The 995,288-nt window shown below is 33.7% G+C and overlaps 4 protein-coding genes and 1 long non-coding RNA gene across 10 annotated transcripts; 2 read left to right on the top strand and 3 right to left on the bottom strand.

Moving 5' to 3' along the window:
• Positions 1 to 48,656: 48,656 nt before the first annotated feature.
• On the bottom strand, positions 48,657 to 92,305 carry LOC129231322 (uncharacterized). 4 transcript variants are annotated; one of them, XR_008581238.1, is made up of 7 exons: positions 92,088 to 92,305; positions 90,454 to 90,593; positions 76,615 to 76,757; positions 67,077 to 67,160; positions 62,207 to 62,252; positions 56,758 to 56,869; positions 48,657 to 48,923 (listed from the first exon to the last, which is right to left on the bottom strand). It is a non-coding gene; the product is annotated as an uncharacterized LOC129231322 (long non-coding RNA). The 4 variants fall into 4 exon arrangements; XR_008581240.1 differs by lacking the exon at positions 92,088 to 92,305 and adding an exon at positions 91,745 to 91,876; XR_008581239.1 differs by lacking the exon at positions 90,454 to 90,593.
• A 120,932-nt stretch (positions 92,306 to 213,237) lies between these two features.
• On the top strand, positions 213,238 to 278,496 carry LOC129231406 (uncharacterized). Its single transcript, XM_054865713.1, has 4 exons — positions 213,238 to 213,360; positions 250,947 to 251,151; positions 268,366 to 268,716; positions 277,125 to 278,496. The coding sequence occupies exons 2-4, from the start codon at positions 251,073 to 251,075 to the stop codon at positions 277,748 to 277,750; spliced, it is 1,056 nt and encodes a 351-aa protein (XP_054721688.1). The 5' UTR covers positions 213,238 to 213,360; positions 250,947 to 251,072; the 3' UTR covers positions 277,751 to 278,496.
• A 21,533-nt stretch (positions 278,497 to 300,029) lies between these two features.
• Positions 300,030 to 764,092, top strand: LOC129231861 (uncharacterized). 2 transcript variants are annotated; one of them, XM_054866245.1, is made up of 13 exons: positions 300,030 to 300,319; positions 424,884 to 425,010; positions 438,082 to 438,461; positions 560,908 to 561,223; positions 569,006 to 571,408; positions 665,787 to 665,842; positions 738,829 to 739,125; positions 741,467 to 741,679; positions 746,796 to 747,652; positions 756,499 to 756,619; positions 757,562 to 757,670; positions 760,409 to 760,681; positions 762,638 to 764,092. In XM_054866245.1, exons 1-13 carry the CDS (start codon positions 300,282 to 300,284, stop codon positions 762,914 to 762,916), a joined length of 5,469 nt encoding a protein of 1,822 aa, XP_054722220.1. In that variant the 5' UTR covers positions 300,030 to 300,281; the 3' UTR covers positions 762,917 to 764,092. The 2 variants fall into 2 exon arrangements, with proteins under 2 accessions (XP_054722220.1, XP_054722221.1); XM_054866246.1 differs by lacking the exon at positions 741,467 to 741,679 and having other exon boundaries at positions 762,638 to 764,085.
• Positions 764,093 to 788,223: 24,131 nt separating this feature from the next.
• Positions 788,224 to 827,630, bottom strand: LOC129231313 (2-acylglycerol O-acyltransferase 1-like). 2 transcript variants are annotated; one of them, XM_054865601.1, is made up of 5 exons: positions 827,502 to 827,630; positions 823,927 to 824,421; positions 812,529 to 812,703; positions 800,566 to 800,765; positions 788,224 to 790,163 (listed from the first exon to the last, which is right to left on the bottom strand). In XM_054865601.1, the coding sequence occupies exons 2-5, from the start codon at positions 824,411 to 824,413 to the stop codon at positions 790,015 to 790,017; spliced, it is 1,011 nt and encodes a 336-aa protein (XP_054721576.1). In that variant the 5' UTR covers positions 824,414 to 824,421; positions 827,502 to 827,630; the 3' UTR covers positions 788,224 to 790,014. The 2 variants fall into 2 exon arrangements, with proteins under 2 accessions (XP_054721576.1, XP_054721578.1); XM_054865603.1 differs by lacking the exon at positions 827,502 to 827,630 and adding an exon at positions 827,185 to 827,204.
• Positions 827,631 to 860,239: 32,609 nt separating this feature from the next.
• LOC129231046 (leucine-rich repeat-containing protein 15-like) lies at positions 860,240 to 870,756 on the bottom strand. The gene is made up of 2 exons (XM_054865293.1): positions 869,661 to 870,756; positions 860,240 to 861,732 (listed from the first exon to the last, which is right to left on the bottom strand). Exons 1-2 carry the CDS (start codon positions 870,754 to 870,756, stop codon positions 861,626 to 861,628), a joined length of 1,203 nt encoding a protein of 400 aa, XP_054721268.1. The 3' UTR covers positions 860,240 to 861,625.
• Between the last annotated feature and the right edge of the window lie 124,532 nt (positions 870,757 to 995,288).

The following is a 995,288-nucleotide window of genomic DNA, read 5'->3' on the forward strand; positions in this document are numbered from 1 at the left end:
TCTCAGTTCGAAATCTCAATCGAAACTCACTCTTTATCCAGCGTAACGGCTTATATACACACCGAAAGAAATCTCTCAAATATTCCAAACGCTTCTGGAAAATAGTAGACCGTTATCAAATTTTATCAATGAACAAAAAAAAGAAATAGGGGGATCGTATACTTTAGCCATATGTTAAGGGGGTTGTATATTCATTACGGGAAACTATTTACAGGTTACGTTACTACAATAATTACTATTTACAGGATTTGTAACATTGCCCCCTTCCTAAGGACTGCACGTCCCGGGCAGTACAATCCCCAGAAAGGGTGCCAAACTTCTATCACAAGTTTACAAATATACACATTAATTAATAACTAACAGATACAGAATACACAATAATAACAAGAAATATTACTAAACATTAAAAGCAAAAATTATCTACAACTTTTATGTTATCAACCATGGTTGTTTACGTAATACTCATGAACTATGGCCATAGTATGGGGCTAACCGATCATAATGTACAACCCTAGGTTTTGCATTAGGTGGTTTTTGGATCGTCACTACGACGTCATTTACTCGGTTAAGGACTTTGTAGGGTCTATCCCAATGCGACTGCAATTTGGGTGACATACCTCTCCGTCGGATGGGATTCCATAACCAAACCTTGTCGCCTTCGTTGAATTCATGTCCAGTAGACCTTGTGTCGTATCGGGTCTTCATCTTCTCCGCCGCGATGTTGATTCGCTCTCGTGCGAAGTTATGAACGTCTTCCAACCGGGCCTGGAGATCCTGGATGTACTCCTCAGGCGATGAAGGCGCATCCGGAGGACGACCGAAGACGAGATCACAAGGTAGCCGAAGCTCTCGTCCGAAGAGCATCTGAGATGGGGCATATCCGGTAGTCTCGTGGACAGCACAGCGGTAGGCCAGCAGGAACAAAGGTAGCTTCTTGTCCCAATCCTGATGATTTCTGGATACCGTAAGCGATAGATTATTCAGGATTGTGCGGTTTAAATCTCTCCACCATGCCGCCCGATTGTGGGTGTAGTGGTGTTGTCCTAGTTTTCTCAATTCCGAAAATTTGACATAGGCCCTTAAACACAGCAGAGACGAAATTCCCCACTTGATCGGAATGAATCTGCAAAGGTGTTCCATATCTCGAGAACCAATGTTGGACTAGAGTCTCTGCTACGGTGGTAGCTTCTTGATCTGGAATGGGATACGCTTCGGGCCATTTGGTGAAATAGTCGATGGAAAGAAGAATGTATTTGTTCCCATCAGCAGTTCTTGGTAGAGGACCCAGGATGTCGATCCCAATTCGTTCGAAAGGAGCTCCAACGTTGTACAGATGTAGCTTCCCTCTGCTTCTTTTCTTCGGTCCTTTACGAGCAGCACAGGAGTCACAAGAATGGCACCACTTCTCCACGTCATCCTTCGCCTTGCTCCAGAAGAAGCGCTCCCGAACTTTATTGAGGGTTTTCAAGACACCAAAATGTCCTCCAGTCGCACTACTATGTATTTCTTTCAGAACATCTGAAATCCTTGATCGGGGAAGTAGTAACTGCCACCTAGATGTTTTGCCGTCATCAGATTCCCATTTTCGGTACAGTACGCCGTTCCGTAAATGGAGTGAGTTCCATAAAGCCCAGTATCTTTTTGTTGGTGGACTGAAGATGGAAACGTCCTGCCAGCTAGGGCGTCGACTGTCACTTTCCATGAACTCCAAAATTGGTTTTATGTCGGGGTCTTCGAGTTGATCTTTTCGAACTTGGTCATCACTCCATGGATCAGGTTCTGATGATGTTGGAGTCACTGTCACCTGATAGACGGTAGGGCTAGTCGTTCCATACTGTTTCTCGATTCGGGAACAATAGTGGCAGTTCTCAGGACAGGGTCTCCTTGATAAAGCGTCAGCATTACCGTGAGATAACCCTTTTCGGTGTTTGATCTCCATGTCATATTCCTGGAGTCGCTGTATCCACCTGGCTATCTGGCCTTCTGGATTCTTGAAGTTCAAAAGCCAAGTTAACGAGGCATGATCTGTCCGAAGCAGAAATTTTCGGCCGTAGAGGTAATGATGGAAGTGTTCTACAGCTTTCACTATGGCCAGTAACTCCTTTCTGGTGGCCTAGTAATTTCGCTCCGACTTTGATAAGCATTTGCTCCAGTAAGCGATGACATGTTCATTTCCGTCAATTTCTTGGGATAAAACAGCTCCGATGTCCTCGTTGCTCGCATCAGTGTCCAGGATGAAGGATTTTTCAGGCTGAGGATAGGCGAGGATAGGCGTTGATGTTAAAGCCTCCTTCAGTCGTAGAAATGCATCTTCGCATTCTTTAGACCATTCAAACTTTTGCTTGCTCTCCGTCAGCTTATGCAAAGGTCGTGCAATGTTGGGAAAACCCCTTACAAACTTCCTGTAGTACGTGCAGAGCCCCAGGAAACTTCGCAGCTGATGGATGTTTTCGGGTTGACTCCAACTCTTGACCGCAGATACCTTTTCTGGATCGGTTTGTACACCTTCAGAAGAGATGATGAGACCAAGGTAGTTCACTTCCCGGCGGAACAAATTACATTTGGACGGGCTTAACTTCAGATTGGCTTCCTTAAGCTTTTGCAGCACCTTCCTAAGATTTGCCAGATGTTCTTCGAATCTGCGTCCCGCGATGATGATATCGTCTAAGTAGACCAGACAGGATTCGTAAGAAAGTCCTCTTAACACTGTCTCCATAAGACGCTCGAACGTAGCTGGTGCATTGCAGAGGTCGAAGGGCATCACTTTAAACTGCCATAAGCCCTGTCCAGTTGTAAACGCTGTCTTTTCTCGGTCATCAGGGTGTATCTCAACCTGCCAGTAGCCGCTCTTCAAGTCCAGGGTCGAAAACCACTTGTGTCCGGAAAGAGTGTCCAAGGTGTCGTCTATCCGTGGAAGAGGGTAACTGTCTTTCTTGGTGATTTCATTCAGTCGTCGGTAATCGACACAAAATCTGGTGGAGCCATCTTTCTTTCGGACCAAGACGATGGGAGATGCCCAAGGACTGGATGAGGGTTCGATTACATCATTCTCCTTCATCTCTTTCAGGAGGGTTTCAACCTCTTCCTTCTTGGCGAATGGTACACTGTCAAAACTACGGGTGCCTTTGACTAACTATTTGGCTCCCTGGGGTGAAAACACCGGGCCTCAGGGTGCAGTAGAGGCTAGGAAGTGTGATCAAGGTGAATGACGCTAATAAATGTGAAAACGGACCTCCTAAATGCATGGGTGAAACACTGGCGCATGCGCTCTCCGCTCTGACATCATTCAACCACAATCAATGGCGGACGCAAGAATAACTACGCACATGCACTTTCCCATTGAATGAAGTACGAAATTGGATTAAAACTTATAAGTTTCTGCGATTTACTCTTCAAAGTTTCGCGTAAGTACATGCATTTGATCATAGTGTAGCTTTTAAGGCTTTCGAACATATTTAAAATTGTTTCAAAGGTACGTTGATTCTTCAGTTAGCCGTTATATACATTTGCTATTCCTATCATGCATAAATTTTACCTAAAAATAGCTATCAGCACCGGATAAGTAACATTTAATAATCAAAACGCTTAAATTAGATGATATTTGAAAAGTTATTTGAACTATTAATTTTGACTATGTGGTTTTACTTACTTGTATTATCAATAATCTTGTGGATTTTTAACTAAGAGATTCATTGTTAGCAATGTGATGCACTCAGCAAGTGAACGGAAACTCTAATTACGATGATGCAAATAGCAAAAACATAAAAGCACGAAAAAAAAAGGAAAGCGGATTGAGAAAAAGAAATTTCTTCTCCGTCTCGATTTTTTTTTTTTTAATTTATTATCTCGTGTCTAAGTTAACTAGCTTTCCTCGGCGTTATTGCTTAAAGCGAATGACTGAACTTTTTTCGTCACTCTAGTAATAGTAAGAATGAATAACTCGTTAGAATTTGTTTTGGCTTTTAATTTATCGAAAGACTTTTGTTCTTTTATATTCTTTACGGATATTCAAATGTCGAATCATATATACGTACGTACTAATATGGTGCTCTTTGATTAAAATTTCGAACGTGATGAAAGGTTTTATTTTTCCATGATTGCAACATAATTGAATATTTATTGTTCGTGTAAATGATTTACAAATAGTACCTACGTTCTTCATTTTCGGTACGATCGTGCTGCAGTAAATGTCAATACCATATTAAAATTACTGAGCAATCCAAGTGGATGTACGAAAATTAGTGCACGGCAGACAAATTTAAGTCATGAACACTTCTAAACTATGTTCGAAAGTTGAAATGTGATCAAATGCCTTAAAGTACAAGTTTTAATCATTTTCAGAACTATTCAATGTGGAAAATGTACCAAGACTTAGCTTTTTATAACTCAAAACAATAAATAATAATGTATACAATTGTTTACGGAAATGCACACAAAACCGAGGGGAAGGGGGGGGGGGGTAGCTCAGCAACAGAAAACAGAGGGTGCCAATGTTCTGCCATAGGGTTCCGTTTTTCACCGCGGTGCACGCTGGGTGAAGGGTGCCGGTTTTTCGCCCGTGTTAAGGGTGCAATTTCGGCACCGTAAAGAGTGCCGCTGGTGAACAAGCTTTTCACCCTCGAAAAGTGCCAAATGCAACCTGTAGTTTTAACAGTGTAGTCGTCTTGGATGCTGTTTAATAGGGAGGTGTTCTCCAGTGTAGATCCTATGCTGCGTTAAATTCGTCCGGCCCACATCCTCCGATATAGATGAAAACAGATGCTTGAAGTCGTCCACCAATTGTTCCGCAGCAGTTCTTTGATCTTTCGTTAATGGTGCACTCCCAATTAACTTCGATGTCAACTACTCAGAAGACACAGTCTCGGGGGAATTGATTCTTCTAATGATGCAGTTTACTGGAGTACAAGTTGCTAACACTTCACCTTTCCGGATATTCCTTGGCCTTTCACTCACGTTGGCGACTCTCACAGGAATTACATCCTTAGAAAGGTCCACAAGCGTAGATGCTACCAGCACTCCTTTTAGGTTATTGCTTAGGTTAGGGTATTCAATGAGTCCAAATCGAAAACTATTGCTTTCTTCAAGGGAGCCAGGTATTAATGATTCTGACCTTGAGGGAATCGATAAATCTGTTTGGGCTATTATTTGATGAGCGAATTTTACATCACTTTCTGCAGGGAAAACGGCTATGTCTTCTCTCATCGAGTGCCGCTCATTAGTCTTTAAGTCGAGAGTGAAGTCATATTTCTTCAAAAAGTCCAATCCGAGAATGAAGGGGTCCGTGATATTAGCGACGAATGCCGTATGATGGTAGGTGGCATTCCCAAACACTATTTCCAAGTCCACTTTACCGTCAATCTGATTTTGTCACCTGTCACAGTCTGGAGACTTACGCGTGGCGATGTCCACAGCAGTTTCAATCCAAATTCACGAGCCACATCTGTCCTAATGATTGTCACATTGGCTCCAGTGTCGACAATCAGTCTGCAGGGGTTCCCATTTACATGTGCGTAAATGAAAAGTCCATCACTGCCACTACTAGAAGAGGAAATCTGCAGAGCTCTGGTGGTGGTGATTTCCTTTCCTCGCGTAGCTTGGCGAGCCGGACAACTCCTTCGCAGGTGTCCTTCACTACCGCATTTCCAGCACTTCTGCTCTTGTTTTTTTTGGGATGTTATGCTGCTCAGATGTCTTGTCAAGTCACCGAGTTGTCTCTCAAATTCAGCGAGGTGGGACGACCTGGAATCAGACTCATCAGCTTCCTGAGTCCGGATTAGAGGGCGATCCACACGGGTTGCTTCTTGGGCGGCCTCGTATCTCATCGCATACACAACAGCAGAATTCAGGTCTTTGACACCCGCCATCCGTAGAGCTTTCTGGATTTCCGAATCTCGAACCCCGTCGATGTAATAGTTGAGTGCCAGGTTGTCTCGAACATCCGCAGGACAATCGCAAAAAGCAAGATGAGACAGTCTCTCGATGTCCGCCGCTAGCTCTTGCAGGGTTTCCCCGGTTTTCTGGAAACGGGACTTCAACTGGAGTCGGCTGAAATCTTTCTGGCACTACTCACCGAAGCGAAGCTCCAACGCAGCTGTGAGGGCGGCGAAATCCAGGCGCTGGCTGTCCGGAAGGGTCTGAAGAATGTCCGCTGCGTCACCTCTCAGGGATGTCGCAAGATGGCAGGCCTTGGTAGCAGAGTCCCATCCGTTCGCTTCTGCCACTATCATGAACTGAGTTTTGTAAACCTGCCACGAAGTTTTCCCATCAATTGTGCCAAGTTTAATGGACGGTCGAGCAACCGATGTGGGAGCGCCAAACTGTACAGAGCTGCTTTCCGCGGTCGCCAATCTCCTTTCCATGTTTTTAATTTTCTCATCCACATGATTCTCAACTGTTGCGATACGGTTTTCTTCTTTTTCAAATTTTTCATCAAAAGCATCAACTCGATGCTCTATCTCATTAAATTTATTTTCCATCACAGTCTTTACCGAAGTAAGGTCGTTTTTAATTTCCTTTTGGTTAGAAGCTAAATCATTTTTCAGCACCATTAAATCATTTTTTAATTGTTCTTGATTAGCCACCATATCACCCTACAGAGTTGATTGCGTCAAGAAGTTGTTTTCATTGTTCATCCATTGCGCGAGTAATCACCATAAAAATAAAGTCCAAATTCAAAAAGTTTTTATGAAAAAAATGTCCGAAGTCACACTTACTCCAAGAAAGTCCAGAAGAAGCCCCACGTTGGGCGCCAATTGTCACGGATTCGGTGCGACTTCCACTTTCTTGAAATGAAGACACAGTTCTTGATAAAAACACAGGAGCTTTATTTACACTATGTACAGGAGAAATCGTTAACAACTGCTAAATTATTCATCAGCAATTAAGCAATTATCACACAACACCGTAAACTCAACGTTTACACACGTATTTACTAGGACTCGACCGATACATCGGCCTGGCCGATGCATCGGCGCCGATGGTTCAACAATTTAACCATCGGCATCGGCATCGGCGGCCGATGCTAACTTGCAGGAAACATCGGCCCATCGGCCCTAAAAACATCGAAAAGCCGATGGAATTGGCCGATGTTTTCGAAAAAAAAAAATACCTTTGCTGTTTTACTTTTAATACAAAGTAAAGGGAGTTATTGTTTTTATATAAAATTGTTTGCTTAAATTTTAGTATGAATTTCTATTTTAGTTACCCCTGAAAGACTTTTTAATACTGCATTCAAGTACCAAACAAGTTAATTATTGCGGTTTTTTTTTTCCTTTTTTTTGCAGCTGGATGTACGTATGTATCTGTCATAAGTCATAACTCAAAAATTGTAAGCTGTAGAAGGTTAAATTTCGTATGGATGGAGGGTCTGCGTACGTTCCAGTTGTGCGCTTCCCTTTTTGTTTTTGTTTTCTAAAAAGCCTATTTACTCATTTTTTTGTGGCTATTAATTACTTATTTCAATGCAAAACTAATATAGCGTGTCAGACTAGGCGATCATTTGGTGATATATTTTTGCTAGATTGGAGACCAACTTGGAAACAAATGTGAGATGGCGAAACCGTTTTCGTGTCATTTTGTTAGATTCCCGTTCAAACCGACGGTAATTTTTAATTTTGCGATATTTGTAATATGAATCACAGTAATGCAGTCTTTTCTGTATCGCTTCGGCGGAGTTACAAGTTTGGGGCCAGTCGAAATACGTTTCGGGGCCCTATTTCTCTATCACGGAAGTTGTAAAACATTTATCATAAGCATTTTTGTAACTCCTACGGTGCCCCTATGGTTATGGGTCCTCTCGCGCAATTGCAACATTTGCTATATTTTAAATCCGCCACTGCAAGTCAAAACAAACTCGGGTGCAAGTTTTAAAAGGGTTTTTCCGCTCAATACTTATGATTACTTTGAACTCAATTTTTTATACGAGTATTTTTTGTATTTCCAAGAACACTTGCGTGCCTCCTTCCCTTTCCTTCTATTTCTGAAATTGAACTCTATTTGTACTTCCGAGTTGTTTTAAGGGGATGCAGTACCGAAAAAATGTGAAATTTTCTTTAAATTGTCGATTTTTAAATTTTAGTCTTAACATGATCTTTCAACTGTTTTCTTTGTATATTCTAAATCTTATTCTGAAATATTAAAAGGGAAAAAACTTATAACCGATTTCGTAACATCATGTCCGCTGTGATCCCTTTAAATTTCCTCCGGTAGTTCACATCCATTGAAAACTTTAAATGCGTTTTTCTCAGTTTCTAATTTTTACATGTTTTGGTGTATTTAAAGTGCAAAGGCTTTTTTTGCATTTAAGATAGCACTTTGAAATTTTTTGCCCATGTTTATAAGTATTTGCCTCACATAATTGGGTATTTTTGAAACTCTAAGTGAAACAGTTTTTTTTTTTAAATCAAACTTTAAAATAAGAGATTTTTACCAATGTTTTAGACATACTGTATAAAAAAAACCATAAATATTTTTCTATAGCACTGATATTTTAAAAAATACCTAGTTTTATGCAAAAGTGTTTAATAGTGTTTTAAAAAAAGAAAGATTCGATACGACAAAAATTGTAGAAGGAGATAGTTTTTTTAAAAAAAATTCAAAAATTAAAAAAATTTAAATTTTATATTAAATAATGCATTAACACGGCTTTTTTGCTAAAATGTTTTATTGTATTAAATTATAAACATAGAATAATAAAAAGTTTTGAGTTAAAATGAATATAAAAATTTTTTTGATGTTTGGTACTGCGTCCCCTTAAAACTAACACCATTCATAAAATTAGAATTTTTTTTTTCAAACTTTATCTATTGTTTAGAAAAAAATTTTGAACTTTAACGTAAGAAATTAATTAAAGACGTTTTGAATAGTGACATAATTCGGAAATCAAAGAATCTTCTGAATTTTTTCTTTGGAAGTGTTATAGTAGGTTCAGAAACCCTTTCCGACGCGTTGGTGGTAGCGGTTCTGTACTAAAAAAATGTGGCCGAAGTTGTGTGTGGGGGGCCGACGCTTAATGTTGCGATAGTTTCTCCAAAATCAGAGGGTGATTCCCTCCCCCCCTGCTCGTTTCAAGAATTTCATAAATATTTAGCGATTATTTATTTTTGCTCAAGAAATGTCATTTTGCGTTGTATTTCTCATACTTGGTTCACCTATATTTCGTAATGCGTTATCTTTTTTGCATCATTTATAGCGATCGAGTTTTTTCTATTGTAAGTTACTATTTTTATGTATTTTTATTAAATCAACAAATAAATTATTTTTATTTTCATCATATTTTTAATAATATGTTATCGAAAAGTTTCAAGGATTTTCTATTATGCATTTTTTTAAACTTCAGAAAATTATTGTTAAATTGAAAAAAATAATTAGAACCTTTTTATAGAGCTTCACAAAAGATTAAACAATCAAATTGTTCAATATTATGTGTGCAAACATCAGATCAAGTAGTATATGTATTCAGTTATTATTAACTTGGTATAAATATCGAGTTTGTTTATTGTAGCTGTATTAAGAACCTCGTTTTTTCCATGGCTATTTCTTTTTTCAGCAAAAAAATTATGTCACTGTTATAGCTTTTATGAAAAATACAAAATTTTCTATTCATAAGTTTTAAATAAGTATAAAAATATTCCTATTATGATTTAATATTGTAATTTATCTGTTACCGGTTTTGTTTAATTTGATGACTAAAAAATGTCTACGTGCAATCTTTCCACTTTAACTGCGTAATTGTTGACGATTTCATATTTTTATTTATTTATTTATTTATTTATTGAATTATTAAACAACCTAATTTATTTTTTTAACTATGTATAGTGTACCTAAATCCATACATTATTACATTGTTACTGAAATCGTAGTTATGTGTTCAATTTAAAAAAATAAATCAATTGGTTATCTTTCTTTCTTTCTTTTTTTTTTTTTTTGGCTGTTGCTTTCTTTCTCTTTTATCATACAGCAGTCAAAAAAGGAGAAGCAAAACTACACCCTATACAGATTGTACGTAGTACGATCCAAAAGTTTGGGGACAAGATGTATAAAACCTTACCCAGGATTAGTTCACATTACCTAAACATCCACCTTCAAAGGGTCACCTTGAGGGACTATGTACTTCTGCAAATGTTCATATAACATTTGGAAACACTTCTGGAAGCCATTTAAATGTTTTTTTTTTTTTTTTTGCTGGGAACAGGTAAAAGTCACACGGAGCTAAGTCCGACGAAACGTTATGTTATTTGTTTGTCATATCAGAATATTGACTAATCGAATCGTGCATCCTTAACATGAAAGTCGCCTTCATCCCCATGATGAAGTTAAAGCAGCAGCGCAAGAGGCCTTACAGGAGGTTGCGAAAAATGGCTGCCAGGAGTGCTTCTAAAAGCTATACGAAAATTGGCAGAAGTGCATAGTCGTTCAAGGTGACTATTTTGTAGATAAATGTGCTTCGGTAATGTGAACTATTCAGGGGAAGGTTTTATACAGCTTGTCCTCGAACTTTTAAATCATACTACGTGCGTATGAGTTTTCAACTTACTATTTCATAACGTTTTTGAGATACGCAAGTTTATGCGCATGAAGATATCACTAGAGGATATTTCGGTCGTCTATATGTTCTTAGGTACATATACATGTACAGATGTGCCGAAAAACTTGTGAAGTTTAAATTGGTTGATCGTAAAATAGAAATTTCGGTCGAAATCTGATTTTTTTATTTTCTTTTGTGATTGCAATCCCCTATTCGTAGAAAGGAAGTAAAGTGAAATAAATAAATGATTCTTTAAATCCCTGACAATCTTAGAAATTTATTTCTGTTAGATTTTTTTTTTGCCATCGGCCCTCGGCCATCGGCAATCGGCCATTTGGAGAAAAACAATCGGCCATCGGCCATCGGCCACCTTTGAACAATCGGCCAACAATCGGCATCGGCCCATCGGCCAAAAAATGCCATCGGTCGAGCCCTAGTATTTACTTCCAAATACGAAAACAACACAGCGAAATGCCTCGCAATAAACAGAGCAAATACGCTCTCAGTTCGAAATCTCAATCGAAACTCACTCTTTATCCAGCGTAACGGTTTATATACACACCGAAAGAAATCTCTCAAACATTCCAAACGCTTCTGGAAAATAGTAGACCGTTATCAAATTTCATCAATGAACAAAAAAAGAAATAGGGAGGTCGTATACTTTAGCCATATGTTAAGGGGGTTGTATATTCATTACGGGAAACTATTTACAGGATTTGTAACAATATATATACATATATATATATATATATATATATATATATATATATATATATATATATATATATATATATATATATATATATATATATATATATATATATATATATATATATATATATATTAGGGTGGTCCTTATTTTTGAAGTTGTAGATATTTTACACGACGACCCATCAATTTGTTTCATTATACAAATAAATGATCCATGCGAAATTTTAAGTCAATCCATGAATATTAACAAGTGCCCCTAGGGTCCCCTTTTTTGAGTTTTGAAGAAAAAATTGCGGATTTTCTCATTTTTATGTAAAAATATTCCTAGGTTTCATATTTAAAGTAATTTTGAACCTCAATAGATGTTGCTACTTCCAGACCAAGCATTCTCTCACTTTCATTCTGTAAAATTTTACGTATTACATAGTGTACATGTACACCATTGGCCTTGGGACAGGCATACCGCTATTCGCGCTCGTTTCAAACCAAGCGGCAGGGGAACATTTCTTTCCACCAAGATGGACACAAGGGATTCTAAAGGCCATTAATGAATGGTCTAGGCCATTAATGAATGATTTTTGACAACAACAAATTGCTTCCCGCAGGCTTTGGGGGTGTTGATTTAGAAATTTTTCTGTGTATTTAATAGGTGTAGCAAATAGGGTCACTAGGTTTCCATGCTATAAATATAAGTAATGACAATTATATTTTAATTCCCTGTTCTTTAGTTATATACTTAAATGTTTATGCATTCTTATAATTTAAATTTTGAAAATCCTCGATTACCCTACCATAAAAATGAACTCTATTTTCCATATCTAAAATATAAATTTAAAAAAATTCCAGATCGGAATAATGTAAAAACTATACTTTAAACTGTCTTCTATTTCAGTACATAGTCCTTTATTATCATCAAATTCCAAATTCCTCTTGCAATTCACAAGATTTAGAAACCGAAGTGGGTATCTATCCTAACCTGTTGAACCTTTTTTCTATATCTGGTCTACCACAACGCAAAAAAGCTTGACAACTATTGAGATCTGCTCGCATTTCATCAATGTTAGACAAATGCCATATTAGGGACAAAGATGCTGCTCATTTAATCACAGCCTATGTAGATGCAGTAAATTTAAATCCAAATAACCTTATGATCAATCGTACATCCCTTAAGAGTGCAAGAGAAAATCTTCGAGAGGTAAAATCAGATTTTATGAATTTAAATTTAGATTTTTTTGTTATTCCCTGGGATACAAAGCTACATCCAGATGTAATTGGAAAAAAACGCCGATAGGCTTACCATGATAGCTTCAGGTTCCAATGTTGAACAGCTACTCAGAATTTCTGAGATATTTCTTCAGTTGTATATGATACCTTAGATGATTGCTCTTGATTGCTAACTACTCTAGCTGTAGTGTTTGATACAGCAGCTTATAATACCGGCCGTATAAAGTGTGCATGTAATTTTTTAGAGCAAAAGCTGAACGGTGATATATTGCATTTGTATTGCTATCATCATGCACTTGAAATCGTACTGCAGAGTGTCTTTAAAGAAGTTCTTGCCTTTCTTAGTTCTAGACACGATATTCCATTATTTAAGCACTTCAAAATTCAAAAATTACACATACCACTTAAATTCTAAAAGTAGAATTTGATGACATATTATTGTTCCTAGAAAGTGGAATTAAGAAATATTACAGAGAATTCTCATAACGTGTAATAATATTTCTTGGTGAAGTCCTCCCTCCTACAGGAATATGTTTTCGGCAACCTGGAGCTTATCTGTGAACCAGATGGGTGGCAAACGGAATTTATTGTTTGAATATTTATATATTTAGGAAACAATTTAAATTGACCTTACATGAAGAGATTGCCCGTAATGCTGTTTTACAGTTAAATGTTGTATGAAGATATAGTTTTTCGCAGTAACCCATTCTAGGCCATTTAAAATAATATAAAGTCTAGTGTCTAAAAAACATGCAGCATACAAAATGATGACAAACATGCAGTAGAAGCAGTGATTGAAAAATTCATAAATCACTTATGGTAATTAAGGGATGAACTAGTTGCTTTGTCCGTATTGGATGAAGGAATTACTTTAAAGATAGGAAAAGACTACTTCAAAAAAATGCTTGCTGAATAGGAAGACGTGTCTGATGACTGTATAAAATTTTTTTAAAATAACAGTAGATGATTTGGAATACTTTCTTAGTAAAGATATTCCTCTTTATAGAATCAATTACAAGTCAATAAAACTGTTTGATGAGTTACAAACACCAAAAGATGTTTTCCTGATCCTGTTTCATGGCAAAATGAAGGAAGCTATTTAAAGGGAAGAGATATCGTTAAAATGCTGAAAGTTGTGAATGATACAACTGAAAGAGGAGCACAATTAATCGAAGAATTTCACAATCAATTTACCAAATATGAGTCACAAAAGCAATTCAGTATTTTACAGACAGTCCAAGACTATGGGGAAAAAAATGCACACGATTGAGATATATTGAGAAAAGCGTACGATTAAGGTAAAGTTTCTAAAGCAATATTTCATTCTTATTCAATGTAAAATCTTTAGACGATATGAAGTAATTAAAAAGATTAATTTTAGTGCTACCTCGCCGTATAAATATTTTGCAAACATAGGAGAAACGATGTACGGGGTCTGAAGTAAAAACTCGAAGATTTGTGAGAAAATTATCAAAAGTGTTAAAGTTCAACGTCCTAGGGGCACGTGTTATTATTGACCGATTGAGTTCAAATTTTGCACCGATTACTTTTTATTATAGTGTCACAAAACTAAGGGGCGTCACTTGTTGAATTCCAAAAAAAAAAAAAAAAATCCCATATAAATAAGGACCACCCTAATATATATATATATATATATATATATATATATATATATATATATATATATATATATATATATATATATATATATATATATATACATATAGAAAAGAAGCCCCCCCCCCCGAAAGTCGGGTCTAGCTACGCCTCTGGTTTGTGTCCTGTAATTCCAAATCGTCAGCAGTTAAAAAATTTGAGTTTCAATATATTATTCTTTCATATTTTTGTTCATATGGTTGAGACACGCTCTTGTACCTTTTTCAACTTCAATAAAAATTTATATTTAATTTGAACAGTTTTTGTAAAGAATTCAAAGTTCCCCGATACGGTTCTTTTTTTTTTTCATTTTTAATTTGAAATGTTGGTTAAAAGTTAATTTTCGAGATCTTGTTCATACGAGGGTAAACCAAAAAGTCTTTGCGCCTATTTTTTATTCGCCAAAAACAGGTACATACAGGTGCAGTGAAGTCCCGTTATAACGAACTTCAAGGGACGGAAAATTTTGTTTGTTGTAACGAGAATTTCTTTGTAATGGAATTTCAGCAATGTAATGAAAATTAAAATGGGACTGAAAATTTACTTCGGTAAAACGAATATTTCGTTATATTGGTATTCGTTGCAACGAGATTTCACTGTATTTACAAATATACGTAGTGTACTACGTACCTTACATTATTTCTCCACAAAGTCACCACGCCGGTTCAGAAAAATTGGCCCATCACAGCACTAAATTAGAGATCCCCCTGTGGTAAATTCTTCCGGCTGCCTGTGGAACCACCGTCATACCGCGTTCTTGACTTCTTCGTCACATGTGAATATCTGTCCTGTCAGAAACTTCTTCAGTGGAGCGAAAACGTGAAAATCACTAGGGCAAGGCCTGAACTGTAGGTGCCCCTGTGAATTGCTATAAGCTTTTGTCCGTTGCTCCGTACAAAATGAATAACACTTCGCTGCTCATAAGTTGAGGACGTCTGAAGAACAACCGTCATCTTAAATGACTGATAGATGCTCCGCTCTTCCGAGCAAAAAGCAGATACGGCTGGTACGGTTCAAGAAACTCACTGCTGGGAATGAATATGTTTGCTTTGTATTCACAGCCATATTTTTGCTAAAAAAAAGGCGCAAAGACTTTTTTGATTTGCCCGTTGGTCGGAAGAGCGGAGCTGCTATTAGTCATTTAAGATAACGGTTGTTTTTCAGACGTCCACAACGTATGAGTAGCGAAGTGTTATTCGTTTTGTATGGATCAACGGACAAAAGCCCATAGCCATTCACAGGGGCAACTACAGTACTACAGTCCAGACCTTGCCCTAGTGATTTTCACGTTTTTGCTCCACTGAAGAAGTTTCTGACAGGACAGAGATTCACATGTGACGAAGAAGCCAAGAACTCGGTCTGACGGTGGTTCCATAGGCAGCCGGAAGAATTTACGACAGGGGGATCTCTAATTTAGTGCTGCGACGGGACAAATGTCTGAACCGGTGTGGTGACTATGTGGAGAAATAATGTAAAGTACGTAATATACTACGTATATATTTGTAAATACCTGTATGTACCTGTTTCTGGCAAATAAAAAATAGGCACAAAGACTTGTTGATTTGTCCTCGTAGAAGGAAGGGAAGAAGTTCGGAACTTCCCATCGGAAATTGTTCCAAATCGGAGCCTTAAAAATGCGATGTTTGGCCATCTTTGGTAGCGTTAAGGGAGGGGATGAGATCAGGAGCTATTCCTCAACTTTTCTATATTGAAGCTTCAAAAACGCAATGTTAGTGCAAATTCATTGAATTTAGGGGAAGGGGTCGGGATCAGGGGCTCTCCTTCGAATTTTTTTCGGAATTAAAGTCCTAAAAACGTAATTGAAGGCCCTAAAGACATTAAGGCATGAAGTTCAAAACTCTCTTGGAAACAGTGGCACACCCCCCTTCCCAAACTACAACACATTTATTTCTGCAACCGCCCCCCCCCTCTGAAAAAAAACATGGAGGGAAAACAGTATTTAAACTTTTCCTGGCGAGGAAAGTTTGAATAAAATATTTTACGGCTTATTGATCGGGAAGCAATCACAAATCACTTTCCAATTCTTGAGCATACGAGTAATGTTTTGTGATAAGCAACCCTACTTTTTTAAGAGGGCTAAAATGGCCTTAATAAAGCATAAAAGGGATCATGCTCATCCGCACTTCAGGCACTGCAGGAATATCTTTTAGAGAAAAATTTTTAGTTGCGAGAGGAAGCCTACTACACTATTTTCTGTGGCTCCTTCCTAATTCTCATTGAAAGATCGGAACAGCTCTTAGCTAGTATTTGACATTCATAAAGACATTGATGTATAAGAAGAAGAGTTTTTGAATGATCTCACGAAAAATGAATATAAGATTAAAATAAAGGTAATCAAAACTGTATTGTGTTTGTTCACGCTTTTCTTCATCCTTTTTTTCTTTCCTCCTTTTATTCGTTTCATAGAAATTGGGATATCAATATACGAGTTAGTAACTATTTTTAAGCAAATAAAATAAATGAATAAATATAAGATACAGATACTGCTTGATTGAATATATTGAAAAATATTTTCGCATTATAAATGGAGGAGAAAAAAAGCAAAAAATATTTTTCGATTTCGAAAACCCCTCCTAGAAAATTTTTCTGGATGCGCCACTGCCCGAAAATATACTTTTATATTAAATTTCCAAAAACACAGTTTAAGATTTTTTTATGATGTTAGGAAGAGGTGAGGTTTTGTAGTCTTTCTGTGGAAGTTTTTAGCACTGGAGTCTTAAGAATGTTTTTGTAGCATAACTTTGGTAGCATTAGGTAAAGGGATGGGTTTCAAAAAATCTTACCCGGCGATTTTTTCGAAATTGAAGCGCAAAAAATTCAAAATTTTTGACGATCTTCGATGACATTGGTGAGAGGGGGTTCAGGGACTTTCCCCTAAATAATTTTCGGCATTAAAGTTCAAACAACTGTAAAAATAGTTGTTTGCGATTTTTTGTGATGTGCTGGGCGGGGAGGGGGGAGAGTTTGATGACCTTGTCCCAGAAATTTTTTGAATTTACAAATCCTTTTTTTGGGGGGGGATCGTCTCAGTCTCCCCCCCCCATGGATCCGCCACACTAGACATCGTTAAATCAATACAAAAAGTTCTTATATTGCGCTCTATACACTCAGCCGTGTGAAAAAAAACGGCGACAATTACAATTCGCTGCCCATTTTTAGAGTGGAAACGACAAACACATATATATATCACCAATATCCGAAACATCAGTGCTGAACATACTGATGTACCTCGCATGCACATCCTGAGGCTCGAACTCGCAATTTCCGAGTCCGCAGTCCTACACCTCAGCCATTCGGTAAACCGGGCACTCGCTTAAAGATGCCCAATGCTCCTGAAGAAGTTTTCCCTTCAAAACGCGCGCATGAGCTGCATTCCTGGTGTATGTAACAGTGTCGAGAGAGTTCAATTGTTTTTTCCCATCTCAAAAAATATTCAACGCTCCTAAAGAAATTTTCACTTCAAGGAAAAAAAAAAGAAGAGAAAAAGCAGTTTTTTATAAAGAGAACTGAAAAATGCACCTGCCTCTGGTTCAAGAGCGAGCATTATTTTTCGTTTATAATGAATGACTAATGAATGACGAATGCTATTAGGTTTAGTGAATGTCTATAAAATGGTGTGTGTGTGTGTGTGTGGAGAGGGGGGGGGGTTCTATCCTAAAGTTCGCCAGGGGCGCTAGATCTCATTTTCATAGGCACGCCACTACTTCGTCGAACAATTTTGTCAACTGATCTTTGTATGGTGATCCAGTGATGTGTTGTACTTACGATTTTAAATAAAGTAAAAGTTACGTGAACTCTTTAAAGCATTTTCTGTCGTAGATACGCAAGACAGATACTTATTTAATGGTTAAGGCAAAGGTTTAAAGAGTTCTAGGAAACATTTTGGCAAAACTAATCAAGTTCAAGAGGGAAAAGAGAAAAAAGAAAGAAAAAATAAGTGTCCCAAACTTGAGCTACTCTCCTCTTGATTGTCTCTGCCGTGAGAAATTGCAAATAATTGCCTGCTGTTTCGACATTTTTGCTGCATTGAAGCTTCTATTTTAACGAGCTCCAAAAAGGGTTATTGTGCTTCTTGGAGTTTAAACGTTTAGGAAATATTGTTTTTCTTTTCCCAGTTATTTAAAACCCACGACTTCTAAGAATAGTGAATCAGAACTATAATTGAAAAAATCTCTATCAAGCTCTCTAGTGCATTTTTTTAAAGATAAACTATTAGCTAAGAATGCACAAAGACTATTTTGCTAGAGGTTGTTTATTTTCAAAAGGTAATTTGAAAATAGGGAATGCAAAACTATTTGTCATTTCTGCCTTGATAAGTCGAGTAGAAAGTATTTCTGAGAAAGTCAATGTTCGATTGCAATTACAAAATGCCATTGTTCTAGCATTCTTGGTCTTTACTTTTAGACAATTCAAACAAATACGGGAGGGTATCATATAAAATATTAACGAAATTCTCAGAAAAAAGGACTAAAACCTTTCAAAACATCTCCCGTTAAAAATGCCATTTATTTATTGATTAGTTTTTCCGTACAATGAACTGTAAAAACATCATTAAAAGGAGCTATTGCTGCTCAATTACTGTCGAGTCTCGACTTACGCGAGGGATGAGTTCCACGACTCCTCGCGTAAGTCAAAAGTTCGCGTTGTGGAAAAGAGTGTATGCGATTTAATTGTAAACATACCTAGTTATTTTAGGTATTTGTAAATACCTCTCAAGTTGTTTTAAACAATTTCTTAACTATGTATTTAAATTTCTTACATTAAGAAGTAATTTTTTACTGCATTTTACAAAATCTGTGTTATTTAACATAAAATATTGTTACAATACACAAATTCAATGATCAATGGGAGTAAGAGACATAAAGTAAAACAGTACGGTACGTACAGTATGCAGTAATAATAAAATGCAGCACTAAAATAGTACTGTAGAGTATGCACTGTAGGGTGGTTGAAAAGAACTTTTTTTCAGCTAGAGTCCAGGACACCCCCTATTTTTTTTAGACTTACTAATAGTATTATGCTGTAAAAGTTTTAGCTTCTTACTCAAATTTTAAGAGGGTGCTCAATGACCCCTCAATTTAACATAAGCCGTAGTATTATAGAAAATGACACAAGTTTTCGAAATATTTCATTTCCCCAGCTGTTTTTTCGTAAATAATTATTTTATTGCAATGTATATGCACATTACTAGTGTATATTATAATACGTAGCATTGTTTTTTCAGTTCAATGTATTTTTTAACCCCCCTCCCGATAGGTATGAAGTTTGGGGGAGGGAGTTGAGCACTCACTTTCAGTTGAAATAGAAAGCTAAAATTCTTTCAGTCAGTATATTACTATCCACAAGTCTAAAAATATTGAGGGGTGTCCGTTATCTAGGATAAACTTTTTTTTTACATGTATTTTTAAACCACCCTAAGATACAGTAATTATATTTATAATTTAAAATATGAAGATGATAATGATTTATGCTGCGCGATCAGATTGTTATCAGTCTTCCCCTGACGCCGCATGCGTGTGAGGAAACTCGTCAGAAGAACAGAAAGAACAATTAAGAGGGATGAATTAACCTTCTGCTTTCTGCCAAACATTTTCGCGTTGTGGGCAAAGAACTCGCGTTAACTCTAAAATTCGTAAATCGTAAAAAACTCGCGTTATAGCCATTTTGCGTAGGTGGAATCGCGTTGTAGCGTGAGTCGACTGTACATAATTACCATGATTCGGTTTTTATCATTTAATTTCGATATTTTGTTGCTTTTATATCTTATGTGTTTTTTTTTTTCTTTGCTGCTGTTGACGAAGAACGGGAAAGACAAGAAAAGGCACTTGTCTCCCTTCAAAAATTGAGAATCATGTCCATCGCCCCCCCCCCCCCAACCAGAAAAAAAAACCGGTGCGTAGAATGAAAGTTAGGACAAATGTTCTGTGGTAAACAAAAATACATTTCTTAATCCAACTTTCAGCTACGTAATATTTACGAATATAAGAATTTTTTTTTTTTGCAATCATTGATTTTTTTTAACTTTGTTTTTGTTCAACATTGTAAATGCTTGAAAGAAGAATGAAAACAAACACAATCAAATTTCAACCTAAATTTCTGATTTAGTTATCCTTAAATGAATGTTTAGTATAATTTTCGTCACGTCCGGATACAGATATGCACGTACAAACGTGTAGGCAATCAAGATATCCTTTTTGGTCATCCCTGAGTTGAGTTATTTTCATAGTAATTTTGCAGAAGTATTCCAACTCGAATCCACTCCAATAATACTACGTTTGTTTTTCACGAACTCTTCCGAAAGGGGTAAACATTGTCAAGGTCATAGCTCAACTTACCAGAGTCGCACTATAATGACTTTTTTTTCTTTCTACCTTTCGTTTCCTTGGGACTTGCGAATGCATGGTTTGCTACATAAAGTAGTCATGGTTAACTTCTGTGCTAACTTAGAACGGTTTGAACGCAGTTAATATTTCTTCTCCCCCCCCCCCCCCCCGATCCAGATGGAATTTTTTTTTCTTTCAATTTTGAATTATTGAATCGCAAGTAGGAAATGTTGAACAACAAAATAATTAAAAAATTTAACTATTTTTAACATGAGCTTATTTTTTACGGCTAGAAGAAAAGGAGCAAATATGCGCACCATCTTTTGTTTTTGATTTAAAGCTACTTTCACTTTGAAAAATTATAGATTTTTGTGTTATATAAGCAACTATAACACGTATCCTAACTGCGAGAAGGCAAAACAATGATTAACATCAATGATTTCATTTCAAAAACGTCGATTTACATTATTTAAAAAGCTTTTAAAAAAAAGCCCTCAAAGAATGGGGTGTAAATGCGGGCCCTCACCAAAAATAGTTTGAAAACAGGGTAAAATTATACAAAATGGAAGAAATTTATTTATAGGAAGAGAAAAAATATATATTTACAGAAATCACAAACATGACTGGCTCATTCAGCCACGGCACAACGCAAGTGTGCCCACAAATGACGCATAACACATTTCACTGACACCACTCTCCGAGTGTCTTCAAAGAACTTTCTGTCACGAGAGATGCAAGTTGTATCGCTTGAGAACAACTTGTAACAAAAGAACAACAACTTGCAACTTGCAACTTGAGAACAACATGAACAATATTTTTTGTTGTTTTAAAAACAGATGTGCTACTATTATGCGCACCCTTTAAATGTGGGCCCATATTTACACCAACTACTTCTAATAAAGATGGTAACTATCACATGTAACGCATGACTAATGGTCAGCTTCAAAACGTAGCTGATGATCTCCGCTTTCCGGATATCACTGTAAAATTGTCTTTAACTATAAGAACATGAAAAGAAAATGATTTCCCATACCTCTTAAAAGTTTGCAGACCAGAAAAACGCCAATTTGCACAATCACTCAGGCTGTATCCCACACTACTTGAAAGAATAGGGAAGTTGCAACCTATTAAATGTTCATATTTTGGCTATTGGCTACTGTTAATTGACCCTCAAAACTAAAAAATTCACCGTCGCCGAATTTTAAAACACCGTGGTTGATTTTTAATGATTTTTTAAAAATCCACGCGCAAAAGTGCGCTCTTCTGAAACGTCACGAGCCTACGTCACAGGGCGCGAATGGGCAGCCTTCCGCCGAAGATCCCTTGTTTTCGCTAGGGACATTTTGAGCGCGCTGATATTTATATTTTTTAGAAATTCAATAATCCTTTTGAACACACTATCGAGACCGGATTCGTTAAAGCACAATCTAAATAATCTTCCTCATGTAACATCAATCATGATATTCGAATATTTCCGAGAGGATGAGAGGTTTAATGTTCCAGAAACGCGAGGAGTTAAATGCGAGGAGATAAGATTTTTACGTTTCGTCTTCGAAGTCGAATGCGTGACCTTCGGCTTCTCACCTATCGGAAGAGCGCCTGACGTCACTTCCTATGCCATTTGACGTCACAAGCGCTTGAACTTTAAAAATTAATTTAAAAAAAAAATATTTATCGTATCGCAAAATTTTTTTCACCTATGATGTTCATACATGTTACTCTATCATATAAAAATAAAATTGGAAAATCGAAAACTTCCCTAATTCGCCAACTGCTTTCTGCTATCTTGTATCTTGTATCAGTAAATAGTAATACAATCTACAGTCCTCGCCACCAGTCTTCAGTTCCTCCCATAGCCGCTAGGGAGAGATGCCCATATTTACCCATGTGCTCATTTTTACACATTTTCTTTAACGTATTACTATTATTGTAACTTCTAACTTTCTGGAGCAATGAAAATTGTTAGAATTTAATGTTAAACGCTCAACCCATAACTGACGTTCTTCCAATTAGGGATTACCAACATACTTAAAATTTCAAGTTAATATCTTCAGTGTAAAGCAAAGCCACCTGCTCAACTTATTTTAAATCATTTCACTTCCTCAGGTTCTAGGTATGCATATTTTAATGATTTTTATCATATTTTGTGCTTATTTTAAAATAACTCAGCTGACTAGGAGCTATCCATTTCCTCATACTTTCAGTTGAATTTCTAAACCACTTTATAGCTTTTGAAATGGAACACGCATTAGTTAATATATCTTGCGTAAATTAAGTTCTTGAAAATTCATTTATTAAAATAATTTTTTTACCCTGCAGTATAGGCGGCTCGTACAGAGAGGCAAGGGGTTAAACTGCCCCCTTCCTTTTTTATAAAAATTAATGATTGATTGAAAAGTATTTTTTGTACCGGGTGGATTGACTTATTTTACGAAAATAAAAACTAAAAACTATAGAAATAGTAAATTGACTTTTCTCATGTTATTTCAGAAGAACACGCATTAGTTAATATATCTTTCGTCGATTAAGTTCTTGAAAATTCATTTATTATTTTTTTTTTACCCTGTAGTATTGGCGGCTCGTACAGACGGGCAAGGGGGGGGGGCAACTAACCCCTTACTTTTTAGATTTAAAAATTAATGATCGATTAAAAAGTGATTTTTTTTACCGGGTGGATTGACTTATTTTTCGAAAATAAAAACAAAAAATTATAAATGGACTTTTCTCATGTTATTTCAGAAGAATGGAACCTGTAAATTGGAAGGGAGAAGTTTACGGTGGTCTTCCATCCTGATTTTTGAGGCCATATTCCACATTTTTTAGAGGTCATTTAATTAGCAATGTTAAAACCCAATGGCATAGGCCAATTAAACCAAAAGAAAAAAAAAAATCAGTTTCAGGGGCATTACCTCTACCCCCACTTCTTTTGACCACCCACTTTTTTGATGCACCAGCCGCTTATACCCTGTAGTCATTCATAAAATATTTCAACACAGAGCCTGTTTTCTCTAAAACGAATATATGAGGTAAATGCGTCAAATAAGGCCACACTAAGTTTCCTGAAACTCTATTTCACTCATTTCTGATTCAATTGGCTTCAAATATTGCACATTTATCAGATGCCTCATAAAAAACAGCAAAAAAAAAAAAATCCATTCGAAATTTTAAGTTTCGATTATGCTTGTCAGCAGTTTTAACAAAGAAAGGCGATATGGCCTTATTAGAAACATGTGTCTTCAATAAAGACAACTCTAAAGAAACGCTAACAAGTACAGTAAACTCCTGGATTATCGGCGGTCGGTTTATCTGTGGTTTGGATTATTCGCGGGTCTTTTCACTATTGTTTTTAACGGCCATTATTTTTTTTTCAACCTATGATTGTGTTAGTGTTCGTTTTCAACTTTTATCTATATATATAAAAATCTCGTGTCACGATGTTTGTTCGGGGTAAACTCCGAAACTACTGAACCGATTTTTATCAAATTTCACACGTATCTGTAATTTGGTCCAACTTAAAAGATAGGATGGTTTTCATAATTTTTTTATTGCAATTAAAATGTTTATTATACATTAATTACGGCGTTGATTGTTTGGTTTTGTAAATTCTTACTAGATGGCGCTGTAAGTTAATTCATCTTCAAATATTTTATTCCTATGTTGATTAAAATTTACAAATGATACTATGTTACGGATATTGATGGTTATTAACAATATCGCCGTAGAAAGGAGGAGTATAGAGGCCACACTTTTCAATCTAAATGTCAAATTCTACAAATCAAGTTGAAATTGATAAGCAGCGGGTAGTTCCATACTCACCACTGCTTTTAAAAACGTATGAAGCTCATATAAATGTCGAGTTTTGCAGTATCGTGAAATATATTAAATACTTTGCCAAATGCGTTAGATCCTTATCAGGTCGCATGTGAGGTACGAGATGTGGACAAAATTAGCGAAATAACGCGGTAAGTTGATATATAAGCAGCAACGAAGCTATCAGGCATAATTTAGTTTCTCCACATACGAATGAGATACAGCATCTTGCAGTACATATTAAAAACGGTCATCGAGTATATTTTACCGAAGATATTTTCTACGAAGAGCAGTTGAACCACTAAAAACGATCCTGATTTTTTTTTTTTACATTGTCAAAATCCTAATGTGTATGGTCGGATTCTCAGAAATAAAATTAGTTATCAATGTTCCACGCTATTTTACATGCACTGTAAAAAAATTCGAAATGTCATTGATTATTTCCGAGGAACATGTCGGAATTTCACAGGTGCTCAACAATTTTATTTGGAAATCAAGTATCTGGGTCAAAAAGTTTGCTGAATTGCTACAATCGTCATGAATGCAGACTTCTCACTGTTGCGAAAAATATTTTTAGCTCCCAGTTTAAAGATTAACTGAGCATATTTATTAAGTTTATCCGCTTCAAGTCAATTACGTTCCGGTTGCATTGCCTAAGCTCCGAGAGAGAGTGAAGGAGCCTCTGGATTCCGTAGCTTTGCAAGTTTTCCGGACGAGTTAGACGTGTGGTATTTGCTTACAAGTCTGTCATACCTGTCGCCATGCTTGCAGCATTATTGTTGGAGCTTTCTTTGGAAAAATAGAGAGGTGTCAAGCTTTTGTTCAACTTACCAACGTTTTATCTGAAGGTCCACCGACACGAATGGCTTTTAGCCTGGGATAGTACTGAATTCTTCAAACAGATTCCAGGATAATTTCAGGAAGGTTAAAGAATTTTAGTGATGGATTGTTTTCAATACCTTCGTCATGGACCGTCCAGATTGACGTGACTCCCAATAGGAGCAGGTGAGTCTCTGGATTCCGTAACTTTCCAAGAGTAACAAGCAAGTAGAATTCTTTAAGTCCACTTGCAAGTCTTTCTTAGCAGTGGCTATGGTTGCGATAATGCTTTTGGTACTTTCTTTGGTAAGTCGAAATATGTGCCAAGCTATTACTTTTAATCTTACTTCGGTTCTCTCTAAAGGTTTCAGAGAAATGATTGTCTCGAATCGGAGAGGTTTCGGAATTCTTCAGAAAGACTTCAGGATAATTTTAGGAAGGTTTCTGACTTTTAGTGGGATACGTTCCTGTTTTTTTGCAAGATATGTTACTGGCAGAAATAAGGCGTATTCGCTGCCCATTATTTTTCAGGACGTTTCTTAATTGTTTTTTCAGTGTTGAATAAAATCAAAAAAATCACGGAAGCCTCGCAAACAAAGAACATTCATCAATCTCGGGCATAATTAAAAAATAAAGCCAAGACATTAGGACCAAAACTCCATCCAAAACAAAACTGTGCATCCAAAACAAAGTGAATGTTGTTTTTGCATTTGTTTTCGTTAAACATTCCCGAACAGACGGGAATATTTGCGGACCATTAAATGTCAAGTGTTTAATACATATCACGATGCAGTTCGCGAATTGTAATTATTGGTAGCACACAATCATTGGGAGTTGCATTTTCTAATGCAGGTTTTGCATAACGAGAAACAGTATTCGTCAACTGTTTAAGATAATTTTCACGACATAATATCCAACACAATCATCATTTCTGTGGGGAACCTATATAAATTTTATGCTTGAAGATGTACTCTATAGAAATAAACAAACACACCGATGTCCAAATCTAGATTTTACACCAAAGATGTATAATAAAGCTTTAGTGTTGATTATAGATTTATGCATTTCAATTTCAAATTTGGTTTTTAGTCATTATGGTGTGATATCATCGGATCGATTGGTCACCTACTTAGTTGACGCTGATTTGCATTGAAAAAAAAAGTGAAGTGGCACTGTCTTAGCTACAATTGTTGTGAATAATGAGCCATTACTGACAGCTGAAAAAAAACCATAATCCGATTGTGCTGACCGTTGATGCTGAACAAGGCTATACAGTTGTCGTTGAAAACAAAGTCGTGAATATCCAACTGAATTTTTAAATTCTGTGGTAATACCAGGAATGCCACTGGACGATTTCCGGTTGAAAATTGGTTCATCAATTTTTCTTTTCACAGTTAAAACTCAACTAGATTGTGCAACGGTACACGTTTCTTCATCAAAATTTTAACAATTTTGACGGAAAAGTTTAAAAGAGAAATTTTTGTGTTGCCACGTAAGCCATTAATAGCGTCATAATTTTCAAACACATTTGGCGGGCTTCAATTTCCGATTTGTTTAGCTTTTGAAAAGACCATAAATAGATCTCAAGACCAAACAATGTCTACTTTCGGTTAGCACTTGAAACATACATGTTTTTCTCATGGCCAACTATCTATCGCCTACTCACAAGTGGGAAAGTTATACCTATTCATGTTGGCAAAAGACAGGTTAAGCAAGAATATTGTGCACAACTCAGTGCTTGGATAATTTTCAGTTTTCAAATAATAGAAACAATAGATCGAAGCAGGGCCCGATCAAGCCAAACTGGTGCCCAGGTCCTGAGTAGAATTTGTTGCCCCCCCCCCATGAGAAAATCCTTTCAATTTTAAAGTCAATGTTTTATACTAGAAGCCGATTGTACTAGAAACTACATTTTAAAGGAACATTACTACATTTAAAAGGAAATCTCGGATTTGAATACCAAACACTTGATAGTCACCAAACTAATCACAGTTAAAATTGCCTCTTAAGGCGAAAAAGAGTTAAAAAACAATTTAAAACTGAAAAAAAAACACTTACTAATTCTGACATCAAGCTTTAAAAAGGCTTCTTTCTGGCTTTAACAGAGGCAAATGTGTCCATCAAATAATCGAAATCTATGTTTGATGTCACAGCATTTTCAGTGGTCAATAAGGAAAACACCCGTGAACAGGGCCGTATCCAGAGGGGGGGCCTGACGGGCCCGCCCCCCCCCCCCCCGGGGCCCGAAATGTTTTGTACCGTAAAACAGAAGAAGGTTTTTTTTTTTCTTTTTTTAAAATTCCTATTGTCAGAAAAGGAAAATAGCAATTTTTTTTTTAATTCTTAATTTTGCTACTATTCAAAATTCATAATATTTTGAAGAAATACAGAAAAAGCAGTTCTAGTTCTCATTAGCTGCAAGGCACGCTTGAAATTTAGACCTTTAATTAGGACTTCCTGCTCTCTTTCCCAATTCAATTCAGGGCAGTCCAGGGTCAAGGCAGGCCCTTTGTCAGTTCGGTAGACTTTTCAAGTCTACCAAACTGACTTCTGTGCACTTCCTCTTCCAGAGGCGTGCACAGAAATTTTGGGGCTGTCACAAATGCTTTTTTTTGGCCCCCTCCATATTGTTTACCCATATTTTCAACCCTAGGTTTAAAAATATTGGACCCCATTTAAGCTCGGGCCCGGGCCAACAGGTGTCCCTTCTCCCCTTTATGCAGGACCCTGCCCTCCTCCCCCTAAAACTCTTATAAAACTTACACTGTACTGATTTCGAGCTGGGGACTCCAGAAAGGCTGGGCCCCTAGTTTCCGATTAGGCGAGTATCTTGTTACCAAGATGTGCCAAATTCAGCTCCTTGATACATCCTGAGTAAAAAATGCAAAAATCACGATTCTCGCGTTTCTGTAGCATAATTTTCGAGATCATTTTTGTGACTGATATGTTTCTTGTCTTGCATTTATTTAATGCCGAATTCAGTACCATGGAAGTTCTTTTGTTATTGCTTGTTTTTTTTTTTTCTTACTTCTACTGCGTACTGTTAATACCTTAAAGTATGAGAAAAAAAATAACACTTACTCTACTCTCTTTAATTTTCTGCACTACTTGTGATTGAAAAAAAAAAGTTTGTTTCGAGAAATATTTCGTTGCATTTATTATTTTTAACTTAAAACGGGTGTGTCTTACAAAGTTATAATCGTTTTGTAAGACTGTGCAATCAACTTCTGAAAAGTGTAAATAAAAAGTTTCAAATTATTTCAACTGTTTGAGAGTCTTTGAAAATTATTTAAGTTTTTGAAATTCCTTGAAAAGTTCTTCAATTTTGTATCTTATCAAGAAAATAAAGTATAAATTGTCCAAATGGCCAGAATATTGCTCTTACGTTCTTATTTTCTGAATGTCTACACCATTTCTTTTAAACTGTTTTGTACAATTTTCATACTGTAGGGCATTTAATGGGAAAAAATGGGGGTAGGGGGAGTGATCAAAAACAAACTTCACTAAAAGCCGATATGAGCAGATGGCGGGGTGCTTCTCTTTTCTCCTCTCTCGTTTTTCCTCTCTATCCACTAAGTTCCATGATTTGTCGAGCAAGCAATTTTTATTTTGTTTGATCTTGATTTGCAAAAGAATGTATAACTTTTAAAAGACTTTGTTTGCCTATTTTTTTTTCATATTTTTGTAGTCTCAATTACCTAATATAAGACCTCAAAATACAGATTTTTTTTTTTTTTCAAAAATTTCTCGGGGGAAAAACCCCCGGACCCCCTGAAATTATGGATGTTCTACATCCAACTTAAAGGGACACTCTCCTGTTATCCTTACCACTACAAGGTGAATAAGAAAAATAATAAGAAAATAACAACAGTCCAAACAGTGGCATCATTAAAAATCGAGACAAAAAGTCTTCTATGTTAACATTTTTATGCGTTTGGTGTGTCTATATATACTATGTGTGTGTGTGTTAGGGCAATGTGCTAATCCGGGCCCCTCCCGAAAAAAATTTCTGGATACGGCCTTGCCCGTAAATTATTCTGAGAAACGCAGCTTCTCAAATGATTTTTGATTCTTTTCAAAAATGAAAAGTAACGTTCACTGGAACAGCTGCTGATAGGCAAGGTAAGAAGAAGCTGGAGGGGTGAATCCACATTATGAAATGTATGTGTAATGTTTAGTGATCTTATCCTTTTAAAACATTCTCCAGCAGAAGGGTTACCTTTTGCAAAAATTTGAAAGTATGTTAATTCTTCTGGAAAATGTTCATCTATGTCATCCGAGGAATTTTTTTTTGGAATTACAGAGCTAAGGGACAACGACTTCTTTACGCGAAATTTTTTTTACTTTATGAGTTTTTGAGCTGATTTTTAAAAAATTTTGAGCGCCCTTTCCCTTAAAGTTGAGAAAAAGTAAAATGAGCTTAAAAAAAAAAAAAGTAAGTAAGTAAGTGAATTTAGGCTAGGCTATTTTGGTGCCCCTAAATTTGTGGTGCCCAGGTCCATGGACCCGCCGGACCGTGCGTTAATCAGGCCCTGGATCGAAGTCAATATTATCTACCTCATTTATAAAATCTAATTTTTATATGTTTTTAATTTAGTTAATGTATTTCGTAAAGAAGTTATTGCTTACAAACTATAGAGAAATCTGAGATAAATAAAATGTAGTGTACATTCTAAAATTGTAAGTTGATTTATGCTCAATTTCTACGTTCCGATATTTTACAATCTGTTTCGATATCTACTATTACTTTCCAGTTATTTTGCTTTTATTTTTGGCCGAAGTCATACTTGCAAAATTTACTAAAGGTAAGTATAGTGCTTTTACCATTGAAAATTTAGTTACTACTTACTCAATTCAATAAGTACTTAATTCAACCCATTAACAATCTCATATGTTTTAAAATTGGCTAGACTATTTTAAGCTTTACTAAAACTATTAATTAGATTCTATCAAAATATTAAGTAAAAGAATATTTTAATCCAACTATTTCGCCACAGCAACGCGTGACTGGGTCAGCTAGTATATGTATATTTTTTACATTCAATGTTAGTGGATGGAAAGTAGCATTGTTTTTAGCTATAATTTAAATGCATGTGTGAGTGTTAGTCATATTTTTCAGCTATTGTATACAGTAGTATCATTTTTTTACCTGTTATTTGGGTTATCCGTGGTTTTCGCTTATCCGCCCGTATTCCGCGGATAATCGGGATTTCACCAATCAAACTAAAAATTATTTATTGTCAATACATTTACATAACATCAACATATTTTTTGAAGTTATTATTTTAGGTTAAATTTCTACTACACTGTAAAAAAAAAAAAAAAAAAAAAATCGGAAGCGTTACTGGTAATTTCCATAGAACTTTTCGGGATTTAACAGGTTTTCATCAATCTCCTGTGAAAATAATGTTTCTTTGTCAAAAAGTTTCAGAAATTGCTACAGGTTACAAGAATGCAAATTTCTCACTGTTGTGAAAAATATTTTTAGCTACCAGTTTAAAGATTAACTGAATGTATTTATTAAGTGTATCGGCATAAGAGAGATGCTCATCCAGATTGACTAAGCTCCCACAGAGAATAAATCTCTGGCAATCGTCAAAAATAGATACTCATACTGCAATATTTTGTTCTAAGTAAAAAACTATTTTGGTTATTATAAAATGATAAAATTCATTTTAAATATCAAATGAAACCTACTTTAATTTGGTGCAGTATTTATCTATTTATTTAATATTAAGCTTACTTTGCTTTTAAATGTTTTGTACAATTTGTCAAATGTATGCAGGGCAAAGGGAAACAGTTCACTTTGTTTAATTTTTCAATAATTTATTGAACCACTTATACATTAATAAATTAATTCACATTCCTTCATTTAATAATTCACTAAAATGTATTTATTCACATTTACTTATTTTCTTATTCATTAACTATTGTATTCACTCATTTATCAGTTCTCATACATTGATAAATTAATTAATTTATTTATTCCTTCATTGTTTCCATATCTATTCATTTATTGACTAATTCCTTTATTAACTCATTTATTCAAACAAAAATATTTTTAATAACCACACAGAAAATATTTCATTAGATTATTAAATTATATTATTTTCAAAAAAAAGTAATAATTGATGGAAATCCCTTGAGGACATTTTTGATCACAAGACCATTTCTGCATGCATAACCTTGACATGGATGTAACAATAATTTTGTTACGATCATTTTATTGAATCTCAAAAATATAACAGGTGACGGCGAGTGGTTTTTATTTAGACTATTTTGCTAAAAATTCTTTTTTTCCCCCTTCGAGTAGAATACAGATTTAAAAAAAAAGGAAAAGAAAAGAAAAAAAAATCCATGTCATTTTATCCTCCTGAAAAGAAAAAAAATATAAAAAAGGAAAATTAATGTCTTGGCAATATTTTAATAAAGAAATTTAGCACCAAAAAAGGATTGCGTTCAATTCGATCATTGTTTCTGCATTTATTAAACATCGACGTATAACAATATAATGCTATTATAATCATTTTATTAGGTCTCAAAATCAAAACAGGCGAGTGATTTTAATTTAGATTGTTTTTCCCTCCTTCGATTAGAATACAGAAAAAAAAAAAAAAAAAATCCATGTCATTTTATCATCCTGAAAAGAAGCGTTATAAAAAAGGAAAATGAATGTCATGGCAATATTTCAATAAAGAAATTTAGCACCAACAAAGTAATGAGTTCATTTCGATCTTCGTTTGTGCATTTATTTACCAGCGACGTAACAATAATACTGTTATAACAATTTTATTAGATCTCAAAAGCATAACAGGCGAGTGATTTTTATTTAGATTATTTTGTAGTTCCCCCCCCCCTCCAAGTAGAATACAGATTAAAATTTTGTTTTTAAAAAATCACATCATCTTATCCTCCTGGAAAGAAGATAGTTATAAAAAAGGAAAATGAATGTCTTTGCGCAATATTTCAGCTGAAGAAATTTAGCACCAACAAAGTAATGAGTTTGTTTCGATCTTCAGAAATGTTGTTTCGAACCTTCCGAAGAGCTGAAATCCGAATGTATTCGCAATTACTTCTCACTCTTTGTAAATTTATAGCTTTAATAGTTCCACAGATAAAACGATCCTCTCCTTTGGAGCCGAGGGCCTGCCTCCACCCATCTATATCGGACTGGTGAGTAACCTAATCTATATTCCGCTTCGAGAAAACAAAGCCTGTTCGAGAAAATTTATGAAACGGAATGAGGCACACCTTGACTTTGGACCACTCTCATGTGCAAATGAACGGGGCCCCGCAGACAGTCGACCCCGAGGGTGTTATCGTTGGAAAGAACATGGCATCAGTAATTGCTTTCAAAATTTATTCCCAGTGAGGAGTTTCATAAGTTCTCAGCGCTTTCATGTCCGAATGAAGCAACATTTCTCAAGACAGCAGGACAATGCTGGGAGCCTAGACGCTTCCGTTATTTTTCTTGATGTAAATGCGTGCATCTGACGAAGATAAAGAATGACTTGACTATAAAAATATTTTAATGCAGTGATCCTTAAAAATTGATCATATGAGGCAGTAAGAAGCAAAGGGATGCAAGTGGCAAAATTAAATATTTGGAGGTAACCAGTACAAATGTTAGGTGAACCCCTCCTCTGTCTTAGGGAAAGAGATAGTACTAGTCGACCTGGTAGGTGCTGTTATACAGCATGATTTAGAAAAACTTTTCAATGAAAGCCTATCTAGGATCTTATCTTTAAACGCGTTTTACTCAGACTATCCACTTACATCCCTTTGCTTCTCCTTGCCTCTTATGGTTGAAGTTTTTTTTTTAATAAAAGATCTGCGACAATGGAGTGAATTTTTAAGTGACAGCAATGCATATGAAAAGATGCAGACACATCAATTTTGAGGACCATGCAACATCTCACTGATGATAACACAACAGGTACTAAAAGAAAAGAAAGCGGTTGAAAAACTATTGCAGTTATGGACATGAGAACATGCAGTTAAATTTGATTTTTAAAATACATGTATGGATTTTTCCCCCCGAACATGTGACAGCACAGATTAAGCATTTGCAGAACTTGAGACTTCGTAAAGCCGTCCCCTGTCTCTCTCCTTTCCCCTGTATGAAAAATACTTTAATTATCGAAAAGCTATCGTTTGGGGAAAAAAAAAAAAAATCCTTGAATTAACGAAAATCCCCCTCCCCCCTCTGATGTAAAATAATAATTTTCTTTTAACTATAATGCGCCCCCCCCACACCCTTTAAAAAAAAGCTAAAATCAAACCTTTGTAATTTAAAATATTTTTTCAAATATATCATGTGAAAAAAGACACTTAAAGAAAAAGACATTAAATGACCGTAGCTGTAGCTTTCAAATATAAAATAATCCAGCAATTCTATTGTTTATCGCCAAACTCGCCAAGAGACCACGTTACCGTAACCCAAACGATTCACAAGCAAAGATTAGCAAGTAGCTCTAGAAGAAAAAAGTTATAAATTGAAATCTACATTGCAAATGCAGAAAAACGAAGAAAATCAAAAGCTATCGTTTGAGAAAAGGCGGGGGGGGGGGGGGGATATCCCGAGGGACGTTCAAGAACCGTTTTAAAATTTGTGGTCAGGAGAAGGGGGGGGGAGAACTGTATCTTGTATTGAATTAAAATGTGCAATAAGAATAACGAAAAGAGATCCCGAGTACGCTTTTCGGAACCCAACCTCGCTGAATCATAGATGTATGTAATTTCTGCACATTTTGCATAATATAAAGTAATTTTGAATTGATTTCGATCTTGAAAGTTGGCTAAATTAGAAGTGCTTATGTGCCTGTTCTTATTAATTGAAAAAAAAAGGAGGACAAAATTCATGTGCAGAAAGAAGACATTTTTAGAGACACATAATGAGGGGCGAATTTTTTCGCCCCTCATTTTGATGAAATAAATGAAATCTCCACTTAATAATTAATTAAAAACAAACTAATTCGAAATTTTAAAAAAACAGCTCCCATATGCAGACCCCCGGAGTGATACGTTCGATTTTTGTACCAAGTTTCAAGATGGTAGGTGCTATGTAGTCTCCTGGGCATCGGGCACAAACGAACAACTATACAAAGAAACGAAAGCATCGTCTCCTTTATATACATAGATACAGCGTGTCCCCGTTTAACCTGCAAGATCTCTATTTTTGCAACCGTTAGTTCTAGATGTCTACTTCCATCCATTGGTAAAAATAGTCAAAATAAGATGCTGAGTTAAGGAACGAAAAGTTTGAAGTGAAAAAATTAGTGAACATTTTACATAACCCCCAAATCCTCTACATTGCATTAAAGGAAATCTGAAGCATGAAAAACTGTTCGAACACAAAAAATTTGTCATTAGTACAACCAATGCTCACCACCGAGATATCAAACGCGCAGCGTTTTGGGACTTAACACTCGCATTATATTATACCTTTTTGGGGGAAATACAGCGGGGGAGGGGGAGGGAAGGGTTAAAAATTTGTATGCGCAATGCGCATAGTGTTTTTTCAAAATGCACGAGCTTTTCTAGTGCGTTTTTATGTATCATGGCATAACTTTTACATTTATTTTTCAGTAGCAATGAAAAATAATATTCACGCCGAAGTAGGGGGTCCGGGGGGAACTTTTTCGAATTTGTAACCCTAAAAATGCATTTTTGACGATCTTTGGTAATGTTATGGAGAGAAAAGGTTCAAAGGTCCTCCCCTGTCAATTTTTAAAACTGAAACTTGGGAAGGCAATGATTATCTCCGATTTTGTTAAGGAGAGAGGGGTTCGAGGGCTCTCCCTCGCTAATTTTCGAAATTGTTGCTCTAAAAACGCAGTTTGAAACGATTTGTGGTAACGTTAAGGGGGGGGGGGGGAATTCAGGGTTCGACTCACGGAAATATTTCAAATTTGTATGACCTGAAAAAGGAATTTTAGGCCTTATTTATTAATTCTAGGGGGGTTGGAATCGCTCCCCCGACCATTTTTGGAAATCAAACTTCAAAAACGTAATTGTAATTCTGTATTTTCAATCATGTTCGGGGAAGGGTCAATCTCCCCCTTACTAATTTTTTTGTGACATGTTTTTTGACGATTTTTTGTGATGTTAGGGGAGAAGAGATTCCGGGGCCCCTTCCTTAAATTTTTCGAAAAGGAAATCTCAAAAACGCGATTTTAGACAATCTTTGGTATTGTTAAGAGGACGGGAAACTTCCAAATTCAAAGTTTCAAAATCGCGCTTCTATGCTAGATTTAGTGGCGTAAAATGAAGGGATAAGGTTCGTATCTTCTTTTATTTGATTAAATTATTGATAAAAAATTTTGTGGAAAAACCCCACCTAATTTTTCATTTCCAAAACCGTTTTTGTCTGAGTGCTTTCGATTTTTGAAAGTGAAATTTTCAATCTTCAGCCCGATATTTTTATTTGTTTGAGCTACAAATGTTTTTGGAGACAATCAAGAAACATTTTACATTTGAACTGATGTGGTATTTTTCACGATACATCTTTTTTTTTTTTTGGTAATGTATTTAACACATGTAAGGTGGATTTTCAGTTTGAAATTTCTTTACATTTTTAAAAAAATGTCTGAAATATTAACTTGATTCGTACCAAGAACCTAAGTGTAAAACAGCGCCATATTGTACCAATGAAGTCACATTGATCAACAAAGGAATTAACGCTCCTCTAGGGAAACATGATGATGAAATTTGATGTGACCCCAGAGCTATGATGGACAATAGAGGGTAAAAACATATTTCGTCAGCAAATGTATTTTTTCCACTGAGGTGTGCTTCTCATGATATTTTTACACACACACACACACACACACACAAAAAAAAAAGAAAGAAAGAAAGAAAGACCCTATTTTTATTTTAGCTATTCATTTTTCAAAAAATTGAAGCTTGTCGTAGGTTTGTAGTATGTTCTGAAAATTCTTATCACTAACACAATGTTTAAAACGTACATTTCGGCGGTCATCAGTTTACCTCCTCCTCCCGCCATTGACGGCGGCCCTGCCCTCGAAGATATGTTTCTATAGGGACGCATGAAAGACACAACTTTGGCAATAGAACGACCTCCTCATACTAATATCCAGAAAATACTAACCATTATTATTCAAGGTAGAAAGGAATGAGTTATTCTCTCCCACAACTAGTTAGGATATGAAGATATTGTATTTCGTAATTTCAAAGCAGAAGCGAATATATATACCTACATACCTATATAACCCAGCCGTAGGTGGGGTTTGGTCTTTGGGGGACCAGGCCCGCCCCTAGCCCGGGTAAATGGGGAGGGTTTTATGATGGTGTAGCATCCAAGCATGTAAAACTACAACTCTTTACTTACGCTTGAGCAGATCTGTATCTGCCCAGCGGCTATCGAGTGGAACAGTGAGTAGGCAATGGGTGCCACCGGAGCCAGGCCTGTACCTATGTCCACGGTGCTTAGAGTCGTAAGTGGTTGGATTTCGTTCCTGTCAGGGTCTAGGGGGCCCCGGCCGAAAGGTCAGTACTCTGAAAGCCTAAGATGACAGTAGCAGAGCGGGGTTTCCTTTTGTGTACCTATACCTATATAGTTATTTTTCAAAAAGAAAAGAAAAAAAGCAGTGATTTAAAAGCAAACCAAAAGTTTTAGTCTTGATTTCTTTTACCCTGTATGTTTTTTTTTTGTACGTGCTATTGCTAAAAAAAATTTAGTTATGGTTTGTGAGCGGCTGCAGCCTCATAGCCGGAGCCGCCTCCTGAATTCACCACTGCATTTCCCTAAATATAAATTAGGAGCCCTAGAGTTCGTATACAAATATAAATTAGGAGCCCTAGAGTTCGTATACAAATATAAATTAGGAGCCCTAGAGTTCGTATACAAAGTCAAAAATTTCTTATTCATTACATTTTCTCCCCATTTTATGTCTTTTCAAAATTTGGCTGCCGCTTCAAAGCATGCATTTTATGGATTTTATAGTGCATTTGCCTAACTATCCATTTGATGTTGCTTTGTAGTTCTGGTACTTAATACTAAAAGATTTCCAATGCTGATGGGTTCTATCTCAAAACAGCCTTTCTTTTTCTTTGGTTTTGTTTATATATATATATATATATATATATATATATATATATATATATATTTTTTAATTCACCCCCCCTTTTTTAAATGTTTAATTCCATTTTTTGTTACTTGCCATTACATATAATATATATATATATATATATATATATATATATATAATTATAAAATAAGTGAAGAATATTGAAAAGACCACACCAAAAGCCCATAGATGCTCAACACAGCAAAACTAAAAAGCCGTCGGTTCCACAGTGTAACTGTCCTGTTTTTATATAAATTATCTTACCACTCTACCTTTCTTTATTACAGGTTTAAGTATAAATGTACGTTGCAAAATTTGATCTTTGGCTGACATTGAAGCTAGCGTTCATTTTGAGGGCAACTTTTGAAAACATCATCTTGTTAATATTATTAAACGTCATTCCTGAAATCTCAGTTATATTAGACAAACTAGAAATTCACTAAATATTTGTATCAACAATCATAGACCTGATATACTTACGTTAAAAACAAAGAAGATAAAGAACTACAACATTTTCAAATTCAGTTTTGACAACATTTCTATTTCAATTCTAGGTTTTGAATACTCTCTGGAAAAGAGACTCGATTCACTCACTTTATTCTGCAATTCAAATCTATTTTCTCCTATGGGTTAGATTCTTTCCTGGATAATAAATTATATACCACATACCATAATTCATCTAAAAATCTTAGTGTTTATTCACTTTTTAGATTTGGAAATAATACCAGCACTTCCCGTTTTAAAAGAGGGCCAGGAAAATCCCCTCCTCGCTTCTGCATTTTTTGCCCATTGAAATTCTGGATAATCTCGAGAATTCTTTTTGTCACTCTTATAACACAGAAAAAGTAGGGAAATTTTTTTTAGTCTAAAGCTTAAAAAACTTAAAAACTTCCTTTCAAATTACCATTTTAAAAATCCACACTTTTAATTTCTCTGTTTTGATCTTTTGAACTACAAAGTTGGTTCTACTAAACAAAATCAGATCTGTTATTGTACTTTTAGTTTTTTGCAAAAATCATTTGATAATTAAAATTTAAACTTTTCAAAATTACACAGCAAACTTCTGAAATTTTTTCCTATCAATGATCTATAAATTGTGTTCAGTTATAAATTCAACCCTCCTTTCTCGAAAAAAATTCCAAACTATCAAGAAGTAGCTAAAAACTTTGAAAATTATTTGAACTTTAATTGCAACTGTGCTAATTTCTCTAATTCCGCCTTCTACAATTCTGATCGTGGTCATATTCTGACCGGTGATTTAAATTTTTTACCAAAACAAAAAACTTATTGAACTTTTCAGTTTGAGTATTAAATATCGGACAAGGGCGTATATAAGGAAGGGACTGATTGGGCCCGGGCCCCCTCCAAAATCTGGGGAAAATTTTTATTAAAAGGTAGTTATTTTTGGTTTTAGTTGCTCACAAATGATTTCCAAACTTTTAGAAACAAAAAAATAAATAAATAAATAGATATGATAGTAATAATAATAATAATTATAACATATTAGATAAGAGAATTTCGAACTGGGTGCTGCAGGAAGAGGTGAGGGGTGCCTTGAAGTGATTATGGTAACAATAATACACTCTATAACAAAAAAAAAAAAAAAAAGAAAAAGAAATCGACGCACCAAGATCGGACAACTCCTTCTTGGTGTGTCGATTTTTTTTTTTTTTTTTGTTATATAGAGTTTATATATATAAAACCAGACAAGGATGCTGTGAGTAATTTCTAATTCATCAAAGAGTGCCGTGAATCATTAAAGTTTGGGAACCCTGCGTTAGATGGTACTAGGCAATGGTTTTCAGAAGGAGGCAGGGGATCCGTACCTCTTACTCAAGAAACGAACGTCGTCCAACGAAGAAGTCTCGTGAAAGCGAAGTTATTTCAACAAAAAGAAAAGCAAATAATGTTGAGGGAAAAAATCTCAACCATTTCAAAAAGAAATCTTTAAATTAAAATTTTTTCTTTTTGTAACAGATGAAGCTCATTGCTCAGCAAATTAAGTTCTCCTCTCTTTCTTTCACCGCCCCCCCCCCCCTTTCCCTTCCTAGTCTGTCTGAAAAGAAGGGTCTTCAAAATGTTTCTCTCCTTAACTCTCGTCCCCTGCAAGAAATTTAAAATAAGTTTTTGTTGTTCAGTTGGAGTAATGATGGAAATTGATGTACAAAAGACGCATTTATTTAGGCGTTTTTCAGACATTAATTTCAAAACATTTCTGTAGGAGGGTCCTTGAACCAACACCCCTTCACTAAAGTTACTACCAAATATAGTCTGAAATTGTGCCTTTAAGATTTCAATTTTGAAAGTTTTGGAGGAAGATCCCTAAAACCTCTCCTTACCTCCTCTAAACGTCTAAAAAGATGACCTGAAATTGGGTTTTACCTCTCAGAGGAGGATTCTCGAACCCTTCCTTTCCATAGATTGCCTAATGTTAGGAAAAAATCTGAATTGCTTTTGAAAACAACCTTAAAATAAAAAATTTCAAAAGTTACTGACTATTGATCAGGTTATTTTGTCCAACACCTCTTGTTTCTTTTATCTCCCCCCCCCCCTCCTCCCGGGTCCCATTTTTTTTTTCTTTTTCCTAGTTGATCTAAAAATAAGCAAGTCTTCAAAATGCAACACTTTGCAAACCCCCTCCATCCATTAAAACTTGAAAACCATTCAAGAGCTTCTCAATCCTCGTTTTCAGGGCTTCAATGTCGAAAATATTTCAGGGGACAATACCAAACGTCTTGCCTTCTGAAAGCATCGCAAATCGTTTAAGATTGCTTTTATGGAGTTTCAATTTTGAAAAATGGCTGAACCCCTAATGTTACCAAATATGGTCCACAATCGCGCTTTTAAGACTTCAATTTCAAAAAAAAATTCGGACGAGGGTCCGACTGCTGCCGTATGAAACTTGAAAATGAAAGAAAAAAAAAAAAACTACAGCTTCGAAAAATTCGTGGTGGAGAGTTTTTAAATCCCTCCACCTAGTGTCACTGAATATCTCTTGAAAACTTCGTTTCTTATGACTTAAATTTCAAAATAGTTTTTGGGGAGAGCCCCAGAACCGCCCTGCCCGTAACATCAATGAAGTTAGTCTGAAACTGCGTTTTTAGAATTTCAGTTTCGAGAAGTTGGGCGGAGGAATGATAGATTACACTCTATTTTTAAAAATAATCAATCAGAGCAACTTCAAAAAGTCCCATTCATTTCATTATACCAACGTCAACAAATATAGCCTATAATAGATTTTAAGATTTCAATTTCTAAAAATTTCCGCAGAAGGCCCACACGAATTTTCCTCCCCTTAGCATTCATTACCAAAGACCGTCTAAAACTGCATTCTTCGGACCACAATTCCAAAAAATTTCCGGGGGTGAACTCCCCGGACCCCCTACCCAACAGAAGCGAGAATTTTTGAAGAGTGCCCTCCTAACACTAACTTTTGGTTGCGCCACTGGGTGACAGCATAAAATCCTTGCTCTACCTCAAAAAAAAAAAAAAAAAAAAAAAAAAAAAAAAAGGAAAAGATCAGGGCATTGTTGCTCCCCCCATCAAAAAAAAAAAAAAAGTTACAAAAAAGGTGGGGGAGGAGAGTTAAACTTGATTGTATGGGCTCCCTCCAAAATAGAAACATATACACGCCACTGAAATATCGGCCAAATTTTTGCATTAATTTTTTGAAAGCTTATAATAAGCTTGCCATTGAACTTGAGTACTTTTTAAGAAAAATCTCCTATATGTTTAATGTTCCACTTAATGCATTTCTTGAAAACAGACACCACTTTTTAATTGAATTGAAATCACATTTGCTTTAACGATGCTTTGCCTATGCGTGCACTGTACATACAGTATTGCACTAATATGTTTCTCTCTCCCATAGATCATTATGTGCATCATAACAATATTTTAAATTGAATAACGCAGAACTTTGTAATCAGGGAGAAAAAAATTCAAGCACTTTTCAAGTATATTTCAATGGAAATTTTTTTCAAGGCAAAATCCTAACTTTGTACTAACAATATTGTACACAAATTTCATTTAATGCAAACCTATAAATAAAAGGCAATAGCATAAAAAGGTATAGAAAAACAAAATTGCCTTTTCTGCAACGCTTTAATAAAAGATCTACTGTGTCGAAATTTTTTCTGAAAATGTTTGAAAAAACTTGGTCTTAAAGAGGAGCAGATCCAATAAGGCTTAATTTTGCATTTCCACACTCAAAGAAGTATATTTTCTAGAATCAGCAAGCTAATTAAAAAAAAAAAAAAATTTCAGAAGTGCTTTTAACTTTTATGGGAAAAAACCTAAATACCCAAGTTCAGTGGAAAAGCCAGAGAGGAGGTTTTGAAGTCAACTCCCCCCTTCCCCCCGGTTTCAACATTTACTTCCAATATTAACATAGTTGTTTATACACATGCACTGGTGAAAAAAAATAAGATAATTTTCTGATTTGATCAATTATTTTCTACTACTGGACCGATTTTAGTGAAATTTTGTACGTACATGCATTGAGACAATACAAAACAAATAACCATATAAAATTTAAAATACATGCGTATGATCATAAATAACTCGTTAGAGTCGGATGGTATGACACAGAAATTGCAAAATTTAACAAAAAAGAAGGGTTATTAGGCCCTCTAACAGACATATAAGCCTCGCAGTGTGACTCTATACTGAAAATGAAGCAGTTTATGGGATCCTGGAACAATTGTTTCCCTAACGTTCAACAATGCTGTACTCAGGCTATGGAGGGTCCTCAGAGGGGTGTTGCGAGTTGCTATTGAACTCCAAAGTGTGTCCCAGACATGCTCTATAGAATTGGAGTCCAGATTTCTGCTTGGGACAATCCCTCGAGTAAATATCCTCCCGTTCAGGAAATTCGACCAAAAGAACATGTATGTGGTCTTGTGCTAACATCCATTAAAATTAACTTGGGCTAACAGCGCCCCTCAAGAGGTTGTCATAGGGCTCCACGACCACATCTCTATACCTCACAATAATCACAGAGCCTCTCTCAAAGACATGGAGGAGTGTGCAGCCATCCAACATGTCAGCCCAGACCATCAAACCTCCTCCTCCATAATGGTCGATTTCGCGGATATTGGAAGGCAAACAGAGAGTCCCGGTTCAGCTTAAACGATTATTCTTGCCCTACGTTTACATGGATATAGAAGCGGGAACCTGCTACCTGCCCTCCAATATCAGTAAAATCGACTATTATGGTGGTGGTGGTGGTTTGACGGTCTGGGCAGGCATCATGTTGAATGGCCGCACACCCCTCCATGTCTTTGAGAGAGGCTCTGTGACAATTGCGAGGTATAGGGAAGTGGTCTTGGAGCCTTATGCTCATTTTTTGAGGGGCCCTGTTAGCCCCAAGTTAATTTTAATGGATGTTAACACAAGGCCACAGACAGCTCTTCTGGTCGACGAATTTCTGGAAGGAGAGGATATTCTTTTGATGGATTGGCCAAGCAGATCTCTAGACTCTAATTCTGTAGAATATGTCTGGGATGCTCTCGGGAGGGCAATAGCAACTCCCAACACCCCTCCGGGGACCACCCATAGCCTGAGAACGGCGTTGTTGAACAAGTGGAAATAATTGCTTAAGGATCTCATGAAATGTTTTATTTCAAGTATAGAGTCACACTGCAAGGCCTATGTCTGTTAGAGGGGACCATACCCCCTATTAACCCATTTTTTTCTTCAATTTTGCAACCGCTGTTTCATGCCATTCGACTCTAACAACTGTTATTTATGATCATGCAAATGTATTTTAAATTTTGGTTGGTTACTTGTTTTGTATTGAAACAATACAAAACAAATACCACATACCAAATTTCATTAAAATTGGTCCAGTAGTATGGAGATAATTGACCAAATCTGAAAATTCTCTTAATTTCTTACACCAGTGTAGTATAAGGGCCGATAGGACAAAAAACACCACTCAGAAGGTAATTTTCGGTTGCAATATTAAGTTCTAAAATATTAGAGGTTTACAAATAAATTATTTGTATGTATGTATTAGTTGTTCAGCCAATAAGGCATTTCAACTGTCTTCAAGTAAGCTCAAAAATTTGTAAGAAAGGAAACATTTTATGAAAGTCCCCAGTCTAGTCTCCACACCTCAAAGTTCACAAAAGCTGCTTAAGTGATAAATACTCTGAACGTAAACTTGAGCCTACTTTTACTGAATAACTTTTAATAGTCAATAAATATGCAAGTCAGATTCAAAGAGCCATATTTCCAAATTGATTCACAAGAAGTTGACATACATTATGACAAGAGTAGTTTTATTTTGGAAACAAATGGGTTATTACATGAAATACACCGCCAGCTCAGTCATTTCCAGCCGAGGACTACAGTTTCGTGCTTATTAACACTCATCAGCCCGGCATAGGAAAGTGACTGAGCTGGAGATGGAAAACCTCTTAAGGAAGCCAAGAGGGCCAAACAAACTGGTAGCTAAAATAGAATTAGCACAACCAGACGAGTGACCGAAGCAATGGTTCGGTTCAACTCGAAAATTGTTGGCAAGGCATGGTATATTCAATAAATTACCGCCCATTAGCCAGGGCTAAAGCAGAAATACATGAAATACACCGCCAACTCAGTCATTTCCAGCCGAGGACTATTCTTCTATTTTAGCTACCAGTTTGTTTGGCCCTCTTGGCTTCCTTAAGAGGTTTTCCATCTCCTGCTCAGTCACTTTCCTATGCCGGGCTGAGGAGTGCTAATAAGCACGAAAGTGCAGTCCTCGGCTGGAAATGACTGAGCTGGCGGTGTATTTCATGTATTTCTGCTTTAGTCCTGGCTAATGGGCGGTAATTTATTGAATATACAATGCCTTGCCAACAATTTTCGAGGCACGAAACTGCAGTCCTCGGCTGGAAATGACTGAGCTGGTGGTGTATTTCATGTATTTCCGCTTTAGCCCTGGCTAATGGGCGGTAATTTATTGAATATACTATGCCCTGCCAACAATTTTCGAGTTGAATCGAACCATTGCTTCGGTCACTCGTCTGGTTGTGCTAATTCTATTTTAGCTACCAGTTTGTTTGGCCCTCATGGCTTCCTTAAGAGGTTTTCCTTCTCCAGTTCAGTCACTTTCCTATGCCGGGCTGATGAGTGCTAATAAGCACAAAACTGCAGTCCTCGGCTGGAAATGACTGAGCTGGCGGTGTATTTCATGTATTTCTGCTTTAGCCCTGGCTAATGGGCAGTAATTTATTGAATAAATGGGTTATTGTTGAAATTAGAATTTAAATTTAGAAAGGCAATAATATTCAGGTGTGATTGTGCGGTTCATAAAAAATCACCTGAAAGTTTCAAAGAGCAAATCGGGAGGGGGGGGGGGGGAGGAGGAGTAATTTTTAAAACTAAGACCCCCTATTTCTTTAATATACATGTGTACAACAATTACTTTTGATATACATACTATTAATTTTTTATGTTAAAATAGTTTAGTAAGTCAAAATATTTCCATTTCAGTACCAGGTCCAGTGCGTATTGATAATCAGCAACAGGTACTGATCAAGTTTCTTGTCACAGGGGGATCAGCTGATCCCATGACCCTCCCTTGAATCTGCCCTTGTAAAGCCCGTATCATAAGCAATGAGATCAATTTCAAAAGTGAAATAATGGTACAGGGTTAGCATAAAAGAATATTCCGGTTTTATAATTTTTATTTCGTAAACTATTGCCCTTACTACTATAAATGATGCATAAAAATAAACTGTGAAAGTTTCTTTAACGTGAGTAACTACTTAAATGAGCATGTTCTGCACTAGCACAGCCAGAAAATCCTTCTGGAAGAGGATTTTTGGTATTAACAGTTCTTAGACATGTATGAACTACTTAACATATTAGGATTGGATACAATGTTAAAACCAAGACCTATGGGTGGGGCTTTACTCCAAACCCTTCACTTCACTGTGCCACTGACATTCCGCAATGCTGGATTGGCCGTGTAGGTGATAATGATTTACTCTTTATGCCTTGGCCAGCCAGATCCACAAACCTAACTCCATGTAATTGTTTTACAAGGTTTAATCAAAGACAGTGTTAATACACCACCATTGTCTCCAACATTGCAAGAATTGAAAGATTGCATATGTGTAGCACTACGAAAAATTGACAGTGAAACACTCGAAAATGTATGTTATAGATGTGTGTTGCATTACAAAAGGCGCACACATCGAACATTTGTGACTGAAAAAAAGACTTTCACAGTTTATCTACATTTTTGTACATTCTTTATAAATAGTGCGAAGTGCATTAGATTATATAAAATATAGATTTTGAAAACCTGGATATTCTTTTATGCTAACCCTGTAGATTAACGATTATTGCAGTTGCCATGGTTTTGATTGCAATCATGAAAATGTGCATGAGTGCTGTAGAAGCACCAAATATATCATGTACTGTGACAATATAGCAATAAGAATTACTGAAAAATATTTTGAGATTATGAAAAACTTATATCTTAAAAGAAAAAAAAAGCTTGCATGGGAAATATCTCTAGGGAAATATCAAAGGTGCGATTTTTTACCATGCCCAAAATGTTGAGTAGGGTTTCTGTTAGTATAGCCTGTAAAATGATCTTTGATGAGTGAGGAACAAATTGCAGAAATCATGCATTCCCACGGTGAAGTGCAAACCCAGTTATGGATAAAAATACCTCTGACAAAAATCGGATGTCTTTCCATCCGCGAGATTTTTCGCTCATCAGATTCAGATGTTCAAAATATCGGTAATTTTTAAAACTTATTAATGCATGAAATGCCTCTAATTTGAATGCAAATATTTTCAACTAGCTTAAAACAATGAGAGTATTTTGAGTTTTGAATTATTTTACAAATCCATAGTTGAAATATACTACATTTGTATGCATATTTCAATTTAAAAATACTGAACTTAGTTATATTACTCCATGTTTGTCACCAACATACAGTGGTGGTCAGAATTATAAGGAAACACAGAAAATTGCATAGCAAAAAAAAATATTTGTGAAATAATTCAGTGAACTGTGTCATTGTTAAAGCTGGACAAAATTATAAGGACAACTAGAGTTTTACCCTGAAAACCTGAAGTAATCAATAATATCCCCCTTTTTTTTCAGTCATGGAAGTTAAAGAACGTTCTTGGAATTTTTATCTTGGCTATTTCGATGGTGAAAATGAGTTTATGCTTGTTTTGACATTGAATACTATTTTTTCGTACTTCAGGTGCCAGAACACCCCAAAAAGTTTCTGTTAAGCTTAGATCGAGCCTTTTGTCCGACCAGTACAGTAATTTCAAAATAAGTACAAAGAAATTATTTCGAGGTTTGAGAAACATCTAATTAGGCATTAGCATGCTGGAAAAAATTGTTTTATCTCGTAATTAATAGTGTTTTTTGTTTAAAAAAATATTGCTCAGTAACATTGACATTACTCTCAGAATTCATTCTGCCCTGCACAAAAAATATTGGTATAGTTTCCGTGGGTTGTGAATCTTCCTCAGGCTGTTACTGAATCGCCTCCAAAGGTACACTTTGAGATTGTTTTTTTCCTTCACAAAGATCGTGCCATAAGTAGCAAAAATTATCTAGACCATCCAAATTACACTTCTTCTCGTCAGAAAGGATTACACTATCCCACTTTTTATCCATAGCAATGCATTTTTTGCATGCTCAACACTTGGTCTCTTGTGAACTTTTTCAAGAGCCGGTCTTGACATTAGTTTCACATCATGCAACTTTTTCTCTTTTTTCATAACTTGAATTCCCAGCAAATATCTCATGATGTTTGTTTTTTGGAGCGAACTTGTTTTATTATCATGTGTTTCACATGTACAGAAACAGAAGACTTCCTATGTTCGTCTTTGTGGTCCTTATTTGCCGAGATTTTTGAGAAAACTCTAAATGACCAATCTCTGTCTGTTCAGATTTGTTGCTATTTGACATACAGTATACTATGGAGTTTTTCAATCAACTACTTTAATTTTCTTAAATTCTTAAGTTTGGTACCTAGCGGCACAGCTGTAAAAATAGAGTGTGACGTTCTCAATCGCTTACTAAGCATTTATATCGTTATGTAGTGCAGTGTGCAGAACAAAAGCCAAGCAAATTTTGCTTTTTAGAACAAACAAATCAATTTGTCCTTATAATGTTGTCCATATCACAGGGATATCTAAATTCAAACTTCATTCCACAAATATGAAATTCCTATGTATTTTTAAAAAAATGAATTAAAAATGTTTCCTTTAACATTAGTTTAAAGTCATAAACTTTGCATAACTTTCTGACCAAATGAAATCAAAATTTTGGGGATTTTTGTTTTGTCCTTATAATTTTGGCCACCACTGTATTATTTGCATTAACATGGCACCTAATAGTTCTTTTGACAGTACTTCCTAATCCATCAACAACTCTTTCTCATGAGAAGTCGTAAAGAAGTTCCATGGTAATGCCACAACAGTTCAAATCATGGACTCTTATACAACTACTTCTTTACCATGAGAAGTAGCAAAAAAGTTCCAGGCTAGTTTCACAAGAGTTTAGTTTGAAAATTAATTTATCAGCTTAAACTGGGAACATGAGATATCACAGAAAACATATTAATAGACTTAGATTATATATTTCTCAAGAAAAAATATGTAGTACATAGTTTCTATCCTGTGATCCCAAGACATGAACTTGAAAATGAAAGTGATGGATTGATAGATGCAGTAAAACCTCGTTAAGTCGTCACTTAAGGGACGAAAATTTTTTGACCACTTATGTGGAGTGAAAATTAAGGAAGAAAAAAAAAGCCTTACAAATATTCATGAATAGCAGTAGAATTCTGCGAGAAAAACAATAGCTTATGTAATAAATGTCTATCGATTAGTGGAAATTTTAAAAAGGGGGAAGAAAACTAGTGATAGTTACTTTGTTCTATTTTCTTACTTATACATTACTTAATAACAACAACTTATTTTAATGTAGTTACGGTACATTAATACAATCCTTCAATGTTGACTGATGAAGTTGTTGCTTACGGAAAAGAACTATCTCTTCTAACATACTTCAAGCTTTAAATTTTGTGTTTGTTGTTCCTTGTGAACGGATGTTAAATACTGACTAACCTTCTCCAAGTATTAGATTTTGTCTGTCTTGCTGGAAGGAGTTAGATAACAAGAAGTATGCTTTGAATGACCAGAACCGAGGATCGATATTTCAAGGAAAAATGAATATCAAACAGCCTAAGTCCGACACTGTTTTCTAGGATCCGAAAAGGAATTTTAGAAAACAACTTTTGAGTGACTAGTTAAGCGGGTAAAATTAAATTTGGTGACCAGTAAAGGAGGGTCATTTTACATTACTGTGAATGAGACCTTGTCGGGACCAAAGAAAAACGACCACTTAAACAGAGTGACCACTTAACTGGTCAACTACTTATTGAGGTTTCACTGTAATACTTTTATTCATCTATGTTAAACTACTAATAGAAAAAGTACATATAATATTATAAAACAGAATTTAATTACACATAATAGAATTTAATTATACATTTTCACAAAACTTTGATGTTTTATTTTCCTTATAGAGCAGAGTTTTCTCTTGGAAGGTATCTTGAAGCAATTGGCTAACACATAGCTTGATCATATAACCACCAAAGGTCTATTAAAAGCTAATGGGAGTCAACCAATGGAGAGCTGTGAATGAAGTTGCTTAGGGTTAACTGAAGGAGGTTCAGCAAGTTAGACTTGGCCTGCAGAAGTCTTGTGTTTCTGAAGAAGAAGAAAAATCTATTAAGGCAAAATTGCATCACAAAATTTATTCCTAAAAAATAATAATGTAAAAGAGAAATGTAATAGATATTAGGAAAAATACATTTCAAAGATAAAGCCATAGCTAAATTAAAAAAAGAAAAAAAAAGGAATATTTTACCACTAACACAGTCGGGATTCATACTCAATTTTAAAAGTGAAAATTAAGGACTTTTTTAGGATTCATTGGAAATAATTAGATAACTTTAGGTACACTATTTCAAAGTTTTCCAGGGGGGTAAAGTACTTGATACATATTATATTTACACGCACACAAATGCATAATATTGTTTCCAAAATGCAAGGAGAGGAGCAATTGACTGTGATGCCCCATTATCAGTGAGTTATATTTTAAAATTTCATGCATCACACCACAGGGATGAGTGATCAGAGAGAAAAAAAAAGAGGAAATTTAAAAAAAAAAAGAAAAAATCTTAAAAATATGCAGAAAAGGGATGAGATCAAAATGGCCTTCGGGGTTCCCGATATTCTAAAATTCAACAAAAAATGCCTAATTTGCCAGTTTCAAAGTTAATATATTCCCCCCCCCCATTAATTATGTTTGAAACAGTTGAGAAGTAACTAATACATGGCACATATTGTTCTTAAAGCATAGTATTTATTTCTCATATTTCAGTTATAAAAAAGTTCAAGAAAATAACAGAAGAAAATTAGTTGTTTTTTAAAGCATTATTTTTTTTTAGTTTGTTAGCATACATTCTTGGAGTCAGAGGCAAATTGAAAGAAAATAACTAAAATCTCTTTTTTCAAAATATTTAAAATATGGTTTTGTTATTATTGCTTTGCATTTGTTGCTAACATCCCATTTTATACAAATTTTCTACATTGCACCATATCTTGCAATTTTGTTTATTTTTATACAAGTTTAAATTTTGAAATTGGGGCAGCGATCCCCCCCCCCCCAGTCCTTGAATAAAGAGCTGAGGGCAGGGGTGATCTGTAAAATTTTTTAAAGACGGTGTGACATTTTTGGGAACTACGGGGGAAGCTCAACCCTCCCCCCCCCCCCAAAAAAAATCTCTTCAAATATGCATACAAAATAATTGAAATAATTGGAAAAAAACATTTAAAAAGTTTTTTTTTTATAATTAGTGATTCAGTTTTTGTTATCAGCAAAATTTTTTGGAAACGACAACCCAAAATTTTGGATCACAAACACCCTTGGTTGAGGGAGCCAGGGTTCAATCTTGGCTACAACACTCAATAATAACAATTTTTTCATACTTTCTAGAGAAAAATATCTTCTTTTAATTAAAAACATTTGCATTTAAGGTATTGAAAATGAGTACATAAATTTTATAAAATTAGGTTTGTCTCAGAAGTAAAAATTTACAACAGAGTGAAAAATCTAAGTTTTCCTTACGTGGTACATAGCGAGATTTGGAAATAAAAATATGTATAAAAATATATAATATATTGGTAATATTTGTTCTTTGCTTGTTTTAAAACTTGGTTTCAAAAACTTCATAATACTATTTGAGGATCTAAAGGACAACTTGAAGTTGCTTCATTTAATCATGAAATTCCAAAATAAATAAATAAATAAATAAATACAGGCTGTAAAGCATAAACCATTAGAGTTCATCATAAATATTTTGAACGCTTTCTTAAATACATAAAAAAGTAACCATGCTTAGTTTCAATACAATCTGAGACTGGGAAGTTAGACTATTTTATTATTTTTTTTTTGATTGACTTCTGCACTTTTTCTAAATTAAATTTAAGAAATAAACATACTAATGAAATAATTAATAAAATAAGCAGATATAAAGTAGCGTATGGTAAAAAAACCTTTCAACAATAAAAATGATAGAAATATCTGCAGGATGCAAAAAGATTGAAATCTCAAACAAGTCATGTAATTTTCGGTGAAACACATGTTTGATGTTGTTGGCAAGTTTTCCAAACATACGTTTTCAGCAGATATCATGGAGGATGAAGATTTTAGGGGGAAAAATAGAAAAATATGAAAACAGGGACCAAACTTAATATAGTTTTTATAAAATTAATGACATTTTCAGAAAATTAAGGATTTTTTAAGGGTTTTTAGGGACCTCAATTTTGCTTGATGACATTATAGGTTTCTTAAGGATTTTTTAAGGAAGTATAAACCCTGATAACTGCAGAAGTTCAGTCAAAACCCACACAAACTAATGGCATTGAACACATAGAACATACGGCGTCAAAATGATATGTCTGAGGTCAGCTCCTATGTATATGAGATTTATTTCTCACTGCATCTGCTGATGTACTAATAGTGTAAGATTTGGCACCAGTCAGATTTGTTTGAACCATGTTTCATTTTCTCTTTTTTAACATTATTTAAAAGTAATTTCCCAAAATCGCTACAAATTAAAATTTTATTTGTATCAAACTACTCACTACTCTACTTTTCTGAAAAAGTAGTATGCTACACTAAAAACTACTAAAACAGTAACTACTACAGTTGTGTCATTACTTACAGGCAATACTTCCAATCACTGTATTTATCCAAATATGAACTTTAATCAAGAACAACAATTTGTCCATCTTTGTCAGACTTAGTAACAGCTAAATCAGTATCAGAAAAGCATTTGAAGTCAATTTGGAATCAAAACCACAGTATTGGCAATGAAATGTCTAATAGATTCCTTCTGAGAAGCAGTGAGAGCACTAAATCTAAAGGCTTTCTTAATTTTAGGAACTGAGAAAATGAAAGCTTTGAAAAGGAAGCAAAATTTTTATTCTGTTTGAGAGTATTAAGCTGATTTGAAATTAAGGGTTTAGAAGAAAGATTAAGAACTGCAATTCTGATCCACCTAACGGAAAGCATCAGAAGAATTAACCTCATTATCAGCAAAAAAGATTCCAACTTTTTCTGGATGAAAATAGACTGAAGAACCATATTCAGTCATTTCACATCAACTGACCTAACTTTTCAAATCATTCCCACTCAACCATCTCTGATTTGGATGAAATTTCATAGAGGCGTAGAGATGTCTTTGACTCTAACCTATGCAAATTTTCAGCTTCCTAGATCCAAATCCTGAGGATCTAGGATCTCCGAAAAATGTGATCCAAGATGGCGGATTAGCTTTTTATGCCAAATTTACAGAAAATTTTATCACACTGGAAGCCTGAAATTTTAGGTGTTTAAAGCATGCTTGACTGTTAGTTTATGCAAGTATTTTTGTGAATTTGAGCTTGTTAGATATTGTGCAGCATGCGCGTGATTTTGTGAAAAAGGGCGATGGGAAATTTTTTTCCTGGATTTTATGTTGTCATAAAATTTGAACAAAAATAACCCAAAAGCTTGTGCTGCGTGATTCCATTGTAAAAATGCTTGTTTTTAATGGGTTACAGTTGTAGAGCTAAAATATCTATTTTCTAAAAGATATTGTGATTCAAAGTGGCTATCAAAGCCATTCAAGTGAAAAATAGCCTATTTTCAAAGCGCTATAGCTCAAGTTTGTCAGGTTGTCACGGCATTCACCATTCTTTATTTACTGTAGAATGAGATTTTCTCGATAACAACAAATAGTATTTCAGACTCATTTTTTCATGCTTATTTGAAAGAACACCATCGAAAAGAAAAACTATTTTTATAGGAAAAATATGTTCTTTTTCATGGTACCAACGAAACGAAGCTGCAAGGTGATAAACTTAAGCTACAGGGCATTAAAAACAGGCTATCTTTCATGTGAACTATTTTGATAGCCACTTTGAACGCCAATATGTTTTAGAAAATCAATATTTAAGGCTCTGCAACTATAGCCCATTAAAAACATGCATATTTACAATAGAATTACAAAGTTTGAGCATTTGAAACATTTTTGTTCAGAATATATGACATTCTGAAGTTCAGGAAAAAAATTCTCTGCTGCCTTTTGTCAAGACTTTTCATACGTGCTACACAAAAGTTAATGAACTCAAATTCACAAAAAACTAGAACGTGTTGACAACCAAAAGTACTTTAAGCTCCTAAAATTTCAGGCTTCCAGTGTTATAAAATGTCCCGTAATCTGAGATTAAACATGGCAGACATAATTTTAAGCTCGTTTCTTTTATCCCTATTTGAATGAACACTATTGAAGAAAAACTTATTTTGAAAGGAAAAAGTGTGTTCTTTCTAATGGTATAAACAAAAAGAAGATGTGGGGTGACAAACTTGAGCTATTGCGCTTTGAAATAGGCTATTTTTCACTTGAAAGGTTTTGATAGAAACTTTGAATCACAATATCTTTTAGAAAATAGATATTTAAGTTCTGCAACTGTAACCCATTAAAAAGAAGCATTTTTACAATGAAATCATGCAGCACGAGCTTTTGAACTATTTTTGTTCAGATTTTATTCCAACCTAAAATCCAGGAAAAAAATTTTCCATCATGCTTTTCCACAAGTTCACGCGCATGCTACACAAAATCTAATGAGCTCAAATTCACAAAAATACTTGAAAATACTAACAGTCAAACATACTTTAAGCGCCTAAAATTTCAGGCTTCCAGTGTGATAAAATTTTCTGTAAATTTGGCGTAAACTTGGCAATTTAGCACAATAAGGTAATTTGCCATCTTGGATCACATTTTTCGGAGATCCTAGATCCTCAGGATTTGGATCTAGGATGCTGAAAATTTGCATAGGTTAGTTTCAAAGACATCTCTACGCCTCTATGAAATTTCATCCAAATCAGAGATGGTCGAGCGGGGACCCCTAGGTCACTTGACATGGAATGATTCTATTACAACTTTTTATATCAATCAAATCAAAGATGAAATTCAAAAGTTTAAGGTACTAAGAAAACAACTTATTTTCCTGATAGAAATTTTTCTTGGAGTTTCCTAAATAAGGGCTCTTAACAGAGGAAGCTTAGAGCGGAAAAGAACTTCGTTAACTTTAGGAGATGAAGAAAGATGACAATTCAAAGAAATAAACTGAGAAATAATTCTCTCACGTTTACAGCAAATAAGAGACAAATGAACCACAAAACCTATACTTCTTCAGTCTAAGAGTACAAAATCAGTTCATTTCAGACTTAATAAAATCAAAAATAAGATCAAAGGCTTTAAGCAGAAATATGATCAAAGGATTTAAGATTAAGTTAAAAGAAAAATGATCATAAAAGCTTTGTGCTATAATATGATTCAAGTGAAAATCCAATGTAAATAAAGCACAAAATCTCAAGAAAGTACAGCGCATAGCTACTACTATGGAATTTCTTTATCAGTACAAGAAACTCAAGACAGAACAAGAAAGTTGTGCAAGAACTGAAGGTCAGTAGGTGGACACCGGTATTTATACCAAATGGAGCAACCAATAGGATTCCTATTGGAAAATGCATAAAATCCCTATTGGTTGAACTGTGAATGCTTTAACTCAGGGTAATTCAGTAATAAATGAACACACCTATCACACTAGTCTACAAAAAAGAACTTTTTTTTGTCACCTGATCTTTGTGTAAAATCATGGGTTGAATTCAAACATGTAAACAGTTTTCCTCCATCACACACAACTTTTTTGCGACATACAACATACATAAAAAATATCAAAAACTCTGTGTTGGTTCATTTTGTTCTGTATTTGGCATTAGGAATATTCCTCTTAAATGTCCAGCAATAATCAGAAAAGCATTTGTTCACTAGGGCAGGGGTGACTCTGCAATTATGTCTTTCTTTTCATTCAAAAGTTTGCATTGAGCTTAAACTTTTGCGCCACACTGTAATTGTGAATTCTGTGTTTTTTTCATTTTGTGACATAGAAACATATGGGCAAATGAGAAAGTCCCAAAAAAATCTACAATTGTACAAAAATTGTGGGTGATGGAAAAATTCATATTGAATATTCAAAATCAGCATTAAAAAATACCTTAGGAACAGACTTGATTCATGTGGCAAAACCTTTGCTTACCAGTGTTATCTTTCCATGTGAAGTAGGCAATTCATTGATCAGTTATCTTATAACCAATATCTCCACACTGTAAATATTTTCCTACAGCAAGTTTTGGCAAGTCATGCCAATCTGATCTGACTGTCCCAAATACATAAATAAGCTGTGATTTCAAATACAGTGAAACTTCTATGAGCGACCACCTCTATATAGCGACCACTTTTCTGAGGCACCAAATTTCCCCCGTACATGACTAATGTTAAAATACCTCTGGGAAAGACCATTGAAACCTCTCACAACGACCGACAAATCTTAAACCTCAGAATTCAAAAATACCGGAAATTTTGTTACAGAAAACTCAAAGAGGGAGAACAGAAGAAAGGCAACAGAAAATAAAGTTCATATGGACAAAGAACTGTTTTCTCATATTAACAAAGGTGGAAAGAAACCAGAATAACGGATTAAAATCTATTCTCCAGTGGGTCCAAATGTGTTCCTTTCTTGCTCTCTATGCTTGGAACCTCGTAAAAGTCACAAAAAGGAGGGGTTTATTTTTTCGGATCCTAGGGAAGCCAAGGTGGCACATGCAAATCTCAAGGCAAGTCAAGTGTGCACCTTTCATTGAGGGAGGTTGATAAGAATAGAACTTTGTTAAAAGGTTGTTTCTTGGAATTTCTTGGTTGCTTACGGGAGAGGGAGGTTAGAAGGGAGCATTCCTACTTCATCAGAGAGGACAAAATCCATTTTTAATGCCTTTGAAAGCTCAAGAGTTGGTTTCAGTGAATTTGCATTCTGCTTTTCATCATCATACCATACATCACAGTCAGAACTTCGAAAAACCGAGCAATCTCACGCTCGAGAAACGTGCAGAAGTCTTTAACTTACACAAGAAAAGAAAATCAGGAAAGAAATTAAAGGAAATTAGCAGTAAAAAAAAAATTGTCAGCACAACAAACTCCAATAGAAATAGATAATCTTATCTTGCACTAATAATAAGGACACGATATTAATTTATTTTTGCAGCGGAAAACTAAACTAGAAACTAAAGTTGTTTTAGGAAAAATAAAGAATCTGAAGCAGGCGAATTTTAAAGCTATTAGTTTTTAAATAGAAAAATCATGTAAAAAGTATATTTTACATTTAAAATTAAAAAAAGAAAAGTTTCTTTATTTAAATACATTCTTATGATATTGTTCTTGGTTAATACACTGCAGGAAGATGGTAAATAACAACTATGGTGCTATATTTGCATGTTTGAAAATGACCTCCAAGAGCGACAAGCTTCATTAACGACCACTTTTTTCAGGAAAGGAGAGTGGTTGCTCCAGAGAAGTTTCACTGTACTCATACAACACAAGTGATGAACAATAATTGTCTAATGTGATGATGTAATTATTTTCAACTAAAGTTAGCGGGAATTTTTGAGAACACCCAACGAGTCCAAAGTCATTTCCCAATTTATTTTGTAGAATGCTTTCTGTGTTTTGATATGAGTCAAATAGTTAAATATAGCAAGACATATCTGCTGTACACCATAACTTGAAGCCTCCTTTTATTGGTTTTGTTGAATTGTATTGCTGCAAAGATGATCATCCCCCCTTGAAGAGAACCATACTCACATCTACTGACTGATACTGTGTTGGTAAACAAAGGATTTGAAAATTTGCATTTAAACGTGTTATGAGAGGTCTGAGTTTATAAAATTTATCTTGATTATTTTAAAGAATAGCGAAACCCTCATTTACATGAAGATGAGTAAGCATTTCAAAAAATCATTTGCAAGGCATGGTATGAGGAACAATTCCCACCGAAAAGTCCATATCACTTGCCCAATAATTGCAAACTTTAGGCATTCTATAGTAACTGAAAAATGTATACAGTTCCTCTCCTGTAATAGTAGGAATATTCTCACCTGAACAGTTGAATACAGGTTTGACTGGAAAACGTCTTTGCAACACATCAGCAGACTGCCGCCATATTTAGTGGAGTAAGATAGAGATGCACAATCAGCTGAACAACTGATGCTAAAAAAAAGGAGTCAAAAATGAAGAAAATGTTTTCCCACAGAAGAAACAAAAACAAATGCATAATAATTTCATAAAATCATAAATATGAAGGATTTTTTGTGCTTATTTTATCATAAGTACTTTTTCCTTATTATTTTTATTCTTTTGTCTATTGCATGTACCAAAACAGTCAAGTTTCTAACAATTATCTTTATCTTATTTGCCTCTCACATTTTGCCTTTTTGCAAGATATTGACGACTTCCCTTATCCAGGGAAGTAACTAGAGGGGGGCAGACAGGGCTTGTGCCCCGGGCGCCAGATTTTGGGGGCGCTAAAGTGACTAAATAAATGCTTAAATTTAATTTTTAAAAAAAGAACCAGTTATTAGAAGTCAACCACCTTACCCCCCCCCCCTCAAAAAAACGCTGTGCTGGCGCTGGCAGAAAGTTTGCATGGTTTAATGTGGATAAAGAGTGGGAAGGATAGACAGAGAGAGAGAGTAGGAGGGCGCAGTAAATAGCATGAATATGTTTTATCAGAGTGACCAGTACTTGTTACATCTTATATAAGAATTTTCCTCTCGGAGGAGGAATATGGGAGCTAAGCTGAGGGAAGTACACACCAATCCCAAACAGCAGAAATGCTCAAATGTCCTTTTTCTACAATTAAACGTCATAAAGCTGTCAACATGATGTCTTCCTCTCAGCTTTTATTACAATGACGAGAACTTGTTTACCCCACCCCAAGGGCCTAAGAGAAAATCGTTACACTGTTCCCTTGGCTGAAGAGCATGGCTTATTGGAATTGGAGCCACTTCAACAGAACCATTCTCTGAGTATCTTCTCTAGCTCGTACCACAAACATTTTTTCTGCTTTTTACTCCGTTCTCAGGATATTTTTGCTCATCTTGTATAGTTTTAAATCAATTTTAAGATATGTCGAAAAAACTAATTGAAGCTGAATTCAGAAAGAGAGCGAAAAACCATAAAAAAAAGACCCCCAACAATCTTCATCTTATTTATCATCGTGGTTAAATGCTAAAGACATTAGGAGAGCAGGTAAGGCATTGTTTATATAATTTGAATGATGTTCTACAAATTTGTTGAATTTTACAATTTTTCTCATTCTCGGAAAAAAATCTCGCACTATAATAATGGAGAGTCAATTTAAAGTTCGGGAGGCTGCCAATTTTTCTTTAGAAAATACTAGGGTTATTTTGAGGATAAATTGAACTAAAACCATAAATTTTCGACTTAGTTTCAATATATTTTTTCCACCCACACAATATTTTAAATATGCTTAAATCATCAACGTCAATCAGTGTCAGATATCAGCTATTTTTTTAAGGCTCTAAATTTGAATTTTTCTTTGGTACTTTTGATGCATACTTATAATTACAGTAGAACCTCGTTTATCTTGCCCCCCCCATTTATCCAGATCTCAGTCTTATCCAGATCAATTTTTTAAAGTTAAAAAATATATTCACTGAAATGGATATAATTCTAAATTATGATAGCCGGAACGAAACTGTCAATGTACCAGATATTTGCTCTTTACTTTGATTAAATACACAACTCCTGCATAGGACGTGCAATAAATTATAGTCATCTAATAAACAACATGGCATATTTGGAGTGTCACTCCTACACCACAGCAGCTGAACTATAAATGATTAAGTGTTTGCAAGTAACAATCCTATGTAATTTTGTTACAGCGTTTTTTTTTTTTTTTGCTGTTATAAAAGAAAAGTCTGCTTATTTACGAATGTGTCTTACAAATTATTCAGATTTTCGTTATTCGGATTGCCTTTGGTCTCCGCTAGTTCGGAAAAATGAAGTTGTACTGTAAATGAAAATAACCTGAACGGAAGCGCACTGAAAACTTATAACATTTAACATATTTAAGATATGTATTTTTTTTAAAAAGGTTAACAGAAAGAGTTTTGATCTCAAGCACACTAGGTTTCTGTTTTTCTATTAACTGTTTCTCAGATGTATACTATATACCAGAGTTGGGGGGCGTGTATTCTTTATAAAAATTAGCTCTTGTAATAATCAATATTTAACTTTACAGATTGCGAAAATTTAAAATGTGTTGCACATAAAATTATTAAGATAGAGTTTAAATAAGATAATCTGTCCTTTATAACTACAGTAAGATGTCAGCTTAAAGTCAGTATAAGCCAAGTATAGTAATATTCAATCGATTTCAAGTAAGAAACAACAACAAACAACCCATTTAAATTTTTTATTGGATTTAAAATTATTTCACGTGTTATTGTTATATGTTGGTCTTTTGCAGTTGAATATTGTTATTTTTCTTGAGAATTTCTTCATAGTAGTATATTCAAATACTGAAAAATAAATAATTGAAAATCTATGTTTTATTAAAGTTATAATTTTTAATTTTTTTTAAAGCAATATTGCAACAAGTTGTGAATTACTCTCTTGTGGAAATACAAAAATATATTTCCTTGAATGACTTCGTATGTAAAATAATAAATAATATACTTAATGATTTTTACCACCTATCGCTAATTTTTAAAAACAAATACAGTGATAAAGCAATATAAAACGAAAGTTACATTACAAGACATGTATAAATTATAAATGTATTTTGTGTAAAATTCGTCCTTGGCTCATATGAGGCAGTGAGATATCTTCAATTTTTTAATTTTGCCACTTGCATCCCTTTGCTTCTCACTGCCTCAAATGTAACCGTCTCCTACGTGATTCTGCTCTATTTGCGTTGAAATTTGATAGTTAGAATTAAATTTAAGATTTATTTAAGGTCTTAATTTTAGGTTTAAGTTCTTGTTTATTGTACATAGTTTAACATGTAGTGCGTTTAGCCCAATGTGATATTCTGTCGGCATATACTGGAGCTTGAACACCCTCTTTTTAGTTTGTAGTTTAGTTTCTTTGGTCTTCTGACCATACTTATTGAATCCTCCACGGCTGATGAGCTCTTGATTCAACCTTTTAACTTTTTCTATTAATTGCTGCTTGTATTTTTCCTTTGCTCATCATTATTCTTAAAAATTGTTTAAAACTTGTTATTTGGCTTGTATATTTTATATATTTACTTGCCTTTTTAGTTTTGCTACGTTGAGCATCTATGGGCTTTTGGTTTGGTCTTCTCAATATTCTTCTCTTGTATATATATATATATATATATATATATATATATATATATATATATATATATATATATATATTTTTATATTTATATATATGTATATATTTATTGAGCGTGTATTTTCTCTGTAATGTACGTGAGGGGCCCTGGTGTTGACGTTATGAAGTTTCTCGGGGTTTTTTTTCTCCTTTTTGCTTTGTTTGTTTTGTATGGGGGGGGGGGGCGCCGAAACGAGGTCTTGCCCCTGTTCGAAAATGATCTAGTTACATCCCTGCCCTTATCAACAGTATTTGTGGCAGACAATTCAGCGGATAATCAGGAGTTTCTTGCAACTCTAAAAATTTTCTAATTTTGTCAAAAGTGGATGGTCTAACAGAAAAATGAAGCCTACTAGTGAATGATAAATTACAAATTGCGTTATTTGTTTTGGAATAAATGACAAGAGTATTCTCATATTGAAATGAACTGCATTTTTCTCAGGCAAGGTTTTTTTTTTTCAGTAACATCTATTGTTAAAGTCGTTCAGTAAAATCTCCTGTAAATTAAAAAACGGGATATTGAAAGAAAAATGCTTTCTAAAAATATAAAAATTACAACAGCAAAGATTTTAGTCATCATCCACTGCAGTATTCAACATTTAGTCCTTCATAATTTAAAGACAAAATTATAAAATAATTCAATGAATTAGAGCATAGAGCACTAAGTATTAATCCACGTAATAGTATATATGTTGCTTTTCATACTGTCATGAAATGCAAGGTTATGTATAAAGACGAGAGCAATAAAAATTATTTGAAAACCATAAAAACTAAAGATGTTCAAGTTCTATATTATACTTATAGCTGCACTTAAAATGAAATCTCTTAATCAAAATGAATCAAATTCACAAAATTTAATTTTCTTTCAATGTAAAATCGTCAATAATTTACAAGCAAAGAGGAAGAATAAATATTTGCACCTAAATTAAGTGTATACATAAGTAAAATTGATGCATATTTCTTTTTTTATTTACTTGCAACAGTTATAGTGTCACCTAAAGTAAAAATATTTTATTAACAACATTTCATTTGAAACTAAATAAACACAACAGAAATTGGCTACTATCTCAATTTGTTTAACTTTTGCATCCTGGTGGTGTATATTTCCTTAAAACATTTATTTTCATTATTGAATGATATGGCTTACTTAAAATACTCACAAGGAGTAATATAAATATGTATCAATCTCATTTTGTTTAAAAACTTAATTTAAAAAAAAGAATAAAACTGAAACATTACTTCTGTCTTCTGTCCGCAACACATTAGTCAGCAAATTTACCATAATATGAAAGTGTAGAAAAATAAATACATTGTGATATAATATAGTTGTCTATTGAAATGTGTCTCATCAATATTATTCAAATAATTTTTGCATTTTGTAATACATATCATTTTGTATGCGTCTTTGATTTTTGTGAAAATACTGCGCCAAGTACAAAAACAGACAATGGAACTCTATAGATGTTGTTAGTCGACCACAAAATGATTTTTATTGTACAACAAAAACTCTTTTCTGCAGTATAACGATGTTTAATTGAATTAACATTTTCATATTAGAACTGAAATTACTGTTAGTTTTGCTTGGCTTTTTCTTTTTCAATTACACAATACAATATAATCAATCAAAAAACAAATTCAAGAGCAATACAGGGAGGACCTCTCCCTGATATACACCACTGATCCTGATGAAATAAAGTATTTAAGCCAGATAACACTTTTTATTACATCACAGCAGTGGCAAATCCAGGATTTTGTTCTGGGAGGGCTGAAGTCAAAAACAAACATTTTATATTGTCTCACTGTCTCCAACTTTCACTGAAGTAAATGAAGGTATTTTTTTAACAAGGCCATCACAAGGTCAAAAACCTGAGGAGGGGGTGATATGGGGGCAGGAAATTTGGCAGTGACTCAGTTACTTTCAACCATATACAGTGAGAGAGAGAGAGAGACTCCTGCTCCTCTGTTTGGGATGCTCATACAAGCATATAAGCATGCATATAAGGAGAATTGCTTTATATAGGTGGATGAAGAGAATTAAGAAATGACTTTATAGAAGTGAAACAATTACAAATTACATAGAAAAGGGGAGATCTAGAGCTCTCCCTTGGAAATTTTTAGAAATTGTAATTCTAAAAATGCAATTTAACAAAAATACGAATATGAAAATATATACACTACCTTAGAGTCCTTCTTTTTTCAAATCCTTTCACTTTCTTTGTTGATCCTTTTTCAAAACAAAAAAGCAAAATATTTATATTAATAATTCAATCTTTAGTATTTTTAAGACACTGTTTCGAAACCAAATTTTAGAAATATATCCAATGAAATTTAAGCATTTTTATGCATTACTTTTCTGTGAAAAAACTAGAGTGGAGGAAATGTGACCAGGTGTATAATACATAACAAAACATAATTTTAATATAAGTATATAGCTCCCACCTCCATACTCTGAATTCCTTGCAAAAGTGTTTGCTGAAGTTAATTTTTATTTGAACCTCAATTGGGAGTTTAAAGTTTGGTTGGACGTCATGTCTTTCTGCTGTCTGACGATGTGAAATAAACTTGCTTAGTTCAAAACATACTTATGCAGGATATTGTGCTTCCCCTGTCATGTAAGCAAAATGATAATTATTATTTATTTACTTATTTTTTGTAGATAATGTGCTAGCTCAAGTAAAAAAATTAGTTTATGAGCTTAGTTTTCAATTATAAAACTTCCAACATGGTACTACTGCAAAATTTGAAATTTATAATTTCATGGACACGGTTAAGTTTTTCTAATCTCTGGGGTTAATAGTTTGTTGATTTGCTTTACCTATAATCAAGGTATAAAAAAAGTCAGATTTTGAAGAGGAAAAAAGGATTTTTCTTATTTAAATCAGGCATTTTTTGACATCTTAGAAAAGACTAGAAATTTCCGATATTATTATTTTGAATTTATAAACATAATCTTTACTAATAATAAAGCTGAAAGTCTGTGTCTCTGTATGTCTGTTACGCACGTAGCTCCTAGACCGTTTGGCCGATTTTCATGAAATTTGGCACAGAATTAGTTCGTAGCATAGGGGTGAGCACCTCAAAGAGAGTTTTTGAAAATTCGATTTTGTTCTTTTTCTATTCCAATTTTAAGAACATTTCAGGAGCAAATTATCATAATGCAGATGAGTACATTTAATACAAAATGCATATGATGCAATTTAATATAAATGGCATAGTAGTACACTTCAGATGTTGAAAAAGGGGAAACAAACAAATTGGTGAGTGTTATAGGAGATAAAAATCAAATGAGAGTTAAATGAGTCAAAAATTAAATAAAATTAAAAATAATGTTTTGATTAAAATCATTAAAGAAAAAATAACTTATTGTAGCAGATTTTAAAAAAAAAATAAGTTTTACTACTTCTTGCATATAGATAGTATCATAAAAAGTGTTTGTAAACTTTCTTGCAAAAAGATACAAAAAAATCTACATATTTGCTGTTTATGTCAGTAAATGAAATTATAAATGTCAACTTTTTCACTTGATGCATATCCCCCCCCCCCTCCCCATCATCTTTGGTTTTCTAATGTTGGAGAGAGGAGGTTTAACTTTTTCTAAGAGTAAAATCTGTTTCAATTTTCAAATTTTTAGATTTTTTCTGGTTGAGTAAGGCGAGAAAATTTGGCTACATTAAATAAATGGTCAAGTGACACTGAGGCCAAATTTAAAATAAGGGAAAAAGGCTGTACTGACTAAGGAAAAGGCAGAACAAATTTAGAATTTTCAAGAGAATTTGTTGGATTTAGGTCATTTTTTTAATCATTTGATGTAAATCATGATTTCAATCACCAATTTCAATCCTTGACATCTTGCCAATAATTACAAAAAGTAAAGGCAAAGCAGCATAGAAGAAAATTTTTGTACTGATAAAGCAATATTATAACTACTTTACAGGCTGTAGGCCTTAGTCCATTTAGGTTGTTTCAGGCTGATATTTTGCCCATTATTTCTCAGGCTTCTCAGAGACATAGACAAGAAAAAAAAGCTCAATAACTGAAAATTTCTGCCTGCTGTCAGTTCATATTTGTTAATAACGTGTGTTCTGACCCGCAAAATTCATCTTAATCTGAGGTTGGCTCTATGGGACATTTTACTTAAATTTTTAATTTAATATTAGTTATATAGTTATTGATTTGGGGTTACTGTTATTCTTCATTTTAGTTTTTTCTCGGCATTCTTCAAAAAAACTGAGGCTTAACTCTCTATTTACCATTTGTAAGTGTTTTTGGCTCTTATTTCGTCAGTAAGGGCAAGTTGGATGGAATGGGTCAGCGCTGCATTTATGCTGAAATAAAATGCGAAAAAGCCTCTCCAGTATCAGCTTTAGTCTCTTTTTTCTGTATTCCCTACATCTACCAAGCAAGTACACATTTTATTTAAGCATTAATGAACCGCTGTCCTCTTCCTCTCAACTGTCCCTCAATTTTAATGGATATTTCTTAAAGGAATAAATCATAGTCTTGATTTTATTTTTGCCGTAGATGACTTTATTTGAAGAAACAGTGCTGTTACCATGATGGGAATACCTTAAATTACGAATTTTACACTTGGATAGTTGAATTGGGTAAACAAATTTTGAGCTCCGTATCCGTGGATATAGACACTAATGATACGGATCCAGATCCGTATCCAGGGATCTCCCTTTTTAATGATCTGGCACATCACTAGTTACTACAGTAGCGTCGCTACTGACAGCACACTACTTCCAACCACTAATCTCTATGATGCACGGTAAACCCACAATGATATGGTCATCACTGCATTTCTTATAAAGCTATTCCATTTTCTTTTTAGAAATGATATTTTCTTAAATTTTTGTAAGGTTAAGCACAGAAACAAATTCTCAGATTCCTACAATGACAGGTTTGCCAAAAGGAAGATGGTTGTTGTTATGTTTAAACAGGGGTCAATCCAGGAATTTTTGTCAGGGTCAGTTTTTTTGTAATTTTATGGAGGAAAAAAATTGGAATTTTGTGAAAACAAAAATCAAAATTTGTAAAATAAAATCAAATTAAGTACCGTTTTTTGCAAATCAATGTCGAGAAATGTCTACAATGTCAAATGTTGTTTCAAAAACTTGATTTCAAAATACAAAAAGAGAATGAAGATCTTTTCCTTTAAAAATATAATAATAAAGGACACTTTAAGCATGCTAGGACAGAAGAAAAGATTTATTCAAGCAACAGTATCTGATGTCACTCTGACGTCATGCATTTTCTGTTTGAAATTCATAAAATGGCCCAGAAACATGGTTATTCTGACTGGTACAGTAAAAACAAAAAATGGTTTAAAACAACAAAAGTAATATTTATCATTCTTTAATAAATTTGAGAGTACAAATACAAGCTTTTAACAAAGTAAAGATTGCATTCCAATGTTTCAAGCTGTGGAATGTAATGAAACTAACACGCCATCTATGCAACAAGGCAACCGCCAACTATTTCTACTCAGTAGCCATGCTGCTCGTGATATAAAATGAAAACCACTATTAGGCAACCTGTGCACTTGGAATTCTTTCAATCACCGAAAGGCGCAAGGCAAACGTCATCCTTCCTTCAATACTAGCGTGCGTGCGGGTGACTCTTTCCACTTGGAGTGGCTAGATTATTCGAGGTAAAAACAACTTTCAGTGACTGCTTTGTGAAATTAAGCATCCTGGAGTTTTGTGACAGATCCTTTTTTTCTTTAAGGATTTTTATGAAAGGTCTGTTTTTAGGGATCTGAAATTTGTGAAGGGTCTGTAAACAGACCTAATTTCTGTCTAGATTGACCCTTGGTTTAACATGTATATATATGACTTGGCCGCCAGTTTGGAGGCTATAGTGGCATTAGATATGTTTTTTGGGGATGATATGATCATATGGACACGAGCGCTAAAGAAGAATGCTAATGTCCTGATAGAGATGAAATTAAATAAAATACTGGGAAACTTATCAGATTGGAGCACTGAAAATGATACAATCACAAGCTTAGACAAATTTGCAGTGGCTTTCTTTTTGCTAATCTGCCAGATATTCTTGCGGTAGCTTAACTTTCTGAGAACCTACAGCCAGGACTATGTTGAAAAATGTTTCCAACTTTATTACCAAATAGTTTCTCTAGTCACTTTCTGAATGTACAGTCAACCCTTGTATGTCACAGATAATTCGTTCCAGAGTTGACCACAATATTTGAACTTCCACAAAGTAGGAATCTTTATTTATAAATGTAATATTTTTCCTAATAAATGCTCTTAAAACCTATTTTACAACCTTTTAAATATGTTTCTTCACATAGTTAGAGCCCTATAAATATCAAATAATACTCTTAAGTGACCATTACACTCCTGTTACTAAATATAGTGGACACACTTGGAATATACACAACTCAGGAGAAGTGGTGGTGTAGATTTTAGGATTTTGCGGATTTCAGGTTATAAAAAAACTAACTTTATAAGCAGTAATTTAAAACTGAAAAAATAATACAACCATAAAAAGCATTCATAAAGTAAAGTTAAAAAAAAAAAATATTAAAAAAGTATTATTTTACACTGACAGGATAAACTTCTTTCTTTAAACTTGTTAGCATATGTTTGTGTCTACACTAATGAAAATTCAACTATTTAATCACTTGACAGCCCATGATCTGCCCTGGGAGAAAGAAAACTTTAATATACAGTACCATATCATTTTTTAAAAAAGAAATATGGATTGGTAACACCATCTGACAGTGAACATTTCCTTTCAAAAGCGTGATGCATCTGTGCATAGCTTCACCCATAGAAAAATATTTGAACAGAAAGTAGTACAAGGACGCAAAATTCAGCCTTGAGAGGAATCTAATGCAAATGCACTTATGCCTCGTCTTCAAAGAGTTATTATGAATGCTATTGAACATAAATGGCCTGAAGCACAGTTTGGCTGAAATGCCAAATATCAAAGCTTGGGTCAACTAATGGCTGAAGTTTCTTTTTTTAAATATGTTCCAAATTAGTGAATATCCAGTTTTGAGGGGGAAAAAAATAGTCACCTTATTAATGTAGCATGTTTTTAAAAATCTCTTCTCTTCGAAACTAAGTCAATTTCCTGCCATGCTGTGATTAATTAATTACACCTGCAATACAAAAAAGACAGCATGTTAGCAACAGTTCAAGTAAAAAGCACCTTTTTTTGAGATGCCTTGTATATCTTGTTTTTGTCTTAAGGCATCAGAAGTGCAGAGAGAAATTTTTCAAGGGGGCTAAGGGAGTGTCTCTTTTAAACATATACAGGGGTCTGCACAGGAATTTTAGGGCTTGTCACAAATGACTTTCACAGGTCCCCACTCCATATTGTTTACCCCTACGTCCCTACATATAATTCACCCCTCATTTCAGAAATTCAGGCCCCTTTCAGGCTTGTGCCCGGGCCAACAGGTGTCCCTTTTCTTCCCCTGAACGCATATGCATGCATACATACATATAGACCACACACAGTGATATTTTTAGGTAACTAGAGCACCAAAAAATGTGGTGGTGGTGGGCAAAAAGATTTCGGGGACATAGGCAAGGTGCTTCTAAATCCTACATTTTGTTTTGGAAAATTGGGCTACACTATTAAATTTTAATGTCATTCTTGGTTAAATGATCTTTCTTACAAAACTCAGGCAATAGCATCAAGAATCAGAACAGGTGATCAAAAAGTCACTCCTTCAATCGCCTCTTTATCGCACAAAATTTACAGAACTGCAAATTTTGGGCAATAAAACATTATATCTTATTTTACTAAATAGGGTGATGCCTATGAGATAATTAATCTACAAAGTTTTACAATACTCATCTAGTTCCTAAGCAAAATAGGAGGCAGTGAAAACTTGCAAACCCCATACTATTGCGAACACCTTAATTTTGCCAGTAGCACACAAAGCTACAAAAGTCATTACAACTTCATTGAAGAAAGAGCCAAAGAAATGTTAAAAAAAAAAAGAAAGGACCAGAGACTAAAACAGGAAAAATTTTCAATGTGAATCAATCAAGTCATGTGAGTGAAATTAACCGTTTACACGCCGAACTATTGATGGAAGATGGAAGATCAGATTTGAGTAATGTTTTGAAATTATGTCTGTGTATGTCTAGTAAACACAAACCTAGCATTAAATTTCAGGAAAAAAATTCTTACTGTGTTTTTTAGTGTGTTTCACTTTGGGAACATAGGCCCTTTGCACGAAGTTTTCTTAATAAATATTCTACATTTGGAAATTCATGTCGGACACTTTCAATATTTTCAGATTGAATTAATTTGAAAATTAGCTTCTTTCCGACAACTGAGGCCAGTTTTGATTCTTTTCTTATTTTTTTAATTTCCTGAAGTTCCTTTTTTTTTAGTTTTCATTTGCTTCTTAGTTGCATTACCTAATGATCCTAGCTTTTGCTTTTACTCCAATTTTCTAGATGAATTTTAGAGTTTGTTGATAAAATATCTACTCATTCACATTGTTGTAACTGGCTCTAAATTGTTTTCTAAAATATCATCAAAGTAATATTACCTGGTGGTAGGAGATAATTGGCATAATCTGTGTTGCGTCTGATAAATCCGAATCTGATAATGTTTCTAAATATGACACAGTATATGCTACTGCAAGAAATCTCTTCGATATCATTTAACATTTATGAATAGAGGTTGTCCACAGGCTCGGACTGGCCAGGTCGGCAAGTCGGCGTTAGCCAAGTTTTTTTTTTTAAGCGAAAAAATGATAAAACCCTTTTTTGATTTCTTTATAACTCTTTCGATCTGCTTCCTTATACTTTTTGCCAGGATCAGGGTTTGATTACTGAATAGGCCAACTATGCTGTGGCTTGGGGCCCCTGCTTTTTCGAGGCCCCCAAATGGCTGAAATTGTTTTAGCCAAAGACTAAATGTGTAATGTTTAACTTCAAGGGAGCCTCAAAAAATGTCTTGGCCAAGGTTCAAAATCAGGACCGAATCGCAAAACAGGCAGCTTAGGTGACTGTCTACGGGCCCAGGATCGGATCTATAAATTTTGGGCCCCTGCAACAAAATCTGTAGGGCACCTCCACAGAGGCCACAGGCCAGCGGTGTTTTGAAACGTCAATAAGTCTTAGTGCTAGTTTTTTTCACCAATTTCTTGGGTCGTTGGGCCCATTAAGTGTCATGTATCTGCATTTAATCGTAATCGCTTTGCACCACTGTAACCGCTCCCTGACTGATTTGTTCACTGTTTGCATCATCCATCATGTCGTGCTTACAACGTAGCACCAATAAACATAATCTGGTTTAATCACATCTATTTCTTTATCCCATAACCATATAAATTCAACAACATATATAACATGGTGTCAGAAGTATTTCGAACGTATATTTTTCTGGAAGTGCAGTAATTTTTTCATATTATTAGTTGTTTTGACCATCTAACATCTATACAACATGGCCCATCAATTTCTCCAGATGGAAACGTTTGTTCCTGGTGACAACCCAGCAGAAGCATGGAACGACTGGAGACAAAAGTATGAACTTTTCAAAACTGCCGTCAAGTACAACAAAGAAGATGACAAAACGCACATCGCTTTGTTGCTGAGCGTGATAGGTAAATCATCCTACAAGGACAACCTAACATTTGACTTTCCCACTCTTGCAACAGGGCAGACCAGAACCGTTAAACACGTTTTGGACAAATTCGACGAACATTACAAACCTTATCGTAATGTTACTCTTGTAACATTTGTGTTCAACAACATGCAACAGAAGCCTGGACAAAACTTTGATTCCTTCGTGATCGAAATCAAGTTAAAAGCCGATCAGTGTGAATTCAATGCTGCTTATGATCGCAACATTAAAGACTGTATCATACAAGGGCTACGGGATGATGTCTTGCGCGAACGCCTCCTCAGAGAACCTGAACTGTCATTAAAGAAAACTGTTGAGATATGTAAGTCAGCTGAACTGTCCAAATTACATTCTCTTGCTATGTCTCAGCCATCATCATCATCATCTATGCAAGTCGAAGCAATTAGCCACCAAAAATTCAAAAAATTTCAAGGTCAAAGAAACTCACGCAAACACCAAATCAGCAGTAAACAAACTTCTACAAACAAGAATTCATCATCATCATCTCTGCAATGTAAGCGACCATGCTCCAGATATGGATGTCAACACTCACCCAGGAATTGCCCAGCCTTTGGGAAAACCTGCCATAATTGCCAAATGCAAAACCACTTCTCTAGTGTTTGTAGACAACCAAGAAAACCAAAACAACATCAGGTTTCTGCTATTGATTGCAACCCCAACACAGTTTACATTGGGTCAATTTCAACATCAACAGAGTGTGATTGGCTGCAAGAGATTTGTGTCAATAGCTGCCCAGTTATCTTCAAGCTGGATAATGGTGCCCAAGTAAATGTGCTTCCTTTTAATTCATTTAAATATCTGAAAAATTCACCAGCACTTCTGCCAACATCCCTTCAAGTGTGCACCTATACTGGTGATGCCTTACCAGTTGTGGGTGAGAGCATTTTACAGTGTGTAGTGAACAATCGCAGTTATGATTTAAAGTTTCACATTGTAAATCTTAATGTTCAATCTGTGTTAGGTACAGCTGCCTGCACAAATCTAAATCTTATAAAAAGATTGGATACCAGCATACAAGTTAGCGAAAGGTGCGTCAATACTGTAAATACCAATTTTTGTGCAAGTGTCAATTCATCTATTAATGTTCATCCTGTAAATAAAAATTCATCTATAAGTGCTTGCCCTAACAAATCTGATAATGTTAATGATCCTAAGTTGTCTAAAATTATTGAAGAATACAACGACATATTTGAGGGTGTAGGATGTCTACCTGGCAAACCACAAAATAATCTTACACGATAATGCAACACCTGTCATAGCTGCTTCACGCAAAATACCTTTAGCGCTAGAAAAAAAGCTTAAAGATGAACTGTTAAGAATGGAAGAAAATGGAATTATCGAGAAAGGTACAAAACCTACTGATTGGGTAAATCCAATCGTTGTAGTTCCCAAGAAAGACGGCTCATTGAGAGTGTCTTGATCCTTGTCCCCTTAACAAGTTCATCAAAAGACAGCACTATCAGATCCTAACCCAAGACCAACTTTTGTCCAAAATCAAGGGTTCTGAAATCATTTCCCTTGTGAATGCCAAAAATGCTTTTTATCATATTCAGCTAGATGAAGAAAGCTCCAATCTTTGTACCCTCATAACACCATTTGGTCGATTCCGTTTTCTTGTAATGCCTTTTGGTCTATATTGTGTGCCGGAAGTGTACCAAATGGCCATGGACAACATTTTTGAAGGTTGTCCAGACATCGCTCCATATTTTGATGATATTATGGTGTTTAGTGCAAACCTAGAAGACCATTGTGAAAAGCTAAGAAAGGTATTTCAAATTGCTAGGCAAAGTGGTTTGAAACTAAACAAAGATAAGACCCAGATTGCCGTTTCTAAGTTACAATATTTAGGCCACATAATTTCACCAGATGGTATTTCTCCTGATCATAAAAAAGTTTCAGCAATATCCGACTTTCCTGTTCCTACTAACAAACAAGAACTAATGAGATTCTTAGGTATGGTCACATATCTTATGAAAAATTTGTGCCTAAGTTCTCACAGAAAACTTCTATCTTAAGAGATCTGCTAAAAAAAAGACACAAAGTGGATCTCTTATCATGATCAAGCATTCTCAAAAGTTAAAGACTTGCTACAGTCGTCTACAATTCTTCAATTTTTTGACAGAGATAAACCCATAGTTCTCTCTGTAGATGCAAGTTCTTTTGGGATTGGTGGAGTTCTTCTCCAGAATCGCCAAGCAGTTGCATCTACTTCTGCAACTCTTTCCGAGGCTCAGTCAAGGTATTCTCAAATCGAAAAAGAACTCCTTGCTATTGTTCATGCTTGTGAACATTTTCATTATTTTGTTTTTGGACAGCATGTAGAAATTGAAACCGACCACAAGCCCCTCCTAGGATTAATCCACAAACCATTTGAGAACATATCACCTAGACAGCAAAGACTGTTATTGAGGCTTCAGAGATATTCTTTCGAACTAACACACGTTCCTGGGAAATATTTGGCTGTCGCTGATGCCTTGTCCAGAGCACCCTTGCCAGCACATCCTGTCTCAACATCGGATATTGACTCTGCTCAGCTAATAGTTTTCTTACAGGTACAAGCATCAAAATCCAAGCTCGATAAAATCAGTCTAGAGTCGCAGAATGATGCAGAACTTCAAAGAGTAAGAAATTACATCACAAATGGATGGCCTCAGAATAAACACAGTGTGACTCTACAAGCACAACCATATTGGCATTGCCAATCTGAACTGCATATAGAGAACGGCGTCATCTGTCATGGACAGCAATTGCTGATTCCTAAGTCTTGTCGTGAAGATATTTTGCAATATCTCCATCTTGGGCACAGAGGCATAGTCTCATGCAAAAATCTTGCTCGTGAATCTCTCTATTGGCCAGGTATGAACACCGACATCGAAAATATGGTTTCACACTGTACCATCTGCCAACAAAACCAAAGGTCCAACATCAAAGAACCACTATTAGACAGAAAACTTGCTGAGCGACCATGGCAAAAGGTCGCAATTGATTTTTTTCATCTCTCATCAGTAACATATCTTTTAATTGTTGATTATTTTTCCAAATATATTGAATTGCAACATTTGCACCACACAACAGCTAGCACAGTTATTAATGCTTTGAAAACTTGCTTTCCTTGTTTTGGAGTTCCTGAAGAAACAGTCGGAGACAATGGACCACCATATGATTCCTAAGAGTTCAGTGAATTCTGTACAAGCTGGGATATATTCCACAACCCATCTAGCCTAGGATAACCCCAATCAAATGGACAGGTTGAAAGATGTGTACAAACCATCAAATCAAGCCTCAATAAAGCTGCTCAAGATAAGAAGGATCCTTATCTAGTTCTGATGGAATACAGAAACACTCCTTTGGATGGCTTGAATTCTCCAGCTGAGATTTTAACGGGTCGCCGAATTCACACTCTGATTCCTGTCCTACCGTCACTGCTCACACCTCATTACAACTGCAGTGCTGTCCAAAATCGTCTACATCTGAGACAGCAACGTCAACATAAATATGACCTGCACACGCATTCATTAGAGCCATTGCAAAATAATCAAGAAGTAGTGTTTCGGCGTAATAAAGAGTGGTGTAATGGAAAAATTTGCCAGGTTGGACCTCAGCCTAGGTCTTACTGCATAAGAGCTGAAAACGGTAGAGTATATCGTAGGAATCGTTTTCATATTGAAATTTTCAATTCTACACAGCCTGTCAGCAATATATCAACAGCAGAGGATCTTTTCATGGTTCCAACTAGCAACAACATCACAAACCAACAACCCATTACTCCAACAACTAGCTCTGTTCCAGTGGCTCCAAGTTGTACTCCTCCGGCTGCTACAGCCTTAACGACCCGCACGGGCCGAATGATTAAACCCCCATTAAGATTTAAGGACTAAGTCAATATGGACATTTCATTTTTTTTTCTCTTTTCATATATTAACCTTGTCATATTTAGATAATTTTTTTTATATTTTATTTTCTTTTCTATAAAATGTGTTTTGTATCTGTTCATTATATATGCTTTAAAAAAAAAGGGGGAGATGTCATGTATCTGCATGTAATCCATAGGCGATTTACGGGGGTGCCAGAGGGTGTTTGGGGGCCACCCCCAAAATTATTGGTTGGGTTTTGAAAAAAAAATTAGTATATTTGACTCAGAAACACAGTTGGGGGGGAAGGGGGGAATTCATAGCTGCTATACTAGTAAATTTACTGGAATCCAGTGTATCACCATACGTCGCTAGCGTAAGAAAAACATATATGTGCTCATATTAAGAATTAAAGTAATTTTATCCCTTTGGAAAAAACCCTAATAATTTCATGCAAATAAAGAAACTTCTCAAGCAATTTATTGTTCAGAGCTGTGTTATTGTATAGAATAATTGCATGTTCTGTACTTGAGTATTTATTCGTATATCAATACCAATTCTTCTATTTTGAAACAACAATGGCTAATCAAGTATAAAAAAAAAACATGGCTATTGCAAGAAACTTTATCAATAAAATCTACACCAAAATCAACCGAAAACCAACATTTTTAGGGTAAATTTTCAAAAATTTTTGAAGGAGGACTCCCTGACATTTTGCTGCAGCGGTGCATCCAGGGGGGAGGGGGCACAAGACTGGTGACCCGCCCCACAAAATGCTGAGTCGATGTTTAAAAAAAAATATTGTTTATTATTGAAGAGAAAAAAAAAAGATCTCATTTTGAGAAAACGCAGTTATTTTACGAAAACAAAAGAATGTTGGAAAAAAATCTTAATTTCTTTCAAAAAGAAATATTGATATGAAAATTTTTCAACAGCTTCAGATTATTGGTGGCAAATTGTGTGTCTCCTCTCACAATCCTCTTCCTTTCCTGTATCTCCTCCATCCCCTTTTTTTTTTTTCATTTTTTCTATTTCGTTTTCAATTTTTCTATTAGTCCTCAAAATTTTTCTTCTCCAAAGCCCTTTCTCCAGCCAAAGTTATTACAGAGTACCTCAAATTTCATTTCTTGGGCTTCACTTTCGCAAAATTTCCAAGGACAATCTTCTAATCACCTAAATACATCAAAAATCGTTTAAGATTGCGTTTTTGGAGCTTCAGTTTTGAAAAACTGCAGTGTCCCTAACTTTACCAAATATGGTCTCATACTCATGTGTTTAAGACTTTAATTTTGGAAAATATTCGAACAAGGGCCTCTGCTTCCTTTTCTCTAATATCATCAAAGAGTTAATATTTTGGGTTTTGAAAACTACTATTTTGAAATATTTCAGTGGGAGAATCCTTTTTTTTAATACCATGGAGTATTGCAGGAGAACTTCATTTTTAGGACTTCAGTTTCGAAAATTTTCCAGGGGAGAGCTCCAGAACACCCCGTCCGGTAACAGCATCAAAAATTGTCCTCAGTAGTATTTTTGAAACTTCAATTATGAAAAGTTAAAGAGGTAGCGTGGGCGAGGGGAGGGGGGTACATATTTCTATCTGCTTTTCGAAAAATCGATTGGAGACAGTCTATGAGTCTCATTCCTAACCCAAACTGTAAATATGGACTATAATCACATTTATAAGACTAAAATTTCTAAAAATAGCCTTGGAGCAGCACGTACCTTTTTGCTCCTAAAATACCACCAAGAACTGTAAAACTGCGTTCTCAAAACTGCTATTTCGAATTTTTCTGGGGCGTGAATCCCATTCCAAACCAGTAGCTGGATCACCCATTGCTTCTAATATTGACTTTCGTGTAAGACTTTTTCTGCAGTTTGAAATGCTTAGAATTGCCCATCCCCTAATCTTACTATGTATGGTTTACGTCTCGTTTTTTAGACTTAAAAGTGTGTCCCGCCCAAAAATTATTTTCTGATTTCGCCACTGCCTTGTTATTCCGGGAATACCCCCTTCCCCATATCCCTGTTATTGTTGCCCCCCCAAATATTTCCGCCTAAATCCGCCTATGATTTAATCGTAATCGCTTTGTATCACTGTAACCGCTCCCTGACTGATTTGTTCGTTGTTTGCATCATCCATCATGTCGTGCTTACAACGTAGCAACAATAAACATAATCTGGTTCAATCACATTATTTCTTTATTCCATAACCATATAAATTCAACAACATATATAACATTAAGGACGTGCCCCTCGCACTGCGGGGTCTGCAGGCCCACAGATCCAGGCCTGAAGGCAGAGCCCGATTAAGATATTGGAAGATCTTAGACCAAATAGTTTTTCGGGGACCCTATGTAGTCAAACTTTACAATTCTAGCCTTATTAGATTATTCGCTAAAGCAATTTTCGTAATTTGGGGGAACCTAAAAAGCGGGGGGCACTAGGCCATGGCCTAGTTGATTTATTCAATAATCAAGCCCTGCCTGAAGGGCCCTGCTCAAGTAATCCTGAAGCTGAAAAAAGTTCTCTTTTCCAAATTCCAACTAACTTTCTTTAAATCCGATTCTCCAATTAATTAGAAATTGAGTTTCATTCATGAAAGATAGCTTTAACTTTAATGTTTTAGGAGCAATTAATGATAAGCTGAAATCTCTTCTGTGTATCAAAATTTCCATACATCGATTTTTACCCCCGGCAGTTTGCTACTTTGCTATATGGAGGTTCAACTGTTGCATAATTGTACACTACGGCGTATCGAAAAAAAATCGAAATTTCCCAGATCTTTTAGCGGTAGTGCGGAAAACTTACCCCCTGTAGAAGCTGCATATGGAGTTATTACACACAGTAGGCACACATATGTGCATGTATCTTTAGATGATAGAAGTCATAAGGTATCACTTCTATCATCTTCCAGCTTTCCATCACAGGCAGATATTTAACAAAGATGAGACATTTAAACAGTTTACAGTTGATCTACTTTTTTAAGTATTGACAGCTCATTTCAGAGTATTGTATTAACAGTCATTATATCATAAAACTGAATGTTGTACTGTATAACTACAATAAATAGTACAAAAATACCAAAAGAATTACCTTGTAGGGCATTATCAAACTTTTTGCTCTTTGCCTTTATTTTAAATCTTTCAATTTACTTTTTCCCATTTAGTAGTGAAGCCTCACTGAAGTTGAAATGGAAGGAATACAGCCCGATTGCTCCATTTCAAAAGATGACTTTCCTGGAAAAATGTTACTACTTCACAAATATGAAAATTTTATACTTTAATTTTATTCAATAACTAAAAAAATACTGAAGAAAACAAAAATCTATCAATCCATTATAATCAGCTAATTTTGAGAATATTTTTAATTTCCTGTCTTTTCTCCTAAGATTACAATTGCCTACACAATATTATAAACAAAATTTTATCAAAGATATAGCCATTATTATAGTAGAGTCTCGAAAATCTGAGGTAATAGGGGCTCATGCTACCTTGGATTATTGAAATTCGGATTATCTGAAAAATTGACCTGTGATTCAAATTTTACATTATTTGGACAACATAAGAATGTGCACCTTTTACTTCTTTGTACAAAGAAGAGGAATTGTTGTCTTAATGAAAAGTTTACTACTCAAATTCTGATATTTTAACTATCTGTATCCCCCAAAAAATTTTGGCAAGGTTTTTTTTTTACCCTTTTACTCTTAGGTGTCTGAACATTGTAGGCAATCAAAAAACACATTCTAACTGGCCCTGAATATGTTTCAACCAGTTTTTTTGTAATGTCTGTACCTATGTACATAATACAAAAAGGGTTAGTAGTAGAAGGATAATTTCATACGAATAACTTGTATGGTGTCAGGGTAATACACCTCCTTTCCTTATTGCAATTGGATGTTCCAAAAGGGATATTCACAAGTTCTTTGAGGCAAATCAATGTTATTTTCAAGTAATTTTATGTACCATGATATTGTCTGCTATCTTGTAATCGATGAATATGTCATGCCACTTGGCAAGTGTTGTTGATACTTATCTCTCAAGAGCTTTCATACTGTTTCATTCAGTGAAGAAATTTGTGCTGCAGGGAAAGATTTTGAATTTCAGATTCCATCAAATTACTTTTTAGCAAGATAAAATCCAACTTAAAATGTTTATTAAGCACTTCAAATTAAACAGAACCTTGCACTTTCAAAACTTCTTTACATATATAAATAATTTTTAAGAGTTCCAGTTTTTCTACTAAACAACCATATATGCCCTTCACATATTACATTAGAAATACAAAGATGACAATATCAAGGGGAATATTTCAAGCTCATTAATACCTCCCATTAAATGTTTACAGCATATGGTGTCTTACGTAGGGATCCAATCTTTTAGCTTTAAAACACGAGTTTCTTAAATTGTGCTCTGTGTATCCACAGAGCTCCACGGAGCTCTCTCAGGGACTCCACAAGATTTACATGTTTTATTTTACACCTTTCAAATTTGTCACTCAAAAATTGATAATAATAATGCTTTTCCAAAATTTAAAATTAATTTACTTTTACTTTCGTATACAGTAGACCCTCGTTTTACGTGGGGGTTATATTCCATGGAAATGCTGCGTAAATTAAGAATTAATAGTACAGTAAAACCTGCAAAGTTGACCACCTGTCTAAGTTTACCGCATTTTTCAGACACAGAATTAGCCCTTATCATACAAATCAACCTCTGTAAGTTGACCAGATGTTTAAGTTGACCACTAAAGTAGTGCACCCCGAGTGGTCAACTTACACAGGTTTCACTGTAGTGTTAAAATAGAGGTTAGGTTCCACTCATGTAAAAAATACTGCATTCTAGTGATAAATATACAGTAAGACTTCGTTAAGTCATTTCTCAATGGCCCAAAAATTTTTGACCACGTATGAGAAGTGACTACTTATGTGAAGTGGGAAATTAAAGATGAAAAAAAAATGCCTTCAAAATTACTGAAATATTTTCATGAATAACTGTAGAATTCAGTGAGAAAAAAAAAGCTTATGAAATCAATGTCTATAATATAGTGGAAACTTAAAAAGAATAAAAAAAGGGGGGGGTATAATTTCCATGCTTTTTTTTTCTCACCTTATATATTTTACATAATATTAATAACAGCGTATTTTACTGTACTTACGGTACATTCAAAAAATTAACGAAGTTGACTGATGAAGTTTTAGATTACTGAAATTGATTCTCTCTTCTATCATACTTCAAGCTTTAAATTCTGCGTTTGCAGGACCTTGAATGGATGTTAGATATTGACAAACTTTCCTCACGTATTAGATTTTGTCTGTCTTGGTGGGTAGAGTTTCATTCATATTCTCGACACTATACAGCGTCACAGCAAGAAGTATGCTTTGAATGACCAGAAGCAAGGAGCGAGATTTCAAGGAAAAATGACACACTATCAGACAGCATTTCAACTAAGTCCAATACTATTTTCTAAGATCTGATAAGAAAAAAAGAGTTTTACAAAACAATTTTTGAGTGAGCAGTTAACCGGAGTAAAATTAAATTTGGTGACCAGTAAAGGAGAATAATTTTACATTAGTGTGAATGAGACCTTGTCGGGACCAAAGGAAAATTATGACTTAAACGAAGAGACCACTTATCCGGTTGACTATTTTTATGGAGGTTTTACTGAATATAAGTTTAAATGTGTACTTATTCTGGAAAATATACATAACAGGGGTCTCTCCAGGATTTTTCACAAGTTCCGTTCTTTGTGAAAAATCAAATAATTTTGTGAAAACTAAATTAACTTTGTGAAAAGTCAAATAATATTGCAAAAAAAAAATTGTTAAAACAAAATTTTAGACATTAGAGATGGCACAAACTGCATCATTTAAACTTAAAGTTGAGTGTTTTCCTCTTCTATGTTGAGAATATCATTGTGGGGTGTTTTCAGGATCGGACTGGGTCCTCAAAAAGGCGCATACCCCAATTTTTCTGAAGGCGCATGCCAAGGGGGGGGGGGGGATCATAGAAAGTATATAGACGATCATTTTAGGGGAGCGATTAGTGGCGGATCCAGACGATCCTGGTCGAGAGGGGCGATTTAGTAATTCATTACGGGGGGAGGGGGGACAAATGAAAATAAATTTTTTAAAAAACTTGTAAGAACTGAATCATGTTTTTTTTTTTCGAATAATGTGCTTTGTTTAAAGAGTTTGAATGAAAGTAACAAGTATTTCGAGTATCACACACACACAAGAATAAAAAATTGAAACAAAAAAAAAGAGTTTCTACCAATATTCTGGATCTATTATCAAAATTAAACCTTTTAACTTTTGATTCGTTTGAAAACTCGTGAAGTTTTTTCAGTTGTTATTCAGGTCCTCAATTGTACGTTTTTCCTTATAAAAGAAAGGTTGCAGCACCAAAATGGCATCTCTTTTTACCAGTTTACGTACCGAACATAATGAAATACTAAAATTGTATTTCTAAATAAAATCCCAACAAAACACAAATGTGAAAAAGAAGCCAAGTTCAGTTGAAATGAGGTGCGGGAAAGACGGTGTCACCGACAAAAAAAGTTCAGATCTAAATAGTTACCAAGTTCCATACCAGTTCCTGATAGAAGTTGGATTTTCCCACGTTCTTTAATTCATTCAGAAAACAATATTTTACTTGTTTTGATAATGGATTTTAAACTTGCGGCAAGTTTTAGTCATCACTATTTTTTTTTTTTTCAAACTTGCCAAGTTTTAAATTCAATATCAAAGAAGGTAAAATATTGTTTTCTAAATGAATTAAAGAACGTGGGAAAATCCAACTTCTATGAGGAACTGCTATGGAACTTGGTAACTGTTTAGATCTGAACTTTTGTTGTCGGTGACATCGTCTTTCCCCCACCTCATTTCAACTGAACTTGGCTTCTTTTTCACATCTGTGTTCTGTTGGGATATCATTACTTTTTGAAAAGCTAAATCAAAGGTCATGTTCTAATTTAGACAGTTATAAATGCAAAAGCGTATATTACAAATATATGATTTCCTTTTTTTCCCCCGCTGTTATGGTGCACTGCTTTGCGGTTTCTTTTTATTAGAAGTTATGAAGATATTTCGGTAACTGGGGACTAGGCGCGATCGCCAATTTTGGGCAATAATCATCTGTTTTCCCATTTATTAGCAAGGCCAACGTACATTAACTCTTGGTCTTTGGCTTCCTCAAATTTGTCGGCAATTAGGAAAACTGCTAAGACTCATCTCAAAATCTGTCTGGGGTTTATTTATTGTTCGGGGGGATTATCATAACGTAGATCGTAAAATATGCAGAATTTGCGAAAATATTTCTTAATTGTTGAAATTATTGCTGCTATTTTTGCTCCTCCTGTAAAATTTTGCATTTAATTGAGATCTAAAGTTTTGATAAAATTTTAAAGCTGGTTATTTTTGATTTTAAAGGCTTAGCTCTAGATTTGCAATTTTAATTATTTGATGGATCATTTTTCATTTTAGCGGAACTTAAAGTATTGTTTTAAGCGCCATTTTGGTTAGAAATTAAATTGTTAATTTTAAACTTCAACAAACTTGTTTCGGCAACGTTTGACGAGCCCATTTGTTTTGATTTATTTGGCGAAATATTTTGCAATCGCGCGGTGAAGTGATTACGCCGTGATGCTGATAAAAAAAATAGCGTAGTTTTTTGCTATTTTAATGTAGTTCTTTGACTTTTTAGATTTTTCCCTTTACATATCCGTGAAAATCTATCTTTATGACAAATTTCAAGTATGTGAGACACTTGGAAGTTCGTAAACATTTTGATGAGTGAGTGAGAGAATCAGTGTAACAAAAGACACTTTTCAGATAGTAATAATTCCATAACTATAACAGGTACATTCATGAATTTTAGGATTATAGGTCTGCTAGACAGCTCTATTAGACATACAAAATTTCAAGCACGTAGACTTAATAGTTTTTGAGAAATGATGGAGTCAAAAGTAGCTTGAAATGACTCGTGTAAGATACACACTGACAGATGTGTCGCCTGATTTCCGAACTTGGCTGACACACTGCCGTGTGTCTAAATTTGAAGATAGTTTTTGATTTGTTTGTTGATTGAGTTTTGTTTAATATTCGCGCAAAGGAAGGAGTGTTTGCAGGCTTTCTCCCGAAAATTTTTCTTCGAAATGCATTTTTAGACTATTTGGAGGTTAACAAGTGGAGGGGAGGTTTGGGGGGTCCCGTTCTGGATTTTTTTTTTAATTTAAGGGTATATTTCCGAAAACACAATTATTTGCTATCTTTGTGTTCTTGAAGGGAAAGATGAGATACATGAGTTCTCCCCAGTCGTTTTACGATAGCTTCAAAAACGCAATTTTAGATATCTTAAGTATTGCAAAACAACAGGGGGTTCGGAGGCTTTTCCCCGGAAAAAGTTTTGGAATTGAAGTCCTAAAAACGAAATTGTAAGCCATCTTTGATGACGTAGCAGAAGACATGGGGTTCAGAACTTTTCAACAGAAACTTTTCGATGTAGGAGTTCCACTAGCGCTGTTTTAGTCGACGTTTGAATGATGTTGAAAGATGAGGAAAGAAAGACATTGGGACTCCTCTCCGGAAATTTTTTGAAATTGAAGTCTCAAAAACGCACTTGTAAGCCATCTTTTATGACATAAGGGGAAGGAACGGGATTTGGAACTTTCCATTGGAAATTGTTGGAAATTGGAGCTTTGAAATACGATGGTTAGCCAGCTTTGGTAACGTAAAGGGAAGGGATGGAGTCAGGAGTTAAACCCTCAACTTTTCAATATTGAAAATTCAAAACTATAATGTTAGTGGGTCTTTATTGACGTTAGGAGAAGGACTCGAGATCGACGGCTCTCCCCCGAAATTTTTTCGGAATTGAAGTTCAAAAAATGTAATTGAAAGCCCTCATTAACGACATTTCCGAAAAAGTTTTCGATTCCGGTGATGTTTTCGAAATTGAAGCTTCAAAAATTCAAAAGTTTTGACACTCTTCGAGGACATTGGAGAGAGGGGGTTGAGGAACTCTCCCCTAGAAATTGTTTGGAATTAAAGTCATAAAATACAGTTGTAGACTATTTTTTTGGGATGTGTTGTGGGGGGGAGAGAGATTTTAGTGACCTTTTCCCGGAATTTTTTTTACACAATTTTAGACGATTTATGTTTATTTGGGAGAGGAGAGATTTTGTGGACTTCCCCTTGAAATTGTAAAAACTTGGCTGTAGTCCATCTTTGTTAACTTTTAGGGGAAGGCACGTTTCACTAGTTTTTTGAATAGAGTGCCAAAAACGGCAATGTACAAAAAATAATGAATAAGTACATTCGGAATTTCTGAAGTGTCGCCCAATGGTTTGATTTCGCATCTTCTGAGTGATATTTTTTTCACTAGGCGACATTGATGTGACGTGGTCATTATGTTATAAAATGCAGTGCTACATATCTATATGAAATTCAACTTTTCCACTATGAAATTCATTAAAAATAAGTGTAGAAAAACTCATAACTTCGATGATGTTAGAAGATAAAGAGAGAAAGTCTGGCCTCCATCTCCAGAATTTTTTTTTAAATTTTAATCCTAAAACGCTATTGTCGTTAATCTTTAATGACATTAGGAAAATAATGAGATTTGAAACTTTCTTCCAGAACGTTTTCGAAATCGAAGTTCCAGAATAGGCAGTCTATTTGAATGAAAATTCGAAGGTCTCTCCCTTTTCTTTTCTTTTTTTTTCTTTCTTTCTTTTTTTATTTTTATTTTTAATAAGAGCCTTAAAAACGCTCTTGTCATCTTTGGAAACATTACGGGAAGGGAGGGGATGGGATAGAAGGAACTTTTCCCGGCAATTTTTCGAAACTGAAACTCAAAAGGCAGAAAATTTTAGACTATAACATCAGGGAAAGCGGGCTCGGAGGAAAATTTTCGAAACTTCAAAATGAGGGGAGGGTATGAGAGCTTTCGAATCAATTAGAAAACTTTCGTTCTGAATTTGCAAGACAAGTTTTTTTTTTTTTTTTCAGCGAAGGCGTTTGCATTGCATTTCATCTTAAAAAGTAGGAAGGGCGCACCTGCCCTCGGGCAGGTTGGCAGGCGGGCCAGTCCGAGCCTGGGTGTTTTTTCTAGTATTTGGATGGGGGGGGGGGGGCATTATTTTCTCAAGTATCAATATTTATCTACCATTCTACATTATGTTAAATTATAATAGAAATTTTTCTGTACAGTATTTAAAATAATTGTAACAAAAATAAAAATTCGGACAAGGGTTCAGCATTTAACTGTTTGACCCAAGACACTCTTTAAAAGCAGAGTTTCTTTTAAACCTTGCAAATTCCGTGATTTTAACAAAAATATAAAAAGATTTTATTTGTTTACCTCTTAACAAAGCGTACAAAACATTAAAAATTCGAAAAATTGGATTTCCATAGTGGATGCAAAGAGATCAAGTGAATCTCAAAGTGAATTCATTAAAAGTATGAAAACGGCTTGTAAAAGAAATATTTTTTAAAAGTTAATTTTAAAATTGCATTTTAAAGTCCTATGATAAACATATCATTAGTATTTGTGGACACAGTTGAAGCAAAAAAATAAATAAATAAATAAATAAATCATTGATTCAGTACTTTAATTTTTTCTCATAAAAGAAAATGGAATTTTGCTTTAAAAACTTGAAATGAGCGTTTCCATTTATTTGCATTGTAATAAAGTGAAGTAAGCTTGAAAAAAGAACAAAATATGATTCTCATATTGGATGTTAAAAGATTACATTTTTCAAAATGTAGACATCTAAAAAAAAACGGTAAGTAAAAGCGTTTATTTAAAGTTAATCATCCTTGTCAGCATCGAAAAATCAAACCCATATAATTTTCTCCCAAAATAACAGTTAAACATTGCACCGCACCATAAAAATGCAAAAATTGACAAAATGGTAAAATGATGAGAATATTTTCTAATCATATGATCATAAAGGTTTAATGCCAGATGCTATACTCAATTCAGCGAGAGGTGATAGAGGAAGTAAACAAAGAGGGTTACTACTTTCATGACTTACTTGCCCGACTGGCAATGCTGTTTGCATTGAACGGAATTTGTTAGCATGAGCTTTTTTTCCCGCTTTTAATCCGCTTTATTCACAACTGCCCCAAATGCGCAAATTTTCCAGAAAAAAAAACTTTTCTTTTTTCATAGAATAACATTATTTTTTGAATCTGAAAAGAGGTATTTTCCATTGAAAATTCTGATTCTCTACAGAATTTTGTTCGAAAAATATGATTTGTTAAAAGTATCGGGGTACGGGATCAATGATTTATTTTTTTTAATAAATAAGTAAATAACAAAAAATGTAACCAAAAATGTCCAGTTAGATATTTAAAAAAACATGTTAGTTTGTAAACCGCATTTTCTAAAACAAATTCATTTCTAACAATTAAATATTGCTTTGATTTGAAAAAAATGAGCATTTTTTAAATTTTACGGAGTGTTTGAAATTCTGTATTTAACTAACAATCTGCTCTAGAGAGGTTACGTCTACTTACTTTTAATTCTGTGCTTCGTATTGTGTATTAAATTATTTGCTTCACATTATAAATCGAGAATAGTTGTCTCTGAGCTTGCAGTAAATTACAAAACTGCAGAATTTTAATACTTTCTCATTTGTGTTTGAGTAATCGTATCGTTTTTAATGTGACAAAAGTAGTTTTGGAAGGTACGTTTTTGGAAGTCTGCGAACCTTGAAGTCTCACTTGTATGGTATGTCCATTCATAATGCTCATATGGTTTTTTTTTCCTTAACGGCGCTTTAAAAAAAAGAAAAAAAAAAGAAGTTAGAGTACAAACAGTTTTTTAAATTAATTATCAATAACTTTTCACACGTGAGACTTTAAATTCGTGAGAATTACCTTCAGTAACGTTGAAAAAATAATGGATAATAAGACATATATATTATTTAGGAAAAATAAACTTTAACTACTTACATCAAGATTCGCTCTCAGAGCTCGTAGATTCATCGTCGGTGGAATTCACGTTAATGACCAGAGAATCAACTGTTGCTTCAATGGCCTCGTCCAAATCCCACATTTGCTTTTCTATTTTTTCAATATGCTCAATGCATCTTTTCCATTGCTCAGTTCCAATTTCACCTATACTTCTGCTGCACAATTCTTCAACATCGGCTATTTTAAAAGTTTTATTTTCTTTGGCCACAAATCCTTTCACTTGGGACCATATCAGTTCAATGGGATTTAATTCAGCGTGATAGGATGGGAGTTTTAAAATTGTAACATTATTATGTGAGGCGATTTCATTAATGGCAAATTTTTCAAATCTGGGCTTATTAGCCTTCACTAAATTCAACAGTTCGGCTTTTAACAAATCTCCCTCATCACTCATAATGTTTTTAGACTTCAGCCAGTCTATAATTTCTTGTTTCCTAGATTTTGTGTTTGGAACCTTTTCTTCTCTTCGACAATGATATGGGGCATTATCCATCACAACAACTGAGTTTTTTTTCAAGATGAGGCAAAATATTTTTAAACCAGTCTTCAAAACAAGCCGCATCCATATCCTTATGATCATCTTTGTTTTTGTTTGATTTGAACAGTAAGAGTCCTTGCTGTTGTGCTTGCTGGCCCAATGTGGGTTATTATCAATACCCACATCATACCTTTTCCAGAAGGAGCTTTTAATCCAGTAGACAGGCCAGATAAAAAAGCCTGCTTTGATGATTCAACGCAGGTATCTGTCCACACTTTGTCAAGAGTATGTCCAGCATTCAACCAAGTCTCGTCCATATAATAAATTTTACGTCCTTCCTGTCTCATTTTCTTGATTGTTCTCAGATACTTTCGTCTCCATAAAATTATTTCATTTTTTTCGATGAGTGAACTGTTTCTTCCTCTTTTCAGATGCTTGAAACCTATCTTTTTTAACAGGTGATAAAACGTCACTCTCTTAAAGTTGGATAAGTCACAGTCATCGTTCACTGCTTTCAATAATTTGTCCACCGTAGGCATTTCGTTTCGTCGAAAAAAATCATGAACTTTTCTCCTTATGGCATTTTTTTTCGAAATCATCGACTTCATCCAAAATACTTTTACGACGTTTAGTCCTCTTGGGAGAATGTAATACACCATCTTGTTTGTACTCACGGATAATTCTATAAACAGAAGCTATGCCAACTCCTGATGCCGTAGCAGCATATTCAGCCACGTCGTTTATTGAAACATCGGGTTTTGAATGAATTTCTGTTTTAAAAATGTTCAAAATCATTTCTTTCTCAGCTTTACTAATGTAAGATTTTTTCTGCCTCTTTTTTGGTGGACTCAATTCCATACTAATGAACTTAACACAAAGTGCTATTGCGTAGCAGGAAGAAAATTATTAAGAAAGAAAAACCAAAAACAACGACGCTGAGCACTTTGCACACTTCGAAAATTTCAGCGCTTCCTTTCTCAGCGTAGTGTCAAAATAGATTCCAAAAACGAAATGACCACCAGTTGACCGACGGAAAATGAACAGATCGCCCTTCCACCTTTTATGGGACACATTTCAAGGGAACCTTTTAAATAATAGATCAGACAAGAAGGCACCAGCATTGACATTACAGAAATTGTTTGTGAAGAGCGTGGTGACAATCTCGTAACGCCACCTCTTATCATCGAAGTACACTTCACCGCACACTCGTTTTATCCACGTGCGAACTATGCGACCACACTGGGACCCGTGCCCCTAGGGGCTTAACCAACACCTTTGAAAAATTCAGGGCTGTCGGCGGCACTATATACAAAGTCCCCGGAAACTCTTATTGCAAACAGCTAGAGCCGCCACTGAGACTAAGGGGTGTACGGCTTATGGAATACGTTTTGAAAGTTTTATGGCTAAACTTTTATTTATTTCACCCACAATTTCAAGCGGGGAGGGGGGGGGGGTACCCAGCATCCATAATTTTAACACAAGATGAAATCTAAAAAGTATGCATTTACAAACGATATTTATTGACAAATAAAATCTTATATTCAAATTTTTATTCTCAAGACAATTGAATGTTTAGAACAATAATTTTCAATTGAAGAAAATTAGTTGAACTAAACGCATGTGTTAGAAATTCTTGAAAAAAAAATTAATTAATTAATAGATGAAATGATAATAAAGATAAGTTAATATGCTTTCAAGTAAATAATTCTTGAAAAAGATGTTTCGAATTTATTCTATTATAAATTTAATCTTTTTTTTTTTCAAATCATACGGTATCTAATTAAACATTACAGTCATTTTAGAACAACAATTTTTGATTGAAATAAGAGTAATGACGTTTGAGCTAGAAAATCTTTCAAAGAAAAGAAAATAATAAATTTGTAATGATTTTTATTCTACGATAGAGAGAGAAGAAGAGAAAAAAAAAAACTCTTTCAACGATCTGTAATCCCCCCCCCCCATCCTCTTCTTTATTAATTTTTCTTTTTATAATGATATTTTGTTTGTGGTGGCTGAGTTTTTCCCAATGATTGTTATTAATACTTTTGTTTTTGTAAATTTTTGCCACCCAAATGCATTTTTAAAATACATGTTAATTTAGCTTAAATGTTTTATCTTATTGATCGAAATACTTTATATTGAAAAAATAACATTGATTTTAGCTGTTGAAAACTTTCAGCGTTTGATAAACGTTGCTTTTGATTTTAATTTTTCCAACAAAACTTGGAGGAAGAGGGGGGAAAACGCGCGTGGACATTTCGCTTATCTGATTGGCGCTGTTTTCAATCATCCCAATGCCAAACAGACAGCGGAAACACCAATTGTCACGTTGCTTTGTTTACTTCCACTATCTGCTCTCGCTAAACGGACTATAAGTGGGGATAATTTTGAAGTTGGTAACCCTATCTGAATCGATCATATTTTTTCCCCAACCTTACTATCCCTTTGCAGTTCTAAGTTCATTTCTATCATATACACTATTATTATTATTTATTAAATCATGTGTGGGGAGAAAAGTGCTTACCAACACCTTTTCAGAAACGTTTACAACAACACCACTGCTAATTAGCTGTGATAAACCAAACTTATTTTCAGCTGTAAATTTCTTTCCAAGAAACAAACAACAAGCATTATATTTATTTGGCTTTGGCAGTGGCAGTAGCAATTATTTATCACTTGCAAGAGCATCACAAGAGTGCCAATTTTTTTTTTCTTGGCAAAATTAGCAGATTTTGTTTAAGCTGATCCCTCTAATTTGACTTTAAAAAAGGCTCCAAAAAGTATCCGTTTTATACAGGGAAATATTGTGTTTTATACACGGAAATATTGTGTTCTTTTGCTTTCAGATTTGCTCTTTCAATAAACAATTTGTGAAAGATCCGTTCTTGTTGATTAGATTTTGTGAAGGGTCTGTTTTGGTTAATCGGGAGTTTGTGAAAGGTCCGTTTTGGTTGATCAGATTTTTGTGAAGGGTCCGTTAATGGACCCGAATATCCTCTGGCCAGACCCCTGCATAATGTGCATAAAAAAACATGAATTAAATACAAATACAAAAGTGACTACCAGCAACAGGCTCTGGGCCCAGCTAGGCTGGTCCTAGTCAATTTACAATCCCCAGTGAAGATCAATGGCCCTCTTAAAACTATCTACTCCCTTGCTCATTACCACCTCTTTCGGTAAGCTGTTCCAAGGTTCCACTACCCTGCTAAAATAATATTTTTTTCTAATATCCATGTTAGCCTGAGATTTAAATAGCTTAAAACAATGACCCTTAGTCCTGTTTTCAGTGCTAAACTTTAGCCCCGTAACATCTTTCATTTTAATAAATTTAAACAACTGAATCATGTCCCCTCGGTTTCTTCTTTGCTCAAGACTACATTTTTAGCATTCTAAGGCTGGAATCGTAGTCTAAATGAGAAAGTACATTTATTAGCCTTGTAGTCTGCCTCTGAACCTTTTCCAATAATCTTTCTTAAGATAAGGAGACCAAAACCGAACAGCATACTCCAAATGATGTCTTACCAAACTTCTACATAAGGGCAGAAGAACTTCTTTAGAACTTAGTGTTTATAAAAAAAGAGCTGGTTATGATATTCTTTTGACAGTCATTAACTTTTTTTGCCCTTAGTTCTTTGTGAGGCATTAACCCGTTTCTAGAATCACTCACATTACTTTCATAACAAGATATTCCTTGACTAACAAATAAGAAAGATCCTTTGCCACTGTATAGAAATGGCTCAAAATTTTCAATGTGAATGTGTTGGGTTGTCTGTCATCAATGTCAGTATCCTCATTGGTTTTGTCCTCGTTTGTCACTCCTAAAAGCTCTTCTTCCAGTTACTTCTGAATTGTCTAAGTACAATAAAGTTTCAGAGAAAGAGCTCTTTAATTAATTGCATAAAATGTCTCCAGTGGCCCAAGCTTGGTTATTAACAAGCCAAAATGCAGTTTATTACGTGTAATCTGTAATCTCGGGAGTTTGTGCTTTGAAAGAGGGGCAAATTTCATTTGCTTGCATTGCCGCTTTCGCATAAAATCAAAACTGATCTACATAAAATAAAATACAGTTGTCAAATCTTAAACCGTGTATAATCAAAATCAAATAATATAAACCAGCCTAAAATGAGGGTCTACTGTACTAATCTGAGCATTATTATCCATCAGGGTTAGCAACAAATAGGAATAATTTTATTTGATGCCTAGATGATGCAAATTTCAGGCTACAAGATAGCCTGAAATGGGCTTTTAAGACTTCAATTTCGAAATTTTCCGAGAAAAATACCAAAACACTTCCTTTCCATTTAATGTATCTTAAGATAGCCTAAAGTTGTGTTTTAAAAACTTCAATTTAAAAAAATTCTAGAAGAAACTATCAAAGTAACTTTAAAATAATTTTGGGAGACACCTCAAACTGCCCAACCTACAACACTGTCAAACGTTGTCTATAATTATGATTTTTGACTTTTTTTTAAATACTCACATTCTGCTCTTGATGCTAGCCACTCTTCTAGTATCTATGGCAGCAGTTGAAAGGTCAATTTCCACATTTAACGAGTGCAGACCAATTTAAGGAACAGTATTGATCAAAATCCTCTTGTTCTGTCAGATGTCAATACACAACTGAAGAATAAGTTTCAATTTTTAAGGTTTAAAAACTTTTTCTGCAAAATTTTGTGAATTATTAACAACATTGTGGGTAAAAACACTACAGTTTTTCGTCTCTTAATTAAGAAAATATTTTAATCATATTACTCACGCATGAATTTTGAGGTTACTTATTCTTTTTGAAAATACTCAGAGTCATAAATAGGAATGTATTGGTATTTTACAATAACTAATTTTTAAAAAAAAGTTATCACCAATTAGTAAGATCTATTATGAAGTCTTTTTAATTCACGATTTCATGAAAAACAATTCATATATAAATCTCTTTGAGGTAAGAATCTGGGCCCCCTCTTCAAACGGGTTCCACAAATCAAAAAAATTAAGGCTGCTCTTCAGTGAAAAAAAAAATGATCTTGGTGGAAAACGGTCTTTTTCTTTAAACGAGGGCAGTGTTCATAAATGAAGTGATTGACACTTCAACAACCAATAGAATGAATGTGGATCATGTGACCTGTCACATTTTGCAGGGGGACAGACTGGACGCTCCCTCTGCTGTGCACAGCCATCAAAAAAGTTGTAGCTGACGGCTAAATGAAACCGCAGCTTTTTAGATCCCCTTTTACTAGGAAATTCTTTCCGTCTTGACTGCAGAGCTAAAAGAAAAATGGCTCAATGTAAAATGAGCAGCATTTTACATTGAGGCAATCCTGCTGGTGACATTAATATATTTGCATTCACACTAAACGCTTGTAAATTTCACATTAAATAAATTAACTTTTGAAACAAAGATTTTTTTTTCATTCATATGGTTCCAGATCTCATCTATGAAAAGTCAACGAATGAATGAAAATTTGCAATAAATAAATTTATAAATTTGTCTTATTTTTAGAAAAATGGTCATCATTGAAAATTATATCTAGTTTTATGTAGTACATAAACATTTCTAGCGTGATGTTTTATTGAAGAATAAAATTATTTGCTTTAAGATGATTTTAAAAAAGGAAGAAAAAAAAAGGAAGATAGCCTGCATGACCACACTGAATTTTAACGAAATGAACTCTAAATTTTAACAAAAAAAAAAAAATCTTAAAAATATAGATGATCCTACTTAATATATTTGAAAAATAGAATTTTAAACTTTCACAGGCACGGAATTAAAACCTTACTGACTAAAACTGCCGTTCTTTCTTAAGATCAAGATTAGCGGCCGGTCGTTACTCGCTATGTGTGGAATAAAAGTGGTGACTAAAAATTTTAGTTATCAGACGAGGCAAAAAAATTGTTTCACTACCTACCACTCTCCCCAACCCCATCCCCCATCCGTTCTATCAACAGTTTCAAGTTGCCAGAAAACATTCTTCGAAAAAAGAAACTAGATCCTCATTGCATAGCTAACACTTGATTGTACAATAAACGTTAATTCCACTAATTAGTTACATTAACCTTTATTTGAAATGATAATTTTAATATTGTAGTGGTAATTTAAATGCTACTTTGTTGTTTAGTTACCTGTTTTACAAAATTGCAACGACTGCAAGGCAGGGTGAATGCAAAAAGTAAACGTTTTTTGAAAACGTTTACTTTGTCCCCGCAGGTTAACATTGGATACATTGAGCTCGACGAACAGGATCTCTCGGAAATTTGAACACTTTTATTTCCGACAGCAAATTAGTTCCTTTCCTCATGCTGCAACCGAAAGCAGAATCCACCTTTTCTAGCACACAGATTTTGCGCAATGACAACCTCTTGATTGATTGATTGATTGATTGATTGAAAGAGTTGAGTGGTTTTTGCCTGTCCTACGAGAGGAGGCTTGTACCACGGCAGGAAAAAAAGGGAGGAAGAGCTCGGGAGATGCACGGGCGGGGGAGAGAAATTAAAAAAAAAACAAAAAAATAAAATAAAAAAAAATTTAAAAAACTCAAAAGCGATTGGAACAAGCGAGGAAAGTGCAGAAAGCACGGATGGAAGAACAATTGGCACAAATACGAGAGATCACGTGGGCGAGAGGAACATTGGGATCCGAGATATTGAGGCGAGTAAAAAGGGAACGACGCAGGCTAGAGAGACAGGGACATTGAAGCAGGAAATGGTCAATTGTCTCGATTTGATTGCACAGGGGACAAAGTGGGGAGACGCTGCACTTGAAACGATGGAGAGTCTTGTTGACAGGGAGAGTCCCAGTTCGGAGTCTAGTTAGGAGAACTCCAAGTTTTCTGTTAGGGGTCCAGTTGATGTAGTCTTTGATGGATCCAAGGTAGGGTTTATGGTTGAAATACTTGCGGTTAATCCAGTCGCTGTTGATTTTTGACTTTAGTTCTTTTTTGTTCATGGTAATGATGTCTTCAGAGGCGATATCGTACGTGGAGCGGCTTAAAAAAGGCCCATTTCTGGCGAGGAGATCTGCTTTTTCGTTTACCGGAATTCCAAGGTGGCTTGGGACCCAAATAATGGTAATAGATTTGACTTTGTGCAGGGCTTCAACAATTGCTTCGATGGCATAAAAAATAGCTGAATGGGATTTCTGATTGAACGAAGAGAGGGCACTTAGATTGGATTTGCTGTCAGAAAAAAGAACGTAATCTTCATAGCTATTGGCGAATTCAATGATAGCTAGGGCTTCAGCTGTAAATATGGAGGCATTATTATTAATGATGGCCGCAGCATTGATATTATGAGAAACGTTGATGGCAGCGATACTGGTGAAATTATTATTCTTTGATCCATCTGTGCTGAGGATGATTTTACCTTGAAGAAAATTGGTTTGATATTCAGAAAAGTATGAGCGTGCTATAGTCGAGTTGATATTCTTGTCTTGGAAAGGGAGGCCATCTGAGATAATGTAAAAATTATTAATGTTGATCAGGTCTTCTTTAAATCTTTTCTTTATTATTTTGTTATAGTGAATATTGTTGTCTCTGAGATAGTCGAAGAGGCGGGGAAAGATGTGGTGATTGTCTCTTTTGAAGCGGTTATCGATACTATGTTCTTTAGTTTTGTTTGAAATAGGAGACATCCAATCAAGGGAGAAATGATGGAGGGTATACTTAATAATCATTGAAGAACGTCTGTCGCTGATACGGTTTTCATTAGCTTCCTGGTAGAGGATAGGGAGAGGAGTCCAACGAGGGAGGCCGAGAGCCCATCGAAGAGCGCTATTGTAGATCACTTCAATCTTATTGAGGCTGGAAAGGCTAGCCGCGTCGTAGACGATAGAACTGTAGTCAATTAATACCCTAATGAGGCTATTTGCGATGATAACAAGGTTCTTAGCATTGGTGCCGCTGTTATTATTAGCTATGATTTTGAGGTAGTTAAGGCGTTGGAAAGCTTTTTTCTGAAGATTAATTATGTGGCTGTTGAATAAAAAATTGTTAGTGAAAATAACTCCAAGGAATTTCATGTTGGTGTCCCAGGGAATGGCTTTCCCATTGTAATGAAATTGGAAGTTGGGAGAATATCTTTTTCTAGAAAAATTCATGGCTACGCTTTTCTCCGGAGCAATTGTAAGCTTCCAATTTCGGGTCCACTGGGTAATATGGGAGAGGGTTTTTTCAATTTTAAGTTTAGCATTCTCTGAAGTATCTGCTTGGGAAAAAATGATGATGTCGTCAGCGTAAATGAGAATTTTTGCTCCAAAAGGGATATCTTCGAAAATATCATGCATGTAGATCATGAAAAGCAGGGGTGCCAGAACGGATCCTTGGGCAACCCCAGAAGAGAGGGTGTGGGAGGAAGAGGTGGCTTCTCTCCACCGAACTTTGATTACCCTGGCTGAAAGGAATTTATTGATCCAACACGCTGTTTTACCGCTGATGCCGCATTTCAAAAGTTTCCATGATAGGCCGTCAATCCAGACGCTATCGTAAGCAGACTTAATGTCGAGTTTGATGCAAAAGATAAACTTTTTGTTTCTGCGGGCTGTTTGGATGTCTTCTGAGAATTTAGTTAAAGCAGTGTTACAGTCACGAAAAGGGAGAAAACCAAGGTGATTACTGTGAAAAAGATTTTTGGAGATGGACCACGAAACGATGCGGCGGAGAATGAGACGTTCAAATAACTTGGCGGACACAGAACCTAAGGCGATAGGTCTGTAAGAGGAGATGTCAGCAGCGGGTTTATTAGGCTTCTTTATAGGAATAATGATAGAAGTTTTCCAATTTTCGGGGATGGTGACGTTGCCCCACATGGAGTTGACGTTCTTTAGGAGGTTGTTTTTGATTTTGTCAGGCATAAGTTTGAAGATTTTTGCGGGGATCCCGTCTTCGTCAGGGGAGGTGTTCTTCATATGGTTGATAGCAATGTTCAGTTCTTGAATGGTGAAGTTTTTATCTAAATGGTGGCTATGATTAAAGTTAAAGTCGAGTGGGATGCCAGGAAGAGACGAGCGGGAACAATAATGGAAGCAGAAAGCATTGGCTTGAGCCAGGGCGGAGGAGACAGAGGTGGTTCCAATATTGATGATGTTGTTTGACTCGGTGATCCCCTTGGATTTATTAGAGACGATGGCTTTAATCATGCGATAGGCATTTTTGCTGGAACCAAGACTATTGCATATATTGTCCCAGTAGTTGCGAGAAGCTTTTTTAATTTCTTTACGAAGATTAGCGGAGAAATTTTTATATTTGAGCCAGTCGTCACGTGAGACGTTTTTTTTTTTGCTTTTCGGAGGAACTTTCGTTTTTGTCCAAGAAGGAAGCTACATTTTTGGGTCCACCATGGAGAGAATTTAGATTTCTGATCTGTGTGAGTCTTCTTGTTGGTGTTGAGTGCAGTAATAAAAAGATTATGGAGCTCTTGAAAGTCAGAATTGTCCTGGAAGTTGCTATTGATGTGGTTTACTACGCGATTCCAAATATGGCTATTCTTCTGGTGAATTGTAGAGATATTGGAGGTAAAAATCTGGGAGAGGTCAATGATGATGGGGTAATGGTCAGAGTCAAAGAGGTCCGGGTGGACGTAAAAATTTAAGAGGGGGAAGAGGTCTATTGAACAAAGTGAAATATCAATAAGGGAGTGAGCGCCGGAGGGGGCCCTATGAGTAGGGGAGCTGTTGTTGATAATGCATATATTGTTGTTGATAATGAAGTTGGCGAGAGAGTCAGCGTTGGGGGAGTTGAACGAGCTGCCCCAGTAATTATGATGAAGGTTGAAGTCTCCGAGAATAAAGAAGGACGTGGAGAGGGAATTTTTTAAGTTCTCAAGCCAATCTGTTTGAATTTTGCCTTTGGGAGAATAAATATTGATGATGTCAATTTGTTTGTTATTGTTCCAGATGCTGACGCCAAGAATTTCGGTATGAGGGGAATGAAACCGGTTGAGGTTAATTTCAGCAGACGGAAAGGTTCTGGGAATGATGGTCATAAGGCCGCTACCCGCGCCCACTCCTCGATCTTTGCGATAAATGGTGGAATTGGAAAAAGAAAAATGGTCATTTTTGAGAAAAGTCTCTTGAAAAGCGTAAATGTTGTGATCAAGAAAAGGGGACTGATTAAAGTACGGGCGCTTATTCGAGATACTACGGCAGTTCCATTGGACTAAAGACACACCCTCAGCGACAACAAAGAACAAACAGAAAAAAAAGGCCCACCGGACCGAGGGAAGAAAAAGCGCCAAAAAGAGGGAGGGACCAAAAAGGGAGGCCCACTGTCACCGAGGACCAAGAGAGGAGGGAGGAAGGGCGGGGGTCTGGTTGGGCAGGGAAGAGCTGGGAGGACTGACATGTGGAGAGTTGCCAGAGGTATCCATAGCATTAGAGGACGTGGGGTTAGAAGCGTTAGGAACTTTCCTGGGACGCTCAGGGCTAAGAGGCAATTTGGAAAAAATATTGGTGACCATATTTTGAATGCTAGAGAGGGTACTGTTCATTGCTTGTTCGAAGATTTTTGACTGAATTTCGACAATTTGTTTGAACTTATCCTCCATCCTCTTTAGAGCCTCGGTGAGGATACTTACGACTTTAAGGTTAAGTTGTTCCTGGGAGTTAGGGACAACTTCTATCCTGACAACTTGGGCGAATGAATGATTTTTTTCTTTGCGGTATCTGCGCCTGGCCTCCGGAAAAGATAAACAATTGATACATTTAAATTTTAAAAAATTTGCTTCTTCGATGTACTTAGGGCAAAGTTTATCTGAGGCCAAGTGATCCCCCTGACAGAGTGCGCACCTAATGGTGTTGCTCCCGCAAGAGGCTGTAGTGTGCTGTTCAGCACAGCGGCCGCATACTGCTTCTGAATTACAATTTTTGGAGCTGTGATTATACTGAAGACATTTAGTGCAAGCCCTTGGTCTATCTATGAACAGTTCCACGTTATAGTTCGTGTACCACAATTTGATTGAGGAGGGAAGGTTGGTGCCGTAAATGGTTACTAAAACCGACTCGCTTTGGTGTTTGACTCCTTCTTTGATGTAAGAAAATCTGCGAAGTTCCTTGCTGAATACTCCTTGCTCGTATAATTCAGTGGCTAATTCATTGAGGCTAACTTCGATAGGGATGTTACGAAGAAGGAACCGAGTCGTGGTTCCGTCGTTCAACAGTGAACTTTCTGTATTAATATTTAGTATTGATTTTTTTGCCAAAAGTTCTTTGGCACATGCTGCGTTGTATGTTTTCACTATCATGTGATTGGTACGAGTAAAATCGATAGATTCAATTAGATTATGGTTAATGAGTGACTCTTCAAAATCTTTTTTAATAAGCAAAGGTTTATTACGGGGGAGACGGCTGAGGGCTGGTCTTTAACTTTGAAAAGAATACAAAAATTAGAGCCACCGTTGCCAGCAATGGCATCAATGGTGGTCGGGTAATCCGAAATACTTTGAAAGACGTTGGGGTCGTCAATACCTGCCATGAGAATGAAAGCAGGAAAATGGTGCTGACGCAAAAGGAAAAAAAGAAAAATTTGCCTTACCTGAGCATGGAAGCGCCCGCCAAACCCAAAGACGGCAACAACCTGGGCTCCGCCGCTTGCGGGAGCAACAACCGAAAAAAAAAGGAAACGCACGCACAAAAAAGTAAACTAGACGAGGAGGGAGTCCCAGAAACAAGAGGGAGACGCCATAAGCAGCCTAAAAAAGAAAAAAAAAACTACAAAAAGAAGGGTTTTTCCACAGCACTGTCATACGCTCCATGTTAATCCTACGGGAGAAGAAGAAACACTGCCTCAGGCGGTATTCGACCAATAGGAAAATGATGCCGCGTTGTCGCAACTCTGAAAACTACGTTTTCATATAGGGACTCTAGAAAAACCCAGAATCTGGAAAATTAAAGGTGAGTCCAAGATTTTAATGCTCATATTACTGTTCTACAATGTTCAAATTATGCGTATGTAGCTTTACTTGAGTGAGTCCATTCCTATTTGTTTACCTAATGCGTAATTATATCAAGAACATGTGTTCCGGTGTGCTAAAATTCCCTTCTGACACTTTATTTCGGTCTTTTATAGTTAGTTTTCCTGTTAAATCGATTATTCCAATCACAACGTTATTGAGAAACAACACTTTAAGACAAGGCAAAAGTTTAAATTGTGTAAATTAAATTTTTTTAACGATAAATCTCTGTATTCGGTTTGGCGCGATCAATTTCGTGCTTGGCGACGAGTGGAAGTAAACAAAACACACATTTGTGATGTACGTGAGGATGTCTTAACATGTGATTTGTATTATAAATGCTGTATGTTGCAGAATTTTTTTTTAAATAAATGTAACTTGATATTAAAACCCCATTTTAACTTATGTTTTAATGTTAAGGCTTTTATTTTTGCCGATCATTGACAAAAATTGACTTATGTATCGTTTTTAATATTCTTTCAAGCTATAAAACTCCAAGTTAAATCTTCTCTTTATGCAACGTAAGTATTTACAGTGTCAAATTTTTGTTTTTTGGAAGGAGATGCAGAGGAAATAAATGCTTATAAATTATAGAACTTTCAATGCTTGCTGGCAGTATCTTGTAATAACATTTAGATTTAAGGAAAAACGATTTGTTATCATTTTCTGCCAAATATTTATTAGTTAAAAATTGTAAAAAAAAATGTCAATTCAATTATGAAATTAATGTCACCACATGAATTTGCCAAAGCGTTTGAGGTGGATATGAAGTAGAACACTTGCTTGACACACGGCAGTTTTTATCGATTCTTTAGTTTGAGCGAGCCAATTTAAAATGTACTATTTTATTAAAAATTTAATGAATTGTAGGCAGTTTTGGTTATTTTGGTAATTTACTGTTTTTTATTCAACAAGCATGTCACTCTCTGTGTGTTCCATCATAAACAGAAAACTGAGATGTTCTAAGTTCGTTTCAAGTAGTGTGTTGGTACTTTTTATTATGCTCTAATTAGGGTTACTAATTTTTAGGTTGCCTTGTTATTTCCTTTACATGCTACTCTTTCTTTATCACCTGAAGAATAAAGTGCATGCTATCACCCCGCTTCAGGTTAGTAAAAATTTCTATTTTTATTGAGAAAATGATTTTTAAATAATTATGGCCATGATTGATACATAATTAAGTTTTAACAAGGGTTGAATTACCTTTAAGATCAGGACCGTCATCATGGGCTTTTGAGATTGTAAAAGTCCTCCCAGCCACAGCTCTTGTTTGTCAGAAATTAGGTACATTTAAAGTTTTGCATGTTGAAATATCAATACTTTTATGATAAAATGCTGAATCAAAGATTTTTTAAGTGAAACTTTTTATGCAAGGGCTTTGAAGTTATGATCCAATCTTTTTGTGTGACGAAAAGTGGTGGGGATAAGCAATGTCGGTTAGAAGGAAAGCAGTGGCTTGCTTGCCTTCAGGTATTGGAGAAAAGTGAGACATTACACTCTTCTCGCTTCCTTTCTCATTTTGTATGGTTGCATGTACTGCGTTCAGGCAGCATGGAGATCAATATGTGCATTTGTCGTAAACAGATCATTTCTCTTCTTAAGAAGGAAGAAGATGATCATTATCAGCGGACACATGTATTTAATTTTATGTAAAAATATGAATAAGAAACACAATCTGTTCAAAAGTGTTTGATGAATAGTTAAATGTTTCACGTCTATCGTGTGTCATTATGACACAACCTGTTTCTTGGAATCAAGATTTAGAAGAATTCTACTCTTCTAGATCAGCAGAAAAATAAAGTACATGAAGCTCTCACCCCACATCAAGTTCGTAAAAATTTCGATATTTGGTGGGAAAATGATTTTTAAATAATCCTATCTCGATTAATGTGGAGTTAAATTTTAATTAGTGTATAATTGCATTTTAAAATAAAGACTCATCGTGGGGTTTTGAGATTATCTGTAAAGATCAGGGTTCGAAAATATCCGATATTTTGATATACAGTCGAATCCCGACTTACGCGAGGGATGCGTTCCAAGACCCCTCGCCAGGGTTGGGTTTTGGACTGTCCAAAACTGGTTTAGGACAGGACAGGTGGTTTTTACCGTCCAAAACTGTCTAAAACTGTCCAAAAGTGTCCAAAACTGTCTTAAACTGTCCAAATCTAAAGGGGTGTAATATAATCAATTTGTTTTGATGCAATATTCGTAATACATAGATATTAATGAAGTTTAATTAATGAGTATTCAATAATATTTTTCTAGAAATGTTCATTTAAAAAATATTTTACTTAAAGAAATGCCAGTAACTAGTACATAAAAACTTCCTTATGTAACAGTTAGTAGAGTTATGAAAAGAAATACGCAAACACTACCAAGACAACTAATTTCAGTTCCATTTATTTATAACTCAAATTAATGCTATTAAATGTGCAATAAATATTGAGGTGAAAAGAAAAAGTTTAATTTTTTTTAATCGTTTTTGCAAATAATTTTTATGTAATGTTTAAAAAAAAAATCACTTTTTAAATCATAGATTAAAGAACAAGAAATTGATGATTAAACACTTAATTATAAAATTCTTGTGCTATTCTTTTTTTAGTTCATATTTTTAATATAATACATTCTGTAACTATAAAATTTTTTAATTTATTGCATTTAAGTCAATTATTGAACTATATTTTGAACACTTTCTTTTGCACATATGCATAAATGTGGAAAAATTTGGTTAATGAAGAAAAAAACTCCTGCATACAAATTGAAATTTTTATTGAAGAATTTAATTTCTACATAACTAGATTAAAATCAGCTGCATAAATAAGTTAAATATTTATACTTGAATATCCACATTGAATAAATGTATTAAATATTCCAAAAAATAGTTTTGACACATTTTGTTCTGTTTTTGATATTTTCTCACAAAATATAGTTTCTCAAAAAATAGTTTTGGACACACTTTCGGACACAAGGGTTTTGAACAGGATGGTTAAAACCTTGCCAATCCTGCTTTCATTTGCACACATGCATAAACATAGGGAAATTTGGTTACTGTTATCAAAAAAATAATAAATGAAAAATAACATAGACTCATGCATACAAATTGAAATTGTAATCAAGAATTCAACTTCTATGTAACTAGATTAAAATCAGCTGCACAAATAAGTTGAATGTTCTTATTGAATAAATGTTCAATCTAAAGCATTACTTTAATACATTTTATTCTGTTTTTAATGTTTTTTCACAAAATACAATTTTTCTAAAAACATAGTTTTGGACACTTTTAGACAGTTTTGGACACGAGGGTTTTAGACAGGACGGTTAAAAACCAGGGTTTTTACCGTAGTGTCCAAAACCTTGCCAACCCTGCCCCTCGCGTAAGTCGAAATTTCGCGTTGTGGAAAATATGTATGTGTAACAATTTTTATAAACATAACCAATCATTTTAGACACGTGTAAACACAACCTTAAACAGTTAAAAACCTTTTCTTAACCATACCTTACTGTTTCTTACATAAAGAACTAAATTTTTATTTGTATTTAAAAAAAGCCGTTTTATTCAACATAAAATACTGCTATGATGCACAAAAACAATGATCAATGGGAAAGAAAGACATAAAATAAACCAGTACTGTACGTACGGCATGTAGTAAGGAGAACAAATGCCCTATAGTTGTACTGTACAGTTGATTCAGTAATGATATTTGTAACTTAAAAAAAGTGAAAATGATGATTTATGCTGCAGTTTTTCTGATATATTTTTAAATACAGTCGCTTCATTGGTTTTTTTATCAAGTTTCCATCTATGGCATTATCCCTCTTCCTGGTTTCTTTAATTTACAATAAAAAACAGCTTCCATTTTCATAATTTTTGCATTTTGCTTGGATACTACTACTCGGTGAACTTTTATGGATTTCCTTTTCTTGACCTTTAATTGTGCGTATGGAAGATTCACTCATACCGTCATACTTAATTGTTGTGCTACCGTTCGAAGCATTTTTTGGGTCAGCTTCAGCTTTTCAAGAAGCTTTACCTTTTCTTTAATTGTCAGAAACGTTCTCTTTTCTTTCTATTTTCACCAACTTTAGATAAAGCAGCGCTCCTAGGTGTCGTTATATTTCGTTAAATTTCGCATTTAGAATGAAAAAAAAAATAATGGAAAATGAGAAGTAGTTATTTATATAAGCGATAAAAGACTAGTACGGTGTGGGTACTTCTGCTCTCAGTGATTCTAAAGGGATGAAGGTCCGTTCACGAAAAGAACTTACTCACCGCGGTTCCTTTCTGAAAATTTTCATGTTGCGGGCGAGGAATTCGCGCTAGCTCAAAAATTCTTTACTGTTGAAAAAATCGTGTTATAGCCATTTCGCGTAAGTCGGATCGCTTTGTAGCGGGAGTCGACTGTATATTGGATATTTTGATATTCATCCGATGTTTTCAACCAATGCAAAATAAAGTGTTTAGTAACTGCTTCCTTAAATCAAAGTTATTTATTTTCTTATATTATTATTATAATGCATCAACTTTAAAAGTAATTTTTCTTACATTATTTATATTCATTTATTACATGTTCACCATTTTGCCTCACCCACTCAAAAAGTAATTCAATTGCATCCGAGTTCATTTCAACCACTCATAAAAATAAATATATAAATAAACTAGCAAAAATACCCGGCGTTGCCTGGATCAGTAATAATTATGAGAAAAAATCGTTACTTGCTTTTGTTTTCTGGTTTAAATGAAAGAATTTAAAACACATCTTTTTGACGTGATTAAAAATCGAGTTTCTTCCTTACCCATAAAAGTAAAATAGCAATAAATATAAAGACCAAAATAGTATTGATTTAGAAACGAAAGCACTATATTTAAGCATATACAAATTTCCAAAACATGAAATTATTCTTCTCATGTTTAAAAAGATTAATCTGTTGATACTTTTTTTTTTTTACATGGAGTCTAAAACCTTCTCTGTATTGCTATTGAAGTTGCTCGTAATCCCCTTATACTTGCTTTAGTTATTTTGGGAAATTTCAATCATTGTGGGCTCTTGGTGCGATTTTACCGAATTTGTGGGAATCGTTTTGGGATACCTTCGATGATGCTCCCTCTTTCTTTCCTTACTTTGTAAAACGATATGATGTTAATTTTCGTTACAAAGATATTATCGCCAGGTGCTGAGATACTTTTGGTCACCATAAAATGGCGCTAAAGAGTTTCATTCGAAATGTTTCCAAAATAAGTAGTAAAATTTTTCGATTGTTTGAAATTGAGCAAAAAGGAAAATTAATGGAAGTTTTTGTGCTGTTTATGGATTTGCCTAATTTAGTTGCTGGATTATTTAACACAGTAAAAAAAGTTTCTTAAAGATTCTTTGATTGGCGATATTTTGTTTACATGGTGAAAGCTGAGAAACATTATGACGTAGTCTTCGGCTTCAAAAACAGCAACGTTGAAAAAACTGCCAAATGCATCAGCTACGGAAATCTTTCTGCAAAAATTTTGGCGATCTGCTGGTTGATTGGATAATGAGTAAGTGTTCAATCAGCATAAATAATAATAAAAACCATTAATTACATTAAAGTTCCGTTTAAATGGAAAATGATCAGCCAAATCATATATTATTTGCCAATCTTGTGCAAAAATCTCACTTCAAGATTTGACTTGAGATAAGCCTTGAACAGTCACGAAAAGCAAAGATAGTCAACAATACAACAATTGTCGCTATCGACAGGGAGTTGAGATGATACACTAAATACTGTATTGAGTTTAGGAAAGCCTTCGAAGTTCTCACGTTTCCTAAAAAATTTAGAATCACGAACATTCATTACTTATTTTAGTCATCATAAACTGATGATTTCTCTTCTTAAAGGCAAAGTTGATGCACAGTAACAAATATGTACATAATTTTATATACATAATTAAATGAAAAACAATCTATGCTAGTCAAAAGAGACTGATAAATTATGTAAAATATTCCCCTGTAATATGTTTTACTTTTTCAAGTGTTTTTAAAACACACCCTGTTATTTGAAATTAAAAATTTACAACACACTTAATGCAAAGTAGTTGAAATACAGCTCTATTTCAATTAAAGTGTGTTTATTTATTTTCCAGTTATAATTTTATGAACTAGTTTAAAAAAACATTCCTGCCAATTTGTGTTCAGCTGTATTGATGATTTAGCACATTTGAAGAGTTTTACTTCTGATTTTAAATTTATTTGCCCTTAATGTTTTTTTTAGTTTCTTCCAGATATTCTGCAACTTGAAGAAGGCTCAACTACTAGCTGAACTATAGCCCTGATGCAGATGTTCTAGAAAACTCATGATAGTATTGTACTGTTCGCTTAAAGAATTGTATAATAGAATGATCTCCAATATTTAGTTTACAAGGATGTCCAGAAATCATTTTCCAAGTTTTCTTAGCATGACAGCTTTATCAAAGCTAATGAAGTTGTTTAAAAATAATAATAAACTTCCATACATAATATGCCATTCATGTTTGTTATGCTTCTTATTATGCTGATGACTTCAGGAAATTTGTTGCTAAAATGGTCTTTGGACTTTCAGCAATGACATGCAAACCAACAAAAATTCTGTGTTTAAATGCTAAATAGTGTAATTAAATGAAATTTTGATCTTCTTCATACAAACAGTGCTGTATTTCTGATTTGTCACGCTTATTATCATATTTATTATCATTCATTTGTATAATAATATTGAAATGTAAAGAGGTAAAACAAACAATAATTTTGCAACAGAAATTGAGAAATAGCTGGAATTCTGTTTTGAGTCTCTAAATTTAGAGTTTTGAATTTGTTTTGTAAAACAAATGCGTTAAGGTTTATGCTTGTTTGTCATGTAAAAATATTGTTTTCAATTTAGATTTTTAATAAATTTTTCGGTATTCAATACAAGGCTAAAAAATTCAGGTATACATAAAATTATGAAAGATATATTTAGGTTTGTTTATTTCAGCATTAAATGAACAGTTCATTGATGCTTATTCTCTTTGTGTAGTTATCCAGAAATCCCCCCCCCCCTCTCAAGAAGAGATTTTTCTCCCCACTTAAACTACAGGACAGGATTTGAATAACTGCAAATAACTCCAATTTTGGAAAGGATAGGTAGCAACTGTTATCTTAGTCCGACTGTCAATGCACCTTCTCTGTTTCTGACTAAATCCTGGAAGCATTTTTCAGCATGTTGGAATATAGGTCATATTCATCCATCCATGATACAGGGTAATGAATGGAATTGCAATCTATATGAAAAAATCTGAACAAAAATTCATTTTATTTCAATCAAGGTTTTTTTTTTTTTTTTTTCACAAACATTCACTTCACAAATAGTATAAAAGAAAATAAATTACAAGCATCAGTATATTTTGCCCTGTCTAATCGAAACTCCCTAATTGGGTAGATGGGAGTAAAGCCTATAACAAAATTTATTTTCTTTATTTTTCTATGCTTATAAACGACTGAAATTTTTGATTAAACTTGTGTTTTGTCCATAGTTATTAGTTTTAGGAAATGATACTTTGGAGTAAAGAATTTTTAAAAATTTGATAATAATAACCACATTTTGAACATGTGAATATTTTAAAGTTACGTTGCATTTCAGAAAACACAAAGATTAATCTTTGCTTATTTTGTTACTTAAGCAGTTATTGACAATAATAGTTTGCCCCAAAATCTATAAAAACTACAAATTCTGTTTTGGTACCCTGAATTTGATTTTAATTGCCTCATTGAGAAAAATGTCTTTGTTTTCTCTTTTTTTTTGTGTGTGTGTGTGTGTGTGTGTGTGTGTGTGTGTAAAAATGTTAGAAATTCTATATTTGTAATAAAGTTTACAGATGTAACCACATCAAAAAATAAATTGAGCATTAGAGACTTTTGTTGTAATCTTTATGTGGTAATGACCTGAACTGTTAGTATGGAATGAATGAGTTTTCTTCATGCTAAGTTGTATTTAAAATCTCTGTCAAAATTAAATGTAAACATTGCTTTTCCACAAACATTGAAAATAAGTACAAGTCCTCTACTGGTGCTAGGAATGATTTTTTTCTTTGTTTCACTAAGAAACTGTCTACTTTCTTTTCTTTATAATATTGTTTTGATTTGAAAATATTGTTCAAAATGTAAGTAATAGATGCATGATGTGATGCAGAGAAATAAATAAATAACAATAGATACATTTGTTTCTTATTCATATGAGTTGAAAATAAGTCATGTTTCAAATTACACCCCCTCAACTCCTCAATTTATTTCTGAATATTTCTATCTACATCAAATTAAAGTAATAATTTTCAACTTTATTCAAATTAATATTTTAACCAAGAGTGCCTACTGAACCACTAAAATATTTAGAGGTTCTTGGTATTCTTTCTTTCTTTTTTTTTGGGGGGGGGGGGAAGCTGTTACCTCGTTTTGACCATCTACCTATTTCTAGTATTGAACTTTCAAATTTTCCTTTGCATATTTTTCTTTCAAATTTTTAATTTAATGTTTAACTTAATCACATTTAAATCAGAAAATTGTACAGCGTAAACTTAAACATGCAATTTTAATTAGCATTTTTTTTAATAGCAAACCATTTTAATTAGTGATATTGCTTTTTAGATGGTTACAGGAAATATTTTTAGATTTAAAACTCTTTACAACGTTTGCCTTTCTGAAACAAAAACAAGCAATTTCTAATGTGCATTATCTGTCGTTCATTTATTTATTTTCATTTTCTTACCTTTTTTTATCTCTTTATTTATTTTGAATCAATTAAATTCTAACACATGGAGGTGAGAATTCACATGCTGCGAACCAAAAAAAAAGAAAGAAAAATTATTACAAAAAAAAAACTGTCGGCAGATTTAAATGTATATATTTTTGCTGAAATTAAAAAATAATAAATTATTCCTTTGTTTTAACTGTAAAAGGCATGTGACAGCAAAGTTGCACTTTTTGAAGATTAGCCCATTAGTGACTGAAGTTTTTAATTAAACTAATGTTTTCTTTTTCGAATGAAAATGCTGAAAATTTTGTGTTTTAAATAAAGTTTATAGATACAATAACACCAAAAAGTAAATTGAACAACAGAGATCTATGTTGTTTACAACAACAACAAGATTACAACAATAAGATCATGCTATTGATCTGAAAACTTGCATGAAATAAATGAGTTTTCCTCATGCTAAACTGTTTTCAATTTTTAGTTTTTGCTTTGTCATAAAAATTCAAAATAAGTACAAGTCCTTTTTTGGTGCTCTGAATTGTTTTAATTTTGTTTCATTAAAAAAATGTCTACTATCTAACTACTTTTCATTCTAGTATTGTTTTGGTATAAAAATGTTGTTGAAAATTTTAAATAATAGATAGTGTACTTTCAAGAAATAAATGTAAAATAATGGAGACATCTGTTTCTTATGCATATAAGAATGTTGAAAAAATATATCAAAATACACCCCCCCCCCCCTCCTTAACTTCCCAATTTATTTCTGAATATTTCTATCTGCATCTAGTTTCAAATAAAAATGACCTCTGATTAATATAATTTCAGTTTTCAACTTTATACAAATTAATCTATTAACTAGGTGTGCCCACTAAACCATTAAAATATTCAGAGGTTCTTAATCTCTTTTTTTTTTTTTTGGAGTGGGTTGGGGCGAGATAGGATCCCCGCAGTGTGGGATGCTCCACGTCTTAAGGGGTCCAACGGCCTATGAAATTAAAGAAAAAAATTGAAAAAACCTAGCACTAAGACTTATTTAACGTTACAAATATACACTGATGGCCTCTGGGGAGGGGCTATACAGATTTTGTTGCAGGGAGGCCTAAAATGTATAGATCCTGGCCTGGATAGGATACCTTGTTTTAAGCTTCTACATATTTCTTTTATTACTCTTTCAAACTTTCCTTTGCATATACATGGGTGCCACACCCCTAACAGCACCCACCCACCCCCCCGTAGGTGGGCATCCTAGGCATATATTTCCTTTCGGAATTTTTAAGCTAATGCTAAACTTTGTTCCATTTAAATCAGAAAAGTGTATATTTTTCCTTTTATAGAAAAAAAATAAGTAATGCTTTTGATATCAATACAAGAAATATTTCTATGTTCAAAAATCTTTATAAAGCTTAATTTAATGTAGCAAAAACAAGCAATTTTTTATGTTCGTTATTTGTTGCTTATTTATTTATTTTAATTTTCTTGATCAGTTTTTATTCTTTCATTCATTTTGAATCATTTAAAATTATAATATAATTTTCGTTCTCTCGGAATCTTTTAATTAATTTAAAATTGATCGTATTAAGAGAATAAGGTTTAAGAAAAAAAATCTGCTCTTAATTTTGCTAACACAGGGCCATTTTGTCTTTTTTTAATGTTTGAATCAAAATCGAGCGTTTCATTTATTGACTGCATGCATTTTCGAATCCGCGTGCTTTTACATCCTTCAGAACCCGTTTCAGCCACTCTTCCCGCTCCCGCGTGTGACTATTTTTTGTAACGAAACTCGAAAGCGAACAAGGAGCCAATCTTGCAGCTCGGCGGCAACCCTATCTTCTCCCTGTAACCGGTTGCGTTTTCCGAGCGTAGCTGTTGTCGCAACTCTGAAAACTACGTTTTCATATAGGGACTCTAGGTTTAACTACGAGCGTTCGGAAACACAGCTGTTCTACCGGAATTCCTAGAGAAATTCCAAATACATCATAACCACACCGGACCGGGCTAACCACGCGGTGTAACATGTGGATCATTTCCCAACGCTATAAAACAAATTATCAGCTGTCTGAACTCTCAATAAACAGTGTTTTGCAACAAATAAAAAAAAGAAACATAAGAAATTAGCGCGTAGTAAAATCGAGTGGAGCCACTAATTTATTGACGAATCTTTGAATAAATATGGCAACTGATTTCTGATTTTCTTCGGTTTTGTGTTTGTTATGTAGAAAGATGAAATCGAAGTTTTGTTTTCTCGTTTCGCTCGGAACGACTTGTTTCTAGTGCATTTACGGCTGCATTCTTATTTTAAGTGCTTTCTGCTCGAATTATCATTTACGTGGGGTATAAATAGTATGGATTTTTGAAATATGCAAGTTTCATGTGCAATGGCGTATGGTGGTAGTGACGAACAAGAGTTAACAAACATTTTTGATAAAGATGATAATGACATGAATTATAAAGCTGTAGATGCAGAAGATCCTTCTTATTCCGACAAAGCTGATTTTGACAGTGACAAAAATATAGACGAGCTAATCAATAACACAGACTCCTTGTCTTCCAGTACTTCTATATCAGATTCTGACTTAACATCTACTGATAGCGAAGATTCGCTTGCTTTGTCCGAATCAGAATCTATAACTGATGTCACCCCTCTCAATTCTCCTTACTGTGATAGTCCATTGCCACAGTGTAAATTACTTGAACATAAATCCATTGACGATGGTGGGAAATTACCCCAAAAAGGAGAATTGGATAAATCGACTGACTACAGTCGTCGTCCAGAAACGAATATTCTGATAAGAGCTATTGAAAAGTTAGAAATGGAAACTCAGCAACGAACTGATGCGAATGCCATATCTTTTAACGTTCCACGCAAAAAAGTCTCAGCTCTATCTTCTGATGAGAGCAAAAGACTCGATCAAGAAAATCAGCGCCTCTTCAAACGTGCCATATCACAGCAAAGTCGTATAAGGTCACTTTATCCCATGGCAAATCAGGCCGGAGAAAAGAATCTTGAAAGTAAACCTCACTCAGATTTGGGGAAGAGTGACAGTGATATTTCCGTATGTGCAATTTTAACAAAATTCATTTCAATTTTTAGCTTGTGTGCATGATTTGAAATGGAAATCAGTAGCATATGCTAGGTCAATTAATTTGTATATAGTTAAATTTCCATTGTCATCAAAACTTTTCAATTTAATTTTGTAACATCATCGAAATTATTAGTGAATTAACTCTGTTTATCGTTAAGGGAGTTTGTTGTTTGTAAGAGTTAATTAAATAACATTAGTTTCTAAAATCATCAATAAGTTATTCAGACTTTTAACACTACAGTAAAACTTTGATTTAACGATACCCGATTTAACAATTTTCTCAATTTAATGATACATTTCACTGGTCTGGATTTAACTGCAATTAAATATCTATGCTCCTTTGTTTAACGATCTCCACAATTTAAGGATAACTTTTTCTACTCCCTTGACAATCATTAAATCAGGGTTATACTGTATATTAAAGTTATTGGTTCTGGATAAACATTAGTGATTGGTATTTGATAAAATACTTGAATTTGACTCCCTGAGTTTCAAATGGAAAGGGGCACAAGTGAACATGGTATGTTTTACAAAGATAATTTCGCAGAGCCTTACAAAAAGAGGAGGGGTTAACCCCCATTAAGTATAGAGTTCACCAAGACAACTCTCACATCATCAAAGTTTGTTATCATTTTCTGGATTTTTTTTTTAGTTTCTATTATATAATAATAGAAAAAATATTGCATAAGTGAACATTTTCAACTTCCAGTTCTTCTTTTAGAAAGAGGTGGAAGGAAGAGGGTTGGTAATAAAGTTAAAAAGCAAATGGCCATACTTATTGCAAAATCGAAATTTAAATATTTTTCGATCATTAAGTAAAGCAGAGACAATGGTTTAAACCATTGATGTGGGGAGGGGGGCGGAGTCAGAGTTTGTAGTACAGTCTTAATAATTTAAATACTCTTATATTTTTTATTTTAATTTATGAACAACAAATAGCACCTATAGTCCTGCACAGTGGTGCCCTCCCCCCTCCCGACTTTTTTTGCCCGAGTTATTTATTTTATTTCCCAATTTAGTACTAAAAATAAAAAAAAAAACAAAAATGTCAAAATTTTCAGAACATGATTATTTGTTTGACTTTGTTTATCTGTTTACAAAATATATTATTTAGCACAAGCAATAACTTTTAGTTCATGTATTCATTGTTTAGATATTAGTATATTAATTGTTTTACTTAACTAAGCCATACTTGTTTAATACAATCAATTTCCAAGTGTTTGTGACACTTCAAAATACTTCAGGGTAAATAATGTAAGTCAAATTATGTAGTGTGTATAAGTGTGTCATAAAATTCATCAAAATCTTAAGAAAAACGCGAGTTAAATTGCAAGATTTGCATCATTTTCCATCTGCTTCAATATTTTCTAAACCAGCCCTAACGAAATGTGTCCTTTTAAATTTTTTTAAAAATTTTTTTGCTGTCGCTAAAAGTCCCATGACTTTTAGTTGTCCCCCCCTCCCCACTTATGAGCCCCAATCGCCGCCACTGGTCCTGCAAATCTTAATGAAATCACGTGGTTATGTTAGCGAATTTTATTTTAGCAGTGCTGAGTAATTTTCAGAAATCTGGAACTTTTAATTTCTTTAATCACATTTCATGAAAACTTTAGCTATAAATTGAACTTCTCTCTTAAAAAAAGTAAGTTCTTTTAGTTCACAATTATTTGTAGTATTTTTGTTTTTGTCGTAAAGAAATAAATATGATAGCTTTTTTTTTTCAGAACAAGAACCTGGGATACAGTGGTCCACTTATAAGAAGACCACAAAACAAAAAGTTTTAAAAGAATTAGTTTTAAAGGAAAGAAAAGTTTAAAAAGGAATACTCTATTAATAACAACAGTGAAATTGATAAAGACTGAATTTGTGCTGATTTTTGAGAAAATCTACATGATTCTGACATTAATTGAGCTGAAGTAGAAGTTCGTTAATTTAATATTTGGTTTCATTTCATATACAAATGCAAAAGTGACGACCAGCAACAGACTCTGGGCCCAGCTAGGCTGGTCCTAGTCAATTTACAATCCCCAGTGGAAATCAATGGCCCTCTTAAAACTATCTACTCCCTTGCTCATTACCACCTCTTCCGCTAAGCTGTTCCAAGGTTCCACTACCCTGTTAAAATAATAATTTTTCCTAATATCCATGTTAGCCTGAGACTTAAATAACTTAAAACAATGACCCCTTGTCCTGTTTTTAGTGCTAAACTTTAGCCCCGTAACATCTTTCATTTTAATAAATTTAAACAATTGAATCATGTCCCTTCAGTTTCTTCTTTGCTCAAGACTACATTTTGAGCATTCTAAGCCTGGAATCGTGGTCTAAATGAGAAAGTCCATTTATTAGCCTTGTAGCCCGCCTTTGAACCCTTTTGAATACATTAATCTTTCTTAAGGTAAGGAGACCAAAGCTGAACAGCATACTCCAAATGATGTCTTACCAAGCTTCTATATGAGGGCAAAAGAACTTCTTTAGATTTGTTTGAAATAGATCTATTGCTAAACCCATTGAGAAGGAATACTAATGGAGGGAGCGACACCAAATGTCTCAGTGAGATAAGCTTGGAACCCAATGTTTCCCAGGTCAGGTGACTAGTTTGGCTGGGAAGTTGTCGCGTTTTGGCACCCAATCGCTCTTTTGGCATTAAATATTTTTTAGATGACGGCACTAGTTATGAAGTCGGGACTACAACTCAGAGCTGCACAGTTGTAGCGAAAATGACAGACTTTGACTCCAACTCCTATACCTAAAACATAGTCCGACTCCGATTTCAACTCGGAGTTTAAAAACCTTCGGTCTCTGACTCTTAGCATTGAAATCAGTCCGACTCCGCAGCCCTGCTACAAATTAAAGTTGCGAAGTCGGAAGTAAAATGACCGATTCCGAGAATTTTTGAGCATTTGATTCCGACTCTGCAGCCCTGCTACAAATTAGGGTTGCAGAGTCAGATGAAAAATAACCGACTCTACTTTCGAGAATTTTAGATCCTTTGACTCCGACTCCTTTACCCAAAAACGCAGTCCGACCCCGACTCTTGCAGTTTATAAGGACTTAGACTCCTGATGCCGACTCTTTTACGCCAAAATCAGTCCAAGTTCAACTCTGCAGGCCTGCAACAAACTAGGTTTGTGAAGTCGGAAGAAAAATAACCGACTCTAAAACGTGGAATTTTAGAGCCTACGATTCCGACTCATTTACCCCAAAATTAGTCAAACTCCGATTTCGATTCGGAGTGTCAAAACCTTCGAACTCCGACTATTTTACTTAAAAATCAGTCCGACTCCGACTCTGCAGCCCTGCCACAAATTAGGGCTGTGGAGTCGGAAAAAACTGGCCAACTCTGACTCAGGGAATTTTAGAGCTTCCGACTCCTTTACCCCAAAAGCAGTCCGAGTCAGATTTTGGAGTTTCAAAAACTTTGAACTTTGACTCTGACTCCGCAGCACTGCAACAAATTTGGGTTGCGGAGTCGGAAGAAAAAGAACCAACTCCAACTCACAGGGAATTTTAGAGCCTTTGACTCCTACTCCGACTTTTTTACCCCAAAAGCAGTCAGGCTCCGATTTTGACTCTGAGTTTCAAAACCTTTGAACCCTGACTCCAACCCTTTTACTTCAACTCCAACTCTGCAACGCTGCAACAATTTAGGGTTGCAAAGTCGGGAGAAAAAAGGCAGATCCGACTCCGGGAATTTTAGAGCCTAAGACTCTGATTCCGAACTGGTAAGACTAGCAATCAGTAATTATACACCAAGCTTACAAAAGTAGCAGATAACATACAGTGCAAATCTTTTAAAAAGGATTGATTTCGGATGAATTAGATTTTGAATTGTTTCAGCACATAATGTGAATATTTATTTGATTTGTTGATATTATTATTTTGAATTTCAACTCTTAAACATCAACTCTTAAACAGAAAGTTTTTAGAATGAATGTCTTTCTTCCTGTTTTAACTATCTACATAAATAACTATTCGACAGTTATTAACATTACTAATTTATGTATAATTTTTGCACACATTTCTGGTAGATCGAGACAATTCGTGAAAATTAAAAGTATATCTTTTTTTGGTAAAGTCTGCCCACCTCTGTTCAATTCAAATGAACATGTATTCTGAAAAAATATCGTCTGCTTTCGAAAAACAATATTATTAAAACTGAAGATTAAAACCAAGCCAAGTAAGAAGAAAACGAAGTAGAATAATTCAACCGCCCTATTTTTTAATTTATCGTCTGCATAAATTTATTTTTATTATATTTCGGAAACAATTAAGAGTTGTTATTTTTTCTGAGAATATTAGATCGACAAAGTGTGTTGTGAGTAAGCGAAAGTTTTCAGCCTGAATTATTGTGATAAGTTTTTATGTTGTGCATCGGTGTAGTTAAATTGAGCGCATGTATGTGCTTTTTGAAAAATAGTATTGAAACTTTCTCTATGATTGTTATTAGAAGATTAACAGAGTTTTGAGCAATGTTGAAAGATCAATTCTAAAAGGTATGGTTACTGATTATTGTTACTAGCAAAGGCAACGCTGCGAACCTTTTGCCAGTTTTAAATAAATAACGGATACAAATACAGGCCTGTCATTCAAACTCCCCTTCCCCACTTCTTTCCGGATTTTAAAATATGATGTAACTGCATTTTTCATGTATTTTAATGTTTTTTCCTTGTAATAACGGTCATGTACAAATATATGTTTAAAGAGTTCTCTCATTGACTGAAAATTTATGGATTCTTGTGTCTTGTAATGAATGTTTTAAAATTATTTCATACGCAGACACACTAGTATTTAAATTAAAGCATAAAAGTAACAAATATTTATTTTCAAATCTAAAACTTGTTCTAAATGCATCTGCTGTTCACAGGAGCTTGGTGACAAGCTACTCGCCAACAATGCAAACGTACACAAATTACTCGAGAGCCATTAAAATAATTACTAGTTAAGTAAAAAGTGTTTTTATGGAACTAAAATGTTATTTGCACTTATGATATACAATGTTTTATTACATTTATAGGTAAAATCAGTATAAAAATTTAAAAATTATAGGCAACTGTGGGAAATGTACTCGTTGAATGCATATATATGTTATTATTTTCTTTATTTAGAAGTAAAAAACATTTGTACATACCTAAGAAAAGTTACTGGATTTCCTGGTATGGTTTTTTCTTCACAGTTTATAATGCTACAATACTGCACTATTGCTATAAATCTAATTTTTCCCTTGTACAGTTAAATGTTTTTATCATTCATGGCTTCAGCTAATGAAAACTTCTTCAGCGGTTACGGTCAACTAGAAATTGCTCCCCAAGTCTGGTTGCCGTATCAGGATAGTAGGGTTGCACTCTCTCCATCTATTCCTTCTCAATGGCTAAACCCAAGCATCTTATTGGCATTGTTACTAGCTATGCTGCACTGTGTTAACTAAATTTTAAATCCTGACTTATTAAGACGCCCAGATCAGTAACTTTTTCTGCCTGACTAATGACTGAACCTTACAAATAACAACCTGTACACTTATTTCCATGCCCTAAATGTGGCACTTGACATTTCCCAACATTAACAGCCATACCTCATTTATCAGCCTACTCCGTAATATGATCTAGATCCTCTCTCAGCTGATTTGCTTGTTCTTCATTTTCTACAGTCCCCATAACTTTGACATCTTCAGCAAAACAATTCATGTTCCCAGAATTAAACTTTGTTTTTTCATTTTAAACACATAAAATCTAAGTAAGGTACATAATTGAATAATATTTATCATTAAAATTATAAGAAAATTTGTTTTCATATTGTGGACCAATGCATCCCGGGCAGCACATTTCACAGGCTAAGTTCTGCAAAGAATTAATCTAACAAGTTAATCAGTTGAGCATTTTCAAAACAATCTGGGATAATAACAGGGCCTGATTAACGCACAGTCCGGCGGGTCCGCGGACCTGGGCACCACAAATTTAGGGGCACTAAAATAGCCTAAATTAACTTCCTTTTTGTTTCTGTTAAAGTGAACGTTCCTTTTCAGCTTTGAAAAGAATCAAAAATCGTTTGAGAAGCTGCGTTTCTCAGGATAATTTACAGACGTTTTTCATATTGACCATTGAAAATTCTGTGACATCAAAATTAGATTTCGATGATGTGATCGACACATTTGCCTCTGTTAAAGCCAGAAAGAAGCCTTTTTAAAACTTAATGTAAGAATTAGGTTTTTTTATTTGCTATTTTTGCAGTTTTAAATAGTTTTTTAATTTATTTTCACCTTAAGGTAAGGCAATTTTAAACTATGATTAGTATGGTGACTATCAAGTGTTTGGTATTCAAATCCCAGGTTTCTGTTGTAATGTGTAGGTTTCTAGTGTATTAGGTTTCTAGTATAAAACATTGACTTTGAAGTTGTGCTGATTTTCTCATGGTGGGGGGGGGGGGGGGGGGGGGGGCACCAATTTTTACTCAGGACCTGGGCACCAATTTGTCTTGATCGGGACCTGGATAATGATACATATTTCATGAAACTTATGGTAGAAAAGCTCATATTTTGATGCGATAAAAAATGAAAAGTATAAAAGTAGACCAACATGACCCGACTCCCTTTATCTATAGATAGACCATGCATAGATGAGAGTTCTCTAGTATCCTGCTATGTAAACAGTTCAAGTTTTATGCAAATCTACATCATTAAGAAATGCACTCTTCCTTTTTTGTTTTGCTGAAATCAACCCTGCTTGATTTTTAAACTCTGTAATTTCAAGTAATTCAGGGTCTTTACCTTGGTATGTTATTGAAGCAAAATAATTCACTTTTAGCTACACTCTCAATTTTAACCTAACCTAGTTTCTTCATGGTAAATAGTCATTAGCTGTTAGCTTTTTTTTCTTTTTTCTTTTATTAAGAATTATTATTTTCCTATTAATGAAGTTTAAAAAAAATTGTTTTTCTATCTGTTATTTGTGCATTAAATGCTAGTATTACACAATATTATTACTGTCAAGTGGGGCGAGTTTTTACCACTCTTTGTGATTTTCAATGCATTTTGAAGGGTTTAAAAAATATTGATTTGGCAGTTTTGCCCAAAACAACAGCGGGTTTTTAGCTTTCATCGTTACTATTTTTTAAAAAAAGTTATATTGATACACTTGGAAAAACCCTGCTGATCCAGGCTAGTTTGTAACAGCTTTTTTTTTTTTAAATATCTTATATTGAAATCAATGTGCCACAATCTGACATTAACATGTTTTTTGATGTTGTTTGTGCTTAAACAAAGACCATTTAATTGAAAAATACTATTAAAGGTACAATTTGGCAATATGATTGACAAGCAGCTTTTCTTCAAAAGAACATTGTTTCCTGTTAGTTTTGGATGCAAATACCGCATCTGAAGGTACAAGTAATTTCTATAAATGCTATACCTGTAACAAAACGTTATCTACGCTAAATAGCTGCCTTCTATTTAGGTGAAAACATTTTTTTTTTGGAAAGAGGCCCATCATTTCAATTTTCCAGGTTTTTCAAAGGGTACTCAATGCATTTAAAAGGGGAAAAAAAAAGATTCCAAATGCCTAATTACATTATGTTTTTGAAATCCCCCTCCCCCCTTCCTGCTTGTCCAAATTACGGACTTGTTCGGAAAGTAGTGCTTCTCTGCAGCTTTATGAAATTAAGTTTTTTTTGCCAGATCTCATTTAAAGTCTTCTCCAAAGTTTGATTATTGTAATAATACCTATATGGTATTATTACACTACTTCCAAGCTCAAATATATTGCCTCACTATTATTAAATGAGGTGATATTTCTATTTTAACCTATTTCTAACATTAGCAAACAGCTTGGTAGGTTTTAAGAATGTAAAGTTTTGTAGCTGTATAGTATAACCTATTTTGCATCACTTAAATATTTCTTAGTAAAGGGACTATTGGGAAAATATACTGAATTTTTTATGATGCAAAGTTACAAGCAAATCATGGCGTGACATCAGAGGCGTAACTTGGTCATGTAAAGTAGGGGGGCAAACTTTTTTTTCAAGGAAAATTTATGTGATTCATATTTTGCCTTCAAACTAAAATTCTAAAAAAAATTTACTTTTTCAAAAAATAAATGAATTTAAGAAATCATAATAACTTTTAACGCAATGTACGTTATTCAGTTTAAACAGAATAGAGCTACAGAGAGTAATGCGCACATACATCCGGAGACGTATCACTCTTTCCCAAAAAAATATGCTGACGCTCTTTTGTTGTTGTATTTATAGTTTACAGGATCACTGGCAGTGCAGTTTACTATACAGTTTTGCAATCCTAAAGTACGGATATCGTTTTCTAAGTTGCGTTGGTTTTAATTCTCAAATAATTCCATGGACTAATTAGAAAGTTCAAGGAATTCTGTACTTTGGAAATGATTTTTCTTACTTTCCGAAGTTGTTTTCCAGGATCCCAGGAATGAAGAATCTGTACAGTGTATACACCTTGCTAATAGTGACCTATGCCCTGAACCAAAGTAATATTCTACTTCAGTGACGCAACCAAAAAAAAAAAATAGGGAGGGGAGGAGGGGGCACATCGAAAAAGAAAAGAAACATTTAGCACTGATAGGAAAGGGGGGTCGGGGGGTTCTCCCTCGGAAAATTTTTGAAACTTTTAGCTTCAAAAACGCAATTTTAGACTTTCTTCGTTGATGTTAGGGTGACAAAAAGTACAGAGGGGTCTCAGCAGAATTTCTAGAACTTAAAGCTTTAAAAACGCTATTATAGGCCATATTTTATCGACGTTAGGGTGACGGATGGAGCTCAAGGACTGTCCTCGATCAATTTTTTTTATAGGTTGAAATCAATTCCTCCTCCCCCTGCTTTCGACATTGAAGTTTAAAAACGCAATTTTAGTTTCCACTTAAAAATTTTTTTAAGCATAGTTTAAAAAACCAAACTGCTTATGGTATTGGAGGATGGCGGCATAAGGACCCTTGCCCGAATATTTTCTGAAATTCAAGTCTTAAAACGCGGTTGTAAGATCATATTTTGTAATATTAGGGCGAGTAATTTTTCGAAATTAAAACTACAAAAGCGTAATTTTAAGCGATTTTCAATGTTGTTCGGTAATTGGGGGCTTTCCCCTGGAAAATTCGCGAAATTGAAACCTGAAAATGAAATGTCAAATGCTCCATAATGCTTCTGGTGTGTGGGAGGGGGGAGGGGGCTCTTCGGAGGAGCAGTATTTTGACAACTTTCTTATTTTTAGACGAGCTAGGAAAAAAAAGAGAAAAAATAGGACGGAAAGAGTGGTGGCGGGGGTGATTGCTGATCAATAAGCTGTTACTTTTGAATATTTTTTATTCAAAGATTTATTTTTAAAAGAAATTAAGATTTTCCCATAACATTACTATTAATTTTTAAAAAATACTTTGTTTTCGAAAGACGTCTTCTCATCAATAATAAAGAATAGTTTTAAAAAAAAATTCAACTCAAACATTCTATGGGGCTCGGGCTTTAAGCTTCCTTTCTGGTTGTACCACTGTTCTATTTTGATCTGTCCATTACATGGTTGGTTGTTCATTCATGTGAGCTCCAATTAAAGGATTAAAAGTAAATTTCGCTTTAAGAAAAACTGCGGAATTTTTCAGCAACATTTCCCCTTTTCCCCGAAAACACTCATTTTTTTTTGGTCATGTAATCCTAGTTTACTACCTGAATTTAGTAAACTAGGATTACATGCCTATATGTATTGTGAGGGGGGGGGGAGATGCACATCATCTCTTCGGGATTGGGCGATCAGGTACACGAGCCTCTTCTGGGCTTCAGTTGCGCCGCCTTGGTGCAATTTAAAAACAGATTAATTATAGGTTGAAATTACTAATTGGTAGTTGAAGACAAGGATACATCTTTGCATATAATTCATGACAATTGTATTGATAATATGCGAATTACATTTTATTATAATTTGAACATTACATATAGGCCATTTGACAAACAATTTTAAAAAATCCTTTGCTTAAGAACTAGGGGGGCAAAATAATACTTTGCCCATAGCTCAAGAAAAGTAGGGGCACTTGCCCCCCTATGCCCCTCCTAGTTTACGCCAATGCGTGACATTGTACCAGAAGAAATTGGTCTCCTAAATCGCCCTATGGATATTTGGCTCAAAGATGAAATAGTAATAACCAGCTTGATATTCCATTACCCAGGACTACAAGAACTAATTACGGTTTGGTACATTGAAAAGTAATTACATTAAGCATACAAGTTATTATTTAAACCAATGCTTTAATTAGCAGGCTCGACTGTAACACATCATAGACTTCTTGAAGAGAACTAATTTTTATATGAAAATAATCACAACTGAATGCTATTAATAATTCTTACTTAATTTATTTTATACAGTGAAACATGTGAAAGTTGACCATTTGTGGTGCACTACTTTAATGGTGAACTTAAGCAGATGGTCAACTTTTAGAGGTTGGTTTTTATGATACGGGACTACCTCTGTACCTGAAAAAAGCAGTTAACTTAGACAGGGGGTCAACTTACAAAGGTGTCCACTTTACAGGTTTTACTGTATTTCATCATTATCTGAATGCAAATAAAAGTTAAATTGAATTTTACAACAGTGTCGCAGTGAATGAAAAACTACACCAATACAAATAACTTAAATTTAGCTACGCAAAAGATAAAGCAGAGTGTAATATGTTTCAAACTTTCCATCTATTATAAAAACATCATCCTACCTCTTAGTTTTGCCAAGACATGCATATATCTGATTTTGTACAATGTAATACCTGCCGTTACAAAGTCGCCCCATTTGACTGTATATGAAAAATTACCTGATAAATTAATCTCCTTGTAAACATTTTACATGAAATTCAAAACAAACAATTTTCCTTATGATAGCTTAAATGTTATGAAGTTGGTAAACACATGTATGGACCCTTCTACTATTATGTTAAATTAAAATTTGATGTCATAGCAAAAAAGCTATGTGCATTGAATTCAAATTTTAACTGATGTATGAAGAGCATATATTTGATCACTTATAAATAATAAGGAAATTAACATATCTTTACTTCTTGTTATTGATGAAGAAAAAGTTAATTTATTACTGATAGAGGTTAATGTTATTTATTGTTTTGTTATATGCATTTCTTTTTTCCCCTTAAATCTTTCTGAAGAAATTTTTGTCTTATTTGTGTTTGTAGGGGTTGAAAGTCAGAGCTTTTAAAAATAAGTCTAACTGTGGAAGCAGGACCTGAAATACAGCACATAGTGGAAGATAAAATTAACTTTGGGAATAAATAATATTGGCATGCATTTTCTACATCAAAGTTTAAAGAATGTATTCTTTTATTGTAGCACTCAAGTAAGAATTACACATTAATTAGTTTCCTTTTATTATTTTGTTTTTGATTATAAGATATTTTTATTTTTGCTTTTAAATATATTTTGTTCTCTGATTATTTTATGATCCTGCTTCTTGGCTGTCATTTTGCTTAAATTTTGAAAATTTTGTTTTATATGTTTATTTTACACAAGCCTTAAAGATAATTGCTTTGATTTCAAAGGGGCATTATTTTTGTTTTGTTGTAGCTTGTTTTTGCACTCAACTTTATGCAAGAAATGAAAAACAAAACCTTTTTAGTAAAGTTTTACAGAGTACATTAACATTATCCTATTGAAAAAGAGCATGAATTTCATTTCTTCCACAGGTGAGTTTTTCCCAATTTCAGTGCTTCTAACCTTAACAAAATGTACTTTTCAGCAGAAATTTTTTTTAAAAGTATTTCTAGTAAGAAAGCTTTAGCCAAACTCATAAAGGTTTTTTATGCTGTTCCTTTCATCATGCTTTTGTGGCTGCTTTGAAATCTTATGTTGTTTTTAATTTTATCAAATTATAATTTAAACTGAGCTGCGTATAGTCATTAGGACAAATGGAAGCCAAGTTCAACATTTCTTAATATAGTAAATAAAAGAATATCTGTTTGATCTTTTTTTTTTTTTCATGCAACCTTAAAAGAAGTGGTGCATTATTAATCCCTCTCCTGAAGTTGTAATTGAACTTTTATCAGTCGTATTGTTTGAAAATAAAGTGAGTGGGGGGGGGGGGGGCAGCAATAGCCCCATTGGATTTTAAAAACATAAGTAAAAACACTCCTTCTTTTGATCTTTTACAAATTTTTTCAAGCCTAGCTTGATGTGAGTTGAGAATCCCGAAGTTTCTCTTTGAAGCAGTGGCGGCTCGTGCTTTAATTTAATGGGTGAGCCCGCTGCGAAAGTTTTCACAATAATATTTATGCAGATAAAATGAAGAGAAGTATAGTTAGTAATGCTGAGCAACAAAATGCGAGTATAGTCCTTTTGCAGTTTCTTTATTTTGTGCTACTCTTCAAGCTTCAAAATTGAAATTTGTGATTTTAGAAAAGAATCCACTTAATTATTTTTTTTAATTTTCAAGGTGAACAATCTAAATTTAAAGAGATCCAACTTTTGCAACTAGTAATAAACAACACACAGCATTAATCAAACTACTATTACACTATGGATACCAACACGATCAGTTGATCATGCAGCAGCATTAATTTCGATTTAGAAATGCTTACTTAGATCAAATTACAAACGTAACAATATTTTTTCTAGAAACATATAGTTTTCATAATTGCCTATATTTTCTCCTTTTTCAAAATTAGAATATCTTAATGTTTTATTGTGTGAAACCACATCACAATACCTAGGGGTCACATTACATTCATAGTTCAATTCATTTTTTTTTTTTTTTTTGCATTTTAATAAAATATGTAATTTTTTGAAATCTTTTTTTGCACTTACTGATTAATCAGTAATTTTTTTAATGCCATTTAAAAAATCAAAACACTTAAGAATATTTCAATTTTATAAAAAAAATATAAGGATTTTTTTGTTTTTGCATATATTTCAGAAATCTTTGCTAAATTATCATAATAATAATTTCCAAAAAGTTGTGCATTCGTTTGCTTCTCCTATTAATTAAAAACATTTAATTATGTAATTAATGTCTGTAATATGTCTTTAATTATGTAAAAAATCATAAAACTTCCATAGTAAGTTTTGTTTATAAGGGTTAAGTTATACAAAACTCTTAAATTTTGGTAATTTATAAAGTGCTTATCCAATGCACAATTTTGTTAAGTATATATTGTACTGACTGCAAAACGTATTACTTTGAAGCTGTATCTTTAATATAACTAAATCCTTAGTTAATCCAATAACATGGAAGCACACACACAACAACAATAACAACATAAAGTTTGAATTTTGAGATCTTGAATTCAAATTGTGCTTTTCTCAATCGCGAATTGTGATATGACCCTACTTGTTGGGTTTCTTGTTTCTACTAATTACTTTTATCGCAACCATAATTTGAATTCAAGACGTCAAAATTCAAATGAATGTCAGGGGTTCAATGTTATGTGCTGGATGTTGTGTACTGGATACTGTTTTCAAGTAAAAAGGATTGTGTGAAGTCAAGAATGGTGTTTTATAAATAATTCAATTCTTAAGCACATGGACACCTGCATTATATGCATAGAAAATGGACATATGTTCATTCAATGGTCAAGTGAAAACAACAAGCAATTCGTGATTACTCAAAAAGAAGTTCATCGAGAAAATGCACACCTAGCTTGAGTGTCCTAAAGCCCATACTTTTTTTTAATAATTCAGCTAGAGCACTGAAATCAATACATACATACATACATATATATATATATATATATAATATATATATATATATATTATATATATATATATATATATATATATATATATATATATATATATATATATAATAAGAATAAACCACAAGCCCATAGATGTGCAAAGCAGTCAAACTAATAACCAGAAGAATATTATATAAACACAAATAAAATAGCAAGTATAGGAGGGTACATAACAAAATCGATTAAATAAATTAAGCAGATTGAAACCAGATCTCCTCAGCAGTGGAAGTTTCATCCTAGGGTCAAAAGACCAAAATATTACACTAAAAACTAAAAGGAGTATGCCCAATTCCGAAAAAAACTAGCATTCAGGAATACATTGGACTAAGCACACCACATGTGAAAAATGAATGCTGATTTTTGGAAACTAAAAACCTAAAACTATATATACACTGGGGGTTTTGTCTCTGTTATTAGAAGCCAAAGGCAATCAATAATAATCCTCCACCGTACCACCAGCAAAAATTCAAGTCTTACCTATGTGTCCGGGTGCAAAACAATTCAATGATCAGCGTGTCAGTGATTGTGCCAGTCAAAAAAAAATAAAATAAATCAATTCAAAACAAATAAAAAAAATCATCCAACAAAGAGCTGGTCAGTATATCATGCAGGGTTGACCAAAAAACAGGATTCATACAGCATCAATAACTGTGGTCTTTAGTTTCACTAGCAGAAACAGACCCAAAGACTGAAATAGGAAACATGCATGATTTTCAAACTCACTTGTAATCGAAAGATCACGAAAAACTAAGTTGAAATATACCAATAACACCTCAATTAAACTAATTTAAATGTAATTAAAGCAAGTTTTAAAAGCGATTAGGCCACACCCCTGCAAAAACAGAACTACAGTAAAACCCCTCTAAAGCGGACACTAACGGGACAATATTTTTTGTCCGCTATAGAGAGGAGGTGTCCACAGGACAGGGGTTTAATAATGTTATTTGCCTTGGAATCTGGGAATTAAAAATTGTCCGCATAAGAATGGTGTCCGCATTAGAGGGGTTTTACTGTATCTTGCAGAAAGAGCTTGTGACGTCAATAAACACTTTTCTCCCTCATGCATTCTGCTAGCTAACGCTTTACATTGCAATAGCGGAGCCCGAGAACATAGAATCAACATATTCCAAACACAAGTTTTAAGACATAAGTTGAATGCATTCAGAGGTTATAAGGGCTTCACAAGTCATAATGCTTTGTGCATAATTCCCTCCCCCCTTTAATAGGGATTCTTATAGTTATGAATGAGTGCTCATTTTAAATGCATTTAGCTACCGAGCTTTCATACTTTGAGGCAGGAGTATTTTTGGATAGTTTTGGTTTTTTAAGATTCAATGATATCATGTTGTAGTTTCAAAATGCAATGCAATTCTGATTTTCTTCAGGAATATGACTAAAATTTAATAAGTTTATTTTATCAAAAATCTATTCATATTCTGTTTTATTCAAATTACATTTTAATTTCTATTATTACTTTGCAATATGTTAGATATGTATTTAACCTTCGATTTATAAAAAAATATTTTTTAGTTTGTTATCCCATATTAAACAATCTGAAAAAAAAAAAAGCTACATAAACCTTATTTATCAAAAATTTGTAGTTTTTTTCATTTTTTTTATTTTGCGTATTTTAAGAATTTATTGGTAATTCACATCCTACCCCTGCTTAGCACCTTATTTTAAGTTGTACATGAAAACATTTAAAGTGAACTAACTAATTTAAGTACTTAAATATTGTTTAGAAATTTTAACCTAGTTTTAAAGAATATATAATATAATGCAGATTTGCTTTAAGGTATGGTGTACATGTAGATGGATGAAACACAGATTTAAGTTTATACCCGTTGCAGCAACAAAATATTTTTTATTGATTTTTAAGAAAAATATTGTGTAAACTTTGAAGTGAAAGTATTGGATTTTCAATATATAGGGTAAATGACTAGTAATGGGCAGGTTTGTCTTGTATTGTCATTACTGATATTTCAGGAACACCTTTAGCGGATTCTCAAAAAAGAATCTCTCAAGAAAAAACACCCCACCACACTTTTTTCAAACATAAGATTTTATCTTTAGTGTAATTTATTATTTTAATGTTTCTCAGTCATACACCAATAGTGAATTTTCTGTACATTAACGATTTTGAAGGGTTTCTTAAGGATCTGACTTTGATGTTTTTTTAGCAGATTGCATAAATATTGGTATGTACTCATTCCTTAGCTGTTTTCTATCATAGACATATATTTTTGCTTTTACTTAAAATACTTTTAAACTAATGTGCCCAGAACTTGTCTAGTAAAAGTGTGTATTTCAGTTATGGGCTCATGTGACCATAATGGATTTTTTTTTTTGTCTATTCTAACTCAAAGTTATTATTTAGATGATAATAAAACCTAAACTGAAAATAAAACCTAAGTTAAATTTGGCAAACGATAAATGGAAAATATCGCAATAAAACAGTTCGATTTTTTAAAAAATTTATTAGTTTTTCTTGTTCAGACGAACCCTTCAAAAGCGATTTTTCAGCTATCTTTTTTTTAAATTTTGATGTTGCTTGAATATGTAAGTTGATATTTGATTTTATTGTATAAAAAAATAAGCCTTTTAATATAGTTGTTGAATATAATCCTCATATAAATAATAGCCAATGATCAAGAAACCTGCGTGTTTCAACAATGAAATTCGCACCACGGCATGATAATTTGATAATGTGTTTTGGTAATGTGTAACGTTCAGGGATAGGCATTATTGTGACAAGGCTGAACTCGATTGGTAACTCAACTGTTTTACTGGTAAGACTGTTATTTCAGGGGAATGAAGAAACAAAAATGCAGTCAAATATGAACGCTATCTAGTAATTTAATAATGATTACTTTCACACATGTTATATGAAAATCAAATGATTTTCAATCATGGTAATAGATCAGCGTAAAACAGTAACTAAAGATGATAGGTGGGTGTCGATTTCAGAAAGTGTTTGGCCAGGAGTTGGCAAACAAGATTGAAGTTTAACTAAAATTTTTAGCTATAAACCAGGACCCAATACAGGCTGATTTTGCTACCGTTTTTCGGTACCTTCACAAAAATCTTATTTTGAAATCGGTACTTTCACAAAAATCAAGTAATAAAATCAGTAGCTTCACAAAAACATCGAAAATTTCACAAAAATTCACATTTTAAAATATGAAATTTGTTTCTCTGTTTAAAACAAAATATACTCATAAAATAGAATTATAAGCAGGTTTATATGAACAATAGCTTAAATAGAAACCTTTTTGTAGTATTTTAACTAATTTTTAGCTGTTTCACACCAAAGTGTATTTATGCAATATTATCGCAATCTTTAAACATCTGTTTTGAGGAACCGTTTTTCTCATAATTTCCTATATTGTACACAGTACCTAGACCATTAAGCTGAAATTACGATGGTATTTTTCCTACTTCTTAGGTTTTCAGCTCCCCCCCCCCCCAAAAAAAACGAAACCTGTTAAAAATACTAGATGACATTTACACTTTTCAAACTAAAATTTCACTTGTTCCACTACTTCTTTTACAAAAATTAGGATGTGTCTAAAATTTCACAAAAACAATGCTGATAAAAAAAACTTTCACAAAAATAGGTAGCAAGAAAAAAATCCTGGATTGGCCCCTGAAACTAAAGTTCATTCAGTACTGGTTTCTTAAGTGTTTTATTTATTTTTTTTTACATTTTTAATATTAAAAAATAGGAAGTTACAAAATTCCTGCACTGAAGTTCAAAGTTCTGCAGAATTTAAAATATTTTTTAAATTTTCTCTTTGTTTGATCATTTTCTAAAAATCTCAAAAATTTAAACCTTTTGCCAGAACAAAATGCATTAACTCAGAGTCACGAATTTTTGCACAGTAATTAGTGTTGGGGAGTCACTAATTTTCCGCACTAGGTGCTCTGCAGAATTTCGATTTTTCGGCCCACCCTATTGCGTATTGAGCCCTGGAACCGGAAGAATTATCATCCTCATATAAATAGTAGCCGATGATCGAGTAACCCGCGTGTTTCAACAATGAAACTCGAGCCATGGCATGATAATTTTATAATATGTTTTGGTAATGATTAACATGCAGGGAAAGGCTTTATTGTGACAAGGCTGAACTGGATCCAGTCATTAACAGTTTTACTTGTAATACTCATTTCAGGGGAATTAAGAAACGAAAAAATGGTTAGTAATGAGTGCTATTTACTGGAGTTTGGGGTTCATCCACTGGAGTTAAGGTTAACATTTCAACTGGCAAAATATCACCAAACATTTTCAAAAGAATATTAATCACTGTGTGCAAAAATATTCTCATGTCAAAAACTTCGATTTTATCAGGATAATGGTCTAAAACATAAATATTATAATGCATTCCTGGCTTCTAGATGATTTTTCTCATAACATGGACATTCTACCCTAAAGCACTGACACAACTCCCATCAACAATTTAGGGGAATGCCTTCAGAAGAAAGTCTAGGAGCAAGTGATTTCCACTATAGATGAATTGAAAAAAAAAATATATAGTTGCCCAAATTGGAAAAATATTGAGCTTAATGTTTGAGGAAAATTAGTGCAATCTATGCCTTAAATATATTAAAATGGTTATCAAAATCAATGCTTGACTTGACTTGTTTCTCTTAACACCTAGTAGTGCATGAGGCCCCTAGCGTGGCATTCCATCCCTTCTGGTTTAATGCCACCTCCCTGGCACTCCCTCAGCTTGGCCAACTAAAGGCATTTCTTTCTTGTATGGCCATGTGATGCCGGGTTAGTTTTGGACACCCGCGCTTCCTCAATGCTTACTTACACAATATTATTTAATTTGAAACATAAACTAGTTTTTAAAATCTTCTAATTAATCCAAGTTTGGAAAGTGCCTTATTTTTTATTTTGTTTTTTGTCATAATTTCTGGTTGAAATGATTTTATTTATAAATAGTTTTTTTATTGTTTGCTTTTATGAATACAATATAAATATGCAATTGAAAATTCACTTAACTATGTTTATTGTTTATTTTAGTTAATTTTTTTTGATTAAATTGGTATCTTTTCATTGATGTCGGAGTTTGTCTTAGTGTGAATGTACATATGTGTATTTGTATAGCTTGTAATTAAAGGGTTTCTCCAAAGTCTCCCTGGAAGTTAGGGAGTGTTGCCTCAGAAGTTATCTTTTTAGAGCAGGGCTTCCCAAACTGTGGTCTGCGGACCCCTTGGGGATCCGCCAAACCTTAGTAGGGGCACGCAGCAAACTTCGCAAAAAATTATGTAAAAAACATTAACTAATACTAACATTTTGCATTTGAAAACTTTAATTTTCATCTTCTAGCCCAGGGGTTCTCAAACTTTTCGGACACGCAGTACCCTATAATTGGTTTTGGAATTGAAGTCAAAAAAATAAATAAAATAAATTTTAGTCCATCTTTGAGGACTTTGAGGAAAAAATTTGTATTCAGAACTCTTTCCCAGTAAATTTTAGGAAATTAAATTCCAAAATATGCAAAACCCTATGCAGCACCAAAACTGTTTAGATGTTGATTGAGAAACTGTTAGCGGCTGTTTAGATGCTGATCCTAATACACTCCAGCTATCAACACTCAAATCCAATATATTAAAATTACATCAGTTAAAACAACCTCATTTTCTCCTTATTTTGATGCTCAATTTTAAATTTTAATTGTTTTGTTACCTATTGTTTTTTGTCTGTTCAACTTGATTTTTGTACTCCAGAATTTGTAAATAAAGTTAAGCATTCTAAATTCCATATATATTTTTAAAAATAGTGATGTTGCCATTGAACAGGGGTTTGCACTGAACATTGGTCCATGAAAGGTGTCCGCTAGCTATAAAATTTGGAAAGCCGTTTTGAAGAATATTTTTCAAGCTTTGCATATTTTCATTAATAGTAGAAAATAAATTTTTCTAGTTTTATGAATTTTTGCTTGCTAAATTTAATATGGGAGGCTGGTTCATTTCCTGTATTATTTTCATGTTTATTAATATTGTCTTCTTGTAATGTAAAATTTTAGGCAATAGTTAACTCACAATCAAAGATAAAATGATGGTATTATTGTGTAAGATATCTATGTAGGCAAAGTTAAATATTTAGTGTTGATCATTTTTATTGAGCATGTTTTTATCATTAGATAGTAGATCTTTTATCAAAATAGTGTATTGAATTTACAATTAAATGCAATTTCAACCAATACAGTGCAATTTGATTTACAGGTACTCCCCAAGAAAAGCAAAACTGCTAAATGGTCTTCAAAGGAAGGAAAGTGCCATACTTTACGCCAGCAGAAGTGCTTATCTCACCCTTCTTCATATTGTCACACATTTGGCTACATGGAAAAGAAAGAACTCACTAAAGATGAAACCAGGCCTAAAAGTGATGATAAAAGCAAAGCAAAAACCTTATCAGGAAAAAAAGCTTCAGCAGCTAAAGAAGTTCTGCCTAATCCATGAGTTAATTCTGGATTAAATTCTGAAATTCAATTTTTTTTCAGCTCTCAGCCTTCAAGAATATAGCATTCAATTTGTTCTACTTTAAATATATAATTTTACTGGCTGGCTTGTGTAAAGCATTCATGTTTAAAAGTAGTAAAATTCAAGAGTCCGATTTGTTTAGGGTAATTTTTCAAAAACAATCAAAATATGAATTGTTTATTTTTTGCCGATGGCAGTGTAATTTAAGAAAAAAAAAGCCTTTTGCAGTTTTATGAAGTATTAAGAAAGCACCCCCCCCCCAAAAAAAAAGAGAAAACACCTTTAGAAATATTATTTATGATACTGCAATTTAAGGTGTTAAAATAAGCATTTTTATGCCTGATTTTAATTCAACAACACAATGGTGGTTCAGATTCTTTTTAGTTTATATATTCCTTGAAATTTGGATCAGAATTTCGCAGGAGAAAAATAAGCGAAATTTTCTGGTCCATGGGGGAATCAAAACACATAATCTTTTGTTATTTGTGTGATATTGTAACCAGCTGAGCAAATAAGGCCTCCCTTGCAGGATGCTATGAAGTGCTAGTTCAATGAATAATTGAGGCAATTATTCAATTCCCATAAAGAAAAAAAAAACTTTGAGAAATAATTTCTATGACTACTAACTATTAAAGTTTTTTTTTTATTTCTTCAATTCTAAATTTTATGTTTTTTCATTTCACATAATTTTCAGATTAATAGAATTATGTATATATTTTTAAATTTCATATTTTTTTTTTTTTTTTTTTTTGTAAATGCTTAATTTAAAAGTCCTGCAACTAATCATCACAAATGCTAGTTACATCATCTATAATATTTTGTCCCTTTAATTTGCAGTAAAATTTCAAAAATTGGTCTCAAAATTCTAAGGTTATGTTAGATTCATGGTGTCAACAATTTCAACCTTTTTATTTAATAATGCAACTTGAATTGCTTAAAAATTAAGTTATTGAAATATTAATATTGCATTCTTTTAGCATTTCTAGATTTGAAACCTAAAAAAAAGGATCCGTTTTGACATCTACCGGGACTGATGTGCCGGGCTACCCTAAGGAATTTCTTTTAAAATTATGTTTTGTTTAATACGTATTGGCATGGTTTGAGCTTATGTGTGGGATTGTAATATTCCCATTAGTTTTTCTAAAATCCCACGCAATGAAAGTTTATGTGCTGTTCACTAATTAGCGGACATACGTTAAAAAGATCACGAAATCTCTCTCCTCATTTTTTAAAAAATTTTTATATTTATATTAAGAAAACAGCCAGTATAAATGTAGTTCCTTACGAATATTTTTGTATGTTTATTATTATTATTATCAGTTAACAGAAGAATCTAGAAATTAAGCCCCCAAAGAAACGGGAAGATAAGGTTGAGAATTGCTTTATACTTTTAGTGCACTGAATGTTCAAACACCTTTGGAACTTTGAACTCTTCTTTCCAATTGCACCACCACCAAAAAGTAAACTCATTTTGAGCCCATTTTGTGTCGAAGCTGCACCAAAACGCTTTTGTCTGTAAGATTTCCAGTTTCAGACTTTTTTTGTATTGGCATCAATGCATTTCTTTTTGAACAACAGAGAGTACTTCATTTGCCCAGCATTTAGTAAATAATTGATTTTAAGAAATCTTGCCCTTGTAACAGACATAGTCATTGAAAGATATTTTAATAATATTTTTTCTTCAAACCATTTGTCAATATTGCTAAAAAAAGATGCACTTTTGTTGTAGCAAGCAAATGGAGCATTGTTTTGATGCTAGTCGATATATTATGTGCTATATGATATACAAATATTCTGTTCAAGTAAATATTTGTCTGAAAGGTTCAAGCAATAAACTGAACTGAAAAAAGGAAACCTACTGCCACTTCAATTTTAAACCCCCCGCTTAAGATTTTTGTTAGGGTGTAAAATCTCATCTTACTTTCTCCCTAGTGTGAACACTGGGTATAGATATAAAATTGCAGTTCTTTTTCAACATTTTAATTTGCCAACAAAATTAAACATGTTTCATAATCATGGATAAAGATTACTAATAACAATCCAGGATTATAAAAGATCGAGAGAATTATCAAAAAGGAAATTTCACTATTTATTTTTGTGTGTGTCTGTCCTTATAAAAAATCTAATTTACGTCACATCTTTGCCAAATTCAACAGAAAGGTTCTTTGATGCTCAGGAATTCCCATAAGGAAGGCTTTTGCCTAAAAATCCATTAAATGGGATGTTTACGCCTACTAAGACAAGAATAACTACGAATAAATTTCTGGAATTTTTAAAAAATCCAGAGAAGCCTAAATTTATGTTTGGGTTGAAAAATTGCTCTTTTCTAAATGTTGACAGGAAATTTAACTTTTTTTTTCTTTTATATGCCGAATTTTTGAACATGTGTCTCTTGACAGAACTTTTATTTTTGAGGTAGACTGCAATGCCAGGCAATGGAGCTAGTAACACTTTAAAAGAAATCTAAAAGCTATAAATTTCTGATTTAATTTTTTTTTTTTTAATTCAAATCTTGCATATAAAAAAGTTTCAAAATTAAGTGTTTTATTGAATGCAAATACTGAATGATATGCAAAATAAGGAAAAATGTACATTACGCTTATGAATTCAACTTAACTTCAGAAATTTTAAATTAAAAATGTTTAAATATCTATTAAATACTAAGATATAATATAGCTAAGTTCTAGTTACATTATTCTGTGATTTAATATTTGATTATATCAGTTGGTTCATATAAACATCAACTGAACTTTGGAGCATGCTTTTAATATTCATTAGTGAAATTAATGAAAAAAGAATTGTGAGAAAAGAAAACCTAAAATTTTAAAAGAAAAAAGCTTAAATTTCAGCTGTTGAACATTTTCTGGGATATAATCCACAGGTAGCATGTACTTGCATAAGTGTTTAATTCTTAAGCATTTCTCAGAGCAGATTTTAATTTTAGAATTAATCTAATGTCAGTTTATCTCACAGACTAAATTTTAATTTTTAATTTGCTTCGCTAACTGCCGGAAAAAAATCTGCTTACGGACAGTTAGCCGAACATGTTGTATGACACTAAGAATGTTGAAACATATGGATTATTGTATCATTATTTTCAGTACTAAAAAGCTCAGCAGCCAGAGCTTCTGGCATTAGTTGGCCAAAGCTTTGATATTCATCAGAGCTGCACTACTTCCTTTTCAAATCGTTTTCTATAGGTGGATCAATGCACAGATGCATTAGGCTTTTGAAAGGAAATGTTCATTATCAGATAGTGTTACGAATCCACGATTCTTTAAAAACTTTGGTACATCAAAGCTTTTTTTCTTCCAGGGCAGATTGTGGGCTGTCAAGTGACTGTAAATGGTTGAATTTTCACCAATGTAGACAGAAACATATGCTAGCAAGTGTAAAAAAAGTACAAACCTTAAATTACTCATTTTAAAGTGAGTGTTTATAATTTTTCCTTGCAGTAAGGATGGGAATTTTTTCAGAAGTAATCAACTATGGTTTTTCTTTTTCTTGTAAAATTTGCCGTTTAATGTCAAAAAGCATTAATGAATAAAATCCATTAAGTCACAGATAAAAATTTAGAAATAAAAACTACTAAAATATTTTTATCATCTGTAGATCCATTAAGGTTTGATGCTTATCATTTTCAAAAATTGCTCCTACCTCAAAAACTGATAGAAAATTAAAAGATGAAGTGTAATTTGTTTGAAACATGAGAATAGGTACTGCATTTGAATGTAAATGATGTAGGGTGTCTGATTCTAGATTTTACTTGATGCTTTGATCTGTAAAGCATTACAGCATTCTTGAAGTATTTTATTCTGTGAAATATAAATATTGGCTTTCCATCTGTATTTTTACATTGTTCATCTGCACTTTATTCAACTACTTTCAATTATTGTATAAGGTACACAATATTGACTTACATCATTAAATATTATATTTTAATCAAAATTTTAATTGTGATTAAAAATTTGTCTCACTCCAGGTTTTAAAAGGGTTTCATAGTTGAAAGTATTTTTTTAAATTTTATTATGAAACAAATACTTTTGAAGCAAAATTTAATGCATGCTATGCTAAGCAAGACTCCAGTTTACAGGAAGAGTCATTGCTTCCAAAGATACATTTTTACAAGCACTTTTTTCCATAGGCTTGTGTCATGAAAAGGTTAAAGAACTTGAATTACTTTGACAAAAAAAAAAAAAAAAAAAAAATTAAAACTTTGTGCAAAGTCATTTTTTTAATAAGTTTGGAGAAAAAAACAATATAATTAACTGTGGAACAACTGCAAATAATTGATCTTAGATGGAAAAAATTGTGTATCCCAGATGATTGAAATAAAGAGCTATAGTGCAGAAGTAGTGTTCAGTTTAAAGTTTACAATGCCATTTTTCTGTTGTGTTACATTCACTGAAACAATGTATGTGGGGTTTTTTTCTGTAGTAAGTGCAAACAATGAGTTGCCTTTAAAAATTGTTGTTGTTTTGCAAACAGCAGTTATGTAATAAAAGCAATTTATCCTCTTGCTGTTGAGCAGGATCAAAATGGTGCCATTAGCAAAATTGTACTGCTTTGCTCATTGCATATTCAATGAACTACTGCTCAAAGGGAACAGCACTTGTAGCACTTGAATACGATGTTATTTTTTAAAGCTAATGCATTGTTTTTTTACTGATCTATATGTTATGATTATGATATACATAACAAGTTCAAGAGCACTTGACAGTAAAATCAGAATGTCAAAGTGGCATGTTGTTTAGTGCCCATGAACTCATGTGTTTAGAAATATATGCTTAAAAAGTAGTTTTAAATGTTATACTCTTCTATATATTATAGATTATTCTTTGTTTCGTTGACTATATTTTTCAATGTATAGCAGCATAAAATGTATCAATGAAGGGTGGAATTCAGTTCCAGTTAGAAGAATTATGGTCATCTTTCAGAGCAACAAAAATCTCATTTAAAGATGTTTTATCAGAGCTGTGCCACTGTTTTTATTTACTTATCTTATCTAATCTCAATTTTGGAGAATCTTGCTTCAATATTATTTTTCAACTCTCCTAAAAGTCATTAAAGTGAGAGATTATTTTTTAGGCATTTCTCAATATCCACATACCTTATATTATTTAAAAAAAAGTTACATTGTGCTGCAGTTAGCCTAGCAATACAAATTATTCATTTTGTTTATTAGTATAGTTTTAAATGCATAAAATGATTCGGAAAAAGAAGGGAAATCTTTTTTCCATCAGTGGACACAGTAGGAAAGGAGTTTCATCTTGAATAAGAAAAATTTTCTCAGCATATTCAAATTAAACTTTATAAGGGTTAAATAGTTCAAAATTTGGTATATATTAATATTTTTTTTAAATTGAGACACTATCAATGTATATTTTTGGAATAATGCTATTAAGTGTGTTTCTCTAAAGTAATTTAGTATAACATATTAGTATAATATTGTGTGTAGAATTAGCAATAAGTTTGTTAGTTTGTGAATTCTATGAGCTTTTGCTCTTCTTAATATGATTTCGATTATTGGCTTACAAATTTTGATTTACTAGGGCCATAACAATTACATGAAAAATGTTATATATTAATAATTTATTAAATAATGGGTAAACAGGCAATGTAAAGCATTCTTATTTTACATAAAGAAACCATTAAGCTTGCATTTTACAGAAATTTTGTATCCTTACTTCTATATCAATTGCTTTTCAATACATGACTTTATTTTATTGTTAGTTTTTACTATAAATCAACTTATTTTGAGTAGAATAGATATAAAATAAATAGACAATTTATTTATTTTTTCAATATGGTAATTGACTAGTTATGGTCAGCCAACTAGTAACAGGCAGGTTTATTGTGTATTAGCAATATCAAGTTTAATCAATACTCTAGGAAAAGCATCTGTGAATTCTAAGATTCTTATTAGAATATTGCCACCACATTTTTTTTACAAACATAATTTTTTATCCATAGTGATTAATTGTATTAAAGCTTCTCAGTCACCAACAGTGAATTTTCTTAAGTTTTTAGAAGTTTTTTTTTCTTTCAAAGCTGACAATGCTGCCTTTTAACAGGCCACAATTTTTTTTTGCACATATGCTTTCCAAAGCTGTTTTCTATCATACAGTATATTTTTGCCATTAGTTTAACTATTTAAGATTCTTTTAAGCTAATGTGTCCAGAACTAATCAATTAAAAGTAAATAATTACTTATGGGCCCATATGACTATAATTATTTTTTAAATAATGTAACAACCGTTCTTATTGTTATCGTCAAACTCACTTATAATGAGCTCTTATTTAACAAGAGCACAGATTTAGAAAATGAAATCAGGAAGATTTGATTGGTACAATGTTAAGCCTATGAGAACATAATTCACTACATGGTAGTCACAAAAAAAGAACAATTTTTTTTTCTCTTTTAAACCACAAAAATTGCTTTAGTGGTAGCATTTCTTTCTCTTTACCAATCACAAATGGCAGCAGTATAAACATGGTTTCTTCTGCTGTTTCAATTTCATGTTAAAAAGTCCCTAATTTTTTGAGCCAAAAATTGGAATGCTCATAAAATTTGAAAAAACTTTATTTGTTCTAAAACAATCGACCAATTTTCTTTATTTTCCCTGAGGTGTTCAATTATATTTTTGTGAAAGATTTAAATTTGTTTCTGAATGGTTGAAGCACGTTTTTTTCCTGCCTTTGGTAGACGGTATCAACAAATATCTAGATGTTGAATTACACCCACACATATTGTTTTTTCTCTACTTTTCGAAATTTTTACTGACTTGCGCCGTAAAGGGTTGAGAACCCTTAAACCCCACTTAAAGCGAGCAATATTATTGTGGTTCATGAAATTTCTATTGGCTTTCGGAGCTGATCCTCTTTTGGAAAAACTCCTTTAACATTGTGAAATCAAATTAGTCTTGATGGGGAAAAAAATCAACGTGACGATGATAACAACATTTACGAAGAATTTGAAGCTGTACTACCCTTCGCATACTCAGTGGATTTTGATGTACAGAAAAAATTCAAAACTTTTTTGAAGCCTATGATGCAAATCACAAAGGAACTGAATACAAATGTTCAGCTATAACATTTTATATTCAAATTAAAAAAAAAAAAAAAACCTATGTCATAACTAGTCATTTACCGAACTTTGATTTATAAAATAACTTTTGTTGAAGTCATAGTTATTTTTTTGGTATTAATGTTACAGCTTTGTTATTTCAATCAGTATATTTCTTTACTATATGTTTAGTGATTAAGTTTGATGGATTTAAATATAGATTCATTTTGTGTACAATAATTTTTAATCATACTAAAATAAGAATGCTTTTTGTAAAATAGACTGAATATATATCTTTTTTTTTTTTTTGGTTGCTCGGTGTCTAGTATATTAACTGGCCAAGCAATTGAGTGGGAAAAAACTGGTTAGTCTTCCAATCATCGATTCTAATTGAGCAGTTTCTTACTGATTGTTATATTAGCTCCTTATTCCATAAACTCTATAGAAAACTTTTGTGTAATTTAAAGAGCTCTTTGCTACCTTTTATCCTTTGTGAAGCTAAGATTATTTTACATCTGTGCTTTTGTCGAAGATGTAAGTTCAAAAGAATAAAACACGCAATTTTATGTTTTTGCTGCACAAATTGTATGAGAATTAGGATATTTATTTCCTTTCCAACTGTGCATATTGTTATTTATATTTATGTTATGGTATATCCCATGTCAATTCATGCAAGGGGTTTACTTTCGTCATGAACGTTTTTTAATTTAATGTATCCGGAAAAAGATAAGTTACTGGCATTTTTATTTTGCCCAAAAAAATTTCTGGTAGTGAGAAATGGTACCCAGGTTGCCATCTTTGACTGGTTATATCTTGGGTCAAATGCTTTTTTGAGCCAGTCAAAAATATGCCTGTAGCTTCCTTTTTTTTAGAAATTTAACATATTTTGAATTCAAAAACTTCCGAGAGTATGAAGATCAAATTTTTTCCCTGCCTGCCTGAATTTACATGGATTGTCTTACTTATTATTTTCCTTTTATAAGGAGTTCTTTAATTCTGAAAGCTGATTACATTGTTACATTTTGTATCGTTTAGAAATTTGTTATCTTGATACAGTACATGTTGGTTTGGAAAGGACAATATTTCAAATTTAACTGCCAGCTATAAAATGTTATATTTAGAAGCATTTTCGATTAGTTTGCATATTTAAAATATGTCTTCGTTCTAGATAATTTTCATAGTACAAGTTATTTATGCGAGGAATTACAAATGTATCTAATGTATTTATTCTCAAGCAGAACTTGGAACTTTTTATGTAGTGTATGAGTTATTCTTCCATGTTACACATTTCCCTAACCCTTTGTGCTAATGTTCTTAATGAATAGCTGTAGCATTTTTAAAAAATGAATAACATTTTTACATATTAGTTTCGACAGAATACTTAAACAAACTTGAATGATCTTTTTACATCCAATTCCAGTTCTAAATCAGTGAACACTGAAGATTTTATTATTCTAAAAATCATTTGTACTGATAAACGGAGTTTTTTACTTTCTTCTTTTTTTTCCCCTTTTTTTGTCACATTGTTTTAGGATTTCTTAACAAACCTTTAAAGTTTTTCTGGAGATTTGATGAAACTTATTTATGGAAGTGAAATTGTTCAAAAAAGTTAGTCATGTATTTGCTAAAATCAATTGCCATATTAAGTATTTAGTATCAGGGTTCTACGTTATGACATAAAAGTTAGGCATCATGGACACCTAGCTGTTTTTTTTTAAATAGTTGCCAGAATTTCGTAATTAGACATATTTTTTTAAATTATTCAAGTACCTTAGTAAAACTTTAAACTTTCTAATGTTAGAAAAATTATGTTGTTGTGAAAAAGCCTCTTTTTGGTAAAAGAAAATATATAAAACAATATTACTTGTAGCTTTATCGGTGGTTCCAAAACACAACACTAATTTAAAAACTAACTTGTATTTAAAACTTAAAAAAGAATGAAGATAACGAGGCAGTTGCTCATTCTTGCCAGTATTATGAGGGCTGGCGGCTCCCTTCAACTGATGTAACATAACATCACACAACAAAATAACATAAGCCAAAAGATACAAGACAGTCTGCAAAGCAGCATTAGTCCCATCGTACCCTTCTAAAGGTAATTTTATTTTAATTCAAAAGAAAAACTGCATAGCATTACATGAATAAAATGTTTAAAAACGAAATGACGAAATGAATCTAGATTATTTCTGTTAGCTTGGTTCGCATTAAAAAATAGAAAATAAAAAACACTTCTGTTTATAACACTCGAAAATTGCTGTTGCTCTCTCAAATAGATATTTATGTAAATTCTAAAGCAGCTAATAAAATTAAAAATAAAAACTTGAAAGGAGAACAGATGGTACGCAGCTTTGAGCGAATCACGTTCTACCGTCTATATTTCCTCCCGAATTTTTTTTAATTCAAATTTTATTAACTCTTTTAGAATTAGCACAAATGTAAATACATAAAAAGCAACATATAAATATAACGATATGAAAAGCAATTTCATTTTTTTTGGGGTTATAATTCAAAAATCTTTTTTTATTTTATTTCATTATGAAAGTATGAATCATACTTTTAGTGCAAACCAAGTTAGTAAAAATAGTCTTTATAGTCAGACCACCGATGAGATTGAAAGCCAAACATCCAGTTTACAGGCGGATATGGAAGTATCTATTAGTTTTCAGGGATGCCAACTTTTGTAGCTGTGTGTTAGCCTCTAAGTTAAGCAGTCACACTGAAATGAACGGAACACGCTCATCAGATATTCGATTTCTCCCTGATTTGTATAGACTGGTTTTGACAAGACGTTGCTAGAAAATTTCACTTTAAATTAAATGGAGGGAAAAGAAAAAAAGTTGAATTTTCCATAACATTAAAAAAATTAAAAAAAAAGTTCTTTGCTTTTGTTTTGTTTGACACAAGTATCGGACTTTGGGCACTCCATTCCATAGTATGTAAGATTCACCTCCCTCTTATTTTTTTAATACCAAAAAAAAGTTTACACACACACACTATATTATATATACACTATTATATATATATATATATATACTAGCTGACCCAGCCACGCGTTGCTGTGGCTGAGAATGGAAATTATTTTTGTACGATCAAATTAATATTTTTAACAAAGCTGGAAAAAGTTCCGTTGATTTTAAATCACTGGGAAATGAGAATGGTCGTGTTTGCCCGAAGTAGGAACTAACTAAATTTTCTATAGTAAAACCATTACTATCTACGTTCCTAGAAAATAACGGGCAGCTGATATGCCCAATTTCTACCATTAAGATACTTTATAAAAATCAGGAATTTTTTCCGCTAAAATTAAGTAATATTCCTGAAATTATTCCGGAAGCCGCGTAAAAAATTCAGACATCTTTCCGTTTAAAGCCAGTCATGTTTCTGGAAAATCAGCGAAAACTTAGGTAGTTATAATCGTTCGGCGCCTTCCTGATTTAATTTGAAAGTTCCATCAGCATTATTGCAAACATGGCCGAAGTCAAGCAAGAATTGCAGGAAATTATCGTGCATTACACTCGCCTGCAATTCTTGCGAAACAACATCATCCATGCCTTTTTACTCCCTATCGGCACTTAATCAGCTTGGACAGCCCATAATCATACTGAAGCCCATACACTTTATAAATACGATCAGTTAATCTTTGAACTGGTAGCTAGAAATATTTTTCACAACAGTGAGAAAACTGCATTCTTGCAACGTGTAGCAATTCAGAGAACTTTTTGACAATAATGCTTGATATTTCTGGAAAGTGTATAAAAACTACTGAAATCCTGAAACGTTACACGGAAATACTCAGAAACGTTTCGGAAATCTTTTGCAGTGTACTTACATCGTCCAAAGGTGCAAAATAACTTGAAAGTGGTAAGTAAAGTACCAGAATGTTGAAATTAAGCATTAACCAATATACAGATTTTGTATGCACAGTTTATACATAAATTGATAAGCTATAAAAGTGGAATTTTATGAATAAGGTAGATAACATTTATTTCGAACTATTGTTTCGATTATTTTAAATTATTAAAATTGAAAATTATCTTTGTACTAATTTGTTTACAGTATTTTTGGTTAATCTTTATTTTGCTAAGACGAACAGATTTGATGGTTTTTCCACACATGAGCATGTTACATGTAGTTGTACCCATGGGAGAAACACCTATTTTCCTAGTTCAAACCGCCATTGTTTGGCCTTGAGATCTATTTATGGTTATCGCGAAGGCTAAGCAAAGCGAAATATGAAGCCTTCTAAGCTGTATTGGAGATTCTGACGATATCAATGGAGTGCATGGCAGCAGGATAATTCCTCCTTTAAACTTTTACAATAAAATTGCTGCTTCAAGAACATTTCCGGTGACCCTTTTGACAAATATACGTGTATATTTGTAAAAACCTAGGTGGGTTTAAATTATGGAGAATATTAATTCGTGAAATAATTTTCAACTGGAAATTGTGTAGTGTTATTCCTGGTATGTCCAGATAATTTAAAATTCAGTTGGAAACTTTACTGATTTGTTCTAATCAGCAATTGTATCGATTGATTTAATTTTTTTCAAATTACCGGGCAACAGCTGCTGCATTTAAAAGTTAATTGTGTCTACATTAACTTTTTTGCTGCCAAAATAGCGTGACTACAGAAGCGGTCATAATAAAAAAAAATATTTTATTCGGGAATACACTCTTAATTAGTTCATTTTTCGTCTCAATTGCAGTGCAGAACTTTTCGGGCTAATTGATAAACTGTGTATTTTGATATATTTCAGTTTCAATGTTTGCAATACCCAGAAATCGCTTAGAAAATACTTGTGCGAATACCTAATTTTGCGTTTGAACTCGCATGTTCGTGGTCAATCGCATCATCTCGACATTACGCTATAAAAACGATTGTTTTAAACATCGGTTGATTTCATCTGAATAACTGGTATTGTCTGCCGGAAGTCCCCAGACAGTATTCAGGCAATAGTACTAAAAGTTTATCATTGCCTTTCAAATCTTACATAATCCTTTGATGTGCTTCGAATGAATGCTTTTTGCTCATGAGCCATAGTACACTTATCCCAAACTATAATTGCACTCTTTTGCAACACTACAGCCATTCCGCGTTTTTTCTTTAATGCTACACATTGCGTTTGGTTTGTTATAAATATCTAATAGGCAACTTTAAAGCTGTATGTGCTGTTCGTCTACCATCTAAAAAAAAGTAGCAGCAATGCCTGACGATGCAATTGTCACTGCAATTTTCTGTTGCGAAAGTATATTTGCAAGAGTTAATGTTATTAAAAATCTCCTGGCGAAAAAAAGAAAGAAAATTAATGTTTTCCGCTTAAATTCAGTAACCTTCCAGAAATTATCCTGGAATATTTTTGAAGAATTCAGTAGTCTTCCTGGTTAAAGCCAGTTATGATTCTGGCACCTTCAGAGAAGCCTAACGTAGATTTAATATAATAATCTGGAACCCTTCCTGCTTTCCCCACTAAGATCTCGAAGCATTAATGCAAAGGTAGGTTCTAATGTAAGTGCTGGCTCGAATGTCACTCATGTGCAACTTCCTGCATAGCTTCTTGATCCGGGCATCTTTTCGCTCTCATTGGGAGCTGAGTCAATCTCGACTGACCGTCATCGTGCTGAAACCGATACACCAAATTAATACGCTCAGTTAATCTTGATACCGGTAGACAAAAATATTTTTCACAACGGTGTGAAATCTGCAATTTGTAGCATTTCAGGAAACTTTTTGACAAAGATAATTGACTTCCTCAGAAAGTGAATAAAAACCTGTAAAATCCCGAAACGTTATATGGAAACAATAAGCAACGTTTCGGAGGGTTTTTTTTCATTATAGTGTTTTTAGCAGTAGGTCAAACGATGTTAGAGTTATATCGATTAATTTACTTACACCGCCATCTATTAAGAATTTACAGAACTAAACAATTAATAAACACTATTAATGTGTAATTAACATTTTATTTGCAATTAAAAATTATAAAAACTATCCTATCTTTTAAGTTGGACCAAATTACAGATAGGTATGAAATTTGATAAAAATCGGTTCAGTAGTTTCGGAGTTTACCCCGAACAAACATCGTGACACGAGATTTTTATATATATAAGATAAAAGTACCCCTCCCCCCCCCCCCCCGAAAGTCGGGTCTAGCTACGCCTCTGGAACATTATCTTTTACTGAAATTCATAGCAGCTCCATTCGTGGCCGTTATACACCATAAAAGCAATACTACTTGTAGCTTTATCGGTGGTTCCAAAACACAACTTTAATTTAAAAACTAACTTTTATTTAAAACTTAAAAAGAGAATGAAGATAATGAGGCAGTTGCTCGTTCTTGCCAGTATTATGAGGGTTGGCGGCTCCCTTCAACTGATGTAACATAACATCACACAACAAAATAACATAAACCAAAAGATACAAAACGACTTGCTTAAATAGGTGAGGAATACGCCCTCTTACGGCAATTCGTAACAATATGTAATCACTAACTATCACGGCTTTAATATATAAAACTTATCAAAAATTACAACTTTACATAAAATTAAAATTGTTCAATTAATTTCTGTATGAAAAGTTGGACATCAAAAATGTTAAATCATGGTTGTTAAACTAAAATTTTAAGTAGCCAAAAATGACTAGCGTCTCCTTAATTCAAACTCTGCTTGGTATATACTTGGTACTCAATCAAATTTTGACTATGTACTTTGCCAGTTATATGTATGAAGACTAGGAACTTTTATTCAATAAACAATATTTAAATGTACATTTTTTAATATGTACGTTCTTTGTTAGTGCTTGACTCATAAAACATGACCATATGAGGCAGTGAGAAGCAAAGGGATGTAAGTGACAAAATTTAAAATTTTGAGATAACCAGTACAAATGATAGGAGAACCTCTCCTCTGCTTTGGGGCAAGAAATATTACTAGTAGCCCTAGTAGGTGCTGCTAGACAGCATGATTTAGAAAAACCTTTTAATGAGAGCCTACCTAGGATCTGAACAACTATTTTTCTCCTCTTTTTCTTTAAAATTTCAAAAGAAAATGAAGCTTTTTACATTATTCAATGAATTTTTACTGCAAACATAATCATTAATGGCTGGCAGATTTTTAATGAAAGAATAGTTATAATATATATAAATGATTAGCTTTGATTTTATCTCAATCAATTGCACTTTGTTGTTAATATTGTTTTCATTTGTCACATATTCTCAAAAAAAAAAAAAAACATTTTGCTGCTATGAAATTATTGGCTTAAAATCTTAGAAGAATCTGTGGTAAAATCCCAAGTTCAATGAAATTCATATTTTCAATTGTTAACAAATAACTTTATACCATCTTTCCAATGGCCTATGAATGTATTGTGAGTTTTTGAGTGCCTTGATGTACTTATGTGTAGTTAAATATAATTTTTCATTACATTTATATTTATTGCCTTGATGAAGTTTAAAAGACTTAGGAGTTATAATATGTTGCAAGAATATTTGAACAAAGTAATATCATAGGTTTGTAATACAAATCTATATGAAAATTTGCCTTAAATACTCTTTCATTTCAAATACTATATGCTTTAAACTTTTTTAGGTTGTTATTTAAATTAATAAAGAGTTTTACTAAATATCTATTCTTTCTTTATTTATTTTCTTGTACACAATTGAAATATTTTTATTCCGGGTGGGAGATACATTTACAAGTTTTTATGCATTAATAAATATCTTATGGTTTGAGGATTTCATCTTCCTTGACTCCTTCTTCATATTTAATACATGTCCATCATTTCTCAGGAATAATTTGTTTCATTGCACAAAAACTTAGAAAAAAGTGATATTTCTTTAAATATATTAAAAAATTAATTAATAAAAGAAAACTCTATACCTGTGAAAAAAAATCAGTAAATAAATAATTTATGTGTGTAAATAAAAAATGCACAAATGTTAAAAGGTTTGCATTCAAATTACTGGTCAGCATCCGATATTACCTATTCAGCATCTTATAGGCCCTAGGCCCCTGAACACATAAGAAGGGTTTTGAATTAAAGTGCTGTCTTGCTGATGCTCTTCTTATTTCTATTTTTAATGAATGTTAGAATAATTTTATTTTCACTTGTTTTAGTGTGCTGACTATTCTTTAAGTTGTTTTTTTAACTCTTAATGGCAGGGTTGCCACGCATCTGGAAAACCTAGAATTGTCAGGGAAAATGAAAATCACCTAAAATGGTCAGGGAAAATCCCAAATTATTGAAATTTCTGGAAATGTCAGGGAATTCCTTCCCTTTTTTTTTTTGATCTGATAGGTGAAACTGCTGAAGCGTAAATGTCGCGTTTCAGATATGCAAATTTTCCTGATAGGCGAGAGAAAGAAAAGTGGAGCTCATTTTTGAAGACTGAATGTAATAAAGTTACAAAAAAAAGAAAGAAAAGAATATATCCATACAAAAATCATAAAGTTCCGACATATCTTTGCATTTTATTTTGCTTTTGAAAAAAAGAAAAATCCAAGCCATGCTTAGCTAGAAATTGCAAGTATTTTCTGCAATGATCTGTGGCCTTACTAGTATTTTAAGGGCCTTTATTCTGCATTTTTTTTCCATGAAATGAATAATGTTCATAAAAATTTAAAGTCTCAAAATTTTTACTTTTTTGGGAAACATGCCATCATTGAAACTGTGGCTTGGCCGAAAATTTGCTTAGTGTGTTTGGGATTTCAGTCTTTTTGTAATCAATGAAATTAAATTTTTATTTTATCTTAACTTAACCCAAGTACTATATAGATTAGGGTCTGGTGGGGGAAAGTGGTCAATGGGGTAAAGTGGCCATTCGTCAAATAAATGGCTATAGCTTGGAAATGAATGTTGGAATAAATGTGAAAATTTTATTATAGAGTAGGGCAGTTAGAAACTACATTTTGAGTACAAAGTTCTACAACTGGTGAAATTTTATTTGATAAAAAAAAATATTTTGTGTGAATATGAAAAGTTTTTAAATCCAAACACCTCTTTTAACTTCCTTGGGAAATTTTGTTTGTTAGAATTATGAACAGATTGACTGCATAGGAAGCTTCCTACATGTCTCAAGAACTCTTACTCATTAGCAATTAGCTGAATCTATTTTAGATAATTTTTTAGAACAATTTAAGTAAGATGGGGTAAAGTGGTCATAGTATTAGCTTAATGAATACCGTTCTTCTAATGGCACTTAATCGTTAAGTATAAGGCAGATATAAATTAAATATTAATTTCACTTAATACGTATTGTTTTTACAGTAAATGGGGTTAAATATACGAGTATATGCGTATGCATACGCAAATACTCGTGTAGGCACGTATATAAACATATTCACATAAATGCACCAATAAATATGTATATGGGTATCTGCAAATATTTTTAATCTATACAGATAAACATTCGACTATACACGTATATACTCGCTTATACTCGTATATATTTGTATAAACACTTATATGCTCAGGTGGACACGTATATACGCGTACGTACTCGAGTAGACACTTACATACAAGTATGCAGTGATGATATGATATGCAAGAATACAGGGTGAGTTTAAACTTTTGGGCAAATTATTATAAGGTGTAAGAGGGGAGGATAAGAAGGAAGAATCACAAAAGGAACATATGGTCACAAACACAATACTGACGCGCTACATGCACGCAAAGCCAGAAACTGATGGATGAAAAACAGGTCAAAAATTTATTACACAAAGACAATTTTACACAACATTTTAGGTCTCAAGAAAATTTTAAAGCGATTGATGAAATTTGCGACCTGCAGCTGTGATACATGTGCGTCGCAATCACAAAGCACGCTCTATTGCAATAACGACACTTTTGGAAAACTTTCATCAGCCGCTGCGCCTTTGTTGCGATGCTTGTATTATAGCTACTACAGGCGTAACTTTCAACAACTGCTCCAAATATTTCTTAAAAACTAAAACGTTGGGTAAAAATCATATTTGTGTAACAAATTTGTGATTTGTTTTGCATCCATCAGTTTCTGGCTTTGTGTGCATGTAGCGCGTCAGCAAACGTAAGTTCCTTATAATTCTTTGCTTCTTATCCTCCCCTCTCACATCCCTTAGATTTTTGCCCAAGTGCTTGGATCCACTTTGTAGGCACACATGTATATAAGCTTATATACTCGTGTATACATACATGTACTGGTGTATACACGTAAATGTACGTATATACGTCTATACAGGTATATAATCGTGTTTGCACTTATACATACGTATACTCGTGCTTCACAATGTGAGTAGACACGTACAAACACGCACTGGATGTATCCACGAATTTACTGGTGTATATCCGTATATGTGTGTATGTACACGCGTATATACCCGTACATACACGTGACACGTATATACTCGTATAGACACGTATACACTCCTGTAGGTAATCACGTATACATGCTTATATACTCGTGTATACACGTATATACTTGAGTAGGCACGTGCATGCATGTATCTGATGCATACATGCATCTACTCATATATGAACGTGTTTACTAATGTTTACACGACACGTATATACTCGTGTATACACACATAAGCTTGTGCATATACTTGTAACTATAAAAATATCCGAAATATACAAATATTAGGGTTGTTTATAATGATTTTGCATCTATTTTTAACTATGACCACTTTACCCCATGCTATGACCACTTTCCCCCACCCCATGGGGTAAAGTGGTCATAAATACAAAGGGAAAAGAAAGTGTTATAACACTACTTAAATCAATATTTATTTTCCTAAAACTCAATGTACCGTGTTCTTCAATAATGCAATGTAAAATAAAAACAAAAAAAGTTTAAGTTTTTAAAGGATTTATTGTATTTATTATTCACATAAGTTGAAAACCTACGATTTTATGACCACTTTACCCCACCAGACCCTACAAGATTACAATTATTGATAATTTTTTAAGCATTGTTTGGTTCATAAAGTAGATTTACGTACATTAAAAATACGTCATATTGATATTTACTAACTCAAGTCGGTATTCATTAACCTGGATTTTTTTCTAAAAGTGACTGAAAAACCTGGAAATAAATGTCAGGGAATTTCATTCTTCAACTTTTGTGGCAACCTTGGTAAGGCTACCTGTACTTTTAATGTTGCCTGATTGCAGACATGTTGCCTGTACTGCGTATTCGCGAAATGTCGACTAGATATAAACATGGAAACATGCCATTTGGCGGCGTCAATCTCGTATGTGGCGTTGACAAATTGGTGAAAAGCCCATAGCATTGGACTGCTTTTTTTATGTTCTTGAGAAAATCTTGTAAATTAGGAATTCTGGCAACCTTTTTTTTTATTATTGTTTTCTTCGGTCCGTTTTTGCCGTAAACATAGTAGTACAGGTGTTCTATCAGAGGATTAAATGTTTGTTTGTTTGCAAGGCTTTTGATCAGAGTATGAGAAAAAACTGAGGCAAAACAGAGTCGAAATTTGCGTTTTCGAATTTATTTTAAGGTAAAAATAATTGAAAATAATATTATTAATAATGATTGTGCACCATATATATATTTAATTTAAAGTCTACTTTCACCAAGACCAAAAAAGAGCATGAGCAGCAGAGTATATTGGAAAATAAACAATAGTAAGAAGTGTTAGATTTGGAAAGCTTGTTTGTACATCTGAAACATGGGAAAATTCAAAGATTGTGCTAAACAAATTTGATAAGCCTTACTAGCACGTAGCACTATTGTGAATATTGAAACAATGCTTGTTTGAAATATGCATTGCAAACAATTGAGCATTATATACATCTTCCGGATTGAGCATTGTAAGCTAGATGCTAGGCAGTATTTTTTATTCTTTTGTACTGATGGTACCAGGATTCAAAATTAGAATTAAAAAGCTTTTCATCATTTGGGGGTGGGGGCACCTAGCTTCTTTTCCTAAGTTGCCAAAATGGTTTGCTTAAGTATAATTTTCAACATCTGACCAGGGTTTACACCGGGGAAAAAGTAAGGTGAGATTCCCCTGGCCAAAAATGTTAAGTTGAGTTTTTTTTCTCTTTGCAGTTTAGTGCTTGAACATTTCCGATGATAAATATTCATTTGTAGAAACTATTTGCGTATAACATGTAGTCATCCTAACCCCCAACCCTCAATCCATGTGTCTTTTAGTTTTGGAGGTATTTGGGGCTTCTCTTAAATCTTAATGATCTTAGAAATTTACCTTCTCTTTAAATGCAGCATTTAACGATACGATATGTTCGTATCATTTCTCAAAACACGCTACAGTCAACTGTGGAACATGCTATCTTAAGATTCCATAAGAAAACCGAGAATGATTGCCATCATGACAATGTTTTGATGCAATATATATATTTTTTTTATTCCTGTCGTAAATTTATGGTAAACGTGAAATTTATTGGAAAACGCACTCTGGCTGCGAAAATTTTGAACTTTTTTTTTTATTTGCTCATATTAATTCCCATCCCCGCATTATGTTCTGCCCAAATTTTCGAAAAATTTCTGAGAAATAGTTTCGTCGCTAGACAACTTTAAGGTAGGGTTGTTTAATTGGCCCCTTTGTGTATATATATATATATATATATATATATATATATATATATATATATATATATATATATATATATATATATATATATATATATATATATATATATATATATATATATATATATAATTAATAAAGTGTGGGCGCAAGAACAAAATTTTTCGAAAACTTATGCATAGCATTAAAAATTAATGTATTTTTGTAAAAATAATAAAAAATCTTTAAATAAATGTTAAGCATTATTTTAACATTTTACGTTAATGTGATAGAATAGAGAGGGGATCCTTCAAAACATTGTAGGTCTTGGGGCCTCACTTTCAGTTCGTCGAGCCTTGTATATCCTTGTTGCGCACTTGCAATGACCTTTACTGTTTGGGGGGTACCGATCGGTTTATAATGATGTTTTGTTCATGAATGTAGAGATCTCCTACCTCAATGGTTCTGCTTAGAGGTGTTTGAGTGAGCGAGATTGCCAGCTGAGCGTCATACTTTCTCCTTGATTTTCGAACGAGAAAATTCTTGGATAAAATCTATATATTTTCAGCAAAAAACTTTTTTCAGTACATTATCTGCCAATAACGTACCTAAACAGATCGTGCATTTCCCCCCCTCCCTCTTTTACAATGAGATGTGTTTTAAGGAAATATTTTTCAAATGAAAAATTTTTTCTCGCATTATATAAAAATTTAAAATATATGCCTTAAAGAACTTTTTTTTAACCCAAAACTGCCGACTTTTGCGCTATATACAGTCGAATCTCGATAACTCGAAGCGTTATATCTCGAATATTCTTTTATCTCGAAGTTTTTTCTGGGTCCCAAACTCTTGAGACTGTTGTAGAAACTCCCCATAACTCGAACGTTTTTAGCTGATCCCTTTGGACTTCGAGTTATCGAGAGCTGACACAAAAAAAAAATGTTGCAGGAAATAATTCTTTGCTTATCCTGTTATGGATTTTTTGTTTATCATCTTTGTAATCGCCTCTAAATTTCTATGGCACAATTTGCGCCATGATCTCCCCCCTCCCCCTGCTAAATTGAAATAAATGGAAATTGTCGTAATCACGATTATTTTCGTTAAGAATAATTCAGGTGTTGTAAAAATTCAGCATCCCGAAAGTTGCCCCCTCCCCCGAACCACCGTTAAAAAATTTTAAATTGTGATCAGTTTTATGTTTTAGTATTTAAAAATAAATTATTTCTCAGCCTTTCGAATACCCGGTACTCCGTTGTACGCTAATAAAAGTGCTATAACCTGACTGTAAAAACACCTCCCCCCCCCTAAAAAAAATTGAATGACGCAGTCTGCGCCATGACCCCCCCCCCTCTAGTTGGCAGGGCCTGATTAATGCATGGTCCAGCAGGTCCATGGACCTGGGCACCACAATTTTAGGGGCACAAAAATAGGGTAAATTTTGTTCTTTCTGCACTTTTTTTAGAACAATAACTTTGGAAATGTACCGATTATCTCGCAAGAGGGGCACCAAATTTTACCTGGACCTGGGCACCACTTTGGCTTGATCGGGCCCTGCTAGTTGGGCACCCCTGATTAATTAAAAAATAATAATAATTCAGTTTCAGATGCTTTACATTTCGAAATACTCATTCGCTGCTTGTTTAAATAGTGCGACAAGCACCAAGCCCGTCATTTTAAGACATTGATGATGGGAATGGGGGGGGGGGGGGTTAAGGGTGAAGCGTCCACTCACAATAAATTTTAAAGTATAGGATTAAAATTAATTCAAGTCATACACAAAAAAAAAACAAAAGCAAACTTGATTCAGTTACTCAATAGATGGCGCTGTCTCATGTTTGGTAGAGAACGAAACAATTTTCGGAGATGTAAATTACTGAGAAAGAATTCTTGCTGGTTTTTTGAATTTCTTTTTTCATTTTATTCTCATGTTTTTATTTATTTATTTTCAACCGAATTTTCAGATGCATTTTTATCTTTGGTAAAATTATTCAAATGTTTTATTGCTTTGACCACAATGTTTTTGTATATTGTTCTAAGTTTAAAATGAATTTTATTTTATTTGCTTAGTATTAATAATAGTTTTTAAAAAATAATGTGAAAAATAGTAATTAGTAATTCATTTTTTACTTGATTCAGTTTAAAAGCCTACTGCCGGTCGTGAAGATGAACATGAGATCAATAACTTTCGTGATGTAGTTTAAAGTATTTTGTAGCTTGTCTTTGTCACTTTTTAATTAATACTATATTTTTAAAAGCCAGGGGTGAAAGTGCACCTCTCTGCTAGTACTCTTGGGTATAAACCTGAGTTTAATAATTTTCACAATGCATTTTGTACTTCAGCCCTTTGTTCAAAATGAATTTAATTTATTAAATATAAACTATTATTTAAAATCGTTTTAATATTAAAATGAGTATTTTTGCATGTGGGGTTCATTCCCCAAACTTAATACTTCTTCACACCAGTGGCGTGTTTGGGAGGAGGTGGCAGTGTTTCCGCCCCGAATGATCTCATTTTTTTGGGGGGGGGGGGGGGAGAGGCCTTTTAACTTAACTCTCAGTGCGAAAAGAAATATATTTTAAAACATGTTTCACATGAAAAAAAAAATATTATCTGCTTCAATTCAAAAGAGGAGAAAACTCCTACCACTGACATTACTAAAGATCGTCTCAAATTGCCTTTTCAAAGCTACAACTTCAAAAAATGTCCAGGGGACCCAGGGCCCGATTAAAAAAGTTGAGGACAGCAGGCCAGATACATCTACAGGGGCTTTATGAACGATACAGTCGGAGTCGGTGGAAGTGATACACAGTTGCAACCGCACACCTTCTCTGTTATTGCATATGCTACAGACTGGGGTGCACTGAGGGTGCAAACTACCTAAGCGAAACGCTAGATAGAAACAAAGGGCTATTTTGGTGTTAAGTCACATTGCCTAGGCACTTTATGTATCCCTCTTGATTTTAAACACCATGAGAAACATATTAAAGCCACACATTTGTAAAAAGCTTTAGACTGTTAGTTTTGGAGGCCCATAAGCCGGACTTCATGGATCTAATGGTAAACCAGGCCTTGGGAGCGCTCTCCATCTCCCCCCCCCCCCCCGTCAACATCATTAAAGTTAGTAAATTGCTACTTCAATTTCGAAAAAATTACTATATCAAGAAATAATAAACAATGCGGACGGTGCATCCGCAGAAATATAAATGAGCAATTCTCTAGAAAGGTGCAATTTCTTGTTCCAGACTCATAACAACTTTCGAAAAAAGCGTTTTCCATTTCTTTTTGTTATTATTATTTATTTTTTCCCTTCTGAAGAACAAAATAACAGACATTTAACTGTGTTAAATACCAAGTATTTATGTGTAAGTTAGCTTGGGGGGGGGACAAAAATTACATACTTTTTTACATATATAATTGTTTTGAACGATGAAATTTTTCTAAATATTTTTTATTCCAATGTAAGTTTTGAAATTTAATTGTTATTGCTGTCTTTTTTTTTTTTTTTTTTTTTGTCTATGGGTTCAGTGGAAAACTAACTCTCCCCCATAGAGTAAGGCAATTATTAGGAGTGAGATCTAGCGTAGAAGTTGACCGCTCACATGTCACTCCATGTTAGTACAGAGTTCACTATTACTGCTAATAATGGCATTTATTTTATTTCTGTTAATTTACAATGTTTCAAGATGTTTAATCTTTCGTAATTGTTTATTAATGTAAACTTCAAATTACAAATGCATTGATAAAGAAAATAAGTAACTTGAAAATTTCCTTTTACGATTGGATAACTATGCATGGCAGTCTATAATCATGCAAATGTCAAGGGTGTCACAGGAGGGGGCATCAATGAAGTTAAGCCTAAAGAAATAAATGGTGCAGTCTGCTCCACTAATTTTTTTTTCGAAGTTGTCTTTTTTTTTTTCTTTTCTTTTTTTCTTTTTTTTTTTTTTTTTTTGTTGTTGTTGTTGTTGGAGGTTACGCCATTGCACTTGGGGGATCGGAGCCTCTGCAATGAAAAAGAATGTGCGATCGAGCACGTTCTTCGATTGCGCATTTCAAGGTGGCCCCACAGGTTTGTCAGAACCCTCCCTAGTCAGAATTTCTGTCTTTAATGGTTTGCCATGAAAGCAAAAGAACCTAAAATGTATCTTTAAAATAGATTTTTACAATTCTTCAAGTTGGAAACAAGTTTATTTTTTGCTTGATTGCATACATTAATACGCTTCTTGCGTAGTTAACACTTGTTATCATCATTTTACGTCAATACCATCCAGCGCAATGTTACGAATATGCGGTTAGTATAATGATAGATGGAAAATAAAATGATAATAAGTGCAATTGCAAGTATTTTAGATGCTTGATTTTGTTAAAGTAAATTTTTTAACTGGATAAGTTGAGTTGATGCTCATTAGCAAAATTAGTTTATGATAATGTTTTAAAAAGTTCAATAGTTTATGAATACAAATTAAAGAAAACTATTTGGGGAATGCATAATGACGATTTTTGTCAAATTTACGAATTTCACTCACAATTTAACCTCTCTAAAATAAATGAAGATGTTTTGTCAACTTTTGCAGTTTAAAAAAATACATATATATTGTCTTTCTAAAAAAATTCCAAACTGCCCTCCTCGTAAAAAGTTGAAAAATTGAAAATTTCGGATCCAAAATAGCATTTTTCTAGGGAATTCCCCAAATATAATGCCGTGGGCAGGTAAACGAGAGTATCTGCAAAAATGAGTTTTCGAGATGTTTGAAGAAACACCTTTTGACTAACAGTGAGGAATACTAACAGTAGGGAAATGTTGGAATTAGACGTTTTACCTGCGCTTTTTTTCAGCGGAAACCAAATAGGCAATCTTGTACAGTAAAGCTAGCATACAATAGATGACAAAAATGGAAAAAAAGAGAGAAAAAAAATGAAAATTTGGCAGTTACTGCTCTTTACATGCCCATGGCAGTATACGTTACTGCTGTACTATAAGCACACTTAATTTCATTTTTTATCTTAAATATATATCTGTGAAATGTAACTTGTGTGAATAAATAAAAAAAAAATAATGCGGGAACTTTCTTTACTTTAGATCTGTGGTGCTACTCGTATGCAGCATGCGGTGTTTCCAAGATTTTTTTAATTTTCTTTTTTCAACGTAAACGTTTATTCGGACATGGGCCTCATAGAAATGTGTCCGATACTCTGGTTTTACACCGAAAAATAAGCGAAAAAATTGAATTTCCCAAATGTAAAACAACTCCCTAGGGAAAAAATCTGATTTTATGATGATTTAAAGAATATTTTAGTAAGGAACGCTCTCATGAGTCTCCCAACTTGCTACAAATGCTCGTACTTTTGATTTTTTCCACCTCTCTAGCCCCTTAGAAGAATGTTAATGATTAATATAATGCTCTCTTCCCCTCTAACTACAAATAATGTCATTGACACTATCGAAAACTGAAAGAATAAATAAAAGAAAATAAAATAAGATAAAGGGGAGGGGCGCCATTTCGAAAAAGTGGGAGGGGGAGTAAATGGTAGTTATATTTGAATTCAGGTGGTCATTTTACATAAGAATAAGCAAGAATGGTGTCCCGATGCATTTTGAAGTTTTTTTTTCTTTGTCGAGCAGTGTTATTGATGCTGATGATTTAATGATTTTGTTTGAACGTTTTTTAGAGAGTTCATAACGCTATACATTTAATTAACACCATTTACTAACCAAGCATTTCATTTTCCCCTTCTTAAATCAGTACCAAATGAGTTTAAGCAATCCAGATTTCGACATTATTAAGACTCTTAAGGCATATACCCCATTTTTTAAGAACTTATCACCAGTATACCAGAAAGATAAGTTTACTTTCTAATGAATTCATGATTCATTAGCTAGAAAATAGTTTTATTCGATTACTGGTGGAGGAGACTTTACAAAATGGGGCTTGGCCTAAAAGTAAAGAGACCCTGGATTTTTTAATCGACGTAGTTTAGGTACTGATGTAGATGTAAGGAGGGAAGGAAGGAATGCTTGGTAATTTGTAAATGTTGTTTATTGTAGCATATCACACTGAAATATCTGAAAAATCTCTACTAATAATAAAGCAGAAAGTTTGTCTGGATGTCTGTTACGCACGTAGTGCCAAGAGTGTTCTGTCGATTTTTATGAAATTTAGCACGAAATTAATTTGCAGCATTGCCGGTGGGCACATCGAAGCGTTTTTTTTTTTTTTTGAAAATTGGATTTTGTACTTTTTCTAATCTAATTTTAGCCGCATTTTCCTCGTAAATTTGATAAAGTAGGGGAGAAATATTTCGTGGAAAATTTTAAGTCATTCGAAAACTTGGAATTTTTTGCATTAGGAGAAATTTGTTCGAAATTTCTACAAGCCTTAAGAGAGATATGGGAATTGTTTTTAGAAAACCCGAATCCTAGGCTTACCTTAAGCAAGCCAAGTGATTTTAAATGATTGAGCTTGAGAATAAAATCAAAAGTTAAAAAGTGAATGAAATTCATTTTCGCAACGAAATTAACATTCCGTTTTGTTGTCCTGGTTACACATCATAGCTCCTATTTTGAATGTAAATATTTTTAAAAAATACTTCATTTTACAGTGATCAAAGCCCTTCTGTCTTCTTAAAATTGAACTAAATTGGAATATTTTCACTATGGCTGCGTTCGCATACTCGACCGGTAGCTACCGGTGGAGGTATGCGAACGCAGTCTATAAAATAAAAGTCGTCTGCTTTTATTTTCTTAGTTTTAACGGAATTATGCTCAGTTAATTATTTGTTAAAGTCAAGTTTTACCTTCTTTGAGTTGTTGCAAGGTTCTTTCCAAAATGTTAAATTTAGAAAGAAGCATCGTTTTTTAAGCTAGAAAAGAAAACTTGATAACCTCTTTTAAAACTTTTCAAGACTTCTGTTAGTTTCTGTGAGCAACAAAATTTTGTTTTCTTCTTTTGTATTTTTTTATACTTTTAATGAAATGTAGTTGAATTGTACCTAATATTGCTGTTAATATTTATTTTCAAATACAGGCAAGTGCCCATACTTGTGACAGTTTTGAACTTTTACCTTTAGTAGCACATTAATCATATGTTTTCCATTCGAACGATGTATTCTATATTTAGGATATGCCTTAGTACTTCACCTCAAGACAAAGTATAGATGTGCGGGCGGATATGCCTCTTTAAAAATAAAACAAAAAAAAAAAAAAATGTTCATTGTCCCAAGTTAAGAAACCCCCTCCCTAACTTGGGACACTTATTATTTTGAACTTTCTTTCATGTATTCAGCAATAAAAAATAGTTTGGGACCCCAACTATCATTTTAAAGAAGTTTATTATACAACACAATAAAGAAAAAAATATCATTTGATAGAAATAATATAATCTTGTAAACTTTCAATGATTCCAGAATGTACACAAGCCAATGAAAACATTGAATGTCTCTCCAGCCTTCGTAATTCGTTTGAATGTAATATTTCTGCTTTACCTTCCATATTTAGAAGTATAAAATCAATTGGTGAACCCAAATAATTGTTAACACAGCTTACTTTTAGCTCACCATGTTCCTTATTTCACATCTTTTCACATTCATTTTAATTCCTTCATGATACAAGAAATTCACTACAAATAAATTAGCCTCATCTATACTTTGAGACTCTTTTTCATTTGTAGACCTAATATATGTAATATTTTGGCAAAACGTCTTTTGCTGATCAATAGAGTCAATTTTTTTTAACAATGACAACTGATCTGTGTAGTGTTCTGGTATGACACATTTATTGTCATCAGAATAGCACTCAATTTATAAAATTTTGTATTTATGCCTTTTTGTTACTACAATTATACACTTTATTTCCTCAACATTCCTTATAGACCCTTTGTATGCCTTATTATCCTAACCTGAAACAGTGTCCCAAGTTTGGAGCGTATTTGCAATTTCTCAAATTTATGAATAAATAAGTTCAACTGATTTAGTTGGGTGGAAATGAATTTGTTCAAATAAGGCACAGGTACATAGCCGAGATAAATTGTAAAACAAATTCTAACTAATACTTTTCAGTTAGCGTAGGTAACCTATGTTATTTCCATGCTTAAAAATCACATATTTTTCGAAATTTTCAAATTCATTAAACTAACCCATAAAGCTTATATATCATTAACTCACATAGCCTTAAAAGTTATCTATTCATTTATTCTGTAACAGCATTTATTTTTTCCTGATGAAATCCCAACAGGTGTACCAGCCCTCAAAACTAAATTCGGCAAAATGTTTTAAATTAGGGTACTGTCCCAAGTATGAATGTAGTAAATAATTTTTAATTTTAGCTAATTTCTGGAGGAAATAATTTCTTTGTCTTTCGTTGTTTACGGTTACGAGTTAATGCTGTTTACGGTTTGGTATTCGAGTCATTATTAAATGAATGTATTGATATCAAATATTTCATTTTCTTATAAATAAACGGTTTTAACAAATTTTAATACAATAAACAAAGCAAACTTTTTTTTAAATCCACAAATCTTAAAGTCATACAACCTTTGGCCCGATGAAGGTTAAATTTCAACCTATATTAGGTAGTAAAATCGCGGAAGTAATGCAATGGAAATGACGTCATAAATGAACCAACATTTGACGGTAACTTAGAGATCTCGAACATTTTAAAGCCGGGATTAGACCGGGATCCCTCGCCCTTTTTCGTTATTCATTACTAACAAGCTAATTTTCCGTTAGTAGCTTCATTTTGTCGAGACGCCCAACATTAGCAAGTACAAAAATTTTGTAAGTGGTAGCAAACAGGGGTACTAAGGACATAGTTTGTTGATTTGGCGGTTATCAAATATTTATAACTAACTGGTTTTTTTATTATAATTCTCATAATAATTATTTAAATTAGCCGAAAAAAATTGTCCTACAAAATGCACGATTTGATCAAAGGTGTCCCACTTTTGCAACATGTACTATTTACGAAGACATGAAATATAATTACTAACCAGCTGAATTTTTTTTGGTCAGTCAATCAATATTTATATAATTTGAGACACACATTGTCCTACAAATTGCGTGGTATGCTTTTCTAGTCCGACACTCCAAAGTTGTCAATACCACAGAACCATTTTATTGTTTAGTAACCGTAGGACACTAATATCACGTGATAGATTAGTGTGTTTTGTGCCCAAATAAAACAATGTCCTACGAGAAAACAGGTATATATCCCTAGTCCTACAATAATTGTTAGTTTCGTTTTCTTATGTGAAACGTAACGTAAAGTGAAAATATATTTACTGAAATAAATCAACTTTATTTTCTTAGATAAACAAAAAAAAAAAAAAATTACTTTTACACAAAAAATAAATTAATTTTCATCTGACTCATCAGACAAATATTCGTCATCGTCGCTGCTAGTATCACTCTCATCTTCATCAGTATTTTCTTCATTTTGTTCGTCTGTGATATCTAAATCTGTAATAACATGAAAAAATTAAACCCCCAAGCGATGGCACACTCCTTAAGTGTGACGGAGTACCCATCCAGAATGAAGACCCTCAAAAAAGAAAGAAATACCCCTTGAAAAAATTGCCTTAAAAATTCCAATGACGCAGTTTGCGCCATGGACCCCCCCCCCCCCCCCCGTCTGTGCACTCCAGTTAATTAGATTTTTTTTTTCTGTGAGAGTTTATTATACTATTATACAGTGTGGTTTCTGCGAGTTTTGAGAATTTTTTTTTAAGTAATAGAAATTATTTTTATTTAAAAAGAGGATTATTTCACCCCCCCCCACCCTTTTCCCTCAAAACCCGACGCGCAAAGTGCTGGGACTTTTTACCCCTTTGGACTAATTTTACTGTACTATATGCATTATACTCCAAATTTTTCAGAAAAATATGTAAAGTATAATGTACTTACTAAAATGATTGTTTAAAAAAAGCAATAATTTTATCGTGGAAATACTCCAATTTTTTTTTTTACATAATTGCGTGAAAATTTCTACTTAATAAATTATTTTTCATATATTTTAAAAATAAAATGAAAAAATAGTCAATTGACTTACCTTTCGTAACATAAATATTTTGATTTCACTCTAAATTCTTTATGCAGGGGTGCCCACAGAGGGGGATTATGGCGCAAGTTGCGCCATTAATTTTTTTTTTTTTTGGGGGGGGGATTTTTTTTTCCAAAAGTTTTTTTGAGCAATCACGATTGCTTATTGTTCTCATTTGACAGTTCTTGACGTTACGGTTCCTTTTTCAGCTTGGACCAGGGCTGCAGCACCACCGTCCACCGGCGGCGGCGCGGCTGGTCCTGAGCACTGTCCACCGGAATCCACTTTTACTGGGCGGTGGCGTCCATGTCCTACACACGCATGCTCATACACACTCCCCTACGCGCGCACGCCTTTACACACATACACACGCCTACGTGCACACACGTAAGCCTACACACACAACTATACACACATAACCACCCAGGAGGAGGGAATGCTTGGGGGGGGGGAGCCGTTTCTAGAAACAATAACTCTAATCAGTAGGGTCTTGTCGCAACTCGTGATTGCGAAAACATAATTTGAATTCAAAGTTTCGGAATTCAAATTAGAGTTAATTGGGGGAAGTGGGTCACATTTTAATTTTTTTTTTAGAACATGAAATTTTTGATTTTTGAAAGGAAAAAAAATATTTATACTTATTCAACACGAAATACATGTATAAATAATACCTTTTGGACGTACTCATTCCAAAATTTACTAGCCGTGTCTCTTCTTTATTTTTTACTAATAATAAAGCTGAGTCTCTGGGTATCTGGATCTTTGTCCCTCTGGATGTCTGTTACGCGCATAGCGCCTAGACCGTTCGACCGATTTTCATGAAATTTGGCACAAAATTTGTTCGTAGCATAGGGGGGAGCACCTCGAAACGATTTTTCAAAATTCAAATTTTGTTCTTTTTCTTTTCCAATTTTGAGAACATTTTACCGAGCAAATTATTATAACGTGGACGAGTAAATTACCAAATTATCATAACGTCGAACCGTAACATGGGCGAGCAAACTAACATAGCACATTGGCAAGAAATTCATCACCCATTTTAAAAATATACAAGCGATTCAAATGATCTTTTAATTTTCTACTACGGGCCAAGGCCAAGCCGTGCGGGTACCGCTAGTTTTGAATAAAGGGATCGTGAAAGACGGGATGGAGTCAGTGCCCGTTGCAAATCAGGATCAGACGATATGATTTCTTTTTAATTTATTATAAACTAGCTGCGTCGCCTGATTTTGCAAGATTTACCTCGAAAATAAATGTTATTTCAAGTGATGTGTGTTGAACAATCAGGCTTGAACAAAAACAAAAATAAAATTTGTAAAATTTCCCGACAGATCGCGGAAAAATAACCAGAAAGGAAAAATTTTGTATACCCCGATTACAGGAAAAGCCTCAAAACAAAAGCAATAATTTTATTTGCTCACAGTCTGGAAAAAAAAGGCAACAGATCTTTCTTTTCAATGATTTTATTGACGACTAGTGGTACCTGCACGGCTTTGCTCGCAGTAGAAAATTAAAAAGGTCTTTTGGTTCGCCTGTATATTTACAAATAATGTAAGGTGAATTTCTCGGCAATTGGCTTGCCAATGTTACGGTTCAACGTTATGATAACTTGGTAATGAACTCGTCCATCGTATGATAATTTTGCAAGGGAAAATGTTCTTAAAATTGGAATAGAAAAAGAACAAAATCGAATTTTCGAAAAATCGTTTCGAGTGCACACCCCCATGCTACAAACTAACTTTGTGCCAAACTTCATGAAAATCCGCCGAACGGTCAAGGCGCTAAGCGCGTCACAGAGATCCAGATATCCAGAGAGATTTTCAACTTTATTATTATTAGTAAAGATAACTGAGCTCGCAGTAGACGATAAATTTCCGATTTGATATTGATGTTCCTTTACTTAAAAATGCGTACAAGTTTTCTCCTGTTGATTTTACAGCCTTGTTAATGGTTTTGAAATCCAAGGGAAGTAAATCTACTTCAGGGGTATATACAGTGGCTCCCAAAAGTGTTCGTACACCTACGACTTTCAATGAAGCAGACCCCTATCTATTTGTTAGAATTAATATTTCGGAATAATTATTTAATTATTAGATCTATGATCAATTTTTAACAAAACTACATGAAAAAGTTTTGAAAAATATTAAAACTTATTTTTTTTAAATCAAAAACGAAAAAGTGCCGGAAGTTCTTTAAAAAATGTCAATATATTATTGAATAATCTAATTTTTTATTAAGTTATTATTTAGTAGGATATCATGAAGTATCAACAACACCTTTTAAACGTCTGTGGGAATAGATTTCATTCTTTTTTCTTTCTTTTTTTGGCGTAATTTCCGAGTAAGTGTTCAATCACACTTCGAGAGTCTTACTGTTTCTAGCTCTATTTTCGTTTCAAAGCCATATTTTCTAGCCTTCAGATATCTCTAAATATGTTACATTAAGTTAAAGTCTGGAAATTGAGGGGTTATTTTCTAAACTTTAGGACAATTTTCAAGGCACTAGACGCAAACGTTGAAAACCGTGTACTTCTTTTCGTTATCTTGATAAAAAACAAAGTTGTTTCCGATAACCAAATTTTGGCTAAGAGTTTAAAATTGGTTTTTAAAACATTTAAATAAACATCATGATTCATTATTTCATCAAAAAATTCCAAACTACCAAGTCCTGATGCTGATATGCACCCTCGCACAAAAACACCTTCACCGTCCTGACTAACTGATCCAACTAACGGAAAATTAGCTTGTTAGTAATGAATAAAGAAAAAGGGCGAGGGATCCAGGTCTAGATGTGCCAAATTCAGTGAAAAGCGAACATAAGTACATGTACATGAAATACACCGCCAGCTCAGTCAATTCCAGCCGAGGACTGCAGTTTCGTGCTTAGTAGCACTCATCAGTGCGGCATAGGAGTGACTGAACTGGAAGTGGAAAACCTCTTAAGGAAGCATAGAGCGCCAAACAAGCAGGTAGCTAATACAGAATCAGCACTGACCTGTTTGGCACTCTATGCTTCCATAAGAGGTTTTCCACCTCCAGTTCAGTCACTCCTATGCCGGGCTGACGAGTGCTAATAAGCACGAAACTGCAGTCCTCGGCTGGAATTGACTGAACTCGAGGTGTATTTCATGTATTTCTGCCTTATCCCTGGCTATAGGGCGTTAACTTACTGAATATGAGTACATGTAGCCATGTTTTTATTTTCTTTTGCATTTTTCTCGCAGAAAACAGTTGTTGCAGAAACAGAGGGTAATCAACTGGTAGTCGGAGAGACAAATTTTTAAAGCTGCTAAAAATATGTAGAGATCTTGAAAAACAATATTACTGTATGCATAACAGAAGTTACCTATAAATATAGAGGCGAAGTAAATGTTCCTTCAATTTTCTACCGTGCGAGCTTGTGTTTAAATAGAATGAGAAAATCACCCGTTTGAATATTCAGTACAAAAATATTCTGACGTAGCAACTAATTTGGGCCAAAGTTCTCGACCTAAATGACTGATTTTGGACAGATAGAGTATTTTAAATTTTGTACTTTTCCGTTCATTTTATTGTTTTTAATGCTTTACACATCTTCTAAAATATTTATTTTTCAATATTTTCTCTTTATGAATTACGGCGAAGAGGATCAAATTAAACTTATCTAATAACGAAGATTTTCTTGAATTCAAAAATTTCTATGGGCACAGGAGCAAAATTTCTTTTAAATATCTCTCCCCCCCCCATCAATTATAGGCTGAAGCCAGTTTTATTATTTCTCAGTACATTCGTAATTTGTGGGAAAGAGACGGGAAGCTGCTGATGCTATTTTGTCTTGGGAATTTTATGAGCTTTTCCGCCGTTGATGACGCTTATTTTAAACTTTGCGTTGCTCCCTATGAACATAAATCTTTTTTATTGCTCGCAATAGCGTGATTCGCCTATGATATGATGTTGGGCAGGAATCTCGAGCTTCTCATTACCGAACTGTCCTCACAGGACGCAATCAAAACAATCTGTCGCTGAAAGGTACTTCAAAAAACAGAAATGTATGTTTTGCTTTCTTTTTGTGTCTTCGTCCTATTTTTGTCTCATTAAAATTTTATTGCAGAAGATCTATGAAAGGAATGCGAAAACAGAAAAAAGTAAGAACGAAACGTTATTTGTGAAGATGTATTTCAAACTGTTGAACGTTTGAATTTAGTTGCAAAAGTAATTAAGTTTACTAAGATAGGTGTCAAGTCAAAATGTTAGTAAAATACTGCACCAATAAGGCATTTTTAATTTCATACGCTGTCAATTTGTAGTTTGTTAATGTTTCAAGAAGATTTATGAGCTTTAGTTAAAGGTGATAATTATCTAGTCTAAACGTTTTTGCATTTATCGAAGAAACTAAAAATTTCATTCAAACGCTTATAGTTGGCTTGTTCTGAAAAGAAATGATTAACCAAGTAATAGCTTAGTCGACAAACATGCTACGAGATATTTTTGGAAGAGCTCTAGACATTTTCGGCAGAACGAACATTGGAATGAAGCAGAAAAAACTTCAAACTTGATCATTAAATGGTTTTAAATTGGTCGTAAAAAAAACTGCAAAATTTTAGCTTAAAATATTACCATCTTCAGGATCTACATTTCAAGTGCTTGCTGAGCATTTGAAGTTTGCCTATTGTTTAATAGGAAGATGTAAACCAGGGCTGCGAAGTCGGACTGATTTGGTCGGCTTTAAGATTGAGTGGGAGTCGGTCCACTGATGGAAACGACTAGTAGACAAAATCTTGCCTCGTGTATTTGTCTTAATGATATCTGCCATCGTCAATATCAGGGTCTTCCAACCTTTCTCTCCTAAGGTCACATTTAAGAATACCGGCTGGACGGAGGGCATCACTTATTTCTTATTATTATTCTTTGGACAATTAATAGTTGTTCCAAAACATTATTGTTAATATTCTTGTTTACAATAAAAACAATTAATAAACATGGCATACAAAAACATAATACAAAATAATAATAATAATATACGTCTTAAAGTCAATATGATTTTTGTCATTTCATTTCTTCGACCACTGCTGCGGAATTGTGAGGTATGATGACTTCCTACAAGTATAATAGAATCCTTTTGCGGAGTTCACTAAAAAGAAGAGGCATTATTGGCATGAATTAGGGTTGCGATCATTTCGCAATACCGCTACAGGGGTATAGTGCCTAGAAAGAGTAGTGTGCCGACAGGCGCTTTTTTCCCTGCGATTCTTGAAGACGAATTGTATGAAAAACGCTAGATGGCAGTGCAGTCGAGGTGCACGTTCAATTTCGCGGTGTTTACATTAGTAGACGCGGGATTTTGTTACAATTGCTGTCCGCGTCACAGAGATTCAGACAGAAATCCAGACAAAGAGACTTTCAGCTATATTATTAGTAGAGAAATAAGAGACGCGCAGTTATTGAATACTTAGGGGCCATTCATTAATTACGTAAGGATGATTTTGGCAATTTTTGATCCCCCCCCCCCCCCATGTAAGGGTACGTAAGATTCCATTTTGTTTTTCAAAATGATAAAATAACAAATCTTGGAGTCGTTACATCACTGTAATCGTTATTAAATTCACATTATTAAATTAAACCTTTTGCGTAAAGAAATAGTTACTGAAAAGTTTGAATCTAAACTAAATGTTTTTTCGACATTTTTTTGAGCAATCACGATTGCTTATTGTTCTCACTTGACAATTTTGAGGTCCTATCATTTTATTTTCCCGCCAACACCCTCTGCAGCACCACCGTCGGCCGGCCGCCTCACGATGCTGCTCATCTAGCGAAAACCCTCTCCAGGATGCGTCACTTACTTGCCTACACTTACACACACACCTATGCACACCCACACACAAATACACTTACACATACACCTACACATACACACACGCATACATACATACACCTACACACATACACCTACACACAAACACATACACACAACTACCCACAAATACACATACCCCCCCCCCCCACTTAAACACACATACCAAACACACACACCTACATACACACACACACTCGTGATTGCGAAGAACATAATTTGAATTCAAGATGTCAAAGTTCAAATTATTTTTTATTTTTATTTTTGTTTTTGTTTTGATGCAATATTAATAAAAAATAAAACATGCCATACACAATGCGACTCTTTTATTATATTTTACACTATTCATTCTTTGTAAAACAAATAAAAAAGCATCTTATCCTAACACGTTTCTTACCTTCCAGACGCAAATGGAACATAATCTCTGCCAAATCACTTGTTGACCGCGCAATTTCTAATGTGAAATACCGACTTGGAAAATATTACGTAAGAATAAGTTTGACCCCAAGGTACGTAGAGACTTTTCCAACCCTCCTCCCCCTCGGGACTCTTACGTATTTAATGAATGGCCCCTTATATTCTACTATTTTCATTGAAGATAAATTAGCATAAGGTAATTTTATATTCTTCAAAAAATAAATGAACACCCATGTAACAAATAGCACTTATTACAGAATTTGTCCTTTGCGCAGAAATAAGTTCAATCCGAAAAACGGGGCTTTAAAACTGCGAAATCAGCATGCAATCGCTGATTTAAAACGAGTCTGATTGAGGAGCATAACGTACTCCTCGAGCGCAGCGCCATCTGGATTTTCCTCAGATCTGACCTCACTTTTTCCCCGTCGATCGGCACACTACTCTTTCTAGGCACTATAGCAGGGGTAATACAACTCTTCTCAGGACCAATAATATTTCCCCCTTTGAGTGAATTCCCCAAAAAGTAAACAGTCTCAAGCTCAGGCTTCATTTTATCACAACCGTTCTGCATGGGAAATCAGGTTAGCTAAGACTTGAGACGAAAGAGAAAATACATCAGCTGTACGTTTGTGTAACCAATAATTAAAAAAGAAATCTTTCACATAGCATTTTTCGAACTGAAGTGTTTTTTCGTTTATACAGTGACGGGCACGCGTAAGACGATCGGAGTGCACAATGGTGCCAGCGGGCATAGGGTTGGGACCCCTGGTCAATTTTTACTTTAATAAGAGGTTATTTAGAGCTTATAAGAGCATGTTATGTTGCTTGTATATTATATACATATATATATATATATATATATATATATATATATATATATATACAGTAAAACCTGTGAAGTTGACCTCCCTTGTAAGTTGACCACTATAAAGTGGTCAACTTACACAGATTTCACTATATATATATATATATATATATATATATATATATATATATATATATATATATATATATATATATATATATATATATATATAATGTATGAATCAAAGAATATGCTTTGAAAGTGAGGGAGCCGAAAGCAAAGACCGTTAACGTATTAAAGTATTGAAACGTTAGCTTGAGCACATTTTTCAGTAAGAAAATGCTTTCCATTTTCAATTTTATGTTTTCTCATTTCCGTCTCGCTTGAGATGAGTAAAAATAGAAATGCTGAATAGATATAAGTATTCCCCCCGTCTAGTATAAATAGAGGGGGATGTTTCAGCTGTGCCTATCAAACACTTGAAGAGAACTTTTTTGAAAAAGCGATATTGAATTTCAAATTTTCAGCGAACTTCTGCGCTTGTAGCATAAACAATCTCGATATTGAATGGGAAATGAAGTTTTTAAGATTTCAAAAGAAGAAATTCTTTACCAGGAGGAGGGGGAGGGGGTGGAGTAGGAACATAGGTATTTTATCATCAGCTTCACCTGACTTTCAATAAAAAATTCTTACAACAACTACTAAAATAGAATCATTAAAATTGCCACATTAATCTATTGTTTTGCAGCAATAAATAACCCCCTTGGGATTTCTCCAAAGTGTTTATTACAGTGCTTTGATTATTTTGTTCAATTTTTTGATAGTTTATTGCATTAAAAGCGGATAATATTGGGAATATTTCTTTTACAATTGTTTTGAGTCTTGAATGTTTTTATGAGAAGGAGTGCTGAATTTAGAAATCTATTCAGCACTCTGTTGTCGTGTTTTGACTGTCATAAAACTTTGCATAATTATTTATCAATTAAAGATTAAAGAGATATTTTGAGCCGCGTTTACCTTGATATTCAAAATATTTTCTTTTTCTAAAAATGCTTTAGCATATCAAAGGCAGGGTTCGTCAAATGAACCGGGGCCAGTCCTAGAAAAACTCGCCCGGAATTTTTCGGGCAGGCCAGACTTGGAAAAAACTTACTATCTTATTAAAATGAGTTTTTCACAATTTTCTTCATTTTGAAACATTTACTTCAGAAACAAACTAAATATTGATCAGTACGAAGTTCAGAAATAGACATCTTGCTTTCAGGACAGTGTATCAAATATTAGAAATTTAAGCTGCATAATAGCCGTTTCAAATCTATCAAAAAGTACTGTATTAGAATAAAATAAGCAATAATTATTTCAATCAAATTCCAAGATTTTTTTTTTTTAATTGCTGGGAGAAAATCTTTTGCTTAAATGAAACTGGCCATCTCTTTTTTAACAGCAGCTCTCAATGCAAGGTTTCCAAGAGAAGAAATCACATTTCAAAAGTCAATTTCGATCACCCCACCCTTACACCCGACCTTACTTGAAATAACTTCGAGATATGAAGTAAAAAGCATTGAGAAGAGATAAAATGGAGTGAGTGAAGACTTTCATTCGTGGAGCAAAGGCTCCAAGTCACGTGATAGATTTTAAAGAAAATCATTGGAAAAACAGGTTTCTTTGGCTAGTTTCAACCAAAACGTCGTTTTTGAGTCACCTGACTTGGTGTCTTTGCCCCAGCTTTTGCTACTTTGCAATTTGCTCCCTCCATTTACTAATTCCTGCTCTTACGTAAAACCGACACTGTGCTCCAAAATTAAAAATTAATACTGTTTTTCTTTTGATAAATTAAATGCGAAACGTATGTTTTTCCATGTCACTTTTGTCTATAAAACCTCACCCCAGGAGCTAACTATATTTTGCTCGAATGTTACTGCATAAACGCGCCTATAACACATTTGCAAGACGGTGTCGGTCAGGTTTGGCGCGGGTTTGGCTGACATAACATTGATTCTTTGGATACCTGGAATATCTTTTATGTTTTTTCAAAAGTTATTTTCTGTGACTTCAATTCAATATCAACTTGATTCGCAACTCCATACATAGGCGGATTTACGGGGGTGCCAGGGGGTGCGCCGCACCCCCAAAATTTTTGGTTTGGTTTTGAAAAAAATTAGTTTAGTATATTTCACTCAGAAACGCAGTTGAGGGGAAAAAATCATAGCTGCTATACTAGTATATTTACTTGAATCCAGTATATCACCACACCGTCGCTAGTACAAGAAAAACATAACATATATTAAGAATTAAAGTAATTTTATCCATTTGGAAAAAAAAAATTAAATAATTTTATGCAAATAAAGACACTTCTCAAACAATTTCTTGTTCAATGCTGTGTTATTGTATAGAATAATTGCATGTTCTGTAATTGGGTATTTATTCGTATATCAATACCAATTCTTCTATTTTGAAACAACAAAGGCTAATAAATTCCAAAAAAAAAAAAAAAACATGCAAGAAACTTCAAAAATTTTTGAAGGAGGACTCCCGGACATTTTGCATCAGTGGTGCATCCAGGGGGGAGGAGGCACAAGACTGGTGATCCTCCCCACAAAATGCTGAGTGGATGTTTTTAAAAATATATTCTTTATTATTGAAGAGAAGAAAAGATCTCATTTTGAGAAAACGCAGTTATTTTACGAAAGAAAAAGAATGTTGAGAACAAATCTTAATTTCTTTCAAAAAGAAATATTGACATTTAAATTTTTCAACAGCTTCAGATTATAGGCAGCGAATTGTGTGCTTCCTCCCCCCTCCTTGCACAATCCTCTTTCTTTCATATCTCCCCCTCCCATTTTTTTTTTAATTTTTTCTATTTCGTTTTCATTTTTTCTATTAGTCCTCAAAATTTTTCTTCTCCAAAACCCTTTCTCCAGCCAAAGTTATTACAGAGTACCTCAAATTTCGTTTCTTGGGCTTCACTTTCGCAAAAATTCCAAGGAAGATCTTCTAATCACCTAAATACATAAAAAATTGTTTAAAATTGCGTTTTTGGAGCTTCAGTTTTGAAAAACTGCAGTGTCCCTAACATTACCAAATATGGTCTTACACTCATGTGTTTAAGACTTTAATTTTGAAAAATATTCGAACAAGGGCCTCCGTCCCCTTTACTCTAATATCATCAAAAAGTGTTAATATTTTGGTTTTGAAAACTATTTCGAAATATTTAAGTGGGAGAATCCTTTTTTTTTTAAATACCATGGAGTATTGCAGGAGAACTTCATTTTTAGGACTTCAATTTCGAAAATTTTCCAGGGGAGAGCTCCAGAACACCTGGTCCAGCATCAAAAATTGTCCTCCATAACATTTTTGGAACTTCAATTATGAAAAGTAAAAGAGGTGGCGTGGGGGAGGGGAGGGGGATATGTATTTCTATCTGCTTTTCAAAAAATCGATTGGAGACAGTCTATGAGTCTCATTCCTTTCCCAAACTATAAATATGGACTAAAATCACATTTATAAGACTAAAATTTCTAAAAATAGCCTTGGAGCCACACATACCTTTCTTGCCCCTAAAATATCATCAAGAACTGTAAAACTTTGTTTTCAAAACTACTATTTCAAATTTTTTCTGGGGCGTGAATCCCATTCGAAAACAGTAGCTGGATTCACCCATTGCTTCTAATATCGACCTTCGTTTAAGACTTTTTCTGCAGTTTGAAATGTTAAGGATTGCCCATCCCCTAATCTTACTAAATACCGTTTACATCGCGTTTTTTAGACTTAAAAGTGTGTCCCGCCCTAAAATTATTTTCTGATTTCGCCACTGCCTTGTTATTCCGGGAATCCCCCCCCCCCCAGTTTCCTGTTATTCTTGCACCCCCAAATATTTTGTCCTAAATCCGCCTATGAACTCCAATAAACTATAGGGACGCTGCAGCCACTGTCTAATGGCGGATGAAAAAGGTTAAACAAAAATGCCGTAACTTATAACTTGCTTTGACGCTTAGTGAATGACAATAATTTTTCATCATGTTTGTGGAAAGCTTTCTTTTCTAATTTTCTGAAATTACATTACGCCACAAACTGTCTGAAGCCTGTAATTTAACCCAAAGAAAACACGTGGAATGGAATGTTTTACCTTTTTCTTTAGTATTGTTAATCACCGCAAGGTAGCGTATTCGAACTCTGGAGTTGCGAATTGAAAAAAATACTTAAGTTGAAGGAGTACGATCTTTTATTATGTTAAACTAACAGTACTCGCACGGCGACGCCAGTGCTAAGGACTTAAAGGAAGTCCGTTGAATGACCGCTGAAAAAAATGTAGTTTATAACTGCAAATGAATTTATTTTCTGAGTACTTAAAAAAAAAAGAACACTGAAGTTGCTTAAAAATTAGGAGCAAACCAAAGTTATTTGTTTGGCTAATGTAGTGTTGGTGTGAAACGAATGCGAATATTAGAATATTATTTAATTGCGTTCATTGATAGTCGATACTATTTACATTTGTATTTCTAATTGGTATATGGTTTTAGATAGGATTTTATGTTAAATTGTTGCACTGGCTTCAAAAGTTGTGGGAAAAAGCACGCTTTGAAACTATTTATCTGTATTTGAAAAATTTGATTGAAATAAAAGAAAATTTATAAGGTCAATTTTTGTTTAAAATTTTTGAAGACGTCTATTTCTACTCAGTATTTAAAGCACTTGAAAAAAAAGTTTAAATAGCTTGTGCGCCTGCTTCAAAAGTTATGATTTGAAAATATCTAATGGACTATTCCACGAAAAAACTGTCATTTTGTCCCGCATTTCATTAAAAAGTATTAACTTAAAAAGGTAACAAAGAACATTTTTTGTAAAAGTACAACAAATACATTTGCGATTTCTTAATGAAAAAAAAAAGTTACCTTTTTAATTATTACTTTTTGGGGAAAATATGAGGTGTTACGTGAGGGACAGAGTGTTCCCTTTTTCTTTAATATTGGGTTAAATGCTTTAATTTAACCCATGCTTAAAGGGGGGTTTAACCCATGAGGTTTAACCCATGCTTAAAGCATTTAACCCATGGGTTAAATGCTGTAATTTCCCTTAATTGTGCAAATGATCGCGGCGCAAAGTGATTCTCTTCGATAAGGGAAAGTTTCTTGTGAGGGGTGTCCCTTGATCACGTGATGTCCAACGGGGATGCTGACGCGCGCTCTGAGGAGAAAAGTGGGGAGAAGGTACATCTATTCTATTTTAAGATCTATGATGCAAGCAGCCCCAAATTAGGAGGGGGAAGGGGTACTCTCATTGTCGGAAATAACATTTGAATTTCCACTTTTATGTGAATGCTTTGTTTTTTCAAAGCCAGTTAGATGGGGGGGGGGGGGCATTGATGATCCGTTGAAATTCCTTAATTATGGGCCTATCTATCTCCTACTGACCATCTGCCTATATCGACTTCTATATTTATTTATCGATCTATCTATACGTGAATATTTACCTATGATGGTAATGAACAATCTTTTTCTATGTATGTAAAACAAAGATCATGCAAAAAATTGCGCATTTTATTTATTTAATTAAAATAGCACCAAAAAAAAAAAAAAAAGCTCTGTTCCCCGTAGTGTGCAAAAGATTTAAAAAAAAAAACTCAAAGTTTTTATTGAATCAAATGCTCACAAATATGTAACGTTAAATAACAACAGCAAAATAGGAGGGGGAGGCGAAATGAATATCACTCCTAAAAGGAAAAAAAAAGAAGTAAAAGCAAGCACTGCAGTTGGATCATGTGACCATGGCGTAATGACCATCGTAAATTGAAGATAGCTAAAACTTAGAAGTCGTGCCATGCTCCGAATTAAAAAAAAAAAAAATAGTAAAAAAAAAAAAAAAACTATTGCGTATTTTTGAAAACTTTTTTTTACTGAAGAAGGTGGCACGTTTTTACTATCACATAGTTAAACTTTAGAAAAGAGACCTTTATACTTTTTGCAGGATGAGTTTAGAAAAAATTAAACCCAGGGGAAAATGCAAAATAAAGGTTTTTTCAAAAATTCATAAGAAGTACAAAAACTGCTCTATCTGCAAAAACGTTTTTTCATCATACAAAAAAATTAAATTTCCTACCTTTTAGGACAAAAAAATTTTTCTGGCGCAATTGATTCGGGGTTTGTGGGGTAAAAAGTACTAAAAACTGCTAAAAATCCCATAAAACATTGAATAGGTTTTTTTCTAATTAAAATATCAATGTAAATTATAGTCTATAGCCTACTTCAATAAATGGACTACTTAACACAAAAAGAATTGGAACAGTAAGACAAAATTGCATTTCGTTTTATTTTTTTTTTTCTTGATTGTGTAAATTCGTAATTTTTTCTAGATCCACTTTTATGATATCTTTTACAGTGACAAATATTGTACCATTTAAAAAAAATTGATTTCTGTGTTTTTTTCATTGTAAAAAATGCAGATGACTTTTCGTGTCTCACAATACTCACTCTTACCCTACATATTGCGAACTGCTATTTCGCGTTTCATTATCTATCCCAAAATCAGTAGATTTCCAGATACATATCCTATTCAATTGGAAGCAAATCATCTGGATCATCACACCATAATCACACTCTGAAACTTATCAATGTAAGCTGATTTCCATCTCTGAGTTGGTGCCATTACCCGACATCGCCATGGTTGATTTGAATGCATCATAATTGGCGTAACAAAGCATTACAAAAATAGAAAAACGTGAAAGTGCAGCTAAATGCATATATTTAATAGCCGTAATAAATAAATTATCATTTGAAAATAAGAGCATACACTTACCCGCTAGTTAGATGTTGTAGAATGTCATAACAAAACAACTGCAAACTAATTACATTAATGCACAAAAACACCTTCCTTCCGACAACGACTATATCCTTACTACAAATTTAATGGCTGTACCAATCGCAAGCTTCAAATTCTATTCTATTGAAAGATATTTGGGTGAGCGGGATTGCCCGCTGATCATCATTACCCTACTTTCCTCTAATAGAATGTTTTTATCGTTTAATTTTTGCCTCAACAAATTTAAAACTGCTTCATGAATAATATCATTTAAAAAATTAACTGTGCATACCTTGAAATTCAGAACTGAAGCAGAATTATTTTCACCGAAACTTGAAGTAGTCAAGGACAATGATTCTATTGCTTGCTTTCTTCCCACAGTCACAACTTCATACATAAAAACAAGAAAACGCACTACAATGATTAGATGTGAAGAGGAATATTTGAGTACTACGCAATTATTTTTGCCTAATATACCTACACAATTTTAACAACGTAACTATAGTTAACTTATATCTACACCTGAGTATTAAGGATTAAAACTGTCGATGATTGGGAGACGTACGATTAATTTTTAGTTTAGCTTTTCGAATAAAATAAAAGTTGTTTTCCTGTGTCTGGAAACAGCAAATGTACGTCATACAACTGGTCAAAGATCAGTGACAATCGAAATGATGACTGAGGACTGGTGGCCAAGCCAAGTCAAACACTGAATATAACCTTTCAACAGCACTTACGTTCAGATACCAACATCTTAGTTACGAGTAAAACGATCTAAAATTTACTATATTACAGGGTGTGACATATCAACCTCTCGTGACTGGAGAAGGCGCTGTGCGAGCTGTGGTGGGGATATGGTGGTGGAAGTGGTATTAATGGATAGCAATATACGTGCCACTTACAGTAGTAGCAATGGCATGGTACTGTGAGCATCGTGATGTGTTGTGGAGGAGTATATTCACAATGGTGGTTTTTTGATTACCACTCAGTTAGAATTTTACATTCCAATTTGAGCGACAAGATCCTGTTCCAGATAGAAACAATTCATGTATGGGTATCAAACGTACTGCACTTGAAAACAAAAGCGCCTGGCAGACCCCAGACTATTACAAAGCCGAAAAATGTGGCGCATGTGAGAGTGTCCATTCAGGAATCTCCTAAGTGTTTAGTACATAAACATGCAACTGACCAGTGATTTTCTAATAGAAATAAATATAAGAAAAATCCTGTACAGGGATCTTTACAACGTGAATAGTGTGTTTCTAGCCAGGCCGGCAGGATCATGTTGGCTAACTTGGAAACGAATGCGAAATTCTTGCTGAGTAGTAGTAATCAAAAAACCATCGTTGCGAATATAATCACCCACAATACATGACGATGCTTAACCGCACCACGCTATTGCTACTACTGTACACGGTATACTACTGTCCATCAATAGCACTTTCACCCATTGAGAAGTGATAGAATGGAGGGAGTGAAGACTTTCATTCGTAAAGCAAAGATTTTAAGCCACGTGATAGATTTTAGAGCAAAGCATTGGAAGAAATCAGATTTCTTTCGCCAGTTTCACGCAAAACGTGTCAACCATTCGTAGTTGTTGAGTCACGTGACTTGGGGTTTGTGCCTCAGCTTTTGCTAAACAATTGATTGGATTTGCTCCCTCCATTAACTAATTCCTGCTTTAAGCTTCCACCATCGTATCCACACCACTACTCACACAGTGCACTCTCTAAATACGGCAGGTTAACAGGCGATATACCACACCCTGTACTTATACGATCAGTATGCTCGTATAACTCCAGCATGGATGGGGAAAGTAGCTGAAAGTGAATCAGAGCCTGGAGTGGATTGATTAAAACTTCTCAAAATTCAGAATAGTGATCCCATCTACGTCATGTATATTTTTTCAGCACTAAATGTTGCATTATTTAGTATGAGACTTTTTTTTTTTTTTTTGTGATAGGTAAGGAATCTATAGATATTATAAATGGCTGTAAAATGCGTCCCAAAAGTTTATAGATAATCATTTTATTGAAACCACGGGCTAACTGTACGAGTAAGTGAGACGAAATAAGCTATGCAAATAACAAATAATGACGTAAAAATGATAAAACGCTGAACTTTTATCGATCATAGATCTAATTTTAAAAATATAAACGAAAAAATGTTGTCCCAAAAATATAGAAACAATCCATGCCACGATGCTAAAAACTGATTTTAGTATTGACATTCAAAATTTTCATTGCAAGGTCATTTACTCGTGACGCACAAGTTTTCTGACATAAAACGAACCTGTGTTTCAGTTTCTTAACGATTGCTAAGATGCCCCGCAATGTGCAGTTTTGTAAAAAGAAAATTTTGCAAATCTATCGTTTGAAAGCTTGTGGATGGAAAGTGATGGACATTGCAGGCAAAATTGGATGCAGTGGGACTGGTATTTACCAATTTTTTTCAAAAGATAAGTTTTGAAGTAAACTTTCGTTCTGGAAGATCAAAGAAAACAACTGAACGACAAGAAAGAGAGTTGGTGAGATTAGTTTCAACCCGGAACCTGTGTGTGTGGCTACACTGTCCGTTTGTAAAGAAGTAAGCTTTCCAGTGTCAAAATCAATAGTACATCGACGGCTGCAGGCAAGTGCATTTCTTGTTTATCGCAAAATACGTCGTTCGCCGAAGTGTACAAGATGCTTGTGTTCAGTAGGACCGAAGTCACATGAATTAGATTAATGAAATCCTAAGAGCTCTAAATGTAAACTTTGATCCATAAAATTGCTTTTTTCTACACGTTGACGAGACGTTTTGCATTATTTTTCTTAAATGGTCATTTAAACATGATTGTTAATGTGAACATGCGTCCTTTAACACTATTTTTATTTCGAGGTAGACCGTGTAAGTGTAACGCCAGGCAATGCACCTAGCAAATATAATATATAAAAATAGCTTAAAATTTGTATGTCGTTTTCTATTAGGGCTAAATTTTGTGCAATAAATCTGAATTACATTCCAGCTGACGTGCTCGGATACAGTGAAAGTGGATTGGGGAAAGAGAAATATTGCTCCACTTAATAAAATCGTCGCTAAAAAATCGAATAGGCGTATTTCACTTTGAAGCATTTTGCAAAAAACCGATTTAAAGATTTCCAGTTTACTGTATCGTTTGAGAACCGCCACCAGTGTGAGGGATTGTAATGTTTTTACTATTTATTGTACAGATACGCCCATTGATCATACTTTAAAATCGACTTTGGACATTTCTGTGGTGGTCATAACTCATTTTTCGATTTTTTGAGATACGCCCATTCGTCTTTTTAACGATGAAATGCAACATTTATTTCATATTATTTCCTTGTATAGGGTCTGGTGGGGTAAAGTGGTCATAAAATCGTAGGTTTTCAACTTATTTAAATAATAGATACAATAAATTCTTTAAACATTTAAACTTTTTTTGTTTTTATTTTACATTGCATTATTAAAGAACACAGTACACTGAGTTTTAGGAAAATAAATAGTGATTTAAGTAGTTTTATAACACTTTCTTTTCCCCTTGTATTTATGACCACTTTACCCCATGGGGTGGGGGAAAGTGGTCATAGCATGGGGGAAAGTGGTCTTAGTTAAAAATAGATGCAAAACCATTATAAACAACCCTAATATTTGTATATATCTGTTATTTTTATAATTACAAGTATATGCACAAGCATATGTGTGCATACACGAGTATATACGTGTCGTGTAAACATTAGTAAACACGTTCATATATCAGTAGATACATATATGCATCAGATACATGCATGCATGTGCCTACTCAAGTATATACATGTACACACTAGTATATAAGCATGTATACGTGATTATCTACAGGAGTGTACACGAGTATATACGTGTCACGTGTACGTGCGGGTATATACGCGTGTAAACGAACATCATATACGTGTATGCACTTGTATTTCGAGTACATACGTGCATACCTGAGTGTACAGTAGACGCATACACGCATATATAAGTGTACATACACACACATACAAGTATACACGAGTTAATTCGTGGATACATCCAGTGCGTGTTTGTACGTGTCTACTCACATATATATATTGTGAAGCACGAGTATATACGTATGTATATGTGCAAACACGATTATATACCTGTATAGACGTATATACGTACACTTACATGCATACATCTGTACATGTATGTATACACGAGTTTTTAAGCTTATATACAAATATGCCTACAGAATGAATCCAAGCTCTTGGGTAAAAATCTAAGGAGTGTGAGAGGGGAGAATAAGAAACAAAGAATTATAAGGAACTTACATTAGCTGACGCACTACATGCACACAAAACCAGAAACTGATGAATGCAAACAAATCGCAATTTTGTTACACAAAGATGATTTTACCCAACATTTTAGTTTTCAAGAAATATTTAGAGCAGTTGTTAAAAGTTACGGCCTGTAGTCGCAACAAAGGCTCAGCGACAGATGGAACTTTTTCAAAAGTCTCGTTATTGCAACAGAGAGTGCTTTGTGATTGCGACGCACATGTATTATAGCTGCAGGCCGCAAATTTCATCAATCGCATTAAAACTTTCTTGAGACCTAAAATGTTGCGTAAAATTTTCTGTGTGTAATATAAATTTGTGACCTGTTTTGCATCCATCAGTTTCTGGCTTTGCGTGCTGTAGCGCGTCAGCATTGTGTTTGTGACCATATGTTCCTTATGGTTCTTGCTTCTTATCCTCTAACATATTTTAATAATTTGCTCAAGAATGTAAACTCACCCTGTATACTTTTATATCCTATGCTTGTATGTAAGTGTCTACTCGAGTACGTACGCGTATATTCGTGTCTACCTGAGTATATAAGTGTTTATATATATATATATATATACGAGTATAAGTGAGTATCTACGTGTATAGTCGAATGTATATCTGTATAGATTAAAAATACTTGCAGATACCCATATACGTATTTATTGGTGCATTTATGTGAATATGTCTATATACAGGACTACACGAGTATATGCGTATGCATATGCTCGTATATTTAACCCCGTTTACTGTAAAAACAATACATATTAAGTGAAATTAATATAAAATTTATATCTGCCTTATACTTAACGATTAAGTGACATTAGAATAACAATATTTGTTAAGCCTAATATTATGACCACTTTACCCCATCTTACTTAAATTGTTCTAAAAAATTATCCAAAAGAGATTCAGCTAACTGCGAATGAGAACGAGTTCTTGAGACATGTAGGAAGCTTCCTATGCAGTCAATCCTGTTCATAATTCTAATAAACAAAATTTCCCAAGGAAGTTAAAAGAGGTGTTTAGATTTAAAAACTTTTCATTTTCACACAAAATATTTTTTTTTTACCAAATAAAATTTTGCCAGTTGTAAAATTTTGTATTCAAAATGTAATTTCTAACTGCCCTACTCTATAATAAAATTTTCACATTCATTCGAACATTTATTTCCAAGCTATAGCCATTCATTTGACGAATGACCACTTTACCCCATTGACCACTTTCCCCCACCAGACCCTGTTAAATAAGCTATTCATGATTGAAAAAATAGCGAGATCAGTACCACAGGTAATGTCAATATACACGGTCATGAATAATATGCCCCAGTGCCGGATCTTCGATTTTTCCGAGTCGACGCAAACCTTGAAACTGCCGCCCTAACACATCTTCCTTCAAGTTTTTATATCGAGTTTCAACGAAAAAAAAAAAACCCACAGAAATAGGTTGAAGTTGCAGCCCGGAATGAGGGCTCCGGTTGCTCCTGGCTATTATTCACTATCCCGGCTATCAACTATCCACTTTGTCCTCTATAGTGGGCAAATTTCTGGGGTACATATAGTAGCATACATTTCTGCAGTAGTACTAAACTATATTCCTTCATATTTATGTAGGCTCTATATCATATAATTTTTGCAGCTTACAGAGTGTTAATGTATGAAAATATACCTTCAATGTTTGTAGGAATCAAGGTAAAAAACTAATTTCATATAAATCGTCAAACATTAAGTGAGCCACTTTGGGCTATACTTGCCACTGTTAGTTAGGTAGTGAGAGTGGCTGGTGAAATAATCTTCGGCCAAACGTTTTGAGAAGCAGCGCCTGATTACAGGAGTAACTCGTTACAAAAATGACATGAACAACATTAATTATGGGACGGGCCAGCAAAGTTACGTAGTGGGTAGGCGTTGGCCTCTTATACCCAAAGCCGCGGGCTCAAACCTGGTTCCAGTCGGTAGGTTTTCAAGATGCAGAAAATCGTTAGTGTCTGTGTAGCTTGACTATGCGACAGGTTAACTATTCGTTTGGCCTTGAATACTCTTAGAAAAATTATATTCCCAGTGCAGTTTTTATTGAAGAGAGACCAAATGCCTCCATTTGGTGGGGAAATTGAGGGTAAAAATTCTGTAATAATGGCTATCCGCACGGTAAAGGTGATACTATATGAATGAATCCCAGCTTTTGGGGAATGCACTTGGTTGCAAACGGTGAACAACCAAAACGTAGATCCATTATAAGACAAAGAAAACCAAACATTGGGGACGGGAATGGTATGAGAACAAAAACAGATGATGGAACAAGATGCCTAAAATTATTAACTTTGGCTAAACTATCCATAGTCAAAATAGTATCCCACCTTAAAAAATTTCTAAGGAGTCAACCGAAAATTAAAAGATGCAGACTGCGCTTGAAGTGCACCTACATCTATATTTATTAATTTTAGTTAAATTATGGCATTACAAGGAAACAAAGGTTTAGGCCGCTTAAAATTACTTGCAGCAATAAGACAGTTTCCGAAACCTTGGAAACTTCGAAGTGTCCTAATGAGAATGAACTGAAGGTAACAAGAAAATTGTTATTACGAACAAGTAAGAACACTGAAGTTTTTTTTGCTTTGCTTCACTTCCGCAATTTATAGAGAAACTTGTCGCATTAAATTAACATTGATGATCCAGACTCCGTTTGGTAGCTTTGTGGTATTTCTTTTAAACTCCGTTTCGACTAATTGGGTAATTGTTTACCTCGTTTAAATTCCATCATTTTGACGAAATTTTAAAGTCTGCTATGAAAGTTTACTCATGGAAAGCGAGGAGTGCGCAGTTCTTTGCAATTTAGTCTCGCCTTTGTTGTGTCATCTATACATTGACATAATATGGCCGTGGGTTGCTTCAACTATTATCTCAATAATATTAATTTTGATTCATGAACGAAATTTTCAAAATGAGAAAATGAATGATGTAATCTGCATTACATTAATTTTAAAATCGTAGAATAGTGTACTATACTGGCTAATATACAGGGTGAGCACAAATGAAGCGTATAGCTGCAAAAGTAGATGTCTCCAATTCCATTTTTTTTTCCCTTTTTTTTTGCGTAAATGCGTTTCTATGATTTTTTTAGTGCATTACCTAGGTAGGTCCACAACCTGAGACTGTCAGAGAGTTTCAAAATGGTTTCCTAAATGGTTTAAGCAAAGCAGGAAATATTATTTTACTAGTATATTTTTGTGTAGACAGATATACGAATTAGTTCTTGAAAATTTGCTTTTGAAGTTACCTACTTTTGCACATATACACTTCAAATGATGGACCCGATGGGAGCATCACTGTATTCGACAACATGTGTAAATTCCACACACAATTTAGAGTATCACACTGTCAGTGATTCGTAATGCTGCACAAATGCGTAATTGAAGTTTTCGTAGTGTTTTCGGTATCGAGAGTTGATAAACAGTGCCTTTGACGTACCCCCCCCCCAAAAAAAAAAGTTTAAAAGTTACATGGAGTGTAGAACGAGCTGTATAACAGATGTATATTGTACAGTACGTTTGTCGTGCAACAAAAGACATACACATCAATTATTTGTAACTGAAAATAAAAAAAAACCTTCATGTTTTTCTCTTTACGTTAATGTTTTTTTATTGTAATATTTGCAGTAGTTTCAAAAATATACATACTTTTTAATTGGGTCAATCATTTATGCTCACCCTGTACACTGTTAAAACAAGCACCTTTTTATTAGGGGATATCGCAACCGCAATAGAAACCGTCAACGCTATCTGGAACTGGTTTTTCGGGCGGGAAGTTGCCTACAGGGTTACTGCCGGTTGCTCGGACGGTTGCTCGATTTGCTCACAACGGGGGCTACCATTTTTTAGTGTACATCCATGTGCTTGCGCTTGTTCATCGCTTTTCGTCAATTCCGCATTTGGTTATCACGCTGCGTCGCGTTAATTCGACACTTATGGATGAAATTAGTAATCGAATACTTAATGCAGCTCTTGCAGCTTTAATTGTATGTGGATTTGTGAAAAGATGGCAAAAAAAAAAGGGAAATGATCAAGGCAATGATTGATTTCGGAGCTAGAGCATCAATTATTATTTCATGCAGTCACCAAAGCTCCTCCTGTTAAATTCATATTTGAGTTTTAACATTAATTTGTAGAACTTATGGTGAAAATTTCAGAAAAACAGAAAACTTTTATTACTATTAATTGAATGTTTGATTTAAAGTGATACTCTTGTTACATTTAAAGAAGACATACAGAATATATGACTTCTCTAGGCTTATTTTTTCCCATAACTACTAAATTAAATCTTAATTTTAGATAGGACTTATTAGTCACGTATTGACAGGTAAGAAGAAATTTTAATTCTAACAAATTATACCTAAATTCATAGCTAAAAACAAACATGACAAATAAATAAAAAAATAAAAAAAGCCAGCAAACTCTGATCAATAGGCCTTTTATAATTATTTTTTTAAACTTCGAGTTCATAAATATATTGAAGATGTGCTAACACTTTAACTTACACAAATATAACGCCACTAGATACATATTGCACAGAGGAAAATCTGTGGCCGAGTTTATTAAAATAGTTCCAGACATTTAAAAATAAAGTAACGCTTTAAAAAAATGTAATGAAACGATGATGCGCATTTATACAAGCTATAAAAGCATTTATAATACAAATAAGCTTAATACTGAGCAAATTAACACCGCATTGAATATTAGTACGTCTCAATCAATATTTCAAATGTTAATAAAAATAACTTTATCATTTAATAATGCCAAACATAATTTTTGACATCTCAACAAAATATTACAATGTGCGTATCATTTTTAAAAAATTCTTTGTATTATCATATTCTTTGATTTTCAGAGGGATTATTTTTCTTGACTGGAATAGAGTACATGTGTTACTACACAGTCAAAATATTACTAAATGGGTGGAGCTAAAAGTAGAGTAAATATTTCACCATTTCACTTTGCCTCACATTCTCCTACATTTTAAGTATTTTCAAATGTTACATACTGTATGTACCCATCAGTTTGAATTAAAAAAGAAAAGTACAGCTTTAATGCTATGATTTTTAAAAAGGAATTTTCACGTAACTTTTTCAAGGAAAAAATTTACTGTAATTGTTCAAGTATCAGAATGGGGTGGCTTCCTCCAGTCAAAAGTAGTACTTTTATCACTGAAATTGATAGAATAAGCAAAAAAAAAAAAAAAAAAAACTTAGACCCAAAAATACTTTCATTTTCCCAACCGTTATTTTTTAATTAATTTTTTTAAATGTCCGATTTTTCAAACAAAGCGCGGTCTTGATGACGTTACAAATACACGTGAGTAAAGATGCGAATTAAATATTTTGCTCTGTGAATGTCAACACGAATGGCATTTATCATTCGTGACGTCACACGACAGAAATGTAAACAATGAAAGCGCCACGATTTAAGTAATTTTTTAAAAATATTAAACAAAAACAAATTATTTAAAAAATGGTCAGATCCTATGTTTTTAAACATGCTCTTTCAGAAAAAAATACGTTTAAAATTTTAGAAACGACCCCATTGTAACATTTGTGCAAAACAATTTTCAAAAACCTAATGAAACGAAAAACACCAATATAAATTAAGAAATGCATAAAATTCGCACTGATGTTAACTAACATATAAGTAGCAATTTAAATTCAAAATCAGATGCAAAACCAAAGATTAGATGTCGCTCATCCGTTTTTTAAAGTGTAACTGAAAATTTTTGAAACATAAAATAAATAGAACAATAAAAAGGAATCCCCACATTTCTGTCGCCACGATTGCAAATATATTTTACAGTGACGCTGCCTGACGTCACGAAATCCCAGCGCCCTGATTGGTTCCTTCGTAACTTGCCCAGAATTAAAGGCAATTTTTTTCTAGCGGAGGAAAAAGTTTGCCCCTATACGAGCAACTGCAAATTTCCATAGCACACGAGAATTTTGGAGCAATCGTTTGTGGAAGTGAGTAGAAAAACCAGTTCCGGATAGCGTTACGGTTGCTATTGCGGTTGCGATAAGAACGAAAGGCTTGTAGTACTAGCAGCACCCGATATGGAGCCCGAATGGCACCCTTGACTAGGGTGAAAAGACGGCACCCTTCATCCAAGCATCGATTCTACAAGGCATCGATAGATTATTGCCACCTTGTAATGAAGAGACATTCCCCCGCTGCCCTCCCCCCTTTTTCCCCTATCTAAAAATGTTACTTTGTTTTGACTCGTAAAATATAAGGTCTTGGTACGTTTTCACATTGAATTCAGATCTGAAAAAAATTAAATCGTCACCAGTAAGACCTTTGACATATCTTTGAATCTCTTGCAGTTTAAGGGGACAATGGATCTTTAAAACTATATTTCGTTTTCTTTTATTCAAAAAACACGAAACGGCATCAAAATTGGCGAGTTTGTCAGCATGTGGAACATCATGTAAAAAATAAGCAACACAATGAAAATTCATTATAGTTGAAATATATTTGAAATTTCAAAATGCTCCTTGCGCTTTAATATTTTTCTGTAATGTTTTATTCTTCTTTTTAGTAACAGAACATATAAAAGAACTATGTGCATTTGAGAATTGGTTCGTTACTCACTGCACAATATTCCTCTCTCCCTCATAAATCATTTATTTTTGTTACGAATATTACATTAAAAAAATAAACATTTTAAAATACTCTGAAACCTTAATGCATGCAGTTTTATGAAACTCCTACCAAAGTAGCGTGATATTGAAACTCAGCCTAGGGTAACGGCACCAATAACAGACAAGGGTCCAATAACAGACAGTCATAAGTTTGGATTTTAACAATAAGAATTTTAGGTGGGTAAAACTGATGTTGCTGTGGCCCATGAATACGGTGAAACCATCTGGTGTTATCAGAGTGAATTTCATGAGCCAGTTGGTATTTACAAGACAGTGGTGGAAGGTTATGAACAGCTACCACGAGGTCAGCTGCTGTTTCATGTTCATTTAAATTTAATATGGCTTTAGTTCTAAAAATAAAAATTTTTTTTGCACATTTTGAAGATAAAAAGGGAATTTTGTCCATTACTCATCCTTTCCTCATCCTATCTGTTACTGGATATCATCAGATTTATCGGTGTCTGTTACTATGAGTCGGAATTTTTTTCGAAATGGAGCAAATAAAAATAGAATTAACTAATTCAGAGGATCCAGAAGCAGCCAAACGTTAGATGAGATGGAGTTGCATGAGAGAAAAATAGTTTAAAAGTCTAAATACATTAAAAAACTCAGAAAATTGAGTTCACCTGAGATCGATGTCTTAAGCATGACTGTTACTGGTGCCGTTACCCTAATGAGTCCCATACAAAGAAAGCAAAAAACTATAAAAATCGCAAAGCATCCAAATACCCAATCATGAGCTTTCAAGCATTCAATCCAAATGTTCAAATATTTATTAAAGTCATAAGTCAAGAGTCATTAAATATCCGTTTTGTTCTGTACCCTATTTGAACCAAAATCAAGATACACTTAACGTTTTTCATGAGTGCGGGCATCAAATATTCTGAAAAAAAAAATTAAAGTACAATTTCATTTACCTTTCAGCATTGAATATTTTAATACTTAATGAAAGACATACATTTCAATTTTTTTTCAGATTTTAACATTCATATCGATGTAAAATTAATTAATTAGTGCATGCGTTGCGTAAACTACTAACTATAATGCCCCCCAAAAATCAATAATTATTTTAAAATAATTAAAAAATAACATATGATAAAATTCTTTGATTTTTCTACATGTTTCAGAATTATGCACTTTTTGAATGCAAATTACACTGCTTGACAATTGCTAAGGAACAAGTGATTTATGCAAATTTGTACCTCAACCACCTGGCCAATGGAAATAAATTTAAGTTCAGATGGCGTGATAGACCAAGACTCGTTATCTGTATAAAAGACAGTGCATTCACGCTCAAGATTCGTACGAAAATTCACGCTGTTTGGTTTTTAACAAAAATAGTGCTGGATGTTAAAAAAGGTTTTTCTCTGAAATTATGTTTGGTTCTTGAAATACTTCAGAATAAAATGTCAGCAAGTCATCATTTGAGTATCTACGATCGTGGACGAGCGGTTGGACGACTGGAAGCAGGTCAAAGTGTCACCACTGTGGTTGCTGCAATGGGTGTGTAAAAAAGTGCCATATCCCGATTAAAGACGGCCGCTGAAAATGGAAATGTTTTGCAAAAGCATGCCGAGAGTCGTGGTAGGAGCACCACACCTTCAGAGGATCGCTATGTAGCCCTCGTGGCAAAAAGGAACAGAAATTTCACTCTTGGACAGATAGCTGCAAATCTAACAACCGCTACCGTTACGCATGTTTCTGCAAGAACCATCTCACGGCGAGTAAATAATGTAGGTTTGTATGCACGGAAGCCCGTACGTTGCATCCAAGTTCTACCTCACCATCGTCGAGAGAGATTACGCTGGTGTAAGGAACATGTTAGTGGGATCATCAAAAATGGTCTAGAGTGATGTTCTCTGACGAATCTCGTTTCAGTGTGACAAGTGATTCTGGTCACCAACTGCTGTGGAGAGAGCGTAGAACACGTTATGCACAAAAATTTGTTTGTGAACGTGATCGGTACGGCCCAGGCGTCATGGTGTGGGCAGGATCACGCACAATGGCAGAACATCGTTTCACATTTTTGAATAAGAAAGCGATACGTCGCAAATGTATTGCAGAGATGTTATGCTGGACCATATTCCTCTTTTTAGGGGGGCTGTAGTTCCAAACTTTTTCTTTACGGACGACGATACACGGCCACACTGGAGCATTGAAGTGTCAGACACATTGCAAAGTGAAAACATTCTCCGTGTGCAGTGGCCTGCTTACTTTCCCGACTTAAATCCAATTGAACTTGCCTGGGAGGTTCTTGGCAGACGTGTTGCGCGAAGAACCGTCTCTCCCAGAACAGTACAAGAACTCAAATCCGCATTGAGAGAGGAGTGCGAAAATATTCCCCAAGCCCTCCTCAATAATTAGTGGGGAGTATGGAAAACAGATGTAAATTGTGCATTAGTGTCCCTGGTAATCATACATTATATTAAGGTACTCATGTCTCCCTCATTCTGACCTAGATCATTTTTTTGTGGTTGTATGAAAATCATCTAAGTATGATTATTTTTTTACTTTTAAGTTTTTACTTCATTGATGCAGTAATATCTGTGTTATTTTGTACTTATAATAAAGGCACATCCTCCCTACTAACTATATATCTTGTTCTGTTTCTTTAATCATTATCTATTCTTAACTATTCCAAAAAAAGTAACTGTTCCTTAGCAATTGTCAAGCAGTGTATAAAAGTGTGCCGTGTAAAATGTTTCATAAATTTGCTGCAGCCTATATTACTTTAATCTTTTTATACGTGTTGTAAAAAAACATTAGCAAGTTTTCTCAGCCTTTAATTTTTAGTTGTAGATTCATTTTAGCAACGAAAAACCTTTTTTATGTCATTTTTAAAGCAAGAATAAAACACAAACGTAAAAGAAAAAAAATATGTACATAACACATCAAAAACTCTAAAGAAAGAGACATTTTCATTTGGTCTGCGGATACAGTAGAAAAGGGTTTATATTCTAATTTTCACGCACTCGAAATTTTTTGTTCTGATTTAGAAAATCCCCAAGTTGTTTGTTGTTCGTGGGAATCAGCGAGTTTGTCTGCGACATTTTCTAGAATATTATGCAGACTTGTTTATTTAGACGTCACGTGTGTGATAGTCGGCGATTGTTTTGGTGGGCGAAATCCCAAAGCATTCTCTCCCATGTGTTTGTCATTAGTCCGGTCTTGCGCATTTTTCAGGGTCACTCAGTTCGCACTCACATTTTGCCATCGGCACATGAAGGTCAAACGGACGCTAGTGCGTGATTTCCACGCGAATAAACCTCTTCCTGCTTAATTAGCGCAATGAATTAGTTTATGTCGAGTTTGGGATGTTAATTATTATCTTCAGTGTGATCCGCCGGTAGATAAAACAAGCAAGAATTAATTAATTAGAATGCTCTTTTGCTGTTGTTAACATAAATAACCAGAAACTGCGTAATTTAAAATTTAACCCAGAATTTTTATGGCCTATTATTTTCTCATTTAACATTTGAATGGTGGCAGGGATATAGGCGTTTTAAAATTTACCTTTTCGTTAAAACTAACTTTTGTAGTGGCATTTTTTATTTTTTACAGGGGCACCCAAAAGAGGGGGCTGAGGTTATGGCGCAGATTATAGCATTAAAAATATTTTTTTGGTTTTGATTTTATTTGGGGAGGGGGGGGGGGGTGCGTTCTTATGGAGCAATCTGTTGAATTTGATTTGGCGTGCTATCTCCTTTGGAAGAGATGGGCACCCCTGCTCCCCTGCATATTATTGCCGCTTCAAAATTAATTTTTGGATTAAGGTTACGAGTAGTTAAAGAAAAGAAATCTTTTAATGCCTTTAGGCTATTGAATTTGTTTAACTTTTAGCTCTACCCATTTTAAGAGGGTGGATTGAAATATCTTCTCGTATTTAAATATGTATGTCTTGTATTTTCCTCAACCTTAGGAAAGTATTGACTAATCAGAGATAATTTATTATGGACACTGCATTTGAACTTGAAATTACTTCTCAATTATAATAAATTTTATAATTATATTTCATCGGGGACAAAAGACTAGTCAATATATCGCCACGTGATCGCCAATTTCTGACTTCCGTTTTCATGGTAACTAGTATTGATTTGCCACAAAAAACGTATGAAAAGCCTTATGGAACCCACAACTGCAACCATAAAAGGGAGTGCACACCTGGATCTTTTACAGATCCCACACACAAATTTTTAACTTTCTATATAGCCTGCCGTTTTTGAGCTGTGTGAGATAAGTACATACTTATGTACCTCACGACGGGTACATTCGTAAATTTTCTAGTACCAAAATGCTGATGAGAAATAGTCGAGTCTTAACAGGGGTGCAACTAGGTTTTCGATTTGAACCCTCTAGAATCCTCATTTTTGAGCCATAAGCTATTCTTAGTATTTTAGTGCATATAAATGTAAGGAATGTTACGCGCACTCTCCTCCCTCCCCCTGCCTCGCAAGGAGAAAACACTTTTGTGTGTTAAATATGTATTTATTGTCTTTTTTATAATTATTGTTTTCTATCTACTTAATTTTGTACTCATAGGCTATGTTCGCACAGAACAACCGGTCGACCGCGGTTAACCGGCAACTAACCAGGCGCGTTTCAATAGAGCTACCGGTTAGTGGAAAGTAATGAAAACATCCTATGGACACTCGCCGAGACATCATCAAATCAACCAACCGGTGCAACCAGTTGCCCTATGTGTACATAGCCAAAAAGTATCTGTATTTACTCATAGGACAGCACACAGAGAAAGGGAAGAATTCTCAGCACTGGGTGGTGGGTGAAGTAGATTAAATGATGATATAAAGCTGAAGCTATGCTTCTTATCGCACGTTGGCGGCGAGAAACAGGAAAAAAAACACTAAATAAATAAATAAATATAAATTTAAAAAATAAAAAAATTAATTTGAATTTTGTCATCTTGAATTCAAATTATGTTTTTCGCAATCACGAGTGTGTGTATGTGTGTGTGTGGGGGGGGGGGGGGGGTATGTGTATGTGTGTAGGCATGTGTGTTTGTGTCTGTGTGCAGTCATGAGTGTGTGGGTAGTTGTGTGTATGAGTGTTTGTGTGCGTGGGGGAGGGGTATGTGTATGTGTGTGTAAGCATATGTGTTTGTGTCTGTGTGCAGGTATGAATGTGTGGGCAGTTGTGTGTATTTGTGTGTATGTGTAGGTGTCTGTATGCATGCGCGTGTGTATGTGTTTGTGTGTGTATGAGTTGTGTATGTGGCCGACGCGACGGGTGGTGCTGGCAGAGGGTGGTGCCGCGTCGGTGGGAAAAATGATAGCACGCCAAAAACAGTCAAATGAAAGCAATAAGCAATCGTGATTGCTCAAAAAAAAAAAAAAAAAAAAAAAAAAACGTTCCAACTAACGTTCCAGCTACTATCTTAAACTCGCACGCGCAGAGCTTTGTTTATATTAAATCGTTTAACAATTCATCTGGAGCGAAGCCCCCATGGTGCAACCGGCTAGCTCATTCAGCTGTTGCCTGAAAGGTTGGTGGGTCAAATCCATTCGTGCAAGTGATATGTTTTTATATTAGCTGGATTTCAGAATATCGTGCACTGAATGAGAAATATGATTAGATGCCAAAAATCTCAATGTTTAAGGTTTTAATTTCATTCGAAAGAAGGGCAGCCTATTAAAAACCGGAGAAGTTAACAACTGCATATTGCAAACTATAAAAAAATGATAGTCATGGAAGGGGACGACAGAAGCTATGCTTTTACTGAATAATATAAGCTTATGATGTTAAAAGAATATATATTGAAACAAGAAATTGAATTAAGTTTCAGTTAATAAAATTAAATTTATCAGTTCAACATTACCAACTTCAACGTTATACGCTTATGTCATTCAATAAAAGCATAACTTCTGTCGGCCAGTTCCGCAACTGTTTTTCATATTTATTTAAAGTTTTAAAATATTTTGCTTACTTAAAAAAATGTTTTTTTTATTTTTATTTTTAATTCCTTTATTTATATCGTTATCCATAAGTACCATTGTCATCATTATTGTAGTCATTTGTAACAGGGAAGTTGCAACCTATTAAATGTTCATATTTTGGCTATTGGATATTGTTAATTGACCCTCAAAACTGAAAAATTCACCATCGCCGAATTTTAAAACACCGTGGTTCATTTTCAATAAATTTTTAAAAATCCACGCGCAAAAGTGCGCTCTTCTGAAACGTCACGAGCCTACGTCACAGGGCGCGAATGGGCAGCCTTCCGCCGAAGATCCCTTGTTTTCGCTAGGGACATTTTGAGCGCGCTGATATTTTTATTTTTTAGAAATTCAATAATCCTTTTGAACACACTATGGAGGCCGGATTCGTTAAAGCACAATCTAAATAATCTTCCTCAAATAATATCAATGATGATATTCGATTATTTCCGAGAGGATGAGAGGTTTAATGTTCCAGAAACGCGAGGAGTTTAATGCGAGGAGATAAGACTTTTACGTTTCGTCTTCGAAGTCGAATGCACGTTCTTCGGTTTCTCCCATGACATGGGAACCGGTTCGCTAGCGTTTCTCTCCTATCGGAAGAGCGCATGACGTCACTTCCTATGCCATTTGACGTCACAAGCGCTTGAACTTTAAAAATTAATTTAAAAAAAACTACTTATCGTATCGCAAAAATTTTTTCACCTATGATGCTCATACATGTTACTCTATCATACAAAAATAAAATTGAAAAATCGAAAACTTCCCTATTGAACATTATCACTATTATTATTTTTAAAAAAAGTTTTTGCATCCATAAGCTCAATTCTTTTGCAATGAAAAGTAACTTCAAACTTGCAACCCCCGAAACAAGTAATTTGTGTCTATTTACGCTGTTTTATTTTCTTTTACTTTTCAAGAACAAAGGTTTTTGTCCAACTTTTACTGTCATTATTGTCGCTGTTGTTATTTTGACTTTGAATAAGCGTGTTAAAATAATCAATGAAGCATATAATTTGCATAATATATATATTTTTGAAACTGGTGATTTTAAATTCATTCATTTATTACCGTCCTTATCATCATAATTAACATCGTTATCATCATTGTTATCATGCACATTAATTGAACATTTTATCATCATTATTATTATTATTTTGATCTCGAATAAGTGTGTTAAAATGATCAGTGACACATGCAATTTTTCGAGTCCTATCTGACCAGCTGAAAAATTGATTTTCAAGAAAAAGTATTTTACGGAAATGCAATTCCAGATTTATGCTGTGCTGCTGGTTAAGGAAAAAACATCACGAATCAAGAAATTTATGTGACTGGTTTCAGAAAATAATTGGAACTGAATGCATAAACTATCATTGTAAGATTTGTCAATAGAATGAAAAAAATTGAGGCATTTAACTTTGAAAGAAAATCAGGTCAGTCTCTAATCTAATTTTTTGATTGAAGAAGGCGTATTCGCTAAGAGGGAAATTGTTATTGAAGTCAGAAACTGAAGTTGAAAAAAAGAGAGAGGAAAAAAAAAGGGAATAATATCGCGGTTAAAATAACACCCTTTTACCGAGGATGCTTTTTCTTTTGTCCCTCATACTTCAATGCATTTAATATGCGGTCGTCTGCTTTTAAATAAGGGAATAAGATCGGTGTCTGAGATTGCCAGTTTTATGCATAAACAGTTGCTCTACTCTTAAATTTGGAAGAAACTGGATTTGATGAAAAATATTTAAATTGCTCTTAAAATTATAGCTTTTAGATTCAAATATCTAGCGGAAAACCTTGGCAATCAATTCGTAGGAAAAAAGTCTTTGACAATCTTTCATGCTTAGATATCCTAATTATATAGTTTGCAATTGAAGGAAATTTTATTTGTAATTAATAGTGGAGGGCAACTGTAAACATATTTATGAAAAATTGTTTACAGTTAAAAATTACATGAAATAAAGTTTTACTGTTGCTTTGGTTGTCTACTTAAAAATTACTGTCAAGTAATAAAATTATGGATAACTGTATGGATAATAATTTTAGACCTTAACTCAATACTGGCATTAGTACAAATAGAAATTTCTGAGAAAGAAATCACAAAAATTAAATTTTAGAATGACTTTGGAGTTTTCTAAACGCAATATTTGCTTCATTCACAGAACTGTTATGGAAAATCTGCAAATAATAGTTTTTTTAAGCTAATATCGTATGAAATAAATTGAACTTTTAATGGCACAGTAGTGTACTTGAATAATAGTTTTCCTTCTTTAATTTCCTTGGAAAAAATAAATCGGTTAAAAAATCACTTTCAGATGGTAAAATAAATTTACAAGTAACATACATATTATTGAAAAAAAAAAAAAAAAACTCACGAACACACAGTTATAGAAATTATAATGCAATTGTAAGCACGCATATAACGTTTACTTTTAAAAGAGATAGTTTAATTAAAGAATTGTTTGAACTTCTCTCATAGTTTTGTTTCTTGTTTCAACTTTCGCAGAGAAGTGAAATTTTACATTTATGAGTTACATGAAAAAAGATTTTTATAAAATTTACAAATGTGTGACAATATTTATTTTTTTTCTCTTTGTTTATAACTTCTTTAATCCAAAGTTAAAATTTCCGATTCCATTCGGTCTGTTTTAGAAAAATGGAACAACTTATTAAGACACAAGTCGCATATTGAGAGTGACATTCATGCTTTTTTGGTGTACCAAGAAATGACCAGACACCGCTTTTGGAATAACACGAAATGACAAGACACCGTTTTCGATGTATTAAGAAACAATAAGACACCCCTTTCGGAGTAACTACAAATGACACGACACCGTTTTCAAAGTAACAAGAAACGATAAGACACCACTTTCAAAGTTATAAGAAGCGACAAGAAACAGTTTCCAAGGTAACAAGAAACGATAATACACCATTTTCGAAGCAACATGAAATGACATGACGCCGTTTTCAAAATAAAAAGAAACGTTAACACGCTGCTTTCGGAGTAACAAGAAATGACAAGACACCGTTTTCAAAGTAACAAGAAACGATAAGACACCAACTTTCGCAGTAACAAGAAAGGAAAAGACACTGCTTTGTTGTTTTTTGATTAACACGAAAGAATAAGACAGCTTTCGGAGCAGCAAGGATTGGATTATTAATATCTGCTAGATCCGTAAAGTTATGCTGTTTTCACTTCAATCAATGACCATAGCAAAATATCTGTCTAAGACATTCCGAGCACATAAGTTGTTGTGTATAATTTAATAAACGCGTCCTCACATTGTCAATCACTTATTCATTGGCATTTTGTTTTTCATCGTTTAAAAATTTCATTCACGAGAAAACTGATTTGCTTATTCCTCTGTGACGTAATATGAAAGAGATAAATCCTCGCTATTGGTGCGATATCCATAGTGCAGTCTATTCTGCCGTGGACAGGTAAATGGCAGGATGCGCAGAAATAAGTTTTTATTTTCCAGATATTTGACGAAACGCGTTTTGGATTCAATACTAACAATAGGAAAATGTTGGAGTTGGACCCTTTTTTTTTTCAAATTTTTATTTATTTATTTTTTTTTTTTTTTTTGCATTTTTGTCATCTGTTGTACGTTATCTTTATTGTACAAGCTCGCTTATTTGGTTTCCGCTGAAAAAAAGGCGCAAAAAAAACGTCTAATTCCAACACTTTGTTAGTATTGAATCCACCACACATTTCTTCAAATATCTCGAAAACTCATTTCTGCAGATATTGCCGTTTACCTGCACACGGCAGAATAAAACTAATAGGGTATTCGTGTTTTCTCAATTCAGTCAATTGAATTCACAATAAACGTTTCTCATTTCTATTTTCAAGGCTATACTTTTTTTGTTACGATGAAAGTGAGACTTCTGCACTAAACGGAAGTTAAAAAAAAAAAAAAAAAAACACGATGTATACGAAAGTGACGTCATAAATTTGTGATAATTTGGAAATATCTCACCAAATTTATCGTCAGAATGAGACGTCAAATCCAGAGGCAGCTAGGTGATAATTGGCGAGGCTCCCGTGAGACCTCATATAAGCCATTGGAAAAATTTCGGCAATCTCTGTAAAACACTCTTTCCTGTCTAGATTTGAAGCAAACTATGAAGTGGAGGAATTGAAGAGGTTTCTTTTATCGAAGTTGAAAAATTATTTTCATCAACATTCTGAAGTACAAACTTAACTCTTTTAATATGGCATTTATTAAAATTACTGTAAGGTAATATTTTTGCTTCTAGAGCATAATTTGAGGTTTAATTCATTTACATATCTGATTTTGCTCCTAAAAGGAATTGCGACGATTGCGAGTAATCTAAACATTCTTTTTCATCTAATGATCTTTTCAATGAACTTTCCTTCTCTAGCGGAAGCTCTGGTTAAGAACTGATTGTGCCACACACTGCTGGCACAATTTTTTATTGCATGTGGAAATTTCGCTCCTTAACGAAAAATTTATCAAAAATTACTTTTTTTTAAAAGATGTATAACTTCCAAATACATGTACATGAGTTATAAGCACTTTTTTATTTATATATTGTTTTGTTTACTAACCCTGAGACACATGTGACACCACGTTCTCCACAAACGGCTCAACGTTTAAAACGTGTCACGAATGAAACGGTTAAAATATAGTCACGAATGAGCGGTGTCACGTTATTATCATTATTTTTTTAATTAACTTTTTGAACCGTGTTTATGATTTTACGTGGAGATCTCACTCTTGGCGGTTTGTAACAGGTAATTTTTCTCCTCCGATATAATGTGATTTTATCAGTTAAAATCACATCAATATTTTTTTCCTGGCTGTTTGCAATAGGTTTTAAAGAACGTAATGTGACATTTATGACCGACAGTGTGATAAAATAGCGTTTGCATGTTTGCCAAATCCCTCCGCTTTTAGTTATGATATAAAACTCTTAGGTGAATTGAATAATTCATGAAATTTTCATATGAAGAGCTTTCGCTATGTGATAAGAAAATGAACGTTTTCTTTTCTCATTTGTAAAGCAATAAATTTCCTTTCCTTTTCCACTCTCATATTAACAACTTTCTGGAGCAATTCCACGTAGTGATGAAGAGGATGAAAAAAAAATGTTGTCATAGAGATGGTCTGCCAACGTAATTATTTTTGGAAGCAATTCAAAAATGATGAGAAAAGAATAACGTTGAACGATAAAGGAAAAACCAGTAAAATCGACTTATCTTCATTTAAAATAATAATTTGGAAAAAAATTGCCTTTTAATAATTTTAATTAAAACTTTTTTGGGTCCTTCCCTGAAAAAAGTTTTACATTATCTCTACGCACTAGCAATTTTTCCACTTCAAACTTTTTCAGTGAACGAGATTATTTCCTGATTAATTTTTTGTGACTAAAAATACTACTAGTAAAAGTCTAAAAATACAACAGAAATACTTAATAATTCCAGATAATTTATCACGTTTGATATCTTAAAGACCTCTAATTTCTTAGGAGAAATGCCGGTTTATAAATTAATTTTCTGATAGCTGTACTAATGATTAAAATATGTTTCCCTACATTCCTTCAAAATGAGTGGCAAAAATAATTTTACAGTAACAAGGTCTAGTTAGTCTAGAAAACGATAAAAGGTATTTTTAGAAAAGCAAAATTACTTAGTTGCTTTTGAGACAAGTTTTTAGGTTCCCAGATGAAAAAATTGAGAGAGCATCAAGTAGAGAAAAATATAAAAAAAGTACAAATAACTTTTTGCACATATAATACGCTTTTTGTTTTCAACAGCACATAAACCAGGAGAGAGATAGACTAAAAACAAATGTCATGTACAAGGTTTTCATATTTTTTTTAATGAAATTTAAGTAGGAAGCGTAAAAACAAACCAGAAAAAGCATATGAATGAATGAGCTGAAATCTACAAACTAAACGAACTTACGGGGATGAGAAGGTGATAATACTTGTAATTACTTTATAAAAAATAGTTTTTTTTATCGCACTAAAAAAAAAACCTTTGATAAATCACTTTTGTAATTAAGTTTTCTTCAGCTAAAAAGTGAAGAACTTTTAAACAGTACCATATAAAAATTATCGGTTTAATTCCTTAAGTAACAATTGAGCATCCTCTTAGCGGTTTTCTTTCATTTCCTTTCTCGTCTCCTTTCCCATTTCGTTATCGTTTTCGTAAAATCTGTGGTTATTGTAAAATTTTATTTTCGCATGTGGGTTTTCTCGCTTTATTTTAGATGTCAGAATTAAAATTATCTTTTTTTTTTGTACATGTTAAGTACAAACTTTTGCAAATTATTCTTTTGAGATGAAAATACGCGTCTTGCTTTGAGATACTTATTAACGTTTCACAATTTCAGTGTTTCTTTCTCTATGGATTTTGCAGAATGTTAATTTTTTACACGTGTGTGCTTGTGTGTATGCCTGTTTCATTCCAAAAACAAAAGATTTTCTGCACTGTTCAACTATAAAATTTATATTACGCATTATAAAATATAGGATATTTGTAGCACGCTCTCCGGAAAAACGATAAGGTCTAAAAACACGAAATTCGGCATATTGGAGCAGTTTTTGCCGACGTTATGAACGCTTGAAACCCGAATTATTAAACAAAATTCCACTTAATATATGTGGTCTTAACCCCACAGGTCCCGATCAAAGCAATTTTGAACATGATTAAAATAAATTGCAAATAGTGAGGTTTTATATTTTTTATGAAATTTTTAAAAGACGAAGAAGCGATTTTTCTGAACTTACATTTTTCTAAGATCATCCAGCAAAAAGTTTGAAAGAATATTCTTTCTTCTCTTGGTATTTTATTCTCGCAAGATCCCTTCATCTTCATAGGGAAGAAAAGTTTTCAAAAATATGCTATAGTTTTCTTTCTTTCTTCCTTTCTTTTTTTTTTTTTTTTTTTGGACGAGCTTTAAGTCCAAATCAAGACGAACGGTGCGGCCAGCGGCATTTCTGCATTTCTGCCATACTCTGAGCGTAGCTTGATCGTGGTGATATTACTTGCAGTCACGTAACACGATTTCGCATCGAAAATGTAGGAATTTTTTTAACGCTATTCGCTTTGCTAAAAAAAAAAGGTTATTTTTGCTTTTTCTTTAAATTATTCATAGATAGAAGATTAACAAATATCAGAAGTGTCGTTACGGGGAGGGGGGACTGGGGGGGGGGCGGTCCGCTCCGGGTGTCGCCCGCTTGGGGATTGACACTCAAAGGGGAATTGCAAGTTTTTTTTTTTTTAAGTTAAAATGCATTTCTAAGACTACAAATTTGAAAATTTTCCGGGGGCACAACCCCCGAACCCTCCTCTTCCCCACCCCATATCATGGAGTGAATATTATACTCTGGGAAAGGTTCATATTGTCAATACTTAGACCTAGCAACGATTTACTCTGAAACCAAAAAACTAAATTCTATTATCTTTCATTGTGTTTGAGATACATTTGAAATAACTAAGGGGCCATCAATTTCATACACTCCCTTACTTTTTTGACATCGCAACACCCCTGCACATATACGTCTAGGGCAAGTTATGTAAAAAGCGTTTATGTTCTTTATTTTTATTCTTATTTTTTGCACATTAAGCCACTCAATTGTAGTTGTTTCTGAAAGTTGGCTTTTGTACATTAGCCCTCTTGAAATTTCTTCTAACACAAATGCATTAGTTTCTGAAATATGTATGAATTTCATGTTTGCGTAGAACATTAAAACCTTCTTTTTTCTGTGGAATGGGGACCTCTCCCCCCCCCCCCCGTGTGACACCACAAATTACCGCCCGGGTGTCACCCATACTAGGTACGCCATTGCAAAAAAAAGATGTTTTGACAAACACGATGGGGGGGGGGGAATTATAGTCATCTGTTCACAAAATCTTTTCTTGAAATTATTATTTTTATAGATAGATATAGATGGATAATATTGAGAGATAGACGAAAAATATAGAGATATATATGTATAGGTAGATAACCATGGATAACTAGCTACACTGTGATACATAAATATAGATAGATTGGTGCAGTGGTGTACAGAGATGTGGGTGCATAGTCAGCTGTATTTGTAACATTAATTGTGCTACATTGACATTGTATTATTGTAGGTAGATAGTTTCTCGTTCAAAATAAAAAGTTAAAAATCACACCATGATTTTAAAATTTCTCTTTAAAAAACGTACTTTTTCAAAAATTATACGAAAATTTGCCAACATTTAATTCAGATCTTTTTTTCAAACTGACATGGAAATATCCTATCCCTGAATTAAGGTGTTGTAGGAAAGCACTTTCTGGGAGGCCAGGAACATTTGAGACTTATTTTTAGAATGCTCTTTTACACCCAAAGCTTCCTCCCCAGAGATTTGCGTCAATTCCCACCAGGAAACATAAATTTTCTTTCCTATGTTCAAGTGCTTCAGGATTTTCAGAGTACTTTATTACTGTTTGTGTTCTAGTACATTTTTTAAGTCGCGAAGGACTTGAGAAAATGATGACAATTTTCAATTAACACCGACACCGGCTGAAACTTCCAGAAATTGCGACACTTCATTGTTTGTTTACATGCTAGTTGTAGAAACGCTGCTTATGACATATTTGGAGCAGAAATAATATTGGGATAATTAACGTTGCCCCTGTTTTAAGACCTTGACCTTGGTATACTTCTCGCCTTTTTTTTTTTTTTTTTTTTTTGTTTACGTCATCACTCATGCTATTCTTGAAACTTTTCCGAAGAAGCCCTTTTTAGATATAAATGCATTTCATCAGTTCTAGTATTATTTATTTACTATTTACTTTTTAAATACGTACACTCAAAACTGTTTTGTGCCGTAGTTAAGGACTTCATAAAAAAATCGCATAAAAAAATCGCGCAAAATTGCGCTATTTAAGCACTCGTTTTGAAGATAGTTAGTCAATTGAGTCTCAATTTGTGTGAAATTTTCATAGACCGCACAAAAAAAAAAAAAAAAAAAATAACACGAATGAAATAGCACAAAAACAGGTTTGGATGAACAATACAGCCTCGTTTATCCGGACTAACTGGGATAATACGGGTATTATGGTTAATAATCAAAGCAAATTCTTAAAAAAAGCAGACTTATACCATTCGTAAAAACCATGTTTTGTAAGAAAATGATTACAAGGCATAAAAAAATGTATAAATAATTTTTTGCATCATTTCTTGACAAAGAATTGTTCCACTGTCTTCTGTTTCAAACAATTGTAGTGTTTGAATGAAACATAGTCAAGCAAACGTTAATTGACCATAATAAAGCAAAGTTTTAGCGTACTTATACACCCAAATCTGTTTTTATACGGTCTTTTTTTATGTGATTTTTTTGTGCGATTTTTTTTTTTTTTTTTTTTTTTTTTTTTTTGAGCATTCGCGATTGCTTATTGTTCTCACTTGACCGTGCTTGACGTTGTGGTTCCTTTTTCAGCTCGGACCAGGGGCCTGCTGCAGCACCAACACCCGCCGTCCTCTGCAGGCGCGGCGGCTGTCCCCCGGTCCTTAGCTATCCGCTTCTTCTGGTCGGATGCGTCCATGTCCTACACACACGCACGCTCACACACATACACTCACACACGTATACGTGCATACACACAGGTCTACGCACACAAACAAACCCTAAACACACACAAACATGCACACAACTATGCACACGTAACCGCCCAGGAGGAGGGGCAGGCTTGGGGGGACAGGAGCCGTTTCTAGAAACAATAACTCCAATGAGTAGGGCCCTGCTTCAACTCGTGATTGCGAAATGCATAATTTAAATTCAATATGTCAGAATTCAAATTATTATTATTATTTTTTTTTTGCGGTATATTAAAATTTCAATCAGATTGGGATTCAATTGAGGAAATTATTTTTAAAACGATTGCGAGGTAGTATGTCGAAGTGACGACATAGGACCCGATGGAAAGTCACTGTGACCTCCCAAAAATTTCCTTATTCTGGAAATTTCGTCCGACTACTCGGCAAATATTATCATCACTTGGTTTGTTTTGATTTCCTTTAAAGATTACAATTTTGTAAGCTTTTGAGTTGTTTTTTAAATGAAACTTTTTTATGCGATCCCTATCCACCGCATAAAAAATATTTTTTAACTATGTTGCGGAAAACAGCTTTTTAAAGCTACTCGTGAAGTTTTGAACAATTTATGCGTTTTTTTTATGCGGTTCTTATCCACCGCATAAAAACAGGTTTGGGTGTAGTTACTTTCTTGCTAGCATAATTTAAACTTATATAACTATATTCGAACATAGGATTTTGAAACAGGCGGCAAATTTAATCCGGATAAACGAGGGTCAGATAACTGAGTATTTACAAAAAGAAATAAGGTCCGTTATGGTAAGTTTATGTCATGTTATGTTAGTGGAAAACATGCACTACTATGGAAAACTAGCTGATGTGTGCATCACATGACTTCCTTTTACACCAATTTAATGTTATTGCCCTATTATTGCAATTTTAATGTAAGTATATTTCTTCTAACTCTCAAAATCTCATCAACAATGGCTACATTGAAACCAGATTTTAAAAAAAACAAAAAATCGCCAAATTTGTCGCTAAGTTGGCGACAAAACTTGGCGATATATCGCCAAGTGTCCGCCAAATTATAACCACTTGAGTTTGCATCGAAATTAACAATGAATTCAACCCCCCCCCCCCCCAAAAAAAAAAAGGTGCAAAAGACCCCCTTTAGAAACACCCGAATGCAACCTAAAAACGAGGTGCACAACTAGACACCATTAGGAGTCTACGTACCTAATTTCAACTTTCTAGGACATAACGTTCTTGAGTTATGCGACATATATACACACATACACACATACGTACATACATACGCCACGAGAAAACTCGTTGTAATTAACTCGGGAAACTTCAAAATGGATATTTTGGGCGTCTATACTTACTTAGATACATATGTACGTGTGGTCGGGTCGAAAAAAAAAACTCAACATTCATTTGGGGGTGAGCAAAATGGAAATTAAGGCCGATTTTTGGGTGAAATTTTTTTCGCGAATACAATACTTCCTTTTTTGTGAAAGAAAGTAAAAAGTGGGATGATAATGAATTTCGTCACTTCGGGGACGAAATTTTAAGAATGATTTAAGTGTGATTGAGTATTGCGAAGAAGGGGGAGATTATTAATTTTATTAGTGTGTTTTAGGCCAAATTTTTCTTGTCTTTATAATTTTGTCCAGTTCTAACAGTGACATTATTATTATTTTTATTACTATTTTTAGTCATTATTATCATAAAAAATGTTGTTATTGTTTGGCAGGTCAAAAAAAAAACTTTTTTGCTTGGTGCCTGCAATTCATAAACTGATTTTTACTATATTTTTAACGCTCGTTTTAAGTATCAGTTTTTCTCTGTCAGGTCTACTGTTATGAGATTCAGCGTATTGAAATAATGATTTTTGACATAATGCGTCATTTTCAAACTCATTGTATAAAGACATATTTGTTAATGTAACCTAGTGTTTATAGATCTTACGTATACAGTCAAATTCATTGTTTCTTGTTGAAGGAAAAAAAAATGATGGTCATACAGTCGAAGAAGGTGTGCTAAACATCCTGACTTATTTTACCACCTATGTGGTAAGCTGGTAAGTGATCCTAAATGAGATATACAGAACAGGGTTGATATCATTTGTTTTGTTCTAATGAAGAATTTTCTAGATGATTACAAGGCTGAAAACAAAACTGAGTTAGCTTAAAACATATTCAATAACTAGACAGTTTTGACATAACATGACCATGAAATGTGATTTCTTGCACAGCGATTTTAACCGTTTTTCTGATCATTTTGGGGATATTAATGAAGACTAAGAAATAAAGTCATACGATTGCTGATATCAGGGCCGGCATGATGCTTATATATAAAGACATTTCAGCTGGAACTTTCAGGGACTCATAAGAAGAAAGTTCATTCAAAAATACCAAACAGTGAAAGTTTTTCCAGTGAAACAAAATAAATTTTTATCTTGTTTTTTAAACGTAACTTTTGCATATTGGACTTGCACGTAACGCTACCCGAATGTGAATAACCACACAATTGGAATATTCTTTTGCACATCGATAGAACACTTAAAAATATTGAACCCGTGTTTATTTTATCGGCAATAAACACCTTTAGCGGTGCGAAATTTACCCCAAATATTGGATAATTAGGAGTTTAAGGGCGTTTCGAATTGTAATTACAAAAATTCAAACAATGATTGACAATTTGAAAAAACTAAACAAACTAAAGTTCACGTGTTTCAGGATTTTTCAGAAAATGCTATTTATTTGTTTAAACTATCCCTCGCAATCTTACCCTGTCGTGCGACTATGTCAAAAAAATCACCTTCTTTACCTCACTACTTTCGATTTCAATAAAATTTGGCATGAAGGACACATATGACAAGATAAGTAATCTTGCCAATTTTTAGATTTCTGTTTTGAAAATTGATCGAAATATAAGCCAGTAAAAAAACTCAATGTGCGGAAAAAATGAAAAGTGTTCTTACAAATGACTGTAACTTCTCTCCTAACTATAGTAGAAGGAAAATTCAGAAAATTGTATAAAGCTAAAAAATCCTTCTTACAATAGATTTAAGTTTTAGGGTCATTCACCGTGACTGGGTTACATTGCGAAGGATGTTTTACCCCTATCATTAGTATTTTAGTCAGAAAAATCCTGAAAAACTTTAGCTTGTTTAGTTTCTTCAACTTTTTAATCATTATTTGAATTTTTGTAATTAAAATTTAAAATCAAAGAATATATTATAACCTCTCATTTCTAATTATCCATTATTTAGGAGTAATTTTCATCCCGTTAAAAGTGTTTGTTGCCGATAATAAAAAAACATGGGTTCAATATTTTTAAGTGTTCTATCGATAAGTTTTATTTCATTTGGTGATTCACACTTGGGTAGAGTTACATGTTATTCAATTAATTAAGGTGTCTCATACATGTTATTCTTAACAAGTTTTTAATTTAACCTGTATAGTTTAAGCCTAATTTAATATGTAAGCGGAAAACGTAACAGTCATTTTCTAAACAAGATCTGATGGGCGAAAATTCAAGTAATATTTGTTCTTAGCACATAAACTAAATGTAAAATAATTTCAGCAAATTCCTGCGCCAAAATGTGTTCCCCTGTGTATTATTATTTTGAAGTAATTGCAAAACATTCATATTTTGCGTTTCTCATTGTTTGTATTCTACGATGCTTTCAGCGTAAAAAAACTTTTTGTTTTTTCATTTCATTTTGTTTACTTCAGAAATAAATTTGATCTGCGCAATATCCAATTATTATCATAATTCTATCCACCTCCATATTACTTTTCTAAATTTGTCAAAACAGAGGGCATGAATAATATGCCTGCACATATGTAGGTATTGCCCACCGGCGACAATTGTGTTATAACACAAAATCTTTAAAAAAAAATTTAAAAAAACGTAATCATTGTTCTAAAATCTAAAACTAATGTTCTTACCGCCACAATACTGACACAAAATGAGTTCATATTACTGGTTCGTGTTGGCGTAGAAAAGATGTAATCCAGGTTGTAGGCAAGTAATTTTAGTTGGCTACGAACACTTTTGAAAATTTTTAACGGGGTTCTGAAAAAATTCTCGTATACTACAACAACCGTTAAATACTTAGATCAGTCTAGCATGTTATGTACTTCCAAAATAGGGGAATGTGGTGCAAGGTGAAATAGTTAAGATGACTGATCTTTTTCAAAATGAATAAATTGGAAAATTGTTTTAAACCTTACAGTACGTAAAGAGAGAACATTATATTTTATAAGAAAACTTGCTTTGAATCATTATTTTTCTTTTTTTGGCAGTAAATTTGTGCCTTAAAAGTGGAAAATTTTTACTTTTTTTTTCATGGGGCAACGTGAAAAATAAAATATTTTTCTAATGAAATATTATCTATTCGACTATATAAAATGTTTTTGATCAAATGAATCAGTAGCTAAAAGGCTGAATTAATGAAGAAAAATGTTCTAAAACAATAAACTAGTCATTAAATTAATTAATTAATTAATGTATGAAGAAAAATAAATTAGTGAGTAAAAGAATGAATGAATAGGAACATAAGTGAATAAATGAATAAATAAGTGAATAACTAAATCGAGGAATGTAAATGAATGAATTAATAAATGAATATGAATACATAAGTGCTTAAGTAAATGATTGAGAGAGTAAAAAAAAAAACTATTTCACTTTCCATCGCATGTACGTGACTAGTTGTACAACATTTTTAAAATACAAATAAGCTTAATATTAAATAAATACTGCACCGAACATTAGAAGGTCTCAATTTATATTTCAAATGTTAAAAACAAAACCTTAATCATTTTATTATTAAAACAAAAAAATAATTTTTGACTTACAACAAAATATTACAATATGAGTATCAATTTTTGAAAATTGAATGTACCATCATACACTTTAGTATTCGGAGGTTTTTTTTTTTTTCCTGACTGGAATAGAATACATGTGATATTACATAGTTAACATATTGCCGGATAGGTGGCAATAAAAGCAGAGTAAATAGTTCACCATTTCCCTTTGCCCAGCTATTTCTCTTTGCCTCACATTCCCCTACTATAAAAAGTATTAAAAGTTTCACCTAGATGTATTCTTGCTCGTATAAAATTATTTTTAACTATTTTTTTGAGTAATTTAGACTTTTAAAACATTTATTGTGGTCCAGATTTTGACCATCTGCGGTTTGGACCTGGATCACGGTCCCGCCAGTTGCCGACTGCTGATGTAATCAATAGTAGCTCATCTTGAAAATTTCTGAATTTAAAAAGAAAAACTTTAATTCCTTACTATTAATTTAGACTAGAAAAATCAACCGGTTCTCATAACACGTCATAAATATTTTGAGTTTATTGTTGTATTTTAGCTTAAATTAGCTGAAATGCTAAAATTTAAAACAATGATTTTCTCTAATGATATATTTTTTTCAGATGTGTCACAATGATCGCCGATGAGCGATATGATGTAGGGGAATGCGGAACTAAAAGTGAAATAGTGGGACAAAGTAAATCGGTAAAATGTTTTCTCAGTTTGCTGTGCCACCTATCTAGTATTATTTCAACTATGTTCTTAAACATATAGTTGATTCAGGTCAAAAAAGAAATAGCTGTAAAGAAGAAGGGAAAAAACACTGCAAGTCATTTTCAAAAATTCATTTGTGTATTGTAATATTTTGCGGCTTATCAAAATTATTTTTTTGCTCTTATAAAACGATAAAGTTTTTATAATCAACATTTTATGTATTAATTCAGATTTATTGATATCCAATGCATTACTTATTTAGTTATTATTACGCATGTTTTAATTTTAAATGTTTAATGTAATTCGTCAAGTGCGCGCAGGAAAAACTGAAGGGGGCAAAGCGAATTAGTTCATTTTGCTTACTTATTCATTCATTAATTAATTGTACCACTTATGCATTCATTTATTCACTAATTCATTTTCATCATTTCTTAGTTCACTCGTTTATTCATTCATTCATTTTTTTTATTCGAATTCACTATTGTAGTTACTCGTTTATTTTTTCATGTATTATTTAGTTTACTTATTTATTCGTTTATTGTTTCATTATTTATTCATTTATTCATTCATTCGTTTAGTTATTTATTTGCCAAAAATATTTTTAATATTCAAATGGAAAATATTTCATTAGAAAAGTATTTTACATTTTTTATTGTCTATCGTTAGCTGTCTGATGCTGAACGAAGGTGTTTTGTATTTCTTCCACATCTGAGTCCACCTTCATTGAGGACGAACAAGATAGTTGGACTATCTTATAGATCCTTAAAATTTTCACCGTATCATCTACTATAAATATTATTATTCCCTCTCAGATGGTATTTCTGCGTATAATAGTTGCTATTAGTTGCCTTGTACTTGTTAATTTTCTAAATCAGTTTCTTCTTTTTCTCAAAGTGCCATTTCTTTAGTTTACTGAACAATATTGGCTAATTTTCTGTCATCTAGTGTTTGAGTTAAAATCCAGGGCCGCCGAGAGCTAGGGTGGACCCCTTGTCAGTGTGGTCGCCGAGCCCCCTTCTGAAATAAAACTTATAAAAGCAATTCCACTCCGATTAAGATTCGCCCCCTCCTCAAGTGCCGCCTTAGTTTCCTACTAGACTTACATGGCCTCTCCTCGACATTGTTTGAATCTAGAGTCAGCTAGTGTTTGAAAGAAAGGATAACCAATGCGTCTCTTATTTTCATTCGTTTAATGTAGATTTGTCAACAAACGAGCTGATGTGTGCATCACATGACTTCTTTTACACCAACTTAATGTTATTACCCCATTATTGGCAATTCAATGTGATTCAATAGTTAACCCTCTAAATATCACCAACAGTGGCTAAATCAAAATCAGATTAAAAAAAAAGAAAAAAATCGCAAATTTGTCGCCAAGTTTGCGACAAAAACTTGGCGTCCAAAATACTGGTGATGTATCGCCAAGTGTCCGCCGAATTTTAACACCACTTGAGTTTACATCGAAATTAGCAATGATTCCTCCCCCCCCCCAAAAGTGGCAAAAGACCCCTTTAGAAACATCCGAATGCAACCAAAAGGGGAGGTGCAAAACTAGACCCCACTAAAAGTCTACGTACCAAATTTCAACTTTCTAGGACATACCGTTCTTGAGTTATGCGACATACATACGCACATGCGTACATACAGACGTCACGAGAAAACTCGTTGTAATTAACTCGGGGAATCATCAAAATGGATATTTCGGGGGTCTATATGTTTCTTAGGCACTTATCCGCGTGTGGTCGGGTTGAAAAAAAAACAAAAACTCAACATTCATAATACAGGGGTGAGCAAAATAGAAATTGAGGCCGATTTTTGAGTGATTTTTTTTTTTTTTTTGGCGAATACAATACTTCCTTTTTTGTAAAAGGAAGTAAAAATTGCTTTTGAATAAGAAAATATCTTGACTTTAATACGAAATGAAATGTGCATGTAAAAGTGAAAGACCGAAATCGGAGAATGTCAACTTTCACTGGTGATTCACCGGAAATATTCGTTTTTCCCCCGTTGAGTTTGGTATCGTGTTCGTTTATATTTACAGAATGATATCGATATTTAACCGACTGATATCGATATTTACCAGATTTCTGACATTCACGGTAACACATGAAGCAGTGAGAAGCAAAGGAATGTAAATGGACGATTTAAAGCTTAGAATAAAATGCGCTTGAAGTTCAGATCCTAGGTAGGCTTTCATTGGAATTTTTTTTATAAATTAAGCTGCATAGCAAGAACCTACTTATTTCTTGTTCAAAGCAGAGGAGAGGCTCTCCTATCATTTGTACTCGTTATTTGCAAATTTTTAATTTTGTCACTTGCATCCCTTTGCCTCTTACTGCCTCAATACACAGTTGTAATAATGTGTCTTTCTAATTCCTTCAAAGCAAAAGGTTGTCTTCTACATATTATCATATAAACTATTAAAATATTTTCCCTAATTGAGTAATTTAAAAAAAAACACACACAAACCTGTTGAATAAGTATTTCAAAAATTGTGCAAGAATTTAAAAACTTTTTTGTATCATGACAGCATTAATATTTCAGGGAAACCCTCAAAAATGACTAAAGTGACTAATTTAAGAATTACAGCTCTTAAATGAGGTCACAGTGTCAAGTGGATGGTGTTAACTCTCTAAAAAAAGCTGTACTATCTAAAGCTGAACACTAAAACTTCAGAGGAGAGAAATAATTACTAGTCTCATTCTTCTATTTTCATCGTATCCACGTAAGTACCCTTGTTTTAAGTACCGTTTATGACAATGTTCTTATGTAATGATACATGCAGTAAGAATGTATTCAACTTTTTGTTTACTGTTAAGCTTTAAAAAAAAAAAACTTACCTTTCAATATCGTTTTTTCCCCTGAATACAAAATTTCTTTAAATTGAGAATTTACTTCAATCAAATATATTTCTTTGTAACTACTCGTATCAGTTATGAAAAGGAGAAAAGGTTGAAATAACAGTAACAACAACAACTATAATAATAACAATAAAAATAACAATAAGTAAAATTAAACAATTATAACAATAATATTAATAATAAATGAATAAAATAGGAGGTGAAACCCAAAACTTAAAAACAAATAAATCCAGAATAAACTGTTAAGCCTCAGAAACAGACAGTGTCAGAAATAAACGAACTAAACAAACTCACTCAGTGGAATCCAAATTATTTCCAGTACTTATGTCCAATGAAGCATTATTATCAGTTTACTTTTTTGGGGTATAATACAAAAGTTGCAACAACAAAAAGGAATTCTAGGTTTAAAATAAATCTGAAAACTATCTTTATTTTTTCTTAAAAAATCCCTTACCAATTTTATTTAGTTTCATTGAAACAGCTTCAAATTAAATACTTAAAACTTTCACAGTAACTTTTGCTAGTAACCACGTGACCTAGCTATACTGTAAAAACGATTCAGAAACGTTCCTGGAAAATAATAGGGAGCTGATGTGCCCAATTTCTGCCAGTGACATATCTCGCAAAAACCAGGAACGTTTTCCGATAAAATTCAGTAACCTTTCTGAAAAATCCAGAAATCTTCCCATTTAAACCCAGTCGCGTCTCCGGAACTTCAGAGTAATCTTAGGTAGTGATAATATAACCGCTTGGCACTTTCCTGATGAATCAAGGACAGTTGCAAAAATGGCCAAAGCTAAGCCAGAATTGCAGTTATTAAGCATCTCGCTTCACTGCAATTCTTGCTTAGCTACGTAGTCCATACTTATTTGCTCCCTTTGGGAGTTTAATCAGCATGGACGAACCGTAACCAAATGGAAGCCGATACACCTTATAAATACTCTTAGTTAATCTTTAAACTGGGATATGAAAATATTTTTTTACAACAGAGAGAAGTCTGCATCTGGACAACTTGTAGCAATTCAGGAAACTTTTTGACAATGATACTTGATATATCCAGGAAGTGGATAAAAACCATTAAAATCCCGAAACGTTACATGGAAACACTCAGGAACGTTTCGGAATTTTTTTACAGTGTACTGTATGCAAGTTACAAATCGTGATGTAAGATGTATTTTGCTATTACTTTCCATTTGTAAATATTTTGTTAATTATTATTGTACACGACTAACCTTTTTGAAGATTTTAATATAGTACGTATCCATTAGTCTTATAAATGTAAAAAAAAAAAAAAAACCGTAAACAAATTTGATTTTAACAACACTTCGCATTTTTGCATCATTACTGTATGTAGGGGAATGCGGACAAAGTGAAATGGTGAATTGTTTACTCTGTTTTCTGCGCCACAAGTGTACACTAAAAACGATTCAGAAATGTTCCTGGAAAATAATGGGCAACTGATGTGCCCAAATTCTGACAGTCACATATCTTGCAAAACCCAGGAACGTTTTCCGCTAAAAATCAGTAATCTTCCTGATATTATCCTGGAACTGAAAAATTCAGAAATCTTCCCATGTAAAATCAATCGTGTCTCTGGTGAGTACATTTAGGTAGGTATAAATATAATAGCTTGGCGTCTTCCTGATTCACCAAGGAAGTTCCAAGAGCATTATTGCAAACATGGCCAAAGCTGAGCCAGAATTGCTGGCATACAATTCTTGCAAAGCAACGTAGTCCATATTTATTTCGCTCCCTTTGGGATCTTAATTAGCATGGACGGGCCGTAATTGAACTGAAGCCGATACACTTTATAAATACGCTCAGTTAATCTTTAAACTGGGAGCTAAAAATATTTTTCACAAAAGTGAAAAGTCTGCATTCTTGCAACTTGTAGGAATTCAGGAAACTTTTTGACAATGATACTGATTTTTCCAGAAAGTGGATAAAAATCATTAAAATCCCGAAACGTAATACGGAAATACCCAGTAACGTTCCAGAAGTTGTTTACAGTGTAGTAATATTTTAACTATGTAGTAACACATGTAGTAAATTCCGGTCAGGAAACCGGAATGATAACACAAGCAGTTTACAGAAACCAATACTCATAGTGTAATTTTTACTTTTAAGACATTTTTTTTTTATTATTATAAAGAGATAAAGCTATTATTATTTCCATTATAAATATTAATTAAGAGCTATTTATATTCAGGGCAATACTTATTTAGCCAATATTAAGCTTATTTGTATTTTAAATGGTTTGCACTATTAGTCAAGTACAAGCGGAGCAAAGTGGATGTGGCAAAGTGAAAAATTTCAATTCGTTTATTTATTCAATGATATTTTAAATCACTTACGTATCCATTTATTGATTAATTCATTTACATTCTTTAATTTAATAGCTCACTTATATATTTGTTCATTCAGTCACTTATTTTCTTATTTATTTACTATTTTATTCATTCATTTATTTTTTCTCACATGTTGAATAATTAATTAATTAATTTGTTTGATGTTTCATTATTTACTCATTTATTCACTTATTCATTTAATTGCTCATTTATCTGATCAAAAATGTTTTTAATAATCAAATAGAAAATACATCATTAGAAAAATATTTTATTTTTCACTTTGCCTCATGTAATAATAAAAAGAAGCTGAAGTTTAGCTAAAGTTCAATTATCTCCGGAACGGCAAGTCCTGGGAGTTGAAACTTATTCGTTACAGCGCACCAAAACCATATCTAATGCGTATGAAAATGACAAATTTTTAGAACTGAACTCACTCGACCAATTTGTTATGCAGTTTTTATTTAGTTCACTCCGTCCGCTACAACGTCCCATAAGAAGCACGTCTTCAAAAATTCAGCAGGTAGGAAACGCTCTGCACACAGCAGCAAGGATTGTGAGAGAACGTGTATTACTGTAGCCTTGAAATAACTAGTTGATTTCGATGACTTCACTTTTTTCATTATTAACTTTTTATTTTTTTGTGTTTTAGAACAAAAAAAAAAAAATGTAATTATTTTTCAATAAATAATTTTTTTAATTAATAATCATTTTTTAAAATAATGTTAATGAACTTATATTTGGGCAATTCTAAGTTAATGTCCCCCCCCCCTTTTTTTTTTGACTGGATTGAAAAACTTGGCGGGTCGCATGCAGTCCATATGTCGCAAGTTGAGTATTGCTGCTTTCTAGTACATAAGCTATGACCATTTAACTCCACCGTAGTGAGTTGAAAATTTAAAAATGTATATACTATTTCGACTGGGGAAGTTAATTCGTTGTTTGTCTGTTATGGATCAAATGTGTGTCTGTTACAGATCAAATGTGTGTCTGTTACAGATCAAATGTTATTCTGTTACAGATAAAATGTTACGCGTGCAAATTGTTTTTACGTTATGTTTACTACATGGCACTAAATGAAATTTGCGAGAGAATTTCTTTTACACCCCCTTTATATTAAATACAGGGTGCATCAGTACATCGTTAACAGACCTTCAGGGAAGGTAGAGTACACTTAGATGACGGGACATGGTCGGAAATGCTTTCCTGGCGCGGTAGCGATGACACAAATCACCAAAAGATGAGACATGAATAAGAGAAAAAAACATGTTTATTATCCTTAGTACAGCAAAAAACTAAGGAAAAAGAACATGAAGGAGCCAACGATCGTCATCAAAGTAGGTGTTCGAAATTACAACCTTGGGCTTTGATTCATGCCTCACATCTCCGGCGCATTGAAGATCGAACGTCAAAGTGAGCGCGGCAACAAAAATCGCGTGTGCGCATGCACCGTCATCTGATGATTCGGTTTACGTAAAAACATCTATCGTGTACACCAGATAAAAACTTAGCAGCATTTTTGCTATATTAAAAATAATAAACATGTTTTCTCCTCTTATTTTTCCTGTCTTTCTTGTGCTTTGTGCCATCACTAGCACGTCAGGAAAGCGTTTACGACCATGCATTGCTATGTGATTTCCCTTCGTGTAGGTGTACTCTATCTGCCATGAAAGTCTGTAAACGCTGTACTGATACACCCCGTATATTGTTTTCATGAAAATTTATGTTATTTTGTGCGTAATAGGCATAAATGTAAAGGCATGTTGAAAGAATAGTAATTTGTGTTAGTCTGTTACAGTGACCTTTTGTTTGTTGAAAGAATAGTAATTTGTGTTAGTCTGTTACGGTCACCTTTTGTTATTTTTAATTAATGCTACTAATTATTTTGCATAAAATAACTACTTTTATCTCATTTCTCCCATCTCATATGCAATGTGTAACTGCAATTGAAATTAATTTTTAAAGCATTTTTCAAGCAGCAAAGGCATTTTTCCTTTTGTGTTGTTAGTCTGCGACGATGGAATTACATTTCGTTTAAATAACAAGATTTGCTTTCAAACTAACACTGGTCGAAAGTGAGAAAAATGTTTCTGTACTTGATTCTTGAAATTTAGAAAAACGTATTAAAAATCCCAGAATCGTGTAAGATTGATGTAAACATTTTGGATAAAGTTAGGCTTAAAAGCTCAAGCAACCTTTAAACTTTGTGGGAGAAAAAAATTCAAACTTCTTTCTCAAATTATAAATTTTTTCCGAAACTTTTTTTTTTCTATTTAGGAAGCGTACAACTACATAAATTATATTTACTGCGCTTTGTTTATTTTGACAGGGTTGTTTTCTAAAAAAGGGTTTGTTTTCACGGACCTCACCGTTTTAACTGTTTTCGTGGGCTTTGTCTGGCGCCATTGTCCGCTCCAGGCATCAGGACAACGCGGAATCATTCACAAACCACTGGCTCCAAGAGAGCAAGAAAAAAGTCCCGCCAGCATACCGAGACGTTGCTATGGTCACCATCCCTCCTGGCGGCGACGCTGCGAAGCTCAGGAGCAGAATTTAAAAAAGAAAAAGAGCGCACGTCAAGAAAGAAGAAAAAAGAGCGTTGGCATTCTTTTTAAGAACAGAACTGCTATGTTCGAGCAGTAGTAAGGCAAAAACGTTCTGAGGAAAGAGAAGTATCTTAAACCCCACGTGCTTCAGTGATGGGAACCAAACTGTTGTGGTGTCTCATCTTCTCATTAGCAAGTAAGTGGGAAATTCCTATTATGAGGAATACATAAATTTGCTCATTAGTCGATCGGATGAAAGGTATTGGGAGTATTGTTTTTGGTCAGGGAAATTATTGAATCCTTTGCCATGAAATGACAACAGTCCCACTTTGATGATATCGAAGAATAATAAAATGCATTTCATATTTTGTGGAATTTGATTTTGTGCTATAACATCAAAATGAGAGGCTAAGTTTATTATTTTTTACGGGAAATCCCTCTTATGAGAAATACATAAATTTACTCATTAGTCGATTGGATGAAAAGTATTGGGTATATTGTTTTTGTTCAGGGAAATTAAAGAAGCCTTTGCCATGAAATGACAACAGTCCCTGTTAGGATGATGTAGAAGAGTAATAAAATGCATTTGGATGAAAGGTATTGGGTATAATGTTTTTGTTCAGGGAAATTAAAGAAACCTTTGCCATGAAATGACAACAGTCCCTGTTAGGATGATGTAGAAGAGTAATAAAATGCATTCCATATTTTGTGGAATTTGATTTTGTGCTATAGTATCAAAATGAGAGGCTAAGTTTATTAATTTTTTTTTACGGGAAATCCCTTTTATGAGAAACACGTAAATTTACTCATTATTCGATTGGATGAAAGGTATTGGCCGTATTGTTTATGTTCAGGGAAATTAATGAAGCCTTTGACATTAAATGACAACAGTTTCACTTGAATGATATCGAAAAGTAATAGTGCATTTCATATTTTGTAGAATTAGCTTTTCATCTTGGTGTTATGTTTTATGTATAACACAAAATCTAAGTTCACTGCTTTATATTTTATGGGAAAATCCTCCTATGAAAAATACATAAATTTACTCATTAGTTGATTAGAAAAAAGATATAGGAAATACCGTTTTTGTTTAGGAAACGTAATGACGCCATGAAATGACAACGGTCCCATCATGATGATTGATGATATCGAAAAGTAATAGAATGCATTTCATATTTTGTGGAATTGATTTTGTGTAGTAACTTTAGAATGAGAACTTAAGTTTATTATATCATGGGAAAATCTTCTTATGAGAAATGCGTAAATTCACTGATCATTTCATCTAGTGAAAAGTATAGAGAGTATTGTTTTTTTGGTGGGCACTTAGTGATTCCTTTGCCATGAAACGGAACTGTCCGACACTTGGTTGTTATCGAAAAGTAATCGAGCGCATTTCATATTTTGTGGAATTTGATTTTGTGTTGTCAGAAGGTGAACCTAAGTTTATTCCTTTATGTTTTATGCATAAAGTATTTTCATATAAAACATTTCATTATATATATAAATATAAATTATCAGTTGACGTTATAAAACGCTGCTTATTATCATCAAGAAAACCGAAGTCTAGGAGTTATTTGCTAGGAAAATTTTGTTGTTTATTAGAATCACATCATCAGATACTAAAATAAAAAAAAAGCGATATAATCCTTCAACCATTATATTATTTAATTTTCTAAAAAATACAAATTGAAGGTAAAAGTAGATTAGTACACAGTTTTTTTTTGAGAAGTTTTTTTTCAAGCTCTCTCCTTCTAATAAACCAAACCAAGTTAACAATAAGAGACCGACAATAGAAAAGTTTTTTACTGCTTCATATCTTTTTAATAAAAATGTCATGTTCCTCCCGATGTCTGATGTAATAAATTTTAGAAGTTTGTAAGAAAATAATTTGTGAAAAAATTGGAACAGTGTTGAGTCAAAAATATTAGGAAACTTTCAAACAATCGATAAAATTAATAGTCGAAAAGTTCCTTTCTGATATTATGGACACTATTACACCACGAATGAACAGCACAAAAGAGGTCATAAATCAGGTTCATGATCAAAGAGGGAATTAAGCCCGCTCTTTTGCACTCAGGCCACAGGTCAATGATGCCATTTGCTCACAGATACTTTATAATGAGTTCTCTATATTGCCTTGTTGGTACAAAAAGTAAACAAATCTAATTTTTTTTAAAGTTTATTAGGACACCGTTATAGCGTGTTAGAACTGGCGGAATTCCCCAAGGAGTCCAGGGACTACTTGGGGACTACTTTCCTTAGATTGAAAGGGTGTTATGGGTGCTAATTTATTTGTTCTGTGTAGAAAGTTAATATTTTTATGTATTGCAACAACTACATAAGAATCTGGTGTGTTGTAAATTGACTGTCTATTTCAAAAAAAAAAAAAAAAAAGAACTTTGTGGTAAGATGGAAATTAGAAATATCAGTTGAAGTCGTTCAGTTCATTCTTATTTCACCAGAAAATTGTTTATAAGATTATTTTTTTGCGTGGTTTACACAATTAGGTGGAAAATCTGGTGAACGTATTCAAGAGCAAGATGGTACATTACCCCATTGTTACTTGTTTGCCTTGACAGATAGTCACACTGGTGAATTGGTAACCGAGCATCTCAGGTGAACTTTTTCTTCGGGAATGTCTATTTGCAGGTTAATCAAGACACAAGAGTTTATATAGTGCAGCTCTGGTTAGTTGAACAGTGAACTTGATAAGTTTTACTTATTTTTCGGAAGTTCAGAGAAAAAGAGACGTGTTATATTGGCACGGATTTGAGTAAGAATACTTTTGCAAAACTGCTACGAAAGTAACCCAGCTCCACTCAGCACCAATTACTCTTCCCTATTATCCAAAAAACAGGTAAACATTTTCAAAATCATAGTTCAACTAACCACAGCCACACTATACAGGATTAATCCAAGATCCGAGAAATGTTGACCTATCCTCATCCAGTTTCCACATAAAATATAGGTTTATAAAAATGTAGAAAAAAATACTGCAACTAGGTTTTATAACTCGGTCGTCTGAGCAAAAGTGGCCAATTCGTAAGATTGTCGTTATTTAAAGTTTCAGTAATTGAATATTTCTGCAGATTTTCTGCAGATATCTTCAAATTTTGCAAGGATCTGCAAGTTTTCTGCAGATTATTTTCAATTATAAGTTGATTTAAATTTCCCTCCAATGACGCTCATTCGATTCATAACTCGACATTTTCGCAGGAAAGAGATTATGCGATTCCTTTACAAAATTATACAAGAAATCTGCAGAGATTTTGCAAAATTTCATCTTTAATTTAAAAATACCTGCAGAAAATTTGCTGAATTACTTAATGTTGATGAAACTTCAAATCACGAAAACTCTATGATTTGACCCTTTTTTTACTTAGACAACCCGATACCATCGTGCTCGTAATATTTTTATCAACTTTTTATACGTAACTTATTAGAAATCTCGATGAGGGTAGGTCAACCTAGACATAGACTAGGTGTTTCAGAAATTACAGCAAAACAGTGAGAGATAGAAAAGTGAAGTAAATGTTATGCTGGACAGACAGGGAGACAGGTCTGGCATTTTTACATGCCGGTTTTCAGAAATAGTTCAAGACGATATTAAATAGCGTCGATAGTCACAAATGTCTTTTAAACCGTGGATTAAAGAGTGCTTACTGAACATAGGTCAAATCTCATCGTGATCTTTGGAGATGTTTGTGAATCCTGGGAACTAATGCTTGTTTGATATGATTCTAGACTTTTTTTTTAGACACTCTAATTGTGAATTGCGATCACAGGTTTGATTTTAAATGTTGTTCATCTTGGTGAAGACTAAATGCGTGCTAATAATCTAAATACGTCGGTTTGATACGTTCGTTAAAAACATGATGAGATCTTATTTCTTTTCAATGTCACGGGTGATAATCTCCTAAAAGTCGAGCCATAAAAAATATTGCAGATATTTTTCTTTTTTTTTCATTACAAAACTGACAAATAACTAAAATGATGCGAGTTATCTTTCACGGATGAATTTCAGAAATATAGTAATAATATAAACTCTACCAAAGTTCAGGTTGCAATCTTCTGAGCCTTCTTCATTATTTAGTGAACAATATTTTTTTTAATGCAGTAAAGGCTCCTCACAAAGAATTATTCCACATCACGCAGCTATGATATGGTTCTTCCAGAAATAGTAAGCACTAAAAGAGTTCTCTTACAGTTGTACATTTCTTAAATTGAGTTCCACTTAAAATAAGTGGAATTTTCGTACCCAGTGTGAAATAAAATTTCAGCATGCAAGAATTGTCTGTTGTTTTAAGATTGCTTCTAGATACAGTTGGGGAAAGAAAAGATTGCAGTTAATGGGCGCGATAAATCTACAAGATTCGAGAAACGTGACATAAAAATACGCATATGAATTCGTCCTGCATCAATTAAAATTTCTTGAGTTAAAACTGATGAGGCATTTTAAAATTAATTTAAAAAGAGTTGACTTCAGTTGTTTTAGTTTGCGCTCTATTTTCACTCTTATTTAAGACTATTGAACTTTTCCAAACATTTTAACTTCACGTGCTAGAATTTAAACCAATAACCATTGAATTTATTTTTATATGCTGATTTCTCTATCCCCTCCCCCTCCCCGTCGAAAAATGGCAAAATAAAGTCCGCAAGTACATTTTTGCAAGTTAAAACTCCATTCAGCAGTCAGTCATCAAAGCAGACTTTTTTCACATACTAATAATGTAATTCATTTGCTCACTCTTTCATTCACTCACTCATTTAAGTTTTCTTGCCACTTTGTAGTCGTTCGCTGAAATTTTGACACTGTTGAAGGATTATAAGTAAGCCTTTTGGAGAATGATTTCCAAGTTGATTTATGACTAATTCAAGTTCAGCAACATTTAGATAAACTAACAGGAGTAACAATTTTGCTTATTTTCTTCCATTGGGACATGATGAGTAAAGCAGTCTTTAAACATGAAAGCGTTGTAAATAGTCACAATTATAGTCTAAAGCTTTGAAGATGCTTTTATTAGAAAATACCTTACAAATTTTCCTCTTTTTGGGAAGATTTTGAATTGTTCGCGAATGTGTAAAGTTTGTTTTTGAAGATGAGCTGAGATTTTTTTTTAAATATCGAGCAGTAATTACATGTTCCTTTTACCTGCACAGATCTTTTTTCCCTCGATAAGATTTAGGGGCTACAGCCTACTTTCTAATACTTGGTATCGATACCGTTTTGAATCGATGTTATCGTTATCGAGATAATATCGAAAGAAAAGTATCGATGCCGTAAATACTGATTGAGAAAAGTATCGAATCAAAATTGCATTTGTTTATTATGTCGATACTTGTTTCAGAATTTAAAAGCGAAAAAAATTGCTACATTTTATTGAACAGACCAAATAACCAACAAGCTTGTTTGTATTTTGTGAAATACATACAAGCTGAGTTTATTATTTAACTTGAAATTCAGAGCAAATGTTGGAAAATTAGCGTATGAGATGTTTTACCTGATTGTTTGATCATTTCTCCATTTCTTTAAGTATGCAGAACCAGAGGCTGCGCGGATTTTGTTTAAGAATTTCCACCGAGATATAATCGGCAAATGAAATTTGGTGGAAACATGTCTTTGTTAATTTTGCAGGGAGAAAAAAAAAATATTTGTAAAACTCCATGAAAGTGCTATTTATTTGCTAGAAAATTTGCACTTACAAGTAATTGGGTAGGTTGTCTTTCTCTTAAAAATCTGTACGCTCAACTACCTAAATAATATCTTTACATAAATCAAATTTCAAAATTTTGCTTTCATTGTTTATCTGCAGTTACCTATTCATAAATACAGATGTAAATTAAGTTAAAAACACTAAAATATATCTTCTTGCAAGTCACACACGGTCTGAGGTTTTCTTCACTATACAACGGTTTCTCAATCATTCTTGTAAATTCTATGACAAAAATATTTTAATTTTGTCCTCTTTAAGGGATTGAATGTGCTTGGAACTGCAGGAAAACAGCAATGGTCAAAACTCTACGTTCACCTGGTTTTACAACTTCATTCACGTTCTCGCAGAAGTATTTAACCCTTAATAATGCATAAATGCTAATGCAAAAAGTTTCAGGACTAAAAAAGGCACTTCAAAACATACACACGGTTATCTGAAAAGTAGGAAGAACCTGTTTTTATCAGTGGGAAAAAGAAAGTTATTAGCTGGTAAGTTACACACAGATAGCATTGCTCAATATAGGCGCGTCCACGATTTCAAATGATAATTGATTTCGCAGTTGTGGTTGAGAAGAGTACTCAAATACGTTTCAACAATGTTTTGTTTTGCATCTTTTTGTCTATAAAGTAAGAGTCATAATCGATAAATAATTACTATGCGTTACCTAATTATACTAACTTTTGGGCTTGGTATCGTTTTTCACCTTGGTCGGTAATTATTGCCAGGTGATAGCATTGAAAGCAGCTGTAGATCAAATGCGATCTAAACTTCTAAACCAAGAATTATTTTAAGAAATCAAGTAATGAACAATATCTGGCGTGTATGTGTCTGACTTACGTCTGAGTGCGTATTGAAGCAAAAATATCATGTTTATATTGTAGTTGAAACTATGAATTGAAGATAATTTGAGTTATAGTAAAATAACAAAGAAAAATGATTAATTATTTTAAACGTGATACATTTATTGACTCGTAGAAAATTTTTATATTTTTTGCTATGATTTTTCCTGTGAAACTAAATAGCACTTGTAAAAACTTATAACGGTCAATTACTGGTAGTTCACCCTATCTTAGTTTTCAAAAAATTGTAAGCAATAGAAGGGTAAAACTATTTACCCTTACTTTTTATTGGAGCTATCTCTATAATTTAAAGCTAGTGTTCATGCAAAATTTTAACATAGAGACATCTGAAAACTGAGTTTCTAAGAAAGAGTGATTTCAAACATCTTTTGAAACTGTTACAAATATTGTTCAATCCATTTGCACAAATCAGACATTTTGGTGAATATATTATTTGAACTTTGTTCCCGCAGTTATTATTTTTGGCTTCGATTGGTGATGTATTTGAGCATAAGGAACCATTATGGGGGGGGGGGCATCATAATATGAAGTATCAACTTTCTAAAAAAAATTCTTTTATTAAGAAAATAATGATTTGTACAAGTTAACTATACCACTGTTGACCGTACCATTTAAACAGTAATTATTTGTACGTGTTGATAACATTTGTGCGTGTTGGGGCCGTAGGGTCACACCTGCAACACAAGCCAATTATTATTATTATTTATTTATTTTTTTTTCGAGAACAAAACCTTTTTCAGAAAGTTGATACTTCATATTATGATGCACAATTATTATTTTTTGAGAGCAAAAACAATTATTTTAGAAAGTTGATGCTTTATATTATGATACGTAGAGGGGGGGGGGGGAGGACTAGATATACAGTGTGTCTCCGCTTAACCTGCAAGACTAGCCTTTTCGCAACCGTTAGTCCTAGTTGCATATTTTCAATTGCGAAAATGGTCAAAATAAGATGCTAAGTTAAGATATGAAAAGTTGGAAGCGAAAAAAGTATTTAGTGAAAAATTACGAAATTTAACATATAATATGATTCTCAAATCCCTCACATTGCATTTAGTTAAAATCACAAGCATAAAACATTATTTGAACACAAAAAAAAAAAGACGCAAGTACGATCAATTATTCACCGTGATATGAAACGCAGCGTTTTGTGACATAACTTTCCACTCGCAATCAATTGCACCTTTTTGGGGGAAATAAAGCGAATAACAAGTGTTTTAAACTGTGTGCATAGCGTGTTTTTTCAAATTGTGAGAGCTTTTTTTGTGTGTTTTTACGTATCATAGCCAGGGGCGTGCGCAGAAATTTTGGGGCCTGTCACAAATGACTTTTATGCCCCCCTCCATATTGTTTACCCCTATATTTCACCCCTCATTTTAAAAATATTGGGCCCACTTCAGGCTCGGATCCGGACCAACAGGTGTATCCCCCCCCCCCTTGCACGTCCCTGATCATAGCATAACATTTGCATTTATTTTTCAGTAGAAATGAAAAAGATGAAAATTTTGGTTTTTTTTTTTACTTCGACAAACAGTCTCTCTTCTGAAAGGGCGATATGTTCCAATCTCATCTTCTGCACAGTCCCTAATAATTTTGAACTCGAATATTTCCTTGAATTGTTGCTGAAAATGCTCTAATTTTTTTATGTTGGTATTATTTCTCTATGGAGAATATTTTCCTAAATGCTTGAGGACCATATTAAAAGTTAGATGTCGGAACTAGTTAACTAAATTTTCTTTTCGCTTCAAACTTTTGTATCTTAACTTTACATCATATTTTGACCATTTTTGCAATTGGAAGTGTGTATCCAGAACTAACGTTTGCGAAAATTGAGGTCTTACAGATTAACGGGAGATGAACGGAGATACGCTGTATATAGAGCAGTAAAGAATATTTAGTATACAGTAAAACCCCTCCTAACGGACACCCCTCTTATGCGGACAATTTTTAATTCCCCAGTTCCCCCAGTGACTAGTCTTTTTGCTTGTCCAATTTTAAACAGTCCCTCGTCATTGTTTTTGTTTACTTTGTACGCTAGGAATTCCTTTCACTTAATAGAAGCTTTTAGTTAACGTATATGTTGATGGGGTTTGGGGTATCATGCCTCGCCTTAAGAAAAACTTTGAAATTCTTAAAAGTGTTATGTTGAAGAAAAATAAATTATGTGTCCAACTTTTCGTTAAAAAAGGTTAAATCTTTCGAAGTAAACGCTATTTAACACAGGGGCTTTGACAAAAACGTGTAGATTGCTCAACTTCTTTCGTCAAATTAGGCACATGATTAAACCAGAGCTACGGAGTGGAGGGATATATAATGGCCTACCCTAGCTCCGACTCCTGGAATTTTCAAGCCATAACTCCGATTCTGACTCCTAAACCCTGACAGAGTTACGAACTCGGAGAGAAAATGGCCGACTCCGATCACGACTCTTGGAGTTTTAAAGCTTTCGACTCCCAACTCAGAGTCCTTTTCTCCAAAATCAGTCAGACTCTGTGTGTATGTGGGCTCTGGATTAAACAAATTGTTTACAAACTTTAAAGCAAATATTCATATAATTTTAAGTAAAATAAAAATCCCTTATCTATGAACAATTTCCAAGTGTTGGTAATTTGGTGACACTGACTTCATAAAAATACGCTCTCACAAAACTAATAAAATGACCTTTATCTGTAGTATTTGCTTCAAGAAAGTAAAATAATAAGTACTTCGATATTCATCAAAAGTAATGCACTTGAAAAGCTAGTAGAGCACTTTTCTACTAGCCTGGAATTCATTAAAATTTAGCGTGGGTTGACGTTTATCTGCTGCAAATCTTACAACAGAAAAACGTGATTTCTTCATTTTGTTAAAGAAGTCGATGCTTTGGAAGTCAAAGAAGGTTTGCATTTCCCCTCCTTCAAGCTGTGTTGTTTATTTGTTCAAGGAGTCATAAACAAACTAAAATTCACAGGAAAGAAAACTTATGCAAGACTGGTTCATAAGTAAAGTCATAAACTTCTCAATTGCGTCATTTGATCGTATGGTTGACATTGCAGCAGGAAGAAATATAGCAACAGAATAGTTGTATTTTTAAAGATGTGGAAAGAGATGTACTTCCGAAAGATTAGCCGCGTTTTGTAATCATTGCGTTCTCATCCAAAAAAAGAAAAATAATCCATTTGCCGTTGAGCAATTTTTCTCCTTCAACTTCAATTTTCAATTAAATAAAAATATTCTTGCGTCTTTTCATTTCCTGTAAGTACTATTATAACACTAAATTGCCGGTCAACTATTTGGTAACAAAAACTGTAATAAAAAAATTATAAAAATAAAAAACAATAAAAATGTGTAAATAAGTTTTTAATAATTATTAGTAAAGATAAACAATAAATTTACAAACTGATTATAGAAAAATAATAGTTATAAAGATTTACTCATATTTTTAACTCATATAATATCCTACACTAATATTAATATAACGGAGGGGGATATGGGAACTGTTCACATGTGCCCCTAGATGTTGTATTGACAAGTGCCCTATCGTCTATCCATCTTAAGTCTAACTTGAAAATATCAAAAAATTTGAATTCAATGAAAAAATATAAACTGTGTCATAAATTTACCTGAATAATCATACAACGGTTTGCAGTCATAAAGTTTATCTTATTAGTTAATTTAAAATATGTTTTCACAAGAGAAAGACAGTGATCAAATTATATACAACACCTGCTAAAACAAAGAAGTTTTTACCAGAGAAACATTAAATGACTCATTGCTCCAAAAACTTGGCCAAGAGGTAGGACTGGTACTGCCATTACTTGAGAATTTTTCAAGTATTTTTGCTTGAAGTTATCTTAGTAAAACGTAATATGTTCACAAGTGTCCTACTTTTCAGTACGTATGAATATTTTACTAGTAGGGGAATGGGGGGGAGGGCACATGTGAACAGTTTTTTTTAAATTTATTTCTCAAAAAATATTATTAATTTTTCAGAGCAAAAATGTCCTCATGATTGAATAAACTTTCCTTTGTATCATGGAATTTTTTTGGATTTTTTGTTTAATTATCTTAATATATGGTATTTTAAAAAATGTCTTCAATTGTTCACATGTGCCTCTATAACGGGGTACATGCGAACAAGCTTGGGGCACATATGAACGCGGTTAAAAAATGCAGTGCAAACACCATATTTCAACGAAAATTTCTTTGATGAAGCATTCGTATGAACCAATTTTATCCTATACTGTCTCAGTTTGAATTATACAGTAGTTGTCATTAAGAAAATATTTTCCGAACTATATAACTTTGCTCAGTGTCAAATTGTAAAGTTTCGTTACAGAATACTAGATAGACAAGAAAACTTATAAGACTACATAATACATACAAAGAATGTTTTAATATATAAAGACAGGGCTGCCAACTGCTCCACATTTTACGGAGTTGCTCTGGAAAAGTGATGACACTCCGCGGCTCCGCAAAAAAGTTATTTTGCTCCGTATTTCCCAGCCGAACGTTTTCAAGCTTATATTTTGCTAGTATTATCAGGTCAAACATGTAAATACTAGTCGACCCGTGCGGAACTCCGCACTGAGCTTCGAATCGTTTCATAAGGCATTTCGCTCTTTAAAAATTTCAAAGAAAGAACATTATGAAGAAGAACCGAAAAAAAGTAAGCGCTGAAGAGAAGGCATGTAATTTAAAGACATCAGTAACAAAACCTCGTTAAATACAACGTTGTGATAATTTGATCATCGCTCACCTTTTGGTCGTACATATTTTCAATGCAAACATAAATATCATTTAAAGTGGCTGAGTAATGACTCATAAAAAAGCAATAATTGTGCATGTGAAAAAAACAGGTTGTGGCAAATACAGTCCTTCCCATGTGAGCATCTGACAGGAAAAAACGAAACATTAAAGAGATATTTATTGGCACGGATTCGAATTGGCGCCATTCTGATTAACAGCCCGACACCCCAACAAACCTAGCAATTGCGCCTTCCTTTTCGAAAGCTATTCATTGAAGGAATGCGTAGTAAGAAACAGCAAAAAAGCTTTTTACCAAAAGAAAAAAAATAATGATAATAATAATAATAATAAGATCATGCTTCTATATTTTGTCATTAACCAGCATGATACGATTTTAAATTATTCGTAAAGCATGGAATTTGATTAAAGAATGACGAATATCTCACGTAGCGATAGAAATAAACATTCTAGAGAAGTAATAAATTAGATTGAAAATAAGTGTTTTTATCTTTGAATATTGAACTATTTCACATAGAAGGTTGCTTTAACCGTTACGGCTTAAATGTACGCACATGTTTCTCTTTTAATCGAACACTTAAAATTCAAAACCAAAACCAGTTAACTGAGTCCGTTTTTTAGGTGTCATTTTTCGAACGTAGACAAAATGTATTTTTTGGGTGAAACTCGGAGTTTTAATTTGACGTAGAATTTTTTTCATTTGTATAAAAGCTCGAACACTGCTATTAGAAAAATCTACATTTCAGCGTACAAAGAAAATGTTTTTCTGCACAAAAAGGATTCCCTTGAGGTAAATCTAATACTTTTTTATGCTTACATTATGTTTAGTGGTCTGGAGGGAGTCAAAGCTTAAAAAAAGGAAGAACACCCTTCGATTAACAGTCAACTTATCCGAATGATAACTGTAGCCTGCATAACGGAATCGAAACACCAAGTAGCATTCCCACTGCATTTATTTTATTACGTGTGTATGTTATGAGTACATGTAATGCGTAATACTAATATAAATTTGATATTATGTCGGACAGCCCAAGCTTGCCCGAAGTTCAGATAGTTTATAGCCGAACGCTCTACCGAAAAAAACTTATCAATTTAACCGAACAACTAAGTCCAGTGCTTTTAAGCGTTATTAAAATATAAAGACACACACACGGGCTTTTTTTTTTTGCCGAAAGCGACGTAAAAAATTGGAAAACTGCATTAGAACTTTGCTTTAAAAAAAATGCATAAGAACTACAGGCTGCATCAAGGTTTTGAAACAGCAAGGGGCGTTTTCAAAAACTTGATTTTTCGACCGTAAGTCTATTTTTCGTCGTTAGTCAGCCTGATAAATTTTAAAATGAGAGGGGAATAATATATAAGGTAAGATATTGAAGAGAAATGTTTTTATTTTTGAAAATTTTTACAATTTGTTACCGCAGGGTGCTTGAACCGTTATGACTTAGATGGCAGCACGTGTTCATCATTTAACAGCACGGTTAAAACACAAAATAAATTGAACTATGCTCTTTTTTAAGAGTAGCTTTTCGAATGTAGTAAAAATGTGACAAGCAATTTTTTTTTTTTTTGCAAAAAAAAAAAAAAAAAGAAAGAAAGAAAAAGAAAAAATATGTATTTTACCCATCTATTGAGGTAGTAATTTTTTTATTTGTACAAAGAGTCAAAAACTCATTAGAAGAATATATATTTCAATATACGATTTATTATTTTTTTCTGAACAAAAAACAATTCTATTGTAGTCTGAAATCTTAAACCTGTTACTTATATTTTCACTTACATTGTGCTTTAATTTTCTTACCAGAGCCAAAGCTTAAAAAAAAAAAAAAAAAAAAAAACGTACAATTCAGAAGTATTTTAGCACAAAATCGCATCAAGTTTTCATAACAGCAAAGTGCGTTTCCTACTCATTTATTCTCTTCCCTCATATTTGTTATTCACTTAATTAAGTATTCATGTAATGCATGATATTTCTCTAGTTTTTTGATACAGATTGTCCGGACGTGGGCCCGAACACGCATTCTCCTGGTTACGAGGAGAACGCTCTGCCGATCAAGCTATTCAGCTCTGTCGGTCGTAGTGCAAGTTAAAGTTATAAGTTTAACCGAAAGTCTCATTCTGGTTCTTTAAAACAGGTTTTTCGACTCAAAAAACAATTTTTAGACCGTGGGTCTATTTTTCGACAGTAGCCAGCACCATAAGCTTTAAAATAAGGTGTAAATCAAATAAATCGATCAAGAATTGAGGAAAATCTGGCGTAGAAACCAAAAACAGGCTACAGAAATAATATATAAGGATGCGACATTAAAGATGCTTATGCTCAAAGATTGAGTAGTGTGTAAAGCTGCTTTATTTATTTAAAAATAATTATTTTTATACTAGTACTTAAACTGGTTATTAAAGCTCTAAAACAATTTTAGATACGTGATTTTAGTTATTTATATTGATTTTTACACAAAATACCGAACTGCTCCGCAGATTTTCAAATTGCACCTCAACTCATCACAGATGCTCCTCAAATTGTTCCTCCAAGGTTGGCAACCCTGGTAAAGATTATTTTTGTTATAACATTGCGTTTAAGCTTCATACAGAATATGATTATGAATTTTTAAATTATTTAAACTTTAATTTTCATTTAAAAGAAAATTATTTTGACTTTTCATTAATGCATCATTAAAACACTAAATGCTTGACCAACTATTTAGTAACAGAAAAAATAGAAACAATAAATAATAATCATAATAATAATAATCAAAAATAAATTTACAAACTGATTGAAAAAAAATAATAATTATAAACATTTACCCATTTTTAACACCAATAATACCCTACCCTAATAATTAAAATTACGGGAGATATCATTTATCTGTTGTATTCACAAGTGCCCCACCATCTATGTACCTTAGAACTAACTTGCAAAAAAAAAAAAAAAAGAGAACTCTTAATTCAATTTAAAAAATTTAAACGTTATCATAAATGTTCTTGAATGTTCACATGATGGTTGTTTGTTACGGATCAAATGTTAGCCTGCTACGCATGCAAATTGCTTTTTCGTTGCATTTATAATGTGGCATAAGACAGATTTTGTGAGAGAATTCCTTTTAAACTTTTGCATTAAATACACTGTTTTATAAAGAATTATCAGTCATTTTATACGTAATAGGTATGACTATAAAAGTATGTCGAATGAATGATAATTTGTGTTAGTGTTACGATAGCCTTTTGTTGTTTGTACTTTATGATATTAAATATTTCTCAGAAAGTAACTTCCTTCTCTTCATTCCCTTTATCATATGGAATGTATAACCGCAATTTGAGAGAATTTTTAAAGCAACAAGGCCGTTTTCACTTTTGTCATTGTTAATTTGCTTACAAAATGAAGAGGTCCGTTTTCGCTTGCAATTCACCTGCCATCACTCCATGATCAAGATTTAATGACTGAAATATTTAGATGTGCTGTGACCTGTTTTTCGATCAGATTAGATGGGAACTTGTTAAATTATTTTGTTAAAGTATTTTATCAATAATTGTACAGCGGTTAATTAATAAATGTATTTTTAACTCAAAATAATATTACATTAATTACATTAACAATTGAAAAACTACTAAGTTAAGTTCAAAAGAAACTCAGTGACAATAAAGGTAGCATAATTAAAAAATAAAATAAATATTTAAAAAGTGAGTGTAATGGGCAACTCTGCTGTTAGTAATTCCTTCTATAAAGAATCAAATTTTTAATTAAAAAGAAAAAAATGGACGACGCGCGCTTAGGAGCAGCGCATGAATTATTCAGTTCTCAAACATAAAACCTACGTAAAAGTTAAATTCGCAAAAATATATCATGCCATTCTCATAATGAAAAGTGCGCTTGTCGTTCAAAAACTGCAACGGCTAATTAATTATACTTTTATTTTCCCAGAACAAGCTTACAGAGTTGAGGGGACTGACATATTTGTTTAAATCATCCTTCTTATGTGAATAATTGAATAAGATGATGTTTAAGTTTTCCCTTTAATAAAATTAATGCTCCTTAATTAGCTGACTAAAGAAGAAGACCAGCCATTAGCCATACTCCACTCATTCCTTGAGTCTTCACCAACGTTCTAATCTTAAAGACATCTAAGGAAACTAACCGCATACCAAGTAGCTGTCATCAGGAAGAGTAATTGCTTTGAATGCAATGAACAAACTTAAAGTGACTTGTTGTCACTAAGTGATAGCTTACAATTTGAATAGATAAACTTATGTGAGATGTGTTGCTTAAAGTTGATCAGTTCAGGAAAGCTAACGTATGCAAAATTTGTGGAAATTGAATAGAAATATATATTGTTTGCTGTCAATTTTCCTGACGTCGCGCTTGTTTATAGCAAAACTGAGTAAAGCAAATTTATGGTACAGCTTCAATTCCTTGCTCGTTTTACTGTGTATTTTTTAAGTTTTTTAAAAAAAGTTACAGCCACAAAGAAATTCTATCGTGGGCAGGTAAACAGCAGTACGTATCTGCAGAAATTAGTTTTCGAGATATTTGAAGAAATGTGTGTTGGGTTCAATACTAACGATTGGGAAATGGTGGAATTGGACGTTTTGTTCCTTTTTTTCTGCGGAAACCAAATAAACAAGCTTGTACAACAAAGCTAATGTACAACAGATGACAAGAATGCAAAAAAATGAAAAATTTAGTTACTGCCCTTTACGTGCTCACGGCAGAATTCTTATTTGGTCCCTTCGACTTCGTTACAAACGGGCGTGACATAATGGAAGCTTACGTATTTTAGGTATTTTACAACTAAGATGGGATCATAATTATTTATGCTAATGCATTCTTTATCCGGATAAACACTCTTGCTTATCCTACTATGGTAATTTATAAACATGTCAGGCTTGCTGTGACTAAAGCCCTAGATCTTAGCCTAAAAGTAGCGACACGTCGCCATCTTGGGGCTAAACGCTGTTTTTTTTCCTATGGTGAAGTAACGTGTTTTGCTTCTTCATTGTGATTTCTTATGGACTCTATGTCAATCTGCAGTCAAGAAGCCCCACAATCAAGAAACAAAACACGCTACTTCATGATAGCAAACAGAAAGAAAGCGGCATTTAGCCCCAAAATGGCGGACGTGTCGCTACTGAAGTTACGACCTAGGGCAGAGGTTCCAAACTTTTCCCCTTTCCAGAATCCGAAAGTAGTTGCCGAATCGTTTGCGTAGTAAGAAATAAGTAACAAGCAAAAATAAACCGCACACACACACACCATAAAATTTGGGAGAATTGTTTTAGTTTAATATTGCTCTATAATTCACTACAAAAACAAAAATATAATTGCAAAATATAAGAAGTAAAAATATTGCTGAAGCTAAAATGATAGCTAGAAAATTTATACAAAATAAATTCAAAGGGAAAAAAACAATTATTATTTTTGTTGAGCTTTAGTCAACTTTGAAAAAACGTTTAAAATGGGATTTTTGGGAAGGAGAGGCTCAAAGTTTGGTTAAATATCTGACAGTTTCAGTCTAACATTAGGTTAAACATTTAATTTTCTTCAGCATTTATCCTTGTTTATGATAAAAATCCTTCTTGACATAGAAACGTTGTCCAAAAGGTGATAAAATTCAAAGTGCCTTTTTCTGACGCAGGAGTACATTTCGTCGTCTCAGAGCAACAGTAGGATATCTTAGTATTATTTCTGGGATTAGCTGTCTTAGTGTTGCTCTGAGGCGACGCTTTAGCTGTTACACTAAATTAGAAGTCAATTGAAAAATGATCTTTAAAAATATCTTTCAGATAACTGTCTCAGATTAACTACATTATCTTTTTCCTTTCAGTAAAATTAGAAATACAAAATTTATGTCTTCTGGAAAAGGACTACGAGTCTAACTGTTTGATAAGGTTATACTGCGTACATTATTAGGATTAAGGATTTTTTCCAACAAAGGGGGGGGGATAAACTGAGCTGAAAATCAATATAAATTGTATGAATCACAAAACTATTGATCGCTTTAAGTGGAGTTTGCTGATTTAAAAGTGAGTTGTGTTCCCTTTAATTTAACATGGCAGCAGCTAAAACTTACTGATTTCTTTGTTGAACCCGGGTTTTGTTAGATCTCTGGTTGTACTACACCAATAATGTTCAGTGTTCACAAAACACTAATTTCTCCACCAAATGATGCATCTGGAAAAGAAGTAATTAAATTTTGTGGTACTACGTGAGGATTTTCATGATTCGTATAAAACTTTGGGCAGGAAGTTATCAATTCAATTCCATTTCGAAACAAGGTTATAAACTTGATTGTCCTCCATCGAATTGCTATTTATTCAATGCCATTGAGGGAGACTGTTACTTTTGTTCCTTTTTCACGTTCATTAGCTGTGGTGGAAGTTAATCCATTCTGAAGGTGAAGCTGTTATCAAAGTTATCTTGCCATCAGAATAATTATTTTGTTCATTAGAAATTATTTACAGCTCCTTTGGCGGAATACAACACAATTTTATGACTTCAACTACTGATTAGACCTATGAACATTTAATTGCACTTCATAATTATGATTTACATTGTGTTAGCATGATCAATTTCTCAACACATATTTTTGTCTGTGTCATTCCATGTTTTATTTTTTTAAATCAAATTTTGGATCTGATGACCCAAAAATTCAGACATTAAGTTTCTGTGAATTAGAAAAAAAGCTTTTATTTATAACGGGTTTCATCAAATTGATAGGTGATTTACAATTTAATACCATGTTCAGAGACATAACTTTGTACTTCTCGAAGTTTTTTCCCGTTGCGCATGTGCTGTATTTATTAATAGTGATTATTTTATAGAGTATGTTGTGAATAGAGATATAGCTAATAAATAAATAAATACCCATATGCTGCAAAGCAAGAATAAGGATAACAATGATATATAGATGAAAAAATTTTCTAACAATTGCAGACACGTGTTTAATAGTTTCAAGATACCCTTTCAAAAAAAATGTAAGCTTATGGATGAAAAGTAATTCGGCAAAAGCTTTGGTCAGAATTAGATGACTTCGCCAAAAATATATATACAGGCGTATCCCTCGTATAACAGGGTACTTCTACAACACAGTTTGGATATTACATGGTGCAAAATAAACGACTATTATAACACGGATTGAATATTGCACGGTACAAAACTTGAATTTAATACTACACGGTTTCGATCTAAAAACTTTAAGAGGTTGAACTTTATTTTTGTCTTATACACGGTTTAAAAAAATGCATGATTTAAACTCTAAAAAGAATTTTTCTTTGTTTTTAAGAAACTGATGCAAAAAATTGTGTCTATCTCCGGCTCGCAAGTTTGGTTTTCCCGTATAACATTAACATTTAAAATTTTTGTTTTTCTCATGAGTGTTCTAACAGCAAAAAAAGATGAAAATCATTTTGTTTCCAATACATTGTAAAAAAATAACATTAGGATGAAAACAGAAGCTAAATTTGACAACTGATAAACAAAAAAAATGTAGCCGAAACAAAATGTATGTAAGTAAAACAAAGAATATATATACAATAAAACTTCTAACGGATACCCCTCAAATGCGGACACCCCTCTAATGCGGACAATTTTTAATTCTCCGATTCGAAGGCAATTAACATGATGAAACCCCTGTCCTGCGAACGCCCTTCTATTGCAGACAAAAAAAAATTGATCAGTTTACTTTCAAAACGGATTATATTCAGTTTTATACTTTTTTGGCAAAACGAGAAAAATGTTCAACGCACAAACACTAACTGTTAGAATTTTGAATTTCTCACAATGTTTTGGAAGAATAACAAGTGACTATCGGTATAAGTCTAGTAATTTTTCTTCAATTTTACCTGACCTAAATTGCCAATTTTATTTTTGGGTATACTCCTTTTTGATGTAAAACGGTGGATATCAGCCCTTTTGCAGAAAAACACACATTTTCTTCAGAAATAAACTTCATCAGATTGAAACAAAATAGTCAACATTTTTTAATATATTTTTGTTTTTTTTACTCTCTTTATTCCTTCCTACTTGCTTCATTCTTTTCATTGAACATTTCATAAAAAAAGGGACCTTCGATCCAATTAAGTATGTAGAATAAAACCATCCAAGCCGAATCAAAAGACGACGTTGTAGGTATTAAAAGATCACAATTTTTATCACAACTAATCACAATTTAAACATTAATTAATCAGAATTCAATAGCAATATTAATTATTTAATATTAATTTAGTAATCACAATTTGAGGTCGCGCTTGCCTAATTGATGATAACAGACTTGCGCAAAGTGCTGCGATCTCTTAATACGAACGGGCATCACACTTGATTGCAAATGCTCAGCCAGTTCTTCGCTCTGCTATTTTATTTGTAAACTACTTTTGAATTAGAAGTGGTAAATTCAAATTTGGATATGTGCCCTTTTGATATGAAAGTGAATGAATGGGTACCGGCAAATAGGGGATAAGTTCCACTTCGATGCAAAAGACGTGGCGAGAAATAAGGGGATGGATATATACCATTTCGGTAGTAAAACCAAAGTTTACGCAATTTTTAACAGTAGATATAAACCACTTTAGAGAAGATAGAAATTCATGGGCCTGTAGGACTTATATTAGAGATTCTGAAAACGAAAAAAAAAACGAGCTGATGTGTGCATCACATGACTTCCTTTTACTCCAATTTAATGTCATTTCCCCATTATTGGCAATTTCAATGTGATTCAATTGTTTACACTCTAAATATCTCCAACAATGGCCAAACTGAAACCAAATTTAAAAAAAAAAAAATTAAATATGCCCAAATTTGTCGCCAAGTTGGTGACAAAACTTGGCGACCAAAAGATTGGTGATATATCGCCAAGTGTCCAACAAATTATAACACAACTTGAGTTTACATCGAAATTAACAATGATTTCCCCCAAAAAAGGGGCAAAAGACCCCCTTAGGAACATCCGAATGTAACCAAAATTGAAGGTGCACAACCAGACCCCACTAGGAGTCCACGTACCAAATTTCAACTTTCTTGGACTTCCCGTTTTTGAGTTATGCGAGATACATACACACATACACACATACGCACATACATGCGTACATACGGACGTCACGAGAATATTAGTTGTAATTAAATCGGGGGTCATCAAAATGGATATTTCTGGTGTCTGTAAATTCCTTGGCATATATCCACATGTGGTCGGGTCGAAAAAGAAACTCAACATTCATTCGGCAGTGAGAAAAATGGAAATTAAGGCCGATTTTTGAGTGAAAATTTTTTCGCGAATACAATACTTCCTTTTTTGTAAAAGGAAGTAAAAAAAAAGAACATTTTTTTCCAAAAGTAGATATAACCTGTTTTGAAAGTAAACGCCTCATTTGCCTTGTTAGTGTCCGCATCAGAGGGGTTTTACTGTATGTGTGTTGTGTGTGTGTATGTTTCTTATATAATTCCACAGTTTACGTCGCATCTCGACAAAATTTGGCAGGGAGGTACTCGGGCACCCGAAAAGGAACGTAGGGCGGTTTTTAAAAGTCAAAAAAGAACCGAACCGTTCGAATTTCAATTTTAGAACCCGAAAATGGCGTTTTTCTATAATTTGAGGGCGAAAAAAATGTTCGCAAAAAAATAGAATAAAATATCCATAGAAACACCTGAGTTTTTTGCATCAGATAAAATTTGTTGCAATGTTTCAAGATAATTAGAACGTGAATTGTAACAGTTTTTAACTAATTTCATGTTAAAATGTAAGTAAGATTTCAATTAGAAATTCATTGCTGATCACGGTCATTGTTGAACAATGCTTTTATTAAAATTTATAGCGTGAAGAAAGTCATTGAGAGGAAAGATCTGTTGCAATTTTTTTCACGAATATGAACAAATGAAATTCTGGCTTTTGTTTTGAGGCTTTTCCTGTAATCGGGAGAGTTAAATATTTTCCTTTTTCGGTTATTTTCCGCAATCTGTCGAGAAATTTTGGATTTTTTTTTTTTTTTTTTCCAAGTCTGATTATTGAACATGCGTCACTTGACGGAACTTTTACTTTCGAAGTAGACTGTGCAAATAAAGGGCGACGCTGCTAGTATAAAAAAATAAATAGACTAATTCTATTTATTTTATTTTACATTTTGTTTCGCTGTTGTTGCTCAGACTAACTTTATTGCAACAAAAAGGCTCAGATTTTCTTACTGATAATATGTGTTTCGTTCTTAGAAAAGAAAGTTTTCTTGCTATGCTTAATACTTTCAATTGAAGGCATGTAAAAGAATTAAATTGTATCGTTCATAGCAAATCTAATTTCGGACCAGTGGGACCGTTGTATGCTTTGGTCCCCAGTCTTCGTTTGTATGTTCTAATGAACTGAAATTTCATAACCGTGTTATACGAGGGACACGACACCTGTATATGAAACAAAGCTTCACCAAATTTGGCTAGATATCACCTGCTCTGAGAAGTCGCGCAGTGCGGCGTTCTTACGGGCGAAGTCGACAAAAGTCGTTCTTGGCGGTATTTTGTAATATATATAATTATTATTATAGTATAGTTAAAGTGAGTTACCTCTATTTTTCTCTCAATAAGTTCTTAACGAAAAGTAAGTATACATTTTTTCAGATTTTTTTTCAGCATTTTTATTTAAAAAAAATTGTCATTGGATAATGTTAGGTTTTTGGAGAATCACCCGGAAGTATTCAAAGCAGTTTAAAGCAGGAAATATTTGTATATTTATGATGTATGATTGTTATTAAATCAAAATATGTCAGAAACTCAGAATGTTTTGGGTCAAAATTAAAAAATATTTATTTGAAGGTTTTTTTTTTTTTTTTTTTTTTTTTTTTTTTTTAACGTTATTTAAGATACTATCGAAAAAGTTTTATTCAAAGATAATAATGAAAAAACGGATCTTACTCACCTTCTTTGATGCCTTCCATACTAAATGGAATATAAGTCATTTATTATTTATAAAAACTAGTCGACCCGTGCGGAACTCCGCACTGTACTTCGAATCGTTTCATAAGGAATTTCGTTCTTTAAAAATTTCAAAGAAAGAATATTATGAAGAAAAACCGAAAAAAGTAAACGGAAAAAAGTAAGCGCACAAGAGAAGGCATGTAATTTGAAGACATCAGTAACAAAACCTCGTTAAATATAACGTTGTGATAATTTGATCATCGCTCCCCTTTTGGTTGTACGTATTTTGAATGCAAATATAAATATCACTAGTCGACCCGTGCGGAACTCCGCACTGTGCTTCGAATCGTTTCATAAGGTATTTCGCCATTTAAGAATTTCAAAGGAAGAACATTATGAAAAAGAACCGAAAAAAAGTAAGCGCAGAACAGAAGGCATGTAATTTAAAGACATCAGTAACAAAACCTCGTTAAATACAACGTTGTGATAATTTGATCATCGCTCACCTTTTGGTCCTACATATTTTCAATTCAAACATAAATATCATTAAAAGTGTGGCTGAGCAGTGACTCGTGAAAAATCAATAATTGTGCATGTAAAAAAACAGGTTGTGGCAAATACAGTCCTGCCCATATGAGCATCTGACGGGAAAAAAGAAACATTAAAGAGATATTTATTCGCACGGATTCGAATTGGCGCCATTCTAATTAACAGCCCGACACCCCAACAAACCTAGCAATTGCGCCTTCCTTTTCGAAAGCTATTCATTGAAGGAATGCATAGTAAAAAACCGCAAAAAAGCTTTTTGCCAAAATAATAATAATAATAATAATAATAATAATAAGATCATGCTTCTATGTTTTGTCATTAACCAGCATGATACGATTTAAAATTATTCGAAAAGCATGGAATTTGATTAAAGAATGACGAAGATCTCACGTAGCGATTGAAACGAACATTCTAGAGAAGTAATAAATTAGATTGAAAATAAGTGTTTTTATTATTGAATATTGAACTACTTCACATAGAAGGTTGCTTTAACAGTAACGGCTTAAATGCCTGCACATTTTCTCTTTTAACCGAACACTTAAAATTCAAAACCAAAACCAGTTGAACTGAGTAGGTTTTTTAAGTGTAATTTTTCGAACGTAGACAAAATGTTTTTTTTTTTTTTCAGCAGAAAGCAGAGGAGTAGAAAATGATTTCTTGCTAATGAAGTTGATAATAATTTTAATGCTTTATATCGTATTCGCGCGAATAAAAAATTAAAGGTTTACTGGGTGAAACTCGTAGTTTTAATTTGACGTAGTATTTTTTCATTTGTACAAAAGGTCGAACACTGCTATTAGAAACATCTACCTTTCAGCATACAATGAAAATGTTTTTCTGCACAAAAAAGATTTCCTTTAGGTAAATCTAATACTTTTTTATGCTTACAGTATGCTGAGTGGTCTGGATGTAGTCAAAGCTTTAAAAAAAAGGAAGAACAATCTTCGATTAACAGTCAACTTATCCGAATGATAACTGTAGCCTGCATAAAGGAGTCGAAACACCAAGTAGCATTCCCGCTGCATTTATTTTATTACGTTTGTATGTTATGAGTACATGTAATGCGTAATACTAATATAAATTTGATATTATATCGGACAGCCCAAACTTGCCCGAAGTTCAGATAGTTTATAGCCGAACGCTCTACCGAAAAAATCTTATCATTTTAACCGAACGACTAAGTCCAGTGCTTTTAAGCTTTATTAAAATATGAACACACACACACAGGCTTTTTTTTTTTTTTTTTTTTTTGCCGAAATCGACGTAAAAAATGCAAAACTGCATAAGGACTTTGCTTTTAAAAAATGCTTAAGAACTACAGGCAGCATCAAGGTTTTGAAACAGCAAGGGGCGTTTTCGAAAACTTGATTTTTCGACCGTAAGTCTATTTTTCTTCATTAGCCAGCCTGATAAGTTTTAAAATGAGAAGAGAATAATATATAAGATAAGATATTGAAGAAACATTTTTTTATTCTTGAAAATTTTTATAATTTGTTACCGCAGGCTGCTTGAACCGTTATAACTTAGATGGCAGCACGTATTCATCATTTAACAGCACGGTTAAAATACAAAATAAATTGAACTATGCTCTTTTTTTAGCGTAGCTTTTCGAATGTAGTAAAAATGTAATAAGGTATTTGTATTTTTTGCAAAAAGACGAAAAAATATATATTTTACCCTTCAAATTGAGGTAGTAATTTTTTTATTTGTACAAAGAGTCAAAAACTCATTATATAGAAGAATATATATTTCAATATACCATTTATTATTTTTTTCTGAACAAAAAACAATTTGTAGTCTGAAATCTTAAACCTGTTACTTATATTTTCGCTTACATTATGCTTTAATTTTCTTACCAGAGCCAAAGCTTTAAAAAAAAAAAAAAAAAAAAGCGTACAATTCAGAAGTAATTTAGCACAAAGTCACTTCGAATTTTCATATCAGCAAGGAGCGTTTCCTTCTCCTTTATTCTATTCCTTCATAGTTGTTATGCACTTAATTAAGTGTTCATGTAATGCGTGATATTTCTCTAATTTTTTGTTGCAGATTGTCAGGACGTGGGTCCGAACACGCATTCTCCTGGTTACGAAGAGAATGCTCTGCCGATCAAGCTATTCAGCTCTGTCGGTCATAGCGCAAATTAAAGTTATAAGTTTAACCGAAAAACTCATTCTGGTTCTTTAAAACAGGTTTTTCGGTTGAAAAAAACAATTTTCAGACCGTGGGTCTATTTTTCGTCAGTAGCCAGCACCATAAGCTTTAAAATAAGGCGTAAATCAAAAAAATCAATCAAGAATTGAGGAAAATCTGGCGTAGAAACCAAAAACAGGCTACAGAAATAATATATAAGGATTGCCGATGTGTAATCAACACGAAAAATCCTACTAAATGAAACTTGTTTCACTGATAGAGAAATGCGATCTGCCACTTGTTCAAACAGGATTTCTCTCCTTTGTTTTTATGATATCGGATTAAAAGCTCAAATTTCATTTCACTAAGGTCACTAATAAAGGAATTATATAAAAAAAAGTTGAAAAAAAAATAATTTGAATTCTGAAATTTTGAATTTAAACTATGTTTTTCTCAATCACTAGTTGCGGCACGATCCTACTCATTAGAGTTATTGTTTCTAAAAACGGCTCCTGTCCCCCAAACTTGCCCCTCCTCCTGGGCGGTTACGTGAGTATAGTGGTGTGTGAAGTCGCGTGTGCGTGTACGCTTGTGTGTGTGCGTAGACTGAGTGTATGCACGAAGGCGTGTGTGTGAATTTGTACGTGTGAGAGTGTGCATGTGTATGAGCGTGCGTGTGTATAGGACATGGATACCACCGACCAGGAGCAGCGGATTCCAGGGGACAGTGCTCAGGACCAGAGGCCAGTGGGCGGTGGTGCAGCAGAGGCCTCTGGTCCAAGCTGAAAAAGGAATCAAACGCCGAGGACGGTGAAATGAGAACAACAAGCAATCGTGGTTGCTCAAAAAAAAGTCGCATTTTCCACTTTTGTCCATAGGCTGCCGCACTGTGAGTCGGCGAGAAAATGACCGACTTCGACTCCATTACACACATGAATAGTACCAGTTCCAACTGCGGATACAAGGGGAGAGTCATGGGGGTCATGACCCCCCCCCCCCTAAACAATCCACAATAGTATCCGTCCACATTGTGTTCAAACACTTTGAATAAAATGTAAACGATTTCAGTTTTTTGAGAGTAAATGTTTGAAATACTACAGCTTTTTTCATTGCTATTTTTAACTTACTCCGGGTCAATTTGTTGCTTTTTATTGACACCCAAGCAGTTTCAGAATTTTTTATGCCCAAAATCATAGGTTCGTTCGGGGGGGGGGCAATCGCCAGCATGACCCCCCCCCCTAAGATGGCAGCCTGAATCCGCCCCCTGACCAGTTCATGAAGAAATCAGGCAGGCGACTAGCTCTGAAGAGTCGCAAGACCATCACAGATATTTTCTTTTTAACTTACAGTAGATACAACTGTTCGACCTATAAAATATTCCAAAAGAAATCTGCAAAAAAGCATTTTTCTCCTATTTTAGCCTTTAAAATTCAACACAAAACAAGACATTTTCAGAAAAGCGGTAAAACACTGATTTTTAAATGGCTACAGTTTTAAAAATGATCCGGGTCTTTTTTTTCTTTGGAACTTAAGAGCCATTATTTTGAAATTCAGACAAAAAACGGAAATTTTGGCAGTGACCATTTTTGATTTTCCTAATTTTTTTATACCTCAAAGTAGGCCATAAGAAGTAAACATTCTGAAATTTTTAGCTTTCCAAAAAATTTTTTTCGCTCGTTAAAAATTCCCAAAGTTTGACGTTTTGCAGCGCTTTTTAGAAAAATTCTAAAAGTCGCATTTCAGTGCGCTTTAACTCTTTACAGAAACACCACCCTACGGTTATATTTATATTTATTGGTTGTACTGTATCTAGTGATGACGACTTCATAGTTATTTTGGTTGGGGGTTGTTGCTTTCTTCAGATAAGGGGTCGCAAAGTATGGATTTTATCCGTTTTCGCGCAAGTTGAACCTGCGTTATTTCCCCCAAAAAGCCACCCCCCGAAAAAAATGTAACATATACTGAAAGTTTATATTATGAAGAGAGTAAATGACACAAAATTTGTTTGAGGTTTAATTTTTTTTTAAGAGAAAAATGCCCTGATGTTTTTCAAATTATCAAAAATTGTGCTTTTTTGATCACAATTAACTCAAAACTGCATCACTAGGAAAAAAAACCTTTTATATATTATGGTACCTGGCTATGTGTAAAACATCATGAAAAAGAAGGCAGCATGGGATCTCTTCTTGTTTTCCAGAAAATAATTTTTTTTGTAACTCATTTTATGCGTTTTCTCGTACGTAAAACGTGTGTCCAGTATGCAGATTAGATCTTCTAAAACTTTAAGGATGTAGTAAGAATGTATATATGTGTGTATAAAGAAAGAAAAAGACTAGTAATACTTTATTTTTCTGATTTTTACAAATTGATGTTATTTTAATTGCAGGTAATTCAGAAAACGATAAATCGATATCATATATATATAGATTTATCGTATCAATCCCAAAATAATTCTTTCTTATTTATGTCCGTAGCAATGGAAGAAATATCATGAACAATATCTGTTTCACTTTCCTCTAAATGCCTTTTTTCTATGTCATCTTCAAATACCTCTAAAAGGCTGTCGGTTCTTGATAAATCAGTATTATCCGTTTTTTTTTTCCTTTGTACATCGGTTAAAAGCAGCTTCAATTTGACTTTTTGTCAGATATTCGTTCGGTTGGAATATTTTTATGTCTTCAATCATCTCTATTCTCATTGCATGTTCTGCAACAAAAGAGAAAACAAAGAAGAAAACATTTTGGAAATTTCTTGTGAGGGGTGGGCTCTCCCAACTCGTAAAAGTACACAATTTTCATTGAAACAAATAGAATTTCTTTATGAAAAGTTCCTTTATGGTAAAAAACCGGCAGAAAACAGACGTCCGACCAAGTAGAACATGCAATGAGAACAGAGATGATTGAAGACATAAAAATATCCCAACCGAACGAATATCTGACAAAAAGTCAAATTCAAACTGTTTTTAGCTGATATCCCAAGCAAGAAAAAGCGAATAATACTGATTTATCAAGAACTGACAGCCTTTTAGAGGTATTTGAAGATGACATAGAAAATAGACATTTAGAGGAAAGTGAAGCAGATATTGTTCATGATATTTATATATATATATATATATATATATATATATATATATATATACAGTTGACTCTCTGTTTAAGGACTTTCAAGGTACCACAAAAAACCGTCCTTAAGTAGAAAGCGTCCTTAAATAGAATGCTTTTACACTGCAGTAGACCACCTGGGACCGTGAAAAGTCGTCGTTAAATAGAGAAAGTCGTTAAATAGAGCGTCGTTAAATAGAGAGCTAACTGTATATATATATATATATATATATATATATATATATATATATATGATATGGATTTATCGTTTTCTGAAATACTTGCAATTAAAATACCATCAATTTGTAAAAATCTAAAAAATAAAGTATTACTAGTCTTTTTCTTTCTCTATACACACATATATACATTCTTACTACATCCTTAAAGTTTTAGAAGATCTAATCTGCATACTGGACACATGTTTTACGTACGAGAAAACGCATAAAATGAGCTACAAAAAAAATTATTTTCTGGAAAACAAGAAGAGATCCCATGCTGCTTTCTTTTTCATGATGTTTTACACATAGCCAGGTACCATAATATATAAAAAAAAAAATTTCCTAGTGATGCTGTTTTGAGTTAATTGCGATCAAAAAAGCACAATTTTTGATAATTTGAAAAATATCAGGGTATTTTTCTCCTAAAAAAAATTAAACCTCAAACAAATTTTGTGCCATTTACTCTCTTCATAGTATAAACTTTCAGTATATGTTCATTTTTTTCGGGAGGTGGCTTTTTGGGGGAAATAACGCAGGTTCAACTTGCGCGAAAACGGATAAAATCCATACTTTGCGACCCCTTATCTGAAGAAAGCAACAACCCCCAACCAAAATAACTATGAAGTCATCATCACTAGATACAGTACAACCAATAAATATAAATATAATCGTGGGGTGGTGTTTCTGTAAAGAGCTAAAGCGCACTGAAACGCGACTTTTAGAATTTTTCTAAAAAGCCCTGCAAAACGTTAAACTTTGGGAATTTTTAACGAGCGAAAAAATTTTTTTGGAAGGCTAACAATTTCAGAATGTTCACTTCTCATGACCTACTTTGACATATAAAAAAATTATAAAAATCAAAAATGGTCACTGCCACACCTTGTCTGAACTTCAAAATAATGGCTCTTAAGGACCGCATTTTGTTTGGACATGAGTTTTGAAAATCTAGTTGGTCTAGTTAATGATAAAGTTTTCTCTTTTTTTTTTGGTGGGGGAGGGGGGGGGTGAGGGAATTGTAATTTTTAATATTTCATCCTTTTCTCCCCATGGGAAAATAAGGAAAAAACAGAGATTGAAAATTAAATTCCTTTTATGGAAGGCTATCGTCATACATTGTAAGCTTAAGATGCATCCTACCTTAGAATGGTCAATCCATTTGTACGACGGGTGTGACGTTTGCACTTAATCCATGATCTAAGTGGGGCGTAATGATACGGGGGAGGGGCGACGACGAGGGCACGAAAATTAGAGTTAGAAAAAATTAGGAAACTTTTCAACCACTTTGAGCTTATTTTTGATATTGGCTGCTGTTGCACTAAACTATTATACATATAAGTCTAAAATGTATGGTTTTCATAAATATTCCCTTACTTTTTTTTCCCTTTTTGTCATATTAATAGCGCTGATTATTTTTGCACATTTGGCACGCTGAAACTGGAGAGTTCCAATTACTTAAAGTAAAAAACATCCGGGACCAAAAAAAAAAAGAGCATGCTATGAAAATTATGACGTAAATCGTTTTAAAAAGCGTAACATTTTATCCGTACCAGCCGCAATTACCCACTAAATTAGAGCAAAATTTGGAATGGACACCCAAAATATTCTTTTCCTTTTTTTTTTTCGTGAAATCTGAAGAGAAGAATGAACTCGTAAGTGACATGGCAAGTGCTTTGGGCTGTACTTTCAAACCTGCCAAATAATTACACCTGAAGTGAATTTAGCATCCTGCGAAACACGATGTTTTCCTCTTTTACTGCACAACCCTCATTGAGAAGTGTTTCGCCCAACTGAGAGGAAAATTTATGCGTTATAAACATTTGCTGCCAAGAAATTCCAGCAAATCCTGTGGGCGGTTGGGAGATATTTATGGGGTATGAGAAATTTAACTTGTGTTTTTTCATTGCCCAAGTTTAATGTTCTGCAAATACTGGCGTTACGACAAAACGTGTTTCTATATCAATGCAGCATTGTTCTTTTAGACGTAAATTCAAATTTATCGCCCAATAGGTAATGTAAAACTTGGCGACTTCAATAATTCCTTTGGCAAATTGCAACTCCTATGATTTTAGAAACTGTAGTAGCGAAGTATGTAACTTTGTGGAGTGTGTGCGACGAGTTTTACCTAATTACGTATTTTTAAAAGCAAGAAACGTTTTGTTTTCCATGAAGAAAAAGTCCCTGAATCTAGAGACGCAAAGTGTGTCCGTTCGTAATGTGTTTTTATTTTTACAAGACTGTTGTCCATTCATCACGGCAAACTGTAAGCTAAGAGCTTGGATGTAAAATTGCATGTTGGACTTTTTCGTATTAGCATTAGTCTACCAAGATGACTGGCTGAATCCAGTGGTGCCTATCCCCCCAAGTGCAAGGACGCCCCCCCCCCAATATCATAATGAGCCCCCCCGCGAATGCGAGAGCCTCCCCAGAAAAAGGAAAATATCCTCATAAAAATCTATCTGCGTCAGTCCCCCCCCCCCCCCCCCCCAAGGTGGGCACCCCTGCTGAATCTCATGCATAAATCAAAAAAGATGAGTGCTTTACCAAATGTTCTACAATAACCTGGCTTTGGCAGGTTTCAGCATATTTGGGGCTAGAAGGTTCGAGTAATATAATTTTTGAAATTGCGTCAAGAACAAGTACTATTTGCATACATTTCATGAAACAATGAAATTTCACTCCGTGATACATATTTTTTGAAAATGATCCATTTCCTGAACCTAGGAATGTAAAAAATGTTTCCCTAATCCATTTTCAACAGTTCTTTACTGTTACCTTGAATTATTTTTTATTGTTACCTTGAATTATTTATTTATTTTTTTGCGGGGGGGGGGGGGGGGGGGGGGTCATGTCAAGATCTGCTGACTGCTGAGTTTTTGCGAGTGCTCCAGTAAAGACAATCTATAACAACATAAGTGGTTCCTTTTAATTGTGTAGGTACGTCGCAAGAAAACTCGTTTTTTCCATCTTCTTGCAAACGTTTGCAATTTGGTTTTACTCTGAGAAAGGAGTCTTTGTTAGTTGAATTTAGTGACATTATCAAAGAAACACGCAGTAATTTTCATTAACTTTTATGTTGTGACCTTTGTATTATAGTTGTCATATGTTTGCGGCCCAAGCGAAATAATAAAAAAAAGATTGAGTACCGTTACAGAAAAAAGAAAACATGGATTACAGAAGGAATTCTCAACCGTTCCTCCGGCCACGGGACAATTTAACCGGTCCTCGCCCCTCGGAGACTCCATGTTAAAGAATATTCTTATTAAAAGGAAATTCGCATAACCTTTATCCAATTTTCTTCAAACGTTAATTTTCGATTATTTTTCGTGATTTTTTTTTCCTTAAAGACTTATTTACTTATGTATAATACCAAAAATGATTACAGTCGGATCCCGACTTACGCGAGGGATGCGTGCCAAGACTCCTCGCGTAAGTCGAAATTTCGCGTTGTGGAAAAGTGTTGTGTATGTGACATTTTAGAAATTTTTAAACACCTTTAAAAGTGTTTTAGACCATTTTTTAACTATGACTTATCGATACTCACATAAAGAGCTAAATTTTTACCGTATTTTTAAAAAAGCTGCATTATTTAAACACTGCACTGTAAGAGTACTATACAGTAAATACAATAAGTTTCATTTATAACTTAAAAATTGAAGATGATGATTTATGCTACGTAATCTGATCGTCATTCTAATATATTTTTAAGTACACTACAGTAGCTTTGCATTTGCTTTTATAACATTTAAATCTATGCTGACACCCCTCTTTCAGGGTCTTTATTCTCTACAATACAAGAGCAGCTTCCAATTTTATATTGTTTGCATTTTGCTTAAACATTACTCTGCGAGCTTCATATTAAAACTAAGGTCTGGACTTATACGGATTGCCTTCTCTTGACTTTTAATTATATGTATGAAAGATTCACTCCATACCTTATTGTCGTGTTACCTTCTATCCACTTTCTAGTTGTTAAAGCGTATCAAGAATCTTTAACTTTTCTTATACTGTCGCAAACTTTCGCTTTTTGTTTTCATCTTCAAACTTTAGGTGAAACAACGTGCCTAGGTGCTACAATATTTCATCACCTTTCATATTTAGAATAAATACATGATAAATGAGGAGTGGTGATTATACACACGAAATAAAGCTTTGTTTATAATGCGGTGTGTGGGAACTTGCGCAGTCAGTGATGCTGAAAGGATGAAAGTACATTCACGAAGTCAATGTTTAGTAGTGAATAACTAAGCCGAAACTTAGCATCATGATTCCTTTCCTAATACAGTGAAACCTGTGTAAGTTGACCACTTGCGGTGCAGTGCTTTGGTGGTCAACTTAGACAGGTGGTCAACTTATAGAGGGTAGTAACGAAAGCATTTTTTTTTTTTTTTTTTTTTTGTCATTTCTTGCCCCATGCATTCATTTTTCCAACTAATTGGAATACTTTAGACTCACTTTCATAGTTTAACATTACTTTAAAACAATAAGTAAAAATGCTTTTAAATATTTTTAGAGATTATTTACCAGAATAATAAATTAAATGAATAAATATAATGCGTAAATTATCATACAAATTTAAAATCTCTGTAAATCGATCGAAGAAAAAAAAAATCTCATTGCTCATGAAAAAACTACTTAATTGACATTAACAATTCCTAAAAATTCATAACGAGTCAAAAGTGACTTAAATTCTTCATTTGATTTTTTCTTGTACATCTGTAACAATGGTAATATACTTTTCAACGAAATAACTCCTTAATGAAGTTTGGCTATTTATTTATTTATTTTTTTTAATGTCTGGTTGCTTATTTGATGCATAACTGATTAAACTTTTAGTACAATCTAATGCTTTTGACAAGGGGTCAACTTACAAAGGGTTTTTTGCAATACTCCAAACCAAAGCTGGTGTATATTAGTGGTCAAGATAGACAGGTGGTCAAGATAGAGAGGTTGTCAAGTTACAGAGGTTTTCCTTCATTATATAAGATAGGACTAATTCCGTTCCTGACAAAAGCGGTCAACTTAGACAGGTGGTCAACTTACAAAGGTAGTCAACTTTACAGATTTTACTATATTTTCGTGTTGAGAGCGAGAAATTCGATTTAGCTCTAAAATTTGTTGCTCCTGAAAAACTCGTGTTATAGCCATTTCGCGTAAGTCGGATCGCGTTGTAGCGGGAGTCGACTACTTATCTTTGCATTTAATTACCGTTGTAAGCAAAACATATTAAAATTCCTATACTTAAGTTGCGTTACTGCATCTTCATAACTGGTCCTGGTAAAGTTTGATAAGAGTTTCTCTTTACTCTCTCTAAAAACTCTTTGTTAAATTCATGTAGTAAAAAGAAAAGAAAAACCGGTCCGCGAATTTTTTTCATAAATTTTTACTGGTGTCAGGATCTTAAAAGGTAGAGAAAGGTTGATTTAGAGGGAAGTGATAGCCATGATTATATGTTTTCGTGCAGAAGCTTTGAATTTTTTTTTTTTTTTTTTTTTTACAATTCTTTTTCAGAATATTTCCTCATGATAAGCAAGAGGATCGTGAAGTATTTAAGAAATTTCCTAACATAAAAACCAACCGACATTTTAGCGAAGAAAATAGTCCAATATCTTTTTTCTTCTAATATTTAAAGTTTCAGGGTTTTATTATTTTCATCTTCAATATTTTTTATCCAAGTATTTGCTTGAAAATTATAGCGCCACCATGAATGTAGTTTTTGAACAGGGGTGCCCACCCCCCCCCCCCCCCCAAAGTTCAATGGCGCAAATTCTTACCCCTCCCCACCCAAATTTTTCTCAACCCTCTTTCCCTTTTTATATTTCATTTTTTAGCCCTCTTTTCATTTATTCATGTCCGAATATTATCATATTCAAAATCATGTTCGAGTCTTTTGAATTGATTACGAATTTCAATAGTTGTCACTAAAGAAACGCATATTTTTTTAATCAAGTATCAATTGTTTGCACATATGTAATTTGTTAAAGGGTTCCCTTTTTTTACTTGGAAGAGGAAGGGAAATATTATATGTCCCAGCTTCAAGTCTTTAGGAGTTTACCTGCGGGTTTAAGATTGTGCTGAAATGCAACAATATAAATTATCAGATTATGCTACATCTTTTACATAAAGATACTCGTACACTACTACACAACTTGAGAGGGAGAGAAAATTTTTCTTTGAAAAAAAAATGTCTTCAATTAATATTTCAACCTTTTCTTTGTTTCGCACTGTCCATCTTGTTTTTCACTATTTTTAAAATAAAATTCGCAATTACATTAAATCTAGAAAACAACTTCCACGCTTATTGGCAATCTTAAATGCAATCAAAAGGTGTTTTGTAAATTTTCATACGAGATAACAGATTTTGCTATGATAAACTTTCTGAGTGGGTAATTATCATGAATTGCTTTACACTTTATGTGCATGAAACTTATGTTTCTTCTAAAACATAAAAATATGCTTTGCAACTAATAAGAGTTAAACTCTCTTCACTTTTTTTTTTTTTTTTTTTTGGCATTTCTGACTCATGTCAAATTTAACTGTTTATAAATTACAAAATCACCATATAAAAACTATGTTTATTATTTTTCTTCACATTGCTTATACATCACGTTAAGAACTTTGGGAGGGGCGCGGGGGCGGCTTCATTGCCCTATCTGGCTACGGCCCTGGCGTACCTTTTGAAGATTTTAACCCTCAAAATGTATTGGGTACTTAAAAATAAATCAAAACAGAGCGAAAACATGAAAAAAAATAGGACATTTCTATGTCGAAAATTTAGACTCGACGAATATCATCCATCTTCTTCTCTTCCTTCTAAGTGGAGACAATTTTTTCACTATTTTCTTACCTACAGCAGCTATTTCGGGATATTTAGAGAAAAATGTATTTGCCTGCAATCTTTTTAACAAATTGAACAAACAGCTTCCTTGACGTCTTACACATGATCTTCTTCTTCCATTATTTGTGCATGAAATGTCAACATTTTTGGCCCATTATTTGGGTGGGACAAATGTAATAGATGCTGTCATATTGGCAATATTTTCTTCTGGTATGGGGTTCTTTTTCATTTTCAAGAAACCACACGAACCAAACCCCATAGATTTCATCCCGAAATATCATTCATAATTTGGAGAACTTTTTTAAAAAATCAGGATTTATCATATAGCACACTAGAAACTGAAAAATGAATTACATAAACTTGCAAAAAAATTATTCCTGAAACAAGCTACAAAATTATCAGCAATACATTATAACCTCTAACAACAGAAGTTGTGCCGATGTATATATATATATATATATATTTTTAATAACTTTTCTCAACATTTTTTTCCCTTTGGGTTGAAATCATTCAACAAAACCGACCCTCATTATATGTTTGATTGATATTCACCTTAAACGGACATAAAACATAGAAAGAAAAAAACGATGAAAATTTAACCAGGCAGGGATGCTCACCAAGAGGATCATGACGCAAACTGCGCCTTTAAGTTTTTAAGGTAATGGTCTGAGGTATTTTTCCATTGTGGGGGCACTCCAGTTTGGGGGGTCTTTGTGGTATCGGGGGGGGGGGTGTCATTGCTCTCGAGAGGATGGACATCCCTAGATCAGGTGCCGAATGTTTTTCTTCCTAGAATTTGATAATATTCTCTTGATATGACTATTGTCTATTATCGGTATGTGCCCTGAAAAAGCTCAATTCCAACTCCAACTGTCCGACACTAAATCGTACTATTAAAAAAAAATATTTTTGGAAATAGTGTAGGTTGACATTAAAAGAACGAACTCTCCTCACTTAATTCCTATAGTCCAAACACTTTGCATTTGGGGTGGACTGCTCCAAGTCTAACTTTTTTTCGAAGCAGCATATTTTTAAACACATTTTCTCGAAAAAATTATTGATTTCATATTTTATACGAAAGCACCAAAACAATAATATCATTGCAAGATTACTGAAGATTTCTGGCGCAACTACGGCATTTTTTTTTTTTTTTTTTTTTTTTTTGACACCTCCCACAGATGGGTTGGACGTCATGTAGACAAACAAATGGCAAAAGGTTGGGCTTCATGAAAGCAAAAACCTTTTCTTCAGCCATCTCCAGAGCAATACCCTAGGTATTAAATTTTCAATTTGTCAGCTAACACACTTTGAACGTGCAACGCCTCCAAGAGTTCCAGTGGGTGTCCACTTTTCTTTATCACGTCCCGTAGATCATCATTTTTTGGTGGCGTGTGCTTTGTCCGTTTGCCTGAACTCCAGTGACTTGGCCTCCAACTCAAGCATTCTATTTTATTTACAAGCGTAACGTCTCTAAGTAATTTGGAGTTCTTAGGTCAAATCCCATGAGAAAGAAAAGTAAGGAAATAAAGAAAAAATGGAAAATGAAGAATCGAGACAAACCAAACCCAAAAATTTCACTTGTTATCATTTTATCAGAATGGGCTTTTCTCTACGTTTAGTTTTTGAATTACATAAATTCTTTAAGTATTTGTCTTACACTTACATGGTCTATTCTAATGTAAAAATGATCAGAAAGCATATGAAGTTCAAGGTAGTATTGCATCTTACCGTACCGAGAGATATAGCCGATATGAATTTTTCTCATTCAGGCCGAACCAAAATAAAAATCTCGAGATTTTTAAAGCGTAATTGAAATTTCCTCTGCTTAAAATGATATTAGTTTTCATTTTCTTTTCCTGCTACAAATTCAATCACGTTTCAGCAGGCCCGTCGAGAGGCCATGTCAGCCTCGTCGGAAACCAGGGGCCCGGGCCTTGGGGGGGGGGGGGGGCGACACTGACGCAAAAAAAAGAAAGAAAGAAAAGAAGGAAAGAAAAAAGAAAGAGAAAAAGGGGGGGGGGGGGACTCCGAATAAGAGAAAACGTAAAGATAAGTAAAATTTACTCTTTTGATATTTACTGTTGTGGCATTTAAAATAGAGTTAATTGTTTTCTAGTAAGCAGGTTTTTTTTCCCCTCCACTTTTTTTCTATTCCCCCCCCTCCTTTTTTTCTTTTCCCCCCCTTTTCTTTTTTCTTCTTTTTTCTTCTTTTTTTTTGGGGGGGGGGGGGAGTGTCCCGGTGACAAAACTGGCAAAGGGCCCGCCTTGGCACTCTGCGGCCTTGCGTTTCAGTATCTGCATTTTTTTATCATCATGTTTTTTTCAATCTCGCTCTCTATCTCACGCATAAACATAATACAGTTGGGTGAATGAGTTAATCATTTAATGCAGCGGTAGGCAACTCGTCAATCGCGATCGACCGCCCATATTTAGTCGATCGCGACTACATTCTGGAATAAGTTTTTTTGTCAGTGTAATTAATAAACATTATTTTTCTGGAAATAAATTAGGCTCAACCTGTTAATCAAGTCATTTGAAAATTTTTCAAAACCCTTTTACATAATCATTGGAAGCGCCACAATTTTTAATTTTTAAGAAAAATTTTCTTTTTAACCTTTTGTCCTTGAAAAATGTCCGCGCATAGTTACTATGGAAAATGAATCATTCAATGTATATTATAATCGCAGATTAAACTTTGAAGTAGCATCAATAAAATCTTATATTTGTCATACTTTTATGATTTCTAGGTTCTTTACAAGCATCATCTTGGAACAACTTAAATTGTCCAGCACCTAGAGCCCCCAGACAATGGGTTGAGCTTCATTTTCCGGAATGGAGAACTAGTACATTTCCGGTGCCATCCCGGCTACGTCATGAGGGGCAAATCTGTAGCTTATTGCGTCAACAATGTGTGGACGGAGGCGGCACCAGAGTGCGTGCCTATTCACAATGGTAAGCAAATAGTACTTTCAACGATGCAGACTAGGAAGAGACTTTTGATTTGAATATAAATTTTCCTTTGTATCTGACATTCTTATGTACCGCAAAATATTAAGTTGTTTGGAGCAAAATATAATTGGATCATCAACTAATAATTATATTTATACAATTACGATTTCAATAACTGATGTTTTTTTTTTTTTTTTTTTGAAAATAGTTGATCCGAGATAAGTGCAGTATGACTGAGGTAACTTGATGCTTGACCTTTTACCACGATGTTTCGTTTGAAATAGGAGAATTTCTTGTTGCTGCTTATTCCAGAAGGTTTATTCAAAAGTCCAAGAGTTCGTGAATCTTTAAAAAATCGTACGCTAAGTTGAGAATTAGATATCAGGTCCTCATACAGAAGCCCCCATATAGTTTCAATGGTGGGAAGGGGAGGCCTAAACTTAAGTTCATTTAGTGCAACTTACAGAAGTTTTTCCCCATTGACATATGTGAGAGTCCCCGATATGACCATTCCTGAGTCTGCTAACTCTGACTTGAGCAGATTTCTCACAGTTAAATGCGAGGCGACTGCCAGAGAAGAGTCTGAGAATACCAGGAGAATAGCTGAGTAATTTCGACATTGCCTGATTAGAGGTCTTTATTTGTGATTATATCTCAGCAGAGGTTAGAATTCCACAAGAGATTAAAAAAACTATGGATGTCTTCGTGTGCAAAAATGTCAGCAGTTTCGTTTCCAGGAAGACCAATGTGTGAAGGAAACCATTGAAGAAATATCCTACACTGTTCTGAGAGTAGTACCTTTAGGTCTGACATGGATGTTCCATCACTGACTGTAGACTGTAGTTCAGTTGCTCAGATGCTGAATAGCACTGCTGCTATCACCGAAAAGAGATAAAATGGAGGGAGTGAAGACTTTCATCCGTGAAGCAGAGGCCCCAAGTCATGTGATAGATTTTAAAGAAAAACATTGGAAGAAATCGGGTATCTTCCGCTAATTTCACGCAAAACGTTAAACCATTCGTCGTTGTTGAGTCACGTGACTTGAGGTCTTTGCCTCAGTTTTTGCTAAGCCAATGATTTTACTTGCTCCCTCCATTTACTAATTCCTGCTCTAAGGCGGCTATCTTCTATCTGGAGGTTCAAATGTCTGCAGATGCAATTTCGGGTATCAACGCCCTAAGTGTCTCTTTTACGGCAACGACTTCAGTCCTAAAAACTGAGCAGTGGATTGAATTTCTTAGTGGTGTAATTAAAGGCGTGTCTTGAGATGGAGTGGCGTGATGCGCGTGCGCCATTGTTCTTGAGAGAATGGGCACTCTTAAATTTTCATAAAGCATATATAATTCCTTAATGCCATAACATGCTTTTTGTCATTTTGTTATATTTCAGCCTAAGCTCTTGCAAAGGATCATCTTAGAGTTTTGTAAAAACGTCCTTCAACAAATTTAAACGTGCCGATGAAAAACTTGCCGTAAGGAGAAGTGTTAGGATTAATTCCTTTCTACGAGTATTTATAGTCCTTAAACGCGCAATCCTTTTTTAAGTAAATAGTTTTCTGCGTTGTTTTCTACAATATTTGATGTGAATGTTAGGCTGTTTTTTTATTTTGCGCAGAGAGAGAGAGAGAATTTTCTCTGGAGTGTAGACCCATCGGGGCTCAAATGCCACCCCCTGGCTTTGAAAAATCAATATTTTAAGTAGGAGTGATTTTTGCTGTTTTTCGATTAAATTTGCATTGAGTATACACACTTTGTCCCTCCCCCACCCCCTGAAAAATTTCGAAATGACTGGCTTTCTCTAGGGGAGGGGGGTCCTGCGTTCATAACAATCCTATCTAACATGTCTGTAGGCAGTAGACTCCGCTTAATGTGATCGCGGTTTATGTTATCATTCGCTTATCGGTACTAAAATCACTGGGTCCCGTTTCTCTATATTCATTTCCCTGTCAAAATGTCGCTTTATGTGATCATTACATAGCTTAATGTAATCAAATTTCGAACCAAGGATCGGGTTTCCGCTAAAGTGATCAAAAAGTTCTTCTCCGAAAGTCAAGATTTTACAGAAAAGTTGACAGGGGAAAAAATGATGGTAAATCCTTCAGACGTGACATCTAAAGAGTTTGAGTCATGGATGAAAACTAATAAAAATATCTCAATAGCTTCTGCATTAACGCAATAATAAATTTGCCAGATTGTTACAGTTAAACTGGCGGATAATGGAAATGATGAGTCAAATTAAGAATTCCTTGATGTTGAGTCATTTCCAACTAAGTGCTGAAATGAGGAATGCATTGAAAGTGTTAAAACGTGGAGTACAACACCACTCCAATGACTTAAAAAGTAAATAAATAAATAAAAGCGAGCAACTTATAAATAAGCGGAAAAGTTGTAGACATTCGACAATTAATGATTTTTCATGTTTTGTATGATTTTTCCCATTTTAAGGGTAGGCTGACACGTCCCAGAGTGGGCGGGGGGGGGGGGGGTAGCTAGTGGTGCGATCGCCGCGGGGTCCAAGATATGAGAAGAGGGTGCCGCATGGTGAGCATCGACAACATAACTATTTTGTTTTTATGTAATAATCATTTTTTTCTAAGTCTGAAATTTTACTACATGTAAAAGAATAGTAGCTATAGATTCTTCTCTTGTCTTTTATGTCAACAGTGCCGAATTTAGCTCCACGATGCTCACAGATTGACTAAAAATCTCCCCCCCCCCCCCCCCCCACATCCCCTTCCCCCATATCTTTAAAGAAAGACACAATTTTCGAATGGAAACCCAAGTAAAAAGAAGACTTTTTGCAGAAACGCTGACTTTTTTTAAAAAAATCTTTCAGCTATTTAGTTGATCGTAGGGTCAAACACTGTGTTTAGGCCGAATTAAATTATTACTGTACTTGGAAACTATTTGAATTTAATGAGACTGACGGAAACAAATTTCGTATAAAAAGTAATAAAATAAATGTCGTCGTGGAGTATAAATTGCCAGTTCCGTTTTCATGAATAAAAGCATAATCTATGTAAAAGAAGCAAAATTGTCGCTCTTTTGTCAACTATCTACATTGACTGATAGAAAAGTTGGTTCTGTATGTGATGTATTGCGGGTAAAATAATGTAATAATTAAAATAACAAACGTTCAACTGCTGCGAACTGAAAATATAAGGAACATTTTTTTGGGGGGGGGAGGGGAGGGGGAGAAGGCACCTAGATAGGTCTTGCTCCGGTTCCCGTTCTGTCTTTGACAGTCCTGTTCAAGGGCATACCACAGGTAAATTTATCTATTTTTTTTTTGGCAATAAGGCTTTAAACCAATGATTCTGAGATGTTGAACCCCTTGATTGCGCAATTGGAAAAAAATCTAACTATGACTGATGCTGAAAATAGTGCACCCCAACTTCAATCATCTGCAGAATCTTACAGAACAGCCTTTTTTGCTAAAAAGTTGTTTCCTTATTGTTAATTCGAAAAAAAAAAAGTTGAACGTGAAAATATATTGAAAAACCATTTTATATCGAAGGAGTTAAATATATTAGCATTCACACAACTGCATTATTTTTAGTGCTGCCCTCTATTGATCAAAAGAGAATGTAGAAATATATCTCAGCAATATAAAAATATGTTATCAAAGGCAGGAGTGACCCCTAGGAACAAAGGCGCACCAACCTCCCCCCCCCCAAAGATTGCATAGACCCCCCAAAACCAACAGCCCCCCAAATGAGAGAACAATACTCCTTAAAACAACCCCCTCTAAAAATTTCAATGACAGTATTATTTTGAGGAAGTTCTCGCTCTGAGGGGTTGCTCGTAATGTTTGGGGTGTTGTGCCGTAAGGCCCCTATATTGGAGGGAGAACCCCTGTTATAGGGGTTCTATTGTGCCGTATTCCTTGGGGGGCTGGACATCCCTGCAAATCCTAGTTTAAAACACTGAAATGTGACAAAGGCAGTGGTTGGAAAAACTACATTTTTTTTTTTTTTTTTTGTAGCGAACTACAAATACTTTATTATAAAAGTTGTTAACTACAACTACAACTACTTTTTTCAAAATGTAGCAACTACAAACTACTTTTGAAAAGTAGTCGCTACTTTAAAAAAAATAGATTAATAAAAAGCATACACATACACACCGTTTGAGGATTGAGCAAAAAAAAAATTCAAAAAGTGATTTAGATTAATAAATTGGCTCATTTGATCATGGAATGAAGAATTATTTTTTTTTCCTTTAATTAGCCAATTCGTTATTCCAAACATTTTTTACGATTTTTAACGAATATTCGCCGCAAGAAAAGATTTAAAAGTTGAAAGAATTCCACCTTCAAATGTTTTATTCTTTCCTGACAGTGAATATTTAATTCAAGAAGTGCAACTCGGCTACTGGAAAATGCAAACAGACGCAGTCATAATTTGATTTAAATTTTACATAGACATAAACATATACATAAAATTGAACGTTTCTTAAACAAGTTTTGAGCTTCAAGTTAGGGGTCCGGACCTGGACACCATCTCCTTTCTTATACCACTGATAAAATGAAATAAAAGCATTTTTCAATTTTACCGAATAACCTCAAAAACTTACAATATTTAGTAATTGACTTTTATGTTAATATATCAACACTCAATCAGTAAAAAAGAAAAAAAATAAGAAATAGGAAAAATATCCCAAATGGTACAAGTATGTATAATCGAATACATATTAATAAATATCCGAAATGTGAAACATAACTATGAATGCTTACTTTTCTTCAATGTACAATTTTAAACTACAGTGGACTCGCGCTACAACGCGATTCGATTTACGCGAAATGGGTATATAGCTAGTTTTTCTCGAGTAACGCATTTTGGAGCAAACGCGAATTCACTGAACTAGCATCACTGAAAGTGACTACTAGTATCGTATACTAGATCGTACTAGTCGAAACATCTCTTTGTCAATGTACAAATCGCCACTCTGCATCTTTTTCATTCTAAATATGAAGTTGATGATACATAATTTCACATAAGCGGGCTATTTATTTGACGTTTGTGTGAAAATGGAAGGAAAAATAGAAAGTTTCTGACAGCTAAAGAAATGTAAAGATATTCGATATGCTTGAACAACTAAAAAGTGCGTCGGATATAATTACTGTATCTACTGTACAGTACTCTTCTAATGCTGCATTTTATTATTGCTACATACTATAAGTACTGTACGGTTTCATTTCATACCATTTTCCTCCATTGATTTTGTGCATCCTAATAAGTGTTTTTATTCAGCAACAAAGCTTTTTTTTTTTAATACAGTAAAATTTGAGTTCTCTATGTTTAAAATTCGAAAATTTGAAATCAAGAAATGGGTTAAAACAATTTGAGGCGTATTTTTAAGTGTCTAAAATAACTGGTATGTTCATAAAAATTGTATAGAAACGGGAAAATTTCCGTTAGCATACATTTCTACAACGCTATAATATTTATAGTTAGCCGGCCAGAGGGCAGTTCAATATCATCCTCTTCAATAGCATTTACAGTAGCTTCCATATCAGGTGGATATTGGCACAATAATTTCATTGATATCTAAAATGTTCATCCACGGGACATTTTTTGTTACCAGAAAACACAAACGCGGTACTAAATTAGCAGTTATCGCTTACTCTTTTCCTTCTAAGCCATGCTCTATTCAAGGTGAATATTGGGGAAATGTGAAAATTTCGATACCAAACAAACTGCGTCAACAGATAGAACGCAAGCCGTCAAAATAATCTGTCTGAGGTCAGCTCAAAATTTTCAGTTTTACGAATTTGGTGGGTGCACGTTTTACTTTTGTAAGACTTGCACCAGTCAGATTCGTTTTTTTTTTTTTTTTTATAACTTTGTTTAAAAGTAGTTCGCTACAAACTCCTTTTTTTTTGGTTATCGAACTACTTGCTAGTGCGCTACACTACAAACTACTAAAAAATGTAGCTATACAGTAGCGTTGCTACCTATAGCGCGCTATTTCCTACGACTGGACCACTGGACAAAGGGGGTTCCTCTACTAAACTGCGGTCCAGTACTTTCAATCCAGTATTTGGCGCCATCTATTGGCGAATGTTTTAGTTTTTTACATTTGCAATGCGTAACTATTTAAAAAAAGCTGCAAGTCCAGTGGTTCCCGACCTGTGGGCGATCAAGGCCGTATCCAGAAATTTTTTTCGGGAGGGGCCCGGATTAGCACATTGTCCTAACACACACACACATATAGTATATATAGACACAACAAACGCATAAAAATGTTAACACAGAAGACTTTTTGTCTCGATTTTTAATGATTCCACTCTTTGGATGTTGTTATTTTAATTTCTTATTATTTTTCTTATTCACCTTGTAGTGGTAAGGATAACAGGAGAGTGTCCCTTTAAGTCGGATGTAGAACATCCATGATTTCAGGGGGTCCGGGGGGGGGGGGTTTCCCCCCGAGAAATTTTCGGAAAAAAAAATCTGTATTTTGAGACCTTATATTAGGTAATTGAGACCACAAAAATATGAAAAAAAAAAACTTGGCAAACAAAGTCTTTTAAAAGTTATACATTCTTTTGCAAATCAAGATCAAACAAAATAAAAATTGCTTGCTCGACAAATCATGGAACTTAATGGACAGAGAGGAAAAACGAGAGAGGAGAAAAGAGAAGCACTTCGTCATCTGCTCATATCGACTTTTAGTGAAGTTTGTTTTTGATCACTCCCCCTACCCCCATTTTTTTTTTCATTAAATGCCCTACAGTATGAAAATTGTACAAAACAGTTTAAAAGAAATGGTGTAGACATTCAGAAAATAAGAACGGAAGAGTAATATTCTGGCCATTTGGACAATTCATACTTTATTTTCTTGATAAGATACAAAATGGAAGAACTTTTCAAGGAATTTCAAAAACTTAAATAATTTTCAAAGACTCTCGAACAGGTGAAATTATTTGAAGCTCTTTATTCACACTTTTCAAAAGTTGGTTGCACAGTCTTACAAAATGATTATAACTTTGTAAGACACACCCGTTTTAAGTTAAAAATAAATGCAACGAAATATTTCTCGAAACAAACTTTTTTTTTTCAATCACAAGTAGTGCAGAAAATGAAAGAGAGTAGAGTAAGTGTTTTTTTTTTTTTTTCTCATACTAAAGGTACAGTGAAACCTGTGTAAGTTGACCGCTTGCGGTGCAGTACTTTGGTGGTCAACTTATAGAGGGTACAGGGTAGTACTGAAAACTTTTTTTTTGTCATTTCTTGCCCCATGCATTCATTTTTTAACTAATTGGAATATTTTAAACTCACTTTAATTGTTTAACATTACTTCAAAACAATAAGAAAAAATGTTATTTAAATATTTTTAGAGATTATTTACCAGAATGACGTGTAAGGTATCATAAATTTAAAATTTCTGTAAAGCGATCAAAAAAAAAAAAAAAAAATTGTCTCATTGCTTATGAAAAACTACTTACTTGAAATTAACAATTCCTAAAAATTCATAACAAGTTAAAAGTGACTCAAATTCTTCATTTGATTTTTTCTTGTACATTTGTAACCGCGGTAATCTACTTATCAACAAAATAACTCCTTATTCAAGTTAGGCGCATTACTTAAGATTAGCCCAATGTATTTCGATGGAAACATAAATATTCATAGGTTTTTTCTTAAATGTCTATTTGTGCTTATTTGACGCATAACTGAATAAACTTTTAGTACAATCTAATGCTTTTGCCAAGTGGTCAACTTACAAAGGGTTTTTTACAATACTCCAAACCAAAGCTGGTGTATATTAGTGGTCAAGATAGACAGGTGGTCAATATAGAGAGGTGGTCAAGTTACAGAGGTTTTCCTCCATTATGTAGGATAGGACTAATTCCGTTCCTGACAAAAGTGGTCAACTTAGACAGGTGGTCAACTTTAAAGGTTTTACTGTATTAACAGTATGCAGTAGAAGTAAGAAAAAAAACAAGCAATAACAAAAGAACTTCCATGATACTGAATTCGGCATTAAATAAATGCAAGACAAGAAACATATCAGTCACAAAAATGATCTTGAAAATTATGCTACAAAAACGCGAAAATCGTGATTTTTGCATTTTTTACTCAGGATGTATCAAGGAGCTGAATTTGGCACATCTTGGTAACAAGATACTCTCCTAATCGGAAACTAGGGGCCCAGCCTTTGGGGAGTCCCCGGCTCGAAATCAGTACAGTGTAAGTTTTATAAGAGTTTTAGGGGGAGGAGGGCAGGGTCGTGCACAGAGGGGAGAAGGAACACCTGTTCGCCCGGGCCCGAGCTTAAATAGGGCCCAATATTTTTAAACCTAGGGTTGAAAATATGGGTAAACAATACGGAGGGCCCCCTCCCCCCAAAAAAAGACTTTGGTAGACTTGAAAAGTCTACCAAACTGAAAAGTCTACCGAACTGACAAAGGGCCTGCTTTAACCCTGGACTGCCCTGAATTGAATTGGGAAAGAGAGCAGAAAGTCCTAATTAAAGGTTTAAATTTGAAGTATGTCTTGAAGCTAATGAGAACTAGAACTGCTTTTTCTGTATTTCTGCAAAATATTATAAATTTTGAACAGTAGCAAAATTAAGAAGAAAAAAAACTTTGTTATTTTCCTTTTCTGACATTAGGAATTAAAAAAAAAACCTTCTGTTTTACGGTACAAAACATTTCGGGTTTCGGGGGGGGACCCGGGCCCGTCAGGCCCCCCCCTCTGGATACGGCCCTGTGGGCGATCGCTCCCAAATGGGCAATTTAGCTCTTCAGGGGGGTGATAAATTCGAGAGGGGGAACGGGGCAATGAATATTTAAAAGACAAAACAATGATAATAAAAGACTAATGGATATCGAAATTTAAAACGTATACAAGACTGATTGATAAAGAGTTTAGACCAGGAAAAAAGAACAAATTGAAGTTCAAGGGCTTCTTCCTCACACTTCGATTGAACCTTAAAGAAGTATTTCATCAACCATAAAAAAAAAATATGAATTTTCAGTTTCATTTTTTTTTTTTTTAATTTTAAGTGCCAGTGTTTTTAATTCCCCCAGATTAAAACTTAAAAAACGAAAATAATTTCATAAGAATGTACTTCGTTTCTGAAAACTACGTCAATGATCCGATTTGGCATTTCCCTTCAAATACCTATCAGTTCGATTTGGAAAATAAAGGTACATTTTTTTATTTGATTATATATTTTAAATTTAAGAGTGTTTGGATGAAATTGATTTGTCATATACATTTCACTTCAAACTTAAATTAGGCATTTATGTTTTCCATAATATTAAGATTTACTAAGCTATGGTTTTTTTTTCAAGGAAGAAGGGAGGGGTGGTGACTGGTGAGTGTCGATGGGTGCCAATCAATCTCTGGATGGGAGTGATATGCTCAAAACAGTTGGGAACCACTGCTCTAGTCTGATTTCAGTTATGCTGATGAGGTAAAGGGGGATTCCTAAATAACGAACAGAATATCTTAAAGCAATAACGATACACACAAGTAACATACATTGCTCGCCAAATTATTAGACTAAGACTGTTTTAAAAGCAAATTATTTATTGATATCATAACTACAGACACATTAACGAACAGTGAAATCTAATCTAATTATCTAATATTTAGTATGCATTCCCTTGTTCTTGATGAGCATTTTTAAGTCTTTTTGGCATACTTTTCACAAGGTTTACACCATTTCTACAGTGCTCGCATCTCCCAACATTCTCTCCAAGGCACACAGATGCTTACCTGGCCACCATACTCTCCTGACCTGTCACCAATCGAACATGTGTGGGATGTGATTGGACGCCGTTTGCAGACTCCAACCCTGCCTCGTTCAGAAGACGAACTGTGGCAAATGGCTGAAAGGGAATGGAGAGTCATCCCTCTGGACACCATCCGCACCCTTATTCAGGGTCTTTAAAAGAGGTGACTAGGGTTGGACCATCTCCCGAAACAGGCTGTGGGGGAATGAAATTGGTGACGTAGCTCCGGAAGCACTCGCGGAGCACTTTAAGACGATTTCAATAGGAAATGGCATTGCTTCGCTCCTATTTTTGGACATAAAAGCATAATTTGGAAAAAAAAAAATTAAGTCTTCGTGTCTTAATTTACCTTCTTTGATACTAGTGTCTCACCCATATTTTACGAGAAATATTTTGAATTCGAATAAAATGGAAGAACAAAACTTGATCATGAGTGATTTCAAACGATAATTATTATGAAACTAAACCAAGTTTGACTACAACTTAAAATAATTTTATTAGAAGAAAATGGTAATCTATTTGAGTCATTAAATTCGTAAACTGCTACAAAAAACCTTTTCCTGATTTGGAAGAGAAAGTACTGTTATTCATTTACTTTAAAGTTTATCTTCAAAAAATTGTAGAAGAGAGAAAGAATCATTATTAATATTAATAATATAATAAATTAATATTAATTCTAAGAAGTAAAAAACGAATTTTTCAATGAACAATGATTGAATTTAATAATATATAGCAACTATATTAGTTCAAAATAGTTATATATTTACATTTATAAAATATATACAACAACATAGAGGGAAAAATACAAATACTCAGAAACTGATTACCACATGGTAATACTTCATTTATACGTCTTTTATGAAAGTAATTAAATATCTCATGAAGCATTTTTAAAGCAATTACTGTTATTACAAGCAGATATTTCCCAAGTACTGTTACTCGTGTATAATGGAAAGATTTTGTAACTACTCTGTTGATTTAAAATGCAAATAGCTGTGTACATATATTACTACAATAAATACATATATTAAAATATTTTTGCAGAATATTAAAATAACTATAGAGGAATAAGTACGGAATATCAGAAGCTGGTTGGTACCCTCAAAAAAATTATCCTATGAAATATTTTTAAGATCAAACCTTTACTTTAAACTGATATTTCCAAGAACTATTGGCTGTGACTTTTCAAATGGATACCACTGATGAACATTCAAAGTATGATCAACTATGTAATTACTGATGTTTATGATTCAAATAAATGAAATAAGCTATAATAAATACATATACTGAAATAATTGCATTTGTAGAATATATGCGCAACTCTAGATGGAAAAATATGCGTTATACGAAACTGAACATCAAAGAGATGCACCGCCAGCCCTTTCATGTTTTCGACTTGATGCTCAATTGAAGAAATTTCGAACTTATGTTAAGCAATTTTTGTTAAATATTTTGCTTCTTGTGTACAGGTAAGTATGTTTCATAAGAAGATTTTAAACTCGAAAAAAAAATAAAGAATAACCACTCAGGTACACAACTATAAAACGGAAATAATTATGAAGCGATACGAATTAATACGAATTGAAATGAAAAGATGCACAAGTCATCAAATATATGCATATTTTTTTTAATCTCCAATTAATTTACATTCTTAAATAATTTCATTCAATAAACATCATTGATTATGAAATAACAAAAAAGTGCATAACATTTCAAATTCATAGGTAATTTTTAAAGTAACCACTCTGAAATCCATAACTATTCAGGGGCGGACAGGATTCCCCCAAGATAGAACCAACCTTGACTCCCAAAGGTTTCAAAAAAAAAAAAAAAAACTCGAAAGCCCACAGGTGTAAGGGGGGGGGGACACCCCTAAAGCGCACAGGTTTTAGTCCGTAAAAAATTAAGTAAAGTAAAATAAATAAACCGAAGGTACACAGGTTCAAGGGATGACAGAAAAACTGAGCTTAGGTTTGAGGAAGCAAGAAAAAAAAGAAAAAGAAGAGGCTCAGGATTGAAGGGGTGCAAAAAAAAAAAAAAAAAAAAAAAGAATGAAAAAAAAAATGAAGTCACACAAATTTGAGGATGCAAAAAAGTAATAATAACGAAGGTGCACTGAGGGCGAATCGGTCGGCGGGCCCGTCCGCCCTATCACACTGTCTGATCCCTTTTTCTCCAATTATACCAAAATCTATGTTGCAGCTGCTCTTAATTTTCGTCATTAGTTATTTCATTTTTGCTTCTGTGTTTTAAATTCATTATAAACTACACCCCCCCCCTCACCGAACGAAAAAGGGAAAACAATATAGGAAGGAATACTAAGAATTAAAGAATTTATTTCAAAGCACTGGGATAGTTTTTGAAAAATAATTTAAATAAAGTATGAAAAATTCTCCTGTTTCTTGGAAATGTCATGCCCAGGGCACGGGCAAGGGGAGCCCGTGCGATAAACAGTGCGAGCAGAAAAATTAAAATTGAAGATGCAAACCAGTATTGAGCTATGGAAATACGCAAGTCAGTGCTTCCAGGATGACGTCAGAGACGGCCGTTTCCCCCCTCCTTTAGCCACGAAGCGGCGAAACTGGAAGATCAAAGACACGGTCCCACTCTCCTTTTCCAACACCCTGACCCTTATTGACTCTATGCCTAGACGTGTTTCTTCGTGTATCGCTGTCCGCGGTGGTCCTACATCCTACTGAGCCGACGCCGTTCTCGCTCTGTATTCTGCCTATCATTTTGAAATTAAGATCACTAATTATTCCTTGCTGTCTATGTCTTGTTTCCAAATTTCATCACTTTATGACCACTCCTTCTTGGTGTTGCATTTTCAATGTCGAGCAGTGTATATATATAGACTGCTCAAAACAATTAGGGGAGCACATGGTTTTAACAAAATTACGCAATGATGTATACCAATAAGTAACATAAAACGAATCATCCGTAATTTAAAGCTTACCAGGAAACGGATCAAGAAAACTTTATATGAAAATCAAAGTTCATGACGTCAAAAACCAGAAAAAGGAGATAAGGACAGAAATCGGGATAATCCAAAAACGTCTGTTGTATTGCTGTAACTGTGAAATTCGATTGTGCAGTATTTGTTTTTGAGACAAGGTTACTTGAGAATGACTCAACAATGTGATATACCTGAATCCATGGCATGGCATGGCATGGCGTGTTATTGGCAGACTGGAATCCGAGCAAACATAACGTAGTGTCGCGAACGCTGTTGGAGTCGCCAGAAGTGTTATTACGAGGCTGTGGAATCGATTCCAAGGAAATGCTAAACGTCGACCAGGGCAAGGCTGGCATGCTCCACTACAACAACTGATGACCGGTATATACGGTTTACAGCCCTTCGAAACAAAACAGAGAATGCTACGCAGCTGCAAAGACAGTTGCGCTTGGCTACAGGACGAAGGGTGGCCAGCCAAACAGTAAGTAATCGGCTTCATGAAGGGGGGGGGGGGTTCTATGCACGTAGTCCAGTGGTCTGCATTCCCTTTACCTCATGCCACCGTGTGGTCCGAAGAAGATGGGCTGCTGAACATTGAGATTGGGAGCAACATGGTTGGAGCTAAGTGCTGTATACAGACGAGTCTCGATTCAGTCTCGAGTGTGACACCCGACGTGTTCCTGTATGAAGGGACAGGGGCACTCGAAATAATCCTGCATTCGTTCGTGAAAGGTCACAAAACTGACGACCTGGTTGGATGGTATGTGGTGGAATCATCATAGGCGGACGTACGGGCCTGCATGTCATTCGGAATGGCACTTTGGCGGACCGAAAGTATGCCGACAAGATACTGCGACCTCATGTCATCCCTTAAGGTGGAGACCTTGGAGATTCCTTTGTTTCCTAGGATGATTATGCCCGATCATATAGAGCTCCTCTGGTGGAGAACATGTTTGAAGCTGAAGCATTACAGCATATGGAATGGCCAGCGTGCTCTCCTGACCTGAATCCAATCGAGCATGTTTAGGACATGCTCGGACGACGCATTGCTGCGCGACCAAGGCCGCCTGTTACTGTTTCAGACTTGGAGATTGCACTTTTTGAGGAGGGAGACAGTATTCCCCAAAGTCAGATCGATAACCTCATTGCATCCATGGCAAACAGGTGTGCAGCAGTCTTAGTTGTTCGAGGAGACCACACGCCCTATTAAAGCTCTTGCCTCATGTCTAATTATCGTTTACAAGTAACCAAATTGTTGCCCCAAATAATCTTTTCATGTTTTTCCCATATTTTTAAAGAATTAAACCTTAATTCCAAATTTTTTACGTCTTTTTTTCTGTATTGCGTACTTTGATACGCGCGTACTATCCATTGTATGCCAATACGTGGCTGTCTCGTGCGGTTTTCTTCACTTTTCTGCTTACTCCCCTAATTGTTTTGAGCAGTGTATATATATATATATATATATATATATATATATATATATATATATGTCTGTGTGTACTGGAAAATGTCGAAAAAGTAGAAATATTCGACAATATCTAAATAAGACGGGAAACAATAATGTTTTCAAAAAATAAAGAAATGAATAGACCAGCGTTTCCCAAAGTCCCCGCGGAACCCTTGGGTTCGGCCGAAATATAAGAAGGGTTCCGCCATGAGTTAGTCATTTCATAAATTTATTTTTCACTAATTTCAAGAAAAATGAAATAATCAACATCAAGAATCTAAAATATCGCTCCAAACTGAGATAGTAATCGTCCCAGTGTCTTGCATCGCTATGCTAGCATAATCAAGTAACTAGCATCTGACTTCAGGAAAGTTTTTGATGAAACTTTTGAAATAGTGCATTATACAAAATCTCGTTTTCTCCCAGTCAAGACTATTTAGCAAGATTTATGAAGACATGGGTAGGCAACACAATTCACTTCTTTTAGGATGAAATGAGAGTTTTTCAACTGGAGCAAAAGGCATTAATATTTTCACCTGTTTTCAATGTTCCACACGAGGAACAAAGGCTGATAAACATTTTGTCGCCTTTTTCGGTGAACTGAACGAAGTGGCTATTTTCACTCAAAGGGAAACAGTAACCACATTTGTTGTGAAAGACAAAATAACGACTTTAAAAATAAAGCTGGATTTTTGTGTTCCCTGTCTAAATACAGTTTTAAACAGAACAGAATGTTTTGCTGTCTGAAAGGGAATTTCTGCCAGAAAAAATCTCTATGAAGAAAACACAGTGCAACTATTTCGTGATATTAAAACCATTACTATTCATTTGAGAAACCTAAGATACTGTCCATGTCCGAAAATGAATTATAATTGCACTTCAGACTTCATCTGCTTGAAATCAATTTTCTGATACAGTTTCACTCAATAAAATTTGGTTTGTGTTGAAACGGAACATTCGTTATTGGACGTTTATTCGGTTATCAATGCAAAACAAGCTTTCCAGCTTATGCGTACCAAGAAAACAAATTTAGTTATTGGAATCTGATACTGCTGTACGTACTAAACCTTCCGACATAAAGCAAAAATTTATAGCTATTGTCAGTTTTACAATGAATTAATTTCATTCTTCATGTGTAATTTGTTACAGGGACAGTTATAATTGTAACTATTGCAACAATTGCATGAGAAAATTAAGTTTTCAAAAATAGTTCTTATTTCAAATTAGTGCTAGTAATTTTTGATTCATGCTGCCTCATAATTTTTTAAAAGGTTTCTTTCGGTATATAGTTACATAATATGCGACAACGGTTGAAGATCCTCCATGTGCGCTTATTTGACTAGTGCACGTTCAATCAGTTGCGGTCAAAGTCTTCCAAAGTTCCGTCCTAAATCAATACCCGTGGGGGTAGTGGGCTGGTGTTGCTTAGCTCCTAGTCAGGATTAAGGAAAAAAAAAACATAATAGCTGTCTTGAAGATCCCTTAAAAACTAACTCCCTTTAAAACTATCCGTGTGGTACGTACGTAGGACCAGTGGCAGATTTTTAGGTTTGGGGGCCGGTAAATGCATATTTGGGATCCCTTTGTCTATCACAGAACTGTATAAAACATTTATCATGTGCATTTTTGTATTCGGATCAGGGCCCTTATGGTCATAGGGAGCCATTCTGTTTGTGCCATGCTAAATCCCTCTTCGCAGAGGACCCTGGAATGTGCAGTGAAGTATGATGAGTATATAACGAAACTTTTTACTTTCTGTATTTCATATGAGCAATCGATACTGATGTATTATCGCATTTACTACAATTCAGTTTCATAGTGACTTTTGAACTTAACTATTTATATATGTCAGGTTGGTGCAATTTGCTGTATTTGAGGAATTTCAATTTTATGTATCATCTCAACCAAGTTGGATAGATTAAGTGTCTTGGCCACAGTTATAATAATGCACAGGCACTGAATCATGAAAGAGAATACCAGTAATACTGGACGACAAAAGCATTCAACCTCCTTCTCTAGAGCAATAAGCGCCAATTCCAAAGGCGAATCTACAAATGATTCAGTTGATGTCCGCTTGTATTTCAGATTTCATTTGAAATTCTTGAGTTATTTTCCGAGATATAAGTAGTATTGCTTGACGAGAAAATCATTCTGCTGTGTCATCCCTTAGAAACGATTAGTAGCAAACATTTATCTGTACTTCTCCCATTGAGGTACTACAATGGGGCACATATGTGCACACATTTTTATACGAATCCTTGTGTTATTGTTGGACAGGCAGCAGTCACGCTAAAAGGGAAATACGTTCGATTGGATCAACCTCTGAAGAGATTAGTGCCAAAACTAACCAACACCAGCTCACTTGGAGATGCACATGCATATCAAGTTTCTTTCAATTCCATTCATTACATTTTGAGTTAGATCGCCCTCAAGAAAGTCAAATACATGTTAAACACAAACAGACGGACAGATAGTTTCCAGTTATATTAAGGTAGGTTCAGCGCACCATAAAACGTGTTAATCTGTCAAAATACGAAAATCAATCGTCTCTTCTACGCAAAAGCAAGTAATCGAATAATGGTCATTTTTCATCTTTATCGCTTGACTCCTAGATCGTTAACATTTTGTCTTTTAGTCATAAACAAAAATGAGGTTCCTTAAAATAAAAGTAAATTACTAAGGGTTCTGTTGCCTAAAAAGTTTGGGAACCGCTGAAATAGACAATGCCATACTTTAAGAATTAAATAAATACCTTTGTGCTTGAAAAATAAAAGAATATAAAACGACGTCTTAAGGCACAAATTAGCAGGAAAATTGCCTACACATGTTTCGGGGTTACAAAGTCCCTTTTTCCATGCAAAAGAAGTGAGCTTTGGATGAAAAAACATCCGACAAAAGGTAAAAGTTTGTATTAGAAATTGAAAACATGTATATATCTGTGAAAGTCCTGTTTTAAAAAGCTTTGATATTTTATGCATTCATTTCTTGCTCATTTTTCACGTGTAATTAAAATTAAGATATCACTGGTAAAATTAAATAGGTCAATTACACGATTGTTTTCTATGTTTAGGTTCACTTCATTCCAGAAGGCGTACAGAGCCTCATTTTTACAAAGAGAGGTACTTTCTGAATCGAACCAAAGATTCTGAATCGCAGAACCAACGGGGCCTCTTCAATTGGGGAAGCAATCCCGATGCCTACGGTACAAGGCAAAGCGTATACGGAGATGGACCTCGGAGATTACCTCTCATCAATGGCATTTGGCCTTCAGTGGATCAAGTAGAGCAAGTGATGGCTTTAGGTCCCCAAAGCACTCCTGGGCCTAAGATAATGGTTAAAGAAGAAATTGACATTGCTGAATTGCGAAATAAGCAGTTGGAGGAGTTAAGGAAGCAACGCTACAAAGATGGCATTTTTAGCAGTAAGTACTATGCTGTCCTGAGAAAGTAAAAGGCAGTATGTAGATATTTTTCTCTTTGCATTTTATCTATTGTACTTTAGCTTTATTGTACAAGCTTGCTTATTTGGTTTCCGCTGAAAATAAAGCAAAAAAAAAAAAAGAAGAAGAAGAAGAAGAAGAAGAAACGTCAAATTCCAGCGTTTTCCTATTGTTAGCATGGAGTCCCAACACGCGTTTCATCCCAAAAATTCATTTCTGCAGATACTGCTCCTTACCTTCAAATGCCAGTATAAAACTGTTCATTCCTTTCATGATACAAAAGCCATCACAAAAATAAATGACTTTTAATTGACTTATTTTACTTATACTTCTGAAATTAATAAGCAAATATTTAAGTGGTTTAATGGCACATGATTTCAATCTCAGTTCCAACTATCTGACATTTTAGAGTGCTTAGTTTTTCAGATACATAGAGCTGAAGATCAATATCAGCGGTTGCCACTCGCCACGTCACCACTGAATAAAAAAGTGGCAACTATTACTGTCTTTCGCCACCTGATCGCCGCTCTCCCCAACCCTACCTTGTGCTGTCAACAATTTTAAGTTATCTATAAACTTACCTCTAAAAATGAAATACATAATATCCTATTTGCATAAGTTTAGCACTTGATTAAGTAATTTACTTTAATGTCATCAATTAGTAATATTAACATTTGTTTAAACTGACAAGGTTTATGCTTCAGTAGCAATTTAAAAGCTAATTTAAGGTTTAGTCCTTTTTTGAGTTACAAAATATATATCGAGTAAAAAAAATGTGGCGACTAAAAAATGTGTCTTTATACGCCGCTGGCAAACAAAACCATTTCCCAATCTTGATCTTGAGATTCAGCATATTGTGCAAGCTATCTCTTATTGAAACAACGAGTTGTGTTTTTTTTTTTTTTTTTTTTTTTGTCAGACTATTGATTAACTTAACATTGGTACTATTGATTAACTTTAGTCTCCTGACATACACTGACTTGTGGGAGACTTTCATTTCATGTGGCAGTGTAGAATTTGATGTCGCCGAGACATCATTCATTTTAACTGCCATTGTAGACAAATTTCTCTCAGACGTCAATCATTTCCTGTGAAATTACAAACTCCGTGGATATCACCGAGACGTAATTTGCATGTAAAGAGGTTAATTCAGTTATCCCTGAGCCATCAGTGCTCAATGTTAAATTTATCCGTAAATTTTGCACAGCATCTTTGACTTACCGTTGCTTTAATTGTAGTTAAACTGGATTTCTAAAGCTTTCAGATTTGGTTAAACGAAATTGGTATGAAATACGTAAGTAATATTGAATTCATATACCGATTTACTACCGAACGAAAGACCCTTTAATTTCAGGTTTTGGCAGAGGGATTGAATTATGGGTCATTTTGAATGCATCAGAGCATTGAGTTGGTGATCTTAAAAAATTTCTAGAGCCACAAAGCCAAAAATGTTTTGGCAGAGCAAATATCAAGTTGGTACTTAAATTTTTTAGCCGTCCTGGGGCATCCAAACCTTATCTTAGCTACCTATATCACATTGCAGTCATGAAATTTTTGAGCTCAGATTTGTTCTGGTCTAAAGTTTAGGGGTCTGAAACTTTATAAAACTTTGTTTCATATTTACTAAAAGCCATGTAGTATGCAAAATTTCGTCAAGTTCAGAGTTGGTCGAATGAGGATGATTTCAAAAATAGTACCAGTTGTACAAAACTGCAATACCAAGTCCAGTACAAAAACTACGATTTCTGACTAGAATTTTTCAAAACAACGAGCACAAATATGCATATCACAATCAACATCATGCGGTGAATTTTATCATAAATGCAGGTTTTCTTGACTTTGGTACTCTCAACAATATTATTTGTTCGCACATACTTAATAATGCATTTAAAGTTGTGTTTCTTTATTTGTTTTTGAAATTTAACTAAAATGCATCCAATGGAGCAGACAGACATACACTACATGACCAAAAGTATTGAGACACTTTAAAAAGTTCACGTTTTTAAGGATTTCTCGAGAAATAAAAGACCAAATGCTTTGTTACTTTAGTCGCATAAAAAGTATAATTCAGTTGTCATTTTCCGTTAAAAGTTAAATTACCCATGCATTTAGGGGACCAGCAACAAATTGAGGAAAACAAAAATGTTTTTTGATCATCGTTCTTCGTAAACATTGAGAATAAGCTGTAAATTTCAAAAATTAGTTACCTTACTATATACAATTATTTTACGTACTTTCGAGAAAATATCGCTGATATTCATGAAGATATAAGCATTTCTTTCAGAATTATGAATTTTATTTGAAGGTTTTTGGCTCATAACGTGTAAAGTATTTCATCAAAGCTTACCAAATTTTCAGAAAACTTGACACAGCACACAAGAGAGGTATAAAATTAAAATTTCTAATTAAAATGTTGAAAATTTGATAAAATATGGATATTTAAAGCAATTAATTTTTCTCTGAGCATGCGCGAAATAGAGCAATTTATAACTTTGATAATCTAAACCCCAACTATATTTTCCAATCCCCCCCCCCCCCATAATAAAATTTCAGTTCAATATCTTTAAAATTCAAACAGTTATCAGCGTTCTAATAAGCTGAATTTGAATAGCTCTTAGGCTGACTACGAATCGTGCGGGATCGTTCGAAAATGACCTGTTTTATCATGAATCACACTGAGCGATTGCAAGCAAATGTTGCAAACTTGCGAACAACCCCTAACGAGTCGTCGCCTATTCAAGATCTATTCAAATTCGGCTCATTATATCGCTGATAACTTTCGGAATTTTTATGATATTGAACTGGAATTTTTCAATGAATTGGAGAATCTAGTTGGGGTTCGGATTATGAAGGTTATAAATTGATATCTTTCGCGCATGCGCAGAGAAAAATTAATTGCTTTAAATATCCATATTTTATCTAATTTTCAACATTTTAATTAGAAACTTTAATATTATACTTCTCTTGTGCGCTGTCCAGTTTTCTAAAAGTTTGGTAAGCTTTGATGGAAAACTTTACGCGTTATGAGCCAAAAACCTTCAAATAAAATTCGTAGTTCTGAAAGAAATGTTTATATCTTCATGAAAATCATTGATATTTTCTCGAAAGTACGTAAAATTATTGTACATAGTAAGGCAACTAATAATCTGATATTTGCAGCTTATTCTCAGCTATTTACGATGAACGATGAGCAAAAAATCTTTTTGTTTTCCCTGAATTGTTGCTGGTCCCCTAAATATATGGGTGATATAACTTTTAACGGAAAATGACAGCTAAAACATATTTTTTATGCGACAAAAGTAACAAAGCAATTGGTCTTTTATTTCTCGAGAAATCCTTAAAAATGTGAATTTTGGAAAGTGTCCCAATACTTTTGGTCATATAGTGTAGCTCTTTTCAATGAACGAAATGGAAAACTTTTTTTTTTTTTTGTCTATGAAAGTCGTTTTAGATACGACCGTGAGACTTAATAGGAAGATAAGACTTAAGAGATAGGAAGATTATATAAGACTTAAATGATGACTTTAATGAATTATATAAGACTTAAGTGAGAAAATCGCTGTTGTGTGTGTGTGTGTGTGTGTGTGTGTGTGTGTGTGTGACAATCAACAATGCTAATGAATCTTTTAAGCATTTAGAGAAATTTGTGATCATTAAGGAAGGAGATCTGATGTTAATGAGAAAAGTTTGTTCGTATGCAAAAAGTCAAACAGAAAAAGACTCCGTGTATTTCAGAACTTTTTAACTAGATCATAACAGCGAACAAATGATCACTTCTTTACTCTCTCTCGTAATAAAAAATAAAGTCAAACAGTAACGAAACAAGCTTTTGTTATTTACTTATATGTTGTGTCATACTCTTAATTAAAACAGATAGTTTAACTTTTCTTGAATACTTCTATACTTACGCAGTAGCGGATCCAAGGGGAAGGGGACTTAAAGGGGGCTATAGCCCCCTCCCCCCATGAGGCCTGAACTTACACAAGGTAAAACCGAAATTTCAGAGATTTTTAATACTGAGGTACATAATTTAAATATGCATAATATTTTTAAAAAACTACTATATAGAGTGGCATATTAATGAAAGAGCTGTAGCTAAGGGACTGTAGTCCCTTCTCCCATTTGGTCAAAACTTAAAACAGATTAAATTGTGATCCGCAGTGAAATGGAAGGGCTTAAAGGAAATAGTTTCGCTTTGCAATCGAGGTTTTTTAATCTGAAATTTAATACTTTGAAATTAAACCTGTCATATATATTTTACTCCGTTCCTGGCTACGGGGGGGGGGGCTATAGCCCCCTCCCCATTGGGTCAGAACTTACTCTAGATAAGTCCGCAATTTCTAAAGTTTTAAATACTTCAATACATTTGAGAATTTTGATATGCATTTTATTTGAATAAATAATTATATGCACTATATATGGTGGAAAAATAATGGTGAAAAGGGGGCTAAAAGAACTGTAGCCACTTCTCCCATTTGGTCAAATCTTACAACAGATTTACAATGTGATTTGCAATGGCATGGAAAGGCTTGGAGGAAGTAGCTTCGTCCTGCTGTCGAGGGTTTTTAATCTGAAGTTATTGCTTTCAAATTAACAAAGTCACACATTTTACTTTGTTCCCAGGCTAATGCGGCTATAACCCCCCCCCCCTCCCCCATGAGGTCAGAACTTACACTAGATAAAACCGAATTTTTGGAGATCTTAAATACTGCACAATACCGTTACAAAGAGAGCCTAAAACTGTTTTGGGGCCTCTAATTTCGGAGAAGTTTCACAGGAGAGCTCCCGCTTCCCCCTAATGTCATCACAGAATACTTCAAATTGCATTTTTCGCGCTCTAATTTTGATTATTTCTGAACAAATTTTCTAGCTTTATTTCAAACATTTTATTTTGTCAAACTACTTCTGGTAAGGAACTTTTCTCCCCAATCTATTTTTATTGTCGACTAAGTAGGATTTAAAATATGTTTTTCGGAGGGAGAAGAGCTCCCGAATCTCTAACTCCTTCCCCTAACTTCACCATAAAAATGCATAATATTGCTTTTCTAGCTTTAATGTCGAAAATTTATTGGGAAAGTCCTCTTCGTTCCTTCAACGTGACTAAAAAGAAGGTTCGTTTTTAGGCCTTCAAACTTGAAACATTTCCTGAGAAGACAACCCATTCCATCAAAATATAACCTAAAATAGTATTTTCAGAACTTCAATCTCAAGAAATTTCGGAAGACAGCCCCCAAACCTTGACGCGTCTTCTAGCATCGTCCAAGAGTGCCTGAAATGAGTTTTAAAGACTTCGATTTCGAAACAGTTCTGGAAAAGATCTCCGAGCTCTCACTCTTTTTCTAATATTTCTATAAAAGATAAAATAAACTGTGTCTGTAAGATTTCAATTTCCAAATTTAGCTGAAAAGTGTACCTAAATTCTTATTCCGGGGGAAAATCCTCGAACCTTTCTTCTTCACTTACAACCTAAAAACGTTTTCTCGACTCAAAAGAAGTTTCGAGAGGGAAAGGGGTAAAGATAGAGTGAAGAAGAGGGGGTCTTCTTTCCTCTGTCTTTCCCAAACCTAAACCTTTAGTCGCATCTTTAGGACCTCGATTTGTAAAAAATTCCGGAATTGAGACCTGACTTCATTTTTGTGAAGTTAGGACATCTCTCTAACATCGACAAAGTAGGCGTACCGTACAGTTGAGTTTTTTTCGAACTTCAGGGTCAAAAACTTCCAGAGACTTCTCTTGAACTTCAATGTGAAAATTTCCCTTTAACTTTTACCATTTCCCAAACGCCACCAAGCAAGGGTGCCCATATGCAAAATTTTAAGGGGGGGGGGGGGGCTCAGATATTTTCCCTATGGTTTGGCAGGATATTTTCCCATAGAAACAGATTTCAGTACAGATTAGAGTTAATAAAATTTGACAATTTAAATAACTTATTATTAATTGCTGAAGAAGAAATGTTTTACGTTTTTGCAAAGAAAAAAGTACTAAAAGAAAGTTCTAATTTTAAAGGGTGTGCTTGAGTCCCCCTTGCCCCCCTATATGGGCGCCCTTGCCACCAAGGACAGCCTTTTTAATACTTAGTTAAAGAAATATTTTCATAGAGAGCCTCCAAACTTTCCCATTTCCTAAACGTCACCAAACATAGACTAAAACTGCGTCTTTCAGACTTCACTGACGAAACCTTTCCAGAGAGGACCTCCAAACCCTCTTCATTTCCTAAACGTCACCCATTATAGCCTAAATTTGCGTGTTCAACGTCGAAAAATTTTCGGAGGAGAGTCACCCTGTAACGTAACTTAACCAGAAATTGCGTAAAATTCCTTTTTAAAGACTTCAATTTTGAAAATTTTCGTAAGTAAATCACCAAAACCTTCCTCTTTTAACGTTACCAAAGATAGCATGTAATTTTGTTTTCCGGAGTTCCACAACGAAAACCTTCCAGAAAGATCCCTTGGACCTTCCCCATCACCTTAAAGTCATTACAGATAGCATAAAATTGCATTTTTTAAGCTTTTATTTGTGCAAATTTCAGGAAGGAGCATTCAATCTCCTAATATCGGTAAAAAAAAGCTTGAAATTGACTATAGTTAAGAAAAAGATTTAGGAAGGAACCTCAACCCAATATCATCCAACTTTACTACTAAAACGCTGCGAAAATTGCGTTTTTGACATCAATTTTGAAAAATTCTACGGGAGAATCCTGACCCCTTCACGCATCCTCTTCTTTTTACAACCTGTCTCTAGCCATAGCTGGAGTATGATGTTTATAGCCCAGCTTTTATCTTCAATATTTCGATGGGGAATCATACCATTTTTGCAGACCTCTTGCGGTTATGCGAATGTATGTAGGGGAATGTGGGGCAAAGTGAAATGTTTAAGATGACTGAGCTTTTTCAAACTGAACAAATTGGAAATTTGTTTTGAAAATCACAGTACAAAAAGAAAGAACATTGTACGTTATAATAAAACTTGCATTGAAGCATTATTTTTATTATTTGGCAGGAGTTTTGAGTCTTCAAAAAAAAGTGAAAAATTTTCACTTTTTTTTCCATGGGGCAAAGTGAAAAATGAAATAATATTCTAACGAAATATTTTCTATTTGATTATAAAAGTATTTTGATAAAATGAATCTGTAAATAAAATTTTGAATGAAGAAATGAGAAGAAAATGAAACAATAAACGAATGATTTAATTCATTAATTAATTATGAAGAAAAACAAATGAGTGTGTAAAAGAGTGAATTAATAAGAAGATAAGTGAATGGATGAATATATAAGTGAATTACTAAATGAAGGAATGTAAATGAATTAATTAATAAATGAATAGGTAAGTGTTTTTGTAAATGATTGAGTGAGTAAAAGAAATAAGCTATTTCACTTTGCCCCATCCACTTTGCCCCGCATGTACTCGACTACTTGAGCACAATATTTCAAATAAAAATTAGTTAAATATTAACTAAATGAATATTGGACTGCATATTGTAAGGCCCTAATTCATATTTAAAATGTTCATAGCAGGAACTTTATTATTTTATAATATCAAAAATATTTTTTGACTTAGAACAAATATTACAATAAGAGTAACATTTTTTTGAAAATTGCCTGTATTATCATGAGCTTTAATCTTTGGCGGTACTTTTTTACTGACTGGAATAGGCTACATGTGCAACTACGTTGTTAAAATATTACCAGCTAGGTTTCACTAAATGCAGAGTAACTATTTCACCTTTTCACTTTGCCCCACTATTTCACTTTGCCCCACAGTCTCCTACCTACCAATGTTGTATCTGTTCAGCTTTATATGAGGTTTTTTGCTTGAGCATTGTTTTGGCTACTTCAGACTGATGAGCACAAAGTTAGAGCGCAGCTGTAATCTCCGGATGCTGTAACTGTGTAACTGACCTACTCAGCTTTCCGGTATTTGCTTGCAATCCAGCCTTAGCTCCGGCTATGGGGCGGTAATTAGTAGTTTCATATCCAAGTGAGGTGTATATAGTGTTTTCAGACCTTTAAAATGCTCGCGAAAGTATTTATATTCTACAGTATACTATATAATTTTATTTCATAGGCGAAAAACCTAATACACATTTAAACTCCTAAATTTTTAGGGGGAGGGACGATGGACACCTTGTAGCGAAAATTTCATATTGTTTGTATGTCTGTCTTTCTAAGAGCGATGAATCTCCCCCCCCCCTACTTGAGTTTGAGACTATCCGCGAAAACGATGAAAAATACCCTCTAAAACAGTGACCTCCCACTTAGACCTAGGTTAGAAATATATTTGAAAAATATTATGTTACTGTTTTGGTTTTAATATAGATCAGTAAATCATTTTCGTTTCTCATGTTGATTTACCCCAATTATTTCTAATTAATCATGCATATCCTTTTTTAGGTCAGAAGAAAACGGAATCCAGCACAATTGGGAATTCAGTCTTGATAGATCCATCCATTCCTCGAGAGACGGTAGTTTCATTAGTAAACACAGAAGACGGTGACGCTTTGTCCATTGCCTTGTCTAAACCGAATAAAGACGAATTCAAGACACATCGGAAGCACCGACACCGCATGGGACGTAAAAGGAAGTTACGTAAACATCCTACATATCCAAGCTACATTGTGTCAAGGGAATCTCGAGTAGATACCAGTGGCATTGCCCCACCGTATGCAATGTATCATTTCCGGCATACACGCAAAAATGGGGTTGAAGAGTTACGAAGAAGACCTATTGAAAGTGTCCTGGCACCATCTGAAGTTGCAATCCTTGGAGAGTTTGATACCTCTTGTGTTGAATCTCTTCATGGACGCGAAGTACCAATTCTAGCTCCGCAAGTAAACCATGCATTTGTATATAGATATGAAACGAAGAAAAATAAGCAATACCCTTTTAACCGCTATATGCAAGTGAAATACAGGTGCCTGAATGACTTTGTTTTTGTAAATTCAAAAGCGGAAAAGCTACGATGCAAAGAAGGACGTTGGGTAGGTGAAATGCCGCGTTGCATTCAGCAGAGAAACTAGACGATATGTCTAAGAATGACTAACTCATTAACACCAAATCATTTTCGTCTAACCGCCGTGTCGGTTTTAATTGAAAAAATGAGAAAAGTTTTACATATTTTTAAAATGAGTATTCTGTGTTCATAAATAAAGTTATGCCATATTTCTAAAGTTTAATGACATAATGAAAGGCCGTTTTTTATACAAAAATTGAAAATGCAAAAAGGTTACTTGGAAATGTTGAAATTAAAAAATATAGGATAGGTCATTTTGATTTGAGTAAAAATAAATTTAAATTGTTACAAACTAAGAAGTAAGTTGTTATGTGCTATTAGGAAGTAAGTTGTTAAGTTTTATCATATAATGTATGCTTTTTATGCGAATCATTGTATGTGGAAGGATGTTAAAAAGTACTTTGCAAAATAAATGTCATCTGGGCACTATACCTCGTATTGCAAAGATATATTGAAATATAATCCACATTGGAATACAGTAACCATAATTTGTTCTCTATAACCATGTTGAAATTTGAACGTGTTTATAGAAAATGTGAAAACCAGAATGAAGACATGAGAGAAACCAACAAACATGACACACATTGTGAGTGCACGTTATCAAGCAGAATCAATGCGAGTAGGGAAAGATAAATAATTTGTGTACATGGTTCATTCTTTATTCTTTTGTTTTTACGACTATTAATATGAATCGGTATGAAATAAATGATACTTCTTGAACGAAAATGAACAATAATAATAATAAAAAAAACATATTCCTATTTTTGCCATTTATTCTTCATCACTGGTGTTCGACATCGTTAAGGAAAGAACTCTTTTTGTAGTTGCTGCTGCGGATGATATAAAGAAAGAGAAATTTAAAAGGATTGTTAAAACTGATGCAACTTTAAACTTATGCGGTTAAACTAGGGCTTAATTTTGAACTCAGATTACGACAAAAAATGATGCAGAAACTTATTTTTTACTTGTGATTAATATCAGTAAAATAACATTTAATATTTTCGTTCAGCCAAGCAAATAGATTATGAAAGTGCTAAATAAATTTAGATGCACAGAAAATAATCTTAAGTACAAACACTAATAGAACCTGGGACGTGATTTTTGACAGATAATGACGCAATGGGATAAAATGTTAAAACTTCGCGAAGAAAAGCAAAATACCAAACAATCTCAGATAAATTCAAACTTATACCCTTCAATAACACGACATGATGATAAAATATACGTTTTATTGTATTTCAAGAAAAACATGAATTAAAGTTATAATCAGACCACAAAATACTAATAGTAATATCATTTTAATGGTTGTCTGCGTGATGTTTTAAGAGACATAATAGCGAAAAAAAGTCACTAATTTAAAGGTAAGTGACTTAAAAACTCGTTTATAGAGGATCTCAAGTAAAAGCATTCATACTAACTCCATTTTATTTATTTGGTGTGACAAAGGTTAAAAATAATGATTTCAGTTATTAAACTTAAGTGAACATGAATGGAATCATCGATATCGATCAAGAAAGTATTTTTTTTTTAAATGACCTAGACACATGACATGTAATCCTCTTTCTCTCAACATTATGCACTTTTTAGTCAAAAATTTTTTCTTAGGTTTTAAATATTTTTTCCTGATGAGTTAGTTCAAAGACTTGGTTTGTATCTGAAAGATAATTTCTACTTATTCTTTGCTCTCTGAATCGTATACGAGTGCAGGGTCGGATTTATCGCGCCAGTGATACCTCAACATAAAAAAGTATCAGCTAAGTAGGGGTACTTATGACCCCATGGGGAATGGCGCACCACCTCATATGCGACGGAGCACCCCCCTAAATGAAATCAAAACCCTTTCAAATCACTCCCTCTCCCCTCCCCTCCTAAAATTTTCAATCAAGCTACCTGCGAAATTATATAAGATTATTGTTTATTACATATTTTCGTTTGGCTTTTAAAAGATTAGAATGCGTTTACTTGAGAGTGTTCGGGGTCTTGTTTTGTTTTGAGTTTTTATGATTAGTCACATATTTTATGTTAAAAATGACCCAGGCACTTGACACGTAACCCTCTTTCCTTCAACATTGTTCATCTTTTAGTCAGAAAAATGTTTTCTTAGATTTTAAGTAATTTTTGCTTGAGGAGATCAAAGATTTTGTTTGTGTATCCGATAGATAATTTCTACTTCTTGTCCTAACAAGAATTTTGCCCAAGTGAGCAACGCGCAAAATCATAATAATAATAAAAATACGTATGCCCGTTTATTATTTGATAATCTAATTAAGACAATTGTTTCGATATGTTTCAAATTTTTGACTCTCAAATTTTAAGGAAATTATTTGTCGAAATTTTGGTTTTTAGTTTATGTTGCCCCCTTTGCTCGACTACTCGAGATCAAATTTGTATCTGTGTGTTCTTTTCCACAACTAAACAGAACGGAAAAACCCATTTTGTTATGGTTTTCCCCCTCATTCTCATGTTTAATGAATTTGGTTTAAGTAAATTTAAAAACTGGACTGAAATTACGATCTGTCTTAAAGAAAGATACAAAAAATTATCTTTACATGGAAGTTTTTTTTTTTTTAACCTTCCTTTGAAGGGGACGAGGAGACATCTTAGAAAATCCTGGCTAAATTCCACATAAAATATGACACACAAACTGCTACGACATCATTAGGTCTGCAATATTTTAAAAAGATTTTTCTTTTTTTTTTTTTTTTTTTGGCAACAAATCATAATTGGCTAATAATCTGGTATTCTTGAACTCGGACGTAGTTTTTTGCGTATTTATTGCACTAAAAACTACGTAATCCCCTCACTTTTATTTCAATGCAAATGGCGTCCCTTTTTTAAAAATCGGTAAGTGCAACTACCATGGGCCACTTTTTTTTAGCTTGTAAAAAGTTCTCAGTTGGCCCTCTTAGTTTTTAAGAAGATAAATCCTTTAAGCTGCTTGCAAAATAATGTATGCTTCTTAAAAAATTATTGTTAAAATGTTTTATTTATTCTATCAATGTAATTATATTATGAATATAAAGGCGCATATTCATATCACCACATGCTTTCTTATATTCATTAGCCAGTATAATATTTCATCCAAGTTAATCGTTTTCTTAAACTACATTAGTTTAATGATAACTTTGTAAACTCAGAAGTTTTTTTTTTTTTACTTTTCGAGATTATTTTGTAGGGGATGCACAGTTTTTTTGTTTTTCAGCACCGAGATGTTTGATTTTGAACCCTTCTGTAGCCGGGGAAATTATGCAAAACATAAGTCGCGGGTTTGTTTCTCGGCTGCAACAAGATTAAAGGTCTAACAACATTTAATAACGCTTGGCAAATATAACCTCGTTCTTGCTAGAATCACAGGGCTGGCGAATCTTTTCAAAACTGAAGAAAGTGAACAAGTGACAAATATAATCTAACAAAGTAGCAGAAGGGTGGAACGACGCCCTTTAATGGCAATTCGCAACAAAGTTTGCCTGCGATGATTTTCATGTTGTTCTACAGGGTGTCCGAGAAGTCTTTGACACATTTCAAAAATTCGGTAAAAAAAAAAAAATAAATAAACGAGATATAAAGTAAAATTAAATTACATTTATTATCTCATATGGTAAAGTTTTTTTTTAATGCAAAAATGGCATCAAAATTTCAATGCAAAATTGGGTGCGGGAATTTTTAAATCGAGAATTCCTAAACAGGTGGATCGGACGAGTGGTCCCATCCAGTGGCCACCGCTTTCTTTCTTTGGGGATTCGTCAAAGACTGTATTCCACCTAAGTGCACAACCTTTCAGATCTTAAACATCGCATTACAGCTGCAATCTCACAAGTTACAGAATCAATGCCACAACGAACTTGGTCAGAAATCGATTATCGGATGGATATTCTTCGTGCGACGAAAGGGCCCCACATCGAGGTGTATTGATACGTTTAAAAAAAACTTTACTATATGAGGTAATAAATGCAATTTAATTTTACTTTCTATCTCGTTTTTTTTTTCCGAATTTTTGAAATGTATCAAAGATTTCTCGGACACCCTGTATATCATGTTTAAAAACATTATACAACCCGTGGAAAACTTAGTTTTCTAAAAGGCAGAGGCAAGGAGTACTACAAACACAGTCCTCTCATACTTGATAGTAGTAGTCTAAACTCGATATTTCATCAAACCAAATCAATCAATCAATCAAGTCGCTGGGGCCGTGGTAGCCCGATCGGTAGAGTGTCGGATTCGGGGCCGGAGGGTCCTGAGTTCGAACCTCGATGGTCAAAGACCCATCGTCGTCATTAAAGGGGACTGGGCGACGTTAAATATGCTCGTGGTCTCAATGTCCTCCAAGTGAAACGATACCTCTGGGGGTGCTAGCACCAGGTAGCTATTAGCTCCTGGTCTAGTTCTAAATTCTCATTAACTGTTCGATCCGGTGATCGTGCTGCCATCTATCGGTATAAAAAAATAATGGAGGCAAGGCACTTAGTATGCAGTCCTCGACATAAATACAGTTGTAGTCAGTTGTGACTCGGAATCGAAATCAAGTCGCACGCTTGAACTTCCCATTAAGTGAGGAACCACCATGTAAATAGTGTGTTGGACTTTGTTCTGGACTATTGAATGTCAGAAAATAACTTCACGTAAGTAATTTATTCTCTTTTCAAATGTCAAATTTAAGAAGTAGGAAAGAGCACTCAGCGTTAAAACATAACCGAAACGCAACGCAGAACGTTACTTTTTTTTAGTTACATAATAATTCATTAAAGCCTAATGAAATGTGTCATTCCAGAACAACTCATGTGTAACTGTTAATTTATGTACTTCCTTACTTATTTAATCGAATAAGAAATAAAACCTAACGTTTTGGTATTGATAATTAGAACAAAGGAAGCAAACCAATTTTAGCGTGATTATTTTTCAATATCCTTATACTTTTCCATGAATTGACAACTTTCAATTGAATGTGTTTTCATGACGGTCTTCTTTTGAATCAGAGTAATAATAATAAAAAAAAAAAAAAAAAAAAAAAAAAAAAAAAAACATGTAATCCTAAAAGAAGTGTTTTTTAATTAAATCTCCAAATAAATAGAGGTTGAAAGAAAGCTCAAAATTTCAAAGTCATTTTTCATCATTATTTTGCCATAATGTCAGACTCAATTTCATACTTATATGATACATTTTATCCGATTAGCAATTAATTTAACTGCCTATACTTTCACTCCGTCTTACCGTACAGTCGATTATGTATGTGGCAAGCTGTCGGTATATGTTTGTAGTTATGTTTTAGCCCTGGTTTGTGGCAGTAACTTGCAGGTTTTTACCCAAGCTTTTACCTTCAATTTACATGATGGACCTTGCTCTACTTGCAGGCTCTCATTGGTGGCTCAATTAATTTTTATTGGTTGCCTCAGCTTCAATGAGAGGACATTTATCCCTAGGGGCGTCCCGAACTTATATTTTTGGAGGGGCAGAAATTTTTAATTTGCCAAATGGAACTCCAAATTTTGCCGAATGGAACTCTAAATTTCGCCGAATGAAACTCCAAGTTTTGCCGAATGATGATAATTTTGCCGAATAAGAAAATGTTGGGGAGGTCACAATGATCACCCATCGGGGCACCCCTGTCTTGTTTGGGGCTATTTCAGAGTAACGATCGCCAATAAGCGTGAAACAGCAGTATCTGGGTGTCGTAATCGATCTATTGATCTATACTTTTATCACTACAGTATATTTGACCTAGCTAGGTTTTCTTGTGACCAGGGGCGGCAAATAGGGGGGTCAAGAAGGGGCGATCGTACCCCCAATTTTTTTGAGCAAAATTATAGAAAATGGGTGACTTCAATTTATGTAAGTCGGAAATCAATGTTCATTTTAAAAAATCTCCCTTTTTCTAAGTAACTATTTGATGAAACTCGACACACGACACATTCCCAGACTATAAAAAGTTTTTCGTTATTTGGATGATGACTTAGAAATTCATGAAGTATTTTCCGGCTTTTTCAGAACATAGAAAACTGATAGAGAACCATGGTTAATTTTAACTTAAGAAGACATTTCCTCATATAGGCCAAAAATTTCATACTTGTGTGCCCAGTGTAACGATGGTATGTAAAATATGATAGGCCCGTGCAAAGTAGTGTGCCTGCATGGTTTTCATAAGAAAAGTCCTTGATATTTCACATTCACTTTTACGTTCATTCCTTAAGTGTATAATTATTTAATGAGTGTTCAATCGCTTTCTTCTGCTGGAAACACATTTCAGCTGCTCGATGCATTATATGCTTTCATAGAAACGTCTTAAAAATTCATGTGATTATTGAATTAAAAAAAAACATATCAACAGATACCTTTTATAGGGTTCTATAATTGTGCAATCTCGGAGTGACCCAAGATGATCTTCAAGAGTTAAAAACCATAAAAACATATCTCTATAACTTCAAAGCAACTGGAAGAATTATTGCAAAACGATTCTATGAATGGGGAAAAAGCTCATGCCCTTTAGCATATATGACTTCGTTTGAATTTTATTCAATTCGTTTGTATTTTGTTTTTGAAAAATGCTTTACTCTATCAAAACATCTTCAATCCGCTACCCTTAATTTCCGGACTATTCAAGCCACAGTTCAATCTACAATTGATCTATGCACCATACTACCATAGTTCAATCTACAATTGAAACTGAAAATAGATTTTATATAGATGTCTATTTCAATCAAGCGTGAAACTTTTCAAAAAAATGCTTCCTCCGATCTAATTTTAAAAAGGCGAAGAAAAAAAAAAGACAGAAAGCCACATGATGATGTGAAGTCAAACATTGATTTTTTAATACTTTGCATGAAATAATAGATTCAGTTTCGAATGAAATTAACATAAGATTTGATGATAATTATTTTTCTGTATTATCTGGATTGGATTTTGAAAACGAAAAATAAAATATTTCAATTATGAGTAAATTTTTTAGCATGAGGCAAGAAAAAAAAAACAAGCAATACACCGACAGACCGGTTATCACATTCAGAGACTGAAATTTCGTCCTTGTTATGGACTCATCAGTCTGGAATAGTGAATAACAGAGCTCGAGGCAGATGACATCTCATCGAAGCTGAGAGCACCGACTGGACTAGATTATTCAATGATGAAAAATAAGCCCCTCAAAATTTTCTAAGTTGCCTAGGTGATTTTGGAAAAAAAGATATCAAAAGTGTTTTTTTTTCATACATAACTTTATTACTTCAATTATTTTTTAACTGTTCCAATCAGTTCAGCTAGTAGATAAAGTTTTTTTTAATGTCTTATGAGGTTAGAGAGTTATTTTCGAAGCACAATGGAGGACATGAACTCAAACGAAGTCATACATGTTAAAGGGCATGAGCTTTTTCGCCATCTTTTTCATTTAGCAGTCCTGGCAAAACAGCGTGACACTGGGCACTGATAGATTAATAACACGATTCCCTGCTCTTCCGAATTCCAAAAATCATGCATTAAAACTTTTCCAAAAGGTATAAAAACTTATCGAGATGTTTTGTATAACTTATTAGAAAATGAATCAAAATTTTAATTGTTTCTAAACACTAATTTTTATTCATATTAAACCGATTTTATGACCACTTCCTGCTACCTAATGGATGTTTGGTACCGCACTGTTATAATACATATTTAAGAAACTCGCCTCCCCAAAATGAAATGCTGAAATGCCGCCCTTGCTTGTGACCTGTGTGCTTTGTGATCTTTTAGCACGTATATTAAATCTTTTCCATGCATGAACCATTGACATTTTTAAGTTATTTAAGTTAGAAAACAAAATACAGACAAAAAAAAAAAAAAAAACACACGTCAAGGGCTCTTGCTTCTGTTCGGTTTTTGCTACCTGTCATTTCAATAATTTATCTTTTTACCATAAAAAAAAACTTAAAAAGTGGAGACGGTATTAATAATGACATATATCTTATAAATGCTACCTTTTATAAACAATTTATAACGCTATAACGCTGTTTTCATTCAGCTATTATATTAACAGTGAAATCTATGTAAGTTGACCGCTTGCAGTGCAGTATTTTAGTGGTAAACTTATAGAGTTGATAAATATGATATTAGACAAATTCTGTTCCTGGCAAAAGCGGTCAACTTTACAGGTTTTACTGAATCATGTTTTTTTTTTTTTTTCTTAATGCATCCAAGTTATCTTCATATATATTACTTCAAGTTAGCTACAATATTTGTCTACTTTGTGTCCGGTATCCATAACTTGGCTGGAAGTTTGATTCGCACTTTAACAACTTTGGTTCCGAATAATTGTCTTCGTTTAAAAAATGAGGAATTTACGAAAGTATCTACACTATATGACCAAAAGTATTGGGAAACTTTCAAAAATTCACATTTTAAAGGATTTCTGGAGAAATAATAGACCAATTGCTTTGTTTTGTCATAAAAAAAACGTTTGTTCTAACTGTCATTTTCCATTGAAATTTATGTCAACCAATACCCATGCATTTAGGGCTCCAGCAACAAATTGAGGAAAACACAAAATTTTTTGACTATCGTTCATCGTAAATAGCTGAGAATAAGCTGTAAATTTCAGAAAATAGGAACTTTACTACGTACAATTATTTTACGTACTTTCGAGAAAATATCACTGATATTCATGAAGATATAAGCATTTCTTTCAGAACTACGAATTTTATTTGAAGATTTTTGGCTCATAACGCATAAAGTTACCATCAAAGCTTACCAAACTTTCAGAAAATTTGACAGACCTCAAGAGAAGTATAATATTAAAATTTGAAATTAAAATGTTGAAAATTTGAAGAAATAGGAACGTTTAAAGCATTTTTCTCTGCGCATGCGTGAAAGACAGCAATTTATAACTTTCATAATCCGAACCCCAACTAGATTCTCCAACTCATTAACAAATTCCAGTTCAATATCTTAAAAATTAAAAAAGTAATCAGCCTTCTAATAAGCTGAATTTGAATAGCTCTTAGGCAGACTATGAATCGTGAGAGATCGTTCGCAAATAATCAGTTTTTATCATGAATCACAGTGAGCGATTGCAAGCAAATGTTGCAAACTTGCGAACGACCCCAAGTCGTCGCCTATCCAAGATCTATTCGAATTCGGCTCACTATATCGCTGATAACTTTCTGAATTTTCAAGATATTGAACTAGAATTTTATTATGAGTTGGAGAATCTAGTTAGATTGGATTATGAAAGTTATGAATTGCTGAATTTCGCGCATGCGCAGAAAAAACTTAATTGCTTTAAATGTCCATATTTTATCAAATTTTCAACGTTTTACTTTCAAATTTAAATATTGTACTTCTCTTGTGTGCTGTCAAGTTTGCTGAAAGTCTGGTAAGCTTTGATGGAAAACTTTACATGTTATGAGCCGAAAACCTTCAAATAAAATTCGTAGTTCTGAGAGAAATGCTTATATCTTCATGAATATCAGTGATATGTTCTCGAAAGTATTTAAAATAATGGTAGATATTAAGGTAACTAATTTCTAAAATTTACAGCTTATTCGCAGCTATTTACGTTGAACGATGATGAAAAAACATTTTAATTTTCCTCAATTTGTTGCTGGTCCCCTAAATGCATGGGTGACATAACTTTTAATAGAAAATGACAGCTAAAACATATCTTTTATGCGACAAAAGTTACAAAGTAATTGGTCTTTTATTTCTCGAGAAATCCTTAAAAATGAATTTTTGAAAGTGTCCCAACACTTTTGGTCATATAGTGTAGATAGTTCATTAATCTCAATTTATTTCTTACATCAAAGAGAGTAGACACCGGCTATTCCGGGCCGATAATCTGGAATATTTAAAAAAAATAAAACATTGACAACCCCCCCCCCCCCCCGATTATTAGCCATTGCATAGATGACATGTATTTTGTACCTTTGGCACTCCATGTTTCAACAAAATTGACATCGGTTATGAATCGGCCATTCACTATAGAAGTCCGGATTTTCGACAGTCTATTGTATTACAAAAGTTAAAGCTACCATTTCAACCACTTGATATGGCGCTAAGAAAATCTAGGAACCTGTGTCTTTGTGTATTTTGTTCATTAACATTGAGATATTAATTTTAATCCAGACTTTTATTGTCGTACTCAATGACGCCCCGAACTTAAATTTTTGGGAGGGCGAAAATTCTCAACTTGCCGAATCGAACTCCAAATTTTACCGAACGATAATTTTTGCCAAATGGAACTCCAAATTTTACCGAATGATAATTTTTACCGAGTTTAACTTCAAATTTTGTTGAACGATGAGAATTGTGCATAAAAAAAACTCCAACTTTTCCGAATGATGATATTTTTGCGAATCGTCAAACAAAATTTGCCGAATAAGGAATTTTTTGGGAGGTCACAGTGATCTCCCGTGACCTCCCATCAGTGCCCCTTGCCATGCGATTAACGAATTAACGTAGCAGAAGATTTTAATCCATATAGTTATTTGAATGATGCTCTTCTATAGTTGAAAGCAAGACATGAGAAGCTCTAGACATTTCTTCCCGAAAATGAATTTATTCGCCGAAAACAAAATCCTTGTCCCTGTAAAAAATACCTAAACAAAAATCTTATCATCAAAACTTTTATTTTTATTAGAAATGACAAGTGCTGTTTAAAAACATGATGAATAATGGTACATAATTCAATTTGCAGTGCGTTAATAGCATTTCCATTTCTTTTTTCCCCTCACTCTGTTTTCGTAAACAATTCTTTTCCGCGGTTCACTGCCCACCGAAAAGATGAGCAAGAAATTGAAACCTTACTCTCGGACTTTAACAATTGAAGTTTATCATTTGCATCCTCCACTTTTTATTTCTTTGTAACGTTTTGGTAAGAAATAAATTACTTTTTAGTTTCTTAGTTGATGCTTTTCCTATTTTTCTTTTTCGTTTTGTTTTTAATGCGAAAAGAAACGGTTGTCTTTAATTTCTGTTTTGATGTAATATTTCCGCAAATAGCTGACTTTCAGTTTTCTTCTCATTCGGCGGGGTGGGATGAGAAAACTGGCCCTTCCGGATTTGATCTCGTATGCGTTTTCTGTGGCCCACCCGTAGGGAAGGAGAACTTTTCATTGTTTCTGTGTTATTGCACCATTCTTGATGCCATTTAAAATTTTTAACAATATAGTTGAATGTACTGAGCATTATTCATGCCTTTTAAAGGCAGTGAAATAAACGTATGACAATTTAAAATAAGCTGAATTATTTAAAGTTATTTTGGTGGTCAGCAGAAGAAATCAAGATAGGAAAATTCAAACCATTTTCTTTTTAGAATATATCTTATACAATCAGAACAGGAAATGTTCAGTTCAAAAAAGATAATAGAGTAAGAAAAAAAAACTTTTCTGGAAATGAGTAGTTCCTGTTTTGGACCACCGATTCGGTAAAATGGGTTATATATATATATATATGTTATATATATATATATGTTATATATATTCATATATTCATGAATAAACAATGAAAATATATTTGAAATTGCAAAAAGTAAGAACACGGAAACAACACCAAAATACAAAAGGTTTATGCAGTAGGTTTAGCAGCTTTGCACTGGCATTACAGTACACTTTAGTGTTTATTCTTTCATTTTTCTTTCAATGTCTTTGAATTTATATTTAAAATGTTCTTATAATGTATCTCATGTTTTATATGTATATACATACATATATATATATATATATATATATATATATATATATATATATATATATATATATATATATATATATATATATATATACAGTTGAACCTCCATATATCGAAATCCCAGCAAATTTCAATGTCCATTACTTAGAAAAATTGTTTTTTTTTTTTCCCCGAAAGAATCTCTATATATCGAAACAAATTTCGAGACATCCGTAGATTTTTTCCACTTTAGACTTTGTCTCATGAAAAATAAGGGTTAAGGGGGAAAATTATGTTCACTAAAGGTTGCTAGGAAATTCATAAGGAATCTGAGGTTGAGGGGTGTGTAGATAGGTTGTTGTTCCGTTCTGGAGTTCTTAAATTCCCTCAAGTTTATTTCAAATCTTTGTTGTATCCATTTCAAGTTATCCCTTTTGTCTGTTGATTATAATTCCTAGTATTTTTAGCATCAGTGAAAATCATTCAAGTTAAGTAGATTGATTTTTCACATTTTTCTCGATTACATTGTCAAAACGAAAATCCCCTAATGTTGCGGATCAAGTTGAACTGCCGAAGGATGAAGATGTATGAAGGCGCAAAAAATGTCATTTTTGGTAAATTTAGTGCTTTCGCATGCAGAGTGCCTGCTATTATGAGAAATCGGAAACCCGTAATACAAGTACTGAAACTTACAGAAAAGTTTCACTCAAAAACATGAAACATTACAGATGGTGTTTTTATAAACAATGAAGTGCTCAGTAAATGTTTCCCATTTAAGATTTTAATTACTAACTTTCATTTAATACAATGCTCGTATAAATTAGAATTGGGTCTCATACCCGAAAATCAGCTTTAATTTTAATGTTTTAGGATATTTTTTATGGTAAACTAAGATTTTTTCTATACATCGAAATTTCTATACATCGAATTTTTTCCGGCGATTTGCTACTTCGATATATGAAGGTTCACTGTTTTTTTTATAGTTACAACTACGGGTGACTCACTGGGGCCATTTGGCTCCTTGGGGTGAAAACACGGTGCCTCAGGGTGCAATGGAGGCTAGGAAAGGTGATCAAAGTGCTTTTTGGTTCCTTTATGGATGAATGACGCTAATAAAGGTGCCAACGGACTCGTAACAGCTAGGGTGACATGTTGGCGCATGCGCTCTGACATCGTTCAAACAGAATCAATGGCGGACGAAGAAAGTTGCTATGCAGAGACAATTTCACATTAAGTGCAGTACAAAATAGGATTGAAACTGAACTTTTCTGGGATTTATCTTCAAAATCTCGTGTAAGAACAGGCATTTGATCATAGTGTAACTTTTATGACTTTCGAACATATTCAATTACGCTGACTGCTGCTTCTTGCTCAGTTTACCGTTATAAACGTTTAATGTATTGCTATATACATCATGCATAAACTTTACCTAGAAATATCTACCTATATTTTTTTCAACACTAGATAAATAACATCTAATCAAAACAACTGATGTTTGAAAAACTAGTTCAACTAGCAATAAAGAAGTCTTAGAAATTATTTTTTAAGCTCTAAAGTCTCATTTCTAAAAATAGTGTGGTGTTACTTGCTTGTATTATAAGGGGGGGGGAGTATAGTGGATTTTTCGTTAACAATGTGAAGCGATCCTCGAATTTCGCTAATTCTTTTATTCAGCTAAAAATAAATAATTCGGTGATTATACAGAGCAAAATATAATAATAAATAAAATGTATTAAATAAATAAATAAACAAATAAATAAATAAATCTGCATTTTGCTTTCCTCAAGAGTTCAGTCACGGAACATTCGAGTAGGCTGGGAAAAAAATATTTTAATTTGATTCTACAATCAAAGATAACAAACGATTAACCATAAATATGTACGTCTATCAAATACTAAAACAGAAACATTTTTTTTTTATAAAGATTTTGTCTTTTCTAATGCAAATGAGCCATCGTAGTCTTATCAGAGATAAATGCATTCAATTGCGTTAGAACCGAGTACATCCATTATATTTAATGACCTTAATGATACTAAATAAGTAAAAACAAAATAGAAAAAAGGCGAAAAGCGTAAAAGTATAAACATGCCTAGCTAGTTCGAAGTGCACCTGAAATTAGTTCTTAATATTCTATACTCGGTTTCTTCTGTTGCTTTAACTTCGGTAGCCGTCCTCTGTGTATGCAAGAAATAGTTAAGTCTAATCATCCGTTTCCAACGGGGTTGAAATCAAGGGCGGATCCAGAATTTTTCAAGGAGGGGTCGATTGTTTTTTTACCTTACCTCTTCCTACGTATTCTTTTAAAATAAAACTTTACGCAAAAAAAAAAAAAAAAAATCGATTCGAGATTTTCCGGCGATTTATTCACGCATTCATTATTTCTTGATTCATCGCATTCAATTGAAACATTAGTAGCAAGTTTAAAGGGAATATAGAAAGAAAAACATATCCATATATAACAATGGTGAAAAAGCAACGCTGAAGGGACAAGTGTTGGCCCGAATCCAAAGGGGGCCCGAGATTTTTGAAATGAGGGTAAAATACATGTTGAGACGTAAGGTTAAACAATATTTAGGGGGGGGGACCGTAAAAGTCATTTGTGTTGGGCCCCAAAATTTCTGTGCGTACCCCTAAGTCAGAGTTCGTGCGATTTTGAGGTAAAAGAGTCCGAGTCGATGGCTATGAAATTCCCGGAGTTGGAGTCTGTCATTTTTCCTCCGACTCCGCAGCCCTGGTAATGCACCAAAAGTATAAAAACAAAAACCATAATTTTCTGCAGAAGGGATAGTTTGGCTTTTAGCAAAAGAGATATTCTTGCTCTGAACAATTTAAATTATTCATGAATCAAACATCATGTAAACAAAGAATTCAGAACTATTTTAAGATTTAAAGAAACCTATGGCATTGTACTTTAATTTATGAATACATTAACTCAAGAAACTGAAAACTTTTTAAATTTTTAAGTTAAAAAAAAGTTACATTCAATGAAGATTATAATCCTCTCCATTCAATTAGCTCGATTTCCGTCTTCTTCTACACTTCATTATTTTTTTTTAAAGAAAAGAAAAACAAAAATAACCTTCTCCTCCGACGGAACTCCAGTTTCCATGAAGCTTCCAGTGCATTTTTCTTTCGTCTGTGCGTAAACCGTCCACTCTGATCCTTACCAAAAATATCTTAAGAAAATACCCTCAAGATGGACCTGCAGCGCATTGTGTGGTGTTCAACATCTTTTCCCCTTTTCTGGCACGAGAACTATTCCGACCTTTACTGATTCTAATTTTGGTGATATCGAATAAAGACGAAGAAGCAAATATTGACCCACCATCCTTGACCCCGCATAGCTAGCCCTGCTCGCCATATGCGTGATGTCACTCTTTTTATACCCCTCTCTCCCCCTTCTCAAAAACTCACAATTTTACGAGCCCTCCCCCTCAAAGCGTGACATCATTTGTGGACGGTCCCTTTCCTATTTCTACCACGTTGTTTAACTCAGCTATGTATTTGTATGCATTCCTTCACCAGGATTGTGAGTAGTTTTTGTAACTAGTTAGTTTTGTTTTTAAATTGAGATGAAATCAAAGTGCAAATGACCACTTGGCTACCCTTGACTAATCAAGCATATATGCGGCAGTAGATAAATAAAAGGTAAGCTAAACCTTGTATCGTTTAAACAATCAATAAAAAGCATCGAATAGTTTTCAGTAATAATAATAAATATATATAATATTTTTAAAACTTAAGACACAGAAGAAGCTGCTATTCAAAGAAGAAAAACATAACATACTGCATCATGCATGTGATTTAAAAATATTTCCACATGAGTCATTTTTGAAATGCATAAAGCAGGGCTGCGGAGTCGGAATGAAAATCTCCGACTCCGGGAGTTTTTGAGTCTCCGACTCCATTTATCCCAAAATCAGTCCGTCTCCGACTTTTGGAATTTTGAACCTGTGACCCCCGACCTTGACCCCGGGAGTTTTAGAGCCTTCGATTCCTACTCATTTACCCCAGAATCAGTTCGACTCCAACACTCGGCATTTTAAACTTTTGACTCCCGACTCTGACTCCTCTACCTCAAAATCAGTCCGACTACGAGGCTCTGGTATTCGCCAGAAGATAGTAAAAATCATGACTGGCAATTTTGATTTTTTAAAAATCTCTTTTAATAATTTCCACCAATTAAGCATATTTTACTATTGATTCTCCTCTTAATTATGTATAAACAATAATCAATGGCTTAAGCATAAGCAATTTATGAAAGGTTTTAAAACATTTTGTTTCGTAACACGAAGAAGAATATTACGTACCTCAGCTTGAAACAAATTAGAGTTAAAATGTAATGAAGATCACACTAAAGTCAAACAACAATATAAAATACCAGTTAAATTATATCTTTCACATAAAAATAATTTCAACATTACAGCTTTAAAAAAAAAAAAAAAAAAAAAAAAAAAAAAAAAAAAAAAACTTCACCTAAGAAATTGTTTCTCCCAATAGTATCTCCTAATGCTTTCTATCGTTTATGTTTCCCATTCTGTTACAAACACTTCGAAAATAAACCCAAGAATTGAATCTGTAATATTTTTAAGAATAACTATTGCCAACAACTTTTGTACTTAATTAGCCACTTTAAGTTCTTAAGTCAATAAACTAGGTGAGTCTTATTCTTTTTTTTTTCGGAAGTTAATTTGAGTTATTGAGTGTCCATTAATATTGCATTTGCATTAGAGATGAAAAAATAAAAGTTTTTTTTCCTTGAAATTACAAACAGAAAAAGTTTTATACGATAATTGTTTTATTTTACACTAGTGGTAAACGCACGGCTTTGCCCGTAGTTGAAAATTAAAAGGTCATTCGGTTCGCCTGTATATTTACAAATAATGGATGACGAATTTCTCGCCAATTGGCTATGTTCATTCGCTCTCCCCATTCCACGTCATGATAATTTCGTAATTTACTCGTCCATCTTATGATAATTTTGTTCCGGAAAATGTTCTTAAAATTGAAATAGAAAAAGAATGAAATCGAATTTTCGAAAAATCGCTTCGAGGTGCACACTCCCCTGCTACAAACTAACTTTGTGCCAAATTTCATGAAAATCGGCCTAACGGTCTAGTCGCTATGCACGTCACAGACATCCTACAGACATCCAGACAGACTTTCCGCTTTATTATTAGTAAATATTTGTTCTGTAATCAGGGATGGATTGGTCACCGGTATGCCGGGACATGTTCCAGTGCGTCCTCTTTAGTGTCTCTATATTGGCATCTTCCTAAAAAAAAAGCATTTCCATTATTTATTTTAAATTAAAGCAAAAATAATAAAATCAAAATAATTATAATTTATTCCATGATTTCTCACAATCGCCTTAAAAATACTGTTAAGTATATCCACTTTAAAAAAAAATTAAAAAGAAGAAATCGCGTGGTGAACGATTTTTTTCAAGCAAACACAATTTTGAACATAATATGATTGCTTTAGGACTACTTACTTGTAAGACTCAACATCGGGGGAAGAAAAAAGAGTTCAAGTCATTAGAATTTATACAACGCATGTTATTTAAACAGTTTAACATATTTATCTCGGACCTTCTTGTTAAAAAAACTTCTATATGCCGAAAATTTTCAATTTGCCGAATTTGTTGCATAAAATTCAACGATTTTCGCATATTTATCCCAAATAAACTTCCCGAAATCCGTTATTTCTAGAACTCTGGGTTTCTTGAAGCCCCAATATTTTTTTCAAGTATCAAAAATTGCAAAAAAAAAAAAAAAAAAAAAGAAAGAAAGAAAAAGAAAAACCGTATCGCTACATTATATAGTTTTTATACTTTTGCTATTTCTCCGTCGTCAGTCATTTCTGAAATTTAAAAAGCTCTTTTGAGTCTGAAATGAAGTTATTTCCGCTTATCCCTTATTTTATTAACTAAAACATGATAATATCTCAGTCCTTCTCGAGTGAAATTTCGTTAGTTCACCCTATAAAAAATAATTTTCAAGAATGTAAATTTGAGAGACAAAAGTAGGGTTTTATTTATTTATTTTTATTTGTTTATTTTTTTTTTGGTTTTATTTTATTTATTTAATTTTGTTCATAAACATCTTAAAGTCATTTTTAGAAAACAATTTATTTCTTCAAAAATCAATAATATTAAAAAAAAAAAAAAAAAAAAAAAACTCATAGGCAACAAAAGTTGCGTGTCATTACTGTAGCTATTAACATTACTAAAGCTTCGCTCTTGATGAACGTAAATATTGACATCATAATTTTGTATGATATCGTATTTTTTTTTAAATCTATCATTCATAATTGATGAGTAATTTAATTTTTTAAAACTCGTTAAAAGGCACTTTTTTTTAATTTCCCGGCAGTGCTTTAAAATATTATAACTCACAAGTTCTGCTGTAGCTGTAGTTGTATAATAAAATCAACTCTCGCTAACTCGAAGTTTGAAAGGACCGATTAAAACCTTCAAATGATTGGTAGTTATGAGAAGTTCCCACAGCCTTCTCAAAAGTTTGGGACTCAATGAAAACTTCGAGGTAATGTAATATTGGAGTTATCGCGAGTAGACTGTCATATTAATGGTAATTACATGCACTTTAATTTGATATGCAATTTCAATAATTTTCAAAAAAAAATTTAAATGTACAAAAGTTTTTAATGTATTTACTTTAAAAATTTTGAAAAATACATGATTTTTAATTCATTTTAAATAATATGAAAAAAAAAAAAAAATCAGAGCGGGACCATTAAGGGATCAGCATAGTAGTTGCAGCAAATAATGTAGGAAAATGTTTGCTAAAATTTTGCTTTTACTATTATGTTTGCTACAGAGTTGTATAATAGCTCATTTTAAATATTATTGCATGTACTTAAATTTGCTACGCATTTTGGAAATTGTTATAAAAATGTTTTTTTCGCAAAATTTTGTAAATTTTAAAACTTCAATTTTTTTTCAGATAGAATCCATTGAACACTTTGAAAATAATGTACAATTATTGATATTTTTATTAATTCATCCAAAAATTTTCAAAGTAGGACAACGAAGGATCAACAGTTAACAACAGTTACTAAAATATTTTGGCAGAAATTGCAAAAAAAAGTGTTCCACATTATTTACTGTAATTGCTGATTCCCTTCATGGTCCCGCTCTGACCATGAAAATATTTGGATGTATTTATTAAAATACGGTAAAAATTATATATATATATAGTATTTTCAAAGCTTTCACTGAATACTATCTGAGAAAATTTTAAATTTTAAAATTTTGTGTACTTTTTTTCGAAAATTATTTAACTTATGTATTAAATAGAATTGTATGCAATTATTTTTAAAATGAGTTTTACACAACTCTGTAGTTCCTATAAAACTTTAGTAAAAGCATTTTAAAGCAAATTTTAGCAAAATAGTGCAAACTTTTCCACATTATCTGCTGTAACTGTTGATTGTTCAGCCTCACACACTGAAACCTTTTGGACACTATCTTAAAATTTGTTAAATTTTTAAATTTTGTGTTTTTTTTCTGAAAATTATTCAAGTTTCATATCAAAATAAAATGCTTGTAATTGTCTTTAAAACGAGCTTTTTTACAACTGTATAGCTTCTGTAGAACTTGAGTTTTTACATTTTAAAACACTACCGGCGTGTAATAAAAGTACTTTTTACCGAAATTTAAAAATTAGTCACTCATCTCCTCAGACTAAGTGTACCTCATTAGTGCATTATATGTAAAAGCCTATTTCCACATTGAGCCATGTGAGCGTAATTCTTAAAAAAATATCCTTTTCAATTTTTTACCACGGTTAAAAAAAGCGCGCGTCCCATCCTTTCATTGGCTAGAAAAAAGTTTTCCCCTCTCCTGTAAAATGGGGTCGTTTCCAAAATTTTAAAAGTATTCTTTTCTGAAAGAGCATGCTTTAAAACATAGGATCTGATCATTTTTTAAAATAATTTATTTAAGTTTAATATTTAAAAAAAAATTTAAATCGGTGCGCTTTCATTGTTTACGCTTCTGCCGATGACATCACAAATGATGAAATGCCATTCATTGTTGCCATTCACAGAGCAAAATATTTAATTCGCATCTTTACTCACGTGTATTGGCAACAATTTGGTTGATAGCAAGTGTAGACTGCAATTTTAATCCACTTCTTGATTACCATAACGTGGAAACACGATAGAAAGATGCACCAAAGAGCGTCATTTGTGACGTCATTCAGACCACGCCTTGTTTGAAAAATCGGACATTTTAAAAAAATAATTAAAAAATATCTGTTGGGGAAAATGAATGTATTTTCTGGGTCCATGTTATTTATTATTTATTTGCTTATTCTATCAATTTCAATGATTAAAAGTAATACTTTTGACTGAAGGAAAGAACCCCATTATCATAATGTCTTACGTTCCTCTGGCTCTGAGGAACAGAATTATGATCGTCTTTTTTAAAAAAATTGCTATTTAAATTAAGATTTCAAAATGTACGATTTCTAAAACTTTCATGAAAATCTTAGATGGTCAGGTGAAGTGTCGTGTTGATTTGACATTGAATGATTCAATGGTAAATCTGGTGTAATAAATACCTTACTAGATGCACAAAACAGGTGGAATCAAAAAGAGAGTACAAATGTTAAGGCAGTAAAAATATGGTTAAATTATCTATTTTTAAAATTTTTAAGTTTATGTTGTTCTTACTACTTGACAGAAATAATTATAATCGTTAACAATTTACGTACATTTAAGTCGTTTCACAATTAAGTAAAATACATCGTAACAAAATGCCTTGTCTTAAAAAATTCCAATTTCTTGAAGAAGTAAAAATGATCTCTTTTTAAGCATACAGTTGAGATTAAGAAACAAAACTGTCAGTAAAGTGTGTCAAAAGTGAAAATTTTATGCAAAAAAGTTAACTTAATAATTTTTTTGACAATTAAAATGTTTTTCGTCTCTAAACAGCTTAGATTTTAGACCAGCTCGTACATTACAAGAACAATTATTGCATTAAAAAATGATTTTTTCCGGCTAGTTTCTTGTTACTTTTTATTATTTTTGGATTTATCTTCCCCGCCCCTACTTAAAAAAAAAAAAAAAAAAAAATCCATCCTTGAAAATGAGCACAAACGGCAAGTTAGACTTTATCAGAGGCAGAGAATTTCAAAAAAATATAGCCTACAACCGGGATCTTCGTTTGATACGTATATGCTTCCATTTTTCATCTGGTCCACAGAAAAGAGTTCTAAATTTTCTTTTTTGTTTTTTCAGTAATTGCAACGATCTTAGAAGGAAGAAATAGATCTAATTGCACTTTCGGCGACTTTTTTTTTTTTACAATTATTTATATTAACCGTAATGTCAAATTAAAGAGTGAAGGAACTACGATTTTTCCGAGGTAGAGCAAATCTTGAAATTGCCGCCTCTCCCCATTTTTCTACAAGTTGTTATTGACTTTCAATGAGAAATAAAAAAAAAAAAAAAAAAAAAAACAGAGCGAATTTATCGCCCCCCGCCCCCAGGAAGTTGCCACCTAGGAGGGCAAGGCCCTGAATTGCTCCTCCCTATAGCAGGGACAACCTGATGGGACGGGAGATCACAAGAGGTCACCGTGACCTTCCAAAAATTTCCTTCTTCGGCAAATTTTGGCTGAGGATTCGGCAAAATTATCATCATTCGGAAAAATTTGGAGCTCGTTCAGCGAAATTATCATCAATCGGAGAAATTTGGGGTTTCATTCTGCGAAATTTTAATTTTCGATCGGCAAACTTAGCATTCGACGAATTTGGGGAATCGGTTCCATTCGGAAAAATTATCATCATTCGGAAAAGTTTCGAGTTCCATTGGCAAAGTGAGAATTTCCACCCTACTAAAAATGTAAGTTCGGGGCACCCCTACTCCCTAGATCTGGCACCGATTAGAAACACGAAAAACTATTAAGGTAGAAAAAAAATGCAGCATTTTTTCTTTTTATTTGAAATTGAAAATGTTTTTTCATACTTGAAATTGATAAACGAAAGAAAAAAAACATCGATTTACGAAACTATCGACGTCGACTTCGCTTCCCTGCTCCAGGGATGCCCATCCCCCCTCAAGTTCTATGGTGCAAATTCTCCCCCCCCCCCCCCCGCCACATACACAAATGTTCTCAACCCGCTGTCCCTTTTTTATTATTTTTTTTAAATATATTATTTATTTATTTATTTATCTTTAAATATTATTACTATTATTATTTTATTAGAAAAGTTCTGAGCTACGCCAATGACATCGCACACGCACACTAAATAAATAAATTAAAAATAATTTGCAAAAAAAATTAATCATTAAAAAAAATTAAATAAATAAATTTAAAAGAAAATTAAAAATCCTCCCCAAAAATTTTGATGGTGCAACTTGCGCCATAATCCCCCCCCCCCCCTAAGGTCACCCCTGCCCTGCTCCACCCTGGGCGCAAACGATGAGGCTGTTCTATAGTCGAACTAATTTGTGGCTGCGATTACGAAATTTCAGTTTCGGATCCAACAGCGAAGCGAAAGTATTTCAATTAATGCCGCTAACTTTTTAGACGCCAACAGATGGCGCTGGTTCATTCACCCTCCCTCGCTCTCCTTTTTTCGGCGTCCCTCAGAAGTTTTCTCCGTTCCATTGTTGTTTTGGTGTCCAGTGGAAGGGGCAGCGCGCGGTCCAATTCGAACGCATCAGATCTTGTCCAGTTGAACTTGTCCCTGACCAGCGTTAGGGCTGGCTATCAAGCGACACTGAAAATGACCGTCCGGCAGTGAACTTGGGATCCAAACCATGAAATATGATGTAGTCTTCAAACAACGCGCTTTCTGTAGCAGCACGTGTGTCGGTTGTTTGTTTGATTGGTGCATCTTGTTATTTGTTCAGTGCCCTCGAAGGCCGATCTTGAAGTCGAAGAAATGATTCAAGTTTTGTCCAAGATCCTTGGTCGGAAGAAGTAAGTCTTCTTTTCAAAATTATGCTTGCTGCTTTTTTACCTCTCGCTTATCGTTGAAAATTTCGTGCTTTTTCTTCCCTCTTTTTAAATATATCCCTGAAAACTTTTCTTGGTTATTAAGAAAATGATTAAGTTGTTTGGCTCGTTCAAGTGTTATTTTCATACTGCTGATTATGAAGATTATTATTAAAAAAAAAAAAAAGTTCACATCATCCGGTCAGTAAAGATAGAAGTAAATTATGAACTTGACACCTTTAATTGAACTATTTACTTAGTTCATTTTGTGCTCTTAATTTAAAAAAAAGTTCTGCATATTCATTACAATGTAATGCTCTTGTAATAATATCTAAAATTTTCCCTCTTAAAAATTTATCTGTAAAAAATAAGAGCCTTAAATAAGAATATTGTGAGGAACTGTAGTCAATCTTGATTAATAAAAAAGTGAATACGTATTTCACTCATGCTGTAAATTATTTTCATATTTTTATTTAAATTCATTGTCAATAATTATGAGATCTATAAATATAGAAGTAAATTATGAACTTGATTGCTTTAAACGAAAGATTTACTTAACTGATTATGTGTCCTCAATGGGAAAAAACATGTTCTGCATGTTGATTAAAAGTGTTAGTTATAACACATACACTTTTTGTCTTAAAAATTTTTGCATAGAAATAAATTACAACCGTTGACCGAAGAAAAAAAAATCAATGATTAAGACAAAATACAAATGATACATTATATTGACAATATCTGTCATCATTAACTGCCGGGAAACACAAGATTTATTTATCTCGGCCATGTTATTACAAAAAAAAAAAAAGCTGGGGGGAGAGGGGACATCTGTTGATTTTTTTATTATTAAAAAGTATCCAATAACGAAGGCTATTGAGCTGTTGTAGTTGACAGTTTAAAAGTAAACATATCATTATACCAAAGTTGTAGTTGACAGTTTAAGTGTAAATATACAAGTTTCTCACGATTTGATTTTGCTCTGCCCTGTAAACAAAGCTAAGACCGTAAACACCTGTCACTCAACACAGGATTGGCTGATAACCTCTCCTTCTCACCCTCCGCTCGCCAACCCCACAAGTGGTTGCCAATGTTCCGGCGCGGCGTCAAAACTTGATTCGCATGAGAAAACTTTTACAAACAAAGGAAAAAGCGTTTATCGATGATCGATGTATTTGATTATATGTTCTTAAGGATTCCGAAATATGTTGTGTAAAAAAATAAGTGCATTGATAATTTTCATTTGATTTATTTTTCTGTAGAGGTTCGTGTTTATCTCTAATGTTGTAAAAAAACACGATCAAAATTTAGGTTTTTAGTTTCAAATCAAATGAGTTTGAAGGATCCTTTAGAGCAGGGTCCGGCGCCGGTCAGCAAAAAAATGTGACCGGTCATCGGAGATCTTTGCTCGTCCACGATAAAAAGTAATTCTCACTCAAAAAAAAAAAAAAAAAAAAACTAACAAAAAATAAATTAAAAAAAAAAATTCTGCGCGACATTTTTTTGCGTGAAATTTGTGATTAATTTTCAAATTGTCTATGATTTTTTTTTTAAATGCTTACTTGCATATGTATAGTTATTACAATAAATATAATCTACTCTCTGTACATTTACATATTTTGTGAAAAATCCTTTAATATCAAGTAAAGTTATTTTTTATGTATTTATTTTCATTACTTTATTTATTTTGTATGAGGAGGGGGACCCTCATCGGCCCTCTAACCTATTCCATAACGGTCCGCGAGTCAAAAATTTATTATTTTTTTTATTTATTTAATTTTTAGTGACAGAAATAAGTAAATAAAAAAGGAAGAAAAATAGGGAAAGGAGGTGGGGCTTCACCGGTCCGATTTTTTAAAATTAACTATTGACACTCTGCGATGTCATTTTTAAAAAAAAGTTTTTGTAAAAAAAAAGCACTAGTCTAGAAACTTTTTTCAATATGCTTTGCCTGTTCGTGAGTCAGAAAGAAAAATACTGCTCTAGAAAAGTAACCACTTTTTGATGTACACTTTTTGTTGAAATATTTTCTTTTATTAATTTATTTCATTACATAAAGGTTAATTATAATTTGTTTAATGCTCTTAATTAAACACTGTCAAAAAAAAAAATATTAAAAAAAAATTATTTTGCTTTGAAGTTGTAATTTAAGTGAAGTTCGATTTACATTTCATTCGAAGACTACTTAGGTCGTTTTTCTAGTGACACCTTTTTTTTTTTTTTTTTTTTGCGACGCTCATTGTCAGGGTCGTCATTTTTAGAAACAGATAGAGAGTCGAGAAAATGAGGTTGCTTCAGAGCATTTGTTTTTTTTTTTTAAATCCACGGTCAAGGGGCAATATGCTAATTGCTTTCTAGCTTTGAGAAATTAATGTATTCACGAATATGTGGGTGTGTTTTTGTTATTTTTTTTAATATATACACTCCCACAGAAAAAATTCAAAAGACAATCCTGCTCTTTGTAGCAAAAGTCTTATGAAAAAAAATATGGAAAAAATGTTGTGAAGTGCTGAAATGAGTGCTATTGCATTAAGTAACACGAATAACGGCAAATTCAGTTTACCTTTGCTGATCACACCTCATTAATTCCAGAAATTCACTTTTCCCAATTGCACTTCATTAACTCTGGCGATTTACCTATATCGATTACACTTCATTAGTTCTATCATAAGTAAAACGGAATAAATGAATTAGGTTAACAGCAAAATAGTTTTATCACATTTTTCTAAACACAGAATTTAGCGCAAAAGCATGACAAATTGTGTTCAGGAGTAGATAATTTTTTTACAAAAAATCAAGGAGATATCACCATTTTACTTATCGGTACGTGCTCATTTGAATAAAAACCTGAATGTTGATAGCTAAAATTTTACCAAAACCCTTATAAACCACCCAACTTATACTGAAGTACTTGAACCTTAGGCATAGTGGACAGGTGCTCTTTTGATAAAGAAAAAAAAAGTTTTTATTCCCTTTTGTTCCGAATGAAAAATGTAGAACACGGATTTGTTGCTTTTTGATCGAAATTTCAAACTTTACCCATAAATGAACTAGGATTTGTTCCGTTTGAACTTCAAGAGGACTAGGGGGTTCGATTAAGGCCATCTGCAAGATATAGAAAGTGCCAAACAAAGAGTTTTCCTAAAAAGTGGACAAGCTCCCTGTTGTTAGATTACTCCTGAATTGTCAAGGAAAGTTGTGCATTAATTAAGTTGAAGCTGATTAAACCTACGAAATTGCAAACTTGCGACTCATCCATTCAATTTAAGCATTATTTTTCTGCAAGGGTTGATAAAAATCACAATAAAAAAAATATATTAAAAAAAAACGATTTTATTTTTTAATTTTTTAATAAGATTTTTTTTTTCATTTAAATCGGATTTTTGTGATTTAAATAGAATGTTTGAACTTAAAATGTGTTTAAGTAATATTTGATACTAACAAATTAAACTGTTCAACTTAGATGTCTAAATCAGATTTTTTTTTAAAAATATATATAATGAAAAATATAACTAAAGTTGACCAGATGGGAAAATTTTGTAATTTTAGCCCCATCTGTTAACCATGATCTGCAGGCAGGTTCATTTCATAGGTTGAAAAAGACTTTCTGCAATATAAAGTCCCTTATTCGGATAAGTCTATTTCCCAAATTCCCAGACATGTTTGACAATCAAAATAAACAACATCTTCATCTTTTCTAAAAAAAGAAAATAAATAAATAAATTTCAAAATAATATAAAATTATATTAACTATGGAAATAAAGAATAAAAATAACAGATCATTGAATTATTAAATAAAATGCATAATTTAAAAATAAGAAAAACACCTGCTTCTTGACTTTTAAATCTTTAATGAAATTTATCAAGGACTGAAAAGCAGACAATTTTTTGTTGTTTGTTTAGAATTCTTGTCTTACTGATATACACATATTTCGGTCCACTGTTTTGATTCAATGGAAGTTGAAAAGGATTGTATAAGTTTATTTTAAAATGAATACTGAAATAGCTTAACTCCTAACAGGTAAATATCCAATCTAATTTATGATGCTTAACTTCATTGAAAAGAAACATCTTGTTTCATATATCCTTTGCAAGTTCTTTTCTTTTAAATTTTATTGCTATAATGATTTTTTCAAAAAGGTTTTCTTCAGTTTCAATTTACTTTCTTTAATAACAGTATGAATTTTTCTTTTGGTAAGATCGTTTATAATTAATATTTGTTCGTTTATGGTTTTTTCTAATAAAAATACTCAAACTTCATGCCGATAAAATTAATTCTTCTGAACCTTTAAAATTTTAATATTTAAAAATAATGATTCAAATCAAAATTTTTTTAATCAACTGATTTAAACCATGATTAAAATCGCGATTTAAATCAGGTTGATTTAAATCATCAGCCCTGCTTTTTTGTATAGTAAAAAACGACCATTTTAAAACTAAAAACAACTGAGAGCTGTATTTTATATGCATATAATTTAGTGAATGATCGATCAATCATAGAAAATATTTAATTTTTCTTGTCATTGAAAACCTCGACTGTAATTAACATGAATCCTTCTGTGAAAATGTAGATGGGTTACTACTGCGCAATTTTTTATTTATTTATTTATTTATTTATTTTTTTTTTGTAGTTTATTCCGATAGTTTCGCAAATTTTTGACAAAATAAATTTAAGAATTCAGACTAAGAATATTGTTGCAATCAAGGATTGCAGCCAGTCTTTATAACATTGTTAAGATAGTTTAAACTTTTTTCCCCTTTTTGAACTTCTGTGCTCTATAATTTACCACTCCATGTTTCTAAAATTAAAAAATTTCCATTAATTTGAGTTTATTTTTTCCCATTTCTTATTCATACTGAATCCCATACAAAAAAGAGCGACAAAAAATCGTAATATTTAAATAGTTACAAAATAATACCTGATGGAATCATCAAAAAAATCAAGTATTTATTATGCTGGAAGAAATGTGCACAATAGTTATGTATAAAAGTGAAAGTTACTGATGGAAAATATATTATAATGTATATATATAGAAATATAATGTAATATAATCTATTTATTTTGAAGCAGACTACATGAAAATGAAAGGCATATTTAAAATTCATTCGGTGTATCTTACGTTGAAGGATACAAACGAGATCAAATACCACCGCCCCGACAAAATAGCGTCCATGGTTCACTCGCCACATAAAGCAATGGATCGATCACATGTCTAGCTATCTACCAAATCACAAAGCGAATAAAGCTAACAGCAAACCTAGGCAAAGTAAAATCAAAAAGCGATCTTTCTTGTTAGAATAACATAATTAATTAATTTATTAAGAACTTTTAAAAATTGTTTCATTATACGAAACTGCCTGGTCCCGATAACAGTGTTTAAAATTATTTTTTTCTCCTTTTATTATGACAACATATATGTTTTTAGATTGTTCCGAATTTATTGTAAAAATTATGCTTGAATGAAAAATGATATGATTTATTTTCTTCAAATAGGAAATGTAAGCGTTATTTATCAAAAGGAAAAATGTTCTAATTTATCTCTCAGACAAATAAGAGCTTCGCATCTGTAAATGTACAGTATTCCATACCCAATCCAATGAACATTTGCAATTACTGTAATCCTGCTGCAGTATCACCAGTGGGGGGAGTGAAAATATTAGTGAATACCTAAAATACCACACCTACTTAAATGCACAGCTAAGAAAAAAAAAAAAAAAAAAACGCAGAACGAAGTAAAAATATTCTAATGACTGAAGGGTTGCTATTTGCTAAATAAATTCCCTGATGATTACGAAGAAAAAGCTAATAATTATGGGAAAAATTCTTGTAATAACGAGCAAAACAAAAACTATTGAATTAGTAAGATTTGGGAGAAAATATTAAAGGATAAGGGAAAATTTCTTTAAATTAATTATGAAAAATACAAATAATAATGTAAAAAATGAAAGAAATCTTAGTCACTAAGGAGGAGAAGGGAGAGAGTCCTGACCTTTAAAACGAAAGTGTTAACAATTAAGGGGAAATTCTGAACAGGTGAAAATTCAAAGAATTAGTTGAAGGAAGTCTGACTACTGAAAGAATAATTTTAATGACTAGGAAAAAATCTTTATAAGTAAATATAAAAGAAAAGTGGAAGAGTTATGTAAATTCTATATATAATGGCTGGGAGTTGGTAATTCCAGTGCATGAGCAAACTGTCTTTAAAATCTCACGCTAAAACAAAAACGATTTGCAGCTTTATAAGTTAGAAAATGACAACTAAAATTCTTTGTTATGAAATATAAACAGTGAACATGGTTGTAAAATGAACCATGAGTTTGATTCCTTGAAAATATTAACCGAGATCAAGCTTCAAGATACTGATTTTTGAATATCTTATGTGTATCTAGTATAGTTACGTATAAACATTTAGTTCTTTATGGTCTTTTCAATGGTCGTGAAGATAAAAATAAATAAGAAGAAAGTTAAATAATTAAATAGTAATAATATTAATATAGTTAAGTTACAACATTTATATATATATATATATATATATATATATATATATATATATATATATATATATATATATATATATATATATATATATATATATATATATATATATACAGTCGACGCTCGATATAACGACCATCTCCGTCCCAGAGAAAAAGGTCTTTATAACGAGTGGTCGTTATAAGAGGTATAAATTTAAAAAATGTACACCGTCATCATGCATGCCCAAGTAAATGCCCAAATGTTTTTTATCATAGGAATTTTTAGAAAAGTAGTGTGCAAAATATTATGACAGAATATTAAACAAGTTTTAAAGTAGAAAATATAGGGAGGAAAATGTTACACACTTTCAGATCTACTACTACTTCTTCTACCACAACAATTTCTGAAGATAAAACCAGAAACAGAGGTCTGCCTTTTTAACAGACGTGATTTTTGCAAATCATTATTTTCTGTTTCAGATATAGGTGATAAATTGTGTTTCTCTTGCTTTCCAGAGAAACATTTAAAAGTCCCCCGAGAACCCCAAATCTTTAAAAATAGTAGATTCAAATATCAAACTACCAATACATCTGTCAACTCCCTTTTCTTAGGAATCTGGAATTTTCTCGATTTTTCCTTCCATTATTTTTTCTGTGCTAGCTGTGGTAAATGGTAATCTCCCCCCCCACCCCCTCTTAAAGTTGGATTTGACATTGAAAACTTCAGGCAGATGTCCGTAAACAATAATCAATGTCATTTTAAGCTACAAATTCGTTTTATTGGAAAGAACACAAGAAGTAGCGTCCGCTGATTCGGTCGCTGTATTGGATTAGACGATACAGAACGGTCGTTATAACGAAAGCAAATTAACATAAAGTTCATAAGAACAAAGTTGGGACTTCTACCACTGGTCGTTATAATGGGACGGTCTTTATAATGTGTGGTCGTTATAATGAGCGTCGACTATATATATATATATATATATATTTTTTTTTTTTTTTCAACACAAAAAAAGTGAACGATGTTGAAACTTAGATGGTGAAACAACTGTTTGATGTTTAAGACAAAGTCATGGAAAGATTTCAAAGCGCTAAAGGCTAAACAGAATCATTTATCCGCAGATTCAATGAAAAGAAAAAAATTGTGGTCTTGTACCATACATGTGGAAAATATATTAATGACGTCCTGCTTTATTTCATTTTTTTTCCATGCTATATTTTATACCTTCGCGCAATCAATTATAGTTACTGACTTTTTTTACACGTTCATTTAATCCATTATGGTTACTAACTTTCACGCGATAAATAAAAAGGGATATTCACGAAAACTTTTCCTTTTTTTTTCCCCTTCCGAAAAAAATCACAATGGAGCCGTGGAAATATGCGGGGAATTCTTTAAGTGTTGGCGAGTATTTTTATCGTTGTAATTCTTTTTGCCGAATCTTTTTTATTCTTTTACTGTACGTTGATGTCATGTTTCTTTCACAGCTTTTCGATGTTAATTTTTTTTCCGTGTTGCCGTCACTGTGATCTGAAAGGAAAAATGCATCCCTACGAATTGTTTCTGGGAACTTCTCATATGCGGAGGATAACAAAGAAACTTATACAACGCTTTCCGATTATAATTTTAATAATTTGTAAAATATATTCGTAACCAATAGAATGTCGACGACTACGTGTGTTAATCCACAGATAGGTGATTTTATTACAATATTTTCACTACAGGGCCATTCCACGGAAAAGTCAATCCTTTGTCCCGCACGTGACGTTTCATATATTTCATTAAAAAGTAATAATTTTAAAGGGTAATACCGAAATGTTTTGGCTCAAGAAATCACACATAAATTGAGGCAGTGAGATGCAAAGGGATGTAAGTGGCAAAATTAAAAATTTGGAGATAACCAGTACAAATAGTAGGGAAGCCTGTCCTCTTTCTTGGAGCAAGAGATAGAATTAATAGCCCTGGTAGGTGCTGCTGTATAGCATGATTTATAAAAAAAAAAGTTCAATGAAAGCCAACTTAGGACGTTATCTTTAAACACATTTTACTCAAAACTTGAAAATGTCCACTTACATCCCTTTGCTTCTCACAGCCTCAATTTGTAACTTGTTAAGCAGAAGAAAATTATTCAGTAAGAAAATTGTTCATTAATATTTAAGACATTAATTTTAATGAAATATATGAGGCGTTACGTGGGTTACAAAATGACCGTTTTCCGTGAAATGGTCCTACTGCCATTTGCGTAATTTTGAACCCCTATTTCTCTTTTTTAATTCCTTTTCGTTTGCCTCCGTAAAGTTCACGGGTTGAGGTTCTGTCTCCTTATTTCTCGTGCCCGTGATATTTCCGGGCTACAGCGTACCAACAAAAGGGAGGGGGCACTTTTATGACCGTTTTCTTGAAAATAATAAGATCGTTAAGGGGTGAAACTGTCCCACACATTTTTTAACACTTTCAATGCATTTGTTGTAATAGAACAAAAGAAACGCTCTCAAACTATTGTACAGTTCTAAAAATTAATAGATAGCAATTATTAAATTCATTAAAGAGGTATAATTAGCCTGTTTAACGCTATTCAATCATTTAGGGTAACTTTGGGTCACGTCAGAAATGATATGCTAAATAAATTATTTTAATAAAAGTGGTGCAACTTTAATGCAGCAAAATAAAATTTCTATACGTTTAAAATCTTACCTTTGTACTTCAAAATATCACAAGTTTTCTGTCATTTATATTTCTTGAACAGAGTTTCTTGATTTTTTTTTTTTTTTTTTTTTTTTTGATGTATGGAATCCTATTTAGTATCCCCTTGTTGTCAAGAATTGCTTACTTGCAATGAAAATGAAAAATATTCTAAATAATACTTATTGTCATTAAAAAGCAACACTTTTTTTTTAAACATTAAATATCATTCCAATAAAAATTTCATATTCTAGTACGAACATAGTCGCATGCTATACATTTACAAGAATTGAATTTATAGCTCACAATTCGTTTTGATGTTTTCTATGAAATCATTATTATGAAGAATGTAGTACATGATTTATAAAAGCCAATAAAGACCGGATTTTTATTCAGAAAAGACCGGCTTTTTTAATAAAAGCCAGCCATCATGAACTGTTTTAGAAAAGGCCGGCTTTTTTTGCAGCCCTGGTTTAAAACTTATATTTCATAACCTGCCAGCCGAGTGCAGTATTAGACTTTCTAGTCTCTCTTTAAAGTCCAGTATACTAAAAACTTTGAAATGACGCAAAGTTCATCTCATCAGTATGGCTCAAAGCCATCATCAATGACTCATTTAAAAGACGCTTTGCTACTAAAAATAAATAAAAAGAATCGCTAATAAAATAATCGCGTAAAATAATAAAAAGAATCGCTCTTATAGTTTTAAGGAAAGTGAGGCCATCTCTAGGACTCATTGTCCGTCTTCATTTCTTGACGTCAGTTCAAGGCTTCTGGTGAAAGTAAATTAGGTCATTTCAACTCCATCTGGTACATTTTGGATCCTAGTATCCTGTTTCTCAACAGGTAGTAACCTAAGCTTTCTTTGTGCGCTGGCCTTCTCATATTTCGGAAGTCCCATTACTTATTATTTTTTATTTTTATATGGACGATGTGATTTCTTGGCTAAAACATTTTTTACTTGTCTCAATTTGTACACCATAAGTCTTAACCCAAGTAACACTCGTTACGATTAAACGTGCCGTTTCTGTAAGTTATTTGTTTTGTGGTAAAAGTCTGTAATATTCTGATATTCTAGTATGTTTCACCCACCAAATTATTGTCATTACGGAAAAAAAAGAATTCCTTTATATTTCACCGAAATGAAAAATTAGTAAGAAATAATTCTTAAAATAGTTTTCTCAAGGTTCATTACCCTTTTTTTTTTTTGGCATCTCGAAAGGTGTTCTTCGTACAATTTATTATAGGTCAAGAAAAATTAATTTTATAGGAAAACTAAATTCATTTTGTAAGGATCGGTTATCTCAAGTCCAATTTAAGAAAATGGGTTGAATTTCTAACGTAATTGATTTAACACGTTAATTATTTTCTATTTTCAAAAAGCAGTTGTCAGAAAACTACGTCCTTCTTCTAAACTAAAGGGCAGAATTTAATTTTCGCAGATTCAATTCATGCAAAAATTGATTACACTGCGCGGCAAAATAATAATGATAATAATACTAATGCTGCCGACACCATTCTTGCTGATTCTTATGTAAAATGACCTCCAAATGAATCCAAATATGACTGTTGTTTTCCTCCGTCATCCACTAGCTTCTCAAGATTGTTCCCCCCGTTTTTTTTTTCTTAGTTTTCAATATTATCATACCCGTAATTTTGATTTGAAGCGAAAAGGTACATTATATTAACTGTTAGCAGTGGCGTCGCTTTGGGGGGGGGGTCCATTCCGGGTGTCACCCGTCTGGGGGTGACACTCAAAGTGGAATTACAATTTTTTGAAAAATACATTTTTAAGACCTCATATTTGAAAACTTTCCGAGGGAAAACCTCCGGCCCCCCCCCCCCCTTTTATTTGTTTTTCATACATTAACCTACTTAAAATTTGGTTTTACTCAAGTGTAGTTGTTTCTGAAAATTGGATGAACTTCATGTTTTCAGGTGTTTACATAAAACTTTATTTTACTTTTTCTTTTGCGTTTGTAGGAAGGGGGGGGGGGGTGACACCCCAAATTACCGCACCCATGCTAGGTACGCCACTGCTGTTAGTATTCCTCTGAAGAGCTAGAGAGGTGAAAAGTTCAAAAGCATGGATATTTGTAACAAGGAGGGAGACTTGGGGGTAATTCAAAAATGTCAGCAAAAATGTCTTTTTTTTATCGTGCTATTTTTCCACAATTTTTTTAATTGCTTTTCAGTGTAAACCAGAGTATCGGACTCACTCGTGTAAGCTCCATGTCTAAAAATATGTTTACGCTGAAAAAAGGAAAAAAAAAAAAAACTCTTGAACGTGCCCCACTCTGCTTCCGAGTCATATTGTAGACCTTCAGTGAACAAACTTACTGAATATTGTACAGGGTGAGCATAAAGTCTTGCCTTGATTATTAAAATTTATCATAGAATAATCTTTTAACGTAATAATTTAAATCTGGCGGTGCTACATTGGTTAGTGTTACTAGTTTGATGAAAACTAGTACCACTAACATAATGTAACAGCATCAAATTTAAATTATTATTTTAAAACGGTTATTCTGTAATACATTTTTTTTTATAATCAGGCAAGACTTTATGCTCAGGTATTCGTTCAAGTGATCTTGAATACATTGAAGTCTTCAAAATTATGATGTGAGTAAGAATACGTAATCTCTTTCATAACGCAAGTTTCTTTTTATATAAGTCAGAACTTTTTGTAAAACATAGCACTTTTTTTGACCTATTCAAAAACAAACATTTAAAATAACAATAAAAAATCTTATTTTACAAATTTACCGCTTTGTGCTTGATTAGTTTCAGTAAAACGATGATAATAGTAATGTCGTAAAGGTTAAAGAGTATCTTATCCCGTTACAGTGTTAGAATTATGTGATCATTTTAAATGCTGAGTTGGCGTTGCATTTTTGAACATTAACTGTTTGTTTGTGAAGCTTCAAGTAAGTTCAGTGCATTTACAAGACTTCGTTGACCTTGAGTGGCTTGAATCTTACACAGTAAAAATGAACCATTTCTAAGTGCACTAAGGAATCAAGCGTAGAACAGGCATCACTCCCCACTGTGTATAATTGACTTTGCTTACGTTTGCCGCTGCCGATGGTTAAAAAAAAAACCTTCTTCAACCCCTGCAGGTTTGATTCCCCCCCCCTACCCCCCAAGAGAACAAAGTAACTCCCGGATTTTAGCTTCTTTCTTAGATTTGTTTCTTCAAGACGTTTATGAAGCATGCGATCATGTTTAGAACATGAATTGCAAATTATACGAATTAGCGCGGGGGAAAAAAAAAGAGAAAAAGTTATCTTACGCGTATTTCAAGCGTAGTCTTGTTTCGGTTGCGAATTAATGACGTCTCAAACACTAGAAACATTTTTCTCAGTTTAAGAAATAGTGTAATTTAAGGAAAAAATTATTTAAAAAAAAAATATTTTTTAAGACTCAGAACTATCAAAATATTTTGTAGAAGTGTATCCAAGACCGTTTTATTTTGATAGTTTTATAGAGCTCTATTTTCGTTTTGTAATCACAATCAGTGGTGCAGCGAAAGGGACAGAGACATTGGTTTTAACATAAATGAGTACTCTACTACAGTAGTTTAAACACATGAAAGGACTTTTTTTTGATCAAGAAACCCCCCGGACAGTATTTTTAATCCCCCCCCTCCCGACGTCCAGACGGTGTTTTTGATCAAGAAACCCCCTCCAGACGGTTTTTCTGGCTGCGCTAGTGATCTCATTTATATATTTTTAAACACCGTATAACCAGAAATCTTTAGAACCACAACTGAGCCGCCTCACACCTTTGCAATAAACGCCTTAAAAAATGGAATAGTTTATAAGCATCAATAAGTCATTCTTAGGCCTGTGTAGATAATGGCTTAAGGTTTTTACGTTGTGATTAAAAGCGAGTGCGCAGGACATCACTTTATAATTATTATAAACACATCTCAAATATGCCATCCATGACTTTTAAATTATTGAAGCTAGCTCGAATTTCTATTAATTTGAGGATTAGTTTCGATTTCTGTACACTACTCTTGTTAGATTATTATTGGTAGTAAACTCTGCCCGATAGTAATGATAAAATATACGGCATTTGATTATTTGGAGTCTTGGTGACCATTTGGTGTTGATAGCTTGGTGATTATTTGGTGACTGAGCGACCATTTGCGACATCTTGGTGATGTCTTGTCAAATTTGATGCCACCCCTTTTCCGAATTTTGTGCGAACATAACTTTAATCCATCTTTTATACATTTATATTATATTAAAAACAACATGTTCACTACCCCATTCTTAAAAGTGTTTTCTAATACAATTAAAATTTAATTTTCTATTAAAAAGTAAGAAAATATATATTTCTCTGGCGCAATAAGTTTGTGATAAGTGGGGTAGAAAGTACTCAAAATCATATATAACACAAATTAACTCCTTTAAAATTAATTAATCGAAACTGCTGACCGAGACGCTGCAATTCCAAAACACTTCTGATTAAACATAACTTCCTAATCCCAAATCATAACTGCCAACGCTCCCAATTTGTTCGGGAAACTCCCAAAGTTCGATACCCTTTCCCGAATTCCTTAATGAAGTAAATATCTCCAAAATTTTCATAAAAGCAAAGGAATTCTCAAAGAAGGAGGAGTTTTTAGTGATTAGAAATTCAGGAAAATTTTCTACTATAATACGATCACTATTGGGAAATCGAAATCTTTGAAAGCAAAAACCTCTTTTTAAAACTTTTATCCCAAAAAGTGGGGCGAAACGTTCCCGATTTTTGTCTTAACTACCTAAATATTTTACCTGCTGCAACGAAATTTTAAGCATAATTCCTCCCAATTTTTTTCATTTAATGTTTGCTTCTATGCCAAATTATTTTCCATGCTATAATGATTAAGTGATGATAGATGCTAAAAGTTACGTTATGTGTTGATTTTTTCTTACATAAATTAGGTGTATTTAAAAACTTACCGAAATCTTAGAAACTAAAAATTTAGTAAATAAATGGTTAAACGAAAACAAAATCACACAAACACCCAAAAAGCAGAAGTTTCTGAATTAAGGAATTTCGAAGCCAAATATAAGGAACCCAGGTGTGAGACTTAGCTCCTCATTTCTTAATGCGAACGCATTAAGGAAAAGGGGATGTTCTCAGGATCTAGTCCTAGCAAACATAAGAGAGGAGAAATCATGCGTGATTTCTTTGATTCGCACTCCCAAGCAAATGCAATTACTAGAGTTCCCACTATAATAACGAAGCGAAGAGCGAACTCAATGAAACTAAGGTATCTAAATGATAGCATTTCAATGATGTTCAACAACTACTTCTGCAGATTCTCTGCATTATTTACCACATCAAGGATATATCGTTGGAAGAGAATTTTAGTTTGAAATCTTTCGGTTACTGTTGCATGGATGCACATTTTGTGCAACATGAAAAGCCATTCTGCTTGCTTCGAAGTGTAATTTAGAAATCTGCTAAAGGCAATTTAGAAGATAAAAATGCTCTAATTATGAAAACTGGCATAGAAGGTTTGTCCCAGAAAGTTTTGCACATACAGTCGAGTTCCGACTTACGCGAGGGATGCGTTCCAAGACCCCTCGCTTAAGTCGAAATTTCGCGTTGTGCAAAAGGGTTTGTGTAAAAACCTTTAAAACCATATCCAATTATTTTAGACACTTGTAAACACCACCTCAAACTGTTAAAAACCATTTCTTAACTATACAGAACTGTTTCTTACAAAAAAAAAAAAAGAATTTTTATTTGTATTTTAAACTAAAAAAAAAAGTTTTATTCAACATAAAATACTGCTACGATGCACAAAATCAAATATCAATGGGAAAGAAAAACATACAATAAACCAGTACGGTATATAGTAAGAAAAACAAATGCACTAAGTTGTACTGTACATTAAATCCAGTTACGATATTTGTAACTTAAAAAAGTGAGGATGATGATGATTTATGCTGCGTGATCTCAAATTTTGAAATACTTCCTGGTTTCTTTCATTCATAATACAATAGCAACTTCCATTTTCATAATTTTTTGCATTTTGCTTAGGTACAACTCGGTGAACTTGGACGGATTTCCTTTTCTAGACTGTTAATTGTACGTATAGAAGATTCACTCATACCTAGTTGTCGTGCTACCTTTGCCGCACTTTTTAGTTGAGTTTCAGATTTTCGAGAAGCTTTAGCTTTTCTTCCATTGTCAGAAACTCTCTTTTTCTTTCTATATTCACAAACTTTAGATGAGACAGCGCTCTTAGGTGTCATTATATTTCATCAACTTTCGCATTTAGATTGAAAAAAAAAAAAAAAATAAATGGAAAATGTGGACTAGAGAGAGTTATTTGTGTAAGCGGTGTGGGAACTTTCACTCTCAGCGATGCTAAAGGGATGAAAGTCCATTAACGAAAAAAACGTGTTGAGTAAAAAATAACAAAGCCGAAACTTACGCACCACTATTCCCTTCCGAAAAGTTTCGTGTTGAGGGCGAGGAATTCGCGTTCGGTCTAAAATTCTTTACTGGTAAAAAAATCGCGTTATAGTCATTTCGCGTAAGTCGGATCGCGTTGTAGCGGGAGTCGACTGTATTTTGATGGTGAAGAATGCACAAAGTTTTACATTCTAAGTTGATTGGTTTTGTGCATAGTTAAGGTCATACACTTATTTTATAAGAGAAAACATTATGGTTTTATTGAATATTTTCTAGAAAATAGTCGCACTTTTTTCTTTATGGTACACATCAAATTTTGCACAGTTAGTTTAAAGTTTTATCGCTCCTTTGCAACCACGATTTCTTGAAAATCTTGAAATTTACAGCAAATGTCTCATCTTTACAAATTGCAATAAAACCTGTAAAGTTGACCACCCCTTGTAAGTGGACCAGTTTTGTCTGGTACAGGATTTGTCCTATATCATGTACATCAACCTCTATACGTTAACCACCTGTATAAGTTAAGCACTAAAGTACTGCACCGCAAGTGATCAACTTACGCAGATTTTACTGTATCTGTTCAGCAAGAACTAGTAATTGCAATGCCGGTACATCGAATACCGGTATTTTTTCAAAATACAACAAATTTATAAACAAATTGGAAATTTGTTTTGAAAATTACAGTATACATAAAAAAAGAACTATGTATTTTGTAATGAAACTTGCATTGAAATAGTATTTTATTTTTGGCCGTAAATTTTCGCTTGAAAAAAAAAAGTGGAAATTTTTCACTTTTTTTTAATGGGGGCAAAGTGAAAAATGAAATATTTTCTACTAGATTAGTCTACTAAAAATATTTTTGATCAAATGAATCAGTAAATAAATGGTTAAATGAATAAATGGAAAGATACTGAAAAAAATAAAAGAGTAATTAAATAAATAAGTTAATGTATGAGGACAAATAAATGAGCGAGTAAAAGAGTGAATGAATAAGAAAATAAGTGTATGAATGAATAAATGAATTACTAAATTAAGGTATGTTAATAAAGTAATTAATAAAGAATACGTAAGAGATATAATAAATGATTGAATAATTAAACGAAATTAACTTTTTCACTTTGCCCCGCATGTACTTGTCTAATTGTACAAAATATTTTAAATAGAAAGAATGTCAATATTAACTAAATAAATACTGCACTGAATATTAGAAGGTCTTAATTAATATTTTAAATGTTAATTACTAGAACTTTATACCAGATAATACCAAAAATAATTTTCGACTTACGACAAAATATTACAATATGAATTTTTGAAAATTGCTTGTATTACCATATTCTTTGATTTTCATTGGTAATTTTTTCTTGACGGGAATAGATTACATGTGTTGCTACATGTTAAAATATTACTAGATAGGTAGCTTTAAAATCAGAGTAAATATTTCATCATTTCACTTTGGCCCGCTTCTTCGCTTTGCCCCACATTCCCATACTATAAAAGGGATCCTTGGTTGCTCGGTTCATCGTGAATAATATTTTCATAAAAATTCATATCTTACACCATGGAACGCTTAGTTAAACGGACAAATTTTATCTCGTGGTAGTACGGTGACAGATACGTAAGGTGACGTCCTGTTTTCAAATACCTTTTCCCGTTGTCCTCGCACAAACTGAAATGTCCGTTTTCTGAAGTGACGGAACTGAACACTGAATGATTCAACCAAAATTCACTAGGTGGAGCTGTTTGTGCAGTTTATACTAATAAATTAAGTCATGCATAATTATAGAATATATTTTATGTTTGCCTGGGCCTAATACACTCTTAGAAATAATATTTTCGCTTTTGACTAATTTGTGGGCTCGCGAAAATTCACAGTGGCAAATCGCAGTTTTAAAGCACTGTTGATTTTTAAAAAGTAAAATTGTATGAAATTCTGAAAAGACTTTCATTCATATTTAAATTCAGCACCAAATGTATTCAAGCAAATATCATTCAAATGACAATAAAAAAAAAAAATTACGTACATTCTTCTCGTTTAAGTGGTCCTTTCTGTTTTTTCCGTCATAAACTATAATTTAAAAAATCCATTTTTAAAATATACTCGTGCAAATGCCTAAATTGGGTAGGTAAATGTCCCTTTTTGAGGAAAAAAAGAGGTCACATGACTTATACAACATGTGAAACTCTGACAGGATCAAATATTTTCAGGCCTCTTCCCAAAAAGGTTAAAGAAAATTCTCCATGAAATGCGTAATAATTTCGACTTTATATTTCTTCTGGTGCGATGAGGACGTAATTTCAACATACAACGGGAATAGTGCCGGGTGACGTGACGTCATAAACTGCAGCTGTCGGAATAGCGTCCAGCAAAAGTTACATGAGCCTGCTTTTCTATCATTTGCTAAATACGATCCAAATACGTATCTCTCTAGAAAGGTTTTTTCTTTCTCTCTCAAAACTCAGACTTTTCTTTCAGACCTCAATTTGGACAAGGTGTACAATTCCCGTTCCATATAGAATTTACCCTCTCTTTGAACTAAATTTTAACTAAAAATTCACGAGAAAATTATGAATTTAAAAAGTATAAGTTCTAACGTAAATACATGAGTACACGCACCATTTTTTTTTTTTTTTCATGTTGAATTTTTCTTCTGATCTTAACTAAATATTCATGAGAATTTTGTTTCGAAGTATAACTTCTAATGTTAGTACATGAGTACGAGGTACACGCACCTTTTTTTTTTCTTTGGTATGTTGAATTTGCACTCTCATCTTAACTAAATATTCATTAAAAAAGTAAATAAGTGAATAAAGAAGAAACTTCTAACGTGAGTACATGCACTCTTTTTTTCCTTCTTATATTTGAAGATATCCAACTCGACTATTACTTAAAATCCAGCTGCGTGCTTGTGAGTTAAATACCTCATAGATAGCCCTACTGCTCTTATGTTCCAGCTAAGATTAACGTAATTGCATACCTCGCAATGAAGCAGCGCGTCCTTGCTTTGTAATAGACTAAAAGCAATTTTAACCTTGAAGTTCATTTTGTAAAACAAAGGTTTTTAACACACATATCCTAAGAAACACTTTCCATTCAACTTGTTTTTTTTCGTAAAAGCTTCTATTTTCTAGCCTCAAGTCACGCCTTCAAAATATTAATCACAAGATTATTTAAATTATTTTTTTTTCTTCTCATCAATTACCGTCTTGCAGTCTAATGAGATTAAGCGACACGGCTAATTAGAATTGCTGTGGCGAAGCACTCATTCACAACAAGTTCTAAGAAGACTTTGAGTAGTAAATCCTTTTTCTTGAGGCTCTTATGTAGCCTCAGTATTGCTTTTGTCAGTTTATCTGCGCGAAATAGAATTTTCTTCGTTTGTGGCATTTTTGGAAATGCTTAATCATTCCTGATTAATTTACGCCTCACTGTAGCGGAGACGCAAAGGGAAAAACAGTTAACAAATGTCATACATGCTGATGCTGATCTTTCATCACATTATCTCGTGGAAGCACCACCAGCATTAAAATTCAACACGATTGGGCATTAACTAAGCTTCAATCTTTGTCAGACTTTAAAGGAGCAGATAAGTTTATTTTTTATACTAACATCGATCTGTAGTGAAAAACAACTTAATTTCATACGTAACGATTTTTGATAAATATTGCTTTCATTCTTCATTAATTTATACTGTGTAGTCATGAATCATGAAGCAAAAAACAATAAAATGGTTGACAACTGTCATACGTGCAGCTATTACATAATATTCTTTTAAGACATTGTCTTTAAAATCTCAGCACGTATGCGTACTAATCATTCATGTATTAGTTTAGAGAAATCATCTTTGTCTAATGTAAAATATATCTTAATTTATTAGTGCGAATGTAGATCAATTTTTCTTTATTCAAAACATGCTCACATTTCTCATATAACTTCACTTCATCCATCAAACTTTTTGAATACTTTTATATTATTTTCTCCTCATTATGAAATACAGGAGGAAAATTGGCACGTATAGTAGCAATTTCAAATCATTTCAGTTTAATGTAAGACATCGTCATATTATATATAGCCAATGATCGAGCAACTTTCCTGACGTCATCAACAATGAAACTCGCGCCACGGCATAATAATTTGATAATATGTTTTGGTAATGTTTAAAATGCAGGGAAGGGATTTATTGTGACTGGGCTGAACTGGATCCGGTAACTTAACTGTTTTACTGGTAAGACTGTGTCCTTTTAGGAGAACGAAGAAACGAAAAAAATGGTCAACGCTATCTACTGGAGCTTAGGATTAATCCACTGGAGTTAGAGTTAAAATTTCAACTATCAAAATATCATCAAACAGGCAATTGATTCGTTCAAATGTAGAAGCAATTTTCATCCCTTATATCTTGACGGTCGATTTTCCAATTTCAGTATAATGTAAGACATAAAATAATGCTTATTTAACTCAAATTTTTTCTCAAGAGTTTTTTTTCTTTCCAACGCAATTTTTTTATAAATCTCAGTATGTGCACGAAAGAAACTTCCATTTTAGATTGCTTTTCCAAAAAATTAATATTCTAGTAAAAATATTATGTTTTATCGGTAAAATATTTAATGAATGTATCTTTTTCATGTGTAAAACCCCTGATCCAAGTCAAACAAAATACAAAGATCCTAAAATCTCTGTTAAAAATCCAAAATCTTCCTTAGAGAAAAACTCAAGCTTGACAGCCTCATACATCTAACTCTGGAATTTACGTCTCAACAGCAAATAATAGATGCAAGAAGCTATTATACTGCGGGGAAAGCATGATCATACTGCAAATAGAAAAGCAAAAATCATGCTTGAAGGACAATGATTGCTTGAAAGGACAAAGAAAAAACAATTATAATAAGAAATATTCAATTTCAAAATACGGTGAAATGATGGTAGGTCGAGTGGGTAGAAAGGAATTATTTCGTTTTAAAATAAAGTGAAATGATGATGAGTAGGTAGAAAGAAAGCTAAAATATCTTTTAAAAAAATTATAATTATTTTTGCACACAATCGTACTTTATTTCTATGCGCTACTGTGGTATTTACGTTTTGGATTTCTTCTTGTATGGTAGTTTTGTCCAACGTCACTAAGTATGCACTTACGGACAATTTCATTTCATAAATTGTTTTTATTCTCTCGAAATTGTTTGTTCTGCTGAGAGTAAAATGTCGAAGAGCGTTTCGCCAAGCGAATAAAGCAGGAGTCATTTCAAAAATATTTTTCATGAAAGCATTTCAGACATTCATTTTGAATTTAAATAGTTTAGTTTCAGTAGCGAAGTATTTTTTTTTTTTTAAACTTATAATAACCATTCTCCATTAATAACCATTTTCAGTTTAAAACTCTCGATTCTATTGTTAAGACCTTTTAAGGTATTCAACGAAACAAAAATGTAATTACAAATACCCCCCCCCCCCTAAAAAGCACACACACAAAGGGTAAGACTTTAGGGATGGTTTTTGTAATTTTTTCCCGGGTTAAAAAATCGTAACATTCAATTAATGCCTTTTGTATTCACCTTCATCTTAGCCATATCGTTAAAAGTTTATTGTGAAGAAAAGACTTTCTAAAAGTGTTGAAGAATGTTCAGTGGCGTCACTACGGGGGGGGGGGGGGCGGGGGGGCGGTCCGCCTTGGATGTCAGCAGTCTGAAGGGTGACACCCGAAGTATAATTGCAAGTTTTTGAGAAATATGAAGCTAAAATGCATTTTTAAAACTAGAAATTTGAAAAGCTTCCGGGTGGAAACCACCCAGACCCCTTCTCTCTCGCCCCACATCATGGAGTGGATACTGTACTTAGGATTAGGTTCATATTGTCAATATTTCGAACTAGTAGTGACTTCCTCTTGTACCAAAAAGCTGAAACCCATTATATTTCCCTGTGTTTGAGATATGTTTGAAATAATTAAGGGCCATCAATTTCATACACCCCCTTACTTTTTTGGACTGTCGACGCACACATGCGTGTAGGGTAAGTTGTATAGATCGCGCTCATTGTTTTTATTTGTCTTTTGTACATTATCCCACTTAAAATTTCGTTATAATATAAATGTAGTTATTTCTGAAAACTGTATGAATTTCATGTTTACATAGAATGATAAAACCTTTTTTTTTTCCTTCTGCAAGGGAGGGGAGGGAGGGGGGCAAATTACCGCCCCGGGTGTCACACATGCTTGGTACGCCACTGAGAATGTTAACATCTCTCAAAATTAACATCAGATTCTTTTTATTTTCAGCAAGCATGATACCCATCTTATGCGAATGGAATCGTGAGTTCTTCAGTTCATCTTAATCGGTGCCATTTTGAATACCTGAGACGCTATCTTGTGTAAGACGATATAGTCTATATTTTGAGATGATATTTTAGATTTTCTAAAATTTATTCACTAAGTGAACAGATTCTTGAATCTTCTATGCGAGTGCTGTTTGCACAGGTGTTAATTCCTCTTCTGATACATTAGTGGCTTGCTGAAAGGATTAGGTACACGAAAAAAATGTCGTGTCCTTGACGTTGATGATCTTTATTCCGTTCACTGCGTGATTTTGAGTAGTACACCAGATCATCATACCCGTGCACCAAAAGACGATATTGCTATTTCATTGATAAAGTTTGTTATTTGGTGTGTTTAAATAAAAATTTAGTACAGTAGACCCTCGTTTTACTCGGAAATTACGTTCAGCGAAACTGCAGCTCATATCAAGACCGCGTAAATTGAGGCTTAATAGTAGTTTTGAAATAGGGGTTAGGTTCCATAGATTTGAAAATATATATATATATATATTTCTAGTGATAGAAAAATATATAATAAGTTAAATGTAATTATTTCAGTAGGGGAATATGGGGCAAAGAGTGAAATGGTTAAGATCACTGAGTATTTTCAAAATGAACATATCGGAAATTTGTTTTGAAAATTTCAGTACAAAAAGAAAGAACATTGTATTTGATAATAAAACTTGCGTTGAAACAGTATTTTTTATTTTGGCAGTAAATTTGAGTCTTCAAGGAAAAGTTGAAAAATGTCACCCTTTTTTTTCATGGGGCAAAGTGAAAAATAAAATATTTTTCTAATGAAATATTTTATATTCGATTGTAAAACATATTTTTGATCAAAAGAATCAGTAAATAAAAAACTTAAACGAATAAATGAAAACATAATGAAACAAACCTTGTTCCAAAATAAAACATTTTTAATCACTTCATAAACTACTAATGTAGAAACCACTGATACTTGATTATACACTATTAAATGGAAAATATATTTAAAATAAGTTTTAAATGGCGCACACCTAATGTTCTCCCTCTTGTGCCAAAACAAAGTATTTTTAAGCCTTTCGTAAATTACTAATGTAAAAACCAATGATATTTGATTATTAAATGGAAAATTAATTTTATCTATTAAATGGAAAATCTATTAATAAAATTTTATTAAATGGTGGACCCTTATTATTCTCCTTCTTGTTTCAAAAAAAAAAAAAATAAACAAATAAATAAACACTTCACAAATTAGTAATGTAAAAATCACTGATACTTTATTATCCACTATTAAATGGAAAATGCATTAAATCTCAGTGGAATAAGCGATATCAAAAAGAAGAAAAGAAACGAACTTAAACATATCTTCAAAAGCTGGAGGAAGCCATTTATTCCAGTCATATTAATCGGAATGTTTCTATATATGGAAGTTACTTCTACATTCCTACTATACTAGAGCTCACAAAGCAGAAATTGGTTTACAAATTGCAAATATATGCAAATACGTTAGCCCATGCTAACCATCCAGCTAACTCTTCCCTTTAAAACTGCTATTACATTTCCTTTTCCATGAGTAGAATATGAATAATTTCACATACTTGAGTATTTTTGGAAGCAAATGCAAGTTTCTTCAATCCCTTTTTCTGTTCGAATAATTCATTCATTATATTTGAACGGAATGTTAACTTGGTAGTCAGTGGTATATAACAGTGCGTAGTTGATTGGTGGCTCATATAAAAAGATCAATCATGAAATAGTATAATGATTTACAAGTACTAACACGTACAAGGATTGGTATTGTGATTTGGCTACTATTGAAAATGTAATAGCGCCGCTGTTATTTTTGAAAACATTTTATCCTTATCTTTGAGTAAAACATCTCGCTTTGAATACTGATGCAGAAGTAAAGTAAAACAATGCACCTTATGCTTGCAGCAAAGAAAAAACCTGTATTTCCTTTAAGATGCAGTGGCTTTAATTCGCTAAGAAACTTTCCTTTTTAAGCAATTTTGTTTTAACATTGCGTAGATTTATTATGAAATTCAAAACTGGTCATTGATCGATTTGAGTTAATCAGATTTTAATGATAATTTCCACGAACAGTTTTGGCAAGTGCATACGATTGGCTGAATGTGTTTCAGTGAATTTTAGTAATTGAATGTCTCGTTCAATAAATGGACGAAATCGAATTATTTTTTATATCCTGTTTATTAATAAATAGCACAAACGTTTAATTCAGTCATAGACTTTTTTTAGAATTATTGTAACATTATCTAGAATTATTTTACCATTGCGTGGATTTATTATGAAATTTAAAACTAGTCATTGATTAATTTGAAGTAATTACACCAGTAGTGGCCAGTGCTTCAGTAATTTCCACTTCAAGGTTACTTTAAGTACTAAGAAGAAAGAAATGAACAATAATAATGTGATTTATATATTGGTTCTTACTTAATATAACACTATCATATTGAATCATTTTATTCATCAACTATTTGAATTTAAAATAAATAATGTAAATTCTTCGGATGGGAAAATATCAGATGGCCACTACTGGATCAAATTTGAGGTTTGGGGAGAAATAGATGAAAAATTGAACAAATTGAAATTCTGGCATTTTTAGAAAATGGAACGAGCAAGGAAGAGTTGGGCTATAATACACTCATTGAGTTCCAAGAGAGGTAATTAATATTGTAGACCCACAGTTTAAAAATATACTTTACTGAGGCTACTACTGAAGCACTGGCCAGTACTGGTGTGGTTACCTTAGGTTGTAATGGAAATGGAATATCTCGCTCAATAAATGGACAAAATTGAACTATTTTTTATATCCTGCTTTTTAATAGCACAAAAGTTTAATTCAGTTACAGACTTTTTTTTTTAAAGAATTATTCTGTTTATTTTGAAAATACGTTCAGGAGAATGCGGATGTTTTTGATCATCACAAAGGAAAAATTTGACTATGCGCAACGTTTCACGAGTTGAATTCTCTTCGTGCTATTTAAAAGCACTCAATATCAGTGCTTCATCCTGGTGGAAATTAAATTTCGCGAGACTTTCAAGCATTGAACATTGTGCGAAGGAACTCAATTTGAAAATCTTTCTTGTGAGAAATGAATTTCATTAAATCCTTCGTTCAAGTTCATTCTAGGTTCCTATTGAGGACCGAGCCTTCATTTGGGTCGTTGCCTTCATCTGGTGTTTCAGTTCATTTTTAAATCCTTCTTTATATTTCGTTTATCTCTCTTTTTTCAAACCTATGCTTTATTAGGCTGTTTTAAATGCTCCTTTTCATAAGTGTTTTCTTCTAAAAACTGAATTGTGTTGTACCTTATTCCTAGGAATTGGAATTTGTTATCAGGGTCATTTGAAAAACTAAATCCTACCATCTTCTCCTCGAAATCAATTATCTTCATCAGCTTATTTAAAAAGTAATAAATAATTCTCGTTCACACTTCTCGTTGAGGATTTTTTTTCTTCCTGACCTCTTTTTAGAAACTGAACTTCAGTTTACTTTTGCGAATGAATTTCGTTATCAACTTCACTTTACGAACTAAATATTACAATAACCATCTTTTTCAAACAAATAATCATCATCATCACTTCCTTCCAAAGTAAATAATTAACTAATAAATAAAAGGAATTAATTAATGCATAATAATAAATAAATAAATAAATAATTGATAAATAAAATTTTGATATATCTTCTCCATTTGAATAATCTCAACTGAGCCTGAGGAGAAAATGTCACTTCAACTAAAAAAAAAAAGTTTCAATCTTGCCATTATTTATGAATTCAAAAAGCATCTCTCCTACTTTAAACTAAATTAAACTCTGCTTACTTTCATGATTGCTATAAAATTGTCTGTCTCATTACCTTTCATTTGCCCCTTTGGATTCTGTCACACAAATGGGAAATATTTCATCTTTTTGAAACACAAATGCGGCATTGAGAAGCAAAGGGATGTAAGTGGACTTTTTAAAATTTTGAGAAAACGCATTTGAAGTTCAGATCATATTTAGGCTTCCATTGATTTTTTTTCTAATAAAATTAATTATTAGAAATTCGGAATAATTATTAACAGCACTTGCCAAGGCTACTAGTTCTATTTTCAAATGACATTTTATGAATTGTTAATAATTAAAAATGGAGTCCTGATTTTTTTTCCCCCAAGAAAGTTAACACATATAATGATAGCAGTTACTTTTGGTTAAAATCAGAGAAGTTTAAAATAATTCGTGAAAGATTCATATTTATAATTTTACGTTTGATTATACGATTCGTGTATTCGTGTTAACTTTGTGTACTCAATTTAACTTGGTCTAAGATCGTCAATGACATTTTGGCATTATTGTTACTTTAAATAGTAGTACTTTCACCAAATGGTACAAACTACAGAAAAGCCTTTTTGCACGCTTTGACACAGCACATGTGCTTTGGATGCTGGTCCTATCTAAGCTTTGCTTTGTTTTTGTATTTTGCACCTGGGATTTTAGCATGCTTACCATAATGCAAAGGATTACGCATGAGTAGCAAGCAGGTATTTTTTAATTCGCAGTCTCATTAAAGCGTGCCATCACTTTAACCTAGTGCACCGGAAAGAAGGGTGATAATGAATTCCGGATGTCAGTCAGTCTCAGTCACTTGGGCTATTCGCGGGAAGAATTGATGCGTGAAGCCTCAAGGATCAAGCAAAACGAAAGCACTCCCTTCAGCCAACTTCTCTCTCGAGATTTTCCGATTAGGAGAGTGTCCGAACATATATGTTTGAATATTTTTATTGCCATCCATTCCAATTCCAAATCGGAGTGTCCCATTCTTGATGGTTCTTTATTACTCCAGATTGGTTTGGGAAGATCAAGGACAGTGACGGTGTCTACCGATTTTCGCCTACGCTGATAACGAGAGCATTTTTGACGAGTGGATCACGCCCTCCGGAGAGGATTAACGTCAATCACATGGAGGGGACGATTTCCGGTTTTAGAGAAGGGGTTGGGTAGGGATTTCTAATTTTTCCCTACGATCTCCTCTTAAACGTAAAACGTGTTAGCAGCTGAGATTCAGCCATTTTTTTCTTCAGTCTTTTCGTCTAGTAATTATTCATTATTAAAATGAGTCCTAGGAAACTACGTTTTCATATAGGGACTCTACACGAAACAAGTAGTGGAATATTTTTTTAAATAAAAGGGACGTTTCGGGGAAAAAACTTACCAAATTTTAAAGAAAGAAAAAACGGGATGTTTGGGGAAGAAATTGACGAGATTCGGAAAAATAAGGGACTCTTAGGGATGGGAGGTGGGGGGGGGGCGGACAGCTATGGGAATAATGTACTTTTAGGGATTGGTAACTAAGTTATATGCTGTCAACAATGTTTTTCAATCCATAATTCACGAACAACGAATTCTGTATCATTACAACGCAATATAGGACATGTCAATCAATGAAATTAAATAAAAACGTAGTAATTCTAAAAAATACGTCAGACATGTCCTGCTACCGTTAGAGTACATTTATTGACTTCGGCAAAACGGATAAAAAATGAGCATCATGAACTCGATGGAAAATGTGACTGTCTTCGATGAAGACAAAATTGAAATTCGTGTTTAGTTTGACCAGCAAGCGGTTTTTAGGATTTAAACCATTTTTTTCTTAACAAATCGTGTCTGTCTTGATTACTTTGCAGTGTTTTCAAAAATTGAATTTTAATTTAGCTTTGATTTTTATTACCTTTAAGCTTCATTCCATTCTAACAGCTTACAGTTTATGAAAAAGTACAATCATTATTCTTCACAGTCAAATCTAGGAAATATTCTCACTTTGTTTTATCAAAATATGGATCTTATGAATTTATGATTGTTAAAACTTCAAATGTTCCAAGAGGCTCATTAACATTTGATCCAACACATTTTAAGTTCAAGTACAGAGATATATGAGGTAGTGATGTAGTAGAACTTTGGTGCATTTCTCTCTCATCATTCAGGTTTTCGATCAAAAGGGCAAATCGACTCGTTTTTTAAACAAAACAGCACATATCCAAAATCAAAACAGCCATATCTCTTTCATATTTTACTTTAAAAATTTGTTGCTCTGTTACATAATATGTTATGCCTTTGTCCTTAACAACTATGTACCTATAAAATATGAAAAAAATATTTTGCTGTTAGCTTAGTTAGTTTTATTCACCTCCTAGGCAGATTTGTAATCATTCTCTCCCCCCCCCCAATCAAAAGATAAAATGCAACTTTTCTTGAATGTCTCGACTGAAACCTTTTTAAATAGTAATTTCAAAATTCACTTTTCAATAATTTCATAGTTAGTATATATTCCTTTTTTTAGGGGATAAGAACATTATATCAATCATTAAATTAACATTCTTCTGACGGGTTTAGAGAGGTAATTTTTTTTAAAATTAAGTTTCTTTGGAGCGAGCTGCAAGACTCATGAGGTAAATATTTTTTTTTTCAAAAATATTTAAAAAATAATCAAAACCAATATTTTTTTCCCTAGGGATTTGTTTTACAATTTTTCACTTACTTTTCGGCTTGAAACTAATGTATCGGTCTCACTTCTATGAGCCAAATGTCCGAGAAAAATTTCGCGGTAGGAAAAAAAAAAAAAAAAAAACTGGACAAAATCTTGGATTTTTTGCATGCGAATAGCATCGCAGATCTTCAGAAACGAAATTTCCCAAATAATTTTTATTTATTGAAATTACATTCACAGATATAAGTAAAAACAAATGAAATTAAGTATGTCTATAATTAAGCATTAACTAATATTTCTGGGGATGTATAGTCAGTCCCCATTGTTTATCACTTCTTGGAAAAGGTGATAAAATTTAATAATAAGAAAATGACTCAGTATGGAAAATAAAAAATAATGAAATTTTATTTTCAACAATATAGTAAAAAAATGATCGTAGTAAAATTTTGTGTCCCCTAAAAATGTATCAACCTCGTTTGGAAATTCGGCACTGCTTTTTAGAAGTTCTTAGATTCTGCACACACGAACGCGGTAAAGGCATATAAAAATAAATCAAGCCCACAATATATAATTTATGAGCGGTATGAACAATCATTTTCTACAATGCCCCCGAATACTTGCAGTTCTTTTCAACATTAATCCAATTGTTAATTCCGATGCAATATTTTGTACTTCAAGCAGTAAAAAGCACAAAATATCAATACATCTAAAAAAAAACTAAAAGCACGAAAGCTGTATGGACGCAAGGTAGTTTTTTTTTTAAATCAGAATTACTACAAATTTTACTCTCTGTTTTATGTTTATTATTTGTTATTTTTATTAAAGCGCATTCTTATTTATTTCATTAATTGGATAATTACAGCAATTTTCAAATTGAATATCAGGTCTCAAATCTATCAAATGCTTTAGCAGAAATTGAACTATAAGCATTCATGTTTTCAAAATTTTTTTGGTTGATATAAAGGATAAGTTTCCTTTATAAAGTTAAAATTGTACATAAAATAAATTTTGTTTTTAAAATAAATGTTTCAAATTCTCAGGTTTAAAAAATAAATTTAAGAAAGAAGGGGGAAAAAAACGATGTAGCACACGAGGCGCTGAAAACAGCTGTGCCAAACGATAACATTCCACTTATTTCGATTCGTCCCAATCTAGTGGAAAGAAAAAACCCCTCCAAATATCCCTATCACAGAAATTACCCCATCCATGCAAAACTTTTTCCCTATGTCCAGAGAGAACCCATCAGTTGTCAATCCACTTTCCCGGTCTCTATTGTTAGCTATTACCCCTCGATCCCCTGCCGTTCACGGTGACAGGTTCTAGATAAGGAGCGTAGGCAAGAATCGGTATGAACCACAGTGACTAGTGGCGCAGCGAAGGGGGGGGGGACACCCTCCAAAGTCATTGGTTTTAACATAAATGCGAATTCTAGTACAGTAGTGTATACATATGAAAAGATTGTTTTGATCCAAAAAAAAAAAAAAAAAAAAACCAGAAGGTATTTTTGATTTTAAAATAAAACCCTCCAGAAGGTATCTGATCAAAAAAACTCCTTCCAGAAGGTATTTCTGATCAAAAAAACCCCTCCAGAAGGTATTTCTGGCTGCGCTAGTGACGGTGACCAATCGCGTATTATATGTATGTATATAATAGTTTTATTAAACTTTGAGCCAACTTCTTTCTCAAGATTTTCCGTCTAGGATAGTGTCCGAACTAGAGATGGGAATAGTCGGGGGGGGGGGGGTCCCAGAAAAATGAGGAGAGGAGGCGGGGGGGGGGGGGGAGTACCAAAAGGGTTTTCTTCCACTCAGGAAAAATTGAAAACTTAGAATTTTCTAGTAAAAAAATTGCATTCAGAAAGTGATAAATGTAGCAGCTTTCATTTGTTGCTGCTACATAGACAGGGCAAGCTAGAAATAATATTTCACATTTTATGCAGCTTTACATAAATGCAGCTTTGTCCCATTCGTCCCGATTCTCTCCTACTTAAACTTGCCTTAATTAATTTTAGCCCTGTGCCCCACTCCCACTTCTCTAATTTTAAATCATATTCCTAATTTCTTAGAAGGAGAAAGTGTACTAACTCCAAAAGACAAATTATGTTGAAAATGAAAGAAAAAACCGAGAGTAGGAAATTTAAATTTCACCGAAAGAGAGAGAGAGAGAGAGAACTTACTAAATGAGCTCGTTAATTTCTTGTCAGTTGCATAAAAATATTGATCGATGTCGGATTTCTTTTTGAAAAGTTTCTTTCGAATTTCTTGTTAGATTCTTGAGTTCGGACTCGATAAAGCCGGAAAAACTCAAGGTTTTTAAAAGCGTATGTGTGTGTTTTTCTTTAACTTATTTTCATCATTTACGAAGTTTCTGAATGCGAGGTGTCTAAGCCACGTACGCAATTTTCGATTGAATACAGGAATTCGAGTTTTGCCGTCGTGAGCTATTTTTCGAATCAATTTTTTTTTTTTTCATTCGAACTGTCTGAAAATTGGAGAAAATCGTCCACCGCTAGATTCTTCTGCAATTCGAAAGAGTCGGGATTGCCTATTGCTTTTCTTCAGCGTGGATTTTCCCCGCTGCGAAAATTGCGCGAAGGTGGGGCACCCACTTTCATTCGAAATGGGGGGGGGGGGCAGTTATGTCTGTTCCGTGCCCCAGTGCTTCGTGAGTGTAGTCAGCTCACGCGTTCCCCGTGTATTGGTGGTGGTAGCTTGCCGTGCGAGTTTTTCTAACAGTCAAAGTGTTTTGGCGGTTCCCTCATGATGGCGGACGGATCGGGGAATGTGAATGAGGATTTTGACCGCTCTGGCTCGCCAATGGCTAGAGTACTCAACAGCTGGTTCACGGACATGTGATTTTAATAGCCGAAATGTAAAGCAATTTTGCCAGATTTTAGTGTTTTGACGGGCGTTGCGTATCCCTAATTAATGATTCGCACGTTGCAAGTAAAACACCAATCTTAGCAGAAATCCTCATATATATAATAGTGATGTTCCGGATATCCGTATCCGCGGATATCCGAGGGAAAATAAAGATCTGTATCCGTATCCGTATCCGCTACTTTTTTGACGGATCTTAAACGGATCTTTTCTATTCTAAAAATTCTTAAATATTTGAATAAAAGACTCTTTAATTCCGTTTAAATTAGGTTTTATTCCCTATTTAAATTATAAGGTATCATTTCAGAAGCCAATTTGTACACGCCGTTTCAAAAAGAAACGGGTAATAAGCTTTAAAAGTGTATCTGTGTGTCTATTTGTCGCATCGTAGCTCCTAAACAGATGAACCGATTTTGATAGTTCTTTTTTCGTTCAAAAGGTGACTTGATCGAAAGTGTTCTTAGCTTGGTCTCGTTTTTGCAGAACTTGAATTACCGGAACTATTAATAAAAACCGACTTAACGTATTTCAGAATTATGGTAGTAAAAACTTACCCGTACGTTAAAAATATTGGCCCCAAATTCAAAGAACTAACTTTTCTGCGTTTGATATTTGTTTGGAACTGCCAAGTTATATACAGTAAAACCTATATCGTATTAAGGAAATTGTAAATGCAATTCAAAGCCTTTATACTCGTGATCAATAGCTATTTCATAGTCCGATAAGGAGAAAAGCTCAATGATTTAAAATTTCTATCCGCTGTCAGTTCATATTTGTTAACAATGTGTGTTCTGACCCGCGAAATCCACTCAATATCAGGTCGGCATGTTTTTTTTTGTTGTAATTTTTAGTTTAATATTAGTTTCTGTTATTGATTTGGGGTTTCTGTTATTCTTCAGTTTGGTTTTTCTCGGCATTCTTCGAAAAAAGTGAGACTAAATTCTCTATTTACTGTTTGTAAAGTTGTTCCCGGCTCTGTTATTCTGTCGGTCGGAGAAAGTTGAGTGTAATGGGTCAGCGCTGCATTTATGCTGAAATAAAATGCGAAAAATATTTCTAGCCTGTCCAGTTGCAGCTTTGCACTGTTGCTCCTGTATCCTACATCTACCGAGCAATCTAGAAATAATTTATCACATTCTATTTAAGCATTAATGCAGCGTTGACCCGTTCCTTCCAACTCCCCCTCAATTTTAACGGAGATTTCTTTAAAGAGTAAATCATAATCTTGATTACATTTTCGCCACAGATGACATTTTTTGAAGAAGCAGTGTTATTATTCGGACGGAAATACCTTCCGTAACAAATTAAATACTTGGATAGTTGAATTGGGTTTTAAAAAAAAATTGAGATCCGTATCCGCGGATCTTGACATTAATGATCCGGATCCGTATCCGTGTCCGCGGATCTACTTTTTTGATGATCCAGCACATCACTAATATATAATAGCCAATTTCATTGATCAACAATGACACTCGCACCATAGCATGATAATATGATAATATTTTTTGGTAATGTTTGACACACAGGAAAATACCTTTTTTGACAAGGCTGAACTGGATCCGGTCACTTAACTGTTTTACTGGTACTTTTAGGAGAATGAAGAAACAAAAAAGTGGTCAATATTTCACTGTATCTGCTGGTGTTTAGGGTTAATCCACTGGACTTACGGTCAAAATTTCAACTATATAAATATCACCCAACAGGCAAGTGTTTCGTTCAAATGTAGAAGCAATTTTCGCCCTTCATATGTTGACGGGCAATTTTCTAGTCTGTATATAAATATCCATATCTCTCTATCTATCACATCAGAGTTTAATTTCCGAGATTTTGGTCGAATCCTTGTTAGCTAATTAACTGATTGGTTTCTCTCTTTTTCTGAGCATATATATATATATATATATATATATATATATATATATATATATATATATATATATATATATATATATATATATATATATTATACGATATACCAGCTATTCCCGCATGACAATGCCCATACTCAGAATTCGAAGGAATTCAGTTTAATGAAAAATACTGTCCTCCTGAATAACGTAAAATGATTGCTTTCTTTCACTAAAATGTGTACACACCCTTTAATCTAGAGTATTCCGGGTAGCAATAAAAATCCCCATTATATTAACGGCAACTGTCCCTCAAGACCCCACTCACCCGAAGAGAAAAAGCTTTTAATTTTAAAATGTACTTAAATTAGACAAAAAGAGCCTCCTTACCCTCCGTCAAAAAAATAATTATTTTAAAAGCGCACGAATTAGTACAAAACGAAAATTCCGGTCCTCCCCCTCTCCATTGTACAAAAAATAATTTTAATTACAAAAACGCGTTAAATCCACATCAAAAGGAACTCCGCAATCTCCTGTAGTCTTAATTCCTGAAAAGACAGAAAAATAAAATTCACTGTAGGTCTGAAACTGAAAAACTAATAACCCGCTATTTTAAAAGGGAAACAGAATAGTGTATCTAAAACACAAAAAGCCGGGTCAAAAATAAAACAAAGAAAGTTGTCCGTGTTTACTGTTGATTTATTTCTTTTTAATCGTACTTTTCTTTTTCCCGTTTGAACTGTAGTCAACATTTTTATCACAATGTTTCCTTTTTTTAAATTGATATACACTAAAAGTTACACCATCAGTGCGATAGAAAATAAATCCATTAAAAAGCAGACACTCCCCGATAAACAATTTTAGTTTTCAGAAGTTTACTCATGCGTGAAGACCAAAAACAATAACTGGTAGTTAAGTTTGTGAAAAGAAAAAAAATAGACGTTAAAATGGAAAACAGTCAAATTCATCAAATATAGTAAATTTTTTCTAAAGATGTGTTTCGATTGCTACAAAGAGTTAGCTCAGTTGAAGGAAAACAAAATGAAAAATTAATTTTCTTCTTCAGTCGTAAACCACAATTCATCCGACCGTGAAATGAAAGATTTTTCGCCGATTGTTTTGAATGAATCTGTCGTATTTTATTCCTATTAGAAATTTGCCCAATTTACTTCTTTTCGATTTTACGTTTGTAGGATTTTGTGTTTTCTCTCTAATTTCCACATTCCTTCAATTTAGATGTTTCAACGTTTTAATTTCATTGTATCTTTATTTCATGAATCAGATACAATTTATATCTATGCATGTAATGAAATAAGATATTTGCGTGGTTGTTTGGCGCGTATCCCGGGAAAACGGTAAGGCCTAGAAACATGAAATTTGGTACACAGATGCAGTTTTTGTAAACGATGTGCACCTCGTAACCCGAATTTCGATAAAGTAATTAGAAAAAAGTTATTCAGTGTTTTTTTTTTATTTTTAGCAATTTTTATCTAATAGAGCCTGAACTAATTGTTGTGTTAATGTATTGTTTTAAGTAGCGAAACGCAATTTTGTATCTTTGTCACAACCACAACATCATACGTATCTTTATGTCATGGATCGAATACAATTTATATTCTATGCATGTAATAAAATATTTGCGTGGTTGTTTGTGGCGCGTATCCCGGGAAAACGGTATGGCCTATAGAAACATGAAATTTGGTACACAGATGTAGTTTTTGTAAACGATGGGCACCTCGTCACCCGAATTTCGATAAAGTAATTAGAAAAAAAGTTATTTAGCGTTTTTGGGGGATTTTTAGCAATTTTTATCTAATCGAGCCTGAACTAATTGTTGCGTTAATGGATCGTTTTAAGTAACGAAACGCAATATTGTATCTTTATGTCACAACCATAACATTATATCTATATGTCATGAATCAGATACAATTTATATTCTATGCCATGTAATAAAGTAAGATGTTTGCGTGGTTGTTTGTGGCGCGTATTCAGGAAAAACGGTAAGGCTTAGACACATGAAATTTGGTATATAGATGTAGTTTTTGTAAACGATGAGCGCCTCGTCATCCGAATTTTGATAAAGTAATTAGAAAAAAGTTATTTAGCGTTTTTGGGGGGATTTTTTAGCAATTTTTATCTAATAGAGCCTGAACTAATTGTTGCGTTAATGTATCGTTTTAAGTAGCGAAGCTCAATTTTGTATCTTTATGTCACAAGTCACAACCACAACATTATATCTTTATGTCATGAATCAGATACAATTTAGATTCTGTGCATGTAATAAATAAGATGTTTGCGTGGTTTGCTTGTAGCGCGTATCCTGGTAAAACGTTTAGCCCTAGAAACATGAAATTTGGTACACAGATGTAGTTTTTGTGAGCGATGTGCACATCGTCACCCAAATTTTGATAAAGTAATTAGAAAAAAAGTTATTTAATGTTTTTGAGGGGATTTTTTAGCAATTTTTTGCTAATAGAGCATGGTCTAATTGTTGTGTTAATGTATTGTTTTAAGTAGCGAAACGCAATTTTGTATCTTTATGTCACAACCACAACATGATATCTTTGTCATGAATCAGATACAATTTATAATCTGTGCATGTAATAAAATAAGATATTTTGCGTGGCTGTTTGTGGCGCGTATCCCGATAAGGCCTAGAAACATGAAAATTTGGTACTCAGATGTAGTTTTTGTCCACGGTGCGCACCTCGTCACCTGATTTTGATAATTTAATTTAAAAAAAAAGTTATTTAGTTTTTGTGATTTTTAGCTATTTTATCTAATAGAGCCTGGGCTAATTGTTTTGTTAAAGTGTTGTTTTAAATAGCGAAACGTAATTTTAATAGCCTTCTTATTGTTAAGAATCTCTAACAATCAAAATTTCCCAAGAATTCCGTTCATCAGGGTTAGAAATTGAAATACTTTGTTTAGAGTTATTCTATGAATCTTTTGACTCTAACGGATAGATACAAAGATGGATATATATTTAGATGGATAAATGTAGAAAATGTTCCTTTGAAATTAATAGAAGATAAGATATACATTGGTAAATATAGAGGTAGATGGATACAGAAATAGATATCGTTAGGTACATACAGAGATAATGAAAAATCTTTATTGTGTTTAAAAACTCAAGGAAAAGGTCTGAGGAGAAAAAAAAATCATGCGAGATTCAACATTTTTTCAATAGTTTTATACAGAAATTTACTGGTGCTTTACTAATAAAGATCATTACTCAAATATGTCAAAAAATTTATAAATCGTTCAATCCTTTCGCTCGATTGTGACATTTTTACACATATGGGTCATTCCGACGAAAATGGTACATTTCATGTCTGGCACTTTTGGATTTTTTACAGAAAATTTGATTGTTAATATGAATTAATCATATTTTTTTCTTTATTCTTCATGCAATTTTGTATCATGAGGAATTTTTTGTTTTTAATATTTGATTTAGGAATTAAAAAAAAAAATACGTTAGTCAAAAAGGCTAAATCTTGATGTACCAGCTTCAAAACAGTGACAGTTAAATAGTGATTTAAGTCATTGCTTGGATGCAATAACAAAATAAATTTCCAATTATATTGCAACACCTTTATTGTAACAATTTAAACAATAAATTTTTTAAAGAAAAATATATATATATATATTTTTTTAATGAAAATGCAGGGAATTTACAATTGTCCCTACAGTTTTCAAATTTTGAAATGTCCGCTCATTCAAATGTCTCAGTCATTAAAGAATAAAAAAATATTTTTACGAAAAAGCTAGCAATACTTTTGAGATCACCAGATGGTAAAAACTCCATGTTTAGCTAATTTTAGTGGATTCAACAGTTAACAAGCAAGGTAAGATTCATTCTTTGTCTCTGATAGTAAATTTGAGTAACAAAAATGTCCACTATGTTACATTAATTTTACTAATTAAAATTAAAAAAATATATATAAATTACATATAAAGTAGTAATTTTAGAGTTACTCTTTGCTTTTGTATTACTATTTTAACTTACTTTATGTTTAGGTTTAGAATTTTTTTTTTACTAATTTGTCCACTCTGTTACATGTCCACTCTGTTAGACTTCTTGTGCAACAGAGTGGACAATATTTATGGAAATAGTAAACAAGTCCCATATGCTATTGATGTTTTTCAAAAAGCTTAGCTTAACAAATTTATAGAAAAATTGAATTAAATACAAAATTTAAAAAAATGAAACATTGTCTATCTATTTTCTTTACTTAAACATAGAGATTACTTCTATCTTCAATAATAGTGTCCACTCTATTACAGCTATGTCCACTCTGTAACAGGAATATTTTAACTGATTTGACTGTAATTTTTTTAAATATTTAATTTAAAGGTTAATTTGCATAAAACTACACAATTACTAACTAGAATAATCCAACTTCAATCTTTTTTCCAAGTTTGTTTCACATAATAATCTAACTTTTGCAAATGATTTTTTAAAATTTTGTATTTTTGAGTAAGATAATTAGCAATAAAACTTAAATGTGCCTTTTACAATGACATTTTAAGCAGTTGTATGAAAGATATGTTCCATTTGTTTATATTAAACAAAAAAAATTCTAAAAATAATTGAAAATTTTGAATTTGTTATTGTTTTTAAATGTGTAACAGAGTGGACAAAATCTTTCATTTCTGATGAAAGAACTGATAAAATTGGACATTAATACCAAGTTGAGATAATTAATTTTTATAGTTCAGATAAATTAAACCCTTTTGCCATTATTTGACATTAATTTTTGTTGGATTCAGATGACTTTGAAAAAATAAGTTTTGAAAACTGAAATGTACCATATTCACCGGAATGACCCATATATTTACTCTTAATTCCCGGAATTTTAAACTCAAACTTTTAATTGTGACACATTCGAATATAAGAAACCATTATGTATCATGCTATGAAGTATCAATTTTCTAAAATGATTTTTTGTACTTGTTACGGGTGTGAACGTACGGTCACGCCCGCAACAGGTGCGAATCATTATTCTTTAATTCAAGAAAGCTTTTTAGTAAGTTGATTCCTCATATTATGATTGATGGTTCTTTTATTGGAATACTACATCACAATTAAAAGCCAAAGTTTTACAGTCTGGGAATAAACTGCAAATATATGAGTTAAAATAACGGATTTAAGCCAAAATACCTAAACTAACACGTAAATAGTGCAATTATTTATCAGCATTATGTTTCTTATAAATTCTTCCTTTCGTTTTACTTTTCGTCGTTCATTTCGTGCAGTATATCAAACTTGATAAGGGAAGAAAAAATGCCTTAAAGTATGTAAACTGTTGAAAACAATTCTTTTCACGTGGAGAAAGCCTGTTGAAACACACCCGGCTATCTTTGGAAATTTTACACGTGTAACGACAGCTTGTCACGCTCTTTGCAAAGAATGTGCGTATGATTATTTAGAGGATGAAAACAAAGAATAAAAGCAAGCAAGAAGCCGGGCGTCGTGGTTAGATTTTTATCTATTATCGTCTAATTCTTCGAGGCTTATCCGCCTCACATCGGTACTGTATGAGGTGCCGAAGGGTCACATTTTCAAGTTTATGAAACGAACCTTGCTTATGTGAAATATTTTCTTAAAATTTTACGGAAACTATTTGAAGCGCATTGAAGTTTTATGCACATTTTGTTTTTAAATCTGTTTTAATGAATTTTAATTTATTTTATAGAATATAGATTGATTACGTTTTTACACTGTTTATTTGGATAATTAAAATTATGAATCTTTTGTAGAAAAGACATTAATACTTGACTGAAATGGATAAATGTTAAACATAAGAGAAAATTACGATCATTAAAATCAGTATGTGTCTTATCCGCGATCGTCTAATATTTTGAGATTTATCCGCCTCGCATCGGTACTCCATGAGGTGCCGAAGGGTCAGCATTTTCAAGTTTATGAAACTAATCTTTACGTGAGATATGTTCTTAAAATTTTACATCTGAGGCAGTGAAAAGCAAAGGGATGTAAGTGGACATTTTCAAGTTTTGCGTAACGCGTTTAAAGATAAGGTCCTAGGTAGGCTTTCATTGAGAAGTTTTTTTAATCATGCTGTATAACAGAACCTACTAGGGCTACTTGCACCATCTCTTGTCCTAAGACATAGAAGAGGTTCACCTACCATTTGTACTGGTTATCCCCAAATTTTAAATTTTGCCTCTTACATCCCTTTGCTTCTCACTGCCTCATATACTATATGAAGCGCATTGAAGTTTTATGCACATTTTGTTTTAAGCTTTGTTTTAATTAACTTTAATGTATTTTATAGAATATAAAACAATTACCTCAATTTCATGATGCAATGTTGCATTGTTGATTTGGATAAGTTGATAAGTAAAATATTTAATCTTTTGGAGAAAAAGCATTAATACTCAGGACTGAAATGGATAAATGTTAACATCAGATATCACTACTTTTCTTATTATGCATTTTATAAAATCACCTAAGTTCCTTTGGTGTTCTGAATTTTATCATGGTACTTAAACAGACCAGTTTCAAAAAAAAAAAAAAAAGCTTTCCCTTCGTGACCTAATCAATTACAACATAACCGTTAATCCATTTTCAGTTTCAAAAGGGCTCGAAATAACATTAAAATTCTACATAGTTCTACATTCTTCGAAAAAGAAAGATCTAAAGTAAATCTGAACCAAAATGACAGATTTTGAAGCGCATTTTGAACTCAAAGCTACGAAACATGTTTACCAAAAAAAAAAAAAAAAAAAGAACATGATTGATGGGACACTGTAGAATAAAATTTCTTTAAAAAATATTAACACATTAGATTTACTTCTTGATGTCACTCACTTTCTACGTAATTTCTCTTTTCATAAAATGTCTGATTTTATGAATGATTTCGTGAAAGCAAGAAAATGTGGCTAACGCACTCATTTAAGAAAAATTTCCTTTATTTTTTCTATACAATACTTGAATAATGCGATACATTGTGGGAAAGAAGATTGATTCGGCAAATCACTTAAGGATGCCGACCTTATTGTTATCATTTTTACAAAAAGATGGAGCAGTACGGGAACAAAGCAAAGAAACATTTCGTGTTTTACATTTTATAACATAATATTGGTTTTCGGATGACGTTTCAACCTCTTTTTGTTATCCTTGTTTCGTAAATGGTGCTTTTGTCTTGTTGCAGGTTTAAATGTTTGGATCTAAGCGATAAGTTTATTATTATTATTATTAAGCAACAGTTAAGAAAACGTAGCTGACTCATTCATTCTGAGAAAACTTTATTTTTGTCACCTAAATACGATCCATTGTTGTGAAAAAAAAGAGCAAGTTCAGCTACACAAAAATCTATTTTTTAATTTTTTATGTGTTTTAATATTATTATTATTGCTATTGTATTATTATTAATATTATTTTTGTCTGGGTGAATCTCTTAGTTTGCCCTTCAGAGAATTAGCGTTTTCTCTAGCCGTAAAAAAATGTAGTGTAGTGTAGTAATGAACAAATTTTGAATTAGTAGTAAATAAAATCCCGATTATCCGCGGAATAGGGTGGCACGGTAACCGCGGATAATCCGAATAATAGGTATAAAATAGCTAAAAAATATGAATAAACACTCACACATACATTTAAATTATAAGCTAAAAACATTGCTACATTACATCTACTAACATTGAATGTAAAAAATATGCATATGTAAAAGCAAAAAAAAAAAATAATAATAATAATAACACAATCATAAGTTTAAAAAAAAAAAAATTAACCGTTAAAAAAAGTAAAAAAAAAAAAGTTGAAAAGACCGGTGGATAAACCGAACCACGGATAATCCGACCGCCGATAATCGAAAGTTGACTGTCATTAAAAGAGCATAGTGAAAAATGTTTTCTGACGCATAAATTTTTACCCTCGTTCTAGTAAATATGACTAGTAAAATAATTAAGCACTTTCCAATCTTTCTTTCGTCACAAATAAGCATATTCTCTCATGAAAATTATCTATTCATAAATATTGCTCACTTGAAGATAAATTCGAGCCAAAGAAAGTTTCAGAGCATTCATTTTACTCCAGTTTAGTTTTTGAATGGAGAAAGAGCATTAAAAGGTATAAATTTGTAATAAAAATGCATTGCACGTATTTCGAGTTACAAGGACTGAGTGTAAAGGAATGCAGATTTTTTTTGTATAACACTCCTTCATTTCCATACACTGATGAAGGAGTTCGTTTTAAATCCGTAATATGTGAATGCAATTATTATTTCAAATTTATTTCTTGCTAGATTGAATTTCTCCTATTCACATTACGCACAAAATATTGTTTTAAATTTTATTACATCTTCGTTTCGTACTTTTTAAAACTCTAACATAAACTTATTAACGATTTATGTAGTGTTTATTTATTTACTTATTCATCATTTTTTTTTTTTTTAAATCTGTTTATTTATTATTAGTGTTACCTTTTTTAAAAAAATTATAGGTATTTTTATTGTCTTATCATTTATGTTTCGTAAAATTATCCTTGAAATACTGCATAAACAAACCAATAAATTCGATATTCGAACTTTCACCTCTGCTTTCAAAATGACGAGAAAAGGAAAACATCCTCGCAGTTATATTCATGATTAAAATCAACTACATGCAATTTTGCATTACAGGAATTTCAGTTTTAGAAATATGTAAAAGATATTCAGGCACCAAAATGACGAGGTGGGGGGGGGGGGGGGCAGAGAGTAAGTTTACACGCTGAAGCTGCGTGAAACTGCGAAAAACCGATTTGGTTTGTTGGAAGGTTAGAATTATTATAGGTGTCCGGTTTCCGCAAATACATATGTTTTTTTTTTCATTCAGTTTTTTTTAAAACCTTTTAAAGATTATTCTTTTTATTTTCAATACATTGATGACAACGTTGGCATTCTGAAAAAAGTCAGTTTTATGCGAAGTTGAAGATAATGCTGAATTTAGATGCTGCTTCAGTGTCGTAGTTGTAGTAAGTGCCTTCCAGGCCAGTATGGTCTATCAATTTATTTTGCTCAGTCTGTCAGAACTTTCTTCAAAATAAGCAAACTACAGCAAGATATCCTCGATCAGGATAGTTTTATCCTCGTAGTAAAATAAAATCCTGTATTTCAAAAGGACTCCTCCAGGTCCCCTTTTTTTAAACCTCATAATAGCTTAGTATTGTATTTTTCGTAGAAAAATACTAGTTCAAGAAACAGTATAGTCTCATGAATCCATCACTTAATAAACAAGCAGATTCCAGGAAACTCAGACACATTCCGGCAGAACGGAAACTCCCCGTGCAAAAATAACTATAGCTTCCGCATTCCATAAACCAGCATTTTCAAAACTCTGCACTTGTTATGTCGACAGTGGGGCCGAGTTTTCTGGATTGCCTACTGCATTTGCTTTTCATAACAGAAGGTGCAGTGTTAATAAGATTTACACTTAACATAAACATTTTTATAAAAATCATCAAAAATATATTTTTGAAAATTCAATTGCGGCTGTCCATAAATGATGTCGGCACTTTTTTTTTCGAACTTTTTAACCTCCCCCTGTCACAAATTGTCACACTTCACCCCCCCCTCCTTGTCAGGCATCCCGCTATTTACCATAAACATATTCTTATTTTAAAAAATGTGTGATGTCACACTCTTTGTTACACCCCTCCCTCCCCTTGTCACAATTTCACGAACCCCCCTCCCCCTCCCGCTACATCATTTGTGGACAACCCCTCAGTTACGTTTGCTTGTACATGTAACTTTTATAACTTACTAATGATGTAACTTACAACCATTAAATTCTATATCTTCTAAATTCTATAACTTTAATCACTTTAATCATCCAATTCAGTTTTTAAAGTGTAATAATTCAAGGGTGAAATATCTAGATGTATATTTGAGTTGGATGTTACATGATGCTATTTTGCTTTAAAAATGCTAGTCAGTTACCCCATGGAATTGCCCTTGATTAATCAGGTGTTCATACTGTTGTCACTACATGTGAATCAATTTGTTGTATGGGCCGTAAAACTACTACGACACAGAAAGCTGATACAACAAAAGAATCTTGTACAATTCAAATATTATTATAATAATAATCCTTTTGTAAGAAGTGTAGAAGTGCATTGTTTCTTTGTTCTGGAATACAAGTTACATCTAGAATAAGAAGAAATCGCGTGCATATGGGTTGAGATATAATAGAAACTAGCATTAAAAAGCCATTTATCAATGAAACAAATTGTTGGGTAAGATTCATTTTCTTTTTATTTTCCATCTCGCTGGAAATTGCTCAAACAAATGTTTAGGGGTCTAACAGCTGAGTGATTCATGAATCATCTAAATAAATTTGGCACATAACTGGTACTGTCGTGGGAAACAAATACACTTCTTCCTATTTGAATAATATTTACAGTAGAAACACGTGAAATATGTCAATTTATCAGGAATAAGAAACTCTATAAAACGACATTGATAACGTTTTGTTAAGGGGGAGTTTACATATTAAAATGAGCATCAACTTCAAAATTTCATGTGGCATTTTCTATCTCGGATATATTATGAGGGAAAAAAAACCGTCTGTCTGTATCCCTATCTCTTCTGGACTTTCAATGTTTATCAGGTCTTTACTTGTGCAGTTAGATACAAGACATCTAGGAGAAGCCATTCTGCCCTGTCTCACTCCTCTAAACCTTAAAGGGGAATTTTAAAAATAAAGTCTGCAGAACATCAGGAGAAAAGCATCAAAATTGTCATCCGCCGCAGGCAGCATCGAGCCACTTCAGATGGCAACTGGGGTTGTCGAGTGAAGCGAGTAGGGACGAAGCTCCCCAGTGTTTATACTAATTTTTGTGTAATTTGTTTCAGCCGTTGCTTCACAAAAAAAAAAAAAAAAAAAAACTCTTAAGAAAACTCGTTTTTTACTGTCGAAATATGTTTTGACGTTTTGTTTATAATGTGTTAACTGTTATGAATGCGACATTTTTTTTTTAATCATCTAAAGCTGAACGTGATTTACGTGATTAAAGATGTTAATTTCATTTTCGTTGTGATTTATAAAATTAAGCATACGGTACTTATTTATAACTAAACAACAATGAAAGCATTTACGTGGTTCAAAATACTAATTTTTATGAATTATGAAAGTAATATCTGAAGAGAAACAAGATTTGATGCCGTATATTTTGGTGAAAAATTTATCTTATGTAACTTTTTATCTGTATATCCAAAATTTAAGCTCAAACTATTCATAAACGTTTATGCTTGCTTAAAAATTCATTTTTCTGTCATTTTAGTTACCAAATAGAATTTAGTAAAATGAAATGCGAATGTGTTAAAATCCTTAGGGGCTGTCCATAAACGATGTCCCACGTATTTTCTACATTCCCCTTCCCCCCTCCCTTTGTCACAGTGTTTCACTTCACCTTACCACTCCTCTTGTCAGATGTCACGCTATTTTTTCATAATGTGAATGTCACTTTAAAAAATCTGTCACTCTTCTTGTTCCCCCCTTGTCATAAACTGTCACACATTCACGAATCCCCGTCCGCCCTCAAAGCGTGACGTCATTTGTGGAAGACCCCTTACACGATGCATAAACTGAATAAAAGAAAACGTTATTAAACCGTTACATTTATAAATTCTTAGTAACGCATTTTAAAATGCTGCATAGCTCACATAAAAGCGAACAAAATGTTGTTTTCGTGAGTGAAAGCGTAGAAATATGCGGATTCTTCTATTTGTTAAATATTAGATTTCTGGTATTGTCGTATTGTATTTTATATATATATATATATATATATATATATATATATATATATATATATATATTATATATATATATATATATATATATATATACAGGTAGTTATCAAAATAACGGAAACATTCTGTGACAAGTGGGTTGGGAGTCGCTACTCAGCCATAAATGTTCTGTTGATAAAGTGCCTTCTGACTCTAATCACTCACACTGGTGAATCCAGATGGTGATTGAGTTCTCTGATCATTTCTGCTGATATTGTTCGCTTTTTAGACATTACAATCCTCTTCAATACCGTCGGTTTCTTTTACTAAGCTTCTCTTTCCGTCCACTATTTTGCTTTGCCGAGCTTGACTTACCGCGCTGCATGTATGATGTCATGACTTTAGATACTGTACCTCCAGACCTAATTTTTAGATTCAGGGGGTCATTTTACATAAGAATTAGCAAGATAGGTGTCAGAAGCATTTTTCTTTTTTTTTTTTTTTGTGCCGCGCAGTACTGTTAAATATTTAAAGACCACTATGGGATATAGTGGGAGTGTTCCATTTACCCCCTAGTCTCTGAGGAAAGAGGAAACATGATTTCATGCGCTAAGAAACAGTCATAAAATCAAATATTTCATACGCAGTTACTCTCAAAGAGTGTAAATCAATAATATTATAGATATGAAACTTGAAGACTGGGAAAAAAGAGGAGGGGGTGATGGGGAGAAACAGTGGTCAGTTTTGCATTCGGTGGATTTTTATATAACTTAGAGTGTTTTGGACGCATGAAGTATGAGCTCATACAGCAGAATGTGCCTTAGGCGCATAGAGTATGAGCTTATACCTCAGAGTGTGACTTGGACGCACAGTATGAGCTGATACCTTAGAGAGTGTGTCTTAAACGCATAGAGTATGAGCTCATAACCTCAAAGAGTGAACTGGACGCAATGCACAAAAGTCCCTCGCTTTTATCTAGAAGAATGCGAAGTATCTGAAGTTGAAACATTGAAATTTTGTTTCCTTTTACCCCAACTGACTCTTCATGACTTTGTTTTCTGCATTTTTTTTAAAACTTCTGACTCTTAAAATTATTCTGTGTTGAGCATCATCAAGAAAAGATTAAAATAATTGCAATATTTTCCCCTAATTTTAAAATTAGACAGTCCAAAGCTGTAGCATAAGAAAATATTGGGAGAGGGTCACAGTGACCTCCCCTGACTTCCCATTGAGGCGCCCTTGGTTGCTCTTCTTATCTAGTTTTTTAAGTACTGAAAAAGAAGCTGCTTCAACGGATAGTCGGGAATGGACAAGAAATCATTAGGCTTGGCGACAGCGATAGGGGAGAGTAGGCGAGATTTCATCTCAGGATTTATGTCTCCTTCAGATTTTTCCGTAGGCGCTAATGTTAAGTTGCATGAACTGCTCAATAAATATCATTGAAATAACCAAATAAATTTTTTTGCCCATAATTGACGTCAAAAGCTTTGGCCTGTAAAGTTTGTTCAACGCAAATGCACCTTTTGAATTTAAGCTTCCCATCGTTCAAAATTGAACAAAAAAAAGGTCAAATGAAAAAAAAAAGAAAGAGAATAAGATACCCTGGCCGATTTTTTCTTAGCAGAAAAAAGGTTGGATTATGGTGGGGGGGGGGGGGGAGGGGGCGTCAGACACCACTCATTTTTCCATCCCAAAACCCTACTTTCAAACATTTTATTTCTCATTGTTTCAGAAATTAACTTGTTTTTCTTTTCTTATTTTAGTGATATTTGATACTTTTGTGATGCATTTAACCTTTCTTTCCCTTTTTTTTTGTAAATGAGAAGTAGGCTAATTCAAAATTTGAGAATAATCAGTTGAGAACTACGCAGAATTCCTACTTTCGATGCAGCAATGTTTCAGAAAGTTTTTCAGAAGTGTAACGAACTGCACGAAACATTGAACATTGATTCAGGATTTTAGAAAATTTTTATTTAATACCTTTAAATATTTTTGGTGCTCAAAATAGAGTGTTCCTTATACAGCATCACAGCTGTAGAACACAGCTGTGTAACTGATATTTTGCTAAGCTTTAAATTCGCGTTCAAACAGGGAGAAAAACAATAATAAAATTTCAACTAAAGTCAAAAAGGTTATGAATTTGGTCACTGCTTTTCTGTATGGTTTCTTTGCACACAGTTCCCATGCGCAGTACATGAGGGACAGAATTTTCAGTGCTGTTGCATGCAGTGTGAGTGTAGCAGGACAGGCTCAAAGCATCCTTTACAGATGCACTGCATATTACAGAACTATAAAACGGTATATTCAATTTAAAATTGGCCAAAAAGTTGCTTAAAAAATTATTCTGAATGGACTTTATGGTATATAAGTTTTAAAGCAATTATTTCCTTGTTTGCATGACTAAGTTCAAACTCATATCTTTTTGTTACAAGATTAATATTTTAAATTAAATTCTTGACCGTATCCCCTTCCTCTAACCTCCCCAAGTGGCATTGTGAACATCCCAAAGAAAACCACCACGAAGGCATTTCTTGTGACCAAATAGAAAAACCTGTCTTTGAATGCAGGTGACTTTGAATGTGAGAAAATTGTCATTTTAGATAGATAAGGGGCCACTAGTGAACCCTTGGAATAAAATGAGAATGCTGAACAATAATATTTCAGTACATTGCCCTTACCCTGTGTTAGGCTTCTAGAAACGGGTTTTTAAATGTTTTCAAAGACTGACTTGTAGAAAACAGATTAACCGACCAACATATTTTGTAATAAATTTTAAAGGATTATTATTACTCAATGAGTAGCAAGAAAAATGCTATGAAAAAAATGGGTTTTCAAACAAATTTAAATCAACTGAATTTGCCTTATTCAAAATAAGATAATCAAAGTTAAAAATAAATCAGGCATTGAGTTATATAGAAAAAAGTCATCACTTTGGCTTATCAGAATGATGAAAAGCAATATCATCTACAAAGCAATTAAATATTTTAAGCACCCTGCAGACTCATTATAGGGTTCTAAATACGTTCTTGGAAATATATTTTATTTAAAACATCGTAAATGTTTCAAATTAACCCGTTAATGAAAGCGAGCTTATGCTGTGTTATTCCGATTATGACAGAGGTAATCGCCCCTAAATAATGCAATTATTTTAGTGTATACAGTAGAACATCGTTTATCTGGCTTCCGTTTATCCGGATCTCCGCCTTATCCGGACCAAAGTTTTAGGATTAAAAAAAATTATATATACTTAAATATTAATGTTAAATATTGACTGCAAGAACGGAACTTTAAGTACGCCAAATGTTCGGTTTTTACTTAGATTAAACGTACAACTGCTGCATAGTACGTACAATAAAGTATACCACTAACGTAGCAAAGTACCGTACTTTGGAGCATCAGTCCGACACCGCTGCAGCTGAAATATAAATGATACAGTGGACGCCGGTTAATTGAGTCAGTGGTTAATTGAATCAGCCGCTTTAATGAGTCAAATCGTCGAAAACAGAACAAAATCCAGCTTTATTGAATTCGCCGCTTTGTCGAATCAGCCGCTTTATGGAATCAAAACTATTTAAAACAAACGTGATTCATATAAGCGGCGGCCACTGTATAGTATTTGCGAGAATCGATTTTATTTTTTTTTCTTGCTGTAAAGATAAGCTTGGTTATTAAAGAATGTGTTTTTCTTATTAGTCATTTTACCCGGCCGGATTACCCAGATTTTCAATTATTCGGATTGCCTTTGGTCCCAGTTAGTGCGGATAAACGAAGTGCTACTGTAAGTAGAACAAACGACAGCTTCTTTACTAATAATAAAGCTGAAAGTCTTTCTATCTGGATCTCTCTCTCTGTCTGTCAGGATCTCTGTGACGCGCATAGCGCCTAGACCGTTCGGCCGATTTTCATGAAATTTGGCACAGAATTAGTTTGTAGCTTGAAGGTGTGCACCTCGAAGCGATTTTTCGAAAATTCGATTTTGTTCTTTTTCTATTCTAATTTTAAGAATATTTCCCGAACAAAATTATCATAAGATGGACGAGTAAGTTGCCAAGTTAACATAACGTGGAATCGTAACATCTGCAAGCCAATTGGCGAGAAATTCATCATACATTATTTGTAAATATACAGGCGAACCAAAAGACCTTTTAATTTTCCATTACGGGCAAAGCCGTGCGGGTGCCACTAGTATTTTCATAAAGTGCTATTTGAGCGTTTCTTTACATGTTGACTGTAAAATTGTTGCTAATATTAGCTCAAAAATCAGTTTATCATATCAGACGAGAAAAGATTTTTTTTTCTTTTTTTTTTGAAAAATACAGACTTTTCTCTTTTTATTCACAACACTTGGAGACAGGGGTGCCTATCTCACCCCTCCCAAGTTTAATGATGCAAATCCCCCCCTTCAAAAAAAAAAACCTCAACTCTCTTTCCATTTTTCATTTCTTAGCTCTCTTTATTTTATTTATTTATTTTTTGAAAGATTATTATTTTATTAGAAAAGTTCTGTGCTACATCAATGACACACACACACACACAAACTAATTAAAAAATGAAATAAAATATGAACAGTAAAAATAAAATAAATAATTTAAATTAAAAATAAAGCAATTAATAAATTTAAATAAATTTATTGAAAAGAATTAAAAATTCCCCCCAAAAAATTATGATGGCGCAAACGCGAATGTGTTGTTCGCTTTGGGTAAGATGAATTGAAATGTACAAGGGTTTAAACCCATCCATTAGGCAAAATATGGGTGATTAAAATCGTCTTGAGAAAGAACATGTACTACGTTTATATTGTCGACACCGTTATTGCACATTTAGCTGTTTCTGGACCTGTTTGATTGGATCTCATTCGTCAGAAGTCACACTCTTCCAAAAACGTTTCGGACTCTCTAAATTATTCTACGTTCTTAAGAATGAATCACCTTTCCGTTAATGACATGATGAACCGTAGAAAATACTCTACTTAAAATATAAAGCGCACTCGGAAAAAAACGTCTGTCGTATGCAAGATTCAAACAATAAATGGTGGGCGATGTATGAATTCCTCTCCAATAACGTAATGCAATGGCAACCTAACTCTGTTGAAATGTGTATCAATTTCTCCGCTTACTACTTGTTCTCCTCACGAAGAAAAAAATTCTATCGAGGTCGGGCTTCTTCTTATCAGAGGCAAACAATAGCATATTTCCTGAAGTCCCATTCAAGTTTGATTCTGATTATTATTGATTTCTGATTATCTATTTATTAACTTTTGAATGCCTCCAAGTTATTCTAATATGAGGCAGTGAGAAGCAAATGCATGTAAGTGGCAAAATTAAAAATTTGGAGATAACCTGTAAAAAGGGAAGAAGAATCTCTCCTTTGTTGTGGAGCAAGTAATCTCTGCAGCTGCTTTTATACAGCGTAATTTAGAAAAATAATTCAATGAAAGTCTACTTGGGATCTGAACTCAAAACGTGTTTTTCCAAAACTTTAAAAAGTCTCATATAACGTCTTCTACAAAGCTCACTGGGTGACTTAGTGCATAATCGTTTAGACTTTATTGTATTTTATTATATTTTTTTAAGATACCCTGTCCGTTTCAAGAAGAGCTTACAGAAACGATGTGCTAATCTTTCTACCAGTAGACAAATCAATGTACTAAAAGGAAGGATTAAGTATTGGTTTGGTCACTGGTAGAGAGTACCAGCACACCTAGGACGGACACTATCAGCAACAGCAAATGAAGTATTGCTTTAGCAATACGACACCGGTAAAGTGTCTCTCGCCATTCAAACGAAGAATTGTCCTGATGCTCCATAAGTACCACTTCCTCACAGCCCTATTTTGTATTGAATGCTAAATTTGTCCCTTTTCCACGCTCCAATACAATTCGGAGTCATGTCCCGTCCAGTCAGAAGGAAGGGTTGGCATCCGACCTACAACAGGCGTCCGAAGAATTTGTAATTGCCCCTTTCGCCCCAGCCCTCACCTTAACCTTAAAGAGGAGAACAAGTTCGTGTCGGGCTTTCTCCCCCCACCCCCTTGACATTGACTAATGCGGACGGTGCAAGTGCTTCTCTCCTATCTCGCGCAACTGACGCTTGGGGCAGAACAAGTTTGCCAGGTACTTCGGTTTTTTTCTGGCGTTTTTTATTTCTCTTGCTAAATTTCGACCAGAAAACCCTTCACTTTTATTTGCCAGATACAGTTAGGGTTTCCACGCCCTATGCCGTTCCCCCAAGCTGTGAGAATAATATTGGCTAAATCATTCCATCCCCCCCTTCTGTAGTTAGTTTCGAATATATCTTCAAGGAACATATTTCTTCTAACCTTTTATACCGAAAATTTTACGCTGGAAGCGAGTGAATTTAATGCAGGATGAGAGTTTTATTATGTAAAATGCACCGGAGAGCTTTGACAGAGGGCAAAGTAATGACTTGCATTTCCAAGAATTAGATGACACGTCCGGATCTCAAACGTTTCCCAAGGCACATGTTTGATGTGATCGCGACATTCTAGGCCATAATGCAGTCGTAATAACATACTTCAACTGCCCATGCATTTTAAGTAAATTCCAGTCGGCTTTGCTACCTGTGATTTAATTTGAGAACTTGAAAAATTATGGGGTTCAGTGTTCAGTTTGGAAGTGGTAATTTGAGGAGGAAAAGGTCAAGAAAAAGCTTCTGGGTTTAATCTGCTCCCTGAAACTTCGTTGCAGGTGTGTCATCTAATTTTACTGCGTTTTTTTTCTTACTATTCCATGTAATATCGAATGTTAGTGAGTTCACTTCAGAGTCATTGACCCAGGAAAATCTAATAGGTCCGAAGTGAAATTGTGGGAAAATTAAAAAAGTGAGTTATGCCAAATCAGTATTATTTAGTTGTTATATTTTGAAAACGCCACTGATTAGTTTCTTTTTTGCCCATGTACAAGCCGTCCCAAGAGAGGACGGCGCCCAGGGCGAATATTTTCTGACGCCCCGTTCTCATACACAGAATGGTGGGCATTTTTCGGAAACGTATCGAACATTTTTATATAATTAAACATTTAGTCTGAAATCTAGTGTGTTAGATTTAAAAAAAAATGAATAACGCTAAATAGAATTTGAAATGTACTAAAAGCTTACTTTATGGCACCGCTTCATATATTGGCGCCCGGGGTGATTGCCCCGCTCGCCCCCCCCCCCCCTCTTCGGACGGCCCTGGATCGATCATCGGTGTATTCAGAAAACTATTTTGGGTAAGAAAGTTTCTCGAGAAGCTACATAGCTGAAGCGTAGTCATTAAGCATTTAACTCTCATTAATGTTTCGTACATTTCAAAAGTGTCATAAGACCATCATATCGCACCCCGGCAAGGAAAAAAAACTTTGGAAAATGAAGGTCTTACGCAATAGTAGTTTTGAATAATTTAGTCTCAAATGTTACAGTAAGTGCAAAAATAATGTAGTAATAATAATAATAATAATTTGAATTTTGACGTCTTGAATTCAAATTATGTTTTTCGCAATCACGAGTGTGTGTGTATGTAGGCGTGTGTATTTGTGTCCAGGCATGGGTGTGTTGGTATGTGTGTGTTTGTGTGTGTGTATGCGTGTGTGTCTGTGTGCAGGTATGAGTGTGTGGGCATGCGTGTGTGTGTGTAGGTGTGTGTACGTGTATGCGTTTGTGTTTGTATCTGTGTGCAGGCATGAGTGTGTGTGTAGGATATGGACGCAACCTGGAGACGGTTTTCGCTAGAGGAGCAGCATCGTGAGTCCGGTCGACGGCGGTGCTGCAGAGAGAGGCGGGGGTAAAATGAAATCATAGGACATCAAAACAGTCAAGTGAAAACAACAAGCAATGTGATTGAAAAAAAAAATGTAGTGTTCACTGGTTAGTTTTTATTGTCTAAATTAATAATGAAAACTTAAAGTTCCAAATTTTTTTGTCCAAATTATGAAATTTTAATGATCTATCACTGTAGATTATATCGTTTTCTACGCCGCCATAAATTTGGGGAATTGCAATTTTTAAATACCTGAAAATGTTCCTTTTCGTCTGATGTACTAATATGTACTTCGCCATATTTTATCATTCAGCAAAATTTGGAACTCCATTCGGCAAATTGAAAATTTCCGCCCACCCCAAAATTTAAGTTCAGGGCATCCCTGAATGCCAAAAATTTTTTATTGAGCTCTTACACATCAAAGGTGCATGGCCATGCCTGCACAGCTAAAAATCGCATGATTGTACTGTTTGATCATGAAATCGGGACACTTGAACACTTCTGCGCACGGCAGAAAAGTACAAATCCACATGTACATCTTGACAACTTTCGAATTTGAATTGAACAAGTATTTTCAAATATGAAGCAATGTGATCATTACAAAAAAAAAATCAAGAGGCACTCTTAGGGAAGACGGCCCAGTAAGTTGCATAAAGTTAAAAACTTCTGATCATTCACCAAAGCTGGAAAATAGCTCTGTGTCTCTACTTAATCCGAAAAATCTCCCTAATATACACCACTTCCTTTCTATAATTTTTTATTTGTTCTGTATTTTTAGTAAAACTATTTAACTCACTGAAATGAGGTTTCTATTATTAGGTTTGCTTTAATTTCTTATAAAAAATGTTTTCATTTTCCTTAAGACGGTGAATAATATGTTCTGTAATTACGTAAGATAAATGTTTTTGTTTCTCAATAAATAGATATATGCTTCACAACAGATACTGCTATGTTATTTTTTTCGAATTGAAATACTTATATTTGGTTCTATAAAAAATAACTTACCACATCTAGAAAAAATTGACTCTCAAAATTTTGTTGACTCCTGGGTTAGCTAAAAAGTGATTTTGATAATGTTTAAAAAAAAATTTTTTTCACTATACTGGTATGAAATTTCTCTACTGTTGCATTAATTTTAAACTTTGCAACCGAAATATTAGTTTACCAATAAAAATTCTTTAAGATAGTGCAGTTACTTTATTTTAAATGGATCTCAACGCGCAACCTATTGGTTATAATGTGTTTCCAACTTGGTAGCTATTATGCAATACCTACGAAATTTAGTGTTTATTTTCAGAAAAATCTATATTTTAACATTACAGCATGATACATTCCTTGGGATGTCATATTCTGAGCATCTACATCGTAAATAAAATGAAGCAATAAAATGAATCACTGCAAAAATGCATTTGCAGGTACTTTAAGCTGAATAATGAGCTGATGAATAAGCAATCAGTATGGAATATTTCCATCAGTAATCATTGCAAAAGTGGAGTACTGCTGGGAACCAATCTGCAGGGGGCGCACCCCAATCTGAAACGTCGTATTTTTCACCATTTTTAAGACATTAAGCCTAACTTGTGTACCTTTGTGCATAAAACTTTGTGTGTTGTTGTAACTAGAAAAACTCTAGATGTTCTCATGTGAAAATTGTTGCTTCATGATAAGTTATAAAATATAATAAAAGTTATCATGGAAAGATTTTACTGAAATGTAAACAACTGCAACTATCGAATAAAGTGACACTACTCAAAATTTGGGGAAAATGTAATAGTTATTGATTTGAAATCTACATTTAATACTCTTTTTTCTAGCCACAAAACTCGCACAAAAGGTACATTACATAACTGATGCGTGGCGGCGTAAAAACGATATAATCAACATTTTTTCATCACACATTTTTTTTTTTTTTTTTTAGAATTTAGATGGAATCATTTCAAACTTATGTAAAGTATGCATTATTATTTAAGACAACACAAAAACTAATCAGTAAACATCACATCATATTATGTTTTTTTTTTTTTTTTTTTTTTTTTTTTTTGCGCGTATTGTAATATTTTAGACTAAATCACTTTAAACTACTATTGCGTAAAGCCTATATTTTCTCCAATGCTGTTTTTTTTTTTTTTTTTTTTTTTTTTTTTTTTTTTGAGTTGTGTCACTTTTCTTGCCGGAATGTGATATATCGTGGGGTAAGACTACAAGTCGGTAAGTGTAGGTACCTGCAATTCAGTTTTTTTTTTTACTGCTTCGAGAGAAACTCACATTTATTTATTTATTTTCACTTTTTGGGTGGAAGGCGAAGACTTAATTTGAATGTTTTTAAACTACTATTTCTAAACTTATTTAATTAGAAGTATTTATGTCTTCTTTCGAACAAAAATTTTCAAGAACAGTGAAACCTCAGAGCTGGAATTAGTAAATGGAGGGAGCTAGTTCATTGGCTAAGCAAAAGCTTGGGAAAAGAGCTTAAGTCACGTGACTCAACAAAGACGAATGGTTGACACGTTTTGTGTGAAACTAGAGAAGGAAACCTTATTTCTTCCAATGCTTTTCTTCAAAACCTATCACGTGTCTTGGGGTCTTCACGAATCTTCCTTCACGAATTAGTCTTCACTCCCTCCATTTTATCTCTTCTCAATGAGTGAAACGTGCTATTTTCTCCAAATTTGCAGTTACCTACTTGTAATACTCAGTCGACGATTTATTAACCGCACTTTCTTGCTATCCCAACTTAGGTTAGTTAATTTCGCGCGGTTTTTACTTCTTTTTACAAAAAACGACGTATTGTATTCGCGAAAAAATTTTCACTCAAAAATCGACCTTAATTTTCATTTTGCTGAACCCTGAATGAATGTTGAGTTTTTCTTTCGACTCGACCACACGCGGGATAAGTGACTAAGAACGTATAGACACACAAAATATCCATTTTGGCGATTCCCGAGTTAGTTACAACGAGTTTTCTCGTGACGTCTGTATGTACATATGTATGCGCGTATGTACGTATATGCGTATGTATGTCGCATAACTCAAGAACGGTATGTCCTAGAAAGTTGAAATTTGGTACGTAGACTCTTAGTGGCGTCTAGTTGTGCACCTCCTCTTTTGGTTGCATTCGGGTGTTTCTAAAGTAGTTTTTTGCATCTTTTTTGGGGGAATCATTGTTAATTTCGATGCAAACTCAGGTGATGTTATAATTTGGCGGACACTTAGCGATATATCGCCAGTCTTTTTGTTGCCAAGTTTTGTTGCCAACTTGGCGACAAACTCTGCATTTTTTTTATTAAATCTGGTTTCAATTTGGCCACTGTTGGTGATATTTAGAGAGTTAACTATTGAATCACACTAAAATTGCAATAATGGGGAAATAACATTGAATTGGAGTAAAAAGAAGTCATGTAATGCACACATCAGCTAGTTTTATGTATTTTTTAACCATTTTAAGATCGACCTGGTAAAGAAATGTGCTAGTCATCCCAATTTGGTTCTGATAGTACACGAGAATTTCAAATTTTGAAAATTAATGATTACAAACCAAATTTGCTGGTTATGTTTTTTCTGCTCTGGTGGTTGCAGTATTAAACGATACGATAATATACAATAAATAAATTAATTAAATGAAAACTGTCTTCTTATATAGTACTTAGAAAAGCATTGCAAACTGAATCATTTTCATTAACAGATATTCGGCATAATCTCATTCATATTGTCATTTTTACTTCCTTTTACAAAAAAAGGAAGCATTGTATTCGCGAAAAAATGTTCACTCAAAAATCAGCTTTAATTTCTATTTTGCTCACCCCCGAATGAATGTTGAGTTTTTTTTTTTTTTTTTTGGACTCGACCACACGTGGATAAGTGCCTAAGAACGTATAGACACGAGAAATATCCATTTGACGATTCCCGAGTTAATTACAACGAGTTTTCTCGTGACGTCTGTATTTACGTATGTATGTGCGGATATGCTTATGTATGCCGCGTACCTCAAGAACGGTATTTCCTAAAAAGTTGAAATTTGGTACGTAGACTCCTTGTGGGATCTAGTTGTGCACCTCCCTTTTTGCTTGCATTTGGATGTTCCATAGGGAGTCTTTTACACCTTTTTGGGAGGAAATCATTGTTAATTTCAATGCAAACTCAAGTAGTGTTATAATTTGGCAACACTTGGCAATATATCGCCAAGCTTTTGGTCGCCAAGTTTTGTCACCAACTTGGCGACAAATTTGGCGTTTTTTTTTTTTTAAAATCTGTTTCAATTTTTCTACTATTGGCGTTATTTGGAGGGTTGACCATGAAATCACAGTAAAACTGACAATATTAGAAAAATTTATCTGAATGAAACGTTTTTTTTTTTTTTTTTTGCTTCGGTTCGAAACAAACTTGGGGTGAAAATATGTAAAGTGTTTCTTTGCTTACTACAAATCCAAGGCACTATTAACAATAAATTAGCGTAAAAAGAAGACATCAGCTCGTTTTCTGACGAAATAATATTTGAACACAATATTCATCTATGTAAATAAAGCTTAGAACGAGGCATTGTTTAGGAGGATTTTTAAAAATGAAAAATAAATAAATATGCAATTTAAAGTGAACTTGCTGCAATTTTGTTGATATCATTTTTGTCCTTTCCTTTTGTTTCAGTTCTTCTATTAACAAAATTGTCTTTTTGTCTACCAGAGATTTTGATTAATTGTCGCTCTTTCGATTCTCTTTCTTAATCCATTGTTAACAGCGATACCCTTTTAAGTTCAGGTGAGATGGGGTAAATGGAACCGAGCAGCGTGGTCAGGTCGCGTTTGTTCTCTTTCGCTCTACCACTTGAAATTCGTGAAAATTTTGAATCAAAATGGTTTTTCTATTTATGGCAACGTAAATAAATGAATAACCAAGTAAAATTGTCTTTTGTTCGTATAAGTTTTTCGTGGAAAATTGTTCATTACATCCAGAAATGAGATCGTATAAATAAGATTTGGAACGTTGGGTATTTTTACAAAGCCTATTATATTTATCTCAAAATGATTGAAATTATAGCTCAACCAAGACTTCAGAAGCTTAATATTTTGAAGAATGTAAGTATTTTAATTTACCCCTTCGAGCAAAGATACTACTCTAGTTTTTCTTTCTTTTTTACTTCCTTTTACAAAAAAGGAAGTATTGTATTCGCGAAAAAAATTTCACTGAAAAATCGGCCTTAAATTCTATTTTGCTCACCCCCGAATGAATGTTGGGTTTTTTTTTGGACTCGACCACACGTGGATATATGCCTAGGAACGTACAGACACCCGAAATATCCATTTTGACGATCCCCGAGTTAATTACAACGAGTTTTCTCGTGACGTCTGTATATACGTATGTATGTGTGTATGTATCTCGCATAACTCAAAAACGGCAGGGCCGTGTCCAAGGGGAGGGTTTTAGGGGTTAAACCCCTCCCATTGGGGGAAAATTACGATAAAAGCAATATGAAGAAAATGATATTTAACTTAGTTATAGTGTTAATGTTTATGTCAGTGCTCTTTTTTTAAGTCATTTTCTTTGATTTTTTTCTGCAATTCACGAGTGCCCATCTTCACCAACTGAAATTATATTTTAGAAAACCAGTTGCAAAAGAACCACTGAATAGACTGACATTACAAAACATCCAATGGGAATATTTTTTGGTATACAGCATGTAAAAAAAAAAAATATTTGTGCGAATTTTTAATACCTTTTGCAATATGCAATGTAGTTAACAGATAAAAAGGCTTGTTTCTGAAGAAGCTGTAAAACAACATTCTATCCACTAGCGCAGTCGGAATTTGGGGAAATAGGGGAGGGGTCACAAACGTCCCTACATGTATATAATACTATACTTGTTATCTCTTCCTAGGAATAGTAATGCGCTTTAAAATCAATGGCTCTGGCCCCTAAAGTACTCCATTGCTTGATTATAACCATAAAACAGGAATGAATTATTTGGTACAAGAGGTGTTTTCATGCCACTGCGAGAAATGATTTTTAAAAGATCTTTGAAACCCCTCCCTTTGTGAAATCCTGGACACGAGCCTGAAAAACGGTATGTCCTAGAAAGTTTAAATTTAGTACGTGGACTCCTAGTGGGGTCTAGTTGTGCACCTTCCCTTTTGGTTGCATTCGGATGTTCCTAAGGGGGTCTTTTCCCCCTTTTTTTTGGGGGGGGGGAATCATTGTTAATTTCGATGTAAACTCAAGTGGTGTTATGATTTGGCGGACACTTGGCGATATATCGCCAGTCTTTTGGTCGCCAAGTTTTGTCACCAACTTGGCGACAAATTTGGCGACTTTTTTTTAAAAAACTTGTTTTCGATTTGGCCACTGTTGATGACATTTAGAGAGTAAACTATTGAATCACATTAAAACTGCCAATAATGGGAAAATGACATTAAATTGGAGTAAAAGGAAGTCATGTGATGCACACATCAGCTCGTTTTATAAGTCGTAAAAATACTCCTTGACTTTTTTTTTGAGCAGTTTGCATTTTAGAGGAGTGGAATATACGAAAAAAGTAAGGATCGTAGCATTAAAATAATATTCAATTTCATAAAAAAGAAACATTTTAACATTCTAAGGGTGTGATGGAAGTTGTAAGATAGTAAGGAAAGAAAAGGTATGTGCTATTTTGATTTTTTAACTTTTAGAATGTTCGGCAATTTTGATGTTAAACACTTAAAAAACATTCAAAAGTAATAAGAACTGTTGGAATTGTCGGATTTTTTTTCACCCACGAGCACACTTCTTTTACGTTGAAAAAGGAGTTCCTTCCAACTCCGAAACGCGCATGCACGCAGTTTTCCTGTAAATTTGTGCCTAATTGCGCTGTTTTATATTCTTTTGCTTTCCAATGCAATATTTTTTAATTTCCAATTGCTTTGTACCAACCATTTATCAAGATGCTGTTTTTCTTTAAAATACTAAGCATGAAAATACCTCTTAAGGGACTGTCCATAAACGATGTCACATTTTTTTTCAACATTTTTGCCCCCCCCCCAGCCCCCCGTCACGTCATACCATTTTTCATTAACATATTCTTATAAGAAATGCGTGCTGTTACACCTCTTGTTGCCCCTCCCTTCCCTGGTCAGAAACTCAGAATTTCACCCCCCCCCCTTTCCATCCTCCCTCAAAGCGTGACATCATTTGAGGACAGCCCCTAACTTAAATTTTGAGGCGTATTTTCAATTTTCGATGCGTGAAATACGCTTGTAGGGGCGTTGAAATTACCGCTGCCCTCACACAATTACTCTACTTCCAAGTATTTTTCTTACTTTTAGTAACAACAACGAATGATCATTACAGAGAAAAGAGGAAAACGATGAGACTATAAAACTAACATACAACAAATTTAACAGACGCAATAAAAGTTTATAAACCCATTCTTACATATGAATAAAGCGAAAATAAAGATCAGTTAAAATGCGCAAAGAATGAATTTGCTCAAGCCATTATTATCTACCCGTATTATTCGTATAAAGAACGCTGTAGCAGCAGCAAAGGAAAGGAAAAAAAAATGAAAGAGACATAAAATGAAATAACAGCCAACGGAGAGTAGTTATGAATTCATTCAACCTGTTTATATTCACGCAAAAAAAAAGGAAACCATTTTTATACAATTTTAAAACGAGAAGAAACTTTTCATAAGACTTTGAACACAGAATAAACATCTCGTTAACAATACCATACAATCAAGAAATTTACCGTCGTCGGAAATTATACCTTTAAAAAAATATTTGATAAAATAAAAGCCTTTTTTTTTTAAAGCATAAAATGGAAATGAGGTTTAAGTACACCCTAAGTGTTCAAGCTGCAAAAACAGGCAGAAAATTTTCTTACTCTTCTCTCTCATTATACGCTTCCCCAAAAATTCACTTAACCGCTTCTAACAGAACCATATAATTTTTAAAAGAAAATAGCTCATTTTTCATTTGCAACAGTCATTTCTCATTTTCATCTTTGTTGATAATGTTGCTGTTTAGTAAAACTTCTTAATAGCGTTGAGGAGAAAGTAAAATAATGATGATGATATGAAATGTATGAAGTGGATTTTTTTTTTTCAAATGTGGAAAAAGCGAGATTTGTGTGAAATAGCATTGTAAAATAGAAATTAGACCCAAATGCATGAAGCGTAATTAAGTTATAACGGATGTTGGGGAAAGTAGTTTGATTCTTCTCACGTGCATTATAATGCCATAAGCAAGTCAATGGCAGTATCTGTAAACTTGAGTTTTAGAGATATTTGAAGAAACGTATTTTTGATTTCGCACAAACATTAATAAAATATTGAAAATTCAAGGTAAAAAATGCTTTATTTTCCGCGTAAATTAAATAAGCATGTTAGTGCAATGAAACTGAAGTAAGGTAAATGAAAAAAAAAGGGGGGGTGGGGTAACGGAGAATTTGTATTTACTGCTATTTACTTATCTAGGGAAGTATAACTCTTTGCTGGGAATGCTGTCGAGGGTGCGGGAGGGAACACTGTCCACATGTTTAGTTTAACGTAATACTCATGCGTCACTATAAAGTAGTAAAATTAAACTTAAGAAAAATAATAATAATGCTTTATCTTTTGTAAAATTAATATTTTAAGCGTGTTTTAAATGCTCAAAGCATATTAAACAATTATAAAATTTTTGTTGAAGAAAAATTAATAATTTTAAAAACAAATTGTAAATGTACGTTGTAGTAATATGTATAAACAGTGAATTCAACAACAGAAAAAACCTAATAGGGGTATCACTCAAAAGATTGATGATAGGCGAGACGAAGCGACATAGACATGCATATAACCATCTCATAGCCACCTACTTTTCCTTTAAAACAATTTTTAAAAAAATACATGAATTTATTGTTAATAAAGAATGATAAAAATGAGTATATATTTAGAAATGAATGAGAAATGTCACTAATTCTCTAAAAATGTATTTTAAGCCATGAGTTTTTGAAAAAAAAAAAAATATATATATATATATTACTTCCAAAGATAATTTTATGGGTGCTTACGGTCGCATACATCGGAGTTTTAGTTTTTTAATTAAAATTTTTGTTGTTAACATATTAAATCCAATACAACGGAGCGTTGAGCAATAAAAATCGCTGATAACTTTTCTCGCTTGTTCTGAGCTTTATATTTCTGTATATTTTATACTAGCTAACATATATTTTTCCCTCCTATGAAACGAATCTTTATGTTTACAGGCAGGAAAAAGCTTGCATTGAAGTTCAGCTGCTACACTTCTTTGCAAGTTTGGGTAAATTTTTACACCTTAGACGGCATTCAGACTATTTACGCATGAAAATAAACTTTGAAGGTTATAATGCGCATGCACTTCTTTTGTTAGAAATTAAGCCCTGATTACAGAAATTGTAAACAGGTAAACAAACATTCTTAGCAAACATGTTATGCTATGCTTTGCCATCATTAAATAGAAAAGAAATATGCATAACTTTCTCCACTTATTTATTCTTACCACACAAAGCAAAAATAATTTATTTGTTTACTCAGAAGTTATTTTCATTTATAACGGAGAGGCATCGGTAAAGAAAAAGAAAGTCTCACTAAACCTTGAAACTTCCAAGAGGAAGATTATAACCATAAAATTTGTTAATCTACCACCTGAATTTTCATTCAAAGAGGTTGTATTTCTTTCATCTAGTGCCATCCCTTTTAAAATGTGGTGTGAATTTGAAGGTCAGCTATTTAAAGTTCGTAAGAGAGGGCAGAGTAACTGAAACGTTAGCCTCGGTTGGGAATGTTGAAATTCATAAATCAAACCACGTAACTCACACTAACTTTATTTTGTTTCTCCAGCGATGCCAAACTTAATAGTACAACTCGAATGATATAGACTCTTGTGAATTATTAGCTGTTACTTAAATCCTTTCTCCGATTTTGAAAAACCGGTTTCAGTTGCAGAATTATGAGCATAATTCTGCCTTCAAAGCTATTGCCAGGGTTTCTATCAGAGAAAAGTACGCAGCGTGAAATACATAATCTTGGAATTTAAAAGGAAAAAAACTATTTGCTAAACAAGTAACATTTCTTATTTGAGTGAAATATCAATGATCTCAAGGAGATCTGTTCTTCTGAAAAATTTATTGCTTCTCTTCTACTTGCGGTGTTATTCATTTAGAAGATATCTTATGAAATACCACTTGTATTTATATTTATTTGGCTGTCGGAGTTTAAGTAGCTTTTTTTTTTTTTTTTGACTTCGTTTGAATTTAGAAAGGAAAGCATTGTTGGAGCATTCTAAGGAAAAGAGGACATTTTGCCCCTACACGTGACCAGGGGTGCTCCCCCCCCAAGTTCAATGGCACGAATCCCCCACCCCTTTTTTTCTCAGCCCTGTTTACCTTTTTTATTTTTTCTCTCTTTTTTATTTTATTTATTTTTTAAAAATATTTTTTATTTATTTCTTTTTAATTATTATTATTATTATTTTATTAGAAAAGTTCTAACTTTCAATGACATACGCACACACACAAAATAAATAAATAAATGAAATAAAATATTAACAGAAGAAAATAAAATAAAATAAATAATTTAAATTTAAAATAAATCAGTAAATAAATTTAAAATACATAGATAAAAAAGTTAAACCCCCCCCCCAACATTTCGATGGCGCAACTTGCGCAATACCCCCTTTCCCTCTGCGGCCACCCCTGCTCATGACAGCTAATATATTCTATTTAAAATAACAACATAGCTGCCAACCTCAAGATACAAAAAATAGGAGCACTTAAGGGAAAAAATAGGAGCACTGAGGGCTAAAATAGGAGCATGAAATCGTGGCCTGCGCTAAACCTTCCTTCTGTACCATAAGTTTCCATAAATTCTAAGCACTTATAAAATGCTTTTCTAAATTTTCATGTTAGATTTTCAACAAAACTACAACCAAGTTTAAAACAAAATTATTTTACATTAAAAAAGCAACATTACATAGATACATATTGAAAAGTTTTAAAAAACATGATTACTGTTTGATTTAATAAAACTGCAATCCTTTTTAAAAATATGCTTTTATACATATCCTACATGCATAAGAACATATTGAAGATTTAAAAAAAAACAATTATTTCTTATACTTGGAAGTAAAGCAACTTCGTAGTAAAGGTCAAGACTCTGAAATTTTGAAAGTGGCCAGTGGCACTCGACTCCAAAAACTTAGTGGCCACCAATGTCATTAAGTTTTGAAATACAAACTGGAGAGGGGGAGGCAGTTTTTACAACTTTCCTAAAAAAAAAATAAAAAAAAATTCCCCTTCAAGAAAATTATTTTAAAAAAAAACATAACTTTTTGCCTTCTGTTATTTTTAATAGTTTGTATTGAGACAAACAACTAATTCTGTTTTCGGGAACTTAGGCTATTAATAGTCTTGTCTACTTCATGTTGCAAATGACAAAACAGGGCAACAACGCGAAAAAGTCAAGACAATAGATTTTTGAGTTTGTTGCATTAAAAGTAATTATAAATAATTAATGAGCCTTAAAAAAACTAAAATTTAGACGAAATAGCGAGTTTTTAGCACATTAGAGTCTAAACCAATGAGGATAGAATAATATTGAGAAAAAAAATTCTGCATTTTTCAAGAAAAAAGTTTAGAATTTTCCGAAAAAAAAAAGCCTATTTTGCATTATTTTCAATAGTTTGCATTCCAATAAACAACTAATTCCAATTATGAAAACTTGGCCACTTAAGAGTATTGTGTACTAAAATCTCGCAAATGACCAAATATGGCGACTAAGTCAAAAATTCAGATATAAAATTTTGAATTTACAGCATGAAAAACAATTATATAAATAATTAATGACCCTTAAAAAACTAAAATTTAGACGAAATAGCGAGTTTTTAGCACATTAGTCTAAACCAATGAGGATAAAATAATATTCTGAAGAAAAAATTTTGCATTTTTCAAGAAAAAAATATAGAATTTTCCGGGGAAAAAAAAAACAAAAAACAGCCCATTTTGCATTATTTTCAATAGTTTGCATTGCAATAAACATCTAATTCCGATTTTGAAAACTTGGCCACTTAAGAGTCTTGTGTACTAAAATCTCGCAAATGACCAAATATGGCGACTAAGTCAAAAATTCAGATATAAAATTTTGAATTTATAGCATGAAAATAATTCAAAAATAAAAAATCCCCATGAAACTACAATTTAATTGCGAATTTTTAGCACATTCGTGTCCAAAGCAATAAGGATAAAATGAAATTTTAAATGGTATAACTGTTTTCATATTTCTCAATAAAATTATTTAAAATAACCAAAAAAAAAACCATTTTGCAGCACATTTTGCTTATTTTCATTAGTTTGCAGTTAAAAGAAACACCCAATTCTGCTTTGTCTTTGAAAACGAAGGCGCTTAAGTATCGTCTGCTAACTTCCATCTTGTGAATGACCAAACATGGCGGCTACGTTTTACACGTAGCTGAAATGCTCGATGAAAAAACGACGATCTCCAATCGGCGCTCCCCCTCAGTGTTTATCCTGACACTAAGCTTCCAAAGCATCAAATTGTCTTCTCTTTTGTTGAGTTTGCGCACAATTCCTGCCTTCGAGGATAGGGAAATTTCTTCTTTTTCCTCAAAAATCGAAAAGTGTACAAGCAAAGTCAAAAAAACGGAGTTTTTTGGAAAAAATCGGATTTTCGGAGTACGCAATAAAAATCGGAGAAACTCCGGGAAAAACGGAGCACTTGGCAGCTATGTAACAACTTAATTTTGTTGTTTAGGAAATCGCAAACGTGTGGAAGATTTCTTAAGCAAAATATTTAGTTCATTGTTTTCTAAAATAATTATAAAACATGAAATATATTAGCTGTCACGTACGTTACCAAAATTACTGCTTTTCCGTTGGATGGCCCTGTTGCGCTTGAATTACATCCCCCCCCCCCTTATCTACTTTTCTCTTCTTCAAATTGAATTAAATAGTTTTTAACTAGCTTCTTAGTTTACTCCTCATGGTGATTTCTCATAGTCGAAGTCCAGATGAATACAGTGGAAATGTGCTCAACGTGATTCAGTTTACGCGAAATGGATATAACCGACTCACAGAAATTAAATCATGAAATAATAATAATTATCAAACATCTTTTGAATCAAAAAAAAAAAAATATTTTTTCAACGAGACTTATCTATTTTAAATTTTTGTCTCCGTAATACAATTAAAAATATAAGTAGGGGAAGCTGCTGTACCCACGGACGGTTGTACATACGGACGTTGGTCGGGAAATTCCGGATATCGTCGAGAGGGATCCTAATTAGGGTTCAACGTGTGTGTCACAGCTCTCTCCAATACCCCAGAAAATTTCAACGCCATCAAACGAACATTTAAGATTCTATCACACGAACATTTAAGATTCTATCACATTTTTTCGGTTTTAGTAGGATCTAAATAATAAAAAAAAAAAAAAAAAAAAACATGAACAATTTCTTTTTTTTCTCCGTCCTGGATTGTATTATTCATTTTTGTTGTAGGTATCATGATTTCCTATATTTTGAAGGTTTTGTTTATAATTTTTAATGTTGTAAAACTGTGGTCCTGTCGATGTGACTACCTTGCAAAACCGAAATGGCATACCTTTGTACCCAAAGTCACACAACCATGTGTACCCACGGACAGCAATTTTTAGTCTCTTTGGGTCACACCTGAGTCTTCTTACAATGTGAAGTACATCAAAATGGTGCATTGTCATCAACGTCCAAAATTTGCTTTTAACAATGATGATGAATTTGTAGTACGACTTGAAAATATAGTGTTGAAGTAACCCCCACCTGTTGTAGGATCTACAGACCGTCAGTCCCACCTGTTTTCATTCGAAGTCGACTTTTCTAGAATTTTATTGGTTTAATCTAAACTGAGTTTTTTTTTTAATGGGTTAATTTTAGTTAAAGGTTTCAATTTGCATATAAATTGAAGTTATTACACAAGTACATAGAGAGCCATACTATCATGAATTTAGTTATTTTTTTGTTTAAAAATATATTAATTATTCATAACATCATTAACTCTCTTAAGATTTATAACTTTTTTAAAGAGTTCACTGACGTTAAAAATTAACAAAAATTTTAAAAAAATTGAAAAAAAAAAAAAAAAACCTTCGATTAATTTTCAAAGTTTAATTTCTGTTGGATATGTTATTTAATGTTATTTTCAATGGATGTTTGAAGTATTTTAATACAAAATGGCGTATGAAAATGCATTGAGTATAATTGAGTTCCTCAGACCTATTTATATGTTATTGTTTTATATGTCTATGGGTACAAAGGCACCTACCTGTCCGCGGGGTGAACGAGTTGTTATACCCACGGACAAAAAAGATGGTTTTTAAGAAAAAATTTTTGAGGTTGAAAGCTTTGAGATTTTCACCTGACAAAAATTGCCAAATTAGATGATAAGTTGTAGATTCTGCCAGAAATTTTTTTCCATTGATTATCTATTCCCAGATACCAGCAAAAATTGAAAAGTAAATTTTGTCCGTGGGTACAGCAGCTTCCCCTATGCTGTGAAAGGTTCAAAACGGATTTCAAGTCAACGTAGGGTAACGGCACCAGTAACAAACAGTCGTAAGTTTGGATTTAAATTATAAGAATTTTAGGCGAGTAAAACTGATATTGCTGTGGCTGAATACGGTGCAACCATCTAGTGTTATCATAGTGAATTTTATGAGACAGTTGGTATTTACAAGACAGTGGTGGAAGGTTATGAACAACTACCATGAGGTCAGCTGGTGTTTCATGTTCATTTGATTTAATAAGGATTTAGTTCTAAAAAAGAAGAACTTTTGCACATTTTTAAGAAAAAAATGGAAATTCTGTCCTTTATACTCATCCTTTCCTTCATTCTATCTGTTACTGGAGGTCGGACCTTTTTTCGAAATTGAGCAAATAAAAATAGAATTAACTAATTCAGAGGATCCAGAAGCAGCCAAACGTTAGTTGAGATGTAGTTACATGAGAGAAAAATAGTTTAGAAAGCCTAAATACATTAAAAGGCTCAGAAAATTGAGTTAACCGGAGAGCGATTTCTTAAGCATGTCTGTTACTGGTTCCGTTACCCTATTCTCCAGTTTTTAATGAGGAAAAATAATTTCCTTTGGAAAGGAAAGAAGACTTGCGTAGACGCTGGCTCCGAAACAACCAAGTTAAATAAATGTCGGTAAAATCAAAACCGAAACGACATTCAAATTTAGTATCGCGAAAAAAAAAGTAATTAAATGAGCATAAATAAAAGTGCTAACAGATAGTGACTTCAAAATATATAAAACTAAATAAAATAAAAGTGCTAAAGACTACAAAAATGATCTCGGAAAAAGTCCTTCTAAACCTTCTAAGGGGATGTCTGTTACATTTTTTTCCAGCAAATTTAACTCTCTCCTCTTTGTGTCACAAAGTATTACACTTCAATTTACCCCCCCCCCCCCCGTCTCATGTTACGCCACTTTAAATAAGCAAATTGTTATTGAAAAGTGCGGTGTCACCACAAATTACTGCTCCGGATGTCACCATAAAAAACGCCGCTTATAAACCTAACTACTTTTTCCAACTTATTGAATGCATAAGATACGGTTCAGTCCTGCAACACAAAACCGTTCAAAATAAGAATCTTCTATGTAGCTGTATTTTACCACTCCAAAAATAATCAAGTTTTAATTTTTAAAAAGTTATTTTAAACAACCATTTCTCTGAAGTCACAAATCCTCGGAGGTGTTTCTCTTCCTTTCAAACTATGAGCCGTTACTGATTTAATCTTAACTATTTTCAGCCGTGTGGCGGTGTACATTCTTTTGACTTATTCCAAGTAGAAGAGCTTTTCAACACCTGTTATGTGCATAGCATTTATGTCCAACAAAGCTTTGGCACCGATTTGCTTTTAGTGAAAAGAATCGGGTGGTTTTATTTGGGAGTTGCCAATTATGCACTCGGTTGTGAAATAGTTGACTACAGTTAAGATTCAAGGAGTCCTAAGAAGAGAAATGAAGAGAGAGAACCACGCAGTAAGAAACAAGACTGAAATACTCTTTTTTTTGGAGGGGGGGGGGAGGGAATAAATAGCCATGTATTTCTCAAAAAAACTTATTACTGGGATTAACTTTTGAACAACAGGTAACTAAATTTAGCTTTTTATATATTTTGAACCATACAGTTCCTTGAAATTTTGATTAAAATTAACAAATACTGTTAGTTTTTTTTTCTAGAATCAAGGGCGGATCCAGATTCTGGTTTCGGAGGGGGTCATTTCCGAAAGGGGGATCACAAGTGTCTTTTTTTTCTTTTGGCATAAATGGAGGTTCTGGGGTGTATTTTTTGAAATATAAGGCCAGTTTTGGTCAGATTAGAAGGGGGGGCGGGCGGGAATTAGGACCCTCATCAGCCCCCTCCCTCTGAATCCGCGCCTGTTTAGAATGTCCTTGCATAAAAAGGATCCCGCTGCTTGCATCTCGTTTCTTTTTACTCAGTGCAACACAAGCCACAGCATTCTCGATTTTTCTACGCTAAAATTTGAGTTCAGTAGGATTTTACGGTAAAATGTACTGGTAACCATGGCCAGGGGCACCCCGATCCGGGAGGTAACCGGAGGTCACTGTGACCCCTTCAAAAATTTCCTTATTTGGCAAATTTTGTCTGGCGATTCGGCAAAATTATTCGCAAAAATTTGGAGTTCTGTTCGGCAAAATTATCATCATTCGCGAAATTTGGAGCTCCATTCCACAGAATTATCATCATTCGGCAAAATTATCATCGTTCGGCAAAATTTGGAGTTCCATTCGACAAAGTGAGAGTTTCAGTCCTCCCAAAAATTAAAGTTCTTACCGTAAAGTTTCAGGAAAATTTACTGTGTACCTTTATCTGAGAATGACCCATGTACTGTTTTTTCCGATTGTTGCAGTTTCACTTTTTCTCTTTCATTGAAATCAAGAGTAACATTTTCATGGTTGATTGTCATCGGCAATAGACAAATCTTAATGAATCACAAAAAACAAAACTGACTTTGAAGTAGGAACTTTGTTCAAGACTGCTCTTAATGACATCTAAAGAAAATCAATTGAAAACACCATTGACATCATCAACAAGTCATAATCCGGTTCAGTAGAAAAGTGAAGGTGAAACGTATTTAAAACTTGTTCATTCAGTAACTATTTAAAATATGCAACACCATGAATCCAGTTCGTTAACCCTTTTTTCTCCTTGTTTCAAATTCCTGTGAAAGTCATCTTGCAATTAAAGAGTAGAGAACTGTGAAAACTTGAGGAAGATTGATATGACCAGGGGCGGACTGGTCAGCGGGCCGGTGCGCCCTTGCTCCCTCGAACCTGTGCGCCTTCAACTGTTAAGAAAAAACTGTTAAAAAAGTTTTATTTTTCTCTCCCCCCCCCCCCTTTTTTTTTGTTTTTGCGCCCTTGAACCTGTGCGCCTTTTGGGAGTCAAAGTTGGCGCCCCTCTTAGAGGACCCAATACGCCCCCTGAATATGACATTACGAGCACGCAAAGAGCTTTTAAAACTTTCGTCTTACAGTGAAAATGTATTTTTTGATTGTAACATTCCTTCTTTTTGGTGGTCGTAAGATTGTATTTTCAATCAGAAATTGTAAAAAATTTTCAGAAAAAGTACAATTGAGAGAAAAAAAAAATGACAGTAAAATCTCATTTTTATCTTTTTCTTTGATTTCGGAAACGGATCGAGGATTGGTACTATTAGATTGCGGTGCTGAAAAACTCGCTTTGTGCTCATTGATTCCGTGACGAAAAAAATTTAAAATTTGCCAAATGTCTATAAAAACACCGCACCTCTAAACCCCCCTATGTGAAGATATTTATGTGACATGTGAAACACTGTAAAAATTAATGTGAAAGCTAATCCATTGCATTAAACACTGAAATTAAAAATGAAAACCAGTTTCAAATTAAGAAAAACAACAGCGTTTTTTCTTCTTCATGAACCATTTGTACAAATGCACACGGATTTTGTGCGTATATGGAGCACAGCAACGAAATGCAAAAATTTACTTGATCTGGATTTCTTTCGTTTGAGAATACATTAATTGCTAATGTCCAATGGTTTTCAACCAAAGCTTTAGAATGATTGCTGAAATAAATAAGTGTTTTTATGTTTTAGAAAAGCCTTACTTAATGCCAGTGTAAATTTCACTCACTGACGATAACAGTCGCTCATCCAAAAAAAAAAAAAAAAAAAAGCAGTACTTGAAAAACCAGGGTTTTAAGTAAAATTAATTTTAATTTATTTATGCCCTGATATATAAGGTTCTTTAGATGTAATTATTTGTAAAACCAAAATTTCCAACTTTAGTTTTACAAATAGAGAGAGAAATAAAGCAAGACCGTATGCAAGGTTTTTAGGGTTCAAACCCCCCACCGAAATGGTTCGAAACTATTTTTTTCTTTTTTGCTGAAATTATTATTATTATTTTAATATTTATTTGTTTATATTTCAATTTCAGTTGAAAAGTAAAATATTTATTATTAATGAAGAATTGTAAAAACTCTGCTTTATCTGCAGCATTTATTTTTATTACAGTTCTTACGACCATCATTTTTTACAAAACACTACAAGCGTTTTCTTCAGATTTTGAATACCTGACACAAACAAAAACGCCAAAACTCTTGAAATTTGAAAGTGCCAAACATGTTTTTGAAATATTATTTTATATCCCTATGCCCCCCCCCCCTCCGACTTACCATTATTTGTGACCTTTACAGTTAATTTATTTCAACTTACTATGATTCATAACACCAAAAAAACGGTTTTTTTTTTTTTTTTTTTTTTCAAATTCCAACCAATACAGCTTTTGGAAGATAGGTGTGGAGCCGTCGGGCCTTATCCCCCTCCCCTTAGAATTTTGTTTTGAAATTTGCAGGGGCGTCCCGAACAAATTTTGGGAGGGCGAAAATTTCTCAACTTGCCGAATTGAACTCCAAATTTTGCCGAATGGAATTTCAAATTTCGCCGAATGATGACAATTTTGCCGAATAAGGAAATTTTTGGGAGGTCGCAGTGACCTCCCATTGGGGCGCACCTGCAGGCCCAACGAGAGGCCATGTCAGCCAAGTCGGAAACCAGAAGCCGGGTCTTGGGAAGGGAAGGGGGGGGGGGCTACACAGACGTAAAAAAAAAGAAAATGCAGAAAGGAAAAAAAAAAGAAAGAAAAGGGGGAGGGGTAACTCCGAATAAGCGTAAACGTAAAGTAAAATTTATTCTTTCGGCATGTGTACTGTCGTGGTATTCAAAATAGAGTGAATTGTTTTCTAGTACTTAACAGCTTTTGATTTTTTTTCTTTCTTTTTTCCTTTTTTTTTCTTATTTCTTCTTTTCTTTTTTTTGGGGGGGTGGGGGGTGGATGGGCCCGGAGACATAACTGACTAGGGGCTCCATTTGACTCTATGCGGCACTGCGCTCCTGGCAATTTAGTAAAATTTCAATATTTACAGGACCAAAAAACGTTTTTCTCCCATTCTTTTTAACAAAAATAATCTCTTCTTAAAATATTATTTGATCACTCCTTCCATTTTTTTCCTCCAATTCCAACTCTTGCAGTACCGCTTTCGGGGGAAAGGTGTGTAAACCGCCATTCTTTGGAATGGCATCTGGACTCTCAGCTACCTGAAAAGCCGGGCTGAGTCCAGTATTCTGAAAGACTACTAAGGGGGGGGGGGGGGGGTCTCAAGGCTGGCGGCGACGCGCCGGCCTGACCTCGTAACTACACGTGCCAGCGCAGAGACTTTCTCTTACACACGCAGCCAATGGGAGATCAGCCGCCTCTTTACACTGATACTCAAAAACGATCCATTTAACAACACTGATCAAACGACGAGCTTATAACTTTTTAGCTTATCCACGTCTTATTCCGAATTGTTAATCGACGAAGATGGACGCTCAGAGATGTTATATTATTACTTCGCTACTTAAGTTGCTTTTTTAGTTTTTTTTTTTTTTTTTTTTCATATGGCGCTCGTGAGCTTTCCAGTCGGTGCGGTATAACTTACACATTTGCTCGCTGGCAGGTAACGTTCATATGTTCGGATCGAACTCTTGGTAGTTGAGCAACGGGAATTAGTTTCTTGCCCAATGCCGACTGGTATATCCGATGGGAAGATGGAGTTTTTCAAATTCGTAACGGTAACAGTTTTGTTTTTCAATTCATCAATCGGATGTGTTTTCTACGCAAACGAATGAGTTTTGAGTTATCTTGTTTGTTGCCTCGTAAAAAAGATTTACGGAAGTGGAAACTGATGAAGATATTTTTGTGTTAGTAAACTGAACCGAGACGTCTGTTTACGGATTCTTCAATATGATTCTGTGTGAATCAAGCTTGCAGAATGTAGATGATATTTTTCTTCTTCGAAGATTTATTAGTTTTGAAAGTAGAAGATCGTACGATAAATTCAACCTGTCCATGCTCCAACTGTATTAATTTGACAGTTAACATGACAATTCATCAGTTCGCTCATGTAAAAAACAAACAATAATGAAGTGTTGAACATATTTATTAGTCCAGTGTCAGCAATGTAGAATTAATCCTGTTTTGGGGGAAAAGATGTAATTGAGAAGATTGTCTCCAAATATCTATCACCATGCCAGTTGGTGGGCACTGTAAAGGCAATGTCTGGAACGATCAGCAGTTAATTTTTCCGCGAAGGAGTATTAAAAGGGAAGTAAAGGAGATCAACAGAGCCAGGTAAGTTTATTTATCAGTTTTAAATAATACAAATTAGAATTTTCCGAGATTCCTTCTGAATTATCTGAATTTTCCTCCCCCCCCAAAGGTCATTATTAAAAACTAGAAAATCGCCTATCAAGATAAGACAGGTGAAAATTGCTTCTGCATTTGAACGAAGCAATTGCCTGTTTGGTGATATTTTGATGGTTGAAATTTTAACCCAAACTCCAGTGGATTAACCCCAGGGCCCGATCAAGCCAAACTGGTGCCCAGATCCTGAGTAGAATTTGGTGCCCCTCCCGCATGAGAAAATCCGCACAATTTTAAAGTCAATGTTTCATACTAGAAACTACATTTTAAAGGAACATTACTATATTTAAAAAAGGAAACCTGGGATATGAATACCAAACACTTGATAGTCACTAAACTAATCACAGTTAAAAATGTCTCTTAAGGCGAAAAAGAGTTAAAAACAATTTAAAACTGCAAAAAAAAAAAAAAATCTTACTAATTCTGACAGCAAGCTTTAAAAAGGCTTCTTTCTGGCTTTAACAGAGGCAAATGTGTCGATCAAATAATCGAAATCTATGTTTGATGTCATATAATTTTCAATGGTCAATAAGAAAAACACCTGTAAATTATCCTGAGAAATGCAGCTTCTCAAATGATTTTTGATTCTTTTCAAAATTGAAAAGGAACCTTCACTGGAACAGCTGCTGATAGGCAAGGTAAGAAGAAGCTGCAGGGGTGAATCCACATTCGGAAATGTATGTGTAATGTTTAGTGATCTTATCCTTTTAAAACATTCTCCAGGAAAAGGGTTACGTTTGCAAAAATTTGAAAATGTTTTTATTCTTCTGGAAAATGTTCATCTATATCATCCGAGTAATTTTTTTGAAATTCCGGAGCTAAGGAACAACGACTTCTTTACGCGAAATTTTTTTAACTTTATCAGTTTTTGAGTTGATTTAAAAAAAATTTTGAGCCCCTTCTTCCTTAAAGTTTGAAAAAAAGTAAACTAAGCTTTTTTTTTTTAAAAAAAAAGGAAGTAAGTAAGTGAATTTAGACTAGGCCATTTTGGTGCCCCTAAATTTGTGGTGCCCAGGTCCGCGGACCCGCCGGACCGTGCGTTAATCAGGCCCTGATTAACCCTAAACTCCAGCAGATAGCGTTCATTGTTGACCCCTTTTTCGTTTCTTCATTCTCCTAAAATGAGTCTTACCAGTAAAACAGTTGAGTTACCGGATCCAGTTCAGCCTTGTCACAATAAAGTTTTTCCCTGCATGTTAAACATTACGAAAACATGCTATCAAATGATCATGCCGTGGCGCGAGTTTCATTGTTGATGACGTCAGGGGCGTCACTCGATCATTGGCAATTTTATAAATCAGGATTCAATCACTAATTTTCATATAAATAATTTAATTTCGAAGATTTAGTTCTGTTTTAGTTGCCATAATGATCTGCTTACGCGTAATTTTAAAATAAGTTCAGTAGCTTAAGCAAAGCTTTCTGCATAATGTATAAGGCTTGTAAAAAATGACGACTAGGTTTGTAATTACGATCGTCAGATTAAATTTTTTTTAACAAAAAGCTTGGCGCTAAAAATATCGACTGAATGATAAATCGTGGTCGTCAAACCGAATTTTATAACTGAAACATACGACTAATGACAGTTTATTTCGAACCCTGAAGACAATTAGCATAACTGATTGTAACGTATATTGATTTCTAACATGAACTGAATTCTTCGGAGAAATGTCACTGCTACAGGTTCTTAATAATTATAGTTCTAGTAATATAGCGTTTCGCTATTTACAATACACTAAAGAAGAACGGAATAATTAGGGGAAGTCTGTGGATTAGAAAGTGCGAAAAATCACATTAAAAATTTAAATAACTTTTTATCGAATTAAATTATTTATATCGGATGAAGCGGTGCCAAACGTCATGCTAAATTTCATGTTTCTAGGCATTGCCATTTTCCCGAAAAGTTAGCGTGCGCCACACACAGACACACGGACTCCGTATTTTATTATAACTCAACTAAATGTTCATTACATACAGAATCACAAATAACGTAGTCAAAAGAGCAAACCGACAGATATAAAGTCGTTCAAAATGAAAATATCTCATTTACAGAAAATCAAACGCTAACCATCAATACACATAAAAAATGTTCACTTTAAACTTTCTCGTATCCCACAATATCCTACAAGTTGTTTTAAAGATACAAATGATAAAAGAGAGAGCTATTATATATTTTTTCTTTTCTGCAACGAAATTATTTCCGCTTATTCATTTCTGTGATGTTTTCTAAAACTTTACTTCCCGTTTTCTTACTGAAAATGAGTTGTTGATTGTTAAAAGTATAACGGTGAATGTTCAAGAAAAAAGAAAGTAGCAGAAGTACGATAAATACAGGTAATGAATATGAAGAACAGAAAATAGTGAAAAGCTAGCGAAAAGAGAGGAGAAGTTAATGGGAGGGGATGGAAAGAGGGGAGGAAAGGTAAAAAGGAGGGAGTATTGCGAAAAAGAGGAAAGTAAGAAGTTTTGAAAGTGAAGAAAGAAAAACTTGTTTTTTAGATTTGATGACGACTTTTATTTTCTTACTTGCTTTGGAAAACTAAAGGGTAAATCGCCCGAATAAAAATAAACATAATTAGCTCAACTACAAGAAAGAAACTAAGTATTAGCTATTTTGAAACTTTGTTTCAATCTCTAATTTTTTTTTTCTTACCCCAAACAATGGCCAATTTTAATTCAATTTCTCGGAGGAATTTTTCAGGAAGGTGTGTCTGAACCTGACTGCGTACTAAACGACGGACAAAGAGAGAATGGTGATTATTGAAATACAATGTTATAAAGCTTGAATGTCCAAAAAGAATTTTATTTTAACTGCTTATGTAAATTTGTGCATTAAAAGCGTTGGAATTTAAACAGCAAATGTTTTCAACTTTAAATAATATTATGTAATGATTTAAAAGAAAAAAAAAATAATAATGCATGTAACATTATTATTTTTTATGCATAAGTTTACTGAAGTGAATTTGGTGATAATCTATATACAGTGGCCGCTGGTTATATGAATCACATTTGTTCTATACAGTTTTGATTCAATAAAGCTGGATTTTGTTCTGTTTTTGACGATTTGATTCATTAAAGCAGTTAATTCAATTAACCACTGTTTCAATTAACAGGCGCTCACTGGACTTTAAAAATGGAAGTTTGTGCGGGTACGTGTGTCTGTATGTATGTATGTGCGTACGTTCCTTATATCAATCCACAGTTTAAGCCGGATTTTTGCCAAATTTGGCGCATATGTCCGTTGATGCCCAGAAATTCACATACGGCTTTTCCGCTTCCTATGAGAGGATCATTCTCCCTCTCCTCCCGTAAGGGTGTTTTCTCGCTAGGAGATCCGTGAAACGGAATATTTACCCCTACCAATAACAGTGACTGAATTTTTGGAATTTAGAAATGTCCAAAGAGGTCTGGATTTTAATTTTGTCTCACGGCATTGCTCTTTTCTACACGTTGACAGGAAATTTTACACACTTTTTCAAAATTCTGATTGTTGGACGTGCGTCACTTGACACGACTTTTATTTTCGAGGTAAACCATGATAAAATGCAGGTAGTTTTAAATAAAAAGGAAATTTTTGTCAGATTTCATACAATTTACTTTCACAATCAACACTGCTTAGAACTGTGGTTGGCGAATGTGCTTTTTTTGGCAACCTCCGAATTATTCATAAGCGAAAATACTTTTTTACTCGGCGCATTAAGACAGAGAAACTAAGTCCGCACGATGATTCAAGTTTATTTGTATGAAAATGCTTGAACTATTCACCCAAATAATTTCATTAATGCTCCATTTTATTAGTTCAGAAAACGGGACGTTTCAGCGTCCTGTATCTAACTGGAATAGCTTTTATCATTTTTCGGGTAACTGGTTCAACAAATGAAAGTCAATCAGTGCTACCAGTAATGATTCAGTCAAGTCAATGCTACCTCAACTACGCTCTTGAAACGAATAAGTGATAATCACTCTCCTATGTCAAATACAGTACAATCTCTGACCATTTGTTGAGCCAAAGTTACCCCATTAATATGGCTTAAATCAACTTTACTCAGATGCTATTTACTGATTTTGACCAGTTTATGTTTATATCCATATCAAACATGATCTTAAAAACTCACCGTTTTAAAATCAGGTTCAAATTATAGGATACTATTTTATTCGTTTACCTCAAAATTAAAACCTATTACGAGAAAAAAAAAAAAAAAAAAAACCCTCAGAGAACAGTTTTTGGTTTAATTTTACGTCAGAATGAAACTTATACATTTAAAAGGTAGAATTTAAATCGCATTGTTACTTTTCATTGTTTTCCGGGATGAACAAACTTTTAATTTTGATAGTGCACTGGCAAGGAATAACTTCGTCGGTGGTCCCCTCTTATTCTGTCCACATCCTCTTAGTCGCATATAAAAGTACCCTATTTAAATGTAATAATTACATTTTATAATGCTTTGATGGAAATTTTCATTAAAACGTTTTATTATTACCGCCGAGATGATTTTCTCTCTTTTCGGCTCGAAAAAAACGCACGCCCTTTTCATCCAACATTTTCTTAAAACCTCTCTTTGCGCAAAAGTTTTTTCTTCTCCTCAAACAAAGGGAGTATATTAAATTCAAAATTTTTGTGAGTAATTTCTAGTTATTAATATAATTAACAAAGAATTATAATTCAAAAAATTTACTTGTTTTGGAGTTTCTAGTAATGTGTTCAAAGGCTCGGTTGCGGTGTTACGGAGAATAGTTGTCCATGAGCCATTGAAATAATTTTTTCTTATCGACTAAATGTAGATTTTAATAAGATAAATGTCTTCTCTGCTGATTCTGCTTTACAAGTTCTTGAACATCATGGAGATGATAAAACTTGCTTTTTAGTTGAGTTGTAGTATTTCTTACGTTACTAAATGTATCAATACCACTGTTTCAAAGATTGTAATTGACTGAATTTATAGATCAATGAATATAGATGCATATAGAATATAGATGCAAATGTCTATGCAATTAGTTACTGAGAAAATTTTTCTGAACTGAAATAAAAACCTACAGATAGAGTTTCCTGATTTATGAGGATTTCAATTACTTGTTAAAATGTGTCTGATTAAATTCAAACAAGTTAATAGTAAATGACAAAATCAGCGGTCGCCACCGGTCATAGGATGACTAAATGAAAAAAATAGCGATTAAAACTTTTCAAATGTACTTTAACTTTTCCTATATATATATATATATATATATATATATATATATATATATATATATATATATATATATATATATAGTAACAAAAATTTATTCAGAAATAAAATAATCCAGAAAATGTATTTATTCAACTATTATTATTACAATGACGACTTAACGTGCTCCCAGTTATGTAAGGAAAAAAAAAATTAAGCATTCACTGATCATTTCTTACTGCTAAAAATCATTTTTGAGCCACCATTTGGTTGTGCCACACGTAAGCACGCCGTACATATATGAATTAGTTTAATAAACCGAGCAACAGGTTTTTACTAAAAGGAAAATTTTCAGAATCAGAAAGATTTAAAGTTCAATAACCCCAGAGCCTCACACAATACAATTCCACATCAACCCGACGTGCTTCTTCACAATCGTGAATGATGACATTTTGTATAAAATTATGTTCTTAACCAACTGTACAGTGGCGTACCCAGGGGGTGGGCTGATAGGGCTACAGCCCCCCCCCCCCCCGAAATTTTCAAAATTAATTATAAAAATTATAGTAAAGAACAAGGTTTTTTTTTATGATGTATTTTTGAAATCTTACATTCGTATTGATATCAGAAAAGCGATACATGAACTTTTCTTAGCTACAGTTCATAAGTATCCCCCCCCCCAGCTCAAAGACTTTCGAGCTCAGCCCTCCCCCCCCCCCCCCGAACTGATTTGTCTGCGTACGCCGCTGCAACTGTAAATTATGATTTGGTAGGTCTTCATGAAGATATATTAGTACTAATTGTCAAGTTTTCAGTATTCTTTGATTTACTGCATCCATCTCAAACTGAGGAGAGAAGAGTAGATTGTTTGAACACTTTGTTGATGTGTGTATGTAGTTTTTCATGAACTGCGTTAAATTGCACAGTCGAAAAATTTTTACTGCTTAAAATAGTACAGTCGAACTCGTTTATAACGACTGTGAAGGGACGGCGATATTTGCTCATAACAAGTATTCGAGTTATGGAAAAAAACATAAATATTCCTGCATACTTGTTTTTTTTTTAATTTATTTTTATTTATTTATTTTTTTTTATGAATGAATGTACGGCACCAGAGAAGTTGATTAGTTTGATTCGAATCGCCTCTTTGTCTCTTTCTTGTATTGTTTAGGTTTTCGAAGAATAATCATGACCCGACAAACATCGTCATTTGTACCCTTCGCCGCGAAAAAAAAATTTCTGCGCTTCAAAATCCATTATTTTGAGGGCAATTCAGCTTCAAATTCTTCACATTTATCGTTGTCGTCATCGCTTCCATCATTTTGTTCATCTATCTGCATTAGTTTTAATTTGAACTACAATATCCTCGGAAATAACACAGGCGTCATCAAAAATATAATTTTCAAAGGCTTCTATAATCCTCAAATTAATAACTAGTGTCGTCAACATTTGTCCTGGGGATTTATTATTCATCAATAACTTTCGGTTTACTACAGAATGTTTTTCGAATTTTTTCAAGAAAGAATCAACTAAGCTGGAAAACAATGGAAATTTTAGGAACCACAAAACTATTACTCTCTTCAAACGGAGTTTACTCGAAGGAAGTTACGGTACTATGGACTTAACATTGTCCAGTCAAATCTTTGATTTGCTAGCTAAATCTGAGTTTTCGTTAAATCCGAGTTAGTTATAAGCAATCTTGACTGTCATTGTAATGTATAGTTTATTAAATTTAATTAGATTATGAAAACTGTACCTAATGTGGAAAAATTAGCCACAATGTTTTTTTTTTTTTTTTGTAATTCTTGACACTAAAAGAGACAAATGAAGAACAAACTACTGCTACAAGATTTTACATTCAACAAATGAGAAGACTTTTTATCGCACAGATCTCATACTGCTGTCGCTATGGCAACTACCAGAAGACAAAACGTTCACTTTTTCTAAAACAAATGTTTTGCCATTCTTACCAGAGCACGGGCTGAAACTCTTTCCTATCATTCAACCTGTGACACAGAGTTTTAGGTCAAAGCAATTGAGAAAAACTAGTGAAAGTCAAAACTCTGGTATGTTTGCCTTAGTTTTTAATGAAATGGAAGTTAGAACTCGTTTAACTTGGAGAAACAAAGAAATGAAAGTGTATATTTGTTTCAGTGTAGATGCTGTTTGGTTTCATCGTTAAATTGAATAATGTTAACGAGGGTGAGTCATAAGTTTAGCAGTATTTGACGTATGTGAACTTTTGCAACGTACCATTAACGTGTGCCAATGTGCGTTAAGTGCAGAAGATTACCAATAAAAATGCCCGCATTTAGGATTCTTTGACACACAATATCTCTGTTCTGATACGAGGTATGTAAAGTGGATGCATTACAAATGATCTGCCAAACTAAGATAAATGGAAAACTTTTGCTCATTGAGATCGAGTTATAGGTCGTGACGCACACTAAAAAAATTTCGTTAAATTTTGCGGTAAAGTACAGTACTTTTTGCCGTAAATTCGTTACAACTGTAAAATGTTACGGTTAAAAAAGCAAATACGCTGTGGCTAGTTGCGCTGTATAAAAAGAACGAGATACTATTAGCGAGATTTGAACTATATGTTAGAAGAAGGATGCGCTAACCCCTGCACTGAACGGGACTCGAGGAGGTGAACGGGGGAGGCAAAATAAATGCTTCGCACCGTAAGTCACGTGGTGTACCAATTGACGCTGCGATCGGTTGCTTTTCCCAGGGGTGCCCTCCTGGGGGGGGGGGGTTCATGGCGCAGACTGTGCCAGTGAAATATTTAGGGGAATGGGAGTTTTAAAAGGTGTTTTCCTCTTTTTGGGGGGGAGGGGGCTGTTGCTCTTGGGTTCTTTAGAGGGGTGCGCCCTTGCTCATACGGGGGGGGGGGTGCACCCCTTCTTGTCCGGTACAATTATTTTCTATCTGCTGTAAACACTCCATTTTACAGTAATATTTACCTTAAAATATTCCTGAAGTTTTTAACAGTGCAGCTGAGGCTAAGCGAAACATATGCTGTGCCAAAGGTGAAAACTCTGTAGACTACATCACTACAGCAAGGTGGTTATTATAAAATTAGTATCTATTATTATGATGTTTATGTTTGTCATCAAAATAATCATAATAAAATGCTATTATCACCGTGGTATCGGTGAAGTGGTTGTAAAGTGGCTTAATAGGGTAGGACATAATAGCCTGTAGGTTGGTTCGTCAGCGGTTGACCGCCAGTCAGTAATTGAACACTCGAGCGCTTAAAAACTACAAAACAAGAATAAATTAGTAGATATTTTAAATCTGACTGTTAGAACTAATTTCAAGCATCCCATGAAGCGCTTGGTAATAACTTATAGTTGTAATTCAAATTTTGATTGGTGGTTAGGACGGTACACTTATAAAGACATCTAGAAAATTTTAAGACAGTCACTTTTCTAACTCGTAAAAATTGTCATGAGTGTTATTTTTGTATTAAAAATGACATAAGGAATCTAAACTGAACCTTTTTTGGTTTGACAAAAGCTTCGTAAACAATGATCTCTGCCTCATAAAAAGAGGTGTTCCCCCTAAATATTTTCCCCAACTGAATGGCAACATATGGGTCATATTGCTACGACCAGTAGCGCACACAGGAATTTTGCAAGGGGAGGGTCCAAGATCGAAAGTCTCATTCTCATATCATACCCGCAATACGCCGTCAAACATATTGACTTGATTTTTTCGATTCTCGAGAACGAAAAACAGTAAAAAATAAACTATTGAATAAATAATTAGTGTTAATTAATAAAATATGCTTAAATTAATTATCAGAAAGCAACATAATATACGCATTAACTTTTCTCATAATTAAAAAATGGATTCAACAAATCAAATTCATCGCTGCAGAAGCACCATATGATTATAGAAGTTCATAGAATTTCATTTGATATAATCTGTAATTACAAAACTAAAACATGGTTTTTTAGTGTATTCATTTATAATCACCATTCTGCTTGTTATGGGCAATTCGTTATGGGAAAAGTGAACAATATTAAAAAAAAACTTTTATCATGAGGATTTTTTTTTCACTTATTAGAACTGAAATTAATGTTACCTTTGTTTGAAATTAGTTTACGTACAAAATACATAGAGTTGTAATCAATCGGGGAAAAAAGCAAAACCTTTTGGGGGGGGGAGGGGTCCGGACCCCCTGGACCCCTCCCTTGTGTGCGCCACTGGCTACAACAACAACAAGTCTTTCATTATCGTATGTGAATCTTTCATTTCTTTTTCCCAAAAACAGTCCGCAAAAAAGAAGCAAAAACGAAATAATTAAAAAAAAGCAATAATCATAATAACAATAATATGGAAAGACCCCTCTCGTTCAAATGATTTCTCGGAACTTCATGCAATCGAGCCCATCAAAAACGAGTTTGTATCAAATCGAACTATCAATGGCCTTCGATTTGATCCAGTTCTGCAAAACACAGCAAACAATTACCCAGCCATCTCATAGCGTGTACCTTCCTGAAAGGGGGTGCCCTTTCTAACCCTTGCTAGCACGGCAATCACCTGACGATCATAATAATAATAAATTCCAGCGAAAGAGCTCTCGATGCTAAGTTGATTCGCATAGACAGAAACTAGTTTCTGAAACCAGTTCCCTTCATTTTCCCTAACACCTGGCCTGGACTGGTAATATCAACTTTCAGTGTCAAGATCCTCTGGCCCAAGCATTTTAGATTTCTTTTTATATTTCCCATTATATATATATATATACGCCTCACGTTAACGATGTGCCGGTCACTCAAATATGAAGAAGAAACAGTTTAGAAAACATTGGGCACATCGTGCAACTTTTGCTGGATAGATGAAAGTTTGATCAAAAGAGTGCTGCCTTGAAGGAAGAATTCCATCACTACTGTTGACTAATCTGAATAAAATTACCACCTACTTTTTAATTGGATTTTTGCATTTTGAGATAAATTTTGGTGGAACTCTAAAAGGAGGAACATTTTCTCGGGTTTTTCGTGGTAAATCATGCTGATGGTACCTGGAAGTATCAACAAGAATATGAGTAATTTTTGACACAAAATAAAAGTGAATTTCAAGCTAAGTACAGGAAATGCTTACTTGTAGAGTACAGAAGACCGTAGAAAATACTAGTACCAAATAACCGGGGATAAACCACTGAAGTTGCTGAAAGCAGCAGCACACACATGCCAACTCTTCTGAAAAATGGTTTAAAAAACAATACAATATTTTTTTAAATAAAGATTTTTCGAGCTGTCTTGAGCAGCGCCTGATTACACATAGTCCTACAGGGCCGTGGACCTGGGAACCACAACTATAGGGGCATAAAAAGTAGGGTGCATTTCTTTGTTTCTTCCTTTTTTTTTTTTTCTGAACTATTACTTTGAAAACGTGCAAATTTTCTTATGTGAAGGGCACTAAATTTGACCTAAACTTGAACATCATCTTGGCTAAATATGATGCTGGTCAAGAGCTTTAAATGTCGTGTCCTTGTAAGTACTGTCTGGATATAAAGGGTTCAACTCGACAGTTTGCAATTGACCAGTTCATAAAGAAATTACACAGAAACTTTCCTTTAGAAGGATTTTCGTGGGAGAGGGCTATATATGTTATTAGATACACATTTAATAACTACCGCAGCCAAAACTATTCCTGGAGAAGAGGCTGGTTCAAAGAAATATTTACATGTAGGGTAGACCGGGGCATGTTTACGCTGTGCCTTTTTTTTTAAAACGAATTATAAATGGAGAGCCAATAGTCATAACAGATTGATGCTGCTCTCTAGCACATGTTCGCATAAGTTTTCAGCATCAGTCGAGCTTCTGTCCAGCATTCAGAAATAATAATCAGTTTCGTGTTGAACGTTTTGAAGCTTATTGTGAATAAATAATACTTAGTTAAGAAAGAACAAATACATAAAAAATAGCAGAATTTTATCCTTTTTTGAAAATTGTACTTGTATGAACTGAAATGTTATTGAAAATTTTTTTCCACGTTAAAAATAAATCCAAACTTGGCGACGGGTGAAGTTTACGCGTTGACGTCGGAACTCCTTTACGCACGTTCTTCCGGAGTCCTTACTTCCAAACGTGCCATGACGCTTTTTTCGCTCCGAACTGTCTCAAACCTTTTTAATATTTTCAAGCTCTTTCGTTTTGAAAATCAAATTTTATTTTTTAATTGAGTTACAGATTCGTATCTTATAAGTTACAATCATGTAGTGCTGTCGTCATGCCCATTCAGCTTCTACTTTATACACTATTCAGTCAGGGCTGTATCCAGAGGGTAGGGGGCGACGTGCCCCCCCCCCCCGAAATCCGAAATGTTTTGTGCCGTAAAACAGAAGAAAGATTTGTTTTAAAAATTTCTTTTGTCAGAAAAGGAAAATAACAAAGTTTTTTTAAATTCTTAATTTTGTAACTATTAAACGAGTGAAAATTTGAAGAAATACAGAAAAAGCAATTCTAGTTCTCATTAGCTGCAAAGCATACTTGAAATTTAGACCCTTAATTAGGACTTCCTGCTTTCTTTCCCAATTCAATTCAAGGCCGTCCAGGCCAAGGCAGGTAGGTCCCTTGTCATTTTGGTAGACTTTCCCTCCTCGGAAGCGTGCTCAGAAATTTAGGGGCCCGTCACAAATGACTTCTTCGGGCCCCCTCCACATTGTTTACCCGTATTTTCACTCCTAATTTAAAAAAATATTGGGCCCCCTTCAGGCTCGCGCCAACAGGTGTCCCTTCTCCCCCCCCCCTGTGCACGCCCCTGCTGCTTGATACATCCTGAGTAAAAAATGTAAAAATCATGATTCTCGCATTTTTGTAGCATATTTTTAAAGACAAATTTTTGTGACTGATATGTCCCATGTCTTGCCGTTTATTTAATACCGAATTCAGTATTTTGGAAGTTCTTTTGTTACTGCTAGTTTTTGTCTTACTTCTAATGCATACTATTAAATATCTTAACCATGATAAAAAATATCACACTTACTCGGCTCTATTTCATTTTCTGCATTACTTGTGATTCAAAAAAAAAAAAAAAATAAATAAATAAATAAATAAAACGTTTGCTTTGAGAAATATTTCGTTACATTTATTTTTAACTTAAAATGGGTTTGTCTTACAAAGTTACAATCATTTTGTAAGACTGTGCAATCAACTTCTGAAAAGTGTAAGTAAAGTGCCTTAAATAAATTCAACTGTTCTAGAGTCTTTGAAAATCCTTGAAAAGTTCTTCAATTTTGTCTTCTATCAAGAAAATAAAGTGTGAATAGTCCAAATGGCTAGAATATTACTCCTTCGTTCTTATTTTCTAAATCTCTACACCATTTCTTTAAAACCATTTTATACAATTTTTACACTGTAGGGCATTTAATGAAAGGGGGGGGGGGGGAGGCATGTTCCAAAAAAAAAAAAAAAAAAAAACACTAAAAGCCAATATGAGCAAATGACGATGTGCTTCTCTTTTCTTCTCTCTGTCGATTAATGTCAACGATTTGTCGAGCAAGCAAATTTTATTTTGATTGATCTTGATTTGCAAAAGAATGCATAACTTTTAAAAGACTTTGTTTGCCTATTTTTCTTCATATTTTTGTAGTCTCAATTACCCCCATATAAAGCCTCAAAATACAGATTTTTAATTCTATTTTTCAAAAAACTTTCCCCCGGACACCGTGAAATTATGGATGTTCTATACCCAACTTAAAGGGACACTCTCCTGTTATCCTTGCCACTACAAGGTGAATAAAAAAAAAGATAATAAGAAATTAAAATAAAAAATAACAACAGACCAAACAGTGGAATCATTAAAAATCGAGACAAAAAACATCTCTGTGTTAAATATTTTTATGTGTGTGTGTTAGGGCAATGTACGAATCCGCCCCCCCCCCCCCCCGAAAAAAATTCAGGATACAGCCTTGCATTCAGTCTTTAATAAATTTGCTTATTTTAACGATGGTAACACGTTAGTTTCGAAACACTAACAGAACCACGTTAGGTGTCAAAATAAATATACGTAACATGCCCCCGGGGAAGAGGGGTGTCCGGGGCAAGTTTACACAACCGACTTGGACTCAAAAATAATTTTTCAACAGTTAAAAACACAAACTGCAACAACTAAATATACCAATTTTGACTCTATTAACTGCTTCATAAAATTCCCATGTCTAAAATTTCCTAAGTTGAAACATAAAAATTTGAAAATTCATTGAAAAAATACGCGTAAACGTGCCCCGGCCTACTCTATATATTAGTTTACAATAATAGGCAATTTTGCAAATCAAGGGCTCTTGAGTCGCTGACCTCATCCCTATACCCTTGAGTAATAGTTAGAATGAGCTGCCTGTAAAATATAGCGATTAATATTTTAGATGTGACTTTGAGTTTAGAAACCAATACAGTGCTGTATTCTAGTTCAAAGAGAAAATGATTTAACACTTACGGGGTTTAGTTTAAAATAAGTGAACTATAATATTATGAATATTGTTTCCAAGCACATAAACGACGATGTTCGTGCACGAACTCTTAGTAAGACTTCTTATTATGAATATCTCTTATTTTTGGTATGAAGGGCAAATTAATTTTAAGGGTATTTTAGCTCCATTTAAGGGTCCTGGGAGAGGGGCAAATTACGTACCGATTGCGGGAGATACTGAAAAGATTGCTGGCCTAAATGCTTTCGATTATTTCAAATTTGTAGAGCAGTTTACGCGCTCTAGTATTTGACACATGTATTATATGTATTATATTCTTGAATATAGTTAAATAACTAGTTTTGTATGGATTCCATGTCAGCACTGTGCACTTGAAAATTGTGTTCTCGCCGGTTTTCAACACTGCCGTTTGGAGCTAGTGGAGGTTCAATGTTGGTACATTGAAAAAAATGTAAGACAGAAACACTGCTTTCAAATTAACAAAGAAGTATATTCTCCAGTCAGATATGATTCCCCTTAACTTTCATGATCAAATGAAAATTCTTGGGAAAGAAATAGTCAACTACTATACTGCCATCTTGGAGATTCGCATCAGTCAACTCCGCCTCGAGATGACTACTTAGAGCTGTTTAAGTTATGTAATTGGAGATACAAGCCCAAAATTGAAAGTAAAGTTTCGAGCCCAGGTAATTTGCGCAATCCATGTTGGATGTCACAGGATATTTATTATGTTAAAAATATATTCATTCATTGGCTTAGTTCATACACAGTAGTGGAAAAAAAAAAGGAAAAAACTGCAGTGAACTTGTTTGTAGCCATCATCTATAATCGGCATAGGAATGGTGGCTGAGTAAGCTGTAATAAATGGTGTGATTCTTTTGATATAAATCGAAACATGTCGCAATTGCAATACTAAAATGCTGCTTTTGTAACAATCCAACGCCCCACCTGTGCTTCTTTTCTAACATTAGTTTTCTGTGTCTTTTTGAATCTCGAGTCTGTGACGCCATAAAAGTTAAGTTGGCTAAACATTTACAGCGTTCACCGAAGGCTGAGGCCCTAAAAAGAGTAGAAGTATTACGCAGTCCTCTTTGGAGACATACTTTACGCAGCGAACAACGAACTCTTTGAAAGCCCTCTAAAAAATAGGAAAAGAAAAAGCTGCTTTCCTTTGCAAGGATCCAATGTGGCCTTCTGATCTGAACTTCATCGATCTTAAACCATAGCGGGCAAACTGAAAGTAACTAAATGTCTGTGTTGGAAGAGGTGCTCTGATCCAAACATATAAAACCATTATCGCAAAAAATGAAAAACGGTTTCAGACGCTTCTTCGATTAGTTTTCAACGTCCCAGAAGGTGACGCTGATGGAAAATGATTTTATAAAGCGTTAAATCATCACAACCTTTAAACATCGTTCAATACACCTGGATTTCTTTCTCCTCAATTCTATAATAGTAACATTAGGAATAAGGGCAGGCTTGTGGAGAATACGATTTCAAAATTTAATTTTTGAACCACCCTTATTATTATATGGATGCTTCAATTGCGCGCTTAAAAAAAAAACTCATTTCTGCTTTGATAGTGCTTTATCAATGATTAGTATGTGAATTTATATTAAGGTTTTCGTTCAGTACATTTCTGACCATGTGATGGCAGAAAATGTAACAGGAGGGCCTATTGACCCCTATGGATAACACCATCTTCTTCATAACTATAATCTCCTTTTTGTTTTATGGAGTTAGTCAATTTGGCAAGCGAGGTATCTATATATTAACGTAAAATGAAATATATCTTTGGTCTACATTTGATAGCCACGTCTGATTTTCAAAAAAAAAAAAAAAAAAAAAAATGACAGGAAAAAGTTTTGATTTAAGTGCAGTCTTATAATATTTGAGTTTCTTAGGGCAATATCTGGTGAACCAAAAAAAAAAAAAAGGCAGGATTAATGTTTTTATTAAAAAAATGTCCTAACATTGTTGAAGAAAATATGTTTTCTGATTCATCAATGAAGTATACTGATGTGATTTTCGATCCACTTGCTTCTTTATTTTTGCTCTGAGGGGTGGACCATACAATATGAAACAAAACTTTAAATGGTGAGAAGATATTAAAATTTTGCTTATCAATTGAATGAAGAGCAGAAGTTAAATAAACTGTGGTAAAATTGATAAATAGACAGGTTTTCTATCTTTATTTTTTCTGACCCTATATTGTTCGTTATTTAGATTACTCATGTTGGATATTTATGCGTTAAAACGCAGTATAATGGATTCTGATTATCATTTTTTGCATAAGATCATTAATTTAGTCATCTCTCCATTGTGCTCTGCTTCAGAAAAATGAACTTGTTGCATGTTTTAAAATGCACCTTTGGAAGTCATCACCCACCTTTGACATGCACAATGAAGATACTGCTTTGTGTTTGTAGGTTCTTAATAACCCTATGCAGTTATCAAGCAGAGAAGGTTGGATTCATGAGCTAAAGAGGTCATTTACAATCACAATAGCTTGATAACTTCTTTCGATTAACCGCTCACGGGAGTGGGAGTACAATTTAAGTAACATCACGTGTATGGTCGGAATCGTGACAATTCCGACTTCATTTGGCCAAATGTGGATTCGATGCCTGTCTCGTTCGACCTCTGAGGACATTGTTGATGATCAGATTGTTGTTGAACGATTGAGTACTAATTTAAACAACCCACAGGGCTAAAATTTGTCATTAATAAAGGAAGCATGTTTGAAAAACGTTGACCTTATCAAATCGTTGGATACGTTAAGAGATTACGAAATTTATGTAGTCACATCCACAAGCATTTTTTGAATTTTGAACATTTGAGAAACATGATTAAAAAATATATAACGATTCTCCCTTAACTTTAAACTCCCTTAACTTAATGAATGAATTTTGCTTTTGACCTCGCTGAAATATGTAGTGTAGTTTGAGGACCATTATATTAGCTGTCACTTATTAATGGACTTAGTAATAAATAAATACAATGTCCCCAGAGCTAAAAAATTCAGCACTTTAAATGTGGGGTAAAATGTTTTGACATATATGAAGCAGCTTGAAGCGAAAAGGTATAGTGCCTATCTGCTTTAGACCTGTAGTGTGTAGTGTGATTTGGGGACCATTATGTTAGCTGTCACTAGTTAAGGGACTTCGTAATAAATGAATACGATATCCCCAGAGCTAAAAGAAACAGCGCGTGGGGCGCGCTGTGGGGTAAACTTAATGTGTGCTTAAACGTGGGGTAAACTATTTTGACATATGAAGCAACTTGAAGGAAAAAGGTGTAAGTACCACAATTAAAAATTTGGAGACAACTAGTGCAAGTGGTAAAAGAAACTCTCATCTGTTTTGGGACAAGAGATAGTACAATTAGCCCTAGTAGATGCTGTTAAACAGTACGATTTTTCTGTGTATAACAATACTGCCTATAACTATAAACCTGCCTATAACGATATTTTCTTTGGTCCCAGCAAAATTCTCATTTATCCAATGTATTATCAACTTGCCTAAGGCGACAATGACATTTCAGATGCACCTGTCTATAACGGTTATTTATGCCGATTTTTTCAAAAAAAAAAAATTACAAATATAATATTTAATTATCAATGCTTTCTCTACCTTAAATGCCGCGTCCCAACTATGCGATAAAAAAGATAGAAGCACAAATCCAAGAAATGATTTCAGGAGAAATAGGAGACAAACTAAACTATACTTCCATCCAATTGATATAGGATTAAAACGAGTTGATTCGAAAGAAAAACACGAAATTTCTTTGTCAACCATAGCTACTTTTTCTTTTTCTAAAAAATTAAAAACGTTGAAAATGTAGTATAAATAAAAGTAAAGGGGACACCGAAAGAAAAGAACTGAAAAGGGCTTTTAATGGCGAAATTGATCAAATGTTTACTGCGTAAAGATAATCCTAATACTGAAAGTAACGTAAACGTCATGGGCGCCCACCTGGGGGGGGGGGGGGGAATCTTGGAGCAGACTGCGCCATTGAAATTTTTAGGGGGGTTGTTTTGACGGGTATTTTTTTACTTTCTTGGGGGGGGGCTCTTGCTTTTGGGGGGGGGAGTGCGCCCTTGCTCTTAGGGAGATTCGTCACCCCTGTAAAGTCAACTTGTTGTATGAATGCATGTTTTCAATACTTATTTTAACTCATTAAAAATTTTAAAATTATTAAATGATGAAATTATATATTAAGTTAAAATTGGTTTTATGTCTTATAACGATTTTTAATAAGATCAAGTAACTTTAGCTTTAAAAAAAACTAAATTTGTTACATGCATATGAAACGTAGGAAAGAAACGCCTGCATAAATGTACAAACTGTCTATATCGATAACATGTCTATAACAATAAGTTTTTTAGAGCTAAATAGTTCGTTATAGACAGGTTTCACTGTATTTCTAATACCTGTAGTTTAATTTGGTGCCCTCTGTATTCATTGTCACTCACACATCGATTTCTTAGAAAATTCATACTTCTTATGAATATATCGCTCGTTTGGAAGAAGAGTGCCACAATACGAAAGTTTTAATTTTCTTTTTTCTTCGCGTAAAGGTCTTCAAAGGACGTTATTTTCTTTGGGAAAAAAGGACAGATTTTTTATTCTAATGTTAACCACTGGAGAGCACAACAACTTTGCTTTTCCTACCGCGAATTGCCTGAAGAGCTAAACTTCAAACTCTTCTCTTGTAAAATTTCATTTCTTCGTACTCTTCTTTCAAATGAGCGATATGTCGAAAAAGTTTTTCCCCCCCCATTCGCACCAGAAATTCTGAACTTCAAGCTCTTCCTTGGAATTACTCCAGCGATGAATCAAGCGCAATAAAAATCCATATAAATAACGTCTAATGAAGTATATGTCGCCTCACACTTCAATAAGAAATCATCAAAGAGTAACATTTTCGGAGCTTGGGTTGTCTTCTTTATATAATCGTGCATCTCTGGCGGAGATTTTATTCGCCACGCTTGAAAAGAAACACCGATTTGCTTGAGTGTTTTCCTCCGAACCGGAGGTTGATTCGTTACACACGCGACTTGGATGAATTCTTTTATTCAATTGAAGGTGATTTCGGTTTAATTTTTTTCCGATTTTTAATTTTTTTACGGCAATGCTTCCGATTTTTTTAAAGATTTATCTCGGCTATATATGCTTTAATAGTCGCAGAATACCTTTTGAATGAAAAATTGCTTGTTCTCATTAGATTATTTATTCAAAAGCTATTGGGACCTGTACCTGGGGCTGTCAGACCTGCAGCACACCGTTCTTACCACACTCCAGGGTCCCCCGTACCTACCACTATACGTAGTTTAACCGGTTGTATGGGGCCCTGAAGACAGTTGTTCGTTCTATTTTTTGATCCAGACCAGGAGCCGAACAACTCCTGATACACTTTTCACTCCAGGGTCCCCCTGTACCAACCACTGTTTGTGGTTTAACGAGTTGGGTGGGACCCTGAAAACAGCTCTGATTTTTTGATCTAGACCAGAAACCAAGCAATCCCTGGTCGAGCACCCCGAGAGGTATCGTTTCGCTTGGAGGGCTTTGAAACCACGAGCATATTTAATGTTCCCCAGTCACCAATAATGAAGGGTGGATCTTCGATCCGGCTAGGATGGAACCTGGGACCCTCCGGTCACAAGTCCGATGCCTTACCGATCAGGCCACCACGGCCCTCAACTCCTGATACAGCACCCCTAGAGGTGTTGATTCACTTGGATGACTTTGTGACCACGAACATATTTAATGTGCCCTAGTTCACTATTAACGAACACGGAGGATCTTCGATCCGGCTGGCATCGAACCCGGGACCCTCTAGTTGCGACTCCGACGCCTTTCCGATCACAGACGTTTACTCATCGTGCCCTGCTTTCAATTTTTTATTTTTTCAATATTCATTTAGATATTGAATTCATTTTTCACACTTGATACAACTTTTTCTTGACGTATACCTCAGAGCCAGACTGACGTGTTCAAAAATTGCGGATTTCTATTTATTAGTGCTTTGTTTGTAGAATCCTGTTCTGCGTCGAGGCATGTGCACGAAATTCTAAAAAAAAAAGCCTTTGTAATTATTTACCAGCGTTAAAAGAGCTCGCTTCCCATCTTTAGCATGCGCCAGACAACCTTTTCTCTCTCTCTCTCTCTCTCTCCTGTAAAGTCACGATCATTTGACTTTACAGATATCAAGCTTCCTTTTTTTAATTTTAAATCTTTCCTGGAAATGTAAGCTAATAAACTGGAATATAGTTCAAATCTATAATGAAAAGAGGTTCTTAATATTTCTCATATTTTTCTCTACTTCACCCTTTGAAAAACTAAACCCTTTATCGGTCACTGAAAGAATATAAATTTAACCATCACTCCTTGGTATCAGCTTAAACTTGAACGACAATATACTCCTGAGTCCACCGTTCTTATAAAACCAACTTTAATTTTATTGACTTTTAAAATAAAGTTTTTTCACCCCATTCTCAATAAATATCCTTATACAGTAAAACCTGTGAAATTGACCACCCTTGTAAGTTGACCACCTGTCTAAGTTGAACGCTTTTTTCAAGCACGGAATTAGCCCTTATCATATAAATCAACCTCTGTAAGTTGACCACCTGTTTAAGTTGACCACTAAAGTAGTGCTCCGCAAGTGGTCAACTGACACAGGTTTCACTGTAATTGTATTTTAAAGACTGGGTTTAGTTGTTACCCCCGAAATATAAGTGTACAATGTTTAAAATGGGACAAATGTTTAAAAATCAGGTACTCAACTGAAGAACTCTAAGTAATTCTCCCTGTGGATTTTATCCAAAAAATACGGAACAAATCTTCGTTCACCGAATTTTACGATTCTTTTTTCTTTAAAAATTTTAGGGTTTATTTTTCTTCCTCAACTAAATAATAGTCTGCAAACTTTGTTTAGAATCTGCGACGTACGTCGGAGCATCACGCTGTTCCTGTTACCAAGTCGCCCACTGTGGGCCAGTATCATTCAAGTTGAGAAATATTGAATTATATTGATTTTCCAACAAACAGCTGCAAGCTTATGTTTGAAAGCATACAAAGCCGCGTTTGTGAAATGCAATTTAGCTATTATGTTTATGAAATTGCATATTTTTACATATATATTTTTTTTATGATATCAATCCATCATCAGTCTCAATTTTGTTTGGTTGAATTTTATATTAAATCTCTAGAGCTAAGTTATTGCGAAAACTGTTAAAACTTTTAAAAATCAACCAGAATTTATTCAATAAACCACTTTTCGTTACCTTGAGATATACTTAGAATCGGATGCTTGAATTTTGACGGCTTGAATTTAAATTATGGTTGCGATAAAAGCCATTAGTAGAAACAAGAAATCCAACGATTGGGGTCCTATCGGAATTCGTGATTGCGAGAAACATAATTTGAATTCAAGATCTCAAAATTAAAACTAATTTTTATTATTTATTTATTTATTAATTTATTTATTTTCAGTTCACTCCGGTCGACACAACGTCCCACAACAAGCATAAATTCAAAAATTTGTATACTCTATCTACTGCAGAACTCATGGTTCACAAAGGGTTAACTTTCAGCAATGATAAATATTTAGTTTCCATTTTTGTTTGTGAATGGTCCCTCGAATTGAAAAAGTTTCCATCACGAAACTCCCTCTTCTTTTCCGACATCTGTGCGGAAAATGAACGGCAGAATCGTTCCACTGTGAGAATCGTGGCCTTGTTGGTGTGAAAGTTTCTCGATTGCTATGGTAACGGTGGGGATTCAAGGTATGTCAATACGCGGCGTAGTACAAAGACGACCTTCAACCCAAAGCATCTGAGCGAGCTTCAGAATCGGCATTGTGCAATTTAAAAGAGTTGAAACTTGTGTAAAAACAAAACGGATATTTAATGACTCTTGACTTATGACTTTAATAAATATTTGAACATTTGGATTGAATGCTTGAAAGCTCATGATTGGGTATTTGGATGCTTTGCGATTTTTATAGTTTTTTGCTTTCTTTGTATGGGACTCATTAGGGTAACGGCACCAGTCACAGGCATGCTTAAGACATAGCTCTCAATAACTCAATTTTTTTGAGCCTTTTAACGTATATTTAGACTTTTTAAACTATATTTCTCTCACGCAACTACATCTCGTCTAACGTTTGGCTGCTTCTGGATCCTCTGAATTAGTTAATTCTATTTTGATGTGCTCAATTTCGAAAAAAGTTCCGATCCCTAGTAACAGACACCGAAAAATCAGATGGAGATCAGACACCGATGTGATGATACACAGTAACAGACAGGATGAAGAGAGGATGAGTAATGCACAGAACTCCCTTTTTCTCTTCAAATGTGCAAAAAGTCTTTATTTGTAGAAATAAAGCGTTAATATATTAAAATGAACATGGAGCACCAGCTGACTTCTTGGTGGCTGTTCATACCCTTCCATCCTTGTCTTGTAGATACCAACTAGATCATAAAACTCACACTAGATGGTTGCAATGTATTCATGGGCCACAGCATTTATCAGTTTTACCCGCCTAAGAGGCTTATTAAGTACTTAAATCCAAACTCATGACTATCTGTTACTAGACTCTTGTTTGCTACTGGTGACTTTACCCTAATTGTCGTTGCGGTAGAAAAATAATATACTTTGGTAGAAATTAATTAATTCATAAAACCGGAAAATAATTTTTAATTACTTCACTAATTATTTATCATGAAAATATTTGGGGAAAATTTTCTGTCTTCCGGGGAAACTCATTTAATGATTGACATTATTTTCTGTATATATTTATATTTATTTTTATAATTTTTTGTTTTAACTCTTTTGTTACTAAATAGTTAGTCGACAATTAAGTGTTATATAATATTGGCAGGAAATAAAAGTCCGCAAAACGTTTTCATTTAGTTAAAAACTGAATTTAAAAAACATTTTGAATTACATCATAAAAGCGATAGTTAATTAGAATAATAATCTTTTTTTAAAATTAAATACGCCATCCCTTTGTACATATTCAACATTGTTAAATTTAACAAATTTTACAGACTAATAATCATTGCATAATTAAAAAAAAAACTTTTTGTACTGTGCAGTTTTTATTATTTTTTTTCGTGTTGCAATTTGCAAAAATAGATTTAAAAAAAAATCAATGACTTATCGTAAATGAGCAGAAGTGGTTATGGTGCAGTCATGTACGAATGCCGTTGTAACATATAAAATAAAAAGTACATTTTTCACACTGGCAAATCAGTAGAACTGTGTAAGGATGACATAAGGTACAAAAAACTTTTTTTTATATATATATATTCCCCAAATTCTATAGTAAATCAATGAAACACTCTTTTCAGTGTTACAATTTTCAATTTTATCTATTGCCTGCAAAATTAAAAACTGTTTTTCGAAATCTATGGCAAATCAGCAAAAGTGATTGGCGATACAGCTTACGTACGTTATAATTATAATGTGGAAAAATAGAGCGTACTTTTCAATGTTTCGTTATACGCCAGAAAACAACAAACGCACATCTGCTACAGTAATTTAATGAAATACACTTTTTTTTTTAAATACAACTGGAGGGATTTTTCCCCACAATATTTTGAGGCAGGTAGAAATTTAATAGTTCTTTTAACAAAAAGTAATTCAATGCCTCCTCTTTCTAAATGGAAGGAAGAAAATTTTGAATATCTCTCTTTTTTGTTATATCATGGGAAGATATGTTTTAAAAAGAACCTTATAATAGGCGGGCAGATGGCTGTTAGCTTTGAGCAGATGGTCTAATCGAAAGCAATGCTATTATAATATGTTTTTGCGTAAAATGTGTTTGAAAGTTTTGAAATTATAAAATCTCTAAATAAAACGTTTTTTTTTTCGTCTGAGAAACATTTACTGATTATTTATCTCAGATACAGTTTTGTTTGATTTTTTCCTCCCTTTTTTCTTATTTTGCTGTAAAATTGGATTATAATACTTTATTACTTTGTTGAGAAACTATTTCAAAATTTCTCATATGAAAAACCATTTTGACTTTTGAACTTGCAGAAAGAAGAACAGGGTACAGAGAATATTTTTTTAGTTTTATCTTATTCCATATTTTAAAAAAAAGGGAGAGGAAAATGAAATAATTAACTATTCGTGAAAAAAAGGTCAGATAGAAATGTCGGAATAATAAAATATATCTAAAATGTTTAATTGTGAAAACATGTTAAAATAAAGGATTTGGCAAGAAAACCAACACATAAAGCAATGGTTTCTCAGCCTGGTAGTCGTGCCCTGCAAAATCTAACTATCGAAGATCTAACCAAACTAAGCCAATGAATCTCCATTTCACGTTAAAACTATACGCAATAAAAAACAGACAAAATGGTTTTTTTTTATCGATAAAACAACCAAAATGTGAAATTCTCTATATTTTTCACCGAAAGCGGTGAAAAAAATATCCTTAAAATGATGTCTTACTTATGAAATATGATAAAGTAGTGAGAAAGTTGTGGCGTTATCATAAAACAACACCTTTGAGAAATGTCGGTGAATTGCATGTCGTTCTGCTTTAGCCCTGGCTTAGGGGCGGTAACTTAATGCTTAATTTATATAATGTTACTAAACAGCAAAATCAGTGCGAATACAAAAAATTCAATCACCGTTTATCTTCCTTCTATTATTCCGATTGTTATGATTTCTTCTTAACTTTTTCTCTGCTTACGTGACTGTAACGAACAGAACAGTTCTTGTAAAATGATGTTTTAAAAGTGACTGCCTGATTATTAGCTTTCTATTTTTTTTTTTTTTTTAATATGAATGTAACACTTATGAATCTTTCAATTGTAAACTGTTACTGATTTAAAGTTATCATCTGAATTCGCGTTTTGATGGTATTATGACTTGCATGATAGGTATTATTTAATGTTTACGTCACATATCTAACACCATCATTATTTTCGTCATCAAGCCGCTGTTATTATTTTCGTTTTTACTTGCTTCAACTGGTAGTATTGAAGATGATATTTTTTCAAAGTTGTAAGTTCAAAAGCTTGTTTGCTGAAATGCTCAGGGGTCGGCAAGTATATTTAGATGGGATCCGGATACTTTTGAAACTTTTCATCGAGGTCAAGGAAAAAAAAAATACTCCTCACGAATTTCGTATTTTCATTTCACTTAAAAATAATATCAAACGTACAATCGAAGGGCATATTTGTGTTCAATCAGAATTTATATTTCCGATTTTCAGTCAGTTTTTTTAAATGTTTAGGTTCAAGCTCTGAGCAACTTACGCGAAGAGTCTTGAGCGCTTTTTGCTCTTCAAGGAATTTTTTTTTTTTTTTTAACTTTCTTTGACGTTTGTGGAGCCAAACGATTATTTGTTTGCAATTTCTATTATTTTTTGTTGACATGTTTTTCCAAAATTCTTCTACGGATGCAAAGAAATGTCTTCTACCATTTGGAGTTAAAACCTTTGAAATGCGGAATATGCAATCATATCTGCACATTCTGCAGCTGATGAAACTTTAAACCTTGTTCAATAATGACGACTGGGGCGCGTTAAATACGTCGTGGTCACAAAGTTCCCCATGTTCTCATTCTAAATCAATACCTCTGGAGGTACTTTACCAGGAATTGCACTGTTTCTGGTTTGGATAAAAAAAAATAGAGCTATCTTCAAGGCCTCAACTAGTTAAATTTTTACTAGTGGTAGGTACGGGGGACCCTGGAGTGTAGAACGAAGAGAATCTGTACAAAGTTCAACTGTAAAAGTTACAGGTGCAATTTTTGTTTTTTAAATATAATAAACTTGATTTATGCATGTTCATTGAAGACATTAATTTCATCTTTCATTTTTAGGGGGTATAGTAAATAGGGGGGGGGAATATTATTCATCTTTCATATTTACACAAAAATCGTCAAATTTGCTTTTTTATCATTTAAAAACCTTCTCCGTTTTTTCCTGCTTAAAAGGACGTTTGAAACTTGTTTCGATCTTAATTAGAACGAAATATTTAATTTTAATTGCAAGCATTTAACTAATACTACTATATGTAGCTTAAAAAGTTTAAACGCGTTTTTCTCCGTGATGCAATTTTTCCCATTTGTTTTGCATTCAAACTCTTATAAGTCAAGAACTGTTAAAAGTAAAGAAATGAAATTTGGATACCATCTTTTTTATACAGTTTACTTTAGTTTTTATTCTGCAAATTTGGAAAAAAAAAATGTTTAAAAAATGTTTCAAAAAATATGATTAAAAAAAATTATGTTTGAATTTTTCGAAATTTTTCTTCAAATATTTTCGATTTTTTATTGAATTAATATTTCTTAAATCTCCGAATAAAAACTAATACTTAGATATTTGGGCATAATTTTTTGAAAAAAATTTGAAAATTGACCAAGAATATATTGAGTTTTAGTGATTTTAAAGCAACCCCATTTAAAAAAAAATTAAATTTAAATTAAAAAATTTCTTTTAAAAATATTTATATTATGATTTTTTTATATTAAATAGATGGTGAATCAGTGCAAAAAATTTCAACTCTAAACGGTTATTTAAATATTTTTTCAAAATGTGTCCCGGACCCCCTTAAATTACTAAAAGCAGCTCCGGAGTTTACTCATGTACTATGAATTATTCCAGGGATTTTCGTCTTTTCCCCCACAATTTCATCGGGTACGGCAAACACATTAATTTTTGTAGATGTTAACTTTAAAAAAAATAAATAAAAATAAAAAATTAAATAAAGGCAGGTCTGGTTTACACAAACGCGAGACAAGGCGCTTTTCTGGTGCAGCAAATTTTGGTGAGTGGAAAATTTTCAGTTAATTAGTTATATTTTTAGATTTAAACAAATTTAATTGTGCAAAATCTAGTTCAATTAGACACACACAAATATGAAAAATACTTTTTAAATATCCCCACTTTTTAAATAGTTGAAAATATTTATATTATTAAAGTTTATTATTTTTTACGAAAATATTTCCCGTGACAGTGCCAAGGCAGAATCGGGTTGAAAAGAGGATATAAATTTAAAAATATACTGCAGAAATGTTAAATACAGCCAAAGACAGAAAAATGTGCAGTCATGATCCAACTTTTAACTCCTAAAGCTTTAACTAACTAAATAGTTACAACGCAATGGAAAAGAAGTTAAGCTTTCGTATTTTCAAAAAGAAGCCTTGAAATATCTCGCTACGACTGTATCTTTACTCTGTCTTTTCGTAACTACTCAAATAATATTCATTCGTTACCAAGCAAGGCCTCTAAAAACCACTTGATGGGTCTCGTTTTTCTAATCCCTCATAAAAGGCTACACTCAATTTCGTAATATCAATAAATCTTGTGGAGGGCCCCAGATTGGCTTTATCTCTAACGTAAGTGAGCATAGGAATGCGTATTGCATTGGTATTGCCCAATCAAAAAGACTCTCTTAACTAAGGAGCATACATATTATTGAAATGAGATGGATCATTTTGAATGATAAATTTATTAGAAGAGGTCAATGGGGGAGGTCAAAGGAGAATCAAAATTTGGAGGGAGGAATTTTCTATACAAAAAGAGAAGACTCGCATATTGAGAAAAAGCAAACATTTCAGGAACAATTTAATTTTTTATTTTTCAAACATGCGTGTGTGCTTGCTATACCTAGGGACAGAACAGTTGAACTTGCTTATAACGAGCCCTGATTTAACAAGAACCCGGATTTAAAAAGGAAATCGAAAATATTTGGTTGGTACACTGTTAAGCCTATGGGAGCATAACTAGCTTTATACGAGCAAACCCCTCTTAAGGGGGTCCGGGACACATTTTGAAATTTTTTTTATTATATACTTTAGAGTTTTGAATTTTTTTACACTGATTCACCATTTAATTAATAAACAAAATCACAACATAAATATGAAAAAAAAAATTTTTTAATTCAAATTTAATTTGTTTTTTTAAAAAAAATGGGGTTGCTTTAAATTGCTATAACTCAAAATATTGTTGGTCAATTTTCAATTTTTTTTCAAAAAAGTATGCACAAATATCTAAGCTTTAATTTTTATTCGGCGATTTTAAAAATATTAATTCAATAAAAAATTAAAAATATTTGAAGAAAAATTTCGAAAAATTCAAAGATACTTTTTTTTTAAAAAACCATATTTTTTGCAGTAAACGTTTTTTTCAAAATCGCCGAATAAAAAATTAAGTAAACTGTCTGAAAAAGACATGCTCCAAATTTCATTACTTTATCTTCATTGGTTCTTGACTTATAAGAGTTTGAATGCAAGAAATCGGGAAAAACTGCATCATGGAGAAAAACGCGTTTAAAGTTTTAAAGTCCAATACACATTAGTTAAGTGCAGGCAACAAAAATAATTATATCTTTTGTTCTAATAAAGATAGAAACACGATTCAAACGTCCTTTTAAGCAGAAGAAACGGAATATTTTTTTAAATGATAAAAAAAAAATTGCAAAATTTGTCGATTTTTGTGTCCCGGACCCCCTTAAAACGAGGAAACTTTTTGTGATTAATAAAATTTCTACTTATTTCTAGTTCAACTTATCCTTTCTTGGAAAATTTCCTTTAGCACCCCAAGGTCAGCCGAAAGTTAGTGATGAATTCAAAAACTCTGTAAACAAGTGATGACAGCAGTTTCTCAATTTGTGAGTGGAAAAGCATTTGAAAATTATATATTTGTTGACGCCAATGTAATCATTTCCGAAGTACTTCTGAAAATTATGCAGTTCAAATAAAAATTAATGCAGATGAAAAAAATAACGAAAGCAACGACCATAACAAACGTAAAGAGTTTGAAGTTGAACTACCCTCAACATATTGAATGGCTTTTGACTTGCAGACATTCTTCAAATCTTTTTCGAAGCCAAGAGTGCAAATGACGATGTTTTTCGGGCCTTGAGCATATTTCTCGAAAAACAATGGCACTAGAAAGATACAATAGGGGTGCCCGCCTAGATTGATTTTTTATGGGGGGGAGGTGTTTTAAGGGCTATTTCTCTCTTTTTTGGGGAGGGTGCTCTTGCTCTTGGGGGGAGGTCTGCGCAATATTTAAGGGGAGTCCGCCCATCCTCATAGGGGGTGGGCACCCCGGATACAATTAGACACTTCAAAACAAATTTACCGACTTCTTTTGGGAATATACAGAAATAATCAACAGACAAAGCAATTATGTATGAAAGTTTATTATTTTTTTCACGAACCCGTTTTTACGAGCAAATATCGCGGTCCCTTCACTTTCATTATAAGCCAGTTCGACTGTATTACAGCAAATCTGCTCAACTACTGAATAAAGGGCTACCTAAATATTAATGTATTGAAAAGCGCCTTCTACCTGACTCTAAAAGAAACTTCCTTTCCTCTTTGCGACACTCCCCAAATTTAACGACTTTCTGATGAAAATTTTTTTCTTGGAAACGTGTAGTTTTGTGTGGGACACCACGCATCCTTAGCAGCGTCATGTGAACAGGCTGGAATGATCCCTTTCATTACAAATGCCCGTTTTTTTTTTTTTTTTTTTTTTTTTTTTGCCAAATTCTCTACGAAAATGCTCCGTTTTTCTTACCTGGTAATAACAACCTTACGTGAAACCGTTATTTTTAAGTTCTTCTTTCCTTTGTGTCTTCACTGTAATTGAACGCTTCGTGCGATTTCGAGAGCGGCTACCCGGTCTTTTGTAAGTGTTTATTGAAGCACGGCCATTCAACTGGGTGACCTAGACCTTTGCGCCCGGGCAGCTTAGCCCAACTCTCTGCAGCAGCACGAAAGGGCTTGGAGATTGCTTTCTTCGCCTTCCACAGGCTGATTACCGTGAATTGGAATCTGCTTGGAGAAGTGCTTCGAGACAACGCTATGATTATGCTTTTGTTTATTAGCTGTTCGCTGAAAATAGATTAAGCTTATCTGTGGGATTATCATTGTATAATCCATTGCGATTTTTTTTTCTTTTTTCTTTTTTTTTAATTCAAGACATCTGTGCAAGCACGGCTATGGAGTCGGAGTCGAGCTGATTATGGAGTTAAGGAGTCGGATTCGGGAATCGAAAGTACGAAATTCCAAGAGTCGGTGATTTTCCCTTCGCAACTCTGCCAGTGCTTGTGGAGTTGGAGTCGGACTGACTTTTGTGTAAAGGAGTCGAAGGCTTTAAATTTTCCTTTCCCTCCGACTCTACAGCCCTATGTGCAAAGGGCAGCTCCACTTTCTGCCATTTTTGAAATAGTATGTGAAAAAACATAATTTTTTATTCTGTACTAGAATGGGACTTCTCCAACCAATATTCCACAAGATTTTGAAGGAAAAGATCTGCTGGATCATTCACCAGCATTTGGCTGTGAAATGTCCCCCATTTAATGCTAAATCTCGAAATCATTTTTTTTTTCACTCTTTCAGTACAAATGAGAGTTAAGAATAGAGAAAAGGATAACTTCATTGTCTGTATTTTTAGTGAAAAAAAAATATTTCGAGATTTAGCGTTACTTACGAAACCTTTCGCAGCAAAATCCTGTTCAGTGTCCCTGTAACTGGTTAAGTTTCACAGAAAGTAAAGAAAAACACAACCTTTTTTTTTCTTTTGTATAATTTTGAAACTAAATTGACTTACTTATCACAACTTATTATCTTAACTTATTTATCACAAGACTCGTCAGGTTCTCTTGTTAGAATCAAATAGTATTTTAATTATTATTAAAAATCCCATTAAAAAATATATGTATTTTGAGCAAGAACGGGGCAACCCCGGTACGTAACAAATAATTACACATTAGTAACATTGTTTTTTAAAAAATATCACTAAAATTAGTTTCACAGAAACAAATTCTAACAATTTTAAATTTCTAAAGCAAAATTTTTGAAACTGAATTTTTAAAACGTTTTTGTGATCAGAGCCCGATTTTGAAATTTCAGAACAGTAAGCTTGACCCAGTCGCAGGGGCCCCTTGAACTGTAGAATCGAAAAAAGTGCCGTAAGAGGCTCGATCGTGCATCTTTTTTACATTTCATGGTTGCCCCCCCCCCCCCCAATTTCATTATCGCAGTCTGAACTGTCACCCCTCCTCCCCTGGTGGGCACCCCTGGCATTGGCATGGCTCTTGGCTGCAACAACATACTGAGAGTGTAAAATGGAAAGTGAAAACAACTAAGTGAACTAAAAATAAAAGTGAATATATTTTGGTTTTAAATACAAAATGCCAATTATTCTAAATGTTGAAAATCAAAATTGTTCGCCTCTTTTCTTTTCTTCTCACCTTCTATTGCATCCTTAGAAAATTACTTTACTTTTTATAAATTGTTATTTATTTTTTATGGAAATAATAACTGTTGCTGCTCCTACTGTTTTCGTGTATTTCACTTCTGTAAAATAGATCTAGATGTATATTCACGCCTTTAAAATACCCCCTTGCTATGTATCACACTCCGGCAACAAAATTGATAAATTTAAAAAAAAAATTAGAACGTACTAGTTATTGATAATTGATTTGAAGTCTGAATTTAATGATCTTTCTTAGGGGCTGCCCTCAAATGATGCCACTTCTTTTTCAACGTTTTTGGCCCCTCAAGGTCGCATTTCACCCTGTTCTTTGTCATATGTTACACTTTACCGAACCCTCTCCCTCCCTCAAAGTTCGACATCATTTGAGGCTGTGAGAAGCAAAGGGATGCTAGTGGACATTTTGAAGTTTTGAGTAAAACGCGCTTAAAGATCAGATCTAGGTAGGCTTTCATTGAAATTTTTTTCTAAATTAAGCTGTATCCGGGTACCTACCAGGGCTACTAGTACAATATCTTGCCCTAAGATAGAGGAGGGGTTCACCTACCATTTGTACTGGTTATCTCCAAATTTTTAATTTTGCCACTTGCATCCCTTTGCTTTTCACTGCCTCACTTGTGAACGTTCTCTTATCCCTTTGAATGTTTATATCGTTGGAATTATCCATGGTGAGTAAATAATGTAAAATGAAATTTTGACTTGTCCAACTCCGACTCCTTTACCCCAAAATCAGTCCGACTGCTCGACTCCGACTCCACAGCCTGCTCCAACCAAGAGTGTAAAGACCAGGGAAACTCCGTGGTTAAAACCAGAGTTCTAAGTTAAAACAAACCGTCCGTTCATTTTCGTTCCACTTTAGATGATTCCTCCAACTCTAAAAATGAGTATTCAAAGCGATAAGTTTATATGATCTTCAAGGAACAGTAACTGTTCGCGAAATGAAACCACAGAACTGGATGAAAATGTGTAAAAGGGATGATTTCATCCTGCATGATTCAACTGACATGCCTTTCGAGGTTTGAAGAAAGTCGGTTCTTTGATATTCAATACTTTTTCTCAAAAGGTTTCACTCCAAATATTATGAGACTTCCTTTATAGAGTATAATTTTTCCAGATTTAAAAACAGAAAATGAAAAATAGTGTATTAATTTGATGTGTGTGTGTTTTCATATCATTATGTTCGTTTTCAAAATATTAATAATTTTTACAGTAATAAAAATCAACAAAAATTATCCGAAATAATTAAGTTCGTGAAATTTGACCCAGACATATGAAATTTTAATAAGTATGGGTATCAGTATCATTTTCATGATGATAATTATGCGACTACCTTTTATACATGGTCGACATCCGTTAATACCAAGTTCAAAATGTTAATACGAAAATAAAGAGCGATAATTTTTTTCTAACTTACCAGTATTTACTAATAAATTAGAAAAGAGTATTCAGAACTTTGTTTGCTTCATGAAGGATGATGTTCTTGAATTACTATTATTTTCCTATATCGTCGCCTCAGAGCAAAAGTATGATATCTTACTGTTATTCCTGGGATTAGATGTCTTACTGGCTGTTGCTTTGAGGCTACGATATATAAAAATATACTCTTATTATTATTTATTATTTAAAATATATATTATTTTCCTTGATTTAATTAATTAATTTGATTTTTTTAAAGAATGATCCTCAATAATCCTCTTGTAAAGAATGAGGACTGACAAATTTTCAATAGTAAAAATAAATGTTAACAATTGAAGTGATGTTTTGTTGTGTAAATACTATCGCCTTTTTTCTAATTTTTACTATACATCACGTAAACAATTTTCTCGAGTGCGTGTATAATACCTTTTAAACTCCCAACAAGGTTTCAGATTATTTTTTTTTTCTCCAACAATTGTTTTGAAGGTCAAACAACTGTTATAACTTATAACAATCCTAACTGAGTAGTCGAATCACTTCATTTGATTAACTTAAAAAGTTAGTAACTCATCTTACGAAATTTCTTTAATTAAGAATAGATTTAATAAAATTATGCTTCGGGCTCAAGCAGTAGAAAATATTAATTATGTGATAAAATATAAAAAATTTAAAAGATAATTCTTTTAAAATAATCTTGCTTCGATGCCGATCAACTAATTATTGTAAAATATGAAATATTAAGGCGAGGGTCATTTTATTGGTTTGTCACTTCTTTTGTGATTAAGTGAGGCAAGGCATTTTATTTGCTTATTTATTTCAGGAATAACTTTCAAATTTCATTATACGGGTTAATTATTTATTAGCATATATTGAGAAATTAAAATGACTTTAAAAGTTTCAATTTTTTTCTCCGTAAGAACTGCAGTTTTTGAGTGGCGCCATCTACCGATCATTATTTCAAACGTAAACTATCAAATGGAAATAGCTACGAAAAAAATCTTTTACCACAGTGAATCGTCAATCATGTTTTCCAACGTATTATCAGGGGTGCCCACCTGGGGGGGGGGGGGGGTATGACGCAGACTGTGCCATTGAAATTTTAGGGGTGTTTGGAAGAGTATGTTTCCCTTTTTTTGGGGGGAGGGGTCTTCGTGATATTTAGGGGGGTGCCCTTGCTCTTAGAGGGGGGGGGGCAACCCTGGTAAAACAGTTTTCAAATTTTTTTAATTCTGACTCTGAATCAAACGCAATTTAAAAAGCTATTACTGGATTCTCGATTTTTCCGAGTCGGGTAAGATCTTGAAAATGCGGCTTTCACCCATGTTCCTTGAAGTATTTATATCGTTTTTTAACGAAAAGGCACAGAAATAGGGTTGATTTTTCAGATTTGAAATACTATATTTGAGAAACTTTTTGTAGTTATTTAGTTCGAAAATTTGTGTCTTCTTCGTCTGTTTGCTTAAAATTTGGTAAAAAGTGCTTGAATTTAATAGTTCCTTTAAAAATTATTATTACATATTTATTAATTGTAATTAAAATGTAGGTATTTATTATTTAACTGCTTGGCAACCCATTAATTATCTGTTAAAAGGCGCCAAAAAAGAAAAAAAAGGAATGAAAGAACACAAAGAGAAAGAAATTCTGAAAAGTGAAGTGTTTCTGCAGAGCGATTTTTGCGATACCTGGAAAGCTGCAAAGTAGAGAGGACAGACCGCTTCGCAGAGATTGTTTAATATGGGGATTGTGTGTGTGAAAAAAATTGCCAAACTGATGTTAGACTTGGAATCTCATTTTTAGTCTTTCTTGGTTATTCGAGCAGTTTCGTTTTAGAGGCGAAAAAATTAAAATAAATAAGGAGATAATTGCCCTCTTGACTCATATTTCTTAACATTTAAAGTCGGTTTAAGTTAGGCGCTGGCAGCTATTTTAGTATGTATTAGAGGCTTCCACCCTGAAAAATGTTGTAGATTTGTGAGCTGTTTTTGTTTCTTTGTGCATTTGGGTTTTATGGTCTTCTTCTTCCTCAAGGATTAGGCATATAGCCTGTTCCGGCTTCTTGATCGACCCACCGCTTCCTGGGCCTCCCACGGTCTCGTTTGCTCCTTGGTCTGTAATAAAAGGCAGCTCTTGGAAGTCTCCCTCGTGCCATACGTCAAACATGGTTTTTCCAATCGTTACGATATTCCGTGATTTTTTCATTGAGGCTGAATATCTGTAATTCCCTACGAATAGATTCATTCCTTATTTTGTCTAGGATAGTTTTATGGTTAAAAACAAAGAAAGTAAGTTTTTTTTTCTTTTTCTTAAATTTTAAAAATACGTTCTGCTCAATAAGGATTTTAAAAAACGTAATTTTTATTGCACGGCTATAGATCCATGGTAATCCAGACTTCAATAATCTATATCTTCAGAAAATGTAGACTCAATTCAGAAAAAAAAACTACCTGTCGATAAAATTGTAGCATACTTACAAACTGACGGGAAAAAATATGAGTTTCTCCTTTTAACAGTTCACAAAATTATAGTTTACATACATGTTAAATTGTGATAAGCAGTACTACAGATGTTTTTTTTTTTTTTTGAATCTCATAAAAATATGGGCTAGACCCTACAGTTTCAAGCCTTTGAATCAATATTGAAATACTTTTTTCGATACGATGTACTGTACTGTATCATAAGTGGAAATGTCTCACTAAAAAAGTCTTTTTTTTTTTTTTTTTTTTTGTCAATCTAAATCCTTCTCATACTTTTCTGTCTTGATTAATGTGTACTTTAATTTACTATTCGTACACAATTATAATTTTGAACATAAGGTTTGATCTTGTTCGGATAAAATGCACTTACTATTCCTGAACGATTATAATTTTTAACATAACGTTTGATCTTGCTTGGTTAATGTGTGCCTTAATTTGCTATTCTCGCACGATTAAAATTTTTCACCATAATGTTTGATCTTTCGTGGTTTATGTGTGCTTTAATTTACTATACTTGCACGATTATAATTTTAAACAATGTTTGATCTTGCTTGGTTAATGCTTGCTTTAGTTTGCTATTCTTGCACGATTATAATTTTAAACATAATGTTTGACCTTGTTTCGTTAAGGAGTGTTTTATTTCACTATTTATGCACGATTATAATTTTGAACAATGTAAATTCCGATCATATCTTCGCATACTGATTGGCTGTTTCATACGAATACAAAAATAGTTGTTCAACATAATCCACCGATGGTCATCTAATTGGCTAAATTAAAGCAAACTAAGTTTTGCATTTCCTTCCATATTACTCCAATCGATTGCGGGGTGCATACTCTTCCGAAGGAATTTTTAAACACGAGTTGAGCCCAGTCTGATGACATACCAACTTCAATAATCAAAGAATGTTACATGTGATGAACATCTAAGCACGGGAAGTGCCGAAATGGTGCTGTTGCGTGAGTTGGGAGGTCCAATTCCAGCTTATTACCACATGGGTTAGCCGCCGAAGATTCGCTGTGCAGCGATGCTTGTCGTGGTTAAGATCCCAACATCCATAGGGAACTGGTTCCAAGCAATCTCAAAGATCGAGATATGAGGAAAGAAATGATTCGCTACGCTGAGCACTGGATAGTACAGAGAACTACTAGCACACTTGTGGCTCTTCATAAACCACCCTTTCTTTAATGCTGACGAAGGGCGACACGATCCACTGAGAGGCATAAAGACTCTGGAAGTATGGTTGTGAAAAGCGAAAGTCGAAATTACTGTTCCGATTGCTCGAAGGCGAGTGAAGTTAGCTTCTCTCGAATTTCACTGATGTTCAAGTCGGAGTTGCTCGCAGTTGTATGAACAAATATTCAGACTTCTTGGAAATTGGTGGCCTCTATATAATTTATTGATAACAGCTCTAAATATTTAGGTTATGCTTAATTGTCAATTGATAATGTGAAGCGTTGAAATCTCTTTTGTTTAATGCGTTTTATACAGGGGTGCCGCGAGCCAAGGAACTAGAAATATTTTTACTTTTTTATCGTGGAAGCATTTTTAAGTGCCATCCTCGTAAAATTGCTTCAGCCTTACTCTCACGGAACTGGTAATTGCAGGCAGGACGCTCCGAATGTAATTTTTTGGAAAGACAGAAATTCTCAATTTGCCGAATGGAACTCCGCATTTTGCCGACTAATGATAATTTTGCCGAATGGAATTCCAAATTTCCCCGAACGATCATAATTTTGCCGAATAGAACTCCAGCTTTCGCCGAATGATGATATTTTGACAAACCATCAGCCAAAATTTGCCGAATAAGGAAATTTTTGGAGGCCACAGTGACCTCCCATCGGGGCCTCTGTTTTTAGGACCTAGCGAAACTAATTCTTCTCGCTTATGGCTGTACTTTAAACTGAACTTGTTGTAGTATCTCTATCTTTTTACTTTTTACTATCTAAAAAGCTATAGGGTAACGGCACTAATAACAGATAAATATCCAGTAACAGACAGTCATAAGTTTGGATTTAAATAATAAGAATCTTAGGCGGGTAAAACTAACGTTTCTTGCTGTGGTGCATGAATACGGTGCAACCATCTAGGGTTATCAGAGTGAATGTTATGAGTCAGTTGATGTTTACAAAGCAGTGGTGGAAGATTATGAACAGCTACCGCGAGGTCAGCTGGTTTCATGTTCATTTGAATTTAATAAGGCTTTAGTTTTAAAACTAAAGAACTTTTGCTCATTTTGAAGAGGAAAGGGGAATTTTGTCCGTAACTCATCATTTCCTGTACTTATCTGTTACTGGGTATCATCAGATTTTTCAGTATCTGTAGCTTGGGGTCAGATTTTTTTTTCGAAGTTGAGCAAATAAAGATTGAATTAACTAATTTAGAGGATCCAGAAGCAGCAAAAAGTTAGGTGAAATGGAGTTGCATGAGAGAAAAATAGTTTAAAAAGTCTAAAAACATTAAAAAGCCCAGAAAATTCAGTTTACCTGAAAACGATGTTTTAAGCATGTCTGTTACTGGTGCTGTATCCCTCGATATAAAAAAAAAGCAAAAAAAGTTGTTCATTCTCCACCACCACGTTCTCCAGAAAGAAGACTGGTAGATAGAGTCGCTCACTAGATAGAGTACCTGAAGTACGAACGCATCCTGTTCCAGCTGTCCAGCATAACTCAGTTGAAGAGAACTAAGAGGTTAAAAGGGGGCAGTATCTGGAGGAAAAATGTCACCCCTGTTCTGATTAGACGCAAAAAGGTCCTTTCTACGTACTAAACATTTAAGTCCTCGAAACCAAACAGAAAGTTAGGATTTCAGCTGATTGACAAGGAAAACTTAAGTGCTGCTAGAACATCTTGAAAAACAAACAGGCATCGTGTTTCAGACTTATGTGATGTTTGTCCCTATTGCACAAACGCCTACGTTCTTAATAGTTTTTGTCAGCTCAAATAAGAGCTGTTTTCCTTGACTGGAATCGCAGAAGGAAGTTTCTTAAGGGGGGAAAAAATGTTAGTTAGAAACTTAAAGTAATTCATGATTGGGTTTGGCGCCTTTCTGAACCTCGACACGTCTATTCGTAACAAAATTAATAAAAATAATATATACCATGCTCTTTCAACTGTTTCCTTTTTTTTTTTTTTTTTTTGGCCGAACAAAATTGATTTGTTTGCCCTTATTTTTTTACACTCCACGACTTTTTATGATCATATACGATAAAATTATGCCATACATGTTGTTGTAAAGGAGAGAGAGAGAAAGCATCGCATTTATAAAGTTGTCAGTTTGATTTAATATTTAGATGCCTTTATCCGCGTCTTATCTGTTTCACGTAGGTAACAGCTTATGCAAAAAATGTGTTCAAGATGGGTGGCCGTTAATTTTGAGCGCTATTTGCTTTAAAAATGTTTCCCAAACGTATCGACACTATAGAGCCTAACATAATAACCAGGTAAATGGCTTACGTCAGTCACTTAACTTTAAAAATATTCGTAAAATATCAAGTTTGAAGCTTACTTCAAAAGTAGTTTTGGTGGTCCAATTTGTGACCGATCGTGGTTGTAACCTAGATTGCGACCCGCCAACTATTGGTTTAGAGGCTGCTACAAAATCATCAAAAAGATAAGTAAAATGGATTTTGGGGGAAATCGTGAGTAGTGCACGAAAAGTAATTACAAATACGTTATTTTCTGCCAATAGTATGCAAGAAACACAATTTCATACAAAGAACATATTTATGTTGTGCAATGTAATTATTGAAAATCGTATGAACGAATGCAACATCAGAAAAGCAAAATAACAGCTTCTGTCATTAAATCAAAAACGCACATGGCACATCAATGTTCTCCCTTGAAGACAAACTAAGAAAAAAAATGGGAAAAAATCGCAAAAAACATACAAAAATGTCTGATTTCCTTACGCTTCTCAAATCCAGATAGACCACCCTCATTTCAATTCCCGAAATAACGGGTCTGGAGTTGCACGATTTCACAACAATTTACCGTTAATGTGTCGCCGCCACCTTTAAGGAAAACTACACCATATCCTCTCAAGCAAAACTGAACAATAGCACGAATTTCTTTCTCTTTTGAATTCAGCGTTTGTATAAATGAGCCTCAGCCTTTAAGACACGCTTTTTTCAGGGTAAATTATATGCTTTGACAACTCTTACTTTTTGGAAACCTGCTGGCGACGAAAAAAAAAAAAGACTGTTGTGCTGTAATTGTAGGTGGGATAAAATTCTATTTCAATAACTGTAGCTTTTCGTTAACAGTCCTGTTATACACGTTGTTTATTTGAGAACAATAAGACCCTCTCTCACTCTTTGAAAATGGAAAATTTAAAAAATATTTTGAAAAAATGTTTCTTTTCGTTTTCCCGTTAACTAGTGTATTTTTTTAGGATCAGCACTAGTATTTCTGAAGACGGGTGCTCACCTAGGGGAGGGGGGTCATGCCGCAGACTGCGCCATTGACATTTTTGGGGGGTTGTGTTAAGGGGGTTCTTTTCACTTTTTTAGGGGGTCTTGCTTTTGAGGGGTCTGCGTGATATTTTGGGGACGCGCCCTTGCTTTTAGGGGGGGGGGGAGCACCCTTGCTGAAGAGCACGTTCTTCCTACAGTGCTATGATTAACGATGCCATAGAAAAAGAGACGAAAAATATATAATTTGCTGAACTTTTAAAGTAACTATAGAAAAAGTTCTACGAATTTGGAGAACATCTAGATGCTTTGAAAAATTTGTGAAGAGAAATCTGTCGTATTGTTTTGAGCATGATTTTTACTTTATTGTAACAAAATTACTCTGGCATTTTAAAATATTTATCCATTAAATCTAATCCCTTTTTCTTTTAACACCGCGAAATTTTCCACCCGCCAAATCAGCTCCCCTAAACGGTACACGGATAGCGTGCGCTGCATTTGCTGTTATTGGAATGCTTGAACTTGAAACATGTATAATAAACAATCAAGCGTCCTTTAAATTATTCTTTCAATGTTATTATATAGCTTAGGTTCGTATCTTCTGTAGCAGCAGGTCATTACGAAGTTCTAACTACCGATGTTAATTAATTCGTAAAAATAATTAGTCAACTTTAAACTCGACTGCTTGTAGCTACATACGAAAGCGTTATTTTTTTTTCTTCTTTTTTTTTATGTTATTCAAGTTTTCTCACTGTTACAGGTTTACATATAAAGTAATAATACCCTGGAATCTCGACGAGGGCTGCGGTGTCGGAGGAAAAATGAACGACTCCGACTCCTTTGCCCCAAATTCAGTCCGACTCCGACTCCGCATCCCTGGTTTCAAGATCCTTCGCGTAAGTCAAAATTTCGAGTTGTAAAAAAGGGTGGGTGTACTACTTTTGGATAAACTTACACAAACAGTTATCAAGATGATTTTAAGCCGTTTCTTAACAATATATTACCCTTTCCTACATAAAAAAACGATTTTTAACTTTTTTTCTTTCTTTTCTTATAGCTGCGCTAACATAAAATACTGTTACGATGTAGCAAATCAATGATCAATGAGAGAGAGATAAAGTGCAATATTGTACGCTCACAATAATAAAATGCACACTAAAATAGAACTGTATAATAGATAAAGTAATAATAATTATAACTGTTGTTGATGATGATGATTGGTGCTCTGCAGCTGACTAAATCGTTATCAGTTTCTCCTGCATATCGCGAATCTTCACCTTTTCCTTATTTTGTATGGAACTTTTTCTTTTGTTCACTGACATTAGATAAAGTACGCGCTCAGGTGCCATTATAATCAATTAACTTTCCCATTTAGAGTGAAAAAAGATGAATGGAAATTACATAAGTGATTATTTGCACTCTCTAACAAAACGCATAGCATGGGAACTTTCGCCGTCACTATGCTGAATCGGGATGTAGCACGAGTTCTCTGTACTCTTGAAATGATTTAACCAGAATCAGGATATCAGAATAATTGGAGTTGTTCGGTGTATTTCTATTTTGACAGAAGATGCTGTTTGTGAGTTCGAATCAATTTCTAGTGAAATATTTTCACCTTCGAGTAATCACCACTATTGTTAAATGTTATTCTTGGGCGCATCAACTCCTTGACATATAACGATGTCTCGGACTCTTGATGTCTCAGAGATGTCAGTCAACAGTGGAACTTAAAATGAATGACGCACTGATGGCATCAAGGTCTACAAGACGTCTGGGAGACGTCATTCATTTACCATTGTAGCCTATAACGGTACATGAAAGGAATGAAGTCTCTCTGTCGTTTTTGTGTGTCAAAGAGTTAAAGTTACATTCACATTGACGATAACATTACAGTAAGTGATTTTTACAGTAAGGGGTCGTTCACCAATGATGTCATGCATTGCGGGGGGGGGGGGGATTCTTGAAATTGTGACAGTTTGTAACTTGAGGAAGGGAGGGTGGAATAAGAAGTGTGAAATCGTGTATTTCACACTTTCTCAGTAAATGTAACAGTCCGGAATGTCGTACTAACACCTTCCTCTCTCCCAATTATGTTTCTCAATGTGCTACGTAATGAACTGTTTTGTATTCACTATACTTTGCTTATAGTAGTAAACTCTTTAATAATGGATTCACTGTTACGTAATCCTTTTTGATGAAATTATTAAATGATAAATGATTTCCGTGTGTCTGCTGCAACAGTACTGTAAAATGTAATGGCTTTCCTTTATTAAAACGAGGCCGCGGATTCTTAAAGCTCGGACAGCATTGTACTCGGTCGATTTAATAATCATATAAAAGACCAAAACTGTTTTCCACGACTTCAGTCCATTTTTCTAATAAAGATAAATGGCGAAAGAAGAAAAAGGGGGAGGAGTCTCACAGTTCCAAGTGAACTCTCTCTTCTTCGAGTGGCTAAGTAGGTGGAATGCATTGTTCTTAAATGTGTGGCTGTCCTTCTTCCGAGAGCTTTGCGGGCACCAGCCCTTCCTGCAAACCGCCTCTGCGGCTGAGCCATCTGTTCCATGGGGTTGCCGTTTTTTTTGTTTTTTTGTTTTTTTTTTTCAGGAACAAAAGAGCAAAACGCCAATTCATTTGCAACTTTTTTTCTTCTTCGCAAAGCCTTCGAATTTACTGACTTTTTCTGACGAGCGTTAAATTTGTTGATTGTCCTTTTGTCCTCTGAATAGAACCGAAACAATGCGGATTAAGCACTCGCCTATACTTAAGAAAAATCGGCATTGAAAGATCAAATATGCATAAGTAGGGAATTGTAATTAGTAACATGAAATGAGAAAGGAAAAAAAAAGGTATACAGGGGCGCAACCCTTTTCCCTCCCCTCATCTCTATAAATTCGAAAACATAGTGAAGTGGGAATAGGGCGGTTTAACCTCCCTCATGAAGCAGTAGCCCCTTGTTATATCGCTCTTTTAGGGAGACAATAAAAAAGGGTAATATATCCGAAAGCGTCATATAAAGACAGCGATCCCTTCAACCTTCAAGTAACTGATATGTGCATCTAAAAGTAATCTAGCCTATTCCTATATTAAGTTGAATTTCTGAGCAAAAGTAGTACAATAAAGTTATCGTACCAAATGCCTAGAAAACAAAATTAAAATATCTAAAATATTTTAATTGTGTTTTTCGGTGAAATAAGAATTCAAATTAATGTTTCTTGAAATGTAGCGAGCTCAAAATGGAATGTCCTAATGTTTCATTATTGGCTAAAAAGAGAAGAAAAGAATATTCCTCGGAAATATAATGATTTCACAACATACGTGGTCTCACTTTAAGTTAAGTTTTATTTAATTTATTTTTACAGGCGACAGACGAAAAGCGCGATATATCCGAACGCGAGATATCACGAAGCGCGATATAGCGAGGGTTTACGTACTAAAATTATACATGATTCCTAGGTAGGACATACACATCCCTTCCAGTGGATCGGTAAAATGAGTATCAATAAGTATAAGAAAGTTGTTCTGTACGTATACAAAGCAGAGTCTCGGAAACTCGGCACCCGATTATTGGGCGAATCCAAAATTTCAGCCACTCCCTGACAGGACGGGAAAAAATCCTCTCGAAAAGCTGTTGCCCACATTCCGAATAACACGGCGTTTTCAGAAACGCATCCTCTTTTCTATCCACCTTAGGCCGGATTTTCGTTTTTTTTTTTTTTACTCTACTTTCTATACTGTGTTCATAATATTCAAATTATAGCTTCGTTACGTTCCGTATGAACGAAAATACCTCTGCCAAATTCTATTAGAGCTTGACCAAACTAACTAAGCCATTAAAAATACAGGGATTAACGCCATTGGATATAATAATTACTTTTTAAGTGTCAATGTTTTTTAATATTCGACTTTTGTAATGAGACAGTACGAAGAACGGTTATTTTAGACATTTGTTTCTGGTAACGTGTAGTAGCGCAACTAGAACGTACCTTCTGGGTGGGGTTTCGTCATTTTCAGAGCCGGCCTTAGCACATGAGGGGCCCGATTGGAGAAATCTGGCGGGGCCCTTTGCAGAATTGTTGTCCAAATTTGAGAAGTGCCGACCGATTTTTCTGATTCGGTCAATTTTTCGAAACTGCCGCAATTATCCGTCTTCCTTCAAATTTCTACTTTTGGTTTTTGCTTCTTTTTTTTCTTAAGATATGAATGAATGAATGGCCACAAAAATAAGTGTAAATTCTAAGAACGTAAGAAAAGAAGCTCTGTGAAGCTTGGTGCCCAATCACATGCGGTTGGTGCACGTGAAAATTAGGGGGTCAAACGAAGTGTGGAGGTTAGGGAATGGCGCCCCTGATACTGATTTTTTCTTCCTTTTTTTTCTAAAATTGGACGATATTATGAAATTTTAACATGACTGATTAAATTACCTTCAAAACATGTGAAATATGGCCTCCAAAACCAAAACCTCTCCAAATGGCCACCGTAGACTTCGCTCTTCCAATTCAAAGTTCGATTGTCGTGAAATAACTTGAGAAAAGTCTAGTTGGAATTTTTAGTTTTTATTTTCGTTGAATAACTCAACCCATCCAGTAAAAAATCATTTTTTATCGATCATTTTTGTACAATTTCAAGGAGAGGGGGCAAGCCCCTTCACCGTTGGAAGTGAGCGGGCGCTTGCCCCCCCCCCCCCCCCCCCTTTCGTACGAGCCGTCTATGTGAGCAATTTATAGCGTAGACGGAAAAGGAAAATGCACCAAAATCTATCAGTTCTGAAAAATCAATTTTAGACTACACATGCAAAAAACCAGACGTCTTTGCTTTGGGATGTCGGAAGCGGAACGGAATTGCAGGGAACGGGAGAGCTCTTATTGGAAATTTTTCGAAATTGAAGTTTAAAAAAGCAGTTTTGGTACGGAAATGAGGTTTTAGGGGATGGAGGGGGAGAACTAGGTAATATGTCAGATAAACTACCCAAGGTCCCCGGAAGAATCTTCAAAGCTGAAATCTAAAATTGTAAATTTGGACAATATTGTGTAAAATGAAGGGAAATGGGAAGAGGCAGAGTTTTCCTGCCTACCGAATTATTTTTAAAACTTAAAAAAAGTTTATATGAATTTTGGTATCGATAGGGAATTGGGGGCTCTTCTCAGAAACTTTGTCCAAAATTTTAGTCTCAACTAGGTGATGTTTGAAGAAAATGGAGAAGGAGGGAATTTAGTGATCTTCTGCGGAAAACTTTCATAATCGAGAGCTTTAAGTCGCAATTTTAGACTATCAGGGTGACGTTAATGAATTCATTGACTCTTGAAACTTTTTTCAAAATTGAAGTGTTAAAAACTCAATTTTAGGCCCTATTTGGTAGCAATAGGGGAAAAGGGAGGAGAATCCTCCCGGAAATTTTTCGGAACTGAAATCAATTTTAGGGATTTGTCGTGGTAGTATTTTCTAAAAGGGAAATTGTAAGCTATTGTGCTGATGCTAAATAAAGGGGTCATTAGTTAGGAAAATGTTTCAGAGACCTTCCCCATGAAATATTTAAAAATTTAAATCTTAAAAACACTGTTTCAGGCTACCTTTGGAGACGTTAGAGGAGAAGAAGGGGAGGAGGGTCGTGAAATTTATGAATCTTCCTTCCTTGGAAATCCTTTGAAATTGAATAGTGAATGATGTAATCTTAGTCAGTTTTTTGTGATAAAGTAGAGGTAAGAGTGGATGTTTGAGTAATGAGTAGCCTTCTCTTGATTTTTTTGAAATTGAAGTCTTAAAAACGCATCTTTAGTTACGTTAGGAGATATATGTCAGGATTTGGTGGCTGCCCCGAGAAATTTTTTGGCCTTGAAGATATAAAAACCAAATTCCGGGCTATGTGTATAAACGTTAGAAGATGAATGGCAATATGCTTTCTTTAAAATTGTTTTGGAGATGTTTTACGCTTATTAAGCACGCAGTATTTGAAGTTTATCATTTATTCATTTATTTTTCAGAATTGCACCTACGTTAGCGTTAATTGTGTATTAAAAAATTGTCATTGCTGATGAATTTTAAGATTTTTTATCAACACAAATAAAGAAAGTAAAAAATAGTAAAAGTAAATGTATAAAAGAAATAAATTAAAAAGTCAACTTCGGAAATTCCTGAAATTTCGGAGTCTCGGGTAAATTTCCGCATTTTTCATGTGATAGTGAGTTCCTGGGATAGGGGGCCCTTGACCCTTACGTTATAGCGGACCGTATTAACTGCTGTTAATCATTAAAAATTTGTATTTTGGTTCCCCACTACCTAGTTCCTTTCTCTTGACCGGAAGCTTTAGGGTACAGAGGGTACGGCCTTACATATTGATTTAAAAATGTTCAACTGGGTATATGTTTTATTTTTTTCTTTTGGAAATTTATTGGAGACTAGTAGTTTTGGACATATATTTGCTAACTTTAATAGGGATGCTAAAAGCCTCAGGAAATTCTCCCTACTCCCTTAATCGCACTGAAAGTAGCTTCATGCTCCCAAATTAAATTTCAGTTAAGCATATTATGATTAATATGAATTAAGTTCATTTGAACTTTTTATTTCCTTTATTTTCTTGTTTATTTTTAAGAGGAATTTTTTTTTTTTTTTTAGAGCGGGGCCCCTGCTGGCGCGGGGCCCCATTGGGCTCTTTTGCTTTAACTGGCTTAAGGCCGGCTCTGGTCATTTTTACATGCATATAAATTATCGTATTAGAATTGGCAATATGTGTCAAAATTGAGGGTTCTGGGGGAAACCCCAAAACTTCTCTCTTTCTGCACCACTGGTAACGTTGCTTTACAGCAGCTATCATATATCCGGATGTACAGTGTGCCCGCAAAAATCTGTTGACACCCCTATAATTTCTGAACGGCAGTGGGGTTTAGGTGTAGAAGATCTGATATGTGCTAAACAATGAAACTGCTTTCAGCGCCACTTGGTGGCAAAACTGAGAGTTAAAGTTCTTACTCGGAAACGGTAGAAAATACGAGAACATGTCAGTTACAAAGTTGTTCATCATCATCAAATTAGGAAAGAAAAGACATTATTCGAACAGAGTAATGTTGAAAATAGTAGGCGTAAAATGCATTCCAGCAACAAGTCAACGGATCTAGTGATTGCGTGGAGGAGCGTCCACGCCATGTTCACCTGACCTGAGCCCGTGGACTTTTTTACGGTAAGAATGTAACAAATAGCGAGTGTATGTTAGAAGTCCACCAACATTTCAGGAACTTAGAAACCACATTACGGATGCTTATATTGCGTGTTACTTACCGTGTTGCACCGTGCACAGCGGGAAGTTCCGTCCCGTTTCCCAAGTCCAGATGTTTATTCTTGCTGAAATGCACCATTTTGAGCATAACAAATATGAGAGCCTCATTTCCGGCAAACGCAGTTTGGTTGCGAGTAAGCAAATCTGTTTTGTGCTTTTCATTTTTATAATTTTTATGATAAGTCGATTTTGCTGAAGAACTTTGTTTTCCTCTTAACTCGTACCGTTTTGGAGATAAGAACACTGACTCTGAATTTTGCTGCCAGGTGGCCTTTGTAAGCTGTTATTGCGTAGCGCATGACAACTTTACCATGCCTTGGCCCCACGTTTATAAGACGAACATTCTTGTTCAGAAATAGTTGAGGTGAAAACGAGCTTTAGTAGGCAGTCTGTATTTGTAAAAAAAATAGGTATAAGTGGATATAAATAAAGACGAATAAACCCACAAACTTAAACTCGAGTGTATGCATCTTACAATTGAGCTACAAGGAACAATACGCATTAAATATGTAATTAAATAAAAAAATTAAAAAAAAACAAATGAAAAGGATGAAAGACACCCTATCAAACTCCTACTTATCAGACACTAATCACGAAGAAAAACTACTTCTAACTCTGGATGTCTGATGAGTAGGATTTGTGTGTGTGTGTGTGTGTGTGTGTGTGTGTGTTTGGACGCGCGTGTGTGGAAAACAATAACAAATTTTAATACAATATTTATTCTTTTTGAGATTGTTACAGATAAAAAAAATGAGTAAATTGCAAGTATATTTTGGTTAGTTATGTTGTATTAAAAAGAAAGCATTTAATAGGGTAATTATTATTATTCATCGTGTATATATAATGTTTGCAGAAGTGCAGCGAGAGGCGGGGGGGGGGGGGTGAGGACACCCCCAGAGCCATTTACAGTAGTTTATGCATATGAAAGGGCTGTTTTGATCAAAAACCCTCTTCAGAAGGTATTTTTTTTTATCAAAAAATCCTCTTCAGAAAGTATTTTTGGCAAAAAAAAAAAAAAAAAAAAAAAAGAAGGTACTTTTGATCAAAAAAAAAAAAAAAAAAACCCTCCAGAAGATATTTTTGATTAAAAATAAACCCTCCAGAAGGTATTTCTGGCTGCGCTAGTGGTATGACAAGTAATGTGCCCCTCCTTGTCAATTCCTTTTTCAATGAATTATCTGTCTCAGCGAAACTGTCTTCGTAAATCCTTCACTCGCGGGACGTCCAGCAGTTGAACCACATCAAAAACAAATTTGTCGAAACACTCGAAACCATTGTTCGATATCAACCTAATTTACTCCCTACCTTCACTGAGGATAAGGTCGCCAATCTAGTTCCGCGGGCTTCAAGGCTGATCCAAAGGACGAAGCGGCAGGTGGAAAGTTTACGCAGGGGGTTAGGTTTTCTAAAAGGGGATAAAAGCCACGGTGGAACATTGGTAGGAATGCGTCGACCTTCCGAAGAGGGGAGAGAAACGACCTTGCCGAGAGCCTTTCTTACCCCCACATTCCAAACCAGAGCAGATATCATTGGTTCTGGACTGTGCAGGTATACGATTGTCGCGGGTGTACGACCTGTAGCTAAAACTCGACCCCACTTATGTGAAAATTTGAAGTAGGCTCGCGCTAAAGCAAAAATGTTTCCTCATTTTCACTTAGCTGGAGGATTAACTGGGCGCTTAGTATAGCATGAGGTGTCAGATCGAGTTGCAGCCTGACAGTCACTTTTTTTCCCCCGCTCGGCCTGTACGTTTCTAGATATGACTCTTTCCCGGATATTCGCTGCAAATAACCGGATATAAATCCATGCAGTTAACGAGAGCAGGAATTCTGCTTTATCTATAAGCCTGAAAGGTGTGACATTTCTGTGGGTTGGGTGGTAAACTGGTAAAAGCTGGGAGATTTTTTTTTCCATTGCTCTTTTTATTTTGACATAGATTGTCTAAGATTTAGACACATATTTTGTGCAAAACTATTTTACTTCCATTTCGCTTTTTGGGGAAGAGTAACAGTGTATATATTTTAGTCTGGAGGGTGACACCCAAAGTGGAATTGCAAGTTTTTGAAAAATGAGGAGCGAAAATGCATTTTTAAGACTACAAATGTGAATATTTTCCGTGGGAAAAATTCTAGGACCTCCCCACTTTTATTTGTCTTTTGTACATTAGCCCAGTTTCGTTTTTCAACAAATGTAGTTGTTTCTGAAAATTGCATGAATTTCATGTTTGTTGCAAAAAAAAAAAGTTTTTTCTTTTGCGTTTGTGTGTGGGGGGGGGGGGGGGGGAGTTGCACTAAAAATTACCGCCCCGGGTGTCACTTATTGTAGGTACGCCACTGTAAATATTGACTTAAAACAATGACAATACTGATAAAAAGTTTATTGATAAAATGAAATATTTATAGTCTCGAAAATTTGAACTATAACATCTGATCACCTACTCGTATTACTCCAGCTTTTTATCTTCCATTTATCTTTCTTCCTATTTTTTTTTCCATGTAACAAAAGTGGCAGTTTTTATCTTCTTTTTTTTTACAAAAACGATATTTTGCTTCCCCCCCGTTCTTTGGCTACAAAAGCACCCCTCCCCCCCGAAAAAAGCATTAACAAGTCATAATAAAGAAAATAATAGCGTTTTGTAACGTCGAATCCTTTACAGAGCAGATGATCCATACAGAACGGTGAACCGAGACCGCATACACAAAGAAATAAATTTATACAGAAAATAAATAAGCATGCTTGAAAACTCCTAAAAGTACTCGTTTCAAATTCTTAGAAAGTCTATTTTAAATGTCTACTTCCTATTAGATTAGCTAGTGACATTCACCACTTCCCATTAAACAAATTATACCCAAAGCAAATGGGGCCACAGAGATGGCCACAAACGACCTTTAGTTTAAAACCTCAATATCAAACCACTAGATTTTCTGCAGTATTTTTCTTAACTGCTCATTTTATGTCATTCGGCGGAACATAAAATGTTATTTTGAGAAAAGGCTTAATGTCAAATAATAATATCATTAATTCCCAGATTTCCTACGCCTTCGCCGGTTCTTCATTTTCTTTACGATCTATTGTCATTAAATGTGAACTGTTACAGTCAATGCATCACATTTAACAGCTGTAAGAGCTGTGTGGGTGGACCGCGTAAATCTTCAAATTTCTTTCGCTGTTCACTATTTAGCCACGAACAATGTGAGATGGGAGAAGGACTTGATATACTTTTATTTTTATTCATTTGGGTTAAGAGGACTCATTTTTCAGCATAATTTACACCGCTATACTTTTTTAGAGAAGTTATTTTTATGAAGAATATGACTTTGACTAAGTGAGAACAGGAATAATTTCAAGAAAATTTTCGCGTTCGTTTTGATCATGCTTTGTGACGATAAAACTTTTACGTACAAAAATGTTTTTAAATGATAATTATACTGCGACGATTTTTTTTTAAATCATAACGTTTCCTTTTCTTTCTCCACCGTAAATTTATATTTTGCGTAAGTTAACGGATGCATAGCTAATGTTACTCCATACGAAGCATTCGCGCCCGACTGTGGTAATTCACAGTCTGATTTTTAAGAGTGATTTCTCAAAAAATTGCCCAAAAGTGACTTGTTTGCTTAGTTTTTGCGATTGCAAGGGGGAAAAAACGTATTAAGGATGCCCTTTTTTTTTGTAGTTTAAAAAGCACGAACCAAAAAAAAAAAAAAAAAAAGCACCCTTAAGACATATTTATGATACTGCGACTTATCATGTCAAAATAAACCTTTTCTGATTTTTATGTAACAACACAACTGTGGAGAATCCTGAAATAGTTTAGACTATAGATATATCTTCTTGGAAAGTTTTAGATCGGAATTCACCCGAGAAAGTCACTCGGAAACGTCATTTACTTGTCGATGGGGGGGGGGGGGGGATCGAACCCGTGAGCTTCGCATTATTGGCTCCAACTGAGGTAATAAGTAGGGTGGTTCGAAAAAAATCTATTTTTTTATTTTGGAAACGCGTTACCTCTCAAAAGTTGTAGTTTAGTATCCTCAATTGGGAAAAAAAAAATCTAAGTTGACATCTTCAGTTCGCGCATGAGGCTGAAAGTTTGAAAAAATGTTAAAAATTGAAATTTTCAGAAAATAATAAAATTAAATTTTGTATTTTTTCATAACGCAACAACCATAAATTGTCAGTATGTAGCGTGTAGTTTGTGAACCTAAAAAATATTTTACTGCTTTTACATAAGATCTTTAGTTCGCGCATACTCATTCAAATTTCAGGAGATTTTAGCCCAATTTAAGGCGTATGCGCAAACGAAAGATCTTATGTAAAAGCTATAAAATATTTTTTAGGTTTGAACTACGTTATATACTGACAATGGCTGTTGCTTTATAAAAATATAAAATAACTAATTTTATCATTTTTTGAAAAATTCAATTTTTTGCATATTTTTCAAACTTTTAACCTCATGTGCGAACTGAAGATGCAACTTAGAATTTTTTTTAAATTTTTTCCCCATTTGAGGATACCAAACTACAGCTTTTGAGAAATAACACGGTTCCGAAATAAAAAATCTATTTTTTCGAACCACCCTCGTAATAAGGCCTCCAATGTGAGTTGCTATACATTAAACCGGTTCTTACTATTAAAAAAAAAAAAAAAATTGCATTTTTCGAAAAACCGCAACGATGTGAAGGAGCAAAACAGTATAATATGCCTTTGTTTAATTTTGTCTCTGTCATCTAGTTTGTTTAAATGGTATAAATTTTAACCCAACTTCTTTTTATTTTAGGTCAGGAAGTAGCGAGAACAATTCCAATGCTTCCAGCCTTTCCAGCAGCAAACTAAAGGAAGGCCAGAGCATATGGCAGAAGGCTACCAATCTTCGCCAATCTCTGCGACATTCCTCCAAAGCCAAAGTAAGCAATGTTAAATTTTGTCTGCTCAAATTCAGAAACATACTGCTGCTCCTGAGAATGGAGTTATACAGTTAAGAGTTGCCACAAGTTAAATGTGACTGTGTATTTTATTTTTGAAATAGTTTGACAGGGACAACATGAACCATATAAAATGTTGGCATGTAAATAATAATAAAAAACAATTCTATGAATTCTTATCTTTTTTTTTTTTTTTTTCAAATTTTATTGCTATTAAGGTAATGGCACCAGTAACAGGCAAGGATCCAGTAACAGACTGCCGTAAGTTTGGATTTAAATAATTATAATTTTATTGAGGATAAAACTGATGTTGCTGTGGCCCATGAATATGGTGCCACCATCTAGTGTTAGCAGAGTGAATTTGGTATTTATAAGGCAGTGGTGGAAGGTTAAGAACAGCGTCCACGAGGTCAGCTGCTGTTTCATGTTCATTTGAATTTAATACGGCTTTCATTCTAAAAATAAAGAACTTTTGCGCGTTTTGAAGAAAAAAAGGAATTTTTTCCATTACTCATCCTTTCCTCAACCTATCTGTTACTGGGTATTACCAGATTTTTCGGTGTCTGTTATTGAGAGTCAGACCTTTTTTCAAAATTAAGCAAATAAAAATTGAACTAACTAATTCAGAGGATCCAGAAGCATCCAAACGTTAGATGAGGTGGACTTGCACGAGAGAAAAATAGTTGTAAAAGTCTACTAAATACATTAAAAGGCTCAGAAAATTGAATTAACCTGAGAGCGATGTCTTAAGCATGTCTGTTACTGGTGCCGTTAGACTAATTATTTTTATGTGAAAGATGTAACTTAACTGACATTTTATACTGTTGCATTTCAGCATGATTTTAAATCACTTCTTAAGCTCCAATGGTTTGTAGCTGCAACACCTAATGTTCTCCTTTTTGTTAAAAAACAAAATATTTTAAAGCCATTCACAAATTATTTATGTGCACACCATTTGTATTTCATTATACACAATGGGGAATAAACAAAGTGAAATATGTGTGCCGTAAAGACAAGCGATTAAAATGAAACTTTTATCTTATCTTTTTTTTTTTTCATATTTGAACTGTCACTTCACCCACACGTTTTCTCTTACTCCACACTCTTGTTTTTTCTGCGCCTGACTCAGGCATATTTACACCCCCCCCCCCAAAAAAACGTAGTTATATTTTAATGAAGAAAATACATTATAAACAACGAGAAAACTAAGCAATGCTTGAAATCCGCTTTTTAAGTAGTTGCCAAAAAAAAAAAAAAAACAATGTAAACGAATAGGAATAATAAAGTTAATTCTGTCAATAAATTTCAGCAAACTAATTTCAAGGGTGAACTTAATGTGGATTAAGCTTTAAACTGATGACATGACTTGAATCAAATAAATCTTCGACAAACCTCCGTTATTTGAAAAGTTTAAAATCGACAAATAAATTCTCGTTTAAGTTCACCCTTGAAATTAATTTGTTAAAATTATGAAAAAAACTAACTTGATAATTACTATTATTTTTCATTGTTTTTGGCAGTAATTAAAAATTAACTACGTCACTTCCGTCAAAGAAAAAGGTTAAGGATCAGGATTTCAAAACCCTCATAAAAAGTTTCCCTTCAAAAAAATAGATAATTAATTGCTGGTAATTATTAAAATTGATACAAAACATTTCAAAGTGTTGAACGTGATGTGTGCTAATTTACGAGAATGACTCACATATATTTATTAAAATGCACATCGTTGTAGTGAATAATAAATAAATGCTTATGTGCGAAAAGTGACTGAAAATCCCACTCGTGACGCTTAAAAATTGCAGACATCAGATGAGATGAGTGTTTAAGATCAGATTTCCGACACCAATAGTTCGTCTAGTTTTAACCTTGAATTTATTGCATACAAACAATCACTATACTCGATTATTCATGTAGGTACACATGACTTTGATTTCAGCATATAATGTTACATTTTGCTAACAACCAGTTTCATGAACATGAACTCGGTGACGCAGTCTTAAAAGTAATTATATTACAGTAGTTATAAAAAGAAGTTATTTTTTAGAATAAAATTACAAATGCTTATAAACTTATTTCGCTTTTTAATTTTTTTTAGTATAAAAATTAATGTATTAAGTTCTTCTGGAGTTTTTTCTAAGAAAATATTTTGGATTCATTTGTTGTAATTTTTTCATCCATCATTTATAACCAGAGCTGCCAACTTTTGAAAATCCAAAATCGTAGCAGCAATTTACCGCGGGGGGGGGGGCGCAAATTTAAACAGTGATGTATTGTCAACAGTATGAAGAACAAAAATAATGATACTTAACAAATTTCAAATATGATAGAGAAAATATTAATACGGAATATATATATATATATATATATATATATATATATATATATATATATATATATATATATATATATATATATATATATATATATATATATATATATATATATATATATTCTTCACAAAGGCTGTTTTTGACAGTTTTTCCGCTTTTTTGCCAAAAATTCAATGATTGGATCCATCGTGCAACTTTCAAAGAGCGATGGATGCTTGTTGTGCAGAAACCGTCAGCACACGTGTAGAAGTTTGATTTTCTGAACTTACCAGTTTAGTTTTCATGCTGTTTTTTTTTTTTTTTTTTTGCGTTCTTGGGATTATAAATTTAATTTATACTTAAAGCGTATTGTCGTAGCTCGATATTATTTTTAACCCAAAAGAAACACTTGACGGCGACTGGGACTTGATTTTCTCGTAGCCATTTTCAATGAAATGGTTGCCCTTTGGCTACCGGCAACCACTAATCTAGAGCTTTACACACCCAACACTATTATTTTAGACACTTGTCAACACCCCTCGAAACAAGTCATCCCTTAGCTTAGAACAGGGACCCATTATGACTTTTGAAGACACTCGGCATAAACTTTATTTGGTGTCCCCCCCCCCGGTATGCTTTGTAATAAAGTAATAAGATATTTTGATACTTGCGGAACATATAAGTTATAACAAGCGCTGGAGCAATTTAAGTAGATGTTATATGTGAGAAATATGTAATAATTATGAATGAATAATGCGAAGAAATATGTGAGATGGTATAGTTTGAGGGTTGTCAAACCCCTCAAACTATATAACCAAGCCATTCCTTAGCTATGAACGGGGACCAATTATGACTTTTGAAGACACTGGGCATAAACTTTATTTGGTGTCCCCCTCCCTACCCGGTATGCTTTGTAATGAAGTAATAAGATATTTTGATACTTGCGGAACACATAAGTTATAACAAGAGCTGGAGTAATTTAAGTAGATGTTATATGTGAGAAATATGCATAATTAACTGTCTTCAAATTTGGCCTGGATTTGCAATAAGACGTAAATTTTAAAAGTATCTGTTACATAAGCTTGCCAGACGTCCCGGTTTGACCGGAAGACAGTCCTGATTTTCAGTCCTGGTTCCTCTTTCCGGTGTCCCGGCCGGTTCATTTCACGACCCAGTGGAAAATAAATTGAATAACAGATGCCCATAATAGTCTAAAAATGAACTATGAAATTTGTGTTCATTTGAACAATTAAACATATGTTCCATTTAACTATGAACAATTATTTTGGACAATTACTTTGTCATTTGAAACATTGACTTGTAAAATTAATATCAGATTAGCTTGTCAAGATTTTTACAGCAAGATTTGAACCAAAGAAGACTTTCTAAAAAAGGTTCCAGCAAATTAAAAGTACATGTAAATATTGTTAAAACTTTTATTTCTCATTCAAAGTGTTTCTTCTTAGTAAAGTAACCGATAAATATTAACATGTAAGAAGTAAAATGATTAAATTTATCTGCTTGTGTCATTTATTACTACCCCTGGTTTAGGCTCGTAATTAGTAACTTTTTTTTTCATAGCATTGAAAATGAACTGCCCTCTAAAACACTTTAAAGACCAACCGGATGTGTACCCTTTGGAATACTCGCGAAGGGGGGGGGGGGCACTACGATGTCCTGGATGAACACTTCAGAAATCTGGCAAGCCTACGTGTTACATGACTTTTAAATTTAAACATGTAAATCGAGTGTAAAGCCGGGAGTGGCTTTGGGTTTAATAGAAATAGGTTAAAGTTTTACGACAATCGTTTTTTCTCGAGATGTTTGTAGTTTTCTTACAGTGCGATATAAACATAACAGTGTATCAGACAGAGAAGCAAATAAGCCGAGTAAGTGGGATGGTCGAGTTATCCAAGTGGCGAATTATTGAGGTTCTACCTAGTTATTGTGAAACATATCATAATTAACCTATAACTATTCGAGATGAGAATGCTAAATGTGTTTCAATAAAGAAAAATACTATCTTACCTTTTTTGAAGATAGTTGCAACTAGCCCCCCTCCTCCAAGGGCGGATACAGACTACCATTTTAGGAGGGTCATACAAAAGAATGACCCACCCCCTTTTCTGAACGAACTTACGGTTTTGGGCACCAAAAACTTCTTAAAGTGCTTGGGTGTTAATAAAAAGCACGAAATCAGTCAGGAATAGGGTTCCTAATAGGCCTAAACGTTGTAAATCAATTTCATGAGCAGTGAAGGAAGAAAGTTCAAAAATTTATTTTAAAAAATAATTAATGAATTGAAAAGATAACTGAGTCATGCATAGGCGGATTTAGGACTGAGTTCCTGGGGGGGGGGGGGGGCAGGATTTTTTTTTTTTTTTTGAGCAATATTAGTTGTAATCAAGACTGGATTTATAATATAGACTTTTCTGGCCTTAAGCTGTTTCAGCTTTTTGGTATGTTTTGTAGACCCGGACAACTTTTCTGTCGGTGGCAAAAAAGGCCAAAGTGCCGCCCGCCCCCTCCCCACTATATTTTATACATATGGTTCATGATGGGAAATGGTGTCCCTTTTAAGTAGGGAATATACCTAATTAGATATGCCAAGTAGAATATACCCAATTTTAGGGTGTCCGGGGGTTTCTCCCCCGTAGGAATTTTTGTAAAATAGATATAAATTTCTGCATTTTGAAGCCTTCTGCAATTCGAACCATAAAGATCTCTGAAAAAAAAAAAAAAAAAAAAAAAGCAAAATACTCTTTTGCCAATTACGATAATACACAATGCAAATTAGTGGCAGCAGTCCTCAGAGAGAAAAAGCGAGGAAGAAGATAAGATAATGTTTTGTCATTTGCTTACATCGGGCTGTTTAAATTCAATTAGTTTTTGGTCAAGCCTTTTGGTCATGTTTAATGATCGTAAAAAAATAAATGCTAACCGGGAAACACTTCTTTGAAAAATGCTGCTTAAACTCGCTAAAAAAAATATTTTTGGGATTTTTTTTTTTTTTTTTTTTTTGACTAAGTTTTCTGACCTAGAAAAAAAAAATTCCACGTAACCCAAATATATGCAAAATTAGTCACTGTGATGAACCGTGACATGATCAATGTAAAATAGTATAAAAACCATATGACTATTTCAGTTTTTGCGGGTGACCCACTTACCCCAGTGTCTCACTTCCCCCAATCAACCCTACTTTTGAATTTATGTGATAAATTTTGTTTCAGTATATGTAACCTATAATTTACATATTTATAACTGTAATCATTGTTATGTATTTACATTTAAGAGGAATAGTTTACGTCCAATGTGAACAATTTACGTCCGACACCAAGCTAAAAATATTTTTAAAATAATTTTATTCTTTATAATATCATTTGAAAACTGTGAAATATGCTTCAATCATAAGTGTACTTTAGAATTATGCTATTTTTAAAATTAAAATGTAAGCCAATTCACAGGCTTTTAATAATTTTTAAGTGAACCATCAATTTTACCATTTGTGTGTTTACGCCCGACACCAACTCTTTAAATTTTTTAAATTTATACTTTAGGGATCTATTTTGAAAAACTAACATGATTTTTTATTCAGTGGGATGTAGTAAGTATCTTGTAAATAAATTTGATCATTTTGGAACAGTTTATATTTGGTAAATGGAATTAAAACTGAGAAATTTTTCTTCGTTTTTTACGTCCGACACCATGGAATTGCCCAACAGTAAAAAATGCTTTAAAAAAAATGGTGTACAGATTTAGTAAATAGATAACAGGAGAGTACCATACTGCTCATTTGGACAATTTGTCATTTATACACTTGATAAGAAATTAAATTGAAGCACCCTTTTCTTAGGAATTTCAAAGACTCATCTAAACCGTTTCAAGTACTTGAGAACAATTAAAATTATTTAATTAAAAGCAGTGCAGAAAACGAAAAGGAATAGAGGTGGTGTTTTTTTCCCCCCGTACTGAACAGATTAACAATATGCAGTAGAAGTAAGATAGAAGCAAGCAATACAAAAGAATTTCCAAAATACTGCACTGCATTTGGGATTAAATAAACAGCAAGATGTGAAACATGTGAGTCACAAAAATTTATCTCAAGTACTATGTTACAAAAACGTGAGAACCATGATTTTTACATTTTTGATGCAGGATGACGCAAGGAACTGAATTTAACATATTTCAGCATTTATTCCTCCACCATTTATCCCCTCCCATTTGTTATAAATGTTTAAATTTATGGTTTGTATCCGTACTTTTCCAAAATTTTCAAGGTTTTCAAGCACTTTAAAATGAAATTTATTTTTTCAAGTCCTTCCCATTTTTTTTTTTTTTTTTTTTGATAAGGAACAAATCATGAAATTTTCTGGAATTGGAAGCCTTCAACAAAGCGGATGTCCTAAGCTATATAGCTTGTTTAGTTTATAGGAAAATCCGCTTTTTTAAAATCTTTGTTTCAGTTTCTAATTCGTTGAAATAATTCTTGATTATTTTAAGTATTGCAGCAGAATACATACTTCGTTCAGTGGATATTTTCACTTATATACTTGCCCTAATAGCTTTCAGTTCAAAGTAGTCGTTTTCAGCACATTTCAGCATTACAGTGACCGCTTTACTACTTGTAATATATTGTACAGATTTCTCCCTCCTCTCCCGCCCCCCCCCCCCCCCCCCCCAGAAAAGGACAGTTGCTATTCTCTTCATTTTCGCTTCTGAACTATTCAAAAAAGAAAAAAAAATCATGATTTTTTTCTTTAAAGATTTTGGAAGGTTTATTGTTACTATGTATAAAATCCTCCCAAGACTGGGGGGGCATTGCCCCCTCCGCCCCCCATAAATCCGCCCATGGAGTCATGACCCCCATGACCCTCCCCTTGTACCCGTCACTGCCCCCCCCCCGCTCTAAAAAAATTGAAATACAAATTTGTGAAGCAGAACTACGTAATTACACTTTCCTTCGCTGTCTGCAGCGTTCCACACCGATGCACTCCACCGTTAGAACTTGAAGATCCAACAACACCGCATCGTCAAAAAGTTAAAACAATCTGAGAAATTCAATTACAAATTCTTTCGAAACAGGTCGTATGATGGTGTTGTGGGGATGGAGATCCGCTCACAAAACCCAAAGAGCAAGAACAGCAGTTTTTTTTATATGCACAGTTCTTTATGGAACGAAATGGTCAAAATCCAACGGTATCATTAGAAAGTGATCCGTCAAAGGCATTAATGCATAACGGACAGAAGAAGAAATTTACCCGAAACACATTGACCTTGATTTACTTTGCTTTCAATTTCTAGATGAACAACGGTAAAATTAGTAATAAAAAGAAAGTTTACCGCTGTGTTACGGGAATTTCTTTTTTAATTTTGATGACAAATGCTTTGTACTCTAACTTAGAACGTTTTCAAGGTTAAAGTCGATCATTTTTCCTGTTGCGAAGAAAGACTATTAGTAAAAGAAATCAACAAAACGCGCGTTTTTTTGCACAAAATTAGCAGTTACTGCATGTACGTATTTCGGGGTTTCAAGTAACCTTCTTCTCAATGTAAAATTATGAGCTTCTGGATGTAAGTAACGAGAAAGCTTAAGCAGACAGCTTAAACAGCAAAAATTGCAAATTAGCAAGACGAAGTGGAACTCAGAGCCGAAATTTTTAACATGATTCCCTTCGAGAAAAAACCGTTAAGCTATAAACTTCTCCAAAAGTCCCGTAATGATAAATTTCGCTGACAAAATGAAACCGCTAATCAATAAAGTAGCAACGAATTTTTTATGTGAGAAAAGTAACAATTTAATGATTACATTTAACGAAAATCAGAATAAACATAATTCAGGAAAAATCTGAAAAAAGTTGGGAAAACAGAAAAAATTGTAAAATATGTATAAAACTAAACAAGAAACGAAAACGTAAAGACAAATAAAATAATTGAGAAAGACAGGACAATAATACCTGTGTGACTAAAACCATAGGAGTTCAAAGAAGGGGGGGGGGGGACTAATTGCAAGAAATGAATTCCAACTGCAGAAAAATACGGAATGGCTTTAAGATAGTTTTTAGTTTAGAACGATTCTTCAGAATGTGGAAAGACTCTCAAAACTCAAGATCTGACGAATTTGGGCATTTCTGGATGAGGAGTGGTTTAATTTTTGTTCAAGCCAAGGCTCTTTCCCTGGGAGGCATTTTCGGGGGGGGGGGGGACAAATCCATCCTGTTTATCGTTGAAACTCAATCTAAAAAACTTGAAGCAAAAAGTATAAGAGCGGCAATTTCAAGTTTGCCAAGAGTCCGAAAAATCTAAGATCCCACACTAGAACCCCATTCCTTCCCATAAAGTCATCAAAATTGGCTTACAATTGCGTTTTTAGGACTTCTTTCATTTCATTTTTTGCCTTCTTTCTGACTGGATAAAACTGTGTCTAAATTAGAGGTGCGAGCCACTGTTTCCTACATAAAGAACAAAATTTTTACTGTATGGGGAAAAAAAAAAAAATCCGTATTCATCCTACAATACTGTTACGGGCACAAAATCCTTCTTTAATTGTAAGAAACTTTATTTTCCTATCTTCACTAGATTTTGATGAAACAACGCTCTTCGATACCATTATATTTCATTAACTTTTACATTCAGAATGAAAAAAATGAATGGAAAAATGCGAAGTGGTTATTGACACACGATACAAACTAACACGGCGAGATTATAACTGGTAGGATGCGGTGTGGGAACTTCCGCCTTCAGTCATGCTAAAATAATGTAAGTTCATTCCTGAAGCCACTATTTAGAAGCCAATAATGAAGCCGAATGTAGCAATACTTACTCTCCTTCCAAAAAATCTCGTGTAGCGAGTGAAGAGTTCGCGGTAGCTCTGAGATGCTTTTACCGAGAAATTTCGCTGTATCCATTTCGTGTTGCAGCACGAGTCCACTGTATTAAGCTATAAGGCTTATAAGACGCTTTCTTTTCGCCAATATTTTGATTTGGATGACGCAAACAGGGGCGCCCTGTATCTGTGGTCTCGGGAGGTTAATATGACCTTTCAGGAAATTCTTCATTGCAAATTTTGTCTGACGAATCGGCAAATTTGGAGACTCAATTGGTTGTTGAAGCCTCTCTTCTCCCCGCTCCTCCTCTCCCCCCTTTTTTGAGCTAATGAGTAGAACAGCTGAGTTAGAAGGAAAATGACCGACTCCGGAATTTTGGAGCCTTCGACTCCTACTCCGACTGCTCCAAAATCAGTCTGACTCGGACTCCGCAGTCGTGGCAGGTTGTGGACTCGAAGGAAAAATAACAGACTTCGATTCTTGGAATTTTAAACCTTCGACTCCAGACTCTGGCTTTTTTGCCCCAAGATCAGTTCGATTCCCAATTAGACAGCCCTGCTGAACAACCGAGATGAGAAAATTCCCTAAAAAAGGGAAAACATGCAGATTATTGCAGGTATAATATTAGACCTACTCCTTACCAGGTGCAAAGCTGGGTGTCTCAACGGAGGTATTAGTCAGCTGCAGGGTTTAATGTAAACGGCTATTATCGAAAACCCCAGCAATTGCCTAGTTATTGCATTTCATTTGTAAAAGCTCCCCCGGTTACTTTCGCATGTTGACCAGGCTTCAGTTATCACAAAAAACTCCTTTTGTTAAATCAATTTAATTGGTGTTATGGTATTAAACAGTAAGTTACCGCCCCCCTAAGCCAGGGCTAAGGTAGATCTACAGGCAATATACCGATAGCCCGGTTATCCCACACAGAGAGTGCAATTTCGTCTTTGTTATGGACTCATTAATCTGCAATAGAGAAGAACCGAGCTGGAGGCAGATGTTATAGCATTGAAGCCGCGGGGGCCAACAAGTTGGAGATTTTATCTCACCAGCAAGAATCGAAACTGCAGTCTCTGAATGATGGGATAACCGGACTGTCGGTATATTGCACGATGTTATGGGTGTTGGCCTTTAAATTCAATGGCGCCCATATAAGAGGGGGGGGGGGGGAATTGGGGCTTAAGCCCCCTCCCCCTTTAAATTAGAACTTCCTTGCTTTTAGTACTTTTTTCTTTGCAAAAATGTAAAAACATTTCTTCTCCAGCAATTAATGAATAAGTTATTAAAAATGTCAAATTTTAATACCTCTAATTTGTACTGAAATCGGTTTCTATTAGGAAAATATCCTGCCAAACCATGGGGAAAATATCTGAGCCCCCCTTAAAATTTTGCATATGGGCGCCCTTGTTTAAATTGGTCCTCTGTGATGTATCATCAAGTCTTCTTTTGTCGTGTATTAACTTCTTAATCTTTCCTTCTTACTTAGCCTATATTCTGTGTACTGCCCACTACGTCATTGCAAGAACGTAAATTATTGTTGTGTCCAACATTCTTATCACTGTCAGACAGGGCTGCCGAGAACTCCTTGCCACTGTGAATGCCGGGGCCCTCTCCCCCCAGAAAACATATGAAATTTGTACTACTTGGACTCCACTCCAAGTCGGGTCCCCTCAAAGACCGGGCAAAGGGCGCGCACAGGAATTTCTCTAAGGGGGAGTCCAGGTTGGAAGGTCCACCAATCTCATATCATACTCCAACACGCATCCAAATATATTTTTTTGATTTTATCGGTTGTCGGGAACAAAAAACATTAAAAAAACAAAATATTGAATATATACTTAGCATTAGTTAATAAAATAAATTTATGAATAGCAAATACCTAATTAAAATACCAGAAAGCACAATATACTTTTCTCATAGTTAAAAATAAAAACAGTGAAGCAAAATCATCATTCTAGACAATTATGTTCACATACAGCTCGATTTTGTAGGGGAAGAAAAAGAGAATATATATATATATATATATATATATATATATATATATATATATATATATATATATATATATATATATATATATATTTCATTTATTAAATCTGAAATTATTATTACCATTGCTTGGAATTATTTTACGTACTGCATACATAAGTTTATAGTCAATTAAAAAAAACTCAAGGAACATGGGAGGGGTTCGGACCCCCTGGACCCTCCCCTTGTGTGCGTCAGTGGCCGGGTCCCTAGTTTCTGACTAGGCTGACATGGCCTCTCGTCGGTCCTGCTGTCATAATCGCTTATCCACAACATGCTGAAATATTTGGCCCGCGGATAAGAAACACATCAAGTTTCTGCGTCATATAACTAAATGAAATAAAGTGTAAAATTACAGCTTAGTTAACACAATGGTTGGATGATTTGTTATTCAAATGCTTATTCAGGGGAAACTTTTGAAAAACAGTAGAAGAATGGAGTCGACAAACATAAATTATCCAACTTAACTTACATCAGACCTCATTTGCAAGGACAAATATGCGTTGTAAAACGAAGAGTCGCGGTTTTTGAAAATGAAGTTATTAGAATAATAACTTCATAGAGTTCAATGTAAAAAAGAAAGTTTCAAGAAAAATGAGACTTGGTTCGTAAAGAAACCTTTAAAAGATGACTAACAGTTGTTTATATGTTAGTAAAAAACGATTAAAAGGTATAAGTCATATAGAAACAATCCATTAAGTAAACGCTTCTCCTTTTCTTCTTTTTTTTTTTTTTTGTTATCTTTTTCAAAGCATCAGCTTTACTCTTTTGAATTGATGGACAGGTTATTTTCCTAAAGGCTTCTTATTAAGAACTCAACTTTAAAACAATTCTTTTTAAATGTTTAACCAGAAGTACCAAGGTCTATGAAAGGCTGTGAGAGTAGATTCTTTAAAAGAAAAAAAAAAAACTATCTAAGTTTATTTGAAGAGCTGACTTATTCACTGCTAAAGATATTCGTTTTATTTCATCGCCAAACGTGTTTAAAATAAGGAAAGTGCTGCGTCATATTAGTTTTTGAAATTTCTTGAGTTACGAAAGGAAATGACGAAATTCAAGCAATCAGAATAAAAATTAAAATGTAATGCTTTTCGCTGAAACAGAGAGCTGAACAAAGACTTATTTCCTTTAAAACAAACTTATTTTAATTTTTTTAAGGCTAACCAATGTCTGGTGAAAAAGCTTGTTTAATAGATTTTAGAAAAAAATATAACTGAACTCTCCCATCTGCATGGAGAAATATTGATTCAGTTTGGGAGACGTTTATCAAGGAGAAGTGCAAACAAATTTTTGCACTTCACCTTAAACAACCGTTGTTAGGGGATCATGATGTCATACATTTTTTTTCAATATATTTGCCCCCCCCCCTTTTCATAAAATGTCACACTCACCTTACCCGTTACCCCTCCTTCCGTTTTGTCACGTCACGCGTATATTACACAGACATACTGTTACAAAAAATGCTTTCATTTGAGTCAAAATGTCTGATGTCACACTTCTTGCTACCCTCTTCCCCCTAAGGGTTAAGGGGACGTGTGACTCAGGGGGGGGGAAGGGATCATATTTCTTGAAATAAACGTATGGCATAAGTTATAAACAGCTCCATTGTTGTTGGCATTGCAAAATATGGACACATTAAAAGTTTAGAGCAGGAATTAAAATAGAGGGAGCAATTCCAAAGATCCCAAGTCACGTGATTCAATAACGACGAATGGTTGGCATGTTTTTCGTGAAGCAAGCGAAGGAAACCTGATTTCTTCCTATGCTTTGCTTTAAAATCTATCACGTGACTAGGGGTCTGGTTTCATGAATGAAAGTCTTCACTCCCTCCATTTTATCTCTTCTCAATGATTAAATGCAATCATTTAATTTTTTTTCTTTTTTTTTTCTACCAGGGAGGCCAGAAATGTGTGCCAGAGCCGCCTACTGAGAGATCTGACCAAGCCACTACCCTGCGCCGGGAATGGGGCTCTCAGAGAAATCTGGCGAGGGAGCGGCGCAGCCTGGCAGCTAAGGCGCCACCCAGCGCGGAAAGTGCTTCACGGAGCTTGCAGGCTCGCTCCCTTTGTATGTCTTCCGATTGGGATATGGAAGAGGAGCTCAGCCCCCGGAGCTCCCGCTCACCTCGCAAGCTCACCAAGGATTCCGGATATGAGACCAGTGCGCAAGGGGATATCGAAGGAGCCATTTCTGACCGCCTGGCTGAGCAAGGAACAGATCCTCAGTTGCCTCCTGAGAAAGAAGATCCTCCTAATGAAGCAAGATCTGTTAAGAGGTGTGTGGTTTAATTCCTTTCAGATTAAGCATAACATTTTTTCAATTGAAGGTCTCGGCGTAAGAACAGGACAGATCCACATTTTAAAAACATTAAGGAATCACAAGATAAATAAATAAAGTAAAATAAATATTTTTTAATTTTGTCTTTATATTTAATACTATGTTAAAATGTCAGCTATGTGTAATTAATTGTTGTATTGGAGCTGTCAAAATTTTATCAATTATTCAACAAATGTGCACTTTATCCACAACAATTCTGCGCTAGAGTTAAATCTTTCATTCATTAATTTATTTCACAACAAAACTTTACGTTATAATTCAATCAATGAAGCAAATATCTTTCTCATAGAATATGCTCTTCGTAAAATAACTATATTGCGATCCGAGCTCTCTCCGCTTAATCCCACGTAGCTAAAAGAATACTTTCCCCCTCACGAGAGAAAAAAAAAAAGCAAAAGAATTAAGTTCTGGAAAAGTGACACGAGGATCGCTCAAAAACAATAAAAATGCCCATAAGTGATTATTTAAAAAACAAAGTGAGATTTTGTGTACATGGGTCCCAGGACTGCGGAGTCGGAGTCGAGCAGTCAATGTCGAAAATCGAAGGTTCAAAACTTTCAAGATTCGGAGTCGTAGTGGTTATTTTCCTTTAAAAGTCTGCAACTCTGCCAGTGCTTGCGGAGTTGGAGTCGGATTGATTTAGGGGTAAAAGGTCGGAGTCGAAAACTTTAAAAATTCCGAAGTCGGTCATTTTTTCTCCCACTCCGCAGCCCTGGTTTTCTCAAACATCCAAAATACATTTTCACATTTAAAAAGCTGTGTTCTCGGCTTTTTTTTCCCCACTATTTTATTTCTCTAGTTTTTTTATCCATTTAAAGACGACTTTTTACGGTCCCAGACCCTCCACTTTAGTGTTAGAAAAATTCTGTGGACGCATTATTTTCGCGTAAATGAAGATATCAATAATTTTGCGAGTTGAAAATTTCGCAAATTTTATCTGAACAGAACCGAAAGTTGAAGAAAAAAATATTTCGCCCAGGCTTAACTTTTTGCGATAATGATGGACAAGTAAAAATCGCAAAAATTACTGCATCGCAAAAATAAGTGCTTTTACAATACTTAATGACGATTTTTTAAACTGTAATTAGCGTTTCTCATCGATTTTATGATGTAGTCCGATAATTGGACTTTTCAGTAATTCGAGTTGGTGTCGGTTCCGATCAACTCGGATTACCGGGACTTGAGTAACTTTCAAACTCTCTTGATTTTCGAACCATAATTTTTGTAATACCAAGTGTTAAAAAAAAAAAAAAAAAAAAAAAAAAAAAAAAATTAAAAAAAAAAAAAAACATACTTCAAAAAGGAGATTTAGTGAACTGTATTTTTAATGAAGTAAATGTAAACTTTACTAAAACAGAAAATAATTATTTTCAGTGGAAAATCATAAATTATTTGCCACGTGATAATAAATTGCAATCTTTTATCTTTCAAAACCATTTTTTTTTCTGTGCTGAAATTAGAATTATCGTCAGCTGTTTAATTGATAATTAATTTTTATGAACTTAAATTTAATTTGTAATCCCTGTTTGTTTTCAAAACTTAACTTTGTCATCATATATGTTAAAAGCAAAAAATAAATTAAAATGAATGAATAAACAGGTATATAATGAACGAATAAACAGCAAAAACAGGCATAAAATTGTGTAACAAAGAAGCCATCTTATTAAGATAAGCTAACAATTTGGAGAAAGAAATTACCGATCTGAAAAAAATCATCTCTTATGTTATCGTGAGGTAATAATTTGTTGTTTATTTTTGAAAAATATGTTATTTATTATTATTTTTTATTTTTTACGCTTAAATAACAAACATTGTTTACTAAATACGTTTCATAAAAAAGTAATAATGTACGAAAAATAAAATTATGAACTTTATCCTTCAATATTTTAAAAATTTAATTCCGGGAAAGCATTATGTCTAAAATTACCTAATCAATCAAACAAACTTCCCTCGGAGGATACGATAAATTTCAAATTGAATACGATTTTATTTTTTGGTTTATTTTGATGTTTTTTTTATTTTTATTTTTTATGCTTAAATAACAAGCATTGTTTACAAAATATGTTTCATCGAAAAAATAATAATGTACAAAAAATTAAAACTACGAACTTTATCCTTCAATATTTTAAAATTTTTATTACGGGAAAGCTTTGTGTCTAAAATGACCTAATTTCTAAAATTAACCAATTAATCAAACAAACAACTTTCCCCGGAGAATACAATAAATTTTAAATTGAATACTATTTAATTTGTTGTTTTATTTCGATTTTTTTTTTAATTATTATTATTTTTTTATGCTTAAATAACAAGCACCGTTTGCTAAATACGTTTCATCAAAATAATAATAATAATAATAACGTACAAAAAGGTAAAACTATGAACTTAATTTTTCAATCTTTTCAAATTCTAATTCCGGAAAAGCATCATGTCCAAAATTACCCAATTTACCTAACAAACACTTTCCTTGGCGAATACAATAATTTTCAAATTAAATACTACTTCATTTGTTGGTTTATTTTGATGTTCCGCTCTTGTTTCAGCGGTATTAATAAATGAGGTTTTCATTCCGCTCACACCAAGGACGAATTTTATCATCATTGTTAACATACCTTTTCCTTAACAATGCAGGTACTCGTGCATGAAGAATTGCAATTGGTATCTCTAGGCGACGCCGACGTCCCGTAATAAGGAGCAATGGAAAGAGAGGGAGAGGAAATGCAGAGTTGTATATATCAATCTGCAGAGATGCCGCTGTAGTAACATTCGTCTTTTCAACATTGGGCTTGTAAAAGTATTAAGGAGATAAAAATCATGCATTTGATTGTTACTTTCAAACGATGTACACTCTACTTATTGCAGTTCTAGTTGATATGTGCATTTCGTTTGGAGTGGCGCTGCCAGAATATGTTTTCTTGTATGGAAGGGCTTTCGTTTAACGTTTTGCGCGGGGAGGGGGGGGGGGGACATTAAAACTTGATGCATATTTCATCGAAAAAAAAAAGACTGCAGTGCAAAAATAAAAATACAGTGATCTCTCAAAGCTGGGGAGGCAATGGCACCCGCCTCAACCTCTAAATGACGAACCTGTAAAGGGGGACACTTACAAATGCCATCTTAAACGCATTTAAAGTTTTAAAGTTAAATATGTATAATATTAGTTAAATGCATGCAACAAAAATAATTCTATTTTTCGTTCTAACTAAGATAGAAACAAGATTCAACCGTCTTTTAAGCAGAAACAAACGCAGAAAATTTTTTAAATGGTTAAAAAAAAAAAAAAAATGCAAAGTTTGACGATTTTTGTGTCCTGGACGTCTTTAAGGGACATTATATTGCATTTTCATCGCTGTGAAGGAGGAAAAGATCAAATGATTTTATATGGAGTTTAATGAAACAAGAAAAGTATAAAATGCATGTAATTTAAAGTGGAAAACCAAAGAAAATAAAGCACAAATTCACTTGAATTTGTGCTTTATTTACGTTGGTTTTTCACTTTAATAATATTGTAGCACCAAGCTTATTTGATAGTTTTTCATTTATAAAATACATGTTTACAAAATTTTAAACATCTCAAAATAATTATTTAAAGTATATTTACAAAACATTACATTTGATTTTAGTGAAGTTTCACAAATTTCTATAAACTTCGGCATTAAAATTTTTTTTAATGGTAAAATGTTGAAAAATTGCTGTAAAATATTTACTAGCCAATGTGATAAAACAGTCGTTTAAAGACACCAAAAACTACTGTGCGTGATCATTTTTTCGATCAGAAAAGAAAAAAAAAGCATTTAAAGGAAACTTCATTCATTGCACGATATAGCCTTTTTTCATTCGGCAACTTTCTGACTTTGTAATCCTCTGCGCAATCTGCTTTCTTCGATTTTTACTTGAGCAGACAGCATTTTACGCTAATTGCATAGTTTAGTTTTTCACCCTTTTTTTTAATGAAAAATGCATCTACGACCCTTTAACAGTGAATCACTAAATTCAGTGTCCTTTATATTAAATTACTCATTTAGTGTTATTATTATTAATTTTTTTTATTTGCGTTGAACATATACGGGGACTTCGTTTGTCGAAAAGCCCTGGAGACAAACAGCTTGATTTTCGTTCGCCTCAGATTTAACTTCACTTTCGTTTCTGAATCTGTCAATGAGACGATTTTAGACCTCTAATTGATGAATCTGTCGGGATTTGAGACACGTGATTGGTCGAAAACGACATTGAGAAAAATTCGACCGGTACGAGAATCGCTATGAAAACGAACTAATTTACAACACAGATCAATGCTCATGCTTATCTAATCACTACATCAATTCTAATTTCACGCTCTCGTCTGCAAAATCGTCAACGTTTTAGGAAAGATGTTGACAAGTTGACAATAAAGCAGTCGCATGCAACTTGAAACTGTGCGCAAGTCTAAAATAAAGAAAGTAGAGGAACAAACTCTACGTAATTACTTAACTTTCGCCTCAAACTTTCTTTCCAAACGCTTTTTCTTCAACTCTCAACAATGATTTCGAAATCATGCCGATTCTATGTCATTTTAGACATGTCATTCATTTCCTGTACCCTTAAAATCTGATAGCAACTGAATGCTTTCTCCTCACTTTTTTTTTTACTTTTAAGACCTCTTTACATATGCTTACATATGCTTACTTGCTACTTTCCTTTCAAACATTAGCATTAAATATCTTCTTGCTCAGTTACTCTCGAGAGTAATTCAACTTCTTCCTAATTTTGTTTGAGACAATTTTTACGTCAAGAAACTGTCCTTTATTATTTATTACGTCTCTAACCAGGGTCATTAGCGGCGTACAGTTTTAGGGAAATATTTCTGGTTCGCTGATTCTCACTGAACCGCAACTAATCCAGACGAAATGGTAGCGCTCGAATGTGAAATGAATACAAGCTAAAACCACGATGTCTCGCGAATGATGGACCAGCAACAAGTGCAAGTAAGGTTTACAATAAGCTTCATGCGGTAAAGGGACTTGGAAAAGTGTCCGATTTCAATCGTTTTTCGAATTTCGATAAAGATATAGAATTGATAAATTTTACAATAAATAATTATTTCATATCAACCTCTTAATAGCTCTTGAGTAGTTGTACAACCTCCAATTTCCCTTCTCCGATTAAAGAGAACAGATATTTGCTAATGCTGGATCCTTCAGAAAAATTTGGCGGTTTTATGCTCAGTGCACTATTTCATAATCCGAATTGACTTGTTCTAAAAGATAACTGCACGTGTCTGTGGTGAAGGGGAGGTTTTGGGGGTGAAAACATCCCCCGAAAGCCCTAGTTTTAACACTATTGTCAATCCTAATACAGTTCTCCACATGTAAGGATTGTTTTAATCAAAAAACCCCCCTCCAGAAGGCGTTTCTAGCGATAATGCACTGCACATAATCACTATGTAAGGTTCACGTTCACAATGCAGGTTTTGCCTATTTTGGGAAAATATTTGCATGATTTACTTGAAAGTAAATTGAGGGCGGGAGCTCAGTTCCTACACTTCTTTTCAATTTTATGTGAGTTTTAATATTTTAAACGAAATTCAGGCTCTTTTAGCGTTAAAATATGTTTTGAAGACTCTAGGACTCCTGGCTCCTGCACTTCTTTTGTTAGAAGGAAGAAGCCCTGGTACAAGTACATATTCAAACACATTGTTTTCAAAAGCCTGGGCTGCAGTCAGGGGCGCCCCGATGGGAGGTCAGTGATCTTCCAAAAATATGCTTATTCGGAAAAATTTGTCTGAAGACTCGGCAAAATTATCATCATTCGGCAATATTTGGAGTTCCGATCGGCAAAATTATCATCATTCGGCAATATTTGGAGTTCCGATCGGCAAAATTATCATCATTCGGCGAAATGTGGAGTTCCATTCGAGAAATCGAGATTTTCCGCCCTCCCAAAAGTTTTAAGTTCGGGGCGTCCCTGGGGGCAGTTGCCCCTCCTGATCCCTCAAATAACGGGGCTGACTAAACTCCACGGAAGCATCCCTTGTTCGGTGTCCAAACTAAGTGACGGAAATCTCACTGACTGATTACATATTGGGTTCAGACACTTGGAATGCATTTATTCACATTCATCCGAAATACCAGAAGAGCATTCCTCATTCCAAGCGACACGCAATTCGATCTTCAGCAGGCATACCTTGCCAATATCTGCGTGCTTTTTCCCGATAGTTCCTTCCGTTTTGTCTTTTAAATGAGGCACTTTATTGCCCTTATCGCTCGTGATCTTTGCCCTAATAAAACCGTTGTCTTTCCGTTTATTCAACGAGCAGATTCGATTCCTCATGACATTGAATAGTTTACATTCCGAGGGCCGTGACGTCACGTGTAGACTTGTTTCTGATTGGCGAGATCGAGTCAGAGGGAAAAAGAGCGCAACATGTGGCAGCAAAAGACGGTAATTTTAAAAATCAGCTGCATTGTCTCGCCCTTTCTTGTTTGGTTTCTTGCAGACGACCTTGCTACACATACAAGTGGTTTTGTGTCGTAATGGTTTTTCTTTCGTCCCTTTCTTGCCTTTGTCGTGACTTTTGATTACATTTAGCACTGGGTCTTCCAAACAAGAAGAAAAAAAGTGATTAATTTCGTATTAAAAACAACTTAGAAATTGATTAGAAACAAATCGTGATAAAAGATAAACATATCGCTGCCCCAGTTCAATACTGAGTGAGACACGTTGAAGATTGATGTTTTGAGTAACCTTTTTTTCGCTCAGTAATATAAAAAATGTGCTATGGAAATGAAACTAAAGAGTGAAACTTCAAATTGAGCGTATCTTCGTACAGAACTAGATAGGGCATGAATTACTTTATGCGTAAATCTAATTTAGAAATTCCGAAATAAAACTTCTAGTCAGCCCTTCTAGCAAGACCCGATTACTGAATAGGCCAATTGCTCCATGGTCTAGGCAGGGGTGCCCACCTCCCTAAGAACAAGGGCGCACCCCCTTAAATATCGCGAAGACTCCCAAAAGCATGAGCCCCCCTCCCCAAAAAAAGTTAAAATATCCCTCAACCCCTCCTAAAACTTTCAATGGCTCAGTCTGCGACTTGACACACCCTAGGTGGGCACTCCTGGCCTCGGGACCCCCCTTTTTAGGGGCCCTCAAGTAGCTAAAACTGTTTTAGCCAATGGCTAAAATTGCAAGGTTTAACAATAGCGGGTCCCAAAAAAATGTTTGGCCTCTGGCTGCTCGATGTATTTAATCGGGGTCTGACTACTAGAGCAGCTACATCAGTAGTTTGAATCATTTTTTTAAAAATCAGTCTATTGCGTTTTCTTCTATTATTGAGAACTGTTATTAACTATTTGATCAACCGATGAACTTTAATAATCGGTGAACTCAGTTTCCTATATTTGATTTCAAATGGCAGTTAATGCAGTGTACAGTGTACATTAGGGTGGGCCGAAAAAACTCATTTTTGTATTTCGAAGTTGTAATAGTGCAGAAAAGTTGCGAATTATAAAGACAAAAAAGGAAAAAAAAAAGAGTTATGGAAATCAATTGACATCTTCCAGTCGCGCATGAGGCCTTTGACAAAAAAAAAAGAAAAAAAGAAAAAAAAAAATTTTTGCAATTTTTTTCTTTAATTTTTTTAATTAGATGTTTTCATATATAACATTAGAGTTCATGTCACACATTATGTTGCTTGAACATTACTTGTTAAATTGAAGGGCTCGGGGCAAGAATGTGATTTGTCACATGATGTGAATTTTTCAGTAGGTCTATTTCCAACTCATAAAAAAATATCTGTAGAATTTTTCAAACGTATTATAAATTCTATATTCTGCAATACTAAAACTAGTTTTTCTCCAAATGACATAATCCAATCGAAAAGTCACTCCTTGTGGCTTGTCACATTCCTGTCTCGAGCCCTTCAATTGAATATGGATCACTTACTAAACTCATAGCAAGTTACCGAATCCTATTTATTTAAAAAAATGTAAAATATTTAAATGGTATATTTATTAATAAAGGGAATATATTGTAAGTATAACTAAGATACGTGGTGGGGGGGGGGGGGGGGAGAAAAATTTATTTCTCTACTGCACGCGGTAACAATCAATTTGTTTTTGAGAACAGAGTACTTTCGATTATACATCCCGTCTACATTTCTGTGTTTGGGTTAAGATTTAAGTACATGTCATGCAAATAATTTTTATTCGAATCTATTTTTTTAAATTTTTAACATAGATTTTATGTTACAAAAACATCTTTTTTTTTCTAGTTCCCACTATAAGTTTGAGTTTTAATACATTTATTTCACTCTAGCATACATTTTATCGAAAGAAATATTTTTTTGCAATTTAATTTTCTCTTTTACATCTTAATTCTGAAACGTATATATTTCCCTTTTATTGCTGTCGCAGAAAATACGACGCGTAATAAAATGGATAGTATCAGAAAATTCTTATTTTACACGCAACTTAGTCATGCAAGAAATCTTTTAGCAGTGCTTCTTTACGACTTCTATCTAAATTGCTCTCATACTTGTCGTAAAAATAACACATAACTTCGGACATTCCTGTACCATATTATCATTTGCATAATTTGGACATATATCCATTGTGATATTGAAAATTAAAGATGAAATTGCTAACTTTATGTACTGTCTTTCAAACATGAATCGAACTAAAGAACTTTTAAAATTTTTTACTATTATTAATGAGGCAGTGAGAAACAAAGGGATGTAAGTGGACATTTTCGAGTTTTAAGTAAAACGCGTATAAAGATTACGTCCTAGGTAGGCTTTCATTGAATTTTTTTTCTAAATCATGCTGTGCACCTACCAGGGCTGCAAGTACTATCTCTTGCCCCAAGACAGAGGAGGGGTTCACCTACGATTTATACTGATTATCTCCAAATTCTTAATTTTGCCACTTACATTCCTTTGCTTCTCACTACCTCAAATAAAGGTCTTAAAACTTGTCACTTCTAAATTCAATAACTTTTTCGTTAATAAACATTAAAAATCTAGTACATTGTGAGTTTATAAATTATATTAATTCGAGAAGTGTGTGTGTGTGTGTATGTTACTGTTTGATATTGGTGAAAAATAAAGCCCTAATTCCGAGAAGAGATTAGTAAAGAAGAAATTTAAAAAGGTATATTTGATTAGGCAGGGGTCCCCATTCTTCCCAAGAGCAATGGCACCCCCCCCCCCCCCTAAATACTACAAAGATCCCTCAAGAGTGAGAGTCAATCAAAAATAAGAAAAACACCCCTAAAAAGGCCTTTAAAAATTTCTATGGCACAGCCTGTGCCATTACCACTTTTCACGCCAGTGTCCACAGCACCTACCACTATTTTGTGGTTTAACCAGTTGGATGGGACCTTGAAGGCAGCTCTGATTTTTTGATCCAGACCAGAAACCGAGCAATCCCTGGTCCTGCACCCCCCAGAGGTATCGTTTGTGACCACGAGCATATTTAACACCCCCCGGTCACCATTTATGAAGACGGTGGATCTTCGACCGGCTTGGATAAAGCCGGGGGCCCCTCCCGGTCACAAGTCCGATGCCTTACCGATCAGTCCATCACGGCCTAGTGATAACCACTACCAAGACACGCTAGACGCAACCAGGACGTAACAAACACGCTAAAAAAAGAGGGGGGGGATTTTCTTGTTTTGTAGCCATTTTAAAAACGCCCCAAACGTATTCCACCTGGTTTGAAAAATTCCAAATCTTGAAGAGTTTGTGTTTATTATCATATATTCCCAGACCCGACGAGAGGCCATGTCAGCCTAGTCTGAATGTAGGGGCACGGGCCTTTTGGGGGGGGGGGGCAGTAACATGGACGCAGAAAAAAGAAGGAAAGAAAGAAAGCAAGAAAGAAAAAGGGGGAGGGGGGAACTCCGAATAAGATAAAACGTAAAAAGTATTGGGTATTTACTGTTGTGGCACTTAAAATAGAGCTAATTGTTTTCTGTTACGCAGTTTTGATTTTTTCTCCCTCCCCTTTTTTTTCTTCTTTTCCCCTTTTTATTTTATTTTATTTTTTTTGGAGGGGGGGACAGGAGGGGCCCGGCGACACAACTGACAAGGGGCTCTCCTGGACTCTCTGCGGCCCTGTCGTTGTCATTCATTATCGTTGTACGTGCTTTTGGATATATAGCGTTTCTAAAGCGAATGAATCATTTGTAGTTACCTTGTATATTTCAGCGATATTTTTTAATGCCTCAACAAGCATATTCCGCATTTTAGAAACTTGAAACATACCTTTAAAACTTAGTCAAGCGTATTGTGTTTATTTTAAATAAATAACGGTCTAAGCATGGGTGGAAAAGCGGGGGAAGGGAGCAATTGGAATTTCTTAAATGATTTGTTTTTCGTTTAAATACAAAATATCAACTAATGCCTCTTGTAGACGATTTCACGCATGGAATATCTGAATAACATCCAGTCAAGCGTATTATCACGCTAGGTATTTTTAATAAAATTTAGCATTGTGGAATAAAAGGAGGGGGCGGGAGGTGACAATAGGAATTTTGAGAAGTTTTCAACAGTGTTGCGGAGTCGGAGAAAAAATTACCGACTCCGACTCCGGGAGTTTTAGAACTTTCGACTCCGGGAGTTTTAGAACTTTCGACTCCGGGAGTTTTAGAACTTTCGCCTCCGACTCCTTCACCTCAAAAACAGTCCGCAAGCATTGGCAGAGTTACGGACTTAAAAGAAAAATAATTAGAGTTCGACTCTTGGAACTTGACACCTTTGACTTCCGACTCCTTTGCCTCAAGATCGGGGGCGTGCACAAGAGGGAGAAACAGTCCGCAAGCATTGGCAGAGTTACAGACTTTGAGGAAAAATTATTGACTCAGAGTCCGACTCTTGGAACTTGAAGCCTTCGAATTCCGACTCCTTTGCCACAAGATCAGGGGCGTCCACAAGGGGGGGGAGAAGGGACGCCTGTTGGCCCAGTCTCGAGCTTGAATGAGGCCCGAGGTTTTTATAATGAGGGCTGAAATATATGTAGGGACGTAGGTGTAAGCAATATGGAAGGGGGCCCGCAGAAGTCATTTGTGACGGGCCCAAAAATTTCTGTGCACGCCCCTGCTCCGTAAACCTGATTTTAAACGCAAGATGCCAAACAAATGTTGAAAATTAGACTAGTACCCAACTCTTCTTTAACTGCTATCTGTAGTTAGCCAACCGTTCCATTTGAGTCTTAGAAAATTAGTTTTTTCATGAAATCGACAGTCATTGTGTTTTTGTATAGTTCACTTCTCCGAAATAAATTTCGGTAGTCTAATTCTTGCTGAGAAAAGTATATAATTGCGCCCCAGAAAAAAAAAAAATCCTCCAGTTATATCTGTGTATATGTCATTAGAACTCGAAGAAACTATGGTTTTTGTTTATGGTGGTTATTTTTTCCGTGGTGTAATTTCGCGAGTGGTTTCACTCTTAGTGTTATAGTGAGAATTTTGCTTTTGTTACCTCTTTTCACTTTTACCATCTGCTTGTGCTCACTGTAGCAGAAATGAAATCCAGACGCTATTATTTCTGGCGACGCGACGGATGAGTAATTTGCTTATTTTCTGCTAAAATACTACGGATCGCCCAGGCCACATCTCGCCCACGATGTCAATATGAATAGAGAGATTTTGATGGTTTAACAATGAAAAACATGCATCAAGTGAATGCTTTTGGCAGGTTAGAATTGAGCTGTTGAGTGCGAAAAGGTTGGAAGTCAAAAAGACAAGATTTTGAGTTATTGAATGGTTTAACAGCCACTTTTGCATGAAACACTGCTGATGTTCCGTTTTTCCATTACTGGCTCCCAACAAATGGTGGTAGAAGTACACCACTTTCGAATGAAGCAGAATCAGGTTGAAACTAATTTCTGACGGTGTAAATATAAATTATATATATATATATATATATATATATATATATATATATATATATATATATATATATATATATATATAAAGAAGACGAATACCACTTTTACTCTAAACGCTTCAATTGTCTGCTATTCTAACTTGGTTGGGGGGGGGGGGGACACTTTGGTGTTAGGAATATTTCAAGGCTTTTTTCTTCTTATTGTAATTTTATGCTGGAAATTGGCCGAAAAAACGTGTATTTATAATGTGGAAAATTTTCTAACAATTGAATGAGTGCCATAGTATTGCGATTTTATTCGGTAAATTATTTGAGAAAATTTCTGCTTGCAGTGCTGAAATTATGCTTAATATGTTAGACGAGCCAGTGAATGAAGTCTCCCCCAATAAGTTTTCAAAAGTTTTTTCTTAGATGAATCGGTTATATAGTAGTTTCCTTCGAAACATTTCCAAAAAGAAAACTATTAGAAAATGCTGTGTATGTCAACTGGTCTGTAGCTTAGAGTAGGTATTAAAATGGAAGAAGCAAGTCGAATCATTGCCTAAGCAAAAGCTTGGGCAAAGAGCTCAAGTCACGTGACGTGACTTGAGCGTTCGTGGAGGTCAATCCTTCACGAATGAAAGTCTTCACTCCTTCCATTTTATCTCTTCTCAATGATCTGTGGTGTTCATTGACTGAATTTAAGCATTTTTTTTCCATTTGATACCCCCAAAAATCCTGACGCAGAATCCCAACTTTTTAGTTTATCGAGTCCAGGGGGTGCCCGCCACCCTAAGGGCAAGGGCGCACCTCCCTCAATATCGTGGACACCCCCCAAAAGCAAGAGTTCAACTAAAAATGAGAAAAATACCCCTCAAAACAGCCCCCCCTAAAAATTTCCATGGCGCAATCTGCGCCATGACCCCCTCCCCCCCCAGGTGAGCACCCCTGATCTAGTCTATGTCCCGTCATAGGACATGGACTATGGCATGTGCATGTCCCATCAAGTTCAAATTAAAAATTAAATGAATATACAAAAAATAAAAACGACTAAATTATAGATAATGTATAGGAAAAAAATGAATAAAAATAAAAAATACTAAAAAGAATTTTAAAATAATTATAGCGATTAGAAATTAAAAAAGGAATAAAAAGGAAAACCTGATCTTCATTTTTTCTTATGATCACGGTTTATCTAGTCCGAGATTAGCTAGATCTATTTCCTGAGTGTCGTCGACGCGTCTGACAGCTGGGTTGAACACCTGCTATCCCCTCAGCACTAGCTCGAAAAGAACCTGTCGGTGAACAGGGGTGGATTTGAGAGGGACGTTGCTTTATGAGCCTGAGGCAGGAAAAAAAACTTTTTGACAGGCCACCCTTCAAGGAAAAAAAAGGGAGAAAAGCTGTGAAAGCTCAATGGATTTGCAGCATGAGTTTATTGCATCAGTGTTGAAGGAGAGGAATAAAACTGATTAGATATTCTGCTGACACATTTATTGGTAAAAAAATAAATCGCATGCACTAGTTCTGAATGATAATTAAATGTGTTTTAATTTGATTATTTTTAATGATATAGCACAAAATTTGACGTGCACCAATGATATATTAATTACAAATAATTTTACGGGATTGGAAAAATAAACGATAGTTTATGATCGCGAATTAATACTATACTTTATTACCGAATATAAATACGTGATTTATCTTGTAAAAAATCTAGACTAGTATGGACTTGCGTAAGAAATTGCAGTATTCTTTCATAATTTAAATTTTCTTCATAAAATAGGCAACAACTAAAAGATTGAATGAATGAAGTGAAAAGGGGGCTCTCAATAGGGGCGCAAGCACTGTGACCATTGATCTATTGTACTATCCCCCTAGGACCCTCTAATTCCCTGATAGCAGAAACGAATTTGAGCTGTTGTCTAACCGAAATATTAAACAGTTCCTAGAGATCCACACAGTGGTATCCTTAAATATTCAAATCTTTGTGCAGATAATAGTCACAATGACACATGAATTGAATTTTCTTCTGCTAATTGGCAACCTCTCTACAAATCGAATTATTAGTGACACCTATCAGATTAATATGTCATATGTCTATTAAGAGAGCAGTGTCCTTTCAGTAACCCAATGGACATTTTAATTTTTTTCCTGCTCAAACCAAACAGCTTCCCGGATCTAAACCAGGGAGGTCACTCACTGGTTGAGGACTTGGGCCTGTCGTGAGGGTCAGGACTAAAGCCACCTACGGTACGATTCTTCCATAAGTAGGTTTTATTGCAGTACTCCTAACTGCACTAGAGGGTAAACTAAGAGTAGGTTCAGGTCCCACAAATTGCGGGTTTTTTAAGAACTATATAATTTAAAGTTTTTACATAAAATCGGCAACAATTAACTAAACTGAACGATTAATATAGCTTTTTTTTAATCAAAGTTTTACAACTGTCCAGATTTATTCATTACTGAAGAAAAAAGAAAAAAACTTATATTTTAAATTTTTACTGTAGTAAAACAATGCTGTCAATTATTTTCTTGAGTCAGAAAATGTCTATAACATTTTTTCATAATTACACGTTTTTTGGCAACAGTAGGCTGTATTTAATGCCCTGTAAGCAGATTTCGGAACGTCACAGATTATTTCCGGGCAACGTTCCGAGATTTCACGGGTTTCTATCACTTTCCTGTGAAAGAGAAGCATATTTATTTGCGGAAAGTTTCCTGAAACGCTTCAAGTTTCATGAATGAAGCTATCTCACTGCTGTGAAAAAACAGTTTTAGCTACCAGTATGAAGAGATATCCAGCTTGTTCATTAGTCGTTACTATGCCTTCAGCTCAGTTACGGCCCTTCCAGATCGACTGAACCCCAAACAAGGGTTAAATGCAAAGTATGGATCGTCGGATAATGTGCAGGAATTACAAGCAACTAAGCTGTTCGATATTTGTTCACAATTTTGCATTAGCTTCGGCGATATTTGTTATTTGCTTAGGAGCTTTCCTGGTAAATGAGAAAAGTGTCGTCGAGCTATTCATATAACATATCTACGTTTGGGAAAGTTTCTGAATTCTATCGAAAGAATCCAGGTTAGTTTCAATAAGATTACGAACTTTAAGCAAGAAACTTCACTGGTTTTTATTTACTTTATTTGTTATTATTTATTTCATTATTTGCTTGGTAGGAGGTCCTATGATGTCCCCAGATATGACTTTCCTCGCTTAATCTGACTGTTCTATTAAATACATTTCCTTATCCTTGATCAGACGCACACACACACCATTGACGCAGTGAGGGAAGTGTTGTATGTCAAACTTAGTGCCGGATCTTCGATTATTCTGAGTGGGGACAAATCTTGAAACTATCCACCTCACGTATCTTCCTTTAAAGTTTTGAATCGAGTTTCAACAAAAAAACATAATATACAAGGTGGCGCAAAATTTCGTTTTCAAACTTAACACTTTGGTCTGTCATATCATGATGAACAAGATTTACAAATGATCTTGTGTAAGGAAATGCAAATTGCAATTTTTTGATTATAAAATTTGAAAAATGCTTTAAAAAAAATTCGCAAGAAAAAGAACTAACATCTACTGAGAAGGAACATTGGGCATCATTAAAAACAATTCTTTAAAAAAAATTCGAAAAAAAATTACAATGCTGCCTCCTATTTGTCGAATCAATTAATCAAAATGTTCCAAAAAAAAAGTTTTTTTTTTTGGAGGTTACATTGACCACCGGCGATTTTCCAGGTGGGCGACCCTGGGGCGGGGGGGGGGCGCAATTACTTTCGTTCGCCAGGGGCGCTAGACCCCATAGTTACGCTACTGGTTGTGAAACGCGAATTTGGGCGAATAGAAACAATGTGAAAATCTTCTGTGATGTAGTCACGTGATGCAATAAAATCATATTAACAGACCGCTGTCGAGATCTTTTTTTTCTCCTTCTCTCCTTCTCCACACCTGCGATCATCGCCCTCTAGTAGTCGCGAGTTTCGAACATAAGTCTTGTTCATAATGATACGACAACAGGGGCGCCCCAATGGGAGGACACGGGAGGTCACTGTGACCTCCCAAAAAATTTCTTATTCGGACAATTTTGTCTGACGATTCGGCAAAGTATCATTATTCGGCGAAATTTCGAGTTCCATTCGGCAAATTAAGAATTTCCACCCTCCCTAAAATTTAAGTTCGGTGTGCCCCTATATGACAGCCCTATATACTGGGGTGTCCACCCCCTAAGTCCAAGGGCGCACCCCCTAAATATCATGAAGACCCCCCATAAGAGCAAAAGCCCGCCCAAAGTGAAAAATACCCCTCAATCCCCCGCCCCCCCCCCCCAAATTCCAGTGGCATAGTGTGTGCCATGAACCCCCCTAGGTGGGCACCTCTGCTATATATATATATATGTATATATATTTATAATTTTATGTGTGTCTGTGTTGTATAATGCTTAGAAGGTCAAGTAGGTATTGATCTTCTAGAGAAGTACGTGACTGGATCTAATTCAACTGTTGATGAAAAGAAAAGTGTCCTGTTATCTTTCGAATCAGAAATTCAAATCAAGAGTGATGTAGTCAACACACCGAAGTGCGACATTGGGGGAGGCATGGGCATGCGCACCCACACACAGTACTGACATATACTTGGAAAACAGACTTGAAGGCTGAAATCTAAATGCGTGTAACTGCGTCTCGAGCTGAGGTGGCAGCTGCACCAACAGGCCGAGGAAAGAATGAGAGATTGTCGTTTGATTACCTTGAATTCGGACTCCTTCTGTTTGATCACTGGGTGCTGCGATGGGGGATGGAATGCGACTACATATCTCAGGGAATGCAGAACGGAAAGCTGGAAATGCCAGAGGCGGGTCGCCTATTGACTTCTTGAGATTAGCTCGCGATGACGTTGTCGGACTCGCGCTCTCTCTTTCATTTATTTATTTTTTTTTTCCGTTCGAAACTAAAACACAAAGCTGTTTTGAAGCTTTCGCTACCTGCACTGCGTAATATGCCCAAAAGTACACATAACACTTAATATTTGATGGATTTTGTCATCAAATACTAAGCTGCTACGTTGTGCACCTATCCAAATCAGTTCTGATGATTTTTAATGCTGTACACCGAACTGATTCCCCCAGTTTTTTCACCCCCCTCCCGTGTCATGAATTTCATTTATAATTTTTTATGAATTTCATTTTTGTTTGTACTTCTTAGTAGAAATCTTTTTTTTTTCATTTTCGAACGAAACTCCAGACACCTTCATTTTTTTTTTTTTTTTTTTTGTAAAATTTCATTTAATACCAGAATTACGGGAGGTGTCATTTTGACCCCAAGCAAACATTTTTTGGTAACTGCTCCTTAGTACTTTCATAAAAAGCTCAATCCTTCCCTGACTTTTCCTAAATCATTACCTACAATAAAAGTTTATGCCTGGAAGTGTCGGTAGGTGTCATTTTGCCCCCTTTGAGAAGAAAAAAAAGTGCAAATGCATTTACTGATGCTAAAACTGAACAGAAACTCAATAATGCCCCTTGGAACATGTCATTGCAAGAACTTAAAGCATTTATAATGTTTTTGTACTTAAAGGGGAGCATTAGCATTCAACTGAAACAGCTCTTGTTATTTTATGAGTATTTTAATCCTTTCTCAAATACTTTATTATATATTCTTAAAATCTCTGCATCCTTTAAATAAACTATAACTATTCTAAATAATGTTTATTTTTAACTATTTTTTACAAATGTATAACATAATGTTGGGAACTATGATGAACAGATTTCTTCTGTTTAGTATAGACTAAACAGATTTCTTCTCAGAGGGTCGAAGTGAACCCCCCCCCCCATGGGTACCGCGATGGGAGCTTGCGGGAGGTCACCGTGACCTCCCAAAAATTTCCTTATTCGGCAAATTTATCTGACGATGCGGCAAAATTTGAAGTTCTATTCGGCAAAATCATCATCATTCTGTGAAATTTGGAGCTCCGCTCGGCCAAATTATCATCATTCTGGCAAATTTCTCTGACGATTCGGCAAAATTTGGAGTTCTATTCGGCAAAACCATCATCATTCTGTGAAATTTGGAGTTCCGTTCAGCCAAATTATCATTCGGCGAAATTTGGAGTCCCATTCGGCAATAGAGAATTTTCCGCCTGCCTAAAAATTTAAATTTCGGTGCTCCCCCGGCCACCCCACAGGGGTGCTCACCCCACTAAGATCATGTGAGCAACCCTAAATATCGTGCAGAACCCCCCTCCAACAAAAGCAAGAGCTCCCAAAAAGTGAAAAATAACCCTCCCCCCCCCCAAATCATTAGTGCAGTCCAGGCGCGGATCCACGGGAGGGGAACTGAGGGAACGTTCCCCCTCCAAAATCCCAAGTGTACCTAAAAATTTTCAAAAGAGAGTACGTGAAAATAATTCTGATTTTTAAAACTTGAACTTTAAGAAAGGCACTACAAAAAGTGAGGGGAGAATTTCAAAAGCGGATCTAAAAAGAGGAACTGCTGGAATATCCCCCCCCCCACACACCTCGGGAGGGAAAATATATAAGTTTTTTTAACGTGAACAAAGGCACCAGGAAAAGCAATTAGGCAACATCAGAAACGAATCCGGGGGGGGGGGACTGTGGGAACGTTCTCCTCCTTCCCCCAAAACCCCATATACACCTAAAAATTTTCACAACAGAGTGTAGGAAAACTCTTCTGTTTTATAGAACTTAAACTTGAGGAAAAGCTCCAGAAAATTCGATCGAACAATAGCACATATACCTGGAGGGGAACTGGGGGAACGTTCCCCTTCCTCTAAAATCTCATGTGTACTTAAAATTTTTCACAACATAGTGCAGCGAAATTCTCCTGTTATATAGAACTTGATCGTGAAGAAAGGCGGAAAAAAAAAAAAAAAAAAAAAAGCGAGGAAAGAATTGCAAAAGCGGATCGAAAGAGGAGAATTGGGGAATGTTCCCCTTCTGCCTGCGTAAAAAAAAACTAGTGATCCTAAAACTGTTTAGAAAACAGAGTACAGGAAAAATGTTCCATTTTTTAGAACTTTACAAAAGGCTTCAGGAAAAGCGATTACACAAGAGCAAAAGTGGATCCAAGGAGGGGAACTGGTGCAATGTTCTCCTCTCACCAAAAATTCCACGTGTTCCTAAAAATTTTTAGAACAGAATGCAAGAAAATTCTTCTGTTTTATAAAAGTTGAACTTGAAGAAAGGATCAGGGAAAAGCGATTGGAGAATTCCAAAAGCGGGTTCAAAGAACGGAACTGGGGAACGTCCTTCTCCAAAACAAAATCCCAAGTGATTCTTTAACTGTTCAGAAAACAGAGTACAGGAAAATTTTTCCGTTTTCACTTCCTTTTACAAACGAGCTGATGTGTGCATCACATGACTTCCTTTTACTCCAATTTAACGTCATTTCCTCATTATTGGCAATTTTAATGTGATTCAATTATTTACTCTCTAAATATCACCAACAGTGGCCATATTAAAACCAAATTAAAAAAAAAAATCGCAAAATTTGTCGCCAAGTTGGCAACAAAACTTAGCGACCAAAAGACTGGCGATATATCGCCAAGTGTCCGACAAATTATAACACCACTTGAATTTACATCAAAATTACTAATGATTTCCCCCCAAAAAGGGGCAAAAGACCCCTTAAGTACATCTGAATGCAACCAAAATTGAAGGTGCACAACTAGGTCCCACTAGGAGTCTACGTACCAAATTTCAACTTTTTAGGGTATACCGTTTTTGAGTTATGCGAGATACATACACACATACATACAGACGTCACGAGAAAATTCGTTGTAATTAACTCGGGGGTCGTCAAAATGGATATTTCGGGTGTCTGTAGGTTCCTAGGCATATATCCACCTGTGGTCGGCTCGAAAAAAAAACTCAACATTCATTCGGGGGTGAGAAAAATAGAAATTAAGGCCGATTTTTGTGTGAAATTTTTTTCGCGAATACAATACTTCCTTTTTTGTAAAAGGAAATAAAAAGGAAGTATTGTATTCGCGAAAAGAATTTCACTCAAAAATCGGCCTTAATTTCCATTTTGCTAACCTCTGAATGAATGTTGTTTTTTTTTTCATTCCGACCACACTCGTATAAGTGCATGAGAAAATATAGACCGTCGAAATATCCATTTTGACAATCCTCAAGTTAATTACAACGAATTTTCTCGTGACGTCCGTATGTACGTATGTATGTCGCATAACTCAAGAACGGTATGTCCTAGAAAGTTGAAATTTGGTACGTAGACTCCTAGTGGAGTCTAGTTGTGCACCTCCCCTTTTGGTTGCAATCGGGTGTTCCTAAGGAGGGCTTTTTCCCCTTTTTTGGGGGAAATCGTTGTTAATTTCGATGCCAACTCCAGTGGTGTTATAATTTGGCGGACATTTGGCGATATATCGCCAGTCTTTTGGTCGTCAAGCTTTTTCGCCAACTTGGCGACAAATTTGGCGATTTTTTAAAGAAAAAAATTTATTTTTTTTAAAAATCTGGTTTTTCAATTTGGCCACTGTTTTATATGTGATATTTAGAGAGTTAACTATTGAATCACATTAAAATTGCCAACAATGGGGAAATAACATTAAGTTGGTTAAAAGGAAGTCATGTGACGCACACATCAGCTCGTTTAGAACTTTACAAAAGGCTGTAGGAAAAGCGATGTGACAATAGCGAAAGTGGATCCCCGGTACTGATCTGGGGAAATGTTCCCCTTCCCCCAAAAATCGTAAGTGTGCCTAAAAATTTTTAGAACACAGTGCAGGAAAATTCTTCTGTTTTATAAAAAATGAATTTGAAGAAAGGCGCAGGGAAAAGCGAGGAGAGAATAGCAAAAGCGGACTCAAAGAGGGGATTTGGGGAATGTCCTTCTATTAAAACTGTGTAGAAAACAGAGTAAGAAAAAACCATCTGTAGTTGGCACTTAAAGGATTAATTTTTGATGTTAGTTAACATAGTTTGGAGGGAACTCATACTGGGGGAAACTTTTAATAAGTTATAATTGCAACAACTAGTCCCCTATTATAATGCAATTTGCTCCAGTTCTAAAAAATCGAAAATCCAGCACTGCAGGAATGTAAAAATAGTTATATTATAGAAATGTACAAAAATTAAATGCTTTCGTCACAGCTTATAAGCTATGCTAAGTTATAAGACTACGAAAAGTTAACTACATAAAATTTCGAGTTCGGAGACTGAGAGTAAATATTTTTCATCGTACTTATTTTTTTAAGACTCACCGATATGGTACAATACAGATTTTTAGTCGTATTTCAATTTATCCACTTTAGGGCCAGTTTAAGTCTCCCAAATTTCTGTACTTGCTTTTTGTATCTGTTTTCCAGTAATCTTTCAAATTAAGGCTCTTTGAGCACAAACCTGTTTAAACTGCATTTTGCATTTATTTGGTGATGTGTTGATCATTATATTTAAAGCTTCTGCAATTCAGTGGCGCTATCAGAGTTGGAGGTGGGAGGGGGGGGGGGGGGCACAGGACCCGTGATCCCCCAGAAGGCCGAGTAGAATGTTTTTGTAAAACATTTCTTAAAAATAAAGAGAAAAATGGAACGTACCTTGGGAACAGTCCCCTTTTTTTGGTCGGTCTAAAAATAAAAAAGTCTTCATAATGCTATATGCTTCGGAAGTCCGCTTCCTCCGCCAATACCTTTAAAGCGCGTCTCAAATCTTGTTTTTAGGACTCCAATTTTGAAAATTTTAAAGAGGAGAACTACCTAACACCAATTATTCTAATAACATCGAGAATCGTTTACGATTGATTTTTGGAGCGTCAATTGTGAAAAATTGCCAAACCCATGACATTACCAAATATGGTCTACAGTCGTGTTTTTCAGATGTCAATAACGAAAAATTTCCGGACAGGGGTTCGAATGCTCCTGTTGAAAATTTGAACATTAAAAAATTACAATTTTGAAAAATTTAATGGGGAGAGCGTTTAAATTCTGTATCACCGAATATCGCATAAAAACTTCGTTTTCTAGAATTTCAATTTCGAAATATTTTTTGGGGAAAGCTCCAGAACCGTACTGCTCGAAGCATTGTCAAAATTAGTATGTAACTTCGTTTTTGGAAATTCAATTTCGAAAAATTTAGCGGATGGATTATCAATTTAAATCTATTTTACAAAAAATCGATCAGGGGCAACCCCCCAAAAATCCCATCTCTTACCCTACCGTCAACAAATATCGCCTATAATCGCGTTTTTAAAGCTTTAATTTCCGCAGACCGTCCCCGAACCTTTCTTTCTCGTAACATCACCAGAGACTGTCTAAAACTGCGTTCTTAAGACTAAAATTTCAACATTTTTTCCCGGGGAGGGCCCCCGGACCACCCTATCAGATGGTGAAAATTTTAAAAGTGCCCCCTCTAAAACTTTTCTGGTTGAGCCACTGCTGCAAATATTATTTACTTTAAGCACTTAAAAATAGAAGAATGAACAAACTTTTAAAAATAATTATTTAAGATTTGTACTTTTAGAATTTTTAATGAATAAAATTTTTTAATAAGAAGCATTAAGAAGCAGTAGATACGTTGTAAAACTCAATATTAATGGTTATTTTTTAATGAGTAATTTCATATACCCCCCCCCCCAATCATACTTGCTGGAAAAGTTCCCCTCCCAAATCCATAGTCTGGATCCGCCCCTGGTGCAGTCTACGGCATGGCCCTTAGGTGTACACCTCTGTCGTATTTCTAGGAATACGAAAACCGCCGTTATTCTAGTGTTAATTTGCTCTAAGGCAGTTACGCCTTTGAAGAGCAGAAGCAGTTCTCAACAGTTACGGAGGAACGAGATAAAAGGATTATGCTTGAATTTTGACGAGAAACTCAAACGACCTGTGTGTCCCTCGCCCCATCACCATTAGACTAACCACTATGTAATTACCTCCTACAAATCCACACTTGCAAAAGACAGTGATATCAAAAACGTTAAACTGACCTTCACACTGCAAAGGCGGTGCGAGCTTAAATTAAGGGTTTTACTTCAAATTTTCATCACATATGGCCAGGACTTTTTTAGATAAAACTCCCAATTTTGTCTCTTGCGGAAACTAGACTCGTAGACCTCCCAGAGAGAACCTTTTGTCTGCTATGATTTATTTATTTCCAGTTCTGTGATTTGTACTTCCATTTAAGCAAAGTGACGGAAAATGCTCTTGCGGATTTTTTAAATTACAGGGTTGGGTTGTATTATATATAATTTCAAGTCAAGTGAAAGTAAACAAGCAATTTCATTCTGAACGCTTTGCCTAGCATTAGATTTTATTTTGCTTCATCCTCCTACTTCTGAAAACGCAAGCCGCTGCCTCTCTTCCTATTTTACCGTAACTTGAGATTTCTGCTATGGAATTTTATTTTGAGCGTTTTTCCTGGCATGAAATTTTATTTTGCTTCATCTTTTTACTTCTAAAAATGCTAACTTCTCTTTCTCTGTCTGTAACCGTAATAACTGAAGCCTTCTGTGATGGAATGCCGGATATTTCGAATGGCGGAAATTATATATTCAGTTTCTAGTACGTGGGAGACGTATTTCTGCTTAACTGTGATTTAAAAGCAAAGACGACGTCTTCGCAGCAAAAAAAAAAAGTACTCAGATACTTAAAGATCCGAAAATTCAAATATTTCTGCTAAAAATAAGAAAAAAAAAATCGAAAAATTATTTCTGCTAAACTGTAATTTAAAAGCAAAAACTACATCTTCAAAGAAAAAAAAAGTATTCAGATACTCCGATCCGAAAATTCAAATATTTCTGCTAAAAATAAGAAAAAAAAAATCGAAAGAAACAAAAGAAAAGCGAATCGGAAAATTAAGTGCATAATGAGGGATCGGAAGTAATCTAAGACGTTTAATTCCGCTTTTAGTTTTATGAACACAGTAAAATCTCGTTATAACGAACTGCAAGGGACCTCAAACTTTGTTCATTATAACGGAAACTTCGTTGTTATGGAATTCAAGAAATGAAGTGGTAATTGAAAATGGAATTGAACATTTGTTCCGTAGAAACGGATATTTGTTGTATTGGTATTCGCTGTAATGAAATTTTACTATAGTAACTGAAAATTACTAAAAATCTTTGCTTTTAAATGTAATGTCTATTTACTTACTGAAATCCTATAGACAATCTCGTAGTTAGGAATTTCCGTTGGGAAACAATAGCTCCATATTTCAGCTGAATAAATTCCCGCGTACAGTCACGCACGTGTATAGCGAAACCATATATAGTAAATTTATGGCTATAACGTAATTGCTTCAATTCTCCTTCAAGTTTTATTTCATAACGAATATACATACATACGAATATACGGCTATAACGAACTTTTTATTTGGCCTGTTCGACTTCGCCCCAAAAGAGGCACGACTAGAATATCTCTTCTTGTGCATTTTATTCTGCAAACTTAAATTTCCTGTTTTTAAAACTGAGCATATTTAGAGCGCTTAGGTCCAACTCAACGAGGCGCGCTGGCGTTTTCAAGCGATTGATGTGATTCTACACTCATTAACTATTGAAGAATCATTTTAAAAGGTTGTTCTCCTTTAAAGGTTTCTCTCCCTTTTAAGACGTTGCTCTTTTATTTTACCTGCTAGACTTTCTAAAATAAACGCTCAGATTCAGTAAATTTTCAGCTTTGCGTCTTTTTTGTTGTTCTAAAGTATCATTTATTTCATCGTCTAAACAGTGGTTTCCAAACTTTTATGCCTGTATCCCCCCCTTTTCATAAAGAAATTGTTCTGCCCTCCCCCTTCAATTCTTGTTATAATCCAATTTCCAGGAATGATATCCAGATAATACAATTTATTGAATGGGTTATAAGAACGCTTTCATATTTTATACAAAGTAGTTTTATGCTCCTACACATATCTATTTATTATTATATTGTAATATGAGTATTGTATCAGTACTTTTACTATATTTGACTTTATCCTAAAAAAATACAGAAAAATAGATGTTTGAAATACAAACGTGAGTGAATCACTAATACAATATTTGAATGAGATGAGAGGTTTGTTTTTGAGAGTAAATTTTGTAAACCGTGCGAATACCATAGCGTGGTATTTTACTGATTCTTAATTTTCAACTATGATTTTTTGAGCAAACAGGAATTGCTTATTTTTCTCAACCTCTGTACCGTAGTTTACGCCCTATCCTTTTTGAGGCCCACCGGCTACCGCGCGTGGGTGCTCCTCCGGGGCGGTGGCGGTAGTGGCGACCGAGTCTTATTCATGACCTTCGGAATCGACATTATTTACATGTATACCTGACCGTCTCGACTTAGCACAATCCTCTTTAGACAAAAACAGCATCCAGCACACACATCTAGCTTTCAGCACACAACATCCAGATTCCAGCGCACAACATCCAGATTCCAGCGCACAACATCCAGATTCCAGCGCACAACATCCAGATTCCAGCGCACAACATCCAGATTCCAGCGCACAACATCCAGATTCCAGCACAAAACATCCAGCTTCCAGCACAAAACATCCAGCTTCCAGCACAAAACATCCAGCTTCCAGCACAAAACATCCAGCTTCCAGCACAAAACATCCAGCTTCCAGCACACAACATCCAACTTCCAGCACACAACATCTAGCATCCAGGACCCAGATCCTGGTATTAATTGCAAATTTGGCATCATGAATTCAAATTATGTTGCAATTATCATTGCGAGCCATTTGTAGAAACAATTAACCCAACGAGTAGCGCCCTATCGCAATTCGTGATTGCAAAAATCAAAACGATGCTAGACATTGTGTTCGGGGTGTTTTTTTTTTTTTCTTTTTTATGTTTTAAAAAATGATACTTTTGGTAACAACTGCGTGCTCCCCCCCCCCTCCCAATAATTACCACGAATTATTGGGGGCCCACGATCGCCTTTTTGTTCCTTTCCAATATGCTATCTCTCCCAAGAACGAAGTAATGGGAGTATTGTAGCACTTTCGAAAAAAAGTTCGCTCAAATTTTAACATAAATTTTCATTTTAATTACCCCCGAATGAATTGTGTCTAATTTGTTTTCCAGGGCTGGGGGGTTGGAGTCGGAGATGCGAGTCGATAGCTTTAAAATTCTAAGAGTAGGAGTTAGTCATTTCTTCTTCGAATCTGCAACTCTGCCAGGGCAGGGGAGTCAGAATCGGAGTCGTGGAGTCGGATTGGGGATAAAGGAGTCGGAGTCGAAAGCATTGAAATTCTAGGAGTTGGAGCCGGAGCCGGTTTCGACACTCCAACTTCGCAGCCCTATTTTCTCTTTCTTCCCTTTCTTTAAAAAATTTTTTTTTTCTTTTATTATTAATTTTTTTTAACGACTTATCGTTCATGCTAAGTATCCGAAAAATGCGCATTCTGTATAGATGAATGACCTGTGTTTCATTAAACTATGAGTTATTATTTGTTTGGGATAGTGAATTCAAGCGTTAACAAACATTTTGCTCAATATCGAAGTGATGTTTAAAGTTGAAACTCTAAATAACTAACTTTTGCCATGGAGTTGAATGACTCCATAGAAGAAAAGCATTGTTTAAATGGAATATTTGCTTAGCAGTTTAATATTTCCATTTTTACTTTCTTGATTTTCTTATTCATTATTTGAAAGCCGTGATCACAAACTTAGTATCTTTTCTTTCGAGGCAGTCGGAATCAAAGTTATGCGAGTGGATTTTTTAAACGTTTGAATGAAACGAGTGAAAAATTCTAGCTTTAGAAGGCTTTCATTTTATTTTCTTCAAAAACAACCTGAATAGCAGCATCTACTAAGGCTTTTATTACAATCTCTAGCCACAAGGAGGATATTTTCTCCTGCACTAGTTGCATTAAAATTTAAAATTTTGGTGCTTAAATCATTTTGCTTCTATTTTTTATAGCTAGTCAAACTCGCTGATAACGAATCTTGATTTAAAGAGAAACCGGTTTTAGCGAGGAAATCAGAGATATTTGGTTGGTACAATAGTAAATCTAAAGGAGCATAACTCGCTTTTAACGAGCAAACTCCGCTTAAAGCGAGCAATATTTCTGTGATTCATAAACATTCTGTTGACTTCCAACTAAATTTATCCTTCTTTGGGAAAAATTATCTTTAACATTTCGAAGTCGACTGAATGTTAGTGATAAATCATTAATCCTGAGAGCAAGCGATGATAGCACTTTTTTTTTAATTTGTAATGTATAGAAGCAGTGTGCATAAACAATGACACGAAAAACAGATAATCAGACAGATCAAATTAACCAACTCCTTTAGTACTGAACAGAAATTAAAAAGAAGAAGAAAAAAAGTGACTATGATAAATTTTTATGATTTTTTTCACGAACTCGTTTTTTACACGCACTCGGTTATAACGAGCAAATATCGTGGTCCCTTTGGGCTGGCTATAAGCGAGTTCGACTGTACTTCATTTTAGACAAAAATTTCGCAACGTCTGTACTAAATGTTCATATCTCCATTTTTCAAGTTAAACTGTCACTGCTTTTTTTATGAAAGTAAATTCTTTCATCGCCCACTTTAAGGAACTTTGTCTCATCTCATGGGTGGAGTTAAGGGGGAGCCTAAGGGGGCTAAGCCCCCTTTGAATGCTCATTAGCCTCCTAAAGGAGTAGAAACGAAGTTTTGTTCTTCAAAACATAATTATCTCCTAGCATTTAAAAACTTTTTTTTTTACTCGATGAGCTCTAGTTCCGAGTGGCAACTTCTGACCGCCATGAAGTGACCAAAGAGTCTAGGATGATGACTAAAAATTACCTTTTTAGTATTTCTACTCCGAAAGATTTAAGTAGGATAGCCACTTTCTCGACTTTCCTGCGCTAACTTGGTCAAACATAACCTAAAATTGGGATTTTTGGACATCGCTTCAAAATCATTTCGGGATTATACTCTTTCTTGTCTAATGTTGCTAAGGAGAGCTTTAAAATGTGTATTTAGCATGAGCGCTTTTAGAGCGTCAGAATCTACCAATCTTTCCCTTACCATCCCCAAAAGATTACAATTACATTTTTAGAGCCTCAATTCCGAAAAATTCAGTTAAGAGCTCCTGAACCCTCTTGTTTCCTTATCCTCACTAAAAATGCCCTGAAATTGCATTTTTAGACTTCAATTTTCATAAATTTCAAAAGGAGAGTACCCACCCACTTCCCTACCGTTTCAACATACAGCCTAAAACTGCGTTTTTAAAACTTCAAAGTGAAACACCTTCAGAGAACAGACCCAAACACTTCTCCTAACACTATACAGCTTAAAATGCGCTTTTTGGACTTCTATTTAAAAAACATCCGGTGGAAGTCCCCGAACCTCTACACTGTAAAATCGATTCAGAAACGTTTCTGGTAAATGATGGGCAGCTGATGTGCCCAATTTCTGTCATTAACATATCTTGCAAAAACCAGGAATGTTTTCTGCTAACATTCAGTAACCTTCCTGAAATTATTATGGAAGCCTCCTGAAGTATTCAGAAATCTTCCTGTTTAAGGTCAGTCGTGTTTCTCGAACTTTAGAGTAAACTTAGGCAGTTATGACACATAATGACACCATCCTGATTTAACACGGAAGTTCCAATAGCAGTAGTGAAAACATGGTCAAAGCTAAGACAGAACTGCAAGTAAGAATAAAGAACTTTACTCGCCTGCAATTCTTGTAAAGCTACGTAGTCCGTGGACTTATTCGCTTCCTTTGGAAGCTTAATCAGTCTGGACGGACCGTAATCGAACTGAAGCCGATACACTTCATAAATACGCTCAGTTAATCTTTAAACTGGGAGCTAAAATTATTTTTCACAACAGTGAGAAGTCTGCATTCGTACAGCTTGTAGCAATTCAGGAAACATTTTGACCGTGATACTTGATTTTTCCAGGTAGTGGATAAAAACCATTGAAATCCCGAAACGTTGCACGGAAATACTCAGTAATGTTTCGGATTTATTTTTTTTTACAGTATAGCCTTTACTTAATGATAATACTGAAGCTACTCCGTTCAATGTTGAACATTTTTCATAGCAAATCCGTATCTCCCCTCTCTCACCACTTGCATAACGCCTCCGATGGTAGCTTAAAAGGGTGTTTCAAAACTTGAAGTTTAAAATTTTTCTGTAAAAAAGAGGGTCATTCCTCCATCCCTTTCTCTAAACTACAACTAGCCCTCAAACCTATTCTTCCTAAAGATAGCCTGCAATTGACTTCAGTTTTGAACAAAATTTTGCGAGGGAACCCCCCACTACTTTCGTCTATTGTTATCAAACACAGCCTAAATATGCGTTTTTTAGGTCTCAATTGCGGAAAATTTTCGGGTGGAGCCCAGGGCTCCTTTAAGTCACCAAAGATAGCTAAAATTGACTTCAATTTTGAATAAAACATTTTCTCCCAATACCACCAAAGATTGACGAAAACTGCGTTTTTAAGAGTTCAATTTCGAAAATATTCAAAGGAGCATCCATATACTCACCCCCCCCCCCCTCCTCCGTCCTTCCTCTGAAGTCACTAAATGTATCGTTATTTTACAGAAATTAACTGCACATAAAGAATCTGTCCGTTTTAAATTTATCTTACATTTTGTAAGTTCAACCTATTTATTTTTTTTATGCAAAAAAAAAAAAAAAAAAACCCTACTTACCCCACATTGCTCGCCTACTTACCTCGTTAGAGGGCAAGTGTGCGAACTTTGCAAAGGTTCACAAAAAATTACTATGGTTTATGTATTATTATATAGTGTCAATGCAAAAATACAACATTATTGCTGATAGTATACAGATCATCCAACAGTAGAAAAAAGTTTATCTACTTCATTTACAATCTTTGAAAAAAAAAAAAAAAACTTTTGAAATTTCGCTTTCTCTTCCACATTTACGCATACCTGAATTTTCCAAGTGCTCACGTGATTTCCAAACTGTATCAAATACCTATGCTTTCTCTTTATATCGCTTAAGATAAGGAACCGGCTTATCTCCGAAATCAGACTTCATAAAATATATTGAAATCGTTTCCACGGCATGAATTCTGCTTGTATAACTAGTTAGACACCATTCTCTCACTCTTGAGCATCTATCATCGCTACAGGCAACGCTTGATAAGACTTGATAAAATATTAGTCCTTCGTTTTTTGTTGTGCTTTTATCTCATAACTGTCATTTATACGTCGGTTTGTTTCTCAAAGTAAGGAATCTCCTGTTTTGAATTTTTATTAACGAATGGGAGATTTGGGGGGTAAGAAAAACCAGCTGCATAAGCTTAAAATAAGACCGAGTATTTTCAAAAACTGTAACAAAATCAATGATTCTTGAAATTTTTTTCATGTACTCATATTTAAAAATGACCCATATTAACGATTACGATTTTTTTTTGTGGGGGGGGGGGAAGGTAAAGCATTTGTTTTTGCGTTTACGTCTTTTTACCCAAATTCCCTGAAAAATAGTCGTGGCAGGCGATAGATTTTTTTTGTCTAATAAACAAACCTAAGCGTGTATGAGTTCTCCCATTTGTTTTCATTTAGTTATAATTGCCTACATTTGTATTTTATTTTAAAATTTGTAAAATATTCCCTTTTGTTGTATGCTTATATATCTTTATGTTAAAAAATATATCCAGTGAAATTTTGTTTGTTGCTTTTGTGGAGTATCATAATCTATTCATTTGTTGCTCATAGTTCTAATAGTGGATAGGCTATTTTCTTTTTACGCTGCTTGCATACTGTTTTTAAAACAAATGGCTACTAAAAGTAAAAGTGGCTACAATATTTTGTGACTATGGTAGCCAGTAGCTACTATTTAGAATTTCTAATCTAGAGCTTAATTCAGCAGATTTGGAAAGACTTAAACGTTGTAGACACTTGTCAGATCTTTTACTCACTTAACGAATCTGTGAGATGTATTTAAATTCTCATTAGTTTTAAAGCTAGTTGAGAGAGCTATTTTGCTAAATAGTTCTGTAAAAAGAGTGTATAACTTTCTACAAGCTACTGAGCAGCTCCGTCGTTATATTTCCCGCTTTACTGTTGGCAATTTGTAGCTCATCGTAGGAACTTCATCATAAATTAATTGCCTTAGAAGTTAACATTACGGAGAAATCTTAAGAAGTTTGCATTCGAAGTTTGGATAGCTGTGTTGTTTAAGCACAGGGAAAGTCATCCAAAGGACCCTAGATCAAGTCTGTTATAAAAAAAGTAATAATAATAACAGTAATATACATAATGATGTATACGTAAATTTTAAAATTAACAATTTCGTAGTACAGTGGTAAACTGTGTAACTGTCAAACATTGAAATAAATCACTATTCTTACGTTTTTTACATTATTTGCAGTAGCCAAGCTAAACTTCAAAAACTAGACTCCGTAAGCAATGCTTACAAAAAATCTTTGTAGTGAATAAAGCCCTGAATCGTAGAAGAAAAAGCGACACGTCCGCCATCTTGGGGCTAAACGCCGCGTTTTTTTCCTATGCCTGCAGTAATGAAGTAGCGTGTTTTGCTTCTAAATTGGGGTTGATTATGATTGTGGATTAAAATGGAGTTAATAAGAAACCAAAATCGAGAAGCAAAACACGCTACTTCACCATGCATCGGAAGCAGGTATAGGAAGAAAGCATCGTTTAGCCCCAAGATGGCGGACGAGTCGCTACTTATTCCCTTCTCTACGATTCAGGGCTTTAGTAGTTAAGAGAGTGAGCGTAAAATCATATAAAAGAATAAGAATCGATGCCGAGAAAAGTTCAATGCTTGTGAGTTCGCGCAATTTACTTTTGGCATAAAGAATTCTAAGCACCTAACATTTAAAACCAAAAAAGTAATGAGGAAGACATAACTGAAGCTTCCAACACTGAGAACAAATGAAGATTACTTCTATAGTTGCTGATCAACTAAAAAAAAATATCGTGTTTTATCCTTTTGTTATGGTTTGGAACTTAAAAGGGTATAATCGTTTGAATTACGGACGGGCGTTTAGCACGGCTTTCCTTGTGAACGCCCTTACTAATGTTGACTGCCAATGGTTTCCACGAAATGAGGCCTTCGTTTATTTACACTATGAGGGAAGGACGCTCTCTTTTTATTTCCTTTCGGAAATAAAAATACTTGACACGTGTGTCTAGGTGTCCACTGCTCATTTTCTTTATTGCTCGCTAACCTTTGCCTATTTGGACTGAGAAAAAATAAACTTAAGTAGGGGGATTAGAAACATTAACGCAGGTAAATGTTCCGACTTCTTGACAGCTGAAAATAAATTTTCAAGCCTCCATGTTATGTTTCTCCACATTCCGGACCATTATGTGCTCGTGCTGTTGCTCGCAATTTTCCTTTTCGGTGATTTAGTTTCTCGCTTACTTTTGACTCCATTCTCTGCTTTTTGTTTCCTCTTCTTTGAGGAGATTCCAATTTCCTCTTCTGCCCGGCGTGGAAAATTGGGATGACCATAGATTAAAATTACCAACGACTGTCGCGTGCGGGCGTAAAAAGTAGTGCAGCTCTAACTGACGGTTTCGGCTTTCAGGTCACTTAAATAAAAAAAAAAAGTTTGCAAAACATTTTTAAGCCAGTTGAAGGTAAATGAAACTATGCAGAAAATAGCAAACATCTATGAATTACCCAACAAAGCGAAGACTTAACCTTTTAGTCCCTCTTTTTTATCTGTAAAGTTTATTTCCGGAGGAAAATATGCGTTGATTTTCGTAAGGTTTGTAGGTGCAAAGACTTAAACAGTTTTAAATGTAATATGAAGTACAGTAAAACCCCTCCTAACAGACATCCCTCTTATGCGAAAAATTTTTAATTCCCCGATTCCAAGTTAAATAACATTATTAAACCCCTGTCGTGTGGACACCCCTCTAATGTGGACAAAAAAAAAAAAAAAAAATCCCGTTAGTGTCCGCGTTAGAGAGGTTTTACTGTATCTTCAAAGACTTCCGCTCAACTTAAAACAGAAATTTAGTTTCAAGTGTAAGCAGTGCCGGCGAGAGGCCATGTCAACCTAGTTGGAAAACTAGTGGCCCGGCTCAGAATCAAAGAAGTATAAATCTTATACGTTTTATTGGGGGAGGGAGCACGGCGATCAAACTGACAAGGGTCCCGCCTTGGCTCTCGGCGGCCCTGAGTGTAAGGGATGTTCATATGGATGGATAGGTTCACACTGATTTACGATATTATCTTCCTGGTAGTATTCTGCTTATTTCTTCACGTTTATGGAAAGTCCTTCTGTTTTCACTAATTTTAGTTGGAAGACTTTTTGTCTGATTTTTGATTATGACTTGCAAGTTACATTTATCTTGTCAGAGATTTTCTTTTCTTTTTTTAAATTTTCTTACCATGTAATTAGAAGCGTTGGATTCTCGAATAATTTTCCACCTAAGCCGCAGCTCAGACTAGGTCAGAATCATTATGTTTTGACCATTAAGGGTAGAATTAGAAAATGAAGTTCTTAAATTGTTCGAACTTGTTTCTTCAAACGTTTCAATCTCACTTTCAGAAGATATTTCCACATTTATAAACAGTTTAGAATGCAGAAATGATCTTTTTGGTCTTGTTATTTTTATTTTTATTTTATTTTATTTATTTATTTTTTATTTTTTGTTTTTTGATCTTATGATCCCTTTCATCTCTATTCATCAAATTTATTTCCTAATCTACATACGAAAGTAAAATTGATTTACATGAATAAATATCACACTTTTAAAACAATACATATATTGGACAAACCAACCACTTATACACGTTCAAATAATCAGTAATCCAACGTTAAAAGCACAAAAATTGCAATTTTTGTGCTTTTAACGTTGGATTACTTTTTGTTGGATTATATATATATATATATATATATATATATATATATATATATATATATATATATATATATATATATATATATATATATATATGAAGATTAAAATGTATTTTTTCTGCTTTCAGAATAATTAAACAATGTCCACCTTTTGTAACAGTTACTAGAAGAGTTTTTTTAACAAAAATTATTTATTACTAGCCGCCTTTGGCGACCAGCTGGTCCGCCTTTTTACGCCAGGGTAGCCGCCTTCGGCGGCTGCATACACAATTTAGCGACGGTATTAATCAATGTTTTTCTCTATATATCAATATTATCATCTGCTTTTTTACGCCAATGATGGCGCCTTCGGCGGCTGCTTAAATAAGTTTCGTGGCGGTATCAATCAATCTATATCTATATCATTATTAATTTAAATAAAATATTTTCTAGATCTATCTTCAGTTCCGTTGTTTGGAAAATTTTTAAAGGAGGGGGAGGGGAGATACAAACGGCTTGCTCTTCATGCAAATTTTGTCGAAAAATAACAAAAAACACTTCCACTTTTGCTTGAAACCATTGTTTTTTCAAAGTCATGGTGTGTGTTTGTATGTGTGTGTGGGGGGGGGGGCTATTGATCCCCCGTTGAAGTTCCTATATTTCTTACTGTCCATCTACTGTATCCACCTCTATATTTGTCCACCTTTCTTTCTCTCTATCTATCTATACGATCCATGCATTTCTACCTCTGATAGTAATTAACAATCCTTTCTATCTACAAAAAAAAAAAAAAAAAAAAAAAAAAACATTTTTTTGCCTTCTTAATATCATCTTTCTATCTACCAAGCATAACCACCAATCCCTACAAAAATCATGCAAAAAGCCGCGGGCTTTATTTATTTACTTAAAATTACACGCAAAAAAAAAGGCTCTATGTTCCCTGTAGTGTGCAAAAAGCAGCGCTTGCAAAAGACAAAAAAAAAAAAAAAAAACACCGCTATTATTGAATTAAAATGCGCAAAAATATTTGACCAAAAATAAATATAGCAAACAATCCAGGAAAAAAAAGTTGGAAAAGTAAAGATATGAAATTCTTTGAACGTTAAAAAAAAAAAAAAAAAAAGTGAAGAGAAAGCAAACAATTTCAGTTAGGTCACGTGAAGAGGAAGTGCGGAGCTCAGCCGACAATGCTTGCAGATCGCGTCGTGTTATGCATTTAAAAAATTGTAAAAAAAAAAAAAAAAACTTTTGCGTATTTTTAAAAACTTTTTTCTTCTGAAGGGGGCGGAATGTTTTTACTATTACCAACTAAAATTTTGGAATTGAGGGCTCAATACTTTTTTCAGGATGGGTTTCGAAAAAAACTAAACCCAGAAAAAAATGCAAAATAAAGGTTTTTTCAAAAATTCATAAAAAATACAAAAATTGCTCTATTTTCAAAATTTTTTTATTCATCATGTTTAAAATTAAATTTCCGACACTATAGTACAAAAATATTTGTCTGGCGCAATTGGTTCGGGGTCTGTGTGGTTAAAAGTACTAAAAAGTGCTAAAAATCACGTAAAACATTAAATAACTTTTTTTCTAATTAAAATACCAAAAATCGAAGCCCGGGGTGCACAACTTCAGCAAAAACTACACCTGTATACCAAATTTCATCTTTCTAGGCCTTACCGTTTTCCCGGGATGCGCGCCACACACACACACACAATTTTATTATATGTATAGAAGATAGTTTGTCTACAGGTTAGGGAAAACATCCTTCCTTCAAATTGTTTTTATGTACAAACTTGAAAATTTATGCTTTATTGCGAAAAAAAATGTGTTTCATGAAAAAGTGACCGACTTTATTAACGCTTTACTTTCCTCATTAAACTAACAAAGCAGCTAAATGAACTGAAATGACAAGGTAAGTAAAACGAGCCGCCCGTCTGGTGTCGGGATCATTCTACAAGATAGCTCCCTCTGATTTTAGTTTTTTGACTTTCATTTACGTAAATCTTAAGCAATAGAAATGCCCTTTACGCATAGCGCGTTATCCTTGCTGAATGGTTTAGAGCTCTAAAATGATTGTGATCTCTTGAACAATGCACTTCCATTAGATTTCGTTATTCTGGGAACCTAACACGATCTTTAAAAAATAGGAACAAAGCAGGGAAATGCTTGCATCTAATCTTTCCGCCATAAAACTATAAAACTGTCCCCATGAGGACTTTCTTCCGAAAATACTGAACTCATTCAAGCTCAAAAATTTATTTCCCTGTTGCACACTTGCACTTTTCTCTTTCCTTATTTATAGAAATTTTTGCCTATATTTTTGAAGAAGTTCAAATATGAATACGTTTATAAATTGAAAAAGGAGTCGCTCACCCTGTCTAGTGGTCAGAGGAGTCTGACTGTGATGGGGAGATCCCGGTTCGGCTTATGGCATGTGTGTATTGTGGAAGTCGGACTTCACATCAAATTACGGTACAGTTGGACGGTACAGTGAAGCAGCGCACCCCACATCGCCAGCTTAGCTGGCACAAGACAACAACATCGAAAAAGGAAAACCACATAAATAAATTTTTGAAACGGAAACTTTGAAAGAAAAGAAAAGAAAACGAGCTGATGTGTGCATCACATGACTTCCTTTTACACCAATTTAATGCTATTTCCCTATTATTGCAATTTTAATGGGATTCTCTCTCTAACTCTTTAAATATCACTAGCAATGGCCACATTGAAAGCAGATTTAAAAAAAAAAAAATCGCCAAATTTTTCGCCAAGTTGGCGACAAAACTTGGCAACCAAAAGACTGGCGATATATCGCCAAGTGACCGCCAAATTATAACACCACTTGAGTTTGCATCGAAATTAACAATGATTTCCCCCCAAAAAGGTGCAAAAGACCCCTTTAGAAACACCCGAATGCAACCAAAATAGGAGGTGCACAACTAGACCCCACTACGAGTCTATGTACCAAATTTCAACTTTCTAGGACATACCATTTTTGAGTTATGCGAGATACATACGCACATACGCACATACACACATACGCACATACATACAGACGTCACGAGAAAAGTCGTTGTAATTACCTCGGTGATGGTCAAAATGGATATTTCGCGTGTCTATACATTCTTAGGCACTTTTCCGCATGTGGTCGAATCGAAAAAAAAACTCAACATTCATTTGGGGGTGAGCAAAATGGAAATTAAGGGCGATTTTTGAGTGAAAATTTTTTCGCGAATACAATACTTCCTTTTTTGTAAAAGGAAGTAAAAAAGAAAAGAATGATTCAGAGAACATCAAATATGAAACTCTTTTGGCGCCTTCCTGACCGGGCGCTCCCGCTTGTCGCCCGCCCCTTTCGCCAGCCCTGCTCCTATCCTTGGCTTAAGGTGGCCATCCATGCGTAAAACGCCGCATGGTGATCTTAAAGGTAGATAATAATAAAGGAGAAAAATCTGCCCTATGAAATTAGTTTCAGAGAAAACTTCCCTACCGCCAAAGTGACAAAAAAAAAAAAAAAAAAATCATACGATCTGAGTCGGAATCCCAAAAAGGCGGGTTTTATCTCTAATAGCTATGGAATACGAATGAAAAATAAGCAAACTTGAAATCAAACAAGAAAAGTCATCGTAATGCCAGTAATGATGGGGTCTGGTATTGCTTCGATTGTAAACAAACTTCTTTAGAGGGTTTCCTTTCCGTGCCCTTCATTACACTACTAAAATGCAAAACCGCAAATATTCAGAATGCTGCAACAAAAAACAAGTGTTTAAAAAAAAAAACGTGTGCTTTCAGTCATGTGCATCTTAACTCAAGCCGACATGCTGTGCGTGGGTTGCTTCAGCCATAACTATCATTATAGTCCAGTAAAATTGGCACTTTTCTTAGAAAAATGCAATAGCCAAGGTTTTCTTTACTTTGGTGTACTCCCCCCCCCCTTCAATGTCGAAAATTCAGCTTGTGTATTCTTTCCCGTGCGGTATTGTTTTATATGTACTTTTTGACATAACTAAATCGATCTTATCTATACTTTTGGAGTTCTGAGATTTTTTTGTTCTCGAAGAACATCCAATTTGGATTTTGATTAGGAATCATGGATGTAGCCAGGATTCCCGTTAAGGAAGGGCACGTATAAGGGTATAGTGGTTTATAACTAAAAACCACAAGATAGTGGTTTTTAGTTATCCCCCCCCCCACCAGTGTAGCACCCCAGAAATTGCTTCAAGTTAAAGTCTGACCCTCCCCCTTAAAAACATTTAATGCTATTTTTGATCAGATGAGGGCAGAAAAAAAAGTCAGTTAATTGATTTTCCTCCAAAAATTTTGTTCGAAATTGAACTCTTTTAAATGCAAGTTTAACTGATATTGATGGCATTAGGAAGCAGCGAAGTGTCATGGGTTCTCTTCTAGGCGGGGCACGTGTCTCTCCCTGCTCTCCTCTGGCTACGTCCATGTTAGGAACCACCCGCTCTATTGTAAATATAAAGTAATTTTAACATTGCTCTTTGAGGAAATTGATACCCATGAATGTTCTTCACAAAAAGGTTTAATTATAATAACTTCAAAAATGATCACCGAAAATTACCTGATTTTTTGCTGTACGCTTTCCTCTACTTTTGGGGTGGATTTCAACTTGTCTAGGGAAGTTGGTAGTTGGGTATTGTTTTAAGTGTATTTTTTTACGCTGAATCGAATGCACCATAAATTGCCGCCCCGAGGTACGCCAATATACATTTTTTCGTGTTATTGAGACATAATAATCTTAAAATAAACGAAAAAAAAAAAAACTTTCGAATTTTCAAAATTAATTTGAATTCTGCAATTTTGAATTCAAATTATGTTTTTCGCAATGACGAGTTGCGACAAGATCCTATACTCATTGGTTACTACAGCACTCATTTATTTGTTTTTAGAAACGGCTCTTGTCCCCCCAAGCTTGCCCCTCCTCTTGGACGGTTACGTGTGTATAGTTGTGTATGTGTAGGTTTGTATGTGTGCGTAGACCTGTGTGTGTGTACGTTGGCGTGAGTGTATGTGCGTAAAGGCGCGTGTGTGTATGTGTGTAAAGGAACGTGTGTGTATGTGTGTGTGTGTATGGTGTATGAACGTGTGTGTGTAGGACATGCACGCCACCGACCAGGAGAAGCGGTAGGACCAGAGGGGTCGTGCCGGAGCTGCACCGGCAGAGGACGGTGGGGTTGGAAAAGAAACCGCAATATCACAGACGGTCAAATGAAAACAATAAGCAATCGTAATTACTCAAAAAAAACACTGTTTGAAAAGAATTTTTTTTTTTTGAAGGATCTTAATTACTCTTTTAAAGTTAATGAACTCACTTTTGGTGATTAATAGGCTTGTTAAAGTAATTTTTCTCTAGCCTTCACAGTGGTGTAGCTTGTATGAGTTGCATTTGCATCCGGGGCGGACGTTGATTGTGTCACCCTACGGAAACTATTTTTAAAAAAATCATTGAAGTATGGATTTTAGTGCTGTATATTTAGATAAACATTTAAAAAATATATGAATCATGTCCCTTTAAGCAACATTACTATCTATGATCAAGCATCACAAACGTATTTAGAAGAAACAATTTAAGCAAGCGGAAAATAAACAACTATTGACTAATCAAGAGAAATGAAGATGGATTTGAATTTATCTCGCTTTCTCCTTGAGAGTTCTGAAATTCACAGATTTCAGTCTGAAAAGATTGCATTCAGTAAAACTAGACTGAATAAAACTTGAAATTTTAGGAGAATGAGAAATCCCCCTACAGGGGTACAGGGTAAGATATATTAACCTTCCGTATTTGGAGAGGGCACTGTGTGAGTTGTGGCGGAGATAAGGTGGCGGAAAAGGTATCAGCAGATGGCAATATATGTACCATTTGAAGTAGTAGCAATGGCATGGCACATTAAGCAGCGCCGTGTGTTGTGGAGGAGCATATTCGAAATGGTGTTTTTTTTATTACTACTCGGCAATAATTTCACATTCGGTTCCAACTTTGCCGACATGATCCTGTTCAGATTGAAAAACTATTCACGTTGGAAAGATTACTGTCCACGATTTTCGTACATTCCTATCAGAAATCTGATGACCTGCTGCATGTTTAAGTGTTAAACATGTTAAGAGATTCCTTTATAGACGCTCTCACGAATGCCATATTTTTCAGTGTTGTGACAATCTAAGATTAAGCCAGGCGTTTTTATTTCCTTCAGAACAGTACCTGTTTCTCTGAAATTTGATGCCCATACATCTTTTTTTTTTTTTTCTATATGGAACAGGGTATGTATTGATTGATTGGAACCGAACGTGAAATTTTTACTGAGTAGTAAAAAACCACCATTTCGAATATGCTCCTCCACAAAATACGACAGTGCTTACCGCGCCATGCCATTGCTACTATCACTACTGTAAATGATACATATACTGCTGTCTGTCAATATGCCACTTCCACCACCGTATCCCCACCCAGGGTCGACGAGAGGCCATATCAGCCTAGTCGGAAACTAGGGGATCGTCCCTTGAGGGGGACCCGGTTCGGAATCGGAGTATTATAAATTTGGCAAGTTTTAGGTGTGGAGTGGCCCTATGACCAAACTGACATGGGGCCAGCTTTGGCTCTCGGCGGCCCTGTCCCACCACAACTCACACAACGCCATCTCCACATTTGGGAGGCTAATATGACAGACCCTGTATCGCCAGACCCCCCCCCTCCCAACATATGCCAGCCGCCCCAACACAGCAAGAAACCAAGGGCTCTGGAAGGGGGGGGGGGAAGGACCGTAAAACCCTTCCTCTCATTGCACTCTAAATCAGAGCAGACGATTTGAAGGCTTGGAAAAATTTAACCTCGAAATGACGAATTAGTTAAATGTAAATCAAGATTACGTTACACTTCGAATTTCCGTTTTTTATGATTTTTTTTTTTTTTTTTTTGATTTGTAACCTAATGATTGTTTTTCCACCTTTCCTCACTCGAGTTCTACTTTTAGCAGCTTCCCATTTATAGAAATTGCAATAAAGCGGTTCATCCTCCATCGCTTCTTTGTGAACTCGCTCTTGAGATGGAGCCTAACGTAATCTTCTAAACAAAGGAAAAACGAGCGTGTGGAAAATGAGGCGCTCTTCAAAATACGACCGTTTTGTGAGTGGGCCATCTTGATTGTTTGCACCCACTGACGCGGATCTGTTTGAGCATCGAAAAGCATAAAATATCCAGAGATAAATCCCAGTTGGGAAGATTTTTGGAGCAAGAGAAATCGCCCACACAAGCGAACACATTGCAGCATTAATGTTGAGCTTTCTGGAGATGTTCTGTTTGTGATTATGACATGTTTGCGCATGTCATAAGGAAACATGGACTAATGTAGCTATAAATGATCACCAGATATCACTCGCAGGGGACAATAGAGGCACATCTCAGGAAAAAAAAAACAGCACTGGAGAAAATCAAAATTACTCAATAACTTCTTTTAACTGAATCTCAAGTATAGAGTGAAACCTGTGTAAGTTGACCACTTGCGGTGCAGTACTTTAGCGGTCAACTTAGATAGGTGGTTTACTCACAGCGGTTGATGCATGAAAAACAAATTCTGTACCTGACAAAAGCGGTCAGCTTAGGCAGGTGGTCAACTTACACACAGCCCTGGAGAAAATCAAGGTTTTACTCTATAATTACTTTTAACTGAATTATTCTCAAATATAGTGTGAAACCTGTGTAAGTTGATCACTTGCGGTACTTTAGCGGTCAGCTGAGGCAAGTGGTCAACTTAGCAGGTTATACTGCTCTTTTATATACCCAAAAGATTTATGGTGTTATGTTTACTGGTTGATTTTGCAGTTTAATATTAAGTAAATATAGTTAAAGTTTGAAACACTTTCTTCTAAACTAAAATTTTAATGATTTGTTCATACTGATTGCATTGTTTGCCACCAGGGTGGGGGGACCAGTACTTGTGAACTAGCTTTGTGTCAGTACTGTGGTAAGAGAGAACATTAAACTTAGCTTTTAAATCAACCTCAAATGTGTTTGCTTCAAATTTTTGGATGGGCCTAGGGTACGATTTAGATATGAGGAGGGGGGAGGGGGGCTAGAAGCAAGTACTCTTTCAAAGGATACCTGCAGTCAAACATTACACTATTAGTCATTGTCTAAATCAATTTTAGCCATTTAGGGGCTCTTAAAAAGTGGAGACCGTAGGCCACTGCCTAGTTGGCCTGCTCAGAAATCAGGCCCTGTGTGCCACTATAATCGCCAATGAGCTGGGCCGACGTGAAGTCATGTCAACCTAGTCGAAAACTCCTAGTCGGGCCGAGTCCGTTGAGAAACTTGACTTGGAATGAAGAATAGTATAAATTTTAGCACTTTGAAAGAAGGGGACCCGGTGACCAAAATGACCTTTGGCTCTCGGCGGCCCTGCCGGTAAGCGATATGTTCTGACTGTGCACTAACATAAAACGCTCATTTGCAAGACTAAGGTATAATTTTGGGAAGTGGTCTATTTTCTTATTATAGGGGAACAAAACTCCTACCTTAATTTCATACTATTCATCGATCGTTACTAACACGTTTCGTAATTTAACGATACATAGCTTCGAACATGCCTAAGGGGTAATTCTTATGCTCGAAACTTCTTGGTTATCTGCGAGTAACAGGGTAAAGAGAACCGGTTCAAGGGTGGCGACCTCACTTAGCTTCATCGGAAAGGGTTCTATTCTAAATTTAGAACTGATTATTATCATTTCATAAACCAAATTGGAAATCAGATTTGCTATTGCTACCGAAAACATTTGATATATTTTCATTCGCATCACCCCCTTCGACTTAAACATGAATGTAATTGAATCTTCATCGGTATTTGTTTGAACCGATGAAAATTCAATTACATATTTACAGAATTGTAGAATTCCATTCTACAGAACATAACAGTTCGATTTACCGATCAGAAATGAATGGGTCCAGCAGTTTCAAAAAATCGAAAATATCTAAGTGAACAGGGGAGATGGGAGGAAGGGGATGATGTGAAAGTTTTCATTCTTGAACATTTTTCGTTTACGCTGATTAATATAATGATAGCTTTAGTTTTCGTTTTACTTAAAATATTATTTTGTAAGCAGGCTCGACGAGAGGCCATGTCAGCTTAGTCGGAAACTAGGGGCCCTGACAGGCCGTTCCTTGCAGGTGTGCACCGCACACGGGCGGCCAAAACAAGGGGCGGCCGCAGGCCGCATCATGTAGTTTTTTTAATAAAGCAAAATTCCTCAAGAATTTCTCACAAAAAAATTTGTAATAAGTCAAATAACGATACTGAGCTTTAAATGTTCTATTATCCAAGTACGTGCCGATTTCCCGACAGCATAGCATAGTTTAAGAAAAATAAAATGTTAAGGCACATTGTGTTGGCCTATTACCTACTCTTTACACACATGCATTGGGTTGCAAAATGTGTGACAGAACCGGTAATCAGGCATGGATACAAGGGAGGGACAATGTGGAAAATGGCCCCCTCCTTGAAGTATGAAAGGATGCCTTTTAAAAAGAGCCCCTTCGAGCCGAGGGCGGCCACTAATGCTTATCCCCAAGCTTTTACAGATCGTAAACAATGAAGATATATTTTACTTAAAGAAAAAAAAAAAAAACTTCGCTGAGAAGATACTCTCGACTAGTAAATTTTGGTATCTATTACTTTCTTCAAAGATATAAGTTGTAGCTAAAGTATTTCATACTATAGAACTTTTTTTACTTTTTATAAGTTCATCCTTCTTTTGTTTTTTTTTCTTTTAATTTATTTTTTCCTTGAAATTTATGCAGAAATGTGAAGAAAGATTTATATGGACGTAAAGTGCTAGTCAATATTTGCAAATTCTCTCTCGAGGGACGACACATTAGGTCTTAGCACACAGGCGGCCGACATCCTAGGATAGGGCCGGGGCTTGGAGGGGGAGGGTCCGGCGGACTGACGCAAAACAAGGAAAGAAAAAAATAAGAAAAGAAAAAAAAGAAAGGAAGAAAGAAGGGGGGGGGGAGAAAACTCCGAATAAGAAAAATGTAAAGTTTGAGTAAAATTTGATCTTTTGGTATTTAATGTTGTGGTACTCACAGTTAATTGTTTACTAGTAAGCAGTTTTGATTTTTTCTACTTATTTTCCTTCTTTTCTTTTCTTCCCCCCTTTTTTTTTTCTTTTTTGGGGGCGGGAAGGGGCCCGGTGAGATAACTGACAAGAGGTTCGCCTTGACTTTCTGCGGTCCTGTTTGTAAGGTACGTGTCATTTTCTAATTGAAAAAAAAGATTGATTTTTAATCCAGAACAGTAAGTTATGTGTATCCCTTTCTAAATGCCTAAAGAAAAAAATGTTTCTTGAGCGTGATGGGGCATGGGCGCCCATATGCAAAATTTGAAGGGGGCTAAAATATTTTCCCTATGGTTTAGCAGAATATTTTCCCCATGAAAACCGATTTCAGTACAGATTAGGGTTATTGAAATTTGACATTTTTAATTACTTATTCATTAATGGTTGGTGAAGAATTGTTTCTACATTTTTGCGAAGAAAGAAGTACTAAAAGTAAGAAAGTTCTAAAATTCTAGGGGAGGGTTGAAGCCCCACGTGCCCCCCTATATGGGCGCTCATGCAATGGGGGGAAGGGGGGGAGAGTTGTTTGACAGGTTTTGTGCTTAAAATGAAAGTGAGTTCCTAGTTAAATTCCAAATTGGTTTTTGCATATCCAAGCACTGGTACACACTCTAAATTATATATTTTTTAGCATTGAAGCTGTGAATCTTATGGCGCTGGAAGAGATGCATACTTTTCGCTGTACCTTATTTCTATTATTTTGGCTGTAGGAAATGTAAAAATCCTAAAACCTCAAGTTATCACAGTGCGAAATAAAATTATTTTTTAAAACTAAGCGCCTTTCTTCCTCTGGATGGCCACAGTGGACATTCCCAAAACCTGCCTAATAATATCCTTTTGGTGCAAATCCATAGAAAACCATGACCGCAGATAAGTGGCTAACGGATCGGTCGAACCTTTCCGCATTTATGTTTAGTTTTTTTCCCCTCCGATTCTTCCCACATTTTCCTTGAGCCCATTCCACCTTCACCTCCCCACGTAATCGAGTCGACTCGCTCTGGGCTTTTCATTGGCCAGAAGTTGATTGTTCGGATGAGTTGGATGGAAAGCTTGCTTACAAACTAGACACATTTGACAAGAGTCGGTGATACCGTTTGAGTTCTTCGCTTGTGGATTAAGAATTGCGATTGTGGCATTGGAATTCTTAGCGTAATTTTTGGATGGCAAAATAAATTCAAGTAAGTTATCTTTTCATGTGATTATTTTTTCGCAAATTGTGATATTACTGCCAAAAAAAACTTAAAATTTTTATTGTTAAAATCTAAATATTTCTGACGAAACACTAATTACGCTGTTTGCCCGGAATAATAGTTTGTAATAATTATGTGAATAACTTACTGCATTTGATTGATTTGTTATTATATTTTTATGAATTGAATCTTTAACCGTTTTACTCGGCTGTTAATTTTCGCGTTCCTAGAATCTACAGCATAGATTTTTTAAATTTTGTTTTAAGCGTTTTGCAAATTGTTTCAATGTTTATTCACATATGGCACATGTTTTGTCTGTTCTCTCGTATTTTAATTGATAATTGTTCAGTAGAATATTGATTATTTTCGATGTTTTAAATCAATACCAAACGTTCAGTTTTTAAACTATAAATTTTTCCCACTAGGTAAACTGGACGTGGAATTTTTTTTCGCTCCTACAAATTTTTTTGCTGTATTTGTGTGAACTGTAACTGTGTCCGCACAGTAGTATTTTAAATACGAACGGTGCTCAAACTAAATTTGATTTCCAACGGAGTGGTATTAATCGATTTTTAGCAATCATTCTGTGAAGATTTTTCAAATTGAGGCGTTTTTTTCTGGAAAAGGTTAACAAAACCCGTCTTGTTTGTAAAGAGACATGCTTTGAGCTTAGATCAAGTTTACATAAAATTGAAGTGTTAGTTATTTTTATCAATATAATCCATATATATTTATGGTCGAATTTTTATTCCCCCCTTTTTTTGCGATTGAAATTTTTGAGGGGGTTGTTTTGAGGGGTATTTTCTCATTGGGGGTGCTCATTTGGGGACTCACTCTTAGCGATATTTAGGGGGGTGCCCTTGCTTCAGGAGGGTGAGCACCCCTGTAAAATTCCTCAAAAATGAAATAAAGAACATAGTAAAAATTGCAGTGCTTTATACACTTATAAAAAAATGTGATTGTTCACTAAAGCATTCCCCAGCTAAAAACATACATATTTATGAAAAGATATGAACATTTAATTTTATTAAAGAGAAAACCTCTTCTTTCCATGTTAATACATTTTTCAGAACCTCAACATTTATGAAATATTTTGAAAAATCATCCTAATTTTATTAGTAAACTGCATGGCTATATTGATTCAGATACTTCTCATAGCTTTTAGTAATGAAATAAGCTTGAACATATGATTTTATTAAATACAAAAATTATTAAAGTGTACAGAGTGCTCTAATTTAACTTACCCATTTTCTCCAAACTTACAGTCTTAAACGATAAATTATTTGAGTCATGGCATGTACAAATTGGTTTATCTTTGTATTTGTTTAAAAAGTAGTTAATGTCATAAAAATAGCTTAAAATGTGTTTTCTGACGCATTTTTAAAATATCATGCATGTTTATAAATGCAACACAATTCCTATCTGAAATCTTTGAAGTCTGTTTAAATAAATATTTTAAAACTCTGATTTAAATTTAAAAAAAATGTGGTTTGAATTTAAAAAAAAATGCCGATTAAAAAAATATACGAACCTTGCTTGTGTGTGGCCCATAAATATTCCCCTATCTGTTTTAGAGTTTAAATGACATGGCTGACTTAAAAAAAAAAAACTGATTTTTCTTTTCTGTTAAAATAGCAAATAACCTTCATGCTAAAATTTTTGATATAGGATATCATACCCAGTGTAGGGAGTGGGTTGAAAATCTCCAGGAGTGCCTCCCAATGAGACCCCCCCCCCCCCCCGAAAAGAAGAGAAAAATACCCCTTAATTCACTCTCTTAAAAAAATTTCAAAATCGCTGTTTGCATCATAACCCCATGATGATTTCTAAGGATGGTGAGCACCCCTAGAAATCATATGTTCCCCGCCCCCCATATGGCCAATTTGGTTACGCTAAGGGATTGATCCATTCAAATTCCAAATTCAGCGATTGTTTGTTTAAATAAATCTTATGTTTAGTTAGTATTTATGAACGGTAGATATAGTGTTGTATTTGCTCAAAAGCAATCTTAACTAGCTTTGATTATGAATACGAGGGTTTAATTTGCACAGGAGCCTCTACTTATCTTATTTTCGATGAAATTTTGCTTATTGGACGGAATCCAGCAGGGTTGAGCGATTTATATCAACCCCCACTTAAATCGTGGTTTAAATCACGATTCAGATCAGTTGATTTTTTTTCTATCATTGATTTAAATCATGATCTTAAAAGATTAAAATTTTAAAAGTTCGATGAATTTGATAGGCATGAAGTTGAGTATTTTTATTTGAGAAAACCATAAACAAACAAATATTAATTATAAATGATCTTTTCAAAAGAAAAGGAATCATTCATATTGTTAAATGAAGTATAAATTGAAACTGAAGTAAAATAAAAAAAAATATAATAGTACAGTAATTAAAAAGAAAATAACTTGCAAGGGATTTGTGAAACAAGATGTTTCTTTTCAATGAAATTAAGCATAATAAATTAGATTTGATAGTTATCTGTTAGAGTAGTTACGCTATTTAATTATTCTAAAAATAAACTACGTGCATACTAATAAGACAAGAATTCTAAACAAGAAAAAAGTTTGCTTTTCAGTCCTTGATAAATTTTATTAAAGATTTAAAAGTCAAGAAGCAGGTCTTTTTTTTTTAATCATGCATTTTGGTTTAAGAGTTTTCTTTAATAAATAAATTAATAAATCATTATATTTGAGGAAAATAATTTAATGCTCTATGTTATTTTTATTCTTTATTTCCGCCGTTACTGATTATAATTCTGTCTTTATTATTTTTAAATTTATTTTCTTAAAGAGGAAGATGTTCATTTTGATGGTTATATATAAAATGTCTGGGAAATAGAGCCTATATATTAATTGGGGCTTAATGTCGTTGCAAGTTTTTGTTGAACTCAGAACTCAGCCGCATCTGGTCACCTACATGGTGACCAGATGCGGCTAAAATTATAAATAACAAATCTGGCCAACTTCAGTTTTGCATATTTTTCATTATTTTTGAAAAAGGTATTAATTATCTGATCCAGACATCTAACTTGAACGGTTTAATTTGCTGGTATCAATTATTACTTTAATGCACTTAAAAGTAAAAAATTCTATTTGTATGCGAAAAAAAATTCCATTTAAATTAAAAAAAAAAAAAAACTAATAAAAAAAATTCTTTTTTTTAATTTTATTTTTTTAATCGTGATTTTTATCAACCCTGGAATCCGAACTATTCGTGCATGAATATAAATTCTGAATAATATCCGATATTAATTGGCTTTGCAGGTGTTTCTCTTAGTTTTGAATATTTAAGAGTCTTGTTTTGTGGATTGCAATTGAGTCACATGGTCGACAGGTGGTTTCTGTAAGATGTTGAAGTACGTGACGTTGAATACTCGCATAGGTAAATAGCAGGGGTGCACACTAGGTGGGTCATGGCACAGACTGCACCATTGGAATTTTTCGAGGGCGGTCGGTTTGAAGGGTAATTTTTTCTCTCTTGGGGGGGGGGGGGGCTGGTCTTGGTGGTATTTAAGGGGCAGGGAGTGCACCCTTTCTCTTGGGGGGGGGGGACACCCCTGTAAATAGAAATAGATGAATTAAAAACTTTGAAATTATGTTCCCGTAGGATAGTAAAGCACTCGAAACAGCACAAGAACGAAGACTTTAAATGTTATCAAACAATGTTATGACGTTAGTCGGCTAGCGAGGACGGGTTTTGACAAGATGTCTTATGTTACGATGCATTGAAGTTTCAAAGGAGAATATAATCCTGTTCAGCCCCGTTCGTCATTTCACATTTTTTCAGGGGGGGGGGGGGGTGATTGCGTACTAAATGTATACTCGGGTGTAAAAAATCATGATTGCTTTAAGAAAAAAAATCAGATTTTGAAAAATTAGAATTTTTAGTTTAAATTGTTTATTTTTTAAAATATTTTTTTAGAGAGTATTAAAGGGGTTTATGACTTATTCTAATTTTTGACTGGAAGGCAGAGTCCTCACCTTAATTTATGTTTGGATAGGCTCTTTTTTTTTTTTTTTTTTGGTAGGGAGGGGAGAGTGAAAGACGATAGCAGATTTGACTATTTTAACTGTTTCAGTATTCCCACTTAGCAGATTATTTTGGGGATTTTTCGTGTACACAAAGCGCGGAATCTAGTAATGCGCGGAAACTGTAAATGAATTGCCCTTCCCCCCTCTTCCGTCTCTTCACGAGGGTTCCGTCACTGGATTTATTCTCTAGTTTTCGAAGCATAAAAAAATAAAGCATTAACAAGAACAAGAATAAATACTTAGACAGACATCTCGTTATCGCTATTAAAGCACATTCAGTTTATTGTTTTGGGCGTGTTCTAAAAGTGCGTACATTTGTTTGTCATCTGATTGCACCGCATTTTTATTAAATAATGTTGCTGTTGTTTTCTTAGAAAGTTGCAATAATAAGTTTTGTCTTTTTTATTTCTGCTCATTGTGTTATGATGTTACCTTACAGTTTATGTAAATGTTTTAATTATTTCACTTTTAGATGTCTTTCCAATTGTGAATTTGATCGCGTTTTAAACTGTTTTGTGTGACGCGTTATCATTATTTTTCTTTGAGCTATCTCCAGTTCGTATAAATTAACAATTTAAATGCTTTGAAAATATTTGATTTTATTTGCTTCAAAGGTCAGCAGCGTTTTTTCTCAAAGAGACATATTTAAATTTCGAAGGGAGATAAGGCTAGTTTTAGTCCTTTTGTATGGTCAAAGAAAATTCTTGGATTTTGGCGAGGGTTAACTCCGCTACTATTAAAAGGTGTATTGTTACGGCTTTGCATTTTTAGTGTGAATCGCTACAATTGGCGTCGGAGTCGTGGAGTTGCAGCCGGACTGATTTTGGGGTTATGGAATCGGATTCGGTTATTTTTCGCCGACTATGTTGTTTTGTCATGGCTGCGGGAGTCTACTGATTTTGGGGAAAGGAGTCGGAGGTCTTAAAATTCCAGGAGTCAGTCGGTCATTTTCTCTCTGACTCCGCTGTAGTACTATTTGCCGCCTGTTCCTCCTTGCCTCTATGGCAATGTGAAGCTTTCAGATGCAGAACCTGATACTGAATACGCAAACTTAGCCGTGACCCGGGGCCCCCGCTTTTTTACGGGCACCCAAATGGCCTAAACCGTTTTAGCCTATTATTAAAAGTGAAAGGATTTACTCCAGACGGCAACCGAAACACCGGTTGGTCTAAAGCCCCTGATATTTTAATCGGACCTTGTTCAGACCTAATTTCAATTCCATGAACGACTTGATTCATTTTAGCTCTGAACGCCTTATATATTGGCGGTCTGCTACTGTAATTGCTTGCAGATCTCCAATGCTAAACCGTCGGTGTTTTGCAGCTTAAAGTGCTAGCAAAAGGGCCGCCGAGAGCCAAGGCGGGCTCCTTGTTAATTTGGTCATCGCCCCTCCCCACATTAAACTATGACGATTCCGAGTAGGGCCTTCTCAAGGGCCGGGCCCCTAGTTTCCGACTAGGTTGACATGGCCTTTCGTCAGCCCTGGCTGTGAGCAATTCCGAATTACGCACACACAGCCACGGTAGTCACGCGTCTTCCATCTTCAATCTTTCCAATGATTTGACCTCAGGTAAAACCGACCAGATGCCGTCTAATAAGAGATGGATTGTTCGACAATTCACTCAGAGGCAGCAACTCGGCATCGTTTAAACCATTGAACTAGAAGAAAGGTTCCCTATAGTTCAATCATTTAAACTGATACACGAAGTGCAATCGCTCATCCAAAGTTGCTGAGTCCCCCCCCCCCAATCCTTGCCCGACTTTGAAAATGGTTTAAATCTTCTCAAAGCTACGGAAGGTACACATGGTAGAACGTTGTTAAACATTCTGAAAACCTTTTTGAGACAAGAATCAAAATAAAAGAAAGAATTAGGTTGAAATTCAATATGAAGCATCAGATTTCTAAAAAAATGTTTTTGCCTTGTACTTGAAAAGCAAATTTGCACGTGTTGTGACTGGTACAAACCACTATGTTTTTCAACTCAAGAAATCATTAAATAAAGTTGGCACTACACATTATGCAGGGAGGCCCACCTGGGGGGGGGGGGGGGGGTAATGGCGCAGACTGCGTCATTGAAATTTTTAAGGGGTGTTTAAAGTGGTATTTTCCTTATTTTGGAAGGTTTTGTGCCCTTGCTCTAGGGGGGGTAGGCACCACGGTATTATATTACATAATGATTCCTTACATTCAGTATGTCACATCTAAATGCCTAAGTTTAGAATTCCTGGAGTAATGTGCAAATATATGCGTAAAAAATGTCTTATTTGTACAAATGGATTGAGCAAACGACAAAGCGAGTCTCATTTTTATTATCTCTGACTGAGTAAGAATAACCGAACGTACTAAACTATCGGTTCTATTTATAAGTGAACAGAAATTTGTTCTCATAGGCTGCATTTACTTAAAGCAGCAACGTCACTACTGAGGGGGCTGGAGAGGGTGGTTCGCTCCGGGTGACACCCTTCTAGGGGCTGACCCTTAAAAAGGGTGTAACATTTTATGGAAAATATAAGTGTAGTTCAGTTCTGAAATTTATCCCAAATTCTATAGTAAATTATGCATAGGGCATTGAATTAAAATGGCGCACAATTTTGTGCGGAGAGCGTGGTTATCTATCGCTCTAGGGCAGTGTTTACATAAAATACTTCCATCATTTAGTCTTTTAATATCTACTTTTGTTGCACTGCAATAAAAAAAAAAACTTCATTGAATGTATATCATGTTTGCATAAAACATTAAAATATTTTAAATGGTGGGGGGGGGGGGGGAGGTGACACCAAAAATAACTGCCCTGGTTGACACATAGGAACGCCACTGCTTAAAGTGAAGGGCTAATGCACTTTCTCGTTCCTTCCCGGATTTTCCGCAGTTTGCAGCAAGCAATTGACCTCGCGCAGAGAAGGACTACTAGGGGAGAAAAAAGTCAGCCTTCGTTTTCGAGAGCTTGTAATGTTTTCCAACTCTTTTCTTTTTAAATCTTTTTCTATACACGTGTGAAAAATGCACTCTCATCTCTGTCAGAAACTTTAGAGCTGTGATGCCGATTTTTTTTTTTTTTTTTAACTCGCTTAGAATCGCCACTTCATTCTGTCTAAAATAAGACGGCCGAGAGCATAAACAGATCGTTGGCAGACATTGGCCATACTTTGTGTAGGCGTTATCAAAGCATTTGCCACTTCAACCATGTTGGCAAGCTGCGGATGGGGTACTTAGACAAATCAAAGGTCTTCCGGAAGTGGCATTTTCCAAAAATATCTTAGAATAGAAGAGAGCCTCATCTTACCATGACAGATACTGTTCGAACTGAAGAAGCGTCTCAGTTTGCGTCGATGCATTCAGTTGTGCAATTGCCCTGAAGGCGATCAGTATTAAGCGAAATTTCTCTGTAATGTTCGCAACATCCATTTTAATTTTATTATCATATACTTTCGCAAACACTGAACTTTATTCTGCAATGTGAGCGTTAAATCTCAGTAAGTACAGTTCAGAATATTTTTTTACTTTCTATTTTTCTCGGTTAAACTATTCTATATTCTATTCGTCATGATTCCCTATTCTGTGGTTCTTAAAGTTCACAAAATTGATCATATAAATGCTATTTTGAGCAGGCTAGTCATTTCGAGTTTCCCAGAGGGAAGGTGGCGCAGTATAGCCCTCAAGGGCTCTTGCGCCATTAAAAATAAGTAAGTAAACCCAAAGAGAAGGGGGGGGGGGGCAGGGCCCGATTTTTTAAATAGCTGATTAGTGCGGTGAAAGCACTGTTGACAAGATTTTGACGCTTGAAATATGTTTTCCTGGTTTAAACTGTTAGGTCAAAATCCCTATGTGAAACACCTCTAATTTTATGATGATTATAATGGTGTAACCAAGGCTTAATTTCCGGTTAAAAAAAAAAAAAGTGGGAGTCCTGTAGTGTTTGGAACTTATTTTCATACGTAGATAGCCTCAATTTCGTCCGGGGTGTGACAATCCACATTAAACTGGAGCTGAGCTCCCACACAAATTCCTTGAACATTATGAACATCTGAAACACTGCATTGATGGAATGGTTAATATAAGGATATGGTGAAATATTAATGTAATTTTCTAGAAATACCATTGACACAAGCCTGAGTTATCTATATAGGGACTTTTATTTTCAATTGATAACAAAACCTAATTGTGAGATATACCCGTTGCTGTATTTTATTTAAAAATTTTATTACGTATATTCCATAATTTTATTAGCCTTTTCTTTTGCCGCTGAAAATGCATGAAAAAATTTCTCGGGCGGGAGACTTTTTTTCTTTCTTTTTCTTTTTTTTTTTTGTGCAAAATAAAATCTTTTTTTTTCGGGGGGGGGGGGCGACTATGTAAAAAAAAAACTGGCTACTATTAAAGAACTTTTGTTTTCATTAGATATGACATTTTGCTCGAACTAAATACTACATAATTATTATATATTACTTACACAGATATTCAAATAACAAGATAAGTTATTGTACTTACTAATGCTTGGAAAATCAATCTGAGAAAAAAAGAGAAAATTGTGATAAGTGACCACAAAATTATATCGTGTAAATGTCATTATTATTATTTTTGGAAGAACATTTTTTTGCGGAGGACAAATAAAAATTTCCGAGGACCGGTAAAATTATTCTCAACCGCTGAACTCAAGTATATTTAAAGTATAAAATTGAATAAAAATAGATGAAGGGTAGAAAATTTAGAAATTATAAAAAGAAATGGAATGTTTTAACTTTTGAAAATGCTTTCTATCATTGCTGCTTATTTATTAAAATGCACAATTTTTGTGTTTTCAATAGAGGTCTGCTTTAGAAAGATTTAAAAATTAAATACTTTTCACATTTTAAGGCAAAAACTGTCGCCTTTTTTGTGTTGATTTGATATAAAACTTCAATTTAGCTGAGCCTCGAAAACTCTTGCCTAATGTGTACCGAAAAGTTGCTGAGTTTGAAAAAATGCCATGTTATCAGGAAGGTACTCGTAAGATATTGCTTTTTCGTACTGTCAGATGTCTCTTCCACTGCAATTAATTTGTTTACGAAATTGTATCCCCACCAAAAGTCTGAAATTGTCAAACAAATTGATTTTATTTCTAATGATCGACAGTGTTCAAAACCTAGCAATGCAATGATTTTAAAGTTCTCCACTATCGACTTCAACCGTCGCGCACAGTTGCGCGACGATCGGGAGCGGATTTCCTCGTTTTCCCGTCTTGACCAACGAGAGCATTTTCCTCGTGACGAACGCTCCAATGAGCGACTTTTAAGTTTTAAATTTCTTATTTTTACTCATTTCTACTCTTCGTATTGGTCACTTTGTCAATTACGCAGCACTTTTTCGATTGGCTTTGCCTTTTCTTCACGGTATTTCATATCACACGGGCCTATCCTGTGAAGTTGGTGATTATTAAATATTAGGCTGCAAGTTTTGTGTTACAGAGTTACACTAGCACAGCCAGAAATATCTTCTAGAGGGATTTTTGATGAAAAATACCAGTAAGTTTAATATCAGTACAGCCCTTTCATATGCATAAAATACTGTATTAGAATTTGCATTGATGTTGAAACCAGTGGGTGTGTTTTCATCCCCCCCCCCACCCCACTTCGTTGCGCCACTACAGAGTTAGTCTGTTGAGAAACTAAAATTGAGACCAGTTATTAGAGGGGACTCCCTCTACTCCTAATGAGACGCCCGCCTGCACATCTGAATGAAGTCATAATGTCTCAGTTTTGCGGATTCGACCCATTAATGTGTTATGACTGCTTGAACTTGTTTTATTGAAATTAATCTTTGTAATTCATTTACGATTAAACTAATTAATGTTAATGAAGCAGATTAAAAAAACGTTTTTTGATGCATTACTTTTTTGTCATTAATGTGCATTGAAAAGGCAGAGATTTTTAAAAAAAATATTCAATATGAATTTAAAACATACTGAAAAATTACTCTACATATGAATATCGCCATTTATTATATTCTCAATATCAACTGGAGCTTTTGACTCCTTTGGACAGATTAAATCATTTTTTGATACGTTTAAGTCAAAAACCAGTTTTTGACGTGAACATTCCCTGGCTGAAAGTATCCAAAATGGCAAAAAAAAAAAAAAAAAAAAAAAAAAAAAAAAGAAAAATGTATTTAAACAATAAAGCGGAAGTTCGGTATTCTACTTGTCGTTACAAAACTACATAAATCCGCGTTTTTAGGGTGTCAGCTTCGATTTTTTTTTTAACTGAAGTCAAACAAAAGTGTCTTCCTCAAAAGTCGCTTAAAAATGTGTTTTTTAAAGCGCTAAAGCTTTCTGGGGATATCCCCCAAATCTTCCTCATTCCTTAAACGCCACCATTAAGAGTTCAAAATTTGCTGTCCCCAAACCTTTCCTTCTTGAAGATGGACTAGAATTGACTACAGTTTTGAAAGACATTTTGGGAGGAAACCTCATCCCCATTTCTCTACAGTGTTAAAAATAAGAATTAAAACTCTTCATGACATCTCGTAAAAGTTTCTAGGCGTCAAAATGAATATATGTGCCATCTTTAATGAATTAAAAATATAAGTATCCGAATATATTCAAATTGAAAAATAAATAAATAGAGGAATACTACACATTGCAGGTAGTATAATTGATAAAGTCTGGAAAATAAACACCTTTTTTAAAGACATAATTGATTGCATTCAGTAGCGCAGCGAAGGGGGGGGGGGGGGGAGGTTCGGGGATGAAAACAAAACCCAGAGCCATTGGTTTCAACATAAATGAAAATTCTAATACAGTAGTTTATGCATATGAAAAGCACCAAAAAATGTTGATTTGATCAAAAAGAAAAACCTTCAGAAAGTATTTTTGATCAAAAAATCCCCTCCAGAGGTATTTTTGATCTAAAAATCCCCTCCGGAAAGTATTTCTGATTAAAAAAAAAAACATCCGGAAGGTATTTCTGGCTACGCCAGTGCTAAAATTACTTTTACAAATTTATCCTTGGGATCTATAATAGGTCTCAATTACGATGAGTCAGGAAAGAAGAGCTTCGATGGGATCCCAAAGTTTACGCATCAAATTTGGCGCCTTTGATTGGAAATCCATTCATCAAATCAAAATGCTTGGCTGTATTGTTATCAAATATAGCCTGAAATTGCATCTGTAAAATTTAAGTGTCCAAAACTTTCCGGAGGGGAACAGCCGAATTCCCTAACTTCCAAAGACTTAACGACTTAAATTTTGAATTTTTTTCAAAGGAGAGAACCACACACACAAACCCTTCTTCCTTCCCTTACTGTCACCAAAAATAGCGTATAATAAAGTTTTTCAGATTTCAAGGTCGAAAAATTTACGGTGAGAATCCTACAATCTACCTCATATATCTCCCCAAAGATTGTTTTTAAAACACCAATTGACAGAAAAATTCCGCGAAGCCCCAATGTCACCAATTATAGCCAAATATTGAATGGAATTTTAAAAACATTTCGAGAGAGAACCTTCTTCCTCTTCCTGTAAATTTTCCATCTGTCTGATTTTCGGCGTCAGATTTGAATATTTTTCAGGAAAAACCACGAACGTCCCAGCCCCTCGATTAGCGGTCTAAGGTCTAGATTAGCGGTCGCTAACGGACGACCATTTCATTGAAAATGGCTACTGAAAAATTTAGTCACAGACGACAAAAGTCAGCGGTGCCCACCTGGGGGGGGGGGGGGGAATCCATGGCGCAGATTGCGCAATTGAAATTTCTAGGGGGGGGGGGGGGGGGGGGGGTGTTTTGAGGTGTATTTTTCTCATTTGGGCGACTGGGCTCTTGCTTTTTTTTTGGGGGGGGGCGCGATATTAAAGGTGGTGCGCCCTTAGGGGGAGTGGGCACCTATGCAAAAGTGACTACCATGTGTTCCTTTATTTGTGAAAATTAATATCGTGTATTATGCCACGACAACACGCTTTCAGTCCTGAGACCTTCAGCGCATCAGTCGACTAAACGTTGGCTATGTATATCGGAACAAACTCGGTTCAAGTTTCTTTTTTTTTGCTCTGAATATATATATATATATCTCAGAATGGAGGGGGGAGGGGACTGCGTAAAGTCAAAAGTGGCTACCATTTTTTGTGACTCTGGTAACTAGTGGCTACTATTCAGAAGTCCCAGCGTAGAGCTTTACCTTCGACCTTCTTCTCTAAAACACCACAGATGTAACTAATATTGCATTTTTTAAAAAATTCAGATTTGGAAATTTTTTGCGGATAATCCCCTGCCCCTGTTTTTTTTTTTGGCCGGGGGGGGGGGGGGGCATATCCAGGAAACCTAGATTGGCGCTCTCTTAGAGGACCCAAACCGCCCCTGTAGCATAAATTTTTTATAAATTTGGACCTGTTATTTGGAAGAAGCAGTGCTTCATTTGCATAGGAGTTCACGGGAGCTCCTCATGCACTTCTTTTCCATTTCATGTGATTTTCTACATATTGACGGAATTCAATTTATTCACTCATTAAAATTGGTTCAGAAGACTCTAGAGTTCCTTCAGTTTAGTTAGATCCGTCATTTAGGGAAATTAAAGGAGTCAGTTGCCTCTCCCTCCTTCGAGGCTTTGAAAATTTCCAAAGTTTTTACGTATAAGTTGGAGTGGTTTTTATTGTTTTCCAATTGAATTCACAAGTATTCACTCTTTGCCCCCCATCTCTCCCCAAACCCCGTCCTGCAAAAAACTAGAAATGACGAGCCGGATTAAAAATCAAGCCCTGAGATGAAGTAGGCAAAAAGATACCTTTCCCGTAGCAACAACCAAATTGTTGAAAGAGTTCATTCAACGATGTAGGTATGGAAAATGGTTATTAAATGACACGCTATTTATTCGTGGCCTCACAAAAGATGTTTATATTTTTTTAAAAAAGGTGTATCTTTTTTCTAGTTTAAAAACTAATATTGTTTATGAAAGTCATTCTTGAATTGAACTGCACGAAATCAACACCGTAAAAGCCTAGGTTAGTTTAGACTTTCTGCCACTTATCCTCACATTCTTTCATCGCATTATCTGCAATTACGATCAAGTCGATACCTGGCTAGAGTTTTTTTTTTTTTCATTTGTACTTTCTTTACCCGTGAATCGAGATCTTAAACTTTTGTAAACACCAAACAAATTTTCGCATCGCTGCTTTTTCATAAATTGAAATTTTGTCCCGGGGTTAAACGATATGGTTGACCGTCCCAAAGACTATCTATGACGTCATCAGTGTATTTGGGCATGCGCGATGTTGATACGTTATACGTAACAGAAGTAAGAAATACACTTGTCCCCCTGGAACCGGCCTAGACGTTCAGTTTTAATTGAGAGTTTGATTTGAGCAGTTGAGATCACATTGTTGCAGCGCCTTTAGAGTAAGCAATCTTGTAGAGAAAGTTGAAGATTATCTTTTCACGAGTCAACATAAAGCTGATTTTGCCCCCTGGCAGGCAAGCACTTCAGTGCAGTTTGTGTGTATTGCTATCAGAAAACTGTTGCTTTTATAGAGAAAATGGGCGCTTATGCTAGTACTTTGTGTGAAAGATTTTCTGCCGAAGCAGATCCAGTAATAATCACGAAGTAAGTTTTTATACTATCTAAATTATTTTCAATTTTATGTGTTAGACTAGTTTGGTGTTACTCGAGGATTACTGTAAAAGCACTTATTTTCGCGAGCTGAAAACTTCGCGAATTTTTTTGAACAGGACCGAAAATTTATTAATAACATATTTTTCGCGGTCTTTTAGTGATTACGACGGCCTCGCCGTAATAAGCCTTTTACAGTAATTAACACCATGTTTTTCTTAGTCAATTCAAGGAATGAAATGTCACCATTGAGAGATTTATATTGCATTTGTACGGAATGTTCCGAAAAGAAAATTGGCAGATTATTGATTAATCGGCAGCACATAATCAGCCGAATACAGATTAATCGATCTGCCGATTTATTATATTGATAATGATTTTTTAATGCTACAATTTCTCCATCACTTTTGTTTTTAATTACAAATTCCGACTTTTCACAGAATTAACTAATAGCTTGTTTATATCTGTAGTTCACTATATATATATATATATATATATATATATATATATATATATATATATATTTTGTCATGCTTTTAAAAAAAATATTTTAAAATGCTCTTTAAATTCTGTAAGCTAATTATTTTCTTGTTGTTAGGGGGTCCTGGACACATTTTGAAAAAAAAAAAAAATATTCGAGTTTAAAGTTTTGAAATTTGTTGCACTGATTCATCATCTATTTAATAAGCAAAATCAAGACAAAAATATTATTTTTTTTAAATTTAATTGTTTTTTTAAAATGGGGTTGTTTTAAATCGCTAAAACTCAAAATATTCTTGGCCAGTTTTTAATTTTTTTTTTCCAAAAATTATGCACAAATATCTAAAACTTTAATTTTTATCCCGCAATTTAAAAAATAATAATTCAATAAAAAATAGAAAATATTTGAAGAAAAATTGGAAAATACTTTTTTTTTTCGGAAAACGTCTTTTTCAAATTACACTTATAACTTAGTAGCTATTGTTATTATTTATTTTATAGCCACTTAATTCAGAGTTTCGTAATTTTTATGAACATTATACGGCAATCTCAATGCGCGCTATGCTAAAGGTATTAGAAAAAAAAGTATTGATACATGAAATATGTTGGAACTTTTATGTACGCGTATAAAGTAGTAAAATTAAATTAAAAAAAAATAGCATGTCTTCAGTCATTAATTTTTATGTCTGAAGTAAAATTTTTAATATATTCTCCCTGACTAAAATTGAGAATCTCGACATTTTCCCAATTTTATCTTAACCACTTTAAGCTAAACGCAATAGTCACTCATTCTGATATGAAGTCGAAGCGTTAATTTAACACTTTAAACTGCAATAAAAACTCAACTACACGAATTATGCGTGTATTTGAGCCGAATCCATATTGGTACCTTCCGTAACAAATCTTACAACACTGAACAAATCTTACAAAACTCCCAATTATCGGCGGTCGAATTTTCCGCGACTCGCGATATCCTCGAGTCGTTTCAAAAAAAAAAAAAAAAAAAAATTAACGGTGATGACTTACAACTAACACTTTTTTTTGTAAAAAATTAAGATTTATATTAATATTATAATCATTAAATGTTTTTTTTTTAAACTTATGATTGTGTTACTGTTTGTTTTAAGCTGCTGTTTGTTACATATATTTTTTACATTCAATGTTATCGTTTATAGCTATAATTTAAATGTATGTATTAGTGTTATTCCTATTTTTTTTTAGCTATTCTATACATTAGTATCGTCGCTTCTTAAATATTATTCGGATTATTCGCGGTTTTCGCTTATCCGCGGTTACCTTGCCTTCTTATTCCGCGGATAATCAGGAGTTTACTGTACTTTTTTTTATCACCTTCAAAACATTAAAAAAGACTTATTTTCCCCACGCAGATCCAAGTTTTATTTAATAGCTTGGCGCCTTAAAAAGTGGATGCATGCCATAATTTTAAATATCCCAGTAACCTACATTTGCTTAAATTTTATTTTAAATGTCCACAGCTACTAAAGTGAGCGGTTGAACCGGGAAATCATAGAGTTTAATTATTAGAGAGTTCTAATATTATTAAATATCAGGGAAATTTTCAAAAAAAATCCCCAGTTGCTTTTATTCTTGCAAGTCATACATTTTTCACATAACTCTTTACTCATTCATCCAAAAATAGTCGGCTATTAATGATGTAAAACAACATGAAGTAAAATTCAATTACTGGTAAAAATAGCTCTGTTGTTGTCTTTTAATGTGTTATAGAACTGCTCTTTGTGCTGTAATGACTATTAGTTTTGGAGGAATGCCTTTTTATTAGTGAAAGTTTTATTTGAACCTTTAACTTATTATTGTTATTATTATTGGTTAGGGTTGGTTGGAGTACGTAGAACCACTTTTTAGAACCCCTTTTTCGTTTTTGAAGCCTTATACAAATAATTTGAAGCAAAAGAAAAAAAAAACCATACTGACTTATTTTATCTTGAACTATAGTAATCAACAAAAGTTCATCCTTATTTTCTAAAATAATGCTTTAAATTTTCTCAACGATAATATTTTTTAAATAATCTTATGGGGTGTCTCACTTACCCCGTAAAAAGGAGTAAGTGGGTCACCCAGCTTTTTATTTAGCTTTAAATCAAGCATATCTAAAAAAAGTGGTAAGGGGGTCTTACTTAATAAACTATGTAAATTTTTCGTATGGAATATTTTTTTGTAAATGCATTCTTTTATGATCTATTTACTATAATTTAATTTTGTATAATGGAGAATTATTTAAAAAAAATACATCTATGAAATTTATTGAAAATCTATTGGTATATGTTTTACTTTTAAAATTTGAAGGGTGTTGAATAAACGTGATATAGTTGATTGAGATTAATTTTGGTGAATTAGCTAAAATCATAAGTTGAAAAAGAAATTGGAAACTCGAAATGGCGACGTCAGTCTAAAGTTGGCTAAGGGTGAACCATTATCACATCATCTTCAGTAATAATTCCACCATCATCTGCATCAAGCCAATAAAAAGTTTCTACCCGTTCTTAAATTCAGCAGTATTGTTTTTCTTTGCATCATCAACTTCAAACATTAGAGCTATGGTTTTCTTTGATGCAAATTTCAAATACATAGTCACCATCTTTATCAGTTTTGTAGCTGCGTTATCAACTCCAACTTGATCTCGTTACCTTTTATTTCATTAATTGATTTACTTCTTCACAGTTGTTTTTGATTTTAAAATTGTCACTATTAAGGGGACACTCACTCACCCCATAGTGAAGGGATCAAATTATCCCAAAAGCGAAAATTTGTGGGGCAAGTGGAACCCCTCCTCTCAAAACGATTAAAAAATATTTTATGCAAAAATTCCTATTGCATTCTGCACTTTAGGTTAAAATATTTTCATGAAAGTTTAATGAACATAAAAATTATAACAAGTAACCTTGAAACACTTCTTTGAAAAATGTTGCTCAAACTCCCAAAAAAAATATTTTTCGGAATTTGTTTTTGACATGAGTTTTATCACATAGAAAAAAAAGTTCCATGAAGCCCAAATATAAGTAAAATCAATCTCTGTGATGAAATGTGACATGATAAGTGTAAAAAAATATAAAAGCAATATCTATATTTCTAGTTTTATGGAGGTGACCCACTTTTTCCAGAGACCACTTACCCCAGCCAACCCCATCTAATTTTTCTTTAAAAAAAGTGCCTGTGAGCCATCTTTGGGTAACCTTATAATAAGGGATGAGTGGTTTTAGCGGTTTAGGTACTCTTTTGGGGCAACCTTTTTTGAAGTTATAGGTCCAAAGCGCAATTTTAGATGGTTTTCCATGTGATGCTGTTGGGGGAGGGGTTTAGGGAATCCTTTAAACTGAATTTCCTTAAAAAGTGAAGTCCAGAAAAGAATTAATAGATCTTCAATGCAATATCGTTTTGCTCCGAAGTTGAACTATTAAAAGCACGATTAAAAGCCCCTCTAAGGGGAAGCAGTGGTGTTCAAGGGCTATTATTTCATAGCAAATTCGAAAATTTAAGTGCTAAAAACACCTTTCTAGAGGATCTGAGCAGGGAGGTACTGGTCCATCGGCACTTTAACCGGTGTCGACTTACTACCTACGTGACCTACTTCTTGTGTGCGCCCTGGAACCTGTGCGCCTTCGGTTTTTTTTTTTTTTTTATTTTTAAACCCCTGCTATTGGAACTGCGTTTCTTTTTTTTTCCCCGCTATCGAACATTAATTATGGAAGTGAATTTCCTAGACTCTTATATAAGTTTATTGATCGATAGCACTTCGGAGCCTTTACTTTTCTTTCTTTTTTAAATGTACTAACTGGCCTTGTGATATTTCGCTTGAATGTGAAAATTTCTTTGTTTTATTTTTGAGAGGTTTATTACTGTATAAAAATGTCTGAAGGATATAGATATCTAAAGGATACTTCATAGGACTAAGCCATATAAAACCCATCTAAAAAGATCACACCGAACGATTGACTCACAGGCGATTATTTCCAAATCCAGCCGATTATTTTGCTGGTGAGAGCAGAATTTTATTATCAAGTTTAAGGAGAAAATGAAGACCAAAAAATGTCAAACCTACTTTTTGAAGTCTAAATTATCTCCAAGCGTTCAAGAAGCAGTTGAAAATGATGCTTTAGCATCAAATTAGCATTTAGTTAATATTTAATGTATTGTTCGTTTTCGATAACGAAACTGTCACTAAAACAGGTCCAAAAACAGCGACAAAAGATTAATTTTATTGTTTCTATTATTTAAAGCATTTTAACTATATGACGATCATTAACATCGTTATAGAAGTTCATAATTTACATTGTTTACTGTCTAACTATTTGGAACTTATTAGTCAACGCACGTGCTTGATGTCGGTTTATGACCGCGAAATTGCATTCTTCGTTGAATAGAAAAAGACGAGATTACTAAAAGGCCTTGGATTCTAGTTAATGTTATATAAGTTTCATTTTCCATTCTCTTGTCAAGCTGTCAAGTTTGAGAACTGTAGGCAACTAATATCTTATTCGGGAAATATAAAACAAAAAGTGTGCGAAGTTTTTCAATTAAAATATTAATTTGAGCAGTTTCTTTTCAGATTCATTGTATAACCCAACTTCAAGACATTGTATCATTCTCAAATTTTTCTTTCTAATTGCATAAATATAGATGGCATCATTTTATAGTGCGACATAAATGTTCCCGTTAAAGTTCGAAGTTGAAAAATATCGACTTTCACCTTAAATATTCGGTCTTCTGCCGATGTCATTGGTATGTAGTTACGGTTAATGTCAACATTTAGCAGAGTTTGGACTTTCACAATAAACATATAAGGCAGTGAGAAGCAAAGGAATGTAAGTGGCAAAATTAAAGATAACCAGTACACATGGTAGGTGAGCCTCTCCTCGTGTCTTGGGGAAAGAGATGGTACTAGTAGCCCTTGTAGTTGCTACTGTATAGCATGATTTAGAAAAAAATTTCAATGAATGCCTACCTAGGATGTTATCTTTAAACGCGTTTTACTCAAAACTTGAAAATGTCCACTTACATCCCGTTGCTTCTCACTGCCTCATATGTAGAGTAAAAAACGTTAAGCGAGAAACTGAAGGGACAGAAAAAGTTTTTGTACTAAAAAAAATTTCGTGCTGGAAGATTTGTATTCAGTTGCACAGTAAACTATCAGGTCGCTATATAATTTTATCTCAATCGATTTTTCATGTTAAACGTATTTCACCCTAACGCATGAAGCTTCCCTTTGGCCATTGTTTTCCTGGATATGACCCCCCCCCCCATCCTTTTCATTCTTGAACCATACATCGGTATTGGTTAAGTTCTTGTCCTAAAGAAAGTCTAAAATAGCAACATATGATGTTGACGTCATAAGTGATTAAGGGCTTACAGTACCTTAAAAATGATGAAATGATCAAAAAAAAATTTTATTGCTTATTTCAAAACTAAAAACTATTCTGAACACAGGGAAAAAGTTTCATTGCTTTAGTTCAAATATTTAAAAAGTTATGAGTGGTTTTAGGCCATGCTCGCTATTTGTTCTTATGCAAAAGAAAAACTTTAAACTGCTTTTTCTCGATGATGGTATTTTTGTGTTTTCATGTCATTAGAATCCCTAAGGATTTTTTTCTATTAAAGATACAGCTTTAAAGTAATACTTTTTGAAATTAGGATAGCATATTTGACAAAACCGTGCATTGGATAAGCATTTTATAAATTACTCAAATGTTTAGAGCATGTTAAATCTTTAAAAACCATTTAAAAAAAAAAAAAAAACTTTGATTTTTTACATAATTAATTACAGAAAATTTTCTAATAAACTCATAAGCAAATGAATGCACAGATTTTTAAAGACGATTATAGTGATCGTTTAGCAAATAAAAAAATTTTAATTAGTGCAAAAATAAAAAAGCCTTAGGGATTTCAAAAAATTGAAATTTTCTTCAATTTTTTGAATTTTTAAAAAAAGTAGGAAATATTTTTAAATTTTGAAAATAAATTATTGATTAAGAAATAAGTATGCATGTTATAGTTTCAAAGAAATATAAAATTTACTTAAATTTTAAAAAAATGTTTGAAAGGTACTGTGACACGCCCACCAGTATCTATGACTTTTCATAGAAGCCAGTCTAAGCGCTAAAATAATGCAGTTTGCTCAAGCATTGAGAAATTTTCGCGCACGGCAAAAAAAAAAAAAAAAAAAGTAGCTCAGTGTCACAATACGTTGACTAGTTGATAATATTTTTTATTAATATCGACATAATTTTATCAATAAAAAATCAATAAGTTTCATCCGAAAGGGTTGTACAGTTTTAATAGTTTTTGTTTAATGAAGAAGTACTTTGTCTTTGAAGACGGTTAATTGAATTTCCGTAGCTTCAAGGCGTTACTAAATTTGAATTTTATAAAATTTTGATTAAATCATGTTCCGTCTTGTTGTTAATGAAAGGTGCGATGACACAAAGCTTCATTATCCATGTTTCGATGAAATAGAGAAATTCGGCTCTCGAATCTTTTGGTTTGTTAGGCTAGTGACGCAAAAATGAAATGAATTAGAAATGCACATTCCAATCAAAGTTTTTCATGAAGATTTTAAAAATAAAATTATTGATTATTTCTTTAGCGTCGTATTTATTCTCAAGAAACAAGAACAGATAAAACCTCAAATTGTCTTTGAAAGGTTGACATGAGGATTTCTAGTAGTGTTTTCTGCAATTTCTAGTAGAAAGAAAATTAGTGTGATTTTTTTTTTCTTTTTTAATTACGAGTTATGGTATTGCTAAATTTTCATTAAAAACTTGACCTAATTTCATGTAGTGGAAACGGACTACTTTCCTAAACTTATTCATTATTTACCTCAGTATACTCTCATTTCACGCTCTTGAAGTTAACTGGTTTGGTGTGAAAAAGTAATTTCTAAATGTAAATATTTTTTCTCTTAGCAACACACGGGTTTATTCGTAATTAAAAGAAAAAGGTCAGAATGACATCTTTTGTTTTGTTTTTTTTACCCATTTTCGTTTTCTCACTTGGTGATCAAAGCAGATTTTGTCTTGTCCTTGACAAGGATATATTACGCCTTGTCAAGGGCGTTTGGGGTTGAGGATGTGAGTAATGAATACATTGGAATATGTTTGCCGAAACGAAGCTGATGAATGTATGCAAGTATAAGTACAGGCGTGAGATTTTTCGGCGAATCTTAAGATTTTTCGCTTTTCTATTTATCTACTTTTTCGCCTCTCCCCCCCCCTAAAATATAAAAGCTAATGATAAATACAGAGTTTCAGATGTCAACAGAAAGATAAATTGCCATAAAATAAACAAAAAATGTAGACTAGACTTTAAGAAATTCTACTTCCAGAAATAAAGGTCGAAAAGGAGCTTTATCAAGATCTATTATTTTAATTGAAAGAAAAGGGACTGAGGGGCCTTTTGTACTGTAATTAAAGCCTAGAATTATTTTAATTGGAATGTTATTTTAAATCTGTTATGTATCTTTGGTTGCTTTTGAATAATAATAATAATAAAAAAGTTGAGTTTTAATGCTAGTTGTAAGCTAGTGTACTATATTACGAAGCTTATTACACCAAAGTTATAAATTTAAATACCTCGCGTGAAGTATTTTTATTTAGCTTTTAAAATGAAAGGTTTTTTCTAGTATACTACAGAGCTTTTTTTTTTAATTAAAGGTATTTTCTAGCGTACTACAGAGCTTTTTTTTTTTTGGCGAAGGCAAAATAGGCTCTTGCCGCAAATATCAAAAATTTATAACACATCAAAAATGCAATGCTACATGATACAGGGTATTTAGAAAGATTCAAAAATGCTTATTAGAGAATTACGAATATTTGTGTGCACATGCACAAAGTAGTAAATGTGTTTACATGGATGGAAAGTTGAGCATAATGTGAAACTATGTTTCCCCAATTCAGTTGACTTTGGCTTTCAAAGATTACATTATCTAACACGCACATATATACCGGTATATAAACACACACAAAAAAGGCACAACAATAATAATATATTAAGTGCATAAATATTTGTGTGATGCACATGTGATAAATGAGTTTATATGTAGTCGAAAATTGAGCATAATGTGAAATTGAACTATGCGAGTTCACTTTGGCTTTCAAAGTTAACCGATACGTTACCGTTAAGACCGTGTATTAGAACCACTAGTCGTAACTTTAAACCTTAAATTATAAAATGTTGAGTGAAACCGTCTTTGTGTTATATATTTTGATCTGCTTCACATCCGTCGGTGTATGGCTTTGTGTGCATGTAGTACGCCGGCATTGCGTTTGCGATCACTTGAGGCCCCCCCCCCCCAGTCCCTGAGTGATTCTTGTTTGTTATTGTGTTCTCTACCACGCCCCCTCCAATTTTGTTTGCGGCATTTTGAAACACCATGTATAAGTAACACACATATAAAACGGCGTTCAAAGTTTGCCAGCGCAATATATAAACAACAAATAAACTGGTATACGAACGGTAAAGTGCACAAATGTTTGCAATATTGCATCCATAAAGAGCACATAGCAATAAATGCGTTTGCAGGAATCAGAGGTTGAGCTTAATATAAAATTTGTTTCTCCAATTCAGTTCCACTTCGGACTTCCTTTTATCCCAATCAAAAAATCTCGCTCTTTTTCAGTCTCGTAATCCAGGAAAAAACTGAAAGTAGGTTTATATGCAGCATGGATTCCCCCGGTTATCTTGAACTAGATTAGCAGGAAATAGGGTTTTCCATAATAACTTACTTTCTCTTGTTGAAACACATAAGTGCATCGTATCGCTGTTCAACAGAAACACCTTTATTTTTGTCAAGTAAACATCCTTATCAAGTGCAAACAACGAAGAATAATGATAATAAAAAAAATGGATCACTATTAATTTTTTTATTTGGTGCGATTGTCGCTGAGCATAAAACAAAGACCATTTTAGTAAGAATAAAAAAAAAAAAAACCTGAAGTACGTGTATGCGATTGCGGGTGATTTTATTTGATTCATTTTCATATCCAATACATTTTTCGATTTGTTTTTTGTTATTGAGATTATTGTGTGTATTTTGAAATATTTTATTTATAACCTCGGGGATATTGCTGCTTTAGTTTACAATACAAAATTCGTTCTTGAATAATCAACTAAAGAACTTTAACACCAAGATCAACAGTCATGGTGACAACTACAAGACTCGGATTAATTACTTACTTAGGCTTTAACTTTCGTTTCTACTCAAACCCGTAAATGAATAGAAAAATTTCGAGATTAATGCGCAACTAAAACATATAGTGTTTATTGAATTTAGAATTGCTAAAAGTTTGAAAACTATCTAAAATAGAATGGCTGCTCATCACAGAGTTTCTCTCCAGAATTATGTTTTGCGGTATTTTATCGGAACAATGCACATTGACATCCTTAGATGAGCATGTTTCTTAACCAACCACCTTGAAACCGTTTCCTTTAAAACTTACGTCAAATTGACATCTGTGCTCCTTCATCAAGGACACACACTACCTTTAGTTTGGAAAAAGTTTTTTTTCCTCGTAGTATTTGACGAGTTGAAATACCGCTGGAGAGAGAGAGAAAAAAAAATCTGTTTTGAATTTTATAAACCAACGTTTCGCAACCTTTTTTGGTTCACCGACGTTTAAATATTCTTTAAAAAAATTGGTTAAACGGTTAGTATTTTTTTTTTTTTTGTAATTCAACTAATACATTTCAATGAGTTAGATTTTTTTTTAATCAAAAAAAAAAAAAAAAAAATAAATAAATAAATAAATAAAAAAATAAAATAAAAATAAATAAAAAAAATCGTCAAGTGATGAGTTTTTTTTTTTTTTTTTTTGTAAATAACAAATAAACTTGACTTGGAATTAAAGAACTGTTATGAAAAAATATTTCAATGTAAAGATAAGTAAGTATCGTAATATATAAGTAAATAAACCTTAGAAATCTTAGACACTTTTTTTCGCAGAACTGATGTAAAAGTGCTGCACAGCATATTATTTTTTGAGTAAGGAAGATTTTTTTTAACGCGAACATGCAAAACTCTCTGAGAACCGGTCAAATTTTTCCACTCACCGGTGCGGTTGTTAATTCCCTATTAATATACATGCAAAAAAATCGTCTCCCGAATGACATAAAAATTAAAATGTGTATGAAATATTTCACATCATTTTTGCAAATGTATGTGAATAGGAAGCTTAAAGTGGGAAAAAGAAAAAAAAGTTACTAAATAAAAAAGCACGAATGTACGTGCCAAGTTTAAAATAAGCATTTACGGGAAAATCAAGGAAACAATGTTGTCTTAATAAGAATTGTATACATAATAAAAATTGCAACACGTGCCAAAATTTGAACCAAAAGCTTAAATGAATGAAATGTTTTTATATGCTTCAACGACTTCTTCAGGTCATTTAGTTGAAATAAGAATTTTTTCTCCACTGTTTTTCTTTTGGTTGCAAATACTCGTGAAATCTAGGTTTTGATGGACTTTTTAAAATGCCTCTTGAATATTTAAATTTTCTCACAGAACAATAGAATATTCCCATGCTCATCGTCTTTATGAAAAAGATCAAATTTTTAAAATGAAGAATTAGGTTTGTTTTCGGAGGCTTTTGAAACGTGTTTCGATTAATCTACTGTGAGAATTTTTGTCTGTATCTAACGTCTTTTCATAGCATGATTCTTTTCTTAGATTAAGAGGATAATTTTATGATTATTCTGATATTTTTTTTCTTAATGATGAAAACTATGCTGGTCGTTTCCTTAGTCTGAGCGAGAAATGGAGCTAAGTAAATAATCCTTTTTTTTTTCGGCTTTGTGGTAAAATCAACTAAAAGATGAGATGTGTTCTCAATAACCATAATATTCATCCATAGAAGTATGCGGTCGTTCGTGTTTGTCAAATCAAACGTTTTGGTCGCACTTAGGTGATCTCCTCTAGGCGTTGGCGCCTTAAGTTTTGGGTCAAATCGCAGATTTTATTCCCAGATTCATTGTGATAAAGCCCCGTTATTAATTATCCGAAGGATAAATTTGCAAAAGTAACTTTAAAACTCAATCAATTTTGTTTTTAGAAAATATATTTTTTTTTCAGTATACCATCAGTGTAGCAGTATTATTCAATGAGTTTTTTTTTAGATACATATCGTCGCCTCAGAGCAACACTAAGACATCTAATCCCAGAAATAACACTAAGATACTCCGACTCCTGATATTTCAGAACTTTCGACTCCTGCTCATTTACCCTAAAATCAACTCGCCTCCTACTCTTTCTCCACAACCCTGGCGGAATTAAGAACTCGGGAGGGGGGGGGGAGAATAACAGGCTTACAGTCTTGGAAAGTTAAAAATTTCCACTCTTGACTCCAAAATCAGTCCGACTGAAACTCCACGGGGGGAGATTATGGCGCTAGTTGCGCCATCAAAATATTTTTGGGGAGGGGGATTTTAAATTTTTTAAATTTATTTACTGAAATTTACTTATTGATTTATTTTTAATTTAAATTATGTATTTTATTTATATTTTATTTTGTTTATATTTTATTTCATTTATTTATTTAGTTTGTGTGTGTGTGTCACTGGAGTAGCGCAGAAGTTTTTTGATAAAGTAACAATAATAATTAAAAATTAATTAATTAATAATAAAGAGCTAAAAAATAAAAAAAGGAAAAGAGGGTTGAGAAAAATTTGGGGGGGGGGCACCCTTGGACTCCATGACACAGATTCCGCAGCCCAGCTTCTAACTATTTCAGTCAAGTATCTTTCAACGTCTGTGTGGTCTTGTTATCCTTCTTCTCGTGTGATAGTCAGCGTTTAACTTTGATCCGGAAACCAGAAAGATAGTTAGATAAGCAGATAAAACTCTTCCTCCTCTTTCACAGTTCATACCGCACACGAAAAAGTATCATCCCTTTTGGATCCGCTAAAGATCCCCGAGACTAGGTTTTAGGAGACCCACAGATCTTCTAGTAAAAGCTTTTTATCAACTGCTTTAGTGAGGAATACAGCCGTAAATTTCATTTATGTTGTCAAAATGGCTACGTCAAAGCATTCTACAGCTACGGCATTCTTGAATGAGATAACTTCTCGAAAGATAAGGTGCAATGGAATGTTTTCAGAACTTATCATCCATTTGTAAAAGCAATTTACATGCCGTTATATCTGGCGATTGATTGTAAAAAGGGCGTTTATGCATGGTGAGTTCTCCCTTCGAACTAGTGATAGCAAGTAAAAATGCTGCATTTGGTTTTCTTGGCAATAAGCTTTACCATTTCAACGTTGTTACGGCTTTCTGTAACAACATTGAAAAGGATAAGCTTTTGGAGATTAAGTTTTGGAGGTCTTTTTTGGTTTAATCAATCAGTTTTTCTCGTGCATAGAAATGATTGTACTTACTGAGCAATCACGAATTGCTTATTTTCACTTGACCGTTGAATGACGTCCCGTCTTTTGATTTAATTTTTCAATGTTTATGATGCAGGCGTCCAGGATCGTGCAAAGGGAGGGAGAGGAGACACTTGTTGGCCCGGGCCAGAACCAGAAGGGGCCCCAGATTTTTAAAATATATGAGTGACCTATATACAGGGATGTAGGGTAAACAATATGGATGGGACCCCGTAAAAATCTGTTTGTAACGGGCCTGAAAATTCCTGTGCACACACCTGCAGGCGTCCATGTGCCTCGGAATCGAGTTATTCACAAACGACCTTCTCGACTTTACGCAATCATTTTTACGCGAAAACAATATCCAGCACAAAACATTCAGCCCCTGGCATTAATTTGAGTTTTGACTTCTTAAATTCAAATTATGGTTGCGATAAAAGCTTTGTAGAAAAACGAAACCCAACGAGTAGAGTCCTATCACAATTCGTGATTGCGAAAAACATAATTTGAATTTAAGATCTCAAAATTCAAACTAATTTTCATTATTTTTATTTCTGTTGATCGCCAACTTCATCAGAAATTTTTTGCATTAACAACTGTCTGAATTAAAAATTATTACAGTGTCATTTCCCCTATAACGGAATCGAGTATGACGCTTACTCGTCCATTCCTTCTGCATCTTGATCCCATTATGATTAACTCATATAGATCATTAATGTGAATTGGATATTATGTAAATATGAAATTTCAAAACATCGCCTTTTTCATTCATTCATTTCATTTCCTTCTTTCTTTTTGTATCCAAATTGAATACAGTTTCGGTCATTTCATCGCCTAATTTACGAAATGAAAAGATGTACAAAATTAATAATTGTCTTTGAAATAATTAAAAAGAAAAAAAACTTTGTATGGGAAAAATGTCTTATTCAACTGGCCATCTATTGAACTTCTAGTACTGGCTTTGACCATATGAGGTACGAAACGGAGCGACCACTCCACACCGTACCGAGCCCATGGGGTAAAACGAATTTCCCTTCACAAGGTGCGTGTCCCCCAGTCCCCATTGGAACCGTTCATTGACCATTTACGACTCTGGACTCCATGGGTTCTGATATCAATCTGGTCCTGTGGCGTCCATCGCCTATTCACTGTTCCACCCTCCTTGCCGCTGAACAGATACAGATCTGATCAAACATTCGAAAAGGGTGGTCGTTTTACATTTGTGGAGATGCTACACCATCGCAAAACCCTCCCCATATACCCAGGCTTAGGACCGGCATAAGGACGGGTTTGATCACCCAAAACCTCGCTCACCCTACGGCTGAGTTTGACCATATGCAGTAAGATTCAAAGAAAAACCAAAGTATTTGCATGAACTTTGTTATGGATAACAGGATTGATTTAACTACTTTTTTTTTTAGCGACTATGGTCTAGTAGTCCAGATTATCTATAGAATTTGAACGTCAGAAAAAATAGTTCTTACTGAAAATGATTGAAAAGAATAAATTCAAGTTTGTCATTGATACATGTATGTACGTCTTATTATTGAAAAACAATTTGAGTAGTCTAATCTGTTCAAGCACTAGTAACAGTGCATTTATTTCAAAAACGGAAGTTGAACTCTCGCTTTCACACTTTCAGTCATTTTCATAATGAGACTGAGCGATTATCATGTAGAGAGCTATTATTCGATGCGATTTCTCTTTAAACTTCAAATTACATTTCTTCAGCCTCTTCTTTCTGCGTAATTCTTGCTCTTTGAAATACATTAGCGTTTACATGTCTTTGTGAAGGCTGGCTGCGCGTGCAAGTCAGCATTAGTGAAATCATTCCTAGGACGTTCATGTGGAATGAGTCGGGCATTGCGTGAGGTTTCGCAATGGGGGTGTTCCATCTTGGAGGAAAGATGAGCGACCATCTACTGGAAGAATACTTGACCAACAAAAGGCATTGAAACAATGTTCTGAGTTACAATTCGGAAAGTCAGTATGAGACAGTGTTTCCTTCTCTGCGCATGACAAACGTAGGGGTGCGCAAAAGCGGAACAGATGCGTGACAAGGTCACGAACCCTCGAGTCTTCAAGAACAAGGATTTGATGGAGCCCAACATGTGTCCTGTGCGGAGAATGTCGCTCAAGTGGAAGGACCAGAGGATTTGGTAACTGATAAAAGGGCAAACGAGAGTGGATCATGAGGCAAAGTTAGACATACAGTAGATATGTAACTATCCGAATCCCTGATTATCCGAATCGTTTGCAGCGCGAATATTAATGGGATGATGAGTCACCGTCTCATAGGGCAATTCAAAAATTGTCTTCTAATGTGCAGCACTTGTTAGTACGCTTAAAATGTAAAAGTATTGCAATTCGCGTTCAATTAATTTAAAAACCTATTTAGTAATATTATTTTTATCTCTCAGTTTAAACATGCATGAAGTAATTAATTAAAAGCTACCCCTTTTTCGGAAAAAATCCAATTATCCGAAATTTCGATTGGATCTTTAATATGGATCTTTAAAAATAGCTTCATGAATTTCATTGTATTCTATTTGCTTGTTGGAGTGGGTAACTTAAGCAGATATAAGGTTTATAATTTAAAAGAATCTGATTTCCGTTTTCCTTGATACTACATAAATACAGTCAACTCCCAATTATCCGCCGAAAAGGGTGAACATTGCAATTTTTTTTTTTTGGGGGGGGGGACCTGGGTTCCAAACGATGACCCAGCGGTGCTCCCTAAGAGCCAGGGTGCACCCCTTAAATATCGCAAAGAACCCCCAAAAGCAAGAGACCCCTTAAAAAGTGAAAAAGGCGCCTTAACCCCCCCCCCCCCACGAAAAATTTCAATGGCGCAGTCTACACCTTGAGCTCTCTTGGTGGGCACCCCTGGATAGGCGAACTCGCGGATAATTCACAAATAAGTGAAACAAAAAGACTCGTGTATGCAACTGCTTAATAAGATCAAAAAAATTCGCATACGTTTTAACTATAGTTAAAACGAAAATAGTGCATACAAAAATGTATGTATAAGTAGAAAACGGATCGCTCATTATTACAACTGGATTACATATATAATCGAGCAAACGATGCAAATAGATTAACTGAAACAGATCAAGCTAGGTTACAGCAAAAGCGCACAATGGACGGGAAGTTTTTCGAACAAGACTGATCCTGTCGTTCGTTTACACGCGTAAGTCGGATAGATCTAAAGCGTTAAGTTGTGTAGATTTCAACTACTTTTGTTTCAGTGACCACAGAAGGTTTGATGTTATTGGAAGGGGGGGGGGAGAAGAAAGAAATTGGAATATCTAAAAATATATTTTGCACTTTTTAAGCTAAATTGTGTGCATTTATATGCATTCAGTTAATCATCACTTTTTTTTTTTTTAAGTTTGAAAGACTGGATCATCCGCCTGCGGATAATCGGGAGCTAAAAGTGCTGTATTTAATGCTATTTAATCTGCCACTGAAATTCTGAAATAAAACGAATAAGAGGTTATCGTTTAAGTTTTAATAAAATTGCAGATACTATGCGTTCGTTGTTTACAACATAGACTCGATATTATAAAATGCGTTCGCTACATTGAGTGTTTTTATAAACATGAACTAAACTTTCTGAGGCCTGGTCCAATCGCTGTTATGAATCACAGGGATATAGATTCAGACAGGATCTGTATGAAGGAATTGCATGTATGTTCCCATTTAAAAAGTTCAATTTTTTTTTTCTTTTTTGTTTTTTGAAAGGAAGAAAAAAGAAAAAAACCTTCCCGACTCTAATTTTAATTTCATTTCTACCCCATTTAGAACTCGCAATGTTAGATATTACATGCCAAGTTTCATAAATTGTTCTGATCATTTCTTTGTATTTACATAGACATAAGTTTGTGGTCAGTAGCAGATTTACAGGTTCGGGGGCCAGTCGCAATACATTTTTGGGGGCCCCTTGGAGATGATCAGAATTGCGTCAAATATTTTTCGAAATCCTCTTTCTATTCCCCTTCTGGGTCCTTGTGGGATGGGGTCCCGTCGCAGTTGCGACATGTAAATCCTAAAGTTTTATGCGATACATAAAAATGACTTAGTGATGTTAATGACTTTCTCGGCAGGAGTGTTACATCTGTTATTTGACTTCCAGTAACAATTATTTTGAATAAGTATCTGAAAAATAAACAAGATAAATCGCCACGAATAATAATTTCAAAACGTTCACCTCAATTTATCAAACGTTTCACCCTCTCAAACATTATCTGGTGTTTTTTCGCAATCGAAATAGTTGTCCATCAGTGCCGCCTTAATAAATTTCGTAAGTTATGTATTTTTTCTAGTTGCAGCCTGGCAACACTGAGGATTCCAGCTTTTAACGCGTTTCGAGATTTAACTGCTACACTTGATAAGTTCAGGGGTCCTTTTTTTTTTCTTCTTTTTCCATGGTTCACTTAGGTCGGAGGTTATCATGTCCAGGAAACTCGAAGATTTCGCCAACTGAGGTTTAAAGTGAATCATCCATTAAGGAGATAAAAGTTATGACGTTGGTATGGAATGGAAAAAAGACCAATTTATTGATGATTCTTTGAACTCTCTGATCCGGTCAATTGTAGCGATCATTGGAGATTTTTTTATTGTGGAATCGTTGCCAGTTGTAAAAATAAGCGATGAATTGCGAAAGTGATCTTAGACCAATCGATGCATTTAATTGATGAGAAATAAAAAAATATTCCGGTGAGTGAATTTTATGCAATGTTTCGAAAAATACTTCTTCTGTTTCTCCAAAGTGCGATTTCTTTTAATATCATGTCTAGAGTTATTAGGAAAGTATTCATAATTATTATTATGATTTTGAATCTCAAGCTCTGCTCTAGGACCTTGTCCTTTATAGCATTTCTTTTGAGCAGTCGAACTCGCTTATAACGAACGCAAAAGGACCACGATATTTGCTCGTTATAACCGAGTGCGTGTAAAAAGCGAGTTCGTGGAAAAAATATTTAAAAAAATCATCATAGATGCGTTTTTTCTTCTTTTTAACAGGGTGGCGACAGGTCAGGGAAATCAGGGAGATCAGGGAAAAATCAGGGAACTTTATTGATCAGGGAAATATCAGGGAATTTCGAAAAAATAATAAATTCAGGGAAAATTGATCAAATGAAGAAAAAAAAATTTTTTTTTTGCTTTGCAAAATTAAATACCCTTTTTTCCTATGCATTTTCCGCCAATTATTTGTTAAAATAATAAAATTAGTGAGGTGCGATTATACACTGACACATGTTTGTGCATTTTTTTTCCCCTTAAGGTCAAAGTATTGAATCTTAAGTTATTAACCACAGGATGAACTTCCTAAGCTTCTGTGTCAGTAAAGTTAATTATTTTACGTAGTTTGAATTTTTCTGCCAGGCGTTCCATGCTACGTAAAATAAACAACCCTACAAGCAAAGAGGAAACCGCCAGTAAAGACTTAGCTCCATCGCCTTTACTCATTGTCTTCAAGTAGCCAGCGTACTGTAATCACGATTTCAAGAAAAAATCTTTTTTTTTTAATTGATACTGCTAAGAGCTTAAAAGGTATTTTACTTAGCAGTTTCGATTTAAATCCTAAAATTGAATGTTAAATGAAAATCAACTTTTTTTTTTTTTTTTACCATCTTATTTGCTGTCGCTTTAGATTATACGAAGGGTTTTTTTTTTCGACTTTAATATTCTTTTATTTTAAAACCAAGTTATATACTATAAACTTTAAAATTAATATTTGTTTTTTTTTTACATTTCAATGTTTGTTACAAAAGATTTTTTGACTAATAATTAGATCATTTGAAATTGAGTTGTGTATATAAGTAAATATTTTTACTATTTTGTAATGGTTAAAATGCTGTATTCTTTCATTAAAACCTAAGTTCTTGATTAGAGAATAGCTCAATATGACTGGTTGTTTAAAGGTTCCAATTTGTTTTACATAAATATGTCCATTATTTACTTAAGTAAAATAATACTAAGTAATTCATTACTTCTATACTTTCACAATTACTTGTTATTCTCGCAGCAACAATTATGCTGCTTGAAAATTCAGTTCAAAATTATTTCCAAATAAACTTTTTCAGTTTTATCATGATTAGATATGTCTTTAAGAGTGGTTTTAACAATTTCTTAGAATTCTTATGTTAACAGGTTACTGGAAGTTAAGTATTTGTTTTAGATTTCGTATAATATTTCTTCGTAGATAATTTAATGTACTATTTTTACTAAAAAAAGAAGCTTATTTTCAAAATATATTTTTTTAATTAAGAGCTTAAAATGTTTTAAACACTGCATTTTACTTAATATGCTATGGTTTTCAGGTAGGGTAAAGGAAGAAAACCATTATCCATGGTAAAATGTAAATCAGGGAAATTCAGTAAACTTAATCAGGGAAATCAGGGAAAAGTCAGGGAACTTTTTTACACTTAGAACTGTCTGAGTGTCTCTTATGTCATTGTTTTTGAGGAATACACATATATACACATATATAATTTTTAAATGTTTTTTTACTCCACAAACTAAAGAGTTCTGTCAACACTTGTTCTGAGAATTTATGATTTATTACTAACTTTTTGGTTGACTTTGGTATGTTAAATAATATTTACTAAAAAAGGATAAGCTGAGCCGTATGTCAACAGAAATTTTACGAAGCACAAAAATATTGCTCGCTTTAAGCGGGGTTTGCTCGTTAAGAGCGAGGTATATTCTCACAGACCTTAGCATTGTACCAACCACATTTTTCTGATTTCCTCACTAAATCAGTGTTCTCGTTAAATCGGAGCTTATTATAAGTGAGTTACTGTAGTAAAGATTTTACTATTGGTGTCAGTCACGATGTTCCGTTCATATATATGCAAATCGAAATCTCATGGTGTCGACTTCTATAAATTTTATAATGTCGTTCGTCAACGACATTCTGCATCGGGATGTCATTGTTTAAAAAAAAATGGATTTCAAATAGATACTTAAATCATGGATTTAGATCAATGGATTAAAAAAACATTCATTTAAATCATTTTTTAAAATTTTACCTGCGAAATTCTGTAGAAAATTCTAATTTTAATTCTACCTTTTCTTAATCAGTACAACCTTATTTTGGGCCTTCCTTATTTTGGATTTTGTTAATAGGGTTTATCCTCACTTGACCATTCTTATCTTTTCAAAGTCTCTCCTTATTCAACCAGAAAATTTAAAACGATTAAGATATTCGTCTCCTAACTTGCTTTTGACTTCCAATCGACACCATCACTGCCTTTTTCAGGATCGCTGGTCTAAACAATTCAAAAATGCTAAAGTCAAACTTGATGCTTTTTTGTTTTAAAATAGGGTCTCAACTAATGAATACTTAACTTTTAAGTAAAAAATAATACAAACTCACGATTAATATTGTTGTGACAAAATTGCAGATTATTGAACGGTGCAGTTTCTCGTGATAACTAATTTGAAAGTAAAGCTGCTGAAAAGCGCGAAATCGTCAAAAAAGAAGAAAACCCAAAGAACGAATTTATTACAATGTCATGCCCTTGAACATTATGAACACTTCATTATATGAAATAAAATACATATGAGCAGGGGCGCTGCGAAAAGAGGTCACGGGAGGTCACCGTGACCTTCCAAAGGCTTCCTCATTCGGCAAATTTTGTCTGACGATTCGGCAAAATTTGGAGTTCCTTTCGGCAAATTGAAAATTTTCGCCCTCCTGAAAATTTTAAGTTTGGAGCGCCCCTGCATATGAATAACATTTGAGTTTTAGGACCATTCCACGGAAAACGGTCATTTTGTCCCGCACGTGACGCCTCATATAAGTCATTAAAAATAATACATAAAAATATTAATGACAATTTTTTTTAAACAAATTATAATTTTGTGTGTGATATCTTAAGCAAAAAATTTCGTCATTTATTAGTTTTTAATGAAGTATATGAACCGTTACGTGCGGGACAAGCGGTTGACTTTTTCGTGGAATGGCCCTATATCATTTTTTATATTTTTTTATTCCCGCTATGGCCTTTTCTCCATTTTACTTACAAGACACGACATTCCACCAAAGCCTTTTTTTTAAACTTTTCCCTTCGTTTCCATCCAAAGAAAAAAAAAAACTTTTATGTTCTCACATTCTGAATGAAACGACTGACGGTAATTGTTAATTTAAAAGCAGGATGTCAAGAGGAAAGACTGATGATCTGACTTCTTTGCAAGCAAAAAGTAAACAAGTTTCTTATGGTCTAAGCATGTCTCGCAAATTCCTAATAAAATGACTACGTTTTTTAAACTGTACCTCATGCGGTTAGTTACGCTTCGTTGAGAATTAATTACGGATGTTTGGCGATTTCAACAGGTTGAGCATTCGAACACTCGCTGCGATTGAGACCTCAAATTTGTCGACTGTGAACTTCAACGACACTTCATTCTGGGAGAATTTTATGTGGTTAATAAGGTAGTCAAGCGTAATTTATAAACAGTTACTTTGGCTGCTTTCAGGTTTTGATGAACCTGAATGGAGGATATTTCACAAACAAAATAGTTTATCTTGGTTGCATTTCTGTTTTGAAGAAGCCAATGGAGTGTATCAAGACTGTGGCGGGGCGTGAATGGCCGGGGCTTGACATGACTTCACAAGTCATGTCAAGTAAAACGTCAGCCCGAAGTGCGCCGAAATTCAAAACATTCATTGTACTCAATTACCTTGTAGTTGACGTTTTTCTTATTTTGGACGTTTCTCAAAACATCTTAACACACGATCTAAAACATCAAGATTCTTGAAAAGTTTTGTGAACCATGTCACTTTAATTCACAACTATAAAACACGGTTTTTATTTTTAAACATGGAATAGGAAGTAATACACAATTCGAAATTTTCAGACTAATCGTTTGATTCAATTTATCCTTTTATCTTCATTTTGGTTATTACTCTTCCTGATCTCTATCCTTCCTCAAACATGCCAAAATCCATGAAAATTGAGATGTTAATGGATGCAACTCCAATGTTCGAGAACACCATTGTCTATCTCAGTCATTCTCAACCTGGGGGGCGCAGAGGAATTTCATGGGGGCTTGAATGTTTCAAAAAAAAAAGTGAAATAAACTACCTTTTGCTATCTCTTTTAGGTCATATTTAATTTTTTTCGTTATTATCACCGCTTTTTTTCTTCAGTTTTTCAGAGCAATTTTCATCCACATATCTCTCTCTCGAGAACCAAGAGTCCAAGTTTCAACTCGAAAACCACCAATGTCACGAATTTTGCAGTTCAATACTCAGAAATTGGTTTCTGGAAATCAGATGCAATTAATAAAATAAGCATCAAGTAATGATAACAGTACTTCTTAGTTTGCAATTTTCTTTCCTTTTCCATATATTACCACGCTGCTGTGAAAAATTTTAAATATAATTTATAAAATTTTGCGTGCATTCTGTCCCGAGAAAATCATTTTATACTAAGTGTGGCCCTCGTGTGAAAAGTAGGGCTGTGGAGTTAGAGAGAAAATGACCGGCTCCGACTCCGAAAATTTGAAAACCTCCGACTCATTTTAGCCCAATATCAGTCAAGACTCCGACTCCGCAAGCATTGGCAAAGTTGCGGACTTTGAAGGAAAATTACCAACTCCTCAGATTCCGACTTTTGGAACTTAAAATCCTTTGACTCTTGACTCCGACTCCTTCCCTTCTCCCCTAAAATTACTCTGACGCTCCGACGCCACAGCCCTAGTAAAAAGAGGTTGGGCACCACTACAACACTAAAATGACACAAATGCCAAATTATTTATGTCATATTAGTGTAATATTTAAAAAAGGGAGACAATTTTACTAACTATTGTCTGCATGTGGCGACTATTTGGGAGACTTTTTTTCATGTTTCAGACTACTAAAGCTACTATTTTTATTAGCGGAACTCAGTTGCATTCCTGTAAACATAATTAATCAAAAAGTCTTTGTCACATCTTTCACAATAATACGCAATACCATCTTTTGCTCCTCTTGTTAAATCGATCGTTCACATAAGGACATTCCAAGTGCTCTGAGACTGTAAATTAATATCCGAAGGTAAGAAAAAAAGTTTTAATGAGTCAAGTTTGTTTTCAGTAAATCTTTTGAACGCTGACGCAAATTCCTATTCTACGCGCTATACTTAATTATCTAAACGTAAGAGGCAACAAACATTCTGTTCTGAAAAACATTTGATGTTTTTCATTTTCAAGCATTGCCAGTGACAAAATTAATTACGAAGCATAATAATTATACATCATTAATCATGAGTCAGAAGGGTGAAAAAAAGAAAGCTACTTGGTTGCAATAATTTACGCCATTCTATCCACAGCTTTCTTCATTTAATATCTTTGACATACATTATGATCAAAACAATTTCAAATGCTCCAAAACTGCTAGCTAGTGTCATAGGATATGAGAAAAAGCTGAATGAAGCTCATCTGAAGTAAATCTTTTGCACACTCGCGCAAATTCGTAATTCTATTCTGTGTGCTTAGCTATCTAAACGTAAGAGGTAAGACATTGTGCTTTGAAAAACCTCCTTTGTTTCTCTCTTTTCAAGCATTGCCAACGACCTCATTATGTAAATTGGATCGTCACTCGTTGTAGTAGGATGGAAGAAGGGGGGGGGGGGGCAATGGCACCACTTTGACAAGCTGTGTCGTTTCATAACCAGCAAAGGTCGGAGGCGTCTGTCTTGACTTGCTGGTGTTCATTCGGTATCGCCTTCACCTATTTTGTGCTCTTTTTTGACTGTGGTTTACTTTCACCCGTCTCGAACGTGCTCTTTGGAAGGGATTGCCAGCTTTTAACTATTGTTTGTTGGTTTGTAGTAAGTGGCCGGGCGGCATTCTCCTGAAACTTGTTGGAAAGTCAGCTCTCTGCAGTGACAGTTTCTCGGATTTTCTTCTTTTGGTACTTTGATCGCAAAGATGCGTTACTGATATGTGCTTGAGACTGCAACGCCCTTCTAATGAATGCATATATGTTGAGTAGGCCCAGAATTATAAATTTTCAGTTTACTCCCGATTGTCGGCGGTCGAATTATCCACGAGTTTTTTCGCTTTATTTTTCTTCTTACGGTCATTAAATGATTTTTAAAATTATGATTGTTATTGTTGTTTTTCAGCTTTTTCATTCGTATATTTTCTTCATTCAATGTTAGTAGATGAAATGTACTGTTCATTTCCCTAACCCGAGACTTGGCGCCAATTTGCGCATACGTCAGGTCTGCTGTGATTTTATCAAAATAGGGAGGGAAACCCGGAAGTAACGAGCTGATGTGTGCATCACATGACTTCCTTTTACTCCAATTTAATGTCATTTTCTCATTATTGACAGTTTTAATGTGATTCAATAGTTTACTCTCTAAATATCACCAACAGTGGCCAAATTGAAGCCAGATTTTTTAAAAAAATCGCCAAATTCGTCGCCAGGTTGGCGACAAAATTTGGCGACCAAAAGACTGGCGATATATCGCCAAGTGTCCGCCAAATTATAACACCACTTGAGTTTACATTGCAATTAACAATGATTTCCAATCAAAAAGGGGCAAAAGACCCCCTTTGGAGCATCCGAACGCAACCAAAAAGGAAGGTGCACAACTAGACCCCACTAGGAGTCTACGTACCAAATTTCAACTTTCTAGCACATTCCGTTCTTTAGTTATGCGACATACATACGCACATACGTACATACAGACGTCACGAGAAAACTCGTAATTAACTCGGATATCGTCAAAATGGATATTTCGGGTGTCTGTACGTTCCTAGGCATATATCCACGTGTGGTCGGGTTGAAAAATAAACTCAACATTCATTCGGGGGTGAGAAAAATGGAAATTTAGGCCGATTTTTGAATGAAATTTTTTCGCGAATACAATACTTCCTTTTTTGTAAAAAGGAAGTAAAAAGTGCAAAATAACATGTTCAAAGACAGCAAGTGCGAGCGGTAAGTGCCCATTCTCAACCTATCACCCCTTTCTGAAATGGAATCTGTCTTGAGTGGTAGTCTTCGCTTTAGAGAACTGACAGTAGCAACGTTTTTAGCTGTAATTTAAATGTATTGTGTTAGTGTTATTCATTTAGCTACTGTACACAGTAGTATCATTTTTAATCTATTATTCGGACTATCCGCGGTTTTCGCTCATCTGAGGTTAGTGTGCCACCATGCCACACTATTCCGCGGTTGATCGGGAGTTTGTTGTAATTAGTTTTCCTGGTAGTTTTTTCTTTCTTTCTTCTTTTATTTTTTGGATTGTATTGGAGAATAGACATTAGCAGCAAAATATCAATGTTAAAAAATCAGCAACCCTAACGCATAGATTGTTTCAAAATGACCGGAATTGATGCTTCATCCCTACTAACTACCAACCGACCATCAAGCCAAGTATCTGGCGGCAGATGGCTTTTTTATTGCCTAAAAAGCACGAAATTAAAGTTCTACCGGACTCCAAAAATCTTTCATTTTCGAAAAAAGGTCTTAGTTTTTTAAAAATTACAAAAATGCTTATTCTTTCGTCGAAGAACTCTTGACTTTTTTATTTAACAAAAAGTGCTAAATTCTTGAAATGTTTTTTTGAAATGATAAAAAAAAAAAAAAAAAAGTATCATACTAATTGACGAATAATTTCTAGAAATGTGCGTTAGTTGCATATTGTGATAAGTTGGAGGTTTAACGTGTGAAATCATTTGGTACTTCTGAGTCCTTTTCTATACATATACGTACAGTGAAACACCGATTTTACGTTTCTCAAGGGACTGGGTAAAGAAAAGTAAAATACGGGGAAAAATGTAAAACACGGGAAATACATAGCAGCAAAACTGATGATGGAACCCGATGAAGAAACGTAAATGCGGGGGGAAACAGATTCGGGGGACGTAAAATCGGGGTTTCACTGTATATTTATTTATTGAAAATAACTTAATGTCAAATATCAGATGAGGTTACTAACATGATTAAGAATTTGTGCTTGCTATGAAAATTCTATTTGGTAACTCTGCAAGAAATGCATGCATGTATTTATGAAAAATGATTTTATGGGTTTACGTGTAAAACATAGGCACATCTAAGTCTTTCGTGCATGCGTATCTATACAAGAAATAAAAAATTACAGAAGTATAATACCCAGATTTAAAACCTTAAAGAATACTATCCAAAACTTATTCACTATCTGAATTGCGACTATATCGAAATGTTATAGTCATAGTAGAAAAATATTTTGAGACGCTGTGACTTATATATGGGATAACTTTCTTCTTATATTGATGAAAAAACTTAATTTTAAAACATTATCAATGCATTACGAGCAAGAAATTAGTCTAATTTTGTATTTGTTATGCTTTTTCGTCATTTCCAAGCGTTTTATCTTTGTACAAAATTTTCACAAGAATGTTTTTTTTTTAAAGTCCTATTCCATTGGATTAAAAAATACTAAAATCGCAATTTTCGCTTACTTACAATCATTGCAATTTACGCTATTCTGTTCTTTGCTTTCGTAGTTTCATATAATTGACATAATTAATAGTAATCTTTAGAAGTTCAATCACGATATGTAATTATATCTTAACCTTAATTAATCGTTATGATCCCTTGTTTATTTTATTATTCCTTTTGATGCTTTAAGGAAATTTTGTTTATTAAAACTGGAAATACGTGCAAAACCGAAGCAAACATTGTAAAATAATCTGTTTCAAATGCACGATGCGTACTTTGACTACAATAAATAATAATAATAATAAAAAAACTGTTGTGCTTTTTGCCTTTCGGCTACTTGTAATTATTCCTATTTTGAACCTATTTAACTATGCCTTGAATATTTTAATAACTGCATTAATTGGGTTGGTAAAGAAACCCACCCTCTAGTGTGATTCAAAACATGCATTGCCGCTATTGTTTCTACCAGCTTCCTGAAGCCACGTTTTTCTTTGTCGGAGAAACCGTTGCACCCTTTCCCCCTCCCCAACGATAATCGAGAAAGTGGTTCCCAGCCTTTTGGCAACCTTCGAGAATCTAGGGCATGCTTGGCTGCCTTCTGTATTGGCGAAATGAAGGTTACTATTAGTTCACATGCTTGAAGTTATGAAAGGAAACATGCGGAGCAGTCCACCCACTCAATTTTTTCTCCCAAGAAATTCATTAATTGAAAGGAAAAGTGTAGCCCCGAGTAACACCTGCCCTGAAAAATGACCCGCACCCGTTTTATTGGTGTACATTTTTTAGGAAAACAGAGATAGTAGTTTTGAAAAAAATATACTCAATTTCAGCATGACTGATGCATGAACCGTATCAAAAATGATCACTAAGAAAAAAAAAATCGCATTTTTATTCGATATCGCTGTTGATTATATAGTCATCGGAAGCACCGCCATCTCAGATTTTATAGCTCATTTTCTCCAAAAGCAGGAGTTTTTAATCAAGAAAGACAATCCATACTTAAGATGACATCTTGATTTTTTGATGATTTTGCATCATGAGTTTCTTGATTTTACTTTAGGATTTTCTTGATTCAACATTATGATTTTCTTGATTCTATATAATGTTGAAGCAAGAAAATCATCATAATTTTTTTTTGATTCTACATTATGATTTTCTTGAAGATTCTACATCATGACTTTCTTGATGCTTCTTCATGTTTTTTTAATTATTCTACGTCATGATTTTTTACGATAGTACATCATCTTAGTTTCACTATTTCACAATGTAGAGATCTACATTGTGATTTTATGTTTTTTTTTTGGGGGGGGGATTGATACAATCTCTACAGCATTTTATCGACAACTCTGAAAAATTTTCAGAGAATAAGAAATAATTTCGCTAGAACCATATTCTGCCACACCCCATGGTACTTATATCAAGATTTATGTGGAACTTCTTCATAAAGAGTTATTTTCGTCAGAGAATTTCTTCAACTTTATTGAGAACACTTAGATTGTTACGATTTTTTTTTTTAGTTAAAAAAAAAAAAAAGGGATATGAAGGGTGTTGCTTAAGAGAGAATGTTACGAATGAAATGCTCCCTCGGGAGAAGAAAGAACAGATCTTTCAATTAGAAGGGAAAGCGCTAAAGAAAAAATTTAAAAAGCTGGGATTATAAGTGACGCCATGATCCCAGGTACATGTTTCAGAAATTCTAACGATATCTTAAAATCCGAGTTTTGAGAGTTATGCTGAAAATTTCATGAGAATTAAAATAATTTTACGGGATAAGAATTTTTTTTATTACGAACATCAACATATAAACCGCTAAAAGTAGTATACATTGGATGTCTTGAATGTATACTATTCTTGTTAGTGCTTTGTACTAATTTCTACATAAAGTTAATGGAAATTATCCCATTAATATGCTTTTTATGAAGGAATGTAGTCTAGATATTTTATAGTAATCCTTACATGTACATATATTGTCGTGTTAAGATTTGTAGCTTAAAACTCGTTTTTTATTTTCGCAAATGTAAGGACTCGTCTATTTCGTATTGGTGGATCCGATACAGTACTGGAAAGTTTACGAAATCACCTCGCCCCTGATAAATATAATTTGTGCATATGTTCAAAGGTATTACAACTTGACATATTCGTTCAAATCTTTAAAAATATACTGCATATGTTTTATTAACCTAATCTTTGAAGAAAGACAGCTGTTAGCTTAAATGAAGGTCATTTGTGTCAACTATAAAAGTGAGGTTCATATGTTCCTTTACGAAACACGCTAGCTCGTAGAATTGATGCGCTGGATGTATTTTCCTGTAGTTTTCTATGTTTGCTGTGATTCTTTACATTGTTTCACACGTTCTGTTTAGGAAACAAAATGACTGGTTTAAAATACATTTTCCTAACTGATGAACAAATGATTGTCGTTTTCAATGTTTGGTTCAAAATAGAAATTTGGCGATACGTTACTTACTATGATGCTGCCCGATGAGTAGGAAAAGTATTTGTCTACCAAAAAGACCATTTGTCAACCCCCCCCCCCCTTAAAAAAAAAGTTAGGCGCTTGAATTTTTGTTTTTATTCCTAAAATGAATTCGCTCCATCTCTGTTCCTTTTCGTTCTATTTCCTCGTTCATTCTTGTTTTGTAGCGCTTATTTATTTGCGTATGAAGCATGAGTAACAATTAGTATGCTTATAAACGTATTCCTGGTGAAAGTAAAATAAATAAATAAATCAGAATCCTGATTTATTTATATAGTTTTCTTTCACTCATAATTATGTATTCTGGCGTCGGATCATTTTTTGCGAACACGTTTGCAAAGCTGACCAACGCGCCTTTTAACATCCTAACAAAACCTGCTTTTCCTTTTCGCCGATGACGGAAACCCGGAATGGGTGGTGGTTAATGGGTTAATAAAACTAGATTCTTCTCAGTTGATGGGTGTCTTGTTGTCATGCCCTTTTCTTTTTCGAACTATCCCCCCCCTCCCCCCTATGTAGAGACGCACGCTGGTTTCAAATTCACGAAAAGACGTTTGTCATCAGCAATCCCCCACAAGGTGATGACCTAATATTTTTCTCAAGTTGACTGACCTTGTCTGCCCGTTGACTGCAGATCAAGCTGGGGTTGCACTCGTGGGTTAGCGGCGTGTCAGCTAGTTTACCTATTGTTTAGCGAATGGAGTTCGTCACCGATTGGTATTTTAAATTTCTCAATTTTTCCCTGTGTTAAAAAAAATCGGTTTTTCGAAGCCTTTAGAGAAAAATTTACAAAATTACAACTGGCAATCTTTCGCATAAATATATAACGTCTATAATGGGAAGATCGGCTTAATTTTGTTTATATATAGTATATATATATATATATATATATATATATATATATATATATATATATATATATATAATATATACATACACAGTATACATATATATAGTATACATACAGGTAGTTTTTAAAATAATGGAAACACCAGTGAATAAAAGTGACATTTTTGAATGTGCTTCATAAGTAATTTTTATTAAAACTAGATATCTTTTTTATTATAAATAGCAATGTACACATTCTAGTAGTATATGGTGACTTAATTGAAGTTCTGGAAGTTTTGCATTTTTTTCAAGCGCGTGAAATGTCAGACCTCAAATTTTAAAAGAGGCCAAATTGTTGGAGCAAGTGTAACGGAAACATCTCAACTTTTTGGCTTTTCTACAGGTACAGTATCTAAAGGCATGACAGCATACACAGAGCGCGGTAAGACAAGCTCGGCAAAGCAAAATAGTGGGCGGAAAGAGAAGCTCAGTGAAAGAGACCGACGGATATTGAAGCGGAGTGTAATGTCTAAAAAGCGAACAACAGCAGCAAAAGTGACCACAGAACTCAATCACCATCTGGATTCACCAGTGTGAGTGATTACAGTCAGAACCTGTATAACCTTTATTAACAGAACATTTACGACAGAGTAGCGATTCCCAACACAGTTGTCACAGTGTGTTTCCATTATTTTGATAACTACCTGTGTGTATGTATGTATGTATGTATATATATATATATATATATATATATATATATATATATATATATATATATATATACATACACACATACACAGTCGCGCCCATTATAGTGAAGTTGGAGCACCCAAATCACAATTCCGTTATAACCGTAATTTCCACTTAAAAATTTTAACTTTATTCAGTAAAACGGAAAGGGGGGATTGAAGCTATTATGTTGGTTATAAATTTGCTATATACGGCTTCGCCAAAAATGGGCGCGACTGGCGGTATTCTAAGTTTATGTGGGCATCGCAAGTTTTCGTTGACCTTTAAAGTGCATTTAGTGCAATTCAGTGTTTCAAATGACGCAGGACTATATTTTGTGCAGATCAATTTTTTTCCTACAAATATATATTTATACTTAGTGTTGAGTCAATTTACTTGAAGTAAAAATGTTTTTATCTTCAGTATTTTACCTTGAAGATTGAAGAGAATAGAAATTTCATTTTGCGCGCGCGTCGTAGAATCTCATCTGTCCAACCACTTTTTTGGCTCTGCATCTGTAGAGAAACCTAAGCTCTACGCTCTTTCCCGCCCATTATTCCAATAGAGAGCGCTGCAAGCGCTTATTGAATTAAGTAAGTTGATTATGGAAAAATTTAGTGGCAACTCTGACAGTGGAAGAGATGGATAGAATTCGAAACACGAAGCGCAAGCTCCGTGGAAGCGAGTAATTTCGCTGTTTAGAATAAATGATTTGGTTTAATCACCAATATGTAAATATGTACATAGTCTTCAATAAACATGTTAAGTTCATTTCGAGTCGTGATAATTTGAACCTATCACTGAACCACCGGATCGACATAGAATTCGCACATTTTTTCCCACAGCATCCTAGCCCAGTCTTTTAATAGGGACTGAACAAATCGTCACTTCAACACTGCTCATTAAAGCGGTTATTTAAAAGTTTTTTTTCGGGGCATTACTCTGTAGTTAAAAATCAAGGCTCAGTTCAGTCTCCACGGGAAAAATGTGAGACTAATATGCTTCTCTTGCAAAGAGATCATTTGCAAAAAGAGAAGTTTTTTGGTGAAAAAATTAATGCTTTTGAATTTGTTTTGAACTACTACGGTTTCTCGAAAACTGAGATGGATTTGTCACGAGAAAAATATGACGCCTTGTTCTGACTGATTTGTCAAATATGTTAGTGAGGACAATCGAAAAAGTGTTCAAATACCATTTTCTGCTTTAAAAGTTCGGAAGTTTGTGAAAGGCCCATTAAAGCCCAAAATCTGACAAATGTCGAAATTAAACGGTCAAGATATCGGTGGAAGATCGAATGTTTCCTGTGAATCACCGGTGAAAGACGATATTCCCCAATTTCGGACTTTTACCGTAGCGTTTTTAAATGTATACGCTCACACACGCAGTTACTTCAAAATCAAAAATTGATCCCATCGCCATTTCGAGGTCCATTTTTTTATAATTTCAAAAATATTCAAAAAGAAGTGTGAATGAATTTGTTTAGTAATGGCACATTTCGTTGTACTGCTAACCGTTCTAAAATATGTTTAATAATGGCACACTTTGTTGTACTGCTAGCCATTGTAAAAGATATTTAGTAATGGCCCATTTCGTTGTACTGCTAGCCGTTGTAAAAGAAAAATTTTTGTGTGACTTGTTAAAAAACTTAGAACTCAAATCGCGTTGATAATTGTGAGGGGAGGCGGGAGATATTTTCTTCACGCGTATTTTTTTACGTATCTCATCGGGGAAAAAAAAAAAAAAAAACTATGTATTGCACATTGCCATTGGTAGGTTTCATTTTGGTAAAATAAAATCGTTATTCTTGTTCAAAGTTGCACACATATAAATTATTACCTACGTAAACGCAAAAATATGGAGCATTAATTTGGAACTTTTTGGTGTTGCTGATATGAATGGTTTAAAAATTTACACTATTTATTAATTTTAAAATTTGAAAAAAGTACTGTGTTCGTAGGATATTCTTGCTGGGATTCCACGTTCTTATAGAATATTTCTGATTGATCACGCTTGTTTTCTGTAATGTTTTTGTTTCCGTTTCTGGTCGTCGATTACAACAAGCAAACAATTTTTTCATGAATAAAAATATTCCTTTGAAACAATTTTTTTATGAATAAAACATACCTTGCATAAATTTTTCAGTATTTTTTATCAGTTTGTTTGATTTAATTACAATATTTTAACTATATTTGTTAGTTTAAAAGCGGTGAGAATTTTATCTATATGATCAGTAGATGGCGCCACAAGTTATGTCAACTCTTTGATCAGTCAGCTGTTAGGCATTTCCGGATTTCGTGTCTTCCGCTGACGAGAGCACGTGCAGGGGGATTCCACAGATTTATCACGGATTAGCTATTTCGAGAATGGGTGCATGCTTTACGTCAGAAAGTGGGATTTTTCACAGCAATACTGCCCTTGTTTCTGTATTTGAATCCAAACTATTGTCAAGTTTTTCGTTTTTTTTTTCTCCTTTGTGACTGATCTTGCGTCTAATACTCGTGTTGTTCGTATCAATTTCTGAATTGCTTGTATGTTGATAAAAGGTGTATCTAGTATGGGAATATTTTGCTTTATAGGGGGGGGGGGGGGATCCACCGAATTGCAAATGTAAAAAAAATATTCCTGCTCTAAAATTAATCTTTTTTTTCACATGGTATTGAATTGTGTCCAATGTAATTTCAATGAATTAATTTTCAGTTGAATTTTTTGGCTAATGTATATTCTTAGAGGAAAAAAAAAAGAACAAATAGTGTCGCAACCGTGCTTGTTACATTATTAATATAAAAAAAACCGCTTTTTGCATCCTGTATCCCTTCCCATTTTATATCATAATTAAAATGAATAAGTTATGCATCATATTTTACTGTATTATTTAGGAACGATACAACAATAGCGCTTTACAGTTTAGATTGTAGTAGAAAAGGGGGTCTCCAGCCTTTTTTTACTCCAGGGGTAAATTGAAAATTTTTGGAGGCGATTTGCGCCAACAATCGAACAATATTTCGGTTTTGGTGCTTTATGAGATTTTCTTTGCTTAGTTTTCTTAAAACTTAAACACTTGAAGGGAAATAAATTCCGGAACAATGAAGTTCAAGGGACCTCAACTTTTGTTCGTTGTTCCGGGAATTTCATTGTTTTGGAATTCAAGTAAAGTGGCAAGAGAAGAACCTGAACAGTTGTTTCGCTGCATTGGCATTCGTTGTAAAGAGATTTAGCTGCATTATCCGACTGAAAAAACGTTTTATTTATTTATTTATTTCATTTTGAACCTTCTGACCGACTGGTTAAAATCTGTTCTCACGGAGAATGTGACCCGCGGGTCGTAGAATGGAGACCTCTGTTGTAGAAAATCAAAATTCAGTCGAACTTCTCAGAAATCGTTATCACCTGGACCGGATCTACGTATCCGCAGTGCGGGGGGGGGGGGGGGGAGAGCTCTCTGTGGGCGTAGAGATATAGTAGGCAGTTAGGGGCTCTGCTGATTTTTTGCAGGGAGGCCTAAAATTTATATATCCGGGCCTGGTTATCACGCATATCAGTGATATTTTTGCAGTTCCTTATCAGCTGTAAAAAAGGTAAATTAAATGAAAGTAAACCTTTCTTCAAAAGACGTGACTCATGCTCTTTAAATGGTCTTGGAGCTTTGTGAAATATGCGTTGAGTGGGGGGTGGGGGTCGTCTAGAAATTGTGACAGTTTGTGACGGGGGGGGGGGATAACAAGAAGTGTGACATCACGCATTTTTTATACCAATATGCTTGTGTAATACAGCGTGCCATGTCACAAGGAGAGAGGGAGGGATCAAGGCAAGTTGTGACACATTGGGGTGGGGGATCAAATTTGGTGAAAAAAAGGGACATCTTTTATATGGACAGCACCTTACATCACCTGTTAAGTCTCAAACATTTTATTTCATTTTATTTTGAACGAAATTTAAAGAAAATACAGAATATTTTGTTGGTAGGTATTTGAAACAAACAAAAAACAAAAAAAAAAAAAAAACACACAGGTAAAATACGATTGAAGTGATGCTTTTACTCCGCAAATATTTTTACTTTTTGGGTCTGATCGTGCTTTATTCCTTTTTTACTGTTTTCAGTGGGAAAATAAATTTTGTAAAACGTCTTGTGCCGCCATCTACCGAATAGATTTACCACGAACAATGTTCTTCCATAAAGACTTACTCAAAACTCCTTTTCTTTTTCCAAGTAGCGTTTCTTTTTACAACTAAATCCAGTTGAAATTGTGCCAGTGCATTCATTCCCTGGATTAATTAATATTAGGCATATTTGGATTTAAATCTATAATACAATTTATAAGGTACGCGCGGGTCAAAGCAAATGGAGCAATGCTAAACAGTTCATTTGTTTTTTTAAATTCATTTATTTAATTTTAATTCATTTATTTTATAAATTAGTTATTCACTCTTTCTTTAATTAATTCATTTATATTCCTTCATTTATTAATTCACTCATTTATGAAATGATAATTGCGAAAAAACACTTTTTCCCATAAAGACCAGGGGTCATAGTGAACTGTAAAAAGTAGCATGCATCAGTTTTGGTAAGTATAGTAATAGTAATGAACAAAAGAAATAATGAGAGATTGTGATCTGAATTATGTATAGTGTTAAAATATGAAGCTGTTTATCCCTTTTTCTTTTTTTTATCATTATACATCTTATCTTAAAAGACCAGCGTGTAAAGGTATATTAAATCAATTCATTCTTCATATTCTCGATGCTTCTCATTTTCATTTTGCTGTTTTAAAAACACAGGAATGTTGGTCCACCCAGTAGCTCGGTATAATGCGCTAAGGCAGAGCTCTCAACGAGTTTTTTTTTTTAGAGGTCGTCAACCAAAAAGATAATAAAATAACCGGTTGTCAAAGCAATTCTTATCCGATATCCCTAAGCAAATTGCCATGTTTCGAAGATAAATTCCGATCAGATAGTTGCTGTCTTGCCCACTTTTCTAACCTGAAAGCAAATTGTGGCTAATAGATATCGCAATTTTCCTCCCTTTCGTAGGCCGAAACCCACGTGTATTAGGAGTTGATTTAGTTTTCATGTTGGAGAAGGGGGGGGGGGGAGATTTGTCTAGACTGATTGCAGCGAATACCTTACATAAACATAATTAAGGGGCATAAAATTGTCATATTATGAATTATAAAGTCAAAATTGACATAAGTAAATCAGGTTTCTTAAGCCACTATATTGGCTTTACGTCCTATTACTTGTAAAACGTATTGCTTTCTTTTTATAAAGTGCGTTTTTGATAACAAAACACTCATCTTTATTTGGGAAACATTGTTCTGTTTCTTAGTTTTGTTGGCGAGCTTGATGTTTGTAAATGAAAAACCAGTAAACCAGTTTAGATTTTTATTTGAGACGGAGCATAATGAATAGAAAGCGTATATCCATCCACTCAACTCTCAGTAACTCGAAGTCGCAAGGGAGTGGCTAAAACCTTCGAGTGATTGATAGTTCGAGCTATGGGAAGCTCTCACAGCCTTCTTCAGTTTTTTGAGACTCAATGAAAACTTCAGGATAAAGGAATATTTCTAGTTTAAAGGCTTCGAGTTATCGGGAGTTGACTATTACGACGTTTACGCTAATCTTTTCTGTAAATATTGCATTTTGCCAGTTGTAGCGATGAAATATGCTATTATCGGAATAAGGGTTTCAATATTGTACTTGATGAAATTTGATAGATAGTAAAGGGGAGGGATTACATTTTCATGTTTTGGAGGACAATAAATGGCTACAGTGGCGTATCCTGGGGGTCCAGGAGGTTCCGTACCCCCTCTGAAATGACTAAGTGTAAATATATGATTGAAGGAAAAATGCATTGTGTTGAAAACTAGCATTTTACTTAAGTAAAAAAAGATGGAGCACGAAAAAATATGCATATATATTTCTCTTGTACAATATGTATACCATAAAAAAATTTTTTTTGAAAGGGAAATTGATAAAGTAAAATGGGTTGGGGAAGGGGGTTTCCTTTTGTTTAATTGAAGTAGATACAAATTCTGAGAATAAACCTAATTAAAATCTAACAAAAGACGCTTCTTCTTTGTCTAGTTTCCTCCAAATTTCTTGGAATTTTTTCCCTGAATGATTTTTCTGTGGAAGTGGGGAATCTATTTTGCATTAAATTTTGCTGCTTGTTTTAAATTCAAATTTATTACTTGTCATTAATAACAGTTAAATAAAATTTTATCTCTAAAATCTATCTCTCGCTTTTTTTTTTTAAATCTCCATATCAATTTGTCAAATTTCCACCTCCCCCCCGAAATAACTTCCTGGCTAAGCCACTGATTGGACCCTCTAAAATAAAATCCTGGTTACGCCACTAAATGGATACACAATATTGGGGGGAGTGTGCGATTGCATATGTGTTTGTCAAATTTTACAAAAAAAAAAAAAAAAAAAAAAAAAAAATGCGGTTTTTCTCTGAAACTTTTTTTTTTGTGTGTGGGGGGGGGGGGGGGGGGAGTAACCACAACTTACCGTGCCAGGAGACACCTGTGGTAAAAAAAAAAACGCCACTGACTATTATTACATAAAACATTAATTTTGAATTTTAAAATGTGTACGACTTTTTTTTTTTTTCTTTGACGTTACGATTGCAAATAGTTGTTTTTTGCATTGATATTAATGTTGTAGCTTGGTATGGAGAGAGGGTGCATTTGGGCTTAAAATCAAGATTGGATTTTGCCATAAATGGAAACGTTTGTTCGATTTTACTTTCTGTAAAACAACCAGCGTATTTGTCCTCATCTGTATGCTTTTAAGTCATTAAAGTATACACTTCCTTTCATAATTCATATAACTTGCAAATTTTAATGCAACAAGAGTTTAATTTGTAGGGGTGGCATTATTTCTAATGATCCCTGAAGTATGGAAAGCACTAGGTTATGATTAGCAATGTAACTTTAAACTAAAAAAAAGGGGGGGGGGATACCCACAAGAACTTTCGGTCTTGGGCAGTGTTCCTAATATGGGACAAAATGTGAGGGAGAAAACTCGGATTTGATGCTCATAGTATTGACTGTTTTTTGTTTCCTGCGAAATGTATATGCTTAAAATAAGATTTTTTTTGTAGCGGAAAAAATACTGACATGGCCTCAATTTCTGTTGCATTACCTTCTACTTGTCTGCGGTTAAAGTTTAAAATAAGCGATTGAATTAAATAATTGTTTTTATTAATTTAATCGAAGCGTTAAAGATTTTAAGCAACAAACTTTCCATGTTGTTTATTAGCTATTAATATCTTATTTATTTACTGATGTTTTGCATTCCAAAGTGAAACGAAATAAATGTTTCTCCTTACAATATTTAAATCTTACTTTTCGAAGCGAGAACGGCTGCTTATTTTCTTTTGCACATACGTGATTGATATTGCCAAACAGCTTTCGTGAACCTAGAAACCTTTGGAAAACAGAAGTCCTGCAAGGACATACGTTTTTGTAATAGTCCCTTTTCTTGGCTTGATGCATTATTCAAGAAGCTAAGAGATGTTTCATGTTCGCGTTTTTGAATTATAGGAGCAAAATGATTTGCTTTTGAATCGACAATTTTTACCTTTAGAAAATATAGCGTTTTTCGCTTTTGGAGAATATTTTTTAGCTCTTTTTTTTTGTGTTTTGCGCAATAAATATGGTAGAAAAGTGAATAAATGAATGAAATAAATCGCAGCATCGAAAATTAGTTGTAGCCTTCTATTGTAATGATCCATTAGATATCGTTAAAAAGGAAAATTATACAGTGGAGTCTCTGAAACTTAATTATCAAAAAGGAAAGTCCATGAGTACTGGGGCTGTCATCAGTTGTGATTGCATCAGGCAGGATCAATACCTCTCGCATCTTTTCAATGAATGATGTACCAACGTTTTGATGCACAAAATTTGCAAATTACTGCAGACACGCGTTTCGGTGTTGCAAGGAACACCTTTTTCAATGCAAATAAGTGTGAGCTTTTGGATGAGGAGTCATCCGAGGAAAGCTTTTTTATTTTTCCTCGGATGACTCTTCATCCAAAAGCTCACACTTCTTTGCATTGAAAAAGGTGCTCCTTGTAACACCGAAACACGTATCTGCAGTAATGTGCAATTTTGTGCATCAAAACGTTGTACATCATTCAGTTAATTTTTAAGCACAAAGCTATTTATTCGTTATCTCACATCTATGGTTTAATTGATCCATAGTTTGTTCTCGACGATTATTAATTGCGTATGCAAGTAAAACAGCACATGTAAGATGCTCACATTTGTGAATTTAATTTTACCATATGTTTGTGCGCTCGCTAGACTTAATTTCTAGCTATAAAACTGCGGGAGCCCTCAACTATTAAAAACTTATCTGCATAAGGAAAAAATTATGACTTCCGTCTCAAAGGTGCATACTCGCTGCCCGCCTGTCTAGTGGCTAGAGGAGTCTGACTGCGATGAGGTGGTCCCGGGTTCGAACCCCGGCTCGGGCATGGATGTACATTCTCTCTCCTGTCCTTGTCCTTCCTTTGTGTGAATGTATTGTTATGCTTTTAATGGTTGCCTACCCTATAAACGGGTCCCTGTGGCATGTGTGTACTGTGGAAGTCGTACTTCACACCAAATTACGGTACAGTTGGAAAAATGAAGCAGCGCACCCCAAATTGCCAGCCTAGCTGGCACAAGACAACAACAACAGGTGCAAACTCACGTAAAATCCGAAAGAAGTACAGGAGCTAGGCTCCCGTGAGCTCCTATGCAAATTAAGTCCAGGTTATGCGTCATTGCAAACTTTTGAGTAGCCGTTTAGTACCTTCTTCCGCCTAGCCAATTCTTCAAAAGCCGTACTATCTCATCATTTACTTAGTAAAATTAATTTAATTCTGTATAAAAAAATAACTAAATAATAAAAGGTAAGTTTTTTAAAATCAGAATGACCTCATTCTTATACAATTCCATTCGATGAGAATAATCAATTAAAAATATTAGATTTAATAGTTTGAGTATCGGTCGGTAATAATAACTAGAATTTATTGAATTGGATTCAATGAAATGCAGGTTGTCACTAAATCTCGTCACATAAGCATTTTATTAGTTGAAAAAACTTACATTCGTTTTCTTTCAAAATTGTATTGACTATTAATGATTGTATCTTTTATAGAGGTGAGTTTAATCGTCAATCATCTAATTAAATTCCGCATTATCTACTAACTTCCTCTCTTACTCCTGTGTGCGTGTGAGAGAGAGAGAGAACTTCGCCTATAGATATCACGTAATCTGCCACTAAGTCCTCTATTATTCCACGCAAAACTATTTTTGGCAATTATTTGTTCAAGGCTACCACCGCATCTTTATTTCTTCTCATTTGTTTTGAAATTATTCGAAGAGTCATCCAAATTTCAAAAACTATTTTTAAATCGTTATTAAAAAAAAATTATATTATCAGAACTAACGTTATGGTATCGGAAACGCAATGACATTGTCAAAGCTTGACGTCACGGAGACGTCAGAGTTTGTTATGAAAATTTGAAATGAACGACATCTTAGTCAGAATCTAGTGTACATGAAAAAAATGACGTAACCCAGGCTTCATCGTATGTCAAATGGTTTTATTAGTATGTTAAGGTAGCGCATTTGCATTCGTTGGAGAAAAAAAAGGTTTTAAAATAAGAGAAATTTTTATGCAACTCTTCTAAAAGAAAGAGAAAATATTCTTACCATTTCCCCCGAAAAGATTGATAAAAGAGGCAACACTAGTTTGGAGGAAAAAATTATTTACTAAAATGGTGACTTGAAAGTTAACAGTAATGCTTGAGATTTTTCATCAAGAAAGATTGCGAAGAAGTTCATTCAGGAACCTTGTTCATTTGGCAGTTTCGTAGAACCAACGATTATAAGCCATTTTAAATTTTCAAAAAAAAAATTATACCTCTTCATGATTTTCAAGTACGGAAGGGATTATTTTATCTAATATTGTTCTTTCACGGAATTCTTTACTTTTAATAACGTTCTTTGGAAAATTTATCTTTGAAAAGAGCGAAGGTATTCGTATTAAAATATAAACAAGTACATTTTCAAAAAAAATGATTGGGCACATTCTGTATGTTTTCTTATGTGTATTGCTTCCCAAATTCTTCAATTAATAATTTCAAATAAAATATTCTGCTCAAAGTGAGTTAACTTACAGTAGTTAATTGAATGAGGCTATAGAAGAAGGGCATATGATATACTTGATTTTTATTAATATTTAATCCTCCCTGTCCTAGAAGAAGGGCATATGTTACAAATTAAAAATAAAATTTTTAATTTGTAACATATGCCCTTCTTCTAGGGACCCATTCAATTGCATTTCACAATTATTCAAAGCTAATTCGCTCAAGTATGTCAAGTATTAGTTTACATGATAAATAAAACTCAAGTAAAAAGTTTTAAATATGCACTGTGAAAAAAAGATTAAATGAGTTAGTGTTGTAGGCATTCGAGCAAAAGAAAATATTCAGAAGTCTTTTTATTTTAATTGTTAAAAAGCTTATGCCGATTTGATTTTTGTCTGTTATAGAAGAAATTTATTCCAATTTATTAACTTTTCTTTTGTTTCATTAAAAAAAAGGAAGTCGTTATTTCTGCAAGCAAATTTCAATTACCAGAAAAGATAACAATTAACTTAAACACTGTAAATAATCGTCATAAATTTCAGCTTAATTGAAAATGCAAAATAAATTCTGCATTCAATTAATTCGAATAATGGAAACAGCCTGCGGCCGTGGATTACTGTAGGCGCTGGAATACTTGGCACAACTTCCCAATTTCCAATTAGTCATTGGAGTATTCAGAAAGTTAACGATGAGAACTAAAAATGGGAGAAACGTTGTTTCGCACGCAAGGAACGAAATTCGAATAATTCTCTTTGCTAGCTTACAGCAGCACAATAAATGCTTTCTTCAGTTATTTAACAGGGAATTCAAAGTTCGATATTTAATTTTGAGAAATTAAGCCGAGCTCTGGGGGGAAAAGGAGGATGAATTAATGTCCCTGAAACTGAAACTTTTCTTTTAATAATTGTGTTTGTTCGTCAAGCCAGTTGCGACTAAAAGTTTTTCTTGTTGCGAACAGTTGAATACTGATTCTTCAATCTTCGGATATTTAGTCTTTATAACTAGAGCTGGGAATAGTAGGGGGAAAGCCTGAATTTTGGAGGGGGGAGGGAGTTTTTTTTCACTACTCGAATGTTTTTTCCTTTAATATTTTTTAATGTTCAATTATCCCACATGAAAACAAGTAGATTAGATACAATTTGAAGATATAAAGATAATTTAATGTATCTGTACATCAAGCATTATTTACTACTTTTCCCACCGAAATAAACTTATATGAAGGACATAATTATTCAATAATATTAATTATTGAATGTGTTAGTTTGATAAATAGATATTTAATTTCTGTGTATATCACACACGGTAGGTGCGGGAGGTCTCAGGGTAAAAATAAATTAATGTATCACACTTATGTATAAATGGACGTAACAAATTTAAACAGAAGCAACTTTCTGTATAAAAATTTTACACTTTTGTGGTATAAAAAAAGGAAAAAAAAATAATAAATTGCAAAAAAAAAATCTCATCTTATCTGAAATTAATGTTTTAATGATATTTTAACCAATTTGGGTTTTTTTTTTTTTTTTTTTTTTTTTTTTGCAATTTGAAAGAGAACAAACACCTGTTGCTTCTGTTTCATAACTGAAGACTGGCAGTTATGAAATAAAAATGCTTATTTTTTTGAAATAGTAAATGGTTTTTGTACTATAATTTCGGCTCTGTCAAGAAGAAAAAATATGAATTGCAAATATTTTCTGTTGTTAAACTGAATATTAATTGCTGAGGAACGTTATGAAACAGAAATGCTTATTTGCTTTTTTTGAATGGTAAATGTTTTTTTGTATTACATCTTTGTCAAGAAGAAAAACAACATGAATAGCATATATTTTGTAATGTTAAACACTGTTTTCTACTTAAAAACTAGTTTTATTTGTAAAAAAATCAAATTTTCTAGTTTTCCCATCTTTTCCAGAAAAAAATCGGAAAAAACCTTTTTTTTTTCCGCCGCTCAAAACTTCCGGAAATGTTGCATTCCTAATTTTAACTGACGCTTCCGAATCACTTTGTTAAATTGAGGAAAAACATTTCTTTTCCAATTTTTCGTAACGTTTCTTAAACGTGCACTTTTTTTGATATTTCAACCGAATAATGACTTAACAGAATGTGTATTTTGAAGATTTTTGCACCCCAAATCTATTTTTCAATTTTGAGTGGATTAATCCAAAATGGAAAAGCATTGTCTTTATTGATGCTGAACTGTACGGCTGTAGAAATGCAGAAGTTCTAGTAGTTGAAGAACATTTATTGTTACATTACAGTTTCATCACACGCTTCCACTAGAGTCTATCTTCCACTAATGTCTCGAACCAAGCAATGATCCCCTCTTTCTTCGGAAGTGTATGTTCCATGGTGGAGTAGGAACTAAGTCTATGCTGACAAGCGCAAAATTGAAATTAATATGCTAAAATAAATAAATAAAATAATTATAAAATAAATAAATGAACAATAAATAAAAGTGGGAGGGAGGGGGAAACAGGACTTAGGCCAAATGTTATGAGAGAACTACGAAAATTTCGTATAAGCTGCTTTGAAGAATAAAACACTAAAAACATGTAATGTAGCTGTCATAAATATTGATAATGAGCATTAATTTTTGTTTTGAGTATATAATTACGATCTGTAATTATTAGAATGACCTGTAATTATATTGCATGCGAAACATAATATATTTTATTAATTATTCAAAGAATATTTATATTGCAATAATAGTTTATGTAAGATTTATGTACAAAATCATCAAAAGTATCATCAAAACTATTAAGGTAGCTTATGATCAGTAGCTGAATATTAACCATTTTAGATCTACTTAAAGTGAAAAAGGGGCAGGAGGAAACCATGAATCACAGCATAAAGAATCACTAAATTAGTACTTATCTTGATAACAGAATTCATACAACACTGAGAACTTTTAAATAATTGAAACTATAAAGTTGAACTTAAATAAAAAAGATGTTTCTTTTTTTTTCTTCTTTCATTTTCCTGTGACAAATTTTATAGCAAAATGAGTAGTGTGCTTTAGTCATAATTTAATTGCAATCGCATAATAAACCATAATACAAAACTTATGATTTAATTAATTTCGTTGATATTTGATTTAGATTAAATAATGATTAGTAAGAAATGTAAAGGAGGTTTTTGACACATCAACGCAATCAAAAGTAGGATCTGAGCGGTGAAATTTTTGTTGTTAATGCTCCCAGTCTAATGCCAGTTTAACTGCCCTGTAAAAATGAACAATAAATAAATAAATATTGCCATGAAACATATTATGGTTTATATATGTATAAAGGGTGCTAGTTTTTATGAACTACTATGTTCTGTTATGCACGGCTTATTAAGTTTATATATATGGCTATTTGGAAATAAATTTAAAAAAAATCCTGCTTGAAGAGACTATAAAAAACAATTTCATTATGGTTAAAAAAAATTACCAAAGTATATTAAAAATTACTATAAGTTAATAACACCAACTAAAGTTGACCTTTGACTAAATTTTTTGGATAATGTTCACAAAAAATATCCCGAGACTCAAAGTACATTTTAGTCGAGTCGGGACCCTGGTAATCTACATATGTTGATCATTAAGCCTCTAATTTAAGTGATAAAAAGGTGCAAATGATTTTTATTTCTCTTTCTCGATTACACAAAAAGAGTATTAAACATTTTTTCAGTTACCCTTTCTGTTTTCAATTTGTTAGGATAATTTTTCACGTATTTTTTCCCCTTCGTAATTGAAATGTACACTTTACACTAATTTTTCTATAATTCTTGTTTCCGCAATAATCTAAATGAATATTACATTATGTTGAATTTCAGAATATTAATTCTTACTAATTTTATAAGAATTATTTCGGAATGCTAAAGTTTTTAGTTGAAATGTGTAATATTCCGAAGGTTAAATTAGTTTTAAATGTCCTTATGCATTCATATTTCAATTTTAATGATACAAATTTCGGTTTTGGGGAAAAGGCAGTTCAAAATAAAAGATGTAAAACAGCATACAGATCTAAGCAAAAAGATGTAAATAAAACAGCATACAGATCTAAGCAAACGAGTTTAAATCTCATGCAGAGTCGGTTGAGTTTCTTGCCCCAGGTATCATAATCTCTCATTACTCATTCACAATATTACGAATACTTAAAGAACCTCTTTTTACTTTTATTTTTCCATCTAATAGGTTGTTAAAATATCATTTACGAAAATTGTGCAGCATACGATATTCGATTGCCCAACTGCGCCCATTCCTGTGATTATCCTTATCAGTTCTGTGCTGAAGTTGGGTTATGGGTTACTATTCCGATTATGCGAAAAATGTAATTGGCTTTAATCGATTACGTCGCAGTGATAACTCAAAAGGCGGATTCAATTACTTTGGTTTTGGTGCTGAAAAGCTTTATCTGAATTCATTTGCATTGATTGCTTCGATCATCGATTTAATTAAAATCCAGATGGAAGAATGTGTGGGACAGTCCAATGTTGAATCGCCAGTACCCTACTTATTAAATCTGTCAGTGGAGTCACTCAAGAATGATTGGTCCACTGCTCTAACTATGCTTGCTATATATATATATATATATATATATATATATATATATATATATATATATATATATATATATATATATATATATATTACTCCTTCACACAGTTTATAGCATACTAATACATAATTCATTATGGGAAAGCATGACCATGAATAAAATTTATCTGTAACCTATTGTTGAATCTGGTAGGGCCGATATTTGCTAGACTTGTCCCCCCCCCCCCCCATTTTAGCTAAAGCTCTAATGTCTCCTCTCCTTAAATGTCTGGCTTACTTGCGATTTCAGTTAACTGATGCAATAATTTACAAAAAAAAAAAATGATATGTTTTATTCAGTCTTGAAATTTCAGAGTCTATACTGAATGGAAAATTATATTATGATTTTGCGCTTAATGTTTCGTAACAGTTTTTTCTGGCATTTTATTTTTATCAAGATTAAGGAGATTTCTTCAAATCAGGTGTTTAAGCTTATTACGTGATATCTTTATAAACTTGATCGAGTAGAACCAGTTTTTGCTGTTGAGCCGGAAAAAAAGAAGATTGAAAGTAAGAGTTGCTGAAAACCAGGGCTGCAGAGCTGAAGGGAAAATAACCAGCTCTGACTCCGAGAATTTTAGAGCATTCGACTCCGACTCCAAATCCTTAACCACAAAATGAGTCCGACGCAGCAAGCACAAACAGAATTGCGGACTTAGGAGGAAAATTACCTACTCCGACTCTCTTGAAATTTTAAACCTTCGACTCTCGACCCCGACTTTAACTCCTTTACCCCAATATCAGTCAGACTTCGACCCTGCGGCCCTGCTGAAAACTATGCTTATACACAGTAAACACCCGATTATCCGTGGAATAGGGTGGCACGGTAATCGCGGATAAGCGAAAACCGCGGATAATCCGAATAATAGGTAAAAAGCGATACTAGTGTATAAAATAGCAAATAAATATGAATAGCACCCATACATACATTTAAATTATAGCTAAAACATTGCTTTATTGTATCTACTAACATTGAATATAAAAAAATATGTAATGCTAAAAACGAATAGTAACACAATCAGAAGTTTAAAAAACATTTAATGACCGTTAAAAAAAAGTGAAAAGACGCGCAGATATTCCGACCGCCGATAATCGGGAGTTTAATGTATATGTTGGCCTTTCAAACATTGGCTTCGTCGAATGTTTCTTGTTTTCTATAAATACTCAAACACAGCACAATGAAACATACAAAAAGTGTACTCATTTTAGCCCGTATTATTCATTTATTTTTTACTATTGGGATTACTTATCTTGCAAAATGAGTTTATATTCAGTTTGTTGTCAAGACATCTTTCAACTGAAACAAATTTTTATGAATTGCTTTAAGTAGGTACTTAATATAGCATGCGCAATTTGTATTCAACCTCTCAAGGGACGTAACTGTCAATTGTATTTTTTTCTCTTCTTTCTTTAAAGCACGGACCGGGTATTAAAGAATGAAGAGCATCAAAAACCAACTCATTGAATATGCGTTATTGGTATTCTGTTTTAAGATAAAACATACACAACCGGAGATTAATTTCTGGTACAAGCGGATCTTTTCGGTAATGACACTGCTCCGGACCGATCTTTGGTGAACAAAGAAAATGAAATGATCGGTGCGAAGTTAACAAAAGAAGCGAAAAATATAAAAAAAAGAAAAAAAAAAGGGGGTGGGGGGAGGCTGAAGAATTTATCTTGGTTCTCTGGCATCCCTGGAGATTAATTTGAGCCATCTCACGCCGTGAGCGATCGTTAAGCCAACTATTCGTGGAATGCTGGCCGACTGCAAACGAGGCTCCAACTAAAGAGAAAAATGAATTTTGTTGGTGTTATATTTTGGCCCTGTTTATTGCTGGAAGGTATTTTCTATTAGCGAGTGTTCGTGGAATTTGTTATTGATTTTTTTTTCACCCTTTTGCAAAGGGATGCTTTTGTAAAATGAGAATTTTCTTAAGTGATGAAGAAGCTGCGTGCGTGTTTATATGCTCCTAAAGTTAAGTTTCAAAGAATAATTTTTGGATTCATTAAAAGTAAGTACCTGTAAATCCCAAAAGCGCTTTATGCGTCTTTTTCTCCTGTTTTCCCAAAATAGTAAGATTCTTCTCGGCTCCTGAAAACAGAGAAACATCATTAGTTTCATTTACCCCCCCCCCCCTCCAGGCATGCCGATTTAAATTTTCAAAACTTGTGAGTTTCTTTCATCGCAAGAGCTTTCCTTTGGATGCCGTGATAGTAGAGCGATATTTTTCAGAAAGTATGAAAGCTACATTTTTTTTAACACATGAAATCCTCGAGTACTTTTTCATGTGGCGCAGATCATGCAAAATAGTTTTGCATCAAATACATTAATTATGGTTAACTGCTGTTAAAATAATTGCTATGATCTACTTCTCTCTATTCATTAAAAGCTAAATAATTCTCTCATTTTTTAATATTTCAATAGGAATTTACATAATAGCTTTTTGATCAGTCGAAAAAATTGGCCGATTTCATAATGCAGTGCTTAATAAAGAGACTTTTAATATTAACTTCAAGTTTAGTTAAACCCATGAGCAGAGAAAGAAAAGAGTGAAAAGAGCATTGTGATACTCAATTGCAAAATACTAGTGCAACCTCGTTATGAGAAGAAGAATTAAGTTGTATGATACAAATCTCCAACGATTACATGAAAATGCAGCCAACGATTACATGAAATGCCTTTACTGCAGTTGTAAAAGAAGGTGAATTACTGTAATAAGGGGCAAATTGCAAGGAAAATTACATACGTGGTTCGAAGTTGGAACAAGGTTTAGAAATAGTTGTATGACAAAAATAGTTATTTTGAGAATCGCTGTATTTTTGAGTACTTAGTAGCTCCGAGCACGTGTATGAAATTTGTGCCTTATTACTGTTTCACTTGTATAATCGAATGATTATTCTGGATACGCGAACTCCATTTAATCTTTAGGGTGTTTCGAACATTTCGATTATTTGTCAAATTCAGAAGTCAAAGTACAGTTGAAATTTACATTTGTTGCTTTTTGCTGTTAGTTAAATCAAATTGTGAAGCTGATTAATTTTTTCATATTGATTTTTTTTTTTCGATTTTTCAGACAGATTTGTCATTTTTACTTCCTATTACAAAAAAGGAAGTATTGTATTCGCGAAAAAGTTTTCACCCAAAAATCGGCCTTAATTTCTATTTTGCTCACCCCCTAATGAATGTTGAGTTTTTTTTTTCAACCTGGCCACACGTGGATATGTGCCTAGGAACGTACAGACACCCGAAATATCCATTTCGACGATTCCCGAGTTAATTACAACGAGTTTTCTCGTGACCTCTGTATGTACGTATGTATGTGTGTATGTATGTCGCATAACTCAAGAACGGAATTTCCTCGAAAGTTGAAATTTGGTACATAGACTCCTAGTGGGGCCTTGTTGTGCACTTTCCTTTTTGGTTGCATTCGTATGCTTCAAAGGGGGTCTTTTGCCCCTTTTTGGGGGGAAATCATTGTTAATTTCGATGCAGACGCACATAGTGTTATAATTTGGCGGACACTTGGCGATATATCGCCAGTCTTTTGGTCGCCAAGTTTTGTCGCCAACTTGGCGACAAATTTGGCGATTTTTTTTTTAAAAATCTGGTTTCAATTTGGCCACTGTTTGTGATTTTTAGAGAGTAAAATATTAAATCATATTAAAACTGCCAGTAATGAGAAAATGACATTAAATTGGTGTAAAATGAAGTCATGTGATGCACAGATCAGCTCGTTTAAAATAAATCACCGTTTTGAATATTTCGAATTTTAATTGAAGGGATCGTTTTTTTTTAATACATTTTTTTGAAAAACTGGTTTTGTTGATGGACAAAGGTGTTGAATGAAAAATTTTCATGTTAGCTAATATTAAAATTCTGTGTATTTATTGAGATCGCGGATGGTAAAGGTGTTATCTAACTGAAAACCGTAAGCTTTCTAGTGGTTAAAAGTGTTACCGTATGTTTATATATGATTTGTCAGCTAACACCTTTATCCACTGACCCCTTCAAATTAGTTTGCCGTTTTTCTTGCCCTTCCGTAGGATTGTAATTATTGCAATTTATCTTATTGGAAATTTGGGTTAAAAGAAGTCACTTTGTGGTACAATATATTCGAGCATAATATTCTTACCAGTTTTCGTGCTCAAAAACTTCCACGCTGCCCCCACCACTTCTTTTTGCATTTTATTTACAGCTTTAAGTAAGTAGCCTTGCCAAGCCTACCGGTTAAATCGGGACAGACCCGTTTTTCAAACAAAATCCCAGTGTACCGGCCGGTTTACTTCATGTCCCGATAAAAGATAAATTTGATTGCAAATGACCAAAAAAGTCAACAAATAATTAACCGTGAAGGATTATCTTGCATAAGTACTTGGTTATTTGCAGCATTGACTTGAAAACTTAATATGGGAAAGCTTGTGATTATTTTTGCAGCATGATTCAAACCAAAATAAACTTTCAAAAAGTCCTTTCCTTTGAAAAGTGTAAATATTGGTCAATTTTTTATTCCTTATTCAAAGTGTTTCTTCTTACTAAAATAACTTATATTAACACGCAAAAAGTAAAAATTTAAAATTTTTAATTATTCCTGATTGCGGGTTATTTCTTATTTTCCTTGATTTAGATCACAATTTGTAATGAACTGCCATGTAAAATACTCTAAAAAGCCAGCCAGGAGTGAGTACCCTTTTGAATAATGGCGGGGGGGGGGGGGGGGGCATTCCAATGTCCCAACATTTCAGAAATCTGGCAAATCTAGCTTTAAGCAGTGTAAATTCGTCTCTCTGAAATAACATTTGAAAAAAAAAAAGAAAGCTTCTGAAAGTAATAGATGATTGGATAAGTGAGAAAAGCCACTATTTTGTAAGTGAATTAAACAACACATTTGTTTCTACTTTTCAAGATCGAAAGTTACGGCTTTTACCGTCCGATGAAAACTGTATTTTTTCCCAATCTTATCTTAAACACGATAAAGTGTGATGTTGTGAAATAAAAATGGAAAGTTTTTAAACATTGTTTTTTTTATTTTTTTATTTTTCTGGTTCAACTTAGAGCATTGCTTTTATGAAAATCATTTATTTTGCATCTCATTTCTGACGTGGTTCAAAGTTACTCATAAAGTTAACATAACGCCGAACCAGGCAAATTGTTCGTTTTAAATGGATTTGATAATTATTACTTCTTAGTTTTGGATAACTATAGCACTTAATGAACGAATGTTTCTTCAGTATCGGCAGTTTAAAAGAGGGAGATTGGGGGGGAAAAAAATGACCCTGAATACATTGAGCATTCAAAATTTTTTTGCGTTTGAAATGTTGTTTTATCTGTTACTTCCTTATACCAATATTTAAGTAAGAATTCCTTTCTTAAAAATTTGTGACGTAAATACAGCTAATGTAGCACTGTGCAAAGCACAACTCACTCAGTTGTGCTTTGTCTGCGAAGGGGAGTTTCCCGCCATTATATATATATATATATATATATATATATATATATATATATATATATATATATATATATGGGTGAATTCATAAACTTTTCAGTATCGGAACGCCAATTGAATCCCGAGACGTGATCACTTTAATGTGTAAGTTAAATTTATTTTTTCAGAAAAATGGCACGAAAAGGATTGATTTGGGGTGCTGCAAATACTCCTGATTTATATATATAAATACATTCTGCATTATTCTATGAAAAGATAGTGTCTGAATTCGAGCTACAAAGTAGTGATGTTAGACTGAAGAATAGTTTCTCAAAGTAATGATCTAAAGCCCAAGAAATAATCTGATATTGTCAGTCTTCGATGCGTTGTACCAAGTAATGACTTTACAGAATTGAGTATATCAAGACATAATGTTGCTCAAATTTCGAAAAGGGCTTGCAATACAGTAATGCTCATGCCTCCGAAATGCTATGCATGAGACATTAGAATCCAAAACAAATCATCATGAAGAGTGATTGTCAAATCACCGACGACTGAAACCAGTTACTGAAATAATTTGCCAGACTTCCCGGTAAAATGTATTATATCTGTTGCGAGAATTTCTAAATAAATCATAATGCTTCTGAATAAGGGAAACAATTTTAATGCAAGTGTAAACAGGAAAACTAGCGAAGCGTTACTAACATAGAGTAGGTTACTAAAGGATAGCTATTATGATCAAAATATCCCTTGGAGGGGGGGGGGGGAGACTAGGCTTAAGCTACTGGAGTACTTATTCTACAGTATTAATTTTAATACATTATGGTATACACGAAAGATCTTCTGATCAAAATTGTTGCTCTATAGCATTTTCGAGGCTACTAAACAAAATTAATTTTTAACCTTGATTTATATAACAAAAATAATTACTGTTAACGCTCGATTTTACGATCTGCTTGGGACTACGAAAAGTGTTTATAAAATTGAGAGTTTATAAAATCGAATAGCATTGTTTCAATGAAAGACTTTTTGGGACTGGTTATCGATTCGTAGAATTGCGAGTGTTCGTAGATTAGAGGTTCGTAGAATCGAGCGTTAACTGTTTTTATTTGGTTGCTAGTACGAAGTAACAATATTTTTTAATTTCAGTCTCTTTTAAAATAATTCGTGTTATCCAATTTCGGAATACAGCAAAATTTCAGGAAAAATTGTTCTCTTAGTTATCGAGCTAAGGATTAAGTACTGCACTAAATCACAGAGCCCCCCCTCCCCCCTCTTTAAAAGTAACACCGAGTGATTTATGGGTTAAAAGTGTCCTTTATGCAACATTTAGCAAGTACAATGCATCGAGAGAATCATTTTAGCGAAAGGTTTTGGGTTATGGTTGCACTGCAGAATGCATTTTTTAATCGTTTAAAAAAAAATAAATAAATAAAATGATTAGTTGTACAATAACTTTGAAAACCTTAGAAAAAATTTCTTATAGCGATCTGCACAGAAAAGTGAAAACGAGATTACGACTGAAATACGGTAAGATACTCTGCAGCAATTATTTTGTGCTTGGACGAACTTATTGTTAAAAGAAACTATTATTGTATGCGCAAGTGCATGTAGGTGTACCACTGCAGTGTTATTGCAGATCTATTTCAATTGCCTAATAAGAATTTTAATTTCACTCATTGAGAAACAATTGTTCACTTCATATCACGATTATATTTCTACTTATTTTCTCTGCAGAAATAACTAAAGACTGTTTTAAAACTTTATGGACAAAAAAGAGAGAGAACCATTTAAATGATAAAAATAAAAGTATATAATTTGATAATCGTTTGTATGAAAAGTTAGAACATCTAATTTTTGCTAAAGGTATGGAGAAAAATAGCATGAAATCTTAAACAGTGTATAGAAATCTAAATCAGTCGCGTCCGTCAATTGCGAAGTGGAAGGGATCAAATATAAATTTCGTTGTAGCAGTAATTTCGTTATGGAAAGTTAGATAATACGCAGTAAAATGTGAAGGAGAATCGTAGCTGTTACATTACAGCCAGTGGCGCACACAGGAATTTTGCAAGGGGAGGGTCCAAGGTCTAAAGCCGCATTTTCATATCATACCCCAACACACCGTCAAACTTATTGACTTGATTTTATTGATTCTCGAGGACGAAAAACAGTAAAAAATAAACTATTGAATAAATAATTTACTCTTTTACTTTTCTCAAACTAATTAAAAAATTGGTTTAACAAAGCAAATTCATCGTTGCAAAAGCACCATATGGTTATAGAAGTTCATAGAATCATCTTTTAATCTATAAGTACAAATCTAAAAGCATGGTTTTAAGCAAGCATTCATTTATAATCACCATTCTGCTTCTTATAAAGGCAATTCGTTATAGGAAAAGTGCACAATATTTTTAAAAATATTTCAACATGAGGATTTTATTTTTCACTTATTGAAATTATTGTTGCCTTTGTTTGGAATTATGTTCGTACAAAATACATAGAATCGTAATCAATCGGGGGGAAAAAAAGCAAGACCTATGGGAGGGGTCCGGGCCCAATGGACACCTCCCTTGTGTGCGCCACCACTGTTTATAGCCACAAATTCGTTATGAACGGCCTCGCTATTTACGTGTGCTACTGTATACACCTTACCGCGCTAAAATGTTTAGTATTAATTTCTACGGTTATGATGAACTACTTTTTGCACATGTATTATTTTACATACGTAAACTATTTGTTAACGTAACCTGTAACAATTTCGTTGTTTTAAGCATAATAAAAACTAATATTTTTGAATAACTCAACTTTCATTTGTTAGTTTATTTTCCGTGTATAACATACAACCCGAATAAGAAATCCATTAAATATTCTTCTACTTTGAATCTGAAGTAAAATTTTTATCTTTGAGCAAACGCTAATTTTTCACTGAAGTATCCGCAATTTTATTTGGTTCAAGTCAAATATTAGCAGCTGTACTAAAATCAACTGCCCATATACGTACCACACTATTTGTAAAGTGCCTAATTAAATATTCTATGAATGAATGTGCTCTTTCCTTGAAATAGATTTTTGTAATTAAATGAGAACTTAGTTTTGATCAATGCAATTTCACTGCTGAAATTGAAAATGAGTTTAATTTGCTTCTCTTAATTTTCCAGTGACTTTTCATTTTCCTTCGTCATTAGAATTCTCCCTTTAAAGCATGGCATCGAAAATGTCGTTAAAGATTTCCTGCTTTTTGAGTAATTGTTAAACTTTGCGCTTTCATGGTTAAATTGCTGCGGATAATTTAACGCAATTAAGTTTTTTCTTTGAATGATGGCAGTTTGTGACCTAAATTGTATTCTTATGAAATCAACTTTAAACATTAAGATGCGATGAAAAGATAGTTAAGGGTTACATAGATATTTTTAAAACTACTTATTCATTTCTTGTCGAAGATTTTGGAATGGTTAGGTAAACTTTTGGAAACTATCTAACTTTCTACGAAGGCAAAGAACTGTTACAAATAATTGTTTCAAGACATTTTTAGTGACAAACTTTGTTGTTTAAAGATATTCATTCTGTTAAATATTTTGAATGTGGATTAAAATTTGCTATTTCTTTAAAGTTTCTAGTTTTTGAAATCATAGTGCTTTTCTTGCAGCGAATTGGAATTTATGAATTAGATAGCCTGCATTCGAAGAAAAGTAAATTTGCTTCGTACAAAGTGACATCTTTTTTCAAAATGGTTGCCTTGTTTCTATCAAGATGCTTCCCTTCCACAAGTTATCAGGCTTATGATCTCGTTTAGTTGATCTAGACTATAAAGAGGGAACAGAAAGCATTTTTCTAAAATTACCTGTTTCGAACAGACTTGGTTACAGTGTCAGTATTCAAGTGTATCGCGACTTCTATTTTAAATTTTTTTTTCCTTAGATTATTAAGGCGACAAAGTCATAATTCATTCTGAGATTTTTTTCCTTTTTAAATGATAAAAAACTGAGATATTAAATTCAAATTACCATTTTTCCAAACTGCGCGAGCGCTTATATCACAATGTAATCAATTTTTGATACTAAAATATACCTATAGATTTGTATATATAATGAAATTTATTTTCTTGATACGATATCTATGCTAGTATAGGCTTTGTTTCACAAAAGAATGTGCCAAAAATATATTTGTCAAGTGATATTTAATAGCAGGAACATGTGCTACCAAATAGTCCAAATACTATCCATATACAGTAAAACTTATAAAGTTGACCATCCTTGTAAGTTGACCGCTATTTTTAAGGTACAAAATTAGTACTATGTCATATAAATAAACCTTTACAAGTTGACCATCTGTTTAAGTTGAGCACATCGCAAGTGGTCAATTTACACAGGTTTCACTGTACTATCAAGCCGTTGAATTTTTCAATTTGTTTTCCCAATTCGAAGAAATAAATTAATAATCCGTTATTAACGAACAAACCGGCTTATGAAACAATGGTTCCAGTGTATTAATGAATCCGGAACTGTATCTGTTCCCGTAATAAAACTGGAGCCGGTATCCCATAAGCAGATATTTTTTCGATTCGGTTTGTTACCGGAAACTTTACCCCTGTTTTAGCTGGTGTCTCATAAACCAGTACATTTTGGATTCGGGTATTGTAAATAGGTTATAACAAGGGGTTTATCAAAAATGAAAATGCAAAAAAAAAAAGAAAATGTTGGAAGGACTTATATATATGTTATATATATTGCTATCCCCCCTCCTTTTTTTTTTTTTTTGCTTTGCTGCTTAAGATTTTAAAATATCTATGTAAGTCTTTTTTTTTTTTTTCATTTTTCAGTTCGCTCTATTATGTAGCTAAATTATTATACGTAAAAAAAGTATATTTTGTTGCAAATGTATTCCGAAAAGGTAAGCGCTGGTTACTGTCCAGGATTTAATTACTTTACATATATGTATAAAATGCTATATGAACTCTGTAGAATGTGGGGTAACACGATAGGGTCAACGAAAGTCGTTGCTCGGATCAACACCTGAAATGACTTTTATGCGTGCAGCTGATTGCTGACCTGTAGCCTGTTAGATTGATGGAAAGTTTTTCGGTTTTTAAAAGTCAATTTTCTGTAATAGTTGGCTGGAGTCGAAAATCTGCATTTCTGCTTCGTAATTAGCAGCATGACCGATGATTTGTTGGGGGAAATCGAGAATGACTTCGTGGAGAAGTTCCTTTTTAGAAGGAGCACCACGAGTCAAGGGCGTTTCTGAAATCAGCTGAAGAGTTGTGAGACGGAAGGGTTGACTTAATGACAGCGATCAAGTGAAATGAGCTGAGAAGAATCTTTAATTTTTGCACATCACACGAATTACTTGATGGTTAAAGAATTCTTTAAGGCATTTCGTGGAACTGGTCTTACTTCCTGTGTCGAAAGGAGGAGCTCTTTAAAAACAGCTGATTATTTTCCATTTAAAACTCAGTTTTAATGATTTTAATGATAGGAAAAAGTGAAAAGAATTTGTTTTGAAATGTGCGATCACACTCCCGGTAGATAGGTGTCTACCCGTGAAAGTGCACTTGAGTTGAACTCGAGGGGTTAAAAAAATTACAATTGAGATTATCAAAATCAGCTTTCTTTTTTCAAAGTCTCATTAGTATGCATTTACCTTGGTCTGTGTATGCAAAATTTTGAAGCTGTAACACTCGAAAACACTAACATGCAGGGGCGACTTGAACTCAAGTTTTTGGGAGGGCGGAAGTTCCCAATTTGCCGAATGAAACTTCAAATTTCGCCGAAGGATGATAAATTTGCCGAAAGGGAACCCAAATTTCGCCGAATGCTGATAGTTTTGCCGAATCGTCAGACAAATTTGCCGAATAAAATTTTTCGGAGGTCACAGTAACCTTGCTTACATGCATTCATTCTGTGAGCTGCGAGAGTATACGAAGCGACCGGTAGTTATATTTAAAAAACCATACTTTACACTCCCCCCCCCCACTAGTTCTGGTGCATCTGATTATGATAGATAAAAGGGAGGAATTCAAAGAATAGGATGGAAATTAAATCGGGACTGAAAATTTATCTCGTTGAAACGGGTATTTCACTGTATAATCTTCGGAGCGGTTCATAAGTGATGCCACACTTTTCTTCAACATATTTGACTCTCTGCCACCTTTTCACAAGTTGTTACATTTCACCTTACCTCCTCCCCCCTTTTCTCACATGTCATGCTATTTTTCATAAGCATGTTTTTGTGAAAATAATGTGTGATATCGTACTTTTTGTTACCCCGTCCCCCTTGTCACAAACTCACGATCTCTTAAACAACCCTAGTCCTCTGAGCGTGACATCATTCCTGGGCGACCCCTTTGACACATTCCAGCCGTTCATGCGATTTAATAGAATGGTATTTGATAATATACAAAAAATTCGTTTCCCAAACCATCCGCAGTTCCAGTCAATTCGCATTAACCTTTTATTTATTGAAAAGACTTTTCAGTCCCGTAAATTAACATAAGAGTACTAATAATTACGTTTGTTTAATCCTCTGTTGGGACATGCAATTCCCAAATTGTTTTAAGTTTTACTAATGACCTCGGCGAGGATATTCAATGGATATTTCATTACAGAGTGCCTAATATAAGATAGCACACATTTTAAAAAGTTTTAAGAAATTTGCTTATTCAGGCTCGGCGAGGTTCGCATGTACCTTCTTAAGTCTTTTTAGCATTGAAAAATGGATAAATTATCTTATTTGGTAAATGAAAATAAATTAAGAAATAAATAGGTTATAATTGTTGTCATTCTTTATCAATGGTAATTAAGCCACTAATCATTAATTTCATTTCTATCTCAGTCACCACACTTTCAGGTATAGTTGTGTCTCAACGTATAGTTGTAGCGCTCAAGCTCTGATGTTCGCAGTTTCGGAAGAATAATTTCTTCACTTTTGGAGATTAATAGTCTTCTAAGAAGGTACTTTGCGTGAGATCCTTCTTGGCAGTAAAGTACTTTCGAAGTTGAGGAATATGAAAATCACCAATTCGTTAACGTTCCATGGATGATAGTGTCATAAATTTTCTGCATAAATCCTAGCTCATTATCAGCGTGCATCAGATCTTTTCGTCTACCATAATTGGGATATTAACATTCATTAATGAGCATTCAGTAATATTTATTTTGTCTCATTCAGTAAATGTTTTCGCTAGGAAAAAAGAAATTCTTTACCGTGGTTATGAAAAACTTGTTATGGCATTGACTTCAGGGTTCAAAATAAGGATTTTAAAAGTTAAGTGTCATTAGCTTTTGTTGTTAGCATTTTTACTTCCTTTTACAAAAAAGGAAGTATTGTATTCGCGAAAAAAATTTCACTCAAAAATTGGCCTTAATTTCCATTTTGCTCGCCCCCGAATGAATATTGATTTTTTTTTCAACCCGACCGCACGTGGATACATGCCTAATGCAACATTCACACTACGTCCGCACATCCGTCACCGACGTATGCTTTTCTCCCTAAAACCAGTTTTCGACCGGCGTTGCCATGACAGCAAGCCGTATTGTACGGGACCTGTCGACGGGACGAAAAGCCAGATTTCTGACGGTCCGTAGAGTTGGGCGTCGCATTGCATTGGTCTCTACGAGATGAGCCCGCTCTCTCTATTGGATGAGAGACTGACATGTGACTTTTTCGCGTTCCGCAAAGTATGAATGCTTCTCCCTTTTCGGAAAACGTTACTCTGTCCGCTTTACGTGGCGAACGTGATGTGCGGCCGCTGTTTGAATGTTGCATAAGAACGTATAGACACCTGAAGAATTCATTTTGACGATCCCTGTGTTAACTACAACGAGTTTTCTCGTGACGTCTGTATGTACGTAATTATGTGCGTATGTGTGTATGTGTTTCGCATAACTCAAGAACGGTATGTCCTAGAAAGTTGAAATTTGGTATATGGACTCCAAATGGGGTCTAGTTGTGCACCTTCTCTTTTGGTTGCATTTGGATGTTCCAAAGGGTGTCTTTTACACCTTTTTGGGGTAAAATCATTGTTAATTTCAATGTAAACTCAAGTGGAGCTATAATTTGACCAACACTTGGCAATATATCGCCAAGTTTTGTCGCCAACTTGGTGACTTATTTGACGGTTTTTTTTTTTTTTTTAAATTTGGTTTTAATTTGGCTATATTTAGAGAGTTAACTATTGAATCACATTAAAACTGCTTACATTGGGAAAATTTATCTGTGTAAAACGTTTTCTTTGCTTCAGTTCGCAACAGACTTGGAATGAAAGTATTTAAAGTGTTTTTTGCTAAATCTGAGGTACTATTATCTTTAAATTGGAGTAAAAGGAAGTCATGTGATGCACACACATCAGCTCGTTTTTGTTTAGTTGCCAAAACTATTTGATTAGGTGTAGTTTTGAAATAATTCAGTTATGTCTAGGGGTGAAAATGGACCTTGCTATTACCCCGCTAATGAGCAAAACCCTTATATCCAGTGGGGGGTGTCCTTTAGTAATTTGTAACTGATTTCAGTAGAAAGCTATTTTGTTCAAACGTGTCCCTTTTAGCAGAGCTTTGGAAGATTTCATATTTCATCTAATTTCACGATTGTGGCTCCGTAGTCCGCAGTTCAAAATAGAAAAGTAAGAAAAGGACATGAAAAGCGAGTGAATCTTACAGCAGCAAAAACAAATATTCTGCAATAAGGATAAGGTATATAAATTAGTTAAAACTAAGCTTTAAGCTACGATTTTCAAATTATTTTTTTAAATAAAAAGTTAGGTGTCAAAAATTACGATTGGATATAAAATCGTTGCTCGTCAAACTAAAATATTTAATTTCAAAATACGACTAACGACCACCTATTTAAAACTCTGATTTACTTGACGCAAATAGTAGCGCTGGATCATATTTGATTTCTGCAATTTATGGTTTATTTCAAATCTGATATGAACGTAGTCATTATTTTATGTATAACAGTTTAATTTAAAAATGCAAAACAATCTTGTGTATATTTTATAAGTCTAATGTTTACTGATTTTCAACTTCATAGTTTTTTTTTTCTTTAACTCCATAGAAATTGTTCAAACCTAACATAATCTTTCGTCTTTCCAATGACAATGATGATTACTCGATGTCAGTCATCATATTTCCGTAAGCTGAATGGCTGTGACACATGACAGTCAAGCCAAATAATTCCCGGCTTTGACTACTGGCAGGTGCAGAATGCTAACGAATGTCATGGAAAGTGAGAAACGCATAACTATGAATCGATTAAATTCGGTATCTCCACAAATTCGTCGTTTTCACCGCGAACTCAAAATCGATTTCGTTTTTCTTTCAATACGCGATGAAAGATACATTTTTGTTGACGTATTTGTATATTTATCATCGATTTTTGATAGCGTATCGGAGCAAGTGGAAAAAGTAAAAATATTTTGTTGCTATGAAATGTTTCAGAACGAAAGAATGCTCAATACCGGAAAAGCAATAACCCGAATGTACCATAAGGTTCCTAACAGTACTTAAAGTCGAAAATTCTTAGAAAATATTTAAAGTTCTCCAGAGGCCTTAAATTTTAAGAACATTACGCAACTTTTTAATTTTTTCTTGAATGATCCTTGTTGTTTTTTTATTCTATCTTACGTTGAAGATAATTTATAAAAAGTTTTAAGACTCTTATTTGTATAATTTGCTCATACTTTCAGGGGTGACCCCCCCCCCCCCCAAGTTCAATGGCGCAAATACCCACCCCCTTTTTCTCAACACTCTTTCCCTTTTTTATTTTTTTACTTTCTTTTTTATTTTATTTACTTTTAAAAATAGTTTTTATTTATTTATTTATTTTTAATTGTTATTATTTTGTTAGAAAAGTTATGTGCTACGCCAATGACACACACACACACAAAAAATAAAAAAATGAAATAAAATGTAAGCAAAATAAAATAAAATTCATAATTTGAATTGAAAATAAATCAATAAATAAATTTAAAGAAATAAATTTTTTTTTTTAAATCTACCCCAAAAATGTTTATGACGCAACTTGCGCCATAATTCCCCCTGTGGGCACCCCTGCATGCTTTTGTACTATGAAGCTCTTCGTAACAGTGTAACCGTGAAGATTAATACACGTTTAATGTACTAGAACTATGCCGCTTGCTATTATGTTCAGTAATCAGTTGATCTTATAAAGAAAAAAGTAATTGATTACAATCTTAAATCTCGTGACAGCGAGCTTCATGGGACCACTAATTATGTTCGTTGTAACGGGAATTTCCTTTTAATGGAAGTAAATCAATTCATTGAGAAGGGACTGGGAATTTATTTTATTGAAACGGGGATGTTTTGTTCTATTGGTATTTGCTGTAATAAGATCTTATTGTATGTTCAATTTGGAATGCCTATGTTTAATGCCTTTTTACTTACTAGTTGCGTCGCCCGGCTTTGCACGGTGCACAATATGGCATTTGTGAATGATTTTATTCATGCAACAAACATGGTGAGAGTGTAGCTTGTTAGTCCCATACATGGGGGGGGGGCTTTCGAAAATTAAAAATGAAATAATATTTGTCCTTAAATTATTTCTTTGATTTTCCAACACCTTTTTTATGTAAGCAACATCAGAAACACCCGGTGGGCGGTATTAAGAACATCTTTCTAGAAAGTGAAAAATGTTATGGTTCAGCTATTTTTTATTAACATGTCGAACATACTGATGGTATTAAAATTTTATTTTGTGAATTTCTTGACGCATAATATCACAAAAACTTCAGACCAATTTCATACTTATTTGCGAAATATTTATACCTTTGGGAGGCCAGTTACGTTATGTATGCGGTATTAGGGCCACTACCTAACGTCTCTATTCTGAAAGAATGTTTCGTAACTAAAGTGAAGGGATTACACAACTCAAAATCGACTGCTTTCTCTGGAATGATATTTAAAACTTTTAACCAAAATTTTAAAATGTTTTCGTTTCAATTTACCCTTGGTTAAAAATATAATAACGTTTTGGATTGCTATAATTTTGTGTGGATATTATTATTTTAAAATACATTTAAAGGTTTGGGGAATAATTAAGTAATCTGATTTCAATTCCTACAAATACTTGAATTATCTTAAATATTTGATAAATTAATGCAAATGAAAGACATGACTTTAGCACACGAAGTAGAACTCAGTAAAAAACCACTTAATTCTGAATTTAGTGCCATTTTTACTTTTTTTTTTTTTTGAGTTATTTGCCCTGTTGCGCAGGAGGTGCAATTTATTAGGAAACATAACAGAATAAAAGCAATTAAATAGAGTTCACTTCATTTTGAGCTTCATTTCATCTCCAAAATATATTATTCTCTTTATTTTCTATTTTGATCTACTAGAAATCTTTTGTCTTTTTTGTGCTCTTTCCCTTGCGCTTTGATTTCATTTGTGAGTAGAATGGGAGCGAGCGTGCCACAATATTTGAAGACGTGAAAGTTTTTGAGACTTACAAAAATGCGGTTAGGAATTCAGATTTTTGAAATCGGATTTCGGAAGAGGTTTTTATTGTGTGCTGCTGGAATACAAATTATGCAGCGGAACCGATTGCTTGAAGAAATATGTATAAAATACATATGATATAGTTTTAGCGAAAATTCTCTTGATTTTATCCGTTGCAGCTGAGTCGTTTCAGATATATGTAATACATTTTGTGTGTGTGTTCTATAAAATTTCTTGTATTATGATAGAATGTAGTCGCTTTTTACTATGCAAATGAAGATTGTTTTTTGTTATTTCAAAGCGCAAACATTTCTAAAACATTGTTGCAACATTTTCTTAACTTTTAGCGAAAATTTTATGCAAATGAAAGTTTGACTGACTAAGGCTCATGTTTTATTATATTATATATACATACACACACAATTTGTTTTTATGTGTTCATTGTTTTATATTTCTGCACCTTCAGATTCGACAGTTCCAGTTTTCATACACACACATACATATATGATATATCTATGCCTTATATTCAAGATATCCACTAAAGTCCGTTGCCATCCAAATAATTCTTAACTGCAAGAGCTATTGTCATAAAAGTTGGGTCTATGTCTAGTAAAGTTGTCTTGCGTTACACAATGAAGCCGCTTACAGCATCACCTGATGGCAATCTTCGGAGTTAGCGTTATTATCTCAAAAACTAAGATACGGGAAAAAAGTAAATTACAAAGTTGTTCAGAATCATCAAATTAAGAAAGAAAAGACACTTTTCCTACAATAGTGTTTAAAAATAGTTGGCGTAATAATTCATTCCAATTACAAGTCGTCTGGTATGTTGGTTGCGCATAAAGGCTTCCAGTCATCTGACCTGACTGACATCTTAGACCTTTTTTGGTAAGAATGAAACCATATTACGTTTGCTTTTGCCAACGTGTCACCTGCTATGTTGCACAATGTACAGCGGTAAATGCAGTCACGTGTCCAAATATGTATTTGTGCTGATGACATCATTTTAAGCATTGCAGGTTAGTGAGCGGCAAGTAGTTTTGCTCAACACGACCAGACAAATATTTATTTTACGCCCACTATTTTTATCTAAGCTTCATGAAATATGTCTATTTTTACTAAATCAATGATGATGAACAACTTCTTAATATCCTTCCTCCCCCCGTGTCTCTTACAGCTTTTGCAACAATAACGCTAACCCCGAAGTCGGCCACCTCGTGGCGTAGTAAGCGGCTTCATTGTGTAACGCATAGCAACTTTACTACATCTTAACCAAATTTTTTGACAATAGCTCTTGCTGTTCAGAAATTATTGGGATGGCAATGGACTTTAGTGGACAGCTTTAATACGTATATACACTATATATAGATATTGAAAATATTGTCATAAAATCTTGGAGCCAGGCAAAAATGTTTAGCACCAGCTCTTATTTTGTAAAATCGCGACATTCTTTCTATTTGCCATATCACTTTACCATTGTTTTTCTCAATTCCATCGTAAATTTTAAAATGATTTTTTAAAATTACTTTCAATTTTTTTTCTCTAAATTTTTATCTACTCAGGCAGCAATTAATTATAATAGTTGCTTCAATCCAGCCTCGTTTTTCACCAGACTGAGATTTCTAGATTTTCTTCTATTCTTCTTTCAGAATTCTTTAAAATATCACTTATGATTGTGCTTATATGATTTGAAGCAAAAGTGCTAGGCTGCATAAAATTTGTACTAGATGTATCAAATCTTTATCACTCTAGCGAAGAAGCTTCAGCCGAATTTAATTAAAATTTCTCGCTGCTTCAATTCGTTGAATTGCCACAACATCGTGAATTGCGATGTTATATTTTCTTTTCGAATTATGAAATAAAAGCGTTATTTTAATACAATATGCTTAATGTTTGTTGTTTTTTCTCAATTGAGCTGCTTCTAATTGACTTTATCTCATTTGCAGACTGGAATGGAATACTCACCATCGACCACTGAGTTTCAGTCATCAAGAGGTGGTTTCCGAACGTGGAAAAAGTCGTCCACTCCGCCATAGTTATAGCCAGAGGGAGGTTTCTCGCCAAGGAAGCGTTGAATCCTTGGAAGCTTTTTCGGGAGATCTAAAGAGGACCACAAAATTCCGAGCCGAATCAGTTTCGAATTGGTCTCGCACCCGCCCAGGAATTGCTAAGTCAACCACACAGCTGGAGCAACTACAGAATCCCCGCTATTCCCTCTCTTCTACTGGCAGTCTTGCGCAGCCAGAACACGAAGAGATTGTGGTAAGTCGAAATAATTAAAAGAGTTACTATTACTTTGCTCCTCATTTCAGAATGAAATAGAACTGCAGATTTATCGCCGCATATTTGTACAGTGTCCCCAATAGTGCGCACAGAAATTTTTCAAGTAAGGGGTCGAGGGTTGAAAATCAACCAATACGCCGCCAATCATATTCTTTTGATTTAATCGATTGTCGGGAACAAAAGACATTTTAGAATATGTTAGTAAATAAGCAAGTTGGCATTAATTAATAACATTTATTGTGAATAACAAATACTTAAATTCTTATGCTTTCTAATAATTTAATTAAGTATTTACTTTTTGCATTATTCGAAATTATTAAAAAAAAGGCAAACCAACTGCGGCAGGCCAATAATCTTTCACTTCCAGAATATTTTATGTTTCGTCTTCATGCACTCTTTTCACAGAAGACAATAATATGATTTGTTTTCTTTTGCAATTTTGATAGCTTAATTTTTCAATTAATTTTAAAATCATATTTTTAAAACTAAAAATCAAAATAGATATACGCCGCATCGAAAGAATATATATGGTACTTAGTCATGTAGAAGCATGAAGTACAAGTACTGAAATTTTTTTTCACTCTTTTTCACTTGGGCTAACGAGTGCATGTGGTGAGACAACTGCTAAATTAAAATAGATTATAATCAATTGAAAAAAAATCGAGGCTGATAGGGGAGGGTGGATCGGGGCCCCCCGGACTCCCCCCATGTGTGCGCCACTGGTGTCAACCCATTTTTTGTCATAAGCGCAGGTAATTTCCTGCTCGTTATGACACATTGAACTATAGGTGAGGTTAAATGACTTGCCGAGGATGTAAAAGCAAGCCGATTTATCCCCTTTGACAGGTTTGAAGACGTTTGACAACTTGGTCGATTGAATCAAGGGTTCATGCAAAGACAGACCCAACTTCTGTTTTTGGTGTAGTTCATCATTAAAATATTATCATACAAATCGGAAGGAGCGGAGCGAGATGCGTCAATCAATTCGGTTATGATATCTCAAACATATGAGGCAGTGAGAAGCAAAGGGGATGAAAGTGGACATTTTCAAGTTTTGAGTAATACGCGTTTAAAGATAACATCCTACGTAAGCTTTCATTGATTTTTTTTTTCTAAATCATGCTGTATAGCAGCAACTACCAGGGCTACTAGTACCATCTCTTGCCCCAAAACAGAGAAGAGATTCACCTACCATGTGTACTGGTTATTTCCAAATTTTTAATTTTGCCACTTACATCAATTTGCTTATCACTGCCTCATATGTATACCTCAATAGTAGAATATGCTGAAGAAAGGGGACGTGTACGTCTCAGAACAAGCAGTACTGCTGCAAAAACTGCAGATTAATCACTAAATACTTTAAAACAGACTCATTGTCTGATTCTTTACAATATTTTCCGTTTAAAAAATTACTTTTCTTCTACTAGCAGTTTATAAAACTTATTTTCTCTAAAAATGCATCATCTTCCTATAACATTACTAATATCTTACTTTCTGGTACATGTTTTCCCCCCTAGTTTTCTCAAAAATTTGTAGATTAACGTGAGACGACTTATTATCTGTAGACACTCATGGCTGTATTTGAGTATCTAATATCGTTGTAGCTCTCGATAATATTTCTAAAAAATTTTACAGCATTGCAGATTAGCTAAAAAGGTACATTTTTTTTGAGTTCTGATACTATTATTTTACTAGTAGAAGAGTGTTACGGGACTTGAATTTGACCTGGAGACTACTTCATCAGGCCCCAAACGTCCTGAACACCTGTACTTATGAAAACAGTATGATTGTAAATACTGATAAGACCATTTTTCAATTGTTCTCCCTCAGTACAAAACAATACTAAAATATCCAACTTCATTATAATAACAAAGATCAAAGTAGAGCATGTGATTCTGAGTGATTGGGAATTCATTTAGACCCAGAATTAATTTAGAAGAAGCATACAGCCATTGAATAGGATATTCAAAAGCAAGACGACTAAAGCGTTAAGCAGGTGTCACTTGGGACTCAACTTAAGATATTTTGTGTACTGCCTATAAAAGCTATATTCGACCTGTTTTTGAATATGGAAATGAAGTTTTGATAACTGCCTCAGATTCTGTTTGAGGCAAGGTCGACCTTTTCCAAAACAAAATGTTGTGATTGACTACTGAGGGAGCTAAATTAACCCCTGTAGTTGCTATGGATGTCCAGACAGAGATAGAACGTCCGAGTCAAAGAGGCGCCATAAAACTGGTTGAAAAAAATCTTATGCTGAAAAAATTACTTTCTAACTTATTATAGATCAACAAGTGGGAGATTAAAAACACAAATCTTTCCTCTCGACTGTGCATGATATTTAGGATACATATGATATCCCTACTCCCATTCGGCAGGTCTTCTCACTGAAATTGAGTCCTCTTCTTGATCAAGCCATGTTGGAGGGTCATTTAGACCTTATTTGTAATGTAAATAAACAGTTTTGTTCACAAAGTGAGTTAAAAAGTGCGGCTTTGGCTGCTATACGTAACAGGAATCATTCTGAAAATTGGTTTCACGCGTATACTGAATGTGGTTCGACTGAAGAAGCAATAAAAATGCAGGTGCTGGAACACACACACACATATTAAAGTACTTTCAATGCTAGCTGTCCGGTTGGGAAGCATTGTAACAATTTTGATGGAGAGATAGCAGCTACATCATTTGCAGTTGATAATTTAAGAAACAGTCCCGAACATAAAATTGTGTTACATATTGATTCACGAGCAGCGATTTTGTCATTTTCAAATACGAAGTGTAATGAAAATGTTCGTGTCCATTCCTGTAGATTGAAACTGTTAGAACTTAATATAACTTTTCTCCGCACACACCCCACCACTTAGCTGTAAGCCTTAGGTTCCACCGTCCGGGGGGGGGGGGGGGGGTCCGCGTAGCGTGCCCCCCGCACGGCTAGATGCGACGGTCGATAGTCGTCTGGGCTACGGACGGTCTTGGTGCTTATTGCGCTGTGGAAGGTTCCCGTGCTGGGCGTCAGCCCAGCTGGGAGTTTACCCCTTAATGTGTGAACCTTGCTCGCCATGAGATACGGGATATCTCTCCGTACCTCTTTGGTAACTTAACGTAACTAGGAAAAGTGTTGCGCTCCAATGGATTTCGAGTATTGTCCGTTTTTCACAAGAAGGCACTTGACTCCTCCCTCGTCACGTGGCATCCGATGATTCAATTTCGCTGTTTTCGGCAGAAGGTATATTCGGATCATAGCATTTGGTTGTAAAAGCAGCGGTTTTTAAAATGTAAGAATAACTAAAATGACAACAGACAAGTGAAGCAAGTGATGTAAAGGACACTAAGACTTTTTTGCACATTAAAATGCAAGCCCTAGTTAAGGCTTTCTGGTTGTCTCCTTTAGAAGCGCGTGGATTGCGTATCGATCACCCCCGCGTAAAATGGAACTCTGCGTTCAAGGGGGCGTGGCTAAGTGCCTTCTCGTGAAAAACGGACAGTATTTGTGACATTTTCCGAAATGAACAGGCGGGTCAACTTGTTAAGGCCGTATCTCTTATGACCCAACCAGATTCTCCTCTGTCTCTGTTTAACATTAAACGAATTGCTTTTAACAAACTAAAAAATAACATGATTTCTTCATTGAGTGACGCAGCTGTGAGTAGAAAGTGGATTTCCCTGCTTAAAAGAAGTAATGAAATCCCCAATTCATTGTAAAAATTGTGAAAAAAAAGCAGTCGAAAACTTTGTACTGTGGAATAAGTAAAATGACACAACGTGTATAAAGTACAAATAAAAGCATTTAAAAGAGGCTAAAAAACTCAGCAAACAGCTGTTTCGGGATGCAAACCAAACGACAAATGAACGGAAAATGAAAGGAAGCTAAGTAAAGAGACAAGGATCGGAAACGATTACGTCACCAGAAGAGTAAGGACACCTATACTGAGGAAAAACGTCACGGACGAAAATATTTTTAAAGATACGATTTCCAAACACCAGAAAAAGGGGCGCACTCGACAAATCATTAGATACTGAAGCAGAATTTTTCCAGATGTAATAAGATCCCCAAAAATCTAAATCGTAAATCGAAGAACACCCATTAAGATTATTTTATTTTGGCAGAAGAAAAATCGAAAGCATGACTGTAAAACCAACAATGTTGCTCAATAAAGGAGCGTTTTAAATCATGTTTCTTGACATAATTTTCATGTTCTTTAATACAGAATTTAAAAGAACTTCGGGTCCGTCCTATGTATGTCATTCGACACTGACAAGAAATACTATAAGTGCCCCCAATTCATTACCTCGGTCGGTTGGAGTTGCTTGTTTTCGTCACTGGACATGACTCTATTAGCAAAAACATCTGCATAGAATTGGAGCGAATGATTCGCCCTGTTGTCCTCTGTATCACTGTTGTGGCATGAACGGTGATCATCTCAGGAACCGTCCCATTAATTTAAAGTTTTAGAACAACTCGAAGGACGCTAAATTTTATTCCCATTTGTACACTTTTTCATCTTATTGGGCTGCTCGTCGATTAATGGCAGAAATGCCGCAGACGGGTGTAAGATAGGAAAAAAAAGGATACTAGGGGGATCCGTCCCCTGCTCGTTTCGCCCGCCATCTCCAGTTCGCCACCTGCGACAGGTGACAATTCATGATTTTAATACTTTTATCTCTGGATGTTCGGCCCTTTAAGGTTTAGAGGAGTGAGAGACAGCGGAATGACTTTCCCTGGATGTTCTGTATCCATCGATACCAGTATTGACCTGGTAGACATTCACAATTCGGAGGAGATAAGGTTACATATAGACGCGCGCAGGTTTTAATGGTATACATAACATTATAGTCGTTGCAGTTAGTTAATTTTCAGTATTCTACAGAGGTGTCTGTTTCATATTCGACATCCACTGGCATAGCCGAAAACTTCGATACATTACTTTCGATAAATCTGCTCATCAACAGCTTATCAAATTTTCTAGAGTATAACTCTAAGTCACTACAATTTGTTTTCATTAGAAAATATTTCTCTAGTGTTTTAAGAAAAGGTTTTGTGATTCTTTTAACGCAATCTGATCGGTGTTACCGAAAAAAATCCAAAAGATGAGACCTTTAATTTCTGGTCATTAATTTTCCTGCATCAAAATATTTATCATTTTCCTTGTACCTAAGCGAGATAATTTATTGATTCATGGAGGACGTTTGCTTTTACTTTCACGGTCATAAATTAAATATCACTTGATCAATAAAATCATCAAATTCGGTATCGTTTGGATGTCGGTAGAAAACGATGGTAAAAAGAAGGGAGTTTAGCTTCTCACGTCTGGAAGAGAGGGTTTAAACTTCTCTTTTCCTGATATTAAAATACCAGTCACGTTTTTTGATGCTCACTAGCTGGAGATAAAAATGATTTCGTAAAGACGCTTATCAGATATCTCTCAAAATGCTGGCGAACGTGTATGATAGTGAGCATCTTTAACTTTTGCTGCTTCATAGGTAATTTTTTATGCCCCACGTTTCAGTGCTCAATTTCATTTTTCTGCTTTTCTTGTCTTTTAATCCCTTGCTACGGCTTTTGGTATCTTTATAATATCGTTGAAACGATTTTGCTGTGTCTGAATACTAGATTCGTAAGAACAGTTATTGCTATTAGCTTTAACTGATGTGCATAGAATTTCTCAAGTCCGGCCATTAGGTTACACAATGAGGTGAACTAAGTCTTTTCTACTAACCCCCCTTTTTTTTATCTTTGAGCATTTGTTGATTTGCATCCTTTTAAATTGCAAATGTATTAAATTAATATGCAAATGCGTATCACTTACGTCAAACTCCGAAACATTCTTGGGTATGTTGGTGGTTGGAAATAAATGTTACATATGTTATGCACTGTTGCTTTTTATATCAAATATTTCTTTCACGCTGCCAGTTGTATTTTGTATGATATAGAAAATATGAGAGTCGTATAGCTCTTTGTAATTTAAAAAAAATGGGTAGGATAACGTTTTACGGAACTAATGTCATATACCTCACCCTTGGCGACTTTTTCCTGTTGGCGCCAAGAAAGCGTCGCCAAGAAAACGATGTATGACGACATATGTCATACATCGTTCTTAACGATGCTTTTTTAGCGCGAACAGGAAAAATTCAGATAAAAAAAAACATGATCAAAGCACTTCAGAACACAATATATATAAAAACATAAAACCACAACAAAAATCATCGCGAATATACGCTTCAAAAATACAATAAACTAGAAAGTTTTCGTACACGAAGAAAAATTACTAGAAGGTATTTAAAATGCTTAAATTAACAAATTACTATAACAGCTCACCAATGAAATATGTACCAATAGAAATAAAAGCTACTTTCCAACATGCATTTCATCGAACAAAATTTTTTCTCATACTCTGCTAAAAAAGGGCAAAGCGATTCAAATTGCGATGTTTAAAGCGGAAAACATAAGCCAAGCTAAGTTTAAAGCCAAAACCAATAGCTATTTCATCAAAAAAAAAAAAAAAAAAACGCTCAGTTACTCAAATTTTGATGTGTGAAAAGTAGAAATGTTTCAACAGAACATCCCAAACATAAACAGTGCAAAAATACCATACATTCTTGCCTTTTTACTGTATAAATCCTCACGCTCAGTTTGAAACAAAACAGCATATGACAATGGTGCCTTACAGATACACACCAAGTTGGATTTTACTTTTAATTAACGTTCAAGTTTGAAAAAACTGACATTTTCTAATATTTATTCATCAAAACACAACTACTGAATTTAAACCAACACAAAATAAGCTTTCCTATACGGTATATTGCACGAAAAAACAAGAATCTATTCAGCGTGGAACCGCTAACAAGTTTGAAAAGATCTAACATTGCCTTCGGGTTGCCAAACAGGGATTAGTTTCGCCAGGGATGCCATGTTTATAAAATTATCGCCTCATTGGCGAGAAAAATATTTCAATTTTGTGCAAAAAATCGGATGTCGCCAAATAGGGGGTAGGGGTATATCACATCTGTACCCGTTTTACTGTTGAAGGAAACATTTTAAATTATTTCGTTACTTTATTTGGATTGAAATCACTTTGATGTCAGTAAATATCGACACCCAAGTGCAAAAGGATGTCCATCAAAAATTGATTTTTTTTTGGGGGGGGGGGAGGAGGGGCCTTAATTTCGAATTTAATACTGTCTATCTGGTGGCACTTAGTGATATTTATGTCACCTGATCATGATACACACATAAAGAAGCACCGAGGATGCTTCACATTTCAGTGGAAAATGTTTCTAACTATAACATAAGCTGCAACAACTTTTGTAGTATTATTAATAGTGATACAAGGGGTCTAGGATGTGTTAAAAGATGATTAATTAATATCAATAATAATAAGCATTGTAATAATGTCATTTACTGAAAAAAAAGAAAAGGAAAACTTTAGTTTTCCTCTCGTGAGAAGGTGTTATTTTTGACGTAAGTCCGTTTGAACTTCGGGTGTTATCTGTATTTAAACTGCGCCTTCAGAACTTAGTGTAAGCTGTCAATCATATTAGCATATAATTTTTGTCTGTACTGGTATTTCTTTTTTTTCCCTTAATAGTAAGAGTAATGAAACTTCTTCTTCTAGTGTTCAAAAATTTTCCTGTTTTTAGAAGAGGAAAACCTTACATTTTTTTAAAGTGTTGTATTAAATGCAGTATACGTATTAGTATACCTCGCAAAAATCCGTTTCCTTTATTTCTTTCTGAACATACTTTCCTTGTGTCTATTTTTAGGGAAGCAACATGGTAACAAGAAAATTTAAGAAGGGTTCTGTTTACGATACCCTCGCTTCCACAAGTGGCCTTGATTTTTCACCCATAGTGCATCTAAAGTCTTGTAACACAAGAAAAGATGATATTAATGTAGCAGTCATTAAACCGTCCAACAAGCTCTGGGAAAGCACTTCCAGCATTACTAAAAGCAATGGAAGTTCACCACCAGACAACCCTGCTGTTTCTCGGGGAAAATCTCCCAGAAAATCTGACCCTTCTTTGCCATTGCCGCAGCATATCAATCCGTCCTATAGCCCTCAAGAACACAAAACTTCAAACGTTCAAGTAGATGAAAATGGAGCAATCAAATGCATTGGTGCTCATGAAAAGTATCCTTCGTGGCCTGTTAGTACATCATCATCATCATCCTCTGTTTCCTATCGATCTCATTCATGGACGGGCCAGACTGATTATCCTAAAGAAAAAGTGGGGTATACAAGACCTAAAAAAGCTAATCAATTTAAAATTTCTACTAATCAACTCCAACCAGTATTGGAACGTGCAGTTGAATACAATAATTCAATCAAAAATACATCTGAAAGTGTGAGTTCTGAACGAAGCAAAAGCCCTGAAAAACATCCTATGAAGTATGACAATGCAACGAACTGTAGTAATCAGCAGTTTGATTTCGAAGCTTTTCATACCCCATGCATTCCTCAGTGTTTCGATGATAAAAATTACCGAATAAATTCTCCTGCCGAACGTGATATTCAATCTCCTTCCTCTTCGAGCAGCGAAACACCTACAAATGACTCGAATAGATTCATTAATCAGTATGAGTTACGAAACCAAGCTCAGTACGCTGGTTCCGTCACATCTTCTTCGTCTTGGAGTAAATCTCGAAACACGGAAAGTAAAAGTGCTCCTATGTCTCCAGATACACCTTTCCTAGACAGGCTACGATCAGACAGTGCTTGGCAAGTGCCTCCTCCACCAGTTCCCATGATTCCTGAAGCCGCCTCAGCTCCTCAAGCACAACAGCAGCAACCTCTATTGCATCCACCAGCAAATGATTTCGAATTATCTAGTGAAAATGGAACTTGGATGGGAAGCATGGAAAGTAGCAGTCATGGAAGAGGTGTCGCAAAATGGCAAGGATCGTACAGTGATTTGAGCACACTGAGCACACAGTTGTCAAATCGTAGTTCCCTTTTTGATAGTGGCCATTCTACTATGCCGGAAAGCGGAAGACTATCGCCTCAGTCATCGTGTGACAGTACTGCGCCTAGTTTACTTTTAGAAGGGCCTACGCGTGCGCAAGTAGTAGCTAGGCATGGTTGTCATCGTGAAATTGTTGCCCACAGTGCTCGAGTTCAACAGCCAGAAAGGCACGGATCTGAAAGTGTCTTATACTATGCAGCAGGTTCCTTAGTTAAACAACCAAGTGATGCATCATCTTCAAAAAAATCAAATGATTCTACTAATGGTAGTCAACCAGCTTCAGAAGCAGGGTTATATCGTAGTCATGCATCTTTGAACATGAGTCCTCAATCAAATTTACTTGCTAGTGATAAAGCAGACATTCTTAACAAATCTAAAAATTGTCCATCTAGACAAGATTCTCGCAAAAGCTGCAATTCCTTTTCATCTGAAGATTCGAATCCCCGGTCGCGGAACTTTGGTGGTGATGACACATCTGGTTCATCTTCAGATGTTAGCAATGTAACGTGTATTTCAAATTATAAGGGCAAAAAATCTAAAAGTTTAGATGAAACACTATCTGGTGCCGATCGTCAAGTGCCGAGGCATGCTGAAGAGCCAATAATACAAACAAAATACCAAAGCTGGAATGAGCCACCTTCCTTGAAACGTGTTGAAGATGGCAAAATTGTATTCCCTGATTACGATAAGAGGCAAAGAATTTCGGATCCGGATTTGAAAGCTATTCAAAAGCAAGCCGTTATGTCTTTTTACCAAAGAATGTCCCTTGCTGAATCAAAAAAATCGGAAAAAAAATCTCAAGGCCTTTCTATGCCGGATATGGAAGGCCCACCTCCGTATGATACAGCAACTGCGAGGTTAAAAGTAAACTCAAAGTTATCTTTATATCCTAATTTCAAAAAGCCATCTGAACTAAAGAATTCAAAAAAGTGTCCTCCTCCACCTCCTGAAAAACCACACGATAATGGACTTCTTAACAGTCACAGTAAATCTGTTCCCAATTTAATGACACTAAAATCTCCAAGCTTAGATTTGCCCCCTAGTCACCCAATTTTCAGATATTCATGTAGTGGTCCTTTGAAAAACATTGAAAAGAATTTTGGTGAGAAACCCACACAAGGACATGCTTTACCAAACGATGAGATTATTTCTTGGGATTTGTTACCTAATGTTTTGGAGAAAAAGAGGGAGACTTCTGAAAAAGTAAGTGCCAAACAAATGTTTCATATTCGTATCAAATATTACTCTTTAAATTCATGTATAACTGAAGTGAAATGTGTGAGCTAGTATTTAATTTTCTTCATTGAGTAATTTAAGCTTACTCCAAACAAGATAGATTTTTTTCTGAAAATTTATGCATTAAGTACTAATATAACAGAAGTATCATAAATGTCTACTTTCTGCTGGAATGTAAATGCAGAGTGACAAGAAATAACTTGGATACATATAATACATTATAATTTTAATGCTGATGAAATTATTACGACCAAACTTCAAGATAAATGTGAATACATTATTTTGTCTGATATATTTACAGATTTTCATCAGTGGTTACCTTTAGCCTTACTACGGATCTTCAAACGCGTCATAAAATTTTCGGCTATGGGCTGCAACTCACTGATATTTTATCCCATTCCTTGAATAAGAATTTCTTTGGTTGAAAATTTCACCTCTAGAGGGTGTTTTTAATGAAATGCTCATGTTTAAACCAGATACAGGGTTGCCAACTACTCCGCATTTTACTGAGTTGCTCCGCAAAACTGGCAAAATCCCCCCCCCCCAAAGAAGTTCTTTTGCTCCTCATTTCTCGGCCAGAAGTTTTCAAGTTCAAATTTTGCTATTTTATTTTAAAAAACATGTAAATATGGGAAATTAAAGATACTTATACTCAAAGATTGAAATAGTGTTTAAAGCTGTTTTATTAATTTAAAAATAATTATTTTTACTCTCGTGCTTAAAATGACTTATTAAAGCTATAAAACAATTTTAGATTCGTGTTTTTAGTTATTTTAATTGATTTTTATACAAAATGCCGAACTGCTCCGCAAAAATTTAAATTGCTCCTCAAAATCTGCACACATGCTTCTCAAATTGTTTCTCCAAGGTTGGCAACCCTACAGATATATTATCAGCTATCAAAAAAAAAAAAAAAAAAAAGAAAAATGTGATTAGAGTCTTTGATTATAATTTCTTCAGATTTGACAGCTAACTAACTCTTCGACGACGAACTAAACGAAAAAAATCTTCGATTATTATTTTAAATTAACTACATTCTGTTAAATTCGACGATTTTAGTCCTATTTAACTAGCTATCCAATCAGCATTCAAATCAATAAAAAATTAATAGGATATTTTCCCCTTTGTTTCAATGCTCAGATTAATTTGTAATTCTTCACGCTGTTGGGCGAATGCGTTGCTGTTTTTGAATGGTAAAAAAAAAAGCTATTGGCTTCATTGTAAGTCTTCAGTCTGGAACACTTAAGCTCTCGAAAGAAGCTTACGAGGCTTCTTGTTGTTATCAAGGCCTGCATTGGAAATAACAGCAAACAAAACCTGCAGCAAGAGCATAAAGAATTAGTTTTAGCATCTTTTATTTCTCTTTCTTTCCGTTTTTTTATATGTTTTTCTCTTTGAGCTACTCTGTGCAAATTTGTTCGAAAGGCATATGTTTTTTTCTAACAAATGCATAAATTCACTTTTCTTTTTCTAAATAAGTTTTCCACTTAATTTTACTATCTAATTCCATGTATAGAATTTTACATAATATTATAATTGATCGCCTGGTACTAAATGTATTTTTCTGACCTCTATAAATTGATGATAAATTGATTAGTTAGGCTGACTTGTGAAAAGTTTATCGAAAATCACTTTTTACGAAGCTTTTAATATTTTATGAAGCATTTGTTTTCCCGTTGATTATATATATATATATATATATAAAAGAAATTTTCACTTCTCTCTCTCTCTCCCCCCCCCCCTATTTTTTCACATATAGTTGATTAAACGCAAACTTCTTTCATTTTGACGGACAAATTCGTTCAGTTCTTTATCACTCAAATTCAGCTGTTTTTAAATCGACATATCTTACATTGTTGCATTCATTGGCTAGCAAACTATTCGTTTTCAAGTAAGTGCAGCGGTTAAAAACTGTTTATATTTTATTCTTGTCTTTCATTACATTGACACAAGTTTATCTGGAAATGTTACGTTTAAGGAATATTGCACATACTTTGTTGCAGCACTCTAGCGATATTATTTATCCTTTTTTCATTTATTTTCTACACAGCACCTCATTTAATATAACCTTTTAAGATTATTTGAGGTTTTTATTTCCATGGAAGCGTACGAGGCCCACTAGATATTTTGAAATTTTTGAACGTGAACACTATTTCTGAGTAATGATCAGAGATTTTTCGGATAATTTTACTTCAGTCACAAAGCATGTTTTATGTTAAAGCAAAATGCATGATTTTACTCTGAACAGTTTGTTACAATGATGGAGTATGTTTCTAAGAACCCATGTTGCTGTAGAGCTTTATCATTTAATCAATTTTATATTAAATTAATCCGAGCTCGTACTCAAGTTAGAACTTGTGTGAAAGGCAAATATTCATTGGACTTTACAAGGGTTCCCATCCCCCCTCCAAGTTGAATGGCACAAATGCCCCCCCCCCCCCAAAAAAAAGAAAATTCTCAACCTTCTTTTTCTTTTTTTCTTTTTTAGCTCTCTTTTTTTATTTTACTTTTTAAACACTATTTTATTTATTTTTAATAATTGTTATCAATAATATTATTTCATGAGAAAAGTTCTGTGCTACGCCAATGACACACACACCCTCATTAAATAAATAAATGAAATAAAATAGAAACCAATAAATAAATTTAAGTAAATAAATTTAAAAAAATTAAATTCCCGCCCCAAAAATTGTGATGGCGCAATTTGTGCCATAATCCCTCCCCCCCCCCCCCCGCTGGGGCACCTCTGCGATTCTTTTTGCATTCATTTTCACATTTTGTAGCTCTACGTTTTATGAAGAGAAGCATCGTGATCATAAACCTTAGTTCATTAAAATCATCCCTTAAGATTTTTATTTATAAAATAAGCAGCAGGTTATGAATAGTTGTTTGGATGACATGTAGCATATTGAAAGAAACGACTCTGAATGAATTTAAACCTGAACATTTATTCGGAAATGCCGTGGTAGGTTATGGAATAAAGGCATCCAAGTGTAAAAAGACCATTTCTTTACTCTTTTGTGTTTATTCATCCTGTGATAAATAAGAAACGGAAAAATATTACTTCTGATAAGCGAAATTTGAATTCTTAGTTCTGTTTAAGAAAGAATCTTGCAAATATTCAAATGCGTTATTTTCTCCGCACTTATTTTCGTATTTTATGCATTTTTTAAAGGGTAGCAAGGTTTTTTTCTTTTAAAAAGGGAGAAGAATGTTAATTATATATGTCTCACGCACACATAAACTTAATGCGTTTATTGATGCATAGCTTAAATTTTTATTCTTACTTTCCTACCTTTTTTTTAAAATAAAAGCCTCACTTTTAAGCCTAATTTCAGAATTTACTCTTTAAAGAAGCATCAATTGTAATAAAACGGTAGTATATGTTGCGTTATTAGGTTTTAAATCTGCGCTTGTCATCTATTGCATGGTGAAAAAAAAAACTAGAGGGGGGGGGGGGAAAAGAATAAACACATTGAAGAGTTCTGTTATTGTACACGAGTTGAAAAAAAAAATTGAAAAAAAAAAAAAAACCTGTTTTAAAATTGGAACTAAGTAGCACGCAATCATTTTTGATTGAAAAAAACGATATTCTTCTGTTAGTGGATATCTCAAAACGTTTCTTCATGATGTAGCGCGCATTATTTTTGATTGAAAAAACGTTATTCTTCTGTTAGTGGATATCGCAAAACGTTTCTTCATGTACTGAATTCGCACATCTCTGCTGCACTCTTTCCTGCTCCAAAAAAAAAAGAAGTGTCTTTTGTCTCTTCTTCTGTAGAGAGATGTTTTTAAACTGTTCACTTCTGCTCCAATAGTAATGGGTAATAACCTTTTGCTTTAGTATAGACATCACAGGTATACATTAATGTAATAACTTTCTCTTGAGGCAGAAGTAGTAGTAGCTGGAGAAAATATTCGAAGTTTGAAATTTCTTTTCTTATTGCTTTGGATTGATGACTAGTTTCGCCTTGTTAGTCTTTCATACCCATGAATTTTTCATCTTTCTTTTAGGACAGCGACTCCAACCTCCTTTTTTCTCTCGCCTACCTCTTTGATTAGTCCTTTTCCCTAGAGTGTCTCCACTTTCTATGTCCAGGCACTTGCAACATGACATTTCCACAACACCTTTTTATGTTGCACTTTTTCTTACTCAATAGAACTGGACTAAAAGAAATTGAGATAAAATAATCCCCGATATCAATAAAACTAATTCACCTTTAATTCAACAATGTATATCAACATTAAACTTTTCCTTTGCAAAAAAAAAAAAAAAAAAAAAAAAAAAAAAAAAAGATATTAAATGAAACACAAATTAAAGCAAGAACAAACAAGTAAATAAATTTTCGGTTCAGTAATGCAGTCGAACTCGCTTATAACGAGCCCTGATTTAACGAGAACCCGAATTTAGCGAGGAAATCAGAAATACTTGGTTGGTATAATGTTAAATCTAGGCGAGCATAACTCGCTTTAAACGAGCAAACTCCGCTTAAAGCGAATAATATTTTTGTGATTCATAAAATTTCTTTTGACTTCCAGCTCAGGTAACCTTTTTTTGGTAAACTTTTTTTTACTTTCCAAAGTGAACCAAAGTTAGTAATCTTTACTAATAATAAAGCTCAAAGTCTCTCTGTCTGGAGGATGTTTGGATCTGTGTGACGCGCATAGCACCTAGACCGTTCGGCCGATTTTCATGAAATTTGGCATAAAGTTAGTTTGTAGCATGAGGATGTGCACCTCGAAGCGATTTTTCGAAAATTCTATTTGTTATTTTTCTATTCCAATTTTAAGAACATTTTCCCGAGCAAAATTATCATAAGATGGACGAGTAAATTACGAAGTTGTCATAACGTGGAATCGTAACATGGGCAAGTCAATTGGCGAGAAATTCACCATACATATTTTTATAAACATACAGGCAAACCAAAAGACCTTTTAATTTTTCTACAACGGGCAGAGCCGTGCGGGTACCACTAGTAAATTATAAACCCTGAAAACAAGAGATGATAGTACTTTTTTTTTAATTTGTGGAGTAAAGAAACATTTAAAATTATATAAGTATAGTATGTGCATTCCTCAAAAACAAGGACACAAGAGACACACAGACAGTTCATATCAAAGTAACCTACTTCTTTGGTTCAGTTTGGTGCTTAAAAAAGAAGGAAAAAAAAACAACTATGGTGAATTTTTATGATTTTTTTCTCGAATTCTTTTTTTACGAGCACTCGGTTATAACGAGCAAATATCGCGGTCCCTTTGTGCTCGTTATAAGCGAATTCGACTGATTAATACAGTCACACAAAACACAAGAAGGACTACGGTTGAAACTACTTCAGTTTTCTGAATTTATTGCTCATCTATCATGAGGGTTTAAATTTTCTTCATATATCTCGCATAATCTGCTAAAAGAGTACCTGTAAGGGTACGCGTACTTTAGGTTGAGAATTCATGTCATTTAATCAGTTCCTTCAATTCTGTAGAGTATATCTGTTATTTTTTGTGAATGAAAATCAACATAAAATCGTAATCATCACTTGAATCTTAATTGTTTTGTAAAATGTTCAATCTTTAAGGGACAGCTAAGATCATTCATAGCACACGCAGTGATAGAATTTTTAAATCATTCGAATTTTCACACACGTACATCCAACTCATTTCCAAAAGATTTTCATCTTCAGAAATCTTAATGTTTTACAATGTAGTGAATGAATATTTATTTGCGTCGTAAAACGAATTTGATTATCCTGCAATTCAACAAAAGCAACCATACTCAGAACTTTCCACTAACAACAACGTGTTCTAATGGGATAGTGATTGTCAAAAAAAAAAAAAAAAGTTTTCGGGACCGTATTTTAAGTGATATTTTGATATTGGAACGACAATATCGACTGCATCTCAAAAACTCGATTTTGGAACCAATTTGTGACAAAAATCAATGTATTCAATCTCTACCGCATACTATGCTAAATACGTATTTAAAAGTAATTATTTTGAGTTTTGTACAAATATCATCATAAATTGACTTAATTTAAGCTATTCGCGTTAAGTTGAAAATTTTCGTGGAGGTCTATACAGTTTCGTGTACGTAACTTTCAAAACAATGCAAATGTATACAGCGAAAAAAGTTGCATTAAATAATTCAACCTTTCCACAGCATAATTAATGTTTTGTCGCTACTTTATGTTACAAACAATTTCGGTCAACGTTGTCGTGCCTAAGTGGTTGTTAAAATTGTTTAAGTAACATTGTTATTTCTCTGGGTTATCTGATTCGGTGGTAGGAAAATTTGACTGCTATGCCATTTATTTCTTTGTTCATCTCAGAAGTTTCACTCCCCCATTTGGTGTCTTCTCTTTGTTAAAGGTCTCCGTCTTATCTCCGCAACTTCATCTCTTGTCGGACTTTAATTAAGACAAAACCGTGGATCCTTAGGGATCAGTGAGCCGGGTGATTAAGTAGTGGCGGTCTTGGGCAAACTCTGGGCTTTTGCGGAGGAGAAAAAGCTTTCTTGGATCATAGCTTGGGGAGGAGGAGGAGGAAAGAAGGTTTACGTTTAGGAAAAGGGTCACTTTCTGCGACTCTTACCTGCGGCCAAAAAGTAGGAGGGGTTGCTGATCCGGGAGATACGGAAGCCTTTTATACTATCTCTTTTAATGAATGAAAGAATGAGATTATTCGGGGGATTGATTAGTGGATTTAAATTTGTATAATTCTGATAAGAGGGAGTTTTGAAAAGGTGCCTGGCTAATTTTTCAATTCAAATTTTAAATTGTTAATTTTTAAATTGTGAACAAAACATAATTTTTTTTTCTCTCGCTAAATGAGTGCTACAAGTAGGTAGATACGATGAGGTTTTTTTTTTTCTTTTTTTGCTTCGAGAAAATACTACATATTGTTTTTTCATTATGGTTTGGGAATGTAAACACTTGATTGAATAGTTATTGAGCTACCATTTCAAAGTACTTATATTTTCGTTTGAACACATTTTTTCAACAAAAGTGAAACATTCTGTTGCTTGAAAATTTGTAGCAACTACTTGTACTCATCTGACGATATGAATGTACAAAGACAGAAAAAAAAAAAGGTGGCTTCTACTATTTTTATGTGGAAAACGAAACTTCGAAGTAAAGTCTTAAAAAAAAAAAGTTTTTACGGCTGTGTAGGATGACATCCCTTCATTCCGGATCTACTTAAGATTTCTCGGTGATTGCGGAATTGAGAGGTAAAGATAACAAAGAATGTTCAGTTGATTTGTTTTTTAATTACTAGCTGACTAATTATCCAAAAGTTTAAGAAGTAGTACTGTAAAACGACACGACGATATGTTTTAAAATGGCAGTGTATATTTAAGTAAAGATTGCGCTCAAGACGCTCCAGTTCAGAAGCTGAGAGCTCCCATGTATAATAAGCTTTTGTTGTATGGTTTTATTATAGCCTTCGAAAATAAGAAATACAGTAAAACCCCTCCTAAGGGACACCCCTCAAATGCGGACACCCCTCTGATGCGGATAATTTTTTATTTCCCTATTCCAAGGCAAATAACATTACTAAACCCCTGTCCTGCGGACACCCCTCTATTGCGGACAAAAAAAATTGTCCCCTTAGTGTCCGCATTAAAGGAGTTTTACTGTAGTTCGTTTCAAGATAGTAGGTCAAAAATTTTCTGCTTGTTACTGGTAGAAAAACACTGGCGGAAACAAATATTTCAATGATAAAACAGAAGTGAAAGATTGATATTCTAATCTTTGAAATTATACCTTTTCACGTTTCAAATTTTCATTTGTACTCCCCCCCCCTCAAAGTCCATACAGACTTTCGTACTGTTTTTAGGATAATTCATCACGTTTTGGTTTCTTTTACTGTATCAAACGAAACAAAAACTGTCCCAAGTACAGCGAACTCGAAACTATTTTACAAATGAAGCCCTAAAATTAAATTTAGAAAAAAAAAAAAAAAACCTAAGAATATAATTTACGTCTTAACATTGAACAGTTCAAATATACTAGGAGTTTTGTGATTTGAACAACTTTTCAGCACAAAATAAGTTTCAAACATAAATCGAAGCAGACGTAGATATGAAAATATGTAATGTATAAAACTACACAACTGAGCTCTTATAATTTTTTTACATAAATCTGGCTTTCAGAATGAATTTAAAATGTTTTGAACCTTAAAGATGCTGATTACATATTTAGTATATTGTTTCAATTTTATTCCTAAAATAAAATAACAGGTCTTCGTGCTTCACGTAACGTGTGAAAATATTCTAATCTCATTATCTCTTTGAATCTATCGCGAGGAATTAATCACGAAATATTAATCTAAATCTAATAATTCATTGAAAACGATGTCCATTCGTTTGATAGCCCCCCCCCCCCTACTCTCCTCCCAACTCTCTACTCTGAGTCAATATTTGGAATTTCCAAGACTGCTGCAAATACTGTTTGACGCATCGTTTGACGTTGCGGACAGATTCTTTTTTCTTCCAACACAACGGTGGAATTTATTTTCTGGATTATTTTTAGGTTACTCGCTTAAAATTCGGAGCTTTTTTGTCAGACTAATCCATATGAATAATGTATGCCAAATCTACAATCTCTCTCTCCTTTTTTCCCCGTTATTTATGAGTTTAGGAAATAAACTGAAATTATGAATAGTACTTCATAAATCTTCGTGTTTTATTTCTACCTTAATGCCGTAAGCTTTGATTTTTTTTTTTCTATGTTGGGTAATCAGTTTTGTGTACGCAAGTAAATTAACTGCAGAACGTTGGTCAAAATGTGGAAGTACATTAACGGCTAAAAAGGTTGATCGATTGACGACTATTTTCTGCTTAGTGCTCTATTTTTTAAATTTCATTTTTTACTACGAAAATCGTATTAATTATCACTATGTATGATTTATTGGAATTCTATCTATGATTTTATGATGGTAAAGGACAGGGATACTCATCCCCACCCCTCCAAGTTCAATGACGCAAACCCCCCCCCCCCTTCCCAAAATTTTTCTCAACCCTCTTTCCCCTCCCCCCCCCCTTTTTAGCTCTCTCTTTTTTTTATAAATATTTTTATTTATTTGTTTTAATTATTATCATTGTTTTATTAGAAAAGTTCTCTGATACGCCAATGACATACACACTAAATAAGTAAATAAAATGAAATGTAAACAGAATGAAATAAAAAAAACTAAAAAAATAAATAAATTAAAAAAAAAAACTCCCCTTCCTCTAATTTTTGATTGTGCGACTTGCGCCATAATCCCCCCCCCCCTTCTGAGGGCACCCCTGAGTAAAGGCGCTACCTTAGGGAGTCATATTCCCGCTTAAAGTTGAGGTTAAAAAAAATTTGAAAATAGGTATCACAAATTAATATTTGCAATTGTAACTAAAGAACATATTCGAAGATAGCTAGGCATCATTTTTGACGAAATGGAGACCAGGTCAACACATTATTACTCCCTAACAGTAGTTTCTCTTTTTCCACTTATTCTTCAAATAAAGCTATTTTCATTGATGCGGCAAGATATGCCCAAAGAGAAAAAAGTAAGTCTCTCGTTAAAAATGCAAATTTAGCTTCACGAATGTCATGAAATTATAATTTAATTTTTTACTAAATAATATTATTATTTATTTTTAAAAAACAATAATCTAGTACACCAGAATAGATTTTGAATTTTTTAAGTAACAGCACGTTATTTGAAATAAAATGCGTAACTAGTAACCAGTAACAGTTTCAACCAAAACAAAATCGGTTTCATCAACGTATAAACTTGAGTATAAAATGAACTATTATTAGTACCACACTTCTGTACCATTTCATTGCTGTACACATTGAATTCAAAGTGTCAGAATTCAAATTAGATGTACACACACACACACACACACACACATATATATATATATATATATATATATATATATATATATATATATATATATATATATATATATATATATATATATATATAATATATATATCTTTTTTTAAATTCATATTTTTTGAAATGACATTAAGGCGGTGATAAATATCTTTAAAATAGAAACCCTCATTCTTTTAAATTGATCTCTCGATGTTTACTGGTTTTGAGCTTCATTTTAAGTTCAAAAACAGAATATATTCTTAATCGAGTTTCAGTAAGGGATTTTTTTAAGTAGAAAATTAACTCAAATTTTTCTCTTCTTTAACTAGTTGTAATTTTAATGACGTTAGGAAGCTCAAAATGTTTACCTCTTCATACACGTGAAGAGAGAGAAAAAAAAGTAAACGCGATGCCAGGCGTCTTTCTCGTTAACTTTGTTTACGATAATAATGAGCGCTTAGATTGACTTAGCTTCTCTGTTTATGCACTCATACGCAAAATCGCAACACCCGCGCACACGCTAAGAGAATTTTTAATTCCTCTTTGGCTCAAAGTTTCTAACCATTTTCACGTCCCAATTGAACCCCCCTTCCATTCGTCGATGCTGCCTGGCAACATCTTGGCTAGTTTGTTGTTGCATCATTACAAAATGATCCCCGCGAACTGACACTCCTATTACCCCAGCTTACTCTCTCCGCTGAAAGACTTTGCCAGGTAAATATGATGCTGCGGCTACATTTCTCATTCACTCGCTCATTTGGCGCTTGCCAATATATTTTGCCGTAAGAATCGATAAAAGATGATACAAGGAATTAAAAGGAGAAAAGAAGATTTAATAAACAATAGTCCTTTTTCACAAAGTTCATTTCGTTCGCGTTACTAAAAAACATCTTAGTTTTTTTTTATATTTAAAGCCGATATAAGGTTTTTAAAAGTGCTTGTTTTGAGGCGAATTAGGAATCTTTCTTGTCTGTTTTCTTCAGAAATAAAAGCAATGGGTTGTTATAATTTGCTTTGTACTTTCATCTCAAAGGTGATAAGCGCGTTTTGTTTTAAATGCTGCTTCCATTGCTTCATAAACTATTCAAACGCAGTTTTGAGTTTCAATTTGAAAATAAGTTTGTTTTAGTTTATTTTATACTTTAGTTTCTACGTTGATGAAACTAGTTTTGTTTTGACTGATACTCTGTTATTGGTTATTTGTTACGTATTTAATTTGCGCTATTACTTCATAAGCAATTCAAAATCTGTTCGGGGTTATTAAATTATCATTTTTTAAATATTTTTTATATTGATGTTGAAACAAGATTTGTTTTGAATGATGCTCTGTTACTAAATTCACAGCTCAAAAAATGTTAGGCTTTTTTTTTTTTTTCAAATGATGCTGTTTAACCGCATAAACAAGCATACAACCGCATAACAAAACCTTTTCTGGGTTACCATTAGACATGACAGCTGTGTATTAATTATAATTTATTTTATATTTTTATTTCTATATTTGTGAAACTAGTTTTGTTTTGAGCGATGCTTTGTTACCAGACACAACTCAAAATCTGTAGTGCTTTTACTTGATAGACGGAAGCATTTGTTTTATTCTTTTATCTCAGTTGTAGTAATATTGTTTTAAATGTAGTTACGTTACTATATAAACATTGCAAAATTTGTTTTGGGGTTTAATTTAGTAATAAAAGCAACCGGTCATTACTAGTTTTCTTACTTTCATCTCTATGGCGAAACGCATTTCTTTCTGTTTTATTAAATAAGTTAAGTCTGTATTTTTGCTCAAACAGTACAAAATCTATTTTCAGTTTTCTTCGTACCCTTTTTCTTTTATTATATATATATATATATATATATATATATATATATATATGTGTGTTTGTGTGTGTGTGTGTGTTTGTGTGTGTGTGTGTGTTTGTGTATGTGTGTGTGTGTGTTTGTGTATATATGTGTGTGTGTTTGTGTATATATGTATGTATATATATGTATATATATATTTGTACATTCATCCCAATGGTGATGACATTTAGGTTTTAAACTTTGCCCTGTGTTTGACTTGATTGTTTTTACAATAATTAATCTTTATTTTAATCCATTATTATAGATTAAAATATTTTGAATTTTATTAATTCCTAAAGATTTTAAAAAGTTAATATATATTCTTTATTTCTATATCATGTTCACCTAAGTTGCATACGTCTTTTTATTTATGTAGTAAATTGTTAATCTTCAGATTTAAATAATATGGTAAGTCTTACAATTGGCTTATTAAACAATTCTTCAATATCAATTAAAGTTGTTAGCAACATTTGCTGAAGCTTCAGACAATTAAAGTTTCCCTTGAAACATAAATGCATCTTACCAGGGAACCACACGAATAGTGTAATAATGAAAAAAGTTTTAAAAGGTATCAAACGAAAGAGCACATTGAGACGCTTTTTTGACGCAAAAAAATGTTTGCCCTCATGCCCCCGTTATCGAGATATAAGCTCTTCAAGTCGAGCAAAATTTTAAAAAAGTGCCAAATTTCAAGACCTGGCGAGAGTTGAATGGTAAACACGTGACTTCTGCCGTCAGCATGAGGCAAGACATCTCTTAAAAGCCGCGTTTGCATGGACCTTTTCTACCCTAGAAAAAACTAGCTTTTAGCCCGGTCCGGTCATTTCACGGGTAAATACTTTAAGCGCCGCTTAATATGATCACTTTGGGACAAATACAATTTGATAAAAATAACCGACTGATAACAATAACCGAAAAGAATCAAGGAGACACAAAATAATTTTTTTTTTCAATTAAGGTGCATTTATTTTGGCTACCTCAAATTAAAATTACAATGACTCAACTGAACGCAGTTTTAAATTATAAATTATTAAATTAACAGAATGGAAATATCTGAATTATAAAAATTTAAAGCTAAATTATGCAATTTTTAATCACATAGTAATAGGTGAAGTAAAATATGACCGTTTTCCCTGACATTCGTAAACCAGTTTTAGAGCACATTCAGTTTTTCTATCTTTTCCAGCATGATTTTCCTTGTTGTTTAAATTTTAATTTAACTTCGCTTTGTTTTCAATCTCGACGTAGTTCTTTAATAGTTCACAAAGTAATGGCAACAATTTAGGTCCTACATCAATGCCTGCAACATGTCCAGCGACTGAATTTTTTTAGGTGCAAAAGAAAGTTTTCTTAGAGGGATTCTGTGGTCACTGGGTCGAACTTTCTATAGCTTCATTCTTAGAAAAATTTTGAATTGCTATTGAAAACCACAAAACGCTACACAGAAAGTTAATCTCGTCAGTGTTTGCCTATGTATTTCTGTTAATTGAGGAACAAAAACGGGGAAAAAATTGAAAGTTTATGGAAAAGCGATAACAATAAACGAAGACGCTGATCACAATATCCGACTTTTTAAACTTGTGTTAACATACAATTGTTCCGGGACTTCGTGATTCTGATAACATTAAGCGAATGATAACATTAACCGTGATCACATTAAGCGGCGCCTACTGTATGGATCTTTCTTCCTCCTGCTTTCGACTGGAGTAAAAACGGGGGTTTTATCCACAATGCAATCCGCGAAACGAGTTTGCTTACTTGCTCGGTATAGCCACTGAGGATGCTGGGTAAAATCGCTTTCTCGGATACAAACGAACTATCTCTTTTCACCTGTGAATGTTGAATTTTCCAACCTTTTTTTCTGAGTTGGAGAGGGCATATGCGAGGTATAAGAGTCTCATGTAAACGCGGCTAAAGTGTGTAAAAGATGTTTTCCATTATTAACCAGTACTCGCTAAATTTGGCGACTTTTTCTTCCAATTTTCACAGACTTTGAGACCTTGTATCTCGATACCGAAGACACGAGGGCAAATAGTGTATGCTTCCAGAAATATGTTTTACTATGCTCTTTCAACTGCTACTAATGTATTATTTTCTTTATTGTTACACTATCGTATGATTTTCTGATTTGAGTTCTCCGATTGATTGTCGATTTACTGTAAAAGAATCTAACTCCTTCATATTGATCTCTTAGAAATGAACGAAAATAACATCAAATCCGAGTATTTATAATTTTGCTTAAAAGAAAAGTTTCTTGACGTGACAAAACTCTGAGGTCATTTCTTCACCTGGACAAAATAACCTGTTTAAACAGATGGATGGCAAAACATATCGCATGATTTTGATATTGTTACAAAATCGTGCGGTGGGATGAAATGTGTTTTTATGCACCTGCTAAGCATATATTTAAGAACGTGGAATATTTTCCTCGTTTCGCTCAGTTGTATTGACTAAGCCTTACGCTAAAAATCATTTCTTTAGTAAGATTCAATTTTTATTCGAAGAAAACCTCAAAAATATTTAGAAGCCTTCAAGGAATGTAAAACAAATAAGTTAAATATTCCAACGTCCTTGAAACAGAACAATGTTTGTGTAAAAGTAACCTTGAAATATGTAAGAGCCAGCTTGTATCGAATAAAGTAAGGAAATATCCATTTGAAAAGCAAAGCACTGAAAAAATACCTCCCCCATGTGTATTTTTTTCACCGAAACAAAACCTGCGTTAGAGTAATCTTATTTTTCCATTTCTCTCCAAGGAAATGGAAACTTGATAACACGTTTCAGTGCTACTTTAAGTGTTTCGAGCAATTCATTTTTTACGTGAAGAAGTAGAAGTGGAAAGCGATATTTTGACTTATGAGTTAGGAGGGGGGAAATAAATTAAACGAACCTAAAGTGTGAAATTATTTCAAATGCTTGCGCTTTGTATGTATTGGAAAGTAGAGATGAAAAAGATATTGATTCACGAAATGAATACAAATGGCGAAATACAATGAATTTGGGATCACTTATGCATATATTCTTACTAAGTTGTGTATTTTATTAATTTGATTGCGGATCTCATATTATCAAGCTCTGGCATAAAATCGGCACCGATAAAGGCTTTTAATCTACTACTAGTTCCCTCTGTGTGTTAAGAAGGGTGAGAGTTAATATTTGTGAGTTAGAAAGTTTGTTGTGAGTTATATTTATTCGATTTTAGAATGCCATTTCTAATTGAGGCATCTTCGTAATACTGGACCATCGTAGTAATAAAATAATTCATTAGTATTAGAACAATATTATTTGATGAAATTTATTATATAATATTTTCAGTCACGCTCGAGGTATAAAATGGATGGCTAAATAAACTTAAGAAAGAATGGGATTGAATAGTCCTCTTTTTTTTTTTTTCTTCAAAACGTACTGAATGAAACTTCTTACAATAAAACGTGACTTCCCCTCTTCCCCAACTGATATTCTTTGATAATATTGGAACGTAAATGTCTTTAATCCGGGACATTTTTACTTATTTACAGTGCAGAATTTTACTCAGAGTATGCGAAGGCAAGGATAGTTGAATAATCTGATTTTGCGCATGAGCAGTGAAAAATGGAATCATTTGCATTATTTTCACTTCCCAAAAAAACGTTTCCAATTCCGTTAAGTTTTGCTCTTTGAATTGGCAACAAAACCTCTTGTCATATGTGATGCCTAAAGAGGAAGGAAGAAAAAAGAATTCGTCATGAATTTTTGAAACGGGGGGGGGGGGGGGAAGCTCTTGAAAATTTTCGAATTCTTCAGACATTCCGGCGAATTCGGGCATTTGATTAATAATAAAATATAGTGTTCTTTGACTCATGGTTTATACTAAATTTGAAATCTATTATGAATGTAGTGTCTCATATGTATTTGCAAAATTATATTTATTCAGTAAGTATTATTGCTGTTTATTTGTGCAAAATTTATGAAAATATTTATTTCCTCCAACTTCAGTGTCTAAAAGATAGATCCCGTTACAAAGGTATATCTTTCCTCTAAAAACAGCTCGAGATTTCCATACCATTCAATTATTATCCACAGTTTCATCCGAAACTATAACATGCCGAAAAGTATTGCAACTTCGCCGAGTCTGGACGAAAAGATATTTTTAGAACCATTTTGAATATTGGTTTTGTTTTTGTCATAGACACCAGCTTCGTGCTTTTATTATGTTCTGATACGTATGAGATATGCGCGAAAAAAAAAAACTCTTGTATAATTTTATCAAATGAAGTTCATTGGAAATCAAAAGCATCAAAGTCGTTTAAAGATAGATTATTTGATGTACTTTATATAATATATGTTTTCTTATTACTTTTCGTATGAAAACGATGTACTTTTTAGAAATCTTGAGTTATGAAGTACTAGGGACATTTTTAAAAATATTTAGAAACGTTATTTGCTTGCTTTAAAGTTACAAAGTAAATTATTTTCGTAAAAGTAATGTATCCCATTTCAGACGTGGCTCAAAGTTGATAAAGTCGTGGATAATTTTGAACCTGTCTAATAATTCATTTGAAAAGGATTTAACTAATTTTGGATAACTATACAATATTTTAGGGAGTTTCTTCAGTTATATTACCAGCAAATACAATAAAACTATGAAATGTGATAGTTTTAAATTGAGAAATGTTCGCTCAAAATTACCCCGACTGCACCCTTTTGATCTTCCATGAGGAAACTGATATTCGGTCATGGGCTTTTATTAATTCAACTGAATCCTGTAGCTGTAAAAGTGGGTATGTGCATTTTTTTCCGAAAATGGCGTTTTTTACACATATTGCGATACTATGGTAGACCAATGACCTGAGATAGAAAGTTTCGAAATGATCCTCTAAAAATAGTTTAAACAAAGCAGGAAAAGCTATTTAACTGGCATCTTTTTGTAGCGACAGAAATGTGCATTTTTCCTAAGAACGTGCTTTTTTTTAGGGGGGGGGGGGGAGGGGGGATACCTACTTTTGGAGCCATACGCATCAAATATAGTTCATTTTCAAAAGATGTACACGAATAAAAGTTGCCTATTTAATAATAAAGAAAAATAATATCGCTACTAAGTTATGAAAAAAAAAAAAAAAAAAACTGATATTTCATTTTCACCAATAGTGAAAAAATGTGATTAAAGTAAATTTTACCACCCTAAGCAGCTGCCTACTCTGCCTATTTGGAAATTCGGCTCTGACTTACAATAGTTAGGGTTTCTCCCGTTTTATACCAACAAATACAATAAAACTATTAAGATTTTTCTTCCGCTTTATACCAACAAACACAATAAAGCTATTAAAATATGAGGGGGCTGTTAAAATAGAGAAATTATTGTTCAAAATTACCCTGAGGGTACCTTTTCGATTTTTCATAAGGAAACTGATATTCGGTGCCGGGCTTTTATTTGTTTCAATTGTTCAACACACCTTGACAATGCTGTCAGATACTAAAAGTGTTTGATTTTTGCTCCGCATCCTTTTGGTCCCCTCGTGTGTCTTGGCGACGGGACGTTACCGCTCGCCAAGTGGACCCTCGCCAAACCGTTCCTCTGTGCGGGCAGGATCCCCCACCTCGGCATCTCTTCCTCGGTCCTCGAGCAATTCGGCGCCCTTTCTGTCCTGGGCGGCCCTAGGCCTCTCTCTCCTGCAGCTGCTTTGTGTGGCGCAAACATCGATCAGCACCTCGCTAGCTAGGCTCGAGATCTTGTGTGGGACTGCTGAGAGTTGAAACTTCTCTTTTGGCAATATTCACTAGCTTCTGCCGTGAGGAACACATCACGCTAAGTTCTGTTGACACTAAGCGGTAAACATTATCCATGCTGAAAACCGTTGTTTCTCACCTCGTGACGGAAAAATTGGCTCGTTTCGATTTCTTTCGAACTTTTTCTCACTTTAGTTCCAGATACTGTGATGTGTGTACCAAGTTTAACTTTTCTTTCCCGGCGTGAAATTTTCAAAAGAAATTTTTGCTTACTCTTTGCTTGCCATAGACTTTCGCGACAAATTCCTTCGCTGGAATGTTTTGAGAGATATTACTTAGTCTGACAATTACTTGTTCATTTTCCACATCTCCTGACTTACGGTTTTCCGAAAGAAAAATGCTTTTCAGTCCCTTGCTAATTAGTATTTTATTGAAGCCTTTGTTGCGTGGACTTTTAAAATCTTAGTTTTGAAATAGATTCCAGTGCTTAGGAATTTTCTTTTCTGAGTTACGTGAGAAATTTGAGTTTTTCATAAATGAAACTCTTAAAATGTCTCAATTTTTTTAATAGTATTAAAAATATATCTATTTGGCAAACACTGTGTGAAGTATGATTTCAATGATTATGTTCCAAGCTTGTACTTTGAAGACTGATTTCTATTTACGTGCAGTTTTATAGCTCATAATATACTAAAAGCAAAAGATGTAACTTCATTTATTGATTTCAAACATTTATCGGTTGTTCAAGAAAATGTTTATTGATGAACTATATGTATTTACAACAGCTTGTCGTTCACTGCTTAAAAGTTTTTCACCTTAAAACTCAGGATAAACAATCAATGACGCTGTAAGCAAAATCATTTGTGAAGTTTCTAGTTTTCTAATGACGTTGCGTTCCATTTGCAATCAAAGTGAAATAACTGTATTTTTATCTTAGTCACTTCCCCAGAATTAACAGTAAATTATCATTTGAAGACGAAGTGCAACATTTTAAGCAATTTATTTTATCGCGTAGAAGAGGAGGCATAAAACTTGTGGCAAAGTAGTATATTTATATACTCAGAAAATTTTATAATCGCTTATATAGATAATATCATAATATAACTATTGTTGCTTTATAAATTTTTGCAAGGTGTTTGCCCAGTATACTTAATCCTACTAGCAGTTAAATTGAAGTATTTGTAATAAAAGAATATAAGGAAACTATTAGAGATTGTTAGAGACTGAGTAGTTTTTGTTAAGAAAATTAGCTTAAAGTATATTGACTGTTGTGCTTCCCTGCCTGCATAATCCCGTGAAAAAGAAAAATCCCCCCAAAGTGAGCTTAACAGAGATTTATATAGCTTTTGTAATACTTTTCGCAATTTTTATACACCAAGAGAAGCATAGTAAGTTGATACTGTATACTGAAACTTAGGAGAAGCTTGCGATATTCCTGAAGCAAATTCAACAAACATCAGACTTTACTTTTAACAAAAAGTCCTGAACTTATCGGAACAAGCATGTTTTTTGTTTCGTTATACGCCGTTGCTATCACCATTGGACTTTGTTTATATTGGTTTCTTCATAATAGTTCTACTAAGAAGTCTGCTCTACAACTTCAGGTAAGGTCTTCTCCCCTCCCACTGTAGATTTTCCAAATTGTATTTTCCCTAAAATGTTCGTAGCAGTTCTGTTTTGACTCGCTTTCCCTCTAGTAATAGTTATTACGTTGATTTTGTACTTTAAAAAAAATGCGGGAAAATTGTTTTAAGGTGGGATACTTTGGATCTGATTGTACTGTGATCGTTTAGAAAGGTGCCCATGATTTGAGTTCGGTCAAAGTGTAGAGCTAAGGAAGCTGTCTCGTTTCGGGGACCCCTACTTTTTTGGCTGGGGAAATGTTTCTAAATTCTACCTACATTGAAACAAAACTCGGCAATACTACAAATATTATTTCCAATACTGCTCCTCCCAGCTGGTTAGTTTATTTTTCTCCCTCCCACACTAACATATCGAAATTGGCTCATTATATATTTTTCTATAGTGATATAGTAATACTTGAAATTTGGTTAAAACCTTAGCCGATTCTATTAGAGCAGTTGTGGTTTGTCGAATGAGTGTAGCTTAGAATTTCTATAAAGTGATGAATTGTTTCCATAACTGTCCTTTATGTCTAATTAACTGATTATACATGGGAAAATTCCACGGGTTACTGACTAACATTTTTAGAGCAAAACAGTAGGTATTTTGTAACGTTCAACGCGAAATATACGGTGTGCAACCGATTTTTTTTCTTGTATTAATGTGGCTTTAAAGCTGCATTTAATGATATAATTCGATTCTCGAAATATGTTTCGGACATTTGTTAAAAACACGGTAACTGACTGACATCTTAGAAAGTACCATGTCGGGCAGTTACCGTGCTGTTAATATATTTTTTTAAATCATCCAAAATGTGTTTCAAGAAATAAATTATACCTTTATATTCAGCTTAAAAAATACAATAATCCAGGAGAAAAGATCGTTTGCACAACGTATATTCTGCGTTGCATGTTGCAAAATACACAGTTTTGCTCTAAAAATGTCAGTCAGTTACCCGTGAACTTTTCCACACCAACCTTTTTTTTTTTTTTACAAAATCACTCATTGGACCTAATTTTTCATCAATAAAATAAGATCTTTGAAAGGTGAAATTTCTCTTTAAAATTTCTGAAGTTGCAATTAAACCTACTAATTAAACCTACTAAACGAAGTCCACGGAAAATAAGAAGTTGAAACATTCAACTAATTTAACACTGCGAAATCTAAAAATATGAAGAAAAACTTTGCTACAAATGTACATTACTGTGAAACAAACATCTTATGAAAAAGGACTTCACATCTTATTTACATATCGTGGCAATAAATCTTCTGCTCCAAATGAAAAAAAAGGCCTTGTAACATTTTAATTAAAAATGCATGAGCTTTAAATTTCTTATAAGAACAGTTCATGTCAGTTTATGTTGATTACAAAAAAAAAAAAAAAAACTTCTTAGATAATATCGTTTGCTCTTGAATTTATTCGATATTAAAAAACGAGAATCAGTAGTTTTTTAAAATTATTCTTTAAAACGCAAGTGCTGTTTGTGCGAGTAAAGTTAGTTCATTTTTTGTAAAATAAATGTTGTCCGCGTTGTCTGCTTGCATAAGTGAGCATCAAACAATCTTACCGATTGAACATGTTGTTTATTGAACATTGAGTTGAAAAACTTGTTTATATATTTTGAAAAAGAGTGGGAAGTAGGATTTTTAGCTGCTTGTTTCATTTACCATTTGTAATAAATAAGTGGAAATTGCAACTGTATAGAATAAAAATATAAATAGAAATTAAAATTAATTTTTTCTAAACTAATTTTTCATGTAGTTTAAATAGCCGGTTATGTACAAAAAAGTGGTCACATTGATTTCTCAGAGTAATATCATAATTCAGGTATTTCCGTAGCTTGTAATAACTTAGAAAATGCATTTTCAAGCAGTTACAGTTTTGTTAATTAAAATGTATTATTTCTCAACATTTACTCATAAAGTAATTCCTTTGAAGCATAAAAATTACCAAGTTGTGTCTGTGTGTTGACCTAGTAAAAGTACTGAAAGGAGAAAAAATAAATAAACCCAATATATTTTTTTATTTTAAAATGATGTTTACGTGTCACGTGCGGGACACACTTTTGAAAGTCAGTTTTAGACGTCTCAATTCTAGCAAAACGTCCTTCAAATTTTTGTTGCATTTTTTATTTAAATATAACCTTTGCTTTCTTACTAATTATTTTTCAGTGTCAATTGAAAAAAAAAGTTTTTTTGGGAAAAAAGAAGCCCATTTCTCAAATCATTTTGTTCTGCATGTGACAGCTCTATATTTCACTTCAAAAGTAATGTTAAAAAAAAAAAAAAAAAACTAAAACATACATTTATTGATGAGAAATTATGGGACTACATGTATGAGTTAATAATACACATTTTTAAATGAATTGAAAAGCTATCACGTGCAGGACAGAATCTGTTTTTTCTTGGAATTGTCCACTACCAAAAAATGTACACCTTGCTACAATTGCATCAAATTACGGTTTGCATACCAAATAGAGGGAACAATTTATTTCTGTAACTATTAACTAAGAAGTCTTTGAATGGGGTTTAAATCTCAAATTATCCCCCCCCCCCCAAATTAACTATATTATTTTTTATGTGGAAAATAGTTCGCAATAATCCCATGAGTGTATGTTCCGCAAATAAGGTCACCATTTGAAGTAAACTGCTATTTCAAAACTTGAATGTATCTAAAAATGGAAGCAATGATAGGGATCCACACCACAAGACGAATATCCTACCGCACTCTTTGAAAAATTTCGTTATATATGGTAGTCTAGTAATTAGCATTTGAAACAAATCTTTTCTGCCTCTAAACTATTTAAAGGGATAATGTGAAAGAGGCCCGCTTAGTGAAATATGACCAGGCCATAAAAGTGGTAAGCTAATGTTCTTCATCATTCTTATCATAAATTAGGGCTACGAGTTTGTGTTCTGTATTTCATTCTCGGCATCATTTTCATAAAATACTCGGGGGAAAAAGCTTAAACGCTCTAATACTTAAAAATAAAGATGCGCAAACAATGGGTCCTGGCATGCGTAAGGACTAAATATGTAGTTTTAATTTAAAGACAATTTTAAATTTTATTCCTCTAGGGTTTTCAGGAAAATTATTTAAGATATTGCCAGTTTCTTGTTGTGTTTTATGTTGCATAGGCACTTGAAATGGGTATTCAACAATTTTAGTAATTTCAGTAACAATACTAATCACTCAGTTTCGTAGCGCAGCGAAGGGGAGAAGGGGGTTGGGGGGGGGGGTGAAATTACCCCCCAGAGACATTGGTTTTAGCAGAAATGCGTATTCTAATACAGTAGTTTAAACATACGAAAAGATTGTTTCGATCAAGAAACCTCCTCCAGAAGGTGTGTTTGATTTAAAAAAAAAAAAAAAAAAACAACCTCAGAAGGTATTTTTGGTCAAAAAAAAAAAAAAACCCAGAATGTTTTTCTGGCTGCGATAGTGACTCAGTTTATTTATTAACTTATTTCTAATTTGAGATTTGGAGAAATAACATAAAAATTTCAGTTTACTGCAATAAAATTATTTTAAATAGATTTAAAAAACTAAGAAGATTTAATGAATTTTTAGTAACTTAAAGCTGAAGTTTTTAACAATGGCATACATTCATTTTCATTTAAAGTTAAATATTAAGAGCAATAAATCAAAACACTTTCCTGCAACAAGATTTGCGGATTACGAGAATCATTTGAAAAGTCTTTTATCAGATTATTTATTTTCTGGTATATTTTTGTATTTAACGATTAGCGTGAGAAAATATAACTTCAGAGGACACTTGCTAGTTTTAGCAGCAAAGTCATGCTTCAATTTTTATCATTTTACCCTTTTCATCGAAGATTTAAACACTATGCACGATCTGATCTGCTCTTCTATTTGAAGTATTTTAAATTATATCCAGTTTAATAACCACCTGACTGCCCAATAAAGTTACTGCAAAAAAATTCAATAAATAAATAAATAAAAATAAATAAAATAAAATAAAAATATAAATAAATAAATAAATAAATGAAAATTAACTTTTATTCTGAAATTTTGAATTCAAATTATGTTTTTCACAATCACTATTTGCGACAGGGCCCTACTCATTGGGCGCTATTGTTTCTAGAAACAGCTCCTGTCCCCCCAAGCCTACCCTCCTCCTGGGTGGTTACGTGTGTATAGTTGTGTGTGTAGGCGTGTGTTAACGCCTCTGCGCGGGCCCCCGAGCGATAAGGAGCAACGCTTGGGGTCTTGGCTCTTGGCTTTGCCAAGCAACCCTAAAGCCCCCATTGTGAGAGGAGCGTGGGAAACCACCCCTCGGCTCGGAGATGCACTTCCAACGTTGTAGCTAGCGGATGCAGCCATAGGGCTCTCGCTCCCAATCCTTTGCAAGGATACATGCGTATCCTAATCTTACTTTAATATTATGCTCATACTCTAATTGTAAATAAATTTAATTGTTTGTTGTTTTAACCACGACTCATCAATGCAGTCAACAATCCATTATACAGTCCACTGCTGGAAAATTGGTTTTTCCCCCTGAAGCCAGGCGGCTTCATTTTTGGTCCGTCGAGCCGGAGGAGAATCAGCGTATTTGATTTCTTAACGGACTTTCTACTTAACGAGATGACGGACCTCAACATTTTAAACCGCAGACGAGGAGGTCTCAAAGGACAAGTCACGCGGTTGCTATCATTTATAGGAAGTGATATGGACTCTACGGAAATCGAATGCAAACTTGAACATGTGCAAGCTCTAAAAGACAAATTCGAGCAGCTGAAATTGGATTACTATTCAGTGCTGAAAGACGAGGAATTGGACGAAAATGGAGTGATTTTCATTGAACTCGAAGAAGAATTAGAAAAAGTAGAAGTCGCCCTCAAGCGCAAGTTCAAGCAGCTCAACAACAATAGTTCCCGCTCCTTTAATGATGCACCACCTAACTCAACAATCAGTATCCGTCTTCCCGAAATATCACTTCCAAAATTTAACGGTAAATATGAAGAATGGTTCCTCTTCAAAGAACAATTTAACTCCATCATCAATAGTAACTCTTCTCTCTCAGATTCACAAAAACTCTATTACCTGAAATCTTCACTTATCGACCGCGCCAAAGAAATAGAAACTATAGATGATACCTTCCAGTCCCTGTGGAAAGCCTTGACTGATAGGTTCCAAAATAAGAGACTAATTGTGAACAGTCATATACAAGAGCTGTTAAACATCCAGAAAATAACTCATGAGTCAGCAGACGAGCTGAGAAATCTTGTGGACAAGATTCACAAGCATCTGCGTGCCCTCCAGCAAATGGATCTGCAATGTAATGATTTTACAGAAGTTTTACTCCTCAACATATTTCTTCAAAAGGTGGATGCAGAATCACGAAAGCAATTTGAGATGTCCTTAACCTCTACAGACCTCCCAAAATGGAGCAATTTTGTTCAACTCTTAGAAAAGAGGCATCATTTTTTGGAGAACTCTCAAATTCAATACACATCACAAATAGGACCCAGATTAACTCAAAAAACATCCATAAGCAGTGTAAATAAGCCATGGATGTTGAACAGTTGTAAATTGTGCAGTGCTTCACATAATCTGCATAATTGTGAAGAATTCAAGCGTCTAAATGTCAAACAAAGGTATGACCTAGTGCGGAAGAACAATTTGTGCTTAAATTGTTTTGGATTCTCTCACCGAGTACAAGATTGCAAATCTAAGAACAGCTGCCGACAGTGTTCACAAAGGCACCACTCTTTACTACACAAGGACAGCTCGACCGGAAATTCCCATGCATTCATCCTCAACCCCCATGGCGAACGAAGCGCAATTTCTTCTCCACAATTTGCCTCAAGCAATACAGGTGTTGAAAACCCCTCACTCGAGCGGGGGAAGAACAGAGACACTTGTTTACTTTCAAGTCGTAAAGCTATCCTACTGTCAACTGTTATCATCTACTTAACAGATGACTCAAAGGTGATGCGGCCCTTTCGGGCGCTGATGGATGCTGGATCAATGTCGAATTTCGTCACCACAAATTGTTTAAATCAATTGAAAGTTAAAACTTCAAGAACAAATATTGCTGTGTCGGGTTTGAATGGAATGTCAATAACGCTACGAAACAAATTTCATGCCACTGTATCGAATTTTAAACAGGGATTTCGTGCGAACTCTTGAATTTTTATCGGTGCCCAAAATAACCGATGTTACCCCCTCAACATACCTAGACGTGTCAAGATATAATTGGCCGACTGGAATCCAGTTAGCTGATCCCGAATTCAACAGCCCCGGAAAAATTGATATTCTACTTGGTGCAGAAGTGTTCTTTGAAATGTTAAAGCCTGAGAGGATTTTTCTTAATCCGGGAAACGTGGTGCTCCAAGATTCGGTATTTGGATTCATAGTGAATGGAGCCATTGATAATACCCCAGGAAATAGATCCAGCTACTGCGGTATGATTTTAGAAGAAGAAAACTTAAACAACACACTAAAGACATTCTGGGAAATCGAGAATGTTGCTGAAGAAGAAAAAATCAAAGGCAGCGAAGAGCAGTTTTGTGAGCAGCATTTTCTGAAAACTCATACTCGAACTAATACGGGACGGTACGTTGTGCAACTGCCGTCAGTGAAAGAAATAAAGTTAGGGGAATCCAAGCAATCCGCTTTCAAAAGATTAAATGCATTGTGGAAGAAGCTTAATCGCGATCCGAATATGAAATCTTTGTACTCCAGCTTTATGACTGAATATGAAACCTTAGGACACATGCAGGAAATACTTGAAGATAAAGCAGATAACTGCTACTACTTACCTCACCATGGTGTTTATAAGCCGGAAAAAAGTACGACAAAGCTAAGAGTCGTTTTTGATGCATCAGCACCCTCATCTAATGGAAATTCTTTAAACTCTCAGCTATTGAACGGCGGAGTGATACAAGAAGAATTATTTTCGATTTTGATAAGATTTCGAAAACACCGTTACGCATTTAGTGCAGACATCGAAAAGATGTACCGCCAAGTCTTAATTCATCCAATGCATCGTGACTACCAACGAATACTATGGAAGAGCGAAATTGATGCTCCAGTAAAAATCTATCAACTTTCTACCGTCACCTACGGCACAACGTGTGCACCGTACTTAGCAACAAGAGTGTTAAAGCAGTTAGCGGCTGATGAAGGGTTAAATTTCCCATATGCATCATCGGTCATAACAACAGACTTCTACATGGATGACGTGCTCACAGGAGCTGAAACTTTAGAGAAGGTTAAACAACTGCAGATAGAACTAATTCATTTACTGGAAAGAGCGGGTATGAAGCTCCATAAATGGTGCGCGAACGAATCAGAACTGCTGAAAAACGTTACAGCTGACCATGAGGAGCGTTCCTTCCATGACACTACTGAAGTAAAGGCGTTAGGAATGTTATGGAAACCTCAAACGGACCATTTTGCGTACAAGGTAAACATCAATGTACAAAACAACTACACCAAGCGATCGGTGCTATCGGATATTGCACGAATTTTCGACCCTTTAGGACTATTGGGTCCAATAATTGCAAGGGCGAAAATATTTATGCAAAAACTATGGCTTTTGAAGACGGATTGGAATCAGCCTCTTCCCTCTTTAGAAAATGAAGAATGGCGAAGGTTCGTGAAGAATTTGCAAGCCTTGAATAATATTGAATGCAATAGATTTATTTTATCAGAACAATTTGAAACTTTAGAAATTCATGGATTTTCCGACGCCTCGGAAAGAGCCTACGGAGCTGTTCTCTACATTAGAAGTATTTCTCAAGGAAGTGTCAACGTAGCTCTCTTATGCAGCAAATCAAGAGTATCTCCACTGAAACCTGTTACTATCCCTCGCCTTGAGCTGTGTGCCGCTGTATTGCTATCAGAATTAACCTCAAAGGTCCTAAAGTCACTGAATTTACAGTTTAACAGTATTCATTTATATTCAGATTCAACAATTGTTTTAGCTTGGCTCAAACAACCTGCACACCTACTCAAGACTTTCGTTGCAAACCGAGTCAGTAAAATTCAACAACTAACTGGAAATTATTCATGGGACCACGTGAAGAGCGAGGATAATGTAGCTGACCTTATCTCACGTGGCGTGGAGCCACATCAACTGCTTCATCATGAAACTTGGTGGAAGGGACCGCGGTTTCTACAGCAAGATTCGCTTCCGTCATCTGTCAAGATCTGCACCCCAGCTGACGTTGCTGAATACTCTCAAGAGTTTAGGAGACACTCGGGGAACAAGATTGAAGCTGAGAGACATACTCCTAATGAACTATCGAACATTTCATTGACTGTTACGATAGATAACAATTCATTTCTTAATGACATTCTAGGAATATCTAATAACTTTACAAAACTTGTGAGAACTCTAAGTTTTATGTTTAGATTTATTCAAAACTGCAGGTACCCAGATCAAAGGACATCTGGCCCAATCAATACGCAAGAGTTAATGAAGGCGGAAACATTTCTTATTCAGGCTGTTCAAAGGACAGAATTCGAAACGGAAATAACGAACTTATCAAGGGGAAATTTCGTATCAGGTAATAGTAAGTTAAGATCTCTAAACCCCTTCTTAGATAAAAATAACGTCCTTAGAGTAGGGGGTCGTTTAAGTAATTCGAACCTTTGTTATTCTCAAAAGCATCCTGCGATACTCCCTGCTAAGCACAAGCTAACTCAAATTATTATAAATCATTTTCACGTAAAGAATTTACATGTTGGACCACAGTCCTTATTATATTTTGTAAGAGAAAGATTTTGGCCCCTGAATGGTAGGAATCAGTGCCGAAAAATTGTGCATAGTTGTATCACTTGTTATAAGGCAAATCCCTCTTTAACGGAACAACTCATGGGATCTCTGCCTGAAACTCGCGTAAACCCCAGTTTTCCTTTCCAACATACTGGAGTAGATTTCTGCGGCCCATTTTACGTAAAATATAAGGGTCAGAGAAAAGGGGTTTTAAACAAGATTTATGTCGCTATTTTTGTGTGCTTATCGACTAAAGCGGTTCACTTTGAAGTAGTTTCGGATTTAACGACAGAATCATTTATAGCTTCTCTAAAACGATTTTTTGCCAGAAGAGGTAAATGCGCAGTTCTGTACAGTGACAATGCAAAAAACTTTGTGGGGGCCCACGCCGAACTAAAGCGTCTTTACAATCTTGTATGCAAACCAGATGAATATTTAAGCAACTATTTATCTTCCGAAAATATTGAGTGGAAATTTATCCCTCCAAGAACTCCTCATTTCGGGGGAATTTGGGAAGCAGGTATAAAGTCCTTCAAGTACCACTTAAAGAGATCTATTTGCAATGCGAGATTGACATATGAAGAATTTATAACTGTAACTAATCAGGTAGAAGCAATTTTGAATTCTCGACCACTGACTCCTTTGTCATCAGCAACTGATGATTTAGAAATTTTGACACCAGGTCATTTCCTTATTGGACGGCCAATTAATTCAATTATTGAGCCTCAGCTGTTAGATTTAAATGAAAATAGATTAGGGAAGTGGCAAAGAATCACTAAATTTGTTCAATATATATGGAAGCAATGGAAGCGTGATTATCTAAACAATTTGCAACAAAGATCAAAGTGGCAATCAGAAACAAAAAATGTTACAGTTGGCTCAATGGTCTTAATTAAAGAAGATAATCTCCCAGTAAATAAATGGTTGTTAGGAAGAATTGTTGAAGTCCTTCCCGGCCCTGACGGAAAGGTAAGAGTTGTATCTATACGAACAGAAACTGGGTTAACAAAGAGATCAGTCTCTAAAATTTGTGTGTTGCCGATAGAACAATAGACATGTTTAGTATTGAAATTATTATTATTCGGATGAATATTTGTGTTTGTAGTTTTTTTTTAAATTTTCATTTGTATTGCTCATTATGTTATTCAATATGCTATCGTATTTCACACATGTTATTGTTTTCATTATTGTTCAACTTTGGTAAAGGATTTGTTCGATTTTTAGGTAAAATCTATGTTTTTCAATTGTTGAATGTAATAAATACATTGCAACGCCGGGCGGCATGTTAACGCCTCTGCGCGGGCCCCCGAGCGATAAGGAGCAACGCTTGGGGTCTTGGCTCTTGGCTTTGCCAAGCAACCCTAAAGCCCCCATTGTGAGAGGAGCGTGGGAAACCACCCCTCGGCTCGGAGATGCACTTCCAACGTTGTAGCTAGCGGATGCAGCCATAGGGCTCTCGCTCCCAATCCTTTGCAAGGATACATGCGTATCCTAATCTTACTTTAATATTATGCTCATACTCTAATTGTAAATAAATTTAATTGTTTGTTGTTTTAACCACGACTCATCAATGCAGTCAACAATCCATTATACAGTCCACTGCTGGAAAATTGGTTTTTCCCCCTGAAGCCAGGCGGCTTCAGCGTGTGTATATGTGTAGGCGCGCGTGCATGTGTAGGCTTGTGTGTGTGCGTATACCTGTGTGTATGCACGTAGGCGTGTGTATGTGTGTAAAGGCTTGTGTGTATGAGCGCGTGTGTGTGTATAAGCGCTCGTGTGTGTAGGACATAGACGCACCCGACCAGGAGAAACGGATTCCAGGAGGCAGTGCTCGGAGTCGCGCCTGCAGAGGCCGGTGGGCTGGTGTCCTTGGTCCAAGCTGAAAAAGGAAACAAACGCCAAGAACGGTCAAATGAAAGCAATAAGCAATCGTGATTGCCGTGGAGTCGAACTGACTTTGAGGTAAAAGAGTCGGAGTCGGGAGTCGAAGGTTTGAAATTTTAAGAATCGGAGTCTTTCATTTTCCCCAAAAGTCCAGAACTCTGCCAGTGCTTCCGGGGGGTCGGAGTGATTTTGGGGTAAATGATTCGTTGTCGAAGTCGAAGGCTCTAAAATTCCCAGAGTCTGAGCCGGAATCAGTGGCGTAGCTAGACCCGACTTTCGGGGGGGGGGGTTACTTCTTTTATATATATATATATATATGTATATATGTATATATATATATATATATATATATATATATATATATATATATGTGTGTGTGTGTGTAATCGCTTGGAATTTTTTCCTTTTCTTCTTTTTTTTTCCTTTCTCTTCTCTCTTCTTTTTCTCTTTTTTTTTGAGACTAACTTTTCGGGGGGGGTTTTGTCCCCAAAACCCCCCCCCCTTAGCTACGCCCCTGGCCGGAACCGGTCGTTTTTCCCCAGACTCCACAGGCCTTGGGTAGCAGATGCTAGGGGAAGGGGGTGGAGGATGAGTCAGAGGATTTAATGAACATGTGTGTATTTTTAAGTAAATTGTGGATCAAGTTGAAAAATTCCGATGTAAAATGTTTAATAAGATTTAAAGTTTGCCTTCATAAATTCAATGCCTAACCATATTAGCAGCAAAGATTTAACGTTTAAGTTATGTAAGTGCAACTGAAAAAAAAATGGCATAAAACTTATTACAATTTAGAAACCTTGAAAGATGTCAAGATACTTAAACATCTAAATAGTCATGTGTGCACTAATTAATCTGATATGAGTTGGCCGATCCTGTATGGATTAGGAGCAAATTAATATTCCAACAGGTAATATCCTGTTGGAATATTAATTTGCTTTTATCATGGTCCCTTTTCATTATTTGGCAGTACCTGCTGCGGAAAGAAAGAGTACATAACATATCCTGCTAAATATATCACTAAAATTGAATGAGCTGACTGTGCGGTCCAATTTTATTCTTCTTACCTCATTGGAATGTCGTTGGATTTCAAAGGGGAAAATATGTTAGCCTATGAATTATTTCAGATTTGCAACGCAATTTCAAACGAGTTTTGGGAAGGTTTCAATGGCTTTTGAAGCAGAAAATCCAGCTATTGTAGATATATATTATCAATAGAAATATATTTGGGTTAAAAAATATTTCCGAATGATTTGGACTTCTTTTCCTATCAGGCATTGGAATGTTCCATTTTTCATTCAATTTTTGAAAATAAAAAAAAGAAAGAATCAAAACTGTGTGTGTGTGCCATTTGAATGCCTGGGTGGTTCTTTTTTTGAGCGGAAAGTCTGGAAGTTTTTAGGTAATAAAGTATTTCTAAAGGATGTTTCATGAAGTATTGTCGCTGATATTCAGTCTTGAAATTAATTCAAAGCATTAGGATTTTCTTTTTGTTTTGATAGCTAGCGATAAGTGCAATATATAGTATGTACTATTAAAGATAAGTTTTCGTTAAAAGCAAAAAACTGGATGTTTTATTTCAATTTTCATTCTTTGAAATCTTTTTGTTTTATTTTGATATATTTTAGAAATGTTTAATAGAATAATGATGCAAAATTGATAGTGCAGCCACCATTGCTAGATTTTTCTTAATGATACATCAAATCAATCTTTTATTTAATGGTAACAGTATGTAATATTGCAGATAATCAATACTAATAGTTACTAATAATACTCGAAACGTCGTTATATTGCTTATTGCTGATACAATAAGCCTTTTAACCTTTCTTGTAGTAAATATGAGTTTTCCCAGAAAGATTGATATGAATTTATCTATTTTTTGCCGACTCGTCAATAATGATTTGAAGTGAATATTCCGAACCTTAGTATTATGAAGTAATAGAAAGGAATGGAGCACAGAAAAAATAGAGCTGTAAAAAGCAGTTTTGGGCTCAAGCAATTTTATCTCTGATGTTTAGCATATGTTGGGAACATTTACAATTATTTTTCGTACATAAATAAGACAATAACCTTCTTCATATGAAATGTCATTTATTTTTCTGACAGTTTTCTAAGAAATGTTTTATTGTTCAGAAACAGAAATCTTATGCATTTATCCAGAGGAAAACACTGAAAATTTCAGTTTAAAAGTTTTAAAAATGGGGGCATGATTTTCTCTAAAATGTAGTTAAGATACATTTTTCTTCAAATAATTGAAATGAATCGATTTAAAAACGTTACTGTATGTGATAAACCCTTAAATAGCGTCTTAACGAAACGTACGATATTAAACATAACGATAGCTCTTTCCTATAATATTGTTTAGGCCGTGTTTACATTAAAAAATAAACTTTCATGCTTTGAGAAGATTTAAATTCATCAGTTTACTTGGATCATCTCAAATAGGTGCTTTTGTCCAATCTTTAAAATGTCATTGAAATGTAGGTTTATAGAATTTCTTTTTCTTGAAATCGGAAGATCCTATAAAAAATTTGGTTTGCTAATGCGTTTTCCACATACATAACTAGTAAGTATTTGATTTCTGAAGAGCTTTAAACATTGTCCTTAGTTAATTATTATTTGTAGTCTACTTTTAGCCCACGTGAGGTATAGCTATATAAATAGCATTAACTTCAGTCTTGGGAGCTTGATTGGTATTAAAGGATATACAGTGAAATCCCGTTACAATGAGCTTCAAGGAATCGCAAAATTTGTTCGTTGTAACTAGAACTTCGTTGTAATGAAGTTCAAGCAATGTAATGGGAATTTAATCGGACTTGAAAATTCCTTTCGTTAAAACAAATATTTCGTTGTATTAGAATTCGTTATAACGGGATTTTACTGTAAAATAGTAAGTAACTTTACTGTAAATAGTTATTTACTGTAAATAGTGGCGTTAGTAAGAAGTTTAATAAAATCATCTAAGTCTTAAAATTCTTGGGAGAAAGTGAGCAGCTTCAGGAATAAAAATTAATTTTTGGATCGAAGGAATTATTCAGGAAGGAAAAGATAAGCTTACGAAATCAGGAAATTTGAAAATATACATCATTTATGAAATGCCAATTTGTCGTTAAAGTCTTGAAATCAGCTGTTTGCTGTTAAAATATATTTGTTCATAGCTGACGTTGCAGTTTTGAAATTTATATTTGAACTAAAGTTTTATGTGTTTGTCTTAAAATAACTGTTTGTTTTTTCATTTAAATTCTGGCTGATATTTTACTTTTTAAAGTTAATTTCGCGTAAATTTGTGCTTATAAAGTTTCTAGCAAGTGTTTGTTATAAGAATTTAATCGTGCATAACTGACGTTTTATTATGACGACTGTTATTACACGTATTTTTATCTGTTTTTGTATCTTTGAGGTTATGTACTTTTGAGGTCTCAGCTCAACTGTTTGTTATTACAAGAAGTTATTCAAATGTAACTGGAGGATGTTGTGCTGCATTTATCGCGTATCTTAAAGCAACAATTTTAAAGTCTTGAAATGCTTGCTGTCATTAAAATTTATTTTTACATACATTCAGTATTCAGTAACCGAAGTGAAAAGTTTTTAATCCTGCCCAAAAGTTTTCTGTACTTCTTAATAACATCGTATCGCTCACTACACACATAATGACTTGTCAAAAAAAAAAGGAAAAATCTTTGGAGACCGTAATTTACGAAAAAGTCTTGATGTTATGTTTTCAGGTTGGTTTTTGTTATCTAACTATATAGTGCAGCTCTGGATAGTTGAGCTGTGACCTTGACTTTGTTTACCTGTTTTAGGGGAGTTTAGTGAAAAATAGATGCGTTATTGGCTCGGATTTTCGTTGGAATATTTTTGAAAAACTACTATGAAAGTTTCTCAACTTAACTTAGCGCCAATTCTCCCTATTTTTCGAAACAGAGGTAAACATTGTCAGAGTCGGAGCTCAACTTCTCAGAGCCGCACAATACATTATCTGACCTATGGGAGGATTGATCCCATGCCCTTTGCGTTATTAGCAGGACGCTCTTACCAACTGAGCTAATGAGTCTCCATCTCAGGATACTATACCCTAAAGCAATGTGCAATAAAACAAGTTAAATTGAAATCAATGCCTCTATTTTTTACTCCCCAGGTTACATATATTTTTCGTTTCAAAGTCGAATTTCCAAAATGATCACTCACTTACTTTTTGGTACATAATAAATAATGATATACGGTATTAGAGTATAATAGAATAATTAATGTCACATTTTATATTTTCTCTATGCTGAAAGTCCTCATGAAAATACGCAACTGTTCCTTCATAACTTTCGTTTTTACGTCGAAATAGCGTGAACAGCATATGACTGTCAATACAGTTTTTCTCCTCGATAAATCTGTTTTGAAATTTCACAAAACCTTTGAACCGTAAGTGTCATTTTCCAGAAAGTTAGCGATTCCTCAATCATATAATAAATCGTCTTCATTATTTTTTTTCTTTTTCTCTGATTCCCAAAACGATAGGTTTCTTTTTGTTCAGTCAAAGAATAGCGACAAAATGCTTCACTTCAAGGAAGGGAAACAGTTCTAGAAAAATATATTTTATGCATGGTTGCTTTCTTCCCCACTTTTTTTCCATTTTTTTCTGCATGTTTGCTTCCGAAAACCAATTTAATGTATTCTTATAATATCTCATGCTAATTTCATATTTTTTTATGTTTTTATTTTTAAATCCCAGAATCCTTGTAGTTTAACGGATGTTTTAAAAACTAAAGATTGTTTTTTTTGCGCGATACTTTAATTGTAATTATTTATCGAATAAAAATAATTTAATTCAAGTGTTTAAAAATATTATGCAAGCAACTTTTCTCTTAGCTTTCAAATGGTCTAACGCGATTTTAATTTGCTGGAAGAAAGCTTTATTTATCGCATTATTACTTTTTTAAAGAAACCAACTTTCTTTGTTTCTTAGTTTTCGTTGCATTTGTGCGAGAGAAAAATGTTGTCAGTTATTTGTTTTTATTTGAAAATAGCAAATTACAAATTCTTTTTGAAAAATAATCTGCAACGATTTAAATGTAATTTCATTTAAAGAAATTTCGTTTGAACTGATAACTTTCATTTAAGCTGCATTTCGAATACATAAAAATGTTTTTCGTAAAAAAGTATTTTTCACTTTGATAAATGTTTTGCATTTGAGTTAGAAAAGGGAAGCCTTTTATAGTAATATAAAGTAAAATTTTATTATTTATTGACATGTATATTCGTTTTCGTCTCTTTCATTATTATGATGAAAAAAAAATTCCTAGTAAGAATTTCGCTTTTTTTTTGTTTATTTTAAGCTCTAACCGAACGAAATTTTTCTGCAGCGTTGTTAAAAATTGTTTAACATGATTACGTAAAGGTTAAGTTGAGTGTACTTTAATAAACTTTTAAATATTCTAATGTTGTTACAGCTCCAAATGATCATTTCATATAGTTAAAACATAAAAGCACTTTTGTTCTTAAATTAATAAAAAAACATTTTTTTTTTTTTTTTTTTTGAAAATATATTTTTGTAAATTTTCCTAATAACTTACCGTTACTTAGTTGTTGGGATGGCGGGTTTAACCTGGCTATTGTTAAATTCAACTCAAAATTTTTATCACGGGGATAATTAGCACAGATTTACTTTCCTAGTTTTTTGGTAAAGAAACAAAACAATCTGCATTTTTATTTTCTCATTCTATTTCCATCGCAAAAAGTAAATTTATTGTATTTAAATGTAAGTTATTATACGAAAAATTATATCTAGTTTAACTCGGAAACATGTTTGTAAATTTTTCCCAGCTGTAATTAATATAATTGAAGTTAAAGAGCGCAGTGAGAATTCTTTTTGTTATGCAGTGTCCTTTCAAAATTTCAAAAACCATTACGCCTTTAGAATATCAAAGCTTTTACAAAATCTCTTTTTAGAATTAAAACTTCGCTTACTTCCTTCACATAAAAACGTAAAATTGGTTAATACCGCAGAAAAACTTTAGAGCGTAATCTTTATCCGATTTTAAGAACTTAACTCTTTTGTCCCGTAAAATAAAATATTTTTTTGATGTCGACTACTTTGCCGAAGTAAACTTGAACGCAAAAGAGAACTACTGCTCTTACGAACTAAATTCGACTTTTATTGCTTCTCGGAAACTAAAGCTTTTTTGATTTTCGTTTCGAAAATTGCCTAGTTCTTAAAAACTATACACTTAAAATTATCAGTGCTTTGGAAACATCTTATTTCTTTGTCGCCTTTCCCTTTTTCAACCCCAAAGCATTATAGAATCGGTTTAAAAAATGAGTTAAGCATTATGGTAACAAAAAGGGCAATATGTTAACAGAAATGGAAGTACAACAAAATTTTAAAATGTGTTAACATTTAAATGATTAAAGTGAGTGGTGACGACGGTAATTATGGTTCATGCGTGAGGGAGGGAATTGTGGTGACGTCCGCTTTTTAATCAACTTTAATAAAGCACAATGTTGTTAAGTTTAACAGTTCTTACCATACGAAGCGCAATAGCATTATAACGAAACATAAATAGCAAGTTGTATGACATCATCAATACCGAGTCCGTCTTTTCAATTTTTTTCAGGGGAGGAGAAAATACCAATCGAATCTTGATCAGTTCACAACCGAAATTTTATCGGACAAGATCAAAAACCATCACCACGTTAGTGTAAAAGTATTAATTTTTCAAAGGCAGGGAGAGGGGGAGAGCAGTTGACCCCTTCATCCCCTTAAATGACGGACCTGATTAATACATGTAATGCTAAATATCAAGTATTGATTTTACTGGATAACTTAGAGAAAATCGCAGACAACATTGCAGTACGTTCCCCAAAAATATTGATTGAATTAGGGCATTATTAAAAAACAAATAAATACGTTTGTGCTGAGAAATAACAGGAAGTAACCAACGTTTTTATTTTATTTATTTATTTATTTTGCACATTTTGCTAAAAATTGTTGGATATTTTCTGGTATAGGGTTTTGTTATTTATTTTGATATCATATAAGGACGTTGAAAATATTATCAAGTTTGCGATACTGCCGTGATAAACACAGTCATATCTGTACTTTTATGAGTAAAATGACTGTCACCAGGGGGGGGGGGGTCTTCGTTACATATTTGACCTAAATACAATGTGTCATGGTATAATTTGTTAGTAAAAATATTTACAAAAAAAAAAGAAAAAGAGGCATCCGAATCAAGTGTTGAAACTTAAAAAAAGCAATATCTAATTGTGAGCTGAGCTGCAGGTATAGCACTTATGTGCTTAGCTGTGCAGTATAGGGGATTTCTTTCATGAATAGACACAAAAAATCACTTTAAAGAAAAATATTTAAATATTAAAGAAATAATAATAATAAAAAAGTGGAGCTACGCAAAAAGAACAAGGGTATGGTAATAAAAGAACAATTTTTCTTCTATTGCCCCTGCATAAATACTACGTAAATTGCTATGTTATATTTCTTTCATGAATGAACTCAAGAATACATTAAAGCAAAAAAATTTGGATATTGAAAAAAAAAAAAAAAAAGAAAAGAAAGACAGTGGAGTTACAGCAAAAGAGGTAAAGAAGATTCGAAGTAATAAATTACGATTTGTTCTGCAATTGTTAACTCTTAAATGCTGAGTAATAAAGTGGAGTGAAAGCTCCGTGAAGGTATGCAATCGGATAGATTTAACTTTTATAATAATAGTAATGATCTTAATAATATAGTAATAATAATAATAGTGATGACATTAAATAATAATGGTATTGATAATAATAGTGATAATAATAGCAGTAGTAGCAGTATAACATAAAATAAGAAATACATTTTTCAATTTCAAAGGTATCACTGCTCACACGCTCAAAATTTTCAAATATGCGACCCATCCTCGTATTGGGGTAGGTGGGTAAGCAACTGCTGATGAGATGTCACTTTTGTGTCAACAATATGTTACCTCCTGAAATTTTGTCGTGATAAGATTTTTTAGTGAGATAAAAATGTTTCTCTTGAAGCGGTTCTTTATTCGCTAAAGTTAAAATGAAGAAGATAAACTGAAGTGAAGCTTCATTTATTCTTCCCCGAGTTTTCGACGACCGCTTTAATCTTATTCATGAGATATCGAATATTCTTCTTTTCTTTTATTATCGAATACAGCAAATAAAATGCATATAGTGATCTCGATTTTAACAGCTGCTTGCTGCAAATTCTAATGAAATAGATGGTTTCTTGACTGCTTGCTGTAATTGCTGGCGATGGCATTCTTAGAAGTATGGCTTATTACAAAATGGGCTTGCACAAAATGCCTTACAATTCAAAGCAATTAAATTGTGTGGTATATACAGAGACCGACGAAAATTGAAAAACCTTAGGCGCCAGGAAAATCCTTTCGAGAGTATTATACACTGTTAAAAAAATGGATATTGTTTAAAGAGCTTTCGAAAGGAGTTTTCTAGTATTTTCAAAAAAGTAACTCTCTATTTTAAAAAAGTGTCTGAATTTTTTACGGTGTATAATGCAAGCGTGGCTAATTGCATTTTTGGCTTCAGTGTCACTCACTGACGACACTGCTGGCACATCTTTAAAATTTCATAAACGCTATAGTTATTGATTTAAAATTCGAATTTTATGCCCTTTCTTGCCACCTAACACAAAGAGTGTTTATATAAATGATGTTTATTAGCTTGTAAAATCAATAGTAGCTCTTCATCAAAATTTCAATTTAAAATAAAAAGTTTTCAAGCCATTAAAAACCAACCATTAAAATTTTTAAATTGCAAAAACCAACCAGCAAAACGTAACATCATAAAACGTTTGTGTAAATTGTAGCATTTGAGAATAAATCAGTTAAAAGTAGCATTACGTGTAACAAATCGAAACCTTGTTTTTCTCAAATTATTATTATTAGATGGGCCACTATTATTACTGGTGAGCGATATACTTTTCATTGTATGTTCTAGTTTGCATTAGATTCGACAATGAGATAAAAATTAAAGTTTGCAAGTTCTGTCCAAAATGGTGGAGATAAACATAAAGCTTTGCCTCCGCCAGTTGTACGTACATAATCATTCCAGCCTTTAATAATACTGTTGCAGAAATCTAAAGTGGTGTACTTCATGCGTTGGATTATAACACTCACACAAGATCAAACTAAGCGTCGAAATTTATGACCAAAGTATAAAGCTAAACGTGGAGAAATGGTCTCCGTTTCCCTAGTCCTTTAATTTACTAGTAGCTTAACTAGTGCGGTTCCTTTGGGAAAAGATGGCTAGCCCTTTTAACCATGAGATGGCGAATAGTTTCTTCGGGTGTGGCATTTCGTATACATCGATTGCGGCGTTCAACATTGAAGATTAGAAGTAAATGGGCGTCGGCTAATTTCTTAATCCGTAGAGCTTCGACTAAATCTATTTTTAAATTCTGTTTTTTTTTTTTTTTTTTTTTTTTTTTGCTTGATTGTAACGGATATTGATTCTCGTAGAGTATTTTCATAACACAACCCTCTGAGGTCTGAAAGTAATTTTAAAATTGTAATTTTTTGCTTTCTGGATGTTATGTGAAAGCTTTTTGACCGTGTCAGTCTTTGGTATGTGAAATTGCGTTCTGCAGTGAAGTGAGCAATAATTTTACTGCCGATTTTGTTAGTACACACGAACTCTCAGTAACATCTTTATTTCCGCAGTGTCTTTGACGTAAGGGGCCGTCCATACATGTCACTTAAAAAAAAAAAACCATTTTTGACCCCCTTCCCCTTTGTTACAAACTGTCACACTTCACGTTGCTCCATCTCCCTTTGCTATATGTCACGCTACTTTTCGTTAACATATTTTGATAAAGAATGCGTGTTGTCACAAGTTTGTTACCCCCCTCCTTCCCCTTGTCACAATTTAACGCATCCTCTTTCCCTTCAAAGGGGGACATCATTTGTAAACAGTTCCTAAACGCTATAATATTCTTTTTTTATATTTTCAGTATTGTTGTAATTATTTGAAACCTTATCTGGTGAGGTGATTTGCAGGGTGCATGTAGCCCCAATGTTAAAATTTTGTGTACAAAATTTAGCGAATTCGAGTCGGAATAAACGTGAAATTAACGTGTGATGGACCATTCCACGGAAACGGTAATTTTGTCCCGCACGTGATGCTTCATATATTTCATAAAAAATGATAATTTAAAAGGATGAGTAACAAAATTTTGTTGCATAAGAAATCACAAACGCAAGTGTGACTTCTTAAGCAAAAACTTACTTCTAAAACTATTTTTTTTTAATGAAACATAGGAACCGTCACGTGCGTTACAAAATGACCATTTTCAATCGAATGGGCATAGACTTTTTTTCAGTGGTTTAAATAATTATTTCTAAATTAATGAGATATGTTTCCTTTACGTTGGAACCATAGCTTTCAAAATCTACAATTTTTTTCGTCATTGCTGTATTTATTAATAGAGCAAAAATATTATCTTATTCATAAGCAAGTTACCAGAGGTCGACTTTTGATGTTCCGCACGTGACGCATGTAAAGAAATTTTATTTTAAATAACAAAATTGTTTAATAAAAAGATAATTGTGTCAGGAGTATTTTTGTATCAAATGTCAAGACTTAAAAAATTGCTTACCCCTGTTTCATTAAAATATTAAGAGATATGACGAAATGTTAATGAAATTTAAGCAAATTTTTGTCCCGCACGTGACGGGGGAATGACCCTGGTGTATTTCAAAATGAAAACGTTTAACTGCTAATTTTCTCTGAGCTTCATTAAATAATTGAATTTAAAATACGCTACATGACTGATTGAAATTGCGCTACTTAACAAGCTCTTATCGCAAGAATATTTTGTTGAAAGACCAGTTGTTTGAAATATTAGTAAAATAAAATATTTAGTTCGTTGTCGCCATTTTAAGAGCAAATACATTAAGCTGTGTAAAGGTTATAAAAATGCAATTCAAGAATACTGTAAGTACAGTTAAGAAACTCTAGTTTTAGACTGCAAGTAACATATTATCATTTTGTATTTACTCTTATCGAGTGAAGTTTTATGCAGTTTTCATATTGATTTTTCCGAACTTCTGTACAATTCCCTTGTCGTTTTAGACTTTATAAGGCCATTTAAAATTTCTAACCATTTTAAATGTACAATATATGACGTTTTTAAATGTTACGAATATAAATATATTCGTGTTAAAGCAATAAAGTACATAGCTATTTCAGTCATGCGTTAAACTGATCAATAAGTTTTTATTGAGTTTTTTTATGCTTAAATGCTGGAAAGTGGCTATAAATGGCTGCACTGAACTGTAAAAGTTTACGCAATCTTTGTTCAAGTACGATCGTCGACTTTAAATCTTTTTTGTTTACACTATATAGATACTTTTTTGTTATACTTTTGTTTATACTTTTTTTTTAACGTCAACTTGCTTCTTACAACAAAAAGTTTACGGTAAAGAAGACAGGCGAATTTGATAAAGGTTGACAATATTTTAATGTTTTCCACTTCTCAAAGGCTAAACTTAGATCCATTGGGCGAAATTTATATTGCTGGTAATTTCTGCATTAAATGGAAATATGACATGCTTAAAAAAATGAAAAAAGAGAAGTAGAATGTTTGAAAAGGTAACCCCAAAATAATAGCGTACAAAATTGATAACATAGTCTCCTTGAATTTGCATGCGATCCCAAGCGCTTAATTCCGATGAATGGTTTATAAGAACATATCGTTCCATTATACATTTCAAATCTAATACCAGCAGTTTCATAACTGAGAAGAAATAATATATCCACAAACACCAAAATTCAGTTCCGTTTGTTTCAGCTCCTCTTTCCCCAGTCTACATCCGATGATCATGAGGCGTTTATAGGAAGGCCGCCCATGGTGCGTTAAATATAGCCTTTGGAATATGTAACGATGCACTATGTGGGTATTTTATATCTTATATAGGGTATAGCAGATACGGTAGATTTACTTGATGCCAAAAGACCGCTTAACATATTAGTGGACCGCGACTTATTACAATGATGCCGTGGGCAGAAAAACGGCAGTATCTGTAGAAATTAGTTTTGGAGATATTTGAAGAAACTCGTTTTTTTTGGATTCAATACTAACAATAGGGAAAGACCGTTTTTTTTCGCGCTTCTTTTTTCAGTGGAAGCTAAGCAAGTTTATGCAATAAAGCTAACGTACATTATATGATAGCTGACAAAAATGCAAAAAAAAAAAAGTAAAAATGAAAAATTTGCAAATACTACCTTTTACCTGCCCAGGGCGGAATGAGTATTTGCAGATTTTTTTAACTTTAATTATGTATGAAAACAAATCGAAATGCCGTTTCTTTCTTACGTGTGCGTGTTTAAAAAAATAACGTAAGGAACCATTTTTATAAACTTTTTTCAGGTTCAGGCTATCAATGTGAGTTTTAAAAAAATACCATAATGATAATAACACAAAATCAAGCAAGTAATTCAAGATAATAATGTCCAAAATAAGAATACATTATTTAAAATGCTCTTCAGCCTCTTCTAAATGTGTTTCAAAAGGATAACTTAAATTGAACAATGGTTAAAGTTTTCTTCCAACCGGTTTTGAGTTGAAGCCTTTTTTATTGGGAGTGCAATGTCTTCTTGCATATTACGAAACTTGGCAGTTTTTGCCCAAAAAACAAGGAAAAACATGGTCATTTGATACTTAATTCAACTCCCAATTGCGAATTATAAGCGTAAAAAAGTGATCTTGGAAAGAAGATCGGCATGAATAAAATTTTATCAATTTCGATTCTTAGAATACAAGTGCCTTCAACCATGATCAAGAGGGATTACAGGATTTAGACTCCCCCCCCCCCGCATTTTTCTGATAGAGTGGTTTCATGCTTTCCGGAAAAATTTTCTTCGCTTTTTTTGTTGATTCCTAGAAGTGGAGCAATATTATTTCATTGTCTTCTAATTAGCCTTATGGTGCTTCTCCTTCTATGGCGTCCATTTTTCGCGGTTCTGAAATTCTAATTTCGGTAACGAGCCGCACTTTTCCGGGTAGATGTCCATGGTGTAAAATCGCCCGTTTTAATTAAAATCGGCAAACTCTATCAATGTACGCTAATCTAAGATGGTAATTAAAAAAGGAGAAGGTCTTTTGTAGGTTAATTTACAGTTGCATAGGCGAAATCGGTGGTCTTCTTTCATCCCTTATCTCACCGGCCCTTGTCTTAATGCTAGGATTCCGAAGAGATTGTAATTAGCCTAGCTATTCGTTTCTGCAAATTGCTATCTATACAACTTCACTGCCGAGAAAAAAAGACCTGGAACTCAAAGTCCTCATTATGCAAATGAGGGGAGTTTAAACCTTTTATAATGGCGACGAAAGAATTTCCCGAAGAAATGGTGCAGTCACTTGTTTTGTTTTAATTATCTTGCAGTGAATTCTGCATTTTTGATTTGTCGGGCATTGGGTGAAGAGATTTGCTGCTGCCTTTGATTTTTGTTGTTCCCTAAGATGTAATGGATTCTACATAAACTCGACAAAAGAGTTCGTAGTTTTGATTACTTTTTTTTCTTCCAATCAGAATGAATTGGGCTTTTTTAATACGATGTTTTATTTTCGAAATATTTAAGAAAACTTTTAGCATTGGATACTGTCTGAGTGCATTCAAAAGTGAACAACCTTATTATGTAAAATGCCTTGAGCGGAGAATGCTGTCTTTGCTGTGAGTTATGAGTTGTTTTCTTAGCTATTTAATTGGATGTTCCTTAGATTTCTTTTAGAAAGCTAAAAAGATTTAGTTTGTCTTCTCATGATCATGGTATGGTGGTCATTATTTAAGAGTCTACTGTTTGCGTTTTGGTTGCGTTAATTTATGCTGATGCTTCAGTGAATATTATTTCATTAATTTGATGAAAATGAAGTTTTGACTTGTTATGTTACAGTACAAAACGAAACTTAAAATTAATAGTAATAAACATAAATCTGATCCCTGTTCTGATTTGTTAGCAATTTAGTTAATACAGCCGTACAGCATATTATTCATCTACAGCGGTTTTAATGTCTTAGAAAGCAAAACTGCGGAATAAAATTGTTTGCTGAAGGAATGTAATATTTTTTCTTATCACGGTTGAAAAATCTCGATTCTGGAATTACAGAGGTTACGCTTTGTCCAGAAAATTTTAAGCACGTATTTCCAACTTAAAATTCAACTGTCCTACGACGTCGGTAAAGCAATACTGCCGGGGGCAGGTAAATGGGAGCATCTGCAAAAAAATAAATAAAAAATTTTAAAAATCAAGATGTTTGATAATTAATAAATAATTTCTACACGCTCCCTTTAAATTCATTTCATTTAGAACTTTTTAGATTGTCTTATAAGAATACATAAATATAGTTTGATATGAGGCTCACTTAAAGACATAAGGATTATGTAAAATCTGAAATTAATTGTATCCAACTAGCTTTCGCAGTGTTCAGCTGCAATATGTTCTCATTTATGAAGAAAAAACAAAGACGATGGCTTTTTCTTTTAGAGAAACCATCTACTAAGACTCCATAAGGGTCATTATGTCTGTTTAAAATTTTCTTTTCTTATCGTCTCATTTTATGGATTTTTTTTTATTGCTTCTATCTTTTGAACTGTACATTTTTTTTTTCACTTACGTCTGAAATATGTCATAAGTGAAAAAAATCGTAAAAATTGCAATTTAAGAGAAAATTGTTGTAGTCGCATTGAAAGTTTCATCTCCTTGATTTAAGTTTATCCACTAAACTGAGAACTAGGTTTGAGGAATGATAAAATTTGCCGAAATTGCACAAAGCACAACGTGGCAGAATTCTTACTCACTCATTTCAATAAAAATAAAATTGTCAAAAATATGACTTATTAGTAAAAATCATGTGATGCAAAAAACACGGTAGCAGTTTTCTTTCTCTGTTCTTTTTGTATGCATCTGATTGCGTGCGAGGCTTGGTAGCCTTTTCCTACGGTTTTAAGATTTAATACCTAAAATTGGGTATTAAATTTTGAATATCAGTATTTTAACAAGTTTCCAAGTGTTATTAAAATTTAAACTTTTCCAATTCAATTCAAAAGAGCCGTGAAACGCAGAATGAAAAACGTATCTTCAGTGAGTTTAAGCAATGTTTTATTGATCTCTTTAATTTAATGAAAGACACTTAAAGGTTGTAAAGATGTCAATTCAAGGAAAAACAATGAGATGTAAATGGATATTTTAAATGACTCTCTTAAGTGCTGCAATGATCAAGAAAGGAAAACATTTTTTCGAAGCATCATCAATTAATAGTTTTGATTTAATTGCTTGTTTCTGTAACGAAACAACTGAAGAAATTTTTTTTTTAAATAGATGGTTCATAGTTGTATTTTCTCGAAGTAAACTACCTACTTTTTACCTTAATATTTGCAGTGCTTCGTAGGTTGAATTAAAATTTTTTTAAATGTGCAATTATGTTAAATGTGGAATAACAAATTGAAACACGTAATTAAAATTTGATAGAAACTATTAATCAGAGAAGATTTTAAATTTTAACACCTTGGTTTTATTATAGTGTCCTAGAGCACGAAATCAGAATGCTGAAGAGTTCGTTTAAAAGTGGAGTTGAATTTCACCCTTTAACATTAATTTCTTTTCTGAAATTTTTATTGGAGCGTGATAATTTAGGTTATTCATTATTGAGGATAAATATGATTAAAAATATTTTATTTTCTCTTTTAATTCAGCTTGTTTCTTAGCCATGAAAATGTCAAGTCTCCATTTGTTCTCACAAAATCAGACCGGACACAACATTTTACTCGTCCAATCTATACACTAAGTATTCCAACAATTTGGTTAAACAGTTTTGCAATGCAGGAAGTATTTTGCAATAATCATTAGAGAAATCGTAAAATCAATCGTCGTTAAAATCTTTAAGTCAACCATTTAAATCTTCAGATCTTTTTTCTTTAGTCATATTTATTCGTTTCTCTTGTCTAGAAAGTTAGACAACTTTTGCGCGAGTCAAATTTGCTATCTTTAAATCGGAGGTCTTTTGCTTTTTCATACAGCTATTTAAATTAGTGAGTCAATACTACCATTTAGTCAAGTTAAGTATTGAAAATATCTCTCTTTAGAATTTTAAACAAGTGTCGTCAGGCCTCTTACGTTGCGGTGAAATATTTTAAGCGGAAGTAGTAAAGCTCTCATTTAATAACTAAAAATTAAGGACAAGTCCTTTTTAACAAAAATATGATTTCACATTTTATATTTCAAACTATTTATGCCTAAATTTTCTTATACTGCTCGCTGAATTTACAGGAATCTTTTCCGATTAGGTTGTCTTTTATACGTAATGTTGGATATCATTTCCCATTTACCTAAAATATCTCCTCTGCAGAGAAGTCACGAAGTCTATATCCAAAATGTTGCATTAAAAATAAGGCGCTTAACTTTTTCCGAACTGGAAAAGTTGACAATATCAGTCACACGCTGGAAATATGCAGCGTACTTTACGGACTACAAATTGGTGAGTAAATCCCCTCCTGTATATATTTCTCCCGCCAAAACAGCATTACCAGCCCTATTTGTGACTCCCTCATAGTTTCGCTGCTTCGTTTAGGTAAGCTGAAAAAATTTACATTTCTACTGAAAAAGAGCGTAGTGGATTTTTCTGTTTCCATTCTACTTTGATCTTCGAATTTCCCGAGTCTTCTTTCAGTCGTTCCTGATCATGCATTTTCAAATACGGTTAGTTCATTCTGCATTTAAAATCGATGGACTCACCTCTATCAACGATTCGATTTTTATTTTAAGTCTTCGTCAGCTCCCATTTTCTCGTGAAATGGTAGCTGTAAAATCCTTTTGGAGCCACCCTTTTTACGACATTTTAAATCTTTCTTCATTTTCACCCCACTAGCATCTACTTTTCTTCTCCGACTATCGAAGAACAAAGATTTTTTATTCGTTCGTTTCTTTACCATGTCCGATTTCTTTTTAAGGTTAGAGCCAAGGACGGAATACGTAAAACCCTTCCTATTTCGAAAAAAATTGCTTTTGGAGAATTCAAACAAAAAAATATTTAAGCGATAAAAAATGAAATGCCCCAACTCTCTTCGTTGGCCTATTTCTGGAAAAATTCTTTCCGTACCATTTTCCCAGGGTGGTTTTTGTTTTTATTATGCCATACCATAAAGACATTTGATTTTGTCTGCTGCGTCTATTCGTAAAAATCTTTACAGACTGCAACGCAGAATAAAAGTTCCATCTTGTTTCTTTCTGAGATGTCATTTTGTGTACACGTACTTTCTGTTACCGCTCAGACAAGCAATTTGACTTCTGCTCCATTGACTTCGCAATTGCATCGCGTTCAACTGCTGACCAATTCCAGAAACTGACTCGAGAATTTTTCTTTGCCTTTTTCTAATATATTTTTTTTCCGAGATAGTAGATCGCACTCTCTATTTAATTTCTGAGTGTATGTTTAAATAGCAATGACCTAGAAAATCGGATGTACAAAATCATGCAGAATAGGAAAAAATAAGAATATTCATTTTAACGACAATAGTTCTGTGGAAAAGTACACAACTAAATGATTTCCCATAATTTTAACTAAAATCATAATTGAACCAATAAGGCTTGACGTATAAAAATATTCGGTTGCAATACTGTTATGATGTTGAGTATCATATATGCTTCCGAAATGTCTTAAGTATCGTAGTCCCTCCGAATAACGGCCAGTTATGGAGCCGAAAGTTTTGTCCGCTGTTGAAAAGTGTCTATTTGGGAAGAATATTTTGTGTGAATGCTTTTTTTTTTTTTAAATTTATTGCAGTTAATTTCACTTTACTATACTATTCAACATCTAACAGTAATATTGAACTTTTGCCATAGTAGTAATGTTTATTATTGTTGAATTATTCTTTATAAACACAATTTTGCTTTATAACCATTATAGCATGAGTGTTTGAGTAGCTTTCAACTCTTTAAGGAAAACAGATGGTTTTAACAGTTCCGTCACTCAAATTGTACAACGCTAAATATTGCTAGAAATTAAGCTTTTAATTTATGTGCGGCTAAAGGCGTTTGAAAGTGATAGATACTTGCTTGTAATACTCAATTTTAAGACAAAGATGGATTTTAAAGTTTTTTTTAGGAGAAATTCAGAACACCGAAATCTCTTCTTTTTTTAAATCTCGATCCCATATTAATTTGTAACGGACTTCTCTTGTCGCGCTAAGCATACTTACATTTGTAATTTGATTACATTTCAGGACTTCAGGTAGTTACTAGCATTTGAATCAATTGGAGATTGCTTTAACGATTATTGTTTAGCTAATCGTTATCAAAGCTCAACAAGATAGCCGTAATTAAAGCGTAATGACGTTTAATGACCAGAAATATGGACTCCGAAATAGGTACTATGGTAATAGATACCAAGATTTTTAATGTTTAAAAATTAGAAATTCTATTCCGGAATATCGCCCTGTTCTTCCCCAAGAGCGTAACTTGCAAGTCTATAGGGGTTTCGTTTATAGCAACCAGAAACTCGTGAAACCTGCTGAGAAGGTAGCTCAAGAGCAGAACTGCACACTTCAGAGAATCCGTGTAATCCCTGTGGAAAATAGAACATAATTTGTAGCAGTATAGCAAGTGCCTAGAAAGATCGATAAATCTGAAGTGAGATCTTTAAGTGTACAAAGGAGCTTCCTGGAGATATTCTTGAGGAATAAGAACATAATGTAGTTTACAGCATTTCGATTATATGAAGATAATCGATGCAGCTGAAGTGAAGGGAGATCAAGTTCGAGTTAGTTCGACACGGGACCTATATTGCTGTTTCATCCTAGTTCATAAAATATGTTAAGTTCAAGAAAATATGTCAGCACCCATAAGGCAAAACTACTTGTAGTTGACACTGCACTACTAGTTGTAGCTCTTTAAGAAAAAGCTGAAAGGTAGGAATTGCAATTTAAATTTCAAGGAAGTAAAACAAAAAATCCGATGCCTTTTTCATAAAATATATAAAATGGTGTTGAAACTTGCAGTGCTTTCCTTTCAGCTTGTTCGTAGTTAGTGTCAACTAAAGCTTGATCGTGCACTGTAAAAAAAATACGGAAACGTTTCTGAGTATATCGTGCAGCTGCGGTTCATGAAATTTTCAAAAACGTTTCTGAGTATTTCGGAATTCTCTTTCTATAATGTCCAGAAACGTGTCTGAGTATTTCGGAATCCTCTTTCAATGTTTCTGAGTATTTTGGAATACTCTTTCTGTAACTTTCAGAAACGTTTCTGAGTATTTCGGAATCCTCTTTCCGTAATTTCCAGAAATGTTTCTGAGTATTCTGTGCAGCTGTGGTTCATGAAAGTTTCGAAAACGTTTCCGAGTATTTCGGAATTCTCCAAACAATTTTCAAAAACGTTTCCGAGAATTTCGGAGTCCTTTTTCCGTGATTTTTTCTAAAATATAATTCTTTACTATAGTATTGCATACCATATCAGTTTCAATTCTTTCATACCTAAGAGCAATGAAACAAGCAATTTTAGAATCATTCGTGGATTTTTTTTTTCTGAATTTCTAATGACAAATAGCATGGTTAACAGCATAACATATGCAAATTTATAAATTTTTGAAAACTTCTGAAATAATATAGTAGTTTCATTCCTAATCACAAAATCGTCAGGGGAGGGGAGGGGGGTGCTTTCTCAAAAGTGGGATTGTTTGTTAAATAATCTTAAACTTCAGTTTTTCTCTCAATATTTTCAAGACAAAATTATCAACATATTGTATTTTTAATGCAGAACTTAAAAACATATCTTGTATCAAACTTGATAGCTTTTATTTTCGAATAAAATTTGACAGAACTTACCTACCATTCGCGTTCCGGAATTCGTTCACCTCAAGTCAATTTCTCTGACGTACAAAGTGTACCGAAAAGTACCAATAGAGAAATTGGTGAGGTAAACTAATGTCAAGGAATTTTTTATTGTCAACCACATTTAACAAAATGAATAAGCACATGAATTAATTGCATAACTATGTTGCTTACTGATAGATAACTGGGTCATTTTCTAATGGTATAAATATTTTTTAAATTAATGAATAAATTATAATAAAAAAAGATAAATAATACTGGCACATTTTTTTTGTGAAGCATATTACAATACTAGAAAACATTTGCATTACCATATTTTTAATGAATTAAACAATTGATTTTTTTTTCTTTTTGAACCCAAATGTATGTACATCCAAGTATTTCGAAATAACTTTTCTGTGATTGCTTCTCAAATATAAATCTTTTTTTCCTTTGCGTAATTAATCAGTTTCAGTTAGTTACAACAAATAGTACTCCGCGCACATAGGTATGTAGGATAACTTTAAATTAATTCGATAGACCCAAAAACAGTTACAATTGGAGCCTCATCAAATGCAAATCAACAAAAATATAAATGTATATAACAACATGTTTTAAAATATTCATTAATACTTACAAGTGAACATGAGCGGAAGAAAATCTAAGTACCTCCATTACAACTGAATAAGGAATCCAAAGGGTTTCGTTTCATTAAGTATAAACGTGTTGAAACTATTCACGCTTGAACACACAATATATATCTAATTATAGTAGCACTGGAAATTGTAAAGAAGCAAATGGTTATTAACTAACTTAATAGCTGCGTACATCGTCTAAAAAATCAAGGGCAGTCCAAAATGCAAAGGCGTAAAATTAGTTTCGACACATTTTGCTACTCTCTAGACATGAAATAACAAGCAATCCAATGCTAAACAGTTGCTGACTGCAGCAACCATAGATAAGAAAAAAATATTTCCGACTCATTGGCGCTCGTGTTGGAAGGATGAAATACGTTTCGAAGCGTTGCGTCATCATTTCCGCTTCTAGATTTCTTGAAATAACAAAAAGCTTTCTGAATAATGAGGATTTCGCTATTGGATGAAGGATTCCTACAATTTCGGAAACGTTTCAGATATATCCAGAAACTTTTCCGAAATTTGTTACAGTGTGGCGAGATGGAGGGTGAATTGGAAGCGAAAACGGACCACTTCATTTTGTAATCAGTAGTATCGGCGAGAACACGCAAGCAGTAAAGTGTCGCGTTCTCGCTGATCCTACCTATTACAAAATGAAGTAGTCCGTGCCATCTCTCCGTGGTCAAGCTTTATTGGCTATTTTACCAAGGGCAACCATTTGCAAAGTGCGCTCACGGGAACTCACTTTTTTTTTTTTTTTTTTTTTTTCAATTTGATGAGAACTCCTATATTTTTTATTTAATTCAGACTATTTATGCATTAAATAAGCTTAGAATATAAGGCTCATACAATTCTTTCATTACTAAGTACTGATTTTACTTTAAGTAGGGGAATGTGGGGCAAAGTGAAATAGTTAAGATGACTTAGTTTTTTCAAAATGAACAAATTAAAATTTTGTTTCGAAGTACATAAAGATAAAACAATCTATTTTATAATAAAACTTGCATTGAAAGCATTATTTTTTTGTTTTTGGCAGTCAATTTGTGCTTTCAAAAAACGGGGAAAATTTTTACTCATATTTTTTACGGGGCGAAAGTGAAAAATAAATTATTTTCTATTTGATTGCAAAAAATATTTTTGATCAAATAAATGAGTATATAAAGGAATTAATTGTTTCGTTATTTTTTCATTTATTCATTAACTAATAAATCAATTAATAAATTAATGTATGAGGAAAAATAAATGAGTGATAAAATAGGGGATAAATAAGAAAATAAGCGAATGAATGAAAATATAAGTGAATTATTAAATGATGGAATATAAATAAGTTAATTAGTAAATGGATACTCTAGTAGTGTAGTCAATGATTGAATGAGTAAACGAAACGAACTATTTCACTTTGCCCCATCTACTTCGTCCCGCATGCACTTCACTAATTGCAAAAATATTGCAATAATTAGTAGGTCTGAATTCATGATTAAAATGTTAACAACATGAACTTTATCATTTAATAATAGCAAAAATAATTTTTGGTTTAGAACAAAATATTACAATGTGCGTATTTATTTTTGAAATTAGCTTGTATTATCATATTTGATTTTCAGAGACATTTTTTTCCTGACTGGAATAGACTGCATAGTTAAAATATTATCGGTTAGGTGTCGCTAAAAGCAGAGAAAATATTTCACCATCCTACATTGCCCCACATTCCTCTACGAACTTTTATACTCGGCATTATTTTGTATCCTGTATAGTCGTAATGATCTTTACCGGTCGTTAAAATTAAATATAATCGAGAGGTGCTTTAATGCCCAGCGGGTTGCTTTCTAAATAACGTGACAGAATCATTGACTGTCAAATGTAGCTATCACCTTAGCGTAAATTTGTGCGAATATTATTTTCTTTCTGATGGGAATGAATTTCAAATATCTATTGCAATTCAAATGACTATGAACCTAATAGCTGTCCAATCAGGAGACAACCAATTATACATTAAAATGTTGCCATTGATTCTCTTAAATTGAGTTTGAAACAAATCTCCAAATTGTCGGCATTGGAATTATTTTACATCGAGTATTGACGAAGTGCAATGAAATTTGTGAAAGGATATGGTGGAAAAAATACATGTAGGCATTGCAATAATACAAGCAAAATAAAGGACAATGAATGTATCGAAAAACAGTAGTTGAAGAAAAAATGAGTTTAGTGACCATTTTCTGCTTTTTTGTTTTTATCGTCGCGTCTGCGTCGTCGCGTTTTGCAGTAGCATCTACTGCAAAAAGTTGTTTTGTTAAGTTTCGTCTTTTTGCATTTGCCTCTTAAGCAAGTGTACAGATAAGTATTAACTGGTTTCAACGAATTTTACCTCATGTGGAAGGTTACTAAAAACTCTTAGTTATGGATTTCACTTTTCCTGTGATTTTTGATGTGCAGTTTTTATGTTTCCATTTACCCCATGCATTCAGTAGTTTGGGTTAAGTGAAACCGGTTAGTTTATTGTTCTTACTTTTGTAGGAGATTGAATTTTGATGCAAAATACACTTTTGTATTTATTTTACATAAGTTCAGCATATTAAATTTTTTTGTATGATTTATCTTTTAAAATGATTCCAGATTATCTTTAGAGATCACCGAGAGGTCACCGGGTCGCATGCGACTTACTGGTCACAGATTGAGTATTGATGGTGTAGAACTTCTGAAGCTTCTACACTGATTGTATATGTTGCGATTATCTATCTACATCAACCCCATAGTTACCCCCCAAATACATAGGGTGTTTCCATTTACCCCTTAGTCTCTGGCGTAAAAGGAAAGACGCTGGGGTAAAAGGAAGCATTATTTCGTTCTCTAAAAAGCAGTAATAAAAGTCAAATTCCTCCTACCCTGTTATTTCCCAGAGAGTGCAGTCTTGGACACAATGTACAAAATTTTATGTCTCAATGCATCCAAAGGAAGGGAAGGATCTAAAGTTGTAACATTGAAATTCTGTTTCTCTTTGCTCCAACTGACCCTACATTTTTGACAATTGAAGCAGTGAGAAGCAAAGGGATTTAAGTGGAGATTTTCAATTTTTGAGTAAAACGCTTTGAAAGTTCCGATCCTAGGTAGACGTTCATTGAAAAGTTTATATAAATCATGCAGCACCTACCAGGGCTGCTAGAACTATCTCTTGCCCCGAAACTACTGTTTGTACAGGTTATCTTCAAATTTTTAATTTTGACACTTATATCCCTTTGCTTCTCACTACCTTTATAAGTATGTCTGCTTATTGACAGCGAAGAGGATTTTTAAGGATAGTACAAAAACGATGTAATGAACCAAAAAGAAAAAGAGGGACATTTGGACTTTAACTTCGCTTTCTTTAGAAAAATTGATATAGTCCGACATTTCCTAAAGAATTTGGAAAATAAATCTGTACTCCATCATATTCGATCATGTGCTTGAGTGGACGCTGACGTATTTACGAGCTGGCAAAACAAGAATCTGTATCATTGGAGCGAATACGTACTTAGAAATGTGGAGCAATCGACAAAAGTTTCCGATTTACTATGCGCTGTACTCATTGACCTTTCTCTTATTAGGAGAAAGGCAGTTTAAAGGTCTTTCCTAAAATCTGTTACGGTAGGATGTTCTCAGCGAATGTAATATTGGTTTCAGTTTTCCGGTCGAGCAGCTATTGGAACAATAAATTGGTTTTTTACTAATAGGTTTGCATTCTTAGTTTTTTTACTAACTGGTAATAAGTCTGAGATCTGTTTCATAAAACCTACGAAATAAATGAAAGTATTATTTTTAATTCTATTATGGTTGTTTTTTGCAGATATTGGAAAAAATTTAAGGAAACAAAAGATTGTATTTCGTACATATCTGGGCTAAAATACGTAATTTGGTTTTAAACTTTATGTTAAAAAAAGAAATCATTAGATACTCAAATAGCGATTCATTAAGTTGTTCATTGGACATCTTCTCTAACTAGAAATTCACATGTATATATTACGGCTATGATAAGTTTAGCTGTGATCTTGAAAATGTTTGCCTATTTTTTCTTTGATAGGGTTGGGTAATTGGCGCTGAGTTGGATTGGATTATTTTCGTAGTAGTTTTGCGAACCTTTTAAATTCAAATGCTCACCAGTAGCATATCCCTTTTTTCAAAGAACTAAAGAGAAAGAGGTAAACATTGTCAAGGTCACGGCTCAACTTACCATAGCTGCACTATACTGTTTTGATTGAAAATACGTGTCATAATTACGTTGTATTTATTCAAGAATACAGAATCAAAGTTTTTTAAAATAATAATAATAATTAATACTTTATCATTATTGTTATTCTGAAGTGTGTAAAAAAGCAATTAAATACGTTGAGAAAATATAGCTTCCTCATTTTGCTCAAAAGAAATTCCGAATTTTGCACACAATCTCATAATGCTGTATGCGTTGCGTATTTAATTCTCATTTATCCAAATTTTCTAGTTACTTAAATAGTATTCCATATGATAAATTTTGATTCATCCAAAATTTAATTTTATTGACTTTCCTGTGTTGAAAACCCGAGAGGCAGTTCCCGAACATATGACTTTATGCGAAATACAAAAGAGTTGTTTCCGATTTATTTAACAGTATCCTTATCTGCAAAAATATTTCCATCCTTTTTAGCTTCAGTGAGTATTGATGAATTTGTTATTTCGCTTTTCATGGCACTTCAGTCTTTGCTAGAACAATATAAATGCTTTTCGAAACAGACCGTTTTAAAAAACTTTCAAAATCAGTTTAATTAATAGAACACTGAAATTCTATGCAATGCATTCATTTCAACTTCATTTGGAACGGTGCCTTGTGAAGACATTGAAAGCTTCAATTCAATTGCTAACAGAGCCCTATAAATTAATCCCTTTTATTAGACTTGCACATTAATTAGTGATGATGAGTAATGTTGTGTATTTATTAAATGGCGAGATTTCAAAATGTGATTTTTATTTTTGATTATAAAAGATTTGATTTACAAATTTTATTTTTCATTTTAAGTTCTAGACCTCTGAATACATATGATTATTATTTTAGCTTATTCAAATTATCCTTCTGAAACTCTAAATAAACAGTACATCATAATCATTAGTTAAAAGCTTGACAATTATTCCCTGTAAGATCAAACTATTTATCAGATATTTGTAGACTTTGTCTGAATGAAGAAATCGTATAGGGATGAATATTTTGAAAAGATGATCTTAAATCTTTCATACCTCGTTATGCGTAATTTGCTTATTCTTATCAAAATATTGTTAGCTTGATGTTTGAAACTATACTAAGTAATTGATTATATTGTTAAATATAATGAAGTGCGTTAGAGATTATTTTATTTCAAATTTGTTGATGTAATTTTTACTTTGAAATACTGTTGTTGACCTTTTTTCGTTTGTTGTGGAACTTCTGTTAACCACTTTACTTCACTCGTGTTTTATGTTTGAAAGTACTCAAATGGCTCATATGCGACGTCGTGTACGTCACTTATTGTAATAGATAACTGAATTATTGAACATATTTATACAACAATGATTAGTTACGAAAGTTTCACATCAAATCTCATAATAAAGAGTGCAGAAGATAGTTTTTAGTCCTTAGAATCTTTTTAGTAGCAACTTTATTCGGTCTAACTTAGTATTCGATGTAGCTTAGATAGTATGCTCTTTAATTCTGCCTTTTTCTAACATAGTAATGAGTTATACTTTATTAAATAATGGGTCCGAAACGATTGTGTTTTTAAAAATTCTGTATATTTGAAGCAACGGTTTTATTTCTTTCTGTTGGTGATTAGGGTGCGTCTTATTTTTAAAGGTGTTATTTTTTCATGAGGCACCCTTTCATTTTGTTCCTTTGGATGAAAAAAAAAATCATACCTGAAAATTAAAAATTGAATAATATTTAGAGGGTGCTACCACTGCTGCAAAATTTGATAACTCTCTCTTTTTATTTTTTTTTTAAATTTATTTATTTAGTTTGGATAATAAGTAGCAATCAGTGAAAAGTTTGTATTGTCACATGGAAGTAACAAAGAGAAAAATTACAATATTGCAGACCGAAAGTGTAAACCTGTGATATGAATGACATTACCGAACTTTCGGATGCTTTTTTGACATTATTGCATAAAATGACAACCATGAAATGCTTATTATTTTCTTGTATATATAAGAAATAGGTATTTGTGTTATGTTAAACCCAACCAACCTAATTTCATGTTGATTAAAAACATGACAAGATATATTGGGGAGTTTATTTTTACACTATTTTTTTCACAATGACTGTAATTTTAGTCACTGGTAGCACCCCCTAAATTACGTTCAAATTCTATGAAACTTTTATGTGTGTATTTTTTCATCAAAAGGAAGCAATTTAAGGGGTGCCTCATAAGAAATTCAAAACTTTTTTAAAAAGTGCATTATAAGGCATTTATTGGTGATGCGTTAAAGCGCAATAAGCTGTTAGTTATGGAATGAACAAATTATCATTTACCGCTCATGTTTACCATTTGTATGGCCGTTTTAAATGTAATGTTAATGGCGTTGAAGAGAAGGAAACTGTTGGAAAATAAATTTGGGATCAAAAATTGCATGTTCGTCCTTCAATGAGAAAAATCAGAACTAAGAACAAAAACCATCTTGGCTATTTTTGTCATACAATATTTCTAGTTACGAAAAACGCTGTTCCTTGTAATCAAACAACGAACGAATCTGATAGTTGAAACGATGATGATTGTTTTCAATTAGCGCTTACCCATGTTTCAGAGAGTTGAAATGGAGCTATATAACAAAAATCGTTTTCTCTGTTTTTGTCGTGGAGCATTATTTCTACGTAATACGAGTGGTGTGTGTTTTTAATAACACGTTTAACTTTTAATTCAAACACGCATTATAGTTTCTTATTACTTTACAGATGACGCTATATTAATTAATTTCAATGTATAAATGTTTATTCATCATATCTGTTGTATCTTAGCATAAAACGGATAAAATAAATCGTTTTATTTTCAACTGCGGCCAAAATAAATAAAATTTAGAAATAAAAATTAAATAAGATGCTTAAAGTGGAAGAAATATATATCTATTTAATAACCGAAAGTGTAAAATGCCTAACGATTGCTTAGAATCTACAGAATTTGCTGTTAAGAAACTCAAATTTCTAAGAATTATGTCACGCATTTGAGTTACCACGCTGCTTTTTCAGTATACCTATGCAGATATGGAGCACATACTGAAAAACAATGTGATTAATTGAAGTAAAAAATGGTATATATATAATTTAAATCACTCATAATATCAATGAACTTCGTCTTTGTGTAATTTGAATAGGTATTTGAGCAAAATCCAGAAAAATGGAAAAATAAAAGAGCTTTATCCGTATTCTACAGCATAGGCACCTTGAAAATTCCTAGGGGGGGGGGGGGACAGGTGCCTATTTTACGTGCAAGAATCTGTGCATTTTTGTGTATTCAGGGGTCTGGCCAGAGGATATTTGGGTCCGTTAACGGACCCTTCACAAAAATCCGATCAACCAAAACGGACCTTTCACAAAATCCCGATCAAACAAAACGTACCCTTCACAAAATTCTGATAAACAAGATCGGATCTGTCACAAATTGTTTATTGAAAGAGCAAATCTGAAAGAAAAATAACGCATATTTCTGTGTATAAACCGATAATTTTTGGAACCTTTTTTTAAGTCAAATGAGAGGGATCAGCTTATACAAAATCGGCTAATTTTGAAAAAAAAAAAAAAAAAAAAAAAAAAAAAATGGCACTCTTGCGATGCTCCTGCCAGTGCTACTGCCAAAAAAATATAATGGTTGTTTGTTTTATCACAGTTAATTAGCAGCGGTGTTGTTGTAAACTTTTCTGAGAGGGCATTGGTAAGCACTTTTCTCCGCTCATGATTTAATAAACAATAATAATATATATCTGCGAAATGAACGTAGAAATGCAAAGGGATAGTAAGGGTGAGGAAAAAATATGATCGCTTCAGATAGGGTTACCAACTTCAAAACTATCACCACTTAGCGTCTGGCGTTGAACCTTTATATTGACTTGATTAGAAAATATTCTCATCATTTTGTCGGCTTGTCAATATTTGCGTTTTTACGGTGCGGTGCGATGTTTAATTGTTATTTTGGGAGAAAATTATATGGGTTTTGATTTTTCGATGCTAACAAGGATGATTAACTTTAAATAAACTCTTTTAATTACCGTTTTTTTTTCTTTAGATGTCTACATTTTGAAAAATGCAATCCGATATGAGAATCATATTTTGTTCTTTTTTCAAGCTAACTTCGCTTTATTAGGATTCAAATAAATGAAAAGTCTCTTTATTTCTGTTAGAACTCTCATTTCAAGTTTTTAAAGCAAAATTCCATTTTCTGTTATGAGTCAAAAATTAAAATGCTGAATAGATGGTTTATTTTATTATTATTATTATTATTATTATTTTTTGGGTCAATTGTGTCCACAGATATTAATGATATGTTATCATAGGACTTTAAAATGCAATTTTAAAATAATTTTATCAAAAATATTTCTTTTACAAGCCGTTTTTATACTTTTGATGACTTCACTTTGAGAATTGCGATCTCTTTGCGTCCGCTATGGGAATCCGATTTTTCGAATTTTTGATGATTATTACGCTTTGTTAAGAGGTAAACAATTGAAAAATCTTTTTATTTTTGTTAAAATCACGGAATTTATAGGTATTAAACGAAATTCTGTGCTTTTTAAGAGTGTCTTGGGTCAAAAAGTTGAATGCTAAACCCTATTCTGAATATTGTTTCATTTATTTATATTTTTGTTAGTTATTTTAAATACTGTACAGAAATATATCTAGTATAATTTAACATAATACAGAATGGTAGATAAATATTGATAATTGAAAGAGCGATGCCTCCCCCCCCCCCGCCAAATATCAGAAAAAAAATCCAGAATGATTTTCTTGTCATAGAAGAGGAAAACACTCAACTTTTAGTTTAATTGATGCAGTTTGTGCCGTCTCTAAATTCTAAAATTTTGTTTTAACAAAAAAAAAAATTTTTTTTTTGCGAAATTTTTTGATTTTTCACAAAATTAATTCATTTTTCACAAAATTATTTGATTTTTCACAAAAAACGGACCCTGTGAAAAATCCTGGACAGACCCCTGGTATTATATACACAATTTATAGCTGCAAACAACAGTAAATACTAGTTACATAGGGGAGAAATCCTTTTTTTCTTTCTCTAGGTAAGAATTTTCAGCAATAATGCCTAAAAACAAATCAAAGCTTAGCTTTTGATGCGTTGTCAGATTTTAACGACATGGCTCTTTTTGTCTTTAAAATAAATTTGTCACTAACAGCCCAGTCGCTCTTTACTGTGCATTATTTCTGACATGTAACTCATATGAAGCGAAATACTCCAAACAATTCCCTATCTAGCCTGCTATTTTTGCGACGGTATTTCCTCCCATTTCAAGGCGGAAATGCCGCGCCCGGTCTTTTATTTCAATTAGCCCCTAATCAACCTCGCCCGTTTATTTGAACTCCGGCTCAGGCATTGGATCCGCTCCGATCGGTAGCTTCTAGAAGCTGCTCCTACTGGAAATGGGGGAAACTTTTACCTGTCTTTCAATCGCGGGGACAATGAGAATGGATTTTGTTTCTTAAAGGAGCCATTTTTCAGAGTTTTGTAATGAAGCCAATGTGACTGGTTGAAACAGCATTTAGGTCCATTTCTGCAACAAATGTTTGTTTGGTTTATACACACACACACACACACACACACACACATATATATATATATATATATATATATATATATATATATATATATTAGTGATGGGCATAATCGAGATCTTTTGATAATCGAGATCTCGGGAATCGAGTACTTCTGATAATCGAGTGATTGATAATCGAGATCTTTTCAAGTCGATCACTCGAGTGATTGATAATCGAGATCTTTTGAATTCGAGAACTCGAGCGATTGACTTCTCGAGATCTTTGGAATCGAGTACTCGAGCGATTGACTTCTCGAGATCTTTGGAATCGAGTACTCGAGCGATTGACTTCTCGAGATCTTTTGAATCGAGTACTCGAGCAATGAACTTCTCGAGATGTTTTAAATCGAGATCTCGAGATGTTTTAAATCGAGATCTCGAGATGTTTTAAATCGAGATCTCGAGATGTTTTAAATCGAGATCTCGAGACGTTTGAATCGAGTACTCAAGTAGTTCATTTTCTGAGCTTTCCCAGAATTGAGTAGACTGCTACAGGGGCGCCCCACTATAAGGGGGGAGAGGGCATGATGCGGCCTGCGCCATTGGCCGGTTTCTTCAGTGTTTTTTATCTCATTTTCGGGTGGGGTGGGAGCATGGCGCAGCCTGTGCCATTAAAATTTTTTGGGCTGGGTTTTTGAGAGGGTTCTTTAAATCGCATTTTGGAAGGGGGGGAGCTCTTTCTAGACGGATGCTCCTTAACATTTGAGAGGGTGCACCATCGCCCTACGAAGGGGGGGGGGGTGGATACCTTTGACTTTTGCAACAGTTGAATTCCCGAGTTGTATTGGCAGGGGTGTGCTCGAAATAGGAATGTGCCATCAAGCCTATCATTTAGGGGTATAATAAGGGGCGAACCCTCCTGGCTTTTAGAAGTTATTGTACTCATATAAATGAAATTCTTACTCTTATTCGGCATAATATGCAACTCGTAGGATACTCTTTAATCCCTCCTCCTCTCTTGTAAAGTTCGAAATAACGGCCTGCCCCCCTCCCCCAATTCCTTGAAAAAATCTAGTTTTTTACGTTTCAGTGGGTCTAGTTTTTTTTGTTTTCCGATAAAATGAGCAGATACACCCTTGCCCCCCTACCCTCCGGAAAAGTTCGAAACGCAAGACTGTTTTAGGGGGTCAATTTGATAGATTTTTGTCTTCATTTAGGGGTCGCAATCCTTGGGGGATGCTGGTTTCACGAGATTCCCTGTTAGCTTGTCAGAAACTAGGAGTTCGGCATTTGGGCGACCCGGCTCGGACTAGTATAAACTTTTATAGGTTTATTGGTAGCGGCTAGAAAACTGGCAATGTGCCCTTGACTGTTGGTAGCCCTCAGGGGACGCCCCGTAGCGATTGAAATGGTATCACCCCCTCCCCTTTTCATTTCAATTTCTGTAACAGATTGATTTCTCATTTTTTTTTTTTTTTTTTTTTACATTCATTTTGAGTGATTTATTCGAACGGTCATGTATTTAAACTAATGATTCTCAGATATCACGTGGTTATTTCAAATGTTTTTGGGCACTCAAACGCAAAGTTAATATTGTAAGCAAGTAGGGGAATCGTTGCTCTCTCTGCGCAAAAGGACTCATTTATTCTTATTTATTGCTTTGCTTTTTTTTATGTTCTTGTTATTAGTGGAATTATATTTATCTGACTGATACATGTGGAGGGCGGGTAAAATATTTCTGGCTGCGTTTTCCATCAGATTGGGATTCCCGGCGCATTGAAAGTTATAAGTGTGGCTTGAATTGCATTGAAGTTCATGATTATTTTTTTTCTTTCTTGATTCGCTCTTTGTTATTTTTCTTTTTCATTCGCTGACTTGGGAAATATGTAATAACAGTATAAAAGTGTAGGGAGTAAAGTTGAAATATTTCTGAGTGCATTAAAAAGAAATTGTGAAGTTGGTCGTGTGGAATTAATATTAGCTTCCACTCTTTGGCCCATTTTTTTAAAAATAAAAATAACATTTTATACAGATTTTTTTTTCTTTCAAATTCCATACATAAGATATTTATGACTTTTGTGCGTAGCATTTATTTTCGCGTGCGTAGTTGAATTTAAATGTTTTTCTTGTTTTACTCGCTTCTGTTTAAGTCATATTCCTTATATTTTCAATGTGATATTCCTTTTATTTTCATAAATATTTATTAGTATATTATTCACTCAACTTAAAAATTTGGAGTCAATTGATGTGCTGATTTTATGAGATTTATTTATTTATTGTAAAGTTGAGGCAAAACTGCTGAAAATGCTTTGGCTCGCGACGGTCCATTTCGGAACTTAGTTTCATAGCTGCGCTTGATTTTCCGTGCGTTGGTCCTCAAAAAGGTTTAAATTGATTACCAACTTTCTCTAAAAAGCAGATTACGTATCCGGTTATCAAATCATCCGAGACGCTCGATAACCGAACATTCGACAACAAGCAATATATTAAACAAGGATCCCCCACGATTGAGAGGGCAGGGGGGGGGGGTTCATGGCGCAGACCATGCCATTGAAGTTTTGAAGAGGAGAGGGTAACTTATAAGAGGGCATTTAGTCTTATTTTATGGGGCTCTCGTTCGGTTCTCCGTCGCATTTGAGAGATGAAAGTCGTCGCCAGGGCGGGGGGAGGGGATGGGCACCACTGCATTTTAAACATATTGCGTTTAAACGTTTCACAAACGTTTTAACATGACTGTCACAGCGTTAACAATCGTTTTAAAACCTTTATCTCAACAAAGTGTGCTCTCTGAGTAACCCCATTCGAAAAAAAAGCACTTGAGAAGCTATTATTTGATTCTGAAACTTTAGAGAATGATAGGGGTGTCCGTCCGTCCCTGTGAGTAATGGCACGCATCTTATGAAAATTTCTCCCTCCCCACTCCCCCTAAGAAACAATAATCCGAAAAAGACCTAAGACCACCTTAAATTTTCAATTACACTACTGGTTACTTACTGGTTCAATATATTTTTAAGTTTAACAATTCTCAAGTTTAAACCTGCTAGTGTCGCCCAAAGACCCGCCCATATTATCGTTATCCCTCACTTTTTAATAAAAATTGTACATATTTGATCTTAATAATTGTCAAGTTCAAAACAGTATGGAAAGCGTTTCTCTACCCTTTGTTTCAAGATTTCACTACCGGATCACTAAAGGGCCGGATACAGAAAACCATTTTTTGGGGGGAGAGGGGGCTCATGTTGAAGAAAGCCCCCACGCCCATGAACGAAATTCCCGTTTTTGCTACGAAAAATGTCTGAATCTGTTTGGGAGTCAATAAAAAGCACCAAATCGGTCAGGAATAAGGCACCTGATTGGGAATAAACGTTGCGAATTAATTTCATGAGCAATGAAACGAAGTAATAGTTCAAATATTTACTTTGAAAAATAATTAATGAGATGAAAAGATACTGTCATCGTTGACATTTTATGCATGAAGTGTTTGAACACAATGTGTACGGATACTGTTGTCGACGGTTTAGGGTGGGGGGACATGACCCCCATGATTTTCCCGTTGTATCCGCCACTCACACAACACATACCCCTCCATAAATCCGCTCATATGATAATAAATAATTTTCGTTCGAAAAATATCGTTTGATTATTAATGAATCTCTCAATTATCGAAAATTCGATGTCAAACATTCAACTATAACCCCATTCGAATAAAGCAAGCGAAAAGCATTCATTGTATTTTAAAATCATTCCAAATCTATCCATTCCAAGAGCGAAGGCGCACCACCTATGAAGCTCTTCCCCAAGAGCAATACCCCCAAATGAGACAAAATCCCCTAAAAATTACAATCCCGCAGTTTGCGTCAAAACTCCCCCCCCCCCCTTCCCCTCTTATTTGCACCCATAGGAAGGAATTACACAAGAAGTAAACCACTTGTTTTATTAAGGAATAAGTAAATACCTTAGTGCCGAGAAGTAACATGAAATAACAAACGTTTTGTATCCCAAATATACAGAGTACTGCTGAAACGTGCTTTGGAGTTTTTAAGGTACCCTTTTTTGAACAAAATAGTAAGCTTTTGCGTGCAAGGAGCCATTCATTAGTTACGTAAGGATGATTTTGGCATTTTTTTGACCCCCCCTCCCACCATGTAAAAGTATGTAAGATTTTTCAAACCGCTCCCCCTATTCTTAGGTAAGATTGATTCCATTCCGTTTTTCAGAACAATAAAATAACGAATCTAACATCACTGGGAATCGAAATTAAATTCGCTATTATTAAATTAATCCTTTTTGTGTAATGAAATATTTACGAAAAAATTGGAATCTAGACAATGTTTTTTCGACATTTTTTTTTTTTTTTTTTTGTGCATGATGCGATAATTATTAAAAATAAAACATGCTATGCATAGTGCGATTCTTTTATCATGTTTTACACGATTCATTCTTCGTAAAACAAATAAAAAACAGCTCATCCTAATAAGTTTTTTATTTTCCAAACGCAAATAAAATATATAATTCCCGTCAAACCACTTGACTGCACAATTTCAAATGTAAAACATTAACTTGGAAAATATTGCGTGAGAATGGGTTTGATGCTCTCCTCCCTCTCGGGACCCTTACGTAATTAATGAATGGTCCCTAAAGACATCCAGTAATGTCCTTACATCCACAATCTCACTATTTTGCGTTGAAAAAAGGGTTCCTTGAAACCCCGAAACACGTGTCTGCAGTAATCTGTATAGTTGGGCTCTAAAACGTTTGTTGTTGCCTGTTACACTTGTATCATTACCTAATGGTATAGTCGAAGGTGGACGTAAGGGGAAAGACTTTCCTCAGGTTTTCAACTTAAGTATTCCACCTTTTTACCTGAAATATAATTTTAATTTTAATGCCACTCAAGTTGGAACCTTATTAGCGCGCCCACTTCCACCAAACATATCATTAGACTACCAAAGCATCCCAAATAATCATTTGATAATCAAGCGTTCGACAGCATACATTCAATTATAACACTATTCGAATGAAACATCATTAACTTTTCAAAGCTAGCCCTCTGACCCCCCTAAATGACGGATCCGCTCCTGCAACTGAAACTCTTCAGAAGCAGAGGTGCCCACCCGCCCTGAGAACAAGGGCACCCCCCTCAATATCGCATAGACCACCCCACCGCCAAAAAAAAGCGAAAAATATCCCTCAAAACACTCCCCCCCCCCTCAAAAAGGACATTCCCTAAAAAAGATTAACGTCCATTGAGAATTTCAATGGCGCAGTCTGCGCTATGACCCACCTCCCCTGTGGGCACCTCAGCTCAACCCGTCACTCCAAATTTTTCTGGGGGAAGGGTTAAAGAGTCTCAATGCATATCTTTTCGGAAGGCAACAAAAACCATGACCATTCATAAATAAAATCATTAACTTTTCAAAGCCAGCCCTCTTACCCCCTAAATGACGGATCCACCCCTGCAATTGAATCACTTCAGAAGCAGGGGTGCCCCCTGACGTCAAGGGCGCACCCCCTCAATATCACAGAGCCCCCCGAAAAATAAGAAAAATACCCCTTAAAACACCCCTTCTCCCTAAAAATGTCAATGGCGCAGTCTGCGCCACGATCCCCACCTTCCAAGGTGGGCACCCCTGTCAGAAGTCAACTATATTGAGAGGTTCATCCGATTCTCAAATCGATCAAAAATTACACTGCTCGAGTGATTGAGATCTCGAGAACTCAATATCTCGAGAGCTTAACATCTCGAGAACTCAACATCTCGAGAAGTTCAAAGCGAGAACTCGAGCAGTTGATCGCTCGATCACTCGGAAAGGACAAACGAGAACTCGAGCAGTTGATCGCTCGAGTACTCGGAAAGTGATAATCGAGAACTCGAGCAGTCCATCGCTCGAGAACTCGGAAAGTGATAATCGAGAACTCGAGAAGTTCATCGCTCGAGAACTCGAAAAGTGATAATCGAGAACTCGAGATACGATAATCGAGAACTCATGATAATCGAGTTCTCGAATGATTTTGAATAATCGAGTGATTCGATTATGAGTACTCGATTATGCCCATCACTAATATATATATATATATATATATATATATATATATATATATATATATATATATATGTCTACCAGGTCAATACTGATACCTTTGGATACAGGACATCCAGGAAAAGCGATTCCACGCTAAACTTTAAGGGGCCGGACATCCACTCCTGAGGATGTCCTAACACAATGAAAAACATTAAAATTATAAATTGTCACCCGCCGCAAGCGGCGCTGAACCAACGCAGGTAGCGAACGGGAGTTGACGTGCAAAACGAGCAGGGGGTAGAGCCCCCTAGTATATATAAAGGAAGAAAGAGAGAGAGAGCTAACGAGCTTACTTAGAAAATAAAAAAAAAATCAAGGATACTGAGTTAGTCATCTCATATATCTTTTTGTCATCTCATATATTTTATAATGAACATTTGAGTCTGAGGAAATGGCAAAAAATGCGAAGAAAATTCATCAAATTTAATTGTATCAAATAGATAACCGGTCTTAATCAGTAACATCTTAGTGTTTTGCTCTTTGCAGTATTGGGAACGTTTTTATCGGGAAATAGGACGAAATAAATAAGCTAAATGTATGAGATTTTCTCCGAAAATATGTTTCCGTAAATCCTTCATAAATAAATTTCGAATTAATCTTAGAAATTCAGACATGTGACGTGCAATCATCAAATTAAATTCATATTATTCCTTCATCTTAGTTTTGAGTCCTGGATGTATAAAAGATTTTTGTTTGGAAGTTTGAATCCAATCCCTTTATTTCAATATTTTATGATGATTTTTTTTTCTTCGTTTGTGTATCAGTTTTTGAAAAGTAGTAACACATTAAAATGTTTATTTTTTTTTTCTGGTATTCTAACTTAATTCCTGCAGTTCTAAAAACTCTTGTTACCGCAAAAATATTCTTAATCATTGCATTTTGTTAGTTTAATTGTTTATGAAATAATTTTAGCAATGGTTAAAGCTAGTTATAGTAATAGTTATATCCACTCGTTAATTGACTTACTAGGGGGCTTGGCCCCTAATCGCTTCGTGCTCCAAGCCCCGATCGCCACCTACAGCTGACAATTGATGATTTTAATTCTTTTCAGTGTGTCAGGACATCTTTGGATATCCTTAGGACTGGATGTCCGGCCCCTTAAGGTTTAATGGGGTAAGACAGAGCGGAATCGCTTTCCCTGGATATCTTGTATCCAATGGTACTAACAGTGACCTGGTTGGCATTGCAAGTTCGGAGGAGATAGGGTTAGAGATACACGTACAGACACACACAGACGCGTACAGGTTTAATAGTATCGATTTTAAATTCCCTAGAAAAGCATCCACGGTCATAGTCTTACTATTATGTGCGATCATAAAGTCTATTCCATGCAATCTTTCCATTAGCATCAAATGTGGTAATTCTCGATTTTTCGTGAATAACTTCCCATTTGTGTCGATTTTCCGGAAGAAGGCTGTCAGAGTGAAATAACCAGTTTCAATCTCTTTTTTTTTTAAATTTGTTTTTTTATGATGTATGGGTAAACTGCTCTAGGGTGGTTTTCTTTTTTTTTTTTTCATGTGCTACTAGTTATATCATTGCATTAATAGATGTAGTCTTCATTCAGCAGCCTCGTCAATAATCATACCATTTTTATGTGAGCCGAAGGTCGGTTAATGGAATCTTGTCATTAGCAACAAATCTGGTAATTCATAATTTTTCCTGAATAACGCCAGATTTTCCGCAATAAGAGTGACTGAGTGAAAAAACCAGCTACTGTCTCTTTTTTTTTTTTATCGTGAATAAGAAACTACCCGGGTGTCGATGTATTTTTGGCATTTGCATTGCGCAAGCAGATCTATGTAAATCTATCGAGAATTTAATTCCCTTTCTTTCGTAATAAAGCGTTCGTCAAGTAACAATTTGAGCAGACATTGATTGTGCATCAACCCACACAAGTTATTAAAACTTGCAAATAATTGCATTTGAAAAGCCCCAGGAAACTTTCCGCAGATTCTTACTTGCTTAGTCTCAGCCTACTTGCTAGAGAATTCCTCTTACTAAGTCTTTGAAAACTCCTGGGATTTTTGCTTGCATATTCACCGGAAACTTGCCAGATTTTTAATCGACTTAAAACTGGCACCACTCCTGAATCAGATTTTAATTGACTCATTTCCGAATGCAACTTAATATTATAAAAATTTCAGGTAGTTTTTGTGGAAGTTCACTAAGTCTTTTCAGGAATAACTCTCAAAAAATTATTTATGTCAGGGACGGGGAAAAAAGTTGTTTTATCAGTAAATGGATCAACTTGCGTTAAAAGCATTCAAATACAACCACATCATTAAAAAAAAAAAGGCGCTGATTATTCATTAGATGAATAAAATATGAGGAATGAGATTTTCTGCTACAAAAGCATTTTTTTTTCGGACTTCTAACTCCTTTCTTTTTAATCGATGAAAAGAGAACTTCACTGTAGTTTTAAGAAAAAGATATTTCTTTCAAAATTTAAAATCTAAAACGTCTTCCATGAATCTTTCCAATTCTTCCCTTTGAAAAACAGTTTTTAAGGTTTTCTAAAAATTTCTAGTGATCAAAAGATGTGTGTAAACATTTCTATCGAACTTACTTCTTCCATAGCAAGTAAAAATATGCCATTTTCTGATTTTATTTTCGCAGATTCAATATACTAATTCATTTGAATAGCTCCGAGATTCTATGCAACTAAAATATTTTGAATGTAATGACTTTATTTTTGAATGTGTTTTGAAAACGTATTCGGAGCTATTTCAATCAAACGGAAAAATATATAGAATGAATTTAATGTACCATAATTACTTAAAAATATAAAAGTACCTGCTTTAATTATTAATTTAAAATATAAATTAGCTTTTCTTTTGCTGAAGCTAACAGGACATACGAAGTTCTGACTTTGTAGGTAGTAAATAGAAGTTTGTCATCGAGAACGGCATCTAGTGTGCGACAGAAGTTAAATTCAATTTTCAGTATTATATAATTAAGGGGCTGTCCGTAAATGATGTCACTTTTTTTTTTCGTCATATTTGAACCCCTCCCGCTTTGTAACAAAGTGTCACACTTCACCTCACCCCTCCCCTCGTCACATATCACGCTATAAAAACATGCTTAAAGTCGCATTTTTTGTTTCCTCTCCCTTTTTCCAAACTCACACAATTTCGGGAACCCCCCCCCCCCCTCCCTCTAAAAGCGTGACATCAATTGCGGACGACTTATAAGTACTGCTCATTTGTAAGAAACATTTGCTTTTATTAGGACCAATTATAAATATGTGACAAGAAACTTAATGTTCATATTTGTCAGACGATTGCCAAATGAGTTGCGTTGTTAAAATATCAACTCTGCCATTAATTATAATGCGTCGATTCAAATCAAACTTACGCATTAATATCACTTGTAACACAACTGTCTTCTTTTGGTCACAGTTTGGATCTTAAGAGTGTCTTTAGTTGATTGTTTACCACGTATACCAAGTATACTTATAGTTTGAACCATCCATAGCTTGGACACTACCTTGAAATAGGATTTTGAAATATTGTTGTAATCTTTGAGGTATATATTCCTACCTGATCTCATTAGTTTGTGTAAGTGAATTTCGATGAAAATTTTCTTCCTCTTCAAAATTTCACTTCTTGTTTGAGTTATCCTTTCCAATGAAGGGATTGCTTAGTCTCTTAAGGTAACTGAATAAACCCAGCTGACAGTTTTCGTTTTGTTAAAAGCACTTTAAAAATTTTATTCCTCTTTATGGAATATTAAATTAAGAACGCACCCTTCTGTTATATTATCGGCTTCCAGGCTAGAGTTCTTTCAACGAAGCTGTGGCATTCTTGGAAGTCCATGTTTTAGCGAAAAATACATCCATCAGAGCCTTTAATAGGATTACATAAGCCTTTCAATCTCTTTCACGTCAAATTTCTTTCTTTTTTGGCGTTAGCCTTTATAGTGCTTCAGTCATTGGTAACAAAAGGTAATGTTCTCGCCATTTTGAGTCACACCTTGCGGGAGCATATCTTTTAATGGCGATTATGTAGGTCCTTTTTATTTAATTTTTACTATTAAGATGGAGCCCGTTGAAATGCCATTTTTTCGTTCACAGATGTTATATCCTTCAACAAAAATCAAGATCTTAAAATGAGCCATCTTTCAACTTATAGTTCATATTTATATTACGTTACGTTTTACCATGTTAATCTGTTGACGCCCAATTTCATGATAAGCTTTCACAAACTAAACAAAAGAATGCATATTTTTTTTTTAATTTGATTCCCCCCCCCCCCCCTTCTTCCCCAACTTGTCCTCGCTTAACCTGCAAGACCTCTATTTTCGCAACCGTTAGTCCTAGATACATACTTCCAATTACAAAAATGGTCAAAATAAGATGCATATAGAAAGTATATGCAGCTATAGATATGCGGATAGTATGATATAAGTTTGAAGCGGAAAAAAAAATTAAAAATAATTAATCTTAATATTTTATGCAACCCCGAGGTCCTTCAACTATAATTAGGATATAATCTCTGTTGAAAAATAGTACAAAAGCAAAAAGATTCTATCATTTACGACCAAAACTCAAGGAGATATTCGAGATTAAAATTCTGAGTAGGGGCCGTGTAAGCGATGAGATTGAAACAAATCGCCCTTTCAGAAGAATGTCATGTTGTGGAAGCAAAAAAAAAAAAAAAAAAGAAAAAAAAAAGAAAAACTATTGCGATTGAGAAATTCATCCAAATGTTATGCTATGACACTTAAAAACACTCGTGTACTAGTTGAAAAAAAAAAAAAAAAAAAAAAAAAAAACACTCTGTACTCATACATGACTTTGCCCAAATGTCAACTGTTGTATTTCGCCCCCAAAATATGTAAATGAGCGCGACTGTAAAGTGATATGTCACCAAATGCTGCGTTTCATATCTCGTTGGATATTGATCGTACTATTGTCAATTTTTTTAGCATTATTTTTCATCGGAAATTATTTCCCTTAACATAATTGTATGGACCTAGGAGTCGTATCAAAAGTTAATTTCGTATTTTTTCACCCTTTTTTTCTCTTTAAACTTTTCATATCTTATCTCTGCATCTTGTTTTGAACGTTTTTGCAATATGAAGTATGCATCTAGGACTAACGGTTGCTAAAATAGAGGTCTTTTTTGCAGGTTAGGCGGGAACACGCTGCATAAACATTATTGTCATTTTTTTTAGAAGAAGCAAAAGGCGATAGTTATTGTGCAAGTTGGTTGTGATTTTTTACTAATTTTACAGGGAGAGTGGTTGCTAAAATTGTTTTAAGTAACAAACCTTATAATGCTAATATCCACAAATCGTGTTTTACGAGGTGCTAAAATCCATGAGCTTTGCAAAGACTTTCTTTAAATAAAAAAATATTTGCCTTCTAAGGAGCACAAAATTGTATTCAATGCGAGTGAAGTATTTGAAATGTAGGTTTGGTAATAAATACAAAATTATTCGCTTTGAAGTTTTGGTAATAGTGAAAGGACTGCGACCTTTACTCTCTGTACGGATTTCCTTTGATCTATAAATTAGATTTAAATGCGTTTATTTCCTCCGTTTATCTATTCATCAAGTCTAAATTCGAGAATTCGTGTCTCCGTATTTCCAAGTACTGGAGATTTCGTGAAAAGAGACTATATAGGCATCCGAAATTCATCATTTTAGGTCTAGCTTACACGTTATTCTTGTAAGAATTTCTTTCAGTTGCATAACGCAACGCAATTATAAAACAAAGTGTCGATATTTGAAATTGTTTTTGAAGGGGGGAAAAAACCAAAGCAAATTCTATTTTTAAAAAGTTTTCATATTTCAGGCAATAGAAATTTGCCATTAAGGAAAAAAAAACAGTTGTGCACAGTTACGAATAAATTTCTTTGATTTTACTCGTTTATTCATGCTTTTATTCCTACTAGTAACGCTTAATCGAAGACTGATTCATTATGTACATAACAAATAATGTGACGATAAATTACTTTTATTACATTATTTGTTCTGTATGGGTAACGTATAATAAATAAGCTGAAACTGCCGCTTTACGTCATTAATAAATTTTTTCTAAGAGGTTTTTTTTTATCCGTCAAGTGTCAAAATGTTAGACGTGTACAAAACAATTTGATTATCTTATGAATGTTTCTTGGCGTTTCAGTGATTTTAAAGGATTCTGATTTCGTATTTGCTTTTAAATGTGTTTGTCTGGCTCCAGATTTTAGTAATCCTTAAGACTTTGTAAGAAAGAAAAAAAGATCTAAAAGAAGCCAAAGAATTGGAAAGCGGGTACTAAAAGTCAGGAAAATGTTAAAGCTATTCAGAAAGACTGACAAAAGTGAGATAAGGGGGGAAAGAAAGAAACAGGCCTCTAACTTCCTAAATCTTTTCCATATTCAGTAGATGATTTAATTTCATCTCAGAACGGAATCTGTAAATGTCGGAATGTAACTGAAGCTCATTGAAACATATTTAAATTTTCGCATAATAGCAAAATAAAATGTTTTTGGAGCTCTTAAATGAAAATGTCATTGATATCCCAAGAGAAAATATTTCTGAGGAATGAAGAAAAACTTAGGAATCAAATCAAAAATTCGATTAAAAAAAATAGCGAAGACATGGAAAAGTTTCGGAAATTATTTATATAATATATGTATATAATTCGGAGTTTTTTTTAAATTTATAATAAGAATCTTTCAAATTTCAAATTGGAATCATTATTCTGAAACACGTAACATAATCTCGATTTACTCAACTATGAAAATGGAATTGGGTTCGAATATTACTGGCTTCGTTTTGTAGCGACCATGTAAAAGGATTGGCTATTCTACATAACATACTTTAAGCGAATAAATGAAATGAATTATTATCTTTATTAGGGTACTTTTACATCAATTAAAATTTGGATTAAATTTCTAGCAACTGTGAATTTGAGATCTCGTCTGTTTTGAGTAATATATCTGAAGCAGTTTTGTCATAACTGTATGAAATGAATTATCACCCTAATAAAAATACTTATAGATGAATTACGGATAAGATTAAATTTCTAGCGACTGTGAATTTGAGATCATCTTTTGAATGATATATCTTAAGCGCAGTTGTCGTGTAACTTTTTCAAAAATATTTGCCATTTCAAAAATGTTATGGTAGGGAACCCTTATGATCGCATAGTGGGCGATTAAAAGTATAAAGAGATTGCAAATAAAGTGAAGCACCGTTTATACGTTTTTGAAGGGACTGTATCTAAAAAAAGTATAAATGAAAAAACGTATAATAGATATGCGTTAATGTGTATTAGATTCTGCAGGGACCAATTTTAAAAACGTATAATTGATAAAAACGTACAAAAGAGAAACGTATAAGAGGTGCTTCAGTTGATTTTTAATATGAAGTAGTTACGCAAATTTTGCTACTCGGATGTCAGACGCATAAAGGGAAAGTGTATGGTTGAGTTGAGATAAACATATAGATAGACAAAAATAAAAGGATAGCTGAAGAATTTAGTTGCGAAATCTACGATTAAAAAAATAGCTAACAAAAGACAACTAAAAAAAAAGCTTTGAAACAATTTGTATTGGTAAGTACTTTATATAACTATTGTAAAGCGGCGTTCACATTGAGAGCTGCTTAACCTGAGAATCCAGGTCATACCTGCGGCACCTAGTCCATGTCAAAAGGGTGACGTCATGCTCATCTTGGCGTGCTTTAGTACGGATACAGTTTAACATTGCTACAGAAAGAAATCAAGTTGCTTTTCATGGCGAAACTTGCTCACAACGACTCATTAAACTCTACTTTACTGAGAAAATCTAAATTATATGATTCTTTATAAAGTAGTTTAATATAAGTTTTAAAGAACTGAAAACAATAAAGCGATGCATATTTTAATTCCTTAGTTAATACAAGGCATTGGAGAACTGCAACTAATACGTTGAGTTTTTTTTCTCTTCTTTCTTGCCCAAATGTGTATAAAAAATATTTTACCTTTAGTACATAATTTTTAAAAAGCATTTCTTTAAATCTTTTCGATTTCTCACTATGTTGAAATTTGAAAATTGCTTTTTCTCCGAAACATTACAAATGTCACAGCAATAACGACAGGATGGAATTTTAAAGTGAATATCCACTGCGTGGGAGACGCATTAAAAGTCCCTGGAAGCAAAATTCGGAAATTAATGACGTCCATAATTATTTTAATCTTCATATAATTAAAATTCTCAGCTTTAATAATCCCTTCGTTACTCTGTTGCACATAAACTGTTTTGGCACAGTGATTGGAAAATATTATGATCTTGCTGCTGATGAAAGAAAAGGTATCTTCGGTTTTTAATGTGTCCTCTTCTGTCAAATGAAGGTAGTTGTTACTGAAAGACGGAAACAGTTTCAAAAGTTGTTTGAGTTAGAATATTTAAGAACTTTCAACTCGCTTGAATAACTTGAGCGAAGTAGCGTGATCTTCATGAATAGACTTAGAAATTAGTGTGGCTTGTGGAAGTCCTAAGATTTTAACGATTTTTTAAAAAGATCATCAAAGAGGTTCTAAAGCCTTGACACATTAAATCTTCGTGCATATTGTTAAGGATGAATTTAAAATTTAAAACTGCTGCCTTTCCATAAAACTTTATTCTACTGAGCTTAGTAAAACCTTCTTAAAAGAATAAATCGGCGTAATTTAGCATGTGGTTTTATGTGTATGATGCTTAAATATCACAACTATCAGAAAGTTATATTTTCTATTTATTCATGCAAATGCTAGCTTAGATTTGGTCAAATAAAACTTGAATGTTTCTGATGTCTTACTTTACGTTAAATATATAACTTTGTTTCTATTAAATTTGTACAACAACAGAGAAACGAAACTTGTGATATATTTTAATACTAACTGCTTGCACGATCTACCTCGAAAATAAAAGATCTGTAAAATAACGCATGTTCAATGCTGCTGTTGCATTTATCATATTAATAATGTGATTGGTAAAATTATTACTAATACCATCAATTTTTTATCATTTGTCTCAGAATATTGTTTGTTCGTATTGTGTTAGAAGAGGGCTCAAGTGCCTCAACGTGCAACGTCACACACAGAGTTTAGTGCGTCATCATTTCGGTGAATCACTTTTGAGGAAACCTTTGGCTTCCTGAAGAACTTCACTCATGTTAGACAGCTCATCGCACCCCTCCTCGTTTCTCAACACAGCGAATGTTACGCCGGGATTAGAACCTAGGATCTTCTGTGTCGGAGTCAAATGGTTCAAACCTCGGGCTTTTTTTTCTTAAAAATTTTATATTAATATGGAATTCTCCTTGAAAAACTGTAACAATAGTATTTTTACTTGTAATCGGCTTCTGTGGTAGGCGAACAGTGCCCCCGCTTAGGGCTGCAGATTTTAGGGGTGGCAAAATTTCATGATGGCAAAATTTGAGACAAAAAAGAAAAACTCAAATTTGTTTCTTAGTTTTTTTTTTCTTTGCAATTCAAATTGCTGCAATACGTGAGAGTATACTCAATGATATATATATATATATATATATATATATATATATATATAATAATTTTTATTGAGACCAGGGAGCGGCACTTGTCAACATCGCCTAGGGCGGAGAAACTACTAGAGCCGGTCCTGCTCGTAATATTTACGTGTTTAATACTCATTAAAAGTTCAACAAATTGTTAAGGGGGAGACACGCTGCACGGTAGGATCGAACCCAAACTGTCTCGTCAGTAGATCAACGCTAGATTCTTTAGTTGTTTCGAAAGCTACTGAAATTTCTAAATATAAATTGCGCTGAAAAGTTTGAGAGTTCCTCTCACCGAATTTAGCTAGGTAGTATGTCTTCTTGCCCACTGAAGACCCTAATGGTGTATTCCAATAACAAATTCCATCACGAACCGAATTTCCCAAACCATATCAGGGGTCTGGCCAGAGGATATTTGGGTCCGTTAACGGACCCTTCACAAAAATCCGATCAACCAAAACGGACCTTTTACAAAATCCCGATCAAACAAAACGGACCTTTCACAAAATCCCGATCAAACAAAACGGACCCTTCACAAAATTCTGATAAACAAGATCGGATCTGTCACAAATTGTTTATTGAAAGAGCAAATTTGAAAGCAAAATAATGCATATTTCTGTGTATAAACCGATAATTTTTGGAACCTTTTTTTAAGTCAAATGAGAGGGATCAGCTTATACAAAATCGGCTAATTTTGAAAAAAAAAAAGAAAGAAAAAATCGGCACTCTTGCGATGCTCCTGCAAGCGATAAATAATTGCTACTGCCAAATAAATATAATGGTTGTTTGTTTTATCACAGCTAATTAGCAGCGGTGTTGTTGTAAATTTTTCTGAAAAGGCATTGGTAAGCACTTTTCCCCGCTCATGATTTAATAAACAATAATAATATATATCTGCGAAATGAGCTTAGAACTGCAAAGGGATAGTAAAGGGTGAGGAAAAAATATGATCGCTTCAGATAGGGTTACCAACTTCAAAACTATCACCACTTAGCGTCTGGCGTTGAACCTTTATAATGACTTGATTAGAAAATATTCTCATCATTTTGTCGGCTTGTCAATATTTGCGTTTTTACGGTGCGGTGCGATGTTTAATTGTTATTTTGGGAGAAAATTATATGGATTTTGATTTTTCGATGCTAACAAGGATGATTAACTTTAAATAAACTCTTTTGATTACCGTTTTTTTTTCCTTTAGATGTCTACATTTTGAAAAATGCAATATTTTAACATCCGATATGAGAATCATATTTTGTTCTTTTTTCAATCTAACTTCGCTTTATTAGGATTCAAATAAATGAAAAGTCTCTTTATTTCTGTTAGAACTCTCAGATTTATAAGTTTTAAACGAAATTCTGTGCTTTTTAAGAGTGTCTTGGGTCAAAAAGTTGAATGCTGAACCCTATTCTGAATTTTGTTTTATTTATTTATATTTTTGTTACAATTATTTTAAATATTGTACAGAAATATATCTAGTATAAAATTTAACATAATGCAGAATGGTAGATAAATATTGATACTTGAAAGAGCGATGCCCCCCCCCCCCTTCCAAATATCAGAAAAAAAATCCAGAATGATTTTCTCGCCATAGAAGAGGAAAACACTCAACTTTAAGTTTAATTGATGCAGTTTGTGCCATCTCTAAATTCTAAAATTTCGTTTTAACAAATTTTTTTTTGCGAAATTTTTTGATTTTTCACAAAATTAATTCTTTTTTCACAAAATTATTTGATTTTTCACCAAAAACGGACCCTGTGAAAAATCCTGGACAGACCCCTGCATATGTTTTTCTTGCTAAATTAGGTCAAATGCGTTTTAAGCTGTGAAGCTGAACGTTGGATACTGCGAGTGTTTCGTACAAGCTATCGAAACAAGCTGTGCCTTCGACATTTTTTGTATTGACTGTGTGCTTGAACTTTTTGTTTTTTATGGTTTCATTCAAAGGGTAAGGCGTTTTTTTCTTTTTTTTAATAATTAATTTTAAGTTAATGTGGTCACAAAAATCGACGCTCTTGAAGTTGTAAAATTATAATTCCTGCTTTTGCAGTGGCGCAGCGAAGGGGGCGGGGGGGGGGGGTGAAAACACCCCTGAGAACCATTGGTTTTGACCAAAATGCAAAGTTTAATACAGTAGTTTATGCATATGAAAGGACTGTTTTGATCAAAAATCTTCTTCAGAAATTATTTTTGATCGAAAAAAAACTCCCTCTAAAAAGTATTTTTGATTTAAAAAAACACTCTAGAAGGTATTTTTTATCAAAAAAAGCCCCTCCAGTAGGTATTTTTCATCAAAAAGGTTTTTTTGGTTGCGCTAGTGCTACTTTACCATATCATTAGACCAGTTTTGAATTTTCTTTTCATTTTTTCAAATGTTGCATATAAAAAAGCGATTGAAGGATATCTCATAATTTAGCACAAACTTTTTTGTTGGTGCTAAACCGACTCTAAATCGCAGTTGTTTGCTTGTACCAAAAAAAATGGTGTTTATCATTCCAGTGGGAGAAACAAAGGTCGGAAAAACGTCGTAATCATAAAACGGCCCTTTTCAAATCCAGAACAGTAAATAAATGGAATGTTTTGTTTAAGTTTCCTGCCTTTCTCTCATTCCCGTACATATCCCTTAGAGCTTTCTTGACCAGAAAGGTTTCAAAGAGTACATAAACATCAATACTTAGAGATAAGCCATACTCTGCTGTTTTCAAAAGGAAAGAAAAGTTTCCAGATCCGAAGTAACTTTCTTCAAAAAAAAAAGAAAAACGAAAACCACCTGTTTTAGATGCCTTATTTTTCTTTCATGTGAAGTCGTAATTATGTCTTGAATGGAATTTAAATGATGTATAGAAAAAGTTAAAATGTCGTACTTTTAAGTTGTTTGAATATTTGATGTTTCTATTTCTAATTTACTCGGAGGAAAACTAAGAAGATATTTTCGAAGCGTAAACATGATTAATTAAAAAATCCTTTTGACTTTAAAATCAATTGAGGCGTATGATGAAGCGGCTCGGTTTCTATTAAGAACTGCAAACATTGACATTAAAAAGTTTAATTGCATTACAGTAACGCTGAACTGCGATATTAATTAAAATAGAAAAATAATCCATTTTTTCCCCTTAATAGAAAATTATTGCTGAAAATGATGATTTTACGATATTAAGAAATATCAAGCAGATAAGACGGTTTCATAGAAAATTCTAATTATTATTTTGGTCATAACAAAATTTTCATATCTCGTTTTTCCCCCTCATTTTTTGCCTTTATTTTCGTGGCCATAATTTATTTTATTAGCTCATAAATGGATATGTTTTTTTCCTTCATGTTGTGAAAACATCTTCATAATGTTAAATATTTAAGATGTATCTCTTTGTCTCAAGGTATAACACCAAAATCCGATTCATAATCTTTAAAGTCAACAAGAAACGCTGAATTTCAATGAAGTTCACTTTCTGTGCAAGTTTCCAGTTAAGATTGTAACTCGAAAAACTCCTTTGCAGAACGTTTAGTTTTGTTATCATCGGTGCGATGTATAGCCCCCCCCCCCCCCTTTTTTTTTCTTTTAGTTGGAAAATTCTTGTTATAAATGTAACATTTTTCTATGAACAAAACTGGTTTTACGTGATATTTTTTGTGGGGATATTTTCAAAGAATGTACGCAGGATTACATGCAATATACCGACACCCCGGTTATGTCTTCCAGAAACTAGTTTCGTCCGTTTTATAGACTCATCAGTCCGGAATAGTCAATAACCGAGTTGGAGGCAAATGTCATCTCATAGAAAGCTGAGAGTGCCAACAAACAAGCGTGACCATATCAAGTGGGGCGTGTAGGGGGAAAACATTGGTCTTATTTAGATTCAGCTTGTGATTTTACATAAGAATCAGCAAAAATTATGTCAGAAGCGGATAGAGTGTGATTTGTTATTCAGAGTATCTTTGAACCAGTCCGAATAACTTTGCTCCACTTCATATTTTTTAGTTTATTTCACTTCGGGGGAAGAGAAAAAAAATAGAATTCCCAGTGATGCAAATTAGCTAGCGAAGTCGTAAAATAAGATTTCTGTCCCTTTATGGTTTTAAAATTAATATGAAAAATATGAAGTTGTGCAAAGTTATCCGGACTGACTCAAAGATAACCTGAATGACTGTATTGTATTTCCATACACAGGGATGCCCAACTTGGGGGGGGGGGGGCAGACTGCGCCGTTGAAAGTTTTAGGGGGTTTTGAGAGGTATTTTCCCCTTTTTGGGGGCTTTTTTTGAGGGGGTATTTAGGAGGTGGTACTCCCTTGCTCTTAGGGGGTTGGGCAACCCTGCTATACACAAGTCCCTTTCGCTTATGCTATTAAGATAGATAAACAGAGTTATTTTTGGGATGCTACTGCTGCAGAGGTATTGTATGTCTAAGAGTTTTCATAAAGAACAGCTGTCTTAATTAGTGAATCATTATCACCACAGCACTTAACCGCAGCAATAAAAGGATGGGATAGCTTTAAAAATTGTGCAATTAAAAGTATTGCAAAATAACAATTCTATGAAAGTAGAGGAATGCTTAGATATGGACGCATCAAGTATGGGTGGTGCTTTTCTCATACCTTTCTTTTTGCAATTTAAATGTAAATATAGCTATGTAGTTTTCTGTCTTTTTTTTTCTTCTATTAATTCATATATAGGTGTGATTTTTCAAAAAAAAAAAAAAAAAAAGAAGAAGTAATTGAGTTTTCATGTGAGAAATTAACTTCTGATAGTTTTAAAGCTTTTGAAACAAAAATTTCTGAAGTTTAAAAATGTGTTTAATGTCGGATAACTTTAGAAATATTTCTCGCGCTTCACTGTCAAATCAATGTTTCTCTTTGAGCGTGGCTAAATATGGTGACGTGCGTGCTAGTACCGACTGTTTCCTGAACTATAGTCTTTTAAAGGAAAGCCAATATCTAATGCGATGAAGAAAAATTGGATTATAGTCGCAAAAAAGAATGATGATAAAAAATGAAAGTTCAAAAAAAAAATTAAAAAAAAAGAGCGAAAAACAAAATGTAAAGCTAGTGGCTTCTTTTGAATTACCGTGCAAATGGATTTACCCCAGTCTCGTTAAATTTCAATAATCTTGAAGTCTTCGTCGTCGCGTGTAATTTGTTTACTCTTTTTCCTCATTTGAATGGTTTCCTCCCTCCTACGACGCAAAGTCCTTCTGCAAAGCTGTTTTTAAAGGCATTGATTTGGACGGGCGCGGCGCTTCGTTTTTGCTTTTAATCCGTGCCGTCTCCTTTTCGTTTTAAGCAAATAGATTGTATTTGATTGCGACAGATTTTGCTGATGGAGCTTTGTGCATGTATGTTCCCCCTTTTTCGACGAATAAATGAAAGTCTCTTTAAAAAATTTGGCTCATATTTAGTCGTTTCTGAGAAAGGCAGAGAAAGGACGAATTAATTTTTCTTAGTCAACTCTATTCTTCCTAATTGGAGAAAGAGAGCGTTCTTTTATTTACATCAAGTCGTATTTTTCTCGGAAATGCGATAGATGGGATGATTTCTGCATTAATTTCGTTTTGTCAAAACCGTTGTGTCCTTACTTAAGCCTGTCCTTAAGATTTTATCTTGTTTTGCGTTTTGTATCAACGGACCGAAATGAGTTTTCACGTTAGAATATTTTATTAAATGTTTTATTAAATTCTTAGAACATTTATAAATTGCTGCCATTTTTTTTCCTTTTTAACTTGGCACAAATCTTGCTGATTGGTAATGCGTTTTGTATTATTCTAAATGTGAATCTCTTGACTTCAGTTCTGGGCCGTTCCACGGAAAACGGTAATTTTATCTCGCACGTGACGCTTCACACATTGCATTAAAATTAATAGTTTAAAAGGGTAAGGAACAAAATTTTGTTGCTTACGAAATCACAAATGTTTGTGTGATTTCTTGGTAAAAAAATTCGTCGCTACTTTAAAAAAATATATATTTCTTTTTTATGAACTATAGGAACCATCACGTGCGAGACGGACCGTTTTCAGTGGAATTTCCATATACATAAATTATTATTTCTGAACAAATGAGATATATTTCCTTTACGTTAGAACCTTAACTTTGAAAACCTACCATAATTTATTATTTCTGAACAAATGAGATATATTTCCTTCACGTTGGAACCTTAACTTTGAAAACCTACCATTTGTTTCGTCATTGCTAAATTAATAGAGAAAATATATTAAGTAACGAATGCAGAAAACAAAAAGAGGTTGATTTTGGATGTCCGGCAAGTGACGCATGCAAAGAAATTAAATTTTAAGCAACGAAGATATATGATAAAAAATAGTACTGTGTCAGGAGTATCTTTGTATTAAATGTAAAGATTAAAAATTTAATTAAAATATTACTATTTATAACAAAATGCTGGTGAAATTACCTTGTCGAATTGTCCCGCACCTGACTGTGGAATGTCCCTTCTTCGTTTTTAAAACTCATATTTGAAAGAGAAATAAAATATAAATATAAACACCACATTATCTCTCCCTTTTTCTTTAAAGTGGATCACTGCTCAAATTCTTAAAGGAAGAAAAAGCCCTGCTCGTAAGATGTTTATTCTTGATAAATTATAGATTCGTGCATATAAGCATCTTTTTATGTGTTCTGGGGAGTCAACGTGGTGCCTGAGACTTTGATGTCTTGTGTTTAAATCTCAGCACTGTTTTGAAAACTACAAACTACAAAATGCGATTCCTTATGACTAAGAAGTTTGGTGTTGTATCGGAGTGGAGCTTCTTTAAAAAGAGTATTCCCTCTCAGTAGACGGCAGCAATGCAACAGTCTTAGTTTCATGTGCAGATATTCGTACTATATGTGCGATTTATTATTGAACGTGCTCCCCCCCCCCCTTTAAATTTCAAGAAAATAGTACGACAACGCTGAATGCAGTAATTTTGGATCAAGATATAGTTTCCAAGCAATGTATTTGCAAACTACCAGAATGTTTTATTTAGTTGAACATTTAGTTATTACACATTAAAAAAAATAGGTTGTGAAGGAATACAATGAAGTCTTCTGAAATGTCCTTGGTAGAACAACCTGCTGTGGTCGCGCCAGTCATTTGTATTCACTGCTTTCTGTTTTGCAACCGAAAATTTGGAGATGACTTTTATATTTGTTGTGTACGTGTGAGAGGTACAAAATTTCTATGAAAAATGCTTGTACGTGTTTTTACGAGTTACGAGGATCCTTACCCCTTCTTCAAAACAAGGAGGTAATAGCATGCAAAAATAATAACACTTTTCTTTTTTTGTCCGTAACTCCTTCTTATACTGATAAAATAATTTTCTTGTTAATCCGAAACGTACGTACGCAATTTCCGGTGCGAAGTTTATCGCTCAACGTCCTTTTAAAACCATCGCTGTTTTGATCTTCAACCGTTTACTTTTTATTTTTATAAATAAAACTATCATAGAACCTTTATGCCGCTCTTTAGACTTATTTTGACCTTTTCAGTGGAAAAATCTTTTATCACGCATGCGTTTAATCGAGTTTTTCTCCTCATTAGTAGTAACATTTTACTATTGCCATCAACAAGTAATTTCGTAAATTAACACATAGAGCAATAATGTATTCTAAATATTAGCATTAAGTAATTGAAAATCAAGCAACGGCTTAGAAACTGAGAATGTGGAAATTTCAATGTGCCAAGTTGTACTGATACTCCTTATCACCCATTCACGCCTATTCCCAGTATTGTACATTAACATGTAGTCGTAGTATTTACTGCAGCCATCCTTTTATGACCAATCCCTCACACCTGAATGTTGCGAATGCCACTTAGCTTGAATTACAGCTACGACTTCCCATCCAAACTCCGTTGCGCAATGAACGTGCTCTCCAATTAATGATACTGACAGGTAATTGTTTAACGAGGTAAGCCGTTGAAAGACGGAACGGGAATACCTTGGTGTCGAATCGAAACTATCCGAATGCGGTTAACTGAGGAAATAAGGAATCTTACTCAATGGATTGACAAAGAACTAATTTGAAATGTTTTAAGTCAGTGCGTTCTCTTTTTTTTTTATAATGTATGCTACTTCCTCTCGTGATGTGCAAATTAGTCGAAGTAGCAATCGATGATTTATGATGATGGCCCCGATAAATTGCCTCATTTTCAAGTAATAAGTTGTGTAACTCTTAACCACCTATGCTTTTTAATCTTGTTTTTCAAACTTGATCTGATTATCAATGTACATAATGGAAATAGTTTCATTATCCCCATCAGTCAGAAAGATTTAAACTTTGTCATCACCCGATTTAAGCAAATCTTCACTGGCACATTTTAAGAGTTGGAGTGCAAATATTACATCGCCGTTTTTAATATGTTGTCCTTCCTCCATTTACTTAATTTTTAGGAGTTCAAGAGTCTACCCCCCATCAATAAATGAAACTTTTACCAAGTCTTTATGGTCCTTGTCAAAATGATATTGACCCTTTCAATCTGAAAAGTTTTATTGCCTGTACTTTTAATCGAATTTTTGTTCTTATGAGTAATTAAATTTTCTTATTGACCTCAATAATGAATAATTTTTATGACTGAACACACTTAACTATCGTCCTCAGTATATAATGTTTATCAACCCACTTAGTGTGAGAATTTTTGTTGTTCTCTTCAGTAATAAAACTTTATCTGCTAAATTCTTTCAACCATGTTTTATGTATAATAATCCATGTTACTCCCCACTACGATTCCCAATTTTTTTTGTCTCCCTTTACCGACACTATGCTTTTAGAAAACTTAATATCTTCACTTTTACACATACTACTTTGATTATCGCCTGCATTTTAATGACATAATTCATCAAAAGATCGCGAAATTGTTTTTTGAAACTGATTATTATAAAGTTACAGGGATATAAAATTACTGAAATCAGTATGTAAAGACATACCTTAAAGCACATTTTACTTTTTCTTATCTATTGCGCACTAAGAAACGCTGTAGTTCCTTTTAAAGAAATCGTGTTGAACAGTGGAACACACCTAAAATGAAACCGAAATACATTTACTTGTCAAAATTTTGACTACAAAGAGTTCATTTGGCGTGAAATATGCATATTTTCCCTGATTTTTCCATAACAATTTTACTGCACGTGTTTTAAACTAGAGTCACTTAAAATAATAAAATCTTCTATTCAGAAAAGAAAAGAAAAAAGAATAGTAACTTAGAATTTCGTGTAATTTTTATTCAGAAAAAGAAGAAAAATTAGAAGTAAACAAATTACAGTCAAACAATCAAAAAAGTAATAAATAATGACGGAGAAAATTCTATCAAAAACAAATAAAGAAACATCATTTAGAGGAATACTTTTTGATTCTTATGGTACATTTTAAATCAGATCGAAATGTTAATGTTTTGAAAAGCCAGCTTTTTATTTTTAATTAAAATTCAATTAAAATTTAATTTCTATAGGCTAAAGCTTTTTATTTCGGTTAATTTAAATATATCTTCGTAATTATTCAGTTTTAAAAAATCTGTTTTCTAAAAATATGAAAATGGGCTGCAATTGTTATTTTAAATTTCAAATTAAATGAGACTTCGTTGCAGGAATTCAATTTAAATTATCTACGCACTTGTTATTCCAAGAACCTCTTCATTTGAAAATAATGATTCTAATGTCCTAAAAATATTTTTAATGATTTTTCAAATTATTAAAGTCATTAAATCTTTAAATTATTCTTTCTCGGCGAATGATTTTAAAAATTTGCATTTTTTAAGCTTTACATCTGCAAAGATAATGAAATGTATTTAAATTACATTTTCCTTTCATTTAAGTAAAGAAACATTTGGAGATAAAAAGGTTAGGAAGAAATGTTTCACATTTTTGGAAAATATTTCTCCAAACTTACCCTTAAATAACTGCAACAATTTTCCCATTTTCTTCTGTTAAACCATATCCTTACATCAGAAGCAGCATTATCTTTGAGTTTTCTTTTCTAAGTTTGATTTTCCTTAAATTTGATTTGAAACTATATCTTAACCTTAATGCTTTGAAAATAATACTTTGTCTTCTTTATCTTCTTTCTTTGTTATCAGATAAAAAGAAAATTTTCCGAGTTTATCACGATTATATAATTTGAAAAGGTTTCGATGTCCTTATGCTTTTGTCTGGATAAACTGCGGCGATATTTTTGTATCATTCCCGACTTTTTAAATAAATGGTGTTAAAATAATGAAACATAACATATTGATTACAGGTTGACTGTACATGAAGATGATCAGAATGATTACCGCATAATAATCTTGTCTTAAATGTTTGTCAAGATGATCGATGCATTATAGTTTAATATAAATACTCATTCATTTCGATGTATAGCAAGACAATCTTGATATTAATAATATCAAGGTACTATAATTGAAAATTTCAGTGCTTCTGAGCGCGTTCAAATATTAATCAAAAAAAAAAAAAAATCGAGTTTTTCTTTTTTCTTGAAAATGTTTAACTAGGAGTGTCTTTTGGTTGGAGGAACCCTTTTTGGCCAGATATGACTGAAATTGCTCATTTCGACTTCTTTCGGAAGTAGGCGCGAAATTTTTAAAAAAAATGGTGCTATCGACAAATAAAGCAAATGTCATTTTTTAATGTAATTTTATCCTTTTAGAACAAACCAGTCTTCATCGATAGGATGTTTTAAAACCCTCTTTTAACTATTGTGTAATTGTTAAAATATTGGCAGAAAATAATTAAATGTATCTTATAAACTTATGTTTTGCACATTCCCGAATCATAGGCTTGCCAGATAAAATCCCGGTGTCCCAGCCGGTTTAATTCACGTCCCCGTAAAAGATAAATTTGATTACATATCACCAAAAGAGCCTAAAAATAATTAACTGAAGAATTATTTAGGATTACTATTTTGTCATTTCTAATATTGATTGGATAAATTAATATCGGATTGGCTCGTGAAAAAAGATTAAAACCAAAAAAGACTTTAAAAAATGTCCTTGCTAACGATAACTACGTGTAAGTATTGTTTAAATTTTTACTCCGCATTCAAAGTGTTTCTTCTTACTAAACTTACTTCATCTGTTTGTGTCATTTATTATCATCCTGGTTTAGGTTCATAATTTGTAACCTTTTACCCATAGCATTCATCAGTGTTTTGGTTCATTTTGAACAAATGGCGAAAAATTGTTGAGACAGTACAGATATTTTAACTATTAGTGTTACCTCATTGACAGATTTGAAAGTAAGTCCGACCGATGGGAATATTATTCTCCACTAATGGGCATATCTGAGGGAGGTAGTAAATACAAGATAGTCCAGTGTTTAAGAATGATTGAAAGTTTGAACTTAAAATTGGTCATTAGTGTTGACCTAGTTAACCTGCCACATAAAAATACCCGAAAATGAATCGCTCTTTCCTTAGGTTTTTCAAAATATTTCTCTATATATCTCCATTATAAAATACGTTCACCTTTTAAAATCTCAATTTAAAGCTCGTTGCAAATAGGGTTCTGGGGATTGTATCATTCTCAACATACACTACTTCTCCTCTTTTAAAAACTCATTGATAAAGTGACGGGTAACTTTCGCTTTTGAGTGATTTTAACGAATATTAACAAAAGAACACTACATTGAGTAAAAGAACTCTACACTACGTAGACTACATTTTAGAAACACTACATGTTTTTAAACTTCTCAACATCAAAAATTTAATTATTATGACTGATTTATTCTCGAGCTTAGATTAATTGTTATATTGCGCCACTGTAACTGTTATTTTAAAAAAAAAAAAACGGAAATGTATTGTAATCTTAAAGGTGATTTTTTTCAACCTTGACAATATGAAACAGGCTGGCGTTGAGGAAGTACTAAAGGACTTGCTCATTGTTTACCATTCGTGGTAAAGAAAAGAAAATTAACGACTGTCTCAAAATAATTTTCAGTTTTACTCTTCCACAAAATCAATCGTCTTAAAGCAAATGACCTTTAATTTTAGTTAATTATAAATTCACTACCCTATGATAAAAATGCAACCTAATGCTCAATCAATAGTAATTGTTTCCATTACCATCAATAATGTCCGTGAATTGGAAAAGAGAATAGTGTTGTTCGCGATGCTCGTTTAATTTATGCGTGTAATTGTGTGTATATCAGTCCCTTTTAACGTTAATTTGCCTTCCAGTTATTGAATTAATTCGCTGACACCTCGGCCTGGTCTTTTGCCTTTCCGCACAGCAAAATCAATAGGAATAACACGTTAGTACCTCATCGTTTATTCCTCGTGTGGTTCCTACCCTGCAACGCACTAGACTGCATCTGCTGAAATAGAGAACGAGAGGGGGGGGGGGGCAGGACAAGACCCCGACTTGTTCGATTCTATTATTAATGAAGTGGACGAAGCCAGGTTTTCTCTGTTATTTCCTCGAGAAAATATTGCTCTCTTGCTAGCCAACTCAATAAAGCGAACCTGGCTACATCCCCAGCAACTTGATTTTATCTAAAAATCCCCATCTCTCGTCGGATAGAAACGAAGCGTGGAAAAAGGCTTCCAGCTTAAAAGCGAATTTTGTTTTTGGGAGAAGAACTGCAAAAATCAAATTTTCAGCATCTTTTCAAAAGATTTCTTTCCAATAGGCAGTGACATTGTGCATGTATTGCAAAATGTCTTAAAGCTTCATTTTTGGAAAGCTTTTTACTTATTGGGATAGTCGTGGGGGTTTACCGGTGAAACGTTCTACCCCCCCCCCCTCTTGTCGAAGTTTTGCTGAGAGTAAATTTCGGCGAGATGATTCAATATTTACTGGCTTCAAAAATATGTCTTTTAAAGAATGTGGCAGGTTGTCCAGGTGGATCATCTATCAACCCTAAAGTGATTTATAATTTCCGGAGACAAGTTATCGTCCAGAAGAACGTCACGAGACTTTAATGTGGAAATTTCCGAAATCTCACTCGAAAATGATTATTATATTGTTCCTTTTCGGTTATCATTTATCGGGGGTTGGAAAAAATTTCTTTCAGAGATTTTATTTTTATCGGGGTGTGGTTCCGGTAGCGTAATTTGTTTTCTAGATTATCTCACCGTATTCATGTAGTGTATGCTTTAAATTATGTTCGGATTATTTACTGGTTGATATTGTAAGCTAACTCTCACGATTTTTTCATGACTGGTTCGTGATCACGTTTTAAAAACAAACGGCGTCGTTACACGACTCAGGCATCATACATAGCTCGTGATGACAAGTTCTTGAAGTCGATTCCATGTGAGGAATCGACACACAAAACGATTATTTTAAGCTACTGTTTTCACGCTATTTCTGGCGTTTTTGGTTAAGACGCTTTCCTGGTTTTCTCCTATTTGACTCACAACTATTCGGCTTTACTTTTCGGTGCGGTTGACAGGGCGGCGTTTGTTGATAACGCGGTAAGGCGTTTCCTCTTTTGCCCAAACTTGCGGGTTCAAACCGGGCCCAAGACGCTTTATTTTCATGATGCAGTAAATCGTCAACGACCATGTTGTATGATTATGCGACGTATTGAAGTTCCTGGAGTATTTATTTGACATGAGTGCTCTTGGCTAAATTAAATTCCTGAGGCGATTCACATCATAGGAGCCCATATGTCTCCATCTGGTGGGCAACTACACATAAAAATTGTGAAGTGGAAATGGAATCCGCTGATAGTGCGGATAGTTGCCATTCCATGGGAAGTACTCTGGGTCAGCACTACGCATGCAGTCCCAGTAGAAACATCTTTTCAGTGTGCATGTATGTGTGTGCGTGAGACAGAGAGAGTTCACTCCTCACAAAAAAAAAAGATTCCAGTACACTTTCAAGTTTCATTTTTATTTTTAAAACCTTTTCTGTCTCATGTGAACTGTTAATTCAAAGTTTTGCTCAAATGGGATACATTAAAAGTAATTAAAGATTGAGAATTCTGAAAAAATAAAAGTATAAGTAAATCTTAAAAAATAAATCTATAGCTATTATTTGCGCAAGTAAGGGCTGGTTTTTGGTTTTATTGGAAAAGAAGTTTCTTACAGTAAGAAAAGTAGTGTGAAATCTGTATTTATATTTTGTGATGTATTTGAGGGAAATGTGTGCACAAGCTGCTAATCATAGTTTCTCTCTCTCTCTCTCTCTCTCTCTCTCTCTATATATATATATATATATATATATATATATATATATATATATATATATATATATATATATATATATATATATATAAGTAAATGCAGCTTTATTTTTATTATTTTCCAGCAATTTAATTCTGTACGAACATTGTTTTGCCCTGCAGCTCGCTTGGAAGCGTTTTTCGAGCTCATTTAAGCTGAAACATATCTGATTTATTACAAAATAAAATGGAACATTCTTCGAATTAGCTGTAAAAAATCTTTTGCTCTTGAATTTCTTAAGAGTGCACTTTTTTCAAGAATCTCGGTTAAAATATAATACTAAGAAGTTACTTATCAGAATGCCGCGGGTAGAATAAGCACTTTGCATTATGAAATATTCCAAACTATCGCATAAAAATGGTTATTTGTTTCGGGGAAGAAATTTCTTCATTGTGTTTAATCAATTGTAAGAGTTATGAAATAACAAAGGCAAACAAATGCTTTTCTCATTATCTTAATCGTACTTTAATTGCAAGTTCAACGTAATTAATATGTTTATAAATTCTATTCTTAAGTGCTCAAAGCAGTTCTGTTACTTGAAAAATATATTATTCTGCTATACAAAAATGCATTACTGCTTAAATACTAAAACCCTAACGCGATTGCTCAGCCCTTAGAAATTAGTTGAATTTTCATAATTTGTTTCCATGAATTTAATCACATTTGTTGGTATATTAAATAGCATAGTTCATAAAATAAAAGTCGCTTTTCTTTTTCTTACCCTCAATACCACTGGGAGATTAAAAATGCTTTGAAATTTGCTCTAAATTATTCGCTTTAATTTCGTGTAAAGAGAAAATAATCTCATTAGAAATTTGAATTAAAAATACTTTTCTGTTTACGATTTGAAACTGCGTAGATTATGAATTTAGATGGTCGGAAGTTATGTCCTCCCTTTTCCATTTTCTATTTATTACACTCTCATTGCCTTTTAATATTTCTACAAAATAGGGGAGACAATTCAGCGGCGATACATTAATGCGACGCTAAAAATGTTTCATATTTCTCGATTTATATCAGTTTAGAATTCTTTTTTCAATTGCGCTTGGTGAATCAATTAGGAAATTAATTAAATACTCTTTTTCCTTGCATGATTACAAATTTGTATTTTCGAGTTCCACTGCGGTAATTTATTGGTTTAATATTTTCTTCTATGTTTCTTATTTGATTTTTTATCATTTTTTTTGATAACCGAAGATCAGCTTAAATATGTGAACCACGGTTAACTGAAAGGAAACAAGCTCACTTTAAAAGTAAAATTTTTTTTACTAATTCAATGTAAAATTTCTAATAAGTTTCATTGAAATATTATTTTTATATTACTTATAAACTGATAACCCAACTCCCTACAGGTCCGCAGTTGTCATGTATATTATTGTTCCATGATTACCAACTTAATTGCTTTGTTTTCGCTCGAGTTGTGAATCAATTTTTCACTGAGTCATTTTCAACGTAGTCTCTATTTTCACCCCCGTCCCTTTTATTTTTAATGCAGTGAAATTCAGTTTATAACTGATCCAAAGCCCCGGAATACTTATGACGTTATAGCCAAGTGAAGTTGCAGACCAAAGATGTTCAATTTTCTACATTTTGGGGCACATTTTGAGCTAACAGTTCAGTAAAAATTGGATATCAAAGCTTTTGCCGATTCAAATTCACAATGATTTTTACACAGATTTTTTTTAAATCAAAATACAAACTTCTTTAAAACATAATGAATGATAAAGTAGCAAATGGGGGGAGGGGGCGGAAGCGGGTTGTGTGTGTTTGTTTGTTTTTTGAACACATGCTATGGATAGCAAACAAAAACTATAAATAAAATATTTATTTTTACTATCAAAACGCTTTTGAGATTTCAATCTTTCATAAAAATTTAAATTTTACAAAAATTGTGAAGTTTTGATTAATTAAATAGTGATTACTTGCGAAACCAATGTTAATGTTCCAGGGAACTTTAGGGTTCCGTGGAACGTAGGTTGAAGACTTTTGTTACAGTCGGTCATTATGACTGTTCATGGGCGAACGAAGGGACTGATTTTTTTTTTCGTTTTTGCCGTTACAACAGTTGTCACTGTAAACGATGTCTCTATAACCAAGTTAAACTGTATTTTGCTATTGACACTCATAAAGCGCCGTCAGTGAAAATTTAAAAAAATGCATCGTATTTTTTTCATGCAAAAAAGTCTGTTACATGGATCATTTAGTGCTTATTTCTCAATATTTATTTGGACATTACATATTTGCTTTGACTCATTCAAATAAATTAATAAATAAATAAATAAAAATAAATAAATGAGTAGAAAATGGAAAATCATCTCACCAGTTGAGGGTTAAGGCTGCATGGTAGAACTTTTTTTGGTCTTTCATCGAGACATTCTGGGCAAACGCTATCCTAAGTCGTCCAGCATTCTATTTCGGAATATAGCAAAGTTGAGTTCTGCTTTGATGGTACCCTTGAAATTCTTGTACTGGTCTTGAATATCCAGAGGTTGGTTTACAATAAATGTTATTTTTTACTGGTTAGTTCAAAATGCGGGAGGTACTTTAAATAAAGTGCATTACATGCATAAGATTTATTCGAATAAATACATTAGATCTACCTAATAATAAAAAAAGACACACCCACACTCAATTTAACCTATACTAGTAGTCAAGAAATAAATTATAATAACTTTAAAATATTAATGTTTCGCTCACAAAGTGTTTTATGTATGATGATAAACAGCGATAAACATTTAGTTACTGCGTTAAGGATTCATAAACCAAGAAATATTTTGTTGATGCTTTTTTTTTAATTCGAATTTTCGTAAAGGAACTATTTCTGTGTAAAAGAGTACCAGAAACACATCACCACCAAAAAAAGTTAGAAGAGTCTGTTTTTGACTTTTTCATATAAACAAGAGGGCTAGCCGTTAATGGAGTGTTAGCTTGTTATCCCTAATTAAATTTTACTTTTAAATTTTGGCATTTTAATTTATTTCAGTCGGTAGATGGATACTATACATACGTACAATAGGTGTATATTCAAGCGCATAAATAAGTCTTGCAAGACCTAATTCCTTAAAACAACGATTACTACATAAAAATTGCAGACACATGCCATCATTAATAAATGTCTTTTTTTGAACTCAAGAATCAACGAACTGAAAAACTTGTTAATGAGTCTGTTACCTCGTTGTGTCTAATTAGCTTCTAATTTTGATGTTGTTGTAGTATGTGTACAGTGCATTTGCAGAAGAATTATTTGTTAAAGGACAATGCAGATACTTCGCATGTTATCAATATTTTTTCTAACTCCAATGTATTATTATTTCGTCTTATTAAAGTTATTACGGCATTTGTTACAATCAAGCAAATGCTTAACCAGCGGACAAACAGAAAATTTTTAGTTGTTTCGTTTGTGAAATCGTTTATAAGGAAATAAATGTTTGCCAATCGAGGTAGTGAGAAGCAAAGGGATGTAAGTGCCAAAATTTAAAAAATGAAGATAACCAGTACTAGTAGTAGGAGAACCTCTCCTCTGTTTGGGGGCAAGAGACGGTGCTAGTAGCCCTAGTAGGTGCTGCTATATAGCATGATGTGGAATAACTTTTTAGTGAAAGCCTACCTAGAATCTGAACTTGTGAAATATGTTGTACTCAAAACTTTATAAAGTCCACTTACATCCCTTTGCTTCTGACTGCCTCAACTCAGCTGAGGGAAAAAAAATTGAATCTTTTATCTTTATTATGAATAGTTCATGCACTGGTTGGATTATCCTGTATGGAGATTGTCTACAGCTGGATGTCACGCTTAGAGGGGGGGAGGTTGCTCATGAGATCGTGACATCTGGTAGGGAGGCGATAGCAAGAAGTGTGACATCAAACATTTTTTATAACTCTGTTAATGAAAGTAGTAGAGTAACAGGCAGAGGGGAGGGTGTAAGGTAAAATGTGACATTTAGTGAAAAAGAAGGAGGGAGCGGGTCAAATATGTTGAAAAAAAATGTGACGTTAATTGACCGCCTCATAGTCTTATTGAAATTTTATTAAACTTTCGAGTCCGTTCATTTCCAAGGGAAAACTACACACAGATGAAACTGAATTTAACAGAAGCTGCGGGTAGAGCAGGGCCGTAACCTGAGTTTTATTTCGGAGGGGGGGTTTACCAAACACATTTTTTAAAACATTTATATGGTCAATCAAATTTGATTTCATTCGTATATTCTATTGATTTTTGCTACACTAGATTATTTACATGTGGGGGGGGGGGGCTGTTCTTATAAAACAAAACACCATAGTGTTACACAATAAATGAATTTCTCAATAACTACCATAAGCACTGAGCTTATACAATTTTTCAGTCATACTAATTTGATTTTTCAAATAAAATTGAAATAATATTTTTATATTCGTCACCAATAAATAAATAATTAATGTAAAGCGTTTCTTTGGATGGAAAAGACTAGGAAGGGCTTCGAAACCTATAAAACACCCCTTTGCATAGGGCCCTGAGATGAAACTTAGTCTTATTTTAGTCTCTTTAAAACGGATACGTTTTGTAGACGGTCCCTTGAGCGAATAGATAGCGTTCCACCATACATACTTAAGAATTAAATATGAATGCTACTTTAATAGTTGCGCAGTGCTTTGCATCAAAATAGATTAAGGTCAATTTTGTGTCATTTTTAATTTAAAAATGTGAACAATTGTGTGCATGAAGGGGAAATGATTTTAAATATTCTTTAATGTTAAAGACTATTCAATTAGTATTTCTTTTATCAGAGAATTTTAACTTGGTTCTTTCCTTTTTCAGGCTTCAACTTCAATTGAAAGCAAAGATCCTCCTGAAGATAATACTGGATGTGCAAGGTAAAAACCGGGGGAAAAAATCCTTTCCCTCCTCTTTTTCATTAAATTGTTTAATGGATTTTTCGCGTTTGATTAAATGCAGCGCTTCTGCGTTTGACGCATTTTTTGAGCTTAGTCTAAAATGGAAAATCTTTTGCATATTCATAAGATGTTATTGATTCATTTCGCCTTGTTTTCTTGCAAATTTTATGGATATGTTTAAACCTGCACTTGAACAACTAATTTACACTTTCATTTTATTGTCAGGCGTAGTAAATGTATTAATATGAAGTCCTTTAAACTATTTATTAAACACTGTTGCATGAAGCAAACATTTAGATATGCGCTAATAAAATTATGTAGTTTTTTCCGTTTTTTAATTTTATTTTTGAAAGAGTGGTAAAAATGCGGAAAGTTATTCTCATTCTCATTTTAAAGTTTTATTTAATTATTTCCATGCCATATTCCTATAGGAATTGTTATTACTAGTTTAAGTTGCAGTTATTAATTGTAATTATTCAGTAATTCAAAACCGTTTTTACTACTTGCTGTTGTCCGAATTATGGAGGTTTTGCTGCATTTGCTTCATTCCATTTCTCTTTCAAAATTGCCATTGTATTTTCATGTAGATGGATCAATTATCGGAACATCCCCTGTTTTCATGTCAATTCTACATTCTTTTGTTTTTTTTTAGAATTCATGGCTTTTCTGACCCATATAAAATTACCAAATATCGAGAAGCCATTTTATGGTGTTGCATTTTAGATTTGTAATTAATCTTTTAAAATAAACCAAGTAATATTTCAAACCCAATATACAGGAATTAATATCGAAAGTTAATCGCTATCTCGGTTAATAATGAAAAAAGGGGTTAAAGCAAACAATATTATTCTAACATCATATACAAATCAAAAAAGTAGTTAAGTAGAAAAAAGTAGTCATATACAAATCAAAAGTAGATTTTTTTTTTTTGTCATCGCAAAAACGAACCCTTTAACTAAAGTGAAATACAATCAACTTATCTTAACATGCCGAATTGATATTTTAATTGTTTAATTCTCATGCGTTACATAACCTCAGACATAATTATTTACTCATTTATTTATTTTTACTGCTTATCTATACATTGAAAGAGGGGTTAAAACGAAACAATGTTATTCTAATATCATTTGCGGATCCTAAAGTACTATTAGTATTTTTATTCGTCATTGCAAAAACGAACCTTTTACAAAAGTAGTATATCTTTGCATGCCGAATCAATGTTTTCATTGTTTAATTTTCTGACGTAGATGACCTCATGCGTTATTTATTTATTTATTTTTACTGCACATCAAAATTTTACTATAAATGTACTTGTTATTTTTTACTTAATGACATAATTTTTTAAAGTAAAATTAAATAAAAACCCAAAAAGGGAAGCCCTATCAGAAAATGAACTTGGGTATTTATGTATGACTATGTACAATCATGTAAAATATAGTCTAATAATCCAGTTTATTTAGTCGTTTTTTGCCTTAAATGTTTTGCTAATCTTCCATAATAAATATGAGATCCTGTAATGCTTGGTGTTATATCAACTCAGTATCTAAGTTCCAATTGTGGTATCATTTTTTTTTCTCAGCACTAACTAAAATTGAATTATAGAGTATGACGCTTTATTCAATTAGCATGTCTTACAGCTTACTGATAAGCTAAGAGTCCCGTTTTTTCACTCGCCACTATGAAATAGGCAATAGCCCAAATCCGAACCAAGCCCTATTAATTGTATAAATATTTGTTCAAAATCAAATATTCATACGATTGTTTTTATACGACAATCATTTTCTTCCGTTAATTTTCACAAATATAGAAAATTGACTTTCATACCTGTATAGCCATAAATATTAGATACTTTTTTTTAAAAGTTTTTATATGTATATAATGCTGCAGAATTCTTATGTGTGTTACTGAATGTGTTTTGCCAATCATGGTTTGCTTTAAAAACAAAATAATTTATGGACAAGTTTATCTGGGTTCGTGTATTTGTTTAAAACCCTATTGCCCTAAGCATAACTATTGTTATATAATCGCTAGACATACGGTATTCGTTTAGAAGAAGCATTACGCTTTCCAGAGAACTGAAATAAATTTATGATAGCAAAAGTAGAGGATAAAACTACCCTACTAAAACCTTTTCCAAGCGTACTGAAAAATAGAAACTGAAAAATATGTCAATTAGAATTAAGTACAAAAGCCGAAATTTTAAATTTAGCTGCATATTTTAAGCACGCATAAACCTATTAATAGAATGTGTGAAACCTGTTAATAGAACCTGCGAAACCTGCTAATAGAACCTGTGTACATTTTCCAGAGAACTGAAATAAGATTAATAGTAAAAGTAGAGGATAAAACTGCACTAATAAGACCTTTTTATCAAGCGTACTGAAAAAATAGAAACTGAAAAAGATGTCAATTAGAATTAAGTACAAAAGCCGAAATTTTAAATTTAGCTGGATACTTTAAGCACGCATAAACCTGTTAATAGAATGTTTTGTTGGAATTTAACATTTTTATTCCACAATAGGGATAAATTAAAGTTGGCTCATTGCAAACAGCAAAAGAATCGAATGAACTGCTTGCCGGTATCTACTTGGTAATAATTAGCGAGCGGTTGTTTGAGAATTTCAATTGTAAATGCATTCGCCGAAATAAAAATAATTGACCTTGCTCTTTACCTGTAGTGTTCTATTTAAAAGCTTGGATCACTGGAGCTGTCTAATTTTAGCTGAAGATATAAAAGTGTGTTGTGCTGTATCATTTGGAGAGAACTTTCTTAATTGATCTTTTTTTTCCGCTTTTATTGTAGGTGGGGGAGGGGGTCGCTTTTTTCAGCTTGGAACTTTTTCCGAAGATTTCCTCTTATATTCTTATTTTTCTCTTATATTCTTATTTTTATCCAGGTTTTGCTTTTCCTCATTAGTTTAAAAGTGTTAATGATTTCTTGTAAGTCAGTGTTATAGAATAAATGCAAAAGTAGTTAAAAATTAATACAGTTGAACTCTCTTAATAAGATCACGTTTTATACGAAATCACGGCTAAAATGAATATTTTGTTTGCTGAGTTTGGTCTGCTATCTAATGAAATTAAAAATTTTAAGTATAATACGTGCATTAAATTGAAAGTCTTGGCTAAGACGAACAAAAAATTCTGACCTCTTTACTTAAAATGTTCGTGGTTGAGTACTGCAGTTTTCTTTCTTTTTTTTAGAAATTATTCATCATTTTGTTAGGTAGTAAAAGTCCCATTGTGTATCGAGAAGAAAATATCAAATATTATACATAGAAAATAAAAAGTACGTTTATTTATCTGTGGACATTTCAATTTACTCCGAGATATAAATGTTCATCTTCCATAATAGATTACAACCTATTCCGCGATTGTCGATTATCATTTTCCTTTTTCAATATATTTCAAAAACATTCATTTATATGAAATAAGTGGTTTTTTCCCCCTGAATGTACTATAGCTATATTACAATGTGAATATTAGTAGTAATATTTTTTACATATTGTAAAGCATTCCTTCGTTTTTTCACAGTATCACTCATTCACGAGTGTTAAGAATAATAATGCTAATACGATCAAATTCGTGGATTTATGACGGTTCGTATCAACAGAGTTCAACTAGTAATATTTAATGCTCGTAAACAACCATTCGATGATTTCGTTTGAAAATTAAAGTTCAACATATATAAGTACACAAGTTACGTTCAACAATATCAGTACGTCAATACCAATACAACGAAATGTCTGTTTTAACGAAATAAATGAAATGTCCATTTTAACTGGCATTGTATTGCTTAAATTCAATTACAACGAAATTCCCATTACAACGAACGCAATTTGCAGTTCCTTGGACTTTGTTAAAAAGAGATTTTACTGTATTTAGCTAAGTTCCGTTTTGCAATAGAAATATGTTTTTACTGCTAAATTCTTCGTTTAAAGCTCATAGTTAATCCCTATGGTAAATTTGAACAAACCTAATTTAAACCATTGATTATCTGTAGCATACGGTTTCATTTGAGTTGGACAACTCCGACCTCATTTTTATCTGATAAATAAAGTAAAACCTTCATGGGATTTACGTCATTTTTTATAAATTAACTCACGTAAATCTATTATCTATCAAGGTAATCTATGGATTAGCTTGAATACATGTTATTGTATTAATATTGTTTATTTTAGTGTAAAAATTATTTGGCAATAACTACCGAATTAATATTTTTATATTAATGTCCTTCCTATAAATATATAGTTGGAAAAACAGAACAATGTAGCATGATTTCTCCCCCTCCCCTCTTGTTTTAAATGAGTGTCTTTTCTATTTTGTTTTTGATCTTATTAGTTTTTAATTCCCCTTTTTTTAAACTCCTTTAGTTATTTTTTGCTGAAATTTCTTTTCATGCTATAGTTACTTTAGTTAAAATTAAATGAATCATTTGAATAGAGTTAAAAATCACGTAGAATATCAAAAATAACCGAACAATCAAGCTAAAAAATGATAATAATTAACAAAGAAAAAAATCAAAGTAAGTCTTAAGTAAAATCTAATGACTTTTCTTTTAGTGTAGCTTTTGTCAATAATGTTTTTCGAATTATTTCAATTTTTGTCTGATATCGTATATAAATGTGGTGTTTCTTATTTTTGAGGTGAGCTTTTATGTAAGGATATGAAAAAGTGCCCCAAAGAAAATCTCTTTAATCAAAACCACCATTGCTTAAAGAAGTTAATGAAAAATAATAATAATGTAAAACGCTTTTTAAAATGTGCAGAAAAAGTCTATGAAATAAGTTGAACATATCTTTTTCCATAAGTGCAAGAAATTTTACAATATATTTGACTATGCATGGAAATTTTTAACGTTGTTAAATAGCAAACCAAATTTGACTAACAAAATCTTTATTTTAACCGTGATTTCGTATTAACCGTGGTCGTATTAAGAGAGTTCAAAACTTCTACCCGTCGTAATATTTGAGCCTATAGTGCTATACCTTATTTTTATCGATACAATTTTCTTCTTTACTTTAATGTAGTTTTATTGCTCCGAAAAATGTTTTCTCCCCTATAAAATCCCCAAACTAGGATGTTCATTAAAAATTTCAATTCAGAAAATTTTGGGCTCAGTAGAATAATTAAGCTTTTTGATTAATTTTTCGCTTAAGAAATTACGCATGTATTTTTTTTAACCTTGCGTTATAGTCTTGCTTTTTTTTCTTTAAAAAAAGGTTACTTGAGTAGAATTTAGTCGATGTTTCCTCCCCATCTAGCACCTTTCGCTATTGTTAGGGAGAGGGCATACCCGTTTGTTTTAATACTTAGTTCGTGTTAGGAGACATTTATGTCTCTAATGGGACTAATAAATTCATTTGCTCCAGATACATTAGTTTTGCACTCTCTAAAACTAAATACCGAATTTTATGCAAAGTATTCCCATGGGCTCAATTCTTCAGAATTCCAAGAGGCAAGTTAATTATAACTAGTTTATGTGTTTTTGGAATGGAAAATATCTCTAACAGAAGTAGCTTTTAAAATAATTTAAAAAAAAAAAGTTGTCAGAAGCTCCTTTTTTTTTTCAGTTTAAAATAGTTAGTCTTGAATTTCATTGTCTCAGCATATACAATATTTAGATGAGTAACTTTTTTTTCGCTTTGTTGAATTATGCTTCACACCGTTGACGTTAAAATATTTTTTATGAAAAACTTCTATCTCGTATACTCAATTTCCCTCTTAATAGTGCGTATTTATCACTGACGCAATTTAGACATCGCTTTAAAAATTTCTGATTACTTGTGTCTAATTAATTTTACCTAATTCATTAGTATTAGCAGAAAGAAGAATGTATTATTAGTTATTTTTTGAAGCTTGCTTTCATTATAAACTATGAACAACTACAAAAGAGACGTTTAATCTTACTCCATGGGGTAAAAAATGTTGTATGAAAGTCGAAAGCAGTCAGTACCAATTGTTTTGGATTCAATTCTCCCTTCGTAGTGCCAAAATTTCTTAATGAGTTTGCGTTATTAAGTATTTTGCGCATTTACTCTGCAGCTATGACATTTGTGAAAAGTTATTAAATTTTTCAATAAAAATTTCCAAACTGTTTGTTTGTGTAGACATAAACACTAAAGCCCTTTGTAGTTTAAATGTGGCTGATTTTCTTTTATAATCAACGGTGGGCTTAATCAAAGTAAGTCTGAAAGTATTTCCTTTAGTTCAATAGTTTTTTTTTTTTTTTACTTTGCAGAGACGAATGCGTTCATTGTCCTTTTTTTTTAACCCCACGTGTATGAAATGTTTGTTTTCGTAAACATCAAATTACATTCATTGTCCCAAATGTTTTGTAACGTCAGATTTCTTATTGAAAACATATCAAGCGTTAAAAAAAAGAAAGATTCCGCCAATGTTTTCCTTACGAAATGACAATCTTCACCTTTATATCTTATAGCTGAAATTCCAAAAACACATTTTCGATTTTCATAAATCGATAAAAAAAAAAACAATAAATATGCATTTTTAACGTGAGTTTCCACAAAGGTGTATTAAGGATGGAAATCTTTTAAAGTACAAGAAAAAATCTCTAAATCTTTCTCTGATTTACTGTCATCGCCTCCAGGTACAGAAATGCAGCTTTCTTTCGAAAAGTACTTTTTTTTTTATCCACGGTTCTTCTACAGAAAATGGATGAGTGAGTGTATATACTATATATGTATCAAAAATTATCTGGGGAATTCTTTTATCATTTTTTTTTCCCTTAGTTCTCAGTGGATCTTTCGTTTATTTTCACGGGGCGACTTGTCGCTTTGACTTACTGAGAGCTGCTGTATTTTCAGTTGCTTATCGATTTTTCTTCTTGATCTGTTACTTTTCTGATCTTTCTTTATACACTGATGTTGATCTTCACCTTTTATTATTCAGCATAAGCAGCATTATCGCCTATCTTGTGTTTTTTATTTAAGCTCACAGCTAATTCCTTTTTAGTGGCTTTTATTGTTCTATGTCTTGCTCTCATGTGGGCTCTGATACTAAAACAGTTATTCATTTTTCTTTCAACTCGTCTTGCACGTACGAAAACGTTTTCTCATTTTTTACTTTTTTGAAGTTTAGTTTTACGTTGTGTGCAGAAAATTAATCTGAACAAAATGTTAAATATCAGCTAATGGGACTATTTCTTTCAAGAAAACTTTCCAAACAACATTTTCAATTTCGCTTACTTATAGATATTCAAATTCAACTGATTACTCAAATTCAAACTGAACTATCTCAGCATTACTCAAATTGAAACTGAGAAAAGTTACCCCCCCCCCCCCCTCCTTTTTTAAAATGTATTTGCAGCAGAACTATCCGAATATTAAATATTGGTCTGCAAATACTGTCTCAAGCTTGGTTCTACTTATGTTCTGCAACTTTTCAAATTCGTTAAAAATATTTGTTTCTTCTGTTTCAACACATTTTCAGTAGATCCATCTTGAATTCCAATACGAATGTTTATTTTTGAGAACATGAGAGCTTCTAAGCAATTTTAAGGATTTGTCCTCAGTCTTTTTTTATCTAATGACATTCGTAAGACACGCCTTGAAGTCTTTTAGAAACTCAAGATCAACTATTAGAAGTAGTTTTCTTCTTCGGAAAGTCGTCCATTAGCCGTGTCGTATAATATTTTCGCTGTCTTTCAGCCCCAATTTCAGTTAATTCAATTCTGGAGTTAGAAAAGTTTATATTGTATGAGAACAGAAAGCAGATGTTCAGTAGAAATCTGTCGTTTTATTTGAGGTGGACTTCAAAGGGGGACAGGATTAAAAAAAAACGAAAGATTGATACAGTTACAGAAGACGTGTGATCTTTGCACCCAAATGTACGGAAATTTTCGATCAGATTTTGTGTTGACCCCTTGAATGAGTTTTTTCTTTTTGATTATAAGTCAACGTAAGCTTACCACTACATGGGAATTTTCATGAAAAAAGGGCATTTTCAGGCAAAAACTGACGTCACTCGTGAAGATGCTTTTTACAGGGATATCCAGTTGTATCCTGTTTATATTACATTGTAGAATCGGTCGCTCTGGTCAACGGATTAACTCGATTCACATTGCTTGTTGCTTCGTTCAAATAAGCTCAATGAGTTCGGGGCTCAGTGAAACTATATTTCGTCTGTTAAAAACCGTTCGTCATTAGTATTTGTCATTAAAAGCACGAAAAATAAATAAATAAAAACCTCTCGATTCGCTTCCACTAAAACACTCATGGTCACTCATTGGTTTCTCACTCTGACCGCATGTGAATAATATTAGGCTCTTATTTATGTGAACGTCAAAAATTATTCTGACTTTGCCGTTACACCCTCGGCGCAGTCTTGAACTTTCGCTTCTGAGTATGGTTTAATTATGTTTTGAATTAATATTATGATAAATCAAGTTTTCTGGGTAAAAGGTTTTTTTTTAGTCATGTAACTCCCCCCCCCCCTTTTTTTTTCTTTTTCAATATCTCTCAACTGCCTCATTATCGCTCCCCTTGAGAAATTAATCCTCCTTATCTTCCTCTTTTTGCGGATCAAATAGTCGTTGTTTTGTAGGAACTTAATTTGTTCATTCCGCTTCTTTTTAGAAAATTAATAAACATCATCCGTATCTGCACTACAAATATACTAATGCCACTAAAAATTCACGTTTCATCCATCCTTTGACAAACGAGTTCCTGTTTAGTTATTCAAAAAAATGGAACATTTTGATTGATTGATGTTCGACAAATAGGAGGCAGCAATGTATTTTTTTATTATTTCTTTTTTAGAATTGTTTTTCAATGATGCCCAATGTCCCTTCTCAGTAGATGTTATGTATGTGTGTGTATATATATATATATACACCCGTTCTAGCTCTTTTTTTTCCTTGCGAGTTTTTTTTCTTTTTTTCAATTTTTTTTAAAGAATATTTCAAATTCTATGATAAAAAAAAAGAAGAAATCTCTTAAAAATATTTGGTTCTTAATCAGTCGAAACGCCGCCCCCCTGGCTGCTGCGCCCCTGGCGAGAGCCACTCCTGCCAACCCGTAGTTACGCTACTGGTTTTGAAGGTGTCATTTCCGGGGGGGGGGGGCATAAATGTCGTTTTTGAGCAAAAATGGGGGGTCATGGGCATAAAAGTTCCCCTTTTCGGCTATCTTTGGTCACTTGGGGGGTGGTCATGACCACCGCCCCCCCTAGGTCCGTGCCTGTAGGTTTTATCATAGATGTATGCAGAGCTTTGTTTCTAACAAAAGAAGAGCGGGAATCCTTTCGTCTTCCGAATTTTGTTTCACCCATAAACAAGGCCGGATTCTGTTAAGTACGTAAAAATTCACGTAAGATTGAAAAGAAGTGCAGGAGTGAAGCTTAAATGCAAAGAGCCCTCGGTGTAAGTTTTACGCTAATAAATACTTTGCAATCTAATAATTACGAAGTAATATATAAATTTACTTGACTTTCACTTCGTAATTAGCGTATAAATGCTAATTACGAAGTTGCTTCATATGGTGGGTAGCCTACTTTTGGTTTTTGCTTTATAGCAGGACTGACAAGAAAAGTGTTCAAATGTTAAAATTCAAGCATTAAGGTTTTTCTCTTTAAAAAAAATAAAGAAAATATGCAGAGTTGAGAGCATCACGATGTTTACTAATAACTTACGTTTCGTGTTTAATTTCAGCATTTTTCTATCCTAAGATCAACTTTCATCATTTTTCTCAAATAACGATAAATACATTGATAAACATGTTTGAATGAATATTTACATTTACAAAAATGTTTTCCGAAGCACATATCCCTCTTTTTGCTTGAATCAACTCCCCAAAATGGCAAAATGAAAAAAAAAAAAAAAAAAATCTTCACTGAACTGTAAAAGTTACTGATATTTTTACCCCAATGCTTGACATTTAAAATTTGCTTTGCTGGAAATTTCTAGCACTTTTATCTCTCATTTTTTGCGCCAGGAATCTGTTTTTACTCCTGAGTCAGCAGGACAGGAAATGCTGCCTGCTTTCTGCTACGAGAACTGAAACGTGATCCATGAAATTTAATTTCCCCCTTTCATTTTTGGTCGTTTGTTTTCGCGGCGAAAGCGCCTAAAGTGAAATGAACTCGCTTTTGGGTTTCCATATGGACTACACAACAAAAGAGCCTTCCGGGTTTCACGCTACTATCAGAAACAAAAGATCTTTGGGATGAACCGTCTCGTTACTTTCACGCTTTATTCAGTAGCGTCAGTCAATGAAAACGTTTGCTTCTAGCTGCGTTTCATTATAGCTCTCCATATAGCTCCACCAGAGCTCAAATTTGAAATTTCATGCGGCTAGCTTCAAATTTTGATCCGTTCAACGGCTCGTCCTTCCCTGCATTGGTGAGTGAAAAGAACTGTTTTTTATCTTTTTTAGATATTCGACTTTTTTTTTTCTTTCTTTTGTTAAAATTGATTTTTCTGCCTAGATATTTCATAAAATCGCAACGACATTTTTTTTTTTATTAAAATGCAATTCAGTTGGTCAGTTGGTTTTGCAGTTATATAATCCACTTTTGAGTGTTAAAGTGTTAAAAAATAAATAATTTGGTTTCGATAAAATGGGGGAAAATGGGGGGGGGGGGGGGGGATCGTTGAAAATTTCGCAGTTAGTGAAAGCAAGTTCGTATTTGATTTAAAGATATTTTATAACTTGAGCCATTTGAAAAAAAAAACTTTTGATAGCAAGCGGAGCATAATTAAAAAGCTACTATTATTTAAAGATATGAACGGCTCGGGGCAGAAAGGTAACAAGCCACAAGGAATGACTTTTCGATCAAATTTTTTGTTTCTCATAACTGAAATTAAATAAACACGAAAATAGGTTGTCATTTGGAGAAAAACATCTGATTTTAGTATTGCAGAATATAGAATGATTAATAGCTTTGAAAAGTTTTATAAATATTTTTTATAAGTTCGAAATAGGCCTACTGAAAATTCACATCATGCGGCATATCACATTATTGCCCCGAGCCCTTCATATTTTTTCCAACTATTTTTGACACCCAATATTGGCGGTTATTTTTCCAAAAAACGGCGCCTGAATATTTAATGTTTATTTGCTTCGGGTTTTTTTTCTTTCCACTAATGATTTGCAGAAATTTTATGCAATATTTTAATGTCGCTGTTAAAACAAGTGATGAAGTACTTTTATGATGAAGTAGTTAGAATAAAAACTGTGCATTCAAAAACTCATTTATTGACTTAAAAGCCCCAAAACGGGTGTCTGTGACTCAATTAAGTTATTAATGGTTGTTCGTCAGATCTAAAATGCTTCACATTTAAAGATATTGGATACTTTATAAATGAGAAGCACTGGGAAAATTATACTCGTCATTTATTTATTTATTTAAATAATTAACTAAAAACATGCAAAGAATTTCGAAATATCTCCGTTTAGAAGCGAACTCTTTCTCTTCAAATCTAAATTGATATTACTTACAAATCAGGAGGGAATTTTTGGAAGCTAAGCAAACAAAATTTAATTTCAGCTTTTGAAACTTATTTTGGCTTTCCTCCAAGTGTCTTTTTGGTCTTTAGTATTCTTGCACGAAACACGATAAGTCGAAACATTCTGGTTTTATTCTTCTGAAATTCCTTTTCATTTTGTGTATTGTTTTTCATGACTGCACATGAAACTATACTTTGTATTTTTCGCTTCTGAATCTTATGAAAAGTATTCCTTCTTTTCTGCTTTATTTTATTTTTTGATAAACTTGCCAAGTGCTCATGAGCTGTGGACAAGAATCTATGTCCGTTCCGTTTTTGGCAATTGTATTATTTGTAAAAATTGATATATTCTGGATTTTCGTTCCTCTCAAATTTTAAAGAAAAAAAAAAAACAAATCTTGAGCTGTGTTTTAATGCATGTTAAAAAGAAAGAAATTTAGCACAGAATCAGGTTTCTTTTTCCCGTCTATATTTATTGCGAAAACTAATTTTCATGTTTTAAAAGTTATGCATTTGATATCCCAAAGCATATTTTTAATACTCTTTGAAATAACGCAATTCAATTTAAACACTGATTTTTAAAATACATAATTATAATTGGCTTGTTTAAGCATATTCTACATTCACAATTATCTGTGACATTTGTCACACAGTTATTTAGCTATCTGTTTGTTTGCTTTGACATATTTCAGTTTGTTTTATTTCGAGATACAAAAGACAAAGAGTATTTTTAATTTTCTTGAGTTCAAAATAATATTTTATTACTCCTGAAAATGTGTACACTTCTATTGAAAATACCGACGCTGTGCATATTTAAATAATACCTTTACGATCCAGTAAAACTCCTGGATTAGTATAAAAGTTACAGAAAGTTTTGAGACGTCAAATATTATTGCAAGTCATTAGTACTTTCAAACGCGAAGCGCATTGTTTTGACGAGTTTGACATTTTTAGTGTTAACTTTTCCAATTAAGCCGCACCCTGTGTTTAAGCATAATGAAATAATTTGCTTTGCGACCAGTGTTAAAATTTCTTAGAACTCTCCCTTTTACATCGGATAAATAAGTCAATCGCTTTTTAATAGAAGCATCACAACGGCGCGTCGGGGGGGGGGGGGTCACCCACTGAGGTGAAACACTAAAAGTGAATTTGAGTTTTTAAAAAATATAAATACTTTTAATTCTGAAAAATTTTCCTTATTTTTTCTCAAAATTGCATCTAACCTATCAAATTTCAACGGGAATACAACATTACGTATAAGGGGTGACTACATATGTGTTTAGGTCAAATTTTACACAAACGACATTCGTAACTTAGACTTGTCTTTTAATATAAAATTTCGTTACGCCACAAAAATTAAAAAAAAAAAAAAAAAAAAGAGAGTTTTCTGAAAATTGTGCCAACTACACATTTTATAAAACATCAAAATTTTTTTTTTCTTCTATCAGAGGGAGGAGATGACGCTACAAAGCCCCGCGCCGGGGGACACTCGTGCTAGAAACGCCATTGCTTTAATATTTATGTTTAATCCTTGTCTCGTTTTTAGTCTTTATACAGTAAACACTTTTCTCGAAATCATTTCGAAATTCTGAAAATTGAAGCGTTGATAAACATGCGTTAAACTTAATGGTCGAAGACCTTAAGACTCTAAATCTTCCTTAATTAAAGTTGCAGGCATTGATTAGTGATGTACTTTAAGATTTAATTAAAAGTACCTGTTTTCTGGCTAATGTATACCACTTTAATCTTGCTAGCAAGTTGCAAGTAATTTTTGTAGACACGCGATGAAGTCTATTCATAATATTTAAAATATTTTTACATGAAATAAGTTGCCTTTCACTTTTTCATCCGAGTTCTTTTGTTAAACTGTTAGCTGAGGCACTTAAATTTAATTGGCAGTCATTATTTTTCTACATACCCTTTTTTTTCCTTGGATGATGAACACTTTATTAGCATTTTCCAATCAATAGTTGATCTTGCTTTAAATAAATCGAATAAAATGATGTATTTTATGTTCATAGTAAAATGACAAAAAGTAATCTACATTAGCCGAAATACTTCAAGCATTTATTGTATAAACTTCCCATTCTTTGTTGTCCCTTTATTGACGATGTTTTAAACCATTTTTATGCATTTTATTATTATTTATTGTTTTTTTTTTCATTTATTTATTTTTCATTTCTTTTGAACTATTATCTTTCTCTTTTGTTCTTTTTCTTTTTTGAAAGAGAAGAGTTTCTGAATATTAGATATGTTGACGTTGCACCAGCTCCTGAAGTTCTTATTTTAGAGCTGTACTAAGAACTGATCGCCTGTTATGTCAATGGTTCTAAACAGGAGATCTACGTTACCCCTTAAGTGCATATTCGCGAAAAGATGGTCGCGTTTTAATTTAAAACTTTTATTTTACTTTTTTTAATGGCTCAAGGGAAGATTTCATTTGCAAATGTTAAGACAATTTTCAAGTCTAAAATATCCTGTTAGTGTAATATTTATTACTTACTGCGATTGTACACAATGTACTGCATTAAATCAATGAAAATTAAAAACGTTTTATTATTAAATGAAAACTATGCCCTAAAATTCGAGCCTTTCGATGTCGAAAGAAAAATGGAAAAATGGAGATGGTTGTAGGTTTGGTTTTGTTGCATAAGTTCATATTCTTCTTCAACGTCTTCCTTATTCAAAAAAAAAAAAAACAATATTTTGAAGGCTCTGCTATTGTTATGTTAGTAATGACGGATCCACCAAAAATTATGATGGGAAACACTGCTATGCTATAATTATAGTACAATATTTAAAATGACCCTCTGAAATGATTAACATTTTTTATACATGTAATTTTTAACTCAATGGGATATTCCCAAAACGTTATACATCGACGATCCTTATAACGAGTGTTTTCTACTTATCTATTACTAAACATATTCATAACATAGCGAGGAATTTTCGGTGGAACTATAAACTTATCGATAATACGCAAGCGAAAGCTTCAGATGTCTTCCAGAATAGCCTCTACAGGAAAACATCAAGTAACATCAATAATTCGTGTGAATTTATTTGCTCATCGCTTATTTATGTTTTTTGAATTGGATGTGGCTATTTGCCTTCCATTCCTTCTTTCTTAAAACATTTTGACTCGAATTCTTGACTTCAAGTTTAACTAAGCTAGAATGGTCCATTACACTAAATTCTAGATAAACGGCAACGATGTCAGTTGCTCAATCCCTTTGCACGAGTGTGACATTTTTAAATATATTTGCACTTTATTCCCAGAATTTAAAACTTGAGTTTTAATTATCACACTAGGGAGCTTCCCTCCCCTTTTGCTCGGTTCGCTCGCTAAACCCATTTCGCCAACTGCTGTGGCTCAGTGTGGCAGGTGGCTATTGATGATTTTTAATAATTTTATCCCTGTATGTCCTCTGGACATATGGCACCCTTGAGGTTTAGAGGGGTGAGACAGGACGGAACGGCTTCCTTTGGATGTCCTGTATCTAACGGTTCTAGTATTGACCTGGTAGACGCTCACAGTCCGGAGGAGATAGGGTTACAAACGCGCACAGGTTTTAATAGTATAGATATTTGAGTGTAAGGAGTTATTACGTATCATAATATGAAGTTTCAAGATTCTAGAATGTTTTTTTCTATTTAGAAAATAATGATTTATACGTGTTGCGGGCGTGGCCAGTAACTTTGAACCACGTGAGCGATATGATGTAAAATAAATTATTTAAATAAAATTAGTTCCGCCATAAATCACAAGGTGCAATGTCTAGAGACCTTGCAGACCATTCTTAAGGATTCTTCATTTTTAAAACTTTCACTAATAAAGCTTTGTCACGCAAAGCTAGCATGTTTAAACACAGAAGTTAAAGATAAAATGTTATAGAAACTCGTTTTAAATCCAGTTTCTTGAATATTCGGAAATTGCTTGTTCAAAGCGTTTCTTAAAGCAACATAATAACAATATCCTAAGAGTCCAGAAGATCATATGCACAAAACTCGATAGCATATTTCATGCATGATAAGATTCTATACAAAACACTAGCGCCTCCTTTTAGTCAAAAAAGTAATTAGCATAAAAAATTTGGTTTTCATTATAAAAAAAACCTTTTGTTTCTGAACATTCTTGTACAAACCACTTCATTTTATTCTGAATAGTTCAATAATTACACAATCTTGAAAAGTCTACTGACTTTTTAATCCTCCTGTAAATATACTATTGGTTTTTGAATACTTTCTAGAGAAAAGTTTAACTATAAAGTTCCATGTTCAATCCTTATATTTTCTTTGAAATTGAGTTTGAGACACTCTTTTTTCTTTTAAAATTACCGTCTTGAGAATTCTTCCTACTTTCGCTTCTGTTTTCAGCTACGCTTACTATTACAATTTCCTGAAGCAACAGTTGATAACGGAACAAGAATCAGGAAGTGAGTCGTCTTTCATTAACAATTCCATACTTACTTCCCTTCTTATGGTTTGTGGGAACAATAGTGCGAAGTTCTCTTGAGTCTGCTCCATAGAATTTCCCACAATTCTATTCAAAGGATTTGTTTGGGGAACTCTTAGTTAGATTAGGATTCAGTGCTGTCGAAATTTAGTTTGCCTCAAGTCACTATAAATAGCATTTAATCGCGTTATTCTGTAAGAATTTCTGCTACGACTAAGCCAAGAATGTATTATGTGTGAAGGGTTTTAAACTGATTGTCTGTTGAAATATTGTTTTCTGTAAGATGCTCCCAAGTTTGATAATTTAAAAATATTATGTAGACTTGTTTGTTATAGCAAAATATTGAAAAAAAAAATTTTTTTTCAAAAAAATTACTAGGATAAAACACGTAATATTTCAGCTACAATTACTGTTACAATTTCCTGAAGCAGCAGTTGAAAATGGAACAAACAGCAAGAAGTGAGTCTTCTTTCATTAACAATTCTATACTTAATTCCCTTCTTATGGTTTGTGGGAGCAATAATTAGAAGTTCTCTTGAGTCCAATTTCACACAATTCGATTCAAAGGTTTGTTTGGGATACTCTTAGTTAGATTGTGATTCCGTAGTGTCGAAATTTAATTTGCACCAAGTCACTGCAAATAGCATTTAACCACGTTATTCTATAAGAATTTCTACTACGATTGCGTCTGAAATGCATCATATGTAAAGGGCATTTAACTTATTTGTTATAGTAACTGATATACTGTTGAAATGGTTTTTTATGCAAGATATTCCAAAGTTTAATAATCTGAAACTATTTTAACTCTTAATGAAAATATTTTTTGAGGTTTTTTCAAAATTGCACTGTGGTGGGGGTATTGTCATCCTCCACGTATTTTTTTTTTCTGGTATACAATGATTTTTTTAGGAGCGTTTTAAGATTTGTCACATGTAAGTGTATTGCAACACTTATATCGGGTTCCGAGTTCTGCACCCAAACAACATTTAAAAACATTATGTTAAAAGTTATTTGATCGTGTAACAATTTTGTACGTAGGTTATTTGTTTTATGTAGGTTAATCTTTACGACATATCTAACATTGTTGCTTCACCTTTTGATGAGTACACACATAAAATTTCGTACAGTTTCTCGAAGAAACATCGAGTGTGAGTAAATAAATGTAGTATTTTATAAAAGGAGAAACTATTTTTATCAATACCCTTAAAGATGTTGCAATGAAACAAGATTTTCATTGCAACATCTTTGCAACTCCGCTGTTGCGTAACGTAGCAGAAAGAAACAAGCGGAATTATACGCGATACGTTATTTTAAAAGCGCAAAAGTAAAAACAAAATTGATGCGTTGGAATTTGGAGCGACTATTTCACATTATAGTACAATAAAATTTTTTTAAGTTGACCACTTGCGGTGCTTTACTTTAGCGGTCAACAAGAGGTTGATTTATATGACGAAGGTCTAATTCTGTAACTAAAAGAGGCAGTCAACTTACAAGGATGGTCTACAGGTTTTACCGTGTAGGTAATAGTTTCAAAAGAGAATAGCTAATCCAATGAAAATACAGTAAAATTTTATTATAGCGAATACTAGCATAACGAAATATCCGTTTCAGCGAAATAAATGTTTAGCCCCATTTTAATTGCCATTACGTTGCTTGAATTCCTTTAAAACGAAATTCTCTTTACTACGGACACGGTTTGCAATCCCTGGTAGTTCGTTGTAATGGGATTTCACTCTACTTTCATTAACTTTCTTCTTCCGAGGTAGCTAAAATTTTTGTAATTAAAAATAACCATCATTTAGTTTAAAAAGAAACAAGGTCAAATCAAAGAATGAAACGATGCTCATAAATTTGAAGTTTCAGTGAAATTTATTGTGAAAAAATATTTAAGATGCAATTAATTTTTCCGAAGCAGTGTTATAAACGGCTAATTAGCTATATCTCATGTATGAATTGTAGAATATGAAACGTTATTACTAATAACGATGATCTACTAATAATTAGTAGGTCATCAGTATGACGTACATAATATTAATTGGTAGAAGGAAAGTTGCTCATTTTTAAATATTAATTACAAACTTATTAATGTTAACAAATATATCTTCAGCCTCCAGACGTTTTTTACGCATATATTTCTGGTTGCAAGAAGCCAAGTCGAGCTAAAGAAAGAAAGTGCAAATGAACTCGAAGTTTAGGAGAAATTTATTGCAAAAAAATGACTAAGATGCAATTAATTTGGGATTAGCAGTGGTATAAACGGATAATTAGACATCACTCGTAAATAAAGTGTACAGTGTTAACAGTTATTAGTACTAAATCAGTATGACATACATAATACAGTGAGATCCCGTGTAACGAATACCAATATACCGAAATATCCGTTTTGACGATATAACTTTTCGGTCCCGATTCAATTTCCATTACATTGCTTGAATTCCACTACAACGAAATTCCCGTTACCATGAACAAAATTTGCGGTCCCTTGAATTGCGTTGTAACGGTATTTCACTATATTAATTAATAAAAGTAGATAGATTTTCATCTTCATTATAAACTTATAAATGCTAAGTTAATAAATATCTGTTTGATCGCCAGACTTTTTTACACATTTGTAAAAAAAAAAAAAAAAGAATCGATGAACTTTCGCCAAAATATGCGCAACGAAGAGAGCGTTTTAATATTAAAAAATAAAACTCCAAAAGCAAAACCTCCTCCATTTCATACCAATTTAAGTTATTGAGCCCAAGGGAGCCGCATCACCGGCCTACGTTACCGATTCCCTTCTTTGACTTGGTCAATATCCGCGCTACTCGATAATTTCTCCCCATTTACTCTGTGGCAGTCTTATCTGCAAGTGCATTGTTGCTAGTAAAGACTCGCAAGAAATGTTTCCTTCCCCCTTAAAGGTTGGCTCTTGATTCTTTGCAAGAATCGGTCGATAAGAAGTATTTTTTTTCCCCCTTGGCTTTTTTGCTTTTGAACTCTGATATAAAATTGGAGACGGAAGCAAAAAGGAAGCATGAAGGGAATGTATTTTTTTGTCCTTTAGTTTTTGGCCTTTTTAGGCATGTTTATGATTGAGAGGTCGTTGGAGGATAGTTGAAAACATAGGAAAGAGGAGATGAATTGCTGTTTCCGTTTCAAGTTTCTTTCGCAACGAAGCTGCTTAATAGCTGTCTTCTTTCGGGACTTAAGGAATCATGTTACATGGAGAAGATGACGTTTCTTGACTTCGTGATTTATGTTCCTTCGGATGAGTAAAGAGGTTACATTTTCTCTAATATCTTTAAACTAATAAAGAGCGTTTTCTAGTTTTTTGTCCCATAGTTGTTAAAGAAATAATTGCTCTACTTTAAAAGTTGTTCAGTGTAGTTTTAACAAGGTATTTTAAATTTTATTGATACAATGGAGCTTTTCAAAGCCCTTTAAGCTAAAAGTGTTAAATTTTATATTAAAAGCTGTTGACGGCGTACTTGATAGCAGCGCTGTTTTTGACTAGCTGAGAATGTACTGCAAGGTATGTCCTAAAACAGTGGTTACAAAGTAAGTGCCACAGCACTCTGGGGTGCCTCAGAGAGAGGTTAAGAGTGCCGTGAAGTGTCCAAGCTGTGAAATCTGTTTTGTTCATGAAGCAAAAGTGTTATGGATACTCATCAAACTCTCGCCTGGTTTCAGATACTTTACTTCAATAAATAATAACAAAGGATCGTGCATCGTTCCTGTACATAAAGAGCCTTAAAAAGGTCTTTTGCAAAAAGCAAAAGAAGAGCGGGAACTCTCTTTTTGTATACTTTGATTTTCCCCACAAAACTTGCAAATATGTATATAAACTTGTTTCTCTGTCTGTCTGTCCTGTCTGTCTGTCCTGTCTGTCTGTCTGTCCTGTCTGTCTGTCTGTCCTGTCTGTCTGTCTGTCAAAAATACTTTGAAACGTTAAAACGCTCGTACAATTTGAAAAAAAACACTCGAAGGGTAGGTATAATTTTAAAACCTTGTTTGCCGCTGTATCTCTTGCCAAAAGGTGTTATTGACTGCGAGGGTTAAGTGGTGTAAGTACACTACTTAACCCTCGTACACTACTTAACCCCCATCCCCCCATAACACTACATTTCTTATCTTCGTGAATTTGACGGTGTCTTTTTGTGTTCCAATTGTTTTTTCATGCTTTTGATTTTTCCTAAATGGAATGTAGAGGACCATATAAAACTTAAATTTCAAATATTTTCACGATTTTTTTTTCGCTTCAAAACTTTTTATATTTTAACCCTTCTTTTTATTTTGGCCATTTTTGCTTTATTGGAAGTATGCATCTAGGAAAGCTAACGGTTGCGAAAATAGATGTTTTGCAGGTAAAACAAGGAAACGCTTTGTACTGTGCTATTTATATGAAAATAAATTAATTTATATAAGATGGAAATACCATACGTGACTAGGATGTCGCGAGAAAATTTTAAATCCTTAAAGGGTGGTACTACTTGTAAAAGATTGGGAACCCTTGTCCTAAAGCATAATGTTGTTGATGTAAAACAAATGACACTTTGAAAATAGCTGTTTTACCTTAATTGTGCAAAATATTGCTATTAGCTAGCCCCATGATGACAAGAAAGCAGTGAAATTCTTATACTTTGTCGTAATATTCTTTATCGATATTTTTATACGAAGTTAAATCATTGGAGAAATAGCTCTACAGTATATCTTTAGAATTTAAAAATACGATTTATTGAACTGCCTCCGAAGGAAATACGAGTAAAATACTCCATGCATTTAACGTATTTGGAAAATTACATTTCGCTTGTTTGTCATTATTTTTTCTGAAATTCTATATTCTAAGCTGAAAAAACTGAACTGAAAACATTAAAGAAAATCTACTGTTGCTAACAAATTATTAACATTATTTATTTGATATTTACCAATAGTCAATGCCATCTATTATAAATCTACTTTTCTCTTTTCTGCAATTTTAAAAATGAACTAATATAATCTTATTTATTTAATGCGATACTTATTATAATTAAATTCAAGACAATCTTTAAAGACTACGATCTAAACAAAGTATTAAAACGTTAGCGTTCAACATGATCATATTCATGTCCTTGAGAGAAGTTGTCTTGTTTATTAATAGATAATGAATCAAAACTTCTTGAGCAGCAGCTAGCTACCTAGCTCAAGTTTTTGTTTATGTTGCGTTTAAAGATTGTTTTATTAAGTTTCATCCAAGTCCAATATTGATTTTGTTGCACATATTTTTTTTTTCACTTTTTTCACTCGATTAAAGGATGGCTGTAAAATTGTATTAATTTTGAAAACTGTCGGAAAGAATTAATTTGAGTCACGTCAAGACGAGTGGGGGGGGGGGAGCTTATTTTCTAAAAGCTCGTATTTTTCAAGTTTCTCTTAATAAATTTTTCTGAGTGGAAATAAAAATTTGTTTTACGTTAACTTTATCTGCCGAGAAATAGATTAAATCATATGAAATAAAGGGGGAAAAAAACCTTACTTCTTTTATTTGATGTTTTAAAAATAAGATAACATTAAAATAGCAATGCTTCATAAACGATGAAACACTTCCAAAAAATTAAAAGCGCCTTCATCCTATTAAAAGTATGATTTCGTTCGGCGAGGGAAATAATGAAGTACAAAAATGTAATTCTGTTAGTTTAAATATAGGAAAAAGTGCAAGAATTTTCTGTAACTTTTTTGAAAGAGACATCAAAAAGATTTCTCTATACGGCTTGCTGTGCATATCTTTTACTTTTTATTCTTACTAAATTTGGGTGCTTGTTAGCGATGACTTTTGCTATCTGCTGAAGCAGCATTTTTTCGCAAATAGTTGGAGGGGACTACTACGTAGAGAAATAAGTTTATTCTGTCTTTGGGTACACTAATGGGCCAAATTTTATTTTCATAGAAAAGATAATTTGTGACTGAATGTGTATGTAAAACAGAATTTATTTTCCTTTCAAAACGTAAAGTGTAATAATATGTTAAAAGGTTGTTTTCCTCAAAAAGGAAAAACTCTGATTTGTAAATAGATCTAAGCGCCTTAAGCACATTTTTCAGTTGAGGATATGCTGTGTTATCTTTCAAATAATAGTTGATTTGTTTTAGGATGATTTTTTATTCACTCTTTACTTCAGATAACATCTGTTGTTAGTGAAAAAAGTTGTAACTATGGATTATATTTGAGAAACTGTTTTTTCCTCTGATCCAAAATACTGCAAGCGTCCGTAGTAAGGGTCATTAGGCGTATATTACGAGTATATGCACGTCCCTTTATATGTATGTGTTGCATATAAAGGGTTAATAATACATTCCAAGTATAATGCTTTTTACACATTTTTTAAATAAATAGCAGCATAAATTCATGAAATACTTTAGATAAATCACAGATGTGTTTCAACCGGAAAAATAAACTCCAATCTTTAAAAGTTATAGTGAGTTACTTTTCAACTGATGATATGTTTGGTTTATTAAACTCATTTTCATTTGACCAAAATAACTTTTGCTCTTATTGAAAATAGCTGAAAAAGATATAATATTAGTGCGTGATTTACTCCATGGGAGCTTTATATGGAAATTAATACAAGGTTGTTTTATAAAAGAAAAAATCTTTGTGATACGGTTATTGTTAACAAAAGAGAAAAAGTATATTTGCAATTGAAATGCTCGATTTTTCTTACATACACATATTATTAAGTACACTAGAAAATCGCCAGTAAGGTACGACGGGTGAAAATTGCTTCTACATTTGAACGAAGCAATTGCCCGTTTGTTGATATTTTGATACAACTCCAGTAGATACCCTAAACTCCAGTAGATAGTGTTAATTGTTGACCATTTTTTCGTTTCTTCATTCTCCTAAAATTAGTTTTTACCAGTAAAGCAATTGAGTTACCGGATCCAATTTAGCCTTGTCAAAATAAAGCATTTTCTTGCATGTTTAGCGTTACCAAAAATATTATCAAATTATCATATCGTGGCGCGAGTTTCATTGTTGGTGACGTCAGGAGCGTTACTCGATCATTGAATTTACTATTATATATATGTACGCAAGACATGAAACTTGCGTACTTTATAGCTTCACTGGGCAGGAAATAAATCTAATGCGTTCTGAAAACTAAGAAGGATTCAAATGATTAATTTAATAATTGTCCGCCACGTTCATGCAAAATTTTTTATAAAATTATGTAACTGTTATCATTATCAAAGGGAAGTTTTCCTTTCGAAAATTTGTTCACTGTTTTTTTTTTTTTAATGCAAATACATTCGATAAAAAACTAAACTGCTTTTGATTTAGGCTACATGGAGGAACGAGAATAAATATGTTGGAATTTCTAAATTTTCATCACTGTACCTAATTTTCAAGTCATGTGCTTTATGCCAAAAAGTTGTTATTAGTAAAAAAGAAAAAATGTTTTATTAATTTCATGTGGAATAGAAATTTATTTCAAACTTAAGTAAATTTCATAGTTATACTTTTTCATTTATTAATTTATTCTTTTTCATTATTTTCGAATTTAAATCAAATAAATTTGGCATTTATTTCGTCAAAATAGTTTTTCTACGTTTTATAAATTACTCAGTACTGAATGCCGTGCCGTTTTTGTATGATATTACTATTGCACGAGCATCTTTTACGTGCTGAAAACAAAATTATGTTTTAGAATGACTGAAAATTTAGCGGAAGTTCACTAAAATGGTGTAAAATACATAATTTCTCTCTGAAACGAAGCAATGCAGGATATCAAACAAACCGCGGTTGTTTTATCTCCCTTTGAGCTCTTAGGAATTAGATTTAATGCAAGCTATAAACAGACATCTCTCTGCAGTTTAATGCTCGCCGCATTCCAATCTAGTTCGACTTATAATTTAGCACTTCTCTTTCACTCAAAGACGGACCCCCCACTCCTGCGAATTGCTCGCGCGAAGAATAGCGAAACGTAGATCTTAATTCCGATAAATGGCGGGTGTTTAAAGAGCTAGACAAGGAGAAAAGAGAATCTAATTTGAAGAGATCAAAAAGATTGCAGCAAGAATAGAAACTAATGTTTCGGTTTGAAGTTCTGTTTTTTTTTATGTTACCTGATTCTATCTCCATTCCAATTCAGATAGAAGTGTGCAATAAAAATTCGCTATTTTAAAAAGAGTTTGTAATTAAAGGTAAAATACTTTGTTTTGGAGAGAGGGGATGTAGTTTTTAGTCGGTGTGTTTTATGGTATGTGAGGATGCTATTTGAATAACACATTATAAATTTTTGTTTATTTGTATTACTACAATGTTTCGGTTTGAATTTATTTTTTACTTATTTTTCTTAATTGATTAATTTATTTTATTTATTTTTTTTTAATGTTTCCTGATTCTATCTCCATTCCAAGTCAAATAGAAGTGCGCGATATAAATGCGAAGTTTTAAAAAGAGATAGTAATTAAAGATAAAATATTTTATTTTTGAAAGTGGGATCTCTAGTTTATAGCCGGCGTATTATATGGATATGAGGATGCTATTTGAATTACAATTTATAAATTTATATTTATTTGTATTGTTTTAATGCTTTCTGATTCTATCTCCGTTCCAATTCATATAGAAGTGTGCAATAAATATGCGCAATTTTAGAAAGATATTAATGAAAGGTAAAATATTTTATTTTTGAAAGTGGAATCTAGTTTATAGCCGGCGTGTTTATGTATGTGAGGATGCTATTTTAATTACGCTTTATAAATTTGTTTCTTTTTACTGTTTTGATGCTTAGATTTGATCTGCTTTTTCTTTCTTTGAAAATTTTCAGGATTTATTTCGAGAATAATTCTCTCAAAAATACTGATGGTAGAGCTAATTTTGGTATTCATGTTATTTGCTTGATAATTAAGCAAAAAGATATTTCGGACTTTTAAGAGTGCACTTGGATACTTTATATGCATAAAAGTATTGATTTGAAAGTTTTAATATGCATTATTAAGTTTTAATTTTCACTTACTGATTAAACAGCTAACGACTATATATACAAACCATTAAAAATTTCATTCGGCAACTGAGCACTAATCGACGCTATAATACATCGGCGCTGCATGTATTACAGCGCCGTTAAAGAACCAATTTGCAATAGAAATTAATTATATTGCGTTATAATTGTGCTGTTATTTGCATAAGCTGCGACTGGCACACTTGTAAGCTTAAACGATTTAACTACTGGTGTGGAATGTCGTCGATTTCAGAGGAATGTGTCTAGTAACCAATATGCTGAAATAATAATAGCTGAGCGCAAAGTTCGAGAGAAACATTCTGAAAATCTGGATAAATATAAATAGTATTCAACAGGTTTACATTTACTTTTGGTTTCTCCTGTTTAAAAAAAATGTAGAGTGAAAGAAAAAAAAGTTTTATATTTAATTACTATGTACTTAATGATAAAGTATTGAAAATTTACTTGCGCTTTTTAGTTTCCCTTTTAAAAAAACTGTTGAGTTAAAATATTTTCCCCTTAGTTTAAATTATGCCAAACCCAACTGCTATTCCAGAAGTGTAGACTTCTTGGACCATTTTATAACAAACCACTTTGAAAGCCACAAAATGTTTTCTCAGCGAATATATATTTTTTTTTAACGCTTAAACTGTTCCTTCGTATTCGGATAAAACAAAGCTTTTACTGTTTTATTTATTTATGTTTAGCTTGTTGAACTAATACTCTAAGAGTTAATTTAAATGCGCTTACGTTTAAAATCACACCTCAAAACACTATCGACCAAACACTTTTTTTTAAATGCTTAAACTTATTATCTGCGTGTGGATAAAGCAGAGCTTTTATTAGGAAATAAAAAATAAAAAAATACTTTTGTGCGGAAAAGTAAATGGTGATCAACAACGTTTTGACGCACAAAATTAGCAGATTTCTGCACACACGTGTCTTATTTAGCTTTTACTGGATGTCTTTTCATCCAAAAGCTCACTATTTGCATTGAAAAAGAGGTTCCGTGAAACCTCGAAACACGTGTATGCTCTAATTTACTAATTTTGTGCATCAAAACGTTGTTGATCGCCCGAGCTTTTATTGTTTAGTTATTAAATTTCGGTTTGTACACCAGATTTCTCCAAAAATTAATTTAAATACGCTTAAGTTTAAAAGTCACACCGCAAAACACTACCCTGCAAACATATTTCCGAAAAATTTTTCTGACTACAATTTTATGTGTACACTGTAAACATATTTTGTGCAGAAGCTATTCCGAGCTTATATCTTAAGTAATCGAAACTATCCGTAATTGAAATGCTATTTTTCGTATCTGATTTATCGATCTTTGTTTCCTTGGTTTCCCATACTTAGGTAAAATACAATCCCAGTGTCGGCGATCCATTCAGAATGTTTTAGAGTTCGGCCAAGTCTTCATTGTGTGCGATTGCGACTGGTGCAATTCCCGAAATGTAGTTGTCTTATCCAGCCCCAAAATAATTCGACCGATCGATTCCATTTCTGTTTTCAAGCCAAACGTTTCACTAGATCAATTGGTTCGTTTATATAAATCGAAAGGAAATCCTTTTATTGAAAGTATGAGAGGAACCAGTCATTCAATTTCTGGCTTTTGTTATTGGTCATATCATTCAAATTTTCCACGCTTGGGAAATTTTGCGTGGAATTTTAAGCGCTAAACCGTAAATTTATACCGGATTTTTTTTTTAAACCTAAGAATAGAAAGAAGAGAGAGTAAATTTTAAAACGGCTACTTTTCTTTTTTTTCTTATGAGTTATATCTCCTCTCCTCGTATGAAGAAAAACTGCGTTTGAATTCTTTCGAAATGTTTACTTTAACCGCAGTCAATATGTTCAGCTTTGAATGTTTGAATCTATTTTTGCCTAAGACCAATTCAAACTTCTTAACTAAAAAGAGCATTGAAAAAAAAATGGATCGATACCCGAAATTCAAAAGGACGTACTGCACCGACACTGAAAACACATTAAATTTCCTCATTATATTTTTCTGTAGACGAGTTATTCTTTTGTTGACCAGCATTGGCTTGAGTGCTGCAATATGGCTGCTTTACATTTAGGTTGTTGGTACTGACACAAATTAAAATTTGAAGTCAGAGTCACAAACCTATTTTCAAAATTTATATGTATAAAAAATGAAAACAAAATTGGACCTTACATGAGGCAGTGGGAAACAAAGAGATGTAAGTTCACTTTTTAAAGTTTTGAATGAAAAGCGTTTAAAAGTTCTGATCATTGGTAGGCTTTCATTGATTTTTTCCTAACTCATGTTGTATGGCAGTACCCACCAGAGCTATTAGTACCTTAGCGCAGGAATTAGTAAATGAAGGGAGCTAATCTAATCATTGGTTAAGCAAAAGCTTGGGCAAAGTGCTCAAGTCACTTGACTCAACAATGATGAATGGTTCACACGTTTTGCGTGAAGCTAGCGAAGGAAACCTGATTTATTCCAATGCTTTTCTCTAAAATCTTATCACGTGATTTGGGGTCTTTCCTTCACGAATGAAAGTCTTTTTATCTCTTCTCAATGATTAGTACCCTCTCTTGCCCCAAAGCAGAGGAAAGATTCACCAAATATTTGTACTGGTTATCTCCGAAATTTTAATTTTGGCACTTAATTCCATTTACTTCTCGCTGCATCATATGTGTTAAATACATAATTTTTTAACATTATGTGCACATAAATATTTTTTTTTCTATAGAAAATAGTAATTTGGAAAGTAGAAGGGTAGTCTTGTGTTATGTTCTTCCCTTCATCTGATTTTATCCATCCTTGCGTCATCAACTGATTGTAAACAAATTAACGAAGCATCAAAATGAGTTGATATTTTTCCGGCAATTTTTTCTAACTGCAATAAATTGTTATAATAACTTTCATAATGCAAATTATAGTGAAAAGTAAAGAAATTAGTTCTTTCATCCCACCCCATCTTCTTTTTCTCATGAAAAGTACTTAATCGCATGAGTCCATTTGAACTTAAGGTAATGATATTCCGTAGAGTTTGGCGGGAATGAGTTAAATGGATGATTCAGAATCTGTGGAATTTCAATGCTATTACCAGCGGTGAACTACTCGAATTTTCCGACCGTTAAAAGCAGTACATCTACGGATAAATTTGACATAGAAAACAAGATTTAAATTAAAGAATTAGTAAACCTAGTTACTGAAATTTTATTATGTGAAAAATCATTCCTAAAAATTTAATCAAATTAAAATAATTGGAAAATTTGAAATAATTTTTTTAAAATTAATATTCGTCAACAAAGTAAAGGACTCCAATATTTTCGAAAGTTTCAACAGCGTTAACTAGCCGCAAGAAATAGCTTTTATTAATAGCGCCTAATTTAAATTTCTGAACATTCTTTTACGTTGAATAGATCAGATATTTAAAACGATTTACATAACTTTTGTATGCTGTTATATAGAGATATTCTGTTGATTCAGAGCTTATATGAAGACTAGTTTTAATACTGAATTACATATTTTGTGCTAATGCATCATTTTTCTGTTAATTTTTCAAGTTTTTCATAATTTTTTTTTATTCTTTTGCTTTGCTTTTGCTTTCGCCATTTTTTTAACTACTTCTCCCCCTCTTTTCATTGGATGTAATTTATTGCAAAGGTTAGCATGCATAATTAGTAGTCTAATCATGGAAAATTATACAATAACTCTTGGGACTCTTAGCGTATAATGTTCGTTATTTCTTTTTGTTTCCATTACGTAAAATATTTTATCTCTGCTTTTTTAATGCAATCATTGCGCGGATTAATATTTATCTAGTAAACAACTCTACTTGAGAGGAAAGTAAAAAATGACCAATTTATGCATCCTTGAATCAATTGAGCCAAGATAGTTTTAGTATTTGTTTTTTTTTTTTTTTTTTTTTTTTTGTTACTACTTTCTATCGCTATGATACTTTTCACTTTTATGATCCTACAAATGTGACGCCTGTAAAAGTAAATCATTGTATTCTTAAAATATAGCAAAAACAAAAGAACATTTTAAAAGTAGTCGTATGGTTATGAACTGCAAAAATAAATTAACTATTTCATTTTTCTTTCTTGTTGATATGAATGGGCTCATATGGTATAAAGTGCTAATTTATGCAGTGGTCGCTTATATGAATCACGTTTGTTCTAAACAGTTTTGATTCCATAAAGCGACTGATTCAATAAAACGGGTAATTCAATAAATCTGGATATGATTCTGTTTTTTACAATTTGATTCATTAAAGCGGTTGATTCAATTAACTACTGATTCAGTTAACCACCGTCACTGTATACTAAAGAGTTTTATAAGTTTAATTCCCAAGATACATAATCCAATATGGCTTTTGATGCATTGGTGTGAATATCTAAAAACGCCCCCCCCCCCCTAACCCACCGGTATGTAATAAGTGTCAGACCAGCCGTTTTCTTTAAAAAAAAAATCATATCGAAAATGAATATTATTTGGTTCTTCTCGTTGCTTAGTTATGGCAGCGTATTAAAATTAGAGTTATTGTAATAAATTAAGGAATAAATTGCCCGAAGAATTCACTACCGTTAATTCTCTAGACTAACTTCCCTTTAGATAATGGGACATTGCATCTCTAGTCAACGGAAACGAAATCAGTTGTGCAAATTCTGTGCAATTTCCGGATGATATATACAAGCCCGGATGCAACAAGAGCCCTCCAGATTTGATATTTATGCGCGGCCCGAAGAAATTTATGGGGAACAGCAGCCTCTTACATTTATGAGTCGCCAAACACAAGGGCAGGCGATAAATTGGTTTCCATAAAATCATATGAATATATCCCGCAATGCTTGGAACAGATTTCATTGTATTAAAAGGAAAACATTTTGCCTATGAATGATTTGTGAAATATCCTACACATTGCAGGAAGCTTAAGTTTTATGTCTCTCGTTTCAAAATTTTACCATAAATTCAACAATACACGTTGTTTCTTTTTCCCTAAAATTCAGAATATGATGAAGATGGAATGAAATCGAAATAAAACGACTGTATATAGGTTTATGAGAGTTCTCTTTAGAGTAATTTGATTTTAGTAATTGAATTAAATAACTATACGTATCATTTCTACAAGTTAAAAAAAAATAAAAATCTAAAAAAAAATTGTTTTCATTTTATTTTTTTCACTATGTTTTTTAGATTGCAATAAAATTGTACTGATACATTAATTGAAGAAAGTCAAATCTGCTGTAAAGCATAAATAAGTTATATAAGAAACAACATTTATTTTCTGCAAAGGAGAAAAATGAACTTCGTTTTTTTTTTTTTTTCTATTAACACGGCTAAGGCATTGTTTGTGTTTTAATGTAAAACTTTGAATACGCCTAAAAAATAAAAAGTGTTTCATGTACTTAAAATATTAATTTAATTTTTACAACGAACCATTTTTTACTACCTTTTTTCTCTTTTACTATCTTTATCTTTGCAAAACCTTGATACTTATTTTCCTTGTTTTGTCTACTGCGATTTGTAAACTACAGTCTTCAAAGTAATGGTGGTCCCTTTCTGAATATATTTTGTTCTAATGTTGAAAATGCAACCAAATTTAGTATATAGATTAGTTTGAGCTGTCTGGCGTCTTTCTTATTATCAAAAATATGTCGTTCCATTCAGAATTTAGAAGGCAGTTTTTATTTTAATATGAATACGATCCTCATCAAAATTTTATTTTAATAACTAGATTTTAATCTGTGTCGAATGACACCTGACTTTCTACAGCGCATAATACCCGAGTAATTAGCAGTGCTTCCATTTTTTTTCACCAAAAAAGTATACCTTTAATATAGCAGCAAACGCTTTCATTTGTCCTTGCCCTTAAAATCCTCTAATTACATAACCTAGCCCACGCTTGCGGTTCGAAAAACGTAAGGATTGCCCGTAAATACGTTTTCTTTACTGTCTTGTATATGCGATGAGAAAAACAAAGTCATTTCCTGCAAATAGGTTTTCTGTACTGTTCTGTTGTATGCTGCCAAAAAAATAACGGAATGATTGTTTTTATATTGGTTTACGGTAATACCATTCGAGTATCACCGTAAGGAAAACATAAGCCTGTAAATTGGTTTCCTGTACCATTCGAGTACTACAGTAAGGAAAACAGAAGGATTGCCTGTAAATTGGTTTCCTGTACCATTCTAGTACTACAGTAAGGAAAACAGAAGGATTGCCTGTAAATTGGTTTCCTGTACCATGGTAGTATTAAGGTAAGGAAGACAAAGTTTGTGACTTTAAACTCGTTTCCTGTTCTAACTTGTCTTTCACGGTAAGAGGGAGAAAATGAAATCCTGAAACTACTGTTATTGCTATAATAATTCTTGTCCTATTCATATGGTATGAAAAAATGGCATGTTTTTTCAGGTCAAACTTCTTAAAATTACGTGGTAGAAACTATGTGGCGATTTCTTTAACCCCTGTGTAGAATCGGGATTCATTTTAATTTAAGTTGATTGTTCAATGTAGTTTTCATTTCTTGCAACATTAGTTTGAATAACGAATTTATTTCATTTATAAAGCAGTTTAATATTTTAAGAGAATTTTTCATATACTAGGGGAGACACAGCAAAAAAAGAAGGAAAATAAAAAGTCAGACCTAAATTCAAAGTCGCCAATGATTGTATAATCTTAGTCACTTCTTAATTGCTTTTGGCGCATTATATTGAAGTTAATTTAAAGAAACTAAAGTAGGGAAAGGAAGTCTCTTAGATGAAGAAGTATGTTTCTTTTGTACTGTAATTTAAACTTTGCATTTGGAAACAATACTCTAATTATCTATTCCAGATAAAACCTAATTCGTTACGTCAGGAAAAACTAGTCAAAAAATCAGTATGCCTTTACTTACAAGTGTTTTAATTAGCACAAAGAACGTCTCATTTGGATAAACCAATTATACCGAGAAAAAAATAATTGCAATTTAATGCAGTTTCAGCAGTAACTGCAATTGAAATTCGGTAGAAAGTTGTCTTTAATCAAAAGTACAAACTTCGTTAACTTCGTGTTTCGATTTTACATTACATTAAATCTGTGCCTGCATTTGTTTCAATGTTGAACGAAATTCTAAAGAAAATCTTTTTCTGTAGTAGCATGCAAACGATAAGCTAAACGTGACTGGAAACTTTTTTTTTTTTGCTTTCGAGACATACTTTTGAAAATCGATTTCTTAAAATCTTCTAATCAAAATTATTTTACGCACGCGTAAATAAATATATAATTTTTTTTATTTAACTTGGATGTCCTATGTTTGTAACTTCTTTACATACATATAAAATTTTCCATTCTTGTCAGAAGTGTGCTATATAGAGCAAAAGAGAAGCCTTACTACAGTAAAATCCCGTTGCAAGGAGCTTCAATAGACTACGAATTTTATTCGCTGCAATAGGAGTTTTTTTTTTTTTTTTTCAATGGAATTTTGGCAATGTAATGGCAGTTGAAACGGGACTGAGAATTTATTTGGCTGAAACAAACATTTCGTTGTATTGGTATTCGTTTTGACGGTATTTCGCTCTATGTAATCTAGAATGCTATAACTTCGAGACACATAATTGATCATTTTATTTTAACCTTAAGATATACATTATAATAATGGGAAAAGAACAATACAATGAGAAATAATTCTAACTACAAACAAACAACAATGGAAAAACTTTTAACAGCAAAAGGATGAAAAAAATACTTTTTATTTTAGAAAAAATGTAAGAAACTATAGTACTAGAAAAACCTCTTACCATTTTACACTCTTCGGAGAATATTTAAAATATAGTGCAATTTAAGCAGTACATCTTTACACATTTTCATGATATTGATCTACTTTTTACATAAAGATGCTTATTAATACGGTTGCCTATTTAGTCTCTAAATGTCTTTTTAAATATCTTTTACACGCGCGCTGTTGAAAAAAAAATAGCAGCATATATTTATTTTTCTGTCTTCATCATGTCTTTTGAATTCTTTTCATGCAAAATTAATTAATTTTAATGAAATAGATTCATGAACGTTATGTACATTATAACTGAAAACTTTCAAATATAAGAAAAAAAATTTCGAAATTTAATTGGAATTTTTCATTTATATCGTAATGAATAAAAGTCATATTTTTATGAAAATACGCACACTAGTTTAAAAATATGCTTAAAAAAATCCCTATTCGAATATTCATTAAACTAAATTTTATGAGCGAGTCGTCTCTTTCCCTTCCGTTAAAAGTTGTTCTTTTTCTGCCGTTTATCGCGTATTTTTCTTTTATTATTGTATAAACTATTTTGTCTTTATAGTTAGATTAAATTATAAAATCAAGATTAACTAAACGCGTAGATTTAATTTAAAAATAAATTTATTGTTATTAATGTCCAGTCTCTGCTAAAAAAAAAAAAAATTAGTTTTATTCTTTATTTTGTAAACCAGAATATAAACGAAGTCCCGAGATTTAAATTTTCTCAATCTCGAACCCTTGAGAGTGAAAAAGGTGTCGGGGAAATTCAGTTTCTCTAGTGCGCATGGGGAAAGGATATTATTTTTATTCTTAGCAGTTCAAAGATAATTAGCACTCTTTCAGGAAAAGTGAATTGCGTGTAATTGCAGAAGCGAAAATGAAATTCTGTTCCTTTTACTCCTTCTTTGGGAAACTTTTTGCGGTTATGCAGTGCTAAATTGGGTTAATCAGGACTAGACTTGCTGTATGGAAAGAGCCCACACGCCGCTAATTTGATATGTTTCATTTATTTCTTCAAGACGCTTAATATCGGAAAATCTTTTTCGTTGTTGTTCTTATTTATACAAAGTATCTCTTTCTTAATATAATATTAATTGCATCCCATTAAAGGGATTGAAACTAGGGACTGTCTGTATTTAAAAAAAAAGAAAAAAAAAATGCTGTTGTTGTAAATTTATTCAGTTGATGAATTTGATTAAAACTTTATGGAAGTCTCAATCAAAATCTCAAATGATGCTTAGATTTTGTTGCTTTATTTTGAGTGTATTTAATTTTCAGGCTCAATAGATGATATTTAACTTTTACGAGCGCTAGCTTGCTCGAAAATGCGTATTTTACTCCGTTCAAGTTTGCTTACTTTATTTAGAACTTTATTTGTGTTTGTGTTGAATTCATCTGCTTAACTTAGTCTTCCAACTTTTTCCAGATTAAAATGTTTTCTCTTCAAAAAATTTAACTTCGATCTACTTCTCTTTTGAAGAAGTTTCTTGAAGGTCATTAATATTTTGATAGTTAGCATTTATAAGTATTTTGTTTTTCTTTTGTCTAAAATATAAATGAATAATAAGCAAATCAATTCACATTTTGAGTAAACCAACATTATTCTGAATACGGCCTTCATATGCCGAACTTTGGTGTGACAATGGTGAGAAGAAATTTTTATAAAGGTAAAACTATTGCTGCCAACTCTCCCGAATTTCGATGCCTTTCCCCGAACTCCCTATTGAAGTACATATCTTCCGAATTTTCATCAAAACAGCGAAATTCTCCACCTCCCCCTTCCTTAAAAAAGTGGGGGGGGGATGATTTTCAGTGACTAGAATATAGAGAAAAATCCCTGAGGTAGAGAGATTGCGATCGCAAAATCGAAATTTTTTCACTCACGAGTATGAAAATTTTGTATATTTCATCATTTTTTATTCATTTTTCCTTTTTTGTTTAAATTTTTATTTCCGCAAAAATGCGGTAAAATGTTACCGATCTTTCTTGTATAAAGACTTTAAAGTGGTTATGACCGTCACCTATAATAAAACGAGAAAATGACATGTGAAAATTGGAATTAAACCTGTATGGCGCGCTTTTTTTCATATTATTACGCTTCCAAAATCCGCTATGTGCAGAAACCTCCACCTTTCACTCTTTCTTTAATTCAGGAGCAATTTCACATGGCTAATTGGTCCCGAAAATCGGCTATGATCATTCAGAATATTGATTCTGCGATCTAAATTTTTAAACATTTGTTTCTGTTAACGAAAGAAAGGTAAGTAGTTTTTATACCCGCTATACGAATATAAAGGTATTAATATTGCGAGAATAAAAGAAATGTCAAAGCTAATTCATTACACTATTATCATGAAATTAAAACTGAAAATAAAATTATGAATTAAGAAAATCTTCAGTAAAATGTTTTTTTCTTCCAGAACAATGAGTGCAAAAGGGTCGTCCACATAAGATGTCATTTTCAGGGTTAGGGCTTTTCGTAAAGTTATCAAACCTTTTGGTTCAAAAAATAGTTTATGTATGTACCAAATCAATATGTTTATGAAATATATCTTGACATATGACAGAGGGAGGGGATAGTGAACACTCCCCTCGTGTATTTATTTAATATGTCGTGTTTCATGTCACGATATTTCACATAAACATATAAGAGAAGTGTGACATTTCATGGCTGGGGGAGAGGGGAAATTATGTTGAGAAAAAGTGTGACATCATTTATAGAAAGTCCGAAAATTACCCATAACGGGTTTTTGGAGATGCTACGACGATATACGTTTTTCTATACCTGCATGTCAAGAATAAAAATAATGTCTCTGCATTGCCGAATGTTCAACTGTTTTGTCACCGGCCATAAAACACAACCCAAAAGTTAAAATAACTGAAAAAAAAAAAAAAAAATGAAAAACAGCTTTGAATTTTCCTTTGAAAACACTTCCTTTTCCGCCTTGACAACTTTATCTGTTTCTGTAAGTCGATATTTGCGACTTTTTTGTTAACTTTAGCATGCCTAAACAATTGTAAAAATCTCTCTGCAAAATCCAATTGAAATGGAATATGGATCAGACCGGGAACTGTTTTCTTTTTCGTAACTGTGCGCACGTGACTCGCCTGCCAAGAATTGGAATATTTCCCCCATTGGTAATCTTTTGAAACTGGTTATCGAGTGGCTGAGGCTGCTCCATCGAATGCCAATTGGCGAAAAGATTTCAACTACTGATGTGAACAAAAACGTTATTTTTTTCTTTCCCCTGGCGATAAAAGTATAGGAAAAGAAAACAAAACAAATTACTGCTGCTTTGTACTTAATGCAAATAAATGCATTTTCGTTGTTAAGTATGCTATGGGTATCAACACACCAGACTTATTCTCGAAAAAACTAATTCTATCTCTGGGTTTAAAATAGAATAATGCAGGTTTCTGACTGGAAAACATTCCTGTTTTGATGAAATCATTTAACATTTTTATTAAAAAACTAAAATATTGATAAAAGCGCTATATGAAATTGAAAGTATTGAAGAGCGTGTGCAACTTTTCATTTATGGTTTGATTGTACATCCCTTTCTTCTTGAAAGTAGGACATTAATTTTTGAAAAGAGGATTTTAACAATCTCTTTGATATTAATTTTTTCTGTTTCATTTTTCGGAATAACTTCTTGCTTTATCAGAAAATTAAAATTTAATTCATAAAAATATTGCTCATGAACGACTTAAATGCGTGTTTAATTTTACTTTCAATTTTTGTCTAAATGTTACGAAGTTTTATTAAGTTAAGAATGAATAAAGCCGTTACTCTAGACAAATAGTGTTCCTGTTATAACAGGCTCGTGGTTAAATTAATGTTTTAAAAGTTTACGATTTTTTCTTTTTTATTTATTTATTTTCATTAGTTTCTTGCAAATTATTCAGAAGAGTCAAACTCGCGACGAGAGCTTTTTGATATTTAAAGGTATGGGCATGAACATCCCAGTCCTCTCTAACCACATATACCTGGAACACTGAAAGGGGCTTTCTTTTCTTAGACACGGCACTTGGGCGGTCGATAAAAACTACATTTCCAGTAGCACTTCGCACCGCTGAGGTTGGGGGGTGCGTCACGGGAGCTTAGTACCCCTGCCCTCACACTGAAAGCTCTGTGGGGGAAGACGCCTTGGGACCAGATCTTGGCGAAAGGGGTTGGAGGTGCTTAAAATGAAGGATCAGTGCGAAGATTAAGGATTTAGAAGTGTCTTCCACTGCCACTTGATCTCCTGAGATGCTTCCCTCTTAATGAGCGCCTAGAGGAGAAAGGAAACCTTTCAAGATATTTTTAGAATATTTCCAGAATTGGACTGTTAGGAGTCGGTTGAGGAATTTAGTTGGGCTCCTTTCGGTTAAATTTTAGTTTGGGACTCGGAATTAGTTGATCGATGAAATAAGTTCTCATAATTTGCTCACTGCTGCCATCTAGTGGTCACGTATGAAGATGTTCGTTTTTCCAATGGCGGTAATCTTTAAATGCGTTAGTCATTTCAGTGCTTTTGCGATAGCGAAATAACAAATGATGTCATGGTATTATGACTGCAATTGTTTTCGATCTTTTGATTTGGCTCTTCAGCTCTACTTATGTCAGAGTGCTGCCACTTGTTGAATGCGGATAATTATATTCCCCATCGCTAATTAAAAAACCATTTTCTTTTTTTTTTAATTTTTTTTAATGCGAATTCGGGTACCTCGTGTAGTAATTTACGCATATCTTTAACTTTGACTTGACTACACAATAGTTTGAATGCAATGAAAACTCAGATTCTAAAGCAAAGAAAATAAATCTCAGTATTCAATGAAAAAGTAAGGTTTAAAAAAAAAAGAATTAATGTAACTTGCCGATTTCTTTTTAATGAATTAATATAAATAAATTGATCTACTTATATTGTAATATTCACTCATTCAGAGCAATATTATAAATGATAGAAATCTTGTGATGTCGTGAAGTACAAGGAGAGGTTTTAAATATTTATAAATTTTATTTTTCTGATTTTAGAGTAGCACACTACTTCTATTAAAATTACATCCCGCTTCTGACGTGGCTCAAAGTTACGCCAAATGGAGGGGTAACTTTGAATCAGGCTAATAATTCATTTTAATTGGTTTTAATAATTATTAATATCTTAGTTTTGGATAACTACACGATAGTTTGGGAGTGCTTCCATTTTATACCAATAAATACACCAGAACTATTAAAATATGAGTTGGACCGTCTGAAATATAGAAAATGTGACTCAGTTACCCCTTGAGTGACTGTAATAGCATTAGACAAAATGTCTGTCATTAAAATTAAAAAAAAAAAATAGGATATTAGTCACAAACACGAAAGCATCATCAACTCATCTCAATTAATTTTCCATCTTTCCCTTTATTTGAAATCAGCTGTGACGATGAGACACCGAAGTCTTAAAACAGCTGCTTGTTTTTAGTTCCACGGGCACCATGAACTTAAATTTTTGGGAGAGCGGAAATTCTCAATTTGCCGAATGGAACTCCAAATTTTGCCGAATGATAAGTTTGCCGAACAGAAAACCAAATTTTGCTGAATGATAATTTTGCCGAATAGTAATCAAAATATCTCCGAATGATAATAATTTTGCCGAATAGAAATACAAATTTTGCCGAATAATTTTGCTGAATAGAAATCCAAATTTTGCCGAATTATAATTTTTGCGAATCCTCAGACAAAATTTGCCGAATAAAGAAATTTTTGGGAAATCACAGTGACCTCCCATCGGGATGCCCCTTATTAGTTCACGCATAAGTTGTTCGTATGTGTGACGCATCACCTCATTGCCGGTTGCACTATATTTAATGCTATAAAATTGAAAACAATGATTAAATAGTTTTAACTGTTTTGACTGCTTTCTTGAACCAAGTTATCCGAAATCCAGGTTTTTCTGATACAGGGATCGCGGAATGTAGCTGTAATTCGAAAGATGGGTGATTTGCTGGTTAAATCCAATCCTAGAAACTGTAAAAATAAGAACTTAGCTCTTTTAGTATCTAGTGCAGTATAAAGCTGAGAAGTGAAACTAATAAATAAAACTTAAAATTGTTGGATTTCATATTATGCTACCACATGCATTAATTTTTTTCCCCCATAACACTTTAGTTGTTGAATTTCGGGTTGTGCTACCAAAAGCACAGTCTTTTCATAAAAATTACGTTGCTGAATTTCGTGTTAATCTACCGAAAGCATCCATGCTTTCATTAAACTTATGTTGTTGATTTTCGTGTTATGCTAATAAAAACATAGATTATTTTCCATTTAGAATTTTAGCGTTTCGTCTTGACAGGTTTTGAGGCAATTCAGTTGTGCACACTCTTCTCTTCAGTATATGAAATTGATGATACAAAAGTATTAAGACAACAATTTTAAACTGCCTTTAAGTTGTTCATTAAAACATGTCCCTCCCAAAAGCCTTGAATTGAAAATAAAATCCCTTTATCCTCTAAAATGCTGACAAATGTAAAATTTTGAAATTAATGGTATGCCTATTTGCCCCAGTCGTAAACATGCTCAATAGATATGACTATAAATTAAGACGATAATGATGCTACGTCAAATGCCAATTTTTAAAATACAAATAGCAGATAAAACGCACGAAAAATATATTTACAAATGCTCATCTTTGTTCGGCTACACATTTCCAAGAAAAGAGCTTTACTTATGTTTATCGTGCATTAATTATCTCTTCAGCTTCATTACTTGTAATTCATTATTTGCTGTTCTGTGCAGTATTTTTAACTAATGTTAGTAATAAATAATCACGTGTGTCGCTGTCTAGTTTTTTTTTCTCTTCGACTTCAATGAATGCATCACAAAAGCAGATTTGGAAAACGTCCAAAGCTCCGTTTAATAGTTGCGTTATTTGTTTTCAACTTTTCTTTCTGCTGTTTGGTTTTAAAAGTTGAAATACTTCTGTGCTCTGAAAAGGGATGTTTAATATTTCATATCTCAGATTCAACGTATGATTTTGCTTCCAACCCAAAAAATTTGAATTACATGATCCAGAACTACACGAAGAACACATAGCCAACGAAGTCAATTTTTAGTCCCGATTTAATGTACACTACATTGCTTGAATTCCATTACAACAAAATTCCTGTTACAACGAACAAAATTTGTGGTCCTTTAAACAGCCCCCCTCTAAATATCGCGAAGATCCCCCAAAAGCAAGAGCCCCTCCCCCCCAGAAAAGTGAAAAATAACCCTCAAAACACCCACTCCCCTAAAAATTTCAATGGCGAAGTCTGCGCCATGACCCCCCTTCCCCCCAGGTGGGCACCCCTGCCTTAAAGTCGCTGTAACGAGATTTCATTGTAAGTTTACATAAGGTGTGTGTGTGTGAAATTTCAGAGAAGCAAAATTTGTTTTGATTTTAGTTATAGTCAACTTTCGATAACTGAGAAGTCCTAAGAGAAATTATTGGTAGTTCGAGTTATGTAACTTTCCGTAGCTTTCGCTAGAGTTTGGGACCTAATAAAAACTTTGAGATTAAGGATCATTCGAGTTATAAGGATTTGAGTTAGCGAGAGTTGACTGATTTATATCATCAAATGATCAGTAGCAATCAGCGTAAGCTACGTTGTCAAGGCTGCTTAGTTTTCACTCCTGGAGTGAAACTTAGTTTAAGAAAGTTGAATTATATAAATATTCGTTAAAGAGTAAAATTCAAACGGTCACCATTGCATTGTTACTGATCAAATAAGAAGATAATAATGACGCAATACGGCCCAAACGTATTAATGAAAATTGCATGCCCTTTTTTGCATGCAATTACAAACACACAAGGTGTATGAACCCCTTTATTCACTTTGTTCAATTGAGATTTCACAATAGCCGATTTTAAACATCTTCCATTGTACTCAGGAGTGCCCCGAACTTAAATTTTTTGGCGGGCGGAATTTCTCAATTTACCGAATGGAGCTGCAAACTTTGCCGAATGATAATTTTGCAGAACAGAATTCCACATTTTTCCGAATGATGATAATTTTTCCGAATCATTTGTCAAAATTTGCCGAATAAGGAAATTTTTGGAAGGCCACAGTGACCTCCCATTAGGGCGCCCCTGATTGTACTGAACTCAACCCCAAATCCCGTGCTGGCAGTTTTTTTCTTTGCAATTTTAAACATCTTATATTACTTTTATAACAATAATTTGCTATGTATAAATGGATTTTTGTCCGATTTTTTACTTGTGCCAAAAAAGTCTTATACAGATTTTTTTTTTGGCTGTATATACTTAGTTTTGGTACTTCATGTTTAAATTGATGTAAAATTTTGTTCAAGGTAAGATTTTTGACACGAATTAGTCAGCATGCAAATTGATGTGCTCATAATACGTTCAAGTCCTTTGGTCCATACTAAGTAATGCTTCGCGAAGTCTAGCCGTTTAACCGTTTACCTGCCAATGTTCCAAAAATGGAACATCATATTTAAGTGAAAATTTTCCCAAGAAATAACGTTAAAATAAACAAGTTTTTTTTAACACAGTTTAGTCTTATTTCAAAGTATTTTTTGATTTCCTGCTTGATTGTTTATATGTTTTCAATTATTTATTGCGATTTTTCAAAGATGAGTGTTTTTTTAGCTTTTTGCAACTTTTTCTTATAAAATTTACCAAAAATTGGTTTTTTCAGAAAATATGATGATATTTATTATAGTTGTGAAAAATACTTCAATATATGATTTTAAAATGCTTGTAGAAATGTACAATGATATTTCCGAAAGGTGTACCCCTTCAAAATAGCATGTTCCAATTTTGGAACATTGGCGCTTTTAGGGAGTCAAATTTCCAAGAAGTAAATCGTTCGACTTCCAAGGGGAAATTTCATTTTTCGTAATATATGTTTCTTTTTTTTTTCTCATTTTGAATGTACTCTGATGTAGATGTTGGCAAAACCAAGTAAGTTTATATTTTGAAAGGATATGACGTTTCGTTAGCAAAGAAAATAATAACAGTCTTCTGTTTGACGGACTATATGGCTCCGAATCCACACCTGCTCGGACAGCTGCATTGTCACGTAATAATAAAAAATAATATTAGTGAGAGTTTTATTCTTCATATTTTAAATGCAGTTCAATAATCCGCTAGCTTTGTTTTCGGGCGAAAGGAAATTCTGTTTGACGTATACCAACTGTTCATAAATGTTAAAAAATGTCTACAAGATTTCTTACTGTAGAACAAGCTGTGGCTTATTTAGAGACATTGTCAGATTCGGATTTGTCAGATGTAGATATATGCCAATTACCCCCTGATGAACTAGGCAATATCACTGAGGAAGAATAGATGTTGACAGAGATGAAATCCTACAATTTTTTGGTTTGTTGCTATTGAGTGGGTACCATTCTGTTCCTTCTGAAGATATGTATTGGAGCAGTGCAGAAGATACATATGTGCCAATTGTACTAACAGTTATGCCTCAAAATCGTTTTCGAAAAATTAAAAACAACTTTCATTTGATGGACAACCATGAATTAAAACAAAATGACGAACTAAGAAAAGTTTTCCTTATTTACGAAGAATTGTGTAAAAACCCTCAACAATTTGGTGTATTTCATGAAAAATTAAGCATAGATGAATCTATGGTTCCCTACTACGGTCGGCATTCATGTAAAATGTTTATTAGATGAAAACCAATAAGATTCGGCTTCAAAATTTGGATGCTGTGCTCTTCAAGTGGATACCCATAATCCATGGAGATTTATTCAGGCAAAAAAGAAGGATCCCCTGATGTGCAATTAGGATCCAGAGTTGTAAATGATCTATTATCAGTTTTGACTGACACGTCTAAGCATAAAGTATACTTTGATAACTTTTTTACATCATATGACTTAATTTCTCAACTATCAAAAAAAAAGTGTACGAGCAACAGGAACAATTCGTGAAAACCGAACTGGCCATTGTCCACGGAAATCCAAAAATGCCCTTTCTAAAGAAGATCGCGGAAATTTTGACTATCGTTCTGATGGATCAGTGTACATGTGCAGCTGGAAAGATAATGCAGTGGTTACAGTAGCATCTAATTGTTATACACATGAGCCACTTGCATCTGTAAAATGTTACTCAAATGCGCAGAAATGCAAGATAGATGTGCCACAACCTCAACTTATCAAGAGATACAATGAAGAAATGGGGGGTGTGGACGTCTTGGATAAACTTTTAGGGAGCTACAGACCTCATTTGAGGAGTAAAAAATGGTGGTGGAATCTTTTTAGTAATGCGCTGAATATTTCAGTTGTAGCTAGTTGGTTACTTCATTGTGATTTACACGAAGTCAAGATGAAGCATTTAGAGTTCCGAAGAGAAATAACAACTCACCTCCTAAGAAGAAAAGTACGAGTGGAAAGTCCTCCAGGGCCTTGTTGTCATTTACATAAACGGTCAAGAATGTCTGACGGACATTATATTGTATCTGCATCCCAAGGACATTGCTCGGTGTGCAAAAAAATACGACTAAGAAATGTTTCCATTGCGACAAACGACTTCACCAGCAACGCTTCGTTTCATATGATGGGCATTAGATATTTCTGTATTGGATTTTCTGAATTCTGATATGTACACAAATGCAATTTAAAATATTATTTTTTACCCAATAAAGTATGCTAAGATAAAAACCGCATTCAAAACCTCTTAGTTTAAAAAAATTCTCTGAAAAAAAAACTTCATGCAAAACGCCAATGTTCCAAAAATGGAACACACTGAAAATCATAGTAAAAAAATTTTTTCTGGAAATTTTATTTTATTTCTGTATTTACTAGACATAAATAGACATAATTTCAAAAAATTACTCAAATTTGATCATCCGTCAATAGTTCGGCGGTTAAACGGTTAAGAATACTGTATTTGTCTAATGGTTAGTATGACATTCTGTTTGATATAACGCACGCGGCATTCTAGTTGGTTATCAATCACGAGAGAAGTATCAATATTGCAAGACTCCCGGAATGAATTAGATATCTTTCGTAATCTTGCTGATTTGAATAATTCTAAATCTTCTTACTGATTTTGAATATTTTCTCATATTTTCCAAGTTGACGTTTAGCTGTCACTAAGGAGGTAGGTCGTACTTTTATTTGTAAAAGGTCTACACCGAATTTGAAGCATCGATTTTGTTACTGACGAAATACGATTGAAACTGAGGTAATATTATTCAAGATTTTTATCAACGGTGGAGACATCTTCATACGTTTCAGTGCTTTGGCTTGCTCATTAGGTACGTAACAGATTTCTTTTAAAAGTCTTTCTTAAACTTGAATGCTTTCTTTTTCTTCAAATACTGAAAGCAATCTAACGTATATCCTTCTTTATTTTGTTTTGCCAGCTTCCTAATATCGAAGTCCTTATTTCGGTACGGAGTGCTAGTTTGGCTGCTTTCTCGGCTGTTGGGTATGATTTGGATCATTGCTTGGCATCAAAAAGTAAAATTGTCGAAACCAGAAGCTATGACTCCTTTACAGAGAGTATTTACATGTATAATGATAGCTTAGAAAATCTTTGAGGTAGTGGTTTCCGGACATGTTTGTTAGATAAAGCATTGAGACACACCTTTTAAAAAATTAATTTGTAAAATATAGTTAATAACTCAAATAATCAGCCAACTCTATTGTCACCTTTTAGAATAAAATTTCGACCCTCCTGAAGCTTTTATTTTGAATAAATTGTATCTATTCAGAATCTATATTACTCATCGCTGCACTATTTAATTAATTAAACTTTATCTTAACATACCTTGTCATAGTTTTTTTTTTATCTGAATGTTATTATATAATATGTCTAACTGGAGCTGCCGGAGATTTCTACCATATGATTGCGAAAATTTTTATATTTAAATTTTTAGTTTCGCACAGCTGTTTTTATTCAAGTTCACATCTTGCATCCACTTTTTGAATAAGATCTCCTCACAGCGTCAGTATTCCTAAGCAAGGGTATGCTTAAGGCAATAATATAATGTAAGAAAATATTAATAGTTAGTTGATTAATCTTCGAATTTTTCCGGAGGGGTGGGGGGAGCCAATGGTCACTGAATACAAATTTTGTCGGAAACCAGCAATAGCCATGCCAGCTCATATTTTTCAAAGCTGAAGGGGTAGGGGTGGCAATCCCCCCCCCCCCAACGACGGACCCGCGCCATTCTGTGAGGTTTTTTGAGCAATCACGATTGCTAATTGGTTACATTTGACCGTCCTTGATGTTTGGTTCCTTTTTCAACCCCCACCGTCCTCTGCAGGCACGACTCCCCCAGTCCTGAGCAATCCGCTTTTCCTGGTCGGTCGCGTCCATGTCCTACACACACGCATGCACACTTACACACACGCCTTTACACACACACACTATGCACACACCAACGTGCATATAAACAGGTCTACGCACACACACAAGCCTGCACATACACAACTATACACACGTAACCGCCTAAGAGGAGGGGCAGGAGCTGTTTCTATAGGCAACTGAGTAGGGTAGTAACCAATGAGTAGGCTCCTGTCGCAGCTCGTGATTGCAAAAAACGTAATTTGAATTCAAATTTTTAAAATTCAAATTAAATTAATTTTCTTTCTTTTTTTTTGTCAAAACTCGATCTAAAATTGGTTACTACATAGAACCTACCTGCTACGGGTCTGTGCCTTGTAGCACGGGCACATAATGTATCGTTAGTGAGTATTTTATGCTGCGCATGGTAGTAAATACACGTGGAAAAAAAAAGGGAGGATGATGAGGTTGAAATCAGAAAAGTTCACAATTTTTGCATCATAAATGCAATTTTACTAACAAAAATTACAAAAAAAGAATGTATTTATAAAGAAACTTTTTTTAAAATAATTCATATTTTTAGCACTTTTTCACATTTTTCCCGTAAATAAAGACTAAGCCATTGTTTCCATCTCCACAGCCGACATTTTGGAGTTAAACATTAAATTTAATGTCCGGGAGTAGTTAATTATGAATGATATTTTGAAACAAAACGAAAACCTACAGCGCAGTTGAAATAATTAGCATCCTAAAGCGTTAAAGTTTGTTTTTACATTCCGGCTAAAAGTGTTGTATCCAAATTAATAATGTCGTAGTCCTTCCGCGATAATCCCCTCTAATTAATGCACTGGTTGTTTGGATTAGCGCAGATGCCTTACTGCTGGAATTTCTTGATCGGCTTCATTTAAAATAAATGAACACCGTGAGCGAAAGCGCATTATCGAATGCTTCAAAGTCATTAGAAAACCATTCTTTCGACAGCTCTTTGTTTATGCAACTTTTGTTTAGCAATGATGCTTAATGAAGATTGTTTACGTCCCAGAGCAAAGATTATATTGTGTAAGCGTTGCAAAAATATTTTCCGACAAATTTACCAACAAATTGCCGGAAGAGCTGTGTACTGTTTGGCTATTTTTAATAATGACATTCTTCAAAGCGCTTGAGGCAATATTATCGTATTGTTAAATTATTTTAAAAGTAAGAACTCCTAAAAGAACTAAAGTTTCTCAATGGCGCAATGTTTTCTTATTTTTCCTATGAATAAAGTATGGGATTTTGCTATTTTAGCATGGGATCATGTATCGATTGTTGCTGTCATATGAAACATTGATTATGGGATGAGAAACATTTAAGCATTACATACAGAGGCGCCATGATGGGAGGTCACGGGAGTTTCCATTGTGACTTCCCAAACATGCTTAACGTTGAGCAATTAACGTTAAACATGCTTAACGTTTCGGCAAATTTTGCCTGCCGATTCGGCAAAATTCGGAGTTCCATTTGGCAAAATTTGAAACTCCATTCGGCAAATTGGGAATTTCCGCCCTCCCAAAAATTTAAGTTCGGGGTTCCCCTATATACATACGTACTACATAGATTTGGGATCCGCTGTCTAGGAATAATAGATAAATTACATTTGCTAACAAACCATGTATAGGAACATTGGCTACCTAGGTTTGCTATTAAATCATTATCCCGCAAAAGAGATGTTATGTTGGCTGTGTAGTTAGTTGATTTTCAGCTATAAGATTACATTTTTGTCCTTTACGGAATGTTCTTTAGGCATGGAAGATACATTTTGTCGTTTCTAGGTTACAACATAGGCATGGCAGACACACTTAATGCATCGTTTGGGTAATATTTAACGTTAAGCATATAGTAAAAAAGTAAACGAACGTGAGTGGTTCGGAATTCGAGTTCCTTTTGAAAATAGTTCGTTTCTTTTAAAGTTCCTAATTCTTTACTGGTCAGTTAAGCTAAAATTTATCTACTCTCTTTGAATAGTAACCAAAAGAAAAGAAAAAAAAGCAAACTAATTCCAAAATGAGAACTATTTTACTTTCCTAAGACCAAATACAATTAAGAATAAAATGAACCAGCTAAGCATTTAAAGTGTTTTATCAACATTTTAATGCTCAAAAAGTTTCTACTTTGAAAGTTTTTAGTTATTAAACGCTTTTGTAGTTTATTATTTCTATTTTTAACAATGTGTCACACATATTTATCTTGCTTTGAAGAACAACTTAGGAAACCCTACGTCAAAGATTTTTAAAGAATTCAACAGAATTGTTTGTTATTTAGGTTTTTATATAATTTATAAACTTCATTTTGTTATTAAAATTGTATTTTCGGAAAAATTATATGTATATTTGTCATTTTTGACGCTGTTAAGATTTTATTAATGAGTTTTTTAATAAAATTACATTCTTGTTTTTGCCTGGTTATTTATTGATTACACAAACTAATGTAAATTTATTCAGCTGTCTTATAACACATTCTAATTGGAAACGGAAAAGGAAATCAGTATGTTAACGTGGATTTTATTTCTTGTTTTTCGTTTCATTACTTTTTGAAGACAAGAAAAAAGGCAAAATATATTCAGACATTATCTCAACCATCGTTTAAAATGATATTTTTAAATGTAATCATTGATAATCTTCGGTATAGCACGTAGATATCTTCAAAGCAAGATTAATTTGAACACTTATATAAAAATAAAATAATTTTATCGCATAATTTATGTACATTATCCAGTGCGATCTTGTCGCATCACGAGCTGTCAAAACAAGAACGCATTTTTAACTACATGTAAATCCCAATTGCATTTAGTTTCTTTCAATATGTAGGTTAACACATTTCCCTTTTTTAAAAGTAAAAGTGCAACAGAAAAGACTGAAATGAGATTTATGCAAAACTAAATTTAAAATATAAATATGATTTGAAAAATGCATGGAGAAAAGATGAAGTGAAGGAAAATAAATGGAGAATAAATATTTAGAAAGATATTTTGTTATATTTTATGGCATTTGAGAATTCTCTTTTTCCCAGTTCGACAGAAAATGTCTATGATTTTTTTCATCTTTTAGAAACGAGCTGTTGTGTTATAAACATATGAGTTTGAAGCTTAAATGCCCACTACGTATCAGTTTTTTAATTTTGTGCGTAGAAATATTTATTAGTTTTTTAATTAATATTGTTTGCAGTGCTTTACTAACCTGCTTGCTTAGAATGAAGTATTTAATAAAAAGTAGAACGATATTTTCAGAACTCAGAGATCAACTTATAGTGTATAGAAATCGTGCGGCGAAAAAAAATTTTGTACACAGTTGCATTCCTACGTAGTATTTAATTTACTCTCTATATTGCTAGTTTTGAAAATTTCTCTGCTCATCAACTAAATGACCATTGACGCAAATTTATCTTTGTAAGACCAAATGGTAGCAAGTTATAAAGTAGCATCAAATACATACTTTTATTTACTTATTCTTGTGCAGCAAATCCGAGTCAGAAGAAAATGTTGATAGAAGCGTACGTAATTTTCAAGAAAAAATATCCACAGTTAGTAACAATTAGACCGTTTTTGTGCCTGTAGCAAAAAAAAAAAAAAAAAATGATTAATTACTTTTTATAAATAAAAATCAACAGTAGAATCTATTAATCCCGTCTTAAAATCGACAAAAAATGAACAACATAGGAAAGGAAAGATAATAATAGAATTAACGAGGTTTGAAATAAGGGTGGCACTAATCTTTTATACCTATTGATTATGATTTGCATGTTTTAGAAATAATTCATATGATTATTCAGCCCCACTTAGCACCCTTTTGGTGTGACTTTAGTGTGTGTAACTGTGGCGTGTGTGTGGTGTTGGTAACGCGTCGACGCAAGCGTCTATTTCGTTAAGCTTCTTAATCTTAGGTTAGTTTTCTTTAAAATTAAGATTGCGGGGGTCGTAGTCGAACTGATTTTGAGCTAAAGCAGCCGGCGTCGAAGACTGAAATTCCCAGAGTCGGAGTCGGTCCTTTTTCCTTAGACTCTGCTGCCCTGTTTAAAAGCATCGCTTGTGTAGTTATGCTTTTAACTAAACAACAGTTTTGCTGCCTCGAAAAAGAATAAAATTGTTCTTCAAAGTAAATCAAATGTAAAGCCAAAGGTTGTGGATTGACCACCACGCCGATATGACGCTAAAAATGTGTGGCAGCTTTCAGATACGGGGGGGGGGGGCGGGTAGTAGGAACACAAAAACAAATAAAATAAACCGTTAAAATCGATATCGAAAAATGTGCTATGAATAAAATAAAGGAAAGTAACGTACCTAATCCGATGAAACTCACTGCTTTCAATGTCAGCAAAAATATTAAAACACTCGGTACACTAATAACACTAGATTATTAAACCACTGGGATATTTTTACTTTAAAAAATAAATAAATAAAAAATAAAGCTTAGTAAAAATATCCTAATTTCGAAAAAAGTAACTGCCAAAATATTGAAACAAGTTATTCGATTTTGTTTTAAAATTTTAAAGCTAGTATGATCCAAAGTCGTCGGTTATCATCCAACTAATTTATTTTCGGTCATTTTCAGGAAAGTACAATTACGAAGCCAGATCATTTTTTAAAATGAAAATCTCAGAATGCATGATCTCAAACAATTTATTTCTCAGAATTAGCCTCGGAAAGAAGCGCACTCAAGGAATTTACTCATTTAAATGGAAATTATTTCTGGAAATAAGTTTTCGGAAGAATTGGTACCATTTTCATTTTACCGTTTCATTCTTCACCAGTTTTAGATAAGATACCACAGTTTTATATTTATTCGGGAATACTTTTTTTTAATATAAAATTTGAAGGATTTTCAACGGAATTATTTTATGTTAATGTTGATTTTTTTTTTTTAAATATTCAATTAAACTCATTCATTAGGAATGTTGGCAATTTATTAATATTAAACTCTTCAGAGTAAACTACTTGGTTTCTTTTGTACATTTCAAGAGTAACTTAATTATTTGTTTTCCCTTTAATCTAGAGAAAAATAAACCTTAAATATGGTTCATTAAAAATTGATATCACCAAAAAAAAAAAAAAAATCAAATGAACGCTTGTATATTCGGTACAGAATGTATTTTTATTAATCGATAGTGCAGAGTTTGAATAGGAAAACTTTGGTCTCCTTGAGTTTTTTCATTATTATTATTTTTACACAAGCTTATGTCATTTACATTTTATCTAAGCATATGCAACTACATAAATTTAATTAAAGTAATTCTTGTTTTTGAGGTTATGATACATTAGTGCTAGTTTTAGATTTTCAAGATTTAAACATATCTTTTTTTTTTTTTTTTGGTATGTCTATTGAAAAATAGTATGATAAATACATAACTTGTATCCTTCAGGATTTGCTCTTGTGACCTTTTACCCAGTCGTCAAATTTTACGTGCCTTTCAATACGAAAAGATTCCCTACCCGTGTAGATAACTTGACTGTAAACTAATGTTGAAGCAACTACTGTTCAAACACCAAAAACATTTGATCATTATTTGAAATGTATTTTAGTGTAAAGCAACTTTCTTTTTGTTATGTAGTCTTTGCTATTGTGTCGTTTCGGAAAGATTGATGGAAGATCCTAAATAAACTACTCAGCGTGTAGTTGTCGGTTGATAAACAGTTGGTGAATAAAATTGTCAGCCAAGTTTATCTTACAAAGTAAATTGCTTTCAATCCTCTCCTTGGGCGACGTTTAATCTGTAATGAGGAAAAGGGGCCCGTTAAAGTCTCAGTAACGTTTCTTTGCAAATGAGTAAATTAGTCCAAGATACTTTTTCGATAGGTGAAGAAAGGAAATGTAAATGAATAAATTTCACGTAAACTGAGGACTATCGTCAAGTTTAATTTTATTTTTAGTCTTTTCAAAAACTTAACCCATTTACGTCGTATATTTTTTATGTTGTAGCTTTGAAGGAAATTCACTAGTATAGGGTATACATGTTACATTTAACATGTTTCCTTACGTGTGCAAATACCCCCCCCCCCCCCTCAAGTATAACAGACGGATTACATTGATTTAGAAACCTTTGAGACCACTTCAGACATCGCTTGCGAAATTGGATCAACATCCTTTCATACAAAATAAGAGAAGTTTTTTTTTTATTATCAATCCTTGGTTTGAATTCTTTGACCCATGAATGAAGAAAAGTTAATGTTAACGAAATTTAATGTTTAAAATATTTCAGAATTACCATTATATGCATCTAGAACCATATTGTTTTTGTAGTCTTTGTCGAAAAGCTTGTTAATTAGAAAGAAAAGTTTGTTACGGTGCTATATATATGTATGGAAAAGTTGAAAAGAGAAAGGGAAAAAAAAGATATTGATTAGTTTTCTGTGACACACACATAAAAGAAGAGTTTAAATGGTCAAGTTTTTGTTATTTTCCTTAAAGTTTATACTCGCTGTTTGGAATATAAATTTCATCTTTGCAACCCATTACCCAATTTTTTTCAAACAAAATTGTTTATCATTTAGTGTTCTTTTAGAAAGTATGGTTGTAAATCCTTTTGAAGAAAAATGAACAGAAATGAATGCTCAGAAAAAGTATTAATTTTTCTTTCTACTTTTTTCGGTTTACTTGATTCGGCTTATTTAATCTAAAGTGAAATAAATTTGTACTGTAGTTCTTAAAATGAGTATTTCGTATTTAGAAAAACTAGAAGCTGTTTATTTGTTTCTCAGTCGCTTAAAGTTTTCTCCATTTAATGAGAAGCTTATTTCAAAGTGAATAAAACGCATCGTTTCCAACACAATTAACCTAAAATAATCTATTTTTGTTGGCGTTTTCGCTTGCAGACAGACAGACATATAATTTAAAGAATGTAAGAATTCTCATTGTGTGGGCTTTAAAAGTCTAAGTTTACATTTAAGTGGTTCAGTCGTGTCACCGACTTCTTTCTGATATCTGCAAACAATAGCAAATAGGGCTCCATACAATTGTCGACGAACTTGTTGTCACAGCGAGGTTTGTTGTTTTCTCCTTTGTATTGCTATTCGTTCGTTCCTTTTAAATCTTGAGCTTTTTTTTTTAATCATCGCTTCTCATTTCACACAAAATCCAAAAGGCTTGTTTGGTTTTGCTGAAAATAGTCCGATAATAAGCTTGTTGTGGGAAAGGCACGAAGAGTTTTCGTTACCACTTCCCTTTTTTTTCATCTTCGGCTACTATCTCATTTTTAGTTACTATTTATTTTTTTTCTTCACTGTTTTGTTTTAGGGTAGACTGATGAGTGAATGAACATCTCCCAATACATTTTTTTTAAAGATTTTTTCATTGATGAATTTGTAGTACAGTTGAACTCGCTTATAACGAGCCCTGATTTAACGAGAACCCGGATTTTAGCGAGAAAATTAGATGCATTTGGTTGGTACAATGTTAAGTCTGTGGGACCATAACTCGCTTTTAACGAGCAAATCCCGCTTAAAGCGAGCAATAATTTTGCAATTCGTAAAGTTTCTGTTGCCTTTCACCTCAGTTTATCCTTTTTATGGTGAAGTTTCTTTAACATTCCAAAGTTAGTGATAAATCATAAATCCTGAGAATAAGGGACGATAGCACTTCTTTTAATTTGTTTAGAAAGGAAAAATTTTTAAACTATATATGTGTGTATATGTGTATTTTGATCAAAAACAATGACATAAGAAAGACATTCAGACAATTCAATGCTAAGTAAGCGAATTATTTGTTTCTGCACGGTGATTAAAAAATAAGAAGAAAAAAAACAACTACAATGAAGTTTTGTGTTTTTTTTTCTTGAACTCGCTTTTTACGAACAACTCGGTTATAACGAGCAAAAAATCACGGTCCCTTCGGTACGTTTTCAAAAAAGAAAACGGATTAGAAAAGAGATGTATGGTGAAATCTCGTTAGAACGAATACCAATACAACGAAATATCCGTCTCGACGAAATAAATTTTCAGTCCTCGTTTAATTGTCGTTACATTGCCTGAATTCCATTACAACGAAATTCCCGTTACAGCGAGCAAAATTTGCGGTCCTTTATAGTTCGTTGTAACTTGATTTCACTGTATTTGTCCTCTCGTTGCGAATGTTTATTCACTGAGTTGGTGCACTTTTCTTCGTTTCTAACCCCCAAAATACCTATCACAGAACCGTAAAATCTCTCTCACCTATTTAAAAAAATAATTACATGTATCAATTAAAATATTTTAACTGCCTTGTGCCAAATGCTAGTTTTTAACGATGTAATATGAATTTTTGAAAATGAAATTCTGTTAAGAGTTTATTCTGGTCGATCTATCCTATTTAGAAAGTACATTTCACAAAATATATATATATATATATATATATATATATATATATATAATAATGATAATTTGGAAGCTTACATTTGTACTTTTGGCATTGCCAAGCTATTATCACCAAAATGTAGTTTTTATTGAAATTCCCAGGCTTTTAAAAAGCTAAACATATATATATATATATATATATATATATATACACATTTTGTAGTAAGTTACCGCCCAAAGCCAGAGCTAAGGCAGAAATACTTAAAATACACCGCCAGCTCAGTTATTCCATCCGAGGACTGCAGTTTCGTGCTTATTAGAACTTATCAGCCTGGAATAGGAATTACCTGACTTGAAGGTGAAAACTTCTTAAGAGAGCCAAACAAACTGGTAGCTAATGTAGAATTAGCACGCCAGATGAGTGACCAGAGCAGTGGTGCGGTTCAACTCAAAGATTGATAGCAAAGCATGGAATTTTGTCGTAAGTTACAGCCCAAAGCCAGGGCTAAGGCAGAAATACTTAAAATACACCGCCAGCTCAGTTATTCCATCTGAGGACTGCAGTTTCGTGCTTATTAGCACTCATCAGTCCGGAATGGGAATTACCTGAGCTGGAGGCGAAAAACCTCTTAAGGGACCCAAGAGAGCTGTCATCTCATCTGGTGTGCTAATTCTACATTAGCTGCCAGTTTGTTTAGCTCTCTTGGCTCCCTTAAGAGGTTTTTCGCCTCCAGCTCGGGTAATTCCTATTCCGGGCTTATGAGTGCAAATAAGTACGAAACTGCAGTCCTCGGATGGAATAACTGAGATGGCGGTGTATTTTAGACACATATACATTTGATTGGTGTGTCATAAGTAGTTCATTTAATAAAAAAAAACCTCCCTTCCGCCCCTAAAAAAGGTACGGCTAATAATGTAGAGAAAATATTCAATTATTGTCCGTTCATCCTTATTTTAGTTGATTGAATTTCTCACAACATATCATGTCAAGGTTATAAGCTCCATATCTTGGAGATTATTTGCTGCCTCTGGAACTCTCTGAGAGATTAAAATATGCATTCATAAGGGATTACTGTAATTCGGTGTCGCATAACCCCCGGAAACATAATTGTGGTATTGCTCACACAGTATTAGTCAAATTTTGTTCATAAGTTTCTGTATCGTGCTGCTAATTTGCTGTGGGCAATAACAGTTCATTTTTCTGCGTAAATTGTAGCATTGTCTTAACAGTTTGCTGAAATTAAATGTACTTCTAAGGAAAAAAAAATTTAGAAAGGATTTTAAGTTCAAGGAAGCCAGCCTAATAAGACTATTCACAGTGAAAATTGCGCATAGTAGTTTCGGAGTGATAAAAGGATGTCTCAATTGTCAAATCGATTAACTCCACTTAAAAATAAAAAAAAATTAATTTGAATTTTGACATCTTGAATTTAAATTATGTTTTTCGCAATCACGAGTGTATGTATGTAGGCGTGTGTGTTTGTGTGTGGGGTATGTGTTTGTGTGTACGGGTTATGTGTGTGTAGGCATGTGTGTTTGTGTCTGTGGGGGGGGATGTGTATGTGTGTGTAGGCAGATGTGTTTGTGTCTGTGTGCAGGCATGAATGTGTGGGTAGTTGTGTGTATGTGTCTGTATGTATGCTTGTGTGTGTTTGTGTCTGTGTAGTTGTGTATGTATGCGCGTTGTGTAGGACATGGATGCAACCTGGAGACGGCTTTCGCTAGAGGTGCAGCATCGTGAGGAACCCGTCGACGGTGATGGTGCGGAGGGTGACGGTGGGAAAAATCAAAGGAACGCCAAAAACAGTCAAGTGAGAACAATAAGCAATCGTGATTGCTCAAAAAAATCCTCATTTTTGCTTTAATAGTGCTTTATCAATGCTTAGCATGTGAATTTGTATTAAAGTTTTGGTTCAGTACATTTCTGACCGTGTGATGGCAGAAAATATAACCCGAGGGCTTATTTGCTCCTATGGATAACACCATCTTCTTCATAACTATTTTTTACTGTTTGTTTTATGGAGTTAGTCGATTTGGCAAGTGAAGCATCCATATAGTAAGTTCCACAACAAAAATTATATTACAAATTTCATGCAATTGCGCTATTGTACATGAAAAATAATGCATAGTATTTTACATGCAAAAATTGCAATCTATTGCTTAAAACGCAAATTTACAAATACATGAAATATGAAATTTAATTTATTGATATTCTTTGAAATGAATACCAATGAAACTAATGAATTTCCATCCACACACAATTTCAGCAACTCTTCCATCATCATTATCTTCCAAACTATAGGTTATGGATACTATATATGGTTATATTATGGTTAGTAAAACAAGAAACAAACCATTTTCCTAACAACACTTACTTTAGTTCAACAATAAATCAATTTCTACAAACTAATAACAAAAAGTACAGAAGGTTTTTAACTAATTTGCTTTTCAACACTGTATTTCTTCAATTTTTAGTAATAATTTACAAAGACCCAAATCACACGTTATAAATTTAGTGAACTATACTGTTAAAATTTAGTATTCAACAGTTTATCAAACCGCATTTCAGCGTCCCCATTTACTAGTATTGTCGTGTCACGTTGGAAATTGCAGTGGTCATTTCCATTTATTTCTGCATCTTACTTGTATTTCTATTTTTTTTTTTTTTTTTTTGCCGTTACGAAGTTGTCTGTTGTCATTTTATCAGAAGCAAAACAAGTTATTTTTCCGCTTTTTAAAATAGCTTCGCCCCGCATACTTGTAGTATCTAACGAGCTTTGTTCTCTGCATACTTCTAGTAACTAACGGAACTCGATATTGTCAGCTGTATCATTGATTAATGAAGTTAAGATGCCAAAGATGGTGCCACAGTGTGTGAGAAACGTTCGGAAATATTTTCCGACTAACGATACATCATTAATTGACTATTGCGTGGGAAAAGGTAATTAATCGGCTTTTATCGGTTCAGTAGTTGAATTGATGCTTTGATATGCTCATATAAGCGGTAGGTTAATGCAGAAAATGCCGGAGAGAATTATTTTGAGTTTGTTTAAATTAAGTCTGTTTTGCATGTGTTTGATTTTTTGCAACAGCTGAGGCCTTGAAATATTGTACATCTACAGGTTATACTGCAGAATTACTTGAGTGTTTAATACATAATCAAGGAAAAAATGTCTTTTACGGAAATGTCTCGTTTATTGATTTACTAAACTATCTTTTACTAGCAAAATGCGGTATATTATTTTGAAAAAATTTTTAAATTTATTTCAATTTTGTAAAACATCACAATAAAATCACGAAAAAGCAGTTATTACAACTTGAACGCAAACATGGCCCGTATTTTGGAATTCACTATCAATTAGTTTCTTAGGTTCCGATTAGTTTCTTAGGTAACATACATTTCAATAATATATTGACCAAAATTGAGCCAAAAAGCAAAGATAGATCTAATTTTTTATTTTACTGTAACCAAAAATAAGAGTATAAAAACATTATATATGAAGGATAAAAGAATTTCAGTGTCTAAATTTAATAAACACGTAGTGATTATATCTGTAAAAAGTTGTGAATAAAATTACCATAGATCTTAAACAGGACACTTAGACGAAGCGGAAAAGCTGTTGCATGATATACCGCTGTTTCTGATTTAACTGCATAACTATTTTTTTATTTTTAATTTAACTTGCCTTTTATTTAAAACATAATTGCGTGAAAATGCTTTGATGTGATTTTGTAGTTTCGCAGCGTGATGTTTTTAGATTTTAAACATGTTGGGTTAGAGAGGAAGCAAATTCAACGATGATCTAAGTGAATTTCCTTTGTTTAAAATAACCAAAATCGATTACATAATAAAATGTGAGACATGTAATGTTGAATTTTTCATTCGAATCGAAATACAGTAAAACCTGTAAAGTTGACCACCTTTGTAAGTTGACCACCTGCCTAAGTTGACCACTTTTGTCAGGAACGGAATTAGTCCTATCTTATGTAATGAAGGAAAACCTCTGTAACTTGACCACCTCTCTATCTTGACCACGAATATACACCAGCTTTGGTTTGGAGTATTGTAAAAAACCCTTTGTAAGTTGACCACTAGACAAAAAGCATTAGATTGTACTAAAAGTTTCATCAGTTATGCCTCAAATAAGTAACCAGGCATTTTAGAAAAACCTATGAATATTAATGTTTCTATAGAAAAACATTCGGCTAATGTTAAGTCACAGAAAATGAGCCAAACTTCAATAAGGAGTTACTTTGTTGAAAAATAGATTACCATGGTTACAAATGTACAAGAAAAAAATCAAATGAAGAATTTGAGTCACTTTTGACTTGTTATGAATTTTTAGGAATTGTTAATATCAAGTAAGTAGTTTTTCATAAGCAATAAGACTTTTTTTTTTTTTGATCAATTCACAGAAATTTTAAATTTGTATGATACTTTATGCGTCGTTCTGGTAAATAATCTCTAAAAATATTTAAACAACATTTTTTCTTACATGAAATACACCGCCAGCTCAGTCATTTCCAGCCGAGGACTGCAGTTTCGTGCTTATTAGCACTCATCAGCCCGGCATAGGAAAGTGACTGAGCTGGAGATGGAAAACCTCTTATGGAAGCCAAGAGGGCCAAACAAACTGGTAGCTAATGTAGAATTAGCACAGACCAGCCGAGTGACCAAAGCAATGGTTGGGCGGTAATTGACTGAATATAACATTTTTTCTCATTGTTTTAAAGTAATGTCAAACAATGAAAGTGAGTTTAAAGTATTCCAATTAGTTAAAAAATAAATGCATAAGACAAGAAATGACAATAAATAAATAAATAAATAAAAATAAATAAAAGTTTTCATTACTACCCTCTATAAGTTGACCACCTGTCTAAGTTGACCAGCAAAGTATGGCACCGCAAGTGGTCAACTTACACAGGTTTCACTGTATGCCGAAGAAAAAAATAATTTAGTGTAATATTACTGTCTTCTTTGTGTAGTAACTACCCATATAATTTTTTTTTTAAAAAATTTAGTATGCTCGTAAATTGTACTTTAGTTGAAATTAAAAAAATGTGTGTTACAATACTGTTTTGGCGTTTGGTGAAAAATTTTGTCTCCTTATTAAACTAAATTTTTAATACCCCCCCCCCCCCGCTGGTCAGTAGTACCCCTCGTTACCAATGTTTTAATCTGGTCACCTTAAACTAAACTTTTACAAGTTTTAGGTGATCAATCAAAAAAAAAAAAAAGAATGTATCAAAAATAAAATAAAATACTAAAAAAACAAGAAAAATTCATTTCAAAGTGTACTTAAAATGAGGTAACTTTTTTAAGACTCATGCAGCAACCTAAGTTGTTTACTTATTCCTAACACTTATATCAAGTGGTTACTGCAATATAGAGCAAGATTTTACCCCGGCGTTCTCTCAAATGGTCGAAAATAATCCTTCTTTTTGGGCTAGTCGAGTGATGAGAGGGCGCTCTGTGCTCACTGTTTCATCTTCTGGCAAAAGGCTGTCGGCCAAAAACAATTTGATCAGGCACGTTTATGGATGCTTCGCGAGCATGCCGGGCACTTATGCTGAAAAACTCTCAAAAATCAGGTGAGGTTTAGCTTCCTGAAAATGCTAAAAATGCGTGTTTTATTAAGTTTTCTTTTCCCCCTGTTTTTTCTCTGGTTGGTTTAAGTCGGGGGGATACTAGTTTCATAAAACTTAGAAATATGCTTGAAATGTTGTTGTTTTTTTAAGTGATATTTTTGCGGTAAGAGTTTGTAATAGTGGTTCTCATAATCGTGAGATTCACATGGCCGGGAAAATTGCTCAATAAATTTTGATGTTTGCAGCCCTTTGGGGTTATTGCCCTCATTGCTTATGACAATGACATTATTGAGGATCCTGAATAAATTAGACCTATAGTTTGGAGGGAGGGGATTAGCTTACTGACACTTTCTTTGGAAAACCGAAAAATGATTTCATGATGCAGATTTTAATTGAATGTGTAAATGTGCTTTGAAGAAAATCGTTGGATATTTTAATCCGTTGCTTTGTGAAGTCATTCAGAGTAACTTTGATACAAAAAAAAAAAAAAAAAAAAAAACTGTAGTTTTAACTGCTCCACGCGTATTTTAATAGTGTAATTGCATTGATTGGGTTGAAACTGAGGAAAATCTTTTAAATTATTGTATAGTTGTCCAAAACTAAGAAATAATAAATTCAACCCAGAAACTTAGGGTGACTTTGGAGCGTGTGAGAAATGTGATGTAAAATGAATTATTTTAATAAAAATAGTTCAACTTGAACAAGAACAATAATGATTTGAATATTTCTGACAATTTAAAAATTTCTTTTTTTTTTTTTTTTATTATTATTATTTCATAACATCCCAAGACTTCAATAATTTATTATATTGTTTTACAAGAAATTTCAACAACTTCAAATCAACATTCAAACAGTAACTCAGAATTATTAGATTATACAATTACTTTGTACAATGTTGCCAACTAATTTTGTCAAATAAAAGGCGGAAAATATTATAACTTCGCCAGTAGAGGGCAGCATTGTGCCTTGCAAGGTGTTTTTTTTTTTAATTAAAAAAAAATTATTTTATTTATTTATTTTTTTATGTTTTATTTTATTTATTTATTTTTACTTTTTTTTAAAGCCAAATACACTAAGAAATATGGAGTGGTGCAAATTTCACCCACATGGTTCAAATGTCCCTGATGACTATAGAACACCTTTGAACCATGACTGTGTTCATTTTACTGAGACTAAATGACTTGGATCTTAATGAAACGCATAATTGTAAAGTGGAATAACTTATTGTTCTGTTATTGCGCAGAATAATGGCTAGTAGCATAATATTTATTTATTTTTTAATAAAATCGGAAAATTCGCAATCGGAAATTGAAGAAGTGAATGTGTTTCGTTGAACATTAGATCGAACAGTAGGTTTGGGTCTTTGAATGGGTGTTTTTAGGATTAAAAGTGTTATGGTTGCAATTTGGTTGTCTCTTTTGGAGTTTTGATCTCTTTAATTAGAACCAGTTTTTTTTCCTCCAAAGAATGCTACGTATATATGAGTTTCTTTAATGGATAGGGAGCGGTAAAAAGTATTCCAAGAGTATTAACTCAAAAATTCGCTTGCTACTGTCATTGTTTGGCAAGAATAGAAATATTTTCAAAAACTGCGCAACTTAAAAATGCGAAATGTTGTATGAGTATAATATGCAGTGATTGCATGTGTGCCATATAATAATAAGAGCCAAACTGTTTTGATGGTTTTCAATTGCGAAATATATGTAAAAACTACAATAGAAATAATACATTTTTTTTTTTCATCCGAATGTTTTTTTCTTTTTTCTTTTTCTACCATTTCAAAAAATATGTCAGTTAAATTATTATCGCTGCAATTTTCATGTAGTTTTTGTTTTGTTTCCCCTGATATGATTGAAAATAATTTGACCTAAAATCAAGATAAAAACTATTTCAATCATACATGGCAACGTTTCGGCCATGAACCAAAATAGCGATGTAGTTTTCAATCGCAAATAGTTGCATGATGCTATTGTTAGAGGATTTTAGTAACATTAAAATAGTCCTGGTATTTTTGTTATATTTCCGTACACACAAAAAATAAATAAATAAATAAATAAATTGCTTTATGACTCCTAAACACGTTCATACAATTTTCGTAGCGAATTCCTCCCATCATATCAAGTTTTACTCAATCCTTTACTTCACACAATTCCAGAAATTCCTTCCTTATCATCAAATTAAATTATTTATTTAGATGATAAGGAAGGAATTAACACTCTCAACCGGCAGTAAACTCACCGAAATAAATTATTTATTTCGGTGATGAATTATGAATTTCCCGTAATCTAAACAGGATTTTGAGTAAATGTGTGTATATTGAACTTTTTCTAAAACACGAACTTTATTGCAGTTCTTATTTTCCTAAGAAGTTGCGTTTAAGAAGTGAAACAATACCTTTGTACTGAAAATCAATAGATGAAAACTACGTTATTGAAACACAAAAAGTGCAATTATGCATACAATTACATCTCTTATCGAATGGGTTTTTTTTTAATCCAGAAGCTCACGTCTTTTGCATTGGAAAAACAGTTAGTTCCTTGTAATCCCGAAATATGTGAATGCAATAATTTTTAATTTTTGTGCTTCTTTAACATTGTTTTTGTTCATTCATTACGTATTACTCACACGCCTATATAGCATACCTCAACCTTTACTAACTCGACGGAATTAGGAAAAAATAGTATGTACGGTTAGTTGGAATAAAGTAAAATGAAGTGCAAATTATTGGGGTTGTTTTTCTTTTCTTTTCGTGTTTTTTTCTTTTTCTTTTTTTTGGTCTTTCTATTTTCAAAAGCTAAAATTTTATTTATTCGAAGTAACTTTGATTTAGAAACTGAGGCAAGGAGGAAAAATATAAAAATAAATGTCTTCAGCATAAGGCGCCCTCTCCACTCAGGCCACTGAGCTAAAGAGAATCTTTACTGAATCTACTACTGAAACTTGATTGCGAAATGGGCAGTTAGTTGCCAGCTGAGAGTAAAATTTTACATCTGTAGCGTTACTTTTTTTTTTGTTTACATGCTAATCATATTAAATCTTTTACAGAATGTGTTGGTGTGTTACTGTGTAGTACACCTTAATTAATTCATTAAAAAAGTGATTAAAATGTATTCCTTTTATTTCATTTCTCCAAGAATTTCTATAGTTAAGAATAGTTAATTTGAATTACCTTAAAGTCAAATTCGTAAAATGTTTATAGAACAGAGAAATTGTGTCTTTGTTTCCCCGATTTCTTCTGTTGATTAACTTAGAAAATAAACAAACAATTTAAAAATCAGTCAGCTTTGTAGTTCAGAACAATATTCCTTTTATTAGAAAACTAAATGTTTCGTGGGATATATGAAACAAAAACGAAATTCATTTTATTTTTGAATCCTTGCTAAACTAGTCTTCAAAATAAAAATAATTATAGTAATAACAAAAATTAAGAATGAAAAGAAGCTATATACTTAACAAAAATCATTTTTACCGAAAATTAAATATTCTGTTACTTTGTGAAACTAAGCTTTCACCATTTAACTTCATTCTAGCATTTTGCCCAAGTTTATGTTAAGTCAATAGGAAGAAGTACAGTAAAACCTGTAAAGTTGCCCACCCTTGTAAGTTGACCACCAGTCTAAGTTGACCGCTATTTTCAGACACAGAATTAGATCTTATCATATAATTCAACCTCTATAAGTTGAGTACCTGCTTAAGTTGACCACAAAAGCAGTGCACCGCAAATGGTCAACTTACACAGGTTTCACTATATTTATTTATTTTGGCATATTTTTGTTTTATTTCGTTTATATTTTGAGTTTTGCTTCTCTATTTGTTCTTATTAAAAAATATGTTAAAGAAAGAAGACTAGTCAATTTTTTTCGTTAAAATTCCCTTATTTCCTAAATATTTTTTTAAAAAATGTAATAAGATATAAGAAGTTAAACTATGTTTTTCAAATAGTAGAAAATGAATATCGCTCTCCTGGTACATTCATTTGCTTCTCTGTTTGTATGCCTTAATAACTTTTACCGAATTTGAATAAAATATTTTTGGTGAGAAAGATGTTTGGTATAGGTACCGCCGCACTATTTATCACTTAAGAGTTGACTATTTTCATTCAGTTTTGAACAGTTCAAAAATATTTTGTAATTACTAATCAAGCGGATGGAATTGTTCTGACTAAACTTAACTTGAAAAATCGTATGGTAATGGAACGTAAAGATTTATTGAGTAATTTCAGTGTGAAATTTATTTGCCCAAAAAAATTCAGCACCCAATTTCGTTTTGGTTAAAAAATGAAATTTGGGAGTAAAATTACGTTTTTAGAACTCCCGCATTTGAGTTCTAAAATTTTCAGTTCATGAAGAAAGTTGCAGAAGGGTTTTTTTTTCGTAGTTATTTTTTATAATTGAATTTTTTCGTTCTTTGCTCGGAAAATTATACACATTTTGTACATTTTTAGAAATTAGTGATATTTTTTGTGCACTGCTTATTGAAATTTTGCTTTTATCACGAATGAATCATTTGAAACAAATCATAGTTGCAATAAAATATCACCAGTATTTCCAATAGGAATTGCCAACCAAAATGCTTAAAAACGTTGCGTATTAAAATTCCAGGTTCTTTCAGAAAGAAGCAGAAGTATTTGTATCGAAAATTAGCGGATAAATTCATAGAAAAAATATTATTAGCTCATAAACTTTTGCTAAAAAATGACCATCTTGTTAATGCATAGGAATAGACTTTTTTTTTTTATTATTAGAACATTTTTGAGGGATTTTTTTTTTTTACTCTGTTCTCTAATTTCTAAGTGAGCAAGTATCCTTCCCTTTTAATTTTACCTGTCGAGATTGTTTTGTTTCAGAATGCAGAAAACGGCATTCAAAACAAAATTCAATGCCTTTAAACCTTATGTCTACTCGGTTACATTTTTATCAGTAAACTATTGTATGAATTCTTCATCTTTTTAAAACTGTTCTTGCAGGAAAAATCCTAAAAGAAAAAAAAAAGCTCTTTTGTCCTTTTTTTGTTTTTTATATTATTTCAGACACTGTTGTATGAATCTTTCAATCTCACACACCAGACTCTGCCAAAAAACTTCACTCACAAAGGATTCTAAAATTAGATTCATTTTCCAAACCTAATTCTTGTTTAGCTGGCTTGTCTGAAAATAGAAGCACAGTGTCTGCATGAAAAAAAAATGTATGTTTTATTTTCTTTTAAAAAAAAAAGAAAAATGAAAGAAAAGAGCAGTAGCCGGCTGGAACAAAAGATGGATAGAATGCACCGTGGGGGAAGGGTGGAATATGTCAAAATATCTTTTTTTCTTCCGACCATGGTACCTCGGAGGTGGAATTTTCTGATAGGATGTGCCAAGTGAAGAGTTTGTTTTTAGCCGCGGCGATAGAAATTTTCTTTTCCACTTCTTTTTGCAAATTACAGAGCTCGTTAGTTGACTGAGCTGTTTTTACATGCGGAAGGATTTTTCAGCGGCGACAGCGGCCCTGTCCTTAAACCCGGCACTTCGATTAGGCATGCAAAAGACAAGGCTGCCTTGCAGGGATTAGCCTTCGTATATTTTTTGAGTGTAAACACTGTTGAATCAAGATTTGTTGAATCACTTCGATTGGGTGTGCAAAAGACAAGGCTGACTTGCAGAGATTAACCTTTGGATATTGTAAACACTTTTGAATCAAGCAGTTCAGCCATGTTGGATTTATTACAGAGATTAGCCTTCAAATAGTTTCTGATTGTAAACACTGTTGAATTACGGTTATGCCTTGAATACAAGAGGCATAACTCTTATGCCCCAGAGGAAGTATTCCAATTGATAGAATATTTCTTTTTGGAATTGTGATAAATTATACTATTAAAATCCATTCGCAGTTTTTTTTTTTTTTTTTTGTCTGTCTAAAACCTTAACTCCTTGAGCGAGTCGCCGTAGGCGAGCGAAACCCCCAGTTAAAACTTACTACCTAAAATCACGATGATTTTGTACACGAAATTACGTTGTTGAAATGTTTGGTTAAACTGCAGATTATTACGTGTACACAATTTTCGTATCGGATTATCTGGTGAATACAGAGTTGACACAAAAGAATGAGCAGTTTTTTTTTTTTTTTAGTTATTGTCGAAATTATTACACATTAAAATAATTAGCATACTAAAATTTAAAAAAAAAATAATAATAATAATAAATACCAATAATAAAATAAAAAGTTTTTCTTCCTGTTAAAAATGGTCATTTGGCGAGCCTTTTCATCTCATGATAAACATCTAATGTAATTCTGTTCATCCCATACGTTTTGTAGTATCATACGGGAAATGCTTCATAATTCTGCACAAAAGTGTCTGCCAGTGGTTTGTAATGCTGTATGCATGCGTCTGTCAAAGATGTGTCTCTGATAAGTTGAGGCATAACCTAGACGCCGTTTACTTCTTTTTGGGGTGATAAAGAAAGATAATTGGTCAAAAGTTGAGTTGGGTAACTTTCGTAAAAATTTTTTGAAAGTTTTTCACCTCAAATTCGCTCCAATATCTCTGAATAACTCCAATAACTACTGAACTCCTCAAAAAGAAGTAAACATTGTCAAGGTCATGCTTCAACGTATTGGTCACACTGAAGCATGTTTAACGAACTGGGTTTCAGATTAGAAGTTTATCGTGTAAAAAATGCACATAGGTAGATCATTTGTAATTGCAAAAAAAAAAAAAAACTTGGTATATTTTTCTTTAATGTTGTGTATTAATTATTATAATGCATGCAATAGTTTAAAAAAGTACTTTTTTTTTTTTAAATCCAGTCCTTCTTCTGTACAAACCCTGTATTTTAGTTACACCTGTGCATATATTTTTAACTTCATGCAAATGCTTGTTAATATGTCCCGAGAGTGAATTCAACTTTGACTAACTTTCTCATCAATTTGCAATTACGGTGGCATAATCCAAAAGCTTTCTGTTTAAACTGTCATCAATTCATTTTAAGCATTACAAAGGATTAATTCGTGCATTAGAGAGAATATCATGAACTGATTTAATCCAATTATAACGTTAATTAACACTCGTAATCATCTACTGCATAATAAGTTGTTTCTGCACGCAGCATGATTCTGAAATTGCTCAATTCGTCTGTTATTTACATCTGTCAAGAGTAAATCGAATTTGAAAGTGGATAATGACTCTGAGAAAGCCTTTCGCTTAAAATTAAAGTATTTATTATGAAGAGATTTAAAATTGGAAAAAAGTTTTAAGTCGTTGCTTAAAGGGCATGAAATGCCTGCTAAAATAAAATAATTCAAACATAAGATGCGAATAATAAGATGAATTATAAAAAGAAATGATAGTTATCCTTACCTCCCACAAATAAATAATGAATAAATACTTATACTATACTCATTCAGGGGCGCCCCGAACTTAAATTTTTGGGAGGGGGGTTTCTCAATTTGCCGAATAAAATTCACAATTTCGCCGAATGGTGATAATTTTGCCGAATAGCTTCAAATTTTGCCGAATCGTCAGTCAAAATGTGCCAAAAAAGGAAATTTTTGGAAGGTCACAGTGAGCAACCCATCGGGTTGGCCCTGCACTCATTTGCTCTTACAGTAAAACCTGTAAAGTTGACCACCTGTCTAAGTTAACCGCTATTTTCAGGCACAGAATCAGATCTTATAATATAATTCAACAACTATAAGTTGACCACCTGCTTAAGTTGCCCGCAAAAGTAGTGCACAGCAAGTGGTCAACTTACACAGGTTTCACTGTATTTTTCAAACACTGACTTTCCATCCTACTAATATTTTAATGAAAAATATTTAAAGTAAACCATATGCACGGGTTTTGTGATTAATCTTTAAACGAATGGATTTTTATCATGCACACTAATGCAGTCGGAATTTATCTTCGGGAGGGGGGGGGGGTCGAAAAAAATCCTTAGATGTATGTAAACTACATTAAACGAACGGCAATTTTTTTTTTCGTTGTAATGAAACTCAAAAAACGTAATGGAAATTAAATCGGAACTGAAAATTTATTTCGTTTGAAACGAATATTTCGTTTTAACGGGATTTCACTGTACTATATTGAGATTGACAATAATGTTAAAACCAAGCACTCTGGGGTACTGACTCCCAAAACCCCTCACCGTGCCACTGTCTGTACAGACAACAAAATAAGTAAGAAATGCGTAAATTTTCACATTCCCATTGACTTCTTTTTTCTTTCAAATACTGACGGAATCACCTAAAATTTTAATGAAAAATTACTTTGAAATAAACATACATTCGGTCTCAAAAATGGTAACCAAAAAATTGACACCGGTAACGAGATGCATCAGTGAAGACATTATACTTGTTTAGATCATCAGTATGAAGGAATAAAAAGAAATCGCTGTCGTTTAATACCGAACTAAAACATATCTAAAATTATGTTATCAGAAAGACGTAACAAAAACTTTAATAGTAGGTAGAATATATTTGCATTTTGAAACGATTATACTTTTTTTTAAGCTTTAATTATTAATACGACCAATTGTCATTTTGAATAAGTCATTATGAATAACATTAAGCTCATTCATTTTTTGATGACACACATCGTACATTTTTGATGCGTATGTTTTTCCCCCCTCCCCTTGATATATCGATGTACTTGTTAGTTTCAAAAATACAAGCAGAACTTATTGTATGGATTCAGACACAACTTTTGAAGCATTGCAAATATGTATATATTTTTTAACATTTAGAAAACGCCAACGATGATTTTTCCTGCAGATACCGTATTTTAAAAAATCTGCTTTTTAATCTGATCAACTAGTAGTGTAAATTTAATGTTGTACTTCACTCGAATTATGCAGGCTTCAGATTCAGGCATTGAAATTGCCAATTAAGCACAAAAAATTCCAAGTTATGGTGGTGCAAATGATTTTTTTTACTTACCTGTTGAAACAATTCATCCGTTTCAATGTCTGAATAACTTGATGTTGCTTTGATCTCTAGATCATTGATTCGCAACAGAGGGGGGGGGGGGGTATCCCTGGCAGGGCGTAGAAGAATTTAAATGGAGGCGTGAATAAATTTTTAAAAAAATATAATGAAAAGTGAAAGCAATTTTAATTTACTTGATCACATGTAAATATTCTGGATGTAGTTGACATTTTTTCCCGAGCCAATCTTCTAGTAGAGTCTGGGCTATTAGGGGGTTATGTTTCATAGTAAAAATTTGTTGCCTGACCGAATGTTCAATTTTAAAGGGGTATTTTCGGTTTTCGTGTTTTTTTTTTTTTTGTGTTTTTTTTTCCCCAATTTCAACTGCAAAACTGCTTTTGTGTTACTCAGGGCAAATTGTCAACCTGACGCCTTTCAAGTCCTCACTGTTAAAACTGACCTTGATCCTCTTGACCTTCCTATGCCATGCCTTCTATTTATTAGAGCGTCAGAAAGAACTAAATGCAAACAAGGGTGTTCTTGAAAAGAAAGCAGATGTCTATCAGAGTAACTTGATCCTTGTAGTGAAAATCTAAGCCTTATGTTTTTGCTATATGTTTTTTCTGCCCTTTGGTCTAAAAAAAAAAAAGAAAGAAAAAGAATCGAATGCGAAAGGTAAGGGCACAGTTGGTTCTTTAACGGAAAATTCCTAGTTTTGTTTTCACTACTTCCTATGCGTTCTAATTATTTCTACCAAGCTGAAATGACCATAGTTCAGCCAACCAAAGCATATGAAGAGAATGCCAAAACTGCATGCCAAAATTGAGATTCTCTCTCGAAAAATGTTGAACAGGCGCCAATGTGGTAACGATGAAAGCTTCAAGTTGTGTAACAGTTGATTTTTTTTTCTAGTTAAATTAAAAATTATACGCTGATTCACTGCGCTCAATTTCTTGCGTGCAAAATATTTTGTTACCTAATTTTTACAGCGTATCAATCCGTTGCGCCTCAACTTACCGCAGCGTGTAATCATCGCAAGCTTTGACGCTCATCAAACTGTACTATCAAGTCATCGATATATATATATATTAGGGTGGGCCGAAATAAGCCGAAAAAATTTTTTTTTCGAAATCAATTTTTGGATAGCGCGCAAAAGTTGCGTGGTGAGCTAGTTAGCACTCACAAAAAATTTCTTGGATATTAAAAAATATCTAGCCGGCGCTATTTGACACTAAAAAACCGAAAAAAATGAGAAAAATGAAGTTTTGTCGAAATCTTTTTTAAAAAACTAAATTCCAAATATTTTGCTGGAATGCACCGAAAATGCTATATAATGAGCCATTTCGAGCCCATAAAATGTTTCATTGATTTTAATGAGCATTTAACCGCTCCTTTCCGACATCAAAAATTGGATAAAAATGCAAAAAATATTGAATTTCTTTAAAACCCATTGTGAAAATTATTTCTTAAATTGAAATCATAGACTAATTAATTAAATAGCACTATTAATCATAGTAATTATTATCACGCAATAATATCATACATTTTCTAGAATTACATATAAAGATAATAAAATTTTGAAAAAGAAATCTTCAAATTTGATTTATAATACCTCATGCGTAATGAATATTATTTTTTGGAATAATATTGTCCCTTGTTATCGAATGATGGAAGTTCTTTCCTAGCTTGAAGTTTGGCACGAATGTATCCATCTTGTGCAGTTTCACCACGAACTTATATTGCAGCTTCGGTTATTAGTTTCACACAACGTTTCACAGCTTCCGTGTGACAGGGAAATTTCTCGAAAGTGAACTCTGTAGGCTGTTCTTTGCAAATTTCTTTCAATTGTTGGTCTTTTAGATGCATTGTAAGAGGTGGCTCTGTTGCAACACAGTTTGCCTAATGAAATAAATCAACATAACCAACGGTTTCAAAATTGAGTTTAGGACGCTTAAAAAATCGTACACTATCCGAGCTCTTCGTCTTCATATTTCTAGAGTTCAGAATGCACCTAACAGCTAATTCCCGAATGTATTTTCTTGAGTCAAACAACATTGTCAACAGTAGCTGTTCAGGATGAGCGAAATATGCATTATTTGTTACTTTATCCACTTTTCCAATAGCCATTTTTCTTACTGTCCTTTGATCAATAAAATTGTTTTTCTCTATCAGGGACTTTTGCTTTTTTTCTGCAATTACACGAATATAAATCTGCGCATTTGCAGGCACAAACGTCAAACAAAGTCGTAGTCTCTGCTTTAAATTTGCCTCACTTTGATTGTAAAAGTTGCGTCTTTATATTCTTAGCATTTTTTGTTGCGCTATTATATTTAGAATAATGAGATAAAAGCATGCCAATCACTCTTCTTATCGAAACAAGGGGAAGGGAAGCACGTCCCCAAATATCAATAACTTTTTTTGCAACTACAGTGGCCGCACTTGCAGAAGATGGTTGCTTACTTCCTTCTCCCTTTATTTGCATCTTAGTGATTTGATAACATCTGATAATGTCCTCATATGTTTGAAGAAATAAAGCATCGGGAAGAGACAAATCTCTACCAGGTCCAAATAGAAGACTACTTGTGCTTGCTCTCGTTACTTTCTTTTTCGCGCGTTTCTACATAACAGTCGTGTTGTATACCAAAACAAAGATAATAATACAATGACATTCGAAATGTCCAAGACTTCAGAGGATTCACATTTTTTTTAATACTCAAGGGCTCTATTTGTCAAACATATATAAAATAGGTATAAAATAATCTTAGGAATAATAGAAGCAGTTGAGCGCCGTTTATTATCCTGGAGAAACAATTGGAACCGAAGATTGAAAAATTAGCATCTTATGTAACTATTTTTTATTTGAGTGTGTGCATTTTTTAAAATTGGCGTACAAATGTCGCAAAAAATTGATTAAATTTTCACTGTTTTTTTCTAAATAACGTATTGCGTAACATTTCAGTATTTACTTATTTTGAAACTACTTTTATTTATTTATTTATTTATTTATTTATTTATTTATTTATTTATTTTTTTTCATTTTTCCCATGTGTCAGTCTTAAAGGAGCTTAGCTAAATATTCTACGAAATGTATAAGTCTTTGAGGATTTCAACTAATTCACTGACAGATACTTCTAATGTTTGCTGAAACTAACTTCAAACTTTTATTTTTAACCCCCCTCCCCCCTCCATTTTCTTTCTTTTTTTTTTTTTTTTGGAAAAAGTGCATTTTTGCCCTTTTTTTCAGTTTTTCAAGATCAAATAGCGCCGGCTAAATATTAAACAAATTTAGCGAAATTTTTTATGGGTAATAACGGGCCAATATAGCAGCTTTTCCGCACTATCCAAAAATAGATTTCCCAAAAAAAAGTTTTTTCGGCCCACCCTTATATATATATATATATATATATATATATATATATATATATATATATATATATATATATATATATATATATATACACACATATATACCGCATTTTTTATAACTAGTCATTTTTCCTTCCTTAACGTTTCAAGAAGAATTACTATTTTTAATATAAGATTAATTTGATTATAATTGGCAATTTCCCCACATTTTTATTTATTCTTATGACTCTTTATTTAATTTTTTTAAAAATTATTATTAAAAAAAAGGGGGTAAGATCACCATGAATTTTGATACCATTATGAGCACCATTAATTTTAAGAATCGAAATCAGGATTAGATGCATAGCAATAAAAATTGCAGACATAAGTTTCGGCGTTTTAAGGAGCCTATTTTTTAATGCAAACTAACTGAACGTTTGAACGAAAAACATCCGGCGAAAGTGATTATGTGCCATGATGAATTTATGCTTCTTTGAAAAGACGCAGGTGATTTTTTAACGACGAATTAAATTTAGTTCCGCTTTTGGAAATTTCCAAAGACAATAAAATTGTCTGCTAGGATAGCTCTGAATCTTCGATTCTATTTTGTTAAAAACCATTTTCTATGTCATACATAGTGCGCACTAGCTTCTAGTAGTTTTTTCCTGCCTTCGAAGAGGGTCAAAATTCAAAATGATATGGAGAATAGAAATTTTAAGGTTCTATTGAACTTTATTTTACGTTTGGAAAATCTCGCTACGGTAGTCTCTAACAAATACAATTTTGTGCCACATTTAGCCTCATTTTAAAATGTAAGAAAGGTAAAATAACACCAGTTTAATTAAACTTCTAAAAAGTCAGTTCTGAAATGTGCTGAGAAATTTATTCCACGTTTTACCAAACCGAATGCGACGGTTCATTTTCCAGTGTTGTAGGTGGAGTAGAGTAGGCTATCTACGAAATCCAAATACTAAGAGAAGAGGAATTTTTTTAATATGTTTGGCACACAGGATGTGGTCAAAACCTAGGGGTATCATTAGAAAGTCCCGCGAAAATTAGACCATTTATGCATAACGGAGAGTGGATGAGATGTTTCACATCACATTAAGTTGTTTTTTCACTTAAGATGAACTGCGGGAAACTTAATTAAATACTTTCCATCGTTGATGAACGGTAATTTATTTTCAATTTTACCGACAAATGTTTTGTATTCCAGTTTTGAAAGTTTTCAAGGCTAAACGGATAATTTACCGTTTTGCCAAGATTATTGAATGCACCGATGAGCAACTGTATTCAGAAAACAGTACCAAAATCCGTTCAAATTTAATGATAGCGGAAGTAAGTGAGTGAATTTTTTTCAATATGTAACTGATTTTGTTGTTACGTTCGTAGGTGTATACGTTTTAGGACAGTATGGGTGGTCTACAAAAACTTGTACAACCTATCACTTCCACAAAAAATGAAAATTCGAAAAAAATATATAAAGCATTCAGACTAGTTGAGTAGGGTTTATAAACTAATGATATTAAACTTTTCTAACCCTGTAATTTAATGGCAAGAGAGTTTGAGTTAAGAATTCGAGAAGGTGACCTTTTTAAAAGGAAAGAGGCGACTGGGGTACAGAATAGGTGTACCTTGGTGGTTTTCGGGCACTAAGGATTACCTATCTGACGACATTCTGCAAGTGTGTAGCAATCCTATTATTTACCACCACGTTTGGTCAGAAGCACACCATGCATTAGTTTGCTATTTTGATGTATTTTTAAATAGAATAAGCAATTTAACAAAATCAAAAAGCTCACGAAATCACAAAATTTACGACATTTCGCAACTAGTTTTACAATCAAAAGTAAAAATGCAATGCTACTTTTATTTTTTGTTAAAAGGTGAATATATGATTTTCTAATTGTGAATTTCCTTATTTTATTTCAGTAACATGCATTATTTCAAAACTCACAAGTCTCCTCGAAAGGTGCAGCTGAAGGAGGTACACCACTCAAATGAAACTGCCTCCGTTAAAGTGATGACACCAGATGGCGTAACTCTGGTCCAAGCTAGTGAAAAATCAAAACACAAGAGACGTCCTGCACCACCTCCGCCTCCAAAACAGCCTCCCAAGAGACCACCCCCTCCTCCACCTCCCGTTACTCCACCACCAGAAGTGGTAGTGGTGTTGAATGGGGAAGAAACTGAAAGTAGTGAATTAGATAAGCAGTTGGAAGAACTTAAGTAAGTTAATCATAAAAATGTCTTCTAAGTATTTATTTTAAGCATATCTTCATAGCTACTTCAAAAGTGATGAATAAGAAATTTCATTAAAATGTCATGAATGATTAATCGATCATCATCAAAGTCCAGGAAAATGCTAAATTTTGTCTGATCAATCAATGCTTTTAAATTACTTGTTGTGTTGGACTTCAATTTTTGAAACGTGCATAATATGAATCGTAAAGGATTACCTTTGCCCCGACCGTAGCTTGAAAACGTATCCGGTGAGGCACAAATTAGCAGTTAAAGTTGCACAGTTAAATCAAGCAACAAACAGTTTCTTTGAAAAACTTTGTTTTGAACTTTTGGTAATAATTAAATAACACACGCATAGTTTTGTAAAAAAAATTAAAAACCAATCTGAAACCCTTGGTTATTAACTTCGTGCATAAATTCTAAAAAGTCTTAACTCTGTGTCATTAAATTATTTTTTTAAATATTGCTTTCACTTGCAACATTGAGATAACACAAGCCCAAAAAATCATGTAAAATGCGGCTGTATTCAGTTATTCATTTGTTCAATTTAGTGAGAATTTAATTTACTCTCGCTTTACAAATACCTATTTGCTGATCCCAATAACATAAATCCCGTTCTGGTTAGGTCACAAAATGTTGACATGGACTGTGGCTCTTCGAGAACTGATTTCCCGGAAACAGAGCATCGCATTTGCTTAAAATCTGTCGAAATTATATTTTTTCACTATAAAAATAAACTTCGATTGTCTGAAACTCTTTTAACCGGAACCACGTTTAACCTAATTCGATTTCTTGTATTTATTTTATTTTATTATTATTACTATTATTATTATTTTTATTATTATTATTATTTATAAGAGGCAGCCGTTCCTATTGCAGGCATTTCTATTATTTTTGTTTTTGCTTTTTTTTTCTTTTTTCCCCCAAACCACCAGTAATTTTTTTTTAACTCTGTAAATAAATCTAGTTTTCAAAATACTATTAAATTCGAAAACGATATAGTCTGAAAATAAAGTATTGGGGGGGGATTGAAAATTTAAAAAAAAAAAGTTTCTGTTTTTGATGATGATGATGACGACTTATTCCTCCTGTCTAGCCACTGGCTAGACCAGTTTTATGAGCCCAAGAGTCTTTAAAAAATCGTACACCAAGAGAGGACTGAAATAAATGTCCTCTCTGTCTAGTCCTGCACAATTCAAAAGAGTTTTCTGTTCTTTAAATTATAGAAATATTTTAAAGAACAAAAACACGGAGCAAACTGCATTAGTAATACACAGTAAAGACTAGATATCAGTTGGTACTTCTTGTGAAATTTACTTTGCATTTTCTGACTTGTGCGACCATTATTGTACAAGTTTGATTTTAACTAGAGTAAAATTATTAAAAACATCAAATTTTGTACAAGCAATATGCTAGACAGCCTGGTTATCAGATCCAGAAACTGCAGTTTCGTTCTTGTTAGAACTCATCAGTCTAGAATAGTGAATTACATAGCTGGAGGTAGATGTCATTTCATTGAAGCTGAGAGCTCCAACAAACTGGTAGATGAAGTACATTTATCTCACCAGCGAGTGTCCGCAGTATGGTGCTGCTCGACTCGTAAATTGAAGGCAAAGCTTGGGTATTTAACAGTAAGTTACCGCCCCTATGCTTGAACTAATGCAGAACTGCATGCTATACAGACAGCCCGGTTATCACATCCAGAGACTGCAGTTTCTTTTATGTTAAAACTCATGAGTCTGGAATAGTGAATTACCGAGCTGGAGGCAGATGCCATCTCAGTGAAGCTGAGAACGTCATCAAACTGTTAGACAAACGCCAGCCAGAAAATATTCGGGCAAATGTCCCCGAACCTACAATTACGTTCTTGGAACTTCAATTTAGAAAAAATTAGAGGGGGGAGGAGGAATTTATTTCGATTTATTTTTAAAAAAAATCGATCGAGGACAGTCCTTGAGCTCCATTTCTTACCCTAACGTCAATAGATATGGCGTATATTCGCCTTTTTAAGGTTTAATTTCTACGAATTTCCATTGAGCCCCCTGTACATTTCCCCCCCCCCCCTAACATCACCAAAAACAACCTAAAATTGCATTTTTAAAGCTACAAGTTTCAAAATTATTCCAGAATTTGGAGAAACCCCGTTACCCTTCTCATCAGATGAGATATTTTTTTTTCATTGTGCTCCCCCCCCCCCCCTCCTCTAAAAATATTTTCTACTTTCGCCACTTTTCGAACGCCTCTTATGTTAAACTGTAATGAGAAAAAAAATGTAATAAAATAAAAATTGTTTTATGGCCTATTTCATGATTTCAAATATTTTTAGGATTGATGTAAAAAGTTCTAGCAAACTTTCTTCATCAAGTCCCCGATCTTCCTGTTGTGGAGAACAAGGTTGTCCATCTCCTGAACTCCCCTTGCCTCCTCCCCCCACTTCTCAAGGGGCTGAAATAGTGACCGTTAGTGATGAACCTCTACCCCCTCCACCTGATCCAAGAGATGTGGAAATTCAGCCAAGGTTTCTAGACACATCTTCTCTGTAAGTTTTTACTGAAAGTAAATCACTAAAATATTTAAATTTAAAGCTATCGATTCATATGAATAGCTATCTTTTCTAAAAATAAAATTCTAATTGCATTCAACTCTTGATAACTCGAAGTCCCAAAGGACCAGCTAAAACCTTCGAGCTATCGAAAGTTTCTTTCCGAGTCTAATTTTTATTTATTTTAAAGAAATAGTGCATAATAGATTGACTACAACAAATATAGTTTGGATGAAATTAATTATTAGCACTACATAAAAAAATTTTAAAATATTTTTTTATTAGCACTTAACTTTAAAAGCTGTTTTAGTTACTGTTTATGTCTTAGGCCCGATTTCTTGACTTTAGTTCGCGTTGCTTTTAAACGTCTTTTGTCCTAATAGCACAATTTTTTGGGAAAAAAAAGGCAACATTTGTTCAATTTTTGCCAAATTTACAAGTTTTTCAAAGATTAAACAGCAATGAAATTTTAGGTCGTCAGCCATGACCAGAAGTATCCCAATCGGAAACTTTTCAAGATATCTTGCAACACTGTGCGCATTAAGGAGCACTATTGTAAATAAATTATCCCTCTCCTACAAGCTGATAAGCAAAGCATTGTGCTAGGAGAAAAACAACTTTACTTATTTTGGCTGCATTTTTATGCATAAAATGGAAACGAAACCTTCGTAAAAACTTCGACTTTTGAAAGGAGTACATTCGAGATATAAAGACAACTTTGTATTGAAAACACTAAATTACTCTGGGACCGAATGAAAACTTTGAGATAAAGGAATATTCGAGTTATTGAGAGTAGAGATTATTGTACCGTAAACACGGGCTACTTTGGCCCTAGGGTCCTTCTTTGGCCGAAATTGAGGAAAAGATACAACGTTCTCTGTAAACCTTCAGGAAACAATTTTTAAACATACAGTCGACTCCCGCTACAACGCGATTCGACTTACGCGAAAGGGCTATAACGCGATTTTTTCACGAGTAACGAATTTTAGAGCTAACGCGTATTCCTCATCGACAACACTAGTTTTTTTGGAAGGAAGTATTGGCTTCGTTATTGGCTACTAAATATTGATTTCATGAATGTTATTACATCCCTTTAGCATCACTGATAACGAAAGTTCTCACACCAACCTAGTCTACGCATCGCGTTGTTAGTGCTTCAAATAACTACACAGCATTTTCCTTTTTCATTTTTTTTCATTCTAATTATTAAAGTTGATGAAGTATAATGATACCGTAGTGCGCTGTTTCATCCAAAGTTTGAAGATGGAAAGAAAATGAAAGTTTCTGCCAAAAAAAAAAAAAAAAAAAGATTAAGATTCTAGATATGCTTGAACAACTACAAAACGTCAACGGTAGCACGACATAAGCAAAAGCATGAGTGAATCTTCCGTACGTACAATCAAAAGAAAAAACACAAAGATATCCGTAAAAGCTCAGAACTTAGTTTCAATATTGAAGCTTGCAGAGTAGTGTCTAAGCAAAGTAAACATGTACTTATGAAAATGGAAGCTGCTCTTGTACTGTGGATTAGGAAGAGAGGCTGCTGCTATAAATGGAAACGTAAAAAAGAAGAGGCAAAGCAATTGTATTTAAAAACCTATTAAAAAAGAATAACGATCTGATCATAAATCATCACCATCTTTATTTTTCAACTCATGAATATTATTACTGTATCTACTGCAAAGTATTATTATAGCACAGCATTTTATTATTACTACATACTGTGCGTGCCGTGTTGTTTTATTTCATGTCTTTCTCTCCCATTGATCATGCGTTTTGTGCATCTTAAAAGTATTTTATGTTGAGTAAAACTTTTTTTTTAACAGTAATAGTTTAGTTCTTTTTGTAAGAAACTGTATTGTATAGTTGAGGAATGCTTTAAATGAGTTTAAGGGGTGTTTAACAGTGTCTAAAGGAATTTGGTATGTTTCTAAAAAAAATTGTATACGTACATTTTTCTACAACGCGAAATTTCGTCTTATGCGAGGAGTCTTGGAACGCATCCCTCACGTAAGTCGGGACTCGACTGTATTATGATATAATCCGTTAGAGAGCAGCCTTAGGGACTCTGTAATGTATACCAAGCAGTTTGTTAGCTCTCCACAAGGAGCAACACTGCTGGTTTTGTGTTCCTTGTGCTAACATGTATTTTTAAGACCTCTCGGACGTTAACATGTAGAAGCAGTTCAATATCAGCTAAGAGTTGTTAAGCACCTGTTTATGAACACTATTCACTACTTTATGTAGTAGCATAGTTGTACTTCTCATTTCTATAAGGTTTTTATTTAAAAATTTCAATTAAAACATATCTCCTCATCTAAAAATTACGACCTACTTTGACCCATAAAAACTCGAAAAAAAAAACCATCAGAGAGATTTGGAAAAGAAAAGCTAGAAATAGAACTCTTAACAGGAAAAACACAAGAAAAACAACAGTTCTTAACAATGGATTAAGAGAGCGATTACAGACTCAACTCCTCAAGGCGCAGTAGCAATGTTTTTATTATGGAAGATGAAGATGAACTAAAAGTTGCAGAGAGAGAAGGTTTAGAAAACGTTGTCCTACTTGCATCTATTTCTTACAAATTTTGTTAAATTTGTTGGAAAGTTTATCGAATTTTGTTATTGTGGAATGGAATTAGCTCAGATTTTCAGGGATAGCTCTTTATGCGAGAGAAGAAGGAGCTAAGGTTGAGAGAATGAAACTGACCAAAAAGTTTTGAAAGTGACCGAAAATTTAAGATTCTTTGTTTTACGAATGGTATTATCTTAATGAAATTAATAAACCTCCGAAACTGATGAAAAGAGGACTGTTCTCCGTCGTTAATTTCTGAAACAATAACTAGGTATACACACATATTAAAAAAAATTTAATTTTTCTTAAGACAAATATGTGTGACTCAAACTGTTTGCAAAATGTACTTTTCTTTCAAATAAATAATTTTCCCTATGAACACACGTCTTTCTTTGGTTCTAGTTAGTTCTACAATGGTTTTAAATAAAGGAAAGCTACTTTAAGCCAAAGTAACCCGAACGTAAGGGTAACATTGAACCAAATAAAAAACAATTAAAAATGGTAATAATACTTTGAAACAAAGTGATCAGTATCCAAAAATTTAATCAAGAGACCTCTAGATGCGTAAAAAAGCTTTCCACAGTTTGGAAATAAGAATGGTTAAAAAATTATTGAAAAAAAATGAGAAAATTTCCAAAATCTGGGCCAAAGTAGCCCGCGTTTACGGTATATTAAGTCTTTTTAACCTAAGGGGGAAAAAAACAGATTGGAAAAAAAGTGTGAAGAGCTTACGTTGAATGTTTTTTGTCTATTGAGACTCTCACATTTGAGGTTCTCGCTATGAGTATAAAATTGATAAAAATTATGTTCTGAAATAAACAAGTCGAATTTAATAAGTTTTATAATTTATTTGAATCATATCAGTCTTAGCACTTTCTGAACTGAAATTTGCTCATTATATTATTCATATGAAATTAATTTCTTTCAAGATTTAAGATACGCTAAAGATTTAGATATACTGAATATTAAATTCTGTCAGAACCTGATAGCAACCAAATATTCGCTGCATTCATAGTCAATTCAAAGTTGAAGCTCGTTCATGTCTGTATGAGGGAGTCCCGTACTTAATAAATTGCGCCCCGTACTTAAATTGAGGGAGAAATTTTCCGAATAAAAAAATAAAAAGTGTGCACACATCCTTATATCTAATAAGAAAATACATTAGACATTATTACAGAAAAAAAATCTGCGATATTAAAACTATCTCCTCGAGTTAGCCGAATAGTCAGACAAAATTTGCCGAATGGGGAAAATTTTGGGGTTGTCATAATGACCTTCAGACAAAATTTGCCGAATGAGGAAAATTTTGGGGTTGTCATAATGACCTCCCGTAATCTCTCATTCCGTCACTTCTGAAGTTATCTGTACACTAGAAAGCACTGATTTAATTTTAAAACACAATGCTCATCAGTGGTGGAAGTCTCACAAAAAATGAATGAATAAAAATAAACGTAGTGTGAGAGTCATTGTTAAATTAGCTTTATTAATTGTATCAATAATTTAATTGATTTTGTACTTGTATACAAGATAATTGAGAAATTGTACTATACAAATTTCTTAACAAGTTATCCACTGGTGTTTTCATGGATTGAATATTACGAATGTATGCATTGTATAAATGTACAGTTTTGGACCTCAAATTAGGCAAACACGGAAAAATTCATTGACATAATTACCGTTTGTGTTCGCGTAAAGTAAAGCAGCTTAGTACAAAAAAACAATATTCAAAACTGGAGAATCTATTTATTGCGCAGAGAAAACTTGCTAAATTTTTCCACGAGCAATTCTTGAAAGTCTTTACATTCCCCCAATTTCAATTCAAACTTTTTAGTCAAACACAGAAAAATAAATATAAAGGCACTTTCTGATACAATTTTTTAATTTCTGATCGTTAACTAAGGAATTTAATTTCAGTAAAAGCCCGACCGTGTGAAAATTGCGAGAAATGCCGAATTCTCGATTTGCAGATTTCGGTTTAATTGATCATGTAGAAGTTAGTTCGTTCAAATAAAGCATGTATAATAATTTTAAAAAGTTTTTTTTTTTTTTTTATATCGAAACGAAATTTTTTCAAAACTTGCTGATGCAGGAATATCTTGTCAGATACGATCATAAAATTTGTATTTCTCCAAATATTTTTAAAACATGTTCATTAAGTTTCATTTTCTTTCATTTTAAGTTATTCTTTCTTCGAAAACGCGTAAGATGCTCCCAATTTTTTCTCTTTTTTCTTTAAGGCATAGAAAAATAATCGTATAGAACGCCCCTCAAACTGACACTTCCGTTGCATGTTGAAAATTGACTCTCAATCGCGAAAAGAAGTATAACTTCTAAATTTCTGATCCATGAGTTTTGAAGGATATCAATTACTTTGTGTAAATTATTGAAAATCCTAATCTACAACTATTTTCAATTAGTACTTTAAATAAATTGTTTTAAACTCGTATAAATATTTTTTTAATTGAATGTTCCACTAGTAAATTTTTAATAAGTAGATTAATAAGTTAATTTTTTTTTTTTTTTTTTTTTTTTTTACAGAATATATCCAAAGAATTCTTACATGTCCTATAGATCGGAAAAGAAAGTTGGCCGACAGGGCTTTAATGGCAAGTACACAAGATCATTCACCACATCTGCATCATCTGTGGACCTCACCACTTTTGATTCGAGCTTTCATGACGCTGATAATGTATCTTCTCCAAGCAGCTGGGAGGAAATTCATAACATCAGACAACATAATGCAACTGTTATTTTTCATTCAAATAACATGAGTTCTAACGGCCGGCTTCAAAGAAGCAGTTCCCAGAATTGTGTTTCAACTGAAGATGTTTCCAGTCCTACTCAGAATAACATATCAAACGGAAATTTAGAAAATACAGAGTGCAATCAGTCATCAAACAGTATTAATGCACATTCTGAAGGTGAGTGTGTTCCAGTGCAACCAGTGCCATACCTTCCACCTAGTCAAGAGGCAAATGAATTGAAGAACCAGAACTCTGTACCAGAAACCCACAACAATAGCAATTCCACCAAAGTTCTGTCAACTAACTGTTGTCCTCAGGAGATAACAAATCTTGAACCAACAAATGAAGTTACGCCAATTTTAGATAATAACTTCCAAGTAAATAACAGTTACACAGAACTTCCAAGTGATAAAACAAACTTAAATTTAGATCATAATCAAAATACGGTCAAATATGATTCTGCAACAGAATCCAGTCTTAGAATATCCTATGGAAATCATCTCATCAATCGAACAAATAGTGCTACCCAAACAAGTTACACCCTAAAGTTGAAACGTAAATCTGTTAAATCAAGAGAAGAGCTTGAGTGTGAACGACTATCGAAGGAATTTATTGATCGTTATGAAGATGCCACTCTCAAAAAAATTTTAAGTAAGTGTATTTATTTTTTAGTTCTTTATTATTATTTTTAGAACAATTGCCAGAAAGGAATTCAAAGGTACATAAACTTATTATTTTAAACTGATATTTAATAATCACAGGACCGCCGAGACCCAAGGCGGGCCCCTTGTCAGTTTGGTCGTCGGGCCCCCTAAGCCCATAAAACTTATGCTACTTCGATTCCGATCTCGGCCCCCACGCAGCCGGGGCTCCTAGTTTATGACTAAGCTGACATGGCCTTCCGCACAACTAGAAAATGTTCTAGAAAGCTCAAGAGAACAAAATCAGATGAAGCAGTTGTGAAACTACGACTTCAAACATTCGGACAGCATCGAAAAAGAAAAACAAATTTTATCTGGACAAATGTCTTAGAATGCAATGCACTTCTAACTTATTCACTTAATAAATTGCATTGTCGTTAGAAAGTTTCAATTGCTTCAGATGAAGACAACTCTGTATCTCAGAGCCAGACTAACGTACTGTCCGATATTTTAACGCGAAACCTTACTCGAGTTTGCGCATGCGTTAGGTCTCTTCTGATTTTATCAAAACAGGGGTGATATCAAGAAGGAAGTAACGAGCAAGCGAAATGCGCTTCCTTAAACCATCACCCCTTTTTTACCCGACTGTTCGTGCGTGACGCAAAGGAGGGTAATGTGTTTATCAGTCTATGTATATATGTTTCTTTCTATGTGACGTTGTAGGGCTAAAAGCCTTGGCCAAATTTAATAATTCTTACGTCACTCGCTTTGTCTTAACCTTGGGAGTGTCACTAAACACATGACAGTAATCAAAATTCACCATACCGACAATCAGTCGCCATTTTGTCATTTCGGGATTGTGTCGCATGCTACCTGCGTGCGACGCAGCGAGCGGCAAATGCAGATAGCGTTTTCACTGCCTGAGTTTTTTGTTTACTAAGTCTACGAATTCGATTTTAATCTCTAACATGTTGCATTTGTTTTTGCCTTGATTCAAGGGACTGAGTTTCGCGACGTGTGCTTTCTTGATGGGCTTTTTAGTTTTGCGAGAAAGTTTTGACAGACGGGGGGGGGGGGGGGGGGACGTTTCCTATTTCGCGTCATCATGAGTTATACAGGCTATTTATATAGCTGTGATGCTGTTGACCTAAGTTCGCACATTTTTGCTAAAAATCAAGCACATGTAGCTTTAAGCCGAGTTAAAATGATCAGTAGTTTAAACCACTGCAAGTTATTTAATATACTTCACGATATAAACTCTCTCAATGAAATGACAAGATTTCGAAATTTACCGTCTTATAATCATAATAACTAAGTTAATGAAAATTAACTAAAAAAGTGTGGAATAAAAAATTATTAAATAAAAACAAAAAACCCGACTGCGTAAAAACCAAAAAAAAAAAAAAAAAAAACCTAAAAAGAAAAAATATAAGCCAAGTAGTGTGTGTTTAGAATGTTATCAGGTACTGCTGAATAACTACACCATTAAAATAGTTTTACAATCGATTCACACATAAGACAAATCATAAATTCAAAAGCAAAATAGAAGGATCAACAGTCGGGGCCCATTCAAATTTTACGGGGTTCCTTGATTGGTCAAAAAGGAATGGGCTCCGACTGTTGATCCTTCTATTTTGCTTTTAAATTTATGATTTGTCTTATGTGTGTATCGATTGTAAAACTATTTCAATGGTGTAGTTATTCAATAGTACTTGATATCATTCTAAACTACTTGGCTCATATTTTTGAGTAATCACATTGCTTATTGTTCTCATTTGACTGTCCTTGGCGTTACGCTGATTTTATTTTCCCCCCGTCCCCCTCTGCAGCACCACCGTCGACCGGCTCCTCCCGATGCTGCTCCTCTAGCGAAAACCTTCTCCAGGTTACGTCCATATCCTACACACACACGCATGCAAACATACACCTACACACACACAAGCCCACATACACACACCCACACACTCGTGCCTGGACACAGACACAAACACACACGCCCACACACCACCACACACGTCTACATATACACACTCGTGATTGCGAAAAACATAATTTGAATTCAAAATGTCAAAATTCAAATTATTTTTTTTTTTCTACGCTGTCGGGTTTTTTGCTTTTATTTAATAATTCTTTATCAAGTGAAACCGTTCGCAGCTGCTAGTCGCGGAGTTCGAGAACAGACAGTAAGTCCGAAAATAGCGATTTTCCGTTTATTAATGTATTGTATGTAAAATCTTATTCCGCATCGAGTCATTTGAACAGAAATCTTTAAAAAAAAATTAAATCCTTTGTAAATATTAGCCAGTATGTGTCTCATCCTTTGAAAGGGCCAGACAAACGTTTTCCATCTCTCCTGAAACTAGAGATTATGTGATTTACGTTAGTCTGGCTCTGAGGTTTAGTCAGGAAGAACATCATTTTGTGGGAGCCCTGTAGTTTTCACGGTTTTATGTCAAATTTGTAAAAAAAATCACCTAAATTCGAAAAGAAGCGCAAGAAGAGCTTCCGAGAACTCCAATGCAACTTAAGCCCAGTGTGCACCAACTTTCTTACTCAGTAAGTACTTTGTAAATTCTGTACCTCAGAACCAGAAAGACGCAAGTCCAAAAATTGTGATTTCCCGTTTATTAGTGCATTGTATGTAATCACGCATCGAGCCCTGTGAACGTAATTCGTAAGGAAAAAAAAATCCGTTTCAGTTTGTTAACAGGGTTAAAAGAGTGCGTTTCCTATCCTTTGAATGCGTTAGAAAAAAGTTTTTCCCCCTCTCATGTAAAATTATCACAATGTGACTTACGTCCTTCTGGCTCTGAGGTACAGAATTAAGATACTGCAAGCGCGTAACGGTTACAGTCACGTAATTCCTACTACCACGGTTATAAAAAAATAGGTAATTCCTCTTATTTTTCTGTTCTTTACTATATTCGGATTACGTCTGCATAATTGCGGGGGTTGCTTTTTTTCCCTTTGCAATTTTTCTATTTTCTATTGCCATACTGCAATACTTAATAAATTCTAAACAATATACAGCGAAATTCCGTTACAACGAATACCAATACAACGAAATATCCCATTCAACGAAATAAATTTTAGTCCCGATTTAATCTTCATTGCATAACATGAATTCCATTACAACAAATTTCCCATTACAACGAACGAAGTTCGTTATAACGGGATTTCACTGTATATGCAGTTGAGAAGCCAACAGATGACCTCTGGATAAGTGGATTGCTGATTTATTGAACAGATCTCGATTTTGATTGCTCCAATCCAATGGCCGTTGCTGAGAATGACGAACGTGTTTAATGAATCTGCCGCTCTGTTCTGTCAATAATCAAAGTTTGGAGATGCCGTTGTGTGATTTGGAGATGCACCTCATGGCATTACCCGAGCTATTAATACCAAACTTTCATTTTACGTCAACGAGGCAGGAAGTACAAAATATGTAACTACCATCAATTAAATTCTTACTCGTATGGACACGTAAATAGTATTAGAATCATTGGCTCAAAAATAATTTTTGTCCCACAAATTTCTTTTAATGAGGTTCTTAACATCATTCTCAGTGAGATCTCTCCATTTTATGAACTATCAGTACACGCTCAATCAGGGATATTTCTCCATTTCATTAACTATCAGTACACGATCCATCAAGGTGATTTCTTCGTCTTATAAACTACCAGTACACGATCAGTCGGGTAGATCTCTCCTATTTATAAACTATTAGTGCACGAGCAATCGGGGAGATCTTCCCCAATCGGTTACTTAAGCGTTAATAATGCGCGGGGGCTAGCTTGTATTCAGACCCAATTTCGACCAGACAAAACATTCAGCTCTTTATGTGATGGAGTTAATTTGAATAGACTGATTAATTAATTGATCGATACTTTTATTTATTTACTTTTTGGAACATAGCGTCAATTTTAAATTTTGCTTTTTCGTTGATCTCCGCGCACTATTCCCGTTTATAAAAGTGAACCCGGGGACCGTGTAGCTGGTAATCCGAATCCTGAACTGAATCATTTTGATTTATCAATGTTGTTTCGGCATTAAAGTGTGCATTTAAAACATAATGCCCTGCTATATTCGTTGACTAGTAAGGGAGACTGTTGTACTTTGAACCACTTCTAAAACTTTTTGGTTTTCAAAAAAAGAATATGTGATTTTTATGGTTTTTAGTTATTAAAACTTAACTTCAAGTCTTTTTGCATAAGTAAAAAAATATTTCGGATTATAAAAAAAATATTTTTCTATTTTTGTATACTTTTCACAAATTTTATGTAATTTGGTCCATGGTACCAGATGCTCGTGTACCTTGAGACAAACCCCTTGTACTTGCTTAACTGCATAATTTACATTGTAATCAAGTTTATTGGACCCACTTTCATTCAACTTTCTAAAATGCCTAGTAATGGTTGACCTGCTTACTTTGAATACTTTTTCGGCCTTTCTAAGTCATTTTTTTTTTTTTTTTTTTGTCAGGATCATTACTTCTTACTGCTTCAATGGCATTTTGCAATGCTTCAACATCTACTGGATCCCCCTTGATTCCAGTTTTACTTCGAGGCATGATGAAATCCTACCTAAAAAAAAAAAAAAAAAAAAAAACCTCACTTCAATCTATTGTACCTTGATCCAGTGGTTCAAGGTACAAGATGGAGCTTGGTTTCAAGGTACACGAGGGTGCATGTTTATACAAAAGTGGCTACCCTAACCTAACAGCTACGTAAAAAGTAAAAACTAAATGTTGAATACACTTATCGAGAGATAGGCAATAGATATAATGGTCAATCAGTTGGGTAACACTAGTCTTTAAAAGTCCAATTTCATTTAGGTAACACTGGAATTATTTACTTATATTTACACAAATCACAAAACAATCACTGTCCACATAAAAGTTAGAGTTTCAACCTACAACTCACTCTGGCAGGTGGAGAGACTGTCATGGCAGACATAGTACCGTGATTCCTCACTAGGTAAAAGCGCTAGCTGATTAGACTGCATAGCGCAAGGTATACGCCATGGTCAAGGTACAACAGTCTCCCCTACACCGTGAAGTGGACGCCCCACTCCTTTGTCCATAGTTCTCATAATTCAAGAGTTATAGAACAATGAATTTCTAATATGTTTGCGAAAAAAATTTATTAATTAATCAACACACTTATACAAAGATTATGAAAACTGACAGCTAATTTGCCTCTAAGCAGTTTTTTCCCGAATAGCGGTCAGGAAAACTTCTCCAAAATGTTTTTCCACTATTCGGTCAGGATGTTCTCGTGATTAGCACATGCATCGAAACATATTCTGTTATGATCTCATGCGCTCCGGCGCAGACACCCTCATTGCACCACCTGAGAGTGTCCAGTGGTGTAGCTAGGGGGAGAATAGGGGGGGACATATCCTCCCCGTGAAGCAACATAATTATATGTAAAACACACATGCAAGGGCCAAGTTGCGTTTTTCCGCCTGCAATTTCGAAAAATTTCATATGCCCCCCCACCCGAAAAAAAAAATTTCTTGCTGTGCCACTCACCTTTTCACCTTTTTGGGAGGAATGCCACTATCGGGAAAAATGCGTGCTGCTTTCAATTTTTTCTACATACTTAACTAATGCATTGTGACCAAGATGAAACTTCTGCATATTTCTTTTGACTGCTCGTATCTTACATATAGAAATATAACTACTAGGATTTAGCGTCATTGGGACATTCCAGGTTTACATATAGTGGTTACCATGTTGGCGCGATTCAGTCTTAGCGGAATTTTTAATTTGTGTATGAATACCACAATTAGTATAAGAATAACACTTAAAATCGTCATTAAATTTCAAAACGAAAGTCTGCCTTTTCCGATCATATTTCTGTTGCAAAAAATAAGTATTTAGTGGTAAAAAGAGAATCAAAAGAGAAAATTGAAAATTCTTTGTAGCGTTAGCATTTTAGCAACACACGCACATTAGCATGTTAGATTTGTATGCTGTTTAAGTATACTATAGTATTCCTAGTAGACACTGAACACGTCCATAAAATAGTATGATGAACACATAACAATTATTCTTAATATTTTGCTCGTTCATTTTTTGCATCTGCCGATCTACCAATTTAATACCACCTTTCAGTGCCCAAAAGGTTTCCTACATCTGCTCTGCACTATACTTAAGTTTTATTGAGCAATCAAGATTGCTTATTGATTTCACTTTGCCCTGAGTTTTATTCGTTTTTTATTTCGTAGATATTGAGTCATGCGACTCATTACTTTGCGTGGCGGATAGAAGGTGGATAAGGCGATGTCGTGTTATCATTTGCTTGACATTCTTTTTTTTTTTTTTTAACTTATTCGGTTATTTTTAGATCAAACTGTAATTGGCATATGGAGAAATTATGCCAAAAGTTTCTATACAAAATCAAGGGCGAATCCAACTCAAATGGAAAGGGGTGGGGCCCCTCATTTGAGCAATCAGGAGACGGGTAAGTCGCCCCCCTCCCCTCCAGATTTTGAAAACAATAAATATGCATTTTGTTGTTTTTCTCTATAAAATGCATTGAGTGTATACCCGTTGTTGCAAACTCCCCCCCCCCCCCAGGAAATTTCGAAATGGCGCGCCTGAGGGAGACACTTTTCTAAATTTAAATTGTTTCACTATGTATGGTGTAATAACATACTTTTGCGGAAGAAATTGAATTTTTATGTGAGGAGTTTGGAGAAGGGAAGTTTTTTGATGCTGTATTACATTACATTATCTTCATATCGGTATTAACTCAACTAAGCATCAATAACTTTACCTTTTCAATATTTATAAAGAAGGAATATGCACTTTTAAAATCAACCAAAAAGTTACTAGAACCGAACTCATCGGTAAATTTAGAAACTGAAACAATGTCAATCAATCAATTTTTTAAAATATCTTTTTTTTTTTAATTTTTGGTTTGTCTTTAATATTTTTTATTTTGGAAGGGGGCAACTGCACTACCTTGCCCTTCTGCATACGCCCATACACAGAGTCAAATAATATAACCTTGTTTTTTACGTAACTGAATTTCAAACACATTGTGTTTCTGTATTAATTTGTAAATAATATTTATACTATACATTTTCAACTAGGAGTTCGCCTAAAATTAAATGAACCAATTTTCCTGTACACCAATATCGATTTTATAACATCAGGCTAAATTTGACTCAGGCTGCAAATTACTTCCGATATACCTTTTTAACAATTAAAACAGTTTTCGGAAAATTAGTCTCTTCATGTATAAAGAAAATTATTTGTCACAATATGAAAATAAAAATTATGTTAATTTATATTTAATTCAGTTCTTCAATCTGTTAGGCTTCATGTTTCAGTACATTCCAACTATTAAATTTTTGGCAGAACATTTTAAATCAAGTCCTTTTTTCCCCAATATTTAAGCGAACAAACGAAAGAGAAAGAAATTATAGAGCAGAATTACATCAGAAATTTCCCTTATGTAAAATTTCGAGCATAAATAGGTTTTTGACGCCAAAATACAAGTTTTTCTGTCATTACTTTTTGGGGCAAAAAGTTTGAATTTCTCCTGCAGGCGCCAATATCAAAATATATTTGAATTGTTCAGAAAATACCTTTAGAAGAGCAGTTTTTATCTGTATTCCGCGTCTAAAACTCCTTCCATTAAAGTTTATTCAAAGCAAATCCGTCTTTTGGTTCAGTGTTTACGAATGCTACTTTTTTTTTTCTTCTTAGGCGCTAATGTTGCGTCTTTTTCTTAAGCTGTTCAAATCGAAAGAAAAAATAACTAAAACCAAAGAAAATATAGTAATAAAATACGGAAATACGGTGAGCCTGACCGAGAGCTTTCGAATAAAAAATGCTTTTTTTCGAATAGGATTGCTCTGTCCAAAGCTGTTAGAGCGGGAGGAGGGCGCAGACACATTCTCCCATCTCATAACTGTGCTTTTTTTTTTACTTTCCGTATCTGATTTATTTATTCGCCTCATTTATTCTATCGCATTTATTGTTAAATTATTAAGTATCCTTTTTTATGTAATTTTTCAGAAATATGAAATTTTTAGCATTGGGACTCCCCCCCCCCCACACACACCAATATATAATTGCTTCTTTGCAGTCATACCGATGGAATAATAAACGACATGATCTTGCCGTCAATTTTGCACTGTTTTTATTCTCTTATCTCGTCTGTTGGAAGTAGCGAGCAGTTTTACAACCATTTTTGGTCAGCCTTATTATCCATCAAGGTACTAATAGAAATAAACAAGCCATTTTTATTTTGTTATGCCATTTAAAATGTATTAGAATAATATAGTTTAGTTCTTAACAAATAGGTGTTTAGTGTGGGTTTTTAGGTTGTCTAATTCAGCCTCCCTGCTCCAACTCTGCTTGGGGACAGATTTGCCGCTCAAGCTTTCTTGAATTTGCTAACAAGTATCACTATAAAAATCAAATTTATTGTTTTTTAACTTCTGGGTTAGGATTTTTATTAACCGGCGTCTTCTATCTTTTTTCAATGGGGGGGGGGGGGGGGCGCAAAGTCTTTCATTTTCACCAAAAATTAATAGAAAAAAAAAACGCACACAAAATGCACCGAAATGTATATGATTTATTGCTAATCTTTGAAAGAAGCTCATATAACATGCGAAAGAACTAAAGCAAAATTGTATGTCATGTTGTAACAATTAATAAAAATAAATAAATACAATACATTTTTTATTTTAGTCGTAAAAATTGTTTTGTATATATTATTAATTTTAGTAACTTTGGGAAATGTTAAATGAAATGAATTAAATAAAAATACAAAAAATCCTGGAAGCTTTTCGAAATGTAATACTATACAAATATATTTCATTTTATTCAATTTACAGTTCCAACATCTCATCACAAAACGATGTATGACTACTTGGATGGCCTCTATGAGCTTGAAATATGTGAACAATCCAAATTTCAGAACACAGAATGTCCAGAAACGAATGAAAATATGAAATGGTAAATAATTGTCATTTTTTTTCTCGATTTTTTTCCTTTTGCATTTTTATCACTTAAGATCGCAATTAAGTCAAAACTTAAAACAACTATGAAAGTTTATCTTTCGTTAATCAATGGCAGTTATTTCTTAAAAGCTCTGAATTCTGTCTTGGTTAAACAGTTATCTCAATAACAGGATTTCTCGAAGTTATTTCGTTAACATCATAAATTAATTCTTTCACAAAATTAGCAGCTACAGCAAGATACAATAGGCAGGAAAATTAGCATGCAACTAATTTTTCTGCCTATTTCTGCGCTCCAAACGTTGCAAATAATTTCCCTGCTGATTGTATCTAATGGCAGATCTCAATGGTAATCTTATTAATAATGCATTCACAGGCATAATTAGTAATGTTTTGTTTACTTTGAAAATTTCGCAATTAATAAAAACTGATGTCATGTTTTCATTATTCGTAAGCTTTTCAAGTATTTGTAAAGTTTTTATGTGAATTGCTTTCCTTTAAAAAGTGTATGCACAAATAAGAAACCAGTTAGTTTAGGCGAGATAGATAATTTTTGCAACATATGACCGCTTAAAATTTTAATATGTGATCAAACGAGAATAAAGTTTTAGAAAGTTCTATATGATTTTTAATATTTAAGTTTGAATTATAATTTTGAAAAATGAATGTCTGTAGAATATATTCATGATAAAATAATTTTGAGAATACTTATTTTTACGTTCACTGCATTCAACGTGAAAGAAGAAATGAAATCTTGAGATGGATTTTCAACTCAAATCTCTTGAACAGAGAGGAAAAATGCAAGTTTTCTTTAAAAGTTGCAGCAAAATTTATAAGTTTTTATGAAACTAAAAAATGACATTTAATAATTATGTAGTTTGTAATGTGATTTATTAGATTCTTCTTATGCAAAATATTAATATTTTGTAAATACTTTTAGTGAAACAATTCAGATGAACAATGAAAAATTAGAGTCGAAAATAGTCAATAATCAAAATGCAGAAACAACTGATAATCAAACCGATGAAGATGATTTGAAAAGTCGGAAAGTAAGTAACTTTTTTTATTTGTTTTTGCATGAATTTAAAATTTTACTATACAGTAGACTCCCGATCATCCGCGAGCGGTTTATCCGCGGGGCGGATTATCCGCGAATCAATCAACAATCACGAACATGTATTTTCGCAGTATAAAGTGAATACCAGTGGCTGTTTTTTTTTTGGAAAAATTGTAAATTTACACTCGGTTGTTTTTGCTTGATTGATTGATTTAATTTATTATTATTATTATTATTATTGTGCGTTCTTCATCGTACATACACTTGTTTGTTATTTGTGCAAAAATACAAAACATTTGTACTGTACTCTATATATATTTTCACTGTTTGCAGAAAGTGTTATGCATCAATACAGTTAAAAATTTGAGATAGGACAATTTTTACCTGATTTGTCCCCCATTTTAGTCTTTTTGCGGTTATCCGCGATTTTTATTAACCGTGGCACTTGTGCCACCCAATTCCGCGGATAATCGGGAGTTTACTGTACTGCTGAATTTTAATGAGAAAGTATCTAATGTGTAGCAACACCAAAAGAGGAAAAAAACGATCCATAATGGGTGTCCAAGTAATTTTAGTGCAGGAAAAAGTAATATAAAAAGAGTTTTGAAGTAATGTATTAAAAATAATGAATAAATAAAATGTCGAAAATGTCAGTGCTTATTTTTTTTAGGGGGATGCACGGATAAGCAAATTCATTACTGATCAATCGGCTATAGATAATCGACCGATTAATGATCATAATGAGTGCTTTTAATACTACCAATTTCTCCATCTTATTTTTTGTCTTATAATTTAAATTTTAGAAATAGTTTATTGTGTATTTCTGAGAGACAATTTATTTGTCTCCTCTTTCATAATGTTCCCAAAAAATTTTTAAAATTTCATCCAGTTTCTTTGAGCCAATTTTCATGTTATTGTTAGTAAAATTACATTATGTTTACTAGACATGAAAACTTAAAAATTAAGCAGGCTAACTTAGGAGTACTTTTATTTTAAATTTCTTTTTTTTAATTATTAGTGGCCAAGACTTTTTTTCTTTATAAAAATTATAAGTTTATCAAAAAGCACTATACTGAAGGTAAAAGGTTTCGACACATGAAAAAATTTTGCAACATTGTATAAATGTGTAAATTTAATTAAAATATGGAGGAGGGAGAAACATTACTTAAACCATCAGTTTGTAAAATAATAATAATTAAGAATGTACGTTATTTTCTTAAAAATCAAATACTTAATAATAATTTTTGTTGAATCAAAAATTAACTTTAAAGAGTAAGTTCTAAAATATATGATGTAATCAAATGAATAGTTAGAAAGAACAAAATAACTGGGGGAAAAAAATTTATCATCAAAGCTGGAGTGAGGGTATCATAACATAAATTTTGGAAATTATCCATTAATATTTCATTCAGTTTTATGCACTTTCTAAACTATTTGTTTTGTCTTTACTCTGTACACTTTCCTACTAAACGTTAAAGTTATGCTTGCAAAAAATCACATTTTTTAATTGTAAACAAATGTTATTAATCATAGTTTCTTGTTGAAGAAATGCTTAAAAAATTACTTTGAAAAATATTTGTCCTGCGGATTAATTGGCAAAATTTGGCTGATTAAAAATACTCAGCAAAGAGTCCAATTAATCGGCTCATTCCTACTTATTTTATAATCATATTTTTGTGTAGTGTCAAACAAACAATAATAAATAAAAGAACTTGATTGCACTTTTTGTAATGGCTACTTTAACCTTCCAACCACAATTTGGCTATAAACAATATGATGAGTTGGCAGTGTAACAAACAATAGCTGAAATGAATAACTTGGGTGTTTTCAAAATTGCATTAAGTGGAAAATAAGTTTCCTGCAGTTTTTTTCTCAATATTAGAGTTGGTGAAAAAAAAAATTAAAAAATGCTTAGATCCTCAACTTTCATAAAATATTTGAACATTGAATTCTGTATTGCTTATACTAATTAAACATATTTTATGAAATGAATAACTTATGCAAACATTCTTATAATTTACAACAGTTTACTCTTTTTATACAACTCGGTAATTAAAATTGAGCATGTATTTTACTTAAAAAATTTGGATGAATTCACTTTTGCGGTATACTAAATATCAGAAGGGCGAGAACTCTGAAAACTTTCGAAGTCAACTTATGTTATGATTCTGTCGCCTCGGTTTCTAGTCTGAAATTCAATATAAAAGAAGTGTTTCATGAACACAAAATATTCAGATTTCATTCTACAGCACCAATGAAATATAATATTTTGTGTTTAGATAAAACCAAATGAAAGAGGTTAGAAGAAGCATTTTAATCAGGGCTGCCCTCCAAGGGGCCTGGCTCAGGCTACACTGTTGGAGATGTTTTTATAGAAATTTATTTATTCATTTTTGGGGAGTGCTCCATCTCTCTTGGGAGAATGACCACCCCGTTTATATAATGTATTTGTAAACTGTTACTATATTAATGTTGCAGAAAATGTTAATGTGCTTTGACAAATTAAAAGTTTTCATGATAATTTGATAAATTGTAAAATAAAAAGTGACTAATAAGATTGTTTGTTTCTGAATGTTGCTTTTAAAAAATAATTTTTTATAATTATATAATTTATTAAATAGATAAATTTTTTTAAATATATTCCAACATATTTATTGTATTCAGTGATTTGTATCTTTATCATTTTCAAGTGATATTCACCAAAATGTTTTATTTTTCTTCTTTTTTTAGGAGGAACTAATTCTGAGCATAGGCAAAAAAGTTGATACACTTAAGATACAACAAAATAGTGTTAAGGAAGAAATAATCAAAAATGAAATGTTTGGTCAAGAAATATCAAATCGTTTGGGAAAGCTCGCAAAGCCAAATGAACTAGAAAAGTTTAATCTTCATGTGGAAGAAATGGAAAAAATTCTTAGTTTGCTTCTTTCTCTTTCTGGACGTTTAGCCAAAGCTGAAAATATTTTGGAAAATTTACCAAAAGAAAGTAATCTTGAGGAAAAGGTAGGTGTTGGTATTTCATGAACAACTGAATGTCTATTAATGCCATAATTATTTCTAAACATATTTTTAGCGGGATGTTTATACATTAGTGTTGGGGTTTGTAATGGGTCTGCTTATTGGCTCCTCACCACTGCAAAGAAATGGCCCAAGGGACTTGCAACCATTCTCAAATACCTCAATTCTTTTACCTTACCTCAATACACAAGATTGCCATTAGCACCCAGGTTCCCACACTTTTCCAAGTTGTAGCACTCTTTGATGAAGAATTAGATTTTACCAGGGCACCCTCGGTCATTCATTTTTTCTTTTTTTTTTTAGTGGAGCCCAAGCTTTTTTTACCTGAGGGCCACACCTCTAATCAAAATCATTCTTTTGGGACAGAGCACATATAAAATTTCAAAATATTTAATTTTTCCAAATAAAACATGATATTGTTATCATTATTTGATGTAGTTTATTAATTGCATCTGTTTATCAGAAAGCAATTTCTGTACATGTTCCAAATTTGTGACTAATTGCGGTTTTCAATTTATAACATTGAACAAAACAACAGCCCAAAAGAATCGGTTTTAAGGGCCGCATGTGGTCTAGGGGCCGTAGGTTAGGCACCACTGATATATATGATATACATACACCATTGAAACTTTATTACACTCCTTGTCTCCCCCTGCAACACCCACTTTGGGAACCTCTGCATTAGCACATGAGAATTCTGATGCCTAGTTTCCCATTAGTGGAGGCACCTTGACTCTTACAATGCATATTTCAGTACTTAAAATTTCGTCAAAACCATTCAAGCTAAATTGGTACTTAAATGATCTATAAAAGATTTTAATCATACAACATGGATGCTGATGATTTTCTGCATTTTTCTATACTGACTTTGATGAGGTTAGAACCCACAATTTCTGATGTGAGAGGCCAATGTCTCCATTAAGCCCTCTTGCTAATTTGTTCTTTTAATGAAATAAATCGATCATCAAAAAAATATTGGAAGAAATAAGCAAGCACACATCTAATCTTGAATCCAGTGAAATCTTTATCATAATGACTTATTTTTTTTAAGAGTAGCTTACAACTAACTGATTAGATGTAGTAAAGGCATGGCTACTTCAGGAATTTTTCAAGTGACTTGCAAATTTTATGACTACTCCTCTTGCAACTTCTGTGTCTGTTAGAAGCAACCCATTAATTAACCACTTAACACATGCCCATGTAAGCGAGCAAAAGTTAATGGCAACTTTGCACATGCCTGTGTCTCACACAGGCGATCTTTTATCTCTCGTTATTTTATTTCTAATGTGGGCTGTGATCTGTTTGAGTAAAAATGGAGAGGCTAGATTATAATTATATTTACCATAGATGGCACATTTTTTTGCGTGGTGCATTTTGATGATTAGCTAGACGTTTGTTAGGAATTCTTTGTCATAAAGCAGCTTTTTTGGTGTGGAAAAAGTAATATGCACTTTTATTGTGTTAAGCTTGTAAGTCGGACAACATCTTTCATTTAAGTATTTTGAAATTACTCGTAAAAAATACACAAGTAGTAAATTAACAGATAATGGAACAATAAACGAATAAATAAGTGAATTAATAAATTATTGAATACATTCACCAAATGAACTATTTCACTTTGCCCGCATTCACTCGACTAATCGTATAAAACATTTAAAATATTAAAAAAAGCTTAAAATTAAGTCAATACTGTTGCCGAACATCAATAGGTTAAATTAATAATTTTTTGTTAATAACTTTAAACTTTCCTTTACTTTGGTCTTCAGAGGTAACTTTTTCCTTACTGGAATAAACTACATATGTTACTATATAGTTAAAATAATAATAGATAGGTGGCACTAAAAATAAAGTAAATATTACACCATTTTACTAAGCCCTACATTCTCATGTATTGAAAATTAATACAGGTACTTATAGTATAAAATGTTTTCCTTTTTCCAGAAAATCTTAGAATCCAAAAGAGATAAACTAAAAGAACAGCATGAAGATGCCCGCAGGTTGAAAGAAAGTATTGATAGACGAAGCTTCCAAGTTTCTGCATTCCTTCGTCGATATTTCACAGATGATGAATATACTGACTATAATCATTTCCTTAAGATGAAAACTAAACTGATCATTGATATTAGAGAATTAGATGAGAAAATTCATTTGGGAGAAGAGCAGTTGGCTGCACTTAGCGTTGTAGCACATCTTTGGAAAAGTGCCAACTCATGTGATTAATTTAAATAATGGTAGAAGTGATTGTACTGTGTATCTTTTTTAAAAAATGATGATGTTAGCCAGTTTTGTTGGATAATGCTGCATTCAAATCTGTAACTTTTTTTTTTTGACGACTGCGTCTGCTGGTATCGGGCCAGTTAAGCAATATTGATGATTTAACATTATATGATGTTGCATGAATATTCTTTTTGAAATTTAACAAAAATAAAAAGTTCAAAATTACATGCTATTTAATTTATCAAATTTTACTTCTCACTCATTTGATCAATGATACCATTCATTATATGACGCTAAAAAACCTTTTTTAAGCTTCGTACATAATTTTGTTTAAAATTACATTTGATTCTAAAATAAGAATATTATTGCAACATCTTTTTAAAGCATTTCATTTATGGTGGTTGTGCCAATTGAAGATATGAGCTATGCATTACGTGAGGACTGACTGGCTGTGCCATTGTTATTGTTATGGTGAACTGTACATATACGGAAGTACTGTTCTATATATCATACATACATATGCATTTATGAATGTATGTATATGTATACTAGAGATGAATCTCTGTTGAATGTGCATTTATGCTGGAAAAATATATCAATCTGCCCTGCTTTTGTATGTTTATTTTTTCTTCTTTTTTTTTTAAATTTGGAAATACTATCCGGTGATGAAAGGAGTTGAATTCCATCTATGTGATTCCTAATTCTTTAGTACTATAATTAATACGTTTATAGGTTTGTGAATTTTTGTGTAGTCCTTTTATTCTGCTTTGAATGTAGTTGCCTTTTGCATGCATGCATATACATAAATATGTATACATAAAGTCAAAATGTTGTGTAACTTTTAATTCAACTTAATTATTTGAAAGTTATTTTAAGTTGAATTGGAATCGTTTTTAAATGCTTAATATTGCTATAGCTGTGATTTCTCATTCTTAAAATCATTATTAGGCATTTTTCTTCGTCAACTTAAAATTTTCATATGTATGAGGGCAGTATTATGTAATAAAATATAGCTGCTAGCTTATAATCTTTTATAAACAACTTTCTTTTTTATATTGCAAAAATAGTATTCTCATATCAATTCATTTTTATTTTATTGAAATTGGAAATGAAATCATTTGTTTTTTGTATTGATTGCTTCATTTGGGTTTTCCAAGCAATAAATGTACAGATTCATAATTTTTCTTTGCTTTGTCCTTTATGTAAATCTTTAACATTAACCCAATTCACAGTACATATGAATACCAAATTATTAAAGTGGTTAGTATCATTTAGTAAGCTGTATACAGCACGATTTAAAATGCCCCAGAAAATTCAGAATGTAGTTGACAAATAGTGATAAACGGTTAAGCGAGAGAAAGTTCTCTCTTTCCTTCAGCAAGCTGAGTTATAGAAACTTAAGTCCTGGTATCTCTATATAAACTGGTTCAATTATTCCTATTTTTAAAAGAAATAGCAAATAGTTCAAATAATACACAGCAACTGACTTCAAATATATTGAAAAAACCTTTTTGGAAACTTGAACAGCAATTTCGAATCAGTCATAATAAAGCAACGAAAGTTTTAGTATTTTTGCTTTTATATCTAATTTTATACAGCTACCTCTTTTTGCATAATATTTTGTCAGATTGAAATTATTGGAATCTTGAGAAGCCACTTGAGTTGCCAGACAGTTAAATTCAAAGAATATTTTTTCTGTTAGTCTAAGATAGGCGCTAATGACATGTTGCATTTGCATCCATCGAGAACTTTTATTTACTTTTATTAAATTTAATTGGTTTTAAACAGATTTTTTATTTTAAAAATACACTTTTAAATTGTAATAATTTTTGAATGTTGTGAAATAAAAATAACATTTTAAAAAATACAGGATGGTTAATATTTAAAACTAGCGTGTTTGGACCTACAAAGAACTTGTTCAAACAGATGTTTGTCATTGAAACTTGAAAAGGGGAAAGTTAGCCTAAAGTGGATAGATCACAATTTTTAAAGAATAAGATAGGTGATGCCTACAGTTTCATGCATATTTTCCCAGCAATTGGTGGTTTATTTTTATTTATTTATTTATTTATTTTTTTTGTATAAACAGCTTTTCAGAAGTATTACAATCAGCAAATAATGTTTAAAAAAATTGCTCTATTAAATTAAGTTTTGACTACAGAATATTTATATATTATTTTGTAATGGTATGATATGAACTCTTAGTGATGGCTAAGGAACAGGCATATGAAACGGCTTACAAAAAAAGACAGGTCGATTTCTTTTTGGAGTAAATTTAGGTGCAGTGAAAACGGATCAGGTCAAGAGAATCATTGCATCACTTTGCCCAACAAAGTAGGACATTTATTTTATTTCACATAATTGCATGCTTCTATTGATGTTCAGAAAAAATATGACAACTAAGCCATATTATGTCAATTAGGGTGGAGCTTATTTTTAAAGTATGAAAGTATCATCTTCTCACCCCCTAATTTGGTTCCTTTTTATGAAAAAAAAAGGCAACATTTTAGCACAATCTAACGATATTTAGAGGTAGCTCAATGATGGGAAAGTTTTTAATGCACATCAATGGTCTGCAACACATAAGACTAACTAAATGATAACATTAAAAACAAGCATACATTACTTCAATTTCTCATTTTAAGCCATAAGGCATCACTAAACTACGTAAAACTATAAATTGTACAATAAAAAATTTAGATCAGCCATTTTGTATTGCAATCATAGAATGTATTAACTACCGTTAATAAAACTTTTGAAATATATTTTTTAAAATTTAGTTTTTAGAAATATGGGTATTTTAGATTACATTTGAAGGGTTTTTTTTTTTTTAAATTATTAAGGTTAGTTAATTATCTGAAACCAATGAAAATAAAGTCTATTAGACTTTAGCAGTTTAGCTTACCTAATTGCTAGAAAAAAAATAGCAAATTTAATAAATTGTAATTCTGATAGAAAATTAATCCATAATCTTACTGAAAAAGAGAAACTTGATTATTGACCAAGTTGCTGGGAAAGAAATATCAACTTTAAACAGTTAATACAGGAAAAGGTATAGCTGAATCTATTAAAGACTAGCAATGTGGATATGGCAGTATTTGTGCAATCTGTTTTGATAAAACCAGCGCAAACCCTAATAAGCTAAATAAACTTTTACCATGTGCATGAAAACATTAAGGACTAGATAATTAGTTCAGTCTTTGAAAAATACATGGCAATTATAACCTTTCCCGATGATTGCGCTGTTTAAACAATTTCAAGAATATTGGGATACTGAACCAAGAACTTCATTGAAGCTTATTGCATAGCTAGTAGTAAGTATAAGAATAAAGACAATCAACTATGCAAACAAAAACCGAAAACAAACAAACAAAAAATAAGGACATTGTAATGAATTTATGGAGCTCATGAATATCTTTTTTTTTTGCTGGTTCAGCAAGGAGTAATATTTATGTCATACTTTATACCTTATACAGGGTGTTCCATTTTAACCTGCAAGACCTTTATTTTTGTAACCATTAGTCCTAGATGTATACTTCCAAAATGTTCAAAATCAGATGCAGGGTTAAGATATTGAAAGTTTGAAGCAAAAATAAAAATGAGTCAGAAAATACAAAATTTAACTTTTTATATGGGCCCCAGGCCCCCTAATTTATATTTAGAGAAATCATCTCCATTGAAAAATAATTCCAACACAAAAACTTTGAAATTAGTACAACCAATATTCACCGAGATATGAAACGCAGCGTTTTGTGACTAAGAACACTTTTCACTTGCCCTCAATAACACCTTTTGGGGGAAAATACAGTGGTTTACAAGTGTTTGAAATTATATGTGTGCACAGAGCTACCTCAATTAATTTTTCAAATTAATTGAGGTTTTTGTGCATGCGTATTTGTTTTTCCATATCACGGCATAACATTTGCATTATTTTTGAATAGCAATGAAAAATATAAATACCTCGTTTTTCTTACTTTGACGACCAGAAATTTTTCGGAAAGAGCGATAAGTTCCGATCTCATCTTCTATATGGTCCCTTAAAACTTCAACCTGGAATATCTGCTTGAGTTTTGGTCGCACAAATGTCAAGTTTTTTGTGTTAGTAATAGATTTCATTGGAGATTATTTCTCTAAATATTACTTAAAGGACCTAGGGCCTGTATAAAAAGTTAAATTTCATATTTTTTAACTCATTTTTATTTTTGCTTCAAACTTTCAACATCTTAACTCTGCATCTGTTTTTGATCATTTTTGCAATTGGAAGTATACATCTAGGACTAACGGTTGCGAAAATAAAGGTCTAGCAGTTTAAAATGGAACACCCTGTATAACCTAAAATATACCTTTATACCTTATGTAAGCCACAATTATATAACCTATAATTATGACTTAAGACATCCACCATGTCTGGTGGATGTCTTAATCTATATTTTCTTAAGATTTGGATATCCAAAGTTCAATTTAAATTAATTTCTAAAGGAGGACTAAGACAAATGCAAATTTTCATAATTTATAGATTTGAAAGCTTAGATGTCTGCACTGTAAACTTTCACGGTTTCTTATACTCATCTGTTTATGAGATCGCTAATTGAATAGTCATCAATAATTCAGCTTTTCAGAAGCAAATTCAAGTAATTTTCTAAATTACATGGGAAATACAATACAATTTGTTTGTTTAGCTTCATTTGACAGCTGTCAGTATATCACTAAAGACTGATGGTGCTGGGGAATGCAGTATAAAATGAAGTTCCTGCTAAAATAGAAATTACTCTAAAAATTCAGTGTTGAAATGAATTGAATTAATGATAAAATCTTAGAAGATTTTGTTGCAGATGAATCAGTGATATTGTACAAATTTCAAGTTGGATATCTGGAATGTATAACATTTAACAGAGTAAGAAGGAGGACTTGAAACAGATAAAGGATATAATTGAAGCCCAAGGAGATGTAAATAATCATATCAAATGCGAAATTGCTCTTATGGAAGATAATGGGTTAACCCGTGATGAAAACCAGCCATTCCGTAAGTTATTCAAGTCAAAGTTCCCTGTTAGCAGAGACAAAAGTTTTAGATTTTGCATAGTCAATACATTTTTAATTTAAAATAAATAGTCAATGTGTACAACAATGATTAAAAGCTTTAAAACTAATGCAATAATTTCAAATGCATTTGTTATGTTTCAAGAAATCAATTTCCATACTAATGTCAATATACAAAATCATGGAAATTATAACTCTACAAACTCTTAAGTTGGTACTAAATGAGGTTATTCCCATTTCTTTGCATTTTTCAGTAATAACCAACAAAACGTGATTCATATCAATCAAAAAACTACTTGTCACTCTTATGACAAAATAATTTAGGCATCTGTAATGATAATTCACTTTGCCTGTTCAAAGGGGATATTTCCTCCAATGTTCCACACAATAATTGTGTATCTTCTCATTTTTTTCCCATATAAGTTTTGCAGCATATACAGAGTTATTACATGAAAACGTCCCTACATTATTTGTAAAAAGTAGATTAAAAACTGATTTTATAAAATTCGTTAAATCTGAAGTGACTCACTTCGGGCTCCCTTACATATTATTTAAAGTACGAGAAAAATAAGTTTGCAATAAGGGAACATTGGCTCAAACCGGGTAAAAGAGGGGATCTTGAAGAAAAAACTACTATCTAGGAATAAAAAGCTTTATTTTATCCCAGAATTTGTTCAGTGTGCTTTCTGTTTGCTGCAGTCACATGTTCAAAACATGTTAAAGCATATTCAACAATAGTGGGTCATTCCATACAAAATGAGCAAAAATGACAAAAAAATGGTGGCCATATGGTAACAGATTTTTATGAAATTTGGTATACAGGTTCCTTTTATGCCTATATAGAAACATCTAAAATATTTTTGCTTAATATTTTTTATTTTAGTGGTTACATGTGATTGAAAATTGGTCACTTTGAACAGTATTCTCATAAATGCTAAATGTAGCATTTTTGAAGGCTTGTATTTCACTAGCTATTTAATGTAAATATAAAAGTTACTTATTGCTGTAATCTATAGAGTATTACAATTCATCTGCTTTCAGTATTTTTTTCAAATTTATTATAGTTAACTTATAACCCTGTTTTAAAAACTGCAAATATTTCAGTTTTCTCATAATTAAGCATTTTATTTTTTAATCTCAAGCTTTAGGGAATGTCTTAGCTGTGCTGAAATTAATACCCAATAATGTACTAAGTCATAAAAGAAATACCTTACTTTTGAAGTTGCATTTTAACTCTTATCTTCAAAATCATTTTTGAAAGTAACATTTTGTAAAATCATGATTTTCCCCTTCACACAGGCACAAAAATTTTATTGACGGAAACTTTCAAATTTTGCAATAATATAGAGCAGTATTTCTACTATTTGCTTAAAGAAATTCAAAATTGGTTTTTGATTTCCAAGCTTAAAATAAAATTCAGAACAATAGCATTTTCTTTGTGTTTTAAGTGAAATTATAAGAATTCAAAGTTCTAGTAAATGATGCAAAAGTAACTATACCTAACATACATTCATTTCAATTTTTAAAAAAATGTATTGGCATAATGTGAAATTCATAAAAAAATTAGTGGATAAAATTTATATCTTAAGCAAGAATAATAATAACTTCAACAAATGCATCAAAAGAAATGTTTTTTTTACTCTCTACAAAAGCTTTTTCGATCGGCTCAGTTTTTTGTAGGAAAATCCAGTTGAAGACATTAATAGTACTTTCATTAGTATAGTTTTCAAGTAGTTTCAGACAAGCATTATCTTTAATAAGTCATGTGTTCTTCAGTAACGGTCCATGTAGATTCACTAACTTAATAAGAAAATCACTTATCTGAAAAAATATAGATGCATAAATTAATGTGTAGAAACACATTACCTAGCCACAAATAGTTGCTATATGTGTAACAAACAAATAAAATTATTGACATTGGATTTAGGCATGATTTTTAAACTCTTTTTTTTTTCAAACATATGCTCCTTACACTGATGACTGAGATAGATGTGAGACAAGGAATTTAGAAGTTCAATTGTTACTTGAGATGAAACAATAATTTCATATCTGCAAAATAGTTATGGGTATTTCATTAAATTATTACTGAACTTAACTTTCAAGATTGATAATTTTTTCTGATGACACAAAAAATACCTAATATTTGTGCTTGTGGCAGACAGATGGAGAATATATCTTGCAGTTATAATTGGATTATTGTATATCGTATGCAAGCTTGTTTTGACAGATAATAGTTGCATAGTTTCATCAATGCCATAATATGCACTTTTGCCATTGATAACTTTTTGCCATTGAGAGGAAAATTCAACTTTCAGTAGCAAAATTATATTTAATTATGCATGCTGGAATATTATATACTTCACAATATTTAAGGAAAATTTTTGGCAAGTACTTCATAAATATACTTTTGAAAAAAATGAAACACGAAAGAAATGAAGAATAAATACCTTTGTGCTGAAAAATTAAAATGTCAGTAATCCAACGTTATTAAGCACAAAACTTGCAAATGATTGCAGACACGTGTTTCGGTGTTACAAGGAACACCTTTTTCAATGCAAAGAAGTGTGAGCTTTTGGATGAAAAGTCATCCGAGAAAAGCAACACGGTGGAACAGGAGGTAGTATAAATATCAAAAAATAGAAATTAAACAAAACAAAAAAGATAAAATGACACATGGAGACAAAATTTATTATATAATTCCATCAGGAAAAAACCGTTAAGTAATAAATTTTAAAAGAAAACCCATAAACAATGCAAAAAGTCCAAAAATGAAACCACTCTGAATAAATTAGCAATAAATTTACCAGCGGGAAAAACTATGTATGGAAGCAATGTATCAAATGGAGAAATGCAGAAAAAACAGAGTGAAGGATAAACATATTGGAATTAGTTAATCACAAAACGAAATAAGAAAGCAAAAAATGAAAAAATAAAAGTAAGAAATGTACGACGTTTACATAAAAATAATAGAAAATCTAAACCAATTTTAACAAAGGAGTCCACACAGAAGAAAAATAGGGAATTGCAGTAAGATCGTTAACTAAATTAGAACGGTTCCTCAGGATGTGAAAAGATTCCCAAAAATCAAGATCCAACGAATTGGGGCATTTTTGGATAATTTGATAAGAGCTAAAATCAAAAGAGTGATTCGATTCCCAACAGTGTTGAGCAATACTGGATTTATTCAGCTGTTGTTTTCTCACATAGCTTTGATGTTCTTTTAACCGAAATTTCAAAGAACGGCGGGTCTGTCCGATGTATCCGAGTCCGCAATTGCAAACAATTTTATAGATCCCACAGCAATTAAGAGGGTGAATAGAATCTTTAAGAGAAGAGAAAGAAAGTTTATTAATAGGAGAAAATACCACTTGGAATTGGAATCGCTTCAGAATCTTAGCAACCTGAAAACTGATACCAGGGAAGAAAGGCAGAACAACTAAATTCTTAGTGTTAAAAGTTCTATTAAGAACAACATTTTGAGATTTTTTGCAAAGTTTTTTATAAATGGAATCAACTAAGGTGGGCGGATAGTCTCTATCAACAGCCACAGCTCTTATATAGTTAAGTTCCGCATTAAGAAGCTCAGGTGAAGAACAAATATTCATTGCACGATAAACATATGTGTTGAAAGCTGAATATTTTTGATTAGGAGGGTGAGACGATAATCTATGTGGGGGTAAGGAAACAGCAAAAGGTTTACGATAAACCGTAGTTTCAAAACCGGACTCAGTTCGAGAAACGAGAACATCCAGAAATGGAAGGCAATTATTCTGTTCTTTTTCACAAGAGAATTGAATATGAGGATCAATGGAATTTAAAATGGATAAAGTATCATCAATGCTTAGTTGACCGTGGTTCATAAGAACAAAACAGTCATCAACATAGCGAACATAGAATTGAAACTGTAGTTTCTGAAACAACTTGACCTCAAAGTAATGCATGTAAATATCACTAAGGATGGGGCTAAGTGGGTTTCCCATTGCCAAACCATCCAACATAGTATAAAATTTACCATTAAAAACAAAGGAACTTTGCCTTAGACAAGTATGAGTAAGGAAAACTAAATCCTCAATTTCCTTAGAGGTAAAATGAAATTCAGACAGTCTACTCTGAAGGCATAACAATGAACCCTCGACCGGAACGTTCGTAAATAATGAGTTTACATCAAAAGAAACCATAAAAGAATTATTTGGAACGCAATTCTGAATTTTTTTGACAAACTCGATAGAGTTTTTTACAGTGAATACATTATTACTCATAAGAGGAGAAAACACAGAGACTAAATATTTTGCAAGTTTATAAGAAGCCGTACCAATATTGGAAACAATCGGTCTGAAAGGAATGCCAGCTTTATGTACCTTGGGTAAAGCATAAAATCTAGCGCAATTAGCAATAGAAGGAATAACAGAGCGTTTAACATTTATTGGAATAGACTGAACAGACTTGACAGCCGAAGAAATAGTCTTTAACTCATTTTCACTAGGATCTTTAGAAATCTCTAAGTATGGACCAGAAGAAATCAAATCATTAGTTTTGTCAACATAAGATGATTTGTCAAGAACAACAATTTGACCACCCTTGTCAGCTTTAGTAACAACAATATCTGAATTAGAAGTTAAATTCTTTACAGTACGCCGAACAGTATTAGTAAAGACGGGATTGGAAATTCTAGAATTAAAGTCCACATTAGAAGCAATAAGATGCCTAACGCAATCTTTTTGATTGGATGATAAGGCACTAAATTTAAAAGCTTTCTCAATAGGAGCAATAAGCTTAGAAAAAGAAGGTTTGCTGGCCAGAGCAAAGTTATCATTGCATTTTAGAGCATTAATTTGAGAACTATTTAAAGGAACACTTGAAATATTAACGACAACATTTTTATTTACCACTGGTAAATTTTCCGAAGGAACAACTTTCGAATTTCTACAAAGTTTAGCTAATTTCTTTTTCAAAACAACTTGATGATTCTCCGTAGAACGAAGGGTTCTAGACCAAGAATTTCTATCAACATAATCAAAATCAGAAATATAATTTGAAATAGAGAGATGCAAATCATAGAGCTCACGTTCAATAAACGAGAGGCGTTTCCTAGTTTCTTGGATCGAAGCTCTAAGTAGAGCCAATTTCGACCGAAAAATAACTTTATCAATTTTTACAGAACGTGGTAAGTTACATTTAAAAGAAATAAAATTCGGAATAACTTTCCTGCGCCTACATTCTTGAAGAAATTTTAAGTGGTTCAAAAAGTGAAACTTCTTAATACGAAGATTGCAAAACCTATTGATTTGAGACATTCCAAAAACAAAATAACAAAGTACATAAGAACAAATTATTATCAAAAATACAAATCAAATTAAAACAGTAACAAGGCAAAAATGAAGCAAAATTCAAAACTACCAAATACAACAAATACAACCAAAATTCAAGGCAAGAAGAAAGAAAAAAGAAAGTAGAATGCAAACGTACGGCCCGTTTAAGCCAACTAAATAAAGAATAAATACCTTTGTGCTGAAAAATTAAAATGTCAGTAATCCAACGTTATTAAGCACAAAACTTGCAAATGATTGCAGACACGTGTTTCGGTGTTACAAGGAACACCTTTTTCAATGCAAAGAAGTGTGAGCTTTTGGATGAAAAGTCATCCGAGAAAAGCAACACGGTGGAACAGGAGGTAGTATAAATATCAAAAAATAGAAATTAAACAAAACAAAAAAGATAAAATGACACATGGAGACAAAATTTATTATATAATTCCATCAGGAAAAAACAGTTAAGTAATAAATTTTAAAAGAAAACCCATAAACAATGCAAAAAGTCCAAAAATGAAACCACTCTGAATAAATTAGCAATAAATTTACCAGCGGGAAAAACTATGTATGGAAGCAATGTATCAAATGGAGAAATGCAGAAAAAACAGAGTGAAGGATAAACATATTGGAATTAGTTAATCACAAAACGAAATAAGAAAGCAAAAAATGAAAAAATAAAAGTAAGAAATGTACGACGTTTACATAAAAATAATAGAAAATCTAAACCAATTTTAACAAAGGAGTCCACACAGAAGAAAAATAGGGAATTGCAGTAAGATCGTTAACTAAATTAGAACGGTTCCTCAGGATGTGAAAAGATTCCCAAAAATCAAGATCCAACGAATTGGGGCATTTTTGGATAATTTGATAAGAGCTAAAATCAAAAGAGTGATTCGATTCCCAACAGTGTTGAGCAATACTGGATTTATTCAGCTGTTGTTTTCTCACATAGCTTTGATGTTCTTTTAACCGAAATTTCAAAGAACGGCGGGTCTGTCCGATGTATCCGAGTCCGCAATTGCAAACAATTTTATAGATCCCACAGCAATTAAGAGGGTGAATAGAATCTTTAAGAGAAGAGAAAGAAAGTTTATTAATAGGAGAAAATACCACTTGGAATTGGAATCGCTTCAGAATCTTAGCAACCTGAAAACTGATACCAGGGAAGAAAGGCAGAACAACTAAATTCTTAGTGTTAAAAGTTCTATTAAGAACAACATTTTGAGATTTTTTGCAAAGTTTTTTATAAATGGAATCAACTAAGGTGGGCGGATAGTCTCTATCAACAGCCACAGCTCTTATATAGTTAAGTTCCGCATTAAGAAGCTCAGGTGAAGAACAAATATTCATTGCACGATAAACATATGTGTTGAAAGCTGAATATTTTTGATTAGGAGGGTGAGACGATAATCTATGTGGGGGTAAGGAAACAGCAAAAGGTTTACGATAAACCGTAGTTTCAAAACCGGACTCAGTTCGAGAAACGAGAACATCCAGAAATGGAAGGCAATTATTCTGTTCTTTTTCACAAGAGAATTGAATATGAGGATCAATGGAATTTAAAATGGATAAAGTATCATCAATGCTTAGTTGACCGTGGTTCATAAGAACAAAACAGTCATCAACATAGCGAACATAGAATTGAAACTGTAGTTTCTGAAACAACTTGACCTCAAAGTAATGCATGTAAATATCACTAAGGATGGGGCTAAGTGGGTTTCCCATTGCCAAACCATCCAACATAGTATAAAATTTACCATTAAAAACAAAGGAACTTTGCCTTAGACAAGTATGAGTAAGGAAAACTAAATCCTCAATTTCCTTAGAGGTAAAATGAAATTCAGACAGTCTACTCTGAAGGCATAAGAATGAACCCTCGACCGGAACGTTCGTAAATAATGAGTTTACATCAAAAGAAACCATAAAAGAATTATTTGGAACGCAATTCTGAATTTTTTTGACAAACTCGATAGAGTTTTTTACAGTGAATACATTATTACTCATAAGAGGAGAAAACACAGAGACTAAATATTTTGCAAGTTTATAAGAAGCCGTACCAATATTGGAAACAATCGGTCTGAAAGGAATGCCAGCTTTATGTACCTTGGGTAAAGCATAAAATCTAGCGCAATTAGCAATAGAAGGAATAACAGAGCGTTTAACATTTATTGGAATAGACTGAACAGACTTGACAGCCGAAGAAATAGTCTTTAACTCATTTTCACTAGGATCTTTAGAAATCTCTAAGTATGGACCAGAAGAAATCAAATCATTAGTTTTGTCAACATAAGATGATTTGTCAAGAACAACAATTTGACCACCCTTGTCAGCTTTAGTAACAACAATATCTGAATTAGAAGTTAAATTCTTTACAGTACGCCGAACAGTATTAGTAAAGACGGGATTGGAAATTCTAGAATTAAAGTCCACATTAGAAGCAATAAGATGCCTAACGCAATCTTTTTGATTGGATGATAAGGCACTAAATTTAAAAGCTTTCTCAATAGGAGCAATAAGCTTAGAAAAAGAAGGTTTGCTGGCCAGAGCAAAGTTATCATTGCATTTTAGAGCATTAATTTGAGAACTATTTAAAGGAACACTTGAAATATTAACGACAACATTTTTATTTACCACTGGTAAATTTTCCGAAGGAACAACTTTCGAATTTCTACAAAGTTTAGCTAATTTCTTTTTCAAAACAACTTGATGATTCTCCGTAGAACGAAGGGTTCTAGACCAAGAATTTCTATCAACATAATCAAAATCAGAAATATAATTTGAAATAGAGAGATGCAAATCATAGAGCTCACGTTCAATAAACGAGAGGCGTTTCCTAGTTTCTTGGATCGAAGCTCTAAGTAGAGCCAATTTCGACCGAAAAATAACTTTATCAATTTTTACAGAACGTGGTAAGTTACATTTAAAAGAAATAAAATTCGGAATAACTTTCCTGCGCCTACATTCTTGAAATTTTAAGTGGTTCAAAAAGCGAAACTTCTTAATACGAAGATTGCAAAACCTATTGATTTGAGACATTCCAAAAACAAAGTACATAAGAACAAATTATTATCAAAAATACAAATCAAATTAAAACAGTAACAAGGCAAAAATGAAGCAAAATTCAAAACTACCAAATACAACAAATACAACCAAAATTCAAGGCAAGAAGAAAGAAAAAAGAAAGTAGAATGCAAACGTACGGCCCGTTTAAGCCAACTAAATAAAGAATAAATACCTTTGTGCTGAAAAATTAAAATGTCAGTAATCCAACGTTATTAAGCACAAAACTTGCAAATGATTGCAGACACGTGTTTCGGTGTTACAAGGAACACCTTTTTCAATGCAAAGAAGTGTGAGCTTTTGGATGAAAAGTCATCCGAGAAAAGCAACACGGTGGAACAGGAGGTAGTATAAATATCAAAAAATAGAAATTAAACAAAACAAAAAAGATAAAATGACACATGGAGACAAAATTTATTATATAATTCCATCAGGAAAAAACCGTTAAGTAATAAATTTTAAAAGAAAACCCATAAACAATGCAAAAAGTCCAAAAATGAAACCACTCTGAATAAATTAGCAATAAATTTACCAGCGGGAAAAACTATGTATGGAAGCAATGTATCAAATGGAGAAATGCAGAAAAAACAGAGTGAAGGATAAACATATTGGAATTAGTTAATCACAAAACGAAATAAGAAAGCAAAAAATGAAAAAATAAAAGTAAGAAATGTACGACGTTTACATAAAAATAATAGAAAATCTAAACCAATTTTAACAAAGGAGTCCACACAGAAGAAAAATAGGGAATTGCAGTAAGATCGTTAACTAAATTAGAACGGTTCCTCAGGATGTGAAAAGATTCCCAAAAATCAAGATCCAACGAATTGGGGCATTTTTGGATAATTTGATAAGAGCTAAAATCAAAAGAGTGATTCGATTCCCAACAGTGTTGAGCAATACTGGATTTATTCAGCTGTTGTTTTCTCACATAGCTTTGATGTTCTTTTAACCGAAATTTCAAAGAACGGCGGGTCTGTCCGATGTATCCGAGTCCGCAATTGCAAACAATTTTATAGATCCCACAGCAATTAAGAGGGTGAATAATAGGTTTTGCAATCTTCGTATTAAGAAGTTTCGCTTTTTGAACCACTTAAAATTTCTTCAAGAATGTAGGCGCAGGAAAGTTATTCCGAATTTTATTTCTTTTAAATGTAACTTACCACGTTCTGTAAAAATTGATAAAGTTATTTTTCGGTCGAAATTGGCTCTACTTAGAGCTTCGATCCAAGAAACTAGGAAACGCCTCTCGTTTATTGAACGTGAGCTCTATGATTTGCATCTCTCTATTTCAAATTATATTTCTGATTTTGATTATGTTGATAGAAATTCTTGGTCTAGAACCCTTCGTTCTACGGAGAATCATCAAGTTGTTTTGAAAAAGAAATTAGCTAAACTTTGTAGAAATTCGAAAGTTGTTCCTTCGGAAAATTTACCAGTGGTAAATAAAAATGTTGTCGTTAATATTTCAAGTGTTCCTTTAAATAGTTCTCAAATTAATGCTCTAAAATGCAATGATAACTTTGCTCTGGCCAGCAAACCTTCTTTTTCGAAGCTTATTGCTCCTATTGAGAAAGCTTTTAAATTTAGTGCCTTATCATCCAATCAAAAAGATTGCGTTAGGCATCTTATTGCTTCTAATGTGGACTTTAATTCTAGAATTTCCAATCCCGTCTTTACTAATACTGTTCGGCGTACTGTAAAGAATTTAACTTCTAATTCAGATATTGTTGTTACTAAAGCTGACAAGGGTGGTCAAATTGTTGTTCTTGACAAATCATCTTATGTTGACAAAACTAATGATTTGATTTCTTCTGGTCCATACTTAGAGATTTCTAAAGATCCTAGTGAAAATGAGTTAAAGACTATTTCTTCGGCTGTCAAGTCTGTTCAGTCTATTCCAATAAATGTTAAACGCTCTGTTATTCCTTCTATTGCTAATTGCGCTAGATTTTATGCTTTACCCAAGGTACATAAAGCTGGCATTCCTTTCAGACCGATTGTTTCCAATATTGGTACGGCTTCTTATAAACTTGCAAAATATTTAGTCTCTGTGTTTTCTCCTCTTATGAGTAATAATGTATTCACTGTAAAAAACTCTATCGAGTTTGTCAAAAAAATTCAGAATTGCGTTCCAAATAATTCTTTTATGGTTTCTTTTGATGTAAACTCATTATTTACGAACGTTCCGGTCGAGGGTTCATTCTTATGCCTTCAGAGTAGACTGTCTGAATTTCATTTTACCTCTAAGGAAATTGAGGATTTAGTTTTCCTTACTCATACTTGTCTAAGGCAAAGTTCCTTTGTTTTTAATGGTAAATTTTATACTATGTTGGATGGTTTGGCAATGGGAAACCCACTTAGCCCCATCCTTAGTGATATTTACATGCATTACTTTGAGGTCAAGTTGTTTCAGAAACTACAGTTTCAATTCTATGTTCGCTATGTTGATGACTGTTTTGTTCTTATGAACCACGGTCAACTAAGCATTGATGATACTTTATCCATTTTAAATTCCATTGATCCTCATATTCAATTCTCTTGTGAAAAAGAACAGAATAATTGCCTTCCATTTCTGGATGTTCTCGTTTCTCGAACTGAGTCCGGTTTTGAAACTACGGTTTATCGTAAACCTTTTGCTGTTTCCTTACCCCCACATAGATTATCGTCTCACCCTCCTAATCAAAAATATTCAGCTTTCAACACATATGTTTATCGTGCAATGAATATTTGTTCTTCACCTGAGCTTCTTAATGCGGAACTTAACTATATAAGAGCTGTGGCTGTTGATAGAGACTATCCGCCCACCTTAGTTGATTCCATTTATAAAAAACTTTGCAAAAAATCTCAAAATGTTGTTCTTAATAGAACTTTTAACACTAAGAATTTAGTTGTTCTGCCTTTCTTCCCTGGTATCAGTTTTCAGGTTGCTAAGATTCTGAAGCGATTCCAATTCCAAGTGGTATTTTCTCCTATTAATAAACTTTCTTTCTCTTCTCTTAAAGATTCTATTCACCCTCTTAATTGCTGTGGGATCTATAAAATTGTTTGCAATTGCGGACTCGGATACATCGGACAGACCCGCCGTTCTTTGAAATTTCGGTTAAAAGAACATCAAAGCTATGTGAGAAAACAACAGCTGAATAAATCCAGTATTGCTCAACACTGTTGGGAATCGAATCACTCTTTTGATTTTAGCTCTTATCAAATTATCCAAAAATGCCCCAATTCGTTGGATCTTGATTTTTGGGAATCTTTTCACATCCTGAGGAACCGTTCTAATTTAGTTAACGATCTTACAGCAATTCCCTATTTTTCTTCTGTGTGGACTCCTTTGTTAAAATTGGTTTAGATTTTCTATTATTTTTATGTAAACGTCGTACATTTCTTACTTTTATTTTTTCATTTTTTGCTTTCTTATTTCGTTTTGTGATTAACTAATTTCAATATGTTTATCCTTCACTCTGTTTTTTCTGCATTTCTCCATTTGATACATTGCTTCCATACATAGTTTTTCCCGCTGGTAAATTTATTGCTAATTTATTCAGAGTGGTTTCATTTTTGGACTTTTTGCATTGTTTATGGGTTTTCTTTTAAAATTTATTACTTAACGGTTTTTTCCTGATGGAATTATATAATAAATTTTGTCTCCATGTGTCATTTTATCTTTTTTGTTTTGTTTAATTTCTATTTTTTGATATTTATACTACCTCCTGTTCCACCGTGTTGCTTTTCTCGGATGACTTTTCATCCAAAAGCTCACACTTCTTTGCATTGAAAAAGGTGTTCCTTGTAACACCGAAACACGTGTCTGCAATCATTTGCAAGTTTTGTGCTTAATAACGTTGGATTACTGACATTTTAACGAAAGAAATGGTTATAAGTCTTGGTAAACTTACAATAAATAGCCATAAATAATGAAATTTTACCTCAGTTCAAGGTACTCTAGTAAAAAAAAAAAAAACAGATTCCAATAATTAAAATTTAATATTATCTAAAAGACACTTCAATATGTTACGTAAAAAAAAATCTGAGTAAATTTAGAGCATTCCCTCATGCTCAAACAAGCACCTGAAAAAGAGAAAAAAATGAAAATTTCAGAAATTTTTGATTTTTTCAAGTACGATTTCATCATCAAGGAATTCAAAAAGAATTACTAAATTAGAGCAGATATTTAATATTAGATATTTTTTTAATGTGAGTCATTTTTACTGTTATTTTTTCATTAAAAGAGCTAGAAGATTGATATGAAATCTGAAGTAAATTGGCAAGTTTTCAATCTTTGTTAATATCTCAGATTCAAAAAAAGCTCCAAATAAATTTTACTTTGCTCTTTCCTAATAGAGATTTGTTTATAGAATGCGGAAATATTTGTTTTTTAAGTGTGCGTTTATAACTTGCAGAGTTATTGAGTCACAAACTGGCTGCCTATGAACTCTAAAATTTTAGGCTTAACATAAGAATCAACTTCTAATTTCAATAACAAAGCAACAGTTTTTAAACTTTCATACTTTGCATTCCCTCATTGATGTGCATGATTTACCTAAATAAAAATTTTCATTGAAATCTGTGACATGTCAGCCACAGCTGATTTGCTCATTTCGCATTGGAATGACCCTAGTGTTAAAGTAGTAGGTATATTCAACAGAAGTGAGTACCATTTCTCTATCAATTGCAACAACTTGGTGTGAGAATGTTCAACAGAAGTGAGTATGGTTTCTCTATCAATTGCAACAATTTGGTGTGAGAATTGCAACTGATAAAGGAACAGCAAAAAGTTTGAAGCAGCATTCTTAGTTCTTGTAGTATTATTTTTTCCCTTGGTCCATTCATTAGTGACATACATTTGCTAGAATGAGCTCTACATCGGTCCAAACAGAATAGCTTTAACACTAAACATACCACTACCCAATTTAAAGACAAGTATTTGAACTTATGCATTGGAAATGCGCACATCATCTTAACGCTTTTGCACATTTGTTTTCCTTTAGAGGTAAGCAATGTTGTTTTTTTTAATGATTTGTTCATCAGAGGATCGTTCATTCTTTTGACCCGTTCCTTCAACTCGTTAATTTGAATGACTTTGTGAGTTAAAAACTTCGCCGTTGCTCTGCACGACATAGGGGAGATCGGGGTTAGTTGTTACAATTTTTTTCAAAATTTTTTTACGCTAAACTATTTCAATTATTTACACAACTGAAACTTTAAAATGCATCTAGATTGTTTACCATTAATAACATATTTTTAAAAAAATGATTAGAAGCCACTACACCAAAATATTTCAAGTTTTTTAAATAGATGTAGATTGTAACAATTTACCTCACCACCGGGCATGTTGTTACAGTCTATGGGGTTAGTTGTTACATGAGATATATTTTAGTAATGAAATGAATTTTACATATTTTCTGGTTTATTTTGTTAAATTTTAAAAATTCTTAACCACGTTAAAAATCATAAACCTTTTGGCTTTACAGATTTACTTCATTAATGACTTATGCTAATAAACTATCATCATCATCATTGTCCGCGCGCACGCGAATTACAATTTTTACAAGCATATAATTTAGCAAACTTAGCACATCGGTCATGTGCCCATTTGTCACAGTTACGACATTGAAGCCGTTTAGTTGGATTTTTGGATTCTGAGTACGGTTTAGAGCACTCTATGCAGAATCAGTCTTCATCATCTTCATCCGAAGGACGCACTGTTTGGACGCATCTTTTTGCTTTTTTTTTTTTTTTTTTTTTGCCTTTGTGCCTGTTGATTTCTTCTCTGTTAGACACAATTTCCTTTTCACAGATTTTTGTTTCCCAGCTTCGGCTTGAAGACATTTTTTACTGGTGTCTATATTAAAGTGGCGCTGACCTATGGTTTCCGCTTGTGAACTGTCTTCTCGTTTACACTGCAGCAGCGTTGGAGAAAGACCTATACATAATTAAGACCTATACATAATACATTATTTATTATTATTATCATTGTTGTAATAATTATTATTATTTATTCAACCATACATATCAACAATAAATTAAATCACAGAATGAAAGATATCAGAATTATTATTACTATCGTCATCCAATTACAGTATTTTTATGAATTAAATCATGCAATAAAACAGATCAGCAATACTACTTACCATCACTAGCATTTTTTATCCTACTGCAGAATATCTCTAGTGTCATGAAATTCATCGGCTGCCTTTCGTAATGAACTACCTGCAATTACTTCTTCAGCCACATCCAGGTATGTTTCTTTAGGTGTTTTGCCCCTGTCTGTCTTGTTTTCATAGTCCCCTGCCATATCACATTTAAAAAGAAAACATAATATTAAATTAAAACTTGCATGGGGCAAGTTGTTACTTGTAACAACTAACCCCAACAAAATTGTAACAACTTGCCCCATACGACGTCACTTTAGTTTTTGGCACATATTATTGGTACTATATTATTAACAAAACTTTTAAATATGTTAGCACTTACCTAAAAATGTAGGCTTTCACGTGGTATAGAAATAAATTCGTTGTCTGCAATGGCTTCGTCACAAATAGAAAAATAACTGCGGAACGAAAAATTACTTTCAGACTCAAAAAACCATTTTCCTTGAGCACTGTCCATGCTACTGACTGCAAGCCCTCCAGTGATTGTTAGGGAATGCAGATGGGTGAGTGCTATCATCTACTGCAAGGAAAGTCAGTTTCTCCTGGCAGTATTTAAATTTGAATGCAACAACTTACTCCAAGTAACAACTAACCCCAGTCTCCCCTACTTACGTACATTCGAAATGTTTCATTAAATCAGTAATATTATTTTAAGGAAAAATAACTAAAATTATCTAAAAGTAAAAAAAAATCTATCATGAAAAATTAATCAAAAATATTTTACTTGGGGTCAGATGTAGAACGTTGAGATAAGCACAGTTAAGCTGCTTCTTCGTCAGTAGGAGGGAGCTCATACCCTAAAAAGAGCCTTGCAGGTTTCAGAACGCGTTGCAAGTCAGCAAGTAAACAAGGCAAAAGCATTTTTTGATATATTATAAAGCAAATGTTGAAGTAAATACAGAACTAATGTTCTTTAAAGCAATTCAGATGTGATTTGAAAAAGAACAAGATGATATTAATTTGAAAAGAATCAACAGTTACAGCCAATTTACTGTAAACTTATTTCGATACAAATGTTTTTTTTTAAAAAGTAAACATCTGTTTTTAAAATAAAAACTGGCGTAAGTTGTCGAAAGTGACCTTTTTTGACCTAAAAACAAACATCTGTCAACCATGACATCTACCCAAAGGAAAGAGGTGTGTTCCTTGAAATATTTTATCCAGCTACAGCACTGTATATATACATATAGTATTACCAATAAAGCATGCATAGAGAAAAAAGTAAGACCAAATATATCAGTAGCTCAGGTGGAGTAACGGATAACTTAATTTTTAAAAAGACTCACCTAAATATTAGGGAGCTTCAAAATTATTCCACAGTACCAAGGAGAAGAGAAAAATATGCAACACTTTTCTAAATGGCGAAAAAAATGAGACAGAAATATTCCTTATTAAGAATATCTGGATATTGAATTTTAAATAAACAATTTGGAAATCGCCAATCAAGTTGAAAATAAAGCCACATCAATACAGCTGGTAGTTGATTGGGATGTTATAGAAGACAAATGGATTGACAGAAAAGTGATCAAAGGAATTTTTAGAAACAATTTTGGCGACAGAAAGCATTAGAAGGATTTTACCAGGTGCGTAGGACAAGAAGTGGAAAGTCCAAACATTTTGTTAGTAGCCCAAACAAGTTACACAAAACATTACTAATGGATACTTTGGGAAAGTGCAAATGAACTGCAACGGTTAAAGCAAATTGATGAATGAAGCAGAAAGTAAAAAGGTTCAAAATGAATAGATTGTACCGCAATGAGAAAAAGGAAACTTGAGATTGAGAGTTAAAAATCTGAAGATGAATGTAATTCAAAAAAAAAAAAAAGTGAGATTTTATCACAAGTGCATCAATAAAATGTTCCAAATTGCTCACTCTTCAAAAGAACGTTCGTTCATTCATTTTTTACGTGAACGAACAGATCTGTTCGTTTTAAGGATTTGTTCTTTTTTACTCGTTCGTTCATGAACGAGACATCACTAATTTCATTATATTTTCTGTTAACTTATAGTTAATAATTTATTTTATTTTGAGGAATGCTTGTCATGTACCGTTATCTACCCCAACCAGTCATGTGACTGGCTATGGCAGAAATTGTTATGTTTGGTGTTAATTATAACCACCCTGGGCATTGAGGCTGCAGAACTGCATTCTTGCTCCCCTAACAAAATCTAATAACTCACTATATCATTGAATAACTAATAAGATAAGGGAAATCAATTAAGAGTTTTACTAAATCAGTGACATATGTAACTTATACAAGCCGTACAATTTCAAGACTATTCGGTCAAACTACAAAAAGGTCTAGTAAGGAACTTATCTAAGAAATATAAGGTACACAAAAAAAAAAAGGTTATGACTAAAAAGTCATAAGTATAGAATAAATAACAAAATTAGCAACCAATAAAATACAGAAACTCTATATTGTATCAGGCTTGTCGAATGATAAACTCAAAAAAAAAAAAAAAAAAAAATATATATTCGAAATCCTGATGAAACAAGAGGTTATGAAAAGTGTTTATTTAATGCAAGAGGAAAGATTTGTATACCTATAAATAATTTCGTTTTTTATCATAGTAGGAAGACTTCTTAATACAAACAACAGGTGAGCATTAAATTGCAATTCTTCTTTTAGGATAGAAAAATTTGTTTAAAATATTTTTCTTGTCTTTTGATTGAATAAAAATCTAAAGTTGCAACCTAAACTGTAGCAAATTTAGATGAATGAAAAACACCTCTTTTGTTGATATATTTAAAAAAGAAGAAACTAATTTTGTGGGCGATTCTCGAAAAAATGTCTCGTGCATAACGCTTAGTTCTTTATTTTTTCCAGCTAATCAAAGTCTTCAAAAAATAATGCTGTTGGGGAATAATACATGCTTTAATATACTATCAAAGCATAACAGTAATCCAATACTCAATTAATAGTTACTTGAATAAAATAAAAAACTTTGCATTATGCAAGGGACATTTTTTCAAGAATCGCCCTTCTGTGCTCCCAATAAAAGCAATATTTTTGATTTTGGGGAGAGAAGGGGGGGGCCGCGAAAAAGTGCGGTATAACAAGGCGTGATGTAATGAAGGGTTGAACTTTTTTTGTCAAACTGAAAAATATTTTATGCATGGAGAATGATAGAAGCATGTTAATTCTTTATTTAAACAAAAAGTAAATGAATATATGAAAAAACATTGAAAAAAAGGATAATCAAATCATTTCATTGATCAGTTTTTCAAATTTACTTATTAATAAAGTTCAAGCTTGATTTTGCAATGAGTGGAGCATACAGCGTGTCCTAGTTTTACCTACACGACATTTTTACAACCATTAGTCCTAGATGCAGATTTAAGATATTGAAAGTTTGAAGCAATAAAAATTTTTAGTCAAAAAATACGAAATCTAAACTTTTTATACGGACCTCAAATCATTGCATGTAGGGAAATCACAAGCATGAAAAAGCAATTCAAACACAAAAAAATTAACATTAGTTCGACCAATATTCACCAAGATATTTAAAAATAATATTTTCATATTTTTTTCACTTTCCTTCTTTTGCTTTAAACTTTTTATGTCCTAAAGCTGCATCTCATTTGGAACATGTTTGCAACTGGAAGTATGCATCTAGAACTATTGGTTACGAAAATAGTGGTTTTGCAGGCAAAACAGGAACACTATTTACAACAGTTAACTTTTCGGCATCATAGGAGGGTTGCAAACTAATATTGGTAACTTAACTTAGAATCTTGTAGGAAAGCTGGCATGTGCAAATATGATATGATGGCAGTAAGGTAGAGCTGTTGTGGATAAAAATTAAGCTGTCGTCAATAGCATAGTATGGTTAACAGTCATACATACACTATATGACCAAAAGTATTGGGACACTTTCAAAAATTCACATTTTTAAGGGTTTCTCGAGAAATAAAAGACCAATTGTTTTGTAACTTTTGTCACAAAAAAGGTATGTTTTAGCTGTCATTTTCCATTGAAAGTTATATCCCCCCCCTGCGTTTAGGGGACCAGCAACAAATTGAGGAAAACAAAAATGTTTTTTGATCATCGTTCATTGTAAATAGCTGAGAATTAGCTGTAAATTTCAGAAATTAAGAACCTTACTATGTACTAATATGTTACATACTTTCGAGATAATATCCCTGATATTCATGAAGATATAAGCATCTCTTAGAGCTACGAATTTCATTTGAAGGTTTTTGGTTCATAACCTGTAAAGTTTTCCATCAAAGCTAACCAAACTTTCAGAAAACTTGACAGCACACAAGAGGAGTATTATATTAAAATTTGAAATTAAAATGTTTAAAATTTGATTAAATATGAACATTTAAAGCAATTAATTTTTCTCTGCTCAAACGCGAAAGATAGCAATTTATAACTTTTATAATCTGAACCACATCTAGCTTCTCCGACTCATAATAAAATTTCAGTTCAATATCCTAAAAATTCAAAAAGTTATCAATTTCTATTAAGCTGAATTTGAATAGCTCTTGGGCAGACTACGAATTGTGAGGGATCATTCACAAATGATATGTTTTGATCACAAATCGTACTGAGAAATTGCAAGCAAATGTCACAAACTTGCGAACGACCCCTAAAGAGTCGTCGCCTATCCAAGATCTATTCAAATTTCGCTCATTATATCGCTGATAACTTTCTGAATTTTTAAGATATTGAACTGGAATTTTCTAGTAGGGGTTTGGATTATGAAGTTAGAAATTGCTATCTTTTGGGCTAATGCAGAGAAAAATTAATTTTTTTAAATATCAATATTTTATCAAATTTTCAACATTTTACTTTTAAATTTTAATATTACACTTCTCTTGCATGCTGTCAAGTTTTCTCAAAGTATAGTTAGCTTTGATTTAAAACTTTACATGTTATGAGCCAAAAACCTTCAAATAAAATTCGTAGTTCTGAGAGAAAGGCTTATATCTTCATGAATATCAGGATATTTTCTCGAAAGTACGTAAAATGATTGTACATGGTACGGTAACTAATTTCTGAAATTTACAGCTTTTTCTCAGCTATTTATGATGATCGATAATCAAAAAACATTTTTGTTTCTCTCAATTTGTTGTCGGTCCCCAAAATGCATGGGTGGCATAACTTTTATTGGAAAATGATAGCTAAAGCATACTTTTTATGTGACAAAAGTTACAAAGCAAATAATCTTTTAATTCTTGAGAAATACTTAAAAATGTGAATTTTTGAAAGTGTCCCAATACTTTTGGTCATATAGTGTATGATTGTGTGGTGAAATTTATGTTTAAAAGAAAATCAATAACATGAATTACATGAACATTTTATGGTTTCATCATTTTTTTAGCTATTAAAAACATTTTAATCTGCAAAAAATTCAATTTTTATATTTTTCCAGATTTTATTACTTTTTTTGCAGTCTCAAATTTTTATGACTAAAAATTATTAATGACTGTCCCACACAGAAGGATGAAATTTGCCTTTTCTGAGAACTGGATTTTATCAAGTACAAACAGCAGATAATACTTTTAAACAATTAAAAATTCATAATTACATTTTCCATGATTACAAGCATAAACCAAAAACTACTAGAAGAATATTTACTTTTTTTTCCTTTGCTATCATAGAGAAAATAATTTATCCATTAAACCACAGCTTATGTAATAATATACTTTTTACATTAACACAAGAAAATACCCCAAATAAAACTACAGTACTCGTAATTTTATGAAAAACAAATTTTATTATAATACAGCAACAGTTTTGTCATGAAGAATACTACATGTTAGAATATGTTACTTCCAAATGATCTCCAATAAACAATCCCGTCACCCCCCTTTAAATTTATGAGCATTATAACAAACAGTTTTATATAAATCTTTGAAAGTTTAATGTATGCACATAAATATTTAATGCAATAGGAACAATGGAAATGCATTTCAAACTATACCATATAAATTGCACAACTAGTAGTGACTAAATTTTTTTCGCTGCCTTTTTAAACAAATTTTTTAACTAATAATAAATCTGCTATGACCACACCTTCTTATTGCACAATATATGAGTAGATAATTGAGAAAAACTGGTTGAATTCTATGAACTCTGATAAAACAAAATAAATTAAAATCTTTTTTAATAGCAACAGAAACATTCCAATCATTTTTCAATTTGTAAATTGTTTGCCACAAACTTAATTGCAAAATAAGACCGAAAGTAAAAAAAAAAAAACTTTACACTAACATCCTGCAGACAGAATATGAGAATATGATGATAAAAAGAATACTTCCAACTTTTAGGAAGATAGTAAAGAAGAATATTAATAATAAGCTCTAATATTTTATTAAAATGTGACAGGATCAAAACTTTAATGAATTGACTAGATATTTCAACTGCAGTTCTCAAGAACTAACTTTTTGCCTTTTTTTCCCTTTATGTACCAAGGTATTTTGAAAGCATGTAAAATAGCTGGGAACATATGTTTTGATTTTATATTGAAAAATATTTCACTAGATGTAAAATTTTAAACTGTCTAGCTAGTTGGTATCCCTTTAACTTCAATTTAGTTTATTTACCTATTAGTTCATCTGCTTTTGAATTTATCTATTATAATCTTTGGCATTATATTTTTTTAACAACTCTGGTGGTGCTAAAATTCTAGTGTTCGATTCAGTTTCTTTTTTCCCTCAAATTATATTTTTCTAAAGAACATCAAATTTGTAACAAACGGCATAACATACAAAGTACGGTTGACAGTTAACAAAGAACTGTAAATGCTGACAACAATGCTGCATTATTAAAACTTCAGGTTTTAAAAGGAATTTAAAAAAATTCCCATAGCAACCACATGAAGACCAAATTAAGATAAAAGTTCTCCAAGTAAAGTACTATGACATGGACTAATAAGCAGAATCTGATTTTGGAGAGAGAAATGTTGAGGTCAAAAGGCAACTACCCTATTATCAATAGTAAATATGTTTGTTTAAAGAGTATATATTTTCAGTTTTATTTTAATAGACATTAAATTGAGGTAATTTTTCATAAAGAGTCAAAAATTTGCAACAAGATTTCATTGTATATTTTAACTTATAATATACTTCCTAAGAAATTTTCTTCTTTTATTAATATAAAATTATAAATGCAAGACGAACTTCAAATGGAAACAGATTTTTTTTTTCAACATCAATCTGATATCTTTTGTATATAGATTTTGAAAGCATGAGAATTAGTTTTGATGAATTTCTGCACCCTAAGTTCACTGTTGGACATCATGCAAAGTAAGAAAAATGGAACACAAAAATAACAAAGAATTAAAAAATAATACAATATCAAGTAAAAATATGGTACCTTGTAAGGAAAAAAACTTTTTGCAATTACAATTCAAAATTGAGCTTAAATATATTCAAAATCCAATGAATTTGATCTTTGGCACATTTTATCACACATCAAGTACATTAGAATACAAATTAAGTAATATATCACTGAAATTATTTAATAATGATCACAATTTTAAAGAATAATTGAAAACCTTATTAAAGTTAAACAAGAATAACTCAACTTATTATAAAGTTCAGGTCAGGGCCATACTTGACTTTATGTTCATTAAACAAATCGGTCAATTTGTCAACGTAAAGCTGATGGAGTTTATCTACGTCTTCCTGCGTCGGCTCTGAAATTTTCTCAACATCAATAGGTTGTCCAACTATAAATGCAAACAAATAAATATAGATACTTATTGGCAAATGAAAACAAAACAGAAAAATTCATTTGTTTTCACACATATTTCTATATAGCTTTACAGCAGTGGTTGATAATGAAGCACTGGAGAATGCATGAGCACTTTTGAGCATACCCCCCCCTTAAACATTGTGCTATACAAAAAAGTCTTATGAATAGATTTTTAAAAAATAATGCAATAAATCTTCAAATGTATATAAATTGAACTGAATAGTAAAACCTAATTTAACTTTGTATTTACAAGCACAATAGAACTTCGATTATTTGAGCTTTGATTAACCAAGCCGATACTTAAGTCTATTTTTCAAAAAATAATGTAAATTTAATAAAATTGTGAAATTTTAATTTGAAAATAGAAATTTTTTTCTGGAAATGTGTGTGTGTGTGTGTGTTTTTAAATCCATCTTTTAATACTTAACTTAGTATTGCTAAAAAAAATTCAATTGACTTTTTAAAACTTACTACAAGTTAGTTTCTATTTTAATTTTTCAACTGTAAAACATTACTTTTTATCTGTCCGTTTTTAAAAAATATTCTGTCTTATTTTTAGTTAATTGAATTACGATCCTGAGAAGTTTTTATACCAAGTTTCTATTAAAGAAGAATTCCGACATCACAGGTACTAGCGGTCCCAATTAACTTGAATAACCGAGGCTCTACTGTACTTGCTTGCTTGCACACACATATATGCATGCATGCCAAGCTAATATTATAGTTAGTAAACACAAGATTTCCTTTATGTGAAAAATATAAATGAAAAAATAACACTTAATACATAAAACATTAATAAAATATTCATAAACTTGTTTCTGCATTAGATCAAATTTTTAAAAATATATTATGCATTTTACAATCAGGATTGGCCCGATAGGATCCAATGGGTTTTTTTTGAAAAAATCCATAAAAAAACATTTGCCCACTTTTGTATTTTTTAAATTTCTGAGAAGTTTTAAATTGAATCAATTACATTAAATACTTACACAATTTAAACTAAAGAATTTATTTGTTCTTCACTACAGACAATTAAAATTTTAAAAAATGTTTTGAACTTCAATTGACTTTATAAATGCATTGAACTTGAATTTTAATCAAATTAAAATACACCAATGTACCTTCTTAAGTCTTAACAGAGTAGAAAAAAAAAATATTTCAAAGATTTTAAATAAACACATTTAGTTAAAAAATTTGCTTTTTACTATAACTGATCAAGAAATAATTCAAAATATCTTGACTAAGCCTTGTAATGTCTGACTTTCTTAAGGTCTGTAGATTATATAGTGAAAACTACACTAACCAAAAAGATTACATGTGAATTATTTCTGCAAACTAACACATGTCACAAATCTCGAATAAACAAGAGATTTTTAGAAATTAGCAGTACCTTCAAACAGTTGGACAGAAAACAGAAAAGGATGAACTGCATTTTTGTTATCTTACAAAAATGTTTTAATATTTCTTACTCTGTACTGAAGAAACAGAAAATTCCAAACCCGAGTTGCTAGGCAAAATGTGATGACAGCACTGCATTCCTTGGTTCCCTCACTACAATGTAGAACAAGTTACGCAAAGCTGGGACACTCAGTCACGGTCTAGCAGCCATTTAGGATGGAGCTCCCCCATCGCTCGCCCGCCAGGTGCGAACTGCGCTCAATCATTCGATTCTTTAATGCCAAAAAGGTTTCTCTGATAGAAATACATTGTCAGTTAGTGGAAGTGTATAGTGAGAAGTTTATGGATGACAAAAGCGTACGAAAATGGTGCCGAGTGTTTTCTCAGAGACGAGAAAACGTCCACAATGAGCAGAGGTCGGGGCGGCCGAGTTTGCCAGAATCAACGAGGACTCAGATCAACGAGATGGTGCACAATAACCGGAGGATAACCACTAATGAGATAGTGGAAGCTCTTAATGGAGAGTGTGGAATCTTCTCCCTGCAGAATATTATCTCGGAAGACCTCGGTAACAACAAGGTGGCTGCCAGTTGGATCCCTAGGCAGTTTACCAATGAACACAAGAGGAAGCCCGTGGAATGGGCCAGAGTTTCTCTGCCACTATGACGAAGAGGGTAAAGACTTTCTGGATTCGAATGTCACTGGAGAGGAAACGTGGACACATCATTTCTCCCCAGAAACAAAGGAGCAGTCATAACAAAGGCGTCACTTTATCTCACTGAAGCCCAAGAAGTTCAAGACAGAGAAGTCAGCAGGAAAGGTTATGGTGACCATTTTCTGGGACTACAAGGGGGTTTTTCTGGTGGAGTTTATGCCGAAAGCAACAACCATCAACTCAGACAGATACTTCGAGACTTTCAAAAAACTTAGGCGAGCCATCCAAAACAAAAGGGGGCATGCTCATCAAAGAAGTGTGTTTGTTGCAATACAATGCTCGTCCACATGTGTCCCATCAAACAGCCACCCTACTCAATGGATTTGGCTGGGATTTAATCAAGCATCCGCTCTTGCAGCTCGGACATTGCTCCCAGTGACTACCACATGTTTTCCTTTCTATAAAAAAACACCTTGGGGGACAAAAATTCAGCTCAGACAAAGAAGTGGAAACAGCAGTCGAAACTTGGCTTCCCAATGCGGCGGGAGAGTGGTATGACGGGCCAGCATTAAAAAACTGGTTACCAGGATACAAAAGTGATTGATCCTCAAGGAGACTAGGTAAAAAAATAGCAAAATGTTCAACCTTTCCAACGATGTATGTAAAGTTGAGAATAAATTTGATTTTCCATGAAAAAAAATAGGAGATCTTACTTTTCAATATACCCTCATATATCAGAGCCTGTGAGTAAAATCTAATTGAAGGGCTCGGGACAAGAATGTGATGAGCCACATGATGTGAATTTTCAGTAGGCTAATTTCCAATTCCATTATAAAAAATATTTGAAGATTTTTTCAAAGGTGTTATAAGTAATATACATTCTATATTCTGCAATACTAAAACCAGATCAGCAATTTATGGATTTTAGTTTTCTACATGATGTTTCTAAAAAATAACACTATTTCTAATTCTCTTTATTAAATTATAATAATGTGAATACAAAATAACATTGTTTTAAACTCCACTAGGACATTTGTAAAAAGAATATACACAACTTTAATGAACGTATGATGCTTTTTATCAGTTTCTTATTCTCCAATACAATTGTGAACAGTATATATATTTTATAAATAAAACTAACAATTTTACAATTTTAACAACAAATAGCGTAATGAAGCTAAAATTACAAAAAAAAAAAAAAAAAAAAGATGACAAACACAAAAATCAACTTATTTGCTTCTTGTCTTGCAATAATAAAATTAAGAGTTTTATCAATTTAATTAATTTTTTAAAAGAGGGAAGAAAAATGTGGGTATCAGTGTACTTATAAAAAAGGAAAGAAAGCCTAGCATAAGTTTTTAAAACCTGAAAAGTCAAATGCAAACAATTTTTTTGTTGTAGTTCTTAAAGTTCTGCTCAATCCAACTGAATGTGTGCAGCTTAACACATTTTGTCAATTTTTCAAGAAAAATAGATTGATTAAGTATATTACCTTTTCACTTTAGAAAACCTATTTCAAACTTTAGAAAACTAACTTTGCATTCTATCCGCTAATGGGTCTACATAATGGGCAACTGACTTCTTTGTTGTAAGTCTAACTATAGCAAAATCATTTTTTTCATTCAAACAAAGATTTGACATCTATTTCAACTTGTTTAAGCTCATTTGGCTGATCAGAACATAATTCATTAGTAGAGTTAGTTTATGTTTAGATGTTTGAGATGTTATGTGGGTTACAAGTGTGAAATGATATTTTAATTGTCTAGCCTATTTACTGCAGTGATTGTTTAAATCTATCACTCATACTATGATAAATTTTATTATGATAACATGGTTTTGAATGTTAAAAGTTAATGTCAACTAAGTAAACAACAGTTATATTGTTTTCATTGTGGTTATATTGTCATACGGTCTTGATCCCTGGGATCAAGTATCCCTCTAAACAAAGGGATCAAGTATCCCTAATGTGCGATTTTTACAAACATACTTGTTCCATATTAATAATTAATAGCAATTTACTAAAAATATGTCTCAATTATTAAAGATTGTCTATACTTTAACATTACACTTCGGTATTTTTTTAAAAGTTGTATATAATGGACAATGTAAACTTCAGAATATGCTTCCCTAAAAAAAAGACACATGCAGAAAATTATTTCTTGAGCGAAAACAAAATGGCTGAAAAAAACAAAGTTGCCAGTTTTTATGTACAAGTATAACGTTAATAGTTATACTATGAATAGTAATAGTACATATTAATGTTATACAAGTATAACGTTAATAGTAGCATAATTGTCAGGTTTCAAATCTCTACTTAATGATTTTGGTACATTTTTGGCTGTAGGATCATGTATCCCCAAGGATCAAGTATCCCCAGTCTCCCCTATAGTTTTGAGCAAAAGAGGACAGAAGAAGAAGGGGACATGCTCTAGTTACATTTATTAAAATAAACAATATTGATTTGCTAAATTTTTGCACAGATAACAGAACCAGAGATATTTTTTTCTTTTTTGTTTTAGCTTTTCAAATCCAAAGCTACACTTGAAACTCAAAAAAATCTACTTTTAGAGTCATAAGCATTTGGAACAGTTTAACAGAAGTAACTGCCACTTGAAAGTGGATGCATTGTTTTAAGAAATCCTTTGATTTTCAATCAAAATGAAGAAAATGACTAGGTTCAGCCAACTAGGACCAGAATCCGTTGCTTGTCATCATTTTTGAATTTTTTTTAATGCCCAATATTAGGGTGATTTTCAAAATGATTGAAAGTTTGGTGTCCTGACTTAATTCATTCAATTTAATGTTGATAAAAATATTTTTTAAGCATTGCATAAGCTTCTAGTGAGGCATTGTTTTACATTAAATTCATTGCATTTAGTGCCTTTTTTCATGGTGTAAATTAATAAGCCTTTTCTATTACTTTAGTTAGCTGGTAATGGAAATTTCCTTGTCCTGACTAGAAAGTTTGCACATTTTTTATCTTTTTTTTTGTACGCTGTCCTCAAGTGCAACTCGTGAGTTTTATCCCAGGGAATTAAATGTTTTTTATGTGCAAAATATTTCTTTATCATAGTTAGCAACAGTGTTAGGGAAGCCATATTTGTTTCTTCTTAGAATATGTAAGTCTAAAAATGGATATATTTATTCCTTATATGCTGTATATTGAAATGTACAATTCAATGTGAAGAGTATTTTAGTTATCTCTCATCAGTGTTACCCACTTATTTTGTAATATTTTTTTAAGTAAAGAAATATACAATTAGGAAATAATGTATCAAGTTTTTTCTTTTAGTAATAATTTTTAATGGAGATTACTTCTCTAAATATTAGTTAGGGGACCTAGGGCCCGTATAAAAAGTTAAATTTCGTATCTTTTGACTCATTTTTATTTTTGCTTCAAATTTTCAATATCTTAACTCTGCATCTGATTTTGAACATTTTTGCAGTTGGAAGTATACATCTAGGACTAACGGTTGCGAAAATAAAGGTCTTGCAGGTTAAAAACGAAACACCCTGTATATATATATACTGGTGGACAAAATTAAGAGATGGAAGGCATTTTCACCCATTTCTCGGAAAATATCACATAAAACCTGGACAGTTGGTTGCCATACAATGGCACTATGGTGCTGGTGTCGCTGAGATGAGTTTACATATTCTTGTGGCTGTTGCTAAGGCCGCAGGAGTTATAAAAGCCTGCAGCCAGCTGCTCAGCTCATTCCACTCTACAACACAGTAACGATTTGCATTGTGTTTCTTGAATAATCCAGTTGTTTTTTGTTGATTTTCAGGTGAAATGGGTGAACATCATCATTTAGACGAAGGTATGAGAGGGATAGTTGCGGGCAGACTTGAGGCAGGACAATCCCAAGCTCAGGTTGCTAGGGAATTGGATGTAACTCCACGCGTTGTTTTGAATTTGTGGAGTCAGTTTAAAAACAGTGGGGCAGTGTCCAGAAGATCAGGACAAGGTTGTCTGAGACCAACAACTCTCAATAAAGACCAGTTTTTGGTACTTACAACCAAGCGCCAGAGGACGTCTACAGCGGCACAACTATCTAGAGACCTCACTGCTGCCACAGGAACATTAGTTTCAAAGACAGTTGCCAGGAGGCTCTGTAAAAGATGATTCTATGCAGGGAAGCCCGCCATTTGCATTCCACTCATTCCTTCCCTCAAAAGAGAGCGTGTACAATGGTGCAGAAAGCACAAGCACTGGACACAGCTATAATGGGCTAATGTTCTTTTCACAGATGAGTCCATATTCAGTCTACAACCTGGTTCTCAGCGAATATTCATATAGAGGGAATCTGAAACCCAATACTATCCCAGTAACATCATGAAAAGGGACCATTATGCTTGTGGAGGAGTGATGGTTTGGGCAAGAATCATACAAGATACCCGCACACCACTCTATGGATTTGGCAAGGGTCCGTAAATGTCCAGAGGTACAGGCAGGAGATCCTACAATCCTATGTGCACCTTTTCAGGGGTGCTGTTGGCCCTGAACTCATTTTTATGGATGACAATGCTGACCACATAGGCCTGTCTTGTTGAGGAGTATCTGAAAAGCGAAGATATTTATCAGATGGATTGGCCAGCGAAATCCTCTGACCTTAAACACATTGAATATGTTTGGGAAGCTCTTGTGAGGACTATTGCGATATGCCAACCCCCACCCAGAAATATTCCGGAGTTAAAAACTGCTCTGGTGGCAGAGTGGGAGGGTCTTCCACATGCACTCAATTCTCTTTTTAGCAGCATAAATACTCGTTGTGCATGCTGCCTATCAGTCAGAGATGGTCACACACCATACAAGCCTAACTTTCATCAACATCTTTCATCATAAACTTCACTGCATTTTGGAATGTTGGCAATAACTATGGCCAAGGAATGGCAATTCAATTTTTGCTTTGCACACATTATTGTCATATTATAAGTTATATCCATAACAAATTTCATTAATTTTTATCCAGTATTTCTCAAGATATTTGGGAAAATGCCTTCCATCTCTTAATTTTGTCCAGCAATGTGTGAATATACACTGCTCGACATTGAAAATGCAACACCAAGAAGAAGTGGTCAGAAAATGATGAAATTTGGAAAAAAGACAGAGACAGCAAGGAATAATAAATGATCTTAATTTCAAAATGATAGGCAGAATACAGAGCGAGAACGACGTCGGCTCAGTAGAATGTAGGACCACCGCGGAGAGCGATGCACGAAGAAACATGCCTAGGCATAGAGTCAATAAGGGTGAGGATGGTGTCCAGAGGGATGGTTCTCCATTCCCTTTCAACCATTTGCCACAGTTCATCTTCTGAACGAGGCAGAGACAGAGTCTGCAAGGGGCGTCCAATCACATGCCACACATGTTCTATTGGTGACAGGTCAGGAGAGTATGGTGGCCAGGGAAGCATCTGTGTGCCTTGGAGAGCATGTTGGCAGATGCGAGCACTGTGTGGTCGTGCGTTATCCAGCTGAAAAATTGCATTAGGTATCCCTTGAAGGTAAGGGATTGCCACCGGCCGCAGCACATTATCCAAGTATCGTTGGGCCGTCATAATGCCCTGAATACGAACTAGAGGTGATATGGAATTGTATGCAATTGTCCTCCAAACCATTATACCACGTTGTAGTGCGGTGGGAAGTTCCAGTTACTGCCAGATTAGATCTGGTTCCACGTTGATGCCACACACGTATGCGGCAACTATCACTGGATAAACAGAAGCTGGATTCATCTGAGAACACGACACTTTGTCATTCTCTCATCTACGTCACTCTAGTGCGGCACCATACTAAACGTTGCTGTTTATAGTGTGGGGTCAATGGCAGTCTTCTTAGCGGACACCGTGATTGCAGACCACGTGCGACCAAATGACAGGAAATAGTTCTAGTTGACACGGGAACATTCTTGCATTTGCTGCAGAATCGAGGAACAAGTGACTTGTGGGTCTGCTACATCTTGTCGATGGACGCGTCGATCTACGCGTTCTGACGTCACTCTGGCCGCCCCTGCACCCCTCAATCTTACCACATTTCTTTGTTCCAACCATCTTCGGCACAACCGATGCACTGTGCTCACATCCATGTGGGTATCAGCTGCGATTTGACTTACAGACCAACCTCTCCTTCTCAGTCCGATCACAATACCCCTCGTAAAATCGTCTATCTGCAGGAAGTGCCTTCGTGGACGTCGACCTGGCATTCTCTCGTGTTACACGTATCCTCCAAGACAAAAACAAAATTTCTTCGATAATTCTCCAGTCAGAAATAACAACACGAATATTGCCCATTCTGCAAGTTCCTTCCCTTATATCTTACTTCATGTGCATCGGAGAGCTGCGTATTTCACATCATTTACATAACTCAGTGACGTATGTCTACTCTAAAATTTGCATAAATTTCTGTACACTCCTTCTTGGTGTTGCATTTTCAATGTCGAGCAGTGTATATATATATATATATATATATATATATATATATATATATACATATATATATATATATATATATACATATATATATATATATACATATATATATGTATATATACATATATATATATGTATATATACATATATATATATACATATATACATATGTATATATACATATATACATATATATATATACATATATACATATATATATATACATATATACATATATATATATACATATATATATATACATATATACATATATATATATACATATATATATATATATATATATATATATATATGTATATATACATATATATATATATATATATAATAAATTCACATTTATTAAAATTGAAGAGTGAACACTAACGCAAAACTGCTGTTTGCAAAAATAAAATTTGTGTGCATTGTTTAGGAAAAACTAATTCTTAAGATATGGTATTCAAATAACTGCATATTTTAGAGGAATTACAGCTTAAACTCTACAATGAATTCTTTCATGAATCCATTTCTCATGAGTGTTACTGTCTCTCATAAGTGTTACTATAGCAAAATTTCAGCATTTGTATTAGCAAACCTTTTCTTTAAGTAACACTCATGAGAAAAACAGTTATATAAATACTTAATATTTCTGAAATAAATAAATATTTATAACAGTTTGACTTATTAAGTATAAGTTATGCATTCTCAGCCTACATTGTGGGGGCAAAACTATAAAAGGAAGACTCCCGAAAAAAATCTATATTTGGAGGGAATCGAAACTTTTTTTTTTTGGGGGGGGGGGGGAGAAAACACCAATATCATTCAAATATTTCAACTTTTTGAGTTATTTCCACGATTTTGCATTCAGAATCATGTGGTTTTGCTGTTTTTTTAATACATCTTTACCCAATTTTCTAAAAAATGCTTACATTAATGAAATGTGTGAATGTGAAAAATTAATTTGCAGTAAAAGCCTGATAACAACTGCAATTGTAAAAGAAAGAGATAACTAATTTAATATGCAAGTATTAGATTTACTTTTTCTTTCAGAATTCTTAACACAGAAATGATGTAAAATAAGTTAAAGTGCCCCTTTATGTGCTAACACAAGATTCTTTGAAATTTACATATCTACAAAGTAAAAAAAAGCTGTTTTAAATCAGACAACAGTGATTAAGCTTTTGTTTCTCTGAAGTCTTGAGTGCACTTACTAAAGCAGCACTTTTAGATTTGGGGAGGGGGCATCAGTGAGGCTGCTGAGGATAAAAAAAATAGTAGATGCACTTCATATTATTTGTGTATGTGCATGAACTGAACACACTGGCTATATACAGGGTGTCACAAAATTAACGCAATTAGAATTTGCCGCCATTTTTGCAGTAAATTGTTGTCAAAATTGAAAACAGAAGAATTTGAAAGCTGAGAGCATAGGGTTATTTGAACTGGAGCGTTATATTGATACACAATAACCCGTTTTTCTTATTGAACAATTATTTTAAAAATAATGAAAGTTGAAACTGGTCAAGCAGTAACTGTTATTGGCACTCAATATCGCAACATGGTAATCACATGACCTAGGGTGCCAATTCTGATTACCGAAATAAGAGTACACGACCAGGAAATGCCTCATGTAGTAATTGAATTGTTTCACTGTCTGTATGGTAGCATTAACACTCTATTTTTACTCACTCTATTCTCTCAGCTGTCAAATTGGTCTTTTTTCATGGCTGCCAACAATTTATGGAAAAAATGGTGGCAAATTCAAATCTTGCGTCGATTTTGCGACACCCTTCACAACAAAACTGCAACCTGATTAGCAATTTTAAAAACATTGAAAATTTTACATTTAATAAAAAAAAAAATGCAGAAAATTTTGTGAAAACAAAACTTACTTATAACATGAATAGGTTTCCTGTACGGTAAAACTCCAAAACTGTATTGGAAAATTCCACGTCCACGAATAAGAGGAGTAGAAAAACCAAGAAACACCTTCAACTTTTCTTGAATGTTACGTAGAAAAGAGCCATGTGGATTTTTAACTTGCTCAAATATATCATTTTCCCCAAATGCAAAAACTGGAACAAGTGAAGCTCTGGAAGAAAACCAAATGTTCCAATCAGAAAAACTGTTTAAGATGAATGCTAATTGTCAACAAGATGAAAATGACCACCATATGTACGCATGTAAAGATAAAGTTGAGCAATTTAATGCAAAAATTGTGGGATTAAAATCAAGGTGTTGACCTGTACACAGGAAAAAAAAATGATTTCCTCCCTAAACAATACATGGGCTTTTTTTTTCTTTGCTAGTATCTTAGGTTATTGCATTAAAATTTTAGATAAATACTATATTTGAGCAAAATCTATAAATATTAAAAAGCACAAAATTTATTTAATGAGCGAAATACTGACAACAGAAATAAACTTTACTGTAGCAAGTTACCGCCCCCATACAGATTAAATTTTTTCAATATCGGTTACATAGGCAATATTTTTTTTAAATCAATTATTTACTAAATAGTGAGCCAATGATGAACTCTTGATGGCCTCTAAAAATGTATCCCAAAAGACCTAAAGGGGTGATTTTGACAAAGAATGTGTTTTGGTGCAGTTTTGGCATCAAACAGATTAAAAAATATGTTTTATTTGATGCAACTAGGAGCAAAAAATAAGCTCAAAGTTCCGAAGGTGTTTGAACGCTCAGAAAAGCAAAAGATGATCCCTATTTGTCATCATTTGTATACTGTTTCTTTGTGTCTAAATTACTAGATTCTTCTGTTGAACGATAATAAAAAGATGGCGGTTGAAAACTATTGCCAGCAATTCCATTCATATAGGCTGCCTTTTTAAAATTAATTTGAAAAATTGAGAAATCTGAGGCAAGAAATTTTGCAATTTTTTTTACATATGTTCGCTAAATGGTGAACAGCATGCAAATGGATTGTTATCAACTGGCATTTTGGAAAAAAGGTGCAGTAATCACGCAATCTCACATCAAGCGCAAACCCTGTAGATTTGCAGTTTGCTCTTTATGCCATTTCACATTCTTAAATTATGATAGTTGTGCCGCCTATGATGGCTGCTACAATCAATTTGGCAGCAATATTAAAATTATTTCAATTAATATCTGTAGGTCTGTACATACATCTACCTATTAATATCCATCTTATCTTGCATGTACTGATCTATCTTTTGTATCTATTTCAATATTCATCTATAGCTATATTTATCTCTCTATATTTATCAGTCTATATCTATCTATATAAATATTGACCTTCATACAATTTATCTAGCTCTGTATTTGTCACAAGTGTAGTGAGGACAAGAATGGCATATTATTGCAAGCAATATTTTTTTTTTTTATTTAATAATAATCACCTTTTTTCATTGTTATTCTGTCTCATTTTTATACGCTTTCTTCTCTAGTCACCTAGTGTCATTTCTCTTACACCTAATGCCCTTGCTATTTTTATAATACTTTCTTTCATAAGACTAATTCTTCATCACATGTGGGCCAATCAGACTCTATAATTTCACCAACACATAGATCTTAATATTCAACAGGAGTAAGCACATTTTTTAATTTTTACATTTGATACAAAGATACTCCTGACACAGTTATATTTTTTCCATTAATCTTGTTAGTTAAAATTTAATTTATTTTCATGTATCACATGTGTGACATAAAAGCCAACCTCTTGTAACTTGCTATATGAATTAGTTAATATTTTTGCTCTATAGCAATGACAAAACAAATTGTAGTTTTTGAAAGTTAAGGGTCCAATGTAAAGGAAACATTGTTGATGACCAGCATTACTCAACCAGTGAATTGGCTATTATATATGTAACAATTTTTAACACTGAGAAAATTTTTTAGTCTGATTTTATTAATTATTGTCCTAACAACGTTTATCCAATGGTAAACATTGTTTTGCACTAGCACAAATTAACGGCATTCCACAAGGGTTTAAATTTTCATCAGTTTTAGCAAATTTATACCTTTTAAACTATTACTTACTGTATTTGTACTAACTAAAACAAAATTTTTTCTTATTATGAAATATCTTTTATTCAAGAATTTCTCATAAAATAGTTTCTTGAAACACTCAAATAATTTATCTACAAAACAAAAATGAGGTATACAAGAAAATAAACTACTATGATGATGGCTACTATGGTCAGATGATACCTCAAGATGAGCTTCATAGAGAGCATAAAAGGAAGAGAATGAAGCAGGGTGAAAGCAGAGTTCATAAGATTTTTAGCAAAACAGCTAAAATGGAAAAAAGAAAAGCTTAAGCAAAATGCTTAAATGTCGAAGGTTAATGTTGACATATCTTTCTAACTGTCTCAATGTGTTTCAGCAACACTTGAAAACTAAATTTGAAGTTCAACCATGACATCTTTAAAGAAATAAATATGCAGTAGATATTTTTATTTGAAACAAAACAATTAGAACTGTACTTACTGTTGAGAAAGCATAAGTTTTATTTTTAAAAGTGAACTAGTCCATTCCCCCCAATACATGCAGTACTGAGGAGACATAATGCTCATCAAGACTAAATAGTAATTTTAACACATAAGCTACTAAGACTTCTAATAAGATTGTGTTCAATATCACCATGTAAGCTTCTTCTCTAGGATCATGTATCATTTATTTATTTAATTTTTAACCTAAACAAAAAAGACTTGCTTCATTTTCATACTTTAGATAGTATTTTCGTATTCTGCAAAAAATGTGACAGTAACGGAAACCCTGGAATGAAGTAGAGCATGACACAATAAAGAAAATTCAACAAATTTAATAAAATAGTACATACAGTTGACTTTTGCAAACTCAAAGCCTTACAGCTCGAATATTTTGTTATCTGGAAGTTTTCTTTCGGTCCTGAAATAATTTAGAGTTTTCAATACAAAGTTGTCTCTATATCTAGAACGTACTTCTTTTAAGTCAAAGTTTTTACGAGAATTTTGTTTCCATTATAGGCATAAAAATGCAGCGAAAATAAGAAAACAAATCTGTTTTTTTCCACTTTAACAAATTGAGTTGTTTATCAGCTTGTGTTAGGGGGATAATTTTTTTACAACAGTACTCTTTAACGCACTGTGTTGCAAGATTACGTGGGAGGTAGTTAATTCAGGGTTACGTTTTGCGGTGGCTAACGACAAAGTTTTAATGCTGGCAAATCTTTGAGAGACTTTATTTATTTATTTTTTAATGGCCTTTAACATCTGGATAACTCAAATAATCTACATTTTGGACAAAAAGACACCAAAAAGCAATACAAAGTGAAGGACCTACAACATAACATACACACTTCGCAACGCTTTAAGATGCGGTAAAAAATGCAAGCAGTCAAAAATACCTTTCTTTTTTGAAGTATCTTAATACAAGTTATTCTCTGTAAAGATATTTTTAGGTAGTACTAATAATTAATTTTATTCAAACTATAAAAGCTAGTCCATCTACCATGCACTATTCCTGAAAAAAAATATATGATAAAAATTATTCTTCAGAACGCTGGGAAATCCAATAACTCGAACTACCAATTACTCGAAGGTTTTAGCCTGTCCCTCGGGACTTCTGAGTTATTGAGAGAGAGTTGATTGTATTTACCGCATTTTGTCAACAAGAAAAGTAAAAGAGAATGGAGTGGTTTTTGAAGGCAAGACATGCTTCATTGAAAAACTAACCAAACAAATTAGTTTAAAATGTAAAGAGTTTTTATAAATTTTTCTCTCCTAGTTCAGATAATACCAAGCAGGATTCTTGAAAATTCATATTAATTTTCTTAGCAAATTTTGAAAGAAGTTGATATCAAAAACATAAAATTTTATGAATGTAATATTAAAATGCACTTCAAGTTTTGCGACTCATTCCTCCTCTTTTCATTTTATGTTATTAACCCTTGATTTTCAAGACTTAATCATGGTTGCAATTTTTAATTTAGACAATATCTAAAATATAAATTACTGTAGAAGTTATACATTGATAAAACAAGTATGAAGGGACATTGACTAAAATGTTTAATCCATATTTATCTTCATATATTTTTTTTAAATATACAGACAGAATCATTAGTTAAAGAAAAAATGAACTTTTTAGCAGTGGTGTAGCTAGGGGGGGCGGAGGGGGCGTCCCTGCTTAGGGGGACGGCCATTTGACGATTTTGATGTGAAAAATAATTCAGCGTATTTTCTCAAAATTATTTTGATGGTATAGAAAAACTGGATGCAAAAAAATAGTCATTGTATTGTGAGGTTTTGGTATATTATGATCATAAAATTACTCTAGCGCTTACGTACTAGGCCGAGCAAACTTTTTTAGAAAATTGAAAATTTCATGTTTATAAAACGCTACACTTATAGTTCCCCACACGTACCAAAAAAATTTATTGACATATCAGCTGGTTATCTTATCTTATCATATCTGTGGCTTATCTTTATCATATCTGTTGGTTTTTCTTTCCCTTTGTCTGAAGCTGCAAACTGAGCGAAGTGGCAGAGGAAAATCAAGGAACCAAGGGCTTTTCCGTTTTTTTTTTCTCTGTAGAATTTAACTTCTGGGGAGGAAACAATGAAATTTTGTAAGTTTTCATAATAATAGGATTTAAGAATGTTTCTTGGAAACTTCCTTATTAAAATTTAAAAATTGCTTGTCGTAAATACATACGATAGAAGCGAAACTTTAAACTTTTTTTTTTACATTCTGAACTGACACTTCACCCGCATTCTTTCCATCACACATTGCATTTTTAGAGCCTCATGTCAAAAAATTTCCTGAAAGTGGGCCCGAAATTGTCTTTTCTCTTAACATCATCAAACATAGCCTTAAAGGCATTTTCAGGCCTGTAATCTATAAAATTATTCAGAGGGTTGATGTCCACTCCCTCTTCTAAGATTTCAACTTTTAGCCCAACATTGAGTTTTTAATGGATCAATACCAACAAATTCCTGATGGCAATACTTGAACCCTGACTCTTCATCTAACTTGGTCAAAAAATAAGCCTAAAATGCGTGTACAGTATTTAAACTTTGAAAAATTTCCCACGGATCTCCCTAAGCCCTCCATCTTCTCCAACATCCCCAAAAATAGCATAAAAATGCACTTTTCAAACTGCAATTTCAGAAAAATTCTAAATTAGGAGTCCCAAACTTCTATGCAGTCTCTAAATGTCGTCATACACAGCTTTGAATTTGGTTTTCCGAAATTTCCAAGGGAAGTCCTCAAAAGCTTTTTTCCTCCTCAAAGATAGACAGCCCAAAATAGTTTGCAGCTTCGATAAAGATTTTGGGAGGGAAGCTTCTCTCTGCCATCTCTTTGGCCACTCTCTTAAAGTTATCAAACAAAGTCTTAAGTTGTTTTTAAGATATCATTTTCAAAGTTTTCAGGGGAGAACCGTCTGACTTTTCAACATTTTTGGTGACATTCAGTCACCCCCTAACGTCACCAAAGATAGCCAACAATTGTATTTTTGAATCTTCGCTTTAAAAACATTTCCAAAGAAAGCCGCTGAACCTTCTCCTTCCTCTTATTGTCACCAAAGATAACCATAAATTAATTTCAATTTAGAAAATATTTTAGGAGGAAACCCCAGTCTTTGTTACGTTAGGGGCAGCTTTAATAATGCCAATAAAGACACCCTACAATTGCGTTTTTCACAGATAAGTCGAAAATTTTTTCGGAGAGTGCACTCCAATCTTCCCCATTCCCTTAAACGTCTCCAAATATAGCAATAAAATTGCGGTTTTAACACTTCAAGTTCGGACATTTTCTTTCATGAACCACCAACTGCTCGACACTACCAATGAACGCCTAAAACTGACTTCTGTTTTGAAAAAAATTCTGCAGAGAACCCCAATCTCTTTTCTATTAGCAATACTAAAAATTGCGTAAAATTGGGACATGTGACTTATATTCTAAAATTTTCCGTGGAGCTCTGACCTCTTATTTTTTTTCCATGAGAAAAATAAGGAAATAAACTAATTTTCTTTCGTCACAAAACATTTTTTTAGTTTTATTTTAAATATTTTTATCGTTTAATGTATTAGTTATTTCTCAAAAAAGGGCGGCAAATTGAGGAACCACCCTGAGCGGCAGAAACCGTAGCTACGTCTCTGCTCTTTAGAAGTCTATATATCCATGTATTAGAAACAGCAATCATACAGAGAAGTTATATTATGCATCCTTTAATTATACACAAAGAGCAAAATATTATATACAGTAGACCCTCATTTTATGCAGGGGTTATGTTCCACGGAAATGCTGCGTAAATCGAAACCGCGTAAATTGAGACCTAATACTAGTGTTAAAATAGGGGTTTGGTTCCATAGATAACAAAATACTTCATTCTAGTGATGACTAATTGTATAATAAGTTTAATGTGGACTTATATCGACTTTTAGGCACAACATGCATAAAGAAAAATTAATTTCGTATTCTGTTTATAAGGAGGAGCTGGCTATGATAGTCTTTTGGCAGTCATTAAGAATTTTTCTCTGTAATTCTTTACGGAGCATTAACACATTCATGATCACTTGCATCATTTCCATGATAGAACCTTGTCAAAATATCAGAAATTTTTAGTAATTTTTCTTGTTTTTCCGGAGCTAGGGAAATGATATTAAGTACTTACTCATTTTTATGTGAGGGGGTTCTCCATACGTTGACGCTACACTAAAAAATGCTTCACCAAAACCTTTTGTTTATTCTAACAAACGTGGTGACAAAATGTAAACAAACTTCACAGTCTGCAGCTCAACTCATAGTGAAAAGAAAATTTTCAGCAAAGAAACGGTTTCAATAAATTTAACTGTTGCCAATAACTTTTCTGGAGTTTTTTTTAAAGAATTTCATCGAACATCCTAAATGACAATATGCAAATTGAATGGAACATCAGTGAGGATGTATTTAAGCAGTGGACATCCCTTCATCGATCTCTTTCTCTCGCTTCCTCCACGATGATGCCTCCGGTATAGTTCCTGAAGTGGGCTGGCTGTCCAGGCTTTTGATCATTTGGCTGGAAATGGATTGACAGCTTGATCCATTTGCTGAAGGCATAAATTAGGCCGGCCAGCTTTCTGTGTTCCGTTCCTGATTTGTGTCACAAATCACCCGTGTCAAGATAGTTCAAGGCCACAGGACTATTTATCAAGGTGGAGTTTTTATGGAGCACCAGTGGTATAAACGTTTTTCAATTATGTTAGAATTTCCTGCAATAGTTTGTTTTATAGCTGAATTTAGGATTCTACACGAATATTCTACATGAATCTTACTTAGAAGTTTTTTTTAAATGTTTGTTAACATGTTGTATTTTTATTGAACTAATAAATGTTAATGATTTACTTAAATATGCTTAATAATTTGACTCAACCAAGACACATTTGTGAGGTCTACTAAAAACTTTTAATAGTTCCTCCTAACAAACCTTCCTTCACTAACAAATCAGAAAGATCATTTCTATTGTCTAGGAATGGCTCAAAATTTTCAATGTGAATGTTTCTAGTTGTGCGTTGCCGATGTAGGTATCCTCGTTGGTTTTAGTCTCCTTTGTCACTCCTAAAAGCTCTTCTTCCAGTGAGTTCTGAACTGTGTGAGTTTAATAACTTTACTTCTGGAAAGAGCTCTGGAACCAATCGCATAAAATGTCTCCAGCAGCCCAAGCTCGATTATTAGCATGCCAAAATGCAGTTGATTAGGCTTAATCTGCAATTTTTAGGAGTTTGGATTTTGAAAGAGGCGAAAATTTTTATCTGTTTGCATTGCCGCAAAACCTAATTGCATTGATGGTTTGCATCCGCGTAAAACCGAAACTCATTCACATAAAATAAAATGCAGGTGCCAAATCTTAAACTGCGTATAATCGAAACCGCATAAAACGAGGGTCTACTGTTAATTACTCTTAAATCACAGCGTGAACTTTTGTGTCGTCTTTTTTTTCTATAAGGTTCTACATAATTTAATTAACTGCTCCGATATCGTTAATTTGATACAACTTGTTGTCCCAAGTAGGGCTCTTAGGAGTCGTTCTTCTTTAAAAAAAATTTTTACCAGATGGAACAATGCTGATAATTATTGTCTTTTTAAATTTTACAAAATTTTTAGCATTCATTGTAGTGATTTAGACATTTTTAACTTGTTATTTTACAATTTTAAGTCTTTATGTTTTAATAGTTTAAATGTATAATTGGTTTAATTGCTATTTTTATATTGTTGTTGCCACTGTAACTGGATTTTTTTCTGTTGTGTGCAATATTTTTAATAAATAAGTAAATATAATATTTGTAGCTCCAATTTGCAGAATCAAATTTGAAATTAAACTTCATCTTAATGACACAATTAAAAGGTTTTAATTAATGTTTCTCTATTTTCCTTTAATCTTTTCAGCAAATGAATAATAAAACTGTGAAAACTGTTTAAAGTCATAACACATTCTTTAAAATAAAAAACAATCTAATTTTTTTCACACATGTGACTGAAGGAACCTTATATCCTGAGCACCATTGGCTATGTGTTTATACAAGTGATTCAGTGACCAATCTCTCACCAAATGCCAGAGAAGGAATATTTTTGTCTATTTTCTCTATTTTATATGCCTGTTCGAAAACAACAACCTGAATTTGATGGAGAGGTTATGGCTATCTATGTGGCACTGCAAAAACGTGCCCAACAGACACTTTTATAATTATATGGTTTTATTGTCAGATTCTATTGATGCCTTTGGGGTCAAAAGAAATACCCATCTCAGAGAAACTTCAAGATTGTGTGGTCCTATTTTAGAATCCGAGCCCATGGTTTGTTTTGTTCATTGCGGAATTTTCGGTAATCAACATGCATATTAGTTGGCTAAGAGGGGCTCTAACTATTCAACACAGAAATAAATACATGCAAATCTTTTTACTCCGCAAGCCTCTAAATCAAAGGTCCAATGAGACTCAAATGAAGAGAAATACTTACTTCCAAAGTCTCCAACAACAGTTAGAGGAACATTTGAGCAAAATATTTCAATTAAACCCCATGAAAAAAAGCAATGAGGAAATTTATACTTGTGGTGGGCCATAACTGTCTCCCCAAGAATTTTTACCACACTGGCATTTTTGCCTGTCTAAACTGAATAATTTGCAGACAAGACAAGAACAGATACTAGATGAGATGATTTGTGTAAGAATTCCAAGGCGAAGTGGAGTAGTAGATCTACAAAACAAACTCTTTAAATCTTAATTAAAATAAAAACAACAGCCTGCAAAATCCTCAGTAAGATCTTGACATAGATCTCAAAAAATCTTTTTTGAAATGAGGACAACAGTTCTTAAAGATCACCATCAGAGTGGGGACAAAAGTTCCTAAAAATGCTGGAGTAATGCTGACGTACAGTCCACTCCGCTTAAAGGAATATCAACGGTTCTGCCCTGCCTTATTTGATTAAGCGGGGTATTCAATTATACAAGGAATAAAATAAACACATATTTAAGTATTTTGCTGGTATTATATTCATTATTACGACAATAAATCATTCAGGAGAAGACCGTTATGAAGCACATCTTGGGACCAGAGCTTTTGCATTATACAGGTTTTTGCGTTATATAGAGCATTCCAAATTTTGAAACTAATATTTAGAATATAGCTATATATTAGCACTTCAGAATGAGTTTTATCTGCAATGAGTATTTAAAGTACTAATATTGCATTTAGTCATTCACAAAGAAATATGTTTCACAAGTAAATTATTCTGCACTTCTACTAGCTTCATGGTTTCCATAACAGCTGCATTTTCAAGAGCCATCTGGTATTTTCTGTTTACTGCGAGAATTAATTTTCATTTAAAAGCTTTGAATCAAGATGGAAAGATGAAAAACTGTTTCAAAAATTTAATTTTCCTATTAATTTTTATGATTGCAAAATAAAAACAAAGGGATTTTTAAGATTTCAAAACCTATTATTTACTTCTGAAAAGTTGTTCCGTTTTATAGAGAATTGCGTTATATAGGTTGGCATTATAAAGGTATTCTACTGTATATGATTCTTTGTTACTTAAATATAGATACGAATTTCATCAAAATTAAGATGTTTAATGTTTTTATGTAATAGTTTAAAAAATTACATGTGTTAACATATGTGAATACATAAAAAATTTACATTTACTAAGTTTTATTTTTTCTTAAAGGACTTCCTCTACTTTATCAGTGTTTTGGTCTATTCTTGAATTCTGAGTTTAGAATCCCAAATTTTTTCTCAATCATCCATCTGCATTTTTTAAAAATTTTTAATCACTTAACTGAATGTATAAGCTTACGTCGTTTCTTATTGCGTTCATTTTACCTCACAATCAGTTCGAAGCTAAAGATAACCAACTGATTTCGGAAAAAGCCTTTCCGCATTTTCCAGCTACAGAACCTCGTCGCACATCAATGCAAGTCTACTAATGTCATTGACAAATGTCTCTTCCAAGAACAAGAACTAAACAGCCATAGGAACCACTTTCTACACAGAAAGGAGGCGAATTCCTTGAAGCATCAGATGAGATGGGACCGAACCAGAGCTAATCAAAGAAAGATTTTAAGCCCTGCTCATTGCATGCGGCCCAATTCTTCCAAGACTAATATCCAACCCCTGATGCATTTTACAACCTTAGAAAAAATTACAGCTGGAAACCAACTAATAAGATTACCCTCTTATGTGCTTTGCTAAAAGTGACCTTTTGCAAGAAAGAGAAGTAAAATTTGACATGAAACAAAGAGTATTGCTCAAGAAACTTTGAACATGCATGAGATTAAGTGGGTTATTAACCCGGGAGAACTCGCCTTGGGCCTCTCAAGCCCGATCATTACAAAACTAGGCTGTCAAAAACAACTCCTTCAACAGAAATGAATGAGGTCCACAGTAGCTGCGTTCAAGGTGACCTACATACTGACCACATGCTTTTCAGGAATGTACATTCCCACTTTTCCCCAGAAAATTCCGGTTTGGGCCTCAGAGGCCAGGAGCGAGCGCTCACGCTTTTCATTTCAGATTGTGAATGTAAAGGAAGAGGTTGTGAAATGCATCGCTATTTAAGCTACAAAGATGCTGTCAACGCTATGACTGTCAACTGGTGGACAGGCATTTTTAATTGCATTCACATAAGGCAATTTAGTTGAATCAACTTTTCTTTCTGAAGAAATACTATTACACTTTTCCTATCATTTGAATTAGATATAACAGTGCAATTCATATTTTCCTTGAAATGAAGAGGTTGCAGACCTTATTGTTCGAGGTTTCAACTGATAAGAACTCCCTTAATGAAGATGAAGAAGAAGTTGACACGGAACAGTAAAGCAATCATCAGTAATGCTCAGAAGAAGATTTAGATTTATGTATCATAAAACTTTCTTAAAATTTACTTTTTAAAACATATTATAGAGGCTGTTTATCAATTTGTAATTCAGTGTTGAAAACACATTTTTTTTTCTATTTTGCAAACTTAATTTACTGAAATAACCACTCCGGGCCTACAGAGCCCCCCGCGAGCATTCGTGTGACGAAAAGTACCGCGAGTTCTCCCGGGTTAATGGAAAAAATATTTCTTAAAGCAGGGAAAATTAACATTAGTGCTATGGGTTTTTTTTTTGTTCCACAGATTTACATTCTTATAAGCGGGGTATTCGATAATCTGCTACCCGATTAAGTGGGGACGACTGTACCTCCATGCTAATTTTGCGAAGATAGGACAAACAACGGATGTGTATAGTGAACATGCAAGGATAGAAAGGGGTGTTCAACCAAACTAAGCACTGCAACCAGAAGTCTAGTGTACTAGGGAACAGACAAACAAACCTATATTACATTTTATTTACTATAGAGATTATCAAACATTTACCCATGCTTGAGTGCAAGTTTCACAAATCCTTTTCTCCTTTTCAGAACCAATGTTACTGATCCTGGATGAGCATCTAACGCTTCAGCGGCTCCACCAACAACAAGAACTAGAGCATTTCCTTTTCCTTCTCTTGTTAAATTCCACTCAATGCTTTCTTTTGAAGCAGCACACACCCCTAAAGTTGGAATTTTTAGTTATTTACTTATTTTAAATGATATCATTCTAGCAATTAGTTATTAATCCTTAAAGTTTTTTCTTGTAGAAAAAAGTTTTTTCCTCTGGGTAAGTCTGAAGAGATTAAAAAATGTAACTATAGATTATATTATAAATCACACAAGTATCTTAAGATTGTGTTTAGAGACACCATTATAAGTCTGCAAAAATTATCTAGCAGTTTAAGCACATGCTGAAGGTTGTCCAACAAAGGACCACAACGGCAAACTTTTTAATGTTGGACTAAGTCCGACCTAAGACTGCAAAGGGTGAAGAATAAAATATGACACTGTGTGACACTTCACATAATGGCAGTAATGAGTAGAAAAAACAGGGAAAAGTAGGGTTTTTTCTCAAAGCTATAAAAAAATCCTTATAAAGAAAGAAACCACTAAAAGTTTGAAAACCCCTATATAATAAAATTCAAATTGTTACTTATTATAGAATTTCTTTTAAATACAAGAAACTGAAATGCGCAAAATATGAATGCTCAATGACGAGACTACAACAAATCTGTTATTGTACTATAGAGGATTAAATGTAAAATTGGGGAAACACAGTGGCGTACCTAGCACGAGCGACAAGAGGGGCCGTAATTTGTTATGTCACCCCCTCTCCCCAGAAAATCTTCAAATTTGTAATCTTAAAAATGCATTTTAGCTTTATATTTTTCAAAAATTTGCAATTCCACTTCGGGTGTCACCCCCCCCCCAGACGGGTGACACTCAGGATGGACTGCCCACCCCCATAGAGACACCACCCTTTAAGGTGCAAATATAAACACTTGATGCTGTGAAGAAAAACAAACACAATTTTTAATAGAGAGGAAAAGTTGTGATTGGCGACAACTTAAAACTTTTTTTTTTAATGAAATCAAATAAAATATCTTCAGATCCTGTAACCTTGCTTACATGAAGAAAATTCAGAACATCCCTATGGCCTTCTTCAGACGAGGCGGTTAGTTGAATCAAACTTTTGACTGTCAACTGGTTGACTGGCATTTTTAATTGCAATCACTTAAGGCAATTTAGTTGAATCAACTTTTCTTTCTGAAGAAATACTATTACACTTTTCCTATCATTTGAATTAGATATAACAGTGCAATTCATATTTTCCTTGTAAATTTATTACATTGAGATCAATACATAGTGTTTCGATTTTAATTAAATAATTAACTTAATTTTTTATGATTAATAAACAATTCACTATAATAATGATATAATAGAAATGGATGTAACAGTTTAATAAAACAATCCAAATACAAAATACTAGAATAATTTTATTTGGGGAGGGGGGAAGTTTAATGAAAAAAATGTAAGAACAAAATAGGTATTTCTTAAATTTTAAAGTGTAAATAACGTTTCATTTTAACTTAATTAAATATTATCTTAGAATTTTCCAAAAGTTGATAGTGGTGATACGTTCTATTGAGTCGAAAAGAATAGAAAATTAAAATGAGAAATAAACATCTTTTAGATGAAACAATATCAATATTTCGCTGCGTCATTTTTTGCAAGAATCATATCTTTAATCCTTTTAGATATAAATTCCACCAGCTGTTTACATTTAAGGCTACTGATACTGTTTCCATACTCTCTTCAACATGACAATGAGTTCAATTTTGTTAGCGGGCCCTAGATCTTGAACCTTTTTCTTTAAATTTGACGATGCCAATCATTTGATGGTATTGAGATTGGTAGAGTTACTTGGCCAGTTTAATACCAAAATCTCTCTTTCTGTTTAAAATCATTGTGTCGTTTAGAGCTGTGATATGCAATGGAATCTTGATGGGAAGATAAATGTGTCCCTGCTGTGCTTCAGAAAAAGTAGCATGCAGTAAGCCAGTACATCTTGATAAAACTGGAATCTATTGTTTTAAGATACATATAATTGCCCAGTTCCAGCAACTCACATGCATCCTTGTACCATAAAGGATGTCTCAATTTGAGAGAATGTCTTACACAAGATTTCTCAAGGGCTTCACTTCTCTAATGCCAAACCCAAACATGTCTTTCTTCAACAGATATTTCAAATAAAAATTCATAATTGAATAAAATATTTTCTCAATGTTGTAGCACCTAGATAAGCTTATCTTTGCTCTAGGAGAGTTGGGCACGTCTCTGCTTTATGTTCATCTTTGGTTTTACTTTGAGGACCCGCTAATGCACCTGCAGTTTATGCAACTATCCAAAAGCAGTTGGCTTGACATAATAACTACATCTTTCCAACACTTATGGAGGTAAGAGGCATTTTTAAAATGATTATTTTGGACCATTCCCTTTAACTTGCGTTAATCTCTACCAGTTGTTGCAAACTATCTACCTCATAGCACGCGAGTCGTTGGTACAGGGGACACACGTCCCCCTCAATATTTTGAACTTGTCAAAAGTCCCCACCCCCACCCAAATATTTGAGAATAACAAATGCGCATACAAAAAATTCCGGTCTTATTCCTTTGTGACAACAGAAAAAAAAGAAGATTTTGGACCAAAATAGAGCTGCTGATCTGCCAAGAAAACAAACAGAAAATGACACCCCTTGTCCAGCAAAAATTGTCTAATCTATAACAGTTGAGGAACCATCTGAAAATCAGTTGATTCCCACATTGTTCGCTGTCCGTTTACTTGCCTTTTTTGCCCTCTACTTCTTCTTTTTCTTTATTTCTTGTATCTTACTCCCCACCTCCTACTAACAAAACTCATTAAAACAACGATCCACCATTCAAATCCCCCGACCCTCTTTCTGACCACTCGGATGGGGGTGATAAAACTTGGTTGGGGTTCGCTTCATGTTTCCTTCCCTTGATCACATGGACTTGGAAGAAAATGTTTTCTTAGAATTGAGATCAAGGCTGAGTCTGTCCCCTGCAAAAAGTGTATGTTATTTTCTATCCAAATGGAGCTGTTTGAACAGCAATCTTCGGACAAAAAAAAATCTCTAATCCAAATTAACCATCATTTTCAATTTCTCCAAAACTTTAAGGCCGATTTTATTTCCTTTATAATAAGTTCTTTTTTTTTCGTTGAAAAAGGCATTACGATGTACAGCTATTGGAGGTTGTCTCAAAAAATATTTGAAGGCACCCTCTTTAGAAAAATACCTCTCAAATTTTCGCCTCCGTTTAGGGGGGCTCTCGATTCTTTTAGCGCCATCGACACTAGAGTTTAAATTGGTATCGGATAATTTTTCTTTTTTTATGTCTCTTAGCCTAAACATGCACAATAAGCCTTTGTTGAAAAAGCGAATATTGTAAGAAAGTTTTCGGTATTTCATTTTTATTTTCATCAACTTGCTATGAGCTAAGTTAATAGACGAACATTTCAGACGAAAATAATGATATTACGATATTGTGAGTTTAAATTTTCGACTACATGAAAATAAAAATATTTTACTATTTGTTGACAGTTCACAACATAAAATATGTTATCCATATTTTTCTAATATATTACATTACTTCTAAGATATATGACAACTGAAGAAAGGATTCTAGTTTCTCTCTCCCTCTCCACCATAGAAGAAATACTATCTTAATTTTGTTCTTTGATTATCTTTTGGCTTGCAAGAATAGTGACCAAAAATGCACTAAAAATTAATAATTTAAGTTCTTAAAATTCCAAACTTTTGTTTCTTGTAGTAAAAATGTTCAAAATTTCATTGTTATAAACAACAGTAAAATTCGGATTTAAATGAATGTGTACGTTACTGAAGGAAGACGTTACTGGTATAAATACTGAAAGCTCGAAGTTTGGTTGGAATTCCTATTTAATGGTAAATTTAAAATGGTTCACAAATCTTTTGGGGTTTTTTTTCTCTATAGTAAAAACCGTACAACAAAGAAGGATTGAACGAAGCATCCGGCTTGGTCGAATTATGAAGTGTGACTTGACCGCTTCGGCCTGTAATAATTTATGTTGAGAACATTCATTTTTACAATTATAATTTTATAAATTATTGTCCTTTTAGTTATACACAACTGTGCCATACAACAAAATCTAATGGAAAATTATATTTAATAAAAAAGTCTGTGTGCTGAACCCTTGGAACCAGAAACTGCAATATAATTTATAATATTTAACTTGACTATTTAACTTGAAAGTTCCCAAGAAATATTTAGTTAATAATTATACGAACAACTTTAGTTGCTTCAAAATGAAGCAGTCAAAATATTGCATTCTTGAAACATTTCTAGCTTTGAAACTTCCAAAAATAAAAAAAACTTACCATTTTTTAAAATCTACCGGGACAGATGTCGCAGCAATGAGAACCCTTAAGGAATTTCTTTTAAAATTATATTTTATTGTTTTGTTATTAGTATAAAATTTCAGTTTTATTTATTTAAATATATTGATGTAGCAATAAAATTTACTCAGATCCCAGTCATTGATCAAGATTATTATAATAAAATAGCCAGAGAATTATAAAAACATAAATATAAGCTGAATTTTTAACTTTTAGTTTTTATAAATCTAAACATGAGGAGAATGCAACTTCCTTGAGCATCTAATTTTGATCTAAAATCTAAATATTTTCTCTATAGGTAATTAAATTCATTTACAAAATGAACATTGATATAAGACTATAAAAGAAAAGTGAAAGATTTAAAGTTTTGATTTAATTTGTTATTTTAAAGGAAAAGGTTTTTGGGTGTATTACAGGTCAATGTGTGAATTCACGTGCATTGTTAATTATACATTTCTTTGAAAATTGAATAGTACAGCTTATTTTGCCATTATCCTTCTAGAAATTAAGAAATGAATCAATTTGTTTTTCCTTTTCTTTCAAAGATAAAAACGGATTTAAAAGAATACATTTTTCTATTCATGTTATTTTTACAGCTTATAAGTAAATGCAAAACGAAAAAGTTAAAGAAAGAAATAAAAATTATAATATAATAGTGCAAAATATACCAAAAATATAACTCTGCTGCTATAAATTAAAATTGAAGTTACTGATATTTTTATATCACTATTATCTTGAATTATTTACAATCAGTGATCAAATGAATATTCAATTTTGTGTGCGATGTTCAGTGGACTCTAGGAATTTCTTTGCATTTTAGGGCAATGTCCAGTATTTTGCACTACAAAATACCAGGGGAGGGGAGGTCCGTTATCTAGTAAGTAAGTTTTTTTTTTTGGAAATTTAAAACTGCTGCTTATGAAATAAGTCGAGCTATTCTCCCTTGAAAATAAAAAGTGAAAAATATTATTTTATTGCTTCTTAACTAGTATTTTTTCTTGATGTGCTCAACTATTTTATCCACAGAAGAAAAAATTTCACCTATGCTTGTTTGCTTCGCTTTTAATTGGATTAGATTCTCATTTAGAGACTTAACTTTTTATTTTCAGTTATCTTATTGAAACGGTAAGAATACACTTATTTGAGACAGTTTTTGAACGAATTTTTAGCCTTTTGAACGTCAACATTCCCGAATGGGAACATCAATTTAAAAAAAACTTTATAATAAGTTTCGCTTGTGAGTATTTTTAAAAAAATTATTTTTATCAACAAAAGTAGATTTAATTTTTTAAAAGAAAAACTCTCTTTCATAAATATTGTTCCTATAAACATACAAAAAAACCCCGTTTTTATTGATTTTCATTGTTAAAACTTTTTTAGCTTAATGCTGATAAAATTTCACAGATAATATATATAGAAACTATTTTGATGAACAAACACAACTGATAAAAATGAGTTATAAACTCCCTTCTTTAAGATAGAAAGGGATATAAGAAGGGTTTCTTGTTACTCAGAAACACGTGCTTGCTGTTTCCTGAAAATCTGTTCCCATGAACTTGGGTTTATCTCCTTTTACTTTTCAGCACACTTAGCTTAGGAATTTCAAAGACTTCTTTTCAAGGACTCTAAGACAGTTAAAATTATTTTGTACAGGTTTACAGTACTGTTATAACTTTGTAAGAAACAACTATTTTAAGTTTAAAAGAAAAAAAAAATCTATATAGATTTCACATTAAAACAACTTTTTTTTAATTACAAATAATGCAGAAAACGAAAAAGAATACGTGTAGTGGTAGTGTAATACATTTTTTTCGGGCTAAACAGATTAACAATATGCAATAGAAGTAAGATAAAAACAAGCAATATAAAGAATTTCCAGAATACTGTATTCAGGATTAAATAAACAGCAAGATATGAAACATGAGAGTCACAAAAATTTATCTCACGTTACAGAAACTTAAGAACCACGGTTTTTACATTTTTAATGCAGGACAGGTTTCATATCCTATTTGGAGGAAAAATTCCACGACTTTTCCAAGACGTTTTCATGACTTCAATAAAAATTTTCATGACCTTGTTACACAAAGAGAATAGCATTATTTAATATCAAACCTGCCATTTTTTTTTCAGAATGAACATTAGCAAAACATTACATGAATGCCACCGTCTCATTGAAGAACTTACTTGTAATGGAGAAAAAATATCAGTGTACATTAAAAAAATTAAACTATTCTTATTTGTCTTCATCATATAAACTGCAGTAAAGTAAAAATGCAGTGAACCGAATATGATGATGCTTAAATGTCGATTTAAAAAAAAAAAACAAGCAGAATGATAATGAATGGGACAAAGGTTGAATGTGTCATCACTAAGCTTCAATAAATTTGCTTCAGAAGTTGCTTTTTAGTGTCAACAGTGCATTTAATCATCCAGATAACTTGACAATGTTTTGGTTCTTTAAAATAAAACTACATAGTTTAGTTCTTTATGTTTCTAAACCAGATATTTATATAAAAAACTATTCAGTAGTGAATAAATCAGAACGACGAACTTGCCTGCGGAATACCAGAGGTACTTGAGCGATGGAGAGAACACTTTAAAGACCTCCTTGATGGCAGTGACAACCCAAGACTAAACAATCATTGCACCCATGAATCTGTGAATGCAAATGCTGATGAGACCAACCTTCCCAGTCTTTCTGAGATTGAACTGGCGATCAAAAGATTGAACAATAACCGTTCAGCTGGTCCGGACGGAATTAAAGCAGAGCTTTTGAAGTTCAAGGACCAAGATCCATGAAATCATTTGTAAGGCATGGGAATTGGAAGTATTGCCCAATGATTGGGACAATGGATCTATTTGCCCTATTTTTAAGAAGGGGGACAAATTTGAATGTGCCAACTATATAGAGGAATCACTCTACTTAATACTGCTTTTAAAATTTTCTCCAACGTGCTTTACACTAGGCTGCTACCACACGTGGAGAAAGTTATTGGAACATATCAATGTGGTTTCCAAAGAGGAAAATCCACTACCAACCAAATTCATGCCCTAAGACAAATCATTGAGAAAACAAAAGAATTTAATATCAGTACATCCCACCTTTTTATCGATTACAAGACTGCATATGACAGCATTAGAAGAGACAGGCTCTTCGCTGCCATGGAAGAGCTCGGGATCCCATTAAAGCTTGTTAACCTTACGAGAGCAACCCTTAGAAGAGTCAAATGCCAGGTGAAGATGCAGAATGAATACTCTGAGCCCTTCTACACCGACAGAGGGTTGAGGCAAGGGGATTCTCTTGCATGTATCCTTTTCAACCTTGCCCTTGAGAAAGTCATTAGATCTTCTGGTGTCAACACTCGAGGCACTATTTTTCAACGAACAGTACAGATTCTTGCATATGCCGATGACATCGACATTATTGGAAGATCCAAAAGAGCTGTCACAGATGCTTTCATCGCTATTGAGGCTGCTTCTAAAGAAATGGGCCTTAGCATTAATGCTGACAAAACCAAATATATGGAAATAAACCATAAATCATTTGATTCTACCCCATTCCTTGTTAATGGCTACTCATTTGAATCTGTTGAGGAGTTTAATTATCTTGGAAGTGTCATCACTATAAACAATGATATAAGCGTTGAAATCAATTGCCGCCTAACTATGGCAAACAAATGCTACTTTGGTTTGAAAAGCCAATTAAAAAGTAAATTTCTTTGCCAAAGTACAAAAATAAACATATACAAGACCCTGTTAAGACCAGTCCTAACTTATGGAAGTGAGTGTTGGGCTTTAACTAAAGCAGAAGAAGAGAGATTGATGTTTTTGAAAGGAAAATTTTAAGAAGAATTTTTGGTGCTGCCCAGGAAAACAACAGATGGCGCACTCTCTATAATTTTGAGATATATAAAAAATTCTATAAACAGCCACTTTATTAAAGCCAATCGCATCAGATGGCTGGGGCACCTTTTTAGAGTAGGTAGTAGGGACCCAACCCATAAAGTCACCTTCACAATTCCAGATGGTGCGCGCAAGAGGGGCCGCCCACCAACCAGATGGCTCGATTGTGCTGAAAAAGACTTAAAAATTGTTGGCCTCAGTGGATGGAGGAAATCTGTTTCTGACAGGGCGGGATGGAGGAAACTGATTGAGACGGTCTTGGCCTGCCCCAGGCTGTAGTGCCGAAGAAGAAGAAGTGAATAAATCTTTTGATTCAAAAGTACTTGTTTTGTTTACTTATTTGCACATTTTCAAATGCATAAAAATTAATAGGTTCAGAAATTCCAGAACATAATGTTTGATTCCTGACATTCAATGTAGCAGTGGGCTGCATGGATTAGTTCTGCGAGCCATATGTTGGGCACTACTGTTTTCGAGTATTAGAATTCCCTTTTTCCTGTATTCTATCGCCTGACTAAAGATCTTTATTTTCCTAAAATCTGCAACAAATAAAGCTAAACTTGGATAAATTAAATAATGAAGTTCGTATAAGTGATGGAAATGAACTCGGATGCAACTGAATTTTGTTTTTTTGAGTGAATGTAGCCAAACTAAGAACGTGCAAGTTTGCTACTACAGAATATAAAACATTAGAAGTGCTGAAAATAATAGTAAATTCAAAATGAGTGGTGTTCAAGCAGTAAAAATCACATCGCAAAAAAAGGCAAGCGGCTGCAACCGAAGTAGATGTAATGAGATTTCAAAATTCAGATTTGATTTAGGGATCGTTCAATTTTCCATTTTTAATAAGCTTTTATGTGCTTTAATGTTAAGTCACTTAAGATTTCTAATGCTCTTTTAGTTACTGTTACTTTATCTTTGTCCAAGACATATTTCCATGACTTGAAATAAATTTCCATGACTTTCAATGAAAATTTCAATATTCCATGCCTTTTCCAGGTCTGAAATTTACTTAATTTTTTTCCATGACTTTTCAGGATTTCCATGACCCCTACGAACCCTGTGCAGAATGTGGCAAGGAGCTGAATTTGACACATTTTGGCATTTCTACCCCTACTCTCTCTCTCATTTTTTATAAATTTTCAAATTTCTGATTTGCATCCACACTTTTCCAAATTTTCATGGATTTCAAGCATTTTACAAATTAAATTAATTTTTTCAAGTAATTTTATGTTTTTAGGAAAAAATCATGAAATTTTCAAGAGAAGGGGGCCTTTAACAAGCGGGTGCCCTTAGCTGTAGCTTACTTAGTTTATAGGTGAATCAATTTTTTTTTTAATTTTAAATTTATTGCTTTAGCTTCCAATTTGTTAAAATAATCGTCGATTACTTTGAGTATTGCGTCGGAATGCGTAGCTTGTTCAGCAGATGTTTTCATTTATATACATTCTCTAATGGTTTTCAGTTCAAAATAGTCCTTTTCAACACATTTTCAACAACCCAGTGACAGCTTTACTACTTGTAATACAGTGTAAGGTTTTTGTGTGTTTTTTTTTTTACCCTCAGAAAGGGGCATTCGCTATTCTCTTCATTTTCACTTCTGAACTATTAAAAAAAGAAAAAAAAAGTCATGATTTTTCCTGGAAGATTTTGGAAGGTGTGAGGCTACTATGTGCTAAAACCAAAAAGTGCTGTCCTCCAAAGACTGAATAGCACTTACACCCCCACCCCTCGCCCCCACCTAAATCCGCCCATGTTTTACTTACTTTTACTTCTAGCAATTACAGAAGCAAATGGTACACGAAGAAAATATGTGCATACATTAAAACAAAACAATTATATTTTAGATTGTTCATAAACTATAGTTAAAACAATGACACTATGATAAAAAATATCAAACGTTGCAAACTGATCAACAAAAATTCCATAACACAAAAGGAATTTATCGCATGATAATTTACTATTTTTTCACTAAAAATTAAAAGTTTGAAACTTCCGTTGAAAGTTAAAAAAAATGTGAAAATAAATAAATAAATATAAAAAAAGACAAATGTTTTATCTCTTATCTTTTCAGAATACAATCGCGTACACTAAGTGGAACTATTTCACACAGAAATATTTTATTCTACTGTAATATTTTAGGGGCCCTTTGCGGTAGCAAAGTTTGCCACCCCTAAGCACGGCCCTGAACCTATGCAGTTAACAGGTATGCAAATTCTTTTGTTACTTTTCAAATTCATATTAAATGAATTGATTATTCTAATTTTTTGAGCCATATAAAAATTCAACAATTTTCAATAATGTTAACCCCTTATTTATTATGACCCTTAAATTGTTAAAATAAGGCCTTTAAGGCTGTTTTACCCATTCATAAATGACATGACTTACTTTAATTAGTATGCATTCCTTTTACCTGACTCACTGACAAGTTTTGTTTAAACAGTTTTTATCTTCTATTTTTTTGAATTTGGGTTGTATAAGAGCAATAATTTTATTTGACAAACATGCAAAAAACCAGTAATTTTAATGCTTTTCAATTTCACCTACTTTGTTCAATTTCTTCCAGCTGGACCTTTTTTAAAAGGTCTGGCTCTTCCCTTTTACAAAACAGTGACAAAATAACTCCAACTCAGAGGCATCATGATTTGACAATTTATTTTTCAATGGACATAAGAATTAAATAGTTCTAAATGATGTTAATAAATGGTCATATACCAGATAATGTTGTGAATAAATTTCAAAGCTTGAAAGTAAAAAATAATCATGGTCAAATCATTTCTATTTTATACTGTCATAATTTTAAAGATTAACCAGTTCACAGCAAATCCTAGGTTCAAAAAAAAAAGCTATGTCTTTGAGTAAAAACTAAATTGCTGTAGTAAAAAGTCTTTTCAGCAAAAGATGGAAATAAAGTAAAATTTTACTTTGAAAGTACCAAAAATACATTCTTGTATTATACAATTGATAACACATTCTACTAAGCAATTGTCTAAAAGTTTATCAACTTTAAGATTATCACTTAAAATATGAACGAAGCAATTACCTGAACACATGATATGTTCTCTGTGAAACGGGAACATAAATTGTCCTTCCAATGTCAAAATTCGTGCAGTAATTCCAGGGTATTGCTCACTGAAATTTGTTGCTTCAGTACCAAAACAAGCAAATGCTCCATAACAAAATATACCATGTGGGTGATATCCAAAAATGTAATTCTTATTTGGATCTAAATCGGCTGTTTTTACCATTTTGATGGGAAAATAATCTGCAAAATATTTCCACATTGGTAGACGTCTGAACCAATCTGAGCGTCGACCACCCTGAGAACTTCTCTTTCGATCATAAATATACCATATGAGATAAGAAAGTGGAATGAAAAAATAACTTGTAAATAAAAGATAAAAATTTAGAAATAGCATAGCAAAACCAAAAAACAAAAAATTAGTACAATAATAAAAAACAGATGCAGTTTGCAGACGTCTTTCGATTGGGATCATAAGAGGAGCAAATTCTATACCCAGGATCTTCATTTTCAAAACTGAAATAAAAGAAGAATTACTTTATAATGATGAGTTTCAATTTTTAAAATAATAATAAAGATTGCTTTTGTTCGATCATATAAATGGTTTTAGAAACATTCATTTAAATTTAATCACTAAAAAGTACTTTGTTGGAAAGGAAGAAAATGTAGGGGAAAAAAACTTAATTACAATTTTTCACACTTTGTCTTCATTTGCAAACCCAACTAACATTTAATTGTCAGAAAAATATTTAGGCAACGCTCATGAATTAGCATTTTATTATCCAACAGAGCACAAAGGCCTGTAGTTGGTCAGCACCTGTGGTCATACCAGGAGCTTAGTTCTAGAAAGATGGATTACATAATGTTGATGTCAACAATATATGATTTTGAACCAGAATGTTAGTTTCTAATCTGAATTATCATGAGGGGAAAATAGGGGATAGGATTGAAAATGTTCAAAACAAAAAAAATCATTAATTGCAGACAGTTTTGCTTCTCACTGCACTGTTTTATCGCGTGAAATCAATTGAATCTTATTTCCCTGCCTCCGAATAGTACAAACGTATCACAGCTTTGGATCAAGATATAATCCAAAACTTCAAAGATATTGTACCTGCAAATCTATTTTTCAAAAATGCAGATGATTTATAAAAAAAATTTGCAGAAGAAATGTAAAAATGTTGATGATTTCATACAATATTTTTTAAATGTAATTATTAAACATTTTTACTAGTGCTAAATTAGTAAATTAACTATTTATACTTACTTCCATAATCCTTCCATCAAAGACAAATTTAAAAAACAAGGAGTTTTGATAAATAAACTACACCAAATCTTTTGACAGCTAAGGAAGAAAAAAAGGTTTAAGGCATTCTAGGTTTGATTGGTGAAGAGCTCACTATAAGGCACAAAGAGGCTCAGTCCTTCCATGACACTATCGCTTCACAATGAAAATGAGCTGTCTTGGCTTTTTGAAACCACTGGAAATATGAAAAACGTTGAAGGAAATGAAGTAGGCAATACTTAAAGCCTTTCTAAATCTTGAAGGAATATGCAGATTTTTTTTCTAAGGAAGGGTGGAAGATAGGATTAAAATATGAAATCTTAAGCAAAATAAGGAAGAATTGACAGGTCTGGGCTACCTATAGAAAGCTTCTTCTATGGCATATATATGCCATTGATTGAAAAGAACCAGTCTTGGTGTTAATTGGCAATCTTTCATATTAACCAATTTTGAAATATGGCATCACAGAAACCTATTGCAAATTATTAAAATTTTTTAAAAATTTAAATGAAACTGGGCTCATTATCAGTGGAACTCTCATTAGAAAAGCATTTACATAACAATACAAAGCCAACAGTTACAATTTCAACACAATAAGTTTGATTAAGGGTCCTTTTTTAAAGGTCTTAAATGGGAATTACTAAAGCAACGAAGCCTTTAAACAAATAATAATTTTAAACGTCCTAGATACAGATTTTATAGCCCCTTTTCTCTTGGAAATTATGAAATATGTTAGTTAGAAAAGCCAATCTTAAATGCAGTGGCGTATCTAGCCAATCTTTTTGGGAGGGGCCATCCGAAATTTTTGTACTCCCCAGAAATGTTATTAAAATGAAGTTTTAAAAACTCAATTTCAGGCTATCTTTAAAGATGTTTGAGGGGAATGGATTTAGGAATCTTCCACAAAAATGTTTTAAAATTGAAGTTTTTCAGTGATTTTTCAAAATTACGGTCCTAAAAATGCATTTTAGGCTGCTTAAGATGTAAGTAGAAAGATCAGGGTTCGGGTGCTGACTCCAAAATACTTTTTGAAAATAAAGCTTAGAAACTTAAATATTCTGCTGGTTTTTTGTTGAGAAATTGGGAGAATGGGCGAGTGCTCTTCTAGCTCGTCTGATATCTAGCCTAAAAATGCAGCTTTAGGCAATGTTTTCTGACATTAAAGGGAAAATGAGGGTGCTTAGAATCTCCCCTTACTGGAAATATTTTGCTATGAGGCTCTAAAAATCCAATTTTAAACTACCTTTAGACATATTAAAGAAAGGGGTGGAAGATTTGTATGTGAGCTCTCCCTCCAAAAACCTCATTTTAAAGCTATCATCATGACATTAAAGGGGGAGGGGATCTAATCCGAAATTGTTTGTAATTGAAGCCCCATAAAAGGTCATTTATGCCACTTTTAAGCAAGTGAAGAGATAAGGTTTTGGTCAGTTAATCTACATTGAAATTTTTTTCCAAACTGCGGACCCCCCCCCCCCCCTAAATAGTGCTTACCCTCCCCCTAAAAATGAGAATAGTACCTCTCAAAACAACTCCCCCTAAAAATTTCAATGGCATAGTCTACGCCATGCCCCCCCCCCCCCCCCCAGGGTGGGCAACCCAGATCAGCGGCAGTGAGTTGGTAGAGGATCACCCCCTTGGGCCCTTGATTTTAATGTTATTGACAATTGTAATACAGTAGTTTATATATGTGCCATATAGTAAGCTACAAAAAAAGGGGAACTTATGACCGAATCCTTCTCCCATAGGAAGACAATTCTATCTGTGCTACAGTTTCATTTTTATGATTTCTACATTAAAAAAAAATAATAATAATAAAAACTGTAGTTTGCTGTGTGATATATGGCTATTAATGGCGTTTCTTCAATAAAACATGCAGCTATGTCATTTTAAACTGAGGAAATTTTAAAAGTAATAAAAATGCCAAAACCTGAAAAGTCTAGTTTCCAAAATGTACACAATAGAGAGAAAACTCATTCGCGTGAATTACATACCTCTCAAGCAACTAAAAAAGTACGAGAGCACGGTTGATTTTTTCCAGAGATAAATACTATCACCTGCAAAAACTAATGCACAAACTAGTTTTTCAAATATTTTTAAAATTTATGAATGAAAAATTTGGTGTTCAAAATACTACTTGCAAACTCATATTGTAAGGGATGTAGACAAGAGCGAATTTATTTTAAGTTTCAAATTTCCTATATTTAACAAAAGATAACATTAGAAAAGTAGATAGTTTAACAGTCCTGAAAATTCACTACTAAATAGAGAAACGATAAATTAGAAAAAACGAATTTAAACACCAGCTTACCCCTTTTTATAGGAGTTTTTATGTAAACAATGCTTTCCGCAGGAAGGAAGTAGCAACTGATAATTCATTGTAGAGCATATCTGATTAAAAATAACATTCACAGGAAGGCATGTTCAAAAAACTCGTGATACAGTTTACAATACATTTGACAATTTGATTGGCTGTCAAAATGAAGTTTATCGATTAATTTTTTCATCGGTAACAATTTCTTATTTCTTTCAAAAAGTAAACCAGATCGGACTGAATGTAAAATAAATAATACAAATAAACATCATAATTATTATTTCTTTATGAAAGAATTATCTTAAACTTTGAAAACGGGAATGTGCAACAGCGCAAGGCTTTTCTCAATCTGCTGACAAAGGTTGCGTTTGGAAACGATCCACCGGTTACACCGCGTAGTGGTGTTACCGTGGGTTAACCGATTGGTGTGGTTATGACGTATTTGCAATTTTTCTAGGAAGCCCGGTAGAACAGCTGTGTTTTCGAACGCTCGTTGTTACACCGCGGTAGTTCTAGTTCAGCAGCAAACGACGCTCCAATCAAAGCATAACTTTCGTGATGGGGAAAGTCACGTGCGTTACGATCAAAACATGAAACACGACCGGATTGGCCAAGGGCCGGATTCAAGTGAAACACACACAATCGCAAAAAAGACAATCGCAATCGCCGAGATTTGCAATCGCTGTTGGCAGTCGAATTCAAGTGAAACAATTTGGACAATCGCAAGTGAGAAGTCGGGGTAGGAGCTACTGGTCGATGATAATCGCATGTACTTGGAGCAATTAACTGATGTCAACCAATGAGAAAATAAGGTTTGAGCTCCCTGGGTTTGAGATGGTTAAAATCGTGATGCAATACTTGTTTTGATGTTGAATTCATGTTCGCTCGCGTAATGGATATACTCCGTGCTATTTTTTTTTTTTTTCAACTTTTAGTTCTACAGATGGAAAAGAAAGCAAACTGGATAAAAAATGTTGCCGTTTAAGAAATGCTCTATATGTTCCACATGCACATTGTATTTGTTTTGAATAACACGCATGATGTTTAAAGGAAAATTACGATTTGATAATCATCCGATGAGAATGAATCTAATGAGGATCAAAGATTTTCAAATAATTTTCTCACAACGACAATTGAATAATACTTAGAGAATTTTGAATTTAAACTGCCTATTGTAATATCTGTTTGATTTGAACATGTTTTTTTTTTCCTACATTGAATACATTTGCACAAGTAATAAGTAAAAATATGTTTACTTATGAAGCAAAATGAGAGTTTTTGTTAATAGTTTGGGTTATGTACAAGTTTAAATTCAAAAGTTGGAGCCAATTTCTAGAATAGTTACAAATAATCACATTGATAAGATCAGGGCCGATCCTAGCAGGTGTGCAGGGTGTGCACCGCACAAGGACGGCCAAAGCAAGGGGCGGCCGCGGGCCGCATCATATAGTTCTTATAATCAAACAAAATTCCTCAAGAATTTCTCACAAGATAACTTATAATAAGTCGAATAAATATGCTGAATTTTAAATGTTCAATTATCAAATTAAGTGTCGATTTCCCTACAGCATAGCATAGTTTAAGAAAAATAAAATGTTAGGGAACATTTTGTTGGTTAATTGTCCATTAATATCTACTCTTTACATACATGCTTCATTTGGTTGCAAAATTTGTGACAGAACCGGTAATCAGGCATGGATACAGGGGAGGAGAAATGAAGGAATTGGCCCCCCTCCTGAAGCATGAAAGGGTGCCTTCTAAAAGGAGCACCGAGGGCGGCCACTGATGTTCACCCCCCAAACTTTTATAGACCTAAACAATGAAGACATATTTTATTTATACAAAAAAAAGAAACTATACTAATTAGATACTCTCGCAAGCATTTCAAACAACAACTTACTACAAACAAATTCTGTGCTCAACAATCGTGGATGCGTGGAGAGCAAGTGGAAAATTGCGACTCTCCTGACAGTCAAACATATTTGATGACGAACTAAAATTTTGTAATTTTCCTCCTTTGCGGCAATTTTTTCTAATTAAGATCCCGAATGAACTGCCCAGTTTCTGATCAAGTAGGAAGACAGGGCTCTTGCATCGGGAAGCAAATTTAAAGGTAGCTCCAAAACGAAGATCCAAAAGGATGCCATGACCTCCTTGACGAGACTAAAGAAGGCTTAAAATTGCGTTTCTAGGACTTAAATTTTGGAAAATTTTGCAGGTTGAATCACCGATTTTAAGGACATAATTAAGTCTCTGATTCACCCCTTTCACCTTAACTTAATCAAACATAGCCTAAAAATGTCGGCTCTAAAATCTAAAATGTGTTTTCAGAGGACAGCTTTTCCTAATGTCATCAAAAATTGCTTCATGGCAGTTTTCGGATTTCTTTTCCGAAATTTTTGCGATGGAGGGCCCCGAAATCCATCCCCAAACATAACTATCAAAGACAGTCTCAATTAGCGTCTTTAGAGAGGCCTCTAATCCCACCCCTCTCACTTAACGTATTGAAAAACAAACTAAAATTGCGTTTTTCAAACATCAGTTTCAAGAATTTTCGGAGAAAGATCCCGTATCCCCCTTTTCTCCAACCCAATCACTATACAGCTCAAAATTTCGTTTTTAGACGGTTCATTGGAGCCACAGAACCCTTCCTGCCGAAACTAAAGTCAATTTCAGGCTAGTTTCAAAAAACAGTTCGTGAGGGCACACTGAACCCCCGCCCGCTCATACTCTCATCGTTCTCAAACAATGCCTAAAATACAATTTTGAAACTCCAGTTTCTAAGAAATTCCGGATTCGAACTGCCTGGTTTATGTAACTTTTTACGGCGCGAGGGCACACCCATCAATGGTCGAGGTGAGGTGAACAAAAGTCAATAGCTGTACTTTTTAGATATTAATATCGAAAAATATCCGAAATATCCGCCGAAGCTTCCCAGTTTCGTTAATGTCACCAAAGATAGTGGCGCTTTTAGAAATATCCGCTTGGGAGCTCCAAAACCCTTCGTTCCCAAAAATAGCCCATCATGGATTTAATTTCCAAAAATATTTCGGTTTAGAACATTTTCACGTTAAATACTGTTTAAGGCTTTCACGGCCGGCGTCACTATGGGGAGATATCATTTCCGGGCTTATTGGCCGTGGACTAATTAGAGTAGAAATTCCAGACGTTTCGGCTTGCTTTGCTGCAGCCATCATCAGTGGTTTGAGTACGGCTTGTGAATCCCATCCAATCAGGTACAAGGATCACCCAGCGGCTTGAATCTCATCAATCAGGAACCTTATTCCACCAGTGGCTTGAGAACGGCTCCCAATCAGGACCAGCAGCAGTTTGCTTAAATACCGGAGCCACCGAAGCCAGGAATCAGTCTCACCAAACTCAAGCCACTGATGATGGCTGCAGCAAAGCAAGCCGAAACGTCTGGAATTTCTACTCCAATTAGACTACGGCCAATAAGCCCGGAAATAATATGTCCCCATATTTTCAGGTTACCCCTATCGTTTTCAAATATAGCCAAAAATGGGTTTTTGAAACAATAGTGCCGAGAAACTTTCGGAGGAAGGCCGCCAGGTCTCCTACCGTAAGCAAAAACAGCCTAAATTTGCGTTTCAAGCTTCAATTTCGAAAACTTTCGATGGGAGACGATTGCATCTCTCTCCCTCTAGCAACGTCAACAAAGGTACTAACCCAAAATTGCGTGTTTAAAACTTCAGTTTCGGAACATTTTCGGGAAGAGCGCCGATCCTTCCTAAGCTACTCTCACCAAAAATAGCTTCTAATTGATTTCAATTTTGAAAGAACTTTAGGAAAGAACTCCAACATTACTTTCCCCTGAAGTCTTGAAAAGGTTCCTAAAATTGCGATATTTGACGTCAATTCTTAAAATTTCTCCATGCACCTTGAATATACCCGACTCTTTTGTCCTTGCAACCGAACACGACCAAAAATGAGCTAAAACTATTTTTCATACGCCAATTTCGATAATCTTCTTGGAGCAATCCCCCCTCCTCCGTCCTTCCTCTGAGGTCACCGAAGACAGACTATAAAATGCGTTTTTACGACTAGAAAATTTTGACATCTATTAATTTCTTCAAAGATAAAAATTGTACCTATAAGGAGTTTCTTACTATAAAACTTTTCTTCCTTCTTATAAGTTCATCATTCTTTTGTGTTTTTTTAAATTAGAACTTGGTATAGGAATTTGAAGAAAGTTTTATATGGACGTTAAAGATTAGTCAAAATATGCAAATTACTCTTGAGGGGCGGCATATTAGGTCTTTGCACACGGGCGGCCGACACCCCAGGATCGGCCCTGGATAAGATACATCCAGTTTTTAAATGGTGATACACATTGTGTAGAGATAAGTTCTTTTTACTTCAACTAAACTCATTTTTACTGTATTTTACTTATTTTAGTTCATCTAGATCACAATAGGTCTCTTTGATTTCGTTTAAACAGGTGTGATTGCAGTGTATCTTCTTTGTTATTAAGGGAAGTCAGTTGTTTTTTCATCAGTAAAATGTAAACTAATTTCTTGTTACCCTGAAATAAGTGTAGCTTCAAAAAAGAAATTTTATTCAAATACAAAATTATAAAACTAATTGCACCTACATGTACTGTAATACGAACAATGAAAGAACACAGTATGACCAGGGCCGGGCCCGAATCTATCAATTTTGAGGCCCCCTGTCAAAAATCAGCACGGCGGTTAACTGCCTACTAAATTTCTATGTAACTAAGGGCCGGGGGGCACTTTCAGTGGCATGCCCCCCTCCCCACACACACTGCAGGGTCTGCGAGTATGTAGATCCGGGCCTGACCAAGGCCGCACAGAGGGTAGGAAAGCAGGGGCAGGGCCGTCCAAAGAGACTGACCATGTTATCTTTCCTTTTATTAAAAAAGACAGGAATGTGTTAGTATTTTAAATTAAATCTGTACTAATAATAAAGCTGAAAGTCTCTCTGTCTGGATCTCTGTGACTCGCATAGCACCTAGACCATTTGGCCAATTTTCATGAAATTTAGCAAAGTAGCATGAGGGTGTGCACCTCGAAGCGATTTTTAAAAAATTCAATTTTGTTCTTTTTCTATTCCAATTTTCAGAAAATTTCTCCGAACACATTATCACAATGTGGAATAGTAAATTACGAAATCATCATAACGCGGAACTGTAACATGGGCAAGCGAATTGGCGAGAAATTCACCATACATTATTTAAATATAAAGGCGAACTAAATGACCTTTTAATTTTCTACTATGGGCAAAGCCGTGTGGGTACCACTAGTACTGAATAAAAGTAAAAAGAATACATTTTAATGCAGCTAAAGCTCAGTTTAGAGCTCGCTGTCATGTCTTCACTCCCGCCCGGCGGGGGATGCCCTGCTCATCCTTCTCTTTGGACAGCCATGTGCCAGGCAAAAACTTTGAAGCTGGCTCACAAGGGGCCTGCTAGCCCTGGAAATGGACACAAAGGGGTGTGGCATTGTAGCATAACGAGAAATTTTTTATATGGAGGTGAAGGTTTACTTATAACCGGGGTTGCAGTGTCAGGCCAGTTTTAGGTTTGGAGATACAAGTTGGAAGCTTTGAAATTCTAGGAATTTGGAATCTTTTTCCCTCTAGACTATAGCTGTTTCAGGGATACGGAGTAATAGTGGAAATTGGTTTGCTTTTGGGGTAAAAGCAGGGCAGCTGAGAGCCAAGGCGAACCTGTTGTTAGTTTGGTCCTCAGCCCCCACTCTCCTCATAAAACTCTGAGCTGTGACCCCTAGTTTTCGACTAGGCTGCAATGGTCTCTCGTTGGCCCTGCGTAAACAAGTCTGAGATTTAAAAATTCAAATGCATTGCTGTAATACAATTTTCCCATCACTGCCGCACGTAAAGGCATACATTGGCCTTAAACCAGCCATGTACTTCATGTAGTATTACAGAGCTACATGCTGTATAACCCGCCACAAGTCGAACCACACCATGCTGCGGACACTCACTGGTGAGATAAATTTACTTTGTCTACCAGTTTGTTGGCGTTCTCAGCTCCAATGAGTTGATATCTGCCTCCAGCTCGGTTGTTCACACTATTCCAGACTGATGAGTTCTAATAAGAACAAAACTGCAGTCTTTGGATGTGATAAACGGACTGTCTGGTACAATTGCAGGTTATTCTCTCGTACATCAAGTGCCGGATCCAGGGCGAAGGAAGCATGTTGTAATATAACTAGATGCAAAACTCAGCTGCAGCCACCGACTGTGCAAATTTTGAAGTAAATGGGCAAAAACATAGCCATCGAGGATACAATGCTGTTTCCATCCTATCAGAGGCTACGGCAGAAGTTGTTTCTGCACATCTTGTCAGGGGCGGATCCAGACTGTGGATTTGGGAGGGGAACTTTTCTAGCAAGTATGTTTATGGGGGTGGGGGAGTTATATGAAATTACTCATTAAAAAATAACCATAAATATTGAGTTTTACAACGTATCTACTGCTTCTTAATGCCTCTTATGAAAAAAATGTTCATTACAAATTCTAAAAGTACAATTCTTAAATAATTAGTTTAAAAAGTTTGTTTATTTTTCTATTTGTATGTGCTTAAAGGAAATAATATTTGCACCAGTGGTTCAACCACAAAAGTTTTATAGAGGGTGCACTTTTAAAATTTTCACCATCTGATAGGGCGGTTGTTGAAAAAAAAATGTTGAAATTTTAGTCTTAAGGACGCAGTTTTAGACGGCCTCTGGTGATATTACGAAAAAGAAAGGTTCGGGGGCCGCCTGCGGAAATTAAAGTTTTAAAAACGCAATTATAGGCGATATTTATTGACGGTAGGGTCAGAGATGGGATTTTTTTGGGGGGCTGCCTTCGTTTTTTTGTAAAATAGATTTAAATCGAAAATCCCTCCGCTAAATTTTCTGAAATTGAATTTCCAAAATCGCAGTTACAGACTAACTTTGACAATACTTCGAGCAGTACGGTTCTGGGGCTTTTCCCAAAAAATGTTTCGAAATTGAAGTCCTAGAAAACGAAGTTTTTGAGCGATATTCGGTGATAAAGGATTTAAACGCTTTCCCCATTAAATTTTTCAAAACCTTAATTTTTTAATGTTCAGATTTTCTACAGGAGCACTCGGACCCTTGTCCGGAAATTTTTCGTTATCGACATCTTAAAAAAATGACTGTAGACCATATTTGGTAACGTCAGGGGTTTGGCAATTTTTCAAAATTGAAGCTCCAAAAAAGCAATTTTAAATGATTCTCGATGTTATTAGAATGCGAGGTGTTAGGTAGTTCTCCCCTTTAAAATTTTCAAAATTGAAGTCCTGAAAACAAGATTTGAGATGCGCTTTAAAGGTATTGGCAGAGGAAGCGGACTTCCGACATTATGAAGACTTTCTTATTTTTAGACCGACTAAAAAAGGCGACTGTTTCCAAGGTACGTTCTATTGTTCTCTTTAATTATAGGAAATGTTTTACAAAAACATTCTACTCGGCCTTCTGGGGGATCACGGATCCTGTCGCCCTGTGTCCCCCCCCCCTCCAGCCTCCACCTCTAATAGCGCCACTGAATTGCAGTAGCTTTAAATATAATGATCAATCCTTCACCAAATAAATGCAAAAAACAGTTTAAACAGGTTTGTCTTTATTTATTTATTTATTTTTATGCAGGGAAGAGGGGAACATTCCCCAGTTCTCCTCTTTAAATCCGCTTTTGCAATTCTCTATCTTTTTCTTGCCCCTTTCTTCAAGCTAAAGTTCTATATAACTGGAGAACTTCGCTGTAATACGTTGTGAAAATTTTTAAGTACACATGAGAATTTAGAGGAAGGGGAACGTTCCCCCAGTTCCCTTCCAGGGACCCGCTTCTGCTATTGTTTGATCGAATTTTCTGGAGCTTTTCCTCGAGTTTAAGTTCTACAAAACAGAAGATTTTTTCTAAACTCTATTGTGAAAATTTTTAGGTATATATGGGGGCTTTGAGGGGAGGAGAAGGTTCCCCCAGTTCCCTCCAATGATCCGTTTCTGTTGTTGCCTAATTGCTTTTCCTGGTGCCTTAGTTCACGTTCTAAAGTGTGTGTGGGGGGGGGGGGGACATTCCAGCAGTTCCTCTTTTTAGATCCGCTTTTGAAATTCTCTCCTTACTTTTTCTGGCGCCTTTCTTATAGTTCAAGTTTTGAAAAACGGAATTATTTTCCCGTACTATCTTTTGAAAATTTTTAGGTACACTTGGGATTTTGGAGGGGGAACGTTCCCCCAGTTCCCCTCCCGTGGATCCGCGCCTGCATCTTTTTCGAGCCCTTGTCTATTTACTAAAGGTCTAAATTACCTACGGAACCATTTCTTGTAGTGTATCTGGTTAATACAGTCGAATTTGCTTATGACGAGCCCTGTTTTAACGAGAACTTGGATTTAGCGAGGGAATCAAAAAGCTTTGGCTGGTACAATGTTAAGCCTATAAGAGCGTAACTCACCTTATCGAGCAAACCCCGCTTCAAGCGAGCAATATTTTTGTCAAGTCATAAAATTTCTGTCAATTTCCACTGCAGAAAACATTATTCTATTTGTCGAAAAATTTCATTAACATTTTAAATTAAAAAAAAAAGACATAAATCCTGAGAAAAAGTGACACAGCCTTTTTAAAAAAAAATTGTGGAGTTTAGGAGGATTTAGAAATTATATTTGTTGAAGCGAATGTTAAACCATTTCCGAGATATACTTCCAAGGATATTGTAGCTCTAAGCTTTAAGCCTTGGACATACTGTCAGACCGGCTTAATCGAATATCGTCGGTTCCAAGAAATATTATTTGATTAAGCGGGGAAATTTTATTTATCTTTTTAAATTTACAACTTGTCTTAAAACATAATAATAAAAAAAAACAAGTTTTTAAGGGAAATAACTAGTAGAAATAAGCTAAATAAACAACAAAATAATTTCTTATATAAACAAGTATATTACAAGCACGTATGAAAATTATAAAAAGTAGCTTACAACTTCAGTAATGAAATCTTTATTTTTGGCACTTTTTTTTTCAGAACAACATTGTTTTTTGAAAAATTCCATAATAGGCGATTGCTCGCTCAAGATCTTTTGGGAACACTTTCTGACACCTTTTTCCCCCTCCTTGTCTACCGTATCTTACATTAAATATTTGTCAATTTATCATCGTCTAAATTGTGTACAATATTTATTTGTGTTAGTTAATCAGGTTATCGACTGGGCTATTTTTCTAAATGTAAATATAGTTGGCAATAAATATTACTTTATAGTTTAACTCGATGCTTGCTTGCAACCGGCTCAACCAGTTAACTGATCACGTGCTTTAATCAACCAATCAACAGCTTAAAATGGTAACCGAAAGATTATAGAAAGTTACGGTCAGAAACCCGTTACTCACCGGTCGACCAGGGAGGTACGTCGAATGCAAACAATAAGTGGTCTTGCTTAATTTTTTTCTAATGAATTCAAAATGTTTCTCATCAAAATTGTTTGTGAAAGCTGATTAATATTTTTCGATTATCCGGGGAAATTATTCGATTAAGTGGGGATCTTTAGTATTGCATCTATGGGGAAATATTCGGTTCCAGGAGGTTTTATTCGTATAAACGGGTTATTCGTTTATCCGTTACCCGATTAAGCGGGGCTTACAGTATTCAATAGTTTCTAAATAAGTGCAGAAAAAATTCAAACTATTTTAAGCCGCAGATGCCATTGGCGATGTTCTTCATATCACGAAATCCTTGAAAAAATAACAAGAAAGAGAGAAATAAGACAGTTCAAAGAAAATAGCTAACTTTGGTGTTATATTGAAATATAAAAATAACTCAGTATGTATAAATTTTCATGATTTTTTCCACAAACACTTTATTTTTACGAGCACTCTGGTATATATAACAAGCAAATGCTGCAGTCTCTTTGCGCTTGTTTTTAGTGAGTTGGACTGTACTACATATATGGGAGCAAGCCCTTGCTACAGGCGGCAACTTCTGAAAGGCGGCAAAATTTACCATAATTATTTTCTTCAAATTTGTTCAAACTTGATATAAAACCTTGAAGGTAGACGGGTAAGGACTAGTGATGGGCATTATCGAATCACTCGAGAACTCTTATTGTCACGAATTCTTGGTTATTGATTGACTCAGCTGGAGTTCTCGATTTCAAAAGATCTGGATTATCAATCGCTCAAGTTCTCGATTTGGAAAGATATTGATTATCAAAAGGTCTCGATAATGCCCATCACTAGTAAAGGCATCAGTTTCAACATTTGCCACAGACATATAAAAATAACAGAAAAATTAAACATCTGGCACTGCTCGCTTTTCACTATCACCCCCTCCCAAACCAGTATTAAACGACTGAATTCGAAATTTGCCCCCCTTGTCTGACTACGTTTTGCATATGCACCTTTGTGAAGTACTGCCATTATTTTTTTCCTCATTGGAAAAAACAACAACGGGATTTGGATCGTCATTTATTTTTTCATTTATTTACAGCGAAATGTTTCTGCCAATTACTTTTTTTAAAATCATGGATATGCAATACATATATGTTACTGCAAAACACCAAAAGTAGAGAATGTCGACTTTTACTGACGATTCACCAGAAATATTAAGTATATCACCGATGCCTTTGGTATGTGTATGTTGATATGCACTAACTAGTGTCGACATTTACCAGATTTCAGACTTTCACAATTTACCTTTTAATGGGAATACAATGCATGTCATAGTAGGAACTTATGCCGGGGCCATGTAGCTAAGTTTGATGCATTTTGTTATTGTACCATAATGCGCAAGTAAATGCAATTTTAGCAAATAATTGAAAAATACTAGCCTAGAATTGAGATTTTATATTAGTAAGATAGTGAACGTTAAACAAATTTACTCACTTTCAACAATCCCTTTTCTTTTTCTTTCTCAACTAGTATAGTACTAACTAGTAAAATCACAACAATGAAGAGAATTTAATTATAATTTCTCATCACAGTCGTAATTCAACTTGTATTGTTGTTCAGCCGGAAAAAAATTCCGTTGATTTCTTCAAAACGACGAAGTAGTATAATGACTATGCAGAATATTATGCCATCAAGTATTAAGTCATAATTAAAATAAGTACTGCATTTGTGGATGAAAACAATGTTAAATTGAAGAAGTATCGCATATTTTAAGTAAATAAAACCAATTTTACTTCCAATGTAAAATGAAGGCTACTGCAAAAATGCTACGGTAAACAAAAATCGAGTCTTGCATTGAGTTGCCAATTTAGAATTGAAAATTTTCAACAATAACATTCCATTAATTCTAAAATCAACTTTGCATTCAAAACAGACGCCATTGATGTTTTTCTGCACTTGCGAGAGATTTTCCAGACTTACAAGAGCTCGAGAGAAATTGCAAATTTTGCGAGGGAATCGGGACTGAAGACAATCGCAATGTTACACTTGAATTCAAATTGGGGAAATAGCGATCGCATCGGTGCATTGCGATCGGCCGTGTTTCACTTGAATCCCTGTGTTTGTGACGTATGCGACCTCGCTAACCACTTCCAGACTGCGGTACGACAGGTTGCTACCAAGTCGACCGCCAAAAAACGACCGCAGTGTTTTCTGTTTGCGAACGCGGTTAAGTGACGTCACCGGTTCGACCGCAAGCGTTTCCGAACGCTTGCGGTCGAACCAGTGATTAAAGAAGATAACATTACCTTTTTTATTGAGGTTAGAAGACAGTGGATCATCAAAAATTATGAATAAACGGACAGAATTATCGGCGTCAAGATCGTAACCAGGGACGTAACTAGAGGGGGGCAGACGGGGCTTGTGCCCCGGGCGCCAGATTTTAGGAGCGCTAAACTGGAAAAGTAAATGCTCAAATTAATTTTTGTAAAAAAGAAAAGAAAAATTATATATTTAAAGAAGTCAAAAAAAAAAAAAAAAAAAACCCTCTCAGTGCGGGAGCAGACAGAAAGCTTACATGGTTTAATGTGGATAAAGAGTGGTAAATATAGACCAAAAAAGAGCTAGGCGGGCGCAGTAAACAGCATGAAAGTATTTTCTTAGAGTGACTAGTACTTGTTATATCTTATTTAAAGAACCTTCCTCTCGGAGGAGGAATATAAGAACAAAGCTACGGGAAGTACAAAACAGCGGAAATGCTCAAATGTCATTTTTCTACAATTAAACGTCATAAAGCTGCCCACATGATGTCTTCCTCTATAGAGCTTGTCTATTCCACTGGCCTAAGGGAAAATTGTTACACTGTTCCATTGGTCTAGTTTAGTTTACAATTTTTCTCATTCTTGGTGAAAAATCTCGCGCTATAGTAATGGAGATTCAATTTACAGGGCGAGAGGCCGCCCATTTTTCTTTAGAAAATCCTAAGGTTTTTAGAGATAAATTCAACTAAGATGAGAAATTTTAGACTTAGTTTAGACATATTTTTGCCACCCACACAATATTTTAAATATGCTTAAATCATCTATTTCAATTAACGTGTTAGAAATCAACTATTTTTTACACCTCTCAAATTTTGCTTTGATACTTTTGATGCATATTTATATTTACAGTAGAAACTCATTTATCTGGCTCCCGTTTATCCAGACCTCCGGCTTATCCGGATCAAATTCGTCGGGTTAAAAAATATATTCAGTAAAATGATAATTCTAAATTAATGATATTAAGAACGAAACTATTAATGTGCCAAATATTCGCTTATTTTGATTAAATACACAACTGCTATATATAGGTCGTACAATAAATTATAGTCATCTAATGAACTATGTGACGTATTTGGAGTGTCAGTCTGACACCACTGCAGCTGAACTATTAATGACCAAGTATTTGCGAGTAACAATCGTGTGTAATTTTGCTGCAAAAGATCGTTTTTTGCTGCTAATAAAAGATAAGTCTTCTTATTTACGAATTAATTACTGCTTATTATCCGTACTATCCGGATTTTCATTTATTCAAATTGCCTTCGATCCAAGTTATAGTCGAGATAAATAAGGTTGTACTGTAAATGGAAATAACCTGGAAAGAAACTCACTGAAAACTAATGTTAATATGCTTAAGATTAGTATTTTTTAAAAAAGGTTTATAGAAAGAGTTTTGATATCAAGCACTTTAGGTATCTGTTTTTCTAAAAAATGTTTTTCAGATGTATACTAAGTACCAGAGGTGGGGAACGTGCGTCCTTTATTCCCAATTGGAGCTACGTATACGCTTTTCTCTCACGGATTAGAAATTAGCTATTGGTCCACGATTAGGGTAGACATTAGGATAAGCCAAAAAAAGATCGAATTTCCGCAGAGCACTTAGCCTTAGTGGCGGAAAATTTGTGACTCCCTAACACCTTGCCTCCAGACACACACAGGAAAGATTTATAACACAAGAGCAGGAAATAATACCCAGGGCACCGTCGGGAATCAAACTCGCGACCTCCACCTTAGAAAAAGTAGATTCTACCACAGAGCCACGGAGGCCACGTAAGCACGGCTGTGTGTCAGAGTCGGAGACTCGGAGTCGGACTGATTTTGAAAAAAAGGAGTCGGAGTCGTTCGAAAACAGGCCGACTCCGACTCCGGGTTTTTTTATTTCTTTAATTTTCACTGACTCCCCTAACATTTTTTAAAAAACTGACTACCTATTAATTTGATTACATGCTACCAATAATAAAATGCTTGTCATTGTGGCAACCAGCTGGCAGTGATTGTTTATCGAGCTTTCTGTAACAGCTACCTACGCCGTCTCCTAGTTCGCTTATTTTTCAACTTTAATTAAGTGATCGCAACTGTCAGCAAACAGTTTTGTTGCCTAACACTTCCTAAGTAATCACTTTCAAATAAAAATAATAGTATTTTTTTACCTCGATCTCAGTTATAAAATAGTAAAAGGAATGTATGAATCGCTTGAGCAAGTCGGGAAACTTCTGAGGGTGCTTAGTAAATTCGAATAAGTGTTGGTTTGGCCCGAAAGCGCAAATCCTAAAGATCCGATAAAATATAAATGTTTTTTTTTTTTTTTTAATCTGAAGACTTTATCTAAGAAAGCTTGGTTATCACTAAAAGTTCAAAATAAAATCAGTACATGATTTCATGGTTACAACACTCAATAATTGTAGTTAATCCTAAAATCTTCTTATTAGGGTTAATTCTAAAGCTGCCAATAAAACTAAAATCAAAAATTGAGCCAAGAAATGTAGCTATAGTAAGTAAAGCCAAATTTTCAGCTCTATCTCAAACAACCTTCGAGTTTTTCGAAAAAACCTGTTTTTTCGATTTAAATTTATTTTTCATAGTAAAATTCAAAATTAACGAATGTTTATTTTTTCCCTTTTTTAGGAATAAAATACATGAAAAATTATTATAGTCGTAATTTTTAAACGAAAAGTCGATCTTTGGCGACGGAAATAAAATTTATTATTTTTTTTTCAATGCTTTTCTGAAAAGTGTCACTCACCAAATTTTGTCGGAAAATTTCTTTTATAATCCTCTACACTCAGGAATTTTTTCAAATTTTTTGAAGTGGTGGAACAATTTGATAAAAAAGTTAAAAAGTGATTTTTTTCTCGTAATTTTGCGTTTAAGCAAATTTAAATATCTTTTATTGCCAAAAGATCTTTTGAACTAAGTCAGTAAAAATCGTCTGCTAAGTGAAAAAGAAAATTTAAAAAAATATATACTTCGAAAGTACTATCTTACCAGAGAAAACATATTTTTTAAAACCTTAAGAAAACTAAGACACATCCTTCATGAAGTTATTAGGAATGTAAAAAAATGATTAAAGAGTTTTTAAATAAATATTATTCGATGGTAAATTGTACGTAAAGACGAATGCATAATATGTCCATGCTATTGGGAATAACTTTTCAGTCTTGATCCTATGAGGACAAAAATTTCGAATTTTTTTGTAACTTTATTATAATTTAGACACCGTTTAACATAATTATTTTAAATAACTCACGTTTGATGAAATAATTTCAACCAATTTATGATGATTTTTTTAAAGTTAACTTAGTCTTTGTCACTGTCCTCATTTACAACGACATTGATTTTTTCATCAATCAACAGACGACTCAATATTTGGGCAAGCTTTACTATTTTTGCCAAATATCGAGTTTGAGACAGAAAATATACGTCAAAATCAAATACCTCACGCTGTATCATATTTAGCTGAGATGAGGAATGAAGATGGAACGATAAAACTCCACTATGTCAAAATCACACCAAATATTATAAAACATATAGTGAAATCGCGACATAATAAGTCAAAAACATATCGTTACTTTCTTGATTATCAGTCGGATAAGAATGACATCACTGGGATTACTCGATATTGTTGTGACTGTGCTAATGGTAGGAGTATTGTCTAGTGTTGCTGACTTATTGCTGCGATCATATATTTTCTTTCTCATGCTCGATATTTGGCAAAAATAGAAAAGCTTGCCCAAATATCGAGTTGTCTGTTCATTGATGAAAAGGTCAGTGTCGTTGTAAATGAAGACAGTGACGAAGACTAACCTTAATTAAAAAATCATCATAAATTATTAAAAATTATTGTATCTAATGTCAGTTATTTAACAAAATTATGTTATACGGTGTCTAAATTATGAAAAAGTTACTTTGCTGTTCGAAAATTTTCTTTATGGGATCCAGACAGAAAAATTATTAAAAACGCGTAGACAAACCATATAATCGTCTTTACGTACAATTTAGTATTGAAGAATATTTATTTAAAAACTGTTTAATCATTTTTTTTTTTACATTCCTAATAACTTTATGAAGGATGTGTCTTTGTTTTTTTATGGTTTTCTTTATGTTTTTTCTCTGGTAAGATAGTATTTTCGATCTTTTTTAAATTTTCTTTATTACTTAGCAGACGATTTTTTACTGACTTAGTTCAAATGAATTTTTTTGTAATAAAAATATTTAAATTTGTTTAAACGCAAAATTATGAGAAAAAAATCACTTTTTAATTTTTTTCGAATTGTTCCACCACTTCAAAAAATTTGAAAAAAATCCTGAATGTAGAGGAGTATAAAAGACATTTTCAGACAAAATTTGGTGAGTAACTTTTCAGAAATACATTGAAAAAAAAATAATTAATTATATTTCCATCGCCAAAAATAGGATTTTAGTTTAAAAGTTATGACTGTAATAATTTTTCATGTATTTTATTCCTAAGAATAAGGAAAAAAAATAACCATTTGCTAATTTTGAATTTTACTATTAAAAAATCGAAAAAAAAAACAGGTGTTTTTGAAAGAAAAACTCGAAAGTCGTTTGAGATAAAGAGCTAAAATTTTGGCTGAATCATTTTTATTCCACATCAAAATGATCCCAAGTGCGAGTCGAAAAAACCTTAAGGGCTGATTTCACATAGAAACCCGGCTACGGCTTTTTCCCCAGACGTACATGTACCCAAACTATATAAAGCAATATTTTCGTTGAAATTTTTAAGATTAAATTTAAGATTTAGCGAGATATTATTGGGGACATTTTTCAGAATAAAAGTATTTCAAATTTTATAAACTCTGAGATTAAGTTGAGATGGTACCCACCAGATGGGTGTAACCCGGGAGGGAGGAGTCGAGGAGAACCGCCCCCTGTCAAGAAAAATTTTTGACTAAGCAAAAAAAAAAATCCCTCAAGTTACAGCTTTAAAAAATTGAGAGCACAGGATTTGATCAACATCTGCTAAACATTAAAGGGGAGCAAATTAATCCTATTTATGTTTTAATGGGATTTTTAAGTAATCACACTTTAGAAATCGCAACTATTGGAAAATTTAATTTTCAAATTGAATTTCTGACGCTGTATACATCTTAGGTTTACAACAAAATACCACGCGAAAATTTCATTAAAAGGAATTAATATTTCAATCTCTGTTTAGGGATTTTCCCCCTTTCCCATGAGGAAGGGGGATTTGGAAAAATTAATAAATAAATAAAAAAAATTTAGAATCATAGACGCAGTTGGAGTCGGAAGTTTCAAAATCCAGGAACCGGAGTTGGAGTCGGCAATTTTGCTTCCGACTCCGCAGCCCTGCACGTAACACTAACTGTTGTGCAAAATTTCCTGACTCTGAGTTAATGTCTTCTGCTTTGGCAAGAGACTTAAATTTTTGAGATTTTTAGAAAAACATCAAATAAAGAGAAAGTTACAAAATAAGGTCAAAGATTCAGCGAAGAAAAAAATGTAGGTTTAGTAAAAGCTATTTGTACAAAGTTGTATATACCGCCGCATTTTGTTTTAAATTTGCTCTAGACCAGTGGTTCCCGATCTTTTTCACTTCGCGACCCCTGTTTCACCAACAAACACAACCTGCGACCCCCTATGTGCTCCCCCATAAGTAAATGAATAAATAATTAATTAAATAAATAAATAACTAAATAAATAAATAACTAAATAACTGACTGACTGACTGGCTAACTGACTAACTTACTGACTGAGTGACTGAGTGACTGACTGACTAACTTACTGACTGACTGACTGACTGACTAACTAACAAACAAACTAACAAACTAACTTGCAAACTAACAAACATCTAAACAAACTAACTAACAAACTAACCAACTAACTGACTAACTAACTAACTAACAAACTAACAAACAAACGAACAAACAAACAAACAAAGAAACGACTGACTGACTGACTAACTGAATAACTTACTGACTGACTGACTGACTGACTGACTAACTAACAAACTAACTAACAAACCAACTAACTAACTAACAAACTAATTAACTAACAAACTAATTAACTAACAAACTAACAAACAAACTAACTAACAAACTAATATACTAAGATCAGGGTTCGAAAATATCCGATATTTTGATATATATTGGATATTTTGAGATATATCCGATGTTTTCAACCAATGCAAAATAAAGTCTTTAGTAACTGCTTCCTTAAATCAGAGTTATTTATTTTCTTACATTATTATTATAATGCATCAACTTTAAAAGTAATATTTCTTTCATTATTTATATTCAATTATTATATGTTCGTGATTTTGCCTCGCCCTTTCAAAAAGTAATTCAATTGCATCTGAGTTCATTTCAAGGACTCATAAAAATAAATATAAAAATAAATAAATATTAAATTTATCAGAGCTTATCTTAATTTGTTGAAGGCTTTTGAAAATCAGTACTTTTGTCAGGAAATAGAACATTGAAATAAAGGGGAATTTAAATGCTCTAAAACAGTGGTACCCAACATACGGCTTTTAAAACTGATTCATGTGGCCAGCTGAAATATCTGGTATAGATAAATGAATTTACTAAAAAACGCGTGGCTTTTTTTTAAAGAATTGAAATTTAAGCATCAGTATATTGCATTCTCTATATTTTTACTTCACTTAAATTTGTATGTTAAAAACAAACAAAAACAGTTTATAATTAGTTTCTATAGTCTGCACTCACATTTTTTTCAATCACAAGCACAAGTAAGCGCTCTTTGATGAGGTAGTAGCATTCACGTAAAAGTTTAAGATAGGAATTCAATTTTTTCCCCGCAATCTTAACTAACACCATTAAAAAAATTAATTTTTAGTTTTCTGAAAATTACTCAGGACTACTGAAATAACACTTTCTGGAATAAAATTTGTTCAATATAACTGTGCCATGTGATTTCATTATAGGATTTGTAGGTCCGTAGGAGCTATTTGTTGGTCAGAAAATAAAATAAAATTTTTTAATATTATTAAAATAATTGGGACCGGTACAACGTGCCCCACTATCCAACGTACCCCACCTCCCTCTACAATTTTGTTGTGGATATTCCTAAGTGAGGTGCAGAAAAAACAAGCAAGTTTTCTCACGGTTCCTAAAAAATTTAGAATCACGAACGTTCATTACTTATTTTAGTCATCATAAACTGATGATTTACCTTCTTAAGAGCAAAGATGATGCACAGTAACAAATATGTACATAATTTTATGTATATAAATGAATGAAAAATACAATCTATGCTAGTCAAAAGAGATTGATGAATTAAAATATTCCCCTGTAATATGTGTTTTACTTTTTCAAGTGTTTTTAAAACACACCCTGTTATTTGAAATTAAACTTTACAACACACTTAATGCAAAGTAGTTGAAATTCAGCTCTATTTCAATTTAAGTGTGTTTATTCATTTTCCATTTATAATTTTATGAACTACTTTAAAAAATCTTCCTGCCAATTGTGTTCAGCCGTATTGATGATTTAGCACATTTGAAGAGTTTTACTTCTGCTTTTAAATTTATTTGCCCTTAATGTGTTTTAAGTTTCTTCCAGATATTCTGCAATTTGAAGAAAGCTCAACTGCTAGTTGAATTATAGCCCTGATGGAGATCTTCTTGAAAACTCATGATAATCTTGTACTGTTCGCTTAAAAAATTGTATAATAGAATTATCTCCAATATTAAGTTTACAAGGATGTCCAGAAATCATTTTCCAAGTTTTCTTAGCTTGACAGCTTTATCAAAACTAATTTTAATGAAGTTGTTTAAAAAAATAATATACTTCCATACATAATATGCCATTCATGTTCGTAATGGTTCACATTATGCTGATGAATTCAGGAAATTTGTTGCCTAAATGGTCTTAGGACTTTCAACAACGACATACAAACCAACGAAAATTTTGTGTTTAAATGCGAAATAGTGTAATTAAATGAAATTTTGATCTTCTTCATACAAACAATGCTGTAATTCTGATTTGTCACGCTTATTATCAAATTTATTATCATTCATTTGTGTAATAATATTGAAATGTAAAGAGGTAAAACAATTATTTTGCAACAGAAATTGAGAAATAGCTGGAATTCTGTTTTGATTCTTTAAATTTAGAGTTTTGAATTTGTTTTGTAAAACAAATGCTTTCTTAAGGTTTATGCTTGTTTGTCATGTAAAAATATTGTTTTCAATTTAGATTTTTAATAAATTTTTTGGCATTAATGCAAGGCTAAAACATTTAGGTATACATAAAATTATGAAAGATGTGTTCAAATTTGTTTATTTCATGATTAAATGAACAGTTCACTGATGCTTAGTTTCTTCCTGTAGTTATCCAGAAATCCCCCCCCCCACTCAAGAAGAGATTTTTCTCCCCACTTAAACTACAGGACAGGATTTGAATAACTGCAAATAACTCCAATTTTGAAAAGGATAGGTAGCAACTGTTATCTTAGTCCACTTCCGACTGTCAATGCACCGTTCTGTTTCTGACTGAGTTCTTGAAGTATTTTTCAGGATGTTGGAATATAGGTTGTGTTGATCCATCCATGATACAGGGTAATGAATGGAATTACAATCTATATGAAAAAATCTGAACAAAAAATTCAATTTATTTCAATCAAGATTTTTTTTCACAAAAATTCACTTCACAAATAGTATAAAAGAAAATGAATTACAAGCATCAGTATATTTTGCCCTGTCTAATCGAAACTCCCTGATTGAGTAGATGAGGGTAAAGCCTATAACAAAATTTATTTTCTTTATGCTTATAAGTGACTGAAATTTTTGATTGAACTTATATTTTGTCCATAGTTATTAGTTTTAGGAAATGATACTTTGGAGTAAAAATTTTTTAAAAATTTGGTACTAATTACCACATTTTGAACATCTGAATATTTTGAAGTTACGTTTCATTTTAGAAAACACAAAGATTAATCTTTGCTTATTTTGTTACTTAAGCAGTTATTGACAATAATAGTTTGCCCCAAAATCTATAAAAACTACAAATCCTGTTTCGGTACCCTGAATTTGATTTTAATTGCCTTATTGAGAAAAATATTTTCGTTTCTTCTTTTTTTTTCGTGCAAAAACGTTGGAAGTTCTATGTTTGAAATAAGGTTTGCAGATGTAACAACACCAAAACATAAATTAAACATTAGAGACTTTTGTTGTAATCTTTATGCGGTAATGACCTGAAGACTTAGTATAGAATGAATGAGTTTTCTTCATTCTAAGTTGTATTTAAAATCTCTGTCAAAATTAAATGTAAACATTGTTTTTACATTTGTTTGATATTCATATGAGTTGAAAATAAGTAATGTTTCAAACTACACTTCCTCAACTCCTCAATTTATTTCTGAATATTTCTATCTACATCAAATTAAAGTAATAATTTTCAACTTTATTCAAATTAATATTTTAACCAGAAGTGCCTATTGAACCATTAAAATATTTAGAGGTTCTTGGTATATTTTCTTTCTTTTTTTTGGGGGGGGGGGGGTTACCTCGTTTTAACCATCTACCTATTTCTAGTATTAAGCTTTCAAAATTTCCTTTGCATATTTATCTTTCAAATTTTTAATTTAATGTTTAACTTAATCACATTTAAATCAGAAAATTGTACAGGGTAAACTTAAATATGCAATTTTTTTAATAGCAAACCATTTTAATTAGTAATATTGCTTTTTAGATGGTTACAGGAAATATTTTTAGATTCAAAACTCTTTATAACGCTTGCCTTTCCGAAACAAAAACAAGCGATTTCTAATGTGCATTATCTGTCGTTCATTTATTTATTTTCATTTTCTTACCTTTTTTATCTCTTCATTTATTTTGAATCAATTAAATTCTAATACGTGGAGGTGAGAATTCACATGCTGCGAACCAAAAAAAATAAAAAATAATAAAAATTGTTACAAAAAAAAAAAAAAAAAAACTGTTGGCAGATTTAAATGGATATATTTTTGCTGAAGTTAAAAAATAATAAATTATTCCTTAGTTTTAACTGTAAAAGGCATGTGACAACAAAGTTGCACTTTTTGAAGATTAGCCCATTAGTGACTGAAGTTTTTAATTAAACTAATATTTTCTTTTTCGGATGAAAATGCTGGAAATTTTGTGTTTTAAATAAAGTTTATAGATACAATAACACCAAAAAATAAATTGAACAACAGAGATCTATGTTGTTTACAACAACAACAAGATTACAACAATAATATCATGCTATTGACCTGAAAACTTAGCATGAAATAAATGAGTTTTCCTCATGCTAAATTGTTTTTAATTTTTAGTTTTTGCTTTCTCATAAAAATTCAAAATACGTGCAAGTCATTTTTTGGTCCTCTGAAATGTTTTAATTTTGTTTCATTAAAAAATGTCTACTATCTAACTCTTTTCATTCTAGTATTTTTTTGGTATAAAAATGTTGAAAATTTTAAATAATAGATAATGTACTTTCAAGAAATAAATATAAAACAATGGAGACATCTGTTTCTTATGCATATACGAATGTTGAAAAAATATAATGTGCCAAAATACACGCCCCCCCCCCTTAACTTCCCAATTTATTTCTGGATATTTCTATCTGCATCTAGTTTCAAATTAAAATGACCTCTGATTAATATAATTTCAGTTTTAAACTTTATACAAATTAATCTATTAACTAGGTGTGCCCACTAAACCATTGAAATATTCAGAGGTCCTTAATCTCTTTTTTTGGAGTGGGGGGGGGGGGAGCGAGATAGGATCCCGGCAGTGTGGGGTGCCCCACGTCTTAAAGGGTGCAACGGCCTATGAAATTGAAGAAAAAAATTGAAAAAAACCTAGCACTAAGACTTATTTAACGTTACAAATATACGCCGATGGTCTTTGGGGAGGGGCTATACAGATTTTGTTGCAGGGAGGCCCAAAATGTATAGATCTGGGCCTGGACAGGATACCTTGTTTTAAGCTTCTACATATTTCTAGTATTACTCTTTAAAACTTTCCTTTACATATACATGGGTGCCTCACCCCTAACAGCCCCCCCCCTGTAGGTGGGCATCCCAGGCATATATTTCCTTTCGGAATTTTTAAGCTAATGCTAGACTTTGGTCCATTTAAATCAGAAAATTGTATTTTTTTCGTTTTATAGAAAAAAAAATAAATAAGAAATGCTTTTGATCTCAATACAAGAAATATTTCTATGTTTAAAAATCTTTATAAAGCTTAATTTAATGTAGCAAAAATAAGCAATTTTATGTTCGTTATTTGTTGCTTATTTATTTATTTTAATTTTCATTATCTTCTTTCTATTTTCATTCCTGTAATATAATTTTCGTTGTCTCGGAATCTTTTGAATAATTTAAAATTAATCGTATTAAAGAGAATAAGGTTTAAGAAAAAATCTGCTTTTAATTCTGCTTACACAGGGCCATTTTGTCTTTTTTTAACGTTTGAATCAAAATCGAGCGTTTCATTTATTGACAGCATGCATTTTCGAATTCGCGTGCTTACATCCTTCAGAACCCGTTTCAGCCACTCTTCCCGCACCCGCTTGACTATTTTTTTTTTTTTTTCTTTGAAGGAAACTCGAAAGCGAACAAGAAGCCAATCTTGCAGCTCGGCGGCAACCTTATCTTCCCCTGTAACTGGTTGCGCCTTCCGAGCGTAGCTGTTGACACAACTCTGAAAACTACGTTTTCGCAGGTTGCGTTCGACGAGCACGACCGAGAGCGACCGGTTAGTTAATCACGTGACAACTTATGATCTTGTGCTCCAATCAACCAATCAACAGCTTAAAATGGTAACCGGTGAGGTAACCGATAGATGATAGAACGCTGCGGTTTGTAACTGGTTACTTACCGGTAAACCGGTGAGGTTCGTCGAACGCAACCATATAGGGACTCTAAACCAAATAGGCAATGTTCGCATAGAGCAGCCGGTTGACCGTGGTTAATCGGTGACCAATTATCAATTAACCACCGGTTCAACCGGTTGCTCTGTGCGAATATAGCCTTGGGATGAGATATCACTCACCGTGGAGTTAAATCTCTGTTAATTGAAAAGTAAATAATAGCGTCATGAGGAGCATCTATTCACGTGACGTTACTGTGGTTTTTGGTAGGTGACACTTTTGTAGCAGACGGAGTTTCGATTCCCCAGCGTCGATTGACGAGTGTATTTTTGGGCCTTATAAACAGGGGCGCCCCAAACTTAAATTTTTGGATGGGAAAATTCTTAATTTATCGAAAGAATCTTCGAACTTTAGAGAAAATACTTTATAGGCATGAAAAAAAACGGAATTTGCCGAATCGTCAGACAAATATGCCGAATAAGGATGTTTTAGCTAGAGTGCCTTGAATGATCAGAGTGACGACAAGCACTGAGAAGCGGGGAAGCGCCCCTGTCCGCCGGAGGGCATCTTGATTAAAGTTTTGTAGACTTATAACATAGGAAAATTGGATGGGTCTCAGAAAAACGCTTTTTTTTTTTTTGTGAATAATCAGTTTTGCACTGACATTTCACCTTATGTCTCAAATGCATAAATGTATATCACTTTTTATCTTTTTTGCAACTCTAAGCGAGAAATTGATTTAATTATAGTGCATTGATCTTGGTATTTTGGATTCCGATAGTGTTGGCGGACTTTTTAGCTTCACTAACGTTGCGGCAACCATTCTCCACTTCAGGAGCGTTTGATTTTTGGGTTTTAGAAGTTAGTTTTGCTTGTGAATGGGTTTCATCCCGCAATATTTTACTCAAATGAAATAATTATCCGAGAATAAAATACATCTTGTTTGTAAGAAAAAGAAATATATGTTAGTTACTATATAGAAACTAAAGTTTATTCTCTGAAGCTGCTTATTCTTTATGATTCATTATAGACAAAATTGAAACTGGTGCACATGTTTATTGTTTACACACAGAAGCCATATAAAAGAGGGGGGAGGGGAATGTGAAAATCAGTTCCAATAACTCACAGTGTGAATGTTCAAAATTAAATACGTTCAAAATTAATTTAAATCATTCATATTCATAGTGCGGGGTACATTGTAAAGTACGTAAATTTAACTCAGTAATTTTCATACTGTTCCGAAAAAAACTCAAGGAATTAGTATCTTTTCACGAGATCAAAATATCATTAAACCACTATTTCGTAAAACATGCAACTTTACGCAAATTTGCAGTTACCTAGTTGCAGCATTCAGCTGACGATATACTTTTTTTTTTCTAATTTCTTCGAAGATAAAAGTTTTTTTTTTTTTTAAATATACGTTGCTATAACCATTCGAAGTGAATTGTTTATTTTGTTTAGAATTTGTCTGCATTTAAACAGTGAGAAACTGTAATTGAATTATTTTATCAAGAATTCTCAATTCAACATTTTTAAAACAGTAGATTTGAGTTATCTATAGCTACAATTTTAGTTTTGATTTTTTTCAATTCTTATTTTCGTAAAAGTTGGATATAGCACAAATTAATTAAACTTATTCGTATGCATGTATCTGTACCTGGGAGGCAAAGGGAATTTAGTCACAAAAACAAAGTCAAGAGACGAGTTAGAAATGTTTCTTTTCAGATAATTTTTATCACTCGTTTGGATTGCCATTTATGAGATTATAGAATGAAAATTTGTTCATTGAAATCTTTGCATATAATTCTTCTTATACTTCTGAATAGAGTTTAAAATGTTGAGTAAAAGACAGTGCAAAAGTCTCGATCTTAAATCGGGTGATTTGCCCTGCACCGCCCAGCTATATATATATTATGTTTCCTAATTTGCTTCAAGAGGAACTTTTTTTACTGCACGACGTTACAATAAGCAATGGAAATTCATTATTTATTTTTCAAATTTTCTCTCGTTGAGAAACAATTATCATAGTTCCCCCCCCCCCAAGAAGACTCATTTTAAACTAATGGTCTTCGTCTCTGATTCGTTTCTCTTGTGAAAGTTAAAATTTGTGTCATTTACTTTGTTTTCATTCACGCACACATATATGTAAAGAAAACGGTGATGTCGCTTATCATTTTCAATTCGCTTTTCTTAGAAATCTTATGCATGTATTTGTTTTTGGCGGATAAGTGAAAAGAAAGAATGGAGAGAAACTCAGTAGCGTCTGCGAAATGCTTCAGAAACTGAAGTCACGTCTTCTGCCAAAACCGCGATAACGATTCACACTTGGTGGCAAATTTCCAAACGGGCAAAAATTTCTCTGGACGAAAGTTGCGGCCGCGCTTGTCCGGGGGGGGGGGGGCGGGGGAGAAACACCGCTGTTGTCGCCACTCTATTACTCTAGTTTTGGCAGGTCTCAGGGCTCTCCCATTGAGGCGCCTTTGCTTTTAACCGATCTTTATATCTACGAAAGACGTCTTTCGAATGTTTCTATCTTAGAAATACTGGTAACGAATGAAAAACTTTTCATTTGAAACAAAAAATTTTTTTTTAATTCTTTTTTGTTTATTTTCTTGATTTCATGTTTCTCCAAAAAATAATAACAATGAAGTTTCACACTTTCTTTTCATTTACCTTTTTCTCAGCTTTCTTCAATTCATCTGCATGAAGAACATTCATTTGCCACCAACCCCCCCACACACACAATTCTGAAATGACGAGCCAGGGGGAGGTACCAGTCTAAATTTAAACGCTTTCACGGTGTATGGGGAGGAGCATTTAACAAAAAAAAGAACACCTTTTTTGTTGAGAAGTGTTTTTGACCCTGAATTACCTTGCATTACCTTCAAAGCAGTATTGTTGTATTAACCACTTAGGGCTTACAGCTAAGAGGTGGTGTGTGTGCGGAGAAAAGTGGTGTATGGAATAAAACTAATTTTTTTAACGATACAACGCAGAAATTAACATGGGCCTTTTAATGACGCGATATATGCGAAGAGTCAATTCGGGAGATGGGCGCTCCCCTAAAGTAAAAATTAGGTTAAAAAGCGGAGCAACTGACCGATGCGCCCTCCCGCCTGTGCACCCTCGAACACCCAGAGTGCGCTTTCTTTTTTTTCTTTCTTTCATGTTTCATTTTAGAAAACACAAAGATTAATCTTTGCTTATTTTGTTACTTAAGCAGTTATTGACAATAATAGTTTGCCCCAAAATCTATAAAAACTACAAATCCTGTTTCGGTACCCTGAATTTGATTTTAATTGCCTTATTGAGAAAAATATTTTCGTTTCTTCTTTTTTTTTCGTGTAAAAACGTTGGAAGTTCTATATTTGAAATAAAGTTTACAGATGTAACAACACCAAAACATAAATTAAACATTAGAGACTTTTGTTGTAATCTTTATGCGGTAATGACCTGAAGACTTAGTATAGAATGAATGAGTTTTCTTCATTCTAAGTTGTATTTAAAATCTCTGTCAAAATTAAATGTAAACATTGTTTTTCCACGAACATTGAAAACAAGTGCAAGTCCTCTACTGGTGCTGTGAATGATTTTTTCTTTGTTTCATTAAGAAAGTGTCTACTTTCTTTTCTTTATAATATTGTGTTGATGTGAAACTATTGTACAAAATTCAAGTAATAGATGTATGATGCAGAGGAATAAATAAATAACAATAGATACATTTGTTTGATATTCATATGAGTTGAAAATAAGTAATGTTTCAAACTACACTTCCTCAACTCCTCAATTTATTTCTGAATATTTCTATCTACATCAAATTAAAGTAATAATTTTCAACTTTATTCAAATTAATATTTTAACCAGAAGTGCCTATTGAACCATTAAAATATTTAGAGGTTCTTGGTAAATTTTCTTTCTTTTTTTTGGGGGGGGGGGGTTACCTCGTTTTAACCATCTACCTATTTCTAGTATTAAGCTTTCAAAATTTCCTTTGCATATTTATCTTTCAAATTTTTAATTTAATGTTTAACTTAATCACATTTAAATCAGAAAATTGTACAGAGTAAACTTAAATATGCAATTTTTTTAATAGCAAACCATTTTAATTAGTAATATTGCTTTTTAGATGGTTACAGGAAATATTTTTAGATTCAAAACTCTTTATAATGCTTGCCTTTCCGAAACAAAAACAAGCGATTTCTAATGTGCATTATCTGTCGTTCATTTATTTAATTTATTTGCGCCGTCTGAACCTGTGGGCCTTTTTTCCCCTTTGTTTTTTTTTTCGTTTCCTCAATACAGCGCACCTTCGATTTTTTTTCTTTGTGCCCTCAAAACTGCGTTTTTTTTTGCACCCTTGAACCTTTTATTTTATTTTGTTTGCACCCTCGAACGTGTGCACCTTCGTTTTTTTTCTCTCCCTTAAACCTGCCTACCGTCTGAGGGTTTTTTTGTTATTTTTCGCAAACAAAATTGTGCGCCTTCATTTTCTCTCTCTCTCTTTTTTTTTGCACTCTCAAACCTGAGTTCCTTTGGTTTTTCTTTTGCGCCCTCGAGCTTGTGCGCCTTCGTGTTTTTTTTTTTTTTTTAGGGGTGGGGGGGGGCTTGGACTTTGTTTTTGTTGTTACTTTTTTTTTGTTTTATTTTACTTTATTTGCTTCCTCAAACGTGTGCGCCTTCGACTTTTTTTTTACGCCGTCGAGCCTGTGCGCCTTTGCTTTTTTTTTTTTTTTTTTTTGAGCAATCACAATTGCTTATCGTTCTTATTTGACGGTCATTAGCGTTGTGGTTCCTTTTTCAGCTAGGACCAGGGCTGCAGCACCACCGCTCACCGGCTCCTCTGGTCCCGAGCACTGTCCCCCGAATTTCGTTTCTCCTGGTCGGTGGCGTCCATGTCCTACACACACGCACGCTCACACACATACATACACGACTAAGTACATACACACAGGTCTACGCACACACACAAGCTTGCACATGCACATACACAACTATACACATGTAACCGCCCAGGAGGAGGGGCAGGCTTGGGGGGACAGGAGCCATTTCTAGAAACAATAACTCCAATGAGTAGGGTCCTGTCGTGATTGCGAAAAACATAATTAAAATTCAAAAATTCAGAATTCAATTTTTTTTTTTTGCACTTTCAAACTTGTGTGTCTTCAGTATTTTTTTTCCGCCTTTTAGGAGCCATGGTTGGCGCCCTCTTGGGAGACCCAATCTGCCCCTGCCCGGTCGCACGCTTATTTTAAAGTTACATATTCAAGGTTCTACGCATTTAATAATAGATTCGCTGCGTTTAAAAGATTTCGTCCAAACTTCTCTAACGCACAACTACCATTTAGAAATTAATAAGGAAGAAGATCATTATGTTACTTTCCGATCGTCAATATCATCAGAGTAGGTATCATTTAAACTGCTGTAGCTTGTGTAGCATTGTTACATCTACAGGGTGTTCCGGTTTCACCTGCAAGACCTCTTTCGGAACTGTTAGTCCTAGATGTACACTTCGAATTGCAAAAATGTTCAAACTCAGATGCAGAGTTAAGATATCGAAAGTTTGAAGCAAAACTAAAAATGAGTCAAAAAATTCAAATATTTTTATACGGACCCTAATTCCTCCAACTTATGTTTAGGGAAACATTCTCCATTGAAAAATAATTCCAACACAAAACGTTTGACATTAGTACCACTAATATTCACTGAGAAATAAAACGCAGCGTTTTGTAACTTAGTCCGTTTTATACTTGCCGTCAATAACACCTTTTTAGGGGAAAATATAGCGGTTAACAAGGGTTTAAAATTGTATGTGTGCATAGAGTGTGGTTTTTCAAATTCTTCGAGGTTTTGTAGTGTGTTTTTGAGTATCATGGTATGTATAACATTTGCAATTTTTTTTTTTTTTTTTTTTGAATCGCAATGAAAAATATAAATATACTTTTTTTTTACTTCGACAACCTGTCATTCTTCTGAAAGGGCGATAAGTAACAATCTCATTTTCTGTTTGGTCCCTTAAAACTTCGAACTCTAATATCTCCTTTAGTTTTGGTCGCACAAATGTCAAGTTTGTTGTGCTAGTAATATTTTCAATGGAGATTTGTTTTCCTTAAATATAAGTTAGAAGACCGAGGGGCCGTATAAAAAATTAAGTTTTGTATTTTTAACTAATTTTCTTTTTCGCTTCAAACTTTCAATATCTTAACCCTGCATCTGATTTTAAACATTTTTGTTATTTGAAACATGCATCTGGGACTAACGGTTGCGAAAATAAAGGTCTTGCAAGTTAAAGTGGAACACCCTGTATATCCATGTATGCTTCTTGAACGTAAAGAGGTCAAAAATTACAAAAAGGAAATGTTTGTAGTTTATCGATTAATTTTTGAAAAAGGAAATATTTATCAAAAGCAAAGTAATGCATTTTGTACTGTGTACTTGCGTACTTTGAAAGTGAAAATTATTATTTTCTTGATTTGTATTTCATTTACTTATCCGTTTTTTTTTTTTTTTTTTTAATTTTTCGAGTGTGTTCCACTTTAAACAAGTTTTTCTTTAAACTATAATTTTTTTATATCAAATTTTATTGCTTAAAAACTTTGTTTATGTTATCTTCTGCAGAAGGAAACGTAAACATGAACGTCATTCATTTCATTTGTGCTTAGACAGAAGAGAAATATCGAACTCAGAGCTTTCTTCTACGACTTATAATTTACTTTTTCTTTCTTGTAAAGCCTTAGGAAATAAGCATCTCAAATCTTTGTCATCAAGACACAAAATAATGCTCAATTTTCTGGTGGTTATCATGCCTTTGAACACATTTGTCAACAGGGACGGACACAGAAAAATCTTTTGGAGGGGACCCGAGAAAATTGAATACTCCCCCCCCCATACACTGTTTTATCACGAAGTTTTCATCACCTTTTTTTTTTAAAGATCCCTTTAGGCCAATGAATCTACTTTAAATACATAAATATTATGCACTAATATACTTTGAATGTGGATGCAAAATATCTTTAATGTTTCAAGCCAATTAAATATTAAACCCAACATAATGTCACCGAGATGCAGATGCTATACAGTAAATGGTTTTAATTAGAAACATTGTCAAAATGATTTTAACACGAGGGTAAGGTTCTTTAATAAAAAAAATCATACCTTATTTGAGTTTTATAAATTAATTCATTTTATGCCTACAAAATATCATATGACTAAGAAAAGCATAGTTTCATAACATTTAAGTTTTAATGAATAATTCAGAAACTGTTTATGTGTGAGTTTCAAAGCAGTTGCTGATTTGTTTTTAAAGCCATGATGCAGTTGAGATAACATATTGATACCACATGCCGTTTCCATTAATATCATGGTTTTGCAATTGAACTACCATATGAATTCTTTTATTTTGAATTTTTTATAAGCTGAGAAAGAAATTTATTTTATTGCAAATAGTTTCCTGGATCAAAATGACTCTTTTAGACACTCCTACACAGTTCTTAAAAAATGTAAATTATTGGTTCTCTCAAAGAAGAATTAATGAACGAACTGCGATATTACGTTCACTTGAATTCGAAATCAGCGAGTTAAATTTATTCTGCCACTCTGGCCTCTGACTCCAGCATTACTTCTTCAGCAAACAGAAATGTTTTTATTTAAAATATGCTTTGTGTTTTATGTTCTTTAAAACTAACTATTAAAAAAAATGCTATAGAGAAGTCAATTAATTAATATTAAGAAAAATAGTTAAATTTATTCATCCTTTGGGGGGTTGGGGAACGGGCCCACTGCCCCCCCCCCAAAAAAAATCCGTTACTGCTCGTCAACAGTGGCGGCGTTTGGGGCTTATAAGTGGAGGAGGGGGGGGGGAGACAACTAAAAGCCATGGGAAGAGGCAACAAAAAATGAGAAACAAAGAAAAAAAGTACAGAATTTCGTTAGGGCTGGCTTTGAGAATATTGAAGCAGATTAGTGGAAATTGATGCAAGTCTAACAACTTAGCTCACGGTTTTCTAAAGATTTTGATTCATTTTGTACACGATAACTTTCCCTGAAGAAACACTTAAACATTAATTAGACTAACATTATTTGCCCCGACGTATTTTGAAATGTCACAAACATTTTGGTAATAATTTTATTAAACAAGTATGGCTAGTTTAAGTAAAACAATTGATTTACTAATATCTAAACAATGAATACATAAACTAAAATTATTGCATGTGTAGTTTTGGTCAGTAAATTAAAAAATAAAATAAATTAATGAACTATAAAAAGTGTGGGGGCGGTTGCTTCCCGAAGCGCCGCCACTGCTTGTCAAGTCACTGTTGTGCATGTCATCTTTGTGGCGGAACTAGTGCCAAGCCACTAACTATTTTCGGAGTAGTTTTCTAATCTCGAATCTGGCAACGCTGCTTTCCTCACAGAAGTTGTTTGATTCGTGAGCAGTTTTCATGCGTTGACTCGCGAAACCGACTTATGTAAATAAATAAAACTGAATGATTACCTCGTATTTACCGACTCGTTTTATGAATCTCCATCCAACAACCTATCGCCAAAATCTTCAATGTGAAAGCTTTTCAATACTATGAGATGATTACTCAAATGCTGTCTGCAGAAAGAGCACCAAAGTCTCAAAAGTTTTGCTTATTTTCAAATGTTTAGTTGAAAAATTGGAGTCATAAAAAGGCAAATCTTTATAATATATCCTTTACCTAATTATCATTATTGTTATTATTATTGTGAAAACTAAAGCATGTGGCCAGATCAATTACACTCGGTTATCTATAATGACGTCATATGGCGCTCCCGGTCAACAACGTACGGTAATCATAACATGTCACATGACATTCCGGTCAACAATGTGTTAAAAGAGCTGCAATAAAAAGGACAGTATTCTGTGCTCCTCTTTTAAAACAAGAGTGACCCAAGACTTACATGTGCGCCTGTGGGTTTACAGATAACGCAAATTATTTAGGCTATGTTGCGGTTAACACACTCTGAAATTTTTTTAATGAACATACTATTCCAACATATTGATTTGAAGCTACGCATGTGATTTAGTCTTTGGAGAGAACAAGGAAAACAATTGGAAATGTGTATGGGAGGAAAGAAACAATGGAGCAGTCTTAAATATATGTTAGATTATGAGATCGATATTTATATGTAGAAGAACGTGTTTTATTGGAATAAAAATAATAGACAGACTGTTATTCTTGAAGTATTTACAAGATTTTATTCACATTAACTTTATTACATTTTTCTGCTTTGTACAGATACTTGTACTATAGAGTTTTTGAAGAAAATACAACATTGTGCGCTGGAATGCCGCTTTATGAGTTCAACATAAACTTCCAGAATAATGAGGAAAAAAAAAAAAAAAACCACGGTAAAGACACACGATAGAAGTGAAACTTTTGTATTGTAGAGATTGTGATTATCATTATTTATTCACATAAAATTATATAGATATGTGTCACTGTGTATCATTTTTTACGTTCTTAAGAGGAGAAATTATCATTTTCGAACACATACTAATATTGTCGCACAGCGCAATCTAACTGATAGTCATAGTGGCTAAATCGCTAAGCATCGGACCCCGGATCGAATATCGGCCAAGACGTTTCAGGTATATTCACAGCAAAATTCTATGTTTTAATGACAAAAAAAAATAGGTAATAAACAACGCGAACACTAAACAATACTCGAAATGCGTTGGTTATACACACGTGTTTCAACGGATGCCCTGTTGATAAGCAACAGCTGTACTCAACGCATTACACGCAACCACGGACTATGAGAAAGAAAAAAAGCAAGAAATGCGCATGTGCGACTCTTTGCCACAAAAAACATCTATGTCACTTCCGTTACACAAAGTTTTGTCGATCAGAATTTCAAAGCCCTCGAGGTCTCGCACAAAAAGTTTCACTTCCAACCCCCCTCCCCCCAAAGAAAAAAAAACAAGTTTTATGAATGGATGGATTTATTTATGTAAAAAACGTGAATGATGAAAAAGCTGTATAGAATGAAAATAATATTAGAAGAGAACAGACACATGGGGAAATAATTTAGGTCATAACATTCAAGTCAAAAATGAGTCAAAGTATAGCTACAACTATGTACAGTTCATTATCCATTTTGGTCACCACTGAATAATGCAAGGTCACTTTTACAATGAAAACCATGTCCAGATGAATCCACTAAAAGTTCCTTAAAAAAATTAATTTGTCGAATGTATATATACAATGCCTAGTAAAATGTCATAAACTTATCATATGTACAATATTGCAAACCATTTTTCGAAAGATGCATTGGAACTATTTATAGTGTGTATTGTTGCAACAGAAATATAGAAACATGACATAGGTCACGGTTGAAATCTGAAACATTTTGTGCATTTCAGACACTGATTTTAACAAAAAGGAAAACGAAAAAGCACATCATTCAAAATATTCTACTACTAGTTCACATCCTCCTTACACTGTTAAAAATTCAGGATTTTTTTTTTTTTTTTTTGATGAATATTACTATAAAATGGAGAGATTACAGTACAGAAAAATTTTACTGTAAATTAACAACTGTTAATACATTATAGGGTCTATTTAGAAGCAAGGATGTGTCAGGATGTCCGAGCGGGCTAAGACACCGGACTCAAGGTCCTCCCTTACTCCCGTGTTCAGAGTGTGAGTGTTCTGGTTCACGTATGTGGGCGTGGGTAAGAAGTTCACTTCTGACAAGTTTTTTTTTCTTGGGTTTCTTTTTACATCTAAGGATATATATATAACATTGTCTTAATGCTTAAAGCGGTTGAAAATTTTCAAGAAATTTCTCTCATAAAATCTATATGATAATATTCGAGTGATATAGGGTCAATTGTGACGCAAGCGTTTGTCAGGATGGTTCAGTGGTCTAAATCGCCAGTCTCAAGGTTCGCCCTTACTTCCGGTATTCGGTCACAGTGCTTTGTGTATTTTTACGTAATTTTTTGTGAACCTTTGTTGAGTTCGCACACTTGCCCCGTAACAGAGTAAGTTGGCGAACAATATGGGGTAAGTTAGGTTATTGCGAAAAATTCACAACAGACAGAAAATTTGACATCAAGCCTCAGGGATGTTTCAAAAGAGTAAAATTTAACAATAAGTGAAAAAAAAAAAAAGCGAAATTCGTATTATAATTGCTATAAAGTTAGGGTATTACACCGTAGAAAAGTTTGACTTCTATTTTATAAGCAGATGTTGAGAAAGGCAAACATTATGTGAATTGAAGAACTCTATATTTGCTTTCATTCTTCAATACTTTTTGAGAAGAAGATATTTCAGTTAGTAGTTAACTATATAAAAATGAAAATAGGTCCTAACATACATTGTATGAGGCTGTTAGTCTATCCCATATTGTCACTCAGTGACGCATACAGAAAAAAAAAATCTGGGAGGGGTTTTCAAAAACGCAAATTGTCGATTTCTTACGCATTCATTTATGATGAGAAAATATTTAATGCAAGAGCTTCTATGGCTTAGCAATTGTTCATTTATTACACTTGCTTAAAAAGAATTATTAATTTGTACTGATATCACTATGACTTTAAAACAAAGAAAAGGGGAGAAACCACAGGATATTTATAATTCATTTTACTTGAATTCTATTATTCATTTTATGAGGGGTTTTTTCGCACGTGATCTCTTCTTCAAATGCATCAATGTCTTTATGAATGTCAAATTCGAACTAATAACAGTTTCAATTTTTCGATGAGAATTGGGAAGGAGCCTTGGAAAACACCACTTAATAACAACTATGCTATTTCTATAGCTTCTGTACAGAGATGATATAGACGACCATTTAATCCTTACTATGTCCCTCTCGAATCCGTTCATCAAATGTGCTGACAAGTTTTGCAAAGCTGTGAAACTTTGTATGGGAGCATAACTCAGAATAAACATTAGTGCTTTCGCATCGACTGTTTCATCGTACCCTTTTTGCCACCAACTGCTGACTTTTTTTTTATCGAACTTCCTACAAACGTTCATCGATCTTCCCGATACTTATATAAGAAACTATAGGCGCAGTTTCTTCATTTCTTGATTCATTGAGGTTATCACTGTCCTCAGGTTTTTTAAAAAAATAGTCATCAATGTAAGATAAATAAATACCTTTGTGCTGAAAAGTAAAGTAAGAAATAACGTCAAGGAGCACAAATTGCAGATTACTGCAGACACGTGTTTTGGCGTTACAAGGATCACCTTTTTCAATGCAAAAGAAATGAGCTTATGGATGAAAATACTCCCAACAAAAGCCAAGAGCCTGATAAGCAAACAGCTCAAAGATAAAAATAACGGATTAACCAAACCACCAATGAGAAAATTATAAACCAATAAAGATCCAATAGAAATGCAAACAAAAGGCAAGCGCTCTGTCACAGGTACGATAAAATTGAAAGAAAGAACCCAGTTGGATAAAGATTAAGCCACAATACTAAAACAAAAAGAAGATGTCAATAACCGTGAAACGCAAGACAAGAAAAAGCTGAATGGAGGAAAAAAGATCAGGAAATGAAACAAACAAAAACTAAAAAATTTTCGGAAAGGAAAAAATAAAGAAAAATAGAAGAAAAAGGGGAATCTTATAACAAAAAAGGTTAAATTAAAATCAAGCAATATAGATAAAAATGAATGGAAAAATAAAAATAGAAAAGCATACAAAATAGAAAAAATGGATGGGGAAAGGACGATGTTAAAGATATGGAAGCAACACACTGGAAAGATACGGAACAGCTTTAAGATCATTAACTAAGTTAGAACTGTTCCTCAAAATATGGAAAGATTCCCAAAAGTTAAGATCTGATGAATAGGGGGATTTTTGGATAATTTGATAAGTGTTAAAATCAAAAGGGTGGCTCAAAATTCCAACTATGTTAGGCAATACGAGGCTTATTTAATTGTTGTTTTTTCCCATAATTTTGATGCATTTTCAAGCAAAATTTTAAAGCACGCCGAGTCTGTCCAATGTAGGCAAGCTTGCAACTACAATTAATTTCATAAATTCCACTACAATTAAGAGGGTGAATAGGATTTTTAAGAGAAGAGAATGAAAGTTTATTAATCTTCCTCTGGTTCATATTCCTGAAATGTGTCCACCTGCTCCTCCACGGTACTGGACGAATCATTTACTTCACTGACTAAAGGACACTGATAAAGTACAAGATAGGGGCAATTAATGTCGAAAAACTGCGCTGGATCAATTTGCTCACCGTTAGCCTTATATAGTTCAACGTCCGAAACACTGTACCCTCATGTTTCTGCGTCACATTGCTACATCCTGCTTCTGTTTTTGTATAGCACTATTTTCTGGGCATATAGTTTTTATAATTTGTTTTATAGTAACTTGAAGCATTTTCTTGGCGAATCAAGGTACGAAATTGACACGTTTTTATCGTTGGGTTTTCGAAATCGAAAATTTTTTTTCTTATGCATTCATTTACCAATGAGAAATATATATTCAATATTTAATCAAAAAGATTCTGTGGCTTAGCAATTATTCCTTTACAACACTTGCTAAAAAGAATTAATAATTTGTACTGATATCACTATGACTTTAAAACAAAGAAAAGGGGATAAGCACAGAATATTTATCATTAATTTTTCTTGAATCGTGTTATTCGTTTTAAGAGAGGTTATTTCGCTCGAGATCATTTAAAACTTCCTCTTCAAATACATCAATGTGTTATGAGCGTCAAATTTTAGCTAATAACAGTTTCAATCTTGCGATGAGAATCGGGGAGGAGCCTCAGAAAACACCACTTAACGTGCACACTAATAACACAACTGTGCTCTTTCTGTAGCTACTAGTAGCCATACAGAGGTGACATAGATTACCAGTAAATCCTTACTATGTCCCTCTCGAATAGGTTCATCAAATGTGTTGACATGTCTTTCAAAGTTGTGAAACTTTGTATTAGAGCGTAACTCAGAGTAAACATTAGTGCTTTCGTATCGACTGTTTCATCGTACCCTTTTTACCACCGACTGCTGTCTTTTTTTTTATGGAACTTTCAACAAATGTTCATCGATCTTCTCGATACTATATAAGAAACTATAGGCGCAGTTTCTTCGTTTGTTGATTCATTGAGGTTATCACTGTCCTCAGTTTTTTTTTTTTTTAGTAGTTGTCAATGTAGGATAAATAAATACCTTTGTGCTGAAAAGTAAAGTAAGAAATAACCTCAGAGAGCACAAATTGCAGATTACTTCAGACACGTGTTTTGGCGTTACAAGGATCACCTTTTTCAATGCAAAAGAAATGAGCTTATGGATAAAAATACTTCCAGCAAAAGCCAAGAGTCTGATAAGCAAACAGCATAAAAGATAAAAACAGCGGATTAACCAAACCACCAATGAGAAAATTATGAACCAATCAAGAACCAACAGGAATTCAAACAAAGGACAAGAACTCTCTCACAGGTACAATAAAATTGAAAGAAAGAATTCAATTGGATGAAGATTAAGTCACAAAGCTAAAACAAAAAGAAGATGTCAATAACCGTGCACTGCAAGACAAGAAAAAGTTGAATGGAAGATAAAACATCAGGAAATGAAACAAACCAAAAAAAAAAAAAAAAAAAAAATAGGAAAAGGAAAAAAATGAAGATAAACAGAAGAAAAGGGGGAATCTCATGACAAAAAAGGTAAAAATATAGGTTAAGCAAGATAGATAAAAGTGAATGGAAAAATAGAAATAAAAAAGTATGAAAAATAGAAAAAATGGATGGGGAAAGGACAATATTAAAGATATGGAAGCCAGACATTGGAAAGATACGGAACAGCTTTAAGATCATTAACTAAGTTAGAACTGTTCCTCAAAATATGTAAAGGTTCCCAAAAGTCAAGATTTGATGAATTGGAGCATTTTTGGATAAATTGATAATAGTGCTTTCGCATTGGCTGATTCACCGTACCATTTTTGCCACCGACTGCTGACTTTTTTTTTATCGTACTTTCAACAAATGCTTATCGATGTTTACAATACTATATAAGAAACTATTGGCGCAGTTTCTTCATTTGTTGATTCATTGAGGTCCTCAGATTTTTTCAAAAGATAGGCATCAATGTCTTCCTCTGGTTCATATTCCATTAATGTGTCCACTTGCTCCTCCACGGTACTGACCGAATCATTTATTTCATTGACTAAAGTACAAGATAGAGGCAATTAATAGGAAAAATTCTGCTGGATCAATTTGCTCACAGTTAGCCTTTCATCTCATATAGTCCAACGTCTGAAACGCTGTACTCTCCTTCTTCACATTGCTACATACTGCTTATGTTCTTATTTCGGCAGTAATTTCTGTGCACTTTGTTTTTCTAATTCGTTTTATGAAAGGTTTTTTTCGCGCGAGATCATTTCAAACTTCCTCTTCAAATACATCTATGTCATGTGAATGCCAAATTCTAACTAATAACAGTTTCAGTCTTGCGATGAGAATCGGGAAGGAGCCTCAGAAAACACCACTTAATAAATACTGTGCTCTGTCTATAGCTACTAGTAGCTACACAGAGGTGACATTGACGACCATTAAATCCTTACTATGTCCGTCTCGAATAGGTTAATCAAATGTGTTGACATGTCTTTCAAAGCTGTGAAACTTTGCATGAGAGCGTAACTCAGAGTAAACTTTAGTGCTTTTGCATCGACTGTTTCATCGCACCCTTTTTTCCCACCGACTGCTGACTTTTTTTTATAAATCGGACTTTCAACAAACGCTTATCGATCTTCCCGATACTATGTTAGAAACTATAGGCGCATTTTTTTCATTTGTTGATTCATTGAGATTATCACTCCTCAGATTTTTTCAAAAGATAGTCATCAATGTCTTCCTCTGATTCATATTTCTGAAATGTATCTACCTGCTCCTCCACAGTACTGGCCGAATCATTCACTTCATTAACTAAAGGACACTGATAAAGTACAAGATAGAGGCAATTAATGTCGAACAATTATGCTGGATCAATTTGCTCACCATTAGACTTCCGACTCATATAGTCCAACATCCGAAACACTGTGCTATCATGCTTCTGTTCTTCAGCGCTAATTTCTGGGCAATTTTTCTAATTCGTTTCATAGGTAACTTGAAGCATTTTCTTGGCGAATAAAGGTACCAAGTTGGCACCCTTTTGATGTTCTCCGCCCAGAAAATACATCTGGGAGGGGCTTTCGAAATTGATAATTGTTGCTTTCCTACGCATTCACTTATAATGAGAAAATATTCAATTTTTAATTGAAGAGTTTCTATGGCTTAGCAATTATTTATTAATAACACTCGCTTAATAATTTGTATTTATATCACAATGACTTGAAGAAAATGGGGGAAAAGCACAGTATATTTATCATTTATTTTGCTTGAATCTCATTATTTTATGTTGGGTTGCGCGAGATCATTTAAAATTAGTCTTGATTTCGTTAGATACGTACTAATGATTTGATTTTTCAAAAACAGATTTATTGCTATCTCTTGGGAGACACATTTAAAATGCTCGTGAAATAGATGAAGAAAAGAAATACAAATGAAATACAAAGAACTTTATAGTGCACCGCACGGAGTTCAATGTGGGGTGAAATATTTTGGTAGCCGCAATCATAGGATGAATTGTACCATTTTGAACACATTTTTCTTGATTTTTGTCAAGGCTTTATTTGATCAGTCATAAAACTATTGCTGATTTTTTTTTTTTTTAAATTTTGTATTGTTCCTTGAAATATGTATTTTAAATAGATATTTGAAATGAATGCAGATGAAAGATATATACGAATGAAAAGAAACTAAAGCTGCATTGCTCAGAGTTCAATTTCGCCCAATTTCTTTGCTCACTACAGTCACTGGGTGACTAATGCCATTTTGAAGAACAATCTCTTGACTTTTCTCACTGGTTTTATTTCTGTCGGCGGTCAAACTAATAATTTGATTCTCTACAGTTTTTATTTTCTCACTATCTGGTCTATCTTTAAGTGCCATTACATTATTTTGCAGAATCTGCTTCTTATGAGGCATAGCATACTTCAACTTTTCCCAAAACCATTTTTCTTCCCAAATCAAATAAGTTTTAGTAGAAAGCAAATACTGCAGATCTTGGTCCATCGCATCTTTTGGGGGAAGTTCGCCCTTAACAATGATAATAAGCCGATCAATCTTATCTTCCAGCATTTGATAATAAGCAGTGTGAAACTCGACTTGAAACCACATACTTTCTAAAAACTGTCTAGAAATGACTAAAATAGTTTTCCGGCTATTGTGAACTGAATTAAAAATATTCCAACTTATTGGATGACCAGCAATCCAATTTCTTTCATGAATGCACAGCTGGAAATGAGGATCTTTATTTTCAAGTTCTTCTATCAACATAAGAGCTACGTCTCGGTCAGAGCTACTATATGAAACAAATGCGTCAAATATTTTGTCTTCGTCGATATCTTCTTCGTTGAAAAAGCACATAAATACATTGTGCATATGAATGTATACAAATGCAATTATAGTCTGTTTATTTCGATAATATAACACAGAAACACCAAATAACAAGAATGCTAAGGCTACACATATTACGGTTACAATTATAAGTGATGTTTTGTAAGGATAAGCACTAATGGGACACATTACGTCATCAGGGAAAGTCAAAATTGGCATTCGAATATAAGTGTTATTTCTTTTGATTCGATTAGCACACATTATCTTTTTAACATCAGATACAATTTGATAATGCTCCGCTAACCATTTTTTGAATGGTTTTGCAGAACAGTTGCAATTCCATGGATTTCCTCTCAAAGTAAGATTGAAATCATGAACGGAAGAACTAAAATTCATCAAGGATGGAGGAAAGTATTTGATACGATTACCACTAAGACTAAGAGTTCGGAGTTTTGATGGTATATTCCAATTAGTGAGACTTGATATCAAATTCTTGTCAAGATATAAATCGGTAAGTTTTTCCCAAATAGTCCGATTGAAATAATGCATGGTATTTAAGTAATTGTTTTGAAAATACAGCACACTTGTGTTGTGTGGAACGGAATCCGGTAGGTTCTGTAACTGACGATTTGAGCAGTTAACAATAGATGCACTATCCTCTGCTCTAAAAAAACATGAACATGGCGAAGAACAATTTTCTTTGATATCGCATCGAAAATCATACGAATGCAATAGTTTTACAGGTTTTTTAGCTAGGTTAGAAGGCTCAGAGCATAACATATTTGTCTCAAGTTCAAATCGTACAGAACGTTTTCGCGCTTCATTGTTTTGAATGTATGTGTAAAAAGGGTACATATTGCAGTCGCATAGAAAGGGATTACCATAAAGAGCGACTGAAGTTTCTACATAACGTTCATAATCCTTAGTTGGAAGCAATTGGATAGTTGCATCATTGTCTAACACGTCTTGGACGTCTACCGTTTTAATAATGTTATTTGCGACATTCAACCTAGGTTCACGGTTATTAGTGGAATAAAGAAAAGGTACAGAAAAGTAACTTATCTTATTGTATTGCAAATTTACAGTTTCAATTTTTAAGTGATGACTCCACTTAAAGTCGGGCATTTTACTGAAGTTATTATGTGATAGATCTATATATTTTATTTCTTTATTGAAGTCTAAGCTAAAATAAGATAAATTATTATTACTCAAATCTATGTTCTCTAACTGTGGTAAATCGCGAAATACACTTCGATTAGCACTTTGTATGTTATTATGGCCTAATACTAATGTTTTGATATTTTTGGCGTGTTCAAAGAGCCCAATTGGTATTTCTGATATGTTATTATGGTATAAATGAACTTTCTCTAAATGCTTGTGATTTGGAAATAAATTTGGAGGTAAAGTGTTGATATGGTTAAAATTTAGATTTATCTGCTTTAGCATGGAATTATTTCGAAAAATATTGCTTGGTAAGATCCTCAAACCGTTATTTTGCAATTGCAAATGAGTAATATTTGAACAAGGTGAAAAGAAGGTTTCGTGAATAAGTGCCAAATTACAGTCATGAAGGCTGATGTTCTCCAATCGATTCAGTCCATAAAAGAGTTCTTCAGGCAAAGGTTCTTGAAATCCATTAAGACTAAGATCAATGTCTCGTAAATTAATAGAGTAACTAAACAAATCTTTTGGTAGAATCCTAAGATAATTCCCACGGAGACGAACATGAATGAGTTGGGAAAGTCCCAGAAAAATCCCTTCTGGTAGTAATTCGATGTGATTATCAGCTATGTCAAGAATCTTGAGATTCACTAAGCTCTTAAACAGGTTATTTGGCAAACTTTTCAGCTGATTTTTGAAAAGGTATAGTTTTTCGAGTTTAAACAAACTTTGAAAAATATTTTCCGGTAAGCTTTGCAATTCATTGTTTGTTATAAACAAAGTCGTTAAATTTGAAAGATCTAGTAATAAGTTCTCCGGAAGGGATTTTAGTTTATTGTCAGACAAAGAAAGATACTGCAAAGAAGAAAACTCCTCAAAAATCGACTCAGGTAAGGATTCAATGTTATTGTGGTTCATCACTAAGCCCTGCAGAGTGGAAGAAATGTTCTGAAACAAGGTTGGTGAAAATGCGTTGTTACCTTGTCTCATTTCAATACTAAGATGGTTTAAAGAATGTGCCCTACTGAGAGGCAAAATATTTACGAATGAATCATTTGGCAGAGGACAAGACTTGAACCTAAAGGCTGGAATATCTGTCAGATCGATATGCTGAAGTAATAACATGTAGTCAAGTTCGTTTGATCGACAGTCAAAAGTTATCGCATTGTTTTCCGCATATGATAAACCAAAAAGAGTGTCTGTCTCGCCGATGCATGTAAATGTCCAACCATCGGCATCGTCAAAGTCATCACACAAACATGAGTCATTTTTCAGACTTGCTTTAAGTAAATCACATGATTTTAGTGAGCAATTGACAGGAGCTGCAAACATCAATAAAGATGCCATAAACCACCGGATCTTCATTTCCCTGGATTTTTAGGCAGATCAGGGCCCTAGAAATAAAAATGGGATATTAATAAGTAGTCAGACATATAAGTATTAAAATAGAGATGGACAATGTTGTTATTTCTAATGATCCGTTCATCAGAACAAAGTTCGTTTGTTTTTACCCGTACATTGAACTCGTTCATTTGAACGACTTCGTTCATTAAAAAAAAAAAAAAATGCAAGTGATATCCCTGCGAGAGTAACACACGACATTGAAAAATTTTTCACTGGCTCAGCAATACTCTATTAAGAAAAAGGAACTAAAATTACCAAACAATAAGCAAATATAATCAAAAATATTTTTAGATGCATAAAGCAATTAATTGTTCATTTTGTAAGATATTTGTAGGTTACCGAGTGGTCAAATATGTATCTCTAGATTAAATGGAAACAACTTTTCCATTCTTCCTATTTTTTAGAAGATTAAATTTTGATTGAAATTACACTTCTGTATGTAGTTTATATTCATTTTTCCGCATAATTAAATTTTTTATTTAATTTCCTTTTTAAATGATTTCATTTTACATTTGGAGGATTCAGCGAGTCGCATGCAACCTACGGGACACAGGCCGAGTATTGTTGATATAAAACGTTTTAAAAATTCTGAACTGATCGTGTATATAGTGCGTAAACCAACCTCATGGGGAAAAGGGATATAACCGGGGTGTTTCTAGTTACCCCCTAGTTTCTGGTATAGAAGGATTTCATTCCCTAACAGACAGTCGAAATCAAAATTTTCATACCCAGTCAATTGATTAGAATGAAGTCTTGTACACATATTTTATGCGCAAAGCTTTATGTCTCAGTTCCTCCAAAAGAAAGAGGAGGATCTAAGTTTAAAACATTGAAATTCTGTTTTCCTTTACCCCAGCTGACCCTTTCTAGGTCATGCGTATTGACACCAAACTTCTATCATTTGAATATAAGATGTCACTCTTCTTATATGCATAATATATATATATATATATATATATATATATATATATATATATATATAGTGATTATAATTAAAGTTCCACTTTCAAAACGCTGTAAAAATAAAACCACTGATCAGAATGACGTCAAACTTCAACGGAGTATTATCGAAGAAGGGGGGAACTTGATGGCAGAAGAAAATAAATAGTTAAAATTTTTAGCAACGGATGGCACTGTAAGCATTATAATTTAATAATGATCAACTACGAATGACAAATAAATCATAAAATATTACCTAAGGTGTAAACTATACGTTAAAACACCGTACTACTTAGCGTGCACGAAGGTACAGGTGTGATACTGTTAGTTTAGTAAGCCCATCCAACACGGCAAGGTCATATCACATCGGATGGGAAAAATTGGTTTTTAATTGTCCTGAGGACGAAAACCGCATAAAAAGAATCAGTAAAAATAAAATCGGTCTTTAATTTTCGTGAGACTGGCGCAAAATATGTTCAGTATGATGTACCCTGTTTTCTGTAACAAGTTGAAATCGAGAAACAGCATGTTGTACGACTGATTGAAGTGTTTCCGGGTCACGTTTAGAATGTGTTGCGCGATGCATGCCTTCAGCTCAGCAAAGTTGCAATCGGAGCACTGAACACAACAGCTTTCAGATAGCCCCATATCCAGAAGTCACACCGGTTAAGATCAGGTGATCGGGACGGCCAGGTCTTTCATTGAGACAGTCATAGTGAACTTCTCAGATGCGAAATGAGGGAAAAAAACGTGTATTTGGCGTTTTTATAACAACTTCAATGAGTCGTGCGCATGACAGGTGTTTTGATTTATATATTCTGACACTTGCAGCGCCATCTATTGCTAAAAATTCCAACTATTTATTTTTCTTCTGCCATACGTTTTTCCCCTTCTTCGATAATATTCCGTTCAAATTTGAGGTCACTCTGACCAGTGGTTTTATTTTTACAGCGTTTTGAAAGTGGAATTTTAATTATAATCACCCTGTATATATCTATATATATATATAGGGCGTTCATAACTAAATGATCCTACTTGAAAGAAGTTGTCTAGCTGAAAAACTATTGCTCAGAAATGAAAGAAATTTTGATTTTGCGTACAACGTAATGAAGAGATGGGGGTTTCTTTTAGCGAATAATAATAACAAGAAAGTTCAAAATTTTGCCGCCAGCAGTCGCTTTTAATAAAAGATATAACTTCTCAATCATCAAAGGTCGATCCTTGTGACTCTCAGCTTTGGAGGCATTTGAAACCTCTCGTAAATCGTGATAATCCTAGAACTTAACTTAAGATTTATTGATGTTAAATACAGCATACCACGACATGATCGTAGCACTTCAATGAGCATACTACTACTCTGCCGTGGGCAGGTAAACGGCAGTATCTGGAATTAGACAATTCTTTCGCTCCTTCCTTTCAGCAGAAACCAAATAAGCAAGCTTGTACAATAATGCTAGCTTACAATAGATGACAAAAAAAAAAAAAAAAGAAAGAAAGAAAAATTTCTAGTTACTGCCCTTTACCTGCTCACCGCAGAACTGTAGAACATGCTATCTCACGATTCCAGAAGGTAGATAAAAATGATAGCTGTCATGTTGAACATGTTTTGATGCAAGATTTGTTTTAAAACTATTGTAAATGTATAATAAATATGCAACTTTCAAAAACCCAACCTCTGGCGACGAAATTTTGAACTATTTTTTTACTTCCCTGCAGTATGTTGTACAGAAAATTTCATTAATTTCTGAGCAATTGTTATGCCGCTAGACAACTTTGAAGTAGGGTCATTTAATTATGGACACCCTGTTATACCTGCAAAAAAACCTCTATTTTCGCAAACCGTTAGTCCTAGATGCATACTTCCAAATGCAAAAATGTTTAAAATCAAATGCAGAGTTAAGATATAGAAAGTTTGAAGAGAAAAAGAAAATGAGTTAAAAATACAAAAATACTTTTTACGGCCCCTATGTCCCTATAGGAAATAATCTCCTTTGAAAAATATTACTAGCACAAAAAAACTAGACATTTGTGTGATCAAACTCAAGAAGGTATTCGAGTTTTAAGGGACCACGTAAAAGATGAGATTGTAACATATCGCCATTTCAGAAAAATGACGGGTTGTATCTTTAAAACGAGCTGATGTGTGCATCACATGACTTCCTTTTACTCCAATTTAATGTCATTTTCCCATTATTGGCAATTTTAATGTGATTCAATAGTTTACTCTCTAAATATCACCAACAGTGGCCAAATTGAAACCAGATTTAAAAAAAAAAATCCTCCGAATTTGTCGCCAAGTTGGCGACAAAACTTGGCGACTAAAAGACTGGCGATATATCGACAAGTGTCCGCCAAATTGTAACACCACTTAAATTTACATCGAAATTAACAATAATTTTCCCCCAAAAAGGGGCGAAAGACCCCTTTAAAAACACCCGAATGCAACCAAAACGGGAAGTGCACAACCAGACCCCACTAGGAGTCTACGTACCTAATTTCAACTTTCTAGGACATACCGTTCTGGAGTTATGCGACACACATACGCACATACGTACATACAGACGTCATGAGAAAACTCATCGTAATTGACTCGGGAATCGTCAAAATGGATATTTCGCGTGTCTATACGTTCTTAGGCACTTATCCATGGGAGGGGGGGGGGTCGAGTCGAAAAAAAAAAACTCAACATTCATTCGGAGGTGAACAAAATGAAAATTAAGGTTGATTTTTGAGTCAAAATTTTTTCGCGAATGCTTTTTTGTAAAAGGAAGTAAAAACAAAGCACTAATATTTTTCATTGCTATTCAAAAATAGTTTCAAATGTTATGCCATAATACCCAAAAACACACTAGAGAAGCTCGTACAATTTGAAACGAGCTGATGTGTGCATCACATGACCTCCTTTTACTCCAATTTAATGCCATTTTCTTATTATTGGTAGTTTTAATATGATTCAATAGTTTACTCTCTACATATCACCAACAGTGGCCAAATTGAAACCAGATTAAAAAAAAAAAAAAAAAAAAAAAAATTCGTCAAATTTGTCGCCAAGGTGGGCGACAAAACTTGGCGACCAAAAGACTGGCAATATATTGCCAAGTGTCCGCCAAATTATCACACCACTTGAGTTTCCATCGAAATTAACTATGATTTCCCCCCAAAAAGGGGCAAAAGACCCCCTTTGGAGCATCCGAATGCAACCAAAAAAGAAGGTGCACAACTAGACCCCACTAGGAGTCTATGTACGAAATTTCAACTTTCTTGGACATTCCGTTCTTGAGTTATGCGACACACATACGCACATACATACGTACATACAAAAGTCACGAGAAAACTCGTTGTAATTAACTCGGGGATCGTTAAAATGGATATTTCGGGTGTCCGTACGTGCCTAAGCACATATCCACGTGTGGTCGGGTTGAAAAAAAAAAACTCAACATTCATTTGGGGCCGAGCAAAATGGAAATTAAGGCCGATTTTTGGGTGAAAATTTTTTCGCGAATACAATACTTCCTTTTTACTTCCTTTTACAAAAAAGGAAGTATTGTATTCGCGAAAAAATTTTCACTCAAAAATCGCCCTTAATTTCCATTTTGCTCACCCCCAAATGAATGTTGAGTTTTTTTTTTCGATTCGACCACATGCGGAAAAGTGCCTAAGAATGTATAGACACGCGAAATATCCATTTTGACCATCACCGAGGTAATTACAACGACTTTTCTCGTGACGTCTGTATGTATGTGCGTATGTGTGTATGTGCGTATGTGCGTATGTGCGTATGTATCTCGCATAACTCAAAAATGGTATGTCCTAGAAAGTTGAAATTTGGTACATAGACTCGTAGTGGGGTCTAGTTGTGCACCTCCCCTTTTGGTTGCTTTCGGATGTTCCTAAGGGGGTCTTTTGCACCTTTTTGGGGGGAAATCATTGTTAATTTCGATGTAAACTCAAGTGGCGTTATAATTTGTCGGACACTTGGCGATATATCGCCAGTCTTTTGGTCGCCAAGTTTTGTCGCCAACTTGGCGACAAATTTGGCGGAGTTTTTTTTTTTTTGGTTTCAATTTGGCCATTGTTGGTGATATTTAGAGAATAAATATTGAATCACATTAAAATAGCGAATAATGGGGAAATGACATTAAATTGGAGTAAAAGGAAGTCATGTGATGCACACATCAGCTCGTTTTTTTTCACTTAAATTGATGATTTTAATTTAGCCAATAATATCCTTTAATAAAGTTTTTAATTAACACTGCGTGTAATAATTAGTGCATCAATTAAAATTGACAGCTTTATGAGTTAAAATATTGAATATCCGGAGGCTCATCTGTACGTGCTAAATATATTTTACAGCACTCAAACGGTTTACATATCATTATCTCATTCAATTAAATGAAACATCAGTTAATAGCACTCACTAAAACATTTGGACTCCAAATACATGGTACTGTAGGAGATATGAATACAAATATAGTTCATACCAGCACCTGAAATTGAAATTGAAAAAGAAAAATGAGTTTAAATAGATTAAAAATTGCACTAAAATCATTTCCCAAGAAATATTAAACTGAAAACGAAAAACTGGTTAATAATTTCAGCAAAAATACCTCTCAAATCATTGGTAAATTACCTCATAAAAATGTCTTTTCTTTTTTCGTTTTTATTCTATTAAAAGAAACTTATGACAGGGTCCGTATGAAATCCCGGACGTCAGGTCATCCAGGTGACTAAAAAAATACCTTGGCAGATCGATCTTTCAGAACAAGAACTTTTCTGAAGCCATGTTACACTGAATTTTACTATCAACTCGAAGAAGTAATTTGTGTGCCACCTAAAATTTTTTTCCTGGCTTCTAACATTCTTCAATCTTTGTCAGTCTCTGCTTATAAAGTTTTAGCACTTACTATTACTTCTTCACTGGATGAAACTTTTAGAAAGATATCACGTTTCCGTTTACCACTAAATATAGGGAAATATCTCTTGACTTCCCATGTACAGCCATTGGTCATAATGAAAACACAGGCGAATAAAACTGACAGTCAGAAGCAAGTTTAATTTCAAAATCGTCAGTGATTGGTATGTTATCGGAGTGCGTTCAATATCTTGTGACATGTTAAAATTTATGCTTTTTATTGGAGCATACATTAGGGTAACGGCACTAGTAACAGACAGTCATAAGTTTGCATTTAAATAATAAGAATTTTAGTTGGGTAAAACTGCTGTTGCTTCGACCCATGAATACGTTGTAACCGTCTAGTGTTATCAGAGTGAGTTTTATGAGCTAGTTGGTATTTACAAGACAGTATGAACAGCCACCAGGAGGTCTGCCGGCGTTTCATGTTCATTTGAATTTTATAAGGCTTTAGATCTGAAAATAAAGAGCTTTTTGCACATTTCGAAGAGAAATAGGGAATTTTGTTCATTACTCATCCTTTCCTATCTTATCTGTAATTCGGTATCATCAGAATTGTCGGTGTCTGTTACTGGGGATCGGAACTTTTTCGAAATTGAGCAAAAAAAAAAAAAAAAAAAAAAAAATAAAAAAAAATAAAAAAAAATAAAAAAAAATAGAATCAACTAATTCAAAGGATCTAGAAGCAGCCAAACGTTAGATGAGATGTAGTTGATTGAGAAAAAAATAGTTTTAATAGCCTAAATACATTAAAAGGCTCAGAAAATTGAAATTAACTGAGAGCGATGTCTTAAGCATGTCTACTAGTGCCGTTACCTTAAGAGTTCAAATAATAAATGTGTTAAAATCAACCGATTATTGATGGAATACATTGGACCTGTCATCGGACTTTTTTCAACGTAAAGAAAAGCTTGAATCAACCATTCTTAAAGCAGGGGTGCTCACTCCCCAAGAGCAAGGGCGCACCCTCTTAAATATCACGAAGACTCCCCGAAAGGTGAAAAAGTCCCCTCAAACATCCCTCCCCATAAAATTTCAATGGCGCAGTTTGCGTCATGACCAGGGAGGTTAAAGGGGAGGAGATAAATCTTCAGTATGTAGAAGTGGCAACGTTAGTTCACTTTTCCCAGATGGCGCTGTGTGTGCACCGCTCCCATCATTTGTCAACAAATCAATGTAAATGATGCTAAATCTCTCATTCTTTTAGAGGCTGCTATGAGAAAGAAATAAAATATTTTTCAACTGAAATTTGGTGTAAACCATCGACTAACATAAAGAACTAAATATGATCTTCATCCCACGGAAATTGTTGCAGCATTTTTTATGAAAAATGTTTAATTTACTGCGCTTGCCAATTCGCCATATTTGACAGATGAACTGTATGCATGCTACATTTTTTGCGTCGTATGATGTTATTTTATTAAGAATAAGTTCTCAAAGTCATTTATAGCTTCAGCATGTTGTACAAATTAATTATATAAGTACTTAATTTTGTTATTTTTTATGAATATATTATGTAGACTGTTAAAAAGATTGAACTATATTTTATTTTATGTGTTTATATATTTTTTAATTACCAGCTGTAATTTTTACATCGGAGATTGCAAAATAAACTTTATTTATTTTTTGCTCAAACCTAATAAAATGAAATTTTGTGTTTGAAGGATTTTTTTATATGTAAAAATGGAATAGGTAATGGTAAAAATAGATCATCGTATTTATTAGCTTCATTTCCGAATTTTCCTTCCTACGGCCTGTGGCCCGCATACGTCCTGCAAAATTGTATGTAAAACATGAATCAACAAATTTAACGATCAAACATAATCGAGGGATTATTAGCAAAACTTAATCTCAAGAAGAAAGTTTTCAAAGCATAATTAAGGCAAACAAATTCTATAAAACATCAAAATAAGATACACCTGGAGCTCCTTTGGCATGTTGTTTTGAAAACTTAGAACTCCTTACGACGAGGAGCTGGCGAAATTTTTACTTTTTTACTACATTATATGCAAACTTTTCAATGGAATCCAATTGGAATCTAACTAAAACACATGGGAGCGGTGCACCTACAGAGCCCTCTGGTGTCAGTGGAAAATCGTTGCCACTTTTAAACTAGCCGTCCCGTAAAACATTTCTCTCCTTCCTTCTACTCCGTGGCCCATGCCCACAGTGATTGAGAATCACTGGAATAGGACAACCAAATCGCTGACTCAAACTTTCTTCATCGCAGTTGCCCAATTTCACATATTTTGTTTTTAATTTTGATTTACTTGATTTGTTTCATGCACACAAGCAGAAACAGAGCGATGTCAAAAAGTTATTAAAATGTATGCTTATAGTAAAGTGCAATGGCGGCGATTCGGGGGGGGGGGGGGGGGGGGGGGCAAGTACCACTTATTATGGTTAAATAACTTTATTTTCCAATTTAGGAACCAACACTAGAAATTATAAAAAAAGCAGAAATGTCAAAATTTTCAAAACATAATTAATTTACATTTATATCTGTTCACGAAACATTATTTAGCGCAAGCAATAACTTTTTGGTTTATGTTTTCTTTGTTTAGATATTAGTAAATCAATTGTTTTACTTAAACAAGTCATACTTGCTTAATGAAATTATTACCAAGAATTTGTGATACCTCAAAATACTTCGGGATAAAAAAATGTAAGTCTATTCATGTCTGAGTGTTTCTTCGAAGAAAGTTATTGTGCGCAAAATTCATCAAAATCTTAAGAAAAACGAAATTTAAGTTGTCAGACTTGCATCAGTTACCATTTGTCTGCTTAATATTCTCAACACCAGCAAAAATTTTGGTACTTTTTTTTTTTAATTTTTTTTGCTGCCGCTAAAAATCTCATGGCTTGAAGTTTTTTTTTTTTTTTTTTTTGCCCCCCCCCACACATATTAAAGCCCAATCACCACCACAAAGTTTTTTTTTTTTTTTTTTTTGAATCTAAAAACGATTGGCAGTAACTTTAAACATATTTTTAATTAGCATTAAATATGCCCATAAAATATTTCCCATAAATGGATTTTTTTGCTTAATAATGATGCATTTTTGCCATGTGCTTTAAGCAAGGGTGCCCAACTGAGGGGGAGGGTCATGACCACGGAGTAGAAGGAAGGAGAGAAATGTTTTACGGGACGGCTAGTTTAAAAGTGGCAACGATTTTCCACTGACACCAGAGGGCTCTGTAGGTGCACCGCTCCCATGTGTTTTAGTTAGATTCCAATTGGATTCCATTGAAAAGTTTGCATATAATGTAGTAAAAAAGTAAAAATTTCGCCAGCTCCTCGTCGTAAGGAGTTCTAAGTTTTCAAAACAACATGCCAAAGGAGCTCCAGGTGTATCTTATTTTGATATTTTATAGAATTTGTTTGCCTTAATTATGCTTTGAAAACTTTCTTCTTGAGATTAAGTTTTGCTAATAATCCCTCGATTATGTTTGATCGTTAAATTTGTTGATTCATGTTTTACATACAATTTTGCAGGACGTATGTGGGCCACAGGCCGTAGGAAGGAAAATTCGGAAATGAAGCTAATAAATACGATGATCTATTTTTACCATTACCTATTCCATTTTTACATATAAAAAAATCCTTCAAACACAAAATTTCATTTTATTAGGTTTGAGCAACAAATAAATAAAGTTTATTTTGCAATCTCCGATGTAAAAATTACAGCTGGTAATTAAAAAATATATAAACACATAAAATAAAATATAGTTCAATCTTTTTAACAGTCTACATAATATATTCATAAAAAATAACAAAATTAAGTACTTATATAATTAATTTGTACAACATGCTGAAGCTATAAATGACTTTGAGAACTTATTCTTAATAAAATAACATCATACGACGCAAAAAATGTAGCATGCATACAGTTCATCTGTCGAATATGGCGAATTGGCAAGCGCAGTAAATTAAAACATTTTTCATAAAAAATGCTGCAACAATTTCCGTGGGATGAAGATCATATTTAGTTCTTTATGTTAGTCGATGGTTTACACCAAATTTCAGTTGAAAAATATTTTATTTCTTTCTCATAGCAGCCTCTAAAAGAATGAGAGATTTAGCATCATTTACATTGATTTGTTGACAAATGATGGGAGCGGTGCACACACAGCGCCATCTGGGAAAAGTGAACTAACGTTGCCACTTCTACATACTGAAGATTTATCTCCTCCCCTTTAACCTCCCTGGCATGGGCACTTGAGTATGATGCTCGAGTTGTGCCGAGTGCCGACATTGCGAATACCTATGAATTTGTATAGGAAAGGGCATATAATTTTTATCCAAATTTAATTAAAATGAATTTTTCATTGAAAATATATTTCATAGAAAATTATTATCCCATGATATTTTTTACAGAAACGGTGCAATTATTACAAATCCGATAAGTCCTAGACACATAAAAATTCTTCACAGGTTCACGAATATTTTATGGCATCGTAAAAAAATAACTTCCAAATTGTGTTCAAAGGTGGCGCTGTGCTGTCACTGTAGGAAAAATAAATGAAATGAAATGGCGAATTTGGGATATTTTTTTTTTCTCATTACCTGCTTTTTGTGAAAACATTGCAACAACACGTTCTATTTTTCTCTTTTATTTATTTATTTTTTATAAGCATTGTTTTTGTGATTTTTTTAAAGGCACATTTTAATTTCTGTAAAGGAAAATTAGAGCAACTTAAATTTACATTAAAAAAGCGCAAATGTCATCTTCTATTATATTTCGAACATTCCTTTTTTCGGAGGGGGAGGGAGGGGAAGCGAGCTAAAAACCTAAGGGTGGAATAAATCGAAAAATACCATCGTATTTCACTGTGCATAATTCAGGAATACGTAATCAGAAAAATGGCCCCAAAAAGATGCTGAAAGACTACGATAAAATTGCGTAAATGCACTTAGGTGAAAAAACTGGGAAAAAATCATTTAAAATACTACGAAAAAGTCGTTACTTAAGAGATTGTTCAGAAAATCAGCTTAGCTGCTTAGCATTTTATTTTATGAGTAAATATTGTTTTAAACAGAGAAACACATTTTTTATTTTGAAATGAGGATTTTTGAGAAACTTCCGATTTTTTTAATATTGTTTTCGTGACGACCAATTTTCAAAATTAGGTTTGTGAAGCTGCTGATTTTATTACTGTATTTTTGTTAAAGTACAGATTTTAAAATACGATTTTTGTGAAGGAACCGAAACACGGTAGTAAAGTAAACTTGCATTGCTCCTTGTGCTGTGAGGTGTTTTTAATTTTATTACACAGCAAGGAAAACCTTTCATAATCGGATTTGAATGTGTCCACCGCTTATTGCTCGAGCCACATTTAAACGGTACTCAAGTTCAACCCGTGCTCTAGTCAGCAGAACAGTTTAACAGATTGTGCGACTTGGAGAAAGTCGTAATTTCAGATCTTCAATGCTATACCGTGCACCCATTCCTTCGTAGACCTCCAAAAGAAGAAGTCAAAGTGTGTTATATCAAGAGACCCGCTTTTCTCTTATTTTTTCAATGCGTCAAGGACCTTTATAACACCCTGTACTCATGAGGCGTCAATAGTGGCTCAAGAAGGAGAGATAACTGCCCTAACTTATACAAAAATGAACGTTTTTAAACATATTAATTGAGGTACATCCGAACTACTCATAAGGCAGGAATGCCCACTCCCCTGAAAGGTTATGGTGCACCCTCTTTAAATGTTACGGGAAATCCTTCAGAACGAGAGCACCCTCCAAATTGAGGTAAAAAATCGTCCCCCCTCCCCAAACTTAAGAACCGCATTCTGGGCCCCGAATACCCCCTTGGGGCACCTATGCAAGATACAGTTAGAGCGCGCAGCTTTGACTTTTACAATACATAACTTTGACTTTTCTGCTTTTAATTCAATGTCGTTTTCTTTTTTTTAACAGCATGAGTTACCGGGATATTTTAACTACTATTTAAAAAAATAATTGAATTGATGAGCACGAAAATTAGTCGTCTTTGACAAAACCCGGGAGATGACTGGTTTTCAATCTCATTGATTCAATTACTCATAAGATTTTTATTGAGTTTTCAGAAAAAGACAAATTATGACATGATTTAAAAAAAAAAAAAAAAAAAAAAAAAAAAAAAAAAAAAAAAAAAAAAAAAAAAAAAACCAAGCTGCTATATTTATTTTTACACCATGTTTGAAAATGTAATTTTGAAAAAAAAAAAAAAAATAGGCACTAGTTATGGGATTATCAACATTGAACAGAAAATTCAAAACAGTAAGACATAATCTTTCATCAAAGTTGCCGGGAAATATTTGCATTTACTTCCGACCTTCATTTTAATCCTCAATGCATAATTCTGATGAAGAAATTTCCGGTAAAACTCATTCAAGAGCAGCGGAAACGGTATTACGTTTTTAATTATTCTTCATCCTAAAAAGCGACTAATACTTAACTCCCCATGCAACAAATTAAGTCATCGCATTCTAGTAAAATCAATACGATGCGTTTACAGTCGAGTTGGTCCGGTGTGAAGAAGCGAAACTGTATTTAACTTTCAAAACGAATAACTCATCGATTTATCTTCGATCACTTCGTAGGCTGCTTTGTTTTCCTTATTTCCCCCCGAGGAAAATAGCTCCTTGACATCTGAAGCAGGATATAGAAAGTAATTACCGGCTGTTATTAGGGGGTTGGCGCAAGTCCGGAGCAATGGACAGTGTTCGTGTGACCTACTTTAGTGCTGGAGCCACCCGAAGATTAAAAGCAAGAGAGAAAGCAGGTAGAATTTTCTTCCTGTTGTCTTTCACAAACAGGATTGCAAGTAGGGCCCACGCTTGTTTCGAAAATTTGAGCACTGAATTTAAGTTACCTGAAAAATCCAGTACGGTTGTGTTATTTGAAGAATTCTGCATCAGCTGCAATTTGTTTTGCTCGTATTTTGGTTAGAAGACTTATGCACGTTGGAAAGTCTTTTAGTTTCGCTTCTTGGAGCAAAAGTACCTCCGCTTTTTAATGCATAAAAAATCTATACTTTAAAAAGTAATATTTGTATTTATGACATCGTAAAAAAAGAAAAAAAGGAAAAAAAAGAAAGGAAAAAAAAGAAAGGAAAAAAAAAAAGAAAAGAAAAAAGTTGAACTATAAGTAATCCTTATATCGTCACAGTAAGAGAATCAAACGTCATGTGAGGTGTTTAATCATTTTGTTAAACAGAAAGCAATACTTTTCACTACCTAAATTCAATGTGTACCTTTTGTTGACATGGGATGAATTTGAGTACCGTCTAGATGTGGTTTGAGCAACAAACGGTGCACATTCAACTCTAGTAGTGAAAGGGAGCTTTCTTTGTTTAATAAAATGATTGTACAACTCACATGACGGTAGTTGTTCTCACTGAGACGAAAAAGCGATTACATATCATTACACTCCCCCCCCCCCTTTTTTACGGAAAAAAAAGAAAGAAAAAAAGTTGAACTATAAGTAATCGCTGTATTGTCACAGTAAGAAAAACAAACCTCATGTGAAGTGTTTAATCATTTTGTTAAACAGAAAGCAATCAGAATACCTATGTCATACATAATTTTTGAAATTGTGAAGTATTATGGCGCAAACCACATATTCATAGGACAATTTTTAAAATGTGTCAAAGACTTTTTGGGCACTCTCTACTATAGAAATCTGTGTGATCTGAAAAGTGGAAAAGATTTAAACAGTTAAAAAGTTTGTTCTTCGGATTTAAAATTACACTAATGTTATTAAAACCATTTATTCTATAGCTAATTTCTCACGTAGTTCAGAGTGACCTTAAGTGGCAGGATAATTTTGCATCAGATTCATTTTTTTTTAAATGATGGTTTAAAATAACATTTCTTAATATTTGTGAATTATACAATACATATGAGTTGTTCTTGTGGTCTATGCCAATAAACGCAATATCAATTATATTAAATTGCGAGTGGGCAGTAAATAACATATAAGTTATGGATCGCAAGTTACCATGCTGGTTACTAGTAAATTTGAGTCAAATTTAGTTCAACTCCTCCTTTAAGAAAACAGTGATTTGATCGAAAATTGAACTAACTAGTTCAAGTATCTTTTCCCTTTGACTTTTTTTTTTCCTTTGCATAAGTTAAAATGTAAGATTCTTGATCAATTACTTCAAGTGAGTTTTTCTAATAAAATTTTGGCTGACAAAAGTTTAAACAAAGAAAGAAATTAACTATAAATTTTTAAAATGAAAAAAGTAGACAAGTAATCAAAAAAAAAATATTTTAAAAGAAAAAAACTTAATTAAAATAAATTAATAAAATAAAATTAAATTAAAAATCCCTAAATGTTGATATATAACGTCAAATTATAATATTTACAAAGTCATCTTCATGATTATTACCACGAAAATTCCATACGGAAATATCGTTGAAGTCTAACAAAAACAAATGTTCTAACTCTCTGTATAAAACGCAATTTCCTCAAAAGCACCTAAAGTTAGTTCGCTGGAACTTACTTTGCTGCTTAGAGAGACAAAGAAATAGTTCACAACGGTTTTAAAAAAAATAGATTTCGAAGTCTGAAATTTGAAATCAGTCACGCTGAAAAAATGATCATGAACACAGTATCTACCGCAACTTTTAGCAGCTTGCCAACATTGAAGTACACATGCTGTTTAATGACAGCCCGCTTACCACATCCAGAGACTGCAGTTTTGCTTTTATTATGGAGTCATCAGTCTGGAATAGTGAATAACCGAGCTGGAGGCAGATGTCATCTCAATGGAGTTGGGAGTGCCAACAGACTGGTAGATAAAGCAGGGGTGCCCCCCCCTTAGAGCAAAGGCGCACCCCCTAAATGTCGCAAAGACCCCCCCCAAAAAAAACAAGAGTCCCCCCCCCAAAAAAGTGAAAAATGCCGCTCACCCCCCCCCCCCTCCTAAAAATTTCAATGGCGCAATCTGCGCCTCCCTCTAGGAGGACACCCCTGGATAAAGTAAATAGACCAGCGAGAGTCCGCAGATTTTTGCACCGCTATTAGCGGAAAATAAACAAGTCCATTTTTGTTGTTATTCAAAAGAAAAAAAGAAAAAAAGAACTTGAAAAACCGGGTTTTGGAATTCCTTCTGTTCAGCGCGAATGCTTCACGTGGGTCAGCTAGTAAACTATTAAGCGAGAAGAAAGGAAAATATAATAAAATTTCTGTGGAAAAAATGGATTACGCCGAGATATGTTTATTACGTATTTTTAACTTAATGTAATTTACAGGTTTTAAAAGTGTTTTAATAGTATTAGGGAAGGGGGCGGAGAGTAATGCCGTTTTTTTTCAAACAAACAAATTTTTAAAATGTGTTTGCTTTCATTTTTAGTTAATGATGTAATTACCCTCGTTATCAACCACCTTTTGCTGTGTTGTGCACAAATTTTTAATATTGGATAGATAGAAATTAATCGGTTTTGAGAAAAATATCTGGAAATGGCATTTTGAATATCAGACAAATTTTCAATATTTTTTTTGTCATATATAGATCGGAATAAAGGGAAATCAGTTAGTGCAATGTCAGGTGAGTATGGTGACTGAAGCAGACCGTCACAGCCCACTAATTTTTCAAGGGTTCGCCTTTAGCAGTGCAGTTTTCCATGATCATGTTTCGGGATCACTCCTTTTCTGCTAATAATAGTGGAAATATTCTGGCCTCAAATTGCACCATCTGATTTCTCTTTCTTCCGATCACTAAAACACTTGATAGCTAGAAAATTTAGTAGGCATCCAAGATGCAATTTCCAGATGTTTTGTTCCAAAAATCAATACACTTTTATTGATCCGGGATGGAAAATTTGCATACTACAATTGCTACCGCTTATCTGAAACACGTTTGTTCTAAACAGTTTTGATTAAATAAAACGGCTGATTCAATAAAGTAGCTAATTCAATAAAGCTAGATTTTGTTCTGTTTTTGAAGATTTGATTCATTAAAGTGGTTAATTCAATTAACCACTGATTCAATTAATCGGCGTCCACTGTAGATGGCAAAAGGCTGTTGATAACTAGGGTAATTACAACGTTGATTAGAAATAAAAACTAAAAGAAAAAAATCTATTTGTTTGAAAAGACGACATTACGTTCCGGTCCTCCGCTGGTTTCCAGCAACAGTGAAGATTGTTGATTCCTCGTAAAGTGAAAAAAATAAATCACTTAACAAAAACATGCTCACGAAGTGTTAAAATATTAATAGCGTAAAAACCCATCCATGGTTAGAACAGCAGTTAAAATTGTGTTTACGTAAATAAATTTGTCAAAATATCCTTGTTTGACATTTCGAGTACATACTTCTAGAGCTTTTCAAAAGTCAAACTCGAGCTCTGATCTCTATTTATAAATCCGGTAGTATACAAATAACGCTGAAAAAGATTTCCAGATGAAGCTCTTGCTTATGACGAGCCATTAAGGAAATGTGTTTATTCTATGGAGGCTCCATAAAATCTACAAGAAAAAGCAGTTCGAGATTGTCAAACAAATATGCTGTTTTTCTTCACTTCCCATCTGTTGTTCTTCAGTATCCTTAAGACAGTCTTATTTGCTCTGTTAGGAAAAAAGAGGAACTTAAAGAAATAAATGTGTTGGAGCAGTAAGTTGTCTAGCAATGAACTGAAGCTGAAAATAAAATGCTTGACCTCGAAGTAGGCCATTAGAAAGTGCGACAGACAAAAAAATAAACTCTCGACATGACGTCATTCGGATGACATCACGCATCTTCGAGATGGTTTCATTTCCATTCATCTCTCAGCCTCAAGCAATTTTCTTGATTGTTTATAATGCTCACGTACGGGCGAGTGTTCTTGGAATCAACGTTTGATAAGGTTTATACTGCCTCCACACTAATATTTATCTCTGAGGTTTTCTTGAAACACCAATTACACGCAAGAATATTATTTTACATCAAGAATATAACTGCGATGGAAAATTGTAGACATTTTGTTTGCCCTGTTCGAAGTTTCTCTAAGCTAGCGATTTTAATTATAAACTTGTCCTGGGGATAGGAAGTCACAGGAGGTCACCGAGACTTCCAAAAAAACTTCTTATTCGGAAAATTTTGTCTGACGTTTCGGCAAAATTATCATCACTTGGCAAAATTTGGAGTTCTATTCAACAAAATTATCATCATTCGGTGAAATTTGGAGCGCCATTCGGCGAAATTTGGAGCTCCATTCGGTAAAATTATCATCATTCAGCGAACTTTGGAGTTCTAATCAGCAAAGTTATCTTTTGGCAAAATTATCATCACTTGTCAAAATTTCGAGCTTTATTCAACAAAATTATTATTATAGCAGGGTAGTGGAACCTTGGAATAGCTTACCGGAAGAGGTGGTAATGAGCATGGGAGTAGATAGTTTTAAGAGGGCCATTGATCTTCACTGGGGATTGTAAATTGACTACGACCAGTCTAGCTGGGCCCAAAGCCTGTTGCTGGTCATCACTTTTGTATTTGTATAAAATTATCACCATTTGGCGAAATTTAGAGCTCCATTCGGCAAAATTTGCAGTTCCATTCGGCAAAAGTATCATCATTCAGCGAAATTTGGAATTCTTTTCTGCAAAATTATCATCATTTGGCAAAATTTGGAATTCCTTTTGGCAGATTAAGAATTTCCGCCCTTCTAAAAATTAGAGTTCGGGGGGCCCATGAGCAATGGACAATTATGACAAAATTGTCATTTTTTGTCTTTGTCTATCACATGAATGCAAATTTGCCAAAAAATCAAGTTCTCTTTAAAATTTTAATTCGCCGAAGTAGAAGAGTCGCTATAAGGTAGTGTTTTTGAAAAGGGTGCAGCAGTGTCTCTGATTCTCTCTCTGGTACAGGACACTAGTATTGGGCAAAATTATCCCACCATTATACCAAGCTACAAGGAGATACACTATATGATTAAAAGTATTGGGACACTTGCAAAAATTCACATTTTTAAGTATTTCTCAAGAATTAAAAGATTATTTGCTTTGTAACTTTTGTCACATAAAAAGTGTGCTCCTGCTGTCATATTCCAATAAAAATTGAACCTACTAATTATTTAGGGGACCAGAAACAAACTGAGAACGCAAAAAAAGGTTTTTGATCATCCTTCATTGTAATTAGCTGGGAATAAGCTATAAATTTCACAAATAAATTAACGAACTATGTAGAATTCATTTTCATATTTCGTGAAAGTATCTCTTATACCCACAGAGATAAAAGCATTTCTTTCAAAAATACAAATTTTATTAGAAGGATTTCGGCTCATAACACGCAGAGTTTTCCGTCAAACGTTACTAAACTTTCAGAATAGTTGAAAGCATAGACTTAATTTTTATTGGGAAATGACAGCTGGAGTATACCTTTTATGTGAAAAAAAAATTACAGAGAAATTGGTCTCTTATTTCTCGAGACATCCGTAAAAATGTTAATTTTTAAAAGTGTCCCAATACTTGTGGGTAGTATCCAATACCCCAATACTACCCAGTGCGTTCATATAGTGTATTTCGATTAACAGCTGAGTATCCAATTAAAAGGAGTCGGTACCCTGTATACGCGAAATATTGAATTTCAAAACTTTATGTACCTTTCTCGCAAAATTTTTTTAATGATATAAACTTATAAACTTATAATTTTCACAGTGCTTTCAAGAATCTAATGAAGTGAAACTTTTAAGGCAAATTCTGTTTATTTTGTTATTTGTTACATTTAAAACTTTTAAACAATAGTCACTTTTTAAATTTAAAAAAAAAAAAGATTTTGACCATAAAATTGTGAGTCGTTAAAATAAAAACTTCACTTCAGTATGAAGATGAACATCTAAACAAAATGTAGTGAAATTTCAAAGTAATATGTAAAGTAGTTTTTTAGAAAAAGGAACATGAATTTTTAAAATTGACGTTTTGAGAACATCACATTTGAAAATAAAATTGTACGTACATTTTATTACATTTTTGCCTAATTTGTTTTTAAATTAAGTTACTTTTAATCAACATAGAGACCTGAATTCGGTCTCAATTGAAAACTTTTGATTAAAATATTTTGGATGTATAAAAACAGATTTTTAAAAAATATATATTTTAGGGTACTAACTTCCCTTAACAAAACTTCAAGCCTTTCTAGTGACTGACACATTTATTTTACAATAAACTATGAGTTTTACGCGACAAATATTTTTCCACCTTCGACGCGAACTTATACAGCTTCTATTAACTAAATTCAAACTACCGCTGAATTTAAAAAAAATCAATTTCAGATACCATTTAATAGCGGATGCTATCTGGAAGCATAATTTACTCACCATCAAGTTAATATCGAGAGTAAGACTGTAACATAACAGAAATATTACTTTTCGGTAGAAGTACGTTAAAATTCGAAATGGCTGTTCCAGGAACTATAAAACCGAAGATTCCCTTTGTAAACCTGTAACTCATTTCCCTTGAAGATCTTTTGAAAACAAATATATTCAAAGCAACTTAATTCTTTCGCCGTCTAGTGACAATTAAGAAACAAATTATACTTTCTTATATACTGCGCTATAATTCTTATGATTCCTTTTGAATGCAGTCGCTGTTCAAAAGCATAAACATGAAAGTTTGAGTTAAAATTTAGAACAGCCAACAATAGGCAATAAAATAGAAAAGTGTGACTAAAAGGTCACGGAATCTCTCTTTCCCGTCTCTCGAAAGCGAAAATGAAGAAGGGCCTGACTATCGTATATTTACCAGCATTTCTTTAATCGTGTTCTGCGGAACCCCAAGGTTCCATCGAGATCAATCAAGTGTTCCGCGTTCTTTTCTTAAATTCAAAATAGTCACTTAAGGGGTTACAGTACCTCAAAAATGATGAAACGATCAAAAAAAAAATATTGCTCATTTCAAAACTAAAAACTATTCTGAACACAGGGGAAAAGTTTCATTGCTTTAGTTTAAATATTTTAAAAGTTATGAGTCGTTTTATGCCATGCTCGCCATGTGTTCTTATGCAAAAGAAAAACTTTAAAATGTTTTTTCTCGATGATGGTTTTTTTGTGTTTTCATGTCATTAGAATCCCTAAGGATTTTTTTTCTATTAAAGATACAGCTTTAAAATATAACTTTTTGCAGTTGGGATAACATATTTGACAAAACTGTGCATTGGATAAGCATTTTATAAATTACTCAAATGTTTAGAGCATGTTAAACCTTTAAAAACCAAATTTTTTTACAAAAAAACTTTGATTTTTTACATAATTAATCACAGAAAATTTTCGAATAAACTCATAAGCAAATGAATGCACAGATTTTTAGAGAAGATTATAGCGATAGTTTAGCAAACAACTTTTTTTAATTAGTGCAAAAATAAAAAACCCTTAAAGATTTTAAAAAATTGAAAATTTCCTGAATTTTTTGAATTTTTAAAAAAGTAGACAATATTTTTAAATTTTGAAAATAAATTATTGATTACGAAACAAGTATGCATGATATGGTTTCAAAAAAATATAAAATTTACTTAAATTTAAAAAAAAAATGTTTGAAATTTACTGTGACCCCTTAAAAAGAAATCGATAAAAATATGTTCTGAGTGTAGCATTCAATCAATATTTTCCGAATGAGCAGTACACAGTAAAAACGATTCAGAAACGTTCCTGGAAAATAATGGGCAGCTGATGTGCTCAGTTTCTTCCAGTAACTTATCTTACAAAAGCCAGGAACGTTTTCCGCTAAAATTCAGTAACCTTCCTGAAATTATCCAGGAAATCTCCCTGTTTAAAGCCAGTCGTGTCTCTGGAACTTTAGAGTAAACTTAGGTAGGTATAACACAATAGCTTGGCATTTCCCTGCGTTTTCAGGAAAGCCCCAAAAGCAGTATTATAAACATGGCCAAAGCTAAGACAGAATTGCAAGCATTTCTCAAGAATTTTACTCGCCTGCAATTCTTGCAAAGCCACATAGACCGTAGACTGTTTACGCCGTTTGGACGCATTATCAGTATGGACCGGCCGCAATCGAACCGAAGGCAATGCACTTTATAAATACGCTTAGTTAATTTTCAAACTGGGAGCTAAAAATGTTTTTTACAGCACTGAGAAGTCCGACTTTTTGCGACTTGTAGCACTTCAGGAAACTTTTTGGCAATACTCAGTAACGTTTCGGAATTTTTTTACAGTGTAGAAAAAACATCAAAACAAATTGTGGATTATAAACTAAATTATTGTCAATTATTTTATGACCTGCAATTATGTTAATACAAGAATACTACATTTTTGTTGAAATGACATTAAGCTACTGAAAAAAACTGCTATTTTTTATCGCAATAAATATTATTTGGAACATTTTACGTTTTAATTGCAAGTAAGTCATTCTTAAACACTGCATTCAGACTATACTACTGAAGTTAAAACAGGGGTTCCATGAAGAAACTGGATATTAAAAACAGTTCCACTTATTAAAGAAATTATGAAATGCTGGTATAGGATCACGGAGTCTGGGTCTTAATGTATAATTCTGACGGAGCCCAAACATCGCTACGAGTAAAACTACTAAAATATTGTAACGGATTCGGTGCGACTTCCACTTTCTTGAAATGAAGACACAGTTCTTGATAAAAACACAGGAGCTTTATTTACACTATGTACAGGAGAAATCGTTAACAACTGCTAAATTATTCATCAGCAATTAAGCAATTATCACACAACACCGTAAACTCAACGTTTACACACGTATTTACTTCCAAATACGAAAACAACACAGCGAAATGCCTCGCTATAAACAGAGCCAATACACTAACGAATTCTCAATCGAAACTAACTGTTTATCCATCGCTAACGGCTTTTATAAACATCCAAGAATTTTCCACAACGTTCTTTCTGCTTCGAGAAATGCGTAGACCGTTATCAGATTTTATCAATGAAAATAAAAAGAATAGGGGGTTGTATACTTTAGCCATATGTTAAGGGGTTGTATATTCATTACGGGAAATTATTTACAGGTTACGTTACTACAATAATTACTATTTACAGGATTTGTAACATTGCCCCCTTCCTAAGGACTGCACGTCCCGGGCAGTACAATCCCCAGAAAGGGTGCCAAACTTATATCACAAGTTTACAAATATACACATTAATTAACAACTAACAGATACAGAAAACACAATAATAACAAGAAATATTACTAAACATTAAAAGCAAAAATTATCTACAACTTTTATGTTATCAACCATGGTTGTTTACGTAATACTCATGAACTATGGCCATAGTATGGGGCTAACCGATCATAATGTACAACCCTAGGTTTTGCATTAGGTGATTTTTGGATCCTCACTACGACGTCATTTAGTCGGTTAACGACTTTGTAGGGTCCATCCCAATGCGACTGCAATTTGGGTGAAAGACCTTTCCGTCGGATGGGATTCCATAACCAAACCTTGTCGCCTTCGTTGAATTCACGTCCAGTAGACCTTGTGTCGTATCGGGTCTTCATCTTCTCCGCCGCGATGTTGATTCGCTCACGTGCGAAGTTATGAACGTCTTCCAACCGGGCCTGGAGATCCTGGATGTACTCCTCAGGCGATGAAGGCGCATCCGGAGGACGACCGAAGACGAGATCACAAGGTAGCCGAAGCTCTCGTCCGAAGAGCATCTGAGATGGGGCATATCCGGTAGTCTCGTGGACAGCACTGCGGTAGGCCAGCAGGAACAAAGGTAGCTTCTTGTCCCAATCCTGTTGATTTCTGGATACCATAAGTGAGAGATTGTTCAGGATTGTGCGGTTAAATCTCTCCACCATGCCGTCCGATTGTGGGTGTAGTGGTGTTGTCCTAGTTTTCTCAATTCCGAGAATTTGACATAGGCCCTTAAACACAGCAGAGATGAAATTCCTCCCTTGATCGGAATGAATCTGCAAAGGTGTTCCATATCTCGAGATCCAATTTTGGACTAGAGTCTCTGCTACGGTGGTAGCCTCTTGATCTGGAATGGGATATGCTTCCGGCCATTTGGTGAAGTAGTCGATGGAAACAAGAATGTATTTGTTCCCATCAGCAGTTCTTGGTAGAGGACCCAGGATGTCGATCCCAATTCGTTCGAAAGGAGCTCCAACGTTGTACAGATGTAGCTTCCCTCTGCTTCTCTTCTTCGGTCCTTTACGAGCAGCACAGGCGTCACAAGAATGGCACCACTTCTCCACGTCATCCTTCGCCTTGCTCCAGAAGAAGCGCTCCCGAACTTTATTGAGGGTTTTCAGGACACCAAAATGTCCTCCAGTCGCACTACTATGTATTTCTTTCAGAACATCTGAAATCCTTGATCGGGGAAGTAGTAACTGCCACCTAGATGTTTTGCCGTCGTCAGATTCCCATTTTCGGTGTAGCACGCCGTTCCGTAAATGGAGCGAGTTCCATAAAGCCCAGTATCTCTTTGTTGCAGGACTGAAGATGGAAACGTCCTGCCAGCTAGGTCGCCGACTGTCACTTTCCATGAACTCCAAAATTGGTTTTATGTCGGGGTATTCAAGTTGATCTTTTCGAACTTGGTCGTCACTCCATGGATCAGGTTCTGATGATATTGGAGTCACTGTCACCTGATAGGCGATAGGGCTAGTCGTTCCATACTGTTTCTCGATTCGGGAACAATAATTGCAGTTCTCAGGACAGGGTCTCCTTGATAAAGCGTCTGCATTACCGTGAGACAACCCTTTTCGGTGCTTGATCTCCATGTCATATTCCTGGAGCCGCTGTATCCACCAGGCTATCTGGCCTTCTGGATTCTTGAAGTTCAAAAGCCAAGTTAACGAGGCATGATCTGTCCGAAGCAGAAATTTTCGGCCGTAGAGGTAATGATGGAAGTGTTCTACAGCTTTCACTATGGCCAGTAACTCCTTTCTGGTGACGCAGTAATTTCGCTCCGACTTTGATAAGCATTTGCTCCAGTAAGCGATGACATGTTCATTTCCGTCAATTTCTTGGGATAAAACAGCTCCAATGCCCTCGTTGCTCGCATCAGTGTCCAGGATGAAGGATTTTTCAGGCTGAGGATAGGCGAGGATAGGCGTTGATGTTAAAGCCTCCTTCAGTCGTAGAAATGCATCTTCGCATTCTTTGGACCATTCAAACTTTTGCTTGCTCTCCGTCAGCTTATGCAAAGGTCGTGCAATGTTGGAAAAACCCTTCACAAACTTCCTGTAGTACGTGCAGAGCCCCAGGAAACTTCGCAACTGATGGATGTTTTCGGGACGACTCCAACTCCTGACCGCAGATACCTTCTCTGGATCGGTTTGTACACCCTCAGAAGAGATGATGTGACCAAGGTAGTTCACCTCCCGGCGGAACAAATTACATTTGGACGGGCTTAACTTCAGATTGGCTTCCTTAAGCTTTTGCAGCACCTTCCTAAGATTTGCCAGATGTTCTTCGAAACTGCGTCCCACGATGATGATATCGTCTAAGTAGACCAGACAGGATTCGTAGGAAAGTCCTCTTAACACTGTCTCCATAAGACGCTCGAAAGTAGCTGGTGCATTGCAGAGGCCGAAGGGCATCACTTTAAACTGCCATAAGCCTTGTCCAGTTGTAAACGCTGTCTTTTCTCGGTCATCAGGGTGTATCTCAACCTGCCAGTAGCCGCTCTTCAAGTCCAGGGTCGAAAACCACTTGTGTCCGGAAAGAGTGTCCAAGGTGTCGTCTATCCGTGGAAGAGGGTAACTGTCTTTCTTGGTGATTTCATTCAGCCGTCGGTAATCTACACAAAATCTGGTGGAGCCATCTTTCTTTCGGACCAAGACGATAGGAGAGGCCCAAGGACTGGATGAAGGTTCGATTACATCATTCTCCTTCATCTCTTTCAGGAGGGTTTCAACCTCTTCCTTCTTAGCGAACGGTAGTCGTCTTGGATGCTGCTTAATAGGGGGGTGTTCTCCAGTGTAAATCCTATGCTGCGTTAAATTCGTACGGCCGACATCCTCCGCTGCTGATGAAAACAGATGCTTGAAGTCATCCACCAATTGTTCCGCAGCAGTTCTTTGATCTTTCGATAATGCCGCACTCCCAATTAACTTCGATGTCAAGGACTCGGAAGACACAGTCTCGGGGGAATTGATTCTTCTAATGATGCAGTTTACTGGAGTACAAGTTGCTAACACTTCACCTTTCCGGATATTCCTTGGCCTTTCACTCACGTTGGCGACTCTCACAGGAATTACATCCTTGGAAAGGTCCACAAGCGTAGATGCTACCAGCACTCCTTTTAGGCTATTGCTTAAGTTGGGGGGTTCAATGAGTCCAAATCGAAAACTATTGCTTCCTTCAATGGAGCCGGGTATTAATGATTCTGACCTTGAGGGAATTGATAAATCTGTTTGGGCAATTATTTGATGAGCGGATTTTACATCACTTTCTGCGGGAAAGACCGCTATGTCTTCTCTCGTCGAGTGCAGCTCATTAGTCTTGAAGTCGAGGTTGAAGTCATACTTCTTTAAAAAGTCCAATCCGAGAATGAAGGGGTCTGTGATAGCAGCAACGAATGCCGTATGATGGTAAGTGGCATTTCCAAACACAATTTCTAAGTTCACTTTACCTTCAATCTCGATCTTGTCACCTGTCACAGTTTGGAGGGTAACGCAGGGCGGCGTCCATAGAATGTTGAGTTCAAATTGACGAGCCACATCTGTTCTAATGATTGTAACATTGGCTCCAGTGTCAATAATCAGTTCGCAGGGAAACCCGTTTACATATGCGTAAACAAACAGTCCATTACTGCCGCCACTCGTCGATGAAATCTGGAAAACTTTAAGATGGGGCTCATTCCAATTTGGCGACCTCCGCCCCGCGAGATTGCCATGGCTTAGTTTTCCTGGACCTGCGAGGGAGAGGTGCTCTTCCCTCTGGTTTCTTGGCGAGCTTCACAGTTTCTTCGTAAGTGACCCTCGCCGCCACATTTCCAGCACTTAAGTGATTGTCCATTTTGGTCCTTGGGAGCCGAAGTCCTTTTGAGGATTCCTGCAATTTCCTTTATTTGCTTTTCCAGTTCTGCAAAGCGTGACGAAACCGGATCAGACTCATCAGTTTTCACGCCGCGGACTGAATGGCGATCTTTGCGGGTTGCTTGCTGGGCGGCCTCCAACTTCATCGCATACACAACAGCAGAACTCAGGTCTTTGACATCCGCCATCCGTAGAGCTTTCTGGATTTCCGGATCTCGAACCCCGTCGATGTAGTAGTTGAGTGCCAGGTTGTCTCGAACATCCGCAGGACAGTCGCAAAAAGCAAGATGAGACAGTCTCTCGACGTCCGCCGCTAGCTCTTGCAGGGTTTCCCCGGTTTTCTGGAAACGGGACTTCAACTGGAGTCGGCTGAAATCTTTCTGGCACTTCTCACCGAAGCGAAGCTCCAACGCAGATGTGAGGGCGGCGAAATCCAGGCGCTGGCCGTCCGGAAGGGTCTGAAGAATGTCCGCTGCGTCACCTCTCAGGGATGCTGCAAGATGGCAGGCCTTGGTAGCAGAGTCCCATCCGTTCGCTTCCGCCACTATCATGAACTGAGTTTTGTAAACCTGCCACGAAGTTTTCCCATCAAAGGTGGCAAGTTTAATGGACGGTCGAGCAACCGATGTGGGAGCGCCAAACTGTACAGAGCTGCTTTCCGCGGTCGCAAATCTCCTTTCCAGGTCTTTAAAGATGTCTTCTTTAAGTTGATGAAATTTTCTATCTTCTTCTTCCAGTTTATTTTCTACAGCATTGCATCGGCCTTCAACGGAACTTAATTTTTCTTCAATTTTATTTTCCACTGCGATGAATCGGCCTTCAACTGCCTCAAACTTTCCTTCAATAGCATCAACTCGATGCTCTATCTCATTAAATTTATTTTCCATCACAGTCTTTACCGAAGTAAGATCGTTTTTAATTTCCTCTTGGTTAGAAACTAGGTCATTTTTCAGCACCGTTAAATCACTTTTCAATTGGTTTTGATTAGCCGCCATATCATTTTTTAATTGTTCTTGATTAGCTGTAAAACTTGCAGTCAAGTCACTTTTTAATTGTTCTTGATTAGCTGTAAAACTTGCCGTCAAGTCACTTTTTAATTGTTCTTGATTAGCAGCCATATCACTCTTCACAGAGGTGATTGCGTCAAGAAGTTGTTTTAATTGTTCATCCATTGCGCGAGTAATCACCATAAAAACAAAGTCCTAATTCAAAAAAAAGTCTTTATGAAAAAAATGTCCAAAGTCACACTTACTCCAAGAAAGTCCAGAAGAAGCCCCACGTTGGGCGCCAAATTGTAACGGATTCGGTGCGACTTCCACTTTCTTGAAATGAAGACACAGTTCTTGATAAAAACACAGGAGCTTTATTTACACTATGTACAGGAGAAATCGTTAACAACTGCTAAATTATTCATCAGCAATTAAGCAATTATCACACAACACCGTAAACTCAACGTTTACACACGTATTTACTTCCAAATACGAAAACAACACAGCGAAATGCCTCGCTATAAACAGAGCCAATACACTAACGAATTCTCAATCGAAACTAACTGTTTATCCATCGCTAACGGCTTTTATAAACATCCAAGAATTTTCCACAACGTTCTTTCTGCTTCGAGAAATGCGTAGACCGTTATCAGATTTTATCAATGAAAATAAAAAGAATAGGGGGTTGTATACTTTAGCCATATGTTAAGGGGTTGTATATTCATTACGGGAAATTATTTACAGGTTACGTTACTACAATAATTACTATTTACAGGATTTGTAACAATATGATTTATTTTTCTTTCTAAACAATACCTGAAAAGTATCACTTTGCGTTTGTTCAAATACTACGTGCTTAGAAATTTTATATTAATCGGTAAAAAGTAAGTAAACAATCATAAAATTTAATGCACGAACCATAAGTCGAGGTGTCCAAGTCAGTTTAAAGGGTTCCTGAACAAAGGTTCTGGCTCGGAACTGCAATTCATTTTAATTAGGCACTGCCAAAATATATTATGCTCTTGAAAACATTCTCAGCTTTTAGGAATTTTCAAATCATTTATGTATCTTTTAATGAATATAAATTACATACTATGGAAATTAATATTGAAAAATTAATGCACAAAATTGACTTTTTTTTTTTTTTTTTGCTGCAGTTATTATTTTCATTTATGTTTCCATTTAACAAAATAATTGATCTTCGCAAAAGTAGAAATTTGTTTAAAAAATCGCAGTTAAATCTGATATCAAAAATAATATCGTTGGCTGAATACTACAACTAGGTAACTGAATGTAATTGAATGTTTCGCTTTTGTTGAAAATTTTTGTTCGAAAGAAAAAAAATACTCTAAATACTTCTAATTAAATAAAATTTAGAAATTGTTGCTTAATAACGTTCAAATCAATTCTTAACATCCCCAAAAAATTTTGAAAAAAAAAAAAAAAAAAAAACAATTTGTTGAATAGCAAATGTTCAGTTTGTTGAGCAATATGAAACAAACTGAATGTAGACCTATACTTGCAGCATTCACACCACGAAATTATATACTATAAATGGTTCACTTATTTTCAGAGATTTACATTTTTTTCTTTCATTTATTTTTTCCTCATCAACATCCTAGAATGAAGGGTTACAACGTGTTCTCGAAATACTTTAGCCGATGATAATCTAATTATCTATGTAACTCTGCCTCAAAGAGTAGTCAATTTACTATGCTTTTATTTTACTATACCGTTAGTTTAGTTTTGCTTCAATTTTGTTAAGGAATCACCAAAAATTTTATTAAACTTATTCGAACATTCATTTTATTAAGTATAAGCATATTAATTGTCAATTTAATATGCTTTTACAGTAATATACCGTTAATTTAGTTTTGCTTCAATTTTGTTAAGGAGTCAACTAAAAAAATATTAGACTAATTCGAACACTCATTTCATAAAGTATAATTCTATAAAAGAGATTTATGCATTAGTAGCGCGATACAGAAGAAATAAATGGTCTTATAAGTTAGATTGGAGGAAAAAATTAGAGGGCGAAAGTAATGCTTCTGGATAAAAAAAATAAAGTTACCGGCTCTTTGGAAATTGTAAACCGTGTCAAGAAATGTGAATCTGAGCATTAACTTACATCTCAGTAATTAAGGATACAAGTTAAGTATAGCTTTGTCGGTTGGAAAAAAAAAGAAAGAAAATAGAGAGAAAGAGAGATAAAACAAAAAGAGATTTTTTACTTATAGGCTATTGTTCGTGAACAAGAACAACGTCTAGAACACTGTTGTTGCCTGCGCTTAAAGATGGTCTGGTTTAGGAAGCAAGCCTCAAACAGAACAGCTACCATTAACGCTAGTTTATAAGCGAGAAAATACAGTTTATGCAGACCCGTCATTTCGAATTTTTAAGAGGGGGGGGGGGCAAAGGGTGCATACTCATTGTCAATTTTATCGGAATACGAAAACCGCGCCCACTTACATGCAAAAACATTCATTTTTCAAAGCCAGGAAGGGGGGAATGGTTCCCCGACTCCCTAAATGGTGGACCTGAGCTTTTGATAAAGTCTTATGCAACTACTGCCGCAGTAATTAACAAAGGAAAACTGATGCAGTGAGAAGTATTTGGAGATAACCAGTACAAATGGGGCAGGGCGAAATCTCCTCTGTCGTGGAGTAAGAGAGCCTTGAAGTACTTGTAGCTCTAGTAGGTGCTGCTGTACATCATGATTTAGATTATTTTTTTAATGAAAGCCTACCTAGGATCTGAACTTTGCATGCTGTGCAGCATGATTTAGATTATTTTTTTAATGAAAGCCTACCTAGGATCTGAACTTTAAACGCGATTTACTCGAAGCTTTAAATACCACTTACATCCCTTTGCTTTTTACTGACTCAATTGTCCAATGTCTTCTACCACTTAATGTAATACAGTATAAAATTTAAATACTTGTACCCGTAATTCTGGAGTCTACGGGAAAGAAAAGAGCAGTATCTACAATTTTTTTCGTTTTTCACTTTTCTTTCTTTCTTTCTTTTTTTTTTTTCATTTTGTCATCGATTTTACTTTAGTTTTACTCTGAAAACATGTTTGTTTTTTCTTTCCACAGAAAATAAAGCATTTTTTAACCGGTGGCTCGACTTTAAATTTCTATATTTAATTGATTTTTGAGGAAAATCAAAAACACATTTCTTCAAACATTTCAAAAACTCATTTTTCGCAGAGGTCGATACTGCCACTGACCTGGCCACAGCAGTAATACAGCTTATATGCGAGATGGAGGTAAGATAACTAAAAGATCTTCAAACGTTTTGATGATTAAAAATTTAAAAGGAAGAATTGAACTATTTTGTTCTTTCCAAGTTAAAAATAAATAACAAAAGCCGAAACTTACAGGTACTTTTTTTCTTTTTAATTTTGGAAATCTGACTTTTAAAAAAATTAAGATTAAATTCTTTTAAATATAACACCACCCGATATTTAGATTAAATTTAAAAGCAAAGTAACATTTGCTGAGATATATTTCTCTCTATTATCATTTCCTACGAAAAACCGAAAGTGTTAACTGAAAGCTTAAATCAACTAACAGTATGTTTTTGTTCTGAAGAAGGAAAAAGGTTTTATTTCTATTTTCATTACATGGCCTTGATGACAACTATTTCGGAAATTTATAAGCCAGTGACTTTTGAAGTGACAGACGTGATATTTCTGTGTAGCAATCAAGCGATCAATGATCTGTTGTGTTTCGAAAGCCTCGAAAAATTCTTTTATTTTGTTAGTTTCTCAAAGTTCAACTGTTCCCAACATCTCATGCGAATCAAATCCCTATATTATATGTTGGCGAATCGTCATCGATGCTGTTTGAAGTCTATTTGCATCTCAAAAACTGCTACACATCAAATCCTTCTTGAATTTTTGTTTTAAATGAAGCTGCAGTTTAAAGTTGTTTAGATGCCTTTGAACTATGTACATTATGTTCAGTAAGTTACCGCTCTATAGCCAGGGTTAAGGCAGAAATACATGAAATACACCACCAGCTCAGTCAATTACTGTGACCTTCGAAAAATTTCCTTATTCGGCAAATTTTGTCTCATGATTCGGCAAAATTATCAACATTCGGCAAAATTTGGAGTTCCATTCAGAAAAATTATCATCATTAAGTCAAATTTGGAGTTCCATTCGGCAAACTGAGAATTTCCACCCTCCCAAAAATTCGGGGCGTCCCTGATTATACATCATATGCATTCATTATCAATATATATTGCACGTAACATTTATTGTGAAAAAAAATATTGTGTGATCATATATATTACACGATAAATATTTCATCCAATACCAAGGACAGGGGAATCTGTGGACATCTTAAATTCTTTAAGTGAAATTAACAGCCATTATCAGTTAAAAAAAATATGTTTAGTTAGTATTATTACGGCTATGAAATAATATTATCATTAAAGTTTATGCTATTAAATAGTAGTTGCAGCAGTTTTTAAAATGGTTTAAGAATTAAAATTTATTGGCAAAAAAGATGTATTAAATATACAAGAATATCCTTTATTTTTCTCTTCAGGCATTCATTTGAAAGACTGAAAATTTTTCTGCAGCATTTAAGTGCAAAAAGGCTCCAAGACCATTTATCTAGTATTTTTCAATCCTTATTCTGTGGACGGCCAGTTGTCTTCTACTATAACGTGACTTGTACTTGGTTTTTCTATTTCATTTTTCAAATACAAAATACAATCATAACAATTACAAGAAAATCGTGGTGTTGTTTATTGCTTTACGATTGAATTAGGGCAACACTTTTTCAAAGCATACGATCACCTTTCGTGGAGTGAAGCCACTAAATGCCATAGAATCGTTTCTACTAGAGGCTGTCCGTAAATTATAGCATTTTTTTCAATAAATGTGATCTCTCCCCCCCCCCTTTTTTTGTCAAAGTATCACATTTCACCTTGCCCGCTCCTCTCCCGCTGTTTTTCAGAAAAATATTGCTATAGAAGTTCTGATTTTATGATATCGCACGTCTTGTTACCCCTCCCTCCCCTTCGTGAAAGACTCGCAATTTCACGCCCCCTGGCCCCCTAAAAGCGTGACATCATTTGCGGACGACTCCTTACAGATGGGCCCATACCGGATCAAAAGGTGAGTGTTGGCTTATCTTTACCTGTCTTACGGAAAGATATTTCTTGTCACTAGCGATTGGGTCACTCCATACGAAATCAGCAAAATTCACAAAAAAGTGGTGGCCGCATGGTAACAGATTTTTATGAAATTTGGTATACAGGTTCCTTTTATGCCTGTATAAAAATATCTAAAATATTTTTGCCTCATATTTTTTATTTGAATAGTTACATGCGATTGAAAATTGGTCAAATTAAACAGCATTCTCATTAATGCTAAATGTTACATTTTGAAGGCTTGTATCTTATTAACTATTTAATGAAAACATAAAAGTTAAATGTTGTTGCAATCTATGGAGTAGAGTAATTAATCTGATATCAGTAAAATTTTCAAAGTTATTATAGTTGACTTTTAACCGAGTTTCAAAAACTGAAAATATTTCAGTTTTCTCATAATTAAGCATTTTAATTTTCAATCTCAATCTTTAAAGAATGCATTAGCTTTGCTGAAATTAATACCCAATAATGTGTTTAGTATCATAAAAAAACTACCTTACTTTTGAAGTTTGTATTTTAACTCCTTTGTCTTCAAAATCAGTTTTAAACTTAGTGACATTTTGTAAAATGATGATTTTCTCCTTCACATAGACACAAAAATTCCAATGAGGGAAAATTCAGACAACTTTAAAATTTTGCAAGAATATAGAGCTGTGTTTCCACTATTTGCTTGAAGAAACTCGAAATTGGTTTTCAATTTCCAAACTTAAAATAAAATTCAGAAAAATAGCATTTTCTTTGTGTTTTATGAGTCATCCATACAGATTTGACGAATGCGTGCGCTCGACCATTTTAATTTTTTTTTTTTGAAATTCATATCCCTTAAAGCTGCATGTGAAAGATGTTTAAAACCACTTTCATTTTTTCTCTCAACTGCACCTTTGATTTTTTAGAGGTCATCAAAAGGGATTTTCGTAGTCAAAAAAGGGACTTTTTGCATTTTGGCCAAAATCTATTTGAATTACATTTATGATAGTTAATTTAAAGCTTTGATGTTAAAGTGCATAAGTTGCTAGTCTTACATGCTGAGTTACGTAGCTGTAAGTTAATAATTAAAATAATGGCAATAGGTTGAAGTTAAAGATCAAATGTAAAAATTTTACTCATTTCAAAGGGGGATAACTCGCGTAGGGGACGGAAACACAAAATGAAATACGGCAAAAACTAATTACTGGAACCATGCTAAAAAGAATATGTAACTGTTGCTGTGTGTGTGTGTACCCTTTATAGCCCCTCAAAAATCTGAAAAATGACAAAAATGACATTTTTAGATCCCTGTAAACCAAAAGAGGATGAAGTGTATTTCGTCAAATATCTTATTCATGGATAAAACAAATTTCCTCAAACTCATAGCCCAATATCAAATGCTATTGTAAATTAGAAGAGATGGTCCTCTGCCTATATCTTTAAACTTAGTATGTTCTTAAGAGCTATTTTTTTTTCCTATATCACGAATGGAGAGGAAAATTCAACACAATAATTAAGGAAACATTTCAGCAAGTACTTTATAAACATGCTTTTAAGAAAATGAAACACGAAAGAAATGGTTAGTTTTGCTAAACTTACAATAAAAAGAAGTAACTAATGAAATTTTACCTTAGTTCAAGTTACTCTAGCAACAAAAATACGCTGATACCAATGATTAAAATTTAGTAGCAGCTAAAAGACACATCAATGTGTTACGTAAAAAAAATTGAGTAAATTTAGAGCATTCCCTCATCTTCAAAAAAACATCTGAAATAGAGGAAAAAATTAAATTTTCGGAATTTTTAAATTTTTTAAAGTACGATTTCGTCATCAAGAAATTCATAAACAATTACGAAATTAGAGCAGATAATCAGTTATAGATAGTTTTTCAATCTGAATCATTTTTACTGTTATTTTTTCATTAAAAGAGCTGGAAGAGTAAATTGAAATCTGAAGTAAATTGGCAAAATTTCAATCTTTGTTAATATCTCAGATTCAAAAAAAGATCCTAATAAATTTTACTTTGCTATTTCCCAATAGAGATTTGTTTATATAATATGGAGATATTTATTTTTCAAGTGTACGTTTATAACTTATGGAGTTATTGAGTCACAAACTATCCGCCATGAACTCCGAAAATTTAAGCTTAGCGTAAGCATCAACTTCTAATTTCAATAACAAAGCAACAAACCGTTTTTAAACTTCCATACTTTGCATTCCCTCATAGATATGCATGGTTTACCTAAATAAAAATTTTCATTGAAATCTGTGACATGTCAGCCACAGCTGATTTGCTCATTTCGCATGGAATGACCCGATTACAAAACACAACAACAATACTTACAACTTACAATCTTATTCTTAAAGAATATGTAGATACTTGCAAAAGTAGGTAAAATTTCATAATGATTACTGAACTGTTAATCATTGGAAGATACTTTATGAACTTATTGAAATAAAATCATTAATTTTAACGATTTAAGTTATGGACTTGAATTAGCTGGTAGAAGCAATGCAAAGCATGAATTTGCAATGAAGGATAATTTTGCCGAGAAGGAAGAATTCCCTAAATCATTGGAAATGTTTTAACTGATGAAAAACAGTTAAAGATACTATAAACACAAACTGATAATTATAAATATTAATGTAAATAATATTCGAAATGAAAATCGAACTGAAACTGAACATATGCTAAATATTCAAACTGAGAATCAAAATGCAAAAATAAGAAACTTTACGCGAGAAAATCATTTGACAGAAAAACTGGTAAATATGTAAAGAAGAAAGAATTTAATGCTTCTCTATAAGAAGCTAATAATGGTAAAATATCTTTGGAAACTAATAAAAATAATTCATCTGAAACGAACCGGAGACCAACTGTTAAAAACTTCTACTCAACAAAATTGGATGGTGATACAGAAACTGTTCCGGATGAAGAAACAGCAACAATGTCTTAACGTTCAAAGAAAAAATAAATATCAAATAAAAACAATGGAGAATTTAAACTACAAAACCACAAAAACCGAGGAATCAAACACAATATATATATAGATGAACCGTGATAATAAACTTAAGTGTTTCTCGGAAATAGCAGAAGAAAATACTAAGCGTAAACTAACACCACGGTGGGGAACTGATGTGTTAAATGCTGTCATTTAATGTACATAAAATGATTTAAAGCTATTTTTACAAAAATAAGGTTGGGAATCACACGTTGATGTTTCCAGAGGAAAAATAATTCAAGCGGTAATTTGAGGCTAACCGTTTAAAACTTATGCCTACTAGATTATAAAAGAAAAATAATAAAATAGATTTTATCACGCTCAGTTGCATAGGGAACATTCACACAAACTTCCCTCCTTATTTGTAACTCGCCAAACCAACAGTGACATTGGCCACCGCGAGAGCTAAGGTGCCCTTGTCAGTTTGGTGGCCGAGTCTTCCCTCTCACCAGGGACCTAGTTTTCGATTAGGCTGACATAGCCTCTCGTCGTCCCAGAACAGTGAACTGACGGCAATTTAAAAAAAGAACATTAACGAAAAGAAAGACTGCACTATTACACACTGGTATTGTCAGCAACACAGCCATTTATCATCTAGACTCTGAGTATGCGTTACATGTACATGTCCGCACAAAATCTCGAATTGTAACAGTAATGAAACAACTCTGCCAACTAGCTGTATTTGCAGAAAATTACTGACAGATTTTTAATGCCAACTTCGTCCTCGAGTAACAGATTTAAACTTTGAAATGAACAGTAAATTTAAAAGTAAACACGACAGTCATGATAAAACCTATAATCACATAAATTTACATGAAGAAGCACGAATTTACGCTACGCAAAGAGCAAGCTGCATTTTTTTTTTTTTTTTTGTATTCATTGCTTTTGTTGTGGAAAAAAAAAGTAATTTAAATTTATATTTTTACAATAAATAATTACAAAGCAAAACGGAAATATATTTCTCTAAACAATATAAAAGATCCAATCACCCCCACACAGTAACTAACTCTTATTATCATTTTTTTACTTCTATCAAATTTCTATTCCTATAAAAAAAATCTAGTGACGTTTCATTTCATTTTACATTCAAGTTTCGTTTATTTATGCAATGAAATTATACAAGTTATTCAAAGTAGTCATTTAAAGGATAACAAAACAGAACCCAGTGGAAAAATCACTCTAGCGTAGCAGGGGAAAAAAGTAGATGAAACAAACATAAACGCAACTATTAACTCAAAATCCCGTACTTTTAAAAAAGCTGAAGGCTGAGTTAAAATCTGTTATTCACAACTCCGCCAATTTACCGCGATCTAGATAGGTTCAGACGTTCAGACAACGTGGAAGAAAAAAAAAGTCCTCCCCCCCCCCCTGCTTACAATCATAAGAAGCTTTCTAACCGCAGACGCCAAGCTGCTTGTGGTTAAATCCTGTCAAACGTTGATTGCCAGTAATTTAATCAAAAAGAGTATTCACTGTTTTATAAGCAGTTATTCCTCTAAGTTATGATTGTAAATGACATTTCAAACAAATGCTGAACTTGCAAATTTTATGATTTTTTTATTTAAGTTGCAGACTGTTGAAGAACGAATGTTTCGTCTTTGTTCGTCATGCGTCTTTGTTTTTTTTTTTAAAATCAGGAATAATGTTAATAAAAAAAAAAAAAAAAAACACGATTGCGGAGTCTCAGTCAGAGTTTGACTGGTTTTGGGGTAAAGGAGTCTGAGTCCGAGTCGGGAGTAGAAAGCTCAACGCTCCAAGAGTCGGAGTCGTTCAGTTTCTCTCAAAGTTTGCAACTCTACCAGTGCTTGAGGAGTCGGAGCATTGAGAAGAGATAAAATGGAGGGAGAGAAGACTTTAATTAGTGAAGGAAAGACCCCAAGTCACGTGATAGATTTTAAGGAAAATCATTGGAAGAAATCAGGTTTCCTTCGCTAGTTTTACGCAAAACGTGTCAACCATTCGTCGTCGTTAAGTCACGTGACTTGGAACAATTTGCCCAAGTTTTTGCGTAGCCAATGATTGGACTAGTTCCCTCCATTTACTAATTCCTGTTCTAAGAATCGGAGCCAGAGTCGGAGTTGGACTGATTTTGGGCTGAAGAAGTCGGAGTCGAAGGTTTTAAAATTTCCTGAGTTGGAGTCGGTCATTTCCATTCCAACGATGCAGCCCTGGAAAAAGCTACACGATTGCGGATTGCTTGTACTGATGAATTCGCTCATAACGAGCCCTGCTTTTAAAGCAGAGTTTTAACAAGATCCTGGATTCAACGAGAAAATCAGAACTACTTGATTAGTATAATGTTAAATCTATGGCAGCGTAACTTGTTTCTTACGAGCTACAACGCTTAAAGCTAGCAATACTTTGATTCAAGATATTACTATTGACTTACTACAGCTTATCGAAATATACCTTCAACTCATTTAAAATAATAATGAGAGCTGTGATGATAACGACCAATAAAGAATTTCAAGATGAACCACTCTCAACGTAGCCAATGACTTTTGATGAGCAGAAGAAATTGACAAATTTTTGGAAGCCAGGAATGCAACGTGCAAACGACGGTGTTCTCCACGCCATTAGTATTTATAGAAATATAAATAGCACAAGAAGGACACAATAAGACAGTTTAAAGAAAATTAATCAACTTCTTTGGTTTGCACAGATATAAAGAAAAACTAACAAAGCAAAGTTAGCAGGAATTCTTATGATTTTTTTCATGAACCCGTTTTTTTTTTCCTTCTGTGAGCACACGGTAAAACCTTTTATAATCCGATTTTCAAATACACATGCAAATATTTTCAAAATTTATTTGCATATGTCCTTATTTTCCACACATAAAACTTTTCAAAACGTATAACCTTTATCCTTTGTAGTGTGACAACAAGCGAACTTTCTTGTGGTAAACCGGTTCAAAATTACTTTCGTCTCTTGAAGTACCTACCCGGTACTCGTTTTATAAAAATAAATAACTTCATCAAGTAGGTCCCGTAGGTAAATTTTTGTAAAGGTAAGTACCCGTAGGTAAAAAAATAAAGTTATCTAAAGAAGTTATTCTGCCCTTATATAGAAGTTTGGTAAGACCTCATTTGGAGTATGCTGTTCAGTTTTGGTCTCCTTATCTGAAGAAAGATATGGAAAGGGTTCAAAGGCGGGCTACAAGGCTAATAAATGGACTTTTTCACTTAGACTATGATTCCAGTCTTAGAAGGCTAAAAATGTACAGTCTTGAGCAAAGAAGAGACCGAGGGGACTTGATTCAGTTGTTTAAATTTATTAAAATGAAAGATGTTACGGAGCTGAAGTTTAGCACTGAAAACACTACAAGGGGTCATTGTTTTAAGCTATTTAAATCTCAGGCTAACATGGATATTAGGAAAAATTATTATTTTAGCAGGATAGTGGAACCTTGGAACAGCTTACCGGAAGAGGTGGTAATGAGCAAGGGAGTAGATAGTTTTAAGAGGGCCATTGATCTTCACTAGGGATTGTAAATTGACTAGGATCAGTCTAGTTGGGCCCAGAACCTGCTGCTGGTCGTCACTTTTGTATTTGTATTTGTATAAAAACATTACTACATTCCACCTACTAACATTGAATGTAAAAAGATAAAATAGTGAAAAGATCCGCGAATAATCCGAACCGCGGATAAACCGACCTCCGATAATCGGGAGTTTGCTGTATATCTATAGTCGCTAAAAAGACGAATGGGCGTATCTCACTTTTAAGCCCCATTTTGCAGAAAACCGATTTAAAGATTTCCAGTTTACTGTATCGCTTGAGAACCGCCACCAGTGTGAGGGACTGTAACTTTTTTGCTATTTATTGTAGAGATACGCCCATTGTCATGTTATAAAATCGACTTAGGACATTTCTGTGGTGGTCATATCTCCTTTTTCGATTATTTTGAGATACGACCATTCGTCTTTTTAGCGACGATGTATAGGAATTAAACTTTTTAATACTAATGACGAATGAGCGAGAAAGGAAAAGATTCTGATGAAAAGCGGTTTTAAAGATGACTGTCCTGTTTTGCATCAGAAATAAAAAATAATTCCGAACATCACACATTCAAAAATAAATATATCCTCTGTGGCTCACTTTTATTTGCCTTAAACGTCTCTGTAGGATGTCTCGAAAATCATTCAACCAACCCTTATCAAACAAATAAACGCTGCTATACAATATTGCTTGAATATTTATGACCATCTCTTATTAAATGAATACTTTCTATCTTATAATTGAACAGCAAGCACAATGGAAAGTGACATTACTAATCATGGTACACGATCTTTCCAGTTTATGGGTGGATGGCCAGCTTCCTCGAATGGTAGACTAGTTCGATATTAGAAGGGGTAAGTGGGGAAATGTGCTGCGCGTTTTTTATTGTCAATCCTAACGGATTGACCTTGTGTGTCTCTTTGTTCTCTACAAAGGTTACTGAGTATTTTGGATGTGATGTGTATCGCGACTACATGAACGAATTTTTCCTCTTTCCGTCACCTGATATATCCAAACTAACAGTCTACAACGAAATATACTTGGTGATAGCTTACAAAGCGTGAAATCAGATACAAATGCGTCAAACCCATGTTGAACTCCGCAATGATTTGTGATGGACATAGCTAGTATTACTTGAAATGCTATCTAGCATTTTTTTTTTTTTTTTTTTAATTTCTTAGTCTGGAAGTACAATGCTGGGAGGCACTTTTGATGATTTAATCACATATCACATAGTCGATTCATCGCTATAATTTAATATCAATTCCAGACATTACTTTTTTTTTAAAAAACTTCAATTTGTGACGTAAAAATGACATCAGTTTCGAAAAAGTCTCTTACCACGAGAAAACAAAATCTATCTAACCTCACAAATTGCTAAACCAAGTTTTTTTTCTAAATTTTGACGGTAGGCAGCAGCTTTCAATCAGGCCCGTCATTTCAAATCTTTCCGGGGAGCAAATAAAACAGAAAAAAAAAAAAAAAACACGGCCACTTATATGTAAATAAACTAATTTCTCAAAGCCAGAAGGGGACAGTTACCCCCTGGTGATCCCCCTCCCCCCAAATGACGGACCTGCTTCCAACAGTACATCATTTGTATGTAATACCAAATCACTAAATTAAAAGTTCGTCGGAATAAAAACTACAGCAATATTTTAAAAAGATTGTTACCGAGTCCTGAAAGTTTTCGATAAAAAGCCTTCTTTACAAAATTGAATGCTCTTCTGAAAAAAGGCAGTTTTTTTGCATTCAATAAATTTGTAGAAAAGCGTTGCAATGAGCAGATATTTTCTTTTAAATAAAAATGATTTTTTTTAGCGTATCACTTTAATTTATTTCTTTCTCAATAACTTGTCCCTTTTTCTTTCTTTTTTTGTTGTAACTATGCGATTCAACAGCAGTCGATGATACTACAGCCTGCTGAAAATAGACGAATTGCTTATTTTATAATGTATGTACTATTTTTTATCTGTCATGTTTAATACATGCTGCATTTAAAAATTTTCCTTATTCCGCTATTTATATACTATATAATAGCGAATGATTGAGTAACGTTCCTGATGTCACCAACAATGAAACGGCATCATAATTTGATAATATTTTTCGGTAACGTTTGACACGCAGGGAAATGCTTTATTTTGACAAGGTTGAACTGGATCCGGTAACTTAACTGTTTTACTGGTAAGATAGAAATTTTAGGGGAACGAAGAATCGAAAAAGTGGTCAAAAATTAATGCTATCCTCTGGAGTTTAGAGTTAATCCACTGGAGTAAGGGTTAAAATTTCAACTATCAAAATATCACCAAACACAATTGCTTCGTTCAAATGTAGAAGTAATTTTCACCCGTCATATTTACCTTGACGGGCGGTTTTCTAGTTGAAAATATTTTTCCATAATTTGGAATAAGCCCGCCGATGAGTGAGATGAGAATTTGTTCTTGGTAGTAAAAGCGCCATTGGGCGTATCCAGCGTAGAGCCAAGGGCGGATAGGGACTACCGTTTTAGGAGGGGGAATGCAGAGGGTCATGCTGAAGAATATAGTGTTTTGGGTACGAAAAATTTCTGAAAATGCTTGGGTGTCAATCAAAAGTTACTACTTTTAAAACTAAATTACTAAATTAGCCAGGAACAAAGCTCTTAGTAAGGCATAAACATAACTAATTAATTTCATAAGCTATGAAAGGAAGGAGAATTTCAAACATTTACTCCTAAAATTAATTAATTAATTGAAAAGATTACCCCAATCGTTTTATTTCTATATTTGATCACAATGTGGATGAATAATTTTGCCGATGGTTTTGGGGGTTCAATGACCCCTATGACTCTTTCCTTGTATCCGCCCCTGCGTAGAGCAGGATTGAGCAGCTATACCTTTTTCAAAGATAACTAATATTTTAAATGAATCCAAAAGAAAAGGCACTCCGGGAGTGCCGACAGAAGTGAAAACTGGAACAATTGTATGTGTATAATTTGAATCGTCAGGAAATACTTTTAAATGAAGTGTTTTTTAAATTCATTATTCTATATTACTTCTACAAAAAATATATTACGAATTTCATGCAATTGCGCTATTGTACATAGAAAATAATGCATAGTATTTTACGTGCAAAAATTGCAATCTATTGCTTAAAACGCAAATTTACAAATACATGAAATAAGAAATTTAATTTATTGACATTCTTTGAAATGAACACCAATGAACCTTATGAATTTCCATCCGCAATTTCAAAAACTCTTCCATCATCATTATCATTATCTTCCAAACTATAGGTTATGGATACTATAGATTTATGGTTACTAAAACAAGAAACAAACAATTTTGATTCGTCTGTTACAGTGTCGCGAGTTCAATCCCCCTCCCCCTATCTCAAAAAATGCCCAATGCGCCAAAAGAAGTTTTCACTTCAAAAATGAACAAGAAAAATCTAAAATTGATTAAAAGTTAGGTTACTAGTGTAACTTGAAGCTTTGAAAGGAAACTCGATAGAGGAAAAGTAACTGATTTATTGAAAGTGAATAAAAAATTAGTGCTCCGAGAGATATGAATTCTCAAGAGAAAATAAAAGTGCCAGTAAATTTTTCACAGTAAATTTTTCATCATTCAAAGATAAATTTTTTCAATTTATCTTTGAATGGCCCATGTTTGAAATACAATTACGTTAATTTTTAAACGTCCATATTTTAACCATAACTGGTTGACTTGGAAAATCATCTTCCAAACATCAGCAACATCCCCTAAAATTTCAGGTTTTGATAGAAGGATTGAATTTTGGATTTACTTTGATTGCACGCGTTACAAAAGTAGTTTACGTATGCGACCCTTCAAATTTTACAGACTAAGCATAATGTTTCCTAGGCGGAGCAAATATCAAGTTAGTGTTTTCATAATTATTTTCTTTCTCCTTATGGACTGACGAATATAGCTGCCTATTTCGCGTGGAAGTCACGATCATTTTGATCCCAAAATCAGGATGGACCTTATTATTTCAATTTCAAAGTGAAAGTTCAAAGTCATATGAAACTTATTTCAACACATGCCAAAATCAGGTAAAAAATTCGCCAAGATTGGAAATGTTCAGGCGAGGATAATTTTAAAACTTATTACAGTTGGACACAGAGGGACCTAATTAGAAGATTGACTATAGTGACTAAATTTGAAAACAGGTCAGCCATGTTCAGTATTCACCTTATGTGGGTTTGAGCAAACAAGGAACGAATGGTGAAATAGTAGTTAGACAATCTGTTACTAATTCTTGCAAACTGTTGTTCAAAAATAAATTTCTTAAACATAAAGTGTTTTTCCGCTATTAATGCATCTAGAAAGTTGCCCCTTTTCTATATTGAGGTAGATATGCACTTAGACGCGTCTTTATAAACAAAGTTTAACACTATTACACAGAACGTTAAGTGGATAGACATTCGATTGAATATTTAAGCTGATTGCGCACCGTGGCAACTCAAACGTGATATCCATTTTTACCAGAACTAAGTACTATAACTGTTTTAAATTTGTAAGCAAGTAAGCAATATTTAACGGTTTGATACATTTATTTAAAACAGTTTTTTATTTAAAATGATAGCAAGTGACTGAGAACAACAACTTCAGATAATTTTTTCTGTTTGGAGAAGCATCCGTTCATGAGACAGGTAACTTGTTTCTTTGCATTTTTCGCTCACTGGTTCACTGATTTTTAGATAGTTTTGCTTGGGTTAATTCCAAACAAATAAAAAAATATAAAGAAACTATTTTTATTTTTGACATTGTGCTTGAAGTGTTCAGGCCAACTAAACGTTCCCGCACCCATAATGTAAAACAGTTTTACTTAGTTTGAACGGAGTCGAAGTTACGCTTTAGTGGACTGCGTGTGTAACTGGCCTTGGAAATAATAACATTTAAATCTTTGTAGAAGTTTTAATACAGCAATAGAGCAGGTAAACCTGTATAAAAAAAAAGAAAACGCATTACTTCAGAAGGTTTTCGGGTAGAAACTTTTCAGGTTAAAAGAGGGGGAAAATGTCACAGAAGATAATAATAATATAAAATATCGAAATATTTTTCATTAAATTTCAATTGAAAGTAGTCATTAAATATTCCAGACTTTCAAAAGGTATTAAAGAAAAGAGATTTCATAAAATATTTAATTAATTGTAACGAATTAAAAGTGTTTTTTTTAATGCAATAAACAGACATGCGGAAATAGTTTTCTTTTAAATCAGAAATGTCTTCAAAAAGTATCTTCAAAAGAGGGTGGTGTAAGATGGTTCAAGAGATAGACGTTTCCTAGGCTTTTAATTCCCATTTCATAAATAATGAATTCCAAAAAAAAAAAAAAGATATATTCATTCAAAGCCCTTTTTCTATAAAATAAAGCGAACTACTTCCTTGTATAAAAATGTATTGTTTTGCTATTCAACTCTTAATCTGAACTGTGTTCACTATTTTTATTTGTTTACTTATTTATTTTTATGTATTCCGACACTTTTTTTTTCATTTCGTATTTAATGAACTTGAGAAAAGAAAAGTATCTCATTTAAACTTTCAATTGTTTTGAACGCTAAAGGAATTTAAAACGCACTAATTGAATTTTAAAATGAGATAAACTTGCACTTGCGTAACACATATGGTTAAAAACTCCCGTTACCAACGTTGTTTATGGGGCATAACATGAGTGTATTCTACTAATAGTGTTTATTTGGTTTAATTAATCTCTGAAGAAAAATGCAAATGATTTTCGAAAGAATAAAAATAAACAATTATTTCAAAAATCATGCTTTCATCACTGTTGAAAGCTTTATCACGAATTGGAAATTTAATGATAATAGTACCTTAGAGTGAGCAAGGAAAGACTTTAAGCACCCCCCTCCCCTAGTTTGTAGCGAACCGAAGTAAAAAAGTGTTTTACAGAAATTAATTTTCCTAATAACGGTAATTTTAACGTGATGCAATGGTTAACTCTCTAAATATTGCCAATAGCGCCAAATTAAATTCAGATTCGAAAAATAATTTTTTTCGCCAAATTCGTGAACTAGGCGATATATTGCCAAGTTGGCGACAAAATGTGGAGATGTCCATACGTTTTTAGGTGTATATGTACGTGCTTCGGGCCAAAAAGACAACTCAACATTCATTCGAGGGTGAGCAAAATGGAAATAAAGGTCGATATTTGAGAGAAATTTTTTTCGCGAAAACAATAATTCCTTTACTGTGTTAAAGGAAGTAAAAATGATGTTTGGATATCAAATTTTCGAGTCACTGATATAAATAAATAAAATGCCTGGCCGACCTCAGATCGTTACAACGCTGAAAAATGTGGCACTCGTGGGAGCGTCCCTCCTGGAATTACCAAAGTGTTTAGCCCTTAAACATGCAGCTTTTTTTTTGATAAGAGAAGTAAGAAAAATTCTGAACAGTGATTTTCACACCTTGAACTGTTTATCCAGACTACAGGATCACGTCGGCTAAGTTGGAACCGAATACGAAATTCTTGCTGTGAGTACTAATCAAAAACTACATTGTTAAGAATCCAGGAAACTTTTATGGTAAATATTACTGTAAAATTAAGTGTTCACAGTACAGAAAAACATTACAGTAAATTGTACAGAAAAAATAAACTATTGAAACGCCTACTGATACACAACGTGACTTACAGTGCGAAGCAGATAACAGTATATGGCCCCTCACTCGATGTGTCCTTAGAGCAGGAATTAAGATGGAGGGAGCAAGTCCAATCATTGGCTTAGCAAAAGCTGACTAAAATACCCCAAGTCACGTGACTTAATAACGACAAATGGTTGGCACGTTTTGCGTGAAACAAGCGAAAGAAATCTGATTTCTTCCAATGCCTTGCTTTAGAATCTATCATGTGACTTGGAATCTTGGTTTCATGAATGAAAGTCTTCGCTCCCTCCATTTTATCTCTTCTCAATGGATGTGTCCCCACTAGTATGTTGGTCAGCGAAGCCGCCTAAAAATACGAAGGTCTCGAGATCGAACCAACTGCTCGCATGTTGCGTTTTTTAACTCTCGTTTATTATACAGTAAAATTTTACAGTAAAATAGGATTTTTCCGTAAAAGTTACTGGCAACATGGAGCCAGTTACTTTTACCGTAAAATTTCAGAATTTTTTTGACAGTGTACCATTTTGAATATGCTCCACGACAACACATGACGATGCTTACCGTACCGTGCCATTGCTGCCACTGCAAATGACACATATACTGCTATCTGTAAATATCACTATCCGCACCACAACTCACACAACGCCCTCTCCAAATACGGGAGGTTAATGCGCCGGACCTGATATTTCATATCACTTTGAAAGGGCCATTGAGTGGAAAATCAACATTAAAATTACTTTAAAGCATTCTCCTTCTTCCCAAGTTTTACAGCAGGTTGCCGGTCAAGGCTGTCTCAGTCAGCTTACGCCATTTTTATCTATTCGAAGCTATAATCTTCCTTTGGTTGACTGCTAAGTCCTTCAACCACTTTTCTACTCCATCTATCTACCACGTTCTCCGTCTTTAATTTATTACTCAAAGGGAGAAAATTATTCTTCATTTGAACTACACATCGTACCATTTATTAGTAAACTAAAGTTGAACGGCACAAACTGCAAAGTGTGCATGCGTTTCAAGATTACGAATAAAATGTTTTACATTAGCTAAAATCTTTTTTCACATCGCAAAAGGACTCTTTGTAGCTCTAAGCTCACACTTCGTTGCAGTAAAAAAGGGGTTCCTTGAAACCTCGAAACACGTGTTTGCAATTAGTTGCCTATTTTGTGCTTAATTTCGTTGTTTACAATTGTTAGTAAGTGTACTAAATTCAGTTTTGTGCACAGAATTATTATTATATTAACTCAATAACCGGATTCAGTTTCAAATTCCGACATTACCACTACTTACATTGACCTCATATGGTATGTTGCAAAGGGGGGGGGGGGGGGGGGCTCACATCGAAGCTCGAAGGGGGGCTTAGGGTCAGAAAAGTTGAGAAATTCAGCGCTGAAAAGCATTACAAATGCCATATGCTTTGCTCTTTGTGCTGGTCAACGCTGGTTTCCTCTCAAATTGTTTACTAACAAAGATGAACGTTTATTTGTAACACATGCCATATTTTTAGAAATTATTAAAGATCTCCTACATCGGTCCGCATAACTACCCATTGCTTTCTCTCAACTAAACAACGAAAGAGTCCTCGTAGTGCCATAAAGATCATTTTAAAATTGAAATGTCGGACTATCCTTTCAGCTTTTTCAACCAAACTTTGCTTTTACGATGATAATTTAGGTCTTTATGCTATGCCTAATAGGGTAATAACTTATCTGAATGGCCAAGGAATACTCTTAAATGAATCTTAAAATCCACAGCTTCGTCGTAAAAGCCTCTTTCTAATGATTGTTTGGCCATTTGTGACGATAATTTACTCCGTTTAGTTTCAGCAAGGGAATATAAAATGGAATATAGTTTTTTTTTTTTGCACGGACGTAAATCATAAAAAAGAAAGCAAGTACTATAGTTAATCAATTTATATCATGGAAATCAATCATAATCTTCTTAACTAAAAAAAATGTATGTCGCTATTAAAAAACGCTAGAATATCAAAAAGGCACAACAAAAATTCAAATTAAGTGATCTATCTTAAAAGCGACATTTGGGCTTGTTTATTAATCAAACATTTAAAGATAGTGGTGCAGCGAAGGAGGGTTTTAGGGATAAAAACACCCCCAGAGTTTTACTCTACCCGGTTTTAGCATCACCTCCAATCCTAAAACAGTAGTTTGCCACATGTAAGGTCTGTTATGATCACCCCCCAAGCCCCCAGAAAGTAATTCTAGCTGCGTTAGTGTTTGAAGTTTATAATGAACGGTGCGCAAGAGACCGTGAGAAAAGAGCAACGTGGTTAGTCAACTTTCATCAGAAGTAATCCCCAGCACTACTTTGCATAAATGTGAAATTGGATTTTTTTTCCCTTCCTCAAGGACAAAGGCGAAGTCTAGCCAACGCGTGTTATCAATGGAGAAAAAAATGTAAATAAAGTGTAATTATTATGTAACTTGACAGTTTGCTTCATTTAAGGTCCCCCCCCCCTTTAGTGATATTTTAGTGTAAAAACTTTTTGATTAGTGTTCATTCAACCTGCAAAATGCAAAAATAAAAAGAACCGTTGCATGCAATCAAACAATTGAAGGGCTCTGGGCAGATGACAAGCCGCAAGGAGTGACTTATCTCTCAAATTTTTTGTTTCTCATAACTAAAATTGAAATAAACATGACAATGGATTATGTCATTTGGAGAAAAACATATCTAGTTTTAGTATTGCAGAATGTATAATACCTTTAAAAAGTTCTTCAAATACTTTTTTTAAAGTTGAGAATTGGCCTGCTGAAAATTCACATCATGTGGCAAATCGCATTCTTACCCCGAGCCCTTCAATTGTTTCAAGGTTTTGGAAAATGTTTTATGCCTTTCTTCAAGTTACCAGACTTCAAACAGCCTGGAAGCTCAAAAAATATTCAAATGGCATAGGAAGTCCTTATGGCTTTCTAGATATTGGTAGTTTTTTTTTTTTTTTTTTTTTTTTTTTCAAGGTGTGTGAAAATACTCTTTGAAAATTTTTAGACAAGTTAAATTCATTTTCGAGGACTGAATGCACGAAAGAAAGTGAAGACCATAAAAGTGATCAATTTCATTTTAAAAAAAACAGACTTTTTAAGGATGAAATGGATGATATGAAAAGAAAAGACGCGTATTGTTTTGAATTTTACCAATCAAAATGTACGACATTTTGATTTAACAAAATGAAGATGCACTCAAGTATAACTTTTTAAAGATTCAAGTTTCTTTCAAATTTGTTTCACGACGATAAATTTATTAAAAATATAAAGCGTGAAAATGCGCTTGAGTAAAGGTTTGAGGCGTATTTCCGATTTTTAAAGCACGAAATACGCTTGTAGAGGAGTTAAAAAATGTTTCTTTTTTTTTCCTAGCTATTTGAGTATCAGCATAAAAAGAACTTCTGGAATCTCGAAACAATCTGACTTCATTCAAAAAAAAAAAAAAAAACCTTGAGTTACTCACGTTGATTTTGCTATATCATATGCTACCCTACAGTAAGTTAACAACGGTTCATGCAAAAGTGACATTAATGGCACAGATCCGGTAAATCAATTGTCAGGAATCGTCTAATTCGTGATCCAAGTTTCGTCATTTTTCATATAAAAGTCATATATTTCAAAATTAAGGGCGTTAAGTTTAGTAGTATTAATCATTCAAAGTAATAAATTTTAAATTTCCAATGTGAAGAAATAAATTTCTATAAAGTTGGTTTAAGAAACGAAGTTGTAAAATATTTTTTAGAAAGAAGTCAATGCTATTAAAGTATAAATTTGAAAAGAAAAAAAAAGAAGCGGAAATAAGTTAAATTTAATCTTTTTACATCATCCAAAATGTTTTTTCTTTCCATTCTTACATATAAATCTCTCAGATATTTGATAATGATAAACTGAAAGAAAGAAGAATGTTGGTAATTGAATGATATTTTTTATATAATGAAAAACAATAAAGGCTTAACTTTTATTAACCATTCAAATTGCAATCACCACTAAACAACTCCAATAAAAAATTAAGCGTACTACATATATTACACTTTGCAAACCAAATGTCAACATAAAAGTTCAAATGTCCCCCACCCCCTTTCACCCATTTGTGTCTGTGACGAATTTATCTCCAAAATATGACATTACTTTTCTTTTCACATCCGTTCTAATACGCAAGTAATTACTCTGCTTGTTGAGTTTAGATAAGGAACAATACACTGGTCAGTATAATTGATAATTAACGCGACTTTTGAATAAGTTAAAAGCATAATTTTCAAGAAATATACTGTAACAACTTACATATACTTATTTTCATTACCAAAATGACAGCATAAATTAGCTATTTGGAAAGCCTCTTTTCGGAAATTAGAATGTCAAACGTCGTCGAAAAATGATTATTGTTACAATTATTATTTATTATATTACTTGAGCATATTTTGGAGATTTGAGCAAAAAATAACCAATTAATGCTTGTCCCAGTAAGTTCTGCGCAGTTTTACAAAGCAATTTTGAGAAATGTCTCCCCCATTAAATCTTAAATTGTCTGCATATGTATGAAAAGAATGGTCTTTAAATTAATGTGTTATATTTCTTTTGTAAAAGAATCGGTTTAAATAAAATGACATCGAAACGTGAAATGAGATCCTAAATTTAACACGTTTGGTTTGAAAATAACAAAAAATCTTGCAATGTGATAGCAAAGATGATTTTCCTACTATTGCGGGGCCTCAGTATTTTAGTGCTGAGCAAGAACAACCTTCCAGTTTCTAAAAAAGCCTTTCTATTTAAAAATTCGGTAGTAAAATTCTTGTCTGGCTGGAAATTTGTTGAAATGGTGATAGAAACTCACCTTTCTTTCGTGAAGGAACAATAAATCATCTCAATTGACCCCCTTCAAGGGACAGGCGCGGGCTCCTAGTTTTCGACTAGGTTGACAAGACCTTTCGTCGGCCCTGCGCTCATTTAGATGAAAACATTACATTTTTACGTTTAAATGCACTTTAAACTATGGGTGAACTTTTTCTTTTTTTCGTCTCAATCTATCTTCAATAAGAGCATTAAATGTGAGAATCCAGGGGAGGTATCATAGGTATTATGACCGCCTCTTTGGCTTGCCCATATTAAATTATGAAAAAACTGAAACAGTTTATCTTTACATGACTGTTTCACGTCTTGTTTGTCTCAGCTTAGAAAAACAAAACAAAAGGCGTAGAAAAATAACAGTACAAAGCAAAAAAAAAAAAAAAAAAAAGTGGAATAATGAATTTGAAAAGTACAAAACGGCACATTTTAAACTTAGTTAATCTTGGTTTCGATCTCGATAATGCTATCCATTGTACAAATAACTATCGATAAATCGATAGTGTTATCTATAACTTAACACTAGTACTTCAATATAAAAAGGAAAATACGGAGTTAAAAAAAGACTTTTTAGGGAGAGTTTTATTCTACCCGGTCCAATTGACTTTTTTTCTGCAGTTTAAAAGAATGAATCTGCTCATTCATTCTCTTCCATGAATAGACATTTAATGCACCAGGCGTAAAAAGTTTATTACTTTCCTGAGCTCTGAAATTGTGTAAACGCATGCCATGTGTGTTACTACCCACCATTAGCTTTCTTTAGAAAGTTTGAATAACGGCGGCTGCTATTCGAAGGCTGTTAAGTAACTATGTTATTCAGTGGAGAAAAATCTAGTTTAACGTTTTCTAGAAAACATTCAGGACCGAAGGATACGCAGCATTTGGCATGAAACATGGTCACTTTTCCTTTTTTTTCTTTTTTCCCCCCCTTTCGCGTAGCTTGTCAAATCATAATGAATCATAAGGGCCCCAAGGCTTAATTTATAACAAGATAATTACTAGAGCCCTGTAGTATTCCGAACTGATTTTCATGCTTGAATTCCGGCAAGAATGTAAAAGTTTACTTAAAATTAAAAATAAATGTAAGAGCTGTGCTCTCGTCAACTGCCATGCAAATTAAGCCCTTGCCTGGACTTGAATTTCTCAAATTCTTCATTTATCTTCGGAATGAATAGAATAATCTTATTACCATAAAAACGAATATCTTAACATTTTTACTTCCTTGCACGAAGTAAAGTGTGCATTGAATTCACGAAAATGTCCCCAATCAAATTGTATCCTAACTTTCCGATTTAATCACCTCAAAATAAATTTAACATTTTTTTTCGTCATCTCCGAATCCACCTATATAAGAACGCATATACGGGCAAAAAAATTTCTGCTTTTATCCTCGAGTCCATTTTGACGAGTTTTGTCTTGACGTCTGTACGTGTATGGGTATCTAGTATATCCCACATCTGTGAAGCAGTTTGTCATAGATGGTTGAAATTTCTTATGTGGGATCTGTACAGCGTTTAGTTGTGTACCTTCGTTATTGTTTGCAATGAGATAATCCAAAAGGAACCTTTGTTTTATCTGGAAAATCAATACTAATTTCAAGTCAGTTTTTGCATATTACACTGAAACTACCACAAGAATTAATTATAGTCATTTGGTTTCTATCTTGTTTTACACTGATTTTAAACATGAAAACTGCCAGTACACTGAGACATTAAGCTCATTTGAAGTCATTAAAGATATGAGCTTCTTTTTTCAGTATCGCTCCATGGTCTAATCAAAGATTTCATTTTCTTGAAAAATGAGCCCAAGCAACAGATTAACAAAACATGGAAATTTGGCGGATATATAAATGCATTATTATTTTAACAATCTGCTACTCATATATTTTCTTAAGATGGCGAAAATTACAATTAAACTTCAACCCGAATACATTTCACATAACATTCAAAAAATTAAATCATTAGTTTTCCTTTTAGTGAAGTCATGTGCCAGAATCATGAAACATTTTGAAATAGAAAGAGAGACAGAACTATTCGTATGAGGCTATTTTAGAAGCTAGAATTCACCTTTCATTCATTCCGAAATATGTAAACAGCTGTCAAAAATTGTTTGACGTACATTGTTGATGATTTAAAAGACGAATTCATTTCTACACAGATTGGCTTTTCTCGTGCCTCTCGCTACAGCTTAACAATAAAGCACTCAATATGATTCTGCACGTTTTTTGCATGACTGGCAAAGATACAGCGATAATTTTTTTTAAGGCGTAAAAATAATCTTTGATATTTTTTAGAGGTGTGAGATTGATTTTGGAGAGATGAAATGTACGAAAACAATGAATACCAAAATAGGGATCCATTCCATAAAAACTAAATTTCTGAAGAAAAAAGGGAAAGGGCAGAGAAAAAAAAGTTGCGCATTATTTTATTTTCAACATTTAGACTGTTTGGCATTTTGTAATTCTAAAAAATCTCTTTTAAGTGTAGAATTTTAAAAATTCCTATTGCTTTTGTTTCATATTCTTTTTCATTTTCCACGAAGTGTGTTTTTTTTTAATACTAAGGGGGTAAAAATAAGCTTGACTACATTTTTGAGATGTATTTTTCAATTTTTAGTATGTGAAATATGCTTGTAGAGGCATTACAAATATCTCTGATGACTGTGATTGTTTTATATTTTCCATTTTAGTTCCACGTCTCACTTCACTGACAATTTTCTCTTAATTTCAACATTTTTTATTAATTGCAAGAAGTGACAGAGATATTTAATATTCATCTATTTTTAATTTTTTCCTGATCACTGGAATATAAGCTATTACAGATGCTTTTTTACTGTAGCAGTAATAAAACCTTTTACGAACAGTAACACACATTATACGACTTTTATGCACAAACAATCTGAAAATATGTATTCCGAATATAAAATTTATTTTAATTCTGTACAACAGAAATATTTTCATAGCAATAACTTTTATAAACAGGAATGGCTCAACTTTTAATGCATCAGTAAATTATTGTGGATTTTTTCGTTAGCTGTATGCAAATCGCTAGTGTTTTTTTTATGTTTATGTATGTATGTATGTGTATGGTCATGAAAAAAAAAAAAAAAAGAAACAGTTGGATAGCAAAAAGGTCACCAAATATAGCCAGAGCTTGATTACCGCAGGGGCATGTGGGAGACAGGCCCCTCCTCTTAGATTTCAGGGGGTCCAAAATCCCCTTAATTTATCATGCTAATTAAAATAAAATAATGATTTCACTCAGAATCTAGAGTACAATGATATCATTGATCGTTTTTCAAATGCCAAAACAAGGAAAAGAAATCTATTTGTTGATAAAAAAAATTTCCCCTTAAAAATTTGATCTCTTTGTAAATCAGAAAACCACTCCAAATTTAGTCTGTATTTACTATTAAAAGTTATATCATAGATAATTTTGGTATTTACAGTTTACTGCAACGGGCAAAGTTTAACCACATTTTATTTATTTATCGGATACTACTATATCTCTTTTACTTTTTAAAAGTATATATTACATTGTGATATGAGGTACCAGCAAATTTAGTATGGTTGTGTAAAAACACAAGTATCGAAATATTTTATGGCTTCAAGATATAAAAAAAGCTAGAATGGGGGAGGGTGTACACAGGTTTCACTGTATTGCTTCATCTCGCAGAATATGTTTCTACTTTCTCTTTTCTGCTTGTCACAACAGATTGCGATTGCGACACTATGGATCTACTGGATAAGTACTATCACCCCTCTTAATTTGTAAAAACAATTTTGAATCACTCTCTCTCTCTCTCTCTCTCTCTATATATATATATATATATATATTTATTTATTTATTTACTTTTTCATTTGCTCTGAGATTTAATTCGAATCAAGAGACGCAAATGTAAATTGTTAAAAAAGTATCAACGGCTTGATTTCAACGTGCAATCAATTCATTATTGCGTTAATTTAGAGTGAGACACAAATTCGTTGAGCATCTATTCATTTTGTTCATTTGGTTAAATATAATCAGTGCAAAGTTTCATTAATGTCATATTTTATTAGTTTACAGATTCGGAGTAAAAACTTTTTAAGAAATTTTAATGAATTTTTCCATTAGTGTTTGTATGACGTATGATATGCTATTATAATTGATTCTTTTAATGGTGTTAAAATTTTGCGCAAAAAAGCTTCTAAAATGGTGTTTAAATATTTCAATAGTTCCAAAATGCTGTGTGAAAAGTAATTTACCGCCTAATTAAATTACGTCTTTTATTATTGTTAAAATATGGAGTAAAAAACTTTTTCAATTTTCATTTCAGCTTTTACTAGTGATAAAACATTTGAGAGTTTCTTTCGAAACTGCAATTGAATATTATAAATTGTAATTAAATAATTTCATTCGTGTTAAAATTGATAATTATGAGTTTATAATCAGAAAGATTACAGAGCGACTATGTATAAAACATGAGAGAAATATTTACCTCGCAAGCGTGATTATACTAGAAGTTTTAATACGTCTGAAAGTGTAAGGAAGTTTTGTAAAAAGTAATTTATGAACATAAAAAAAAACCCTCTGATTTAATTTATTACCGCACTCGAGAAAATAAAATCGAGGATCCGTTTCTGCTCTAATTTTCAAAATATTAGTTCCAATTTCGAAGAGTTTGTTGATGTTTCATAGAAATGATTAAGTGTGGTTACTATTTATTTTCACCGTAATAAGCATTACTTCCAGCTGTTGTTGATGTATTACTTTTTCCTTTTAATTTTGCTATCCATCATACTACTCTCGCACATGACAGCAGGGATTAGGGAAAGCAAAGGAAATATTAATCACATATTATGTCTTCTTTTTTTGAGGCTATGCTTCTTTTCGCATGTTGACGCTTAAAGTGAAATGAAAAAAAAAAAAAAAAAAAAAAAAAAAACCGACTTAAAAAAGCGTTACAAGTTTAAAGTTAATTCGTTTAACAATTCATCTAGAGCTTCGGTTCCCAACCGGTGGTTCGAGAGCCCCTCGGAGTTCGCCACAGGTATAAAGGGGGTTTGCGAAAATATTGTAATGGCGGGATTTTAACATGCTTGTTTCAGATGAAGTCAAACGGTTTCACTTAAAACTTTGACATCATTGATGAACTTTGTTCATCATTTATTCATTTGTCTCTTGCACATTCGATATTTTAAGCACGAAAATGTTAACATACTAGCTGACATATTTCACATTTAACGTATTTTACATTACATGAAAGTCGGTCATTACAAGGCGCGGGATTTACCGCTTTCATTGGCAATGACAGAATTGAAGACATGCCGAAAAAGCTCCACTTATGAATACAATGTCTTCAGATGAAAGAATATATAAACGCTTTAGTTTTCTCAGAAGCATTTGATCGGAAAATTCGATTAAAGTTGACGAAAACCATTGAGAAGGGGTAAAAGATGGAGAGAGTGAAGCTTTCAAATCTTGAAGCAAGGATCTCAAGTGATGTGACATACTTTAAAGTCAAGCATTGGAAGAAATCAGGTTTCGTTCACTCGTTTCACGTAAAACGTGTCTCCCAGTCGTCGTAGTCAAACCACGTGACTTGGGATCTTTGCCTCAGTACTTCTTAAGCCGAGATTGGACTTACTACCTCCAGTTACTAATTCCTGCGATAAGATGAAAAAATTACGTGGGGCATATGCGAACGTCTGAAACATTTTTGATGTCTAGTTTCTTTACCAGTTGAGTGAAACGAGGAGCTATCACATTCTTTTGCCTTGCCGAAAATGTAGCAGTGCGATCGTGCTGCTGTTAGTTGCTATAGTTTTCACATTACGCAGACTACAATATACTTCGAGCTTTATTGTTGAAGAAGAGAAGCAATGGCAGGGGTGCCCACCCCCTAAAAGCAAGGGCTCACCCCCCTAAATATCGCGAAGACACCCCTCCAAAACCAAAAGCCCCCTCCCAAAAAGTGAAAAATACCCCTCAAAACACCCCGCCCCCTAAAAATTTCAATGGCGCAGTCTACGCCATGACCCCCCCCCCTCCAGGTGGGCACCCCTGGCAATGGCTAACAACCTAAACATACCACAGGAAGTACAAAAAATTAAATTACTTTTAGAAAATTTTCGTTGGTTGAAGCTTGGCAGCATGAATTCCGCAGTAAAACGAGCTGATGTGTGTGCATCACACGACTTCATTTTACGCTAATTTAATGATAATAGTGCCTTGGACTTCTTGGAGTAAGCAAAGAAACACTTTATATATTTTCACCCCAAGGTTGTTGCGAACCGAAGCAAAAAAAAAATAGTTTCATTCAGATTAATTTTCCCAATATTGGCAATTTTAATGTGATTTAATAGTTAACTCTCTAAATATCGTCGATGGTGAAAAAAATGAAACCAGATTAAAAAAAAAAAAAAAAAAAAAAACCCGCCAAATTGGTCGCCAAGTTGGTGACAAAACTTGGCAACCAAAAGCTTGGAGATATATTGCCAAGTGTTTGCCAAATTATAACACCACTTGAGTTTGCATTGAATTTAACAATGATTTCCCCCCAAAAAGGTGTAAAAGACCCCCTTTGGAACATCCGAATGCAAACAAAAGGGGAGGTGCACAACTAGATCTCACAAGGAGACCCCAATTTCAACTTTCTAGGACATACCGTTCTTGAGTTATGCGACACGCACATACGTACATACTTATCGTCACGAGAAAACCCATTGTAATAAACTCGGGAATTGTCAAAATGGATATTTCGGGTGTCTATACGTTCTTAGGTAAATATGCACGTGTGGTTGGAATCGAAAAAAAAAATTCAACATTCATTCGAGGGTGAGCAAAATAGAAATAAGGTCGATTTTTGAGTGAAAATATTTTCGCGAATACAATACTTCCTTTTTAGTAAAAGGAAGTAAAAAATCAACGGAATTTAACCATGCAACTCTTAATTTGCGCTATTTACGTATATAAAAGGAATTCTTGAAATTTGTGCAGAAAATTTCTCTTGTAATAAGTGAGCTTCAAAAGTTTTTTTTTTTGGAAAAATTACCGCGTTTGTGTTAACTATAGGCGTTTCTATTATTATTCAATAAATGCATTTTTTTCGCACTTTTAAGATAAGGACTAAAAAGTTTTTCAGCACTCATCCTCATCAAACAGCTAGGCTCGTAGTCCTTTTCAAGAAGACAAACTTAGAGACTTTTCTAATTTTACTAGAAAAAAAAGAATATTTAGTTAATCTGAGATAGTTCCCTGAAAGGTATTTTTAAAGATCATTAATTGATTTTCGATATAGTGTTACAGATAAATATACCGTTGCGTCAGAAAAAGACCATTTTGACCTTCTGGAGTATACTTGAGGATATTTGAGCTTAACTTCGATCCTGTGTGTTACACAAATAATCCTATTTTAAGAATGTTTTCAACGTTGACTGGAGCTCAACAAAGAATAATCAATGGGTTAGTTTTTTGTAGAATTTATTTTACATTCATTTTCTAACTATAATTTTAGTTCGTAGCCATATTTGTACATTATGTTTTGCAATTATGTTTTCGTTCTTGCTACTTCTGTATGAGTGTGCAGTTTTTTTACAGTTTGTTACTAATTAGTTACATTAATCTCTAAGAAATTTAATATTATGAGTTTCTTAGAGACTAATAGTCTGTTGACTAGTTGCAGTATGGGTTCAGGAAAGGTAAATCGTGTGCTACTAATTTATTGCATTTCTAGGACAAGGTTACCTTGGCTTTAGATAACAAAAAGTGTGTGGATGTTGTTTATATTGATTTTCAAAAAGCTTTTGATAAGGTACCGCATGTTGCTCTTCTCAGCAAATTAGCTCATACAGGAGTAGGAGGAAAAACTTCACTTTGGGTTAGAAATTGGCTGACTGGAAGGAAACAAAGAGTAGTTGTGAGGGGAAATCATTCTAAATGGGAGTGATGTTTTAAGCGGGGTTCGTCAGGGTTCAGTTTTAGGGTCTCTCTTGATTATTATTTTTATGAATGACATCAATGAGAGTATTTCTGGAAGCATGAATTGTTTTGCTGATGATGTAAAAGTTATGGGGAATGTAGAAAATGAAGAACAGGTAAAACAGCTTCAAGAGGATTTAGATTATTACTAAGTGGGCGGATAAGTGAGGTATGGCAGTTAATGTAGAGAAATGTCAAGCGCTACACTTAGGTCATGGAAATAAGCGTACGAGTTATCGTTCACAGGGTTCAATCATTAGTCTGGCAGAAAATGTTATTGATCTGGGTATCTTAAAAAATCAGGACTTCAAGTTTAGTCAACAGTGCAAAATTGCAAGTAAGAACACCAAGAGAATGCTTGGGTTTATCAATAGATCTATTTCAAACAAATCTAAGAAGGCTTTCTGCCTTTATATAGGAGTTTAGTAAGACCCCATTTGAAGGATGCTTTGCTGTTTTAGTCGCCTTATCTGAGGAAAGATATTTGTGTACTGGAAAGCAAGGGCGCCCATATAGGGGGGCAAGGGAGGGCTCAAGCCCCCCTTAGAAATGAGAATTTTCTTGTTTTTAGTATTTTTTTCTTTGCAAAAATGTAAAAATATTTCTTCTCCAACCATTAATGAATAAGTAATTAAAAATGTCCAATTTTAATGACTCTAATCTATTCCGAAATTGGTTTTCATGGGAAAAATATCATGCTAAACCATGGTTAAAATATCTGAGCCCCCCCCCCTTACAAATTTGCATATGGGCGCCCATGTTGGAAAGGGTTCAAAGAAGAGTAACTATACTAGTAAGGGGACTTTCAGATTTAGATTATGATACCAGACTTAATAGGCTTAATATGTATAACCTGGAGCAAAGGAGGATCAGAGGGGACAAGATTCAGTTGTTTAAATTTATCAAAATGAATGATGTTAATGGATTAAATGTTTGCACCGAAAGCAGGACGAGGGATCATTGTTTTAAACTATTCAAATCTTAGGCTAACCTGGAAATAAGGAAAAACTTCTACTTTAGTAGGGTTGTGGGCACTTGGAACAGCTTAACGAAAGAGATGGTAATGAGCAGGGGGTGGATAGCTTTAAGAGGGCCATTGATCTTCACTGAGGACTAATAAATTGACTAGGACCAGCCTTGTTGGGCTAAGGGCCTGTTGCTGGTCGTCGCATTTGTATTTGTAATTACTGACTGTAAAAGGAATTCGTCAACTTCACAACAACTATTTCTTGAATTTTTATGTTCAGTATTTTTTATGTTCAGATGCCCAAGACTTGTTGCCCAGTTAACCAGCGGTAATGTGCGACGCTACGAAGCAGGCCCGGATCTGCGTAACCGCAGACCCCGCAGTGCGGGGGGGGGGAGTCCTTAAGGGACCAAAAGACCTGAAAAATTAAAAAATAAATTAATAAAACCTAGAACTAAGATTAATCAAAGTTGCAAATAATAAACTGTTGGCCAATGGGGTGGGGCCGTACAGATTTCGTTGCAGGTGAGCCTAAAATTTATAGAGCCGGGCCTGTCTCGAAGCTGCGTTGTTGAAACCCCCTCTTCTGAGAGTACGGTCATAACAATCCTTATATGGATATAAACTGCCACATTGGAAATGGTAATATGTGTTTAAACCAAGGCTGCTAGGGGAATACCCCTCAAAACCACATTCGAGGATCCCCCGTAAGTTTTTTCTTTCATAGACACTGTTTTTGGTTTTCGATGTTAGCGCCACCTACGTATATGATTTCGTACCAATGGCAAACATAACTTGTTGATATAAGGTTCCAAATAGAAAAATAATTGTGTAAATCTTAATTTTTTTTAATACATCTTCTTTATCAGTTCAATACTTAAACAACCTGCAGCTTTAAATTTGGTTCTCACTCTAGGATCGTTATTTAAAATATAATGATAGTTGAGGATCATTGCGTCTAAACTGCCATTCGGTGTAATTTCAGCCTTGTGTTATGAATGGCAGTAAAATTTGTTAATTACTTAATTTCATTGCTCAGAAGCGTACTGGTTTTCAACTTGTTGGGAGACAACAAAATTAGCTTTTTACAAGCTTGACGACGATCAAATCTCGTTTGCGAAAAGAGTAAAAATAAAGATTCCTAAAAAGAATATATTTTAATATTAGAATTATTGTCGAAATAAAATTTTTCCAAAATGAAGAAGCCTCCAGAAAACTAGATTCTCGAGGAAAGAACTATTACTAATAAATCTTTCAGATAAACTGTTTCATCGGATCAGCCGTTGTCAAGATAGTAAACTACGATACTTTTCCCATCACGTTTTGTCTACTATCTACCCCAATCGTCTCTTCAACAAAAAGCTCTCGGAATGCGTGTCACTTTATCAGACGCGTCTCTTGCTTCAGACATTTTAGTTTAAAAATATCCGAGCTATTGCTAAAATGTAAACATTTCCTAATTCTACTTGTGGTCTCAGATTTATCATATCAGATTGATCTAGGCTCAATCTCTGCTAGTGAACATGATGCATTCAGAAACATAAGCGAAGTTATTTCTGTGTTGCTTGACATTTTTAGCCTTGATCAGGTAAGGTAAAGAAATAGATAAGGCCCTAAGGCACTATACATCAGGGGGGTAGCCAGGCGGTGTGTGTGATTTGGGTACATATCTCCCCTCTCCCCACCCCGCCCGAAATTTAAGAACTTGTCATTTTTTGGCTATATATATATATATATATATATATATATATATATATATATATATATATATATATATATATATATATATATATATAAACATATACCTCTCCGATATTCAAACTTCTCCCAGCAAAGACAGATCTGGGATTGAGTTTATGATTTGAGTACACATCTCCCCTCCCCTCACCCCGCCCGAAATTTAAGAGCTTGTAATTCTTTTGGTTAACCATTTTTTTGGCTATAGAAAAGAGCTGAAACTAAACATATCCCTCTCCGAAATTCAAACATCTCCTAGCTAAGAGAGACCTACTCTGGGCTTTGAGGAGAAAGGAACCGTAAAAACAACTACTATAACATCATAAAATTAATAGCTTTACAAGACAAATTTAAATCACGCCATACACCGAAATCTACGTTATTGATTTTGTAGTGGAAAAAAAAAATCAATAAACAATATTTGTTCTGGGGGTTATTTATTTTCCAAATGAGAAAATCCAGTACTGATGCTGTAGCGGTAAGTCCTGGATTGACGGGAAATGACTTATCCAAGCCTTTTTAAGAAGTTAAATAATTGTTTTGAGCATCTAAACATTTACGTTACTGAAAATATTATTGAGGGGATGGAGTTTGTACCTTTCTACAGGTTATACATTTCACTTCCATACGTGCATATACAGTTTAGTGCACGACTTGAATTTCAGCATATCAGGTGGTGCATTGATTGCAAGAAAAAAAAGGGGGGGGGGGAGAGTTTCTAAACATGAGCTTGGTGACACCGTGTTAAATGTAAATATAAAGCGCTTATGCAAGGTCTGACATATTAACGTACCATATTTTGATAGGTGTTTGATTGATTTACAAATACAACTACTTTATTACAAAAGTTTTTAATAACAACTATTTTCTCTTAAATTTAGCGACTACAAACTACTTTTAAAATGCAGTCGCTATTTCGCTATTTTTTAAACAGTAAATAAATAAAAGCACACACCAGACCGTTTGAGCATTGAACGAAAACATTCGAAAAATAGTTAAGATTAATAAGTCAGCTCATTTGAACATGGAATATACTGACAATTATTTATTCTTTCTCTCCTTCTTTCTATTTTTTTGAGCCAATTCGTCATTAGACTGAACCATATTTTTACAATTTTTAAGAGTAATCTCTGCAAGAAAGGATTTAAAAAGTTGAAAGAATCTAACCTTCAAATTTTAAACCCTTTCTTGCCTTCAAATATTTAGTTCAAGAAGTGCAACTTGGCTACTTAAAAATGTAAACAGAAGCAGTCATAATTTGATTTAAATTTCACATTGACATACATATAACGTAAAATTGATTAGATGACAAAAAATATCTTTTGAACAGAAGAGAAGAACATTAATTTTCATAATAGTAATTAATTAGACTTAATTAAACTTAGATTTTGTAGAAACTAATTAATTTTGAGCTTCAAACTACTGATACGGATCTAATCAATGCCAATATTGGCGAAACATGAAATTTACGATGCCAAACAAACTAATGACGTCAAACATTTAGAACATATGGTGTCAAAAGGATACTTATTAGGCAAGCCCGTCATTTCAAAATTTTCCAGGAGGGGGGAGGAGTGTATATATTCAATGGATATTATTGAAAAAAAAATCAAAATGCATAATTACAATACGTTTTTAAAACCCTGGGAGGGGGATCAATTGACCCCCTCCTCTGATCGCCCAAATGCCGGGTCGGTTTGAAATCAACTTGTATTTTATTGAGCTATTGCATCCACTTATGTACTCTCGTAAGATTTGCACCAGTCAGATTCGTTTGAACCTTGTTTCTTGTTTCTTTTTTTTTTTAACTGAAAAGCAGTTTTGAGAAATTGCTACAAACTACTATTTTTTGTATCTCACTACTCTACTTTTTTCAAAAAGTAGTGCGTTGCACTACAGACTACTGAAAAATATAGCTACTACTGTAGCGTCGTTACTTCCCACCACTGCACGGGACAAATTCTACTAAACGACCCTTATATTCAGGGACTTTTAACAAGCATCCTCCAGACTTCCATGCAACTCTTAAGGAACATTAAAGAAACAAATGTCGATACTTTGTTATAATTTCTCGCTGTCTGATTGTAAATTAGAAACAACTGCAAAATACTGTGTAACAAGAAATAGAAACGCCGCATTCGCGATCTTTCCGATCGCTTGCAAATTAGCTCTCGCTTTCAAAAACTGAATGTGATAAGAATACAAGAAATTAAAAAGCAACATTTTAATCACACTCATTCCGAATGCAAAGAACAGTGAATAAAAATAGTAGTAGCAGAAACTACTAGTCCCACTTTTCTACTTTTTTCCAGTCACTGCTCTACTTTTTTCAAAAAGTAGTGCGCTACACTACAAATTGCTAAAAAATGTAGCTACTACAGTAGCGTCGTTACTTCCAACCATTCCACGGAACAAATTTTACTATTCGACCCTTATTAAAGAGATAACAAGCATCTTCCAGACTTCCGTGCAACTCTTTTAAAGGAACACTAAAGAAACAAATATCTACACTTAGTTATAATTTCTCATTGTCTGATTGCAAATTAGAAACAACAGTAAAATACTGCGTAAACAAGAAATAGAAACGCTACATTCGCGACGCGTACAAATTAGCTCTCGCTTTCAAAAACTGAATGTAATAAAGATACAAGAAATTAAAAAGAAACATTTTAATCACATTCATTCTGAATGCAAAGAACATTGAACAAAATTAGTAGAAGCAGAAATTAACTTTTTGCGAAATTCGTGATCGCAGAAACTAACCTATTACAAAAAGTTCAATTGCAAAAACGAGACTTTTCGTGAAAAAATATGAACATCACATATTTCTGATCGTGAGTATAATTATTTTTTTCATTTTCCTATGTTTTAAAACGCTCATTTTCAAAAAATAAACACGGTAAACCGTCCTATACCCCCTCAATCTCGGAAAGTAAGAGATAAACTTGAAAGCGAATTTTAATTTTTTTAAAACAATTTTAACCTAAGGAAAAAAGAGGAAATGTGATTTTTCTTGAATCTTAGTAGCTTTTTCTCTAAAATAGTCGCCGATTTTTGCAATCGATTGCAAAATAGTTGGTTTTGACTGTATTTTGGCTAAAGTAGTCGCCTATGTTTCAAAATAATAGCAATAGCTGCTTTTTAGTCGCCAGTGTCAACTCTGTAAAACTCTAAAATAAATGAAACATGACAAAAATGTAAGAGAATTAAAAACGAAAAATTTGTAGATACTGCCATTAACCTGCCTACGCCTATAGCAGTGTATATATAACTTTTGATATGATAAAGAGATTAAAATGAAAAATTTCCAGTTGGAAATGTCAGAAACTGCTTTACACAACATTTTACATGAAACGATAACTTAAGATTGACTGTACCAGTAATTGGAAAAACTGCATTTTTTTTTTTTTTTTTTTTTGTAGCGAACTACAACTACTTTTGAAATGTAGTCACTACTTCGCTACTTTTCAAAAAATAAGTAAATAAAGAGCACACACACTAGGTAGGGTGTCCCACAAAAAATGATAGTTGATATTTCAAGTCGCATACCTTCTTATATTTTTTCTCTTACTTCAAAACGATTGTGGAAAAAAGTTTCATATAATTTGAACGACGGCAACTCCTGCCGACTTGCGTCTGGAAGTGTAAAGCAACACTTGAATGTTACACAAACTTTCTATTGATAAAACGTTGCCCCCTATGCTCCTCACCCCACGTGTACCACAAAAACATTTATTCAAATTTTAAAATGTTTAAATATCCCACACTTGGCCCAAAATTTATAATTTTCTTCAAAAAATGATTTTTTTTATTTATCTTTTAAAAAATTACACATAAATTAAAAAAATATCAAGTTCAAAAATTATTAACCAACACATTTTCAAATCAGTATTTGGAAATGAATAATAATAATAATAATAATAATATATATATATATATATATATATATATATATATATAGAACCTTCATTTTTTTTTTAAATTTATTTAAAAGTAGCTTCTAGAAATCGCTACACACTGCTATTTTTTTGTATCGAACTACTCATTACACTACTTTTTTTAAGTAGTGCGCAACACTACAAACTACTACAAAATGTAGCAACTCTGTAGCGTCGCTACTTGTAGCGCGCTACTTCCAACAACTGGACATGCAACTTATACAGGTAGCATTTTAATGGAATTCTCTTATTTAAGAAGGCAGAAAGTTACATTCAGACAAGTGCCAAATATCAAACCAAAAAAGTCGAGTCATTTATTAATCAAAGTATTTTTTACTTAACTAACAAACTTCAACAAAAAAGCAGGAAATCTAAACAGTGCCAACCATTCCGTTCGAAAAAAAATCTAACTTTAGAAAAATAGAACGCATGGAAAACAACTTACCCCTGAGTGACCACAAGGTAATCAACAGAAAACTATTTTTTCCATTTTTTGCTGTAAAAATCCTTGAAAAATCATAAAACTGACATTTTAATCATGCTTATTTTTTTTTTCACTCAATAAGCGCACTTCTGCGATCGCAATGCAGCACATTTGGAATGTTTACATTCGCGCGCACAAACAATTCTGCGTCTTTTCAGCACCGAAACCGAAGCTCAGCATTGCAACAACCTGTTGGAATCGCCTCCACCGAAGTTTTGCCAAGAATACTTTTGAAAACTAGAAAGCGCACCGCAGGGATTATTAGATCCAGAGAAACCACTTTTCACCACCGCTACTCCCTTTCGTGGGACTACGTAATGAGAGTTAGCTTGTTCCGTGTGTAGACAGCTTGAGTTCTTTCATTTGAGACCTTGGGCTTGTGGTAGAAGGTGGTGGAGAAACTATGCGTTGGGACGATGAGCAGATTTTTTTTCCCTACATAGTTTTGGGTTGAATGGTTTTAGAAGTATTCTTCGTCAATCTGATCTGCTATCAAATTTCGATCTTCTTTCCTATATATACTCGTGACTAAATTGATCTCCAAAACGTTTTAATTCTTGATTAGGTCAGTTTTTTTCCCTTGGTGCAACATATATATTTTTTTTGGATTAATCAGGGGTGCCCACGAGGGGGAGGGGGCATGGCGCAGACTGCACCATTGATATTTTTAAGGAAGTTTTTTTAAGTTGTCTTTTTCTCTTTTTCGGGAAGGGGGCTGTCATTCTGGGGTACTCCGCAATATCAGAGGGGGATACACTATCACTGATGGGGGGGGGGGTCTGCCATGGATAAAGATTCACGAAAAAAAGAACCATTCCCTTGCCAGAAAGAGAATTTATAAGTCACAGGAAACAGAGGATATAATTTTGCTGAAACGTGATACGGCCTTGGAAAAGTAGATCTGAGTAGGGAAAACGGGCTCATGCTAATAACCAACAGTAAAAACATTTTGCGAATTGACGTTTTAAATAATATCTCCGCTAAGTAAAGTCGTAGAAAAATGCCTGAACATATTGTCCGAAAAATTACGAATCTATCAATACCTGGTACGATCGTTAATTCTCTGGCGCTCGGAAGAAGTTTGAGTGACATACACAGATAAATACATGCACTCCTGTTTGTGAAAATTCCAACACCATGAAGGAAGCATCATAGTTGAATGAAATTTAATGCACAGTTGAGTGGTAATGGTAGAAATAAATGATTACATTTTCAAACCAAACAAACAATAAAAAAAGATAGAAATTAGTATTTTGTGTGGCCACCACGAGCCGCAATAAGAGCTGCTTCACGACTCAGCATGGAGTGAAACAAAGTTTGAATATCTGCCTGCGTAAGAGTATTCCATATTGTTTGTATGCGCAACCAAAGTTCGTCTGTCGAAGCAACAGGACGAGGATCACGAGCGAGACGCCGCCCAACGAAATTCCACACATGTTCACTTAGTGACATATCCGGGGAATATGCAGGCCAAGGAAGAAGCTGTACCTGCTGCGAATCAAGGTAGGATTTGACAGTCCTGGCGACATGTGGACGGGCATTATCCTGCTGAAACACAGCCCCTGGCAATCCTTGCAGGAAAGGAATAGCTTGGGGCTGTAAAACTTCGTTTATGTATCGGGTACTGTTCAAATTGCCCACAATTCGTAGCAATTGTGATCGTCCACGATATACTATGGCACCCCAGACCATAACTCCGGGTGTTTGTCCACTGTGGCGTTCGATAATGCACTCCGGAATGTGTCGTTCACCGGCATAGCGCCTGACATGAATTCGGCCATCATGGTGCCACAAATTGAAGCCGGATTCGTCAGAAAAGACGACCTGCTGCCAATCAGCACGCCAGCTTCTATGCATATTGGCCCATTGTAGCCACAGGCGGCGATGGTTTTGCGTGAGAGGAATCCTGTATAAAGGAATCCTTGTGCGCAGCCCACGCTGCAGCAGACGTCTCCTAATTGATGAAGCACACATAATGAAACACCTGTAGCAGTTGCCAATTGTCTAGAAGAAGCTGTGCGATCCGTCAGCGCCTTACGCACCAGGTGTCTCTCATCGCGAGCTGACGTCACATTTCGGGGTCCACTTCCGGATTTCCGAGCTGTACGACCCTCGTCCGTCCACTGCTTCTAAACACACATGATTGCGCTGCTGTTACGCTGCACACGAGCGGCTACTGCACGATAAGACAATCCAGCTTCGCGAAGGCCGACGATTCTTCCCCGTCCAAACTCCGAAATTTGCTCAAATTTCGCTTTTTTTCGTCGAAGAGGCATAGTAAAGATTCAGTTTACGTTTACTCTAGCATATAACCACCAATAATGATACACGCCTCGCTACAGCCGTCTATATATATTCGGTTCGATCCGCCGTTCCGAGGACACTGCTTAGCATACGCATGCGCTACCGGTCTGCAATTCTAATCATTTGCATATCATGTCCTACTTTACATTTCCTGCAATTTTCAGCTCACTCGCTTAAGGCCTTCGTGGTGTTGCAATTTTCACAAACAGGAGTGTAGATTGACACACTAGCTTTTTAATATGTACGACTAGTCTTACATCTCCTCAACCTCAAATTTTTCCGAGTGAGAAAATACAGGTATGCACACTGACACTCAAGTACAAATAACGAAAAGGGACATTCGGAAATTTAAAAATTGCAATTTTGTCTACGAATTTGCCAAACCGTTAGACAAAATTTTCCGAATTAAGAATTTGTTTGAGAGATTTCAGTGACCTCTAGTGACCTCTGATTATCAGTGCACAAGTTATTAACTAATAATGCTTCCAACTCTTCATAGTTTTAATACTACGATTATTACGTACTAGGACTGCAACATCAATATCTCAATACCGCGATATACCGCTCTCTAGACATTGATATTTTCGATATATCGATATATTTATTCACCGAAGAATTCAAAATTTTCCGGGGGCGGGGGGGGGGGTGCAAACGTTAGACGTTCAGTGCATATTAAATCGAAAAACAACAAAAACCGCTCCCAAATATAAAAAATACAATTGTTTCTCCAATTCAAAACTTTCCTGGTGGGAGAGGGGAGGGTGGGGAAATGGTATAGCTCAGTGGTTGGAAAAACTACTTTCTTTTCGTAGCGAACTACAACTACAACTACTTTATTAAAAATGTAGTTAACTACAACTACAACTACTTTTTTCAAAATGTAGCAACTACAAACTACTTTTGAAAAGTAGTCGCTACTTAGCTACTTTAAAAAAAATAAATAAATAAAAAGCATACGCATACACATCGTTTGAAGATTGAACGAAAAAATTAGAAAACTGGTTTAGATTAATAAGTTTGCTCACTTGAACATGGACTAAGAATTATTTATTGTTTCATTCCTTTACTGAGCCATTCCAAACATTTTTTACGATTTTTACGAATATCCGCTGCAAGAAAGGATTTAAAAATTTGAAGGAATTCAACCTTCAAGTTTTTAATCTTTTCCTGACAGTGAATATTTCATTCAAGAAGTGCAACTCGGCTATACTTGAAAATGTAAATAAATGCAGTCATGATTTGATTAAAATTTCATATAGATATGCATACACTATATGACTAAAAGTATTGGGACACTTTTAAAAATTCACATTTTAACGGATTTCTGGAGAAATAAAAATAAAATTGCTCTGTAATTTATTTCACATAAAAAGTATACTCCAGCTGTCATTTTCCAATAAAAGCGAAGTCTAATGTTCACTTAGGAGATCAGCAACAAGTTGAGGGAACAAAAAAAGGTTTTTGATCATTTTTCATTGTAAATAGCTGGGAATAAGCTATAAATTTCAGAAATAAGTTTAAAAACTATAGTTTTTAAACTTATTTCTGAAATTTATAGCTTATTCCCAGCTATCAAACATTTATTTTTGGATTTTCTTGAAAGTATCTCTCACGGAGATACAAGCGTTTTTTTTAAAAAATGCAATTTTTTTTGAAGGTTTTTGGCTGAAATCAAGCAGAGTTTTAAGTCAAACGTTACTTAATTTTCAGAATATTTGACAGCATATTAGAGAAATATAAGAATAAAATTTGAGGTTAAAATATTGAAAATTTAATGAAATATGAACGTTAAAAGCAATCAATCACGTTCGAACATGCGCAGTGAACGTTTAATTTACTGCGCATGCGCGAAAGATAGTAATTTATAACTTTCATAATTCAAAGCTTAGATGTATCCTACAACCCATAAAAAAAATCCACCTCAATATCTTTAAAATTCAAAACGTTATCGGCGATCTAATGAGCCGAATTTCTATAACTCTTGGATAGGCGATGAATGGTAAGGGGTCGTTTGCAAACTGGCAACACTTTCCTGTTATCGTTGCAGAGTGATAATCAGAATGGATTATTTACGAATGATCCCTCACGATTCGTCATCTAGCCAAGAAATATTAAAATTCGGCTCATTAGGATCGCTGATAACTTTTTACATTTTAAAGATATCACGGTGGAATTTTTTTATGAGTTGTAGAATGTATCTGGGCTTCCGATTATGAAAGTTATAAATTGCTATATTTCGTGCATGCGAAGTGAAAAATTAATTGGTTATAATCTTTCATATTTCAGAAAATTTTCAACATTTTAAGTTCAAATTGTATTATTGTGTTTCTCTAATATGCTGTCAAATATTCTGAAAGTTTAGTAGCGTTTGACGGGAAACTCTTTGCATGATGTAAGCAGAAAACCTTCAAAAAAATGTTGCATTTTTTAAGGAAATACTTATGTCTCTGTGGGTATAAGAGATACCTTCACGAAAATATAAAAATAAGTTTAAAATCTATCTAGAATTTATTTCTGAAATTTATAGCTTATTACCAGCTATTTACAATGAAAAATGATCAAAAACTTTTTTTGTTTCCTCAATTTGTTGCTCGTCTCCTAAATGAATAGTAGACTTATTTTTTGTTGGAAAATGGCAGCTGGAGCATACCTTTAATGTAAAAAAATTACAGAGCAATTGTTCTTTTACTTCTCGCGAAATCCGTAAAAATGTAAATTTTTGAAAGTGTCCCAATACTTTTGGTCATATAGCGTATATGTACATAAGATCTAGATGGTGAGAAACACCTTTTAAACAAAAGAGAAAAACTTAATTTTCATTATAGGAGTTAATTTTATAGGGACTTATATTTTGTAGGAAATATTTAATTGATTTTGAGTTTCAAGCTAGGGGGACGGACCTAGACACAATCTTCTTTCTTATACGCAACTGATAAAAAGAACTAAGAGCATTTTTCAATTTTACCAAATGAACTCGAAAACTAAAACTATTTAATAACTGACTTTTATTTTGTTGATATATCAACCCTCAATCAGTAAAAAAGAAAAACTAAAGAAATTTTTTAAATATACCAAGCGGTACGAGAATTTATTATCAAATATTAATAAATATCGAAATATGAAAAATAACTAAGAATGCTTACTTTACTGCAATGTGCAAGTGTCGACACGCGAAGTGGCTAAATAGCGAGCTTCTCTCGAGTAACGAATTTTGTAGCTAACGCGAATTCCTCACTCCGTAACACGAAAATTTTGGGAAGGGAATCGCAATGCTTAAGTATCACCTTCTTTATTAAGTACTAAATATTAGTTTCGGGAATGGACTTTCCTTTCAGCATCACTGAAAGAAAAAGTACCCCACACTGTACTAGTCGAAACATCGCTTTGTTAATTTACAAATCGCCACTCCGCATATTTTTCATTCTAAATATGAAGTTGGTGAAACATTATTTCACATAAGCAGGCTGTTAACCAATATTTTAAAGGGGATAATAGAAAGTTCCTGACAACTAAAGAAATTAGAAGATTTTCGATATTCTTGAACAAGTAAAAATTGCGTCGAATATAATTACTGTATCTACTGTACAGTACTATTGTAGTGCTACATTTTATTATTGCTACAAACTACACGTACCGTACTGTTTCATTTTATGCTATTCTCTCCCAATGATTTTGCACCCTAACCATATTTTTTATCCAATAACAGTTTCTTTTTAAATACAGTAAAATGTCAGTTCTCTGCGTTTAAATTCGGAAAAATGAACTTAAGCAATGGGTTGAAATACTTTTAGGGGAGTTTACAAATGTCTAAAATAATTGGTACGTTCATAAAAAAAAAACGTAGAGATACTCTTTTCCTCAACGCGAAATGTCAACCTACATCTTGGAACTCATCTCTCACGTAAGTAGAGATTCGATGGTAAATGCGGATGACATTTATACCTTTTTGCTTAGCGGGCAAATTTTGCATGAAAGGGAAACATTTCCGTTATGATACATTTTTATTATACTGTAATATTTATTGTTAGCCGGCCAAAAGGCAGTTCAATGTCATCCTCTTCTATAACATTTACAGTAGCTTCCATATTAGGAGGATATTTTGGCACAATAATCTCATTGACATCTAAAATGTTCATCCACGGGACATTCTCTGCAGACAGAAAACACAAACGTGATACTATTTGGCAGTTATTATTCTTTTCTTTCTAAGCCATGCTCTACTCAAGGCAAATATTGGGGAAATGTGAACATTTCGATGTCAAGTAAACCAATGGCGTCTAACAGATAGAACATATGGCGTCAAAATATGTCTAATGACAGCTCGTATTTTTCAGTCTTACGAATCTGATTGATGCAAGATTTACTCGCGTAAGACTTGCAGCAGTCAGATTGTTTGAAATCTCGGATTTTTTTTTTTTTTTTTTTTGAAACTTTATTCAAAAGTAGTTTTCAGAAATCGCTACAAACTAATTTTTTTTGTAGCGAACTACTTGCTACTCTACTTTTTTACAAAAGTAGTGCGCTACACTACAAACTACAAAAAAATGTAGCTACTACAGTAGCGTCGCTACTTGTAGCGCGCTACTTCCAACCACTGGTATAGCTTAATGCATGAGTGTTTCGCTACGAAAAAGTTTTAAAGATTTTATCCAATATTTTGTTTAAATATTTTAATTTGAGCAGTCTTAATAATTTGAATATACTTAGAGCTATGTTTCGTATTGATATCCTAAATAGCTTATTTTTAGTCATTTAATTGTTCTGGCATTAGAATTTTTTACTTCTTAGTTGAGTAACATTAAAGTAAAATATTCATAATAAATTTTTAAAGAATGCAGCTACAAGTTTTTGAAACCATCACCATACATCCATTAGGCACACAGAACTATGAAATATGCATTTACTAATTTATATGTTACTAGTTGCATTACCCGGCGTACCACGGTCTACTTCGAAAATAAAAGTTGCATCAAGTGACGCATGTTTAACAATCAGGATTTAAAAAAAGAAAGAAAAAAGTGTAAATATTTTCCGTCAATGTGTAGAAAGAGCAATTTCATGACTAAAAATTTAAATTTAGATATTATTGGATTTTTTTTTAAATTCGGAAAATTCAGTCATTCTTATTAATGGGCGTGATTTTCTGGTGAATCTCCCCCCTGGTGGTTCAAACCCCCACACTCCCTATTAGGGCAAAATAAACTTATGTGAATTCCTGAGCATCAAAGGAAACGCTGTGCTGTGTTTGGAAAAAATCCGACGTAAACTGGATTTGCATAAGGATCCCCCCCCCTGTAATGTACTCGCACCCCTCCCCTTTCCCTCATAGGTAGGCGAAAATCCCTATGACCATTCCTGACCATCAAAGAACCTCTGTGTCAAATTTGGCAAAGATCAGACGAATACTATGGATTTGTATACGGAAACCCCCGGTGGGAGGGAGGGATGGCCTTGATTGCGAACGAAAGCTACCCTATGTGAATTCTTAAGCATCAAAGGACCTCTCTGCCAAATTTGGTAAACATCCGACGTAAACTGGATTTGCATAAGGAAAAACCCCCGTGGGGTTTTTTCGCACCCCACCCCCCTCCCTCACAGGTAGGCGAAAAACTCCCTATGAAAATTACTAAGCATAAAAAAAACTCTGCCAAATTTGGAAAAGATCCGACGAAAACGGGATTTTTACAAGGAAATCCCCGGTGGGAGGGAGGGTTGACCCCGATTGCGAACGGAAACTACTCTATGTAAATTCTTGAGCATTAAAGGACCTCATGCCCAATTTGGCAAAAATCTGACGTAAACTGTGGATTTGTATTAATAAAATCGTTATTTGGTTACATATAAAACTATCACTTTCCTAATTGTTTTCTAATGATACACACATTGTTTTATATTGATTTTAAAATGCAGTAAATTTTTCTTCTGCAGATCTAATCCAAAATGCATATTATTAGGTAAATCAATTATCTCATCAATGTCATTATTTCACAAGCAATTTAACCGAAAAACGAAATCGAAAATTTCTTCACGTTTTCATTTCCGGCACTTGATAACGAATCTAAAATCCTTATATATTATTTCTGTAGCCTGTTTTTGGTTTCTACGCCAGATTTTCCTCAATTCTTGATCGATTTCTTTGATTTACGCCTTATTTTAAAGCTTATGGTGCTGGCTACTGACGAAAAATAGACCCACGGTCTAAAAATTGTTTTTTTCAGCCGAAAAACCTGTTTTAAAGAACCAGAATGAGGTTTTCGGTTAAACTTATAACTTTAATTTGCGCTATGCCCGACAGAGCTGAATAGCTTGATCGGCAGAGCGTTCTCTTCGTAACCAGGAGAATGCGTGTTCGGGCCCACGTCCGGACAATCTGCAACAAAAAATTAGAGAAATATCGCGCATTACATGAACACTTAATTAAGTGAATAACAACTATGAAGGAATAGAATAAATGAGAAGGAAACGATCCTTGCTGATAAGAAAACTTGTGCTAAATTACTTCTGAATTGTACGTTGTTTTTTTTTTTTAAGCTTTGGCTCTGGTAAGAAAATTAAAGCATAATGTAAGAGAAAATATAAATAACAGGTTTAAGATTTCAGACTACAATAGAATTGTTTTTTGTTCAGAAAAAAATAATAAATCGTATATTAAAATATATATTCTTCTAATGAGTTTTTGACTCTTTGTACAAAGAAAAAAATTACTACCTCAATTTGAAGGGTAAAATATATATTTTTTCTTCTTTTTGCAAAAAAAAAAAAAAAAAAAAATAGCTTATCACATTTTTACTACATTCGAAAAGCTACGCTTAAAAAAGAGCATAGTTCAATTTATTTTGTATTTTAACCGTGCTGTTAAATGATGAACACGTGCTGCCATCTAAGTCATAACGGTTCAAGCAGCCTGCGGTAACAAATTGTAAAAATTTTCAAGAATAAAAAAATGTTTCTTCAATATCTTATCTTATATGTTATTCCCTTCTCATTTTAAAACTTATCAGGCCGGCTAATGAAGAAAAATAGACTTACGGTCGAAAAATCAAGTTTTCGAAAACGCCCCTTGCTGTTTCAAAACCTTGATGCTGCCTGTAGTTCTTATGCATTTTTTAAAAGCCAAGTTCTAATGCAGTTTTCCATTTTTTACGTCGCTTTCGGCCAAAAAAAAAAAAAAAAATAGCCTGTGAGTGTGTTCATATTTTTAAAAAGCTTAAAAGCACTGGACTTAGTTGTTCGGTTAAATTGATAAGTTTTTTTCGGTAGAGCGTTCGGCTATAAACTATCTGAACTTCGGACAAGTTTGGGCTGTCCGAAAGAATATCAAATTTATATTAGTATTACGCATTGCATGTACTCATAACATACAAACGTAATAAAATAAATGCAGTGGGAATGCTACTTGGTGTTTTGACTCCTTTATGCAGGCTACAGTTATCATTCGGATAAGTTGACTGTTAATCGAAGAGTGTTCTTCCTTTTTTTTAAGCTTTGACTAAATCCAGACCACTCAGCATAATGTAAGCATAAAAAAGTATTAAATTTACCTAAAGGGAATCCTTTTTGTGCAGAAAAACATTTTCATTGTATGCTGAAATGTAGATGTTTCTAATAGCAGTGTTCAACCTTTTGTACAAATGAAAAAATACTACGCCAAATTAAAACTACGAGTTTCACCCAGTAAAGCTTTAATTTTTTATTCGCGCGAATACGATATAAAGCTTTAAAATTATTATCAACTTCATTAGCAAGAAATCATTTTCTATTCCTCTGCTTTCGGCTGGAAAAAAAAACATTTTGTCTACGTTCGAAAAATTACACTTAAAAAACGGACTCAGTTCAACTGGTTTTGGTTTTGAATTTTAAGTGTTCGATTAAAAGAGAAACATGTGCGGGCATTTGAGCCGTAACTCATAAAGCAACCTTCTATGTGAAATAATTCAATATTCAAAGATAAAAGCACTTATTTTCAATCTAATTTATTACTTCTCTAGAATCTTCGTTTCAATCGCTACGTGAGATCTTCGTCATTCTTTAATCAAATTCCATGCTTTTTTGAATAATTTTAAATCGTATCATGCTGGTTAATGACAAAACATAGAAGCATGATCTTATTATTATTATTATTATTATTTTTTTGGCAAAAAGCTTTTTTGCTGTTTTTTACTATGCATTCCTTCAATGAATAGCTTTCGAAAAGGAAGGCGCAATTGCTACGTTCGTTGGGGTGTCGGGCTGTTAATCAGAATGGCGCCAATTCGAATCCGTACCAATAAATATCTCTTCAATATTTCTTTTTTTTCCCCGTCAGATGCTCACATGGGCAGGACTGTATTTGCCACAACCTGTTTTTTTACATGCACAATTATTGCTTTTTCACGAGTCACTACTCAGCCACACTTTTAACGATATTTATGTTTGAATTGAAAATATGTACGACCAAAAGGTGAGCGATGATTAAATTATCACAACGTTGTATTTAACGAGGTTTTGTTACTGATGTCTTTAAAATACATGCCTTCTCTTTTGGGCTTACTTTTTTTTTCGGTTCTTCTTCATAATGTTCTTCCTTTGAAATTCTTAAAGAGCGAAATACCTTATGAAACGATTCGAAGCACAGTGCGGAGTTCCGCACGGGTCGACTAGTAGATCCCTAAAACTAAAGTCAAAAGTACCAAACAAAAGAGCTGCGATGAACTACCGAAGTAATGTAAAACGGCAAGGGCTTGGATTCGCGTTGCTATTATCATTGCGGCTTCACATCTGTGCTTCAACTCCGTTTATGCGTTGTAAAAATGCGTTGTACATAAAAACCCTCTTTTCGCGCATGCATCCAAAATATGCCGCTCGTCTAGCACTTCAAGGTGGTGTCGTGCCTTATGAACAGATTCGATATTTTCCTTCTAAATTTCGGAATAAAAGTTATATTCGTTCAGCGAATGCAGTCTCAAAGGAAAGAGATGCGCTCCATCTGGTGAGATAAAAATATGGCAAACGTTATCTCGTTATATTTTTGTTTCGTTTTTCGTCTTTTTAAAAGAAAAACACTTCTGTTCAGTATTTTTCTTTAACCTTTAATTCTGAGAATATCAATAGTTTACGTATAATTGGAATTATGTATGGTGTTGATGCCTTAATTGGCTAATTTTTAATTGTTGCATCAAGATGATTTCTTAACCATTTCACATCAGTGCCGGATCTAGGGGGGAGCAAGCCGGGTCCTTGCCCCCCTCCCTCCTCGGCTTTTAACTTCTTTGGGAGGTGGCCAATTCACCCTGTTTTCTGTGGTTTTCCGTTGAAACTGGATATAAAAACTTTAAGGAAGATGGGTAGGTGCAGTTTCACTATTTCATCCGGGTCGAAAAAAATCCTAGATCCAGCATTGTTTTATATTTAGTTTCCCCTCTTAGAAAATTAAAAATTAACCAAATGTTTGAAGAATGCATAGTTTCTTAATATGTCATACACTCGTCAATCACACAGAACTACGAAAGATTATGCATTATTAACTCAGTATTTCAATTAGTCCGAACTTCTGTTTACAAACGATATATCGTTCAGATCGAAATTTAATATCGTTACCGTGGCAGTAGATACATATCGATATATGACGGCATATCGATGTATTGCCCAGCCCTATTGCGCACAAATGCAATTCTTAATCTCTATTATCGTTCCTGACAAAAATCTCATCTGCAATAATTACTTGTCTTATAATAGAAAAATCGCCGCCTGTGTCTAAATGCTTGAATAACTCAGGCAGTAGAACAGTGGAACGATAACCCCAAGGTCTCTCGCTTCAGATTCATCATGCTCACTTTCGCTTTCTGTTCGTAATTCAAAAAATATTCTGAAATTCGATGTAATAATTGTATAATATGCAGTTTTGTGTTAGTGCAGCAGTTATCATTTGATGTATCACTCACCGGCAGCAACAGTGGCTGAACTCCAAAAATTTGAAAAAAAAAAAAAAATGTTTTAATTATTGATTTAAAATCTAAATTTGATGATTTTTCTTGCCACACTACTGGAAAAAAGTTAACATAACTGACCCGTGGTAGCGTAAAAACGATGTAGTCAATAGTGACACATTATTAAAATTTCACGAATTAGAACATAAGTTTTCAAACTTTACTACAAGTTTAGACTTTTAAAACCAACAGGTAAACATAATACCATAAATGTTTGTGCACGCAGTAGTATTTGAGAACAACACATCAGTCAAAAGTAGTATTAAGTAAAAACATGATTTTTTTCTCTATTGTTGTTTTGAAATGTGCTTGTACTGTTGTTCCTCTACTGTAAGCGATTCTAAGAATTATGATAAAGATATATGTGAGGGAAACAAGGCAGTATGAAAATACTTAATGAGTAACGAAACTCTTAATCAAAAATTGATCTAAAATCTATAGCAAAATTAGAAAATTGTTATTAAAAAAAATAGAAAATAGTTATTAAGTCGTTCACTCACAACTTAGTAGCTGTTTTGGGATTTATTTACTTCGATTATTAGTTTTGCTCTTATTTTAAAGCAAAATGCTCGTTAATTTTTAATACATGTACTATTGCTACTACACTGTTAAAAGTATAGGATGCATTCGGCACCTTTCAGGGGAGAAACACTTGTTCACCAACGACACCCAATACGGAGCCGAAATCGCACCTCTAAATAGGGTGAAAAACAGGCACCTTTTAAAAACTAGACAGCCGGAGTGAAAAAAAGGAACCTTCGGAGAGAGAAATGGCACCCTTACTATAGATCCTCCTCCCCCCTCCGCCGTATTGTGTGCGTTTTTGAATACAGTTGTGTAATTTTTTTTCTTTTTTTAAGTTTTGTTTTGATTTATGATATTCTACGTTTTGGACATTTTCACATTGAACTCGGTATTGGAAATGATTAAAACATGTAATTACAGCATTTGATCATATTTCAGAGCTTTCAACATAGTTAAGAAGTGCTCATAACTTTAATTCATCTGATCGTGCTCTAACTCAGTGTTTCTCAACCTCTTTTGACCCACGGGAGCGGTAAAAGCAAATGAAAAACTTTGCGGAGCGGTGAAATCGTTTTCTCAAAGATTCATAAAATAAATAATATGAATAATAACTCTGGGGCCGTTAAAAAACATGTGAAAAAATTCAGGGTTCTGATGGGGTTTTTTTTCACAAAAAGTAATGCTAAAAATTAATAAAACAATAAATATCTACCCCTTCACTTGGTATCAAAGATCTGTCACAAATACGTTATAATTTAAAAAACGAGTAATTATTTAAAACATGTGAGAAATTATACATTTACTGAAACATGACGTATTCCGAAAATGAAGCATAGCTGTACTTATGGATTATTTACATGATGAGCCAAAAATATTCAGGGATATTACAATTACGGAAAAACAAAATCGTTTCATAAACGTTAATCAAGAGTAACAAAATAAAATGCACATAAAGTTTTTCAACCAGTTAAATAAAAAACCAAAAGGAATTTCTAACGCTATCGAGCATCAACCGCTAACAGGTAATGATTCTAACTCTTGAATGAAAAAGCAAAAAAAAAAAAAAAGAGCTAGACTGAGAGAGAGATTTTTTTTTCGCTAGCTTTCTGTTATAATCTACGAAGCACAAGAAACATTTTTATTAAGGTTCTTTTGGTGACTAATAAAAGCTGCTTATCGAGTATTCAAGAAAATAATGACAGATATTTTTAGTAGCGTTTTGAATGATGGAAATTTCACGATAGTAACGGTAAACGGGAACTAGAAGACTAACGGTTACTGAAAAGCAATAAATGCACTTTTAAACACTTAACTATGTTTGAAAGCCCTAAAAGCTACAAAGTGATCAAAAGCTGTACTTACTTGTAATTTCGGATAATTAATCCTAGAAAAGTTGGGTTTTAATCCAATAGTGTACTTCATTCAATGTGAAAGACGCACAAACGCAATCATCATTTGTCCGCCATATTGAGGTGGTTGAATGTATGTCTAAGGCAAAAAGCGCATGCGCAATGAGTCTTTCTGCGATTGCATGATGTTCTGGCTCCTCTGCTCTATTTTCTAGCCTGTGTTGCACCTTCAGGCACTATGCTTTCACCTTAGAGGGAATATTTTCACTCGTCTGGAACCCCTGGTTTTAATAGTGTAGTCTTCAGCATGGGGTTTCCAAAGAAGGTTTACATGGAAAGGAGGGAGAATTGAAAAACGGAAGGGTCCGAGAATCCTGATTACCTGCACTAACGGCAACTCCTATCAGATAAGAAAATATTTTTTCCAAGTAGTATTGTTAGTTTTCTAATGCAAAGTCCACGACGTATCTTCCACAAATTGATTCTGGCCCTCCTAGTAGCTTACACATCTGAAAATCTGACTTCATACCTAGTACTGTAGGATTGAATAATTAACTGTTGGTTCTATCCATGATAATTGCAGAGTTTAATGAAGTAGCTGTAGATTATCAGATGTAGATGAGGAAGTAAATGAAAAAGAAATTTAAAAACTATGTTTTCCGAAATAGAAGAATTGACTAGATTATTTTTACTCCACTACGGCGAAGTCAAAAAAGAGGGTTATGATTGTAGCAGTCTATGTATGTTTGTATAAGTATGTTCCACCGTAGCGCCTTCAGGGCGCTAGCGGCTAATATCCAATTTTGATGAATAAGGTGTAAATCGATTCGTTATTATGACTCGGGTTAACATAGGCTACATTTTAGCCAAATTCAACTACAGGAGTAGCGGTTTTACTTTGCAAACCCCAATTTTAGGGTAAATGGAAAAAAACTATTACCGCACTTGAGGTAGGTACTTTTTGAAACTAAACTGCTTGTAAGCAAACACTAGATAACTTATAGTACTCTCCACCTCTGGCAAGTTGAGCTCCGTTGCCCGACCGATGAAACGATTCCACTTGTTAAAATAGGGGTAAGGAAACACAGCTTAAGAACTTGCTGATGTAGTTATCAGTGTTATTGCCCGTTTGGCGAACAATATAATTCAGGCAATAAGTAGCAAGCGGTACAGGATTTTCTAAAAGGGTTGCAATGGTAGCCCAACTCTTTGCCTAAGAATTCCTCTTCTTACTGATTGCTCTCACTTGAAAGAAATGGACTTGCTCAAGGTCATAGATCAATTTCTCAGAGGACAGTAGGCATTCTGAGAGTTCTGCGTATTTCCAAACAATTGTTGCGTAGGCGTCATCATTATTTGAAGATGACACAGCGAAAAAAGTAGTTTTTCAAAGTTTAGTGATCTAACATTTTGCTTACCAGCAGGTCTACAAAATGTGAAGTAACTGCTTTTAACTAGCCTAACATGTCATGTGAAGGGACCGTGGTAGCCCGATCGGTAGAGTATCGGATTCGGGGCCGGAGGGTCCTGGGTTCGAACCTCGATGGTTGAAGACCCACCGTCGTCATTAAAGGGGACTGGGTGACGTTAAATATGCTCGTGGTCTCAATGTCCTCCAAGTGAAACGATACCTCTGGGGGTGCTAGTACTAGGTAGCTATTAGCTCCTGAACTAGTTCTAAATTCTCATTATCTGTTAGATCCGGTGATGGTGCTGCCATCTACCGGTATATAAAAATAATGGAGGCAAGACACCTAGTATGCAGTCCTCGACATAAATACAGTTGTAGTCAGTTGTGACTCTGAATAGGAATAGGAATGTCATGTGAAAAGTTACTAAAAATATTTAGTCGTGAGTTTCACCTTCTCAGCTGTCTTTGACGAGCAATTTAGGTGTTTCCATTTACCCTAGAAATTCTGCTATGTAGAGTATAACTGGAAACAACTAAAATTTTTTATCCTTCCAATTTTCGAGAGATTTAATTTTGATGCAAATTGCACCTTTCTTTGTATTTTTCATAGATTCAGAGCATAATTAAAATATGTTGTATGATTTTTCCTTTTAAATGCTGTCAGATTTTATTTGGACTATTCATTGGTCGCATACGATCTCTGGGCCAGAGGTTGAGTATTGTTGGTGCAGAATTTTTTAAGCGTCTAAACTGATTGTATATACTGTTTCAATTGTTTACCTACATCAACCTTATGGGGAAATAAATGGGGCATTTACAGTTACCCCATAGTCTCTGCGGAAAAAAGAAACACTCTGGGGTAAAAGAAACACGAGTTCATTCGCTACCAAACAGGCATAAAGTAAAATTTTTCATACTTATTTACTCTAAGAGAGTGTAATTTTGGACACAATCAACAAAATTTTATCTCCCAATTTATCCAAAAAAAAAAAAGAAGGATCTAAAGTTGAAGCATTGAAATTCTGTCCCCCAAGTGAAACTATCTTAGTTTATCAAAATTTACGCAATCCTCTCTCTTTTTTTTTTTTTTTTTTGAAGATATTTTGTACAAAACCTTCAATTACTCGAAATTAAATTGAGATTACCTGCGCCCCTTTTATTCTTGCACGACATGTGGGACAGTGAGAAGCAAAGAGATGTAAGTGGACATTTTCAAGTTTTGAGTAAAACACGCTTAAAGTTGCGGTCCTAGGTAGGCTTTCAATGAAAAGTTTTTCTAAATCATGCTGTATAGCAGCACCTACCAGGGCTACTAGTACTATCTCATGTCCACAGACAGAGGAGAGGTTCGCCAATCATTATAGACTTTTCATCTCCAATTTTTAATTTTGGCACTTACATCCCTTTGCTTGTCAACTGCCTCAGTGTGCTTGTACTCGTATTACGCTGAAGCATTACTACTTCAAGTTAACAATTGAGGAATTGACATGAGAAAGGGAAATACGTCATAAGTGCCTAATTTTTAGGAGGTATAAATACTATCCAAACCTAGCTATCTATAAAATGTTTTTTAATAACAAAAACTAAATATATACCATAAATAAGGTTGCATTCGGTCAGCATACTATTTTTATAAATTTGAGATTTGGATACATTTTCTACTTGAAAGAAGTAAGCAAGAAGATATTCTTTTCCCCATGTCAACGGGTCCAATTGTAACCAAGGTCATTAAACGAAGTTATAATGCAAAACAGATATTAAGCATTTTTTAACTATTTAAAAAAGTCATTATTTTGAAAAAAAAAATGTTGCTTCTTGCAGCAAAACTTGTAGCAAAACGAATATTATTTATAAGTAACATACTTCAACTAGTTTGATACACCAAATAAACAATGCTTAAAAATATCACATGTTTATACTTTCGTCTCTTTACGTTGAGTCACCGCAAGGATATCGGCGTTATTAGATTCTTCATAGGTCGTTACTTTATTGCAGTTTTTTTCATTTGTGACTGGCGTTTGAATCAAGAACTTTAAATAGTGTAAATATCAAACATTTTCTCGCTTCGTTGCTTTTTCATACGCGGAAATTTTTGTCATGGTGTGAAACGATGTGGTTGACCGTCCCTAAGACTACCTATTAAGCCGTTTAGGAATGCGTAATGTTGATACGTTATGCGTCGCAGAAGTAAGAAATAAAGTTGTCTACTTAAACGTTCATTACGTAGTTTCCATTGAGATTTTGAACTGAGCTGTAGAAACTATAAAGTTTCTGCAGTTATTGCAGAAGCATTGCAGAGAAAGTATGCTAGTAGAGAACGTTTTGGGCTATCTTTTCAAGTACCAACATGAAACTTATTTTTGTCATGTTAGAGGAAAGAAGCAAGCCGTCCGGATATATATATATATATATATATATATATATATATATATATATATATATATATATATATATATATATATATATATATATATACAAAAGCATCAATAGTCCAAACTATGTTCGAAAGACTTACAATAGCATAAAAGTGGTATCTGTAGCTGATCTCAAAATGAGAAATTACTTTTTAAAGTTTCACACCTTCATGTAGGGGAATATAAGGCACAGTAAAATAGCGGGGCAAAGTGAAATGGTGAAATATTTACTTTGCTTTTAACACGACCTATCCGGTAATATTTTAACTATGTAGTCTATTCCAGGGAGGAAAAAAATACTTCTGACGATCAAAGCATATGATAATACAAGCAGTTTTCAAAAATCGATACTCAAATTGTAATATTTTGTTGCAAGTCAACAATTATTTTTGTTATTATCAAGTAATAAAATTCTTGTTATTAACATTTTAAATATTATTTCAAACCTTCATTTAATAATTCACTTATTTGTTCATACATTCAATTCATTGCTACTTTATTCACTTATTTATTTTCCCTTATATATTAATTAAATAATTTATTTATTCATTAGTTTATTATTTTTCATTTATTAATTTCTCCTGTTACTTACTCATTCATTTGATCGAAAATATTTTTTATAATTTTATAGAAAATATTTTATCAGAAAAATATTTCACTTTTCACTTTGCCCCATGAAAAAAAGAAGTGAGTATTTTACACTTTTTTTTTTTTGAAGGTACAAATTTACTGCCAAAAATAAAAAATATTGTTTCAATGTAAGTTTTATTGTTAAATGCATTCATCTTTCTTTATGTACTGTAATTTTCAAAACAAATTTCCAATTTGTTCATTTTGAGAAAGGTAAGTCATCTTAACTATTTCACTTTGCTCCACATTCCCCAACTTGATTCAGATACTTGCTTTTTTTTTTTTCAAAAATTAAAAAAATAGTACTTTATATTTTCTTTTGAGAAATCATTGTAAAACATTGTATTTAAGTAAAATATGTTACAAAGAATCATTTGGTGACAATAACTTAATTTACATAAAAGTCCAGATACGACTTTTGTGCATAGTTCGACATTACACCATTCTAACCACGACATATATGTACTTTTAGTTGAATTGAATCTATTATTTAGCTTGAGTGCTAACTGAAGGCAGGGGCGCCCCGATGAGAGGTCACGGGAAGTTAATGTGACCTTCCTTAAATGTCCTTACTGGGCCAGTTTTGTCTGATGATTCGGCAAAGTTATGATCATTCGGAAAAATTTGGAGTTCTAATCGGCAAAAATTATCCTCTTATTCGGGGAAATTAAGTTGTTCCATTCGGCAAAATTATCATTATTCGGCGAAATTTGGAGTTTCATTCGGAAAATTGAGAATCTCTGTCTTCCCAAAAATTTAAGTTTGGGGGACGCCCCTGACTGAAGGCTGCACTATTTATCCTCTTAATACAAATTGTTTAACTAAAGAAAAGTAATGGAAGAGATTTCTAATCATTTTTTTTTTCTTTCTTTCTTTCTTTTTTTTTTTTTTTTGAGCAAAATGAAACGGTGCACAGTGAAGCAATCTATGCAAAAGTGAGAAATACAACACTTCAGATGCAGTCTCCATTAAAATCTTTCGCTATTGCCATGGTTCTGCCTCAACCAATGCCCATGATAACAAAACGACTGTCAAGACATGTCAGGTTTAATACGCGGCTTGAGTTCATAAATGTCAAGCGACTTTTATAAGTTTGATAAATGACTGCTTTATAGAAACCTTTTGTGCAATGATGTAACCATTGTATGTATTTCAAACAGGGCCGTCCCAAAGGGGGGGGGGGGCGAGCTGGGCAATCGCCCCGGGCGCCACGAAATGGGGGGCGCCTTGCGGCGCCCCTCGTTTCGACGGAACTCGACAACATTCACACAAATTGAGGGGCATCTTGCTTCGTATAAGATGCCCCCATTGTATAAAATTAGGGGCGCCTTGCAGCGTCCCCTCACTTCAGGTATTATAGATACGCAGCCATAGACTCACAAAATAGAGAATCATAGCAATGATTCTCTATTTTGTCACGAAAATATTCCTGTCTCTAAGTCTCCAAAACATTCGTTTCCTTTGTATCATTGAAGTAGATACAATTTCTGAGAACATAACTGTTTAGAATCAAACAAAAGGCACTTCTCATTTGTCTAGTTCTCACCAAAATTGCTTGAATTCTGCCCCTGCATGCAGTGATTTTTTTTTTTTTTGATCGGATTGAAGGTGTCCGGTCAAAACTTTGAAACTTTTAGTTATAAAAACGCAATTTTAGCCTTAAAACGCAATTATAGGCCATGTTTATTGACGTTAGGGTAAGGGAGGGAGATCAGAGAATGTTTCCGATCGATTAAAAAAAAAAGAGAGATTGAAATCAATTCCTTCTCCTCCTGCAAGTTTTCAAAATTGAAGTTTCAAAAACGCGACTTTAGACAAATTTTGAAGATTTTATGGATAGGAGGATCTGGAGCATTTCCCAGGAAAATTGTTTAAAATTATGGTTAAAAAAATCTAAGCAATGTTTTATTTTCAGGGGCTAACCCAATTAAATTTTTCGTAAGTGTCGTTTGAAAAACCCATTGCTTGTGATATTAAAGAAAGGCGGCAAGGGGACCCTTGCACGAATATTTTCTTAAACTCAAGTCTTAAAAGCAATTTGTAAGGCCATATTTTGTAATGTTAGGGCCAGTGATTTTTCGAAAGTAGAGCTCCAAAAACGCAGTTCTGAGCGATTTTCGATGTTGTTGAGTATTTGTATGCTTCTCCCTAAAACTTACAAATATTTGACGCAAAAGAACAGCATCTTTGTTTATAACATATAAGAAAGCTGGTATTAAATTGGTAGAAGTAAAATCAAAAAACTCTTGAAAAGAATCATTGGATGAGTCCAGATCGAAATTTAATTCTGATGTAATTTACTTCGATAAATACATTTTCTATTTATAATCAGCAGGGGCCGTGGTAGCCCGATCGGTAGAGTGTCGGATTCGGGGCCGGAGGATCCTGGGTTCGAACCTCGATGGTCGAAGACCCACCGTCGTCATTAAAGGGGACTGAGCGACGTTAAATATGCTCGTGGTCTCAATATCCTCCAAGTGAAATGATACCTCTGGGGGTGCTAGCACCAGGTAGCTATTAGCTCCTGGACTAGTTCTAAATTCTCATTAACTGTTCGATCCGGTGATGGTGTTGCCATCTATCGGTATATAAAATAATGGAGGCAAGGCACTTAGTATGCAGTCCTCGACATAAATACAGTTGTAGTCAGTTGTGACTCTGAATAGGAATAGGATTATAATCAGCAAATTATTTATTCGTGTTCTTAGTTTGATCAATATGAATAACCAGTTCAATTTTAATTGTTTTTTATCTTGCGGGATAACATTTTACTAGATAAATATTTCGATTTTTAACATTTCCATTTTTCGAAAAGTTTTTGCTGCATTAGTGTTTCACAAATATTAGAAACAGATTTATTGCTTGTCACCTAATTTGTGTTATTATGCATAGTCCTTTGATTCTTCTGTTTATTAATATGTAAAAAATTCATGTATGTATTATGCACTGATGTTATAACTAACTCGATTTTTCTGTGTGTATAAGGGGGGGGGGGCGCCAGGAAACTTTCGCCCCGGGCGCCGTCAGCTCTTCGGACGACCCTGATTTCAAATTAGTGTAACATTTTTTTACTGAAAAAAGCCAAGTATCACTGTACCTGGCGTGGTATAGTGAGACGAATTCTGGTATTTCTTCAAAAGAAATGCTTTGTAGTTCTTATTTACGTGTTGTAGAAAATGTTGAGCAAAATATACGGCTAATAAACGGATTTAAACATCCATTATCTCAGGGATGCCCATCCCTAAAAAGCAGCGGCGCACAGTGGTTCAAGGGCGGAAAAAATAGCCATTTTTAAGTTTTAAGATAAAAAATATTTCTTGCCGTAATTACTTAGCCCTTGAGTTGTAGTAACTTACTCCATAAGAGTTTTTTGAAAAAAAAAAATCGTTTTTACAAAAATAAGCCCAGATTGTTGAAGAATTATGTTTTTACTTTTTTCGGACGTACGCCTTATACTTCAGTTTTAATTCATTCGTTCAATAAGGAGGACTAAAATTTAATAAAAGTCATTTCTGATTGGTTTTTCACACTTATAGGATGCATATTACATTGTAGTTCAAAATTAAAAATTCATCAAAATTGAAAACTACATGAAATAAAAAAACATTATTTTCTTAAAAATATAATGAAAAGTATTGTGGAATATACTTTTATCGGCGGCTTCCGGTGGGCTAAAATTTACATATATCAATAGTTTAATCCTTCCTGTAAATAAACAACAACATTTTAGCTGCGACCACCTGCGACTGCAGTCGTGGCAGATGTTTTTGTTTGATCTTCGCTATTTACGAATACCAATATAATAAGTTCGAAAATAACTTGTAGCGATATGACGGGGGTAAATTGCTTTTTTATCAAAGAAATTGGTCATCCAATTTGACATGCTCCAGACTAACGTATGTCACAGTTTCACTTTTTTTCAGGAGAGCCTAAAAACGTTTGTTTACTGTTTCCGAAAGTTGGGGCTTTTGAAACATTCATCAATAAATATAGAGGATTTTTTAAAACAGATTTACGTTGTTATGGCTTAATGCGGAGCATTATTCTACAAGCAATGCAGTAGTAACCTGAAAATAACAATTTTCGGACCCGTTTGGCTTTAAAGAAGGTACATATGAGAAAGAAATTTTTAAAACTCATACAGAATTCTATATAAAAGGTTAAATAACCATTCTGTTCACAAAACAATGAAATAAGAAAATCGTTAAACGTTTGAAATTTCTGATTTTCTTTTCGAAATCATTCTAGTATAAAGCTGTTCTCAGTTTGTCAACATTGTCAGAAAATATTGTTCAAGGGTATCAATTACAATAAACATGCAATGCATGCGTGTGGCATACGACAGATTTAATTTATATTTTTCACTAAAAACAGAAATGAATTTGAACTGCACAGAAACCCCGATTTCACGTTTCTCAGAGGCCTGAATCAAACATAAAATACATAAAATTGGGGAAAACGTCAATTCAAACCCAAAAAACATAAAATATGGGAAAACGTAAAATACGGGAAATGTATAAAAAGCAAAAATCAGATAAGGAAACAAAAATAGTAATAAAAGTTGCTACGATGACTCTTATAAAATGTAAAAATACGATATTTTACAAAAAGAACATTATTATACACACCACTTTAGATTATTCTAACACATTAAGTAACGAATTCGGGCGTTTAGGTTGAAAATAGTCAGTAATATTGAGTCATTGAATCCAAAGTAAATACAGCACTTGGATTGGAACACTTTGCAAAGTTTTTTTTCTGGTCTTTATGATAAAGAAAAGTTTTTCACTATTATTAAGCTCTTAAATGCAGTATTGAAAGAAGAAACGAGTTGTGTTTCCTATTCTTCTTGTTCATCTTCATTAGCAGCCGAAAAGTCCATAAGGTCAGCTACGGATGGAGCAGACGCGTTTCTGTTTTCATGGATTAACTTTCAACAGAGTGGATTATATTTAAAAATGCACAGAGGGAAACACTTTTCTTAATTTTAAAACATTTTTTCTCTTTTTTTTTAACTGCCAAGGAAAAACGTAAAATGCGGGAAATTCATAAATAACAAACTTTCCATCCGGGTTAAATTAATATTATTAGTGTACGGAAAAACTGGGACCTGATGATAAAAAACGTAAAATGTGGGGAAAACGTAGATTCGAGGGACGTAAAATCGGGGTTTCACAGTGAATACGATCAGCAAGCATGGAGATAAATATTACCATGCAACAATTTTCCAAAGCATTTTTTGAGAATATTCAAAGTTATTGAATTTTTTCCGCTTTTTCGTCGTTTCGAACCACTGTGCGACGCACTCCCTCCCCTCAAATGTAGTATCCCCCTGAAAGAAAGCACCTCCCCCCCCCAAAAAAAAACAAAAACCCTGTAAAATTACACCCCTCCCCTCTCATCTAAATTTTAATCGTGCAAACGCTGGAGACAATAGTGGTGCACCGCAAAAAATGTGAGAAAAGGTTTTAATTACTGTTTTAAAATCTATAATTAATGCTTTTTTTTTTCAAAAAAAAAAAAAAAAAATCTCGCTCAAAGTTACTTTGCGGAAGTGGTGCGTGGTAGCGTATAAACGATACAATCAGTAGTGACACATTTTAAAAATTTCATACATAAGAAGAAAATTTTTCAAACTTAAACATAACACTATTAATTTAGACTACAAAACCCACAACTAGTAAACTCAACATCACAAATATTATGTGCGTGAGAATATATCAGTTAAAAGCAGTTTTGAACTAAAACATTGATTTTCTCCAATGCTGTTTTTTGAGCAATCACATTGCTTATTGTTCTCATTTGACTGTTTTGGCGTCCTTTGATTTTATTCCCTCCCCCCCCCCCCGCCTCCCTCTGCAGCACCACCGTCGACCGGCCTCACGATGCTGCTCCTCTATCGAAAACAGTCTCCAGGTTGCGTCCACATCGTACACACACACACGCATACATGCACACCTACACACACACATACCCACACATTCGTGACTGCACACAGACACAAACACACACGCCTACATACACACGCACACTTGATTGCGAAAAACATAATTTGAATTCAAGATGTCAAAATTCAAATTAATTATTTTTTCTTTCTTTTATTTATGTTTTCAATTTAACATGCGCCACTATTGCCGCCATGAAGTGATATTTTCTTTCTGAGCTTACTTGAATAATATATGTTGCCAATGAAGTTTATAAATATATAAAGTAAAATTAACTTTGGATGGAGAAGCAACTGAACTGGCATTTTCACAAATCAATGTTTAAATTTGTTCAAGGAGTTATTATTTAAAATGTCTGTTTGACTGAAACGTTTAAAAAAGTGTTTGGACTTTCGAAGAAATCAACTCTTATAAACCAGAATTTTCGAATAGAAAACTCACTATATTCATGTCTTGTTTCTGAATGTATTTGGATTTTTTTTAAATAAAACAATATGCTTATAGCATTGAAAAATAGAAAAAAAAAAAAAAACATATATTATAATGGTAGAAAGAATCTTAATATTTATAGCAGGATTTTTTGAATCTTTACGTAAGTTGTAGTCGCATTTGAAAACACTGTTTTTGTATGCTGAACTTCTAAGAACTTAGTTAAAGAAATGTTTGGAAGGAATGCAAAGCAAATAATAAATTTCATATAGGAGGGAGACGTAACAAACATTGGTATTGTATGATAAAATGAATATTTTATGTTATTTGAAAATATGTGATGTGTTATGCCAGGGACGGACTGGGTCCTCCAAGAGGGCACCAACCTTGGACTTCGAAAGCGCGCACAAGTTCGAAGGCGCAGAAAAAAAAAAAAAAAATCACGAAGCCGCACAGGTGAGAGGGCGCAAAAAAAGAAGAAAAAGCCGTAAGCGTATAGGTTCGAGGGAGGGGGAAGCGCATTAGTTCTAGGCCGAAAAAAAAAAAAAAAAACGTCGCACAGTTCGACGGTGTAAAAGGAAAACCGGAAAAAAAAACTGAAGGCGCACTGGTTCGAGGGCACAAAAAAAAAAAAAAAAAAGCCCCGAAGGCGCATAGGTTCGAGGAAGAAAAAAAAAACGAGGGCGTATAGGTTTGAGGACGCAAGATCGCAGCGGCCAGCGTGCCGATGGACCGGCGGGTCATTCGGCCCCTGGTTATGATTGAAATAAATTTTTTTTATCCTGATGTTTATAATTTTTAATACCCCCCCCTCTTGGGTTTCTCAGGAACAAGACCTTCACTTATGGGCGCCAACCTGTTCAACCACTCGTTGAAGCGAAGGCCGTAATACGTTCATTGGTCATCTTTTCTCCTACAGCAGTTGAGGAGGTATGAGAAAAATGGAATTTCTCTTTAGGTGAGTGAACAATTAAAAATTCACTTACAGAATCTCGCAGGTGGGTCCCGGTCCACCCAACCTCACTGAAGAAAACGGCACGCCTTCAGGAGCTTGATAAATCACGCGCAACCTGTGTGCAGGTGAGCTAAATTATAGATGTAAATTCAATGAGTTGGGGTAGGTAGGACGTCAAGTAAGGCAAATTCAAGAGTGGATGCAGAGGGATTGGGGGTCATGACCCCTTAAAGCGACAAAAGAGAGCCTTAAACTGCGTTTTGGGGGGTTTCAGTTTCGAAAAATTAATTCGAAAAAGTCTCAGACCACTATTTGTGCCCGAATATTACCTTTATGGCCCTCTCTTTCGATATCCGAGCTATGTGCTTGATCTTTAATAATGACCCCCGTCCAATGTCAGAAGCTGAATTCGTGCCCTAAATATGTAAGAGGCAACAAGAGGATTAAATAAATTCTTTGCCCTCTTCGCTCTGATATTTTTTAAGTATTGAAAAAAAAAATCATGCAAAAGCGCATACAAATTTTTTAAAAAAGAAAAAAAAAATATGTTAATGATTTAATGTAATATAGACATGTAATAACTTATAAATTTAGGGTAATTTATTATTATTATTAGTATTACTATTATTATTATTATTATTACAGAAATGGTTTAATGAGTTACTTCATTTTTATTTATTAGTTTTATTGTTATTTCGTATTAAGTTTTGCACAATAAACGGAAAAAAATGGCCAAAAAAGATAGCAAACATTAAATTAGAGATCTTCGTCCTTGATTATTATTATGTTTGGCAAAAACTTGGATGTATTACTTTAAAATAGCAACTCTGTTTTATTTTTTCATTTAAGCACATTTTCCTTTGAGTAGTTGATGTAATATATTTATACATAACTCAAATTCAAAATAATAGAACATCGGCGCTTTCTGAACAAAACTTTTTAATGAGTCATGTAAAAGGAACGCATGCAAATTAAAAGCATGTCAACCATGAATAGGAAAAACAACTTTACAGATAGTATTATAACAATTTAAGGGTCGTTAACTCATCAAAAATTTAGACTAATTTTTTTTTAATCTGTAAAAAAATGAGAATAATTACTTCATTCATAGTACATTTAAAAAGCTTCGAAAATATTTTTTATAAACCTCCTATAGGTCTATAACTCTCCTTAGGGCTAACCAACACCAACTGGGAAAATTTCAGCGAAATCCAAACCGGTAGTTTCTGAGGAGACACGCATTTTGAGTTTAATTTCTATTTGTGCAAATATATATGAACTAAATTAAAAATACACTAAAATACCCTGGGTTGCAAAATGACATGAACACCTAGTAGTTTTGTGATGATAAAGACAAAAATTTATAAATAATTATCGGAAAGGCTATTGTGGGAACAATTACGAAAATCTCACTTAGGGGAATGTGGGGAAAAGTGAAATAGTGAAATATTTAATCTGCTTTTAGCGCAATCTGGTAATATTTTTACAATTTAGTAACGCATGTTGTCTATTCCAGTCAAGAAAATGCTATCTCTGACTATCAAAGCATATGATAATACAAGCAATTTTCAAAAACTGATACTGATGTTGTAATATTTTGTTAGGAGTCAAAAAATATTTTTGTTGTTATAAAATGATAAAGATCTAGTTACTGGCATCTTAAATATTAATTGAGAACTACTAATAATCGGTGCAATATTTATTTATTTGATATTATGCTTATTCCTATTTGAATGTTTTGTACAATTAGTCAAGTGCATGCTGGGCAAAGTACATAGGGCAAAGTGAAATAGTTTAAATCGATTATTCTTTCAATCATTTTTTGAATCATTTACTTATTCACTTACTAATTAATTCATTTACATTCCCTCATTTAATAATTCCTTTATTTACTCATTATATACTATTTCATCCACTCATTTATTTTATTCTCATAATTTAATTAATTATTTAATTTATTTATTTGTTAGTTTTTTCATTATCTCTTCATTTACTCATCCATTCTTTTATTTCTCTCAGTAATTTGGTCGAAAGTATTTTCTATTCATCGAATAGAAAATATTTCATTAGAAATATAGTTTATTTTTCAATTTGCCAAATGAAAAATTAAACTGAAAAATTTCCACTTTTTTTTTTCTTTGAAGGTACAAATTTGCTAGCAAAAATAAAAAATAATGCTTCAAAGCAAGTTTTATTCCAAAATACATTATTACTTCTTAATACACTGAAATTATTTTCAAAGCAAATTTCCAATTGGTTCATTTTGAAAAAGGTAAGTTATCTTAACTATTTCACTTTACCAACACATTCCCCTTTATACCACTTTAAATTTATTGAAAACATAACTTACAACATCATACAACAATATCGTACTTACAACATAATTGAAAACATAACTTACATGCATTACTTTGCAACTTCTTTAAAAAAGATGTTGCAAAATGATATGAATCCTCATGAAAATTTCCACTAAACAAGCATCTAAACTGATCAGGAATGTTAAATAGGACTCCGAGTTAAGGAGAAGCCAAAAAGTGCAGTTTAGTTTTGAATCGAAATGTACTTCATGGCGCGGCGTAGGAAACTTTCAAAAGTGTCCATTAATGTCCATTAAGTGAATTTTAGGAGTATGGGACGTAAAACTGTTTTGAGCGGTTTTTACAAAGGCAAAATTGTGATTTTTGTGATCAAGGACATTTTACAAGAGCTATCAAGCAAAGAAACTAAAAAGATTCCGTAGTGCAAATTGAATTTTCTTCGATTGCATGCACATTATGGAGCAAGGAAATGCTCTACTGCTGCTGCTGTCTACCCGCTCCAAGCCTGACCATGTTTTAACATTAATTAGAAAATCTGGTACATAAACTAGCTATTAATCCATATTTTTTGTCCATGTTTTCATCATTTGGAAACGCCTCAAAATTTAAAAATGTAGTTTTCTTGATATAAAACGTCTATTTGAATTACATTTTTATTGCTTGAAAAACTTGATGTTCATATCATTTTGAACTGCAGTGTATACAGGGTATTCCGTTTTAACCTGCATGACCTTTATTTTCGCAACCGTTAGTCCTAGATGTATACTTCCAATTGCAAAAATGTTCAAAATCAGATGCAGAGTTAAGATATTGAAAGTTTGAAGTAAAAATAAAAATTAGTCAAAAATACAAAATTTAACTTTTTATACGGGCCCCATGTCCCCCAACTTATATTTAGGAAAATAGTCTCCATTGAAAAACAATTCCAACACAAAAAGTTGGAAATTAGTACGACCAATATTCACCGAAATATGAAACGCAGCGTTTTGTGACTTACACCACTTTTCACTCGCCGTCAATAACGCCTTTTGGGGGGAAATATAGCAGTTAACATGTGTTTATGAAATTATACGTGTGCTGTGCATAGAGTGTGGTTTTTCAAATTGTTCGAGGTTTTGTCGTGGGTTTTTGAGTATATCATGGCATAACATTTGCATTTATTTTTGAATAGCAATGAAAAATATAAATACTTTGTTTTTCTTACTTTGACGACCTGTCATTCCTTCTGAAAGAGCGGTAAGTTCTAATCTCATCTTTGTATGGTCCCTTAAAACTTAAAACTGGAATATCTCCCTGAGTTTTGGTCGCCCAAGTGTCAAGTTTTTTGCGTTAGTAATATATTTCAATGGAGATTATTTCCCTATATATAAATTAGGGGACCTGGGGCCCGTATAAAAAGTTAAACTTCGTATCTTTTGACTCATTTTTATTTTTGCTTCAAACTTTCAATATCCTAACCCTGCATCTGATTTTGAACATTTTTGCAGTAGGAAGTATACACCTACGACTTACGGTTGCGAAAATAAAGGTCTTGCAGGTTAAAACGGAACACCCTGTATATTAGATCCTTATGTATATTTATTTTTAAAAAGTTCACATTTATTTGAAGCAAAAAAAAAAAAAAAACAGTAAGTCGAGATTTTTTGTTTTCCTTGATTGTGAGTTCACGGTACTGGAAGTTCACCGCACTCATCCTCTAAACAAAGAGAAGAAATATGTTTTTATTATGAAGAAAAACTTTATTCACCCATTTTATCATATATTTGAAAATTGAACAACTGATTGAACAAACTGCACAAAGTTCATATAGTAGCAAAGAAATATACAAACTAAAGCACGAGACACAAAAGCGTTGTTTTTCTAAAGACACGAATAAACTTTCAGTTTTCACGCTTCTGTCCAATTTTGATAACAACATTTGCTAGGATGAACGCTTTGTGGACACTGAAATTAGAAATGTATTAGACTTTAATGGCAAATTAGAAATGAGTTTAAAATCACAACTGAGAGCTCTAATCAGAGAGATAATAGATTCAACAGAGATTGAAACTGCTAATCTGTTCCCCATTTGATAGTTACTAAAGTTATCGATTTCTGAGTTCTGGGGATTTCCCTTCAATTTAGTAGTCGTGTGCGTGAGAGGATTTTGCGTGTTAATTACTGTGTGCTTTGCAATGAGATTACGTACTTGGAAGTTGGTGTAATTCGTTAGAATACTTTAAATTACTTGCGTGTGACTGAGTTTTTATTGTGATTTTTCCACTGAATTAATCCTAATTAAGGCATAAGTTACGTCATGTGTTTTTGGATGAAAAATCATGTATTTTTGGTTCAGGAAGATTAAGTTGGTTTCTCTAAAATAGTACAGTCATTATTTATTGATTCAAACAAAATTCAAAAAATATGTCATGTTTATGTTAGTTTAATAGGTCAAATGTAATATTGTTTCTGTTTGAAAGTTGCTTTCATTTAACATTTGCTTAAATATGGCTAGTTAATTTTTTGACTAGTGATTAATGTTGCCTATTTAATTCGCTCATACTTCCTCACAAATTAACTGCAATAATAGTCTCCAGCTGTGATTACTAACAAGAGTACAGATTAACGTTAATAAGTGCTTAATGCTGGTTTCATACCGGAAAAAGTTTTCATTGTTGTACCAGTTCTAAAGCAGTTTAAGCTGCCACAAATGTACACCTATGGACAAGAAACTTTGCCAATTATAAAATGATTCGTTGAAAATGATACCGAAATGTTTCTTTCCTGTTTAAAAAATGTAAAGGTAATTTTATAATTAAACTATTAACTGTACTCAAATTAGCTAGTGTCCACAATCAACAAATGAAAGCAAATACAGTAAAAAACCATCATTAGATTTTCCATGTAAATTTGATCAATAATGACCAGTAGTCATCAGTTTGTCACCGTTTAAAGCCCGTGACTAAATAAACTAACCTGATCGATATCGATAGAATAAATAAACCATCGTGTGTCACGGGCAGCTCCGTCATTTGTGAGGGTCTGGAGGGGGCAATGGAACCCCCGCCCCCTCCCTGTACTTGAGAAATATTTGTATTTACATATAAGTGGGCGTAGTTTCGGCTGTTTTTCGGTATAATTCTCATTGAGCCCCTTGCCTTTGATTTTACTTGGAAAACATCGAAATGACGGGCATTGTCGCGGTTCTAAAGCAATCACGCAGTTTATTTAAAAACACTCTAAATTAATGACTGTGTTATGCAATACTCAGCGGCTTAGTCTAATCGTTATATAAATGCACCGAGAAGTTTAAAAACTAAGGAGAAAAAAGAAGTCTTGCCTTGAAAGTCAGGTTTTAATCCAATCAATAAGTGTTTAATGTTCCTTCAGAAAGTAGCTAGAGAACAAGACTCACTAAAAATACTAAATTGATAATACCCATCGGGATCAAAGATGTGGGAACTTCTTTCTGAAATGCGTTTTTTTTTTTTTTTTTTTTTTGCTCCTTTTCTTCCCTCGCAAATATGTGTTTAGTTTAGCAATTATTAAACCAGTAAACTAATGCATAAAAATGTTTGAAGTAGGAAGATAAGTTGAACAACGTAAAAACAATTTCTTTAATTGCTACAGAACTCGTTATCTTTGACCACGAGGCTTGTTGGAAATAGTTGAAGAACCGTAAATAGCAAATTTTGATATATTTTATTTTATTTATTTTTAATTTTTACTGAACGACATAATAAATTCTGTGAGATAATCTCTGTTGCTACAGGCAAACACAATGAATTGATTTTTATCCACAAGAAAATGTTACTCCTTATAATCATGGCTCGATGGTTCAGCACCTGTAAACAAGTTTTAGTGCGTTACTAAAATGTTAAAACCATAAAAGATCCAAGAGTATTTAATCAAATATTTATGAAAAGAAGGAAAACTCAGCAAATGTACAGCTAATCTTTCTGATTAAAAATATTTCAAAATAAGTAAGGTCGTATTCACCAGCCAATTCGAGCTTCCGTCAGACACCCGAGAGATGGATCGAAGCCTTCTTCAAGAAAATAAATAAAAAAAGCTTAAATCAGCGGTTCGGTTATCTGACCGAGTTTTGAGGTACCTGGTAAATAAATGCTATTGTAGGAAAGCTTCAGTTGGCGGTTCGGAAATATGAAGGCAACCACTTCAAAACCACGTGCTCTGCTTTTAGGCAGGAAGGGTTGTCTGGAAAATGTCATCTTCGCAATTGTTTAAGTTCTGTAAACAGCCAGAAATATCAAGGAACAGGAACAGAGCTGTATATGGAGGAAATGGAACGATGTAAATTTACTTTTTCGTTCAAGAAATTAATGACTTAGAAGAAAATATGTTCCCAGCATTACAACGGTACAACTTGAATTCATCCTGCTTTAAATGCGCTGATATGGCTGAACAATTTCTGTAAGACTCTAAGAAGGTGGGCGCGGGGGGATAAGTTTCGCATTTTTTAATGACTCTGTATAACTTAACCTCAACCTTATCGAAAAGTACTTTGAATACAATAAGAAAAGAAAGGAGAGAAGTTCAATTCTGCAACTCTCTTAAACCATCTCATTAAACGTTATTTGGTGAATTTCATCGCACCAGCAGGTTAGATATAAATTCGGAGAGTTAAGGTGGACTTGTTAAAAATAAATTCACACACCTTTTTTCTTGCAATACCAAAGTCAACGTTGATATTAATCTTGTAAAATACACTGAAAGAAATTATAACTAACGCGAATGTGGGAGAAACACAGAGCTGCGGAATTGGAGTCGGACTGATTTTAGGTTAAAGGAGTCGTTGTCGGGTAGATTTTGGGGTAAAGGAGTCGGAGTCGAAGGTTTTAAAATTTCCGGAGTCAGAGTCGGTTATTTTCCCTCCAATTCCGCAGTCCTAGAGAAACATTGTTGTGAGAACTTGCAGAACAAATTTCATGCACTTAACTGTTTTACGAAAATCACTTCATCTGAGCTTTGAAATGTATAATACACAGAGTTTAACTGAAACGCTTCAACAAACTTAGAGGGATGATAGTACCCTTTTAGACGACTAATAATTATATAGGAATATATGGTTGCAAATGTAATGCTGACGCATTACATGCACACGAAGCCAGAAATTGATTTATGTGAAACAGGTCACAAATTTAATACACAGCGATTATTTTGCACAACATTTTAGATTTTGAAAAGGTTTGAAAGCAGTTGTTAAAATTTGCGCACGGCATCTGTAATACATGCATCGGAATGAGAACGCATCGGTCCTTGCCAATGACGAGTCATTATGACAAGCTTTCGTCTATCTCCGCATTGTATTGTGCATTCATGACAAGAAGACACTTCGGAACGCCCTCCCGAAAGCAGATCTAATTTTAGCGCGGGGGTGATCGCGCCGCTCGCAAGATTGAGACAACCCTAACTTAGGCGTGCATTTAAATTCGCGAAAATGTCTTGGCGTTCTTTCTTTTCGTTTCCAGCTTCGCTTAATTGTCGTCGCCGGGAAATCGTTACTTTTTAAACTGAAAATTTCAGCTCTATAAGGTAAAACACCAGTAGTGGCCAGTGCTTCAGTAGTATCCACTTCAAGTTTACTTAGTATATACTTTGAAGAAAGAATGAAAGTTTGATCAATAATAACGTAATTTTTTTGTTGATACTTAATGTGACTATCTTATTGAATCAATTTTATTCATCAGTTATTTGAATTTTAGCAAGTAATGCAAATTCTCCTTATGGGAGAATGACAGATGCCACTACTGAAAATTTCAGAATCTGGAGTGCCCACTAATGGATCAAAATTGAAGTTATAATAAAAATAGATAAAAAAAAAATTGAACAAATTTAAATTCTGGCATTTTTAGATCATGGGATGATTGAGAAAGAGTTGGTCTATAATACGCTCACTGAGTGACAAGAGAGGTAATTAATATTGTATACCCAGTTTAAAAATATACTTCACTGTGTCTACTACTAGTGTGTTTTAAACCTTGAAGTGGCCACTACTGAAGCAAAGAACATTTCTATTAAGGATATGCATTCTGAATTTTGTACGATAGTCTTTTAAACACTAACGTCCTAAATTCTAAATTGCAAGTGCGCTCATGAAAAAAAGGGGAGGGGGGGTCATAAAATTTTGCGGAAAATTTCATTGGCATACAGATTGTGGCATTGAAATGCTTACGGGTTGAGTTATTTTGAAGACTTAGTATCTCTGCCTTTCTCCCTTCTCCATCTCTCTTTTCTTAAGGGGGGGGGGGGAGACTCCACAGCTCTTAGGGGTTGGGTGGTTGGTACATCTGTATGAATTTTTACAACATTTCAGATTATATAGAGTGGATATACATTCAATCAATCTAAAGTAGCTGCTATAATTTTTAAACCAATGCTGAAAGCATTATTTGAACAAAAGTTGGTTGTAAGACTTCAGTACTTAACGCTTAACATTCATAGAGTTTGTACATAAATGGTTTCATACTTGTTTTCAACATATTAGATCCCCTTCCCCACGTGTCACACTTAAGCGTATCCCCCTCACCTCGTCACAACTCACGCAATTTTTGATGAACATATTGCGATGAAAAATGCTTTGATTTTGACCAAAATGTGTGATGCCACGCTTTTTGTTACTCCATCTTTCCTCCTTGTCTCAAACTCTGTCACGAGTTCATAAACCTCTCTCCCCCTTTCAAAGCGTGACATCACTTGTCAGCGGCCCCGTATGTCATCTCTCATTTTAGTCATGCAAAGCTGCCATATAACAAACTAGTGGCACCCGCACGGCTTCGCCCGTAATACAAAAATTAAAGGTCTTTTGGTTCGCTTGTATATTTACAAATAATGTATGGTGAATTTTCTCGCCAATTGGCTTGTACCGACGTTACAGTTCCACGTTATGATAATTTCGTATCTCGCCAATTGGCTTGTGCCCATGTTACGGTTCCACGTTACGATAATTTCGTAATTTATGATAGTTTTTTTTTCTTAAAATTGGAATAAAAAAAGAACCACATCGAATTTTCGAAAAATCGCTTCGAGGTGCACACCCCCATGCTACATACTAACTTTGTGCCAAATTTCATGAAAATCGGCCGAACGGTTTAAGCGCTATGCGCGTCACAGACATCCTACGAACATCCTACAGACATCCAGACATCCTCCGGACAGAGAGACTTTCTGCTTTATTATTAGTAAAGAAGACAAGAAATAAATCTGCCGTGTTAACATTTTAAAGGTTCAGCAAAAGGAATAATATTAAAAAATTAAATATTACAAGTAACAAAAGTTCCTTTTATGGTGTCCTGATTGCCCTGCTGCTCCCCCCCCCCCTCCTCTTTGGATGGCGGTATTCATTGTCTTTCCATGATTATGCATGTTTTCTGCACAGAATCACATGTTGAACAACTATTGTGCAAGCTCAACGAAAACGAACTTCTACCCCCCCCCCCCGCAAAAAGGCCCTGCCTTCTAGAAAGCAGACTTAATTTCAACGCGGGGGTGACCGGTGAACAATAGCCTCGCGCCTGTAAATGAGACAACCCTAACTTTGGGCGCATTTAGATTTGATAAAAAGGTGTAGTGTTCGTTCTTTTCGTACCTCGTTTCGCTTATCTGCTGCTACTTTGTTTATTCTATTTTTTTTTTCAGTTCTTACATTTTATTTGTTTATATTTCAAGTTTGAAAAATTCTTCTTTTATGGCAAAATGTCCCAAAAAGGGCAAATCATTCACTCGAAAGAGAGAACTATTGTCAATAATGTAACTAAGTTTTTTGAAGACGAGGCCAGGGTAGGAGAGTTATTGGTTCCCATTTCGCAAGCGCAGAAACGTGCGGCTGCAGCCACTGGTGTTTCGTTAAGTACAATTAAAAGAATAAAAAAAGAAGATTTTGTTACAAATGGACAATTGTCTTCTCCGGGGAAACATCGGAAGTGTCCCGATCACAGAAATGCAATATTAGACAGTTTTGATCTCTGTGTCCTGCGAAACATAGTGAATGAATTTTATGTCAAAAAAAAAATTCCATCGTTATCTCGCTTACTGCCTGTGGTTAAGGAAAGAATAAATTTCCCATGGAAAAGAGGAACCTTATGGAAACATCTTCATATTGCAGGTTTCCGATATAAACGGTGCAGAAACCAGAGGCAGATCTTAATTGAAAGACCAAACATAGTAGCCTGGAGATTTCGTTTTCTCCGAGAAATTAAAAAATTTCGAGAAGCGAAAAGGAGCATTGTTTATATAGATGAAACGTGGCTGGATAACAATGTTTCTGTTGCAAAATGCTGGTCAAATGAAAAAATTGGTGCTGCCATCAAAGATAGTGCAGGACATCGCCTAATTGTAGTCCATTCTGGGTCCGAATCCGGTTTCATTCCAAATGCCGCTTTAATATTCAAAGCAGGATCTGCATCTGGTGATTATCACGGACAAATGAACTTTGATAATTTTAAAAAATGGATCGTTGAGAAGCTGCTGCCAAATATTCCACATAATTCAGTCATTGTCATGGATAATGCAGCTTATCATTCAAAAGTGCAGGATCCTATACCAACTAAGAGCTCAAAGAAAGATAAAATGTGTGCCTGGCTGGAAAAAGAGCATATTCCACATCATAAAAAAATGCGGAAAGTAGAATTATTCGAACTCATTTCAGCCAATGCAAGTACTGAGAAGAAATATTACATTGATGAAATCATAAAAGAAAAAGGACATGATGTCTTGCGACTTCCCCCATACCATTGCGATTTAAATCCGATTGAATTAATTTGGGCAGACATTAAACGCCATGTAAGAGAGAATAACGCGACGGCTGATATGAGTTTGGAACGGCTTCAGAATCTTGCTTCAGAAGCCATACAAAATATCAAAGCTGAGAAATGGGGAAAGCATTGCAAACATGTTGAACATGTTGAAAACAAATATTGGGAAAGCGACGCCATTGTCGAGGACGTTGTAGAAAATGTTTCTTTTACCATAAATTCTGATTCTGATTCTGAGAGCAATTTTAGTAGTGATAGTGAAAATTATGACGATGAATCTTAATTTAATCTTGCATTTAAGTCATATTCATGCAACTCTTGTTTTTTCTAGACAAAATGTCTACTTATAATTTTCAATTTGTCCGCATTTATTAACCAGATGTGATAAATAAATATGATATGTTCAAGCTGTCCAGATAAGTACCTAAAGGGCGTTTCATATTTTATAATCTAGAGATTGAAAATAGAGTGAAGTTTTTGTAAAGTACTAGTTATATTTAGAAAATAATTTAAATCAAGGTTTTATGTTATTATGTAAAATATATCACATTCACCTTACTAAAAAAATTATCAAAAAATATTTCTATTCCCTTTTAAAAAATAGCCCATAATAAGGATAATTTATAGTTTTATTTCTATACAGAATGTTTAAGTTATCATATCTAATATTATTAGCACTAGGGTTTTTATTATGTTTCAGTTTTAGAAATCCTTTTTGCATAAGAAATTGAATTTTTGGTATTGTGTAATTTTGATCCAAAAGTAAAATATGAGAATTATTCATTGCTTTTCACTTTTGCTATTTAAATAAATTTTGTTCAATTCAGCTTTGTGGCGAAATATTTTGAAGCAGATATAAATTAAAACTAAAAGTAAGTTTTCAAACAGCAGACGTGCACTGTCATCATAAAAATAATTACTCGTATTAAAATTGTTTCACTATACCAAAACACAGGGTTCGTGGTTTTTTTTTAAACGAATTATTCTAGTATTTTTTCTTTTTTGTTTATTTAATTCAGTGTTTGCTAAATTTTTTTAAACAGACCTTACGAATTTTTTGTATTGATTATATCGGATATATATTAAATAAATGCTAGTTTAAGAGCAATATGAAAAAGTATGTGCTAAGCTACTTTCATGGCAGTAACGATTTTTAAATAATTTATAAAGAAAAATAACCAAGTATAATGCAAACGTATGATTCAGTTCAGAACGTTTAAGATGCCCGTAAGTAATAATAGAAATTCTAAGTGCAAAAAAAAGCAAGATGCAGTCAACTCTCTATAACTCGAAGTTCCAAGGGACTGGCTAAAACGTTCGAGTTACTGGTAGTTCGAGCTGTGGGAAGTTACCACAATAATCTCAAAAGTTTGGGACCCGATGAAAACTTCGAGATAAAGGAATATTCTAGTTGCAAGCTTGGAGTTATCGAGATTCGCCTGTATTCTTCTACTTTTGAAACCTGAGATATTGCATCATGTTAAACGAAAAGTTTTTTTTTACATAAATTAGGTACACTTTAATAGTTTTTCTATGTTTTCTATTTTAACAACCTAATGTTTTTTTTTTTAACTTTCCCACTTTGTAAAACCAAAAAGGTTCCACAATGGGAACCTTTATAAGGAAATACATACAAAATTTCAGATTATGCACTGTGTGGATATACATTCAATCAATCTAAAGTAGCTACTAAAATTTTAAAGAAAATTTTGAAAATATTATTTGAACAAATGCTGCCCCTCCTCCCCCCTTTCTCCCGCCTGGTAGTCGGGGAGTGACCAAACGTTCTGGAAGGGATTTTTATATGATAAATAAAAGGTACTGGGGGGGGGGGGGGGTACATCTGAAATATATGCATGCAATTGATTATTAAAATTAAGATTTATTTCTCTTCATATTGCATGAATGTTAACGTTTAGAAATATGTAATAATCTGCGGTGTGTTATCTGCGGTGCGGACTTTGGTTTGAATACTGTTTTAAAATTATAGGTTCATCGGCAGGGCCATCTTAAGAGATGACGATCCCCGGGGCGAGTATTTTCCAGCACGGGGGGGGGGGTGCTGACCAACTTAATTTCTGGGGGGGGGGGGCAGAAACGAAGTTTGTTGCACAGTAGCTTTAAATCCACAAGGGTTGTCTATAAAGGATGTCACACTTCACCTTATCCTCTGCTCTCGTCACATCTCACGCAATGTTAGATGAATATATTGCTATAACGAACGCTTTTATTTCGACCAAAATGTGTGACGTCACACTTCTTGTAACCCCCTCTTTCCCCTTTGAGACAAACTGTCATGGGGTTCATGAACCCCGAACCCTCTTCTCAAGCTTGACATCTTTTGTAAACGTCTCCTTAAGTTTGCTCTATGTCACCGAAATCGCGCTAACAACTGTTACAAGGGAAAAGCAGGGCTCCCCCCCCCCTGGATAGCGTTATTCATGTTTTTTTTTTTTTTTATGGTCATGTATGTTTAACAAAGAATCATATCGCACCCCGGAAAGGAAAGTGACGCAATTTAAAATTTGGGGAATACGCACTAGTTATTGATTTAAAATCTAAATTTAATGCTTTCTTGCCACAAAGATCGCACAAAGCTAGGTAACCTAAATGGTGCGTGGAGGCGTGAAAACGATATCATCAAAAGTGACACATCATTAAAATTTCAAAATGCTATTAAAAAAAAACAATTAGTAAACATCCCACAATAAGTTGATTGCACATATTGTAATATTAGAGACTAAATCGATTAAAATTACTATTGCGTTAAACCTTAATTTTCTCCATTAGTGAGTGTTTTTTGAGTTGTGTCACTTTCCTTGCCTATGTACGATATGTTGAACAACTGAATAGGTGACTGGAGCAACGTTTCTTGTTACAAATTATGCATTTTACATTCAGAGTTGTATTAGAATGCGGGCAACAAACTTTTGCCTATTTTATGATCCCCACATGAAATGTTGTTCGATGAAAGTACTAGAGAACTGAATTAGTTTTGGAGAAAAAAAACTTTATTAAAAGAAGTATATATATTTTTTCGTATTTACAAAAATAAATAGGTCCAAACAGTAACATACAACGTTGTTTCACTCACGTATTCAATTATTCTGTTGATAGCCATATTGGCGTGTAAAAAGCTTTAATTTTGCTTTGTTCCTTATTTCATTTCTGAAGAATAAAAGCCGTATAGGAAAAAAAAAAGAAAGAAAGAAAGAAATAGTATTAAAGTATTGAAATGGGCGTTATACACAGAGAAACTTACCTACTAACTGTGGCTTCCAAAATTGTTCATACGCTTTAAAAGTGTGTGGTAGAAATAAAGTACCCTGGAATTGAAATACTCCAATACTTTTTCATATTGTCTCTACGTGATTTTAAATACGTCAACCTAACATTTTTTATAAAATATTGACTGTTTGTAATGGGTCAAAAATGAGGAGACGTAGAATGAACGCGCCATAAAAGTCGTGCACTGAAATATTTTCGGAAAAATTCGAAATTAAAGTTATCGTCTGTCGTCTTTTTTTATTATTTTCACATTGCGGTGATTGTTAAAAAAACGTTTGGCATTAATTTTTGCTTGTTAACTTCATAAATTCTGCGTATTATTTAAAAAATGGCTCAATTTTGCAATTCGAAAATGTATTAATTCTTCATTATATTCGAAGTAAAAGAGTTCGAAATATTGCAAAAGTAGTTCATTTATCCCATACTACTGTGTAATATTTAAAAACGCTTTAAGGAAGAAAATTGAATCGGAAATAAAATGAGAAATGGTTGACCAGCAAAGTTAACAAAATGCGACCAGAGATTTATAATTAGAAAATCTCTAAAACAAAACTCACGTTTGAGTGCTGTGAAAGTTTCAGCAGAACAGAATGAAAAATTTTCATTCCAATTTCACCTGGAACTGTTCACTGTGTTTGCACACTTTTTTTTTCTGGAGGAAAGGTCAGAGGGGATCTTTTAGAAAATTAAAAAACACTCGTCTTCTTCCAGCGTGATAACGAAGGCCAACTGGCAACCTTTCTCAGTGTTAGACTGAAGCCTCATCCCCAAAACACGGATATAGAATCGTCCGATACCACGTGTTGGGGGAGGAGCCAGGTCTCAACTTGTGAAAAACGGACAATAGTTACGACGCGTGTATTACAACTACGGGCCGCAACTTTTAACAACCACTTTAAACCTGTCATAAAATTTAAAATGGTGTATAAAATCGTCCTTGTGTAATGAATTTTCGACCTGTTTCTCATTCGTCAGTTTCTGGCTTCGTGCGCATGTAGTGCGTTTGCGACCATATGTTCCTATGTAATTACTAGTCGTCTAGATGGGTACTTTCATTCCCCTTGTTGAAGCATTTTAGTTACATATTTTACAGTATACATATTTTTATTGTTTCAGTACTTAGTTTTTTAATAATAATTACATGATTTAATATCATAAATGTTTTAAGAATGTTGTCCCTCATTTGGCTGAAATTTGGTAATATAGCTTTACTGTTCGTTGTTTTCACAGTAACTTTCAAGTACTTTTTAAATTTTATTTTTGTAAATTTAGTTCAATTTATTTTGTTGGAATCTAAAGAATGAGTTACTTGAGCAAACAAACTTTTTTTATTGACTACTTTCACCATGGCATAAGTTAAAGTCTAACATTGACAATGCTCAGTTCTTTTTGGGGAGTTTATAATTAAAAAAAGTATTATTGGAGTGTATTTGAGTTGGAATACCATGGCAATGTACTATTAAGAAGGTATTACAACTCAAGTCGGCGACACAATAACCCTTTCCTATTTCAGTTAACTCTCCAAAAAAGTGGGTAACATTGTCAAGGTCAGCCTGTATCTTATCACAGCAATACTGCTACGCATTGTTTTCCATCCAAGCAAAAATTTATGCTTCTAGCGTCACTGTTATGGGACTGTATTACCATGCTGTTTTCTTTTTTATCGAGCTGAAGACATAAAACTAAATTTACTTAATGCATGCTTGAAAGCAAAAAGCAAATTTTAATTTTTCTTGCATACATTTGAAACTGACCTTTAAATAGCCCCCGAAATACAGAGATAGGCGGATTAACAAACAAGAAGTCACTTGATTCGTCCCCAAGACCGCTTTCAACATCTGCAACCAGATATGGAGTAGGCAATGCACTGTAGGGAATAAAGAAAAAAATTAGCAATGGCTGGTTTTTTTTCTTTGGGTGTAAGATAACGTGTCAGAGAAGACATATCTTTCAAGCAGTAACAAAAAAAAAAAATCTAAAAGCATCCGTATCTCTGTTCAGACAAGGAACTCGAAGAGCGTCTGCTAATAATTTTTCCTTATGAAAGAAAATGACATTTTCCCACATGAAGAGAGTTACAGTTACTGATTTAACGTCCCTGTAAAAGAAGGACATCGGATCTAAAAAAAACAGGGGGGGGGGATTTCCAAGCGAGAACTGGTACTTCGATTTCGTAATCGTTTCATGAATTGAATAACAATTCATTAAAACAAATGTACTCCGATAAACGGGCTGTTGCTCTGGGCCCCATAATCTAAAGAGCTTCGCACAGGACTATGAAGAAGTGCAAATGGCCTTGAAATTAACAGTTAATGAATGTATTCTTAGCAGTAATGGACTGAATAATGGCTTCAATCGGGGTTATTTTTTTAGATGAGAAATCATTTTAGGGCAATTCCACGGGTAAATGACTGACATTTTTGGAGCAAAACTGTGTATTTTGCAACAGTCAACGTAAAATATACGTTGTACAAACTATCTTTTCTCCTGGATTTTTGTGTTTTTTTATGCTGAATTTCATGGTGTAATTGAATTCTTGAAATACATTTTGGATAATTAAAAAAATATATATATATATCACAAACGCAGTAACTGACTGACATGATACTTTTTAAAATGTCAGTCAGTTACCGTGTTTTTAACAAATTTTTAAAAATCAACCAAACTATATTTCGGGAATTCAATTAAACCATTAAATTCAGCCGACAAAATGCAATAATCCAGGAGAAAAAGATCGTTCGCTCAACGCATATTTTTCGCTGAATACGTTACGAAATACTTACTGTTTTGCTCTAAAAATGTCAGTCAGTTAGTTACCCGTGGAATTGCCCTTTAATCATTTTGGTTTTCAAAGCAATGCTCTATTTTATGTAATTTCATAAATCATTAAGTAGGTGATTGCAAAATTATGCTTAAAAAATAAATAAAGTTTAACTGTTAAGTGACTGATTTTAAAAAATCTTTTTTGAAATGCTCTTCAGCCATTATTTCGTTTTCAAAACGGGGTAAAAATGCTTCAAACACCATACTTTAATTTAAGTATGGTTTATTATTAAAAAACCATTTGGTACAACATTGGATTTTAATTGGTAAAAAAAAAATTTAAAAAAATAAATAAAATAAAAATAAAAAAACCCAGCAAATTTCTAACAGTAAAATATCGTAAAATGTTGAAACATAAGGTAAAAATTCGTTATTTTTCAAGTCTAAATTTTTATTCGTCATAGAATAACAAGAAGTATGCATTCTCGGGTGCACAAAACTAAATAAAATGCAGATGCAGAAAAAATAAATCTTTTTTTTATTTTCTATCAGAACGAGTGCTGCCATTTTCAAGTTTTTAATAGCATTTTCAGTATGTACCTTATAGTTATCGGCTACAAAAGAGCGTCAATTTTGTTTTGATAATGTTTACATGACTAAATTCAGGGGTGCCCACCTAAGGAAGAAGGGAGGTCGCGGCGCAGACTGGGCCATTGTTTTTTTTTAGGGGGGGGGGATTGTTCAAAGAGGTAATTTTTTTTTCGGAAGGGCTTCAGATTTAGGGGTCTTCGCGACATTAGGGGGACGTCCTTGCTCGGGGGGGGGGGGTACCCTTGCTAAATTGGGTACTTTGCCACTGCGTTTTGAAACAAGCGGTGTGTAAAGGTCGACACAATAGTTCTTGAAAAAACTTAAAAAAAAAAAAAAAAAAAACTAAAATTTACAAGAAAACAATAAGAAAGTTAATAGAGAAAAACAATAGTTATAAAAGCATTATACTTAACGCAGGGGTACCCATTCTCCCAAGGACTCTCCTTGAACGATAGCCCTCGTATTATAATCATTATGACGATGTTCCAAATTAAAAAAGTTTATTTTATATCATCTCGGTAAAATTATATAGGGCTTAGAATTTATTTGTCTTGAAATGTTAAAAATTATTTTGCGTCCACATTCAAATTTATATTAGGAGATAATATTTCTGAACTTCAAAGTATTTTAATTGTCGGTTAAGGGATCCTGAAAAACATTTAAAAATCAAATCATGAAAACTTTGTTATGAAACATTGCATGGGGGGCAAGGGGCTTTTCAATTTCCAGGCCTCCTCCAAAAATTATTTCTGAATCCCCCCCCCTTGGTAATGGACTAACAAAAGGCGCAATTTTCTCTTTTATCTAAGACTTCCTGTAGTTTTAATGACCTAGAACTAAGAAAACTTTATAATGTCAAGATCCTTTCTTTTTGAGTTTACCCAAAAGCAGAATTTGTAGATAAATGGAAACTCGAGTGGCTTTACAATATTCACAAAATGGTGAGAAACCAAATATGCAGCTCCATTATGTAACAAACAATACACACAATGACTATACAGTTTTTAGTAGATTCAAGCCTAATAACGACACTCTAAGCAGGACCGTCATTTCAACATTTTCGAAAGGAGGGGGAGGGGCAAAGGCTGTGCACTAAACGCAAAATACATCGGAAAACATTAAAAATCACGCCCACTTTTATTAAATCATCATTATTTTTTCGAAATCGGGGGGGGGGGGGATGCCTCCCATGACCCCTCTAAGGAATGACTCTAAGTGCATTCAGATAATGGTGAAACAGAATTTCCGGATATTTTTTCATAAAATAACGGGGGGAGAAGATAAAACAATTGTTTCCTTCACATGAAAAATATTGAGCATTTTGAGGTACAATTTTGTGTATCCATATAAAAGCTACCCTAGATTAGCTTTTCAAAAAATGAAGTTTATATTCAGTCGAACTTTTTTTAAAAATATTAATTTCATAATTCATAACGCACATTATTTTAATCACCATAAAAAGTGCTTTAATGTTATCTGTTGGGTTAATTTACATTACTGGGTTACTGTCGGTTATTTCAAGTTCTGTCTCATGGAAAAGCAATTCACATCCACGAAAGTTTATTTAAATCTGCAAAAATACCAGAAAATACTCCACATTACGCAGTGGATTATCCTCACTTTAATTGCGGCGCAGTTGGCTAAACCAAATTGCGCTGAAATTGATATACAAAAGCGCATTTCGAATTACGGGACGCGGGAGCGTCCCGCCCCGCCAAGGAAACCAAACGTCAACAGTCAACAGAAGCAAATCACTGCCAAAGACGAAAGAAAATAAAGCGACCAAGAACAAGATTACGCGACAGAACGAATTGGGGTTTTTTGGGTTTTTCACCCCTCTGTATCTCAGCTCCATGAAGACCCCCGGAGTTGATTTTTGGTACACTCAATTTCTAGTGGCCCCTGACGCCGTAAACCCAAAATACAATCCCCTAGACCATCAGGGGGAGGAGGTATTAAAGTTATAAACTCGCTGTTCCAAAAAGTTTTCGCTTTTCTTTGACAGGGCTACAGCCCAGACGAAAAAAGGAACCAAGCTGAAATTTCGCCACACCCATTCCTTGTGCCCTACTGATGAGCCTTTTGTGCCATTTGACCCCCTCCCCTTCCCCCCTCGTTTTTACCCCCCAAATTGTACCTTCCCGAGGTTCTATCACAGCCCCCCGGGGGCCTACGGTAATGATTTTTTGTATACATATTCTTGGGAGGCCATTGAGTACATATACAAAAATTCAACCCCCAGGGACATCATGGGCCGGAGTAATTAAAGTTTGAAAATCACCAATTTTCCCTAAATTCTTATGTACTTACTCTCAGCTCATAGGGTTTGTTTATCTCGGACTGCAATTGCAAAGTTAGAACAGATCTAACAGTTATTCCAAAGTTGTCTTAGGAAATGAAATTCAATCAAGACTTAAACATATCCAACAGTCGCAACTAGACGTTAAATCGCGGATATCACAAATTTGACACAGCGACTGCGCATGCGCGCAGACTAAGCTCATTGGGCTTTCTGTTTTCAGATTCTATGTTGTTTGTTTACACTTAAGCAGAGAAACAAATTAATGAATGAGATTAGAATGCTGTCCCCCCCCCCCCCCCCCCCCCCAGTTTCGCGGATACAAAATTTCTTTTCTTCCTGTTTTTCAGTTTTGATACATTTATGGAGGGAAGAAATTTTAAATGTCGGCGCGAAACTGGGGTTAAACCATTACAATATTTTACGTGACAAATTATATGAAACTGTACGCATATTAGTACGGCACATATGCGTTATTTCGTTTTTTAAATGAACTTTTAAACAAAACTAGGTATTAAACAAGACAAAGACTTCTAACAAGAAAAAGATATATCACCAAACAATTAAAATTATCCCATAAAACGTAAAATAATCCACGATTTAAGAAAATATGTAATTAAACAAAAAGTGAAAAGCTAGATTAAAATAGCCCTCAAGCTGTAAAACATTTTAAGAAACCTTCATGAAAATGTTGAATAATCTGTCAAATAAAGAAACTGTAATAAAATTTATTGTGAAGTTGTAAAATACTCGAAAGCAATATAATTTAAAATATAGTATTTTATTATCCAAGAAATTTTCTTTGCAACAGAGAGAGGATACAAGAATTGTAATAAAATTTAAACCGCCCAATTCTCGCAAAATGAACATAGAATCTTAATAGTCAGAAAATAACTTGACGTAAAATTAGGCTAGCCGTTATTGTTCCTTAAAAACACAAAACAGCGTTGTTTCAATTGAAAATTTTTTGACTTGATGTTCCCAATTCTAAAAATACAGACAAAGTAATAATATCAATGCAAAAATATGTGATATCTCATCAAAAACAACCCTGTTGTAAAAATTTCCCCGCCAAGAAAACCTTTAACTTTTCCGCACAAAAAAGAAAACCTGCATCCTAAACCCAAAAACCCTCAGCCATAAAAAGTTAAGATATCTAGTTTGCCCGCCAAGTATCTGCCAAACTATCATCCTCCCTCTTCTCCTTTTTCATCACAGCTACTTCCATTAGAACCTCCTCCCACCTTCAACTCCTCAGAAATATGGATAGATCTTTTAAATTGTTTATCTTGTTTGGCGGGAAGCTTTTTGCTCACCAAGCAACCACTTCACTTTGGTAAGCTTCCCGCCAAACAAGATAAACAATTTCAAAGAGCTATCCATATTTCTGAGGAGTTGAAGGTGGGAGGAGGTTCTAATGGAAGTAGCTGTGATGAAAAAGGAGAAGAGGGAGGATGATAGTTTGGCAGATACTTGGCGGGCAAAGCTAGATATCTTAACTTTTTATGGCTGAGGGTTTTTGGGTTTAGGATGCAGGTTTTCTTTTTTGTGCGGAAAAGTTAAAGGTTTTCTTGGCGGGGAAATTTTTACAACAGGGTTGTTTTTGATGAGATACTGATTACTAACTGAGATTAAAATTGCGGGAAGCTTTAAGTTGATGCGCATTTAAACATAAGACCCTTCAATGGGTGGTCACGGGAGGTCAATGTGACTTCTCAAAAATTTCCTCATTCAGCATATTTTGTCTGACGATTTGGCAAAGTTATCATCATTTGGCAAAATTTGGAGCTCAATTTGGCAATTATCATCATTCGGCGAAATTTGCAGTTCCATTCGGCAAAACTATCATCATTCGGCGAAATTTGGAGTTCCATTCCGCAAAATTATCATCATTCGGCAATATTTTCAGCTCCATTCGAATTGAGAATTTTTGTCAGCCCAAAAATTTAAGTTCGGGACGCACCTGAGTACAACAGAAGATGTGTTCAAAATTTGACTTTTGTTGTAATATCATCTCAATTCAACGAAGTGAATAAAGGGTTCCATATAATTAAAAACACGTGAATGCAATTTTCATTAGCAAGTTTAGGCCGTATTATGCCAAATTGTTGGCGATTCGGCAAAATTATCATCAGTTCCATTTCGGTAAAATTATCATCATTCGGCAAAATTGGGAGTTCCATTCGGCAAATTCAGAATTTCTGCCGCGACAAAAATTTAAGTTCGGGATGCCCCTGGACCCTTTAACAAAAACTAATGACATTTTATTTCAACAAATTATTCCTGATAAACTGACACATTTCATGTGTCTTAATACTTAAAAAAACAAACAAATAAAAACAAAATTTCGTTTCTGTACAAAATATCAGCTGAATCTTTCTATGTTATAGCAATTTTCGCTACACTTTGTGGACAGCCCCTGCTACCTTTGATGTCGAGAAAACATTGCTTAGATCGGAAAAGGTGCAGCACATTCATTTAACTCGTGCTGCTGTTCCAATTAACGTTAATGAGTTCAGTGAAAGGGTCATAAATTGTTAAGTTTCCGAGAGTTTTACATTAAAAGACGAATAAAGCAATTCTTATTCACCTCTAAATTTAATCTAAATGCTTCTTCATATTCAGAGATTTCGCCCAATGAAGCTTTAGATCTTTAAACTGTGGGGGACGTGAATTCAGTGACCATTTGATAAAGTGGCGTCCCCCCCCCCTTTTTTTGGTTTATTTATTTATTTTATTTTTTAAATTAGTAACCAAAAAACTAGGAATTATAAAAAAAAACACACACACACAGAAGTGTCAAAATTTTCAGATCATAATTATTTATTTTACTTTGTATATCTGTTTACGAAACATTATTTGGCACAAGCAGGAACTTTTAGTTTATGTATTCATTGTTTAGATATTAGTGAATCAATTGTTTTACTAAAACAAGCTATACTTGTTTTTTAAAATTATTACCAAGTGTTAGTGACATCTCAAAATACTTTGGGGTAAATAATGTAAGTGTAATTCATGTTTAAGTGTTTCTTAGGGGAATGTTAGTGTACATAATTCATCGAAATCTTAAGAAAAACGTGAGTTAAGCTAATAGATTTGCATCAATTACCACTCATATGCTCTCAAAACCAGCCTTAGCAAAAATGAACATTTTTTTTCAACTTTCATTTTTTTTTTTTTTTTTGCTACCGCTAAAAATCCTATGCTTTCCGTTTTTCCCCCCTCCTCCCCCCTCCCCCACTTTTCAGTCCCGATTGCCGCCTCTGATTTAATTTCTACTTTTTCTGAAAAGTTATATTTAGTCCCACTTAATGTGAATATTTTTTTCCTAAGTGTGACTCTTCCACGCACATGGAATTTTTTTTTTCTTTAACTTAAACTGAAATTATTTTAATAATTTTCTTCCTTTGTAGACTCTGTTCTTAAGATACTGTAAACTCCAGTAAATTGAATATTGTGCTGAATTATTTTATCATTTGTTGGTCTTCTGGGTTAGTTACTGAAATGAAATTAAAATACTTTGAAATCGAAAGTAAAACTTTTTTTCAAAACTTATCAAATTTCCTATATCATATGAATATAAAATTATCAAATTTCCTATCGTATATGAATATAAAATTATCAAATTTCTTATTATATGGTTATAAAAACATGTATTGCACAATATCGTATGTATAAAAACGACATGTATATTTTGAAAATGCTTTTGAAGCTTTACAAAATGACTGAAATGTGTTTGTAACTGTTACATTCAGCTCTATTCGAATATCGGGCGAATTTACTTCGATATCGGTGTCGATTTTGACTGGGTTAAGAGAAGAAAGCTGTCGAATTCGTAAGATATTCTCTGATTTCGATACTAAAATGAAACCGATATTTACTGTCGATTTCAATTCGACTGCTCGGTTAGGTGTCGAAGTCACTCTAGATTTTGTTTGTCCAGCGATTTACACATCCGAATTTTCAAGTTCATGCTAAATTTTGTGGACTGTAACTGAAATCTTGAATGTGAAACAGGTAAAAAGAGATACTTTGAAAGACGTAAAATTAATTTATGCGTAGTTTTCTCTTTATTTTTTTGCGTAAAGAATACAAAAAGATGACTTTGAATAAATTACTCTTGTTCTGGGTGTCTGAAATGCAAGTTCATCAGTAGTGACGCTTTTTTTGCCCTGTATTTTTTTTCCCGATTCAACAAACCTGCTGGAAAAATAAATTTCTAAAACGAAGAGAGTGAATAAATAAGCGCGTAAAAATTAGTATCTTAGCCGTGCGAAAGTATAATTTTATAAGAGAACAGAAAAGTGATGGATTTAAAATAATAGGAAAAAAAGTGATTTTTTGTTGAATCGGAAAAGTGAACTGCCGTGTGCAGGTAAACGGCAGTATCTGCAGAAATGAGTTTTCGAGACATTCGAAGAAACGCGTTTGGGTTCAATACTAACAATAGGGAAAGGTTGGAATTAGACGTATTTTTTGCGCCTTTTTTTCAGCGGAAACCAAATAAGCGAGCTTGTACAATAAAGCTAATGTACAATAGATGACAAAAATGCAAAAAAAAAAAAAAAAAAAAAAAAAATAATTAATTAATTTGAACTTTGACATCTTAAATTCAAATTATGTTTTTCGCAATCACGAGTCTGTGTGTGTGTGTATGTAGGCGTGTGTGTGGGGGGGATGTTTGTTTGTGTGTGCTGGTATGTGTATGTGTGTAGGCATGTGTGTGTGGACAGTTGTGTGTTTGTGTGTGGGGGGGTATGTGTGCGTGGAGGGTATGTGTATGTAGGCATGTGTGTTTGTGTGGGAGGTATGTGTATGTGTTTGTAGTTGTGTGTATGTGTAAGTAGGTGTATATGTTTGTGTGTGTATGTGTTTGTGTGTGTATGTGTAAGTGTCTGTGTGTATGTGTTTGTGTGTGTATGTGTAAGTGTCTGTATGTATGCGTGTGTGTGTAGGTGTATGTGTAAGTGTAGGCAAGTAAGTGATGCAACCTGGAGACGGTTTTCGCTAGAGGAGCAGCATCGTGAGGTGGCCGGCCGGCTGACGGTGGTGCTGCAGAGGAAGGAGGGGGAAAATAAAATCATAGGAATTCAAAACTGTCAAGTGAGAACAATAAGCAATCGTGATTGCTCAAAAAATGAAAAATTTGCAGTTACTGCCCTTTACCTGCACCGGGCAGTAAAGCTTTGCTACCCTTACGCAGGATGATTATAAAAATGACGGTTTGTATCTTTTTCCACAATTTGACTGTTTTTGGTTTATGTTTAATAATCGTATAAAGTTTTAGAAAGGTGCAATGAATATTGATTAAAAAAATATTTAGGGTGTTTTTCTACCTTAAATCAAGTCTTCACATTTCCCCCCAAAACGTGAAAAAACATGAGTTTTCCCTCGAAACAGGATGAAAAAAAAAAAAAAAAAAGAACTGTAGTTCCCTACTTTAGCATTCACCATGTGATATTATGACTATGTTTTATACTACATATGAAGCATTGTGTATTTTGTGGACAGTCCCAGCCTTTTAATTACAATCCCGCCCCCAAGTTTAATTGGGCATGTTTTCAGCAGGAAAGTCTAGATAAATAATTCCTGATGTAGGAAAATAATAGCGGTATAGCAACTGTCGAAAATGACATTTTCTTCAATAATCTATTTTCATTTATGAGCGATACAAAGTGCTATTGTCTTTCTTGCACAATGCTCCATTTTTTGCCACATTCAAACAAGAAATTTTAACTCTTATTAATTGAGGTAATATTACACAGGAAAACATTCAAAATTGTCATTTGCAACGTCAAATATACTGTCACAAAAGGCATTGAATTTGGTAACGTGTCTAAGATGTTTTCATTTAAGTCAGTCAAAGCGTTGTTTTTAACAATTTGATCAATTGCTCTATCTCAACTATTTTAATAGTATTAGAACGTTTCGTGTGTGATCTGTACTACATGTATAAAATGCAATCATTATAAATATAATTTATAATCATTGCATTTTTATAATTATATTATGTAATTAATTATTATAATGAAATAAATCATGATTAAAATTATCTCTGAATCAATACAGGAATGTGGGGCAGCTAATCCGTTATAAAGTGAATTCTTTTTTCAGTAATTCATCTTATAAATTAAATAATTTTCTGGATAAATTGTTTTCAAGGGAATACTTATATCAGCTTAATCTGTTTTAAAAATTCAAGCATCATTTTTTTACTTCCTTTTACAAAAAAGGAAGTATTGTATTCGCGAAAAAATTTTCACTCAAAAAATCGCCCTTAATTTCCATTTTGCTCACCCCCAAATGAATGTAGAGTTTTTTTTTCGATTCGACCACATGCGGAAAAGTGCCTAAGAATGTATAGGCACGCGAAATATCCATTTTGACCATCACCGAGGTAATTACAACGACTTTTCTCGTGACGTCTGTATGTATGTGCGTATGTGTGTATGTGCGTATGTGCGTATGTGCGTATGTGCGTATGTATCTCGCATAACTCAAAAATGGTATGTCCTAGAAAGTTGAAATTTGGTACATAGACTCGTAGTGGGGTCTAGTTGTGCACCTCCTATTTTGGTTGCATTCGGGTGTTTCTAAAGGGGTCTTTTGCACCTTTTTGGGGGGAAATCATTGTTAATTTCGATGCAAACTCAAGTGGTGTTATAATTTGGCGGTCACTTGGCGATATATCGCCAGTCTTTTGGTCGCCAAGTTTTGTCGCCAACTTGGCGAAAAATTTGGCGATTTTTTTTTTTTTTTTTTTTTTTAATCTGCTTTCAATGTGGCCATTGCTAGTGATATTTAAAGAGTTAGAGAGAGAATCCCATTAAAATTGCAATAATAGGGAAATAGCATTAAATTGGTGTAAAAGGAAGTCATGTGATGCACACATCAGCTCGTTTTTTTTTACACTTTAGATGAAATTCAATAAAAAATTAAGGGAAGTGTTAAAAAATGTAATGTAAGCTAAAAATTTTGAAGATTACGTTTGCTGTATTGATATTCTTTTGCAAGAATTTTCGTGACATTAATTTTCCAGCTAAGGGGCATTTTAGGACCTATAACAGAGTGAACTTTAAATTCAGCTAAAGGGCCATTTCACAAAAAAGTCAACCCTTTGTCTCGCACGTGACAGTTCATGTATTTCATTAAAAAGTAATAATTTAAAAAGGTATTGACGAAATTTTTTGCTTAAGAAATCATACATAAGTTTGTAATTTGTTAAGCTAAAAAACTGTGTTCATTAATATTTTAAAGTATTATTTCCGTGGAATGGCCCTAAATAAAAATAAATAGCACTGATAAACTAGAATTTTTTTACCAATTTAAGTACCTATGGGAATTAAGAAGATACTAAAAAAAGAGTGAATTATTTTTTCATTTCAGAGATATTCCTGCTTAAACATCCTCAAAAAAACTATTTTTTGACTTTAAAAATGCAGAAAAATTTTCATGAAATTGAATGGTAGGTGCCAATTAGATGAGTTTTGTCTGCAATCATATCGCAAGTGTAAATTTTATCGTGGATTGTAAATAAATAATTGATTTTCTTAGCATTTCAAAACCTGAAAAAAGGTAGATTTTAAAATACATATTTGAGACGAACTTTTGAGTACTGGTAGAAGAAATATCGCTGTTCTAAAAGAACAATGACGCAACTGCTAAAGTTGAAATTTTACAGGCGACCAAAGAGGAGAAAAAAATAGTTTTAAATATAAACTGAAAATAAAAACAGACTTGGAACTAAATATTAATTTTTAACTCTCCATTAGGTACCATTTTAAACAAAAGGAACTGCAATCTCGCAATACTGTCCCTGAATTTTCTAATAATTCAGTCCGAATTTACCGAATGAGAAAATTTTCAGAAGGCCGCAGTGACCTTCTGTGACTCCCATGCCTAGGTCCTTAGGGTTAGCGCGGCCTTTACGTATAAAATAAAATGTGAAAAAATATTTCTAACTTGTCTAGTAGATGTAGCACTGTAGCAGCAAGAGTCTAAAACTGCTTAAGCTTTAGACTCTAGAGCTTTGGACTTAAAGAGTAGGACAGTTAAAAATAGAGAAACTGGTTAAAAGTTACACTGAAGGACTTGAATTGTTCTATCAGAAGCCCATTTATAGAGAAACATTTTTATTCTGCAATGGCTTAAGAAATAATTGATTGTAAGCAAAAGTGCGCTTGGGAATTTAATACTAGAACGATGGGAAAGTTATTTCTTTACATCGATGAGAGAGTGATTAATTCGTGGCGACATGGATGACTGCACGCTTACTTACCGACAGGAATTGGTCACAATGTGTCACCAGTTCATAGATTTCCGTCGACTGACACAAATGACTGCTTGGTTTATCATGCGAAGAAAGAAACATCTGTAGATTGAAGCAGCAAGGGAACTTCCAGGTACTTAGAGGCCTATGCCGAAAATAATCAGCGAAATCACTACTTGCATTTTCCCCTCTACTTTGGCGGCGCTATAACCACAACTGCTATATATATATATATATATATATATATATATATATATATATATATATATTCTCTTTACCTCCATACTTCCCTAATACTGTTGCTAACTTCGATAAAGAAATATTTGGCACATAAAAAATATTTAATTCCCTGGGGTACGATTTATGGGTTGCACTTAAGGACATACACTGCACTGAATTTTTAAAATGTTAGATGAGCAGTTCAGTAAAATCAATTTCAGCTGTGTTTAACTAACAAATATTACTACTTTCTTTAATGTACAAAAAATATAAAAACCTGCTTGAAAGCGTACTAGAAAGATAGTTGATGCGTACTTTCTAATCAAGAAAAGGAAATTTACATAACTAGCTGACTAAAGTAATAGAAAAGGCTTATAAATTTACAACCATGAAAAGAGGCAATGAATGCAATGAATTTACTGTAAAACAATGCATCACTACGTGCTTATGCAATGCCAAATAATAATAATAATAATAATATTAATTTTATCAACATAAAATTGAACGGAAAAAATCAGGACACCAAACTGTCAATCGTTTTGAAAAATACCCTTATAATTTATTTGTGAAAAACGTTTGATAAATATTGTGTGAGCCCACAATTTTAATTAAAATTGAACAATTTGGTTAATATCGTGTGACTGAAGCAAAAGTAGTTCAATGCTTTTTATAAATTGACTTCTGGACTGATATTGAGAAAGATACTAAGAACTAGCAGGCATTGCTGTGAAGTATCTTCTGGAGTTTACGACAACTTAATTCCACGAAAAATTATTTTCGAGTTCAGCTGAACTGAAGAGGAACAATCTTAAGACGATTTTCAGATGAATTTCACCAAGCTGGAACCAAACAGGAGCTGAAGTTAGAACTAATTATTTCCTTAGGGTTTTTTAATTTTAAGTCTGAATAATAAAGGTTTTGCACATCAAATTAAAATTTCTCGTTTTTGTTTAAATTACATATATGTAATTAAACGTTATGGTTCAACAGGTACACTGTAAAAAAAATCCGAAATGTTACTAATTATTTTTGAGGCACGTTTCGGGATTTCACAAGTTGCACAAATGCAGACTTTTCACTGTTGTGAAACATATGTTCAGCTACCAGTTTAGAGATTGAGCGTGTTTATTAAGTGCATCGGCTTTAGCTCCATTACGAACCGCCCAGATCAACTAAACGCCCACTAGGAGCAAAGAAGTTACTGAGTAGCTGCAGGAATTGCAGACGAGAGAGATGCTTGGGCCTTACTTGCAATTCTGTCTTAGCTTTGGCCATGGTTGCATTAATACTTCTGGTGTTTTCTTGGTAAATTAGGAAAGTTCTAATCAATTACAGTAAACCCATATGTTTTTCTTGAAGGTTCTCGAGACATGCCTAGCTTTAACCGGGGAAATTTCCATATTCTTCAGAAAGAACACTGTTTTTTTGCAAGATATGTTACTGGCTAAAATTAGCCACATCCGCTTCCCAATTTTTTCGAGAACGTTTCTGAATTGTTTTTACAGATTAAAATTTAACTAATACAACACATTTTAGCAAAACTGAAGTGTTAATGCATAGCTAGTGACATATTTAAAGTGGTACGTGCGTTGGAAAGGGATGAAAATCCATGGTCTAGCCTGTCACGAACTTGTTCTATTGTTTTTATATGAGAACGTGCTGACTAAACGTTTCGTAGGATTCCTTCCTCGTAGAAGAAATTGTCTACCAGATCTGCAATTATGATCCTCTAAAAAAAAAATTATCTTCTTACTCGAGCACTGAAAGAAGCTAAAAAATCCTAATGGTCAGGAGGTAGGTCGGTCCTTTAGGGGGAGGGGATTGTCTCTCCCCGGCTTTGAAAAAAAATAGTGTTTTTACATATAAATGGGAGTGGTTTTTGCTTGTTTTCATACAAAATTTGCATTGAGTATACATACTTTAACCGCCCCCCCCCCCTGTAAAAATTCGAAATGTCGGGCCTATCAGGAGGTCCCTTGGTCCCCTTTCTGGAATACGATGTCATTTCGAGGTTTATTTTTCTTCCAAATTAAATCTGCATATTGTTAAGATGGGTTGTAAAACTGGCTTTTTCGTAGAAGAGCATAACAGATGAAGTAAAAGATGAAGTAAGTAAATAAAGGTAGTTTCGGAAGACACGCAAAAAAAAGAAAACATCCTCAAACGCGAATACGTAGGTAACTCCACTATAAAATAGAATTATTTATTTAAAATAGACTTTTACTATGCTCATGATTTTTAATAGTAGGGTAAGGCGGGGCATATCTCCGCCTCTGCTTTTCATTTTTGTGATATTGGTACACGTGTTACCACCCTCACAAGCAGGCATTTTTAAGCAGTTGTTTGTGCCACATTTTGCACCTCGTTTAAAAAATAACAAACAAAAAAAGGTTTTTGTGTGATCGAACGACGGAAAAATATTTCTAAACTTTTTAGTTTCTTTCCGAGCGCATTATATTTAGGCAAAGGATGTGTGTGTTCCTCTTTTTTCTGTATATTTAGTTACAAGTTTCCGTAAAGTGGGTTTTTGTAAACATAAATTAAAAGACTCACTTGAATTTTCTATTCGGTTTGTCTCTCCGGAGCACTGTGTGACACTGTATTGACAAACATTATGGATAATAAAATATGGCGTTAACTATTTATGTAGAAGTGGCTAAGTTAATAATCATTTCTACTTTCTTATTGAACACGATATGGCGATGTTTATATCAAAAATGTGTTTCCTCTTGTAAATGTTACAGAAAGAAAGGCCAAACATCAGGCAGATGTCTATACGTTCCCAAAGAATAATATTAAGAAATTTAATATTTGCTAATATTTTTTACTTATCTCTTATTGCAATTTTTTCGATCATTTTTATGTTGTAACACAGCACCCCAGATACGGGGCTTACTATTGAATGATTTAATTAAAGTGCAATTTAAATTAAGTAGTTGCTAATAGTGTTCATGTTTACATAATTTTAAACAAAGTGAGATTGCCAGTTTATATCCATGCCAAAAATAAACTGATTTAAACAATATTTTCGACTCTACATTCTAGTTTTTTTTTTTTTTGTGTAACACTGTACTCCATCTTACTATACCCCTTTATATCAATGCAATATCTAAACAAAGTAAAACTTCAAAAATTTTAGAAATACTTCAGAGCTTTCTAAGCTGGCTCAGTTTTCCCTGCTAATTTGGGATACTTGGCATATTTTATTTTCAGCTGTGCCTTAATTCTTGGCCTTAACGTACTAAGTAGTCGCTTTTAGTTGTGTGTTCAAGATACACTAACAGCATTACAAAAGAAAATACGTGAATTTCAACTGTCAAATCGGAAAGCAGAAAAACCTAACATTGTATGAAATTTATGGGGGAAAAAAAGGAAAAGAGAACAGAAAATTTAAAAAGATAATTTTACCCGAGAATTAATATCAAAATATAAAACATATACAGTGAAACCTGTGTCCACTTGAGGTGCACTACTTTAGTGGTCAACTTACAAAGGTTGCTTTATATGATAAGGGCTAATTCCGTGCCTGAAAAAAGCGGTCAACTGAGACAGGTGGTCAACTTACAAGGGTGGTCAACTTCACAGGTTTTACTGTATTAGAAATCCAGGTAAATAAAAATTTTTCACTGCTGGTGTTTTTCTTTGTTGTTAGGAAGTTATTTGCTGTTACCTTCCCTACCCCTTGTTACCTTCCTTCCCTTTTGAGCTTTCATTGAAAAACTAAACACAATTCAAGAATTTTTTTTTAAACTACCGGGTGATATAATAAAATTGTATTAGTATTGTGGCATTAGAGTTTTCTTAGTAGTAAGCAGTGGTTTTTCCTATTCGCTTGTACCAATTTTCTTCCTTATATCTTCTTTATTGTACAAATAGCTTTTGCAATCGACAATTGCTGTCATTTTATTTTCTTTAAATTGAGAAATTAAATTTAGTATTACATAAAAAAATAAATAAGTGACCAGATATGGTGGCGCTTATACGCTTTTGTTTCGACTTGCAATTGTCTGCAGGAGTGAAGTCCGCAATCGCATCTGCTATTTGTCTGTCAAAATCGATTCTAATGCATTATTGGAGGAAGTCTCTTCCATAAATATGCATGAAAACGTAAAAATCTTTTAACCTAGTTGACATGTTGAGTGAAAAAGGAGTTGTGCATCGACGATAAAAATATGATTTCTTTTGGGCCAACAACCTGATAACTTTGAGAAGAAATATCATTTATCTGTATTTGATCAAAAAAAGGAGTCACTCTATCTGGAATAAGTATTCATTTTCTCGAAAGATCACGTTTCTGAATTCAGTTTCATTCCATATTTATTGATGTTTTTATAGCATTGGAGAAAATTTGACTTCTTAAGTCAGACTGCATAAAACAAACTTTATAGATGACCTCAAAATATGAACTCTTGTTTTTGCTGAGCATTTATTTTGAGAAATACATATCTTATAAGAGTCTCGTAAAGTGCTTTTTAGTCTCAACTTTTCTTTCAATTCCGTGTTTTTCTGCACATGAATTTTCTCAAAGTAAGTATGAAAAATCTTTCACTGCATTATTTTGCTTAAAGTTTATTGATAAATCAAAAGTAAAATTTGTTCTCAATCTATTCATACTTGTAAAATTTTCAAACTCGATGCAACCACTTTTCAGTAACACAAAACTTATTTTTGCACTCTTCTACTAATAATATGGACCATTGCTCTTTCAATTGTATTTAAAAAATATCCTAGTTTGCACACTTTTTTCATTGAACACGAACCATTTGCTGCACAATAACTGCGTTCACATGAGACTTTTGTACCTTTCAATTCCCTGCTCCAGCTCCGAAAAAAAACTTTTGGAAAATTCACCGTTCACATGTGA

This window comes from Uloborus diversus, chromosome 10 (genome assembly GCF_026930045.1).
Source record: "Uloborus diversus isolate 005 chromosome 10, Udiv.v.3.1, whole genome shotgun sequence".
Classification (NCBI taxonomy): domain Eukaryota; kingdom Metazoa; phylum Arthropoda; class Arachnida; order Araneae; family Uloboridae; genus Uloborus; species Uloborus diversus.

Coding starts and splice junctions, on each gene's coding strand:
- LOC129231406 (XM_054865713.1), top strand. CDS start 251,073: ATGAGGGGCAAATCTGTAGCTTATTGCGTCAACAATGTGTGGACGGAG. Junction 251,152..268,365: donor GTGCGTGCCTATTCACAATG/GTAAGCAAATAG, acceptor TTCTATGTTTAG/GTTCACTTCATTCCAGAAGG. Junction 268,717..277,124: donor CAAAGATGGCATTTTTAGCA/GTAAGTACTATG, acceptor ATCCTTTTTTAG/GTCAGAAGAAAACGGAATCC.
- LOC129231861 (XM_054866245.1), top strand. CDS start 300,282: ATGATTCAAGTTTTGTCCAAGATCCTTGGTCGGAAGAA. Junction 438,462..560,907: donor GAAGCAAGATCTGTTAAGAG/GTGTGTGGTTTA, acceptor TCTCATTTGCAG/ACTGGAATGGAATACTCACC. Junction 741,680..746,795: donor TTTCTAGACACATCTTCTCT/GTAAGTTTTTAC, acceptor TTTTTTTTACAG/AATATATCCAAAGAATTCTT.
- LOC129231313 (XM_054865601.1), bottom strand. CDS start 824,413: ATGAAGATCCTGGGTATAGAATTTGCTCCTCTTATGATCCCAATCGAA. Junction 812,704..823,926: donor AGAACATATCATGTGTTCAG/GTAATTGCTTCG, acceptor TTCCAACTTTAG/GGGTGTGTGCTGCTTCAAAA. Junction 790,164..800,565: donor GAAACCTATTCATGTTATAA/GTAAGTTTTGTT, acceptor TTGCATTTATAG/TTGGACAACCTATTGATGTT.
- LOC129231046 (XM_054865293.1), bottom strand. CDS start 870,756: ATGTTATTACTTCAGCATATCGATCTGACAGATATTCCAGCCTTTAGG. Junction 861,733..869,660: donor GAGTAATAATAATTTATCTT/ATTTTAGCTTAG, acceptor TCTTACCCACGC/CCACATACGTGAACCAGAAC.